Consider the following 1,019,389-nt stretch of genomic DNA (forward strand, 5'->3'; position numbering starts at 1 on the left):
GTGATTGGTTTTGTCCTTAATACTTTGAATGAATTTATTAAAAGTTTAGGTCAGGGTGAAAATTGTATTGTAGGTGAACATCTCCTTGAAAATAATGCTGTAGGGCAGCCCGGGTGGCTCGGCGGTTTAGCACTGCCTTTGGGCCAGGGCGTGATCCTGGAGACCCGGGATGGAGTCCCACATCGGACTCCCTGCATGGAGCCTGCTTCTCCCTCTGCCTGTGTCTCTGCCTCTGTCTCTCTCTCTCTCTGTCTCTCATAAATAAATAAAATCTTAAAAAAAAAAAAGAAAGAAAAGAATTCTGTATGTTTCTTAAAAGAATGCAATATAAAGTATAATTGAAACATCACGAACATAAACCAGTTTATCATTGTAATCACAAATCATATTTTTACAGTAATTTGTTCTGATGCAGGAATTTTCATAAGGAAAGATACTAAGTCTCAGTGGATCATAATGTTGCTCACTCCTGATTTCACATTTAATAGGCTTTACTCTGATTTTTACATCCTGAGTCCATAATGCTTTTTAAATGATACTTCAAAATTTCTTTCGATGGTGGAAGCTCTGGTTAAGTGAAAAAGTCTGTTGGGGTTTTCCCCCTGTAGTTTCCTAATTAGGGCTTCCTTATTACATCACGAACATTAATCACCACATTATTCAGTAACAGATCAGACTTACCCTATCTTTCAGATCCTCATTAATCTACTAGTAAAGTTATGAGCTCCATTAATATGGTTACATTTAGAATGTCTCCCTGAAGCACGGTCTATTCATTACTGGGCTCAATAACTCAAAACCCACACGTCTCCTTCAGTCTGAAGATGTTCCTGAAATGTCAGCTCTGGCAGAGTAGCCTTCCCCATACCCTCCACATAAGATTCCTATAGAATGTTTACTTTATTTACTGCTTTGTTTACTATCTTACTAGGAGAAAAATCCTCCAAGCAGGATCAAGTGTGCATCTTGCATAGACTAAACCATGTGTTGCTGTCCAGTTTGGCTGTTTTCCATTTGGAAAACACTTCAAAAAGAATGTGAGATCCTCCTATAGTGGGATCACCCCATCAGGCAGAGGGAGCATTGCTAGTTCCTTATAACCCTAAACTTACCAACACTTCCCAAACACAGATTTTCCTAGGATGAGTGACAGTGAAAACAGCAGAGCATCAAGTTCACCTGGCCATGTTCACATCGCTGAACGTGGCCAGCTCAGATACAGAGCCTAATGTGATCCTGCAAGAGTGCCAGTCACGGGAATCAAAGACTTTTCAGCCATTCACAGTCTGTGGATCTCTCATAAATGCCTATCATTTTATTGGGAATGTGGGATTTTTTTTAAAGAACATGACAGGAAGAAGTCTCTGAGGCTCTCAGCTTACCTTAGAGTTCAACTCGCTGCATTCATGGCTGGATTCAGCGACTACTTTTTGCATTCTGTCTATGGATTTAAGCATGCTATTTCCTACTACAGGATGTAAAAATGATTAAGTAGTTAAGATATATACTATATTCATACAGTGTTTATCCTAAGACTCATCTCAGAGAAATTGAATACAGAAATTTAGAAAATCAGATATTTTTCTGAAAAGAAAATAATGAAGTCAATAATTTTTTCCAAAATGTCACATGAATAACAGAATTCCAAGACAGAGAAGGTGAAAGAAGGGAACTATCAGCAAAGGCTGAAGACTGTTAAAACAATCTGGTGATCACTTTTTAAAAGACTACATTTCAAAGACTAGAAATTATAGATTTGTGAGTAGAGTTATGTGAATTTCAAAATTTTCAGCAAAATAAGCTAGTCTTGGAATTTAGGGGGCTCATTTCATTGTTGCGATCAAGGAAACCCCTGTATTCTTTAGCAAGCTATAATGAAAGGTAAAGAAAAAGAAATCAGTCTGGAAATAAGTGAACCATTTCTTGGCTTCAGATAGGCACTTCTCAAAGTCTTTCATGATATTCTTGTGGAGCATATGGAGAACCGAGGCCTGGATAATGGTACAGTTTGGTGGATTCACAGGTGATCACACCAAAGAGGTCAAAGGGGCAATGTATCAATGTTATGTGGAAAGAAGATTTTTAAAGGAGAGCTCTGGGACTCTGTATTTGACCTTGCACCCAAGAAAAATGCCTCTCAGATTTGTAAAGTAAGACTCGGGATTCAAAAAGATCTCTCAAGACTACACAGATGGACAGAAATCAACAAAATGAAACAAAGCAAACAGATAAAACTCAAAAATGCCACTGTAAAGTACACAAACTGGCATAAGAAGTTTATATGAAAAAATGTACATAGGCACATGCAAACATGCTCTAGGTGTTTTAGTCGATTTCAAGGAGAAAAATGAGTCAAAAGTGTGAGATGGCAAATCAACTACCTAATGAGATCTTAATTTATATTAACAGAAGGACGGCATCCAGATCAAGGGAAATAATCATCCCAATGGGCGCGTCTCTGGTCAGTCCACATCTGGAGTTGCAATTCTGTGTGCCACCCTGGGGAGGCCAGGCTGGGCCGGAGGGTAATGGAGAACAGGCAGAGGTCAGCTACGAGGGAGGTCGAGGGGATGATTAGGGGGGATGGTGAGAGAAGCGGGCTAATGACAATCTAAGTCTTTGAAAACTCAGGAGTTTCCCCTAGCAGAAGACAGACTTATTTCTTCCAGAATGAAAGTGGAATGTTAAAAGGGTAAGAAAAAAATGTAAAATAAAGGAAATTCATTATTAGATACTCCTACCACTCCAACGTAATACAACAGTAATGTGATGCACTAATTAAAGGGCTTCTTCAACAAATCAGTGACATGAGGAAGAGAAGGAAAATGGATGTGGTTTTTTTTCTTTTTAAGACTTAATATTTATTTATTCATGAGAAAGAGGCAGAGACACAGGCAGAGGGAGAAGCAGGCTGCATGCGGGGAGCCCGACACAGGACTCCTTCCTGGAAGGCCAGGATCAGGCCCTGGGCTGAAGGTGCTGCTGAACCGCTGGGCCACTCGGGCTGCCCAGAAAATGTATGTGTTTTACAAGAGCCTTTAAGAGAGGGGCACTAAGTGTCTCAGTGGTTGAGTGTCTGCCTTTGGCTCAAGTCGTGATCCCAGGGTCCGGGGTTCGAGTCCCACATTGGGCTCCCCATGGGGAGCCTGCTTCTCCCTCTGCCTGTGTCTTTGTGTCTCTCATGAATAAATAAATAAAATATTAAAAGCCTTTAGAGATTTATCAACCAACCAAATCGTGTGGATCTTGTTAGATCTTGATTCCAATGACTACTTGGTCAATCAAAGAAGTCTTGAAGTATTTAGGGAAATTACTTTTTATTTTTTTGGGGAAATTATTTTTTAATAATAGCTTTGCTGAGATATAACTCAACATGCCATAAAATTTACACTTTAAAAGTGTACAATTCAGTGATTGTACATCACAATATTGTGTACCACACACCACTACTTAATTCCAGAACTTTTTATCACTCCCCAAAAAACACCCATGGTCATTAATAGTCACTTACTTCCCTTTTCTCCATCACCCCAGCTCTTAGGAAGAATTAATCTATTTTCTCTCTCTGTGCATCTGCTTTTTCTGGACATTTCATATAAATGGAATCATACACTAAGTGGTCTTTTATGTCTGGCTGCTTTCATTTAGCATAATGCTTTCAAGGTTCATTTATATAACATTTTATCAGTACTTCATTCCTTTTTATGGCTGAATAAAATTCCTTTGTATGGATACACCACCTCTGTTCATCTATTCAGAAGTTGACATACCTGTGGGTTATTTCCACTTTTTGACTATTATGAGTAACACTACCATGAACATTCATGTGTAAGTTCTTTTTTTTTTTTTTTTTTTTATAAATTTTTTAATTTATTTATGATAGTCACAGAGGGAGAGAGAGAGAGAGAGAGAGGCAGAGACACAGGCAGAGGGAGAAGCAGGCTCCATGCACCGGGAGCCCGATGTGGGATTCGATCCCGGGTCTCCAGGATCGCGCCCTGGGCCAAAGGCAGGCGCCAAACCGCTGCGCCACCCAGGGATCCCCATGTGTAAGTTCTTACATGGACATATGTTATCAGATTTTGGGGGCTATGTACCTAAAAGTGGAATTGCTGGGTCATATGATACCTCCATACCTGTCATTTAACATTTTGAAAAACTACCAAACTGTTTTTCCAAGGTGGCTTTCCATTGTATACCCCACCGGTAATGTGGGAGGGTTCATATTTCTCCATATACTAACCAACACTTGCTATTATGCCTTTTCTATTACAGACATCTTAGTCAATATGAAGTTGTATCTTATTGTGATTTTGATTTGCATTTCCCTAATCAATGTTATTGAGAATTTTTCCATGTGTTTATTGGATATATGTATATATTCTTTAGAGAAACGTCTAATCAAATAATTTGTTGATTTTTATGTTATTCTATTTACCTATTAGTTATTGAGTTTTAACTATTTTTTTAAGATTTTATTTATTTATGATAGACATAGAGAGAGAGAGAGGCAGAGACACAGGCAGAGACATAGGCAGAGACACAGTCCCGGGACTCCAGGATCATGCCCTGGGCCAAGGGCAGGCACAAAACCATTGAACCACCCAGGGATCCCCAGAGTTCTAACTATTCTTTATATATTCTAGATACAAGTCCCTCATCAACTATATCAAGTGAAAATATCTTCTCCCATTCTGTCAGGTTTGTTTTTTTCACTTTCTCAATGATATCATTTGAAGCATAAAGTCTTAAATTTTGATGAAACCTTATTCATATAATTTTTCTTTTTTCACTTCTACTTTCCCCTATATTTCTATAATTGGATTTTAGAAATAACTTTTCCACCAATTAATATAATGTAGTTAAATATACTATTAAAAACATGAAATAACAATTGCATTGTGGTCGTGGAGACATTAAATGCAGTACATTTAGTTTTATGATGATAACTTATAATGGGACTGCTTTTTGTGATGAAGAAGTATATCTAGTTGTTCAGTTTTTAGATACACATACTGTCAGCAGTTCAATTTCACAGAACAGTTACATTCATGAATAAGGGGGAAAAAATACATTGTTTTAAAAATTATTCTCAGCATAGTATTACCAACCTGGGAAGCTCACCTGTCCTACCTCCCACCCCCAGCAGGGGGACCTAATTAGAATATGGAAAAGTGAGAAAGTGATTTGAAGTACTATATATTCAATACTTTATATTGGAAAATAAAAATAAAATCTTAGTTTTATAATTCAAAATATAAAAGATAAACCTTAACAAAAATATCTTCTAGGCTCTTAAGAGAAACACATCAGAGGGAGGATGGGTGCAGAGGGTGAAGGGGATGAAGCGTATGCATGCACCACGATGAGCACTGACTAATGTATAGAAGTGGTGAATCAGTACATTGTACATCTGAAACTAATATAACATTGTGTATTGATTATGCTTGAATAAAAAGAGAGAAACTCATAAAAAATGGCAAGGATGGGGGAAATGGTGAATTTTGTATTTGTCCAAAGTGACGGGAGTTTTAAAATGTTGGGTAACAGTGTCCCGGTGGAATAAATAATTGTTATAAAGGGTCAAATCACAATGCTTCCACCCATCACTTAAACATGTACATAGTCTCTAAAGAGTAGATACTTAAGAAGATAATATTAAAAGATAGTATTGCACAAATAGGTATAAATGGAGTAAAACTCAGTTTCATTCGATAATCAGTGTCCTCACATAAACTCAGTTCCATAATCCCTGGGTCATTATATATAACTGCACTAAAAATTACATAATGCTTTAAGTACTGATATTAATCTTAATTAAGTCAGTGATTCATCTTCATAAAAAGAGTATTTTTTCGAGTAGTTTTTTATAATTACTATAACTAACTGCTCTACTTTAACTTTGTTCTATGGCTGAAGTGTTTTTCTTTTATTTTTACAGAAATATTATTTATATTGGACATAACACAAATCACCTGCAATTAAATATGGTGACTAATAAATTTTAATTATTGCTCCTTCTCAATATCCCACTAAACAGGGCAAAATAAATTGAACAGGCATGAACCCAGAAGAATAAAGAAAGCAGAAGAGGCAACAAAGGTGAGATCTCAACAAAACTTTATTTTTATTTTTATTTTTTTTTTCAACAAAACTCACTGCCGATCTTCCCTGTGGGCAGAATTTTTCATGTCCTGTTTACTAAGACAGAGGCCATCCACAGATTGTGCTTGTCAGCTTTTAAAGTTTTGTTGAATGTTTTTGGATCTCAAAGCATCCAGTGGAAAGCAGGGAAAGAGAACAAAGTTAACAGATTCAGGGATATGTAACAAGCTTTGAATTTGTTGATTTTATTTTTATTTATTTCTGACTGGTCCATATTTCCTCAAAAAAATCCATGTGACCTTTTAAATGTTAAAGAGTTTGCTTTTGCCCTCAGGGTCAGGTCCTGTTGTGAGTCACTTTGGAAAAGCGAACCTGAACCCCTGGAGCCACCTCACCTGCCTAGAATTTGGCATATAGAAGCAGAATTGGGGTTTAGGGGAGGGGGTGGCTAAAATGAGATGGAAGGAGGTGGAAGCCCACCTCTGTGATCTTGCTCGTTAACAGGTTCTGCAGACCTTACTCAAAGTTTCCCTCCCTGAGGTGTTCTCAGCACCGGGCTGGCTCAGTGCTTTCCACAAACAAGGCAAGACGCCTAGAACTGGGGCCACAGACTCAAATACTTTCAGGGTTAGCCAAGTAGCAGATGTGACAAGGTCAAAAATGTTCAGTCATCTCCTTACTTGGGAGCATAGATAAAATAGACACAGGCCTGGAGGGCAGCTTTTGTGTGTAAGTGGTTTATTAGAGGAGGCCCCCTAAAGAAACCAGGAAGGGGATGGAGGAAGGACAGGGGAGGGGAAGAAACCGAGCAAAGGTTCAGTGTCAGAGTGTGCACCTGCAGGTGAGGTGACTGCAGGGTCCAAGTCCAGTTTTCCAAAGCAGATCACTGCACGGTCTGAACTTTACCACAAAGGCACAGAGGCCAAAAGAGGGAGCAGCACCTGGAATGGGCAAGCACTCCCACACTAGTGCAATCTCTTTGATGCTATGTAATCTGCCCTTCTTTGTGAATCCCTACCCATTGGTTTATGGTGACAGACTAGAGGAGTTTAAAAATTAACTGTTTATGGGGCACCTGGGGGACTCAGTAGGTCAAGCATCTGCCTTCAGCTCAGGTCTTGATCCTGGGGCCCTGGAATTGAGCCCTGCATCAGGCTCCCTGCTTGGCGGGGGGTCTGCCTCTCCCTCTGCTGCTCCCCCTACTTGTGCTCTCTTGCTCTCTCGAATAAATAAATGAGATCTTAAAAAAATTAACTGTTTAAAAATTAACTGTTAGCTCTACCTGGCTTAAGGATTCTTATCTGTTCACTTTGAAGTATCAGTCTCTTCAGCTGTAGCTCGGCCTCCTCAGGTAGAAGATAGATGTTTACAGCTCAGTTACCCCTCCTCTCCTCCTTGCTTCTCTTCCAAAGATGGCATCTTGAGCTATAGAGAGTAGAGTATGTCTCATAAAACTCCTGTGATGACAGAGAAGGGCTGGCAGTCTCCATTTGAGATGTCCTTTGACTTCTCCGGCCTCTGGAATGATGCTTTTTATTGCCTCTGTTTGTAGTTCGCTCAGATGTCATTCATCTCTGGTTTGATCTGTGTCAGTTTGATCTCAGTCTGGGGTGATTTCCTCCTGACTTGGCATCACACTGGGCACCCTCAGCCATAGACCTTGGGGTCTGCACTAATTTTTCCTCCCATCCCTTGGGCTCAGCAGGCTTATTTACTACTATCCATGGACTCTGACCATCAAATCTTAACTCACCCACATTTGGCGTGGGAAGTCCCAAGGGCAAATATATTGTGCCTCCTGTCCTACGTATATATATTTATTGTGAAGAAAAATAATTTTTTATTGTGGTAAAAATACCTACAACATAAAATTGGTCATTTTAACTGTTGTAAGTATACAATTCAGTAGCATTAATTTGATTTGCTGTATTATACAACCATCATCACTCTTTCCAAAACTTTTTCAATATCCCTGACAGAAACTCTCATTACCCCCTTCCCCCAGCCCCTGGTCACCTCTAATCTAATTTCTATCTCTGTGAATCTGCCTATTCTAGATATTTCCTGTAAGTAGTGGAGTCATACAATATTTGTCCTTTCATGTGTCTGAGTTATTTCACTTGGTATAATGTCCTCAAGGTTCATCCATGTGGTAGCAAGTGACAGAACTTTATTCCTTTTTATGATCGGATTATATTCTGTTGTGTGTAGAACTCATGTTTATCCATGCATCTCTGGTGGACACTTGTGTTGGCTAGTCCAATATTGGGAGTAATATTGCCATGAACACTAGTGTACACGTATCTGATTGAGCCTCCAGTTTCAATTCTCCAGGGTAAGAATTCTTTGGGATAGTAGCAGATTGTTGGGTCATACAATCATTCTCTGTTTAGCTTTTGGAGGGACTGACGAACTGGTTTCCACAGCAGCTGCTGTGGAAATTATTTTACGTTCTTACCATCAATTCATGAGAGTTCCAACTCCACATCCTCACCAATGCATGCCATTTTCTGTTGTTGTGGTGGTGCTTGTTTTATAATAGCCATCTTAGTTGGTATGAAGAGGTTTTGATTTGCATTTCCCTGTTGAATGATGAAGTGGAACACCTTTTTAGGTGCTTATTGACCATCTGTGGATCTTCTTTGGAGAAATGTCTCTTCAAGTTATTAACCCATTTTTGAATCATGCTGCCTGGGGCACCTGGGTGGCTCAGTCGGTTAAGCATCTGCCTTCAGCTCAGATCATGATCTCAGGGTCCTGGGATCGAGCCCCTACCCCCACCCCCCCACCCCTTCCCTGCTCAGTGGGGGGTCTGCTTCTCCCTCTCCCTCTGCTGCTCCCCTTGCTTGCTTGTGCTCTTTCAAATAAACAAATAAAATCTTTAAAAATAAAAAATAAAATATATTGTGCCTTCTGTCCTTTTGTGAGAGGCAGATTTTAAGAGAAGTGTGAGGATAAAAGACCTTTGTGCCTTCAGTGTGGACCTTATAGAAGCCACACACTCACATCCTGAACTGAGTATCTCTCATGCCTCTGTATTCTTCCCTCAGTTCTCAGTGCTAAAAATGGTGGTACTTTCCTTTTCCTTTCCCTATAATGTACCATCCTTCTGCCTTCAAGAATAGCAGGGGCACCTGGGTCACACCCTGAGCTGAAGGCAGATGCCCAACCACTGAGCTACCCAGGCATCCCAATACTATTCAGTTTCTTAAAGAGAATTGGGATGTACAAAATTTTCTGGGAAATCCTTTGATTTCTTAATGTTTTCAATTAATTTTTTCCCAAGCACCCTTCAAGCTAAACTAAGTCTGTTGGCCAGATGCAAACTTTGGGGTGCTTGCTTCCTCTCTCTGATACAGTATTTTGCTAGACCCTGGAGAGCTATAAAAGAAGAGGACTTGATTTTAGCTCTTAAGATGAATGTGGCCTTGTTGGGAGCTAAGATGGATGCATATGAAGTAGCCAGGAAACAACGCAAAGATATGTGTCTGCAAGTGTGAGCCACTTAAGGAAGCTATGAAACCAAGCCCCAGTGAGACTGTAGATACTATCCTGGGGCTGAATCTTGTGATTTGTAGAAATGCCCTTTGGGTGGGAAGTAGCTCTTTATCTGGTCTCAGCGGGTTCATTAGTGCTGATGGATAGACAGTGAGGCTATTACTGTTCAGTACCAAATTGATAGTTAAGCAGGTAACAATAACTTGGGACAATTCTGGTTTAGGAAGTAGATTCATCTGCAAATATTAGTGGAATGTGCCATGAAAACCACAAGAAACATAGTCCTTGCAGAACAAAAGACATTTTCTAAAAGTTATATGGTTTGCAACTGCCTTCAGTACTATGGAAACAACAAAAAAATTGTATTATGAATCATTATTTGAAATGAAGTCATGAAAATTCATTTGAATAAACAGATATGTGTGGTAAGCTGAATAATGCCCCATCCTCCTCATTTCCCAATTCCTGGAAAGTGTGAATCTTACCTTATGTGGCAAAAAGGACTTTGATGGTGTAAGTTAAGGATGGTGGGGAGATTATCCTGCATTATTTAGGTGGTACAATGGAATCACAAGGGTCTTTATAAGAGGGAGGCAGGAGGGTCAGAGTTAGAAAGGGAGAAATTGGAGGATGGGGCCATGAGCCAAGGAATGCAGCCACCCTCCAGAAACTAGAAAAGGAAACAGATATTCCCCTGGGACCCTAAGAAAGGACTAACCCTGCTGACACCTTGGTTTTAGTCCACTGAGATTATTTGGGACTTTTGACCTCCAGAAGTACAAGGTAATAAATTTGTGTTGTTTTAAGCTACTAAGTTTGTGGTCATTTATTATTGAGGCAATAGGAAATAAACACAGATGATGAAGAGATACAGAAGACAACAAGTATGGAAGCTTCTGAAATTTTTTGAGTCCCAAACATAAACAGAGGAAAGTGATTTTCTATTAATGATACTCTATCATTATATATATATATATATATATATATATATATATATATATATAACATATAAGTTTTATATATAATATATATATTTTTTGTGATATATACTTATATATATATATATAATTGTATCTTTATGAAGTATTCTGAATCAAAAAAAGATCATACAGGCATCAGGCACATCCAACAGAAGACTTTTACAATTGTTTACATTTCCTTTTTATTTATTCCTTGAAACTGCCCATATTGCAGGATTCTCATGGATGAAATATGGAACTGAGCAGATTCTTTTTTTCTATAAAATTATGGTATAAACTTACTCAATTTTCTATCTTATTGCTAATAAACCTTACAGGCGCACAGTTTGTAAAATAAACCCCTTAAGGACTGAATGCATAGAGCATGCTGCAAGGTACAAGAAATAAGCTAAAAATGAGCATATAAACCTACATCTGGACCAACACAGTACTGAATGCCGGCAAACATTTATCACGACACAAAGGATAAACATATATATATATATATATATAGTGAAATGACTATTACATGCAATTAGGGTTAGTTAACACCTCCATCACCTCACATAACTACTTTTCTCTTTCTTTCTTTCTTTGGTGAGAACATTTCATATTTACTATTTTAGCAGTTTTCAAGTGTATAATACAGTATTGTCAAATATAGTCACCAAGCTGTACATTAGACCTCCAGGACTTATTCATCTTACAACTAGAAGTTTGTACCTTTTGACTAATATCTTCTCATTATCCCCACCCCAAGAAACTGTTTTATTGTAGGACATGAATGTACTGAAACCTTAATTTAGTACATGAATAAACAGAAAGATGCAGTTAACAGGTCTTCTTGGAAAACACAACAATTAAGGAGCCAATCTGAAATAGACACAAGAATGAGATGAACTTATTTTTGACTTAATAGTTGCCAGAATTAATCAAATCATAAATGTGCATAATTTCTTTTCATTTGGAATTTTAAATATTTATTTTTAGCAGTTAATATTAATTTCATGTTAAATGAACTACTATGAAATACTTATGAGGAAAAATATTTTTAAGCCATGTGCTCATTTAAAAATATAATTTATTGCTTTCTACAGGCAATAAAAATTTGCTATATTAGTTACAACACACCATGATTGGTGAGAATGCACATTCTTAATACGTGTATATTTTTTTGAAGTAGTATATTATTGCTCAATGAAAAAGGAGAGATTTTTGTTTTCTGGGAATTCTTTGTCAGAGATCGTACAACAGTAAATTTGTTTCCCCATTCTACAATGTTGACAGAATTTTAGCAAGTGGTTAAGGAGAGTCCGTTGCCTTCTTCTCTCTTGGTGTGGTTTAGGTCCCCTCCCCTCCTTTTATTGGAATGAAACTTGCTATTCTCTTGGGAGTTTATCTCATTTTAACAAATCTATGTCTATTGATCTATCCTGCTGGAAGAGAAGATATTAATTAAAGACAGATTCTCTTCACTAGAATAAACTTTGCAAGAGCAGAGAATATGTTTTTTTTTTTTTTCTTTCTTCACCACATTAATCCCAGACCCTACCATAATGCCTTAGCTGAGTTCAGCTGCAAGCAACAGGGCTCTAAACGCTGGTTGAAACAAAAGATTAAAAAAAAAAAAAAAAAAGGATTTTTCTTTATTGTAAAAGCAGCTCTGTTAGGCAAACTAGGTGGCTCCCATGATTACTGGGGACCCAGAATCCATTTCTTTTGATCTGCCATCCTTATTCCATAGCTATCAGCCTCAAGGGTACCTTATGATTCAACACTACTGGAACTCCGGCCATTTTGTCCTAATCTTAGTTAGAAGCAGTTGGAAGGGGAAAAGGGCTAAAAAGCTCTTTCCTTGCTCTTGTCTTTTATTTTTATTATTATTGTTTTTTTGTCTTTCTTTTAGAAAGCTTTCTTGAAAGTCCCATCCAACAGTTTCCACTTTTGTCTCAGGGGCTACATTTAAGTTAGAGGGCCACTTAATAGCAGGGGAGTCTGGGAAATTTAGGGTTTTTAAACTGGGCACATTGCCATGCTAAGTAGTGTCTTCATACTAACAAGGGGAAGAAGTGGTAAAAGATCAATAAAGACAATGTAGAGCTTTCTGTGAAGCAAATTTATTCAATTTTCAGGACTATTCCTTGTACTCATACCCCCTCCCTCATCTTTTCTTTTTTCTTTTTTTAACTATTTTATTTTTTTAAAGATTCTATTTATTTATTCATGAGAGACACACAGAGAGAGAGAGAGAGACAGAGACAGAGACAGAGACACAGGCAGAGAGAGAAGTGGGCTCCATGCAGGGAGCCCGACGTGGGACTCCATCCCAGGTCTCCAGGATCAGGCCCTGGTCGGAAGACGGCGCTAAACGGCTGAGCCACCCGGGCTGCCCTCCCTCATCTTTTCTTAAATTTAAACATGTTTTTTAAAAATTGAAATGATGTTTTTTTTTTTTTTTTTCCTTCCTGAAGTTTTTACTTGATCAGATAAAAAGTTAACTCTGCTAGTCCTCTAATATTATTGACATTTTATTGGTCCAAGAAATTCAAAATCTAGGGAATTCCTGGACTATATAGGTGATCTGTGAGATTTCTCCAGCTCCAAGATCCTCAGATAGATGTGTCTTCAATACAGCCAATATGCTTCATGCTTCCTGCTCAGAATTCTCACTAGATAATTCATGGATTAATTTATCACATATCTCAGCCAAAGTGCTAATGCCTAGAGACACAAAGAAGACCTGCCATCTCCAGATCCTTAGTCAGGGCTTGTTTTTGTGAAACTGAATAAATTTCTTTTAAAATGGAGTCAGGAGGCCAGAATGGGGAGCTCTCACCCTACCATTTGTCCTCCCTTGGAGAGCCCCAACAGGAAGAAGCCTATAGTTTCTTACCTCAGCAGGAGGAAGAAATATTTTCTCCTGGCCTAGCAACAGCCCAGCGAATGAGAGACTGTCCCAACTCAACCAGTGAAATGTGACTCCACTTGAACTCCCAATTTGGACTTTTTGTTTATAACAGCCCCTCAAAGTCCTCCTCCACCTTTTGAGTATTCCTCTAATTCCTTTGTTCTCCAGATTTGCCTATGGTTTTGCAGAAGCTTGCATGTCCCCAATTGCAATTCTTTTGCTAGTCTCAAAGAAAACCATTTTTTGCTAGTCAAATAACTGACAGTTTATTTTTAAGGTTGACACTCTGTAGCAAGAGAGAGAAACTCATGGGGGCACCTAGGTGGTTCAGCTGGTTAAATAAGTGTCCAACTCTTAATTTTGGCTTGGGTCATGATCTCAGGGTTGAGAGATCAAGCCAGGCATTCAGGCTCTGTGCTCAGATGGGAGTCAGTTTGGGATTCTCTCTCTGCCACTCCCCCTACTGTCACATGCATGTGCAAGCTTTCTCTCTAAAATAAAAAAAAGAGAGAGAAACTCATTGAAAGATTAGATAAAAGGGTAATTGTTATGAGGATGTAGGGGAATTTCACAGATAGCTAAGAAAAATAAATATAGTCCTTTTGCCTTAAAATCGGGCTTAAAAAAATTAGGAATGGAGGCTACTACTATTTCTTATGGAATACCATAGCCTTTCAACTTCTTTTTTGCTTTTCTCTGTGAACCAACTTTCTTTACTACTTATATTTTTTCTTCCCCTAGTAAGTTTGGTTGGCATGGGGGTTTAGTTCCTGTGGTACAATCTCAGTTTTGCCATTCCAAATTCCTCAGCAACAGCTTCTTGATTCGGTGAGGGTCGGGTTACCATTCCTAGTTCAAATAGCTGTGGCAAGGAGTGAGGCAATTAGTACAAATATGTCCTCCTAAAGTGCATTTTTTCAGCAGCCCCTAGAGAGTGAGCATGTGAAGGGTGGGAGAGGTACCTGCAAAAGTTACATTTCCTTTATTCCATTAATTTCCACTCTGGCTGCCCTTTGTGTCCTCCTGATCTCAGGTGCTTTTCCTCCATCAGGGTGGCAGATCAAAGACCTTTCCTATTACAGCACCATTTCTTATAGCATTCTGTGCACAAACATTCTTATTGTTTTCTTTTCTAATTCCATGCACATTTCCTCAGAATGTTTTAGGAGGAAAACAATGTGGTGATTACCATATATAAACATCTAGGGTCCCCCTTCCCAACTTCTGCTCCACCAAGAACTTAGGAAGTGGTCTAGTGTCCAGCCTAGGGCATGAGCAAGAGCATAGCAAGTGGTAAGAAGCAAAGCCCCAGAGTAAATCTATCTGGATTTGAAGGTACTTCACCTACTAGTAAAGACTACCCTATGCATCAGTTTCTATAGCTGTGAAATTAGAATATTACCTACCACATGAGATCACTAGAATAATTAAAGAAAATAATCAGTCCAAGGCATCAGCCCAGTATTAAATACTAACTAAATATTCACAGTTGAGATAGCAAAACAAGTATCACAGCCATGGGCAATACAGTGCTGAGGTGCCTAATGAAAGCTAAAAACTAAGTGGACTAATTCTGTAAATATGAATCTCACTACAATGGTTAGATTCCAAGACAGTTGATTCTATTTGCTGAATTTTCAAAGATTTGATATCAAGTACTTTGTAGCACTTACCTGTGATGTTTACCCCTCTAGAATATAAGGATTCTAACGGATATATATCATTAGAGAATTCTAATTATTTCTAAGAATGAGATAATTTTCACCTATGCATGCCGTTTTTCATTTTTGCCACGTTATTTAAGTATGATTAGACTCTGAACTATAACTGAAAGTGTTTCTAAGGTACACACACTCAGTGTTATGATATGATTAAAACTAGGATTTTTTCTAGGTATTTCTCAGAAAACTTTTCAGGCATTTTATAAAATGTTCATCTCCTTACTGTTTAAAGTATTAGGACAGTTCCATACATACGAATGCCAAATAAAATGAGCTTATCTACAAACCTCCATAAATTTACATCTATATATTTGTCCTAGACATGCTACCAAATTAGGTCTAAAGTAGGCCTAAACATGACATCCTTTAATCTACAGTAAAGTTGCATTAGCCTAGCAACACTTCATTAACCACTGAATCAAAAAGACGGCAATATGGCAAGACCTCAGTTATTAATACTACAAATACCAGAAATGATATTTCCGGTCCTTCAGTGAAAGGACCTGAGTACCACAATAGATATTTCCTCTAAAGAAAGATGGCTTGTCTCCTTTGCCGGCAGAAGCAAGTCTTAAATATTAACTTGCTCACATCTGTCACCACAAACACAATGACTTTCTTATGGCCAAAGTGCCACGATGAGTCATACAAAACTCAAAGCAGAGTTTGTCTCTACACAGGCTCTGCTTTGGATTTCTCCACAACGAACTACGCACCCATCAATACAGCACAGACCTCTTTATTGGGCAGGGAATATTTTCAAGAATGGATTTAACACCTGACTCCTTAATATGGCTGCAGATCCCATCAATTTTGTCGCAGGTTCTGGGTTGGGGTCCTTTTGTATCTCTCTGTGAAAAAAAGATTGTTCCTCCCACCAGCCTACATGCTAAGCTTGCCATTTACAACCTGTGTAAGCTGGATGTAACCTAATCCCTGTATTCAGTTTATTCTTAGATAAAATGAGTATTCCTTCACCACAGAAGACTGTAAGTGTTTGAATATTTTCATTACATGCATACACTGCCTTGCAGTTAAATTTTTATGCAAGCACCCCTGACGTTGTAGCTTTCAAATTATTAGGCACTGATTTTAAAAGTATCTAAAGCTTAAGGTTACGTTCCTCAGATTGTGTTTTCACAATTTAAACATCTGTGAAAACCCTCCATGCCCTGCTAAGTTGCAGGATAAAAAGGAAAAAAAAAAATCATCAAGACAAGCTAATAATGAACAGGAATGAAGTTTACAGAAAATGCTTTAAGTGGTTTCAGTGAACTGATATGAAACCGACTCACACTGAATGGTACTGATTGGGAGGGGATGGGAAGGACTATTCACCCAGAAAAGATCCTTTTCTGTGTACGACCCTAGCTAGAAAACCATACGCTACGCCTTGTTAAGAGGTTTTACCCCTGACAAAGCCTCGATTTTTCTTTTTTAAAAACCGATTTCCATTTTACTTCCTGCGCATTTCGGATTCAATCTTGCAATACCTGGGCAACAGGCTGACTTAAAAGCCCCGGTTTCTGTTCCCCGGCTCCTGGTCGCCGCCAGGCTCGCGCCCGCGACCCCAGCACCCTCCGGGGTACACCTCAGGCCGCCGCCCCCCCCCACCCTCCCACCCCCGGCAGAGCGCGCGGCGCCGGGAGGACTTCCGGCCGAACCGGCGCGAGGTCTCCGCCCCTCCCCCACGAGCGCGAGATTCGGCGCAGTTTTCCCGCGAGGCCGCGGGGGCACGCCGACCGTCGCCAGGCCCCAGAGTGCATTGCGGGCTAGAGCGCGCGGGCGCCGCTCCACTGTCGAGCTACCGCGGGAAAATTCCAAAAACGTCAAACAAAACAAAACACCAGTACGAGGCAAAGCCAAATTCGCAAGCCACAGAACCCGGGCGGAGGCGTCCTTTCTGCCACTAGCCAAACTGCTGAAGCCGCTCTGGCGCAGACCACCCGGTAAGAGGCCGCAGAACGACAGCGAAGGCGGCTGCTCCCCTCGGGGGTCTGGGCGACACGTCAGCCCAGGAGTAGGGGTGGGGCAGGGGGAAGGGAGGGAGGGAAGACTCGCGAGAACGTCCGCAGCGCCTGGCGCATCTAGGTGGGTGAGCAATGCCCTCGCCTTGTGTTGGGGCCGAGGAGGGAGGTGGGAAGGGGCTTGAGGTGGCGCCAGCCCGCGAGGGGGCGTGGCCAAGGGCGTGGCTGGCGGGGACGGAGCCGGAGCGCGCCGGGCGTGGCCAGGGGCGTGGCGGGGTGCGAGGGGTGTGGTCAGGGAGTTGTGGGGCGCGAAGGGCGTGGCCAGGGGCTGGACAGGCTGGGGAGGGGCGGGGGAGCCCGGGAGGGTGGAGCCGGCGCGGAGCCGGCGCCGGAGGCACGCGGAAGGGATCTCCTAGAGCGGCGAGAATTGGGTATTGGCGTTTCGATTCTTTTTGTTCATTGAGCGCCCGCAGCTATGTCTACGTAAAAGGAGAGAGGCAAGGTGGGCCTTCTATGCCCCGGATCCGTGGGAGCTGTGCACAGCTCGCCTCCTCTAACCCATCACCCCGTACAGCTGGCCGGTCGCTCTCCGATCTCCTGCACCCTTGGCGCTAGGAGGGGGCGGAGGCCGTTACCCCTCCCGCCCTCCAGTCCCTTCATCGCACCGGGGAGGAAGTTCTGGTGGGCGACCGTCTCTCCGCAACTCCCAGGCCAAATCGGGTCCAAAGCCCTGAGAAGGTTTTGGGAGGTGTCGCTTCTTGGCTTGCTTCTTTGTATTTACGTGGGAGTTTTTACAGCCGTGAACGTTCTGTGGTCTTGTACAGGGCTGCAAGTCTGGAGGGGTAAAGATTAGGAGTTTTTGAAACATGAGAGATTTGGGACAGATTTGGGACCAGAATTTGAAGGAAAGAGGCCGAGCTATTTTCCGGCGAAGACTTGTATGTGCCAGTACTTTTGTCCTCATCTGAAACTCTTGGAAGGCTCCCTAGCTCCCGGTTTCATTGTAATCTGTCCGGTTTAGTGCATCTCAACTGTGATGTGATTGACTTACCATTTATCACGTGAGCAGGGCATTTCTGGGCCACCCAACTTCAGCTCTATAAAGCGCATCCATAAGGATGTTACTCACCTTCAGAGATGTGCAGCTCAGAACTTTATCTCGTTATTCCCTTAAAGAAGAGAGGAAAGGTTGTTACAAATGATAGAATTCATACCATGTGTTGGGATCATTTATTACATAAACTTGATAGAAAACGTGTTCATCTTAAACTGATGTTTCAATATAATGGACTGTGCCAGATTCACATGGAAACAAGCATTCATCTGCATATACAAGAATAACTGTATCAAAACAGAATTTGCTTTTGTTCTATCAAAGGTCTCTTTCCCCAGGGTTAAAATTAGGTCCTGCTTATTTAGAATTGGACTAATTATACTAAGGTATATATTACCTTTTAATTCATTTTTTCATTTTTCAATCATATTCCTCTTGATTTCTTGGAAAACATTTACTAAGGCTCCAGAAAAGAAAGATAAACTATATTGGAATTTTTCGTTCTCTAATAAAAAACATTAACTTGATTGATTGGCTGGGTGTGAAGATGTGTTACTGCATGTATGTGACTCTGTGCATGTACATTTTAAAATAAATGGTATTTCAAACCAGTTCCATATTTCAGCAAGTACTTCCAGTAACAATTATACAGATTTTGTATTTATGAAAACCAGCTACAAGGAGGCCAGCCTAGCCAGTAGAAAGTTGGATTGATTACCTAGGCTACAGAGAGTGCCAGAAAAATCTCATATGGTGTGGCAGTTCCAAGTTGGTAGTGCTGGAGCCTCAAATCAGGCTCAAAATCAATACCAAATGGATTTATAAAATTTTAGGCTGGGGTATGTATATTCTCCATTGTTCTGGATCCTGAATGACTGAATTTACTATGAGAGAACACTTATTGGAGAAGTACATTGAGTTTGCAATACTTTAATAAAAATGTAGTAGAAGTAGAGAAGAAAATCCTTAAAAATCTATCAGAAAAGTTAGATAACACTAAATCTTGAACATTTTATTTTCTACTAAATATCTTTTTTTTTTCTTACTCTGTTCCGAAGAGACCTTGCAATGTTACCTGGTCCATTCTCTTAGAACTCTTTATAAGCTCTGCTAGGTATGTAGAAATCATTTCCCTGTTAAGATCTCTGATACAGAAACATCTATAATCATCCTGGTACGTTTCTCTAACTTTAGGAAGGCAGAGTTCATATGGAAATCACCTTTTTGACATTGTATACTCTGTTTTCTAAAGAATGAAGTGACTTTTAGTAAATTTAGTAGGTTTTTGGAATTGTGCAGTGATTACTATTCATTTTTAGACCATTTATGTCACCCTAACAAGTTGGCACATGCAAGTTCATAGTTGATCCCAGCTGTGGCTTTCAGCTAGGCAATCAGGCAACCATTGATTTGCTGTCTCTATAGATTAGCTTTTGGCCATTTCATATAAATGGATTCATAAAATAAGCGCTGTCTTATCTCTGGCTTCTTTCACTTAGCATGATGTTTTTGAGATTCATCCATTTTGTACCGTCTATCAATAGTTATTCTTGTTTATTGCTAAATATTATTCCATTGTATGGATATACCATATTTTGTTTTATCTGTTCATCAGTTGATGGGCACTTGAGTTACTTCTACTTTTTGGATATAATGAATAATGCTACTCTGAGCATTCATGTGCAAGTCTTTGGTCATATGTTTTCATTTTTCTTGGATAGATACTTATGAGTGGAATCGCTGGGTTGTATAGTAAACTTGTGTTTAACTTTTTAAAACTACCAGACTTTTCCATTGAGGCTGCACCATATTATAGTTCCACCAGCAGTGTATGGGAGTTTTAATTTTTCCAGAACTTAATTTGTTAATTGTGTCTTTTTAAAATAGCCGTCCAAGTGGGTGTGAAAGTAGTATCTAATTGTGGTTTTAATATCCCTATTGGCCAATGATGTTGAATATATTTTCATGTGCTTCTTAGCAATTTTTATGTCACTTTTGAAATATCTATTGAAACCGTTTGTACATTTTTTAATTGGGTTATGTCAACTTTTTAACAGTAAAAGGTAGATGATTCAGGCAGCAAAATCAGGTTTATTTGGGAACAACAGAGGGATTACAATTCAGGACAAGCAAACTATGGTGAATCATAGGCAAGTCTTGAGAACAAAATAGGAGTGTCCTTTTATAGAGGAAAGGAGGAAGTTTGGGAGGGTGTTTTGAACAAAAGTTCATTGGAAGAAAATGAGAATTTGAAGTGGTGGCAGCTTCTCATTGGCTGTAGGTGAGGGCAGCTTGTTGCTGGGCAGAGAACAAACCTTCTTACTGCTGGACTGTGCAAGCTGGAACAAGTGATATGTGTGTGAGTCATCTCTTTATGGTTTCAAAATTCCAATTTTGAGTTAGGTTTCCTTTAACACATTATCACACCTTTCTTAGCATCACTGATCAAGAGTTGAGCCATCTGTTGCTTGTTAGAATTGTTTTTATCCTTTGGTGCCTGGAAGGTCCTTTCCTGTATTTCATGTCCCACATCAGAGGGAGGTGCACAGATTGGAAACCACTGAAGCCACATTTGAGTAACAAGATACAGTGGGAGGGAGAACTCTAGGGTGTTTTCCATCCAAAGTCTGTATCTTACCAAGATTGTAAGCATTGGCGGTATCTTGAAATGTTGAGGTGGCATCACCCTGTTGGATATGTTGTTTCTACAAGGTTTTGATATACAATAGGTACAGAGCTTAAAGATGATTATACAGAATGATATAAGGACAGAATAACGATACTAGTTCATGGGCAGCCCGGGTGGCTCAGCGGTTTAGCGCCGCCTTCAGCCCAGAGCCTGATCCCAGGATCGAGTCCCACATCAGCTCCCTGCATGGAGCCTCCTTCTCCCTCTGACTGTGTCTCTGCCTCTCTCTCTCTCTCTGTGTTTCTCATGAATAAATAAATAAAAAAATCTTAAAAAAAGTGATACTAGTTCATATAATAGTCCTAGGCAAGGAGTCCAAATCTGAAAGTGACCTGCTAAAGAGATCGAAGGATCTTAGATCGTCAGGTGGAATTTATTGTAGCCAGTATACTTGTTCCCTAATTTTATGTGATTGGGTTTGTACTTTGGAGGATTTATCCATGTGCAACCGGTGGTGTTTGCTATTGCGTAAATGCTTCCTTGTTTAGTGAATAGGTAATCAAAGGCTGTATACATACCTCAAAGATACTGTGGGCTCAGTTCCAGAAAACAGCAATAAATTGAATATTACTAAGGCGAGTCAGATGGATGTTTTGGTTTCCAGTGCATATAAAAGTTATGTTTACAGTATACTGTAATCTGTTAAGCATATGACAGCATTATGTCTAAAACAAGTACATATTTTATTTATTTTAAAGATTTATTTATTCATGAGACACACAGAGAGAGAGAGAGGCAGAGACACAGGCAGAGGGAGAAGCAGGCTGCATGCAGGGAGCCTGATGTGGGACTTGATCCCTGGACTCCAGGATCATGCCCTGGGCCAAAGGCAGGCGCTAAACCGCTGAGCCACCCAGGGATCCCCGTAAAACAAGTACATATTTTAGTTAAAACACTTTATTGCTAAAAAATGTTAACCATCTAGCTTTCAGCAAGCTATAATCACTGGTCACAGATCACTAAAAAATATAATGAAAAGTTTGAAATAGCACGAGAATTACTAAAATATGACAGTCACAACGTTAGCAAATGCTGTTGGAAAAATGACATTAATAGACTTGTTTGACACAGGGTTGTCACAAACCTTCAATTTGTTAAAAAAAAAAAAAGAAGCAATATCTGCGAAGCACAATTAAATAAGGTATGCCTGTACTTTAGCCAGTGATCAAGTGACTGTTGTTGGGCTGCTATTGCCTTAGAACTGGGTTTGGCAAGTTTTCCCAGTTCCAGGGGAGAGTTTTAATCTTTTGTTAATTGTCATGAAAGTCCACAAAAGAGGTAAGTACCCTTTTGATGGAGGCAAATCCAGAGTCATGTTTGCCTCCTGGGGGTTACCTTTTAATGTGGTAATGAAGTTTTAGCGGTGAAAACCAATGTAAGCACATGATTGTTTTCAAGGGATGTAATTAGACCTTTGTGATACTGAAATATATCTCCTTTTATCAGGTGTGGGTCAAAAAGTGTCGAAGCTAGATCGGTAGGGCACTCAGTAATTATCTCAAAGGTGAGAATTTGTAGATTCTGAAGGGAGCAGATCTAAGATTAGGAAGGACTAAGGTAATTCTTTTGGCCAGGGTATTTGGAGGTTTTCCACAAATTTTGCCAATTGAATTTGATAGTGCTGTTGGTTTGTTCAGCTAGTCCTGAAGACTGAGGGTAAGTGAAAGGTGGTAAGTGACCATGAAGATGCTATAGAACTAGCCAGACATCACAGACTCACGGTAATATTTGACCAATAAAATGAATTCCTTGATCACTGAAGAGCTTAAGAGGTGTTCTCAGGTAGGGATGATTTTTTTTTATCCAGTAGGATTTTAGCTACTAAAGAGGCAGGGAGCTTGTCTACATGTAAAGGCTTTGACCCAGTGGGAAGACATAGGAATCATTGTCAAGATGTATTTGTACCCATGATATGGGGGTAGCTGAATAAAGTCCGTTTTCCAAACCTCGAATGGTCCATTAGACTATCTATCTATCTATCTATCTATCTATCTATCTATCTATCTATCTAATCTATTTATTTATGATAGTCACACAGAGAGAGAGAGCGAGGCAGAGACACAGGCAGAGAGAGAAGCAGGCTCCATGCACCGGGAGCCCGACGTGGGACCCGGGTCTCCAGGATCGCGCCCAGGGCCAAAGGCAGGAGCCAAACCGCTGCGCCACCCAGGGATCCTGCATTAGGCAATTTAAAGTGCCGGGAGCAGTAAGGACAGGTTTTCCTCGATTGTATTTTGGGCAGGTGGGGCAATCAGAGGAGGCCTTTTTTGTGGTTTTGTTAATATTTCCCCACTAGTATTAATTTAAAAACCTATCATTTTATCCATAGATCAATGTTTAGTATAGGTACAGTGGTCAATAATGGGAACTTTAAAAATAAACTCGGGGACGCCGGGGTGGCTCAGCGGTTTAGCGCCACCTTCCGTCCAGGGCCTGATCTTGGAGACCCGGAATCGAGTCCCACATCGGGCTCCCTGCGTGGAGCCTGCTTCTCCCTCTGCCTGTGTCTCTGCCTCTCTCTGTGTCTCTCTCATGAATAAATAAATAAAATCTTAAAAAAAAAATAAAAATAAACTCAAAATGGATTAAAGACTTAAATGGGAGACCTGAAACCATAAAATTCCTAGAAGAAAACAGCAGTAATTTCTTTAACATTGGCCAGAGAAACTTTTTTCTAGGTATATCTCCTAAGGCAAGGAAAACAAAAGCAAAAATAAACAATTGAGACTACAACAAAATACAAAGCTTTTGCATAGCAAAGGAAACCATCAACAAAAAGACAACCTGTGAATGGGAGAAGACATTTGCAAATGGTATATCCATATTTGCAAAAGGGGTTGATATCCGAAATACAGAGTTTGTACAACTCAACACCAAAAATAATCCAAAAGAAAATGGGCAGGAAAAAAAAATGGGCAGAGGACCTGAATTCCTTCAAAGAAGACATACAGGGATCCCTGGGTGGCACAGCGGTTTGGCGCCTGCCTTTGGCACAGGGCGCGATCCTGGAGACCCGGGATCGAATCCCACATTGGGCTCCCGGTGCATGGAGCCTGCTTCTCCCTCTGCCTGTGTCTCTGCCTCTCTCTCTCTCTCTCTCTCTCTCGAATAAATAAATAAAATATATATAAAAAAAAGAAGACATACAGATGGCCAATAGACACGTGAAAAGATGCTCAACATCATTAACCATCAAGGAAATGCAAATCAAACCCACCATGAGATATTACCCTCACACCCGTCAGAATGGCTAAGATAAAAAAGACAGGAATTAAGAGTTGATGAGGATGTGGAGTAAAAGGAAGCCTTGTGCACTGTTGATGGGTATGCAGATTGGTGTAACCATTATGAAAAACAGTATGGAGTTCCCTCAAAGTATTAAAAATAGAATCATCACATGATTCAGTAATCCCATTACTGCTATTTACCAAAGAAAATGAAAACATATATTTTGATAAGATATATACCCCCTATGTTTATTGCAGAATTATTTACAACAGCCAAGATACGGAAGCAACCTAATTGTCCATCAATAGATGAATGAATGAAGGTGTACACACACACACACACACACACACACACACTGAAATATTATTCAGCGATAAAAAAAGAGATCTTGCCATTTGCAGCAACATAGATGTATCTTAGAGGGTTTAATGCTAAGTGAAATAAGGCAGAAGAAGACATACCATCTGATTTTACTCTCACGTGGAACTTAAGAAACAAAACAAAAACAAATGAACAAAGAATAAAAGAGACAAAAAACCAGACTCCTAAATACAGAGAAAAAACTGGTGGTTGCCTGAGGGGTGGTGGGTGAAGGGATGGGTGAGATAAGTAAGGAGATTAAGAGGCACTTATCTTGAAGAATATTGAACAATATAGTGTTAAATAAATGTATTGTACACCTGAGACTAATACAACACTGTATGTTTATTGCATGTTAATTTATAAAGGGAATTAAAAAATAGAATTGCATAATTTCTTGTGGGACTGAGTTTTTATTTGGCCCAAAACACAAGTTTCTCTTTTTCTTTTTATCATACCAGCAACCATTTGATTGCCAATATTGTTCTTCCTTTTCTGGTGCTGATTATTGGTGTCTCTAGTCAATTTCTCCAAGCTACTATCTGGAGGTGAGTTTCTTTAGACCATTGCAGAGTTTTTTGACTTTTAGACCCTTTGAAGGCAGCTTTTTTTTTTTTTTTTTTGTGGAAATGTCAGGGAAGTGATTACATTTCGAGAGTCCAGCATAGTATGCCCCTGGACCTTAATGATAGCCAAAGCAGCAAGTAAAAATGTGGCATCCAATAATTACTGAAGGTAAGGGCTTGCTTTAATTTGATCTCTACTGGAAGTAAAAAAGCCATGTTGTTTAGATAACATTGCAAAGTTGTGAGTCACTCCAAAGGCATATCTATTCCCAGTGCAAATGTTGTAGTGTTGCCCTTCTCTTGCATGCAGGCCTAAAGAGTACATATGATTTGGCTTGTTGGGCTGAAGTAGGCAAAGGCAGAGGTGCTGCTTCAGTTATTTCAAAAGTTGGTATTGCATACCCAGCACAATATTTGCCATTTTAATCTTTTAAATAAGAGTGATCAGTGAACCAGGAAAAGTTAGCATTATCTGAAGTTTTCTGTAAATCATCATGTGGGTCAGAAGGTAATTTGTCAGTATTTAGCAGTTGTGAGGGCTTTCATCAGAGGAGGGGAGAAGAATAGCAGGGTTAAGGTTATTGCAGCAAATAAGAGTGATATAAGGGGCAGTTAATGGGACAGTGTTATAGGAAGTGAAATGGCTTAATGAAAGATGTTGAGTATGATGAAAATTAAGAGCTCTGACAGCATATGGCACAAAGACAGTTAAAGGGGATTCCATGGTTATTCCCTCAGTGGCCCTTTCAAGAAGGGCAGTAACAGGTATAGCTTTGAGGAAGGGAGATATCCCTGGGCTACAGAATCTAGTTGTCTGTGATATCCTCTGGGTTGGTGGTGAACCTTATGTTTTTGGGTGAGTACCCCAAGGGCATTCCCTTTTTCATATACAACAAGAAAGAGAGTTGATAATTGGTGTGTCCAAGGGTGGTGGTGGGGGATATTAAACTAAATCTTTTAAGATTTGAAAAACCATATCATCTCAATCTTCCTGGATTTAGAAATTTTTAACAAGATTTATTTAGGTTGGGCTATAAAGCAAGAGTTTTAGATCCAGTTGCAACAATAGCCTGCCAGCCTAAGAAAACTTCACAGCTGATGTTTGGTTTTGGGCTTTGAGAAGGTCAGGGTGCCATGAAGACTGTGTGATCTAAATGAAGTCCTTGTTCTAAGGTTAAATGTCCTAAATATCAAAATTAAGTTTGAACAAATTGTAATTTTTTAAAAGAGACTTCATATTCTGTTTGGCTTGTAGTTTTAGCAAATGGATGCTGTCTTCTTGGGAGGAGGCTTGGGAAGAGGAGCAGAGAAGGCATCCACATATTGTATTAAAGTGGAGTCTCCAGGGAACTTGATAATGTCTGGGTCAGCCTTCAAGGTTTGTGAGAAATAAGGGCTTTCCATGAAACCCTGGGGCATTACTGTCCAGGTATATTGCTGTTCTTCACAGGTAAAGGCAAAAAGATACTAACTAGTTTTATTTACTGGGATACTGAAGAAAACACTACATAAATCAATCATGAAAGAAAATTTGCTCTCAGAGGTGGAGGCTAATATTAGGTGGGATTGGGGGCAACAGAGTGACAAAGCAATAACAATATTGTTTTATATAGTTCAAGGTCCTGGTGTGCCTCCATCTGTGGCCATTTGGTTTCTTCACAGGTAAAATGGTTTTGTAGTGCTGGTGCAGGGGATAATGAGGCCCTGGGTCTTATAGCCTTCTATTATTGGCTTAATGCTTTGAAGGGCCTCTTTACAGATTTTTACAGATTTTGAGGAATCTGTTTGGATCTTTAACAGGAGGTACTCTGGATTCTGTAAATATCAGTTGATGATTTTGCCATAGGGAGGATGGTAGCTGATCCATTAGGGATAAATGATTAGTGTTCTTGGAATAGCTGTAGTGATGTCAGAGACAGAAAATAAGAGATGTTGAAGGGTCATTTGACTTATTGTCTATTTTGGTTGATGTTGTCAAATTCTAGAATTGTTTCCCCCTTTTGGGAGAAAAGTCCCAACATATTTTTCTAAGAAATGTTAGCCCAATAAATGAATAAGTTCAGAGAAACTAAGGAGAAAAGGATGGGTATCTCAAAAGACCTAAGCAAAAAGGGATAGGTTTAGAGCTAGGAACCTGTTGAGATTTATTAAAGACACCTACTATTTGAACTCTTTTAGTATTCTGAAGCAGTGGCTGTTTAATGGCAGTGGAGCTGAGCACTGAGAGTGCAGCTCTAGTATCAATAAGGACAGAGAGATTCATTCCCAATCTGGAGACTGGTTTCTCCAGGTCAATTAAGGGAAAGGACTGGAAAAGTCCCTGTAGTTCTTTGGAGTTCCATCACTGTTCCTTAGGAGGACTTTGGCTGTTTAGAGGACTGAAGGTGCCTGGGGCACTTAAGCTTGTAGCAGTCTTTTTTCCAGTGTTTTGGTTTTTTGCAATATAATGGCAGAGACCTGGAGGGTTTTGGTTTTGTTTAGGAGCCTTCATTTGTTGAAGTTCAAATTAAGGCATTTAAGTGTCTTCCTTTATTTGAATCATCTAAGACTTTGCTAAATCAGCTGAATTTGCAGTGGACATACTTTTTCATTCTGTTATGGTCCTTTTTACTAGACTAAAAAAAATCTCAGTTCAGCCTGTTAATGAACCTAGAGTTAAAAGCTGTCCAGGTGGACTCAATATCCAAAGGAAGACCAGAATTTTCTTTAAAGATAATTTGGAGTTGACTCTAATAATCATGCATGGGCTCATTGGACTTCTGGGTACAAGCCTAAATCATACTCCAATCAGCTGGCTTTGGGAAAGCCCTGAGAATTACCAAAAGGAGTCACTTGGCAGTTCCCCAAACCTGATCATATATAAGGCAGCAAGGGTTTCTTTGTCTTCATGTAGTAATTCTAGACTTCTTGGGATCATTCCATTTGGTAGTTTGCATTCAGTGTTGATCCTGGCCTTCGCTAACAAGCATATGGACTAGCTGATCGAAACCAGAGAAACCAGGTTGGTAAGTTTGAATGACTGTACTAAATTCCTTAGCAAATCTATGGGGATCTTCAGATACTTTGGGAAAATCTTTGACTATAGCTTGTAATTCAACTTTAGTCCAGGTAACATAAGAAATTAAGGGTTTAGCATTTGGATCGACAGAGAGTCTGCTTTTAAAGGGGCAGGTTTTAATAGGTTCAGGGAGCAGGAAGTGGGGAGAGATTTGGGGAAAAAAAATTCAGTGAGGGGATCAGAATGAGAAAGCAGAGGGTATAAAGAAAATGGGGATGCAGAAGGAAAAGAAGCTGGCAGCAGAGACAAAGAGCACAAGGGAAGGGAAAAAGAGGCCCTGGAAGCTTTTTTGGGTCTTCTTTCAATTGTTCACCTCTGTTATTTTGAAAATGATATTTGGAAAAGAAAACTTTAAAATCTTGGATACGTTTGGAAGCCTCCAGGTATCAATTAAAATAGGCATCCCATTTAGTCTAATTTCAAAGCTGGTCTTTTAATTTGGTTCTGAAAAATACAAGTTTGGGTGATTGAAGGTTCCCCATAATGGCCATTGGAGTTGTAAGTTATCTTTGGCTAAGTTGTTCCACTTAAGAATGCACAAGAGGAAGGACTATTGTTTTTGAACATAAAACTGACCAGAGTCCCAGAAGGAGGACTCTCTTGAGAAAATTTAGGGGGTTGGGATTTCATACTTCAAAACCAGAGGTTTAGAAAATAAACAAGTATCACTAAAAGGACTATACCTTCAAGAAAACACATCACCAATAAAATTGGAGAGCTCAACTAAAAGGAGGGAGCTTGAATTTAAGAGACTTACCAGGGATACCTGGGTAGCTCAGTGGTTGAGCATCTGCCTTCGGCTCAGGTTGTGATCCTGGGATCAAGTCCCTCATCAGGCTCCCTATAGGGAGAAGGAAGAAGACAATTCAAGCAGAGAGCATGAGAGGCACAAGTGTGTGCCACACATGGTTCTAGGGGTCTAAATTCCTCGGGGGTTCATTGCCTTTGGATTCCACTTCTGACACCATGAAATATCAACACTTTTTAAAAGAAAAATGTCTTGATCAGCCAGCAAAATCAAGTTTATTTGAAAATAGAAGAGGAATTGCAATTCAAGAGAAGGAAACTATGGTGAACCATAGGCAGATCCTGGGAACAAAGGAGGGGGACATCCTTTTGTAGAGAAAAGAAGATATTTGGAGGGGTTGTATGAACTCATTGGAAGAAAATGAGAATTCATTATGTTGGTGGCTTCTCATTGGCTGTAAGTGAGTGAAATGGTGATAGCCTCTCATTGGCTACAGGTGAGGATGGTTGCTGTTGTTGGGTACCTGCAGCTTGTTGCTGTGTGGAGAGGAAATCTTTCTTTTTCCTGCTGAACTAAGCAAGCGTGCAATAAATGGTGTGTACGTGAGAACCCTCCTTTCATGGCTTCCCAGTTCCAATTTTGACTTAGGTTTCCTTAACACATTTTCACAGTTGTTTGTCTTATTATTGGGTTGTAAGCATTCTTTGTATATTCTGAATAGAAGCCCATTATCAGACGTGTGTTTTGCAAATAATTCCTCTCATTCTGTTACTTGTCTTTTTCTTCATGGTATCCTTTGAAGTACAAAAGTTTTAGTTTTGAGAAGTCCAGTTTATCATTTGTTTTGGATCATATCCTAGATTTATGATTAATTTCCATGAACTTTTGTGTATGGCATGAGATATGGATCTAAAATAATTTTTTAGACATATATATCTGGTTGTGCCAGCACTATTTGTTGAAAAAAAGTTTCCTCACTTTTATTAACAATCAGTTTGCCATAGGGGTGCCTGAATGGCTTAGCCACTTGTGTCCAGCTCTTGGTTTCGGTTTAGGTTAGGATCTCAGGGTCATGAGATTAAATTGTGCATTGGGCTTCATGCTCGGAGTCTGCTTGAAAGTCTCTCCCTCTGCCCCTCCTCCCCAAATACTCGTGTAAGCTCTCTCTCTTTCTCTCAAATGAAATCTTAGAACAAAATCAATTGACTGTAAATCATTCCTAGACTCTCATTTCTGTTTCAGTGATCTGTATGCCTATTTTAAGACATTACACTGTCTTAATTATGGTAGCTTTATAGTAAACTTTGAAATTCGGTAATAAAAGTCTTCCAGTGTTTTTATTCTTTTTAAAATTGTTTTGGCTATTCTGGGTTCCTTACATTTCCAAGTAAGCTTTAGTATCATCTTGTCATTCCCCTCTCCCCCCAAAAGCGTGCTCTGATTGATATTGATAGAAGTTGCATTGACTTTGTAGATCTCTTTTGGGGGAGAAATGTAATAACATGAATATGGAATGTCTTTTCATTTGTTTAGATCTTTAATTTCTTTGAGCATTGTTTTGTAATTATCATTGTACAAGTCTTGCCCCCTCCATTTTAAAGATTTATTTATTTATTTATTTATTTATTTATTTATTTATTTAAAATTTTCATTTATTTATGATAGTCACAGAGAGAGAGACAGAGAGGCAGAGACACAGGCAGAGGGAGAAGCAGGCTCCATGCACCGGGAGCCCGATGTGGGACTTGATCCCGGGTCTCCAGGATCGTGCCCTGGGCCAAAGGCAGGCGCCAAACCGCTGCGCCACCCAGGGATCCCCAAGATTTGTTTTTTTTTTTTAGAGAGCATGTCCCAGGTTGGGGAGGGTGGGAAGTCTTAAGTACACTCTGCACTGAGCGTGAAGCCCAGCGTGCGGTTTGATCCCAAGACCCTGAGATCTTGACTTGAGCTGAAACCGAGAGTCAGACACTTAACCAACTATGCCACCCAGGTGCCCCAAATCTTGCCCTTCTTTTGTTAATTTTATTTCTTATTGTTTCATTTTTGATGCTATTGTGAATAGAAATAGTTCATTTTTGGATTGCTCATTGCCATTATATGAAAATACAGTTGGTTTTTTTCTTTGTTGATCTAGTGTTATGCAGCCTTGTTTATTCAAGTAGGTTTTTTGTGAATTCTTTAGAATTTTCTACATACACTATTGTGTCATCTGTCAATATAGACAATTTTGTTTCACTTTGCACTTGGATCCCTCCCTCCCTCCCTCTCTCTCTCTCTCTCTTTCTTCTTCTTCTTCTTCTTCTTCTTCTTCTTCTTCTTCTTCATCCTTTCTCCTTTCTCCTTTCTCCTCTCTTCTTCTTTCTTCTTCTTCTTTCTCCTCTTTGCCTAAAACTTCTAGTACCTTGCTGAATGGAAGTGGAGAGAGTGGACATTCTCGACTTGTTTCTGATTTTAAGGGGAAAGCATCTAATCTTTTACCAATAGATATGATGTTAGATATAAGTTTTTCATTAATGATCTTTATCAGGTTGAACTTTCTTTCTTATATTGTTGAGAGTTCTTATCTTGAACTAATGTTGGATACACAAAATAGAAAGGTGAAAAAGAAGATATGAAAAGATAAAATGTTGGTAGGGAGGAAAAATCAGAGTTTTTAGAATGCATTCAAACTTAAGTTGCTACCAACATTTATATATATATATATATATATATATATATATATATATATATATATATATTTATAATATACTTTTAATATATATAAAATATAAGATTTTATATATATATAAAAGTAGCTGTTACATGTGAACTTCATGGTAACCAGAAAGTGTAAACCTATTAATATATGTACAAAAGATAATGAGAAATAAATGTAAACCTAACTCTGTGGAAGTTATTGAACCACAAGGGAAGAGAGTAAGAGAAGAAAGGAAAAGAGAGAAACTACAAAAACAGCCAGAGAACAGTTAACAAAATGACAATGCATACTTCTCAATAATTACCTTAAATGTAGATGGGTTAAATTCTCCAATCAAAAGGCATAAAGTGGGGATCCCTGGGTGGCTCAGCGGTTTAGCACCTGCCTTTGGCCTGGTGTGTGATCCTGGAGTCCCAGGATCAAGTCCCACATCAGGCTCCCTGCATAGAGCCTGCTTTTCCCTCTGTCTGTGTCTCTGCTTCTTTCTCTCTCATGAATAAATAAATAAAATCTTAAAAAAAGAAAAGTCATAAAGTGGCTGAATGGATTAAAAAACAAAAGAAGACTTATCTCTCTCTATATATAGCTTACAGAAGACTCACTTCACATCTAAACACTTTTATAGACTGAAAGTAAAGGGATAAGGAAAGATATTCCATATAAATGGAAACAGAAAGAAAGCTGTTGTAGCTATACTTACATTAGACAAAGTAGATTTAAGACAAACTGTAATAAAGGACAAAGAAGGGCATTACATAGTGACAAAGGGGTCAATTTTAAAGAAGATAGAACATTTTAAAATATTTGTACACTCAGCATAGGAGTGCCTACAAGTAAATATAAAGCAAATATTAACACACTTAATGGAAGAAATTGACAGCAATGCAATAGGGGGCTTCAATATCCTACTTACATCTGTGTGTAGATTATCCAGACCCCCCCAAAAAAATTAATAAGGAAACATTGGTCTAAAATGACACATTAGGCCAGATGAACTTAATACATACATATAGAACATTCTATCTAAAGCAACAGAATACACTTTTTTCTCAAGTGCACATGGAACATTCTCAGGATAGATCGCATCTTAGGCCACAAAACAAAACTCAAAATTTAGAAAGATTGGAATCATATGAAGCATCTTTTCTGACCACTGTCAGAAAAGCCACCAAAATGTGGAGATTAAATGTGCTACTGAAAAACCATTAGCTTGACAAAGAAATCAAAAAAGAAATGAGAAAATACCCTGAAACAAATAAAGATGGGAGTAGAACATTGCAAAATCTATGGGATACAACAAAAGCCGTTTTAAAAGGGAAGTTTATAGTGATACAGGCCACCTAAAGAAACAGGAAAAACATCAAACAATCTTAATTTTCACTTAAAACAATTTGAAAAAGAAGAGTAAATGGAAGCCCAAAGTTGAAGGCATGAAATATAGTAAAGATCGGGGGAGATAAATGCAATAGAGATTAAAAAAAAAAAAAAAAAGAACAGAAAAGATTAGTAAGGTTAAGAGCTAGTTCACTGAAAAGATAAAATACGGGATGCCTGAGTGACTCAGAGATTGAGCGTCCTTCTTTGCCTCAGGGTGTGATCTAGGAGTCCCAGGATTGAGTCCTGCATCACATCGGGCTTCCTGCTTGGAGCCTGCTTCTGCCTCTGCCTATGTCTCTGCCTCTCCCCTCTGTGTCTCTCATGAATAAATAAATAAAAATCTTAAAAAAAAAGATAAGATAAAATATACTCAAACTCTATAGAAAAGAAAAATAGAGGGCTCAAATAAAATCAGAAATGAAAGAGAAGTTACAACTGAAACCACAGAAATACAAAGGATCTTAAAAGACTGCCATGAACAATTTTATGCCAACAGTCTGACAACCTAGAAGAAATAGATCTATTCCTAGAAATATAATCTTCTAGACTGAATCATGAAAAAATAAAAAATTTGAATAGGTTTATTATTAGTAAGGAGATTGAATTGCTAATGAAAAAACTCCCCACAAACAAAAGCCCAGGACCAAATAGGTCCACTGATGAATTCCACCAAATATTTAGAGCAAATTTACTACCTGTCCTTCTCAGATTCTTCCCCAAAATTGAAGAAAGAATACTTCCAAACTCATGAGGCCAGCATTACCTTGATATCAATACCAGAGAAAGACACAGTAAACAGAAAATTACAGGCCAGTATTTCTGATGAACTTAGTTGTAAAAATCCTCAACACCATATTAGCAAGCCAAATTCAATAATACCTTAAAAGGATCATACACCATGGTCAAAGAGCTTTATTTCGGGTATACAAAGGTAGTTCAGTAGCCACAAGTCAATCAGTGTGATACACCATATTAACAAAAAGAAGGATAAAAATTATATCATTTCAATAGGTACAGAAAAAGTATTTGACAGAATTCGACATCCATTTGCGATAAAACTCTCAACAAAGTGGGAATAGAGGGTATGTACATCAACATAATAAATGCCATATATGACAAATTCACAGCCAACAGCATACTCAATAGTGAAAAGCTGGAAGCTTTTCTTGTAAGATCAGGAACAAGACAAAGATTCCTACTCTTGCCACTTTTAATCAACATAGAATAGAAGCCCTAGCTGCAGCAATTAGGCAAGAAAAAAAAAAAGGCATCCAAATTGGAAATGAGTAAAATGTCACTATTTGCAGGTGCTGACATTATATATAGAAAACCCTAAAGAGGGATCCCTGGGTGGCGCAGTGGTTTAGCGCCTGCCTTTGGCCCAGGGCGCGATCCTGGGGACCCGGGATCGAGTCCCACGTCGGGCTCCCGGTGTATGGAGCCTGCTTCTCCCTCTGCCTGTGTCTCTGCCTCTCTCTCTCTCTCTGTGACTATCATAAATAAATAAAAATTTAAAAAAAAAAAAAAAAAAAAAAAAAAAAAAGAAAACCCTAAAGATTCACAATATAAGTTAGAACTAGTAAATGAATTCAGTAAAATTGCATGATACAAAATCAATTATGCAAAAATCTGTTGTGTTTCCATACATGAATAATGAAATAGCTGAAAGGGAAGGAATCTCATTTAATTGCAAATGAATAAAATTCCCATGAATAAATTTTTTTAAAGATTTATTTATATTAGAGATAAAGAAAGAGCATGCAAGCAGGGGGGGAGGGAGAGAGAGAATCCTTAAGCAGACTCTCTGCTGAACATGGAACTGCACATGGGGCTTGATCTCAGGACCATGACCTGAGCTTAAATCAAGAGTTGGATACTTAACCAATTGATCCATGAAGATTCCCCCTAACTATTCCCCCTAACTTCTTTAACCAGAAGGTGAAAGATCTGTACACTGTTAACTATAAGACATTGATGAAAGAAGTTGAAGATACAAATAATGGGAAAATATTCCAGCCTCATGGAATAGAAGAATTAATATTGTTAAAAATGTCCATACTACCCAAAGCAGTCTATAGATTCAGTGCAGTCCCTATCAAAATTTTGATGTTTTTCACTGAAATAGAACAAATAATTTAAAGATTTATATGGAACCATAAAAGACCCTGAATAGTCAAAACAGTTTTGAGAAAGAAGAACAAAACTGGAAGTATCTTGCTTTCTGACTTCAAACTATACTACAAAGCTATAGTAATCAAAACAGTATGTTATTGACATGAAAATGGGCACATTGATGGAACAGAATAGGCCAAATTAAGTCTACACATATATCACCAATTAATTTCTGCAAAGAAGCCAAGAATCGCAATGCAGAAAGTTTCTTTAATAAATGGTGTTAGTAAAACTGGACAGCACATGCAAAAGAGTGAAAGGTGTACAGGATAAGAGCACTATCTTAATCCACTAACTCAGTGGATTAAAGGCTTGAATGTAAGACCTGAAACCATTAAACTCCTAGAAGAAAACATAGATGATAAGCTCCTTGACATTTAATTTTTGGATTTAGTTTCAAAAACAAAAATAAACAAATGAATACATCAAACTGAAAATCTGCACAGCAAAAGAAACCATCAACCATGAAAATGCAACCTACTAAATGGGAGAAAATATTTGCAAATTACGTATCTGTTAATAGGTTAACATCCAAAATATATAAAGAACTCAAGCAAGACAATAGCAAAAAAGCCAAACATTTTGATTGAAAAATGGGCAGTGTATCTGAATAGATGTATTTCCAAAGAAATCAGATTGGTGGCCGCCAGGTACATGAAAATATGTCCTATGTCACTATCAAGGAAATGCAAATTAAAACCAAAGTGATATATTACTTCACACCTGTTAGAATAGCTATTATTAAAAAACGTTTTGGAGAGCGTGTGGAGAAAAGGTAACCCTTGTTCACTGCTGGTGGGGATGTAAATTGGTGCAGCCACTAAGGTAAACGGTATAGAGTTTCCTTACAAAATTAGAAATAGAACTACCATATGACCCAGCTGTTCTGTTTCTGGGTGTTTATCTGAAGAAAATGAAAACACTAATTCAAAAAGATATATTGAAAAGAAACAAAAACAAAAAGATATATTGAACTTCGTGTTCATTACAGTTATTATTTACAATAGCCACGATATGGAAACAGTGAAAGTTTTCATCAATAAATGAATGGCTAAAGAAGACATGGTATACTACTCAGCCATAAAATACTACATAGAATAATACCCAGCCATAAAAAAGAATAAGTCATGCCATTTGTAAGAACATGAATGGATCTGAGGATACTAATGAAATAAGTCAGAGAAGGAAAAATAGATGATTTCATTTATATATGGAATCTAAAAAATGAAACAAAACAAAAATTCATGGAGAATAGTTTGGTGGTTATCAGAGGGCAAGTTGGTTGTGGGATGGATAAAAACAGGTGTGATGGGTGGTAACTAGACTTATTGTGGTGATGATCACTTTGTAGTGTGTACAAAGATCAAATCATTTTGTACACATGAAGCTGAAGTAAACCATTACGTACCAATTTTATTTTAAGAAAAAAAAAAAATCCTGTTGAATATATCGGCATAAGTTGTAGCCTAATTGAAGCATTAAAAAAGTTACCAAAGTTCTTTTCTACCTTGTAATAGTATTTTAAATATATCTACATAAAAGAAACATAATAAAGCAGAGAATAGATCTATTTGCAGTTAGGTTTCGTATGGCTTGCATGATTAAAATTTTTTGTCATTCACTAACATTTAAACGCTAAGCAGTTTCACCTTTAAAAATATATATTTTTTAGGTTTTTATTAAGGTAGTCAATGAAATCTGACTTTTTCTTTGACAGTAGCTGGCAGGACCTAGGTTCTGGCTGTCTTCTTTGGATGGTGCTTTGTCTTCCAGTAGCCTCAAGCCCTTCTGATTGCTTTACTCATTTAACTTACCCATTATGGACATTTGAATTTATGACCTTTGTCTAAAGTAATTTAGTAACACTTGAATTATTTTGAAATGCATTCAGTTGTCAGAGTAATACCTAGGGGGAAAATGGGTAATTCTGAACAAATTTATCATCCTTCTCATGGAAATTACTACAGTAATGTGTGTTCTTTGGTGAGTTTGAAGTTTCATGCTAATAGAAAAATTTATTATTATTCCTGAACAATAATATGTTCTATATCTTTCAGAAATCCGAGTTTTTGTCCTATTGATTTTTTAAAAACTTACTGACTTTATAAGCATGGATTTTTTTTAAACTTATTTTGTTTTCTTGGTTTATTTGTAGCAGCACTTTGGTCATAAGCCCTGTTAAATGTGTTTTGTACTTTCCAAATTATTCTCACATAGATTGTATGTGATCTTTATAGTAACCACATGTGCCAAGGTAAGAGAGGCATGAAAAAAAAAGAGGAAAAATAGAGTGGAGGCTTTTCAAAAAATTAATTTCTACCAGGATTAGGAGTTCCTGAGAGTTCAAAAAGGATGGTGCTGAAGAACTTGTGGGGTTACTTCTGTTTTTGCAAATTTTAAATATGCCTTAATTATTGTGGCATTATAACCCAGACTCAACTTATTTTAGCAGAAAACCTTCACCTTCAGTGATAACTTCTCTTTGAAATGTTTTCAAAGAAAGAAACTGAGGTTAGTGGCAAGGCTGTTGAATGTTAGCCCTGGAAATTGACTCTGGTCTGGTGCTCTTCTCATTGCACCAAGCAGCCCCAATGGCCAAGGATTGCTGATGCTCCTTGTTGAAACATTCTTAAGCAAGTCTTTGGCAGGCTTTTTTGTTGCATCTTTCTACTGTATAAATAAAGATATTAGAAGAAATGTAGGTTTTGAATACTGCCTAACCAATTCCTGTTTGGTAACTTGCCCCCAAGACCCTCCATGAATGCCTGCAAACAAATTAGATACACAGTGTATTTGATATGCATATCTTCCCTCCCAAACAAAATTTGAATTCCACAAACAGAAATTGAGTCATTTTCCAAGTGTTTGTATGTGAATGGAAGTTTTTGTCCTATTTTTCTGTAACCAATACCATAAAACTTCTGAAGGTCTATGATGTATTTGTTGTACAATGTTAATCCAAAACAAAACTTTATTCTGACCAAATTTGTAGCTATCAAGAGATACCAAACTCATTTCCATTGATCAGTACGACATGTTTGTACCAACCAGATCTAAAAAATGTGTAAAGGAGTGCCGTGCTGTAAAGATCTTATTATAGTTGTAAACACAAATGCAGCTGTTACAAATCTAGCAAAACCTCAGATTAAACAATTTAAAATTTACTGAAGATGACATTCCAGAGCCATTTTTCATAATTTAAACACTCTGGGACATGCCTTTGAAATGAGTAGGATTGTCATTAATATTAATGCCACTAAATTCAAGGGTAGAAAGTCATTTCTTTTTGAGCTTATTTTCACTTCTAATTTTGGAACAGAATATGCTTTTAACCTGAAGTATGGCATGCTTATTCACATTCTGAAAAAATTTGATTCTGTTGCTTTTGAACTGTAGGGATACAAAAATACAGTATAAGTATTCTTTCTTTTTGGTCTTTTAACTTAAATGAGTTTGTTAGAATTCAATTGGTCAAAACTTAGCTGTTAATGGGATCTAATTGCATTAGTCAATTAAAAAAGGAGTAAAAAACAGTTGATATTTTAGAATTGTATCAGTTTGACAATTTAAAATGCTGTATTTAAGTAAAGAGTTTTATTCTAAATGATTTTGAGCATGTTTCTTGTGAACTTGTCTTTCCCTTAGACCACAGTAGGATAAGCTTTCAAAATCTACATTATTCCAATTTGTGTTTTTCCTCATTTTCCATTTAGTGTGATTACTAGTGAGGTATCAGTTAAGCAATATAGTATTTTCTACAGCTATGTCCTGTGCTTTGATTTCATATGAAATCTTGTATGATTTTTTTTTTTTTTTTTTTTGGTGAAATTTAAAAGTATATGGGAGGGTCTTTGAATGAACGGGGTCAGTTCTAAGAGTGTGTGCGATTGTATTAAGATTTTTTTATTTGTTTTTTTTTTTGTTTTAAGATTTTATTTATTTATTTGAGAGAGAGAGTTAGAGCACATGCAATGGGGAGGGGGCAGGCAGAGGGAGAGGGAGAAGCAGACTCCCCATTGAGCAGGGAGCCTGGTGTGGAGCTCCATCTCAGGACCCTGAGATCATGACCTGAGCTAAAGGCAGATGCTTAACTCACTTAACAGGCACCCCTGTTTGCTTGTTTATTGGTGACTACATTTTATTTTATTTTAAAGATTTATTTATTTATTTTTAGAGAGAGCACACGTGCACGCAAGCATGAGCATGGGGAGGGACAGAGGGAGAGAATCTTTCAAGCAGGTTCTTCACTGAGCAAGGAGACTGGTGTGGGGCTTGATCCCACACCCCATGAGATCATGACCTGAGCCAAAACCAAGAGTCAGACGCTTAACCAACTGAGCCACCCAGGTACCCCTGGTGACTGCATTTTAAAATTCATTTACTGAATTTCTCTACTTGCCTGTTGAGGAAGGCTCAGAATTGGGTAATGAAACAGTTGAATGACTATTGCTAAACTATCTTTTAGTCCTTGATTAAAAAGAGGCAACATTTATCAAAAGAAGGCAGTTGGCTTTCCCTTATTTACATTTGTTCTTTAATTTCTGTTAAACTTTTTCCTGATCAGAAGAATTGAAGCTGACCGTTGTCAAGTGCCATATTGTAACCTAAAGTTGGTAACTGGAAGCACAGAGCTGATCAGAAGAACTGGCTTTTTTCTATTAATATAGATGACTGGTATACCAAAATGACTGCTGTTGCTTTTGTCTCTCCTTTCTTTATTCTCTCCTTTTTTTTTTTTTTTTAATTTAAGAATTTGTGGAGGTCTTGAACTCTTTCAGCATTTACATAAAATTCTATATTTTGAGAAGGAAATCTGGGCATATACAAAAAGGCTCTTCCTGTTTAAAACCTTTTTTCAGTCAGCCTAGGATTTTCCTCCGTTATCATGCATTTTTCTATCCTTTCTCTGATATTATATCTTCTTTTTGCTTCTCATTCTACATTTGTTTCCTGTTTTTGGTGGTGGACATCCTCTAATATCTTCTTAAAATGGTGTGTAGTACGTGAATTATTTTCTGTGTGTCGTGATTCTAGTCACACTTGATCAATAGTTTGATGGATATAAGATTCCACGTCAGAAATAATTTTCCTTCAGAATTGTGAATTCAGAATTGTTCCATTTCCTTCTACCATCCAATGTTTTTATGGTTTTAAGAATACATGCCATGGTGTGCTACAAGCTACAATACTCTTCATCCATTGTATTAGACATTTGGTTTGCCCTTTCATTCTGGAGACTCTTGTCTTTTAGTTCTAAGAAAATTTGTGTTCACTGTATCCTCCCTTCCATTTTCTTTGGAGCCACTTTATTGGAATTTGACCTCCAGGACCAATCTTCTTTCTCCTGTTTTCTATCACATTGTCTTTTTGCTCTACTTTTGAGACATTTTTTCAATTTTAAATTCTTTCTTTTCTATTGAGTTTTTTCCTACTGTTATATGTTTAATTTCCAAGATCATTCTTTCAATATTCATTTTGTTAATACTCTCTCCTTCTTTCATGCATATAGTATTAATCTTCTCTGTACTATAAAGATATTATTTTTTTTTTCCAATTTTTATTTATTTATGATAGTCACAGAGAGAGAGAGAGAGGCAGAGACATAGGCCAAGGGAGAAGCAGGCTCCATGCACCGGGAGCCTGATGTGGGATTCGATCCCGGGTCTCCAGGATCGCGCCCTGGGCCAAAGGCAGGCGCCAAACCGCTGCGCCACCCAGGGATCCCTGTACTATAAAGATATTAATGTTGCTACTTTTTTAAAAAAGATTTTATTTTTTATTTTATTTTATTTTATTTTTTTTTCATTTATTTATGATAGTCACACAGAGAGAGAGAGAGAGGCAGAGACATAGGCAGAGGGAGAAGCAGGCTCCATGCACCGGGAGCCTGACGTGGGATTTGATCCCGGGTCTCCAGGATTGCGCCCTGGGCCAAAGGCAGGCGCTAAACCGCTGCGCCACCCAGGGATCCCTAAAAAAGATTTTATTGAAAAAGAGAGAGAGAGAGCATGAGCAAGAGCAAGCAAGAGGAGCGGCAGAGGGAGAAGAAGGCTCCCGGCTGAGCAGGGAGCCCAAAGTGGGGCTCGATCCCAGGACCCTGGGATCATGACCTGAGCTGAAGGCAGGCACTTAACTAAGTGAGCCACCCAGGTCCCCCATGTTGGGACTTTTTGAAAAAGTTTTTAACGTCTCTCCTCCTCCCATGTGACTTCCATCTGTATATTTTGATGTATATTTTATCTGTATGTTTTGGTTTTCATCTTTTAGGCTTGAGGTTTCTTTAGATGTCTTGTTGAACAGAAAACAGTCCTTGGTTGTATGCTTATATTTAAAACAGAGAACTAAAAGTCTTATTGGAAGTTCTGAGTGCATGGGAGATACTTAACTTAGATTCCCCTTAAGATGATCTGACTTGGCTGTGTTTTGGGGAACTCTCTCTTACCAGTATTTTTAGATCTTTACTCTTAGGCTTATCAGAGTTGCTTGTCATCTGTAAGCCAGACAATCCTTGTTCTAGAGCTTGAGTTGGGTAGAAAACTCGGGGTGGGGGTACAGATTTCAGCATTCAGTATCTCAGTTTACACATTTATTTAACTCCCAACCTCCCACATCTACCCCACTTCATCCACTGTCCCTGTTTGTGGCACTGTAACTCTACTCTCAGCCGTGTCTGTTGACTTCTGGCCCAGAGACCTTCTGTTTTATCATCTCCAGAGAATAAACTGTCTCTTTTTGGTCAGTCTGGGGGGTGGGCTACCAGGATTTGGAATGAAGATGTGTATTTCTAACTGCCTCTTAGATGGATTTTAAACAAGTTGACTTTATTTTAGGTCTCCCTTCATCCCTATTTCCAGATGTCCCAGATTTCTTCATTTTCTGATCCTATTAGGGGTCCACTGGTATTAAATGGAATGTAAAATGGGCTGGGTTTAGCTTTGTTGTTGTCCCGCTCAGATTCCAGTTTCTCTGGTCTATTAAATCAGTCCTCATTGGTCTATCACTTTCTAGCTTGTGAGATTCTATTGCTGTTTTCTCCTTTTCTATTCTCTTCATCCTTACAAGTTTATACCTTAAACAAATGAAAAGTGAATTCACTTATTGCCTGCCATCTTTGTACAGTTTTCAGGGAGGAATGAAACCTATGTTCAGTCTGCCATTCTTATCTGGAAATTCCTCCAGTGAACACCTCTCTTCTTTTTTTTCTTAAATGATTTAATTTTTAAAGTTTAAACCTTCATATATATTTTCTCCCTAAAGTGGCTAGCTGGTTATTCTAAACCGTTCTTTGAAAATTCTGATTCATATACAACTAATAAATTGAGATTACCAGTAGTGACATTTCTACATGCAGCTGAGCTACCAGCATAGTGTTTCATCTTGTTGGCTGCAGGTCTCATAGATGGATGATATTAATTTTTTGAATGAATATTTATTAAATGGCTGGTGTGTGTGTAGCTTTGCACCAGGCTTTACTGTAATAGTGAACTACTAAATAGGAATAGTATAGGCTGAAATACCAAAAAGACAGGTTAAGGAAAGAATTCAAATAGTCTGTGTAACTTTGAATTGCTGTAATATAGTAGCTATAGACATATCAATGGAATTGTAAAGCAAACAGACCTAGATGATCTTTTTGAATAAAAGTGTCAAGAAGACTATCAGTTTGAGTAATCACTTACCAATTGGTAAGAATCATAGATGTGTATATCCTGAAGGTGTATATACAGAAGAATCTTACTCCAAGATTAAGTAAGATTAATGGGGCTTAGAGTAAGATTCTGGGGCTTAGGACTGGTGACAGAGCTGAAGTCAAAGATACATGGATTGTAGATAGAAGCTCAAGTTAGGAAAGTAGGGGAATGATCTGTGGGAAGTGAGGTGAAAGAGGGTGGAACATGGAGACTGGTGGACCACTGACATTTAAGGCTATTTAGAGGAAGAAGAAGCCTACGGGCAGATGGAAGGAGTGCTTTACAGCTTTTACCCTTGCAGAAAGATCAAGTAAAATGAAGCTAAACATCAAGAAGTGCCTGGGAATGCTATTTTTACTAAAAGATTTAGGAAATAAACACACACACACACACACACACACACACACCTGCTGCTGTCTCTTGGAGAATATTCACCCTAATTACAGAAGCACTGATATACAGAGAGCTGATGGTTATCTTAGCCTGAGTGATTGTAATAATTGTAGAAAATTGGATAAGGCTGGGCCTGGGAGAATTATGGAACCTGGGAAGATTAAAATATAGGAATATGAGGTTCTTCTACTGGGTGTAGATATTTGGTGATGTGAATTAAGAAAGTGGATTGATTGAAGTGTCAGATGTCTTCCAGACTACTCCAGCTTTGATGATTCACTAGGAAGACTTCACATAATTCAGCGTGTAGTTGTCCTTACAATTACGATTTATTATAGGGAAAGGATACCAAGCAAAATCAGCAATGGGAAAAGGTGCATGGGATAACGTTGGGAGAAAACCAGGCATGAGCTTCTAAGAGTCCTTTCCCTGTAGAGTCACACAGGACACATTTCCTGTGCAAAATTATGATAACGTGTGAAATGTCATCCATTAGGGAAGCTTATTAGAGTCAATGCCCAAGGTTTTTATTGGAAGCTGGTCACATAGTCATCCTCCACCTAGCAGGTACCAAATTCCAGACCCTCAGAAGGAAAGCAGATGTTCAGCATAAATCACATTGTCTGTACAGTTTAGGCACTGTGAGTCCCTCTTAATAGTTGGGGAGGTGGGAACTCTTCTAGTATCCAAGTTTCCAGAGCCAGTGTTACAGTCCTTTTTGAGGAAAGCAGTTTTAGGTCTGCTGTGTTGTTAACTCATTTTTGTATAATCATTTTAGGTGTTAAGCCATTTTTGAGGCTCCAAGTTAAGTTTTAATCTCTGTAAATTGCAGAAGTGTCTGATAGCAGGGTTAAAGTCTTCCACAGGTGTAAACTGGTGGTATGGTAAGAATAGGCAAAAGATTAAGCCTCTAGGAGATTATGAATTAAGGGTGAGAAATATATTCCATGGAATATTGGGACTCATGATAAGAAAGCTAGTTATGGGTGAGTGGAGGATTGTGATATGGACTGAATTTTGCGCCCCACCCCTCATTCATATGTTGAAGCCCTAACTCCCAATGTGACTGGAGATTGGGCCTTTAGAGAGGTAATTAAGGTTAAATGAAGTCATGAGGGTGGGGCCTAATCTGGATTGGTACAAGGATTGGTACCTTAAAAGAAGGAGGAGAGATCTTTTTCTCTGCATGTGTACAAGTAAGAAGTCATGTGGGCATACAGAGAGATGATGGCCATACACAAGCCAGGAAGAGGAACCTCACCAGGAACCTCACCATCTAGAACCTCGATTGTTGGCTTTCCAGCTTCTAAAACTAAGAAAATATATTTGTGTTAAGTTACCCACACTGTGTGATTTTTTTCTGTTGTGGTAGCCTGAAGAGGCTAAGGCAGCTTGGGATCAGACCAGGACCTCAGCTTTATCAAGGTGAACTCTGTGTGGATCAGGAAAATATCAACATGGCATAGGTTTCTGTTTCTGTTGGTTTTTGTTGCTCTGTGCCACCTAGTACCATAGTCAATAGCCACATTTTATCATATAAATTTAAATTAGAATTAAATAAAATAAAAAATTCATTTCTTGATTTGCACCCACCAAATTTCATGTGTTCAGTAGCCACATGTGGTTAGTGGCAGTTGTAGCGGATGATGTAGACATGGATAGAACATTACCATCATTGCGTAAAGACTTGCCAGGCAGCACTTTTCTAGATTGTTGCTTCACACCTCACTTTTCTCTCCTTTATTTTCTGTCTCAGTGGTTCTGAACTTTTCCAAATTTAAGACATACTTATGAATACTAAAATTTTTGGAAGGCATCTGTAAAGGTTGTAAAACAACACTAAGAAATGAACAGTTACAGTGCAAATTCTGCTACGCATAATATGTCAAGCAGAGTCTATAACAGTATTTATGATTATGCTATTCATTTGGTCACTCTTCTGCAGTAAGTGCCTTTAGAAGAGATGTTTTCTACCTCTGCTGGGTTTGCTTATGTATTTGTAGGACAAAGAACTTGGATAAGCACATGTTTGTTCTCTGACACCTGCTTTCCTGTTTTATTCTCCTGGAGGTGGTGAGTACAGATCCTTTGAAAGGAGGCATCAGTAGCCAGGCTGCTTTGCTGAACACTGATTAGTCTAAGGAGCCATAGGCCAAGAGGAGGTCAGTGAAAGCTGCAAATAATCTGGCATTATTCGGAACATATTGTTTCATGAGATAATAAGTATAGTAGTGGTCAAAAGGGTCATAATATTTCTCACTGGCACCCATTCCACCCATCCATGTCATATGTGGGAACTTTTCTCGAGAATCCTCAAAACAGCCCTGTGAAGTATGTATTATATCATTGCTGAAGCCAAGTGAAGGCAGCACTCAGAAATTTCATATAATTTGCCCTGGGTCACCAAGCTAGTAAATAGAGATTCTGGAGTCACATCTTTCCGTTGGTCTTCATAGCTCATGTTTTTTCCACCATAATACAGCTAGGCTTGGCTCATGGCCCCATTTCCCACTGGGTGGGAGTAGGTCTCTCAAAGCTGTGGTCTATATGAAAGGGGTTCTTTGTAAGTTCCATAGACACTTAAAGTAAAGACTGAATGACCTGGAAGGGGATATTTTTCCTTTTATTTTAAGAGATTGTTGTTTATTTTAATTACATTGAAAACACAGAAAAATTTTTTTAAAGGAAAAAGGACTCAGTACCAGCCTTACCTTAGAATAATTTAAAGATTTTTCCTGTGCAGATGTATTTTTACAAAGAATGTTATCATGTATCATACATATTTGTCTGTAGCTTCCTCATCTGACTTAAGAATTTAGGATGGACATCTCTCCAAGTCAGCCAGGAATAGTCTTTGTGTAGTTAAATGCTCTGTTACTTTAAAAATGTAATTTGTTTTTTAAATGGTTATTGTTATACCCACTTTAATGATTCTTCTACATTTTAGCCTCTAGGTCTGTTTTTTCTTTGTGTGGTGTTACTAAGAAACAATTGCAAGACAGGAACAAAGTCTTAAATTTGGTGGCACTCAACACCAAATAATTCCAGATGTTTGCTTTTCCCTGCATATAGAAGGAACTCAGTCTGATGCTGTGTTTGCTCTTCTCATTCTCCCTTGTCTTTATTTCTCTCCCATTTCATTTAATTTTAACCTCAATACCAGACTTGTTTTGTGCAGTCCTTGGCCTGCTGTTGTGCCGTCTTTGCCACTGGCTCTCCCTCCAGGCACCGCCCCCCCCCGCCCCGGCCCCCACCCCAGTCGCTGATGTGTTTCTTGGCAGGGAACAGAAATGATGGTGGTCCTCTCCGTTGACTCAGGAGCACCCCAAGTCAGCAGTAATACTTGGCATAACAAGTACCAGGGTGGGGTAACCACACATCCCTGGCCTGGGATTTAAAAGTTATTAGTTGTCCTGTGAGCTGTGGTTTAGCGATCGACTTAAGCAAGAGATTGAATTTATTTCTTACAGGCTTTTTTTTCTTGATCATCGTCTGATATTATTGCCTCATTATTATTTATTTTATTCCCTTTTATTATCTTTGGCTCAGATTTTCCTTTTAGTTAATTTTCTTTTGATTATTTATTCTTATCTTCGCTTTCCCCTTCTGATTCTTTAGACTTCTTCCCTTTTTAAGATCATCTTGTGCTAATCAGGTTTTCCTTCTGAATCTAATCTGATTTTTCATTGGATGGGGACAAGGGAGGGTGAGGTGAAGAAGGTGGGGGTAAATATGCCTCCTGCTAATTGTTTAAAACAAGGTATTAAGGAACCTAATTCCTTTTTGAGTCCTTGTGTTTGGAAGACCACAGAATCAGCTGGACACTAATATCATGTCGCTTTTGTGTACAGTCTTACAAAAAGAAAACTAGTGGGTATTTATAATATCTAGCAATAGTTGTTAATGAAGAACTTAAAGAAATACACAGATGAATCATAATTTCTTAACATGTTTTTCGTCTTTGGGGAAATCCTAGTTAAAACTGGAAAATTTTCAAGTTTTATTATCACTCATTGTAAATTTACCAGGATTTTGATATTGTCCAGCAAAAAATTTAGTAGATTTTAGGAACTAGTTATTAATTGACCTTAGTTCTGCACACTTCTGTTGTTTTGCAAGAGTACCCTTAAGGTTCAAATCAAGTTAAAAGTAGGGTAAATCGTGTGTGCCTATAAGGTCAGACTGAATCTATATTTTTTCCTGTCAACGCTTGAGTAGAAAAAAATAGTGTAAGAACTTGACTGCATTTAGAATCTTAAAACCGCATATACTATTGTACTTTTAAAGCTTGGAACCAAAATGTAGAATCATTTGGTTTTATAGCACTTAAAACTACATTTGATATTACTCTATGTCTGTGCTGTCCTGATACCGCTTTTGGATTGCATTAGTGGTACAAGAATGATTCTTGTATTTAAGTAACATACATTGCTTGACTGCACAGATGGTATCAGTTTTGAGTCTACTAAGTAAAAGAAAACTAGAACAACAATGATTTTGCCAGTTCATTTTTACTGATTTTATTTATTTTGGATGACTATAGTCTTTGTAAAGGTGGCAGACTGAACCTGGAAACTAGAGCCAAGAACAGAGTGGGTGGGCGCCCCTCCTGTTCCCTACCATGCATCTGCTAATTTTTCCCAGGAGAACTAGTGCAAGTTCTCTCTGGGTCCAACACTTTGCTCCCTAATATAACTACTGTCATGATTAGCCCCCTTCCCCTTCTTGTTTCTTCAAGTAAATGTCAGATCAATTAAACTCTGTAGTTCTTACATCCCATTTATCCATGGCCCAGTCTTTTTTTTTCTCATCCCCCCCAGATTATGTCATCCATTTCTGTGGCTTTAATTAACTTCTATGTGTTGATGGTTCCCATATCTATTTCTTTAGCTAACATCTGTCTCCTAGCCTTCATACTCATATTGCTTATTGGACATTTTCACATGGATGCCCCAAGTATCTTATACTCAACATGCCCTAAACTGAACTCATCTTTCTATCCAAGTAAATCCTTAGTCCTCTCTTCCCTCCTTTAATACGTGATGGTACTGTGTACCTCATTCCTTGATCAGAAACCTGAGCACCATCCTATATCCTCCCTCTTCCTTTTTTTTTGCTGTGTTTAGTCAGATGCTGAACATTATACACTCTACCTCTCTCATACCTAGGAACTTTTTTTCCATTCTTTCATGCCTCAGGTAATTAGGAGATAGTCTCCCTGTCTCCTATGGTAGTCCTTTTCCTACACTGCTTCTGTATGATCTCTCTAAAACACAAATCTGATTGTATCACTTTTATGCTAAAAATTCTTCAGTGGCTTCTTACTGCTCTTACAGGAAAGTCCAGGGTCCTGACCACATCTTATAAGGTCCTTTCAGTTCATCTTACTGCTTGCCTGAGCAAGATGACAGTCTTGGTTAGATTTACTTTTGTAGCCTGAAGTCCCCCTAACACCATTCATGATTCTTTTTCTTATGAGAAGTAAATTTTTACTGTGGTCTGTTGTCCCTTAGGAAGCCCCTGTCAGATCTGTGCACCCTTCTTCTTACAGATCTATCATACTTATTGCAGTGGGTAGTTGTGATGGTTGGCAGATTCCTCTGAGAAGTCTCCATCTAGAAGTTATGCTTGATGTTGTTTTAAGGTTTTTATTGCAAACTATAGAAAGCCTGTCTACTGATCCTGACTCAGACAGTAATGGAGGTGATTAGATGCCACCACAGCCTGTCATTTTTAGTTAATAAATAAAACAGGTAATAAAAGAATTAACCATCTGCTCCTTTTTTTTTTTAATCATTTCCTTTTGAAGCAGTTTTCTAAAAGGCCAACAGAGATTGGCTGTAGGATATGGATATTATTTCTCCCCCAAGAGAAAAGAAATTCCTGAAAGTCTTGGGAAGAGAAGAAGGAAGGAAGGAACAAAGGAAGGAATGTCACCAGTAGAGGGATAAAAATGGTGAGGTCACAATACAAAAGCATTGGGATACCTGGGTAGCTCAGTCAATTGAGCATCTGACTCTTGGTTTAAGCTCAGGTCGTGATCGCACAGGTCATGGAATCAAGCCCCCCATGTCAGGCTTCACACTCAGCAGGGAGTCTGATTGAAGGTTCTCTTCCTCTGGCTCTCCTCAACATGTGTGTACACATATGCACTCATGTCCTCCCTTTCTCTAAAATAAACAAATCTTGGGATGCCTGGGTGGCTCAGTGTTTGAGCATCTGCCTTTGGCTCAGGGCATGATCCTGGAGGCCCCTGGATCAAGTTCCACATCGGGCTCCCTGCATGGAGCCTGCTTCTCCCTCTGCCTGTGTCTCTGCCTCTCTGTTTATGTGTTTCTCATGAATAAATAAAATAAAATATTAAAGTAAATAAATAAAATAAATTTTAAAAAAATTAGTAGAGTAATCCTTTAGTTGGTCTCTATCTCTAGATGCCCTAAAATGTTTGTTTTCACTATTGAAAAAGAAGTCAACTATTGGCCTCTTCCAGAGAGAGGAGTAATTCCTGATTTTGGGAAGATAGTAAAACAATTGCATTATGTCTTGTTAGTCTATCTGTCTAAAGACAGATCCTCTTGCCTCAGTGTTTTACAAATGCTCCTCTCTCTGCTTGGAACATTCTACCTGCTGTTTACTTAATGAACCTTTGCATATGGTTCAGGTCTCTTTCCCTGTAAACCTTCCTTGACCCTCTAAGTCTGGGTTAAGTGCTCTGCTGAGTCTCCCATATCATAGAATGCTTCTTATACTGCAACTTTTTATATTTTAAGCTCAGTGACTATAACTAATTTTATCATTTGAAATGAAGGGAGTTTCAGGAGTGTTTTCAAGAGGATTGAGTTATGAAACATTTCTCCACTCCCAAAACCACTAAAGCCATGAATTTTCTTTGAACCTAATTACAATTTTGCAATATTTGTAATGTAGCATACCGTAAGATAGTCTCTGAATGAGAGTGGTCTCCATAGTCCAGTTGTGAACGTCTTGAATGTAAATGCCAGTGTTCTTGTGTGATATTTTTTATTTTGGTATATATTCCACCTGTCAAGCCAGCCTAATCTTATCCTAACACAAGACATGTGCTTTTTTTGCTAACTTAATATATCCTGCATTTTTCTCTTTCTGTTTAAACACCCAAATTCTGCCTAAAACTTCTTAGCCTCTTTAACACTTAGGCTCCACCTCTCCTCCTGATAGAATGGATATTTACTTTCATTAACCACATATTTTTCCTAAGGCAGCATTGTCTGGAACTGCTGTTTCTGAGAGTAGTTTTATTCCTTTTTTTTTTTTTTTTTTTTTTTTTAAGATTCTATTTATTTATTCATGACAGACAGAGAAAGAAAGAGACAGGCAGAGGGAGAAGCAGGCCCTGTGCAGGGAGCCTGACACAGGACTCAATCCCGGGTCTCCAGGATCACACCCTGGGCCAAAGGCGGCGCTAAACCACTGGGCCACTGGGGCTGCCCAGAGAGTAGTTTTATTCTATGCTCAAAAGAATTTAATATTCTTGAAATATTGTGAGCCACAAACGCTGTGTAATTTCCTAATTTATACTTTGCTTAAAACCCTCTTGTAAATTACCTTTGGATAGGGGCATCTGGGTGACTCAGTGGTTGAGTGTCTGCCTTTGGCTCAGGTTGTGATCTGGAGTCCTGGGATTGAGACCCACATCAGGCTCCCTGTGGGGAGCCTCCTTCTGTCTATGTTTCTTTCTCTCTCTCTCTGTGTCTCTTCAGAATGAATAAATAAATTAATCTTAAAAAAAGAATTACCATTGGATAAGAAAAAATGTCTTAAGAAAGGAATATGGATTTGATACATTATCTAAAGGAACAGTGGAGGAAAGTATAGTTCTTTCAAAGACAAGGTGTTTTTCACTTACTTTACCAAAGTCATTGTTGTCCAAGAGAAATCTGGCTCTTCGTTATTTTTCTGGAAATGAAGCCTCCTCATACATGAAATCAGTATACTTTTACCCTTATGTCATTTTAAATTGGAATTAATATAGATTTTAGTATTATGTATAGCAGACTTGATATTTTTCAGATTCAGCTAATGCAGTTTTTGACTGTTTGCAGTTGATCTCAAACATTGATGACATACTAAATTTTGGTTTTGCTGAGATTCATATTTGTATAATAGGTACTATGAGCCATGTTTGGGGGCATGAGACATTGCCATAGTCAGTAAGCCTATTTCACCCTCCAGAATCTGCCTCTCAAGACAGTTTTACTATCTATATCATCAGAGCTTATATGTTAGTTCTCATGAAGTAATAAAGCATTTTTTCATGATTTCGTAAAGAAAGCCAACTGCTAGTCCTATTGATGAAAGAAGAGAAAAACCTTACGATCTAAGAAAATGGTTGTTCTTGGTATGAACAGTAAAGTTTTGGATAAATTAAAGATTAAGATGTCTAATTAAATTGTAGTTGTGAACTAAAATGTCAGTGAGCCCATGAAGTCATCAAGTTGGTGAACTGTTTCAGTGAGTACCCTCACAGGTGTGAAAATCACTCAAGTGAATGAGAAAATGTAGAGGTTGGGTAGATGATTAGTTTGTGTTCTGAGGATTTTAAGAATTCATCGTTCTTTGTGGAAATCTCATTCTGTAGAAAGTCAGAGGGTGGATAACATAGGAAATATCCAATATCGAAGGCATTTGTCAGTTCCTAAAATAATCTTTAGTGTGAGTCCAGTTTGACCTCATAATTTTGACATGATTTTCTTTGTGTAACACAAAGTTAACATGAAGCATCAACCAATCATAGCGTTAGGGACAAGTTTCCTCTTGTACTTTAGAAGATGCAGATGTTATAGACTGGAAATGTGCTTCACACAGATGACAGAGATGGAGACAAAGATGGTGATGAGGACTATGAATAAGCTGTATGTGATGTTCATAAATCCAGTGAGGTAGTCTAATATTATGGATTGCTAACGGACATGTTCATCACTTGTGATGGATTAATGAAGTGGAGCTTTAAGAATGTCTAAGCAGTAAATTTCTCATTAGCCTCATGTAAAGAAATTTATGAAAAGCTAGAAAGTGGAAAAATAGTTACTAAGTACTCTTTAAAAAAGCATCTACCACTTTTTTGGTTCTCCTTTAAGCTTTTCACATTTTGGTTTAAAACGGTCTATCTTTTTTCCACTGGCTATTTTGTTCCTGATATCATTGCTGATGGCCACCACGAGGTCTGAGGGACCTCACGGCAAGTTTATAATGTGCTCTTTCGGATGTTTCATCTTGGGTGCAGCTATAAGGCATGAATAGCCATATAAAGCATTGTCTTTCATCATTTAGAATCACTTTGGTACCTCTTAGTTCAGTGAATGAGTGCTTCATCCATTTGTCATTGTGATGTGATATAACATTGAGTTGATTTTAATGGCAGAATTTTATATGACTTGGCTATTTTTTTTAGGCTAAATTCACAAGGATCACTGTTTTAGCCATTTTGAAGCATATTATCTAAGTGCATTCACTTTGTTGTGCAACCAATATCACTCATTCTAGAACATTTCCACTGTTCCCCAAAAGAAACCCCTTACCCAGTAAGCAGTCACTCCCGATTCTCCTCTTAACCTCTTCCTTACCCCAGCCCCTGGCAACCAGCATTCTTCTCTATGAATTTGACTATTCTAGGTACCTCAAAGAAATGGAATAATAAAATATTTGTCCTTTTGTGTCTGGTTTATTTCACTTAGCATAATATCTTCAAAGCTCATCCATACTGGAACATGTCAGAATTTCATTACTTTTTAAGGGTAATATTCCTTTGTGTGTGTGTGCATGTGTACACTGCACATTATGTGTCCATTCATCTGTTGATGGACATTTGAACTGTTTCATGTTTGGCTGTTGTAAATATGCTGCTGTGAACCCAGGTGTACATGTTTTAGTCCCTGCTTTCAGTTCTTTTGGATATGTATGCAGAGGTGGAATTGTTGGATCAGAGGGTAATTCTGTGCTTACCCTTTTGAGGGAGAGTCATACTGTTTCCACAGTGGGAGCACCGTTTAAGGTTCACATCAGCAATGCTTAAGAGTTCTAATTACTCTACAGCTGGGCAGCCCGGGTGGCTCAGCAGTTTAGCGCTGCCTTCAGCTCAGGGCCTGATCCTGGAGACCCGGGATCGAGTCCCATGTTGGGCTCCCTGCATGGAGCCTGCTTCTCTCTCTCTCTCTCTCTCTCTCTCTCTCTCTCTGTGTGTGTGTGTGTCTCTCGTGAATAAATAAATAAAATCTTTTTAAAAAAAATTACAGCTTTGTCAGCACTTGTTTTCTGTTTTGTTTTGATAATAGCCATTGTAGTGGGTGTGAAATGGTATCTCCTTGTGGTTTTGATTTGCATTTCTCTAATGATTAGTGATGTTGAGCATCTTTTCATGTGCTTACTGGCCATTTGTATATCTTGTTGGGGTCTCCTCTACTCAAGACCTTTGCCCATTTTGAAATTGTTTGCTGTTGTTGCAGAGTCAAAGGAATAAAATGTATTTTGGATATTAACTCATCAGTTACATGATTTCCAAATATTTTTCCCTCATTCTGTGTGTTGTCTTTTTTTTTTTATGTGTTGTCTTTTAATTATCTTGATAATGCTCTTTGATGCAGAAAAGTTTTTAATTTTTATACAATCTAGTTTATTTTTTCCTTTGTAACTTGTATGTTTGATGTTTGAGTGAAAAAAAATCATTTACCAAATCCAGTGTCATGAAGCTTCCCCCTTTGTTTTCTTCTAAGAGTTTAATAGTTTTTGCCCTTATGTTAAAGTTTTGATCCATTTTAAGTTAATTTTGTGTGTAGAACAAGGTTAGAGTACATTAATTTTGTAGCCTTTAAAAAAATAAACACATTTGTAGCTATAAATGCTTTAATTACATCCCACTCATTTTGATTATGAAACTTGGAGTTTTGTTAGTTTTTGCTTTATGTAGTTTGATTCTATATTATTTGATATATACAAATTTTAAGTTATTATAGCAATTATAGCAATTCACCAGGTTGTGAATTGAATTTTATCATTATTACATGACCTTATTTCTCTAGTAATGATTTTGCTGTAAAGCTGACTTCATATAGAAATAGGTATACTACCTTTCTTTTTGTTAATGTTTGTAGCTGTATTTAGCATTTCTTTATCCTTCAGTTTTAGTTGTCACTCAGATCAACACTGTATGTTTAAATTTTAAAAATTCAATCCAATCATCTTTTTTAAACTACATCTTTAGTGTATTTATATTAAATGTGACTGGTGATACAGTTGAATTTAAGTCTGCCTTTTATTTCCTTTTTTCTTCTAGCTCCAACTATTCTCTCATTTTTTCCTTTGTTGCATCCTTTTGATGATTTTTAAAAAATCATTCCATAGTTTATTTCTATTAGTTTCAAAATTACATACTCTGTTCTTTTTAATGGTTAGCCTAGAAATTACAGCAGATATATTTAATTTACAAAAGCCTACATTACCTCTTCTCTGGGACATTATAAAGACAATAACAGTTTAAATCCTAGTTTATGTGCTTTTGCTGTTACTAGTTTTCTACATTTTATACGTAATTGCTTTTTTCTTTGTTATTTCTTCTGCCTCCCGACTTTCCCCTGGGATAAATTTCCTTCTACCTAAGGAACATTCCTCATGGGGCACCTGGGTGGCTCATTGGTTGAGCATCTGCCTTCTGGCTCAGGTCATGACCCCGGGGTCCTGGTATCGAGTCCTGTGTCCCTTATGGGGCTCAGGCTCCCCGCAGAGAGCCTGCTTCTCCCTCTGCCTATGTCTCTGCCACTCTCATAAATAAATAAATAAATAAGTAAGTAAGTAAGTAAGTCTCTCATGAATAAATAAATAAAATCTTAAAAAAATTCCTCAGAATTTTCTTTGGTGGTTTGCTGGTGAACTCTCACACTTTTAAAAATCTACCTGATAATGTTTTTATTGCATCTTTATCCTTTAAAAATATTTTTGTTGGGTATAGAATTCTGGGTCACCAGTTTCATCTTGAACATTTGAGGCTCTACCTGCTTTTAGGATTTCCTCTTTGCCCTTAGTTTTCCGCAGTTTTACTATGTATTTTGTTTCTGAGGAGTATGTTGGGTACCATTCTCCATAGAATTCTCTTGGACTAAGCTCCAGGTACCAGTTATCCTCCTGATAATTGGCTTAATAACTCTTTCTTGTGTGTTAGGTGAGCGTGATGACCACTAAACTATGGAAACTGCTTAATAACTCTTTCTTTATTAGCTCTCTTTTCTTCCCTCTTCATCTCCACTTCCCTAACAGTGTTTACTTCCAAATAAATGATCTCTACTCAAATTCTTTTCTCAAGTTCTGCTTCTAGGGAACTCAAAGTAAGGCATTAATCTTTCTGAGAATAAATTAGGCTCCTAAGATTTGTGGATTAATATGGATATTGGTGACAAAAAGGTAAACTCGGAAGATCCTTGGTTTCTTTAGTGGCAAAAAATTTGGGAACTTTCGAATCAAGGTAAAGCCTACATGAACCCAGACAGAAGTATAGGCTCCTCACTTGCCCCAGAATTTCCCAAATGGTGGATCTACCATGCATGAGAAACCCCTTTAGCAGCTCTCATGAGGTTTTACACATTTCTGATCATCCCTCCACCCCTTGCTTATTGTTCTGGAACCCAATAATATGCGTGCCCATCAGTAGGAGTAGTAACTGATGCACATCAATTCCCAATCTTCAGAGCTTACTGCAAGATTAGATATACATGAAAACTAGTTTCTTGGGAGCCATCTCTTAGCAAGCTGTCTCTTAGCAAGCCTAAACTTCAGGCATATTTCAGTTCCATTCTGAAATATGTGTGCTACATATAAGGTTAAATTTTTTTTTAAGGTTAAAATTTTTAAAAATGTTTTTTTTTAATTTGAATTAAACATGGAGAATTCATATATTGGGGTTTATGTGAATTTTGTGGAGAGGAATGATTTATGAATTTTAGCTCATTATAAACTTTAACTTATCAGTAATAATGCATGAAAGTATTATTCTCCTCTGAAAGACAACTACCTTTATGTAGAGTGCTGTCTTTATTGTATACTTGTGTATTTCTTCAGGGTTCAGTAGTATAGGTTTAGGTTCCCACTCCAACCCAGTGGATATGCAGGCACTAACTGATTATGTGAAAACCATACTTGTCAATTTATTTATACTTCACTGTCAGGAGACAGGTAGATAATACTATATATAAGAATTATATATGCATCTGAGCATTTACCTTGCCAGTTGTTTTTAAGGTTCAGAAAATTTTACAAAATTGAAGTACCTGTGAGAAGCTGTAGAAGACACACACTATATCTATCTATCTATCTATCTATCTATCTATCTATCTATCTATCTCTGAAGATTGGGGATTGATGTGCATCAGTTACTACATATACACGCTGTATATATAAAGGAGAAACCATAGATTGAGATGAAACTCTTAGATGAAATAAAACTCTTAGACAAACAGAAAATAGTGAAGAGAAGTGTCATAGGAAATAAAAAGAGTGAAATGCTTTAGGATCAATCAAGTTGAAGCACAAAATGTAACTATTTAACAAACTGTCCTCAAGGTGGAAGAGCATAGGAAATGTCTGTTATGGCAGGAGCTTGGTAATGCAGGATGTCAGGGACCATACTTAAACACATTGAATCCATGTGCTAAATGCTGTGACTGTTACCTGTTAGGAGAACATGTAAAAGGGCAATGTATGGAAAACATAAAACCATAAATACCTGTATGAAATTACAACTTGCCAATGGAGTATATTATATCAATGCATGCTAAGATTAAGTCACTGCCTTGAAATGATCCAGTAGTTTTCAAATATGTGGACAGATAAAATATATCAACATTTATAACTAAGATCTTCTGTAACAGTTACTACACTAGCCATAGTAAATTGAATTTTCTTCTATATATGGTCTTAGCAAAGACAGATGATTTTATATAAAAAAGACATCAACGTGGACATTGAAATTATAAACAAAACACTACTTTGCAAATTATACTTTCTTGCTGAAGTATTAGCCTGTGTTTTAGAGAAAGTAAGAATGTTTTGAGATAAAAAGAAAACAATTTCTTATCCCACTTATTAAATGCCAGGCATTTTACTTTTCTGATATCCTTTTTCTAATACATAGATTAATAGGAATTTAGAACAGAAATCTGCAGCTAAGAATTAGAATTTCAGAGCTCTTGAGAGAAATTGTGCATTGAACTGGGTGAACGGAGGAAACTTACCTGCTGGAAAAACTGATTTTTACTATTACACAGCAGTAGTAAAAAAAATCGACATCAAACCCTTATGTTGGAGATCTATCTTGAATTTTCAGCAATTTGAATGATATCCATTTTGGAAATTATACAACTTCATATTAAATATTGAACAGTAAGGTAGTCAGATGGAAGTCTTCACTTCATCCGGCATCATCACATTGGTTTGACAAATGCTTTTATTTTTTATTTTTTTATGGAATTAAAATTTTTTTATTTATTTATGATAGTCACACAGAGAGAGAAAGAGAGGCAGAGACACAGGCAGAGGGAGAAGCAGGCTCCATGCACCAGGAGCCCGATGTGGGACTTGATCCCGGGTCTCCAGGATCGTGCCCTGGGCCAAAGGCAGGCGCTAAACCGCTGCGCCACCCAGGGATCCCCTGACAAATGCTTTTAAAGTATGCGGAAAACATTTTGTTCCCTTTCTCCTTTGGCAGAGGCAGACATTGTGGTTTCCCTGTTGAAGTTTGGGTGAATAAACTTGGGATGTGTAAACAGAAACAGTAGATAGAGAGAGCCTCTCACAATTGGAAGGACCCACTGAGCAGTTAGCATGAGGAGATGGGATGAGGTGGAATGGGATTGTTAGATTTAAGAGAGGAATTAAGCAATGTGGACAGAGGTGAGGAATGCGACTGCTCAGAATAACATAATAGTTCTTTCTCAAGAAAGAAGCCGAATATTTCAGGTTGAGGTTCCTGAAAAGTTTTGCTTTTGTTATGGATAAAACCAAACAAAAGTTACTCTTCATTTTCAGCCTTTATCTCCTTTTGTGATGCGTTATCAGTGATTTGTAACGTGGATGAGTTTCTGATGTGTTTCTCAGTGAATGGCTCTATCTTACATAGAGCTGTGTGACCTTGGGCAAAATCTTTAACAGCTTTTTGTCTCAGTTTCCTCATCTATAAAATGAGATTGTGGGGATTAATTGAGCTTTGTCTAAAGCACTTACAATTGTTGTCCTAGTAAGTCCTATATGTTAGGTGCTATAATAATAATAATTACCATTATCATCATTTTATTTGAGTAGAGTAAGAAACCCTATTGAGGAAGAAGCTATTTACTTCCTCTAATAACCTTAGTATAGTTGATGTATTTTTATAGAACGAATCAATGATGAATTCTTTAGTGTTTAAGGTGATTTATAATGTCTGTGTTACCTTTGAAAAATTAATTTTTTAAAGTTTTATTTATGTAAGTAATCTCTACATCCAATATGGAGCTCAAACGCACAACCCCAAGATTAAGAGTCACAGACTCCTCTGACTGAGCCAGCCAGGTGCCCCTGAAAAATCAATTTTTGAAAAATATTAGTAACTGTGGGAGATTTCTATTTTCATAGCATTTTTCCAAATTAAAACATGAGCCAGTAAATGTCACATAAAAAACATAGCCACCTGGGGCTATTTAGTGTAGGAGCAAAGATTATACATACCTCAGGGATCCCTAAGGGCATTATTATAAAATTGTACCTTAATGTTCAGTTAGTGTTCAGGGTAGGCAGCCCCTGAGTCGTCCAAATTTTAGGATGCTTTTTTAAAAAGACAGGGAATTGTATAATTGCTTTCAAAAAAGATTTCCATTATGAATACATAAAAACAAATTTTTACACTTCAAATTACACTGTGATTTTAGCAACTTCCATTATCATTAGTATATTCCTAGGTGCATTGAAATGAAAGATTCGCATGGTTTTTACAACCTTTAAGTTAGCATGAGAGAAATAGAACCCTTAATTTTCCTTCCAGACTATTCCTCTTGTCTTTTCTAATACTGTCCATAATGTGTTATATGGCAGTGATGGTTTGAAACTATCTTGTCTTGTTTTGTTTTGTTTATATGTGATCAGTTGGGGTTTTTGTTGTGGTAGGTGTGTTTTGTTTTCTTGTACAGTACCACTGTTTATCCAACAAATTCTCTTTCCTGTGAAGAGGAAAATGGAATATGGTGGAAGTCAATGCAAAATACACAAACCTTTGAGAATTTCTTAAAAGAAGATAGTTTTTTTTTTTTTTTTTTTTTTTTTTTAAAGATAGTTTTATTTGAGCCTAATTAGGACACCTGCCCACACACACAATCTTCACAAAGAAGAGAGTACTGTGGTAAAGGAACATTTGGTTTAGGGTCATATACATTTTTATATACGATGTTACAAATCATTAGACAAAAGACATTTCAGAAAGTTACAGACCTTATCTTAGGTTTCTAGCATATGCAAGACTGTGTGACATTAATCTTAAGGGAATAGGGAAGTTTCCTTTTTTTACCTTTTGAGTTCAGGATGTTCCTTTTTGGTTATTTTCTTTAATGAAGCAGATGTACAGTGTGTGCTCAGGGCACAAATAGAGCCCATGCTTTGAGGTTTTGTGGAGTTATTTTGACCTTGATAAATGTTAAAATATAGCTTCTCTGGGAGCCCAGGAGAAGTGCCTACAAAGTTAAGTTGAAAATTTCCTTTATCAATGATAATTACGATTTTTTTATGTAGCTACTGAAGTTACTATATTAAGACTCCTGGAAATAATAGCAACCATTATCTCCATATTGAGAGATGGCTCAGGAACTGCATAGTAGGCATTCAGGTAAATGTGTATTGAATGATAGTTAAGTGAATTATATCTAGATGTAGCCTTATTTATTTATTTATTTATTTATAATATTACAACACTGAGAGTTTTTTTTTTTAATTTTTATTTATTTATGATAGTCACAGAGAGAGAGAGAGAGGCAGAGACACAGGCAGAGGGAGAAGCAGGCTCCATGCACCGGGAGCCCGACGTGGGATTCGATCCCGGGTCTCCGGGATCGCGCCCTGGGCCAAAGGCAGGCGCCAAACCGCTGTGCCACCCAGGGATCCCGATGTAGCCATATTTAGAAGAAAGCAACACCTCTTTTACTTTCCTTCTCAGGAGCAAGGGAGAAGGGAGCCTTTCCTGGAAGCTCCTGTTCTAGGTGTCTCCTTGTATTTCCTCCGTGGCCAGGATACAGTCATTGACAGAGGAAGTGTGATTCCTCTGACTGATTTAGGTGGAATAGGTGTTTTGGGTATAAACCACAAAGACCACTGCATTGGTTATAAAAATAATCCATGATTATCATAGGAAATTTGGAAAATAATGAAAAGCATAACATAAAAAATTTAAAAACTATCATCACATAGAGATAGCTATTGTTAAACTTGTGTTTAGCTTTTCCGTTTTTATTTTTCAGAAAATTGTAGTCATGTTGTGCATAGTGTTTTATAGTCTTTTTTTTTTTTTTTTTTTAATTTATGATAGTCACAGAGAGAGAGAGAGGCAGAGACATAGGCAGAGGGAGAAGCAGGCTCCATGCACCGGGAGCCCGACGTGGGATTCGATCCCGGGTCTCCAGGATCGCACCCTGGGCCAAAGGCAGGCGCCAAACCGCTGCGCCACCCAGGGATCCCTATAGTCTTAAGTTTAGTGATCTAATACAACCATTTTTTCATGCCATTAAACCATGTTCAGAAATGAGATGAGTGGTCTGTGTTCTTTCATATGGTGATACTACAATTTATTTACAGATCTGATTTGTTTATTTGAGAGAGAAAGAGAGAGAGAGAATGAGAGAGAACAGAAGTGGGAAGGAGATGGAGAAGCAGGCTTCTGCCTATGCAGGAACCCAGTGTGGGACTCGATTCTAGGACCTTGGGATCGTGACCCAAGCTGAAGGCAAGCTCTCAACCACGTGAGCCACTCAGGCGTCTCTATTACAAATTATTTAAGTAATTGCTTATTGTTAGAAATTGAGATAAAAAAAAAAGAAATTGAGATCATCAGTAGTGTTTTACTATGTGTATGAAGACCTGTTAGTATTTGTCATTGTGTACATCTGTGGTGAGGAAAATGGGAAAGAGGACATAAATACTTTCAAAGCTTTTGGTGTACTTTCCTTACCCTCCAGAAAACGTGTGCCATTTACACTTACACAAAGCTGTATATGAGTGTTTCTTTAACTGTATTCTTGTCAGCTTTGGGAATTATTTTATAATTGCTACTTTAATAGACTAAGTGTGGTATTCTTTTGTTTTTCTCTACTTTTTTGATTACCAGTATTACTGAATATTAACAACATAGTAGATACCTATTGAATGAAAGAATAAATATGTGTTTCTTGATGTGTAGATTATTCACATCCTTTATATGGCATTATTTTTACATTTTTTATTGTGATATACATAAAGATCATAAAGTATGTTAATAGTAAAACTCTAGAATAAATTTATGATATTCTCTTTTGACTTGGTTATTCCAAGTATTAGTTTACCTAATTTATGATATTATAATCACTTTAAATTATGGTATCTCAGAGCCTATTCTGGTTCGGTGAGTTATTCTGTCATACATCCTCATGGCTAAAGCCTTTGCCTTTGGTACTGAATGAGAAAAGTTACTTCCTTCTAGATTTCTTTATGTTATTTACTAATGTCTATGACTCTTTCTCAGACTTCTTTATTTTGGCAATATAGCATTTTATTTATCTTCATATTCTCCCACGTGTCAAAATATGTTTTCCACTGTATAGAAAGAATTTAAAATTATTTTCTTACTTCTTGGCTCAGATTCTCTTTTTAATTGTAATCATGTGTGTGTGTCTCAGAGCTTGAGTAAATGACATTTTCTTGTGTTATTTATTAATAGTTATAACTAGTGTTTATTGTTAACATTTTTCTCATTTAATCTTTTCTTTTGGTTCTATGAGATTAGTATCAATATCCCTTTCTTTTATACAGAGATGAAATATTTTGGGCCATACAGCTAATAGTGGTAAAGCTGGGATTGGAACCTTGCTTGCTAGTGATGTTTGGATATTAAATTATAAACTATACTATGTTTGCTCATATGTATAGAAAGAGGCTAAACTAGGGTTTCCAAGTTATGCTGAAATGTATAATTTAAATTTGATTCTTGTTCTCAAGTGGACTCTTCTCTCTGTTATTTGCAGCTAGAAAAATAAAAGGCCTCAAATATAATTTAATAAAACCAGCAAGAGCCATACCACTTTTGTAGTCATTTTTGTTGTAAACTAGTATTTATACAACCCATGACTTGATAGCTCACCAAACCATCTTGTATTACCATATTTTGAATGTAGCAGGAACTGGCTTAGCAAAATTTTAAAACTTTTGACTCTAATATTTGTGGTACACTAAAAGAAACAATTTGGGGGCTTTCAGGTTTGTGTGGTACACAGCCTGTCCAGGACGTTGATGCTTATTCTCCTTGTTGACTCCAGTGCTTTCATGAGTAGTTTTGCTGACATTTAGGCTTGCCAAGAGAGATTATTCCTACCTAGTGGAGAAATCTGGTAGAAAGCCATCAGCTTCTCTTTAGTAGAAATACAACAATTAATGATAATATCTAACATTTCTTGAATGCCAAGCACAGATCCAAGTGCTTTCTGTATATTGACCCCTTTTAAGCTTCACAGTGGCCCTATTAGGTTTTCTCCCGTTTTGAAAAAAAAAAAAAAAAGTTTTTCTCCCGTTTTATAGATACCAGAACTAAGAACTAAGGAACAGACAAGTTAGGTAACTTCCCAAGGTCACAGGGCTAGTATATGGCACAATGGAGATTCAAACCGTGGCAGTCTACCTCCAGATTCTGTCTCCTTCATCACTCTGTTACACTAACATTTATTAGATGGAAGAGGGAGATATTGATGACTCATAAATAACTGTTCACGTTTTTGGAAAGGTTTGACTTGATGCTTGGTAGCAGCTCAAAATAGTTAAGCAATTGACATTCATTAAATTCTTAACTCATATATTCTTTTGTGTTTATACAAATTTAGGTAATTTTGCATTCTCAGTAAACAAAATGGTCTCTTAGACTGTTTAAAACAAAACTTTGGAGAGTTGATTCGGAATCATAGTAATAGTCACAGAATGATTAAATAATCTGTTTAGTACTCTCTACTACTGTAGACCATGCCTTATTGGTCTTGTACTCCCTCCTTTATCAGTGAATATTTCAGAAATGGCAGGCTATTTTGAAATTGCTCAGGTTGGCTATAGGCAGAATTTGTCTTTAACACCTTCTCATTTCACCTATCACTGGTACTTTGGTCTGTTCTGTGTTTCCTCATTACTGAATGGAATGCCCAACCATCTTTACTTTCTGTCAACAGCTTCTAAGATATTCATATTAATTTTTAAAAGTATAGTAGACTCTTTCTTAGGGTGTTTGCATTTAAGACAAGAGTCACAGGCTAGGCTGTAGGGTTACTTTTGAGATTTGCCTTACTCTTTCCTGAAGCTCAGGAGATTTCTCCTTCTCATCCTCGTCTCTCTGTCATCAGTCTTGTCTTGTTCTATTAACAAGTCTAGGTCTCAGGAAGGAGACTTGGGTATCCCAGCTTAACGCCAGTGACATGGCTGATTATGATAATGGTGAATGATGGAAGTAATTCATTGTAGAGCACCGTTTTGATCTCACCTTCCTTTTCCCATGGTTGAAAGCTAGTGAGTAAATGAAAACTTCGTTTATCATCTTTGGGCATTTAATATTACCCCGTGTCCTGTGCCATTCCTCTTCACTGTCTCTCATCAAAACTATTGAGGTGAATGAATTGGAGATTAAACTAAAAATTCTGACCCGGTTTTTGGAAATAGCTGATTGTGTAGTTTTTGTGAATTTGGAAAGCTGTCACTTAAAGTGGCTCCTGATCAGATAATAATTGATCAGTTCAGATGTGGCACGGTTGCTTCTCCATTTGTTCTTAAGACAGTAGTGTGTAGTAAAGTCAGCTACTGGCTTGAATTCAGGTGTCACTAGCAGGCCTAGAGGACCATATACAGTTACGATCATAAGTAACATGGAAAGGCTAGAGGGATCCAAAGATATAAATCTCTTCCTTTTATTCATCTTTTGCAGTAACCTTTCCTATTATCCCTTTGGTCTTAGAATTAGAATTTTTTCTTTGGTAATGGGCAAAATCAATCCCCCAGGGCAAGGATATGGTGAGAATGTTAGCCTAGGTTTTTAAAATGGTAAGGGGATAGGCTTTTGTGTTATGGTGTGTGTGTATGTGTGTGTGTGCAGGTGGGATGTTTTACACAATTGAAAATCTGCAAACACTGAGAATCAGTCCTAAGAAGCATGTATGTTGCATGATGGCCAAAGGAAGAAGAGCTCTCAGAGGGGCTGACTTAAAAGGTGCTGTTGGAGAAAGGAAGAGAAACCAAGGGAGGAGAGCATGTGTAGGGTAAGCACTGAGCTGTTTGATGCTGCAGAGAAGGCAGACAAGGTAAGATCAGAACAACGAATACTGCTGCACTTGACCCTGAAGGCTTGGTAGCAGAGTTGCTGTTGACCTTTGCTCAGAAATCTTCCAACATGATGGTGGGAACAGAAGTCATTTCTGGAAACTGAGGAACGAACAATTACTGAGAAAATGGAGACAGCAGTGAGTGAGTGTGTAGACTCTTCTTTCAAGATACCTGACTGTGAAAGAAAAGAAAGAAACAAGTGACGTGATCAAGGAAAAGCCTTTTACTTTATTCTTTTTCAGGATGCGGAAAGAAAGGTTTTTAATAGGCCAAGAGAAAGGGAGGTGATGGTTAGGGAGAACAGTCTTAATGGATGGAGAAAAGTCTTAAATGCGATGGGAAGGGGTAGAGTTAGAGCCTGGGTGGGAAAAGAGGGGTTCCAGAGCCCTCAGGGAAGGGTGCAGTTTCAACTGACAGTCTGAAAGGTGGAGAAACTGTCTCTGTGTACAGTGAATACGCGAATGCAGATAATAGAGTTTCAAAAGATTCTACAATAAAAATGCATAGAATTTAAGATTATACATTTAAGTTTTTTTCTGGATTGAGTTATCTTTTTTAAATTTAATATTTATTCTTTATTTTTTTAGAGATTTTATTTATTTATTCATGAGAGACACAGAGAGAGAGGCAGGGACATAGGCAGAGAGAGAAGCAGGTTCCATGCAGGAAGCCTGATGTGAGACTCGATCCTGGGACTCCAGGATCATGCCCTGGGCCGAAGACAGGCACTCAACCACTGAGCCACCCAGTGGTCCCTAATTTAATATTTTTAAGTTTATTAAGTAATCTGTACACCCAACATGGGGCTCGAACTCACCCCCAAGATCAAGAGCCATCTATTTTTCCAACTGATCCAGCCAGGCACCCCAGGATTGAGTTATCTTTTTAATTGTTCCTAATACACAATTGATTAAAATGATGGAACCATTTGACAAATTTTAAAAATAATCTGTTAAACATAAATAAAATTTTATGTGACTGCAGTTTCTTAAGGGGTGGATGAGGTGGTGGTGATATTTCTGTTGAGAAATCTATCAGTGCTAATTTTTTGAGTGGTCCTTGTTTTGAGGCCTGGTTTTTATATCTTAGCACTGTTATGTACCGCAAGTGAGAGTCAGATGGAATAAGTCAGGAATGGCTTTTTTGAAGAAGGGAAACCATACTTCCCTTCCTGTACCTCTCCTTGGTTTTTAATACTGTACTCACAGAGTACTTTGTTTTTCTTCTTATACTTGTGGGCACCAGTTGTATAGAGGTTTCCCCACACCAAGTGACTCTCAAACACCAGCTGGGTCCTATGATTTACCACAGTTCTGATACTGCTTGGACCTAGTATTAGATTCCACAGGTTAAGGGCTGGGTCCTACAAGATTTCTCCTCCTCTTCCCCCTTCAGGTATAGTCATAGGACCAGGTTATCACTGTACATCTGACCTATGAGCTATCAGTTGAAGGTACCCATGATCCCCTTCCTTGGGTTCAGTTAATTTGCTAGAGCAGATCACTGGATTCAGGAAAATAGGTTTACTTACTAGATTACTGGTTTATTATAAAGGGTATCAAAAGAAACAGAGGAATAGCCAGATGAAGAAATACAAAAGGAAGGATCCAGAGGGTTCCTAGTACAGGAGCTTCGGTCTCTATGGAGTTTGGGATGCACCACCCTCCTGCATGTGGATGTGTTCTTTTCTTACCTACATGGAAGCTCTCCTAAGCCGCAAAGTTCAGGGATTTTTATGGAAGCTTTGTATTGTAGGCATGATTGATGAAATCGTTGACCACTGGTGACTGATTCAGTCTCCAGCCCCTCTCTCCTCCTTGGAGGTGTATGTGGAGGGGTGAGACTGAAAGATCCAACCCATGAATCATGATTGGTTCCCCTGGCAACTAGGTCTATCCTTAGTAGCTTTCCAAAGGCATTAACATAAACTCAAATGTGGTTGAAAGTGGCTTGTTATAAATAACAAGACACCCATTTCACCTTTATGACTATGAAGCTATTTCAGTAACTGAGAACTACAGACCAAATATAACAGAAGATGTTTCCATTACTCTTATCACTTAGGAAATTCCAAGAGTTTGGAAGTTGTGAGCCAGGACTATTGGATGAAAACCAAAAAACATATTTCTTACTATACAGTATAGCATCACAGCTTTCTTTTACAAAGTGGGAGAACAATGATTATGGCAGGAGAGGGAGGAAAACAGAGGCTTAGACTTTAGTTATTCTTACAGAGATTTTAGGAAAGAGAATGATGCTAAATTCATATTTTGAAACCTGATCCCCAAAGTGATGGTATCTAAAGGTAAGGTTTGGGGGTGATTAGGTGAGGAGGATGGAGCATTTATGAGTGGAATTACTCCCTTATAAAAGAGGATCCAGAGAGCCTCATAGTCCTAATGTATAAATCCACAGTGTAAAAATGGCTGTCTGTGGACGAAGAAGCAGGCCCCTACTAGATACTGAATTTGCAGCGTCTTGAATTTGGACTTCCCAGCCTTTAGGAATATATTTCTGTTGTTTATAAGCCACCCAGTTTGTGGTATTTTTTAACAGCAGCCTGAACAGACTAAGAGTATGTAAGAAAGTTGAAGATCTATAAATTGATCTTAAAACTAATTGTGCCTGTGTACTCCTTAGAAAATCTCTATATATCCCACTGGAAAGTATACCCCAAAGTTAAGGCAGTAGTATATAGACTAAAAACTGGAAGTGTGTCAATGGCAGGGCTAGGTCAAGGTCATCTCCCTCTCTTTGTATTTGTTTTCATTGCTCTGTAATACATGGCTTTTGAGTGTCCTCAAGTCATTCTTGGTTTAGTTGGATAAGTGACTAATAAAGGGTCTGAGTCTCCTAATTTGTGAACTGGGGATTTTGAGTTTAGACAATCCCTAAAGTTGCTTCCATTCAAAAACCGTGATCTAATTATTTGTACAAACCACCCTTGATATTGGTCAAAATGTATAAAAATTGAAACCAGTTTCATCTCCTTTCCTTTTTTTTTAATGAAAGGTTAAATCTGGTTAGTTTTTCTCTTCTATACTGTGATGTGTTGAAAATGATTATTTGATTGTTTGAACTCTTTGGAGTAATTTTTGGACTCTGTTCTTAAAACACATTGGCAAAAAGGTCATCTTTTAAGATATTAAAAATTAAGTTATATTCCTTATACGTGGAAATGCCAAGAGATTTGCTATTTTTCATTTGCTCAGATATATTTGGCCGTTGATTGTGGATGACACTTTGTTAGATAACTGATTTTTGTTTTAAAGATTTTATTTATTTATTCATGAGAGACACAGAGAGGGAGGCAGAGACACAGGCAGAGGGAGAAGCAGGCTCCATGCAGGGAACCCAACGTGGGACTCAATCCCAGGTCTCCAGGATCATTTCCTGGACTGAAGGCGGTGCTAAACTGCTGAGCCACCCGGGCTGCCCAAGAACTGATGTTTTTGATTAACGATAGCCCAGGCTCACAGGCCTGTGTCCAATTTGATGTCATAGTGATTGTCATTTCTTTGAATTTTAAAACTACCTCTTCTTCCCATCCACAAATACAGTGAAAGAAACTAAAGAGTCTGAGCCAAGGAGCAAGGGGGAAAGCAAAGAGGAAAAAATAAAATAAAATAAAATAAAAAAGAATAATTCTTGGGATCGCCTGGGTGGCTCAGCGGTTAGGCGTCTGCCTTTGGTTCAGGGTGTGATCCTGGAGGCCGGGGATCGAGTCCCACATTGGGCTTCTTGCATGGAATCTGCCTCTTTCTCTGCCTCTGTCTCTACCTTTCCCTCTCTCTGTATCTCTTATGAATAAATAAATAAAATCTTTAAAAAAAGGAGTAATTCTTATAGAGAGTGAAGAATATTTTGATACCTGGGAGAAAGTAAAATAAATGAAAAGACTTGTTGGCCAAAGACAAAAAAAGTGAGAATGACTGGTAGATATTTACTGAATAACATAAAACATTCTGGAGAGAAATCATTTTTTAAAAAATTAAATAGCGGGCAGCCCGGATGGCTCAGCGGTTTAGTGCCGCCTTCGGCCCAGGGCATGATCCTGGAGACCCAGGATCGAGTCCTATGTCAGGCTCCCTGCATGGAGCCTGCATCTCCCTCTGCCTGTGTCTTTGCCTCTCTCTGTGTGTCTCTCATGAATAAATAAATAAATAAATAAATAAATAAATAAATAAATAAATAAATAAAATCTTTAAAAAAAACTAAATAAATAAAATAAATAAATAAATAAATATGTTTCAGGTATATAGCTTTATAATTCAATGTTGCTTATACTACAAAGTGATCACCAAACTCATCTAGTACCATCCATCACCATATGGTTGACTCCCTTCACTGCTTTTGCTTACCCCTTTCCTTTCTGGTAACCACTAGTCTATTCTCTGTATCTATGAGTTTATTTTTGTCTTGTTTTCTTTGTTCAGTTGTTTTAATTTTTTAGATTTTGCATATGAATGAAATCATATGGTATTTATCTTTCTCTGACTTATTTTGCTTAGTGTAATATCTTCATCATCAATTCATGTTGTTGCAAATGGCAATATTTCATTTTTTATGGCTGAGTAGTAGTCCATTGTATAAATATACCATGTCTTCTTTATCCATCCATTAGTAGACACTTATGTTGCTTTCATATCTTAGCTATTGTAAATAATGCTGCAGTGGACATATGGGAACATATATAACTTTTTGAATTAGTGTTTTTATATTCTTTGGAAAAATAGTAGAATAGCTAGGTCATATGGCAGTCCTATTCTTAATTTTTAGAGGACTATTTTACATACTGGTTGTACCAATTCATTTATCAATAGTGTATGAGGGTTCTCGTTTCTCCATATCCTTGTCAGCACTTGTTATTTCTTGCCTTTTTTTTTTTTTTTGACAATAACCATTCTCACAGGTGTTAGGTGATATTTACTTTGCACTTTTCTTTTTTTTTGATTTGCTGATTTGCACTTTTCTAATAGTGACACTGAGCATGTTTTCACGTGCCTGTTGCCCATCTGTATGTCATCTTTGGCTAAATGTCTATTCAGATCCTTTGCCTCTATTTAATCATGTTTTTTTTTTTTTTCCTTATTGGTTATATGGTTTGCAAATATTTTCTGTCAGTAGGGTTTTGCTTTTTTTTGTTTGTTTTGTTTTTTGATAATGGTTTCCTTTGCTGTGCAGAAGCTTTTTAGTTTGATGTATTCCTATTGGTTTATTTTTGCTTTTGTTTCCCTTGCCTTTGGAATCAGATATATCACTTAGACCAATGTGAGAGAGCTTATAAACATGAACACAGATGCAAAAACCCTATTTTCTGTGTTTTTAGGCGTTTCAGGTCTTATATTCAAGTCCCTAATCAATTTTGACTTATGTATATACTATAAGCCAGTGGTTGAGTTTTTCCTTTGCACATGCTGTCTAGTTTTCCTTGAATCATTTATTGAAGAGACTGTCTTTTCTCAATCATATACCCTTAGTTCCTTTGTCATAGATTAATTATTCGTATATGTGTGGGTTCATTTCTGATTTCTCAATTCTGTTCCATTGATCTATGTGTTTGTTTTTGTTCTAATAACATACTGTTTTGATTACTGTAGCTTTGTAGTATAGTTTGAAATCAGGGAGCATGATACCTCCAGTTTTGTTCTTTCTAAGGATTACTTGATGATTATTAATTTTTTATGGTTCTTTTTTTAAAGATTTATTTATTTATTCATGAGAGACACGAGAGAGAGAGAGAGAGAGAGGGGCAGAGACACAGGCAGAGGAAGAAGCAGGCTTCCTGTGGGGAGCCTGATGTGGGACTCGATCCCAGGACCCTGGGTCATGACCTGAGCCAAAGGCAGACAGACACTCAACCACTGAGCCACCCAGGTGTCCCAATTTTTTATGGTTCTATACAAATTTTAGAATTATTCAAGTTCTATGCAGTATGCCATTGGACTTTTTTTTTTTTAAGATTTTTTATTTATTTATTCATAGAGAGAGAGAGAGAGAGGGAGGCAGATTCACAGGCAGAGGGAGAAGCAGGCTCCATGCAGAGAGCCTGACGTGGGACTCGATCCAGGGTCTCCAGGATCATGCCCTAGGTTGCAGGCGGCGCTAAACCACTGTGCCACTGGGGCTGCCCGCCATTGGACTTTTGATAGGCATTGCACTGAATCTGTAGATTGTTTTGGGTACTGTGGACATTTTAACAATACTTTAATTCATGACCATGAAATATATATTTTTATTTTTTTTAAAGATTTTATTTATTTATTCATGAGAGACACCAGAGAGAGAGAGAGAGAGAGAGAGAGAGAAGCAGAGATACAGGCAGAAGGAGAAGCAGGCTCCATGCAGGGAGCCCAATGTGAGACTCAATCCCAGGACTCCAGGATCACACCCTGGGCCAAAGGCAGGCGCCCGCTGAGCCACCTAGGGATCCCCCTATATTTGTTTATTTGTATCTTCAATTTCTTTTTTCGTTGTCTTATAATTTTAGCTCTTCTGTGTGGTTTGTATAGTTGTAGGTCTTAGAGTGTACAGGTTGCTTTTTTGTTAAATTTATTCATAGATATTTTATTCTTTTTGATTCACTTGTATATGGGATTGATTTTTTTTTTTAAGATTTAATTTATTTATTCATGAGAGACACACACACACACAGAGACAGAGACACGGGCAGAGGGAGAAGCAGACTCCATGCAGGGAGCCCGACACAGGACTCAATCCTGGGTCTCCAGGATCATGGCTGAAGGCAGTGCTAAACCACTGAGCCACTCGGGCTGTCCTGTATATGGGATTGATTTCTACATATCGATTTTCCGTCTTACAACTTTGCTGAATTAATTTATTTTAACAGTTTTTTGGTGGAATCTTCAGGGTTTTCTAGATATTATGTCACATTATCTGCAAATAGTGACATTTTATTTAGTTCTTTCCAATTTGGATGCCTGTTTTTTCTTGCCTAATTGCTGTGACTTGGACTTCCAATATTATGTAAGAGTGGGGTATCCTTGTTTTTGTTCCTATTCTTAGAGGAAATACATTCCGCTTTTCATTATTGAGTATGATGTTACCTGTGGATTTATCTTATATGGCCTATTTTATGTTGAGGTAAGTTCCCTCTATCCCCACTTTGTTGAGAGTTTTTATCCCAAGTGGATGTTGAATTTTGTCAGGTGTTTTCTTTTTCAAGTGTGTTTTTATTTTTGCACATATTAGATGATCATAAGATTTTTATCTTCCCTTTTTTCTTTTTTTAAGATTTTATTTATTTATTCATAAGGGACACAGGAGAGAGAGAGGCAGAGATCTAGACCTAGGGAGAAGCAGGCTCCCACAGGGAGTCTCATGTGGGACTCCATCCCCGACCCGGGATCACGACCTGAGCCAAAGGCAGACGCTCAACCACTGAGCCACCCAGGTGTCCTTATCTTTCATTTTGTTAATGTGATGTTATCATGTTGATTTGTGGACGTTGTACCATCCTTTCATCCTTGGAATAAATCCTGCATGATTGTGATGATGATTCTTTAAATGTATTGTTCATTCAGTTTGCTAATACTTTGTTAAGGTTTTTGCATCTGTGTTCATTAAGGGTATTGGTCATAATTTTCTTTTTCTGTGGTGTCCCTGCATGGTTTTGGTATTAGGGCAATACTGGCTTAAAACGTGTTCAGAAGGTTTCTCTCATCTTTAGTTTTGGGTGAGTTGAAAAAGATACGTATTACATCTGCTTTGAATGTTTGATAGAATTTGCCAATGAATCTGTTCTGGAGTTTTGTTTGTTGATAATTCTTTGATATTGTTTAAGTCTTCTTACTAGTAATCAGTGTATTCAGATTTTCTATTTCTTCATGACTGTTAGTCTTGGAAGGTTATATGTTTCTAGGAATTTGTCCATTTCTTCTAGGTTGTATAGCTTGTTGGCCTATAATTGTTCATAGCAATCTTTTATGATCCTTTGTATTTCTGTATTATCAGTTGTAATTTCTCTTTCATTTCTGATTTTACTTGAGCCCTACTCTATTTTTCTTGGTGAGTCTAGCTAGAGTTTGGCAATTTTGTTTATCATTTCAAAGAATCAACTCTTAGTTTCATTGAACTTTTTTCCTGAGTGGGCTTTTTTTTTTTTTTTTTTTTGTCTCTGTTTTATTTGTTTTCACTTTGATCTTTATTATTTCCTTTCTTCTACTAATTTTGGATTTTGTTCTTTTTCTACTTCCTTTAAATACAAATTACATTGAGGTTTTTCACTGTTTCTTGAGGTAGGCCTGTGACTTCCCACTTGGAACCACTTTTGCTGCATCTCATAGATTTTGGTATGTCATATTACTGGTTTCATTTGTCTATAGATTTTTTTTTATTTTTCCTTTGATTTTGTCAGTGACCCATTGGTTGTTCAGTAGCATGCTATTAAATCTCTACTTTTTTTTCCCATTTCTTACTTGTAATTAATTTCCAGTTTCATACCATTATCATTGGGAAAGGTGCTTGATATGATTTCAGTTTTCTTGTATATATTGAGACTTGTTTTGTGACCCAACATATGATCTGTCTTGTAGAATGTTCCACATGCATGTGAGAAGCACATGTATTCTGTTGCTTTAGTGGAATAATGTATATATATATATCTCATAAGTCAGTCTGGTGTAATATGTTGTTTAAGGCCCATGCTTCCTTCTTGATTTTTTTTTTTTTTTTTTGGCTTGGATGATCTATCCATTGATGAAAGTGAAATAAAGCCTTCTCTATTATTTTATTGCATTCATTTTCTTCTGTTAATATATGCTTCATGTTTTAGGTGCTCCCATGTTAGGCATATATATATATATATATGGTATCTTCTTGCTGAATCAACCTCTTTATTATTATGTTGTCTTCTTTCTTTCATTAAGGTATTTGCCTTGAAGTCTGTTTCATCTGATGTGATTATAGCTACTCCAGTTCACTCTCATTTTTATTTGCATAGACTATCTTTTTCTATCCCTTCACTTTCAGTCCATGTGTGTTCTTATCTCTGATGTGAATCTCTTGCAGGCAGCATACACATGGATCTTGTTTTTATATACATTCAGCCTCTCTAATATCTTTTGATTGGCAAATTTCATTTACATTTAAAATAATTTTTGATAGGCATATTCTTACTGCCATTTTGTTAATTGTTTTCTGGCTGTTTTTTAAAAAAATCCTCTGTTCTTCTCTTGTTCTTTTGTGGTTTGCTGTTATGTTTAGATTCCTTCCTCATTTTCTTTTTTATTTACTCCAAATTTTTTTCCTGGGATTATTGTGAGGTTAACTTAAAACATCCTATGAAAACAGAAGTCTATTTTAAAGTTGATAGCAACTTGATTTTAAACACATTCCAAAGATTTACCTTTTTACATCCCCCTCCATGTATTATATTTTTGATGACATATTTTACATCTTTTTATTTTATGCTTTCCTTAATTAATTTTTGTAATTTTAGTTAATCATACTACTTTTGTATTTTCACCTTTTCACTTGCTTTGTAGGAGATATATTACCTTTGTTATATATTTACCTTTTAAACTGAGGTTTTTATTTTCATGTTTTCTTGTTATTAATTAGAACCATTTCTTTTTGGCTTAAAGAAGACCCTTAACATTTCTTGTAGGGCCTGTTTAGTGGTGAGGAACTCTTTTACCTTTTGCTTGTTTGGAAAGCTCTTAATCTTTCCTTCAATTCTGAAGGATAACCTTGCTGGGTAAAGAATTCTTGGTTAGAAATTTTTTTCTTTCAGTGCTTTGAATATGTTGTGCTACTGCCTTCTGTCAGTAAAGTTTCTGCTGAAAAGTCTCCTGATAGCCTTATACAGTTCCCTTTCTATGTAACAAGTTATTTTTCTGTTGCTGATACAGGATTCTTTCTTTATTCTTAACTTTTATCATTTTCATTATTTTTCTTGGGGTGGATCTCTTGGGATTCATCTTATTTGGAGCTTTCTGGGCTTCCTTGACCTGGATATCTGGTTCTTTCCCTAGATTTGTGGGAAATTTATTATTTTTCAGATAATTTTGTTGGCTCTGTGTCTCTGTTCTTTTCCTGGTATCTCTATAATGTGAATGTTATTCTACTTTACATTGTCCCAAATGTTTCTTGAGTTATTTTAACTTTGCTAAATTCTGGTTTGATTTTTCTGCTCTAGCTGAGGGAGTTCTGTTGCTGATTTGTTCTTCTACTTCACCTAATTTGCTGTTGAATCCCTCTAGTGTTTTTCAGTTTAGTTATAATTTCTGTTTGATACTTTATTTTTTTATCTTTTTGTTCAAGTTCCCACTATGTTCATCCATTTTTCTCCTGAGTTCTGTGAACATCTTTATGATTATTACTTTGAGCTTTTTATCAGGTAAATGTCCATTTCATTTAGTTCTTTTTCTGAGGTTTTGTCTTGGTTCTTTTGTTTGGAACATATTCTGCTCTCTCCTCATTTTGCCACCTCTCTGTGTTTGTTTCTTTTAAAAAAAGAAAATTTAATATTTTAATTTATTTATTTGAGAGAGAGAGAAAGCACAACCAGAGGGAGGGGCAGATGGAGAAGTAGGCTCTCTGTTGAGCAGGGAGCTCAGTGTAGGACTTGATCCCAGGACCTTGGGATCATGACCTGAGCTGAAGGCAGATGCTTAACCAACTGAGCCACCCAGGTGCCCCTCTCTGTGTTTGTTTCTGTGTATCAGGTATGCCAGCTACCTTTCCCAGTCTTGAAGGTATGTGGTCATGTGTAGGACATATCCTATGGGACCCAGAAGTACATTCTCCCTTGGTCACCAGAGCCAGGAGCTCAACCCGTGTGTGGGCTGTGTGTACCTTCTTACTGTGGTGGGGCCATGGCTATAGCATGTTGGTAGATGGGGCACATCTGTGACTGCTGTTCTTCATTGATGGTTGACATTGTCTCCTGACCTGACTGAAAAGCATAACCACAAATGCTGTGGCTTGCTGGTGGTAAGGCTGGCTTTCCATGCAGCTGTGGGGCAAGTCAGTAACTGCTATTTGTGTGTTGTTGTGTAGGGTTCTCAGTAGAGTGCACCCATGACACCAGCAAGTTGGAGGGAGAATTCTAAAATGGCACCCACCAGTGCTGGTATTAGTGAGTTAGGCTGAGGTTGTAAAAATTACTCCTACCAGTCTTTATTTCCAGGGAGAGTCTTTGCTGTTTTCTGACTCTCCAGCAGATACTTTAAGGGTAGTAAATGGGTTTAATTTACTCACGGTCTATGCCCCTTTCAAATTGGTAGTTTTGCGCTGGTGTCCTGGTTTAGTGAGTCTGTCCAAGAGGACTTCAAGAGCAGATTTTTTTCCTGTATTTTTATAGTTTTTTTGAATGTAATTCCCATTGATTTTCAAAGCCCAGTGTTTTGGGATTTTTTTCCTCTTTTGTAGAATCTAAGAGTTGGTATGCTTTGTGTGAAGCTTGCATCCTTTGCTGGTCTGTGAATAGTTATGTATTGCTGTCATGCCTCCCAACTGTGACTGGCTCTTTTTTCCTGGTGAGTTTCTGTCTCTGCTTCTCTTTCCTATCTCAGTGCTGTCCTTTTATCCTTTGTTGTGAAGGTTCTGTTCATCTGTTTTTCAAGTTCCTTTCAGAGGGAATTACCTTATGCAGGTGTAGTTTTGTTGTGTCCATAGGGAGAGGTAAGTTCAGGATCTTGCTATCACTGCTATCTTCAACTCAACCCTAGAAACTGCTTATTATTAGAACTTTTTAGATTGGAAATTCTGTGTATATAGATAGTTTCCTTATTACCTGAGTTGCCAAAGACTCTTTTTATAAAAACCCTAAGAAATTTCTCCTCTTAAAGAGTGCCAGAAATAATTATGTTTCTTTTTTATATTTGATTTGTGTTAGCTTTTGGTCAAATTGATTCATGATTTGTTTGCCAGTTTGGGTTGACCATGAAAAAAATATAGAACTAGTTGGTGACATTTTGTGTACTAACCTCTATTTGTTTCCCATGCTTCTGTAATAGGTTACCACAAACTGAGTGGTATAAAAGAGCACAAATTTCCTGTGTTACTCCATTGGAGGGCACAATTCTGAAATTAGTTTCCCTGGGCCAAAATCAAGGAGCTGGTGAGGCAGATTCCTTCTGGAGATATTAGAGGAGAATCTTTTTCCTTGCCTTTTCCAACATCTAGAGGCTACCCTCATTCTTTGGCTCTTGGCTCCATATCATTCCCACCTCTACTTTCATTGTCACATCTTATTTTTTTATTCTTCTGCTTACCTTCTTCCTATATAAGGACTTTTGTTGTTACATTGGGCCACCTGGATAATACAGAATAATGTCACCATGTCTAGATCCTTAACTTCCTCATATCTGCAAAGTCTCTTTTGCCTTGTAAGATAACATATTCACAGATTCTGGGGATTAGGACATCTCTGTTATGCTTTTTTCATCCATTTTCCTTAGGTTGTATTTTCTAGTGCCTAATTGAATGATTGAAGGTTAATGACCTTAAATATTCATGGAGCATTTTGGAGGTGTTAAAAAAAAAGAGCAGTACAATAAAAGCAAGCATAATTCAGAGAATAATGAATTTGGGGGACAGCAGAATTGCAGGTTTTTCTTTCTAACTTGGGAATTTAAAGAAATAATATTGAGGACTAGTTTTCAGTTCTTTCTTTTTCAAGTACAAAATACGGTGATCTTGAGGATTCTGTGTAGATTTGGGAAAATTATGATTCAACCTATTTTAGGTTTCAGTGACTTTATTGAGATATAAATCACTTACCATAAATTCCTCCATTTCAATTGTACAATTTTTTTTTTTTAAAGATTTTATTTATTTATTCATGATAGTCACAGAGAGAGAGAGAGAGGCAGAGACACAGGCAGAGGGAGAAGCAGGCTCCATGCACCGGGAGCCCGATGTGGGATTCGATCCTGGGTCTCCAGGATCGCACCCTGGGCCAAAGGCAGGCGCCAAACCACTGCGCCACCCAGGGATCCCTCAATTGTACAATTCAGTGTAGTTTAGTACATTCACAAAATAGGACAACCATTACCACGATCTAATTGTAGAACTTTTTCATCATTCCAGAAAGAAACCCGATGTTTCTATCCCAGCTTTTCATTTATCCGTTTATCAATTAAGGGACTTTTGGATTGTTTCTACTTTTTGGCTATTATAATAGTGCCATGAACATTTGTGTACACGTTTTTATATGAATATGTGTTCTTAGTTTTTGTTGAGTATATCCTTGTAGTGGAATTTCTGGGTCATGTGACTCTAAGTTTAACCTTTTGAGGAACCGAGACTTTTCCAAAGAAATTACATCATTTCACATTCCTATCAGTAGTGTATGATGGTTCTGATTTATCGACATCCTTATCAACACTCATTATCTGACTTTTTGATTCTAACCACGACTGGTTGTTGTGAAGTTGTATCGCATTATATTTTGCTTTGCATTTTCCTTATGGTTAATAACGTCTAGCATCTTTTCATGTGTTTATTGGCCATTTGTGTATCTTTTTTAGGGGAATGTATATTCAGATTCCTTGCACATTTGTAAATTTGGCTATTTTACTATTGAACTTTTCTTTATATGTTCTTGATACAAGTCCCTTATCAGACATGACTTGCAAATATTTTCTCCCATTCTGTAGGTTGTCTTTTCACTTTTTTGATGGTGTCCTTTGAAATATAAATTTTTTTTTTTTATGAAGTACAATTTACTTTTTCTTGTGTTGCTTCTGCTTTTGGTGCCATATATCAGGAACCTCGTGAAACCTAAGGTCATGAAAATTTACCTCTGTAATTTATTGTAAGCTTTTATAGTTTTAGCTTTACATTTAGGTCTTTGATCTATTTTGAGTTAGTTTTTGTATACGGTATAAGGTAGGAGTCCAATTTTATACTTTTGCATGTGTCCATTCAGTTGTCCCAGCACCATTTGTATAAAAAACTATTCTTTCTGGCATGGGATATTCTTGGCATTCTTAAAAATCAGTTCACTATCAATGTATGTGTTTATTTCTGGATGCTTAGTTATATTCCTTTGATCTGTATGTCTGACCACATGTCTACTGCACTGCATTGATAGGTGTTGCTCTGTAGTAAGTTTTGAAATAAGGGAAAAACTAGAAGAGAGTGGAGAATTCAAAATTATTTATCTACTTTAGGTTCCTTGATTTCATATGAATTTTAGAATTACTTTCTTAAATTTTATGAAGAAGTCAGCTGGGCATTCTCAAAGGGATTGCACTGAATCTGTAGATCAATTTATGGAGTATTGTCATTTTAACAATGTTAAGTCTTCTGATTCATGAACACATGATATTTTCCCAGTTATTTTGATCTTCTTTAATTTGTTTCAACAGTGTTTTATAGTTTCCATAATATAAACCTTGTACTTACTTTAAGTTTTTCCTAAATTTTTATTCTTTTTGATGCTATTATAAATGGAATAGCTTTTTTACTTCATTTTTATTTTGTTCATTGACCTTTGTATGTAAAAATTGTATCCTGAAGTCTTGTTAACTCATTTATTATTACTAATAGTTTTTCTTTTGTGGATTCCTTAAGGCTTTCTGTAAATGAGAACATATCTATAAATAGAGGTAGTTTTACTCCCTTCTTCTTTAGCTGGATACTTTTTATTTTTCTTGCCTGTTTACCTTAAATAGAACCCCCTGTACAGTGTTATATAGAAATGTCAAGGGAAAGCAAAAAGGAAGTGACAAGGGTGAAAATCCTTACCCTGTTTCTGATCTTAGGGGGCAAATGTCCGTCCAGTCTTTCACCATTAAATATGTCAGTTGTGGATTTTTTTCTGATATCCTTTAAGAAATCCTTCTATTCCCAGTTTGTTGAGTGTTTTTTATCATGAAAGAGTGTTGGACTTCATCACATAGTTTTCCTGCATCTATTGAGATAATCATGTGATTTTTATTTTTTTAATTTTTTAATTTTTTAAATATCTGTTTTTTATTGGTGTTCAATCCACCAACATACAGAATAACACCCAGTGCTCATCCTGTCAAGCGCCCCCCGCCAGTGCCCGCCACCCATCCACCTCCACCCCCCACTCTCCTCCCCCTCCACCACCCCCAGTTCATTTCCCAGAGTTAGGAGTCTCCATGTTCTGTCTCCCCTTCTGACACTTCCCACACATCTCTTCTCCCCTCCCTCCCATTCCCCCTCACCACCATCTATATTCCCCAAATGAATGAGATCATACAACGCTTGTCCTTCTCCGACTGACCTACTTCACTCAGCATAATACCCTCCAGTTCCATCCACGTTGAAGCAAATGGTGGGCACTTGTCGTCTCTAATGGCTAAGCAATATTCCATTGTATACATAAACCACATCTTCTCTATCCATTCATCTTTCGATGGACACCGAGGCTCCCTCCACAGCTTGGCTACTGTGACATTGCTGCTATAAACATCGGGGCACAGGTGTCCCGGCGTTTCATTGCATCTGTATCTTTGGGGTAAATCCCCAACAGTGCAATTGCTGGGTCGTAGGGCAGGTCTATTTTTAACTCTTTGAGGAACCTCCACACAGTTTTCCAGAGTGGCTGTACCAGTTCACATTCCCACCAACAGTGTAAGAGGGTTCCCTTTTCTCCGCATCCTCTCCAACATTTGTTGTTTCCTGCCTTGTTAATTTGCCCCATTCTCACTGGTGTGAGGTGGTATCTCACTGCGGTTTTGATTTGTATTTCCCTGATGGCAAGTGATGCAGAGCATTTTCTCATGTGCATGTTGGCCATGTCTATGTCTTCCTCTGTGAGAGTTCTCTTCATGTCTTTTGCCCATTTCATGATTGGATTGTTTGTTTCTTTGCTGTTGAGTTTAATAAGTTCTTTATAGATCTTGGAAACTAGCCCTTTATCTGATACATCATTTGCAAATATCTTCTCCCATTCTGTAGGTTGTCTTTTAGTTTTGTTGACTGTATCCTTTGCTGTGCAAAAGCTTCTTATCTTGATGAAGTCCCAATAGTTCATTTTTGCTTTTGTTTCTTTTGCCTTCGTGGATGTATCTTGCAAGAAGTTACTGTGGCCGAGTTCAAAAAGGGTGTTGCCTGTGTTCTCCTCTAGGATTTTGATGGAATCTTGTCTCACATTTAGATCTTTCATCCATTTTGAGTTTATCTTTGTGTATGGTGAAAGAGTGGTCTAGTTTCATTCTTCTGCATGTGGATGTCCAATTTTCCCAGCACCATTTATTGAAGAGACTGTCTTTCTTCCAATGGATAGTCTTTCCTCCTTTATCGAATATTAGTTGACCATAAAGTTGAGAGTCCACTTCTGGGTTCTCTATTCTGTTCCATTGATCTATGTGCCTGTTTTTGTGCCAGTACCACACTGTCTTGATGACCACAGCTTTGTAGTACAACCTGAAATCTGGCATTGTGATGCCCCCAGATATGGTTTTCTTTTTTAAAATTCCCCTGGCTATTCGGGGTCTTTTCTGATTCCACACAAATCTTAAAATAATTTGTTCTAACTCTCTGAAGAAAGTCCATGGTATTTTGATAGGGATTGCGTGAAACGTGTAAATTGCCCTGGGTAACATTGACATTTTCACAATATTAATTCTGCCAATCCATGAGCATGGAATATTTTTCCATCTCTTTGTGTCTTCCTCAATTTCTTTCAGAAGTGTTCTATAGTTTTTAGGGTATAGATCCTTGACCTCTTTGGTTAGGTTTATTCCTAGGTATCTTATGCTTTTGAGTGCAATTGTAAATGGGATTGACTCCTTAATTTCTTTTCCTTCAGTCTCATTGTTAGTGTATAGAAATGCCACTGCATTCTGGGCATTGATTTTGTATCCTGCCACACTACCAAATTGCTGTATGAGTTCTAGCAATCTTGGGGTGGAGGCTTTTGGGTTTTCTAGGTAGAGTATCATGTCATCGGCGAAGAGGGAGAGTTTGACTTCTTCTTTGCCAATTCGAATGCCTTTTATGTCTTTTTGTTGTCTGATTGCTGAGGCTAGGACTTCTAGTACTATGTTGAATAGCAGTGGTGAGAGTGGACATCCCTGTCTTGTTCCTGATCTTAGGGGAAAGGCTCCCAGTGCTTCCCCATTGAGAATGATATTTGCTGTGGGCTTTTCGTAGATGGCTTTTAAGATGTTGAGGAATGTTCCCTCTATCCCTACACTCTGAAGAGTTTTGATCAGGAATGGATGCTGTATTTTGTCAAATGCTTTCTCTGCATCTAATGAGAGGATCATATGGTTCTTGGTTTTTCTCTTGCTGATATGATGAATCACATTGATTGTTTTAAGGGTGTTGAACCAGCCTTGTGTCCCAGGGATAAATCCTACTTGGTCATGGTGAATAATTTTCTTAATGTACTGTTGGATGATCCTATTGGCTAGTATCTTGTTGAGAATTTTTGCATCCATGTTCATCAGGGATATTGGTCTGTAATTCTCCTTTTTGGTGGAGTCTTTGTCTGGTTTTGGAATTAAGGTGATGCTGGCCTCATAGAATGAATTTGGAAGTACTCCATCTCTTTCTATCTTTCCAGACAGCTTTAGTAGAATAGGTATGGTTTCTTCTTTAAACGTTTGATAGAATTCTCCTGCGAAGCCATCTGGCCCTGTACTTTTGTGTCTTGGGAAGTTTTTGATGACTGTTTCAATTTCCTCCCTGGTTATTGGTCTGTTCAGGTTTTCTATTTCTTTCTGATCCAGTTTTGGTAATTTGTGGCTTTCCAGAAATGCGTCCATTTCTTCTAGATTGCCTAATTTATTGGCGTATAGCTGTTCATAATATGTTTTTAAAATCGTTTGTATTTCCTTGGTGTTGGTAGTGATCTCTCGTTTCTCATTCATGATTTTCCTAATTTGAGTCTTCTCTCTTCTTTTTAATAAGGCTGGCTAATGGTTTATCTATCTTATTAATTCTTTCAAAGAACCAACCCCTGGTTTTGTTGATCTTTTCCACAGCTCTTCTGGTCTCGATTTCGTTGAGTTCTGCTTGAATCTTTATTAACTCTCTTTTTCTGCTGGGTGTAGGATCTATTTGCTGTTTTTTCTCTAGCTCCTTTAGGTGTAAGGTTAGCTTTTGTATTTGAGTTCTTTCCCGTTTTTGGATGGATGCTTGTATTGCGATGTATTTCCCCCTCAGGACTGCTTTTGCTGTATCCCAAAGATTTTGAATGGTTGTATCTTCATTCTCGTTAGTTTCCATGAATCTTTTTAATTCATCCTTAATTTCCTGGTTGACCCTTTCATCTTTTAGCAAGATGGCCCTTAACCCCCATGTGTTTGAAGTCCTTCCAAACTTCTTGTTGTGATTTAATTCTAATTTCAAGGCATTATGGTCTGAGAATACGCAGGGGACAATCCCAATCTTTTGGTATCAGTTCAGACCTGATTTGTGGTCTATTCTGGAGAAAGTTCCATGTGCACTTGAGAAGAATGTGTATTCAGTTGAGTTTGGATGTAAAGTTCTGTATATATCTGTGAAATCCATCTGGTCCAGTGTATCATTTAAAGCTCTCGTTTCTTTGGAGATGTTGTGCTTAGAAGACCTATCGAGGGTAGAAAGAGCTAGATTGAAGTCACCAAGTAGAAGTGTATTATTATCTAAGTATTTCTTCACTTTGGTTATTAATTGATTGATATATTTGGCAGCTCCCACATTCGGGGCATATATATTGAGGATTGTTAAGTCCTCTCATTGGATAGATCCTTTAAGTATGATATAGTGTCCCTCTTCATCTCTTTACTACAGTCTTCGGGGTAAATTTTAGTTTATCTGATATAAGGATGGCTACCCCTGCTTTATTTTGAGGACCATTTGAATGGTAAATGGTTCTCCAACCTTTTATTTTCAGGCTGTAGGTGTCCTTCTGTCTAAAATGAGTCTCTTGTAGACAGCAAATATATGGGTCCTGCTTTTTTATCCAGTCTGAAACCCTGCGTCTTTTGATGGGGTCATTAAGCCCGTTCACGTTCAGAGTTACTATTGAAAGATAGGAGTTTAGTGTCTCATGATATCTATTCAGTCCTTGTTTTTGTGGATTGTTCCACTGAACTTCTTCTTAAAGGGGAATTTTAAGAGTCCCCCCTAAAATTTCTTGCAGAGCTGGTTTGGAGGTCACATATTCTTTCAGTTCCTGCCTGTCTTGGAAGCTCTTTATCTCTCCTTCCATTCTGAATGAGAGCCTTGCTGGATAAAGGATTCTTGGTTGCATGTTCTTCTCATTTAGGACCCTGAATATATCCTGCCAGCCCTTTCTGGCCTGCCAGGTCTCTGTGGAGAGGTCTGCTGTTACCCTAATACTCCTCCCCATAAAAGTCAGGAATTTCTTGTCTCTTGCTGCTTTAAGGATCTTCTCTTTATCTTTGGAATTTGCAAGCTTCACTATTAAATGTCGAGGTGTTGAACGGTTTTTATTGATTTTAGGGGGGGATCTCTCTATTTCCTGGATCTGAATGCCTGTTTCCCTTCCCAGATTAGGAAAGTTTTCAGCTAGGATTTGTTCAAATACATATTCTGGACCTCTGTCCCTTTTGGCGCCCTCAGGAACCCCAATTAAACATAGGTTTTTCTTCCTCAGGCTGTCGTTTATTTCCCTTAATCTATCTATATGGTCTTTTGTTTGTCTCTTTTTTCCTCAGTTTCCCTCTTTGCCATCAACTTGTCTTCTATGTCACTCACTCGTTCTTCCACCTCATTAACCCTCGTCGTCGTTAGGACTTCTAGTTTGGATTGCATCTCATTAAATTGATTTTTAATTTCTGCCTGATTGGATCTAAATTCTGCAGTCATGAAGTCTCTTGAGTCCTTTATGCTTTTTTCTAGAGCCACCAGTAGCTGTATAATAGTGCTTCTGAACTGGCTTTCTGACATTGAATTGTAATCCAGATTTTGTAATTCTTTGGGAGAGAGGACTGTTTCTGATTCTTTCTTTTGAGGTGAGGTTTTCCTTCTACTCATTTTGCTCAGTGCAGAGTGGCCAAAAGCAAGTTGTATTGGGAAAAGGAGAAAAAGAGAGGAGAGAAAGAAGGAAAGGAAACAGAAAAAGAAAAAAGAAAAAAGGAAGAAAAAAAGAAAAAAAGAGAAGAAAAAGAAAGGGAATAAAGGGTGGGGGAAGGAAACAAATCAAAAAGCAAAAAAAAAAACCCCAAAAAATAATAAACAAAAAAACAAAACAAAAACAACAACAACAACAACAAAACACGGGAGAGTATCTTCTGATTCTGTACACTTCCAAGTCCCCTGACTTTCCCTGGAACCCGTCCCTCCCGCTGGTCCTCTGGGGGAGAGGCCTGCAGCGCCGACCCTCAGGTGCCAGCACCTCGGGGAGCCGCTCCTCCCCCGCCCGGTGCAGGGCTCAGTGGGGGCTGCCCACCCCGTGAGTCCCTAGGAGGACCAACTGCAGTGGCGGCGGCCAGCCCCGGAGCCCCCGGAGTCAGCTCCTGCAGCAACCACAGAGCTCCCCGTCTGCAGGGCTCGGAGTCTCCAGGGTGGGGCCACGGATCCGCTCAGCTCGGAGCAGGAGCGTCCCTGCGGCCCTGGGCCCTCCCAGGGGGGAGGCTGGATCCCAGGCTGCGTCCCGGCGCCCTGCGCTCCCGGGCCTGCGCAGCCCTCCCCGCGGAGCCGCAGCCCGAGCCCCCCCCCCCCCCCCCCCCCCCCGAGCCGCTCCCGGGTCCAGCCGTGCGGGCCGCAGCCCTTCAGGGAGCTCGGCGCACTCTCCCCGGAGCGCAGTTCCTCTGCTACTGTCCCAGGGAGCCTGAGGGCATCCCTGCCCAGCCCTCCCCCCCCCCCCCCCCGGGGTTCGGCTCCAACTCCCCGTGAGGCCCCCCCACCCGGGAAGACCGGCGAAGCTCCCGCCTCCCCGGGATGGAGCTGCCCCGGCCCCAGCCCGGCTCCTCGTGGGCCTCCCGCCCCCGGACGCCCCCTGTCCCCTCATTTCCTTTTTCCCCATCCTCCCACCCCGACAGAAGCACGAACTCCCCCCACCGTAGCACTCCAGCTGTTCTCCCCCTAAATCTCAGGCGGAATTCGCAGACCCTCAGGATAACCCGAAGGCCATCCGGGCAATTCGGTAGGGATAGGTGACCTGGAGACCCCACTCCTCTGCCATCCCGCCCCTCCTCCCTGATTTTTATTTTTTATTCTATTGCTATAATAAGTTATATTAACTGATTTTTCAGGTATTAAACCTATCTTGAATTCCTAGGATAAATATGTTTGGTCTTAATATAATACTTTGAACTTGTTGCTGTATTCAGTGGGAAGATCAGGTTTTTTATTTGAGATCTTTCATTGTTTTTACTATAGGCATTTAAAGCTATAAATACTTCTCTGAGCTTTGCTTTAGCTGCATCACATAGGTTTTGATATATTGTGTCTTCATTGTCATTGATGTCAAATAATTTTCCACTTTCTGTTTTTAGTTTTTTGACCAATTGGTTATTTAGCACTGTGTTAATTTCCAGTATTTGTGAATTTCTAATTTTTCCTGCTACTGATTTCTTATTTCTTTTTTTTTTTTTAAAGATTTTATTTTATTTATTTGAGAGAGAAAGAGAGAGTGAACATGAAGGGGCAGAGGGAGAGGCAGACTCCCTGCTGAGCAGGGAGCCAGACATGGGGCTTAATCCTGGAACCCTGGGATCATGACCTGAGCTAAAAGTAGATGCTTAACCAACTGAGCCATCTGGGCACCTCCTGATTTATTTCTTTGTGGTTACACAACATTCTTTATATTACCTATCGATTTATTAATATATCAAGTGTTTTTTGCATGTGTTTATTCTTTTTTTCAGAGGGGGTATATATATATCCTAGTGTGTGGTCTCTCTTGGAGAATGTTCCCTGTGACCTTCAGAAGAATATACTGTGGTTGAGTGAAGTGTTTTATAGATGTCTGTTAGGTCTAGTTTGCAAGTCTTTTGTTTCCTTGATCTTCTAATTATTTATTGTTGAATGTGAGGTTTTGAAGTCTTCAGCTATTAACATTAAAGTCTCTATTTCTCCCTTCATTTATTTTTTTTGATTTATGTACTTTGGTACTCTGTTAGCTGCACATGTTTATAATTGTTATAGTTTCCTCATGGATTGACCCTTTTTATCATTATAAAATATCCATCCTTATCTCTGGTAACATTTTTTTTGTTTTATTTTTTATTTCTTTTTTTCTTTTTTTTCTTTTTTTTTTTTTTTTCATTTTTTTGTTTTAAAGTCTATTTTCTGGAAAATGTAGCTGGCTCAGTCAATAGAATATGCAACTCTTGATTTCAGGGTTGTAAGTTCACCCCCACATTGGGTATAGTGGTTACTTAAAAAAATCTAAAAAAAAAAGGCCTATTTTCTCTATATCAGTATTATGCCACCTTTCTTGTTTTTGCATATTTTCATGATATATCTTTTTCTATCTTTTTATTTCCAATCTATTTGTATTTTTGAATCTAAAGTATGTCTTCTATAGACTGCATATAGATTTCTTTTTTTTTTTTTTTTATACAGTCTGATAATCTCAGCCTTTTGGTGGGTTGTTTATTCCACACACGTTCAATGATTTACCCGTACACCAGTGACCTTGAACTACTTGTAGGTTTTTGTTTTTGTTTTTATAAATACAGTATTGTAAATGTATTTTCTCTTCCTTTATGATTTTCTTAGTAACCTTTTTTCTAGCTTACTTTATTATAAGAATACAGTATATAATATATAAAGCATCCAAAATATGTGTTAATTGACTTTATGTTATCTATAAGGCTCTGTTTAATGATAGGTTATTAGTACTTTTAGTCTTTCAATAGTCAAAACTTCATGTGGTATCCCCTTTCCCCCCATGTTGTTGAAGGGTCAGTCATAATTAGATTATTTTTGACACATTTACTTTTTATTTTCTATATGTCTCTTGTCTTCTTTCTCTTTTTTTGCATTTTTTTTTGCCTGAAGTGAATATTTTTAAAATATAGCGTTTTAATTTCCTTAAGATGTTTTTATAGTACTTTTTGAGTATTTTTATTAGTGGTTCTAGTAGGGCCTACCATATAAGTCTTAACTTACCAGAATCAGTTTCAGATTTATACTAAATTAACTCTAGTAGTATATAGAAACATTAATTCTATATAGTTCTATTCCCTTCTTCTCATTTTTTGTATTACACATAGTGCATCTTTTAATGTTACAAGTCCGGAAATGAATTGTTACAGATACTGCTTTACCATACATAGTAGTTTCCTTGGCCTAGTAGAACTTTGCTAACACATACCTCATTTGCACTGGTATTGGCAAATATATCACATGTATTTTATATATTTGTATGTTACAGACCTAATGATATGTTTTATGTATATAGTGTTTCATATAGTTGATATTTTTGTCAGTTATGATAGGTAAGAAGAATATGCATTTATGATGACTTTTACTGGTATTCTTTATTAGGTAGATTGGAATTACCTTTTGTGGTTACTTGCTTTCAGTCTTAAGAACTTACCTCCTTTTTTTTTTTTTTAAAAGATTTTATTTATTTATTCATGAGAGACACAGAAAGAGGCAGAGACACAGGCAGAGGGAGGAGAAGTGAGCTCCATGCAAGGAGCCCGATGTGGGACTCGATCCTGGGAATCCAGGATTGGGCCCTGAGCCAAAGGCAGATTCTCAACTGCTGAGCCACCCAGGCATCCCTTACCTTGTATTTTTTGTAAGGTGGGTCTTCTAAGGAGCAAGTTATCACAGTTTTTGTTTATCTGGGAATGTTTTTATTTCATCTTTGGTTTTGAGAGGTAGCTTTGCTGGATATGAGATTCTTGGTTGACAGATTTTCCTTTGTGCACTTTGAATATTCCAGTCTCTTTTGGCCTCTATTGTTTCTGCTGAGAAGTCTTCTGTTAATGTTTTTGGAGTTCCCTTTAATGGGTTATTTTTCTCTGGCTCCTTTCAAGATTTTCTCCTTGTTCTTGACTTTCAGCATTTTCATTATGATGTGTCCTTTTGTGTATGTCTTTGCATTTTATCATGCTTGGAGTTGGTTAATCTTGGATTTTTTTCCAATAAATTTGAGACAATTTAACCATTATTTCTTGAATGATTTTTTTTCCTCCTTTCTGTTCTGTTCTTTTGATACTCTTCATTACAAGTATGTCAGTACACTTAATGATATCCCACATTTCTCTGAGGCCTTCTTCATTTTTCCTCATTCTTTTTTCTCTATGGTATCTCTCTCTTGATCTCCGTCTGTCTTGAGTTTGCTTATTCTTTTTTCTGTCACTTCAAATCTATTGAAGCACTCTGATAAGATTTTTTTCTTTTTTTCTGTTATTTTTCTTTTCAGCTCTAGAATTTCCACTTGGTTCTTTTTAATAATTTCTATCTGTTTATTGATATTCTCTGTTTGATGCAATATTGTCATCATACCTTTCCTTACATCTTTGATTATGGTTTTCTGTGGTTATGAGAATATGTTCATAATTGCTACTTTGAAATCATTTTCTGATAAATTCAACATCTGATTGTTCTCACAGTCATTTTCTGTTGCTTGCTTTTTCCCCTGGTATATGGATCATATTTTCTTATTTGTTTGCATTCCTCCTTGTAAATTTTTTTTTTGTTAGAAATTAGACATTTCACATAATATACTGTAGCAGCCTTGGGCACTGGTTGTCCTCTACTGCCTCCTTTCAGGTCTTGTTATATTATTTGCTTGCTTATTTCTTTATTAACTGGCTAGTTTATTTCCCTTCTGACACTGCTAACCCTCTGATGTAGCTCCTCAGAAGCTTTGGGTATGCCTATGGTCACCTTGGGATGATGACAGTGATACTGGTAGGGTTTTCCTTAACTCCTTCTCTGGCCATATCGAACTGTTGAGCTCTACTGATTGCTGGATACTTACTCTATTATTTTTAATAATGCTCTGAGATATAAATTGCTCTATCAATGAATGGCCAAATTATGTCTTCTTGAAGGAATTATTTCTGAGGTCAGTGTTTGATATTTGTTCCAACCCGAGGAGGGCTTCTGTCAACTTATTTCCAGTTCTCTTCTGCAACCTAGCGGCTTGCAGTTTAGCATGCATCTTGAATTTCCTCCCACTTGCCTTTCAACACAATCTTTACTGTTGTTAAGAGCATACTTAGGCTTGAATTTCTCCACACTTTGTTGCAAATGAAGTAAGTTTGGGTAGAGGTTAGAAACTATCTGTTATGGCCTGTTTCCTCCTTCTGGCAAAGTCTCTGAGCCAGGGCTCTAGACCTGGGGTGGTGGCAATGAAAAGCTTCCCTCTGAGTGACATTCTTGCTCTAGTTGGTGAATACTTGGTGGAGGTGCAGCAGCTTGTGGTCTACTTAGCTGCCACTCCTGGTGTGGAACTACTGGGGCAGAGTGTTCAGGGCCTCATTAATCTCCGTGTGACATACCCAAGTTAGAGTTTTCATTCCATAGTGTGGTCTGGGTGGAAGAAGGGAGCCTCCACCTGTCAGTCATATTCCTTTGAGCTTAGTCTCAGTAACAGGCTGTTGGAAGCAGTCCTGCTCCTCCTGGGAAGAAAGCCCCTTTGGCTAGTAGCTTGTGGGAGAGAGGGCTGTTTTAGCTGTTGCAGTACTGTGGAGTACTCTTGCTGAGCTGAGAGGAGATAAGGTAGGAAGTGTTCTTGGTTCAAATGCCACAGACTCTTTCTTATCAAATTTGCATAAATTTTCTTGAATAGGTTTTTTTTTTTAATTTTTTTTTCATTTGCTGTTTGCCTCTGGGACCATTTCTAGAAGTAGGTGTTGTCTTAATAATTTTCACCCCCCCCCAAAAAAATAATAATTTTCACTAGTTTTGCTGGGGAGTAGATGAGCAGAAATCCTTACATTGTCATGCTGGAAGTCAACCCTCTCTTCTATAGGTTTTTAACAAGTGTGAGTTGATGTGTTTAGGATCAAATACATTTTGGGAATACTCTTTGATGTCCCCATAGTATCCTGTACTTACTCTTTTATATCACTCGTTCTATTATCATTTCTTCTGTAATATATTTCTTCTGCTATTGGCAGTTTTTAAAGACTTTTTGATTTATGTTCATGATAAGAGATATACATTATATCCTGTCTTGAGCACACATATATGTTATTTTTGATAAAAGCTTCAAATATACTTGCTCTTTCTATGGTTGACAAACTATAGTATTTTATTTTCTGTCTTTTACTTCATTAAAAGAAATGCCTGGTTCCTGTCAACTCATTTGATCCCACAACTTGGAATTCAGAGTCTTTGAGGCAAAGGGCTGTGTCTGGGATTGAGATTTCATCACTAATTTCTGGCACAGTGCCTAGCACACAATATATACTTAATGTTTGTTGAATGACATGTAAATGCTGGACTTCTGACTTAACAAGTTATGGTGCACTGAGATGCCTCTAGAAAGGTTATAGCATAGAATTAGAACCCTCAGTTGACTCCTGAACTTCTTGATTGTGGAGTCCCTGTAAATATCTTTCAGAACTGGTGCTTGGGAAATGTTTTAGATGAATAAAAGTGTGGTGTGGTAAATTTCTTTTTCCAATGAAAATAAAGGGTAAAACCAAGGAAATACCATGTAAACATTTTGTACTTTCATTGGATCTTCCCAAATGCTTAAAGGAGGAAATCTATACTATAGGGCAAGAAGCATAGAAATAAAGAGGAAAATATAGACAAAATTATGTGTAGGCTAGTTTATTCTCAAAACTTAACTTTAATTAACCAAATGTTACAATTGTGCTTTTTAAGCTAGTGGACATTTGTCAAGATCTTTCCTGCCAGTTAGTAGGCAAAATAAACTCATTGTATTTCTTTCACTTATTATTATTTTTTTTAAATCCCACCCAAGTTGATGTAATTAAATCTTTTGAAGGTGGCCAGACCAAATACTGTTCTTGGGACATAACGAGGAATGAGCGGTAGTACTTTATTAAGACTTAGGCTAGGTACATACACACATAATCAAGCTGTTACTTAAGATTTCCTTGCCTCTAAATGAGTCGTCTTGAAGATGATGCAGGGAGGGTAAGAGAAAGACCAGGCTCCTGATGACAGGAGGAGGAGCGTCTGTTAGAGGAAAGGTTTAAGGAAAAGTCGGCCCATGGAATTAATAATGCCAGGGTCCATATGGTACTGTTAGCATATCCTGTAGTCATGTCAAGATGAGAATTTAAGAACACACAAGCTTAGTAACAAAAAAACTTCATGTTAGATGTGAGAGACCGCCCCTGTGAAATTTTTAGTTGACATTGGAAATGCATATTGTCTTGCAGGGAGATTTAGAGGGAGAACCAATAAAAGTTTTTGTGTTTAATTTTCTGGTGGTTGAGGAGTTCACATACTAGACTTGGAAACAGATAATACCTCATAGTGCAACCAACAGGAATTATCCTATTGGATAAACCAAGTATCTGGCTGTTTGAAATTGGAGCTCAGAAAACTGATTAATTTTATTGTATAAGATGTGAGGGCTGTGGTTGCTGCCAGATATATTTGAGATCCATTCTTGCCTTTCTCACTCTGCTCCTAATATTTTCTGTTCCCTTATGCCCACAGAATCTAGAGTAGTTTTGAATTTTGTAGGTCCAAAGTTGTTCCTCCCACTATAGCCTTTTTAAATAGCCTTTTATCATTTTATAGTTAGGTGTGGGTGGGTGGGCCTAGGTTTACAGCCAAAATAAGCGGGAAGCACAGAGTTTCTATATATCCCATTTCCCCTCACATGTACAGTTTTTTCCACTGTCACCATCCTGTACTAGAGTAATACATTTTTTACAATTGATGAACCTACATGGATACATCATAACCATCCGAAGTACATCATTTGGTTTACTCTTGAGGTGGTACTCTTTGGGTTTAGATAAATGTTTAATGACATGTGTCTACCATGATAGTATCATACAGATTGATTTCACTGTCCTAAAAGTCCTCTGTACTCCACCTGCTCATCTTCCACTCTTCTCAAACTCTGTGAGACTTTTGCTTTTATTTTTAAATTACTTAAGGACAAAGTTCTCTTCTAATTCCATTCTTATGCTGAACTGTTGAACTACATGTACTTTGTGATACAGTTCAGAGAACTTCTACTTATGTAAGGACTGCTGATACCTTCCTTTTATTCCTTTTTACCCTTTCTTTCTCTGAATAATGGTATGTCAGTGACCGTATTGTGTAAAAGAGATATTCTTTTATTTCCTGAGATTTCCTTGATGATCTGTTAATTGGAGATACTCCTGGACAAATGATAAACTCTGATAACATAGCCCTAATAAGTAGTAAGGTTTTATCTAGCACCATAGAGCTAGAAGAAAATTTAAAAATAGTTTCTGTTCTCTGCTTACAGGTTATGGTCACTTCTTAAACAGATCTCAAATACAGAAATGACATGTTTTTCCTGCGTAGCCTTATGTAACAGAGCTATATAATTCTTGGGTACCTCAATGCACATGCTAATCAGTTTCTTCTTGCTGCACCCCTTTTTGAAGAATCTGCTCAGAGCTTACTACCCTTTGATCACCAATATTTGCAGGTTGAGCAACTGATTTAGTTAAAACCAGTCCAGAGACTCCAATGGCTAAATTGAGCCCATTGGATTTTCTTCCCTGAGGATGGGGATCTTGAGATACTGAGTTAATTAGATGATGGGGAATCCTTGGGCTGAAAGATCATGATGAGTTGTGACCAGGACCAGAACTATCCCATAAACGTACATAACTTAAACCATGTGCCACCCAGTGGGAACGAAAAAGCCATGAGTCAGTACAGGAACGTAATCTACAGAGAGGAGCTGACTGTGGAGACCCATGAGAAATGGTGGCAGGAGCTTCTAGTCCCAGTTTCCACTCGGTCCAGCTAACTTTGTTTTCTTTCCTTGAGTATCCATGACATCTCTTATTGTAGCCTTTTCAGAACACCCCCCTCCCTATTTGACTCAAGTTAGTTGTGTGGGTTTTTGTTCTACAACTTAGATTGATTCCTATAGAATTGAAATCTTGAAGACTCTGGGATGTAAGACATACAAAGATGGAAAACCAATGTTTGATCATGAATGCAAAATAAGTGTATGTGGGGTAGCCTTTTGTCAATGTGTCCTTTACCTACAGGCATTTATTAACTCATTCACCATCCTTTCCTTTTTGAAGCTAAAGAATACCTATATTATTTCGTTTCTCAAAACAGTTAAAATGTCTGCTGTTTTCTCCCTCTTTAGTCATCACATTTTTCTTCAATTTCTTTTTATAATCTTAGGTAAAATACTGAAGTAGCGCTAGGAGACCTGGATTCTGTTCTTGCTGGGACTCTAACCAAATGGATAGTCTAAGGAAGGTATTTCATCTCTCTGCCCCCTGTTAAACTCTTCTGTGAAGTGAGAGGGTTGGGCTGGATCATTGATTTCTACCTATAGTTCTTATATCCTTAAACGTAATAATCACAGGCTGTGGGGCTTAGGACATGGACATATTTTGGGAGCCACTGTTTAGCCTACCTCAAATGAGACGGCATTATTTTTTTAAAAGATTTTATTTATTTATTTGAGAGAGAGAGTGCGACCGTGTGCATCTGAGCAGGAGGAGGGGCAGAGGGCAGAGGGAGAAGCAAAAGCAGACACCCCACTGAACAAGGAGCCCAATGTGGGGCTCGATCCCAAGAACCTAAGATCATGATCTGGCCAAAGGCAGACATTTAACCAACTGAGCCACCCAGGTGCTCCAGTGGTAGCATAAATGAACCAATTTTTAAGCCTTTTTGTTCTATATGATATTTTTTTTTTTTTTTTTTTTTTTAAGATTGTACTTATTTATTTGCCAGAGAGAGGAAGAGAAGCAGGCTCCCTGTGAAGCAGGGAGCCTGATGTGGGGCTCAATTCCAGGACCCTGGGGTCATGACCTGAGCTGAAGGCGGACACTTAACCCACTGAGCCACCCAGATGCCCCCCATAGGATATTCTTAATAAGAAATTGCCATTCTTTATCTGAAGCTGTGTTAAAATACTATCTTATAGTGATTTACTTCATGTGCTATAGCATGAAAAGGTCATATAGTGATCAGGAAAAAAGCAAAAGTGGTGCATCTTTTTAAGAGCTCTTATGGCAAGAAGTCGTCACTTGTTTGCCTTCTGCACTTCATCCTAAGGCTGACTTCTTTGTGGTTGTGAGTTGGTTTCCAGCAGTGACTAGAGCACTTATTTCCTTCTTCGTAGACTCCTGGTGAGCAGTGTTTTTCCAGTAACTCTTGGAGAAGATAGAGTATTCTAGCATGGGTGAGGGAGTAACATTTTGGGCCAGATAATTGATTGTTGTAGGATATGTAGTTGCATCTCTGGCCTCTCCCTACTGGATACAAGTACCACTGTCTCCTCCCAGTCATATCAACTAAAAATGTCATCAAACAATGTCAGTGGTCCCCTGTTTGTCAGAGGTCTCCCTGTGTGTCAAGATTGTCCCTGAGTAAGAATCACTGCTTTAACCCAAACAGAGCCCATTTGTGTCTCACCAAAATCTGCTGGCTAGAAAGTTTCAAGTCTTAATTAGGAAAGATGAAGGCAGAAAAATGGGTGCTGGAGAGGTAACTGCAAATGTCTAGTACACGAGAAATTCTAATACGGACCCCAGCTGGGTCAAACCTGGCAGGCTTGGGCAGCCCGGGTGGCTCAGCAGTTTAGCGCTGCCTTGGGCCCAGGGTGTGATCCTGGGGTCCCGGGATTGAGTCCCACATCAGGCTCCCTGCATGGAGCCTGCTTCTCCCTCTGCCTGTGTCTCTGCCTCTGCCTGCCCCCCCCCCCCCCCCCCCCGCCCATCGTCTCTCATGAATTTAAAAACAAACAAACAAACAAAAAAACCCTGGCAGGCTTGCTAAATTTTTGCTAGACCCATGTTAGTATATTCTAACATTATGATCTTCTGTATTAGAAAACTAAAACCCAGTATCACACTTTAAAAAAATCTATGGGGCTATGAATCCCAGGTTGTTGTTGTTGTTTTTTTTTTTTTTCTGCTTTATTGATGTCATATAGTCAGTTGCTCTTTATATTAGAATTTTTGTCTGTGTATAACTTCATTCTTTTTCAACAAGTCTCTTCCCTGAGGTTTTCACATTCAATGGGATATACCCTTCCTGTGACAATGCCTCTGTTGCCCCTTGCCATGAGGCCTTAGCAAACACACGGTGTAGTACAGACTGCATTTAGCTATAGCCATTTATGCGCTAGAGAACTGTGATTGGAATTTTTCCAAGTGTTTTTTTTTTTTTTTCCCTTGTGAGCTAATTGAAATAGAATACAGGCACATTTATTTTGTTTTGAAGTTTCTATGATTTACAAATGAACAAATCTGTACTTTTATAGGCAGCAGATAACTGGTATTTTGGAGAGTATGTGTTATTTCTTGATTGTGCTCTGCATAGAATTTGAACCCAAGTGCTACAGAACCAGTGCCATAGAACTGCTTGCTCTGTTCTGTCTGGTGACAAGATTATTTTCCATCTGATCTTAGCAAACTAAAAGATGGTAAATGAGTTTGTCATGAAGCTAAGTTTAAAGGATGGTTTGTTATTCTGAAATACTTTTTTTGCTTTTGCTTTTTTTTTTTTTTTAAAGGATCTAAAAAAAATAGAAGATCTTTTCTCTATTTTCATGTGAGTGCTCTGGCTATAATGGAAACTCTGGACTAGTACTTGATGAACGGGTATGCAACATGATTGGGAATAAGCACAAGCTGCTTTTTTTTTTTTAATCACAAGTAAAGCATAGTAGCGATTACACATGTGATAGCTCATAATAGAGTGCCCCCAGCAGACCGGTAAAATATAACAAAACTAAATGACACACAGGCTAGAATTTATATGAATTGCTCAAATGAGTCTATGTTGGGGTTTTTGGCAATACCTTGGTGCTTCACAAAAGCCATGAAGGGCTCTAGAAAGAACCCTGTTTTTGCCATGGCTTTAGTTGTATTCTGTATGTATAGAGGCTAGCAGAAACAGTCCACTCTGTCCTAATTGTTACTTATCCCATAAATTGTCTTTCCCTACATACCATTTTCCGATTTACTAATTGATCATTTATCCTCCAGCTTTGCTGGTGTAGAACCTTTATGTTCCTCTTAAATTCATTCAGATTGGGCAGGAGGACTATATTATAACCATCTTTAAGTGAGTTGAAAAAGCATAATTCCCCAGTTGGGCTTAAAATGAAAAACTTGACTGAATGACTTTATGTATATCTTTCCCAGACCTGTTAGAATGACTACAGCTTCTCCCCTGGTCTTTTCTCAGCCCCATGGAAAACAGGTAGGGGAAGAGATCTAGAAGTAACAGTGTAAGATAGTAAGATAGTAAGATAACTGAATCTGCATAGGAGGGAGGAAGACATTGGACTAGGAAGTAAGATAACTGAATCTGCATAGGAGGGAGGAAGACATTGGACTAGGAAGATTTGGTTTGCCATGGTTATTAAAGCAAAAATGGGGGGAACAAGGAGAAGGCATGCTGTTTCTTTTTTAGAAGGTCTTGTCAAGGGCCTAGTTTTAAAAGAGAAAGAGACAGCCAGTTAGGTTGAAATGATTTGAAGTCCATGCCTCCATAGTCGTATTTTTTGAAGCCAAAGTAAACAGTTGGGTAGAGATAAATGGACTAACTTCTCCCTTGGAACTATTTCAGTAGGTGGTGCTCTTGTTCCATAGCATAGCATAGTTTTTAGAGAGGTTCTGAGACGACAGTGGGTAGTTCTAGAGCCTGTGTTCCTATTGATCCTATAGGTCATTACCAGGTGCATTGCTTGGATAGCAACATATGGGTGCTTTTGGTGAGAGGTCTTTTGTTGTTGTTGCTGTTGTTTGTCTGGAAATGAGGTGAATTCAGGTCTTTACCTTCTCTAAAGCTACTTGAACTTTGCTTCACAGGGGAACCTAACTGAGGGGCTTACTAATAACTTTTTAAAAAATTTTGTGGCTTGGGGCACCTGGGTAGTTCAGTCATTAGTTAATGTCTGACTCTTGGTTTTTTTTTTTTTTAATTTATTTTTTATTGGTGTTCAATTTACTAACATACAGAATAACCCCCAGTGCCCGTCACCCATTCACTCCCACCCCCTGCCCTCCTCCCCTGCTACCACCCCTATTTCGTTTCCCAGAGTTAGCAGTCTTTACGTTCTGTCTCCCTTTCTGATATTTCCCACACATTTCTTCTCCCTTCCCTCTTGGTTTAATTTCAGGGCCTGATGTCATGGGTTGTGAGATAGAGTCCCACTTCGGGCTCTCTGCTCAGCAGGAGTCTGCTTAGATATTCTCTTCCTCTGCCCCTTCCCCCACTTGTGCTCCCTTCAGTGCTTGCACGCGCTCCCTCCCTCTCTCTCTCAAATAGTTAAAATCTTTTAAAATTTTTTTGTGGTTCTAGTTTTTATCTAAACAGTTGTGATGTGTATTGTGTTGCCAGTTTTCTGTGACTATTCTTTTTTAATATAAATCACCAGTGAACCTACAAATCAAGGTTCTTTTCAGATAAGTCAGGCTATCATTTTTGTTTCTTTATGTTTTCCTTTCCTTTAGCTTCAGGGAAGATGGAGTAGAATAAAATAAATATGTGGGAGAGAAATTTGTAAATGATGAAGGAATATAGATGAAAAACATTTGGATTTGAACAGCAGCCAGTAATAACTATAGCTGACAGTGAACCTGGTTGGCATCAGCCCTTTGCTTCCCTTCTTTTGCTTATGTTGAATTCTTTGGTTCAGAGTTGGTTGCGATATGATGGTGAAGAAGACATCCAGTAGAGTCTACATTTGGTGCTCCTGGCAGAAGTATAGTGGGCAAGGAAATTTAAATCTAGACTGAGTATCCATTCCCAGCAAGACAAATCTCTTGTTGCCAGAAGTTGTCAAAAACATTTAGGGGTCTGTTTTCTCAGTAAGTTTATTGGGGTTGTCTCTGAAGTGAGACAGTTGAGTTGGTTCACCTTGTATTTACCATCTGCTGAGGAAGAGGCAAATGCTTGTCAGACTCTATATTAGCTGGGTGTGCCTATTTGAGCTGCTGATTCCTGTTGTCTCCCCATGCTGCCAGGTATCAGTGAGCATAGCTGGTCCTGGCTGTAGTGCTAGCAGCCTGCCTCTTGACATTTGCAACCCAGCTGATCCAATGGATGTTCAGGACACTCTTACAGCTTTGAAGATTTTCTTTTTATAATTAATACTTTGTTTAGATTTGTTTATGGATTTATTTAGTTATCTGCTTGTTTTTTAACATTATCTTTCTCAGTATTCAGAATGTACTTTTTATTTTTTTTTTTAAAGTAGGCTCCATGCTGGGCATGGAGCCCATCACAGGGCTTGAATTCATGACCCTGAGATCAAGACCTGAGCTGAGTTCAAGAATCGGATACTTAACTGACTGAGCCACCCAGGTGCTCCCAGAATGTACTTTTAATCTGAGAACTACAGTATTTCTTAAACATTCTTAGCTTTTATCTCTAAATATTGCTTCTCTCCCATTCTCTTCACCTCCCAGATGTTTGTGAAGCTATCTCTCAGGTTTCTTAAATGCTTTTCTTTTTTTTCCCCCCAGAATGGGCTGCATTCTGAGTGAGTCAGAATGATAGTATTATCATAGTATTATCTTAGATTTACCAGTTCTTTCTTCAGTTCTATCTAGTCCGAAGTATCTGGTGTGCTGTTTTAAACTTTAATAACTATATTCTTCATCCACATAATTTCTAATTTATTCTTTTTTTAATTGTCCATTGTTTTAATTCTGCCTTTCTATTTTACGATTTTTAATTCTTTTTCAATTAGCTTCTTAAAAGCATCTTTATGCTTATTTTGTTGGACTGTTTTATAATATTAATTTCATCTGAAGTGAATTAGTGGTCTGATGACAGATTTTGTTAGTTTCCTTTATTGGCATTAGATTTCTTCATGCATTTTATTTTAGACTTTGGTTGAATGGCATGCTTTATTTTTTTATTTATTTTTATTTTTATTTTTTTATCTTTTTTGAATGGCATGTTTTAAATGAGATCTGTTTTGTATTGTTTTCATTTCCACCCCTCTTCCTCTTTGCTCATTCCTTATAGCCATTTTGGAACTGTCTTGTGTGGCTTACACAGAGCCTCAGTCTAGAACCTTGGGGTAGTTTATACTTGGGCAATCACAGATGGTCTCATAGAGTTACTGGTCGCTAGCTGGCCTGTGTCCTCCTTCCTCCCTATGCCACAGCTCTATATGAGACAAGGAGCTGCCAACCTGCTTTCAGGAATGGGGGGCCTCCTCCAGTTATCACATTGACTGTGCTAACTCTGTCTTTTGTGGATTATGTTTAGCCTCAAAACTTTGTAGGACTCATACTTCCAGTTTTGGTTCCTGGATCCTGAGCTTAAGAGGCTCAAAGCTTTAACTTTGAGGGCTTCCCTCTTGAGTTTCTGCCCCAATCTGTTTCACAGAAATGTTTATATTATTTTTGGGCTTGCCTACATCTTTTTGATTTTTTCTTCTTATGTTTCCCCTCTCATTGCTGTATGTTTGGAGTAGAGAGGTTCCATCAAAGTGAATTTACTGTGCCATCTTAACTGGAAATCATATGGGCTGAGGGTTTAAAGGAAATAAAGTGAGATATTTGGTTTTACATAGTACTAAACGTTAACCACAAAAATGCTTTTTTTGTGTGTGAGTTCAGTGAGACCCATAGCATACAGTTATTTAAACTTCCTTCTGAGACTTACAGCCCCAAAAAGATGAGTAAGATTAAGCAGGTAGGATTTATTAGGATTCTGTAGTTCTCTACAAAGATTTCACCTTTTATTTTTCATTTTGATGGTAATTTAAAAATTCAGTTGTTTCCAAACACCTTAATGCCCACAATTTGAACTAAATAATGTTTTAAGATGTCAGTGCCTGCAGTTGTGTTTGTATTGGTGCCAGGTAGCCATACTTTTAGATATTGAAAAATGAACATGGGTGAAAATGTAAATCATATATTTGAGCTGGGTGAAAGATTCCTGTTTCACGTAATTCAAAAAGAGAAAAGCGCACATTTAGCCATCCCTGTATATGGTAGCAAATGAAAGAAACTGCTGGTAGCTTTTGGTAGTCAGTGCCAAGTTTACATGACCAGTCCAAGTGAGATTCAGTAACCTATATCAGTGATCACATTGAATTCATTTTGTTGATTGAAATTTTACTCAGTTTGTAGATTTGCTGGTATTTGTGTAAAAATTTTGTAGATGTTTAAGAGTTCTAAGTATAATGTTTTTACTGATTTTATACTTGATACTTGATAGTATTTAACAGGATAAAAATGGGTGGCTCAGTGGTTGAGCGTCTGCCTTTGGTTCAGGGCATGATCCCGGGGTCCTGGGATCGAGTCCCACACTGGGCTCCCTACAGGGAGCCTGCTTCTGCCTCTGTCTGTGTCTCTGCCTCTCTCTCTGAGTGTCTCTCATGAATAAATAACTAAAATCCTTTATTAAAAATGGTTTTAGATGGTTCTGAGAGCCCTCAGGAGTTTTTCTTCAAGTTTGAGAAACATTGATCAAAGCATAGCTTAACTCTTCCTGAGTTTGGTTTTTATGTTTTTGCCTGGCTCACTCTTCCTCATACTTCATGCTTTTGCTTAGGTTAGATATCCTTTCTCTCTGGAAGTGTCTGACACTCCTGTGCTGGGTGAGGTGCCCCTTCTTAATGCTCCCTGTGGCGCCTTGTTTTTCTTTTTCCTAGCCCTTCCCACAGGGATTGTGTTTTTTCTGTTTATAGATCCTGATTTTCTCATTAATCACAGGTTGCTTTGAGAGTAAGCAACACACTCCCATCTTTTTACTTGCAGTGTTTTTGAGAGTTTCTGTCATAAAGTAGGCTCCCAATAAATGTGTGGGATTTTTTGTTTTTGTTTATTTAGTAATAAATTATGGGTAGAACCAAGGGTGGCAAGAGGCAGAAATAAGTTGGAGCCAAGGCACCAGTGACAAAGGTAAGATTTCTGATATTTTAATATCTAATGTGTTCCTCAGCCCATTTTTTCAAACTTTTGGTCCCACCAAAAGTCACAGTCTTACTCCAAGATAAGACAATTAAGGACAAGAATGCAAGCAGAGTAAGTAACCACTATTTCTAACAGAATGTATGTAGGAAGACTGGTATTTTTTGAGTCCCAGTGGTTGCTCTTCAGTGCTCTGTTGGAGAACAGGGTCAGGCGGCTCTGTCTTAGTGGCTCCCAAAGCAAGCGCTGTCACAGAGGGATGCTTCTCCTTGGAAGTGAGGTCCAGAGACCAGCTTTTTTCTTCACATGACTGGGGATGTGGGCTGGAGAATGGAGCTCCATAAATCTTTAGACATAGTTCTCTGCTAGATTAAATTTTCTTAATTCTTTGCAAAGTCATTTGAAGAGTGTATTCACTCTGCACCTGAATTATAGTTTCCTCCTATGGTTCTTTAGGCCTAGATTTTGTTTATGATTGAGGTTTGTATGAAATTATCTGCAAATTTCATGTCTGTGTTTTTGATTAGACTATCTCCGAGGAGAAATGCTGTTGATTCAACAGAGAAAAAGCCAGCTCCTCCTAGTGGAACTTTTCTTAAAACCTCATTATTTTTAGGGGGGAATATATCATTTCTTTCTTAAGTACTTTATGTGGAAACAGTATTTTATTGTGACTGTTTAAAAAATTCACAAACACAGGGGCAAATTGACCAGTCTTTCTTAAAATAATGAGGCAAAGAAACATTACATTTTAGTAAATTAAAAATACTATTATCAGGCTTTCAGTAAGGCAGAGGAAGTGTGTTGTCAACCTTAAGCATAGTTGGGCATAAATTTCTTAATTTTATTTTTTATTATACTCCTGGAGGTTTACAATATTCTCTTTCTCTCTCTCTTTTAAAGTAGGCTCCACACCCAGTGTGAGGCTTGAACTCACAATCCTGAGATTAAGAGTTGGTACGCTCTGTTGACTGAACTAGCTGTGTAGCTTTAAATATTTTCTGATAAGGCCATTGTGCTGCACCCTTGTTGATGATATTGATTGGAGGCTAGGTATTTAATTTGTCTTTTTCTTCTTTCATTAAGTTTGTTCTGTAGCATTCAGTCCTTAACTCTCTGGTACTTACTTGATGGGAGAAGTAACTTTAGTTGACTCGTGCTCAGGGAAAATGAAAAAAAAATTATGCTTTTTATCAGGTTGCCACTTTGGTTATGGGCCATATTTGGCATATATAGATTTACCTCTCATACCTCTGGCTTAGAGATGGGACACACACACTAAAGAAAAGCAATGTCTGATGTTCTTGGCTCTTGACAAGTATGATCCACAGCCATTTTGAGACTGAGATGTTCAATGACCTTTGCAGTGATGACAATCTGGGAGCTACAAGGGCTTCTGTCAACACAAAATCAGTTCAAATTTTATCTATCTTAGCCTCTCCTCTACAACAGCCTTAGTGGATTTGTTTACTTATGTGTATCACACATTTGTTCAACAAATATTTTTTGAGTTTCTACGTGTCAGCTACTGTGCACAACAGTGGTATCAGAACTCCGCAAACTAGGTCCTGAGGACGTGTGCCACTTAGGATGTCTGGCTAGAGGTAACAGAAAACCCAACGAGATGTGGCTTAAGCCACGTAATTCAAAGTAGGTTGGCTACTACATGGCCTCAGCTATGCTAAGGAAAGGACACAGGTCCAACTTTCTGCTCTGTTCTGTGTGGATTGTTGGCCAGTCCTCTCAGGCTACTTATTGCTGGATCCCAGGGCAACTACTGACAGTTTAAGGGTCAAATGAAGATTATAGTATCTAATATGAAAAAAATGTGAATTTGTTTTAGATTGAGAAAGACTACCAAAAACCTTCCAGCCGAAGCTCAATTCTCTCCATCTCAAGTAGTATAACACTGGCTATTCCTATAGTTGGTAGAAAGGCAAATGGAAATACCATGACTGGCCTCAACCAGCCATTCTCAAAATGTGGCTCAAGAACCCTTGGGTATCCCCTGATTCCCTTTCATGAGTATCATACAGGCAAAACTATTTTCATAATAATGCTAAGACCTTATTTGCATTATCCACTCTCATATCCTCCCTAATGTACAGTGGAGTCAAAGATTACATGATATGTGATGATATATCATCGCTCCGGCAGCGAATGGAATGTGTATGTCTATTTTTAGGTCTTAAATTTTTTCAGGTTTAATATCTAATGTGGTAAATATTGATAAATATAACCCACATAAACAAAGGCTCTCAGTAATGTCTCCAGTAATGTTTAAGAATATAAAGGGGCCCTAGGCTGCCTGGGTGGCTCATGGTTGAGCATCTGCCTTTGGCTCAGGTCATGATCCCATGTCAGGGGATTCGAGTCCCACATCAGGCTCCCTGCAAGGAGCCTGCTTCTCCCTATGCCTATGTCTCTGCCTCTCTCTCTGCTCATGCCATTCTGTGTCACTCATGAATAAATAAATAAAATATTTAAAAATATATATATAAAGGGGCACTGAAAATGTTTCTGATTTACTGGTCTCCATCAGAAAGATGTTCATCCATGGAATTGGGGCACCTCCGAGCTTCCCCAAGACTCATGGCTGTGAGATTCCTAGATGAACTGATTCTGTTAACAAAGAAGCAGCAGAAGGGGTAGTAGGGCTGTCAGGTAGACAACAGCAGTGTATGCAGGACTGTCCTGAGGAGGGGGCCTTGGAGAGAAAGACATGGCAGGGAGATAGGGCATACTCCAGGCTCTGTCACTCTTTTGACCAGCGCCACACTCAAGTCTGTCTTTTTTTTTTAAATTGTAGTGCAGTGTACATAACATGAAATTTACCATTTTAACTATTTTTTGAATGTACCATTCAGCAGCATTGATTATATTTACGGAGTTGTACAACCATTACCACCACCCATCTCCAGAACTTTTTCATCTTCCCAAACTGAAATACTATACCCATTAAATATAATTCTCCACTCAGCCCCTCACAACTACCATTCTGTTTTGTACTTCTATGAGTTTGACTACTCTGGGTATCTCCTATAAATGAAATGATGTGTAATACTTGTCCTTTCATGTCTGGCTTATTCTCTTAGTATGTTTTGAAGGCTCATCGATGTATGTATCAGAATTTCCTTCCTTTTAAGGCTGAATACTATTCCATTGTATGTATATATCCATTTTGTGTATTTATTCATCTCTTGATAGACATTTGTGTAACTTCCACCTTTTGGCTGTTGTAAATAATGCTGTTATGAACATGGGTTTACAAATATCCATTTGCATTCCTACTTTGAATTCTTTTGTGTATATATATAGAAGTGAAATTGCTGGGTCATATGGTAATTCAGTGTTTAAATTTTTTAGGATCCATCATACTGTTTTCCACAGCAGTTATACTGTTTATTATCCCCAACCAGTAATGCTCAGGGGTTCCAATTTTTCTATATACTCACAAACACTTTGTATTTTTTGTGTTTTTAAATAAAAGTCACCCTAATGGGTGTAACGTATAGTATGTCATTGTGGTTTTGATTTGCATTTCTGTAATGATTAGTGATGATGAGCATCTTTTCATGTGTTCATTGGCCATTTGTATATATTTGAGATCTATTCAAGTCCTTTATCCATTTTTTTAAAAACTAGGGCTGGCTGGCTTTCTTTCTTTTTTTTTTTTTTTTTAATTTATTTACTTATTCATGAGAGACACACAGAGAGAAGCAGAGACACAGGCAGAGGGAGAAGCAGGATCCCTGTGGGGCGCCCAATGCGGAACTCGATTCCAGGACCCCAGGGTCACGACCTGAACTGAAGGCAGACACTCAACCACTGAGCCCCAGACGCTTGCCTGCCTGCCTGCCTTCCCTCCCTCCCTCCCTCCCTCCCTCCGTCATTGAGTTGTGGGAATTCTTCATATATTCTGGATATTAATCCCTTATTTGATACATGATTCGCACAGGTCTGTTCATTTTGTGTGTTGAACTTTTATACAAGGTTTCATTTTACTAAATGATTTTTTAAAAATCTATATCACTGTTGTCATTGTTATCACTTTTGTGACTTTATCCTAGATGTTTACCCACTGCACTGGTTTAGATGATAAAGATGGTAGGACCTTGGTAATTACTTCAGCACTCACAATTAAATTATAATAACTACTTCTGAATTTTTCACTATTCAAAATATAGCCCTGGCTACTCTTATTTGCATACATGGTTTTATAGATTACTATTTGCCATGAAGGAAAACAATAATGATTAAAATGAAATAATTTTTAAAACATTTTTCCTAAAGGAAAATTTGTGGCAATTGTAGTCTCTGACAAGACTTTATAGGTACCAGATTCCTTGCCAAGTCAGCTGAGTAAGGATTCTTTTATATTTTTTTTCAGAAATATCTAAAAACAATTAAATTCTAAGTTGTCTTTAGATGGGACAACCCTTTTGAGATAGAGGGTGCCTTTCAACAGCAATGCTAATGGAAGATCAGAAAATTACAGGTTAAATTATAGAAGGGATTTTCCATCCCAAAATTTCATAGATTAGAAGAGGATAATAATGTTACATAATACTAAATGAGAGGCTGGAGTTGCTGGCTCATGCCATTCCTGGTCACTCCTAGTACCGTGGTAGACTGAACATCCTGCATGCTCCTGCCTGGGCATGCAGGGTTTACTCTTTGAAGTCAGAGCTGCTTATATGCTCAGGTGTCAACATGGAACTTTGGGAACCCATTTTGTTTTCAGAAAGATAATTTGAGAACCACTAGTCTAGGGGCTATTCCTTGCCAGGCTCTTAACACTGGATATCTATATTAAGGGAAATGGTTTTGTTAGTTTTTAATGGATTAGGATACTTTGTCCCAGCCTGTTACCTCCTTATTTCTTTCCTTTTCATCATCTTTCTTCAGATACTGCTCAAGTGTTGTGATGCTTTTCTTTCCTTCATTACCTCTCATGAATTGTGCTTGGTAAACTCCATATTCTTTGTGAAGCACATTTTTCCATGAAGTTTTTGGATGTATCCTTTTCCCAAAGAACAAAATCACCAAAATGGGGAGCCTTTTAACACTGAAGCATTACTTCTTCTTCACCTGCTGTATTTTGAAGCCAAGCCATGTTATTTTGGCAACTCACCCTCAACCCTCACAGACAATGGTGTATTTTTGCGCCATGGTGATTTGAGTTAATTAAGTAGTACTTTGCAGGCAGCAGAGTAACTTTCAAGCAGTTTATAAATGAGAGAAGAGAGGGAGGCAGCTTAGAGGATCCTAAGTTGACATCATTTTGAACCAGCCTATTTCAATATCTGATGTTTGCTAGCTCTGATGGCTGGATTCCCTTGCTTCTTTATCCCTCTTCCTTCTGCCTCCTCTTCTGTAGGATCTCCTCTAATAGCAAGAAATGAAGACATGAACAAGCACACGGAAATCCTTTATTTGCTAGCTCTCTCTGCTCACAGGACATTTTTTCTTTTTCTTTTTTTTTTAAGATTTTATTTCTTCATGAGAGACAGAGGCAGAGGGAGAAGCAGGCTCCCTGTGGGGAGCCCAATGCAGGACTCGATCCCAGGACCCCAGATTACGACCTGAGCCAAAGGCAGATGCTTAACCACTGAGCCACCCAGGTGCCCCTCACAGGACAATTTCTTTAGTCTCTTCTGTATGGCATTTTCTGAAGGTCATTTTATTTTCTCCTGGAAATATATAGTGAGGGGACTAAGAACTTTTGTTGTTTTTAGTCTGTGTATATGGAGAAGGTGAAATCATGGTTTTGATTCCATAGGATTGGGTAGTGCCAAAAGAGAAATAACACAAGAAATGGAAAATGGGGATTTCCTTCCAACTTTCCATGCCATTTGCTTTTACTACATTAGTATATACAGTTTGTGTACAAAATACTTGTTAAAATCCTGAGTTTTAAGGAAATAATGTCATTGACATCCACCTTTCTCTTTTGCTCTAAAAGATGCTAAGCAGTATTTCTCTAATTGCTCCAATGAAATGACTATGGGCATAAACATCCATCTGAGGGCATCCATATTAAGCAGACTCATAAGAAAGTCAAAGATTTACATTCGGGGCAAGATCAAGAATTTGGTATTGATCAAAAGATATATAGTTAGATCTCAGTTGTCTAATAAGGGTGCAGATTACTGGGGAAAAAATTAATGCATTTGTGAAAAAAACTGGAATCACTATGAACCTGAAGAATCCTTTTATGAGGCATGCATTCTATTTTAGCTGCATGGACTTGGCCTCATTTTGTCTGCTTGGACCTGGACCTTTCACGGGTTATCCTCTGAGTGATGAATTGGATGTCTCTTCCTCTTTATGACACTAGCCCTCTCAGGGTAAAGCAGTAGGCACATAGCTTTGGGGGAGGGGGGGCAGGTAGAGAAGGCTGTGGATTTTCTCCTCCTGAGAGCTAGTAGTGGGAAAATGGAGCTGTTATTTGAGGATGGGAAGGAAGAAGAGAAAACAAGTTCTAGGATCGTATCTCTGGCAAATTCTGAGAGTTATAATATCTTCAGAGAATTCAGCTAAAAAATAGAAAATTCTTATAGACTTCCAATAATTTAAAATTTTTATTGTATTCATCAAGTACTTTATGTGTTGGTTAGCATTTATAAGCTATAACATTTTTTCTTTTTTTCCTTTAGGGTCATACCTGTATGGTAAATGTATATATAGAAGTTAAATTTTTTTTTTTGTTTTTTTAATGGAATGTAACACATACAGAAAAGCACAAACATGACTTACAGTTGTATAAATTATTAAAATGTTAATACACGTTACTGGTATCCAGATCAAGAAATAGAATATTGCCAGCATTTTGACTGCCATTTACACATACTTTTCCCATACTACTACTTCTCTTCCTCTAAAGGTAATAGGATTCCTGACTTTTCGGGGTAACCACTACAGTTGAGTTATACCGGATTTTGGACTTCATGTAAATGAATCATATCTTATGTATTTTTTTTTTAAGATTTTGTTTATTCATGAGAGAGAGAGACGGAGAGAGAGGCAGAGACACAGGCAGAGGGAGAAGCAGGCTCCATGCAGGGAGTCCGATGTGGGACTCGATCCCAGGTCTCCAGGATCACACCCTGGGCTGAAGGCAGCACTAAACTGCTGAGCCACTGGGGCTGCCCTATCTTATGTATTCTTTTTGGGTTTGTTTCTTTTTCTCAACATTATTCATTCAGAAAATTCATCTCTATGCCTGTAGTGGTAGGTTTTGCATTTTCATTGCTGTACATTATTCCTTTGTATAATGATAGCACATTTAATTTATTCATTCTACTCTTGAGTGGCATTTGGTTCTTTTCACTTTGGGTGTACTATGAACAGTGCTGGTGTGAACATTCTGCTAGTGTACATAAACAATAAGCTTGGAGTGTTCTTTGAGGGAGAGCTTATAATTTGTGGATTTTTGCATGATGATTTACTGAGAGGGATGTGCGAAAATTCCCAGTATGATTGGAATTCTTTCTTTCGGTAGTTATGTCAATTTGTGTGTTATATTTTGAGATTTATAGTTTGTTTTACATTTCCAATTATTGGAGCATACAAATTTAGAATTGTTTAATCTTCCTGGTGAATTGAACACTTTGTCATTATGAAGTGACCCTCTTTACTTCTGGTAATGCTTTTTGTCCCAAAGTATATTTGAATTGGTTCAGTTTATTTGATTCCTTTGGTTAGGTTTGTAAGGTTTTTCATTTCCTAGTCTTTTAGCCTTTCTGAATCACTGTATCTTTATGTTTTAGATGTGTCTTTTGTAACAACATATAGTTTTTTTTTTTTAATTAAAAACGGATAGCATTATCTACAATAAAAGCAGGAGCAATGAATAAAATTAGAAAATCACTATTTTTCAATCCCTGATGGATCTAAAATGATCATAAATTCAGAAGACCATTTAGGAAAGGGTTGATGGTGAACTTTTCAAGGATGAATTAGGTTAAAAGTACCTGAAACAACTGATCAGTTTCAACTATGGTACATGAGACAACCAGTTATATGCCTTCTGGGTTGATTCAAAGCATACACAATTACAAAAGAAAGATTCTTAGAAAAATGCATTGACCCCGAATCTAAAAAAAAAAAAAAAAAAAAAAAATCCCTCTGAGTCGTGCTGTCAGTTTATACGCAACATATGGGATAGCAAAACATGCTAACACCATAATCAGCCTAACACACAAGTGTGTAAGATTCTGTTAGTCAATACAATAGATTGTACTAGCCTATAATATTGGTTCTTTCAGGGAATAAATGATGTGAAAATATTAAAATCAAGAGGGATAATTATTATAGATTAAGGGAGACTTATTTTTACATTATTTTGTTACAGATTAGAGGAGAAATATCAATATTGACCAATATGCAATACGTGGATCTTTTTGGATCCTAATATAAACAACTCAACCTAAAGGGAAATTTTAAAGAAATTTGAACATAGACGGGCTGTTAGATATTGCTGGATTTATTGAGTATGAAAGATAGTGTAGTTAAGTTTCTTTTTTTTTTTTTTTGAGTTCTTAGAAAAAAGAGATACAAATCAAAGTATTTTGAGTAAAGTGGTATGACATCTGTGATTTGCTTGAACTAGTTAATTGGTACATAGGAGTTCATTTGGCTATTTTGTCTTTTTGGTGTATTTAAAAATACTCATTAAATACTTATGAAAAAAAGGAAACCTCATGAGCAAAAGTTCAGTTGTACCACATAGCCTCTGCCTTAAGTGAGATCATCATAAGCTGTTCTCTTGAGTAAAAGTCTGCTGTTTATGAGTGGTGTCAGGTAAAGAGACATAAACTTTATTTTTTTTGCATAGTATTCTTTCCTAGTTCTTAGCCTCATCTGTTATACGTATGTAACTGTCTCACTCTTAAGGAGGCACACCTTGATCCATAGTTTTAGTAAGACTATATGGAATGGAAGAAGGGCAGTTCTTCAGAGCAAAAGTGGGGTGCGTTCATATTAAAGGAACAGGAAAAGGGTGCTAATTGGGCAAAAACCAGATAGCTACTCATTTGCACTTGCTCGTTACTCAGGACATTCAGACCTACTGGTTTCTATACAGGGAATTTTTAAAACATTTCCAACTAACATAATTTAGCTCTCCTTTCAAAAAGAGAGATAATCTAAAGTAATGCCTGGTTAATGCTTCTGGCTTCAGGTCCAAGATTTCTGGATAATGTCAGTTCCTCTTCCCATCTCTGTTGATAGTCTGTGAATTACAGACTGCAGAAAATTTATCTACTAATAATATACTCTATATATGCAGTAGTAAGAGAGGGAAAAATGAAAGAGAAGGGAGTTAAAAAAATTATATGACACAACAAGCAAGACATACACAGATAGCATCCAAAACCTCACTCATGCATTTTGCCCAAGCTGGCGTAATTTGCACATGATGATAGAGTACTGCTGGGCACACCCGGCTTTGTGGCTTGGACGATCTGTCTGGTCAGTGAGGCCTGCTAAAGTCTCTTCCCAGAATCCAGATCTTCCACATACACCTTAAACAGCATTGGATCTACTGGGTCATATGCACTGAGTGGCAGAGCACTTCAGCATCATCTAGCTGTGTAGTGGTTCTCACTCTGGGCCCTACCCATATTTCTCATTGCCAGAAAATAGGTAGAAGCAGAAAAATGACCTAAAACCCATGTAGTTTTGGGGTGCCTGGGTAGCTCAATCATTTAAGTGTCTGTATTCGGCTCAGGTCATGATCCCAGGACCCTGGGATTGAGCTCCACATAGGGCTCATTGCTCAGTGGGGATTCTGTCCCTTTCTCTTGGCCCCTCTCCCCCACTTACACTTGCTCTCTCTCTCTCTCTTTCTCTCTCAAGTAAATAAAGTCTTTTAAAAAAACCCTAAAACTCATGCAATTTATGTTCATGAATCCCAGAGATGTCATCCAAATGTTTTGAAAAGGTGCAAAAAGGTGGACAGTAAAACCCAAGTTTGTTTCCTGCACTTATTACCCAACTATCAGGGTCTCTACATTAGAGGCGACTACTGGTACTAGTTTGTTTATCCTTATTTTAAAGGGCATATCCTGGTATGGCATGGATCATTGGATCACAAGAAACTTCCTGAAGTGGCAGGCCCTGTGAATATTCATGAGATTTACACCCCACCATCTGGAATACATAGAAGGCATATTTGTGTCTTCTTAGTCTCTAGGTTCTATCAGCCTCATAACTTCAGTATGGTAGACCAGTGTAATATGCCATACTCTGAGTAGTCTCACCTCTAAGGGTGGTGAGACTGAACTGCTTTCTCATGTCCTCAGGTTATCCCAATAGAGAAATACATTTACTATCAGCTTCATAACAGCATTCTAGGTGCCTTGAGTGGTATTAGTTTTCTCCAGTTAGGATTCACATCTGAAAGTACAGCTTGAGTTGGACTTACCATTTGATTATGTTTTAGATAGCCTAATATCATTGACTAAGACCAACTGGCCCCTTGGTTGAAGAGGTGGGGTTTTTTGCAGATCACCAGACTTGATTTTGATAATCCAGTCTTTCACCTGGCTATTCTTACTAGAAGAGTATAATGAGGTAGGTTCCTTGATCATAGGCAGTACCTTGTTGGTCAGCATTATTACTTTCTTCTTCCATGGACTTCTGGTTTCCAGTACCCTTATGCGAACAGAAATTTCCCTACTGTTTTCCATGATTTGGCCCAGTAACCAGTTAAATTCTTCTTTCTTCAAAGGTTTGTTGCCTGAAGCTCACTATCTGGTTTGTATTAGATGTTATGTCAGTATATATCAGATTATATCAGTTTGTAGTTGCTTTTTTTTTTTTTTTTGAAACCACAAAAATCAAAGTGGTTAATTTAAGAAAAAAGAAAAAAAAAAAAAAAGGATTTTGTGGAAAGCCCCTGGAGAGTCAACAGGATTAAAGAGAGAACCGAAGGGTGCCAGGCTGGCTCAGTCAGTGGACCACGTGACTCTCGATCTCAGGGTTGTGAGTTCGAGCTTCAAGATGGGTATAGAGATTACTTAACAATAAAATCTTTAAAAAATAGAGCTGGAAAGTTACACCTTGTTAAGGATGTGACATTGGATGGCCTTAGGGATCTAGACTCAGAGAGTCTTTGGAAGGACTTAGTTCCATCCTTATGTCAGTCTATTCAAGATTCAGATTCCCAGTACAGAGTCTGGTTTGCCTAACTTGAAGAATCACCATCTCACCTCTTGACTGATGCCACCAGGTGCCTTGATTAACAGGCTTACCAAGATTTGTGGAATGGAGGAGAGATTCTTTCCTCAAGGGAAAGAAAGGTGTTGTAACCAAAAGAAGGGAGGAGGAATGCTCAAAGGCACAGTCAATAGATGCTCATCTGTTAAGTCATCATTTCTCAATAGGGGTGTCATCGGCCTTTGGGGGAAGACCATTTTTTTGTTGTGAGCTGCTGTTCCAGTGCATTGTAGTTTGTTCAACATCCCTAGCTCCAGAGCACTAAATGCCAGCAGCAACTCAACTGGTAAGCATCACAATCAGATCATTGCTTATTTCCCAGCCATAACCATCCTTTTACCACCCTCCCCCCCGCCCCCACACACACACATACAGGCTGTAGAACAGCTCATCAGGAAGGACCAAGGCTGCATGGTCTCTAAAGCTGTTTCCATTTAAAACAATCAGATGTAGTCCCATTACCAAACAAAAAGATTGTTCGTAATTTGGCTATAATAAAATGTTTCCTGTCTCGTACCAAAAAGTGTCCCCAAATATCTAAACAGACCTCATCTAGAACCATATGAACTATATAAGCTCATTAATTTGTTTCTTCAGTTTTTTGTTTAGGGCACAGACTTCAGAGCTAGACCCTCTGAATCAAATCCTACAACCTGTAGCTTTGCTGTTTACTAGCAGTTACTTCCTTTGGGCTTTTACATAATCTTACTTTGGGCATTTACATAATCTCTCTGTGCCTCTCTAAACTGAGGATAATGATAGTACCTATTTCATAAGGTTGCTTAGAGGATTAAATTATCCAGTGTGCATAAAGCATTTAATATATTTTCAAGAGCCTAATAAGTGTATGTATAAGCTATTACTATGTTTCTAAAATGGAATATTAATAAGTTTCACATAGATATGCCTTTAAACTTTTTTTTTCTGGGGAAGTTACCTTTTAATTAAATTACTATATATGGAAAAGCATTTTGTCATTTAGTTTAGAACTATACTTTGAAAAATATCAATGAATTATTCATTTTTTATCCAGTATTTTATTGTTTGCCAGGCATGCATTAAATTCTTGGAGACAGGGAATTTATATACTAGTGGAGGAAGCAATAACTGAGTGAACAAATAATTACTGATGTGGTACAAGCTGTGGAGGAATCAGCAGAAAGCAGTGAAGTAGGGTTGGTGGAACAGATGAGGGCCTGGACAGGATGGTGGGCAGTGGAGGAGCAGCATAGGAAATGAGAGCATGTACCAGAGCTAAGTTTTTGCAGAACTTCAGAGACTCCAGGAAGGGGCTGGGACCTTTTCTACAGGGAGTCAGGACTTCTTTCTCAGGAAGCTTTTGAAGTTGGGAATAGGTTTTAAGCAGGAGTGTGCTGGGTGTGATTCATTTGGGAAAGTCATTTTTGTGAACTGTAGAAAAGAACTGGAGAGGGTCAGGAGGGACTAGGTAGAAGACTCTAGGGAAGAAATGGATGGGATGGGATGGCATCAGTGGGGTTGGAAAGAAGTGGGTGAAGTTAAATGAAATCACATTTATTTTGGAAGTAGAATTGACAGGTGTCAGTGATGGCTTGGATGACGAGGGCAATGAGAGGAAAGGGAGGAATCAGGGAGAAGGCCTAGGTTTTTGGCTACTATGTGCTATTCGGCAGGATGCATATATATCCTCTATGATTAAACCTTTTTTTCCCTCATCGTCCTTTTTAAGACTAAATTTTTTGTACTATTTAAAAACTTCCACCTGCCTGGTCTAGAGTTTTTTGTACTGCAACCAAATTGTATGATCTCCTTAAATATTTTGGTTTTCTTCTTTAGTAATGATACCCCCTTTGTTGATATTTTTGGCACTTGATTGAGACCATCTTATCTGTTGATGATTGCTGCCGAAGGTTTAAACTCACCATTTGCTGAGCTGTCATTTGAAATCAAATAGCTGAGTATCATCCCTGGCCCAAGAAAGTATGAGACCTTGTAAAAGCCTGTGAGGTTGAGAGGCAGACCTCTCTTCTCTGCCTGGTGTGCTTCTTATGGGTGAAGGTGGCGAGAAGCTGGGATGGTGATGGCCACTCAGGGTTATTTAGCCAGCTCTGCCTAAGGCACATGCTCACTGTACAACTGCACAACTCCATGGTTCTTTTTAAAATATACTGCAGGTGGGATAAATCAAGTTTATGGGCTATTTTCTGTCACTTAGGACAAGTACACTACCTCAATAATTGCAGCTTGTCATATTACACTAAAATATGATTTCTTCTTGTGAATGAATTGAGGTCAAGCAAATATACTAGTCTTTAATTAAATCGATTGCTCAAATCAATGCATGTGAAATGAATTCTTTTACTTTTTCCTAAAAAAGAGAGATTGGGAAGAAATTTCAGTAGGCAGTAATGCATAGAGATTTTCTTTAACACCTAAATGAGAAGCCAGAAATGCGCATAAAACATGAAAACTTCAAAAACATTTTTTAGACACAACTATTACTAAACACCCATGGATGTTTTTTATTTCCCATTACATTAAAATACTCAAATGAACTTCATATCCAGAACATTTAAAAATAGTTCAATCTTAAAAAGAAGATATAAAATATTATCAGCTGTGTTTTTTGTGCATCATTAGCATGTGTCTGTGAAGGTAATGACTTCTAGTGTGATATTACTCTGATAAAAAGTTCAGATGGTGAAAACTATAGCTGTAGCTGGGTGACATGTTTTAAAATAATTCAAAGATGACTCCATAGAAGGCATGTTCTTTTAGTCCCTGTATTCCCCCTGTCACTCATCAGTGGAATATGAAGCTGCCAATAAAAATACATTTAAAAATGTTTCCCCTTTTCTTCTAGATTTGATGCGTACTCATGTTTCCTTCAGTGCTTGGTAGGCCACTGTGAGGGTCCATCACCTTTTCTCTTTTTCCAAGATGGCTCAAGATTCCGTAGACTTTTCTTCTCATTATCAGTTTTGGATGCAGAAGCTTTCTGTGTGGGAACATGCCTCTACTTTGGAAACCCAGCAAGATACCTGCCTTCACCTGCCTCGATTTCAGGAGTTCCTGAGGCAGATATATGAAGTCTTGAAAGAACTGGTGAGTGGTGGACCAATATAATGAATTTCTACCACATTTAACAAAGCCTGAATGTTATTTAGGGTCAGGATTTGCGGTATTCACCTGATGTATTGATCGATTAGAAAGACAAATTAGTTGTAGGTAATACAGACAGGGGGCAGTTTCCTGACCTCTGATTTCTTATGATTTCAGTCTTTCTTTTTAACTTAGTTACATTGTTATATGAAACATTGTTATTTTTTTTTGAAACATTGTTATTATTGACACTTGCTTTGGGGTAATAATTGGGATTCTTTTAAAAGCATTTGCAACTTTTAAATATTGAAGAGTTTTCCGAAATGCTTATCCTTTCTTTTTTTCTTTTTTTTTCTGAAGAGAGGGTGGGAAGTGGAGAGGAGGGACAGAGTGTGAGAGAGTAAGAATCTTAAGCAGGCTCCATGCACAGGGGCAGAGCCTGATGCTGGGCTTGACTTCACAACCCTGAGATAATGACTTGAACTGAAATCAAGAGTTGGACAGTTAACCAACTGAGCCACCCAGGCACCCCAGTGCTTACCCTTTCTTTAACATTGTCTCAAATAAGTTCTACCAAGAGATCATAAATAATAAGATCTCTTCTTAGGAATATTTTAAGTGGTCTTTTCTGGTGAATATTAAGATTTTGAGTATCTTCACTATTGTATAAATGTATTGTGTTCAAAATTTGATATATTTTAATTTTGACATGATTTCTCATCTTTACTGTGATAGATATTTTTATGAATTAATGTGCTTTCATATTATGAAAATAATCTTTGTTTTATACTTTCTGATTTCAAAATGAAAAGCGAAATTTTCATTTAACATGGGTGTTCTTGTGTTACATTTTAATTCTTCATCAAAGAAGCAAGTCAGAAATTTGAAGAATTGTTCGTGTGGATGATACGAGTTCTTATGTCTTTAGCAACTAGAAGGAAAGATAGAGCCTGTATAAGCAACCAATACTACCTTTTAAAATTGTTTTTCCATAATAGTACTTCTGCAACTTGGCTTTCAATTGGTCCCAGAAAGTCTAGGACTGGCCTTGATGCTAAGACAGATGTGAAGAATTGATTGGTACAGCAGCTTACATCTCAGCTTATGTACATATTACCCCATTTAGGTCTTATTTTTTACCTTTCTTGAATGATAAAGAAGTGGGAAGTGGGCCAGTTTACAACAGCATGTCAATTTTTAATCTTAAGCTGTTTTCTATTTAGTTGCTCTTTTTTTGTCTCAGGTTTTAGGTCCGATATGTATCTTTATGCCTTGGATGCTTTTATTTCTTTTTACAAGTTTCCAGAGTTCTTTTTTTTTTTTTTTTCAGAGTTCTTGTTCTCTCAAACCTTCTTTGAAGTAGCCCCAGTAAAGCTGAGTTAGGAACCTCTCTTATGTTAGAGTAAAAAACCAAGATGAAGATACAGGATTATATAATTATTAATCACCCACAGTATTTTTTCACTCTTATGCATTGTTATTTTTAAACAAATTGGCCTTTCCTAAGTATGAGTAAAATAAAGGTAATTTTATAACAAGATTGATTTTACATTCATGTGCTATACATCTTAGTTTTGGTGCTGTGGTTTAAGGATGAAGTAAGGTGGTTACTTGTTAAATTTTATTTAAATTTCCTACTTTTCTGAATTACATACTAAATATTCAAACTCCCTCAACCTGAAGTGTTAGTTCAGCATTTCTAAGTTGTGTGGTGTCCTTTTATTGACCAAAACATAATTTTCTTTTACAGAATTCAAGTACAATCATCGAAAGATTCCCCACAATTGGTCAACTGTTGGCAAAAACTTGCTGGAATCCTTTTATTTTAGCATTTGGTAAGAATCTGTCCTCTCAGGCAGCCCCCGTGGTACAGTGGTTTAGCGCCGCCTGCAGCCTAGGGCATGACCCTGGAGACCCTGGATGGAGTTCAGGCCTTCTGCATGGTGCCTGCTCTCCCTCTGCCTGTGTCTCTGCCTCTCTCTCTCTCTCTCTCTCTCTCTCTCTCTGTGTCTCTATGAATAAATAAATAATCTTAAAAAAAAAAAGAATCTGTCCTCTCAAAATACAAACTTCTAATGATAATTTTAATCTTGCATTGTCCAACAGAATACAGAGCTTCAAATTATAAATATTGTCCCATTGCTTTTTTTTTTTAAGATTTTATTTATTTATTCATAGAGAGAGGCAGAGACACAGGCAGAGGGAGAAGCAGGCTCCATGCAGGGAACCCGATGTGGGACTTGATCCCAGGTCTCCAAGATCACACCCCAGGCTGCAGGGGGCGCCAAACCGCTGCGCCACCTGGGCTTCCCTGTCCCATTGCTTATAAAACTATTAAGATATATTTATTGTTGCATTGGAAACATAACATCCTTTTCTTGTCGATACATGTTCGTATAATCACATATATACACACACACCTACACACATGCAGATCTGTAAGAAAATAGAACTTGTATTATAGTGTAGACTCTTCCAGATGATTATCATAATCTTATTTTTAATTCAGTGTAAAATGGTTATAATAATGAATTATTCCTTGTTTCACAATTTCATATTAACGCAAATGCTACTCTTTTCCATGTGTAAAATAATTCTTCAGTGCCTGAATCCTCCCATGGCCCTGACATTATTTAGGAGTGATTGTGGTTTTACCTAAGGTGAAGAAGAACTTGGGGACACTCTGGGGGGAGATGTTCCTTTCCTGACATCCTACCTACCTGTCTAGCATCATTTCCTGTGTAATCTTCTAAACCACACCACACACATGGTAGCCAGTCAAATTACTAACAGTGTCTTGAAGGTACATGACATCAGGGCTTCTGATGTGTGATTCCTTTGCCTGGAGCTCTAGTCTCATCTGTCCTCATATAGTTTCTTTGAAGCAGTTTTGCTGGGGCTGAGTTAGGAACTTCTCTTAGTAGTCTCCATAGCTGATTGCCTCTCCCTTAATTATAACACTACACTGTTTTGTAATTGTTGGTTTACCTATCTGATGTCCTGGAGAACTGAATGCCTTTCAAGAGTAGGAACTGTGGTTTTATTTCTTTTTGTTATCCTAGGGCCTAGCATAGAGTAGCATAGAGTAGAGCAGACACATCTGAAGGTGTACAGTTGAGGTTTATTGCCTTGATTTGGCTATATTTTTCACTATGTAATATTTACTTGAAGATAGTTTGCTGGATAGGTAATTATGGATGAAAGCAAGGAAATCACTTTCCCCATAATGTAAAACTGATAAAAGCCAGGATCCCACCCATCTAAATGATCTGTCTGGATCACAGTCATGGTTGAAGTGGTCCAGTTCTGGCTTTAACACCAGTCAGCCTCATATGAATGTATATATTCACTGGACAGATATTTACTAAGTTTGGTTTTTGTTTTTGTTTTTTTAATATTCAAGGCCTTGGAAAACATGGCTACAATTTCTCCACCGGAAGTATCCAGTCATAGAGAAAAGACATCTTTGCAGATTAGCCTGACTCAGAAATGGTTTGTGTTACAGAATTCTAAACAAGGAGCTGAGAGATAAAGGAGAGTTTCACAGGGGAGGTTGAGCTGGGGCCAACTCTTAGGGGACAGTAGATGAGACCAGACTTTCTTAGACAAGCTACCAGACTCTCATTAGGTTTGATTCCCTTTTAGTAAAAGCAAGCGGCTGGACTGATTTATACCCTTGGCCTTAAACTTGTGTCTATCTGTGATCTTTCCTTAGCACCTATCCCTATTACATTGGCCCCCTCTGAAAACCAGAAACCAGTCCTTCATCTCTTTTTGTTTTCAGTGCATATGTTATGTTTTGAACTGCCTGTTAAATTTCAGCTTCCCGTTTGAAGTGTGCCTTGGGTTCTGAGCTTATAGTGGAGACTGATGGGCAGTAGAACTCTTATGATGAATCAAGTCTTGCCTGTGTTGCTACTGTTGGTTTGCTAGTTGGGCACATTTATCCAGGAAAGAATCTTTTCTTAGGGTTTTATAATATCAAAATAACTTTTTAAATACAGGAAAGATGACAATTTCCATCAAAGAAAAAGTAAGTCTCTCATAATGTTAAGTGAGAATCAGTTCAAAATAAGGATAATACAGAAAGAGGAAGGATTTGGAAATGAAAAGGCACCACTAGGAACAGAGAAAAACCAGATAATGGAAAAGGTGGGAACACCTTTTATTGAGGGGTATTCTCTGCATATACTTACTGCTTTTACCTACTTGGAATTCTGGCCAATTGTTTTGCCTTTGCCCTCTTGATTGAGCACAACAGCTATAACCTCACTATTTGCTATTTATTGCTGTGTAAAAATTTGCCCCCAAACGTGGCAGCTTAAAATAATAAATACTTATTGTCTTAAAAAATGCTGCCTTTACACTTTTAAATTATGGATTAAAGAATTTTAAAAGGATTTTAAAGAATTAATTTAGGTTTCATTTGGAATTTTAGCTCAGGATACCCCCCAAAAAAATATTAGGTGGCAAATATGTGGTAGTATATTCTTTTCCCTTCCATTCATTTTATCTATCTATCTATCTATCTATCTATTTATTTATTTATTTATTTATTTAAAGGATTTTATTTATTTATTCATGAGACACAGATTGAGAGAGAGAGAGGCAGAGGCACAGGCAGAGGGAGAAGCAGGCTCCATGCAGGGAGCCCGAGCTGGGACTCCATCCTGGGTCTCCAGGATCAGGCCCTGGGCTGAAGGCTGCGCTAAACCGCTGAGCCATCCGGGCTGCCCTCCATTCATTTTTAGAATCCAAATTTGCAGGAAGATCTGCTGGCAGTGACTGCTTATATGATGAATCCCAGGCATTTTTCCATCTCTCTTAACTGCCCTGCTGGATGTCCACTCTGAATGTAGGGGCCTCTGGGGAGGATCCTGACAGATGCCTTCTCTCCTGCAGTGTTTGTTGGTGGCACTCATGAATAACAAGTGATGGCTTGCATCTGTAAATCCCTAAAGCAAAGTGAGCTCATTAGCAATACATTTCAGTGCATTTCAGTACATTGACTCTGGGCAAAGGAAGGCACCTCCTAAAGGGTGGGTGAACATTTCTTGGGCTGCTCGCTCTCTCTTGTTTTCTGTTTTTTTAATTTTTTTTTTAGAGAAAAACTTTTTAAATGATATACTTGTTGAACTAAATGTGCAGATTCACTGAACATATGGGGCAAATTTATATCTTATATCTTGTTTTAGATTTAAGTTCCATAAAATAACATTTTCTTTCTTTTTCTCTTCCTCCTCCTCTCTTTTAGAGGTGAGTGTCTGATTTTTGGAAGTGCTCCCCATTGGGTTGTATTTTTTCTAACTGGGAAGGCTGCTTGCATAGTAAGCATATCATTGGATGTGTCTGACACTCTGTGACATGAAGATAGTTATAATTTCTAATACTTAAAGCATAGGAAGTACAACAGTCAGATTTTTAATCAGTGGCATTGACTCAACCTGAAGAATCCTAGGGACCTTCAGAGGTTAAATGACAGGATTCTTGAAGTAAACCTATAATAAGCAAGCTGGTGATATATTTGAGCTTATAAAAACTAGGGAAAAATCAGTATCTCACAAAGTAACTCCTGATAAAGTTTGTTCAGAGATGTTATTTAGGGAACTTAAACTTATGATGCTTATGGGGAAAAAGTGGGTCTAATAAACAATTACTATTACCATTCTTTGGTGTGTGGTTGAAAATGCAGAGGTAGCTTACTGCAGTTTGTATTTTCCTTATTTCTTGTTACTGTAGCCCTTAGAAATGTTTGAAACTGCCTTTGGCTCAGTTTTTGAGACTGCAGAAGATGAGAGGGTAAAGGGTATCAGGTGATTCTGCAGAGGTTTGATTCCAGGTGCTGGTGTTCCTCAGCTGCCACCAATGGCCTTTGGAAGAAGGCTACATTTGCTTGGCTCTAGTGTAGGTACTGACATTTTCAGTTTTAGGCAGCATTTGTTTCTCAGTTGTGTTGTTAAATCTCCAACTGGAATGGACTCAGTTACCAAACGAGGAAAAAGAAAAGGGCTCACTGAGTAGATATTCTTGCCAAGTATAAGATTTCAAGTTCAGCATTTTCATCACATATTTGGTAAAGTTTTAAATTTAGAGGAAAGAATGAGGAACATGTAAGAGGCATCTATTTTATCCAGATCATTTTGGATAAATTTTAAAACAGAATAAATTTTAAAATGATCCTTTATTAAATTTCTTTTTAACAAATGAGGATGTTTTGGGAAATTAGAAAATTTTTTTTTTTTTTTTTGGAAATTAGAAAATTAAGAGATTAAGACAAATATATACTGTTGCCTGTAACAGTTATATTGCTTTAAAAAGGTTGAAATTACTAACAGTTTGAAATATGCTTTAAGAGAACTGATCTTGTGAAAAGTGCAGTTCTTTTAGTTATTTCTGTTATTCTCTTTGGCTTTCAAAATTGTTGCTCTATCAGAAAGGGAATTGACCACATAAGGGCTAAGCATAAGTGATCCTGAAACCACAAGAAAAAAAAAACCCACGAAGTTAAGTTTCACACATGGTTCTGTGAACTTAGTAGGTTGAGATTTTCCTAAAATATAATAACATGTATTTCCTTTAAATACAGTGTTTAAAAATTTTTTATGCTGATTATCTTTTCTATTTGACAAAACCTCATTTTAGTTTTCCTTTTTGCAGATGAAAGCCAAAAAATTCTAATATGGTGCTTATGTTGTCTAATTAATAAAGAACCACAGAATTCTGAAGAATCTAAACTTAACTCCTGGACCAGGGTAAGAATAAATCTTGCCGCGCACTGCTTTGCATTGAATTGATTGTTTAAAGGTGCTCCTTTGATAGTCCAGGTCTATGATGTTTTAGAAACTTTTTCAGAAATATAGTTTTCACTGTTCCATTATCTTGCTGGATGTTTCACGAGATTTCATTCTTGATTAATTGTTAATTCAAGAATGTAGCGGTGTTTAGGGTGAATTTCTCATGCCTGGAAGGCCTAGTTGTTAGGTTTTTTCCAAGATGAACGGCGCAGAGAAAAAAAAAAAAAAAAACGGCAGAGCCAGGCAAGTAGGTTTGAGAGTGCATTAATGGGGAGTGCTCCCGGCGAGGTTCCGTGACTCGGAGAGATGGCCCGAGTCAGGGAAGTCGCGCCGGGGTTGGGGAGTCTGGGGGTTTTTTAAGCCTTATTGGTTCCGATCCGGATACGGGTGGGTCCCTTGCCAAAATAGGCAAGGGCACACCATGTCCCTAGGTGATTGGCTGGGGGTGGGGATAGTACAGACGATGGGGGGTGGTCCCTGGCTGGAAAGTCCTGGCTGGAAAGTTTCGGTTTTCCATCTAGGCTTCGATTTACTGGAGATGACGTGGTGGTCATGGCTCCTTTGGCGGGAAGATCAGCCATTTTGACCCAATTTGAGATGTCTGCCATTTTGGGTGCCCCTGTCTCTCAGCCAGCCCAACTAATGCTGTATGATTTTGTAAAGTTACTTTCAGGTAATTAAAAGAATGTTCTGTCTTTCCTCCTAGCAATTGCTATCCTTCAAAAAAGTATTTCTCTTTGGGCACATGGGTGGCTCAGTGGTTGAGCATCTGCCTTTGGCTCTGGTGTGATCCTGGTCCTGGGATGAAGTCCCACTTCAGGTTCCCTGGAGGGAACCTGCTTCTCCCTCTGCCTGTATCTCTGCCTCTCTCTCTCTCTCTTTCTCTCTCTCACAAATAAAATAAAACCTTAAAAAAAAAAAGTTGTTTCTCCCTATCAGCCTTGTTTAAAAACTTACATAATTCCTGTCTGAGTACTTTTCTGCCTCTCTCAAATCTAATCTGTAGTAAAATGAAAATTCAGAAGTGCCCTGGGAGCTGCTGTCTTTATTTTATATCCTGAAGTTGCTCTCCAGGCCAGGATGCTCAGACTAGCACCGGTGCTCGTTGGCTAGTGCTGCTCACACCATCAAATTTGTTACTTGCCTGTGTTAGTCCACAGAACCCATAGCCTACTGCATTCCCCATCTGTTTTTGCTTTCTCTCGAAGAGCAGGCACAAGTTGGTGAATATTATAAGGCTGGGCTGTGGCTGCCTTCACCACCAGCAAATTGCTTATTCTTTTCCCATACCCCACACTGTCCTACTGTAATAACCTCAAGGACTCGCTGATGCTTGTCAGACTCCACTTAGTATGCATATAGTTCAGATTAGCTGCTTAGTATTATGAACTCACACACTCAGAGTAATGCATACAGTGTTGTCTGTCAGTCTGACCAGTGATATCATTCCATTCACTGCTTTCTACTATGCCTTTGTTTTAAACAAAATTGCTGACAGGACTGACAAAGACGATGTTTGTATTTTTCCATTAGATTAAAATAATTGAAGGGACAGTAGAAATGAAAAGGATTGGGTGGGGGAAGGAAAGGGTGCAAACTTTAACTAGAAGGTGAATTACTGTAAAGAGCTACAGAAAGGAACTGATGAGTAGAATTAGGAAAGAAAAGATATAAAAAAACAAGCCTATAGAAATAGAATAACATACAGTTTTTAATTTTTTAAATTATTGCTTTTGTTGAGTATTTGATGTTTTAATGATTACTTAGAATATATTTTTGTATTGGCTAGTTCATTAAGTCCTGAAATAGGCCATCTAATAAAGTGTTTTGGGGGTCTTTAGGTTAACATTCTTCATTTAAACTAATGACTTTATTAGCCTATTTAAAAATTTCTAGCCTTGCATTTTATTCTGTGGACTTCCCTTATTTAATACTGTGTCCTGGGGATCCCTGGGTGTCAGCGGTTTGGCGCCTGCCTTTGGCCCAGGGCACGATCCTGGAGTCCCGGGATCGAGTCCTGCGTCAGCCTCCCGGCATGGAGTCTGCTTCTCCCTCCTCCTGTATCTCTGCCTCTCTTTCTCTCTATGTCTATCATAAATAAATTAATAAATCTTTAAAAAAAATACTGTGTCCCTTTATCAATAGGTACATATATAGCACAGGAAGGTTAACTTAAAATCTTAATTCCTGCCATTAGGGAATTCGCAGACTGGTAACCAGAGCTATGTATAGGTGTGATGGTGACACAGAGAACACTTGCTTAGACTTGGGAGTCTGTAGATGTATTCTGCAGGAGGTAATATATCAGCTGAGTTTTGAAGGGTGACTAGGAGAACAGGCATAGAGCTTTAGGAAGGATAATTCTCTCAGCAGAAAAAGCATGCGCAAAAATGGTGGTGAGAAAGCCAGTATTGTACTCAGGGAACTGCAGGTACTTAGATAATGCTTGAGCTTGGGATTTTATACAGCTAGTGATGAAGCATGAAAACATAAGTATAATTATATGAAGTTTTTTTTTAATTTTAATTTATTTATGATAGTCACACACACAGAGAGAGAGAGAGAGGCAGAGACACAGGCAGAGGGAGAAGCAGGCTCCATGCACCGAGAGCCCGACGTGGGATTCGATCCCGGGTCTCCAGGATTGTGCCCTGGGCCAAAGGCAGGCGCCAAACCACTGCGCCACCCAGGGATCCCTTATATGAAGTTTTTATTTTATTTTGAAGGTAGTGGGGAAACTAAAGTTTTTTGTTTTTTTTTTTTAAAGATTTATTTATTTATGATAGATATATAGAGAGAGGCAGAGACACAGGAGGAGGGAGAAGCAGGCTCCATGCTGGGAGCCCGACGCGGGACTTGATCCCGGGACTCCAGGATCACGCCCTGGGCCAAAGGCAGGTGCCAAACCGCTGAGCCACCCAGGGATCCCCGGAAACTAAAGTATTTTAAACAGAGAAATTATCTGGCCAGGTGTGAATTTTAGAAACATAACGCAAAAGGAAGTTGATTTGGAAGGGAGCAGGGATAGTGCTTTGGCAGCTATTGTAGTGATGAAGGGGTGAAATCATGTAGCCCTGAATGAAATAGAGAAGAGGGGCCAGATTTATGATGCAAATAAGGTAAATATTCAAAAGATGTAATGGCAGGTTACGTACTAATGTACTTAGGTATAGGTGGAGTTGAAATGCTATTCTCAGGAGAGTGAGCTGATTTACACACGAGAGCTCACAGTGCTCAGGGCTTGGGAGCAGTGGAGCCTTGGGGGAGGGTGAGGTTGCCCAGAGAGGTTGCCCAGGGTGAGGTTGCCCAGAGGTTGCACCTGGCATGGGGAAAGGAAAGGGCCTCAGGACAACCTTGGGAGACACTGGCATTTAAAAACAAGGGAGTCAGGGCATCTGGATGGCTCGGTGGTTGAGAGTCTTCCTTTGGCTCAGGTCATGATCCTGGGGTCCTGAGATCAAGTTCTGCATCAGGCTCCTCGCAGGAAGTCTGCTTCTCCCTGTGCCTATGTCTCTGTCTCTCTCTGTGGCTCTCATAAATTAAAAAAATGAAAATCTTAAACAACAACAACAACAACAAAATACCAGGGAGTCAAAGGTGTAGAAGGAGAAGACCAGCAGCATTTCAAGAAAGAACGAGGGTTGTGCACACCTACCACTATAGTGCAGCGCACCCAACACAAAATATATTCTACATAGATAATTTAAGTTTTCCAGTAGCTGCTTTAAGAGACAAAAAGATATAAATTAAGTTTTTAAAAGATTTTATTTATTAGAGGGAGAGAGCATAAGCAGGGGGAAGGGCAGAAGGAGAAGCAGGTTCTCTGCTGAGCCGGGAGCCCCACAAGAAGCTCAGTCCTAGTACTGGGAGATCATGACCTGAGCCGAAGGCAGATGCTTAGCTGACTAAGCCATGGAGGCGCCTCAGAAATAAGTGAAATTAATTTTAGTAATTTTTATGTAATCCAGTATATCTAAAATACTATCATTTCAACATATAATCAATATAAAAATTATTAGTGAGATTATTTTATAATCTCTATTCATCTTAATTCATTGAAATCCAGTGTGTGTGTTATGCTTAAATTTTGCGTCTACGTGTTACATCTTAATACAGATGCTAAATTTTCACTGGAAGTTCTTACTCTGTTTTTTCAATTTCATAAAATTTACTCTTGAAAAAGTAGGTTCACATACCCAAATTATTCTGGGTATGTGAAATTTATAACTGAACCAAGTGTCAGTTTTTAAATTTAAATTTCATTAAAATTTTAAAAATTAAAAAATTCCTTCCTTCATCATACTCAGTACATTTGACATGCTCAGTAGCCCCATGTGGCTGGTGGTCACTGTATTTTGGACAGGGCAGCTGTCGGGCATAAAGATAAGGATCAAAAAAGAGTGCTTGGATTTAAGCCACTTGGAGGAATGACCTTGGTGAGAATAGGATGAGTGGGAAGTGCAGTAAGTAGCCAGATTGCTACACTGAGGAATGTGATTGAAACAGTCTGAGTCAAAAAATAAGAATTTCCTCGGTAAATTCTAAAATTCAGTAAAAATTCAGATTAGTAGATTGAGTTGTAGGAGTTGTAATTTTAGAACAGAGATGAAATAAAAATTCTGTTTGCTGGCCATATGTTAGTCCATGTTAATATGTTGGAAATACATTAATATATGTGTTTGTTTTTGTTTTTGAGGTTTTACTGGTAACCTCAAATGTCCCATCACATAACTGAGAAGTGGCTATTTTTACAGTTTGGAACTTACTGAAGTCACAGGATTCTTTCATGTCTTTTTGGAATACTTGGTTCTTGAAAAGCTTAATCGAACAGATACTTTTTGAGCACCTACTGTTTGTCAGGCACTACAACAGAGGCTGAGGCTATTGCAGTGGATTTAAAGTCTGTTCTGAGAGGTTATAATCCAGGGGAGATATCCAGGCCTACCAAATTTAGGAGACACCTGTCTTCTCTGGGCAAGACCATACCTCTGTAAATTGTATTCTAATGAGAAGAAAACAGCAGAATACCAGGGACAGAAATCATTACTTCATTTTTATTCCCTTTCAAAATGCAGTGCTAATACCCAAATGTTACCTAATTTGCTTTAATCCTCTATTTCATTCTTCTTTTTTAAAAAACACAACTTTTAAATTACAGAATCTAACAGAGAAAGAAGTACATCAAGCATAAATGACAAGCTTAACAAATTATCATAAAATAATTTACAGTTATTTTTATGACTACTTTTATGACTGCTACCTTGGTCAGGAACTAGAACAGGGCATTACCTGCCTCTGCTAACTCCCTCCCCTCAGGTACTCCTTCCTGCCTACATGCTCCTTTGTCTCCCTCTAGTAGAACCACTAGCCTAGCTTTTACTTACATTGCTTTATGGTTTTACCACTTAATTATGCAGTTTGGCTTATTATTTCAACTTGATATAAATGAAATAATACACTATGTATTGTTTTGTGTTTGATTTATTTTGTTCAGAATTATGTTTGTAGGATTCACCCATGATCTTAGATGTAGTTGGCACTTGCTCATTTTCAGTGTGGTATAGTACTGCGTTTTATTAATGTACCACAGTTAATTTATCCATTCTGTTTTTGATGGGAATTTGTTTCTGGTTAGGGCAACTAGGAGCAGAGTTGCTGTCACATTTTCTCCCATATATCCAGGGCTCAAAGCATCTATTATATAAAGAACTACAGAGGAAAAGAAGAACAATTGGAGAGTGAGATAATGTGTTTTGTACATTGTCAGGTTTGATCCGGTTGGTAGTGAAATGAAATAGAGAGGCCAGGCAAAGTTTGGGTCGAGGCAAGCTTTTAATGGAAGCGCTCTCCGGCGAGGTTCCGGGGCCGCAAGGGAGTAAGACCGAGGAAGTTGCGCGCGGGCATAATACAGGCAGGCTTTTATAGGGAAGAGTAGGGTGGTGCCGGTATAGGGTGATAGCTGCTTATGTCTGTATATGGTACGGGGTTAGGTAAGGTTCGGTTTCTGTTTCCTGCATAGGTCCTGTTTTCCCATGATGACGTGTCCTTGGGCGGTCCGCTAGGGTCGGGAAAGCCCCGAGGCGAGGGTGACAAGATGGAGGGCCCGCCGCCATTTTGTTGGTGCCTCCTGAAACCCCCTTGATCCCACAGGCCCAACATACATCACTTCAGATACTTGTGAACAAGCTTGCACATGCCTTATTTTGTCAAAGTAAAAAACTTTCTAAAAAAAAAAACAGGTGGATTATAGGTTATTTGACATGCATGTCTTTGATTGTTTCAGCTCATACTAGGTTGTTTCCTATGGTGCTACCTTTGTCATAAGTCAGGTGTCTTTGTATGTGCAGATGTGATCCTAAATCTCTCCATTGGTTTCATCTATCTATGATGGTTCATTTTGTGTCGACTGAACTGGGCTATGCGGTGCCCAGATATTTGGTCATAACATTATTCTTGGTGTTTCCGTGAGGTATTTTTGAAGGTGATTACCATTTAAATAGATTGGGTAAAGCAGATCGTCCTCCCTAACATGTGTGGGTTATTTAATCCGATTAGCCAAAAAGGCTGAACCTTCCCATGACAGTTTTTTCTGTATTGAAATCTAATAAACAATGGGTTTTGAGTGAACCCCAAATTGTATGTTTTGTTATATTTGGTGTAACAGATCATTGTCAAGGCATTCTAAGAGGGAGTGTCCTGAATTTTTAGGAAACCAGTGGTTTCAGAAATGATGGTATTGTGTATACCAAGTTGCAAGACAGGCAAGGGAGTCCAAAGAGACGTAGGTTTGGTGCTGGAACAGCTGCTCTAAAGACTGGTCAGCCAGGGGGCAGACACTGATACTTTGGAAACATGATTATTCTACACTGTTGGTAATTTCCATTATTATTCATTTTTGTGTTGTTTGGGATTTGAAAATGCTAGCCTGGCTCAGCTCATATGTTGAAAGGGAGGGAAAGAATTATTGTTCAAGTTTGAATGGTGATTTAAAAGAGAAATAGCATATTTCTTGAGGGCAATTAGTGAAAGACAATAGGAGACAAGGTAAAATTCAGGCAGGAAGCCGGGGATGCTGAAGATTTCTCTTTCACAGCTCCACTCTGGCAGAACATTGGCAATCCTGTGTGACTGCTGTCTCTTTTGTTTTGGTTTTACTTTCGAAATAACAAACACAATACCAGTATCTTTTCCCACCTGTATTCTATTTGCTTGACTTTCTAAAACCTGCAGTTTGTTTTCTGTGAATTTTTATATTCAGACATTTGGTGGATAGTTTTTCATTGCTTTCCCAGTATCTAGCTCCCTCCTTTCTTACCTTCTTAGTGTACCCTGCATTTCTCTGCTGTGCGTTGTGAGATTGACCACACCTGGTCCTAGAATCAGCCCTGCCTGTCCTAACCAGGACCACCCCTCCTTTCCCTGGCTACAGCAATTGGTCAAGATGGGCATGTAGCCCACACTGGAAATTCAGTCCTACACTTCCGTTTGATGGGAGAAGTAGATTTTATCTTTCCTGCTAAACATGAATTAGGTGACACATAGTCCTTGAAGTTGCTACCAATCACTGTGGGTCCATAAGGACAGAGCCTGTCTGGGAATAAAGTTAGTCCTGAAGAAACAGAATTGAGAGGAGGAGAAAAAGGGTCATGTTCAGGTTGTTTCTATTTGGGCCTCGGACCAAGCCTCTCCTGGACTTCAGTTCTCTAGTATATTCCCTTTCCTGTTCAAGCCAGTTTGGTTTAGAGGTTTTTTTTTTTTTTACTAGCAGCCAACAGCATTCTAATGGTGAAAACAGGCTTATTTGGGGGCTTACTAAACTAGCTTTTAAAAGGTTTTCAAAACTCAGGTATACACATACACAGTTGCAAAAGAAAAAAGTCTTATTTACTCAAAGGATATTATGAATAAATAGTGAATTTGACAAAATAAATACAGTTGATATAATTCATACTTGGTTCAGAGTTATTTTTCCACCACCGCGTATGATGTGTATTAAAGAAGGCCTCCTTGGATACTGATGGCAGCCTCTTGGTGGCGACATTATCATTTTTGTCCCTGCTAAACATTTAAAATTCGACATTTACCCATGAACAGGAGTGCCTATGTGGGAGCTCTGGGATCCAGCAACATACACCGAGGGACTCAGGAGGAGCCTTACCCACCTTTGCATCAGATGATAAGGCAGGTTGACCCCAGTTCGGGCTGTGGAATTGGCTCCAACTCCTCAGCAGCCCCTGGAAAACGCTGACTTGGGCAGATACCCAGAGATGCTGGAGCCTTGTACAAGTCCAGGTTTCGAGAGGAGACATTCCAGCATTCTGTTGGAACAGTAATACAAGTTTGGACACTTTGAAATGGGTCCTGTTTCCTTTCTCAGCTTGTGTGAGAAAGAACAAGGTGAGAATGGAGCTCGAAGGCACATGCAGCAGCCCAGCCACCCTGGTGGACTCATTTCATGCTGGTATGGATTATGATTTCAGACACCAGATGTTTGCAGTACTAGAAGATGTGTCACAAGTGGTAGGACCAGGGCCTGCAGAGCTTATAGGAAGAGAATTGGACAAAAATGTCAAAGCATATGTAGTTCACATAGTTCTCCTAGAATATAAATTATATTATTTTGCCTATAAAAGCTAGGAAGCTTCTAGCATTCTTATTTATAGATAAGTTGAAATATATATTCTTTGTGTTCTGTACACCACCAAACATAATGTTTAGAGACTTGAAAGAGAATAAGACCAACTCTGACCTGATTTGCTTCCCTGTTACCAAAAGCCAAGTTCACCAGCTCACTGCCCTAAAGGCACTCAAGAGATGAGTGTTTATGGTAAAAAAAATAAAAATAAGGGCTTGGGCAACCCAGATGGCTCAGTGGTTTAGCGCCGCTTTTGGCCCAGGGATTAGGCCTGGAGACCTGGGATTGAGTCCCATGTTGGGCTCCCTGCATGGAGCCTGCCTCCCTCTCTGCCTGGGTCTCTGCCCCCGCCCCCCCCCCCCCCCCCCCGTGTGTGTCTCTCATGAATAAATAAATAAAATCTTAAAAAAAAGGGGGGGGCTTTACTGAGGAGGGTGGCCACCTGGTAGAAGATGAACTTTTGTCAAAAGGCCAACTCCAAGGTTTCTGCATGGCTCAGAGATTTTTATTAACCAGTTAAGGGAGTGCAGTGGTCTGTGACATTTCTTGATTACGTGCAGACTCAGTGATGCCAGCTACAGAGTTATCTCAGTGCTCGGAGGTTGTGCAAGAAGTTCTAGTTCCTTGGTGCTCAGAGGGGGTTGTGCAGGAACATCTGAATCCTTGGTACCCAGGGATTGTGGAGAGTGTTCTGTTCTTTCTGCGGAGGAAGGGAAGGTCTACAAATGTGCATAGGGAGGTCAGTAAAGTCATTTGTGCAACCTTAAAAATGAAAATCATTTTGCTGAAAGACTGCTGGGCTAATCAGAAAGCTAAGGGGACTTCAAATAGATTTGTTGGTCACTGTGGCCTGGGAAGGTTCTGGTCTTTTATTTTATTCCCCAAGGCCAGTGATATCCAAATCTCAAAGAAAGGAAATTAATTCTGTTACAGATTAAGGGCCTTCTTAAATCAGCAAGTGAGGATTGTGGTACCTTGAAGCAAGTTAACCCTGAAGACCTGCTAGAGTGCTGTGACATCCCTACTCCATTAGCTTCACTCAAGTTATTTATTTGAGCTTTACTTCACCTGAAATGGAGATTTTAATTCTTTCTACTTCATAAATTTTTTGAAAGGGTAACTGAAATGATCCATTTTATTCAATGGATTAAATTAAATGAAAAATAAAAATATATTTTAAATGAATCAAATAAAGAAGTCCTTCATAGCCTCAGTCTGTTTTACTTTTTTGCACAATCCTGAAATTCATAACATTCATTTCCATAGTTGCACACTAACGGCATAAGCCCAGTAGTTGAACATTACTACAAGATTTTAGCAAAAGAGAGACTGGTCTGCAAGTAACACCTTTATCCCATGTTATAGCTTACCAAATAACAAAGGACTGGTTGCATATATTTCTTTTTAAAATATCTCTTTCTTTGATTTGCATCCCCATGAAAATTCCCCTTTAAATAAATTATGAGCTGTCTACTTCTTTATTCTGCACATTTGGAACTTTCAGAAATAGTGTGACTTTCCCGAACTCTGCAACCTCCTCCCCTCCCTAGAGTGTACGCAATTATTTCCACGGCTCTTCCCCAGAGAGCCAGATGGCTCCTGGAACCTCTCTCAGGCCACTATGCAAATATCATCTTAGCTAAGAGGCCTTCCTCATCATCTTGTCATCAGAACCACTGAGTTCTCCTTACTTTGACTTAGTCTTCCTACTGCTGATCACCCCCTGACACAATGATTTTTTTTTTTTTTCTGTCTGCCTGTTCCCTCCCAGGTTATAAGTTCCATGGAGGTAGAGACTTTCTTCTAAAAGTATAGAACAGTATCTGCCACGTAGTAAGAAATTAGTGATTATTTGCTGAATGAGTAAATAAAGGAGTATGGTTTTAGATGGTAAACCCTGGTGTGTGTGTTTGGTGGGGGGTGGGGGGTGTTCCACTTGGAAAGAAGAAAGTGAACAGACAGAAGGTTGGGTGTGGTTAAAAAAAAAAAAAGATTTCCCACTTAGGCTGGAGAATAAGGCATTTATGAGGAAAAGTAGAAATTAAGATTAGAAAAAACAATTCAGGAAAGCTTTTGGAGGGCCACGATTGCCAGTTTGTGAGTTTGTTCATAAATTAGTAGCATAGGGCACCAAAGGAGCTCCTGAAAGTATTTTAACTGTGGCATTGGGAGAGGGTCATTTGTCATGATTGATATCCCTTCCTGTTTTTTCCCTTGCTCTCTTCTAGTCTTTCTCAATCCTTTGTTTGTTTATTTCATAAGTATATCCCAAGTACTTACCATGCACAAGCAGATATAGGAGTATATGAATATCTTGCCTTGCAGAATCAAGTGGTTTTAATGAAAATAACAAGTGAAGGAATAGAAGGATAGCTCAGTAGAAAGGAAAAAAGGCCTCATTGGGAGCTGGGGAGGTTTGCAGGACTGGTTAGGAAGGCTTTCAGAAAATGGTAATTGAGCTTGCATCATGAGGTATGAGTTCCCTGGGAAGCAGAGGCTAGGGGCAGTCACAGAACTGGAAGAACTGAAAGGGATTTGAGGTACACGTAGGAGAGTAGGCAGAGAAGAAGCTAGAAAAGGTCTTCTTGGTAATGATAATAAGAATGAGCTATCCCATCTATTATATACTGGCTCTACAAGAGAGTTAGGCTGGATCCTGAAGGTGCAAATGGCTCCTAGTAAAGCTGAGCTGGACTACAGTGGGCATGCCTGGCAGGGAATGAGCCTGCCTGTGTAAGCAGGATGCATCGGTAAGCTAGAGCACATCCTTTCTGCAGGTAAGGCAAGTCAGAAAGACAGGCTTGGGAGAGAAATTTTGGTTTAGTTTCTTCTCCCAAACTGACCAACTAAATCAGTTCTTCTGGGGAGGAGAGTGTGGCAGGACTGAAAGATGATGTCATGGGTTGGGCTTTCTGGAAATCTGGCCTTGAAATGGAGATAATGTTCAGGCAGTGACAGCTGTTGTGGGGAAAGGAAGGATGCAGGATTGTGCAAAGGAAAAGTTCAGCTACAGTGCAGTCTCAACGGAAACCTCGGTTGTGCCTACTGGGACAGATGGGAGACTTTTCAGAGCTTTCCTGCTTTGGGACAGGAGGGCTGGGCTTTAATGCTTCTGCTTCCATTCATTGGAACGTGGCCTTTGAGGGAAGGAGGTGTGATCTTGAGCAAGGCAGAGATGGCTTATGGTGATACGGATGTGACATCACAACATCCTTTGTAGATACCAAAACTGTTCCTTTTCTGCTTTTCCCTCCTGGGAGTGGGGGTAGACATTCTGTCTTCTCTGGAGACATGAGGACAGGCAAATTTGTTTCCCTCTTATCTAAGAAGGAACTCTTAGGCTTTTGACTTGAGCATTGTGCTGGATGGTAGCACCGTTCACTGAGAACTGTAAGGAGAAGCGGTGGCAGAATCCCTAGAATAAGCCAAGTGAGAATGTGTGAGAGGGAGGAGCAGGCGACCCATCAGGTCAGCCCACCAACTGTTCCCTATCTTCTGTGCCATCTTCCAGGACAGAGGAACGCAGAAACCTTGTTTTCTTTCCTGCGTTCCTCACTACCTTTTGGTTTCCCGTGGTATTCTTGGGATGATAATGCAGGAAATATAATACAAATTGACTCCTCTTCCTTTTCTTCTCTGTTATTGAATAGAACTGGCTAGGAACTAAGCAACTGAAAAAGGGAAAGCATAGAAAATTTCTTTATAGTTTTCTTAATGTGTTTTCTCCAGGGCATTTGGAAACCATGGAAGCTGTCTGCCATACTGTGTTAGGGCAGTAGTGTCTTAGTAGTAGGCTACCCAATTCAGCAGGTACTTCAGTAACTCCATGAAATAGCACCTACCTTACTACATACTGTGTTGTTCTTATTTAGCCTGATAAAGTCTCCTCAGTATTTCATAGTTTTGCAATATAAATATGGTATGCAGCATTTTGCAGGGTTCTGGAAAATGTGCAAATACTGCTATTCGCATTCCCAAGTATTTTACACCCGTTTGATGTGATCCACACATGAAGCTGAATTGCGAATATTTATGTCTTTCTATGTGCATGTTTTGGAAAATGGTAACTGTCTCCTGAGTCATTAATGTTAAGACACTGAACTTTATTATTGAACTTCCTGAAATAAACATTTGCTTCCTTTGAGAGGGCAAAATGAGATACCATTTGTGTTCTTGGCTACGTTTTTCTTTCTTATTTCATTCAGGTAGATTTCCGTTTATTCAAATTCTAAATTGTATCAGATTGTTTTTTAGTAAGTTGCCACTGCTCAAATAGGCCAGATCAAGACATTTATTGCCAATTAGGAACAGGATGTTTGAGATGCTTGGTGATGTTCTCCGGATGACCTGTTTTATGTTTTGTGTTTATTTTGTTTTATGATCATGTTGGCTTTTCCATTAAACTATAACTTTAATTGACTTGGCTTCGTTAATAGAACATTGACCAGATCCCCTCCTATAACTCCCAGCCTTCTCCTTATTACAACCCTATTCCTCCAGTTCTCCTGTTATGCTCCAACCTCAGTCTGGAATAGAAAGGGAATTTTTAGATCTCTGTGTTACAGGTGTAATATATATTTCTAAGACATAGACTCACTGTATTTCAATCTAAATTGCCTGGGTAGTGCTCCTTGGGCTATTTTGGGATAAATCCCTGCAAAAAGTAAATTTAACAGTAATGTCTACAGTGGAGGTATTTCATAGTGAATAGCCATCATTGAGGGCCATGTGGATGTCTGCACTACATGTGGCAACATGATCTCTACATCTGTTTTGAAGTTCAGTTGTTTCCCAGACCACATGTGCATTTCTTTAGGGGGCTGACATCCATCCCTCCCAGGGATCCAGGCAGTGTAAGCTGGTAACTGTAACTGGCTTACTCTCTTTGACCTAGTGATTGTTATACTTTATCTTAGTTTGACTCTTGTTCCTATCAGATCTGGTTCTGTTTAATATTGACAACATTGGAGTTTCTATAAATGAGCAGCATGGCAAAAGAACCAGACATATTTAAATCCATAAATCTTGATTTCCAGGTCTTTTAAAGGCTTTGTGGTTTAAATAGTCCTTTACTCTATGGTAGACATAAGCAGTACTTACAAAAATACTGGCCATCAGGCAGCTTTCATAGCTCAACTGGAACTAAAAAATAACTTCAGATGAGTCACTCTTAAGAATCAGAAAATCCAGATCTCTTCTGGCTCTGCTAGTGAAATACTACAGAAGTTACATGCATCATTTCCATATCTTAAAAAAGGGAGAATACTATATGATCCTACTTACATGCAATATCTGAAGTGTTCAAATTTATGGAAACAGAACAGTAGCTTGAGGAGAAGCAGAAGAGTATTTGTTTAAGGGGTATAGAATTCAGTTTTGCAAGAAGAAAAGTTCTAGAGATCTGTTGCACAATAATTTGAATATACTTAACACTACTGAACTGTATATTTAAAAATGATTAAGATGATAAATTTCATGTTACTTTTTTATCACATTTTTAATCACAATTTAAAAAATTTAAAGAAACTTTAAATGTATAGTGTTACTGTTGAATGTTTAATATGTGTTTAGATGAATTATCTTATTAAATATTCACAACTCCAAGAAGGCAGGTATCATTACCCTCTGTTATAGATTAGAAAATTTATTTTATTTTTTTAAAGATTTTATTTATTTATTCATGAGAGAGAGGCAGAGACAGAGGCAGAGGGAGAAGCGGGCCTCATGCAGGGAGCCAGATGTGGGACTCCATCCCCAGTCTCCAGGATCACGCCCTGGGCTGAAGGTGGCGCTAAACCGCTGAGCCACCCGGACTGCCCTAGATAAGAAAATTTAGATTTAGAGAAGTAATTTACTAGCTAGTAAGTGGCAGACCATCTTGGACCTAGGCATGACTTTAAAACCATTCAAAAAATATGTTGCTGCAGCTACACTTAAGCCAGTTTATCTCTAAGGCTTTTTAACACTTGAATCTGTGATTCTGAAATGTCCTAGAGACCCTGCAGAGATCCTTCAAGTGAGAAAAAATGTTTAAATGTTTAGGTCTTCAGAGATCACCCCACCATTTATAGTGAATTAAAATTGCATGCTAGATTTAGTCTGTGGTACATTAGGAACAACAAATCCTGGTTATGGGAGGCCAAGGTGTTATTGAAATGTTAGAATAGTTAAAGGGATTAATAGCTATTACTTCTGTGGAGAGTAGAGATTGAGTTTAATTATTTTTTTTCTGCTTTTTGAGTTTTTAGTAACAAGTATAACTTCTATTTTTGTTTGAATTGTATTTCCCCTAAATTCATATGTTCAAGTCCTAAATCTCAGAACCTTAGAATGTGATCTTATTTGTAAATAGGATCTCTGCATATGAATTGATTAGTTAAGATGAGGTCAGCTGAAGTAGGGTGGCCCCCTAATCCAGTGTGACTGGTGTCCTAATAAGAAGGGAAAATTTGGACACAAATATGCACAAAGGCAAAATGCCATTTGGATATGAAAGCAGAAATTGGAGTGCCAGCCAAGGAATGCCAAAAATTGTCAGGAAACTACCAATCCTGATGACTCCTTGATCTCAGAACTCTAGCATCCAGAACCGTAAGACAATAAATTTCTGTGTTCAAGCCACTCTCTAGTATTTTGTGACAGCAGCCCTAGCCAACTAATACAAAATTTCTAAAGTAAGAAAGAAAAAAAAGTTAGCCATGATTCCTGAGAGTTTAATCCCAAATAGTATTCAAATTAAGAAAGAATCTTTATATATGATGTTCATTATAATAATTCTTATAATTGGAAAAAATGAGAAGCAATGCAAACGTCTTAACAATTAGTGGATAACTAAATTATAGCATACCTACTTTTTTATAGCAAATCTACTTGAAGAAATATTATGTTGTCATTTTGTATAGCAATGAGATAATGTGAAAAATGTGTATAACATAAATAAAAAGTTGGATTAAAATTATTTATACAAAATAATAACAGCTGTGCAAAATATATAGGCACTGACTAAGATTATAAGCAGAAATGGAAAAACTTTGTTAGGATAGTGAGTGGGATCTGGGTAGGTTTTTTCCTTTTAATATTTCTTTTATTTTGTGTGCTTTTATTGAATTATGATAATGTATTATAGTAGTGGTAATATTATCTTTTTAGAAATCAACTTTATTGAGGCAAATTTTACATACAATAAAATGTATCCTTTTAAAGTGTACAGCTTGATGTTTTGACAAATATACACATCCTTCTGAACACCACTACAATCAAGAAATAAAACATTTCTGTCATCACAAGAAATTCTCTGTTGCCCTTTCATAGTCAGTCATTTTCTCAACCCTGGCCTTAGTCAACTACTGATCTGTTTTCTGTCACCACAGATTTGCTTTTCTCTTTTCTATTATTTCATATAAATAGAGTAACATAGTATTGGCTCTTCTGCCTGGCTTCTTTCATCCAGCATGTTTTTGAGATTTTTCCATGTTGTAGCTTATCTGAGTGGTTGATTCCTTTTAATTGTTGAGTATTCTGTTGTAGCAATACATCATTTTGTTTATCTATTTATGTGTTGATATCAACTTAGATTGTTTCTGATTTTTAGCTATTATGAATAAACTAAACTGCTGTGAACATACATATGTAAGAGTTGCATAGTCATGTTTTAATTTCTCTTGATAAATGCTTAGTTTTGGAATTGCTGAATTGTGTGATACATATATACATAACATAAGACACTGCCAGATGGTTGACATTCTTACCTGCAACACACGAGAGTTCTAGTAGTTCTACATATTTACCAACACTTACTCTACTCAGTTTGTTTTTGTTTTAGTCATTCTCATGGTTGAAAAGTGGTTTTAATCTGAATATGCGTGATGACTTGATGTTAAAACATCTTTTCATGTGCTTATAGTTTCTTTTGTAAAGTGTCTATTCAGATATATTGCTCATTAAAAAATTGCCTTCTAAAAATATTGCTTTCTTATTAAGTATAAGAGTGCTTTAAAAAATATTTTAGATCTACTGTTCCCTTGCCAGATATATACATTATATATACATCTTACATACATCTTATATATATAATGCATGTATATATTGAGAGAGAATATTCACTCCATCTGTGGCCTACCTTTTCATTTTCTTAATAATATACTACAAAGTGTGTAAGTTTTAAATTTTGGTGAAATCTATTATTTATCCATTTTTTTCATGATTCAAACTTTTTGTGTCCTCAGAAATTTTTGCCTATACCAAGTTTATAAAGATTTTCTATTTGTGTTTTCTTCCGAAAGTTTTATAATTTACGTTTGAGAATATATGATCTACTTTGAGTTAACTTTTTTATATGGATGTGAGGTAACAGTAGAGGTTTGTTTCCTTCTAAATTGATACCTAGTTATTCTAGAATATATTACCAGTTTTTTTCAAAAATGCTTGAGAACATTCTGATTGGAATCTATAAATTAAGTTGAGGAGAATTGACATCTTACAATATTAAGTGTTTTGACTCAGCAGCATAATATACTCGTCCATTTATTTGTATTTATTTAATTTCTCTCAGTATTTTATAGTATGTATTTCTTTTTTTTAATTTCTAAAATTTAAAATTTTTATTTTAATTCAATAATAGCATACAGTGTTATATTAGTTTAAAATGTATAATACAGTGATTCAATGACTATACATTACTCAGTGCTCCTCATGATAAGTATATTCTTAATCCACCTTACCTACTTCATGCATCCCTTGACCCACCTCCCCTCTGGTAACCATCAGTTTGTTCTCTATAGTTCAGAGTCTGTTTTTTTGGTTTGTCTCTTTTTTTCTTTGGTCATTTGTTTTGTTTCTTAAATTCCACATATGAGTGAATTCATACAGCATTTGTTTTTCTCTGTGCGACATACTTCACTTAGTTTTGATTTTTTTTAAAGATTATTTATTTATTTATTCATGAGAAACACACACACACAGAGGCAGAGACGCAGGCAGAGGGAGAAACAGGCTTCATGCAGGGAGCCCGATGTGGACTCGATCCTGGTACTCCAGGATCATGCCCTGGGCTGAAGGCAGGTACTAAACCGCTAAGCCACCCAGGCGTCCCCGTACTTAGTATTGTATCTTTTAGAACTATCCATATTATTGCAAATGGCAAGATTTCATTCTTTTTTATGACTAATATTGCATTGTACATATATACAGTTTCTTCTATGTACAATTTCTTCCTTATCCACTCATTTATAAGTGGACACAGGTTGCTTCCATAATTTAGCTATTGTAAATAATGCTGCAATAAACATAGAAGTGCATATATCTTTTTGAATTAATGTTTTCTAATTTTTGGGGGGTAAATATCCAGTAGTAGATGGATTGGAACATATGGTAGTTCTGTATTTAATTTTTTGAAAAAGCTACAGAACAGTTTCCCATAGTGGCTGTACCAGTTTGCCTTTCCACCGACAGTACATGAGGGTTCCCTTTATATTCTAGCTAACACTTGTTTTTCTTGTATTTTGATTTTAGCCATTCTGACTGTGTGAGATGATATTTCATTATAGTTTTGATTTGCATTTCCCTGATGATCAGTGATGTTAAGCTTGTTTCATGTATCTGTTGGAGAAACAGACATTTCTGTCATTCATGTCTTCTGCCCATTTTTAATTGGATTATTTAGTTTTTGTGTGTATATTTAGTTGTATAAGTTCTTTATATATTTTGGATATTAATATTTTATAAGATATATTTGCAAATATCTTCTCCCATTCAGTAGGTTGCCTTTCAGTTTTGTTGTTTCCTTTGCTGTGCAGAAGCTTTTTATTTTGACATAGTCCCAATAGATTATTTTTGCTTTTGTTTCCCTCGCCTCAGGAAATCCAGAAGAATGCTACAACTGATATCAAAAGAAGTTACTGCCTGTCCCCTCTTTTAGGATATTTATGGTTTTAGGCCTCACAGTTAGGTCCTTAATACATTTTGAGGTTGTTTTGTTTCATTTTGTGGTTCACTTTCATTCTTTTGCATGTAGCTGCCCAATTTTCCCAGCACTATTTATTGAAGAGACTGTTTTCCCATTGCATATTCTTGCCTTCTTTGTTGAATATTAATTGACCATATAATTGTGGGTTTATTTCTGGGCTTTCTATTCTGTTCCATTGATCTGTCTCTGTTTTTGTGCCAGAACCATAGTGTTTTGATTACTGCAGCTTTGTAATATAACTTGATATCTGGAATTGTGATACCTCCAGTTGTGTTCTTTTTTAGGATTGTTTTGGCTGTTTGGAGTCTTTTGTGTTTCCATACAATTTTTAGGATTATTTGTTCAAGTTCTGTGAAAAATGCTCTTGATATTTTCATAGGGATTGCATTTATTTTTTATTTTATTTTATTTTATTTTATTTTAGGGATTGCATTTAAATACATACATTGCTTTGGATAGAATGGACATTTTAACAATATTCTTTCAGTACATGAACATGGAAAATCTTTACATTTGTTGGTTTTATGTTCAATTTCTTTCATCAGCATTTTATAATTTTCCAAGTACATGTCCTTCACCTCCTTGGTTATGCTTACTTCTAGGTGTTTTATTATTTTTGGTGTAATAGTAAATGGGATCGTTTTCTTAATTTCTCTTTCTGATACTTCATTATTAGCATATAGAAATGCAGCTGATTTCTGTATATCGATTTTGTGTCCTATACTGTACTGAATTCATTTACCAGTTGTAGTGGTTTTTGATAGAGTTTTTAAATTTTCTACATATAGTATCATATCATCTGCAAACACTGAAAGTTTTACTTCTTTCTTACCAGTTTGGATGCCTTTTATTTCTTTTTCATGTCTGATTGCTCTAGCTAGAATTTCTGCTACTATGTTGAATAAAGTGGTGAGAGTGGACATCCTTGTCTTCTTCCTGGTCTCAAGGGAAAAGCTTTTAAGTTTTCACTATGACTATGATGTTTACTGTAGGTTTTTCATATATGGTCTAATCATTAAGTTGAGTGATGTTTCCTTAAAGCTCACTTTATTGAGGATTTTTATCATGAAGGGATCTTGTCGTACTTTGTCATATGCTTTTTCTGCATCTATTTAAATGATTATATGTTTTTTTAAATCTTTTTTCTTGTTGGTGTAACATATTGGCAAATATTGAATCATCCTTGTATCCCAGGAGTAAATTCCCGCTTGATCATGGTGAATGACTTTTTTAAATGTAGTGTTGGATTCAGGATTTTTTTGTATTTATGTTCATCAGAGATATTGGCCTGTAGTTCTGTCTATCTGTCTCTCTTTTTGTGCTGTCTTTATCTGGTTCAGGTATCAGGGTAATCCTGGCCTCATAGAATGAATTGGAAGCTTCTCTTTCTCTTCAATTTTTTGGAATAGGGAAGAATAGATATGAATTCTTCTTCTTTTTTTTTTTAAGATTTTATTTATTTATTCATGAGAGAGACAGAGAGAGAGAGAGGTAGAGACACAGGCAGAGGGAGAGGCAGGCTCCATGCAGGAAGCCCGATGCGGGACTCGATCCCCAGACCCCAGAATCACACCTTGGGCTGAAGGCAGGTGCTCAACCGCTGAGCCACCCAGGCGTCCCTGAACTCTTCTTTAAATGCTTGGTAGTAGTTGCCTGTGAAGTCATCTGGTCCTGGACTTTGGTGCCAGGCAGGATTTGATTAACGATTCAATTTCTATTATTGGTAATCAGTCTTTCACATTTTTTGTTTCTTCTTGATTCAGTTTGAGCTGTTAAATGTTTCTAGGAATTTATCTATGTCTCCTAGGTATTGTAGTTTGTTGACATAATTTTTCAGAATGTCCTCTTATCCTTTGTATTTATGTGAGGTCAGGTGTTATTTCTCCTCTTTTGTTTGTGATTTTTTTATTTTATTTTAGCTCCCATTCTCTCTCTTTCTCTGATAAGTCGGGCTAAGTGTTTAATAATTTTGTTGATCTTTTCAAAGAATTGGCTCCTGGTTTTATTAATCTGTTCTATTGTCTTTTTAGTTTCTATTTCATTTATTTCTCTTCTAATCTTTATTATTTCCTTCTTTATGCTGGCTTGAGGTTTTTTTGTTTGTTTTTATCTAGCTCCTGTAGGTGTAAGGTTAAGTTGTGTGAGATTTTTCTTACTTCTTGAAGTAAGCCTATATTGCCATAAATTTCCTTTTTAGAACAGTTTTGCTGCATTCCAAAGATTTTGGACCATGGTGTTTTCATTTTCATTTGTCTTCTTGTATTTTTTTATTTCACCTTTGATTTCTTGGTTATTGACCCATTCATTGTTTAATAGCATGTTATTTAGCATCCATATATTTATGTTCTTTCCTGCTTTCCTGTGGTTGATTTCTAGTTTCACTGTGTGTGGTCAGAAAAGATACATGGTATGACTTCAGTTTTTTTAATATGTTGAGACTTGTTTTATGGGTTAATATATATGATTTCCTCAGGAAAATGTCGCATATACACTTGAAAATGTATATTCTGCTGTTTTAGGATAGAATGTTCTGTTAGAACTATCTAGTCCAATATGTCATTCAAAGCCATTGCTTTTTTGTTGATTTTCTGTCTGAATGATCTATGCATTGATTTAAATGGAGTGTTAAAGTGCCCTACTATTACTGTATTACTATCAATTACTTCCTTTATGTTTGTTATTCATTGCTTTATGTATTTAGGGGTCCCATACCGGGTGCATAAATATTTACTGTTGTTATATCTTGTTATGATTCTATAGTGTTGTTTTTTGTCTCTTGTTACAGTCTTTATTCTTTTTAAAGATTTATTTTAGAGAAAGAGAGTGTGCAAGCAAGGGGAGGGGCAGAGGGAGAGAATCTCAAGCAGACTCCCTGCTGTGTGGGGAGTCTGTTGCAGGGCTTGATCTTACAACCCCAAGATCCTGACCTGAGCTGGAACCAAGAGTCGGATGCTTAATCATCTGAGCCACCTAGGTGCCCCTACAGTCTTTGTTTTAAAGTCTGTTTTGCCCAAAGTAAGTATCGCTACTGGGCCTTTTTGTCACTTTCATTTGCATAATAAATGCTTTTCCATCTCCTCACTTTCAGTCTGCATGGATGTGTCTTTGGGTCTGAAATTCGTCTTTTACAGGTATTATGTAGAAAAGTCTTTTTTTTTTTTTTTAAATCCATTCTGTCACTCTGTGTGTTTAGTCTGTTTACATCCAAAGTAATTATTGATAGGTATATACTTATTGTCACTTTTTACTTGTTTATGGGTGTTTTTGTAGTTCTTCTCTATTTCTTTCTTGCTCTTTTTTTTCCCACATTTTGCTGGCTTTCCTTTCTGTTTATATTTTGCATACTATTACCAGTGTCTGATTTGTGGTTACCATTGGTTTACATATAATATCTTATGCATGTAACAGTTTATATTAAGTTGATGGTAGCTTAAGTTTGAACCCATTCTTTGCTCCTCTCGCTCCCACATTTTAGGTACATGGTGTCATATTTTATATCCTTTTATTATGTAAATCCCTTGACTTTTTTTTTTATAGCTATATTTAATTTTGCTGGTTTTATGCTTCCTACTTTTCTTCTACTTATGGCCTTTTTTTCCCCAAAGAGTCTCCTTTAACATTTCTTTTGTGGCTAGTTTAGTGGTCATGAATTACTTTAACTTTTTCTGTAGGGGGAACTCTTATCTCTTTCTCTCTCCTTCTGTTGATAATCTTGCCAGATAGAGTATTCTTGGTTCCAGGTGTTCTGTTTTTTGTTTTTTGTTTTCAGTGTCTTGACTATATTGTGTCACTTCCTTCTGTCTTGTGATGTTTCTGCTGAACAATCAGCTGATAGCCTTGGAGTTTCCCTTGTATGTAACTGTTCTCTTTTCTCTTGCTTCTTTAAAATTCTCTTTATCATTATTTTTACCATTTTAATTACTATGTAGTGGTGTGAATCCTCTTAGGTTGATTTTGTTGTGGGGGGGGGGGGGCTCTTAGTGCCTCCTGGATCTGAATTTATGTTTCCTTCCTCTTTTCTCTCTATTCTCCATCTGAGATCCCTATAATGTGAATGTTATTACACTTGATGGTGTCTCTGAATTCTCCTTGTCTCTTTTTATTTTTTATTATCTTTTTCTGTCCTGTTCAGCTTATTTTCTAGTACTCTGTCTTCCAAGTGATTCTTTCTTCTGCTTCCTTTAATCTGCTGTTAATTCCATCCATTGTATTTTTAATTTCAGTTACTGAGTTCTTTGTCTCTGGTACTTTTTTATGATTTCAGTCAACTCAACAAAGAGTTGAGGGCCTCCCTTAGGTTCTCCACTTTTCTCAAATCTACTGAGTACCTTAATGACCATTACTTTAAATTCTCTATCAGGCATCTTACTTGTCTCCATTTTGTTTAGCTCCCTTGTGCTTTTTATCTTTTTTCCCCCCTCAATTTGGAACACATTCCTCTGTCTCCTCTTTTGTATAACTCTCCATTTATGTGTTAGGAAAGTCAGCTATTGACTGAGCTTTCTGCTCTTGAAAATAGCAGCCTTGTGAGGAAGAGATCCTGTAGTACCTTGTAGTACAGAGTCCTCTGTTTACCACAACCTGGTACTTCAGGGGTGTTTCTTTTGTGTGTTACATACATCCCACTGCTGTGGCTGAGCTGCATTTGCCCTTAGTCCAGTTGTCTGCAATGGCTTTCTTTGCCTGCTGTGGGCAGGGTTTGGTCCCTTTGTTAGTAGGTCAGTTGGGGGTTGTCTTGAGCTTGAGTTTAATCATGCCAGATATTTGTCAGATATGCAATAGCACCAAACTGTAGGGCTCTTTCTTATGTTATCTTTTGAGAAGCTTTCATTGGTGGGTGGGACCTACAGTTACATCTGATATCTGCCCCCAGCCCACTCCTGAAACTGCAGTTGGACTGGCGTGTGTGGTTATCTTCTTTTGCTAAGGCAGGAATCACTTTGGAGTGGTGCTGACCCTTGTAGGAGGTGTTTGGTCACTACCCGGCTTGTGGCACTGCTTTGGATGGTCTGTGGTCAGGGCCATATTGGCAGGGGCAAGCCCATAGGAAAACTCTAGGGCAGAGTTTAGGTACCAGCAAGGCCATTCTGGTCTGTTCTGGGTGGGGACCTACAGCTGCCTAGGAAAAATCCTGCCAAGTCCTGGCAGGTTGGATGGAATGGGTCCATAGGAGAATCAGGGGCAGGATGTGTGCTGCCAGCAAGGTTGTGGTGATCCACTGGGGGATGGGACCTGCAGCCACCAAGAAAAACTCTTGCCATGGCCCTGACGGAGAGGGTACATCCAAAGAGAAATGCAGGAGTGGGGCTTGCTGTTAGCAAGGTAGGTAGAGAGTATTGGTGCTCTGCTAGTTTTCACAGGTTTCCATGTATCTAGCCCGGGGGCAGGGGAGGGAAGTGGTGCCCACCAGCTCTTTTAACCTTGAAGAGGTCTTTCAAAGATCCTAGCCCTTCCAGCATATACTTCAAAATTAGTGAATAAATCTTTTGTATACTCCATATACTTCAAGTGTTTTTCTTTCTTATTTTTTTTTTAAAGATTTATTTATTTATTCATGATAGACATAGAGAGAGAGAGAGGCAGAGACACAGGAGGAGGGAGAAGCAGGCTCCATGCCGGGAGCCCGATGCGGGACTCGATCCCGAGACCCCAGGATCGTGCCCTGGGCCAAAGGCAGGCGCTAAACTGCTGAGCCACCCAGGGATCCCTCCGAGTGTTTTTCAAACTGCTGCTTCTGTGTTGTATCTCAGTGGGGCTATTTGTTGTGCTGTCTCTTTAAGTGGGAACTCTGTCCTCCTGGTCTCCTAGTCAAACTTGCTGAATTTTAGAGTTCCAGATGTTAAGCCCCCATTGCTTATTAGGTCCCTCTGGCTTTCAAAGCCAAATGATATGGGGATTCATCGTCCCCCTGTGGGTCTTGCATACTTGCTCTGTCTGGTGGGGATCTGCTCTTCGTACCCTCTTCAGTATGGCCTCTTTACTATATTTAGTTAAGAAGAATCTGTTCTGCCAGTTTTCAAGTTATATTCTGGGTAATTTACTAACTTGGGTGTTACCTAGTAGTGTCCATGGGAAAGGGTGGTCTTACGATCCTCCTATTCTACCATCTTTTCTGGAAGTCTGTACTGTACATTTCTTGCACATATTTTGTTAAATTTATATCTCAGTATTTTATGTATTTGGGTGCTTATCCTTTATTTTATTTTCCAGTCTTTTGTGGCCAGTACCTAGAAACATACTTTTGCTTATTGACATAGCATCCTGGGGCCTTGCTAAACTTATATCAGCTTTTCATAGATTCTTTAAGATATTGTGCATAGATAATAATATTTTAATTTTTGCTTCCCTATCTATATGCCCTACATTTTTTTTCTTTTGTAATTGAACTTACAAATCCTTCACTATAATGTTGAATACATGCTTTGAGAGCAGACACCTAGCCAGTTTCCTGATCTTAGGGGGAAAGCATTTAGGCTTTCAGTGTTATCTTGACTTTAAGTGGGTTTTTCATGGATGTTCTTTATAAAATTGAGGGAATTCCCTTCTATTTATAACTTATTAAAAGTTTTTTACTATAAATGAATGTTGAATTTTATTTTTCATCTTACTAAATTTTTAAAAATTGTGGTAAAATATGCATAAAGAGTTTACCGTTTTAGCCATGATTTTTTTCTGAAAGATTTTATTTTTTTAGGTAATCTCTACACCCAATGTAGGGTTCCATCTTAAAACCTCAAGATGAAGAGTCACATGCCAGGCACCCCCCCATTTTAACCATATTCAAGTGTACAGTTCAGTTGCATACATATGTTCATATTGTTGTGCAACCATTAGTACCATCCCTCTTTAGAAAATTTTTCATCTTGCAAAATGAACTTTGTATCCATTAAATAATAACTCCATATTCCCTACCCACCAACCCAGCCCCAGGTAACCACCATTTTTCTTTCTGTCTGCATGAATTTTACTACTCTAGGTTTCTCTTTTAAGTGGAATCATTCAATATTTGTCTTTTTGTGACTGGCTTATTTTTTTTTTCAGCATAATGTCTTCAAGGTTGTGATACATGTTGGAATTTTCTTCCTTTTTTAAGGATGGATAATATTCCATTGTGTATATATATATTCTATATTTTGTTTATCCTTTGATCTGTTGAGACATTTTGGCTGCTTTCACCTTTTTTATATATTGTAAATAATGCTGCTGTGAACATGAGTGTAGAAATATTTGTGACTCTACTTTCAGTTCTTTTGGATATATATACCAAAAAATGGAACTGCTGGATCATGTCGTAATACTCTTAATTTTTTGAGATACTGCCATACCGTTTTCTCATATTGTTTGGAGTATTTTATATTTCCATCAGCAATGAATGAGGATTTCACTTTCTCCAGAGCCTCCCAACATTTATTTTCTATTTGCTTTTTTAAAATAATAGCCATTCTAATGGGTAAAAAGTGGTTTCTCACTGTGCTTTGGAATTTTTGATATCCTAATGATTAGTGATGTTGAACACTTTTTCATGTGCTTATTAGCCATTTATAAGTCTTCTTTAGAGAAATGTCTGTTCAAGTTTTTTTTTTTTTAAAGATTTTATTTATTTATTCATGAGAGACACACAGAGAGAGAGAGAGAGGCAGAGACAACACAGGCAGAGGGAGAAGCAGGCTCCATGCCGGGAGCCCGACATGGGACTCGATCCCGGGACTCCAGGATCACACCCCGGGCCAAAGGCAGGCGCTAAACCGCTGAGCCACCCAGGGATCCCCTCTGTTCAAGTTTTTGCCCACTTTTTAACCAGGTTGTTTTGTTGTTAATGAGTTGTAAGAATTCTTTATATTTTCTGAGTGTTAACCCCTTAGCTGGGTATATGACTTACAAATATTTTCTTCTGTTACATAGTTGTGTTTTACTATGTCGATAATGTCCTTTGTTGCACAGAAGTTTTAAATTTTTAATGAGATACAGATTATCTATTTCTTGTGGTTGTCTGTGTTTTTGGTATCATATTTAAGAAATCATTGCCAAATACAGTATCATGAAGCTTTGCCTCAGTGTTTTCTTCTAATAGTTTTGTGGTTTGAGACCTTAAATTTGGAATTTTGGTCCTGTTTTGGTTAACTTTTGTCTATGGAATAAGGTAACGGTCCAACTGCGGAGATTTTTTTTTTCTTTTTTTTTTGCATGTGGATATCCAATTTTCCCAGCACCATTTGTAGAAAAGATTGCCCTTTCCCCATTGAATGCACTTCACATTTCTATTCAAAATCATTTGAATATATATGTAAGAGTTTATTTCTGGGTTTTCTAGTCTGTTCCATTTGTCTGTTCCATAGTACCATATGATTGATTACTGCATAGTTGTAGTAGATTTTGTAATCAGAAAGTGTGAGACCTCTACTTTGTTCTTTTTCTCAAGATTGTGTTGGCAATTTAGAGACCATTGAGAGTCCATTTGAATTGCGAGTAGTTTTTGTAGCTTTGTGAAAAATACCATTGGGATTTTGATAGGGATTACATTGAATTTGTAGGTTGTTTTGGTGGTATTGACAATAATATTAAGTCTTCCAACCCATGAATAAGGGATGCCTTTTCATTTATTAGTGTCTTTCATTTTTCCCAGCCCTGTGTTGATGGTTTTCAGTTTATAAGTCTTTCTTCTCTTAGGCTAAATTTATTCCTATGTATTTTATTCTTCTTGATGCTATTGTAAGTGGCATTGTTTTCTTAATTCCTTTTTGGGTGATTATTGTTCCTGTAATTAGAAACACAGTTGGTCTTCTGTATTGACTTTGTATCCTGCAACTTTGCTGAATTCATTTGTTAGTTCTAACAAGATTTGTTTTTGTTTTTTGTTTTTGTGTTTTTGGTAGAATCTTTAGTTTTTTCCAATATATAACATCATGTCATCTTTGAATAGAAATAGTTTTACTGCTCAAGTTTGGGTAGCTTTTATTTCTCTTTATTACCTAATTTCTCTAGGCAGAGCTTTTCTATGTTGAATAGAAGTGACAAGAAAGGCATTCTTGCTTTTCTCCTCCTGTTATGAGGAAAGCTTTCAGTTTTTTATCTTTGTGTATGATGTTAGCTGTGGACTTTTCACATACGGTCTTTATTATGAGATAGTAATCTTGTATTTCTGGTTTGTTGAGTTTTTTTTTTTTTTTAAGATTTTATTTATTCATGAGAGACAGAGAGAGAGAGGCAGAGACACAAGCAGAGGGAGGAGAAGGCTCCATGTGGGACTCGATCCCAGGTCTCTAGGACCACACCCTGGACTGAAGGCGGCGCTAAACCCGTGAGCCACCAGGGCTGCCCATTATTGAGAGTTTTTTTATCATTAAAAGGTATTGAATTTTATCAGGTAGGTTTCCTGTATCAATTTACATCATCCTGTGGTTTTTTTTTTTTTTTTTTGCTTTCATTCTGTTAATATGATTTATTTCATTGATTGATTTTTATATGATGAATCATCTTTGCATTTGAAGAACAAATTCTACTTAGTCTTGGTATATAATCTTTTTATGTGTTCCTGAGTTTGGTTTGCTATTATTCTGTTGAAGATCTTTGTATCATATTCATATGAGATGTTGGCCTGTAGAAATTTTAAAGTGTCTTTATCTGAATTTGATGTCAGGATAATACTGGTCCTCACAGAATGATGTAGTTCTCTCCTCTTCAATTTTTTTTTAAGTGATTGGGAAGAATTGGTGTTAATTCTTTAAATATTTGTTAGAATTGTCCAGTGAAGCCATCTGGCTTTCCTTTGTTGGAAGATTTTTGATTTTTGATTACTTATTCAATCTTCTTACTAGTTATAGGTCTGTTTGGTTTTTTTTCATTTCTTCATTTCTTGATAAGTAATGTCGTTATAGGAATTTATTTATTTATCTAGATTATCCAATTTGTTGATGTGTAATTGTATAGAGCACTCTTAGAATTCTATTTCTATCGTGTCTTCTATTTCATCTCTTATTATGAGTCTTTGCTTTCTCTTTTTCTTATTCAAGCAGCGTAAACATTTGTCAGTTTTTGTTCTGTGTTCTTTTCATAGAGCAAACACTAGATTTCTTTTTTTTTTTTTAAGATTTTATTTATTTATTCATGAGAGATAGATAGAGAGAGAGAGAGGCAGAGACACAGGCAGAGGGAGTAGCAGGCTCCGTGCAGGGAGCCTGATGTGGGACTTGATCCCGGGATTCCATGATCATGCCCTGGGCCAAAGGCAGGCGCTAAACCGCTGAGCCACCCAGGCATCCCAAACTCTAGGTTTCATTGATATTTGTGTATTGTTTTTATATTCTCTTTTGTTTATCCCTACTCTAATGTTTATTATTTCCTTCCTTCTGGCAACTCTGAGTTAGCTCCTCTTTTTCTAGGTTTTTTTTTTTTTAAGATTTATTTATTTCTTAGAGAAAGAGCATACATGTGTACAAGTGGAGGGGTGGGTAGCAGGAGACAGAAAGAAGCAGACTCCTCTCTAAGCACAGAGCCCCAAGCGATGCTCAATCCCAGGACCCTGACATTATCACCTGAGCTGAAATTAAGTTGGACACTTAACCAACTGAGCCACCCAGGTGCCCCCGTCTTTTTCTATCTTAAGATTTAATCAAGTTGTTAATATCCTTCTTTTTTAATATAAAAATTTACAGCTATAAAGTCCCTTCTTACCATTTTTTGCTATATCCTATAAGTTTTCATATGTTTTGTTTTTGTTTTGATTTGTCTCAAGATATTTTCTAATTTCCTTGTGATTTTTTCTTTGAACTCCCAGTTGTTTAAGAGTGTCTTTTTTTTTTTTTCTTTTTAAAAAGAGTATGGTGTTTAATTTCCACATTATTTGTGGATTTTCTGGTCTTTCTTTTACCATTGTCATCTAATTTTGTTGTATTGTGATTGGAAAAAAATAGTTCGTATGACTTCAGTCTTTTATAATTTATTAAGACTTTTTTTGTAGCCTAAGATATGGTCTATCCTGGAAAATATTTTATGTACATTTGAGAAAAATGTGTATCCAACAATAGTTGGATAGAGTGTTTTGTATGTCTTTTAGGTCCAGTTAGTCTATAGTGTTTTTTTAAGTCCTGTGTTTCCGTATTGCTTTTATGTTTGGTTATTCTATTATTGGAAGTGAGATATCGGAGTCTCCTATTCTTATTGTAGAGCTATTTTTCCCCTTAAATTCTTTTGATGTTTGCTTGCTTTATATATTTAGGAACTCTAATGTTTGGTGCATGTACGTTTATAATTGTTATATGTTTTTGGTGAAATGGCACAATTATCATTATATCATGTCCTTTGATTTTTATATTAATTTTTGACTTAAAGTCTTTATTGTGTAATATGGTATATCCAACTCTGCCTTCTTTTACATACTGTTTGCATGAAATATTTTTTCCATTCTTTTACTTTCAGTCTATGCATGTCCTTAGATCTAAAGTGAGTTCACTGTAGACAGCATATAGTTGGATCTGTCGTTTTATTTTTGTTTTTTAACCCATTCTGCCAATCGATGTCTTTAGATGAGAGTTTATTCTATTTATATTTATAGTAATTATAAAATTTTTTTTTGTAAATTTTTATTTATTTATGATAGTCACACACACACAGAGAGAGAGAGAGGCAGAGACATAGGCAGAGGGAGAAGCAGGCTCCATGCACCAGGAGCCCGACGTGGGATTCGATCCCGGGTCTCCAGGATCGCACCCTGGGCCAAAGGCAGGCGTTAAACTGCTGCGCCACCCAGGGATCCCATATTTATAGTAATTATAGAAAGGACTTACTATCATCATTATGTTTTTGTTGGATGTTAGAAGTTCTGTTCCTTATTTCCTTTCTTCCTCATTTGTGTTGGTTGATTTTTTATAGTAACATGTTTTGATTCCCTTATTTCCTTTAGTTCAGAATCTATTGGTATTTTTGTTGTTGAGTATGTTTTAAACTGATACCAACTTAACTTTAATCACACACAGAAATTACTTCTATAATTTTGCCTCTTCACTTTTTGATACAGATGTCAGATTATATCTTTATATACTGTGTACTCATTAACTTAGATTTATTTTTTATGCTTTTGTCTTTTTCCTAAAAGAATTAAAGTAGATATATAATTTCAGTTACTTTAAACATGAATTTATGTTTGTCAGTATATTTATTCTAGAACTTTATATTTTCATGTGGTTTTGAGTTTCTGTCTAGCATCCTTTCATTTTAACTTGAAGAACTTCCTGTAGCATTTCTTATATAGTAGGTCTTGTGGTAATGAATTCCCCTCACTTTTCTTTACCTGGGAATGTCTTAATTTCTCCTTCATTTCTGAAGGACTTTTGTGCCAGATATAGTAATCTTTGTTGGCAGTTTTTTCTTTAGCACTTTGGTATCACCCATTCTCTTTTGGCCTGCAGTATTTCTGTTGAGTAACCCATTGATAATCTTATGGAGACTTCCTTATTTTTGATGAGTTGCTTTTTTCTTGCTGCTCTCAAGTTTCTCTTTGTCTTTGACTTTCAACAGTTTGATTTTATGTCTCCATGTAGACCTCTTTTGGTTCATCCTAGTTGGAGTCCTTTAAGTTTCTTGAATTTGGACGTCCAAATCCTTCCTCTGACCTGGGAAGCTTTTGACCATTATTTTTTCAGATAACTTCTATTCCTGTTTCTCTTACTCCTCCTCTTCTGAGACTCCCGTAATGCTTATAGTGATGTTCTTCAGGGATTCCATAAGTACCATAGGCTTTCTTTACCTTCTTCATTCTTTTTGTTGTTGTTGCTTTGATTCAATTATTTCAAATGACCTTCCTTAAATTTAGTATTCTGTATTCTGCCGGTATGATCCTCTATTGAATCCATTCAGTGAGTTTTTCAATTTTGTTCTGCTTTCCAGCTTTAGAGTTTCTATTTTGTTGTTTTCTTCTTTTTTTTTTTTAAGATTTATTTATTTATGATAGACTAGAGAGAGAGAGAGAGGCAGAGACACAGGAGGAGGGAGAAGCAGGCTCCATGCCGGGAGCCTGATGTGGGACTTGATCCCGGGACTCCGGGATCGCACCCTGGGCCAAAGGCAGGCGCTAAACCACTGAGCCACCCAGGGATCCCCTATTTTGTTGTTTTCTAAAGACATTTTTATTTCTGTATTGATATTCTCATTTTGTTTATTTGTAATTTTTCTTATTTTCTTTGGTTCTCTGTGTTTTTCTTTAGCATCTTGAGCACAGTTAAGACAGTTTTAAGTCTTCTTACAGGAAGTCCAAAGTCTGCTTTTTTTTTTTTTTTTTTTTTAGATTGAGTTTGGGAGATTTATGTTCTTCCTTTGAATAGGGCATATTTCCCTTTTTCTTTGCATGTTTAGTTATATTTGTTGAAAATTTGTTATTTAAAAAAGCCAATTTTCTTAGTCTTTACAGATTTGCCCTGTGTGAGAGAAAACTTTCCTAGTTAGCCTGGCATGAAGGCTTAAGGTTTTCTCAGGCGTTTTCTGGATGTGTTTTTTCTAGGCCTGTATGTTTTCTTTCTCCAGGTTTTCTGTATACATGACTTCTTTAAAATATCTTAATTTTTTATGAGTCTCCTTCCTGCTTCTTTATAGGGTGTTGGGTGTTCTACTGTTTTTCTTTACCTATAATCTTACTCCAGGTGTCTGCCAGTCTCCCGTCCCCTGTAGTTTTTACACACTGCAGTACTTACCACTACCTTCTGTGACTTCAGGCCTGAACTCCAAGCTGTTCCCCCATTTGAATCTGAACCTTGAGTCAGGCAATCGAGAAAACAGTCCCTTGGGCAGGCTGCAGGCAGGCCTTAATATTACAACCAAGTTTCACTCTTTTTCTATTATTACAATGGAGGAAATTCGAAATTGGGCCACTTCCTTCTGAGCTGCATGGGGGTGGGGAGTGGATAAGGGCAAGCAAACATGCTGTGAAATAGCCTACTGTTTTGACTTTTTCTTGATTGGATATTTGATTGGTTGCTTCAAATCCTTGATTGCTTTTCAGAGTTCCCACAAAGTTGTCTTAATCAGTCTGTGGTTATTTTCTTGGTATTTCCATTGGGGGGATGTTGACCTGGAACTTTCTAGTCTGCTGTTCTGGTTATTTTGAAATGTCTTGTATAATTTTCAAATATGTAAGGATTTTTCATATTTCTTTTAATGTATAATTTAATTCTGATGTGTCTGAGAAAATATTTTAGTTCCTTTCAATTCTCTGAGATGTGTTTTATGGCTCTGAATTTGGTCTATCATATTGACTTACACATAAAGTTGAAAGTTGAAAATAACACTAGATGGAGTATTTTGGAGATGTCGTGGTTGATAATTGTTGGACTGTGAAGGTCTGAAATTTCTTTCCTCCTTGCATGCTAGGAGGTTAGTTTGTCATATTTTAATGCCTGCTTGTAGAAAGAAAGGGCATTACTGCTCATAACACAATAAACAGTACAACTTTGATGTATGTGTCTATTCTCTGTGTCCTTTGTGTTCTATGGGAGAAGCAGAGAGTTCAGGTAAATACTGTTCACATATAGGTATGAGTCATGTTTGAAGAACCTTCAGCTTAGAGTAGTCAAATCCTCTATAATAGACTACAGGGAGACATTATATTAGACAGTAAAGAAACCTGGTCTTTGCTTGTGCTTGAGACCCTGCCTCTCTCTTCCATAGCTGTTTGTTACAGAAGCATCCTTGAAAAGATAGTATGACACAAAGGCAGTCACTGCTTCAACTCACAAAATGTGCAGAAATGCAAGAGACTAATGAAGAATTATCTTCTTATAATACTGTTGTTCAAATCTTTTGTAGCCTTACTGATTTTCTTTTATCTACCAGTTACTAACTGATAAATGATGTTGAAGTCTGTAGTTAAAATTGTTAAGTTCTCCATTTCTGTTTTCAATTTTTTTTGTTTGTTTGTTTCATTTATTTTGAAGCTTTGTTATTGGGCATAAGCACGTTTAAAATTGTGACACCTTGGGTGCCTGGGTGGCTCATTTAGTTAAATGTCTGCCTTTGGCTCAGGTTGTGATCCCAGGGTCCTGGGATTGAGTCTCTCACATCAGGCTCCCTGCACAACCACTGAGCCATCCAGGCACCCCAAATTGTGACTTCCTTGATAAAGCATGTCTTTTATTATTAATGAAGCGATTCTTTTTTTTCTTGATAATAATTTTTGTTGTGAAATATACTTTGTCTGATATTAGAAAAACAAAAAACACCCTAGCTTTTTTTCTGATTAGTGTTTGCATTGTATATACTTTTCATTCTTTTACTTTTAACTTAATGTGTCTTTTTAAAGTGAGTTTCTTGTAGATAGCACATAATTGATTCTTGATTTTTATCGTCTGACAGCTGCTGCCTTTTCATGGAATGTTTAAGTAGTTCTATTTAATGTAATCATTGATGTGCTGGGCTTAAATCTTTTGTGTTTGTTGCTATTGCTAAATCCAATCCATCCCAAAATTAGGGGAATAGAATTGTAAACTTTGCCTTTCTGGATTCTTTCAATCAGGAGCTCAGAAAGGACACATTGGGGATGGCTTGCTCTTTTTCTCAATGTCAGGGGCCTTAAGTAGGGAGATTTGAATGCTAGTAGTAATGGAATGACTTGGGGCTGGAATCATCTCAAGGCTTACTCCATTAATAGTGGTTGATGATAACTGTTCGCTAGTACCTCAGCTTAGGCTGTGGCTGGAACCCACCCACACATGGCCTCTACATAGGGCTCTTTGGCTTCCTCACAACATGGTGGCTATGTTTCAAGAAAATGTCTCTAAAAGAACCAGGTAGTAGCTACCTATTCTTTGTTATCTACTCTCAGAAATCACAGAATGACACTTTCACTGCACTTACTAAGTAGTAGTAGTTACAAGCCCCTACCCAGATTCAAGGGAAGAAGACAGAAACCCCACCTGTCAATGTGAAGAGTATCAAAGATGTTTAGGGCCATGTTTAAAGACTGCCACATCTAGTATCTTGCTTCTTGTTTTCTATTTTTATTATTTGTTCTTCATTACTTTTTCATGTACTCCTAACTTTAAAAAAATTATTCTTGCTATTCCATTTCATCTCTATTAGTTTAATAGTTATACTTTTTAATTTTATCTTGTAGTGGTTTCTGTAGCACAGCACTGTTTCTTAGAAATGTGAGCCTTAAGTAAGTATGTAAATTTAATTTTTCAGTAGCCATGTTAAAAAAAATTAAACAGGTGAAATTAATTTTTTTTATTTGGGTGCCTGGGTGGCTCAGTTGGTTAAACATTTGCCTTCAGCTCAGATTGTGATCCCAGGATCCTGGGATCAAGCCTTGTGCCAGGTTCCCTGCTCAGTGGGGAGTCTGCTTCTCCCTTCCCATCTGCCCCTCCCCCTCAATTGTGCACACGCGCGCTCTCTCTCTCTCAAATAAATAAATAAGATCTTTTAAAAAATCATATTTTATACAATATAACCAGTTATTATTATTTTAACATGTAGTCAGTATTGAAAATGAGATACTTCATTCTTTTTCTCTATACTAACTCATTGACATTCAGAATGTAACTTATTTATAACAAATCTCAATTCAGAGAAGTCATGTTGTAAATTCCAATTTGCCACAGGTGGAAATGGCTACTGTATGGGGCAATACAGCTCTCGGATTTATAATGCTCATGTTTTGTATCATATGAAAGTATCTATATTATTTGAAAGTATTGTATATGTATAGCATATATATGTATAATATTAGAACATTATAGCAATTTACATCCATTTCTTTTCTCTCAGCTTTTGCTTATTGTCATGGTAGATGTTACTTAATGAAAATTTTATAAGCCCACAATACATTGCCATTAATTTTGCTTTAAGGAATCAGTTTTGTTTTTGTTTTTTTTTTAACAAAAGTGAAAGGTAAAGAAAGAATCTTTTATTTTGACACATATATTTATGTTGTTAGGACTCTTTGTGTAGATGGTCATTTCCATTTCATAACATTTTCTTTCTTCTTGAAAAACTCCTCTTAACATTGGGTGGAGTACATATCTACTGTTGAGAATTCTCTCTACTTTTGTCTGAAAGAGGTTTCATTTTATCTTCACTCTTGAATGACATTTTCACTGAATATAGATTTCTATTTTGGTAGGTTGTCTGTCCTTTAGTATTTTAAAGATGTAATTTGATCGACTGTGTTTTATAGTTTTGAGAAAGTTTTGAAAATTGATTATGATGTATCATGGTATGGTTTTCTTTGTGTTCATCCTGCTTGGGATCTTTTGAGCTTCTTGTATTCGTGCACTTACAGTTTTATCAAATTGGGGAAAGGCTCAGCTATCATTTCTTTAAATACTTACTCTTTCCTTCCCTTCTTTTCTGGGAATCCAGATACTTGTATGTCAACTTACTTGATATTTTCCCAAAGGTCATTGAGATTCTTGTCATACGTTATCCTATCTTTTCTCTCTGCCTGCTTAATTTTGGATAGTTTCAGTTGCTATGCCTTTTACTTTAGTGATGTTTCTTTTACAGTGTTTAATCTGCTTTAATTTAAATGCTATTTAAATACTATTTTTCAATAGTATTTGCTTACTTAGTGTTCTTTTTTTTTTTTTTTTTAAGATTTTATTTATTTATTCATGAGAGACACACAGAGAGAGGCAGAGACACAGGCAGAGGGAGAAGCAGGCTCCATGCAGGGAGCCCGATGTGGGACTCGATCCTGGGTCTTCAGGAGCATGCCCTGGGCTGAAGGCGGTGCTCAACTGCTGAGCCACCCGGGCTGCCCTGCTTACTTAGTGTTCTTTTTGTCACATTTGGTAATTGTAAGATTTCATACTTTTTTCATTGTTATTGTATTTGTTATGGTGATCTGTGATCACTAACCTTTGGTGTTACTATTATAAGTGTTTTGGGGCTCCATGAACTGTGCCCAAATAAGATATCAAACTTAATAGATAAAGTGGTGCTCCACTGGTGCTGGTGCTCCACTAACCAGACATTCCTCATCTTTCTTTTTCACCTTTGGCCTCCCTATTTGCCTGAGACACAAGAGTATTGAAATTAGGCCAGTTAGTAACCCTACAATAGCTTATAAGTGCTCAAGTGAGAAGAAGAGTCACACTCTTTTTTAAAACAAAAACTAGAAATAATTAAGCTTAGTGAGGAAGGCATGTCAAAAGCTGAGATAAACCATAAGTTAGGCCTCTTGCACCTAGCAGTTAGCCAAGTTGTGAATGCAAAGGAAAAGTTCTTGAAGGAAATTAAAAATGCTACTCTAGTGAACACAAATGATAAGAAAGTTAAACAGTCTTATTACTGATATGGAGAAAGTTTTATTGGTTTGGACATAAGATCTTAGTAGCCACAACATTCCCTTAAGCCAAAGCCTAATACAGAGTAAGGAAGGCCCTAACTCTCTTTAATTCTATGGCTGAGAGAGGTGAGGGAGCTACAGAAGAGAAGTTTGAAACTAACAGAGGTTGGCTCGTTCATGAGGTTAGAGAAAGGTGCCATACGTATAACTTAAAAGTATAAGCTGAAGCAGCAAGTGCTGATGTAGAAGCTGTAGTAACTCATCCAGGGGGTCTAGCAAAGATAATTACTAATTTTTTAAAGGTTTTATTTATTTATTAGAGAGAGAGAGAGAGAGAGAGAGAGAGAGTTTGTGTGTGTGTGCACGCGCTCGTGCGCACACAGGCGTAGGGGGGAGGGGCAGAAGGAGAGGAGAAACAGATGCCCCACTGAGCAGGGAGGCCCAGTGTGGGGCTGGATCCCAGGATGCTGGGATCATGACCTGAGCCTAAGGCAGACACTTAACTGAGTCACCCAGGTGTCCCTGACAAAGATAATTATTGAAAGTAGGTACACTTAACAGATTTTCAGTATAACCTTCCCTCTATTGGATGAAAATGCTATCTAGGACTTACATGGGTAGAGAGAAGTCAATGCCTGGCTTCAAAGGACAAACTTGACTCTCTCTTTAGGGGCTAATGCAGCTGGTCACTTGAAGTTGGAGCCAGTGCTCATTTAGCATTTAGCAAAAGAATTAAGAATTATGCTAAATCTGTTCTGTCTGTGCTCTATAAATGGAACAACAAAGCCTGGTGACAACACATCTGTTTGCAATATGGTTTACTGAATATTTTAAGCCCACTGTTGAGACCTACTGCCCAGAAAAAAAAGAAAAGATTCTTTTCAAAATATTACTACTTAGTGATAATATACTTGTTCACCTAAGAGCCCTGATGAAGATGTACTGTAAGATTAATGTTTTAATGCCTACTAACAAAATATCCATTCTGTAGCCTATGGATCAATGAGTCATTTCAATTTTCAAGTCTTATTATTTAAGGCTATAGCTGCCAGAGACAGTGATTCTTCTGATGAATTGGGCAAAGTCAGTTGAAAACCTTCTGGAAAATATTCACCATTCTAGATGTCATTAAGTATATTCATAATTTATGAGAAGAGGTCAATATCAACATTAGAGGAGTTTGGAAGACGTTGATTTCAGTCCCCATGGATGACTTTGAGGGGTTCATGATTTCAGTGGAGGAAATCATTGTAGATGTGGTAGAAATAATAAGAGAGCTAGAATTAGAAATGAAGACTGGAATGTGACTTAATGGCACAATCCCATGATAAAACTTGAAAGAAAGGTATTGCATCGTATAGGTGAGCAAAGAAAGTAGTTTCTTGAGATCTAATCTATTCCTGGTGAAGATGCTGTGAATATTATTGAAATGACCACAGATGATTTTGAATATTCCATAAACTTAGTAGATAAAGTAGAGGATTCTGCTTCAAAAGTTCTGCTGTGGGCAAAATGCCAGTGTTACATGCTGCCAAGAAATTGTTCATGAAAATTGTTCATGTTTTTTTAAGAGTCAGTTGATGTGGCATACTTTGTTGTCTTATTTTAAGAAATTGACACAGGTACCCCAGCTTTCAGCATATACCACTGAAATCAGTCAGCAGCTGTCAATATCAAGGCAAGACAACTTTACTAGCAAAAAGATATTTTGAGAAAGCTTGCAGAAAGCTCAGATGATGGTTAGTATTTTTTAGCCATGAAGTTTTTTTTTTTTTGCCATGAAGTTTTTTTTAAATTAAAGCATGTACGTTATTTTTTAGAGCTAATGCACATTTTAGAGCTAATGCACATTTAATAGACTACAGCATAAAATAAACATAATTTTTATATGCACTGGGAAACCAAAAAGTTAATTTAACTTACTTTATTATGGTATTTATGCTGTTGCAGTTGTCTGGAACCAAACCCACAATATCTTCAAGGTATGCCTGTGGTTTTGTTGTTGTTGTTTTAAAGTAAGCTGTATGCCCAGCTTGGGGCTTGAACTCACAACCCTGACATCAATAGTTAGATGCTGTACCAACTGAGCCCCCAGGAGTCCTGGTACACCTGTGTTTTTTAGCCACCCATTTTCCTACTTATTATATTCATAATTTTCTCTAACATATATAATTGTAGTATATACAAATACCTATTAAGTTCTTTGCTTGCTAATTACATCATCTCTGTCATTTTCAGCCTCTTTAATTTACTTCTTGGTTGTGTCATAATTCGCTGCTTCTAGGTATGTCTAGTAACCTTTTGTATGATGCCAGATATTGTGAATGTTACATTGCTGAATATTTTAATTATGTTGTCTTCTTTTTAGTTTAGTTTTATCTTGGCACACATTTATTACTTGAGGATAGGTCAATCCCTTTCAGGCTTGAATTTAAACTGTGTTGGGGTAAATCTACAGTAACCTTACCCCCAGGCTAATTTTACCCTACTATTAAGATGTGACCCTTTCTGAGTATCTAATGATTGCCTGAACACAGAATTCCAATGTCTCCCAGTCTTGTGTGATATCTGGGAATTGTTCAGCTTATCACTCTCTGGCAGTTTTTTGTCCTTGTGGAATTTCGCTCTATACATACATGGATTATTATTCAACCAAAGGCACAAACCCCATGTTGATTTCTGGAGTTTTTTTCTCTGTCTAGCTCCCTTCTTTGCCCTCAAATTCTAACTGTGTTTGCCTTCCCAAACTCTAGTACCAGTATCCTTAACTCAGTGAGACTTCTGTGCTCTGCTTGCAATGGCTCCCCCTGCTCCATGCTTCAGAGGATGCATCCAGGCAGAAAGCCAGACTGATCATAGGACTCACCTCATTGATTTTTCTACTTTCAGGATCAGGCAATTTGGTGCTGCCTCTTGTCAGATATCTGAAATCATTTTGTTCAGTTTCCCTTTTCTTGTATAAGGAAGAGGATAAATGTAATAGCTTGCTAGAATTAGAAGTCCTGAAGATAACTGGAGTGCTTTAAAAACCTTTGAACAAATTAATAAAGCTTCAAGAAATTGATAAGTGAGTTTTGTAGATTAGCATATATATTACATGCTACTTGCCCTCTGCATAGTTAACATTTTCAGATTACAAAGCTCTATTGTAACTGACCTATTAGCATATAAATTGTAAGAGTTTACAGCATGTACATGAAAGTACAAGTATTTGTTCTGTAATAATTGTCCTTTGTTAAGATTGTAAAATTAAAAAAAAATTGTTGAACCTCTGGATCAAATCAAACAGGAATTATAGCATTTAAGACTGTGTATTTGGGAATGGTTATGCACGGATATTCCACAACAAACTGCCTAGGTTTAAATCCTGGATCTATTGCTAATAAGTAGTGTTATCAGACAAGTCACAGAACTTCTCAGAATTACAATTTCCCACCTGCAAAGGGAAAATAATTTTGCCATCTTATAGTATTATTGGAAGTATTAAATGATTATATATGATGTGTGTGTGTGTGTGTATAAAATTTAAAGAGCAATGAATTTGGTCAGTTAATATTAATTATTTTTGTCATTGCTATAATTCTCATGCTGAGTTTCTGATTAGATTAAGATTTATTCCTTTAAACCTCAAAATTGTTTTTACCATTTTAATAGAAAATCCTTTGTTTTTTTAAGCATCTATATTATAGGGCAGCCCAGGTGGCTCAGTGGTTTAGCACCACCTTCAGCCCAGGGTGTGTGATCCTGGAGACTGGGGATTGAGTCCCATGTCAGGCTCCCTGCATGGAGCCTGCTTCTGCCTGTGTCTGTGCCTCTCTCTGTCTGTCTCTCATGAATAAATAAATAAAATCTTTAAAAAAAAAAAAAGCATCTATATTATAAAATTTAAAGAATAAATGATGTATCTACCATTCAGCATTAGCAAAAGAATATTATTACATTCAAAGTCAGCCATACAACTCAACCTCCCTACATAGCCTATTATCTCTGATCTTGAATTTTCTTTTTTTTTTTTTTAAGATTTTATTTATTTATTTGTGAGAGACACAGAGAGAAAGAGAGGCAGAGACACAGGCAGAGGGAGAAGCAAGCTCCATGTAGGGAGCCTACATGGGACTCGATCCCAGGTCTCCAGGATCACACACTGGGCTGAAGGTGGCGCCAAACCACTAAGCCACCGGGGCTGCCCTTGAATTTTCTTTTTATGATTGGCTTGCTTTATAAAAAATGATCTGACTACATATTGATTTAGTCATAAACAACAAACACTTTTTCATGTTTTTTGAATCTTATGTAAATATAATGACATATATTCTTCCACGTGTTTTGCTTAATGTTTCTTTGTTTTTCTTTTTGAGATTCATCTGTATTGGTACATGAAGCTATAGCTATAGTGTATTCATTTTCACTACTATATAGTATTTTCCTTATATCTAGGTTTTTGCTCTCAAAACACAGTATTTGAACACAGCTGTGAATATGTCTGTAAGTGTGTCCTGATTGTACATGTGCTAGAATTTCTCTGGATATATGTCTAGGAACAGAAATTTCAGGTTGTAATCTTTAGCCAGCTGTCTGTGGAAGCACACCAGAGTAGAAGCGAGTTTTTGCAGTATTCCAGGCAGAGAATTATGGGGGATTGAACCAGAATAGTTATCAAGTGATGGAAGGACGCAGGGGAATTTCAGATTCATTTTGGAAATGTAATCAATAGTTGTTGACATTGTATTTCACAAAAGTGGGGGTGGGGTGAGGAAAAGGTAACAGTAAGAATGACTCCCAGAATTTTAAATGGAAGTGCATTTAATGACATGCGTACTTCTCCCAGAAGATAAGACATTTTATTTTGTTTTAATTTATACATGGGCATTTCTTTTTCCTTTTTTACAGTTTCAATATCTCATTAGCTGCATTCCTAATGTCACTGTGCTTGCCTGTAGAATGCATTATTCTCTTTCTAATATGCTGATTTAGATCTGATCTAAACATAATAAGAGGGACACCTGGTTGGCTCATTGGTTGAGCATCTGCCGTTGGCTCAGGTCATGATCCTGGGGTCCTGGGATCGAGTCCCTCATTCAGGCTCCCTGCGAGAAGCCTGCTTCTCCCTATGCCTATGTCTCTGCCTCTCTCTGTGTGTCTCTCATGAATAAATAAATAAAATCTTTAAAAAAATAAACATAAAAAAATAATAAAATGATTTGCAGTTATATGTAATGACACCGAATAAAGACTCAAGAGACTTTCTTAGGAATATGCTGAGATTTGGACTTAATCTCTTGATTACATCCAATACTGAGCTGTGTTGGTAGAAGTTGCTCGTTAGCTAAGTTTCAGGTAGGTAACGTATGATTCCATTAAGATCTTTTGTCCATGCTTAAGTAATTTTAAGCGCATTGGCATTTGGAGGTAAAGAAATTATAACTATCATAACTTATATGCTAAGGGACGTGGCAAATAATACCAACTCTGAAGTTCTAGATTTGAATCTTGGCCCTGGCACTGATGAGCTATGTAGTAATGTGTAGTAATTTGCTGCTTTAGCAAATGATACATTTTTATCCTGCAGTTCTGGAAGTCCAAAGACCAAATGAGTCTCTTTGAGCTAACATTAGGTGTTGGCTAGAGCTGCATTCCTTTTTTTGTTTTGTTTTGTTTTTTTTTCTTTTTAATTTTTTTTTAAGTAAGCTCCACACCTGGTGTAGAGCCCAATGCAGGGCTTGAACTCATGACCCTGAGATCAAGACCTGAGCTGAGATCAAAAGTCAGATAGTGACTGAGCTGACTGAGCCGTCCAGGTACCCTCAGATCTGCATCCTTTTGCAGACTCTGGGAAAGGATCCATTTCCTTGCCTTTTCCACATTCTAGAGGCTACCCCACTTTCTTTGGCTTCTGGCCCCCTCCTCTGCCTTCAGAGCCAGCAAGTCCTTCTCAGACTGCCATCTCTAAGGTTCTCATTCTTCTGCCTCCTATTTTTACTTTTAAGGACCCTTATGATTATATGGAACCCATCTGGGTAATTTAGGGATAATCTCCCTATCTTAAGTTCAGTTGATGAGCACCTTAAATTCCATCTGCAACATTAGTTCCCTTTTGCCGTGTAAAGTAACATCGGTTCCAGGGACTAGAACATGTGTGTACATGTACACACACATCTACCACAAACATGGTGCTCACAGGCTGGTCACACAGGCAACTTCAGCAGCTTTCTTATCTGTGAAACAACAGCATTGATGATAATGATGCCACCAACATCACTTCCAGATTTAAATGAACAGGTTTTTTTTTTTTTTTTTTGAGTACTTGTTTAAAAAGTAAACAATATGCAAATGTTGCAGATATTATTTTTGTTCTAGTTTATACTGAAGCCAGTATATAATACAGGAAAACACTTAAAGGCTCATAATCTGCTTTAATCTTTTATCTCTGTGACCCGAAATCAGGCACTTTAAAATTCCGGAGATATGTATGAATTTTAGTGTATTCTGTATGTGTATGAATGAGATATTAAAACTATGCGTAAGTGCTAATCCCCATTTTGTTTTTTAAACTAAGTAGTCTGGGAGCAGTAACTTTATGAACCCGACTGGTGCCTCTGTTGCAAACTTCTAAAATTTAAAACTGTTAGATTTATCAAAGAAAAGAAAACGGCTTCCATATAAGAAGGCAGTGATATAGTAAAGGACATATATGGGTGATTGTTTTCTTAAAAGGCTTGTGGGTTAGAACAAGTTATTTAAAGAGTTTAATACTTTGCTCTCCTCTGCTCTTCTCTAAATTGCTTCCCTCCTCCCTGAAAAGTTTATTGGAAGATGGAGATGAAAAGCCAGTCAGATGAAGAGCCTGATTGCAATCAGAGCCATTTGTGTCATACTCATAAATATAGCCTAATCTATTAGTAAAATTCTAAAATAGCATTGAAAAGGAACTCTGAATCAATCTGAAGGATTTCATTCAAGTGAATAACTTTATAAACATATATATGTATATGTATATGTATTTGTTTTCCCATTCATTGGGACAAGGTAAATTTTGTTAACTTAAGCCTCTAAATATAAACTGCATTTTGGTTATAAGATCAATTCATAGCTCACAGAACTTTGTTTCATTTTTTCCTTTGTAGTATTTTTGCCACAGGTAAAGTATTTAATGTGGTAGGTAGGAGAGGAATGTAACACCATGTGAGAGAGAGAGATTGTTCCTTCTTCTCCCTGCCCCAGCACTGAGTAGTGGAGCCAACTGCAATCCACAGGAGCATGCGTCCAAGGAGCAAGATGGAAATGTGAAGTCTCCTGGAGGCCAGCACAGGTCAAAGTTGGTTTTCTCTGTCTTGGTCTTGTGGTTTTGGGGGATTTTATGGCTTTTTGAGGTATGTTTGGAAAGAAGGATCCTCATTCCTTGTTTAACCCATGCAAATAATCTTTAAGGTCTTTGATCACTAGGAAGAGGGAAACGAGACTGTCATCTGTCCTCCAGATGAAAGGCTTGTCTTGGCAGGAGTGTTACAAAGATGGGTCATGATTTTTTGGTTGTTATGATTTTATGCTTCTAGAAATGATCTTTTAGAAAATTCTTATGATTGTTTTGTTTTCCTTAATTCTTCTTGGTTTCTTTCCTTCTTAGTGATAAAAGCCATGGCCAGTTGTCTGTGTGAGCTCACTCACACACCCCACCCAAGGCAGGGGTCCTAATGCGGATGGGTTTAGGTGGAATTTTGGAGGTCTTACTTACCTGCCTTTGGGGCAGGCCTGCCTGCTAATTTTTGGTAGAGCCAGACTTGTCCTTTTTAAAAAAGACTTTTAGAAAAAGCTTTGTTTTTTGATTGGTTGGTGTTTATTTATTTAGAGAATATAAGTGGGGATAGGGACAGAGGGGGAGAGAGAGAATCCCAAGCAGGCTTCAGTGCCCAGCATGGAGCCCTACATGGGGCTCGGTCCCATGATCCTGAGATCATGACCTGAGCTGAAATCAAGAGTCAGATGGATCCTTAATTGACTGAGCTACCCAGGTACCCCTAGAAAAAAGTTTGTATTGTCTTAGGTGACCGCTTCCTCAGTAAGGATGAGATGGTGGGATCAGGGAAGTTGGCAAGCCAGGATTTGGTTGTGCTCCCATTCTTTCCTGAATGTTGCTTCGTCAGTGTCCTGACTGACATTTAAGCATTGCCTGCAACAATGCTCCTTGAAAAGTATGTCTTTAAAACCGTATTACTGTTGTGAACAAAAATAGAATGGAAAGCAAATTTTTGATAGAAAACAGAAGTTTGGGGTATTCTTCTATGTGTTTAATCATAGGATAGATGTAGGGATGAATTGTTCCTTGGTATATGTTTAACCTACATCTTATCTACTTATAAGAAGTTTAGCTTGGGCTATTATCTTTTTTAGGAGGACTGAAAAGGAATTTGGAGTGACATATCTGTTTTCATGGTAATGTTAAATGTATGGTTAGTTTAGACCATTTTTATGAAAGTTGGAAGTGTAATATTAAAAGTATCCAGTTTTCTAGCCATTTGTGCACATTAAAAATAACTTGCTATTCATGTTCAGTGGTTTTCTTGTTAGACAATGTAGGGGACTTGCCACAACACATGCAACAGATTATAAAAAGACTGCAAATTTAGTAATTACAACATGGCACAGACTGTGCTGGCAGATACTGGAGTACCGCACTCTCTTTAATCACGATGCTTCCCATAGTGTGGGTGGTCACGGTCTGCAGACATCTCAGGCAGTCCAGTCCCCACACGAGGGGGATTGTGAGCAGAGCACAAGTAAACAGCAATCCATAGGCTTTTCAGGATTTTCAGTTTGAGAAAGCATAGCATTTCTTTTTAGGTTGCTTTTTTTCTTTCTTTTGTCCTTTTGTAGACCCCTCCTCTAAATGTTTATTGCTTAAATTGTTTGCTTTTGTCAGATGAAGCCTTACTGCATATGCTATTGCCTTCCTTGTCCAGTGGTTTTTAAAATTTTTCCTTTGAAATTAAGTGTTCAAAATTTTGTTTCAGACCAAAAGCTGAAATGACCCATAAGATATGGTGATTATTAGAAGGTGGCAACTTCTCATAGTAAGCCCTGGTATAATGAATTTAATCAGTTTATTTCCTTATTTCATTTTTAAAACCTTTAACTTCTCCCCTTTGTTTCCTTTGATGTTTGTTTGAGTGAAAAGTGAATCACTTGCAAAGCTTTTCTTCCTTATTCAAATACGTCTTTGCTGGCCTGTTTTGATTTTTAGTAATCCATTTTCCCCTTTTATAAGCTTTTATTATCCTAGCCCTTAATGTTCATGAATATTAACAAAAGAAGCAGTGATGGAAATGCAAAGTCAGTAGTTTTTGTCCATGAGAATTACGGAGTTTATTAAAGCTTTTGATCAGTTTTTCTGGGGAAGAGTTATTTTAAATGATGAAGTGTATAGATGATAATGCATTGTCTGAAGCTTTAACATTTTCTCCCTAAAAGAGTGATTTTTTAAAGAAAGACTTGGAAAAATACAGATATGTTAATAAAAGACCATTAATATTACAAATGTATACCTTTACTTCCTTACCCTTTTGATTTCCTTAAGTAGACAATATCTTATTGCTGAAAATTATAAACAGGCTGTTCATAGTCATCAATTTTTTAATAAAGCATGACATTTAAATATCTTATATTAGCATATAATTAAGTAATATAAAGGAGATTTTAAAAAACAAAAGTTTGCATATTACATTTCATAAGATTCAGTCCCTAGTAAAGTCATATTATACTATACTTTTTCCCCCCATAAACTGATTATAAATAAATTGCCTACAATTATAATTTTTAATGGCATTGTCAAAACCAGCTTAAAGGGAACCTAGAGTGATTATACATTTTAGAAGGAATAACTTCCGTCTAAAGTCATACCTGTAAAAAATCCAGTGTTATACATAGATTTTTGGAGAATTTTATTGTTGTTTGTAAAAACACTTACAAAATACTTTAGTCATTATCACTTATGATAAATCTAATCTAATTCTCTTTTCTGATGCTACTTGCCAAGCTTTAGATCACAACAGGCTTAATTTAAGAAAAAAATTGCTGGCTAATCCCCTTTGGTATTTTGAAGCTATTTTGGGCACCCTTTGTTCTACAGTACTTACAGTCTGTTTATGGGGAGCTATCCTGCGTTTGATGTGGGACCCTCTGGCAGAGGGGATTGGAACTTGAGAGTCTGGGTGCAACTGGGACAAGTTAAGGATGCTGAATTTAACTTTCTTTTGGAATTGTCTTTCATCTATAAATTGAAGGATTACATTTAATTTTAAATGGAGTAGGGGTGAGGCAGGTTGGTTTTGGTTTGAGAAATTACCATTTGGAGTTTAGTAACCATATCAAAAGCAAGGATGTTGACATTTTTTATTTTAATAACACCGGTTAACATATACTTAGAACTGAGTGTTCAGTCTCCCTTTCCCTGAGCTTTTTTTTTTATTTTATTTTATTTTTTTGAGCTTATTGATAGATCACAGAATTTGCCTTGAGACACTAGGGTAAACATTCCTCCATAAGAAATGGAACCTTAGAGTTCTTAATGCCTCATTTGAGGCACATTTGTGGTTCCCACAGAGTAGGCTTTATGAGACCCACTGAAGGTTCAGTGGGTTTCTATTCATAGATGTGCTTTCAGAACATTTCCCCAGTTACTAATATGTAATTAAGCTGATAATGTCCTCAGGACAGAGATTCATGGATTTATATTAGATGTAACCTCCTGAACTCCTTTCATAAAAAAGATACTTAGCAGTAGGAGAGACAGAAGTAATATGAAGACTAGACTGAATATACTACAAATTACTTTTTGGGTTTCTTTTAAATGAAATTAAAACATATATATTACATGAATTTGGATTACTATTCTTGAAATTAATTTCCTTGCCTTGTCTTTGGTATGTAAGGGGCACATTGATGTATTACCAATATGATATTTATATGCTTCCAGTGATATTTATAGTTCTATTTTACCCTCACCCCACCCTAAGTGTATTTATCATTGTGTTTTATGTTATTGATTATTTGCTCTCAAAGTGTGGTCCAAGGACCCTCAGGTCTCTAAGAGGTTCTTTTAGAACCTGTATCTTTCCTTTTCCAACTATGTATCTTTGTGATGCTGGATTTTCTTCAAATATTGAACCAAAGCAACATATCACAACAGATTGAATGCAGCAGCAGGTATGAGAATACAGATATCATTTATTAAGCTAGACATTAAAGAGGTTTGCAAAAAATGTAAAACTCAAAATTTGTTTTGGAAAATATCATTTTTTTCATAAATAATATTGTTATATGTAAAAGGTTTATTGTTATATCTAATGAGCTGATAGATAATATTGTAAATTTTTCTGAGGTTTACTTACCAGTACAGTAAACATTATAAGTTAAAACGTATATAAACAAAATCTCTTTGGGGTCCTAAGACCAGAAAATTTAAGAACTGCTATTATAGATATTAGGACTATTAATGTGGTTCCCAAATCAATATGCTTTTGGCTTTTCTGAGAGTCTGATCCAGGTGAGCCTATGAATGTATGAAATGAGCCTGCACCATGAGGTTTTAATTAACTGTCTACTTTACATTTTCAGGACATTTTCATGATGTGTCTTTTAATAAATGAAGTTCTATCAAGCAAAATTTCAGTGTCCTCTTACAAATTTAAGGAGCCATAAGTTACATAGTTATGACCCCTTTTATTTATTTAACTGATAGCTCTTTCTAGTTGGATGTAATCTGCACCCATTTGTATTTTAATACATGGCTTTTAACAAACATTGTAGGTTGCCATCTTTCATAGATGATTCTATGGCAGTCGTAATGAAAATTGTAATAAGCTTAAAATACATCAGTCTTGAATATACTTGAATATACTTCAGTTATTTCTTACCACATCTGCCTCAGTTACCTCATATTTTTTATTTTTCTATTGAATTCCAGTTTGGGGATGAAAAAGAAAAAGAATATAACTGGCAAAATAACCATTGTTTTTGCCTTTATTTTTACTTCTCTTTTTAATTTATTTTGCTTTGTAACTAATGCATTAGAACGTGATTACTTTTGACTTGGAAGGGGCTAACTACCCTATGAACCAAACTTCTCCATTGGAATGGGGACAGGTAAGAGAGTCGATGGCTCCTTCACTTCTATTTAGAATTACCTTAAATTTTTAGAACAAGTGATTGCTTATCTTTGAAGTATCTGAAACAGAGTATGCCTTGACAACTTATGGTGGGGGTTGATTCATTGTCTGTATAGGAAGTTGTGTAACTTCTGACCCATGCTGGATAGCTGGCTTTTCTCTGGACCAGCGTCTTTCCTGTTACACCCTGTCCTCTGTGTTCAGACATTCCCGCTTCTGCTGGGGTAGTTTCCCCAATTCTTTTCATACTCAGCAGCACCTCTGAAGCCTTCCATTTAGATTCCAGTCACATGGAATGGGGAGGGAGTTTTCCTCCTTCTCTGAGCTTAATACAGCAATTTTAGCTATTTGGTATTATAGGTGATTTGCATGATAATGAGCTTATTATGCTGTTTGTTGAGTTCTCCAAATACCTATTTGATTTTTTTCAGTTTTCTTCCAAGATTATATTACTGTCAAGAGCCATCTGTCTTCTGTATTACATGGTACAGCTGCAAATGCTTCTTTAAGCAAAATGTAGGTGTATATCTTATTATAGAAAGTAATGCAACATTGCTAATGTGAGGCTTGGAGTATATTAAGGAACTTGGTTTCTGGAAATCTTTTAAAATTTGGAAACCTTTAAACTGGCTATTACCTATCACTTGAAGAGGAATCTACAACTGATTAAGTAGGTGGCCTTCTGTGTCTTGGCTGGTATTAGAGTGTGGTATTTCTTACACAAAGGGAACAAATTTAAATCACTAGGTGCTAAACCAACAGATTTCAGTGTGGATTAGTTAAGAACTATTGTTGTTCTTATTACATGGTGTCATAAATGTGGTTTCTTTCCACATTTGGTTTATATGGAAACTGTCTTTGTTCCTTCATCCTTTTCTTTTTTTTTTTTTTTTTTTACTGAAAACAGAAATAGCACTTTTGTTAGTAGACTGCTTTGAAGGAAATGCGGAAGGAGGTATAGAACTGGACTGGACCTGTGATTACTTTTCATGAGTATGGATAAGCTCAGGCTTCAGTGCTCGCCAAGCCTCCAGTTCTCTGGCTTGGTTTTTTTTTTTTTTTTTTTTTTTCTTCTTCTTAACTTTCCAAAGATTTTGTTAGTGACTTTCAAATGGAACTTCAAGCCTTGGAACAGCTCCATTAGAGAGTTGTGTGGTCCCAGCCACAGTAGCAGCACAGTTTATTTTTCCTACTTTCACAGAGGTTCACTGAGCTGGGATTGATGAGAGACGAGCAGTGCAAGGGGCACTTGTGTGTTAGATGTAGCTTTTTCCCTCTTGACTTGTCTTAAAAAAATGCTTTAGCAGAGTTAATGTTTACTTGTTGCTTAAAAAGGAAGCAAATCAAACAATTCTAGTGGTGCCTTGGTGGCTCAGTCAGTTAAGCATCAGACTCTTTTTATCAGCTCAGGTCTTGATCTCTGGGTTGTGGGTTCAAGACCTTGTTGGGCTCCATGCTGGGTGTGGAGCCCATATATATAATAAATAAATTTAAAAAAAAAAACAAATCTAAAGTGCTTAATACTACATAGTTAAAAGTTTTCAAAAATGGTCTCTTGTTAATTGTGTTTTATATTGCATAGTACTAGATTGCATTGTATGGATTTACTTTCTTGTTTGGAGATATACTACACAACTTGGCATCATCTCAGCTGACTTATTCTAGAGAATACCTTTTGATTATCTAAATCTAAAAGAACACTTGACTAGTATGTTCATGACTGAGACAGGCTTATTCTTTGGGTAAATACCTTGAAGTTAAAATAGGTGCTTTTTATTCCTTACATTGCCTTTTATTTTATGTACTTATTTTTAAAGATTTATTTATTTATTGGAGAGAGAGATTGTGTATGTGTATACCCACACGCATTGAAGGAGGGGCAGAGGAAGAGAATCTCAAGCAGACTCCCCACTGAGCATAGAGCTGGACCAGTGGCTCTATCCTATGACCCCATGAGATCACAACCTGAGCAGAAATTAAGAGTCTGATGCTCAACTGACTGAACCACCCAGATGCCCCAATATTTTTCTTTAAACAAACTGCTGTATCTATGTGATCTGTTTATTATGCATGTAGGTTATTTGAGAAATAGTGAGTTTCTTATGAAAATAATTATATTAATACTTTAGATTTTGATGTTATTTTATAGATTTCAAAGGAAATCCATATCTCATTTAATTTTCGCAATAATCCATGATGTCCCCAGGCCATGTAGAATTATCTCCATATTTTAGATGAGATATGTAGGAATTTGCCTGAGAACCCATTTAGTAAGTGAAGGTACTCCACTAAACATCTTGCTACTCTTCTATGACAGTGAAACAGCACTCTGGCTTCCAGGTGGACCTTTGTATTTTACAAGGTGTCATGTGGATGAGCAACAGTGCTAATATTTTTTATAATGCATATTTTTTGATTATTTACAAAGTGTCACACACTTTGAGATAATGTCCAAGATTCATGATTCCTGCCACACTGCATTAGCTCTTGATAATGATTCATTTGCACAAGTATTCAAACACCAAATACTCACTGATATTTCTGAGAGCATCCGTTTGAATTGTCTGTAATTTTGAGGACTCGACAATGAAATTTTGAAATAAGAAATTTTATCCTTTAGATTTATACTGAAAGAGGAAAGCATTTTTTAAAAGCTGAATATCTAAAATATCTATTATTATCAATGACTATACTACATGGAGTAGATAGATGCCAACTAGTATAAACTATCCTAAAAATAAGACAAGTGTTTCCTAAGAAAAGAAAGAAAGCTCACATGAGCTGTGAAAACTTTTTTTACCTAATAGATGCTCACTCCCTTATTTAGAGTGTTACTATAAAACTTTGTGGGGGAAGTAAAGTATGGAAAGGTCTCATGTAAACAAGAGAGTCATTGTACCAAGGTGAATGTGCACTTTTCATATCCTTTGGAGAAAGTCAGTGCTATAAATACTCATCTTTAGAATGGAAACCAAGGGCCTCTAATAGTGTTTTTCCTATGTTCCCCCCTCCTTCATTCTCCAAATGGCATGCCTGAGTGCACTAGGCCCTACCTGCACTATGCTGAACTTACAGTGGTACTCCTACTGACGTAGGTACTGTCTTTGGAGCATATTGTCCAGGAGGCAGACTGCCATCAGTCAGTACTTACTCAGACCCAGGGACCGTGTAATTTACCATATTAAAAAGCAGGGCTGTCTCAGTCAGTGGAGCATGCGACTCTTGATCTCAGGGTTGTCAGTTCAAGCCCCACTTTGGGTGTAGAGAACTACTTAAAAAATAAAATCTTTTTAAAGATTTGCTTTAAAAAGCAAAAGAAGAAAAATCATCATATGATAAATATCATGTCAATTGATGCAGCAAAAAACATTTGATTGAATCCAACACCCATTAATTACAAAAATCTCTCAATGAGTTAAAGGAAATTAACTTGAAAAAGAGCATCTACCAGATACTACAACTAGTAGCATCATATTTAATGGTGAAAGGTTGAGTATTTTCTTCCTTTGATCAGAAGCAAGACAAGGATGTCTGTTCTTACAGCACTGAAAGTTGTAGCCACTATTATCAGGTGAGAAAAAGGAAAGGCCTGCCTGTTGGAAAGGGATTTTAAGGAATATGGGGACTTCTAAGATGTGGCCTGAGTGGAGTATGTGCTGCAGACTGTTTTAAAGATAATGGTACAGGGACGCCTGGGTAGCTCAGCGGTTGAGTGTCTGCTTTCGGCTCAGGGCATAGTCCCGGGTCTGGGGATTGAGTCCCACATTGGGCTTCCTGCAAGGAGCCTGTTTCTCCCTCTGCCCATGTCTCTGCCTCTGTGTGTGTGTGTCTCATGAATAAATAAATAAAATCTTAAAAAAAAAAAAAAAAGAAAATGGTACATAGCAGAATTCTCCAAACTTTTACACCCAACAGCAGCTTCTGTAGAACAGACATTTTATAATGTCTTTTAGCTGTCCTGCAGTGAAATTCATAAATATTCTTACCAAAAAAAAAAAAAAAGTTGCCTTTACTATAACAAAATAAAATGAAGATAAATATATAAAATAATATACATTTGAAAATGTAAGTGCTCTGACATTATGACCCTAGAAGCCATAATAAATAATCTGATGTATTCACGTACACATAGGTTCTCTGAGAATGTGACTACCACAAATGTAGATTTATATAAGAGGGTGATGTGACAGTGAGGAAAATGCCATGAGTGGCCTTGCCTTCTGAGAAGTGATTTTCCAAAATGATGGCCAACTCCTGATAAGTTTCTGAGTAAAATGCAGTACAATCTTCCCGGTAGACATTGGAAGTTACATTTTTTAAGAAGTTAGAGGATGCAAAAAATGCTTTGTGTTTATGTGTAAAGCAAATCTGGGCTATACGGACAGGTTTTACATACCTGAAAGTACAGTGGGACATTTGAAAGTTGTGTCCTACACTTCACATTATCAGATGTATTTTTGTTCTGCCTCGACTAGCAAATGCCAGTAGAACCATAAACCACTGGGCGGGGGGTAAGTGGGTTTTGATTGGCCCCATTGAGAACCACTCTTCTACTCTAAAGCCCTTTTTTGCCTAATATCTACAATATTTAATGCCAGTCAAGTGTGGTAACGTTTTAGAAATTCCATCAGCTCTAGCTCCTACTGGGTCATTAAGCATGCCTTACTTTTGTGAATGCTGGTTTTGGGTGCCTCTAGAACGTATCTAGGCCTACCAAGCTATAGCCATTACATCTGGTGGAGCGATATGCCTATTCTAGGCGTCTGAGTCTCAAACCTCTGCTTATATTCTTGCTTGTAGGCCATCTCCCTTGCTGAGGTTGGCCTATCCTCTATGAACTTCTGGAAATTGGTCATTGTTGCCTGCTTCACTACAATTTTGGGGTCCTATGGGAACCTCTGCTATTTTGTTCCATCCACCAGGAATGTCTCTTTGGATGGCTCCATCAGTTTAAAAACGCACAGACTTAGACATTGTTCTCTGGCTTCTGCCTAGAAGCTCCTCAAGGTTCAGCATCACAGCAGTGGCAGAAAGTTCTCCTATCTGTTACCACTGGTTTGCCTCAGTAGTCAGCCCTGCACGTTCAGTACCAATAAGCCATGCTTCCTGCAAAGATTAGAAGTAGTGTGTGCAAAAATAAGCATGGTTATAGAGCTTTTCTATTAGCATGAGGCTTGAGACAAAGAAAACGGTCAGTACCTGTGGACTCTGATTGGTGTACAGTTCCTTTTCTTTTTGCTATATTTGGCTTTTTAATTTGAAGACTTTGAACCCTGGAGTTCCTTAATGGGCTTCAGAGGGTCAGAAAATTTCATGAAATTGTATTAAAATGTTATTGGTATGGATAGTTTTCCTGGAAGGGAGTTCACAACTTTCATCAGATAATCCAAATAGGTCATAGGGGACTTCTGTTTCTAGCTATTGCAAACGCAAAAACCCTCCTTCTGAGGATGAGTAAGTCTGGAAAATATATTAAAAACACACTTGAAGGCATGAAAAAGTCTAAAAAATAGTAAAGGCTTGCCATGTTGGGATCCAAGTAAGGACAGAAGTCAAAAGAGGTGAACCTATTATGTGAGGCTGAAGGTGTCTACCAATTCCAGAGGAATCAACCCTATAAGAAGCAAGGTGCTTTTAACAGCTTTGCAGGGCTAGGAGAATAAGAATTAAAGTCCATGGCCTACCAGTGATGGAGTCCTGGTAAGCCCTTTGCTTTAGGTTGGGTTCCTGAGAGAATGACCTTAAGAGTAAGCGTGAAGTGAAGTCGACAGGCCCTCACAAGGAGTGCAGCTTAGCTTCAGATCATCTTAGTCTCTGAAATTGTATTAAGATGGTCTTGGATTGCTAGTGTTTCAGGTCTAGTAGAAGCCTCTTTGGAAGAAGCTAGTCTTGATACCTCAAATTATTTCTACCAAGTGTGTAGTAAATATAACATTTGGCACAAAATAAAAATAGCTAGACACACAAAGAGCCAAAACAGCAAAATTGAATCAGTAAATACAACAGAGAGCAAAGCTGACACATAGGAGTTTTAGATACTGGCATTAAAAGTCTCAGACTTTAAAATACCTGTACTAAGGTAATCCATGTAATCTATATTAATAGGCAAAGGAAGAAAAATGATATTGTCATGTCAATTGATGCAAGAAAAAGTATTTGAGAAGATTTAGTTCCCATTTACCACAAAAAAATCTCTCAATGAGTTAGGAATAGAGGGGAATTACCTTGACTTAAAGGTAAAGAGCATCAACCAGATACCTACAACTAATAACATCATACTTGATAGTGAAAGATTGAATGCTTTCCCCTTCTGATCAGAAACAAGGCAAAGGTATCTGTTTTCATAGCATTGGAGGTTCTAGCCATTGTTATAAGGTGAGAGAAAGAAACAAAAGGCCTATATTAAAAAGGAAGAAATAAGATTGTCCTTATTTGCAAATCATATAATTGTCTATGGAGAAAATACCAAGGAAAATCCCAAAAAAGAAAAGAAAACAACTGTTAGCATTGATAAGTAAGTTCAGCAGAGTCACCAAATAAGAGATCAACACACAAAAATCAACTGTATATACATATACTAACAATGAATGTGTGGAAACTGAAATTAAAAACAGTATCACTTACAATCACACCTAAGGAAAATGAAATGCATAGGTATATACTTAAAACATATCTGTAAGATCTAAAAGTGGTAAAAATAATAAAATAATAAAAAATAATAAAATGCTGATGAAATTAATTTCAAAAAACCTAAAGCAGCAGAGAAACACATAGTATTCATGTGTTGAAAGACTCAACATGGGCAGCCCCGGTGGCCAGTGGTTTGGCGCTGCCTTCAGCCCATGGCCTGATCCTGGAGACCCGGGATTGAGTCCCACGTCGGGCTCCATGCATGGAGCCTGCTTCTCCCTCTGTCTCTGCCTCTCTTTCTCGGTGTTTCTCGTGAATAAATAAATAAATAAATCTTAAAAAAAAAAAAAAAAAAAAGAAAGAAAGACTCAACATAATAAAGATGTCAGTTTTCCTCAAATTGATCTATAAGTTTAAAGCATTTCCTGTCAAAATCCCAGCAAGGTTTTTTGTACACATAGACTAAAACTTATTGGAAAGGCCCAGGCCCTAGAATAGGTATAACAGTCTTGACAAAGAAGAATGAAATAGGAGTAATCATTCTCTTCAATCTTAAGGCTTATTATAATAGCTACAGTGGGGATCCCGGGGTGGCTTAGTTTAGCTCCTGCCTTCAGCCCAGGGCGTGATCCTGGAGTCCTGGGATCAAGTCCCATGTCGGGCTCCCTGCGTGGAACCTACTTCTCCCTCTGTCTGTGTCTCTGCCTCTCTCTCTCTGTGTCTCTCATAAATAAATAAAAAAATTTAAAAAATAATAGCTACAGTAATTACATCAGGCAATATTTGCAGAGGCATAAACACGTAGGTGAATGAAACCAGATAGACTCCAGAAACAGAGCCATAAAGGCTCAACTGATTTTTTGACAAGAACAGAAGCAATTCAGTGGAAGAATTTCATTCAGCAAGTGATGCTGGTGTACTTGGGCATCAACCTAAACATTACAACTTTCATAAAAACTAACTCAGAATGCACCAGGGACTTAAATATAAAATGTAAAATTATAAAACTTTTGGGAAAAAAATAGAAAATCTTTAGAAATTGGAGCTGGACAAAGAGTTCTTAGACTTGATACCTAAGCACAATACATACAAAGACTTGGTACCTAAAAGCACAATACATACAAAGAACAAAAGTCCAGGGGTGCTTGGGTGGCTCAGTTGGTTGGGTGTCTTCTTGATCTTAGCTCAGGTCTTTTTTTTTTTTTTTTTTTTAGCTCAGGTCTTAATCTCGGGGTCATGTGTTTAGGCCCCACACTGGACTACATGCCAACCATGAGGCCTACTTAAAAAAAAAAAAGTAATAAAAGTCTCAAAACTCAACAGTAAAAGCACAAGCAATTCAATTAGAAAATGGAAAAAGATATGAATAGATAATTTATAAGAGATATACAGGTGGTAAATAAGCACATGAAAAGATGTTCAAATCAGGGATCCCTGGGTGGCGCAGTGGTTTAGCGCCTGCCTTTGGCCCAGGGCGCGATCCTGGAGACCCGGGATCGAATCCCACGTCGGGCTCCCGGTGCATGGAGCCTGCTTCTCCCTCTGCCTGTGTCTCTGCCTCTCTCTCTCTCTCTCTGACTATCATAAATAAATAAAAATTAAAAAAAAAATTAAAAAAAAAAAAAAGAAAAGATGTTCAAATCATTAGCCATCAGAAATGCAAAAAATAAAATCACAATGAGATACCACCACAAACCTATCAGAACAGCTCAAATTAAAAATAGAACACTAGGAGTGCCTGGGTGGCCCAGTCAGTTAAGCATCTGCCTTCAGCTCAGGTCATGATCCCAGGGTCCTGGGATGGAGCCCCACTTTGGGCTCCGTGCTCAGCTGGGATCCATCTCCCTCTCCCTCTGCCCCTCCCCCCTGCTTGTACTCTCTGTCTTTCTCTTTCTCTGTCTCAAATCAATAAATACAATCTTTAAAAAAAAAGGTAAAAATAGAACACTAAATACGGGTGAGGCTGTGGAGGAATTGGACTACGTTCACATTTCTGGTAGGAATGTGGCAGTGGGTCCAGTTTCACATCAAAAGTAAGTGCCTTACTCTGTCTCTCTGGTACCTGAATTGACAGTTATACTGACTGTTGACTTCCCGTAGAAGTGATGACAACTAGAAGACGGTATGATGAGATCTTTGATTCTGGGAGGTGACTGTGGGGTGGCTGTCATTCTTTTCAGAATAAGACATTTTCAGACAAAAAATAAGATAATTTATCACCAGCTGCCCCACAGTAAAGGAAATGTTAAATTTATTCTTTAAGGAGAAAGATGACCAGAATAATCTACCGAAAAAATAGAAGAAATCAATCCTGGTTTTGTACTCAACTTGGGCCAGTGAGTTCCAGCCCTGGCTGTACATGAGAATCACCAGTGGAATTTTTAAAAAAGTAACTTACATGTTCTTCAGTAGGTTTGGTGTATGGCCTGTGGTCTAATGATATTGATGCCGAGCCTTGAGCGAGAAACACCTGGAACACTGGATTAGAATAATGCAGTGAGGGAACAGGGTGATAACTGTAGAATAAGCAAGTGGCATGGTGGCTAAAACTAATAACTATCTCTTCCCTTTACCTGGGCTTCTGTCTTTATACTTTGTGTGTCTTAGTTGAAAACTTCTCCACAGTTTCTCGTCTTTTGTTCAAAGTTCTGTCCCTGCCACCTGCCCATGTGGTCTGTCTCCCTTTCATCCTCTTTCCAGTCCTTTGCTGTCAGGACACTTCATGCACTCGCCACATTTGTGACTTCACATTTAGTCTCAACCTCAGTGTCTTCCTCCTCTTCTGGGCTGTCTTGCATGGTGGTGCCAACCCAGGCTTCAAAAAGCAGAGCTTATGCCACTGCCCTCCTCAGAAACCTTTCCATTGCCCTTCACTGTCTATAAAATAAAGCTTAAACATAATACTTTCTAAAAACACAAATCAAATCATTTTCCTTCTATATACCCTTTACTTTCATCCTTTTGTGCTTGAAATAGCATCCCCATTTCCTATTTCCACAGCCTGTAAGATGCTGTTGTGATTGGAAGCCCATTTTAACTCCGTCCTATTGCATACCATTCTGCTCACACAGCCTAGTAACACTGGCCTTCTTGGGGTTTCTTCAGCAGCACTTTATTTCTTGCCTTTGGTCTGAACTTGCTGATCACTGGCCTGGAATCCTGTTCCTTCCTTTTCCTCCAGGTCTTAGTCTTATGCTCAGTCTTCAGAGTTGCCTCCCTTCCTTCTAGACAATAAACCCATTCTTTCTTCCCTGCTTTATTGTAGTCACAGCATCCTGATCATCCTCTCCTATCATTGTGATTGTCTTGTGTACTTCTTTATTTAATCATTCCCTCTTCCTCCTTCCCTCCCTGGAAGGTAAACTCTTAAGAGTGCAGCAACCTTTGCTGGCTTGTTGACTGTTAGATCTCCAAAGTGAGGTCCACAGTAGGGGCTCAATAAATATCCCCTAACTTATTTTGTTTTTTTTGTTTTTTAATTTTTTTAATTTATTTATGATAGTCACAGAGAGAGAAAGAGAGAGAGGCAGAGACACAGGCAGAGGGAGAAGCAGGCTCCATGCACCGGGAGCCTGACGTGGGACTCCATCCCGAGTCTCCAGGATCGCGCCCTGGGCCAAAGGCAGGCGCCAAACTGCTGCGCCACCCAGGGATCCCTCCCCTAACTTATTTTGAATATAGATACGTTATGATAAAGTTTATATAGTAAAGCAACTCTCTGACAAGAGACTTTTTTTCCATTGGTGTTAACGATATATAAATTTAGGGTTTTTTGCTGAAATCCTTCCTATTCCCATTCTCACATGTAACCTTTGGATGGAGGTCAGGGAGTGTGGTGGAAAATGAAACTGTCTAGGGAGAGACTGACATCTGCGGAATACAAGTTGGGAATAGAATTCTGTAATTATGCAAGTTCTAAGAACCTTTACCTTGTGAGCATCACTCTGTATCTCTGAAATTTTCATAATGATCTTACTTGTTCTATAATTATTAGTAATAAAAATTCGGTCAAATTAACAGTAGTTTTTTTTTTGTTTGTTTGTTTAAAGGGCATTTCAGAGGGGGTTATATTTACAACTTAAATTTGTGTTGTGTTCTATAGTTTGTTCATACACAAATGCATCTAACAATCCCCTGTGAAAAGTATATCTTCATTTTGGAAATGAGAGAGTGATGCTCTATATGTTAAGAAACATTTAGAAAGCTGGCTGGCTTGCAAAAGCAGGACATGGGTCTTTGAACTTATAATACCGTTTCTGTTTCATTATGGGGGTTATCAAGTTTCAACTGAAAGTATCTATGGGAGGAACTAGAGAATGAACAGACTTGCTTGTCCTTAAATCCTGGAGTAAGTGGAGGTAACTGCCGAACCACATGATAGCTACCTGGGGATGATGCTGTTGCTCCCTGAATCTCCATTCCATGAGGAGATTAATCTCATCAAAACTGTCACCACATTCAAAACTAACAGAATTTCTCACTGTAATTGTTTTGCCCCTGACAGAGCTACATCCTGACACTCTTTCTTGCTCCCTTATGGAAAATGGATCTGGGGAGGGGGGGGAGGCAAGAATAAAAGGGAGAGCAGGTAGGAGGCTGTGACAGCATTAGGTGAGAGGTCATAGTGGATGGGATCAGAATGAAAGCAATTGCACTGGAGAGGAGTACACCCTGGCGCAGGGTGTATTTGAGGTATAATTGACAGCTGATGAATCAGATATGGAGGATAGAAAGGGTATGAGGGAGGAATCAATACCTAAAATTTTGCCTTGAACAACCATGTACGTGGTGACATTTACTCAGATGACAAAGATGAAAAACTGGCTTGGGAAAGGTTGGAATAATAGTAGTCTTAGACTTATTAAATGTGAGATATCTCTTCCACATTCAAAGACATCAAGTAAGCCAGTTACGTATATGAATCTGGAGCATAGGAAAAGGAGCTGGGCAGGAGCTAGAATTTTGGAATGTGTTGCAGTTACCCAGAAAAAGTGAGATGGGCGTCCTAATGCCCTCCCCCAAATTTGGTTCTGATGTAGAGATCAGTGGTCTCAACCATAAACCGCGAGGGCATGCCCATACTAAGAGGATGTGAGAATACTTACATAATGCGGCTTTCTGGGCAGATCAGTGCTGGCTCCCTGGTTATTCCAGAAATGACTTAAGACAGCAGGAAGGAGACTGGTCTGGCTTTTGTGGTGGTTAGAGGATGGGCTGGGGCACGAGTTGCCGTGTGTAGGCTGAGCCTTTTGAGGTTTGCACTCTATTGCGTCCCCAGGAAGGAGCACCAGGATCTCCTCCTCAGCTTCCTTGCCAGCTTCCCCAACACAAGGCAGAAGGGGAAAGGGGAGCAGTGCAACATTAAAAGTGGATTTAAACTCTGTAACAGAAGACTTCAGCAATAAACACTATCTAAAATGATAGAACTAGAAAAGCTTTCCTGAAGGAGGTCTGAGGACTCCAACACTTGAAAATCAGATTGAGGAGGAAGTATCAGCAAAGTAGACTGGACAAGGAAAGAAAGGTATATAATATAGTATGCCACCAGCTAAGACAAAAACATCTTAGGGGAGCAGAAGCCAGGGGCATCATGTGCCCACAGTGGCTGTGCACCCCACAGCACCCTGGCTCTTGCTGTGTGTGCTGGAGGTGTGCAAGGTGGCAACCAGGGGAGAAGAGTCAACCTGCTACTGCTGAGGAGATGAGCAGGATGGAGGGTAGAGGTAGGTCTATTAGTTTGCATCATGGCATTTGGGTTCATGAATTGGTAGAGACAGAAGCCAGATTAGAGAAGATTAGGGAATGAATGTGAGGTGAGGAAGTAGAGAAGGCAAGTTTAGAAAGCTTTCTCAGGAAACTGCCAAATGCAGAGCAAAGAAATGGGCAGTAATTAGAAGGAGGAAGATGTTGGATCAAGGAGAACTTTTTTTTTTAAGTTAGATCTTAGAGCACAGTTACAAACTGATGTGAACAAGACAATGATGATCTCAGAGAGAACAAGGATCGCTGCTGTAGAGAGTCCTGACAAAAAGGGGAGGGGGTCAGAGCCCAAGTGGACAACTCCACTTTATAGGAGCAGAGACATGCTTCTTTTATCAGAATAGGAGGGAAGGCAGAAAGCAGGCTGTTCAAGGAGGTGAGTCTCTAAGCTGATTGGTGATGACAGGTGAGAACTCCTTGCTAATTAATTGCTGTTTTCCCTACTATAGATGAGACAGGGTTCTCAGCCAAGAGCAGTGGGAAAGGGGCAGTGGTGTGATGAGAAAAGACATGAAATAATTGCTCAGAAAGCTGTGAAGCAAGTTGACCAGGAAGCATAGGAGGGCTGTGAGGCGATGCTGAGCCCATTTGAGGGTTGTGGTCATGAAATCAGAGCTCGAGCAGGCGGCTCTGGTATCTCATGTTGTCACCAGAATCAGCTGTGTGGGCACTGATGAAGAGAAGGTAGAGATGAGTTCACAGGGTTGGGGTTTCACATGGCAAGCACCACAGTACTTTGGGTGGTTGTGGCAAGTAGAGAGCTGAGGGTACTTGCAAAAAGGAGTGATCATTTAAACTTAGCGAGGTAGTCATTAAAGACATGACCTATTTATAGTAAATGTAAAGTATACATTTCTAGGTCTACCTTCGTCTCTCTATATTATGTGATTGTAGATATATTTCAGTGCTATTGTTTGATGTTTTAGTTTAGGCTTATTTTCTAAAGCCTTTTGATTTTGGTTTTTGGAAAACCAACTATAGTTTTTCCTCCTGGAACTAATGAGTGAGCAAGCAAGAGGTTCTGTAAGCAAAAGTAAAAGTTGCAGACTTTGTTATGATTGGACCTGTGTTTGGAAATTCTGTGAATTGTGTTATGTCAGCATCCTGCTCATGGAATAGGCTATGTAAACAATGGGTGTTGGGCGGTTCCATGAATGAGCAGCCTTCTCGCTTACACACTTAACCACTGCAATTCTCCAGATTTCTGAGTGTTTATTTCATAGTAAAAAGGGCTCTAAAAATACCAGGCCAGTTAGGTTTTTATTGTAGATCATTTCATTTAAACTGCAATGGGACATATAAATTTTAAAAAGAGAAAAAAAAAACATTGAAAGCAGGATTTTGAAGGAAAGGCTATAGAAGTCTGTAATAACTTGTTTTGACTGTGGATGTGAAAGTGCAAAAGAGATGTGAATAACTTTATTTCATCTTTTCAGTGAGAGCAATTGGTACATTTAATTGATGCACAAAGGATTTGAATAATAACACATGAAAATATCCAAGTACTATGCTAGCCTGACAGTATTGTAGATACCAATTTTAAAGTAAAAGAAATTCTCCTTTTGAAGTTGATTTTTAATATATTCATAATTTCTTATTTGCAATATTATTTTTTAAAATTGTGAAGGCATGTCAGGTGATAACTTTGAGTGTTCAGAGTGAAATAAGAAAAGGATTAGGATGGATTAAGCTCTAGGACAAGAGACAATGACCACAAGTTGTACAGGGGAAGATTATTAGTTGGGGTATGCAAGCTGGGTTTAAAAACATGAGACAGGGAGCACTGCAAGGAGTAGAAGTTAGTAGGAAACAGATAATCTAGAGAAAACAGACCCACACAGTATTGTTTCAGACTGCCAGGTAACAATTTTAGGGATATAAGTTTTACTGATTATGAAGTATGGACAGGAATAATAAGTACAAAGAAAACTAACATTTTGCCTTTCAGTGGGCAGGAATTTCTGCCTTCCAAGAACCCTGATCTTCTTTACTGGGCCTGTGAATTTCCTGATAATGTCCTCTCCCCAGAAGCAAAGACAGCTGGGGTTGGGGGAGCAGGGTGTTTTGAAAATGAAGTCATGATAGGAGGGAGGCAGGGGCAAGAGCTAACAAGAGTTTTTTATGGAGAGGACTCTGTGAACAATACTAGCTTTTATGCTGTAGCCACAGTGACCACACTTGCTATCCTAGGGAGTGCAACTTGTATCTCTAACTTAGGGACATTGCAAATATTTAAGTTTGATATAAGCAATTGTTAATGTTTGATTTGTGGATTAGGAGACAGAAAATGCATCAAAGACCCCTCTCTCTCTCTTTCTCCCTCACTCCCTCCCTCTCTCCCTCTCCCTCTCTATCTCTCTCTCCCTCTTCCTAATAAGGGTAACATCTAGACATTTGGCCTGTCTCAAAGAAATTGAGTCAGCCCTGGCACTGAACCATGAGAATTAACATTTATTTAGCACCTACTATGAGCCAGATCTCTAGATGGGTGATGTTCATACATAGTTTCTTTCAGTCCTCCTAACCTTGAGAGGTATTCTTCATTTCAAAGATAATTTACAAACTAAAACTTAGTGATTTTTTTTTTTTTTTTCCCACTGAGCAGGAGTTGCCAGTTGAACCTAAGTATGTCTGACTCCAAAGCCTAGGATGTTTCCACTCTGAAAGTATTCTCGGGCAGCCCGGGTGGCTCAGTGGTTTAGCGCCGCCTTTGATCCAGGGTGTGATCCTGGAGACCCAGGATTGAGTCTCACGTAGGGCTGCCTGCATGGAGCCTGCTTCTCCCTCTGCCTGTGTCTCTGCCCTCCCCCCTACCCAGCTCATGAAAAAATAAATAAAATCTTTAAAAAAAAGAAAAGAAAGTATTCTCATTCAGCTCCTCCAGTAATGTTGCTGCACAGCATGGTTAAAGCTTGTTTGGATCATTGTTATATAGAGATTTTGGACCAGAGAAGCATTAACTATAGCAAAGGTAGGGAAGTGATGGGATGACCTGGGCTTTTCTTGTCTTGATTTATTCCCTAGTGCATGGGAGATAAATATACAGTTTTTGGGCTGTGTGGGCTAGGATGGTGCCAGGGTGGTGATCCTTAAACTTCACAGTGCAGTGAGGTGGGTAATGGTTCTATTGGAAAAGCTTCATACCCAGAGGTTTTGATTCAGTGGAATGTCTGTATGGTGCTAAGAACCCAGATGATTCTGATTGAGGTGTGTGTCTCCATATCACACCAGGAGAAATGCTGAGGTAGGCAATGCCATTTTCACTGGCTCTTCATCCATTTCTTATTTGATTATGAGATGATAAACCTAGAGGTGATAGCCCCACTGTCAAATAAGTGACACAAGACCAGAGATTGTGGAGGTGGACCTTGACCATGATAATGAAGAGAGAGAAGGTTTAAAGGTACTCAAATCCAGGAACTGGGTTACTTGGCCATCTATTCTAAACTGAAATTGAGCAGAACAACTACTGATCATTAGGGATGTGCTATTAACCAACATTCCCATACATGTGCCTCACTTAATTTTGTAACATATAAAATCAATTTCATCAATCTGCATTTTATAGAAATGGGAACTGGCAAGGCCTGACATTGTTTAAAATAAATTACCCAGGATCCCTTTATTTTTTAAATTACACAAATGATGTATCAATATAGTCTCACAGACAAAAAAAAATCAAACACTCCAAACATAGGAGCCTTCTCTCAACCCCCATGCCCCTTTACAGAAGTAATCACTGGTATCAACAGACTGTACAGATAGTTCCCCAGCTTTTGAGGGTTCACTTGACAATTTTTTGACTTTATGATGGTATGAAAGTGATACACATTCAGTAGAAACCATACTTTGAATTTTCAATTTTGATCTCTTCCCAGGCTAACCATATGTTGGACAATCCTCTCACATGATGCTGAGCAGTGGCAGCTCCCAGTCAGCCAGCAATCCTGAGGGTGAACAACCCATACACTGATAACCATTCTGTATCCACACAACCATTCTGTTTTTTGCTTTCAGGATAGTTTTCCGTAAATTACATGAGATAATCAATTCTTTATTACAAAATAGACTTTGTGTATTAGGTGATTTTGCCCAAGTATAGGCTAATGTAAGTGTTCTGAACAGTTAAGGTAGCCCTAAGTTATGGTGTTGGGTAGGTTAGAGCTTTTAAATACACTTTGAACTTAATGACATGCTTATTGGGATTTAACTCTATCATAAATCATGGAAGATCTATAGATCCTTATAGTCGTTGTATTTATATATGAAAATACATTAATTGCATTTATATACGAAAATACACAATATGCTAATGTTTCTTTTTCACATAAGTGGAATAACACTGTATGTATTATTCTGTAACTTACTTTCTTAACACAATACTAACTCCTGTAGTTATTTCTGTATCAGTTACAAGGTCTTCTTTATATTACTAGTACTCATCTTTATACCAGAAACTGCAGGAACATACATAAACTATAATCCAAACTAATTTTTAAAAGCACATGTGGTTACCCCTGGGTGGCTCAGCAGTTGAACATCTGCCTTCCGCTCAGGGTGTGGTCATGGAGTTCTGGGATCAAGTCCCACATCGGGCTCCCTGCATGGAGCCTGCTTCTCCCTCTGCCTTTCTCTCTATGTCTGTCATGAATAAATAAATAAAATCTTAAAAAAAAAATAAAAGCAGGCATGTATTTAAGTTAGAGCTTCTACCGTTTTGCTCTTGAGGGGATATAGCAATGTCTGGAGAGATTTTTGGTTGTTTCAACTTGGAAGGGGTTGCTACTGGCATGTAATGGGAAGAGGCCAGGAATGCACAGGGCAGCCCCCCATAACAAAGAATTATCAGGCCCAAAATGTCAATAGTGCAGAGACTGAGGAAAACCTGCTCATCTTAAGAGTATTTCAGCAGCCCCCTGAAGGGCTTAATCAATATACAGTTTCTCAGCACTAACCTTATCCAGAGTGCTGGATAATAAATGGTAGGATTTCAAGTTTTCTCAGGAAAAAAGCAATTATACTCTGGCCTCTTCCCTGATTTGCAATCATATTTGAACTTTTATACTTAATAGTATTTTGCCATGAAAATGGCAAAATAATCCATTGATTACTAACTACTTATTGAATCTTGCATCCCAATTTCTTGAACTATGCTTCCCCACATAATAGGGAAAGGTGTTTCTCAACACATGTTTTACATAGCTAGTTTTCCTTCTGCAGAAAACTTCTCATTGAATTAAACTTTGTCCACTTTGGCTTGAGTAGATACTGATTGTATAAAATTAGAAATCATTTAGCAGTTTCAATATTGAATGGAAATAAAAAGAACCTTGGTAATTGCACATCTATTAGATTGAACCTACCATGCCCAAATAAGACTGATAAGCAAGACTGTTGACTCTTGGAAACAAATTGTCAGGTTCCAGATTGGGAATTGGCATTATTTAGGTTAATTTATTTAAACTGCTGTTTTGTATTGAAGGAAATAATGTATAAATTTTAAGCTTAGGCAGTTTTCATCCCTTAAAAAGTCTGTTTATTACTACTTTGCTAACGGGTATATAATCACAAATATTTTCAGTGAAAATAATGAGGGTGTTTTTTTTTCCCCCTCAAAATGACCTTAAATTAAACATGTCTGATTTTTAGGAAGAACATACTAGAAATAAAACCGTATCTTTAATTTAGGACTCATTTCTTCTTGATTTGGATTATAGATTATTCTAATACCTGGTAGTTGCCAAGTTACATTTTGAAATATTTTTTAATTCTTAATTTATAAGAAATAAAAAATACTGTTGGAACTTAGAACATTTTAATTTACAGAATTCTGAGTAACTTTTCAAGCAATTTATATTTTAGTTTTTTTATAGTTTTATGAAGAGCAGTGGGTATGCATTATATCATAACAGTCCTTAAAATTCTAGATATTAAGGATTTCAGATTTTAGAAGAGTTAGCAGTGAAACTACATCAGTATAATGATTTTTTTTCCCGAGACGTCTCAATATTAATGAGTGCTTCAGACTAACAGCACAGAATTGTGATGGTGTAAAATGTTTAATTCGCTTTTATCCTACTTTGTCTCTTAGAATCTTTATCCAGAAATAATTTGCGGAATTTGTTCTGCCTCTTATGTATGTATCCCTGACCAGCACTTTGTTTAGTGTGCCTGCTTTTGAACTTCAGAGAAGTGGGGTCATGCTGCGTGTTTATAATTTTATTCTTTTCCTTATCATGTGCTATGCTTGGGACTCTTACTTTTCTATGTAAGTTTTAGAAAAGCTTCTGAAGTTCCACCAAAAAAACCTATTTAGGATTGTTAATGGTACTTACATTGAGTCTGTATGACAAAGAATTTACATCTTTATGACACTTAACTTTTCTTGCTGGGGCCATAGTATATCTCTCCATTTAGGCAGGCCTTTAATGTATGTCTTAAAGTTTTGTGACTTTGATGTTTTGTCATGTAGTGCTATGCACAGAGTGCTACTGGTCCAGTTTATAAGGGGCAACTTTTCTTCTTTTTTAGTGAAGTAGTATATTTAGGTGGTGCTTATTAAGTTGGTCTAGATTCTACATTGTGTTTTTTGTCAAGGGAAATGATGATTTAAGATTGTATTGTTAAGGAAATTAGCCAGTTTTCACTATGGTATCTAATTTAGGAAAATATAAATCACTTGCAGGGATTTAATTAATTTGAAATTGTAATATTAAGTGTAACAAACAGGATAATAATATAAATGTTTTATTAGATGGGAATATAAAAAAAGAAGTGACTAATTCAGTATTTGGTCACAGGTATTTTATATGGTAAACGAATCTGCCAAGCATTCAAAACAGCATTAGTTCTATTGGCCAACAACTGAATTGACTGGATGCTTTTGTAAAAGTTTGTAAGGACAGACGAAAAGATTAAACATGTTGTGTTATACCTCTAGGATTAAATTTTTTGGTAAAAAATAATTGAATAAATTGGATTAAATTAGCAAAAGTTTTGTTTTGCCATTCAGGTTGCAAAGGGAAAAGTTTTAAAAATGTGTAGCTATGTTTTACAGTTTTTATTTAAGGATAATCAAGATGGATTTGTGATTTTCCAGTGCTCCTTTCAGCAGAGATGGTCCTTGCTGTTGCTTCTCCTGTCCCTTCTGGGTGCTCTGATACCGTGGTACTCTTAGATTGTAACAAGCTCATTAGCACCAAAGCAGCATATTTTTCAATGAAATTGTATTTACATTGGTGTGCCAGGTTCCAGTCAGTGTTACCAAATTAAGTAAACCCCTTTGAAGTAAAAGCACATAAGCAATGTCATGTTTTTTCCACTATTCTGTGGATATTTTATGGGCTGAAACTTAGGAAAGCAAATTGTGAAAAGGAAAATTTATCATTTTATACTGTAACAAGGTCACAGAGGAATCCAGTAATTATAGTGTTCAGTAACTATGAATGAGCAATCCATTCTATTTATTTTTATTTGGCTAGTGTTTATTGAGTGCCTAGTGTATGCAATATGGAGGACTAGTTAACAGTTGCTCTAGGGAGTATAAAGATAGTGACCACCTCTTTCTTGGGGAGCCTGTGAGCTAATTAGTACAAGAAGAAAAGGGTTACTATACAGTGCAAGGCAGAACTTGGTGGGCACTGTCAGAGAAATACAAACAGGATGCCATAGAGATTTCAGGAGAATCTGATCTCATCCTGTCAGGAACTAGAACAGGAGTCCTGGAGAAAGATGGATTTTGAAAGACATTTGTGATTTTGGCAGCTAGAAATGTGTGGAAGAAAGAAATGGGACAGAGATGGGAATGTGGTGACCCAGCAGGGAGTCTGATGCCACCAAATTGCAAGGATTAAAGGGAAAGACCAGGAGGAGTAAGTTTGACCTCCTTAGAGAGGAGGGGGATATGCTCAGGCACCCAGCAAAGGCTGGGAATAGGAGGGATGACAGGAACATTTCCGCTGGAGTCATTGCCCCGCCTACCATGGCCCCTCTCCCTCCACTTTTCTCTTCTCCTTCCCTATTAGTCTTCTGTCTGTCCTGCCACACAGCCTCTCTTTCTCTCTTTCCCTGCCTCCTTTCCCTCACTCTGTCTGTACCCAGCTGTCAGAATCATCTCAGAAGTCATCATCTCTGGGAGCATTCTGAAACCCTACAGTTGGAATTAATCATTTTTTCCTCTGTTCCCACAGTGATTGTCTTACTCCTCCCTCGTTGTAGCACTCACTGCATTCTGTCTTATATTATGGCTCTTTTCCATCTCGATCTCCCTTCCTTAGGCTGTGGGGGCTTCTTATCCCAACACCTTAGTAGCATGGCTTGAATAAACATCACATTAAGTGTGTTGAATAAATAAGGGATCCTTGTTTACAAACAGGTTTATTTATATTATGTATAAAGAGCTAGATGCGGTAGAGACCAAAGTGATGGAAATTCTAAAAGACTTTAATGATCAGATGAAGAAATTGTTTGGAGAAGCATGAAATATGTGCTCTCAGTTCAAGAAGATTGACCACAGTTTGGCTCTCTTAGCCCTCTGGCTGGGCAGAAACCACAGTCCTTCATCCACAAACCAACTGTGGGCCAAACCACAGCCTCATTGCTCCAGCTTTCCTCACCTACCTGTGAGTAAGCTGCCTGTTACAAAATGGAGCAGATACAGTGAGGTGAGGACAAAAAAGAACACCTGAAAACACGGGCAATGGATTTTCCTCTAATTTATTTAAAACTTCTCTCCTTATGAATCTTCACCTTCATGGTTATAAGTATTTTTAAAGTGGCTTTTCAAACACTAGCAGAATTCTTAAAACAACTCCATGAATCAAAATCAGACTTCAGATGTTTTGTACACAGCTATGTTCACTCCTGCATCTTTCATCCTCGAAGGATTTAGATCACAAATCTGGATGATGTGTTTGCATGTTTTCTTTATGTCCCTTGAGTCAGAACCTGTTCGTTCACATTCACATCCTTTTTGTGGATACTAATTCCTGTATTCAGAAGCCCAGTTCTTCATCAGTTCATTAGTAAAAAGGAAAATTGAAATAGAGGATTTCTGAGATTGCTCTGTCAGCATTTACAAAAGAATCGATGATCATGGGGATCCCTGGGTGGCTCAGCGGTTTGGTGCCTGCCTTCGGCCCGGGGTGTGATCCTGGAGACCCGAGATCGGGTCCCATATCAGGCTCCCTGCATGGAGCCTGCTTCTCCCTCTGCCTGTGTCTCTGCCTCACTCTCTCTGTGTCTCTCATGAATGAATAAATAAAATCTTTAAAAAAATTTATATAAGAATCGGTGACTGTATGATGGTAGGACTGAATTTTTGTCCAAGGGCCAGATGCCTACAGAATCTTTAATGGTTTTCTGTTTAGACTGTTAGCCACTAGGTGGCAGTAAAGAAAATGCTCAGCAAGGAGAAATGCTTATCTATTTTTAAGTTTTACTTCAAAAAGAGAGATTTGAAGATCTAAAGTTTGAGGTGTCTGTGCTGCAGTTATATAACCATAGCCAGGCCTTGGTATGCTGTTTCTTAGGACCTATGCTTATTTTATCCAGGGATAAAACTCTTGTGACCCTCCATAGCAATTCATATCACAGAATTATGGGAAGAACAGACATAAGTTAAGCATGTAATTTTGTTTTGCCAAACATTTTCTATGATAAAAAGTAAGCCCTAAAGGGTCTTAAGCTGAGAACCAATCAGATTTGCATTATTATGATAAAAAACTATTCCAGAGCCTGTGTAGAGTGGATATAGGGAGATTCTTTATAAGTTTTGGCCATAGAGTAACCAGCTTTGGTAATTGTAGGAACTTTGGAAATACAGATAGTTGAAGGAAGAGATTTTAAATCGCTGCTAGAAAAAAAAAATCTGTGTTAACTATTTGTTACATTTCTTCTCAGCATTATTTTTCCATACAAAATTAAAATCACATTGAACATATAGTTTGACACCTTGGTTTTTAAGTTACTGTTATATAGTTTTTCTTATGTCACGAAATATCTTTTTCAACATAATTCGTACAGTTGCATAAACCATGATGAATTCAATCAATGCATTGTTATATAGGTTATTTATGTTGCTTCTGGTTTTTCACTGTTACAAATAATGCTGCTGTGAACCTAAAACTTTGATTAAGACATATTCTTGGGAATTAAATTACTGGTTAAAAGGCTATGAACTATGATGCTTGGCTCTGTATCATCAAGTGACTTCCCAGAAAGGCTTTACAAATTTGTACTCCCAACAGGGACAGAGTGCCCTTTTCATTATATCCTTACCAACACTGAGTCTTACAGTGTGTGGGTTTTTTTTTTGTTTTGTTTTGTTTTTTAAACAGGTAGGAGGTGGGAACTAATATTTATAGCACTTGATTTTTAAAAAAATCAGTTTCTAACCATATCATTTTAGGAATTTAGGCCAGGACAGGTCTACGAATCAAGTTGTTTTCATTTTTCGAAGACCTTAAGTGTTATAGTCAGCTTGTGTTAATGTAGGCGTTGTGAATACTATCTAGGGAACTATTCATGGCTAGTTTAAACATTACTCAGGAATTATTTACAATCCCTGGCCGTACCCTCTGAATCTATTGATTTTAACTTTCATTGGCTCAGCTACCAAAGTAACTCAAGCACTTTTGGGAAGCCAGCCTCCATGCATTAGCCCAATGCCTGGGATGTGAGTGCTTCTGAGAGGCACTGGAGTTATAGGGGAAAGCTTTGGCATGGTTTTCCTTAGGATCTATAATCTTAACTGATCGTTAACTGCTATAGCGTTGTTGAAATTGGTTTCTTTCCTTTTTTTTCTTTTTTTAAAGATTTTATTTATTCATGAGAGACACACAGAGAGAGAGGCAGAGACACAGGCAGAGGGAGAAGCATGCTCCATGCAGGGAGCCTGATGTGGGACTTGATCCCGGGTCTCCAGGATCAGGCCCTGGGCTGAAGGCGGCGCTAAACCGCTGAGCCACCTGGGCTGCCCCGAAATTGGCTTCCTTCTATTGTACATACACTGTATTACTTTTTATACCAACTAAATCTGTAGTACTTTGTATTTTAATTTTTTAAGCATCAATTATGTGAATTATAATGATAGTAGCCACCTGTTTATAGGTGGTTTAATTGAAACTTGCTTAACTGAATTTTATTAAAAACTTTTTTTATGGGATTTTTTTTTTTTATGGGATTTTAAGTGAGATGCCATACGGTATTTCACACATGGAAAGTCCTCAGTAACTTTTAGTTGTCTTGTTAGAATTCCCTCAAGAAGTACGTTTAACCATATCTGGAGGAACCCTCATGGCAGAGAGATTAGAACATCCTAAAGTCCTGAGGGGCCAAAGAGCCCATAGCCCCATATAGCTCCAAACAAGCCAGTGAGGGAAAGTCAGCCCTAGGTGGGGTCTTTGCTTTGGGAAGAAGTTTAGGCTTCATCAGGAGAGTAATTGGGAGCCATAAAGGGTCTTAAGCTGAGAACCAATCATATATGCATTGTTTTGTTAAAAAATGATTCCAGCCACCTGTGGAAAGTGGTTACAGGGAGATTCCCGACAAGGTTTGTCTATAAAGTAAGTAACCAGCCTTGGGCACATTTCTTAAACTAAATGTGTCTTGGTTTCCTCATCTCCAACACAGATTTAGTAATAGTACTCACCTTATAAACTGAGCTATTATTTATTTGTTATGTCCTCAAAACAGCTTCTAGTGTATAAGTGCTTTAAAGTTTGTTAGATAGAATGCTGAAAATGTGATGGCAGAAGGTTGAGCACTTCCAGTACTGCCCTCTCTCCATCTAGCTGACCTCCACCATGGAGAACGCAGACTGTCCCTGACTCTGAGTCCTTGGCTAAGCCTAGTTTCCTCCATCCCCATGTCTGGGTGCCACATGGATGTGGCATATGGCTGGCCAGGCCTGGCTAGCCTCTCTTTCACTTGAGACCTACACTGCACTTCACACAGTGGGTCAGGCCCCACTTTCCACTTACTCCATGTAGACTTCCTGCTGGGGAGAACTATGCAGAACCACCAGTGCACACTGCCCCTCAATGGATGGTACACTGGCTGTAATTTAACTCCCCTGGCTTTGCCAGGCTGACTACAACTGCTTACTTTCACTCAGATTGTACTGGGTGTTTGAAACTAACTGGTGTGTCCTCAGCTCCTGTTTACTTTCTGTATATATAAAAGGACAGCTTTGAACTGAAAGAGAAAAGGCAAATAATATGCATATGGCTTCCATCCAGCCTTTTCTTCTTGTCTTTAGTAGGGAGCCTCTTAAGTATTTTACATCTTACCAAAAGTTTAACTCTATAAATCTCTATTTTTCTCCCTTCTCAGTGACTTATTTTTGTAACTCATGTTATACATGTTGTTGGGTTTGCTTTGTAGTTAGTAATGTTTCAAAGCTACTTTGTTAACTTGCTATGAATTTTTCCAGTTTGAAAATAGTAGATGGAGTCTCATGCAGGAATAGCAGTTCTCAGCCTGCATGACTTAGTGTGTTGCCTGTAGTCCTTTTTTGAGGATCATGAGGCAACTCTGAGCTTACAGGGAGAAAGTACCATGATCTACAAGAAAAGGGTGGGGGGATCCCTGGGTGGCGCAGCGGTTTGGCGCCTGCCTTTGGCCCAGGGCGCGATCCTGGAGACCCGGGATCGAATCCCACGTTGGGCTCCCGGTGCATGGAGTCTGCTTCTCCCTCTGCCTGTGTCTCTGCCTCTCTCTCTCTCTATCATAAATAAATAAAAATTAAAAAAAAAAAAAAAAAAAAAAGGAAAAGAAAAGGGTGCATACCAGATCCAGGGTAGAATTCTCCCTGGGAGGAAGGACAGCTGTAGAACTGGTGGGGGAAGGGAGAGATGGTATAGAAGGCTTCCTCTGTGTTTCTAATGCTTGTTAAATGTGATGGTGGGTGAAAATTGTCATATTATTTTATATCTTTCTGAATATGTGAAACAGTTTATGATAAAATTAAAATGATGTCATCCACCCTGGGCATTACTGGTAAGTTTATTGCCTGGTTTGGTGAGGCCTGCCCTTGACTGAGGCAATACAGCCTCTTCCCTTCATGGTCCTCCAAGTATTTGTGTATGGACTCAAACATTTAGATGTGGATATACAAGTTCATTTTATCACATAATGTGTACTTACTAAATGCAGTGCAGGACTTAAAAAAAATAATAAATTGGGTATTTCCCTGTGAATATATAAAAACCACTGGGTTGTATACTTTAAGGAATAAATTTTATAGTTTATGAATTATATCTCAATAAAGCTGCTGTTAACAAATAAAATGTTTCCAAATATAGCACGGTTTCAAAAAGTATTTTTTCCTGATTATAAAAGTAGTACACATATACACATAGGAAACTGGAAAATGTACTAAAGTAGAAAGAATATATATACCCCTAATAGCACCATCCCAGAGACTGTTAACATTTGATGATGGTTTCTTCCATTACCTTTTCATTTCCATGTATAGATTATTTTTATATTGATGAGATTGTTTCTGTATATTAAAATTTGCATCTTCCTGGAGCACCTGGGTGGCTCAGTCAAGTAAGTGGTTGCCTTCAGGTCAGATCAAGCTGACATCGACATCGGGCTCCTTTCTTAGCAGGGAGCCTGTTCTCCCTCTCCCTCTGCCTGCCACTCCCCCTGCTTATCTTCTCTCTCTGCCAAATAATATATAAAATCTTTAAAATAAAATTTGCATCTTCTTTTAAATAAAATTTGCATAACCATTGAAAATGTTCTCATAAATTCCTTATAAACATTTTAATGGCTTACAAGATGAGCCACTGTATGAGTATTATAAATTAATCAGTTCCTGCTGTTAGACGTTTTTTGCTATGAGAAATAACATTATAGCGAATGTCTTTGAGTATAATTCCCATCATCATATTTGGATTTATTTCCTTAAATGTATACCAGATACGTTAAAAGTTCTGAATGCTTTTAAAAATCTTTAATATGTATTTTCTTTTTTTTTTTTTAAAGATTTATTTATTTATTCATTCAGAGAGAGCGAGAGAGAGGCAGAGACACAGGCAGAGGGAAAAGCAGGCTCCATGCAGGAAGCCCGATGTGGGACTCGATCCTGGGTCTCCAGGATCACACCCCAGGCTGCAGGCAGCGCTAAACCGCTGCGCCACCGGGGCTGCCCTTAATATGTATTTTCAAATTGCTCTCTATAAGGCAGACCTCTACTAAACTATAAGACACCTTTGTTCAGGTTCTAAACCCCTGGGCAGACATAGCTCTGTCAATCCAAGCTTGGGGTGGGTAATGGGCTTGTGTTACACCCACTCTTATTCTCTGAAGGTGCCTCAATGTAGTTCACAGCAGCAGGATGTATGAATATCCATTTATATTTTAATAGCTCACACAGTGTACCTGTGTCAGAGAACCCAGACTAGCATTCTGTATTTAGATCTCTAAAAATCTTTAATTCATTAAGTGAAAAATGGTATGTTGATATTTAAATTTACCCTTTGAGGTGAACATTTATTGGTGTTTGTGCATTTATTTGTATTTTCTCTTATGAATTATCTGTTCATACTCAGTTTTTATCATATGATACTTTGCACATTAATTTGATTACTTATGATCTGTTATTATTTATTAATACCTTTCCTAGTTTGTGCTTATATTATTTTATTAAAACACAAAGTTTTATTTGTATTTAGAACAACTAATGATTTGCTCTCTTAATTTTCACTTTACCTTTGTAAAGGCTCTTCCCCATTCAGACACCTGAAAAGTACTCATGTTTTCTTCTTGTTTATTGTTTCATTTTTACATTGATTGCTTTAATTTAAATTAAATCCAAGTATACTTTGACAAATAACAAAGTATAAATCTAATTTTTTTCAAATAGTGTTCCCATGGCACTTTTTTTTTTTTTAAGATTTCATTTATTTATTAGAGAGAGTAAGCAAAGGCAGAGGAAGAGGAAGAAGACGACTCTCCCGCTGAGCAGGGAGCCCAATGTGGGGTTCTATCCCAGGACCCTGGGATTATGACCTGAGCCTGAAACCAGACGCTTAACCAGCTGAGCCACCCAAGTGCCACCCCTGTAGTACCATTTATTGCATTATCTTACCCTAGTAATTTGTGGTGTGTTCCTTCTCATGTGTTAAATATTATAGCTCCTTGGATAAAAATATTTTGGTGAATTTATTTATTTTTTTTAAACTTTTATTTATTTATGATAGTCACAGAGAGAGAGAGAGAGAGGCAGAGACACAGGCAGAGGGAGAAGCAGGCTCCATGCACCGGGAGCCCGACGTGGGATTCGATCCCGGGTCTCCAGGATCGCGCCCTGGGCCAAAGGCAGGCGCCAAACCGCTGCGCCACCCAGGGATCCCTATTTTGGTGAATTTAAAAACAAAAAATCACATTCTTAATATGGTTAAAGCATTGTTCATGTGTTATATATTTTTTGCTTCATTGTTAACATTTGTTTAAATTGACCTATTTTTAATGTGATAATTTTAATGCTAACATTTCTTTTTTTAAAATTTTAATGCTAATTTATTTCTTTTTTCTTTTTCAGTTTATGTGAGTGAATGCACATGAACTGGGTATTGGGACAAAATAAGATTACCCATTTCGTAGAGATGAGCACATTTACAGATGACCTGGGCTCTAGGCATTATACATAATAGGCCCTTGCACTCCCTCTTTTTTTTTTTTTTTTAAGATTTTATTTATTTTTTCATGAGAGACACAGAGAGAGAGAGAGAGAGAGAGAGAGAGAGAGAGAGAGAGAATGAGAGGCAGAGATACAGGCAGAGGGAGAAACAGGCTGCATGCAGGGAGCCCGATGTGGGACTTGATCCCTGGTCTACAGGATCACACCCTGGGCTGAAGGCGGCGCTAAACCGCTGAGCCACCCGGGCTGCCCTCCACTCACTTTAAATTTTTCTGTTTATACCCGGGCTGCCTTGCACTCACTTTTAATAAATTTTTCTGTTAATGTCTTTAAGGGGTTGTTATCTCAGATACTTTCGGCATTCAGATTTGATACAAAAGAAGTTGATCTTTTTATTCAAAGTCTTGGATATACACCTGAAGATTACTGTCCTGGTTTGCTTAAAAATGTAAGTATTTTTAATTTATTAGTATTGAAAGTTTTGTTGCTTGATGTACCGTTAGCAAAAAGGGTAAATGGAAATATTTCACTTTTCCAGGAGAGATGTTTAACTTTTCTCGGTTTATCTCTTCTTACCTTGGGCAGACTTACAGTCATGTAAGGAAGAAATGTGAGGTGGGAGATTATGATAAAAAAGGAAAGAATTTAGGAGAGGTTATTCTAAATCAACCAACCCTTCTTGTCTCCTAACAGATTTCATTTATTCTCTCAAAGATTTTTGGGAGAAGAGATTGCCTTAACCAGTGTAAATACATTCTTTTACTGTTGCACAAATTTTGTATTTAAAATAACCTGATAGGAATTTTATTTTAAAGCAAAATAACAATGTTATTTCATTTAACAATAAAACAAGTAACAATGTTGTAAATAGTATTATGTATTTACATCTTAGTATTAAAACTATGTTTTCTTCTGCCTGGAGTTTTAGCCAAATTCAAGAAATTTTAATTTATGATCTTCAAAGTAATGTTATGAGATTTTTAATGTCTGTTAACTATTCTGGTCTTTTAGATACTTTATATGTAAATAGCATTTTTGAAAGATAAAGAACTAAATTAGGAAAGAAAATAAGCTAACTTTAATGTGGTTTTATTTTTAGCAGGTTTGATTTTCTTAGGAACTAATGATATCTGTTGTTCATTTGCTTAAATTGGAATGCAGAATAACAGACATTAAGAATAAACTCCAAGTTATTAGTAAATGTGACTTGGCACTGCTTTCTTTTCATTTTGACAAAGTAAAACAAGGAGAGGACGGGTAGGGGAAGGGTGGGAATCTCAACGGAAATATCACTCACACCAAGAAAAATAGAACTGATGTAATCCTGTTTTGCAGTGTGAGTTAACCTGCAACTGATTTTGTTTTACAGATGGTTTTATCATTAGTGTCTGAACTCCGAGAGAATCATCTTAATGGATTTAACACTCAAAGGCGGTAGGTGTTAAACTAAACATCCCCCTTCTTAAGTTTCAAAATGTATCAGTTTGGTTATGAGAGAAAAATTTTATAATTCTTAGGAAATGCCTGTTCATAGTTAGGGTTATATTCTGTGTGGAGAGATTATTTATACACAGCAAATTGGTGAGTTTTACGAAATTTTCTTTTTTTAATCACTAGTCTTTCAATTTTTATAGAGCAGTAAATCATGCACTGTCTCTTGTGACCCATTGAATAAAAAACCCTATGTATACAGTAGGGAACACAAAGGAAGGGCTCAGCCAGAGTGTATGTATGCATGCACACATTAAAAATACACAGACAGTATTTACAAGGCAACAGATATTTGATGTGAACATATGACTTATTTTAAGAAATATAATATTCCAAAATCTAAACAAATCAAATAGATTCAGACAAATTAAAAGGCAATTAATCACATTTGCAAAATGTTCTCATTATGTGAGAGAATTCAAAATTTTCTTCAGTGGTGAGTATATAATTTCTTTAAAAAAGATTGTACTTATTCATTTGAGAGAGAGAGAGAACATGAGAAGGGGGAAGGACAGAAGGAAAAGTTGAAGCAGACGCCCCACTGAACTGAGAGCCCAATGTGGGACTCCTTCCCAGGTCCTGAGACCATGACCTGAGCTGAAGGCAGACATTTAACCTACTGAGCCACCCACGTGTCCCAGTGAGCATTTCATTTTTAACAAATTATTAACTAAGAGAGTTTGGGGACAAGGGACTTTTGTCCTTGTTTTTTGCTTTTTGTTTGCTTTTGTAAAGCTATTGTCAATTAAAGTTCTATCAGAACTAGCCTTTGCCTTCAACTTATAGGATCCTTTGCATCTGAACTTTAAAATATAAAACTCTTCTAAAAAAAACACTGGAGAAAATCTTCATGACATTGGATTTGGCAGTGATTTTTTTTTATATGACACCATTAGCACAAGCAACAAAGGAAAAATAGATAAATTGGACTTCATTAAAATTATGAATTTTTATGAGTTATAGGATACCACCAAGAAAGCAAAGACAGCCTACTGACTTGGTGAAAACATTTGCAAGTCATGTATCCAATAAGAGATTAATAGTGAAAGAACTGAAACTCAACAACAAAAAACTCAATTCAAAAATGGGCAAGAGAGTTGTTTATACATGTTTCCAAAGATGATGTGCACCTGGCCAGTAAACACATGAAACAGTTGTCAACATCACCAGTTATTAGGGAAATGCAAATCAAAACCACAGTGGGGTTATCACATCACACATATGAGGATGATCTAGAATTTAAAAGACAAGCAAAAATGGGACATAATAAATGCTGGCAGGTAAGTTAAGAAAGTAGAACTCTTGTGCATTGTTGGTGGAAATGTAACAAACTATAGAAATGATTCCTAAAAGGATAGTCTTGCTGTTAAGGATAGTCTTGCCTCTCTCTGTGTTTCTCATGAATAAATAAATAAAAATTTTTTAAGAGATTTTATTTATTCATGAGAGAGAGAGAGAGGCAGAGGGAGGAGCAGGCTCCATGCAAGGAACCTGATGTGGAACTTGATCCCAGGACTCCAGGATCACACCCTGGGCCGAAGGCAGATGCCAAGCTGCTGAGCCACCCAGGGATCCCCAAATAAAATCTTTTTAAAAAATGGGTCCATAGTATATTAGGGCTTAGGGATAATGAAAAGCTTTGAGTATAGACTGTGGAGATGGTTCACAGCATGTGAATGTGTTTAATGCCACTACATTGTTACCAAGGACAAGTGATTAAGATAATAGCAGTTATATATTTTACCACAATAAAAAAATTAAGAAAAAAACCCAAACATGATATTAACAGTATATTCCCTCCGATGATTAAAATTTATTTATTTTTTAAAGATGAATTTATTTATTCATGAGAGACACAGAGGCAGAGACATTGGCAGAGGGAGAAGCAGGAAATGACTAAAATTTTAAACATTTATATCAACCTGTGTTGGAGAAGATATGGAACCACTGGATCTTTCATCTGCTGTGAGAATGTAAAGTAGTATCACCACTTTGGTAAATAGTGTAGCAGTTTTATAAAGTTAGACACACACTTATCATATGACCCACCAACTCCATTCTTGAGTATTCATGACAAGTGAAAAACTTAGGTTGTCAGTAACAAGACAAGTAACCCAGTTAAAAAATAGGCAAAATATTGGAAAATATCATTAAAAAAATCTATACAAATGGCTAATAAGGACATGAATACTTGTATACAGATGTTCATAGCAGCATTATTCATTATAAACTAAAAGTGGAAGTAACTAAAAATATCCATCAACTCATGAATGGATAAACGAAATATGTTATGTCTATACAGTAGAATACTATACCTTACTAAGGAAGGAATGATCTACTGATTCATGTTGCAACATGTATGAACCTCAAAAACATTATGCTTAGTGAAAGAAGACAGTCGCAGAAGACCATATATTATATGATTCCATTCTTATAAAATGTTCAGAATAGGTAAATCTATAGAGACAGAGTAAATTAGCTGTGGCCTAGGGCTGAAGATAGGAACAAAGATTGGCTGCAAATGAGCTCAGAAGATCTTGAGTTGATGGAAATGTCCTAAAAGTAGATCATTAGTGGTAATGGTTGTCCAACTCAGTCATTTATTAAAAAAATCTTTGAATTGAACATTTCAGACAGGTGCATTTTGTGGTATATAAACTATACCTAAAAAGTATTAAGAAGAGTCCTTTAGGGGAGCATGGAAAGCATTTATAATCATTTACTTACAGGTGAGATAGAGACTTTGGTTTTTCCTTGAGGTGAATGTTGAATAATAGAATTAGAAATTTATTAAAAAGGACTTAAAACATTAGTAGGATACAATGTATATGTACACCATACACCAACATCTCAAACTATGTCAAGTTGATGATTTTATTTTAAACTTAACCGAGAATAAATAACCACCAAACACTATTAACAATTGGAAAACATCAGCCAGAGAATTGGAAGATATTTGCAACCTATAAAATAGACAAAAGATTAGAATGAGAAGTATATAAATGCCTCCTGCAAATAAATCATAAAGAGACCAACACTCCAGTACAGAAATGGTACAAGAAATATAAGCAAGTTATTACTAGAAGAAGAAAACAGAATAATAAATTTTAAAAATTCTTTAAGAATGATGTCAGCAAGACAGTAAGTAGAACAGAAAGTCTCAGTTCTTGTTTCTGTACAGAGACACTGATTTAATAGTATATGACCTGGGCAGCCCTGGTGGCGCAGTGGTTTAGCGCCGCCTGCAGCCCGAGTTGTGATCCTGGAGACCGGGGATCGAGTCCCGCATCAGGCTCCCTGCATGCAGCCTGCTTCTCCCTCTGCCTGTGTCTCTGCCTCTTCTCTCTCTCTCTCATAAATAAAATTAAAAAAAAAAAAGTATATGACCCAAAGAGCCTTTATAAGAACTCCAGAAACCAATTAAGTTATAATACCCTAGGCAAGCTCAAAGTCAAAAACAGCATATTGAAATGGATAAGAAAGCCATTTCACATCAACCACAGTAGCCCTTCCCCTAAGCTGGCTCAGCGTTGTGGGATTGGGAGGAAAATTGTAGCTTACAGCCTCTCTCTTGAGGGGGAAAGAAAAGAATGGAATATGTTCAGTGTTCCTGCTTTTTTGGGGAGGCTACATGAGGGACTGGTGTTTCACTTGCTTGACTGACTACTGATGGGGGAACCAGCAGACTTTCAATGCCTGTTCACTGCAGGACATTAGAGAGCCCTCAGCTGCTTTTTGCAGCACCAGAGAACTGGCAGTGCTACAGACAGAGGTAGGCTCCGGGAGAAAACACCCAACTCACAGCTTCTCTCAAGGTGGGGTAGGGGGTGGGAAAGAAGAGTGGAATGTGTATCTTATCTTCTGAAGGAAGCTTCTAGTTTCTGAAGGAGCTACCTTAAGGATTGATTTCGATTTTCCTTGACCTGAAGCAATAGCAGAACCAGCATACTTTGGAGGTCAGAAGGTTGCTGAGAATAAGAGCCTAGTGGCTTTTGGTAGCACAAGAGAACCTGCAGTACCACCGACAAACACCAGAGGGAGGAAGAGATTGCAAACTCCTGAAAAACTGTCAATCTCTCTGAGAAATTACATAAACAATCCTGGAGAAGACACATCCCCAGAAAAGGTTCAAAGGAGATTCTCTCACCAGGTTGATTAGTGAAAGTCTACCCATGTACAAAGGAAGTCCATTAAAGACTGGGAGAAGTAGCTATTTCTTCATCTGCACAAAGCACAACAAAAGATAACATGACAAAGAAACAGGAAAACATGGCCCAATCAAAGGAACAAAATTAATTTGCACAAACCTACCCTAAAGAAGTGGAGAGCTACAACTAACTACCTGGCAAAGAATTAAAAATAATCATCCTAAAGGAGCTCAATGTACTACAATAGAATACAGATATAAACAACTAAATGAAATCAGAAAAATGATGCATAAACAAAATGAGAGTATCAACAGATAGCAGTTATAAAAAATAGATATTATGGAGCTGAAGAATACAATAACTGAATTGAAAAATTCAGTAAAGAAATTCAACAGTAGACTTAGTTAAGCAGTTAACTTGAAGACACGCCACTTGAAATTATCGAATCAATTAGGAAGAATGAAGAAAAGTTAATTAAGCCTAAGAGTTTATGAGACATCATCAAGTGGACCAATTATATGTATTGTGGGAGTCACAGAAGGAGTGAGAGAGAAAGGGACAGAGAACTTAGCAAATCTAAGGAAGGAATTGGACATCCAAATTCAAGAAGCTCAAAGAACTCCCAACAAGAATGAATCCAAAAGGACCTACAGCAAGACATGTTGTAATCAAACTATCAAGGGACAGAGAACATTGACAGCAACAAGAAAGAATACAGTGAATACAATCCCTACAAGAAAGCTATCCAGATTATCAGTGGATTACTCAACAGAAACATTAAGGCCAGAAGGCAATGAAGTGAGATATTCAAAAGTGCTAAAACAAAAACCTGCGAACCAAGATTATTATATTCTGCAAAATGTCCCTCAAAAATGAAGGAGAGATTAAGACTTTCCCAGATAAACAGAAGCTGAGGGAGTTCATCACCACTAGATCAGCCTTATAAGAATTGTCGAAGGGAGTTTTTCAAGTTGAAACAAAAGGACTTTAGGCAACAACCCAGGAGCATACTGAAATATAAAACTCTGGTAAAGATAAATATATAAACGAATGCAAAATTCAGTATTACTGTAATGGTGGTACATATATTACTTTTAAATCTAGTACAAAAGTTAGACAATAAAAGCATAAGAAAGAACTATAACCATAAAATTATGTCAATGGGTACAAAACAAAGAGGTATAAATTATGACATCATAACATAAAGCATGGGCAGGAGATAGATATAAAGGAGTACAGTTTTTTTTATGTAACTGAAGTTATCATCAGTTTAAAATAGATTGTTATAGGAGCACCTGGGTGGCTCAATTGGTTAAGCATCTGACTTTGACTCAGGTCATGATCCCAGGGTCCTAAGATTGAGCCCCATGTCAGGCTCTCTGCTTACTGGGGAGCCTGCTTCTCCCTCTCCCTCTGCCTGCCACTCCCCCTGCTTGTGCATGCCTGCTCGCTCTCTCTGTCAAATGAATAAATAAAATCTTAAAAAAAAATAGTTTGTTATAACCATAAGATATTTTATATAATCTCCATGGTAGCAACATTTTAGATGTAAGGATATACAGAAACTGAAAAGGGAAAAGATGGAAGAAGATAGTACATGCAGATGTTAATCACAAAAAAACAGACATGGCTCTACTTCTGTAGAATATGTTAAATCAAAAACTGTTACAAGAGACAAAGACCTTACATAATGATAAACAGATCACTTCACCAGTAGGATACAGTAGTTTATAAATATCTGTACACCTAACAGCAGAGTCATCAAAATATATGAAGCAAGCATTGATAGGATTAAAGGGAGAAATGGAAAGTAACACAATAATCCCATGAGATTTTAATACCTCACTCTCAATAATGTCTAGATCAACCAGACCAAAGATCAGCAAGGAAACAGAACATTTAAAAAAAGAACAACTGAACCCTATAGATACATACAGAATGCTCTATACAGTAACAGCAAAATACATTCTTCTCAAGCACACACACAACATCCTCCAGATAGATCATGTTAGGTTACAAAAAAGTCCTAACAGATGTAAGATTAAAAGTTTACCAAGGACTTTTCCAGCCACAAAGGTATGAAATTAGAAATTGTTAGTAAGAGGAAAACTGGAAAATTCACAAACACATGCAAATTATATGAAACACTCTTGAACAACCGATGGGCCAGAGAAGAAATCACAAGAGAAATCAGAAAATATGTTAATATAAATAAAAATGAAAATACAGTATACCAAAAAGTATAGGATGAGAGAAAACTAATATTAAGAGGAAAGGATATAGCAGTAAACATGTTCTTTAAACATGTTTAAAGATCTGAAATCAGCAACCTAATTTTATACCTCAAGGCACTAGAAAAAGAATAAACTAAACCCAAAGATAGCAAAAGGAATTGAAATAATAAAGTTTACAACAGAAATGAACTGGAGAGAGAATAGAAAAAAAAGGAATTACATTTTTCAAAAGATCAAGAAAATTGATAGACCCTTAACTAGACTAAGAAAATGAGTGAGAAGACTCAACAAGTGTCAAAAATGAGAGAGAAGACATTACAACTTGTGGCAGAGAAATAAAAAGAATAAGAGACTGTGGAGGAGGAGTTAAGATGGCAGAGAAGTAGGAAATTGTAAACTTGTCTTTGGAATTTAGCTAGATAGTTATCAGATCACTCTGAACACCTGTGAAATCAACTGGAGATCTGAGAAAAGAAATGCTGCAATTCTACAAATAGAAAAGCGACTATTTTTTGGAAAGTAGAAGGCACAGAGATGTGACTCCAGGGTGATATATAGGAGGATATAGTGGAGGGGAGGGAGCTGGCTTAAGGAGGCAAAGTGTAATAAGCAGTGGAGCTCAAAATCAGAACTTTTAGAAGTCTGCTAGTAGGGGACATCTCTGGCTGAAAGGTGCTCAGGTAGCGAAGCAAGGTGGAATCCCAGGTGGGTCAGTGTGATCTCAGGGTCCTCAGGATCACAAGAAGAATGGGGGTGTCTGAGGGTAGCAGAGTTCTCAGGCATTGGAGCAGGGAAGCTGGCTGAAAACAGCACATCTAGGTATGGGCTTTTTACTCCGTGTTGCCATAAACCACAAACTGCTGCATGATTGGGCCGCACTCTCCTGGCAGGGCCCAGCAAGAGCAGAAGTGTGGCAAAACCCACCCCCCACCTCCCTGAGGAGGAATAGCATGGGTCCCCACGTGGCAGAAGTCCATAAAATTTGGAAACTGAAACTCAGTCGAGTGCCTGAGATAAAAATGCTCAGTCATAGGCTGGGTGAACACAGAGTTATGATAGAAACCAGGGAGACAAGAGTGATGGACTACTTCACTGTGAGGACTCATTGAAGAGTGAGCCTCAGACTTTCAGCTCTGGGACTAGAGAGTGGGGAATCGCCATATTCATCAAGCCCATGGGTGCTGAAAGTTTCCAGGGAGGAAAACAACACCACTTAGTGCAACCTAGAGCTGCTTACACTGAGCCTGGCCCCGTGGCAAGAAAGGCACATGTCCACAAGTGCAGGGGCACCTGAGAATCACCCTAATAGGCCCCTCCCCAAGAAGGCCAGCAGAAACAATTAGCTGGCACCAAGTTTACTCATCATAGAGACCTGCAAGGCTTTAGCTCTTGGGGAAAACAGTATATAGCATTTGTGGGCTTTTTAAAATTCTTATTTTGTTTTGTTTTTGTTTTCTTTTGGTTTGCTTTATTCTTTTTCTGTTGTTACTGTTGTCTTCTCTCTCTTTCTTCTGTTCCTTACTGGACAAAATGATGAGATGGAGAAATTCACCCCAAAAGAAAGAACAGGAGGTAGTATTCACTGCCAAAGATTTAATCAATATGGATATAAGTAAGATGTCTGAATTAGAATTTAAAAGAATGATTACAAAGTTACTAGCTGGGCTTGGAAAAGCCTAGAAGGCACTAGAGAATCCCTTACTATAGAAATAAATAAAATTTCAGTCAGACTGAAATAAAAAATGCTGTTACTGAAATGCAGTCCCAAATGAAGGCTCTAAAAGTGAGGATAGGGATCCCTGGGTGGCTCAGCAGTTTAGCACTGCCTTTGGCCCAGAGCGCGATCCTGGGGTCCCGGGATCGAGTCCCACGTTGGGCTCCCGGCATGAGCCTGCTTCTCCCTCCTCCTGTGTCTCTGCCTCTTTCTCTCTCTATGTCTATCATAAATAAATAAATATTTTAAAAAAATAAAAAAATAAAAGTGAGGATAAATGAGGAAGAAGAGAAAGTGACACAGAAGATAAAATGATGGAAAATAAAGAAACTGAAAAGAATAGAGAAGGACAACTTCTGGGTCACGAAGAGAGACTGAGAGCTCAGCGATTCCATAAAGTGAAGTAATATCTGGATAACAGAGGGTTCCGGAAGATAAAGAGAGGGAGGGAGGGGCAGAAGGTTTATTTGAACAAATTATAGATGAGAATTTCCCTAATCTGGGGAAGGAAACAGGCATTCAAGTCCATAAGGCACAGAGAATCCCCCTCAAAATCAGTAACAACAGACCAGCACCTTGATACATAATTTTGAAGTTTGCAAATTTCAAATATAAAGAGAAAATCCTGAAAGCAGCTCAGGACACGAGGTCCTTAACCTATAAGGATAGACACATAAGGCTGGCAGCAGACTTGTCTGTCCACAGAGACCTGACAGGCCAGAAAGAACTGGCATGATATATTCAGGTGCTAAATGGCAAAAATAGGTAGTTAATAATACTTTATCCAGCAGGGCTGTCATTCAGAATAGAAGGAGAGACATAGAGGGTTTGCAGGATAAACAAAAACTAAAGGAATTTTTGAATACTAAACCAGAATTGCAAGAAATATTAAAGGATATCCCTTTGAGAGAAGAGAGAGCACAAAAGTAACAAAGACCAGAAAGGAACAATCTATCGAAATAGCAACATTATAGGTAATACAACGGAAGTAAATTTATATCCTTCAAAAATTACTCTGAATATAAATGAGCTAAATGCTCCAATCAAAAGACATAGGATATCACAATGGATTTAAAAAAACAAAAGAAAACAAAATAAAAACAAGATCCATCAATATGCCATTTACAAGAGACTCATTTTAGGCCCAAAGACACTTACAGATTGAAAGTGAGGGGGGTGGAGAACCATTTGTCATGCCAGTAGACATCAAAAGAAAGCTAGAGTAGCAGTCCTTCTATCAAACTAACTTTTAAACCAAAGAGTGTAATAAAAGATGAAGTAGGACATTTTATCATAATAAAAGGATCTATCCAACAAGAAGAGTAATAATTGTGAATATTTATGCCCCTAACTAGGGAGCAGCCAAACAAACCAGGTAATTAACAAAGTTAAAGGAACTCATTGATAATAATACAGTAATAGTGAGAGACTTTAATACCCCACTCATAGCAATGGACAGATCATCTAGGCAGAAGATCAACAAGGAAACTTTATCCTAAAGCAGCAGAATACAATTCTTCTGGAGTGCGTATGGAACATACTCCAGAATAGACCACGTACTGGGTCACAAATCAGGTCTTAACTGGTACAAAAAGATTGAGATTATACCATGCATATTTTCAGAAACAGCACTTTAGAATTTGAACCCAATCATAAGAAAAATTTTGGAAGGACCACAAATACCTGGAGGTTAAAGAGCATCCTACTAAAGAATGAATAGGTCAACCAGGAAACTAAATAAGAATTTACAAATATACTTCTAAGCAAATGAAAAGGAAAACATGACAGTTCAAAACCTTTGGGATGCAGCAAAGACAGTCCTGCAAGGGAGTTTATAGCAATACAGGCCTTTCTCAAGAAATGAGAAGTCTCAAATATACAACCTAAACTTATACCTAAAGGAACTGGAAAAAGAACAGCAGGAGAAGAGAAATAATAAAGACTAGAGCAGAAATCAGTGATAGGGAAACCAGAAAAACAGTAGAACAGATGAATGAAACTATGGGCTGGTTCTTTTTTTTTTTAATTTTTTTAATTTTTTTAATTTTTAATTTTTAATTTTTTATTTTTTTTATGGGCTGGTTCTTTGAAAGAATTAATAAGATGGGTAACCCCTAGCCAGACTTACCAAAATGAAAAGAGAAAGGACCCCCCAAAAAATCATAAATGAAAGGGGAGATCACAACCAACATTGAAGAAATACAATTATAAGAGAATATTATGAGCAATTATATCCCAATAAATTAGGCAATCTGGAAGAAATGGATGCATTCCTAGAAACATATAAACTACCAAAATCGAAACAGGAAGAAATAGAAAACCTTGAACAGACCTATAACTAGCAAAGAAATAGAATCAGTAATCAAAAACCTCCCAAAAACTAAGAGTCTAGGGCTAGATAGCTTCCCAGGGGAATTCTACCGGCCAATTAAAGAAGAATTAATACCTTTTCTTCTGAAACTGTTTTAGAAAATAAGAAATGGAAGAAAAACTTACAAACTCTATGAGGCTAGCATTCCTTGATCACAAAACCAAAGACTCCATTAAAAAGGAGGATTACAGACCAATGTCCCTGATGAACATGGAGGTAAGCATTGTCACCAAGAAACTAGGCAATAGGATCCAACAGTATATTCAAAGAATTACTCACCACGACCAAGTGGGATTTATTCCTGGACTACAAGAGTGGCTGAACATTTGCAAATCAATGTGATATACCACATTAACAACAACAACAAAAAAAATGGACAAGAACCATATGATCTCAGTAGATGCAGAAAAAACATTTGACAAAATACAGCATCCTTTCTTGATTGACAACTCCGCAGTGTAGGGATATTGGGAACATACCTTAATATCATAAAAATCATATATGAAAAACCCACAGTGAACATCATACTCAACAGGGATAAATGAAGAGCTTTTCCCCTAAGGTCAGGAACATGACAGGGATGTCCACCCTTACCACTGTGTTTCAACATAGTACTGAAAGTCCTAGCTTCAGTAATCACACAGTAAAAAGAAAAAAAAGATAGCCACATTTTGGCAAAGAAGACCTAAAACTTTAACTCTTTGCAGACAACATGATACTCTATGTAGAAAACCCAAATGTCTCTGCCCAGAAATTGCTAGAACTGATACTGGAATTCAGCAAAGTCACAGCATATAAAATCAGTGTACATAAGTCATTTGCATTTTTATACACTAATAATGAGACAGAAGAAAGAGAAATCAAGGAACTGGTCCCATTTACAATTGCATTGAAAACCGTAAGATATCTAGGAATAAACCTAACTAAAGAGGTAAAAGATCTGTACTCTTGAAAACTATAGGACACTTATGAAAGAAATTGAGGAAGATGCAAAGACATGGAAAAAACATTCCATGCTCATGGATTGGAAGAACAAATATTGTTAAAATGTCTATGCTACCCAAAGCAATCTACACATTGAGTGCGCTTCCTATCAAAATACCGTGAACATTTTTCACAGAACTGGAACCAACAATTCTAAAATTTGTATGGAACCAGAAAAGACCCCGAGTAGCCAAAGGACTGTTAAAAAGAAAAACAAAGCTGAAGGCACCACAATTCCAGCTGTATTACAGAGCTGTAAAATCAGGGGCACCTGGGTGGCTCAGTGGTTGAGCATCTGCCTTTGGCTCAGGTTGTAATCCCCAGGGTCTTGGGATCGAGTCCCACATCAGGCTCCCTGAGTGAGCCTGCTTCTCCCTCTGCCTATGTCTCTGCCTCTCTCTCTCTGGCTCTCATGAATAAATAAATAAATCTTTTAAGAAAAAATGCAGAGCTGTGATCGTTAAGATAGTGTATGGTCCGGGCATAAAAACAGACACATAGATCAATGGAACAGAATAGAGAACCCAGAACTGGACCCTCAACTCTGTGGCCAACTAATCTTCCACAAAGCAAAAAAGAATATCCAATGGAAAAAAGTCTCTTCAACAAATGGTGTTGGGAAAACTGGACAGCCATATGCAGAAGAATGAAACTGGACCACTTCCTTACACCATATAGAAAAATAAACTCAAAATGGATGAAATACCTAAATGTGAGACCTAAGGAGAACACAGGTGGCAACCTCTTTGACCTAGGCCACAGCAACTTGCTAGACTCTCCAAAGGCAGGAGAAACAAAAGCAAAAATGAAGTATTGGGATTTCATGAAGATAAAAAGCTTTTGCACAGCAAAGGAAATAATGAATGAGACTAAAAGGCAATCTGCGGAATGGGAGAAGACATTTGTCAATATTTTATCAGATAAAGGGCTAGTGTCCAAAATTTATAGAGTTACTCAAACTCAACACTGAAAAAACTAAACTCTAGTCAAGAAATGGGCAGAAGACAAGAGCAGACATTTCTCCAAAGAAGACCTACAAATGGCCAACAGACACATGAAAAAATACTCAACATCACTCAGCGTCAGGGGAATACAAATTGAAACCACAGTGAGATACCACGTCACACCAATCAGAATGGCTAAAATGAGCAACTCAGGAAACAACAGATGTTGGTGAGGATTCAGAGAAAGGGGAACCCTTTTGTAGAAATGCAAGCTGGTGCAGCCACTCTGGAAAACAGTGTGGAGGTTCCTCAAGAAGTTAAAAATAGAGTTACCCTATGACCCAGCAATTGCACTACTAGGTATTCATCCAAAGAATACAAACAAAGTGATTGAAAGGGGTACATGCACCCTGTTGTTTATAGCAGCAATGTCCACAATAGTCAAACTATGAAAGAGCCCAGATTCCATTGGCAGATGAATGGATAAAGAAAAGGTGGTAAATGTATATACAATGGAATATTATTCAACTATCTAAAAGAATGAAATCTTGTCATTTGCAATGATGTGGATAGAACTAAAGGGTATTATGCTAAGTGAGGTAAGTCAGAGAAACACAAATACCATATGATTTCACTAGTGTGGGATTTAAGAAACAAAACAGATGAACATAAGGAATAGGAAAGAAAATTAAAATGAGACAAAACATGGAAGAAATCATAAGAGACTTAACTATAGGAAACATACTGAGGGTTGCTGGAGGGGAAGTGGATGGGCAGATGGGGTAATTGAGTTCTGGGCATTAGCACTTGATACATGAGCACTGGGTGTTGTATGCAACTGATGAATCACTAAATTCTACCTCTGAAACTAATAATACAGTATATGTTAAATTGAATTTAAATAAGAAAATTAAAAAAAAAAGAATAAGAGACTACTATGAATAATTATATTGTAACAAATTGGATAACCTAAATGAAATGGTTAACTTTTTAATAAAGATATAACCTACCAAAAGTGAATCATAAATTTTGAAAATCTGAACAGATTTGTAACAGGAAGGAGATTGAATAAGTAATCACAAACTTCCCAACAAAGAAAAGCCCAGGACCAGGTGGTTTCACTAGAGTATTCTACCAAATATTTAAAGAATTAACACCAATCCTTATCAAACTCTTTCAAGTAATTGAAGAGGAGGGAACATTTCAAAACTCACTGTATGAGGCTAGCATTACCCTGATACCAAAATCAGATAAAGACACCAGAAAAAAAAACTATAGGTTTGTTGAATGATGTGTAAAAATCCCCATGAGTATAAAAGCAAACCAAAATAAAAAATACATGAAAAAGATCATGCAACATGGCCAAATGGGATTTATTCCTACCATACCAAGATGGTTCAACATCTAAAAACCATTTAGTGTAATACACCATATTAGCCGAATGATGAACAAAACCACATCATGATAATTTCAATTAAAGCAGAAAAAACTATTCAGTACTCTTTCATGATAATTATGATTATGTCATAATCATCTGATGATTATGATTCATGACATTCAACAAAGAATACAAGGAAACTACTTCAACAAAATAAAGACCATGTATGAAAAGCCTGCAGCTATAACATCTTACTCCATGGTAAAGGACCAAATTTTTTTCCTTCTAAAATCAGGAACAAAGCAAGGATACATCTCTCTCACCACTTCTTTTTAAGAAAGTACTGGAAGTACTGGAGCAGTTGGGCAAAACAAAGAAACAAAAGGCATCCAAGTTTTATTTTGTTTTAAGATTGTATTTATTTATTTATTTATTTATTTAGAGACTGTGTGCATGTGCACAATAGGGTAGGGGCAGGGGGGAAGGGAAAGAGAGTGAGAATCTCCAGCAGACTTCGCACTGAGGGCAGAGCCCGATGCTCAGCCCTTGGGATGCTCCCACTACCCCAAGATCATGACTTGAGCAGAAACTAAGAGTAGGACACTTAACTAACAGAGCCATCCAGGTGCCCCAAAACATTAAAAAAAAATTATCTTTACAATTTATTTATTTATTTTAGAAAGTGTGCTGGGGGGGAGGGGGGAACAGAGGGGAGAGAGAGATAGAGTCCTAAGCTGACTACACTGAGCACAGAGCCAGAGGTAGGGCTTGATATCACAGCCCTGATATCAGGAGCTGAGTTGAAATTAATAGTCGGACACTTAACTGACTGCACCACCGAGGCGCCTCTCACGGCATCCAAAATTTAAGGGACAGTTTACACTGTAAATGACCTGATCTTATATCTAGAAACCCTAAAGACTCCACGGAAAAACTGTTAAAACTACTTACTGAATTCAGTAAAGTTACAGGATGCAAAATCAATACTCAAATATCAATTGTGCTTTTATACACAATGGAGTGCTTTTTAGCACTCCAGTAGATATTCTTTAAAGCCCACTTATAATAGCATCTAAAAGGACAAAATAACTGGGAATAAATGTAAAGAGATGAAAGACTTGTATGCTGCAAACTAGATTCGCTGAAAAAAATTAAGTATGACACAAATAAATGAGAAGGCATTCTGTGTTGAGGGATTAGAAGACTTATTATTGTTAATATGTCCATACTACCCCAAGCAGTCCATAGATAAGGTGCAGTCCTATTAAAATCCAAATGGCATTTTTCTTTTGTAGAAACAGAAAAAAAAAAAAAGCCCTAAAATTCATATAGAATTTTAGAGGACTCCCAAATAGCCAACAATCTTGAAAAGAAATACAAAGGTAGAGGCCTCACACTTCTGGATTTCAAAAACATATCCAAAGCTGTAGTCATTAAGGCACTTTGGTACTGGTGTAAAGCCAGACACATAGACCCATGGAACAGAATAGCAAGGAAGTTGCAAAAATGATACCCATAATGTCATAAAACAATACACACATACAAAGTAAAAGCATTAAAACTAGACAGAAAGGACTCATATCATTAGGAGAGTGCTAACTCCTGAGAAGAAGAAGAGGAGGAAATGGGACAGGAGAAGGGTATTTTAGATATAATTGAAACATTTTTATATCTTTAAAACATCAACTGGAAACATCGGTAAAATATTAGCATAGTAAAATCTTGGCAATGAGTACAGTTGATGTTCTAATAATTTCCTACTTTTTCTGTACATTGTAATTTTATAATTAAACTTTTCAAAAATGTTTTTGAAACATTTTTGAAAAGTTTCAAAACTCCTGTTTTCAAATACAGTATTAGCTAATAAAATCCTAAAAAGTAAAGCTAATATTCATAATAAAGGAATAATTTCCTGTCTCAGGTTATTTATTTCCAAAATAGTAGATATAGTTCTTGAAAAAAAAATCATCTTTAATCAGCCTCAGATTGCTTAATATTTATTCCTCTCTGCTGTTTTTTTCCCCTTTATTTAAATCTTTTTCCATTGTACCCATTATTTGATTTTACTGGTCTTTCAGATTCTTTCTTCAGAATATGTACTTTTCATTTTCTCCCCCTTAGACAGAAAAGGATAGCAGTTTAAAAAGGCATCTAAACTTCATGGACCACAATTAGGAAAGCCTGCTGGAAGCTATTAGCTAATATGCTCTTTGCATCTGAGAAATTTCCATTTGTGCCAGATTGGGTCATTTTGTGGGGCAGGTTCATTCCCAAATTTATGATTGTTTCTTCAGTAAGGATGTGTTTTTTTTCAAAAACAATATGCACCTATTCCTCAATGCAGAGCAAAGTTTACTGAAGAATGTCCATGCTGGCACTCTGGCTGTCAGTAGTAGCAAGTATAAATGGTGATTAACTTGGTTAGTAGTTTAAAAACATTTTTAGTCAAAGCAAATCAATGATGTAATTAGTAAAATTCTTAATTGAATTTACCAAGAGTATGAAATGCTTGTGCTAGTCGAATGTCCTCTGGACACTGACATGTCTGATACATCCCTAATTTGCTCTGTTGAATAATGTTGACTATGGACTCTTAATGTTTAGAATCAATTTTAGAATTCAACAAGAAATGTCTTGCAGGTATTTTTTTGAATGTGTTGCATTTTTAGAGAAATTTGATCTCTTGAATTAAGTTCATTTACACCTATCAGAAGATTGAATTTAAAAAGCAATTTGATGCTCAGCAGCCTTTTTGAGTCTCTTATTAGCTTTTAAAGTCCTCTTTTAAGAAGGAAAGTTCTTAAATCAGGAAGTTCTGTTCTCCATCTGTAAGAGAACCTGGATCCCTTAAAGCTTATGTGAGACTCAGAACTCCACGTGTACAGTTCTCTAGTGAAATATAAGTCAAAATAAGTGTGTTCTGTGGTCTCAAGTAGAAACTGATTTCATGAAATCAGGTAGTAGAATGGCATCATGATAACATTTGTAGGAGCAGCCAAACATGCTAGAGCCAGTATAGTTGTTGCTGTTATAAGTTATAATAATAACTACAATATGCAGCATCATAATATATAAATTTCCCCTACTATATTTATCTGAAGTTATTTGTACATTTTTAAGGTTTAAAAGTCAAAAAAGTTGAATAAGAATTGAGTATAGTGGGGAAACTACTTTCTGGTATACATGAATGTAGATATTCCCGTTATTTATGAGACTTAAATTTTATCATTACTTTCCTTCCCTGAGGAAGACTTGAAATATTCAAGCCACCAAGAGCCTCTCAAACGTAAACACCATATAAGCAGTGCAATTCTATTTTTCTCTCTTTTTTTTTTATAGAGGGCATCTGTACATTTTTTTTACTTTTTGCTACTTTTAAATGTTTAAAGTTCATTTCAAAAGACTCAAAAGTCTTGTAGAAAGTGTAGAAATTAATTTCATAACTTCAGTGCATAAAATGTCAGAGGAACAAAAAATAGGAAAATATATTTGGTTTCCTTTTGCATTATTTTTAGAGGCCTTATAAATGGTCTTGTCATAGCATTTAAATACAATTTCACTTGCCACCAACTAAAATCAACAACTCAGTGACAGAGTGTTTAAATTCTCTTCTGTTCTTAGCTATAAACTGTCTGTCTAGAGGGAATGACATTTTGGACTTTGAGAGCATCATCAGTTTATCTTGTAGTTCTATCGTTTGTTGCAGATGGTTTGGAAGCTTCAGTATAGCCACATGGGAATGATGTTTCCAGCAGTATATGGTTACTGTTGAGCCTTCTGCAGTTCAATTCTTGTGCAAAAATCATTTGGAAGTGCTGCTCTGGCAATCAATCAAGACATAATGCTTAGTGTAATCCAGTTTGGAAAGTGTTGTGTAACTGGTTGAAGTTGGACCTCCACACTCTTGGCAAGCTTCAGACCAAAAAGGTACTTTGAAGCCCTTCAGAAGATCATCAGTTGACCTTGCCTGCATTTTGGTAGAACCAAGAGTTACCTAAATTGATATGAGTCTTTAGAATTTTTCAGGAAAATTCTCTTTTCAGCCTTAATTGGGAGATATACTCTGCAGCCCATAAACTTCAGTGCTTGATAAATGCCCTTGGTGCCAGAGTTGGCTTTTCCACACACCTAATAGCTAGTGATAGTCTTTGACTCCTCTCTTTTAAGGTAATAAGAGAATGGTAAGAATTTTAAGATAATGAGAAAAAAGCTTCACTTACAGGTCTTTTAGGGAGGAGGATTGCTGAAGGGTAAGATTACCACCTCTCTGCTTCTTTATTTCAGAGTTCTTGATTTATTATGAGTATACATAACTATTTTTCCATTTCTCAAACATTTGCAGAGCCCTTTATGCCAAATATTCTGCTAGATTGTGTGCAAAATATACCAGAAAAAAAACATTTAAACACACACACAATGTTAACAACTCTCCCTTTCTCCTATCCTACCCAGTAAGTTCATAAATTCCAAAAATTTAAGATATTTACAACTCAAGCTAAATGTATCTTTTCATTAAACTTAGATGATGGACTTTTAAACACATGAATTGTTTTTAGATCTAAAACCACTTTGATGTAGGTTAGAGAAAGGTGGTAAAGCATTGTGGAAGATACTGTTGTTGAAGAGACCTCAGTCAATTTGGAAAGTGGTATAGAACAAGAAGTGAATTTTAGAAAAGGTGATTATTTGAGGAGAAAAGACAAACTGTTCACTCATAAGAAGAAATCATTTTGTAGTTTTGACAAAAATTTATCTCTGAGAATTTAACTGTTCATTATCAAGAAAATAATACAGCTCAATTGAAAATTTATAGGAATTAACAAAAATCTTAAATCATTTCTACATGTCTCCTTAAAGTGTTCAGATTATTACTAAACATTGATATTTTCTTCTGCGGACTGCTACTGAAGAAGTAGTATAGAGCAGCATTTCTCAGGCTTCAGTGTGCATAAGGATTATCTCATGTTAAGATTTAATAAGCAAATTTCTTGGCTCTACTCATTCTGGTGATTCTGAGGACCATATTTTTGAAGTAGCTCTGGTGTAGACTACTTTGCCAGATCTTGAAGATTAAAGTGCAAGACCTTGGATGCCTCATTTGGTTAGGCATCTGACTCTTGGTTTATGCTCAGGTCATGATTTCATGATCTCATGGGTTGCAGGGTCAAGCCACGCATTATTGGGCTCTACGCTCAGCAGAGAGTCTGCTTGAGGATTCTCTCCCTCTGCTCTTCCCCCCATTCACACTCGTGCTGTCTCTCTCAAATTAAAAAGAAAATCTTAAAAAAAAATGAAGTGCAAGATCTATGAAGAATAGTGGCTCTCATAATCTAATTAGGAGAGAATAAGATGAAAATATGCAAGAGACTAAATCAGGTAATGAATGAAGTTCATGCATGGCCTAGCATTCTCTTTATATTCCCAACTCCTAGAAATGATGGGGTAATTTTAACAAGTATATAATACTGTAAAACGAGCATTTGATGACCACAAATTATAGGATAGGTTTCAAATGGCAGATAGTGAGATAATTTTGAAGGAAAATATCACAGCCCAAAAAGCTTGCAAGAGAGGACTACTGCAAAGGTGCAAATAATGTTGGGGTGGAGCAGGAAGGTACCTGGCTGCCAACAAGACAGCTTGTTGGACTATTGCAATTCATAGAAGTTGGCTAAGGGCCAGGTCCGCATATATTCCTCCATATCCACTGCCTTCAAACAAGAGACAACAGGGCAGCCCAGGTGGCTCAGCGGTTTAGCGCCGCCTTCAGTCCAGAGCCTGATCCTCGAGACCTGGGATTTCTTCTCCCTCTGCCTGTGTCTCTGCCTGTGTGTGTGTGTGTGTGTGTGATGAATAAATAAATAAAATCTTAAAAACAACAACAACAACAACAAAAAAAAAAAACGAGACAACAGAAATGTCCTGTTTCTTGTAGGAAGGAGGGAGGAAGATTTGAAGAAGTAAACACCAAATGGCTATTACGCAGTTCTAGGGGTACTCCAATGCACAGAATGCAATTTATTGGCAACCCCAACCAGCACTACATCCTGACCTTCCCCACAAGTACCAGAGGAGGCTATAGTAAAAAGCATTCATGGTGAAGCTAGTGGGGAATCCCAAATTCCAGAAAGAGCAAACAAAAATCACAGATATTCATGGAAAACCAACACCATGAGGAAAAATGAACTAAATGCAACAATGCAGAAGATGCAAATACACTAATTAAATGTGTTATGTAGGACAAGCAAGTGTTTTTGTTTTAAAGGGATAATTAATTGTCCTAAGAATAGCAAGAGAAACCAGGAATAAATTGGTTATATTTTTTAAAAGGGGACTTAGGGGAAAAAATGAATAAAAGGCTAAATAGGAGATACAGCTGAATAGCAACTAATGACTTTAAAGATTGAGCCAAATAGTTCTCCCAGGATAAAGTACAAAAGGACAGAGAAGTAGAAAGTAAGAAGGTGGGTTTTTTGGTTTTGGTTTTCCTTTTTAACGCAAGAGATCAGAAGGGGATATTGGGGAAGATGATAGAGTAGGAAAAGCCAGGAAACCACCTTTTTAACCTGGACAAAAATTTTACTGACAGACTGTTTGATGTAACTGTTTTGAATTGTCGAGTCTCAAGACTTGCAGCTTTTAGGGGATGGCTTGGCTAGTAAATTTTCAGTTATTACCACATATCAGTAGAGACTACCCATCACTACTCCTTTGGACCATGACGAGCAGCTGCACCTGTGTTCCTAGACAGGCTTGTAGTAGCAGGGATAGGCAATGCTTGATGAATGTTCGTCTAGTATCAAAAGATGCACAATTATATGAAGATGGTATTAAAATACTCCTGCCTTTAAAAACTGTATCTGTGTGGGACTAGACTAGGTTGTCTTCATATACTCCAGTCAAAACATAGTGCAACAGATTGAATACAGAAATGTGTACAAGAATCCAGTTATCTTCTTTCAGGTCATATAGTAAGGTTTACAAACGTTTAAATGAGTACTACTCACTATTTTTTTGTCCTGTAAAATATAGTTATGCTTACCAAAAAATGTTATTCATGTTAACATCTAATGAATTTACCATTGTTACTTTTAGTGAATTAATAAATACTTTTAGATGTCTTTGCTTTAATTTCAAACATCATAAATAATGATAGCTCCATCCTCATAAACAGAAGCTCTTTAGTATTCTCAGTAATATTTAAACTTTAAACTTTCCTCAACATACTGAGAATCTCCTGATCTCTACAGTTTTGACCCCCTGAAGAAGAAGGGCCCAGGGAGCCCTATCTTGTGATGTATCTTCAATAAAGTATATTATACCTGGCTCAAAAAATATACATGTGTATATAAGCAGACCAGCAATGGTCCCCAGATATTTAAGGAAATCATATTAAGCATATAACATGACAAAAAATAAAAAGCTATACAAATTTAAAAGATTATTCAGGGGCACCTGGGTAGCTCAATGGTTGAGCATCTGCCTTTGTCTCAGGGCATGCATGATCCCAGGGTCCTGGGATTGAGTCCTGCATCAGGCTCCTTGTGGGGAGCCTGCTTCTCCCTCTGCCTGTGTCTCTGCCTCTCTCTGTGTGTCTCTCATGAATAAATACATCTTTTTAAAAAAGATTATTCAAAGAAAAGACTATCTCAAATAAATTAATAATAGTGCCTCCATAAAGATGAAAAGTAATATTATATCCATTAAAAAAGAACAGGATGCTATTTAAAAAAAAAAAAAAAAAAAAAGAACATCCAGGGTATTCAAGTCCTTATAAATTAATCATGAGAGAGTGGTAATGAAAATCCTAATGAAAGGATTAGGAGGCACCTGGGTGGCTCATTTGGTCTTTAGCTGAGGTCATGATCTCAGGATTCTGGGATGGAGGCCCATGGCAGGCTCTCTCTGCTCAGTGGGGAATCTGCTGCTTCCTCTCACTCTGCCCTACCCCCCCCCCCCACAAGCATATGCGTGTGTGCGCACAGGCATGCACACACTTTCTCTCAATAAGTAAAATCTTAAAAAAAAAAAGGATTGGAAGATAAATTTGAACAGTTCTTTCAAAATTTAAAGTAGAAAGACCAAGAGATGAAAGATAAAGACTGAAAAGTGTCCAGGAAGTTCAGTATCCAAAAACATTGGAGTTCTTATAAAGAGAGAATGGATAAAAGAATGGATAGAAAATTATCAAAGAAACAATCCAAGAGAACTTTTCTGATTTAAGCTCCACTGAGTGCCCAGCAGAGTGAATAAAAGTGAATCCATACCAACACCAGTATGAAACTTCAAAGAAGATTTCCAAAAGTCTCCAGGGAGTAAAACCAGCACTTACATAAATGATAAGGATTCATAGTAGCATGGGCCTTCACAAGACAACATTGGAAGCTAGAAGACTATATAGAACCATACCTTCACAATTTTGTTGGAAAATTACAAAATTTCTATCCTCAGCCAAAGTATCAATTAAGAGTAAAATGGGTTTTTTTCTATGAGAGTTAGAAAAAAAATTTATGAGTAAAGATATTTCCAGACATCCTAGATCTCAAATACGTTATCTCTCATTTATCTTTTCCCACAAAAAAGTGAACCAAGAAAGAAAAAGATACGGGGTTCAGGAGAGAAGTAAAGGAAATCCCCAGGACAGAATCCCAAGACGGTAATTGTACAGAGGGAATAAAAAGTGACCTGCCTGGATTGGAACAGTTCAGGGGGTTCTAGGGGAAGCTTCTTTAAGATGATGGAAATGGTAGAATGTCAGATATATTCCAAGAAGATTATGCACTTGGGTTGGTGTTTAGGGAAAAGCAAAGTGGTTGTCTTTTAGAGTGCAATTTAATATGCAAATGCTCACACAAAGTCCTGGATAGGCATGTGCAAGGATAACACTGCAGCCATGTTTGTAATGGTAAGAAATTAGAAATAACCTAAATGCCTATAAATACAGATGTTGTTAAATTACAGAACACACTTTTTTTTTTTTTCAGTAATAGGCAGCCAGTAAAAAAAGAGGGACAGCTTTATGTTCTCTGTTCCATTTTTGTTTCAGAAAACACAGGATTCAACTTCGAGATTTATGATTAGTATGGATATGACTAGAAAAAGATATAATAGCCTACATCTCAAGCTTTCATTTTATTGATCTCTGGGTGTTCATTTATTCATTTAACATATATTTCTTGAGCATGTCATATGTGTAAGGAATTGTTTCCATTCCTGGGAATGGAGCAGAGGGCAAAATAGAAAAAAGTACTTATCCTCATAAAGCTGATATCCTAGCAGGAAGAAACAGACAATGAACAATGAACTAATAAATACATTATAGGTCAGGTGATGAAAAGTACTCTGAAGAACAGTAAAATAAGGTAAGAGAGATAGGTGGAATGGGAGGGCACTTTCTGTGTTAAGTTCTGCTGTCCAGTAGAGTTTCCTGCAGTTATGGACAAGTTGTGGAAACTTGCAATGTCCAATACAGTAAGCCACTAGCCTCAAAGTACACATTGAGTATTTGTTATGTGGCTGTTGCAACTGATAAATGGAATTTTACATTTTATTTCATTTAAATTAAATTTAAATTGCCAGCATGTGGTTCACTGCTACCATATTGATCAGTGCATTTAAATGGGATGGTCAGGGATGCTGTCACATAAGGCAACATTTGAGCTAAGACTTATACAAAATGAAGGAGCTAGCCGTAGGTTCCAGGCAGAATAGAAAACAGGACCTCATCTGGAGTAGTCAGAGGAGGGCTATAAGGCTGAAGCAGGATGAGTAAGGGAAAGAGTAGGAGATGAAGCCAGAGAAATAGAAGGGGCCCCATCATGGAAGTCCACAGTGGCCATTGCTTGTTCTCTGAAGTTGGAAGCCATTGCAGTTTTGAACAGACAAGTGATCTGAATTTTTAAAGGGTTGCTAGAACTGTTCTGATGATAAAAATTGAGGATGAGGGCAGAAGCAGGGAGAAAGTTAGGAGGTTCCTACAGTAACTCAGACCGGAGGCAACAGTGAATTACTGGGTAATGATGAGGGTGTAGAGAAGTCAAGTTGTCAGATGAATTGACAGTATTTAGTGCTGAATTAGGTGAGGGGCATGAGAAAGGGGGAATCAAGGATGGCCTTTGAGGGCTTTGGCCTGAGCAAATGAGGTTGGCAACAGTGGGGAAGAGAACATTTGGGGAAGGAATTCAAGAGTTCTGTTTTGGGCATGGTAAATTGGAGGTGCCTGTAAATAGTTATGCCAAAGTCCTGACAATAAGTGATGTTAAAATGGGAATTTCAACGAAAGGATTTCTTCCTGAAAAGTTGAGCAAGAGAAAGGTTCATAGTTGGTGTTAGCCCTCTTTGTACGACAAAGCAAGTAACTTGTCATCAGTCTTCAGCATGAAAATTTTGTCTTTAATTATATGTGGCTCTAAGATTTGAATGATTATTTATTTCATAGAATGGTTCCTGAAAAAATAAGGTTCCTGTCACGAATTTGTATACCACTTGTAACTCTGCCAGATATTGAACCACTGGTAGAAGCTCTGCTCACCTACCATGGACATGAAACACAGGAAGTGCTCTGGCCTGAGTTCTTTGATGCTGTGAATGAGGCCTTTCTGCTGTAAGTGATGTCCATTTACTCTCATCCAGCTTTGTTTTTCTTTTTCTTAGAATACTTCAGTATATTGGAAATGCAGTTATCAAACCTTTGGTCTCAGCACTGCTTTATGTTCTTAAAGATTATTGAGGATTCCAGTGAGCTTTTTTTTTTAATGTGGGTTGTATTTATCAATATTTTTCCATGTTTGAAATTAAAACAAGTTTTAAAAATATTTATTACTTCATTTTAAAATAACAAATTAATAACATGTTCACACAAGTAGCACATTTTTATGAAAGTGATCTTTTCCAAGAAGAAAATTGTTTAACAAGAGTGACATTGTTTTAAATTTTTGAACATCTTTTTATTGTCTGACATAAGTTGGCTGGGTTCTCATAATGTGTCTCTGTGTTCAATCTGGTGCGATGTGTTGTTTTGTTTGAAGTATATGAAGAAAATTCAGCCTCACACAGATAGACAGTTGGAAAAGACAAGAATATTGCAGTAGCCAAGGTTTTGTAGCCAATGATAAGTTAGAGTTTTTAGGTAAAAATATGAATCTTGGAAAATTTGTTCCTGCCAATATGAGCTTGACAGCTTCCCAGTATCTAAAGACATTTCTGATAAGATTGGTGTCATGTTTTCCTTGAGGTACAAGGGTCATTTCACTAATTTTTGAGAAAATATGTGCCAAATACTCGATTCTGAGTAATCACTGTTTGCCATTGTTTGAAAGAAATCTCCATGACAAAAAGGTGGCTACTTGATCTTGGAGCTCATACAGTTGCAAGTGCTTTTCCTCCAGACAACCATCCTGATTTGTTATGCAGCAGAAGTGCATTTTGCATGCTTTCCTTTTCACCTCACAGAATAGTTTTTTTTAAAAAAAGTATTCTCAAGTATAAAATTTAGTAAAATTAATATTTTATGTGTTTCCTCAAACACATTTTTGTGGAAAACTGGCAGTGTTATTACTGTCCATAGTGCCTAAGAATACAGTGACTACTTTCTCTGTTTGACTCATGCTGGGTACAGTAGTTTTACTTGCTAGTGCTTTTGTAGTATGAGTGCAAATGTCTACACAATTGGTCTAGGAAAAAACATGAGATTTGAAGTAGTTATTCAACACTTTAACTACTTCCCTACCATATGCATGTACTGCCCAGTTCACTTAAGGGAAGCCACATCTAGAAGTTCAGTTTTAAGGCAGAAGTATAATTCTCTTGATGAAATATTAACTTATTACATCTGTGTTTGAACTATTAAATTCTTTTTGTTTAGACTCTGAATGATTGATCTCAAGTTGATACCACAGTTAGCTAGCACTCTAATAGTATTTGAAAGCATTCTATTGAATAAGGCATAATAAGGTAAATTAGTAACATCTATGAAAGCAAGGGAAAATTAGCTTTCTTCATATTTGCTTTCATTTACATTTTAGCCCAGTTTCTTTGGAGTAGATGTCTCATGGTCGTGAGTCAGGGAAATATCTGGTGTATTGGTTTCATCTTTTCCCAATGGAATAGCTATAGATGAGAAAGCAAATCTTTTCATTGTCCTTCATAAATCAATGATCCATTCTTAAATGTAAGAAAATATAAATGAATTTATTTTTTAATAAAAAATCAATTATAATAAATTAAAAATATGTTATATGTTATATGCAAAAATACATTATATTTGCTTATTTGTGAAGTATATTTAAATATACTTATACTGAAAATTCAGATAAAATTTGGACTTTTCAAAAAATTTTTAAACATTGCAAAATTAGACAACCAAGTGTACTTGCATCTTGTTATGTTTCATGTAGACACAAGAGGAAATATTTATTTATTTACATATTTACTTACTTACATTTCCCTCCCCCACTTTATTGACATACAACTGAGGTATTACATTGTATGAGTTTGGGGGAATCCCTGGGTGGCTCAGCGGTTTAGCGCCTGACTTCGGCCTAGGGCGTGATCCTGGAGTCCCAGGATCGAGTCCTGAATCAGGCTCCCTACATGGAGCCTGCTTCTCCCTTTGCCTGTGTCTCTGCCTCTCTCTCTCTCTGTCTCTCATGAATAAATATATTAAAATCTTTAAAAAAAATTGTATGAGTTTAAGATGTACAAGTTAATTTGTACTTTTTATATTGCAAAATCATTACCACCAAAGCTTAGCTAACACTGTCATCATGTCACATAATCACCATTTCCTTTTAAATGTGGTAAGAATATTTAAGATCTACTCTTAGCATCTTTCAAATATATACTGTATCAGTTATAATCACCCTGCTGTACATTAGATCTCCAGAATGTATTCATCTTAAAATTAAAAGTTTGTACTCCAGATTTTGACCAGCATCTCCCCATTTTACCACAACCTAGTTCCTGGTAACCATCTTTCTAGTCTATGTTTCTGTGAGTTCAGCTCTTTTTGGATTCTACATAAAGTGATATCATACAGTATTTGGGTTTCTCTCTCTGACTTATTTCACTTAACATAATGCCCTTAGGTCCATCCATGTCACAAACTGCAGGATTTCATTCTTCCTCATGGCTGAATAATATTCCACTGTATAAATATAGCACATCTTCTTTATCCATTCATTTACTGGTACACTTAGATTATTTCCATTTCTTGACTGTTGTGAATGATGCAGTGCACATGGGGATATAGACATCCTTTTGACATCCTGTTTTCATTTCTTTTGGTTATATACCCAGAAATGGGATTGCTGGATCATAGGATAGTTTTAATGTTCCATGTGGCTGCACAAATATACGTTCCCACTAACAGTGCACAAGGATTCCCTCTGCTCCACATCATCACCAACACTTGCTATTTGTTGTCTTTCTGATTCTAGTCATTTGGACAGGTGTAACTCACTGTGGTTCTGATTTGCATTTCCCTGATGATTAGTGATGTTGAGGATCTTTTCACTTGTCTGTGGCCATCTGTCTTTTTTGGAAAAATGTCCATTCAGGTTCTCTGCCTATTTTTTAATTGGACTATATGTGGGGTTTGTGTGTGTGTGTGTGTGTGTGTGTGTGTGTGTGTGTGTGTTAAGTTGTAAAAGTTCTTATATATTTCAGATGTTAGATGGATCATTTGCAAATATGTTTTCCCATTCAGCAGGTTGTATTTTCATTTTGCTATACAAAAGCCTTTTATTTTTGTATAGTCCCAATAGCTTATTTTGCTTTTATTTCTCTTGGAGACATATCCATAAAAATGTGGCTAAGGCTGATGTCCAAGAGATTACTGAGTATGCTTTTTTTTTTAATAGGTTTTGTGGTTTTAGGCCTCAGATCTTTAATCCACTTTGAGTTTATTGTTGTGCATGGTATAAGAAAGTGGTCCAGTTTCATTCTTCATACAACAGTCTAGTTTTCTCCGCACCATTTGTGGAAGAGACTGTCCTTTACTTATTGTATATTCTTCTTTTTTTTTTTTTTTTAAGATTTTGTGTATTCATGAGACACACACATAGAGAGAGAGAGGCAGAGACACAGGCAGAGGGAGAAGCAGGCTCCATGCAGGGAGCCTGACGTGGGACTCCATCCTGGTTCTCCAGGATCAGGCCCTGGGCTGAAGGCAGAGCTAAACTGCTGAGCCATCCAGGGTGCCCTACTTATTGTATATTCTTGTCTCCTTTGTCAGATTAGTTGACCATATAAGTAAGCATGGGTTTATGTCTGGGCTCTCTATTCTGTTGCATTGATCTATGTGTCTGTTTTAGTGCTAGTACTATAGTGTTTTGATCACTCTATAGTATATAGTATATCTTGAAATCTGAGATTGTTAAAAAAAAAAAAAAGAAATCTGAGATGGTGATATCTCTAGCTTTGTTGTTCTTTCTCATAATTGGTTTGGCTATTCAGGGTCTTTTGTGTTTCCATACAAATTTTAGTATTATTTTTCTAGTTCTTTCCTAGGTTCAGTTATTGAAGAGACTGTCCTCTCCCCATTTTATATTTTTGGCTCCTTTGTCATAAAATGACTATATATACATAGCTTTGTTTGGGGGCTGTCTGTTCTATTACATTGATCTGTATGACTGTTTTTATGCTAATACTATACTGTTTTAATTACTATAGCTTTGTAAAACAATTTGAAATCAGGGCGCATGATAACTCCAGGTTTGTTCTTTCTCAAAGTGACTTTAGCTCTTTGCAGACTTTTGTGGTTCCATATAAATTTTATAATTGTTGGTCCATTTCTGTGAAAACTGCCATTGGAATTTTGAGAACAATTGTATTGAATTTGTAGATTGCTTTTGTTATATTGACATTTTAACTATTTTTTTAAGATTTTATTTATTTATTCACGAGAGAGGCAGAGACACAGGCAGAGGGAGAAGCAGGCTCCCTATGGGAAGCCTGATGCAGGACTTGATTCCAGGACCCCGGGATCATGGCCCAAGCCAAAGGCAGATGCTCAACCACTGAGCCACCCAGGTGTCCCAACAATATTAATTCTTGTTGGGTTTTTGTAGGTATTTTTTTTATCAATTGGAGAAAATTGTCCTCTATTCTAATTTGCTGAGTTTTTGTACTGAATTGGTTTGGATTTTATCAAACACATTTTCTGCATCTATTGATATGATCACATGACTTCTATTTTAGCCTGTTGATGTGGCTGATTATATTAACATTTTCAAAAGTTAAACCAGCTATGTATACCTGTGACAAATTCTGCTTGGTCATGATGTATAATTCTTTTTATACACCATTGGATTCAATTTGCTAATATTTAGTTGAAGATTTTTACTTCCATGCTAATCAGAGATACTGGTCACTAAGGGGTTTTCTTTGGTGGGGCGGGGGGGGGTTGTTTTGTTTTGTTTGTCTCTAACTTTCCATATAATGTCATTTGTCTGCTTTGGGTAGTAGTGTATTTCTGGCCTCAGAAAATGAATAAGGAAGTATTTCCTCTGTTGTTCTCTTCTGAAAGAGATTGGAGAGAATTGGTATAATTTCTCCCTTGAATGTTTAGTAGAATTCCAGCAGGACTTGATGCTTTCTTTTTTGAAAGGTTATTAATGTTCATTTAATTTCTTTATTAGGTATATACCTACTCAGTCTGTTTCTTATGTGTGTTCTATTAGAATGTATCTTTCAAGGAAGTACTCCATTTCATTTAGGTTATCAAGTTTATTGGCATGGAGTTGTTCATAGAGTTCCTTTCTTAGCCTCTAAATGCCCATAGGATCTGTAGTGATATCTCCTCTTTCATTTCTGACATTAGTAATTTCTGTTCTCTCTTTTCATGTTAACCTGGATAGAGACTTTTTTTTTTTGAATTCAGGATAACAATTTTATTTTTTGTATATTTTTTATTGGAGTTCGATTTGCCAACATACAGTATAACACCCAATGCTCATCCCATTAAGTGCCCCCCCTCCGTGCCCATCACCCAGTCACCCCATCCCCCCCCCACCTCTCCTTCCACTACCCCTTGTTTGTTTCCCAGTGTTAGGAGTTTCTCATGTTCTATCACCCCCTCTGAATTTTCCTACTCATTTTCTCTCCCTTTCCCCCCCTTTCCCCTTAATCCCTTACACTATTTTTTTTTTTAAGATTTTATTTATTTATTCATGAGAGACACACACACACACAGAGAGGCAGAGACACAGGCAGAGGGAGAAGCAGGCTCCATGCAGGGAGCCCAACGTGGGACTTTATCCCAGGTCTCCAGATCACGCCCTGGGCTGAAGGCGGCACTAAACTGCTGAGCCACCTGGGCTGCCCTCATTGTGGCTTTGATTTGTATTTCCCTGATGGCAAGTGATGCAGAGCATTTTCTCATGTGCTTGTTAGCCATGTGTAGGTCTTTTTTGGTGAAATTCCTGTTCATGTCTTTTGACCATTTTCATAATTGCATTGTTTGTTTCTTTGCTGTTGAGTTTATTTTTTTATTTTTTTTTATTTTTTTATTTTTATTTTTTATTTTTTTGCTGTTGAGTTTAATAGATAGATCTTGGATACTAGATACTAGTATCTTGATCTGATACTTGCCCTTGGATACTACCCCTTAATCTGATATGTCATTTGCAAATATCTTCTCCCATTCTGTAAATTGTCTTTTAGTTTTGTTGACTGTTTCTTTTGCTGTGCAGAAGCTTTTTATCTTGATGAAGTCCCAATAGTTCATTTTTGCTTTTGTTTCCCTTGCTTTTATTGGTATATCTTGCAAGAAGTTGCTGTGGCCAAGTTCAAAAAGGGTGTTGCCTGTGTTCTCCTCTAGGATTTTGATGGATTCTTATCTCACATTTAGATCTTTCATCTATTTTGAGTTTATCTCTGTGTATGGTGTAAGAGAATGGTCTAGTTTCATTCTTCTGCATGTGGATGTCCAATTTTCCCAGCATCATTTATTGAAGAGAATGTCCTTTTTCCAGTGGATAGTTTTCCCTGCTTTGTCAAATATTAGTTGACCATAGAGTTGAGGGTCCACTTCTGGATTCTCTATTCTGTTCCATTGATCTATGTGCCTGTTTTTGTGCCAGTACCACACTCACTGTCTTGATGATCACAGCTTTGTAGTACAACTTGAAATCTGGCATTGTGATGCCCCTGGCTTAGGTTTTATTTTTCAATATTCCCTGGCTATTTGGGGTCCTTTCTGATTCCACACAAATCTTAAGATGATTTGTCCAACTCTTTGAAGAAAGTCCATGGTATTTTGATAGGGATTGCATTAAACGTGTAAATTGCCCTGGGTAGCATTGATATTTTCATAATATTAATTCTTCCAATCCATGAGTATGGAATATGTGTCTTCCTCAATTTCTTTCAGAAGTGTTCTGTAGTTTTTAGGGTATAAATCCTTTACCTCTTTGGTTAGGTTTATTCCTAGGTATCTTATGCTTTTAGGTGCAATTGTAAATGGGATTGACTCCTTAATTTCTCTTTTTTCAGTTTCATTGTTAGTGTATAGAAATGCCACTGATTTCCAGGCATTGATTTTGTATCCTGCCACACTGCCGAATTGCTGTATGAGTTCTAGTAATCTTGGGGTGGAGTCTTTTGGGTTTTCTATGTAGTATCATGTCATATGCAAAGAGGGAGAGTTTGACTTCTTCTTTGCCAATTTGAATGCTTTTTATTTCTTTTTGTTGTCTGATTGCTGAGGCTAGGACTTCTAGTACTATGTTGAATAGCAGTGGTGAGAGTGGACATCCCTGTCATGTTCCTGATCTTAGGGGAAAGGCTCCCAGTGTTTCCCCATTGAGAATGATATTTGCTGGGGGCTTTTCATAGATGGCTTTTTAAGACCGTGAGGAACAGTAGAATTCCCTACACTCTAAAGAGTTTTAATCAGGAATGGATGCTGTATTTTGTCATATGCTTTCTCTCCATCTGTTGAGAGGATCATGTAATTCTTGCTTTTTTTCTTGTTGATGTGATCTATCATGTTGATTGTTTTACAAGTGTTGAACAACCTTGCATCCTGGGGATAAATCCCACTTGTTCGTGGTGAATAGTCTTCTTACTGTACTGTTGGATCCTATTGCCTAGTATCTTGTTGAGATTTTTTGCATCTATGTTCATCAGGGATATTGGTCTATAATTCTCCTTTTTGATGGGGTCTTTGTCTGGTTTTGGAATTAAGGTGATGCTGGCCTCATAAAACGAGTTTGGAAGTATTCTGTTCCTTTGTATCCTTTGGAAAGCTTTAGTAGAATAGGTATTGTTTCTTCTTTAAACGTTTGATTGAATTTCCCTGGGAAGCCATCTTGCCCTGGACTTTTATGTCTTGGGAAGTTTTTGATGGCTCCTTCAATTTCCTTGCTGGCTATTGGCCTGTTCAGGTTTTCTATTTCTTCCTGTTCCAGTTTTGGTCATTTGTGGTTCTCCAGAAATGCATCCATTTCCTCTAGATTGCCTAATTTATTGGCGTAGAGCTGCTCATAATACATTTTTTTTCATAATACGTTTTTAAAATCGTTTGTATTTCCTTAGTATTGGTTGTGATCTCTCCTGTTTCATTCGTGATTTTATTAATTTGAGTCTTTTTTATTTTTAATAAGGCTGGCTAATGGTTTATCTATCTTACTAATTCTTTCAAAGAACCAACTCCTGACTTTGTTGATCTGTTCTACAGTTCTTCTGGTCTCTATTTCTTTGAGTTCTGCTCAAATCTTTATTATCTCTCTTCTTCTGCTTGGTGTAGGTTTTATTTGCTCTTTTACCACGTCCTTTAGGTGCAAGGTTAGCTTGTGTATTTGAGGTTTTTTTTCAAATTTTTTGAGAGAGGCTTGTATTGCGATGTATTTCCCTCTTAGGACTGCTTTTGCTGCCCAAAGATTTTGAATTGTTGTATCTTCATTTTCATTAGTTTCCATGAATCTTTTTAATTCTTCTCTAATTTCCTGGTTGACCCATTCATCTTTTAGTAGGATGCTCTTTGACATCCACATATTTGAGTTTCTTCCAAATTTCTTGTGATTGAGTTCTAGTTTCAAAGCATTGTGGTCTGGAAATATGCAGGGGGTAATCCCAATCTTTTGGTATCAGTTGAGACCTGATTTGTGACCCAGTATGTGGTCTATTCTGGAGAAAGTTCCATGTGCACTTGAGAAGAATGTGTATTCAATTCCGTTTGGATGGAAAGTTCTGTATATATCTATGAAATCTATCTGGTGCAGTGTATCATTTAAAGCCCTTGTTTCTTTGGTGATGTGCCTAGATATCTGTCATTTGCAGAAAGTGTCATGTTGAAGTCTCCTACTATTAGTGTATTATTATCTAAGTATGTCTTTACTTTGGTTATTGATTGATAGACTTGGTAGCTCCCACATTAGGGGCACAAATATTCGTATTTATGCGAATATTGTTGGATATTGTTGGATAGACCCTGTAAGTGTGATTTAGTGTCCCTCTTCATCTCTTACTACAGTCTTTGGGATAAACTTTAATTTATCTGATATGAGGATTGCTACCCAAGCTTCCTTTTGAGGACCATTTGAATGGTAAATTGTTCTTCACCCCTTTCATTTTCAGGCTGGAGGTGTCCTTGGGTCTAAGATGAGTCTCTTATAGACAGCAAATAGATGGGTCTTGCTTTTTTATCCAGTCTGAAACCCTGTGTCTTTTGATGGGATCATTTAGCCCATTCACGTTCAGAGTAACTATTGAAAGATGTGAATTTAGTGTCATCATAATATCTATTCAGTCCCTGTTTTTGTGGATTATTTCTTTGGGCTTCCTCTTTCTTTTACAGGGTCCCCCTTAATATTTCTTGCAGAGCTGGTTTGGTGGTCACATATTCTATCAGTTTCTGCCTATCTTGGAAGCTCTTTCTCTCTCCTTATTCTGAATGAGAGCCTTGCTGGATATAATGTTTTTGGCTGCATGTTCTTCTCATTTAGGACCCTGAATATATCCTGCCAGCCCTTCTGGCCTGCCAGGTCTCTTTAGAGAGGCCTGCCATTAATCCAATATTTCTCCCCATAGAAGTTAGGGATCTCTTGTCTCTTGCTGCTTTAAGGATTTTCTCTTTATCTTTGGAATTTGCAAGTTTCACTATTAAATGTTGAGGTATTTTTATTGATTTTGGGGGGGGAGAACCTCTCTATCTCCTGGATCTGAATGCCTGTTTCCCTCCCCAGATTAGGAAAGTTCTCAGCTATGATTTATTCAAATATGCTTTCTGGCCCTCTGGCTCTCTCAGCGCTCTCTGGTACCCCAATTATACGTAGATTCTTCCTTCTGAGGCTATCATTTATTTCCCTTAACCTTTTCTCATGGTCTTTTAATTGTTTTTCTCTTTTTTCCCTCAGATTCCTTCCTTGCCATCAGCTTGTCTTCTATGTTCCTCACTCTTTCTTCCACCTCATTAAACCCTTGTCGTTAGGACCTCCAGTTTGGATTGCATCTCATTTAATTGATTTTTAAATTTGGTCTGATTAGACCTAAATTCTACTATCATGAAGTCTCTTGAATCCTTCATGCTTTCTTCCTGAGCCACCAGTAGCTTTATAATTGTGCTTCTGAATTGGCTTTCTGCCATCGAATTGTAATCCATATTCTGTAATTCTGTGGCAGAGAGTACTGTTTCTGATTCTTTCTTTTCTGGTGAGTTTTTCCTTCTAGTCATTTTGCTCAGTGCAGAGTGGCTGTATGAGTGGACTGAGTCAAGAATATCAATCATGACCTAAGTAAGTTTCACCCTAGATGATTCTCAATGGACATATCATCTTGATGTAGTTTTGGAATATAGGTGAGTTTTGATGAGGTGAGATCAGAGCCAGTGAAAGAAAGATTCTCAAGAAAGAATTCTTGAGACATCTTTGATGCAAAAAGGTGGCCCTAATACAGGACAGTTTATAGCACCTATGACCAGAAAAAGATGCTCTAATCTGGATAGAGACTTAATGGATTTTATTGATCAGTTCCAAGAACCAGCTTATGGTTTCATTGATTTCCTGTTTTCTATTTCACTGATTTCTGTTTTAATTCTTAGTATTTCTTTTCTTCTGTTTACTTTGGATTTAATTTGCTCTTTTTCTAAATACTTCAAAAATAAATGAATGAATGAATGAATGAATGAATGAATGAAAGAATATCCCTCCATCCCTCCCTCCCTTAGGTGGAAGCTTAGGTTATTGATCTTAAATATTGCTTATTTTCTAAGTATGTATTTAGTGCTATAAATTTTACTCTAAGCACTACTTTTGTTGCATCCCACAAATATTGATAAATTGTTTTCATTTTCATTAAATTCAAAATAATTTTATTTTTTAAAAGATTTTATTTAGTTATTCATGAGAGAGAGAGGCAGAAACACAGGCAGAGGGAGAAGCAGGCTCCATGTAGGGAGCCTGACGTGGGACTCGATCCCGGGTCTCCAGGATCACGCCCTGGGCTGAAGGCAACGCTAAACCACTGAGCCACTTGGCCTACCCCAAAATAATTTTAAATTTCTCTTCAGGTTTCTTACTTCATCCATGTGTTACTTGGAAGTGTGTTGTTGAATCTCTTAATAATTTGGGATTTTCAAGTTATCTTTCTGTTATTGATTTCTAGTTTATAATTGAATTCTGATCTGGGATCAGACATCGTATAATTTCTATTTATTTAATGTTGTGAGAGTGTGTTTTATTCATTTATTTGGGTTTTTTTTTAGAGAGAGAGGGAGGGAGGGAGGGAGGAGAGTGAGGGACAGAGGGAGAGAGACAGAGAGGATCCCAAGCAGACTTCATGCTGAGTGCAGAGCTGTGGGACTCCATCTCACAACCCAGAGATCATGATCTGAGCTGAAATCAAGATTTGGGTGCTTAACCAACTGAACCCACCCAGGCACTTCATAAACGTGTGTTTTATATTTTTGAATGTGGTCTGTCTTGGTGAATATTCCATGTGCATTTAAGAAGAATGCATATTTTGTGTTTGGATGAAGTATACTACAAATGGCAACAAATACAGATTGATGGTGTTAAAAAAAAAGATTGATGGTGTTATTTTTTTTCGTTTTATAAAATAGATTTATTTTAATACTCCACATGCACCTTAATGTTTATTGAAGTGTTTTTTTAAATTTATTTTATGATTGATGGTGTTATTGAGTTCACCTGTGTCCTTACAGATTTTTTGCCTACTGGATCAGTCTATTTCTGATAGAGTGATGTTGAAGTCTTCAGCTATGATAGTGGATTCATCTACTTTGTAATTCTGTTTCTTTTTCCTCATGTAATTTTACACTCCATTATTAGGCACATATAAGTTAAAGATTGTTGTATCTTCTTGGAGAATTTACACCTTTATCAGTATGTAATGAATTTTTTTATTCCTGGTAACTTTGCTAGTTCGGAAGCCTACTGTGTCTGAAATCAATATTGCTACTCCTTCTTTCCTTTGATTAGTGTTGGCATGGTATATTTTTCTTCATCCATTAGTTTTGATCTGTATGTTTTTTTATACTTAAAGTTGGTTTCTTGTGGAAAAAATATAGTTGGGTTTTAGTTTTGATCTACTCTGTCAGTCTCATCTTTTTAAAAATTTTGTTTTAGACAGCCTTCTTTATTTTAAATATTTTATTTATCCATTTATTTATTAGAGAGAGAGAATGAGAAAGCCTACAAGCAGGATGAGGGACAGAAGGAGAGGGAGAAGCAGGCTCCCCACTGAGCAAGGAGCCTGATGTGGGGCTTGATCCCAGGACCCTGAGATCATGACGTGAGACAAAGGCAGATGCTTTACCAACTGAGCCACTCAGGCACCCAGTCACTGTCTTTAAATTGGTGCATTTAGACCATTGAGTTTCAAAGTGATTATTGACATAGTTGGATTAATATGTTATATTCCTTACTGTTTTATATTTGTTATCCTTGCTTTTTGTTCCTTCTTTTGTCTTCCATTCTTTTTCTGCCTTTTGTGGTTTTAACTGAACATTTAATATGAAACCATTCTGTCCTATTTTCTTTCTTAGTATATATCCATTATACTTTCTTTTTTTTAACCTTTTTTCATAATTACCCTAGAGTTTGCAGTATACACTTGTAACTAATCCAAATCCACTTTCACATAACATTGTACATCTTCACAGATAGTGAATACCTTCTGTTTTAAAGATTTTATTTATTTGAGAGAGGGAGTGCATGCAAGCAAGAGTGGGGAGTGAGAGGGACAATCAGATCCCATGCTGAGCATGGAGCCATCGCAGGGCTTGATCCCACAACCCAGTGATCACAACCCCAGCTGAAACCAAGAGTTGGGAACCCACCCAGGCACCGTGTGAGTACCTTTTAATAACAAAATAATCCTAATTCCTCCTTTCTGTGTCTTCTATCATTGTCATTCATTTCACTTATATGTAAGTACACTTAAGCATATATACACACATAAATGTACATAATTGAGTACATTGTTTCTATTTATTATTTGAATAATCTGTTCTCTGTTATATCGGTTAAGAATAGGAAAAATTAAAGTTTTTATTTTACTTTCATTATTTTTCTTTGATGCTGTTTATACAGATCTGAGTATCTAACCTGTATTATTTTTCTTCTTTCTATGAACTTCCTTTAATTTTTTTTTACAGGGTAGGTCTACTGGCAACAAAACTCCTCAATTTTTATTTGAGAATGCGTTTGTTTCTCCTTCACTTTTGAAGAGTAATTTCACAGAGTACAGAATTTTAGATGGTATATATTTTTTTCCCTCAACACTTTAAATATTTTATTCCACTCTTTTTTTGCTTGCATGGTTTCTGAGAAGTTGGATATAATTCTCTTTTCTCTATAGTTAAGATGTAGGGGCGCCTGAGTGGCTCAGTTGGTTAAGTGTCCTACTCTTCAGCTCAGGTCATGATTCAGGGTCATGAGATCAAGCCCTAGGTGGGGCTGTGCACTCAGTGGGGAGTTTGCTTGAAGACTTTCTCCCACTCTCCCTGCCCTTCCTCCCACTATTTCCTCTCTCTAAAAATAAATCATCTTTTTAAAAAAATATGTATTTCCCTCTGGCTTCTTTCACAATTTTTTCCCTTATCTTTGATTTCTTTGTAGCTTCAAAATGGTATGCTTAGGCACAGTCTTTTGTCATTTATCTCACTTGGTATTCTTTGGGCTTCCTGGAATTGTGATTTGGTATTTGACATTAATTTTGGAAAATTCTCAGTTACTGTTTTCAAAAGAAATTTGTTTTCGCTCTCCCTCTTTTCCTTCTAGTACAGCCATTACACATATGTTACATGTTTTATAGTTGTCCCACATTCATTGGATATTCTGTTCTGTTTTTTCAGTCTTTGGGTTATTTGTTTTTCTTGGGGTTTTTTTTTTTTTTGGGAGGGAGTTGCTTTTTGGTTTTTAAGATTCCCATGGATATATCCTCTAGCTCAGACATTCTTTCCTAGCCAGTCTACGGTTTAGCCTACCAAAGGCATTCTTCATTTCTGTTACAGTGGTTTTGATCTCTAATATTTCTTTTTGTTTTTTTAAGATTCCCATCTCTGCTTACATTGCTCATCTGTTCTTGCATGCTGTCTGTTAATTCTCTTAGCATTTTAATCATAGTTGTTTTTAATTATGACTGATAATTCTAGTATCTCTGCATGTCTGGTTCTAATTGTTGCTCTGTCTCTTAAAATTGTAGGGTTTTTTTTTTCCCTTTTGATATGCCTTGTCATTGTTTTTGATAACTAGATATAATGTATTGGGTAAAGGGAACTGCTTTAAATAGGCTTTTTATAGTTTGGTGTTTTTTTTAACCTTTTTTCATAATTGCCCTAGAGTTTGCAATATACATTTGTAATTAATCCAAATCCACTTTCACATAACATTATACATCTTCACAGATAGTGAATACCTTCTGTTTTAAAGATTTTATTTATTTGAGAGAGAGAGTGTGTGTGAACAAGAGTGGGGAGAGGGACGAGCAGAGGGGAAGTGTTCTATAAGTCTCAGTCTTTAGTGAGTTTATGCCTCTGAACTCAACACAAGTTTCTTAATGTTTTTCTCCCCCTTAGGACAAATGCCCAGAACTGGATAGAATATTTGCCTTCCCCCAGGTCTGTTAGACTCTGATAATACCCCATGAGGTTAGGCTCTGGTTAGTTTTCCTTGAGGGCAGACCTTGTTAAGAACATAGCGCTCTATCTATTCAAAATGTAAAGTCCAAGTAGATTGACTCCCAGTGTTTACTGTGAGAAGCTGGTTAAGCTTCTGGAGGCAAATTTCATAATATTGTGGGAGCCTTCCATGAGTGGATCCCACTGGAGTTTTTAACTCCCAGAGTTGTCCACACTGATCCTCCAGCCGTTCACTAATTATGGTTAAGGTTTTTTCTACCTGGCACTGGTTCCTATGGCAGTTTCTACTTGTGGATCTCTACTCCAGTAAGTCACAATTTCCTGTATTTGCTTATCAGTCTTCTCAGTTGTGGAGGCCAAGGTTTATCCCTTGCAATATTATAATATATATTATTAATATAGTATATTAAATATATACATATATTAAATATATATGTTATATATTAAATATATACATATATTAAATATATATTATATATATTAAATATATATTATAATATATTACGAGGTTTATGTTTTACCTTCTCTTAAAGGTGCAAGAAGGATTGTTGATTTTTCAGTCTGTTCCGCTTTGTACTTTTTGTTAAGATAGGGTGATAACTTCAAACTCCTTTCATGGGAAACAGGAAACTGAAAGTATGTATGTGGTGTGTTAAAAAAATATATATAACTACAATACCCTTATTGTATTTAAAAACTGATACTAATTCCTTAGCACCATCACATATTTAGTCAGTGAATTCTCTTGATTTTCTCTGTCTCTTTCTCTCTCTCTCTCTTTTTTTTTTTTTTAACAGTTGGTTCTTTTGGAATCAGAGTCCAAAGTTCACATGTTGCTTTTGGCTGATAGGTTCAAAAGTCTCTTTTAGTCTTTAGGTTCCCAATTTCTCTGTTTTTGTTTTGCAAAGTATCTGTTGAAGTAATATGGTTGCTTTACACATCTCAAGTGTGATAAAGGGTACAAACCCCTTGCCCTCTTAATCATGCATTTTATTATTTTCTGTTAGTTTTTTGGCCTGTTGTATATTCACACACCAGTACTACTTCTTTTTAATATGGAGCCTTTCTAATATACCTATTATAAAATAAAGCTAATTGTCCCATTTCTCTTCCTTTTCAGGTTTTCTGGCAGTTCTTGTTTGTTTTATCTTTTAAATAAACTTTGAAACCATTGTGTTTAGCTTTAGGAAAGATAGCTAATGTTTGGGGGAGGCTCATGTGAAATATATAGATTAACTGAGGGAAAACTGTCATTTTTCTGACATGAAGGCTTTCTGTCTACCTGTCCAGGAACACTTATGTCTTTCCATTTGTTCATGTTTACTTTTTTTTTTTTTTTAAGGATTTTTATTTATTTACTCATGAGAGACACAGTGAGAAGACAGAGACACAGACAGTGGGGAGAAGTAGGCTCCCCATAGGGAGCCTTATGTGGGACTAGATCCTGGAATTCTGGGATCACGCCCAGAGCTCAAGGCAGACACTCAACTGCTGAGCCATCCAGGCGTCCCTGTTTGTGTTTACTTTTTGATCTTAAAGGAGTACTTTAAATATTTTCCACATGTCTAGGTTTTAGGCATTTTTTACTTCTAAGGTTTTATTGTATTTTGGGTTTTTATTATTATCATTATTTTTTGCTGTAATAAGTATATCTTCTCCCCATCTTTAAATTGATTTTTATTATATCATCACATTTGGAAAACGAACATCTTCAAATCACCATTATTCTTTCAGTTAGCTTAGAAGTAAGTACTGTTAGAGTATTTGCTGTTTTTCATGTATAACTCTTAAAAATTAATGTGAGAATGTAAGTTTTAATTTCATTTTACATGAAATGTTGTAATTTGGGGCAGCCTGGGTGGCTCAGCGGTTTAGCACCGCCTTCAGCCGCGGGCGTGATCCTGGAGACCCGGGATCGAGTTCCACGTCAGGCTCCCTGCATGGAGCCTGGTTCCCCTCTGCTGGTGTCTTTGCCTGTGTCTCTGCCTCTCTCTCTCTCTCTCTCTCTCTCCTCTCTCCTCTCTGTGTATTCTCATGAATAAATAAATATAATCTTTTAAAAAATGTTATAATTTGGAATTTGTTAAGGTAAGATTTAAAAAAAGAAACAGAAGGTTAAATTATTTGATGTTGAGAAAAAGTCAAAACATAATTCTCATGGTTAAAAAATATAGTCTTTTTTTCTACCTACTCTCAACCTTTGTCAAAATTTACCCAGTAAGTCTAGATTTCTTGAGAAGTCTGATCAGTTATCTTTGTCATTTATGTAAGATACTGAGTAATAATCAATTTAAAAGTTTGTATAACATGGTAAATGTGCTCCACATCATTTTCCTGAGTACATACTTCAGGTTCTAGTGGCTTACCCCACCAGCTTTCATTTCTCATACTCCAAGGCAATTTCTCAAAGTATTTAAAGTAAAATGCTCTTTGCCTTTCACCATTGCAGCTTTATTTCTGGTTTATTTAGTAATATATTTCATCAAATTATAGGGTCCTAGCCACCTGTGTTTCTAGTCTTTTTCAGCAAGACTTGAATTAAAGGGAAGTGGGAGGAGAATGCCCCTTGGCATCCCCTGTGAAACCTTTCAAAATTGTTTCAGAAATTACTGGTAAAAAAAGAGACATGCTCAGAAAATAGCTACTTTTGCCCCACCTGCAGTTCTCAGACAGAAAGCTGAGGGCAGTGTCTTCATGAGTAGGCCTGAACTCTTTTGCTGTTTATTTTACTTCTGATAGCATTTTCTCCCTTAGCAACTAATAAAATTTATTTGGTTTGGAAAATTATGTTTGCTAATCCATAGGGGACAGACAGTCCAGAAATGCTGGGTGGCCTTCAACTTGTCCAATTCCAATGGCTTCAGCTCAGCAAGTTCCCCAAATAGTGGTGTAAGGGCTGGCACCTTTCCATGGACACTTTCCCATGACAGAGCATCCCAGCCACATGTTGACATGGAGAGACTGATTCAATCCGTCAGTGCAGATTACCACCCCCATACCCAACACTGTTCTCCCCCCAGCCCCTTGAGCAGTTCCCCAAATGTACCATGTGGTCATCTAGAAACCACATACTTTCTTTAATCAGTGTGCCCTGCCCTGTGTGTAGACTTCCAGCTATTTGCCTACCACAGTACCCCAGTGGAATTTCATCTGTTGTCCAATTGGCCAGGTTCTGTGGCCTTGATTTCCAAATACAGTCATGTATTTTCAGAAATGGCTCCCTGTCTTCTTTTAAACAGCAGATGTTTGCTCCTCTCTGCAATTGAGATAACCTAAAGGAAATCTTTAATTTCTGGGCCTAAATATTAAACTTAACTTCTCAGGTCTATTCCTGGAGTTACCCTCAAGCCACCTGCAGGCTGTAGACTTCAATACAACCTTTCTGGGAGGGCTGCTGAAATCCTTCCAGGGGTCTGTGGAGTATAAGTAATTCAGTATGACATGCCCTATAGAGTAAATCTAAATCCATTGCTTCAAAAACACTGAGATGTTGGGGATGCCTGGGTGGCTCAGCAGTTGAGTGTCTCCCTTCAGTTCAGGTCATGATTCTGGAGTCCCACATTGGGTTCCCTGCATGGAGCCTGCTTCTCCTTCTGCCTATGTCTCTGCCTCTCTCTATATATATCTCTATGTCTCTCATGAATAAATAAATACAGTCTTTAAAAAAATATTGAGGTGTTTGATGACCGAGTGGAGAGTTTTTTTCTGCATACTAGAATGAATGAGTCAATTGAACAAATGAAAGGAAGAATGGATGCAGGACTGGCCTCACGGTGTGACTGGTGGATGTTAAATACTAAATCATAATCTAGATCAAAACACTTTGCAGAGTTCAAAGGGGGCTTCCTTTTTATAACTGTGGTGGGTAATAGATGTAAGGCTGTCTCAGGCACATTGAATTGTATTTAAATGGGTCTCATGCCTGTAATATGTTTAGCATGATGCCTCACACCCAGATTAAACACTCAGTAACTATCACATGTTGCTATTATTATTGTTGACTTTAGTAATATATTATTTTTATAATGTTTTATTAGGTTTTCTCAAGCTTATATCTTTTCCTTCTAATGGAAATATCACTGAACTAAGGCTAAATGTAAGCTAAATTCCTTTTGCTGAACTATACTAAATATATATTTTTTTTCTTTTTTATTCCCTATTAAAAATTTTTTTTAAGAAAATCCTGTTGCTGAAAGAACTAATACAGCCTCCAAAGGCGCTTACCAGGAAAAGAAAAGAAATTACAAGAATAGGCTGATCTTTGACCAAGCTTTCAGTTTTGTGCTTTTTCAGTTCAGATAAGAAAAATCAGGCTTTAAGTGTTGTCAAATAATATAGGTGAATGTCTATAAATGAAGAAAGGCTAGTGTAATACTAAGGACAGAAAGGTAGCAACGAAATATAGTAGTAACTAAAACGCCATCCATTTGCTGATACTTCCTGTGATCCTCTTTTTTTTTTTAACCTTAATAAGATATGGTCACAAAATTAGTCATTGAAAAAGTTTACTTTTCAATTAAAACCTGCTGATAGGGATGTCTGGGTGGCTCAGCGGTTGAGCATCTGCCTTCAGCCCAGGGCGTGATCCTGGAGTCTCAGGATCGAATCCCACATCAGGCTTTCTGCATGGAGCCTGCTCCTCCCTCTGCTTATGTCTCTGCCTCTCTGTATCTCTCATAAATAAATAAAATCTTTAAAAAAAAAAACCCTGCTTATAATGATTTATAATAGACATTCCTGTATGTTTGGATTTGGACATTTTCTTTGCTTGGTGTTACTGCTCTTTTCTTTGAAATTGGACTTCCCCAACTTATAAGTGGTAACAATGGCACAATATTCAAATTTGGTATACTTCTTAGATAAAATTTTCATGGAAACCTTTGGAATATAATAGAGAGAATTCTTTCCAATTCCTTAGAATTTTCTCCAGAAAAGCTGATCCCAATTTTTGTGGGCTTCTCTGGCAACCCAAACAACCCTATCTCTTTCTGGTTTGGAAGGGTGGAAGTACTGCCTATGTTTGTCTTGAGTGATGAGGAAGCTTCTTCCCTTTGTCTTTCTGATATTCCCTACTGACAGGCGCTGCCCTCATTAGGAACTGTTCTTGCAAAGAATTGAATTCCATGTTCGGTTTTATTGTAGCTATTAAAAAATAATTGGAACCAAAATTATTTAATAATTTCCTGAACCAATTTTTTTATATACTGCCTCTTTTTGCAAAAGATGGGGCAAACAACAGCCTCAGTGTTTTGGAGAAACAAAGTACAGTTTCTAAATGCCAAGGAGGCATTTATCTAGAAGACTCTAAGAGCAGGTGTCCTCTTAAGCTTCTCCTGCTTTGTGTCAGAAATTGTTACTAGGACTCAGATGTTTGGGGTGCCTAGTTGGCTCAGTGGGTTGAGCGTCTCTTGGTTTTGACTCAGGTCATGATCTCATGAGTCATGGGATCGAGCCCCATGTCAGCTCCCCCACTCCATGGGGAGTCGGCTTGAAGATTCTCTCCCTCTGCCCCTCCCCCCATTCACAAACGTGTTTTCCTTCTCTCTCTCTCTCTCTCTCTCTCTCTCTCTCTCATAAATCTTTTTTTAAAAAAGGCTCATGTTCTATGTGAAAGCAGTAACTGGGATCCTATTCCTCATATTTTAAATGAGAAAATTTTAATGTATTTCACATAAGTCCCAAACACCCAATCTCATTTTCCTAAACATAGCTATAATGCAGAAAACTTACCATGATTATTAGGTAGGAATTTGGGAGAGCCAGGTTTTTATCTTACCCTGTTTTTCTTGAATTCATCATTTTGATCTGTATCTAGGCTAGGTAGGTGGTGTAAGTATAGCTAGAGCAGAGAAAGGACAGCTTTAGTATTTCTAGAATGAAATTTTTCAAGGTCGCTTAAAACATTTTTTTTTATCTTGTTACTTTACTGGCTTTTTAAATTTCCACAGAAATGTATATTCATTTTATCAGGTCAAATAATACAATGTAGAAGTATATATAGAAAATGTTAATTATCTCCCATTATCACCCTCTAGTACTTCTGATAACCATATCTCACAGTCTTGTAAACATAGAAATCTGTATAAAACAATTCTTTCTCTTTCTTTAAGTAGCTTTAAAAATAAAAATAGCATCACACATACACATGACTCTGGAACCTGCTTTTTAACCAATGGGTATAGATCCAGCTAACCCTCAAGGGATATAGATCCAGCTCATTTTTATAAAATAGGAACATATTCTCTGATATGAATGGACCTTAATTTATTCACCTGCTTGCCAACAGATGCACTGAAATTGTTTTTAATTTTTTTTTATATCATTGCTACAGTAAATATCCTGCAACTGATGCTTTTATTTCTGCCAGGCAGATTCACAAAAGTATGGTTACAAAGGTCAGGATGATGTCTGTTTTACAATTCATTAGGTGATATGCATAACCAAAAGAGCAAAGCCATTCCCTTTCTCACCTCTGAGAACATACATCCCCTGTACCTATTTCAGCATTGGATGTTGTTCCTAAACATTTGCTGGTGTGTGAGGGTGAAAATGACAGCTGTGTTAGTTTACCTTTCTTTACTATTAAAAAGGCTGAAAATCTGCATATTTTTATTGGCCATTTGCATTCTTCTTTCATAATTTGCCTCCTCCCACTTCAGTTTTATTGAGCTATAATTGACATATAATGTAATTTGCCTTTTTAATTTCAAAACCAACCTAGTACACTTTTAGAACGTTTTACATAATACCAATGTGTTGGTCCAGTCAAATTCAGTTATGTAAGTATATTAAGGTCATTTTCTTGGTGATTTCTTCACTACCAGTATTGATTATAAAGAGTTAATTTTTTGATTTTTTAGAGCAAAATAGATTGTTTTGTTCAAATATCAAACATGGGTCCATAAATTTAATCACTGCAAATAATAAAGGATATCCTCTGAATAAAGGATAATAAAAACATACTTTTAACATACACTTTATTTATTTATTTATTTATTTATTTATTTATTTATTTATAAAGATTTTATTCATCAGAGAGAGAGAGAGAGAGGCAGAGACACAGGCAGAGGGAGAAGCAGGCTCCATGCCAGGAGCCCGACGTGGGACTTGATCCTGGGACTCCAGGATCGCGCCCTGGGCCAAAGGCAGGTGCCAAACTGCTGAGCCACCCAGGGATCCCCCCATACACATTTTTTAAACTGATTATGGAACAAAAATATTATATACTTACTAATTTGAGTATATAATTTTACAGATTTTGTGTAAATTTTTAACTAAGCAATATACTTTATTTCAGATATTTGATGGAACTATCATCTTACATTAGCTTCCTTTTTACATTTCTTCATATTTACTACTCATTCTCAACAGCTCATACCTTTGTGTTGTCAGGCATCATTCAACTAAAGTGACCTTATGGTAAAAATCATGCAATGCACATGGCTGCTCAGAGGCCTGGGAATGGTGCTGCATGAAAAACTCACTGAAGTGAGAAACTTGTCTAATGATGTACATAGTTATTTCATTAGATGTGATTAAAAAAATTATATGTGATAAATGCAGGTCAAAAGATGTCCCTACTGTTTGGGAAGGAAGGAGCCGTTGAGCAGCCAAGTTCCCTCTGTGCCTCAGAGTGTCCCTGCTTCTTGGGAGCATTCTGGCTCATGAAAGAGACTACAGATACCCCTCGCCCCTGTCCAGGGATATTCTACTGTAGAAAGCTGGGTGGAAACCTGTCCCAAGGGTCTGTTAATGTGGCTAAAACTGACTCACAGCCTAGACTTTGAAAAGACTTCCCTAAACACTGAAGGGAGTGAGCGCAGGGTCCAGGCATCTGACTTACCTGGAATGCCATCTGCTCCCCTGGACCTGGGCCCCTCTTCTGAGCAGCACCTTCCACTCTCTAGTCCACAGTGGAGAAGTTCATAGATACCTGAGGTGTACAACCTGCTCCAGCATCAGACCTCCTGCATTCAAATTGTAGCTGTGAGTTCTTGTCCTTCTCTGACCTCAGTTGCCCTGTCTTATGTAAAATAAGGATAAAATAAGGATAATGTAGAATGCTTAGCATGGTTTCAAGTAAGTGCTTAATAAATGGTGGCTACCAGTCCTTCAGCTTTTTTTGCTCCTCTGCATCTGGCTCACCAGTCAGCCATGCTGCCCTGCACACCGCTGCCCCTGCGCAGCCTCCTGGTGGTGTTCCTGTCACAGCTGTCCCTCTGAAGACCTGTCTACAATAATGGCTGCACTTCAACCTCATCTCCACATTGACTGCCCTTGGCTTCTGTCACTATCAAAACCATGTCCTAGGGGAGGTCACAAAGGGCCTGCCCAGTGGAATGCATATGGTTCCCTCCCCACATCCTCAGTCTCTCAACAGTGCTGGTCAGAACCAGGTCTTCCTTCTCTTCCTTGGTGGCATTGTTCCCTGCTTGTGTATCTCCTGCCTCCTCCATCTGCAGCTTCTCTTCTTTGGCTACCTTTTGGTACTGCTCAGGGCATAATGTGGGCCCTCTGCTCCCTACGCAGACCTCTCTCCCTTGGAGTTCTCCGCGCTCATGCCACTCTATGCTGGCTGAAGTTCATTAATGTATATCTTCAGCCCAGACCTCTCCCCAGAACTTTCAACTTGAATATTCACGGATCTGTTTTATTCTTTTGGAGTGTCCCTCAAACATTCTAAATTCATACATGCAAGCTGAGCTCTTAGTAAATCCTTCACAAATCTTATCTTTCCTCCTTGTTTGGAGTAAATAATATGTCCATCCAGCTCATTGCTTAAGAAACCTGGGGCAGCCTTGATTCCTACCTCCCCTCACCACCTTTCATCAGATTCATTGCCAGTTCCTCTTAATGTTACTGCTGAAATACATGCCAGCGACCCTTCACTCCTCCGCTGCTGCCTGGGTAATGCCAGCACCGGCTCCCCTGGGCTCCTGGGCTCCTGGGCTCCCCCACCCATTCTAGGCCTGCACTTGGGTCTTCCTGCTGCAGCTGAACTGATCTTTGACTGTAAACCGCATCCTGGCACTCCTGTCTGTGAAGTCCTTTGAACCAGAATTATCACTGAATAGAATTCCAAAGCCTTCCTTCTGTGGTACTGCCTCATCACAAGCCACTTTACCTTCACACTCTGGGGTTTCTCTCTCCTTCTCACCTTGCTCCTCCCTGTCTCAGGACCATCACAGCTGCTAGTCCCTCTGCTGAGATGCCTTCTGGCTTCTCTTTACCTAGCTAATCCCAAGGCTGTCCAGACCACCCAAACTAAATCGGACCCTTCTGTTATTCTCTTTTACCTTCACTGCCTTTTCCCCAATTTGAAATGTATATGTGTATCTCCCCCTGGGCCCTGAGTGCTAGGGGTACAGACTAGGTCTGTGTTCCCAGCTGCTTGGCCTGCACCTGGCACACTGAGTGCCACACAGGAAGTCCTCATCTTTCATGAATGGATGAACACCAGCTCCTTGCTATCGAGTATAATAGGGGAGGTGGCATGGGAATTGGAGTCCAAGGCACCAGTGGCACAAGTGAGGACATCCATAGCCTGGCACCTAGATGTGCCAGGTGATGCAGGTCAGGGAGCAACACTGTGGCAGTTTTTGCCAGGTGTTGGGAGAGTGGGGGAAAGGGATCCTGCAAGACTTTCCAGAAGAGTGAGAATGTGAGATCAGAAAGGGAGGAGGGGAGGCCCTCCTGCCCTTTGTCCTGCCCTCTACCTGCTTTTTTTTTTTTTTTAAGATTTTATTTATTTATTCATGAGAGACACACACAGAGAGAGGCAGAAACACAGGCAGAGGGAGAAGCAGGCTTCATGCAGGGAGCCTGATGTGGGTCTCGATCCCAGGACTCCAGGATCACACCCTGGGCTGAAGGCAGGCACTAAACCGCTGAGCCACCCAGGGATCCCCCCTCTACCTGCTTTTGTGAGAGTCCTTCCAACTCTTCAGCTTTGTCTAGCTTTGTCCCTGAGCTAATCCAGGACAAAGGTCTACAGGAGTTATGCTGAGGGAGATTGTGACTCCGCCTATTCATTTCCTGCCCCTGCACCCATTCTCTGGACTTCAAGCCAGCTCCTGCAGAGAAATGGCCCCAGAAGCAATAGTGAAGGGAAAGCCCTGAAGGGGCTTTTGGGTAGTTTGGGTAATAGGGAGCCTTTGTCCCTTCAGCTTTTGTTTTTCTTCATAAAGGCAACAAACATCTTTGACAGAACCTGGAAAGCACTGTGCTGTCTGTGATGCCACAGGTGAAGAGGCAGGAGGCCTTGGGAAAGCTGGGCTGAAAGAAGAAAGGGAAGTCTCACCAGGCCGAGACAGGCCCCATGCTCACGGGAGGGCTACAGGCCCAGAGCCTATCGGTGCTTCAGAATGAGACAGGTGTCTTCTCACGCTACCTCCCAGAAGGGGAAGTAGAACCCCTGATTCACCAACCTGACACAGGAGGAACCTCCACATTCTCCTGTGGAAACATAGCAACACAAAATATTTGGGGCCTACGGAGTATAACATGGTAGAGATCAGCTATGTATCTATACCAGGCCATAACCACCATATATGAAATTATTACTAAAGGAAAATATTTTTTAACTTTCAAGCAACAGATTCACAAATACAGTCACTGAGTATTTATTAGATATCATACATTGTGCTCATCTCTGTACATGTATTTTTATTGTATTTGTTCCTTCTGGGAACACTTTGAGGGAGATAGGCCCACTTTACAGTTTACAGATGAGCAAACTGAGGTTTGGAGGTTTAGTAATTTTCCCAAGGTAATCAAGTTAGTAGGTGGTGGCCCTGGGACTCAAACCCAGGTCTGAATCCATATTTTAAATCCTTAAATCCTTAGGATGTACTTTCAGATATAACTATTTTTTAAGTTAGGAGCTGTATAGGCCTTTTTCCATCTTGTTCCATCACTAATACTTAGATCACTACTACTTGTTTTTCCTTTTTGAAAACATTTCTTTGGGGATCCCTGGGTGGCTCAGTGGTTTGGCGCCTGCCTTTGGCCCAGGGTGTGATCCTGGAGACCCGGGATCGAATCCCACATCAGGCTTCCTGCATGGAGCCTGCTTCTCCCTCTGCCTGTGTCTCTGCCCCCCTCTCTCTCTGTCTCTCATGAATGAATAAATAAAATATTAAAAAAAAAAAGAAAACATTTCTTTGAGTATTTCTCTAATGTCCTGAGTTGAATTGGAAGCAAATTCACATTATTTTGCAAATGGACACATGGTAAATATTGATTGATTCTGTAAATACTACGACCATGATGAAAAGAAGATTCACAAAGTGGACTCATTCTTGCATTTTGATCTCTCTCAATCTTATTATCTTAGTAACCCATTTCTGTTTAAAATTTTGTTTATTCTTGCTGAAAGGAAGAAGATTTCTCTCCCTACGTCAGCTATTGTCTGCCTCTGGCTTCGTCACCTTCCCAGCCTTGAAAAAGCAACACTGCATCTGTTTGAAAAGCTAATCTCTAGTGAGAGAAATTTCCTGAGAAGGATCGAATACTTTTTGAAAGATTCATTGCTGGTACGTGCTGGGCTTTCATGAGGAGAAAAATCCTTAAAGAGGATGCCAGGTATCATCTCTTTTTGTCAAAGCTAGGGGGAGTATAAACAAGAGAGCAGTTGGCACCTTTTGAAATAATCGTTGTGTCTGCATTTTGTTATAGACCCAACGTAGGGGGCTTTTCTGCATACTTGGAGCATGTCTTGAAAACAGGGAGAGGTGTGAGATTTACTGGATGGATAGGTGCCCCTTATAGTGCATACTCTCAAGAATTGATATTAAGGCAAACTGTTTTAAAACAGTATTTCTTATTTCCACATGAAAAATAAGTCTTAAAAAATAAAGACCTTACAATGAGAGGAGAAATAAAACAAGACCCGGGAAGAAAAGTTAAAACAATAAAAACAACTAAGAATTCTGTAAGTTTTCTTTTGGTGTAAGCCTTCCAGCCTTGAACCTTCCCTCCATATGGTAGCTTGCCCAGCCTTCATTGTACTTGGGACTTCTCAGGCCTGGGAATCTGGGGCTCAGTGGCCAAATGGAATGGTTTCATTGTCTAAACCAGGGTCAGTGGCAGGGTTCAAAGGCAGTCCTCAGAACCTGACTGGTGGGAGTTTTTCCCTTCATGGGAGGCAACCCTGTGGAATTGATGTGCATTTTTGTAAGAGCAGGGATAAAGATCAATGCACCCTGAAAAAACAAGTTAAAAACTACTGGAGGTGCTGTGCTCCCTGGGCATCTATCTGTTTTATGAGAACCTCAGTGGTTTCTAACGTGTTTTCTCATTAGCTTTTGTAACCTGGGGAACATAGGGTGCAGAGATTTTCTTCCTATTGTCCAGGTGGAGAAAATTAGTTCAGACATGGTGATCAGTCAGATCTTCAGTTGGGGGCTAGGAAAACTGGGCAGGAGAGAGTGTCCCCCTCCCCACTTGAGGTGAGACTTGGAGAGAAGAGAGTTCTTAGGTTAGCTGAGTTCACACAACACCCCCCTCCCAGACACCTTCTGGTTTTTTAATTCATTGGAACTTCCGGTTTTCTTTGTCTTTCAAATTGGAGGCTAAGTGAGGGAATCCGAATTGAATCAGTTGCCTTCTTTCTCTGTCCTGTTGTTCTTTGAGGTGCCCACCATCTCTTGGGTGTGACTGCCAGGCCTTCCCCCTTACTCCACAGGCTTCTGTTCTGGGGCCTTCCAGGCGGCTGTGGGTGGTGCTGCAGTCACCAGTAGCCATGTACCTGCAAGCTAAGTGGCACAAATTGAACCCAGCTGATTTGGAAGTTTACTATGTTTGACAGGAAAAAAAGGAAGGCAAGAAGATAGGTCCAAAAGATTGAGAAAACATGAGAGCCTGCTTCCTGGATCTCATACGCTGGGATATCTGTGCTCACTGGGGCGTTCTCAAGCTCAAGGGCCACAGGTAAAAAGGACATGGGGGATGTTCAGACAAAAACCACAGGACCAAATAAAGGCTCCAGAATCAAATCAACTCAGAAAAGTCAACATAACTGGAATTTCTCTGTGGAGGGAATACCTAAAGAACACTGCACTACAGGGACTTCAGTCTCCAACTTTTATAGTTTAGTCTCCCCCAGGCTGACAGCTTCGAAGTCTATTGATCTACAAAAGTATTTATCAGGCTCATGTGTGTAGGGATTCGGAGCTTCCATTATGGTTAAAGGAGGATTCCAGAGGGTGTTATCTGGTTTAATTTATTGTGGCATTGGCAGGATGTGACCTTTCTATGCCTTATGGTTCAAGGAGGTAATTATAGTACAGAGCTGCAAGCCCCTGATTGGCGTGGGCCACGCTCCTCAGGCATCCTGGCTCTACAGTGCCAGAAAACCAGGCAGGCTGGAATATGCTTGTGACATGACTGAGTGATTACAGGGGTAACCTGAAGAACCTGCTTCCTGATTGCATCATCTGATTCATTTATCGAAGCTCGGTATCTTGGTGCAGTGACAAGGCGGTGCAGAAGTATCAGAGCGATCTTGAAGACTCAGATAGCAGTGGCCTGCTGTGTTTTCCTTCAGAAGAAACTTGATGCCTATTACATTAGAGTTGGATTCTGAGAGTGATTAAAGTGTGATGGTCTACGTAACTTATATTTTATATGGAGCATTGTTAATTATGTCTCCATCTCTTGGGACTGTTCATAAATAGCCCTGGAAATTCTATAGTTACAAAATGTTGCAAAAACAAAAGATAAAAGTGTGGTGCAGGTTTTACAAAGGGAAATGATCTCCCCAGATGTTCTTTGGCCTCTCAGGGACTTGAAATCCTGGTATTTTATTTTATTTTATTATTTTATTTTATTTCTTTCCTTCTCTTTTTTCTTTTCTTTCTTTCTTTTTTTTTAATTTAAAATTTTTATTTTAGTTTCAGGTAGTTAACATACAGTATTATATTAGTGTATAATATAGTGATTAAACACTTCCATGCATCACTCAGTGATCATCCTAAGTGTACTCTTAATACCAAATGCTGTTGGTATTTTGATAGGGATTGCATTAACTGTGTAGATTGTAAAGCCTGCTATTTTCCATTAAGATTAAGTAATAAGGCACCAATCTAATATTACCTGAATTCTAAATGCACATGAATCTTTCTGACTTCTAAAATAGAAGCGAGTTTTTAAAACCTGCTTACTTTTGAGACTCACTCTTTGGCTTCCATGGGCTGAACTGCCCCCAAGTTCATGGCTTCCTGCCCCATCACCTATTTCACCCACACCCACCTCCCCTCTGGTAACCAGCAGTTTGTTCTCTATAACTAAGAGTCTGTTTCTTAGTTTGTCTCTCTCTCTTTTTCCCTTTGCTTATTTGTTTTCTTTCTTAAATTCCACATGTGAGTGACATTATATGGTATTTGTCTTTCTCTGACTGGCTTATTTTGCCTAGCATTATACTCTCTAGCTCCATCCATGTTGTTGCAAATGGCAATATTTTATTCTTTTTTAAGGCTAGATGATACTCCATTTTGTAGAGATACCACATCTTTATCCTTTCATCAATTGATGGACACTTGGGTTCTTTCCATATCTTGGCTATTGTAAATGCTGCTATAGACGTAGGGTGCATATATCCTTTTGAATTAGTGTTCTTTTTAAAAAAAAAATTATTTAAGTAATCTCTATACCCACATGGGGCATGAACTCACAACCTCAAGATCAAGAGTCTCACACTCTTCCAACTGAGCCAGGTGGCCCTTGAATTAGTGTTCTGTATTCTTTGGATAAATGCCCAGTAGTGTGATTGCTGGATCATAAGATAGTTTTGTTTTTAACTTATTGAGGAACCTCCACACTGTTTTCCACAGTGGCTGCACCAGTTTGCATTCCCACCAACAGTGCACAAGGGTTTTCTTCTCCAAATCCTTGCCAACACCTGTTGTTCTTGTGTTGTTGATTTTAGCCATTATGTCATGTGTGAGGTGATATCTCATCATGGTTTTGATTTATATTTCTCTGATAGTGACTGATGGTGAGCATATTTTCATGTGTCTGTTGGCCATCTGGATGTCTTCTTTGGAGAAATGCCTGTTCATGTCTTATGTCCATTTTTACTTAGATTATTTGTTGTTTAGGGTGATGAGTTTTACAAGTTCTTTATTTATTTTGGATGCTGATCCTTTATTGGATATGGCAGTTGCAAATATCTTTGCCTATTCCATAGGTTGCCTTTTAGCTTTGTTTACTGTTTATTTTGCTGTGCAGAAGCTTCCTATTTTGATGGAGTCCCAATAGTTTATTTTTGCTTTTATTTCCCTTGCCTCAGGAGACATATCTAGAAAGAGGTTTCATGTCTAGAAAGAAGTGCTGCAGCCAATGTCAAGTTACTGCCTGTGTTCTTGCCTAAATTTTTATGGTTTCAGGCCTCATGTTTAGATCTTTAACCCATTTTGAATTTATTTTTGTGTATGGTGTGAGAAAGTGGTCCAGTTTCATTCTTCTGCATGTTGCTGCCCAGTATTCCCAACATAACTTGTTAAAGAGACTATTTTTTTCCCATTGGATATTCTTTCCTGCCTTGCTGAAGATTAATTGGCCATATAATTATGAGTTTATTTCTGGATTTTCATTTCTGTTCCATTGTTCTTTGTGTCTGTTTTTGTGCCAATACCATAGTCTTTTGATTACTACAGCTTTGTAATATAACTTGAAGTCTCGAATTGTGACGCCTCTAGCTTTACTTTGCTTTTTCAAGATTACTTTGGCTATTCAGGGTCTTTTGTAGTTCCATACAAATTTTACAATTGTTTGTTCTAGCTTTGTGAAAAATGCTGTTGGTATTTTGATAGGGATTGCATTAACTGTGTAGATTGTAAAGCCTGCTATTTTCCATTAAGATTAAGTAATAAGGCACCAATCTAATATTACCTGAATTCTAAATGCACATGAATCTTTCTGACTTCTAAAATAGAAGCGAGTTTTTAAAACCTGCTTACTTTTGAGACTCACTCTTTGGCTTCCATGGGCTGAACTGCCCCCAAGTTCATGGCTTCCTGCCGCATCTGGTGGCTCCTAAATAAATTGCAGTATTAACCTCAGTTTGTCACTTAACTCTGCAGACTGAAACTTTTTTTTTTAAGATTTTATTTATTTATTTGAGAGAGGGGGAGAGAGAGTACAAGCTGGAGGAGCTGCAGAGAGGGAGAATCAGGCTCCCCGCTGAGTAGGGAGCTTTACTTGGGGCTTGATTCCCAGCACTCTGGGATTATGATCTGAGCCGAAGGCAGACACTTCACCAACTGAGCCAGCCAGGTGCCTGTACTCTGTAGACTAAAACTTTTCAAAGCAGATAGTCTTGTGTGTTTCTTGACAGAACACATTCTGCAAGACTGTAATTTGTAGCTTCAGACCTACCTTAAAAATTGATGTCACCAAAGCAGTGAAAGCCACTTGCTAATTATAATTATGCCTTTTTTTTTTTTTTTTTTTACACACTGTTTGGTTTCCCAAGGCCAACAAATCAGAAGGATGTTATGTTTTCCAGTTACAGTTCCGTCTGTGGAGCTCAGAAAGCTATTGTTTATACCCCACATTTGAATGAGAAGTGCTGGCTGGGTGGTACGGTGGTGCTGTGTTTGGCTGCCCTGCTGCATGCCAGGGCCAGGATGTACCCTGGTTCTCATGCCCTTTCCTTCACTCATTCACTGGCTGACCCTGCATGCCGCCTGCCCCTCCAGCCGAGTCCAGAGAAGCTGCTCCCTTGCCTTCACAGATAGATTTGCCTACGAAAGAGCAGGGAGTAAAGGGGGAGAGAGACAGGGTTCATTTTGTTTTTGTTTAGTCAGATTTTATTTTATTATTTTATTTTATTTTTTTGTTTAGTCAGATTTTAAATCAGAAAATACTTCTCATATTCCCTCCTACGTGAAAGTCTTCACAGCTCAATTACAGTCATTTCTTGGGATCCCTGGGTGGCTCAGAGGTTTGGTGCCTGCCTTCAGCCCAGGGTGTGATTCTGGAGTCCCGGGATCAAGTCCTACATCGGGCTTCCTGCTTAGAGCCTGCTTCTCCTCTGTCTGTGTCTCTGCCCAACCCCCCTTGCCCCCCCATCTCTAATGAGTAAATAAATAAAAATCTTTAAAAAAAAAAGTCGTTTCTTTATCTTGTCAAGTATACCTTAGTAAAGTTGGGGGGGTGTTCTTAATCTAGTAGGAACTTAAGAATAAAATCATGCAGCTAAAAAAAAAAAAAAAAATCATGCAGCTACCTCAGTGTCCTCCCTGATGTAGTGATGAGATAGTACATGTTCTTGTCTTTATTCTCCAGAAAGCAGTTGTAGCCACTTCAAAAAGAACAACTTTCTTTACACTAAGCTCCAAGCACAGTCCCCTTTAATGAAAGATTATACTGAAAAATTAACTCCACATCCAAGATGATGTCAGTTTTCTGTGCTTGAATAACTTAACAGTGTTCTAGGGGTTTTTTTCTCCTGCTTTTTCATTAGCAGCCTTCTAAGCATTTCTTTCTTTGAGTTCTTTAATGTGGTGCATGTAATTTAGTAGTGGTCAAATAGGAAAGTGCGGTGTTAGCTTATGCTTGTAACAAAAAGGTAAAGAATCTGCTTCTGGGAGAGTAGTTGCACTTCCCAGCCTCCACCTCCGGGGGGCACCACACACACACACACACACACACACGCACACACACACACACACACACACACACACATGCTCCGAATATCTCTGTATAAAGGAGGCCCAGATTGCAAGTGCTAGGGTTTCTTCCTGTTGGGGATGCAGGATTTTGCAACCAACCAGTCAAATAAAGGAAGAGAGAAAAAAAAAGCAAAGCGCAGTGTTCAACCTGGGGTTTCAGTGCCACTTAGAGACTGAGCCAAGAAGCAGCAGGAAGCTGAGGGGCTGTCTTCCTGCTAGAACTATACAAGCTCACTGGGTAGAAGCCACTGAGAGAGGCTAAAAAGAACTTAGGGTTTGGGGGATCTTGTTCAGCATCCAGAGCTGACATCCCTGTGTCTTAATGTTCTTGGAAGGCACCACTAAATTTAAAATACAGGAGTACATTTGGTGCTTAAGTTGTTTTTCTTTCAAGCCCAGAAATGATACATTTATCACTAATTAAACAATAATTGCATTATGGAGTAATGAAAAAATTGCTTATAGTATAAATAATATCTGACAAAGCTTAAAAAGAAGGAATAATTTTTCCAAGTTCAAATTTGTTGAAAGAAACTTGAGTGTTTTGAAACACAATAAGTCTTAAAATATAAAAGGGATGTTTTACAGTCTTATGTTTAGCATCCTGAAAGCAGAAAAAAAGAAAAACATAAGTGTTAATAAAGGTGTTTTACACGGCAGATAAGTCAGTATCTTCAGAATCAAATTGTTTTTGAACAATAAAACATAAAACAGTTTACTATAAAACATAAAAGAGTTTACTATTGAGATAAATCTTGTGGAGAATCCCCCTTTTAAAAGGGAAGTTAAAAAAAATAAAAAAGAAAAAAATAAAAGAAAAAAAAGGGAAGTTATTTTCTGATAAATATAGTCACCCTTTAATTATACGCATAAATCACCACAGGGGCTTCTGCCGGCCCTCCCCAAGCTTTGGAGAAGTGGGCCAGACTGCTGGCTCCTCTTACACTGGAAGGCAAGCTTCTCATCAGCTGTTTCTTCTTGAACAGAATGACCATTCCTGAGTAAAATATTTAACTATCTTAAAATAGACCATGAAAGAGAATCTGTTCTAGGCTTCCTAAACTTCATCTTGTCTCTTACCTCCAATTTTCCTCTTTATTTTTTAGATAAAAATATCTATGAAGGATGATAAATTAAAAAAGCTTGAGAACTTTTCTGTTTCCTCACTGACTTTTGTCTGCGAATTACCTTGACTTCTAGTACAATTTCCCTTTCTGGTTTATATTTTCTGTCTTCTTCCCACCTCTCCTCCCCCCATACACACAAGGAATCAGAAAACGGTAGAGGAAAGATTTCTTCCATGAGAATTTTATTCTTCCATGTTCTCAGGCCTCTTTCAAGTGACAAGTGGCTTGTAATAATCCTTGACGAATTGGGATGAAAATAGATTAGGTGTCAAGGACAGAGAGTGGGCATGGATGTTATCTGTACAGTTGGCCTCTCTCTCACCTTTTGCCCACAGCACGGGCCAAGAGCACATGGCCACTGCATGTTTCTTCTGTGTTGACTTCGACTTCCCTCGTTTTGTTGAGGGCTGAGAATGGGCTGTCCTAGGCAGAGAGAAGATAAACAATACATTTCTGGGTATCTGTGGGAGATGGGAAGGGGATGCACACCCAACAGAATAATCTGGTCCATAAGAAAAGGAAGCCAGAGTCCAGAGCTCTCCATCATCATCTTCTGTTCATCCTCCAACACTCAGTGAAAGGATTGGGGGTGGTGTGAGGGCAGGGAGAAAGGGGCAAACGCGTGTTACTGATGGCCTCTTGGCGACATTGTTTCCTTAGACTTGAAATCATCTGTACATGGAAATTGTGAAGCCAGATGGAGAAAAGCAGAGTTTGAGAAGGAACAGATTTTGGTAGGATGGAGAAAAACAAACAGATGGAACCCAAGAAAGTTTTTCTCTCCCTCATTTTTACAGGAAGATAATTGCCCCTATTATAGGGCTTTAGAGCTAGGGTTCCAGGCTCTGGATTGTAGAGTAGCCTGTGGTGAGTTACTGTAGGGTCCCATTCTATAAATAAGACAGGCCACAGAGGGGTTAAATGTTTGGCTCCTCCCTCACAAGGATGCTGTAAAGATTTAGGGGGCTGAACATTTATGGCTTCCAAAGAAGCATAATTTAAGACTTTAATTCTATTTGGAGGATTCTCTTGATAAGAAAAGCAGCTTAAGTGTGCTTTTGTGATTTGATGTCACTAAGACACATGCTTGGGCTGTGAGTACTTCAGGCTTCATGAGGGGACTCACTGACCCTGAAATTATGTGCTCGGGAAGTGTAAAGAGTCTCATTTTAAAAACCATCAGTAAAGTCTGTGGGTGAGAAGAGCTGTTCACAGCTCTGGGGCAGCAAGGAAAACTGGTTTTTAAATCAAAGTCTCTGCCACTGCTGTTTCAGCAAGGTTCCCTGCCTCTTGGCACGTTATCTGTTGTAAAAGCTAAAATGGATTGTAGAAGCAGGCCGAGAGCAAAAAAAAGTCTGAAATATTTAAACAGAAGGAAATCTAAGTAGAGTCCATTGGCATGGAGAGAGCAGGCATTTCCACATGTTCTGGAGACATTTAAATCATTGGATTGAGTGGTTTTGATAAAAAAAAAACATTGCATAAAATAAAAGTATGTCCAAACTTAGTCCTCTCTTAACAAACTGAGTTAAAACATTCTTGCTTCTCCCCCTTTATTTTCATGGCAGCCTATTCTACACATTGGATTATCTTTTCATTGGCCATTTAGAAATCCCTGTAATGAGTATTGAATGATTTTCTGTTAGCATCCAATTTACATAGTGGCTCTGGATTAGTTAGATCATTTGGATCAAAAGGAATGGTTCTGTTTTACCATTTTCAATTTTGGTTTTCTATCCGTGCATTTTCGGGCTCTCGTGTGTCTGTCTGCTTGTGGTCACGTGACAGTGTTGTTCGGTCTTAAACACTTAAGGGGCATATTGTCCATCTATGAAAGTTTGAAAAAATTTTGGCAAATTTGATGAATCACTGTAAAACATAACAGTGTGCTTTTCGTTTCTTGTTTGATTTTTTCATTATGAATACATAGAAACATTTATGATATTTTCTGGGCATTTATCCAGTGACCTCTTAATAACTGTTATTATTTACCATGGGTCCGAGACACAGGGAGATTAACTGACTTGCCTGAGATCAAAGCCAAGAAATAATTTGCCTCTCTTCTGTTAAACCATGTTCCTGCCAAATTATTTCTTGAGTACATAATGAATTTACCTATGAGAATTTTTAGTTGATTTCTTTTAGATAAAAATGCATGTCAGTGAATGATTAGGGAAGATATGTTACTCTACATGAAGAGTAGCAATTTATAACTTGCAAAGCACAAATCTTTCTCTTCTAGTAATTAAAAGGAAATCTTCCCTTGCTTTTGACAATTGGCAATGTTCTTGTTTGGAGCCGGCCGTGACAGCCTGTAGTGGCAGTTTGTGAGCACTAGATGGCACACGTTTAATGTTACAACTCAACACTGGCACAGACGGGAGAGTGGAAAGGAAAATCCATGGAAATAGGCTCCATTCTTTCTTCAGCATGGTCCAGAAAACTTGAAAGGCAAAACACATCCTTTATTCTTCTTTTCTTGTTGAGGGAGGGATGAAAAAATGTTTACCAAAGCTGGTCATATCAACTGCAGTAGGACTCAAAGAAATACCCTTGTAGAGCTTAATCAACTCACAATTGGATGCTAGAAAATCTCTGTTTCAGAACACAAATAGCATTTCCATATGGCTTAACCTTATGCTTTGAGCTCTGGCTGAAAAGATAGAGAACCTGAGTCAGGCCCACTGAAGCCCCACCTACGCCACAGTAGGTCAGCTTCTGCAGATTGAAATCATCAAAACCATCACAAAAATATTCACAGAATAAATTAGATTACTTTTCTTGTTCAAGATGATGGTATCTATATTTTGTTTTCATTACCTATTTTTACATCCTAAATAATTTGGTGCTAAATTTATAGTGCACTAAGATGTGATATTATTTAGTCCAAGATGGTAGTAGTCACTACTTTTCTCAATAATAATTCTAAATCACTATGTACTCATTGCCTAATAAGAATAAATGAAAAGATAGCAAGTCTAGACCTGACGTTGAGGCTCTACTGGGCCATGGGGGGTGGTCAGACACATGGGCACATGGTGTAAAACTAGTAACATAGGCAGGCTCTGCCTTCACTACAATATGCTGGTGAAAGGTATTTTGACATTTCTTGTGATCCTTGTTGACTCTTTCTTATATTGGCCTGTGGAGAAAATGTGGAACATAAAGGAGTATAAAGGGGAAATAAAGCTTGATCATAATCTCTTTGCCCCAGGAGAACCAGCTTTTGTTCGTAATGCAAGCTTTTGCACTCATGTTGTTTTTTTTCTAACCCAAAAGAATATACCCATTTTCTAGACAACAGGAGTTCTAGACAACTTATCTCCCTGATAATAAACAGCTATATATTATCAGTGAAATGCTTCTCATATTTTACTTTCTTTTGGTTTCTTCCTTTACAGCCTGAAGCAGCCTGCCACCCTGCCATATTCAGAATTGTTGATGAAATGTTCAGGTAAATGATGTGCAATTTCTGCTAATAATCGATCTAGAAGTGCTCAGTTTCCAAACATGAATAAAAAGTTTTGTGGTAGTCTCTGTATATACCATCGGGAAGTTAGTTTCTGATTCCATCTTACTCCTTTGAGCTATTTGGTAAAACCTAAATGTCAGTTTGTATTTATAAGTCAATGCCTCGGAAATAAGATAACTTTCTTTTTTTAAGCATTTAAAATTCTAATAATATTGGTAGAAAGGCAAAATTGAATTAGATAGTAAATCATTAAATGTTCATGTAGGATTTTTCTCAGCTCAAAATAAAGCGTAGCAGTGTATTCCCTTCACCACATGAGGGCTGACCAATCTGTTTAAAGGATTTTAAAGCTAAGGGAAAACCAAGAAAAATAATGCTGTTCTCAAGAGAGCTCTTCTGAAAGGCAAAATCATCTATGTGTGTTATCCTACAACATGTTAATTTTGCAAGTGTGAATACTTCTTGTAAAGTCCATTGGATTTACAGATGATGAGAGATGAGAAACCACTGGATACCAGATTGGGTTATGGCTAGCAGTTAGTAGGAGCTTGTTACCCAGGAAGGGTCTCCAACCCCTTTCCTGAGTGCTGGTGCAGCCAGGGTACTTACCCTCCCCTATCCATCCTCCTTGCACACAGCAGTAGAGCCTCCAGGGATAGCAACACTGGGGAAAGGAATTTTTACAACAGTAAATAACCCAGCCCTTGAGTTGGTCTTGAAACATACCAACTTCAGGGTAAATAAATGAACACAAGAATAAGTTAGAATGATGTTCTTGGTTTAAAGCGAGCAAAGTTTGAGTTGATTTCTTTTGTTTCAACATAAAGTTAGTTGTATGAAAATATGCAGAAACCAATCCAGGTACCACACAGAATTCTTCCACCACTTCCCTGGGTAGATTTGACCAAGGCATTTTACCCCCTTGGGCAGCTCTTTCTCCACTTGAAAACATGAAGGGTCTGTTGATTTTGCGTGCCTGGGCATTCAATGTGCGAGTATTTCTAAAGAGCACTCAGGCCTATATGGAAGGGATATGCAATGCTTAATAATTTAAAAACCAAGAAAGGAAGCTCTGCAGATTGCTATTTTAATTAAAGTATTTAGAAAAGGAGTGACAACTTTCTCCTACTTTCACACAAGTACTGAAATCTAATGAGCTAAGATATTGCTGAACCTTATGGCACAAAAAGAATGTTTCCATTATTTCCTTTTACAATTCAGGCTCAAATGGTTGCCAGATTAATCATTAAATGTGTTGTAATCTGGCTTTGCATTGCTCAGGTATGTACTCCTGGAAACCGATGGAGCCCCAGAGGTACTAGCCGCTATTCAAGTGTTTACACAGTGCTTTGTGGAAGCTCTGGAAAAGAAAAACAAGCAGGTTTGTTATATTGCATATATTATTCATTCCCCCAAAGAAAAAAAAGGCTGTTAAGAATATCTATCTACGTAATCACAGAAAGGAGCACTTTATTTTTAGTGATTTTGGTAGACTCTTTTGCTTATGAAGAAAGCTTCCAAATGAATGCTGTAGCAAAGGTAAAACTATTTTAATTGAAAATAAATCAGGATAGTTCCTATCTGCCCTGTGCCCTGGTACCCAGAAGCATTTTTCTGCTGTTGTGTAAGAGGACTGTCATGCTGGCATGTGCCCCCCCGGAGGATGCATTTTCTGGGCCCTGTATTGTATGCTGTCTGCCAGGGAGGACTCTGCCCTGCCTGGGCATCGTGGAATCTATATGGCATATGCTAAGAAGCAAATGCCACACATTAGAAAGCAATTCTGGACATTCTTAATTACTAGAGTTTCCCTGCCTAGCTAGGAGATACCCAAATATGTATTGGTTTCCAGGAAAGAAAGGATCTACTGAGAGTGACAAGAGATTTGAATCATTGTAGAGAAGCAGCTAGGAATGTCAGTGTCAGACACAATCAGTGAACAAGAAGCTAGTTATGGGGGCTATAGGAAGACTTGTACTGAGGGGCCCCATCAGCAGAGGCTAGACAATGGCTGCCAAGGGCTGAGGACCAATTAGAGGGACCTTGTGAAACAGGAAGCATTCCTACCAGAGCTTTCACTTTTGGGCATTTTAACTGACCTATTCTGTGTGTGGTGCTTTGCCTGTTCACATCCCTGGGTCCATTGCAACTTCCCAGGAGGTAGGCCATGGTCCCTTATGGTGCTTTCCACAGCCTGTCATAAGAGAGCATTGCTGTGATGCTTAGCTCTGCTACAGTCCCTTATACCCCTACACCAGAGAAATCTCTCACGTTTTAGCAGATGTTTCCACTTTTTAAGGCAATCATAAATATTTATAATGTATTTTCTCCCATCCTTTTTCCTTAGGGAGGTTAACTAGACTGTAGCAAACCATGTTTCAATGGTACCCAGCCTGGAATTCATAAGGAGAGCTCTGCTGAAAGGCATTGGTTGGCCCTCACACCTATTTTGAGGCATAACCTATAAATATCTTTTATCCTTCCTTGTGCATTATTTGTATTCCCAGTTAGGGACCAACCTCTGGAAAACCTGCCCCTTTAACTCCTAAAAACACCTAGGCTGGGGCAGAAGACACTGGTTAAAGCATTAGTATAAGTGTGTTTTTCTCATCGGTCTTGGTCCTGGCTGTTAGCCTTGGGCACTGTATATTTGGACTGGAGGTATGGTTGCTTTTAATTAATTTGTTTATTCTTATTTTCTTTTTTTTTTTTTTTTTTTAATTTTTTTATTGGTGTTCAATTTACTAACATACAGAATAACACCCAGTGCCCGTCACCCATTCACTCCCACTATTCTTATTTTCTTTATTGAGGTGTAATTAACAAATAACTAGTGTCAGGTGTACAATATAATGATTCGATATTTGTATATATTATGAAATAAGTCTAGTTAACGTGTGTTACCATAGTTATAAAATTTTTTTTTCTTGTAGTAAGGACTATTAAGATCTACTCTATTAGCAGATTTCAAACATGCAATTCAGTATTACTTACTGTAGTCACCGTGGTGTACATTACATCCCTGAAACTCATTTTATAACTGCAAGTTTTTACCTTTAGATCCCCATCACTTACTTGGCCCACACCCCAGCCTGCCTCTGGCATCCACCAATCTATTCTCTGTATCTCTGAGCTCAAGTGGTGTTTTGCTTTGTTTTATTTTTTGATTCCACATATAAGTGAGATCATATGGAATTTATCTTTCTTTGACTTATTTCACTTAGTATAATGCCCTCAAGTTCCATCCATTGTTCCATGCACCTTGCCATTCTTGCAAATAGCAAGATAGCACTTTTTTTTAACAGCTGAATAATAGTACATTGTATATACATAGACAATATTTTCTTTATCCATGCATCCATCAGTGGACACTTGGGTTGTTTTCATGTCATTGCTGCTGGTAAATAATGCTACAGTGAACATAGGGGATGCAGTTAACTATCTTTTTGAGTTAGTGTTTTCATTTTGGCAAATACCCAGTAGTGAAATTCCTAGATCACATGGTATTTCTATTTTTAATTTTTCGAGGAACCTCCATACTGTTTTCCACAGTGGCTGCACTAATTTACATTCCCACCAACACTGCACTAGAGTTCCTTTTTCTCCACATCCTGACCAACACTTGTTATTCCTTGTCTTTTTGATAATAGCTATTCCAAAAGGTGTGAAGTGATACTTCATTGTGGTTTGATCTGCATTTCCCTGATGATTAAGTGACGTTGTACACCTTTTCGTGTACCTGTTGCCATCTGTATATCTTCTTTAGAAAAATGTCTATTCATAAGTTCTGCCCATTTTTGAATCGGATTTTTTTTTTTTTTTTTTTTTTTTTTTTTGCTATTGAATTGTATGAATTCTTTTTTTTTTTTTTTTCAAGACTATTTATTTGTGGACAGCCCAGGTGGCTTAGTGGTTCAGCGCTGCCCTCAGCCAAGGGCAGGATCCTAGAGACCCCGGATCGTGTCCCACGTTGGGCTCCCTGTGTGGAGCCTGCTTCTCCCTCTCCCTGTGTTTCTGTCTCTCTCTATGTGTCTCTCATGAATAAATAAATAAAATCTAAAAAAAAAAAAGACTTTATTTATTTGAGAGAGAGAGTGAGCAAGAGAGAAAAGGAACAGAGGGACGGGCAGAGTGAGAGGGAGACTACGCACTCTGCAGGGACCCCAATGTGGGGCTCCATCAATCACAGGAATCCAGGATCATGACCTGAGCCAAAGGCAGATGTTTAACAACTGAGCCACCCAGGAGCCCCAGAATTGTATGAATTCTTTATATATTTTGGATATTAACCCCTGTCAGATACATGATTTACAAATATATTCTCCTATTCAGTAAGTTGCCTTCTCATTCTGTTGATGGTTTCCTTTGCTCTACAGAAGCTTATTAGTTTGATGTAGTTCACTTACTTAGTTTCACTTTGTTCTCTTTGCTTTTGGAGTCAGATACAAAAATTATCACCAAGACCATAGTTGAGGAACTTACCTGTGTTTTCTTCCAGGAGTTTAATAGTTTCAGGTCTTAATGTTCCAGTCTCTAATCTTGAGTTTATTTTTTGCATATGTTGTTAAGATAGTGGTCCAGTTTCATTCTTTTACATGTGGCCATCCAGTTTTCCCAGTACCTCTAATTGAAGAGACTGTCCTTTTCTCTTTGTATATTCTTGGCTCCTTGGTCATATATGTGTGGATTTATTTCTGGGTTCTCCGTTCTGTTCTGTTGATCTGTGGGTCTGTTTTTATCCCAATGCTGTACTGTTTTGATTACTATAGGTTTGTAATGAAGTTTGAAATCAGAGAGTATGCTGACTCTAGCTTTGTTCTTCTTAAGATTGCTTTTGCGATTCAGGGTCTTTTGTGGTACCATACAAATTTTAAGATTGTTCATTCTATTTTCTTTTCTTTTCTTTTCTTTTCTTTTCTTTTCTTTTCTTTTCTTTTCTTTTCTTTTCCTTTTCCTTTTCCTTTTCCTTTTCCTTTTCCTTTTCTTTTCCTTTCCTTTCCTTTCCTTTTCTTTTCTTTTCTTTTTTCTTTTCTTTTCTTTTTTTTAAATTTCTGATGCTTTTCATTTAGAATGGTACCCTTCTCAGGCTACATGGATCTGGTGGCATGGAGGGGCACACACTGAGTCCCAGTGGGAAGCAGAGGAGGGATCCACAAAAGAATGAAGAATTCATTACCCTGACTTTGGGCTCAGAATAAGAAGGTGATAACCTCATCTTTGCACAGGCCTGCATATGCATATATTATGTCATTTTTCTTCGTAGGGCTGTTCCTGATTGCCTGCCCTTTTTTTATATATAAATTTATTTTTTATTGGTGTTCAATTTGCCAACATATAGAATAACACCCAGTGCTCATCCCATCAAGTGCCCCCCTCAGTGCCCATCACCCAGTCACCCCCACCCCCTGCCCACCTCCCCCTCCACCACCACTAGATCGTTTCCCAGAGTTAGGAATCTCTCATGTTCTGTCTCCCTTTCTGATATTTCCCACTCATTTTTTTCTCCTTTCCCCTTTATTCCCTTTCACTATTTTTTATATTCCCCAAATGAATGAGAACATATAATGTTTGTCCTTCTCCGATTGACTTATTTCACTCAGCATAATACTCTCCAGTTCCATCCACGTCGAAGCAAATGGTGGGTATTTGTCATTTCTAATGGCTGAGTAATATTCCATTGTATACATAAACCACATCTTCTTTATCCATTCATCTTTTGATGCACACCGAGGCTCCTTCCACTGTTTGGCTATTGTGGACATCGCTGCTAGAAACATCGGGGTGCAGGTATCCCGGCGTTTCATTGCATCTGTATCTTTGGGGTAAATCCCCAGCAGTGCAATTGCTGGGTCATAGGGCAGATCTATTTTTAACTCTTTGAGGAACCTCCACACAGTTTTCCAGAGTGGCTGCACCCTTTCACATTCCCACCAACAGTGCAGGAGGGTTCCCCTTTCTCCACATCCTCTCCAACATTTGTGGTTTCCTGCTTTGTTAATTTTCCCCATTCTCACTGGTGTGAGGTGGTATCTCATGGTGGTTTTGATTTGTATTTCCCTGATGGCAAGTGATGCGGAGCATTTTCTCATGTGCTTGTTGGGCATGTTTATGTCTTCCTCTGTGAGATTTCTGTTCGTGTCTTTTGCCCATTTCATGATTGGATTGTTTGTTTCTTTGCTGTTGAATTTAATAAGTTCTTTATAGATCTTGGATACTAGCCCTTTATCTGGTATGTCATTTGCAAATATCTTCTCCCATTCTGTAGGTTGTCTTTGAGTTTTGTTGGTGGTATCTTTTGCCGTGCAAAAGCTTCTTATTTTGATGAAGTCCCAATAGTTCATTTTTGCTTTTGTTTCTCTTGCCTTCATGGATGTATCTTGCAAGAAGTTACTGTGGCCAAGTTCATGAAGGGTGTTGCCTGTGTTCTCCTTTAGGATTTTGATGGAATCTTGTCTCACATTTAGATCTTTCATCCATTTTGAGTTTATCTTTGTGTATGGTGCAAGGGAGTGGTCTAGTTTCATTCTTCTGCATGTGGATGTCCAATTTTCCCAGCACCATTTATTGAAGAGACTGTCTTTTTTCCAGTGGATAGTCTTTCCTCCTTTGTCGAATATTAGTTGACCATAAAGTTGAGGGTCCACTTCTGGGTTCTCTATTCTGTTCCATTGATCTATGTGTCTGTTTTTGTGCCAGTACCACACTGTCTTGATGACCACAGCTTTGTAGTACAACCTGAAATCTGGCATTGTGATGCCCCCAGATATGGTTTTCTTTTTTAAAATTCCCCTGGCTGTTCGGGATCTTTTCTGATTCCACACAAATCTGAAAATAATTTGTTCCAACTTTCTGAAGAAAGTCCATGGTATTTTGATAGGGATTGCATTAAACGTGTAAATTGCCCTGGGTAACATTGACATTTTCACAATATTAATTCTTCCAATCCATGATCATGGAATATTTTTCCATCTCTTTGTGTCTTCCTCAATTTCTTTCAGAAGTGTTCTGTAGTTTTTAGGGTATAGATCCTTGACCTCTTTGGTTAGGTTTATTCCTAGGTATCTTATGCTTTTGGGTGCAATTGTAAATGGGATTGACTCCTTAATTTCTCTTTCTTCAGTCTCATTGTTAGTGTATAGAAATGCCACTGATTTCTGGGCGTTGATTTTGTATCCTGCCACACTGCCAAATTGCTGTATGAGTTCTAGCAATCTTGGGGTGGAGTCTTTTGGGTTTTCTATGTAGAGTATCATGTGCCTGCCTTTTTAATTGACAGCCATTTCTCATCATTGATGTCCTGCCTTCTTGAGTGCCCATTATAGATTAATCATAACTCTTAATGCATAATACCCCGTGTCCTGTGTGATTCATGCATGTGATAATTAGATCCATGATCTTTCCTTTCTGTGTTTTATTCACTCGTGCATGCATTTATTCTTAATGAAACGAGTATCTACGTATCTGATATCCAAACGAGACCTGGATGAGTAGCAGTAACTTACATGTATACATATAGCCCATCTCTGTCTTACAGCCCTGCCTTTCTTCCCTCTGTAGCCACTGTTTTGAAGTTATGTTTATCATTAATTTTTTAATTTTTAAATTAATTTTTCTGAAAATGGTGTCATCACATATATGTGATTTCCTAAAGCATGTTTCTTTATTTTTTTGGACTTCATAAGACAAACAACTAACAAGAGTAGCATACTGTATAGAGTCTTTTGAGCCTTGCTTTTTCCACTCACCAGGATTGCTCTGTGTTGTGTGTAGCCATGGTGGGGTGTTGCTGCATAGAACTGTTAGGAAAGTGGTGGTAGGCCTCTGGGTTGTTTCCACATTTTGTTTTCTTTTAGAAATAGAGTTGCTCTGAACATTCTGGGATATATACTTAGGAGTGGAAGGGCTGGTTATTAGGTATGCAAAGATTTAGCTTCTGTAGATCTTGCCAAATTGTTTTCATATGTGGACGTGCCAATTTATACTCCCCTCAACAGTTTATGAGAAATCCCATTCATCCACATTCTTTCCCATTGTCAGAAATGTTTTATCTTCAGCGCTTCGCATTCTCTTTTTATCCTTTCCTCTCACCCTTGTTGTATTTGGCAAGCACAGTGCAGCTCTATCAATGTGCCCAATTGGACTAGTGTTGCCACAGCAAGTCACTTTTTCTAAACTTGCGTAATGGCTCAGTACAAACAACAGATCATTTCAGGTTCTGTTCCAGCGATGGCAGAGCCCAATAATGTATTAGACTAAATCTCCTAATAAAAACTATAAACTCTGAGCAAAATATGTTTTCAAAGTATTTGAAGGTACTAGACAGCAATCAAAAAAGCAGATAGAAACTGGAGGAGATTTAAGCCTTGAAAAAGGAAACCACATTGGGGTTTCTGCTAACTGTCTCCTTAGGTTTCTCATGTGAGGAGTGGGAAGAGGTTGTGTGAGGGTTCTGGGGCCCAGAACTGAAGGCACAATCTGATAAACTTGAGGTGTCATAAGACAGGGTTGTGAGCTGTCAGAGAAACAAAAAACAAATAAATGGGACAAAAGAAAACTAACATCAAAAGATAGATTTAAACCCCAACGTACTAAAAATTACATTAATTACAAAAATTAAATAAAAATTAGCTAAATATGCTAGTAAAAAAGACACAAATGTCAGATTGGATAAAAAGCCAATATCCAACTGTATGTTGTTTTCAAGAGACCCATTCTAATTATAAAGACACAGATAGATTAAAGTAAGAGAAAGGAAAGAGATGAGTTATGCAAATAAGCACAGAAAGCTGGTATGACGTAACTGGCACCAGCGGGTGTAGACTTCAAGACAAGGAGTGTGGCCAGAGATAAAGAGGGACATTTTATAATGACACAGTTGTCAGGTCATCAGGAGATATACCAATTATAGATGAATATGTGCCTAATAACAGAGTTCCAAAATATATGAAGCAAAAATTGACAGAAATAGAAAGACAAATGCATAGTCACATGTAAAATACTTAAGGAGACATCTGGGTAGCTCCGTCAGTTGATGTCCAGCTCTTGGTTTCGGCTCAAGTCATGATTTCTGGGTCCTGAGGTTGGGCCTGCATTGGGCTCTGTGTTGAGTGTAGAATCTGCTTTCCTTGTCCTCTGACCCTCACTGCCACGCTTTCTCTCAAATAAATAAATCAAAAAAATAATAAAACTTAGAAGTAAATTTAATAAAAGATGTATAAAACCTTTACACTGAAAACTATAGAACATTGCTTAAAGAAACTTAAATGACGAGGGCAGCCCCGGTGGCTCAGCAGTTTAGCGCCGCATTCGGTACAGGGCCTGCTTCTCTCTCTGCCTGTGTCTCTGCTTCTCTCTCGCTTTCTCTCTCTCTCTGTCTCTCATGAATAAATAAATAAAATCTTAAAAAAAAAAAGAAACTTAAATGGGTGAAAAGTGAACCCATATAATTTCAGAACAATGATCAGGACGCTCTTGAAAAATAAATTCAGAAAGAAAGAAAAAAAAACCAAATGAGTGAATTCATACTACCTGATTTCAAGATTTTAAGCTACAGTAATCAAGACCATAAGGTACTAGCAAAAGGATAGAGAGATCAGTATAACTGAAAAGTCTAGAAACACATATCCATATAGTTCATACAATATACATACATATATATGTGTGTGTGTATAGTCAGTTGATCTTTGAGAGAGACACCAAGGCAATTCTGTGGGGAAAGGAATGTTTTGAACAAATGGGCTGAAACAGCTGGATATCTATATGGGAAAAAATGAACATCTACTTCACAAAAGAGAAAAATTAATTTGAGATGGATCATGGACTTCAACGTAAATGCTAAAATTATAAAGTTCCTAGAAGAAACATAGGGGAATGTCTCTTTTACATTGGAACAATCTAAGATTTCTTAGAAAGGATGCAAAAAAAAAAAAAAAAACAAACCTGTAGTGGATCCCTCGGTGGCTTAGTGGTTTAGCACCTGCCTTTGGCCTAGGGTGTGATCCTGGAGTCCCAGGATCGAGTCCCACATCAGGCTCCCTGCATGGAGCTTACTTCTCCCTCTGCCTGTGTCTCTGTCTCTCTCTGTGTCTCTTATGAATAAATAAATAAAATCTTTTTAAAAAATTCATAAACCGTACAAGAAAAAAAATTGAGTAAATTATAAATCTCATTGGAATGTAAATCTTCTTTTCTTTGATAGACATCATTAAGAAGGTGATAAAGCAAGCCACCAGCTGGGAGAAAATATTTTCAATAGATATATATGCCAGAGAACTTGTGTTCAGAATATATAAAGATCTCTTGGGCGGCCCAGGTGGCTCAGCGGTTTAGCACCACCTTCAGCCCAGGGCATGATCCTGGAGACCTGGGATCGAGTCCTATGTAGGGCTCCTTGCATGGAGCCTGCTTCTCCTTCTGCCTGTGTCTCTCCCTCTCTCCCTCTCTGTGTCTTTCATGAGTAAATAAATAAATAAACCTTTTTTTTTTTTAAAGGATCTCTTACTTCCTAAGAAACAACTTGTTTTTTTTAATGTACAAAAAAAATACACACTTCAAAAAAATATAGAAGTTGGCAGTAAACACATGAAAATTTGCAGCCAAGAAAAATGCGTAATAAATGCATAACAAGGTGACATTTCATACCCACTGGAATGGCTATAATTAATAAGATTGACATTATCAAATGTTTGCAAGTATGTGGAGCAACCAGAATGCTCATCAGTAGCTGGTGGGAGTGTGAGATGGTACGACCACTTTGAGAAACAACGTGGCGTTTTCTTAATAAAATTAAACATGCATCTACTCTACGACTCAGTAATTCCATTCTGTGGTATTTACCCAAGAAGAATGAAAGCACATGTCCACAAAAAGACATAAATATGAATGTTAATTTGACGCTTTTTTAATAGTAGCCCCAAATACCCATCAATAGGAGAATGAATAAACATTATGGTATATTCATACAATGATTATTTCAAGCAATAAAAAAAGAATAAAAAAATGAACTACTTAAGCAGAGTAACATGGATGAATCTAAAAAAAAGAAAAAAAAAGTTGAGCCAAACCAGACACAAAAGAATGCATATTCTATGATTTTATTCATATGAAATCCAAGAATAAGCAAAACTAATCTCTCTTGCGGAAATCAAAATAGTGGTTGCTGGGGAATGGTGGAACCACAGAAGAACTTTTTGGGGTGACAGAAATGTTCTGTTTTGACTGGGGTGATGGTCAGATAGATTTACAGATTTACCAAAACTCATCAAAGCCCGTCCACTTCACTGTTTCTAGATTTTCCTTTAGTTTCTTACAAAAGTACTTCAGAACCACTTTGCCTTCTGAAGGCACAAATAGCTATAGCACTTCGGCCCTCAAAGCATTACAAGCACCATTGTTGTTTTATGCTTTTTTGTTGTTAAAAAAATCATGCTGGAATACCTAACATCTCAACCGCCTTGGAAACTCTCATTTAAATAGTAGAGTTAATTGGGTTCATGTGAGGCAAAGAACTGCTATGAAGACATCAGAAAAACATCAGTTTATTTTTCTTAAGCCTCAGAAAGTGATTTCAAAAAGGTTCATTTTTCTGGAACATATTTACAAGGTTATTGGAAACATTTTTTAAAAAATAAATGTTTAAGAAAACATTCTGACCATGTTAATACTAATAGGTCTTTTTGGGGCAGATGATGGAAGATTTTGTTCTTAATATCCCTTTCAACCCTAATGCTCATGTGGTTTTGAATTTTTTATTCTGTTGTAGCTGAAGTTTACACTCAAGACCTACTTTCCTTATGCTTCCCCATCTCTCGTCATGGTGTTGCTCCAACACCCAAAAGGTATGTGAAAGTTAGTTCTGCTAACAAATCATGACCCTTCCCTACTAGTCCCTTATCTATAAAACAAGAGAGATGAAATTGCTCATTTCTAGCATCACTTTAAGCTCTCAGGGTCTCACATTCTGAGGGATTTTGATATGAGAATTTTCTAGACTTCCCAGTTAATGATCACTTACCAAAAGAAAGGGAAAAAATAGTCTCTCATTAGGTTTTGATAGTCTGCTCTGGATAACACAGGCCTCTGCTGGTGCCAGCCAGAACTACCTGAATGCTAGGAACAGGCTAAGACTTGGCTGAGGAAGATTAGGACAGTACATTTATTTGTATTTCATTCTTTCCACTCTGTGTGCCTTGTTACAGAAGAAAAGATAAAATGATGAATAAAGCCTGGGAAATTTAGAGGAAATTTCTCCTAACTAAGCCAAGGGAAGACTTTTGAAAGAATTCAGTAAGTGTATTAGATCATGGCCTTCTCTGGTCTCATTTGCCAGCCTTCTGTTGGCCACATCCAGTTGGGAAAATGATGATTCCATCCTTAAGCCAACTGGGGTTGACCAGTTAACATGTCCAGGAACTTGTATTTTGGCAGCATTTCAAGCATAGAGAATAAAGGTATATCCTTCCCCACTGAAGCCTGGAATCTGAGGGAAAGGCAGCACTCACACAGCAGACTGCCAGAGAAGGTGGCATTTGAACTGTCTATGGAAGGGAAAAAAGGGAAAGATCCCATGATATTGCCTTTTTATTCCATTTTTGTTTCCCTTTTTCTTGAGACTTGAGAAAACTGTTCAAGGAAAGTAGATGATTCAAAGTTTTAGATCATTTTACAAAATCCAATTCTTCCTCTTTCTAATAGATGTAAGTTCTCACCTAGAATGACCCATCTGACCCTTTCCTCTCAGGTGCTAGCGGTGGAGGTGGTAATGAGGCTGGTAGGACCTCTGGTCAACGGTTTTGTGAAACTTAACTCTGTGGGAACACAACAGGAGAACTTTGATAACGTGACAGAAAAGTCAGCAATATTCTTCCCAGGGGTACACTTTATAGCTTAGGGCAGATTAGAGAAGCCTGAGTTTAGCCTATGTGAAAAGCTGGATGAGCTCCAGAAAAAAATATTGGAGTTGCTTTTTTTTAAGTTGGGAAATCTATAAACAAAAGACTAAGGTGGTACCTGGGGTATGAATGCAGCCATTTACCTTTTCCTTTTTGTCACCATCTTGAATTTATGTCCAAATATAAATAAGTAAATTTTAGTAGAAATTCCTCCTCTACTGCTTTTTAGCATATTACTTCTGGAAAAAATGAATGTTAAGTTCACAAATTGAAGTATTTTTTAATAGTAGAATCTTCTATTCATCAGAAATTGATTTTGTGCCGACTATAAAGTCCTGTGGGACATAAAGGATAAATCATTTAAGAGCCTTGACTATCCGAGAGCTACAAGTAGAGGGGGACATAAAGGAAGTATCTAAGTATTTAATATAAAGAAGGAAATGAAAAATGCCTTCAAAGGCTACAAATCAAGACTTAAGGGCATTCAGAAGAGAGAAGGATAATGTGTGATCCTGTGACATTTGTGGAGTTGTTAGCAGTGCTTACCACATACTTATATTACCTTCTCATGTATATTTTTTAAAGATTTTTTTATTTATTTATGAGAGACACAGAGAGAGGCAGAAACACAGGCAGAGGGAGAAGTGGGGTCCATGCAGGGACCCGATGTGGGGCTCCCAGAACTCCAGGATCACACCCTGGGCCAAAGGCAGATGCTCAACCACTGAGCCACCCAGACGTCCCACCTTCTCATGTATTTAATTATGGAATCTATCTCTGCATGGAAATGTAACTTTTTCAGATGTTGTTTAGAACTGCAGATACATGTTCAGATGTGTCTAAAACCATGGAATAATTATTAAACCAGAAAAATTAACTCAGGAAAACACATTTGTTTGTATGATACCCATGTATTATTTTTCTGGCCTTTTCTTTCCTATAAACCTGAAATAATATTCTGAATTCATCATAATCATGGAAAAACAGTTGGGCATCTTATCCTTAGTTCCTTGTTGACTTTTATTACCATCCCCATGTACTTTGAAATCACAAATTGTCAGTGGTGGGGGGTGGGAGGTGTTGGATAGAAAAGAAGAAAACCTGTGGTATCTGTAGCATAACATTTCCAGTCCTAGGGTGAGCTGCTTATGAAGTTGGTCTACTTCTGTGGACCTGAGTTAAGGAGCCTTTGAAGTTTTTCTGTGTAACACTGAGGATCTTCCCAGTCCTAAGGGTTGGACCTCAGCTGGGAACAGCATGAGACCAGTGGTGTGCGTCCCATGGACCAGAAAAAATAAGGCCTTTTTCCAAAGCTCTTCTGCTCTTGCTACAGATGATCCTAATAGGTTTGACTTTCCTTCAGCTCTCTCTGTTCTGTCTCTCTATCCACAGAGATCCCACAGGAACTGTGGCTTCAGACACTGAAACATATTTCTGAAATGCTCAGAGAAATAGTTGAAGACCAAACGCACAGGTAGGCAAATCCTGACGACTCCTAGGTCTGCATCACAGTGGTTTCTCTTGATCTGCATCTTCACTTTACAGAGGGCTGACAGGGGATTGCATTACTGTCTGTAACCTTCTCCAAACAGGGAAGCATGTTGCTGAGTGAGAAGTGGAGGAAGCAGATAGCTAGCTGCATGTATCACTTTGAGCAGCTCAGAATCAACAGATAAGTATGTAAATACCTTGTATAGAAACCATCCTGAATAATGGCTGGCATTGGATTTTGAAATATACAAGCATAACAAAAGAAACAATAGACCCACCCTATAAAAAAAGCAGCGTCCACATCCTGCCCCTGCCCCAGCCATGCAGGAGACAGGTGGTGCCCTCTGGATCCCTTGGTCTTCTCCCTTCCTCTGTATTCTCTAGGGAAGGAAATTCTAACCTCTTGCACAGTAGGATAAAAATGCCCCCCTTTTCTCCTCTTTTTAATAAATATTTGTTCAAAGTTAGAAAATCCATTCTAATATAAATTAATTTTTAAAGATTTTATCTATTTGAGAGAGAGCAAAGAGACATGAGCTAGGGGTGGGAGGGAAGAGCAGAAGGAAAGGGAGAAGCAGACTTCCCTCTGAGCAGGAAGTCCAACGTTGGACTCCATTCCCAGGACCCCGAGATCATGACTGGAGCTGAAGGAAGATGCTTAACCAACTAAGCCACTCAGGCACCCCTAAATTACCTTCTCACATGATATTAAGTACCCTCTCACATATATTATTTTCCTAAAAGCAGTCACATTTAGGCTTTACTAAGTTCCTTTAACATAACACCCTTCAGCTTTCTCTCAACTTACTTTTTTGTAGAGTACAAATATTTTATTTGTAGTCTATACTAACCTACTAAGACTGTCTTTATTTGTTCCTTTTGCCACTATTCCCTCATGAAATTCTCTGTAATCTCACTGAGCCATCCTGTATTCTGTTGGTGCTCCTTATGCTCATGATCACCGATGCAGTTTTGTGCCGGGTACTTACCTACTTCCCCTCCCCCTACAAGATTCTTACCAATAAATAAGACAAAAAGAGCTAGTAGCCAAGTGGGAATCAGAGTATTGGCCACGCTAGCAACCTGTAATACCTGTCAGCCCCATGTGCATCCTTTCGAGTTGTCTCTGTTGAAGAGCAAGCAGAACCTAGACCTAAAATCTCACGGGACTCTGCTTTAATTAAATTTGAGGGTCTGTCTGCAAGGAAGGGTGGGTGAGGAGGTTCAGACAGTTTCTCAGCCAGCCACAGGGACTGCCTTACACACTCAGTTACTAGTAGAAAAGAGAAGAGGGACCAGGCCCATTCCTGCAAGACAAGCCATGAGCTCTGATCCAGGTGTGATGCCTGCCTTGGAGCTGGGAGCGTGAGAGAGTCCTAGCTCAGCTTATAGTGAGATCTGTAGGGAAGAATCTTGTGGAGCCTGTCCCCTGCTTTTGAGACATCATAACCCAGCTGGCCACTGATGCAGCCCACAGAGCACCACCTTTCCCTCCTGTGGGACAAATAAGTTTAATACTCTCCTTTTGGGACACCTGGGTGTCTTAGCAGTTGAGCATCTGCCTTTGGTTCAGGTCATGATCCCGGGGTCCTGGGATCGAGTGCTGCATTGGGCTCCTCACAGGGACCCTGCTTCTCTCTCTTCCTGTGTCTCTGCCTCTCTCTGTGTGTCTCATGATTAAATAAATAAAATATTTTTTTTAAATAAAATATTTTTTAAAAAATATTCCCCTTTCTTCTTTTCTCTCTACTGTTCCACAGCTAGATTTCAAAACATTTAATAGCTTATTCTTGGAACAGATGTAGCAGACCCAGATCCAGCCAAGAGGGGCCTAGAACTCTCCTGTTCCAGGAGTTTCCCGGGTTCAGAAGGAAAGTTCTGATCTAAATTGATCTCAGACCAGTCTTGCCCCATTTTCTCCAGAGGAGATGTTAAGCTGCTGACATGATCACTGCAAATTAATGGGTCTTTTCCTTGTGCAGAGTCTACCCTTTAAACAACCAGTGCACCTCTCAGTTCCCAACATGACAAACGGATAGCTTCTAACTTTTCAGCTTGGACATATATGCGATGACAAGAAAGAATATAGAATGCAGCCCATTCAAAATTCATAATTGCCAAAATATGGACCAGAACCTTGTGTTTTGTCAGAAAGGAAATAGTGCATGTTTTCTGATGCAGACAGAAAACATGCACTATCCCTCTGGTCTCTACCTGGGCCCCCAGGAACTTCCTCATTTCTTGCTCAGGAGCTACTTGGCTGGCTGCCTAGTAGTGGGGAGGGCCTGCTTTCCACAGCAGCCCAGCTGTGCAGGCTATGCAGACAGCAGAGGGGTGCCTGCAGGTTCTCATCTTATAGCATTCCTGTCCATCATGGTCCAGAATCTTTCTTTGTCAAAGGCCTGTACTCACTTATGGTCCTTGGATACAAAGTTTTAAATGTCTGAAGTCCTCAGGGCACACGGGGTTCTGAAAGACCTGCCTTTGAAGGTCTCCTGTGATGAGTTCAAAGTGGCATTGTGAGCTACATTTCCAAGTCTAACTTGTATTCCTTGCAAGTTGTACTTCAGTGGATAAGAACAATTTAAGCCAGTCGTTCACAAACATTACAGTTGCTTTAAGAACCAAAAGGAGAAAGAAATCAAGTTGCCCGGCTGCCATGTGTTTTGGTTCTGTTCCAGGTCCTACGGAGGTCCCTTTGAGTGCTGGTTTTTGTTCATTCACTTTGGAGGATGGGCTGATATTGCGGCTGAGCAGTTAGTGATGTCAGAAACTGAATCCTCTGAGGCCCTGCTGTGGCTCTTGGCATTCAGCTACAGCCCACGTGACGGGAGTCTGCAGAGAGCCCAGACCATGGTGGGTGGCAGGGCCCACTGCATGTGGTGCTCCAGGTCCATTTCCAAATCCGCAAGCATGCTAAAGGAAGGGGCTCTATAGTGGGTTTGGCTTCCACTAACCCCCAGGCACCTAAACACTGAATGTTCACTGTGTTCATTGTGGAAGCATGTCAGTGTCCACCCAGATGAGTGAGTGCATATGTCCTGGGTTTGTGGTTGGAGACATCTTTTTGCCTCACAGAGTTCACTGGAGATAGAACACTGCCACTCTGCTTTCCTGGGAAGCATCAAGGAAATGAGGCATAGCCCTCTCTGTTCCCTACGTTGTTTTATCTGTTATTGCTCAGTTGCCACCTATGCCCTCATTTACAGATGCTCCTGGCCCAAGGGCCACACACACTAGCATTTGCTATGCAGTGTCTGACTGCTCTTCTGAGGAACACTGTCCTCTCTCTGATCAACAGCCTGGCCCTGTCTGCTTCCGTCTTGACTTACTGCTTTCTTGGATCAGTCAACGGATCCTCACATTACTGGCTTTGTTTAGAACTCTTACTAAAGTAGCTGATATTAACCCCTTAGCTTCTGAAAAAGGACTTGGGCATTCCCTAAATATAACAGAGTCACTAAGTACTAGACGTGGCAGAGAGTTGTTATTTTATGTGGAATATAATGATTACAGGAAGCAATGCTTTGATTAAAGGCATTGGCTCCTCCCTTGCAAACATTTATCTGCTGGTTTTTAAAATGTTAACTGCCAGCACTTTTTGCTAATTTTAATAATTAGAGGGAACAGGTTTCTTTATGTAGAGAGTAGTGTTCCTATTTGCTTGATGTTTTCTGTTATTTGAAAAAAGCAGAGACTAGTACAGAATTTTCTGTATATTTTGTTAAAAGGCTTGCATGGCAGAGGAAAGAAAGTTTTGGATCTTAAAAGGTTGAAATTTGGTGATAATTTATTTCAGATCAAAAATAAAACATTTTTAAGAAATTATCAAAATCCACATATGTATTTAAGGGTTGCTGTATGATTAAAAAGAAAGCCTTCTATTTCCCTTTTAAAATCTCAATTAAACTAATTAAGGGAAATTCCAATTATGTTTTCATCATCTTATTTTTAATAATAGTTGTAGTTAAAATGTATGTAGTACTAATGATTTCCAAAGACCTGTTATATATACTTTATGTTTGATTGTTTATAAGCTACGTTGGTATATCGATCATAGAAACTAACAGATTGACTTTTGAACTGTAGAGAAATAATTTTCCCCAAAAAATGTAATTTCTGGAAAGTTCTGCATTGGCATGTCTTTCTAATACTTGTTTTTGTTTGTTTTAAATAAAACCCGTACATAGTTGTTACTCTAGGGTTGCTTTGGCATGCTGGATGAAAACAGATAAGCTCACTCAGAGTAGTTTAGCACCAGCATGTTCACTTCCTTCTTATTCTGTCAGAGGTGGGTCTTTGTCTTGTGATAGAAGCCACATCTTTTATCCCAAAGCCTCTTTCTTCCTCCTTGGTACCCAGCTGGAGGCACTGGTGTGTGTAACGTCCTGAGGAGCAAGTAGGCCCAGTTTTCCTAGCTTAACTATTAATACATACCTCTTCACTTTCCTGGGTTTGAGCTTTAATGCCTTTGATGATCTGTTGGGTGACTTGAGAAACAAACTTTGAGCTGCTTTTGAAGTGTGATTATTGGGAGATTTGAATGAGCCTGACATCTGTGCTTTTTTCTCAAAAGGTGTCATTAAATCCAGTTAATTGCTCAGCTCTGATAGCATTCTGTGGCTAGAAGCACTGCCTCTCCTGGCCATCCTTGAGCTTCATTAATGGGGAAGCAAGAGCATCCACCACACAGACCCACCCTTCTCTCTGCAGAGCATGTTCACTGCTAGCCAGTGTGCATCCTCTTTTGCTAACTTTGAATTGGATCATGATAAAAACAAAAAAATGTCTGTGTTTATATATCCCTAAGAATTAGGCCAGGGTTCATACCCTAACTTTGTCATTCCACCTCTAGGAGTTAACTTACAGAAGTAATTAGAGGCCCATACAAAGATTTATTTATAAGAATATCATTACATGAACATAATTATAATTGCAAATGCTACAAATGGCCTAAACTTTCAATAGTAAGGAACTGACTAAATGGTGACATATTCTAACCATAAACTAGCATTCTGCCATGAAAAATCATGTTCTCAAAGACTACGTGTCACAGATACATGAAATTGCTTGCAGCGCATTGTGAAAACTGTAAGAAAACATAGTGCATAGTGAGTGCTGTGTTCACAGGGCATGGGAAAAAGACGAGAAGGATGTGAACCTGGTTTCCTCCATCTCCCCTGGAGAAAATGGAGCAGGACCAGCTCTGAGGTCAAGTTACATCAGAACTTTTATTTGAGTGGTGGATTAACATACTTTTTTGTTCAAACTTTCTACAGTGAGCATATGTAAATTTTCATAATGCAGGATAAAATGTACTACTAAGAAAAGAAAGCTTATGTCTTTTACCTAAAAACAAATTAAAAAGCATTTAAGTTTTTGGCATGTCAGGTGGAAGTTTATGGACACAGAAGGAATTTGAAGGAAAAGATGGTCTGGGTAAAGATCAGTCTTAGGGAGTACTGGACAAGGGTAGAAAGTCAAGAAGATTTTCTTCAGTCAAGAAGAAAATGGATATGAAGACATGGCTTCTTAAGCTCTGAGATTTTTGCACACCATTTCAATGGCAGGAGGGTCTTGGGCTCCCATAGACACCATCAGATGAGGGCAGGCTGGGTCCAGCTGACAGAAGGAGGTGGTGAGAGAGTAGCCCTCTCCTGTTGGAATGCTGCCATGCTCTGTGGAAGAGTCCTGTGGTGCAGTTTCTCACGGTCTTGGACTGTGGTCAGAATAGCTCACACAGCACTCCTAGTGTACTGGAGTTTATGACAGACTTCATTGAACAAGGCCTTAACTTCCAGGAAGGAAAAAAAAAAAAAGACTCACAAAATCCATAAAATTGGTCATGGGAATTCTCAGAATAGGCCTAAGTATTCTTCCGAAAGTGACAGAACATAGCTGTTCGTGAGTACCATGTGGCATTTTGGATCTATGGCTTTCAGTTTTTTCTTTGTTTTCCAAGTCACAACTTGATATACCATTCTTAATAGCAAGCAGAAGTCTCAGCATGAAATAAGTATTTTTTATGCAAAAACAACCCACAGACCTATAACAATCACCATTATTATGTGGATTCCACAGACTTGTGACCTCCTCTTGGGCTTTAAACATGTATGAACAGACTGTCCCAGTGTCTAAAACAAAACAAATGTGGTGTGTGTTGTGTGTGTGTTTCCTCCCCTCAAAGATATCAAAAGGCAAAAGGCAAACCTCCTCATTCTTATCAGAACATTGGCTCAGTGGAGATCCAGTTGCATGCGGCTTTAATTGATTTGTGGCTGTGATAGTAAGCAAGTCTTCAAGGAGCTTTTTGTTCTTTTTCCCACAATATAAAAATCTGGCTACATTCTGCTGAGGATTTTTCTCCGTTTCCTTTCTTATTAAAAAAAAAAAAAAGTCCATTTTTGGCATGGTGCCTTGCTGCTTAGTGAGCAAGATGAGAGAAAGTCAGATTTCTATTACACCCATTTGGGTTTGTGTAAAGCAGTGTGTAAGCTCAGAAATGAGTTGCCTCTGTCTGCCTTCCCTTGGGCGCCAGTCCTCTTTTCTTTCTGGGGGCTTGCTTCAAAGTCCCACATAAATCCTAGAACGGTGCATGCCCTCACTCTTCCCTAATCTCTCACCCTGAAATTCTATTTCCCAGGTGGAGTTAAAAGCAGCGCTCATCCACCTTAAGAAGCTGTTCAGAAGTCCAACTCTCTCAGCCAAGGATCTACAGGCAGTAGCTGCAGAGAGCCCAGACAGAGACCCCAGACCAGCTTTGTGTCAACAGCTGAGCAGGCGCCTCCTCCTGAACTTCCTGCTCTGGGCTCCTGGAGGCCATGCCATTGCCTGGGAAGTCATCACCCTTGTAAGTGTTTCCTTTTCTAGCGTGCTAATTCTCATTCACATTCCAGGGAAGAGGTGGATTGTCCACCCAAGGGCCTGGCCTTTCACAAGTGTGTATACCAGGCTGCCTATCCAGACATGGATAGGCAGGCAGTGAAGTTGATAGTTGGGATGGACCCCAGAACCAGCCCCTTGCAACATCTTCATGACTCAGAAGAGAACATGGAGGCTCAGAGAAAGGACGTGACTTCTTCCAGATCATGGCTTGCTGCCAGGGTCCATAGCAAAAGCTAGGTCTTCTATCTCCCCATGTACTTATTCTTCCAGTTACATTGCATGACTCTCTTCCTCCTCATGAAGGCTTCAGTGAGATGTGTTCACTGTAGCAATCCGAAGAGTTTTGTTAATTAAAAAAAAAAAAAATGTTTTCTTATTACAAAGAATTCCTTCCTGAAGTCCAGCTGGCATGAGGGATAAAAAATGGTCCAAGTCAGAAGTGAGTATCATGCATGGCACTGGATGGTGATTTCCTGAATAATGTCACCAAAGGCATAGGCAACAACAACAATAAATAGATAAATTGAACTTCCTCAAAATTAAAACCTCTTGTTCATCAAAAGATACTAGCAAGACAGTGAAAGATAAACTCATGGCATGGGAAGAAAATATTTGGAAATCATGTATCCAATAAGGGTTTAATATACACAATACATTAGGAACTTACAACTCAGCAACAGCAAAAATCCAATTCAAAAGTGGGCAACAGACTGGAATTGACATTTCTCCAAGGAAGACATACAAATGGCCATTAAGCACATGAAAAAATGCTCAGCATTATTAGCCATTAGGGAAGTGCAAATCAAAACCCACAATGAAGTCATACTCCACACCCACTAGAATGGCTATTATAAATAAAACAGAATGGAAAAGAAAAAGTGTTGGTGAGGAATAGAGAAAGTGGAAATCTCAAAAGAAAAAAAACTGGAACTTTCATATATTTCTGGTTGGGAATATTAAAATTGTGCAGCCACTGTGGACAAGTCTGATGGTTCCTGGAAAAGTTAACCAGAATTACCATATGATCTGGCAATTCTACTTCTGTATAAAAGAATTTATAGAATTAAACACTTAGCCACCCCTGTTCATAAGAGCATAGCACAATAGCCAAAAGGTGCAAACAACCCAACTGTCTATCTGCAGATAAATGGATAAATAAAATGTCTGTACATACAGTGGGATATTTTTAAGCCTTAAAAATGAAGTTCTAATACACGTTACCACATGGATGAACTTTGAGGACATTATACTAATGAAAATAAACCATACACAAAAGGACACATACTGTATGATTCACTTATATGAGGTACCTAGAATAGCATATTTATAGAGACAAAAAGTAGAATAGAGGTTACCAAGAGCTGGTCAGGGGAGATGGATGGAGCGCTTGTTTGAGATAATGAAAAAGTTCTTAGAAATGGATAGTAGTAATGGTTAGTGATGGTTGTACAGTATTGTGAATTTACTTCATGCTAGTGAATTGTCCACTTAAAAATGGTTAAAAGCAAATTTAAAAAGCATCCACATACTGGCTCTTGGAGTTTTTATTTGCTTTTGTTTTTATTTTTTATTAACATGTGCATACAGAAAAATGTACAGCTTAATGTTCATAAACCAAAAATTACCAAGCAGCCAGCAACCAATTCAAGAAAGGAATGTTCCCAGCACCCAGAAAACCCCACCCCCTTTTGCTCCCTTCCCTGTGCAGGTTCTGTTTGAATGTGAATATGAGAAGAGTCCCAGTAATAAGTGGAACTGTCAAGAACCCCAGAAGCCAGCAGTCAGGAGGTTCTCCTCAGTCCTAGTAGAACAGTCAGCATGGAGGAGGGAGGCCACAGCAGCCAGTCCGTCTGCCCTGCCTCTCATGTTCAGATAGGCTTCTAATGAGCCTTGGCATTGCCAAGAGCAAAAGAGGACTCCCCTGTCACACATGCTGGGTTTCATCTCTTCAGGGTCTATCCCAGCACAAAATCTATTGTATACTTTTATACAGTGCATACCTCACTTAATTTCAAGTCTGTTTAGGGTGGATGAACTCCATAGATGAGAGCTAAAAAAAAATGTCCATGTGTCCATAGACCTCAGTACCAACTAACGTTTTATCTCTGGCCAGGTGCAAGTTTTTTATTTTTTTAATAATTTTTTTAAAAGATTTTATTTATTTATTCATGAGAGACACACAGAGAGAGGGACAGAGACGCAGGCAGAGGGAGAAGCAGGCTCCATGCAGGGAGCCCGATGTGGGACTCGATCCCGGACCTCCAGGATCACACCCTGGGCTGAAGGCAGTGCTAAACCGCTGAGCCACCCAGGCTGCCTCCAGGTGCAAGTTACAATAATCACTTTTCAGCCACTACCTCAGCCAACTGATCAAGGTCAGCATGAACAGTGATAAGTCATGTTGATATAGGTACCCTTAATATAATAATGTGATGAAAATGGCACTTGACTTCTGTGATCTCCCTACCCAAAACCTACAGCACCAGTTTCATATTGAGAAAAGCAATTGACAAGCCCCAATTGAGGGGCATTAAACAAAATACCTAGCCAGTACTCCTCAAACCTGTCCAGGCCACAAAAAAAGGAAAGTATGAGAAACTGTTATAGCCAAGAGGAGCATAAGGAGTCATGAAAATTAAATACGCTGTATCTTGGATGTGATCCTGGAACAAAAAGAGGACATCAGGGAAAAATTGGGGAGATCAGAATAAAGTTTGGCCTTTAGTTAATAAAAATGTATCCATATCGGTTTATTAATTGTGACAAATGTACTATAATAATGTAAGATGTTAACAATGGGAAAACTAGATGTGGAAGATATGGGGTCTCTGTATTATCTTTTCAGGAAACTATAAATCTTAAAACTGCTCTAAAGTTAAAAGTTATTTCAAAAAGTCAGTAGCAGGCATTTTTGAATCATGAAAGTGTTGGAGGCATTTTTGTCACATGAGACAAATGAGATACCATGAGGCAAATGGAAATGGGAATAACTTTCCAAATATTTATGACGGATAGAAAATGCAATTGAAAGAGAAGTTCATAGCCCACCTCAAGAAACAGGAAGTCCCAAGTAAATAACCTAAACTTCATACCTAAATATATCTAAAGGAACTACAAAGAGAACAGGCAAAGCCCAAAGTTAGAAGAAGTAAGAGGATACTAAAGATAGGAGCAGAAATAAAAGAGGAACCAAATACACACACACACACACAGAAAGATCAGTGAAACTAAAACCTGGTTCTTTAAAAAGGTAAAATTGAAAAACCTTCAGCCAGACACACCAAGGTAAAAAAGAGAAGGCTGAAATAATTAAAATCAGAAATGAAAGAAGTTATAGCTGACACCGCAGAAATACAAAGGATCATAAGAGATTACTACAAATAGTTACACACCAACAAATTGGAAAACTTAGAAGAAATGGAAAAATTCCTAGAAACAAGCAACCATCCAAGACTGAATCACAAAGAAATAGAAAATATGAGTAGACTTATTACAAGTAATGAAATTGAATCAGTAAATTTAAAACTCCAAAAAAGACAAAATTCCAGGACCAGACAACCTTACAGGTGAATTCTACCAAATATTTAAGGAATTAATGGGGTGCTGGGTGGCTCCGTCGGTTAAGCAACTGACTCTTGACTTCAGCTCAAGTCATAATGTCAGGGTCATAAGATCAAGCCGCAAGTTGGGTATGCTGGGCATGCTTAATATTCTCACTCTCCTTCTGCCTCTTCCCCACTTACTCTCTGTAAATAAGTAAATAGATAGATAAGAGTTAATGTGCTGTGCTTCTCAAATTACTCCAAGAAATTGAAGAGGAAGGAATGCTTTCTTTTTTTTTTTTTTTTAATTTATTTATTTACGATAGTCACACACACAGAGAGAGAGAGAGAGGCAGAGACACAGGCAGAGAGAGAAGCAGGCTCCATGCACCGGGAGCCCGACGTGGGATTCGATCCCAGGTCTCCAGGATCGCGCCCTGAGCCAAAGGCAGGCGCCAAACCGCTGCGCCACCCAGGGATCCCTGCTTTCAAATGTATTCATAAGGCCACCATTACCCTTATACCAAAACCAGATAACTACCACACACACACACACACACACACACACACACACACACACACAAAAAAAAACTACAGGCCCAAATCCCTGATGAACATAAATGCTGAAGTCCTCAACAAAATATTAGCAAACCAAATTCAACAATACAGAGCATAAAAATCTATGATCATCTCAACAGATGCAGAAAAAGCATCATCTGACAAAATTAAATATCCATTTATGATAAAAACTCTCAACAGGGTGGGTACAGGAGGAATGTACCTTATCATAATAGGGGCCATATATGACAAACCCACAGCTAACTTATACTCAGTGGTGAAAAAAGGATGGAGCTTTTTCTTTAAGATCAGGAACAAGACAAGGATGCTCCTCTCACCACTTTTATTCAACATATTACTGGATGTTCTAGCCATAGCAATCAGGCAAGAAAAAGAAAAGGCATCCAGATTGGTAAGGAAGAAACAAGACTATCACTATTTGCAGAGACATGGTTCTATATTTAGAAAACTACCTAAAGACTCCACCAAAAAAACTACTAGAGCTAATAAATGAATTTAGTAAAGTCACAGTATACAAAATTACCATACAGAAACCAGTTACATTTCTATACACTAATCATGAAGCATCAGGTGAAATTAAGAAAACAGTCCCATTTACAATTGCATTAAAAAGAATAAAATATGTAGGAATAAATTTAACCAAAGGGATGAAAGACTTTGTACTCTGAAAACTGTAAGACATTGATGAAAGAAATTGAAGACAACACAAATAAATGGAAAGATATTCCATGCTTATGAATTGGAAGAATTAATATTGTTAAATTTATTGCCCAAAGCAATCTGCAGATTCACTGTAATCCCCATCAAAATACCAGTGGCATTTTTCACAGAACTAGAACAAAGAAACCTAAGTTTTGTATGGAACCACAAAAGATCTGAAATAGGCAAAGTAGTCTTGAGAAAGAACAAAGGTGGAGGTAACACATGCCCTGATTTCAAACTGTACTACAGAGCTATAATAATCAAAACAGAATGATTCTGGCACAAAACAGACATTTCGATCAATGGAATAGAGAGTCCAGAAGTAGATCCACACATATATGGTTAATTTACAAGAATGGAGGCAAGAATATACAGTGGGGAAAGACACTCAGTAAATGGTGCTCAGAAAACAGGACCACTCTCTTATACCATATATAAAAGTAAATTCAAAATGGATTATAGACTTGACTATAAGACCTAAAACTGTAAAACTCCTAGAAGAAAAAACATAGGTGGTAAGCTCTTTGACATCAATCTTAGCAATATTTTTTTTGAAACAGTATCCTCAGGCAAGGGCAACAGAAGCTGAAATAAAATAAATGGGATTACATCAAACCAAAAAGCTTTTTTTGCACAGTGAGAGAAACCATCAATAAAATGAAAAGGTAACCTACTGAATGGGAGGAGATATATGCAAATCATATATATGATAAGAGGTTAATATCCAAAATATATAAAGAACTTACACAATTTTTAAAAAATGATTAAAAAATGGGCAGAGGACTTAAAAAAGACATTTTTCCAAAGAAATACAGATAGCCAAGAGAAAAGATGCTCATCATTACTAACCATCAAGGAACCACAAATCAAAACCACAATAAAATATCACCTCACATCTGTCAGATGGGCTATTACCAAAAAAAGACACAAAGTGTTGACAAGAATGTGGAGAAAAGAGAACCTGTACACTATAGATGGAATGTAAATTGGTGCAGACATACAGAAAACAATATGAAGTCCCTCAGCAAATTAAAAATAAAACTGTATGATCCAGCAATTCCACTTCTAGTTATTTATCTGAAGAAAATGAAAACACCAATTCAAAGAGATAATATGCAGCCCTATGTTCATTGTAGCATTATTTATAATAGTCAAGATAGGAAACAAACTAAGTGTCCATCAATAGATGAAAGGATAAAAAGGATGTGGTATACAAATGCAATATTACTTAGCCATTAAAAATGAAATATTGCCATTTGCAACAACATGGATAGACCTTACCTTGAAATAAGAAAGAGAAGGATTTTTTTAAAAATACAGTATTTATTTATTAACGAGAAGCACAGAGAGAGAGAGAGAGAGGCAGAGACACAGGGCAGAGGGAGAAGCAGGCTCATGCAGGGAGCTCGATGTGGGACTCGATCCCGGGCATCCAGGATCATGCCCTGGGCTGAAGGCGGCGCTAAGCCGCTGAGCCACCCAGGCTACCCAAGAGAAGGATTTTTTAAAATAATAATAGAGACACCTGGGTGGCTCAGCAGTTGAGCATCTGCCTTTGGCTTAGGTCGTGATCCCAGGGATCTGACACTGCATTGGGCTCCCTGTGGGGAGCCTGCTTGTGTCTCTGCCTGTGTCTCTGTCTCTGTGTGTCTCTCATGAATAAATAAATAAAATCTTTAAAAAATAATAAAGAGAAATATAAATGCCACATGATTTCACTTGTATGTGGAATCTAAAAAATAGAACAAGGACACCTGGCTAGCTCAGTTGGAAGACCGTGCAACTCTTGATCTTGGGGTCATGAGTTCAAGCCCTGCATAGAGCATACTTAAAGTACATAGGTAGATAAAATTAAAGTGTCCTTAACTGTTTAAGGAAAAATAAAAATTAAAACTTAAATGAAAAAGTAAAATAAAATAGAAACAGACTCATAGATATGGAGAACAAGCTGATAGTTACCAGTGTGATGGTTGTAGTGGGGGAGGGGGAGGAGACAAAATGGGTGAAGGGAATTAAGAGGTACAAGCTTCCATTTATAAAATAAATAAGTCATGAATTTTGGTCCAAGATGGCAATATAGGAAGACACTGAACTTGCCTATTTCCACAGACACACTGAATTTATACTTACCTTTAGAGCAATTCCTCCTGAAGAACTGAGGGCTGACTGAACAGCTTCTGCACAAGAGACCACTGGGGAAACAGTCCCTATTCAGAATGGATCACCCTAAGTCTCTCCCAGAGAGAAGGTGCTGAGAGTAAGGAGCCTAGAGTATGTCACCAGTTCAGGTTTGCTGCCTTTCCTGGGCAGTCCATTCCCACAAAACCATCCAGTTCTAGCTGTACATTAATGCTTCCCACCTACACCTGAGGCTGAGGGAAGTGTGAAACCCCCAGTTTCATCTTCATAAAATATCATAAGTCAGCTCAGCTGAAAAAAATTTATTGAAGGGGAAACCCCATGTTGCTCTTTATACACTGGCTTTTAGCAGGTACTAGCTGTCTGGGCACCTTGGAGCACATCTGTCATGACTGAGACAGCCTCCTGGACAAAATGTCCTTATGGGCATTTTGAAACTATTTTTAGTAACATACCAGACTTCCCAACTGGAAGGCTTCCTGCAGTGGCCTCATGACAGGCTGAAGGCAGCCTGGCTAATATAGCTACAAATAGGACAGATGGAAGGACTCCTCTGCCCATTGCCAGTCTCCCATGGATTTGTTCTTGTCCCCTCTATCTCATCATTTCCTTTCTCTGGGAGTGCCCTGGAAGGAGCCCTGGGCTAGGTCTGCTTAGCCTGGGAGTGGGTGGTGGCCAAATGGTAGAAGCGTTGGCTTTGGTGGGATGGCCTTTTTCTTCCAGCAGCCCTCCAGGACCCAACCAGGACCAGCTGTGATGTGAACTCAGGCCCAAGCAGAGCAGCTCCTGGGCAGGCGCCCTGGCCCTGTCCTTACCCAGCATCAGCTCTGGCATGCTGTGCACACTCTGGGCTGCAGACAGCAGTGGCTGCGTGTCTGAGCCCTACCTAAATATGGTCCCACACCCCAGCATCTGCTTAGGACATGCCCTATGAACTGCTTCTCTGGCCTCTGTGCAGGCCCCTGTAATCAGCTCTGCCCACTGTGGGCTTCTGCGAATTCTCACCGACCTTGTTCCACTGAACCCCTGCCCCTTCATGCCCAGTGATCTGCTCCTGGCTGTTAGGTTTCTTACCCTGCTCACTTCCTCTTTGACTAGGAGGAGACAAGTGGCTCAGGTGGTGGTGAGATTTCTCCTGCCCAGAGTTCATGTTTCTCTCTCCTTCTCCTGCTGGCTTTATTTCTGGACCACAACAATTCCCAGGTAAAAATGAGCTAGCATCTGAAATAGAGTTCAGTTCTATAGTTGTTGAACTCAAATGAATTTAGCCTCTCTACAGATGCACCTCGGTCAACAATGCAGGTTGCCTCCCTCAGCCTCAGGGAGGCCGGCATGTGTGACTAGAGATGGTGAGTGGAACAGTGTGAGGCTGAGCTGGTTTGTCAAAATGACGGTGTCAGAGCAGGTGGCCTCCACAGTCAGCTGAATGGCTACACTGCCGGCATGCCAGCAGCCCAGGAGGGACCCTAGGATCGTTGGCACTCTCCGCACATTTAGGGTCTAGGAAGTAGATGAACTCTTTTAAGGTGTCCCAGGGAGGCTTAGGCAGTTTCTCATCCACAGAGACAGACTGTATCTGACAGAGATCATCCATAGCATCTGGAATTCTGAGTAAACACCATACAGTGGTAATGTGGACACCAAGGGCTACAGCGAACCCTACCCAGGCTGGTAACCTGCTCCCAACACCCTGGCAGAGCCCCCTCTCAGCCCGGGTTGAAGAGAGCTAATGCTGTCGAGGTGTGCCCCATGGCATCCCTTGCTGCCAGAGCATCTGCCTCAACTGCCTGTCAGAGGTGGTGGCCCCCGGATCAAAGGGCTTCCGGGGCAGTGGGATAGTCCAGGTGCACCAGAAGACCCAGTGTGGACATGGAGAGGAAGCTGACCTTTGGCTGCGATGGCTGATTCAATATTTGACTGAGGATCCCTATAAAGTGCCACACACAGAATGAGTATGTCGATTACTCTCAAAATCAAGGCTTCTCAATGTTCTTGTGTCTAAAAACATCACAGTAAATTCTTCACACAATTCAGTTGTAAGGTTCTCACCCTTCCCTTTTTGCTGAGCTGAAATTCTTAGGAAAATACTTAGGGGCCCCAACAACTAAGAATGCCTTGAGGCTGTATTTAGTAGAACTTACAATTCCTGTGTTTCCTGCTTCCCTTGAGAATTAGGTGTTAAAACCTTAGATGTCCATTAAAAAACAAGTGGAGTGGGTTGCTAGCCCAAGAATGCCATTTATAAAGCTGTTTGTGTGAAAATGGGTGGCATTTTCCTTCCAGTAGTTTCCAGTTATCAGTGTGAGCCTTTTGCAGATGGTCAGGCCATAGCACGCTCACTTGTCTTCACTCCCCATAGCACGGCGTGACTGGCATTCCAGGAAACGTGGTGCTGCTTTGTAGCCTCTCTGGGTTTCCAGCCACCCTGTCCAAAGAGGGTGATAGCTAGGAAATGACTGCTTGCTGGATGGCCAACCTCAGAACAGACTTGCTCTGCTGACCACCTTGCAAACAAGAGCCCTTCAAAGCTAATAGGAATGCACCTGCTTGCAGGGTGTGTACAGTTGGTTCACTGGACCAAGAGATGGATCTGTCTAGTTAGTGTTTTAGTTTTCTTTCTCCTCTGTCCTCATTGCAGGTGGCTCCAACTGATGAGATAACCCATGAGATTATTGGCTTTCTTGACCAGACCTTGTACAGATGGGATCATCTCTGTGAGGAAGCCCCAAGGTCAAGAAAACTGGCCCGAGAGCTCCTGGCAGAGCTGCACGCGTCTAGTACGAGCCAGTTGAAGGTGGGCCGTGGTTGCAGGGACCAGGATCCCTGAGGGCTATTGAGGCAATGGTGAGCCTGCTTCTTCGTGGAACAAGTCGTGAGAATGAGCCATAGACATCTTGGCAAGATCTGCTCGTACATATTTTATGAAGTGAGAAGACAGATTCTTTAGCCCAAGCCCAGTCCAGTTTATTATTCATGACTGGATTGTGCCTTGAGCATTCCCTCCCCACTCTGCCTAGCTGTCGGAGAATCACCAAAGGAAAGGCTTAGATAGGAGAACAGATTTTTATTTGTTTTCCCTTATATGAAACCAAGACACACAACTATTATTTGAGTAGTTCAAAGTCTTTGGACCAAGAAATGGATCACAAACTACTGATCATTTAAAAAAGTAGCTTAGTCCTTTTCCACAGGTCTCTTTTTTCATAAGTCACGGTATTGTTACTGGTGGTCCTTTTGATCCATAGAGATTTGAGATAAAACCATACTGTTTTGGTTCCCTAAGAAATTCTTTAGCAAGGAGTTTCTCGGGCACTTGAGAGAGGAAGCAGAGCCCACTCAAGATTGCTGGCAAAGTGGTAATGACCGGGGACCACTGCTCAGCTTTGGGCACATGAGCAGCCCTGCTGTGGAGAACAACACTGCCTGGCAATGAGATAAAGTCAGTTCCCGTGATAACTCTATTTGCTAAACACTGCCACCAGAGGAGCTCATGTGACTTCAAAGATGGCTGACAGGGGACAGTATAGAATATGTTCTGGAAGCATTAGAAGAGATTATGTATCAGTTGTCTGGTTAACCAAAGTGGGAATTAGAATTTTTATTTTTAAGGTTTTACTTATTTGAGAAAGAGAGCATGGGGGGTGGGGCCAACGGACCAGGAGTAGTAGACTTCTGCCTCCAGATGCAGGGCTCAATCCCAGGACCCTGAGATCATGACCTAACACAGATGTTTAACCAACTGAATCACCCAGGTGGCCTCAGAATTAGAATTTTCTAATGAATCGGTAACCCCAATATTTACTTCATATCAATTGAAAAAAATTTCCCCCTTTCATGTTCATTCTTAATATGCATTGATGATGTGCTCTTCTGTGTGCAGTCTGGTGGTTGAGTCAGTCAGGAATTTTTTTTTTTTTTAAGATTTTATTTATTTATTCATGAGAGACACAGGGAGAGAGGCAGAGACACAGTCAGAGGGAGAAACAGGCTCCAAGCAAGGAGCCTGATGTGAGACTCAATCCCAGGTCTCCTAGGATCATGCCCCGGGCCAAAGGCGGTGCTAAACCACTGAGCCACCCAGGCTGCCCAAGTCAGTCAGGATTTTATGTCCCCTTTGGTTTATGTGTGAGTAATCTGTGAATTTCCCTTAGTTTGGGCTCCTGTTTGAGGTCTGAGTAACATTTTGTTGAATCAGAAGTTGTGGTTTTAGGGACATTACTGTTTTGGTATATGGCTCTACCTAAGATCTGAAAAATTCAGGAACTTTTGACCTTGAGCTTACCTTTTGAGAAATGGTACAGTTTGAGCAATGTTCTGGTAAAGTGCCGTCAACGTAACTCCCACCATTATTACTTTAATGTAAAAAGTCTTTATCAAAATGTGTAGTCGTTGAAAACGGGGTTCAGCATCCCTTCAGCCTCTAGTGAAGTTACTATGAAGGGAGAGCTTCCAAGAACACAGGCCCAGGGGCCCTGGCACAGCAGACGTCATGTGGCCTGTGCCACCTGAGGCATGCAGGAGCACAGGATGGGCTGTGAGAGGCTGTGGGGATACTTCTAAGACCTCTAGCTTAGGTCTGGGATGAACCTGACAGAGGTTTTCAGAGGTCTGACCACAGCTCTAGAATGATCTGTTACCAATAGCAAGCTAAGAAGCTGAGAGAAATGTCTTAATAATGAAGTTTTTGATAAAGTGTGCTGGAGAAACTGAAAACTGAAATATGTGAATCACTGTCCCCATGAGGTGATCAAAGCAGACAGTGCTGCTGAAAACTGGGGAGAAAAGGCATTACTGACCACCTGTTCATGCAGAGGCTGTCACCTGCAGTTTGTGATGTATGGAATCGGTTAGCTTTTTAAAATTTGTCATTTATTGGGACGCCTGGGTGACTCAGTGGTTGGGCATCTGCCTTTGGCCCAGGGCATGATCCCAGGGTTCTGGGATCGAGTCCTGCGTTGGGCTCCCTGCAGGGAGCCTGCTTCTCCCTCTGCCTATGTCTCTGCCTCTCTGTGTTTCTGATGAATAAAATCTTTTTTTTAAAGTCATTTTTTAAATTATAAATAGGTACATTATTCCTAATTTTGTATTCATTAAATACCAAAACCTTTCTCAGAAAAAGCTTCCCTTCACTACCCAATTATGGAAGCTTATAGCCACGCAGTCTATATCGATCTGCCCTTGGAAAAGACCAATGATTGTGTATCCTGTGGGCCTGGGACTCTTGCCATCAGATACCTAAAAACAGGTCCTACTACCGGGGAAGAAGGGCTAGGCCTGTGGGGGGTGGTCCGCAGGGGCTGCTGGAACCAAAGCATATGACTCATACCCATCTTTTTTTAGCTAGACTGAAATCCTCCCGCTGAGTGTGAAGGGAACGTCCTTTATCTGAACGTCCTCCCCGTCTGTGGAGCAGGTCTCGTCCACAAAGCACAGCCCACATGAGCCACGCTTTCACAGGCTCCCCTGGGGGTCATGGAACGGAACGACCTGGCTCCATTCGGTGGCACCTCTAGGCCCGGCTCACAGCCCGCCTGTGCCTCCTGGATGGCCACTGTGCTTTCGGACCCCACGCACTGCAGGCCTCCAGCCAGCAGGTGGGGGGAGGGGGGAAGGTGGCTCAGCCATGTGTCTGAAGCAGCCTCTTCTCGGGTGGGATGGAGGTGCCGGGACAGAAATGGGAATGAGTTTAGAGGACAGGAGAAAGCTGCATCTTCTGTTGAGTCACAAGCAGGGCCTGGAAAGGGGGGAGCCACAGAAGGTGCAACCACCGGGGGGCTGGGAACACTGAGGGCAAGCACCGGTGGGCCTGTCCTTACTTACCGGGGGTGATGTGAGGCGTGTGCTTCCAAGGAGGCAGAGACAACGGACTATATGCGCTGCTGTCCCTTTGCCTCTCACCCTGTCACGCTGCTGCCATGGCCACCCAAGATGCTGGGCACGGGCTCCGCCAGACCCCGGTGTTCACGTGGACCCGCAGACTCTCAAGCACAGTCCCTCAACGTCTCCTCACCCACTGTTTTACCCCGGAAGAACCAACAGTAAGGCAAAGTAGGTATGTGTTGAAGTCATCTTGGTGTGCTGGCACCGAGGGAGGGGTGCACAGGGGCCCTGTCTGGGTTGTGGGCCCCTCCTTGTGGGTCCAGCAGGCAGTTCGTGGTTCCCTCCCAGGCCTGGGAAGCCCCTCCTTCCTCCCGTCAGGCCCTCCTCCCTGACAGTTTCTCCTGGCTGGCAAAACACTCCAGGGCTACCGTCACCTGGAGAGCTGGTCCCTGCTTGACCCCTGACCTGTATTCTGGGGGTGCCCCCAGGCTCCACCCTCGGACCTCTGCCCTGTACCCATTCCTGCACTGTGCTTCCAGGGCCATCTGTGTCCCACTACCCTGGGCCTTGGACCTCTGCCCTGTACCCATTCCTGCACTGTGCTTCCAGGGCCATCTGTGTCCCACTACCCTGGGAGCATCTCCACCCGGAGGTCAGAGGACCATCTCCAACAACCTGTGCAAAACTGACTGTGCCAACTCGACCCCATCCCCCAAACCCACAATCTCACCACATCAGCTGATGGTGACTCCATCTTCCCAGTGAGTCAGACTCAATTCTGCACTCATTCTTCTCTCACCCCCACGTCCAATGCATTAGAATATTCAGACCATTTCTTGCTTTCTACTAGGACACCCTCCCACTGCCCCGCCACTGCCCCCCCACTGCAAGCAGTATGGGTGCTCCATCTTCACTGCTGTCATGGCACAGCATGATCCAAGGCACTCCAAATGCTCCTGCTTAACCTCAAATAAAACCCAACATTCTTTTTAATTTTTTTTAGATATTTTATTTAAACTCAATTTGCCAACATATAGAACACCCAGTGCTCATCCCATCAGGTGCCCTCCTCAGTGCCCGTCACCCAGTCCCCCCACCACCTCCCCTTCCACTACCCCTTGTTCATTTCCTAGAGTCAGGAGTCTCTCATGGTTTGTCTCCCTGATTTTTCCCATTCGGTTCCCCTCCTTTCCCTTATAGTCCCTTTCCCTAGTTCTTTTTCTTTCTTTTTTTTTTTTTTTTAAATGATAGTCACACACAGAGAGAGAGAGAGAGGCAGAGACATAGGCAGAGGGAGAAGCAGACTCCATGCACCGGGAGCCCGACGTAGGATTCAATCCCGGGTCTCCAGGATCGTGCCCTGGGCCAAAGGCAGGCGCTAAACTGCTGTGCCACCCAGGGATCCCTCCCTATTTATTATATTCCCCATACGAGTGAGACCATATGATGATTGTCCTCCTCCAATTGACTTACTTCACTCAGCATAATACCCTCCAGTTCCATCCACATCGAAGCAAATGGTGGGTCTTCATCCTGATGGCTGAGGAATGTCCCACTGTATATATAGACCACATCTTCTTTATCCATTCCTCTGTTGATGGACACTGAGGCTCCTTCCACAGTTTGGCTATTGTGGACATTGCTGCTATGAACATTGGGGTGTAGGTGTCCTGGCGTTTCACTGCATCTGTATCTTTGTGTAAATACCCAGTAGTGTAATTGATGGGTCGTAGGATAGCTCTGTTTTTAACTTCTTGAGGACCCTCCACACTAAACCCAACACTCTTAAAATGGCTTTCAAGGCTTGACACAATCTGGACCCCCTTTTACTCTCTGACTTCATCTCCTAATTTTCTCTGCAATTCTTTAACCCACCCACCCACCACCAGGTCCACCAGATGAACCCCCAGCAGTGACTCCAACCCCAGGGCCTTTGAACGGGCTATCCTGGACTCCCAGACATGCAGGCCAGTTCCCCTGCCTGCTCACAGGTCACTGCCTCCATGAGGCCTCCCTGACATTGACAGTGGCACCCCACTCTCCACCCCTCCCCCTGTACTACCTCGGCTTTTGTCCACCACATACCACTCCTTCTAGACACCAGGTAGTCTACTTAACATAGTCTGTTTACTCTTCTTTGATGGTCTCCACCACAGGTGCCTGGGAGAGTTGCAGGCATATAAAAGATGCCCAATGAGCATTTGTGGTATTGATTTGTACAGGGATTTAGTACATGGAAATCAAATGGGATCGCCACTTCTTCAGTGAAAAGAAGTATTACAAAACAAAATGTCCAGCCTTCTTCTTTATCAAATTGTCAGCATCTTGAGGTCTAGGTTGGGCTTTTCTCCAGAGAAGGCTCTAGCAATTCTGTTTAGAAAGAGAGCAAGGAAGAGAGGAAGGCTGCTGCTGCCCTGGAAAGAGAGCCTATTACTCAGATACATAAAAAGTTTTTAACAGGACTTCCCTGACGTAGAAGAAATGTTTTCCTATTTCATGTAGCATTCCCTGCTCTCACACACCCACGTTCCTACCTGAGTCTGGGAGTCCAAGCCCCATCCCCTGCTTCAGAGAAGGCATCTCCATCCCATGTGGGGAGGCCGGGGAGGAAGGGGGGGGAGTCTTCCCTGCGCAAGGAGCTGGGGTGGTCCTGAGGCTCCACTCTCATCACCAGGAACCTCCACAGACTACATTTTAGGCACTTCAGCCAAATTGGAGAACTTTCCATGTAAGAAAACCCAGAAACTAGAGAAGGAATAAAGCTGACCATACAGAAATGTCAAAATAACCCAAAATCTAAATACAAATAACAGTTGGGAAAAAATCTTTGCAACATATGACAACTGATTTCCTAGCTATTAAAAGCTCTTCTACAGATCAGTAGAAGGCCTTCAACCTGGAGAGTTACCAGCCAGCGATACAAACATTGCACACGGTTAATAGAAGGAGAAAAACCCAGGACTCTGATAAGACTTAAAAAAATATTTAACATGGTTTATGAGACACTCAAATTTTTTCCTGTATCAATATGGAGAAGGGGAAGAAAGGGGTGTGGCCATGTGGGGTGGGGCAAAGGCACTGCCCTGCTGGGGATGTATTCGTGGCCAGATGGCAACATCTAAAAGGATCACATCCCAGGAGCAGTGCGGCCACAAATATCCAGGACCCCCCAGCATCACTGCTAGATGTAACCCTGGAAGGATGATGGCAGGAGCCAGGGGAGGCATCTGGCCACCCTGTCACCATGTTTGTAGCAGCGCCGCCCAACAGCCAAAGGCAGAAACAAGCCAAAGGGCCACCGACAGGACAGTGAGTCTTCAAAATGGGGTCTCACAGTGGGTCTTCAAAATGGGGTCTCTGCCTACCGGGGAATGTTATTCCAACACTTGCTATAACAGGGACCAAATGAGGTTATTTTGCTAAGTGAACTAAGAAAACAGAAATGGTGGTGGCCAGGGGTGAGGGGACAGGGAACGGAAGGCCTGTGTTGAAGGGGACAGTTCTGGGGGTGGTGGTGAGGGTTGCACACTTGATGCCACTGCCCTGTACCCTAGAAAATGGTTAAAATGGTAAATATTATTTCAAAAAATAGAACCATTAAATAAGAAATTTAAAATTTACATATCCTGTTCTCCACGAACGATCCAGTTCTTCAGAGCCACCTCCTCCCATTTCAGGTTGCATGGATCCTGTGACCAAGAGAAGCTCTGGGAACCGCACGGCTCCAGCGGCGCCTGCGTACCTACAGAATGCCGGGGTGCCTCCCTGCAGCGCTGCTGCCAACGGGCGCTCCCTGGGAACAACGTGGAGGTTCGGCGGTAAAGGGCTGGTTAATACGTGAAATAAAGCCACAAATGAACGAAGAGGAGTACACACCATGAGAGCCGAGGGCTGTCACCAGGGTCGGACATAGGTTCACTGAGCGGCTCCTCACGACCTCCTGACAGCGGCCCACCGCTCGGGATGAGGAGACCCAGCTAGGGAGGCCGCGGAGGGCAGCGGGCCGGGCTGTGGGCCGAGGAGCCGCATCTTGCGGTGCAACACGGGCCCTCACGGCCGCCGGAGGCCAGGCCACTCCGCGGCGCCCACCGCGACCGGCCGGGTGGAAGCTCCGGTGCTCTGCTCCGCCTGCTCGCCGGGTCGTGGCGCGGGGCGTGCGGACGTGCACGCTGGGGCACCTCCTCGGCGCTGGCGCTGCGGCTGCGGCCGCGGCCGGGCAGGCCCCGCGGGGCAACCTGTGTCTGCGCAGCGTCCTTGTCTGCGCTCTGACGTAGGCGCCAACACCCCTGCGGCTCGCAGTACACGGAGCGACGTTCGTGGCCGCCGCGTGCGAGAGCGGCCGCGGGGGGCGGGGGCGGGGCCGGGGGCGGCGCGGCCCGGCCCGGGGCTGCGGCGGAGGCCCCGTGGCGCTTCACGGCCTCGCGCGCCCGCCTGAACGTCGTCTGGTAGAAAGAGACAATCGGCTGCGTCTGGGGAAGGGGTCCCGGGCCGGGCCGGCACCCCCAGCGCCCGCCCGGCTCCGTCACGCGGCCTGGCCGCCGCTGGGTGCACCAAGGCCAGAGCTGCGGCCCTTCTCGCTTCTTCAACGTGCCGCTTAATTTTTAAAAACAAAATCCTAGAACTACGTCATAAACTACGTCCGAAGCCTAGAGCCGCCGCGGGCCCTGCTCCGAGGAGGCGCCGCCCCAGGAGGCTTCCTGCGCCCTCCGGCGGGCCGCGGCCCCCGCCTCCCTCAGGCCCGGGACTGGAGCCGGAATGCCCCGAAGGCTGGCAAAACCCCGCAAAACCCCGCAAAATCCGGCTATCCCCAGCCGCCTCCCCTCTTCCACACTGTAAAGCCCGGGGGCCGGCCAGGAAAGGCCGAGGTCACTGTCCCAGGGACCATGGCGGGGACCCGGGCGGGGGGGGGGGGTCCGCGCCCTCCCTGCCCCAGCACCGCCCGGGAAGCCCAGGCCGCCCCCCCCCGCTCCCCGGGGCTTCGGGGCTCCAGCGAGGCTCTGCTCCGCCACAGCCGGGCCCGGCCCAGAGGGTCCCCGCCCCAGGCCCTGCGGCCGGGTGCTGGGTGCCCGGGGTGTCCGGGGAGAGGACCTCGGCGGACCGTCTCATCCCAAAGCGGCTGCACCTCGTCACCTGCCGGTGTGGCCTGCGGCAGCCCCTCCCCCACCCCCCCTACCCCCCCCCCCCGACCTCTCAGGAACCGGGCGTGGCGGCCGCCGCGCGGCACAGGTGCTGGGGCCCGCCCGCCCGCTGGGGGCCGCCCTGCTGCAGGGGCGGGCACAGCCCCGCCGCCCCCCGCCGCGGGCCCAGGGAGTGGTTGGGCCAGAGCACAAAGCTCCAAAGTCCTCGGCGCGCCCGGCGTCCGTGCGTCCCCGAGTGTCCACGCTGGAGCCGCGGGGCGGGGAAGAGGCCCGAATGCACAGAGAATCTGTCCAGGCCTTCGCTTCGGAGTTCTCCGTGTAAAGGGACCGACCGTGGACGGCTAGGGACTCCGTCCACTACTTCTGGTCCCGATTTTTGGGGCACCGAGTTCCGCCTGCGATTGTGACATGTCCGTACCTGATTTGGGACGGAGACTATTGCTGTATTTTGATTTGAAATTCCAGTAAAAATAAATGCTTCGAAACCCTGTAATCCGGGGGATCCCTGGGTGGCGCAGCGGTTTGGCGCCTGCCTTTGGCCCAGGGCGCGATCCTGGAGACCCGGATCGAATCCCACGTCAGGCTCCCGGTGCATGGAGCCTGCTTCTCCCTCCTCCTGTGTCTCTGCCTCTTTCTCTCTCTATGTCTATCATGAATAAATAAATAAATCTTTAAAAAAAAAAAAAAAAAAAAAAGAAACCCTGTAATCCTAAAATCCTAAATCGAGAGGGAGAACGGAAACATTCCCCCTTGCATTTCCTTCGCCCCTCGTCCCCCACCTGCACTTCCCGTCCTGCTCGGCATTGCCCCAAGCCCAGAGGCCAGGGCGTGGGAGCCCCTTCGCCCTCCAGCCGGGTGGGGGAGGGGGGCCGGGCGGCGACAGGCAGGCTGCAGCCCGGCCCAGCCCAGTGCGGAGCGCCGGGCCCCGGGGCCGAGAGAGGTCGGCCACCCATCCGCCTGTTTCCAAACACACGGGGAGCCGAAGTGACCTGGCCCTGACCGCGCCGCTCTTCAGACACCGTGGGGCGGAGGGCGCGCCCCCACTTCCAGAACCCCGGGTCTCGGGAGGACAGCGATGGGCAGGTAGTTGGCCGATGCACTCGCTCCGAGGACAAGGCTGCAGCTTCTTGCTCTTCAAATACGCCTGTTCGAGCACCGCCAGCCCCGCGCCCGACTGCCTGGCGGGGGTGGGGGTGCGGGTGGGGGCTTGCTCAGTGTCTCGGCGGCCGGGGGCCTCGGAGCGCCGCCTGCCCCCCCCCCCGCCCCCGCCCACCGCGCCCCTGTGCCGTGACTGGTTCCTGAGGGCTGCGGCTGCGGCTGCGGGCGAGCGCGCTTCGGGGTCACGTTTACACCCGCGGAAGGAGGCGCAAGCGGCAGGCAGGATGGGCTGGGCTCTCTCCTTCACCAGGCCCGGGGCGCACTGGTGTCTCGTGGGACCCTCCAGTCCGGGTCCTGCGGAGGGGCGGACTCGCCCTTCTCTCGGCGCCCTGGGGACAGCTCGCCCCGCTCCCCGCGGACGCGAGGACCGGAGGGCGCCGGCCGTCCGGGCGGATCTGACATCAGGAACCGTGCCGCCCAATTTCAGACTGCCGCGGGGACAGCCCCTTGGGACGTCTCCACGGTGATTTCAGGGCCCACGCAGGGGGTCACCTTGGCCCCCGAGGCGACAGGTGCCGTCAGCAGGAGGGAAGTCTCAGGCCCTGCGGCCGGCATGCAGACCCCGCCTGTCCCTCAGGTGGCCTCGGGGCCTGTCCAGGTGAACCTAGCGGGCCCCCCCCCCCCCCGACAGCCTCCGTCCTTCACTGCGCACCTAGACTCTCGTCCCCACGGCGCCGGGCGGCGCCCAGTTCTCCCGCGCCCGAGGCCGCTCCTGGCAGGTGCTGGGCGCTCCCGTGGAGCAGGCGACCCGGGGAAGGCGGCGCTGACCCAGCCTCACTCGGGTGTCGCCCTGCTGCCGCCGCAAGGGTGCAGCTGCTTTTCCGCCGTTGGATGAAAGGCGCCATGCGCCCCCCCGGCCGCCAGGGGATCCAGCTGTCCCTCAGGAGCTGCTGCGGGTGAGCTGGGAACCTGCACCCAAGCTGAGCAAACTGGGAAGAAATGGGTAACGGGCGCAGGGGGGCGCCTGCAGGAGGTCCCCACAGAGGCCTGCCCGCTCCTCCCTCGCCTTCGCCGTGGGGTCCACACTGGGCACCGGCAAGGACCCCCGCGTCTCTGAGGGCCGACCCCGCACGGGATCAGCGGTGACTGGGGCTTCGGTTCAGATGAGCCCTGGGGATGGGCGACCACTCGCTGGAGCTACCAGATTCCCAAACTTGGGGAGGTCACGGGAGCACTGAGGGAGCTTTGTGCCTCAGGGGCTTCTAGAGACAAAGGGGGGCTTGATCTTTTTGGAAAAACAAGAGTAACCTGACACTGGGCTGACTGGTTGCTCACAGCCACGGGGAGGCACCGAGGGGCTTCTGCACATGGGCAGGGGGCAGAAGGGCGGGGGGCGGGGGCAGCTGGGCCCCAGAGCCCTTCCTGCCCCACCTGGCGGCCCAGCGGCTCACCCAGACCGTTATTCCAAGACTGCACGGGAAGCAGTGCTCTTGTATCTCTTCAAAGGTCAGACGGGTTCTGGAACCGCGGGGTAAACAAGCCCGTGTGATCACAGGCCACGCACGGGGAGCGCGAAGAGGACACCTGGAGGACCAGCTCCCACGGAAGAATTCCGAAGACCGGGAGTTTCCCACGCAAAAGTGTGTCGATGCCTCGCTTCCTCCCACGGGCTGGGCGCAGTGGGGCGCACGCGGCCAGACCCGGCTCGAGGCCGCCCTTGTTCAGAGCAGCCCTTGGCGCGATCGCCGGACGGCACGGACCACCGTGGTCTGGTGGTTTCACAGCATCCTCCCTCCACACAGCGCTGGACAGCTTGGTGTGTGCACGTGTCCGTGCACGTGCATGCCGGGGAAGGTCGCAGCACCTCACGGCCCCACCCTGCTCCCTGAGGGGCACCACCTGGGAAGTCATGAAGAGAGAGGCGGGAGAGAGGACAGTAGCAGCCGGCAGAGACCATACCCCTTGGGTAACTCCGTTTTCCTTTTTGAAACATAATTACATTAAGCCCACAGGAGGGGTAGCCAAGGTGGCTTGGCGGTTTAGCAACGTCTTTGGCCCAGGGCCTGATCCTAGAGTCCGACGTCTGGCTCCCTGCTTGGAGCCTGCTTCTCCCTCTGCCTATGTCTCTGTCTCATGAATAACTAAAGTCTTACACACACACACGAAGACAAAAATAGTGATCCATCGTTTTATTAATACATCTTGGATTCTTACCCTGCCCCTTTAACGAGGGCATATTAACGTTTTGGAAAAATCTAAACAGACCTATCAATCAACACAGTCCTGCAGAATCTTTCTGCAATGATCTAGAGAAGCATATCAGACGGTGTCCATGGTCCCAGGATACAAGCTCTGGGGCTCCCTGGGATTCTAGAAATACCCAGAGCAGCCATATGCGAAGTGTACAGCAGCTTTTCCGATGTATCTCAGATGGCTTTCATCACCTGTGACAGAAGTGCCCTCACCCCACGAAGGAGATCCAATTCGGACTCCGTGTCCTGAGGCAGTGAGCCCCGGGCGGCACAAAGGCACCACGCGCTCCATGAGCCCCGGGGACGGCAGCCTCGGGAAGAGAAGCACTGTGGCGTGAATGCTGCTGGCTTCAGCAGCCCCATTGCCCTTCCTCTGACGTCCAGCATCTACGTGGCCCCGGTCCCACCAGGGCTGGGTGCACATGCACGGAAAAGAATCTCGCTGTGACCTTTCCTGCAAAAGGAAACAGCAATAAAAGTTACCGCCTGGGAACGACAGAGGAATTCTTGTAAATCCGTGCCTCTGTGTGGAAGGACAGTGGAGCCGCCTGCACCTCAGGACCCCGATGCTGGGGCTCCCGGCCCCCTCTGCTCCACCTGCTCCCACAGCCTGAGCCCCGCTCTGCTGAGGGGGGTGCGGCTTGCGGCCGGGGCAGTGCGAACCGCGGCCTGCCTTCGCGCGTGAGGCTCGTCCCCTGCGAGTCAGCAAAGCGCCCGGCCTGCGGCAGCATCCACACCAGCCACACACCGAGGGGCGCCGTCTTCGCGGGGGCGCGGTCCCAGCTCTGGAGCCTCTGGGCACTTACAGACGGGGAAGGCTTTTTGCTCGAGGGCTCGACTCCTGTTCCTGCTGAACTGAGCCAGTGTGTACAATGAGAACTGATATCAGCTCAGTAGGCACCGGAGGGCGGGTCCAATCAGCCCGGGCAGCAGTGCCCCCCGCTGGGAGCTCGGCGCAACTCGCTGGGGCTGCGAACACAAGAGACAGGTTACCGCGCTCCCGAAACCGCAACGGGGTTGGAAGGCACCGGCCCTACTCACATGCAACTAACTGCTCACATCGTTTTAACTTGATTTTTTGGTGATGCATTTGGCTTTAGTTTTTAGAGAAGAATAACTTTTGCAGCTTTTAATACATTTGACCTTTCAGACAGCCGGCTAATTAGTGGATTTATCCTTCCGCAGACTCTGGGTACCCTCGCGCATCCACGACAGGAGACAGCGCATCCTTGGAGCCGAGTGGGTCTCGCATCCTCCAGAACCACACCCGGCACGGAGTGGACCACTCAGCGGCGGCCTGTGCCCCAGCAGCTCCAACTTAACTGTCCCCATCTCACCTTCTCTTCAGGTGCAGAACTTAGCCACTGTGAACAAAGCGGAAACCAGTCACTGTTCACCAATCAGCTAAGCTCTGCACCTCGGCAGAGAGGTCGTCGGTTGGGCATAAGGAATGGGCCGCCGAGCATCTTCCACGGCTGTTGCTTCTTCTGTTTCTGGAGAAGAGCTACAAGATGCATCTGTTCTCCGAACTGCAGAGAGAGAGAACTACGGCTTCTGGAGGAGCAGCCCAGGTCATGGATGCGTGGTAATCCCTGGCAATGTGATTTTAATCTTAAGTCACAAATCAGCATGCCAGGAACCCAAGCAGCCAGAGCACTCGGAGCAGTGCCGCACCTGCTCACAGCCCACACCGCACACGCTGCCTTCTGCACACGCCGGGTGCTGCCGTCTGCCCACTAGCTACCACGTGGCCTTGACTTCTGCGTGTTGCGTGTTTTACCTGCAGTCCTAGAGGCCTAGCCTACAGCAGGACTCAGAGGTGACCACACTCACCCGTGCAGCTTTGGGACATGAAATGAAAAGTGCAACCAACAGCTGCCTCCACCCTGAAAGGGCTGAGTTCTCAGTGTGCGGGGTCAGGGTAACCTCCACTGAAGTGCCACCGTCACAGGGAAGGGGCTATGGGGAAGGGCATGCACATGGCCCTGCGTTCATCCCCAAGGGACAGGGACAGGAAGGAAGAGTTCCAAGAAGGGAGCAGCCCCGTGACCAGGTCTACCCTGAAAACTCATGACGGAGAAGCGAGAGCCATGGAGCTCGCCGTGACCCCCCCAGTTGCACAGTTCCTGGACTCTTCTGCAAGAGCAGGATCACACTTAGAAAACCCTTTTTTCTCCTTAGTATCAAGAGTCCTTTCAAATAAATATACTTAAATACGTTAGAAATGGTTTTGTTAACTGCAAAACAGAAGCATGCTGAAAGTCTGACGACCGGTTAAGAACATCCACATAAAACATTAAATAACCATTAAGAATTCTGTATAAACATGAAAAATGCTTGAGATTTGATGTGAAAGTTGAAAAGATATAAAATTAGGCCCTATTATGTCATAAGCCTGGGGAACAACTGAGAAGAAGACAGAAGCCGTGGTGGCTATTGCAGGAATGCCTCACAACCCCTCCACTCTACCTAACGCTTCCTGTCACACTGGGACGTGACATCTAAAACGTAGACACCCACTTACACATGAACTGCTAGGATGTACAGCTAACCGGCCAACTCCAAGCACAGTTAATAGGAAGCAGTTTAAATACTTTAAGGCTCCCACTCCAGTGTAGACCAGGGAGAAATTCTGCTCCAACTTGAGGTGAGGAAGCAGCCGGGCACAGCACTGCATTGGAGCACGTGGCGCACGTTGGCCAAGGCCCTTCCTCCAGCCTTCCAGTTGGGCCCCTCAGGTCCTCCTGCAGATGGGCGGCCAGGGGCCACCGACGTACACACACATCTGCATGGAGCTCAGGGTCTGGGGTAACCCGGCAATGTGCTCCTGCGTGAGCCCTCCGGCAGGTCCTCCAGCCTCCCCAGCCCACTGTCTAAACCTACTCCAAATTCTGACCCGTTTTTCCCAAGTAACAAAATCCTAGGTGGCCTGAACAGTGCCAAGGGGAGCTCTGCTCTGGGGTGCGCAGCCTCTGCTTGCAGGGCCCGTCTGGTCAGGCTGCACTTCTGGGCCACCAGCCACCAAGCACCTCGCTGTTGGCTCTTGTGGCTCCTATGAGAAATCTCCGGTTAGCAACGAGTGGCAGACAGGGAAGGCAGAGAATCACCTCTTCAGAACAGCATCTCGGCCACCACCTGGGCTGAGGATCTATCCATCTGCTCCTTGGTCAGCTCAAAGCACCGGCGGGCAACCTGCTGCTGCCTGGCGTCCTCGCTCACCATCAGCTCCCCATACAGGTATATGCCCATGGCCTGTGGGGCACAGAGGCAGAGCAGGGAAGAAAGGAAATGATGCATCCACGTGGACACATGTGCTGCCTACACACAATCTTGCCGTCTGGAGACTACAAAGACCCTAGAAGAGACAGGTGACTAGCTGTACTTCAGAAACCCCCAGCTTAAAGTCCCTTCTCTCTCATTCACACTAAACCCCACGGAACTCTCAGCCAGCCATCCCACCCACAGAGCCCTGGCGATCCAACTGATTCTCCAGGGGTGACGGGCAGGCAGGTCCCCACGATACCTGCCACAGCAACATGCATGGCTGAAAGCAGCTCCGGAGGCACCGTGTGCGTGTCACCAGTCGCAGAACAGCCTCCCAGGGCAGTGTGCCGGGACACCAGCATGTCCGTGGCACCCCAGCAGGAAGAGTTCTCGAGCCCCTGGGAAAAGGTGCCGCTGCTTCGGGCCCCTTAGCAGCCCCCCACCCCGGCAGCAACCACCACCGCTGCAGTTTCAAAAACAATGCTACACAGACACACCTCTGCATTTTTCCTACAGTTTTAAAATAGCCAATTATGTTCTGGGGAGACCAAAAGGCCCCTTTGGTTCTGCCTTTTCTCTTGTTTCAAGGAGAGTTATGCCAGGGATTACATGCTGCTGGAGCAAATTAAAAGGAAGATCTTGAAGAGAGCACAAGATAAAAACTTCGTAGTCTGGGGCTCAAAAACCCTCCCCTGAAAAAGCTGAGTTATGGTGATCCTTCTTAACAAAGATCTTGGTTCTAAAAAGCAGTTACTTTTGGTTTTCAGAAGAAACTTTTAAGTTGCTATTACATTTTGTTCCTGTGTTTCCAAACACCTCTGCTCCAACTGTGCAAATGTGACATTTCTTCTGCTACAAAGTCATGTAGTTTCTCTTTGTGGGAAGAACGAGCCCTCCCTCAATGGCTGCCCCCCATCCTCAGGCCCTCTCAAGAGTCCCTTTGTTTGCCCCACCCCACCCCGCAGCTCCATCCCATCAGCCCACAGTGCCTGGCACAGGGCTTGCTTGGCAGCACACAATGGTCACGCTAATGGCAACAAGCTGCAGGCCACCTTCCAGCAGCTGACAGAGTCCATGGCCCATGGCCCATGCAGCCATGAGGAGCAGGTGTAGGTGGGGCACAGGGGCAAGGAGGGCATCCCCATGCACGTTTGTGCATGTCCGTGCTTCCTGCGGGCTCCTGGGAAGGTGACTGCCTCCCCCCGTGTCCCCCCCTGTGAAGAGTGAGGAAAGTTTTTGGAGGAAGGACACTTGAAGTGGGTGTGGCTGGTGCAGGTACAGACCAGTCTGTCCTGACTAGTCGGGGCTCACCCCAACCAGTTCCCCCTCCACACATTACAGTAGGGCCACTGAAGACACGGACACACACTGTGACAGCTAAGACAACACCTGACCCGAGACCTGGCAATGCTGCGCGAGGTCTGTGTGCATCATGTGGTAGTGACAGTGGTCCACAGCCTGGTCCAACCTCGGCAGCTGTTAAGGGTATGATTCATGTCATAAATGGACACAGAGGGGGAACACGAGTCCAACGTGTGTCACGTCAGCTCCTACCTCCTTCTAAATGTTTAAATACTTGTGAAGAAGTTAACCACCTGGGTCCCTGTGTTACCAAGTCCACTGAGCAGTGAGAGGGCAGCGCTGAAAGACCCCACCTCCCGAAAATGGAACTCACCTGATCCTCCTGGAGGAATCTCTCCACATCTTTGTATGCTTTCGTGTATTTGTGCTTAACAATGAGTTCACACCACCGATGGCGAACCTTCAGGAAGGAGCGAGAATCCAGTAAGCAACAAATTGTGGGTTTCTTCAGCCTGTCTTAGGGACAAAATCTGTGGTAGCAAAAAAGTCACTCTCTCAACCACATTAATGTCCCCGACATGTAAGTTTTTACTTTCATTTCTTCTACAAGGAAAGGAACCATGGTCCTCACTGGAAGGCTCTCCCGTCAACTTTGGGGAAAGAAAGGACCTGTCTCGGGTGTTTTGATGTTTTTAAACACAATTTTGCAAGGTACCAGATCAACGCAAAACCTACCTGGGCCATGAAGCACACAACCGCTGCAAGTACACGGTCCACGCAGGTTCCCTTTAAAACCACAGCTGCCTAATTTCCAGCAATGACCAATATGGTTCAATGCTGTTGATTGGAACAACACAGTGACACAGTTGTCTATATTCCCGAGAAAACCAGGAAGGGGAGCAGCCCCCCGCCGCCGTGCGCCACAGGTCTCCGCAGCCTGCTGCAAATAGCTGAGCCAACTGTGGGGGCCGTTCAGCCCAGATCCACTTGACTCAAGGTTTACCAGAAGGAATCTGCCAGGAACCCCAGCCCTTTCGACAATGTGGGTCTGGTTCCAGCACTAACTGTCTCTGCTGGTACTTCTAGCACATTCTTTAGGTGGAGAGTCAACCCGAATTTGGTGTTTGGATTTCAGTCGCAGGCCCACCTACTGCCCCAAAGCCCTGTCAACTGTACCCAGTGAGCAGTCTACACTTTCTGTTCCCCTACTGGCTCAGCACCAGCCCTACATGGAAGTGATTACAAGCACCTCAAAAGCTTCCTTCCTTCCCTGTTTTTATTGCCTTTCAAAGAGGGAGACTTTGCATCCCATTTGTGGCAACAGGATAATATAAGCAATGTCAACATTTTGGCTAAGGCTCCGTAAACTGTATCATTATTACCCACTGCTGGCTAGATCTGTCCTTTCATCTACTATAAATAGATTTACACACAAACAAGCAGAAATGAAGAAACGATTCTTCTGGGAAGCATCCCTCCCCTGGGCCACAGCACACTCCCTCAGGGGTGCTGGTGACGCTGCCCTCTGTTGCGGGCAACAAACCCTTTGAACTTCCAAGGACAGGATGCCAACACACGTTATATCCACAAAGGAATTCCAGAGGCCCATGGAAATGAGCTAATTGCCTCCGAGCATCACAACAAACAAGAAGAGGCTGGACTGGATGGGTCTTGGCAATCTTTCCCTCTTCCACAGAATGTTCTTTCCTACAAAGCCAACTGAAATGAACAGACCATAAAAGGGAAAGGGCAGCCCCTAAAATATTCTCACAGAAAGGATGAGTGAATAGAGCTCCGAGAAGCCAGCTCGTCATACTACACCAATCAGAAGCCACCAGGCCCACCAGACCTACCAGACCCCAGCTCCCGAGCCCTGGAAAGCACCCAACCAGCCCCTGAATGCCCCTTCGCTGTTGTCTCCCAGTCATGGTAACCTAAACACCTCAGACACCACCTGTGAGTTTGCCTAAGACGGGGGCCAGCTCGGCAAGGTCAAAGGGGGGGGGGGGGTCCGCCCTGCGGGATGGACTATGGCTCCGCGCCCGCCTGGGGTTCTGAGAGAAGAGCACCCCTTCTGGCACCTGCACACCACAATGCTCCCCTCTTCCTGATCCTCACACACAGGAATAACAAGGCTTACATGAGGGCCTATTTCACAGCAGAGTAAGGCCTCAGGCAGGCAGGAAGCAGGTGGTCCCGCCACAAATGGGTGAAGGCCCAGGAGACCCATGTAAAGGGCCCTTTGACACCAACATGCAATCAGCACTTACACTTCTCTTTCTGTTAAGAACAGTTTATTGTCACAATTAGTAAGAGATCTAGTCTTCTGACCCCTGAAGGCCAATGTGGCATCCAGGAAGCACAGCCCACGTCTCCTCCCCTGGAGGAGGAGAAAAAACAAGTCTTTTCTTTAAAGTTCACTGCATTTCAATATTTTGGTGACATGATGTTTAAAAGACTTCACCGGGGTGCTGTGTGACGCTGTGGGCTCAACAGATGCTTCTTGTTCACGCAAACAGCTTTTCTCTCTCTTCCTATTTCTCTCACAAAGAAAACTCTCATATTTGATCTCCGAAATCCAGGACCCACTCTGCATGGCCACTTGTCACCACACATGATGAGGGTACTCCTGAAAAGCTGGCAGCAAAATGGCACTCAATTTTTCCCGGCAATATTTCCGAAGTGGGCATGGATAGAATATTCCCTCTATAGATCACAGAGAAACCTGAATCATCCTCGACAGAGACCGCCAGACTTGTATCACGTTCCTTCCTCCATGGGAGCTGGAGCCAGAGAATGTGGGGCAGGCCTCTGAGGACAGGGCTGTCTGTTCCAAAGATCTGCTCGTCCTTATTCCCTAAATAACAGAGTAGTGGTCCCACTGTCTTTTAACTTCCTCAGTGAGATGACAACCAGACACCACGTGCACATACGCCCGGCTCTCCTGTCTGCAGCCTCTGTGGCTCCAATTCTGCTCCCTGAGCTTCAGTGTTTCAGGCCCACACACAGACCAACGCTTATCAAATACCACCTTAAAGATCCACATTTTATTGTACTTTAGTTATGTCAGTAGAGCTGAAAACATTTAATGACCTTTTGACCTAGGACTCAAATTCACATCACTCCAAACTCGCGCCGAGCATCACCTGAGAGCCCCAAGTCACCCACTATCCTACTCCTGAATCCCATCAATGTGGCTGGCCAGCCAGAGAAGGGGTGGGGCAGTGGGGAGGGCGGGAGGGGAGGAGAAAAGGATGAGTGTCTCTGAGGGAAGAGAGGCAGAGCTGCCCCGAGGGTGAAGAGCAGAGGCCCAGGGACCCCGAGGGCCCGCTGTCCCTCTGGCCACTGTGGCAGAGCAAGGGGCAGGGCACCTGAGGCTTTGCTCCCGAGGACACGCCTGAGTTGCCCCTGCTGCCCTGTCAGCCTGGGACAAGCAGGCCCACCATCAACCACCCCGCCCCCCTCAAGGCTATGCTGGGTACCCAGAAGTTTCCAGGTTTCCAAAGCGTCCATGAACAAATGGGATCTCTGGGGTTGAGTGCAGATGGGCAAGTCTCAGAACTGAGGTGGGAACAATGAAGGTAGGTGTGCAGAAGAGGATTTATGTCAGACCCACTTCAGGTGACAAACAAAATCCTCCAATAATCCACATAACTGCTCCCGGCTGATGGACCCCTGACCCACAGCAGGGCCTCCTCCAGATGTGCCATGTGTATGTGCAGCAATGGGCTTGAGCCCCCAGGAGACCTGGCGGACACGCGACCTGTGTATCCAAGGGTATCCTGCATGTGATACATATACACATGCACACATGGAATCCTTCCCTTCACTCTGGCATCTTCTGTCCTTTTCTTTATGCTCGGTGGTGATCTACTTGACTGATTCTTGACCCACTGTGCCCTGAGCCCCAGAGCCTGAGGCCCCAGGCTGGAAACCCAGGTCTGCCACTCAGCAGCCCCATCACCGTGCCCAGCTCCCCACGGTGGTCACAAGAGCGTGGTTCCTGTGGGCTGCTGTGGAAACTGACTGGGGTCACCACAGTATGTGCAACTAAGAGTCCCATACACTAAGCGCTTGTCACCTTAGCAGGAGTGGCATGCTTCCGGCTTTCTTTTCTACTTCAGAAGTTCTGTTATTTACTGAATTTATAAAAACTTGGGAGTATCCTCTCAAGGAAGCATTGTTAATTGGTGAAATGACAGAGCGAGGTGATTGATGGCTGCTGGCCAAGAGGGTGGTCTGGAAGGTGTGTGAGGCAGAGCAGCCTGTGAGGGAAGGCAGACAGGGCTGGGCTCTCAGGCGGAGAGCAGCAGGGATGCCTGGTGGGGAGCAAAGAGGCCTGGGGAAGTGGCATTTCTCCTGTCATTCAGAAAGTACACCTAGGGGCCGGGCACTGGGGAATTTCCTAAACCACCTGTGCAGACAGAAGGCTCAGCTTAGCGGGGCCTCAGAACAGCCTCACAGCATTTCTGCCATCGTTATGACCCAGAGCTTCACTGAGCTGCAGTACCTCTGGCCTGCTCCCCTGATTTCAAAAAATGGGACCTGCCTCATGGGTGTCATTTGTATTCCCAACCCACGTGTCAGACTCAAGGGGACACATTCCACGACTCAATGGGGCCGCTTTGGGATATGACCGTGACCTCCTTTAGGACGTGCTGGGGCTCCCCCTCATTTAGTTGTCATCTCTGGGAAACAGGAGAGAAAGACTGCTGAGGAACAAGCCTACTTCTCACCCTAATCTCTTCTCAACCTGAGAATTTTCACGTTTCCTACCAAACTCTGGAACAAGAATTGGGAAATTCTGTCAAGGGCCAGACAGCAAGCGTTTCTGGCTTTTCAAGCAGCCCATTTGCCAGTGTACTGCCAAAGCAGCCTAGATGGTATGTGGGTGAGTGGGTGAGCACGGCTGTCCTGGCTACATTTTGCTGACTGCTGCTGAGGCCCGAAGTCCATACCCAGGTCCTGGAGGGAGGCGAGGGGAAGGGGTGCTCGTAAACATTCATCCCTCAAAGCTACCTGCATGCTGTCCCAGGACACGGAGCTGCGAGGTCCTTGTGAGCCAGCTCAGGCCTCTTTCAGCCCCGTCCTGCCAGGAAACCTAGCAGGTTTCTGAATGTGGGGCCTCGGAGTCCTCTTCTTCCTGCGGGTTAAATTCCTTCTGAAGCAGAGCTGTCTCTTGAGCCGGCGGACCCAGCACAGATGTCACTCGTGGGTGGGTGACCCGACATCAAGGAAATGCAATCTTTAGGAAGAGTGACCCCCTAAACCAGCTCCCTCCTAGTCTCCCCATGTTGTCAGAGTTCCCCTGTGAATCACTACACCTCAGGTCCCATGTTTAGTAATTCTCAAGGCTCTTTAGTAGCTTTTCCTCAAGTTCTTTTTTTTTTTTTCTTCAATTTAATGTTTTCCATGAAGCTCTTTCAAAGAAATAAAAAATTCTTCTTTGGGAATGCTCCCCATAAGACTGCTTATTAACCAATAGATTCATTTTCTAAAGCGGTTTTCAAAACTTTCTGGAACATAATTCTCCTTTTAGTAGAAGCATACTCTGGAACCTTCTAAAGACAAATCAGAGAAAAGAAAAAGTGGTTCTTCTTCAAGTAGTTTAAACCTCTATGTCAGGCAGGAACCACCTTTAAGTTAAACAGTAAACTCCTCTGTGGGGGCCCTGGGTTCCTCGGAGCTCGAGTCTGAAAACTAGTGTCTCCCAGAAGAATTCTCATGCCTGAATAAATGAAATCACAAAGGCTGAGCAGACCCTGCTGCAGACACAGAACAGGAGGTCAGCTCTAAAAACTCTGCTAACCCCCCCGGGACCTGGTCCTCCTGCCCACTGAGCCACCAGCATCGTATGGAGAGAGGAGACGGGCCACACGGCTCCTTCACCATAGTCCTGGGATCAGGGTCTGGTTTGGTGCACATCAGTGTCCAGGCCTGAAAAAGCACCTGTGGCTCCTGTAGGGAGTTGCTTCCCTTGCTTTATCATCAAATGTCTAAAAATCATAAATGTGTGACTTCACCCAAACAAACAACCCCATGAATATGAAATTCTAGCCAGTCAGCCAAATTCGCTTCTGATCTTCACAGCAGCATTCCACGGGGATATATTATTATCTTGCACTCTTTCTTTTCTCTATTCGCTGCTGTTGGGCTTCCTAGGTGTGTGGCCACATGCCTTCACTTAGCAACAGCGACACGGGGGCCCTTCTGTTAATGGACTACAACTCCATCAAAGTCTCAGTGCATCCCAGAAAGTCCCGAAGTGTGTTAATAGCCTTTGGTTTTTAACAAGCAGGCTGTGAGGGGCCAGCAGAGGGGAGGGGACAGGGGTATCTGCTGTGACACGAGATGGCACTGCTACAGCCCCGCACACCCGAGTTTGCTCGCAGAATCTTCTCTGTGCACAGGCCTCACCTCGCCTCTTCGGCCCAAGTCCATGAGCACCCCACACCCATGGGCCACTTTTAAGAGTCATGTCCAGCACCTGCTCAGCCCACAGTGCTCATGGGGTGGGATGCATTTCCTTGTTTGCCTGTGTACATCGTAGCTACACTAAAACACAAGTGTGGCAAGTACAGGGGCTAGGCATCTTCCAGGTGTCTCCAGGCCCTGCCTCAATGCCTGGCCCATGGTACATGCCTGATAGATGTTTCTGAATGAATGCATCACTTTTAAAGACTCGGAATGCTTTTCAGCTTCTTGGAAATTATAAGGCACGGTTGGAAGCCATAAAATGCTTTGAAGAATGCCACCCATCCTATTTGTGACAGGAAGTACTCTCCTTTCTTTTCAGTCTTTTTGATTTCAAAATTTACTGTTATAAGGAAAACAAAAATCTGTCTAGGGAACATGATCTGGGAAGCCCATTAAACCTCATTTAGAGTTCCATTTTATATCTGTAAGCAGAAAGACCAAGGCTCATGGCTTTTGGGAGTTAATAAATCTAACACTGCAATAAATGAACCTGCTTTTTCAATTTGTGTCTGAAATTTGATTTAACTCTGCCTGAAAGTGGCTCTATGGCTGGTGAGGGAAGCCCATCTGGCCGCCCGGCAGCACAAAGACCCTTGCAGAGGACAGACAGCATCTCCAACAAGTGCTCTGTTTAGGGGTACATGTAATGGTCTATTCAGGGTCTGGGGTACCTCATGAGAAGACGAAAGATCCCAACATCCGTACAGTGATTCTAGCCCTTCTCCTTCTCTCTCCCATATTCACTGCTCCTTACTCCAAAGAGCTGCAACCTTAATGCTATTTTTTGAAATAAAAAGGAATTATAAGTTCCTGCATTTGCAGTCATGCAGCCGGGTGGGCAGGTCCCCTCCACCCAGGGTAGACAAGAAACAGGCATCGGAGGCTCTCTGCTCTTTCTCAGGACTCCTACTACCCACGCCTGAGTCAGTCCCTAAAGTTCTGGTTACGGACAACTGGTGATAACCAGCTGTAGCCAAAAATAATGAGAGCTGTAGCAATATGCAAAACAGGGATCGTTTGGGACTGCCTCACATTTGACATGCCCACAGTGAGTGATGGGGAGGATACACGTGACGATAAACGTCAAGGGCTCTAAGAGGCAGCCGTACTCATAGAGTTCACTTGGGCAAGTTCTAACCTTTCTTCCTTCTCTTGTGGACATGCCCTTTCATCTAATGTCATTAATGCTACTAACAGAAACAGGCCTCAAAAAAGTAGCACTTGGGAGCCCATGTTGGGTCCACCTTGAACTATGGCACAATTTTCCCTCCTTTCCCATCACAACTAAGTCCTGGGTGGCAGTCCATTCCAACATGTAAGTCTGTAATTAGGAAACAACACATTCCACCTGTTCTTCCTTTCATTACCATGTGACACACAGCCTTTACTGAAAAAAAAAAAAAAAAAAAAAGGACTTTTTTTTTTTTTCTCTTGACAGAAAACAAGGCCATGAGCTACCTCCTCTGATAAGCTCAGAAGGGCTACCGGCACCTTGTCTCACTGTCCTCTGAGGCAGAGTCGAGGCTGGAGGGCCTCCCGGAGTCCAGCAAAATGCATGGGCCCTCCAGGGGGTGTTTCCTTACTCCCATCACCTTGTCAGGTCAGATGCTGGTAGCTGCTACTCCAGTCACTGGAGACTCAAGAAAAGTCATCCTACAAAAGACTGAGGATAAAGCGCTAAATAAAACAAGCCCCTGCCCTCCTGGAACTTACAGTTCATTAGAAGGTCTCAGAAGAATCCAGGAACCAATACCTTCGTGATGAGTGGCGTGAAAGAACATAACATGGTGCAGCGGAAAACCCTGACAAGGACCATACATCCAAGCGCAGAAGGAAGGCAACATATCAGCTCCTGAGCGAGGAGGTGCCGGCGCCCCATTTCTAGCCATACGACATGTGCTGTGAAAATTTCAGCCCTCCCCCCCTTCTCTTTAGTCCCTATTTCTTCTCAACACCCTCCCTATGAAACCACTATTCCCAGCAGCTGAAACGTGGAAATGGCCCCATGTCCGTAATGACTGTAATCCACCCAATCGAAAATATCTGGCAATGGAAAGGGAACGAAGTGCTGATCTACGCTGAAACACGGGCGACTCCTGGAAGCAGGACGTGAAATGAAATGCCAGTCACTGAAGGTTACATATCATCCAGGGCTCCGTGTACACGAACACCCAGAACAGGCAAATCTAGACAGCGGAGGGTGCCTGCCAGGACTAGGGCGGGGGTGGTCACGCTGGGAACGGCGGCTATGGGGTCTGGGGGTTTGACGGATGATGATAATGCTCTGCAATCATTTGCCTACACAGCTCTGTGAATACACTAAACCATTGAATTGTACACTTTAAATGGTGAATCGTATGGTATGTGAACTATTTCTTAAAGCTGTTGCTAAAAACAACCCAAGAGTCAAGCTGGGGAAGGTTGTTTCAGCAAAGGACGCTGTTCTACAGAGTTTGTTCTTGAGGAAATTACCTGGTGTCCTGACAGCAGAGCCAGGGGACAGGCCGGGCTCTCGTTTCCAGCTGGCTGGCTCCACCAGGGCCTGTGGACTTTCGCACTCAGCATGGTCAGCCGCTTCTACCCACAGATGGGCAAGACCACTCAGTCTATGCAACATGGCTCCATGCAGTTCAAGGCTGCAGTGTGGCAACATGCAGACCAAGTAGCTCAAAAAAATCGGTCTCGGTGCCACCCCATTAAGTTGAGCCGATCTTTAAATTTCACACACTGACACACAGAATGTTACCATTTGCATATAAATGGGAGCTCTTTAATTTTTTAAACAATTGAAATCCAGTAATTTTCTCTTTGCTATCAGGTACCGACACAACCATTCACACCTAAGAGGCATGGACACTGCCAGGAATGGTGTGGGATCCACAGAGCACTGCCCCCTGCCCTGCAGCATCTGCCCTGGGGAAGGCTCCCCACACACCTCGGCAGCACCTGCATTCTCTGTGTGGTACATGGGTTTCACTGCCTGAAGGCCAGATGACCCCAACTCTCAACTCCTGGTGTGCCACGGAACTAGAGAGCTGGGAAAGGATGCAGACAAGGCACCCGAGGGGAGAAAAGCAATCTGGAAAGACAGCATTTTGACAAAAGTGAGCCCTCTTCTTTAGGATATTTATGGGACATTTTACATGTGAATATGGCTGTTTACAGCTGTGGGGAAACAATGGCAGTGTTCACAGACAATGGTGCGCTTTTTTGCTGTGGACGACTTCAGCACAGAAACAGAATAGGGAATATGTAAACTCCTGATGGAGGTATACAGAACCCAGAAGCACCAACAAAACCCCATGCTGATTTCACTTGTGAGCCCTTTAAAGCTAAAAGGGACATGTGATGTAGCGGGGCTTGGGGCTCTACCAAAAGAGCAATAAGGCAATGTTATTTGTAACCCCAGAAAATGTGTTCATCTCTATCTTTTTGAGAAAATCTGTAGACAGGGGTGCGGGGGCAGGGCACAGAAAGCTTCTGTACCACATGCTGCAGGGCGCCAAATGGCAAGAACAAAGAACAGTAAGAGAGTAGGAACTTTTCTCATCAAGTCTGGCTGAACCTGTGGCTAAAAGCCCCTCTACCGAATGTTCTTTTCCTTTTTCTTCTATTTACAGATGAGTTATAAATATTATGAATTGATTTTAAGTGTTTATTTAAATGGTTCTTCTAAGAAAAAATGAGCACATTATGCCATTAGTGGCTTATTTTTTTTTAAATCTTCACCATTTAACACACATTTGAGCAGACTTCACACACGAGAAAATTTCAAGGTAAATAAAACACAATCCCTGGCCTCAGGAACAAGAGAGGAATATTATCTGACAAATGAAAGTTTTTATGTACTGTTATTTTAGATCAGTTTTTGAAAAATTCCTTTATCATAGTGTAGCAGAGGACACTTTATTTGTTGTAAGATTTCCCCAAAAAAACTCCAGGGGCACTGAACTCAGTAAGAAAGAAAATTCCAAGAAAGACCTAGAGATACCTTCCAGACTTGGAAGGAAATGTTCTAAAACACTGTTTCATAAACCAAATACGACAAGGAAAAAATACACAAATATAACTAAAGAATTATATAAGAGCTCCGTTCTTTCCCACATAAAAGGCACAAGGTTTAAAAAGCAACTAAAAAAATTGCCCCAATCTCATTTTTCGATGTGCACTCCGTCCAGCTTTCAAAACTCTAGAAAATGAATTATACAACCCTGTGTCAGAGAGACAGAGAAGTGCCTCCTGCCCAAAGCACTGTCTTGCCTTTTTAAAAATGGGTATTAATTCACACTATAGTTCACATCCTAAAGCTGGGGTTCAACAGCATTCAACCTCTTGATTTGCAGCCTGAGCTTAACCATGTCACGGGGCCACCAAGACAGACTGGTCGTCCCTGCAAAGAAATTGTGACAAACAGCTGAATGCTGGATATGACCGGTGTTTCTAGAAACTCCCTATCTCACCCTGAAAAACCACCTTGCTAATTGCCACACATCATTTTGACTCTCCACAATGCTCCCTTTTTATACTTAATCCCCAAACTGCCTTTGTGGGGCTCTGGGCCAGGATGGTGCCTCCTCCAGACAATGCTGGGTGAGGACCTGGGGAGGTTCTGGGGTGTGTGCGTTGCCCCTGAGAGGAAGGAGAAGAGGCATCCCTGCACCGTGCTGCCCTCATGACACCAGCAAGGCCCTAGCATCTGCTGCTTTGCTGTGCAGACAGTGCATGGAGCTGGACCATAGCAGAAGGAAGTACAGGGCTCCGGACGCTGCATTTTAATAAATGTTACCAACTCAGCATCCTGACGTGGCAACAGCCTGAAGAGATGACAACTAATTTCTCCTCCAAACTGTTCTGTGTGGAAAACAAAATAGAAGTGTTTTAGTTGTTTGGCAGCTGGAGCGCTGCGGATAAGCTACCAGAGGAGGGAAGAGGGGCGGGGTGCTCCGTGTGACCAGGAACAGACCTGGACTCTGCAGGCGAAGGCTCCCTTGAATGAAGGAGTGTTAGCGTTAAAAGGAATGGGCAGAATCAGCAATGGATCAGTTTGGATTCAGAGACGTGACACATGGCTATGTTTTTATTCTCTGCCCTTTTTATGTGCCAAGATCTGTGAATCATGAAATTGTGTCAATTCACAGAAACTATGCTTTGGGCCCAAATGAAATCAGAAATGAGCACCAGAGTCCTCAGACCAGGGCACTCCTGGGATCATCCCCTCTGGACCTCAAGCAAACAATGAGTTCTCTTGGTAACAGTGTATTCAAATCACGCCCCCTTCACGTATGTGAAGCCCACCATGGGAAGGGGCCACTTAGTGGGTTTTCCAGGGCTCTTCCTGGAACTCTTCAGGGCTCTTCAGCAGGAACCAGACGAAAGGCAGTGATGTGGGGAAGACCTGAAAAGCTGGATGTTTTTCCATTTGCAATCAACCTTGAACGTGTCCTTTGCGGAGCGGAACCTTACATGCTGGCGTGGCTTACTCTGGGTTCCAGTGGTCAAACAGGTTTGTACCTCTTTGCTAATCTGCTTCCTCAGATTTACTTGCTACTACTACTTTAGAAGTTCCTTCTTCTTCCCGGAGAGAGGTTTTGTTTTCACCTCTCCCAAGGTTACATCCTTTGAAGCCTGAAGAGTACAGTGGACTTGGGGTAGCCGTTAATCATTGTTAACTATCTTTCTAGCTCCTCCACACTGTGTTGTGACCAACTGTCAGGCACTTTATTAGATCAGAGGAAAAACTTGCCTTTTGTGAATCAGCGGGCGCTGCAGAGCTGGGGCTCTTAAACAAGTGTTACTCTCTCTCTCAGGAGACATTTGGTCCTATGTGGAGGCACTTCTGATTGCCAAGCCGGGGGTGGGTGGGTGGCACTCCTGACAGCCTCTCATGGGTCAAGGCCAGGGATACTCACCTTCCTACAATGCACAAGCCACCCCACAACAGAGGATTCCCTGGCCCAAATGTTGGAAGTAACAAACAAGGTTGGGAAACCGTGATTTAGAGCAAGTTCTCCCCCCACCTCCCCCTCAGCTCACCTTGCCCCTAGACTAAGAACTCTGTGACCAGATGCTGAGGAGCTCCTAACAGGGAACTTACGCTTTTCTCTCTCCCTGACAGGTTAAAGGAAGGAGATAATACAAAGTGTGTTTCAGCTAAATAACAAAACTAGACCATTTCACAACAAATGAGAGACTGTGGGTCTTACATGAACAGAAATTACATTAAGGTCATGGATGCTCGCAGACATTTTCTCACATCATGTTGTTAACAGTCCCATCCCACGAGGAAGGGGTTTATGGTTCCATTTTCATCCTGAGGCAGTGGCAGCTCAGGATCCTTGGCCATGGTCCACAGGAAGGAAGCAGGGGGGTTGTGAGGAGGAGCAACGTCATCCTGCCCGGCATTTTTCAAACTATGGGCTGCGACCCATTTGGTGACTCATAAAATCAATTTACTGCAATTTATTGCAACGCACATTTTTAAAGAAAATGAAATAGGAAAAGATAGTAATGTAAAACTGGTTTCATGAAACTTTTTGCCACTTGGTTGTGGCCATAAAAGCCAGGAAGTCTACAGTCCAGCCCAGACTGCTGTGCAGACAGGAAGACAGAGCTCAGGAAGGTGATGACGTGGCTATTGGAGGTCACCAGCCATTCGGGAGCCTGGGACTCAAGTGGAGCTTGTTACCAAGGCAGTGCCTCAGCCAGGATCAGGTGCTTGGCTGGGGTGTTAAGAGATCAAGGCATGGCAGAGGCACTCCTGAGGCCAGTGGCAGGCACTATCCTTCCCTGCTGGTGGCTGACCATGAGGGGTTGTCCCCTGAAGGGAGACTAAAGGGGACAGCCCAGCTGTCCCACTGTGACCTAACTCAGGAGACCTTTCCTTTCGGCCCTCGGTAATTCCCCAAACACATGAGGGGAGCAGCTGACACTGGTAACTGTCTCCCTCAGAGAATGAAATTTCTGGCTCAATCTACCAACTGAAGCACCAGAGCAGAGCATAACACCTTGGGGACCTTTCTGACTAATGCCCTCTACTCCCATCTAAGCCAGATAAGATGCTGAGGTACTGATTCTGAATTTCTGAACTCACCTGAGGTGTGCCCCTAATTATGAAGTGCTCAATTGTAGTCTATAGAAAGAAATTAACTTCACAGTCATGTGAGGGGCCCTTGGGGAGAAAGGTCCCAGAGCCGAGCTGCGTGGATCCTCATCCCCAACCACGGCAGCGATGCTACAGTTCAAGAGACCTGCTAAGAGGGCAGGAAAGTCATCATTTAGAAAAGGATCTTAGAAAATAAAATAGCCTCTGTCCCGAGAATCAGTTAAACATCTATTTTTTTTTTTTTTTAACTTTCATGGCTCTTTAGTTGAACCAATATGTTAAAAAAAAACTGTAAACAATGTATTTCTGCGAATTGAGGTTGCCCTCAGCTCATTTTCCATTCTGGTTAAAAGCAGCCCCACACATGGTTAATAGTTTCGTTAGCTCAGGATGTAAAAAAAAAAAATGGTTGATGATTACTTTTCAGACTAAGGAAGATGAAAATCCCCCCACTAGTGCCCCACGTTTCAGAGGGTGGCAAGGGGAATTGCAGGCGAGGCATGAAGTGGCCCATGATGACACGCACGACTCTGCCCGGCTTCTGCTGACCCCTGTCCTCCAGCACTCTTCCCCTAGGACCGGGAGCACATGGCATCCCTTCCCCCACAGAGCAGGACTGTGTATTCACGCCATGTGTGACGCAGGCACATGAAAGCCAGGGGGCATGTAACCTGGACTGGGGCTCAGAAGGCCGACACCCACCAATCTGACCTGCAACATGGGCCTAGGCGCCATGCTCAGAAATCCTGATTCACAGAGCAGATGTTCTGGGAACATGGCTGAAACCCAGAAGCAGTAAGTTGCTAACAGACACCAGGCTACCTAGAGAGGATAATTAAAAATAAACCTCCCAGTGGGACCACACCAGCCTGCCCACACACAGAGAGGAAGGGATGGGCCCAGGGAGGTAACAGCAAAGGAGCTGAAGCAGCCACAGGACAGGGGGCCCCAAGTCACAGTAGGACAGGTGTCTTACATGGCTGAGAATACTCAAGAGGGTGGAGGGAGCCTGGACCGTGCACCACTCAGCCAACAAGGCTGTGCTGCAGGGCCCTGGGTAGGTGGGGGCAGGAGCAGCCGGAGCCACGGCTCCAGCAGCTGGGAGATGCTGCAGCAGTGAGGCGAGGAGCAGTAAGCTCCCTTGTCAAAAGGGACTTATGTATCCGCTCTCAGGAAAAAGGCCCATCCAAGAAGAGTAAGAGGAGCCTTTCCGTACACCTGGGAAATGTGCGGGACTGCACTCCCTGTACACCCTCCCCATGCTGGCACGAGCACCCCTCCTCTGTGCTAGAGTCCTTGCAGTCCCTGGGGCTGAAGCCTTGGTCCCAGGTCCCAGCACCCTGGACGAAGAGCAGCAGGCCATAACTCACACTGTTCTGTGCCAGGCAAGTCACTCCGGAGCCCTTTCCCACAGGCATGCTCCATACACGGCCTACCACACTCCAGCAAATCTGGCCAACTTTCCAATGATTGCCATTTAGGACATATTTAAAAGCTCTGATAATGACTGAAAGGGACGATCCGGATTTGTTTAGGCCAAGGAGAACCATTGAAAATAAAGTCAGAATCCTCAAAACCTTCCCATCAAATAACAATTCTTCCTCCCATGAAATGTTCTGTCACTTAAAATAAAGGCAGATGGTTATTCAACTAAATTCCTGCTAATCAATGTCATAAAAAATCACACTTAACTAATAAAGTTTCTAGAAAACAGCCTGGTTAGCCAAAATCCTGTTGCTTTTCTGATTCTGACTGACATTTCAAGGAAACTTCACAAGGAGACGAGCTGTCAGTGTAACCACATGCCAGGACCTCAGAGAACCTGGGAAAGAGGCAGGGTGGAGGCACACTGTTAGAAAAAAAAATCCCAACTGCGCTCCACAGCCTCAAGGCCCTCCTGCATCTGGCCCCTGCCCACCCCTGACCTCAATCAACCTGCATGTCCCAGAGCAGAGGCCAACAAGCTCTGGAGAAAGCAGGCCAAATCAGCCTGCAGCTAGGAGTGCTGTGTATTTTTTTAAATTGTAGTTTTTAAAAGTAACAACAAGGGGGAACACAGGGTCTTGCACCTTGCAGCTTTTGGGCAGAGAGTGACAGGTGCCCCATGCTTGCTCTGATCCACCTGCCCTCGCCTGTCCGCTGCCAGTCACAGGGGCTTGGCATTTCAGAAGAATTCGGCTCTGATTAAAACATAACCTCATGCCTATAAATAAAAGTATCTTTTAAGCACTAATTAAAAATAACAGGCTGACATCTGCAAACTCCCATAAACAAAAGTATAAGAGTTAAAATAAAGAGCAACAGTTGCACATTTGATCTATGCTCAGGTGGGTGAAAAGCCACATGTGTCTTCTCTGGAGTTTTACCATTGACTCCTGAATTTATGGGGCTTTCAAAAGTGTAACAATGTCCATCTTACCTTTTAATAATAATGAGTGGGCTTTTCCTGCTTTATTCCATTTTAGTGATTGTGTAATTAGTTTTCATATTTTAGTTAACCCAACAAATCCAAAATATCATTTCGACACTGTGATCAATAAGAAGAAATTATGAGATGATTTGTATTGTACACTGTCTTTCATATCCATGGTGCATTTCACACAATTCACAGCACATCTCAATTCACGACAGCCACGTATCAAGCACTCGAGAACTGTGGGTGGCTACAGGCGGCCACATGGCACTGGACGGGTTTCAATGTTCAGTTATTTCAATTGAACACAAACCAAGCTCACTTGCATTTTAGGAGTTTTATATAAGAGAGTTTTTCTCTTTTTTGAGTGTGTGCTTGTTTTTTTGTTTCAGATGACTTAATACAATAAATTTTTACTATTTCACATATATAAAAACTTGTGGAATTCATCTTAGGATTCACCCTGCATTCTTCCAAGTAAGCTAAAAGATATTATGAACCACATCATATTGCTTTCCCGCAAGAATCCAATTTTGCTTTTCAAACCACGGCTGTTAGATTTAGTCTTCATTTCCTTTACACATGGCTCCTTTCCTGTCCTAACTGAATGCAACCAAGAAGTTCTGGCACATCTGAGCCAAGTTTCCTTAATATGCAGCAGGATGGCGCCACCTTCGTGCACAAAATGACCCGTCTGAGTTTCTAATTCAAGAACACTCCACCCTATCTGCTCATTCCTTTAGGAGACTGATGTTGGTCTTTACGATTTAAGATGTAAAAGGAAAAACTCAGAAAACTCAGGACCTCAACATACCCTGGTGACAACGAGGATCAGAGGCCCCGTGCTGGAGCAAGCATGAACAGGGGAGCAGTCTACACTGCATAAAGTACCTGTTCTTCACTCAGAAGCACACAGCATGGATGCTTCTAATGGCAAGAGCAGTGTCAGCATCTTGGGGTGCAATAGGACCATCACTCTTCATCAACAACGAGGGCCCACTGTCCAAACTCCAAGAGCACTCCTGCTTACCTCTGCATCCTGTTGGGAGAGCTGGTATGTCCTCTCGAGGCTTTGCAGAGTTCGGGGGTTCAGAGTCTTCTGCTCTAAGAGATGCTCCAGAAGCAAGACAAGCTGGTCTGGAAGGAGCTAAGGGCAAACACCAAAAAGCCTGTGAACAGACTGGAGACCTGACCTTGGTAAACCTCAGGGCTTATGCCCCAAAGACACTGACACTGGGGCCTTTTAAGCCCTATTCTCAGGGATCCCTGGGTAGCGCAGTGGTTTGGCGCCTGCCTTTGGCCCAGGGCGCGATCCTGGAGACCCGGGATCGAATCCCACGTTGGGCTCCCGGTGCATGGAGCCTGCTTCTCCCTCTGCCTATGTCTCTGCCTCTCTCTCTCTGTGTGACTATCATAAATAAATTAAAAAAATTTTTTAAAAAAGCCCTATTCTCTGTGGCTTTTCATGTCAGTTCTATATTTAGAGCAGATCAAAAGATCCAGTGTTTATCTTTTTATTTTTAGGTTGTACAATGTGATGTTTTAAAGATACGCAACACAATTTAATATATATATACACACTCTGAAATGATAAAAACTGTGCTTAAGTATTTTAATAAAACATTATCATGGTTTATTCCATTTCTTTCTTTATGGCATGTAGTATGCCAAAAAAATATCATTTAACCTAGATAAAAATTCAAGAAGACATCTGATCTTAAGTGAACACATAGAAAAGAAATAAGCAGTTTTCATGGTTTCTTTACCACTTAAACCTTGCAAATGTAACACCAAGAAATAAAGGGCACATAATGGAAATAAGAACCATGTCTCACAGTCCCATTATAAAAACTGTAAGTTTACTATTCCATTAAAAAAATTTTTAAATGATTGTACATGTAATTTCATACAAGTCTGTATATATGTATAATCTCTCACAGACACAATGCATAAGGTCACTCTTATTCTCGAATTTTCATACAGGATAGGTTAAAAAAAATGGTGTTTATCACTTAAAGGCATAGAGGAAGATGTTTTCATATGGCATAAAAACAATGAAAATTTCTGAGCAAATAGTATTTATGAAATCCAAGAACTTAAAATGTCTTATTCACTACTGTACTGCATGTAATGCACTGCAGCACAGGGCACTACTCAAACTACAAATGGAAGAAAAAATAAATTTAAGATACATCTTATAGGAACTGAAAAATACTTATTTTAAAGTCAAGGTTTTAAAATTATTACTCTGGGGACGCCTGGGTGGCTCAGTGGTTGAGCGTCTGCCTTTGGCTCAGGGCGTGATCCCGGGATCTGGGATCAAGTCCCACATCGGGCTCCCTGCATGGAGCCTGCTCTCTGCCTCTCTCTGTGTGTCTCTCATGAATAAATAAATGTTTTTTAAAAATAAAATAAAATAAAATTATTACTCTGAATTCCATTATTCTCTCTACATTTAGCTTTTCTCTATCCCTGCTTATGGCCCGATAATCCCTGTCAGCTAACTCGATTTTACAGGTCTACAAGTCAATGCTAGATCAACAGAATATTCATATCACCACCTGGATTTTAATCCCCACTTTGTTACTTTAAAAGAAAATTTAAAAATCAATGGTTCTCTCACTACCTACCTTTTTGCCCCCGGGTGTGTTCTCTGCCCCCCCCCCCCCCCCCATATACACTCTTCCCAAAATGTACATGGAGCAACACTGGGTAGACAGCACACACAATATTCACCAGGTAATTTCACAATGGAAGCAGCTTTGTATTTTCTCATCTCATTCTTCTAAGGGATAATAAAACTCCCACTTTCTACAGACAAACATGGATGTGTATCACTTGATTCCTGGGCATTCTTATTTTATAACATCACTTCATCCACCTTATTAGAGTCAACACTGTGGATCCTCTCTCCAGGGCTGACAGGATTGAAACAAGGTGCCTTCAACAAAAATAGAGGGTTACAACCAGCTGACACGAGGTCCTATAGAAGGGCTCAAAGAACAGCTAACACTTCATTTTCTTTCATTATAAGTCATGTGCCTTTAAGATGTTTTAAGATATCAAATCACTATATAACAACCAGTAACAATGTCAGTTTTTCATTTTTTATAGTTTCAGACACATGAGGCTTTTATATTTTTCAAAAATTTGCTGTTTATAAAATAGCCCACATCTAGGGCCAGCAGCCTCTAGGGAGCCTCATCAGCTCATACCACAAGCAATCTCCTCAGGCCCTGCCTGGCATCCAGGCTCCCTCAGCTCTCCTTCCCACCCACAGCATCCTGCAGCTTCCCTTTCTGGATCTTTCTTTCCTGTGTTCCAAGAGGGGCCCTTCTCTCCTGGAGGTTAATCCTTCAGCCCTGGCCTTAAGTACATCCTGCAGGTCCCTTTAGGTCATTCCCCAATTGTCCTCCTGCACTTGAACTCTCCTTCCAGGGCTGGTCTTTCTCCCCCATTATGGTCTCTCTCCCTCACCTCACTACTGCCCTTTACAAAGTGTGCCCCAGCAGCCCTCACCATGTGGTGGCCTGGCCTGGCTTCTGCCTCCACAGGGGCCATAGAGAGGAGAGCCCCAAGACTGCATCAGGGGCCCATCCAGCCCTGTACCCCGAAGGGCACTCTCTCAAAACTGGTCCACAGCACTTCCATAGCTAGCCAACTCCAGGAGCAACAGCTCAATGTCAACACCATACTGAATGCAGGAAGACAACTTCTGGGGAAGGGCCCACCACCTAATGGAGCCCAGGACACCCATCAGCTGGGGGTGTCAGCTCTGCTGCCTAATTAAATACAGTAGGAACCAGCCCTGCCAATCTGCAGAGTTACAGGGAAGGAGAGCATTGTGTGTCCCTATTGTGTGTGCGCACTTATAGAGGCCTACTGTTAGAACTCAAGTTTGGGATTGGATTTAAACTAGAGAGACTCACAAAGGAAAGAAACCCTTGAGTAAGATGATTCATTTGGTCCTTAACTTACCCCAGTTGGGTGTTTTTTGTTTTGTTTTGTTTTTTACGATTTTTTTATTCATGAGAGACACACAGAGAAAGAGAAGCGAGAGGCAGAGACACAGGCAGGCTCCATGCAGGGAGCCCAATGTGGGACTCGATGCCGGATCTCCAGGATCAGACCCTGGGCTGAAGGCGGCACTAAACTGCTGAGCCACCTGGGCTGCCCCCCAGTTGGGTTTAACCAACAAACACAACTCCAGCTTAAAGCTGAAGAATTATGAGCACATGAACCTACCAAAATATCTGGTTCATACTTTCATATCTAAGTTTTGCTTCTAAGCAGAAAGGTCACACATCTGCAAAGAGAAACAAAACCAAAGGATCACTGAAAGCCTTTGTCCTCCTCAAATTTTCCATGATGGAAAAATATTTAAAGCCAAGCCCCCGCCTCTTGAGATGGACTGGAGGGGGGCGTCAAAGCCTGAGGGCTGGGGGAGGCAGAGAGTAAGCCACGTGGCCGGCCACGGAGCTCCCCCCGACAGGCCCCCACCCAGGCAGAGAGTTGGTCTGTTCAGAGAGGGCAGAAGGCAACGAGGGTCCAAACGGACTCTAGGCCGTTTCTCCCAAAGCCAGGAGCTCTGCTAGCTCTATGCTTCAGGGAGGACCTGGAGAAATTTCTCGCCCTTAGTAAACAACCTGTAGCCATCTGGCTTCCAACTGTGGCTCTTCTAATTCACCAGGAAAAATGCAGTTTCTAAACAATGAGCAAAGTTGAGAAAATCAGCAATCAAGTGCTATTCTAATATACAAACAATAAAACTTTCATTCACAAAGAAATTTTTTACATGATGTTACAGACCCCCCGAAAAGACGATATTAAAGCAAAAACGTGGTAAGTAGCTCACTTTAATATAGTACATTTCTCTTTGTAAAATAAACATTTACTCCCTGTAAAGCCACCCTACAATGAAAAAGAAGGGCTATGTCATAAACCAAAATGTTTGCACAGCAGTGGAGACAGTACACCAGCAAATGTGCTCAAATGCGGTGCCGCACCGCCCCCGCCCCAGCAGCTGGCACAACAGCAATGAGAAGTGTTGTGTGGGTCATTCCACTCCCACCCACAAAGAAATCAAATTAAATTTCACATGGCTTCTAGGCCAACTGTGTTTTAATGCAGGAGTACTGAGAGCTTCCGTCACACTATGAGGTGATTAAGAAAAATAAAGGATATGGTTCAGAGCATTATCTCCTGAGAAAGCAGCTCCTCTAAATATAAAGAACCTGCCTTTATTTCTGAGGGTCTAATGGTGCTCACGCCCACAGTTTAACAGTGACAGGAACAGAAGGTTCCTTCCTTTACACAAACAAGGAATTCATGACGGGGTGATTATTTTTCCATAGGGAGACCACCTCAGTATTTTAAAAATTCATTGGCCTCAGAAACTTAGACAAAATAAGACTGGGGTGCGCCAGAGTCATGCGCGTACTTTGTGCGGGAAAGACAACACGACACTGTGAAACTTGAGTACAAAACGTAAAATGCTAAAGGAGATCAGTCAATACAAATGCTATTTGTTAAGGATTTAGAGGTCTGTATTCTTGCTGGAAGATTCCATAGTTGCTGATTACCCAGAAATATACAAAGAAAGAAGTCTACCTGGTATTTTTCCCAGTCAACTTAAGAGCTGAGGGAAGCCAGATAACTCTGCATGGTTTTAAAGAGTTTCCACACAGGCTCTTAGAAAGAAAATAAGAATTTTCCAAAGCCACCCTCCTTAGTCTACAAGCAACAAAAAAGCAAACAAACCCGATTCTTCTAGAAGCCCCTTACTGCTGTCACAGGGCATCACTCACTCCTGCCTCCCAGAGGACCACCCACGCAACAGAGCCCCTCCACCATGTCTGCCATGAACAGGACACAGAAAAGGCCAGCTCATCGCTTCCATCAGAATATGTCACCAATGCATCCCACTACTGACCTTCCAAAGCAGGACTCAACATGAGAAACCAGGCACCGCCAACGTCCAAGCCCCACTGCCTGCAGCCCTCCAAAGGCAGGCACCTCCCCTCCCAGCCCAGCTGGCCTGCTGCAGCCACACAAACGCACACGGAGGAGAGGAAGTCTCCGGGAGGCTCCCCAGATGGGGAATGAGCCTGGGACTAAGACAGCCACCGACCAACAGTGGCGTGAGTTCTATTATTACCCCATTATCACTCTGGATCTGTGCCTAAATGAAGCATGCTTCCTCCCCACTGCCATTTCCTTTTATCCTGGCTGGAGACTAAAAGCGGATCAATGGGGGCAATACATATGATGTCACTGCAATTTACAGCAACAGCCTCCCTCCTTCAGTCTGTCTGAAATACACAGAAAGATCAATTCTTCCCAAAAATGGTTAAAAAATGCTTAGGGAGCATTCTTCTTCCAGAAAAGCATTCTCTGCTATATTTGTCTATGTTACTACAGCAGGAACTGTTTACACTGAACAAAAACAGAAGAAATGGGGGAGGGAGAAAAATCAAATTCTCCTGTATGCTGGAGACTTGCTGGCTGAAATTCAACAGAACTAAAGCAGCTGACCTTTCAAAGTCACAGGCTTTTGGGCATAGAGGCACAATAGAGACAGCGGTTCTTTGCCCCTTGGATTAAAAAGGTAATCCCAGAGATACAAAAAGTCTTTTTTATAATTTCCCCAAAGTCTAATAAATTCTTTTCTACTCTTCCCAGAAAACACACACTACACCATATAGCCTCAGGTGCCCCCAGAGTCCACAGCGTGAGAACAAACAATGCCCCTTCACGTACTTTACTCATTAAAAGCAACAGGAACGGACTATAGAACACAAGATGAAGCCTTAACAAATCATCTTTCAGATGGTGCTTTGACCCCAAATAAAACAAAGTAAATAAAAATCTCTAAGCTATATAAATTTTCATATGATGACTTTTGAAATGGGGTATACAATAAAAAATTTCTGAAAACTTAATAACTCTCCTTCCTTACAACCCCAAAAGACACACAAAACCCTGATCAGAGTATCAGAACCCCAGTGAAGCTGACCTTACGGACCCCAAACACCAGCCAGAACTATGGTATTCACATCAATGTAGGTATATATGATCATCTGTCATCAGTCACTTTCTTAATGATAAACCTTTTAAAGTGACAAAAATGAATTTAATAATATGTACACAGGCAAGTGTCTGCCTAAGAGCTGTTGTCAAGATATCATGATATAATTAAAATATTCCTATTCCTAGTAGCTTGTATAGAAAAAAAACAATTGGTTTGAATCACACTGAAAACTAAACAAAACCTATAAAAAGAACCATCCTCTACATGCTAAAATGAAAACTTAATACATTTTAAAGAACTCCCAAACATAAGAAGTCACAATTCCTATTATTCTGTGGACACAAACCTGATTTACCAACACATGAAAATCACCAAGTAAAATCATTAAAAGTGAAAATAATTTCTTTCAAAATACATTAAGCAATCAACAGACATATTTATCCAGCACAGTTCTTTTTGATTATCACACATCTTTGGGAGTATGTCTGTAATCAAATTTTAGAAAGAAAATTCAAGCAGAAGCAAATATTCATATAATTCATTTCACATGGAAAAAAATTGGGGAAACATTTTGGGAAACAAAAATACACTGGGATCCTTGAGTGGCTCAGCGGTTTAGCGCCTGCCTCTGGCCCTGGGCGCGATCCCGGAGTCCTGGGATCGAGTCCCACATCGGGCTCCCGGCATGGAGCCTGCTTCTCCCTCTGCCTGTGTCTCTGCCTCTATCATAAAAAACAAAACAAAACAAAACAAAAAAACATTAAACTCCCCTCACATATATTTCTTGCTATCTTACCATACTACAGAAAGAGTTCCACCTCATTCTATTTAATTAATTATTAAAATATTTTATTTACTTATTCATGAGAGAGAGAGAGGCAGAGATACAGGCAGAGGGAGAAGCAGGCTCTTCACAGGAAGCCTGATGTGGAACTCAATTCCTGGACCCGAGATCAAGACCTAAGCCAAAGGCAGATACTCAACCACTGAGCCACCCAGGTGCCCCCACCTCATTCTTTTCAACAGTTGCATAGTATTCCATCACCTGGTTACATATCATGTCTATAATCTGATATACAAAACCAGCTGACAGTTTTCACAATAAAGGTGTTCACTTGTTGGACTTAAAGGGGTTGTAAATTAGTATGCAACTAGAATTTTCAGTTACAAAACATTACTACTTATAAGTAGTTAGAAACTCTACCTCATAAAACATCTACTCTTACTCAAAATAAATACATCAGTTATTAAATACAATATTATTAATTTAGGTAAGAGCATTAACTTTAAGGAAATAAAGCCTCCTGTTTAAAAAATCTGCAAATACAAGAAAAGTTAGTATTCTCTGATACTTTCAAGTGTTCCAAATTCTTTAGAAAGCTTTAAATGAGCCCTACATTGAAAATGTCATTAATGTCATGGTAGAGTGAATGGACTGATCATTTAGGAATTGATAGTTTTTTCTTCATGAGTCATGATTTCTTGAGAAGCATAAAATTCAGATCAGGAATTGTCTCCTTCTGGCCCCAAATCAATAATGATCTGGCAGGTTTCTGGGCAAGGGAAGCAAACATGAAGATCCTAAGCACTCTGGCTGTGAATTTTCAACGTGAGTGTTTACAAAGATTCATTTTCCAAAATGTGTAACGACATAAACCATTAACATACACATGGTTATGAAAGTTGACAAGAGGACTGGATTTTATGTAGTTTAAATAATATGCTTTATGTCAGTATATAGTTTGGGTGAGTTATACCTTTTATAAAAGTTAGGGAAATTAAGTTTGCACAGGAAAATGTGACCCTTATCTAATGTGAGAACATGAGAATGATCCATACCTGTAAGTTATGTCAGACACTATGTGCTAATGATGGCATCTTAGTCTCTATGATGTCACTTTTGGAAGTACCAAAACCAACCCATGGTTCAGAAGTACAGTATATGAACCGCCTGGTCTTTTCTTTGTTTTTCCTGCCTCCAGCTGAAGTGAACTATTTTTCTTAAATCATGTCAAAAACATTTCCCAATAATTTACTTTAATGGAGAGAAGATCTACTTTATGAAGAAATTCAATACTGCAAGCTAATTTAAGCACTGAAATGCATAAATGATTAAAGCACATGCTCTACCAAAGTGCTGAGCTACCTGGAAACTGGGGGTGGGGTGGGGGTGGGGGTGGGGTTATAAAGAGGTCCAGAGTTAGTACAGGCAGAGTCCCTAGCACTAGTGTCACAAGAATTCTGCTGGCATCTCTCTACGCTTAAGTCATAGCAATATTTGAAAATACATATCTCAAAATTTCAGATTTCAGTGCTTCTACATAAAGATGAATGCTAACACCATTAAATATAAGGCATTGGTTCTGTGCATGCAACACTCAAAAATTTCTGGAATCCTACATTTTCCAAATGCTTTGCATATACAAAGCATTGCCTCACACAGCTGCATGCTCAGATTTTCATGTTGTCATTTACAACCTAAATGAACTATCAAATGTTTTTTTCAAGAGAAAAAAACAGTAAATTACAATTTTCATTCAAACTCAGAATTTTTCTCTTCTTTCCTTCACTTCCTGTATTACCTCCAAAATGTCAAAATCAGATAGTCTGTGTGGCATTACTATTAAAAATTAAATACTTTAGTAAATAACTGTGTCAACTTTAGACACCCCTTTGTAACATTTGATTGAATATACTTCATGTAGCCCTACAATCCTAGTTAAGAGGGCTCTGTTCCTAGTTAAGAGGGATCTATTCCATGCCTATTCCTATTCTGTGCACAAACGGTGTTCGTAAGCACAAATGTACGTAACCCTTGGGAACATTGTCTAAAAACATTTTTTTCCTCTAAACAACAAGTAGTTAACAAATGGTGAAAAATACTAAACTCTTATTGATAATAACTCTTACCTTATGGACAAAAGCAGGATCCTCTTAAATTTAAACAAAGAATAGCGAGGAGTTCATATAAAACTCTATTTTAATTTCTGTAAAAAGTTTAAGGCAACTCCTTATGGACTGGAAGCTGATACCGCTCATTTCTTGTGCCATCTACCCTAGGCCTGACATACACGCTTATCAAATTCAAACAAAAGACTTAATGTCCAATATAGTAGGTGGAGGTAGTATAGTATGAATGACTGCAAAAATAGTTGTCAGTCAATGATTTGGCGACTTAAACCTACTACAAGAAAACATAGCTACAAACGAAAACTCTAGCCAAAAGTGATTCTCAGTTCTAGACTAAAACTAAAAAAATACCCATGTTCAAATACACCAATTTAAGAAGTTTTACAAGCATTCTGTGTAATAATAGGTGTGGTAGAGGATTCTTATTTCAAAAGCTAATGGTAAAGTAATTGAAATGCCTCTGCAATTGCAATCGACTATTTTCAACAAAATGATGGCTCTATAATGTTGTTAAAGAACTAATAAATTGTATGAGGAGCTGCAACAACCCATCCTCCTCTATGTGCAAAAACTTGATAGTACGTCTAAGAGACCCGCCCTTTTGCTTTCCAATCTTATTAAAACTTGCTATTCAAGATCAAGTTTTCCCAAGTTATCAAAATTACCCCCTAAAAAGAAAGTAAGCCACAAAAGCATCTTAGAGACAATGACACTAACAAGACTGTAAGTTGAGAAAAAGACCAGAAACAGGAGGACAGATAAACCAAGTCACCACTGGCCTCAGCTTAGACATCAACTCAGGTGGGGATAGAGACACACACACTCGAAGTTGTTTTTAAGCACAGAACATAATTTATAAACAGATTTCATTCTTGGGTATTTATTCTGGTCTAGAATGCTAACATTCCATCACTCCTAGTTCCTGCCTTTTCTTCTTCACAGGCACATAGTTAAAACAATAGAAATATCTTTTGGTTAACCTTTATTTTCTAATATTCTTTCTATATTTTCCACCAAATCCACCAAATCCAAACAAAGCATGACTTCCACCACATGTCTACAATGTGTTGTGGTTTTTGTCAAAAAGCTGACAAGGAGACATATCCCTAAATATACGTATAGCTAACCACAACTAGGGAGGCATGGTGGGGGTGGGGAAGACGAGGGTGAGGAGTCAAGCTGCATGAGTGAGTGTGGGCAATAAAACAATAAAGTTGTGTTTACTTAATAAAAATACGTTGAGAGTATGGTTCCATTGACTGTCCAACGGCTGAGGCTTATTTCACAGAATAACTTAATGTACATAAAGCTTGTGAGTCACATTTCACTCAAATTCTACACAGTTCTGGATTTGAGTCCAGACATTTTATATCTGGGATTAACTCTGGAAAGTTTTATGAGGAACAGAGCAAAGGATTAACTTGGTGAGGGTCACTTTGACACTTAGAGCAATTCGTATTATTGAAAAAGATATAGATTTAAGAACTTCAAGAGAAAGAGAACAAGTTTCAAGTACTTTCAAGAAATGTTTGCTCCATTTTCAACTTCTTGTCTCTCTCCTTCACCACAACAGCAGTGCACCTGAAGGGAATGAAAGCTCCTACTAGGCCAGTATTCTTTAATGAAGAAAATGCACGTTATGTAAGAAGGCGAAACAAACAAGTGAATGGGAAACAAAACCATAAAACCCATGGATGTGAGTGATGCCAGATTTGTTTACCCCCAAATTGCATGCAATGTACAAATGGTTGAATAATTCACGCATTAATGTATTTCCCATCACGACAGAAACCATTTCCAACTAAACAAACTAAAACAGTAAGTTTTATAAAAATGCTCCTTTGGGAGCAAAATGTCCACATTACTGCTAGGAGAGTTTCTGCATAATAATCTTAGAACTACTATGAGCTCCAGCTGGGACTTATGCCTCAGAGCAGCCTCAGGCTGATACCGGAACGGGACATCTGAAATGCAGTTTTGTTTGCTGCCACAAAAATATTTTCTCATGTGAGTTCAAGTACTTGAGAGTCAATCCAACAGAAGTAAGTCTTCAAGGATGCAAACAGATAGTTACTAACCATGGATCTAAAATCCTGGTAAGCCAGAGACCTACCAACATCTTACTAATAGGTGTTGGCATGAACATGATTAAACCTACGATGTGCTTTCTAGTGCCAACCTAAAATCTCAAGAATGTGCATGCCATTCCTAATAAACTCCTAAAGAAATTTCATAAAAATTGTAGTTAAGTTTCAGCAGTCTATCTCCTTTATGTATGTGCAACATGCTCATTTTTTAAGAAAACTATTATTTTATTGGAATAATACACTTTAAATTGGGCTCAGAACAACTTTCGGAAGTTACAGGAATTACAGGAAATGTTAAGACATTTCTAAGTTTTGTTTTTTCAATCTTAATGGAAAATAGTCCATTGGAAGAGCGAACTTTTCCTCCCCTTAGTATCCGAAATTATCCATATAAATTAAGTTGGAATTCATTTTTACAAAAAAAGGGATGGCAATGAAACATGGTTTTTATTATATAGATTTCTAAATATTTTCTTTATATAATTGAAACTAAAAATACTTTTAAGGATAGTATTTATTTTCCACACTTTAACAAAATTTTTGCTATTTTTCTTTTACTATATATCTAAGTTACAGCACAATTATAATCTACACAGTCTGTACTAAAAGTGAAGCTTGACTTTTTGAAAAACCAGTGATCACGGATTCCCCCCAGATGAAAAATGGATACACAGATTTTAAAACGACTGAAGGCAACCTCACAGGTTGAGAACCACTTCTCTGCTGATTTCACAATGTAGGGTCTCTCATCTCGGAGCTTTGTAAGTAATAGCTGAGACAGAAATAAAAAAGGAACAGGCTGCTCCGTCCTGGGCAACCCAAACAAACTTCCCTTTAGAGTCAAAGTTTAAAATGTAGCGCTTTTTTTTGGGGGGGGGTGGGGGGGTCTGAATTAGCAGTGTAGCATTAAGTCTACATTTCCATGCATGAACGTTTTGCCAGGAATTAAGAGCCAAGACCAGAACCCCTGTAGATCAGCACACACCCTTGACAGAAGAGGAAAAGGAGAACAGTTCTCTAGAGACGAAGTTAACCTGTGGAACATTTCTAAAGGCGGCTCCGCCAGAAGCAGTAATCTGTTATTCTTTTCCTGATGCATTTGCACTTTGAATAGCTTTCTCGCGCGCATCAGAACGCACTTTGTTTACCGGTCTTTCTTCCTTGAAGGCTTGCTAAGTAGACCACGCCACACGACAGGGACGCCGGCCCTCGGACACCCCGGCGGGTTAAAATCTCTACAACTTAAAAAAGAAAGTCTACAACTGCTACAAAGCGCCCGAAGCTCGCGCGAAGCTCTGAGGGCGCCGAGGGCCCACGCCCCGGATCGGGCCGCCGGCGGGGAGCGCACGCGGGCACCACGGCGAAGCCCGCTTGGTGGAAAGACTGAGGTAAGAGGAGGAAGACGCGGAGGGATGTGGCAGACAGAGAGGACGCCGCTCCGATTCTCCTAACGAACGCACGCCGGAGGACGGCACCGGGCCCCGCAGCCCTCAGACGCGCCGGGCGGGGCGGGAAGAGTCTTACCTACGGAGGCTGCCGTCCGGGCGCGGGCCGAGCCTGGAGTCCGCTCCGACTGCCCCGGCGCCCGCCGGTGCCTTCTGCCCCGCCGCGCGCGCCCGCCCCTTCTGCCCCGCCCCCCGCGCCGCGCCCCGCCCCCCGCGCCCCGCCCCGCCCCCCGCCGCCAGCCGGGCCGGCGTTCCAAGCGCGCGGCGCCCAGGCCCGACCACACCCCTGGCCCCCGCCCCGCCCCGCCCCGCCCCGCCAGTCCGCCCTTACCCGGTAATTACTCTAATTAGAAGTCTTAGTCTCAGCAGTTAAACAATGTACAAACCAGTCCCAACACAGCCTGCAATTCAAGTGGCTTTGAGAACAAAGGCAGTCATAGGTGTAGCATTTTTCCTCTAATTGACAAAATGTGAAGACTCTCTCCTTGCACGTTGTACTTAAAAAAGTTTAACCTGTGGTAGACATGCCCCTTCACAAGGATATCAGCATTTCTATGGAAAAACACCAACACACGCCAGCTACACATAACAAAGAAAAAAGAAAAACCACTGTTTAAAAAATATATATTAAACTTGTAAGTTTGGTCCCTCCTGCAGAATTAATGTTTCTAGATCACTTGGAGGAATATGTGAGGCGTACAGAGATGTGGGAGGACTGTTTTCTTACAGTTTATAAATTACATGACTAAAAGGCAAACAAACTACCCCGGGCATCTTTCTAGTAAGCAATCTGCACAATTCTTAACTAGTAGGGGTGGAGGTTGCTAATTGTTCACAGTAACATCAGCTCAATGGCTACCTGCCGGTCCAAGGAGAAAAACACCACACGCCAGCATTCAGTTCCCTAGGTATATGAACAGCTTTAATGCCTAACGACTTGCACCTTCACCAGAAACAACCAGAATATTTCGACAGCACACAACACGCTACTCTTGCTGCCAATCTGACAGCAATCCCAATAGATAAAGGTCACCAGAAGAGATTCCAACAAGAAAATCAAAAATTGCAACCACCATCACCCAGAATATTTCAAAGATTTGAGGAAATTTACTTATCAAGTATAAGGCATATCTTAAAGATAGATATACATCATAATAAAGCCAGAAAGATAAATATGGCCCCAAGTCCAAGGAACCCTCAGAAAGGGATGTGATCAGGCCTGCTTTCCCTAGAAAATTATGAGTCCATTCACAGCTCTTCTGGGTATTAAACTCTTTGTTCTAATTTTAAATGTACACTAGAATTTTCAGAATGAGTAAAATTATAACCATAAAATGCGTTAGAAAAATAAAACAGTCCCTTCTTACTTTACCATCCAGTACTGGCTTGATCTTTAAAGCACTCTGCATCCATTTCAGAAGAATTACTGAATACTCAGAAGTTTATGTGAAAGATTTAAAAAAAAAAAAAAAAGGCAGTGAACTACTGGAGTAGAGAAATAATAAAAACAGCCACTACCAAAATGCTGCACAAAAGATGTCTTATACATCTCTTCCCCTTTCAATTATCTTTCACCAAATAGATTTTAAGTTTTTAAAAATTTCAGGTAAGTACAGCTTTTAGTTCCATTCCATGCATTTACTAGGATATGCATGAAAATTTCTCCATTTTTAAATGAAGGAAATCTTAACTGTTCACCTTATAAAAAATGAATTTAGTACCTTAGTTCATTACAAAATGGGATTTTTGTTTGGCAGCTGTTTGCCTCTCTAGATGTTAATAGGACAGATATCTGAACACAATTTAGTTTCACTGTAGTAATCATTTAAAAAGTTAATCACTTTTAATAAGAAAATCAACTAATTTCAAGTTAAAACAAGTAGAAAACAAGAAGCAACTGAAACCAAATGGGAACACTTTCAAACTCTAATGTATTTAACTTTTTTAAGAGGTGAAAGCCCTGAAAATAAGATGATATTCTTAAATGCTTAAACTAAGAAGACTAGGTGCCTGGGACATAAAAATAGAGAAAGGACTTCCAAATACTTGTTCTGCAAGTGAAATAAACATAGTGAGCAACTGAGACATAGGAAGAAAACTCCTTCAGAGAAAATATATTTCCCCCAAACTTATCCTTCCAAAATTCCCCACTAAGTCAACATCTAAATCTTTAAATGGCCTTAAAGTCTTTCTTAGCTAGGTTAATCTCTTTGTGTACAAGACAGAACCGCTCCCTTTAAATGTTAACATTAATGAGCTTTACGCACGTTTTCAAATGCGTAAGAACATAAAAATAATTCCGTGTAACTTTTAAAAGCTTCAGTATGAAAAAACCCATGTTATTTTCCTTCAGATAATAAAACAAATATTCTGAGACAGACAATAAAGAAACTTTACAAAATATATCAAAATGCTTTGTAAAGGTAAACATCTAACAGCCACGCACCCATGCTGTTATCAGCCTCATCGCTGACAAACTTATTTTAACATTTACTTTTAAAAGCAAAAAGCCACTGTCAAGCTGTAGGTCAAACCTGCAATTTTTTTTTTTGCAATTTTGTTTTAAATTGAAAGGTAAAAACCAAGAGTTAAGATAAAATATCACATACCATCACAAAAGTATCTCCACTGAAGATCTAGTTTTCAGCATCAGAGATTTCATTTCCCGTTGATTCCAATACTACTTGCTCAAGCTATCATTAGAGTTACCATTTCCCCTTTTGGAAGTCATATCAATAGCCCTACCCCATGAAATTATTATTATGATTTTTATTTTTTTAAAGAAGCCATATCTAGGAAACCTGCCCTCCCCCACCCCTTTCCTAAGTGGAGCCAGTCCCCTGCCGGCCAGCGCTACGGAGCCACCAGCGCAGCACACAGCACTCCCACCTCTCCTCAAAGCAGGGGCAGTGACACCTTGCCAAGGCTTTTCAAAAACAAATCCCCAAATGCCACTATCAATTCCACAGGGCCCGCCCAGCGTGCTGCCCTAAATACAAGGGTCTCGCTGCGTGCTCTCAACCAGCTTCACTTAAGTTTAAAGACGGGTAGAACTACACTGACCTCTGTCCCTGGAGCACGTTTGTCTCTGAAAAGCAAAGAATGATCTAATTAGAAGCACAAGGACAACAGATTAGGAAGGGTTGGGGTGGGGGGAGTAAAGCACCTAGCCCTCTGGAGACTACGGCGGTTGCGCAGCGATCAGTGGCTGAACAAAGCTCTAGGGGCCGGGGCCGGGGCCGGGGCGAGTGCGCGCGATCTCTCCATCATAAGCGAGAAGCCCTGCGCCTGGGGAAGCAAGCACCAGGGCCCACCAGGAAGGCGCAAGCAGGCCCCAAAGGGAAGACGAACAAGAGGCATTTAGGGACTCCCAGGAGTGCTTAAGTGCCTGGATCTAAAGCCTCGAGAGCGCCTAACCCAAGAAAGTTTCCACCGAAGCAAGTCGTGATCGTCCTCCCCGCCCGAGACTTCCCCGCGCCCGCCGCCAAGCCCCAGGTCGGGTCCGCTCCTGCGCGGTGTCAGGGCGGCCTCGCAGTCCACGCGGGGCACAGGGCGCAGGGGTCACCCGGCGGAGGGCGCGGGCGGGGCGCGGGGGCGCCGGGCTCCCACGGAGGGGGCGATGCCCCGGCCCCGCCCCCGGTGTCACAGGGCCGCATCCGGACCGGGGTCTCTTGACTGGTGCCGGGGTGAGACCGTCTCTCTTTAAAAACAGCGTCCTTCCCTCTGAATACAAACACCAGGCAGTAGGGGCACCTTGAGCTGTTAAGTCACCCAGAACCCGGGTCTACCCACCTAGTGACCTTGGGCAGTAACACTGCGACTTCATTGTCTCCAATCCCAAAATAACTACCCAGCTCTCAAGGGCATCAGGAAATTGTGGGCGCGCTGTCGGGATAAGGACCCACTCTGGTCCTGGGCATGAATTCACAACGGCCCACCCTCCTGCATGGTCCTCAGGGACCCACTGTGGTTACTGACGCCGGTGACCCTACCCAAGTACCCACCATGGGTAAACCAGCTGCCGCCACAGCAGCTCTCCGTTCCCCACCCTCCCTGCCGCGCGCCTCGCTCTCTTTGTGCCGGCGGGAGCTGGATTACAGACCTACATGTCCACCCCCACCGGGACAGTTTTGATTATGTACAACTCTGATCCCTGCCTTCTCTCCCCTCTGTTCTCTGATACAGTGGCCTGTAATGCCCCAATGTGTATCATTCAATACACTGTTTCAGTTCCAATCCTCTCAGCCCTTCAGACTTTTTTCTGCACTCAAACTGATAGGAATTGCTAATGCCAACCTGGACTGCCCTCTGATTCTCCTAATCACTTCAGGGGCTACCTTTTTCAAGAATTCTTCCAGCAACAACTCATGCTTTCTGGGCTTTATTCTCTCACCCATCTGAGTGCTACCTGTGCACAATGACAGTGTGTCTGATCTCCTGGAAGGCCGCTATCTTTTCTTTCAATCTCCCCACTTCCAGCACCCAGCACAGCCAATTTGGAATTAATGTAACCCGTCTTGTAGCAAGATCAAAGTTTCAATCTTGTGCCCATTAGCACTGATTTTCGTAAGTAAAATGATGAAAATCTGTTACAATAGGATCAACTTTAAGAGACAAGTGAAATACACTTTTGTTTTTTTTTTTTTTAAAGCCTTACACCATTAATTTCACAGGCAAAGAAAGCCATTACAGGTAAATGTAATATCTACTTCAGGGACATTTTCTACTAGGAAGCTGTTGACAGCTTAACCACTGCAGCTCTGCTTTATGCAAATGCAGACGGTACTTTTCTCCCAGAGAACTTCAAACATTTGTGATCTCAGTTGACTTTGCCATGGCATTGCAAACATGAGCACACACCACCCAGAGCCTTACAAGAGATGGCTGGGTAAAGGGGACACACAAAAGCCACGTAAGACACAAAAAATGCTTAAAACTATGTAAAATTTTTACAGATGTGAGCACCAAAAAGGATGTTTATAGTGTTAAAAATAGACTATCATTTTTCTTGGAGGTTTTCCTATGAAGTTAGGTGTTAATAAATTAAAGCACAAAAAATTAATTCAATTATTCTTAAGTCAATAAAAATATAATTGGATCATTCTTTTGAATAGAGAAATGCCATTTCCCCCAAAACTAAAATTATAAATATTTGTATGTCAGACTTAAAATTTCTCTTTATATTCAGTAACTGACATTAGATATAGTATATATCTATATATAGATATAGTAAATAGGAACTCATTTAAGCTAAAAATATGGATGACCTTTTCTACTGTTATACCGTGTGTACATGTACATATATATGTAATTTTTACAGATAGTAGTTATAAGAAACCTTAGTAAGAAGCTATGAAAACCCACTTTAAAAAAAAAAAAAGATTCATTTATTTGAGAGAGAAAGAAAAGGAGAACATGTATGCTCAGGGGAAGGGGCAGAGGGAGAGAATCCTGAAGCGGACTCTCAGGATTAAGAGCCTCAGGACTCTGAGATCATGACCTGAGCCAAAATCAAGAGGTGGCTGCCTCTTAAGCCATCCAGGAGCCCCAAAAACGCATTTCTAATGCTACACAGCCTGTATCTGTCTACTATCTAACCTTATGAACTCCCAATTCACTAACCTTTACCTCTAGTGTGGTAAGCAGGATAATGGTCACGTCCCAATCCCTGGAACCTGTGAGTACGTTAGGTTACCTGGCAAAGGAGAATTAAGGTTGTTAATCGGCCAATTTAGAGATGGGATGATCCTGGATTATCCAAGTGAGCCCAATGTAATCACAAGGTCCTTTTATAAGTGAAGAAGGCAGGCAGGGAACAGAGAACCAGAGAGCAGTGTGAGAAGGACTGGCTCAGCCTTGCTGGTTTTGAAGGTGGAGGTAGGAGCCGTTAAGTCAAGAACTGTGGGGACCTCTGGAAGCTGGAACAGGCGAGGAAGTAGATTCTCCCACAGAGCCTCCAGAAAGGGACAAAAAGCCTGACACCTTGAGGTTAGCCCAGTGAGATTGATTTTGGACATCTTACCTCCAGATACTATAGATCATAAATCTGTGTTAAGTCCCAGAATTAGTGATAATCTATTACAGCAATAGGAAACTAATACATCTGGGTTCCAAATTCGTCTTACAATCAACCCTGCTGCTGCTTAACATGTGAGGAAAATAAAAACATCCTTTAAAGACTCTCAGCCACACCTGCACTCTGATTGGTTTCCTTCTAAGGGAAGACTTTCTTCCAGGTCCCTCCCCTCGTCCCCAAGTACACAGCTTCATAGGGAATTTCAGGCTTGATTCTAGGGGCTGAGAAGTTTGTTGGGGTCGTCAGGCTGAGCTGAGAAGAAATCTGGATAGGAGGTCTAAAAGCCCTTTTGGGTCTGGTTCCTAACTGCTTCACTGCTTTTACAGTGCCACGGAGGCCAGGGCAGGGCATGTCAATGAAACAAAGGACAAACATGAAACAAAACGCCATGGGCAACCACGTCTTGATCAAATATAAGAGCGATTCAAGTTAATAAGTAACATAACCCCACCACCTTCTTCATGGCTTTAATTATTACAGCCAGTAAAAAATATTCAGGCCATCCCTGTTTAGTGATGTTTTATTTACCCCTAAAGGCTAAAGTCTTCATTAAAAGCAGAAGAGTTGTGTTCAATTCAACACATATGGTGAGATCACAGCCCAGTTTATTGTAGTTTTTTGAAGTGTCCTCCCCCACCCTCCAAACATACACAGCTGAGGACTCGGGATACACAGCACTGCAATTACAATTGGGCCATGTCAGATTTTACATTACGACATTGTAATTGATTGAAAGCACAAACTTATTTCTGAATAGTTCCCTGCATTTTCTATTTTTCTAGCACAAATCACTCTTTTTCCTGGGGCTATTTCCTCCAGTATTTAAGGGGTACAATGTTGTTGGGGGGAGTCTTCTTTCACTCCCAAGATGTGCTAAACCTGGCCAAGTTCCTGAACAGCACAGGGCCCTGCGTTTGGAGGAGGAAGGGCTAAGAGGCTGGAGCAATCCACGTGTCCCCAAGATCAGTGCCACTGCTTTCTTTTGTTCACGATGCACAGACTTTATCATGGAATTGCCCAATTATGATGTTTTCCAAAGTTCACACTATTATGTTTTCCAAGGAGAAACAACCAGCTTTATTTTTCCAAGCAAACTCTTCACTGGGGGAGGAAGGGCAATTCTTTGTCATGTCCTATATTAAAAAAGCAATTTTTTCCAAGTGTACCTCACTTGGGTCAATGTTTTTAATATCTTTGGGTCTCTTTTGGCATTATGTCTGTGGAGCTGAACTGGATGAGAGGAGCGAGGATCATATCAAAATTAAGACCTTGCCACCCGTCCCCCCAATAAAAGAGGAAGGCTGAGGTGCGGGTAGTTCAGTCATGAATGGCCTCACCTCCATGAACATGTAACCGAAAGGGAACGAGAGAATGGGAAAGCATGCCTCACCAGTAGATGTCTCTTGGAGCACCTGGTCAGAAGTAAGTGAAGGAGAGCTCTGTGTTCTTCTCTCTAATCTCAGGGATGGAGACAGGTTCTGGAGAAGAAATGGAAAATGTGCAGCCTCAAGCAGTGGGAGGCAACCCAAAATGTAACAACACACCTGTGCCCGGGGCCATGATATTTTTCCTTTAGAATAAAGTACTTATCATATTCCTGTACAGTGGTCTAAGGCTGAAAATTAAACTTGGCTTTGTGTTTGATCTTTTTTTTTTTTTTAAGATTTTTAAAATTAATTTGAGAGAGGGATAGAGAGCACACACACAGGTGGGGAGAGGGGCAGAGAGAAATCATCTCAGGCAGACTCTACACTGAGCATGGAGCTCAACACAGGGCTGGACCCCATCACCCTGAGATCATGACCTGAGCCAGAATCCAGAATCGGAGGCTTAACCAACTGAACCACCCAGGTGCCCCTGACCACCCATTTTTATTAGCAGAATTGCACCTGGTGAAATACAGCCCTCCTTGGTCTCTAGTTCTCAGAAAATCATTCCTGATAGCAGTGTAATTCTAAAGGGGGAAAAAAAACCCAGAGGAGGCTGGGCATTAAATTTTACAAAGCACAGGGAAGTAACGGCTGTTGATTACGTAGGGATGATTCCTATCAGAAAGGCACAAGCCTGTGGGAAGGGCTCGGGGAAGCAGAGCTCACTGGGGAAGCTGTGGCCTCAAAGTTGCCTGACCCTGGTTTCCTCTCCCCTCTTGCAGTCTTCTGGGGCTCAGGAGAAACCACCCTCCACCTGCTGCTGCTGGTGAATGAGGAGAGTTAACAAGGCCTGGGTTTCCACTTCTAGCCTTTCCTACATGCCCCTGATGCTATTCTTATTATACTCCCAGAATTAAATTAAAATAGCATCCTTAACATGCTTTAGTTCTATGGGAAAAGGAAATATATCAATCATAAAACTATAAAAATTTAATATCCTGAAAACTGTTTTCACAAACTCAGAAATAAAAAATAGTATCACCAATCTTATTTAGTCCGCTGTTACAGATCACTGTTCTTGATGGTAAACCAGTGGCTACTGTAAAGATCTTTAAAAAGTAGTAACATGAAAAATGAATGAATGGCAATGACAAACACCATGTCCAGAGCAGGGGTAAACAAATTAGTAAACTCCTAAGTTGCTTCTGTTGTACAGCCTGCCCTAAAAGCCTTTTAGAAGAATTTTTAAAGTAAAATGTTGTGTTCTGATTGTAGGATAGGACTTACTTGAAATGGGACCCAGTTTTTAGTGAAGCCACAAATAATTAGCACTGAAGACACAGCCATGTAAAAATATATGAATTATTGTTTCTATTAGTAATACATTGATTATTTGCAAAAATATGATTCTTAACCCCACCAAGTGCAATTTAAATCACTTCATTTTGTGCTGTGAAAAAAGAGTATCTTGTGAACACCTCCTCTAAATTCAGGAAAAAAACAAAGATGGCAGGATGTCTGACTTCCTCATTACAACAGAGTGCACTCAAGTAACTTGTCTGTCTAGAGGCACAAAGGCTAGAACCCCACTGCCAGCTAATCCCCAAAGTCCTGAACGTTGCAGCTACTGGACAGAAGAAATCCAATTTTTAAAAAATTTTCTCATAAACCTTACTTTTTAACCTCTAGTATTACCTTTATTTGGACCTTTCCCAACTGATCCACAGTCCTCAAGATACAGACTCCCAAAGCGCATAAAGCAGCCTGGCAGATCCCCTCCCACTCTCCATGCCATTATACTATTAAGTATTTAAAGGCCTTGGACAAATCCCCACAGGTGTCCCATTCAACTCCTGTCTGTCCAGTGGATCCACACTAACCCTGCTTTCAAACCTAGAGCTGGTAGCTCTCCACATAAATCTAAACAGTGCCTGGTCTAACAAGATCACGTAGATTGCCAGATTTATTGGCAACTTAATTAAACCTGCCTCGGTCTATAAACTCCCCACAGTTATCTTCAAGTCCAAATCTCCAACAGCAACTGTAAGCCACCCCAGCTCTGGGACTGCTCCTATCATCTCCCTCCCGGGGGCAGTGGAGGCACCGATCCATCCAAACAGGATTCTAGGAGTCCTGAGAGTCGGTTCAGGAAAAGGGGAGACAAGCATGCAGGACCCATTCAGCGAGAAAACTTGCTGCTGTCAATAAAGGAGATCTACAACTTCTAACAATCTTAATGCAGGAACAATTAAAAATACAGGAAAAGAAATATCCCTTAACAACAGAAACCATTTCCATGAAGATATCCCTTCTCTTGCAGGGGAACTTGGAGGCAAAATACCCAGTTTGTTTGTACTGTGGAAATATTGGTCATATTGCAACAAAATAAATCTTCATTTCCTAGATTTAAACACTAGAATTTCTACATAGCCAGGTAGTGGCCTGGATTTGTTTGCTGTAGTCACTCAGAGTTGTGGCAAACAAGGGTTATGTCTTTAGGCTATCATTTTATACAGAGCTTTTTTGATTGGGGAGGAGAGGGAGGAAGTGTGTGTATATGTTTATATTCAGATTTAAAAATTTGTGCAAGTTGCCTAGAAACCAAAGCACAGAAGAATTCACAGCCTGATGCATGCTAAATTGCAGCTGCTGGAAACAGCATGTTCTCCCAACCACGCTCTGGGCTGGGCTCATTCCTATCTATCTCTGTCATTCAAGGTTGATGGTATCTAGTCTTCTAGGGAGCTTGGTTTAGTTATTCCATCACTTTCAATGAGAGAAATCAGTGTTTTCTTCACCCTGTCTGAATGCACTTAATGCCCCAGTGCATTATGTCTCTCTCCTGTGTCAGGAAAGTACACATGTGTAGCTTGCCATGTGAGAGATACAGGCCTGAATGGCAGAGAACTTGCTTGACACACAGCGAGAATGGATGGAGGGGAGGTTTCTTACATAAAAGCATTCCCCATACTGAGCAACTTTCACCTAAAGAGCCCCATGTATTTTGTACAAATCTGAGGTGCCAACACTCCCCACCATGTCACTACACTCCTGGGCCACATTCTGCAAGTGGCGGCTCAGTCAGAACCCTGGTCAGAATCACTATAAATCAACAAGTGAAGCCAGATAACTGTTAGGGATTTGTGAGCTTGTTCTGCCAGGTAATGGGCTACACTATGCAGATAAATCACTTAAAATGTTGCCATAGTTCTGGGACTAAGCACTTCCAAGTGTGTCTGAAGGCTTGCAGAGAGGGCAGATGAAAAGAACAGCACTTGTGGGCTTTCTAGTTTAGCAGACTGGACGTTTAACCATCCTAAAATGCTCTGTCCCAGTCCCTAGGCAATCTCCTAGAGGCACTGTGCCCAGAACAAAGATGATGCCTTATTTACCCCACAAACTTAGTAGAGAAGAAATGCGAATATCACAGGGGAAAAAATGCAAGTTAAATCTTGTAGAACACCTGAATTCATCAAGCTTTGGTACCCAAGATGCTGTGTTTTTTATACCATAATCTCAAACAATAAAACCCCGCATACCCTTTATATCGAATGTGGCAGTACTCCTGACGACTTTTAGGTGCCAAGGACAAAAATATCTTCCATAGTTATTTGCACAGCCTATCATTTCTATCAATGAACTCCAATAGGACTTCTAGTAAAATAAATGAGGATGACTTCAGAAAAATTTCCTAAGATAAAATGGTTAGAGAATGATAAAGGAAAATCTCTTTTTTCAAGTCACAATAAAGGCAAACAGGCAGATGAAAAAATACATTATTCCTGAAACCTCAAAAAATAGTTATTCATAGCCAAATTACCAACACCGTTCTGAAGTCATGTTATGTTGGTAAAGAACTCTGAAAGCCTCTATGGGTCCTCTACAATTTTCATGCCCACAATTAGGCTGGTGACACCTCACACATCTGTGATGTTCATACTGAACAGCAGCATGCTTCGAATGCAGAGTTTAATAGATGCTACCACTTTCTGCTAGTGGCACATTCAGAATGCATGACCTGCCAAACTGCAATGAGTATCTGATCCCCTCACAGGTGAACTGGCAAGGGATGACATTCAAGGCCCTGACTGCTAAGGTGAGTGTGAGGTCAGGCTGGAAGGAGGAGATCTAAGGGCCCTGAAATCTCCCCTTAGAGGAGAGATCTAAGTCAGCCCCCCCGCCCCCGCCCCGTCCCCGCCCTCTGGCTGACTTCAAGTCTGGCATCTCCAGGTCAGACATGGATTTCACAGGACAGCTTTCCTCCCCATCTCAGTCATGTCATGTCCGGTGACATGTGAAACAAACTAGCGTTTTCCCCAGGTTAAAAAACAAAAAACAAAAAATCCCCACCATTCTGATACCTGCTGAAAGGCATGCAACGCCACACTGTTGTTTTTAAGAGCAAGTAAATACATATTTTATTTTATGGCCAATAATGTATTTAAGATAATTAGGGAGCAAGGAAAGCTTTCTACAAAAATATTAAATATATTTATGAGGGATGAAAGACATTCCCCTACCTTCCATTATGATTCCTGTCATTTTATGGGTTGCTGCTCTTAGAATTTTATTTAAAACTTAGGATTTTTTTTCATTGGTGAGCACTGAAAGCAAGTAGGGCCTACCAGATAAAGATAAATTCCATCTTCATGAATTACAACTTCAAATAATAAAATCAAAAGATTATATTTCATACTTTCAAATAACTAAATTAAAATATCCTTTAGAGAAACCAGTGGTAAAGATCTTGAAAAAGCAAGCACTGGAAGATTCCAACTGCCTTCAAGCTTAGAGAAGCTTAGACTTACAGGAAATGTGCTCGCAGAGAATCACAGGTGCATCCTTATATAGGAACCCTTGAATACAGCAAGAATTCTTACAGACCTCTCAATTACTAGACAGCAAAAATCTGGGGAGATTTAAAATGGGAATATTTGTACAATCCTTCATATAAGAGAAAACTCACTATGACCAATATAGCAGCTTCTCCCTCTCTGAGGTCTGCCATCTCTCATACTCACTTTCTGGATGAAACATCTAAAAGCGTGTGGTAGGAAGTGAGTCTGGGTGAATGAATGATGAAGAGGCAACTTGTCTTACTGACAGACCAGCTATGCCATTCAGCAATTTCTTAAAAAATATATTATATGAATCTGGTGTCAAAGGTATTAATTTTAAAAAACAGCAAAGTGCCAGTACAAAGGAAATTCCTTAGAGAGTTACTACTGTTTAGATCTTCAAGACATTCATACTACTGGTCCTCAACTTGAGACGAACTGTTAGCTCTGGTTACTGACTGTGCCCACAGGATGCATTATTGGGGCAGATTTTAAAAATATGTCAATAATTAATGTCCAGTTTCAGGAAAAAAATGATGTGTGATTCCTGTTAGAAATGCTTTTCTTCCAAATTATTAAATAAAATGCTAGCAGTATAGGATGTCTTCCCACTTCTCTCCTAGGTTCATAACAAAACCAGAAACATATCAATCAATCCAATCCAATCCAACCATTAGCTAGAATCAAAGCAAGGCCTGCTCATCAAGCTCCTCTTTCTAGAGATCCATATTACATCACTGCAACAGTATGTGCTTTCTCTCAGTGTGGCTCATGTCAAATCAAGGACTGTCAGTTGATCAGAATTGAAAGCATAATTGTTCCAACCTTTCTCCATTAAAAAACATGAGGATATTTACATCTTCCAAACAAGTTCCTTTAGCCACATGAAAACTGAGGAGCCAAAAAAGGCCTCACAGGCCCCAGTATATGGCTTAAGGAGGAAATTATTAATACCCAAGTAGAGTTTCAATACTAAGCCCATCTTTACTTTTAAATGGTTTCACCCTCACCCCTCATGCCATTTCTGCCCCATTTACCATCTTAAATTATAAGGAATAGGGCATCAAATTCTCTCATTTCTGTGATCTGTCAGAGAACTCGGTTTGTATTGACCAGTTCTGTTCTTTCGTATCCCGATGATATTCTATCAAATTGACCTATACTGCAAGGAAGGAGAAAATGGGGGTGAAAAAGTATGATGCTGTGGGTTTCTGGACCTCTTTTCCTTTATCAAGGATCCACTTTATGAAGATACTTGTCTAAGCTGTTATTCAAAAGTATAGTAAAAATAAAATTGAAATAATCGCTACTTACATCCTGACTTTGGAGCAAGAAATAAAAATATGACTAAGTTTCAGATATAACTGAAAACCTAGGTTTTCATAAATGTATCAAGAACAAAACAACATGAATGTCAGGACTTGGAACCAAATCTCTAGAAGGAAGACAAAGCAAGACATGTCATCAACAGATCATCTAGAAAGCAATTTTCTCATTTTTGGTGGGAGAGCTGAACACAGGTGACAGCAAAACAGGGACAGAGAACATTCATTTTATAACCACTATTTGGTTAAGCAAATGAGGTGGTTGGATATTATAAATTTTTATGCAGAGTATACCAAACTTAATGGTGTACACACAGAATTTTGGGCATTTATTTTAATTTTTTTTGAATTTTGGGCATTTAACTTTTGGCTATACAATACGATTTTTACTATGTCTCTATGTAGAATCATTATGTAATTCATACTCTATTCCTATTTCTGGAATGGCACAAAATAAAAACAAACAACAGCATTGTGATTTGCTGAATCACATAAAGCTCATATTTCTAAACGTCAAATATTTCCAACGTGGTCTTTTTGGTGAAGGGCATATTAAGTAAGCTAACTTTAGCATTAACTAAAGCATCATATAATTAAACAAGCATTTCATTCCCAAAGATGGGGAAACTTTGAGTTACGGTATTGTACCTTTAGGAAGTCTCTGTGAACAAGAAGAATCATTGGTCGATGGAGAGATGAGCACACATACATGTAAGCCCATCAGTTCTCCCGGTTGAACGTCACCTATGGTAGAACAACTGGGCTAGAGTGAAAGGAGAGGGAAACCGAACAAGGACACAGTACAGGAGGGAAAGGTGGGGGGTAAGAGATGAGGCACTGCAAGGCCATGAGGCACTTGAACTGACAGATTGGGGAGAGACCAGCATCAGCAAGAGAACAAAGGTATCAAAAGAAGAGGTGAAATGAGGACGCATAAGGCCGACAACTTGAATGTGCCAATCTCTGGCTCCCGCAGGAGAGCATGGCCTTGGAGACCAGCAGCTTGCGCAGTGGGGCTGTCCTTAGCTTTCTCTGCTGACTGAAGTTGCAGGCACCTTCCCTCAAACCATGTAAGGTGCACCTCCAACTCCATTGTTTTTTTTTTTTTTTTTTTAAATTTTTATTTATTTGTGATAGTCACAGAGAGAGAGAGAGAATGAGGCAGAGACACAGGCAGAGGGAGAAGCAGGCTCCATGCACCGGGAGCCCGACGTGGGATTCGATCCCAGGTCTCCAGGATCGCGCCCTGGGCCAAAGGCAGGCGCCAAACCGCTGCGCCACCCAGGGATCCCTCCATTGTTTTTTAATTGAAATCTTAGAAGTCCACGTTGGTATTCTGAAAATGGCCATTCTGAAGATTTTGTTTTGATAGAGAAAGAGCACAGGCCAGAGTGGGGAGGGACAGGAGGGCCCAACATGGGGCTCGAACTCATGACCCTGAGATCAGGACTCGACGACTCACTGTGTGACTGAGCCACCCGGGAATCTCTCAGGGCAGCACAACCTAAAAAAATCAGCAGTAAGGCTGTTTTGTCAGAGCCCAGAAGTGGGAATAACTACAGACCACCTTGCCCTGACTTGATCTAGTCACGTACTTAACCGATGGCTTCAGGGAATGTGTATCTATTCCTCAGTAACACCGACTGCTTCCTGGTGGTCAGTGGCAGCCGCTGGCGCGTCCAGGCCTGGACCCTTGGGGAGGGCGAGCGAGAGGTGCCAGGGGGACAGCACCTCTGCTGCCTGGTCCCACTGCACAGCTCCCCTAAGGGTGAACATCGCTGTTTCTCAGAGGACAGAGAAAAACAGCTCCTCATTTCACCCTGTGGCTTCTGTGTCAATAGAAATACCTTTCAGTGGCAGAACTCACTTAACTGAAAACATACCCAAGAGGCATGTTCTAAAACCAGTGCTGTAGGGCTTGCCTGTTTCCCTGGAGGTGAAAGCCCACTTTGGCCCTGAAGGGACAGGCCTCCTGTCAGGCCGAATGGCTCCCCCGTGGCTGGGCAATGCCCAGCCAGCCTGGTGTCCCAGGAGAGACAGCGCATGCACCTCTGGCGCCAAGAGGGTGACCCAAAAAGGCAGGGCATGCTACCAGAAGCAGTTGGCTCTGGCTGGTCAGGACCAACAGGGTTTTCTCAGATAGACACGACAAAGGGTGTTTCCAGCCCCCTCACCGTCACACTGGAGGGTTTCTGGGCCTCCACACATTAGCCTGATATCCTTGGACACGTGCCTTCTGATGAGGCCCCTTTCCATATCATCGTTGACACAATGGAATGAGAGAAACCACAAAGTATGAAAAAAACTACAGGGGACTGAGCAATTTATTCATGACCCCTGTAAGCACTGGAAAAAGATGTCTTTACCACAAACACATGTTATCAAAAGAGAGGGCGGGAGGCTGTGGAACATGAGAGCCCCTTGGTGTGGCATAAGGTCCACAACAGGAGAATCCTCTGGATATCTGGGACAAGTCGAAAGATGGAGGAGCACATAGCATTCACTTGTCAGAACGGATATATATTTCCAAAAATGATCCTTAGTGACATGACCCCGTAACAGTTTGGGAAGCCCATGTTTTAATTCTCCTACCCTCTGGACACTGGGCTGGAAAGAAGATTCAAGATGCACAGGAAAGCTTCTGCAATTCTTTGGTTCCTTGTGGGATGAAGCCAATATACCCCTTCACAAGCGTGCAGCTCTGACCTCCTGCTCCACCAGCTGGCTACTGTCAGGGCCTGGGCAAAGAGCTAAAGTCCTGGCCTTTGATGGAGGATGAGGTCTCAGGCAGGTATCAGCTGTAAAAAATTTCTGAGGGACTTACTTTCTTCTCACATTAAAATGATGACCCATATGACATCATGTTCTGGCTCCCTGGTTGGCATGCCCAACCAGAATGTCCTGCTACTGGATGTTTGTGACAAAAGAGAGCCTACCTAAGATTCATGACATCCCTTTTAAACTAAAAAGAACAGATGCACGAAGAGCAGAAGTAGACAGATGCACTGACTCCATTTCATTTAAGTCAGTACTGGTAAATGCAGAGAAATCTATCAATTGCCAAAAGAGTTAATGCTATTCACCCGCACAAATTGTGTACGACATTTGCTTTGTGTGGTAAGGTTACCAGGCCCATGGTGTATGCCTGGACACCCCAGGGATAAACTGAGCACTGCAAATGCCAGACTTTCCACTAGCTTGGGACAAAGCCTCTGGAGGAGTTTTCACCAACGTAGACAGCAAGATAGCCAGAGCAGCCAGCATGGCTGCACAAAAAAAACAAAAATACCAAAGAAGGGGCAAGGCATCAGTTATGACCCCTTTCAGGACTCAATTATACTGCTCTGAGGTTAAGGTTTTTGCATTTTAATAGAAGCCAGAAAAGACAGGCAGGCTGTGTAACTGCTATTTCTTAGAAACAAGTTGGGAGTATCAATTTCAGCATTAACTCTTGAAGTAGAATAGAAATAGCCCCATAGTTAGTTGGTGAAGAGGTTCATCTTCCATAATTCCCATATTGTGACTGCAAGCTCAACCCATAAGTCATGAGGTAAACTGGTAGCAAACCCTCAGATCCTGAAATGGATGTCCGTTTGATTCACACTGAGAGAGGAAGAAGAAACACAGCATGGCTGCTGCCACTTTTTACACCAATGGTCACATGTAGAAAGTCAAAGGTAAAAGGAAATCCCCGGGCCTTTGGCACTCACTTCTGCCATCCATTTGTGAGATCATGACATTAGATCACAGTCGGCATTTATAAAAGTTTACTCTGGTACGTGCAAGATCGTTTCCACGTGAGTTTAGTCAAGGTACACAAGTCCCTGGGAAAGCCAGGATTCCAGTACTCTCTGTCAATCAAGTACCTTTTTATGAGAGGTATAAAACAGATCTTTCCAAAAAAGGCAGAACTTCAAAATCAGTGAATTCAGTTAATCAGAAAAAAATAAAAAGTAGCCTGAATGAACCATCTTTGAAGTCACAAATACAAAACACACTCCCTTCTTTTTCAATAAATTTTTTTTCACTAAGAGACTTAATGGACAAACATGAGAATAGTAAGAGTCAGCAGCTCTCCAGATGACTGGATTACAGGCAGGCTTCAATTCTTTTTTTTTTTTTAATTTTTATTTATTTATGATAGTCACAGAGAGAGAGAGAGAGGCAGAGACACAGGCAGAGGGAGAAGCAGGCTCCATGCACCAGGAGCCCGACGTGGGATTCGATCCCGGGTCTCCAGGATCGCGCCCTGGGCCAAAGGCAGGCGCCAAACCGCTGCGCCACCCAGGGATCCCAGGCTTCAATTCTCTTCTTTACACTTCCCTATATTTCCTAAATTTTCTCCAATAAACAGTATATCACTTGTATTTATTTATTTTAGAGACAGGAAGCATGTACAGAAGCAGAGGGAGGAGCAGAGGGAGAGGGAGAGAATCTCCAGCAGGCTCGGCACCAAGCACAGAGCCTAATGTGGAGCTTGATCCCAGGACCCTGAGATCATGACCTGAGCAGAAGGAAACCAAGAGTGAGTTGTGTCTGACTGAGCCTATCCAGGTGCCCCAACAGTGTATCACTTTTATAACAAGAAAAAAATCTTAATTTTCTTGGCTCAGGTTGGTTTAAAACTAGAAAGGCAGTTAAACATGCTGAACTGAAATAAAAATACAAGAAAGGTGCCACACAGGAAAACAAACTTACTTTATGTAGAAACTGGGAACATACCACCCTGTGCCAGTCGATTCCTCATTCAATCTAGATTTCAACAATTTGAGCAACACAAACCAGCATCCCCAGTGAGCCCCCCAATCAGTCCTGTGGGGGGCACATCGTAGCCCAGGCCATCCTGTGGGGTCACTCATATTTGACCAAGAAACTCTCAGAGACCTATGCAAGGCTAAGCAGAAATTCATGTAGTTCCATTAACAGTGGACTTGGTTACTACACATAAAATTGAATTAAAATTAATTCTAACTCCTTCAACTTCCATGAAAAGGCTGAATTAACCTTTTTCCTCCTGGTGGCCCTGGAGAAGATGCTTATAGCACTGAAATGTCCAAAATATCACTAACAAATGAAGGAGAATAATTACTATTAGAAAATCCGCAAACCTGAATCGTGCTAAAATCGTGAGGAGTTGGTAAAACGGCACATCTCTCAAACCCAGGGACGAAGAGTGACTGGCCTGGGGGCAGGACAGGATGGCAGGTGTCTGAGTGTCCAGGAGGGGGAATGGCCCACACATGGAGGGCACTTACATGAGAAAGCTCCTAGTCACCGCCTTGCTGAGAAAGCACAGGCTCCAAGGGGCTGCTCCAGTGTGTATCAGGGGCACAGCTCCTCGTCAGGAACACACGCAGACAAAAGGGCAAAGGCCAGGAAAACAGAGACTGCTAAGATGACTGAATGTGTGCATCTACGCAACACCCGCAAGGAATTCAGTAATATCATGAGGCCCAACAGCTCAGTTCTTCACCCCCCATCCTACCCTGTGCCTCCCTACCACATCGCTTCTCAGAAATATGGGACTAGCCTCATGATGCCCGCCATGCCCCACTGAGGGGGTACACAGTGATGGGGAGGGTTCTGTGTTGATGAGGACAACAAGCAGTCCTAGGAAGTACTACAGAGCTCACAGCCCTTTGCAATTTACAGCAAAGGAGCACAGCTCAGTGACATGCAGCATCCCGCCCTCCACAGGTATCTGCAAGCTTTGCTCCCCCTGCACCCTCTGAGAGCTTCTACTACCTCCCATTAGCTCTGCCACTCCCTTCCACATATACCTGTAATACAGACCCAAAGCCTGTTGTAACGTAGAACCAATGGCTCTCACGGTACCAGAAATAATGCCTCATTTTTAAAACTATCTTGAAAAGAAATTCTTAGATATCCCAACACACATAATACACATAATGGGAGGGAGACCTTAATAGAATGCCCCATCTGTAACATAAAGGAGAATTAAAAGGAAAGTGGGTCCGGATGCATTAATGTGGATTTCGGTATTTACAAGCCTGCTAACCCTAGAAGACATAAGGAAGCAATAAGAGGCCTGAAGAATCCCCATAAACACACAGCTATTAATGCAAACTGAATCAAGCATGCTGTGTAGTTACTCAGACACAAAAGCACTCCCACTGAGGACAAAGTTTTCTGAAATGGCAAGCATTTGGGGGAAAATTCAACAAAATACAATCCTCTCAGATTTACCTGGCAGTCACATTCTCAGAAAATTCAGTAAATATTAAAACCATGCATATGGAAGAGTCAGGTCTAAGCTCCAATATTGGGATTTTCACCTAACTCTCTGGCAGGCCCCTAAAGAAGTGCAGGAAGCAGCACATTCCCCACCACGCTGGAAAGTGCTATGCACCCCAGGCAAACTATTCCTGTACTTAGCCGCTACAGGCCCAGAGCACCCCCCCCCCCAACTGCTGTGATACCCACTTCATCCCCTGGGACTGGTTCTGCCCATGAGAACTGTTTCTTTATACCAAACTACTCCCCCACATGTCAAAGTGCCAAAACAGAAATGGAAGCCAGGCTCCTCAGCTATCAGAACATATGAGAACATCTCTGTCACTTGGGACTAGGGTACCCCTCATCCTTTCCTCTTGGGAGGTCAGGGTCTCCTACCCCGAAAACACATTGTCTTTACGCAGTCACTGCTAAAACCAACTCTGGACAAGCACAAATTGTTCAAAAGACCAGCAGGCCTGTGGTACGTATCCTGGGGCACCTAAGGAGCAGCCACAGAGCCCACCTAGGAGGCTCGGTCATAACTAACCAAGACTTGGTTGGAAAAACGTTTATTTGATAAGCTCACCACCAGAATAAAACATACCTGCAAATCCTAGAATAAACAAAAATAATAAGCAACTTTTATCATTTGGTCTTGAGAGTACACAGTAATCCCTTCCATGTCAAATGATGTGATAAATTCTTCCTGTACAACTTATGTGAGGCCTTGGGAAATAGCCTTTATTAAAATGGTTCATACAAATACTCCTACTTGCATTTTTAATAAAGAACCCTTAAAAGCTGGGGTGCCTGGGTGGCTCAGTCAGTTAAGCATCTGTCTTTGGCTTGGATCATGATCCCAGAGTCCTGGGATGCAGCCCCACAGGGGGCTCCCTGGCTCAGTAGGGAGCCTGCTTCTCCCTCTCCTTGCTCTCTCTCTCAAATGAATAAACAAAAGATCTTTAAAAAGAACCTCTAAAAGCTACCTAATTCTATAAACTAGAAAACTTATCATTTGATTATTTAAAGCACCATAAAATACGGCTCAACAGACCCATGTGTCTACTGTATATTAAGACAATGTATATAATTAAAAACATAAACATGCAACCTTTGGTGTGAACAAAAGAGAAGCTAACAAAGAAAAGTACACAAAATGAAATCCCTTCTCACAGTAAACTAATTTAATGTTGAGACAATTAACATCTCTCTTGCTCTCTCTTTCACACACACACATACACACACACACCCCTCCATACTTCTATCAATCTACAAAAAAACCCCACATAATTAAATGGAACACTGTCAAACTACTGCACCACTAACTGGTGGTAGAGCCCAGAGATTAGAGAAGACAGAGTACCAAGGACTACAATTTCAGTTAACAAGTGTTAACAAGGCTTGAAAAAATGCAAAAAACCCTAAATACTATAATTTCTACCTTTCTTTTGTGCATAAGAGTACCAAATCAAGAGCTAAAGCTTAAGGTTATTCCTTAAACGTAGCAGATGGTAAGAGCATTGGAGAAACTAGAAACTTCATACATCCCTGGGGAATGTAATAGGGTATAGTTTTTTTTGGAAAACAATCTGGTTGTTTAATAAGTTACACATAAATTTACTGTTAAAGACACTTAGGTGCCTACACAAAAAAACTGAAAACACATATCCACCCAAAATTTTGTGTGAGTCTTTATAGGAGCAGTATCTACCATAGCCTCAAATTGGAAACAACCCCAATGTCTATCAACTGGTGAACAGACAGACAGACAAAATGTCTATCCATGCAATGGAATACTACTCAGGAGTCAAAAGGAACAAACAAACAAACAAGCATGTACTGATATGATCTACAACATGGATGAATCCCAAGATCATTATGCTAAGTGAAAGGAGTCAAATGTACAAGGCCACCCCACCTACTGTAGGATTCCACTGATATGAGAAGTCCAGGAAGGCCATTCTATAGAGAGAAAAAGTAGGTTACTGGTTTCCCAAAACCAGGGGATAGGGGGGAGCAGGGAGTCACTGCTAATGGGTGCCAAGGGTCTGTTAGGGATGATGGAAACGTTCTAAAACTGGATTCTGGTGATGACTGCACAACTTGGCTAATTTATTAGAATTTTACATTATACACACGACACCTAACACAAGCCATTAAAAACATACATATACACACATTCATAGAGCCTCCAGCTGAAGCCCTGGGCAGCTACGCAATGTTCAATCTGTTTTAGTTGTCCCTCTTTCTTGACTCCAAACTGGAAAAAATGACATCAGGCCATTAACATTATGAGAATGCAGAATTTTGCTATTCAATTTCCTCTTAAAGATAATAAAAGAGTATGAGGTGGGGGGAGGGAGGCGTGCAGGGGGAGCAAATAAATCTGCTCTTTCCTCATTATGGAGTTCAAACCGGGTCATGGCCCTATTAGCTGGTGACCACGAGTAGCTTACTTATTACTGCATGCTGCCGGCAGGGGCAGTGCTGGGGCCTGCTAACACAGAGTCCACTGCCCTATGAACATAGGACCTTTGTAATGGGCAAGCCTAGGCCAGGCACTAGGCTAAGCATGCTAAAGGACACTGAACAATTAAGAAATGGGAAACTAGGGAAATGCCTATATTCAGTTAATGCGCTGAAAATCTAATACAAGCCACTTACTTACCTCCCAAACCTCAAAGTTCAGTTTTATTTGTTAAACTCGGTATCAACTTAATAATTTTACATAATGAAAAACCCTCAGTCTGGTAAACAGGCACACCGTGTATGATGCCCTAAGACGACCTATCTTGCCTTTCTCTTCCAGCTCCTACTAAGTCAACTTCTGCCAAGCACCTACTAAATAAAAACTTTCCACTTTACTCAGTTGGGCAGGGCCTTACAGCCAGTGTGCTAGCTTTGCCTTGCAGACTCACGACAGAGCCCTTCTCAGAGGGACAACGGACTGGATGGTATCTGGCACTGCTCCTGTGCATGAAGAACAGACTCTGGGGCCATGACTCAGTGCTGTGGAACTGCTCACTGATGAAAGGGGCAGGGTGACAAGCACATAGAACGACCCTTGAGGACACGGGTCATGGAAGAAATAAGAGCAAGGACAGGTTAGTCAGTATCTGGAATTTCCTGACCTTCCACAGCCAAGACTGTCCCTGCCACCTACTCACAGAGGTCTCGCCGGAAGCTGCGGCACATGGGCCATGTCTAGAAGGTAAGCATCTTAGGACCACCTTAAACGTCCAAGCACAAAAGTTTCTGAATAGGGAAAAAAAAAATAATAGTAAGTACATAAGGGTAAGAAGGCCAATCTGATAGAAATGGTATGCAATTATTTTCTATTAAAGCTGGCAGGATAAAACTCCATCTTATGAAAAATGAAATGCTGTGGAAAACAGTAGAATGGACAGGAAAACGGAAATGCTATATTTATCCTCCTCTCTCCCGGTACTCTTGAGTATTTCCTCAATTTTCAGAAGCAATAGTACTGTTCTCCCTACCAGCACCGTCCCTGCGCTCAGAGACACACACTGACAGACAAACTGGCCAACACACTCTGCTAGCATGGCAGCCCCCCCGCCTTGCCCTGGGAGTAGAAACACACCAGGTCTGGGGCAGGCAGCACTCACACAGGGCCACGCGAATGCACATCTGCACACTGCTGCAGCCGTATCCGCTGAGGGGTGCTCCGTGGGCCTACGAAATCCTTCCAGGTACATCTCACCACTCACAGAAAGGTACAGCACTGCCCAGGAGAATGGGGAAAATGTTCCAGTGGCCTCCTCCTCAGGGGGCCCCACAACGCCATACTGCAAGCAAGCCTGCAGCTGAACCACTGCTCTCTGTCAACAGAGGTAAGAACATTCCAAGAATGCCAAAGATGAATGAAAAGGACCAGCAGTGTTTTCTCATGATTCATTCCCCTCGTTCCAAACCTACTTTCTCTCTCATTCTTTTATCTCTATTTATTTATTTTTATAAATTTATTTTTTATTGGTGTTCAATTTGCCAAAATATAGAATAACACCCAGTGCTCATCCCATTTAAAATAAACCTCACAGAGGAAAAGTAGGGATCAGGTGAGTAAAAGTGGCAACCTGTATAATCTGATAGAGCTAGCTGGCTAACAGAACGTTTGACATGAAAATTATCCTACATAAAAAAATAATTTCTTTCCCATAAAAAATTCAAGCCTGTTCATAATTTAGAGGGCATGTGGAGTTTCAATCCTTAGCAATTAGGAAGCAACGTCAGTCCACTGGGTTTTGTCCAATGACCCTTTTAACTACTTGAAAATGATGTCTGATTATCAAATAATGTGATGGCTTATCTATAAAAACTTCTTTCTAAAAAATATTGATTCTTGATTTACATAAACAAGGACATTCTGAGAAGCCTTTTTAAATCATGCATAATACATCACTCATAGTTGAGACAAACACTCGGCCCATTTCTTCAGTGTCTAAGTGGGTTTCTATTAGTAAGTCTGCGCCTAGGGAAACTCACTATTCAGAGCCAGCTCTACATAAGAATAATAGTTATTGTACACTCAGACCTCTATAGTTGCTGAGGGACGGGGATATCTTAACACTTGTTTTTGAAAACTTCCTGAAAATCTACAGCGCTCAGCTACCAGCAAGCATGGTATTTCTGGATGGCCAGACTTCTTGCCAACTGAGATGACTTTAATTAAGACCTCAACCCAAATCAATAAAACCGCCACTAAGGACTTCAACTAAAACTTTCTTGGAAGAGCCTAGTGGAAACTTCCAACAGAACCCAAGGCAGTAACTGCCTGGGGCAGAGCAGCTCCACAGAGCAGATTCCTGCGTCAGCTTAGGAGAGAGGTGCACCTCTAGGTATTGCTGAGACCTGCCAAAGAAGTAACGGCTGCCTCCCTGGTCTTCACGCTGGGGGACACTCCAGCTGGCCCACAGACACCAGGCTGATGTTCCAAACATGGCCATTCTTCTGTGGCTACATTTCTTGACCTACCCTATTGCTTCTCAGGCCTCCTTCTGTTCTAATACACCACAGATGATAAATGACTTTAACCTCTGACAACAGTAATGGAAAAGCCCATCACCAATAACATTAATAACTACTGTCAGTAAGCAATGAGACAGTGGTAGCTCTTCACTAAATGCTTCATAGTAACTATTTTACAGATGAGGAAACTGAGGCTTACACAGGCTAGTCTGTCCAAGGTTAAAAAAAAAAAAAAAAAAAAAAAACTAGTAAAGGACAAAGATGGGATTTCCGTCCACCTGTCTACGATTTCCATGTTGTGAAGGACAACAGCAGTGGGGGAAATGTACTGAACACTTTCAGTTCCATTCTAGGAGCAGAGATGACCCAGAGGCATCAGCTGTGGCCACCTCCACAGGTGGGTGGAGAAAGAAGTTAGTGGAAACCACACGTGTTCTGGGAAAAGGGAAAAAAAGTGTCCATCCACAACAGATTAACATTTTTCTTGCTAAGAAAACTAGAGTCAGAAAACTGCTTGGGAAGTAAATGCTCTGACACATGAATTCTTTCTACTGAGCTATTGTTAAAATAGCTATTTTAATTTTCAATTCTTTTTTTTAAGATTTATTTATTTGAGAGAAAGAAAGAGAGAGAGAACACAAGCAGGAAGGGCAGAGGGGAAGAAAGAATCCCAAGCAGACTCCCTGCTGAAGGTGGAACCCAAACTCTGAGCTCGGTCTCGCAACCCTGAGATCATAACCTAAGCCATGAAACTGAGAATCAGAGGCTTAACCGACTGAGCCACCCAGGAGCCCCAATTTTCAATTATTCTTTTTTTTTTTTTCAATTATTCTTGATATTAAGATTTACTATAAAGAATGGTCTTTAAAAAATTAGGAAGTGTTTCCAGATAATGCTAGTAACAGTTTTTCAGGAAAAAAAGGACAGGAAAAAGTCCCACCAAGAATAGCATAGAGATAACTTCTTTATTCTTAACACTCATGTAAATGACATGCCTCGCCCTCTTGGAAAATCATTTTGAAGACAAGTAATTAGAATACCCAAGTTCACATAGGTCTATCACACATTCCCCCCCTCCTCTCTGTAATAGTGCATGATCACAAAATAGGTTTGACACAAAAAATTAAAAACTGAGAAATTATGAATATGTGTTCAAAATCTACAGCACTTAGGGTTATTTTACTCTCCTCTCCTCCTACTGCCTTAAGAATCTGAACACAAGAGGAATCCTGCAGCAACAAGTCCGATTTCCTCTCTATTATCCCAAACCCCATAGGATTACTGCAGTTTTCAAAAAAGTGACTATGAAGTTCAGCAAAACCAAACAAAAAACATATCTTTCACCTCCTGTTCCAGGCCTGGTTTGCTCCACCTTCACTTTTTCCATTGAACCTCTCCCTAGGATGGCTCATGATGACAATGACTTTGCATTATGCACAGGGCAGTTCTCTGGGAGCATGAGTCAGAGTCAGACACAAACAGCGCCAGTTCTGGAAACTGCGCCTGCAGCTTCCCTCTAAGATGGAGACAGTGGTCACAACAGCAGGTCTCAACCCTCACCTCCCCTGCTTGCAGGTCAAAGGCCAATGGAACAGGTAAATGTGTGCGTGTGCACCTGCATGCACACCATCCAAGTTATGTGTGCGTGCTGGTACAACAGTAATCCTTTGTCGGGAGACAGTTCAGCATCATTTAGATTTGTTATGATAATCCGGTCCTCCAAGATTGGGTAATGCTACTGCTGACCAAGTCAGTGGCTCAATCTCTAGTGAAGACTCAAAGTATGTGAGACGAGCACCACAGGACTGTCACCCTGTGCCTTCTCTCCAGCCTCTTTCATTTTGCTGGGGGGGGGGGGGGGGGGGCGGGGCGGCGCACCTTCTGCAAGTCTGAAGCAGCTCTGTGCCCATGTTCCATTTCCTTTTTTTTTTTTTTTAAAGACTTTATTTATTCATTCATGAGAGACAGAGAAAGAGAGAGGCAGAGATACAGGTAGAGTGAGAAGCAGGCTCCATGCAGGGAGCCCCATGTGGGACTCAATCCAGGGTCTCCAGGATCACACCTCGGGCCGAAGGTGCGCTAAACTGCTGAGCCACCCGGGCTGCCTCCATGTTCCATTTCCACCTGCACATTTTGGGCACTATCATTCTTTATCTGCCAGTTGAAAAAAATACAAGCAGTTTTTTTCCCCCTAAACCAGAATATTCCTACTCACTTTGCCCTGCCAGCAGTACAGCGAGTTCTGGGAACTAAACCTTTCATAATCCAAGTTCAGCATTCGTTTTATCAATACTGCTTTTGGTGATGGAGGTGGTTTGATTTGGCCTGTAAACTATGGGCTAAGTGAGAGAGACTGAAGAAAAATGTTTGCAGTACATCAAGGTAGGAATATGTGTGAACATGGAAAGCAGCTTTGCATTTTAGAATAAATCACATCAACATAAAAGATATCTGCACAGACTAAAGAAAAGGCATTCGTGGGTGTACCCTCCCTGCACTCCAGAATAAAATGACTAGTTATTTATCCAGTCACATAACGTCTAGATTGAAAGACTATCACCACATTTCATGTTGCCGTTGCTTAGACTGTGATAAGAATCACAAAATTCATATAATCTGTGCCTTGTAAAATTGACTGCTTTAACATGAAAAGCAAACTTTCTCCACGCTCGGAAATGACTGAGCCCTCAACGTCTGACACATTTGTGCCTACCCAAGCCTCCGTACGCTAGGAAAAGGCCCTCATCTGCACATGTTTCTAGAGGTGACAAGGGATGGCATGTAGGGACATCCCAAGTCTACCAGGTCTTCTTTCTGGGCCTCCCTCAGGTTTCCATGGCCTACAACATAACAAAGCCCCGGTGATCCATTTCTCCTCCCTGGAACCCAAGGCTGCTCTGACCCTACCTCCTGCTCTGGGGAACTGCTCAGCTGAAAAGAGCAAAACAAAGGGACAGCTTTGGGCTCTGATCCCAGCCTGGGACCCGGAGCTTCTTGGGGCCTCCATGTTCTCACGTTTTAAGACTAAGGCTGGCCTTCAAGAAGCTGGAAGGTCTTCCCTGAGTCTAACAGCTCAGTCCTGTCCAGCCTCCCAATAAAGTCCTAAGGTGAAACTGGAGTTACTCAACTTACCATGCGACATTCCCCCCAACCCAACCCCGTTTCTTCTCCTGTGGTCTGGCACATTCAAGTGTTTAGGATCTCAAGTGGCTTTCTCAATGTTACAGTCACCAGCACACTCCTCCAGGTGCTTGACTTATAACCTGAAGTTATTTTAGGCAGCTCCTTGGTGGTGGTGATAATTATAGTTCTCTAAAGTTCTCAACCTTTAGTTCCTCCCCACATTCTGTGTGGCAGCATAAGACCAAGATGAGATTTTCACAGATCTAAAAGCCATGTTCCCTTCTTTATTTATTAGAGGGAGGGAGAGAGAGACCACAAGTGCGGAGGACACCGGGGGAGAATCCCAAGCAAACTTCACACCCCGCGTGCAGCCCCATGTGGGGCTTGATCTTAGGATCCTGGGCCGAAATCAAGAGTCGGATACTTAACCAACTGAGCCACCCAGGTGTCCCCCATGTTCCCTTTAACATTTAGAAGCTCAACATGACCAAGAGTCATTTCAGAGAAAATCATTTCACAAACTACCTATACTAGAACTCACTTTTTGTCATGAAATAAATGAAACACTGCAACCCAATGTAGCAAAAGGTAACAGAGGTAATGGAACCTTCCATGCCCTGTAAAGTGACCACAGAGGGCAAGATGTGCCCCATGTTAAGTGCCTTTCATTAGCTGGGCATTTGAATAAGCTCCACTAGCCTTAAAAGAACTTTGTATCAAAATAGTTTGGCTTAAAGATACAAAAGCAAGGAGGACATATTGAGAGAAAGAAAGAATTATAGTTGATCTAAAACAGAGCTTTGCTAGACTACAGATTTTACAGCCAAAAGAGCACTTTGAGAGCTTCCAGTCTGGACAAACTGGAGAAAGAGGCTGATGAAATGCTACAGTAGCTCTGAGAAATAGCGTGAGTCTTCTAGAATAAAGCCAGGAGACTGGGACAAAACATACAAACTTGTAAAAATACTATTGCTACATTTGCTGCAGACCAAAGAACAGTAAGAAACCCTGGCTGATCTTTTTTTTTTTTTTTAATTAGTAAATAACTTTAAGAATGTTTTCCTGTCTCGCTATCAGAGAAGAAAAACCCAAATGACTGGTGTTACTATCCACACCATAAGGTAATCAGACTTTCACAGGCATTTGAAGAGGTGCTGTAAGATGCATTAAATATTTAGTACCTGCCAGCTGTTTTAGATAAGTCACTTAACCTAACTCCCACAAAGCTCTGGTGAGGCCAAGAATCTACCCCTGTGGACAGGATGACAAGCGGTAGCAGTCACCAGGGGCCACCTGAGGAGCCAGGCCTGAGGCACCCAAGGCCTGTGTCCTACAGCGAAGGAGCACCTCTCCAAGAAATCAGCACATCTCTGCAGAAAACAACTGCATTTCATCAGACCAAATTCCAGAAAGGATAAGAATGGATCATTCAACAAAGATCAAAAGAAAGCCACACCCAACAAGGCTATGAAGACAAAGAGGACCCTGAGTCACAGGCAGCCAGGAGTTGGAACAGAAACAGGCTGCTCTGTCTCCAACTGATGCATGAGGACTCAAAGCTCAGTGACTCATTTGGGGATCTTGGGCAAGACATTTAGATTTTCCGGTTCCTGTTCTACTGCCTTCTGATCCATAAAAGGGAGGACAAAAGAACATTAGGGTATGCAGATACCTTCAGGTCGTCACGAGAAAAAAAAGCATTAAGTACAGAAGGCATGGTTCAACTCTCATGAAAATGGCTAAAATAAAGAAGTCTGACAATTGCAAGTGATGATGAGGAGACAGAGAAACTGGGAACCTGAAACCTACTCGCAGAAATGTGACCTGCTACAGGCCACTATAGAAAAGAGTTTGCAGTTCCTTGGAAAGTTAAACACACTCCTACCCTTTGGTCAAGAGATGCCAGGTCTGGGTATCTACCCAAGAGAAGTATGTCTACATGAAGGCAGTTAAACACTATTCATAGGAAGCCAAAACTGCAAAAACTCTACATGTCTGTCAACTAGTAAACAGATCAACAAAACACAGTACATCCACACAACAGGATAAATTGTCATAAAAAGGACCCAACACCGATACATGCAATACTGCCCAACCTCAAAACGGGATGATAAATGAAAAAAGCTAAGTCCAAAAGACTAAAGTGTGTAGATTCTATTTATAGGAAATTTCCAGAAAAGGCATAACTCTAAAGACAGCATATTAGTAGTTGCCTGGGGCTGGGAGTGGGGATGGGGACTGACCACAAATGGACATAAGGGAACTTTCTAGTGATGGAAATGTTCTAAAACTGGACTGTGGTGATGGCTGCACACTGTACGTCTTAAAACTCAACAAACTGGATATGGGCCACTTTTGTGGCATATAAAAGATATAGGACATAAAACTCAATAAACCTGCTAAAAGAGAATCAGAACCACTATCTTCTGTTGTCTGTGGAAGCACTCAGCAACCTTTACCATTACTGTGAGGAATAAACGTTAAAGCTGTGCCTTCAACACTAAAAACTAAAGCCTGTGTGGCTGATAGTTAAGGAGAAAAAAATCAGAAACCAAATTGTGCACAAACACAATCCAGAGCTGTGACTGGTTTCTCTTCTAGATTCTTTCTGCTGTTCCTCATTGACTTCTCCTGTTCCTCATGGAGATCATGAATTTTTCTGGGACACCAAATGAAAAATACCACAGAAAACTAACTCTATGGTTTTCAGTTATAAATGGGCCACAAAAAATAACTGTTGCTTCTTCTATGAAAAGATCTTTTCCCACTTTACGTAGTTTCCTTGATATTAACTACTACAGTTTGTTTTCCTGCTTCATACATATGAAATCTGAACCTTCACATGCCTATGATTTAGAATTTAACATTCTGAGGGGAGCCTGGGTGGCTCAGGTAGTTAAGCATCTGCCTAACCCTGCCCAGGGTCCCGGGACCTAGCCCCGCATCAGGCTCCCTGCTCAGTGGGGAGCCTGCTTCCCCCTCTCCCTTTGCACCCAGCCTTGTATGTGCACACATGTGCTCTCTCTCAATAAATAAATTCTTGGGCAGCCCCAGTGGCTCAGCGGTTTAGCGCCGCCTTCAGCCCAGGGTGTGATCCTGGAGACCCGGGATCTAGTCTCATGTCAGGCTCCCTGTGTGGGTGGAACCTGCTTCTCCCTCTGCCTGTATCTCTGTCTCTCTTTCTCTCTCCCTCTGTGTCTGTCATGAATAAATAAGTAAAATCTTATAAATAAATAAACTTTTTTTAAAAACAGAATTTAACACTCGGAAAAATGTTTCTTGATTTATAGGGATGTAGCACGTTAAAAGTATTTGGATATGCACTTAATGCCATTTTGTGGCCCATCTGACGAGTTTATTTGTACTCATCAGACAGATAAAAGGGGCATATAATTTTTAATATTTTTTTTAAAAGCAGGTCATGCTAAATCTGTGGTGAACACAGTGGGATGCTTTTTAAATGACAGAATATAACACTCAAAAATCACAGGAGGAAACTAAAGAGCTCTAGAACTTGCAGTCACCAAATCTAATTCTGAAACATTCTCATTTCTCATTTTGCCTTAAAACCAAATGTTTAGGGAAGGGAAAACCCCTAAAACTTAATGCAAGTAAAAGGGAAAAAAAAAAAAAAAAAAAAACGGAGTGAGATAGATTAAAAACTCCACGTCCTCAAATCCAGAGGTAGCCTGATCTCTCTGCAGGACTCTGACTGCATATGAGCCACAGGGAAATACTAACTTCCCAGTTTCAGTATGTTCTCACAATCAGAATTTTGAGAACTCAAATGATGGTATCAATTCTACAAAATAACAAAAGTTGAATATACTGGAATATTTGTATTCTGCTATAAACCTGGAAAAGACTTACAGATCATACAAAAAGCCCACAGTGAGAGGACTCCCTTTCCTCACAGAGATCCAAACTGCTCTACATTCATACCTGTTGTTGTACCACTGACATTTGATTCAATCCTGTTTTCTATTTTATACAGTTTTTTACATTCAACTGTAAACTCTTTTGCGCCTGTTTTCCATTCATCTCTGTACTTTATACTTTTATACTTATTCAGGGCTTTGTATGTTGTAAAAATGCAGTGAAGTTAGTAAGTGTTCAAATAAATATAGAATAAGGAATGTGTTATACATGGAATTATATGCAGTACTGTATTTCTAGCTTGGGTTTTCAAATCATCCCGATTCATAAGTGTCAGCAGAATTTCTATGATAGGTTCCAGCCTTACTTGCGAAACATGGATGAATTTATTTTTAAAAATCTCATATTCAAATAAAGACACTAACATTATTTATATGTATGTCAATCAAATCCCTATCTGTGCTTACAAATCAGGTAAAAGCATAAAAATGGATTCAGTTAATTCAGTTACCCAATACCCACCATAACTTCCATGCTGCACATGTAAAGGGTTGCTTTATCCAAACAAGGCCCAGGCATGGAAACTTGAGTCCAGGGTAGCCTCGGGTAAAATGCATCATATACTCCTTAGTTTATGCTACACTGGTTTCGATTTATTTATTACATGCTGCTTTGTAAATGATCTTTGATATGTGTGTGTTTTATCTCTCATGGCCACAAATGACATCTCCTGTTTCTCTGGTATTTTCCAGCAGCTTCTTACACAGGTCTTATGTATAACAAATGCAAGAAAACATGCTGGCTAATAGAACTGACTTGGATTTTCAGCTTTCATTATCTGAAAAACAGAGTTCTATTTTTTTTTTCTGTGTACAGTGCTATTTTACAAACCCTGATCATGTCAGCCCAGTTTTGTGTGGGAAACTAACCAATTTCAGGCAAGAGTGTATGAGGAATAAAACGGAGAAGGCGTTTTCTACATGAGAGACTTTCAAAAAGCACCACTGCTTTGAGGCCAGTAGTTCTCCATGCATGGGCACAGACAGCCTGTTTACCACATGGAATCCGTGAGCATTTATATACTGCTTAGATGCAGACAAAAGACTTCAGAGGGTCTGTTTAGATTTCTCACAAATATAAAGCCAACTCAAATCCAACTACCCATAAAATGAAGTACTCTAAATTCTAAAGTTCCTAACATGGGACTTTGAAGAATAAGAAGAAAGTAAAAAATTTAAAGTGCTTTATATACAGTATCCTAGCTAGTCTTCAAATTCACTCTCTTTAGCAGCAAAAAAGGTTACCACTATTCTCATTTTACAAATGAGGAAAATAAAGCCCAAAAGCCAATTGACAACTGAGAAAACTAACCCATAACGAGACATATTCAAATAACACTTTTGGAATTTAACAAAAAATATCTGGGTGTCCAGGAGAAAAGACCAAGTCACTTTGAGGGACAGAAATGAGACCAGCAGCAAGACAATGGAGTAACATGCTCAAGATACTTAAAACATGAATCAAGAATTTTCTATCTAGTTGAACTGTGTGGAAAGAGCACAAACTTACAAACATTCAAGAACTCAGGAAATGTAGTTGTCCCAAGCTCCATCCTGAGGAATCCACTCTAGAACTAGCTTCAAAAAACCAAAATCTGGGTAGCCTGGGTGTCTCAGCGGTTTACTGCCACTTTCAGCCCAGGGACTGATCCTGGAGACCCAGGATAAAGTCCCACGTCAGGCTCCCTACATGGAGCCTGCTTCTCCCTCTGCCTGTGTCTCAGCCTCTCTGGCTTTCTCTGTGTCTCTCATGAATAAATAAATAAAAATCTAAAAAACAAAACAAAACAAAAAAACACCAAAATCTCTGAAGGTCAGTTATATGAGGGCAGCTGATGAGCATTATGGATTTACTTGCAAATTAAAATTCTGTGATTTTATAAAGCAAAGAGTATCAAGTATTTAATTTCTTCATGCTCTGACATCATAAATCTAATGCAACTATCAAAAAAGTGAGGAAGAGGGAAGAATATATAAACAATACAATCATCTTGTTGACCATGTTCAAGATACTTATCTGGAAGCAATAAGACAATATTTCAAGTCACATGACAGAAAGAGAGGAGGGGCAAAAAAGGTTAATATCTAATTTCACTACTGCTCACAGCAGGAAATCAACACACAAGAGAAAAAAAAAGTGAAGAAGAGAGACCGAAATCTATTATTATGACAAAGTAACCGTTAGAACAAAAATACAAGCCTTCTAAATACTGAAAATGGACAAAAGAAAAAATATACAATAAAACTATATGAAAGAATCAAGGCCAAACATACTCATTAATTTTATAATTAATGTACACTGGCCTAACTGGCCTATTAAATGAAAGGATTTTCAGATGAAACAAAAGTCAAGTGACAAACTCAAGGAGCACAATTAGGTGGCGGTATTGGGACCAGGTCCGGCCTTCCCGGCTCTGAGACCTCTTTACAGAAGGGATGAAAAAGATGACCCATGACAACCAGGAAAGCTCTACCAAATGTGCTTTCACAAAAACCACTGTCATTAAAGAACAAAATAATTAAATAAAAACTGGGACGTTACAATTTCTTATAAATGTTAACAGCCAGGTGTGACTTCATAAGGTAAGTGCCTTGAGTGGGATTCACTCATCTAATTCATTCAACAAATATTTATCAAGGCTGCATGTGATTGGGCCCCTCTCTAAGTGCTGGAGACATGAGGCTTGAGTGTCATTTTCGCTGGGTGCAGACAGAGATCCAAAATATAAATGAAATACAGGTTAGTTATACTTCAAGGAACATGCTAGTGTCTGCCTCCTAAAAGAGAAGATGAATGGAAACCGTAACAGGTCCTAAACTACACTGACACCGGTAGGTGCTACTAAAATAACGCATCTTATTAGTGCCAGATGATACCAGGCACAAAGCAGCAGTCATTAAAATGCCTCAGATGAGAATAATTGCCAAGTAAAGCATTCTATCACAGGAACGTAACTAATGCTTCCTATAAAAGTAACTAAAAAGTCACGAAATTATTCTCTGCCCGCCTCCCCCTTTTCCAGCCAAACTCATGTTTTATATTAAAATGGCTTTCATCTTTCATGGCATAGAAGAGCTGATGGCTGCTGGCATCGAATCTGCTAAAATCAACAACACTGTAATTATCTGCACACTTTCAAGTGTTTTCAAAATACTTGCTGGTTGGGATTTTCCTCATTTAGAAATGTATGCTTAATGCTGGTGGTCTAGGGTTGTCAATGGCTCAGATTTAAAAACAATTTTAAAAAATCTTGCTCGGAGCATTCTTTTCTGCAGCAATTATTTGATTTGTTTAGACCTCACCTACTTTCACACAGCGTTTGCTCCCTGTCTACGACATCCTCACAGTATACTGCTAGTTTGTGGTACTACTTAAATGGTGCATTTACATGAGCAGATACATGCAAAGCACTTAGAACAGTGCTTGACACATGACAAGTGTCAGCTATTATTACATTAATAGTTCCATTCAGATTCTTTTTAAAATATGTGATTAAGTGCATTAGGGTAAGTAAATGACTATACTTTAATTTTCTCTGTTGTGCTAGTCGAAAATGGAAGGGATTTCAGTACACTTGAAATTCTTAGAACATTTTTTTAAACTGCAGATTCTTAAAAAAATAAATCTACGGAACAGATGAAAATTTAATGGTATAAAATCATACAGATAAGACTTCTTTCCTGAGGCTACCAAAAATACATTTTATCAGCAATTCTTCCTTGGTCCAGCTTTAAAAAAGAGGTGGGGTGGAGTGGGCAGAAAAAGCCAAGATCTTGTGAAACCGATCTAACTTGAGATCTGGGTACAGAGAATTTAATAAATTATGTATTTGCTAGAGACTTACAAGGAAAAGAGGGAGACCCCCAAATAAGACCCAGTTCTAAATATTACAGCAATAAAATAACGAATTGCATATTAATAGCACTGTAATGACTCTTTTTGTTTGGTTTCTTTGCAATTACTTTTAATAAATTACTCTGCCTCTCCCCATCTCTCAAGTAAGTTGTCATCCAAAGGCACAATCGGTACAACACAGGACACAAAGCCACTCACAGATAGGGAGGGCGACTGGTGCCTCAAGAGCAGTGACTCATTAGAACCCATAAAGCTTTTCTATGGAGATCAAGTATCAATGAAGCTATTGTAAGAGATTACAGCTATATAAATGTAGACTAGTTATGAATTCTCACAGGGCAAGAGCGCTTTCGCTAAGAGGCAAGGGCACCAATGCCTGGGAAACCATGTTGCCTCAGTTGCATAAGAGTTGCTGCCCGCAGCCTACCATTTTGCTGAATGTGGGGTAGTTCCTACAAAGTGAAGGGATCCTTGATTCAGTCCTCTCTAGATTCCTCTTGTGCCATTTTGCCAAGCTTTGTATCCTGGTGTCTCCAGAGTCAAGCCTAACACCGTCACCGGCTGCTGTTACAGGTCTAAGTAAGAGCCAGATAATTTTTATTAGTCTTAGTTTTCCAGAAATCATAAACTTAATATAAAACAGACCTTTGTCACAAAAGACAAACAGCAGTAAAGCACTTTGTTAAATAGTTTAAAATTTGTACCTACCTTTAACATGTTGAATATTTCAATATTAGAATTGTAATAAAAGCATTTTCTTAAAACGTATAAAGTTTTAAAAGGAGCAATAAATGTAGCAAAATGCATAAATCAAATTGGGTTTTATACACAATTTTTTAAAATCTGTAAATTATTATTCATACCAAGATTATCACTGCAGTTCAAAATCAAAAGTGTGGAGAGAGCAAATGAAATAAAACTCAAGAGAAAATGTTTCAGAATCTAGGAAGCATATTATCACAAAGAAAATAGTACCTGCATTTGTTTTGTCAGACTCAGAAAACAGAATTTATCATTTGGCTCCAACAAAAATGGCTATTAAATATGCTATAAAGTCCGCATTTTCACAACCATCTTTCTAGATCTCTATGTTTCACTCAATATTTCAAGGAAACCTTCACCAAATTTTTTAACAATTTTATGCTCTAGAGTATTATTTTTCAGGTTCTGGCAGGAAAGAATAATTAAAGGGTGCTTTTGTTAGAAACCATTTGCACCTAGTATTGCTTATGACGAATGGGAATACAGGCCAGACATGTACCCTAGCCAAGACCTCTAGCTTGGAAACTAACACATGTAAAGGATAGCTTGTTAACAACAATAGCCAACCTCGGAATTACTGAATTTTCAACCTTCTGAACGTTTGCCAATGCATACTTGTGACGTCATTATATATACCTGATGACCAGAAAGGAGTACCTTAAAATCGATTCTCTGTAGATTATCACATATCCGTATAATACAATTTTAGGTACTTCTTTTGAATCTGAAAACTGGCATTTTCTTCTTCTAAAGGAATCATATGTCATTCATATATCTTCCCCAACATTCTATGTATTGTTCTATACTATAATATTATGAACCCTTAAAATTAAAAAAAACTATTTAAAAACTCTATATTTCATGTATATTCATAGAAGAATTATATTGTTCACGTATATTTATAGAAGAATTATATTGTTCCTTAGTCTTTGAATGTGATAGATAACTTGCATTTATCTTTGAATCAGTTAAGATAAAAACGAAAAAAATATGTTCCTCTTCCAAAACCAACAGTCATTTGGCAACATCTATTAATGTTATTTTTAAAAATACACACTATAGGTCAGCCCCGGTGGCTCAGCGGTTTAGCGCTGTCTTCAGCCCAGGGCCTGATCCTGGAGACCTGGGATCAAGTCCCACTTCGGGCTCCCTGCATGGAGCCTGCTTCTCCCTCTGCCTATGTCTCTGCCCCTCTGTGTGACTATCATAAATCAATAAAAATAAATGAATAAATAAAATAAAATAAATAAAATAAAATAAAATAAAATAAAATGCAGGAAACAGAAATGAGTATGAAGAACCAGGTTGCTCCAGTGCAAAGGGCTCAGATATGAAGAGAAAATAAAATGAAAAGTAAATGTCAGAGAAGACAAAAGATGTGTCAGCCAGACCGATGCAGCTTCAGGAAGAAAACTAAAAACCTGTAAGACAGCACAGCTACCTGGTGGGTGGGTGGGTGCAAGGAAATGACTTGCACGGTAAGCAGAAGAGCCAGGAAAGGCCAGGGGAACATTTTAAATCACTTGGTCCGGTGGTACCTCTCACTCACCCCAGTTTATTTCATTATTCGTTATTTTAACCCACAGCTGAGAACAGGGTAAGTTTGTTTTGCTTCCCCTTCCGCCTTCACTGAAAAACTCAATTCATAGATCAGGCTGTGCCGCCTACTTAGCACCTTCTTAGCACCTTCCTAATTTTCTTTAAGGGAGAAAGTAAGTATCTTCTGGAAGATCACATTCGATACTGTAATTCCTCACCCAGGGCCCACTCCCAGGCTCTGGCCTTGCACCCCTGCTCTGTTTTCCTTCCTCCGGCAGGTCAGAAGACTCTCTGCTCTCCACAAGTCAGTAAATATTGGAGGAAAAAACGTTCCGACCCTCCCACCGTTAAACACAGACTAGTTAACCAAGTTCAGTCATCTGGGCTCAATCCTGCATGAGCCTCAAAGACGTAAACAGAGACTGAGGAGGGTGGGTGGAGGGAGGGCAGCGAACCAGAGGAGTGGGGCAAAGCAAACAAAGTCTGCAAATAAAGGCAATAGGCAGACTTAAAATTATGCCTACCAGAAATGACTATTTATTTTACAGTAATATAAAATGAATAAAAGCTCAAAATACCATAGTTTTATTTCAACGTTGGAAAAAAAGCAGATGCACTAACAAGGAGAAACTGGCTCATCTGTTTCTACTTGTGGCATGGCAGACATTTAAAAACCCTTATGAAACTCAACAGCCAGTTACCTACTGAGATTCCTACTAATAACAGGTTCAAATACTAGCAAAAGGTTAACACATGACCTCAGTTTAAATATTCATTACCACACATAATTCGATCTGTATTTCAGAACGTTCAGGCAATCGGGGATGGCAGGCACCTCGGCTACCGGCTGCAGGGTGGCTTCCATCCCTTTCAGAACTTGCTCTGAAGCCCTTGGCCACTGATCACACTCCCTTTCACCTCACCCTTGGAAATACCGCATGCTTTGCGCCTCAGCGAGCTCCAAACCCTCTCCTGGGTGTAACAGAGGCAAACAGTGAGCAAAGGGCCTGGCTGCTGTGCAGAGCCAGGGAAAGACCGAACTCCCTGGTAATTAATATGCTCTGATCCAACTCTGAAATATCCCATCTTCTGGCCCTCTCCACCTCCTCCCTCAAAGCTAGTCAGCTTTAAGCTTCACTCCTTGAAAGGAAGTTTGGCTTGTTGCTTCCAACCTACTTTATTTTTGTATCCTCTTTAAAACTACTGCCCACACCTTCTAAGAAGAAAAGTCAAACATGTGCCCTGCTCATGAACTCTAACACACAGCCCCTATCGAGGAGAAGGGCTCAGCAAAGAATCCCATTTTCTTGGAAGGTGAAATCGTCAGTCCCCCTATCTCATTCTCAGAAGGCAAGGGTCAGATCATGGGCGTCACACATGTGGTTACCTCAGGTTCAGATTTTTGGGAGTCACGGTACCTAAAAATCCACAAAGGTAACGGCTTCCCTCCATTCACACATGACATACTGAATGCACTTGGGTAATCTCTTTAGCTTAAAAAAAAAAAAAATAACAGCCAGAAAATATTTTTTTGAAACACCAACCAAGCCATAAAACTTTTTCCTTCTTTGGACACTTTATGATCTGAATATTCATCACCTCACAGACATTTTTTAAACCACCTAGAGCGTGAAAGTTAAACAAACACAACCTACCATACTATGCCGAGGTATGGCCAGAAAACTCAAGTCTATTCAAAATGAAACCTTTTTCTATTACTGTTTAACTACAGTGATAGATATTATTCTGTTTAAAAAGGTAAGGACTGGGGTACTACTTTTCATGTACTGAATGTCTCCCTACAAATGACCAGGATGCCAGGCCAGTTCTTTTCCCAATTCTCTTAGCTGTCCTTGGTATCCTTACATGCCCTCTGAAACTCTGGAATCACCTTCATTATGATGTGCTTTGTGCACATTCTCGGACGCTGCAATGCCCATACTAAGGCAACACATCACAGAAGTTGGCAGCAATGCTATCAACAAGAATTTGGCTTCAGAATCAGGAGTGATTCATCATACATTCTAGCAGCAGAAAAACAACACACATCTATTTTAATCCCGTGGTGCTATCAAGAATCAAAAAACAGTACAGTAATTAAGTAAATGCAACAAAAATCGTATCTGCTGTAACATTTGTAAAAAACATTATTCACTTTTATGAGTTTCCAATAAAAGTCACTTAGGAAACATCAGACTACTTACCTTATTTCATAATATTCATTACAATGACAAATCAAGTTTTAATTTAACACAACCTCAGGAGAAAACAGGTAGTCCAAACCTCTGCAAAGTAACATACAAAGTAACATTCTAAATTTAGAAACACAAATTTCTCGTTTGCTTTCCAGTAAATAAAATCCACTTATTTCGTCTTCTGCCTCCATTTTTAAGATGACTCTAAAGTCTAAAGGCTAAATGAGTGTGCTGCTGTACCTATCATAACCAGAGAAACCCGATATTGTGAACAATTTAGTCAATCCACTCCCCCATTTTTGGAGGTACCTGCACAGCTGCCATAGTAACTACTAACGGGTCCGCTTGTGTTCTATTGCTCTATGTAATAGGCATGGAACCTATCTCCATCCGAAGCCATTCTCTCACGGTGTGTCCATGATTATCAACCAATAGTCTGGATAACCATCCACATTAATTTTCGGCTTACTGTGCATTTCATTAAAACTTAAAAAACGCTACTCTGTTGCTGTGATCAGGCCCTCGGGGGCAGATTTCTCAAGAACCCCACCCCGCGCTCTCCTTCGGGAACCCTACCTTTTCAAACACTTCTTCAGTCTCCCTTCGTTTCCGTTTGTGGGGTCTCCGGTTCACTCGAATCCATTTGTGGACCTGAAGTTCAGAAAGCACAGAGCCCTTCAACACCACGGCGGGTGGTGAGGCCGCCCTCGGCGGGAGCAGGGCCGCCGGGCCTCACCTGGGGACGGGGCCGCAGGGACCTGCGGGCGCCGGGGCCGCCCCCTCCGCCCGGCCGCCCCCGCGCCCCCCTGCCCCCGCGCCCCCGCCCCGGCCCTCGGACCCGCCGCGGCGCCCCCGGGAGGGCAGAGAGGGCAGCGAGCGCCCCCCGCACTCACCTCGGCGCCCACTCGCCGCGCGAGCCCGCACTCCGCCCTGGCCTGGCGCTCCGTCTGCAGCGGCTGCGGGGGAAGGGGAAAGAGTCAAGTTTACCCGGAGCCTCCCCGGCCTCCCCTCCGCGCCCCGCCATCTCGGCCGCGGCAGGCGAGGGTACGAGCGAGAGCCGCCCCAGCGCCCCGCGCCCCCGCCCGCCCGCCCGGCCGGCCGGAGAGCCGCGGGCCCGGACACCTCGGGCGCAGCGCGGAGCCGGGGCGGGTGCGGGGCCGGGGCGGCGGGGGCGGGGCGGGCGCCTGGGGGCGGGGCCTGCCTTAAAGGTACAGCGGCTGCCGGGCCGCCCCGCAGGTCCCCCCCGCCCCGCCCGCGCCGGCTACTTTATTGTTCCCGCCGCGGACCGTCTTGCTCCGGGTCTCCGCGTCCCGCCCGCGCCCGCACGCCTTACCTTTCCAGCCCCCACCCCGGCCCCTGGGGACCCACGAAAGGGCGTCTCGGCCGCGGTGCGAAGCCAGAGGGCTCCTTAGCTCGAGAAGCCCCCCGCCCCCGCCCCCGCGGCCAGCGGAATACGCTCCTAGGTTCAGACACCCAAACGTCCAGGCGGCCTCTGCGGAGCGGGAGGAACTTTCCTAGTGGACTCTGTCTCGGAGAATTGGTTAGACGCCATTAAGTAGACGTTTTCCAGTGGCCCCTCCGGACTCCCGGCGGCGGCAGGTGACCTCCCGGGGGAGACACGGCCCGCGCATAAAAGGCGAGCCCCGCGCGCCGCCCGCGCTTCCAGGGAGCCCGTGCGCTCCTGCTGAGCGGAGACGGCGCCGCCCGCGCCCGCGCCCGCGCCCGGACCGCGGACCCCCACAGCGGCCGGGGAGATTTACGGGGAGACACTCGGTCTTCATAATTAGGGAGATAGTTTCCTCTTAGTTTCTAAAAGTCTGCGATGCTCCAGATTTTTCCGCCGAAACCCAAAAGGCTTTCTTCCCATCCGTATCACAAGTTGGCTGAACCTGAATGGGGGTGAGCGCTTGGGGAGAGGAGTCGGGTCGCACTCGTGTTTGTTGATCTTGACCATCCCTTTAACTTTATCGCAATTCTTTAAAGAAAATCTGTCTTGCCCTCTCTTTATTGCTACTCCATCCTTCTTTCAAGATCAAAAGCTTTAGATCAAAGCCAAGATCAAACTCACTACTTTAAATAGAAGCAACTTTGCCACGGAGTATTTTACACAAAGAGGAGCTTCTTAATGGAGACATCAGAGTAGAAAACTTTATTTTATCCCTTCATCCCATATTAATAACTGAACTACTTAAAATCACATTGATGAAGTACTTATATGTTCTAAAATAAACAACAGGTCTGCTCAAATGGGGGATTCTTAAGTGTTTTTGTTTCCAGGAATCCAAAAAGAAAAAAAAAAAAAAGTAACCCTATAGAGTTAGATAGGCATATTAGCCATTTTGTATCATGATTAGCTAAGTGCTATGAAATGCATGCTCATTTGCTGAAGATTTTTCGAAGTGGTATGGAATCTTCTTATATAATGTACAACTATCATACAATTTTTCTACTGTAAAACAAATGCATAAAAATAGTTAAGGCTTGCAAATCTCCAGTGCACATACACAAAGGCAGGTTACAGTTACAAATGATGAAGTGGATTATTTAATGGCAGAGTTGCTTACTTTTAAATAGAAATAAATCCTGGTGGGGCAGCCCAGATGGCTCAGCGGTTTAGCACGGCCTTCAGCCCAGGGCCTGATCTTGGAAACCTGGGATCGAGTCCCACATCAGGCTCCCTGCATGGAGTCTGCTTGTCCCTCTGCCTGTGTCTCTGCCTCTCTCTCTCTGTCTCTCATGAATAAATAAATAAAATCTTAAAAAAATAAAAAATTTAAAAAAAAAGAAATAAAACCTGGAACCATTTGACCTTCCATGCTGCTAATAACAGTTCTAGAATCAATAGAAATCTATCTCTTATAGACATTTCCCTTTACTCACTAGAATTTTTTTTTAAAGATTTTATTTATTTATTCATGAGAGACACAGAGAGAGGCAGAGAGGCAGAGACACAGGCAGAGGGAGAAGCAGACTCCATGCAGAGAGCCCGATGTGGGACTCGATCCCGGACTCCAGGACCACACCCTGGGCCGAAGGCAGGCACTAAACCACTGAGCCATCCAGGGATCCCCCTAGAATTTTTTTCCTTAGGAGTTCACCCGTAAGAAGTCTGATAAAAAAAAAACTTTCAATATTGACAGACTAAAACAGCACCCTGCCTAAATAGACCCTCTTTAAGTATCCTTTTTGTTGACTTATCAACAATTTTTAACATGTAACCTTAAACAAAAAATAAAATCCAAAAATCCAGTAGTGTGGGAATAGAAAACTACTGAAAATTAAATCATATACAGACTTCTATGAAAATCTTCTATTACACGTGGATAGTACTACTTGAAGGCTTGTTTTCCTTTGTAATTCTCAGCTGATTGTAGTCTCAAACACCCCCCCACCCCCACCCCCCACCACACACACACATTGTTCCTCATTGTAAAAATCCCAGTGGCCCACTGGAAAGATCTTAGGAATTGAGACCTGGGAACCCTGTCTTACTGCCAATGACAGTCTCCTTTCTTCCTAGTCTACAGTTCATGGAGAACCTAATGGTTTCTGGCATAAGCTGAGCAAAGGAAAGAATCCTACTGTCACTCTGCTCTACTAATACTTTGAGTAGGTAACAAAAACTATGGTCCATTCTAAGTTACTTCTAACTCATCTCCTTTGTACTCTTGCACCCTCATGTGCACTCCCACAATTCATCCTCCACTGAGAAGCCAGAATATTTCCAAAGGTAGTTCAAGTGATTCCACTTTGATTTATCAAGAATACACTTCTTTCTCTTCTCTGCCTGGCTGGCTCCTACTTCTTCTCTAGTTGTGGCCTTACTCCATAAATGTCTTTCCTTACTCCTCACTCCAAATTATGTCACCCTCCCCCCGACTATTCCTTCTAATAGCATCCTATTTATTTCTTTTAAATTGCTTATCTTTTAGAGCTATTAAAAAACTTATTAAGAGACTTTATTTTTTAGAGCAGATAACAGAAATGTATGTAGAAAGCACAGATTTCCTGTATGCCAACATAACACACAGTTGCCTCTATTACTAACATCTTCCATTTGTGTGGTGTGTTTGTTATGATTCATGAACCAATATTTGATACATCATTATTAAATAAAGCCCATGGTTTACAATAGGGTTCATTCTGTGTTATACAATTCTATTATAGCTATTTTTAAAATTAATTTGTTGAATGTCTGTCTCCCCAGCTGGACTTTAAGGTCCAGGAAGACAGAGATCCTATCTCTTTTGGATCCTGTCTCGTTTGTTCTTGATTTTTGTCCAGTCAGTTAAAATACTGCTGGCATATAGTAGATGCTAAATAAATCTGTTAAGTAAGTGAAGGGAGGATATAGGAATAAATGACTGAATAACATATGAACTTTCAAGGGGGAGAATCTCAAGATGAAGATCTTTCTAATTGACTCTGGTTTGTTTCCCCATTACTTTATTTTGTAAAGAGCACAAAATTGTGCATTTTTTAAAGAAAGAGACAACTGGACATCAGTTATAATGCCAGGGTACTTCTAAAATGGCCTTTTAAAGAAAAGTAAAAATAGGGGCATCTGGGTGGCTCAGTTAAGCAACTGCCTCCTGCTCAAGTCATCATCTCAGGTCCTGGGATCAAGATACCTCTTGGGCTCCCTGCTCAGTAGAGACCCTGCTTCTCCCTCTCCTTCTGGTTGTGCTCTCTGTGTCAAATAAATAAATAAACAAAATCCTTTAAAAAAGTAAAAATAAAAATAGAAATGAGAAATAAAGATTCTTAATTCTCTTATATTAATCATGAAAATTATATTCCAAAATGGTGCTAGGAGCTGAATTTAATGTATAATGAGGGACACCTGGGTGGCTCAGTGGCATCTGCCTTTGGCTCAGGGCATGATCCCAGGGTCCTGGGGTCGAGTTCCACATTGGGCTCCCCACAGGAAGCCTGCCTGGGCCTATGTCTCTGTCTCTCTCTCTGTGTCTCTCATGAATAAATAAAATCTTTTTAAAAAATCTATAATGAAATAGTAATGCATTTCAAAATTATTGGAAAAATACATTTTTTAAAAGATTTATTTATTTGAGAGAGAGAGAGCACAAGCAGGGGGAGTGGCAGAGGGAGAAGCAGGCTCCCTGCTTGGCAGGGAGCCTGACATAGGGCTCTATCCTAGGACACCAGGATCATGACCTGTGCCAAAGGCAGACACTTAACCAACCAAGCCACCCAGACATCCCTTTTATTGGAAAACTATTAATTCTTTTTTGTTGCATTCAATATAACTTCAATACATTTCTCCTTGTACCTACTACCTAAATCTCCCTTTCTTCATGGGCTGGCCTCAATAAACTTATGGTGTGGAGAAACTGGAGGAAGACTACTTTTTAAAAATTGGAGTTCTGGGGGCGCCCGGGGGGCAAAATCAATTAAGCATCTGACTCTTGATTTTGGCTCAGGTCAAGATCTCAGGGTCGTGAGATCCAGCCCTGCATTGGGCTCTGTGCTGGGCTTGAAGTCTACTTGAGAGTCTCAATTTCTTTCTCTCCCTTACCCCCTCACCACCCTCCCCTGTCCCCAGTACACATATGCACTCTCAATCAATCAATCAATCAATCAATGGAATTTTGTAGTCAGGGATGGATACTCTAATAACTATCTTTAAGGAAGTGGTGAAAGCACTTTAAAGCTATCTTTTAAAAACAGATGTTTTCTATTTAATTATGTTTTAAAAAATGTTTCATCTAGTAGAGATGCAAGTTTTGAAAAGGAAGTTGTTTTAAGAAACTTTCTTGTCAATGCGGTTTGTAATAGTTGAAGATAATTTCAGAGGCTGAGGAAAATGCCATTGCTTGAATAAAAGCATTACTTAATCTTGTGGCTGGAGATTACTTTTAGAGAGAAAACCTTTTCCTGTTTTCTCTTTCTCCTTCTCCTCCTCCCTCTACCTCCTTCTCCTTCTTCTTCTTTGATATCGTCAGGAAGAAATTATTCCTTTCACTGGAATATGGTAGTGATATCAATTTCATATTGTTAATATGGTGTGTGCTTCTGTTTCATGATGAGCTACAATCCAAAGGAATGAGAGGCAGAAGCACGTCTTCCTAGTCACCTAGTAGGCTGAAAGAGCAGACAAGGGGAGCCCTTTAATTAGTCCAAACAGCCTCAGATGGCAAATTACACTCCCTTGGGCACAGGAGAGGAAAAACTATTTGCTTTATAAAGTCAAAAGACCTTTTCATATCAAACAATGTAGAGAGGTCCTGAAGCTCTTGTTTGTTTCAGAAGGGCTCTATAGCCAACATATATTGAGGGTAAATGAAAAAGTAAGCACCTACACAAAACTGGAAATAAAATCAAGGTTCGTTTAAGTTGCAAATAATAACAAGGAAGTAATCCTGATTAGGGTCGAAGTTCTCAAATGTCTCAAATTTTGCTCTACCATTTTAGAATATAACATTCCTTTATCATACCTTTGATTTTAGAAAAATCATAATTTCTATTATTGCCCATTTTGTGTCTGTGTTAGAATGAATGCCTAATTCTTCTTTCTCAAGAGGATACTGGCCCCGCTAAATGGACCTCTTAGTGCAATCCTTATAAAGCATGGTTTTCAAAAAAGGAAATGCTTCCCACATTTGTTCTGCAGTGAATTGGCTAAGAGGACCTCTTCTTCTCAGTCATCATAACCCTGAACTCACTGTTATTCAGGAACTTTTACAGAGCTTGCCTGAAGGAACATGATCAGTTCTTCCATTTCTAGATCCCCTCTGAGAATCTGATGAGGCATTAGCTATCAGCTTTTGGATCCCAAGAAAACAATACATCTACAATCATGCACAGTCCCCTACTCCCTTCTCTCATACATATCAGCTGTCAGGAGGTTCACAGATTTTTCTGATTGCCCAAACCCCTGCCCTAGATGCTCTAAGATCCCCTTGGATTAGAGCAGACCACCACACGACTATGTCTTACTGGTGCTCTGTGAAATTCCTTTTATCGCATTATGTTCTGGTAAGAAGCCATCAACCTTTATTGAGGTACATTATAAGAAACAGTCCCATAAAACCCATCCCAATGTTTACCATAAGGATAGTTTCAGAGGATTGTTTATTACATTAAATAGTAATTTTCTGAGAGGACCCACAGGAAAAGCTTCTCCCTGATATCAACATCAGGAATAGCTGCAGTCAAGCACCTGTTTTGTTTTACCTCATGAACATTGCAAATTAATCCCTTTTCCCTCTTCTAAAAAAATTCTGTGCCCCTGTATTAAACTAAGCATAGGAACTTCAGAGGGTGCATATTGTATGCTAATTTAATTCCTGGCCCCATTTTATTTTCCTACTATTATTTTCACATTGCTTCATTTTTTTACATTTTAATTTATTTTTACCATGCTGTATTTTGCTTTGGAAGCTGTCTTAACTCCATTTTGGGCAAGGAGGAGTATGAATAAATAAAATATTCTGTGTTTATTCTTTCTTTCTTTAATTTTTCTTTTTGTGGGAGAGGAGGGTCTCTGGTAAAACATTATGGCTCTAATATTTCTCTTCATTAAAAACACTCAGAAGTGAAGCACAGAAAGTAAAGTCATATACTCTATAAAGTTCAAGGAAAAGAACTATTAAAAAAACCCACAGAAGTAAACATAATATTATACAAACATGGCACTGAACACCTATGAAAATGTTAACTGACCAAGAATTTTACATCTTTTGATATCAAGACCAGAGGAAATAGTCTCTGACCTTGGGAAGAAGAATGTAAACTGGACATACAGACAGATAAGTCATTTAACAAACGTACTGAGAGCCCCTGCAAAACCAAGCACTAGATTTTGTGAACACAGACATGAATAAGGCACCAGCTCTGTCCCCAGGACACTCGTGGGACCAGGCAGGAACCTGGCAGAGGATAAGGCATGCAGGCAGCCTGCTGGGTTTGAATCCAGACTCTGCCAGGTAGGAGTTGCATGACCTCCCTAAGCCTCCTTTCTTAGTTGTGAAGATCAAGGAACACATGCCCTGTGCTTACAAAGGGAGGCAGTTGTTACCTATCAAATTTTAGATGATGAGCTAAGAAGCAACACAATGTCACTTGAACACAAACAGTACCGAACTGCTCCATCTATCAGAGACCATGGAACCTCCAAACTAGTGAAAGAACCAGAGTGGCCAATTTTGTAAGGACTGAATGTTTCGCCAAGTGCTTTCACATGCAGACTGCATGGTTTGTTTCTCTCATAACCCCAATTTCAGGATGAAGAAACAATGTCTCATGGAATTTTCTTTTTTTTTTAAGATTTGATTTTTAAGCAATCTCTACACCCAACATGGGGCTCAAACTCACAGCCCCAAGATTAAAAGTTGCACACTCTACCAACTGAGTCAGCCAGGTGCCCCAAATTTTCGTATCTTTAGTACCTAATACTGGGTGGCCCTTAGATCTCTTGGCTGGAAATGTAGTACTCTTTCTACTCCAGCATGAGAGCTTAGAAGATATCTAGCATGACTGTTTCACTTTAAAATAGTTGCTTATTATGTGGATCAGACCAACCTCAGATCAAAACATAGCCCATAAAATATTATCCCATACCATAAAAGTCTATTGCAACAGCCATTTCAGAAGACAGATATTATACACCCCCTCCAACACCTGTATGACTGCAATTCTTTTCAGGAGCTTAACATTCATGGGCACTCTGACCTTAGAGTTTCACAGGTGAAATACAAAGTTATGTAGGGGAGGCTTTAGATCAGAGGGTCCCCTGACTGCTTATTAGTATCGCCAGGAGGGTTTATAGATCCCAATACCCAGGTGGCACTCCAGATCACTGACATTCCTATCCTGAGAGTGGGAGCCTGACTCAGTCCTTTTTAAAGCCTTCCCCACACCCACCGAACTCCCTCCTCCCCCAGTGAGTTCACCTGCTGCCAGGCCTAAGAACCACTGGTTTAGATCATTTTAATGATGACCCATCTCTAACAAGTTACTATTAAGAAATTCCAGATATGTGGGAGACATCTAAATTTCAAGGTCAATACCACAGAGGACAGCCATCTATTAAGTTCTATTTCAACAAGTCTCTGGGTAAGCAGCAGACACAATGCAGGGCAGGATGGGCTGCTGGCCTGACCCAGGGTAGCAATGCCTAGAGCTTACACTTAAGGGCCAACTTCCAGGCAAGATGAGTTAAGTCCACATACGTGCACACACATGCACACACAAAAGAACTAAAAAGAAGTGGAAGATCTCAACACTAACCAGAAGGGAGGCAAGAATGAATTGATATTTGACTTCTTAAGAGTTTTTTCCAGGTTCATGGGTAATATAGTTCTGGATCTTGAGTAAAAAAAGCATAGATCCTTGTCTTTTGGGGAACCCGGAAAGCTGTATATATGGGATGAATTCCCATTCATCTTCTTTAAACAATGTTCTAATTATATCAATGACTGCCATCTATTCCCTAGAAACAAAGATTTTGCATTGGAAGGCTGCCAGCCACAATTAGGGGACACCGTGTACCGATGGAAAAGACCCTTTGTTATGTGCAAAAGCTACTATTCCACATAGGAAGCAACCCAGGTTGATCTTGGTGTTGGGCACCATGCTCTGATCAAACGGATTTCCTTATTTAGAAATTACATTGATGCTATAGGAAAACTACTCTGGCAAAATGCCTTACAAAAGATATTAGTTACTAGTTATTTAAAAGCACAAACATTTATGTTAACATTTCAGTAGCTTGAAAAGCAAACATGTCCCTTTGGTTATCCCCTAAGATGGAATGGGTAGGGTATCTGTAAGTATATGCACAAGGAGCGCCTCGTGCTTCCTGGTGTCTTCAAAGGAAGCTGTACCTTGTGAGTCTGGGGTCCCACCATACCTAATTCTTTTTCTGGCAGGTCTATTTTTAAAAACATTGGCACTCAGATTGGCTTGACTGTCATCTGGCCTCCCAAGAGAACCCTCTATTCAGAAGTAAGAAAACACAGAGAGTAAGGAAAGTAAAATCCGTCACAACTGGGAAGTGGGGTGGCTGTCCCAAATATAAACAATATATGAGAAAGAGCTAATTTCCAGAATGTTTGTTCACCAAACATTTAGCTCCATATAAGAGGTGTTCCAGGACAACAACGGGAAGGGCCGGAATTAATTGGTTGCTAATCTCTTCACTTTTTGTAGGATGTTTCCTCCAGCAGTGGATTAAATCAATGTTTAATGCTACACAGGCCCAGCTGTGTCCATATTAGGAAAGCCCAAGCTCACATCTCTTTCTCTGTGAAAAAAGGATCCGTCCTCCCTCCTTTTGCTCTGCTTCCACCCCCTGCGTGTGTAGGTGGGAGAGTAGGAGCCAGGGAATGTGAACTTGATCCAGCATTGATCAGCCAAGCAGCAAACTCTCATTGTTCTTTAGATACCAAACATAACTTCTCTCTACTAGGGATAAACCCAGCCATTCTGCATACAACACGGCTTTTGTGCTCAGTAGTATGAGAGATGAAAAAGAACCACAAAGAACATTAAAGCTTTATTAGACTCATCATAAACACCTAATATGTAGACTTTGAATCTACCCAGTGAATTTATATTCATATTAATATTAGGCATGTTAGACTCTCTTAAACTAAACAATTTCCAGCCATTTCCATTTTATAATTATGGATTTCAATTTATAACAGAAATACTGCAGTCTACTTTAGCTTTGCTTTCTATTTGAGCATTTCTTATCTCACTGCCTTGCTCTCTGAGGTTCAAGGGCATTGGAAATCATGCTAATGTACAACTAAATACATTGTTGTTGTTGTTAAGTGCTGTCCTATGAAATGTGGTTTAACAGTCTCTTTACAAAGCCATATGTAATGAGAAATACACAGTTCAGAACTTAGAACTAGGCAACCTCCATCCTTACCAGCTAGAAGTTGTGTAACTTTGAGCATGTCACAGAACCTTTCTGGGCCTATAAAAAGGGAGATTACACTATCTGTCTCACAGAGTGGTGCTGGGGGATGAAATGGGATGGCACATAAACCAAGAGAACACAAAGTTGACCAGCAGATGCTAATTCCCTTCCTCTTTCCCCCCAGAAACAAAAGCCTGTCTGGAACTTTGAACCTAAGTCAATTTTCAAAGGTCTCAAATAACTGAGTTGTGACATCATAATAAAAAGCCTCATCTGACCGTCACATAGACGTGATGCCAATGATAGAACCCACGGTGATACAGCATGGTTGAGCTACTACAGATGAGTGCCTGTCTCTTTCCAAAGGACTGGTGGACACAAGAAAGCAAGTTCTCTTTCTCATATGCCTTATTATAAAGATCATTCTGTTTCTGGTCCCATCCCATTCAAAAACAATAAGCCCACTGTTATTCTAAGAATATCAAAAATGAAATTTGATATTTCTACATCGTTCTCTAAAGTACCAACATGACAGGTGCTTGACACAAAAACATCTAAAATCCTAATAGTAGCTACAGGCAGTTAAAACCAATATAATAATTAAGAAGAAAGAAGGATTAAATTCACAAATAAAATTCTAAACAGAGCTACCCAGATATATATTCTTAGATTTACCCACTTACAGTTTAATTCACTAGAAGTATTTATACAAAACCCAGGCAGACATCCCTCAGTTACAAAACCAATGATAGTGACAGAGAAACACAATTTGAAGAGGAGAGACTCAGTGAGATCTCCAGAGAAGCCAACCTGGCAATAAATATAACCAAGAAGAATCTTAAAGAGAATGTAGCTCTGGTTGGCCACATGGAATATGAGAAGTGGCGGCACGCAAAACTGAAGAAAAAGGAAGAGCATACAGAAAAGAGGAGATGAAGCCTCTGGAGGGTAGGCCAGAGGAGCTGCCGGATGTGGAGAGCGACCTCTCCCCATAGAAATGGGCCATGGGGGTGAAGGCATTCTCTCCAATCCAATCCTAAGATCACTTGTTGCCCTGGAGTCTTACCCCCAAGTCTGATGTATTGAGTCTGGCCTCCCTTCCATGCATTTCATGCCAATAAAGTTGCTGAAATTAAAAAGTGAATTGTAGAGCTTTGGGGCATAAATAATGTCCTATTGGAAGGTCAAGGCTAATAACAACCAGGATGCCCTTAATGCTCTTTAAGAAAAACCATCTGATCTATGTAGCCCTCGATGTGCTTTGAAATTCCCTTTGCCTACAAAGGAAAATATTTTTAGCATGTCAGTTTATAGCAGAAATACTGCAGTCTACTTTAGCTTTGCTTTCTATTTGAGCATTTCTTAATGCTCAAACACATAAATGCACTGAAAATATAATTTTAGGAAAGCATCTGGGTTTGATCATTTCTTGTTATACCTCAACGCCAGATAGGTTCTACTTTCTCAATATAAGGAACATGGCAACTCTCAGCCACAAGCTCTACAGCGATCACTGTAGCAATTTCTCATAAACATTTCATTTATTAGCTCTGCTTGGTTTTATTTTTTAAAGTGGCAAACAATCTACAGATTGAAATATAAAAGCAGCATAAAAAAATGAGGTGCTGCTTCTGGAGCATTTGGCCTCAATGTCTTCTCTTCCTAGAAGTCACCAGACATTTTTTTCCACAAGGTCATCTGGACAAGAGACATAAATGAGTGCTTATTTTTATGTCCCAAAATGTAGCCTAGAAATAATAGTTGCCACTGTCCAAAGTCAAACTCTCCTGCTGCAGCTTTTATTGATCTGCAGGCATTTTAAGATGTTGACAACCCAAGCAAAAATTTTTTCATCTCCTGCTAGTCAAACAGGTTTGCAATAGAAGCAAATGCCTATTTTTCAATGATCAACCAGCCTAATGCCCTTGCAAATTGATTATTACCTGTGATTTCTCCCAATAATCTTTTATTTTTTTAATTTTTAAAAAAAATTTATTTATGATAGTCACACACACACACACACACAGAGAGAGAGAGAGAGGCAGAGACACAGGCAGAGGGAGAAGCAGGCTCCATGCACCGGGAGCCCGACGTGGGATTCGATCCCGGGTCTCCAGGATCGCGCCCTGGGCCAAAGGCAGGCGCCAAACCGCTGCGCCACCCAGGGATCCCCCAATAATCTTTTAAATGGACATTTTCCAGCTGACAAGAAAAATGCACAGACAAGGTTTCTTGACAGCTACCTTTGTAAAACACCTCTCGGGAGGAAAGTTTCTAGTCTCTGGGCAATTCAACAGATTCCCAGGTTGGAAAGGGAGACACTTGGAGGAAAAGTAAATCCTGACATTCCTCCTCTCAGAGAGACCAGGCTCACCTAGAGCTCACACTTCAGCAGGTACTGGGCATGGCATGTAGTGACATGAGGCAAAAAAGCGGCTCTGGCCTTCACCCAGGCCAGCCCCCACTTACTCCTCAAAGAAGCAGTGAGGGTTGAGAGAAGGCAAATGGCTCACCCGAGGCCACACAGCTTAGTGGTGCAGGGCTGCTTCCAAGGCTACACCTAATGTATCAGTTGCCTCCTTCATCCAATATGGGATTAAGTTTGCAGAACAAAATTTCACTACAGCATCCTCTGTGAAAACAGCATATTGGATACAACACAACTTACTCTCCTTTCCCACACAACCTCACTCCTGCTCTCTAACCTCAAAACAATGCAGCCTTGCATTTTATGCATCAAACTGTCTGGACCCAGGGACACCTGGATGGCTCAGTAGGTTAAGCTTCTGCCTTCAGCTCTGGTCATGATCCCAGCATCCTGGGATCCAGCCCCACAACTGGCTCCTTGCTTGGCAGGGAGTCTGCTTCTCCCTCTCCCTCTGCCTGCAGCTCCTCCCACTTATGCTCTCTCTCTCTCTCTCTCTCTCCCTGTGTCAAATAAATAAGTAAAGTCTTCTAAAAAAATTTGTCTGGACCTTACTTAGGTATGGCAGTGGCAGTTGTAAACAGACAGGATCAGAAAAGTAGAAACACTAAGCTTGTAAAGGCCCAAGCCAAAGGATGAGCTGAACACAGCTACTGCCAAGCACCAACAAATCACAGACAACTGCCATACAAAGATATGCATGTGACATGCACACTGTCCTATTTTAAACACACATATGTATTTGAGCAGTTTGACAATTCCTGACTGTCATCCTGATGTGCATGCTGGTGATACGCTTGCTGGTGGGCCACCTCTGGGCTGTGTCCTGGAAGCCTTGGGTCAGTGGAGAGGAGAAAATGAGGGCAAAAGCCAGTGACTCTAGCTGGAATTGGCTTTTGAATGCAAATAAGATAAAGGATACATCCCTAAAATGCTTTAGAAGGTACATAAAGACACTTCTTTGTTCGACCCATTGCTTTTTCTCATTTGTTGTTTTGGTGACCTGATATTATCTAATTTAATTTCCATCTCAAGGGAGGAATAGCTATGCCTTTCTAAAAGCAAAGACCTCAACTATCTCTGCATACACTCATATTCATTCACACCAAAAAAGATACCAACTCTTCAATGCAGTAAAGCCCAGAATTTCCTATGCAAAATATTCAGATAAGCAGGGCTACTACCATTTAGAGATAGCCACATGGAAGGATGTACACACCATGACCCATATTTATGAAAGGCCCTGGAAAATGAGGTTCATAGTACTGCATGCACAAAGCACATTTTTCCCACTAAAGAATAGACAAGAACAGATCCAGGAAAAAGAGCAGTCATTAATTACATTAAAAATCATCACTGCTCAGAGCTCCCTGCTGTATTCATTTATTATATCTTCATAGGTCTTGTAAAAATGAAGGCAAGGATGGATTCAAGCTGATTTGGATTAAAAGCAACTTTGCTAAAAACACAAAACACCTTAACTGGAGGGACAGAGGGCTGAGGTTCCTAGATCCTGAGGTTTGGCTCTGCCACTAACTGGGGCTACCAGCTTGGGGAGATCAGGCCACCAGTCCCTAGGGTGCAGCTCCCCCATGGGAGAGAAAATGAAGTCCTCACCAAGACTTGCTCCTGCCTAGGATTCTAAAGCAGACACCAGAAAAGACTAATATTTAACCATGAATCAATAGGGGCCACACCCAAGAATGATATACCATGCACATAGTAAATATATACCTATTTTGTACGACATAATGGCTCTCCACAAGAGAGAAGGAAAAAAAAGCCCCATGTTCTAAAATCAGCCCAGTGTTCCTAATAGCTTTCCCTGTCAGCAGGTGTTCTGGCGGCAGGTGCTGGCGGAAGTCCCTGGGTGCATGGTGAAGGGCCGCCGTCAGAGCTGCTTCCCAGAGGCATGGGATGCAGAGCTGAACATCCATACATGCAACAATGCTGTACAATGTCCAAGCACCCAGCGGCCCTGTGTGTGTGTGTGTGTGTGTGTGTGTGTGTGCACCTATGCGCACAACTCAGTGCACTGCTGGGTCTCAGGGCTTTCCCTAGGTATAGGACGTGCATAATGCATGCAAGTATAGAATAATCTGCCTTTGAGGAAAAGTCTACCAGAATATGTCTTCAGGCTAAAAAAATAGAGAATGGGGCAGTTCTTAAAAAGTAAAATCAGATGTTTGTCTATCGACGTCTAAGTCTTTGTCCTAATTCTTTGAGAAATTCAAAAATCTCTATGAAAAAGATAAAGCACCATTACAACAAGATCCTGTTAAATGGTATCACTCTTGGCAATTGCTATAATGTCCTTACTTAAGTGAATCTCTCTTGTGGGTGCACAACATGTATGAACCTGAAAAACAGGGACCTCCCAAATATCCAAATGTGGCTCCCCAGACTTTACACCTTGAGGAAAATTAAACTGGCTCCCTTACACATGAGCTCACTGACCTGTGGCCCAGTGGGTTCAGAATTTTTATTTTTATTTTTTTATTTTTTTTATTTATTTATGATAGTCACAGAGAGAGAGAGAGAGAGAGAGAGAGAGAGAGGCAGAGACATAGGCAGAGGGAGAAGCAGGCTCCATGCACCGGGAGCCAGATGTGGGATTCGATCCTGGGTCTCCAGGATCGCGCCCTGGGCCAAAGGCAGGCACTAAACCGCTGCGCCACCCAGGGATCCCGAGAATTTTTATTTTTAAAGAAACAAGTTCCCATATGCTCTTTATCACCTGAGAGAGCCATTCCCATACACCTCCTCTGAGCTCACTGTAAAAATAGGTGTTCAATCTGAGATCCTAAAGGATGTAGGCCTCAGTTTGGGTCAATATCCTGGGTGTTATCCCTCATCACTTAGCAGGATTCAGGCATGGCATCTGAATTGTATTACAGCTTGTTTCACATGGCTGCCTACGTATTTCTCAGGGGGCTCCTGTAGATATTCCTCAGCCCATTGCATGTGCTTTCTAGGAAGACACCACCGGCCATCCAGATACTTAATGATGCTTTTTAAATGTATCCATGTAAGTGAACAGCTCCTGGACCTGAAAGTTCAAAGTTGAAAACCAAAGGGCCAAAGTCTATCTCACCATTCTTTACTCCCTGAGACTCCTTAGTACCTAAATGGAAGGGAGAGGCTTGGCTTTTCATCCCAGAGTCATCCTTCCAGCTAGGCTGCTGGTCTACCTGCCCAGGGCTCTAACTGCTACTCAAGTATTAGCAACCTTTTGGCCCCTGGTGGCCCTCTGTGGCTCTTGGATCTTGTGGGAATCCTCCAGCATCACATCCAAGTTCCTGCGTGGTCTGGCGGTGTCCTGCCTTACTAATCAATGCCCTTTGCAGATCCTGCTCTCCATGCAAAGCAGGCAACAATATGCTTGTTCCTAACAAGCCTGTTCTTCCAAGGGGAAAGATCACTATTCCAAATATTGGTCACATGCATTCACCTGATCACTTAAAAAAAAAGATACACTGGCCCTTCTATTATCAGGGGGCAGATGACTTTGGTTAGAGTGTGGCAGAGGCTGGGGCTGGGGAGGGAGCAGGGAGTGATAGTGAGGCTGGCTGGGAAGGCACTTCCCCCCAGCTCTCCCACCAGGAAGCTGCTTCCATTCCTCTGGCCCTGGGGCAACACCCACTTAATCATGCTTATGACAAAAGCATGCGGCTCACCCACCACTACCCTCCCACCCCGCCCCAATCACTGAGATCTGATTCTACCCACTCCTGCTCAAACGTGCATACTCAGTTTTCCACCACTAGATGCTGGTTCTGGCTCTTGGCCTGCCTGACATGGCCCTGTCCCCTGTATGTCCTTCGAGATTGGTTTTAAATGGCACTTCAAGCCTTCCTGCTTCCACAGTGAGAAAAGACCTGTTTCTTCCAAATGCTAAAAGTTGAGTTCATTTTTCACAAGTTGCTGCTTTCTGCCTTAGGTCAGTTACTTGTGTATCTATTTCCCTACTTATTAAGCATCTTGAGGGCAAAGCCTGTGTTCTCTCATCTTTGAGTCATCCACAGTCCCTCATAAAGGATAGATGTACCAGTTATGTTCGTGGGAAGAAGGAAGAGACAGGGAGGGAAGGCGCTGGATGAGGAGGTATGATTTCAGATCCTGGAAGCTTCCTCTTGCAAATCTCATCCATCTGGTCTGGGATGCCTGGCAGTTCTGTGGAAGCCTTAGCTCTGACACAGTTACAAAGGAAATCTTCAATTCACGTTTAATCCTTATTATTCATTTGGAGTCTCATCTTAGACTATTGTGAATGAGATTCAAATTCTTTCTGGAAACTAGGTTTTAAAAGAGAGAGAAAAGGAAGGAAGGGCACAGAGCTTTCATTGGGGCACTAAAGGAAAACATCTCCTGCTTCATCATGGTACCTTATGCTTTGAAGAGGTCAGTACATTTAGTGTCAGATCAGATACCCCCAATAATACACAATGCCCAGCACAGACCTTCAGTCACTTCATACTCTCCAGAATAGACCCTTCCTTTCCACATTCTGCCTCTCTCATTCCACAGGACAGAATGTCATTTGGGACCCCCCAAAAAATAGACCCCAAAAATTTTCATCCATAGGGGAATAAAATATAATGAGGTTGACCTGAGTGATTTTTATTGGCCATTTTGAATGGATTCACAAGAAATGTGGAACTAATCAGGGAAGTATTGGGAATAAACATTGTTATGGGCTGAATTTTTCCTCCAAAATTAACATGTTGAGGTCCTAACCCCTAATAACTCAGAATGTGATTGTATTGGTGATAGGGCTTTTAAAAAGGTGATTAAAGTAAAATGAGATCACATTAGTGGGCTCCAATCTAATCTAACTGGGAAGAGAAGAGAAGGACAGAGATGTCTACGCACACAGGGGAGAGACCATGTGAGGACACAGTGAGAAGGCGGCTATCTGCGAGCCCAGCAGAGAGGCCTCAGGAGAAGCCCACCTTGCCCATACCTTGATCTTGGACTTCTAGCCTTCAGAACCGAGATCATAAACGTGTGTTGCAAAATCCCACCTGGTCTGTGGGATTTTGTTGACAAAATATGAGCTAACATGAAGGTACAAATGCCAAAAATAAAAGAAATCAGGCTACAGATGAAAGGACCTTAATAAACTCTTTCCCTGTCTCCTGTGACTTCAGAGCAGTGTATCACTTTGAGGGGTTTGAGGGAAGGGCCAGGCTCTTCTATGAACTGTGGTGATTCACTGACATTATGGGCCCTGCCCCAATTGAAACCAGAGAATCTAGTCAACATATCTCTAAGGCCCCCTGAAAAGGTGTTTAGTCACTTAGAAAATGTGAGCAGAACCACTGGACAAAAATGACAGCAAAATTATTAGGAGTCTAAAAAGCAAACCACATTATAGCAACTGCTACTGCTGATAAAAAAGAACCAAGGATTTCACAGCACATATAATTTGAAAAATATAATTTCCCTGGATTTTGCAAAATAACCAGTCTCAGTTTTCTTGAATGAACACTAAATGCAGAATTCCTATAGACACCACTGAGACTGATTGTCCCCAATGGGCCTTAAAGTTATGTTGATGTGATTACATAAACTGTGCAAAAAGAAACTTACAAGTTATTCTCCTAATAAACAACTGGCTTTCTCGGTGCTAAAAGCATCCCATCTTATCAAATTTCAATTCTGTGGCCTCAGCATTTTCCCTACAAGACTTAAGTTTTCCATCATTTGTTTGCATCACCTTTAGCTGCTTGCAGGTGTTTGCTTGAAAAGGAGTGGCATTTTCCAAGATATCACAATAACCACTGTTCTAACTTCTGGGATGCAGGAGCCAGTCTGGGAGCTTGAACTGCTTCCTGCCTATTTCCGAGACCCTTGATGTGATCAGCTATTACTCATCTTCTCTATCCTCATCAATGCCACTGGTGCCCATGACTTTGCCATTTCACATCTGCTGAGCACTTCCCCCAGAGCAGATGGAGCCACAGAAGGGCCGTGAGGTTCACTGGCGTCAGCATGCTACTTGTTAGTACCTCGGGAAACAGGTTGCCTGGGAGTTGAAATTAAGAGCTGAAGTAAGGCTGATAATTAGTTCATGCCCTTCTGGATGCCCACTGTGAATAAGCACTCCCATCCATGGATTATAATCATTTGTGCTGTCACAGCAGATTGAAGGTCATCTATGGACTGGCCAAGGTCTATCTTTATCCATACATTTGACAAAAATACAGATGATTTCAATTACATTTATTTGGTGAAGGATTTTAAGGCATCATGCACTCAGATTTTAATTCGATAATAGTTTTTTGTATTTTTTTTAATATTTTCTTTATTCATGAGAAATATATAGAGAGAGGCACACAGGCAGAGGGAGAAGCAGGCTGTGGGGAACCCAAAGTAGGACTCGATCCCAGGATGCAGGGATCATGCCCTGAGCCAAAGGCAGGTGCTCAATAAGTGACCCACCCACGCAGCCCTCAACTAACAGTTTTAGAGTGGCACTGTTCACTAAGAATATAAGCAAAGCCTCATTTATCATTTAAAATTTCCTAGTTGCCACACTTAAAAAGTAAGATGCAAGTGCTAAAATTAATTTTAATAATATATTTTATTGGGTGTATATATATATTGGGTTATGATATAGCCAAAATAGTATCATTTTGATATGTAACCGATATTTTAAAACCATTGAAGAGATATTTTATGTTCTTTTTTTGTAGTAAATCTTCTAAATCTGATATATTTTCATTGTCTACCTCAAGTACTAAATTTCAACCAGAAATGCTTGGTCTGTATATAGATTTCATAAAATTTACAGTGAAAAATAGTAGATTCATTCATATATTCAAAGTTGTTCCAAACAAAAATTGAATTATTAGGTCTTAAACTTAGATTCAGTTAGATTAAAAATTCAGCTCTTCAATGCACTAGACATTTTTCAAGGGCTCAGTAATTATGTGTGTCCAGTGGCTGCCATATTGGACAGTGAGACCTGAGCACCTACTATGCGTATCACAGCAGGTTAAGACAAGGATGAGTCAGACAGAGCCCTTATTTCCCCTGGCTGGGAAAGCCTATGTAAGAGACAGATACACAAACAGCAACAACGTAAAGCAGGTTAAATAGACAGGAAAGCTTCCAAGGAGGAAAGGGAATGCACAGAGGAAGGACCATGGCAAAGACACAAACATTTAGAGATTGTTAATTATGGTTGAGCATATGCCTAGGAGGATAGAAATTAAAGTTTAAAAAGACAGCCTGGGACAGTTCTGGTGATAGCTTCAAATAGCAAGCCAAAGAGTTTGTTCTTAATCCACAGTTAATGGGGAATAGGTTTCTAGTGAAGATGAATCTTTTGGAAAGATCCACTTAGTGCTGATGCGGATGGCTTGGTGGCTAAAAAACCAATTAGCTTCTGAACCAGTCCAAGCAAAATATAATGAAAAAAATGAGGGAGGCACTAGGTAAGGAAAGAAAATTTGTAATTTAATAAATATGTACATAAGGATACCAGGACTTGGCAATGTGACCAGGAACTCAAAGAAAAAGAGGAATCAGAGAATTCTATAGCAACTAACATAAAGAAGTGAAGATGAAAGGCTGGATGGGAAAAGTTATTTTCTAATGTATCTGCATACAAATGTTTTAAAAGGAGTCGGAAAAAAAAAGGAGTCGGAATATATGTGCACAAGGGCTGTGGAGGGGGTGGGAGGAGACCTTTGGGCAGACATGAAGTCAATATCTATTTATAGAACAGTCAAATTAGCAGAATGGGCAACTTTCTTAGAAATAATGTATACCATGGTGGGGGGCTGCAAGGAGGGAATCTGAGTAAATTATATTACAGTACTATTTGTTAGAAAGCTAGGCAGCTGTTAAAAATTACTGCTCTTAAATTATATCAAAGGATATGGAAAGCTGCTTAAGATACACTTTTAAATGAGAACTTGCAGCTTGGATAATAAGATTCCAATTTTATTTAAAAAGGATTTATACCTAAGTTCTGTATAGCATGGAAAACGTGTAGAAGGACCCATGCCATGTTATCTCTGCGGAGAAAGAATGAAGGGGCCACGGCTTTTACTTTTTATATTTTGCTCTTGCTTGAAATTGCTATAGAGGACACATTATTTGAATTTTGAAAAGGGAGACAAAGGAAAGGGTAAACTATGTATTCATATACCCAGAAAAATGACTGAAAGGATTTATATCAAAAAATTATCTGAGTCAAAAAAAATATGAGTCATTTTAATTTTCTTATTACACACTTTTTTGGATTATAAAATAAATATGTAATACCTCTACAATCAGAAAAAAGTCATAAAAGGAAATAATCTATAATACGGATGGTACAGTCAATTTTAAATCTGTTTGCAAAGCCACAGGTTACAGGGCTGGGTGTTCTTTAAAGAGGTTTGGATCCAATTTCTTTTACTTCTTTGGGGCTCATGCTTACTTTTATTGCTGCTGAAGTGATTTCCACATTTTTTTTAATGATTTCCATTCAGTGTGGCCAAAAAGGAAAATCGGGGCCAACCACACGGCGAGCCTTCCTGAGAGGAGACAAAAAGCCTCTGTAACCTGTGGAATGAAAATTTTACCAGGAGAACGTGACTCTTTTGTCATGAATGACTTCAATTGCTGGTGGACAGAAATTTTTAAAGAGAACAAAGAGCATGGAAGCGATTTCAGTGCTCTTGTTGTCAATCCCCGCCAAGCACGCTAGTAACTTTATATTATAATGATGGCAACAAAGAACAAGGTATCCCATTCACCACCAGGCTGCTGCACCCAGAGGGTCCCAGGCCTTCGCAGGGCCTTTCACTGAAGTGGAACGGAGAAGGAACTCTCAAGGAGTGCCAAAAGGACTGTGAGCAAGTAAATCATCATCAACCATGTAAATAATGGCAGAGAATGGGTACGGAGATGAAAAGGTGCCTTCTGATCATTCACCAATGGAAATATGTGTACTAAATCAGGGTGCTTTCTGTCTGACATGGTTGTTTTTACTGAACAGTTAAGCGCCCAAGGAAATACCAGTTGGGTCTTAAAGACAATTTATAGCTAGGCTGGCCTCATTGCACCTGGCTGTGTTTTGACAGCAGGTTTCGTCAGTTTATAGCAGAAATTCTTGTCTACACTATAAGCTGTCACAAATGCAACTAGACCTTGGAAAAAATGTACGGCTCAGAGGCAAATCTCTCCCTCCGCCGCACTCCTCCCCCTTGTAATGAAAAGTAAAAGCCTCCCACTGGTGGCAAAGCCGCCTTCTCTTCAGGGGAAATTAGGGAGCCTCCAGGGACTGAGATGGTCAGCCCCAGCGTTTCAGCCCAAGTGGGGTGCGCCTGCTTCTGGGCACTCGATTAAGGACTCTTTCTTTTCTCTTCCCTCGGGGCTAACTGCTGAATACAGCGGCCTTGTTGTTTGGAGCCAGGAAATTTCGGGATTCTGCTCTCTGAGCTCCCCACTCTTCCCAGCTTTCAGGCCATGGAAAGAATGTCTGGGCGCCTTGCAACCGCCTGGCCTGGGAACACAAGGCCCACAGCTTTGCGAATGCCCTCTGCCCCCATCTGAAACAAGAAGGCAATGCTTGGCTATTTGGGATCAGACAAACCTTAACTTTGTTTCTGAGATTTTTCTACTCCGTGAATGGCTGGCTTTGGAAGTCCCCAGCTTAGAAATCACAGGACCTCATTATAATACATCCAAGATGAGAGCGCTGCCTCCCAGGACCAGGTGCTGCCTTCCCCACCTCTGTTTTGTTTTGTTTTGAGACCTCAGGATTTTATTCTTTTTTGCTCCCAGAAGGATCGGGCCAAACAAATAACTTTTAACAGGTGTCACACGTCCCTGAACAGAAGGCGTCCCAGAACAGAAAATGGCGGCATTTTCCCTCTGTGATAGCACAGACAAAGATGTGAAGAGAGGGCTGAAAAGGTAATGGAGAGCGGTCCCTCCTGTTCCTTAATTTCATGGTTCACAGACATTCGTTGACATTCAGACACTCCCAAGGGGAAGCTCATATAACCAGCCGTGAAACTAGAAACTAGCTAGCTAGGGGGGCTGCTTGCCTGGGCCCCAGCAGAGTTTGTCACAGCCATGGGGGTCCACTCCCAGGCACCAGGGCTCACCACAATGGGTCTGCAGCTGCTTGGGGTGGGTGGGGGGCAGCCCAGACAGGGAGGCTCCAGGCCTGCAGCGTCCTGTGACCAGGCCCACGCAAGATGACCCCTCACCTTCCCAGGGCCAATGCTCTGGCAGGGGTCAGACTCCAGGAAGCACAGGCCCTGGTGGAGGCGGGAGGCTCCCGGCCAGGCAGTGCCCATGGAGCTGGGGCTGGTTGGGAACATGTCTCCCTCGGAGGTGCCCACAGGCTGAGAGAAAGGGAGACACTGGAACAGCCTTCAGCGGGGACACAGACATGAATCTACAGGGCTCACGCAGAACGAGAGGAGGAAACCGAGGGGCGGCTGCCCTGGGGAAATAGGGAACAGTAAGGGCGTGATGGGCAGGGGCAAGCTGCAGGCCAGCCAGCTCACTGCCACATCTGGCTGCCTCCAAAAAGCAGAGCTGGAGGCCACCTGCTCAACCACTGGCGGCTTTGAGGTGTTGCCTGGTGACACTGCTCAAAATACACACCACTCTTGGCAAGGTCTCACGTCATACATGGTTCAAGGTCAACCAGCATGCCTACCTACAGCGCCACAGCCCCTTGAGGCAGAGGCTAGAGGCACGTGCCACGATTGCAGGTAGAAAGGGTGGGAGACCATCACTCTCCCGACTTACAGATACTCCAGCTCAATCTGGTGCTTACTTTTATGTCCACACATACAAACAGGTTATTGTCAAAACCGAAACAGCAGTAAGCTTCACTACCCGTCACGGACCCTCGTGAGCTGTAATGTTGAGCGCACCTGTGGTATTCCAGAACTCTCAAGCCAGTCTCGGAAGATGTTTTCCACAGACAAGTCAAGCCTTTAAAAGTGAAAAAAAAGTCAAGGATTAAAACGTTACAGAGCACTTATGACATGTACAGCATCTTTCTCTCTAACCTTTCGGGTACCTCCCAGTATCGATCCTTCCATAGAAGTTCCTGTTCTCTGGAGGAAGCAATGCTGTCCCGGGTCAAAGGGCAGAAGGGGCCCCAGTGATGCTCAGTGCAGCTCCCGTCAACAGGAATGTACACGACTAATCCACAAATCAGAGGCACACTACAATCAGTGCTGTTTCTGCCTTAACAGGAACTGTTTGGCTGGGAGCACCAATTTGGGGAGGATGGGGCACGTCCCCAGGAAACATCCAGCACTACAGCTTCTTCCCGAGTTGGCAGCAACGTGAAATTGGAACTCTACCGCACTTAGCGCATCAAAATGACATGTGAACTTTGTCATGACTAGGGGCTGCGACAGCACAAATGCACAACTCATGGTCAGAGCACAGAGCGGCTCAGCTGCGGTAAGCCTGCCTGGTTTCCAGGCATCTGAAGCAGGCCCACAGGCTGCTTTACTTGAAATATTACACTTCCTCCTCGTCTAACGCAAAGTCAACTGAAATTCTTTTGGTTTCATGTCCTGCTGATTTGAACACTCCTTAAATTTGTGAAGTATTCAGTATGTTTAAGGTCAATAGACCTTAGGCTGTGTCTTTCTGGGCTAATGATGTTTAAAGCAATCCCTGCCCACTCCTAGACAACCCCTGCTCGGGTATCTGTATCAGAGACCTTCCCTGAACACTCCCCCAGATCGCATGTGTGGCATCCAGCACGCTCCCTGTCCTCTGCATCACAGCACCCAGCAGTTTGTGACAGCCACTTTTTTTGATTACTTGCCCTTTAACTGTCCCCTCACTGTATCAAAGCCCTCTGGGATGGGGTTCCATGGTTGTTTTACTCACTCTAATCCAGAAGGGAGAACAGTTCCTGGGATAAAGGACAATTCCCATATTTTTTATTTGAATGAATGAAAACACATTTCAGTGTTGACTCAATAGAAAGTATTCCCTTTTAATTTAAAAATCACCTTTCCCAATAAGAGATTCCCAATGTGTTAGGCTCTGAGCCTATAAAAATTTTATATATTATATACTACATATTATATACTATTATACATATAGTATCCCTGCCCTCCTTCCCTCCCTTCAGGGATAGCAGAGAAGTCGTGGAAAGATACAATGGGGCAGCCCCGGTGGTGCAGTGGTTTAGCGCCGCCTGCAGCCCGGCCCGGGGTGTGATCCTGGAGACCCAGGATCGAGTCCCACATCAGGCTCCCTGCATGGAGCCTGCTTCTCCCTCTGCCTGTGTCTCTGCCTCTCTCTTCGCTCTCTCTGAATGAATAAATAAATAAATCTTTAAAAAAAAAAAAAAGATACAATGCCATTTGTCTGTGCTGTTAAGATGCTGAAGCCAGTGTTCGGTCACCTCCCAGGCAATGCCCCAGGCTGGGCAGTCGTGAGAAAGGGAGGAGGGAGAGGCGGGCCTGGGTGGGGTTGGGGAAAGAGGCTGACTGATATTTTTGTGACCTTTTCTTCCCCGGTGAGAAGCAAGTCACTGGTATGCCTCAGTCTTCCTGGGCCAGGGCAAAAGCAAAGCTTGCAGAAGGGTGCAACTTTTCAAAGAAAACAGGGGCAAGAGGGACTACACAGAGTAAGTGGCTCAGATGCATTTCAAGATGATGCCCACCTGTGGGATGACCAGCAGGGGAAGGGGGGTGGCCAGAAGTAGAGAAGGGGAGAATGATGACCTCCCAAGGATACTCGCACTGGGCTCCTCCAGGTTCCCAGACTCAGTGGAATCTCTGGGCGTCCTTGTATGCAGGTCTACCAGGTGTCACCGTTCCCGAGCCTTGCCCCACCACTTCGTGGTTCGTGTCACAGCATCAATCCAGGTGTGACTGGCCAAGCTCCTATTATAAGGAGGAACATGTGTGCGTGTGCAGCGCGTGGGGCAGGGGTGGGTGGGCAGGCAACCAGAAGAGAGAAGGTGGCTCTCAAATCACCTGAGATCCAGATCACTGTTATTTTTTGAGTTTGGTTGGCCGCACTGAGAGTGCTTGAAGTGCCCTTCACAGGCCCAAGTGATGTGCTGGCAGGGGTGAAGGCAGGGCTGAAGTGGCCTCTTAAAGAACTGTCTGAGGAAACCCAACATTGTTTTACCTTCTAATGAAATGTGCAAGGCTGCGAGGGCAGACAGTGTGTAATTTCCACTAAAGGGAAGATGCTCCGTGGAAGGCCTGCTCTTGTTCAGAACAAATGTAGACCACCCCCACCTTGTCTGGCTCCTAGTGGGGCAGTTCACTTGGTGGTGCTGGGTTCCTGGGAGTCTGGCCCTGGGGTTTCATCAGCTTTGGGGGATCTGCTGGTGCTCTAAATTGTCTGGATTGAGAGGCATGTCGGCCTTCTCTAAGTTCTTCTTTCCCTGAAGCTTCTCCTAAGCCGCCCATCCATCTGCTTCCTTTACAGCCAGAGATGGTCACTCAGTCACTCGGGTATCGAGCCCTGGGGTCAAGTGCTGCCATCGCCTTCCTTACAGCGAATGCAGGAGAGCCAAAGCAAGAGCTGACTCTGACCTGTGCTTTGTTGTGCTGTGGCATTCTAGAGAAACGGGCATCCTTAACCTTTGCACAACTTGGGAGGAAGATGGAGGTTTAGGAATGATTTAGATAAGAGTGGTAGTGAGGATGGAGGGGTGGGTGCACCGGGTCCACATGGAGTGGGGTTCAATGTCCGGAAGAAGAGAGGTCTGGGAGTGACATCATGGCCCCTTTTGAGTGATTTTACAAAAGATGGCCAACAGCTGCTGTGCATCACTATGGAGGAGTGAGGAGAGGCCAGGGACATAAATTTTCTTCAGCAAATTTTAGCTGAAACACATAGTTTTAGAGGTGGCATGGGGAGGGGCTGGGGTTGGGCTCTGGAATATCACTGAGCAAGGACCAAGTCTTCACCAGAGAAAACTGAAAAATGGGCGACACTTCTCCCTGTGGCATTGGTTTGGTGGGTGCTCACAGGGCACGAGGTTCTGTGTAGGGCTGAGATGGGAACCCCCAAAGCATGACTGTCTAATAGCAGCAGTGCCACCACGCTAGTGCAAGAGGCCCTGGCTGCCCCAAGGTCCCAGCTAGAAGCTAGGAGGTGTGTTAGGGGAGCCTTCTTAAAGGAAGCAAAGATTGAACTATGTCATGGAGGAAGACTGTGCTGTCCCCAATGATGGGGCAGGACCAGTAAAATAGATGCAAAGTACATGCATGGCAAAGGGAGCTTTGCCCAAAGCCATGCTCAACTGGGCTGGCACACAGAACGAGGTGAGGGATCCTGTAAGAACCCTGAAGTTCTGCCGCTGAGCCCTGGTTTAACTGAGGAGGCTCTGAGCATGTCTGTAGAGCGGCATCAACAAAAGGGACTTGAGGAAGAGTAACTGAGGAAAAGAGGTTGGAGGCAGGGAGACCAAAGTGGAGGCTGTGAACAATTTGTGCCACAGTCTATGACCTTAACAGCTGCCTGGCCAACTGTGTGGTTATTCCACTGAAAAGTAGTAAGGCAAATTTTGCTTTGCAATTATTTTGTTTTTGCACACACAGGTGCTATTATAGAGTGGCACTAAAAACAAGCAAACAAAAACCCCTGTGCCCACTACCAAGCAAAGGCATAAAAGTAGTAGCTCCTGCTTGTTGAATACCTACTGTGTAGGCACCGGAGAAAAAATCTCATGTAAGCTTCATGATATTTGCACAAGACCAGTATTATTATCCCCATGTCAGAGATGAGCAAATGCAGGTTCTGGAAAGTCAGGGACTTATCCAAGGCCACAGAGATCCAAGTCTGGGTTGCCTGGCTGCAAAGCCCCCACTTTTATTTCTTCGCTGAACTTAAGCATCACGATGCATTGGTCATGATTTTTTGGTGCCGGCAGGCCTGTGGACAAGAAGGCCCATGTTGGCTCCAAATAGCACTGTCTTCTCCTTCTTGTTCACGTCTCTCCTACTAGAGGCAGCCTGGCCCCTGCTGTGGTTTCCCTATTTGTCTGCCCTTGGATTACAGTTCTAAAGAGATGGGGAGACCCTTGGGAGGGGCAAAAGTGTGAGGGCAAGAGAGTTCATGGTTCAGCTGCATCCAGGAGCAAGAGGCACTCTCCCGTGAATGAAAAGAACATGTGTTTTCAGATCACTTTCCTTAGGAAAGGTTCAAAGCATCTTATAACCATTATCACTTCATTCCTCATAATATCCTTGTGAAGTGGGTGTCAATTGTTGTGTGGCTCCTAGCAGATGGAGAAACTGCAGCACAAGAAGACTGGCCAAAGTCAGGCCAGACAAAGGGCTAAAGAAAAGACCCAGGTTTCTAGACTCCCAGTAACAGTGCAGGCTGAATCACATTGATGCCTGTTTAGGGATTGCTAACAGGGAATGAGATTTTAAACTATGAGAGGATGATGAAAGCAATAACTCCAGCTGCTAAAAAAAATTTTTAAGGTACTATAGGTGGCCTTACTTCCCAAGGAAATTATGAGAAATGTGTGATAATGCTGATTTTTTTTAAGTAGGCTCCACACCCAATATGGGGCTCGAACTCACAACCCCAAGATCAAGAGTCGCATGCTCTACCAACTGAGCCAGTGAGGTGTCCCAATAATGCTTAATTTGCAAGGAAGAAATGAACTGCATATTTGGAGGGAAAAAGTAACAATTATGTATTTTTTGCTGTTTCAATCATAATTATTGAGATGACAATACAGGGGAATTTTTTAGGTCTGGGCTTGGATAGGTAGGCATGGTAAAGCAAAAGTTGACTTTTTCAAATCAAGACACTGAGAGTGTAAGCCAATGGTGAATGTTTCCCCTCTGAGATCATGTGGCTTAAATAATCACAACAACAAGCAGAAGCATTTCCACTTTGCTGGGACCCAGGACTTACAGGAAATTACTCTTCTGCATGTCTGATCACTATGGAAATTGATTTTATACAGATAGCTAAAAGTACACAGACCCACGACTGCATGCCCCCATATTTGTACTAGTGAGAGTTACCTCCGCCTCATTACCCAAGCCTCCTGGGTATCTGAAACAGCAGGTTGTTTTACCCTCTGGCTAGAGAGTTCCCTCTCTGCACTCCTACATCCTGTAAGGCAACTTTGAGGCTCAGACGTCTGTCTCCAGTTCCTCTGAGCTATAAATGTGGTCACACATAGTTAACACAGCAGGGGAGAGAATATGTTGGACACTGGGGCATAATGCTGATGAGAGAAATAAGCTGTGTTTAAAGCTGAGAAAGTTGAAAGGCAGTGGCTCTTTTCTTCGTGATGTTAACATGCATAGAAATAGGCTCAGGCTTGTATGAAAATGGTATTGCACTTGTTATATTGCTTGTTCAGTTGATTTCTGAGGGCAGAGGGACGAGGATGGCGGGACTAACAGCTGTATCTGCCACTTGTGCCTATCAACTTGCTGCCAGTCAGAAGAGAGGTCTTCATCACTCTCGGCTCCTACCACAGCCCTTGAGATTCTAATGATCATGTCATCTCTGCACCTCTGAAGGAAAGCACAATTTTCACAACCTTCTAAAGCCCCCCTCACAACTTTCACATGAACTAAACCACAGATGGAATGGACTTTGGAAGTGCAGGTACTGGGTGAATGCAAGCATTGGGTCCCTCAGTGCTCAGGGTCTGAAATGGAAAAGCACTCATTTTGCAATGCAACCAATATTCTTCAGATTTGTAGATTTTCATAATTTAGGTTTTTAAGTTCCCTCTCTACATGTGGATACAAATAGTGTGCACCTTAGAACTGTGCATATGGTTACTTGTTACCTAATCAAAAGGAGTCGTTTGTGCTTGGGCAGATAATGAAGATGGCTGAGGTCACATCTATAAGTGAGCATTCACCAGCTCCATGGGGGAGGGAAGGCAGTGAATGAAACTAAACACATGAACATGCACAGGCAGACATAATAACACATGAGCAAAGAAAGAGCACAGTTGGTTAAGTGTCTGACTCTAGGTTTTGGCTCAGGTCATGATCTCAAGGTCGTGAGGTTGGGCCTCACGTCAGGCTCCAAGCTCAGCGTGGAGTCTGCTTAAGATTTTCTCTCCCTCTCTCCTCTGGTCTCTCCCTCTCTCTCAAATAAATAAATGAATCTTAAAAAAAAAAAAAAAAGAGCCACTGTTGATATGGTTACAGTATCAGGTGGGTAGGGCACTCACTCTTATATGAGGACTCGCTGGTGCCCAGGATCTGCTTGGATTTCCTTCTAAGCATTTTTAGCTTTTTCTTCCCTTGGTCTCAGAAAACATCAACATTTGCACAGAAACCTCACATTGAAGATGTCTAAAACACAACTCCTCCCTTCCTCCTTCAAATGCTCTCCCTTCCGCTCTCTCCGCCCCCCACTAATTCCCGAGACAAACTCCCCTGCCTGCTCTGCTTCCAGTGCTACTTCAGAGTGTCACTGAGTGGCCAAGAATGAGAGATCAGGTTCCAGCTCTAGATCTCCTGAGTGAACAGCTGTCTTGAGGGGCGCCTGGGTGGCTCAGTCGGCTAAGCAACTGCCTTCACCTCAGGTCGTGATCCCAGAGCTGCAGGATCGAGTCCCGAGTCTCTGTGCCCCTGCCCCACTCATTCTCTCTCTCTCTGTGACTTCTAGTCCACCCATCTCACATATACCTTCCACAGCATCCCCTGGAGCATCTTCCCAATCTGCTGATGGCACTTTCCTATTTAGAACTTTTAATGGCACTTCTTTACCTGAAGGCTCAAAGCTAGGACACTTGGGCCTTTCCCGGTGTGCCAAGGACTCTGAAACTCCCAAAAGCACTTCCCACACTGTGTCGTAATCTGTTTTCATGCCTATCTCTATGTCGATTAGGAGCATCCTGTAGGCGGGGGATGGAACCTATTCCTTTCTGTCCTCTAGTCTCCAGCCTAAAGCCTGGTACAGGAGGTGCTCAATGGGTAAGTTAAATTAATCAGAGCAGGAGAACCATGCAAAAACAGTGTGACATAGAGGATACTGGCCCCTGAACACTAACTGGCTGGTATCTGAAGAATCTTGCCCCGCTCAAAATGGCTCACATGCCTGACAGATGTGCCCAAGGATCAGCTTGCATCAGGCCACAGATTGGAGGCTCCAGGGGTAGGTGTGGGACCTTTGGAGACCCAGATAAAATTGGTACAATATGCTGCATAGATAAAAGGCCAAACGGTCTGTTTTAATACCTGAATTAGATTCTGAGATTAGTTAGCAGGAAAGAAGATGCTTGAATTTCAAAAAGTATTCTGATATACTTGCTGAAATAGGTTCATTGCAGGAAGGAAATCACCTTAACTTTTAAGGGAAATTTTAAAAGGCAGCTTAAACCTGCTGGCCTAAATATGACCCTGACTGAGTAAGGTGTCCTCTCGGGGTGGGGTGTGAAGATTGGTGGTCAGTGGCCACTCTTAAACAGAGATGTTTCTGCTCTGCCACCATTGCAACAAAAATCTCTTTATGGGCTCAACAGCATGTTCCTTGATACATATTCAAAATGATAAGATCCAGGTCCCCTGGAGCGAGAGGGCTTGGGGCCACACCCATGAACTTCATAACCTTATTAGGAAGAGGATGAAAAGAAAGAAGCCATCCCAAACTAAAAATGCACTTTGTTGCTTCTGTGAAATTTGCTGTATTTGTGCCCTAAGAAATTCTTCCAAAAGAATGTACAGTAACAGACTTTGGTAATAGGAATACATCATTTCTAGTAATTGTCTTTTCTTTTTTTTCTTGCACTAGTTTCTAAGGAAACTGCTCCATTTTATCAGGAAACTCAAAAAGTTATTCCAGGGCAGGTACAGAAGAAAAGGTGAAAAAAAACGTATCTTGCAGGTAAACTGCTGTCCCGACCTTAGGAACAATGGCCACATTTGATGCGATTCTTGCAAGAAGAAAATCCATGTGTGTAAAAAGAAAGGATGGTAAATCTGAAACATTTCAGACTTTCCAAAACAAGCCACACTTCCTTCAAAGCAGCCTTTCGAAAAGCTAATTATCTTAGCCAATTACTAAGGCTCCATGCAATCTCCCTAGGTAAGACTTCCTTCGGCATCAAAAAGCATGAACAGAGAGAGGTAGAGATAAAGAAATTTATCAAATAATATGGGTATGCTCCTTCTGTATGATGCACTGGCTTGCTTTATGTGTGTGTGTTCACATTGAATTTAAAAAAACAAGCAGCTGACAATAACGCTTCTCTTGAAGCAAGAATTGGGAGTAGAAGGTGGAAGATGGGGAGATTAAACAAAAGGTCAAAGATCAAATACCAGTCTAAACTCTGATGTAGGTCCCTTCTCTCCTGAACATGCCTCAATGCTTTTACTGATAAAGTAGGGACAGACATGCAATGCACCTAACAGTGCTGGCTGAAGGACCAACTGAGGGCCTGCATGTGGAAGTGCTGGCCTACAATAAGCACTATGATGACGACAGTGGTGGTGGAGTACTGTAATAAGGATTATGTGATTTACTGTATGTAGATCCTTATATACAGGGCCTGAGGCCTAGAAGATAACTATTCCTATACCTGTAACAATCATCGATTGTACACCTATCACAGAGGTTATCTCCTGTATTACCCCCAAGGGTGAAAACCTGAAATTTGGATGAAGTAACTTGCTCCAAATCTCAGAGCTAGGAAGGAGCCACACTAGGGTGAGAACTTAGGAGAGCCTGACTTCAAATCCCATGTTCTTATTACTGCACTAGACTTTTACCTTCAATTAAATAGCATTTCCTTATATTAAGGCATGTTAACTAGAGAACCCGAACTTAGAACTTCCCTCTCCCCCACTCTTTTTCACAGCAGCTGAGGCCATGAAGTGTCCTTGGCTTGTCTCTCATATTACTTTCAGGGTTTCTGACCCTAGGCCTTCCCTCCTAACACTGCGTGCTCTGGCTCCCAACATCCATGTGGGCCTAGTTCTAAGTCTGGTTGATTGTCTTGGGACTCCTACTGCCTGGGTTAGGTCCCTACTTCTGTTAAGGGATGAAGATGGAACTTTCTAGACTGTAACAAGCCAAACAATGGCAGGGTCATTTTTAACATTAAAAGTAAAACTGGGCTCTTAATTCCTAAATTGGTCCTCACCTTTTTTCTTCTGGGATGTTCTCCAACAGCATTTGAAGGAAATCCTGGAATAAGAATAAAGCAAATCATTAAAGATGTCCATCAATAAATAACTCTGTCCGGAATCATGCCAGGGCCCGAGTGCTCCCAGCTGCTGACAGATCACCTGCTAGGAAAGCTAGGCCTGTGTTGACTTATTAGACTATATACACTATTTATTAATTTACCAGGGCTTCAAGCCAATCAGTTAAAGAGATTTGTTTTGTAAAAACCGCAAATTGAAAAATGTACTGTTTGTTATTTTTACCTAACTCAAAAGTTTATTTCAAGTTTAACTATTTTCAAAAGGCTGACCATAGATAGAATAAAGCATAATCCCCTCTCTACTTAACCATGTTTCCCTCCTCCTGAGCTTTCCTTAGAGATCCTGTTACACCTCAACACTCTCAACTCTAAGAGGCTAGTAACTAACTTACAACATTCTTGCATTGTTCTATGGAAAGATAAAGACAGGGGTGCCTGGCTGACTCAGTCAGTAGAGCAAGGGACCCTTGATTTCAAGGTTGTGAGTTTGAGGCCCACACTGGGTATAGAGATTACTTAAAACAAAAAAACAAACAAAACAAAACAAAAACTGAAAAAAAAAAAGAGATGAAGACAAAAATCAAGACAATATCCCAGTGGAGGAATAAAGATGTCACAATTGTAATGATTCAAGGGTCCCTGCCTTAGTCTGAAGCTGCTTCTAGTGCCACCATACAATCTTCTTTCATTTCACATTTAGGATCTTTCAATAATAGATTTTTTTTTAACCTAAATGCATAACTTAGACATACCTATTTTTCCCCCTGTACTATGGAAATTTTCCAACAAAAGTGGAGAATATAATTAACCTTCATGTACCCATCAACCCACAGTCAATCTGTCCTAACCTCTCACCTGCCTCCTATATTATTAAGAAGTGAATCCCAAATGTTATATGATGTCATCAGCCAATGTTTCAGTAAATATCTCTAAAAAATAAGGACTCTTTTAAAAACATAACCACAGTACCATAGGCCTAAGCAAATTCACATATGAATGTTCAAGATTACATTTATATTTAATTCGCACCTTAAGTTTTGTGACCAATCTCTTCAGCCCATTTAATTCTAGAATCTTCATTTGGTCTCAATCAGATTTGTAAGATAAAAAACAGGATGCCCAGTTAAATTGGGGGCATACACTAAAAAATTATTTGTTGTTTATCTGAAATTTGAATGTAAGTAGGAATTGTACATTTTTATTTGCTGAGTGACCCAAGGCCAGTGTTAACCCTAAGTTATCTGAAGGGTTTGATAAGATACATTTTGAATAAATACAGAACATGAAAGAGAGAAGAATATTTAACTTTTTGGACTTGATATTGAACAATAAATAAGATCTATACTTCAAGTTTTTCTTTTAATAAACTAAAAATAATCTTTTAAAGCAGGTCTTTTTTTTTAAAGATTTTATTTATTTATTCATGAGAGACAGTGAGAGAGGCAGAGACACAGGTGGAGGGAGAAGCAGGCTCCAGACAAGGAGCCCAAAGCAGGACTCGATCCCAAGACCCCGGGATCATGCCCTGAGTCAAAGGCAGGCCCTCAACCACTGAGCCACCCAGGTACCCCTAAAACAGGTCCTGTAAAGAGGGGCCTGTGTGTAAGCCCAGATGACCAATTATGACACTACCACACCAGAATTCCTTCAGAAAGAAACCACACCCTTCTCCTCACCCCCAAGAATCAAGTCTGCAGATCCAGAGTCAGCACAGGGCTCTGATGAGTTCCATTTAAGACTCAATGAGATGGAAGTAGCACCGACATTCATATTATAAACAGATGGAATTAGGGGGATCCCTGGGTGGCACAGCGGTTTGGCGCCTGCCTTTGGCCCAGGGCGCGATCCTGAAGACCCGGGATCGAATCCCACGTCAGGCTCCCGGTGCATGGAGCCTGCTTCTCCCACTGCCTGTGTCTCTGCCTCTCTCTCTCTCTCTCTCTCTCTCTCTCTCTCTGTGTGTGACTATCACAAATAAATAAAAATTAAAAAAAATAAAATAAAATAAACAGATGGAATTAGATAGGAATGGAAATCTGCAAACAATTTGTATGATGTGGTGTTCTCTCCACCATGGCACTAAGCACAGACACAGTCCCTTTCTGTGTGCGTACAGGTGGCTAGGACCATTTCTGCCAGCAGCAAAGTCTTCCTATGAGCACTAATGAAAGATTTATTTCTCCTAACTTCTGTTCTCCAAGTCATTATACGTCTATTGCTGCTTCACCTACAATAAATGATACAAAGATACAATTAACAAAACTAATATTAAAAACATGGATTGTGTAGTCTAAATGGAAATGGACAATTCCAAATAGAATAATGTCTCACATCCTAGCACCTGCAGTGGCTATATGGAAAAGAAAAGGAAATAAGTACTATCTAGAATGTGAAGAATTATTTTAAAATAATTATTAATAATTTTTAATAATAATTTTTAAATTATTTTCATTCGAGGTTCTTAAAGCCATTATTTTTATAATTTTAACAATTATTTTACAAAAAAGTTAAATAATAAATTAATTTATCACAATCTGATATATTGATTACTTTGCAAATATTTTACTGGCTTATTGGCAGTATTCTTGCTTCTTAAAAATTTGAGTGCTATAATGATAATTTCTTACTAAATTTGCTTCATTACCTCCTTATAGTCCATATCAGCTTATCCCATGTTTGTCCAGTTATTTATGCTCAATTATATGGGGAAGGAGAAATGACACTAACTCAATGACAAGGGGGAGAAATTGAATTGCAGGAGGAGCAGGAAATTCAGAGTTAACCTTAATTCTGCCCTTTTACATTTTCCAATTACAATTGGATCTTTCTTTATAGGACTGCAAAGTACAATGTTCCAGATTTCATGTGAATATAGGAAAAGTACAGGAGGTCCCCAAAGAATCTTGCTTTATTTTTAAGAAACCTTGTTCTACCTCCTAGTAGGTGGCCACCTGTCTCTCCTGCCTTAGGGCTGAGACCTGGAGGTCACACAGCAGCTTGCTAGAGGCTCCCCACCAATACTAGGGACAACAGGTCTAGAGGATCACAATGGATCACAAAACCCCAGCACCTCGAGCACCTCTAAGTCATGGCACCTGTATTCCCACAGGCTATGTGAATGCCCATCCACAGTGCCAGATGCTCTGTCTAGACTCCATGCAATCCAAAGAGATTCTTGGCCCATTGCTGCACCAGCTATCATTGGAACCAACCCTATTGGCCCTTCTTACTCCTTTCATAGACCCAATCGTTAACCATGACATGCTAGTTTTCCTGGTTCTTTTTGTAAACTGGAATACACCCTTAGAGTGGACTTATTATAGAAGCTTTTCCCCACTTTCCACAATAGGAGGACATAAAAAGAAAAATACCTCCTATGATTATTCCTTCCCTTACCAACATCTTTTCAATTCTTTCATCTGTCTCCCCTCTTCCCTTCAGCATGTTGGCAATTTTGTAAAGGCAAATTACAAATCCTAACTGGACAAGGAGAGCTTCCTTCAAGTCTGATTCTAGAATTGTGAACAAAGTTAGCTAGCAACAAATGCCAGAATCCTAGTTTGTCACCACTACAGTACGCCAGAAAAAGATTAAAATCAAAGGCAAACAAACAAAAAACAAAAAACAAAAAAACAAAGAAGGCCTCCTGCTGTTTTGACTGTGGGCTAGGATACAATTTTATGTGGATCCTTGGAAATTGTTACAAGGCCTCACTCCAATCAAAAAATACATTCCTTGAGAATATTTTTTCATTTCTTATTCTCTTAATAATCTATATGCTAGCCAGGTCAGTCCCAGACAGCTTATTTTGATTAATATCTAACAACATTACATTATGCATGATTTAAAAAAAAAAAACTATACTGATTTTTGGTACATGGGTAATTTGGTAATTATTTTTTAGTCCTGATAAAAATATTCAATAAAAAGCAGGTACACATAGATTCTACCAGATAAACTGGCAATGGCCTGATAATTGCACAGGTTTAGCAATTTCTTTCAGATGTTTTATGAATAATTACCATGGTCATGGGGAGGTGGAAGTAAGAGAGACAAAAAAAAATAACCATATAACTTAAGCAAGGACAGGGTTGGCAGGATAAGGACTGAGACATGAAATGGCCAAGAAGAAGTCACTGCTAACTTGCAGTGGGGACTAGGGCAGGGATAATACCAAAATGTTGGACAGGCGGGGTGTTCACAAAGGAAAAAGATTATGAAGCAAATTGGAAAAAGAAGAAATTGAAAGACTTCTGAAAAAAGAAACTGGATCACAGCCTTCCTCATCACTACAAAGCAAAATAAACAAAAATACAATCCACTAAAAAAGGGGGGGGGGGTGCGCAGAAATGTTACCAGCAGCATCCAAACAAGTAAAGAAGGACAGCTTCATGGCATAAACTTCAAAAGAAGACAACTAAGGAAAGAAACATAAGATTCCAACACAGGTCTCAGCCCTCCCTCTCTACCACCCCCAACCTCATGCTTAGCAGTAGGGGGACTGGTGAATTGCCCAAACCCTGCAAATTCTCACAAATACCCACACATTTGGAAAGAAACAGGAATATCTTTATCTTTCCTCCTTTCTTCGTCTTCTTCTTCTTCTTCTTTTTTTTTTTTTGGTGACCATGAAGAGACTAGAAATGTTTATTGTAGAGAGATGAGCAAAAGTTGGGTAATAAAACCAAAGAGGATGCTCTTTGATGAACTGGAGACCTTCTAGAGCTCCATGTTGAACTCGAGAACCAATATTAATTGAGAAAATAGCTGCAGTGGGGAAAAAGCTGCACCCAAATTAGGTGAAGGAATCTTGGCTGGGAACATTTTACAGAATTTTAAGAGTTAGTGGAGCTAAATTCTTACAACAAAAGCTGTATGCAGCTCCAGTGGAGCTCTTCCCCTCCACCCCCTCCATGCATAACATCCAAGCTTCAAATTATAGCTCAGATGAAAGAAAACATGTCTACAAAAAGTTGGGAAAGAAATCAAGAATAATGTTCCAATACTTATGAGAATAAATAAAAGGTCAGGACAGGGCTACTCATGCTGAGAATAACCAAGAAGGAAAGTATGGCAACTATTCAGATTAATGTAACAAAAACCCACATAGAGAGACAGCACTAAGAAACATGGGATAAAAGACAGACTCCAATCTCGAAGAAAACATAATCCAAGAAACAGAAGAAAATTTTCTATGAATGTTTTACACTACAAAATAAATTAACAAAAGATCATAATAAGAACATAAAGACAGTAAAATGAAAGCTCAGAGACAAGATGACAGAACAACAAAATGAGACGAAAGGAGAGATTTCAAAGCAAAGGAAATAAATTAAGGACTAAAATAATATCAGTACAGGAAAATTAATAACACAGAAATAGTAGTAAGAATACAGAGAAAAATTAACAATAAAATTAGCAGTTATAACAATAATGTTATAACAATATTAACAATAAAAATAATGTCACTTGAGATAAACACATGCCAAAAAGACAAAAGGCATGGAGAACAAAGATGATATAACATAAGGATAACTGGTAATCTTAAAATCCAGAACCCTGCAAGGGAGAAAATCCTGAATGTGTTCAAACATACAAGTAAGACAATTTTGCTGAAAGAAGGAAGAACAGTAGGTAAGACTGGAAGTGCACACTCCTTTGCAGGAAAAAACAAAAAAAAAAAACAAAAAAAACTGATGCAGACTCATAACACCAAGATATTTTCTGAGTCAATTACTAAATGTCAAAGATAAAGAAAGAATTCTTCTGTCATCTGAGTGGCATAAAGAGGAAAAAGTAGGCTGACTTCAAAAGTTTCTACAGCAGGGTGCCTGGGTGGCTCAGTTGGTTAAGCATCTGCCTTCACCTCAGTCATCATCCCAGAGTTCTGGGATCTAGCCCTGCATGGGGCTCCTCACTCCGCCAGGAGTCTTCTCTTCCTACTGCCCTACTCATGCTCTCTCTTTTTCCCACTCTCTCTCTCTCAAATAAATAAATCTCTTTTAAAAAAAGTTTCTACAGCAGGATGCCCAAGTGGCTGAGTTGATTAAGTGTCTGACTCTTGATTTTGGCTTGGGTCATGATCTCAAGGTTGTGAGATTGAGCCCATGCCACTCTTGGCATGGAGTCAGCTTATCCCTCTCCCTCTGATTCTCCCCCTACTCTCTTTCTCTCTCAAATAAATAAATAAATAAAATCTTTAAAAAATTTTCTATAGCATTATTAATCAGAAGGCAGTCAAGCAATAGCTGCAAAGTTCTGAGGAAATGGAAATGAGATCAGAGACTATTATACCCAGTGTGTGATTCAAATATAAAGGCAACAGACAAAAATTCTCAAGCACATAAGAACTCAAAAATCATAGAAGCAGTGAGTCTTCAACATAAATTTGGTAATAAAATTCAGCCAACAAAAAGTGGAATCAAAATAAGGCTTTCATGAATATAGATATATATTTTGAATTGGGAGAAAGGTAGTAGAAGTATATAATTGCTAATTCCCTCAGCTTTTACAGAAGTGAATAAATTGATGTTTTCTAAAAATGAAAAAATAGCTAAAGAGGAAAAAATAATTTCAACCTCAAAGATTTTTTTGTAATCATCCTTCTTGAATATATTAGAATCTTTTATGAAATAATCTCTCGTTTGTCTGAAGTTCAAGAAAGCTCTTTGCATTCACTTTAGTTTCTTTTCCATTATTAAATTTAAGCAAAATAAAATTTAAAACACTTCATTAAAAAGCACATACAAGGGGTACCTGGAGGCTCAGTTGGTTAAGTGTCTGCCTTCAGATTGGGTCATGATCCCAGGATCCTGGGATTGATCCCCACATCGGGCTCCCTGCTTGGCAGACAGTCTGGTTCTCTCTCTGCCCCTCCCCACTGTGTGGGCTCTCCCCCACCCCTCAAATAAATACATAAAATCTTTTTTTTTTAAATGCATATAATGTAATCCTACTTTTATATAAAATTACTTCTTCATATATCTTTATATCTATATATGTGTATACACATATATGTACAGGTACATGTATACATATCATATAATATACCAAAAGAGAGAGATATAGTGCAATTTCTGGAATGAAGTTCACTTAATATTAATTATGGCTATTTATAGGTGGTGAGATTTTAAATAGTATTTCATATTCTTTGTACTTTTATGTATTGCTTGAGTTTTTTTTTACAGTGGTACTTGCAGAAATAGATTGATGGAAATAGATTGATGGAATAAAATTAATAGTCCAGAAATAAACTCTTACATTTACGGTCTATTGATTTTCAACAAGGATGCCAAGACAATTCAATGGAGGGAAAGAATAATCTTTCAACAAATGGTTATGAGAGAACTGAATAGTCACATGCAAAAGAATAGAATTAGATCCCTACCTCACAACATATATAAAAATTACCTCAAATGAAAAAAAAAAAAAAAAAAAACCCTCAAATGGACAAGAGACCTAAATGTTAAGAGCTAAAGCTATAAAACACTTAGAAGAAAACATAGAAGCAAATCTTTATAGCTTTCAATTAAGCAATGGTTTCTTACATATGATAGCTAAGGTATAAGCAACCAAAGATAAAAAAGATAAATTGGATTTTATCAAAATTAAAAGCTTTTGTGCTACAAGAGACAAGAAAGTAAAAAGACAACCCATAAAATGAGAAAAAATATTTGCAAATCACATATTTGATAGGGCACCTGAATCTGGAATATATAAAGTATAACTCAAAAACAAAAGACAATGCAAATAGAAAATTGGCAAAGGATCTAAACAAATATTTCTCCAAAGAAGATATACAAAAAGCCAATGAGCACATAAAAAGATACTCAACATCTGGGTGCCCGATTGGCTTGGTAAGTTGGTAGGTCCGTAGAACATGGATCTCTTTGATCTCAGGGTCATGAGTTCAAGTGTTCGGTGTGGAGCCTTCTTAAAAAAATGCTCAACATCATTAGCTATCAGAGAAATGCAAACTAAAACCACAATGAGATACCACTTCACACCGACTAGGATGGCTATTATCAAAAGAACAGAACAAGTGTTGGTAAGGATGTGAAGAAATAGAACACTTGTGTACTGTTGGTGAGAATGTGAAATGGTGCAGCCACTGTGAAAAACAGTATCGAACTTCCTCAAATATAATTAAAAGACAAGAAGACAGGAACTCAAACAGTTATTTGTACGCTGATGTTCATAGCAGCATTACTGACAATAGCCAAAAGGTGTAAATAACCTAAGCATCCACCAACAAAATGTGGCATAACAAACAATGAAACATTCAGTCTTAAGAAGGAGGGAAATTCTGACACGTGCTGCAACATGGATGAAACCTGAAGACATTATGCTCAGTTCCAAAAGTACAAATATTCCACTTATATGAAGTATCTCGAGCAGTCAAACAGAAAGTGGAATGATAGTTTCCAGGGCCCTGTTGGGGGAAGTGGGGGAAACAAGGTGGTTATGCTTAATGGATACAAGTGTCAATCTGGGAAGATTAAAACATTCTAGAGATGCCTGGTACTGACTGCTGCACAACAGTGTGAAAGTACTTAATGTGCTGACCTATATGTTTTACAATGATTAAAATGGTAAATTTTGTTAGGTAGGCTTTACCAAAGTTTAAAAAGTAAATATTGAAATAAAGAAAGAGGAATGAAGTGCTGCTCCATGCTACCACATGAACCGAGAACACATTGAGCTGCAGGAGAGAATCCAGCACAAAAGGCCACATATTCTCTGATTCTGTTTATGTGGAACATCCAAAAGAGGCAAATCCACACTGATGGACAGTAGGGTAGGGCTGGCCTGGCGCCGGGGGGAGGTGGACCTGGGGCAGTGACAGCTAATGGGCAGGAGGCTTCTTGTGGGACTGATGAAGATGTTCTGAAAATGACAGAGTGGTGAGGGTGCACAACCTCTTGCATGTCTGGGAACCACTGACTTGCATACTTTAAAAGGGTGAAATTTATGGTATATGAATTATAACTCAATAAAGCTGTCATGAAAAACCAATAAAGTTGTTGTTCAGAAAAGATAAACAAAAGAAAACCTGAATGACCTGGTGGAGAAGGCACTGAGTGTTCCACAGGAGGCTGACATCAGAACCTCAGAGGTCATGGACATACAACGCGCTCATTTAACACTGAAGAAGCTCAGTGGGCAGTGGTTTTAAGCATTGGGAATTTGGGCATATCAGTCCACCAAGACTGATTAGTCCACATAAGACTTCTGAGCCTCTTTTCAAGATACCTTTCCAAGTATATGTTTAGGAAGACCCTACTTTCCCCTGAACCAAAAGAAAAAAAAGAATGTAAGGGCAAGGGACAGTCATCTCATCTTGTTTCACTCATGCTACTCCCTTCATATGTGTTCAGGTTGTACATACACATATGTCACATCTAACACTGTGGACAATGTGACTTCAAAACTGTGTATGAGCACCACTGTCACATATCAAAAATACCCGTCACACCAATCTGTGTTGAGACCACATCCTTCGAGCACTGTTTTCAGAGCCTCTCCTTTGCTAACTTTCTTGCTATGTGCAGCTCACAGACACCAGTATAAGCTGACAGTGTCTTTCTCTGATAGTTCTGTGGGCCAGGCTGTCTGAATATTTCAGAGTATCTTCTTATTAAGAGATTTGTTGATCAAATATATATGCCACATGTACGGTGTGCCAATTGTATATTAGGTACTGGTAAAATAAAGAGCATGGTCTGGCCTTGTTGAGCTTATGCACAGAAGGAGGAGGAAGAAAAAAAAACAAAAGGGACCCCCCCCAATGACAATATAATTATGAATAATGGCAATGACAATGAAGGCAATGACAACAGCAAAGGGAAGAGAATAACAGTGAGTGCATATCTGTGCAGCTGGGGTGACTCTGAGATTGTGGTGTTCCAGCTAAGACAAAAGGATAAGAGGAAGCCAACTTTGCAAAGATCATTCCACGTAGAGGGAAGAGCAGGATTGTGTTGGTTTTGTTTTTAAGGTCACATAAGGTAGACTATCCACATCCCTGTGCACAGGACAGTTTTGGGTTACAGTCTGTCCTCTCTAAAACAACACCTTTCTGGGTCCACTTTGTTAACTCCCTATTTTTCCTACTGCATTAAATCGTAAATCTTTTCCCTACTTTTTGATACTCACATAACCTAGTCCCCACATGCCACACTCCCTCCAATTATGTATCATGGACTTGTGACGACGCATAAATTACCTGGGAAAGAATCAACTGCCCATGAAATGTGTGCACAAATTTTCTTAAAAATGCAAAATAGGTGTCATCTCCAAGTCTTTGGGCAAGAAACCGGAGAAGGAAATAGCCCTAGAAGGAAGAAAAAAATAAAGATGCCTATCACAGGTTCATAAGAACACTGCTTACAACAGAGCCAACTCTAACGTACCCACCAGCGCTTTCTGCACATAGAGGAAGTCCTGTCTGATATGCCCCAGGCTGCCCTTCATATCTTTACCAGTAGGACTGTACCTGGAAATTAAGGAAAACTATTTTGTTCTCAACCATTCTATTAATGGTATCACCATCTCATTTTTCCTTGGTTTGTACGAAGCCTTATGTGTGTCATGGACCAAAAGTCAAGAGGGGTCCAGCTCCTGTCTCTCTCAGCTAGCAGGAAAAGTTTTAATAACACAAAATACTTCTTTATTCCTCCTGTCTTCTACTTGGAACCTAACAGCAATTTCGAGATTCTGCTCTTCAAAACTGACATGGAGCAGAGGAAGGGATGTACAGGGCAGGGAATCTGATTCATGTCTAATTTTGGGGGTATGAAATGTTTTAATTATTGGATGTCAGATACCTACCCAGTCAAATGACATTACAATGTGGATAATCTTTTTGTTTTGCCCCAGCCATGTTTATAGGTTTACACATATAACCTAAAAAGTGTTGCCCCATGGGGATCCCTGGGTGGCTCAGCAGTTTAGCACCTGCCTTCAGCCCAGGGCTTGACCCTGGAGTCCCAGGATCGATTCCCACATCGGGCTCCCTACATGGAGCCTGCTTCTCCCTCTGCCTGTGTCTCTGCCTCTGTCTTTCTCTGTGTCTCTGATGAATAAAAAATAAAATCTTAAAAAAAAAAAAAAAAGTGTTGCCCCATAACAACTGGCTTCTGCCACTTAGATGTACTTACCTTTAAATAATGAACCTGCATGAAGACCTTCTCAGGATTGAGCCCATGTTTGATGACAGATGATCCTGAGTCACTCACGTGGCCAGTTTTCTCTTTATTGGGTCTAAAATGATGCAGTAAAATTTTGTTTAAGTATGCACATTCTTTAATAATTAGACTATAATATCATCTTATTTCTTATTTTCAAAGTTGCTCAACAGTATCTGAGGTCTATTCAATTGTACCAGGTATAATTTAAAACAGTTTATATTACAAATTCATTTATTAAACAAGGAGGGATTTATATTTGGGTTGGCAACCCAAGGTTGGCTATTGGCAATATTTCACATCATTTTATCCAAGATTAAAGCTTGCCAGACCCTCAAGGAATCTGAGCTCCAATATGAATTATTTAAGAACCTATGGGATTTTCTTTTAGTGGGAGTGATGGACTGGGACATGCAATGGAAAATGCAGTTTTACTCAGAAGGGCAAAGAACTAATATCTTTTTTAAAAAATTCTGAAAGCCCCAATGTTGATCCACTTCGCTTAACTTGCATTTAAGCAGTTAAGGCTTAAGAAATATTTGTACTCTGAGTCCATTTTAGAATCTCAAAACCAAAAACAAAAGTCATACCAGCCCATGTTTTTAGAACAGGTAGAGGCATTAACAGCATACATTTTAACCTCCTCATTTCACAAATAAGGGAAACTGAGGCACCCAGAAATTAAGTCTGTGTCCCAAGTCTCAGAACTTGTTTTGATTCGTGGTGACATCAGCATTAAAACCAACCAATGTTTTCTTATTATCAAGGTGCTTTCCATTTTGCTCTATAACTTTAAGTATTTTTTTAATATTTATTTATTTATTTTAGGGAAAGGGGAGGGGCCAAGGGAGAGGGAGACAGCCTTAAGCAGATTCCCCACTGAGTGCAGAGTCTGAGGCTCCATCTCACAACTCTGAGATCAGGACTTGAGCCAAAACCAAGAGTCGATCACCACCCAGGCGCCCCTACAGCTTTAAGTGTTTTTAAAAATTCCTTTAAAAAATACAACTGGGTAATAATGAAGCTTCAAAAATCAGCTAAACAAAATGAGTGGCAAGGTATTTCCAGCTTTCAGCTGTTCTAAAACCAGTTACTGGACAGACTGAAGAGTGTGTCTTGGGGTGAGGGGAGGCAAGGGCTGACCAGAGGGTTGGCACATCAGAAGGGGAGGACTTATTTTTCAAAAGCAATGTGGTGTTACAAGGTACGTGGCCTTTGGAACCCGAGAGACCTGGTGTTGAATCTCAATCCCACTTCTTACTACTCCCTACTTACTGCCAGATTAAATTCTCTGACCCTCAATTTGCTCACTTGCAAATTGGGAATAATCCCACCTAACTCCCAAGGTCCTGTGGGGGTATAATTGAGATATTATACGCAAAGCCCAGAGCAAGGGCCAGGGCTATAAAAATTACTCAATAAACTTAGTAAAATATTGTAAAGTTGTTAGCAATAAATATTGCTAAATTCAAGGTTGGTCATCTGATGTTAGAGGTGATGGATTTCAGTGGTTCATCCACTTAATCCCATATGCTCACAGACACAAAGGCATAAGGATGCTAAATGGAAGTGCCTGAGGATGGCCCAGCTTGCCAATCTGGACCTTTGCAGTGTGTGCTAGCTGCTGAGCAAGAAGCCCTGATTAAATCTCTGCAGAGTATTCCAGGATGTTATCTTGGCAGATAGAAGGCATGAAACCAGCAGATTCCTAAGGCAGAGACAACAACCAAACACTAGAGCTAACTGCACAATTTTAATATTTGTGCTTGATCCCTGACTTACATATATGACCATACTTGCAGCAATAACTAGTCTCTTTCATCTTCATTTAAGACTCCATTGAAAAGCATCAGCTTTATTGCTGCTCTCAAGTTTGTCCTAGGACTGAGTGTTTTTATAAAGAAAGCCACCCTGGCTTTGATAGGGAAAGCCCACGACCCATAGCCTTAGCAGGTGGAAGGCTTCTCAGAGTCGGCCTGAATTCAAACCAGCTTTCCCACCCCCAAGAGACAGACTTGCTTGAGCTTCTCATGCCTTCAGCTTTGTACTGAGACTATGAGAAGGGGAGGGACCCAGAAGACGGATGTAAGTCTCAGCTCCAAAGGCTGGTTTCTAGTTCAAGCTCCTAGTGATGCCTGTAGTTGGTGCTTTTTTTCCCTTTGTCTAAATATGTCCCTCCAGAAAACATCCTTCTCTTACTTTCTTCTTTCACCTTCTCCAAATGAAGAAGTGTTCAAGAAAATTCTTTTAGGCTGACAGCATCCAAGGCAAATGTACAAGTCTCCAAGAGATTCCTTTTAAAGTAGACATCGTGCCAAAGAAGGCAGTGCACCACGCAAGCTTTATGAGAAATTAAAGGGAATGGTTTTTAAGAGGAAGAGATACTCCACGAGTGGGAAAAAGGTGGCTCCCATTTCTGTGCTACTCTAGTCCTCATGATGCCACTTATCCTAGAAGATAAAGCAGAGAGAGAGAGCAGGAAACAAATTAACTCCCCGTTCATGCAAAAATCAGATGACTCTCACAGGTGAGTGATAGAAGGCATGTCCAAAAAGAGTACACGCCAATGTATGAATGCATTTAAATAATGAACGGGCAAAACAAACCAATGGGGATAGAGACCAGATTAACCACAATGATGGTTACCCTTGGGGGTAACCAGTATTGACCGAGCAGGGAAAAAATAAGGTTTCTGAGATGCTGGTAATATTCTATATATTGATCTAGGTGGTGCTTTCACAAGGATACATAGTAAAAATCTACTGAGTTATCTAGAAATATCTATGTACTTTACATATGTTACATTTCAATCAGAAAGTTAAAAAAATAGATGCACACGATGCAGTACAAGTTTTGAGAATAGAAGGGAATCAATCTAGAAAAGGAGCTTTGCTATTCATGGGCCATGAACACGTGACGAGCGAGGATTAACAAAGCCCTATGCATCTGAGCCACTGATGCTGTTTTTTAAATGATGCTGGGAGAGGTAGAAAGAACTGTGGCAGATACAATTGGCTCAGTCCCATTCTCATCTACCTTCCTTCTTGCCTCTTATAAAATTAAATCTGAAAAGTGAGCATTTGACTTTCACAGTGAAATGCTCACTTTCCAAGTGTCCTGGAACGCTTAGGCCTCCCCAAGATCCATGGTAGCTATGCCGAATATAAGTGTCAAAACTGAGACAAGCTGCGTACCCTCCCTCAGCACCCCCACCTATAGAGAATGTGATGAGGCGATGAGGCTCAGATAATTTGGAAGCACTTTGTAAATGCCAAAGTGTTAAGCATCTCTTTAACATTGTACACCAGTGTTTCTTTCCTTGGCTGAAATACATGGAATGTGAGAGATCAAGTTACCAAGGTCGTTTGGGCTTAAATGTGCTTGGTGTCTGTTGTACCTGGCACCAAATGTAACAACCAAGATTAGCATGACCTTTCCCTTCCTGCCTCCTGGCTTTTCTGCTGCGCTAAGAAGCAATATGGACATTTAAAGAGCTGTCAGATAGCAGTGATAGTTGATACACAGTGACTGGACTAAGAATCAAATCTCCTGAAGAAGGGGGTGATTCTGCAGGAGTATCATCAAAGGTGGGATTTGGGACAAGGCCTCTGAAAGGTGCTCAGGCGTGTCAGTGTGGGTCTGAACACCTACTGCTCTGCCACAGCCCAGACGGGCCGTCTGCCAGCATCCTGCATCTCATACCCCTCGGCGGTAGAAGTGAGAGCCACAGGATATCTTCATCTACAAATTCGCTCCTGTAGTGCCTGAGCCAGAAACGAAGCACCCCCAAAACGAGGCAGAAAGAAATGAGACAACATCCCTTCAGCATTTCAACATATTTGTCTGTCTGTCATTCACAACTGACTGCAAGGTATGAAGGGCCGGGAACAGGGCCTCATCACCCCACCATAATGCAGGAGGTTAAACACTACCCTCCTGCAGAAACTGGCCCCATGGTGTTTAGCTGAGCCCCAAACACACGTGTGAGACATGCAGGGAAGCAGCATAACATAATGGTTAAGAGTTCAGATGTGAATCTTGTCTTTGCCACTAAAGTGCCACACGAGTCACTCAACCCCATGAAGTCAGTCCAATCCTTCATCTGCAGAAAGGGGACAGTGATCGTGACGACACCCTCATTAGGGTGCTGCAGCACCCAATAGTGCTTAGCCAGTTCCTGTTGACATTTGGTAAGCAGGGCATGAATGCTGCTATTATCATAGGGCATCCCGACTGGAGTTCAGGCTGACCCTGCCTCTCACAGGCAGAGATATTCACAAGACATCTCACATATTCTCATCAGGGGAAGCTGGGCAAAGGGCACATAGGACCTCTTATTTTAGTAGCTTCTCCTCAGTCTAAAATCACTCCAAAATAAAAAGCATTTTAAATAAGACAGGAAACATAAATGAGCCCTTCCACTTTCCCTTTGTGAAACCTAACTTTGAGTATAAACCCTTCAGGGGTCGGTCTTTTAGGCTGCTCTTTGCCAAATCTTCGGAAAGCAACAGAAAGAAACAACAAATATCAGGCATTGCCTAAAGTTCTAGTGAGCTCGGTCTGGGCAGATTCCTGACACACAAGCCAATGGTCTACACCAGTCTGTGAGAAGATTACTACATTTCTGTGGAATGATTCAAGTAGAGGAATCCTATATCCTACATTGATTTTTGCAACAGTCTTCCCATCTATAAAATGTGCATCCTTGCCATCGACTTGACTTCGGATCACACTACCAGAGAGAAGCAGACACGATGTCATGCACACCTTTAACTAATGATGTTGTATTGTGTCAGAGCTACTGTTTGGCAAGTTTGATTATCTGTGTGGTTTTCACAATGGATTTAACAGTTACCCAGCCTGAAGGTTCTTCCTCGTCAGGGACCATTATCCTGTAGCCAACACAGCAGGATATTGCTCTGGTGTTGAAAAAGGCAATTGCTAAGATGATTTAAGACAGAAGGACGCTTCCCTCCGGAGGAACCAGAAAAAAGTGACCAAGGTATATTCTGTCCCCTGACGGTAAAAGGAGCCAGCGGTTGGAATCTATGGAAGGAGAAGTCAGCTGCTGAAGGATGTGACAAAGAAAGATTCTATAGTTAGCAGAACAGTAGAAAACACGAACGGAGTCCCCAAATTTTGATTAGTCCCGTAGGAAAATGAAAAATGAATTTAGAAAAGAAGTAATGAGCATCAGTACAAAACCACAACAGTCCTCAGGTTCTGAGTGACCATAAATCAGAAATTCCTAAGAAACAAAATCCCAGAGGAAAAAACAAAGAACAGAGTAATACAATGGCCTAAGCCATGTATCATCACATTCAACACAGCAAAAGAAAATTTCGACATGTTTTCAAAGGAGATGAGGGGGGGATCCCTGGGTGGCTCAGCAGTTTAGCACCTGCCTTCAGCCCAGGGCGTGATCCTGGAGTCCTGGGATGGAGTCCCATGTCGGGCTCCCTGCGGGGAGCCTGCTTCTCCCTCTGCCTGTGTCTCTGCCTCTCTCTCTCTCTCTCTCTGTCCCTCATGAATAAATAAAGATCTTTAAAAATAAAAAAAAATTTAAAAAAAAGGAGATGAGGAAAAAACAGAGGGCACAGACCCCATTATAACTGTGGGGGATGTTTCCTTAAGATGAATTTTCAGAGGACATGTTCAAAAGATGGAAGAGATGCTGGAGAAAGAAGAAGAAAAAAAGACGGCTAAATATAAGAGCCCAGAGGCTGTAAAATCCTTGCCAGGAAGGCAAAAAGTCAGAATGAACTGATGCTAATGGAGACTGTCCAGGACAACAAAAAGGGGCTTTAGAAGTAACGTTCAGAGCACAAAGACCAGGTGTTAAGAGGTGACAGAAGCAATGAACTGCTTGACTCTCACTTTGCTTTAACTTTCCTGCTAAGGAGAATGATGTACATGGCACAACAAGCATTGCTCTGTGGGAACTGCTGCCTGGGACAGGTGAAGGGGACTCCCTCTTTCAAGAGTTCTGACATGCCACAGCTCTGAAAGCTTCTACTGGTGACCACATACCTCTGGGGGTATCATCATGGAGACAATGGGGAAGGGATTGGTGGAGACAGACAAATGGTATTCTGATTTGCTAAGAAAGAAGGGATAAGAGGAGGGAAGACAAAATTCATGACTGGGTTATTGAACAGAAAGCTTGTGCACACTTAGAACAGAAAATGATGAACTACTGGAGTTAGCATAGGATCTAGAGGGCCGCTTCCAGAAATTCACTGTGGGCATCAGGCATCCTGGCTTCTACAGGGCAGCTGATAGAATGGATGCAGAAGTGTGAGTGTATGGAGGTTGTTTCACAGGCTTGTAGGTTAAAAAATAGAACCCAAGGCTATTGAATAAATACTTGCTAGAATCCAGGTACAGGAGGGAGTAGTACTTAGGGATGATGTATTGGTATAACAGATTTGCATTTCAGGCCAAGCTGGGAGTCTAGCTAGTTGATTGACAACATCCACGGTCAAGAACAAGCACAGGCTGAAATGAAGATCCAAAATTAGTCAGACAATAGTTAACAAGGACAAAAGGGTTTTAAAAATTAAGCCTTTGCCTATGAAAAAGATTTAGTATATTAAATTGTAAACTCAACATGCTGCAAGAGGTGATTGATGTGGCTGGCTTCCAACACAATAACCACACTGGGAGGTGGGCTCAACAGGAACAATGACAATGTAGCAGGAAGTACTGCTGGTGAGGAGGTCAGACAGCGTGCAGAGCAGTGGTCAAGAGCTGGGCTCTGGAGCCAGACTTTCCTCTACGTTCATCGTAGCTCACCACTTACTAGCTATGGGAACATGACCCAATGCATAACACCTCTAATGCATTGGTCTCTTCATCTGTCACATGGGAAGGAAGATGGTACCAGTACCTTTCTCATTGGGCCATTTTGAGGACTAAATGAGATAATGTATGTAGAGTGCCTAGGACGGTGGCACATCAGAAGCATTTAATGAATATTACTAAGGAGAGAAAAATGCATGTGGGTTGGAACAGTAAGAACACCACGAGAAGGTGCACAATACTGGTTTAAAATGAAATATGGTGTATATGTGAATGCATCTAACTTGATCAGTGCTGGTCCATTCTTTTCTGGTTCAGCCAGACGAGGCAAGCAGTAACAGCCTCACTGCATTCTTCATAGGCATAACCTCAAACAGAGTGCTGTGTTCAGTTCAGGTGTCACATTTGGAAAGGCCAATGTTAATGAAGACAACAACATAGGACGAAGCCCAAGAAGGTAAGAATTCTCTCAACCTTGCATTATGAAGGACAAATTTCCAAAATCTGTGACCTAGTGACTAGGAAAGGAAATGACAGTGGTCTTCAAATGTGTGGATTTATTTGTGGGAGAACAAAGCAAATCCTATGCAACTCTGGAGGTAAGTAAGATGACCTGGCGGGCCTTACAGGGAGGCAGGTTCGGGCCCAGTCCGAGGAAAGCCATTGTAAGATGGGTGTACTCAACAGGGAAACTGCTGCTTGCCAGAACAGGGAGAATCGGATCCTGGAAATTTTCAGTAGAAGCTGGGTGGCTGTCTGTCAGCGATATGGAAGGTTAGGCAAAATCACTTGTAAGGTCCTTTCTGATCCTAATATTCTATGATTTTAGGAGATAAAACAGCCCAGAATAATTTCAGCTGCAGCATTTCAATGCGAAACAGTGTTCAGCCACTGCAGCGAAGTCAACAGGTTTGCTCTGTAGCCTTGGTTATTCCAAATCAGCACCAAGGGGGATCATGATTAAAACCAACAAAAAATACCTAAATGAATTAGAGGAAACTTAACTGAATTTTATTCAACCGCACATATTTGGGGATAGATTTAGCAGAGGAGTATCAGATTCAAGCAGTAAGAGGCTTTCGTTATCCTGTCTACTGTGTTGTAGTCTGGGGACAGGGCGAAGGAGAGAGAGGTACATATCTGGTAAATCAGAGCTGGAATCCTCCTAAGCCAGGTTTAAAGGAGCCCCATACCCTTTTAGGGCTAGAGTGATCATAATGAAATGCAAGCTGTCAGTCGGCCACACACATTCAGAACACAGGAATAGGGCAGCCCAGGTGGCTCAGCGGTTTAGCGCCGCCTTCAGCCCAGGCAGGGCTTGATCCTGGAGACCCGGGATTAGTCCCACGTCAGGCTCCCTGCATGAAGCCTGCTTCTCCCCTGCCTGTGTCTCTGCGCCTCTCTCTCTCTCTCTCTCTCTCATGAATAAATAAATAAAATCTTAAAAAAAAAACACACAGAAATACAGAGAACTTGGAAATTACAGGAGACAAAAGTAGAAAAGGTAACAAGGGAAAACTTTTTTTGTACTGCATCGAAAAAATTCCATGACTCCCTACTGGAAAGAGGCAAATGAGACAAACACTGGCTTCATTTCGTAAGGGGAGGCTAGAAGCGCTTTTTGAACACCAACAGCACGTGTGGTGCTATGTGACGAGAGAGTGGAAGGGTTCGTCTCATGACTCAAAGAGGAGCAGAGGGTCTGTGAGAGCTGGGGAAGGACTTTACCCTCCTGGGTGGAGGGTGGCACAGCACCATGGCCCAGGGGGCCACAGTGCAAGGAGTCTTGCCTGGGTTTGAAGCCCACTGTATACCAGTATATAAAACAGGATGAGTAGTTGGGAGAACAGCTCTCTTCCCAGAGTTGGGGGCAACTGTGTATGATGTAGGGCTTATATTTAACATGTTGTGCATTAACAGTGAGACCATTAACCACAGCATTGTTGGTAAAAGCAAAAAGCTAGAAATCACTGAAATGTCCAATGGTTACTGGAGGGGTCCTTTCTCGGAAGTGAATCATCTGTAGATGGGGTTGTGATACCACAGACACTATGGAGATGTCTTCCAGGCATTCGGTGATAGAAATAGTTCCTTGGGTCCCATCCAGTGCCCCGAGGACAACAGTTGCCTCCTACATTGCTAGTCAACCTTGCTAAGACCACAATGATCATATGAGATATTATAAAATATCCAATGATTTCCATCAATCCTTCTCATTTATTTTTTAAATTGAGATATAATTTACATATCATAAAATTCACCATTTAAAAAAAAAGTACAGTTCACTGTTTTTAGTATATTCATGAGGTTGTATAACCATCAGCAGTACCTAACCACAGAACATTTTCATCACCCATGAAAAGACTCCACATCCAACTGGCAGTCATTTTCCATACTCCCTTCACCCCAGTCCCTGACAAACATTAATCTACTTGTCTCTAAGGATTTACCTATTCTAATTATTTCAGATAAATGGAATCATACAGCATGTGGCCTTTTGTGACTGGCTTCTTTCACTTAGCATGTTTTCAAGATTCATTCATCTTTTTAGCATGTAACAGTACTTCATTCCTTCATATGGCTGAATGATATCCCACTGTATGAGTATAATGCATTTTATTTATCCATTCATCTGCTGATGGACATTAGAATTGTTCCCACTTTTGGCTATGAAGAATAATGCTTCTATGAACATTTGTGTACACATTTTTGGGTGGATTTGTGTTTTCGTTTCTCTTGGGTAAATACCTAGGAATAGAGTGGCAGGGTTGTATGGTAACTCTACGGGTAATTTGAGGATCTGTCAGACTCCTTTCCAAAGGAGCTGCACCAACTCACTCCCACCAATAGTGTACGAGGGTTCAATACCCGCCCCCCAGACATTTCCAGCACCTGTTCTTATCTGTCTTTTCAGGATAGCTGTCCTGGTAGGTATGAAATGATATCTCCCTGAAGTTTTGATCTGCATTTCCCCGATGGCTAGTGTGTCACACACCTTTTGATGTGTTTATTGGCTATTTGTGTCTCTTCTCTGGAGAAATGTCTACTTATATCCTTTGTCCATATTTCAATTGAGTTATTTCTCTTATTTTTGAACTAGAGTTCTTTACACATTCTGGTTACAAGTCCCTTAAATATATGATTTTCAAATGTTTTATTCCATTTTGTGGGTTGTCTTTTCACTTTCTTGATGGAATCCTTTAAAACACAAAAGTTTTTAATCTTAATGAAGCCCAATTTATTGATTTTTTTTTCCCTTTGGTCCCTTGTACTTTAGTTTAGGAAACTGTTGCCTAATCCAAGGCCATGAAGACTTACTATACTTGTGCTTTTTTTCTAATAGTTTTATGGTTTCAGCTCTTACATTTAGGTCTTTGATCCATGTTAATTTTTGCATGTGGTATGATGCAGAAGGTCTAATTTCATTCTTTTGCATGTGGATATCCAGTTGTCCCATGGCCATTTGTTGAAAGGACTATTCTTTCTCTCACTGAATGGTCTTGGCACCGTTGTCAAAAACCAACTGACCATAAAAGAAAGAAGAGTCTGTTTCTAGACTCTCAGTTTTATTCCATTGGTCTTATATGTCTGTTCTTATGCCAGCATCACACTATGTTGATTACTGTAGCTTTGTAGTAAGTATTGGAATTGAAAAGTGTGAGTCCTTGAACTTTGTTACTCTTCAAGATTATTCTGGCCACTCTAGGTCCCTTGAATTTCCATATGAACTTTAGGATCAGCTAGTCCATTTCTGCAAAAGAAATAGCTGAAATTTTGACACTGGCTCCACATATCAATATAGGGAGTGTTGCCATTTTACCAATCATAAGTCTTCCAATTCATGAACACAAGATGTTCTTCCATTTGTTTGGTTCTTCTTTCATTTCTTTCAACAATGTTTTGTAGTTTACAGTATATGTATTGCACTTTTTTGCTAAATTTATTCCTTAATATTTAATTTTTTATGTTATTATCCATGAATTTGTTTTCTTAATTTCATTTTCAGATTATTTATAACTAGTGTATAGATAAACAATGGACTTTTATATATTGATCTTGTATCCTGTAACCTTACTGAACTTTTTTATTAGTTCTAACAATTTTTTGCAAGGATGATTCCTCAGGATTTCCTATATATAACATAATGACATCTGCAAAAAGAGATAGTTTTCCTTCTTCCTTTCCAACCTGGATATCTTCTATATCCCTTGCTTGCCTAACTGCCTTGGCTAGAACATCCAGCACAATCTTAAGCAGAAGCATAATCTCTCTTTTTAATTCTTTCTCTCCTCAACCATTGACTTGAAAGAGGAAGAAGCCCCTATAAAACTGCATTTTAATGTGTAGTAAAATATTCTTCTTCTGTGTCTTTGCAGCAGGCCCAGTCAAATACCTTGTTTTTTTGTCAGCCATTCTAGGTCAAAACTATTGGCCAAAACACAAACCAAATGGTGGTGTCAGAGGGAAGGGTACAGAGAGGATGAGAGTTTTTCTGAACAGGAAACTAATGTTCATTAGCCAAGTATGTTGTGTTCATCATGCTAGGACTGGCTGAGTTGCATGAAATGTCCTCAGAGGATGGGCAAAATAAGAGTGAATTATTATAGATTTGTTTATGTACATGAATGATTTTTTTAGGAAAATATCTCACAGGCAAAAAGGGTTATATATCAGTGCCACACAGGGCAGCAATACAGAAGTATCCATATATACTTAAAAATTTTATTTTCAGAAAGATTCACAAGAAAATGCTAGCAGTGATTATCTTAGGGTGACGACTACAATGGTGGGGATGGAATTTTACACCTTTCTAAACTGTTTGGGTTTTCCTATTATGTACTTTTATTACAGAAACAAAACAAAACCCCCCAAGACCCCACCCCAAATCATGGTTAACTAAGCAGTGATTATGAACTGTTTTATTTCTTCTTTATGCTTTCCTGTATTTAAAAAACCCCACCAAATGTAACTGCAAAAATGAAACACCATGTACAGTAAATATGTAATTAGGAGCCTATCAAGAAGAATTCTATCCCTCCCTTACAAATACCTGAGTGATGAGTAACCAGGGAATGGTCTAGGAAAATGAACAGGGAATGTTATTTGAGTTCAAATATGCAGGACACGTCCGTCATCTTTGCTGGGTAAAAGAAGTGAGAAGTGAGAGTGTCCCTCCAACAGGAAACAGGAACTGAGTGGCCAGCTCCGGGGGATAGAGCTGGCCTTCGAAACAGGAAAGGGCAGAGTCTGTTTCTGGCTAGCTGAGAGCCTTAAAGTTTTTCAGAAAATGCTGGCACAGGTACAGCACCATCCTGTCACGAAAGGGTAGCAACTATCTACACAGCTAGCTTGCTAGTGACTGTGGTTCCGAAAAAGAGAACTAGGCAGAAAAAATGGGGTGAAGGGGTTCCCAGGCCTGAGGGATGGAGAATAGGAATTCCCAAATACACTGGGAGAGGCCTCAGGAACTACACAGGCCAGTGCCAGTGGTTGGAACTCAGGTAAGAACTCTCACGAAGCTGTAGAGGCAAGAACTGCTTTCTTCTCAGGGCTGCGGTCTGATTCTGCACAGAATACCAGGGGATTGTACCGAGTGGAGCCAGAGGGGACATCAGCCTGGCCCTAATGACAAGATTAGATGAGAAGTAGGTTCCAGGAAGGTATGAAGATTGCATTTGTCTTAGAAGCATTGCCAAGTTAATTCTTACCTCAAGCTATTAGTTTCAGCATCTTTGTTTAACGTTCAGACTTTTTTTTTTTTTTTTTTTGGTTAGTTTTTGCTTTTAATCTCATCGTTTCATTTGTAACCAGGCATCCTTGCCTCCTCTCTCTTCCATTTTTAAACATCCTCTTAACTTCTTAATAAAATTAACTTTTGGACATTCTAGCCAATTTCAAGTTAGTCAAGAGGAAAGGTAGGTGTTTCCAGGCCCTGGTTGGTAAAAAGACAGGAGCACGGTGCTTTTGTTGTCACCAGGGGAGGGTGGCAGCAGTGAAAGAAGAGATAGAAACCAGAAAAAGGCAAACAGAGAGCGGGGCTTGCTGTGGGGGCTGTGTCCTTGTGACAGTCCCTCTGTCACTTGTTGGGCAAACATTGACCAGGTGTCAGAGGGTCTAGATGACAGCACTTAACACGTTGAGTATTTACTATAGGATGAACCATTGGAAATTGACAATACTGAGCCTTTTTAGATCCCCCCAAAATGGCAATCCTCTGTGATTCAACCCAATACATGTATTCTAATTGATTTGCACGTATTCATCACACTATCCCTGACACTCAGCTATAAAGTAGAAACTATGGTGTTATCCTTCCCATGTTATAGTAAGGAGACCAAAGCTCACTGTGCTTGTGTGACTCTCTCAAGGTCACACAGTAAGTTGAGGAGTCAGGATGGGATTCAAATCCAGGCACTCTGGCTTCCAAGCTTACTCCCTAAACCACAGATTATTCTCTGGAGAGAGCCCAGGCCTGCATTCTCAGATGGCGTTTCTCTAAAATGAGGCAGGACAACCAGCCTTTGGCCAAGAAGGAACTGGGGCTATTGCCTTTCACTCTGGTAAAGTCATAACAGACTTCACAAAGCCCACATATTCAACCACTTCCTTTAATGGGTCAGTCCTTATCTGCAATCAGAGAAAGCTTTACATCATATTATTAGAAGTCCTCTTTGAAGCTGTATTGACACTTCAACCAGTTTTGAATAGTTCCAAATGAGCGACTTAGAGCTTCAGGCCAATCAGGAAGAAGATTCCCAAGCTCTTCTCAACTCAGGTTCGGGTTCCTGAAATGGCCACCCAATTTCATCTGGCTTCTAGACTCTGTCTCTTTGATCATGTGTGATCTCACAGGCTGGGTAATCTTCCCAGAACTCCCATTTTCATTATGTCATTCTTGGAACTGATAATAGCTCCCCAGTGCCTGATGGTCACATGCAAACTCTTGAATCTGGCTTCTAAGGAACTCCTTTACTTGGCCTGTGCTTCCTTGGCCCCCTTCGGTCTCACAGGTTCCTGATGGCTATCCTTTCCAGGAAGCCCATTCCCACTTAATGCCCACTTCCGCCATTAATCCACTATTTATGGCTTTGCTCCTTGAGTTCCCTTCCTTCCAGTTCTTTCCCAGTCTCAATGCTAGCCCTTCTTGCCATCCCAGTTCAAAGCTCTCACTTCTCAGTGGTCCTTCCTAGTTAAGCCTACCAAGAGTAACTCTTGGTCCTTACAACTCTGAGGATACAGCCTCAGGTTCTTCTATCTACTGTCTTGTAACCAATATTTCAACTCTGTAAAAGATATAGGAAGAACCTCACGGACAGAGAATGTCACCTGTGACATTCATTTCTTCTAGTTATCAAGGACCCATTCAGTGCCAAACACTGTGGTGAACAGAGGTAAAGAAGACAGTCCCTGGGTTCAAAAGGCTCAGGACCCAGAAGAAAGATGCATTAGGTTAGACCATATGAAATTTCTGTTTGTTAGGTTAAAAATGGCCAAATATTGGCAATATAACATGGCTCATTCTATATGTGCTGCCAAAGCAAGCACTTACATAGCTCATTCTAAATATATTTGTCAAATAACATAGTAAGATCAGGGATGGAGAGACAACCAGAACATTTAGCGGGTACAGAGGAGGGTCATGTGCTTGTCAGGGGAGAACCTCAGACTCTTGGAATGCAGTGATACCTGCTCTGAATCATGAGGACTTGTAGTCACATGACAACAGGGAGGATATTCTAACAGAGAAAACATGAAAACAAGGCAAGGAGGTAAGAAAAAACAGGCAGACAGCAGATGTTATCGGCTGCATTATTTCTCCAAAATTTTTATTTTGAAACCCTAACCCCCAGTCCCTCAGAAGGTGACTCAATTTATAGATAGGGCCTTTAAAGAGCTAGACAATGGTTGGTACCCTTTACAAGAAGGCAACTGGTTGGTACCCTTTACAAGAAGAGGAGACTCAGACTTACAAAGGGTCACCAGGAGTGCATACATGCAGAGGAAACACTGCGTGAGGACTCAGAGAGAAGGGGCTACCCACAGCCACAGAGAAAGGCTACAGAAGAAGCCAAACCTGCTGACACCTTGATCTTAGACTTTTATCCTCCAGAAGCATAAGAAATACATTTCCAGGGATCCCTGGGTGGCGCAGCGGTTTAGCGCCTGCCTTTGGCCCAGGGCACGATCCTGGAGACCTGGGATCGAATCCCACGTCAGGCTCCCAGTGCATGGAGCCTGCTTCTCCCTCTGCCTATGTCTCTGCCTCTCTCTCTGTGACGAAAGAAAGAAAAGAAAAGAAAAGAAAGGAAAGGAAAGGAAAGAAAGGAAAGGAAAGGAAAGGAAAGGAAAGGAAAGGAAAGGAAAGGAAGAAAAGAAAGGAAAGAAAGAAAGAGAAAAAGGAAGAGGAAGGAAGGAAGGAAGGAAGGAATACATTTCCACATACCGGTCTGTGCTGTTTTGCTACAGCAGCCCCTCCAAACTCATACCGTGGGGTTGTATATGAACTAAGTGAAGTGGCTGTCCCAAGGGCAGGAATGCTGGTGAGTGGTGCTGTGCCTGCTGTGTTAAGGAACCTGAGGTTTTTCCTGGAGATGAAGGGAAGCTTTTGGAGAGTTTTAAGCAACAAGGTGGCAGAATTAGAAGGTGTTTCAAGGCAGAGCTCTCCAGCAACAATGAAGGTGGATTTGGTGACTGGAGACCAAAAGATAAATTCGGAGGTTGTTGGATTGGTGGCAGCAAGTTATTAAGTTCTAACCAGGGAGACAGCAGTATTAGGAATGGAAAAGGACCCAATGGAGAATACCTAGAAGGAAAGTTCACAGTGATGCTGAAGCCCTCTGGGGTAAGGAGTGGAGTGGAGGGAGGAATTGGAAGACCCCCCGTTTTGACCTGGGATGAGCATGAGAACCTGAACCACCACCGATGAGATTGCTGCCATAGAAGGCAAGCAGATGGGGCCCAGGGAGTGGGGGTACCAATGTGAGATGCCCATAACACGACCAGAAAGACAAGATGTCAAGTGGGTAGTTAAGCAGTCACATCTGACCTAGAAGAGAGAGCAAGGCTGGCCTGGAGATGTGGGAGCCTCCAGCAAAGAGGAGGGGTGTGGCCAGCAATGCCCATGCCCCACTCACAATCTGATAAAGCTACCCTTTATCGTCTCTGTGCACATCAACTCTTGGCATGCTCTCCATGACTCTTCATTAGATGTGGCTCTTGGCATGCTGAGCACGATTTGCCTACAAACACAAGAGTCAGAAGTACCTGGGAACGTGCACCTGTCAAAGCAATGGGGACAGGTGCAGGGGTATACACAGTCTGGGCTATACCCTGGTGGGGACAACTATGAGACTGATCCATGCCACCTCCAGAGCCATCCTGTGTGACGTGACTTGATATCATGGCACCCTGGCTTGGCCTCCTCCTCTTCTCCTCACTTCTACTTCCCATCCTGGGCATACTTGCTACTAAATCTCTTCCACATGAATCTTGTCTCAGGGTCTGCTCTTTAGGAATCCCGCCTACAATAGTGGGTATAGACGAGACCACTCTAGGAGGATGTGTGGCTAAGAGCAGAGCCCCCTGGGGAACACCAACTCTGAAGAGGTAGGGGAAGAGAAGGGAGGGACAGCAGAGGGGTACAGGAGAGCCAGAAGAGGTGCTGCCAGGAAAACCAGGTAGTGGAGATTCCCAGAAGGAAGAGTTATCAATAGTACCAAACAAAGCAGAGGAGCTCCAATAATATAAAGACTGGAATATGTTTACAAAATCTGGTGATCATAAGGGCAAAATTAACTCAGGAAGAAAAATAGTTTCCCTAGACTCATGACCCTGGCCCATGGTCCAAAGTGATAGGAACTTCATTCTCCCCTCATATATGGATCCTCCCCTCCCTTCTTCTTCATGGGCAGAGGATCTAAAGCTCACTTAGACACATGTAAGTTCTAGATTTGCGTCAATGCACACACGTCGCCATTGCCACCTCTGGAATTAGAAACGTGTCTTGAGCTGTACTGAAACTGACAGTGGGCTCTTGGGCCTCCGAGAGGCAGGGGAGATGTGGATGTTGATGCGTTTATAGAACTGAAGGAAGAACATGTTAATGGACTTAGTTTTCCCTGGGGGACAGGAGGCAAGAGGAGGCAGGGAGAGTGAGGAGGAGCAAGGTCTGAAACCAACACCAAAGGCCACGGGGAAAGGAGCTACCCAGGGGAGAGGGAAGGTCTTGGTTCGCAGCCTGCGGGGCTGGCGGTGCCTGAAGTGGGTGCATTGAGTCTGAGGCCCCAGGATGGAGGGGCAGCAAATGGGTGTGTGACAGTGACAAGAGACTCTCAGAGGAGGGGGGCTTGACCACGAGGCAGGTTTGGGTGGCGGTGAGTGGATGAGTCCCCACATGTGGGTGGGAAAATACTGCTGTGTTCTTCAAGGATCAGAAATTAAAATTTTGAGAAAACCGTCAGAGGTGAAAGCTTCATGTATACCGGAGGTACACACTTAAGACTAATCTCAAAAGTCTCGTCGTTTCAAATGGAACATGCAGCTTAGGCATCGTGCAGACTCACAGAGCCTGTAGGACACGCATTTCATCTTGGCTCCATCTCCAGAGGAGACTTGCATACTTGGGGTTCTCCTCGATTACTATGGGATGTCTCTGTGACCAGAGAATGAGGCATTTATGCAGAAGGAAGGACAAGATAATCCATATTTCTCCGGAATCATTGTCTGTGGGGGCAGCAGCTAGGAGAAAGAGCCACACAGATTCTAGGCCTGTCAGCGCCTCCTCAACATGATGTATTTTCACGTTTCTCTCAGCATGAGCTTGACTTTAACAATGAATCCAGAAAAGAGGGGAAGTGATAATAAATCACAAACAATAAAAACCAACAGCGATTTCTCCTGACCCCATCATAGCTCTTCCATCCCCGGACCGCCAGAGTATGGTAACAGAGTAAAGCACTTTAGAGAGAGAATGTGGGAATCCAGCAGGGCCCAGGGACCAGAAGCAAGGGAGCCTACAGAAGGCCCTTGGCATCTTCAGCAGCAAAAGTCTTGACTGCTACAAGGTCAAGGGTGGGCTGGGGCTGCGAACGACAGAAAGGGAAGTGGTGGCAGCCAAGCAGAATGAGACAGTAATAAGATCAGCTTCGCCTGGCACACGGTTGTGCCCAGAGTAGGCGGACAGGTGAGGGAGAGTCTGGGGAGGGCCACTGGGGTCTCGTCTGTGGGAAAAGCATCTTCAATAATGAACAAATGAGAAAAGGTGTGGAGTCAGTAATATGACCCCTAACCTTTTGAAACTATGAGCAAATTGGCATGCCTCGAGAGCCTGCAGCCACATTACAGGCCTCCCAGGCAGGGAAGGCAGAAAAGGAAAACACAGGAACTGCTGTAACCAAATGAATCTTACAACCAAGTCAATCCAGGACACAGCCGATGAGAGCCATGTTCAACACTAGATGTATGGGAGATAGAATCGGAAAACAGTTATTGTAAATTACTAAAATTAGCAAGCCAGAACCAAACACTAATTTAGTTTTTCTCTTCTCACTTTGTTAATACTCCAATATCTATAATCAACACAATGTTGAGTTTTCTTTTTTCATGATAGCTACCAAAATAATTCAGACACATGCACTCATGTGTATAAAGACAAAGATTATGTAGTCTGAAGATACTTCTTTCTAACCATGACCTTCATGTCCTTCTACAGTTCAAGATACCTGCCATGGTTTTTTGGTTTGGTTTTGTTGTTTTAATGCAACTAAATGCTATATTGAGTTCCTTGAAGGCAGAGAGAGTATGTGGGGAAAAGAAGGTTGTTTCCAACCCTGGATTTCCATCTGTGTTCTGCTCTTTATCAGCTGTATGATGCTGGACACTTTAATCCCTCTTTCTGAGCTGTGAGTCATCTAAGTCATGAAGATTCTGAATAGCCAGCAGGAGAGGTGGGGAAGGATTGGCAGCAGAGCAGAAGGAATCAAGGAGAGTGTGGCACACAGAAGCCAAAAGAAGAGAGTGTTTTTAGAAGGAGGGAGTGGTCAACCATATTGAAAACTGCTGCAAAGATGAGTAAGAGGAGTTTCCATTTCGTCTGTCCATACCAAGGAACTAGGAACATATCAAGACACAAACCAAGACTTCCAAATTGTTCTTGGTCCATCATTTCAAGACCATGGGCTATCTTGAAGGAGAAGGGAAAAAAAGATAGCATTTTTTATTACTGCCTTGGTTTAAGCGACTTCTTTCCCAAGGTCTTACTTGCATATAAAACAAATAAAATCTGAGAACAAATTTTTATAACTCCAATTTGTTTCCACTTTTAGTAATTTCTAGGTTCTCTATGCCCATTTAAGGGAGAATTCTAAAGGATGGGATAAAGTAAACCTAGACTATATAATTCAGGGCAGGTTCAGAGACATTTCCTCTTCATTGTAAGTGCATCTGATAACAAATTTCCATACCGATGTGCAACAAATCTTTCAAATGCAGTCATCTCATGGTTAGCCTAAATTTAGCCAAACACAATTTCTGAGTACTAAGAAAAAGAAAAACAAATGCCATAATAAGCTTTCCAGCACAAGGGTCTAAAAATAGTGTATTTCTTCTCCCGGCACTATACACATAGTCAAAGGTCTTGGCCATCAGAGGCTGGGCTGATCATAGCTCCACCAAGTCCAGCAAGAAGGTTCTCCTCACGTGCATACTGACTTCCCCATGTGCGGCTGGCCTGCTTATAAACTGGAAGCACATTTCACCAACTAATATTCATCATGATGCCCAGATGCCCAGCTCCTCCTCTGGCTCCCCACCTTCCTTCCACCTCTTCCCTCTCTTCCCTCTCTCCCTGGTGATTTCAATGTGCTCAGAATTTTAAGAATTTATGGACTGTTTCCATCTCTCCGGTGTGGTCCTGACTTGCAGACCTCACTAAGTTCTCAGTGGTGAGTGTCTATTTGGCATCCCAAACTTAATGCATATAAAACTGGGATTTTTACTTTTCTTTCCAATGTCTTGGCTGTTTCACCAAATGGCCTCACCATCTAATGAGCTGCTCAAGTCAAAAGCCTAGAGTTATTCTGGACACTCTCATTTCCCTCTTCTCCACACTCAATGACCAAAGACCCACCAGCTCTGTCACCCAAACATGTCTCTGATGGATCTGCTCCCTGCATCTGCCACCACCACCGCCAGGACCTCTTACATGGGTGATTGCCAGGTTTTAAACCTCCACCTTCCCATCCTCCTGCAGCCTGCAGTCCATCCCCCAGTGGCCAGAGTAGCACTGAAAACACAAGACCTATCAGGATCCCTGCTGCAGGCCCTGGAGCACCTCGCATTGCACTGTGGCATAAGGCCAGCTGGGGTGACTCCTGCCTGCCTCTCTCTGCCCATCTGACCCTCCTTTCTGTTCCTCAAGCACCAGCAGGCCAAGCCCTTTCCTGCCTCAGGGCCTTTGAGTCACCTTCCGGATCGTGCCACTTCTCACCATCTAAAACTAGCCATGAATGCAACGGGGTCCTGCTAAGTGGAAGCTGTGTGAGAGCACGGACCCCATCCACATGGGTCACAGGTACAGCCATCCCACTGGTTGAGTGCAGAGGTGTGCAAACTGTGGTGCTGGGTGGGGAATGAGTGGGGAGAGTGGGGCTCCTGGCTCTGGATCTAGCTTTCCTAAATAATGGATGAGTCAGAGGACTGCAGAGGTTTGTATGCAAGCCCCTGGGGGTGTGGGAAGGGACATTTCTTCGTGGGAAGAAGAATGGCTACACCCCAAGCAGTAGGCTGTACAAAAGCACCAGCCAGCCTCCTTGGGGTCGGGCTGGGCTTGGTGCATTTCCCTCAGACTTTGGCCTCAGTAGGCAACCACTGTGGAGTGGGGATGCTTATTTAAAAACAACTGAACCACTTCTACCCCAAAGGTAAACTGGCCTTCAGGGTTGTCGTCTAAAATGGGGAGCGACTTCTGGATGGCTGTCTTCCCACCTGTCTGACTGCATATTCCACACACTTGGCTGTAGTGGAGAAGGGGCTTCTGTTGTCATAGCAATCACAGTATTCCTGGGGCCAAGGCTTGGTGTTTCAGATAAACAACTATTTAGAGAAATAAATAAAATGAGCAAAGTAGAGAGGGGCAAAAACAGAAAGATAGCAAGAAGCAATCCTACCAGGAAACACACTTTGGAAAGCAAACACAGGAGCTAGGAGTGCAATCTTCCCCAGGCACAGGAGTGGCCTCCTGCTAGGATGACCCAAAACAAAAGGCCCCATTGACACCAACATCTGTTACTACTAAACACTTAGGACTCAATATTTTCCTAAAGGTTTGTTTTTTTGTTTTTTCTTTTAGCTTTAAAGGGTTACTGTCTGTCAGGCTACTAAACCCCAACCTTGTCCAAGTCCTCAGCCACCACACAGAGTGACTATTTGAACTTCAAACAAAGAATTTGCTCCTGGAAATAAATGGCCTTGTGTTTGTTTTTTCCTGAACAAGAGATACCAGGAAAATGTCAGAAGGCAAATCTAAACCCACACCCCGAAAAATTTAAAACATAAGAACCACATCCCTGGGAGGATGAGTGACCTAACCTAATTTGATTTAAAAAGGAAACAGCTGATTTAATAGATTGCCAGGATGCATCTTGGAGGGGGAGGCAGAGGATGAGAAGGTAAAGAGATCACACAGCACTTTACCTCAACACCTGCATCTCCTCGGGGTAGTTCCGCACCTCATCCTGGAGGCAACGCCAGCGCAGATCAGCCTTCAGCTCCTGCTGCTCCCACGCCTCGTGGGGGGCCAGCTGTTTGGGCCACAGACACACAAACACATGTGCACAAAACACAGTCACTGTTGTCCTCGTGCGAGGTCACAGCCACCCGATAGAGCAGCTTGCTCAGTTGCAGGGTGATGGTACAGATGGCCTCCCTGCTGGGCCTTGCATCCCATCAGAAAAGTCAGTAGGCCAAAGGGGTCTGGGAGGTCCTCAGACGAAGCCACAGTGGCTCACTCTCCTGCTGGTGATGGAGTTGGGCCTGGCTGTTGGGAACCCACCCCGCACACGCCCCTGACCCAGACAGAGCAGAATTCCCACATTTGCACTCTGATTCCATCCAGCCCTTTCCTGCTTTGTCTTTTCTGCACAAGGTGGGGAAGGTCCCCTCCATTTACCTCCTACTTTTCCCAGCCCTCAGTTTTGTTAAGGAGCCTGCTAATGCAGCCCAGATGATTCTGTTTGCACATAACCAGAGTGTACTCATTCTGGGGGAGGGGAACGCCATCACACCCTGCCCTGCTGGTGAGAATCGTCTGCTGTCACTGGGCTCATGAGGCCCCATGGCTAAAGTCTCTGCAAGGAAGGGCGGCAGGACATCCACCTGGGAGGGAACTGTTAGTAATGACAGGCACTTCTGGAAATTAAAGATCCTTAACAGTTCATTCAACAGATATTTACTGAGTCTCTACCAGGCCCTGGGTACATTTTGGACACAACTCATACCCTGAGGAGTTCAGGAAGACTGAGAACACCAGCCATCAGAGTGCAGTGATGATACAGGTGAGGGAAGAACTGAGGTGCCCTCTGGCCAGCCAGGTGAGTACAAAGGCTTCCCTGAGGTGGTGGGACCTGCACAGGTGCCCAGGAAAGCAGGAGCCAGCCTGGGGGGAGAAATTTCAGGAAGAGGAAAAGCCTGTGCAAGGTTCAAGGTGCAAGGCCTGGGAAGAGTGTGATGTGTTTAGAGAACGGTTAGGGATGTAGTCAGGCCAGGAGCACACTATTATCTAGGGAGAGACAAAGGTGCCAGGTAGCCAGCAGAGACCAGATGATCCACAGGTCCTGTGTACTCTGTTGCTAGGGACCAAAAATTCACATGGTGAAGCCCTAACCCCCCAATGTGACTATATTTAGAGATAGGACCTTTAAGGATTAGGATTGACAGGGTTATCAGGGTAGGCCCTGGCCTAATAGGACTGGTGTCCTCACAAGAAGAGGAAGAGACACCAGAGCTTGTTCTCTACATGCGCACAGAGGAAAAGCCATGGGAGCACAGAGTGAGGAGGTGGCCATCACCAAGCCACGGAAGAAAAGTCTCACCAGAATCCAAGCCTGCCGGCACCCTGTTCTTAGGCTTCCAGCCTCCACAACTGTGAGAAAACGAGGGTTGTTCAAGCCCTCCTGTCTGTGGTATTGTGTTACGGCAGCCTGAGCTAAGACATCTGTGAAGGAAGCTAGACTTTATCCAGGTCAATGACGAGTTATATGAGGCAACCTTGCAACTAACCCAATTCCCTTCTCCCTGGTGAATGCCACGTCAAGAGGAATGCCACCTTCTATCTCCTCGTTCAGTGGTGTCCCCCACCCACCCACCCCTGCCCGCCCCAGATGCCTGCTTGCTAATGTTTAGTGCTGCAGAGCCCAGTCTTCTGGGCAGCCCAGTGGCCAACATGCCTCATCGCCTCTTCCCTGGAGGCATCCGCTGCTAACCAGGAGAGCCCCATGAGCCAGCCCACGCTTCCCTGTCCTGAAGAGCCCTCCTCTCTTGCTTGGAAAATCTGCTGCAGACACTCATCAGGGACCATGAGCAGCTCAGTCCCACCCTTCAAGGAAGGGGCTTGAATAATCCATGTACTCTGGAAGTGCTTCCAAGCTTTGAGCTGGAGCCCAGAATGGCTGCTTTGCTTCAGACCAAAATGTTTTCACATATTGAAGAGATACTGCCTATACCCTAAAGAATGATGAGGTGGGCTGTCCCCTATGCCAGGTTAGGGAAAGAAGAATAGAGAAACCTCAACTCCTACTTTCTCTTTGAGGCTCATGTCAGAAGTCACCTTCTTCAAGATTTCTGGACCAGCTCAGGCCTGACCTCTTCCACCTTTGAACTCATACAATATTTGGTGTTTTGTTTTTGTTTTTTTAGACTTTATTCATTTATTCATGAGAGACAAATACAGAGAGGGAGAGAGGAACAGACACAGGCAGAGGGAGAAGCAGGCTCCATGCAAGGAGCCTGACGTGGGACTCGATCCTGGGTCTCCAGGATCACACCCTAGGCTGAAGGCGGCGCTAAACCGCTGAGCCACCCGGGCTGCCCAATACTTGGTGTTTACCTCTCTCTTCTAACGTATTTTCTTCTTCCTTTTACTGTGTATGCTTTTCTTTTCTTTCCTTTTTTTTTTTTTTTTTTTTGGTGTGTGTGTGTATGCTTTTCTTATCTTCACAGTTAAACTATGACCTCTTTCAGAGCAGGGCTGTGTCTTACTTGTCCTTTTATCCCTACAGGTCAAGCACAGAATGGACGCACAGAAGGCATGCAGCTGTGGCGTGAGGCCAGATTGGCTTCATGTCTATCAGTGGAGAAGGACATATTCAGGGCAGTAAGAGGCAGGACCCAAGCAATGAGACTCAGGACTGACCCTCTGGAAGTATGGGCAGGGGCCAAGGCAATGGTGGAGTGCTTTCCAGGGATCCAGGGATAAAGGCCAGAGAGATCATCGTTAGATGCCTGAAATATACTCATGATTACCAAGAACAGCACAAATCTGATTGTCTCAGGGCTGAAGCGCCCCAGAGAAGGGATGATGATATTGGCCTATTTAACCCTTGCTGAATGCCTACTGTGGGTCAGGTGGGTGGTGGGAAATATAAAGAGAAAGAACAGAAAAGGAGAACGGGCATTTCCCGTATGAGCTCCATGTGTCATTCAGAATTATCCCATTCACTGTGCCACCTTACACATTCTTAGGCACATTTTCTGAATGAGGAAACTGAGGGTCAGAGAGGCCATGTAACCTATGTACTTACAGAGCTGGTGAACAGCAGGGCTGGGATTCCCTGCCTGGTCTGACTCCAAACCCCTCCACTTTGCCCAAATCTGCCAGTGGCCTCTCTCCACCGTGTGGCAGAGGACACAGATGCACACACTGCTGGCCAAAGTGCAGGGGGAGTGGGAAGCTGAATAAAAAGCAGCTCCACTTGGAAAGAGGTCATAGTATAGTTGTGAGGATAGAAGAAGAAAAAAGTGAGGGAAAAGAGTTAAGTACCAAATACTGTGGGAATTCAAAGCTTCTAGAAGAGCAAGTGCTGTGAGTGGAATGGTCAGTCTGGGCTATCCAGAGAAGGTGACCTCAAGCTGGTTAGTGAAAAATAAACAGGATTGCAACAGGCACAAGGAATTTGAACAAAATCATACAGGTATGCACAAAGCTGAGGATTTCAGAAAATGTTAACTAGTCCAGTGCATAAGGGGTGGGGATGGCAGGGAAAAGAGTGACCAAATAATAGGAACTGAAAAATAAGCAGGAGGCAGTTTAGCTGCCATATCCCCATCAGAACCGACAGTCAGTTCTTTAAAATGGAGGTTGTAAACTGGGAAAGTGTTGCCCGCACCTCTGGGTATGTTGAGTTGGCGTAATATTTTTTAAATTACTAAATTTCACATAAATATACATATTTACAACTTCCTTTAAACAGGTAGAGTCCAGGCTCCATGGAGCCGTCCCACTGACACCACCACAATTGGTCTGGGCTGAGGGGAGGCTGCCACTTTGTCTAAGTTCTCAGCACTCCCTAACCTACGGCACTGGCCGCTTTATTCTTCATGACTTGCCAGCAGACATCTTGAGATTATGCCTCCTGATTTAAATTTTCATCTGATCAGTAAAAAAATAAAACTGAGCATAGTTGGTGCCACCACACACCCTTCTCTCCCAGTCTTTGTGCAAATGTCCACCACCCTCAGAGCTGCCTCCTCTCGGTGCCTCCTAAAACTGAGTCTCCCCAACACTGTCTGGCTGGTTCACCTGCCTTCATGGCGCTCACCACCTGACACGTTATGGATGTGTTTGCCTGTTCCTCTATCCTCAATCCTGTCCCTACAGTGAGATGTGCCCAGGGCTCTCCTTGAATCAGCTCTCTCCTTAGCAGACCGCACAGCCCTACCACACGATAGGCCCTCTCCATATCCGTGGAATGAACAGATGCCTACGAATTGAACCGGACTCCAGGTTGGGAAATGCTTAGGGTTACTATAAACCTACCTGCTGCGCTTTGGCCCAGAACACGTCTTCCAAGTGAGTGGCAAACCCTTCACTCAGCCACTCCTCCGTCCAGTCCCGGGCCCCAATGGCTAGGCCAAACCAGGCGTGAGCGATTTCATGGCAGAGCCGGGTCCCACAGAGATGGTTCATTCCTATCAAGACGCTCTGAGAGAGGAAGATGATGTGTGGGCTGTGGATAATGGGGGAGAAAACACACAGAGGCTTGTCAGAGCCTGCCCTTGAGGCTGCCCCATGGGGCGGCTTTCTCAGCCTGGTGAGCCTGTTATTATCATGTGCATGCTAGATCATGACCGGTAGGCTTGCAGCTTAGATGCTTTCAGAAATAAATAAAGTGGCGGTTTACATTTCTGGCAGCGGTTCAGGTGGCCATTTGTGCCAAGCAGTTGTCTCCGTCATCCAACAGCTATTACCTGTAATGAGTAACCTGCACCAAAGTTTTAAACCAAAGAAATGACAAGGCGATGGAAGCATTTACTCTGAAATCTGGACTGTAAAAGAAGAGCAGGTGTGAGAATGTGAAGCCCATGCTGTCAAGAGAGGATCAAAGAAGCCCCTTCAGCCCAAAATCCGAGGAGCTTACACACAAATTGAGAAGTCATGCAGAAAGACAGGAAAAGCCAAGAAGAATGGGACCAAAATTTTCCATTTCAGACTGGGGCTGGCTACGGAGTTAACACACTAACAGGTGCCGGGGATGGGCGAGGTTTCCCAGAGACTCAGATAAAGGCCAAGTCTCTGGAAGACAAAGCTTTTCAAAGGTATCATCTCCTCTCTGTAGGTGCTTATACATTCACATGACATAACAAAATGAGGCAGGGGGTTGGGGGTGGGGGGGAGTACCCACCCAGGTGTGCAAACAGCCCAGGGCTGGCACCAGCTGGGGAGATTTATCTAATCTCATTTTCTATACCTTGTTTTAAAACCCCAAATACCATGATTAGTACTGCATGGATGAAATGGGAGGAAGGGAGGCTGAAAAAAGAAGAGGCGGATGGAAAACCTCCCGCGCTTCCACCTTCTGCATTGCTCATTTATGCAGGACTTGTCTGCAGTTTTATTAATGAAGAATTTGCTCTCAAAACAAAAACAACAACAGAAAAATCGAAAAACAAAAAACAAAAACACCCCCCAAAACCTCTCCTCCATCAACTGAACAAGAACAGTTGTGAAACCTCCCAAATTAAGAAACCGTACACACTGGTTCCTTCCTTTAAAAGCCATTTGTTTGCTATCCTGTCGGCTCTGCACAAGCCAGGACTGCACGCAGCAGATCTGTCCTCCGCCCCCACGGCCACCAGGAGAGAAAACCCCACCTGTACTTTCCTTGCACAACATCGCCCCTTCAGCTCTCAGAGCTCAACTCAAATCGCAGGAGCCATGTGTGCCAAAATAGACAGCTTTCATGTGAAATAATAACAGGGCAGGCACGCAAACGAAAAGTGTCTGCCAGGCCCTCAGCGGAGTCCACCAGAAAGCCCAGGAATTGAAAGTGCACTTGGGGCATCCAGGACGGAGGGGCGGGGGCGGCTCAGAGCACTGGTTCAGAAAACAAAAAGAGGCAGGAAAGAGGGGAAGACCAGAGGGAGGATTGACGGGAGAGAGGGAGGGAGGGAGGGAGGAAGGAAGGAGGAAAGGAAGGAAGGAAAGGAGGAAGGAAGGGAGGAAGGAACTGAGAGGCCCAAGAGCTAACCTTCTTACTGAGAAAGTCTTCCCATGGAGAAGACAAACTGTGAAACCTGGCATTTTCGGAGTAAATGACCCCTTGCTCTGGCATGTGCAGCCCCACAAAGGAAAGCCACAGAAATGTACCAAGTAAATAACATTCCAGACATACTGCTGGCAGCGCTTCACCTTTTTGGCTAAAACAAAACAGAAGTAACTGCAGGCCTTGTAAACAGGCTCCAAGGCGAGCCTGTGTTGGATGGGTCTGTGGCCAGAGACACGGACGGTCCTCACGTAGCAGCGAGGACAGGACAGCCGTCTGTCCAATCCACCCAGGAGGGCTCCACAAGCGGAGGACTGAAATCCCAGCCAGACTGGCCATGGAGAAAAAGCCTGCTCTGTCCACGGTGACCACTTGCTGCTCGGTCCCGAGGTAGAAGCCCAGCCAAGGCCCGTTGGTGCAAATATCAAAGTCTAGAGAGCCTGAAGGAATGCACCAAAGCAGCTGCGTGGGGGCTGGGGGGCAGCTGTGCCTTTTCCTGCCCTTTAATCTTTTCCCTCCGATGGCCTTTGTTGTCTCCACCAGACCTCCTTCCCCACCTGCCAGGACTCCCCCAGGCCCGGCCCCAGTGCATCCCTGCTGGGCTCAGGACCCACGCTGGCACTGCTGGAATCCCACACTCCCACTTGCCATCCCCAGTCCCTTCTGCCTCGCCAGGAATAAATGTACTTCCTACTGTCTTCTGAGAAAGATCAAAGTCTAAATGTCCCCCTGGGTCAGAAGGAAAGGCGTTTCACTTGATATAAGTGACCCTATTATCTGTGGACAACATGACCTTCTCCCTGAAAAGCAATTTTCCAGTTGAGAAGTAGGAAATCCTCTTGTAGTGGATGGAGTCCACCCTCTGAGGTTGGGTTTTACCTGTGGGCTACTCTGGGGTCGTATTTCCCTATGAAGGAAATGGCCTCTTTCTTAAAGCTAAATTAAAAACATGGAGTCAGGTTTTGATAACCTTTCTCAAGGGCTGTTAAGAAAATTCTGACACACACGAAGCAATAGCATTTACTTTTAAGGAGACTTTCCTCCTCTCCTTTCGACCCTAAATGTCAGAATTCCTCGTGTCAAGTAGGATTTTTTACATTGTTGTGTTTTTTTTTTTTTTTTTCAAAAGGGAGTGGGGAAAAGTCTAATGCTCTTAAGCTCACTTCAAGGAGTAATAGTAAATACTCCTTTACCAACAGATAATCTACTTCCTGCCCACCTTTATTATAGAATGGATGTTTAGAATTTTCTACTTCTACCTTAACCTTGATTTATAAGTTTCACCCCTGGGTTCCTCACACATTCCCACGTTCTCAGAGCCTTATTCATGGTTCTAATCAGCCAGCAGGTCATCCGTCTTCACTCTGACAAGGCCCATTTGAAAACAGGTTTTCTTGTTTTCCCCTGAAAGGGTCTGTGTCAGCTGCCTCTACAAATGCCAAGTTATCAATTCATCATGGCAGAGGATGGAAGATAATCACTTCAATGATGCCTTCATCCTAAATACAGTTTTGGGTTTGTTTGTTTTTTAATTCACAGAATTTATCGCTTTTCCCAAAGAAGAGATGGATGAGAAAGTAATACTTTCAACTCTCAGAAAGCACAAGCCCGCTGGTTCGGATTCTCTATCATAAATTTCTCTTTCGCCACAAGTGGTGGAGGAGGACAGTGGGCTGAGCAGGAGGGCAGCAAAGAGCAAGGGCGGGACACGTGTTCTCATTCTTTCCCAGGAGACCACCAGCGGGGCTGCTCCCTTCAGAGGAGGCCACATGGTGTTGCATGTCTGCTGCCTTGCCCCCTTGAGATTAAAAATATCATTTCTGGCCTGAAAACAGCATCTCAAGACTGTTCCTAAAAGCTACCTCCCCACCCAGATCAGAAGGCTGTGTCTGTTAATTTAAAACATGCTTCTAGCAGAGGAGGAAGGAGTGCCTTCATTACTCTCAAGAGCCGCTCCAATCCTTCAGGAGGAATTCAATTTAGAGCGGAAATGGAGAATTTCATCAGATCTTAAGCAGGGGCTGTTCTGTGATTTATTTCATCTTTGTCCAGGGAGACGTGACCAGCGTGGTCCATCTTGCTGCCCAGGGAGAGGTACTGCACTTACAGCGGCAGCTCCATGCTGCTGCCTCAGAGCAGGCTGGGGTAGCGCGGGAGGGACCAGGAGGGCAGGAAATAGCTTTTGGTTAAGGACAAGGAGAACCCCAGGCCACTCCTCCCACTATACTGGAGCTGATCCCAATCCCTGGAGGGAGCAGATTCACTTTTTATAAAGATCCTCGGGAAGTGCATCTAGGAAACGCACTTAGACTCCTCAAGCTTGAAGTTCTTAGTGATTCAAAGTTTTTCACAATCTCTTAACAGCATATGGACACCGACATCCCATTATGGAGAGGAAGGAAGAGCCAGGGAAGAGGGAGACAGAGGCTCCTCTCCTTCCAAAGTCAAACTAGATTGTTTTAAGGGCCTCATATCACATGAAAGCAACCTTTGCTTGCATGACTTAATTACTTGCTAATTTAATTTGGACAACTAAAAGTAGACTCATAGTAGCCTGAGGCAATCTTCAATGGAGGACAACTCTTAGGTACCACTCCCTAAGATTCAGAATGTGTTTGCTCTTTCATTCTTAAGATGTGATGTGATACATGCCAAACACTTCAACCAATGTGTCTGCAAAACCAAAATGCTCAACCTGGGACCCCTCTTCTCCGCAATGAAATTTTGTATTTCCCTCTCTTGCATGCAGTCTAATGCAGGGGATGCATGTGTGGTCCCAAGGGCAAAGGGGTGGTCCAGATGACCTGGATGGGTCCCTGCTCCCATCTGGCTCTGAGACTGCTCAGGAGGAACTAGTTACATTCCATTTGCCCATCTGGCATCCCAGTGGCCACACAGGGTAGTCTGTAAACTGGTGTCATAGCAGACGAGGGGATGTTCTTTTGGGGATATGGACTTTGAGGAGCTTGAGGTAGAAACCAGTTCTAAAAACTTGAAGAAAACTTACTACATCTGGTCAACACTGGGATCTAGGTTTGAGAGAAAAGGCTAGGATTAGTATAAGTTTTCCGGTAAAAATTCTGAATGGCAAATAGGCAGTAAAACATCTAGTCATTTATCTAAATGGATTTTGGCCGAAACTGTCAACAGTGACTAAGAGAATGCCCAGGGCCACATCCCAGAGACTTCTACCAAAAACACATCTTCCTTCTAGACTCCTTTGCTTGAGTGTCTGCTGTGTGCTAGGCACTGTATGTTATATACATTGTCTCATTTGACCTACCTCATGACCTCAGGAGATAGATTTTATTATTACCCCAATTTTATAGATTTTAAAAGTGAAGTAGAGAAAGGTACAGTGGCTAGCTCAGTGTCACATAGCTGAAAGGTAATGGAGTATTTCTACTCACACCATCTTGACACTGAAGACTTACTCCGACCCACTCTCCTGGGGTCATTGGGTATAGACCTATAACTTCTGGGCTCCCATCCCTGTGCCACCTCAAGCCCTGTGGCACAATGATGCCCTTGTCAGGGCTCCATCTTCAGAGTCCACTCAAGGGAAGCCACAAGCCATGCCCTGGGACCTCTATTCCCTAAATCTGTCACATCCAGAACTGGTTCAGGGTTACCAGACCTCTTAGTCAGCAGAACATCAGCCTCTTTCTTGTGGGGAGGGTAAGGATGGAAGGGATTGAGGACAAAGCATGGAAAACATCACTACTCCATTTCTGAAGTCCCCAAAGTACCTGAATTCCTGAATGTGAACCCCTTATTCTTCCCAACCCTGCCCTATGCCAGGAGTGCCTCATGGACCACTGCAAGGGGATGCTTAGACAAGCAAGTGCAAAGGTACATAGGTCAGTCCCTTGGAGTAAGAAGGTTCCAGGAAGAGCAACACACCAGACTCTCCCCAGGCTTTATCTCCCACTCATTTTTGCTAAAGCTTGACATTTCTTTTTCCTAAAAAAACAGTATTTTTTAAAGCAGTCTTAGGTTCACAGCAAAACTGAGGAGAGGGTAGAGAGTTCCTCTACACCCCCTCCACCCACACATATCTAACCTTTCCTACTATCGACATCCCCCACCAAAATGGTGCGTTTGTTATTGCAATTGATGGACCTCCATTGATGCATCATTATCACAGTCTATAGTTTACATTAGGGTTCACTGTTGGTGTGGTACATTCTAGGGGCTTGGACAAATGTATGAATTACAGTATCACACAGTATCACATAGTACTTTCACTGCCCTAAATGGTCTTCTGATTTTTGTTTTTCAAGAAGAGATGGTTTAAAGCAGATCACAAACTCAAAGGTTTATAGGAACCAAGAACATAATAAAATGAGGAATAAGGGAAGTGGATAGAAAGATGAGGGAAGTAAGCAAAGAGATAAGGAAATAGACAAGGAGAAAGGGAAATAGATAAGGAAATAGGGAGAGAGACAAGGAGAGGGGGAAATAGACAAGGAAATGGGGAGAAAGACAAGAAGGGGAAGGAGACAAGGAGAGGGGGAAGGGGACATGGAGAGCTGGGAAACTGATAAAATGATAAAATGAAAATGGGTAACAAAAAGAAGGAGGAAGTAGACAACAAGATGGGAAATGTATAACAAGATGAAGGAAGTAGTTTAGAGAATGATAAGGATATAGGGCAACAGGGAACTACAACAGGGAAGTAGAAAACAATGGGGCAAAATAGGCAGCAATTCTAAAAACTCCACATCCGAACAAACCGACCTATGCACAGGGGCTACAATTCTGGTATGAAGCAGTGGTCCTAGGGGAAGAAGCCTATGCTTTCACTGCACATGGAGGTGACGTCTGCATCCTACTAGGGCTCAGGAAGGGGAAAAGCTCAAAAGCCGGGAGGAGAGAGGGGGCTCCTAGTGAGGCACAAGGAAGGAAGAAGGGGTGGTGCCAGGGACACCAAAACATTTTTGCCCGCTTAATAATTTTGTTTAGGCCTTAGGTCTGAGGCCTATTGCTAACAGGAAAAATGAAAGCATGGAAGCAACAAAACACAGACACCACCTCTGGCTCTAGCAATCACAGAGACCACTTTTGACTTGAAAAAACAGAGACTGTCTTTGGGAGAGTGCTTAGCTATCAAAAAGCAGAGCAGTGGATCCTAACCTTCTGCACCGCCAGGCAAGCTGTCCATGGGGAACACTGTCTAGACCTTGGCCCCCCGTGCTAAGTGGAGGCAACTGGCTACATCTGACCCAGGCTACCCTGCCTGAGGATGGGGACAGTGCTTGGCATCTAGTGGCCATGCTCATCTTAAAAGCTAAATAAAGCTACAGGTGGATGTCTCAGGTGTTAAAGCTAAAGAATCAGAGGCAAAACAGGTACCTGAATTATCCAACTGGATTCAGACTTCTTTCCTTCTGAATTGTAGCGTGCCTGTTCAACCTAAGAACTCTGTGGAGTCTCACAGATGAGAACAAAGAGACAACTTTTGAAAAGTTACTGGATACTCTGGTGTTCGGACACCTGGGACCCACCACACCAAAACTATATGAACAATATTTGTTATAGCTGAGCATGTGTTCTGAATCACGAAATTACTTATGAGCCGAGGGCTGTGCATTTTCTACAGGATCTGGAGAACTCTTCTGGTAAGTAATTACCAATTAAAACATGTTGGCAGCCTCCACTGGAGCACATGGATGACAAAATGTGATTCTCTCCACTCTCTTGCGCCCCCCCCCCATCCTCCCCACCAGAATGATGATGTTTGTTCCCATAAAAAGAGCTAATAAAATTAGCTTCCCCTATGATACAGGGGAAATCTTTATTTAATAAAATAATGCATTTTGCTTCATTCCCAGAACAGCAACAAAATGGTGCGACTGAGAACCATAATAGCTCATCCAGTTGGTTTTCACTGTGTGTACAAGTCTGTCATTTGTGGCCATGCAGAAGCTTGGAGAGCTGCTTCATGAAGGAACAGGTTCAGGCAGCTTGCACAACCCTCAGTAAGAAGTGTGTGGTTACGGGTTTCCTTTGAAATACAGAGTGAGCTCTCTTTGGATCCCATGTTCTTTGTCTAGAAAAAGAAATTGTAGGGATTTCCTGAACAGTACTCAGAACTGTAACTGATGAGGGTGCAGGTGCAGGTGGGGAGGTCATCAGTTGCTTCTACAGCCAAGAGGCACCTGGGGACTCTGAAATCTCAAGATGTCTTTGGGAATATGGTTCAATGTGGCACTGGGGGCTAGTGAGAGCGGGTGTGGACAGCGATAGGCCTGAGCACAGTAGAGCACGCAGATGGGTACAAGGAGGCCTGGAAGCAGACTCGGTGCAGAAGGCACAGGGCCCTCCTGTCAGACAGCCACTCTGTCAGCTGGCTTTCAGAGCACTGGGTTATTTGGTGCAGAGCAAGCAGCAGGGCTGCCCTAGGGCATGGGCTAACAGAATGAAAGGGCAGGGCTGCCCTAGGGCATGGGCTAACAGAATGAAAGGAAGCTGAGTTTAAGTATTCTCTAATGGTCGGTCAGATGGTGGTAGTGGTGCAGGAGGAAAAAGAGAAGAAAAGCAAAATCATGATAATGCTAAATTCTTTTTTTTTTTTTTTTTTTTTTTTTTTAAGATTCCACTTATTTGACAGAGAGAGAGAGAGAGTATAAGCAGGGGGAGCAGGAGAGAGAGAAGCAGGGAGTCCGATGCTAGGGCTGGATCCCAGGACCCTAAGATAATGATCTGAGCTGAAGGCAGATACTTGACCGACTAAGCCACCCAGACGCTCAGGATTGATTTGATATAAAAAAAAAAAAATTTTTTTTAATTTCTTTCTTAGAGCAACAGAACACAAGCAGGGGAAGGGGCAGAGGGACAGGGAGAAGCAGGCTCCCCGCTGAGCAGGGAGCCTGATGTGGGGCTCGATCCCAGGACTCTGGGATCACCACCCGAGCCAAAGGCAATCACGTAACCAACTGAGCCACCCAGGCACCCTGATGACAGTCAACTCTTAAGACAGGCTTACTCTCTCCCAGCCATGGTTCTATATACTTCACCTTCGCTAACCCATTCAATTCTAATAATCCCATGAAGGAGATATTATTATCATCCCCATTTTACACACAAGTAAAGTAACCCCCAGAGAAGTTACATCACTTGTCCAAGATCCCATAGTATGTGTCAAAGCTGATTCAAACACAGGCCACCTGGCTCACATAGGTGTTTTGCTTTATCAACATCGGTGTGTTTCAGAATCACCTCGAGATAGGGTTACTAGATAAATATAAGAAACCCAGTTAAATTCAGATTTCAGATAAACAATGAATAATTTTTTAGTGCATGTCATGTCCCAGGGCTTGTTAGAACAGTTCCCTGGGCCTCCACCTCCAGAGTCTGATTCGGAGGCCTGGGCAGGCTTGAGATTCTGTATTTCCATGAGTTCCCAGGTGATGCTCATGCTGCTGGTCCAAGGACCACACTCTGAGAGCCACTGATATACATTGTGGGGGCTCTGTAGCACTAACTTAAAAAAACAAGAAAAAATCTACTGCCAAAGTTTCTAAGTGGGAATATTTCACCTTGACATTCAGATTTTCTAATTATGTTGAAAATTTGAAAGATTTGGCCACATTGGGCCCACATTCCCACGTAGCAGCTGCAGCTGAAGAGCAGTGGACCTTTTAGAGGGGGCTCTGGGCCCTCAGACCCCAGCTCCCCACACTCCTTTCTGTCTCCCACCACCAGCTGAGTCCGCTTATTTGTAATTGTGTCGTTTTTTTTCTCCCCCTTTCTTATGTCAGGATTAAGAAAAAAAGCGAAATATTTCTCCTATCCCTGTCTCCATTAAAAGTGGGCAGAGAAGTGGCACCTGGGTGTCTCAGCGGTTCAGCGTCTGCCCAGGTCATGATCCTGGGGTCCTAGGATCAAGTCCCGCATGGGGTTCCCCATAGGGAGCCTGCTTCTCCCTCTGCCTGTGTCTCTGCCTCTGTGTCTCTCATGAATAAATAAATAAAATCTTTAAAAGAAAAAAAGTGGGCAGAGAAGACCAAGTGCTCTTTCTAGGGACGCTCTGCCATGCACTCATTTATATTTGCTGCCTGACTCCTTATAAGCATGTGGATTTAATCCCTTATTTAGTTTTTCTTATGAAAAATTCTACTATCAACCTTGTTCGTGTCTAGAAAACAGTTTAGCAACTCTTGCTTCATGGAGAGGACAAAGACACAAACTTCAGCCTCACTTAAGTCAGTCACTACAAATTCCATATTACTAAGAGTAGAATTAATTAGGTTTATTGTATTTTTGAAATCCAAACAGTTTCAATTATTACTAGTCACTAATGGCTTATAATGAAGGCAGAGCTTGTTAGCTAAGCAAACAACTGGCATGTTTGTTTAAAGTGTAAATAGAAGGGAAATTCATGAATTAAATGAATGAATTCGTTGATTGTTCTCATGAGGCTGTAAAGGAGCATTCAACTGCCACAATATATATCACCACCTTTGCTGAAAGGATTAGCCTGCTCAAGTTATCTTTATCCGGTCAGAGATCTTCTTAGTGGTCACTTACAAAGTAAATGTCTCTCTGAATTTTTGAAAGTACTCATCTGCATCAATAAATGCCATTAAGGATAAGGGATCACCTGGCTGTGAGGGGTTTATAAATAACTTTGCTTTTAAAAACAATAGCCATATCCCCTAATCTTTATTTGACTCTACAAACAGACTAACGCAGCATGCTTGAGGATATAAAAGGAACAATATACCTCATATTTTCCAGGGTGGTCCCAGAAAGTATGGGGCAGATGGTCATTCTCAGGAGTACTGAACTTAACATCATTTCCCTTTAAAGGGTAATAAACCGCACCAGAAACAAAAAATAAACAAATAAAAGGTTTCACTCTCCCTCCAGGTCTCCTGGTTTTTAACTAAGCTTCTTATTTAAAATTCCAAGTCTTTGCCTTTCTTCTCTCCAAATGCAAATTTCGTGTTTACTAGATATCTATAGTTAAATCCCGTTTCTCTCAGATGTGAACACCATGCTGAAAGTGTAGGGGAGAGTCACAGGAGTTCCTCTCCTAAATAACTCAGTGCCCATGAGCCCGTTCCTGGGCAGTTGCCTTCTGGTCTTGTGGAAGGCAGCTGGATCTCTTTGCACTACGCTTCACTGCAAGTAACAGCAAAGACAACTCAGGCTGGCACACACGAGGAGAGGTTCTTATCTTTCCTGTAACAAGACCCCAGAAGATGGTGGTTGCGGGGTTGGTTCAGTGACTCAGCCATGCCATCAGAACTCTAGGCCTTTCTATCATCCCACTCTGACAGCCATTCTTACTGCATTCACTCTAGTCCTCATGCCTGTACCTCATGGTCCCAAGTTGGCTACCACAGCTCCAGGCATCACAGTCATGTTCTACATAAAACAAAAAGGTGAGAGAAAAGGGGTACTGTGCCAGCAAAATCTGTCACTTTCAGCAAGAAAGCAAAATGTACCCTAGAAAGCCCATAGCAGATATCTTCTCATTGGTTACCCCAAGCTGTAAGGCAGCACAGGGAAGAGGCTCTTTGGCTTTATCTGATTCCATGGCAGAAGCAGGCAGGAAGACGGGATTGCTTGCTTATGGGTGTAGAACCGGCTACAGCATCCTAGTGCAACCCTCCTTCTTACAGATATTAGAGAGCCATTCCTTGGGTCTCTTAGAATGCAAATACTTTCAGAAGAAAAAAATGCACTAAAAAGAATTCACACTGAAGTGTTAGTAAGGTACCTCATATTTTTGTAGACAGGAGACAGTCTGAACACAGGGACTGTAGGATGGGCAAGTAGATGTACTTCAAAGACATATTCTTTCTATTTCTCAGCTTAACCTGATGCTGGCTGACACCTGGACTTTTATTTTACCTTCTTACACCCAGGGAAGACTGAAAACCCACTGAACCCAAAGGCTTTGGGGACAGAGCTCCAGACTGGACTCATGGCTCTCCCATTTACCAGCTATATCACCGTATCAGTTTCCTATTGCTGCTATAACAAATGACCACAAACGTAGTGCCTTAAAACAACACAGGTCTGTCATTTCACAGCTCTGCAGGACAGAAGTTTGACACCAGTCTTGCTGATTTTAGAAGTCAGGACACTGGGCCTCGTGTATCAGGCAAAAGATGACTGAAGGGGGGCAAAGGGGTCTTCTGGGGCAGTGGTCACACTCTGTTTCTTTTTGTTTGTTTGGTGTTTGTTTTTTGTTTTGTTTTGTTTTTCACACTCTGTTTCTTGATCAGGGTGCTAGTTACAAAGGTATATTCAGTTTGTGAACATTCAACAAGTGGTACACTTAAGTTGCACACTCTTCTGCTGTATAGTGTACTTCAATGAAAAGTTAAAAACAGACAGACAAACAAGTAATATTAGGAGGAGTTCATTTTCTTCTTGGAAAAAAATCAAGGCAAAGAAGCCAGAGTCCCACTGGTAGGGACAGGAAGGAGACCAAAAACTGGGCAGCCTTCCTCTAATCCTTCAGCTGAGTGTACTCCAGGCCAGTTCACAACACTAATTATGTGTATATTTTAAATCTCTCGAGGAGAAGTTTTTTTTATTATTATTATTAATTTCTTTTGCCTTAGAGTCACATTTCTATTACAAGTGAAAGGTAACTTGTATCCTTCAGACACACCTGTAAAAACAGAACTGATACTGCCATATATCCACGCCTGCTTCATTTTCTTTCAGACACAGTGGAAAACATGCCACTATAATAAACCCCTTTTCCATCCTAGCCAGCTGGAAAATTACGTTATGACTGAAATGACATCATATAGCTATGACACCGAGCCAGCGGCTGCTCTGAGAAATCTGGGTGAGGCAGTGACAGCATGGATGTGAACACCACTCGGCAATGAATCCCACCTTTTATTAGCAAATGGCTTTTTTATTGCCATGACATTTCAAAAATGAAACTGTAGCAGCCACACTGTTGGGAAGCCATTGATCACCTAACATCCCTTATCGCTCAAACTAACCACATTTGTTAAATCAGATGAGAATAGGAGTAGGAGAAAGCTCGTTTTAAACTAGTTCCAAAGGTGGAAGACAGGGGGTGGGGCCAGGGGAGCAGTGGCTCCCAGGGGGTGGGTTAGCGTTCTCTCTGCTGCTATCAATTGTTTCTAAAGTGGCCTCAAGTAGAAGTAGTCATAATAATAGCATAAGCAGTAGTAGTAATAATTGCATCTATAATAATATTCTTTGACACAGAATACTAACATCTTATGTCAGTATTCTTAACACTTTAAGCAAAACCCTCAACACTCTAAGCAAAACCCAGCCTGCTGATAAGGCAAATATAACAGGACAAGGCCCTGACTCTCCTCCATCTTTTCAACTTTTGGGATGAACCATAGGAAACTGCTCATATTTGACCATTTTCAACATCCCAGAATAGACAATCTTATATGGCTCATCCTACAGACTTCCCTACAGAATCTTCCCCAACCCAAGATTCTTCTCTGCAGAAATGTCAGGAGCTGCCACAAGATCTGGGAGCATTCCCATACTTCTCAAGCAGCAGAGAAGTAGAAACGCTGTTGCATCCCACTGTGGAAAAGCACAGAAGACAGGTCCTGGGCAAATGACACTATGCTGCCCTCAGAAAGCAGTGGGCCCTACCTAGGTCAGTGCCCCAGATCAGTGCCTGCCTGGCTTTGGCCAGTTCAGTGTGAAGCCAGGCATCTCAGGTCAGGAACAGATCCTAAAGCCAGAAGCAGAAACAGGAATGGCCAGACTGGAGGCAGGCTGAATGGATCTGCAGCTGATGGGCTGCATGCCTCGTGGCCATGTCTGCATCTGCAAGCCAGAGAGAATAAGCCTGGGACAACACAGCAGAGAAGCTGGAATCCCAACCGGGTGGTGTGATTTGAGTGACCCAGCCTCGCACAGATGCCTAACCCCATTAGATTCAGGTATTATATGGCCCTAGGGCCCAGTGGGAGATAGCACACCATTTCATAGACAACTGGCCACAAGATGAACATGCATGCCATATTCATTTAGCCAGCTGCCAGCAAGGGCTCTGGGAAAAAGAACAGGTTCATTTTGATGGAGGACTGGAGGTGAGGAGGAAAGACGAGTGTAGGGAGCATTGTAATGGAGAAGAAATTAGCCAGTGGGGGTTGGGAGGGTAGGTAAGAAGAGCAGATCTTGGGCAGAATCTGGCTTATGGGTGAGAGATGGACTGGGTCAGGGAGGTGAGCTAACACTGAAGCGGGGGAATGTGAGAGACTGGTTCTGGAATCCCTGGACAGTCCATCCAAAAGAGATCTTAGACACCCACCCCTCCCCATTCTACATAGGAGAACACAAAGACTCAGAGAGCCAGCTCATTCACTCCACGTGGTGGGAGCTGCCTGTGTGCCATGGTTCATTCATGGCAGACCCAAGTGTGGTAGACATTTTATTCAAGACTCATGAAACCCCAGTCATGGCAGAACCAGTGGAAGAAACCCCCTTGCCTGAAACTGCTGGCTCACTTGAAGCTAGAAGCTCATGGCACCTGAGGGCAGAGGCCTGCCATCCTCTGTAGCCACTTCTGTAGCTGCTTACGGGGGGGGGGGGGGGGGGGGGGGGGGGGTGAGATCTCCCTCTGGTGAGATCTGGCCTTTTCTCCTGCTGACTGAGAGAACCCTGAAGGAGAGTTCCAACCACATTGGTTTTTTTGTTTTGTTTTGTTGTTTTTTTAAAAGATTTTATTTATTTATTCATTAGAAACAATGAGAGAGAAGCAGAGACACAGGCAGAGGGAGAAGCAGGCTCCCCAAAGGGAGCCCAATACAGGGCTCGATCTCAGGACCCTGGGATCATGACCTGAGCCGAAGACAGATGCTCAACCACTGAGCCACCCAGGTGCCCCCAACTACACTGTTTATGTGTGTGTGTGTGTGTGTGTGTGTGTTTTGTTTTTTTTGTTTGTTTTGGGTTTTTTTTTTTTTGTTCACTCACCAGTTTCACCAGTTTCATATGGGACGAAAATAATAAAGCAGAAAAAGAAAACACACCATATCACTTTCTAAGTATAAAGACTGTCATATCTTCAGGTTGTAACTCTAACAGTGTACCCGATTGTTTTCACATTTTCTCTCATTTAAGGCTCTGCAAACTGACCTTTGGGTTGAACACATCTCTGGAAAGAAAGCCTGGCATAAAGAAAAACTGGGTTATGCTGGACTGTCAATGCAGGTAACCTTAACTACAGTGTTTGCTTTTGCAAACACTGTAATGTATGAAATAAAATATTAATAGCCATTACCTCAGTTCTTCTGAGAACAGACCTGACTCACAGTTTGCATGTGGCATGATCTTCACACACGCGCCTCCCTGAGAGCACAGCTCACGTTACCAAGGGCGATGGGAGCCTCAAAGCAGGCAAGACCAAGCCGAGGGTGTGTTTTTACTCCATAATGTCATGGGCAACGTTGCTTATTTTGGCGACCAAGTTCACTTCTTCTGAATTTACCGCCTAGCACACTAATCACCTCTAAATACATAAGAGGAGGGTTGGCAAAATTATTTTTAACTTAAAAAGGAAAATATTGGAATAAGATTAACATCTCTAGGTTATTTATCAGCAGCCAGAGATGCAATCATCCCACTGAACTCTGACATTTGGAAGCACCGAAAAGGCAAAATATTTGTGTTAATGGATATATTTCCAATGCTTCATATTTGCAAATTGCAAATGAACATAATTTGATTTTTGAATTCTACATGCACGGTGTTAAGTATGGCAAAGACCTTTAGCTTCTCGGGGTCTTCTGGTAGGTATGGTTTCTCCTTTTCTCCTTCTGTCCACTGTCTTCTTGATAAGCTTCAGGTTCTCAGTGGCCTAAAAAGTGACTGTTGGACACTTTTGCATATGATGATTATTTAGCTGAGTTAAATGAAGAATACAAGTCAAGTGCCTACCCTAGTACCTGGTACACAGTAAACACTCCACAAAGGTTAGCCCTTCCTTCTTTCTCTCTTAGACTACTAAGTGCTTTCAAGTCCGTGTTTAGAATTGATTCTTCAAATCCCCCATGAGATAGTGTAAAGTGAACAGTCCACTTTTATTGGCGGGGGGCCCGGAGGGAGAGGATGGCTAATTCACTCCTCCAGACGGGATGTTGGCACAGTCCACGGCTGGACCGAAACTAGTTCTCTCAGCCACAGCTTAGTGGCAGGGCTCCTGAGCTAAACTGCTTCTTTAGGTGGCCTGCCACACCAAGGTGTGTTTTTTAAATATGTGCAATAAAATTTGGTGTGGTTGGAGAGGTGGTGGTGAATGGGAACCCACCCACAGGCAAATGACGTCAAAAAGCTAGGAGGAAACATTGGGCTTCTCTGTTCTCAAGAAGCTTCTGCTATGTTAAGCAACCTGAGAAGGAAGCTGACTTTCCATTAAAAACCAGCCGCTTTGGCAGTCATCAGAGACGGCCTGGGGTCTTATACTTCCCCTCTCAGGAAAAGTGGGGAAAATAATTTCCATAAGTTGGAAAGGAAGAGATCTGAAGTTCAAAGAGCCTCAGAGCTGGAAAGGCACTTAATGGTCATTTGGTGTAACCACTACTTCCAAACAGCAAAGAAGGGAACTGAGGCTCAGAGCAGGCTGTGGACTGCATCTTGGCCCCTGGCTGTCCAGGGCAGCTCACTCTCTAGACTGTCACAAAGCCTGCACCTTTGTCTATGGCCCAAAGGAGAAAATACTGTGTATTCCAGTTTGCAGTGGGGTTGTGTCAACAAAGGTACATGGATGGCTGAAAGGAGAAATGTCCTGTCCCGCTGATACTCTTGGGAAGAAGCTCTGGAGAGGCTAGGATGTGTGTGTGTGTGTGTGTGTGTGTGTGTGTGTGTGTAGGGGGCATACAACCAGGTAGGTCCTTCCCTCCTACACCTTTGCCCATAACAAGATGATGTGTGGGGTCAAGCCCCTGAATCCTGGTATCTGGGAAACCAGACTGCATGCGGACTGGGGACAACTACTAGATCTCTCAGATCTTAAGCTTTCTCCTTTGCAGAGAGGACCCTGAAGCTACAGCTAAGGGACAACTGAGAAGCATTAGGCAGAAATCACCAAGCACAGCTGTCCACATGTTCCACACGTGACCACAGGTTCAGCTCTCCCCGTCTTTGGGAAATCAATAAGCCTGATTTTAAAATACCATGGTGTCACTCACAAATGCGTTTATATTTTCTTTAGTAAGTTAATAAGTTAACTCTCCCATCAGTGATCTCCCAAAAGAGAAATTCTTCAATTAATAAGTAGTAATACCCTTATAGTTTTAAAGGGCCCTTCACTTTCAACTGTTCTTTCTCTTTTTGATGGAACCTCAACAGTTTTGTGAGGGTTGCAGATTTTTGCCCTTTGGGTGATAAAGCGAAGACTCAGAAAGAGGAAAAAACAGACCTGGAACAGAAAGCTCATGTGTTGGAGCTGGAATGCAGGCCGGGATCCTCTTCAAACTGGACTCTGGACACGTGCTCGGCAGGACCAGCTTTGGTTCCACAGTCCACAAAGTGAATTCATTCAAGGAACATAAATTCTTGGTCCATGCCTAGGTTGGACACAGGACACAGAGGGCGGATACTGATGCTGAGCCCTCCATTTATTCAGCAGACGTTTACTGAGCCTCCTAAGTGCCAGGCTTCTGTGCTTGGTGCTTGGGATACATTCACAACAAAGGCGGCTGACACTGGGGTGGTCAGAAAGATCACAGTCTAGTCGGGGAGACATTCCGGGCATGTAACTCTACTGCGGTACGAAGTCGTTCACTTCTTTACCTCTCTTGGTTCCTGTCTTTTTTTGGTATGAAGTCAGATCTGCAGCCCCCACCTCCTTTATGTTCGGCCCGGCCCACTCAAGGGCCCCTGAGGCTCTCCCCTCACAGGACCTGATCTCCACTCCCTGCTGAAATGACAGGGGTGATGGATGGTTCTGCACACTGTCTGACTGCTTTAGTCTGAGTGTCGGCAGTTGTTAGTGATGTGTGTTATTATCTGATCATTGATAGATTTCATTATGTGTAGTTTCTATCATGGCATTTACTGGAAGTGTGTGTGTGTGTGTGTGTGTGTGTGTGTGTGTGTTGCCCAGAATATATTTTTATGATGGTTGGGACAAAAGTGTGAGATTAGCAACTTTCCAATAAGTGCTCACTGACATGTAGAGGGAAAGTACATCTGAATAACAAGGCTACCTCTGTAAATATAACGATAGGAAAGAAATGACAGAAGAACATATATTTTTACTGTTTTGATTAAACTAGACTTTTAAATCAAATTTTTATCTTTTTTCTTTTCTATATATTACTCTTAGTTTCTTGATCCACACAAGATCACCTTCACCTTACCTCTCTGTTATCTAACGGCCTGGGACTGGTATTAAATGCAATCCCTACACAGCAATAGCTTTTATAACATTTTACAACCACTTTTCTTAAACAAAATGTAAGTGGAGCATAAAGAAATCAATATTTTATATTTACTAAAAGATCACTGATTGCTCTTGAGTTTGTTACTGAGATGAATGAAATGCATTCTTTAATCGGAAAAAAAAAGGATGAGGGAGGCAATCACATAAAAGCATAAGTAGCAACCCAAAAATTATTTTCTTGGTTTATTTTATGTTGCAGCTACACAAGCCATCCCTTTTTGTGTATCCATCAATAAGATATCTGTTGTGCTTTTGTACAAAGAACAAAGATGCTTTTATCAATTCTCAAAAGTCTGTAGGACAAACCATTCATGTTGTCAAACCCCCTAAAACCCTTTCAGCAAATAATGAAATCCATCAGTGACAAATGTCAACATACTAATTTGTTAAATGCAAAACAAAAGCAACATTGAGACAAGGCGCTTCATTTCATGTTATATCAGCACTCCAATTTGTACCAAGTTTATGGCAACCCACGGATCATGCAATATTAAACAGGGCTGTATTATAATGACTATAGCTGGAACAATAAACTCTCCTTAGTAAGAACACTAACAGTGAAGCTGAAATACGTGCTCTGACTCTAGTACATTCAACTGTTTCCAAACTACCTGAATTTCTGTGAAGACACCTACTTCTAATGAAGAATGGTGGCCTAAATAATCCAAACACGTGGATTTCAGGTAGATTAAAAAAAAAACAGAAAATTGAAAAATAAAATTGAAGTCCTAGGGAAGACTGAGAATTCAGTTTAAAAAGGCCAGTTAGGGCACTTGGGTAGCTCAGTGGTTGAGCATCTGCCTTGGGCTCAGGGTGAGATCCCAGAGTCCTGGGATCAAGTTCCTCATCGATCTCCCAGCAGAGAGCCTGCTTCTCCTTCTGCCTATGTCTCTGCCTCTCTCTGTGTCTCTCACAAATAAATAAATAAAATATTTTTTAAAAAATAAAAAGGCCACTTAGAACAAAATGAAACTCTTCAAGGTATAAAACGTATAATGAAAGGATCTTCTTGATTTTATTGTTGAGCATGATAAAAAGGATATTTTAACTAAGGTTGTCATATTCCACATTCTGGAAGACTTTATTTTTTTAAATATTTATTTATTCATGAGAGACAGACTGAAAGAGAGAGAGAGAGAGGCAGAGACACAGGCAGAGAAGCAGGCTCCTCGCAGGAAGCCCGATGTGGGACTCAATCCCGGATCCCGGGATCACGACCTGGGCTGAAGGCAGGCACCCAACTGCTGTGCCATCCAGGCATCCCTATGGAAGCCTTTAAAAAGAAAAGCCTGAAGGAAACAGGAGGACGGGTGATGCTGAGGGGCAGGGCTCTATCTGCACTGTGAGAGGGAGAGCCTTTGACCTTTCCTGTGTGTTTTTTTTTTTTTAAACACAGCTTCAGATGACACTCAGTGGCCCTAGCAGACTCAAAGTGCAATTGTCAGAGAGCTGGTGGGTCTGCAGGCTCCGGAGCCAGACATCGCTTGAATACAAATTCTGGCTCAAGTACATGCTAACTGTGTGACTTCAGGTCAAGTTCTTTACCTTTCTGAGCTTCCCTTTATTATCTCTAAAATGGACATCACACCCACTTTGGCAGGGAAGCTATAAGAATTTTCAATGTCATGTATGATTTTTGATACATGAATGTCTTGGCCAGGCTTTCTTCAAATCATTTGTCACCCTCTTTACTTTCAGAGAGATTAATTCGTTGAGCCTGTGGGCACTCAGCTGAAGATGTAGCAAAGGGGCACCATTTCAGACAAGAAGAAGCCAAATTGTGTAGTTGTGCTGCACAGTCAAAAAGCATCAAATGGCAATCAAATGGCAATTGCAAGGGTTTTAGTGATATTTTTTAAAGTGTATCTAGTTTGGATTTCCATGTATCTTCAATCAATTCAATTACCATCAAGAGAGAGTGAGGACGACATTTGCGGTGCCTGACCACAGATCCATTTACTACCGTTTTCCCCAGCACGGGGGCCTGCTGCCCTGTTACAATCTTTACAATAGAAGCAAACAAGCAGAACTACTTTAAGGAATGGAAATGCAAAAAGGTATCACAGAAAGATAAAAATGAGCTGCTGATTTCTTCCTTAAATGGTGTGCATGCACACACACACACACACACACACACACACATTAAGAAAATAGTAGGAAATGGAGGGCCAGAAAATGCACTTACATTGTGATGAAAGAGGTAAATAAACACATCTTTGGAGAAGATAAGTCACACAAATCACACAACTGATATCTTGGGTAAATTCTCAATTGGGCAATTGCCACCTATATGTCTAAAATGTCATTCCTTGTCGTTCGTTTTGGATACAATACCTGCCTATGCTTCCAGTCCTAACAGGGGACCTGCTGGTGGGGAAAACATGGAACAGCTGCTGTGTTTCACCAACACAGTAACCTGTGTTTTAGCAGCTGATCTCCTGACCTTACTCTGGATTCATTCGCTGAGATGCAGCACAGTATACAAAGTAAAATCTAGCCAGCTTATTTTCCTTTCTCATCTTCTGAACATCATTCACGTTAAACTCTATTCACCCTTTTTCACTCCTTTCTCTCTATATATGTGTATAAGAAACATTAAGTGACATATTCACTGAAAACATGAGTTTCTTTCCTACTTAAACAGTCGATTAACAGCACACATAAGTCAACTGTAAGTTCTTAATATTTAGAATGTGGTCTGGGACCAGAACCATGGACATCTCCTGGGATCTTCCTAGAAGCAAAGAATCTGGACCCATCTCCACACCACCAAGTCAAAATTTGCATTTGAAACAAGGTCCCCAGTTAATTCATATGCACCTTAAAGTTTTAGAAGCACTTTCCTAAATGAAAAGTATATGTATTTTAAGTGAAAGTAACTGAAAAAGTCAGATTTTTTTCATCCTCTTGTGGACAGCAAAATGTGTGGGGGACACTGAGAAGCAGGAGGTAGTCCTAAGGACTCAGGGTTAATCCCACATTCAAAAGCTAAAACCCACAGTTAACAACTATCAGATGAACACTGGCCATATGTGGAACATGGGGCCAAAGTGGAGGGGACTCAAGGATGATAAGCAAAGGGCCTGTCCTCTCATTTAAAACACTCACCATTCCCTCAACATAATAAAGGTCATATATGACAAGTCCACAGCTAATATCATATTCTACAGTGAAACGCTGAAAGTTTCACCTCTAAGATTAGGAAAAAGGCAAAGATGCCCACTCTCACAACTTTTAGTCTACATAATATGAGAAGTCGTAGCCAAAGCAATCAGGTAATAAAAGAAATAAAAAGCATCCAAATTGGACTGGAAGAAGTAAAACTGTCACTATTTGCAGATGACATGATATTATATGAAGAAAATCCAAAAGACTCCACCAAAAAACTAGTAGAGCTGTTATAAACTCAGTACAGTTGCAGGATACAAAATCAAAATATATATAAATCAATTACATTTCTATATATTAATAACAAACTATCAGAAGGAGAAAGTAAGAAAACAATCCCATTTATAATTATATCAAAAAGAAACACCTAGGAATAATGTTTTTAAATCATTTTTTAAAATTTTATTTTCATCATGAAAAGTGTACTCTTTAATCCCCATCCCCTCCACCCCCTTCTCCTCTGGTAACCATCAGTCTATTCTCTATAGTTAAGAGTCTGGTTCTTTTATATCTCTCTCTCTCTCTCTCTCTCTCTCTCCCTCCCTTTCTCCTCCCCTCTATTTCCTTTGCTCATTTGTTTTGTTTCTTAAATTTCATGTATGAGTGAGATTATATGGTATTCATCTTTCTGACTTCTTAGGCTTAGCATTATACTCTCTAGCTCAATCTGTGTTGTAGAAAATGGCAATAATCCACCACTCATCTAGTAATGGACACTTGGGCTGCTTTCATAATTTGGTTATTGTAAATAATGCTTCAATAAACACAGTGGTGCATGTATCCATTTGAATTAGTGTATTTGTATTTTTGGGGCAAATATCCAATAGTGTGACTACCTGATCATAGGGCCGTTCTAATTTTTTGAGGAATCTCCATACTTTTTCCACAATGGCTGCACCAATTTGCATTCCCATCAACAGCACATGATGGCTCCTTTTGCTCCACATCCTCACCAACGCTTGTGTTTTTTGTGTTTATTTTGGCCATTCTGACAAGTGTGAAGTGATATCTCATTTTAGTTTTGATTTGCACTTCCCTAATGATGAGTGATGTTGAGCATCTTTTCATGCATCTGTTGCCCATCTGGATGTCTCCTTTGGAGAAATGTCTGTTCATGTTTTCTGCTCATTTTTAAATATTTGGGTATTGGGCATTGAGTGGTATACGTTCTTTATATATTTTGGATACTACCCCTTTACTGGATAGCATTTGCAAAGATCTTCGCCCATTCCGTAGACTGCCTTTTGGTTTTACTGATTGTTTCCTTTGTTGTGCAGAAACTTATTATTTTGATGTAGTCCCAATAGTTTTGCTTTTATTTCCCTGGTCTCAGACAAAATACCTAGAAAAATATTGCTATGGACAATATCAGAGAAGTTACTGCCTGTGTTCTCTTCAAGGATTTTTTTGATTTCAGGTCTCACATTTAGGTCTTTAATCCATTTTAAGTTTATCTTTTGTGTATGGTGAAAGAAAGTGGTCCAGTTTCATGCTTTTGCACATAGCTGTCCAGGTTTCCCAACACCATTTGTTGAAGAGACTATATTTTTCCCATTGTATATTCATTTCTTCTTTGAAGATGAATTGACCATATAATCATAGGTATATTTCAGGATTTCCCATTCTATTCCACTGATCTATGTGACTAGTTTTATACCAGTATCATATTTTTTAATTACTACTGCTTTGTAATATAACTTGAAGTCTGGAATTGTTATACCTCCAGTTTTGTTTTTCTTTTTCAAGATTGCTTTGGCCTATGGATAAATTTAATTAAGGAGGTGAAACATCTATATACTGAAAACTATAAGACATTGATGAAAGAAACCGAAGACACAAATAAGTAGAAAGATATTCTATGATCATGGATTATAAGACCTAGTATTGTTTAAATGTCCAAAGCACCTAAAGTGATCTACCGATACAATGCAATCCCTACTAAAATTCCAATGGCATTTTTCACAGAAATAGGATAAATAATCCTAAAATGTGTATGAAACCATAAAAGACCCCCAAATAGCCAGAGCAATCTTGAGAAAGTAGAGATTTCTTCTTTCTTCTTTTAAGGCTGGAGAAATCATGTTTCCTGATTTCATACTATATTATAAAACTCTAGTAATCAAAACAGTGTGATATCAATATAAAAACAGGCATTTAAACCACTGGAACAGAACAGATACACCAGAAATAAACTCATGCATATATGGTCAATTAATTTATGATGAGGGAGGCAAGAATGTACAACAGGGAAAGGATAGTCTCTTAGATCAATGGTGCTGAGGAAATTGAACAGCCACATGCAAAAGAATGAAAGTAAACCATTATCTTATACCATACACAGAAATTATCTCAAAATGGGTTAAAGAAAAAAAAAAAATGGGTTAAAGACTTGAATGTAAGACCTGAAACTACAGGACGCCTGGGTGGCTCAGTGGTTGAGCGTCTGCCTTTGGCTCAGGGCGTGATCCTGGAGTCCTGGGATCGAGTCCCACATGGGGCTTCCTGCATGGAGCCTGCTTCTCCCTCTGCCTATGTCTCTGCCTCTCTCTGTATGTGTCTTTCATGAATGAATAAAGAAAATATTTTTAAAAAATACCTGAAACCATAAAACATCTAGAAGAAAACATAGGTGGCAAGCTCCTTGACATTGGTCTTAACAATTACTTTTTGAATTTGACAACAAAAGCAAAGGAAATAAAAGCAAAAACAAACAAGTAGGACTACATCAAATTAAAATGCTACTACACAGCAAAAACAAGATCAAAAAATGAAAAGGCAACCTACTGAATAAGAGAAAATATTTGCAAATCATCTATCTGATAAGGGATTAATATTCAAAATATATTTTTAAAAAAACCCTCCAACTCAATAGCAGAAAAACCTCTTAGCTGAACCAAAACAAACAATACAATTAAACAATGGGCAGAGGATCTTTTCTAAAGATTTTATTTATTTATTCATAAGAGACACACACAGAGGCAGAGACACAGGCAGAAGGAGAAGCAGGCTCCCTGCAGGGAGCCTGATTCAGAACTCGATCCCAGGACCCTAGAATCATGACCTGAGCCACAGGCAAATGCTCACTGAGCCACCCAGGTGCCCTAGGCAGAGGATTTGAATAGATACTTTTCCAAAGAAGACACACAGATAGACAATGGGTATATGAAAATGTGCTAAACATCATTAATCATCAGGAAAATGCAAATCAAAATCATAATAAGATACCACTCCACACCTGTTTAGGATGGCTATCATCAAAAAATACATGAAATACCAAATATTGGCAAGAATATAGAGAAAGAAAGAACCCTTGTATACTCCTGAAAGAAATATAAATTCACGCAGCTACTATGGAAGTTCTTTAAAAAATTAAAAATAGAAATATCATATGATTTAAAAAAAAGAAAGAAAGAAATATCATATGATCCAGTAATACTACTTCTGGGTATTCATCCAGAGGAAATGAAAACACTAACTCAAGAAGATATCTGCACCTCCATGTTCACTGCACCATTATTTACAACAGCCAAGACATGGAAATAACCAAAGATAACCTAACATCCATTTAAGGATGAATGGATAAAGAAAATGTGGCATATATACACAATGGAATATTATTCAGCCATAAAACAATTAATCCTGCCAATAGTGACAGTGTGGATGGACCTTGAGAGCATTATGCTAAGCAAAATAAGTCAGACAAATACTTTACGATCTCACTTATATATGCAATCTAAAAGAAAAAACTGAATTCACAGACAGTACAGATTGGTGGTTGCCAGAAGCAGGGGGTAGGGGGATGAGTGAAATGGGTAAAGGTGGTCAAAAGGTACAAACTTACAGTTATAAAATAAATAAGTTCTGGGGATGTAATGTACAGCATGGAACTATAGTTAATAATATTGTATTATATATTTGAAAGCTGCTATAAGAGTAGGTCTTAAAAGTTCTCATCACAAGAAAAAAATTTCTAATTGTATGGTGATAGTCATTACCAGGCTTATCGTGGTGATCATTTCACAATATATACAAATATGAAATCATTAGATTGCAAACTTAAAACTAATATGTCATATGTCAATTATATCTCAGTTAAAAATTTAAAATAATAAATACTATGCTTTAATATATACTAGGTTAGGTTATTAAAACTGCTACAATGAAAGAATGTATTGTGAGGTATGGGGGCACAGAGAAGGAAACAATCAATTCTTTTTTAATTTGAGCAAGTCCAAATATTCTATTCTTTGTCATTCTCCATTAAAAGGTGGAAGTTCCATAAATATACGTCAACTCCACACAAGTCAGGAAAGACTATGAACGTTTGATTTCCCGGTTTTTGACCGTGGGTACCATATTCTATATCATTGTTTTGATAAATCTCCTATCTAACCACTTACTGCAGTGATATTTCATACTATTTACTCAACTTTGCAAAGATTAGAAATAGAAAGCCAAATGGTAACCACCTCCTGACATCAGGGAATATGGAAAGGTCAGTTTTGCCAAGATCTGAGAGAAAATGAGCCAATCCAAGCAGGACCTATCGTAGGAAAGACCTGAGCAAGGTCTAAGAAATGGAGCACCTGGGAAACATCCCACTTAACTTGTGAGTCAGACGTATCCTCACTGCAAAGCTTCGTGATTTTGTTTAAAGTCAGTTCCCAGAATCTCAGATACATCCAGAACTGAAAGCTAAGTAGAAAACACTCTGAAGCCAAATATAGATGACATTTGGATTATCAACACTCCCCATTCTCCGCTCTCAGGGAGAAACCTGAAAGTTGACAAAGATATAGATATGCGAGAAAAAATGTTTCAAAGAGAATTATTAGTACTGAATACTATTCCAGAAGTGATAGCTTGTGGCCTAATGATATCTTCTATCCAAGTACCATCAAACACTTTCCTAGTGCAATCTGGGGCAGGAGTAGTGAGAAATGGGGAAGATCTAGAAGGCTCAGAAATGGTGAGAAAAAGCAGCTCTGCACTCACCTCCATCAGGGGTGAAGAACCACCAGCCAGCCAGCCCTCAATAAGATTATCAGTAGGACCTTGGGATAATATTGTTCCTTAAAGGTATGTTTTGAAGGATAATGTTTAGATTAGCTAGCTACCGTGGTCATCACAATCGCTTTGGTGGTACTGGAAGTTTACAAAGTAGAATGTTCATAAATCACAGAATTTGATAATGAAAAGGGACTTTTGCCACCACTTTCTACCTAGTAGTTTCATTTGACAAAGTAGAAAACAGACTCGGGATAAGGGAAAGCCCCACAACAAGCAAGTTAGTGGCAATCAGTAGTTAGTGGTGGCATTCATGCCCTGACTCCCTGTCCAGTGTTCTTTGTATTATAAGAGCAGTTTCCATCCTGGGTTCCCTGGACCACTCTGAATCCCATAAGTCCACAGGAATGAACTATGTTCAGTATTTCAGAAAGTTCCAATGAATTTATATATTTGCTGGGTGAAAAAGGCAACATAGATTCAAGTGCCAAGTCTCTGCTTTTGGTTAAATTTATTGTAACTCTGTGTTAATTCTTAGATAGTAATTTGGGACTCAAGCAATGTAAGTTTTAAAATCTTGTGATGCTTATAGAAAAAGGTTGCCTGTACTTTGTTCATATCTTTTGTTTTTGTAATTTTAATAATGAAAACCACATGTGTAGTAAAAAGATCTCAGCGTAAAAAAATAGCAAATAATGAGGAAAATGCTCTTCTCATCATCAGTCCTCCACTCTGAGTCTTTCTTCTCCAAGATGAAGTGTTAAAAGCTCATTATGAATCTTTCCAGAAAGTATTTTCAGGTAATACAGGGCAAATGCATGACGCCAGATTTTGTTTCTTAAGATGATACTGTATCTCAGAGCTTCTCCCACATGTAGTTCTTCTACCTTTTTCCTTTTGAAGGCCACAAAGAAATCCATTGAATCGTGTGGTACACTGCACTCACCCTGGCCCTACTAATGGGCACTTAGATGGTTTCCAGAGTTTTGTTTTCACCATCAATACTAAATTGCACATTCTTGCCCAGTTATCCACCTATACGTTGGTGGCATTCCTACCAGTGGAAGTGCTGAGTTAAAGAGAACATGCTTTTGAAAGTTTGGTAAATATTGCCAAATTGCCTTAAAAGCAATTACAGCAAATTTTCCTCCTACAAAAAAAAGAAAAAAAGAAGTGAAAATGCCAGGTTCATTTGCCCAGTTTTCTTTTGGGTTCCATTATATTTTCATTTTGAGAAGAGGGATTTTAAAAGCTACCTGTTAGAACACTTTATAAAGTGTTGTCATGTGTTATGTCATGTGTCATGTGTTGTCATTGTGGCCTAATGATATCATGTGTTGATAAAAGCTACCTGTTAGAACACTTTATAAAGTGTTGTCATGTGTTATGTCATGTGTCATGTGTTACGAATATTCCCCTCCCCTATTTGTTTTATTGCTTCTGGTCTTGTTTATGGCATTTCGTTCAATAAAGAAGTTTAAATTTTTATTTTATTTTTTAAAAATATTTTACTTATTTATTAATGAGAGAGAGAGAGAGGCAGAGACACAGGCAGAGGGAGAAGCAGGCTCCATGCAGGGAGCCCGATTTGGGATCCGACCCCGGGACTCCAGGATCACGCCCCGCAGCCAAAGGCAGGCGCTAAACTGCTGAGCCATCCAGGGATCCCCCAAGAAGTTTAAAATTTTAGAGTAAACATATTTATCACCATTTCTCTATTGTTACTGGGTTTTATTGTCTGACTGTGAAAGAATTCCCACATCTTAAGAGTATAAATATTCATGTTTGTTTGCTGCTGTAGTTTGTTCATTTGTTTACATTTAATGTTTGATCTGGATTTTTGTGAAAGAAATACGGTATACAGCTAAATTTCCAAAATGCTTGTAAGTTGGGTTTCTGTTTTTGTTTTTGTTTTTTTTAAGATTTTATTTATTTATTTTAAAGAGACAAAGAGAGAACCAGGGAGGGGCAGAAGGAGAGGGAGGGAGAATCTCAAGCAGATGCTGAACTGAGCAGGAAGCCTGACACAGGGCTCAATTCCAAGACTCTGAGATCATGACCCCAACTGAACCCAAAGAGTCAGGTGCTTAAGCTACCGAGTACCCAGGCACACACACACCCCAACTGTTTGTCAGTTATTTCAATAACATTTACTGATCAATCGATCTTTTCCTTGCTGATTTGACATACTACCTTTCACATATAAAAAATTCTCAATGTACCTGAATCTTGTTCCTAGTGCTATTCCATCCCATTTCAAGGGCTTCGCTCCTTCCGAGCAACAGACTGTTCTGATTAATGTATCTTTGTAACATGTTTTCATGTATGAAAGAAATAGAACCTGTTACCTATTGTTAACTTTAAAAAATGTTTTCCCATTCATTCTCATGTTTATTTTTTCAGATGAATTTTAGTGTCTTTTTTTCTTTTACTTTTTAAAAATATGTATTTATAGGGGAAATTTATTGAGGCTGAGCTATATACCTTATTATATTTTACATTCGACTTGTATTCTTTTTTACTTAAACTTTTTACTTTAGAATTTTTGATTTATGGAAAAAGACAGTATAACCTGCATCCCCCATGTTCCTCTATTGTTAACATCATTTTCAAAAAATATTTTATTTATTTATTTGAGTGAGAGAGCGAGTGAGTGCACACACAGAGGGAGAGGGAGAAGCAGGCTCCCTGTCGAGCAGTGAGCCTAATGCGAGACTCAATCCCAGAACCCTGGGATCATGACCAGGGCTGACACTCAAGGAACTGAGCCACCCAGGTGCCTCTATTGTTAACATCTTACATTAGTATGATACATCTGTCAAGATGTCTATGTAGCTATAAATATATTTGTCTAAGTGTATACTAGTACAATGAACCAATATTAATACATTGCTATTAAAGTCCATAGTTTATTCACACTGAATAAACTTAGTTTTGACCAAATGTTCCTTTTTTGTCCCAGGATCCCATTCAGGACCACATTACATTTGGTTGTTGTGTCTCCTAGTCCTCCTTTATTGTGATAGTTTCTCAGACTTTCCTTGGTTTTGATGAACTTGACAATTTTGAGGAGTACTGGTCAGGCATCTTATAGAATGCCCTTCAATTTGGGTTCGTGTGATGTCTTCCTCATAGTTAGAGGTTATGGGGAGGAAGACCACAGCTGTAAAGTGCTATTCTCAGCTCATCATATTGAAGGATATACTATAAACATGACCTATCACTGTTGACACTGACCCTGATCATGGGGTTAAAGTGGTAGGAGTATTTGTCCGTTTCTCAACTGTAAAGCTACTTCTGCCCATTTCCATATTGTATCATTTGGAAAGAAGTCATTGTGTACAGCCCACACTTCAAAGGTGGGGTGTTACGATCCAGCTACTTAAACAGGGAGTTTCTACATACAGTATTTGGAATTCTGCACAGGAGATTTGTCTCTTCTCCCTTATTTATTTATTCATCCATTTATATCAGTGCAGACTCATAGATGTTTATTTTGTACTTTGGGTTATAATCTAATACTGCATTATTTGTTTATTACTCAAATTGTTCCAGGTATGGCCAGTAAGAATTCTTTGAATTGGCTCTTGCATCCCCCTGACATAACCACATCATTGTCAGGGGTTCTCTTGTTTTCAGTAGTTCCTTACTTTCTGGCAGTAGAGCATTCTATAGGTTTATCTTGGATATTCCCTGCCCTGGTCCTAGAATCAGTCATTTCCCCCAAGGAATCTGGTTCCTTTACTGGAAAATGTTATTACTAATGCCAAAAGTTGGATGCTGGGTATGATCTTTGCTGAAGGCTTCTAGGTCCTGTGAGCCAACAGAACAATGAAATAGAAGTGTTAATATTAACCCACATATATATGCATATTTATACATATTTTTATATGTATCCATCAGCCAGAGACAAAATGTTAATGAATGGGAAATACTGTTTACCAATAACATTTTATTTACAAAAACAAGCAGCTGGCCCACAGGCAGTACAGGTTATTGGAATCCAAATTATGTTACATAATGATGGTGATGGTGGGCACCTTGTCTTGTTTTAATCTTCATTTTATTTTTTTTTTAATTTTTGTTTTATTTATGATAGTCACAGAGAGAGAGAGAGAGAGAGGCAGAGACATAGGCAGAGGGAGAAGCAGGCTTCATGCACCGGGAGCCCGACGTGGGATTCGATCCCGGGTCTCCAGGATCACGCCCTGGACCAAAGGCAGGCGCCAAACCGCTGCGCCACCCAGGGATCCCTTAATCTTCAATTTTTTTTTTAATTTTTTTTTTTTTAATTTATGATAGTCACACAGAGAGAGAGAGAGGCAGAGACACAGGCAGAGAGAGAAGCAGGCTCCATGCCGGGAGCCCTACGTGGGACTCGATCCCGGGACTCCAGGATCGCGCCCTGGGCCAAAGGCAGGCGCCAAACCGTTGCGCCACCCAGGGATCCCCCCTTAATCTTCATTTTAAACAGAATGTTCTTCTGTTTCACTATTGAGTATAATGCTAGCATTTGATCACAAACACACACACACATAGTTTAAATAATGTTAAAGAAATCCACCTTGCCCTGTTTTTTTCTAAGAGTATTTATCAGGAATATTGTTACTATTTTAAATTGTCAGATTATGGTATTAGTATTTTGTTGGCTTCATATATATAATTTGAAAGACTTCCTTTCTTTTTTTTTTTTTTAAGATTTTATTTATTTATCCATGAGAGACACACAGAGAGAGAGAGGCAGAGACACACGCAGAGGGAGAAGCAGGCTCCATGCAGGGAGCCCGATGTGGGAATTGTTCCAGCGATCCTGGGATCATGCCCTGAGCCAAAGGCAGAGGCTCAACTGCTGAGCCACCCAGGCGTCCCAAAAGACTTCCTTTCTATGGGAATATTTTTATGGCTAGAAGTTGCCTGTTTATTGAAAATTTGAGCAAATTCATCTATGAAACCCACGTGGGTCTGGTGTTTTCCTCAGGGGAATCTCAAGTAACTTTCTCTATTTCTTCTGTGAGTGTTGTTTATTTCGTTGTTTGGTAATAGTTCTTCTGGTATCAATTCTTGTTGATTCATTTGCTCTTAGGACATCATTTATTTCACCCAGATTGTCAAAATTATTTGCTAAGGAGTTCACAAAATACAATTTATGATTTAAAAAAAAATTTCCTTGCCATCTGCTGTTGTTTGCCATTTTCCATTTCTAATCTTCTGTATTAGTTCTTCCCTTTCTCCTCTTAATTAAGCTAGCCAATGTTATCTCTGTTTTATTGGTGTTGGCAAAAAAATCAGCTTTTGGATGCATTTGTCAATTCTGGTTTTCTTTTATATGCTTTCTATAATTCATTTGTGTCTGCTTTGATCTCTACTTCTTCTGTGTTCCTTAGGTTGATTTTATCATTGTTTTCTAACCTTTTTTTTTTTTTTTAAGATTTTTATTCATTTATTCATGAGGGACACAGAGAGAGAGGCAGAGACACAGGCAGAGGGAGCATCCAGCTCCCTGCAGGAGAATCCAGCTCCCTGTTAGGAGGCATTCAGGTTGGTTCAGTTTGGAGTTATTAAGTATAAGGCGGCTACAAGTATTTTTGTATGTCTTTTTGTAAACATATTTTCATTTCTTTTAGATAAGTTCTTTGGAGCAGGACTGATAGGTTATATGGTAGGTGTATTTTTAACTTTATAAAAATGTACCAAAAAGTTTTCCAAGGTGGCTGTCCGATTTTACAATTCCATAGATAATGCACAAGAGTTCCAGATGCTCCACATACTTGCTAACATAATCCCATCCACCCATAAGCCATTCTTGTGGGTACAAATGTTATCTCAGAAGGTTTGAATTTATATTTTCTTGATGACTGACGATGTTTTTTATATCTTTTCATGTGCTTATTGACCATTTCTAATTTGTGTGTGTGCAGTGACTACTCAAGCCTTTTATCAGATTTTAAAGTGAGTTATTTGTCTTCCTTATATATTCTGAATATATAAGGCCATTATAATGTGAATAATTTTGTCCCAGCCTATGGTGAACTTGTTCATTTCCAAAAATTCATAATCAGAATTTTTAAGTTTATTAACTTTATCACTGATGGTTAGTGCTTTTTATATCCTAAAAAAATCTGTATTCCAAAGTCCTGGAAATATTTTATATTTTCTAGAAGAATTAGGACTCTAGTTTTCATATCTAGTTCTATGATTCATCTCAAATTAGTATTTGTTTATGGAGTGAGGCAGTGGTTTAGGCTCATCTGTTTCTGTAGTGATATCTAGTTCTTTCAGTCCCATTTCTCCACTGATTTCTCTTGGCATCTTTGTGAAAAACTGACCATACGTATATGGGTCAGTTTCTAGATTCAATAGTCTGCTCCACTGATCTGTCATCTTTATGACAATACAACCCTGTGTTCAGCTTACATTGTTTATAAGAAGAGGTCTGTCATCATTTTAATGTTGCTCCTATGAAAGTAAGGATTCTTTTTAATCTGGGTGCATTTTAGATTTTCTTTTCTTTTTTAAAAGATCTTATTTGTTTATTCATGGAGGGGGGGGGGGCAGAGACGCAGGCAGAGGAGAAGCAGGCTCCATGCAGGGAGCCTGACCTGGGACCTGATCCTGGGTCTCCAGGATCACGCCCCTGGGCCAAAGGCGGCGCTAAACTGCTGAGCCACCCGGGCTGCCCCATTTTAGATTTTCTATTTATCTTTGATATTTAGCATTTTGATATGATATGCTTGGATGTAGTTTTGTCTGTGGTTGTTACCCTGTTTGGGATTTGCTGAGCATTTTTACCTGTGGGTCAATTTCTTAGATAAGTTTTATAAACTTTAAGCCCTTATTACTTTAAAATATTTTGCTTCTACATTCTCTCTTCTCACTCTGAGACTCCAACTATGTACATGTCAGACCATTTGACAATGTTCTACAGTTCTAAGATACCCTGTTCATAAAATGAAAAGAAAAGTGCTTCATTTAATAGAAATTAACAGATTAAAAAATTCTAATAGATTTTTCTATTGATTTTTTTTCAAGTTCACTGAACCTTTTTTTCTAGGTCTATTCTATTTTTTATTCCATTATATAAATGTGTTGTTTATGTTCTTTTTCATTTGGGGAGTTTCCATTTAGTTCTTTCTTAAAATGTCCTTTGTTGTTCTTGTTGTTGTTGTTGCTATTCCCATCTATTCATATACATTGACTTCCTTTCATAGAAAATGAGATCCTTTAATATATTTATCATAGTCATTTTATTTATTTATTTATTTTTTAAGATTTTATTTATTTATTCATGAGAGACACAGAGAGAGAGGCAAAGACACAGACAGAGGGAGAAGCAGGCTCCATGCAGGAAGCCCGATATGGGACTCGATTCTGGAATCCAGGGATCATGCCCTGAGCCAAAGGCAGATGCCCAACTGATGAGCCACCCAGGCGTCCCTATCATAGTCATTTTAATGTCCTTGTCTGCTAATCCAATATATGGTTGTTCTGTGGTCTGCTCCTAATGACTGATTTTTTTTCTTGATTTTGGGTCATATGTCCCTCTTTCTTCACCTGTCTGCCTGGTTTTCTTCTTCTCTTTTCTTTTTTCTTTTCTTTTCCTTCCTTCCTTTTTTGCTCCTTCCTTTCTTTCTCTTCCTTCCTTCCTTCCCTCCATCCACCTGTCCCTTCAATTTTGTTTCTTACTGTATACTCAACTAAGAGTATAAGAAAAGTAAAGACTTGGGCAGCCCGGGTGGTTCAGCGGTTTAGCGCCGCCGCCTTCAGCCCAGGGTGTGATCCTGGAGACCCGGGATCGAGTCCTGGAGACCCGGGATCAAGTCCCACATCAGGCTCCCTGCATGGAGCCTGCATCTCCCTCTGCCTGTGTCTCTGCCTCTCTCTCTCTGTGTGTGTCTCTCATGAATAAATAAATAAAATCTTTTAAAAATTGTAAAAAAAGAAAGAAAATTTAAAAAGAAAGAAAGAAAAGAAGTATCTACTTATTATCTTAAGTAGATAATATTATTCAAGGAAAGATATGCCCTTTCCTTTGTCAGGCCAAATCAATACAACCTGTAGTCTAACTGTGGCTTTGTTTTGTTGCTGTTTTAGTTTGATTCAGTTCATCACTGACTTTAAAATGTTTTGAGGTTGGGTCATTAATTTCCCTTCAGTAGAGCCAATCCCAAGAAAAACCAGATGCTGGAATTATCTCACGGGGATTTTAAAGCAGCTGTCATAAAACAATGCTTTGACAATTGATTAAAAATTCTCTTAAAATAAATGGGAAAAAGTAGAGAATCTGAGCAAAGAAAGAGGAGTTATAAAAAGAAACAAATAGAAATTATAGAGCTGAAAAACACAGTAATGTGTTAAATACAGTAATACATAATTCACTGGATAGACTTGACAGTAGTTGGGAGATAATGGAGGGCAGAATCAATGAACTTGAAGGCAGATCAATAAAATTTACTCAATTTGAACAACAATAAGAAAACAGATTTAAAAAATAAACAGAATGTTACGGCTCTGTGGGAAAATAACAAAAGATCTAACATTCATATCATCAAAGTCTCAGAAGGAGAGGAGGAAGAGCATGGGACTGACAAAATAGTTTTTAAAAATAAGTATTCATGGATATACTGATTGAAGTCTTCCCATATTTGGCAAAAGACACAAACCTATAGTTTCAAGAAGCTAAGTAAATTCTAAATAAGATAAAGCCAAAGAAATCCATATCCAGACACATCATAATTAAACTTCTGAAGAGCAAAAAGAAAGAAAAAATCCTGAACACAGTCAGAGAGAAATGTCACATTATCTAAAGAAAGTCCAGTGGAGCCTTATGGTAATGGTATACTTAAGTACCTTGATCATGGTGCTAGTTACACATGGTGGAAGCTACATACAGAATATTCTGCAGAGAGCTATACACACACATAAATGCTGAGAGAAATAAATGTATGCACAGCTGACCCTTGAACAACACTTAGGTTTGAATTGCATGAGTCCACTTATATGTGGATTTTTTTCAAGAAGTACAGTACTGTAAATGTATTTTCTCTTCTTTATGGTTTTCTTAACACTCTCTAGCTTACTTTATTATAAAAATACAGTATATAATACATATAACAAAAATATGTATTAATTGTCTATGTTATCGGTAAGGCTTTGAGTCAACAGCAGGATTTAATAAAGTTTTGGGGGACTCAAAAGTTATATGTGGATTTTGGACTATGCTGGGTTGGTGCCCTCAACTCCCACACTGTTCAAGGGTCAACTGTGAAACTGCTGAAATCTGAATAAACTCTGCATATTGTACCAATGTTAATTTCCTGGTTTTGATATCATACTACAGTTAGGCAAGATGTTAACACTGGGGAAGACTGAGTGATAAGTACATGGGATCTCCCTGTACATTTCTTTGCAACTTTCTGGGACTCTATAATTATTCCAAAATAAAATAAATGCATGCATGCACATGCCATGGTCTCAACTTATTCTATAATGGATTAACATTATATAAGCACTATGGCTTTAAGTACTTAAAGTCTCATTTTTATGGAGAAGGGAATAGAATTCTAATTCGTTAACACTATCACCTCAGCTGTTAAGAATGGATTTTTTGCTCACTTTCACTTTTATTCCCTTCCTTGTCATTAAATTAGTTATGTGCTACTATAATTAAAATAATTCTCTTTTTAAGATGTGATATTGGAAAAAAGGTGAAAGTCTGGTGAACAGACATATTTTCAATAGTCAGTCAAGGCAAACAATGGCCTTATAATTAGAAAACTTTTAGCATGACAAATCCTTTCCCAATAAAACAAACCCACTGCTCACTGCCTAATGAGGGAAACTTCTAGTGTTTATACTAGATTTCTCTATGGGCTTATTTTACTTAAACATGAATTGCACTAGCTTTTCTTTGTACCTGCTGAAGTATAAGAAAAGAGACTAGTTTGCCTTCATTACTTCATATATGTTAACACTGCTCTGCGCATAAGTCCACCCGAGGGTGTCTGCCCCTGGGCAGAGAACACAGGACTGAACCACTTCCCTGGTTTGGTCATCCAACATAACTTCCAGCAGAGACTCATGAAAACTCACTACCAATAAGACTGACATGGTACCTGCTCTCTTGATACTCTCAATCTAGTGGGAACTTCTTGAAATGAAGAGTACATTAGAGTTCACACATCATGTCATTTGATTTTTTTTTTTTAAGATTTTATTTATTTGAGAGAGAGAGCATGAGAGAGCACAAGGAGAGGGAGCAGAGGGAGAGGGAGAAGTAAGCAGTCTCTCTGCTGATCAGGGAGCCCAACAAGGGGTTGGACCCTAGGACTAAGCCACCCAGGTGCCCCCATTTCATTTGATCTTGAATACAACTTAGGAAGTAAGTTGTAGCTTCATCTTACAGGAAACAGAGAGATCAGAGGCTTAGAAAGATCAAATGACTTGCTCAAGGTCATAAAAGTCAGGACTTCCAACTCAAGACCAATGTTTGTTCCTCTATACCAAGGAATTCCATCGTTCATGGATTTAACTTAGATGGAATAAGCCATACCCTCTCCTATGAAAAAACAGAGACTAATAATTTAAACAATGCCATGAGACAATACTTGCATGTATATTTCATCACTGATTCTACATTAATCTATATTATACATTCATAGTAAACATGTTATATGAATAAATCCACATATAGTAAATTTTATGGATGCTTTAAGGCATTTTAAAGATAATTTCAACTATTGGGACTTATGATCTTAATTTAAAATGTTGTATTAACCCTGTATAAAACTGAACTGTACTGTCCCACATTTCAACAATACTAAGGAACAAAGAATAATCCCACTGTAGGAAATCCATCTAAAACCCCTTGTCTAAAAAATCTTTCATGATATCACCTTCTTTTTACTTTTCTCTTAAAAGTAATACATTTGAAAAGAAAAAAGCATAAAGTTAGCTCATTTCTATTCTGGATTTTAAAAATTATCACAAGTTTGCTTTCTTTTTTCTTTTTTTAAAGATTTTATTTATTTATTCGAGAGAGAGAGAGAGAGAGAGAGGTAGAGACACAGGCAACAGGAAAAGCAGGCTCCATGCAGGAAGCCCAATGTGGGACTCGATCCCGGGACTCCAGAATCACACCCTGGGCCAAAGACAGGCGCTAAACCGTTGAGCCACCCAGGGATCCCCACAAGTTTGCTTTCATACATATATAATGTGACCTGGTAGGATGATCAACTTCAAAATAATGAGTAACTACTTAGGCTTACAGGTCACATAAATAAAAGGGAGTTTAAGCCTTTTCTGTAGGGCTTGATTACATAGGTATCTTCTTTAAAGCATTAAAATTGGGTTCCTGGGGCAGCCCAGGTGGCTCAGTGGTTTGGTGCCTGCCTTCGGCCCACGGCGTGATCCTGGAGACCTGGGATCGAGTCCCACGTCGTGCTCCCTGCATGGAGCCTGCTTCTCCCTCTGCCTGTGTTTCTGCCTCTGTGTGTGTGTGTGTGTGTGTGTGTCATGAATAAATAAATAAAATCTTTTAAAAAAATAAAAAATAAAATTGGGTTCCTACAGATTCAGTTTATGGACATATTCTCAAGAATATTTACACATCCAGCAAAGCACATCTGATCCTTGGCTATATTTTATTTGTATACTTTTAAAAAATCCCAAGGAAGGGGCACTAGAGTGGCTCAGTTGGTTAAGCATCTACCACTGGGAAGCCTGCTTCTCCCTCTCCTCCCCACTCATACTCTCTCACTATCTCTGTCACTATCTCTGTCTCTCTCTCTCAAGTAAATAAACAAAATCTTTAAAAAGAAATTTAAGATGCCAAGGAAATTCCATTGCCCACCACCTGTCAGATGCACATTACTTTTGCTTTTCCTTTGGATTAGCTTTTTCATCAGACCAGTTTCTATTGTTCTGACCCCTGTATCCCATCCAAACCTCTCAATTTTCTACAATGCTTTGTGATTTTAATTTTCACCAATACTTTTTGGTTTCATCTGTACTAACCTCGGATTGTACTGACACTCACCCTGGCCACTGAGTCAATGGAGTGAATACAGATTTTATAATGATGGGTCAGTTGTCTGTCACTGAAGAGAGACTGTTTCAGATCTTCTGGCACTGCTTTGATGTCACTCAATGATATCATTTGCAATTAAGATAACTCTTTAAATAGGCAACCAAAATAATTTTAATTTTGATGCTTTCATAAGACCTTTCAAAGAAAAGGTTTTCACAAATTAGAAAAAAAAATTTAGGCCATGTATTTTATTGTTCAGTTGGCAAATATGTATTTTATTACATGTATCACATGCGTTTTACCCACTTGATCTCTTGGAAGAGTGAAAAAGCCAGGGGATTACTGATCGGTTTTAGGGTTGTGGCAGAGGATTCTCTTCACCAAAATCCACATTTTCCTCTTGTTACCGGACTCTCAATGTTAGGCTATATTTTCTAGCTTCCTGGGCAGTTAGATGTGGCCATGTGACTGAATTCTAGCCAAGGGAATGTGAATAGGAGTGACATTCGCCATGACCAGGCCCAGCTCTTAAAAACTTGTTATATTCCTCCGTGATTTTTCCCTTCAACCATCTTGAATGTCAGTAGATAACTAGTATAAGCTATTTTTACATTTTTTAGAACAAAACAATGACAATAATAATAGCAGCAAATGCTACTATAGCATCTACCTTGTGCTAGTCTGTGATTATATACCTATATATGCATTAATTTATTTCATCTTAACAACCCTATGAGATGCTGTAATAATATTGTCCCCACTTTTTTGATGAGGAAACTGAGGTGCAGGGAGGTTAAGCAACTTCCCCAAAATCATGCAGTTAAAGAGTGGCAGGCTGCAGTCAGCATCCTGCAGTCCCAGCTCCAGCGTGTGTTCTGCTGCCATCACACTGTGATTCTTTTGAGATTAGTGACAAGTATTTCATATTCTGTGATAATTCAAGGTTAACCTAAATATGTGTCCAGTCAGAAAGTCCTAACTGCTGAACAGAATCTCATCTTCAGTTTTCTTAGTAGTCGGGCTGGGGTACCAGAGCCAATTCCTTATGAGTTCATTCTTTAGCTGGTAGAACAGCCATCTTGGGTTTGGGTTTCAAAGCCTCACTTTAATTGTTCTTCATCAACAATTTACCTCCTAACATATGGGGGGAATCTGAAATAAAGGCAGAAGTAAATAGCAGTAGTAAAAGGTATTTCATGGTTCCTTTGGTTTCTTCCTTTCTCCATCTCTCTCCAGACCAAGAGGGGCAGGGTTTCTCGCTGGGCTTGTGGCCTGCTTGGGGCTAGTGAAGACAGAGGTCCCCAGGGAAGATCCACACAGCAATTTTCATCCCAAAGCAGATAAACATGAGCTAGGGATGCTCTTCATGAAACTCTAAATGGAGGCACTCAAGGCAGTGACCCCATCTTGGGGTGTAGTTCTGAGAAATAAAGTGGTGACCAGAGGACTGACCTAGGTCCCCACTTTTAGAAACTCCGCCTGGACTGGAGGTCTCAAATACCCATCATTCTGTGGGGTCTCCTCTCTCACCTTCTCTATAAGGTCTCTAGTATCTCTTCTCTCAACTCTCAATTCACATTTAAAAGTTTTAATATCTTCTGCCATCAACCCAAATTGTTCCACAAGAGTATAATTACACTAGATACATACAAGAGAGAGAAACATTTTTCCGATACTTAGAAGTAACTTCATTATTCCCATAACTTCATTATTCTCATATGTAACGAGTCATACTCATGAAGGGTATTTTCATAGCATTCTTGAACTGGAAGTGGAGGAGTTAAAAAGCATGTGGGTGAGAAAATATGGTCCTTGAGTTGAAAAAGAGCCCCCAGTACAGTCTTCTACTTTAACAACTCAATAGTAGCTAGAAAGCCCATTAAACTCTACCTTCCACAGGAAATCAGTAAAACAATAAAGGCTAAATCTTGAGGCTGTTGATCAGCAAAATCTTAATGGATACTTCATAGACCTTAATTATTGACAGCCTATTTTCCTAACCTTGGCCTGAGAAATTTTTATAGACGAATTCTTCAGCCAAGAATCAATCCATCCTTGATCATCTTTCCCTACACAGGTGAAAGGCATGAATTCATGTTTGGCAGGAACATTAAAAATAACATAGTTGCCCTCTTAAAAAAATAAATAAGAAAAATACTGATTAAAATGTCAACTCAGCAAACTAAGTTTGCCTTCTGTGTCTTGGAATAATTTAGGGCTCAAAATCTTCTGAATGCCTTTCCGGACCTTCAAAAATATGTAGAGATTTCCGTCTCTGGTTTTTAAGTTGTAGCATGTGTTGTTGAGAATCTGAAGAGCTTTTCTATGGCCCTTTCCCTTCATCACATTGAATTCCTAGTGGATTGGGATAAAGCCACATTTCTTTTGGCCTTTAACAAAAAGAAGAAAGAGAGAAAGAGAAGAGAAAGAGAAAGAGAGAGAAAGAGGAAGGAGGGAAGGAAGGAAGGAAGGAAGGAAGGAAGGAAGGAAGGAAGGAAGGAAGGAAGGAAGGAAGGAAGGAGAAAAGGAAGGAAGAAATGAAGGACGGAGGGAGAGGTAGGAAGGGAGGAAAAAAAAGAGAATCCACATGTCTCAGGACACAGTGAGTTCTTTGAAATCAAATGGAAGCAGAATTACTGCTCAATCTTTTAAGTGTGTCATGGATTGATGAGTCAACATTTGAAAAATGCTTGAAAGTTCTAGATTAAAGACCACAGATCTGTATAAAGTATTATCATTATAAAAATAACTCAATTTTCCTGTGGTTATTTTTTTTTAAAGGAATGTTCCTTTGGTTGCTGTTTGTAACCAATTTAAAAAAATAATAAAAACCACCAAAAGGAAGATATTCTTGCAGAAGAACATTAAATCATCAGTAATTTTCTAGGATTAAAAAAAGGGAGTAAAAAAAAAGGGGAGTAGATGGTTGAGTAGTGCCCTTGAGAACACTCAAGGTTCTGCTTGGATAGTAACACAGGAGAACTGTGTAACATACTTAAAATTTTTTAAAAAATCATTTTAACGACCTATAATAAACAGTTTTCTAATCACAGTTTTCCACCTTTTTTCTATTTAGTTTTAAAGGGAACCCATGATCACACAAACATAATACTCTCATATTCTTTACACACTCTGGCTCATTTCCTCTTTTTTTGAAGAAAAGCTGTGTCCCGCATCCAGGCTGCCCACAAGACAGAATGTACTCAGTCACCTACAAAGAGCTAACTCAGCCTCCACCGAGAATAGGACATATCTTTTCACTTCACCCAGCACAGTGACTATGACTCTACTGAACTATGTTGGAAATTTGTCGTTTACTATCTATAACCTTTTATAACCACGACGATATTATTGTTTCAAAAAAGCTGTTTGAAAAAAATATATACTAAGTATTTCTCATCCTTTATTAGGTCAGTGTACTAAACATGTAAGTAAAACAAATAGAATGAAGAAAACAAAACAAAAAAAAAGTTTTATGGTCCCCAAATAATGGCTCAGATTTTGCAAGCTGATGAATTCTTATGAACAAACCAAATATGGGAGAGAAAAGTGAAATGAAGAGCACCAATTTCCCCTCCTCTTTATTCCTTTTTCCAACTTGGCCAGAGTCTTTAGCTCCTTCTCAGAGTTACCTCCTAACCACCCAGGCAACTGTAATTTATTAAGTTATACTTTGGCTGCAAAGATGTCAGGTGCTTCCCAAAGCAATGAGATAAAGACCACACCACACATATGTTAATTCCAAAGAATTCTAGAATCAGGATTTTAAAATCATAATCTGGGGCAAGTAGGATAACGCCTTCTTTCAAATAAGAGAAATAAAAGTTGAGGTTTGGGGAAGGCATTAAAGTATATTAGCAGGGAGTTTTCGCCTCGGTTTCCTTTGGCTACTGAGCCAAAGCATTTTTGACAGATAACTGGCCTGGAAACAGTGCCCCTGGAAACCATCAGCCGCATTCCCACCCATTAATTAGGTGATTCATTTTCATCTTTTTTTTCCCCTCCTCATTTTTTTCCTGTTTCCTTTTCCCACCCTTTCCTTGTTGGTTTTTCTTTGGATCATCCATACCTCTGCTATCCTTCTTGATCTATTTATTTGTATTTTAACTCACTGCCCCTGGATATATTTTCTGTTCTTGCCTCTCCAGACTTCTGGGTTCCTCTTTGAGGAATCCTCCTGTCTTGCTATTTAACTTCCCTCCGGAAAGGAAAGCTTAACTATGTTGCAAGTGAAGAAACCTCTCTGGAAGCCTCCCCTGACTGCTCCAACTTCCAGTGATTTTCATTCCCCTTAAAGTTCCACAGCACTTATGACTGGTACCACACAATTAGTAGTTTATTACTGTGAGATCATCTTTTGTGTCTTTTTTTTCCAGTTGAGCAGGCAGCTACTCAAGCACAGAGAATATTCCAGCTAAGTCTTAGAAAACATATAGTATAACCTCAACGACCAGTTACTGATTGAGTAGGGTGGTGGACATATCTCACGGAAATAAGTTACAGTCTCCTTGGGGATAACAGGATTTGAGGTTAAATGAATTTTAGATATTTAAGTTCTTTTACTCGAGAATATAGGAAACACATGGGTGTAAGAAGCTAAATAATTGAATATAGAACTTTGGCCTCAAAGAGGCATTCTATTGCTTCATCAGTTAGTGACCCAATATTATGTGGAAGTGAGGTTTCAAAATCTCTCCTAGAGGTTCTGAACTCATAAGCCCTGGGTCTGAGCCCATTTTTGCCATGAGTTCTATGAGAAACCATGAGTAGGTCAACTCTTCTTGGCTTTGGTTTCCTCCTCTGGAAAAAAGAAGGAATTGGATAGATGACCTTTAAAAACCAAACAAGCCAAACAAAAACAAGACTATAGAATCTGTACCCTCATTTAGATCTTAGGAAGCATGTGATCTATCTAAACACATGCCCCACTTAGAGGACTACTTTTTCAGATATGCAAAGAAATGTCATCCAAATAAGAGAAGTGATATAAACATTCTAGGTTCTACTTTTCCTGTCACAGAACCATTTACTTCTTATAGATGGACTATAAAAAAACTAGTAAAAAAAAAAAAATCTTCAACCCATAATATTTCTTATTATTCTATGAGACAAAAGAAGAAGAAAGAAAGAAAGAAAGAAAGAAAGAAAGAAAGAAAGAAAGAAAGAAGAAAGAAAAGAAAAGAAAAGAAAAGAAAAGAAAAGAAAAGAAAAGAAAAGAAAAGAAAAGAAAAGAAAAGAAAGAAAGAAAACCTAATTGCTCTCCATTCCAGTAAATACCAGATAGGGAAGAGACTTTTAAGTCTGGAATGATCAGGTTATAAGGGGTTGCAGAAAGTCAAGGCCAACTAGACACTTCAACGTCAGTAAAAACAGTACATGCCAGAGCTACTTTCTTAAATCAAAATCACTGTGGTAAAGGAAAAAGGATCAAAATATCAAGACAAGCATGCCATTGGCTTGAGGTATGTGTTAGATTTATTGTGGCCGAGAAGATTAAAATCAGCCAACATTAAGGAGGGTGTGTATGTGCTGCATTCAGATGTCAGGAAGTCTGAAAATTATGCCATCAACCCAGAGAAGTTCCTGGGTGGGTGATAAATAAAAAACACATTTAAAACAGAAAGGCTGAAAAGCAACCAAGGTGCAGAGATAATGTGATCGCTTGAGCCGTAGCATTACCTGTGCCGATGGTTAAGAGAGAAAAGCTAAAGATAGCCAAGATGAATCAAGGTCATCTGAAAGGGCTCTGATGAGAGTAAGTAAAAAAGTTGCTGACACAGGCTCAAAACATGGTGTCAGGGTGGGGCATCAGAATGCACTCCAGGGTACAGACCTTCTTAGAGAATGGAATTGTGAGTTACCTCCATGTTTTAGAAGAGTTGGGACAGAAGGCTGAGAGAGGGATGAAGAGAAGGAGGAATGGCTAGCCACGTGCACTGAGAAAGAACATTACTTCTGCAGGAGCAGTGGCCTCTGGCCTAACCCAATCCACGCAGAGAGAGGCGGGTAATGGCCCGACCACCCCTCAGAAGCCCGCCAGCCACATAGAGACCTCAAGTAGGGCAGGGATCCTTCGAAGCCAAAGGCGGGTCTATAAAAACCCAAATCACAGTGACTTTTTAGTTTTTCTGGCTCTTCCTTAGAAACCACATAACCACTAACATTCTACTTCTTTTCCCACTGAGCAGACCCACATTCAATATATATTCAATTATATATTCCCTATCCACAAAAGACACAGCATACATGCAGTCATCATGTTGTACCAGACACCAGTAGTGATTCCTGCCTAAAGCAGGGCTGGGCTGCTTGCTCCTCAACTGTGGCATCAGCAAGCTTGGTTTACTGGAGTGTGTAAAGAGCCCTGCCTCTGTGGACACATCCGTCCAATCCTGGCCCTCCTATTACCAATTCTGGGACTTTGAGGAAACTGCCTTAAAGGCTTTGAACTTTTTTCATTTATAAAATGATAAAACAGGCATCTGTGCTGCAGGGTTGTTTTGAGGATTGAATGAGATTTGAATGTATGTAAAGCACTTAGTATGTGCTGGGCATGTAACTGATGTTCTAGAAATGGAAATGATTATTAATTCTCTCTATTCTTCTCCTGTAAAACAAAATCATGTTTTGACCATTTCTTCTCACTTTCAAAAAAAAATTCATGGAGGGACGCCTGGGTGGCTAGGTGGTTCAGTGTCTGCCTTTGGCTCAGGGCTTGATCCTGGATCCCAGGATTGAGTACTACATCGGGCTCCCCATAGGGAGCCTGCTTCTCCGTCTGCCTGTGTCTCTGACTCTCTGTGTCTCTCATGAATAAATAAATAAATCTTTAAAACAACAACAACAAATTCATGGCTTTCCCCTGCTCAAGTGCAAAGTGCCCTTATCATGCCCCATCTTTCCTATCAAGAAAGAAATCAACTGATAATGTCTCATATCAAAGGATGATACTTAGTATTACAGACTCTAAAAAAGCAATGAATATAGTGGTATTGGGCAATGATTACATAAAAGAGTAATCTGTGGAGAGATGTTCACAGCAGATAGGTTGTCCTCCAATGGCTTTCTATAGATGAGTAATCATTCTTTCTGTTTCTAGGTAAGATGAATCTTATCTAGCTTGGATTCTATATCTCTACATGCTTCCTTTTATACTAATTCGATCTACTTTAAAGGTAAATGGTGTAATAAAAAAAACATTACCCAACTCATTCTGCACGGCTGTGCCATCCCACAGCAAATGACTGCCAAGAAACACTAGTAAACTTTTCCAACACATATTTTTCCCAGACAATGGGCTGAATGGAAACTCAATGAAAAAGATAAGGGTTGATGACTCAAGTCTCCAAACAATTTTTTGGTTAAATAAAGTCTCAAAGGTTAATCACTAGATGCAATCCACCCAAGCTAGAAATGGGGCATTCACTAACAATCAACAACTCTGTACAGGATCAAAAACTTGGAACTTCGGAAACATAAAATTAAACTAGACACAAAGGCTACTGCCACAGCAACATGGACAAATTTCAAAAACATACAGTTGAGGGGAAAAAACAAACTACCGGATATGAACTAAAGTCACATTCACATTAAGCTTTAAAACATTATAAGAAATATTAAAGAAGTGTTTTGAGAGTATATGTATACAAAATAAAATTATAAAGAAATGTAGAAGAATGAAAGATAATAGCAGTTGCTGGAGGGAGGGGCAGGGAGAGAAATGAAATTAGAGATGGTAACACAGCAAACTTCCATTGTATTTGTAATGTTTTAGGTCTCATGATGGTAAATCTTTTTATATTTCTGAACTATTTCACATCCAGAAAACAGAAAAAATAAAAATAATTCCATGATGGGGCACCTGGGTGGCTCAGCTGGTTAAGCATCTGACTCTTGATTTCAGTTCAGGTCATGATTTCAGAGTTGTGAGACAGAGCCCTGTGCTGGGCTAATAAGCACTGGGTGTGGAGCCTGCTTGGGATTCTCTCTCTCCCTCTCCCTTAGCCCCTCCTCCCCACTCTCTCTCCTTAATAATAATAATAATAATAATAATAATAATAATAATAATAATAATAATTCCATGATGGAAATCTGCTGACCTATGACAGAAATGAAGTCTGATGATATCTGATGAGCTCTTAGTGATAATGAAATGGACCCCAGCAACTCTAATTTCCATTTCAGTGGGTCTGGTGGGGGAAAGACTGGACGACAGTTTGATAAGAAGGAGCTGAACTAAAGGGAAGAAGATCTACCCCTTCCCCCCTGCCCTTTGGACCACTTGTTGATAGGGGCAGGGGGAATTAACAAAGGCCACCGGGGGAGCCAGGGGGGAACATCAGTCTCTGGCTCATTCCTGCTCTCAAGACCTTCCCAGCAGGCAAACCGAGATGAGAATGGTAAAGCGTAAAGCCCTACATCTTTTAGGATCTTAGCCTACACTGGAAGTCTGCTAAAGCAAAGGAGTACTCAGGGCCAACTTCATAGGTGTGCGACCTATGCAGTCACACAAGGACCTGTGTTTCCTGTGCTTGGCTTTAACGTCTCAGTCTTTAATTCTTAATGTTATCTTTGAACTTGTGTTTTGTAAGCAAAAACGGATGGAACAATGGAGCATGCACGTGAGCAGAGAAGCTATTATGTTCATCATAGGTGTTTGCCATCCCTGCCATCTTACCCACGCATAGCAGTCACAGTGCCCATGAACAAAGAATCGTGGTAGACCCACACTGAATTGGAGTTCAGGAAGACTCAAAAGGAGTTATCTCTGAAACTGAGTTATATCTGGATTGCTGACAGCCCAAGAGGCTCTGCTTTCCTTTTGAACCAGAATTTTCTTCAAATACAGAAAGAAGACAAAAGAGTTCTAAGAAACGTGAACAATCATTTCTTACTGCTGTTACTTCTCCATATTAACCACCCACATATGCTGAAAATGATGGGATAGAAGAAGAGGAAAGGATAGGGTGATCTATAGTTCATTTTCTTTTTAGTTCTTCCTCAGTCCTCAGGAAGTCAAAACTAGAGAATGTTGGTAGAATGTGCACATATCAGAAGTGAAATAAAAATAGTGAGCTAGTTTTCTGCAGCCTTTCTACTTCCGGTAAGAAGAAAGGAGGAGGAGGAGGAGGAGGAGGAGGAGAAGAAAATGGGTATTCTTGTGCTACAAAGAACTGTGTAATTTCAATGACTCTGGATGCGAGTTAAATGTTCTTATATCTATCTGCATTTAAAATCACCTTTGCAAAAAAATAAAATAATAAAATAAATAAAATCACCTTTGCATAATATAAAGAGGAGTTGTAAAATTCACACTAATGATTTAATTTTTAGAATTTTTCTTTACTTAAAAATGTCATTAAATGGTAAATAAAACGTATCATAACAAGGTGAGATAGACTGATGAATAAAACAAAAATTCTCTAGATCAATACCTTTGTCCTTGCCTTTGAATAAGGGGCCCTGAATTTTGATTCTGCACTGAGCCCTGCCAATTATGTAGCCAATCCAGGGAAGGATAAACTACCAAGTTCTCTCCCAAAGAAGTACAGTTTCTAATAATCTGAAATGAGTGTTCAATTAGTTGATAGTATGTGTATTTAAGTGCATCTCCTGAATAGCATCTTGGATTGTAGAAGTCTTGAATACATTCCTTTGAAAGGCAGCTAGATTGAAAAGTCTGCCATTTTATTACCTTTCTTTCCCATTTTATTACTTTTTTTTTAAGATTTTATTTATTTATTTATGAGACACAGAGAGAGAGAGAGAGACAGAGAGAGGCAGAGACACAGGCAGAGGGAGAAGCAGGCTCCACGCAGGGAGCCTGATGTGGGACTTGATCCGGGTCTCCAGGATCACACCCAGGGCCGAAGGTGGCACTAAACCGCTGAGCCACCCAGGCTGCCCGATTTTATTATTTTTTTAAAGATTTTTTTTTTTTAAAGTAAACTCTATATCCAATGTGGGGCTTGAACCTATGACCCTGAGATCATGAGTCACATGGTCCACCAACTGAGCCAGCCAGGCACCCGAGTCTGCCATTTTAAGGAGAAGACGTGAATCTAATTGAAACATATACTTCCTTTCCTAATGTTATTCGGTAATTTTAATCACATTCTTTTGTAGAACCATCTGTTCCCCAAAGATCATTAGGTAGATATGGTCATACTTTTTGGTGAAGGTGCCTTGAATACCTGTGTGTGTATGTGTGTGTAACAGAGAGAGGAGACAAAGGGAGGAAGAAAGCTATGCAGTATATACTCAGAGCTTGGAGGCCTATTTCTGGGCTGCTGGTAACTCCTTCGAGCTCCTCCTGGGTTTCCCTAGTTTTATCTTTATTTATCCTACTTAAAGCATTTCACAAATGTTCCTCAAATTACTCAAAAGCCTGTAATACATGTGATGTGTAACTGAAACTCCAAGGTCAGAAAGCAGAGTCCTAGAGATCAAAAGACTGGCAGGTATTGTTACTCGCAGTAGACTGGCTTCCTCAACTGGAGAACTGTGCTACATCTGGGATATCTGTGTCTGGAAAGAAGCAGCAGCCACGTGTGGCCTCCAAACTGCTTTCCTGGGGACTGAGTGACACAAAGCCCTGCCCAACCTGGTGGCTGGGGTCATTAATACTAATGAATCTTAGGAATTGCTAATTTTGGTCAACTGGTTTACCCAGCACTGGGTTTGTTTATTTGAGCTTCGCAATCTTCCTTAATAAATAATCAACAAATCCTTAAATTGGTGGCCCCTGTCTGTAAGCAAATCTCCAGTGTTCTGTCAGAATGGAAAACAGCCAGGAGAGCAAGGGTTGAGAAAACAGGAAGGATTTACAAAAACATGTTAATTTATATTTATATTATATCATATTATAAACATGTTACTCTTATTTTCCTAGCTGCTCTGATGTTATACCTTTATTTGATACTTTGACATGGTTAAAATGAAAGGCAACCGGCTTAAATTACACAGCTCTACAGAAGTCAATGCACTAGTACATAAAAAGTCAGCTTCATCCATCAAGCAAATGTTCCTTGACGTTCTGAGTCAGAATGGATCCTATCAGAGCTGGGGAGTCTCTGGTGAGGGTCTTAAGGTGTACTGACCCAGTGTCATTCCTAACTTCAGGCCAAGGTATTTGGAAAGGGAGCAGTCGGCCGTCCTAGTTAATAGGCCAGGTGCCTCTCAGGCAGGAAGAGTTAGGATAGGAAGTCAGACAGAAAAATAAACCTATTCTTCAGAATATGAGGTGAATTTTACCACTCTTTCAATGTATATTCAAATAATTTAGGCTAAGGAAACAAAGTAGGGGGGAATCCTTGGATAGAATATTTCCTTTTCCTTGGCCAACTGCAGGGAACAGGCAGACTTATGTGTGTGCTGCTGAGGCTGACACTGAAGTGACCTCTGAAAGCAAACACCCCAGTGAAACTGTTATGTAAACCAAAATGACTAGACATTCCAGGCCACCACAGCATAGAGCAGACTGTGTTAATGACAGCCCGCCACCTGTAAATAGCAAGTATTTCTGAATAGTAAGGGGACAGATGGAAATATCCTCTCTGATTTTACATTAGTAAAACTTTACATGTGATACAATTTTGTAAGTAATGGAGATTTAAAATTGTTCAAAATTTTAGAGAAAGGCTTTATAAAGGGGATAGGTGGTAACAGGAAGACTTTGTGGTTTCAAATCTGAATGGCAGGAACTGAATTTAATCAAAACGGTAGGCTGCAAACTGAAAAGGGCATAAGATAATATGGACTAATGTGTTATTAGCTCATGTTCACTACAATGAGATTAGCTCCCAACAACATCATAATCAGATCTCAGTATTTTGCTGGGTTAACTCTATGTCCAAAGGACATACAGTCAGAAATAAGTTTGATACATTTCACACGAAAATTCTGACTTACTTAAGTAAAGTTGCTTTTAAAAAAAATCCTCGATTTTATAAATTGATGGTAAATCATCAAACCCTTCAAAACTCCTTAAGTAAACAATCTAAAAAAATTTATTTTTAACAGTGGTTACATTGATGCTGCTTATATTTTTAATCAATCAAGTTTTGTTTGTAAAACTAAAGATTGGGTTTTAAAAAGCCAAGTATTCAATGTGCTTCACACCAAAAATCTACATATCCAAGTGAGCCACTTAAAAAAAAATCCTCAAAATCTATACATTGATTGAACTCATCTATCCTTCTCAGGACTTTGCTTAAAGTAAACAATCTCAAATATTCCTTTTGAAAGATGGCTTCACTGATGCTTGTTATAATTTTGATCAACCAATAAGCTTTATTTGTAAAATTCAAGACTTGGTTTACAAATGCCATGAGGCCTGGGCAGAGAAGAGCCCTGCATTTCCTTTGTGCATGAGAGTTAATAGGATTAAAGCTTGAAGAATTGAATCAAATCCTGAGCTGGTTAAGATGGATGTATCACATTTCAGGCTTCCCATTTCATAACCGGCCCACCCCCCATTTTATAACATAAAACATGCTGGTGAGCTTATTTAAATGGTTCTTCAGGAATACACTGATTTCAGAACCTTGAAAAGGGAACATGTGGCCATTTCCTCTCTTGAGCCATCTGGCTTGTGGTGTACTCGGCCTGCATGGTTTTCGGCCTGATCCTGCTTCTCTGTCAGCAACCCCTGCTCTGGTCCAGTTACATGAAGAGAGTCTCTGCCTTTGTGCTCAGAGAATTTTTGTGTATGAATTAATCGTTTTTAACTTGCACAACGATGCAGTTAACCCTGGCCTTAATCATCTGTAAATACAGCAAAGCTGAGCTGAAAGACTTGTTATCTTTCTCCAGATCATGTAATGGAACTGGGGGTCTGCTGCTGTTATCAAGGTGGTTATTATCAAGTATAATTTGTGGTCGAGAATGTTTGGCATTCCTGTCTAGCAGTAGCCCAGAATGTTTAGAATAGATTTTTACATAGGAGTTCAAACATCTGTCCGTTTTAGGTCAGATTTCTGTGAGAACTTAAGCATTACAGTCTCTAAACATCTGCAGCTGTCCCAGATTAAATGGGAATGGTTTCTTGCATTACGATGACAACAAAGGGTCAAGTTTAAAATTAAGAGTATAAGAATAAAGCTAAGAATGGTAAGCAAAACATATGCCCATTTTCCAAATGCCAGATAATGTCACCACTTATAAGTTGGGCTATAAGGCTGTTTAAATGCCATCCTAGCAGAAGACCCGTTAATTAGTAGTCTATAACACCAATTTGCCTATGGACTAATACGCAGCATCACAATTTCATTATAGATTCCTCTCATTTGCAATTCCTGTTTTAGGAACGTGGTTGGTCTGAAGGGAAGAGTGCCTTATTAAATGAAGGCTGTATATAAAACTGCAAAGAAACACAATGTCAAATTTTGGAAAGGAAGTTAAAGAAGAATTAAAACAAGCTGCGATGATCTTAACAAAGACACACAAAACCTGTTACTAGGAAGACTGCTTTGGTCAAATTTCCTGTTTTTCCCTAAGCCCTGGTTTGTTTTAAACACGTCTTCAGTGCACAGTTTACTGCTGCTGATTAACATTCCTACGTGGCCAGTCCAGAGCTGCTCTCCAGAACTTCTGACTTAAAGATACTCTGAACAATGTGGATGCCTTCTTTCTTCTCCAGATTGTGGTCTCCACCATAATTAAGAGATGATAAGCCATGGCATGAAATAGCTGAAAATTCGTTCTAGAAAGTAGAAAGTTATTCAAGTATGGGTTAATTAAGAGTCACAAAATGAAAGGTTCATGAAAGGTCTCTTTAACCCTAAGCAATTTTACCACAAGATTCCAGAAATCAGCTACAAAGCACATCAAATCAAAGCCACACAAGTGTTGCTGATGACTCTTTGTTTTGTTTTATTCACTTAAAAAAAAAACCTCCTTTGCAAAGACATACCTGACTTTAACGGCAACCTATTATAAAATTTAAATAACTGAATCATACCATTGTGTCTGGAACATAGGGAAATAAAAATTCCTCCCTTGGGAAAAAAAGTATAAAACATTAACGTTTTTCTAAATATTTTATAAATTACACAGCTTTATTAAACACATATCATTAGAAGTCTCTTCTGTAACTGACAACACTTTTCTTAATGGTCTTTACATGTTTAAATAAATGGCTCCTGAAAATGTGCATTTACATTATATAAATAAAACCTTAATTAATATAAACATACTCAGATATAAACTTTTTAGAAATGTCAGTTTAAAACTATCCAGTCTAAATAAACCCTCTTAGGACTTTGCCTCCTAGCAAAGCAATTTTTAATGCATTTCTTCACATAAAAAGCTCATAGAGACTTAGAAGCACAATCCAAGAGAGAAACCAAAATAGCTTTATAGAAAGAAGACTGAATGTTTCATTCATGTAGTAAACAACTCAAAGCATACCCAATAGATGGATAGTTTTTTAAACCAACTAAGGCCATGTGATTTTATTTTTAATACTTACTATTATCTCATCTTTTTTTTTTTTAAGATTTTATTTATCTATTCATGAGAGAACAGAGAGAGAGAGAGAGAGAGAGAGAGGCAGAGACACAGGCAGAGGGAGAAGCAGACTCCATGCAGGGAGCCTGACATGGGACTCCGGCCCTGGGTCTCTAGGATCATGCCCTGAGCCGAACAGATGCTCAACCACCAAGCCACCCACATGTCCCAAAAGAAAGTCCAATCTTAATTAAGTCATTATACTTTGAATTTTTGGTCCTGTGCAGCCACATTAAATCTTAGCCATACGATTTTGAAGATAATCTGAGAAACAGACACAGGTAGACTTTATCTGTGTCTTTAAAAAATCCATTATTGGGACACCTGGGTGGCTCAGTGGTTGAGCATCTGCCTTTGGCTCAGGGCATGATCCCAGAGTCTTGCATCAGGCTCCTTGCAGGGAGCCTGCTTCTCCCTCTACCTGTGTCTCTGCCTCTCTCGGTGTCTCTCACGAATAAATATATAAAATCTTTAAAAATAATAATTAATAAATATAAATAAATAAATAAATCCATTATTTGACAAAAACAGTGAAAACTCTTTGCAACAAGTAGGCAAGTATTTGTGAGCATATATTTTGTCCTCAGAATTAAGTCTGATACTATGAAAAAATATAAAGAAATTCAAGACTGAGCTCTTATCCTTAAGAAGGTAATGATTTAGGGATCCCTGGGTGGCGCAGCGGTTTGGCGCCTGCCTTTGGCCCAGGGCGCGATCCTGGAGACCCGGGATCGAATCCCACATCGGGCTCCCGGTGCATGGAGCCTGCTTCTCCCTCTGCCTGTGTCTCTGCCTCTCTCTCTCTCTCTCTCTGTGACTATCATAAATAAATAAAAATTAAAAAAAAAAAAAGAAGGTAATGATTTAGCCAGTGAAAAATAACATGCAAAAACTGGCCATCCTCCCTCCCCAACATGCACCCCAGAGGAAACAACACAACAGCAGCAAAGAGCAAAGAGACTGTGCAGTGAGACTGCAATTGTGGAAGGAATGCAGAAACCAAAGGGCCAAGGAGGACTAGGATTCTTGGGGAAAGTTCCAGGGAGGAGCTGGCCCTTGAGGTGAGCCTCACAAGAGGGGTAAACCCGAAGAGGCAGAAACCGGCTGGGTGTCCCAAGGGTGGGGATGGATAGCAGGGAAACCTCTGTTTCAGTAATGAGCACAGCATGTTCAAGGAGATGGGAAGGTCAACCAGATGTGTGGCCTCTGGAAACCAAGCCCTCCCTTTGCTCAGACTGTGGTCTCTTTGCCTTGAAGAGAGTCTCATAAAGGATGGCTCACCTCCCCATTCACCAGCCATCCCCCACACACACACAATATGCACGAGAGGAATCTCTGTGCCAGACTGTCCATGCCTTGTACACAGCACATGCCTGATAGAGATGACGACTCCCCTGAGCCTACTCAACAATATGCCTTAGGCCCAGGGCCTTGCTTTTCTTTAGAGATCCTGCTCCCAACTCAGCCCGATAGTGACTTCCAGAGAATTGCAACAGGCACATCTGAAGTCTGGCTCACCTCCCCTGATGAAGTGTTCCAAATTCAACTGTCAGGTAGAGGCAGGGTGCTCTGCCTCCTATGTTGTGAAACAACAGTAAAGCCACAAACTGACCAGTCATTGCTTCCAAGGAAGAGGCCAGGGAATTCAATTACTCACAAGCTAACCACAATCACAGGATGAAACAGCAACTTTCCTAATAAGTTCCCTTTCAGCTGTTCCTCATAAACATAGCCATCATTCAGTTTTTAAAAATTGACCAACCAACACCTAAGGAAAAGAATGGCGCTGTCTAAGCTAATGAAAGACCGGGCACAGGCAGGATGCATTGCGGAAGAGCAAGTACTGTTATGACCACTGTGGAGCCCAGATGAGATCAGGTGAGCAGAAGGATCCCTATGGAATCAGGGCTCAGGCAGGTTTACTTTGAGTAATAAAGCCCTGGCTGAGGAGAGGGCCCAAAGTGTAACAAATTACCTCCGGTGTTTTCACATCTGGAGGTGAGGAGGAATAATCTCTCTGGGGTCTGCTCTAAGGCAAATGAAACCAAACTTGCCTCTTCTTCCAAAACAGAGCCTAAATGGGCTCCAGGGAACCCTCCCTGGCAGTGTGGTGGGGCAAGAAAGCAGGGCCAGGAGTGAAAAGACTTGAGGGCTGGTATGGCTCTGCTGCCGTGGAACTTGTTGACCTTGGTTTCTTTATCTGTCAGTGATGAGGAGTTGGACTGGAGATAATCTACCCCTGAAGCCCACTCTGGCCCCAACAATGACTCTGCCAAACAGATGGGGGCACGGGAAAGAAGGAAATAAGATTTTCTGATTTTGTCTTCTTTTCTGCCCGTTGCCATTTCTCCATATGCCCCAAATCACATTAATTCGCCAATTAATAAACAGCCATCCTCTGCTGCAATCTCGTCCGCAGCTCAGTGAATTTCATGCTTGTCTGATGACAGCAGCAGCTGCTGCCCTCCTCAAACCACATCCTTCCCCTTCGTCATGAGGCCTCCTCACTAGCCACAGTTTGCCTTGGCCAGAGCTCCCTCTGCGTCAGCTTCCACCAGAAACTGCCACCCATATGCAGAGTTCTAGTTGATCAGCTTCTCTGAAGCAGATCCAGCTGGCCAGAGGAGCATCCCAGGTGGTCAAGACCAAAGAATTTCACAGCATCGTAGGCATATTAATGCTGACGGGACCACAAGATGCATCCAGTTCGACTGCCTCCAATTTATAGATGACACTAATACCCAGAGAGGCTTATTTATCTAAAGTGGTCTAGCCAGAGCTAGAACCTAAATGTATGGACTCAAAGGCCAGTTATAATTCTGAAATGACTTAAAACCGAAACTAGTATTTATGGTGTGCTCCATGCCAGGCACTGTGCCAGCTGACTTCTTAAAAGTTATCACATACAAACTTGAACTCAGGATCTGTTCTTCAAATCTGCCCCTCCTCCCATCCTCCTAGTTTCATCAAACGGCACCCCCCACCCCCAATCCATTGAGCTGCTTATGCCAGGAACTTGGGACTCATCCTTGACACCTCCCTCTTCCTCATGACTCCCTCACATAAAACTCTTGATTTCTGAGATCTTCCTGTCATTTCTTCAGAGCATATCTTGCATCTCTCCAATTTTCTCCATCATCAGTATCTCCAGCCCTGATCCAAACCAACTTTGCCTCTTGTCTGGACTATGCTCACACCTTGGATCTTACCATGCCCTTGCTACCGATCTCCTCCTGTCAACCCATTCTCCAACCAGACAGGCTCTAGATTCAGTCACAAGCGTCCTTAGAAGAAAGAGGCAGAGGGAGATGAAGTGCTCCCTGTGCTCGCACACAGAATAAATGGGGACACGAAAAGGGAGCAGAGAAGGATCTGAAGACACTGGCCTTGAATGCTGGAGTGATGCAACCATAAGTCAAGAAATGTTGGCAGCAAACAGAAGCTGGAAGAGGCAAGGAACAGAGTCTCCCTATAGCCTTAGCAGAGAGTATAACCCTGCCAACACCTTGATCAATATGCCCAGTCATACTGATTTCAGACTTTGGGCCTCCAAAACCATGAGAGAATCCATTTCCATTGTTCCAAGCCACCAAGTTTGGGGTAATTTGTTACAGTGGGCATAGGAAACTAATAGAGAGTCCATAACATTATTTTGCTAAAACACAGTGGTTTACATCTGGAAAAGTTTTATTCCTTCCCAACATCCTCTGTCTGTACCACTGTTCAGCCACAGGTAAACATCACATCTTCACTCTTGGCATCACCTCTACCATACGTTTCCCAAGTCAAGAATTAGCAATGAGGATTGAGAAAATTATTAGACAAGACAGAAGAAACAACTGACCACTAGGTACAAAAATGCTTCAAGATCAAGACTTCTTTAAAAACCAAAGTAAATAATGTCTTAATCTTGCTTCCAAATGTTTTTGGATCCATGAAGATCTTCTGTTTTCATTTCCATAATAAAGTAAATAATTTATAATAGATAAACAACTATTTTAGAATAGCTATAGAATCATATTCCATGAAATTAAAGGCATTGTACTTTCAAGTTCATCTTTTAGCCCACCTCTTGGTCATTGTTCTGCCTCATATATTAAGACTGATAATGCACTCTGCTTTAAGACAATCTATAATTTTTTTTAAGATAAGATGCCTAGAAATATAAATTTCCAATGACTCATTTTAACATCGTAAGAAGTCAAATAATATTTATGAGTGAGACACACTGTGAAGAAATACATTTTAACATACTCTCAGTATTCCCACCCAGTGGACAAGGATAATAGCCCTCTTGCTGGAGCAGCCATCTTGCTATTATTCCATTCAGAGCTTCCAGATGGGAAAAGAATATTAAGTCGTTGGAAATTAATCCTGCCAAAGGAAATCGGAAATTTTCAAAGCTTTTGTCAATATGGCTCTGCAGTTTAAGATGAACATACATGAAGTGAATAAATCTAGTTGAAGCAATGATGATCATAAGAACTGCTGTAAGAGAGCATAAAGAAAGCTCCAGATGAGAGGGAACGAGAAAATATAGCTGAGACAATTAGGTGCAGTGATTCAAGTTTGCTGAGTCTTGACAAGAGAGCAAGGCAGGAAGGTGAGGACATTTCAATGTAAGAAAATCTCCAGAGCAAAGATGCTTCTCACAGAGCCCAGAGCATATTTGGGAAGCAGTCTGATATATTAAAAAGCAGTAGGGGCACCTGGGTGGCTTAGCAGTTGAGCGTCTGCCTTGGGCTCAGGGCATGATCCCTGAGTCCTGGGATGGAATCCCTCATGGGGCTCGCAGCAAGGAGCCTGGTTCTCCCTCTCTCTCCGCGTTTCTCTCTGTGTCTCTCATGAATAAATAAATAAAATCTTAAAAAAAAAAAAAAAAAAAAAAAGCACTTCCCTTGTCATAATGGTTTGAAAGTAGAAAAGAACTCTGGAGATCATTTAGCTCTGCCACTCCATTTTACACATGAGACACTGAGACCAGCAGGGGTTAGGTCACTTTCCCAAGGACAGTCAGCTATTAAGTGGCCACGCTAGGACTCAAACTCAGGTCTGCTGCAGCCTCCTCTGGTGCTGCGTGTGCCGCCCCTCCACGTTGATTTCAGATGTGATAAGTGGTCTGCGAACTTAAATAATGACAAATAAATTTTTTAAGCACTGTAACCCTATTCCATGATGAGCTATTTCACGCTGATTGTTTTTTATCAGTTCTTTTCAACATGACATTCAAAAAGATGTAGCACATCATCTTCCTGACTTCCGTTTTTTTTTTTTTTATGATTTTATTTATTTATTAGAAACAGAGAGAGAAAGGCAGAGACACAGGCAGAGGGAGAAGCAGGCTCCATGCAGGGAGCCCGATGTGGTACTGGATCCCGGGCCTCCAGGATCACGCCCTGGGCTGAAGGTGGCACTAAACCGCTAAGCCATCGGGGCTGCCCATCCTGACTCTTCCTTTACCCTTGGCCTCCCCTTAATCTCCTTGGAGGTAAAGAGCTATTTGGCCAAATAATTTGTTTTCACCGAGACCATCCAGTTTTTACGCCTGACTCATTATCAACCACCCTGAAGACAGCAGCCTGTGTTGACGCTGTACCTTTGCTGAGAGCAGGTCCTGGGTGGGTGTGCTTGTGCATGCTTGTCTGTGAGCATGTGGCCTGAGTCAGATGCACTGATTGTGGTATATGCCCAGCCACGGTGCTCAGGGGCACTGACTTATCTGTTGCTGTGCCCTCATGCCAGAGCTGATACCCAGAGTGTCAGCCTCCCCAGCAAGAGCTTGCTGGCCTTTGGTAGAGAGAACACAGGATATGAGTAACCCTAAAGGTATGAACCCATGTGCATGTCCCTTTGCCAGGTGTAGATTCTAATGCTTCCCCAGTGGTGACTTGTGAACAACTGATGACAGGAGCATGCTACTCCTTGGTTATATATTCTTTGAGTCTCACCCCTGAGTCCAAGAAAAGGATACTTGTGCCTTTGTATAATGTAGTTTTTATAAGGATAATGTGCAAATACATTTTGTCTATCTCTACGCTATTATTTATCAAACATAATGGGCATTTGACCCACATGTCAACCAACAGTTCTAGGCATATTAAAAATAAGATTCCTCACATTTTTTAAAGGATAAAGTAAAATATATTATAAAAGTATTATTTTAAATAACTTCGTATCAGTGAGCTTATTTTAAATAAGTTCATCCCAGTGAGAAGGATGATATAGTGTATAGTATTTAGCTACTGTATATTGAACATTTTAACTATAATGACAAACTACTTTGTCATACATATAATGACAAACTGGGAAACATAAACTGGGCTTGGTAAACATAAATTCATTAGCACTAGATCCAAGAGCTGGAAGACTGGGCTGAATGTTCCATCAGGGAAGAGAGCAACCAATACAGACAAATCTATTTTTTGGTTGCATTTGGCAAGCATGTAACAGCAGTTGGATACAGTTTTAAAACATAACTTATGGGGCACCTGGGTGGCTCAGTTGGTTAAGCACCCAACTCTTGGTTTCAGCTCAGGTCATGATCTCAGGGTCATGGGATCAAGCCCTGCCTCAGCCTCCACGCTTAGTGTGGAGTCTGCTTGAGATTTTCTTTCTCCCTCTGTCCCCCTCTCCACTCATACATGCTCTTTCTCTCCCCACTCTCTAAAATAAATAAATCAATCTTTAAAAAATAATTAAACATAATACATCATCAGTTCTTCCTCTAAGGGATAAAGATCCATTCACTCAGCAAATATTTACTGAGCAACTCCGGACAGGGCACTGGGGTACAGTAGGAAACAAGACAGGGTCTCTGTCCTCACACACTCACAAAATAACAGGATTTCTTATATTTCGCAATAAATCTCTTAATGTTCAGCCCCCCAAACAGCATATCATTTGAAAAAACCACCTAAACAATAGAAATGGCCTTGGAAGACACTGATCAGGGTCATGTAGATACAATGCATATCATGCTCCAAAGTCTTTTGTGAGGTACCTTTGTCTCTACTGTACTATGTGCTGCCCATTTTCTTCGTTTATGAAAAATCATCACACTTTTTGTTCCCTTTCAACCATAATCAGGATCAAGAGGCACAAGACAGACAACAAACTATTCTCTGAGAATGAAATAATGTTGTCACTCACATTCCAATGTAACTTCTTTTATTTATGTAGCAATGTCCTTTCTCCTTCCGTACCTGTCACTACTGGTCCCACGTTCCCTTTTTTGCATTCTCCTTCATGGCTCACAACATAATCATTAACCAAACCAAACCCTTTCTGATGACATGTGTTTTCATGAACAAAAACTCTTCATGCAACTTCTTTTCATATAAGTACTCCATATGTGGCAATCTGCACATTACTGGCTCTACTCAAATACAAAGTAAAAGATCTGCTAGCATGTACATCCATTAACTGCTTTTCTGTACTTGTACCATGGATATGATGCAATTTCTATTTCATGAGAGAATTTTGCCAAGTTTTCAAGGCTGCTTTCTCTGAGAATTAAGCTTGTCACTAACTTCGGAGACACTCTTATGAACTCTTCAACAGTAATGTGATTTTTGCCTGGTTTTCTCTACATGGAGTATAGCACTGAATATTGTCTCATTTTGACTTGTTCTCTGATTTCACTGTAGAATTCATCAATCTCATTTTGAAAAGCACAATTTTGGATTTGTTCTGGAGAAACAATAGGGTTACCTCTGTTGTGTTTAAAAATGACACAAAAGCTTCAATGATTTCAATGCCACTATTTGATAAAAGGACAATACAAAACGAGGTGGTATTGAGTGGAGTGCTGGTTCAATAAAACCTAATTTTAGATATTAATCACCATTCTTCCTTCCTTATTTGACCGCTTACGTTAAATCATCCTACTCAAGGAATCGCCTATCCCATTAGCCACAGTTACATACTCTATATTTCCACTGGTGTCCTGTTCATGGTTTATAGTTCTAACATTACTCTGAGTGCTAATATCTACTTGACTCACTGCATTCTGCTTTTTCCCTTTACCATTGAGCCTTTTTTCGAATTGGAATATAGTTATAATACATGAAAATTCATGTGAACAATAATGGCAGATGATGTAAAAACACGTCAGCTCAGATGAACTTCATTCAGCTGACCAAGTATTATCCAAGACGAAGTGACTGACAAGCTTTCTAGCTCATACACTATCTTTAAGAGGATAAAGATTATTAAGAACAGGATTCCTGTGAAAATATAATTTCTCATAAGTAAAATGTGTATGAAGAAAATGACTTCATTGATTTATTCCCCAAAACTGCCAAAGCACCTGCAGACCACCTGACAAAATGGAATGGGGGTGGGAAGATCCCTATGAGCCACACTGAGAAACTGCTCCCAGCCTTCCTTCCAGCTTGACTTAGGTCTGGGTAACACTCAGCCAAAAACTGTCATTCATTTCAGACCTCTCTGTCCACTCAAGCTGAGCCTCATGAAAAAGTTGTTTTCTTTTCTTTTCCCCCTCATCCCTGACCTCCTGTCCAACTTCTACCCAGGCCTCTCTCCATCCCTGGTCTATGTGAACTCACTCTCAACATCTCAAATCAAGAAGCTTGGGATAACCTTTGCTCAATTTCTCATACCAAAGTAGGGTCAAATTCTACTGCTATTCTTATAAAGCAATAGTTCTCAATCTTGGCAACTCATTAGAATCACCTGGAGAGTTTTGAAAAATTAAAAAGTATTATTGCTGGGGCAGCCCAGGTGGCTCTGTGGTTTAGCGCTGCCTTCGGCCCAGGGTGTGATATTGGAGACCCAGGATCGAGTCCCGCCTCAGGCTCCCTGCATGGAGACTGCTTCTCCCTCTGCCTGTGTCTTTGCCTCTCTCTCTCTCTGTCTATGTCTCTCATGAATAAATAAATCTTAAAAAAAAAAAGTACTATTGTCTCAACTCCATTCCACATCAGTACTTACCTTTTTACAAAGCTTCCTCAATGATTCTAACATGTAGAAAAGGATAGGAATCACTGTCATAAGGTAGCGTTGCTAGAAGGCATCTCCCATAGCAGTTCCTCCATTATTACATGTATGGATTCTCACCTCCCTGGGGGGGATCACCCATCTCTTAGCAATACTGTGACAAGCTCCCTGCTAGATTCTCTGGATCTAGTGGATCTACTGATGCTGGTGCCTTCTACACCCACCGCCACAGCCCTCAAAGTGATCTTTATCATCTTTCCCTTTGGCTCTGTTATCCTTTCCCTCCGGGACCGTGGTTCTCAACTGACTGCACATCAGAATCGCGGGGGCCTTTAAAATACCAGTGTCCAGGCTGCAACCAACACCCAATAATAAATCATCACCTCTGAGGATGGGAACCAGGCATGAACGTTGCTAAAAAGCAGCCAATATTGAGAATCCATACTCTTGGACCTATCTCTCTATGACCACCACATCTAGCTTCAATTAGCTACCACCATTGAGTTGGGTTCTGGCTTCCTGACAGCCATTCTCAATAGGGAACTTTCTTCACTCAAGAGCTTCCAGTCCACTGGCAGAGACAGACTTGAAAAACCAAACTTTAAACCACAGTGATGTAAGTACTACAATGGAAATATGAATAATCTTCTTTCAGACAGAGAGGAGGGAGCAATTAATGACCTGTGAAATTGGGGAAGGCTTCTCAGAGGAAATTATACTTGAACAGGGTCGTGAGGGTCATCAGACTGAAAGAGTAAAGGGAAAATGGATGTTTTCTTAGAAACATACACTTCCCTTTTAAAATAGTTTTATTATTGACACACACTGACACATAATGTTCCCATTATATATTTTTGATCACTTAGGACAGTATTTCCCAACCTTTTTTTCCAGCCAATACAGCTAACTGTCATGGCCATAGGTACATTTTCATTACTCCCAAGGCTTTTTTATGTGTATTTTGACTTTTTAAAATAGTCTTTATTTTTTAGAGCACTGTTAGGTCCACAGCAAAGTTAAACAGAAGGTACAGAGATTTCCCCTCTATGTCTTGCCCTAACACCTGCACAGCCTCCTCCACTATCAGCATCCCCCCACCAGAATGGCACACTTGTTACAAGTGAGAACTGCAAACATCACATTATTGTGATGACAGTGATACATTACTATAACCCGGAGTCTAGAGTTTACATTAGGATTCACTCTCGGTGTTATATACTGTGGGTTTGGATAAATGTAAAATGATATATGTATCTGCCACTGTAGTGCGATATGGGGCAGTTTGACTGCTCTAAAAAAATCCTCTATGCTTTTCATCGATCCCTGGTAACCACAAATCTTTCTACTATCTCCATAATTTTTTACCTTTGTCAGAATATCATGGGGTTGGAATCATACAGTACATAGACTGGCTTCTTTCACTTAGTAATATGTATTTAAGGTTTCTCCCTGTCTTTTCAGAGCTTGATAGCCCGTTTCTTTTTAGTGACGAATGACATTCCACGGTCTGAATGGACCAGAGTTTATTTATCCATTCACCCACTGAGGGACATCTCGGTTACTTCCAATTTTTGACAATTATGAATAAAGCCTTTATAAACATCAGCATGCAGGTTTTTGTGTGGACATAAGTTTTCAACTTTGGATAAATACTAAGGAGCATGATTGCTAGATCATATGGTAAAAGTATATTTAGTTTTGCAAGAAACTGCTAACATGTCTCCCAAAATGGCTGTACCCTTTTGCATTCCCACCAGCAGTGAATGAGAGATCCTATTGCTCCACATCCTCGCCAGCATTTGGCATTAGCAGCCTGGATTCTGGCCATCCTAATAGTGATGTACAGTGATACCTCATTTTTTGTTTTAATTTGCATTTTCCTGATGACACATGATGTGGAGCATGTTTTCATCTTCCCAACCTTCTTAAAGTCCTGACACACATAGAAAATATCTGTAAATTCTCTGGATTAAACATCAAGCCTGCCTGTGGCTAAAGGTAACAGGCCTGGGACTCTGGCTGTCCCTGGTCCCTCCAGGCCACCTGAAGGCAGAAGGCATCTATACATCTCAGCATACCTGTGACACATCTGCAGAACACCAGCATGCCAAGGCACACCTGTAGGGATGCTCCAAATGATGATACCATTAGCTGTCAGTAGTAGAAAGCCTAATTCAAACTAGCTTAAATAATGAGGACTCTTATTCTTTCATATAACAATACATGCAAGAGCTGTCTCCAGGCATAGAATGTCAGGTCCTATTCTGCTTCTCTGCCACTGTCTCTGCAGTGCCTTATTCTGGGTATTGGCTTCCTTTTTAGGTCAGTAGCAAAATGGCTGCCACATTGTTAGACATCATTTCCAAACGTGATCAAAGATCAAGAGAAAAAAGAGAGGTATACTTCCTAATGTGTCTTTTTCTCTCAGTCAAGAAACCCATTTCTCTTTCTCAGAAGTCTACAAAAAGTGACCCCTCATATTTCCTTTGCCAGAATCTTGTCAAATGTCCTTGCCTAATCAGGTTACCTTCTCTGAGAAACACATGGAGGGGTAAACAACCAAACAAAATCAAGGCCCTTCCAGCAAGCAAGAGAATGGGACTGGATTTTAGGCAGGCAATCAATGGGGTCTGCTTCAGTTTACTTCATATTAGAAACAGACTGTAGAGCATAGTAGTTAAGGGATCCAGGCAGTAGGCTCAAAACCCATTGTACCATCGTATGCAGGCTTCAGTTTTCTTATGAGAAAGGAATGACCAGAGTCCCTGACTAAGGCGGGCTGCTGGGAGGAATAAACATATAGTGCTTAGAACAGACTCTGGCATACAGTAAGGTTTAATCACATTGGTGGTCATCTTCATCTCCATGGCATCTGTCATAGGTTATAAACAGCTAATGGGCAGGGACTAGATCTGTGGGAAAGAAGGGTTCTCTCTGATTAGCACTGAGCACAGTGCCATGCTCAATTAGGCGTTCAATAAGTTCATTTGTGGGGTTTCTGCATTTTAATAACTTAATTAAAAGGCCCATTTCTTCCTATTACTAACAAAAAGATGGTACTGACTAAAAGGTAACATTTTACCATTAGAAATACTTCAAGAAATCTATTGCCCCCTGGAAAATACATTCAGAGAAATACAATAATAATTATTACTTGAAATGAATATTTAAAGAGCCTTTACTATGTGTAGGAGACTGCTATCAATGCCTTACATGCATTGTCTCCTTTAATCCTAAAACCAGTCTATGGAGTTAGGTTTACCAGTAAAACACTCTTAAAGCTAATCTCAAACAAAAAACAGATTTGTCTTCAAAGTGTAAATGTTTCGACAACATAATGTCAAATTTGACCTACCTAATTTGTAGTTCTAAGACACGTTTTCTCCTCTGCCTATCTTCCCTACCCCTGCTGAAATCAAGATGCATAATCAGGTTCTATGGATGTCTATGTTTACTGTAACAACATGTGTGTGCACGTACCCCAGTCATGAAGTAGGAAATGCATTTGCAGAATGGAGAAAGCACAGCAGTTACAGCCATCATGGAGGCAGGCTCCATGTTTTACTCATTAACCCTCATTAACCAAATGTATGCTGATGAGATGCTCTCTTGCACAGAGGGCCTTAAATTGGGAACTAAACAACTAATTGCAATATTACATTTCCCCTGGAGCCGGTAGCCAAATAATTCCCACTTTAATTGTAGGAATTATGTGAAGCAGCAAGGGCCTGAACATTACAGACTAATGCCATGTTGTGTCCCCAATCCTGCAGGTGGTTTACAGTCAAGATTTAGCACTTTGCTTCAGTCCAGGGACCAAGTGAAGAACTAGAAATTCAAGGATAGCATTTAAATCCTGCATCTACCACTAATTTGCTGGGTGCTATGAGCAGTTATTGGAATGCTCTGTGCTCTCATTCTTCATCTGCTAAAGGATATCAACTGTCCCTACAGAATGTCTAAGGATATTAAGAGTAACTAATGAGATTGTTTCGGTTCCAACATAACTCAAATTTTCTCCCACTCATATCTTTTTTCCTCTTTTGCCACACAGAAGGGCCCAATCTCCTACCCCATTAATGATTCAACCAATTAAGGAAATCAGCTACTTGCCTGGCACCTAATAACACAATTCTGTTTCATTCCTTCTTGAATGAATTTCATTTCCTTCAATCTTCTATAAGAATCTATTCAATTTCAAAAAAATATGTGTTAACAAGGAACCAACAGCATAAAGAACCAAAAGGGAGATGTCACCTGTTCCAAGCAACAGTCCCTGAATGTCCTCCTCCCCCCCCAGGCTTTCTCCACCTAGTCCAGTATAGGAAACAGAAGCAAGTATCAGGGAACTCCCTAGCTCTTCCACCACCAAATATACCGCCCTAACTAAACCCACTTCCATGTGTACCCGCCCTGCTCTAACAGGGTGGGGGTGAACCTTTTCTGCTCCCATCAAAGAACCACTCTGCTCTTACTCTAGATCCCCATCCCTCTTCTCACACTTCTTATCCTATCTCCTTCTACAATATGCCATGGCCACCTGTTCTTTCTCTCCTTTCTCATCACTTCTTCCTTTTACTCAGATCATTCTCACCAGCATACACATATGCTCTGTTACAGTCTGTCCTTAAAACATGCTCGTTTGAAGGGCGCCCAGGTGGCTCGGTCAGTTAGTGTCTGCCTTCAGCTTGAGTCATGATTCTGGAGTCCCAGGATGGAGCCTACATTGGGCTCCCTGCTCAATGGAGAGTCTGCTTCTCCCTCCCCCTTTGCCCCTCCCCTCATTCATGCTCTCTCTCTCTCTCTCAAATGGATGAATAAAATCTTAAAAACAAAGACAATAAAACATGCTCACCTGACTTCACAGCTTGTCCAGCAACTTCCCTATTCCTCTTCTCTCCTTTACAATAGAATTCCTTGAAAGAACTTCCTGTGCTTGATGTCACAACTTCCTGTCCCCATTCTCTCCTTAATTCACTCCAAGTAAGCTGCCTTTCGACCATTCCATCAGCACCACTCTTTTCAAGATCACCAATGACCTTCACTAGACCAAATCCTACACTGCATTATCATATACTCCACTTCTCAGTGGCTCACACTCTTGCCCACCATGTCTCAGTCCTCACACCTCTTATCTTTTCTATCTCCTTCCACAATGTGTTCTTCCAGCCCCACGACATTAAATGCCATCTGTATCCTAAAGACTCTCCAAATTTATATCTCCAGCCATCGGTTTCCATGAATTCTAGCTACAGTTCCACTTACAAGTTTCAAAATAAATATAAAGCCTATCTTAATTTTCTCCTATAATTTTATCTTTCCCTACTGTTTCCATCTCAATAAAATGGCATCAACATTTTGTTCAGGCCACAAATCTTGAAGTGGTCCCCAACTCCTCTTTCTTTCATATCTTACACACAGACCACTCCCAAATATCATCAGCTCTATTTTCAAAATATCCTAAATGTGAACACTTCTTAGCTCATTCAATATTACACTTTCTCTCATATGGATCTCTCCACTTGCTTTCTGATTTGTATGCCTGTATACATGTCCCTATTTGTATGCCTGTATACATGTCCCTATGTATACCTGTCCCTATTCCCCAAACCAAAATATGAGGTATCCATCCAGAACGACCATTTCAAGATACAAATCATGTTACTAACTACACAAAACCTTCAGGCTTCAACCCCATACCACTCAAAATAAAAGATCTCTTGGAAGGCCTTACACAACTGGGTCCTCAGCAACTCTTCCACCATACACTTCCTACCACTCTTCCCCTTGTTTATTCAACCTAAGTAGCCTGGCCTTCTTGTAGTTCTTCCAACTTGCTAAATACATTCCCACTTCAGCGGCTCTGCCTCATCTGATCCACTCCCCTGATTCAATCATGTCTGTGTGCAAATATCACATTATTAGAAAGTCCCACCTGAATTAGCCATATAAAATAGCAAGTTTTCCCCATAGCTAACATCATAATCAATGGTGAAAAGCTAAAAGCTCTTCTTCGAAGATCAGAAACAAGACAAAAATAAGGATGCCCACTCACAGCACCATAATCAACACAGTACTAGAAGTCCTAGCCAGAGCAATTAGGGAAGAAAAAGAAATAAAAGGTATCCAAATCATAAAGGAAGAATTCAAACCATCACTATCTGCACAATAGCAAGCTTCTATATTCTTAGTTCCCTTCCTCTCTGCTTTATTCTACATAGCACTTTCATTATCTCACCCATAGATACGTTTATTATTTGTCTTCCAAACAGAACTTAATCTCCATAATGGAATGGACTTTATCTGTTTTGAATATCTAGGATAGTACTTGAATATCTAGGATATCTAGGATAGTACTCTTACACAGTAAGAGTTCAAGAAATATTTTTTAATTGAAAGGCTGCATGGGAGCGTCTGGGTGGCTCAGTGGATGGATAAGTGACTGCCTTTGGCTGGGGGCATGATTCAGGGGTCCTGAGATCGAGTCCCAGGTAGGGTTCCCCTGCAGGGAGCCTGTTTCTCCCTCTGCCTATGTCTCTCATGAATAACTAATAAATAAATCTTTTAAAAAAACTGATAAACTGCATGAATGATTAAATTCTTGGGCTTCTTCACTTTTTCTTGAAATGGACACTTTTTAAAAAATATTTATTTATTTCAGAGAGAAAGGGCAGGAGGTAGGGGCAGAGGGGCAGGCAGAGTCTCAAGCAGACTCCCCAATGAGCATAGAGCCCAACATGGGGCTCAATGAAGTGCTCTCAATCTCACAACCCAGAGATGGCAATGTAAGCCCAAACCAAGAGTCAGACACTTAACTATGTCACCCAGACACTCGTGAAATGGATACTTTTTAAGTTTCCACACGGTATTCACTGAGTGGCTCAGGTAACTTATGCCCTGACCTAACAGGCTTCACACCATTCCACCTGAACTCCACTCTCATTGGCAGCCCCCACCTGGCCTGCTCCGATCTCATGAGCAGCCCTCAGAGCAGGCTCGTCTACCCTCTGAGACCATGAGTTCCTCAAGGACACATTTTCCAGATTAATTTGCCTCCCCTGTGTTAAGGGCTTCTGGCACAAAGTGGCTATTGATGATGTGCTCATGGATTTAAAGAATATGCCAAGTATGACTCTGTGGAGGAGCAATAAACTCTATGGAGCAACTCTGTGGAGGAAAAATAAATAGCCTAGATATAGTTAGATAAATAATAACTATACCTAGATTTATCAAATATTATTTTCCATAGCATAGATTTTACCAACACTGAGATAGCAATAATTGAAAAAAACACTGAGATGTATGTAAAAAAAGATGGGAAGGTATATTCAAATATGAGAAACAAAAAGCCAGCAAAATCTGCAGTTTGGCTTGTGTAAATATAATCTTTCCTGTTCTGAAGAATAATAGAGTATTCAAAAGCCAGAGTCATTACAGTAATACTAGACAAGAAGGGAGTCTCGGTTAAACTGAATAAACTTTACCTGTAATTTCCATTTAAAAACACGGTTTCAAAGAATCACAGACATTCTATGTCTGGTACTCAACTAACACAGGAGGCTGAAGGAGCAAAACTGGTAATAGTAACAAATGACCCACTGACAGTTAAACATATTCTAGATGCTAGACACAGTCAGATGCTGGGGACCTAAGTACAAGTAAGACACAGTAGACCGTGAGCGCCTTAAGAACCGGGGCCAAAAAAAAAAAAAAAAGAACTGGGGCCAAGAGAAGGAAACATGCACAAAGACCATCACAAGAGAGAATGGAAAACACAATATAGAAACATGTGGAATGTACCATGGGAAAAGAGGAGGCTGAGATGAACTCACGCTGGGTGATCAGAGATGGACCACCAAAGATGACACTACTGATGTGAGTTTCCAGAGATGAGTACAAGGTCCCCAGGCAGCCGAGGAGGGGGATAGGGGAGCAAGGAGGACAAGGTAGGCTAACGGAACAAGAGGTGATAAGATGCAGAGGCATAAAAAAAAAACGTGGATGGTAGAATATGAACCGCAAAGAAATCTGTGTTCCTGTGGGGCACCGTCTTGACACATGGGCAGAGGCAGGCAGGAAAGGGCCTTGTATGCTGTGCTAAGGCAATTAGCAGCCAATTCTAGTCACTTCTCAGGCAGGCTGGATAATCAGGTTTGCATTTTAGGAGGAGGGTTCTGACAGTAGTACAGAAAAGCCTAAACCAAGAATCAGACACCTAACTGACTATGTCACCGAGGCACCCGTGAAATGGACACTTTTTAAATTTCCACATGGTTTTCACTGAGTGAGGGCAGAGCCAAAGGCAGGGGCACTCAGAAGGAGGCTTCCTCAAAAGCCCACTGATATGACAGGTACTGTGGTCAGGAAGCACCCTCAGAAAGGAGGAAAGAGGGCTCAGAGCTACTTTGAAGGAAGAACAGGCAGTGCCTGTGACTCATGGAGTAGATGGTAAGTCAGCAGGAGTTCAGAATGCCATGCAGCTAACCTAGAGAGAAGAGGGTAGGTGGGGAAGGAGGAGGGCGACTACCACTGCAGAACTGGCTGCCTCCATGCACTCACCTCAGCCTGAATGTGGCAGTGGGGCTTCTGTTACTCCTGGGTTGTTCCCGGGAGCTTCCAGAGCCAGCCTGAGGAGAAAGGAGGCACGAGAGCCCTGCCTCTGGCCTCTGGAGAAATCTGGTATCACAGGGTCAAGGGCACTGCTTCCTGGCACTGTGGCCCTACACTTGCTGCACCACACGAAGGCCACAGTAAGCAAAGCAGAGGTGACACAAGAGGACCTCACCCGCGAAGATTAGGTGAAAAACCATAGGCCTTGGCTCCCTATAGCCTTCAAACAGTACAATAAGTCCACTGGCACATGAATAAGTTTTGGGGAGGCAAGCATGGAATTTATGAAGACTTTAACATTTTCCTACTACCTCTGTTTATTTTTTTAAGTATTATTACTTCCATAAAAGATAAGCATTCCAATTACAACATGAAAATGTTTTTGAACTTTATCCAGTTTTGGTGAATAAAAATGAATGAATGAATTTCTAATCTTTTAAACTACCACTATAACCAGTTTCAGTAAGCTCTTATTAATGTCATTATAATGCAGGATACAGGCAAAATTAAGAATACTGTAAAGTCCTTTGAGGAAAACTCTCGTCCACGCAGGGGCCCCACATGTCGATCACAAGAATATAGGTCCAAGGGATTTCTGGCTGCAAGAGAGAATAAGCCCACCTCACCCTCACCTCTCCCAATGAAGGTAAACTTGAAATATTGGCAGATACGTGGAACAAGTATTTGAAGACTCTGAAAAATAAATAGCAAAAAAGTTGTCAATAAAGAGTAGAACTCAAAATAGTACGGAACCAGTGAAATCCCCATTTTTCCCTGCAATATTCCCCAGACTCAAAATGATGACAGGCACTAAGGCAAGGAAAGAGAGAACTCCAGAAGAAATTCTCTAATTGAAAGGGGAAATGAGATGCAGAGGGAGAATACTTAAAGCTGTGAGGAAAGGGGGGAGAATGGAGGAGAAAGAGAGAGAGAGAGAGGAAATAAAAGGAAGAGAAATCCCCCACTTCCTTTTCCTCTCACCCCAGGCAATCCTGAGCAGCCATGGAGACAGGCAGTGGAGACAGTGGGATGGAAAGCACCTAAAACAGGGGGAGGAAGACTTCCTTTACATTTGAAGCTGGCAATGTAAAGGAAGCTGAAGTAAATACCAGGAGGCTGAGGTAAATACCTCTGCTCCCCACCCCCCCTCCCCCAGTCAGTACTGCTGTTGGTTGGCCCTGGACAAGGGCAGAGATGTGGGCAGCATATGACAAAAAGGGGCAACTAACTAACGCCCAGCTTTCTGGCCAGAAGACCACAAGAAGGCCCAGGGAAAATAGTAGTTGCAGGGAGACTGCAGAGAGGGAGGGGCTCAGGACCCAATCACACTGTTTATAAGCTTCTGGGCTCACTCCCAAGCCACGCATGTGAGGATGTGTTCATCAACAGCATACTGAAGAATCTGAGAACTGCACAAAGGGAAAGACAACTAGGCTTCCCATAGGGAGGCACAGAAGAGGAACAAATCCAAACAGCAGCACAAAGACTTTTAAAACAATGCAGACACTGAAACCACAATCTACAGAAGACTGGTCAGAATTTCTAGCCTAAACCCAACTGCAGTGATTACCTGCTTTAAAATATATGTATATATTTATAGATTTAAACAAGATGCAAATCTCATAAAATTTAAAATGTCCTGAATAGGGGATCCCTGGGTGGCTCAGCGGTTTAGCGCCTGCCTTTGGCTCAGGGCGCGATCTTGGAGTCCTGGGATCGAGTCCCGCGTCGGGCTCCCGGCATGGAGCCTGCTTCTCCCTCTGCCTGTCTCTCTCTCTCTCTCTTTCTCTCTCTCTCTCTCTATGTCTATCATGAACAAATAAATAATCTTTAAAAAATAAAATAAAATAAAATGTCCTGAATATAACCCCAGATTAATAGGTACATAAAGAATCGAGAAAATGTCAGTCACATGAGAAAAGACTATCAATGGATAACAATGCAGAGGTGATAGAGATATTGAAATTATCTGCGAAAGACTCTAAGGTAGTTATAAAAATGCTCAAGGAAGTAAGAGTGAACACTCTTGAAATATATAAAATAGTAGTAAGTTTCAGCAAAGATATAGAAGATAGAAGATACAAAGCAGAACCAAATGAAAATGTTTATAAACTGGGCACACCTAGATGGCTCAGTGGTTGAGTGTCTGCCTTCAGCTCAGGTTGTGATCCCGGGCTCCTGGGACCCAAGTCCTGCATCAGGCTTGAGGAGCCTGTTTCTCCCTCTGCCTGTGTCTCTGAATCTCTCTGTGTCTCTTGTGAATAAGTAAATAAAATCTAAACAGAAAGAAAAATTTTAAACTGAAAAATATAAGAACCAAGATTTTTAAAAAACCCCGTCACTGTACAGGTTCAATAGCAGATTAAAAGTAACGAAGATTCAATAGACTTGCAGATACAGTAATAGAATCTAGGCTGAACAACACAGAGGAAAAAATATATTTTAAAAAACGTGTAGGGGCACCTGGGTGGCTCAGTTGGTTAAGCATCTGCCTTCAGCTCAGGTCATAATCCGGGGATCATGAGATCCAGCCCCACATCAGCCTCTATGCTCAGTGAGGAGTCTGCTTCTCCCTCTCTCTTCTCTGCCTCTCTCTCTCTGCCTCCCACCCCCCTTCTTATGCTATCTCACTCTCTATATCAAATAAATAAATGAAAATCTTAAAAAAAAATGTTTAAAGCTTCAGGTTCCTATGTAACAACACTAAAAAAGTTAACATTGTGTTGATTAAAGTCCCAGAGAAATGCAAATTGGAGCAGCCACTCTGGAAAACAGTATGGAGGATTCTCAAAAAGTTAAAAATAAAACTATCCTATGACCCAGCAATTGTACTACTAAGTATTTATCCACAGGATATACAAGAATACAGATTTGAAGTATATCCACCCCAATGTTTATAGCACCATTATCAACAACAGCCAAACTATGAAAGAGCCCAAATAACATCAATTAATTGAATGAATAAAGAATAAATAAATGGAGAAGATGTGGTATATATATGTATATGTATATATACATATACACACACACATATATACACACACAGACATGTATGTATATATATGTGTGTGTGTATATATATGTATACATATATATATGTATAAAAAGATATATGTACCCTCCATGTTTATTGCAGCATTATCCACAATAGCCAAGATATGGATGCAACCTTACTGTCCATCAACAGAGGAATGAATGGATAAAGATGTAGTACATTGTACATAATGTTTTATATAATATTACACACACACACACACACACACACACACACACACGGAATATTACTCAGCCATCAAAAAGAATGAGATCTTGCCATTTGCAATGATGTACATTGGAGCTAGAGAGTATTATGCTAAGTGAAATAAGTCAGTCAGAGAAAGATAAATACCATATGATTTCAGACATGTGGAATTTAAGAAACAAAACAGATGAGCATATAGTAAGGGAAAAGAGAGAGTAGGAGAGAGAGGCAAACCATGGAGACTTAATGATAGAGAACAAACTGAGGGTTGATGGCGAGAGGTGGATGGGTGATGGGCTAAATGGGTGATGGGTAATGAGGGTACTTGCTATGATGAGCACTAGGTATTATATGTAAGTGATGAATCACTAAATTAAAAAATAAGTTATATATATATTTTTATCTATTAAAAAGGTACAGAGAAAAAAAATTAAAACATTTATCAGATAATTCCAACCAAAAAAAAAAAAAAAAAAGGAAATTCTCCAGGCCCAGGTGGTTTCTACCAAATGTGTAAAAAACATCAATTCTACACAATCTCTTGAAGAAAATGAAGAGAACAAAACCAAAAAAAAAATTAAAAACACTTTCCAACTCAGTTGGATAAGGCCAAAATAACCCCAATATCAAAACCAGTCATAGGACGCCTGGGTGGCTCAGTGGTTGGGCTCCTGCCTTTGGCTCAGGGCCTGATCCCAGGATCCAGAATCCAGGATCAAGTCCCACAAATGGCTCCCTGCAGGGAGCCTGCTTCTCCCTCTGCCTGTGTCTCTGCCTCTGTGTGTGTGTGTGTCTCTCATGAATAAATAAATAAATCTTTAAAAAAAAGTCAAAGATAATACAAGAAAACTGTAAGCCAATATATCTCATGAACAGATAGAAAAACCCTCAAAAAATATGAGTGAATTGAATCTATAAATAGAGAAAAAGAATCATATACACCACAATCAAGTGTGGTTCATCCTGGAAACGCAAAGGTGGTTCAATACTTGAAAATCAATGTAATCTACCATATTGACAATCTGAAGAACAAAGCCCACATAATCATATTGGCTAATACAAAAAAAGCATCTGACAAAGTTCAACATCCATTCATGTTAAAATTTCTCAGCAAACTGGGAATAGAAGAGAGTATACTCAACTTGGGGAGGGCATTTACAAAACCTACAGGTAGCATTATATTTAACAGTGAAAGACTGAATGCATTTTCCTTAAGACTGGGAATATGGCAAGGACATTTACTCATACCAGTCCTATTCAACATCACATTGGAGGTCCTAAATGTGCAATGTAAGGCAAGAAAAGGAAAAGTCAAACAAATTACAAAAGAAGAAAGAAAATTGTCCTTTTTTTTTCTGACTCCTAGAACTAATAAATGAGAAATAAGATCACAAATAGAAGGTCAACCCACAAAAATAAATCATATGTATTTATATTAGCTATGAAACTGAAAGCCAAAATTTTAAAAGAATACCAGTTATAGTAACTCTAAAATGTGAAATACTTAGCTTTTGATCAAATAAAACAAGCATGCTGTATGCTTAAACTACATGCTGTAACTACAAAACACTGATAAAGGAAACCAAAGAAGATGTAAATAAATGGAGAGATATGCCATGTTCATGAATTGGAAGACTCAAAGTAAGGACTCACAGTAAAGATGTCAACTCTCCAAATTTATCTCTAGATTTAATGCAAATCTGATCTAAATTTAGTATAATTTTTTGTAGATATAGATAAGTTAATTCTAAAATTTATATGGAAAGCTGAAAGAATTAGACTAACCAAAATAATTTTTAAAAAGAAGAAAGTTGGAGGAATCATATTACCCAATTTTAAGATTATAAAGCTTCAGTGATCAAAACAGGTATGCTATTAGAGACTGGAAAATCACACAGATCAATGGAAGAGATGACAAAGTCCAGAAACAGACTCACAAAAACATGGTCACTGATTTTTTTGACAAAGGTACAAAGGTGCAAAGGCAATTCAAAGAAGAAAGGGTAGTATTTCAACAAATAACGTTAAAACATCACTGGGTATATAGAGACAAAAAAATGAAACTTGACCTAAATCTTACATATTTCCAGGACACCTGGGAAGCTCAGGGGTTAAGCATCTACCTTTGGCTCACGTGTGATCCGGTCAGTCAGGGGATTGACTCCCACATCAGGCTCCCTGCATGGAGCCTGCCTCTCCCTCTGCCTGTGTCTCTGCCTCTCTCTTTCTCACTCTGTGTCTCTCATGAATAAATAAAATCTTAAAAAAAAAAAATGAATTGATCCTATGTTTGTGGATCTTCTTAAAGAATCCCTATCCTTTATCATGACTTTTCCTTTTTTAAGAATCTATAATGAAAAAAAAAAAAAAAAGAATCTATAATGGCTCCTCACTGTCTACCAAAACAAGTATAAAATTCCCATTCTAACATTCAAAGTACTTCAACAACTTTCTGATTCAGCTGGACCTACCTCAACTGCCCACCCCCACCCACCTGCCCCATCCTCTGAATATAACATTTCCAGTGCTGCCCCTATCATCATCGTAGGAACTCATGCCATTTTTCCTGTCATTCTAAGATGCAATTCCTACCATTCCTTTTTTTTTTAATTTTTTTTTATTATTTATGATAGTCACACAGAGAGAGAGAGAGGCAAAGACACAGGCAGAGGGAGAAGCAGGCTCCATGCACCAGGAGCCCGACGTGGGATTCGATCCCGGGTCTCTAGGATCGCGCCCTGGGCCAAAGGCAGGCACTAAACCGCTGCGCCACCCAGGGATCCCTCTTCCTACCATTCCTAAAGCATCATCTCTCCTTTCTCATCCACGAAGCATTCCTTGGCAATTGTATATGTCAAAGATCTCTTCTCTCACTGCCTACAGCTCTCATTATACTTATAATGCATGCCAATACTACACCCTTTCATCCTTAAATGTGACTCAATATTCATTCAACAAAGAGCTACTGAGGCTCTACCATGGCAAGGCATGGTGGTAGGCACTGAGGATAGAGAATTGAAAATAAAGGGTCATTGTACAGAGACTTACAGACTAGTTAGGAAAGAATCAAGTAAATAGACAAAAATAGGGGCGCCTGGGTGGCTCAGTGGTTGAGCATCTGCCTTTGGCTCAGGTCGTGATCCTGAGGTTCTAGGATCAAGTCCTGCATCAGGCTCCCATTAGGGAGACTGCTTCTCCCTCTGCCTATATCTCTACCTCTCTCATGCATAAATAAATATTTTTTTAAAAAATAGACAAAAATAATTCAATAAATGTTCTCTTATGCCATTCACTATACCACATTATAGCTGCTTCATGATGTACATCTTGTATCCCTCAAAGAAATATTTCAGTATAGCTTTAACATGACTTTTTATAAAAGAATATCATAATACTATTATTATATCTTAAATATTGCAATAATTCCTCAATATCATCACCTATCTAGTGTTAAAATTTCCTTGATTATCTCATCCATGCTTATTTATAGTTGGTTTGTCCACACTGAAATTCAAATAAGGCCCATAATAAGAGTTGGTTGGTATTTCTCTAAGTTTCTTTTAGATTCCAATGTCACTCTTCCTTGCAATTTATTTGAAAAAAACATGTCTTTAAGATTGCTCAGATTTTGCTCATTATATGCCTGTAAAGTCATTTAATTGGTCTCTCTGTTCTCTGTATTTCCTGTAAATTGATAATCAGATCTAGAGGCTTGATCAGATTCAAGTTGTTTGGTTTTGCTGTGCAAGAAAATTTCAACAGAGATGAGCTGTGAGTCCCCACCCCCCTCATTGGTAAGCCCAAAGATCATTGCCTAGATCCATTAATTAACTAGGGATTGCAAAATGCTAATACTCCATTCTATCATCACTTCTTAATTTATTAGCTGGAATTCTTCTATAAAGAGAAATTCCCCTTCTTAATAATTTGATTATGCTGAGATACAATGTATTCAGGAAGGACAGGATAAATGCTTGATTCTTTCTCTTCATCTGTTTTCAAACAATGAATTCATTCTCTGGCATCATTAGAAGGTGAGCAATTATGGGAGTTTATTTCTACTATTTACTCATGGATTTAAATATGTTTGATGTATTTTAAACCACTGTACTTACTATCCTATTGATGCTCAAACTGCCCCAGTGGGAATCTCTTCAGTTTGGTTGAGTCCTTTGGTTGTATCTTTGACAGCTTCCTTATTTTCGGGTATGACCAAAAAAACCTCTCCGGGCACAAGTGGTATATTTCCTGCTCCAAATTTGGAAACAATCATTTCTAAGGAGCCCTAGCTCCTTTTAGTCAGAAATGGTAGTTAGAAACCACAATCTTTGTGCTAGAGATGCTCATTGTTCAGCCTTTTAGTTGACCCAAATAGGATATGTTTTTTCTCAAGATGCTACACGGTGAGCTCACAAGCACTTCATTTCAAATTCATAACTACAGAGTTTTTACTTAACTTTATCAATTTTACATCTGGATCTTCTTTCTCCCATAGCTTAAATCTCAGTCCTCAAAGACCCCAACATAATTACTCATTTACTTTATCTTACAATAGACACTAATCTCAAATTAGTAATATTATCACTACCACTCATGATATAGATCACAGTAATTCCACTAGAAGTATACAATCAAATTACTATACTTTAAAGTACTTGGAATAGTTACTCTGTATAGTTATGTTGCCAATCTGAAACACAGTTAAGTTCATTTGTTTCATTTTGCTTTTAATTTTTAGGGATTGCTTAAAAAATACCTACGTTCATAATTATGTACAATATTTTGATTCCAAAACCAAATCTACAACATAAGTGTAGTTAAAAGAAGTCTAGCTCCTATATGTCTCTCTCATCCTATTCCCTTCCACTATAGGTAATCATCCTAAAAAGTTTTATAATTTATATTTCTATTGTTTTTGTTAAATAGCAAAGGAACTGATATTTAGTATCAATTTAGCAATTCATACTACACACACTTTCTCCACTTTGCTCTTTTCATATAACCATACATCCTAAAGAATACACAGTCTTAGAGATGGTCGGCTTTTCTTTTTACAGCTACATAGTGCGCCATTGTGTGAATGTGCCATAGTTTCTCTCAATCAGCCCACGTTGATGGGCATTTGGGCTGTCTCCAGTCTCTTGCTGTGCCAACAAATAACCTTATGCATATTTTCCTGTTTTTGACAATATATCTTTAGGATAATATCTTAGAAGCTGGACTATTGAATAAAAGAACTACCTAATTTTGTTAGGTATGTAAATTCCCCTCCACGGAAGTTAAGTTGTTTTTTGCATTTCTACCAGCAATGTAAATTGCCTGTTTCCCTGCATTTCCATCAACAAAGTATGTCAGACACTTGGATCTTTGCCATTCTGATAGGTAAGAAATGATAGTGCTTTTATAATTTGAATTTCTCCTATGATGAGCAAAGTTGAGCATCTTCTCATAGGTTTAAGAGATATTTGCATTTCTTTTCTGTGAACTATTTATATCTGTAGTTCATTTTTCTATATGGTTATTGGGGTTTTTTCCTCTTTAATTTTTAAAAGTTCATTATTTATTGTCTATAGTATAAAGTGCAGATATTTTTTTCTCAGTGAGTCATTTGTTTTGCTTATTTTTTTTACATGCAAAAGTATTTTGTTTGCATGCTCTAAATTTATCAATATTTCATTTTATTGGTTCTGGATTTTTGAATCCAGAAGTTTTCCTCAGTTTGAGGTTAAAAAAGGAATTCAGTCATGTTTTCTTCTAGAACTTAAGACAATATTCTTAATGATCTTCACTTTTCCCTTTAAGTCCCTTTGAGTATATAGAACAAGTCTTATGTCCAGTCAATTCACATGTTGGAAGAAGTTCATTACCCATTTTAAAAGTCAAACATCAGATGTAGCTTATGTAGTCACTCTGCTAATGCTGTTCTATCACACACATGAACCCCTGGATTATACAGGCAAAGCACAGAAACGTGCATGTGAATGTATCATTGTGTTTCTCCTTTGCAGAGCTCCTCTCTGCCACCTGCAGTCATGATGTCAGGTGATATCCAACCCACCAAGTGCCTCAAATGCCAAGAGAGAGCTAGAGGCAGGGCATTTTGTTCCCTCTCTATTCAGGGAATGAACAGCAAAGGAAATCTGGCTCAAGGGAATAATGGATTGTACCTAGGGCCAGTTGGCACCTGCCAAGTGGCCAGGGTAAGTCTGGGGTACTCTCACAGTCATTTTGCGGGTTTTTATGAAAGAAGAATTTTGGCTGAAAGAGCAGCTGCAGCCAGCTGCTAAAGGAAACTCTGCCGGATGCCCTGGCATCACGGGCATGGCCTATTTTGTGAAGTGCATCCAATTTAGGAATGGGGACATTTTCTAATGTCCCTTTCCAGACATATATCATGTTTCCCATCTAAAACATTTCTTCATCAATAGGCTTTTAAAAGAATGACTTCCACAACTGCAGTCTGACATGTGGTTAGACAATGTCTTACTTCTTTGGATTTCAAATTAAGGCCACAGAAAAGGTCTGATATTTTTAATGTTAAAAAATATAAATCAATGTTGTTGAGATATCTGATAATAATCTAAGAGGAAATAATAACCAGGCCTAGCTGGCTTTCAATATAAAACAGTATGTATCTTACACTTAGTTATAGAAGAATCACATACATAGAAAATCACTCCATTTGCTCTATTAACAAGCATTCTAGGTAATCCTCATGCAGGTTTCCTCATTTCCCAGTTTTCCTTGGGGAAAACAATATAAAACAAAACAAACACAAACACTGCTCAAGAATCTAAATCCTCTGAAAGTTTATCTTACCCCCAAATTTCTTAAATTGTTTTTTTTGTCCCCAGATTCTGAAACACTCTGAAACTGATGACTATTTTCTTAACAGTTTTATCCCTGGCATCTATCACAATGCCTGGCACACAATATGTATGCCATGCATGTTTGTTGAATTAAGGAATAAAAATCTGAGGCAAATAGGTATCTACACGCAAAGGATGAAGTTCTCATGCCACACACAAAACTCAGTACAAGATAGATTAAAGACTGAAATGTAAGAGCTAAAGCTATAAAACTACTAGAAAACATAGGTGCACATTTCATGACCTTGGATTAAACAATGGTTTCTTAGATATGACACCAAAGGCACAAGCAACCAAAGAAGGAACAGATAAACTTGGCTTCATCAAAACTAAATCTTTATGCTTCAAAGGACACTATCAAGGAAATTGAGAAGACGATGCACACAATAAGAAGAATACACATCTGTCATCTGCTTCCATCTTCCTATAAAAAAGATTCCCCAGCGTCAAACCCAAAACCATGGCTCTCCATCCCTTCTTTGCTTGTTTTCTGTCTCTGGTCTTTTCCATTTCTCCTCTTCTTTTTTTCCCTTTTGGTTCCCACTCTGTTTCTCCTTTTTCTTATTCTGCATCTAGGGAATGCAATTTATATTTTTATTTTTATAAATGGGATTCCAGGGTTTTTGTTTTGCTTTTCTTTTTGCCTTTTTATTTTTTAAACATCACCAGGGAATTTGTTTGAGGGTTAAAGAGCCTGGGTACCACAGAGTCTTTGCTATACTACAGGTCGCCTGCTTCTGTATACTTATCCAAGGCTTATGAAAAGACACACACAAAGTAGGCCTTTGATCCTGAAAACGTAGGGATCCCACTGGGATGAGGATAAATATTTATTTCTATTTGCTTTTTTCTGTTGGGGCCTGGTTTCTGGCTTGCTCAATGTCCTATTTGGCCAAAGACCAGCCAGGTCAGGAAAAGATCACTCCACAGTTCCAGCCTTGAAGACATGCAGGAAGAGCCTCCAAACAGTTCCCATATGAATTTTAACAGGGTCATCTGAGTACACTATGAGTGTAAGGAAATATGTAGGAAGAAAAGACATTCTCTGCACTCATGCTAAGTTAGAGCAGAAAACCAAATATAGAATATTCTCTTATGAATTTCTTCCCATACTCTTACCTAAGTAAAGACAAGAAACATTTCAGAATGTTCTAAGAGGACTGAAAAGCTATTTGGTGGCCAAAGTGGAGGAAGAAGTAAAAAGCGTTTGAGGTCACAAAGACCATGATTTTCAAACCCTAGTTTTGCTACCTATGAGCCAGACCTCACTTTCTTAAACTGCAAATCAAAGATAATAAAAACCTGCCTTACAAGGGAGCTTGGGTGGCTCAGTTGGTTAAGTGTATGCCTTTGGTTCAGGTCATGATCTCGGGGTCCTGGGATCAAGCCCCACATGGGGCTCCCTGCTCAGCAGGGAGTCTGTTTCTCCCTTTTCCTCTCCCACTGTGATCTCTCTCACTCTCACTCTCTCTCAAATAAATGAATACAATCTTAAAAAGGGGGGAGGGGAGTATGCCTGGGTGGCTCAGTGGTTGAGCATCTGCCTTTGGCTCAGGGTGTGATCCTGGAGTCCTGGGATCGAGTCCCACATCGGGCTCCCCTTGAGGAGCCTGCTTCTTCCTCTACCTATGTTTCTACCTCTCTCTGTGTGTCTCTCATGAATAAATAAATAAATCTTTTTTTTAAAAACCTTGCTTTATAGAGTTGTTGAAAGGAGTTACAGACATGTATGTAAAGCATGGGGCACAATTCCTGGGACATATCAGCAACTCAATTTTGGTAGAAATAGTAGGTATGTCCCACTGTGTCTCTACAAATGGCTCTAGGGTTCTAAAGCTTTAGGTCACCATGTTCCTTGGTCCTAAACTAACTGGAAGCCATAGAAAAGAAGATAGACTGTACTCTGGTTCTCAAATGAAGACCTGCCTCTTAAAAAGGGCACATACTCTTCTGCAAACCAAACTCATTCAGTGGAAGGCAGGCTCTATCAAAAGCCAGTTGTTAGCTGCACTGGGCATACTGTGTGTAGGGAAAGTACAACAAACAGATTCCCTAAGACACTGCTTCTGTAAAGATGAAGAACGGCTTTTGCAAAGAGCTTGGGCAGGCAGAAGTTTGTAACCTCCCAGGGCTGCCATCACCATCATCACCACCCATCACCACTGTTTCTTCTCCACTTGCACTGTTGGTACTGCCATGACTACCACTGTGGCCACCATCACCTCCACCAGTGACATCATAGACACCGTCACCAGGACCAATAACACCTTTTCTCCTTCCTCCATCACAACCATCTCCACCATCATTATCACCAGATGGCATCAATCAAAACCCCAGCTGCTAGAGAAGAATAGCTAAAGGTAAACCTGCCATACCTGAAGCCTTAAAGAAGGTTCTATTTGGAGAACTTTTGAATCACACCCATCTCTGAGCAGGTATAAAAATGGCCCCATCTAAAAGCTACTTGCTGCAGTGACTGCTGCTGAGCTGAAGAGAGGCAAACTCTCTCTTCTCCTTCCCTACCCTTGTGAGACACAGATCAAGGGCTGTGAGAAGGTTCACAAGCCCGCAAGTGGTTCTCTAACATGGCTTTGTCCCCAGGCTGCTCACCATGTCCCAACATGGCCCATGGGTGGGATAAATGAGTAGCCACGGCCTCATAATCAGAAAGGCTGGCCATATTTCCATCTGCCAGGAAGAAGCTGCTGTGTACTCCTTGGCCAGGAGCTTTGTTACGATGACTTGAAGCCCACTGATAAAACAGCTTTGCCAGTACTCCTATGGGAGGCTCATGCTTGGAAGAACAAGGTGGACATTTACTAGTGCCCTGCCTGTCGCCATGAGGACAACTGAGACAATATCCTTTTAAAATACCTTTCACAGAGATTTTGCTGTATTTTCCTTTGAAGGCATAACAAATATCTAAGAACCTTGCCCACATTAAAAAAAAAAAAATGGGTCACATGTTTTTGCTAAAAAAAAAAAGCAGCTATTTTTATTTCCTTGTATCCTTGTAACATAACAGTTATAAACAGCTGAACTAAATTTTTAATTATCCTTTTTAAAAGATTTTTTTAAAAAGTAAAGGTTATTCCTAGGCTGACACTGAATATGCCAGGTCTGTAGCTAGAAGCAAATTTTTATAGCTGGTTATAAACCCCTGAAATATGAGTTTATACTGGAAAAGCTGAAGCAATCTTAACTCTAAGTATGCCGATGGGCGCCACTTTAATTACAGTCCCAGAATCAAATAAAACAGTCTCTCTTCTACAGTAGCATCACAAAGAACCCCATTAACTCTGCAATTACTAAATGAGGAAACAACATTCTCTAGAGCCCAAGCCAAGGAAAAAAGAACAGTGCATGTTCCAACATAAAGCCTTAAAGCCAGCTTCAAAGTTACAGTCAGCATAAGGAGGCGCTCCCCTGCATGTTTACTTCGCTCATTTAAAATAAGTGAGAGTCTTTGCCAAGGCTCACATAAGACTATTTGTTTAACAAATAAAAATGTGTGTTTCCTGGAGTGTTTCTAATTGGGGTTTGAGATCCCACCTCCTAAGAAATTCTGGGCTTGGATACCTCCCGCAGGCACAATGCCTCTGACGGTGTGGGTATCCCCTATTGAGAGGAGTAGAGGGTCTGGTGCTCATAAGGGAGCATGCACATGGCAAAATACACAGAACAAATGGTTTGTGTCCCACCAACGCATCCATCACCCTTTCAACAGGAAAGAAAGCTGGGGAAGGTCAAAACGATATCCAGTAGGATTTGTAAATCGAGCTATTCAGTAGGCAAGCAGACTTTAAAAATAGCAACTTGGGGGAGGAGAAGTTCCCCTCATCTCCTCCCTTCACTCCCTTACTCCAGCCTCCCCACTCTGCCCTGCTGCCCCCGCTGTCTCTGCAACAGCGGTAAAGCAGCCCTGTTTTCAAAACCATGCGAACATCTTGGGAAATGCCAGGGCAAAATCAAAGATTCTTTGGCTGGGTGTGTAATATAAAACTTGAAGTTGTTCCTGTTAAATAAAAACAGCCATGTTAATTTTGGTGCCATTGAAAACACAGGAAAATGCTGTTGCCAAATGGAAAGGGAGGAAAAAAAAAGCTTACCAAATGGGAAGCAGTTGTATTTTCAAGACTCAAGAAGGGTACATTACAAAAACTAGAGAGCAAAATCAAAAGAGGAAAAAAGAAATGTAAAAGAATGGTTGTTTTCTCTATTTAATTCTTCTCCCCCCATCAAGGTAAAGGAACGTATCCCCAACTCCCTAGAGGAGAGAGGAAACTCAAGTCTCTGGGGTTCGCTGCCTTGGTCTATAAATATGGAAACATTTTCTCGCTGGGGCCCTGGTCCCACCCTTCTGGAAATGCTCTCAATAACACTCCCGTGGTTTACAGATTTGGTGAGCTACTCGGCAACCAGACAAAATATTCTGTACTCAAGATCCTGTTTTGAGCTGAGTTTGACAAATGGTTGAAGGAGCATAATCATAGAAGCAGAAATTGTTTATTTTCTGGTTCCACCTGAAAGTTAGCGACTACTCCCTGCAGTGTTTCCAAGTATTTCTGAGTTTTTAAACGCAGTAGATGCCAAACTCTACTTGTAATGATTGGTATAATTGCAAGTGATTCGCAGGAGACCATCCTTGGCTGGTTTTAACATCTTTGAACAAGAAACCGGAAAAGGAAAGAAGGAAAAGAAAGCTAAGACCAAAGACTCTTGAAATCCTCTTTTAGGGGTGAGATTCTGGAACACTGATTTGCTGGGCTTTTGGGTTTTTTTTAGATTTAGAGAAGGAGAGCAGGAGCTCGACTCCCAATGAGCTAAAGCCCCACCCCAGGCTTGATCTCAGGATCCTGAGATCATGACCTGAGCGGAAACCAAGAGGTAGATGCTCAACAGACTGAGCCATCCAGGCGCCCCTGCTTTGTTGTTGCTGTTACTACTAAAAAATGTGTTATGAGAGAACTTTTTTATTTTAATTTGGAGGACAGTTGTAATGGTGATTCCTGAGAGGGTAACTCTCTTGCTTAAACTGGTGTCCAGACACTAAGGAAATCACACTAGCTATCTTTGCCAAAATTAAAATTACCTTCATCACCATAGCTATTCCTATGTACACTCTTTCCGTCACTTTATAAATAATAAGTAAATAAGCTGAATGTCATCTACATGCCTGGTACTGTGTAGCATGCTGGCTATGGTACAATTCAACATCAGGTGAATATTTTTCATAGATGGTATTTTTTTTTTTCATTCCAAGGGTATGGCTTCCACAAGCTGACATCTTGGCAGTGCCCCAGATTCTTGGTAATGGCCATGAGTGCATGATAACCCTGGCCCTGAAACAAAATCCAAGTTAGATTTCTCCAGTTCTGAAGTTATTGTGCAATATAAAACTTGAAGTTGTTCCTGTTAAAATAAAAACAGCCATATTTTCAAATTCCAAATTTAAATAAATAATACCTAAAAACTCAATGCCGCAGGGCAGCCAACATTGTAGCTCACTCTACCCCTCCTTCCATTCTTTCCACCATGGAAACCCAGGGAAGGACCAAGGGGAACATGGGGGATGACATCGGGGCAGGCCGTGACCACTCAAGACTCCCCGAGTGGGGGCTCACCAGGTAAGAAACTTCATCAGATCCTCCGGAGAATTGAGCCAAGAGAGGTTAACAGCTTCTTGGAAGGCTTGAATTCAAATTCAAGGAGAATTAAAGAACTTAGAAAAGTAATGAAATAAAATGAACTTCCAGGAACACATGCAACCCAGTCTGAAGTGAGGAATGACTAGCCATGTGTTAATAAGCAGTAAAAGGGAGCTGTAATAGTCCCTAAATGGAAAGCGAGTCAGCCGCCCAGCACCGTTGTTAAATAGAAGATCTTGAAATTGGTGGATGAAATCATGGCACCAGGGAGACATGGTTCAGATCGCAGGCTCTGTGGTCAGAGACCCAGGCTGAGCTTCACCTGTGTCACTTGGGAGACTAAGCAGGACACAACTATTCTTTTCTGTTTCTTCATCTACAAAATGCCAGTAACACTACCGTCCACCCCACAGCGGTTGTCAGGCTTATGTGGGACAGCCCATGAAATGTCTCTAGACCAGTATTGGGTCTAGAATGAAGTGCTTCATAAATGGGTCCTCTGTTCACCAAGGAGATACACCTTTGCAGCTTCCTGCACCTGGTTTGGACTTCTCAATTTCTGGACAGTGAAGAGAACTAGAAAGTGATCCAGAAGAAAGCAAGTGAGATGATCAAAGAAAAGGCAAACAGAAACCACAAAAAGGAACTCACAACTGTTGGGATTATCTAGCCTAGAAAAGCAAAAGCTGGAAGGTTTAGCAACAAAGCAAATAAGCAGTAAAGCACCCCATTGTTCAGCATGGGGTGACCAGCTCTTCTGCTGCTGGAGTTCGGCCATGGGAGAAGGTATGTTACTACAGCAAGAGGTACAAGGGTTAGCTATAAAAAAGGACTTCCTTATAATTTTCTTTTTATGAAGAGTCATTTCCCTTGGCCTTAGAGTCAGAGAGGCACAAGTCTATTTCCCATCAAATCAGGCGTCCATTTGAAAGCACAGGAAAAATGACCTTCCAGCTGCTGCTTCAGTTTCTAACAAGATCACCACATCCTTAGGAGGGGCCCAGGGGTCCTGGCATATAGGGGAAGTGACACAAACAACCAGTAGCTCCCCCTTAAGGCAGTCTCTGAGCCTTTCTGTGATGGCTCTCTTTGTCCTCCCTAAGTGATGACTATCCTGCCGAACCAAGAGCACTATATTGTGTGTGTATATCTCTGGAAAGTAAGTATGTACCAGAGAGATCAAGAAGCTGAATGCTTGTGTGTGTGTGTGTGTGTGTGTGTGTGTGTGTGTGTGTTTGTACACACATAGTGCAAAGGCCTACAGCTTATATTAATTTTGTATCCACTAAAATGGTTGACCTTTAAGAGATTAAAAAAATTATTTGCTATGCTGATAAAGAACATTTTCTGAATTTGTTCTTTAGTGTCATGCCTTATTAAAGCTGAGATAAATCACGTCCCTTGCTTACCTCCCATTGATGTCACTGAAAAAAATTAGATTATTGGAGCCAACATGAAACCATAATGGGGTAGCAGCTTAGGCTCTGCTTACTGTTTAAAATTGAGTTTTGGGTGATATGTTCTAGAATTATGTGGGGGTGGTATATGGACATTTATCTGAACTTAAAAAAAAAAAATGTTTTCAGCAACTCTGCCACAATCCAACCCATTCCTTGAGAAGCCTGGAAATTTGGTCACATTTGGTTGTTTGCATATCCCACTACTTTCCATTTCCCTTTCTGGCATTTCATTCCACTTTTTCTGTTTTCAGAGCATGCTTGGCCTTCTGCCCAAGTCTGAAGATTAAAACTATTAAAAATCTGTCTTCTCAACATCCTCCTTAAAAAAAAGAGAGAGAGAGAGAGAGAGAAAGAGAGAGCGCATTAGCTCTCCCCTTCATTTTTTTCTCTACAAGGTTAAAAAATATTTTCCCTTTTTCTCTTTCAAACTTTCTAATTTGAAACCTGCACATCAGCATTATTTTATAAGATGGGTTGCTGACCTTTTAGCCTGGGCTCAGCCCAACTTCTTGCTCACTCACCTCCACATCTCTGGAGTAAACACTGGGCTTCTGGAAGCCCAGCTGCAGGTCCCTCCACCAACTATAACCATTCACTCAGCACTGGGGTGCAACCCAAATAAATAAAATCAATAGCCCAAACTGTATAAATAATACTTAGCTCTCTTAACCAGAAAAATAAATGGCATTTCTTGATATTATTTAAAAATGTCAAATATGTACATTCATTTTGGAAAAAAAGAGGTTCTCTATATTTCTGAAGTTACTGAGAACAGGAGAATACAACATCACAATTGTTGAAATTCAGAAATCTGAAGAACACCATCATCATTACCAAATGCTGAGAAGGGGGTCATCCACTGTGGCTTTGACAAGACTGGTCTAAGTGAGCCAGAGCCTAACAATGAAATGTTGGTTTTGGGGTGAAGACTTACTATTCTTATTCCCATCCCAGCTTTTTTTGCATTTAGGTTCCTCCACATTTTGGTGAGCCACACAAAATTGCTAATATTTGCCTTTGAAATTTCCCCAAACAAAAACCTCATGTGGTTCCACCTGTGGTTACAGCACTACTGGGGGCTAAATAAGATGCAGGCACATCCCTAAACCCCATGACCTGGCAGATTTATTAACGGAAACTTTGTGTATTTATGGACTCTTCAGAGTGCACCAAGTCCTCTGTGCAACATTGTTTACAATAGTAAAATAGTGGGATGGGGGTGGGGAGGGGACTCAAAGATCTATATTTTGGGGGATCCCTGGGTGGCGCAGCGGTTTGGCGCCTGCCTTTGGCCCAGGGCGCGATCCTGGAGACCTGGGATCGAGTCCCACGTCGGGCTCCCGGTGCATGGAGCCTGCTTCTCCCTCTGCCTGTGTCTCTGCCTCTCTCTCTCTCTGTGACTATCGTAAATAAATAAAAATTAAAAAAAAAAAATCTATATTTTGGAAAACATCCTCAGAATAGAACACCATGTCACTAAATTAAAAAAGAGAATGAGACAGAAAGAGAACTCACTAAGACTTAGTAGAAAGAAGCCCAGGACATAATGTTAAGTGATAAAAAGCACAGAGTAAACAGGGTGTGTGCTCTGCCTCCTTTTGTATAAGAAAAGGGAAGAGGAGTAAAGTCTATATATTTTTATTGGGTGTTTATTATTGCATTGCACGAAGAGATACAAGAAGTTATATAAAAAACTGCTACTAGTACATATGGAATGATGAGGAGTAAGGGAGGTGTCAACAGAGGTAAGGAACAAAACTAGAAAACAATTGCACTAAAGAAACTTATGATACCAAGGCCCTTTTAGGCTGATTGCTTTGCAAAAGCATCTTAAACCATTCCCACTCTGGCCTTCAGGAATATCTCAACCAACACCGGTGGGTACACTTTACAAAATGCTGTGTGTACTTCTGAGAGGGGCCTTGGGAAGGCAGCCTGAGCAGGGCTGGCATTCAAATCAGAAGAGTAGGATGTCACCCCACCTGCCACTGCTCACCCCCTCCATCCTGGCCTTCTTCCTGACTCGGAGCCCCTCTGGCTCCATTTGGAAGTGGCAGGTGTGATGACACAGATTTTGGAAGTTGCCCTCACCTGGTCCTTTTAAGCACAGGTCAGATAATGCCTCTGACACCACCAAGAACAGACCAGACGCAGCTGCCTCAGGAGTGGACAGGGCTCCATCTTCAATCCATAAATGACAGGAAAAGAGGTCAAGGTCACAGAATTTTCTCCAACTGGTGGACCCAGAGCCCCGGGGGGCTTGGACAGTCCAGTTGAGTCCAGGTGGTATCCCAAATCCACAGACGATCAGGATTTCTTTTTTTTTTTTTTTAATTTTAAAGATTTTATTTATTTATCATGAGAGACACACAGAGAGAGGCAGAGACACAGGCAGAGGGAGAAGCAGGCTCCATGCAGGGAGCCCGATGTGGGACTCGATCCTGGGTCTCCAGGATCACGCCCTGGGCTGCAGGCGGCGCTAAACCGCTGCGCCACCAGGGTGCCCTGATCAGGATTTCTTTTAGATGTGAAAGAGGAACTAAGAAATGCATTTGACCTGAACCAAAGATGTCCGATGGTTTTATTCTACTGACTTCTTCAACTTTGGTGGGGGTGGGGGAGGGGGGAGAGAAAAACCACCATGTAAACTACTGAAGTTCAAGCTATATCCTTGAAGGAAAACCTAACAAGAATGCAAGTGCTACTCTAAAATGCTCCTTCAGGGGATCCCTGGGTGGCGCAACGGTTTGGCGCCTGCCTTTGGCCCAGGGCACGATCCTGGAGACCCGGGATCGAATCCCACATCAGGCTCCCGGTGCATGGAGCCTGCTTCTCCCTCTGCCCCTCTCTCTCTCTCTCTCTGTGTGACTATCATTAAAAAAATAAAAATAAAAAAAAAATAAAATAAAATGCTCCTTCATTGAATTGAGAAATTCCATTTGAACAGTCTGAGAAATCTGGACTCAATGACTTTTTGTAACAAACTGTTCGTGTTTTCATACTACCATTGTAACTTAACACACCTATTTTTATTTTCTCCCTGGAGCTATTATTTCAGAGGATCATGGAGATTCTGGGTTGGTAGGGATCTTAAAGTTTGTGATTCACCCTAAGAAAGAGCCACTCTTAGGTGTTTTTTGATCCACAAAACTACCAAATATCTCCAAGCTTTCTGAAGCAAGAGACCAGTATTTGCCAAGAGACTACTGCACCAGGTAGGTCACACGTGATCTTATCTAATGAGAAAAGTAAGAGTCCCAGAGGTGAGCAGTCATGAGATCTTACAAAGGAGTAACTGGGCTGAGTTCCACAAGTCCATGGCACATAACATCCAGTCCTTCTCAAAAGTCCTCTCTAAAACCTGAGTGTCTTTCCATCATCTCACATGGTGTCTGGAGGTTGGGGTGGAGGGAGGACTGGTACCAGCTTTGAAAAAGCACTCAGTTGGGGATCCCTGGGTGGCTCAGCGGTTTGGCGCCTGCCTTTGGCCCAGGGCGCGATCCTGGAGTCCCGGGATCGAGTCCCACATCGGGCTCCCGGCATGGAGCCTGCTTCTCCCTCCTCCTGTGTCTCTGCGCCTCTCTGTCTCTCTCTCTATGTCTATCATAAAAAAATAAATAAATCTTTTTAAAAAAGAAAAAGAAAAAGCACGCAGTAACAGCACGACAGTTCAAAAGGCTAACCAAAGTGAAATAAACCAAAGGAAAAGATATTAAGTGTACTTGGTTGCCCCGGGCTTGCCCTTGCTTAGCTTACAACCCATGCACATATGGGTCTACAGGTTTCTACCCCTCAGCTCAAGCAAACCCATCGTTAGAATCCACTTGCCCTACACCTCAGAGGCCAAAAGTCACAGAAGCCTAGGCCCTGATCCTGGCTGTCAGCGCCTGCTGAGACTCATCACCCCACAAGATAAACTACAGGGTTGAATGGAGAGCAGAGCTTACCCTGCCTGGGGGATGGGAAATCACAGCAGTGGCTATCCAGAGCGGCCTCTCCAAGCAGGAGCAATGCCACACTGGAGAGCCAGGGTGGGGCCAGTCCTGAAGGAAGCTGTGGGGAACCTGTGACAGCTAGGCCCTAGCAGGGCTGAGAGCTTGTCTGTGAAGTTCAAATGCGGGGAAAAAAAAATATATATGAAGACACTCTGCAAGCTGTAAAGAGTTGCCCAGGTGATATCACCCCTAGAGAATCGGAAGGGAAAGGATCCCAAGTTGCTCAAAGCCACCGACTCCTCTTTCCAATCCTAAGGTCTAATGATGCTTGTTTGTACAGGTGAAAAAGGAGCCCTTGTAAATTAGTGAGGGTCCCGGGTTGTAAATGACAAAAATGCAACTCAAGCAGCTTGGACCAAACAGAACCCTGTGTGAAGGCTCAAAGACCCAAGGGAAGTGCAGGGGCACACACAGTAATGCCATTTTCTCACCCATACTTCTGCTTCTCTTCCATTCTCTGAGACCAGGTTCCTCCTACGATGGGAGACCCAGTCCAATCACTCCCACACCACACAGGCCTCAGCCTCCTCTACCATTCATTCCAAACTGGGAAGTCCCACGAAGGGACGGGTACCAATCTTAAGTACAAGGTTCCTGTACAGAACAGTTCACAGTTCCTGTGAACACAGTGATGGTGCCGATGGTGGTTAGGTGACTATCTAGGTCTGGGCCTGTTTCTTTCAGACTTCGGAGGAAGTACTACAAGAGCAATAAGATATATGTTTGGTCTTGAGAACAAGTACCTGCTCTGCTATCTCTTCTTTTAGAAATAGAGAACAGACTTCTTTGAACAACTCGGGGCCTCAGGCATGGATGCCAAGGAAGAAGTATTCCCAGGTAAAGACCCATCATCTGTATCCTTGAATATTTTGAAACAATCCTGGCCCAGTTTGGCACGAGGCTGAATCCAATGGGCTCTCTTCATTTGTCCATTCACTATTCTCACCCCAACTTGCAGCACCACCATGTATGGCTCAGAAAGCAGAGGGAAGACTCAAAGTTAAAAAAGATAAATCTCAAACAGCTGCAACAGAGGACCCTGGACCACGGAGGTAAGGTCAAAATCATTCCCAAACGTGTCTTCCCAGACAGCACTGAAGCGGAGGAGGGGCCCCTGCCCCCTACCCTAGGGAATCTGGTCACCGGACCGGACCATAAAGAGCCAAGCTGGAGGGTCCTGGAGGCTGGCAAGCTTTCTGGGCCCGATTTCCTGCAGTGGCCTGGGGCTGGAGCCCCCTACCAGGCAGTGTGCCCCTCTCAGCTCTGGGGGCCTAATCTCCTGATTGGTTGCAGCTCTGCAAGAAGGTATCAAAGCCAGAAAGAAATGGTTTGAAGCCAAACAGAGGGGTGAGAGAGCAGGGAAGGCTGATAGGGGGTGGAGGGAATCTGGAGGGAACTGGGGAGGCGGGGAGGGCCTGAGGGCAGGGAGGGTTAGGCCAAGAGAGAAGAGAAATCAGAATTAAATGAAAACAGTGTTTTGTAGCTGGGCCCCTTCTCAGTAAAGTCCTGCCATGCATGCATTAACCCTCCATGGATGAAAACAAAATCCAGGGACCTGGTGCCTGCCTGCTGGGGCACATAAAGCTTAGGGGATATAATATCTTCCAGGTGGGTGTGCCCAAGAGCACACAAAGGTGCTTGACAGGTCGTTTAAAACTGACTGTCAAGGTCAAAACAACACCACCTGCAGGTACAACTAAAATGTCTTCATCCATCCCCTCCTTTGGGTTCTCTGTTGTTGTTTGTTTTAAACCAAAGCACAGTTTGAGAGGCAGACAAGCCTGACAACTGTTCAAACATATGTACGTGCAACTTATTAGCTTGCAAATGGAAGTATCTGGAGGCGAAAAACAGGGGGTGGGGGAAACAAGTTAGCTGCCATCTCAGAGGGGAGGGGAAGGGGTCCCAGCTGTAAATATCTGGGCTAGAGGATGAAGGCTTCATCCATGGAGCACTCACCTGGTGTGGTATTTGGAAGTGCTGCTTTGCACTGATGGTGCACTGAGCAGAGGCAGTTATTATGAAAGGAAGGGGCCACTGCCCTTGAGATCTGTTTATTTTGCAATTAACCAGGAGTAGGCGAGGCCTCTTCTGAACCTTCTGCTTGGGGGCCTAAAAATTAAACGCCCACTGCTATTTAGGTGGAGTACACTGCCCAAGGAGGACAAGAAAATCCCAGGCTTATGATCTAACTAGGTCTTATATCAAAAAGAAAATGTATGTGGATGTAAATTGCTGAATGAAACTGAATCACCTCCACCCCTGTTCAACATAAAAACTCAAACCTAATTAAATCAGAGAATGTTAGTGTTCTAAGAGACACACTGCAGACGATTCCAAATCAACCCCTCACTTTTTCAAAGAAAAAAACTAGGCCAGGGAGGCCCAGTGACTTGCCTGGGATCCCCACCTGTCACTGGGCCCAATGGGTATGTTTGGAAACATACCTTCCTTAGGAGTAACAGACAAGCAGGGAGCATCACTATGGAACTTCCCCACTGTTTTCTTTCCTCAGTCTGACATTCTCACCTGCAAGAAGATGGCAGGGTATGGAGTCTGAAAGTTTCCCAAGAGATACATAACCTATTCAGAGATGCCCCTTCCCCACCAACCCCCACAAAGTCCCCACCAAACCACTGCTCTCTAGCACATGAGCTGAATCACTGGCATGAATGTGTTAACACTGCAGATGCTGAGACCCTACTGTAGACCCACTGAATCAGAGTCCCTGTGGTGGGACCCCGGTTCAAGGAATCCCATCTGCTGGGGTACAAGAAGACACAGATATTCTTAAAAAATTTTTCCCTGGGTACCTGGTGCAGCAGGTTAAGCATCCAATTCTTGGTTTCGGCTCAGGTTGTAATTTCAGGGCTGTGGGATCGAGCCCTGTGTGGGGCTCTGGGCTTCGTGCAGTCCATTTGAGATTTCCCTCTCCCTCTGTCTCTTCTGTTTGTGCTCTCTCTCTCCCCCTCTCAAAAATGAATAAATCTTTAAAAATATTTTTTCTCGTCCTTCTAAATTCCTATTTTTGTGTGTATTTTAGTGTACCTACTATATAAACACTGCACTAAATACAACTTATAAACACATATAAATAAATGAAGGGGTGATTATTCAAAAAGAGATGTATAATCAGAAAAGTGTGGGGCCTTCTGCACTGAGTTATGAGCCCAGCTTCCTCACTGAGATAAAGCAAGGCCCCTCCCAGGGCCTGACACACAGCAGGTCTTCAAGTGACACTCATACAATGAAAGGTGGATTCCATAGCCAGCTGTACAATGGACTCCAAGATACTTTGGAATGAAATCACTTCTCAAAGGTTTGTTTTGAGGATGTGGTGTCTTGGAGACCGTGATGGTCCCATGGAATGCACACTATTGTGGGGGAATCCCTGGGCACGACACACAGAGGAATATTGCACCTTCTGGCCCTCTCTTCAACAGGCACATACACACCAGGATATTAAATCAAGATAATAACGATATTAAAGGCTTTCTTAGAAGTCCTCCAGCAGAGACTCCATTTTAACTCTGTTTAATCCATTCATTTCCTAAATTAATTAAGCCATAGTTCCTTTTCCCACATTACTAACATTCCACAAAACTAGTCTTCCCTGGAACCTGCTGTAGAAAACCCTAATTCAGACTAAAGGTCTCCTGTTTCCTCACAGCCACAGAATCATCAGCATTCATCACACCTGCCCACTGATACACGTCTACCAAATGAGTTCATGGCTTTGCCCATCCTGGCCTTTCCAACTGCCAGCTTTCCATAGGATGTTCAGAAATGGCATATGTGCGCTAAGAGCCAGAAACTGCAGCTGGCTCACTCTCAGAAAGTTTTCAGGGTCTCTGCTTGGAGGAGGCCAACTCAAAAATGAGGATCTGTCAACCACAGTCCCCACAACTCAGCAAGCTGGCCGGTGAGGAGCAAGGCCTGGGGTAGGTCCCCAGGGTCACAAAAGCACCCTCCCTCCTTGCCCTTTCTAATTCCTGGCCAGGGAGCCCAAGTATCATTCACGCTCTCCTGAAATGGAATTCTAAGATTCCCATTTTCCCCATTTTGAGAAGAGGAGGTGGTTATTTTCAGCAAGCTAACTGGGAAAGTGAAGGGCAGATTTGGCATTCTGTCTTCCCGAAACAATGTCTAGACTTTCTGAGGAGTCACCTCTATAAATAGCATGGGTAGTTAACCAAGAAATATAACATGTTCTTCTCCAAGCTCCACTCGGGTTAAACCAGGGTGAACTTTTGCATTATACCCACAAATCCCACAAAGTAATCAATTTCCCAAAAAGTAATCCATTTTTTAAAGGAGCACCTCCTTACATCTTTGGCCTTTTAAAGTGAACACTACTTTTCAACAAAAGGTAGCCACTACACTCTTTCAGCTATATTTCAGGGGTGGGGTAAAGTGACAAGGCTACTCCTTACCCACTTTATGCACACAGGCCTCTGTGTCTCAGATGTCAGCGGGCTCCAGGTACCACTGGCTGTAATACAACAGAAGCAAGGTTCCCACCGAGTAGAGCTATTCATACACAGTGCCTTGATTGAGGATGGTTTCCAGAGCTGGTGTTTTCCCTCAAAGGAGTCTAGCCTTCAAAGAAATACATACACAGCTCCATGCCCATGTATATATGTAACACAGTCCAGAAGATGGTAGCATTTACTCTCTCTGTATAGTGGTCTGAGGAGCAAGAGCCCACAAGATTGGGAATATTCCAACTCTGGCAACTTTACGCATGGAATTCTATTGTTCTTTTTCACGCAGGGAATGGATGCTTCCGCAATGGGAATGGATGCTTCAGTAATGATGCTTCTGTGGAGAAATAGGTGGAAGGTGAAATAAAAAGCTTTTCTTTGCAATGGAAAAAGGGAAAGGTAGTGCCAAATGGCCATCTCAGGCTCAAGGGCTGGAAGAGATTAGGGGCCTATGGAGAGAAGAAGATTACACATGTAGGCAGAGGGATGATTGTTCCAGGAAGGCCTTTCAAAGGCCTGACAACTTCTCTTGAAGGATGGCCCCAGTAGTGTTCTGTGAAGTAGGACTGTCAGTCTATGTGTGTGGAGTACAGTTCAAAGAAAACAAAACACTTAAGCGTAATCTTTCAGAGGGTGAGGAATTGTGGCGTAATGATGATAAAATGCTACTTCTGGGTCTGACAAGCAGCACAGCTGTTTGATGGCAAGAAGATTCTGGTTAAGCCAAAAGCTGTGAGTTCACTCTGCTGTTGTTCCAACAGAAGAGAAAGAAAGAGCCAGGCCCCAACATACTCATGTGATCCAAGAATTTGCCTGGTACCCAGATTCTGTAGCTGCCTCAAAATGAGCCTATGGTAAGTGCCGGTCTTCATGTGGACTTCATGACACTATGATTTCCATGGACAGACCCTGAAGCAAATACACAAGCCTCAGAGAGAGCTACAGAAAACACTCACCTAAGTCTGAATCCCAGACTCTGAGAGCCATCCCAGGATGAGACCCTCCTACTTTTCTCTCCAACTGGCCAGCTCTACGTGACTTAGGGAGCTCAGAGATCCTCTTGCACCTGCGCCATGAAAAATGGAGCATATGTACACCTTCTCACTACCTGCCTCACTCGGGGTAAACTGGTATTGTCAGAAGTAACCAATGATCACAGCAGAGGGCTTTCAGAGACCCAGAAGAACATAACCTTAGCAATACCAGTTTCTATTTCAAGAAAGAAAAACACAAGAACTAGAACACAGTAGAACCTTCTCTATAAGACAGGAGGGAAACAAAGTCAGATAATTTTATCAAGAAGAAAAATAAAGGGCAGCCCGGGTGGCTCAGCAGTTTAGTGCCACCTTCAGCCTGGGGTATGATCCTGGAGACCCGGGATTGAGTCCCATGTCAGGCTCCCTGCATGGAGCCTGCTTCTCCCTCTGCCTCTGTCTCTGCCTCTCTCTCTCTCTGTCTCTCTCATGAATAAATAAATAAGTAATCTTAAAAAAAAAAAAAAAGAAAAGAAAAAGAAAGGTCAAAAACTAAAAGAAGGGGAGCCTGGGCGGCTCAGTCAGTTAAGCCTCTGCTTTCAGCACAGGTCATGATCCCAAGGTCCTGGGACTGGGTCCCAGGTCAGGCTCCCTGCTCAGTGGAGAGGCTGCTTCTCCCTCTGCCTCTGTACCTATCCACCCCCGACTTGTATTCTCACATACTCCGCTCTCTCTCTCTCTCTCCCAAATAAATAAATAAATAATCTTAAAAAAATGAAATAGAGACATGAACACAGAGAAAGCAACAAAGGGGATGCTTATGAGTTTGCCTCCTGGCATGGACCTCACTACTCACCCACTGGTTCATCACCATAGCAGTGGCAGGGATGCCAGTGAACAAAGGATGAAAGTCTTGTAGGAAAAAGAAAAGGATGGTCCGAGCTGCTTTCTATCATTCACACCCACCTACTTAAAAAACAGAGAAGAACTGCACTGGAAAACAGGGGAACGAAATGCCCCTTCAAAATATTTTTTAAAATAATTCATTCAGAAAGAAATGTGAGAATTTGAGAGTTTGGGAAACAAAGCACAATAACAAAGAAACAAAACCCACACATAGATGCCCTCCAAATCCTCAGCACATCAAAGAGAGCGGAAGGGCTGGCAGTCCTGGTGGAGAAAAAGGTGCACTCAAATCAGATGCCCAAAGGAAAGAACCACTATGGTTGTGTCCTGCCTTAAAACCATGGGGTCACATCCCCCCAGATTTAAAGGACTGTTTAAAAATATGCCAGTTTCGGTTTGGGGAGGGGAGGATCAAAAAATTCAAGTAGAAGCTAACAAAGAACAAGAAAGAAAAATTCCTAAAGCTGTGGAACCTTACTACTTAAGATAATGACAGAAATTTATGACTGCTTCCTTCCCCGGCAGAAAGGAGCACAATTAGAAGGCTGCAAAAAAAGGCCCTTTGTACCAGCATGTTATGTTTTGCTTATTCTATTACACATTGGCTGGGAGATAAGAATAAACAGGACAACACCCTGTCTAACCCCAGGAGGAGGGGGTGGAGGGAAAGCTGGTGACGCGCACTCTTGGGCATGTATGTGCGCACTGTTCATTCCCAAATTGAGGTACTTGAGAAAACTGTGCCTGCAATAGTCAGGAACTAGGATAAGTACCCAGAAGCCTTTATTGCACAATCACATCTTTTAGAACAAGCCATGTAGAATAGGGAGCTTTATATTTATAGTCTTTCCCTGCTGCAGAGCACCCTGAAGATATGTAAGTAACTGATGATTATTTCTCGCTGTTCTTTATCAGTCCTATTTTTGTTCAGTCTTTGAGAAACTTAAAAATTAGGGCAACCAAATACATAAACACTGCCTCCCTCCCTGTGACCTAACATGTCAAAAAAGCTGGGAAAGAATCAATCAGCAGCCACAGGGGAAGGGAAACATGGTGGCCTGGGACTGTTTTCTCCCTGCTCCACAAAGGAGAATGGCCAGTCCTTGCGCCAGGTGCTCTGATGCCCCTGCAGTGGAGAATTCTGCTAAAGGACAGCAGTTGCTAGGCCAAGTCGGGTTCTAACCAGCCAATCACAAGACAGTATGGCACTGCTGATCCTCATGAAACTGAGAAAAGACTTGACCTCTCTTGGGACTCTCTCCCGGTAACACCTCATGCCCAGAACCATCAATCCCCACTCAACATCTGCCATTTCTTGGTGGCTCTTCCTAGCCCTCCTCATACTGCCCAGTGACCCAAGACCTGAAGGGCCATGCAATCTCCTGGCATGTAAGGAGGGAACGAAGAAAAGCCACTCTAAAAGTTCATTGCCTTCCAGCCACACTGGCCTTCTTGTTGCTTCTCTAGCCCATTTCAGTGGTTCTCACCTTGGGGCCTTTGGACCTAATCTCCCCGCAGCCTGGGTTGTTTTTCCACCAGATTGTCACAAGCCTGGCTCCTTTCTGTTCTCCAGTCTCATAGCATTTGCCACTCTTTAAGAAGTCTTTCTTGCCCCGACCCTAACAATCACTCTGTCAATGACTTGGTTCATAGCATACAGCTTAGTTCCTGGTTTTTAAGTAAACAATTCTCTCCTCTAACTAGAATATAAGTTCTGTGATGACAGAGATCACATCAATCTTGTTCACCCCTGCAGACTCAGCATCTTAAATCCCACCTGGTACATAGTATGTGCTTAAAAGAAATTTACTGGAAGGATGAACAGATGAATAAATAAACAGTGAACAGACGAACAAGACAATCTGGTATGAAACCAATGGAAAAACAACTCAAAGCAGAATTATCACCTAATGTCAACCACACTTTTTTTTTCCCCCAATTTTCCAAGGGGAACCAGGGGTGAAGCCACATGCAAATGGTACAGCCAGGAAGTAGAGTCACAGAAAACACAGCTTTTTTATACTGTACTCCAAACATAAAACCACTCTGAAATGGTTTGCAAGAGATTCTTGAAATTCAAATAGAGGAGGGGGAAAAAAAAAGAATGTATTTGGATGTCAGCAAGATAGTTCTGCAATCTAATTATGCCCCATGACATGTAATTGTAAGTTGCTGAAAGACAAATGGTGAACCAAGGCATTTATTATAAACACGGGCAGAGGTAAGACTGAGGTGTTAATTTTTAAGCAACTGTCATAAATCTGGTTCCAGGATATTATTCCATTAACATTATTATTATTATAACAAAGAGTGTAAGCATGATGATGAGCTCCTTTCATGTATTTCTCAATACTTGGGAAATGAGGCTTACTAGTCAATCTCTAGCTGAAACACCTGAGAAAATACGAGAATACAATGAAAATGGCAGAACACTAATTAATTAAACATGAAAAAAATAAAAAATAAACATGAAGAGAGTGGGTCTCCACATTGGAGATTCACTCTAAATGCATTCATATCTTTTGTTAGACACCATATTACTCAATCCAAGAAAGGTACACTCCACAGCTCCTTATATGGAAGACTCAGCCTATGGAAGGCACAAGCAAAACGAAACAAAAACAGAAAGCCTACACACACTAAGTGAGAAAATTATGGGACTGGAACTAGTCAGTAGTGTCTTAAAGCCAAACTAGGGATTTTTCTCAGAATCAGAATAGAATGAAAACCTCTCTCCCCTGGAGAGATGTGACTGAGAAAAGGAGGGGGGAGAAAGGATACGTAATGTTTCCTCTCGTAACAAAAAGTGACAAAAAACTATGACATGCAGTTTTGAGAAATAGTCTAGTTACTGCTATGTTTTGAAAAGCATTCCAAATTCCAAAATGTTGTCTCTGTGCCACTTACCTTCCTATAAATTGATTTGTCGTTATCATACATTCAAATTATAAAAGAGTGTTTCTCCCCACTTTATTGAAATATTGGGATCAGGCTCCAAAAAAGAAAGGAGAGTTTTAAGATTATCCATACCAACTATGATATGTAATATCATAAACATAGTGAAATCTTTACGGATATCATCCAAAAATTTTGAAAACTCTTCAAAACGGTTACTAACAATCTATCCATTTTAGTTCATGTGGGAATGTTTAACTCCATTCATCAAAAAAGAATACTACAATGGTATAAAATGGTATTCATTATGATTAAGACCTAATCACTAAAGAAATCCAGAGGTATGGAATTTATGATCTTGCATACATGTTTATAAAATGTGAACTCGGCGAAGAACCATTTAATCTACCAAGAAATCCTTTGATCTCTAGTGCATTACAATGAAGAAGACAATGGCAAGTTTCAGAGCAGAGATCTTTTTGGATGGCTCCTACTAGACTTCAGATTTCTCCGTTCCGGGTTAGGGTACAGAGCTGACCTACAAGACTGTCATTTTTTGTTGCAGCTTTGCTTTTACAGAGCCCCAAGCAAAGCCCCGACCATAAATCAGGCAGCAGGGCCCCGGGAGCCAGCTGAGTCATAAACCCCGCTCAGTCGCATGTGGCTCAAGGTGTTAGGATCCCGCGAGAGTCAAGCCAAGCAAGTGGAATCAATTTAGTCCAGAGTTAGGAAAAACAGAGTGCTTCCCCCCACCCCCTGCTACTTCCAACTAGGAGTGGAAGATACCACAATTCCCCCTCCATAGCTCAAATATAGGGACAGTAACTAAGCCCAGGAAAACATCTAGACCAGGGCAGACTATTTCCACAGTCTAAAAAGAAAGAAAAAAAAAAAATGAGGGAAAAATGATACTTGACAACCAACCACAAATTTTTAAATGTACGGTTCTTCTGTTTTTAAGCATAAAGGCAGTCTTGTTGCTGCTGAGTTATTATCACCACCACATTTTGACATTTGTGCCCAGTACCATTTGGCCTTAGGGTTCTTAGGCTTATTACTTTCAAAATACAGAGTTAAGCATGTTTAAGTCACTTTAAATATCTCAAAAAGCAGCAAACCCACTGCCTACCTGCTTGGGCACGCAAACTTTTTCAAAGAGAGGCTTTATAGAATGGCCTGCAGGTCAACAAATTCTGGTTTTGGCTGACTGCTGTCAGGAAAGAGCTACAGAAAATGAGGTCCTCTGTATGAAAAATACTCTCCCTTTGGTTTCCTCAGGTCAGAACTTGGACCTGTTAGCAAACATGCCCTGAAAAACTGCAACTCTCATAAAGTGCTAAAAACTCCCAAATAAATACAGCCCCTCAAAACTGGGTACAAATGAGAAACATTTAATGAACAACCCTTTCTTTGCCAATAATTCTCCTTAAATTAAGTCCAGCAGACTCTTCAAAGGGACCAAAGAAGCCTCCTTGTTAAGACAAATTCTATATATAGATATCCAAAACAATATTGATGCACCTAACCAAATATATACGATTATCCTAGTTTCTACATTCCCATTATCTTCATAAATACAGGATAAAATATTAGCCTAAATGACTTTCTCAGACCTCCTTGAAGATTAAGAATAGCCGGCCAGCTTTAAAAAAGTACATGTATACAGTAAAGATCAAAAGCAAATGTTCTGGTCAGTTCTTTTCTACTCAGGGGTTTTAGTAAGAACATATGCAGTTTTCAGGGAAAAACACCACAAATGACAGCTGTTCAAAAGCATGGAAATTAATTGGCAGCAGGAATTTCCTTGACTAATAGGGAAAAATTTAAAAATCACATGTTTTGATGAGCTTATTTTTCCTATCCTTAGTCAAGTATATTCACTGTTAATGATTAAGATTTCCAAACAGAAATATAACCAAGTAAAATCCTGAGTGCATAGCAAGTAAAATGCTAAGTGAAACACAGATACCTATTACTGAATGAACCACAGCATTAAAAATGAGTTTTAGGTGAAAATAACATAGAGGGAAAGGATCAACTTGAATGTCTTGATTTTCCAAAAGAACCAAACTAAGAAAACAGTGAGAATAATGCATTTACTATATTAAAAAATAGTAGCAAGACAAGTGACTCTTCCTACCACCTCCCCTCCCCCGCCATGAACCATCTGCTTTGAGCTGTTTTTCCAGCAGTGGTGATGGATTTACACTGATCCATCCACAGTCTCTCTGACAGAGGGGCTCTCAAGTCGTTGCCCTTGTGACCAATGGTGAGAATGGATGAGACAGCTGGTCAGGATTAGGCGAGTAGCCCGTGACCCTGGAAAGAAGTTGTGTTACTCTGCCCAGAGCTATGACCTTGGGCTCATTAGCATTATGCTCTCACCACCTAAGCTAACCAGCCACTCATCAGCCACGATCCAACATACATCACTCTGGGGGCACAATGTGTTTTCAATCCAAGCAACAGTGTAATCTTTTAATTTCGAGACAGTAAAATTTGACTGAGCCCATGACACCCAAAGGCTCCTTCCCTCATGGGTACAGTCTACACACAAACTGTCCCTCAAGGCAGCAACAAGATATCCAGGCATGATCATCCTAATCAAATGGCAGCTCTGACAGAGCTCAGGGAAAGCAAGAAATAGAGAATTTCTGAAGCATGTAATCCAAGTGCCACCATGGAACAACGTACCTGGCCATCCCCAGACTTGGAAAGTTGGCAGGGACGATGAGTATGTCCAGCCTGGAGAACGGGTGTGTTCCCAGGACAGAGTGTGCTGCTGAGAGGCAAGGACGGACCAGTGGCAAAAGGGTCTCTTGACAGGCACCCTGGAGGCACACCGGGGCAAAGACCCGATGAGGAATAACTTCCTGGGTGGTAGCAGAAGGATTCTGGAAGCGGCAGGGGTATTCCATGTGACCACAAATGCCAACACACCTGGGAACAACACAAAATCAACAGATGCGCTTTATGGTAAATCAGGTTTATTCTTGTTGCCATGGAGGTGAGCAACTCTCACAGACATGCACAACTTCTAAGAGACAGTGGTTCAGATGGGCTCGCAATCAAGAGAGTTCAATTGAATTCTTGTCTGTGTCTGTGCAGCAGTGAAAAATTATAGGTCAAAATACCTATTGATGTGCCAAATTGACTGAGTAGCTTCAATCTAAGCTAAGTGAAAGTAGGTTTTACTACTTACTTTAGAATAAACGGGAAAATCCCCCCAAGACTCAAAACAACAAAACAACCCCCTCCTGAAAATAAAAAGCACAATTTCTGCCCTCTGAAATGCTTTTTGTTTTTTTGTTTTTGTTTTTAAGATGTATTATTTATTCACAAGAAGCACACAGAGAGAGAGAGAGAGGCAGAGACACAACACAGGCAGAGGGAGAAGCAGGCTCCATGCAGGGAGCCTGACGTGGGACTCGATCCCGGGTCTCCAGGATCAGGCCCTGGGCTGAAGACGGCGCTAAACTGCTGAGCCACCGGGCTGCCCTGAAATGTGCTTTTTGAATATCACCATGGGAAAAAAAATCTCCAAATCAGAAACAATTCATAACTCAGAAAGTTAAGGATGGTGCAAAGCCAAATTAAAGATCCTATTCTGAAATTTCCTAGAATAAAAGATGTGAACTCAGGTAGAATAATGAACCAAATGATAGGACAGATTTCAACTTTTCAAAAGAATACAATGCATTGTACTAAAAAGTAATCTAGGTGCTCTTATTAAAGGCCATCGGAAGTTGTGTTCTTATGGAATACAGAGGTACTTTTGAAATGACACTTTTCCCTCTTTTGCTATAAATTGAACTGAACCAACCTTTTAAGGAAACAGATCAGAGCCCAGCTAGTACCATCTGATCGCTGCCAGTTATTCTGCCGAAGGTGAAGCTGAACAAGAATTCCTAGAACCTGACTCATAGGCCTCAAGAGAACTTATCTACCCAAAGAAACCCACATCAAAGTGAACTCTGTTTTTTGTTGTTGTTGTTGTTGTTTTTGCCTGTTAACACATCTTTTATTCAAACACAATGGAAAGCCCCTCTAATTTTAATTTACAAATTATAATTCTAACTACGGGTGCTTGTTGGATTCAGAGTGAATAGTGAAAAACCTTAAAATGCTGGCATGTTCCAGTAGGGACAGGCCACAACAATAATTCCTCTCCAGATTTCTAAAGTGTCTTTCTGTCATCCAAGGCCAGTGCTGCCCAAGGAGATGCACACAGCTACGGAGATAAGCCTCGCCCTCTCACAGCCTGGTGCAGAGAACACAGCTTTCAGCACCCATGACATTTCACCACTGTTGAGAGTAAGAAAAATGGGTGGAGATGCATAAACACTTCTACCAGGAAAAGGTAACAGCCAGAATATAATTATGGACATTGAATGCCAGCCAAAGCCCCTGGATCAATACCCTTGCTTTATGGAGAAAGCAAGTAAAGGTGCCTATTGGTAAACATTTAATGAACATGTTGCAAATGTCTACCCAATGACAAGTACTGTGCCGCTGCAGCCATTCAATCAAAGGTCTCATGATGTAAAGAAAGCTGCTTATTGAGTTAACCACCTAATATATTTATATAGATGTATAATGAATGATAATTTAAGCATACCCTCTCTACTAAAAACCTTTCAGAGCACATTAAATCCTAGAGAAAATGGAGATCATCTTCAGTACAAAATTGGGGCATAAGTTTAAATTCTATCTATCAAAGCATAATTTCGCAAGGAGGCATTCCACGGGCCTATCTAGAAATCTATCATGGGGCCAGACTATTTCTTGTAGCCAAGAAAGGTCAGAGAAGAGTTGGAGGTATTTTTAAAAAGACAATTCATAGGGATGCCTAGGTGGCTCAGTCTATTGAGCGTCTGGCTCTTGGTTTCAGCTCAGGTCATGATCTCAGGGTCATGGGATTGAGGCCATATCAGGTTCGCACTGGGCTTGCACTGGGCATGGAGCCTCTTTGGGATTTTCCCCCTCCCTTTCCCACTGCCCTTCCTCACTCCTCAGCTCCACATGCTAGCTGTCTCAAAAAAAAAAAAAAAAAAAGCCAATATTGTTGAAGAGAAAAGGTGAGTTAAATTCTCTCTGGACATGAACAGCTCTAGCCAGGGGGATAAAGGTTATTCCATAACCTTTATTAGCACCATTTTTCATACTCAAAGCCTGAGAGAAAATGCAGGACTTTAAGGCAATCAAGCTATGGATAAGTGAGACCATTAAGGTTCCCAATAAAAATTGAAGTGGCTCCAGCAACTGAGTGGCTCAGTAAGTCAGTTGCGTCAGACTCTTGATTTTGGCTCAGGTCTTGGTATCAGGGTCTGAGATCAAGCCTTGCATCAGGCTCTGCACTCAGCAGGGAGTCTGCTTGGGATTCTCTCTCCTTCTCCCTCTGCCCCTCCCCCTCCTTATATGTATACATGCGCTCTCGGTCTCTCTCTATCAAATATATAAACAAACATAAATTAAATTAAAAATAAATTAAATTTATTAATTAAAATCTTGGAAAAAATGGAAGTAGCATCAGGAAAGATGACACAAAGGTTCTGACGTCGGGATCAGGAAAGCTGGGCTTCAGTGGCTGTTCTCAGAGGGGCCAACATGATGTGAGGCAAGGAACTCAGTAGCTGGGGCCTCTTTCTCCTTGTCTCTAACATGATCTCACAAAAATGACTGCAAGGAGGAGGGGAGGAATTGATCACAGGGAACTTACTGGGAACTTACTGGGCGTTGGAACTTCTCTATCAGTTTCGGGTGTAAACAGTCATCAAAAACCCCTCAAGCCAAACACTTAAGATCTGTGCATTTTGTTGTATGTTAATTATACTTTAATTAAAAACAAACAAAAGAATGGTTTCTAAGGTTTCTTCTGGCACTGTGGTTCTGTGACAACTCTCCACATGAGGCCCTCGTCCCTCTTCATGCAACAGCCTTGTTCCCGAAGTGGTGAGAGAATACTATACATTTAAAATGTTATCAGTAGTCCTCCATGAAAGCAGAATTAACTCAAAGATGCTTCCTTTCCCACCAGCCTTCAGCTGTTCATTTCTGTATCTGTGCCTGTTCCAACCTACTCTCACTATCATCGGCAAATCAAGCATTTGTAAATCTCTCTTCTCTATGCCCACACTCGTAATCAGGGTAAATATTTTAACAGTTAAGATTAATAATAATGCTTGGTTGTTCTTTATAAATAATCTACGCTGGTGATAGTAAGAATAATAAACAATAACTCCTACCACAACTGCTATTGAACATTTATTATGTGCCAAGAACTGTTCTGAACACTTCGTGTGCATTATCCTGATTAATCCATGCAACATTCCTAAGGCATGAGAATTATTTTCTTCACCACATCTTGAGTCATCATAAGCTCCTCCCTCCCAACCTTCCCTCTCCAGGTACTCCATTAATCTTGAGTAAATCTGGATCCTGGATTTTTCTAGAAGCTGAGCTCAGCTGCTCTGTGGTTCTCTGGTTTCCTGCTCCTCCTTGTTGATATTGCCCATTAATATTGCCAAGAGTGGGAAGAACTGGTGAAATAAATATTAGGCTGGTAAATGATGGGAACCAGACCACTGGTTACCTCTTCTACAGCTGATGGGCTGAAATTATTTTACAAGAGCCCTCTCCACAAGAGTGACCATGTTTTACTCATAATCACAAGATTGGAAATTGCCTAAAGAGGTTCTCTCCTTCAGCCCTCCTTTTGTTTCAAGAATGAGATGTATTGAAAGTAGCTGACACAGACGTTTCCCTGTCATAGGCTCAAAAGGAATCACTGGAAGTTTCCCTGGGGAATGCATGTCCTTTTCTCACAATTCAACCCAACTATTTAGTAATTACTTCCTGCATTCTTGCTCTACTCAAGGCACTCCAAAGGTATGCCACGTACACAAATGTGAATAAATTTCCAACTCTATCTTTGAGGAGTTTACAGTTTTGTTGGAAGAAAAAAATTTAAATTTTGATAAGTACAGTGACACAGAAAGATGTTCAGACAATTTATTAACATATTTTATTTAGCAAGCAGAATAGATGCTCAACTGTTCAAAATGCCACCACCAGCCACTAATGAGTTGCTGACACTGATGTCAATATACACCATGGTGCGGTCGTGTCTGAAAGCCGGACACATTTCCTTAGGGCATTCTAGGATATTACAAAGCAAAATGCAGTATATGCTATAAAAGCCAGAAAGCTGAAATACACCAGGGCACGAGGACTGAAGAAATCATACTAAGCCAGGAAGGTTTGGAAAGGCTTTTCTCATGGCAAAATGTGTACTGGAAACTGGCATTTTCCCCCCATGATTTAAGTATGACTCCTACTTCTCTAGCTTTTCAAAGACACAGACATAGAGCCTCATCCTGCAAGGTCTACAAGCAACTGTCCATAGACTTCACAACTCACAAGAAGACTGTTTCTCCCACCAAGTCAATCCCTTCTTTACAATGAGCAACCTCAATGCCTTTTCTTCTTCATGGTGTGCATTTTCCATGCTTTAAATCATTTTTGCTGGGTTCCTCTGGACTTTATCCAAGTTTCCATGTCATGCTTAAACTGTATGGGCCCAAAGTGAAGATGGTGCTTTAACAAAGGCCTCCAGAGGTGAAACATAATACAAAGATTCCTCTGCGGTTGGAGAAGGTTATACTACTGCCGAAGAAAATTAATAAACTTTCAACAGTTTTACCTAAGTGCTTTTTAATTAATATATTTACCAAAATGCTCACCCAAAGAGGGCCAGAGCATGTGTGGAATTGGAGCTGGAAGAGGGAATGTTCTTCCTATAATTTAGCCCACATGAACAGTGATCAAAAGTTCAGTGACCAATACTTTGGCCAAATTTCTGGGACCCAGATGAATACTTCAGGCAAATGAAAGCCTGTGGTATATAAGGCCCCTATAAAAGTTACATTTACGTGAATTGAGCTGGTGGTCTTAGGAAGGTTTGAAGTAGAAGCGGGGGGGCGGGGAAGGCAAGGGGACCAGATGTGAACATAACCAAAAACACTACTGCAGTTGGCACTTCAGAGTACCTTTGTTGGCAAACTTAGCATGGACCCAGAGATTTAATGGATGAAAACACAAAGCTACCCTCTGATGACTAAAGACAGCACACATGAAGCACACAGCCAGGGGAGGATTAAGCAAATGCAAGCTATTATTTTATCAGCAGTATAGTTGTGATGGACAAGCACAGTGATAAATGAAGGGAAAACTTAGTCATAGCGTGTCAGACACAGAAGGGAGTGTGGGAAGGACTCCATTCCCAGGCCTCATGTTTCAACACAAGGACATGCGTCCCTGAAGTGGCACCCCTGACCTGGCTCGGGCTGCTCTGCTGGGCATGGCCACACTGGCTTTCCTCTTTTCCAGTCTGCTTGCCTACAGACAGGGTACTTTTTGGCCATGGGTTAGGCTGTGGGTATCTGTGTTGTGGAGGTCACAGCAGTCCAACTGGGCAGGTAGCTGGATGGGTAAGTCTGTCTAGCTTGGAAATGGAATTTTAGCCCGCTGAGGCTGTGCACCCGAGTATTCCCCAGTCCAGCTTCTGGCAATTGCAGAACATTTTCTCTGCTCTCTTTCTGCCTGTTTCACAGCTGGCTGTATACTCTAAGGGACAAGAAAGGAATCATACTGACCCCCTTCCCTTAAATCCCAACAGGAATTTCAGATGCCGTCTCTCCCCAGAATCCCCACTTGAAGTGGCCATGGCCTCCTCCTTCACAATTATGGATGCAAACAAAGTGAAAAGCCATCTCAGTGGCCTCCAGGCAGCAGAGAGAGCACATAAGAAATGGTTGTTGCCCACTCCCCAACCTCGTATCCCTGGGAACATGACTACAAGGACAAAATAACAAATTTTTTTCTTTGCCTTCCCTGAAGGCACATGGATTTTAACTGCACACCTCCTCTGATAGTCAAGCAGCCCTCAGGCTGCTTCTTTACCATGAAGAATTAGAGAACCTCAAGTAAAGTCTTTATGCTACAGAGCAAGAAAGTATGGCTTTGCCCCAAGAAACCTATCCAAGCAGTACGGTCAGCATCTTCACACTCAAAGGCAGAACTCTCATGTTCTGTCTTCTGTTCTAATGCAACACATTCCAATCAGTAACAGTGACTCAGTCATGGCACTGAATCTTCAGGCAGGAAGGTGGATCAGACTCCAGGTGAGGCGTGGACAAATTATACAGTTTGTAAAAGTCCCCAGGTGGGGCGATTGGGTGGCATAGTCAGTTAAGCGTTTGACTCTTTTGGCTTAGGTCATAAGCTAGGAGTCCTGGGATCAAGCACCACATCGGGCTCCATGCAATATCTGCTTGAGATTTTCTCTCCCCCTACCTCTGCCCCTCTCAGTCAAGCTCTGCCTCTCAAACAAATAAATAAATCTTAAAAAAAAAAAAAAAAAAAGTTCCCAGGTAAGATTCTGAATCACATGTGTAAGGGGTCAAGCCCAGATAGGAATCCAGGTGTTGTAACTCAGTAGAGATATGAACATGGACACACTGCTGTCTAAAGCCTCAGTATCTTTATCTATAAAATGGAGATTTTAAAAAGCCAATCTACCTTTTAGGCTTATCCACAGGACTAACTAAGATAACATTTAGATCAAGATTTTCCCTGACTTCAAACATCCAGTGACTTCTGTGTCAATTCAGGAAAGGCTAAGATATGTTGCAATAACAAATAACACCAATGTTTCAGTGGCTTAACAAAAAAAAAAAAAGTTTATTTCTTGCTTAAAACAAGTCCACTGAAGATCCAAGTAACTCTCCAGGGCACCTGTCCTCCCTACACAGAAATCCTGAAATTGCCAAATGAGGCCTATTCTGAGCTCAGTGGCAGAGGAAGGGATCACTTGAAGGTCTCAAATGCAACTAAATATTCCCACATGGAAGTAACATGTGTCACTTCTGTCCACAATTCTCCTCTTCCCTGAAGCGTGCATAAATAAAATCCAATAAACAACCAGGACACTCTATATAGCTGAGAGAAGATAGTCTAAAATGGGCAAGTTCCTAAGCAGGAAGTGGAAATTACCTCCCCTCCTCCAAAAAGCAAAACCCAAGCAATAAGACATGCCTATCATAGGAGAGCACTTGATGGCTCTATGTCCTAACAGTACCAACCACCACTGCAGCCACTGCAGTAAGACTGAAAGCAGCATGGCAAAATACAATTGATACTAAAGGAATCTGCACTAAAAGCATATCTTAGTTGGTTTTCAAGGATGAACTACTATTACTCTGGGCTTTCTCTACCAGAAGGTACTGGACCTACTGACTCTGTGTAAACAGGAAAAGTGATTAAACTGAGCTGAGTGTAAAGGTCCTAAGAATGAACATGATACAGCGATGCACATTTTGGACACTCTGTACCTCCTATGTACATTCCCCTCCTCCCTTTTGGTTCTGAAGCTAGAAATAGCTGGACGTCTGGGGAGGCTGCAAGTGAACATCCAATGGCCTACGCTGATTTTTAAAAACTTGAAACTCGGGGATCCCTGGATGGCTCAGCGATTTAGTGCCTGCTTTTGGCCCAGGGCGCAGTCCTGGAGTCCTGGGATCGAGTCCCACATCAGGCTCCCAGAATGGAGCCTGCTTCTCCCTCTGCCTGTGTCTCTGCCCCTCTCTCTCTCTCTCTCTCTCTCTCTCTCCATCATGAATAAATAAAAATCTTAAAAAAAAAACCAAAAAACCTTGAAACTGATTTTTCTCTGATCCACCCTGAAAAAAAGAAGAAATCGCTACCAAAATAAACAGACTCCTGACCCAGTAGGTTCCCTGTAACCCCACAACCCTGTGACAGCTACCTGTGTCCTGTGCTCCAAAGCAGGCTGACTAGCCCCACTGAGGGAGGTTGTCCCTATAGATGTACTGCTAACAGCAGTCCCCGGAACCCTTACAGTGGAGTGGCCTACAGAGTAATCCAACAGATAAGCAACTCCTTTTTATTAAGTTGTGTTTTAACCAAATAAACACTGAAAACCAAAGTTAAAAAGTATAGAAGGAAGGAAAGTGTTGAATCTGAGGGCCCTGTTGACTTAACCAAAACATAAAACTATTGTACCTGACTTCCCAGAGGACTTCATATGTACTTCTTTTCTCTTTCTTTCTGCATAAATAATATGCCCACATTTCTGCCTCTCAAGACTCTTTCTCTCTCAGTAGGGTTTTTCCTGCTTTGATTAATCATATTTTGGTTTAGTTTCTCAGCAGGGATGACTCACATTCCCAATGCTTGGAATAGACACATCATACCACTCCCTTCCGTGTTTGTTTTTCAGAAGTTCCCGAATACCGACCTGAAGTCAGCCTCAGAAGGTGTGAGTGATCTCTCTGCTGCCAGATCCTCGGACGAGCAGATTTCTGGCTTCATTTCTGCCCAGGAACCCACTGCGATAGTGAAGGTAGAGGCTGGCATCGGCATAGTTACATAGTAATGCCAACTTGCACGCCCTATAAACAGAAGGAGAGAAACAGCCACAATGAAATCAAGGAAGGGTTTCTGGACCTTACTCTTTGGTTTTTCTCTCTAGGCACTTGAAGAACTTGTGTAATAAAATGGTATGAGCTATTCTTGGGTTGAGGGGGGGGTCATATCTACCACAGGGGCATCACTGTAGGTCTCAGGGAGAGCACAGAGGGCTGCTGGTTTTAGGGTGGTCTTCTGTATCTCCTTGAAGACCAGGAATCAGTTTAAAGTGCTTCAAGTAGGCTATTAACAAAGGGTGGTAACTGAGGTGGTCACATATGGGCTGCAAATATGCAAGGGGGCAGGCTGCATGCTGCTACAGAGACAAGAACGTGTTTTCTTCATACTTAATGCCTAGCACAGTGTTTGGCACAAAAAAAAAAGTCGCTCTGCTGAATGAACGAATGACCAAATGAATGATTGCTTCTTTGGTGCTAAACTGTTTTGTCTACATTCAATTTAAGTCACTCTGAAATGGCTATGGTAGAGAACAATGAGACTAGGGAAGGAAGATACCTGGGTTTAGTCTCAACTCTGAAACTAATTAGCTGTGGAAGCTTAGATTTATCCCTCATCCTTTTTATCTGTTTATGTACTGGGCTAGTCCCCCATTCCTTACTGAGCAGATGAAAAGCAAGCCTGGAGAGGTTCAGGGATGCTGAGGACTCTCCATGAGTTTGTAATTGGCCAGGAATTTCAGCAGGGGCTCCCCGCCCCAGCTGAGGGTGTGCAAACCACTGAGGCCAAACCATAGTGACGGTGTTTACCAAAAGAACAAATGATTGATGGCTTATAACACTATCCTTCCTGAATTCTAAGATGGGAAAATGCTTTTAATGTTTCTGAAATCTGAATGTGTCATACGACCTGATCTAATACAGTATTTTTTTTTTTTTTGAGCATCTGCTATAAATTGATGGGAGTGCCTGAGGGAAACTGATATGACCTCATATAATAGAACACACTTCCATGGAAGGAACTTCCATTCCATGAATACCCCCTCGTCTCTCTTTCAGCCCCTTACTAACTCCTTTGCAAGAGCTATTCCTCTCATTCTTGTTAAAAGTTTTAGATGGCCAGACACTCATGGAGTGGCCTGCGATTGTCCAATTTGGTCAATGAGTGGATAAGATGTCAAATTCAGGATCGAAATAGTAACCATGCCCATACTGGCCAGCAGATCTAACATGACATTTTTCAAAATGTTTTACCACTAAAAATGAAAAATAAAGGTTAGATTTTGATCTCCCTATGCTTTGTCTCTCAACTAATTCTGGACTCAGGAAAGTAGAGGGGTCATTATTTATTATCCTCTGAATCTCTACCAACTTAGATCCAAAGAAATACATTACAGGACTCCTCCAATGAAAAACAAAACTTTATTTTTTTTTTAAAGATTTATTTATTTATTCATTCAGAGAGAGCGAGAGAGAGGCAGAGACACAGGCAGAGGGAGAAGCAGGCCCCATGCAGGAAGCCTGATGTGGGACTCGATCCCGGGTCTCCAGGATCACACCCTGGGCTGCAGGCGGCACTAAACCTCTGCGCCACCAGGGCTGCCCGAAAAACAAAACTTTAAATCAAAATGTAAGCATAGGGGAAAATATGATACCACATTTAAATAAATATAATATGACATCAAGTTTTGAAGTCCCTAGAGGGGATCCCTGAAGAAGGAATGTAGAAGGGCATGCTCACAACTAGTGGAAGCCCATCACAGAAGCAGCCATGCTCTCAGACTTGCTCTAAGTTCATCCTGCTTGTGCAGTCAGAATGGCCACTCTTGACATCAGTCTCGCCACAGCTAAGAAGTGAAAGCGCACTCCTTTTTTAAATGTTGGAGCCAGGCCAGTGATATGTGTAGCTTCTACAGAGCTTGAAAGAAAGCCACAGCTTTAAAGAGAACTGCCGATCTGATCCCCAGCCAGTAAGAAGCAACAGACAGAGCAGTCTTGATAAAGGCATGATATGGATCCCACACTATGTGCTGCACTGAGCCCACCTCCCTTGTTTTTCCACCTTCCCTTCACTACCTCATCCTCTGCAACCTGACACCTCCCCAGGGTTTCTCCACAAGAACTTCACCTTGGACTGGACAACATGATGAGAGGATGAGAGGTTGGGGGGCAGCGGTGCAGACGGAAGAAGAAAGGAGTTGTGGGAGAGGAATTAACTCTTTGGAAAGGTTTGTTTTATTTATTTATTTTTTTTAAGATTTTATTTATTTATTCATGATAGTCACACAGAGAGAGAGAGAGAGAGGCAGAGACATAGGCAGAGGGAGAAGCAGGCTCCATGCAGGGAGCCCGATGTGGGATTCGATCCCGGGTCTCCAGGATCGCGCCCTGGGCCAAAGGCAGGCGCCAAACCGCTGTGCCACCCAGGGATCCCGAAAGGTTTGTTTTAAAAGAAAAAGCTTGACTAACCAAATTCACTTAATCAAAGGGCTGTGGCCTGGTCATTCTTCCTCTGAAGGATATTCTGGAGTGTTTACCATGGGCCACTGAATTTCCCTTTTAAGAACTTCAGTCACTTGGGCATCAATAAACAAACAGTGATGGTGAGGCATTCAGGTACAAATGGAAGAGTGGACACATGAGGCTACTTTTGTTTCCTCCCCAAACCCAATTAAAGGATAGTGAAAGGATTCTTTTTTTTTTTTTTAATTTTAAAGTAATCTCTACCCCCAATGTGGGGTTTGAACTCACAACCCAGAGATCAGAGTCACACACTCCCCCAACTGAGCCAGCCAGGCACCCTGTAAAATGATTTTTTTCAAAATCCATAAACCAAGAACAGGGAGAATAAAATAGGAGACAACAGCTGTACAATACTGGAAACTAATGCAGATGGAGGCAGGGAAATGGCACAGCCGACCTGAATCTGAAATTAGCAGTGGAGAGACAGGAGCCACCTCATCTTAACCCGTAGAAACTCTAAAAGGATGGGGGTGGAAGAAGCTCAAAACTCAGCAGGCCTGGTGGAAAGACTACCTAAAAAGGATTTAAGATCCCCAGACAGATTCCCCTATTCCACATACCTGGGCTATTTCTCCATCCCCCCAAACTCCAGCAAATACCTGGAGATTCATTTTCTATAGAGAGTAAAAGAGAGGGCCTCTAGACTGGGGGCTGCGTGAGGGGGAGGAGGGGAAAACAGCACAGTTGAAGGCAAATGAATGAAATTAGATGAACATATGCATATCAGATGCTGAGACCACCAGCCATCTTCTCTTATTTGGTTCCCAGAATGTGGGCAATCAGACTTTTACCCTCCAGGCAGAGGAATGAAAAAATGCTCAAGAGAAGACAACTAAGGAGACTCATGTCAGAGTGTCCAATGATCAGGAGGTGTTCTAATATAGCCCATGATGAAACTTACAATAGAGAAGCCCTATGCAGGCACTCAGAGCTTCCAATCAGCATTTTAGTGTCCCTCCCTCCCCACACCATTCCTTAATGCTGGCAGACAAATCAAGCTCCTCCAGCACCTCTAGAAAGCCCCTTTTGTGACCCTGAGAGACCAAAATAAACAGAAACAAGCAACTTGAAGGTCAGTCGTCTTGCAAGGGGAAGAAAACTTCAAAGAACACCAAACACATACCACTAAGAGCTAAGTACTGCTGTGCTGAAATAAGAATAGCATAATATAAAAAAAGGAGCATTCCAAAGTAAAGAGAATGAAAAATATAATGGAAGAAAAGAAAAACTCAATAAAAGTGTGAGATGGAATATAAAGCTGGAGAAGTCTCCTAGAAAGTAGAGCAAAAAGAAAAAAAAAAGAAAAAGAAAAAGAGGGAAAAATAGAAACCAGCTCAGCAGGTCCAATAACCAACTAATAGAAGCTCCAGAAAAAGATTACAGAGAAAACAGAAGGGAGAAAAGCATAAGCTGAAAAAATTGTGAACATTTCCCCAAATTTAAGGGCCCATGATCTTCCAGCTTGAAATGGCACATAATAGCCAGGACACTGGATACAAATCAATCCACATCGAGATACATCGTTATGAAATTCAGAACCCTAGGGACAAAGACAAGATTCCACAAGCTTCCAGAAAGAGGAGAAAAAAAAATCACATATAATAAGGACATTTTCAGACATGCAGTTTCACAAAAAATTCACCTCCCACGTATCCTATTCTCTGGAAGCTACTTAAGTATGTAAAATATGCTTCAAAAAGATATAGTAAACCAAGAGGAAGGCAGGCAAGCCAATACAAGAGAGAAGCAAAGGGAACCTGTAGAATAATGGAGGCGGGAGATCCCAGGAGCCAGCTGTGTGCCCAGGAGAGAGGGCAACCCTGCTCTTCAGAGCAGCTCCCAGAGCCTGCGGAGACACCGTGTCAGAGGAGAGAAATTACAGGAAACCTGATGTATTTGAGCATCTTAGAAGATTTAAACAACTTTCCAAGCCTCTGGGGTTGGTAAATACTTAGAAAACTGAGCAAAGGGCAGCCCGGGTGGCTCAGGAGTTAAGTGCTGCCTTCAGCCCAGGGCCTGATCCTGGAGACCCCAGTCCCATGTCAGGCTCCCTGCATGGAGCCTGCTTCTCCCTGTGCCTGTGTCTCTGCCTCTCTCTCTCTCTGTCTCTCATGAATAAATAAATAAAATCAAGAAAGAAAAGGAAGGAAGGAAGGAAGGAAGGAAGGAAGGAAGGAAGGAAGGAAGGAAGGAAGAAAGAAAAAGAAAGAAAGAAAGAAAGAAAGAAAGAAAGAAAGAAAGAAAGAAAGAAAGGAAGGAAGGAAGGAAGGAAAGAGAAAGCCAAACAAAGAGGAAAAACAAACAATAACACAAGAACTCCATGAAAAACATTGTACAGAAATAATCATGTAATCACAGTTGTACAAGAGTCTGCTTTTAATACCACAGATATAATATAAAGAATATTGATCTAATCAAGGTCATGATATTAATTACATCAGGAAGATGGGATTTGTGGAAGGGGGTATGTGTATAATGGCGGGTGGAGAGAGCTAAGTCCCTACCTGTCAGAGTGGGAAGATCAACCTTGAACAACCATGCATCTTACTGAACAACGTGGACATACATGTCAGGTAATTAGCTAAAGCAGGTAAAAGTAGTTACATCTGAAACAGAAGAAATACAGTACATGTAATGAGGACTGCTATTTTGGGGAGGAGTCTATTAAGCCCAGTAGAACCATTTGACTCTTTGAATATGTGCCTTTCTAGTTTAAAAAAAAAAAAATCAGTCAATTAATTAAAAGGTGATGTTAAGAAAAAAAAAAAAAAAGAATAGTATTTCTGGTCCTGAGGTAATATTAAAATGATAAGACATACCTCAGAAGGAAGAGGAAATTTAGAGACAAGGAAGAGGCACTAACGCATTAGAAAATTCTTTATTTTTTTTTATTTTTTTTTTATTTTATTTTTTTTAGAAAATTCTTTTAAGAATAAAACATTGAGGGGATCCCTGGGTGGCGCAGCGGTTTAGCGCCTGCCTTTGGCCCAGGGCATGATCCTGGAGACCCAGGATTGAATCCCACGTCGGGCTCCCTGCATGGAGCCTGCTTCTCCCTCTGCCTATGTCTCTGCCTCTCTCTCTCTGTCTCTTTCTGTGACTATCATAAATAAATAAAATTTAAAAATAAAAAGAATAAAACATTGACAATGCTTTTGGATATGACATGTAAAGCACACGCAACAAAAGCAAAAATACACAAGTGGGACTACATCAAACGAAACTAAAAAGCTTCTGCACAGCAAAACAGAAACAAAAACCATCAACAAAATGAAAGGGCAACTCACAGAATAGGAGAAAATATTTGCAAACCACATATCTGATAATTAGTATCCAACATATATAAAGAACTTATACAACTCAACAGCAAAAAAATATGATTAAAAATGAGTAAAGAACCTGAATAGACATTTTTCCAAAGGAGATACTCAAATTGCCAACAGATACATGGAAGGTGCTCAACATCATTTATCATCAGGGGAATGTCAATCAAAAAACCACAGTGAGATATCATCTTCCACCTGTCAGAATGGCTAGTATCAAAAAGACAAGAAACAAGTGCTGGTAAGAACGTGGAGCAAAAGGGAGCCCTTGTGCATAATTGCTGGGAATGTAAATTGGTGCAACCACTATGAAAAACAGTATAGAAGTTCCTCAAAAAGTTAAAATAAAACCACCATATGATTCAGCAATGTCTCTTCTGGGTATATACCTAAAGGAAATGAAATCATTATCTCAAAGAAATTTCAACATTCCTATGTTCATTGAAACATTATTCACAATGGCCAAGACATGAAAACAACTTAAATGTCCATCAACAGAAGAATGGATAAAGAAATGCAGTCTGTATGCACAATGGACTACTACTCAGCCAAAAAAAAGGGAAATCCTGCCATTTGGATGACATGAATGGACACTGAAGGCATTATGCTAAGTGAAATATGTCAGACAAAGACAAATACTGAATGGTCTCACATATTTGTGGAATCTAAAAAGCCATCAATCTCATTGAAACAGATTATTGGTGTCTGCCAGCAATAGGAGCAGGAGAGGTGGCAGAGAAATGGGTAAAGGGGGTCAAAGGGTACAACCCAGTTGTATCAAGTTCTGGGATGTAAATGTATAGCAAAGTGACTATAGTTAACAATACTGTACTGTATTGTATATTTGTAAGTTGCTAAGACAGTAGATCTTAAAAGTTCTCAAAATAAAAAAAAATTATAACTACATGAGGTGGTGAATGTGTTAACTAACTTAATTGTAGTAATCATTCCACAATACACACACATATCAAATCATGATGTTGTATACCCTAAACAATGTTATATGTCAATTATAGATCAATAAAGCTGGGAGGGACAAGAATGAAAGAGTGTACACAATAGGCTTTCTCCCTACACTTTGCATTGAAGTATTGACCTGATTTTTTCTGTCTCTCCGATTCTTGTACCATACATACATCTGACACGTGGGCAAGAGACTTGTGGAAACAGCAAGAACTAGAGTTGCTTTCCAGAGAGAACAGTCCTAATGGAATAAGGGATATCTGTTTGATGCCTGCCCAAGGTCACAGAGAGTGCCCAAATCACGTCCTGTCCCAGGGCCTTTACCAAAATGTCTATATCCTAGAGGAGGTGTGGAGAGGGCACTGGAAGCCATAAAGAGATGTTATGGGAGAGGAATGACATCATGTTTTTGTTTTCCAGTTTTGGGGTCTTTTTTAAAGGCAGAAACCTTAAATGACCTAAAATTTGGGATTGAGATAGCAAAAGTGATAGGAAAATCTCAATTAAGTCCAGCAAAAATTTTGCAGAACTGTCATTCTCCCCTGTAGTCTTCGCCAAAGTTAAACAATGGAAAGAAAAGGATGGGGGGGGGGGGCGGTTGTATTGAAAATATCACCCAAATCCGTATTTTAAATTCTCAAGATGATTTTCTTCTATACCACCCTCAAGATTTTTCATTTTTAAGATTCTTAAAGTTCCTCTATTTGTAGGGCTCATTTGGAATAAACAGTTTCGTACTTAAAAGTTTTCACAGCAAAAAAGTTTTCTAGGCTACCAAGTGACAGTTAAACAGGGGTGGATCAAGGGGCTGGGCCAAATAAGAACTGGCTAGGAACACATTTCCCAGAGACCCTGGTTGGACCCTTCACAGAAGCTCCCCAAAGCTGTCCAGCCCTGGGCTTCTTGCCCAACCCTGGTGAATGTTGGAGGCACTGCTGTGACAACTGAATGCTTCCAGTTCTCTGGGGGAGGTTTTTACTAGTTTCTTACTATGAGGGCATGTCTGGTAGGAAAGCCTCATTTGGGCTGTCTGTTAATGGATTATTCCACTGAGCCCAATCTTGTATGAAGACTACCCACTGCCACAGGGAGCTAGGTGCTCAAGAAATACCTGATCTCATCCTCAAACCCGACTGCAAAAAAATACAAATAACAAGGTGAAATTACTGCCCCCAGAAAGCAGAGCATGCATTCCAAAGACAAAGAGAAATAATTTCTGGATTATCTATTGTTTGGGATAAGCCTACCTTGCAAAGAGAATTGATGAGAGCTTATTTCTTCTGAATATGTCCATTGATTGAGCTCCAGCTCTGGAATCTGACTGCTGGGGTTCAATACCTGGAGCCACATTGTGCCCAGTGTGGGCATATTGCTTAATCTATGTATCAATCTCCTCATCTGTAACAAGGGAATAATCATAGTATCTGCCTCCTAGGATTATGTGAGGATTAAATTAGATAATATATAGAGAAATCACTAGACATAGTAATTGGCACATAATAAGTGTTAAAGAAATGTTAACTGCTGTTGTCTTTACAACTCCCTCCCCCTGTTGCTTGGGCTGACTGTCTGGAGGCAGAGACAAAGAATGTTGAAGGTATGGCTGCCACATGTGCACCAAAGCCTGTGGCCTGATGAGGCCCACATATGGGGTTTAAGGTTGAATGGCATTAAAACGCAGTGCACACAAAGCCATCCATTTAAAGGAGAATGACAGCCCAAAGGGGGCATCCTGTATGACTTCATATAGAATGGGCCATTTGGAGACTATTTAAATGGTGTTTACTTTAAATGAGCCATCCTCGATGAAATAGACAGTGAATGCCTTCATTTTCCTTTTTGATTCAATCCACTTGCCCTAGACTCCCTTGCTACACCAGCTGCAAAACAAAGAGAGCATGCTGTACTTGAATTAACCCAGAGTTTTTCCTCTGCAAAGGCCAGGAGTCCATCACACCACTGGATGATTTCACGGCCAGGCCGGATTCATTAGCAAGACTTACAGGGAGGGGGGAGGTAGGAAGGGACCCAGAGGAAGTGGCACTCCCTAACCGAACAGGCTTGAGCAGCCACCCATCTAGCCTCCCTTCTGGGCCTCCTCAGAAAGTTCCCGAATACCCCTACACCACCTTCTCAAATTATTTAGTTAGGGTGGAAAATTCTTATACTCTGATAGTCTCTCTAGTAAGACAGATACATCTTATCAAGTATTGTTCTTATCATAATAGAAGCTGCCACAAGATCCAAATAGACATGTTCATGTCCAAAACAGGACTGAAATTTTCTTTAAAGATAACTGTATTTTTTTCTAGGTATGAAAAGGACTTGGAATGGGTCACTTTTCAAATCATTAAGAGGCAGTTTAAAATTTAGTTTTGAAAATTCTTCTAACTAAAGAGAGTTAAAACAATTGCCTTTGATTTTCTCATTTATCACATTTTTAAAATAAAACTGTCCTATGAATAGTTTTGAAGATTCTATCTTCCAAAGGAGGAAGACTGAAGAGGAAAAAGGAAGAACATGATACAATCAGTCCATGGAGGGGGGGGCACTGTTTACACCAAACCTGTGATTAACTTTGCTAATTATTTTGGAAAATCATTCTTATAAAAAAAAAATTGAGAAGAAAATTAAGATACTATAGTCATTTTTACACATCAATCATGCTCAAGAATAGTCAATTAAATACAAAATGTATGGAACATCACAGTTTTATCCTTAGGGGAGTCTTGGAAATACTCATAAAACACATTATAAGAATACACCATTCATAACCCTTCTGCTTCTACAGAGGCAAAAGCAGATTATTTATCTTTGCAAAGTTTTTTTTTTAGATTTTATTTATTTATTCATGAGAGACACAGAGAGAGAGAGAGGCAGAGACATAGGCAGAGGGAGAAGCAGGCTCCATGCAGGGAGCCTGACGTGGGACTCGAACCCGGGACTCCAGGATCACGCCCTGGGCTGAAGGCGTTGCTAAACCACTGAGCCACCCGGGCTGCCCATATCTTTGCAAAGTTAAACATCTCACAGAATCTTCTGTATTTAAAAAGTTATTGCTTTCCCTGGAAATTAAAACAGGCACTTAAATTCTTCCTATTAAGCATTTACTTTATCTTTTAAACTCTTGCACTGTACATTAGACAAGTAACATTCATTTGGAAACATCGGATTGATACATGCTTTTATTTAACATATCAGATTTCTTTCCCCAATTCTTCTGTCATCCCTGCTCATTTTCTACTTCACCATGGACTCTTTCTCTAGCCAGTCTTCTTAATTTCAGAGCTTCTTGCTCAAAGTGTCCCCTACATCAAGCTATTTCATTATTTTGGAATGTCTGTATCACAAATTAAAGATGCTTAAGATGAATAAGAACATGCATATAGATGTGTATATTTATACACATGTATCGATAGTCGCACCATACACAAGGTGTATGTTTTATACATTTTGTGTATTTTTAAAATAATAATAGATACATTAAAAAAAGAAAGGAAAGGTCCCAGTTTGGGTTGCTCTTCCTCTCTTGGCTTCCTTGCCCAGTGCTTGGGTCTCTTCAGCAAACCCCAGCCCTTTCTCTTTCACTACTTTGTGTGGCTGAGTCTACACTTCTAGTTTTATGAGTTAGTGCCACCCTCTTGAGTACCCACAGCGTGACAGTCTTTCGTTAGTTCTTCTCTGCTGTTGCTCAAGGGCGGGAACGGGCACCAGAACAAATATGCACCGGCAGTGCCTAACCAGGGACATGTGTCAGGTCATGCTGCCGCTTCTCAAGTACCGATGCCACCCCGCAGGGCTTGGGCTTTGCTTCCCAGTAACATGGTCCTGCCTGCAGCACAGGAAACCCGGAAGAGAATGACCTTCCAAGATCATTCTTGTGAACCAGGTGAGAGAGCGCCACCTACCGAAGGGAGAACACAAGCACCTCCGTAGGTTTTGAGGTTTTTCCCTAATGGCTGATGTCACTGAAGGCTAATAATACACTGCACCAGGCTTGTTATTCCAAGTCTCAGCCACCACTCTGACTTGTGACACAGATTACCTAGTCCCAGGTAGAGAGTGGGCCTGCAAGCCAGACACCAAATCATACTGCTCCCGATGGTCACAGGTATGCTCGAGTACTATGAACGTCAAGCCTGAGACAAAATCCAAGGCAAAAAGATTTGGAACACACCTGCTATAATCATCATTACCCAAGATGATCCACCATAAGGAAGGTAAGCAAGAAGGAGTCAAAAAGCGAATCACAAACCGACAAAGATTTGGAAAGTGCTAAGGCATGACCTTATGGGGGATGTAACTGAGCAGAACAGTGTCTCAGTCACCATTAGCTTTCTTTAAAAAAAAAAAAAAAGATTTTATTTATTTATTCAGGAAAGACAGAGAGAGAGAGAGAGAGAGAGGAAGAGACACAGGCAGAGAGAGAGGCAGGCTCCATGCAGGGAGCCCGATGTGGGACTCGATCCCAGGACTCCAAGATCATGCCCTGAGCCCAAGGCAGATGCTCAACCGCTGAGCCACCCAGGGATCCCCCACAATTAGCTTTCTTTTCTTTTTTTTTAAGATTTTATTTATTTATTCTTGAGAGACAGAGAGAGAGAGAGACAGAGAGGCAGAGTCACAGGCAGAGGGAGAAGCAGGCTCCACGCAGGGAGCCCAGTGTGGGACTCGATCCCGGATCTCCAGGATCAGGCCCTGGGCTGAAGGCAGCACTAAACCACTGAGCCACCCGGGCTGCCCACGATTACCTTTCTAAAAAGAAAAGATAAATGCATTCACTCCAAACTCCTACCCCTTGAAACATGTGTACTAGCTCAGAATAAAGTTTCCCCAGTTCTGGAAACAAGGAGCTTTCTCTACTTTGCATTCTATCTTTGTGATGAAACTCTTAATCATAATCATTCCTAAATGTCTTTCACGTTACCATTTCCTTATACGTAATTCTTGCTTGCACACTGTGGGAGCAGCCTAAATAGTATTGCTCATTTTGAGCCACCAAGAGGGAAGAAAGTTGGCTTTCAACTGCACATAGAAGGGTCTGGACCCTGAAATCTTGGCTTCTTCCTGGAATTTCCCACACAACGTCAAGAGAGAGAATGTCAGAGAGTTGGTCTACTGGGCAAGCCAGAGTAGCATTTTGCCCAGAATGAAGTAATGTCTACAGTCTTTTACTTTTGCACAGAAAAATGAAATCAGATACGATGTGAGGGCACATATAGTTTTTAACACTTTTCACTTGTTCATATGCTGCTTCTCTTACATTTTTAAGGACCTCAAGTTAGTTTTGTTCATTTACTTGAGCCTTTCCATGAAAAAGAAGTGGTATGTTTTATTTTTCTAGGAAGTAAAAATACACTAAATTAGACCCTGCAAAAATAAAATAAAACTAAACAAAAGAATTGCCAAACAGGGAAAAATAAGAATGTAGTATGCCAGTTTTTTCTTTTAAAATCTATTGAGCCTGGAGAAAAGGCATAAACTCTATAAACAGAAGCATAACTAAAGAAATGACCCCAAAATCATTTTTGTTACTATTCAGTAGTGCTTTTAAGTGCTCCTACCATGAACATATTATGTCTATCTATCAAAAGACATTTATTCAACTAAGTATCAAGTACCTCTTATATACAAAGCACTTTTTTGGGTGTGGGGTCTCTGTGAGGTACATTTTGGCAGGGAATATAGGCCGATGATAACACACAGGATAACATTTCTGCTTGCCTGAATGAAATTCTGTTAAGGAAGTTAAATAATAAAGGAGTCACACAACTCAGTCTAAATCTATAGCTTTGATGCAGCCTTCTTGAAAAAAGATTGGTAACTTCTAAGCTAATAAAATTCTTATGATGGTCACCAAGCGACAGTCTAAACCATTAGCCTTATTTTAAAAACAGCTAGGAGGAATGATTTCTCTCATGTAGCAGGGACTCAGAGGTCTGTCTTCTGATTTCTATCCCCTGCCCAAGAGCTGCACTCATTTCTGTTGCTGGTATCTGATTATGCTGCTCCCAGGTGCTTTGCTTCTTTCGGGAAATCAGCTGGTGCCTGGCAAATGTGCTAATCACTAGATGTGTCATTGTGATGTAAACTGTGACTCGTGGGTCAGTTTTGTGAAGAGCTCATCCTTTTAAAGGGCATTGTGCACAGTAGAGTGGAGGTCCTAGGAGACCAATCTACAATACATACAAAACATAACTTGGAAAGGAAATAGTATCATCTTGTAGCCACATACCCTTTTACTCTAAGGAGCACAGAGACATTTGGAGACATTATTCCATCTTTAGGACAGCCATTTTGGGTCTGGCAAAGAGCTCTGTTTGCCCTCTTTCCTGGTTATCCTTTGAAAAATACTCAGCTGTGACTACAGGGGAACTGCAGTATTAGGCATAGAGTTTTTTCCTTGTCTAGCTCAATCCTCCTTCCATTCGAATTGGTAAAGTCTGCGCAATGACATCACGTAAGTATAAGCAGCATGAATGTAAGCCCACGATATCACATAAATGTAAGTGGTATGAACATAAGCAAATCCCAATTAGCATCTGCTTCATTATAACTCTGCCCTGAATTGGTAATTCTGAAAAAAAGATCCACAGATATATTCCTGCAAGTATGAGCATTTTTCATGAAAATTTTAAAGTCCATTCTTGTCTTAATTTTTTATAATCTTCAAATAGACAGACAATGACAGATACCAAAGTGGTCAGAAGGCTTTCTTTTCTGTAAAGGGCTGGTTTGTAAACATTTTACAAACTAGCTATATACTTTTTAATGCAAATGTTCAGCTCTGCCACTGTAGCACAAAAGCAGCCACATGCAATGGCCATGTTTCAATAAAACTTTATTTACAAAAATGGGCAGTGGGATAGATTTCTTAAGCACACTGGATCATCCAGATATAACTGAGTACTACCAAACAATTTCAGAGTCCACATCTGCATTAGTATATATGAATGCACAGGGACATGCAGCGTTGCTTTGATGATTGAGAGATAATGAGAAAAGAACATGCGGAGGATGTTTTTGGCAAGTAAAGGCTATATGACATCACAGTATGCTGTGTAAACAAAAGCTTTACAACACATGGAATAAAGTGATGGGGAACAAGATCGTCACGTGGCTCAGGGTAGAAGAGGCACGATAATCTCAACAGAACCTTCAGAAGCTGGCAGCACTACATTCATATTGTGAAGGGCAATTTCATTTCAGCAAAATCTTAATCTTTACATTAAAATTAAGTTACTTATTTGAATTTTATTGATTTCATATTTTGGTCTATGTTTAATTTATATTTTATTTTGGCTTTATAGATGTGTAAGAGTTATCATATAATAATATATTACAATATACCTTATTAGACACATAATATAATTTACATAAGAGTTTGTGCCTATTCTTATATTTATGCTTTCTAAAATATCATTCTAATACAAATAATTTAAGTCCATTCCAGTGACACAAGTGGACAGTGAATGGAACGAAAGGAAATCCATAGACCCAATCCTGTCTGTTGGTACATGCCAGAAAGGAAGGTCATGAACACTTTAAGAAAAAATACTCAAAATAAAAGTCAAAGAAAACATTGTTCTAAGGACTTAGGAAGAACAAGCCTCAGAAATCAATTGACTAAAAAAAAAAAAAAAAAAAAAATCAATTGACTATAGAAACAAAAATAAGCTTAGTAAACTGGCATTCCCATCACGATACAAGAAGACATAATTTCTATAAAAAAGTAGTAGAGGGATCCCTGGGTGGCGCAGCGGTTTAGCGCCTGCCTTTGGCCCGGGGCGTGATCCTGGAGACCCGGGATCGAGCCCTACGTCGGGCTCCCGGTGCATGGAGCCTGCTTCTCCCTCTGCCTATGTCTCTGCTTCTCTCTCTCTGTGTGACTATCATAAATAAATTAAAAAAAAAAAAAAAAAAAGTAGTAGAAAGTCATGAGAAGACAAAAAAGCTGAGACAGTAAAACAGAGTGAGATTAAAAAAAACAAAGTAAAAAAAAAAAACAAAAACAAAGTAACAAGATAAAAGATGAGGGAGGATTGTAAGAAACTGTTACAGTAACAACTTAAATCTGTAATAGAATTACTAAAGAACAAAATGTCTCTATGGAAAATCAGCCTTAGATAGTATAAGTAAAAAAAATAAAAAGGCAAGCCACACAGACTGGGAGAACATATTTGCAATACATACATATGACAGAGGGCTTGTATCTAGAATATACAAAGTATTCCTACAATAATAAAACAACCAAAACACCTACATTAAATAAAGAGATGCTTGAAGAGATGCTTTTTAAAGGACGATATAAGAATGTACAATAAGTACATGAAAAGTTGCTCACCATCATGAGCCATCAAAGAAATGCAAATCAAAACCACAAGGAAATATTTTTTTAAGATGTATTTATTTATTTATGATAGACACAGAGAGAGAGAGAGAGAGGCAGAGACACAGGCAGAGGGAGAAGGAGGCTCCATGCCAGGAGCCCGACACGGAACTCGACCCCGGGACTCCAGGATTGCGCCCTGGGCCAAAGGCAGGCGCCAAACCTCTGAGCCACCCAGGGATACCCAGGAAATATTTCAATCCCAGCAGGACAACAAAAATTAAAAGGACCAACAACACCAAGTGTTTGCAAGGATGCACAGCAACTGGACTCTCAGACATTGCTAGTGGAATATAAAATGATTCAATCACTTTGCAACTAGTTTGGCAGACACTTACTGAGTTAAAATATACATATATGATCCAGCAATTCCACTCTTGTGTATTTACTCAAGAGAAATGAAAATCTCTATCCACAAAAAGACTTCTACATGGATATCCACAGCACATTTTTTGTGATGGCCAAAAACAATTCAAATGTCCCTCAACAGGTGAGCAGATTAAAAAAAAAAAAAAAAGTTTATTCATATTATGGATGACTATTCACCAATTTCTTTATTTAAAAAAAAAATTTTTTTTTACATAAACTCTATCCCCCAACATGGGGCTCAAATTTACAACCCCGAGATCAGAGTTACATGCTGAGCCAGTCAGGCACCCCCATCAATTTCTTTAAAGACAGTAAACTACTGCCACCTACAACAATACAGACGCATTTCACAAACATGTAAAGCAAAAGAAGTCTGACACAGAAAAGTACACACAGAATAACTCCATTTATCTGAATCCATAGGAAAGGGAAAAGTAATCTACAGATACAGAAATCAGATCTGTGGTTGACTGGTATGGGGTTGGGGACAGATGGCAAAGGCACAGAGAATTTCTACGGTAACAGACATAGCTACAGCTTCATAGGGGTGTTGATTAATTATATAGGTGGGTATATTTGTCAGACCTCATGAACAAGACTTAAACTGTCTGCATTTTATTATATGTACATTATACTTCAATAAAGTTGATTTTTTTTAAATGGCACCCATAACTAGCTACGTTCTAGAAAGTTTTGAATTACATAAACAAAAAAAAATTCTGTGAGCCTCTAGGTAGGAAAATCAGACTACTTTCAAAGAATAAAAAAAAGAAATTAATATCAGATTTTTCCTCAGAAATACTAAGGGATAATAATGAAAACATGTACAGTCAATTTCAAAGGGAAAAAAAGTCCTAAGAATTTCATACCTAGTCAAGGATTGTTTATAAGTGAATACAACAAAAAGCCAACCTAAATATGGGAAGGCTCAGAAAATATACCACATATCCACCTTTCTAGAAAAAAATATTGGGGCACCTTGGTGGCTCAGTCAGTTGAGCATCTGACTCTTGATTTTGCCTCAGGTTATGATCAGGTTTTGAGATCCAATCCCATGCTGGGCTCAACACTGATTGTGGAGCTTGCTTGGGATTCCTCTCTCCCTCTCCTTACGCCCCTTCTGTGCCTTGGGAAAATAAATAAATAAAAAATTTATATATATATATATATATATATATTTTCCCACTTCCCAGCGGAGAGATGATTCAAACTTAAGAGCTCAAGAATAAAGAAAGTCTAACTACTTAATGCAAATGATTTGAAACTGAATGGAAACATAAAACAGTAATTATAATTCCTGGAAGAGAAGAAAGAACACAAAAACAAAGTATAAAGATACTATCAGTCCCAAACCACAAACTGTATTAATTAAAACTGGGGAACGGAATGTTGGTAAGGGAAGATGAGAGAAGTAAATGCTCATTAAGTTTATTATTTGATATAAAGTGTAGAGCTATCAGTTAACTAAATTGTGAAACAGCCATTTATGGAATACTCTGCAGTCATAAAAACAATGAAGAAGTTGAAGGAGGAAGCACAATACAAAAATAATGTATATAGCATGTTATGATCTATGCAATAAAAAGGAAAAACTATACTATACACAAATTAGTGTATAGTAAATAGAAATTGGTCACCCTAATTGCCTTGGGGGACAGTTCCTGGGTAGCTGGAAAATAGGAGCAAAAAGGAGACTATTGCAATTTTCTTGTCCTTGTAATCTACTTTTAGAAAATAAAATTTTTAAATATATTACTTGTTTTATTTTGTCTTGGCTTTGAGAATCAAGTAAACACTCAGTGAAGACTCCAGTACATGTGTAAATCTAGTTTGATAAAGGAAATACCACAAATCAAAAGTACACTTGTCATGATGAGCGCTGAATAATGTATAGAATTGCTGAATCACTAGATTGTACACCTGAAACCCACGTAACAATGTATGTTACCTATACTGGAATTAAAATAAAAAAATTTTAAAAGGGAGATATTACAAGTCAGCAAAGATCCAATAAATGATCTTGCAGCAACTAGTTTCCTAATTGGGGAAAAAAAAAAAATTAGTTCTCATTTCACAACCCTGACCAGAATAACCTGTGACAGATTAAATTACAAAAATTAAACTAAAACTTAAATAAAAATATTAGAATAAAACAGGTAAATCTAAGAGCAGCAAAAGACTTTCCAAGAGAAACCTGACAGATTTGACTACATTAAAATTAAAATCTCCTATCAAAAACATTATATGAAAAAAAAACAAAAAACAAAACATTATATGAAATTAAAACACATACTATAAACTGGACAAAATGCTTTTCACAAATATTAAGAGATTAATATATTTATTCTTTTATATAGGAGACTAGCTTATAGATTTACTTAATGTAAGTTTATGTGATTAGGGGAGACTCCATAAGGAAATGAAGACCCAAATAAACAATTCACCAGTGTACTTTTCTGCAGCATTTGATGAAGAGGCAGTCAACTCAGGAACAGCCAGAGGGAAGAGATGCACAGGAGAAGGTGTGCAGGGGCGGGGCAGCAGAGCGTAGAGCTTCCATGCCTTCTCCCAGGATCTTCATATGTTTACCAACCCAGAATCTCCAATATCTTTATTTTTTAAAGAGCCAATTAAATTAAAAGATGAAACAACTTTGAAAGCCTCACTAAGGCCTCAGAATAAAAACAGGCAAAGGAAGTGAACAACTAATAACAATGGTTAAGAAACTTTCGAGGACAAGTGGAACCTCGTCGATTATCGAAATAATCCAATTAAAGAGAAACCTTCTCTTGCCCATCAGAAGGGTGACACTCCTGGTAACCAGGACCCTCATAGCTACTCATGAGAGTATAAATTGTACAACCTTTCTGGAAAATAACCTATCTGAGAAATGAACCAACAAACTTAAACATGTTCAAAACTTTTGACTCAATAATCTCATTTTATACAAACTATCTCCTCTGGAATTTAATGCATCTTTATTTATAACAGGGGGAAAAACCTGGAAACAATAAAAATGTCTAGTAATATGGAAACATTACAAAATCTGATATATTCACACAACAAAATTATTATGCAGACTAACATATTTTTTAAAAACGACTTGGAAAACATTCAAGATATACAAAGAGTAAAATAAATGGAATATAAAAATGTTACATGCTAGGACAACAATTTTGAAATGATAACATATATGATACATATAGGTTTTAAATACTGTAGGGAAATGCAGCAAAATGTTAGCAACCATTTTCTCTATAAATTTTTTTATTATTTTTGCTTTTCTACAAATGTTAGTTTCTATAATAAGTATGTGGATGGAGATACAATATTCTAAATTAAGAAATAACAAATTAGAAAAAATTCACCTAGCGTCAACATGCTCTGGATCTCAACTGAAAAAGCTGATTATTGCAACAAGCAAGTGATTCACAGACACAACCTTGATGTGTTAGCACATCTTTCTTACACACCTTTGGTTCAGAGACAAGTGGGCATATAGTATGCAGGACAGATGCCTTAGCAGGACAACTCCAGTGGGCCAGCCAACAGGAGCTCTATCGCCCAGCCTAATGAACAAACTGAACTACAGACAAGGCAACTGTAATGGTGTTTCCACGACGCACTCTGCCTGTCCCAAAGTCTTCAAACCAAGACTACCCACTTACAGCCCACAAACCACCAGGTGAAAGCAACTCCAAAATTAATCCAGGAATTGATAACTCTAGCGTGAAGAGCCCTGCATGCCATGTCCAGGCTCCCAACTGCCCCTCCCCATCCCCTGCTGTTTTCTCTAGCAAAATGTTTTTAGTGTGTTCACTCCAACCCAACTCATAAAGGAGCTCTTTAAAGTTGAGAAAAACATTGCGGATTGGATCCCTGGGTCCAGCATGTGTGCACTACAGAAAGAAGCACAGAACACATGTACAGTACCTTCCCGAAGCTGTGTTGGCTTGGCAGAATTTTCCCCACTCATTAAAACAACAAAAGATGCAGCTGCTCCAACTGTAGCCTGCCATGTTGACATGGCAACGGGTGGCTCCTGGCATGGAAAAAGAGCCCTGTTGTTTACGGGAGATCCCATAGTATAAACACATGGCCTGCATAAGAAAGACAAAGAAACAAAAGAGGGGAATCTTTAAATGAGTTGTCACTTTTCTCACCACCAGGGTAGTGAAGGTTAAGTTGAGCTTTCAAAGAGAAAAAACATTTGAGGCTTTGTAGTTGACTGGTTTCAAAGCATTTTGAACTGAAACTGCCACGGGCTGGCTATATGAATAGCCGAGTAGTAATTTCTCCCAAATAAGTTACTTAAATATGTAAAGAGAGGTTTTTTGTTTTTTGTTTTTTTAAGGGAAAAATAGCTTTTTGGATAAAGTTTTAAATACTAGTCTGCCAATTTAAAATCTGTATTACCCTTGCCCCTCCCCTTAGGCCCTTACGCCTTCAAAAGAAAAAAGTTTTAGAGACATTCTTACAAACCTTTTGGAAAGCATTCTGGAAAAGAAAATATGTTTGGAGATCACCGAGATATTAATGTTTGGAAAAACAAGCTGGTGGTCTCAAATCCAGTTGCTGGTGGGCAGATATTCCCAATCTTGGAAACCACCATCTCAAATGGAACCCTTGTGGGAATCCCTGTGTGGAGGCCAAGAACAGAGGTTGGCATATAAACAGAAGCGTAGGTCACAACAACGGGGCTTGTGATGGGAAGGCCAAGTGTAGAGTCATTACAAAGCGAGTGCAGGAAACCAAATGGTATGACATTACGGCTCGTTCTGCCACAATTAAAAATTATAAACCCAGCCATACTAAGAATGATCCTTTCCATGATTAAGTCAGACGAAAGACAGCGATTGAAAAGATCTATGAGATCAAAGGAATCCATTCTTTTGATACCACAGAGTTGAAAGCACAAAAGTGACCCTCAGGAAAATGTTTTAGGAAAATGTCTCCATTTTTTGCTTTTCAGGAATTACGACAAATATGATGTAGTTTTAATCAGTTTGACTTATAGAGTAAATGAATAGAACAGAGCACTCTTGGTAAACTGGTTTTCCTTTTTCATTAACATCAATATGACTGAACATTTACTGAGTTCCTACAATGTGCAGGAACACACAGAATGATGGTCCTACTCCATCAGTCAGGTCTCAGTAGTAAAAGACACACCAGTCTGGATCTTAAGAAAGAGAGGTGACTTAACACAGGGCACTGGCTATCCAAGTGACAGAAGAACTGAGAAGCCAAGCGGGGGAAGGTGAGGCAATCCAAGGATTAGCCATAGTGGTAAGTAGCTGCTGTGAGTCCTCTGGGTGAAGGAGCTGGTATTACCAGGAGCTAATGGGCTGCAATGGCAGGGTTCACCTGGCAAAAGCCAGAGTCACGGTGGGGACTGTCCAATGGGTGCTGGGACCAGATGAGACTCAGTCACTGCTGGAGATGCCAAAGAAACCCAAGAAGGAAGAAGAAATGCCTTGTTTCTCACCAACGGTTTCTGCTCTCAAATTTTCCTCCATTGCCCTACATAGGCCAAACTTAGCAGGAAGCAGAAGACAAGGGAGCCTGGGAAATGAGGTTCCTTGTCATCCAGAGATCACAACAAGAACAGAAACTGGACCTAAATTAAATGTCCTTATAACCTGCAGCCCATTGACAAATACTTGAGGCAGGCAGAGTATGACATTCCTCCAGAAAATCCCAACTGTCTTAATGTTTTGCTAGAGGAAAAAACCTAAGTTTGAAAATAGATAGGCCTCCAGGTTCCTGGGAGTCTTCTTTAGCATATGAAAGTCCTTTTGGAAACTTTGCTTTGTCTTTAACTCCCCCAACTCCAAAGTATATAATCAGCCATTCCTTGTAACCCAAGTGCAGCCCTTTCTATTTACTGGTCCTGTCTCGAGCTTTATTTTTATTTTTTATCTTTTAAAATTTCTTTATTTATTTTAGAAGGGGGGCAGGGAGGATCCCGGGTGGCTCAGCGGTTTAGCGCCTGCCTTTGCCCCGGGGCGAGATCCTGGAGACCCGGGATCAAGAGGTTGTCTCTCTCTCTCTCTCTACTTGATCTGGAAGGAATCCAGCTGCCATGTCAAGACAGTCCTCACACAGCCTATGGAGGGGCCCATGTGCTAGAAACAGAGACCTCTGGCCCAGTCAGCGAGGACCTGAGGCCTGCTGAAAACCATGCAAATAAATCTGGAAGAAAATCTTCCAGCTGCAGTCAACCCTTGAGATGCACGTGGCCCCAACAGATAGCTGACTGCAACCTTGTAAGAGATACTGAGCCAGAACCACTCAATTACGCTGCTCCTGGATTCTTAACCCTCAGAAACTGTCTGAGATAATAAATATTTGTTCTTTTAAACTATTAAGTTTGGGGTGATTTGTATGCAGCAATAATAGATAACAGAATTTTCTCAGGTTTCTGGCTCAGGTGATAAGATGTGTTGTGAAGCAATTATACAAGAAAGAAGTCAAGATGACAAGCAAGGTCACAGGAAGGGACAAGAGAGAAGGAGAGTCCCTATTTATTTTGCGCATACAGGACTTAATACACCCAATGGCAGAGGGTACTTGTATGGACATAGAGACCATGATTTTCCAAGCACAAACCACTGTTCAGCAATGGGACTGAGTGTCTGAAATCGGCTAGATCATAGAAAATTGAGGAATGATGGGCTTATGAACTAAGTATTGATGTTGCCAGCAGATTTGAGTCTGGGTGCCATCCACAAATCAGGGAGTGTGTAGGAGGAAATCCTCCCATTGGCTGGATTTTTAAAAAGCATGTTACCACTATCCTTTCCTCTCTCATTCTTGATCATTTCCCCTCTAAATGGTCTAGTCCTAGATATTTTTTCTAGTTCTGTCTTGACCCCCACCCCCACCCCCCCAGCATCCTCTTGAGGGCTCTTTCTACCATATTGTCCCAGGACACCTGACTCCTCCCACCATAGGGATAAGTTACCTGGCTAGCCGCCCCCCCCCCCACAAGCTCTCACCTCCCACTCTCCTGTCCTCACAATTCTCTTCTGTTACCTCTTTTCATCGCTGGGGCATCCTTGCTGCTAAAATCTATGTTTCCTTTTCTCACTTTCTGTAGAGGCTGCTTTTAGGCTTGAGCAATGGAATGTAGAGCAAGGCAAAAGGGTGCGCAGTGACCCTGAATACAAACAGGCCCATCAGGCCACCCACTTCAAAATATCCATAGGCCTTAACTAACCACTGGGCTAAGTACGACTAGGCACAAGTACCAACAAAACAGGAAATTCCATACATCTCCAGATCTCTTCACCTTCGGCCTTTAAATACAGCCCCCACTTCCTTGCAGATGGTCTCTCCTGTGCTGTCCTCCCTGCCTTTCCCTTGGGGTGCATTCAGTAAACTTCTATCTCCTTTTTTCTGCCTTGGGTGAATTCTGTCACCACCAGCCCCCACCCAATAGAGACGCCCCACATTTTGGGACCCCCATCTGAATGGGAGAAACACCACACTTCCCCCTTGGTCTCCAGAGCTATAACTCCGAAAGTGTAAAAAAGCTCCATCTATGGATATAGATCCATAGATATAGCCATGTCTGAAATGGGACTCAATTGTTTTCTCATTGGAATGTTTTCACAAATAGAAAAATACTCATCAAAGAGGGAGATCCTAAGCTAAATTTCTTGAAAACAGAGATTATCTTTGTGCTCCCAACCTACTCCTTTCTTGGCCTTTACCCTTTCTCAGTTCCAGCCTCCCTTCTTCCTTTCCCAATATGCCCACACCAAGCACTGCTTAATTCATAAGCAATGGCCTTTGGAGATTTTACGATGTGATATCCTTATGCATGTTGCACATCCTAGTGCAAACATCTAAAATAATGTAAAGTTAAGTGACTATATTTTTAACCTTAACCTCTGGATAAACCTCTAGAGGCGGAATTTGGGGCATCACAAAAAGTGAAGAATGGGTGAACGTAGGGACTTCACTGAATTGTGAAAATCATACTCCCCACGTGGTGATTCAAGAGTCAAGATGGCTCCCATCACGCACACCTACAAATAACTACCTAGAGCTGATTTCCTGTCCCCCATGCCCTGTGCCCCAAGAGGGGAGGAAAATCTATGTGCATTTACAAATATGTTCTGCAGCTATCTGGATGTGTAATCACTGAAATATCTGCAGCTGTGTTTACTCAAAATGCACAGTCTTGCACCTCAGCCATGTTGCTAAAACGCTCATGGGACAGATGTGCAGGCGCCAGCCTCCAGTGCTCATAACTTCATTATTTCCAGACTCAATAATTCCTTCCAGCACACAGAGGAAAACTCTCTCACACCAGGGCTCATCCCACATGCCCTGGGATAGCCACCCAATGAAAGGCTCCCTGAGGAGTCCAATTAAGCTGCACAGGAATTGTGGGGGTGGAGAGGAAGACACTGAAAATCAGAAAGAAAATGGTGAGATAGTGTGAAAGCTGCCCCATGACTGGCTGCCATTAAAGAACTTCTAAACTCAGGAAGAACTTGCCAGAATGGCTACAACTTCAGCTTGATACATATTTGTTCATGGAGTGGTTAAACAAGGATGAGACACACTAACTATGCTGCTATGGTCTGAACGTGTCCCCCTCAAATTCCTTAGCCCAAGAGAGCTCCTTAGCCCCTTCCCCTATGTGAGGACACAGCCAAAGGTCAGCTGTCTGCAACCAGAAGAGAGCTTTCATCAAAACCTGAATGTGCTGGTACCCTGATCTTGGACTTCCAGCCTCCAGAACAGTAAGAAATAAATTTGTGGTATTTTGTTATAGTAGCCAAATGGACTAAAACATATGCCTTCCAAGGTAAGATGCTGGTGAACACTCACATGCTCATTTTCTTAAGGAGCCAGCTATAAAGAGAAACTTGTAGGGATTCATTCAAATTAGATATTTTAGGGCAGCCCTGGTGGCTCAGCGGTTTAACACCACCTTCAGTCCAGGATGTGATCCTGGAGACCCGGTATCGAGTCCCGCGTTGGGCTCCTTGCATGGAGCCTGCTTCTCCCTCTGCCCCTCTCTCTCTGTGTCTTTCATGAATAAATAAAATCTTTAAAAAAAAAAAAAACAAATTACATATTTTATTTCTCTTCAGTTGACAACTCTATGCGTTCATCTTTTTGCAGTCAGTGTGAAAACGGGGTTACTTTTAGTTTTAAAAAGTTTCAATTCTGGGATTCCTGAGTGGCTCAGCAGTTTGGCACCTGCCTTCAGCCCAGGGCGTGTTCTTGGAGTCCCAGGATCAAGTTCCACATCAAGCTTCCTGCATGGAGCCTGCTTCTCCTCTGTCTGTGTCTCTGCCTCTGTGTGTGTGTGTGTGTGTGTGTGTGTGTGCCTCATGAATAAATAAATAAAATCTTAAAAAAAAAAGTTTCAATTCTACCACTTTCCATAAAATCACCTGTTTTCAGAGACTTGATACCACCACGTCTCTTATCTGAAGGAATAAGGTTCCTTACCACTCAGGAACTGGGGAGAGGGCTGCCTTAGGAGAAGCGGGCAGGAGGTGATGAGCCTAGAATTGCCATGGGTGTGGCTTGTTGGGTATTTTCCCACAATGAAGTACTGATCTGGTCCCTGGAGTCCAGAGGGCCACAGATGTGACAGTTCTGTGAGTCGGATTCTTTTAGAAAACTTGCCAGGGTTACAAAGTTCAGGCCTCCTCCAGTTCCTTATCTCTTCTCCTTCCTGCACCTGATCTTTTTGTAAGACTCCATGTTATCACTAAACTCAAGCTAGAAGCAAGCAGCCCTCTTGCTCTCTTGTGCCACAAAAATCAAGAGGTGGAATACTAAAATAGGAAATGTCAACTATAACTCACTCTTTCCTCCCAACCCTGCACACACACCTTCTTTATTATATTCTCCTTCATGGCACTTTACCAAAACCAGGATCCCTCAGTCTGAACATATGGCAGGTACAAGGAGAATGCTGCTTTGACTCTGATTTTGTGTACAGAATGAACTGGACTGAATGGAAGTGGCTTTGAATCAGAAATTCACCACTTTTCAGCACAAGCATTTTGGGTGCAAAATAGGCAAGCTGTTAAAATGGCAAAGACAGTATTTCTCATTTGGAAGTCTCATGTGGAGATTCTAAAATGAAATATCTTTATAAAACACAGGAAAATTAAGCTCGAGAGATGTAAAAGGCCTTATCTGAAGTCACAAAGCTAATGGGCAGCACAGCTCAGACAAGTATTCTGCTCTCCTGGCTCCCACTTTCCAGGTCCTTTCCAAAATAGTATGCTCTTTGGTTGTAAGTCAGTGTGATTTGTTGTTTTCTGTTGATGTTTGATTATTCAAGGTTTTTCTCTCTGGTTGGTTAGTCATTTGGGTTACATGTGTAAATTAAGACAGTCCATCATTACCTTTTCTCCTCTGACTCACCTGGGCTGATAAACAGAGGCAGATCTAGAATGTCAGCAAGGGGAGAAAGAGGCTAATGTAGAACCCTTCCAAACATTTTCAAGTCGAGATTATCAATTCCTTCTTAATATGTGTATTTCCACTTCAGTTCTCAAGAATTTTGTATTAGTTTCTTGAAGCAGGAAAGAAAAAGAAAAGGATTCACTGTAGAAATATTCCTTTTTGACCTGAAATCTCTTCCCAGAGATCTTCTGCTCATTCTTTTAAAATTTTATAGCAAGATATTAAACAATGAAACTATTTTAGTGGGGGAAGAAAAAAACATGTTTTAACATCTGGTTTTGATGTTAAACTAAAAATACTCCCAAAGTCTACCTCTTTCCTTGGTCCAACAGCTAAGTAATAAACATAATAGAGAAAAATTATTCTCTTTAGTATTTTGCCAACTTCAACCTGGTCTTGTCTAAAATAACAACATTTTGATTTATGGAATTTAAAATTTTTAATATTACTTTAAATTATAATGTATTTTCCTAAGCAGTTTCCTTATCTTTAACCATGATCCAAGTAAGTGGAGTTTTAAAAATAAATTTCCTATATTTAACTAAATTTCCACTCCATTCAACTCATGTTCAGTGACGTCATGAGCTTAAACCCAGGTTCCCTAACCACTTGGCTGGTTTCACAACCATTATAATGATCCTATGGGAAAAAGGAATGGGTTACCAGAGAGAATGCTTTGGTTTTAAGTAACATTTTATTTAGTGGAATAGAAAAGTATATAAACTTTGAATTAAAGATTTCCATTTCTAAAAGTTTTTTTCTTAGGTATACTGAAGATCTAGAACCAAAAAGATATTAGGTCCCCTTCCTTCCTAGCTTGGCAACAACCCCTTAACACATTCTTAACTCTCTCCCTACTCTCAAATAGTTCTTCAAAATATTTTTTAGAAGGCACACAAACTCATACTACATGAAGTAAACAGGCTTTCCAAGAAGCATGTTGTATCATACTATCATATACGAGTCTGTTACTGTTTCGGTGATCCTTTTTTTTTTTTTTAAAGATTTTTTTTATTTATTCATGATAGTCACAGAGAGAGAGAGAGAGGCAGAGATACAGGCAGAGGGAGAAGCAGGCTCCATGCAGGGAGCCCGACGTGGGATTCGATCCCAAGTCTCCAGGATCGCGCCCTGGGCCAAAGGCAGGCGCCAAACCACTGCGCCACCCAGGGATCCCTCGGTGATCCTTTTTAAATGTCACCTGTAATCCAGTATCTATATGACAGAGGCAAAAAAGAACATTTCATTTCAAGGACTTCCATAATCCCACAATGGCTAAACCCAGGTAGGAAAATGTAGCTTTTATTTTTTTTTTTTTTTTTTTTTTAAAGATTTTATTTATTTATTCATGAGAGACACAGAGAGAAAGAGAGAGGCAGAGACACAGGCAGAGGGAGAAGCAGGCTCCATGCAGGGAGCCTGACATGGGACTCGATCCCGGGTCTTCAGGGTCATACCCTGGGCTGAAGGTGGTGCTAAACCACTGAGCCACCGGGCTTCCCGGAAAATGTAGCTTTTATACAACCAGACACTTCATTTTAGAACTACAATAATAATGGGGGAAAAGAAATTACTGACAATTATTGAAGAAATACTCTTTTATAGCTTTAAATACATTTTCAGTTCTCCAAAAAACATTATCACTTGATAAAAATGGGAAAGCAGCCCTTACAAAAAGGAGATTTTAAGGCAGAAAGATGGTGACTACTTTCCAGATTTGAAGTTTATTTTTTTAATAAACATTATTTTAGTTCAGGTTTAGATTTACTTTTAAAAGTGCAAAGATAATACACAGATTTCCCATTTACTCCATATTTACCTTTATCAACATCTTACATTAATATATTTGTCACAACCGACAAACCAATATTGATACATGCTTAAAGTCTATATTTTATTCAGATTTTCTTTTCTTTTTTCTTTTCTTTTCAGATTTTCTTTGTTAGCCCTAATGTCCCTTTTCTGTTCCAGGATACATTAATCATGTCTTCTTAGGCTTCTCTTGTCTATGACAGTTTATTAAGACTTTCTTTATGTCAACCTTGAGAATTACTCTTTTTAAATATTTTATTTATTTGAGAGAGAGAACACGAGGGAGGGAAAGAGCAGATGGAAAGGGAGAAGCAGACTCCCTACTGAGCAGGGAGTCCAATGAGATGCAGGGCATACGATGCAGGGCATGATCCCAGGACTTCGGGATCATGACCTGAGCCAAAGGCAGATGCTTATCCAACTGAGCCATCCAGGTGCCCTGACCTTGAGAGTTTTGAGGAGTACTATTTTGTTGAATGTCCCTCAATTGGGATTTATCTGATATTTTTCTGTTGGTTAGATTGGGATCATGTGTTTGGGGGAGGACAATCACAAAGATGTCATTTCAACACATCATACCAAGGGTACACACTAGCAACATGACTCATCACCATTGATGTTAACATTGATATCGTCACTGAGGTCATGTCTGTCATGTTTCTACAATGTAAAAGTTACTCTTATTTCTTAGCCCATATTTAGTAAGAAGCAGAGTTATGTTCCACCTCCTTGAGGATGGAGTATCTATATAACTTGGGCAACTTCTGTACATTAGATTTGTCTATTTTCCTCCATTTGTTTATTTATTCAAATATTTATTTATATCACTGTGAACTCATGAATAATTACTGTATACTTTAGGTCATCTATCAAAACTATTTTATACTGTTGCTCAGCTTTGGTCGTTAGAAATTCTTCCCGATGGCTCCTTGGACCTTGAGGATATACCCTCAATTGCAGGCTACTATTGCTGCTGTTTGAGCACTTATATTCTGTCACTACAAGATGCTCCAGGCTCATCTTGTATATTTCCTCCAGTCCTAGCCAGTCCTGCAAGAAGCCCTTGTTTCATTATTGGAGAATGATATTAGAAACCAAGACCCAGGCACTGTGCTTCTACACCCTTCCAGGTGACAAGTAAGGAAATTTATGTGTTCATGCTAACCCTTGGAAAACACCTACTTATAATTATTTCTATAAATGCAGCAATCTGTATCATCTTAAACATTAAACATGAGTTTATAGTGATGTCTCCAATTCTAATCTAATACCACAGAGATCATTCTAGCCTCTTCCTCTTGCTCACCTGTAACCTTCCACTTCAACAGTGAGAAACTTGGCTCCCAGACTTATTTAATTTACTTAATTGCTCAATTCCAGTATACATGTAGAGTGGTACTGGAATTGTTAACCTGTACTCCCACAGGAAATAACTTCAGCAACTACAGCACAGTATTTAGGTACAGTTCCTTTTTGCATTTTTAGTCTTAACAAACTTCACTCATTTCCAAAGTGACTACAGTCAGCACCTTCTCCCCCAACCCCCTTCAGTGAGGAGGAGGCTGTTTCATACATTTTTAATACAATTAGATTGTTTTGTCACAATTTGCATTCCATATTGAGATCCTTTGATGTCTTAAATGATCATTTGTTTATAATAGTATCAAACTAAATAATTTAAGTTTTATTTTCAACATAGGGTAGAGTAAGGGTGACAAGAAGAGAAGCCACTGACAGAACTCAAAAGGGAAGGTACCAATTTAGAGATTTTCTTAAGTTTGTGTCTGATAAGTGCTTAAAAACAGAAATTACTGAAAGCTAATATCTTCTTTTAAAGTACTGAAATCTTTGCATACAATAAGGGACATGGTAAAGATAAAAAATAAGAAACGTAACTCCCTTTTCCAACTGAAACATGGATTTTTTTCTAGGAGCTTTCAGTAACTTTATTCAATTTTCCTAGTTGTAACACGAGAATAAAACGTTTCTCATCCAGGACTAAGAATTTATAGTAGGTATGCTGATAGTGTTCTGCCACTCAAAGACAAAATGTTAGTTTTAATAAATGCAGGCTCTATGCCTTGGGAGAAAATAAGCCCTACCCATTATATATTTTTTTTAACTTTATTTATTTATGATAGTCACACACAGAGAAAGAGAGAGAGAGAGGCAGAGACACAGGCAGAGGGAGAAGCAGGCCCCATGCAGGGAGCCCGACGTGGGATTCGATCCCGGGTCTCCAGGATCGCACCCTGGGCCAAAGGCAGGCGCTAAACCGCTGCGCCACCCAGGGATCCCCCATTATATTTTTCACACAATTGTAAAATGTTGTATTTTCACACAGTTATTTTCATGAAGTCTTCTAACCCTGATGATCATTAACTGCTCTCATCACTAAGGGATTTTTTTTGGTCTCACAACTTGGGATCCGTGGGCATTTTAAAGTCCTTAAAGTATCCAAAGAGTTACCAATATACACCTAGATTTATTCATAAGCATGTGGGAGAGTTTAGAAAGATTTGGTGGCTATTCATGGAAGACGATCCTGACTATAATAAAATTACCCCCAAAAAGACAAAAGGGAGAGAAAATATCTTCTGAGGATTTCTTTTTTAAAACAAAATTTATTATCCTTGTAAGGCTGCATAAATGCCATTTATTTACTAACATATCATCATAAACTCCCAAGGATACAGTTTAAACTCCTGCTATGATCATGCATTTTATTGAATTACCAGAAAAGGAGACATTTGCCAAGTCAACCTTTGCAGGAACAAGATGTTCCCAAGTACCTCTTTGGTTTCTTTATGGAAATCAGTATTTATCCATAACTCATTCCTACTCAACACCTGACATATAACGTAATTTACAAGTCTAATCTCTTTCTGTAAAGTGAGCACTGAGAAGAAAGCTATGTTTGAGGCCATTAATAAGCATTTCTTCCAACTACTGTCAATAGATTCTTCTTCCCCATTATTCTAATTCGAAAATGAACTATCTGGGAGTATTAAAAACTATGATTTCCTAAATTAAGTATTCAGAGACCATATTTTGTTAAATCTCATTAAAAACTCTATCCTTAAAAAAATAATAACACTACCCTTGGGGATCCTTGGGTGGCTCAGCGGTTTGGTGCCTGCCTTCGGCCCAGGGCGTGATTCTAGAGTCCCGGGATCGAGTCCCACATCAGGCTCCCTGCATGGAACCTGCTTCTCCCTCTGCCTGTGTCTCTACCTCTCTATCTGTGTCTCTCATGAATAAATAAATAAAGTCTTTAAAAATTAAAAAAAATTAAAACTCAACCCTTAATAATTTCAAAAAATTTTAAAGATACGATAGGAAGACCTATTTCTTTTCCTCATGGTCTCCCAAGAATATCCAATTAAGTTATTCTATATATAAATCAGTATGCTTTTGTGCTGTTGTAAGTTTGCACCAACCCTGAAATTTCCCAAAGGCTGCCTCAGACTCCAACAGAAATAAGACAAGAAGTGAACTCATTCTGAGTAGGGTGGGAGACCAGAACAGAGATGTAAGATTGGAGGTAAGGAACAGGATAATCAGAGCTCAAAGTTGAAGTGATGCTTAAAAAAAAAATCTAAAAGTTTTTTTTGGGGGGATGGGTTGGGGAAGAGATCTAAGCAATTTCCCAAGCCCACCACTTCAGTCAAAGGAGTCGGAGGCTATAAAAGAAGGTACTCAACACAAGTTCACTAAGATCAGCATTCCTCCAGCTGAGCTGTAGGAATTACTATATTGACTTGCAGTACATTAGCACAAAGAAACAGGTAAAATAATGAGGGATCAATGAAGTTTGATTTTAAAACTCTCAAATTTGAAAAACGCTGAACAATTGTTGGAGGAAGGGCAAGAAGAAAAGAACAAATGGCTGCCTACACACCTCCCAAAATCAATGCCTCATCAATTCTTTCTCTCCACACTAAAAACCAGGAATCTCCTGGTGTTGAGTAGAAGAACCGCAGCCAGAGGAGCAAGTGTGCAGTGTTGGCAGTACTGTCACACTCCTCAGGAACAGGCCCTCCCAGTGTGTGGGGGTCTGTACTCCATGACAAGTGACAAAGCCCAGAGAGGCACGGCTGCCAAGAGACAGGTATAGGAAGAGAAGCACAAAGCAGAGCAGACTTTAATTGGAAGCACTTGGTCAGGCTTCATACTGACCCAGCTTGGCAGCAGTTTATTCCCTCAGGGGGAGTATGAAGGAACTCTGAGAAAGTATTTGCTCAGAGACATGCATCACTCCCATCTACAGCACTAAAGTCGCAGGCAGAGATCCCAACAGAGAGCTAGGCTTGGGATTTAGTCATTAAGCTTACCTTTCAATCTCCTAACTCAGAAATACAGGGGCTTAATAAAGTAATCTTTTCATCCTGACTTAAGGGAAATAATCCTATTAAGAGTTGAACAGACCTGGGAATTTACCTGCTTCACTGTGGGCCTAGGGATTTGAGGCTAGATTGGTTAATACCACAGAATGAAAAGGAGCATCTCTGCCGAGACTCTCCTGTCTAGAGTATCCCTGCAAAGGCTCATCTCCCAGTGAGTGAGATTAATGGGCAGGGGATCGCTGGGTGCCGGGACAACCTACCTGCCACTCTGGTCTGAGGTCCACGTAACTGATCGCCCCTGGGGTTTGGTGCTGTACCATATCCGTATGGCGTGAGGAAAGTCAGTAGCTGTCTGAGCCCCTGTCTTCCTGATCTGTAAGCTCCAAGTGTCAGTGTCAAACAGGAGTTCCCCACAGCCAGGAGCCTGGCTGCAGTGAGCATAATAGTCAAACTGCTCCCTCCAACGATCTGCAGGCAGAGTCACAAGTTCATGTACAATCTGATTCCTGAGCTCCTCAGAAACAAATGTGATCTGGGGAGACCCTGTAAATGTTTCAATACCTGGCACAGCAGCAACATCTACCTCCTCGACCTTGAACACAGATAAATCACAGCAGTCCAACACTAGCAAAAAATCCTCACTCCCATGATTCCCTGTGTCACAGCAGTACTTTGAGCTAGAAATCCCAGAAGCCTGTTCCGGGTTGTCATGGTTACCATCTTTACCAGAAGTATCTTTTTCACCTTTACCACAGATTGCAAAATCATTATATCCTGTTTTGGATGAGGAGGTCCTTGTATCTGTCACAGGACTATGGCAGGGTTCAGGTGTACTGAATCTGCAGGCTTCATTTGACTCTGATCGGCAGGTTTCCTTGGTGGAACCACTCTGTTTCTCAAGTCTATTTCTAGACTCAAAGAAAAGCACTATGGTGCCCTCAAAGATTTGACTTTCGAAATCCACATCTAAATCCAGTACATAGTGCTTCACAAGTATGTGGCTGGTGTTGGCCATGAGAGGCAGGTCATCCCAGGAAGGCTCCAGTTTTACATCCATGGTGTCGGTTGTTGTTCGAGAGCTTTATCACAGTCTCAGGAGGGGCTTCCTATCTGCCTTAATCTTCCAGAATCAGAAATGGCTGCTTATCAAAAAAACACCTGATGTCACAAATTGTGATTCCACAACTCTCAGTCCCCTGGCAAAAAAGAAAAACACAATTAGACAAAATTCCAAACAAGACCCTAAGGGTTCCTACAACCACTGTTTCAGCAAACTGACTACCTCCTTAAATAATCCCTCAGTGTGGAAGCAGCTCAGGGCTAGAAGGCAGACTAATCTTTCTGACATCAAAGAAAGCTGCATTATGGGTTTCTAAAAATATTTCAATTACCAATGGAATGAAAGGGGCCTCTACAAAGCCCGAAGAATCTTGCTCTAACTAAAACAGTCCTTGTTTTGGGAAAGAGCAATTGTTATGCAAAAGCGTAACTGAGCATCACTGTGCCTCTTGTTTTAAAGGATATTAAATGCATTACTTCTAATTTTGTGCATCAAAGATAAGTGACTGTTTCTCTACTGTGATTCTAAGTAACAAATATGAATGAAGGCTAAATGGCCTCATACGTTTTATTCTGAGAGTAATAATTTAATATATAAAATGTAACTCCAGGGATTAATGTACTTTTCACATTACGACTGCTCTCATATCAGCACTTCCAGTAAATTACAGGAAAATGAGCCAATTTACCAGGAGTGCATTCTAAGTATTCCTTTGAGATTGTTCATGGAGATTTTTCAAATTTATAGTTAAATACTCGAGGTATATCATTACATCTTAATAGCTGAAAACCCATTAACATTCTGGATAATAGCCTTCTTGTGGCAAACAAAAAGGTCTTCTCATTTGAGAAAAAAAAAGTATGCAAATATCTATAAAAGGAAAAAGAGAAATTAAAATGTAGGAACAGATGTTGTAATAAAATGCCCAAGTTCTTCATAAAAGTTCTGAATCAAAATGTATTCTTATTTTATAATAGCAATCCAGCTAAAAGAAAACTTATTTGAAATTATTTCAGTCCCTGTTGTGTACCTGATTTCTTTTAGCATATGCTGTTCTTTATTTTTCATTCTTTTACCAAAAATGAAAAGGGGGGGCATAACAACTCTGACAGAGTAGATATATTTAAAAAAATTTTTGTATTTCTGAATATCAGGAGGTATTCTTATACCAACTACAAAACAATATCACCTGCTTTCAAGTAAACCTGAGCCCGCTCTTTTTATTGTTTAACTCCTCCTCCCCTCCCCTCAGATTTTATCTGCCTGTCTACTAGACTCTTATTTCCCTTCCTTCTAGAATCTCATTCCATGAATCAAATCTATTGAATTTTCACTTTCTACATCTCCACAGCCTGTTTCCTCAGGAAAATCTTACCTACCCTAAGGGGGAAAAAATCTGGCTTCCTGCAGCCTTCTCTAATCTGTATTCACACTACTTTCTCAGTCATGGAGACCAGACTCCCTTTGCATCTCTGTCCTCCAGCCAAAAGGCCTGCTCAACACTCTGCTCCCTAAAAATGCTCTGACATGAGGCCTCCGTGTTCTTTGGACCAAGACTGGAGTGCACCCATAGCCACGTGCCAAATTCTATTCTCTCTCCACACCGAGTTCAAGTGCAATCACCTCCTGAAATCCGTCTTACTCCCTATCCTTCACCAAACTGCATGTAAGGATATACAGTTTAAATTTAAAAGTAACAGGAATTGAGAGAAATCTAGGATGCAAAGAATATTTTGAAATTATAAAGAAGCTGGCATTCCCCTTGGTTCTAGAAGACTCAATGGGCAAGGAGGTAAGAAGGCAGAGTATTTTCTTTTCCACATGAAAGCAACTGAACTTGTCATGCAAGAAATAATAACCTTCAATAAAGCTACTGGGTATATCTACATAATAAAACAAAATGGATATTCAAACATCATTCTGTTGGTGTTTGGGGCTGCTAACATGTAGTCTTTTGTTGACTGGGCTCTTTTAAAAAACCTTACTAAAAATAATAATAAAAAAAAATAAATTTAAAAGCCTTACTTAATATTTTTGTAAAAACCTGAATATACACATACACATACACACACACAGACAAGAGGAAAAGCTGAATCCACCAAGACAAAGGTGTGTAAACCATGTCTGAAGAACCATTTAGCTTGTGTAACAATATATATGCAACCATTCATTGTCTAACCCTAATAGATTCTTTCATTTACTTGTGAAAATTAATATGATTTAGGATGAAAATATATTCTACAGAGCAGTTTTCACCACTTTTGTGACTGGTGGCAGACAACATGGCAGCCTTAGAGCTCCATCCACATCCAAGCCTGTTAACATCACCTTGTCACCCTAACTGGCAATAGTTTGCTTCTCTTCAGCGGATTCTTGAGAGGATACTCCCCATAGCTGCAGATCTAAATCTTTTCTTCTTTTAACTTTCCAGTTCCATGCCTGCTGACTCATTCTCAGTTGATTATTTGGCCTCCTGCTTCACTGAGATGAAACTCCATCATGGTTCAAGTATCTGCAGTTCTTCACAACTACAGCCTTCTCCCTTCTGATTCAAAGGAAACAATAACCCTTCTCACAAAAGCTAATTCCCTTCCCCTTGAATTCTACCTTCTGGGGTCTGAAAGAGCCAAATGAATAGCACTCTTCTTGCTCATCCACACTGTGAACATACCAAAAAAATAAGGTGAAGATATGGCAGAGGGATATCAAAATATCACCATTATTACTGATGAAGGCTAAACTGGACAATATGATTTAGTGTGGGAGCCAAAGGTACTTGAAAATGGAATCCCAAAATTCAACAGATTTATTCACAGGGTCACAGTAAACACTGGATCAGATCAAGCTCCCAAAGCAGAAGGTACCTTTCCCAGGCAAAAATTAGGGCCTGAAGAAGTAAGGAAAAAAGCCCTCCAAGGTCAAGATGGCTGCCCAAAAGCAAAAAGGAAAAGCTTAAAGGAGCAGAACCTGCTCAATTTCTTCCTTCCACTCCAGCTCCCTTAAGGTAGAAGAAATAAAGTGATCAGCAATGTTACAGTAATTAAGCTCCTTTCACAACACAGGAAATACCAGAAAGAAGAAAGAGCATTCCCCCAAACACTATCTCCTCCCACTAATTTGCAATCTTGTTGCATTTGACCAAAGAATAAAATAAAATAAAAACCACCAAAAAAAAGTTTCTCTCACCAACATTTTCTTCCTCTCAATGTTTCCATCTTATTCCTAATGTGTCAAACACCCGGAGGGCTGCCATCTTCAAAAAAAAAAAACCAACCAAACAAAAAAAACCTCTGCAATATATTCATCAAAGGGTTATGCTGTTAAAGTAACACAATATGTCATTTTTATCTTAAGTAAACCAGGAAAAAAATAAAAACAAAAACATTTAACCATGTTGCCCATGTTAACTAAGTCTTTTTTCTTTGCATTTTGGAGCTGACAAATTCTTTAGGGCTTATTTAGTCCAACTCTCTAGTTTTACAAATGATGACAATGAGGCCCAGAGAGGTAAGGCAATTTGCCAAGGTCACTCATTTCTGATGCTTTTCTCCTTGCTGATTCTTTCCCTTGGAATACTCCTCCTCCAGCTCTTGTGGACATTTCCTTCATATTCTCCAAGTCATAAATCAAATGTCACCTCCTAAGACTGTCTTCTATATTCTCATTCTACCTTCAGGTTGTGTGGACTAGACTCAATTCATATTCTAAAAGCTTTCGGGGAGAAAGCAGAATTTCTAGTCCAGCCCCAGAAGATTCAGATCATGGTTTACCTCCGCATGGTTTCCAACCTAAATATATGTGTAAGTCTGTTATAACTCATTGTTTATTACACCTATTTTCTCCTTGCCTTGGATTCTTAGATGACTTGAATCTCCTTTCTCTGCAAGTATACAACTCTCACTGACGTCAATCAGGGTCATAGTCCCACATTTAGGGAACAACTGAACTAACTGTGGTTGCAAATACGTGGACGTGGCCACCTTGTAAGGCCTCTCTCAGCAAATAATAAACATACTTCTAAGCAGTCTGTTGACTTCAGCACTTTTTGCTATTATTGTGCTCCAATTTAAAATGCCAGCCTGTCTCACTGAAGCATTTTTCCATTCTCTGTCATAAGCCATAACATATAAAATTCCCCCCTTTATCAAGCCCAATGGTTAGTTTCCAGTGGCTAACCACTGCTGCCTCTAAAATAACTGTACTACGTGGTGTGTATTTGAAATGCTTAAATGATTGTCTCAGCAACACCATCAAAGGCTTCAAAAGAATTAGTGTACAGCAATATTGTTCTTAAGAAAGGCAGGAGCAAAAAAAAAAAAAAAAAGAAAGGCAGGAGCAGGGGATGGCAGGGGGGATCAAATACTAACCAGAGTTATGGCACAGTGAATAAACTGCCCTGCCACTTTCAATCACCCCAACAGAAATGCAAACATCTACAAATATGTAAAATAGCCTCCGTAGGGCCATTCCAGGTCCCTTCTAAAGAAAATGATCTCATTCTCCTTTCAAGCTACAAAGCCAGGTGTATCTTTTTTTTTTTTTTCTTAAAGATTTTATTTATTTATTCATGAGAGACAGAGAGAGAGGGGCAGAGACACAGGCAGAAGGAGAAGCAGGCTCCATGCAGGGAGCCCAACATGGGACTCGATCTCGGGACTCCAGAATCACGCCCGGGCCGAAGGCAGGCGCTAAACCGCTGAGCCACCCAGGGATCTCCCAATGGTCATTTTTATAAAGTAGAGATTCCTGAATCATTTTTGTTGTACATGACCACACTGAGCAGAATGCCCTCTACATAGTAGGTGCTCAGTAAATATCTGTGGAATTGACATCTAACATCTGACATCTGACTGACATTAATCATACTGACCAGAAGTCATACTGACTCCATACTGGGAGTTTCTAGTTAGCTACAGAACAGGGATTCTGGTGTGCATAGGTTCTAGTAGAAAGTTATCCTTAGCCAACATCTTCCTTCAATTGGCTCTCATTTTTTTTTCATCTCATGATCCACCTGTCCCTCTCTATGCCACATCTTTTTTCCTAGTAAGCAACTCAAGGGAAAAGGAGAAATTTTGCATATATGATTACTATATAGTACTAAGCACACTATGAGTAGTCATAAAATATTTAATTCTATAGACTACTTGTTCAGAGGAAGATAGCTTCCTGCTATTCCAAGTGTGTTCATTCTGTAGGATACAGTGATTGCTCTTAATGACAGCTAGCTTACTTGCTGAAAAGTATACTGTTTCTGGGCATTTGAGTGTCTGGGCATACTTCCTTAGACACTCAAATGCATATAATCATAGGAACATAGCTTATTACTATGAAATTCAATAAAACAATTTCAGAATTAGAAGGAATCTCAGAAGTACAAATGTATTATTTTGTATTTAGAAGTGTCACACTGACATATTATTCTGTAACTTATTTAATTTTATTTCTTTAATTCAATGGTTTTAAAAAACAGCCATGTAGACACATAAATCTAGCTCTTTTAACTGCTGATTGTCCCTATGTGAATATTCTACAATTTATCTATACATTTCCCTATTAATATTTAAATTCTTTTCAATTTTCCATTATTACAAACCATGCTGCAATGAACATCCTTATATATGTCTCCTGGTGCACTCTGTACAAGTGTTTCCTGGATAAAACACCTAGAAATTTCATTTGGCCTGAGATTGGTATTATCACACCTACTTTTTTTGGTTTGTTTTCTCCTCCTGTATCTTTTCTATCCCTTTATTTTTATTGTTAACTGCTCTGGGTTATTTTGCCTTGGGTATCTTTTTAAAGCAATATTTGGCTGCCTTTAAAAAATATAATTATCATTTTTAATAACTGAAGTTAATTTATGTTTATCATGATTACTGTTCTAGGAGCCCTGATCTCTTCTCAGCCAATTTATTTTGTGTTTTCTAGCTACCATGATTTTCTTTGCTACTGATCTTTTTTACTGCTTTTTTTTTTTTGCATTTTTCTAGTTGTCTTTTCCCTGTTTCATAAATTATACAATCCATTTCTTTTCTTTAACATGCCTACTTAAAGTCAATCTCTAGTACTCTTCTGAATAATACAAAAATCCTAAATAGTTCTGTCATCGGTTTCCCCTTTTCCACACTCTCTATCAGCTTCCAGATTATTGTTGCCAGTGTCTTAGTACCACATTGTTTTTACAATCCTCATCCAACTTAGAAAAAACAAAGTCAATACTTATTTGTATTTGTTTACCAGCTTCATTTCTCATGACTGATTCATACAATCCATTCCTTCTGTCAGGGTCCAATTTTGTCCCAGTTAACTACTGCTACCTGAAAAATTAACTCAAAACTTTGTGGCTTCAAACAGCAACCATTTGACTATATTCCATGGGTCAGGAATTTGGGTAATACTCAGCTGGGCCATTTTTCTGCCTCTTATGCAGGACTATGGCATTCAGTGGTACTCAGCTAGAAGATGGGCTTATCTGGGGGTTCTGATGACCAGAGTAGCTCACAAAGCCTCAGAATAGTTGGACAGCTTAATGGCAACAAGTGGCCCCCACAGCAAGTGTCTCAAAGGACCAGCTGAAAGCTAAATGACCTTTTCTGACCTAGCCTCAAAAGTCAACCACAGGGCAGCCCCGGTGGCGCAGTGGTTTGGCGCTGTCTGCAGCCCAGGGTTTGATTCTGGGAACACTGGATCGAGTCCCACGTCAGGTTCCCTGTGTGGAGCCTGCTTCTCCCTCTGCCTGTGCCTCTGCCCCTCTCTCTCTCTGTGTCTCTATGAATGGTTAAATAAAATCTTAAAAAAAAAAAAAAAAGTCAACCACATTCTATTGGTTTCAAAAGAATTGTGTATAGCTAGCTAATCCAGATTCAAAGAGAGGGAATTCAACTTTATGTCTGGATGGAGGAATGACTAGGTCGTACTGGAGAGTAGCTGGTGAGATGGTAGATACCAATTATGGACATTTGGGGAAAATATGATTTCCTTTTTACTTAAGTAGATTTTCTGGCTGATAGTTATTTTCACTTAACACCTTGATTACACTACTGTACTATATTCTGACATCTTTTTTTGCTGATAAGAAGTTTGGTATTAATCTGCATTTCTTTTTTTTTTTTTTTAAGATTTTATTTATTTATTCATGAGAGACACAGAGAGAGAGAGAGAGAAAGAGGCAGAGACACGGCAGAGGGAGAAGCAGGCTCCATGCAGGGAGCCTGATGTGGGACTCGATCCCAGGTCTCCAGGATCAGGCCCTGGGCTGAAGGTGGCACTAAACCACTGAGCCACCCGGGCTGTCCCTAATCTGCATTTCTTGATATGTATCTGTTTTTTTTCCTCTGGTAGCTTTTACAATTTTTCATGATCTTTAATGTTCTATTGTTTCACTCAATGTATGTAAATGTGGACTTATTTTTATTTAGCTTGCTCAAGATTCAGTGTGCTCCTTCAGCCTGAGGAATTTGTTCTATGTATAACTCTGAGGAGACAGCAAATGTCTGTGCCTCTCTACTGCAACAGTGTGATGGAACTGTCTTTCTCCAGTCACGCCTTCATGGCTTCTAGCTCCACACAGATAACTCCGTTTCAGTTCTCCACATGTACCAGGTCTATGATCAGGTACCAATTCCTTGGTAGGTATCAGGGCCCCAAAGCCCACCCAGGGCTCAAACCACCACCACCACCACCACCACCCCACCCCAACTCCCCTCTTCCCAGCTAATGAGCCTATTTTCATCCCTCCGTCAGAACCTCTCAGGTCAGGCTCCTATTCATCATCCTGACTTTACATTCCTCCTCCATTTTAGTCAACTAGGATAACTCCTTGGTTGTGAATCTGCGTGTGTATATATGTGTGCGTTTGTGTGTGTTTATAGGTATATGTGTGTGTTGTACTTTATCCAGCATTTCTAAATACTTGAAGTAGGAAGGGGGATTTCCTTGTAATCCAGTTAATCATACTGACCAGAAGCCCACAAATTCTGCTTTACCAATTAAATGGTCCACACACACAAGTCCCCTGGCCTAAGAAGTTTTCATGCAGGACATGCTTTGCTGTATAACTTTATAGGCACTATAGCTACAGATTCCCTTTCATCATCACAGACACCTAGAGAGAGGTTTATAAAGACTGAGGATAAGAATATATGCAAAGAAAGCAGCCAAAATGCAGAGAAAGCTGTACCATATTACTTACTCATTCAAAATATATGTGGAATTCTCTTCTATCCTCTTTATTAACTCTCTCTCTCTCCCTGACCATGACCTCAAGGAAACCTTTACTGACCTCAGTGATTTCTATTATTAGATCTCATAGCACTGTGTACTTCTTGATAGTACAATAGTTTTACATTTTTGTTTGATCATTTAATTAATATTACTCGTCTTAAATGAATGAGAATACCATTTCTAGTTAGAGCAGAGTAGCTTATATCAGACCAATCCTCCTACTGGCAGCACTTATAAATTCTAGGCAACAACAAAAATCTAAAGGCACATGAGAGTGAACAAAAAGCTGACACTTTGGAGAAAGGAATGGCGCGGAGTTTCCTGTGTCATGGCTCTTCATCAGAGGGCATGCCCTGGTGGACAAAACGCGGCTACAATTCAGACAAAAACCAGCCACCTTACTGGCTAAAACATCAGTAACTGGAGTTTAGAACTGACTAAGCACCAGGAGGGTAAAGAAAGGAAACCTTAGAAAAGGTATGAGCCCCATATTCTGCATATACTGCCCAATTTCCTAACAAACCCCTGAATGCTGCATGTTAGAGGCAGACCAGATAGTCCCAGTATGACTAAATGTACTGAACTCAGATATCTGTTGCTGCCCAGTGCAGGGAAGGCAAAGATGGAAGATGGAATTCACCCAAGTTAACTGCCTGCTAATACAAGATTTTCATACTCTCTAGAGGAATATAAATCCAGTTTCTATTAAAGTAGCAATTACAATGCCCAAGATAAAATCCAAAATTATTAGATATAAAGAGAAACAAAAAAATATGATCCATACTTTAAAAAAGGCAATCAGTGGAATCTGACTTCAAAGAACCCAAATATAGAATTAGTAAACAAGGACTTTAAAGCAGCTATTAGTATTATAATTAAGGACATAAATGCTGTAATGAATGAATTAATAATGAAAACTCAGCAGAGAAACAGAAATTGGTAAAAAGAAATAATAATAAAGGAAATTCTAAGAACTGAAAAATACTATATCTGAAATTAAAAATTCACTTAAGTTTAATAGCAAACTAGAAATTATAGAAGAAAAAGTAAGTGATCTTGAAAATATTTATATAGCAGTTATACAATCTGAAGAACACAGAGGAAAAAATCTGCATCAATGAACAGAGCCACAGGACCTCTGGGACAAAGGCTTAACTTATGTAGAATTTAAGTCTAAGGACAGATGAATAAGAATGCTGCAGAAAAAAAAAATTGTTAAAAACTAATAACAGTGAGAGCAATCAGCACCCAGATTATGGTTCCTAAATATCATTTTCCAATGAAACGAACCAGGCCTCCTTGGAGAAAGGGCTGATTCTAGGAGTGTGGCAGGAAAAATGCAAGACAAACCTAGAGCATCATATAGGCCCAAAGAGGAAGAAAGTTTAAAAAAAAAAAGGGGGGGGGGGTTTGGGGGTTGGGCATGTAAAAAGGGCACAAGAACTAACTGCAAGAGCTTCCAATGGTCAAAGTGGGAACAATCTGAGCAGGAAGATAATGATGCCACTGAATCAGAACCCAAAGAATAAAATAAATATCTATACCTATTCTGATAAAAACAAATGATTGATAAATGGGGAGGGAGGGTACACCATCCTTAAAGAAGATTCCAAATAATAGAAGTAGATAGCACCTCTTCCAAAAGGTATCGGTAGAGCTTAATTTCCTTTCCTTTGAGTATGAGCTGTACTTAGTGCCTTGCTTCCAAAGAATAGAGAATGGAAGAGAAAAAATACTAAGTTTAGATTAGTGGAATTTGGCAGACATAAACTTAACCACATTATCAAGGCTAGTATCACCAGTGATAAGTCATATTGGTATCATTATCCCTTGATATGATTCGATCAATAAGAAGGGCATTTTACCTCTGTAGTATTCTTCCCCAAATCCACACCCTCAGTCTAGCTTTAGAAAACGTCTGACAGGGGATCCCTAAGTGGCTCAGCAGTTTAGCGCCTGCCTCCAGCTGAGGGCATGATCCTGGAGTCCCAGGATCGAGCCCCACATCAGGCTCCCTGCATGGAGCCTGCTTCTCCCTCTGCCTGTGTCTCTGCCTCTCTCTTTCTCTCTCTCTCTCTCTGTCTCTCATGAATAAATAAATAAAATCTTTAAAAAAAAAGAAAAAGAAAAGAAAACGTCTGACAAACCCACATTGAAGGACATTGTAAAAAATATTTGGCCAGTACTCTTCAAAATTGTCAAGGCAATGAAAAGCAAGTAAAATCTGAAAAACTGTTACAGATTGAAGGAGACTTCGGGGTATGATAAAACATAATGTGGTATTGTGGATCGGATCCTAAAAGAGGGAAAAAAGGAACTAGTGGAAAAATTGTTATTAGTAGCATTGTGCCAATTTATTTCTATAATGTAACAAATGTACCATGATTATGTGACATGGTAACATAAGGAAACCTGAGTCATACGTATATGAGAACTCTATACTAACTGCAAATGTTTTGGTAAATCTAAAAGTACTGCAAAAGAAACCATTTATTTTTAGGATAGTTTCAAATTTTCCAAATTTGGTGAGAGATATAAATCTAAAGATTTAAGAATCTGAGAACAAACCCAAGCAAGATAAGTGCAAAGGAAACCACACCTAGATGCGACATAGTCAAACTGCTAAAAACCAAAAATAAGAAAAAAGTCTTGAGAGTAGCCAGTACAAAATGACATTACAAGCAGGAGGGAAAAGACACAGATGACAGCTGGCCTCTCATCAGAACAACACTTAATTTCTCATCAGAAATAATGGAGGCCCAGAAAATAATGAAATGATATCTTTTAAGTGCTAAATGAATTTGGGGGAGCACATCTGCCTCAAATACATTAGTCCTAAAATATTATTTATTTTAAAATAATTTGCTACAAAGTCCCTATCTTTGTACTTAACAGAACAGCAGCCCATTTCTGCTTAAATTATCCAAATTTCTGAAAGAGAAGGGCATGAACTAATTTCTACTTTATTAAAAATTGGTTATTTTTAGTAAAGCTTATTTACTTTAAATTTTTAATTCTATTTCAAAACAAATACATATTCTAAAAGGTTAACACCCCCTCCAAAATATCTTTCCCTACTCAGTAGAAATTCTCATGAATTGTGGACAAATTGACGTATCAGTAGGTTTTCCACCCAAAGGTTTGATTAATTATTAAACTGGCCCCTCAGAACTTTTCTTTCAGCTCATTTTCATATCTCACCAATTTGATAGAAATGGTTCACCAGTGCTTGAAACAGTAATAAACTGGTAAAGTTGGAGTTATTTTTTAACAGTAGAAATAAATGAATCAGATAATCACCTTTATCTCTGTTACAGTTTTGATCTTTGAGTTTAGGATACGCCAATTTGCCTTCAGTCACTTTATTTGGGTTCTAGCATTTTAACTTTTGTTCATTTCTTTTTATTTTTGTTCTCCTATGAGTAAAAATGCAGTGTTAAAACAACATTAAGCTATGTTTTAACCGAACAAGTACTAGGATATTCAGAGTTTAAATTCCCTCTGGAACCCTAATTCTAACAGTCTGCACCACCTCCCATAAAAATATATGCTACAATAGGGTCTTTCATTGTAAAACTCATACCTGCGAGGCAATATCATTCATCACTGAGTAAATAATGCAAGATAACATACTGAAAAGGGGATTTTGCTTTAGTCCCTTAACTATAAATAAAAATATGTAGCACTTTGCAGGATTACCACATGTGGTATGATCTTAACTTAATACCAATCTTTAAGCCAAACTGTAAATAAGACAAACTGTGGCCTCTGTTCTCAAGTTTTAAATAGTATCTTTTCTTTAAATTTACTGCTTTCATGAAGCATATAAGAGTGACTGCATATAATTTGTGATCATGTAATGAAAGAGCTATTGTGATATGTACTTGTAGGGGAAAAAACACAACAACTGGAGTTAATGTTGTTGCAGGAATTATAGAAAGTACTTGTGATGAAGATCAGCGCAGTGAAGCCAAGTCAGACCCAGAGTCAAAGGCCTTTTCCCAGATAAAGAAAGCAAATCACTGTCAGCTGTGGCTTGATTTATATATTATAACCAGTCAAGGGCAGAGGTGGTGGTGGTGGTGGGGTGCCTAAAATGTGAAAACTGAAAACAAAAACTGATTTTACTCACATCAGTATATGACTACCCTGAATTATGCTTGAACATGATGTGATATGATGGAATTCAGCTTCCTGATGGCAGCTTGTGTTTATTCTGGCTATTCTGATCCCCTCTTAGCATCCAGATGCCATTCCTCTTTGGTGCTTAATGTGTTTATGCTCACATTATCAGCAGGCATTGGGTTGCAAAGATCAGATTGGAAGTGATTTCACTCTATTTTCAAAGAGAAAAGAATTTATTCCTATGATTGCTACTTGCTTGCAAAGTAGAGCTTGTTTCAGTTTTCTAAAGAGTGCCACTTACACTAAATTATAGCAGAGTGATCGCAAAAGGATTCCTAGGAGAATGCATTACAGTTATAGAAAATAGGAAATTTCACTTTTCTACCCCTTTTTCAAGAAGTCATACTTGCCCCAGCAAAGGTATTGGAAAGGTTAATTACATGCCGAACTACAGGTCTGATTCCTCCTTAGAAGATTTGTCTTCATCAACACTGTTTTGTTTCCTGGCACTATCAACAATTAAAGGTTTCATATAAATATCTAAACTTTAAAACTAGAAAACTTATCTGTGTCAAAACCATTAGATGTGTCAACAGAACACAAAGAACTCATCAATCCTAGCAGAGCCTGTTGGGGATACACTTCTCCAGAACTGACTTTGTCTTCACAGAATCCCTTTATCCTTCCATCTTCCCTCTTATCTCTTTGCCATTTTGTTTAAGGCACAAGACCCACTAACAACTCTCCATTATCCAGAGGCAAATAACTTGATTTGTCAGTTTTATGAAAAACTAAAAACTAGCGAAAACATGTTAGAAATATTTTATCTCGGGATCCCTGGGTGGCGCAGCGGTTTGGCACCTGCCTTTGGCCTAGGGCACGATCCTGGAGACCCAGGATCGATTCCCACGTCGGGCTCCCGGTACATGGAGCCTGCTTCTCTCTGCCTGTGTCTCTGCCTCTCTTTCTCTCTCTGTGACTATCATAAATAAATAAAAATTAAAAAAAAATATTAAAAAAAAGAAATATTTTATCTCAAAGAAGAAATAATTGATGTTTATTGAGGGCTTACTTATGTATCTGAAACTCTCCAAATCCCTGGCAATGGTTTTTATTCTTACTATCCCCTTTTACAGATTACAGATGAGGAAATGATGCTCAGAGAAGCTAAGTGTACAAGATTACCAAAATTATTTTTTTAAGATTTTATTTATTTGAGCAAGAGCAAGACCTAGCAGGGAGAGGAAGAGGGAGGGGAGAAGCAGACTCCCCACTGAGCAGGAAGCCCGCTAGATGCAGGGCTCCATCCCAGGACCCTGAGATATCGAGATCGTGACCTGAGCCAAAGGCAGATGCTTAATTGACTGAGCCACCCAGGCACCCCCCAAGATTACCAAGATTTGAACTCAAGTAGTTGGGACTCCAGAGTGTTCTTAAATGCCCTACTGCATGGCAGTCCTACAGAGTAACCAGAGATGCCACCTCGTAGCAATGTCACATGAAAAACCAACAGGCCCCATCACAGTCAAAAGCAAAGGTGAGGGGGAAACTGAGGGCTGCGTGAAGGACTATGGAGGGAGGATAATCCGGTCAGGATAATTTCTGCCCAGCTTATATTTCATCCTAATACTTAAAAGAGAGAACTCAATGAAAATGAGAAGTTAGTTTGACAGGTAGGAATTTTTTTTTAAGATTTTATTTATTTATTTATTCATGAAAGACAGAGAGAGAGGCAGAGACACCGGCAGAGGGAGAAGGAGACTCCAAGCAGGGAGCCTGATGTGGGACTCGATCCCAGGACCCTGGGATCACACCCTGAGCCAAAGGCAGATGATCAACCACTGAGCCACCCAGGCATCCCAACAGGTAGGAATTTTGAGGCACATTTCAAACTTTACAATTTTTAGAGTAACTAAAACATCATACTTGTATTCTTTTCATGCTTTTAATGAATAATGGTTGTGTTTCTAAATATTAGATATGTTTAATTTTATCTTAAGTCCATTTTTTTATAACAGATTTTTCTTTAAAAAAAAAAAAAAAGATCTGATTTATTTATTCATGAGAGACACAGGCTGAGGAAGAAGCAGGCTCCCTGCAGAGAGCCTGATGGACTCAATCCCAGGACCCCAGGATCATGACCTGAGCCAAAGGCAGATGCTTAACCACTGAGCCACCAGGTGCTCCAAGATTTTTATTCTTCTTTTAACAATGATTAGGGATTATGTGACCCCTCCTCTACTCCCTCCATTACCATATCACTTGGTGCTCATATTTACTGAGTGTTGAGTAAAAAGCTGAATTTCTTAGGCAGAATACATGGTGACAGTTCCAAGCCATTTCATCAATGCACTCACTAGGGCTTCCAAGTCCCTGCTCACTAAACTCAGACCACATCAGTGTTCTACCCCAGTAATGCCCCAAAGTCCATTTTTCTATTTTGAACCCACAGAGATTTACAGATTCCCACCCATTTCCCTTTCTAACCACCTTCACTCTGCTACCTACCAGTAGTTATCTGGGTCCAGTAACAGCAAAATGTACTTTTCCTTCCTTGGCCCAACAGCTGCTGTTTTAGCTTTTGCCTTTGTTTTGCTATCAAACTTTTCCAACCAAGAGTTCATACCCTCTTGTATTTTATGATCACACATTTCTTTTTTTTTTTTTAATGATCACACATTTCTTACAACTGTTGAAATCTGGTATCTGACCACACCACTTCACTAAAAGTTTATTTTTAAACATTCATAGTAACTTCCTTCTTGCCATATCTAGCTTGACCTCAGTTCTTTTCCTTGATTCTCTGTAGCATCTGTCACTAATTTCCCATCACCTCTGATGATTCCGGGGAGACTATACTGTGTACACCCACTCTTACATCTCTACCCCAGGCCCTGGACATCCCCCAAAGCTCAGTCCTAGGCCCTCTTCTCACTCTGGAATCTGTCTTTTGTTCACATCTCCCGTATTTGACTAATCTTATGGGAAGGACTCGGTTCCTGATCTCCAGCTCTGACTTTAAGTCCCTGCCACCTGTCTCCAAAGCGATACATCTCAAACTATCTGTGGTGAAGGGCTAGTTATTTTTTCCCCTGTTACAGATCAACACTTTTACAAAACATAATCAAAACAAATCACAAAAAGAAGAAGAAAACATACAAGCCTGATCATTTTATTATTGGATTTAACATAAGCGCAGTAAGAATAAATCATAACAAGGGAAAAAAATCATTAGTTTGTAAAGGATTACTCTCTATTTTCTGTACTTATCTCCTTGAATACCAACTACAGTGTACGGGCAACACTGGCTGGCAGACTCCTTAGGGATCATGGCTCCGGAGGCTTGCAGGGCATCCGACTGACCCCCTACCATTCCCTAACACATACCAGCTCCCAGACTTCTGTCTGTTAGGGCAGCAACACCTTCCACTGAGTCTAAAAGTTCTGTCCCATCTTGACTCCTCCTACCTTTGTAACTCCACCCAATCAATTATGAGCCTTTAAATTCTATTCCTTCAAATTCTTTCTTTTATCCAGCTCTTCTCTACATTGCCTACAACGACCCCAGTCCAGAAACCAAGACCACATACTTGAACTACGATACAACCACCTTCTAAATGAGTCTCTGTGTGGTGAGCAACTGTCATTACTGCTATTTACAAACATCTCCAGTTCTTCCCTAGTCTCTAACCCTCAAACGTGGAAGGACAGCAATTTCCAGAAGCCTGTGACTGCCTAATATTTAATTGCTAGTACATGACCTTCCAGGGTGCTCTCGAGATAGTGGCTAGGTAGCTATTCTATCAGCCTGGGCGCCTCTGAATGATTGTAAGTAGTCTCCAGTTGAGCTGTGATAGATGTGCAACATAAGCAGGAAACATACCTTTATTTACCTTTTTAAGGCCACAAAGGTTTTAGAGTTGTTACTATGCTAACTTAACCTATCCTGACTGAAACCCTCTGTACAAAGCATCTCCTCTCTCCAAAACCATACTTAGCAAGACTGATTCCTGGAAGCACGAATTTAATGTTCCGTCTCTGCTTAAAACAAAAAACAAAACAAACAAAAGCACTTAGGATGAATCTATTGTTTAAAGAAAAGTGCAAAAGTCAGTAGCATTTAAAACTCTTATGAACGTATTTTTTCAGTCTCCTATTTCCTGACTTTGTCAGGTTCACTTCCAGCCACCCACCAACCCATACACCAAAAAAGGAACACTTCCCCCTCTCTCTTTGCTTTAAGGTAAAAATCAATTCCATCCAAACTTTTTCCCACAGTTCTAACAATAGCTAACACTGAATACTTACTAAGTGCTAGGCTTCTAAGCACTTCCTGTGTATTAACTCATTTACTCTTCAAATAATTGTATGAGAGGAATAATACTATTATTAAACTTATTTTACAGATGAAGAAACTAAAACATAGGGATTAAAAAACTTGTTCAAAACGACACAGCAAATAAATAATGAAACCAGATGAAATCAGCAGCCTGTCCTCTTAACCACTGTCCTCTATTGCTTCTAGGACATTCCTATCTCCCCTTTCACTGAATTTCCATTACACTCTAGATCTTTCTGGCACATAATCTTGTGTCCTGCATGACTAGTCAGTATTTAGTATGTTCAGGCTAAACTAAGCTAGACTATAAATTCCTGGAGTGCAGGGAACCACTTTAACATTCTTTGTATCATTCAATAAGAAAATACTGCTTAAAGAAACCTTCTATAGGGCAGCCCGGGTGGCTCAGCAGTTTAGTGCTGCCTTCTGGAGACCTGGGATTGAGTCCCACGTTGGGTTCCCTGCATGGAGCCTGCTTCTCCCTCTGCCTGTGTCTCAGCCTCTCTCTCCCTGTGTTTCTCATGAATAAATAAATAAATAAAATCTTAAAAAAAAAAAAAACCTTCTATAATAAGCACAGGTCCACTGGGGCCTTGATGATCCCAGACAGACAACCTCTACTAATATACAATATAAATTAACCAATCCAGAGCTCATACTCCCAACTACCTCCTTTAATTCTCTAACAGCAAGCCAATATTCTCCCACCCCAATTCCTCCCAGGGCAAGATACCAAGGACTAGGAACCACCCCTTTAGCCCAGGGCCCTCCAAAATCACTCAAAACAAGCCAGGCCTAAGTCTTGCTTACTTTGCCCTGCCTTGTCATCCCCCAGAAATCACAATAAAGGCTCATGCCCACACTTGCTCCTTCTGCCTCCTGACCAACCCTAGTGCTTCCATGAGTCGCCCTGCTGGTGTGCCGCCTCCCTTGGGAACTATAAATAATAAGCTCTACTTTTAAAGGCAGTCTGTCTCCATATCTGTCATCTGATTAAATCGAATCCCAGGTACATATTAAAACAGACTATCATCCCAACAGGAGGTCCTTGGAAATGCAAACTACCTACTCTGTATCAGGGAGGATCATTATAGATCTTTCTTGATTTCGTCAATCTCTAGTGGTGTTGGAAAGAAGGATTTTCAGGGGGGGATAGGGTAGATAGAATATGGTGAGCTTTGTGTTCAATATAAGGAAGACAGAAGCCCCAGTTGTTTGTTAATGGTCTTTCAATTACAATTTTAGCAGTTACTACCTTAGCACTGAACTGGTTAACTATAATTATAAAAACTCCAAAACTGGGGCACCTGGGTAGCTCAGTGGTTGAGCATCTGCCTTCGGCTCAGGGTGTGATCTTGGGGTCCTGGGATCAAGTCCCACATCAGGCTCCCTGGAGGGATCCTGCTTCTCCCTCTGCCTGTGTCTCTGCCTCTCTCTCTGTCTCTCATGAATAAATGAATAAAATGTTTATAAATAAATAAATATTACAAATCTTTAAATGACCCTGCATTTGTTAGCCTTTTCTATTCTTTTCATAAGGATTAGCAGTAAAATCCTGAATCCCAAAAGGGTCTGAAGATAACCACAGGGGCAACAAGGAAAGTGGAAAGTTAAGGCAAGCAGAGCCAATCTGCAGCCAGTCTCAGGAAAAATAAAATCCCAGGAAAGGAGTGGGAAGAGGCAGTTTCGAGAGAAGAGAAAACCAGGATGAGCCCCTGAAATCTGCCACCAAGAAAAGAGCATGATGATCCTATCTGGATTTGAGAAGCAGTCTTAGGAACAAAACTCAAGGGGTTTCCTAATAATCTTTCTCCTGGACAAAACTAACCAACATGAATAAATGCTTAATAGACACTTGTTGAATGGATACCTCAATCATATAAAATTGAACATACTTTTATGACACTCATGAAAATTTAGGTATAGTCCATTTTGTCATCCTATTAAACCTTTTGTGTCCTTTACTATATCTCTCTTGAGACAAATATACTGCTTTTCTCCTATAGCGTAAGATGGTATAATTTTTCAGTCTCTGATGTTCCAGTGTTTCTATGGAGTATCAGCACATTCAGCCATGAACTCCTGAAAAATGCCAGAGAAACTCCCATTCCACAAACACTCCACATTTCAGAAGTTCCAGGAACAAAGTGTGGAAGAGATCCAGACTACAGCCGGCCAGGAAAATGCCATTCACCCCAAACTTCCCTGGAAAGTGCTGGTCCCAAGCAAGCATTATGAATCTAGAATGCCTTGGAGAAAGCAGGGAGACCAGTCTTGAAAGCTCTTTGGAGATTCAGTCAATTCAGAACTCCTCTGGACAATTCAGAAATCTTTGAGAAAGCACTTGACCTTTATATACCAGTAAGAACAACAATTAACCACTGCTTCTAACATTTATTGGGTGTTTGCTAAAACAGGCAAAGCAGATTAAGTACGTTTCATTTACTCCACCCTATCCAGTGAAGTAGGTCTACCATCTCTATTTTACAGATGAGTAAATTAAAGCCCAGCGAGGTTAAGAAACTTCCCTAAGTTCATAGTTATTAGATGGCAGAACTGAAATTTAGATTCCTATGGTCTGGCTCCAGACCTTAGACTCAGCACTACAATTTACTGCCTCAAGTACAGTCCAAGCCTAGATCAAAAATGTCCATTTAAAGCACAGCAAAGGGGATCCCTGGATGGCTCAGCAGTTGGGTGCCTGCCGATCCACCCAGGGCGTGATCCTGGAGTCCTGGGGTCAAGTCCCACATTGGGCTTCCTGCATGGAGCCTGCTTCTCCCTTTGCCTGTGTCTCTGCCTCTCTCTGTGTCTCTCATAAATAAATAAAATATTTTTAAAAATAAGTAAATAAAGCACAACAAAGTGCTTTAGATCCTAAACCCGTAAGCTGAATGAGACCAGCAACAGCTCAAGAACTATCCTGTATCCCCATACAAACATAGACACTCCCTATCACCAGTCTTCCCCACCACTCTTAAACAACACCATATTCTGCTGCTTATTGACAAAGTGATTTATATTATTTTACAGGTCCTTTCATTTTATTTTTTTTAAGATTTTATTTATTATTCATGAGAGAGAGAGAGAGAGAGAGAGGCAGAGAGACACAGGCAGAGGGAGAAGCAGGCTCCACGCAGGGAGCCTGACACAGGACTTGATCCCGGGTCTCCAGGATCACGCCCAGGGCAGAAGGCAGATGCCCAACCACTGAGCCACCCAGGGATCCCAGGTCCTTTCATTTTAAAGAGTGACAAAATTTTCCACATACACCAAATGGAAGGTAAATTTAAATCCTGACTTAAAACCTAACTACATAAAATTGCATTATACTAAACTACATTACTTGTTTGCATTCTATTTGTTTTTTTTTTTTTTTTTTTTTTAAGATTTTATTTATTTACTCATGAGAGACACAGAGAGGCAGAGACACAGGCAGAGGGAGAAGCAGGCTCCACCCAGGGAGCCTGATGCGGGACTCAATCCCAGGACCCCTGGATCAAGCTCTGAGCCAAAGGCAGACGCTCAACCATTGCGAGCCACCCAGGCATCCTGTATTCTATTTGTTAAAGAGAAAATCATCTATTCATATCATAATGTAACATTCCATATATCCTTGAATAGGCAAAATACTATCCAGAAATCATTCTTACCATTAGACACTGAACAAAATATTCCTGGAGCTGGAAGATGGTGGAAAGGTACATAAGGATAGAAAATAAGAACACAAACTCATGTTTTAAGCCTCCTCAGCTGGCAGGAGTACCAGCCTTGTTGACACACACTGCTTTCACACAAATTTCCCCAGTGACCACTCTCTAGAATAAGACAAGTTCTAAATGCCTGGAGGGCCATTGTGATACACTGCCTGAGTCTTCTCTTCCAACGTCAGTTCACCTGATTCTCACATGACAAAGTTTCTAGAACCTTCATAATTCCAGTTCACAATCAAATTCATTCACTATCCTCACTGAAGAATTTGAGTATAATGGTTGAAATCAGGTAAGACTTCAGTAGATGCAAAAGGTAGGACTCTTACTCTATAAAGTGCTTTGCATACCACAGGCCCAAGATAAATAACTATTCAACACTTCTGTGGATATAATTCAGTTAATACAGCCTTCAAAAATAAAAAGAACTGGCTTAATATTTAATTAGGATTTTATTAGACCACCCAGGAATTTTTGTGCTGGGATAAAAGTTAACAAAACTTCAAACTCCACTAAGAGAATATAATTTATTATTGTCTATAAATATTCATATACTGGAAACAGGATCTCAATTAATAGACCTGGGTTACAGAGGTCAGTTGGGTAAAAATAAAGAAATCGGAAAAGAAAATATAGACAAAAATATCAGCTTTTTCAGTAAGATTTCCTCTTCTAGAATTGTTGAAAAACACTATTTTTAAATAGAAGCTATTTTGGAAACTCAGTCCTTAAAGAGGTATTGTGAAAATCGTTTATTAATGAATGTTCTGCTATGGAAAAACTCACTGGTCCAACTCATAGGAAAATATATTTTACTAGCAAAAAGAGATGACAAAGACTCCTTGAATCCATGATAAATGAAGGACTTAAAATCTAGTTCCCATTAACTGCTTGAGTCTCCTCTACCACACCTATGGAGTCATTCAGTGACTACTTCAAAGACCTCAGGTGTTTTAAAGTATTGTTTAAGAAAAAAAAACAAACAGCAAAACAACCCAAATGTCCATTGAATGTTGAATGGATAAATAAAATGGGGTACATCCAGACAGTGGACTATTACACAGTCATAAAAAAGAATGGAGTACTGATATATACTATCATGTGGATGAAACTTACAGACATTATGCTAAGTAAAAGGAAGACACAAAAGGCCACATATTACCCTTCTATTTATATAAAATGTCCACAACAGGCAAATCCATAGAGCTGAGAAAAGGTTAGAATGGGGAGTGGCTGTCAATGGCTCCTCTTGGAGTGATGATAATACCTGAAAATTAAACAGTTGTGCAGAGTTGCTGCACAACTCTAGGAACATACTAAAAACCACTGAATTATACAGTTTTAAAGGGTGAATTTTATGGCATGTAAATTACATCTCCATAAAGCTATACTTTTTAAGTAGGCTCTATACCCAACATGGAGCTTGAACTCACGACCCTGAGATTAAAAGTCATGTGCTTTACTGACTGAGCCAGTCAGATGTCCCAAAGCTATTATTTTTTAAAGTGGCAAAAAAACCCAGAAAACCATTTAAACAAAGTTTTACGGTGATTTTCTTACTTGTGGACTACAGAAAATAGAAAATCTTACAAAATTGATAACAAAAGACTCAGTAAAAACCTATCAATGATGTTAGCAAGATTATTTTAAGCTTAGTGTTTTAATTTTTTTTTAAATTTTTATTTATGATAGTCACAGAGAGAGAGAGAGAGAGGCAGAGACACAGGCAGAGGGAGAAGCAGGCTCCATGCACCGGGAGCCCGACATGGGATTCAATCCCGGGTCTCCAGGATCGCGCCCTGGGCCCAAGGCAGGCGCCAAACCACTGCACCACCCAGGGATCCCCAAGCTTAGTGTTTTAAAAGGGCTATTTAAAAAAGATGCACATTGTTTGAATAGGAATTTGTAGTTATACAACTATGCCATGCCAAGTACACATCTTCCAATGTGGCATGGCATTTCAACCTTAGAATTTATTTTGTATATTACTTTAAAGACTATTTCAAAAAGTGTAGGCCCTGAATATCTCCTAAACTTCAGTCATATATGTACCACCTCCAGTATTTTTGCCATCTTCATACCATCATCTTATTATTTATTAAATCCTTTTTCTTCAATCCACTTTATCACTGACTCATCTTTTATAAAATACATGACCTCATGGGTTTGAACAAATTTGCATTTTCCACCATACATTAAAAGAGATACGTAACTATTCAAATTCAAAAGATGTTTATCCATTAACCACTTTAAATCATCTTGCATACAAATCAAGAAATTACTGGTTAGGGCACTGGGTGGCTCAGTGGTAGAGCTTCTGCCTTTGGCTCAGGGCGAGATCCTGGAGTCCTGGGATCAAGTCCTGCATTGGGCTCCCCACAGGGGGCCTGCTTCTCCCTCTGCCTGGGTCTCTGCCTCTCTTTCTGTGTCTCTCATGAATAAATTTAAAAATTATTTTTTAAAAAACTAGTTAAAAAAAATCAGCTGAACTAGGTAACATGTATCTACACTTTAGAAAGTGATAAGGAAATCAGAATGTTCAGAGAGCCACTTTACAGCAAAATTTAGGACTGTCCTACTCTATAAAGGCACATTATCAATAGGAACCACAGTGCTGACATTCAGCCAAGAAAAAGTATTTGAGAATAACACTGGATTGAATGGTAAAGAAAAATGACAAGCAATAGGTCTCCATAAGGAAGACAGCTGAAAGAACAAGGATGCTAACTAAGTCTTCTCTACAAGTTCTTGGGTATGGGATGGTACGGTCCAGATGCTACTTTCATGCTCTGCTTGTCAAACAGAGCTGAACTTGGCAGAAGGCCAACTGCCTAATGGACAGGTGGGCAGGACTTTTTTATTGAGCCTGCTTCCTTCCTGCTAACACCAGTACTGAAAGCTTGCAGAAAGGCCCACTTCTAAAGTACTACTCTAGGGCAGAGAGGGTCTGGGCTCTACCACACCTGTTCCTCCCATCTAAAAGAAATGTGGGTTAGATTTCATTTTGAAATACTAGTACCATGAGTGCTTTGAAATAGATTAGAGGAGCTTACCCCTCTCCTGATGGGGGATGTCATGATACAACACTCCCATACCCTTCAAAAAAAACCACACTGAAGACACTGGAATATTTAATCACTTTTTTTTTTTTTTACTTCCTTTCCCACTGCAAATAAGACTACCTCTTTTTGTAGTTATCTATCCTAAATAGGTGAAACAATTACATGCCACTGCCTTTATACTTACCTATTTCAAGAAGCCCTAACTGAATCCTAGGTAGTGAGGCACAGAGAAAGATAGTAACTGCAGGCTCTCTACAAAGAGAACTGGGGTGGGGGTGGGGGGAAGGAATGCTTCTTGCCCTAATTCTTTCTTGAACCATTCTCCTGGAAGCTGAATAAAACCATTTTTTATATAATTCTATGTAGGAAAAAATTCATATATCATTTTAGATAAATTTCCTCCTGCCCCTCACAGTGAACTGAGGATACTAGCCTGCAGGCTCACTGACACAGTATTTTCTTAACACTCTTAATGCCTTTTAGGCTTCTAGCACATGGCTTGGAGACTGTGAAAAGATATGCTTTTCCAATATTTTCTCAATTTAGTTCATCCCTTTTCTATGTGAAGTTTTAATATGTAGCCCCATAAATGTAAATGTAGGCTTCATAAAGATTATTCAGAAAACATGAATTATAGAACAAATTTTTAAATCTGGCTGGTTTTAAATCTGTCAAACTGGTCTTTTGGGGGCATTTTTAACCTAAGAATATTCATGATCTCTAGAATTTTATCTGAGGCATCTCTGTACAATTTCCCAGTGAATATTAAACATTCAGGTAGCTACATTACTAGCAATTAAGATTCATATTTGTGAATATCTTCAAAAACTCAGGAAAACATCTATATCTCAGAACTCCCCAAGGGTAAAATTGTAATCCGATAAATCACCACTCTTCTCAGAGATCTAGCACAGTGTTTCACAAAGTGTGGTCTGAGGATCATGTGCCTAAGAATGAACTGGTGAAGGGCAGGCTAGTGAGAGTGGTACTTGTTAAAAACACAGATCCTTATGGGCACCTGGGTGACTCAGCCCGTTAAGTGTCTGACTCTTGATTTCAGCTCAGGTCATGATCTCAGGGTTGTGGGATTAAACCCTGCATTGTGCTCACACACTAAGTATGGAGCCTGATTAAGATTCTCTCTCTCCCTCTACCTCTACGCCCTTCAAAAAAAAAAAAAAAAAGTCTACTAAGAAAACAATACAGATTCTTGGATACTGTGTCAGATGTTTTAAATCTAAATTTCCAGGGACAGGGGCTAATAATCCACACTACATAAGACGTCTAAGTAATTCTATTCTAATACTTCTGAACCTTATAGCTACCTGAACTCTTGCTATCAAAAACGCCATGAAAACAAGATTCTCACAGATCATTGCCTACACAAAGTACAAAAAAGAAAATCAAGAGATAAATATTTAAAATGAAAAAGGAGGGCAGCCCCAGTGGCGCAGCGGTTTGGCGCCGCCTGCAGCCTGGGGTGTGATCCTGGAGACCCGGGGTCGAGTCCCACGTCGGGCTCCCTGCATGGAGCCTGCTTCTCCCTCTCCCTCTGCCTGTGTCTCTGCCTCTCTCTGTGTTTATGAATAAATAAATAAAATATTAAAAAAAAATAAATAAATAAAATAAAATAAAATAAAATAAAATAAAATAAAATAAAATAAAATAAAATAAAATGAAAAAGGAGGCAAAGTGAAAAGTTGTCTTCTATTACGGTTCAGCAGAATTTAGATTCCAGTGTGAACTGCAGCCATGAACAGGGAGTATTCTCCACCAATAAGCACAAAGTTACCTGTTACATCTATAGTGTAGATATCAGTATCTCTTCTGCCCTTCAACTTGAAACACAGCATACTGTGTAAAAACAATGTCATCCCTAAATAAAGATTGAAGGATGTTCCAGCACACAATACACTTTTCATTCATTCTTTCTCAACAGTGACTTTGATACCACACTTAGGCAAAGTGGTTCTTTTTTTTTTTTTTTAAGATTTTATTTATTTATTCATGAAAGTCACAGAGAGAGAGGCAGAGACACAAGCAAGCTCCCTGCGGGAAGCTGATGTAGCACTCGATCCCAGGACCCTGGGATCAAGACCTGAGCCAAAGGCGGACACTGAGCCACCTGGGTACCCCCCTCAACCACTTGAAATTGCCTGAGCCGGTGGTTTTCAAACACGACATATACTTAGAATCACCTGAAGATCCTGTTAAATATCAACTAATGGGCTCTAAGAATTTGCATTTCTAACAAGTTCCAGGTGATACTAAAGTTGTTGGTCTAGCAACCAGACTTTGAGAAGCACTGATTTAGCTAACTCTGTTCTCCTCCCAACCAGCACTATTTAAGATTCACTGTGGAGTTCAATGATGCTTTAAAAGGAGGGGGTATGGGGAGGTGGCGGCTCCATCTGGCAAATGCTCTAACTGCTGGCTTCTTTGTAGGACTGTACTCAGAATCTTCAAGAAGTCCCCATCATTCAAAACTTGCAGTTTGGGTGAAAAGCTTGTCCTTCCTTGGCAACTCCCTCTCCTAATTCCTGACCTCTGCCTGACTCTACAGTCCCCACTTCTTACCCTGTGTGGACGACCTTTCTGTCCTCTATAGGAAATCATACTTCCTACAGCAGGAAAGCTGTAGGAAGGGCAAGAGGTCCCTCTGTTCCTGTCTTAGGAAGCTACATTTCCTTTAGCCAGAAATCAAGACAGGCTCTCTCCATTTCGTGATTTATTTGGTGACTGTCACAGAGCTACAGCTACAGACCACCTTGGTGATTCCCTAGACATATCAGCAATGTCTCATTACTTACATTCTGGTCCTCCATGGGAATAAATATATAAAAGATTTCTCCACTAAGAGATAGGTCCGGAATCTACACAGTACATATGGGTGCACCATTCTCTGTAGATGGCTTTCAAATCCATCTCATTAAGGTTTAAAATATACTCCTAGCATCAAGTTCTAAGTGGTGAACTGAACGTGTATGCCAGCCTCCCGAAGAAAAGATTTCAACTAATTCCTAGAAATTGAAAAGTATGTGAGAGCAAAATAAGAAAATGCACTTGATACAGCATCAATATCTTTGGAAGATATTCCATTACCTTTTCAGAATCTCCATTACCTTTTCAACTTGAACACACAACTGAACATATATAATTGAGGCCCATGTTAAAATTAATTAGGAAGATTTAAAAGTAAGGTTAAGCAATTTATCTTTCTTTGACACTTTGATATATACTTAAGGAAAAAGCATAAACCTGGAGAACAATAGAGACTAGCACCAGCAGGGAAATATGTTTTTAAAGTGTTAGCCATAAACTGACCTTTTGGAGGAGGAGCAAGATGGTGGAAGAGTAGGGTGTCCAAATCACCTGTCCCCACCAAATTACCTCGAAAACCTTCAAATTATCCTGAAAATCTATGAATTCGGCCTGAGATTTAAAGAGAACAGCTGGAATGCTACAGTGAGAAGAGTTCGCGCTTCTATCAAGGTAGGAAGACGGGAAAAAGAAATAAAGAAACAAAAGGCCTCCAAGGGGGAGGGGCCCCGCGAGGAGCCGGGCTAAGGCTGGGGCGAGTGTCCCCAGGACAGGAGAGGCCCGTCCCGGAGAAGCAGGAGCTGCACCAACCTTCCTGGGCGGAAAGGGGCTTGCAGGGAGTTGGAGCAGGACCCCAGGAGGGCGGGGGTGCCCTCAGGCTCCCAGGGACAGTTACAAAGGAGTGCGCCCCGGGAGAGTGCGCCGAGCTCCCTGACGGCTGCAGCGCGCACGGCGGGATCCGGAGCAGCTCAGGGGGGCTCGGGCAGAGGAAGAGGCTCCGTGCGGAGAGGGCTGCACGGCTCCCGGAGCAGCTCGGAGGGGCTTGGGCAGCGGCTCCGCGGAGGGGGCTGTGCTGCCGGGAGCGCGAATCCAACAGCACAGGCCCCGGGAGCACAGGGCGCTGGGACATAGCCCAGGATCCAGCCTCCCCCCGGGATAGGCAGAGGCCGGGAGGGCACAGGACAGCAAGGACGCTCCTGCCCCGAGCTGAGCAGATCAGCGGCCCCGCCCCGGAGCCTCCAGGCCCTGCAGACCGAGAGCTCTGTAGTTCCTGCGGGGGCTGAATCCAGGGCTCCAGAGCTGGCCGCTGCCACTACGGTTGTTCCTCCTGGGGCCTCACAGGGTAAACAACCCCCACTGAGCCCTGCACCAGGCAGGGGGCAGAGCAGCTCCCCCAAGTGCTAACACCTGAAAACCAGCACAACAGGCCCCTCCCCCAGAAGACCAACTAGACGGACAAGTTCCAGGGGAAGTCAAGGGACTTAAAGTATACAGAATCAGAAGATACTCCCCCGTGGTTTGTTGTTGTTGTTGTTGTTGTTTGTTTTTTTGTTGTTGTTGTTGTTGTTGTTGCTTTTTGATTTGTTTCCTTCCCCCACCCTTTTTTTCCTTTCTTTTTCTTTCTCTTTCTTTTTTTTTTTCTTCCTCTTTTCTTTTTTCTTTTTCTCTTTTCTTTCCTTCTTTCTCTCCTCTCTTTTTCTCATTTTCCCAATACAACTTGTTTTTGGCCACTCTGCACTGAGCAAAATGACTAGAAGGAAAACCTCACCTCAAAAGAAAGAATCAGAAACAGTCCTCTCTCCCACATAGTTACAAAATCTGGATTACAATTCAATGTCAGAAAGCCAATTCAGAAGCACTATTATACAGCTACTGGTGGCTCTAGAAAAAAGCATAAAGGACTCAAGAGACTTCATGACTGCAGAATTTAGAGCTAATCAGGCAGAAATTAAAAATCAATTGAATGAGATGCAATCCAAACTAGAGGTCCTAACGATGAGGGTTAACGAGGTGGAAGAACGAGTGACTGACATAGAAGACAGGTTGGTGGCAAAGAGGGAAACTGAGGAAAAAAGAGACAAACAATTAAAAGACCATGAAGACAGATTAAGGGAAATAAACGACAGCCTGAGGAAGAAAAACCTACGTTTAATTGGGGTTCCTGAGGGCGCCGAAAGGGACAGGGGGCCAGAATATGTATTTGAACAAATCCTAGCTGAAAACTTCCCTAATCTGGGAAGGGAAACAGGCATTCAGATCCAGGAAATAGAGAGATCCCCCCCTAAAATCAATAAAAACCGTTCAACACCTCGACATTTAATAGTTAAGCTTGCAAATTCCAAAGATAAAGGGAAGATCCTTAAAGCAGCAAGAGACAAGAAATCCCTGACTTTTATGTGGAGGAGTATTAGGGTAACAGCAGACCTCTCCACAGAGACCTGGCAGGCCAGAAAGGGCTGGCAGGATATATTCAGGGTCCTAAATGAGAAGAACATGCAACCAAGAATACATTATCCAGCAAGGCTCTCATTCAAAATGGAAGGAGAGATAAAGAGCTTCCAAGACAGGCAGGAACTGAAAGAATATGTGACCTCAAACCAGCTCTGCAAGAAATTTTAAGGGGGACTCTTAAAATTCCCCTTTAAGAAGAAGTCCAGTGGAACAATCCACAAAAACAAGGACTGAATAGATATCATGATGACACTAAACTCATATCTCTCAATAGTAACTCTGAACGTGAACGGGCTTAATGACCCCATCAAAAGGCGCAGTGTGTCAGACTGGATAAAAAAGCAGGACCCATCTATTTGCTGTCTACAAAGGACTCATTTTAGACAGAAGGACACCTACAGCCTGAAAATAAAAGGTTGGAGAACCATTTAACATTTGAGTGGTCCTCAAAAGAAAGCAGGGGTAGCCATCCTTATATCAGATAAACTAAAATTTATGGCCCAAAGACCATAGTGAGAGATGAAGAGGGACACTATATCATACTTAAAGGATCTATCTAACAAGAGGACTTAACAATCCTCAATATATATGCCCCGAATGTGGGAGCTGCCAAATATATAAATCAATTAATAACCAAAATTAAGATATACTTAGATAATAATACACTTATACTTGGTGACTTCAATCTAGCTCTTTCTATACTCGATAGATCTTCTAAGCACAACATCTCCAAAGAAACGAGAGCTTTAAATGATACACTGGACCAGATGGATTTCACAGATATATACAGAACTTTACATCCAAACTCAACTGAATACCCATTCTTCTCAAGTGCACATGGAACTTTCTCCAGAATAGACCACATACTGGGTCACAAATCAGGTCTGAACCGATACCAAAAGATTGGGATCGTCCCCTGCGTATTCTCAGACCATAATGCCTTGAAATTAGAACTAAATCACAAAAAGAAGTTTGGAAGGACTTCAAACACATGGGGGTTAAGAGCCATCTTGCTAAAAGATGAAAGGGTCAACCAGGAAATTAAGGATGAATTAAAAAGATTCATGGAAACTAACGAGAATGAAGATACAACCATTCAGAATCTTTGGGATACAGCAAAAGCAGTCCTGAGGGGGAAATACATCGCAATACAAGCATCCATCCAAAAACGGGAAAGAACTCAAATCAAAAGCTAACCTTACACCTAAAGGAGCTAGAGAAAAAACAGCAAATAGATCCTACACCCAGCAGAAAAAGAGAGTTAATAAAGATTCAAGCAGAACTCAACAAAATCGAGACCAGAAGAACTGTGGAACAGATCAACAAAACCAGGAGTTGGTTCTTTGAAAGAATTAATAAGATAGATAAAACACTAGCCAGCCTTATTAAAAAGAAGAGAAAGAAGACTCAAATTAAGAAAATCATGAATGAGAAAGGAGAGATCACTACCAACACCAAGGAAATACAAACGATTTTAAAAACATATTATGAACAGCTATACGCCAATAAATTAGGCAATCTAGAAGAAATGGACGCACTTCTGGAAAGCCACAAATTACCAAAACTGGATCAGGAAGAAATAGAAAACCTGAACAGGCCAATAACCAGGGAGGAAATTGAAGCAGTCATCCAAAACCTCCCAAGACACAAAAGTCCAGGGCCAGATGGCTTCCCTGGGGAATTCTATCAAACGTTTAAAGAAGAAACCATACCTATTCTACTAAAGCTGTTTGGAAAGATAGAAAGAGATGGAGTACTTCCAAATTCATTCTATGAGGCCAGCATCACCTTAATTCCAAAACCAGACAAAGACCCCACCAAAAAGGAGAATTATAGACCAGTATCCCTGATGAACATGGATGCAAAAATTCTCAACAAGATACTAGCCAAGAGGATACAACAGTACATTAAGAAAATTATTCACCATGACCAAGTAGGATTTATCCCCGGGACACAAGGCTGGTTTAACACTCCTAAAACAATCAATGTGATTCATCAGCAAGAGAAAAAACAAGAACCATACGATCCTCTCATTAGATGCAGAGAAAGCATTTGACAAAATACAGCATCCATTCCTGATCAAAACTCTTCAGAGTGTAGGGATAGAGGGAACATTCCTCAACATCTTAAAAGCAATCTACGAAAAACCCACAGCAAATATCATTCTCAATGGGGAAGCACTGGGAGCCTTTCCCCTAAGATCAGGAACAAGACAGGGATGTCCACTCTCACCACTGCTATTCAACATAGTACTAGAAGTCCTAGCCTTAGCAATCAGACAACAAAAAGACATTAAAGGCATTCAAATTGGTAAAGAGGAAGTCAAACTCTCCCTCTTTGCTGATGACATGATACTCTACATAGAAAACCCAAAAGACTCCACCCCAAGATTGCCAGAACTCATACAGCAATTGGGCAGTGTGGCAGGATACAAAATCAATGCCCAGAAGTCAGTGGCATTTCTATACACTAACAATGAGACTGAAGAAAGAGAAATTAAGGAGTCAATCCCATTTACAAGTGCACCCATAAGCATAAGATACCTAGGAATAAACCTAACCAAAGAGGTAAAGGATCTCTACCCTAAAAACTATAGAACACTTCTGAAAGAAATTGAGGAAGACACAAAGAGATGGAAAAATATCCCATGCTCATGGATTGGCAGAATTAATATTGTGAAAATGTCAATGTTACCCAGGGCAATTTACACGTTTCATGCAATCCCTATCAAAATACCATGGACTTTAGAACAGAGAGTTAGAACAAATTATTTTAAGATTTGTGTGGAATCAGAAAAGACCCCGAATAGCCAGGGGAATTTTAAAAAAGAAAACCACACCTGGGGGCATCACACAATGCCAGATTTCAGGTTGTACTACAAAGCTGTGGTCATCAAGACAGTGTGGTACTGGCACAAAAACAGACACATAGATCAATGGAACAGAATAGAGAATACAGAAGTGGATCCTCAACTTTATGGTCAACTAATATTCGATAAAGGAGGAAAGACTATCCACTGGAAGAAAGACAGTCTCTTCAATAAATGGTGCTGGGAAAATTGGACAGCCACGTGCAGAAGAATGAAACTAGACCACTCTCTTGCACCAGACACAAAGATAAACTCAAAATGGATGAAAGATCTAAATGTGAGACAAGATTCCATCAAAATCCTAGAGGAGAACACAGGCAACACCCTTTTTGAACTCGGCCACAGTAACTTCTTGCAAGATACATCCACGAAGGCAAAAGAAACAAAAGCAAAAATGAACTATTGGTACTTCATCAAGATAAGAAGCTTTTGCACAGCAAAGGATACAGTCAGCAAAACTCAAACACAACCTACAGAATGGGAGAAGATATTTGCAAATGACGTATCAGATAAAGGACTAGTTTCCAAGATCTATAAAGAACTTCTTAAACTCAACACCAAAGAAACAAACAATCCAATCATGAAATGGGCAAAAGACATGAACAGAAATCTCACAGAGGAAGACATTGACATGGCCAACACGCATATGAGAAAATGTTCCGCATCACTTGCCATCAGGGAAATACAAATCAAAACCACAATGAGATACCACCTCACACCAGTGAGAATGGAGAAAATTAACAAGGCAGGAAACCACAAATGTTGAAGAGGATGTGGAGAAAAGGGAACCCTCTTACACTGTTGGTGGGAATGTGAACTGGTGCAGCCACTCTGGAAAACTGTGTGGAGGTTCCTCAAAGAGTTAAAAATAGACCTGCCCTACGACCCAGCAATTGCACTGTTGGGGATTTACCCCAAAGATACAGATGCAATGAAACGCCGGGACACCTGCACCCCGATGTTTCTAGCAGCAATGGCCACAATAGCCAAACTGTGGAACGAGCCTCGGTGTCCATCGAAAAATGAGTGGATAAAGAAGATGTGATTTATGTATACAATGGAATATTCCTCAGCCATTAGAAATGACAAATACCCACCATTTGCTTCAACGTGGATGGAACTGGAGGGTATTATGCTGAGTGAAGTAAGTCAATCGGAGAAGGACAAACATTATATGTTCTCATTCATCTGGGGAATATAAATAATAGTGAAAGGGAATATAAGGGAAGGGAGAAGAAATGTGTGGGAAATATCAGAAAGGGAGACAGAACATAAAGACTCCTAACTCTGGGAAACGAACTAGGGGTGGTAGAAGGGGAGGAGGGCGGGGGGTGGGAGTGAATGGGTGACGGGCACTGGGGGTTATTCTGTATGTTGGTAAATTGAACACCAATAAAAATAAATTTAAAAAAAATAATAAAACCACCTTTTTGCACCAAAAAAAAAAGTGTTAGCCATAAACTGATTAAATGTTGCAAATATTGCATACCATTAACAATTTACCCGGGAGTGTGAAAAATATTACTTTCTTAAATCATTGTAAGAAAATGACTAAACACAACATACACTATAACCATGGTATTTCCAGAACCTAAAGTACTCTCTTTATTAGAAATGTTTTTAAAGCGATGTTCAGAATCAAAATGTTGGTTATGAACAATAGTCAAAGTCCTTGGGCACACATGTGCTCCCCTGAAGAATCTTCTGTCTGTCCAAGTGCTCAGTGTGGTTACAGACTGAGCACATTGTTTAGTGTCATCTGCCACTAGAGAGCAATGGACAGAATGTAATGCTGCTGCTTCTTAAAGGGCAACTTCTATGTGGCATGCTTTTCTATTTAGGATGAATGTCCATCTTTGCAGTTTGGAGAGAACAACTCATTTCTCTTTTGAGGTGCTCCACACGCCAAAAAAATCAAATCTGTATGAAAAGTTGGTTACCATTTTTTAATGAGGAAATGGATTAATCTTTTTCTTGGAAATCCTCATATTTAAGTATGGAAATAAGGTCATAAAATACCCCTGTTAATCACTGTTAGGGGATTTAGCCATCATAAGATATTCCTTGATAGAGCTACTTATTATTCTATATCAAATATAGTATAACACATTGATCAAATAGATTGGTATCCACAAAAAATAATTCATATAAGAATCAAGTAAAAATGCCAAGCTTCTGATGCCACCTACTTACTTCCTACTTTGCAATGACGACACTTGTGATATAACAAAATCTACATCAACTTATATCTATAGATAAGATATTTTTCAATGCCTTGTGAAAAGAGGTGGGAGTTAGTGCCCACTCTTTCTTGATGAATAATGCAAGTTAAACTCATTAAATAAAGTAAAAAAAAAAAAAGTTCCACTGAAGTATGGACTTATTAAATATAGGAAAAAGCATTTTTTTTTAAAGATTTTATTTTTTTATGAGAGACACGTAGAGAGAGGCAGAGACACAGGCAGAGGGAGAAGCAGGCTCCATGCAGGGAGCCCGATGTGGGACTCGATCCTGGTACTCCAGGATCACACCCTGGGCCGAAGGCAGACGCTCAATCATTGAGCCACCCAGGCATCCCGGAAAAAGCATTTAAAGGCATATTCCATATTCTACAAGTAGTTTATGGTCTGGCTTACCGAATCCACTGTAATTACTTCTCAATCAACACTGTACATACATATAAACTACAGTTTAAAAATAAATATTAAACAATGGAGATCCCTGGGTGGCTCAGCAGTTTAGCGCCTGCCTTTGGCCCAGGGCGTGATCCTGGAGTCCCGGAACCAAGTCCCACATCAGGCTCCCTGCATGGAGCCTGCTTCTCCTTCTGCCTGTGTCTCTGCCTCTCTTTCTCTCTGTCTCTCATGAATAAATAAATAAAATATTTAAAATAAATAAATAAAAAACAATAAGGAGCAAAAGAGAAGACAATGGGGGCAGGGGAAGGCAACGGAAAGAACATATCTAAGGTTTTAAGATTTAAGGATATGTTGACACTTCTGCCAAAGAGAGCAGACTTCATGAGATGCCCAAATGCAAAAGAAATACCATCAAATTAGGTCACACAGCACAGAACCAGGGCCTTTTGAAAAGTAATATATTTAGAGGTAAAGGATCTCAAAATCATATAAAGAAAATATAGAAAAAGAAACAAAAAAAGAACTCACTTAAAAAATATTACAAAAACCAAGCTGGATAGATTCCATAACTTTAAAACACTACTGGAGGAAGGTACAAAGTCAGGGAATTGATAATGTCAGAAAAAGAGCTGAGAAACACTTAATGGATAGAGTAAGGAAACAAATACCCAGAAAGTCCAGTTCTGTTCTCATTTCAGAAACTCAGGCTGTTCCTCGGCTGCTTTCCCAGTCTGCTCCAGGCTATTTTCCCTCACCCAAAATCACCTACTCAGTGCCAACAACCTTTGCCTTCACTCCACTCAGCAAACCAATGGTCCATTCTTAACATTTTCATTACTTGGAACAGCTTCATCACTGAAATACTTCATTTCCATAATCTAACATCACAGTGTGCCCTCCCGTTCTTCCTACTCTTTCTCTTGCTTACTCACCAACTCTTACTACATTGAAACTCCAGGTCCTCGACTCTTCCATTATCTTCAATGGGTCTGCTCCCTCTGGCTCTCAGGCAGAGGTTCCAGTTGGGGGATGATTTTGCCTCATAGAGGACATCTGGCAATGTCTGGAGACATTTTTAATTGTCACAACTGGAGGGATCAGCTACCAGCATCTAGTAGGTAGGGGCCAAGGATGCTAAACACCGTACATGCACACAGGACAGCCCCTATGAGGGAGAATTATAAATGTTTCTTAAGTTGGGAATCACTGGTCTGTGGTCTTCTTTGGATAACGTAATTCATTTCTTCAATCACTGGTCTGTGGCCTTCTTTGGATAACGTAATTCATTTCTTCAATCACTGGTCTGTGGCCTTCTTTGGATAAAGTAATTCATTTCTTCAATCACTCTTAGAACATTTAACCATTTTTCCCCTGCTCTTTCATCCTTCTGATACCAGTTCTATAAAACCTAACTTTCAACCAATTGAATCACCCAAGTTTTCTACTTCTAAATTCAGTGTACTGAACTTAACCAAAGCTAAAAAAATATTTTAAAAAAAATTTTTTTTTTTTAAATTTTTTATTTATTCATGATAGGCACACAGTGAGAGAGAGAGAGGCAGAGACACAGGCAGAGGGAGAAGCAGGCTCCATGCACCGGGAGCCTGACGTGGGATTCGATCCCGGATCTCCAGGATCGCGCCCTGGGCCAAAGGCAGGCGCCAAACCGCTGCGCCACCCAGGGATCCCAATTTTTTAAAAATTTTTTTAAAGATTTATTTATTTATTTATTCATGATAGACAGAGAGAGAGAGAGAGGCAGAGACACAGGAGGAAGGAGAAGCAGGCTCCATGCCGGGAGCCCGACGTGAGACTCATCCCGGGACTCCAGGATAGCGCCCTGGGCCAAAGGCAGGCGCCAAACCGCTGAGCCACCCAGGGATCCCCTAAAAAAATAAATTATTAAATAAATATCACATGACCAAGCAAAAGGCAGACACTACATATTCACAGATTCCAACCTCAATAGGCAAACCGCCCCCCCCCCCGCCCCGCCAGCATTACCAGGCTGGCAACCTTTCATGTCTCTCTCTAGTTGTCCCCTCACAACTCCTCTTCTTCCCCTTCATGACTATTCTAAGCTTCTACCTCTCCCCTCAATCTTTACCTCACCAAATCAGCACTCAGTATCAGCAAATTTACCTGCTTCCCTTAAGAAATTTTGCTGCCATCAGACAAGAACTTCCACATATCCCTTCCCCATACTATAAATGTATTCTTATCTATCCCCACCTTTCCCCAAGCCATCCCTCCCAGGAAGGTGAATAAGTGCCCTTCCTGTCCCAGCACTCCCTGTGCTCTGGCTATTGTCTCTCACTGACCCTTGGGACCCTGCTTCATCAATCATCCATGCCCTAAATGCCTTCCCTCAACTTCTTCCTCTTTCTCAGCCCTTTTCACCTCAGCAATAAGTGATTGTTCCAATCTCTTCTTAGGGGAAAAAACACGAATGAACAAAAACCCTTCCCTATTTCCAACATCTTTCTCCAACTCTTCTCTCTCCCCTGCACAGCCAAATTCCTTAAAAGAACTGTCTTTACTCCCTAACCCCATCCCACCATCTCCCTTCCAGTCCACTGCGTACACCCCTCCCATGCCACTAACACTCCACAGTGGAGGCAAATGACTCCCTATATATATCAACTTCAGGAGGTTCTTCCAGTTCTGAATTTTGGACCATTAACACACATGACCATACCCTCCTTAAACTTCTATCTTCTTTTGGTATTTGGATACTACTCTATTCTATCTCTTCCTACCAAGTTGGTGCTTCCTTCTCCCCTTTCCTAGACGGTGCATCCTCCAGTTCTAGCTTCAATTATTCTTATATGTCTATGCAATCCATGCTCTACTCACTTTGAACCCATATGCCCAGTCCCAACCTCTTCTAAGTTTTCCTAGTGAATGACATCACCATCCACTCAGTTACCCAAATACCCTAGATTTCTTACTCTCATCCACACATAAACAATTGCAAAATCCTACTGATTTAACCTAAGCATCTCTTGGATCCATCATATCAGTTCATTCTCTCAGCAACCTATCTAATCCAGGGCATTGTCTCTCACCTAGAACATATTATTATAAGAATAATTACCTATGAATAAAAAATGAGAGTCTCCTCTTACAAGTAAAGATGCTATACAAACACAATGAGATATGATTCAAAAGAACATAGAACATTGGATCTTTTTTAAAAATGGATTGTTCGAATGTGGAAACCATTTAATCAATACAGGTGTCAGATTCCTGACTGCTGAGTGAAGAGTATAAGAAAAATACCTAAGGGCCCTTTGTACCCTTAACATTCATTCTATAGTTCAATTTCTACTAGACATTACTCAGACAGTTCACACCTCCAAATATACACCATACTTGTTACGCACAGAAAATATGATCAGTGAAAAAGAAATAGGCTGAGATATCTCTCCTTTCCTGCCAAAATCTATCAAGCATATCCCAATCTCCACCAGTTTCAAAAACTAAACCTTCAATTGCAAGTGTCAAAGAAATAAAATGTGAGCAAAGAAAAAAAGCCAAGAAAAAATTATAGTGAAATTGATTATGTATCTAAAAATGCTATCTCAAGATAATTTCTTCAGGAATCAAGCAATACAGAGTAATGAGCAGCAAAATGAATGTGCCATAAACCATTCTGACAGTAACAACATTATAAACAAAAAGCTCATTTTTACCGACAGAAAAACAGTGTGGGAATTGTGCAATATCTAAAATCAAACACCAACACGATATACATGCAATATGAGATCTTAAAACGTTTCAGGATCTGCTTTTCACAGACAGGCTCTCAGAAAAAGACAATATGAACTAAGCTGTGAAAATGCAGTTTGTTTGTTTTTTTAAATTTTATTTATTTATGATAGTCACAGACAGAGAGAGAGAGGCGCAGAGACAGGCAGAGGGAGAAGCAGGCTCCATGCACCGGGAGCCCGATGTGGGATTCGATCCCGGGTCTCCAGGATCGCGCCCTGGGCCAAAGGCAGGCGCCAAACCGCTGCGCCACCCAGGGATCCCTGAAAATGCAGTTTGAATGCCATTCAAATGCTATCACTCCAACCAAATGAGAAGCACCTGTCACCCTTTTGACAATTTGGGTTCAAGATGCTCTTCCACTGCCTACTAAGCTCGGAAGTAATGTTCTATTTTAAAAATGGTATAAAAAGAGAGGGTAGAGGAAGAATGTAGCAGGCAAAACAATTTACATTGCAAAATTGATACGAAGCCAAGTGTCAACACAAAAAAAAAAAATAGACTCTGGAGCCACCCAGCCTGGGTTCAAATTCCAATTTCACCACCTACCAGTCATGCAATTTTAATACTTTAACTTAAGTCCTCTGTACCTAATTTCTTCATCTGTAAAAGAGTACAGTGATAGTACCTATTTCACAGGTAAAGTGCTTGGAATAATGCCTGGCATACTGTAAACACTATAGAAGTACTAGGTAACGTTATCCTAATTATTATTTACCTTACTACATTGAGACTAAATATTAGCTAAGAAGAACAATTACACTGCAATGCAGGCTCAAGCTCCAGTTTAGCACTGTTACCAGGTATTTGTTCACTGTTAAATAACATTATTTTCCATCCTTATCCTCTAGTTCACACATCAAATCACCAAGCTCATACCATATGAGATGAGTATATAGAAGCATAAATCAAAATGCATCAAAAGTATAGCAATGCTATATACATACAATGGAATATTATTCAGCCATAAAAAGGGATGAAATTCTGATGCTATTACACGGATGAACTCTCCCACAACAAGGATGAACCCTGAAAACATGCTAAGTGAATTAAATCAGATTCAAAAGGATAGTGCACGATTCCATCTAGAATAGGCAAATTCAGAGAAACAGAAGTAAAGTATAACAGAAGTTACCAGGAGTTGGGGTGGGGGAGGAGAGGAATTACTTTTTTTTAAAGAAGGTCCATCTCATCCTCTTTAAAAAAAAAAAAAAAAAAAAAAAAGATTTTATTTATTTATTAGAGAGAGAGAGAGCAGCGGCAGGAAAGAGGGAGAAGCAGACTCCATGGTGAGCAGAGAGCCCAATGTGGAATCACGGCCTGAGCAGAAGGCAGATGCTTAACCAACTAACCCATCCAGGCATGCTGGGGAATTACTTTTTAATGGGTGCAGAGTTTCTGTTTGGAATGATTAAAAAATTCTGGAAATGAATAACGGTGATAATTAAACCAATACTGGAAATGTGCTAATGCAATCAATCATATGCTTAAAAATGGTTAAAATAGTAAATTTTATATTATGAATATTTTACCACAATCAAAAAGTATCTTTTAAAAATACAACCTATATTTTCAACAGGAATTTTTTTTTAATTTTATTTATTTATTCATGAAAGACACAGAGAGAGAGAGAGGCAGAGACACAGAGGAGAAGCAAGCTCCATTCAGGAAGCCTGATGTGGGACTTGATCCCGGGACCCCAGGATTACACCCTGGGCCGAAGGCAGGCGCCAAACCGCTGAGCCACCCAGGGATCCCCTCAACAGGAATTTTCAACATGAACATCGGTCTCAATGGTACTAAAATTTTTAAAAATAGATCACTCATTTTCAAGTTCCTGACTATGGACACCAAAGCAGTCAATATCAACTCTTAGTTGGACTCGGTTTAAAACATATGCTTGGAGATGAGTACATACTTCACAAATTCAATAAGGAACATTATTTCATTTTGCTGATAGTCACCTTTTTTTTTAGCACGTTGAAGAGGAAAAAAAAGAAGATTACACTGAGGAAATACCTTTCTATGTGGCCAGTGCATAATGGTAGTTTTATAAGGAGGAATTTATCTACATGGAATCATAACATGAGTGCAACAGAATACCTGTGCAGGGCACCATAAATGGATATGTAAATCAACTGGTGTTCAATTCAAATGTAGAGGGGGTTCCCATATATTGGTGAACAATAATTTAAACCACTGAAATATCCCCAATTCAAAACAGAAATTAAAAGTCTATTATTTTGATACAATCCTAACATGAAATATTTGAAGTCTCCACTCCAAACACAACCAAAAGGCATATTGCATTTCAAAGACACAACAAAAGTAAATTTAATAAATTAGCATTTTCCCAGAATGGCTAAGGTTAAAGCACTCTAGGTAGGATAATTTAATTCTCCAGTAAACTCATAAATACCATCTGTCAAATATCATTCAACGAATGATACATAAGGCCAAAACCAGACTAACAATATTAGCAAACACTTGTAAGGCTCTTCCAATATGTCTGATTTGTTCTAAGCTCTTTACAGACACTAACCCACTTTATCCTCACAACAATCTTCTGAGAAAAGTATTCTTATTATTTACATTTTACAAATGAAGTAGTAGAGGGGTCAACTACCTTGTTTGAGCTCAATGAGTTGCTAGTAAGTGGTAGAGCTAGGACCTGAATAATGGAAATGTGGTTCCCCAATACCTGCTTTTAATCACTCTGGTTTACTATCTTTTGGTGATAACACTGAGCAATGGAACATATAAAAGCACAGGCAAACTCAAAAAGCAAACCAGTTTGGGTGGTCAAATATAATAAAAGCTCTGAGGAAATCGCTCTATCACAACACAGGGCAGTAAGGGATATTAAAAAGGACTGCTTCGACTCATAAGAAACGGTTAAAATACTTAGTATTTAAGAAGGCAAGGAATTGCTTAGGGCACTTAAAATTTTTCTATCCAAAACAGTCAATATGAGTTTCATGTCAAAAGGGATAAAACTTTCAACAATCCAGAATTACACATTCCCTGAGGGGTCTTAAAAGGGTTGTACTGAGCAATCTTGCTGGTCTCTTATTTCATTCTTAAAGATAAGGATGGTGTGTGTGTGTGTGTGTGTGTGTGTGTGTGTGTGTGTGTGTAGGAGGATCATAAATTAAGCTTTCTAGGTATTTTAATCCCAGCTATGTAAGAACTTAATACTAAAGATATTACAGGGGAGCCCCAGTGGCTTAGCGGTTTGGCAGTGCCTTCAGCCCAGGGCATGATCCTGGAGACCCAGGATCAAGTCCCACGTTGGGCTCCCTGCATGGAGCCTGCTTCTCCCTCTGCCTGTGTCTCTGCCTCTCTCTCTCTCTCTGTGTCTCTCATGAATAAATAAATAAAATCTTTTAAAAATAATAATATAAAATAAAGATATTACAAAGTGTCAAGTCATTTAGATTGATGACTGAATAAACTCATAGAATTATGTGTTACTATTGTGAAAAGCCTAGAACTTGATCATTTATAGTAGAGTTATAAAAAAAGAAAGAAAGAACAAAAAGGCATAGGTTTTGAAGTCATCCACAGACCTGAACTTAAAGCCTGGCTCCACCACTTAGTTACTATGAGTTTTTGGCAAGTTAACTTCACATACCTAAGCCTCAGTTTCCTCCTCTGTAAATTGAGGACAATATTTCCAAACTCACAAGGTTGTTGTGTAAGCTAAGAAGAAAGCACATGCAAAAAAAAAAAAAAGAAGAAGAAGAAAAGAAAAGAAAAGAAAAGAAAAGAAAAGAAAAGAAAAGAAAAAAGAAAGAAAGCAAGCAAGCACATGCAAAATGTCGAACACGGTCCCTGAGATAAAGCTGGCTAACAATGAGTGATTAGTATTCCCTAATCTTATTCTACTTTGTCCCCCTATATTAGAAGAATCTAATGTTACCAATAAGCAAGTCATTGTCAGGCTTCTCAAAATTACATGAAGATATGCTGTATTCAAAAATGGAACATAAAGTACAAAGAAATACAAAACCAAACCATCAACAGATCAAAGAGTTCATATCTTTGTTGGTTTTGTAAGAACCCATATTCTCTATCAACAAGTTGAATTTTTATTATTTTTTGCTGTCTAAACATTCCTATTGGAGTTCTGTTGCTTATTTATTTCGACGTCTAACTTTGTAAAGGTATTTGTTACCACTGCTTGAAAACCAAAAAGAGAGCCAGGAACAAGGAACATTTTAATGAAATGCTGTAAGAGTTCCCATCCATCTAAACAGCTGATTGGATCCCATGTGGATCATTTATTATCACAATAGATTTTCACATTACTAAACCACTTCCTTACTCAACAAATATATGCGTTAAGGAGCAAAACTCTGACTACCAGAGCGAATGCTCTTGAGGGACCCCAAAACTCAAAGTTCTGGTGCTTTCAGTAAGGATCCTAAGGGTGGGCAGTGGGAAGGGGGAGGGGGGGAGAAGACGGGTTTCACTGCAAGTGGAAATTAAGAGAATCACAAACTCTATCTCCTTAAACAGGACTGGAGACCCGTCTTGTGGGGCTAGGAGCGGAGAGGGGCGGGCGCAGTGGGCCTGGAGACAAGAGAGCAAGAAGGAGGCGAATGCAGGCTTTAGAATGGTCTGTGACACGGGGAGGGGGAAGGCAGCGCCCGACGGCACCCCGAGAGCGAGGCGGAGAGAAGTGGCCGCTCAGCCCGAGTCCCCAGGACAGGTTCAGCCTCAGGAGTCTGGGAGGACTGACAGGGAATGGGGACCCCACCGACGGAAGATGAGGGTTGAGGAGGGTTCCCCGTCGCCTTCAAACGGACTCCAGCTGGCCATCGCGGCGCGGGAGACGAGGGAGGCACGGACCCACCAGGGAGCGCACAGGTTACCTGTCTTAGCCGCCTGCCCACGAGTCTCCACTTCCGCAGACTTTGGGTTACCACGGGCTACCCGGCCGCGCCTCGTGACGTCATCCAAGCGCGCCCCAGCTGCAGGCGATCCGGCCCGCCCCCTCCGGCAGAGCGGGGCGGGGTCGCGGTGTGGGGGCGGGGCCTGCGCAAGCGCGGAGCTGCGACGGGCGAGCGAGGGCTTGTAGGGACAGCTGGGCTTCAGGGATGTGGGCTTTACCCTCTTACCCGGTTAATTCTTTTTTTTTTTTTTTTTTAAGATTTTTTTTAATTTTTATTTATTTATGATAGTCACACAGAGAGAGAGAGAGAGGCAGAGACATAGGCAGAGGGAGAAGCAGGCTCCATGCACCGGGAGCCCGATGTGGGATTCGATCCTGGGTCTCCAGGATCGCGCCCTGGGCCGAAGGCAGGCACTAAACCACTGCACCACCCAGGGATCCCTACCCGGTTAATTCTAACTGCAAACTCTTATAGGCACTTGAGGAAAAAAGTGAGTTACAACAATGCACTTTTTATCCCTTATTTTACGCTGTCCCTGATCTATGACTGTAGTGTACATATTCATCGCACCACAATTCATTAAAGTCCCATTATGTGCCTGACAAGCAGTGTTAAGAGAATCTAGGGGGTACAGCAGTGAACAAAACAGTAATCCTCTGGAGATTACTAGCTAGTTCAGAAAGTAAACATTGAATAACTCAACAAATCTATACGCATTGGTAAAGATCAGAAGTGTATGGAAGGAAAAACGTTGCTCAGAAACTAAAGGAAGGAGGGCGCCCCATTAGTTTGAGATGTTAAGGAAGTAACTATGAAGAGGCCTGTTGAACTGAGAAGTCAGCTCTGTCAAGATCTGGAGGAAGAACAACCAAGAGAAGGATGGATATGTTCAAAAGCTGTGGGGAAGGGATAAAATGTGGTGTCCCTGATAAAAGAAAGGAGGCTGGGGAAAGAGCAGAAAATGAGATCAGCAAGGCAGGTGGAGTCCTGACCTTGTAGAGCCTTTCTGGGTCATCATCAATGGCATGGGTTTTGTTTGAACACAGGGTAGCCAGTGAAGAGTTTTAGACATGCAAGTGACAGGATCCGGTTTTATAAAACCACCCTAGATGCTGTGTGTACAATGAACAGGAAAGAATTGGGAAGCAGGAAAGAATGCAGAGAGTTGCTTTTGCACTGATGGTGTAATGATGGAGAAGGAGGCACCTGGGTGGTTCAGTGGTTGAGTGTCTGCCTTTAGCTCAGGTTGTCATCCCAGTGTCCTAGGATCAAGTCCGACATCAGGCTCCTTGAGGGGAGCCTGTTTCTCCCTTTTCCTATGTTTCCACCTCTCTCTGTGTGTCTCTCATGAATAAATAGAATCTAAAAAACAAAAAAAAAAAAAAAAAAGAAATTATAGAAATGAGCAAATTTAAGGAATAATTTGGAGCTAGAGTTGACAGACTTGGAGATGGATTACATAAGGTGATAAAGGAAAAGAGAAGTCTCAAAAATTACTCCTAAATTTTGGGCCTCAGCAAAAAGCCAGATAATACAGATGAAACAATTCCTTTTTTTTTTAAAGATTTATTTATTTATTTATTTATTTATTTATTTATTTATTTATTTATTTATTTATTTACTTATGATAGACATAGAGAGAGAGAGGCAGAGACACAGGAGGAGGGAGAAGCAGGCTCCATGCCGGGAGCCAACGCAGGACTCGATCCCGGGACCCCATGATTGGGTCCCGGGCCAAAGGCAGGCGCCAAACCGCTGAGCCACCCAGGGATTCCCGATGAAACAATTTCTAATGCTTTGCCAGATTTGCTTCTCCTTCTTTCAACCCTGATTCCTTTGCTTCTTTGTTTTCAAGATTTATTTATTTACTTATTTATTTATGATAGACAGAGAGAGAGAGAGAGAGAGAGAGAGAGAGGCAGAGACACAGGATGAGGGAGAAGCAGGCTCCATGCCGGGAGCCCGACGTGGGACTCATCCCGGGACTCCAGGATCGCTCCCTGGGCCAAAGGCAGACGCCAAACCGCTGAGCCACTCAGGGATCCCCCTTTGCTTCTTTGTTACCAAGCCCTCTTGCTTCCTTTCTTACTTCTTTGACCATTTCCTCCCAATTTCTATCCAAGAGTTCCTCTTCTTTTCCCTTTCCTTACCTCTTTCCCCCTTGATCTTCATATGCTACATCCAGCTAGAAACCCAAAAGCCTACAGCATGCAGGCAGCGAACACAAAGGAGTGAAGTTCATGATCAGATACTATGGAGAACTGGAGTTGATGGTCCCTACTCAGCTCTAGATGGTTCTTTCCAACCAAGAGTGCTGCCTTGGTGATATCAGATCCTCTCATTTTAAAAGATATATCAATATACGGATACATAAAATTTCTTAAATTTTAAATAATGGTCACTAATTTGAACTTTATTAAACTTTTATTTTGCACCAAACAAAACATATCTGTAGGCCACAAGTTTGCCTCCTTCGTGGATATTTTCCCAGTGTGCTGACTTTGTCTACTCTTGTGGGACTACCACCAATAAGTTGATAACTCTCAAGTCTGTCTCTCCACTCAAACCTTTTTAAAATTTCCTAATTAAAATATTCAAACTTCACCTAGATGTCCAGTTGGCATCTCAAACTTGGCATTTAAAACTGAGCTCATCATCCCTTAACTATAGGGAACAAACTGAGGGCTGCTGGAGGGAAGGGGAGTGGGGGAATGGGGTAATTGAGTGATGGACATTAAGAAGGGACCGTGATGTAATGAGCACCAGGTGTTATATGCAACTAACAAATCACTGAATTCTATGTCTGAAGCTAGTAATACAGTATTTGTTAATTAAATTGAATTTAAATAAATAAACTGAATTCATCATCTGCCCCTACCCTCAAACCTAACAACTCAGTTATTCTCTGTCTCAGTTATCAAGATCCACCTGGTCACCCAAGTCCGAAATACAGAATGATCCCAGGCTCATCTCTTTCTCCCTTATTCCACAGTCGAACTAAACATGTCCTTGCTCTCCTCAATATTTATCACATTTGCCATCACCTCCATTCATAACTAACCACTGCCTTTGATGAAGCTTTTGTATCTCTCTTGGGGAAAGTCACATGACCTTCCTGCACCTCAGTTTTTTCACTTGTAAAATGAGAGGATTGAACTCATTGATTTGATTTCTAAGATCTGTTCCATTTGTAAAATTCTATTTTCTAAAGCCACCAAACATGGGATGCCTGGGTGGCTCAGCGGTTGAGCGTCTGCCTTCAGCCCAGGGCATGATCCTGGAGTCCCAGGATTGAGTCCTGCATTGGGCTCCCTGCATGGAGCCTGCTTTTCCCTCTGCCTATGTTTCTGCCTTTCTCTCTCTCTGTCTCTTGTGAATAAATAAATAAAATATTTAAAAGTAAATAAATAAAGCCATCAAACGTATCACAATCACTATCTAGAATTTTTGGAGGTTTTTTTGCCTGGCTGTTTTAATATCGAGGATATTATAACTAAGATTAACAGGAAAAACTGAACTTGATAAAAATAATCAGTACAAAATGAAATTAGCAATGGCTAAAACTAGACACAGTTTTGCTATAGAATAAAAAATGAAAAAGAACTACCGATTGGTAACATTGAAAACTGGAAAAATTGAGAAAAACAGACATGGTAAAATTTGTCATTTATGAAAAGTTGATGGGAAAGTCAAATTTACTTACAAAATAAAACATAAAACGTTCATGCAGAAAAAAAAAACTGGTCTTGGTTAATTAACCACAAAAGAAAGCTCATAATATCAGAATCTCTAATGGCTATACTTTTTCATGAAAAAAAATAATACTGAAGTATAACTTCCGTGTAAAGTTTACATGTAGAAAAACTGGAACTGACTCTAGTGAAAATAATTTTAGTAAACTGGAAAAACAAGAACCAGTTTATAATATAAAATCAAATGTGGCATTTCATTGGCATAATGAAATTTGCCTTTTTCTTATTTTAAAGAATTTAATATTGTATTTTAAAGATTTCAAGTAGAACTTTAAAACCTGGATTTGAAGTTAAGGGTATATGGCGACTTCTGATATTAACCGTTATTAAATGTTAGTTTACATGCAAGGATTTTCTCATTTTGATGATAAATGGGTAAAAAGAACTTGGAAAACTAGAAAAGTATGCACTTGAAACTCTGTAAATGGCAGTTAGCCAACAACTAGAGCAAAAACAACAAACGCTTGGTAAGAGCTATCTTGTTTTTCTGAGTTATTCATACATTACCAATCATGATCATACTTTAGCTGATACTTTATATTGTTATGTTTGTTATTCATAAGGATAAAGATCCTCTTCCTTTGTCTTTTTTTCTTTCCACCTACTTCTCATGGTTATGTAAGATAAGTTACATTTTACAAAGCAAATTATTATGAAAAAAGTTATCTTTTTTTAAGGGAATAGATTTCTAGGATTTGACTCTGGCTTAAATCAAATATGGTGTGTTTTCTGTGAAGACTTTTTGCACAACAATTAAAAATATAATTATTTAAGTGCCATCTTTCCTACAGAAGAGATGCTTTATTTTAAATCTGAAAAATTAAAAAGTCTTGATACTTTTATGTCAGTTTCTCATACCTTAAAATACATAGAAAAAGACAAATTTTAAGTCATTTTCTATTCCTCGTTCACAAACACAGCAATGTTTTCTTTCAATGCAATTTTGCAAATATCAACAAACTTTCACTCTTCATAGAAATATAGATTAAAAATGAAAATTTAAAGACTCAAATTCACTGCTTTTTTAAAAAAGATTTTATTTATTTATTTATTTATTTATTTATTTATTTATTAGAGAAAGAGCATGCAGAAAGTTCATGCAGAAAAAAAAAAAAAATTCTCACAAAAGGAAAGTATTTTGATTGGGTCCAAGAGCATTTGGGAAGTTTATTTCTAATGCTGCCATCATATATTTAAAAAATAGTTTTTTAAGAAGAGCCTGAGTGACTTTGTTGGTTGAACATCTGACTCTTGATTTCATCTCAGGTCATGATCTTGGAGTCATGGGAGCAAGCCCCCTCTTGGGCTCCACACTCAGTGTGGAATCTGCTGGAGATTCTCTCTCTCCCTCTTTCTCTGGCCATCCCCACCCCCACATGAGGCACATGCTCTCTCTCTCTCTCTTTAAAGAAAACAAGTTTTCTAGAAAATACTGCTTTTTGATGAAAACTGTTGACATAGGTATAATTTTGATTTAAATGTTTATGCTCATATACACAAAATCACTACCCCACAGAGTCAAAATAACAGAGTCAACATCTTATATTTATTCAGTAACTCCTGAAAATCTTTAGCTGATTTTTCACTTCTGAAATTCATGTTTGTGATTATGGCATAATTGGAGTTCATATAGCAGATATGCTTTTCATTAATGATTGCTTTTCCCCTTGATGCTATCTGATGATAGCAGATGAAATATGTTCATATTCTCACTGAGATTCAGTGCATTGGAACATTTTCAAGAGAATTTCTGACTTGGCTCAGGTGAACTATGTACAATAGAAGAGGCAGAGACAGAGACTGCTGGCTGTCCCTCATTAGCCAGTCTTCTTTTTTCATAGTAATAGAATCCTCACATTTTATTTTTAAAAGATTTTATTTATTTATTTGAGAGAGAGCACGAGTGTGTGAGTGACTAGGGGGAGGGGCAGAGGATTTTTTTAAAAGATAGATTTATTTATTTATTTATTTATTTATTTATTTATTCATAAGAGACATGGAGAGAGAGGCAGAGACACAGGCAGAGGGAGAAACAGGCTCCCTACAGGAAGCCTGTTGGAGGACTTGATCCCAGGACCCCAGGATCACGCCCTGATCCGAAGGCAGACACTCAACCACTAAGCCATTCAGACATCCCAAAAGAGAGAATATTAAGCAGGCTCCATACCCAGTGCAAGGCCCAATGTGGGGTTCAATCCTACAACCCTGAGATCATGACCTGAACCAAAATCAAGTCAGATGCTTAACCTACTGAGCCACCCAGGCCTCCCAGCAGTCATCCTTTTAAAACAAATGGAACATATATTTGTCTTCTTCCCATTCTCCTTCCCATTGATTGGAACACAGATGTGTTGGTTATTTCTACAGTAGTCATCTTGGGTTATATAATTCAACCTTCAGAGTTTTAAGAAAAAGCAACAAGAAGGAAGGAGTCTAGATCCCTGAGGACCTTGTGAACACACTGCCATACCAACTCTAAACTATCCACCTCTGCACTTGTATCAAGAAAGTTTATTTCTTCTTCTACCAAACTTAACTGATATGGGGACTAAGAACCAAAAGAAAAATACACAGTAAAGGCATTTGCAGATTTAATGCAGACCTGAGTAGCACAAAGAAAAATCCTCTCAGAGGAAGTGGAGGCTCATTTCTGTAACCACAGGCCACTGAGAGAAGATAACAGAGGCCTGTAAGGCAGTAACTCCTAAATTCAGTGTCTTGATAAAGTAAATACTTTCCACTTGTAGTCTCACTCGACTTATCCTACCTATTATCCCTCCTTTCCCCTGATTTTGTGGAAGGAAATCCATTGACTGCAAAAAAGGTAGGCCCCTCTCCAGCCTCCATGGATGAACAGTTACAATCTAAGCCACTTATGAAATTCCATTCCTCTCTGCCCTCCTTCATGATCCCAGCCTTCTTCAAGGCTACATGTGGCCATGTAGGACCATCTGGCCAATGAGATGGAGGGGAAGACTGCTGAGTGCTCCTGGGGCAGACTTTACCTTTCTAATAAAAAGATAGTCAAAGAGGTGCCTGGGTAGCTCAGTCAGTTAAGCATCTGACTTTGGCTCAGGTCATGATCTAAGGGTCCTGGAATTGAGCCCCGCATCAGGCTCTGTGCTCAATGGGACATCTCCTTGTTTTTCTTCTCCCTCTGCCTCTCCTCCTGCATATGCTCTCTCTTTCTTAAGTAAATGAATAAAATATTTTAAAAGAGAATAAAAAAGGTCATAAAAGAAGAACAAGCCAGCAGGAGGGAAAAGATGCTTGGAGTGCTACAGCCACCTTGACCATGGATGGTAAGCATTAGAATGAAAAGTCAATGTGCTGACAAAGCAACGTTATTGCTGACATTGTTGAGATGCTGACTCTGCTGTCTCTCTCTGGACTTCCTCCTAAACAGTACTGCTTCTGGTTTGTGCCCGTTAGTAAAGTTTGTTGTTGTGTTGCTGCTGCTTGCAATTAATTTTTGTTGAAAAAAGATATCCAGCATTTTGGGAGATGTTGATTTACCTCTTCTCTCTTTTCGATACCAAGCCTTGTTCTCCATGTTTAAATAGTACTCATTGCTGATGCTTCTGCTCTTACTCCTATTCTTGATTTTTGTTGCTGCTGCCATCTTACTGGTTTGCATGTGCTAAATAAACCTTTCTCCATTACTTATTCTACTATACACTAGATTTAAATGATCTTTACCATACCCCTTTTGCATACCTCTAATACCAGTGCAATTTTGGTGTGACATTAGCACTGTTTTAGGCTGAGCTGTAAAGAGTTCATAGAAAGGAAATGAATCTTTGTGTTCCCTAAAAAATAAAGTTGTGCCTGCCTTGTTAAAAGAGGCCCCAAGATTTCTGGGTACAAATCTCCATCCGCTAAAGGAAAACTCATATTTGTTTCTGAATCTATCACTATTTTCGTGGCCCTAGCAATTCACTCAATTTCTATGAGCTTGCATTTTTTTCTCATTTGTGTAATGAGAGAATGCCACTAAATGATTTTATGGTGGTTGGTTTTTTTTTTTATTTCAAATTTCTACTTTTTTAAGTTCCCCCAAGTACCAAACATAGTTACATAAACCCCTAAGCTCTTAATAGAATTTCCTTAAGAATAAGAAAATTAGTGTAAAGCCTGTCTGCCATGTCTCTGGCCTATTTAATGCTACCATAGTCCACCCACATGTCATACCAAAGGGAGTGAGTGTGTTAGAACCCAGCATGGGTTGCATGCCATCATTTCCTAGGGTAGGAGTTGTGGAAAAAAAAAATTCTCTAAAACTCTTTATGGATTGTGAGAGACAGTTGGGATAAATGTGTCAAAATATAAATGCAGGATTTGAAATACTCACAAATTTCTAAAAGAAAAATCATACCAGAGTAGGGTGAATGGTAAATGAAAATTGAATATAATGACCAGCTTGACAGTCACAGCATCACTGTGACTTGGTCAACTTGGGTTGAAGAGATTACTATAGATTTTATGTACATTCCAACATTGAACAACATGGATTTGAACTGTGTGAATCCACTTACAAGTGAATTTTTTAATAAATACAGTACAGTACTATAAATGTATTTTCTCTTTCTTATGATTTTCTTGATAACATTTTCTTTTCTCCAGCTTATTTTATTTTAAGAATATAGTATATAATACATATAATATATAAAACATATGTTAATTGACTGTTTATGTTATTGGTAAGGCTTCTGGTCAAGAGTCGGCTATTAGTAGCTAAGTTTTGGGGTAGTCAAAAGTTATATGTGTACTTTTTAAAGATTTATTTAATTAATTTATTTTTTAAAAAGATTTTATTTATTTATTTGAGACAGAGAAAGAGAGACAACAAGGGGAGGGGCAGAGGAAGAGAATCTCAAGCAGTTTCCATACTAAGTGCAAAACCCAACTCAGGGCTCGATCTCATGACCCTGAGATCATGACCTGAGCCAAAATCAAGAGTCAGATGCTTAACAGACTAAGCCATCCAGATATCCCAGTTATATGTGTATTTTTTATTGCACGGGGTAGGGAGGGGGTCAGTTCCCCTAATCCCATGTTGTTTAAGGGTTAACTGTATAGTCATATAACAGTTTGGGCCACAGATCTTTTTTTTAATTATTACTAAAGATTTTTATTTATTTATTCATGAAAGACACGCACAGAGAGAGAGAAAGAGAGGCAGAGACACAGGCAGAGAGAGAAGCAGGCTCCATAGAGGGAGCCCGATGTGGGACTCGATCCTGGCACTCCAGAATCACGCCCTGGGCCAAAGGAAGGTGTTCAACTGCTGAGGCACCCAGGTGTCCCTGGGCCACAGATCTTATCACTACACTGGTGGCTGATGCCAGAAGTAAATGGAGAGGATGGTTTGTGGCTTCAAGCAACGGTAATTTCCAAGGGCACTGAAACTAAAAATGATGCTCCTTTTACTAAGAATAAGAAGTAAGAGGCACAGGGAGTAATCAAAGTATTGTTGCCAAAGAGGATAGAATATGGGGATTCCTGGAAAGAAAGAGTGGTATTCGTGATCACATTCATTTTTGCCAGAGAAGGAAACAACACGTTTCAAAGGATTCTAATGAAAGTGAACACTAAAATGGTTCAGCCATGGGTGGCACAGAGCCTCTTGCTTCTAGAAAAAAAGTCCCTCTACACTCATGTCTGGTCCTTCTTTTCTTTCCTAACACGGGAGCACATTCAGTGGAAAGGAGGGTATGTGAGACTTAGCATTAATACATTCCTGCTAACTGAGTATGTGTCATATAGCCACATTCATGTTTTTCTTTTCAGCAAAATTTCCTGAGTGCTGCCATGTATAGGTACATTTTCTGGGCTCTGAGGATACAAAGATGAAAAAATATGTCCCTGACATCAAACAACTTCCAGGCTATTGTAGATACTAAGGTGGCTTATTACATTAGCGGTCAGAGCTCTAGAACTGTGCCCTAGGTGGGTCCCAAAGCAAAGCCAAGATGATGAAAAAAGGCAAATAAGGATAAAATTGGAGAGGGGAGATGGATGTTGAGAAACCAAGAAAGCTAAAGACAAGATTGAGTGCAAGAGGTCAAAGGAAGATAGCCTGGAGTGTCCTAGAATGGTCATTGTGGTTGACAGAATGGGGGACACCTAAGTGGTTTGCCAGCCTTAGGCTACTGTGGGCAGCTGGTCTCAACACCCAGCTCTGACTGGTCCAGAAGGTGCTCAGTATGTTTATTTACTAAAGGAATAGGTTAATGCATGCCAAGACTCTTATTTGACTTTTGTGCAATGTTTTTGGGAGACAGGAGAGCAGATACAAGAAAAGATAAACATTCTCTATGGAGAGACTGAGAAAAAGCAGATTCTATCTATACCCAGACATTGAGACAACATAGCACAATGTAGTACTTTATCCAGGAACAAACCCTGTGATAGAGCTTTCTGAAGACGCCAACAAATCTCTCTCTGGTGGGGTCTACTCACAAGGGACTGGGTGCTGGCAACTCAGGCAATCACCCTTTAGGAGATTCTCTCCTACCAGTCATGTTTATGCAGTTGGGAGCAAGTTGCACTGACCACCAATGCTAGTGTTGGAAATAAGTAGAATTGGGGGCCACCCAAAAAAATTCCACAATGATTTCACAAGCAGTAACAAAAACTTGCTATTTGTCTCAACCTAGAGAGATATTTCTAAGATTCTGTGGGATTCAATTTGATCGAAAGCCCTTCAAAAGTCATTGAATTTTTCTAGTTCCATTATGGTCAGTAATAACAATGTTTTAAGGAATCTGGTTTTTAAACCCACTTAAAATACAAACACTTCCATAAAAGGGTTGATAATAAACACTAATCTCTTGTCTTGTAACAAAAGGTTACCACTGGCTGAATGCTTGTATTAATTGTGACTCTGGTTTCAAGTATCATGTAAGGGAATTTATTATAAAAACACAGTAGTGACTCACAGAAAGGCAGGAATGCAGCTGGGTCAAAGGAACCATGGGAAGCCTGCAGAACGGTCTCTTCTCTCCTCTCTTGTTTTTTTTTTTTTTTTTTTCTTGTTTTCAAGTATTTCTGCCCTACTCTTTTTTTCTCTTCCTAGATCTACTTTTTCTAAGTCTGTAGACATGCAATAAGCAGAGATGGTCATCTCAGAATACTCAAGTTTATATCTCTTCCTTCTATGAGATAGCAGATCTCTTAATTCCAATTCCAAATTACCGAAAAAAGGAACATGATTAAGACCATTTTAGGTCAAGTGTTCACCCCTAATCCAGTCATCTCTGGCCAGGGAGCAAGTCATGCAACACAAACATAGCTGCTGGGTAGCCTTCTCTGGAAGAGGATGAGAGGAAGGTGATCCCCAAGTCTCATGTTTAATTGTCAGGAGTGTAAAAATACCCATCCAGCAGATGAAACAAATTCTTGTGCTAATCATGCAAAATTTTATTTTTTTTAATTTTTTTTATTTATTTATGATAGTCACAGAGAGAGAGAGAGAGAGAGGCAGAGACACAGGCAGAGGGAGAAGCAGGCTCCATGCACCGGGAGCCTGATGTGGGATTCGATCCCGGGTCTCCAGGATCGCGCCCTGGGCCAAAGGCAGGCGCCAAAACGCTGCGCCACCCAGGGATCCCCATGCAAAATTTTAGATCAAATTTAGACACCTGGCTCCGGGTAATTGTTGGCCTATCATAGAGCAATATGAGAATATTGGCTTACAGAGACGACAGAGATAAATCTTGGCAGCTGGACAGTATTGCTCCCTCCTACCCCTCCACTGCATCTCCAGAAAATCTTGATTAAAATCTGCAGATCACCAGTTAAGATCCCAAATGGGAAGTACAGCCATGGTGTTCATTGTACATAAGAATGACGATAGCACCACAGTCTCAGTGAGGTTTCTTGCTCTGAACACTATTTTACTTCTGCCAGGAAACTAATGTGATAAATCACATCATGGAGATCCATCAAGATTATACACTCTGGCCTATTTTTATGTTCTTTCTCATGAACTTCAGTCTCTGTTAAGTTATTAAAACCTAAATTCAGAGAAAACTTTTTTTATTCTCAAGAACAGAAAAGATAGAGTCAGTTGAGGGGAATCACAACCACTCTCTCTTTCTATATCTACTTTTGCTTTTCAGAAGAAGGTACCCTATGGTGAAGTGGCATGTGGGACAACATGAATATTCCTCACTGCAGTATTTACGGGTTTCTTTTTTTTTTTTTAAAGATAGTTCCCTATTGCCAACTAAGTTTTAGAGAACAGGAGTCAGGGGGAGAAGTTAGACTGCAGAAGCCCTGGGGAGAGTCTTTTGAACACAGGAAAAAACATTAATATGTTCTATCATGATGTCTCCCATCCTCCATCAATGTTTTTATTTTCATCCAGAGAAACTGATAATTCAATATTTTCTTCTGAATAAATTAAAAGAAGAGCAGACATTAATAAATAGTTTCATTGATTGAAATGTACTCAGAAAAGGCCAATGGTCAAAACAGTTCTTAATTGTGAGGTTCTTCATTAAGGAAAATGTAGTAATATCTTGAAAAGATAATACATGCGTATGAGGAATTTCAAGCATTAAGCAATTTTTTTCCTACATTAATAATGAATGGGTATGGGTGAGATATGAAACCAGCTTTTGATAAGATAATTATGGTAGGATATTAATTTGCAGTTTGTTCTTAGTGCTGTAGGAGTAAATGGGGAGTAGCTGACTTTCCCTGTCCCAAGAAGGCTTTGGGTTCTACATTTTAATCCCCTGGCCTCAGAATGGCTTTTCTCTTAGGAAGCTGAAGTTTAAGGCATCTGGAAATCACCTCCTTTCCATCCAATGAGGATAATGGGTGATGGGAGAGTGGGAGTAGTGTGGGGTGGAGGCAGAGCTGGCCACAGCAGGAAGAAGAATGGGAGCCTTACCCAAAAGAGTTAAGTGGTGGGAGGTCAGGTTAACCTATGGATGTAAGGACTGAGTAGCATTCCAGGAGGGACAGTATATGCGAAGATCCTGTGGCAGACAAGTACATAGTACATCCAAGAAACTTACAGAAGAGAGGGGGAGAAAAGTTGGAAAAAGATTTGAGTAATAGGGAGGGATGGGAGTTTACAGGGTCTTGTCTTTGTGTTAAAAGATGTTGGCCTTTTTCCCGAAGGTAGTGCAAAGCCATTGAAGAGTTTTAAGTAGGGTAGTGATGCAATCACACTTGCCTAATAGGCATTTTATCATTATAGTAGTTCTCTAAGGTAAGTATAATGGCAACCTCATAGGACTAGCTTTAGGGAAATTTAGCAACCTTGTAATCTTTATCAGGCACCCCAAATAAACATGTATTCTTCTAATACAATAGTGTGCTTACTATGGAAACACAGCTTCTAGAGAAGTCCTTAAGTACTCCTTCCTAACATGCCTCAATCTGGAACTGTCACTAGGTGTGCACTATTATTATTACTCTCCCAGATGAAGAAATTAAGGTTTAGCGAGATTAACCAATTTGTCCAAGACCAAACAGCTAGTAAATTTCAGAATGAAGATTTGAATCAAGGTCTGCCTGACCAGAGTTTTTGTAGCAAATGTGATTAGTGTTCCACCGATATCCCCTTGGCCCACCCAGGAGGGCACCTGCAGGTAATCCCCCTCATGTCCACTTCCAAGGTCACCTGCAGGCAGCCCCCAATATGCCCACCTGGGAGGTCACTTAGAAATATGTCCATAAGCTTATTGGATATCTCTGTGTGAGGGTCTTCCCTGGCAGCCATTTGACCTGTGCACAGAGATTTAACTTATAGAAGTGACACTCAGCCAATAAGGACAGAGTTGGTAAATGAAGAGGCCAGCTTCCTTACTCCTCACTCAGATGATGTGAGGTATGCTGTACAAAGTCTCTCAGAGGGTCCCCATCAGAAATTAACCTTACTTGCCCACAGTGATAACTCAATCACTAATTTATCCTTTATTGGCCTTCCTCCCTCCCTAATTCTCCCTCAGTGCTTCTTGGAATCAACTTTGGTATAAATTACTTGCACCTAAATCTTTATCTCAGACTCTGTGGTTGAGAGAACCCAAGCTAAGACAACTCTTAACCAGTACAGTCTATTGCCTTTCTTAATAGCAGTTGGAGAATTTCCAAAAACTTATCTTATTTTGAAATCAATTTAATGAGCATTTAATGAGTACCTGGCCCTGTGCCAATGGGTACAAAGGAGCCATTTATGACTCTTATTTGGTCCATTACTTTGGGTGGAGGTGACAACTTCAAAGAGAGAAACAGAAACAAATGATGGAAAAGAAAGATGAGAATTTTGGATGTCGATGGCCCTATGTTGGGGTGTGATAGAACAACAGCACTTATTTCCTAATATATTACACTTCACTCTGATTCCAGGACATTAAATGTCTCCATCAGGGAAAATAATGTCATGCCATTAAGAATTAATAATATACATTTTGGATGACATTACCCTATTAATTCTAGTTCTATCTCAGTTGAACACAAATGCTGTTCAGTGTTTGGATGATTTATCAAGATGAAATAAAGCTTGCCAAATCTCTAGCTACAGTCATAAATAATTTCACCATCTTTTATTTTACATTTTCTGTCTAAAAGACCATATATTGGCAAACTTGTCATGAGTAGGCTTTATGCCGCAGATTATATTGAGCATGAACTCCAATCTTTAAAGGTGGCATACATATCATTGCTTTTCTAAAAGTACCTATCCAATGACACAATATAGTATCCTATTTGAATCATTCATAAGGTTTGCAAATCTACTCTAACTCTTGCAGACACAGTGAGGGTGGCTTCAGCCGTTCTTAGAAGGAACACCAGATGGCTTGGCTTGAGCCCTGCCAGCCTCCAGAAAGCAATAGAGTTTACTTCACAGTTGATCGAAGACATGTTGACTAATCCAGTCCTAGATTTCTACTGATTTCTGAACTTTGTTGAAATAAGCCCCATGGCTTTAATTAAAGCAGCATCTGTGTAACTCTATTTGTGAACACACAGAAATCTAGAATGTCCCAGCATATTGTCACCATTTCTAGGGCGCTGAGGTGCTAGGGAATTCTTTTATGTAGAGCAGGGTTTTTGAGGTGCCCAGAAGCAGAGGAAAATTGTTGTCACCTCAAACTACTCCAAAACTGTTGTCACCTCAAAATAGCCCAAAATACCAATTATAAGAGAGTCTTCAGAATGCTTAATGTCCCATAAGGATCCAGATCACTTGTGATCACCCTGAGGAGACTTTTTCTGAAATTGGTTTATATTGCAGCAAACCAACAGTGAAACTAGGTATTCTGGAGTCACAAGCATGAAAGGTGGAGTAGGACAAGGGCACAAAGTCACAGGCTCAGTGGTCCTAATCCAGCCAATGCAAACTTTCTAGATATCCTAGATCATTTGAGGGCAGAGATAATGGTAGAAAAGAGGAGAGTCAGAGGTAATTCATGGAGATACTTGAGAGGTAGAGGCATTGAGAGATTGCAAGAAATAATTCTTTGTTGCTATCCTACTCAACTGATTGACATTTCCAAGAAAGGCACTACAACTAATCATGGCTCACATTTTGAAATAACCAAAGAAGGATGAAAAACCATGCACTGGGGGACGAAAAACTATGCAAGTGACAACATGTGCCAACCAGTCAATATGAAAGGAGGAGTGGATCAGGCTGCATAGACAGCTAGACTGTCACCACCAACTGAACAGGCGAACATCTCACAGCATTTTTTTTCTATCTGGATGAAAAATTCACAATTTTTGCATTATTTCAGAGCAACTAAATCAGCAACTAACATTTCCATGAACTTATTTTGATATTTTAGTTTCTTGACAGTACCATCATGCTTCTAATAGTTATAAAACAATCTCCCTTGCTGTGAAGCTGCCTAAGAGAAGCACTCCCTAACTTTCCCCTCAACCCACATAACACCATGATCATATCAGTGTATTTTAATAGCTTTATCAAGGAATAATTGACATATGTAAACTGCACGTAATTTAAAGTGTAAGACCGGATAGTTTTTTGATAATTTGTACACCTGTGACATCCTAACATCATCCCAGGAAGTTCTTGTCCCTTTGTAATCTTTTCTTCTCTCATACTCCTCTCCCTCCCTAGGCAACCACTGATCTTTTTTTGTCACTATAAATTGTGTGCATATTCTAGAATTTCACATAAATGGAATCCTATAATATGTATTATTTCTTGGTCTGGTTTCTTTGACAGCATAAATATTTTGAGATTCAGCCATATTACAGTGTCAGTAGAGTTGACCCTTGAACAGTTCAAGGGTTATGGGTACTAACTCCCGCCAAACTTAACTACTAATGGCCTATTGTTGACTGGAAGCATTACTGATAACATAAACAGTTGATTCACACATATTTTGTATATTTTATGTGTTATATACTATGTTCTTCCAATAAAGTAAGGTAGAGAAAAAAACAATGCTATTAAAAGAATCGTAAGGAGGAGAAACTACAATTATGGTATGGTACTATATTAAAAAAAATCCACATATGAGTGGACCAGCCTAATTCCATGTCATTCAAGGGTCAACTGTAATTCATTTCTTTTTGTTGCCATTTAGAATTCCATTGTATGGGTATACCACAATCTGCTTCTTCATTCACCTATTAATGGACATTGGGGTGTTTCCAGTCTTTAGTTACTATAAATAAGAATGTTACAAGCATTTATGTACAAATTTTTTTAAAGATTTTATTTATTAGAGACACACACACACACACAGAGGCAGAGACACAGGCAGTGGGAGAAGTAGGCTCCATGCAAGGAACCCAACGTGGGACTTGATCCGAGGTCTCCAGAATCACACCCTGGGCTGCAGGCAGCGCTAAACCACTGCGCCACAGGGGCTGCCCTATGTACAAATCTATATGTGATATATGCTTTCATTTCTCTTAGGTAAATACTAGGGATGGAATGCCTGGATCATATGTTAATTTTTAAGAAACTGAGCTCAAAAACATGATCCATAAAAGAATATAAAATGGACAAATTGGATTTTATCAAAATTAAGAACTTACGCTGTTTAATAAACACTTTACAGTAATGAAAAGAAAAGCCACACACTAGCCACACACTTTGAAATATTTTCAAAGAATATATGCAATAAAGACTTATGCAAGAATATATAAAGAATTCTCAGTAAAAAGGAAACAACCCAATAGAAAATGGACCAAAGATTTTAACAGAAATTTTACCAAAGAAGATATATGGATGGCAAATACACACATGAAAATATGTTTGATATCCTTAGTCATTAGGGACATGCAAATTAAAATCACAGCATTATTCCACTTTGTTGGTAAGGATTTAGAAAAACTTGTTCTTATACAGTATTGGTGGAGTTTAAAATGGTACAATTACTTTGAAAAAAGTTTGGCAATTTCTTTTTTTTTTTTTTTTCTTTAAGATTTTATTTATTTGGGGATCCCTGGGTGGCGCAGCGGTTTGGCGCCTACCTTTGGCCCAGGGCGCGATCCTGGAGACCCGGGATCGAGTCCTACGTCGGGCTCCCGGTGCATGGAGCCTGCTTCTCCCTCTGCCTGTGTCTCTGCCTCTCTCTCTCTCTCTCTCTGTGTGACTATCATAAAAAAAAAAGATTTTATTTATTTATTCATGAGAGACACACACAGAGAGAGGCAGAGACACAGGCAGAGGGAGAAGTAGGCTCCATGCAGGGAGCCCGACGCGGGACTGGGTCCCGCGTTTCCAGGATCATGCCCTGGGCTGAAGGCAGGCGCCAAACCGCTAAGCCACCCAGGGATCCCTGGAAATTTCTTTAAAAATTTTTTTGTATGTGGATATCCAGTGTTCTTGGCATTTTAGGTATGTTCCCACACGATGTTGATATCAATAAAGTTGATACTTTGAAATGCACTATAGTTGCACATATGCAAATAATTAAGGATATACAATTAGAAAAACAAAGAAATTCTTAATTCTAAAAAAAATGAACAATAGAAAGAATATGTAATCATAATACATTAGTTGGCTGTGCAGTGACTATATGATATGTATGGTTGTATCAGTCTACTTAGGCTGCTGTAACAAAATACCACAGAATAGGTAGTTTAGCAACAGATTTTTATTTCTCAAAGTTCTGGAGGCCGGGAAGTCTAAGATCAAGACCAAATTCTATTCCTGGTAAGAGCTCTATTCTTGGCTTACCGGCAGCTACTTTCTCACTGTATCCTCACATGATAAGAAAGAGGAGGAAAAGAAGGAGATAGTAAGAGAGAGGGAGGGAGGAGAGAGAGAAAAAAAGAGACAGAGGCTGAGAAAAGGAGAGTGAGCAGTCTGGACTCTCTTCCTCTTCCTATAAGGGCACTAATCCCATACGGGGCCCTACCTTCATGGCCTAATTACTTCCCAAGGGCCCCGTTTCCAAACACCTTCACATTGGACTTTAGGGCTTCAACATATAAATTCTGGAAGGACACAATTTATTCCATAAAAATGGTCATGATGATACAAACACATGATTATTGATTTCCCTAAAAATAGTAATAAAACTAGAAGGGGAGAATGAGAATAGTGGAAAGGAAATTAAATCTCTGTCTCTTAAAAGAAACTTAATATATAATGCCAAAAATTGAAATAACAGAATAAGGCTACTTTTTTTTTAGTGATATGAAGGTAGCTATAGGGCTGACGGCCTCTCCTTGTGAGTGGATCTAGGGTTCAGGAGAGGGCATGGCAGAAACTTGCTTTTTAAAAATTATTAGCCTTTTAGTATTATTGATTTTAATAATGTACATGTTCTTTGCTTAAAATAAAAATAATTAGAATTGAAAATACAGGTATTCTATACAATTTGTGTTTTGAGTAAAGTTGGGCCTTTTTGGTTCATTGTTTTACAAAAGGGCAGGGCTGAATGAAGCTTTTCACAATTATTAAGCTAACTAAATATGGAAAATAGTCCTTTGATTAATCAATCAACTAACCTAATTATTAGAGTTATAAACACCACCATATAAACCTCAAGAATTAGGTCAGATTTAGGAAATAAAAGTTAGTATTCCTATGCAATATTAAATACATATTATGCCAAAGTACTATTTATTATTGTTTATTTTAAATTCAAATTTAACTTGGCACCATGTATTTTATCTAACAATTCTACCCAAGAAATACATTATTCATGAAAATTGCCAGATGAAACACAGTGGGTGTAAGAGATGGAAGATTTTTCATTTGCTCATCCTCAGTGGAAGTGATTCAGAATTGAGCTCAAAGTATTTCTAGGGTGAGATCCTGGCATTACCATACTTTTTTTTTTTTTTTTTTTGTCTACTGCAGTCCTCAGTCTGCCATAAGCAATTATAGCAAATGCACTTAGAAGAGGAAATGGTGAAGTTACAATCCTTGAAAAATGAATCTTGGCCCTCAGAAAAATGGCAAACAAGTTCTGAGGACTAAGAAATAACATGGTCATAAATGGAGCAAGTGTGCATTCCGTGATTTTCTATTTTGTCCAAAAAGCACAGCATTGTGGGCATTCTGAGCAGAAGCAATTTCAGTCTTTGGTTTTACAGTTTATTGTCCAGTTGTGACAATTATATCAGATTATTCTCTTCTGGAAATGTGAAAAAAAATTTTTTATTGTGGAAAATTTTAAACATATACAAAAGTAAAGAAAATAGTTTAATGAACCTCCACATTTCCATCATCCCAACAAGAATGGCTGGTCTTTCTTCATCTTAATTCCTACTCTTATCCCTCCCCAGTTATTGTGAAGCACATTCCAGACATCACCTAATTTCATCTCTAAATATTTCAGTATGTATTTCTGACATACGACTCTCTCCTTTAAACATAACCACAATACCCTCAACACACACGCTCTAAAATCAACAATAATTCCCAAAAAGGCACTTTAAATAAAAATTGCTAGATGAAACAGAAATGCTCTGCCAGGATGTTAGCCAACAGAAATCTTTCTGGTATTAATTAAACAATGTGGACAAACTCAAATACCATTCTGTTACCACTTCAGAGGAGGTAAATTCAAGCACTCCAATCAAGTATTCAAAGAGTTTGTCATTGTTCAAAGAAATATTACTATCATTCACTCACTCATGGATTCAACAGGTATTTATTAAATGCCTGTCTTGCTAGGCACAGGATACCAAGACCAACAAGACAAGGCCTTGTGGAGGGTGCAGGTTTGTGTCTAAGTACATGGGATTCAAAGCCGGAGGAATTGGGCATGAATAAAGGAGCACGTAGTATGATTAATCAAAAAGTTCTGAAGGATATGTACCTCTTCTGAAGTTTCAGTAAAGGACTTTTTACTGGAGGAATGAGCATGAACAAAGGCATAAAGAAGACAAAATCTCCCATATTTGTTATTCTTCAAGAGTAAAGACAAGGCCTTCCATCTTTGCCAACCTGCTGCCCTGGCCGTGACACCTAGCACAGTACCTGGCACACAGTAGCTACTCAACTAGCATTTACTGAAGAAATGAATGTCAAATTCACTTCTTACCCAAGTGACTATTAACCCTCAGCCAGTCCTAAAACTCCTACATTACACTGTATTGTTTTCATACACAAAGGCTATACTACAGAATCCTGGCAATCACTGTAGGAAGACATAAGCATTCAGCTGTTTTACAATAAGGGATTGATTGTGCTGGGCATTTTCAGTAAAATACTGCTTTCCTCATGCTCTAGTTTCTTTCATAAGCTTAAGCAGTTAGTGGATGAATCTTTGCTGGTTCTCCTTCATTAGTTTAAAAGATGATCAAACCATCTGTGCTGCCCTAGCTGTCGTGACCTGCCCATTGGCCTTCTAATGGTCAGATATGAAATTTACTTCACTGACCATTTTCTCCAAAAATAAAAATCAGAGTGAAGCTTTGCTAATCCTGTGACTGAAATTTATTGCCACTGAAAGGAGTATGTGTGTGTGTGTGTGTGTGTGTGTGTGTATGTGTAGGGTTTGGAATTCTGAATTAAAACTTAAATGGCTCTCTGTAATCATTATAAGGACTGTATTGTCCTGAGTAAGATTTAATCCTTTCTGTTCCCTAGAAGAAAAAGTCTTCATATTTACCAGCTGGCCAGTCATGTAGTAAATTTGCGCGGAGTTATTTTACATATCATTTTGTTTATTTACATAGGCCCGATTAGACCCTTTTAAAGGCTTAACATAGTGTGGTTGCTGCAGACAGCTAGTTTACACCAAGTCCTTCTTGGCAGGACTTGAAAGCAAACAGTAAATGTTGTAAACAATTGTATGTGATTATACACTGCCAAATAATGTGCATCTGGGAAGACAAACAAAACTTATTAAACAGACAACAAATAGCTGAGGTAAATATCAAATATGTTAACTCTACAAAATACAGGACTGGATTTTGTCAAAGTCTTATTAACTCAGCACAGCTGGATTAAAATAAAAAACATTTAGACTTAAAAGCAGGGGATCCCCAAGTTAGAAAGTCTGGATTCTGTTCCTGTCTCCATCACTAATTCACTAAGTGACAGTGATTATTACTTTGATTTTTGTTTGAGTTTTCCCATCAATGGCAAGGAAATTTCAGGGCTGCTCCTGAGAGCACAGGAGAATGTTCACCATATGACTTCTCTGGAAATGAACAAAAGAGAACTGCTCTCTGGTCACCTCCCAATTTATCTTGCAATCTCCTAGACCTTGAAGTCCCCTGGAAATTGAGTTGGCCTAGGCAAAAACTGATGGAGATGACACTTGCAAGTTAGGTTACCACCATGGCCATGGCAAACATTGAGGGCTAGGCAACAATAGTGACTGATGACCAGCTCTGCTCCTGAGTGCATGTAGGAAAGAGAAGCAGGAATCCCGTGAGGCCATGGCAGCCCCAAAGTGTGTAGTCATGTGGAATGTGCTATCTCTCCAGAACCAGAGGCATTTGGAACCTACGTGTTTATGGCCAACTCTGAGTGTTTTTTTTTTGTTTTTTTGTTTTTTTTTAATTTTTATTTATTTGTGATAGTCACAGAGAGAGAGAGAGAGAGAGGCAGAGACACAGGCAGAGGGAGAAGCAGGCTCCATGCACCGGGAGCCCGACGTGGGATTCGATCCTGGGTCTCCAGGATCGCGCCCTGGGCCAAAGGCAGGCACTAAACCACTGCGCCACCCAGGGATCCCCTACTCTGAGTGTTTTTAATAGAACTTGCTTTAAAAGGAAAGCATTATTGATGAATCCTTGTCCCTCATTTTATCTACCCTTGTTCCTTTCCTGCCCATGCCCAGAAACCTCATCTTCCTAACACCCCAGTATTCCTACCCTTTTAAGATCAGAAATGTTCAACTTGGCTGCACGTAAGATTTATCCAAGGAGACTTTTTTTTTTAAGATTTTATTTATTTATTCATGACAGACACAGAGAGAGAGAGAGGCAGAGACACAGGCAAAGGGAGAAGCAGGCTCCATGCAGGAAGCCCGACGTGGGACTTGATCCCAAGTCTCCAGGATCAGGCCCTGGGCTGAAGGCGGCACTGAACTGCTGAGCCACCCGGGCTGCCCCCAAGGAGACTTTAAAAACCCCAATGTCCAGGCTTGTATGTCTAGAATCTCTAGGGCGGGACCAAAGCATTAGTATTTTTTAAGTCCCCTGGGTGGTTACAAAGTGCAGCCTCATTGTGCAGCCTCATTGAAAAGCACTGAACAAATGGTCCACATGGCTGATCATAATGTAAAGTTGCTGTGCTCCTTAATCTTGGAGATTCGCTTGAGACAACACTGGTAGTGATTTTAAATGTCGCATTTGCCTGGGCCACACTGTCGGAATATATCCCAATGCAACACGTCCCTTCCCTCCTCCTCCTCTTCATTCAAGCCACTAGCCTCTCTCTCCTCTACTTCTGCAATAGTATCTCCATTTGCACAGCACCCACAGTGAGCCTTTGAAGTATAAACCTGATCATTTATCATCCTGCTCATAATCCTTCACACTTAGAATAAAATCCAAGGTTATGACCACAGCCAATTGGCCCTGAGTGACTAACCCCTACCTCTCTCTAGCTTCATTGCCCCCTACTCTGCATTACTTGTCTGTAGCCTCTGTGCTATGCCTTTGACATGCCCAGCACATTCTCACTTCTGGGCCTTAGCCCTTGTTATTTCCTTCCTCCCACATATACATATGGCTGTACTCCCTTCTAGGATTTTATGCCTCACTGGATAACTTCTCTTGACTGTGTCCATCGCAACACTCCCTTCATCTTGGCCCCTTACCCTGCTATATTCTTTTTCATGGCTTATAGCCCTCCCAGAAACCATGTTACTTGCTAATGTATCTATTTCATGCCCATTTCCCCCCGACTGGAAAACATAAGCTCTAGGACTAGAAGTTTGCTTTGTTTGGCTGTAACCTAGTATCTGGAATAGTACCTGGAACATAGTAGGCACTCAATACATAATACATGAATGAATGAGTAAATACCCCTTACTTTCATTCTATTCTCATAGTTAAATATATCAGAATTACTACTCTATCTCAGAAAGAGGCTATTTAGATCAACCGGGTTTTTCAAATAAAACAACACATGGGTATGTTTTTGCTCTAATTCATTTGGCTTCCTTTATTTATTTTTTTAAAAGATTTTATTTATTTATTCATGAGAGAGAGAGAGAGAGAGAGGCAGACACAGGCAGAGAGAGAAGCAGGCTCCATGCAGGGAGCCCGATGTGGGACTCGATCCCAGGACCCCAGGATCACACCCTGGGCCAAAGGCAGGCACGCAACCACTGAGCCACCCTGGCTTCCTTTAATTTGGAACCCGTTTCCCTAGATCTCACCAGCTCGTAAATATATTGAGCCACATAAAACACCAATTTAAAAAAATATTTTGTTTATCTATTTGAGAGAGAGAGAGCAAACAGGGGGCAGAGGCAGGAGAGGGAGAGACAAACAGACTCTGCACTGAGCACAGAGCCCACATGGGGCTCAAACTCACAACCCTGAGATCACGACCTAAGCAGAAACCATGAGTTGGACATGTAATGGACTGGGCCACCCGAGCACCCGCAATAAAAATTTATTTTTATTTTATTTTTAAAAGATTTTATTTATTCATTTGAGAGAGACAGAGCACAAGCAGGGGAGGGGCAGAGGGAGACAAAGAAACAGACTCCTCACTGAGTGGGGAGCTTGACATGGGGCTCAACCCCAGGACCCTGAGATCATGCCCTGAGCTGAAACAGTTGCTTAAGTGATTGAGCCAGCCAGGTGCCCCTAAAAATTTGTTTTTATTGGAAAAGGTGATTGCCCCAAATTAGGGCTGTCAGATTTATCAAATAAATTATAAGCTGTCTGGTTAAATTTGAATTGCTGATAAATGATGAATAATTTTTTAGTATCAGTACATCCCATGCACTTGGGAGCACACTAAAAAATTATTTGTTGCTTTTCTGAAATTTGAATTTGATTTGGTGCCCTGTATTCTATCTGACAATTCTAATCCAGAATGCAATGGAACTTGTTTTAATATGGGAACAAATATGGAGTCAGATAACCCCCATTTTAAAAAATATTTTATTTATTTATTCATGAGAAACACGGATTGAGAGAGGCAGACACAGGCAGAGGGGGAAACAGGCTCCATGCAGGCAGCCCAACGTGGGATTGGATCCCCAGTCTCCAGGGTCACGCCCTGTGCTGAAGGTGGCGCTAAACCTCTGAGCCACCTGGGCTGCCAGATAACCCCCATTTGAATCTTAGTTCAGTCATTTGCTGGTTATGTGAACTTGGGGAAGTATAATTTGACTTTGCCAAGCTGTAGTTTTCCCATCTCTAAAATGGGACACTAATAATATCTACTTTGTATGGTTATTGTGAGGTTTAAAATTTAAAACCATCTAAACCACTTAGTATATAGCATCTGGCTCATCACGAACAAAAACAATATTACTATCATCATTGTTACCACATGTAGGATCATCAACCATCTCAGATTTTTCCAGAACTGAGAGGTTTCCTGGGATGTGGGACTTTCAGTGCTAAAAATGAGGACATTCTAGGTAAACTAGGACAGTTGGACATCTTAGTAGCTGCTCAGAAAAAGTTAAGCAGGATTATACTACTGCACTTACTTTAAGCTTTAAGTAATGCATGGGGATTGTTTTCTATCAGTTATCAAGAAATGTCTGGTTGTGATGGAAATTTTTTCAGCTTATATTTCAAAAATCAAATTTAATCCTACTTACCCTAGTCACATTTAGATCTTCATTACTGGAAAGAGGTGTGTTTGAATTCTATGTATTTGGAAGATCCTTCAAGGGGCACCATTAAGCGCTGATGAATACACTTTGAAATCATTAACAATTGAAATGGGACATTTGGCTGCCAAAAGTTCTGTGCATTTGTAGTTGAGTCCTTTGTTCTCTGCAACAAAAAAGACTGTTAAGAAACTACTTATTTCTTCCTCCACCCCTTTTTTTCCTTTCTTTCTTTTTCTTTCTCTTTTTCTTCCCTTTTTTTTCTTTTTTCTTCCTTTTTTCTTTTTCTCTTTTCTTTCCTTCTTTCTCTCCTCTCTTTTTCTCATTTTCCCAATACAACTTGTTTTTGGCCACTCTGCACTGAGCAAAATGACTAGAAGGAAAACCTCACCTCAAAAGAAAGAATCAGAAACAGTCCTCTCTCCCACAGAGTTACACTAAACTCATATCTTTCAATAGTAACTCTGAACGTGAATGGGCTTAATGACCCCATCAAAAGGCGCAGTGTGTCAGACTGGATAAAAAAGCAGGACCCATCTATTTGCTGTCTACAAGACACTCATTTTAGACAGAAGGACACCTACAGCCTGAAAATAAAAGGTTGGAGAACCATTTACCATTCAAATGGTCCTCAAAAAAAAAAAATGGTCCTCAAAAGAAAGCAGGGGTAGCCATCCTTATATCAGATAAACTAAAATTTACCCCGAAGACTGTAGTGACAGGTGAAGAGGGACACTATATCATACTTAAAGGATCTATCCAACAAGATGACATAACAATCATCAATATATATGCCCCGAATGTGGGAGCTGCCAAATATATCAATCAATTAATAACCAAAATTAAGATATACTTAGATAATAATACACTTATACTTGGTGACTTCAATCTAGCACTTTCTACACATTGATAGGTCTTCTAAACACAACATCTCCAAAGAAACGAGAGCTTTAAATGATACACTGGACCAGATGGATTTCACAGATATATACAGAACTTTACATCCAAACTCAACTGAATACCCATTCTTCTCAAGTGCACATGGAACTTTCTCCAGAATAGACCACATACTGGGTCACAAATCAGGTCTGAACCGATACCAAAAGATTGGGATCGTCCCCTGCGTATTCTCAGACCATAATGCCTTGAAATTAGAACTAAATCACAAAAAGAAGTTTGGAAGGACTTCAAACACATGGGGGTTAAGGGCCATCTTGCTAAAAGATGAAAGGGTCAACCAGGAAATTAAGGATGAATTAAAAAGATTCATGGAAACTAACAAGAATGAAGATACAACCATTCAAAATCTTTGGGATACAGCAAAAGCAGTCCTGAGGGGGAAATACATCACAATACAAGCATCCATCCAAAAACGGGAAAGAACTCAAATACAAAAGCTAACCTTACACCTAAAGGAGCTAGAGAAAAAACAGCAAATAGATCCTACACCCAGCAGAAAAAGAGAGTTAATAAAGATTCAAGCAGAACTCAACGAAATCGAGACCAGAAGAACTGTGGAACAGATCAACAAAACCAGGAGTTGGTTCTTTGAAAGAATTAATAAGATAGATAAAACACTAGCCAGCCTTACTAAAAAGAAGAGAAAGAAGACTCAAATTAAGAAAATCATGAATGAGAAAGGAGAGATCACTACCAACACCAAGGAAATACAAACGATTTTAAAAACATATTATGAACAGCTATACGCCAATAAATTAGGCAATCTAGAAGAAATGGACGCACTTCTGGAAAGCCACAAATTACCAAAACTGGATCAGGAAGAAATAGAAAACCTGAACAGGCCAATAACCAGGGAGGAAATTGAAGCAGTCATCCAAAACCTCCCAAGACACAAAAGTCCAGGGCCAGATGGCTTCCCTGGGGAATTCTATCAAATGTTTAAAGAAGAAACCATACCTATTCTACTAAAGCTGTTTGGAAAGATAGAAAGAGATGGAGTTCTTCCAAATTCATTCTATGAGGCCAGCATCACCTTAATTCCAAAACCAGACAAAGACCCCACCAAAAAGGAGAATTATAGACCAATATCCCTGATGAACATGGATGCAAAAATTCTCAACAAGATACTAGCCAAGAGGATCCAACAATACATTAAGAAAATTATTCACCATGACCAAGTAGGATTTATTCCCGGGACACAAAACTGGTTCAACACTTGTAAAACAATCAATGTGATTCATCATATCAGCAAGAGGAAAAACAAGAACCATACGATCCTCTCATTAGATGCAGAGAAAGCATTTGACAAAATACAGCATTCATTCCTGATCAAAACTCTTCAGAGTGTAGGGATAGAGGGAACATTCCTCAACATCTTAAAAGCCATCTACGAAAAACCCACAGCAAATATAATTCTCAATGGGGAAGCACTGGGAGCCTTTCCCCTAAGATCAGGAACAAGACAGGGATGTCCACTCTCACCACTGCTATTCAACATAACACTAGAAGTCCTAGCCTCAGCAATCAGACAACAAAAAGACATTAAAGTCATTCGAATTGGCAAAGAAGAAGTCAAACTCTCCCTCTTCGCCGATGACATGATACTCTACATAGAAAACCCAAAAGACTCCACCCCAAGATTGCCAGAACTCATACAGCAATTGGGCAGTGTGGCAGGATACAAAATCAATGCCCAGAAGTCAGTGGCATTTCTATACACTAACAATGAGACTGAAGAAAGAGAAATGAAGGAGTCAATCCCATTTACAAGTGCACCCATAAGCATAAGATACCTAGGAATAAACCTAACTAAAGAGGTAAAGGATCTATACCCTAAAAACTATAGAACACTTCTGAAAGAAATTGAGGAAGACACAAAGAGATGGAAAAATATCCCATGCTCATGGATTGGCAGAATTAATATTGTGAAAATGTCAATGTTACCCAGGGCAATTTACACGTTTCATGCAATCCCTATCAAAATACCATGGACTTTAGAACAGAGAGTTAGAACAAATGATTTTAAGATTTGTGTGGAATCAGAAAAGACCCCGAATAGCCAGGGGAATTTTAAGAAAGAAAACCAGATCTGGGGGTATCACAATGCCAGATTTCAGGTTGTCCTACAAAGCTGTGGTCATCAAGACAGTGTGGTACTGGCACAAAAACAGACACATAGATCAATGGAACAGAATAGAGAATACAGAAGTGGATCCTCAACTTTATGGTCAACTAATATTCGATAAAGGAGGAAAGACTATCCACTGGAAGAAAAACAGTCTCTTCAATAAATGGTGCTGGGAAAATTGGACATCCACATGCAGAAGAATGAAACTAGACCACTCTCTTGCACCAGACATAAAGATAAACTCAAAATGCATGAAAGATCTAAATGTGAGACAAGATTCCATCAAAATCCTAGAGGAGAGCACAGGCAACACCCTTTTTGAACTCGGCCACAGTAACTTCTTGCAAGATACATCCACGAAGGCAAAAGAAACAAAAGCAAAAATGAACTATTGGGACTTCATCAAAATAAGAAGCTTTTGCACAGCAAAGGATACAGTCAACAAAACTCAAAGAAAACCTACAGAATGGGAGAAGATATTTGCAAATGACGTATCAGATAAAGGGCTAGTTTCCAAGATCTATAAAGAACTTCTTAAACTCAGCACCAAAGAAACAAACAATCCAATCATGAAATGGGCAAAAGACATGAAGAGAAATCTCACAGAGGAAGACATAGACATAGCCAACATGCACATGAGAAAATGCTCTGCATCACTTGCCATCAGGGAAATACAAATCAAAACCACAATGAGATACCACCTCACACCATTGAGAATGGGGAAAATTAACAAGGCAGGAAACAACAAATGTTGGAGAGGATGCGGAGAAAAGGGAACCCTCTTACACTGTTGGTGGGAATGTGAACTGGTGCAGCCACTCTGGAAAACTGTGTGGAGGTTCCTCAAAGAGTTAAAAATAGACCTGCCCTACAACCCAGCAATTGCACTGCTGGGGATTTACCCCAAAGATGCAAATGTAATGAAACGCCGGGACACCTGCACCCCGATGTTTCTAGCAGCAATGTCCACAATAGCCAAACTGTGGAAGGAGCCTCCGTGTCCATCGAAAGATGAATGGATGAAGATGTGGTTTATGTATACAATGGAATATTACTCAGCCATTAGAAATGACAAATACCCACCATTTGCTTCGACGTGGATAGAACTGGAGGGTATTATGCTGAGTGAAATAAGTCAATTGGAGAAGGACAAATATTATATGGTCTTATTCATTGGAATATTTATATTCCCCATATAAATAATAGTGAAAGGGAATAGATGGGAAGGGAGAAGAAATGGGTAGGAAATATCAGAAAGGGAGACAGAACATGAAGACTCCTAACTCTGGGGAATGAACTATGGGTGGTGGAAGGGGAGGAGGGCATGGGGTGGGGGTGACTGGGTGACGGGCACTGAGGGGGGCACTTGACGGGATGAGCACTGGGTGTTATTCTGTATGTTGGCAAATTGAACACCAATAAAAAATAAATTTATTATTAAAAAAATACTTTTGATCCTGTTAAAAAGATACTATTTTGACTAAGTTAGGCTAAATAAAAATTATCAAAATTAAAAAAAAAAAAGAAAAAAAGAGAAACTATTGTTTCACCGGTGAAGTGTTAATTTACACAGATACAGGATTGAAGCAGCAAATTTCGAGGATGTTATATCTTAAAGCTCTTAGGCCAGGAAAATGAGTAGGATGCTAAAACACTGTGTTATAATTGTGTCCCCTGATCATATAGGTTTTTTGAGCTGGTACTTGGTAATGTAGTTGACTTTGGAAAGGAATACATCCCTTTGGCAGGGACCTAGAGTAACAGACTGGTTATTTCTGTGCATTGAATTTCCACTTCTAGAGCTAGTCTCAGTCAAAGCATGGAAGACTTGGTCGAGGTTTAGGCCACATCTTGGTGATATAATGAAAGGGTATGGCCAACAGAAAGTAGGGAGAAAAGGAGACAAGCCCCACTTAGGCAACATCTTCATCTTATAAAAGGGGGAGTTGCTGGAAGAAAAGCTAGAGATTCAAGTGTACTATTTATTATGTTACAATATTTAAGTACAGTATATTATTTATTGTTAAACAAGAACCCATAGAAAATTTAATAATGATCATCTAACTCTCAAGCACTAAGGAAGTAGAAAGAAGAAATGGGAGAAGCAAAAGTCAACTAAAACACCGTCTTTCTTACCAGAGTTAGTAAATAATCTTGTGTCAAGTCAAGAAATTATAAAATAAGCATAAAATACAAAGTCGTGATGGAAACCACCAGAAGAACTCAACACAGAAATCTCATTTTATTTTTTCAATGACTGGAACAGAGTGAGGGAGGTTTTGGGGGAGACTGCGGATTTCATCAGAAGCTGTTCTGTGTCACTCACTGTCATGAGCACAGACTGATAAAAAGTCGAGAAAAAGATGGTGCTATTGTGGCATAAAGATGTCGTCTTCCTATTCTTTTTAGGCAAAAAGTGAGCAATAGCCTCAGAATTATTTGTTTGGTGAGCTTTCGGAAAATTGAATTGTTGTTTACATTTGTTTTGTGTTTCAAGGGCCTTAGAAACTACTTGGCAAAGTTCAACTACTTAGCAAAGAGATATTTTAGAACAGGGAATGAGGAGGAGAGAGAGAAGAAAAGAAGCAAGTCCAGGGTCACTTCCTTGGTGCCATCAGTAGTGGAAATAGCTCCCACCAGGTTTAAATGTCAAGAACCTTAGTACTGACCCAAATGCTTGGTACACATGGAGAAAAACATCCTACCAGGTCTCCCCAGCCCCGCTCTGTAGCTTCCTGTCCTTCTTATTCTCTGCCTCTCTATACTGAGGCCCTGTTTATTTGGCACAAAGCAATTTGCAATTTTTCATTTCTCTTCACTTTTCGTCTGTATCAAATTTTTCCAGACATGAGTATTATCTTCAATGGGTCATTTGTCAGCTGCTGCATTTAAGAAGGGTATGCCATCTGCATGGGGGAAATGATTTTTTTTTTTAAAACCTAGAGCCTTTGGTCTCAACATCAAATCAAGGTTCCTTATTCTCAGTAAGTTCACTGCCAGAGAGAATAAGAATAAATCCCTCTCTGTCCAGCTGTTCGGTGAGTGCAAATAAGCAAGGGCTGTGAGTGGAAGACTTCTGCTTTGCTCTTCATTTTTCTTTCTGACTTGAACTTGCATTTTCCTTCCCAATCAACAACTGTGATGGTTCAGCTTGCTCATATGAATTAAAAGCCTTCCACGCATAAAAGAGACCCTCTTAGGGTTAGAGAATCATGCCAAGCTCAGATACACTTGATAAGGGATATGTCTCCAGTCACTGTCAAATTGCCTTCTTTTGAATGCACTGTCTTTCCTTCTCATTCAAGGATTTCCTCCCAGCACTGCCTAGTCTCATATCATCCTGGGATTGCATTCATTTGCAAAGGGCCGAGAAGTAAGGGCTGGGCGGGGGTGGGGGTGGGGAGTGGGCAGTAGTGTGAGCCTCTGATATAGGAAGCCAGGTGGGTTACACCTGTCTCTCTCTCCCCAACTCGCAGAAACTTTGAGCAATACAGACACTAAGCCCTCACAATTGTTGCTATGGCATTGAACTGTGATGACAATGACAGTTGTGACTTCATTGAAGAAGGCAGAACAGCTGGCAAGTCCTGGTGGGTGTGCTCCTAATTTGTGCGCAGATAGCTTTGTAGTTCACAATGGGTTCCGGCTGCAGTGACTCAAGCCAGACAAAAAAATGCCCTTCTATTGAAAATGTGGCTTCCTTCTCCCCATTGAAGTCAGTGTCAAAATTTGCTTTTGTGAGGGCCAAAGGGCTGAGTCCAATAGTTAAAAAAAAAAAAAAAAAAAGGAACACACACACACACACACACACAAAAGGCAGCGTTCAAGGCCTACCACACTTTTCTCATGAATTCTGAATGCCCACGGCCTTTTCTTGGCTGATCAGTATACAGAACAAACTTGACAATCACAGATGTGATTTCTGAAAAATGCTGGCATCTCTAAAAAAGAGAATTCCTTAATTGCCAAATTAAAATTTAAGAATTCTTTCTATTTGAGAAATCACCTTTGGGTTTATCTGGAACAAGATGATGCCTTTCTAAGACTTCCTGAAATGAAAGAGCAGAGGTGTGTGTACATGGGCCTAGGTGGAAGTGGGGGAGATGGCTAACTAGGTAGTTAGCTTGTACCTGTTCAATTTTATAACCTGATGAACTGATCTTGCCTATCATACAATCCTTCTTTTATCATGTTAGTCCCTCTAGTGGACATCTGTCATTTTCTGGCCACCCAGTGGCCATTCTGTGTTGCTAACAGTACTTATATATTCCTTCAAGAAATCTCTTCCTCTTTCTGAGCCCTATGGCTTAAAAGGGATTGACTCCACCTTCTTCTCCTGGTGTGGACTCTGGCTTAAACACATCAGCTTTTTTCATTTACTTACACACTTCCCCCACTGGTTCCTAGATAAGCCAGTAACCCAGTCAGATCCATTGAGACACAAGGAGACATTGAGACTTCTGAGAAAGAAAAGCTTCCTTTTTCTTCCACAGGTGCTACCAGAAAAGATGTTCACTCTTCTGCTGGAAGGTGTAGGAGGAGATCTGGGGTCTGGGATTACTATAGTCATTTTGCTACCATAAGTGGAGAGCCTGGAGTTGCCAATGAGGAGGGTGGGCTGGGAAAGAGGGACAATATGGCATCTAAGGATGGAGCTGACATAGAGAAGATAGATTGAACCTCACTGGAGGCCAATATCACCTATAGATATTTTCATTATATAGGCCAAGAAACTCAGTATATTGTTTGGGCCAGGTCAAGTTGGCTTCTCTGTTGCTTATGATAAAAGAGTCCCAAGGATGTAAGTCCCCAGTTAAGAAACTTCTGTATCTTATCCATTGTCTACAAAAACAAGTTTAAGTTCCTTAGCTTTGCATTTGAGATAGTCCATAACTGGAACATGGCCAATCTTTTATTCTAGTAACATGACTTGTAACAGTTCCTGCTTATTTATCCCTCTTCTCTGCTTACCCATCCTTAAAGGTCACTGCCCTTAAATTTTACATCTTCCTTGATCCTTCTAACATATACTTATCTCTTTTGACCTCGTTTCCCCCTCATATTCTTTCCGTTCTTAATTTAAACTGCTGTATTTTTCTGCTCTTCTCATAGGTTGTCTTATGTTGTTAATCATTTTAATATGTGTTTAGCTTATCTTTTTGAGGGCAAGTATAATACCTTTCTATTAATGGCTATCTCCTAGCACCTAGGACCATGCCTTACCCATAGTAGGCATTAGTAATATGTTCTGGGTAGTTGGTAATAGTCACATGTTTTGACCAACATCAGCACAAATGGTTATGTCTGGGTAAGGCTAAGGACTCATATACTACTTAGATATATGAAAAGAATAAAACCAGAGGAGTCTGACTAAATAATTTTCACTTCAGAATTAAATAGGGCTACTCCAATTTAATAAAACCATTTATATGAAACATACTTGGTTAGTGGACTATAACCTAACTCTTAACTCTTCAAATCACAGGGTTCATGCAAACAAATGAGGTAAGCTGATTTGACTAATATATCTCTATTATGAAAGCCCACTGGAGCTTGCTCAGTTACAAATAGGTATCAAGTGGCCATGTAATACAGCCCTATAACTCAAGAGCCGCCTGTGGTCAAGAATATCTGCCAAGAAGGTGTGTGATTTGGCAGTCCCAATCCTCCGTTCTTTGTAAAGCCTTTGAGTGATGACTGGTCATTCAAGAGGCCTCCAGACCAAAAAGCCTGGAGAATGGCTATGTGATGCTGTTCACTTCATCATTTCCTGCATTGTTTCCCACCTATGTTCCTTCTGGCTTCATGGTGTCTGCTTACAAAGAGGAGTAAATGCTTGTATTCTGCTTGGCTTCCATGTAGATTTTATTGTGGCTCTGTAAAGCTTTATGACATTCTGTGGCATATTTCCCTGGCATTCCAGCATAACCCACAGTACAGTGGAAAGAAGCTGTCCGTAGCATTTCATAGTCTGAACATTTAATGACATCATTCTGTAAGATGAAGGGAAAGCTATAAGAAAAATCTAATTTGGCTTGCTCTAGCCACAGTTGCCTTAATTAGCCTCCATTTCTAATGTAATTAAAGGAATAAACCTAAAGATGGTTGGCCAGGAAAATTATGAGCTTTCAGGTATGCTTGGTTATGTAATTTTTCTGCTGGTAGAAAATGTTGTTAAGCCACAGATTTGCTCTCTATCTTGAGAACACAGACTAGAAGGAGAAAGAAAGGTACACACATAAATTTTTTAAAAGGCATTAATGTATGCTATGTGATACCATCTCTATCTTGGCATCTCCTTTTTTCCAGAAAGCATGAGCACTTTCTCTCTGCATTGGTTTCTCCTTCTCCTTGCTGTGAGCCTTATAACTTTGTGAAACATAAATAGGTAATACTGAGCTGGATTGTATCCATCTTTCACACTAAGCTGCATTGTCTGTGTTGGCATCCCTGTGGAGTAATCCTTAGGCAAAGAAGCATTTGGAACATCAAATAGAATAAGGCACATTTTCTCCTACGTGTGGGTTTTATTCTTCTAAGTAAATAGATGCTTCTAAAGCAGCCAAGTCTCCATTTGGTGTATCTGAGTAGGAGTCTGTTATTTGCACTGAGAAATACTGAATTCCTAGAACACCAGGAGGTGATTCAAGAATTTTCTTATGAATCAGTTAGACTTTAAATCAATTATTTGCATATTCATGAGCAGATATATTTCTCTAGTATACCCTAAGCATGAAGAAAAAGAGCATCAGCTATCAACTCTCCCTTTTCGATGGGCATGTCTTGTGATACTCAAGGATCTTGGGTGATTCTAAGATCACTTAAGCAGATTGGATAGAAGGCCCTTGGGGCAGCTAACTACCCAGACCTTTAATATCTGTGGAATTAGAATAGTCACAGCCTTGCTAAGGTCTCTGGTATGCTGTGATCTGTGGAGTTGAATCATATGCTGTAAGTCAGCAAGTTACTGGCTAGTTGGTGGGCCTACCCAGTCACCAGCATCCCCTTCCAAAGTATCTTTGTCGCTCTTTAACTCATGTAGGATATGCAGTGACTCTGATGACCTGCTATAAGAGTTTGTCTAGAAAAATGGCAACTTCTCCCCCCTCAAGAAGTTGCCTTGGCCCCCATAAAGACCATGAATACTGCCAATAGATATGAAGAAAAAGTGAAAAGATATAACAAAGGAGCGATATTTATGATCAATCTCTTGAATATCCAGGCGACAGGGCAAGCCACTTCACCTCTCTATCTGAGTTTTTTTTTTTTTCTATCTGAGTTTTATTTTTCCTTCCTTTCTTCGTTCCTTTCTACATCCCTTCATTTATTCAACAAGTATTTGTAGACTACCTACTATGTTTCAGGTGCTGGTCTAGGCACCAGGGATATAATGGTGAACTAAACAAAGTCAGTGTCCTCATGGAGCTTATACTGGTGGAAAGAGAGCAGAAGACAGACAGACAGACAAGAAGTTATAATACCTGAATACTTTTAAGTCAGTTCAGTGAGACAAATGAAGCAACTTTATTCCGATTCTACAGATAAGATTTATATTTAATTGCATGAAAATAGGGAGTCTACCTTTTAATTAGCTTTTATGAAATATTCTGAAGGGCTTATTCTGATGCTTTTCCTAGTGCAAATTCAAAATGACCCAGAGGCAGAAGAGGAAAAGAGGGAGAGCCTCCACTTACTAACTACATTACCTACAGAACTCATTTAGCTTCATAAACTCAGTGTGGCAATAACACTTTCCTAATTACTTCTTGGGTTAATCTAAGAACCAAACTAGGGTGAGCTCTGGGACAGAGCACTGAAAATACAAAGGCATGTCGATTGGTGTAGTGATGTCAGTGACAAGAAGCAGAGGTGGGGAGTAATGAATATATGGTCATTTCTCCCTGAGTTTCTTTTCAGATTCTAAGGGAGTCCAGATTTGACTTAATATGGCACCATTGACAATTTCAGAAAATGTGTTGGACACCATATACCTAAACCCGATTATTGACAGACACTGTTCCCTATGGACTCACTTAATTCCTTGAGGGGAACATCACTTCCAGCAATGGGCATTACCAGACCAAACTGACGAATTTGATAAAACCCTACCTCACCAGCATCTCTGCGGGAATTCTTACTCAATTTGCATTTGCCTTGTGTTCTTTAGCACCAATATTAATATTTAAAGATATATAAATGATTGTCATTAATGGAAATTAAACAGAGTATTGGTGAAATAAAACTGTTGATAGAATATATCTTCCTTGATTCTCAATCTGTTTTGGATTGAAGACAAGAAAAGACATATTAGCAAAAGAAAAATTGGCCTAAATGTGAGAATACTTGGCTTTAAATATATATATATATATATATATATATATATATATATATATATAATCTCATTAAGTATTCAGAGAATGGCAAGAAGCCAGGAAAGCACTCAGTGGAGATTTCCATTCCACTCCCCACGTCTTGTTTGCAGAATGTGTACTTTTTGTCTTAAAGCACCATGTTCCCAAGTTGAGAGAGTAGTCTTTCTTACTTCTATGTAAATAAAATAGTTAACTATGAAACAACCAAATTTTGATAGGAAAGACAGATAAGTAGATTAATGAAAGTTAAGCTAACAGATCCTTTTCCTCTCTAAGATCTTGTCCTTGTTAGGGACGACAGTCAAGCTGAACCAATGCAGCTGAAAGCTAATTGACTTTGTTATTCCCAAAGCATGGGAATGAGGCTGGTAAAGAGACCAGGATCAGAAGTCATACAGGAATGGAATGATTTTTATTGCTTCTGTTATATGTGTGAGGGTAAAAAATTGCTTTCAACCCAAAAAAACATGTATGTCATGACACAGCAATAAAAAGGGATAAATTGCTGATAGGAGAAATAACATGACTGAATCTCACAAGAAGGCACAAAAGAGTGTATACGGTATAATTCCATTTATATGAAGTTCAAGAATATGCAAAACCAATCTGTGAAGAGGTCAGAACAGCGATTGCCTCTGGGAGGGGGGTATTGACTAGAAAGGGGCACAAGGGAACTTTCTGGGGTGATGGGAACATCTTATATCTTGATCTGGTAGAGAAGTTTATACACACATGTGAAGTTATTGAGTTGTACCTTAAGATTTGTCCACTTTACTGCATGCAAGTTATATCTCATTTACTTTTTCTTTTTTTTTTTTTTTTCATTTACTTTTTCAAAAAGGTCATCACATTTAGGAGCCACCTGAGGATGCTGTTATTTGTAATAGTAACAATGATTGATAGATTTTTAACATTTGCCAATCTACAAAAGACTTTCATATGCATTATCTCTTGATTCTTAATAATCTTTTTATTTTTAAAAATATTTATTTATTTATTTATTTGAGAGAGAAAAAAAAAACACAAGAGGGGGAAGGGGCAAAGGGAGAGGGAAAAGCAGACTTCCCTGTTGAGCAGGAAGCCATGTGGGGCTCAATGCCAGGACCCAGGGATCATGACCTGAGCTGCAGGCAGAAGCTTAACCAACTGAGGCACTCAGGTGCCCGTATTTTTAAAAAATTTTATTTATCCATTTGAGAGAGAGAGAGAGAGAGAGAGGTGAGGGGCAGAGGAAAAGGGACAAGTAGACTCCCCACTGAGCAGGGAGCCCAATATGGGGCCTAATCTCAGGACCCCAAGACCACAACCTGAGCCAAAGAAAGATGCTCAATGGACTGAGCCACCCAGATACCCCATTATCTGTTGATTCTTATAGGCATCTTTGATGTTAGATGAGGAAAGTGAGGAGGAGAATGTCCTTCTTGTCCCCATTCCAACAGCCCAGGGATACCAGAGTGCTTCAGTAACAATGTTTCTTAATGGAGCCACAGATGGCATTTGATCAAGACATGTCTTCATTGTGTGGCTCAGTTCCATGAATTGGAAAACATGTGCTGTTTCTGGCAAATGCTCTTCCATGAAGGCCATTGGGCTGACCAGAAACACCTTTGCACATATTCAGACACCCCTGGAGCACACTACAGCCCTTGGCTTAGACCCTTGGGTTTACTACATTCCTGGATAATGGGACCCGAGTGTGAGTTAACTCCTAACTCACAGGGGATCTAGAGCTCCCCTATGACATGTTTTTTTGGGCACTCATGCAAATGAATGGGATATTGGGCAGGGGGCTCTGGTTGGAGCCACTGTCCTTGCGTTGGCTTGAGATCTACCACATATATCCTTTCACCTTATTCATGGCCCAGAATCACTAGGCTATCAATGTGGTTTTGGGGTGGAGCTTTAGCCCACAGTTTAATCCCTGGGGGTTCAATGGTCTAAGCATATTCCTTTTGTAATGCTCCACTAGGATCAATATCTGGAGCTCCCTTTAGCTCTGGAACACAGAGGGTTAGCCAGGATTCCTAAGTCTGCTCCATTCTCTCAGAAGCAGAGCCTCCACTTTGTAGAATTTTTGTGGGGCCTTCTGCACTAGAGGGGGCTGCCGAAGGTCACATGAGATTGGTTAAGGGCTTGAGACCATCTCTCCTTGCCTAATTAACTCTTGCTCTCCATCTGCCACACCCTGGGTTGGCAAACCATGGCCCATGGTCAAAATCTGGCCCACTGCCTCTCAGCTCAAAGATGTTTTTAAAAATATTTCAAAAGGTTACATTTAAATTGGTTATATAAGCATCTGTACAAAATATCCTTGATTTGTCTCATGGCTCACAAAGTCTAAAATATTTACTGATGGTCTTTATAGAAAGATCTTACTGACCTCTGCACTGCCTTTATGCTTTATTCCAGTTAGTATTCAGTAGAGCTCTGACAGAGTCTGTGAACAAAAGCTCCCCAGTTGGGAGCACTTGTGAACTTTTTTTAAAAGCTGCAAGAATGGGACAATAAAGAGATCAATTCTATTAAGATATCAACCAAACCTATTAGGGAACAAGGAGAGTTAAATGCTGATGTAGAGACAATCAAGCACATATATGGTGCCATCATTTAATTTATTAAAACAAATTTTTAATTCTAGTGTAGTTAACATACTGTGTGATATTAGTTTCAGGTGGTACAGTACAATGATTCAACACTTTCATCCATCACCCGGTGCTCATCATGACGAGTGCCCTCCTTAATCCCCAGCACCACTTTAACCTGTTCCCCCACCACCTCCCCTCTAATAACTTGCCATATCATTTTCAATCAAATAGCTGCATTTGATTGTCTTCTTACCTATGTCCCTTTTCCCCGACAGCTTGAGGACCAGCTCCTATACTGAGCTGGTTGACATTAAGAAGATCACTCAAGAAATGGCAGAACATTGATATAAAACTTCAACAATCTGCTTAATTGATTGGATTTTCACCTTGGGGTTCTTATTGCCACAGACCATTCATCCATCAACAGGCATGAGTGAACAGAGATAGAGGACAGAATAGTCCACTCTCCTGAGGAACTCAGTGACAGGCAAACAGACATTCACTCAGCAGTTGAGACAGAAGTGAGGGGAGAGATATGTGACCTTGCTGGGACAGAGAAGGTGAAGCCTTCCAGTAGTCTAGGTCTTGAAAGATGAGTCCACCCTCCCAGTGATCAAAGATGAGGGAGAAGGGCATTCTAGGCAGAGAAGAGCATGAACATCTATTGTGTGTGTGTGTATATATATATATATATATATATATATATATACACAAAGTAAAAAATATATATATATTTTATATATTTTTTTACTTTGTGTCTAAAAAGATATATATATCTAAAGATATATATATCTAAAATATATCTAAATATATATTTATATCTATCTATCTATATATTTTATATATATTTTTTACTTTGTGTCTAAAAAGATAAAGTTTATGAAGGCATGGAAGCAAGACAGAACTTGGAGTGTTAGAAAACAGTAGGGAATCTAGCCTATAAGGTATCAAATGTCAGGGCAAGTGAGGAGCCTGGAGATAGGGGCCAGCCCTTATAGGCTGTTGTCTTAGGTTGGGTTCCCCTGGCAGCCAACCCTGAGACAACATGAGGTAGGTTAGAGATAGTGTGACTCTTGCTACTTGTCCCCCTGAGACAGGTGGAGTCTTATTCCCAATGCTTTAAATCTGGGCTGAATGAATTTAGTGACCCATTTGAGAATGCGGTAGAAGTGCCATTAACAATTTTTTTTTATTGGAGTATAAGTGACACATAATGTTATATTAGTTTCAGGGGTGCAACATAGTGATTCAACAAGTTTATACATCGTGCTATGCTCAGGACGAGTGTAGCTCCCATCTGTCACCATACAATGCTGTTGCAATACCATTGACTATATTCCATATGCTGCACCTTTTACCCTGTGACTTACTCATTCTACAACTGGAAGCCTGTATCTCCTCCCCTTCACCCATTTTGCCCATCTCCCCAACTCTCTCCCCTCTGGCAACCATCAGTTTGTTCTCTATATTTATAGGTCTGATTCTGCTTTTTGTTTATTCATTTGTGACTGGGACTGCTGAGACTAAGTCACAGCTTCTGCCTGAGTCTCATGGGACATCCTCTCTCTGGGATCCCTGAGCGGCCAACCCTAAAACTGCCATGTCAGAAAGACCACATGGAGGACAACAGTCCCAACTGAGTCCAGCCTTCGAGCCATCCCTGAAACCCCTTCAAAGCCGCAGACACAGGAACGAAGCTGACTCAGATAATCTGGGCTTGCCCAGTTGTTCGTTGAATACCAGTGAGTAACTTTAATCATGGCACATGGGACAGAAGACTTTGCTGAGCCCTTCCCAAAGCCCCGACCAGAACGTTGTGAGATAAAAGAAAATAGCTGTTGTTTTGTCACTAAGTTTTGAGGCAATTGTCATGCCTAGCAATAGATAGCTGCATTAATTGCCTAGGGCTGCTTAACAAAGTACCACAGACCCAGGGGCTTAAAACATAGAAATTTATTATCTCACAGTTCTGGATGCCAGAAATCTGAAACCAACGTGTCGGTATGCTCTCTTTGACGGCTCTATGGAAGAATCTGTTCCATGCTTTTCCCTTAGCTTGTGGCGTTGCTGGCAATCCTTAGAGCTCCTTGCCTTGTCGGAGCTCACTCCGATTTCTTCCCTTGTCATCACATGGCGTTCTTCCTGTGTGTCTCTGTCATCACATGATCTTCTCTTCCCCTTGTGTGTCTCCTCTCTTCTAATACACGTCATCATACTGGATGGATTAGGGCCCACTCTGACCAAGTGGGACCTCATCTTAATTACATCTGTCAAGAAATAAGGTCACATACACAGGGACCTAGAAGTTAGGAATTCAATATATCATTTTGGGAAACACAATTCAACCTACAACAATAACAAAAGCACAAAGATTTGAATACAAATAGTTTAATTTGGGCAGGAGTGATTCTAGGAAGGAGGAGTGAGGAAGCAAGACAGGGAAGGGAAGGAAGCAAAAATAATGTGCATTATGGAGCAGATTGCTACTGTGGGCAATTCAGGTCGATTCCATTGGGAAAAGTTGGGAGATATTATGGAAAATACCTCAAAGTTATTCTCTCCCTCTTCCCCTGTTTCCCTGCCCCAGGGACCAGGAAGATGGAGAATTTATCCTTTAATTCCCATTTATCACTGAGTGAGGGCTGCTCCCTAGGAGCATTAATTTCCTGGCACTTATGGCCCATTGCTCACAACTAAGAAATCCCTCAAGTGAAGAGCAGCAGGTGCTTACAGTTGCATGCTTTGGGCATATCCTGGAACAGCCAGCACTGGGGATATGAGTGTGGCACTGATCATCTTTGTGGTAGCCAAGCTGAAGAGGTGAAATTTTGTTCTAAGTGTGTGGGGGCTGGAGGGAGTTGATTGAGCTATTTAATGCAGCACAGCATTGTGCGTTTTTTTTTTTTTTTTTTTTTTTTTTTTTTTTTTTTGAGCATTGTGCTTTTATTTGAATTATAAATCACTCTGATGGGACTGAAGGGGGCTACACTCTCCAGTTAAGAAGCTGTGTCTATAATCCAGGGGAGAACTCATTAAGGCACAAGCAAGTGCAATGATAGGTCAGATATAGAGGAAGGGATGGACTCAAGATATATTTAGGAGGTAGACAACAGGAAATACAAAAGGAAAGGAAGGATAAATTTGAGGAACTCCTAGGACCCTAAAGAAACTCTTTAACATTGAGCTAAGCTAAAAGTGAAATCTTATCTTTCATGCAGAGAGAATATAGATGTGATTGTAAACTGCCTCGGGCCTTTGCACAGGCTCTTTCTCTCCCTGCAACATCTTCCCCCCAACAGTCTCATGACTTACTCCCCAGCATGTTGTAGGTCTTTGCTAAAGAGGCCTTTCCTGATTGCTTAATGGAAAATTGCACTGTCCTTCCTCCCTTTGCCCCATTCTGCTTTACCTTTCTCTACTTCTTAAACTTGGATATACATTCATTTTAATTGTGCATTTGTTTACTGTCTCCCCCACTCTCTGTCTCTAGAATACAATGACAGGATTTTTATCTGTGGTAGCTTCATCTCAGCATCTAGAACAGGACCTGGCACATCGAAGGAAGTCAATATTTGTTGAATGAATGAACAATGGAAAAAATTGTTGAACACAAATGGACTATAGCTTCTTCTGTTTTCTAAGAAGGAGGGGTGATGGCAACACAGTTTATCCTTCCAAGGGAAGGTAAAATTTCTTTATCACTCCATTTCCCCTGCAGAGTGATGGATGAAGAAGAAAAGAGACATCTGCTTGGCCCAAGTGCAGGTAGCACTGTTATATATGCAGGAGGAGGCCTCTTAGGGAGTGTAGCCAGAGACAAGGGTGAGTGCAGGCAATGTTGGTTTTCAGAGGGAAATAGATCAAAGAGCAGAGAGGAAAACTTCACTCAGTGACTCCGTTTTATGGTGTTTGGAGTTTCTGTAAACCCACTCTGTTTCCTTACAAATTTGAACAAAGTCTGCTACAAGCACAGGCCTTGTGTGAAGTTTTGGGGAGAAATTGAGGAAAGGACCCAAATTCCACACCTGGGTTGCTACATTATGGTGCAGGGGGAGCAAGTAGGGAACCTGAGATGACCCAGAAATGGGACTCAGAGAAAGCAGAATGATGAAGTTGGGGATGGCCCTGAGAATACAGAGCCCCAAGAATTTGTGGGAAATTCAGGAAATGCTTTGGAATGGATATTGTCACCCCTGTCACATGGATTGCCATGATACACCACATGCATATGGCATTCTATAATTCCCCAAATATTTTCAGACACTACGTCATTTTGATTTTCACCTTATACGACAGGATGGTTGGGTAATTTAGCCAAGATCACATGTGTGTCAGAGCTGGAGCTCAACGTTGGATCTTAAGACTGCAAGTCAAATGCGTTACCACATTATTCTTGGCTGTTGCAGATACCATATTTGAGCTTTGAGCTGTTTTAAGTGGCACAATAACTTGATACTTATGTCTGGGCACAGCTTTGAATCCTTGTTCTGGGAGGCTGGTCTGCAGGAGGGAGCCTCCAAGCTAGTGAGTGAACCTGGCCACTTGTCTGGCAACCACAGCTCAGCTCATTTCCATTGTTCCATCGTGTGGCACATACTGGAGGGTTTGCAGAGTTGGAAGACCTTAGGATCTATCTAATGCAAAGGGCAAAGGGCCAGACTTCCCTTTTCCACAATGTTTTCAGGAAGGAAAATTAAGAGATGCTTAAAAAAATGAAATGATTTCAATTTCTCATAATGTATTTGGGTCTTTCATGGTTAAAAGCATGAATGGAGCATAAGTCTGGGTTTGGAAAGTGTGGGAATATATATTTCCACAATCTTTTCTCCATTTAAGCTGTTGCTATGACATCTTACCCAAAGTATCCTGACTCTTTTCCCAAGAGATTGCTCTTCTGGGAAAAAATGCAATGATACTCAAGTTAGAAATGGAGTGTGCCACAAATTATACTCAACTCTGCTTCCTTGGGTTGAGGAAGGAAGGTGTTTGTAGTTATAGTTACAATTGGAGCAAAGATATTTTATATGGACTTAAATTAAAATGTGGGAGAAATGCCACTTAAAATTTTCTTTAACATATATGCTTATGAATCCGGCTGTGGAATGGGAAATAAACATCTATTTTTTAATTCAAGTAATAACCCACAAAAAGAACTCAGAGTGGCAATGGCATGAAACTTAGTTATTTACCCAGATCCATTATAACTATTTTTTCTATCTTTCTCTGGATGGATAGAGCCCCAAAGGTAAATTCATGGAAAATTAACACCGAATCTGTTTCTGGTTAGTGAAACTAAGTAAATGGGATTTGGGGTTATTTCTTTGCTTTCTTCCTTGTACTTTTCTTTTTTTTTTTTCCTTGTACTTTTCTGTATTGCTTGATTTTTAAAATTATGAGTATATGGGATCCCTGGGTGGCGCAGCGGTTTGGTGCCTGCCTTTGGCCCAGGGCGCGATCCTGGAGATCCGGGATCAAATCCCACGTCAGGCTCCCGGTGCATGGAGCCTGCTTCTCCCTCTGCCTGTGTCTCTGCCTCTCTCTCTCTCACTGTGTGCCTATCATGAATAAATAAAAATTAAAAAAAAATTATGAGTATATAGTCAGTTTCAAATAGCAAATCTATTACACATTAAATTGTTACCCTTTCTTTCAGGGTCCAATTGGGAAAACAGAACCACCTTGAGTTATGAAAGGCAGGATCAGTTCTAGGAAGTAGCCCTTACAAAATGGCAGGTGTTGAGAAGTGAAGGCTTAAAAGGAGGATTAGGGGATCACAGGAGTCAGTATCATCAGTCCCAGAAGCAAAGCACATTCAGTACCCTAGGTGGGATGACCCAGAAGTAGCTGGGGGAGAAACTGTTGTCTTTGGGGCTCCACAGCTGGGATCTGGTGCTGGGCCTTGGGGCTGCCATTGGTCAGTAGGGCCAGAAGTCAGGAAGAAGAGTAAGATATGGAGCATAGGAGATGGAACAACTTGGAGCCTTCCAGCACCTCTAAGATTGTTTGTCACTGAGTCTAACTGCCACGACCTTCCAAAAGGTATGGTTGTTGCTTCACTTCCTCATGCAAATTCCTCTTTTGGACTACTCTAACCAGGAACCACACAGGGAGGAAATTCTAGGAAACATGTTTTCGTCTTAACCAAGTTGACACCGGACATCACAGATGCCATGGAGCATCGTATGTATTTGACTCTGATCAAGAGCCTTAATTAAGTGAAGTTGGTCATAAGATTCCCCGTATAGGGATGCCTGGGTGGCTCAGTGGTTGAGCATCTGCCTTTGGCTCAGGGCATGATCCCGGGGTCATGAGATTGAGTCCCTCATCAGGCTCCCTGCGGGGAGCCTGCTTCTCCCTCTGCCTGTGTCTCTGTTTCTCTCTGTGTGTTTCTCATGAATTAAAAAAAAAAAAAAAAGAATCCCCATATAATCGGTTTACCCCATTCTTCTCCTTCTTCTTCCTCTTTTTTTTTATTTTTTTAGAGAGAGAGAAAGAGAGAGCACACATGTGCAAGAAGGGGGAAGGGAAGAGGGAGAGGCTGAGAGAGAGAATCTTAAGTAGCTCCAGCTTGGAGCTCAACTCATGGCACCATCTCATGACCCTGAAATCATGACCTGAGCGGAAATCAGGAGTGGGACACTTAACTGAGCCACCCAGGCTCCCCTAGTTTGCCCCATTCTTTATAAATTTAGATCTCTGGCAAAGCCACCTGTGTGTCTATCTTGTGTCTTGCTACAAATTGTCACAATTGAAAAAAGCCAGTTATTGGAGAGTGGCTGTTTCTACTGTGGCAATAGCAGTATTTTCTACCCATTGTGTATAAATGAGGAAATCTAAACTGACATACTCATGTTTTTACCCCTCCTAATGCTGTGGTGTAAAAATCTCATGAACTCCCAAACTGTTTCTGTTCTGTTTTTACATCATCTACCAATCCGTGTCAGATCACAGAGTTTTCATCTTGAGACACACAATGTGGGCAGCCAGAAATGTCTCTAATATTGCTTTATTTTCATCCCAGTATTTAGCACAGTGGTTCCCCAACTGTCTGATAAAATGGTACAAAGACGTTCATCTTTCAATATCATTTATTTGTTCTATATTTATTAAGCTTCTACTTGGTGCAATGTAAGTGTGTGCATTTAGGATTAAACAACCCACAATAAGGGAAGATTTTCAACAATGATACCATAACACTAAAGACAAGAAAACCCCAAAGATTCAACTTGGTTATGTGTGGAAGTCATTCCCAACACAGTAACTTGAGAAATCACCAACCTCTAGACTATTACCATTTGGAGATATGATCAAAAGTGTCATTATTATGTACTAGATTAATTTTGATCACGTTTTGTTTAGTTCCCCCCTTATACTTACTTTGTGCTTTATCTACTCTTGCTTGAGGATTACGTGCTTAGGATTTTAAAAAATTTCAGGGCATTCTGAGAGTTGTCACAAGGAGGGACTGGCTTTTGTTGATCACCCTGTGAAAAGAGTCTTATTATTTTATAATAACATAATGAGTTCTTGGAACATTCTCTTTAAAAGGCTAGATGCAGCATTACAACAAAATAATGTTATTAAAATTTGATAACCTGAAAACAGCCATTTGTGGTTCGTTCAGTACTCAGGGCTCCTTCAACATAATACTCACAGTTCTCCTAAAGTGCATTATTTATGACTATGAAGGAAGGGTAAAGAACTGTAAGTTGTTAAAAAGAAATGTTGATTACTACAACACAAGCTGGCTTCTTAGGGCTTTTCCTAAGCTTACCTTCTTTCAAGAGCCTCCTAATATAGTGGAAAGAGAATGATCTTTGGGGCCTGCCAGATTTGGATGCAAAATCTTTTTTTTTTAATATTTTATTTATTTATTCATGAGAGACACAGAGACAGAGGCAGAGACACAGGCAGAGGGAGAAGCAGGCTCCATGCAGGGAGCCCAATATGGGACTTGATCCTGGGACTCCAAGATCATGCCCTGGGCCAAAGACAGGCGCTAAACCGCTGAGCCAAGGATCCCCTCAAAATCTTTTGTTCTGTCATCTAGGTACTGACCACACATATGCACAGAATAAAGACTAGGACAGCATTTCCTACTGTTTTGAAAAGAATTTCTTTAATTTTGCATTAAGCAGTAGCCTAAGAAGTTCTAAGAGATGTACAAGGCTTATGGAATACCAAATGCTCTACCCTTGCCCTAGCCATGGCTCTCAAGATGTCCCCCTCGTGAGCAGCATCAGTACCATCCCAGGATTTGTCTGGGCTGCAAGTTCTCTGGCTCACCCCAGACTTACAGAATCAGAAATTCTGGGGCAGGGCCCAGCATTCCATGGTTTAATAAGCTCTTCAGGTGATTCTGATCCAAGATAATGCTTGAGAATTACTGCTAGACTATACTTGTGAAAATAATTGATAATAAAAATATTTTATAGCTATAATAGTTGTTTCTCATTTGAGCTGTGCTACGACAGTGCAGGATCAGCAGGGCAGATATTATGCCCATGAAAAACAAAACAAAAGAAAGAAAAAAAAAAAGAACAAGAGGATACTTAGGCTCAGAGAAGTTAATTGAGTACCCCAGGATCACATAGCTAGTAAGCATTAGTGTCCTGGTATTCTGTCTCCTTGCTCCTTCCAAGCTCTCTCTACTTCATTCTTTCTCAGCCCTCCCTACTTTTATGCACAAGCTGTATATAAGGGAACTGAGATGCCTGCCTCAAACCCTCAGATCAGCCAGGGACAGAAATTAGAGATTATAGCTGATAGGTCAAAATATTGGTGACAACAATTTCCAATGTCTGAACTTTTAAGTTTCTTCAGGTGAAGGGCTTAGAGTGGCAGTTCAGTTTCCCTCTTTAACAAGAAGAAAGAAACCTGCAAAGTTGGAAAATATTCACTCTAAGTGGACTCTCAGGCTAGTTAGTGGTGTGCCTGCTGTCTCCAGAATCCTTCACAAAGGTGCTTCCCAGAGCCAAATGCCTCTTGCCTGCCACCTAACCAGGATTCACAGGCTGGTGGCTAAGTGGCCTTGTGGCTAATGTGGTTTTAGGATGTATACTGCCATCTCCTGGGGATCTCACACATAGCCATCTGCTCCAATTTTAGTGCTAGTGTCCAAATCAAAGATGGGTCAGACAGTCGTCTCAACCGGACCTATGCCAATGGGCTGAAATGATGATAAGGATGAGGTTGTTGTTGATGATGACAAAACATAGAGGATGCTGGGGTTTACGGCTGTTCTCACTATTTTAAAAGCACATCCCACACAAGAGAAGAAAATACACAAGAGTGCTGTTGCTGTTTTTCAAAAGGTAGAAATGGATGGAACAGCCTTGGGGAGGAAGCAAAGGGAACCTGGAAATGTAATAATCCATAGTGGTTGGCTCTGGAACTTGAGATCATGAGGACTTTTTAATTTTTCTTCTTTGTTTTCCAAAATTTCACAGTAAACAGCTTGTAAGGTATATCATGAGCTATATTCATTTCCTAGGGCCTCTGGAACAAGGCACCACACCATGGGTGGCTTGAAACAACAAATCTTTATTGTCACACAGTTTTGGCGGCCAGGAGTTGTCATACTTTCTCTGAAAGGCCCTAGGAGAGAATCTGATCCGAGTCTTTCTCTGAGCTTCAGGCATTAAGAGTCATCCTCATTGCCCCAGTCTCTGCCTTTCTGTCATCATGTGGCTTTCTCCCTGAGCTCTATGTTTCTTCTCTTATAGACACCAGTCATGTTGGAGTAGGGGCCTTCCCTACTCCACTATGCCCTTAATTAATTATGTTTGCAATGACCTCATTTCCCAATAAGTTAGTATTCTGAGTTTCTGGGAATTATATGAATTTGGGGAGACACTATCCAACCCAGCACATGGGCTTTAGCTTCACATCTTGGCTCAGCTACTGATTAGCTGTTTAATCTTGAGCAAGCAATCAGGTCTTTCTGAGCATCCATTTTTTTCACCCATAAAATGAAGACAAGAATACCAAGCCCATAGACCTTTTGTAAGGATGAATGTAAAAGGCTTAGCATGTTCCTGGTACAACGTAAGTCCTCAGCAGGAGATAGCTATTATTTTTGCTTTCACTATTAGAAGAAAACCAACAATTAACTAATTTAAAGAGGGGCAGGGGGAAGGATCACACTGTCTCCAGACCAAAACACACTATTTAAATCAAGAGAGTATTGAAGAGCACGATTTCTACTTAACATTCTTTTCTTCTCACCTTATATTTAGCACCTAGTAAAGTATCAAATTTAGCTCAAGAGACATTGGGTTGTAGTTAACTGATTACTTCAAATGCAAGAGATAACATTTGGGTCTATTTCAGCTTCATGTGAGAGGCTTGGTAGAGATAAACTTTTTTTTAAAGTTTTAATTTATTTATTCATTTTAAGTAATCTCTAAATCTGTCATGGGGCTCGAACTTACAACCTTAAGATCAAGAGTCACATGTTGTTCCAAGTGAGCCATCCAGGTTCCCCAAAAGAAAATCTTTTAAAATCTAAGAGTAAGTTTGCTACCTTTGTCATTCTAGGGGCTCCACGACCCAGCTCTGTACAGGCCTGAGTCTCCAGGACTAGGTTCACTTTAACTCGACTCTAAGCACATCTAAGACCTTTGGTGTTACAGAAGGGACCCATAAGATCTACTTGGCATAAAGTAGGCACCCTGTCAATCTGATTAATTTGATTAATTTTGTCTTTTTTAGGGTTGGGTACATTTAGAGATGTTATGTGAGAACTCCATGATATCGACTTACTAGAAATTGTTACCATTTTAGGATGCATCAGTTTCCCAGTAAATTAGAAGCTCTAGAGGTCAGGACATCCTGAGGGGAGGAAGGAGGTTGAGAAAAACCCATAGGCTGGCCCACCGCAGGGTACATTCTTACTTGGGAAAAGGTAGTAACTGAGAGTCTCTGAGCAGTAACTGATTTGCCACCTGAGGAAAAAAACCCCTGAGGCATCAACTGTGGTATTTACATTTGCAAAATGTTCCATGTGCTTCTCTAAAACTGTCCATGTGGCTCTGTGTATACATGTGTTTACAGAATGTGTAAATAAATATGAGAAGAATATGAAACACATGGGCCTGTGTTTATAAAATATGCATCCACTTATGCTAATGAAATGACTTCCATCTGAGAACAAACGGTCATTATCTATGGAAGTGCTATGAATTAGGGAGATTACTGGAATTTTTGTCCTCACATTTAGAGAAACTGAGTCACTAAAGTAATATTTTTGTCATAAAAGGCAGGAAACATGGCTTATGTCAACATTGGAAACTTTATTGCTCAAGGATCATATAAGTTGGAAAGAAAGCTACTCTCAGAAATCCTGTCTTCACAACAGAGGAACTTTTTAACTCAAATTCACTTCCAGTGTTATAATTAACATCTCACATATACATGGATCTGGTTTTGGCAAACTTCTCAAGCCCCTCAATAATTTGGTGCACATAGAAACCTCCAGTGAGCTTGTTTAATATGTATGTTTCTGAACCCCACATCTGGAGAGTCTAATTGAGTTTCAGTGAATACTAGGAATCTGCATTTGTGACCTTAAGTGAAGCAGGGACTGAGGACCACACTTCAAAAAACACTGCTCTCATGTCTGAGTGGTGGAATGAGGAGCAAGTGTCTTTTTAAAAGAAAAAATGATGGAGGGTGCCTGGGATTGTGACTTCATGATAACATTTTAATGGGTCTTGAGCCTAGCGGTCTCAGTTGGTTAAATGTCCAACTCTTGGTTTTGGCTCAGGTCATAACCTCAGGGTTGTGAGATCTGGCCCTAAGTCGAGCTGAGCTTGGATTCTGCTTGAGATTCTTTCCTCTTCCGTCTCCCTCTCCCTCTGCTCCTCCCCCTGCCTACGATCTCTCTCTAAAATAAATATATACAATCTTAAATAAATAAAATATTTTTGCTTTGAAATAATTAGACACACACGAAAAGTTGCAAAAATAAGTTCAGAGAGGTTCCATGTAGCCATCATCCAGCTTCACCCAATGAAAGCAACTTCCCTGACTATAGCCCCTTATCAAAACCAGGAAACAGACATTGGCATAATACATTTAACTCTAACAGACTAGTGACCTTACTCGGATTTCAAATTATTATGTGCATGTCTTTAAGTGTGTGTGTGTAATTCAGTCATATGCATATATTTGTATGACCACTACCACCATAATCCAGATACAGAACTCTCCCTCACCATTGAAGTCAGCATTACCTTTTTATCTGTCCTTCTCCCAGCCATCCTGTTCATAAGCCCTGAAAACCAGACATGGTTTTTAAAAATGAAATAGAATAGAGCAGAATGAAAAATGAGAGAAGAGAAAAATATCTAAATGCATTTCTTTTTTAATTTTTGTTTATTTTTTAGATTTTATTTATTTATTCATGAGAAACACAGAGAGCAAAAGGGGCAGAGACACAGGCAGAGGGAGAAGCAGGCTCCATGCAGGGAGCCCCACCTGATCACGCCCTGGGCTGAAGGTGGCGCTAAACCGCTGAGCCACCTGGGCTGCCCTATTTCTTTTAAAAAAAAAAAATACTTTATTTATTTGAGAGAGAGAGCATGGGCAGAGGAGAGGGAGAAAAGTGGGCTCCCCACTGAACCAGGAACCCCACATGGGGCTCAATCCCGGGGCACTGCCTAAGGCAAATGCTTAAGCGACTGAGCCACCCAGGCACCCATTCAGGGTGTATTTCAAAGGGCAAAGGGGAAATATTGATCTGGGAAACTTCTGTTTCCATTATATATATGTATCATATGTTTATGTATATAAATATGTATTAGTGTTTATTTATTTTTTTTTGTATTAGTGTTTATTACGTACATGCCTTTATAAATATAAATATGTATTTCTTACTCAGAAATCTAGGCAAAAAAATTGAGAAACGCCATGATATTAGGCAGCCTGCAAATCAGCAAAACCTTCCTGCCTTCCTGGCTCTGGAAGTCAATGTGTAGAGACCTTTTCCATCCGCCAACGGTTGCTATTGTTCTCCAGGCCTTTAATTAATGACTGTCTCTTCGTATTTGGATGGAAATTCACCATCTGGACCCTTAGTGTTTGGATACCTCTGCTCAGACCTGAGGACTAGGAGACAAAGGAACAGAAGTAGGTAAGGGCTCCCAAGGAGCTCCGGGACTATGGCTTCACATCCACCCTGCCCAGCACCCCTGGTGCCTAGAAACTTACAGAAGCCAGGAGACAAGTCCTCAATTCCACTGACTCCCCAGAGGCTGTTCACAGGAGCAGCTAAGGATGTTCCTGGAACATTTGTTCATTTATGAGCCATTTAATGATGTGCAGCATGCACTCAGGCAATTTCAGGAAAACTTAAAAGACTCATCATGATTTCAAACAAAAATATATATTTTTAAAGATTTTTGTTTTGAGGAGAGAGTGTGCATTCAAGCGGGGGAAGGGCCAAGGGAGAGGGAGAGGTAGACTCCGGGCTGAGTGGGAAGCCCCATGTAGGGCTCCATCCAGGGACTCTGGCATCATGCCCCAAGCCCAAGGCAGATGTTTAACTGACTAAGCCACCCAGGTGCCCTTAAATAAAAATATTTGTTTAATATTTTAAATAATGTATTTCATGTTAGTGACAAGGATAATATTTTTATAATATTCCACCAAATTTATGTGTCCAGCTAGAAAGTAAATGGATTGATGCATAGATGAGGCTCCTCATTCGTGATTTTCTTATTCCTTATTTTGAGAGCAATCTACCTCAAAGGCATAGGGTCATTATGTATGATGTGTGGTGACCCTGCCAAATAGTTTCCCCATAGGGAGATTTCTCCTTAGGACACCTCTCAGTACCCTGCAGTTGTGATATTGATGGGCTTGTCCTGCTCAAAAGCTGAAAGATGGAATTTTCTTCTTGGAGGTAGTCTGAATGCATGAGCATCTAATCCATTCTTGGGTTGCGTATATTCCTGGCAATAATTTCTTCATGTGCTGTTGCAACTTTTGGGCTTGAGTTTTTAAGTATGCCTAACAGTATGCCATCAGTCTATTCTGATAAGTGAAGGAAATCACCTACAGTTGAGAAGAGTTCAGCTCTCAGGGACTAAGGTTTGCAAGGATGGCTTGGTTGTCTTAACCAAATTTGGATAGCCTATTCTTAACGCTAAGAATTTTTATAGTTTGGGATTGACGTGATTGATTCAGATCTTTCAAGAGACTGAAAATTTTGCTGCCATATGTCCCTGAACAATCTTCCTGAAATCACAGACATGATATTTACTGAAATTATCATTCTTCACATTAAAATCTCATGTGAGGGGTGCCTGGGTGGCTTAGCGGTAGAGTGTCTGCCTTCAGCTTAGGACGTGATCCCGGAGTTCTGGGATGGAGTCCCACATCTGGCGGCCGCCTGAAGGGGGCCTGCTTCTCCCTCTGCCAATGTATTGCCTCTCTCTGTGTCTCTCATGAATAAATTAATAAAATCTTTAAAACAAAACAAAACAAAACCTCATGTGAGTGTTCTTTACTCCTACAGGTGTCATAATTCATTTTGGAAAAGCAATGTCTTGTATTTGTTGCTCATTTCTTGCCACCATGAAAATTGTACCTATAACCCACAGGTACAATTCAAATCAGGAATATGCTATTGTGGGCGGGGGGTGGGGGTGAATGGGTGACGAGCACTGAGGGGGGCACTTGACGGGATGAGCACTGGGTGTTATTCTGTATGTTGATAAATTGAACACCAATAAAAAATAAATTTATTATTAAAAAAAAAGGAATATGTTATTGACCACCAGCTATTCTCTGAGGATAACCCTGAGTGTGGATTGACATTCAGATGTGGCTTTATTTTTTTCATCATGAGAAGTGTGCTCTTTAATCCCCATCACCTATTTCACCCATCCTCCCACCCACCTCTCCTCTGATAACCAGCAGCTTGTTCTCTATAATTAAGAGTCTGTTTCTCAGTTTGTCTCTCTCTCTTTTTTCCTTTGCTCATTTGTTTTGTTTCCTAAATTCTACACGTGAGTGAGATTATATGGTATTTGTCTTTCTCTAACTGACTTATTTCCCATAGTGTTATACTCTCTAGCTCCATTCATGTCATTGCAAATGGCAAGATTTCATTCTTTTTCATGGCTGAGTAATATTCCATTATGCATACATACCACATCTTCTTTATCCATATATCTATCAGTGGACACTTGGTCTGCTTCCATATGGCTATTGTGAATAATGCTGCAATAAACAAATAGGTACATGTATCCCTTTGAGTTGGTGTTTTTATATTTTGGGGTTAAATACCCAGTGGTACAATTCTTGGATTATAGGGTAGTTCTATTTTTAATTTTTTGAGGAACCTCCACATTGTGTTCCACAGTGGCTGCACCAGTTTGCATTCCCACCAACAGTGCATAAGAGTTCCTTTTCCTTCACATCCTTGCCAACACTTGTTGTTTCTTGTGTTTTTTATTTTACCCATTTTGACAGGTGTGGGCTGGTGTTGATTTGCATTTCCCTGATGGTTAATGACACTGAGCATCTCTTCATGTGTCTCTTGGCCATCTGGATGCTTTCTCTGGAATATTCATGTCTTCTGCTCATTTTTCAATTTGATTATTGGTGTTGAGTTTCAGTTCTTTAGGACTTTTGGATACTAACCCTTTATTGGATATGTAATTTGCAAATATCTTCTCCCATTCCCAAAGTTGCCTTTTAGTTTTGTTGATTTTGTTTCATTCTTTGGCATGTAGCTGTCCAGGTTTCCCAGAGCCATTTGTTGAAGAGACTATCTTTGCCCATTTTATAGTCATTCCTCCTTTGTTGAAGATTAATTGGCTATATAATTGTGGGTTTGTGTCTGAGTTTTCTATTCTGTTCCATTGACCTATTTTTCTGCCAGAACTATACTGTTTTAATTACGAGTCCTTTGCAATTTAACTTGAGTGTGGAATTGTTATATCTTCAGTTTTGTTTTTCTTTTTCAAGATTGATTTGGCTATTCAGATTTTTTTGTGGCTCCATACAAATTTTAGACTTGTTTGTTCTACATCTGTGAAAAATGCTGTTGGTTTTTTTTAATTGAATGAATATTGTACTCTGTCAAATGCTTTTTTTGCATCTACTGAAATGATCATTTGGTTTTTATCCTGTCTCTTATCAAAGTGATATGTCACATTCATTGTTTTGTGAATATTGAACCACCCTTGCATCCTAGGAATAAATCCCACTTGATTGTGATATGCGATTTTTAAAATGTATTTGGTTTGGTTTGCTAATATGTTGCTGAAATTTTTACATCTATGGTTTTCAGGGCTATTGGCGTGCAGTTCTCTTTTTTAGTGGTATCTTTATCTGCTTTTGGTATCAGGGTGATACTGACCTCATAGAATTAGTTTGGAAATTTTCCTTCCTTTTCTGTGTTTTTAGAATAGTTTGAGAAGAATAAGTGTTAAGTCTTCTTTAAATAGTTGGTAGAATTCACCTGTGAAGCCATCTAATCCTGGATTTGTTTTTTGGGAGTTTTTTGATTAATGATTCAATTTCATTGCTTATAATCAGTCTGTTCAAATATTCTATTTCTTCCTGCTTCTGTTTTTTAAAAATATTATTTATTTATTTATTCATGAGAGACACACAGAGCAAGAGAGAGGCAGAGACACAGGCAGAGGGAGAAGCAGGCTCCATGCAGGGAGCCTGATGTGGGACTCGATCCCAGGTCTCCAGGATCAGGCCCTGGGCTGAAGGTGGTGCTAAACTGCTGAGCCACCGGGGCTGCTCCCGGCTTCAGTTTTGAGAAGTTATATGTTTCTAGGAATTTACCCATTTCTTTTTTCTTTATCTACCAACAATGCCCCCTCTTGTGAACACAGAGCTTATACTCCATCAGTATTGATCATATGACTAGTCTTCCAGGTCACATGATGTTGCTCAGGTTATTTAATCAAACCCCCACACACATTTTCCCATAGCATGGGTTCTCATTGATAATTATCAGTGACAAAGTTATTAATTCTTCTCCCTCATACATGTACAATGGCAGGGACAGTCCCAGCATTTCCCATGGTGTCATTTCCAGGCCAATGTATTTAAGAGCTGGTGTGACTTTGCCAACTCTTTCCATGCTGCAATGATCTTGGAAGACCCTTGTTCTACATGGCCCGGTTACAATACAGGAGAGGATCACCCAGCTGCATCAGACTTTATAAAGGCAAGATTACAGTGTTTATTTGTTGCTTCATGTAGTCCAGCCTAACTTGCCTTGTGCATAGGCCAAAAGTTGACTCATGCTTTGGACTTGAGCATTTTTATCCAGCTATAAAGCAAAGTATATGCTCATATACATATGACAGTAATGGCTTTTCCACGTTTTATGCCACTGAATTTTATGTGATGTCCATAGAGATGTTTTATACAGGACTTTTGTGAATAAATTTTTTATTTTTTCTCCTGGCATAATATTTGTGAATTTGGGACTGGTTTTATAAGAATCTTGGCAGCAAAGTAAACTACTTGTTTTTACTAAAAGGAGTGGGAATTTGAATGATGTCTCTATGTATTTTTTCTCTTCTTAGACCTTAGCAACAAAATTGCATACTGGAAAGCATTGTCTTATAGTCATCCCAGAAAACCTCAGTTGTTCTACTAGAGAGCTCAGAGTGTTTTATGTGAAAATAAAGCAAAAGTTTGACAAGGCTTCAAAGAAGACAATACGTGTTCAACTTGACTTTCATTTTTCTCTTATGTGAAGTAGTCACTTGTTTGATCCACACAGACTCATATCTCATATTCACAAGAGAGTCCTACCCACTACTTATATTTGGAATACTTTTCTGAATTGTAGTTTATGTTACTATGTTCACTTTTCTTCCCATGCCTTGGTGAATCATTTTAAAACAATAACCTAATTTTGTAAATTGGGAATAGAATATAATTGTTTTAACCCAGGTCTTCAAGAAGGAGGAGGCTGAGGCAAGGATTAAGGTGCTGATATCTTATTTGCGAGGTGCAAACCTAGGGCAGTGGGGGGTAAGGAAAAGGGGACGCAAGGCAAGAGAAGACATGATGGCATCACAGTGACCCATGAAGAAAACCAGCATACTTGTACAATGAGCACAATCACCCTCTAAGGGGGACTTCTCTGCCGGGATTATAACTCCATGGCAGAGGTGGAATCTATCCACTGCCCAACTCCTTCCTGTCTCCCATATCTCAGTGGTCAGCATACACCCCTAGATGGCCAAATGCCTGTTACTTCTGGATTGTAGCTTCTAGCTCTTTGGTGGTTTCTGAGGCTCATTTCTGTCCTCTGATCAGATGAAGACAATTATACAATCTCCTTATAAGGTATTGTGAGGATTAAACAGGATAAGGGGGGGATCCCTGGGTGGCTCAGCAGTTTAGTGCCTGCCTTTAGCCCAGGGCATGATCCTGGAGTCCCAGGATCGAGTTCCACATCGGGCTCCTTGAATGGAGTCTTCTTCTCCCTCTGCCTGTGTCCCTGCCTCTCTCTCTCTCTCTCTCTCACACATGAAAAAATGAATAAAATCTTTAAAAAAATAAAGAGGATAAAGACTTTAAAACCTTAGCTATTGCAGGTATTCAAATAAATGATTATTAAAGGAAAAGGTGATGGGAACTCCTAAGTGCTCAGCCATTGACCAAAGACTCCCATTCATCTATAAAATGATGAGGAACTTGTGATCAGCTGGCCACAAGGAGACAGTGGAGCCAGCTGGGTGTAGTGACAGACTTGGAACCTGGTTCAATAGTGATGTGCAAACTATTTTGACTATATCATGAGAGTGGAGGGAAAGGATGGGATCCAAAAATATTTCTTCAGAATAATAATAAGCAAAAATTAAATAATTTTGGATGGAAAAGACCCATGCTGTAGTGGCCAAACACGATAGCTTATAATGGCCCCCGAGGAAAAGGTCTACTTCAACGTTATTTCAGGAATTCAGAGAATGCTGAAAATCTTTATTCCACCTAGTTTCTACCTTTTCTTAAATTTTATTTTATTTTTTTAAGATTATTTATTTATTTATTTATTTATTTATTTATTTATTCATGAGAGACACAGAGACAGAGACAGAGACACAGGCAGAGGGAGAAGCAGGCTCCACGTAGGGAGCTGGACGTAGGACTCGATTCCGGGTCTCCAGGACCATGCCCTGGGCCAAAGGTGGTGCTAAACCACTGAGTCACTCGGGGCTGCCCTTAAATTTTATTTTAAAATATCATGTAAGCCAAGAGCAAAAGTTTTCATCTCCCTCTGTTGTCTGACTGGGCAGAGTTGTTAATTTAAATCTGGGGAGTAAGAAAATCTAAGTTCCCAGCACTGGCTCTTGACTTTTCCCCCACATAGTATTTGATTATTTTGAATGGTTATAAGTTTCACTACAGAATGGCAATCCACTGCATCTTAGCTAAGAAACTCTCTTTAGGAAAAAATATTCCACACCCTGATGGAAACAGATTCAGTGCTAATACAGCCAAATTAACCCCTGAAGCCAAGACATTTCAAAATCAATATTCTCATGTTCCTTGTTACTTCTTTACATGGCATACAACTCACTACCTTAATTCTCTTGTTAAGTCCGTTAAGAACAGAACTTTTCTTTTTTTAAAAAATATTTTATTTATTTATTCATGAGAGACACACAGAGAGAGAGAGGCAGAGACATAGGCAGAGAAGCAGACTCCATGCAGAAAGCCTGATGCGGGACTTGATCCCAGGACTCCAGGATCATGCCCTGAGCCAAAGGCAGATGCTCAACCATTAAGCCAACCAGTCTTCACAGAACAGAACTTTACATTCAGCAAATACCCCTTAAGATTTGTGTTGGGGCTATGGACATTAATATGCAAGCATTGCATGAGCTTCTTACAATTTAGTTGCAGATATGTGACAACTAATACAATTGTGAAAAGGCTGTTATAAGGCTTTCTGAAAGTCAAGACTAATGAGTGATAAAGATAGCTAAGCATTCAACTTTAAGAGAGAGAGCACCCCACAGGCTGGACAAATCAATGGAGGGATAGAGTAGTAACAGATTGGAAAGGATGGGAGGGGCTTAGGTGGAGAGAATGGGCTAAAGGGACTAATATTCTAGGATGGGGAAATTATGAGTAAAGGCAAAGGGGGGTAATGCACATGCCATGGTCAAGGAGCAGACTGGGAAATAATAGTAAGTATTTAATGAGCACCTATGGTCCACCTGGTTGAGCTAAGCCCTTCAACATTATTCTCACTTAATGCTCTCAATAATCTCACATATAAGCATTCTCATCATACCATTTTGGAGAGGTAGAAACTGCCTTGAAAAGGCTGAGAGACTGTCCAAGGTCAAGATATTAGACACAGGCAGGGATTTGAATTCACGATGAGGGCTCAGGTGAGACTGGAAGGAGCATGCTGGGCCTGTGTGGGGTGATGGGAGAGGCAGAAAGAACACAAGGAGGAATAAGCCTCATTTCTCAGACTCACAATTTATTTGGGAAGAAAGATAAGATGGCCAAACAATAGAATGGTGGTGTGCAGGATGGACTGGAGCAGGCAATGCAAGGCCAGCTGTGGCATTAGAAATGCCAATTCTCAGGCTATACCCCAGACCTGCTGAAGCAGAAACTCCAGTGATCGGGCCCAGCAATCTGTGTTTTAACAGGCCCTCTAGATGTTGATGGAGACTGAGAACCATCTAGCAGTGGAAGTGGGCATGGAGCGGGCCACCTGGTGAAATGTTATGAAGGAAGAATCAGTGTAAGAGCCTTATCAGTGCCAAACTTTCCAGCAGCTCAGTCCTTAGCTCATACAGTCTGTGCCTTGGTGACTAACTGGCTGTGGAGGAAGAGATGACATAGAGGACACAATGTTTCCACAGAGGTTTGGACCTTTTAGACCTGGGTTTGAGTCCTGGCTCTTCCACATCCTTCACCTCTTTTAGTCTCAAATTCTCAAATGTGTGTGTAAAATGGAAAATAGCAGTAAGAGAATCTCACAAAGGTCCTGTGGGAATGAAATGAGGTTGTGTAAGAGTACCTACTAACCTTTCATCAAAGGGTGCCTGGGTGGCTCCATGAGTTAAGTGTCTGTCTTCAGCTCAGGTCATGATCCCAGGCTCCAGGGATCAGGCCCCTGTGTCATGCTCCCTGCTCTGTGAGGAGTCTGCTTCTCCCTCTCTCTCTGCCTCTCTCCCTGCTTGTGCTCTCTCTCTCAAACTCTTTATGTCTCAAATAAATAAATAAATAAATAAATAAATAAATAAATAATCTAAAAAACAACAACAACAACAAACCTTCCAGAAAAGTGGAAATATAAACTGTTAAGAGTGACAGAGAGAGGGAAGAGAGGCTCTTTTCACCACGGGGCTTTATGAAGTACAAAATATCTATGTGGATAGAGAAAGTGACACAAGAATAGCTAACTGTGAATGCTCCTGTGGGCAGATGAAGACCCCACGGTCAGGGATGGAAATACATATTTAGGAATCTTGGCAGAGAGATGCGCAGGTACAGGGTTGTTTTTTGTCAGAAAGAGAGTTACAAATAGAGTTTATATTTATATAAAATACCATAATCCACAAACCTCATGGTGCACAACATCAACAAAAATGCTTTTGGCACAGTCTTGAGGACCCCAGAGACAGAGGTGAGTGGGGAGACTGTGGTTAACATAGAAAACTTGAGGATGCACAGTGCTGCTAAGACCATTGAGAGACTTTTTAAGACTTAAAAATTAAAGTAGGGGATATTGCAAATAGTTGTAACAAGCATGGTATTCAGGCTACAAACTCAGGTCTGCAAAAAAATAGAGCATATTCAATTAATCAATTTTTTTTTTTGCTTTTGTGGTATATTTTCTATTAGTGCTTAATCTGAGAAACATTTTTGGAAGAAAATTGAAATATGATTTACACACAGTAAGATTCACTCTCTTAAAGTGTATAATTCAGAGGTTCTTAGTATATTTACAAGGTTGTACAACTATGACCACTATTTAATTCCTGAACATTTTCATCAACCCAAAGAGAAATCTCATACTCCTTAGGAGTGACTCCCCTTTGTCTAGCACCTGACAACTATTAATCCCTTTCTATCTTTATGGATTTGCCTATTCTGGACATTTCATTTAAATGGAATCACACCATATATGACCTTTAGTGACTGGCTTCTTTCACTTAGCACAGTGTTTTCAAGCATTCTCCATATTGTTGCATAAATCAGTACTTCATTTCTCTTTATTGCTAAATAGTACTTCATTACACAGATATATCCATTCATCAATCCATGGATGTTTGGATTGTTTGTATACTTTGGCTAGTTAAAATAATGCTGCAAAGAGCATTTGTGTACAAGTTTTTTTGTGTGTGTGTACAAGTTTTAAGTGGGTATATATTTTAATTTCTTTGGAGTATATACCTAGGAGTGGAATTATTGGGTAATATGGTAACTCTGTTTAGCTTTTTGAATAACTGTTGCTTTCCAATGTGGCTGTACCATTTTACATACCTTCCAGTAGTGAAAGAGGGTTCCAGTTTCTCTACACCTTGCCAATACTTGTTAGTCTTTAAAAAAAAATTATTATAATTATCCTGATTTGTGTAAAGTGGCGTTTCATCATGGTTTTAAGTTGCCATTTCCCTTGTAACTAATAATGTTGAGCATCTTTTCTTGTGCTTATTGGCTATTTATATGTCTTTTTTGGTGAAATGTCTTTCAAATTCTTTGGCTATTGGGGGTGGGTCAGTAACTGCCTTGTTACTGTTGAGTTGCAAGAATTCTTTATATACTCTTTTCAAATATATGATTTGTAAATATTTTCTCCAGTTCTGTGCATTGTCCTTTTATTTTTAAATAGTGTCCTTTATAGAAAAAAGCATTAAAATTTTAATGAAATAAAATTTGTCATTTTAAAGAAATTGCTTGTGTTTTGATGTAATAGCTAATAACTGTTGTCTAATTTAAAATCGTGAAGATTTACACTTATGTTTTCTAAGTGTTTTATAGTTTTAGATCTTATATTTAGGTCTCCCATCCATTTTGAATTAGTTTTCATATGTGGTGTGAGGTAGGGTCCAACTTCATTCTTTTGCAAGTGGATATATATGATTGTCCCAGCATCATTTGTTGAAAAGATTTCCTTATTGAAATGAACTGTCACTTGTTGGAAACTAGTTGGGCATAAATGCATGGTTTATTTCTGGACTCTCGGAAATATCTCTGTTATATTGATCGATGTAGCTATCTTTATGCCAGTGATGTAGTTTTTGAATGCAGGTGAGGTTTGGTGGGGTGAGGTCTGGAGCAGATAGCCAAGAAATAATTCTTGAGACATCTCTGGTGCAAAATGGTGGTTTTTATTAATGCACCAGGACAGGACCCATGGGAAGGAAGAGCCGCATCACCATTGTTGTGAAGGGTGACTGATTATTTACTTGGGAGTTGAAGGTAAAGCAAAAGGGAGGTTTTCAAAAGGGCCTTTATATGCTAAAGAGGATCTAACTTGGCACCTGCCTTCGGCCCAGGGCGTGATCCTGGAGACCTGGGATCGAGTCCCAAATCAGGCTCCCTGCATGGAGCCTGCTTCTCCCTCTGCCTGTGTCTCTGCCTCTCTCTCCTGCTGTGCCTCTCATGAATAAATAAAATAAAATCTTTAAAAAAATTATTAATAGGGGAGACCAGTGGCTAGTCCTTGGTACCATCTTCATTCTTGTTTTCATTGAATGTTCAGCCCCCTTGATGCATGCAGATCACTGTTATGTTCTTCCTGGCCCAAGCTGCTGGCCTTCTCAGATCTCCAGCTCTCTGTGCTGCCATGTTATATAGCCCTTGGGTACTCACAAAGCATTTGCTAGCTTCCAAATTTCTCTGGGTTGCAAGAAACTTTGTCGAGGCTGTCTTAGATCTGTCTAAAAATAACATTGTTCTCCTGACTTAATGGGCAACAGGAGAACATGTACCTGGGCTCTTCCTTGGCACAGGGAGTGTGAATTTCTTCTGTTCGGAATCCATAATCAACATGGAGCTTTGGTCATTTGACCCTGCACCCTAGGATTTGGTCATGGATTGGGATCATCTATGGAATGCACTTCACGCCTATGTGTTCCTTTCTCATTCTCTCAATTTCCCATTACAGAGGTTTCATGTGATTCAAGCATTTTGCAGGCGCTCTCACCTTTGTTTTCTAAATTTTTGGTTCTCAGTTGGGTCACCTTTGTATCTCAGGAATGTTTGGCAATGTCTGAAGACATATTTTTGTTGTCACAACTGGAGATGAAGTGGGTGCACCTGCACCTAGTAGATAAAGACCAGGGATGTTGCTAAACATTTTACAATTTCATAGGACAGCTCCCACAACAAAGAGTTACTTGGACTAAAATGTCTATAAGGTGGAAGCAAAGAAACCTTATAGTAAATCTACTGTTTAAGCTTTAAATCCTTGAAGATCTGGGCTTTTGAAATAATAATTTTTAAAAAACGATTTTAGTCTGATTTCCTGCTGTTCTATTGTCATCCTTAGGGCATGGAAGCAAAAGGTCTATTTTATCAAGAAAGGATAGGAAGCAGACGGAAATAACAAAAAACACAGTTGAATACCACGCAGCAATGAAACTGAAAGAGCCATAGGCACACACAAAGCAAAATAACAAAATAATATTGAATAAAAGAATATATACAATATGATTTCATATATATGAAGTTCAAAAAGAAATAAAACTACTCTATTGGGCTATTCAAAGTTGGGTGGTAACACTAAAAAGGAAAGCAAAGTTATGATTGCCATAAAAGCCAGAGTGATAATTATCTCTGGGGTAGAAAGGTACTCGGGAAATATGATGGAAAAAGGATACCAAGTGAGATTCTAAGGTACTAGTGATGCTCTATTTCTTTTTTCTTTTAAACAGTGCATTTTTGTTTTATAAACTTTTATGTATGCTTCACAATTAAGAATAACCCAACCACATTAGTTAGCATTCAAAAATTTTATCCTCTTGGAAGAGAAGTACATAAATGGAAAAATAGGCGAATTTCAAATAAAAGCCAGAGTTTAGTTAATAGTAACATACCAATGATAATCTCACTATTTTGGTGCCTATACTAGAGTGATGTAAAAACGATAACAATTGAAGAAATTGGGTGAGAAATATACGGAGTCTCTCTGAACTCTGCAACTTTTCTATAAATCTAAAATTAGTTCAATATAAGAAGTTTATTTAAAACATCTCATGGGAAAAAAAAAATCTCATGGGGTACCTGGGTGGCTCAATCAGTTAGGCATCTGTCTTTGGCTCAGATCATGATCCTGGGGTCCTGGGATCAAGCCCCACATTGGGCTCCCTGCTCAGTGGGGAGTCTGTTTCCCCCTCTCTCTGCTCATGCTCTCTCGCTCACAAGCTCTCTCTGTCTCAAATAAATAGCTAAAGTCTTTTGTAAAAATTAAAAAATAAAACATCCCATGCTAACATTTACAAATGCTTTTCTCTAATTCTTGATCTTTTTCTCAGTTTTCATTAATTTTCTTTTGATGATACAAACAACAATGAAAATATCAAGAGCTAATACTTGCAAAGCACTTATCTTGTATAAAGCACTGCTCTAAGCACTTCATAAATATTCACTCATTTCATCCTAACCAAATTTCAAGAATTAAATGTTATTACTATCCTCATTTTACCAATGAGGAAATAGAGACACAGAGAACTGTGTGCAATGACTAACCCAACTGGTAGGTGGCAAAGAGTGCAAAACACCAGCACAGCAGCAATCTGGCATCACAGTTCGTGCTCACAATACAGTCATTACTAAGGGTTTGAGAAGTATGAACAGTACAAAGAAGCAAACAAACAAAACCACAGTCACTGGGATGCAACCATGACTTACACTGTATCATGCTTCCTTCTTGCCTTTTTTCTCTGTATGTTTTAGTTTGGTATATACCAATTTGTAGCCTTATTTTCTATTTACTCCAAACGTCATAGCATAAACCTTTTTTATGCCACTAAAAATCTAAACAAAACATTAAAGGCTACACAATGTTTTAACTATAGATCTGTCATATTTTATACACCTGTATCTAGAATGCTGGGCATTTAGGTTGTTTCTAATTTCTTTGTCATTAAATACAAAACTACGAAGAATATTCTTAATTTATACCTCCTTTTTGATTATTTGCTCAATTTCTCCTTTTTGTCACTTACTTTTGTCTGTTTTTCTTACCACAACTTACTATGTCAAGCAATTATGTAAATTCACGGGGTATCGCTTTAGTACAAAAATTGTCAAGACAATTCTTTGTCTCATACTATTCAATATCCCTCTTTATCCTTCCAGAGTTAATGGCAGACTTTCCATGCTATGAAAACAAGGGAAGTGGTAGTGAGTAGTGTCTTTCTTTTTTTATTTTAATTAACTAATTAAAAAAAGATTTTATTTGTTTATTCATGAGAGACACAGAGAGAGGCAAAGACACAGGCAGAGGGAGAAGCAAGGCTCCCTGCGGGGAGCCCAATGTGGGACTCGATCCCAGGACCCTGGGATCATGCCCTGAGTCAAAGGTAGATGCTCAACCACTGAGCCACTCAGGTGTCCCTTTTTCTTTTTTTTAAAAAAGATTTTATTTATTTATTTGAGAAAGAGAGCATGAGCAGGTAAGGAGCAGAAGGAGAGGGAAAGAACCTTAAGCTGAGAGCGGAGCTCTGCATGGCGCTTGGTCTTACAACCCCGAGATCATGACCTGAGCTGAAATCGAGAGTTGGAAGCTCAACCAACTGAGTCACCCAGGCACTCCTTGTATCTTTCTTTATACCTGAGAGAAGAGAGGGGACTAGGTGAAGCAGGATTGAGGCAATGATGCCAATAATGATGAGGAAACAACATTCAAAGCTTCTAGTAATATACCAAGTGCTCTTGGTATGCAGTATCTTTCTTATTCCTCTGACTAGTACTATAGATAGATATTTCTATCCCATTTTATAGGTGAGGAAACTGAGGCCCATGCCCAGAGAGCTAGCTTCAGAAGAAAGGGTGATCAAGGAAATAGGGATGATATAGGAAGAGAAGAAACTGTGTAGACGAGACACCTTGGGATATGTGTGTCTGAGCAACACGTGGTATGGTGCTTATGTTAGGATCAGAACTCATATTTAGTGAAAAAAAAAGAACAACCCTCAATTACTTATCTTCAGGATCCTTCACAGAATCTTCAATTTATGACATTCTGTCACAGATGCTTGCATTTAACTCAACCCATTTGGGGTGAGGCAGGGTGGGCATATGGTTCATGCAAATCTAGACCTTGCTATACAAAGCGTGGTCTACCAAGCAGTGAGAGGGGCACTGAGTTTGTCCGATATGCAGAATTGCAGACCCCTTCGCCCACTGACTCACAATCTGCATTTTCACAAGGATCCTAGGGCTCTGCATACACATCGAAGTCTGAGAAGACTGTTCTGAGAGTTTCTTAAGAAGGATTTTTCTAAGGCTGTGTATAAGCCGAATGCAGCACTGATAGGTCATGAAACAGGTCTTCCAGTTCAGTTCTGTTTACAAAAGTGACTCAAGGAATATTGGCTGATGGTAGAGGCTCTCTAGGGACTCTTGGAAATTCAGATGTGGGATCAGAACTATAGCTCTGCCAACTTTTTTTCCTGCTCTATTCCTACTTCTAACTACACCCAACTCCATTATATTGTAAAGTTCCAAGATGGAATGTATTGGAGGGCTTCTAGAGGAATCCTCTAAACAGTAAACAGCTCAGCTCCAGCTGCCACTAGACACTTCCAAGAAAGTACAAGAACCACAAAGACAAAATGATGTTACATTTGGGAATTAAAGGTGAGAGGAGGGTGACAGGAGATGATTTCTCCTCATGCTTTTTAGACAGATGCATTTTATTTCAAGAACTGACATGTTTCTTAGAAAGGGTGTAATCCAATCTCCTTGGTTTGCACATGAGGGAACCAAGAGCTTTCACCACGATCATGCAGCGACCGGCAGGGGCAGAGTCATTCTTCAGCTTCCAGGCCCAGTCCTGCTCCACACTACATGTAACGCAAGGGTGTTGGTATCACCATCATTTCCATCATTTCCAGCTCCTCCTGGTGCCTTCCTGCACCTTATTCAGAAGTAAGAAAGCTCCTTTCCAGACTCTCCTACATTTGGGTTCCAGAAATGATTTGGGTTACTTTGATTCAGATGTGCTCCAAGATGTTGGAAAGTGGAAGTTAGCACAAAGCATGTTTCTGCTCTTTCTGCTGGCAAACAGGGATGGAGGTGAGACTCCGCAGCATGGCCACCTGGGGGGTCAAGACACGTACAAGGACAATTGTTTTTGCCAGTGCAGATGTAGGACAAGACGTGTGGTTCTGCAGGAACAGTTGAGACCATGAGGCTTTCTGATCCCTGACCTTGATGAAAGGTACCCCAGAAGGCATCTGTTCCTGGGCAGCTTCTCGATTCCCCACCTTTCTGATGGCAAGGCAACAAACAGCTCCCGGAGGGCGATCCCTCCAACCTTTCTGATGATTTTGTGAGCGCATAACTCACATAATATTAAATCCTTTGTGCTTAATGTGCCTAGGGCATTTCTATTTTCTGCCGCTGACTGACATATTTCACCCTCCAAGGCGTGAGGCATAAATTGACAATTAATCATGTTCAGGAAGAGCTCTGCGAAGAGCCGTTTTTTTCCTTTTCTCTCTGACTACTAATGCACATTATTTCAAACACAAATATCTTTCACATCTTCTTATTTTGGAATTTATATTATGTCATCACCTGAACTTCCTGGAACTGTATGAGACTGGAATATAAGCGCTGTCATACCTCAAAACTCTAGGCATCAGGACAAATACCAGAGGCTTCAGTCAATTTGAAATTGGGGTGCTTGCTGAATAAACAAACTCACTTGACTCGACAAGAGTTATTGGAGAAAGGAACATTTTATTTTTTCTTCTTAACATTTGTACAAGACATTTCTGATGCTGAGTACTTTCTTGCTTTGTCACAGGATAGCATGCATTTATTCATCTGGCACATTTGGCCCAGAAGGTGGCAGGTATTAAATAAAGCCCATATAACGATTTGAAGTTAATCATTTAGAGAAAAAGTTGATTTCAAAATTCTAGCTTATTTTTTAAAAGATTTTATTTATTTATTTATTTATTTATTTATTTATTTATTTATTTATTTATTTATTTACTTCACATGTGAATGGGAGAGGGGAGAGGCAGAAGGAAACAGAGAATATCAAGCAGTCTCTGTACTGAGTGCAGAGCCCAATGAGGAGCTCGATCTCACAACCCTAAGAGCATGATCTTGGGCCAAATCCAAGAGTTGGACACTCAACTGACTGAGCCACCCTGACACCTCAATTCTGGCTTATATTAATAATAATAAGACCAACAATGATTGCTACTTATTGACATCTTAATACACTCCAGTCACTGTGCCAAATGCCTTTTATTTTATGCATTGAATGTTGCCATAGGCTGATACTGTTCCCATTTTACAGATGATGACACTGAGATTCATTGAGATTATGAAACTTCATGGTCACACAACCAGTAATTGACAAATCTGGCATCTGAAAACCTAGACGTTCTTGACTCTAAAGTTGATAACCATTCCAACTTCATCTCCCAAAATAGCACCCACAGGAAAGAATGAGACATTTAGGGTTTCATGGAACTTTAAGTTCAGGCTGTTGGCTGCAGATTCTAATGTAACTAAAGGGTGCTAAGGGGATAGATTTTTTTCTTTTTTAAGATTTTATTTATTCATTCATGAGAGATTCAGGGAGGCAAAGAGACAGGCAGAGGGAGAAGCAGGCTCCATGCAGGGAGCCTGATGTGGGACTCCATCCAGGGACTCCAGGATCATGCCCTGGGCAAAGGCAGTCACTCAACCTCTGAGCCACCCAGGCATCCCAGGTTTTTCTTTTTCTTTTTAATCTTATTTCCTTTCCTGGTGAAAATTTTGGTCATGTAAAATTTTTTTTTTTTTTTTAAAGATTTTATTTATTTATTCATGATAGTCACAGAGAGAGAGAGAGAGAGAGAGAGAGAGAGAGAGAGAGGCAGAGCGAGAAGCAGGCTCCATGCACCGGGAGCCCGACGTGGGATTCGATCCCGGGTCTCCAGGATCACGCCCTGGGCCAAAGGCAGGCGCCAAACCGCTGCGCCACCCAGGGATCCCTCATGTAAAATTTTTATATATGTTTTGATTCATGGAGTTCCAAGGATGGGATCCAGTAATGTGTACTCACAAGAAGATAAAGTAGACCAAAGTAGGGAGGACAGGAAATTTTCCTTTTGTTTTTCTCTCGACTACCTGAGGATTCTGTGCCATTCATATCTTCATTAAGGTTCATGAGGATCTGACACTAGCTGGATCTCACTTTTGGTACAAACCCATTAGTCATCAAGAAAAACCCTCTTCCTCACAATCCCAAAGTGACTCTGTGTGCATTCCTGTAACATCCCTCATTTCCAGTTCTGGGCTAAGAAACAGCAGACTCTCCCTTGTCTATCCTAATGATCTTTCCTATTTGTTTGACAGTACTGACAAAAAAGATGGGAGGCAAAACTCTGCCACCCACAACAAAGTGCTTCATTCACCTGGGCATTGGAGTCTACACCTTGGTAACTGGGTGCTAAGAAGGGTTGGTTTGGTTTTGAATGTTGTCCAATATTCAAGCCAAGCAGTTTACCTGGACACAAACAAATGCTGGCTTCCCTTCCCTGGGTACAAACGTCATAGAGGGGTCAGGGGTCAGGGGTCAGGAGTCCTTGTTGTTCAATGATTGCATCATTTGTTTTTTGCAGGAACAGCTGACACCACCAGCTATTTCCCAACGTGCAGACTTGAGGCCCCCAAAGAGGATGGGGCCTCCAGAAGCTTCACTTACGTCTGGACCTTGTGCTCCAAAGCAAACACAACCTATCCGATGGGTGGTGCAGAAATAAGCTGATGCAGCTTTCGTTGACCTTTCAGACTTGACCTTTCTCCTATAATCGCTAATCTTGTTTTTAATAAATATTTAACTTCTTGATTAATTTCCATGATTTCTGAGGGTAATTTTTCACAACTCTGATAATGCGCTCTAAGTGCTTGCTGAGCTATTGGCATACAACACGGGGTAAACACTTTAGACTGCTATTGTCTCTGTAATACTCTCCCTTATTGTGTGGGCTTGCATCGTCAATGAAATTTCATCTTTATTCTTTCTGCCATCTGCATAATTGCCAGCGTTTAAAGATGCTTGCTTCTCCCTTTCTTTGCCACTGGGAAAAGAATTGTTTGTTCAACCTTCACTAAATTAGTGTTTTTCTGGCTTCTTATCTCTCATTTCTTGAGTAGTGGTATATAATTAACTCTGAAATTTTGATGTTTTTCACTTTCCTGCCTTTTCTTTGGCAATTCACCTGCTTTCTACTTTCTTTCTCCCCATCTGTTTTTCCCAGGGAGGGGTACTTCTCACTCACATCTTTATTCCATTTTTTTTTTTTTTTTAAGGCTCTGTGGTTCACTGGAAGAAGAAATTGTTATTTCTGTCATAAGCCTGAACGGCTTCCTTTGTCATTTTGCCCCAGTTCCCTGGGTCACGTCTCCTATCCTCTGTACATGGCTATTGGACTTGGCGGCGCCATGTAATCCCATAATGGAACCACATTTAAAAGCCGGATGGATTCCTCAGAGTACTATTGCTCTAATATGCTCCCATTACCGGCATGTGTCAATATGTGCCCAGACAGCAAAACTACTGGGAGGATATTTGAAAATGGCTAAGGAGACCAGGATGATGTGAATCTTGGCAGATTTTTTCCAGTGTTTCTTTTCTCCTCCCAAAACAGGCTTCTTTATTTTATTTTATTTATTTTGTTTTGTTTTGTTCTCTCCTTATGTTGCCTTTTCTTATAATAGCTGGTGATTTAAACTAGAAGTCTTGTGATATGACTTTCCAATCACTTATATATACTGTTATTTAAACATAAATTGAAGAATGCCATGCATACTGCTGTATGTTTTATTATTTGTTTTTCATTTAAAGTCACAACTTGAGGGGCACCAGGTGGCTCAGTCAGTTAAGCATCTGCCTCGGGCTCAGGTCATGATCCCAGGATTTTGGGATCAAGCCCTGCTTTGGGTTCCCTGCTCAACGGGGAGTCTGTTTCCCCCTCTCCCTTGGCTGCTTCCCCTCTGCTCCTGCTCTTTCTCTTTCTCAAGTAAATAAATAAAATGTTTTTTTAAAAAATCCCAAAACTTGTAACTTGAAAATTATTCCAGTCCTTCTCTCTCTTTTTTTTTGTTTTGTTTTACAAAAATAGGATCAGATAGCATATTACTATTTTTACTTTGCAGTATACTGTGATCATGCTTCCAAGCTTATCAATATCTCCTTTCATATAATTTTCAAGAGGTCTAATTTTCTTTTTTAGGACTTCATCTCAGGTGTCAGTGACTGCCCTGCAGAGTGCCATGCAGGGCCTAGGTGCTCTAGCAACATTTGAGGACCGGTCGTGAATTGAATGGATGGCACTCAATGGAAAAAGTCAAATGGTAGATTAGAATAGTAGGAGGGGGGATATAAGGAAACTAGATTCGGAGCACCTAAAGGTACCCCCACTTTTTCAATTTCCTGTTTTTCTTATTGTTTAATTTCTTAGGACATCCAGAATATTTGTAAACCTCTCATCTGTGATGGTGAATATTTTTGTTTCAGCAGAGAAGATGGGAAACTTGTTCTCCAGGTTTGCATTGGCATGTGATTTGGATTTTTATCTCTCTGAGATGATTTATGTGTAGACCAGACTAGAAGTCTGCATGTTGGATTGGACATTCTTTTTTCTTTTTTTTTTTTAATGTTTTATTTATTTAACTGAGAGAGAGAGGGAACATGAGTGGGGTGGGAAGAGGCAGAGGGAGTAGCAGACTCCCCACTGATCAGGGAGCCCAATGTGGGGCTGGATCCCAAGACCCTGACATCATGACCTGAGTTGAAGGCAGACACTTAGCCACCTGAGCCACTCAGGCGCCCCTGGACTGGATATTCTTATAAGGGCTTGTTAGGTCAATGGTTTTCTAATTCCATGGCAAAATGTTAAGGGTGACTAACTCACATTTGCTTTAAAGATAAAACTCAAAAGATGGTAGAGATATGAACCTAAAAGCTTGCAATTTGATTTTCTTTTACAAGGGTATAAGAATATCCTTTTAGTATTATGGCATTTTCATTGCTCTGAGATCAACATTTTTAAAGTGTGAGTCAGATTCTATCACTTCCCAAATAAAATGCTCCAACACCTTCTTTTGCAAATAGGATAAAATCCAAACATTTTATTGTGGCTCTCCCTTGGGGGCTCCTCACCACCCAGGGCTGCTCACACTGGTCTATATTTTATTCACCTTCAGGGCACCAGAGGATTTCCTATTTCAGTTGCTCCCATCTGGTTAGTGTGCCTTAAAATCCCCTGGATTGATGTTTGAAAATATGATTCCCACCTGTTCTTCCTCTCCTCTACCTTCTGAAATAGAACTTTCTTGGGGGCAAAGCCCTTGGGCAGTACAATATTTTAAAGCTTCTAGGAGATTTGGACATACATCTACATTTGGGACCCACTGCATCTCAGAGAAGCCTCTGGGCCTAGCTGCTGGCTTGCAGGACATGACTGGGACTATTTCTGTTGTCATCCAGGGATGTCATTAACTAGGCTAACTCTTCAAAATCCAGGCCAAGGAAAAGAAGACACAGACAATTTCCCTCTTTCATCTACCTGGGGCCTGCCATTTGACTTCTTGCTTGTAGTCTGAAGGGCAGTCTCCACTGCTCTCAGACAGCCAAGCTCTGTGATTTCCTCTTTCACTATTGGCCCTGCCTGCAGAGGTGACCATGTAGAACTTCTGAGTGATGTCCTTTTCCCCTCACCAGCCATTCCTGACACAAAAGGAGTGTCCCCTAGGATCTCCTGAGGAACATGATCTTCTAAGGGCTCTGAGGACCTCACATCACCACAGTACCCACTTCTCAGACTTTTGTTCTTTAATGGAAATTCACTATTTGAAAGTAAACAATTCAGTGGCATTTAGGACAATCAAAATGTTGTGCAACCACTATCTCTATCTAGTTCCAAAACATTTTCATCACCCAAAAGAAACCCTATAATCCTAAGCAGCCACACTTCATTCCGTCTCCCCACAGCCTCTGGCAACCACCACCTGATTTCCGATTTCTGTCTCTATGGATTTGTCTGTTCTTGACATCTGGGCAGAGAACGCAGGAATTGCATTGGCCCAGAGTATACACTGCTCTTCAGCTCAAGCCACTGCTCCAGTTTACTTTACCCTGAACCAGTAAGCTGGGCTGGTGGGGGATGGGGGTGAGGCAGGCAGGATCACAGGGCCTCCTAGGCAGGAGGGGCTGTTGACTGTGCAATTTCTCTTGAAAGGAAGTGTAAGAAAGCATGCCAATATGATATCCCTACAGCAATACTTGAAAATAATTTGCTGAAGTCTGCTTTGCTAGGGAGAGATCTGCAAAACCTAAGAGCCTGAGTAGAGAAAAAAATAAAAAAATAAGAACACAGAGGAGACATGTTTTATAGCTTAGTGATTTTCCAAGTGGCTGAAGTGGGTGGTTCACAAGGCTTGGCTATAACAGAGGTGCTTATGTATATAACAGAATCTCCTGTGTAGTAGCTTAAAAATACACTACAGATTTCCTGGATTCAGCTCCCTTGAGCTGAATAGGGGGTGTGCTGGGAATCTGTGTTTTAAAAATATGCTCCTCAGATGATTTTGATGCTCACCAGAATTTGAGAAAAACTACCCTATAGAAATTTCAATAAGAGGAGAATTAAAACATTAAAAAATCAAGCCTCTTTTCTGGTCAGAAAATTCCTTCTCAGGTGCCTGTCATCTGCCTTGACTCTGGGATGTGATTATGGCAGGTGAGAAATTTCAATGCAGTTTGAAGCTTAATAATGATAATAATAATAATGATATAATAAAAAGGTAGGCAGGTGTTAGGAATGGAAAGGGATAAGAGAAAAAAGAAATCCAAATTTTAATTAAGGATTTTCAAAGAGAGCCTCAAGATTTCTAAACCAACAGAGAGTAACAAGGACTAGGTTTACCTTCCCATCTGAAATACCTGGAAAAAGCTGGACAAAAAAACAAGGTGTCAGATACAATATTGCACCATATAACAGTTTTTCTCTCTACATATACTAGCAATGAACTATCAGAGGTTGAAATTTTTAAAAAATGCTATTTATTATAGCATCATCATAAAACACTGAGGACTAAATCTGACAAAATATGAGCAAGACAGGTACACCTGAAAAATACAAAACTTTGCTGACAGAAATTAAGGAATATCTAAAAAAATTGAGAAATATGCTGTATTTGTGGGTCAAAATGCCAAGTAAAATTCTTGTGGGATTTTGGAGAAATTGATAAAATTCATATGGAAATGCGAGAAACTAGAATAGCCCAGACTTTTAAAAAGAAGAACAAAGTTAGAAGACTAATGCTACCTGATTTTAAGACTTGTTTTAAAGCTACAATATTCAAGGATGCCTGGGTGGCTCACTCAGTTAAGTATCTGCCTTCGGCCTGGGTCATGATTGTGGAGTCCTGGGACAGAACCTGGCTTTCTGCTCAATGGAGAGTCTGCTTCTGCTTCTCTCCCCCCTCACCTGCCTTCCCCCTTCTCTCCTCCCCCTTCCCTGTTCTTCATCTCCCCTCCCTCCCCCTCCTTCCCCCTGCTTGTTCTCTCTCTCTTAAATAAAAAAATAATAAAATCTTTAGAGCTACAATATTCAAAACACATGGTATTGGTGTAAGAGAAATAGATCAATGGAACAGAATATAGAGTCCAGAATGAAATGCACACATATATGGATAATTGATTTTTGATAAAGTTGCAAAGGCAATTCAGTGGAAAAAGGAGGGTGCTGTACTGGTGCCAAAAATTCAACTTGTATCTATACCTTGCACCATATAGGAAAGTTCACTCAAGATATAATAATAGACCTAAAGGAGAGCCTAAAAATGTAAAACATGTAGAAGAAAACAGGAGAAAATGTTGTGAGCTTAGACTAGGTAAAAATTTTCTTAGATATGACACCAAAACACAATCCATAAACAAAAACTGGTTTATGTTTTTAGAGAAAGGACAAACCAACAGTCTGGGAGAAAATATTTGCAAATCATGTATTTGATAAAAAAAACTTGTATACATAATATATAAAGAACTTATAAATTCAGTAAGAATACAACCAACTAAATTTTTAAAGTGGGCAATAGAAAAAAAATGTGCCCAAGATTTGAACAGACACGTCACAGGGGAAAAGATATGTTGACAAATAAGCATATAATAAGAAGCTCAACATCATTGTCATAATGGAAATGCCTGCTAAAATTAAACTGAGATACCACTACCTTCCTATCAGAATGGCTAAAATTAAAATGATTAACCATATCAAGTGCTGGTAAGAATGTAGTTCAGCTAGAACTTTCATATACTGCTGATGGGAATGTAAAATGGTACAATGGCTTTGGAAAACAGTTTGGTGGTTTCTGAAAAAGCATACCATACAGCTACCATACGAGGTAGTCATTCAATTCCTAGATATTTTCCCAAGAGAAATGAAAACATGCACTTAAATTTTGTAGCAGTTTTATCTGTAACAACCCCAAACTGGGAAAGGTCCACAGTTTTCAATATTTGAATAGATAGACAGATTGTGGTATCCATTCAATGGAATGCTACTGAACAATAAAAAAGGGTTAATTATTGGTACTAGAAACAACATAGATAAATGTCAAAATAATTATGCCATGTCAAAAAATCATACAATATTCAAACAGAATATTGTATGATTCTGTTTATATGGAATCCTAGAAAATACAAATTATAGTGACAAAAAGCAGACAAATGATTGCCTGAGTTTGTACGGGGTCTAACTGGGAGACATTATAAAAGGACACAGGGAAATTTAGGAGGGCAATGGATACATCGATTTTTTTTTTTTTTACATCGATTATTTTGATTGTGAGAGTGGTTAAACAGGTATATACATATGTTAAAACTTATCAAATTATTTATTTTAAGTGTGGGCATTTTGTTAATTATATTCTTAATAAAGCTACTTTTTAAAAAGGAAGACCTTGCACTACTACATCACTTCCTATGACTCTTCAATAGTCAGCTCGGAGAATAAGTCTAGAACAGAATCTGGTGATGAAGCACCCTTGGGTCACTGGGCTGTCCACATACCACCTGGAGCATCTCTTCCAGGGATCCAGTCACCTCCAGCATCCGAAGAGGCAAGAAAATGTTCCAAAATGTGGCTTTGTTGTATGTGGATAATAATTAAAGCTGCAAATAACCCAAAATTAATTGAGTCTCCCCAGCTAATGTGTCACCCCTATTTTGATCTAGTTAGCCTCTGAATGACAGCCTCAGTCTGCCTCAGAGGCAAAATTTTCTAAATGACGTGAATTTAAACTGCTAAGTAATTGCAAACTGGGGGGCTTTATGGTAATAACAATTGTTATTGTTCTTTGATTACTTGCTCAGCTGGATTATTCACTCATTACTATTGGAACCACTGGGACTTTGGAGTGGTATCCTTGCAGCATGTGAATAAAGCATTTTACAAGACAGACCAGAAGGGAGGGTCCCCCAAACCAACTTGGCCTTGGGGAGCTGTTGTTTATGTTGATTTTCTGATTGTTTGGAGAATCCTAAAGCATATTTCATGAACAAGTGAACAGCCTGTACCACCCATTCAAATAGCCTGAAACTTATCATCTCTGTTTGGAGACATCAATGTTTATTTAGCCCCAGGATCTAGGTGATGAGCTTTGAAGTCATCCTGTTTAGTTAATTTAACTTACTGTTCAACAGTTTTGACCTTATGGTACAGCTTGTCATACCTGGGTAGAATCTTATAGCAGATATGGGGAGGAAAAAAAACCCAATCTGTGTTCTAGACTGTTTCTCATCCCGTGTGATGTAGACATGTTCCTGGACCTCTCTGGGCCACAGACAGGGAGATTCTCTGGGAAAAGACCAGCTTTGCAAGAAGAATCCACCTGTTGCTTCCCATTGCTCAGCTACTTCCTCTTGCACGAATCATTGAACTTCTCTGGGCTTAAATTTCCTTCTCTTAAGCAGTAACAGCTACCTCACTGAGCTACTATAAAGATTAAACATGATCAGCTATGAAACATTTCATGCTAGTGAATGTAATTATTTTTCTCATCTGTAATAAGGAATTCAATCAGAGGATTTGAATAGTGTTAGTTTCCTGTGGCTGCCATCACAAGGTATCATGACTTGAATGACTTAAACCAACAGAAATGCATTCTCTCGCATTTCTGGAGACCAAACTTGAAATCAAGGTGTCAGCAGGGCGATGCTTGTTTTAATGGCTCTAGGGAAGAATGCTTCCTTGAAGGATTCAGCTCCTGGTGGCCCTGGGCGGTCCTCGGTTTGGTGGCGGAATCATTCCAGTTTTTGCCTCTTTCTTCACAACACTTTCCCCTCTGTGTGTCTCAAGTCTCTCTCTGCCTTTCTCTTGTAAGGGCACTTGTCCTTGTATTTAGGGCCCCTCTGGGTAATCTTGAGTGATCTCATCTCAACATCCTTAATTACATCTGCATAATACCTTTTTCCAAATAAGGCCACATTCAAGGTTCTGAGTGGACATATGTTTTGGAGGGGGCCATCATTCAACCCACTACAGTCCTCTTTAGTGCTAATTGTCCTTCTATTTTGTTCTAGATGTCAACATTTGGTCAAACTTAAACAAGTTTGAGGGGTGCCTGGGTGGCTCAGTTGGTTAAATGTCCAACTCCTGATTTTGGCTCAGGGTTATGAGATTGAGCTCTGTGTTGGATTCCACACTGGGCATGGAACCTACTTAAGATTCTCCCTCTCCTTTGCCCCTCCCCCCCTTCTCCGTCTCTAAAAAAACAAAAAAAAAGGTTTGAGTTGTCTATTGAGTAGTATAAAAGCGATGACTAATTTTGACATTATTCATATTGTCCTAAAATATGTTTTCAATATTTCCTTGTAAAAAATGCATCCAATAACTTGCTATGATGGGAATAGGGGCTTAATAGAGAACAAAAATTTATTGATGACAAATTTATGCAAACTGGACAGAGAAATAAAAAAAAATCCAAGCAGCCTATGGCACTATAACAACAAAAAAAAAATGTTTGGCCAGCAGGAGTTGGGTTTAGTTATTAAGGAAGTAGGAGGAGCAATTGATCCAAGTTTGCTAGAATTAGTGCTTCTTGGTTAATGACTTTTGGATTCTCCTACCAGTAGACTGGTAGTTGGCTACTAGTCTAAATAGTTTCAGTTGAAGATAAAAAGAGGAAGATGTTGGAAAGAATGTTCATAATAGATAATAGCAGGTCACTGCACTTTCTTTCCAGATGGTCATTAAAATTATGCAAGTGTGGGTTGTCTCCACTTTCTCTGATCCTCATTTTAGAGAATGAGCCACTGAGGAAGTCTAAGGACGTGGGATGTGTCATTAACACCACAACCACCAGATTTAAACCAGGGTGAAATGGAAATTAGTTGAATTAGCCTATTCTCAGATAATCTGTTTTAAAGTACAGGATTGGATCCATAGCATGAGCCATAAGTGTGGCTGGATTTTGTATTCTTTCCACCCTGTGGATGAATAAGATAAGGGCAGACTCTCCCTTTCTCCCTTCCTCTTGATCTTCCTGGGCACGGATAATGGAAAGTTGCTGAGTTGGTGACCACCCTGATATGTCCTCTCTGTACTTCCTTTATCTCTTGGGCCACCACCCATGCTGTCCCAGCCAATGACTCAGTCTCGGAATATCTACTCATCAGTACTTGGCTGGGAGAAGCCCTCTAACTTCTCTGATCTCCATTCTAGGAAGGTGGTTACGTGTGAAGGGAGTCTGTGTTTTCTGAGGGCAGCCTGGACTTGGGGAAGAGTGCTCTGTCTCTGAGGGTTGGGCTCTTGGACTCATGCAGAATGTTTCTAGGTTGGATCGCTAGCTCTATTCTCCATGCTTCTGCAGCTGCTGTAGGCCTTGGACAGCTGAACTCTAGGATGGCATCAAGGATACCCTTGCTCTCTGGCTTTCAGCTGGGTTCAGCCAGTGTATGCTGCAGAGAGAAGAAGGAAAGTGAGGTCAGGGCATTTTATTCATGTTCCTTCAAGGCCACTATTGGTCCACTCATGGTCTCAACTCCTGACTGGCAGTCCCCTCCACCCTGCCCTCTATGTGTATGCATTCTGTAACCTTTAGGCCTAGGAACAGTAATGAAGTCCTCCCAGCCCTTACTTGCCCTGGAGTATTGCCTCCTCTCCTGTGCACAAAGCCTTGCCAAGAATCCCTTTATGCAATTCTTCTGAAATCATCCTGTGTTAAGTGTACCATTTGTTTCCCGTAGAGATCTTAACCAATGCAGCTCCTTCATTTATAACAATTAAAAAAATAATGTCCATCTCATGCCGTCTTTAGGATTAAATAGGATAACACATGAAAAGCACTCAGCATAATAATGAGCACGTAGTTTTCTGCTCAGTAAATGATAGCTCAAGACATATTTCAGGGACACCTGGGTGGCTTGGCAGTTGAGTCTGCCTTTGGCTCAGGGCGCGATCCTGGGGTCCCAGAGAGAGTCCCAGATTGGACTCCTTGCAGGGAGCCTCCTTCTTCCTCTTCCTGTGTCTCTGCCTCTCTCTGTGTGTCTCTCATGAATAAATAAATAAAATCTTAAAAAAAAAGAGGCATATTTCAGAGTGGAGCTGGTATGGCATTCTGATTGATGGGGCAAAAATTCAATTCAATTCCATTCCATCCTTCAATATTTATTAAGCTCCCACTGGGTGCAAGGCACAGAGTCAGCCATTTACCAGGTTACAAGGTGCCTGGTAAATTCATCACAGTCCATTCCTTCAGAGAACTCCCAACAAGCAGCTTTCTGTCCCCACATTCAATCATAATTAGACAAATATTTATAAAGGGTCTACAATCTTTCTGCCCCTATGTTAATAATACTTGGAGATCAAACAGGGAGTAAAATAGACACACCCCTATTCCCAGCAAGCAGACGGGCTACTGGGAGGAGAAAGCCATCAATCATATAATTACATCAGTCGGTATGTTTTACAAACTGATATGCGGATTCTGAAAGTGGAACACTTGTTTCCATAATGTCTAAAACCTGGTCTGAACCAGGTCAGGGAACACTTTGCTGAGGATCTGATAGTGACTGATGGGTAAGGAGGACTGAACCAGGCAAAAAGCAGGTGAAGAAGAGCATCCTACTCAGAAACCCCATGTGTGAAGGTCCTGTGAAGGGGGCAGGGGAGTGTGCACAATTTGTATGAACTGGAAAGAGGGAGGGAGGGGCTAATGATGGAATATGGGAAAGGATACTGGAGACGTGGGGGCCCAGATGGCCCAGGCTCTGTAGGCCAGGTCTTTACTTAAAGCAGACAAAGAAGCAAAGCCACTGGGATATTTTAAACATAATCATTTCAAGGTTTTGGAAACATTACTTTGGCTGCAATACAGGGGAAAAGGTGGGTAGGAGAAAACCAGTTAGGAGGCTTTTGCCATAGTCTGGGTGAAAGATGATACCTTGAGCTGGACTGGCACCAGATAAGCTAAAGAGAACTGGACTAATCCAAAAGGCATTACAGAGATAAAATGAACAAGAAAATTGAGTGTGAGTTTAATATAGAGAATGAGGGGAGAGGTTATCAAAGAAGAATTTTAGGCTTCTCTCTGATTGGTCATGTCATCACCCAAGAGATAAAATATTGGCTGAAGATTTGGTTTCTTGTGGAGGGGGTGGAAAGACCATGAATACAATCTTAAGTTTGATATGCCTTTTGAGGCATCAAGGTAGGGAAGTCAAGAAGAAATTGGAGCTGACAACATCAAATGTTGGCAAGATGTGAAACCATCTTGCCAGTGGGAATGCAAAATGGCATAGCCACTCTGGAGGGCAGTTCAGTGATTTCTCACAAAACTATACATATTCTCACCACATAATTTAGCAGTTAGGCTTCTTGGTATTTACCCAGAGGAGTTAAAAACTTACATTTCACCCAAAAATCTGCACAAGGACATTTATAGCAGCTTTGTTCATAATTGTCAAAACGTGGAAATAATCAAGATGTCCTTTAGTAGGTGAATGTATAAACAAACTGTGCTATTTCCTGACAATGCAATATTATTCAGCACTAAAAACAAAAGAGCCATCAGGCCATGAAAAGACATGGAGGAAACTTAGATGCATATTACTAAGTAAAAAAGTCAATCTTCAATGGCTACATACTGGGCAGCCCCAGTGGTGTAGCGGTTTAGCGCCGCCTGCAGCCTGGGGTGTGATCCTGGAGACCCGGGATCGAGTCCCACGTCAGGCTTCCTGTATGGAGCCTGCTTCTCCCTCTGTCTGTGTCTCTGCCCCTCTGTCTGTGTGTCTCTATGAATAAATAAACAAAATCTTTAATAAATAAATAAATGGCTACATACTGTATGACTCCAACTATGACATTTTGGAAAAGGCAAAACCATGGAGACAATAAAAAATATCAGTTGTCAGGCATGGGGTTGGTGGGATAGACTGGATAGGCAGAGCGCAGAGGATTTTTAGGGAAGTGAGAATACTCTATGCAATATTATAATGATAGATATATGTCATTAAACATTTGTCCAAACCCATGAAATGTCCAACTCCAAAAGTGAACCCTAATGTAAACTGAGGACTTTGAGTGATTATGTAGCTTCATCCTTGATAACAAATAGTGAGTGATGTCAATAATGGGGTAGGCTATACATGTGGGGGGCATGGAGTATATGGGAAATTTCTATATCTTCTTGTCAATTTTGTTGTGATCCTAAAACTGCTCTAAGTGTTGTTCTAACTGTTCTAAGTTGAAGAGCTCCTACCTGAGGCTTCTACGAAACAGTCTTAACAAAAAAGAAAGCAATTGGATATATGGATCTGGAACTCTAAGGGAGGATCTAAGATGGAGATTGGATTTAGAAGCCATTAGAAAACAGATGGTAATTGAAATCATGAACTGGTCTTGGGAGACTACCCACAGAGAGGGTCCATGAAGAACTCAAGACGTGACAGGCATAGCAGAAGAGAGTGTGACAAAGAAACTCAGAGTGCTGCAAGAAAAAGGGAACAGTCAAATATGTGTTCCTAAGAACTCAAAAGGAGAACTGAAATTATCTGCTAAGTTTAGCAAATGTAAGTCATCAATGACCCTGGCAAGAGTTCTTTCAAGGGGCAAATGGAAGTGACAGCTAACCTCCAGTAGGGGGAGGAAATAGAGGGAGGTTTTTAATCCATGACCCCTTTTCCATCTTCTCAAGAGATTTAACTGTGGAGCTGTAGCTGGAGAGGAGTAAGAAGTTTAAGAGAAGAATTTTGTGGGATTTCTGGACAGCTCAGTCAGTAGAGCATGCAACTCTTGATCTCAGGGTTGTGAGTTTGAGCTCCACATTGAGCGTAGAGATAACTAAAGAGAGAGAGAGAGAAGTGAGAGAGAGAGAGAAAGAGAGAGTAAGAGATCAAGAGAACAAGAAAGAGAGAGGGATTTGGGTTTCCTTTTAAGATGTGAAAGATTTGAACACATTTAATAATGAGACAGATCCATTTGAGAGGAGGGAGTTGAATAAGCCAGAATAAGCCCATGGGGAGGCAGGATAGAGCTTACTGAGAAGGCGGGTGGATGGGTTCCAAAGCTCGATGCAGGATTGCCTTTGGAAGAGAGAAGAATTGGTTGGGGCAGATGGACTTAGATTTCTTGCTGAGGCAGGAGAAGTTAAGAGCTCTTACCTGAGGCTTCTAGTTAATCAGTGAAAGAGGAGGTGAGCAGTGGAAAGTTTTAAAAAAGGTGAGTGGACTAACTGGAGAAATGTCTGACAGTGTTGAGAACAAAGCATGGCTTTATGAATTTGTGGTGAGCCCTGCATATCCAGTTGGTGTGACTTTCCCAGCAGTGCCCAGAGGAGAGAGCAGGTGGTTGGGTGTATCTAGGGAGAGATGATGAAGACAGGAAGGCAAAGTGTTGAGAATATTGCCAAAAATGACATTGAATTGATACCTTGTGGGATCCAGGCCAGAAAAGGAAGGCTGGAACGAAGGCACTGGATTAGGAAAAAGTAAAAAAAAAAATGTGACTACCAAAACTGAGTTGACTTGCCCTGTGAATGTCCCCCTTGTTATCTTAGGAAGAAGTGATTCCTCCATTCTCCTGGTTCCTCAGGCAGCTGTGGACATATCATCCCTCACCTGACACAACATCTGTGTGTATTTATGACTTCAATAAGAATAAGACTTCATTGAACCTGCTATGTGCTGTCAAAGAAGAAAGCAGAGTATGACAGCCATTCATAAATATAATGATCATAATAATAACGCTGAGTTTTTTACTTGCCAGGCTAAGGAACACATCAGCGAAGAAATTCACTGACCTGTTCTCAGGGAGAAGGAAACTCGGGGTTTGTGTTTTAAGAATTAGGAAAAACAGGTTGCATGGTGGCTGTCCTAATTAAGGACTGACAACATGCACCCTGGAGAGGATGGTTTAGAAAAAGTCCCATTGTTCTTTGGTCACAAGAGTCTTCAGTGACTTCCAGTATTGGCCTAGTGCTTCAACTGGATAGAACCAGTTGAGGTTAAGCAGAATTTGCGTTTGATGTCTCCTCATTGAGTGCTATTCTAAGAGAGCACATTTTCTTTTCACAGTGCAATGAATTCTTCTATGCCCTGGGGAAGTAAGGGAGGTTCTTGCCCTCCCTTGGAGCTTATAGCCCAGTGTGGAGGCAGAAAAGTGGTCTGGAAGGTAAAGAGCACGGTAATAAAGAGATGATGGAGGAGGTCCAGGTAGCAGGAAGGCCCATGGGAGACTAGCTGACCTGGCACAGGGCGCCAAGCCTCCAGAGACCTGTCTGGTGGCCAGAAATTACCAAGGACAAGTGAATTTGGGGAAGTATGTGGACAGTTTCAGGGAAGAAGCAGCAAGTGGCCCAGCCTTGAGGCTGGAAAGAGCCAGGCCTCGCATGAGACCTGGATTTAGAGATTCTGGAAGCCAGATAGGCTGAGCGTGGACTCTGGAGTCAGCTCTTCCAAGTTAGAACCTTGTCCTGTGATTATTAATGTGTGACCCTACTAAACTTCTCCAAACCACATTCTCCTCCTTTGTCAAAGGGCAATCACAGCTGCACATATTTATAAGGGCATGTGGGAACAAATGAGATAAATTGGTTTAGAAGTACACTTAGCATGATGCTAGGGCATGTAATAAGCACTCAACAAATATCAGCCGTTATTGTCACTCAGGGCCAAAGAATGTAAGAGAAGGAAGGAATCTTGCAAGAACATCTAGATCTAGTTCTACCTCATTTTTCAAAGAGATTAAGCGACATTCCCAAGGTGAGCTGGTTTCTAGAAAAGCCGGTCCTGGATCTGGGTGTTCACTTTCTTGGTCTTATCTGATGATAAAGAAACAATATGTTTAATAGTCTAATACCTGGGTTCAAATCCCCACTCTGCTAAAAGAGATTAAATGACACTCCTAAGGTGAGCTGGGTTCCAGCAGGGCTGGTCCTGGCTTCCAGGTGTTTTCTTTCTTGGTTTCATCTGATGATAAAGACACAACATGTGAAGAGCTTCGGTTCAAAATATCTGCTCTGCTACTTACTACTCCCTGGCATTAGACACCAGAGTAAACCTGACTAAACATCTGCTATAAATGGGATTAAACATCTCGGTAGGTTGTGGGAGGCGACTGAATGGATCGGTATCTATGTACCCGATTCATTCCAATTCCCCTTAAATGTCAGAGCTCTTATGTATCAAAATCCTGGTGAAAAAGAAGCCCTGCCCCATCCCTTCCTTTTCAATAAGGGATTAAACTAGATGACAGGCAGCTAGGACACCAGCAAGAGACCCAGCCAAGGTAGCTTCCTTACACTTGCCTTCTGATCTTTCATTTGCTAAAATGAGAAAGCATCACATGTAAGCCAGGTCTCAGGTGAGCACTCAGGACTAGGAAATGGTCAGACTTCCCTATGCATCCTTTGGTTTGGGGAGTGGCCTTGGAGAGTTTGTTCAACGTTGCCACAGAGTGAGATGTGGGAGGAAAAGCAAAAGTGCAGGAGGCTGTTTCGGAGCAACTGGAACATTGGGAGAGGGAGAAGAGGGAGTTTTGGTGGAAATGTGGGTTTTGGTGACATGCAGTGGTGGTCTTAAATATCCCACTCAAGAGTTGGGTTTGTTTTTCCCAGACAGTGGGGAGCCATGAGAAGTTCTGGAGTGAAGGAATGACAAGAATCTGAGTATCTTCAGGGGAGATAAAGCATTTAGGGGAGAGAAGGAAGATGAGAGAAAAGGGACTGGCAAGAAGCAGGGGGATGGGAAAGCTGTTTCAGAAGCAGAACAAATGTGACCTGATCAGGTGCAGGGCCCAGGAATGCAGCAGGGCCAAGACTACACTGAGATTGCAGGTCTGTATGATTAGACAGGTGGCAATGTTGTCTTGCCCCAATATTGTGCTTGGAGTCCCAGGTTTATTCTATATGGTGTCTGAAGTGTGGGGGCCTCTAGGTAGTTCAGGACCTATGTACATTATATTCTCCTTGCACATGGAGGCCCTATATAGTCAAGACCCTGATTCCTTCCTTCCCAAGGTCTCTGCTGCCACTGATCTGTAGAGACTCTTACCCAGACCGTCAGGGACCCTTACCTGGTGTTTCTTGCTCCATTTTCTCTACCCTTCAATCTAGGAAAAGTAATATCCTGAACACATCATTCATCATAAAATTTTGATGGCCCTCTATGGGCCTCAGTGGTGCTTCTCAGACTATCTGGTGTGAAGGACTAGTTTTAAAAAATATTTCCAATCCATCACGGATGATTGTTTTTATAAAATACCTTAAAAATTAATTTCTAGAAAAATTAAATAAAAAGATATAAAATACAACTCCCAAATATCTATTATTAGGTTCAACAGACATATCTTTGTTCTGTCCAATAGCTATAGCTTTTTATTCGTAGTTTCTGTATTTATTGTGGACAGGTGGCTTTGTGGAGCAAAGTCACTGCTCCCAAAGTGGCAGTGGCCTACAGGATAATCTGCAAACTCCTTATTCTCCTGTTCAAACCCTCTATAGTCTCTGCCAGTCTGCTTCTCAGGTTTGTTGGCTGTTGGTCTGTCATTGAAACTCTCTAGGTTGTCAATCTCAATCTGGTTTGCTCATCTTTGACTTTCTCATGCTGTGTCATGTTCCCCTGGCCTCAGAATGGTCCATCCTGGCTACCAACCCTCGATACCTATCTAAATCCTTGGAGCAGCAGCAGCAACAGGTATAGATTGAGCATTTACTAATTTCTATGCACTGTGTTTTTTACTCATGATTTCATTGGATCTGAGTAATAGGTAAGTATAAACATTAACATCTTCTATAAATCAGAGATGATCCAGTGTTATGGCTATAACAACAATCAACGGCTGAGGAATCTACCTGGGCTAGTACGAGTTCAACAGTGGGTTTTTGCTGGAACCAGGGGGAAGAGCCAGGCCAGTAGAACATAGGTCTGGAAAAGCCTGTGGTCCTACATGCTTACTCTAAGGGGAGGGATGCCTGAGAGTGATGACGCAGAGAGGCGAGGAAAACCAAGAGATGGAGGGACAGACCCTGCCTCTCTCCCCAGTTCTAGTCCTCTCTGTGTATTATAGTGGATGCTGGATATGCCACTTAATTCTTCACTGAGGACAAAGGACTTGTTCTCCAGCTCCTGGGATTGTTGCCCTGGTAGAAGAGAAGCCACCTGTCCTGTGTCATGCCCCTTTCCAGAGTGGCTAATGACAGGTTGACATGGGGATATAATTGCTGGTCCTCTTGTCCCAACTCAGAACAACCCTGACAGGTCATTGCAGCTTAGAGCTCCCGGCAGGGCTGGCTCCGCGTCCCCCTGCTGCCGAATCCTGCTGCTGCAATCCCAGCCTGTTGCTAATATTATCAGCAGGGATAAGAAAATAAGGCTAACTTCTTATACGAGAACAGGAGAACAGACCGTTGGGGTGTGGGGTGGAGCAAGCGGAGAAGAGGAGGAACCATAGGAATAGAACATGGTGTGGGAAGGAGCTTCAAGAAGTCAGTGGGTCCAAAGCAGGATGGGGAGAACTTCAAACCTTTGCTATGCGAAGAACAGTTGAAGGAAGGGAAGTATATAGTGGAGAAGGAAAGGATTACGGGATTAGGACAGCATTCTCCATCGACAGGCAGTCAAGTAGAGGGTGGATCAAACTCCTGCTGAGTCCCTCCCTTGATCCTCTGAAGTTCATTCCTCACATTTAGATCAGGTCATATCACTCCAGCTTAAAACCCTCCAGGGGCTTCTCGCCATACTATTTATGAAACACAGTGTCTTGTTAACTACCTGGAGGTCTTTCGTTATCTGCTTCTTGCTTCACTTTCCCACCTTCTCTCTTATGTATCTTCCTATCACATACCCTTCTAGCTTCAGTGGCCTTCTTCTTGCTATTCCTTGAATACCCCAGCCCATTGCTACCTCACGGCCTTTGCACCTGCTGCTCTCGTTGCCTTTTCTATGGGTTTTCACCTGCCCTGTTCCTCTTTTTTGTTCAGTCCTGAACCAAAGGTTATTTCCTAAGAGATGTTCCCTTGACTAGTTCCTACCTCATTGCCCTATTCTTTTTTTTTTTTAAGATTTTATTTATTTATTCATGAGAGACAGAGAGAGAGAGAGAGAAAGGCAGAGACACAGGCAGAGGGAGAAGCAGGCTCCATGCAGGGACCCCGATGTGGGACTCGATCCCAGGACCCTGAGATCACACCCTGAGCCCAAGGCAGATACTCAATCACGGAGCCACCCAGGTGTCCCCTCATTGCCCTGTTTTATGCCCTTCATGACACTCTTTGGTGTTCAAAATAGTTTTGGATCTTTGCTTATTATGTGATTCTGTCTCCTATCTCTCACAAGGATTGGAAGCCCCCCATGGGAAGAGAAGTGTCCGTCCTGTTGACCACTGTAACCCCAGCCTGTGGCATATGGTTTTGGCACATAGCAGGTGCTCAATAATTCCTTCATTCATTCAAAAGAATGAATGAGCACAGGCCCAAGAAGTAGCTCTAGAGCTAATTGGTGGACAATCTGTAGAGCAGATTGTTGAAGCTGTAGTTGTCAGGCTCAAAGCCTTACTGCAGAAGTGAATGTCACTTAGCAGGGAATGAGCAGGCCATTGGGAATGTGGCATTTACAGTCAGATAGATCACAGTGTGAGTCTTGGCCCTGTCACCTCCCAGTGGGCCACAGGTTTTTGACAGATCCCTTGACCTTGAAAAGTCTCACCTACAAGGATAGGAGTATGAGTGGAAGCCACCCCACAGGGTCGCTGGGTTAATTAAACTGGGAAAGCCCTCAATGAGTGCTGGGTGGTACCTTGCAAGTGCTAAATAGACGTGAGCTCAGCAGTTTGGCTGTTCAGTTTCTGTTGCTCCAGAGATGACAGGTCCTACCTCCAGTACTGGCACTGGCCACAAGAGCTGGGGATTCACCCAGGGAAGGACCATGCTGCTAAAATCCCTTTCTCAGCAACCAGCTGGCATTGTGTTCCCTGTCACACTAACTGTCCCAGGGGGCAGAGGAAGCAAGTAGAAGGGCCCTGGGTTCAGGCGTGGGTGATGGAGGTGGTGAGTTACCAGCTGGACTGTTACTTCTCCACCTCTTGCCGCTGACACAGAGTTGACCTCTGGAGCCAGATGAGACAATGGTGGTCACTGTTTCTTCACAGGACTTCTAGCTGTTACAAAAAATCCTAATATCGCACACACTAATCTACACTACTGTATGAATCAGCGTGTTTTGTAATGAGGGAAGAGAAAGCTTACATCGGCTGGTAGCAGCTCCACAATGGGTGTGGGCAGAGGTGCCCATCTTCCCTTGGCCCTGTACCTCCCTCAGTCTCTGGCTACCATGCAGGTGAAGGGTTTACGTGTCTTGACCCAGAGAAGAGCTAGTCACAGTCACCAACATGATGCTGGGAGACATTATTGCACAACAGATAAATATAGGCTGAGGCTGTCATCCCCATATCCTTTTTTGATGGCAAGAGAAATGTCTTTCTTCTGTTCAGATGACAAGGGCAGCTGACACTCTCCATATAACAGAGGGCACAGTGACATGGCATGTACCTACTTCAGGCTGGGTGCAGTTCTGAAGCACTCCACCTGTGTCACCTGTATTATCTTGTGAGGTGGCTGCAGTCATTAGCCCCAGTTTACAGATGAGTGAAATGTTCTTCAGTGAAGATTAGTAACTTGCACAGGCTTCTACCACTGTGAGGGGCAAGGCCAGGGCTGAGACCCCGGCCCTCTGGCTCTAGAGTACGCACTCAACCACCATGCAAAGTGGCCCACGTCTAAGGGCTTGCCTTGTAGGTGGTGGGCGGAAGGCATCAATAACAGAGCGAGACAGGTCTGTGACATGTCTGCAGTGTTTCCTCTGTGTCAGTCCCCTTGGAACTGAGTGCTCTGCCAACATCATTTCATGGCATGCTCATGACTCCCATCTAGAACAGTCATCCCACTTTACAGACAAACTGGAAGTAGACAGATTGGGTAAAGGGCCAGTGAGGCCAGAGCTGGGAATGCAGCAGGCCTGTCTAACCCCAGTCCTGAGCTCTTCAGTGCTTACAGGGCTGCTTTCCAAAGGTTTACACTTCAGGGGGACTGGATTGAACTAGCTGACTTTCAGGGTCCTAGCTAATCTGGGATCCCCAGGGGCTAAATGTCTGACACAGAAAGGGACAAACTCAGCTGCTGCTGCTGTCATTACATTTCAGATATCATGTTTAAGGAAACATTACGCTTACCAGCCTTTTTTTTCAGTGAGGGTTTCCTTCACTACTCTAGTTTTTAACACTGCACCCCAACATTCCGTGTCCCCATTTCCTATTTCATTTTTCTCTACTGCTCACATGGCTCATCTAACATACCAATCTATTGTTGGTTTATTATTTATTTTTCTCTGTTAAAATGTAAGGTCAAAGAAGGAGTTTTGTCTGTATTGCTCAGGCTCTGTCCCCAGGGCAGCAAAAGACAGTGCCTGGTGCATAGTAGGTGTTCAATAAATGTTGTTCCATGAATCAATGTTGTCTTAAGACAACAGTGTTCTGGCTACATAGAGATCAGAATGTGGTCTGCAGAGTGTCTGGTCTCAGTGTAGCCTTCAGGGGACATTTCCCTGTGTCTGTGACTGTTTTTTTCTGCCAAACGCAGATACTTGAAAACTACGGTTTCCAATAGTTCTGGAAAGAGAGGAATCCTGAAAAGAAGAGGCCTGAAGTGAAGGATCCAGCCACGGGCCTTCAGACCCGTGAGGGACAGGGAATCCGCTTCTCCCAGGTTGGTGAGAAGAGCCCTGCGGCAGGCCGAGCAGGTTTGGGGAGGGCGGGGAGCAGGGGCAGGTGGAGGCTTGAGGGGGGTGCGGGGGCGGCGGCGGTAGAAGCCCACGCGGAGACCCCGGCGCCCGCCAGCCCCCCCCCCCCCCCCACCCCGCGCCCCGCCGGCGCTGCCCTCACCCGCAGGGCTTCCGTCTTGCAGCCTGGAGGGAGGGAGGGGTCAGGGCTGCCCCTGGGCGCCGGCTGGGGTGGGGACTGAAGGAGGTCCTGCAGGTGGCCCTGGGTGCCACTCCGCAAGGCCGAGGCCGGAGGCAGCCGCCGCCCAGACGCGGGGGCCGGGGGGGCGGAGGACGGGCCCCTGTGGGGCGCGGCGGCCCGAGGACCACACCAGGGCACCGGCGGGTCACCGCGGGGTCGGCGTGGGCGGAGCCGCGCTCGGAGCGGGAGGAGGCCCGGGGGCGGTGGTTTCCGGGGGCGGGGGCGGCGACCCGCGCCTATAGGCTCCCCGGGCCCCGACCGCGGGATCCTGGCCCGGCCGGGGTAGGCTCCGAACCGCGCCGACACTCCGGGCCGAGCCGAGCCGAGCCGAGCCGCGTCCTCCGCCGCGTCCCGCCGCGCGCACCTGCCGCCCGCACCTGCCGCCCGCACCTGCCGCGCTCACCTGCCGCCCAGCGCGCCTCAGGCCGGCCTCAGCATGACCGACCAGGCGGCCTTCGACACGGATATCGTCACCCTGACCCGCTTCGTCATGGAGGAGGGCAGGAAGGCCCGCGGCACCGGAGAGATGACCCAGCTGCTCAACTCGCTCTGCACCGCCGTCAAAGCCATTTCCACGGCCGTGCGCAAGGCGGGCATTGCGCACCTGTGAGTCGGGCCTCCCAGCTATCGGGCCGCGCCCTGTCTGTCTGTCCTGTTGGGGGTCTGCTCGGCAGTCCCATGTGCGGGGCCCTGGGCCTCCTGCTGTCAGCCTGCCTGCATGTCTGGCAGGTGGGAGTCCGTCTCTCTCGCTCTTTTTCTCTTTCTCTTTCTCGGGCAGCCCCTCTCGCAAAGCTTGTTGGACTGCAACCAAGCCCTGGTCACCCCTCCCTTCGGCGGGACCTGGCTCACGGTTCACACCTGCCTCTATCCTGCAGCAGTCTCCCCTGGACTGAGCAGTCTGCCTGTGCACCCGCTCTCAGGCTCCTCCTGCTAAACTGGCTGGCCAGGCTGAGCACCTGCCCAGCCCACCATACCCAACCCAGCTTCATACAGGAAAGTGCCTGCACGATGCTTCCTTTCCCTTTCTCTCCTTTGATCTTCTTCCCTCCCTTTGGAATTGGGGACCCAAGTCAGGTTTTTAATTTGGTATCTCCTTTTTTTTTTTTTTTAAGATTTTATTTATTTATTAATGAGAGACAGAGAGAGAGAGAGAGGCAGAGACACAGGCAGAGGGAGAAGCAGGCTCCATGCAGGGAGCCTGATGTGGGACGCTATCCTGGGTCTCCAGGATCACGCCCTGTGCTGAAGGTGGTGCTAAACCGCTGAGCCACCTGGGCTGCCTAATTTGGTGTCTCCTTTACCCTCAGTAAGTCACATTAGGAGTGAAGGAAGCCCCAGGCAGGCTGGGAGGAAGCATACATGTCCAGACCTCTCAGGAGCAGCTGTGCTTGTGTGCAAAGGGCTGTAGTAGGTCTGGGGCCGGGCCTGAGATTCAGATTCTGCATTTCGAAGAAGTTCTGTGGCAGGTGGTGCAGATGCTGAGAGTCTGCAGATCACATTGTGTGTAACAAAGAAATCATGGGACTTGGGGATTCGTTGGGCACCTACTTATGAGGCCTTTTGTAAGTAACACAAATACCCTTTGGTTTATTCTGGTGTGCACATTTTTTTTTAAGATTTTATTATTTATTCATGAGAGACAGAGAGAGAGGCAGAGACACAGGCAGAGGGATAAGCAGTCTCCATGCAGGGAGCCCGATGTGGGACTTGATCCTGGGTCTCTAGGATCATGTCCTGGACTGAAGGACATGGCCCATAGGTAAATAGCAAACAAATGGCATCATCATTCAACAATATAGAATGAATATCCTTCACTGTCAGTACGTATAAATCCACCTCTTTCTTTGTAAATGTTGTGTAGTGTTCCAGGAGTAATTTAACTCTTTCTCTAGGTTTGGCCATTTCACAGGTCTTTGTTTCAAATAGTGTCATACCTATGGAACAGGAGTTGGTGCCTGGTTGACAGGGCATGGCCAGGAATCTGGACACTCCTGTACTCGTATGGGAAAATAAGAATTTGGCTATGTCATTATGACATATAGTCAGTCGGGCAGGCAGCAATAAGACAGGGTCTCAAGCCAGGCCTCCAAATCACACTCATTATTTGCTTTGATATCTTGGATAAAAAGGCCAGTGTGCCTGCAAATAACTTTTTCAGCTGAAGGCTTGCCCTAGAAGGGCACGTACCCAGAGGTACGTCAACAAGATGATGACAGATTTGCAAGAACCTCACAGGTCTGAGTTTATGGAGCTCAGACATGGTGTTTCATCAGGGACACATCAGGAGTTTAAGAGTTGAGCCTGGAGTATCCTCTCTCTCTCTCTCTCTCTCTCTCTCGACCAACAGTTGCTCTTGTCGCCAGTTTCATTGTGGTTAATAAGACATTTATAGAATGGTAGAACTTTGTCTGTCCAACCCTTCTTTGTACAGCTGAGGGCCTTGAGGGCAGGGGAGAGGAGGTGAGTGGGCTTGTTGCCTGGGCTGGGACTCTTTATGCCATGTGTCTCTGATTTTATTTTTCAAGCCAGTTAAAGCTCAACCAACTCTAAATCTCACCTATTTATTTTATTATTTTTTAAACATTTTATTTATTTATTCATGAGAGACACACAAAGAGAGAGGCAGAGACACAGGCAGAGGGAGAAGCAGGCTCCATGCAGGGAGCCCGACATGCCCGACCATGTGGGACTGGATCCCAGGACTCCAGGATCATGCCCTGGGCCGAAGGGAGGTACTCAACTACTGAGCCACCCAGGCATCCCTCACCTATTTATTTTTGATGCAAATTAAGAATTGTACCTCAAGAAGCCATTGCCTTCTAGAAAACTTGTTCTTGAAGCCTTATTTCTGTGCTCTGGCTCTCCCCTACTCACTCCCCAGAGAGAAAGGATGCTAATCTATACAAGGGGCAACCAGCATTTTGTTCTCCCAGGAGAAGAGTCAGCAGACCATAAGTGGATCTCCAGTGGCTTAGGCTTTTGCTTTAGGCATGTAGAATTGACTTGCCTTTGTACATGCTTCCAAATCACTGCTTGAAGAATTCACTGGTTCTATTTAATTCAACAAAATGTACTGAACACCCACAATGTACAAAATTCTAGAAGAGATTGGGAGATGAGAACAACACAGAGCTTATGCTGTTAGACAAATGTGGAATTAGTTATAAAACACAATAGAGGGGATCCCTGGGTGGCTCAGCGGTTTAGTGCCTGCCTTTGGCCCAGGGCGTGATCCTGGAGTCCCGGGATCGAGTCCCGCATTGGGCTCCTGGCATGGAGCCTGCTTCTCTCTCCTCCTGTGTCTCTGCCTCTCTCTCTCTCCCTCTCTCTCTCTCATGAATAAATAAATAAATAAATCTTTAAAAAAAAACTTAAAAAAAAAAACACAATAGAGATCCTGCAAGGTGCTTTCACAGAAGTTCCAAGAACATGTTTGTGGATGCAAAGAATTGTGGGACATCAAGATGAGCATTGGCAATGGGCAATGTCCTAAGGCCTGATGGCTGGAGAACATATTAAGCTGGGCAGTTGTGCAAGGAAAAGTAAGAGGTGGGAAAATATTTCTGGAAAATGTGCTCATTTGGTTTGATTAAAGCACGGAGTACATGTGGTGGGGTGTTTGTGGATGTGAAATTGTGAGTGCATTGGGTAGCATCCAATGGCAGAGGTGAATACTTTATATTTCGGGGGGCGGGGGCTGGTATGCAAAGGGAAGAGAATACAAGTTTTTGAGTAGGTTAGTGGTATGATTAGGAACTAATCTAGAGAGGATATGGCTGGAAGCACAGAGCCCGAAGACAGTTGAAACATGGGGAGAACCCACTGAAGTTGGAGGTGAGGAAAGAACAAACTGGAGCTAGAGCATTGGAAGGGAGAGCCTGGGGGAAAGAGAGAGCCTAAAGGAAGTCTTGAGTATGGGTTGAGCGAGAAAGGCAGGGAAGGTTCTCAAAGAGCAAGTTCTTGCAATTGAGAGCAGGGCTACCCCTTTAAAAAGTAGAATTCCAAAGCAGAAGCTGGTTTTAGAGGCTGGGGATGGATGACAAGATGATCTCGACATTTTGGAAATGCTGAACTTGAGGTATTGGAGTGCTATCCAGTTGGAGGTGTTGTCCAGCCTGCAGCTGCTTGGGCCTTGTGGAATTAGGGTGAAGCCTAGCCTGAAAGACTTGGCCACTGGATTTTAGTACCTTTGCCCTGAGGCAGAGAGGAAGAGGAGAAGAAAATCAGGACTGGATTTCGTAGAACAGGAACACGCAGGCCTTCAGAGCACAGTTTGGGGAGCAGTGGAGCTGGGCTCAGAGTCCTGGCTCTGCCACTCACCTGTGCTGATTTTGGCAATTGACGTAATAGCTCTGAGCCTCATATTCCCCACGTGTAAGATGGATATCACTTTTTTTCAACCTCAGAGAGTTGTGTGAGGATGAACTGATAAGTTTATTAAACAGATGCCAATATTATCATTATTTTCCTAGGCTGAAGATTATTATATATATTTCTGTAAACTGATATATCTTTGTCTTTTGCTTTTTAATCCTTAGTAGCTGCCCTGTACATCCCTGTACTTCCGCAGGCATGTATTCCAGGATAGAAATTATATATATATATATTTTTTTTTCAAGATTTTATTTATTTATTCATGAGAGACACAGAGAGAGGCAGAGACACAGGCAGAGGGAGAAGCAGGCTCCCTGCGGGGAGCCCAATGCAGGACTTGATCCCAGGACCCCTGGGTTGCGACCTGAGCCGAAGGCAGGCGCTCAACCACTGAACCTCCCAGGCGTCCCTAGAACATTATATATTAAAGCAATGTTGCACCATCAGGTTGATTACAGGAAATCTCCTATGCAGTTGACATGGTGTCCAGAAAAGTTGCTTTGATATATGGGGTTCTCTTAGTTGTTTGATAGGAGAAAATAATAGATCACTTTAGTTTTAATGTTGAAATTACAGATCAGTTTATGTGTTTATTTTCAAATGTCCAGAATTTATGACATTAAGCCTTTGGAACTTTATCAGATTTACTCTATTTTTCTTGCATTATCTTCTCCATATTACCAAAGAGTGAATTGTAATTTCCTTTCTGTACCAGAAGCACAGCCAGCCACCAGGCTGTTTGCCCACCTTTGGCTGGCATGAACACAAGTGAAGGTTGAGGTTTGTGCCCTTTGAAAGCTGCTCTGGCTGGCATCTCTTCTTCAACGAATTTCTGCTCTGACCCTTGGATATTTCTGAACAGTTGGCCATTTACCCCAGAATCAATCAATAACAGGTCATGTTACCTTTGACTCTGGTGATAAGAATTAAATAGTAATCTGCCTCCTTTCTCTTCAGTTGGGTGTTCTGAAAAGGAGCTCGTTCACTTGGTTCTTTTGCATGTTGTCGAGTGTGCTGCCTGCTTCACACTGTCCTATCGACTCCAGGAGGAAATACTAAGGGAAGGCTGAGTGTAGTCAAGCCTCCAACCCTAGTGTTTGGGGCTGTGCTCAGAAATGTTGCTAAAGGCAGCTTTCCCCTGATCATCATAAATCACAAATTTTATGGCTCATCCATTCTAGAAATCATGTGCAAATTTGAAATGCAATGCTAATATTTAATCCAAATTTCTAAGGCTTTTAAAATACAGGGCTAAATTTAACCTATCATTTTAAGGAGCTCCCTATTATATGAATTAAAGAGACATAGCTTTTTCAGAATTTTGATGAGGTTTATGGTACAAGGGAAAGAAGAGATATTGTAGGTAGCAGCTTTTCAAACTGATTTTTCCTCCCAACCTCCAGAAAGAGAACTCTTGTGTCTCTAGGGCTTTAAAAAGGAACCATCAAAAAGGCTCAAACCCTCACAGGGTTCTTCCCACCCATGAACTGCTAAGACTACCTGGCCAACTAATTTGAATAAAAATGAAGTGAAAAGTCACAGGCATTTCAAATGAAATACTATCCCCAGTAAGACTCTAGTTAAATGCAAACTTTGAGCACTTTCTTTTGGTGCCAGTTACCTGTAACACTGTTCTGCACTGGGTGGCTTCCAGAAGTTGCCTGCCAAACTGGTCTAGGGGTTGTGGTTTCCTCCTCCTCCTTCTTCAACCGAAGTTTACTTAGTGGATGCCATGGGGCTCCATTGAGAACAACATGGCTACGTTTGGCTCCTGGGAGGCAGGTGTGTCAGTCGATTAAACCTTATCCTTACAAAATCTGGAAGTAGAAATAATCCATCAAGGAGTTGAGACAATTTTGTATATAATCAGTATGAAGGAAAGGCAGACTTTGGAACCAGGTGTTTCTGGTGCAGTGTTCTTGCCAGGACCCATCTCACTTCTTGACATGCTTATATTATTGCCAAAGAAAATTTGGGATGGAAATGGAATGATGACACTTCTTGCTCACCTGCCTATGTATGCCAGGCTCTGTGCTAAGCCTATAGGTCAGTTCATTTGCCCCTACCTCCCCCATATACTAGGAAGTAGATATACTTAATTCCCATTTTTACAGATGAACCAAAGTCAGAGATGCTAAGTGGCTTTCCTGGGCTTGCTTGGATTTGAACTCTAGTGAGCTAGAGTCCCAGCTCATGGAGGAAAGTCCATGATGTTCCCTTTCCCTGTGTAATAACTTGAATGTAAGAGGAAAAAGCTTTCTTGGCAGAGCAAGTCACCAGCTCAGTCAACACATTTGTCTCTCTCCCTGCATAATCAGTGCCCAACTGCTACTGAGTCCTCTGGGTGGGTGGAGGAGGGAGCTTAACTTAGAGGTTTACAATGTGCTTGGGTCAACCCATTTTCTTCACCCTTTGGTTTGTTTCTCTCCACCGATTGTAAGGCATAGTTGGCCTCTGGAAGGCTTTAAAAATTTTTTAAAATTTATTTAATATTTTCTTTAACTGAGAAAGAGAATGAGCAGGGTGGGGGGAACAGAGGGAGAGGCAGAAGCAGATTCCCCACTGAGCAGGGAACCCAATGTGGGGCTCAATCCCAGGACCCTGAGATCATGACCCGAGCCAAAAGCAGATGCTCAACCTACTGAGTCACCCAGGTGCCCCTGGAAGGCTTTTTTTGACAGTTGTGTGATGGTTTCCCTACATCCCTGCAGCCTCAGTTTCTGCCTGATTCTGGCCCTAGGGAACAACAAATTGGGAACCGATCTAAGGAAGAGCCCAGTGATGTGTGAAAGGGTGGTTGGTGCCATGCCCTTCTGTGCACAGCAGCTGGCACAAAAGTGGCTTCTAAACCAGGCCAGGCTTCTGGCCTCTGCTGGCCAATCCTGGAATCTGCCTAGAATTCCAGTTTAGGGAACACAGTTGATTTGCTTTGCAAGCCCTAATGCAAGTGTCCAGGTAGGCAAAGGCACAGGCCACCTCCCTGGACACCAACGCCATATCTGCTGCTCATTCTGTAGGCATGTGTCACTGCTGTCTCCTCGTGGCCATCGGAATCCACGGTGAAGGCTCTTTGTTATCTCTCTTTTGGGGCTTTTTTAAAAAAAATTTTTTTAAATTTTTTAAATTTATGATAGTCACAGAAAGAGAGAGAGAGAGAGAGGCAGAGACATAGGCAGAGGGAGAAGCAGGCTCCATGCACCGGGAGCCCGACGTGGGATTCGATCCTGCGTCTCCAGGATCGCGCCCTGGGCCAAAGGCAGGCGCTAAACCGCTGGCCACCCAGGGATCCTTCTTTTGGGGCTTTTGAGTAACAGTGACTGATCAGAATGCAGAAATTTCTAGTTTCAAGGGGGTTTCTGAAAACTTGCGGAGAAAATAAGCTCCATGCGTTCTTCAGCTAATTAGTTCCTGGAGGCTATTTCTCCTCTGTCGGAGTTGCCAGGAGCCTTGCCTGCTTTCAGCTTTTCATTGAGCTGTGGAGATGTGTTTCCTCGGGGACACCTTGCAGCCCCTTGGAGGCCCATCCTGCGGCGGGTTGGAGAAGCCTGACTGAGCGTTTGCCCAGCCTGGCCCACCCCTGAGTGGAATAAGGCAGGGCAGCGTGACAAACACGAGTCACATCTAGCTTCGTGTGCTAAGACAAAGCGCAAGGAATACTCAATGATGTGATGTGATTGTGGTTGTAATTACTATGGACATGGCAGTCTGGGAGCTGATTCTCCTGAACCCTGATTCTATCTTAGGATCTTTTCCCTATGTCTTTAAGACTTTCTTACCACTGGGGGTCACCAGGGGAAACCCACAAGATGTGCTAGGAGAGTTCAAAAGTATCCGAATTTTGAACTTGCGGGACCCAGAATATTCTATCTCTATATGTATTTTTTTTATGCTTCATGGGCAACTGGAGGATAGTTGGAAAAGGGTCCTTCTGGTTAAAACAGAGGAGGGACCTTCAGTGGGGTCAGGAGGAGGAAGTGAAGGTGACCACTCAGCCCTGCAGGGACCTGGACACAGAGAGGTGGCCAGCTATCTGCAAGTTTGGCAGGGAAGACAGCTCTTGCAGCGCCAGGTGTAGGGAGTATGCCCAGAGTGTTCATCTGCAGTGTTCTGTGGTGCACTGGACTATCATAACAGACAGGTGGTGTGCCACCCTCAGCAACCCAGATCAGGAGCTTAGAACCCCGGAGCAGCAATGAGGAACCTGGCGGTGGTCTTGATCATTCAAAAGCACTTACTTGTTTCTTGTTTGTCTCACTTACCAGAATCTAAGCTCTGTGAGGGCAAGGATGTCATCTGTCTTGCTCCACACTGTGACCCCAGCCCTAGGAACAGTTCTGGGGGCATGATAGATGTTGGGGAATTGAGGGGCACTCACACAGGTCTCTAGGAAGCCTTTGAGGAAAAGGGGCCATGGCCTAACCCCTCCTTGCCCGTCTTGCCAAATGAGACACCCGAGCAGATACATGGTGTGGGCCAAAGTATGAAATAGGCCTTTCCCATGCCTGTGTCTGCTGCCTGGTCCCTTGGCCCCAGCCTCCCAGGCCTCTGCGGAACTGTCTCCATGGGCCTGCCCCTGTGGAGACTGTGCTAGTGGGCCTCCCACCCCCACATGTGAAGTGACTTTGAAAGTCAGTTGCTCCTCTACTCATTCCTTCAGGCCTGGGTTTCTGCTCTCCTTCATGAATGCCATTCATTCATGCAGCAAGTATTTATTGAGGGCCTACTATGTGCTGGGAGCAGGACACAGTGGAGGTAAACACACCCCTTGTCCTCCTCCCCATGGGAGTGAAGGATACAGCAACCATGCTAACATAAGGGGGGGATGAAGCTGGATGGGGGAGGGGGTCTCTGAGACCCCCCCCTCCCCTCCCATAGCAGGTGCAGATCCCTAATGAGGGCTCCCTTGAGAGAGCAAACAGGGTAATTCACATTTTTTCTCACCTCATGGAACCCCCCAGCACCCCACAAAGTATCACTGCCTCAGTGGACATGAGCACCAAAGGAGACCCAGAGGGGACATGTGACTTGCAGAGGTGAGGCCTGAGCCAAGTCCCTGTCAGAAAGCTCTGGTTCCTTTGCATCAGCCTGTTCTTGTCTGCCTGAATTAGTAGTGACTTTAGGTGAGGACATCTCAGGCTAAGGAGGGGCGACACTTAGGGCTGGTGGGGCCAGCGAGGGAGATGTATTTGGGTTGGTGGCCCTGCCCAGCCCCTCTTGTTCCACCCAGAATTTGGCTACATTTTTTCTCCACCAGCATTGACCTCATGACTGAGGTGAGAAAGATTATGTGGAAAGCGGACAAGAGCCCAGATGCACGGGCTGCAGCTGTAAGTGTGGCAGATCCTTGGTCTCTGGCTCATGAACGAGGAGGAGCCGTGCTGGAGAGGGGCGCAGGGGGCAGAGGGCCGCAGGGACGGAATGCTGGCTCTAAGACAGCAGAGGACTGTGCCCCGGCCACGCCTGTGGGGTTACCTTCTGGAGCCAATCAGGCCCGACCAGGCTTTCGGGTTGGGACAGTCCCTGGTGTGGGCTCAGTTTTGTTGAGCCAGAGACACGCAAGTTCTGTCTGGAGAAAATGCATGTGCGGGAGTCGGGGCAGGTGTCGCCGGGACCACCGGTTGTGCTCCGGAAAGCTCGACCAAGGCTGCACCCTGCACCCTTCGCGGCCGCCACCATCAGCTGTTGAGGGGGTCTCCCCCATCTGACGCTCCCTTTCACACCCAGTCTCTCCTTGGCCTGAGCTTCCTCTCTCTAAAAACGTTCCTCCCCATTCAGTGTTTCTGCTGCAGCCCAGCCGGGACACCGCCTTTCTGTTCTATCAAACTGGGCTGCAGAAACCGTCCTTGCTCGCTGCACCTCTCAGCTGATCCGCACCTGCTGACCCGCACATTCGGGGAGTAAAGATGGGTTTTGGGGGGAGCTGGAAAAAAATCAATCTTTTTAATATATAAAGTCCAGCTATTACACTTATTAAAGTGTTTAAAAACTCTGGTATTAAAATTACAATTTCATGGAGCATTGTGACTAGGGAGAAAAAGCTAAAATGTCTTCTTAGGGGCCGTGATAAAAAGGTTGAGAAACATGGATTTAACACAAAGGTGTGCTGGGAACCCTTCTTCTTGTTTTGTCTCTCCTAAACCATGTGTCTTTTCTCCTGTCTTCTAAATCCTACTAAATACCAGCTTTCCGCGGGTTTACAGGTACATTGGCATATTCTGGTGGTCATGGCTTATATTCTTGCGGCTTTTGTTCCCTCTAGCTATGGGATTGCTGGCTCTACCAATGTGACTGGTGATCAAGTGAAGAAGCTGGATGTCCTCTCCAATGACCTGGTTGTTAACGTGTTAAAGTCATCCTTTGCCACCTGTGTTCTTGTGTCAGAAGAAGATAAGCACGCAATCATAGTAGAGCCCGAGAAAAGGGTGGGTCTGCATTTCTACTGTGGAGGGGTTCAATGTAACCACCTTCCTAGCTTTAGAAATGACTCCACTTGTTCAGCCAAACTAGAATCCTAGGAAACATCCTACATCCTTCCTAAACTATCAGTTATCATTTCCCAGATTCTAACTACCAAACATCAAGCCTATCCTCCACTGTCCACACTACCACCATAGTTCATGCCATCATCACCTGCCCCCACCCATGTACTAGTATATTGGAGAGACACACATGTACTCATACTCATCCTCACCCCTAAATTTTTGTTGTCATGTTTAAGGTCCTTCAAAGTCTAGCTTCTCTTTTGCTTCATCTCCACCCACCAAATAGCCAAGCTTCATTCACAGTCACCTTTCCTGTCAATCTAAACTGCTTTCAATTCCTATCACTGATTTATAAAATTTTTAAATGTGATTTTATTTATTTATTGGACAGAGAGAGAGAAAAAGAGAGAGAGCAGGGGGAGCGAGAGAGGGAGAAGCAGGGAGCCTGAAGGAGGGGGCTTGATCCCAGGACCCTGGGATCACAACCTGAGCCTAAGGCAGAGGCTTAACCTACTGAGCCACCCAGGCACGCCCCTGATTTATACATTTTAACACATTGGGATCCCATTAATTTGATTGCTTCTTGAGGGCAGAGGTGGATTATATTCTTTTCTGTATCCCAATATCTAGCACAGTACCTGGCAGCTTGTAGGTACTTCGCAGTAAGTTGTCGAAAAAATGAATGAAAGGCTATAGCCAGCTTTTGAGGAACAACAACAATCATAGGATTTAAAAAAAAAAAAAAAACATTTGAGATGTGATGTGCACATATATGGGCTTACGATCTTTCCCCATTTGAGATGGAGACAGGAAAGAGTAGCATTAGAAAAGAGTAATTGGAAGATGAATTTAAAGAGGTTGCCTGATGTCCAATTTTTGACCTTTATAAGAGTGGTGGAGAGCCACATCTGATTAACTTAACTTGTTTTACATCATTCCTAAAATACCACTTTATGTCAGATTCAAAGTTCATGTTTTTCTCTGCTAGGCTTCTCAAGATAGTTGGTAGTTTTAGGCATGTGGATTGAATTTTGTGTTGAATATCCTCTATCAGCTACTCCTAATTTCCCTGCCTATAATGTGCCTTGATAATAGGCATGTTTCTGTTTTCCACATGACAGTTTCCTGCATGGACCAGGGTGATTTGTTAAGAGCAATAGGTCAGGGAATCAGAGAAACCTCTTAATTTGATGCAGAACATTTAAAAACCACATCTTAAAGAGGCTAATCTGAGATGGAAAATCCCCAGTGGTATACTGGTAAACTCTCTTAAAAAAAAAAAAAATATCTCTGAGGCCCCTGGGGGTGCTCAGTCAGTTAAGTGTCCAACTCCTGATTTCAGCTCAGGTCACAATCTCAGGTTTGTGAGATCATGCCCTGAATTGGGCTCTGTGCTGAGCATGGAGCCTGCTTAAGATTCTCTCCCTCTCCCTTTGCCCCTCTTCCTGACCGCCCCCCACCCCCGCCATAAGCACTCTCTCTAAAAAAAAAAAAAAAAAAAAAAGGAAAATCTCTGATTTGTAGCACATGCCAATTTCAACTGGGTGAATATGCCCCATAATTTATTTCAAGCTACCAACATGACATCACTGAAAGCAGAGGTTGAGAAGGGATGTGCACAATTAGCTCTTGGGTACCTATAGCAACCAGCTCCAGTACACCATGGAAAATCCAGTTCAAAGAATGAAATTCTGATAGTCCCACTATGCCAGAGAGTTATACCCTTTGGGAATCATGGTAGGACTGTTGTTGGGAACTCTGTGCATTGCAATCTCCTGTCATCTCTAAGACCTGCACGAGAAGGTGTTTTTGTTTTTGTTTTTTAACAGATCTTAATGTTATCTTTGCTTCAGCTATGGGATTATTATTTTTTTTTTCTTTCCCTTGTGAATAAAGAGAAATTAGTGACTAGGCTTGTTTCTTTTTTTCCTTTGGCTGCCAGGAAACTCAAACCAAACTTATGATTCATCTATATCAACAGTGTAGGAAATTATGACTTATTTTTCTGTATTTCATCATCTTTATCTAGATCTGCTCTTCTAAGTTGTGTCTTGTCTGCCTAATAATCCTTTGGGATAGATATTTTGTTGTTGTTGTTTTCATTCTGCTTGCCACCTCATACCTTCCATGACAGAGTATAAGTAAGGCTAACATTTCTTGAACTAGATTCCCTTGTTTTACCCTCTTAGTATACTCTTTGTTTTGTCATAATTTTAAAAGTAAAGTTGAATTTCCTTTTTCTTTGCTCAGGGTAAATATGTGGTCTGTTTTGATCCCCTTGATGGATCTTCCAATATTGACTGCCTTGCATCCATTGGAACAATTTTTGGCATCTACAAAAAGGTAAAATGTCACGTACTGAGGCCTGGTTTAAGATAAAAGGTTAAGGTTGAGCTTCCAGTACTATTTCACTTATTCATGGAGTGGCCAGGATGTACATCATGAAACTCTCTGGGCTTTGAGATAGGTTTATGTCTCAGGTTCTGACTTTTCCAGCATTAACTGCTTGCTCATGATCTGTTAAAGTAGTTTAAAAGAAAATATAGTAAAACATGGGCAGGAAGAGAAAGATATTTCACTTTTTTTTTTTTTTTTGATATTTCACTTTTTTTTAACTGTATCTTGCTTTTTCTATGGAAAAGGAGAGTAAAAGTTAGAGACAGTATAGATCAGTTAGAGTGATCATACTATGGCAACTGAGAATTATGATTCTAATAAGAGATTATTTATGTCAAAATTGTCCTTTAAATCCTTTGAATCAGCGGTCTGCAAACCATGACTCCCTGGGGCTAAATCTAGTTCCTTGTCTGATTTGTATGGTCTGTGAGCAGAAAATACCCCTTTTTCATTTTTCAATAGCTGAAAAAAAAAAAAATCTAAAGACTACTATTTTATGACCTGTGACATTTATGTAAAATTTAATTTTTATCCATAAATAAAGTTTTAATGGTACATGGTCAACTCATTTGTTTACATATTGCCCTTTGCTGATTTTGAGCTGCTCTGGCAAGGGAAAGTAGTTGTGATTGAGATGGTGATGGTAAAGCCTAGAATGTTTACTCTCTGTCCCTTTGTGGAGAGTTTGCTGCACACGGTGTAGTGTGGGCACCTGGACTCCTGCCCGGGGTCTTTCACCTGTGTGAGCCTCTTTCCTACTTTATCTTTGTGCATGTGTGTGCTTGTGCATGTCCACGTGTGTGTGTGAGAGCCTGCATGCATGCCTGTGTGTGTGTGTGTGTGTGTGTGTACGTGTGTTGGAACAACTCAAGTACACAGACAAGTGAAAAACTGAATATCAATGGGCCCATTGTAAACTAATATGAAATGTAAAATATGTCACCTTGGCTTCAGTGCTCCTTGTGTGTTTTAGAATTGAAACCTCACAGACGTGGTTGAACCTGATCCCATTTTCTTCATCTCTGGGGATGAAGCAGCTTAGTTCGGCGGGTCTCTGAGCATCCTCCCAGCGCACTTGGGCCAGGATACAAAGGCCACAGCTTGAGAAGTGAGACCACAATTCGTACCTTATTTCTCACTGTGACTTGTTGTCTAGTACTGCATGGAATCTCATTCTGAACACATAGACCACTACGGGGTGGTTTTCTTTCATCACTGGATTGGATTTTGCTTTTTTTGGTCTTGGCTGAGAGGCAGATCCACATCTAAATCAGTTTGAGTGATAGAAGATTCTAAGGCTCATAACAAAAAGGCAAAGGCAGTGACTCAGCTATTTTCCAGGTCAAACCATGAAACATACCATTCCTGTTATGTGGAGGGAGGAATTTTACCTATAGAGTGTCAGATCTCCAGTAGTGGAGAGAGGTTCCTAGCAAAATTCCTTCTATGACTTAACCAAAACTGCAGCTGATGGTTGCTGGCCCCAGTCTCCATCTCAGCTCCCTCAATGCAGACTCTTTTAAGGAAAGAAAAATCCTTAGAAAACCGAGAGCCAGAAAACAAGCTATCAGCTTAAAAAATCAACACAGCTTGCAATAGGAGCTTTAGTTATGAATGCTATAGCTCAACAATGAGTCTCCATGCTTTTCTTAAGAAACCTGAAGTGGCTCTCTTTAAAGACTAAAAAAAGTGAGTGTCACACCTACCTTTATGTCATTTCAGTTTGTTTTTTTATAAAGATTTTATTTATTTATTCATGAGAGACACAGAGGCAGAGACATAGGGAGAGGGAGAAGCAGGCTCCCTGCGGGGACCCCGATGCAGAAATCGGTCCCAGGACCCTGGGATCACACCCTGAGCCAAAGGCAGACGCTCAACCGTTGAGCCACCAGGTGTCCTCAGTTTTTAAACATCTTATTTATTGTTTGGAACCATTTGAAGGCTTATGGGGCATAAACATTGATGTGACTGATACTTCAAATGAAGCACATTTCCTGCTTTCTGCAGGGATGGTTCTGGGCTAGAGGCCATCTCCTTGGGGCACAGCATTAGTGACTGGAACCTGGCAGCAGGGTTCAGGCCTTGCCTGCGTGATGCCTGGGAACAGGTTCCAAAGGTATCTCAAAGGGTACATGGTCCAGTGTCCCAGATAGTTCCTGCCGTGGAGACACCCAGAAGGGGGAGAATTCCCTTGAGGTGTTGAGTGACCATCATGGTTAGAATGTTTTTCCACATATTGAATCAACATGTCTCCCTATTGCTCATTTGGCCTTTTAGAGCATCAGAAAATAAGGGTTTTTGTTTTGTTTTGTGTGTGTGTGTGTATGTTATGTGTTTGGAAATGGCTTCCCTGCCCTGCCCTGCCCTCCTTTCTTTAAAAAATAAATATATATATAAATATATATATATTTTTAAATTAAACATGTTTTATATGAGTTGATTTTAGACCTCTCTCTAGTGTGATCACCCTGTACTGGACATATTCTAACTTGCAACGTCCTTTCAAAATATCCAGTCCCCACATCTAAACACAGAGTTTCAAAAGTGCTCTAGCAGTTTCAGAATCCAATTTAAGTCCTTTAACTGAGTCCAGGGAGACTTATTAATCAATAACCATATGGAATGTAGCTTCTTGACACTGAGAGTTTCAATTCTATGGGACCTTGGGCAAGGTAACTCTCTGTGCTTCTTGTTTCCTTATCTGTAAAGGGGAGGTCCTGAAAATTAGGACTAATGCCCTGAAAATAGCACCTGGCACATAAGAAGTGCTTGATAAATGTTAGCTATCCATGTTACATGTTTTGTGTATTAATATTCAATGGGCAGTATCAGAAGTCAAACTAACTTAAGAAAGGCATGAATAAATGGAGGGAGGGAAGGAAGGGAGAAGAAAATTATTGGTTTTCCTAACTAGAAAGCCCAATGGATAGATTTGCTTTAGGTGCTGCTGCATTCAGGGACTCAGACCATGCAGCAGGAGACACTTCCTGTCTATCTCTACTACGTTCCTCCTCTCTGGTGGGAGAACAGTGCCCAGCATGTCTGGTTTCACACCCAGCCCTCTCAGTAAGTCCAGCAGAAGATGCAAGCCTCTCTTCCAACAATTCTAACGAGAATGTCTTCTCACTGAGCCTGATTGGCTTGGCTTACGTCACGGGGCCATCCCACACCAACACTATGGCCTGAGCCTGCAATGATTTGGTTGGCCAGGCTGAGGTCACCTGCCCACCCCAGAGCTGTGGGCGGTATCTACAGGAGATTAACGTGCAGTTATCAGCGGAAGGGTGGTGGATGCTGGCCAGGCAAAACCAACCCATGTTCACTGCCGATTATAAACTCCTTGAGGGCAGGGACCTTGTCTTACATATTTTTTTGTAGGCTAGTTGCCTAGTGTGACAGTAAGTGAACGATACTGGCTGAGTTATGGGGGACTCTCTGAATGCTCCATGAGCCCTTCCAAGCAGATCATCTGGTGGGGACAGCTTGTTCCCACGTCTGTCTGATTTTCTCATCTACCACTCCAAGTCTCCAGAATCCATGGTGTCTTCCTCTATACCCCTTAGAGGTGGTAGGGAATAGAGCAAACCAATACCTACAGCAGGTTGTGGCCTGGAATAGGTAGAGACAGGCAGGGTCTAGGGGCTTTCTGGTTTTGCCAAGGGCTTTATGTGCATTGGTCAGTACATGAGCACCTGTATGAGAATGTGACGGATCCCCTTGAGCAAAGGCCTTTCCTGCTGGGGTTTGAAGGAAGGAATTCATGCATTGGAAAGATCAGGCTAGGAAAGAATTCCTCCTAGTCCACGATTCCACAGCATTATTTTCTCTTTGAATGTGTGGGTCATAGACAATGTTCCCATTTCTTATTCTATGAAGTCAGAGAATACAATTATTAGGTGACAACATTTTGGGAAAGGTCATTTACTCTTGCACCTTTGGCACAGGCAGGCATGGATGATTCTTGGTGAGGTAGATCTCTGAGGGATTTTTCTTAGTGGAGAAGTTATTATTCCAATCTTTTATTGGCTCCCAGTTAACTCATCTGTCTTCATACAGCTGATCTGATTTCTCATTGCACTGGCAGGGTTAAGTAGTTATGATAGAGGATAGTTGGAAACCTCACTGGCTTTGAAGGAAGTTGGTTCTTTTTTTAAGGTTGGGTATTGGCAAAATTTGGAATTTGGGAAAACAACTCAAATTTTTGATAGTATGTTTATTCTGTGTTTAGATGCAATGCACTATCTATGAACACAAACCAGACTAAATCAAATAACTTGACCTAACCCAACCAACCAACCAACTAACCACCTATGTGAAAACCATTTATTAAACACAAGGCATGGGGATGAGGGGGAGAAGGGGAGAAATGCCTTTATGATTCTTCCTTTTACATAAAGTTTGGTGCAAGAGTCACATGTGGTGCACAATAAAATGCAGATTCTCAGGAACACCCTCCCCTTAGAAAGTCTGGCTTAGTAAGCCTAGGCTGCAGCCCCAGAATATGCTTGTCTAATAAGCCTCCCAGGTGATTCTGATGCAGAATCATCATCACTTTGAACCACACTTTCAAAAGTTACAGGGAAAAATTACCAGGAATGTTTTTGCTGGGATGGCCTCCATCTCCAGCATTGTGATACAGATGCCCATACTTATTTTTAGCTATTGGAATCTCTGGTTGGGGAAGGAATAAATGAAATTGGCAGAAATTGCCCATTTTCATTTCTGTTTAAATTCAAGTAGAGACTATTCTAGCTGAAAGATTTGAGGTTGTTTTGAGGACCAAATAAGCCAATCAAGTGTTAATAAAGAAGATCATCATCTTCTTATCAGTTATCAACCATTGATTAGAAGCCATCTCCTTAAGGCATCCCCTTCCTTAATATCAAACTATGGTCAGAAGACCTACTGGGCCATGTTTTTAATGAAACAAAATAGGAAAGATTAGAGTGCATATTATATTCTAAGTGTTAAGTATTACTTTGTTGAATTTGTGTAGTTATGTGTGCATGTGCATGTGTGTGGGTACTGGTGTGTGGTGTAAACGTATTTTTTTTTGCTGTGAGTGTGGTCAAAAAAATGGAAAGCAACTGCCGCACCCTGTATTGACTCTGGAGAGATATTCGAAGTTTCATTTCTGAGAATTGCTTGGATGCCTGAGTGACCACTGAGGCGGGTGCCTCAACTGGCAGGAACTCATAAAATTGATTTCCTTACCAGACTAGCAGTCCTGCAGCCCAGTCTTAATATGTCTAAATAAGGATGGAGTAGGGCAGGTGGAAGACATTGATGCCTGTAATAAGATTAAATTAGTGGGAGCTGGCAAGAAGGCACACTCTTTTTTGAAAGTGATAATGGAGAAATGAGGGAATATCAAATTAGTAAAATTGGAGGAGGGCTCTGATTGGAAAGAAGGATCCAGATGCAGGAAATCTGTGATATGAAGGGAAGGCTTCATGGTAATGTAATCAGGGTATTACTGATATGTGGAGAAAGGCCCCTCTGGGAAGATGCCCTGTTGCATTAGGAGAGTACCTTGACAATGCATCTTGCTGATGACTGAACTGGAAAAAAAGAAACCCCAGAGAAACCCAAACAAAAGCATGTTGTTTTGTTTTCTTTCTTTGTCCCAGAATTCAACTGATGAGCCTTCTGAGAAGGATGCTTTGCAGCCAGGCAGGAACCTGGTAGCTGCTGGCTATGCCCTGTACGGCAGTGCCACCATGTTGGTCCTGGCTATGGTGAATGGCGTCAACTGCTTCATGCTGGACCCGGTGAGAGACCTTGTGGGAGGTTATGTGCTTGGCTGGTGACTGTTTGCAGGGGTCTGTTGTTTGTGCGAGAAGAGGTATGCAGAGGTGGGAAATGAGGCCCACAGAGGGCCAGAGATGATGGGATGGGCAAGGGTGTGAGGAAGATGGAAGAACCACGTGTATGTCATGAGAAGATTACTGAGGTGAGAAATAATATGTGTCTGGACCATAAAAGGGAGTCATTGTTCCAAGATTAATTCTTTAGAACAGACATTATTCAACTGACTCACTGCCCACTGAGTTTAGGTGGGCCGAATAAATGAGGGAGGTGTGCTGGGGAAAGAAAGCCAGGGGCAATGGTGGGATGGGGGTAAGTTGGAGAGGTCTAGCAGTTGTTACTATTTGGGAATAGGGGCCCCGTTTTGCCAAAGCTTCTAATGTCTCAAGAAACTGGATTAAAAAAAATGCAATATTTCTAGATTTGTAAAACATAGGTGCTAGCCAACTAAAACACATTGATGGACCAGATGGGGCCCTGTGGATGGTCTCTTCGCCACCCACTACATCCATGACAAGCTTGTTTTGCAGACGTGAACAGCTGTCCCAACTGATGCTGTGGATTGTATTGTTTCTTCAGACATAGCTACCAGATCCATTTGATGTATGTGCAGGTGAATGCTCCGTGAACACTTGCAGTTTTGAGAAGGCCTTGATAAACTCAAGGAAAAGAAAATAAAGAATGAAATGTGGATAAGTCCTCATTCTGTTATAAGGAAAAGCTACTTAGTGGAGAGGAGCCCAAGATGCTGTGAAATATATTCATTAACAGCTTGAATTTGTGGATAATTTCTTCCCCATGTCCATTAATTGGAGTTACTTATTCAGGTAGATGACAGTTTCAATAGAGCAGATGAACTGGGGAAAGAAATCTCTTTCACTATTTGGCCCAACCTACAGTAGAATATAGAATTCAGTAGGTGGGCACATGCGTCAGGCATCTGACCCAGTGCCCCAAAGGGAAAAGAATTGGGTTTATAAATACCTTCTAGTTTTAGACATGTCCTCCTATGCCAGTAATGAAACTTTATTTATCTGGTGCTTTTTGTTGATGCACCAAACCCAGGGTAAAAAAAAAAAAAGAGCTGGCTGGAATCTGCTGGGAGACAGGTGGCTCCTGGTGAGGTCCTGGGCTTTGTGTGCGTGGCAGTTCATATAAACGAGAAGGTAGGCTGCCTTGGCCCTCTGCACTCTTGTACTATTGGACTTTGCCTCCTTGGAGGAACTGGTGCTTAATAAATAAACAAGGGCAGAAGAAACGGCACTAGATGCAGCCTCCCAATGAGGCGACCTCAGGGGAAAATAGTGGCAGAACCAGAGCAAAGTTCACCCTGAGCTTAGTGTGCAGTTTCTGGAACCACTGAGGTTTGCAAATGTACTGCTCTGCCAGAGATTTACTGCTTCCCCAGACAGTCTTCCAGTGACTTCTTTGTTACCTTTGAGTTGGTGGACGTGTAGAAAAAATAAAATCTCTTCTTGTTTCCAGGTCTTAGACCCATGTCCCCAGGAGTTAGTTTCTGTGTATTTGATAGGCTTTCACCTCCCTGAGCTAATGGCCCGCCAGTGTTCAGAAGAACAGTGCAGGCCTGCTGTGATACTCTCCTGCTGGGGACACCATCTCATTAACCTACAGCTCACCCCTGCCTGCGGGCTGAACCTTGGACCCCCTCAGCGCTTTCTTTTCATTTTGGCTGATGATTTCTGCTAAAAAGACTGAGACAGCTCTATGTGCATCTCCAGCTGGCTTTACCTTTCAGAAGGCTTTCAGTTTCTTGTCTATACTTGGAGGAGACTCCTCCTTCATGTCTGGGATGTTCTGGCCAGGTACCAGGGCAGGGCGTCGGGGAAGCGTGGCTTTGTGAGCTCTGCAGCACCCATTGTGTGGTGGCTTGGTTTTCAAGACCTCGTTTGTAAAAGTATTTGTTTATTTAGTTAGTTTTCTGATTTTTAAAGGATGTTTCTACAGAATTGTGGTCCAAATTTTTGGAAATAAAAAAAAAACATAAAAGATAAAAAGAAGAACCACTCACATGAAACCTTCCAATAAGCATGGTTAATTCTAGTGTCTTTTTCTCCTTTCCCATCTGCATCCTTCTTCCTGCTCTCCTAGTCCTCCTTCCATCCCTCCCTGTCTTCTTTCCTTTCTAGGGCAAACACATTCCTTACCTGCAGGAGCCACTCTCTGCGATGGGGGTAGATGGCTGTACTGCCTCTTTTCTTCTTATGTCTTGCCTCCAGGGAGCAGCCCCCTCCCCGCAAGGGCAGAGCTTCAATCACCCTCTTCTCAGGACACTAGGACCCCCAAACTATCCTCTGTTCACAGCAATAGGAGTGAGGTGACGCTTCCTCTCCGAATTCCAGTCTCCCCGAAAGCACATTGGCCCTAAGGGCATCGACTCAACACTGGGACTTGCTGGACTTAGTGGCAGCAGTTCTGAGAAATGTTGTCCAGATCAGCAAGCAAAGGCACTTGATGTCGTAAATGCTGTCAGTCAGGACTCAGGATTCTCTTCTTTTCTGTGGCAGCGCACAAAAAGGGAGCGCCAGGGCAGAAGTGGAAGCTGAGAGCGCACTGAGCACGCCCTGGGACTTGGTGCCCACCTCTCCTGTACCCCACCTCCTGGCTGCGCCAACAGATTTTCTTGGAGAGGCAAAGTTGTATATTGCTTTGAACACACATTTCCCTTCCCCCAACCCCTGGGGACACTGCTATTTATTTTTTGTTATTTTGTGTTATTATTATTATTACTTTTTCATCATGATAAATGTGCTCTTTAATCCCCATTGCACCCCACCCCCCCAAACCAGCAGCTCATCCTCTATACCTGAGACTCTGGTCCTTGGTCACTCTGTCTCTTTTTCCTTTGCGTGTTTGTTTCTTAAACTCCACATATGCATGGACTCACAATTCTTATTCTCCGTCAGGTTTTGCTGCTGTTTTGTGCATTTCTGCCCTCGCTACTTTTGTATGGTTTCCTCCTTGTTTCGCTGAAACCATTTGAAAGCCAAGCGCCTCGCCTGGCTCCCCTGACAACCGGGGCGGCAGCTCTTCTCTCCTGTTTCCTTTCCTCCCGCTGACTCTCCGACTCTCCGGTGCTCCCGTGGTCCCGTTCACCAGTCCCGGAGGGGCAGGCGGGGGACACAGTGTCCCAGGGACCTCACACAGGCCTGGGGGACGCGGCTCACGCTCTCTCCCTCTCCTTCCTGTCTCCCAGGCCATTGGAGAGTTCATTTTGGTGGACAGGGATGTGAAAATCAAGAAGAAAGGGAACATCTACAGCCTCAACGAGGGCTATGCCAGGGAGTTCGAGCCCGCCGTCACCGAGTACATCCAGAGGAAGAAGTTCCCCCCGGTGAGTGAGGGCCTGGCCAGGGCCCCCGGTGACGCACCCATATGTTGGTTCATGCCTCACCCTGGAGGCTCCAGGCGGCGGGGGTGGCCGGGGCTGGGATTCCACAGAGCGCTGACCCCATGCGGAAGGTCCCATCTGTACTGGCGACCGGGACTCCTGCGCTTGGATGTCAAAGTCCCAGGGCCGTGTCAGCCTCTGCTACTGTCTCTTGGCAGAAGAAAATCCGGATGATCAAGTCAGCCAGATGAATGAGTTCATGGGCAGTAAAACGTTTCCCTCTGTGGTCCCTGATGTCAGGGGCACGGAGCGTGGTCCTCTTACCTGGGTGCCTGCCCGGGGCGGCCACTGGGTTGCTGACAGCCATCTCAAGGCTAAGAGTGTCCTTCCTGGTACCCTTCTGAAGAGGTTAAAATCATCAAATACGAGAAGAAATGGTTCTATGTAGGAATATCCAATATTGTCATCTCTTACCTCAACGCCATTGAAAGCTGTTGTGTTATAAGGAGGAAGCCCAGATATTGTTAGTATGACATTCAGGGCCACAGAGCTGGCCCCAGGGTCTCTTTCCAGGTTTATTTTCTCTCCTTCCACCCTACCCTACATTCCCTTCCCACCCCCTGAACCCTGCACACATGCTGTGTACCAGGTTCCTCCCTGGGCCTCAGGGAACCAGCATCTGCTTCTCTGGGATGCTGGGCTTTGCTTGGACAGTCCCCACCCTATACTGCCCACCACCCCCAGCCCCATCTCCCTTGCCCAGCTCCTTGGCTTGGCAAAATCCTTCTCAGCCTGCAAGGTCCTGCTAAAAGGTATGATTCTGTGATTCCTGTCCCAGTCCCATAGCCAAAATCAACCACACCCTCCTCGGGGCTTCTGCAGGTCATTTGATCCTATTATAAGATGTGTAAGAGGCTGACTTTTCTGCTCCTGGGAGACAGGATATTCATCAGGTTTCCTAGCCACATCCCCAAACACGCCCCTTGTAGGTGCTCATTAAATGATTGTTGAACTGGATGAGTATAGAGGACAACCCTGATTACTGTTGGTCTTTCCCTTGCAGGATAACACAGCCCCTTATGGGGCCAGGTACGTGGGCTCCATGGTGGCTGATGTCCACCGCACCCTGGTCTATGGAGGGATCTTCCTGTACCCAGCAAACAAGAAGAGCCCCAAGGGAAAGGTAAACGAATCTCCTGAACAGTAGTTGAAAATCAGTGGATTCCATTTGGAGCCCAAAGGATTTGATTTAGGAAGAAAGAGAGATTATAGCAGCCTTATATTATATAATATAATTAATATGACATATTAATTATATTGCTGCTACACTCTGTGGTAGGAGGCTGGGGATGTCTGTGGCATATTCTTTCCTAGATTGAAGGATGTCCTACTTAAAGCCAGGTGATATCGGCTTAAAATGGTTTCTTGAGAGCCCCCCCATTGCTAAAGATAAGTAAATAGTGTTATGGTCAGGACGGGTGCTTCCAGTGGGTGTCTGGTTTGGCCTGGGCAAAATGAAGGCCATTCATAATGTGAAATGAAACAGTTCAGCTTCATTACCAAGGTAGAAAATCAAATATGTATCCTATAGAGGTTTCCTTTGATTGCTTTCAAAAGGCATAACATAGAAATAATTAATGAACTGATGTTGGCTGCTTGGAAAATGGTACCTTCCCAGAGAAGGAAAGAGTCTCTGGGGAAACCTAGAACTTTCAGGTAACTATTACCATCGACTGTACTGCTCTAATGCCCGCACTGCCCTGAAGCCATGGGGTGGGGGTGGGCTGTGCTGCTTACACTGGCTAAGGGACAGCCTACCTTTCTTCTACATGGTGACAGTGTGTTTCCTTCCCAAATATTGTCCCTTTACTTTCCCCAATAGACAGATTGTCTTAAAAATTTTTTTTTTCAAATATGAGAGAAGGAATGGGAGCAATAATCTCCTTAAGATAGTTAGAAATGTGTATGTTCCAGATATGTTCAGATTTCTGTTTACAGCCGTTGGTGTCAGTTCACTGAAGACATTCTTATTTGCTTAAAACACCACTCTTGTCATCGCCACCTCTGGCATCCCAACCTGTGCGATTCACCTATTCTATAGCACTTTTCTTTAATGTCTCCAAAAAATTGTTTCTTAATGCGAATATTGAGGTTCCTCCTTTTTTTTTTTTTTTCTCCAATTTTGCAAATCTGGCCATGATACCTGTATGGAAATAGAGTCAGGAAACACCTGCAACAAGCTGTCTGCTCAATAGGCAGACTGCATGAAAATGCATACAATAAAAAAGTTAATATTTAAAAGTAAATGCCAAGATGTATAACATACTAAATCCCAACCCTGAAGCCTTCAGAGAATTGTAAAAGGAATGTGTACAGGGTTGCAAACAATATTATACTGTTTGGAGGAGCCAGTCTGCTTTCCAGATGTCTGCAGCCAGACACTACTATGGACGTTTAATGCTTTTAGAATAGGCAAAGCTCCATCCAAAATACACAGAGTCACTCATTAGGTCCAGTTTCTGTGCTATAAAGAGAAAGGGACCATCAATTCTGCCAAAATATCATTCAGTCCTGAGTCCAGGTGGTCTGTCTCACATTTGCATCAGGCAATCTATTGCTGGCTCTGGCTTGATGAATGGCTTAATTTAACCAAATGGTTAAATGGTTAAATTAACCAATAGGTCTGAGAGGCAGCCTTGGGGGTGAGGACTACTACAACCTCACGGAAGGAAAGATGGAGCATCGGTGACCTTGGAAACTCCCACCAGCTCTGTATTAGTTTGCTAGAGAACGCATCCCTTCTCTGTGTAATATTTTCTGGTGTGGGTGAGCTGCTCTTGGCTCTTTTTTTCCAGTTGAGACTCCTATATGAATGTAACCCAATGGCCTACATCATGGAGAAGGCAGGAGGATTGGCTACCACTGGAAAGGAAGCCATCCTAGACATCGTTCCCACTGACATCCACCAGAGGGCACCAGTGATCTTGGGGTCACCTGAAGATGTGAAGGAGTTCCTGGACATCTATAAGAAGCATGCTGCCAAATGAGGAACTGGCCTTGCCTGCACCAAAAAGAATTACCATTTATCTGGACCTTTTATCTCATAGGGTGCTACCTCTTTCTGACTGTGCATCACACATTCCCAGACAGCAGAAATAAAAAACATGGATAATTTCACCATCAAATATCTGTGTAGTGTCTGGTGCTGTCTTGCTATCTCAGTAATGCCACTGAGGGCATATTTTGAGTGGATGGGGGAGAAATAAACATATTCTTCCTTTTTCTAAAAAAAAAAGTCTTCTTTGCTTTGTGTGAAATAATAGTAGTAGTAATAATAACAGTGAATGCCTATTCCATTAGAGAATTCATTTAGTTTTCACAACCACCTTATGAATTACATACTCTACATAAACAATCCCTTTCACAGATGACAGAATAGTGAACAGAGAGGTGAAGTCATCAAGGTCTCCAGCCAATGAGCAGTGCTGGGATACGAACCCAGGTAGTCTGGCCAGTAAACAGAGTTAACATGCTTGTCTTGCATGTTGTCCGTTCGGGTATGAGTGCACAGAACTAACCTGAGCAGAGCTGTTTATGCTTCCTGGGCTCTGGACAGGTAAAAAGTTAGGGGCTATTCATCTATGACCTGTTGGCCTTGCATATGTAGATGTGACCCTCTGAGTCACAAATGAAGGCTTATGTTACTACTTGCTGGTGACTTTTCTTTTTTTTTTTTTTTTTTTTTAAGATTTTATTTATTTATTCATGAGAGACATAGAGAGAGGCAGGGACACAGACAGATGGAGAAGCAGGCTCCCCATGTGGAGACTTGATCCTGGGACTCCAGGGTCATGCCCTGAGTTGAAGGCAGAGGCTCAACCACTGAGCCACCCAGGCATCCTCACTGGTGACTTTTCTATAAAAACAAAATATCCTGTTGAACAACAAGGCCTAATAATCCCTAATTTCTGATTACCATAAGGAAAAAGATTCATCATAAAAACAAGGCTTAAGGAAATACAATTTGTTGCAAGCAGTATGTGTCTCACTAGGCTCTCTATATAAGCAATTTCTTCCTTAGCTGACCCTGGGCTAGAATTCCAACATAGCAAGTTACATGTTAAGAAACATCTGTGTGGGACACCTGGGTGGCTCAGCAGTTTGGCGCCTGCCTTCAGCCCAGGGCGTGATCCTGGAGACCCGGGATCGAGTCCCACGTCAGGCCCCATATTTTATTAATATAATAAATACATTATGATAAATATTAATAATCCAGGTATGTTTGATGTATTAATATGTTAAAATATAGATATATAATACATATATCCATATTTACTTGTGAGCTTAAAAATGTGCGTAAATCCTGTTCCTTTCCCTCTGAACAATCCCTGCTACTTTTGTGTTTTCCAACAGGGAACTTAGTTTGATCTTAAGCATTGGATCTGCTTTTGTCACTAACCAGACGCAGAGCCAGTATTTTTCCCACTCCAGCTGTGACTGTGCCTCTCAGGAAAAGTCTCCTGAACTCACAAAACACCTTTTGATTTTTAACCTCTTGTAGCTTAGTCCTTGTAGCTCCTGGCTCTCAAAGCCCTGAGGGAGATGTGGCGATCTGGGAGCCATTTTATTAAGACAGCTGGATGGGAAATAATATTTCTCTACCAGGTGCCATGATGAAACAAGCAAAATCACAGAAAGATACCTTTACTTTACTTTTGTTTGTATGTTCTGTGTGGTGTCTCTTAATAAGGCCACTTGTTATTTAACTAAGAGTTCTCTACTAATACTTGTTTGTGTTCTGCTGTGGATATATCCAGTCTTTCTCTTTTTCTTTGAGAAAGGAAGACAGTCACAGACTTAGAGAATCAGCAGCATGAACAGTGATTCTCCTCTGATGATCGTGGAATTTCGAAGTTGGTTTTGACCTTGGAAATCCTGAGATGTCCATGAGGAAGAGGACGAGGATGAAAGGATGGTGTTCACTGAGCATGGTGTAGAGACTTGGCAAAAACTCAGGTGTGTTGCTTCTCAGGCTCCACTTGTCATGCTGTCCCTAAAACAGGAGCTCCCTCCTACTCCTAATCAAAACACATAATGTTCTCTTTGCAAAGGAAAACACCCCCTTTAACCAGTCAAATATTTGGCTGCTGGGATTTTCTATTAGATTCCTTAGTAACAGCATTAGCAGGATTTTTTTTTAATTTTTATTTATTTATGATAGCCACAGAGAGAGAGAGAGAGGCAGAGACATAGGCAGAGGGAGAAGCAGGCTCCATGCACCAGGAGCCCAACATGGGATTCGATCCCGGGTCTCCAGGATCGCGCCCTGGGCCAAAGGCAGGCGCCAAAGCGCTGCGCCACCCAGGGATCCCATTAGCAGGATTTGTAAAGAGGTCCCCATGCCTCCGTGCCACCTACAGCTCTGACTGTAGTTCCTACAGATTCCATAGCTATACTCCTTATGTTCCAAGTTAAAAATCATGCCTGTACTTAAGCTAACTTCTAAATATTTTGAAGTATATCAGTAGAGGAATTTCTCTACAATGGCATACTTGCTGTTTTGTGTCTTTTACCAAAAGCTTAATCCAGTTTGACTTGAAGCACCCATCTGCCCTGGCTTTGCCACCATGCTATGCCACTGGGCATTTGATGGGAGACCCTGTAACCAGGAAGAGGGTAGAAACTCCAGATGAACATCATTGGTTCTTAAAGTTCTCAGAGTGACTGTGGTCCCTGGTCCCCAGCTTCAGAATTGGAAATAATTCCAGGATGACTATAGTGGCCCCCCCCACCCCCAATGACATATCTACATCCAAATCCCTGGAGCCTGTGAACCTGACCTTATTTAGAAAGAGAATCTTTGCAGATTTAATTAAATTAAGAAATAAAAAATTTATTTATTTGTCAGAGAGAGAGAGAGAGAGAGAATGAGTAGAGGGGTAGAGGGGTAGAGGTAGAGGGAGAAACAGGCTCCCTGCTCAGCCTGTTTCAATGCAGGGCTTGATCTTGATCTCAGGAACCTGAGATCACAACCTGAGCCAAAGGCAGATGTGCATTGAAAAGATGGAAGCAGAGACTAGATTGATGTATCCACAAGGCAAAGAAACCAAGGAATGCCAACAGCTACCAGAAGCAAGGAAGGATTCATCCCTATAGTCTCAGAGGGAGCACCCAACAAAATGAAATACTTGCATATGAATCTAACAAATTATGTATAAGGTTTACAAAACTGATGCATGCAATCAAAGAAGAACTAAATTAATGGAGAGTTATTCTATGCTCATGGATAGGAAGACTCAATATTGTCAAGATGTCAGTTCTTCCCAACTTGATTTATAGATTCAGTGCCATCCCAACCAAAATTCCAGCAAGTTATTTTATGGATATTGACCAACTAATTCTAAAGTTTATGTGGATAGGCAAAAGACCCAGAATAGCCAACACAATACTGAAGGAGAAGAACAAAATTGGAGGACTGATGCTACCCAACTTCAGGACTTACTATAAATCTACAGTAATTAAGGGGTACCTGAGTGGCTTAGTCAGTTGGGCTCATTGATTACAGCTTGGGTCATGGTCTTGGGGTTGTGGGATCAAGCCTCACATCAGGCTCCATGCTCAGTGCAGAGTCTGCTTCTCTTTCTCCCTCTGCTCCTCTTCCCACTCCTGCTTACTCTCTCTCTCTTAAATAAATAAATAAATAAATAAATCTTTTTAAAAATCTAGAGTAACTAAGATAGTGTGTTATTGATGAAAGAACAGGCAAATAGATCAGTGGAACAGGATAGAGAGCCCAGAAACAGACCCTCATAAATATAGTCAACTGAGTTTTGACAAAGGAGCAAGGGAAATACAATGCAGCAAAGATAGTCTCTTGACAACCAGACATGCACATGCACAAAAATGAATCTAGACACAGACCTTACACCCCTTACAAAAATTAGCTCAAAATGAATCAGGTGGCACGGTGGCTGAGTGTCTGCCTTTGGCTCAGGTCATGGTCCTGGGATTGAGTCCCACATCGGGCTCCCTACAGGGAGCCTGCTTCTCTCTCTGCCCATGTCTCTGCCTCTCTCTCTGTGATGTTCATAAATAAATAAATAAATAAAATCTTTTAAAAAATGAATCATAGGCTTAAATATAAAAATGTCAAAATCCTAGAAGATAATATAGGTGAAAAACCTAGATGAGCTTGGGTATGACAAGGACTTTTAGTTATGACACCAAAGACATGATCCATGAAAGAAATAATTGATAAGCTGGACTTCATTAAGATGAAAAACTTCCGTTCTGGGAAAGGCACTGTCAAGAGGATGAGAAGCCATAGTCTGGAAGAAAATATTTGTAAAAGACACATCTGATAAAGGACTGTTACCCAAAATATACAAATAATTCTTAAAAACTCAACAATAAGAAAACAACTGATTAAAAAAGAAAACAACTCCTTAACAGATACCTCACCAAGGAAGATACACAGATGGCAAATAAGCATATGAAAAGATGCTCCACATCATATGCCATCAGGGAAATGCAAATTAAAGCAACACCCCTACACACTTTTTAGAATAGCCAAAATCCGGAACACTGACTACACCAAATGCTGATGAGGATGTGAAGCAACAGGGCCTCTCATTCAATGCTGGTGGGAGTGCCAAGTGATCCAGCTACTCTGAAAGACAGCTTGGCAGTTTTCTTATAAAACTAAACACACTCACCATGTGATCCAGCAATCACAGGACTTGATACTTACCCAAAGTTGCTGAAAACTTCCATCATACAAAAATCTGCACAAAGTCATTTATAGCAGCTTTATTCATAACTGCGAAAACTTGGAAGCAACCAAGATGCCCTTTAGTGGGTGAATGGATATATAAACTGTGGTCCATGTAGACAATGGAATATTATTCAGTGCTTAAAAGAAATGAACTATCAAGCCATGAGAAGACATGGGAGAAACTTAGATGCATATTTCTAAGAGAAAGAAGCCAAAATAAAAAGGCTACATGATGTATGATTCTAACTCTATGACATTCTAGAAAAAGCAAAACAATGGAGACGGTAAATAGATCAGTCGTTGGCAGGGGTGTGGGGGCGGAAAGAGAGATGGACAGGAAGAGTACAGAGGATTTCTGGGGGCAGTAAGAAAACTTTGTATGCTATCATGATGATAGTTATTATACGTTTGTCTAAACCTATAGAATAAGCAACCCCCAAAGTGAACCCAAGGCAAACTATAGACTTTGGGTGATTATGATGTGTCAGTGTAAGGTCATTCTTTTTAAAAAGTATATCACTTTGGTGAGTGATGTTGGCAGCAGGGGAGGCTGTGTATGTGTGGGTGCAGGGGGGAATAGGGAATCTCCACACTTCCTCTCAATTGTATGTAAGCCTATACTGCTCTAAAAAAAGTATTATTAAAAAAGTACTATTACTCTTATTTTTTAATGCACAGCAAGATGAGGATAAAAGTAAAAAGCACAGTGGTTTCAACCAAATTAATACATAGGTTGATACAAATCAAAATCACAATGAGATACCACCTCACACCAGTGAGAATGGGGAAAATCAACAAGGCAGGAAACCACAAATGTTGGAGAGGATGTGGAGAAAGGGGAACCCTCCTGCACTGTTGGTGGGAATGTGAACTGGTGCAGCCACTCTGGAAAACTGTGTGGAGGTTCCTCAAAGAGTTAAAAATAGACCTGCCCTACGACCCAGCAATTGCACTGCTGGGGATTCACCCCAAAGATTCAGATGCAATGAAACACCGGGACACCTGCACCCTGATGTTTCTAGCAGCAATGTCCACAATAGCCAAACTGTGGAAGGAGCCTCGGTGTCCATCGAAAGATGATGGATAGAGAAGATGTGGTTTATGTATACAATGGAATATTACTCAGCCATTAGAGACGACAAATACCCACCATTTGCTTCAACGTGGATGGAACTGGAGGGTATTATGCTGAGTGAAGTAAGTCAATCGGAGAAGGACAAACATTATATGGTCTCATTCATTTGGGGAATATAAATAATAGTGAAAGGGAATAGAAGGGAAGGGAGAAGAAATGGGTAGGAAATATCAGAAAGGGAGACAGAACATGAAGACTCCTAACTCTGGGAAACGAACTAGGGGTGGTGGAAAGGGAGGAGGGCGGGGGTGGGGGTGAATGGGTGACGGGCACTGAGGGGGGCACTTGACGGGATGAACACTGGGTATTATTCTGTATGTTGGCAAATTGAACACCAATAAAAAATAAATTTATAAAAACAAAACAAAACAACAAAAAAGCATAGGTTGAGGGGCACCTGGGTGGCTCAGTGGTTGAGGATCTGCCTTTGGTTCAGGTCCTGATCCCAGGGTCCTGGGATCAAGTCTCGTATTGAGCTCCCCACAGAGAGCCTACTTCTTCTGCCTATGTCTTTGCCTCTCTCTGTATCTCTCATGAATAAGTAAAATCTTAATAAAAAGGGGCAGGCCGGGTGGCTCAGCAGTTTAGCGCCACCTTTGGCCCAGGGCGGGGATTGAGTCCTGCGTCGGGCTCCCTGCATCCTACACGGAGCCTGCTTTTCCCTCTGCCTGTCTCTGCCTGTCTCTCTCTCTCTCTCTCTCTCTCTCTGTCTGTCTCTCATGAATAAATAGATAAAATCTTAAAAAAAAACAAAAAACAAACATAGGTCGAACATGGGCCAGTTCCACTGTTAAGTCCCAGCTTAACAAAGTTAAACTTTGTTTTTCCACTTGAAGAATGTATACAGCACTTTTCTATATATTTTTCATGCATTGAAACTGGACTTGGTATAACTGTATTACAGGAAAGCAGAAATTGGATTGGGGTTTCCTGTCTTTGTTTTCTGTAATTCTACAAAGTTGAAGCTTAAGCTTCATTAAGCTTGGTACAGAGGAAAAGTGGGTTGATCCACAAGGAATCAGATTCCCCATGTGGAGCAGCTTCCAGTGGCCTTCCGTGTTGTGTGCTCAGGTACATAGTAAACACTGCAGTACTACGGGGGCTAATGTGTAGATATTTGTAAAAATTTTGCCACAATTGCATATTTTTTGCATTTTTTGCCTGATGGCATTGTTTTTTATAATAAAACCTTTTCTGATTGAAAACTTAAAAAAAAAAAACCCATATGCTGGAATCACATGAGAGAGTGTATATAAACCATCTTAGTAGAGTTGTGCTAACAAAGAATCATCCTTTCATTGATACTCTAGAGTCACATTCTAGATCCTTGTCTTTGTCTTCAGATCCCGATGCAAGAGCAGGGTTGCCTCAACTATCAAGAGGGTCTGCTTGTCCTTATTCACGTAGACTCAGGTCTGTCAGCATCTTCCTCCAAGCAGAGCAAGGCCATGGGCAGCTTTTGGGATCACCAGTGTATCAGTAGCACTGAAATACATGTAGACTAGATACTGCTCTTTCTTTCCCCGGGTTTCCACCATGGCGGCTCTGTTTCCACTCTGTTGTATGCCCTAAAAGAACTTTGGCATTTGCTGAAAGGTCATCGGTTGCAATTTTAGATCATTGGGTAACTCGAACTTCTAACATTTAAGTGTAGCTGCGAAGGGGTATGATTGCTGTCAGCATGGGCCAGATGGTGGCAGAAATAGCAGACCCTCCCCTGTTCCCTTTATGGATGAGTCATTGACCACTTATAAATAACACTAGCCAACACCTCTTCCTCCCTGTCTTCAAATTCTCCAGCCTTCTGCTTATTCTTAACATCTGCAGTGCACCAAGCACAGAGCTTCTCCAAGTAGTTGCACTGAAGCACTGGTGGGTTGGTTTCACTTCCAATCTCTTGTTAACAGATACTTTTACAAAACATAATATAAGAATTACAGGAAAGGCCAATGAAGAGAGTTATTGTTTAAGCAGAATTTCAATTGGGGGAGATGAAACAGCTCTGGAGATGGATGGTGATGAGGGATGCACAACACTGTGAGTGTATTTGATGCCACTGCACTGCATGCTTAAAATGGTAAAATAAACAAAAAAACAAACCTGGAAAAATGAAAATAAATAACAATTTACAAATAAAAACAATAACAAATAAAAAACAATTACATGCAAAATGTGAGCCCTGATTGTTTAGTGTTAGGTTATAATTTCATTTAAATTTAAATCATATTTGACTGCTAGATTTAAATCACATTTTAATATAGTCAGAGCAAACATAACATAGGAAAATTGCTATAGAAATTTCTAAATACCTTCAATTTTACTCCTAACTCTGTCATGGACTGGTACTGTGTGCAGACTGTCCATGGTCCATTTTATATTTTGTTCTACAGTAAAATGAATTTTTAAAAAATGTACAGTTATTTGAGTTTAACACACATATAGATTCGAATTGCCATCACTAAAATTAGGATATGGAACAGTTCTATTGGGTATAAAATCCCTCCCTTGTCCTAACCCTGCTCATACCCTCAGGCCCTGGTAACCTTGGAATTGTTTTTATATTATATTTATTAATTTTATCTTTTCAAAATATAAACAGAATAATACCTATATAGTCTTTGAGACTGGGATCTTTCACTTAGTTTAATGCCTTTGAGATTTGTCCCAGGGCTGTATGTAACACGTTTGTTCCTTTTTATTGCTGTATACTATTCCATTTTATGGATCTACTTCAGTTGGTTTATCCATTCACTGAAGAGCAGATGGATTTGCAGTCTCTGACATTATCAATAGAGCTACTATAAATATTCACAAATGGGTATTTGTGTGAATAGCCACAATCATTTCTCTAGGGAAGATGTGAAGGCCCTCATTCCACACCACCATGTAGGAAATCCTTTGATGTCACTGTTGTATTTCAAAGGAAACCTAGGAACTAATAACCAAGACACTCTCTTGGCCCAGGACATCCAGCCACTGCTCTTCCTGTAATTATGTCAGAAAAATCATTGTTGATCTCTCGCTTGAAAAACAAAACAGGGCTGTCCCGGTGGCTCAGCGGTTTAGCGCCGCCTTCAGCCCAGGGCATGATCCTGGAGACCTGGGATCGAGTCCCACGTCGGGCTCCCTGCCTGCTTCTCCCTCTGCCTGTGTTTCTGACTCTCTCTCTCTGTGTCTCTCATGAATAAATAAATAAAATCTTAAAAAAGTATATTATAAAAAAAGAAAAACAAAACAGATTAACTTTGTTAATGGCAGTAGGACATGGCAAGATCAAAGATATCCCCTTCTATAGTTCTTACAATTCCCTGAAGCTCTCAGTAAAGAAAGAGAGCTTTCTGGTTTAGATCCTGAAGATGTCAAAATTAGAATAATCTGACAGGGCAGTTCCCCTAGTACAGCTACAGAAACTTGTTGAAGCATTGTTTCAAGAGTGAGCATTTCCAAAATAATCTAACAGTCCACACACTGCAATGCAGTATATCTCTGTACCGACATGGATGTATATTTCTAAGATATTTTGCTATGGTAGCCATGTTAGGTTGGTTGGTCCATGGAATACCAGTGCCCAACCCTTGTAGCAAGGGGTCACCACAGCTCAGAAATCTGGCCAAAGCTATGTAGGTAGAAGTCCACTGGTGTGTGTGTGTGTGTGGGGGGGCTGTGTTTTGGGGAAACATTTCTTTTCTAAAAAAGGGAACTGATGTGATTGGTAGATTGGAACACCTTTCTCCACTCTTTGGGTCTTCAGTGTGGGTTCGATGTTCAGAATGGTAGTTGCCATTTTGTGCTCTTGAGACGTCTTACCTTGGAGGCAGAAGCCAGATGACCAAGGATAACAGAAGAAGCAGAAGCGCCCCTAGTGGAACCCTTGAATAGCTAAGTAAATGCCAGCAGCTACCTCCTAGTGAACTGAAGAGAAAATATGAGAAAAATACCCCCCCACACACATATCTAAATCATCTGAGTTTTCTCTTACTTGCAGCTAAACGCATTCTGATCGAAACAATTGTCAAAAGAAAAAAAACATTGCAGAGCAATGTGTATATTCTTCTATTTTGCAAAATGTACACGTAATTGTTATATATACATCTAAAATAGTTATATATCTGTCTAAAAATTATAACAATAGTTATATATACATCTAAACTCCATGTACACGTAATACACATACATCTAAAATAGTTATGTATTTATCTATAATAGCTAACAGACACCAAGTACATACTATGTGCCAGGTTCATCTTACTGCTTTTAATCCTGACAACCATTCTATCAGGTGGATGTTTTACTGCTGTTCCCATTTACAAGAGAAGAAATTGAGGCTTCAGGAACTTTCCCAGGACAACTAGCAGATAACTAGCTTGGGACTCAGTGCCAGGTCTGTGTAGCCCTAGAGAAAGTTCTTGATCTACCCTATGCAGGTCCCCAGCAGTGCCTATTGCCAACACAGACTCTCACCAGCTCAGCTAGTTCTAGAGAGTAGGTTGGGGGCTGGGCTGGTGGTAAGGACTCTCATGTTTCTTTATGTTCTCTAGTGTTTCCGTTCAGTAAGCAGGTGGTATTTTTGAATTCAAAGCACAAGTCTAGAGGAATTGATAAAACAACCCTGATGTGAAGCACCATGCTAGGAATGTAATTTTCTTCTTCTAGTTTTGATATCTATTATAGATACCCAGTCAGTCGTACGTGCTTTTTGGAAATAAAAAGCACCCTTTCCAAATGCTTATAAAAGACCGCAGGCTAAGAGGTCCCAGGATTGCCATTATTTTATTAGGTGACCTATACCCCAGATAAGATATCTGCCAGTGTGCCACTGGGGAATTAGGTTCTGCAGGAGATACATGTAAAGCCTTCCAAGTCCTTGCATGAGACGGTTTTGTGGATCATTGTTTTTAGTGGCTGGATTTCTTTTCTCCCACCACTTACTTAATAATTGCCTCCTAGGATCTTTAAAGAAAAAAGGTTCATCAAGAGAAAGCAGGTGCGTGTTTCTGGGCTGCCTGATTCTATTTACGGCTTGCTTGGTGCTTTGGCAGCCTTCAAAATCAGGCTCACCAGAGAGGTTTCCTTGAAGGCTTGCCCAGTTATCTGAATCACGTGGGTTGGGGCACCTTTTCCTTAAAGGTCCTGGCAGGGCTCGCAGACACCAGCTCAGACACCGAGGAGCCCCAGGCTTCAGAGATAAACAAGCCTCCCCGGGAGAAAAGAAGGATTTGAAGTTACCCGCCGCGATGTCGGACAGAAGCCCCTTCGAAACGGACATGCTCACCCTGACCCGCTACGTTATGGAGAAAGGGCGTCAGGCCAAAGGGACGGGGGAGCTCACGCAACTGCTGAACTCCATGCTGACGGCCATCAAAGCCATCTCCTCGGCTGTGCGCAAGGCCGGCCTGGCCCACCTGTGAGTCTGGGGGAGCAGGGGCGGTGCCGGAGCCGCCCTGGCACGCAGGGGCTCGGGCCCAGGGGGCGTGGGCAGGCCGCGGGGGCCTGGGCCAGCTCGGTGGCAAAAGCCGTTTGCCTCTGTGCCCTGGAGGGAAGGTGCTTTCCAAGTTTCTGACTTTGATAAAGGGGCTTTTGACTTGTTCAAGAAAGGAACAAAAATCCTTGGGAGACGTGATATGGAGAAAAAAATACATGTTTTCTTTTTCCTTTTTTTTTTTTTTTTAAGATGGGTTTTTTTTTTAATTTTTTTTAATTTTTATTTATTTATGATAGTTACAGAGAGAAAGAGAGGCAGAGACACAGCAGAGGGAGAAGCAGGCTCCATGCACCGGGAGCCCGATGTGGGATTCGATCCCGGGTCTCCAGGATCACGCCCTGGGCCAAAGGCAGGCGCCAAACTGCTGCGCCACCCAGGGATCCCTCCTTTTTTTTTTTTTTATATGTAACTTTTCCAGTTGCAATGTATTATAATGATGATAAGCTTAGGGGCTCGTTGCATTAAAGACATAGATTGAATTATTGTGACTTGTCTCTCGTGGCACAAAGAAACAGCGAGGAAGACTTACTTCGCTTTATGCTCTCAGCAGATATGAGCCGTTTTATTGCCGTGAACTCTGTCGATGTGCTCAGGCTAGGAATCATTTACCAAATAACTTCCTGTCCTGGAGGTCCAGGCTTACTATGGAAGGAGTTTTTGCTTTTAAAACAAATTTTAAACTTCTTCTCGGTGACTCTTTATCTTCTTCCCTAGTTGGTGTGCAGCAAGCTGGAAGTGTTCTGTGTCTCTAGGAGGAGGGAATGCAGAGCGTTCTTCTGCTTTGTTCTCTTCCATACTCTGTCTAGGCACAGAACGAGGCCACATTCATGCTACAGCTGCTGACTGTCACAGCTGCTGACCTTAAAAAATAAGTCTGTTATTTTACCAGTAAAGATTAGTTTATTGGAGAATAATAGAGAATTGCAATATGGGACAAGCAAGCCATGCCAAAAACCATAGGCTGGTCCAACAAAGGAAAAGAAGACTATTTATGGAGAAGGAAATTGGCAGGGGTTGTTTTGAACAAAAGTGAAAAGAAAGGGTTCAGGGCCATCATGGTTTCTTATTGGCTGAGTCGCTGGGGTAGTTAGTTACTTGTAGGAGATGCAATGTAGGTCTTCCCCTGTAGACGCCTGAAATTGATGATTTCCTGAAGGATTCTTCTTTTGGGGTCTGGACTTGACAACACTTCCTGCAATGACCTCCAGTGGCACAGTGTGAGGGCTCCCCCTCCTGGCTCAATTTTAGTAAGGTTTCCCTTTTTAAATTTTCACACAGCCCAGTGTCGGGTTTAGATCTGCTATAAAAAGAAGCTTTCTCTGGGGTTCCATTTTCTTTGTAGCAATTCCAATGAAGGTCCTCTCAAAAGTTGAAGGAACTTGTTATTATCATTCCTCCAAAATGAGGAAATAACAGAATCTAATGATTTAAAATATTAATTCTTAACAATTATGTTCTTTTAACAACAACACATAAATTTGATAGCATTATGGGGTGCCTGGGTGGCTCAGTCGGTTAAGTGTCTGACTCTGATCTCAGCTCAGGTCTTGATCTCAGGGTCATGAGTTCAAGCCTGGTGTTGGGCTCCACACCCAACACCAGGCTTACTTAAAATGGAGCTTACTTAAAATGGAGCATTATGAATGGCTTTCCTCACTCTCTGTTTATTGCTGTAACTGTATTATCACCCCATTCAGTGTTAATGGCCAAGCTCTATGCTTAAGGACCTCCATGATGCGAGGTGCAGCCATCTGTCTCTGCCTGCTCCTACCAGGTCATGGGCCATGCTGAATGACACTAAAAAGTGACTTTTCCTGTCCCCGGATATGGGCCCTGCTATGCTTAGAGCCATTTTCTGGGCATCTCCAATGCTTGCTGACACTTCAGTATTATTCACCCACCTTCATGTGCTCTTCCTCTGTTCAGGATGCAGTGGCTGCAGTGATAGGGTTGTACTAATCAGCCTCAGAACTCTAACTTTGTGACTATTGAGTGTCCAGATGAAGTGGACTCAGGAATTGGATAATAGGTTGTTCATCGAAGTTGGGGCTCTTCCTTCCATGTGATTGTCTACTCTTGCCAGGACTCAGTTTCCCACTTGTAAAATGGTGGGGAAGTTAACAGCCCCCAACTTCTAGGGGGGTTGTAAGGCTTAGTGAATCCCTGAGATGTAGATTTCAACAGTGCCAGATCCATAATAATACATGTTCAGTAGATGCTCATTTTTACACTGGTTCCAAGCCCAGATCTGGGGAAATTTGCCAGCTGTCTGGTCCATGCTGCCGATTGTCCACTAGGTGACAGGTGCAGCCCGTGAATCTAGACGTCACTCTACCTTTCAGCTCCACCTTCAGCTCCCCCCGGGCTGGGGGAGCCCCACGGCCTCCTAATTCAGATGACACCCTTCTCCTGGTCCCTCGGTAAGAAACACCAAAATGGCACTGTGAGAAGCCTATTGTCTGGAAAGTCCTTCTTCCTAACAAAATGCTGAGATTATTTTAACAGGACCCTGGAATTGCTTCACACCAGAAGGTGGGCTCTCTGTCCTGGAGCAACTCTGCTCATGAAAATGGGACTTTCACAGACTCCCGCCCCTTTCCCATTCTGGGGGCCCTCAAGCCCCTCATTCTTTTGCTTCCTTTTTTCTGGGAAAAAGCACAAACTCCATGGATGCAAAAGGGATCAGAAATTTTCAAGTTTTTTCTTCTTTTTTTGTCTGCTCATTGCTGTAGGAAGAAGGGACTGCTAGAATGCTTCTCCTGGAAACATCTTCATGGTTATCTACTGTCAAAGTGGTAGGATATGCACTTAAAAATTGTCACTGAAGCTTTAATATTAGTTAAAATGGTACAAGATATTGTCCTGCAGGATATAAAGCCCTCTTACCCCCACGACCTAACTCAGAGCAGTTGTCAGACAATTAGACCTCATTATGAATGAGCTCCCATTCTTTCTGGAAGGAAGGGTTTGATGGAGGTTAAGGTTAGACAGCACCTGGAGGAAGGCCGTCAGTCAAGGAAGAGGGTGGGAATAGAGTTGTCCCCTGCTTAGGGTAGATCATTAGTCTCAATCCTGGCTGCCTGTTAGAACCACTTGAGGATTCCTTCGACAAATAAATGGCATTAAGAAAAAGAAAATTACTTTCCTGCCATGCCTTCTTCACATGTATTCAGTGAACATGTATTGAGCATCTACTACGTCCTTGGGCACTATGGAAACCAGGACAGAAGGCCGCCGTTCTAGGATTCAGTGGGCAGATAATCTAGCAGGAAAGGTATTCCCATGAACAGATTGGGAACTGCTGTGGAGGAGATGACTGGGGCGCTGGTGTGTGGTGAGACCAGGGAAGCTTTCAGAAGGAATCAGGAGGAAGAGTTGGAAGAAGCTGATGGTTGGCAGACAGCATTCCTGTGGGAGGAACACCACGAGTGAGGGTGAGAAGGAGAGGAGCAGTTTTCTGGGTGCTGGTGGCAACAGGACCTTTGTGGCAGTTGAAATGAAAAAGGCTTGAGTGGGGTAAGAGCCACGCCACCCTTGGAGAGAAGAGTGTGGGGGTAGGGCAGCAAGCCCAGGGGTGCCAGTAAGGCAAGTGTGGTGGGGCCTTAAGCCCATGTAGGAATGCTGGGTGAGACCAGAGTGATCTGGCTGGCATGTGAGAAGGATCCTGCCCATGATCGTGGAAGGTGGGAGATCTTTGCAGACCGGTGTTCTAAAACATAAAGCTAGCTAGAGTTTTTCTTACCTTGCTCAAATGGTGGTGAAGAATGAAATCAGTTAAATCTGTCCCCAAGTTTCCTTCCTAAGTAATGCAAACATACCACAAGGCAATTTTTCATCCTGCCCACCAGGCCTAACCACTGGAGGGTCATCAACAAATACTTGCAATTTCAGCCCCAGAAAGCCACAGGCCTTGACTCTTTGGGGTCAGGAATGCAGGCAATGTGTCTGACTTTATGAGCTAGCTCTTCCCCTCACTCCCCACTGCCAAATGCAGGTTTGTATTTTATTACGATTGAATCCTGGTTAGCATCATTGTGAGAAGAAGGGGACCTGACAATATCCCTGGGGTGTGAGGCAGCAAGGTTGAGAGTCACCGCTGGGGGACATGTTATACTTGGTCTGTACAATGTGGAGACTCCATGGCCGTGAAGGGGGTGGTGGGATGCAATGGTGGTGTCTTAGCATCTGGACTTTGCTGGAGTAGGGATTCCTTCATTCAGACCTTCCTCTTCTTAGGTATGGAATTGCGGGAACTGTGAACGTGACCGGGGATGAGGTGAAGAAACTGGACGTGTTATCCAATGCCCTGGTCATCAACATGCTGCAATCCTCCTATAGCACTTGTGTCCTGGTTTCGGAGGAGAATAAAGATGCCATCATCACACCCAAGGAGAAGAGGGTGAGTGTGGGGCCCACACGCAGATCCCCCTTCACCAGTAGGTGGTACGACTGAGTTGGGAAGACGTTTTGGTTTTCTTGCTTTTCTGTAGTTTCTGAGATTTTCTTCTATTCCTTAACTTTTGTTTTCTTTTGGAAAAAAAAATGGGTTGCATACTTCTTTAGTTAGAAGTCTTAGGCTGTCTAGTGAAAAAAAAGTTCCATAATGAGGTGATTCATTTAGGAAATAAATCAAAGTAATTTACTGAAAATGCCTCAGCAGGTGGAGTTCATGGGTTTTCGCTTCATGTGCTCGGAACAAGTGCTGCTTTTTTTTTTTTTTTTTTTTTGTGGCTTCAAAATCATCAAGTCCAATAAAAAGTGGAGTTCCTGGGGAGAGCAGGAACTGCTCCACTCCACTTCTATTCCCCATCTCACACTTCTCAAGGGGGCTCCGGTTTCAGCAGAGATTTCTTCATGCCTGACAAGCTGTTAAATTCATGTAGGAAAGAAATCATAAAGATTGTGTCCTCTTGCCTTCATACATTGGCAAACTTGCTCAGTGCAGGGCATGACCAGGGAGGGTCTGTAGTCATTCTGGTTTCATAAACAATTCATTAAAGACAGATTTTCTGGTGGCCAAAAATTCAATCCATGTTCAGCTGTGATACAAAAGAAATACTGAGACTGGTCCTTGTTTTATACATTGGGTATTGAAGACCATTTCTTCATAATTAGCTGAGTGTATGGAAGAGGTAAAGCCAAATTTATTAAACACCTGTTGTAAACCACTGACTGTGCAAAGTACTTTACTCTCATCTCATACAATTTAAACTAGAGTACACTGATTATTTTCAACATTTAGTTCCCACTGACATGCCCCTGATCGTCTCTCCGATCTAATCTATCACTTTCTTCCCCAGTTGGCCTATCTACATAGGTCTTAGTGCTAGTTCTTCTTTTTTTTTTAATTTTTATTTATTTATGATAGCCACAGAAAGAGAGAGAGAGAGAGAGAGAGAGAGAGAGGCAGAGACATAGGCAGAGGGAGAAGTAGGCTCCATGCACCGGGAGCCCGATGTGGGATTTGATCCCGGGTCTCCAAGATCGCGCCCTGGGCCAAAGGTAGGCGCCAAACCGCTGCGCCACCCAGGGATCCCCTTAGTGCTAGTTCTTGAACATTTTCCAGCATATGCTAGATATTCAACAGATATCCATTGAGTGAATGCATGCATGAATGAATGGGCTCAGTTGAATTATCTACAGGGAGAATGGGGAATTTCCAAATTTATGGATTATCCCACTTTTTAGCCTACCTTCACCCCCATTGAGGAAGGAATAAAAAAGAAAGAAATGTCAGCTTAAGCTAGGGCATTACTCACCAAAAGTCAGGGAAAAGTAATTTCAGTGGTTAGGAGAAATGATTCCCATCTAACCTGATATTATATTACCTGTGTTTAATTAGCCAGGAGACTCTGACCCCATCACTAAAGTGCTCCTGGAACCCCACATAGGAAGCCTGTAAAAAGTATCTGGTGTTTTCCATGGAATGTCAGCTGGAACAGTCTGGTGCAGCAGTGTGTGTGGGCTAGAACGATCCCACTCACTCTGTCTTCTGGTCTTTGCATAGGGCAGGTGGGTTGGATGCAGCAAAGCCTAGGACTTTTTTATTCCCCTGACTACTTATGCTTACTAGCTCTCTTAATAAGACAGATCCAGAGGCCCTGGGGCATTGTTCTGAGATTTTCCAGTCTTTTGGCAAAAACATTCCAAAATGAGGAAAGGCTATCTTCAGAGTGGTTCAGAAAGAATCATGAATAAATCCGTAACTGACCTTCCCGTGGGTATGGGTAGAGCTAGCCCAGGTTTATTTTCAGCTTCTCCACCTCTTCTGGGCTAGGTGCCACTTTCAGACCTGGTTTCTTCTCACACCTCCAGCAGCTCTGAGCTCCCAGTGGACCCACACAAGAGGGGAGGGTGGTGCCAGAGGAGGCCTGGAGGTGGATGGGACCTCAATCGCCCCATGTGGGCATCAACTCATCAGTCTATGGGCAGGTTGGCCTGAGCTCATGATTCATAGATGCTGATACACTTTGCCATCCTCAGGTAATTATATTTTTTGATAAGGATATCCTTTTGCTCTAAATCACTTTTTGATATAGTGTTACCTGCTGTGTACAGACATTTACAGAGTGTGTTGTTTGGAAGGGAACCAATCAGGTGGCTCTTCCCTCTGTGCATTTAGGGGAAGTATGTGGTCTGCTTTGACCCATTGGATGGATCTTCAAACATTGACTGCTTGGCCTCCATTGGAACCATCTTTGCCATCTATAGAAAGGTGAGTAGATAGTCTGATCTTTAATGCCCCTTCCCTCTGGTAGTTTCTGGAAGGTTCCTGGGCTGGGAGTCACAAGGTTGGAGTTTTAGCCTTTGTCCTCCCACTAAACAGACACACCACTGTAGGCAAACCATAACTTGCTCTGCCTTGGGATCCTTACTGGAAGAACTGACCTGGTACTTTTCCAACTGCCTTCTTTACCACACTGGTGGGAAGATAAGGTAAGATGACAGATGGGGCCTGGGTTTGGAGATGGGGATGTGACACAGATATCAGACATAGTATTAGGTTCCTGGTGGTATTTGAAGACTTACTCTGTTTCTTCATTATGTTTCTCAAATCTTACTTAGCCATGCACTTAGAGGCTTAAAGCAATGACCATTTATTATCTACCATTTTGTAGGTCAGAAGTCTGACAAGCATGGCTGGGTTCCCTGCTCAGGGTCTCATAAGGCCAAAATCTGGGTTTCGGCCAGCCTGGCCTCCTCCTAAGAGGCTGGGGGTGGGGGAATTAGCTCCGATGCTCATTTAGGTTATTGGCAGAGTTCAGTTCCATTCCTGTTATAGGTTGGAAGTCCTTGGCTTTTTGGGCTGATTGATGCTGTGGCCATTCTCAGCTTCTAGAGGCTTCCTACATTCTGTGGCTTATGAGTCCTATGTCCTCCAAGGGGGCAAAGGCAGGCCAAGTCTTTGTCAGACTTCTAATCTCTCTGATATCCCCACATTGCCTCATCTCCCCTGCTCTCAACCACAGAAAGTTCTCTGCTTTTGAGGACTCATTTGATTCGATTGGGCCCATCTGCACAATCCATGATGATCTCTCTATTTTAAATTGGTTACCCTAATTACATTTGCAAAGTCCCTTGTGCCACATAATGCAACACGGTCACCTGTTCTAGAGATTAGGATCTCTTTGAGGAGTTTCACCTACCCCACATACCTAACAACAGCAAATATCTTATGGGTTGGTTTGTGACCATCCAGTATCACCAGAGGCTTAAGGTCAAACCACATTATACACACTAGATCTCAATTTGAGGATCAGTCCTCACTCCAATCAAAATGGCTGGGCCTCTGGCCTGGGGCTTTCAGGCGGAAGGAAGACCTAGGGTGCTGGATGGTCTTAAGGCTTGTTCAGTTGGGTAATCTGCCCTCCAGTCTGGTGTTAGAGGCCCATACTCATGTCTCTGGCTTGATAGTACACATTCTTTCCACTAAACTGCTTGTGATCAAACAAATTGTAAGCATCACTGATTTTCTACACTACGATTTGGCACTAATTCTATAATGTGCATGTAATTAATTTTCTCTGAGTGTTTTTCATAGTACTCTTAGATGATAAACAAGGAGGAGAATTGGGTCTGTCCCATGTCACCTAATGGGTTGTCTGTAGATGTTGCTATTGCAAGATATTTTTGCCTGGCTGATGGTTGTCCAAAGAAACAGGCCAGAATTTGATTTTTGGAGGCAAAAGCTTAGCAGAAAAGTAACTGTAGCAGGATATGTGAGTTAGTCTAAGCTTTTTTTCTGAGGAGAAAATCAAGAAGCAGGCCTGGGCTCTGCTACTTCTGTTTTGGAGAACCAGATGGAGGCCAAGCCAGCCTAGACTGGGAGGAATCTCTGAGAATTTTGCTTTCCCAGTTGATGCTTCTCTCTCTCTCTTTTTTTTTTCTCTTGCAAAGAGAGAAAAGGAAACTTCTGCTGAAGGAGCGGGAGAGAATGACCCAAGACACTTTCTCTGCTATTTGAGAAAGTGAAAGACTAAGATGAAGTTTTGAAATTAGGCAAAAATGAGCTAGGTGAAAAAAGGAGCTTTGCTTCTCCCTTTGAGGTACAGCTTAGAGATTAAAAATAAAGAGATGGATGGTGTGATCTTTTGGAGTTTCTGGAAAAAGACCCAGTTGTACCTTTCAGGTGGTTTTAAACATTGGCTTTTTCATTATGGCTAATACTATGGACTGCTGAGCATGAGCCTGGCACTGTTGTGCCCATCTGTAAGCATAGTGCTCCTGGGTCAGTCCTTGCCTCAGCCTGTGAGGCAGGTGTTCATACTGCTATCACTTTTTTACTGGTGAACAAATGGAAGCACAGAGAAGTTAAGTAACTTGACTAAAATCACCAGTTAGTACATGGCAGGTCAGGGGTTCAAACGGGCTCTCCAACTCCACCATCCACAGCTCTTAATAGCTTCTCACTCCCCTCCAGTTCTGTTGAGATATAGTTGATATATAACATTGTATTAAAATAGGTGAACAATATAATTATTAGATTTGATAGTATACACACACATACACACATATGGTATATATACATCTATACCATAGTATACATATGGTATACATACATATATATTTATACATTTATACATACATATATATATGTGTGTGTGTATATATATTTGGTAAGATGATCACCACAATAAGTTTGGTTAACAAATTACCTCACATACTTAAAAAAATAAATATTTTTTTTTCTGGTCATGAGAACTTTTATGATCTGCTCTCATAGCAACTTTCAAATGTATAATCAGTATTGTTAACTGTAGTCACCATGCTGAGTCACATTACATCCTTAGGATTTATTCATCTAATAACTGGAAGTTTGTACCTTTTGGCCACCTTCACCCATTTGCCTCTCACCCTTCCACCCTTGCCTGTGGCAACTACCAATATGTTCCTAGAAAAAAAAACATAGGATACCTACCTTCATGCCTATGGGGAAGGTAAGTGCTTCTTCAACAAGAGATAGAAAGCAATAACCACGAAAGAAAAGGCTAATGAACTGTAGTTCATTAAAATTAAGAGCTTTTGTTCATCAGAAGACAAAATTAACAGAGTAAAAAGGTTACTACAGATTGGCAGGAAAAGATTTTCAGTATTTCCAACAAGGAACTCCTATGCAGGATAAATAAAGAACTTCTACAATTGAAAAAAACCCCACTGACCTAATCAAAGGGATGAGCAGACTTGAACAGACTAAAGAGATTTTTTCCCTACAATTGGCTAATGAGCACAAGAGAGATGCTCAACATCATTGGTCATTAGGGAAATGGACATTAAAACAATGAGACGGGATCCCTGGGTGGCGCAGCGGTTTGGCGCCTGCCTTTGGCCCAGGGCGCAATCCTGGAGACCCGGGATCGAATCCCACATCGGGCTCCCAGTGCATGGAGCCTGCTTCTCCCTCTGCCTGTGTCTCTCTGCCTCTCTCTCTCTCTGTGACTATCATGAATAAATAAATAAAATCTTTAAAAAAAAAAAATAAAACAATGAGACATCATTCATCCCCACAAGAATGGCTAAAATGAAGAGTGCATACCAAGTGTTGATGAAAACACTGGAATTGTTGTACATTTTTGTACATTGTAGGAATAAAAAATAACACAAACACTTTGGAAAGTTGGGATGGCACCTACTGATGGTAAACATTAGGGTCCAGCAAGTCCACTCCTGGTACACACCGAAGGTAATTGAGTGTTCATGTCTGCCCAAAGACATGTGACAAATGATTCATAATAATGAATAATGATTCATAATATCTCCCCTGACGGGAAAACAAAGCCCAAGTGTGTATCAATATTAGAATGGATAATTGTGGCACATTCATACAACAGAAAGCTACATAGAATGGAAAAGAACAAAAGACTGTGGTGTGCAAAAACACAGATAAAATTGCAAAGACATATTGTTGTGAAACATAAGCCAGATACGAAAGGACACATGCTTTGTGATTTCATTTATATGAAGTTCCAAAATGGGCAAAGGTGATTATCTTTTTGTTGTCAACATGAGAAAGGGCAGTGTAGAAGTTACATTTGGGGGAGGTGATAATGATTGAGGAGGGCACAAGAGTCTGCTAGCTTGTTGGAAATGTTCTATAAATTTATCTTGGTAGTTACATGAGTATATACTACACATATGTGAAAACTCAGTGAGCTGTACAGTTCAGATTTGTGTTCTTTGCTATGTGTAAGATACCTCAATTAAAAAAAAGAAAAGATCTACTTTTCCACACAGTGAGCCTTTGCAATTGCCATTAACTTTACTGGTAAGCGACCATGGGATGCATCCCTTCCTTACATGTGACAGATTTAGATATTTTATTGGGGTATGAAGAAATAAAAAGGCCAGAGAAAGAGAACATCAGATCATTTGCAAACTACTCTGAGATTTTCTGAGAAGAGTGTCATAGCAATAGACATGACTAATATGAAGTAGATTTTTGAAATCTCAAAACCAGAAAAAATGAGCCTTTCTTTTTTCCATGCACTGAAAAAAATTACAGATGGGCTAATGAATTTTGTGGAGAGATGGAGGATGAAACTAGAAACAAAACATAGGAGACTATTAGTCTGGCCTTGTCTTGATGTAGGAGAAATTATATCTAACTGTAAAGACAAGAGAAGAAAATAATATGGGCTGTAATGAATAATTTTAATTACCAAAAAATTGCACTGTGAAAGAAAAGGACACTGTAAATACAATTAAAAAGCAGATGGCACTTGGGGAAAATAAGTTAACACATATAAGGTGTTACTGTCTCTCAATGTAAAAGGGTATTAATATAAACAACAAGTGGGACGCTTGGGTGGCTCAGTGGTTGAGTGTCTGCCTTTGGCTTAGGGTGTGATCCTTGGGTCCTGGGATGGAGTCCCACATTGGGCTCCCTGCATGGAGCCTGCTTCTCCCTCTGCCTGTGTCTCTGCCTCTCTCTCTGTGTCTCTCATGAATAAATAAATAAAATCTTTTAAAAAAATAAAATAAACAACAAGAAGACAAATATCCTAAGAGAAAAATACACAAAGACTTGAAATGGGCAACTTACAAAATAAGAAATAAAAATGGACAAGAAGCTTATGAAGTTTACATTTTTAACTATAAAAAATGGAAATTAAAACAAAAGAAATATAATTTTTTTCAGCCATCAAATAGGCTAAGATGAAAATAATAGTGCTCTCTTATGTTCATCAGATTGAATTAAAGCAAATGCTTTGGGGTGCCTGGGTGGCCAGTTGGTTAAGTGTCTGATTCTTGATTTTGACTCAGGCCATGACTACTGAGCATGGAGCCTGCTAAAAGGTCTTTCTCTTCTTCTCCCTCTGCCGCTCCCCACACCCCACCCCACTCTAACTCATGTACATACTCTCTCTCTCAGAAAAAAAAAAAAGCAAATGCTTTTTATCACTGATGGTAATGTTATAAGTTAATACAATTTTTCTGAGGGACAACTTTTCAATGTGTATCAATAGTCTTCTACCCAATAATTTCATTATTTGGAATTTTTCTTTGGAGAGTAATCAGAGAAACACATATTTGTACATTAGACTGTTCATCTCAAAGTTATTTTGGTATTTTTAAAAAATTAGGAGGCATCAGAAGAAAAATAAGGGAATTCTATAAATACCTCTACACACATAAGTCTGACAACTTAGATGAGATGGAGCAATTCTCCAAAAAGTGCACTCTGTTAAGAGGATGAACACACAAGCTACAGAATGAGAGAATATTTTTGCAAACCAATCTGACAAAGGACTCCTATCTAAAACATATAAGAGCTCTCAAAACTCAATAGTAAAAAAACTCTGAATGATCCAAGCAGAACGTGGGACATGAAGAGACATGTCACCACACAGGTGAAATTGTTTGTTGGCAAATAAGCACATAAAAAGATGTTCAACATCACTAGCCATTAGGGAAATGGAAAGCGAGACCATGATGAGACATCACTGTACACATACTAGAACCCCTCAAATACAAAATAGTGACAACATCAAATGCTGGCAAGGATGCAGAGAAATGACGTCCCTTATGTGTGGCTAGTGGAAATGTAAAGTGACACAGCCACTTGGGAAGAATTTGGCAATTTCTTCATTTACCCCAGAAGAATGAAGACTTGTGTCCACACAAAAACCTGCCCATGATTTTTTGTGACAGCTTTATTTGTAATAACCCACAACTGGAAATAACCCAAATGTCCTACAACAGGTGAATGGTTGAACAGTGATATATGCATACCATGGAGAATCACTCAGCAATAAAATGTAATAAACTATCGATACAATAACAATGTCAATAGATCTCAATGGTGTCAGGCTGAGTGAAAAAAGACAATTTCAAATGTTCACAAACAGTATGATCCCATTTATGCAACAGTCTCTAAAAACATACGTATACAGGGGTGACTGGGTGGCTCAGTTGGTTGAGCATCTAGCTCTTGGTTTGGGCTCAGCTAGCAAGTGATTTCATGGGTTGTGGGATTGAGCCCCATATCTGGCTTTGTGCTCAGTGGGAAGTCTGCTTAAAAGGTTCTCTCCCTCTGCTCCTATCCCAACCCCTGCACCCATGCATACTCTTTCTCTCAAATAAATAAGCAAACCTCAAAAAAAAAAAAAAAAAAGACAGACTTGTACAGCTGGAGAAAGATCAGTGGTTACCAGAGGTTGGGGATGGTGGAGTGGGAAGGAAGATGGGTATGACATAAAGAAGTAGCATGAGAGAGATTTCTCTGCTTGATGGGGTAGTTAGGTATCTTTATGTGGTGTCTACATATGTGATAAAATTACACAAAATGACACATAGACTTTTTTTTTTTAATTTTTATTTATTTATTTATTTATGATAGTCACAGAGAGAGAGAGGCAGAGACATAGGCAAAGGGAGAAGCAGGCTCCATTCACCGGGAGCCCGATGTGGGATTTGATCCCGGGTCTCCAGGATCGCGCCCTGGGCCAAAGGCAGGCGCCAAACCGCTGTGCCACCCAGGGATCCCGACACATAGACTTAATACCAATGTCAGTTTCCTGGTTTTGATATTGTACTACAGTAAAATATATGCAATGTAACCTTGAGGGAAATTGGGTGAAAGATACATGGTATCTCTGTACTATTTATGCAACTTCCTGTGAATCTATCATTTTAAAACAAAAAGTTAAATTTCAGGAAAAATCTAAATTTTATTTATTTATTTTTTTAAAGATTTTATTTATTCATGAGAGACACACACAGACACACAGAGGCAGAGACACAGGCAGAGGGAGAGGCAGGCTCCATGCAGGGAGCCCAATGTGGGACTCGACCCCGAGACTCCAGGATCACGCCCTGAGCTGGAAGGCAGATGCTTAACTGCTGAGCCACCCAGGTGTCCCAAATCTAAATTTTAAACAAGAGGTTGATTAAATTTGGGAATGCCTATGCAATAGCCTGCCCAGGCTGCTCCTGAAAAAGTATGTGTGCATGTACATATATGCATGTGTATAAATTTGCATGTGTATTTGCACGTCTATCAATTGAATGAAATAAACATGGGCCAGATTGCACCCAATGGTAGGAAAATAGGCATGAACAAGACAGTTGGCACCTGCCACCATGCAGCTTACAATGTGTTTAGGAAGGCAGATGTTAAACACAATGATGACGGTGTGTTGGCAGCTTCCGAGGAGAAGTACCGAGTATCTGGAAGACCAACTGTGAGGTTAGGGAAGGCCTCCATGGGGAAGCTGATGTTTCACCTGGGACTTGAAGGTTAACTATGAGTTCCTTAGGCAGAGGGTGTGAGGAGAAAGGAGCTGGCCATTCTGGCTAGAAAGAAGGTCATAGACAGAGTCTTGGAGCTCAGATGTAGGGAGGAATGCTCAAGAAGAGAAAAGGAGCTCAGTGTTGCTGGGTTGCGGGTAGAGGATGGTATTAGATGAGGGTGGTCAGCCAGAAGAGGACAGATCATGGAAGGCCTGTACAATGAATTAAGAATATCAGATGTTGAGGCAGTGGGAAGTCAATAAAGTGTTTTAAACAGAGAAGTGACATGAATCTGAATGGGGTAAGGGTGGAGTTGAGGGAACAGGCAGGAAGTGAAGGTCACCTGAGGCCAAGTGGTGGTGGTGGTGAGGATGGAGAGGGGGCCACAGAGCTGTGAAGAGTGGATGCCAGGAGTGACTGGGCTTAGTGACTGAGAGGAGGAGGGCATGGATGAGGGCAAGGAGGGTGGTCAGGGAAAGGGAGGGGTAGGTGACCCTCAGGTTTCTACTGGCAAGTGACAGTGCCATTTGCTGAAACAGGAAGCAATGGGAGCAGAGCAGGGATTTTGGGGAGTGAGATGGGGCAGACAAATTCTGTCTTGAGTTTGGTGTATCTGTGGGATACCTGACTAGGGATGTCTGGTGGGCAGGTGACTTTGAGGCTGGGCTCCCCGGGGAGATGAACATGGAGTTCTGGGAGTCATTGGCAGGTCTTAGGGCTTTGAACTCTGGTTGTGGGTGAGATTGCTGAGAAGTGTATAGACTACAAAGAGAGCTTTATTAGGGCTCTAGTATAAATCCCAAGAATGGATTAGGAAACTAAGGCAGGAATATGACCAGCCTCAGGGAAGGCTGGGACCAGAAAAGAGTCTCTTCTCTTGCCTTCCTGCCACGTGGACACTTCCTCTCTCTGTGGACCAAGTTTTCTCTGGCTCTCTGGCCTATGGCAGAAGAAAGGTGCCATCCCACAGCTCCCAAGTTGTCATAGACCAGAGTGTTCTAGCCCCAAATCTGGATTTCTGGAGTAGACTCTGATTGGGCCAGTTTGGGTCAGGCATCTATCCAAGCCCTCATTAAATTTATTTGTCTCACAGCAACTGAAGTATACACTTTGGATAGGTGGCAGTTAAGAGAGTCCATTTTGTACTGGTTAGATATTCCAAGGGTGGAGAGGACCCAGGAGGGGCACCTACATTTAAGGGGTCAGAAGAATAAGGTGGCAAAAGCAAGTAAGAAAGAACGGCTAGAGAGTTAGAAAGAAGGCTATGAAAGGTTCCTGGACCCAATTCCAATGTGGGGGCGGGGTCTCCACACAGCACCAGCAATTCTTAGATACTGGCAGGTGTCCAAGAATTCAAGTTATTTCTAACACTATCTACCTGGAGATAGCAACCATTTTCCCTGAATCTCTGGGTGTTTACCAATCCAGAAGCTCCTCAGACTCTAAAGGTTTTATGGAGGCTTCATTACATAGGCTTGATTGATTAAATCATTGGCCATTGGCAGTAGATTCAATCTCCATCCTTTCCATTGCTCCAGGAGGTCAGGGGGCGGGGCTGAAAGTTTCAATCTTCTAATCACAGAGGTTTGTTCTCCAGACAACAAGGCACCCTCCTTAGATGTGTCCAAAAGTCACTCATCAGCATGACAAAGACACTTTATCACTCTCAACACTAAAGGAAGTCTGAGGGTTTTTGGAAGCGTGAGCCAGGAACTGTGGGTGAAAAGTAAATATATATGAGAAATGCATTTTGGTCATCTGAATGCACAAATAAATATTTCTAATAAATCATAATATTGCAGGCTAGAAAAGAAGGAGGTAGACAGATGCTCAGGAGAGATCCATATCAAGATGAGACAGTAGCCAAGGGACCCAGCATTGCCCAGAGGTAGGGTAAGGAGGACTGGACAATGTGCTCTTGAGATAGTAGATGGGATCATATTTAGCAGCCTGCAGTGGGGACAGGAGAAGAAAGATAGCTAGTGTAAATACGTATTCTAGACTCCAGGATATATGAAGATGAGAATTGGCAATGGCTGGAGGGAGGTCTTGTGATCCAGAAAGTATTTTTTCTTATGTCTTTAAGCCAGAGAGTTCAACCTGTTATTAATAGCTAGTGAAGCCAGTGGGGAAGGAGTTGGTCTTTTCAAGCCACAACAGAGCCCAAAGGGCCATGAAGAGGGTGCTAGGCTGCATGGGGGCTGGAGGATCACAGCTCACAGGAAAGATAGCCTCTGGTCAGGGAGAAATCAGCAGGACAGAGCTCTGGTTTTATACATAGAAAATGTGGTCCTTCTGGGGCCAAATGAAGGTGTTTCCAAAGCTTCAATGGTGAAGACTAAAGATTTTAATAAAGAGCCTTTTCCTGAAGATTCTTAAGAACACATACTTTAGAGCAATGGTTCCCAAACCAGCATGCCTCAGAATCACCTAGAGGTCTGATTCTGAGGCCCAGAGATTCTGATATTATAGGTCTGGCCAGATTGGGGCGGAAGGCAAGTATTTGTACGCCTAACAAGATCCCAGGGGGTGCTTATGATGCTGGTCCACTTTGAGAATCTGTTTTGGGGCCTGGTTCCCAGAATCTGTATGTGGTCTGAAAATCTGAAAATAAGGCCAATTTACTGAACATATGAGCAAGTCAGATGGAAATGTAATTAGATGCAAGAAAAAAAGTTATTTGAAAGACTGTAAGGTGAGAAGATAAGGAAAAATCATTAAAGTAAATTTACCATTTTTTTTTTTTTGAGAGAGAGAGACCCTGCATGTGAGCAGGGGAGAGGCAGAGGGAGAGAGGGGGAGAATCTTAAGCAGACTCTGTGCTTAGTGCAGAGCCTGACCTGGGGCTTGATCTTACAACCCTGAGATCATGACCTGAGCAGAAATCAAGAATTGGACGCTTAATTGACTGAGCCACCCAGGTGCTCCAGGAATTTACCATCTTTAAAGATCGGTAAAATTTGATTTACAGTGAAGTCGTTAGGATATTACTAGCAAAGGGCCACTTGGCCCCATATTCTGTGACAGTATTGAGAAGGATGCTGGCTTAGGATTGGGAGATGTGGGTCCATCCTAGCTTTATCACTCACTGGTTTCAAAATGTGTGAGTACCTCTCCTGACCTCCATCCCTTCACTTTTAATGCGGGTTAGGGAGACTCTCCATTGTTTTACAAAAAGCATGATGATGTGAAAGTACTTTGAAACATACAAAGCCCCATATAAATAAAAATTACTATTTTACCCTGAAGAAGTTATTCTTCAGGGGAGTTAATTAGCATAATTGACATTTTTAATGTGTGTCTGATATACAGCTCAATATTGTTGTTCTGATTCCTATTTACATAAGCACCAATATGTCTTCATAATTTTTTAAAAAGATTTTATTTATTTATTCATGAGAGAGAGAGAGAGAGGCAGAGACACAGGCAGAGGGAAAAGCAGGCTCCATGCAGGGAGCCTGATCTGGGACTTGATCCTGGGACTCCAGGATCACACCCTGGGCCGAAGGCAGGCACTAAACTGCTGAGCCATCCAGGGATCCCCCTGTCTTCATAATTTTAAAGGTATTTTGTTCACCTCCACCACTTTGCAATTCTCTGGAGTTTTCTGCTCAACAGGAAATCACTATGTAGTATTTCTGGACTGGCCTTTTAGACAAAATCCACTGGTATCTAGAGAGAACAGGGCATTTAATTAAACAGCTGAGGTAGCTGTACTAGAAAACAGAGAGTGGGAAATCGAATAGCTCAGAAGCAGTGAGGCCAACAGTTTGTATTTAACCCTTGAGGACCAAGCACCACGTTCCTTGGGTATAAATAACAGACTATGGGAAAGTGAGTTTGGAGCCTCACCTTGTCACATTTGTCATAGCTATTCGCCATGGTCTGTGGAACTGAATCCATCTAGGTCTTCTGATTTGAAGAGTTGATTGAAGAGTGCCCATTTGCCTCTCCTTCAAAACTCCTTTCACATCTGCCATCCACAGTGATGTTAGGGTGGAGGTGGGGGGCAGGCAAGGGCAAGGCCTTCCAGGTACAGCATATGGAACAGGGAAGAGCCCTGAGCCAGGCTGCCTGGGCTTGACTCCAGCTCTGAGGCTTTCTAGTATCAGGTGAGTTATCCAAACATTCAGGCTCTGAGAGTTGCATCTACACAATGGAGATGATAAAGGTATTTCCTTCAGAATGTTGTTGAGTATGTATAACGAGATAGGGCACACGATCAGAGTTTCATGGCCTTGGTTGTTGTAACAGTCAAGGAGCATGGCTTATAATTATTAAGGGGGGCTGTGGTTTAGCATCTTGGGGTGCTTTGTGCAGGATGCAGGTGAATATGTTCAGAAACTAGGGAGAAGTGCTAGAATGGCCTTTGTTAATGGCTCAGCAGGAACCATTTGTTACCATGGTAATGCATCTCCTCCAGATGCATTTACCTCAGCTTAAAATTCTGAGAACTGCACTTCCTTCAGTGGAGATCTGAAGCCCAGGCCTCTGGCAAATGGTTCTTTCCAGAGACAGTAACACCCTATGTTTCTCTTTTCTCTTCTACAGACCTCAGAGGACGAACCTTCTGAAAAGGATGCTTTGCAGCCAGGCCGAAATATTGTGGCTGCAGGCTATGCCCTCTATGGTAGTGCAACCCTGGTGGCTCTTTCCACTGGGCAAGGAGTGGACCTCTTCATGCTTGACCCAGTAAGTACCCAGTATGGCCGTATCAGTACTTAGGACTCCATCTGCCTCTGTGCTTAATTCCAATCCACTGGGGTAATTTTTTGTCATTCTTAATACTTACTTTAGGGACAAGAGTATCTAGTTAGGGAATCAACACCAACATTAGAAATCATTAATGATCCCTGTCCAGTGGAGGGCATTTGAAGTGTTCTATAGGTTTGTCATAGCAACCCAGGCTCTGTCCTTAAGGAGTTTCTAATCCAAAAATGCATTCCACCTTTTTGACTTATGGGAATACAATAATTTAAAAAATCCTAATGTTGCCAATGTGTAGACAGAAACATGGATTTTTTAGAGTAGCACCATCCAATAAAACTTTCTGTGACCATGGATGTGTTCTAAATCTGGGCTGTCCAATATGGTAGCCACTAGCCTCCTATGGCTATTGAACATTTGCAATGTGGTTAGAGTGACTAAGAAACTCAGATTAACTTAAATTGCCACATGTGGCTAGTAGCTACTCTATTGGACAGCACAGGTTTGTGGGATTCCTGATCATGTACGTGTTCTTCCCAATTAAGTAAAGGATATTATCATATTAATGGTAAAGCTCAGAACATAGGCTGGAAATGGGCAGGTCTTGGGGACCAGGATACAGGAGTTCCAGGAATGGATGGGCTTGCAGCATGGCCAGTCTGGTCTGGACACTATCCCTGATTTTGTGTTTCTCACTCAGGTTTTAGTTGCCAGGGAGGAGTATCTAATTTGCCAAGCTAAGTCAAATGCCTGATTTTGGACCAGAGGAAGATCAGCTTAGTCTTCCTGGACTGGCATCCAATGAGAAGAGTTAACTCTTCAAAGGGAGTTAGGCTGCTTTTAGGAAGTGTTACTCCACACTGGGCTGCTCCAAAGCAACAAATGTCCACAGCAAGTTATTAAAGCTCATGAGCCAGAGACTGTCAGGAACTTGTCTATAATAGAAAGAAGTTGGGTTTACTGAATAAGGATGGATGTGCTGTTCTCTAGAAGAATGGTAGACTGTCATGCTAGGAGGGAGCTGGGATGGACTTTATAGCAAGTCGGCTTTTGCTTGATGGTCTCAAGAGGATTTAAGAAAGAGAGGGTCAGTTCTGGCTTGGGAGGAGGTACAATTAATGATTGTGTATCAGTAATTTTTATCTAGGAGGTGGGAAGATTAAAGCGAAGGTAGCGATTCATTGGTAAAGAAGAAGTCCCCACTCACATACAGCAGAAGAGAGATGTTTAGTTACTTTAGTGGTTGCTGAGTGTTCTCATCATTGTCTTGATTCAGACATGGTCAGCATGGTCCTGCCTCTTTATACTTTGGGAATGTAAATTCCTATGCTTATTAGGAACCTTCCAGTCTAGCTGATAGCTGTGAGCTGTCACCCTGGGGATTTCACTTTCTTAGTCTTTGAAGTTCATTAAAACTGATTATATTTCCAAGCCTAGATTTCCTCCTAGTGACTTAGAGAGACATCCAGCCTTTCAAGGTGTTACCTGCAGTCAGCTAATCACATCCATAAGCACTCAGATAAATAGGTACCTGAGGGATGTCCTGCAGAGTTACCATAGCTGGCACACTGGGCACCATTTTATTAGTAATTCTGTAGATTTCTTTCATGTCTATCCTTTTTATTCCTTATGCCAAGTGAATACAGTTTCTGATTGAAGGGATTTCCTCATTACCCTGTATAAGAATCACAGGCAACTTTTCCTGGCTCCTAAGACTGAGTCATTACAATAAATGGACCACACATTAGTAGGGGAACTGCATCCCCCACCTTTATGACACATCCCATTCATGAAACTTCTTCCTCTTATTGTTGATGGCATAAATCTTCTGGCCAAAATTAGGAATTAACTAGGGATGAGAACTTGAGGCATTAAGACTTCAAGTTTCTCCATAAATGAGTAACCTGGCAAGCAGTAAAATTTACCAACGGAGCTTTCCCTCTTTCCTTTGAATTATATCCTCTCTTGCTAGAGTACTACTGGCGCTGCAGAAGTTTGTGGCACAGCTGGGCTCCTCAAGCAGGCCCACATCTTCTGATGCTCTCTGATTATTGGGGAATGTGCTGTTAGCTTTCGTTTGCTGGTATCTATCTCTTTCCAGGTGTTTCTTTTCATCTTTCTAGGCACTTGGTGAATTTGTCCTAGTGGAAAAAGATGTCAAGATAAAACAGAAAGGAAAGATTTACAGTCTCAATGAGGGTTATGCCAAGTATTTTGATGCTGCCACCTCAGAATACGTGCAGAAAAAGAAATTTCCTGAGGTGAGTGAAGGAAACCTAAGGCAGTAGCCGGGAGAATGCTGCCTCAGTGGGTCTCTGTTGGGGTGGCAGCTTTGGGGGCCTGGTTGAAAGAGGTGGAAGCTGCTGTTTATGGCTCCGGTCAGTATGAGAATGGTGGAATCTACCTTTCTTCATAAATCAGCCACATTTTTCACAGCTAAAGACCTACTCAAGATAATACTCCCGAGTTGAGTTTTTCCAGGAGATGCTATTTATAAAGAAAACAAATTTCCAAATTTCAGGGCTTATTTAGGCCAGAACCTCTCAGGTCATTTGCTTGCTGAACCACCACCTATTAGATTCTGATCCCTCACTTATATTTGCTTTTAGGTGAAGTACTTATATTTGAAAGTCCCATTCATATACCCTAATATCAGGGCCTTGTGTTTACCCCAAGCTTTAGGATATTCTTTGTCTCTCAACAGGATTACCAAGTCCTGGACTGCATGTGGCTACTAATGCAGCCCAAACAATCCATTCAGTATGTTCACCATACTAAGAGAGATTTTAAGACAGATATGGGAGCAGAGTCAAAGAATTTCCAGATCAAGTGTGTCAAGTCTAATCTAAATTAGAAGACGAATGCAAGCTTGTTTATAAGTGGGACCTTCTCTCACCAAATTCTGGGGAATGTCAAAAGAGGGGCCCTTTATCCTGTGATGGAAATGCAGTGGTATGGTTGCCAGCTTGGCTGTCCCTAGAAGTCCTCATGAACTCCAAGGGAAAAGAGTTGGTGATTCCATGGTCCCAGGTGGCAGTCAGTTAACAGGATGCTGGGACCTGCCCTTTTTTACCTCACACTAAAGCTATAGAGAGTTTTCTACTTTCTTTCATTTCTTTTTCTTTTTCTTTTATTTTTTTTTAAAGATTTTTATTTATTTATTCATGAGACACACACACACAGAGAGAGAGAGAGAGAGAGAGAGAGAGCGAGGCAGAGACACAGGCGAGGAAGAAGCAGGCTCCATGCAGGGAGCCCGACATGGGACTCGATCCCGGGTCTCCAGGATCACACCCTGGACTGAAGGCGGCACTAAACCACTGAGCCACCTGGGCTGCCCTTTTCATTTATTTTTAAATTGAAGTTCTCAAAAGTCAGTTTCCTGTACCTCTCTTTTATAGGGTCATATTTTGCCATCATGCACAAACCCATCCAATGTCTTGAGGGCAAAGTAACAGGATGTGAATGATAAAGTCAAAATTGTTTACAGGTTCCTGATCTTGGAGATGTTTTATAGTGGTTCCCATTCTAAGCTAAAGTGCCTCCTCTAGAGCCCATAAAAAAGATATTTATGTTACCACTAAAAAAATAACAGTTCTATACAAAGAATACCATAAATGTCTTTGAAGGAGAGGTTTCTTTTTTTTAATAAATTAATTTTTTATTGGTGTTCAATTTACCAACGTACAGAATAACACCCAGTGCTCATCCCGTCAAGTGTCCCCCTCAGTGCCCGTCACCCACTCACCCCCACCCCCTGCCCTCCTCCCCTTCCACCACCCCTAGTTCATTTCCCAGAGTTAGGAGTCTTTATGTTCTGTCTCCCTTTCTGATATTTCCCACACATTTCTTCTCCCTTCCCTTATATTCCCTTTCACTATTATTTATATTCCCCAAATGAATGAGAACATATAATGTTTGTCCTTCTCCGATTGACTTACTTCACTCAGCATAATACCCTCCAGTTCCATCCACGTTGAAGCAAATGGTGGGTATTTGTCGTTTCTAATGGCTGAGGAATATTCCATTGTATACATAGACCACATCTTCTTTATCCACTCATCTTTCGATGGACACCGAGGCTCCTTCCACAGTTTGGCTATTGTGGACATTGCTGCTATAAACATCGGGGTGCAGGTGTCCCAGCGTTTCATTGCATCTGAATCTTTGGGGTAAATCCCCAGCAGTGCAATTGCTGGGTTGTAGGGCAGGTCTATTTTTAACTCTTTGAGGAACCTCCACACAGTTTTCCAGAGTGGCTGCACCAGTTCACATTCCCACCAGCAGTGTATGAGGGTTCCCTTTTCTCCGCATCCTCTCCAACATTTGTTGTTTCCTGGAAGGAGAGGTTTCAAATGGGAAATAAGGCATCAGCTCATGAATGACCAACAGCAGGTTGGTGTGCCTTTAAATCTTACCACAGGATGAGCTCCCAAATGGAAAACCACATAAAAGGGTAATTATAAAGTCAGGGAAGATAAAGTTTCAGTAAAACTGAAACTCTTAGAAGATATTAAGATCTTTCCCAATTCCATTTTAACTTTTTCTCCTCTCAAATAATACTCTGTGCTCTTAAAAAAAATGTTTTTTCTTGTATCCTTTCTCACAGTCCAGCTTAGATAGTGTTACTACTCCTAGAAGAAAGATACTCAGGTTCTAAGGTAAACTACTCCTTGTAATTTTACAAAATGGAATAAATGCCTTAAGAAGATCTATACAGTTTCCCCAGAGACAGCTCAGGAGTGAGAAAGGTCAATTAGACCAGTGGCTCTGAAGAATTTTTGACTGTGAACATTAATAACAAATGCATTTTACATCTAATTCAGAGCATATGTGTGCCAGTGTGCATGTACACACTCACACAGGCCCCACTGAAATAAATTGCCTTAATCTCGATGTGTTTTAAGATACTTTTACCTTTTCACTTTTCTATTCAATTCAATTCTGTTCTGTTCTTTTTTTTTTTTTAAAGATTTTATTGATTTATTTGAGAGAGAGACAGAAATAGAGAGAGGAGAGAGCACAAGCAGAGGGAGTGGTAGACGGAGAGGGACAAGCGGGCTTCCCCTTGAGCAGGAAGCCTGATGGGGGGCTGCATCCCAGGGCCCTGGGATCATGATCTGAACTGAAGGCAGACGCTTAACTGATTGGGCCACCCAGGCTCCCCTATTCTGATCTGTTCCATTCTGTTGTATTCCATTCCATTTGTTTAGATTGCATCTCATTTAAAAAAAAAAAAAAAAGCATGTTAGTAATCTCTCATTAAATGGGCTTATCACCCATTAATGGATTTCCATGCACACTTGAAAAAGTACTGTGCTGGGCAGTTTCTTAGACATTTCTTTATATCAGGAAATTAATCTACAGATACAGAATGGAGATAATGGGACAAAAATAATGTAAAGGGGAGTGTATGCATTATTTACAGGACAGGTTAACATTGCTAGAATAGCCTGTGGAAGGCCACCCATTACTGCACCCTGTTTGCTGACAAACAGGTGGGACTCATGCAGTAGGATCTAAACAGCAAATTATTCTCATCTCCTCCTCATTCTGCAATAGTTGTTCAGTGGAGCAGTCCCCTTAGAAAATAAAAAGTCAGTGTTCACTTATCATGGAAATGGTAGACTATTGAGCCCAATGTATTAATCAATATTTCAATACTGATTCAACGATGAGACCCTTCTCAACAGCAAAGGAAGGGACATATTCCCCAACATATAGCAAGTCTCCAGAATCCTCCAGTTGTTTATTAATGTGAAATTCTAGACTTAATATGCATCTGCCCCTAGCATAAAAGGAGTTGTTCTGTCTCTAGGAGGTTTTGGCTTTTCTTGCTTGCTTTTCACATAAAATCCCTTACAAGTTCCATACATTGGAGACTAGAGATTAGTTGATTCTGGCCCCAGGAAGTTTAGTCTACATGTAACAGCAGGAAAACAGTGTGAATGCCAGGTAGTTTCCTCAGGCAACACTTGAGAGTCCAGGGAAGGACTTTCTTCTTGATGTAGAAACAATAATCATTTTGACTGAAGTGCTGGATATTCTTGGGAGTGTCCAGTTCTGACTAATAAGACAAACAGAAATACAATGAAACCCAAGTTGGATTCTAGAATATCCGCCTATAAATACCAAAAGGAATTTTGACTTTGGTCAAATGGGGATGGGCGTCCTCCTGGCTGTGGTGGAGGTTTGCAGTGATCCCCTAGAAAGATTAAAGGGAAATTAGGGAAAGTAATCTGTGCCCCCTTCCCTCAGCAATTCTCTGTGAAGAGAGAGGGGCAGAGGTGAAGACAGGAGAGGCTGGCCTGTGGGTGTTGGCATGAAGCTGTCGCTTTCTTTATTTCTTTAATTAAGTACTTTTAACTCTTTCTAAAGAAAGAAAGGCTCAGAGAAGAAGACAATAAATAGTTTGTAATGTTTCCACTTGATTGAAACTGGTTTCTATTCTTGTTAACAAAATTTAAAAAGTAACGTATCTCAAAAGTTAAACATAGAATGACCATATGACCCAGCAATTCTGGTCCTATGTATATACTTCAAATAACTGAAAACAGATATTCATAAAAAAATTGCACACACATGTTCATAGCAGCATTATTTACAATAACCCAAAGTGGAAAAACTCAAATGTCCATCAAGTGATGAGTGGATGGATAAAAGCTGGTACATTCAGAAAAGGGAGTATTATTCACCCATAAGAAGGAATGAAGAACTGATCTATACCACTGCATGGATAATTTCTAAAACATTTATGTTAAGTGGAAAGAGCCAGTTGCAAGGATAAGGTCAGTGTGTAGAGACATAAGGCAGATCAGTGGTTGCTAGGGGCTGATGTGAATTTTACTTCAATTTTATTTTATTTTATTTATTTATTTTTGAATTCTACTTCAATTTTAAAATGTAATCTAAGATTAGGGCATGTAAAGCATACAGAATTATGCAAAATTAAAAATGAAAGCCTCCCCCATTCCCTAACCCCAGTCAAGTTGCTCTTTCCAGGGATGACCACTGCCAAGTGTTGCTTTTATTCTTTGAGCTGGGGTGGCAGGAAGGATTACGCTTACCCACCTCCATACCTGCCCCTTTTAGAACACCAGGCAGAGCATGTTAGTCTCACTGATTTTCTTTGTCATGATTTGGAGATTGACACAAAGCTGCAGTGGAGATTCCAAATGTGTGTGCTTGTGACCTTTGCAGGTGTATCTGTAGGACACATGTCTTGCTGAAGTTGCTGGGTCAAAGGGTATGTGCATCTCACATGCTGATGTCACCAAGTATTCTTCAGAAAAGTTGCATCAGTTTATATGTTACGGCATCATATGAAAGAGTGCCCATTTCCCTGTGTCCCTGCCTGTGTGAGATATGGTGAATCTTTTAAAATTTGTGTTCATCTGATGGTAAAAAGGTGAACCTTGTGGCTTGATTTGCACATATTTAATGATGGCTTATGTCTTACAAGTTTCCTTGTACTTACTGGGCATCAACTTTTGTCTTAGTAAATTGCCTATTTCTGTCCTTAGCAAATATTTAATTAGTATTATCTGTTTCTTGTTGCTTTATACGCACTTAGTAAATGAAGGAAACTTATCTTTTGTCTGTTACTCATGTTAGAAATATGGGTAGACTTTCAGCTTTTGATTCTACAGAGGTATTTGCAATTTTATATTTATTTTTCTTTGTAACTAATGGTTGTGTTCTAGATTATGAATTAATGTACTCATGTTTCCTGTACTGTACTGCCCAGTAGAGTAGCTACTAGCCACATGTAATTACCAGTAAATAACATGTAAAATTCTGTTTTCATCTACACTTCGTCTCGTTACCAGACCTCACACATGGTTACTTTGGGCCAGTGGTTATAAAAAGTGTTTTCATCACTACAGAGAACTTCATTGGACAGCCTTATTCTAAATTATTTGTGATTTTCTCCTTTCAAGTCTCTCTCCATGTTGAAATAATCTGGGTGTAAAGAATGAGGTAGGGATCCTTCCCCCCTCTTCTCTAAGCAGCTTGCACAGTGCTGTTCTTTGGCTAATAATCCTGTCTCATGCTGATTGAAAGGTCCTGTTCAGCATAAATGAAATTCTCATCTTTCTTAATGCCCAAGACTAGACTCTATTCTGATCTACTGGTGGGTGTTTGCATTTCTTCTTTGCATATGTAAATATTGTTAATTCACTGCGTGCTCTTAGATTTGGTAGAGATACTCTTTCCTTGTTCTTCATTTTCCCAAATGTTCCGGTTTTCTTTGCCAGATAATTTTAATACCATTTCTCTCAAGTTTCTTCTCCCAAAAGTCTGTTGATATTTTCTTAGAATTTTATAGTCTTAGCTCTTATGTGTAGGTTCCACTTTGAGTGTATTTGTCATGTGGTATAAGGTAAGTTTTTGGTCTATTTTAAAAATTGGGTTATTCATCTTTTTATCATAAAATTTTAAATTCATTTATTTTTTAATTGTAAGAGTCACAGACAATTCTGCATAAGAGATACTGGCACAGGGTATTAAATAAGATCTAGAAAATGAGGAAGTGCTGTCTACTAAGTTCCAACACAGAAAAGGTTAGGCTATTTGTTACTAATTGTTAAAATGATTTAAAATGAGTCAGAAAATATGCACGCATAGTTAGTTTCATAGACATTTCCATAGGCACATATAATTCCATGTAGATCTATATTCATAGCACCATCCCCACCATCCCTGTTGAAAGTACCATTGGTTCCTGAACCCTGAACTCTGTGTTTTGAAATCTTACTCATTTATATATGCTAGTCTTCCCCTTCAGTTGGTGAGTTCCTTGGGGCAGAGACTGTCTTTCTGATTTTGGCATCCTCAGGGCCTGGCCTGATGCCAGGCAGAAATAAGATACTGAAAAATTATTTATTGAGCTGAGTTTACACAAGATTTCTGTTCAGTGCTACTCATATTATTACCTAGGAGAGTAATTGGCAGGTTTTGTATTCCATCTAATATTCAGGGTTTGGAATCACCTATAGTGCCTGCTTTTATTGCAATTCAATTCTTTTTTGTTGGGTGACTATCTCTTGCTTGTCTAATCCCATCCTAAATGCTGCCAATGTCTCCTTTCCTTAGAAGACTGTTAATTTCTTTTGCTTTGCCAATCTCTTAAGATATGTGGTTAACAAGTATCTAATCTAGGTGAGCATCTTGCCTCTTCTCTTTCTGCCTTCTAGGATGGCAGTGCTCCCTATGGGGCCCGGTATGTGGGCTCTATGGTGGCTGATGTACACCGTACCCTGGTCTATGGAGGAGTCTTCCTGTATCCAGCGAACCAGAAAAGTCCGAAGGGCAAGGTAATTCTTTTTTGTCCATAGGCTGTATCCGTCAGTAAGCCAGTTGGAGTACCCTTTCTCTTCATGCCTGCTTTTTGGCTACTGCTCTGACCTCTTCACAGCAGTTTGTGAGTGGGTAGGTGGAAGAAAAATGAGCTATATTTCCTATTAATAAATTTTGAGGCTGTAGTAGAGGCTGAAGTTGTTATTGGCAATTTTCACTACCCTTCACATTCCTTGGCCTCATGCCCATCATTCACCATGTGTCAGCTGTGGTCATTTACCACCTTCTACATGCTGTGCCTGTAGCTTCAGCACCACCTGATTCTGGGTTATAGACCATTTGAGAATCTAACAGAAGGTATGGATCCACTTCCCAGGGGAAAGAAATGCACATAAACAGATATATTACATATGTTTTTAGGGGGTTCACAGATGACTTGAAGTTTACCCATGAATCCTCTGGAGAGTTCCCAAACTCCAGAATAAGAACTTTTGGTCAGAACTTATTCAATACTTCTGGGAAGGTAGTTCCTGGAAAGTCTTATTGCAACTTTATGACCCAAACCCCAAAATACTTATATTATCAGATGGGAATCTTATGACCCAAATGCATTTATCTTGAATAGACCCTCCCATGGAAACATGTCTGATTTTTTCACCAATCACAGAGATCATTAAGTAAAAAAATCAAAACAAAGATCTAATACACTCTCACATATACCAACAACTGGCCACATGTGTATTTGTCTCCCAGGATGTGCAATTTGAATTACTGGAATGACAGTTTCAAAGCCATGATAAGAAATCTAAGAGCACATGAGACCAGAGGGAAGATTTTTAATATGCAGATTGGTGTATCAGGAGTTTCTCTTCATGTGAATATTTAGCTCAGGTATATCATAACCTTTATTTTTTCTTAAATTTTTTAAAAATTTTTATTTATTTATGATAGTCACAGAGAGAGAGAGAGAGAGAGAGAGAGAGAGAGGCAGAGACACAAGCAGAGGGAGAAGCAGGCTCCATGCACCGGGAGCCCGACGTGAGATTCGATCCCGGGTCTCCAGGATCACGCCCTGGGCCAAAGGCAGGCACTAAACCGCTGCGCCACCCAGGGTTCCCTATCATAACCTTTAGAAGTAAGAGTTACAGACAATTCTGCATAAAAGATACTGGCACAGGGTATTAAATAAGATTTAGAAAATGAGGGAGTGCTGTCTACTAAGTTCCAACACAGAAAAGGTTAGGCTATTTGTTACTAATTGTTAAAATGATTTAAGATGAGTCAGAAAATATGCACATATAGTTACATGGACATTTCCATAAGCACATATAATTCCATGTAGATCTATATTCATAGCACCATCCCCGCCATCCCTGTTGAAAGTACATTGGTTCCTGAACTCTGTGTTTTAGCTTTCCTGGTATCTGTGTGGGCATTGCTGTGTTTTTTTGTTTTAATATTTTATTTATTTATTCATGAGAGACAGAGAGAGACAGAGAGAGAGACAGAGAGGCAGAGACACAGGCAAAGGGAGAAGGAGGCTCCCTGCAGGAGCTCGATGTGGGACTCAGTCCTGGGACTCCAGGATCACGCCCTGAGCCAAAGGCAGATGCTCAACCGCTGAGCCACCCAGGCATCCTTGCTGTGTGTTTTTGGGGTGGGGTGATTGTGTATGCCTTTTCTCCTGTGTGTGCTTGTCTCTGTTTATCTGTTTAGATTTAGTTGCAGAAAAAAGTAGATCACGTGGGCTGCAGGCCAAAGTAACATGAAGACCTGCATGTTGTGTTTTAAGATGAATTTACTACAAGAACAACTTTAGGTGAAGGGTAACCTTGGCTCAAAGACAAATTTTATGTGAAGATGCTGTACTTTTTTTCTTAAGTATCTGAATCAAAATGGTACAAACAAAGGCTACTTGGTGACAATCGGAGGCTTTATTGTCAAACATCCCAAATCCCCTATCCTCAAGTGCCCAGAGCAAGGAAAAGGAGAGGAAAGAGTGGAGTGCTACAAGCTGTTAGGTAGCTGTGCAGGACCAATTGGCCTCCAGTGTCCCTCCTGTGGATGATCAGGGACAAAACTCGCAGATCCAATTGTGTCCACACCCAGTGGGGCTTCTTTGCACTTGCCAGGATACCCATTACTCCAAGAGCTGGAGGTCTAGAGTAAGGGTAGTGTACACTGTTTTACCAAAATGGCAGTAAATGGCCCCCTGGAGTCTTGACTTACTTTCTCCTGAATACCTGGCTCTCCAACCTAGACCAGAGACATTTTGCTTCCCACCATGAAATAACAATAATTCAAAAATCAGCAAGATTTGACTGCTTCTCAAAGTAGTTTCCAATGATCTTCAGAATGGATTTGAAGCAAAGAAAAAAAGGCTGCAGAGAGCTGGCTTCACCATTTTGTAAGCCGATTACAGAAAGGAGCTTGTTTTCTTTTCAATACAGGTTTTGGGGGATCCCTGGGTAGCGCAGCGGTTTGGCGCCTGCCTTTGGCCCAGGGCGCGATCCTGGAGATCTGGGATCGAATCCCACGTTGGGCTCCCGGTGCATGGAGCCTGCTTCTCCCTCTGCCTATGTCTCTGCCTCTCTCTGCCTCTGTGTGTGTGTGTGTGACTATCATAAATAAATAAAAATTTAAAAAAAAAAACAGGTTTTGCACAGCTTTTGCAGCTTTTGGGGCAGGAAGGAGAAGATAATATGATATTGAGTTAGAACGTGCAGCTAGACTGTCACTCTGAATCTGATGTGATGTATGTGGGTGTCTGGTGGTGGGGTGGGGGTGGTGAGGAGGGAATGACAACACAGAGAAAGAGACCTAAAAAAGCCTTTGGGTCCAGCCCATTTCAATTCAATTCCCCAAGGACTCACTGGGTACAGGGCAGACACCTGCTAGTTCCTATGGTACCTCTTAGAAAAGGTAGTCTTTCCTCAGGATAGGCTTGGCCCTGTGTCCACGGGTCCAATGTAGCAAGCAGGGCACAGGCTGACTTGACCCTCCACACCCCGCCCATTTCTGCCTTCCACTGGGAGGCCATGGGCGAGGGACACAGGAGCCTTGTCTCCTGCATCAGACAGTACTGGGAGGGGAGGTGCCACAGTGATCTGCCAAGACAGACTCTGTCCCTGCCCTCAAGGGTGAGCATGTAAGGAGGAAGGCAGATATGAAACCAACCTCAGTGTGACAAACGCATGCAGAAGGACGTGCAGGATGCCGTGGGAGTGCAAGCAGTGGACGTTAACTCAGTCTCAGTGGCCACGAGAAAAGGCCATTTCAACCCCAACAAACTACCTAGTCATGCTGACACTTGAGGTATGGGATTCCTCCACACGATCTTGGATGGGAAGTTATCCTAAGAGGCTACCCCGTACTCTCCAGGTGACCTTCCATCCCATCCAAGCTGGACTTCCTCCTAGCCCTAAGGCCTCACATACAGAGGCTCCTGACCAGGCCTCAGAGTCAGTTTGCCTCACTGCTGAGCCAACAGCAAACAAGTATCTGGATCCCATATTCTCAGGGGGAGGAGGCAGGTCTCTTGTAAACACAGAGGTCACAAGACAGTAGATACTAACCAGTGGTGCCCCAAAGACATGGCGATGAACATCATCTGATGCGCCTGGGCTTCTGGGGGGTCCTGACTTCTGGAAGCTCACTCTGCTGGGGTGTCCGTTGCATTTGGGCTAACAAACCAGAAGTTCAGTAGCTGCAATTCCCTGTTGACCTTTAAAAGGGGCATGGCTTGGGATATCTGGCAACTTGCAGAGCTTGTCCACCTGACTCTGTTTCTCCCACAGCTCCGGCTCCTGTATGAGTGCAATCCCGTGGCCTATATCATAGAGCAGGCTGGAGGCCTGGCGACCACAGGCACTCAGCCCGTGCTGGATGTGAAGCCAGAGACCATTCACCAACGAGTCCCCCTCATTCTGGGGTCCCCGGATGATGTGCAGGAGTACCTCACCTGTGTACAGAAAAGCCAGGCAGGCAGGTAGTGGGTTTGACCCTGAAAACTGCCTTGTCTTTGTCTTGTCCTTTTTATTAAGGGCCTTGAGTGAATAATAATTATAAACAGTGGTGATGGGTAACAAAAGGCAAAGCTCTTAAATCACACCGAGAAGATCACAGCAAAGTGCTCCTCGCAGCTCTTGAAGCCAGAGGCAATTCTGTGCTGGGTGTGAAGGGCTCAAAATAAAAACCCACATGTGGAAAGAACAACTTTGACCTGTCTTCTCTCGTGAACAGCAGCTAATAGGGTTATAGTACCAAGTGTGTCGGCCAGGGAATCGGCCACCACAGACTTGTGGGCAAAAGTTTAGAGATCACTTAAGAATTTGTTTCGGTTCTTTTAAAATTTGAACCTCGTGGTTCCAAGACAGTGGAGTAGTAGGGGCACCTTGAACTTGCTTTGTTCTTCCAGTACAACCAGACCAACCTTCACCTGTTTGAAAAATCAGGAGCAAGATGGGAAGAGTACAGAAACAATCTGCATATTTGGAGCAAGTGATTCTGGCAGAAGCAAAGTTCGCAGCCCTGAACCGGGGGATTGGGAAGCCGCGAGGCCCGAAAGGGAGGAAGTCTGGTTCTCGGAGCCAAGTCAGGAAGAGGGAGAAAGTCGGCATCGGTGGCGAGTGGATCCCCGGGTTTTGCTCAGGGAAAGGCTGCTCCCTTTTCTGGAGGGCCTTGGAGCGGCGTGCTTGTCCTCTGCAGACGAAGGGCCGGCCGGGAGCCGCGGAGGCGAGGCGCGCAGCCGGGTCGGAGGGGGGCGCCAGGCGCTTGGCTGGGCCTGGCTGGGCCTGGCTGGGCGCGGGCCGGGGCTGCGCGGCCCCCGGAGCGGCCAGCCTGCTTCCAACACAGAGGCGGTAGGGGACCGAGTCAAATGCACTCGGTGGCCGCCGGCTCCAGCTCTTCGCGGAGCGTTACTGTCAGCCTCGGCGCAGGTGCCCGTGAAGGCTTTTCAGGCGCGGCGGCTGCGGGCGGCCCGAGCCTTCCCGCCAGGGCCGCGGTGGGCGCACTCGGAGCTCTGAATCCCAGCTTCCGGCCGGAATTGGAATTCAGGAGACCTGTGGCTCTGGGGACCTGATGACCCCGACACAGACAGGCTAGGGCAGGGAAGTGACGAGGTCCTGGGCCGCCCGAGCTTGCGCACTTTTCTGGGAGGACCGCAGGGCAGCAGCTGCCGGGACTTCTGCCTCCCCGGGGGACGAAGGGACAAAGTGACGCCAAATTCCATCTCCTCCACCACCACCGGCCACCAGCACAGTCGGACCCCAGGGAGACACACGGTGCCTCCAGTGGAGGCTGGAATCCTCTGCCCGCAGTCCCGCCCCCTGGCCTGCAGGTGTGTCCTTCCGAGGGCAAGTCAGCTTGTGAACCCCCCCAGGAGACAAACACAACCCCAACATATACCAAGTCTGCTGATTAAAGAAAGCTCCAGAACATGAGCTTCCGGCTTAACTTCACAAGCTACTAAAAGCATATCTACTTAAAGGACCAAACACTTCCCACTACAAACAAGGAGGAAGGACCAGCCCGAAAGAGCAGCCAAAACACAACCGCAGAGTATATAAAGCATGCACCAGAGTCACTTCCTAAAGTTATTGTTGTTGTTGATTTTATTATTGCTGTTTTTGCTGTTTTTTTCTTTCTCTTTCTTTCTTTCCTTTTTTTTTTTTTTAATTTAAAGATTTTATTTACTTACTCATGAGAGACACACAGAGAGAGGGAGAGACACAGGCAGAGGGAGAAACAGGCTCCCTGTGGGGAGCCTGATGCAGGACTCCATCCTCAGACCTAGGGATCACGATGTGAGCCAAAGGCAGACACTCAACCACTGAGCCACCCATGCGCTCCTCTTTCTCTGTCTGTCCTTTTTGGACAAAATGACGAGAAGGAGAAATTCACAACCGAAGAAAGAACCAGAGGTAATACTCTCTGCCATAGATTTAATTGATATAGATATAAGTAAGATGCCAGAGCTAGAATTTAAAATAACGATTACAAAGATAATCACCCGGGTTGAAAAAAGCATAAAAGACACTAGAGAATCTTAGAAATAAAAGAACTAGAACCTAAACAGGCTGAAGTTAAAAATGTCATTACTGAGATGCAGTAAAAAAAAGAAATGGAGGCTCTAACTGCTAGGGTAAGCGAGGCAGAAGAGAGAGTCAGTGATACAGAAGATAAAATGATGGAAAGTAAGGAAGCTGAGAAAAAGAGAAAAACAACTATTGGATGCTGAGGGGGGACTTTGAAAGATGAGTGATAGCATAAAGTGCAATAATATTTGAATATCCTGGAAGATCAGAAAAGACAGAGAGGCAGAAGGCCTATTAGAACAAATTATAGCTGAGAACTTCCCTAATCTGGGAAAGGAAATAAACACCCAAGTTCAGGAGGCACAGAGAGCCACCCCACCCTCCCCTAAAATCAATAAAAATAGATCAACAGCCAGACTATAATAATGAAGCTTGCAAATTTCAGAGATAAAGAGAAAATCTTGCAAGCAGTTTCAGACAAGAGCTCTTAAACCCACAAGGGTGGAAACATTAGACTGGCAGAAGACCTCTCCACAGAGACCTGGCAGGCCAGAGAGGACTGGCATGATATATTCAGGGTGCTAAGTGAGATATATGATGCAGCCAAGAATATTTAAACCAGTAAGGTTGTCATTCAAAATAGAAGGAGAGATAAAAAAGCTCCCAGGACAAACAGAAACTAAAATAATTTGTAATCATTAAACCAGCCCTGCAAGAAATATTAAAGGGGATCCTGTGAGTGAGGAGAGAGCCCCAAAGCAGCATAGACCAGAAGGGAACAGAGATGATATACAGAAACAGGGACTTTACAGGTAATACAATGGCACATAATTCATGTCTTTCAGTAGTTACTCTAAATATAAATGTGTTAAATGCTCCAATCAAAAGATACAGGGTATCAGATTGGATAAAAAAAGCAAGACCTACCTATATGCTATTTACAGGAGACTCATTTTAGACCCAAAGATTCTCCCAAAGAGGGGATGGAGAACCATTTATCATGCTAATGGTCATCAGAAGAAAACTGGGGAAGCAATCCTTAGAGCAGACAAATTAGATTTTAAACCAAAAACTGTATAAGAGATGAGGAAGGACACTATATCACACTTAAAGGGTTCTATCCAACAAGAAGATCTAAGAATTGTAAATATTTATGCCCCTAACTTGGGAGCAGCCAATTATATAAACCAATGAATAACAAAATTAAAGAAACACATTGATAATGCTACAATTATACTAGGGGACTATAACACCCCCCTCACAGCAATGGGCAGATCACCTAAGCTGAAAATCAAGAAGGAAACAAAAACTTTGAATGACACATTGGACCAGATGGACTTCACAGATATATTCAGAGCATTCCATCCTAAAGCAACAGAATACCCATTCTTCTTGGTAGAGAAGATATATAATATTCTCTAGAATAGATCACATACTGGGTCACAAATCAGATCTCAACCAGTACCAAAAGACTAGGATTATTCCCTGCATATTTTCAGGGAATGCTTTGCTTTTTTCATTTCTGATGCTTTGAAACTGGAACTCAGTCACAGGATGAAATTTGAAAGGAACTCAAATACTTGGAGGTTAAAGAGCAACCTACTAAAAAATGAATGGGTCAACTAGGAAATTAAAGAAGAACTTAAAAAAAATCATGGAAGCAAATGAAATGAAAACACAATAGTTAAGAACCTTTGAGATGCAGCAAAAGTGGTCCTAAGAGGGAAGTATATAGTAATATAGTTCTTTCTCAAGAAACAAGAGAAGTCTCAACTACACAGACTAACCTTACTCCTAAACGAGATGGAAAAAGAACAGCCAATAAAACTTAAACCCAACAGGAAGAGAAATAATAAAGATTAGAGCAGAAATCAGTGAAATAGAAACAAAAAGAAGAGTAGAACAGATCAATGAAACTAGGAGCTGGTGCATTGAAAGAATTAATAAGATGAATAAACCCCTAGTCAGACTTATAAGAAACAAAAGAGAAAATACCTAAATAAATAAAATCATGAATGAAAGAAGAGAGATCACAATCAGCACCAAAGAAATACAAATAATTTTAAGAACATAGTATGAGTGACCATATGCCACCAAATTAGGCAATCTGGAAGAAATGGATGCATTCCTAGAAACATGTAAACTACCAAACCTGAAATTGGAAGAAATAGAAAACCTGACTAGACCCATAACTAGCAAGGAAATTGAAGCGATAATAAAAAAATCTCCCAAAAAATCAAGATTCCAGGTCCTGATGGCTTCCCAGGGGAATTCACCAAACCTCTAAAAAAGAATTAATACCTATTCTTCTGAAGCTGTTTCAAAAAATAGAAATTGAAGGAAAACTTCCAAACTCTTTCTGTGAGGTCAGCATTATCTTGATCCCCAAACAAGATAAAGACCCCACCAAAAAGAATTACAGACCAATATCCCTGATGAACATGGATGCCAAAATTCTCACCAAGATACTAGCAAATAGGATCCAACAGTATATTAAGAGGATTATTCACCATGATCAAGTGGGATTTATTCCTGGGCTGCAAGGGTGGTTCAACATCTGCAAATCACTCAGTGTGATATGCCACATTAATAAAAGAAAGGACAAGAACCAAATGATCCTCTCAACTGATGCAGAAAAAAAGCATTTGACACAGTACAGCATCCTTTCTTGATTAAAACTCTCCAAAGTGTAGGGGTAGAGAGAACATATCTCAGTATCTTAAAAGTAATCTATGAAAAGCCCACAGAGAATATCATTCTCAATGGGGAATAACTGAGAGTTTTTCCCCTAAGGTCAGGAACACGACAGGGATGTCCACTCTCACTACTGCTATTCAACATAGTACTAGAAGTCCTGGCCTCAGCAATCAGACAGGAAAAAGAAATAAAAGGCATCTGAATTGGCAAAGAAGTCAAACTCCTGCTTTTTGCAGATGACATACTTTATGTGGAAAACCCAAAAGACTCTATCCAAAAATTCCTAGATCTCATACAGGAATTCAGCAAAGTGGCAGGATATAAAGTCAATGTACAGAAATCAGTTGCATTTCTATACACTAATGATGAGATTGGAGAAAAAGAAATTAAGGAATCCATCCCATTATTGCTGCACCAAAAACCATACGTTACCTAGGAATAAACCTAACCAAAGAGGTAAAGGATTTGTATTCTGAAAATAATAGAGCACTTACAAAGGAAATTGAGGAAGATATGAATAAATGGAAAAACTTTCTATGCTCATGAATTGGAAAAACAAATATTGTTAAAATGTCTATGCTACCCAGGGCAATCTATACATTCAATGCAATTCCTGTCAAAATACCATCAACTTTTTTTCACAGAGCTGGAACAAATAATCCTAAAATTTACACAGAAGCAGAAAACACCCTGAATAGCCAAAGAACTGTTGAAAAAGAAAACCAAGGCAGGTGGCATCACAATCTGGATTTCAAGCTATATTACAAAGCTGTAATCATCAGACAGTGTGGTACTGGCACAAAAACAGACACATAGGTCAGTGGAACCCAGAAATGGACCCTCAGCTCTATGGTCAACTCATCTCAGACAAAGCAGGAAAGAATATCCACTGGAGAAAGGACAGTCTCTTCAACAAATGGTGCTGGGAAAATTGGACAGCCACGTGCAGAAGAATGAAACTGGACCACTTTCTTACATAATACACAAACATAAACTCAAAGTGGGTGAAAGATGTAAATGTGAGACAGGGATCCATCAAAATCCTAGAGGAAAACACAGGCAGCAGCCTTTTCAACCTCAGCCACAGCAACTTCTTGCTAGACACATCTCCAAAGGCAAGGGAAACAAAGGCAAAAATGAAGTATTGGGACTTCATCAATATAAAAAGCTATTTCACAGCAAAGGAAACATTTGACAAAAACAAAAGGCAACCTGCAGAGTGGGAGAAGATATTTGCGAATGACATATCAGATAAGGGGCTAGTATCTAAAATCTATGAAGAACTTATGGAACTCGATACATAAAGAAAAAAATAAGCCAATCAAGAAATGGCCAGAAGACATGAACAGATATTTCTCCAAAGAAGACATCTAGATGGCGAACAGACACATGAAAAAAAGCTCAATATCACTTGCCATCGGGGAAATACAGATCAAAACCACAACGAGATACCACTTCACACTGGTCAAAATTGCTAAAATTGACAAGATAAGAAACAACAAATGTTGGCAAGAATTTAGAAAAAGGGGAACCCTCTCACACTGTTGGTGGGAATGCAAGCTGGTGCAGCCTCTCTGGGAAACAGTGTGGAGGTTCCTCAGCAGTTGCACTACTAAGTATATATCCCAGATACAAATGCATTGATCCAAAATAGCACCTGTACCCCAATATTTATAGCTGCAATGTCCACAGTAGCTAAACTATGGAAAGAGCACAGATGTGCATTGATGGATGGGTAAAGAAGATATGGTATAAATACACAATGGATCCTACTCAGCCATCAAAAAATTGAAATCTTGCCATTTGCAATAATGTGGATGGAACTAGAGGGTATTATGCTAAGCCAAATATGTAAATCAGAATAAGACCGTTATCATAGGGTTTCACTCATATGTGGAATTTAAGGAACAAAACAGGAGCCTAGAGGTAGAGAGGGAAAATTAAAATAATACATAAGCAGAGAGGGAGACAAACCATACAATTCTCTGAAACAAACTGAGTGTGAAACAAACTGAGTGTGGCCGGAGGGGAGGGGTGGGGGATGGGGTATCTAGGTGACGAACATTAAGGAGGGCACCTGGGGGATGCCTGGGTGGCTCAGCAGTTGAGCATCTATCTGCCTTTGGCTCAGGGGGTGATCCTGGTCTCAGGTTCCAGATTTGCGGGGAGCCTCCTTCTCCCTCTGTCTCTCTGCCATGAAAAAATAAATAAATAAAATCTTAAAAAAAAAAAAAGGATACCTGGATGAACACTGGGTGTTCTATGCATCTGATGAATCACAGACTCTACCTCTGAAACTAATAATACACTATATGTTAACTAATTGTTTTTATATAAAAAATTGTTCATTTTAGCCATATTTACCTTTACAGTGCAGGGGCAGCAAGCTCGCCCACAAGGCTGTGCACTGCCACCACCATGCGGCGACAGAACGTCTTCATCTACAAAACTGGAGATATTTAACCCTTCACTACAGATGTTCACTGTAAGCTCAGAGGTGGTCACCTCTCAACCTTACCTCCTGACAGGCACGTAGCCGCTAGGTCAGCCCTTCACTTTGGAGCTAGGTCAGCCCTTCACTTTGGAGAGGTTTTTCTAGGGTCACACCATCAAGGTTTATTATTTTTTTTAAAGATTTTTTAAAATTTATTTATGAGAAACACACAGAGAAAGAGAGAGAGAGAGAGAGAGAGAGAGAGGCAGAGACACAGACAGAAGGAGAAGCAGGCTCCATGCAGGGAGCCCGACATGGGACTCGATCCCCGGTCTCCAGGATCACACCCTGGGCTGCAGGCGGCACTAAACCGCTGTACCACTGGGGCTGCCCCCATCAAGGTTTAGTAAGATACACGTGGACTCTGGACATCGATGGAGCCGAATGTGGTTTTGTCATTTCAGGGAATCCTATAGTTGTGATTAAGCCCCTTTCTGCTAACCGTGCACCCAAACCTCCGCCTTCAATTTTGATTCTTTTTCAAAAAGTGCCATCCAGAGTTGGAGCCAGTCAGACTCCCCCAGTGGCCTCCAGCCCAGGCCATAGAGGCTTCGGTCCCTGGGACGCTCTTCTCTGTGTGGAGACCTCAGGCACCAAAGGGAGCCCAGCAGTGGGCTTTGTACCAAGAGGCAGCACAACCCAGAGGGGTGAGGGGCATGTTCCCAAGTGCACGTCACTGTGACACTAAGAAAAAGGGTCCCATGAGAGGCTTGTCTTTCTGGCTCCTAGGACCTTGCACCATCTGAGTCTCTGTGGCCGCAGGAGGTGAGCGGTGTTCTGCTGTCTTCCCTCCTGCAGCAGGTGGAGGCCGTGGCCATGGTGGGACTTTGCCAGGCAGTTCCAGCCTCACCTGGGTGCATGCTCTCAAGACCCCAAAGGCTCCCTAGCATGCCCCCCACGGCCTTTCCCAGGTGGGGGCAGTGAGCTCCGTGGTCCTCGAGCCCTTCACATTTGGGTTGTACCGATTCCTACCATGGCTTCAACATTTCAGGAGCCCAGGTGGGCCCACATCTTGTGAACCTGTGCCAATCCCAGCACCTGCATGTGCCAATCCCAGCACCAGAGCATAAAGACTCTGGCAGTGCTTTGCTTTTCTTTGCCCAGCATCCTCCCTCTGCCCCTTTCCCCTGTTACCAGAACATCTTTCTTAGAGAGAAAGGCTCCTGCCTCAATCTCGTCCCTGGGTCCCCGGGTCCAGGCCATCACAGACTCCATCTCCCCTCCCTCCTGTCCCACCCCGGGACCCACGTGGGACCAGATCCTTCTCTGGGATTTTACACGCAGATGCTGCCAGACCAACCTCTGGGTTCCAGTGCCTGGGGCCACGTCCCTCCCCTGTGTCGCTCTCTTTGAAGCAGGGGAGAGTAAAGTGACCATCAGGACCATTTAGTGAAGTGAAGTGACGCAAGACAACAGTGGCAACCACTGCCTTAGTCTCAGTGCCGCCCTTTCCAGGCGTGACTATGTGTAGCTTTTAGCTTTGTTTCACTTATATTTCTTTTTCTCATCATAATATCATAGATTACTGTGGGTGATTTGGGCAAAACAGAAATGAACTGCATTCCCAGCTCCACAGAGAAAATCACCATTACCATTTCACTCTTTTTCCTTCTCATCTTTTTTCTTCTTTTTCCAAAACTGTCTTGAGATTTTACTAAATGCAGGTTTTGTCACTCAGCGCTACCATGCAGGTCAGAGCTGGCATTTCTGGCGATGGCCTGCAGCCGGGGGCTCTGTCTCGAGGGAAGGGCAGGGGCTCTGCATCTTCTGAGGTAGGTTTTCTCTCCCTCCTGTGGGTTGCTCCCCGCACCCCTGTACAAGACAGAGAAAGCTCCCCGTGTGCCTGGGCGGGACCCAAGGATTCCATGTATGTGTGGGACACGCAAGGACAATGGAAGGGACACCTTTCCTCAAGTGAGAACAAATGTGAAAACCATTTGGGCTCTTCCCACTTCCCTATACCATCCACAATTTTAGTAATAACACCCCCACCCCAGGAAGCTGGGTGTTTCCACATGGGAGTTTAGGTTCCCTGACTTTCTAGGCCTCTGTTTGGTTTGCCCTGCTCTGTGGGTACTGATGGATGAAAATGAAACAGAGGAAAAGGATTCCTTTTGAATTTAATTAGTCCAACAAACTAATGAAACAAGTAATGTTTTTAAAAAATAAAAAGAAAAAAACAAAAAAGAAAAGGAAAGCCTTATTGACTATATCTTACAGATTAAGGAAAAATAACTCTATTAATATACATGTATGCACTTACTGCATGTGGATCGACAAGTGATAGATGATCGAACATTAAAATTCCATGCTTCGCAGGACAGAAGAATGAGGACACGTTCCCTCATATCAGCTTATAGATCTATCACAATTTAAAATCACTGCAGGAAATCTTGCTTCTTATCCTCTTTGTTAGACTTGACAGATAGGAGTTACTGAACCAGGATTTACAGGTGAAAATCCTCTGCTAAGCACAAATGACAACAGACTGCCACAGACCATGAGTCGGAGGTCTTCTGAGTCCCCCCACAGGCCTCCCTTCCCTACAGCTGTGTCACCTTCTACCTGAGATGGTGGGGATATGATGCAGGGGGACAGTTTGCAGGTGCCACGTGGACAAGCACACAGACGTCGACACAAGAGCAACAGGAGGTGTCTTTCCATGAAAACAGCACTGGCCATGAAATCCATAGAGAGGAATTCCTTCTTCTTTTTTCTATATATATGAATATATGTTAACAATATATATTTATAAATAATAAAAATATAAAAAATAATATAAATACATAAATGTGTGCTAAGGACCCCAGGACCCCCACTCAGCTCCAGCCTGTGCTCTGCTGCCCCCTGCACGTCAACAAGAGGACTGTCATGATATTTCTGGAACAGGAAGCCCATGGCTCCCCAGCAAACTTTCTTTAAAAACATGTCCCTAGGCTCATCAAAAAATTAGACATGAAAACAAGGGGGCATTTCTGTTGCTAATCTGGCCCACTGGCAATCCTAGGGCATGACAAGGCAATCTAAGGCCACCCCCCTGCTGTGCAGATACAGGCTTCTCCCCAGGGATGTGTTTAGGATCCACATGAGGGGGTCTCAGGGCAGGTGGCTCCCCCCAGGGCTGTCAGGAAATGTGTAAAGACAGTTTTTGATTTCACAGTGGATGTGGGAGGGGAGGCTAGGACCTGAGCTGCTTAGGGTCCTCATGTCCAGCAAGGACAGGAAGTCCCACACACCCCAAAATATAAATTTTATTCTGGTGTTTTCCTCCAGTGACAGAGTTAGAATTACCAATAAATCCATTGTCGTGGCCTTCTCTGCAGGTGCTGCTGGCTCCTCGTGACAAGCTACCAGGGAGTCGGCACCTGGCTCCAGGGCACAGGGGAGGGCAAGGCCAGAATGCAAACATCCAGCTCCGACCCTGTTCCCTCTTGGACAGAAGACCAGGGAGTTTGGGAAATTCTCAGCACGCTATTCATAATTCCTGCTGCTTGCTTTTCCACGCCTGGTGCTTTGCTGGTTCTTTATGTTTGGTTTTCTCTAATCTGCTCAAGACCCTGTGTGGTGAGGGCACCCGTTTCGCCTTGCAGTTGGAGGAGCCAGATGCCAGGAGGCCGAGTGACTGACTCACAGCTGGGGAGGGGTAGACTCAGGCCTTACACCTCGTCCTTCTGACTCCAAAGGTCAAACTCTCCACTCTCCCGGCTGGCCTTTCTTTCTTTCTTTCTTTCTTTCTTTCCTTCTTTCTTTCTTTCTTTCTTTCTTTCTTTCTTTCTTTCTTTCTTTCTTTCTTTCTTTCTTTCTTTCTTTTTCTTTCTTTCTTTTCTTTCTTTCTTTCTTCTTTCTTTCTTTCTTTCTTTCTTTCTTTCTTTCTTTCTTCTTCTTTCTTTCTTTCTTTCTTTCTTTCTTTCTTTCTTTCTTTCTTTCTTTTCTTCTTCTTTCTTCTTTCTTTTTCTTCCTTCTTTTCTTTTTCTTTTTTTTTTTTTAGTTTCCAACATCATCATTTTTTTATTGGAGTTAAATTTCCCAACATATAGCATAACACCCATGCTCATCCTACGAAGTGCCCTCCCAGTGCCCGTCACCCAGTCACCCCACCCCCCGCCCACCTCCCCTTCCACTACCCCTTGTTCGTTTCCCAGACTTAGGTGTCTCTCATGTTTTGTCACCCTTCTGATATTTCCCACACATTTTCTCTCCTTCCCCTTTATTCCCTTTTACTATTTTTTATATTCCCCAAATGAATGAGACCATATAATGTTCGTCCTTCTCTAACTGACTTACTTCACTCAGCATAATACCCTCCAGTTCCATCTCGTGGAAGCAAATGGTGGGTATTTGTTGTTCCTAATGGCTGAGTAATATTCCATTGTATACATAGACCACAGCTTCTTTATCCACTCATCTTTTGATGTACACCGAGGCTCCTTCCACAGTTTGGCCATTGTAGACATTGCTGCTATAAACATCGGGGTGCAGGTGTCCTGGCGTTTCACTGCATCTGTATCTTTGGGGTAGATCCCCAGCAGTGCAATTGCTGGGTTTTAGGGCAGGTCTATTTTTAACTCTTTGAGGAACCTCCACACAGTTTTCCAGAGTAGCTGCACCAGGTCACATTCCCACCAACAGTGTAAGAGGGTTCCCCTTTCTCCACATCCTCTCCAACATTTGTTGTTTCCTGTCTTGTTATTTGTCCCCATTCTCACTGGTGTGAGGTGGTATCTCATTGTGGTTTTGATGTGTATTTCCCTGATGGCAGTGATGTGGAGCATTTTCTCATGTGCTTGTTGGCTATGTGTATGTCTTCCTCTGTGACATTTCTGTTCATGTCTTTTGCCCATTTCATGATTGGATTGTTTTTTGAGTTTAATAAGTTATTTACAGATCTTGGATACTAGCCCTTTATCTGATATGTCATTTGCAAATATCTTCTCCCATTCTGCAGGTTGTCTTTTAGTTTCGTTGACTGTTTCTTTTGCTGTGCAGAAGCTTTTTATCTTGATTAAGCCCCAATACTTCATTTTTGCTTTTGTTTCCCTTGCCTTCGAGCAGAACTCAATGAAATAGAGACCCAAAGAACTGTGGAACAGATCAACAAAACCAGGAGTTGGTTCTTTGAAAGAATTAATAAGATAGATATACCATTAGCCAGCCTTATTAAAAACAAAAGAGAAAAGACTCAAATTAATAAAATCACGAATGAAAAAGGAGAGATCACCACTAATACCAAGGAACTACAAACGATTTTAAAAACTTACAATGAACAGCTATATGCCAATAAATCAGGCAATCTAGAAGAAATGGGCGCATTTCTGGAAAAGCACAAACTACCAAAACTGGAACAGGAAGAAATAGAAAACAGGCCAATAAGCAGAGAGGAAATTGAAGCAGTCATCAAAAACCTCCCAAGACACAAAAGTCCAGGGCTATCTGGCTTCCCAGGGGAATTCTATCAAACATTTAAAGAAGAAACAATACCTATTCTACTAAAGCTGTTGGGAAAGATGGAAAGAGATGGAATACTTCCAATAATAATAAATAATACTTCGTTCTATGAGGCCAGCATCACCTTAATTCCAAAACCAGACAAAGACCCCACCAAAAAGGAGAATTATAGACCAATATCCCTGATTAACACAGATGCAAAAAATTCTCAACAAGATACTAGCCAATAGGATCCAACAGTACATTATGAAGATTATTCACCATGACCAAGTGGGATTTATCCCCAGGATGCAAGGCTGGTTCAACACTAGTAAAGCAATCAATGTGATAGATCATATCAACAAGAGAAAACCAAGAACCATATGATCCTCTCAATACATGCAGAGAAAGCATTTGACAAAATACAGCATCCATTCCTGATCAAAACTCTTCGGAGTGTAAGGATAGAGGGAACATTCCTCAGCATCTTAAAAGTCATCTACAAAAAGTCCACAGCAAATATCATCCTCAGTGGGGAAACACTGGGAGCCTTTCCCCTAAGATCAGGAACACGACAGGGATGTCCACTCTCACCACTGCTATTCAACATAGTACTAGAAGTCCTAGCCTCAGCAATCAGGCAACAAAAAGAAATAAAAGACATTCAAATTGGCAAAGAAGAAGTCCAACTCTCCCTTTTTGCAGATGACATGATACTCTACATAGAAAACCCAAAAGACTCCACCCCAAGATTGCTAGAACTCATACAGCAATTTGGTAGCATGGCAGGATACAAAATCAATGCCCAGAAGTCAGTGGCATTTCTATACACTAACAATGAGACTGAAGAAAGAGAAAATAAGGAGTCAATCCCATTTACAATTGCACCCAAAAGCATAAGATACCTAGGAATAAACCTAACCAAAGAGGTAAAGGATCTATACCCTAAAAACTACAGAACACTTCTGAAAGAAATTGAGGAAGACACAAAGAGATGGAAAAATATTCCCTGCTCATGGATTGGAAGAATTAATATCATGAAAATGTCAATGTTACCCAGGGCAATTTACACGTTTAATGCAATCCCTATCAAAATACCATGGACTCTCTTCAGAGAGTTGGAACAAATCATCTTAAGATTTGTGTGGAATCAGAAAAAAACCCTGAAAAAAAAAAAAAAGAAAAAAACCCTGAATAGCCAGGGGAATATTAAAAAAGAAAACCAGAGCTGGGGGCATCACAATGCCAGATTTCAGGTTGCACTACAAAGCTGTGGTCATCAAGACAGTGTGGTACTGGCACAAAAACAGACACATAGATCAGTGGAACAGAATAGAGAATCCAGAAGTGGACCCTCAACTCTATGGTCAACTAATATTCGACAAAGGAGGAAAGACTATCCACTGGAAAAAAGACAATCTCTTCAATAAATGGTGCTGGGAAAACTGGACATCCACATGCAGAAGAATGAAACTAGACCATTCTCTTACACCATTACACAAAGATAAACCCATAATGGATGAAAGATCTAAATGTGAGACAAGATTCCATCAAAATCCTAGGGGAGAACACAGGCAACACCCTTTTTGAACTTGGCCAAAGCAAATTCTTGCAAGATACATCCATCAGGCGTTTCTACTGGGAGCCTGAGTAGTGTCTCTTTGGACAAAGTGTTTTTTGCAAACTGTAAAGTGCTGGGCAAACAGAGGGCATTTGGTTGATGGTGGTTTTCTCATCCTTGCAGAGGCTTGATGGGAGGTAACCTTTGTCACTGATGTCCTCTGCCTGTGTCACGTGCAGATCTGGGGTCTCCGAGAGAAATGCTGTGGCCAGGAGATCCCCAAAGGCAGACAGTATTAGTCAAGGTTCAGATTTCTTCCAACTAGGACAGTGGTTCCCGAACCTTGCTGCCTGCTGGATCACCTGAGCACGCTGACCACCACGATGTCTGGGAGGCCAGCAGCCTGAGGGAGGCAGAGTGTCCAGGAGGGGGTGGGCACGTGCAGGCAGCAGGGGTTCTTAAAGACCCCAGGGGTTCCAGTGTGCAGTGAGGTTGGGGAACCGCTGACCTGAGGCCTTGTCTTGTCGTGTCAGTAAGAATCCAGGCAGTTTGGCATGAATCCCTGGGTGGGGTGTGATGTCTGACAAGTTCACTAATTCACCCCAAAGCAAACCAGAAGCCCTGTCCACCCATTGGTGAAACCTACGGGAGAGTGAGAAATGGGCAGGTTAGGAGGGCCACCTGGGTGAGACTGGGCTGGAGGAGGGGTCAGGCTCCCTGATGGACTGGGGACTCCGGGGAAGGAGGTGGACTCTGCAAATTGTGGTGCTTCTACCTGCAGGAGCTCCCCTATGCAGTAGGAATGCACACCTGTCAGGTGGAGGAGAGAGGGGGTGGAGAAGGAGATCCAGCCAGGACTGAGGAATTAATAGGTGACTGCACCTGCCTGATGCAGCCAAAATGTCCTAACCTATAAGAGAGACTCTGGCATTTTCTCTTTTTTTCTTTTAAGATTATATTTACTAATTCATGAGAGACACATAGAGAGATTGGCAGAGACACAGGGGGAGAAGCAGGCCCCAAGCAGGGAGCCCGAAGTGGGACTCGATCCAGGACTCCAGGATCAGTGACTGTAACCCAGACTTAGGGCATAATTACTCTCCACGCCGTGGAGAATTATCATGGTCCTTTATTCTTCTTAAAATAAATGTGGCTGAGAGCCACCTGTGCAAAATCTAGTCTCTTTCATTCCTGGAGGCTCTCCTTCTCCCCATGGCTGTGCAAGGGTCCTGGGGTTTTATAAACAACCTGTGTTTGCAGCCCTTACAATCCCAGGAGGTGGAACCTGCCCACATCCTTGCCAATGGCTGTGCCTGGGGATCTCCCAGAGGCCACCCTCTGTAGACCAGGCTCCCACAGCATGAGTGCAAAAGGGTTACAGCCCTCAGGCTTTCAGAAACCCCTGCTCCTTCTCCCAGTGATGGTGAGTCTCTTCTCCCTTCTCTTGCTCCACTAGGCAAGGTACCCTTCACTCCTTGATGACAGTGACTTTATAGGAGGAATTCTCCCTCCCTGGGATTAAGAAATTTTTTTTTTTCCTTTAAAAGTTTGGCTCTCAGCGTCCTTGGCAACTCAGGAATTCTAATTCCTGGAATGCCAAGTGCTGAACAGTGACTCTTTCTCCTCTTTGCATTCCTGTCGTTGAATCCTGATTGTCCATGGGACAAGGATGTCCTTGGTGGAGAAGGGGACATGTCCCTAGAAGTGGGACACAAACAGGAAATGAACACTGACATTTCAAAAAGTACCACTCCCCTTGCCTCACACATGACCCAGGTCTGCAGGTGGGGAGAGGCCCCCTCAGCATCTAAACACGGTTTCCCTTCACCTCTGACAACTGTAGCCCAGGATCTGCTCTAGAAAATTATCTCAAGATTAAGGGGTCTTCTTCTAGGAAGGAGGGTAGTGGTTCCTACAGGGAGAAGAGAGGATCTCCCCAGAAGTCACTGACAGTCACAACCCCAGGAGACACTTCCCAGAAACGTTCAAGTAGGCACAGTAGCAGAGGGTTAGGGACTGTACCTAGGGTAAGGACCTTGTGTGTGTGTGGGGGGGGGGCGGCGGGCAGGGAGGAGTGTGGTCCCTTGATTGCTGTTCCCAGGACTGTAGCATGAAGCGCTGACTGTTGTTCTTGGCAATTCTCTTTAATGATCCTTACTGGTGGCCAGCCTTCCATCCCTGGTCTGGCCCAGCCGTGCGTGCTGCCTTGTCTGGAGTAACAGCTCCTGAGATCCAATCCTGGCTGCCTGCTTCCCAGCCCAGAGGAGCTGCAGACCTCTCCCAACGTCGGTTCATTCATCCGGAACACGGGGTAAGGGTGTTATGGTGCACAAAGGCCACCACCCAAAGCACAGTGTTTGTGACTATATCCCAGTTGTCTATGGGCTTCAAGAGGCCACAAGGAAGTTGACTGGGATTTCGGCTGCATGTTTTTTCCATTCTTGCTTATCTGTACTTTCTAAGGTTTTCATAATGATTACTTGTTTTTTTTTTTTTTTTTTTAACTAACAAGAGTAACAGAAGAAACTGCTGGAATGACAATGTTCAACGTACCTCTGAGACTCCTAGAAAACAGCCACTGCTAAGTTGTTCATGAAAGCTCGAAAAGGAGGAGACAAGTCAGGGCAATGATGCATTATTGTGCCATCCCCAGGAGCAATGACATAGGAATGTATGACATTGTTGCTCATGAGCCAGGTAACTGGTTTGATTAATTGTTCCACTTGCTAGTGAGAGATTCACACTCTTCACTTTTACAACAAATCACTGCATTTCCGTTAGATTCCGTATTTGTCCAGGACACAGAGATTGAAATTTCAAAGTAATCCTTCAGTCATGTCTTCTGGCAAGTCCAATTTGCCAGGACCATTTGGAGAGTGAACCCACCGGATGTCTACAAAGTCTACAACTGAGCTTTTGGCTCAGTTTTCTGAGAATGTGCAAGCGAAGAGGAGGAAGGACACCAGATTCCCCAATATATCACAGATCAGCAAATTTCACCAAGGTGAGGCCTGGACACAGCGTTGCGTTTTGCCAACATTCTGTCCACAGATGACCTATTTCAGTGCATCGTGCACATTGGAGGGCTTGAGAAGCAGAAAGACGCAGGGCAGAAAACCATGATGCTGGAAGCTGGTTTGGTGGAGTCACTCCATGGTCACCTTAGTCCTTGACTCTCCATCCAGCCTTGAGCACACAGCACCCCTGAGGCAGCGTGTTGGGATGGTTCCAGCTGAGTATTGTGGTCTCAGGTTCCTAATCATCTGTCCATCTCTGCCGGGTCCTGTGACCTCAGGTGCTCAGCCCTCCCCAGACCTCAAGGCCTTATTACATGTTCTATGCTTTTTCTGTTTTCTGATAATTCTATAATCTTCAGTGATAAATCAAAAAGTATGATCACCACAAGGATGTTTTGATGTTTTAAGGGCCCTCATAAATTCCAGAGCATCATTAAGAATAATAGTAGTAGCTACGTGGTAGGAATGTTTGCTCAGTGAACTATCTTAGGAGGTGGATCAAGGGGTCTCATTGTGGTTTCAGAATGTATATCTTTAATGACTAATGATGTTGGGTACCTTTCATGTATTTAGTGGTACTTTTGAGAAGTATCTGTTCAAAAGAGAAAATTTTTTAACCTTTGATTTAGAATCCATGAAATAAACTTGTTTATTTTTGAACAAGTTTCCATTTACATGAGATCAGTGTAAAAACAATGCCCTAGAGCATGATTCTATTAGAAAAAGTGGTTGCAAATTCTAATAATTCTAGCAAAGATTGGTAATATTACCCTCATTTTCAAGGCTTCAATAATCCTGTACATAATTGCAGAATTCTTGGCCATGGTTGTGCTGTACTGGCCATCATGCATAGTGCCCTACAAATTTGTATTTAGAAGCCTTGTTCGCTAAAATCCTTTTTTCTCAAGGGACTTCCTGCTCTAAATGTCAGCTGAGCTTCCACACCTCACTTCTGAGCCAATTCTCGGTGATTCTGAACAACTAATAACCAGTGGAGTACAGCCCAAAGCCCCAAGACCTGAGTTTGCCTGTAACAGGTGACATTCAGCCCTGGCACCTCTGGCAATCTGATGATGCCCACAGATCCTGTATCATGATAATGCTTTTAAATGCTTGCAATAAAGTACATGAAATTACAAGGTGATTAGATATTGAAGTACATTTATGAAAATACAAATATATTCGTAACATGATAATATGTGTCCCTCCAGTGGTGGATGTTCTAAGTGCTGTAATTTTGAAATAGTGACAAGTGTAAACAGTTTTCTAGGATGTATGAACCAATTGTAATGTGATATGAAGCATCTGATTTCTCATGATGACTAGTCATGAGTACTGCTAATATTATCCTGGTCAGTTAGTGACATACAGACTTGAAGGGAATGCAAATTTTGGCCAACATGTAGAAAAAAATAAAGATATTCTTTTCCATTTATAAATTCATAGCCTCTGTCATGAATTGTGTACCACCCACAATTCAGTGTTAAAGGTCCAACACTCAGAGTGACTGTGTTTGGATACAGAGCTTTTAAGAGGTAATGAATGTTGAATGAGATCATAAGTGTGGGTTTGTTATCTAATAAGATTAGTAGCATTATAAGAGATACAGAGAAACTGATCTATGTCCCCCCCCCATGCACATACAGTCTATTTTTAAGACACAACAGGAAGGTGGCCATGTATGTATAAGACAGGAAGCAGGGACACCTGAGTGGCTCAGCAGTTGAGCATCTGCCTTTGGCTCAGGGCCTAACCCCAGGATCTGGAATCGAGTCCTGCATCGGACTCCCTGCGAGGAGCCTGCTTCTCTCTCTGCCTGTGTCTCCCCACCTCTCTCTCTGTGTCTCTCATGAATAAATAAATCTTAAAATAAATAAAAAAGAAAACTAATTATCTTAAAATAAATGGCTATTTGATATGGTATGCACTTGAATATATGATGCAACAATATAAATGTGAGAAATTGTTTTTAAAGATTTTATTTATTTATTCATGATAGACATAGAAAGAGAGAGAGGCAGAGACACAGACAGAGGGAGAGGCCGGCTCCATGCAGGGAGCCCGACATGGGACTCGACCCCGGGTCTCCAGGAACGTGCCCTGGGCCAAAGGCCGGCGCCAAACTGCTGAGCCACCCGGGGCCCCCTTGGGAAATTAAAAAAAAAAAAAAAAAAAGGAAGGAATCTCTCACCAGAAACCTAATCAACTGTCCCCTTGATCTTAAACTTCCAGCCCCTAGAATTGTGAGAATAAATTTCTTTTATTTAAGCCACTCAATCTATGGTATTTGCTATAGAAGCCTAAGCAGACAAAGACAGGACCTTCATTGCTATAGTGAAACTCAGTTCTCAGCAAGTCCCTAAAGGTCAGGTACAGAGTGAGACCCATGAGGGGGTGCACTACACTTTAAAGGGTCTACTTGAGTTTTCTAACTTCTACAAACAGCTCTGGGAACATATATGAGAATAGATATTAAGGGTGTGAGACAGTAGGGAGAAGAACATAAACTTGAATTAGGATAAATTTGTTGATATGGGCTCCCTGAGAAGTGGTTTTGCATTTAATGTTGCAGCTTGGGAAGTAAGAACAGATCTAATAGTTTGTTTAGTTGGTTGGTTGTGAAACATGGACCAAAAGTTGGCCCATCATGAATGAGTTGGAAATGCCAGTCTTGCCCTGGGTTAATGTAGAGGAGGGGATTCACAGCTGAGCAGGATTGAAATGTTAGAATGGACTTGTCCCTTAAGACATTCTCACCCACACTGGGAGGATGCAAAAGACATGTTTTGTACCAATCTTGTGAGAAATGAATTTGTGAGGGGCCAAGGGGCAGCACTCAACCGCCCAAGGCAGGCAGGGAGGGCATGGGCACTGTAATGGACAGCAGAGTCAAAGCGGCCATCAGAACTGACTCACGCAGACCTGTCACTTTGGCTAGCTGATCACAGTGTTCCCAGATGTGAAGTAAATAGGAAGCCTGCTAAATTCTTACTAAGCAGAAAATTCCAGGTCAAGAGAACAAAAGTCCAATCTGAAACATAAAAGAGAACAGCACCGCTTAATCAATTCCCAGACTTGAGCCAGTTTACAGACCCAGGATCCTTGTATAAAGGGAATTCCAGAGCAGCCCGGGTGGCTCAGTGGTTTAGTGCCACTTTCAGCCCAGGGCCTGATCCTCGAGACCGGGGATTGAGTCCCGCGTCGGGCTCCCTGCATGGAGGCTGCTTCTACCTCTGCCTGTGTCTCTGCCTCTCTCTCTCTCTCTCTCTGTGTGTGTGTGTGTGTGTGTCTCTCATGAATAAATAAACAAAATCTTTTTTTAAAAAAGGGAATTCCAGTTCCCCTTGAGGAAGGACCCTGGCTCACTAGCAAAAACTTTTCCTATTAGTCTATCCAGCCTCTCCCGAAGATACTTTTGGCTTTGACCAGGGTAACTGCATTGGAAATGATTACACATTTCAGGGACTACTGCACCCTCACTCTTCAGCAACACCAATTCCAGGAGACATCACTGTGGGCCACCAGTCCAGGTGTAGGTTTAGGGAACTCAGGTGACCAATGGGACTTTAGCACTAAGCCATCTCCCAGTGGGTCTGTAGATCCTCTAACCCATCCTGTGGTCATTTCCTCACTTCTGGAAAGCATAATTGGGATGTATATATTGAGCCCTGTGTTTGGCAGACTCCTCATTTTGCTTCCTTGATCTGCGAAGTGGTGTGGTGATAAAGTCAAGTAGAAGCCACTAGAACTACTTCTATAGGAAGTAGTAAACCAGAAGCAATGCCACATTCCTGGAGAGGTTGCAGAGGTTGGTGCCACCATCAAAGACTTGAAAGACACAGGAGTGGTGGTTATCACTTAATCCCCATTCACCTGTCCTATTTGGCCTGTGCAGAAGACAGATCGATCCTGGAGTGACAGTGGATCATCATAAGCCAAAGCAGGTGGTCACTTGAGTCCCAGTGTTGGACCAGATATCGTTGCATTGCTTCCGCAAATTAACGTATCCCCTGGTACTGATATATAGCTTGGATCTGGCCAAATGCTTTTTTCTCCATCTCTGCTAGAAGACCAACCAGAAGCAGCTTGCTTTCAGCTGGTAAGGCCAGCAGCACACCTTCCCTGGTCTATGTCAGGGATGTATCAACTCTCCAGCCCCGGGTCATAACTTACTTCACAGGGATCATGATTGCCCCTCCCTTCCCGAAGATATCACAGTGATTTATTACATTGATGACATTATGCTGATTGGATCTGGGGAGCAAGAAATAGCAATGACTCTAGACTTGGTAAGACATTTTTGTGTTAGAGGGTGAGAAATAAATCAGACAAAAATTCAAGGACCTTCTATTTCTGTGAAATTTCTAGGGATGGTGTGGGGCTGGTCCAGAGACCTCTTCTAAGAAGGATATGGCATTGCATCTGGCACCCTCACAAACCAAAACAGAGGTACAAGGTTTCGTTTGGGTTTTGTCATCTTCAGATTTGGGAAACAACATATTTCTCCTGTGGATGTCATGTGTTGCCTATTTACTGAGAAACCAAAAACACTGGTGGTTTTGAGTGAGGTTTGGAAACAATAGAAATCTCTGCAACAATTGCAATAGTGGTGTGGCTGCTCTACCACTTGGGTCACATTCAGTGGTGCTGGAAGTGGCAGTGGCAGATTGGGGTGTTTGACAGGTCCCTATAGTTAAGTCACAGCACAGACATGGAGGATTTGGAGGAAAGCTGTACTCTCCTTTTGAGAAAGAGGTCTTGGCCTGCTCCTAGCCTTAGTTCAGACTGAACATTTATCCCCAGGTAATCAGGTTGCAGTGGGACCAGGGCTGCCCATCAAGTGTGGATGTTATCTGGTGCACCAAGCCATAAAGTCGGACATGCACAGCGACACTCCTTCATCAGATGGCAGTGGTATGTGCACAATTAGGCCCAAGCAGGCCCTGAAGGCAGGAGTGGTTCACCCTAGGGGGCCGCCCAAATGCCCATGGCCCCCACCCCTGACCTCTCTCACGCAGCCTCCTCCTATGGCCTCACTGGGAGTTCTCTACAGTCTACTGACAGAGAAAGATGAGACTCAGGCCTGGTGTCAGGTGGTTCTGCACAATGGGCAGGGTTCAGGTGAAAGTGGCCAGCTGCAGCCCTACGGTCCTGTCTGGGACATCTCTAAAAGACAGCGGAGAAGAGAGATTCTCCCCAGGGGCAGAATTTCTAGTTATACACCTGGTGATTCCCTTTGCTGGGAAGGAGGTAGAGCCAAACATGTTATTATATTCTAATTCACCATCTGTGTCCCGTGGTTTGGCAGGATGACTAAAGACTTGGAAGGACCATGACTGGAAAGTAGTTGCAAGGAAATTGTTGAGGAAAGGAGGTGAAAAAAACCTTTCTGAATGGGCAGAAAGTGTGAGATACTTGTGTCCTGTGTGAATGCTCACCAAAGAGCGAGCTCAGCAGAGGAAGATTTGAAGAATCAAGTGGGTAGAATCACCTATTCTGTGCATAGCAATCAGCCTCTTTCCACAGCCACCTCTCCCACGGCTTGATGGGCTCATGGAAAAAGTGGCCGGGGGGCAGGGATGGAGGTTGTGCATGGGCTCACCAACAGAGACTTTCATTCGCAAAGGTAACGCGGCAATGGCCACCGTTGCGTGCCCCGTCTGCCCGCAGCAAAGACCAACACTGCATCCCTGCTGTGACACCACTCTCCAGGGCCATCAGCCAGCTCCTAGTGGCAGGTGGATTACCTTGGACCATTTCCATCATGGAAGGGGAAGCCTTTTGTTCTTCCTGAAATGGACAGTCTGGATACAGATTTGCCTTCCCTACATATAACGCTCTTGCCAGAATTACCATCCATTTGCTACAAAATGTTTTGTCCAGGATTATGGCATCCTATACAGCATTGCTATGTTCAGGGACCTCACTTCACAGCCAGGGAAGTACAACCATTGTCCCATGCTCATGGAATGCACTGGTTTTATCATGTTCCCTCACATCCCTAACAGCTGACTTGATAGAATGGTGGAATGGCCTTTTGAAGACTCGGTTACAATGCCAGCTTGGTGGCAAGATCTCACAGGACTGAGGCAAGGTTCCCTAGGAGGCTGATGTGGACTGAATCAGCACACGATATGGTGCTATTTCTCTGATAGCCAGAATTCAAAGGTTTAAGCATTAAGGGGTGGAAGTGGGAGTGTCCCCACCCCCATTACACCCAGTAATCCACTAGTGATATTTATGCTTCTTGTTCTTACCACCTTCATCATAGCAACACCTGGTACTCAGGTCTTCCCAGCGGGAGTGAACTACCCCTTGGGTTTCTTTTGTGTCTCCAGCTTGTTGACTTGTTGACTGCAGATCTTGGGACTTCTCAGCCTTCACAAGCATGTGAACCAATTCCTTATCATAAATCTCATTCTCTCTATATACATCCTGTTGGTTATATTTCTTTGGAGAACCCCAAAAAAAGGTTGCCTGAAGTCTATCCATGAACCCAAGAAATAAATGGGCATCAGATTAAGAAGTCCTGCTCTAAAGACTGTTAACGTTCAGGATTCATCTATCAGGCATATGATACACAGGACAAATCTTGTCTCAAATCTTCAGGACCCAATGCTATTTGGCTCTAACCTTGTTCATCTGCACAGCCTTCAGCAGCATTCCATTTTTACTCTCTTGCCTCATTTTGTAGACTGCACTCCTGCCCCAGGGCAAACATTTGGAATCAGAGACACATGACCTCACAAATGCTTTCAACAGGAACAGACAGATGCTTCTGATGTTATAAACCTGCAGGAGAAATGGATCTAGGGACTATGCCATCATTCTAGCCCCTTGGTCTCTTATTGACCCAGCTGACTGTCCCCAGGCCCCCTCATTCACTGTAGGCTCCATTAACAGTATTAGGGAAGGAGACTGAGCCTGTGTGACAGGCACCTGGTGGTGACACAGTCTTCACGTGACTCTTGTTGCTGCCTGTAGAGGTAGAGTTATTGTTAACAATCTGATTCCTGGATATATCACTAGGGGTTTAATACAAGATAGCCAATTATATATTTGTGTTCAGAAAAAAATCAAGGTTGGGATATTGGGAGGAATAATGTCAGTTAATATTTTCTTGAGAGTGTTTAAGAACTGGTCCTCATTAAAGCTGTATATATAATAAAAGAGAGGTAGAGCAGAAAAGGGGGAAAGCTTGCTTTCTATTTACCTAGACTGGTGTGTACACAGCTACTCTTGGAAAAAACTGATTCCATTTTTATTACCCACCAGAGATTAGTACAGACAATACTAAACTATTTCTTAATATTAAAGACAAAAGCAAATATTGTTGTAATAAATTGACTTCTAACATAGAGAACTCCCCATAACAATTTGAATCTGTAAGTTTTCAACTAATGCATCCAGTGGGGCTAAAATGGGTGTGTGGGTGGAGGGAACTCTCATACAATGAGCGAGTATAAGTTGACTTAGTTTTTTTGTAGGGTATTTGAAAATATCTATAGAGGTGCCTGGATGGCTCAGTTGATTAAGCATGTAACTCTTGGGCGGCCCAGTTGGCTCAGTGGTTTAGTGCTGCCTTCACCCCAGGGCCAGATCCTGGAGACCCAGGATCAAGTCCCGCATGGGACTCCCTGCATGGAGCCTGCTTCTCCCTCTGCCTGTGTCTCTGCCTCTCTCTCTCTGTCTCTCATGAATAAATAAAATCTTTAAAAAAAAAAAAAAAGAAGCATGTAACTCTTGATTTTGGCTTATGTCGTGATCTCATGGATCATGGGATAGAGCCCCAGGTAGGGTTCCACACTCAGCGGGGAGTCTGCTTGAAATTCTCTCTCTCCTTCTCTCTCTGCCCTACACTGCTCTCTCTCTCTCTCTCTCTCAAAACAAATTTTTAAAAAAATTTTAAAGGAAATCTCTATAAAAGTTTTAATGGCCATACTAATGGATGTAATAAGTTTCCAGAGAATCTAAAGAAATATCCACACAAATGTACAGAAATGTTTGTACAATACTTTTAATAGGAAAAAAAAAAACCACAATCTGAAGACAGGCCAAATATCCTCCAGTAGATATGCCCCTGTGGTAGAATTTCAGATACTGGGCAGCCCAGGTAGCTCAGAGGTTTAGCACCGCCTTCGCCCGGGGCGTGATCCTGGAGTCCTGGGATCGAGTCCCATGTCGGGCTCCCTGCATGGAGCCTGCTTCTCCCTCTGAAAAAAAAGGAAAAAAGTGGCATATAAAATTTCATCTGATATACATAAAAAAGAAATCATGCAATTAAATTTCTTCTTTATGCAATGAATTACATAGGAAGAAGGTTGAGACATTGTAGATGGTATTTTTATTTTCCAGTAATTTCTCCGTTACTCTAAATAAAGTCTTCTTATCCAGAGTCACTTCAATTACCTTTTACTTCTACCCTGTCAAGTAGAGAATAGTCATCTCCAGTTCTCAGGCTAACCAATCCTTTTTCTTGGGCTTTTTTTTTTTTTAAGATTTTATTTATTTATTCATGAAAGACACAGAGAGAGACAGAGAGAGAGGCAGAGACACAGGCAGAGGGAGAAACAGGCTCCATGCAGGGAGCCCGACGTGGGACTCCATCCTGGGTCTCCAGGATCACGCCCTAGGCCAAAGGCAGACACCAAACTGCTGAGCCACCCAGGGATTCCCCTTTCTTGGGCTTTTAAAATTTTTTTTAAAGATTTTATTTATTTATTCATGAGAGACACAGAGACAGAGGCAGAGACATAGGCAGAGGGAGAAGCAGACTCCCAGTGGGATCATGACCTGAGCCAAAGGCAGACCCTCAACCACTGAGCCGCCCAGGTGCCCCTTTCATTGGACTTTGAAAGAAAACCCAGAAGAGAAACATCTGTCCACCCAACCCTACAGAGACTTCCATGTGTGAATTTAGAACTCAGGTCTCAGCCATGCATAAATGCTGATTTAGTCTGTTCCAGCTGCTACAACAGCATAACGTTGATGGGGTCTTGTACATAACAAAATTTATTTCTCGGAGTTCTGGAGGCTGGAAGCCCAAGATCAAGGCACCAGCAAATTTCAGTGTCTGATGAGGGTCCATTTCCTGCTTCATAGATGGCCATCTCTTCGCTGTGTCCTCACGTGGCAGAGATGGTAAAGGAGCTCCCTGGGGTCTCATTTTAAGGGCACTAGTCTCACCCTGTGGGCTCCAATCGCCCACAAACACCCCAGCTCCTAATACCATCACCTTGGGAGTTAGGATTTTAAACCTTTAGTCTACAGCAAACAGCCCATGGTTCTCTGCTCTGTGTTCATCCCAAAACTCATCAGCCACCACCATGTTTAGATTAATTTGCATTTGTGGGGAACTTTCCCAGAGCCAATGCCAATGTTTTGTGTGCATTAGCAATGCTTACCCCTCAGAACAAGTTTCTCCTTCCTCTTTCACAGAATAAGAAAACTGGAACCAGGAAAAGCAAGTGGAGTCCAAGGTCCTTACCCGGGAAGGGGCAATCTGCCCGAATCTGCACTCTCCTCTCGCCGGGCCTGTCTCACCTGCCTGGAGAAACTGCTGTGGGCTTCAGCGGATCTCGCGGTGACCTCTAGGCCCTGTGTCCTGTCAGCCCTGCCCACTGCACGTGCCAGCCAGCGAGCCCGGGTCTCCCAGAGAGCAAGGTCACCACTCACAGCCAGTACAGATCCCAGGCGCGCCCCATGTAGTCCTTTTACCAAATGATCTTGTCATACTTTGTAGTGTAGCAATTTCTCATAAAAGGAAACATTCAATTACCCTATGATCCAGCAATGACACTTTTTGTTCCTTTTCAACAACCCACCACCACCCCTGCTGAGAGTGTTTCAGGTGTCCCCGACCAAATCTGTCTCCAGGACTGAGCCTGCAAGATTACCAAGGAAACCTGCTCCTCCATCTACATTCCCAGAGATGATTTAATATCTTTTTTTTTTAATTTTTTTTTTTTTTATGATAGTTACAGAGAGAGAGAGAGGCAGAGACACAGGCAGAGGGAGAAGCAGGCTCCATGCGCCGGGACCCCGATGTGGGATTCGATCCCGGGTCTCCAGGATCGCGCCCTGGGCCAAAGGCAGGCGCCAAACCGCTGCGCCACCCAGGGATCCCCCCAGAGATGATTTAAAACCAGCCCCTGCCACAGGCCCATTAGAGCCAATGGAACGATCCCGATACTGTCTGTGCTATTCAAAAGCGTCCTCGGTCTTTTCTGAGGATAGCATCTTTAGAAATAGATTGGTCTGTAATTGCCAAGAGTGAATATGAGAAGTCTGAGGGCGAAGCCATCAGCCAGGAACTAGAGGGCACGGGGGAAGGAATGCACACGGGGTTGGCGACACTGCTCACGGCCATGTGCCCCACATCTACATCCAATGGAAGCTTCTGATGGAATCCAGCTGTGCTTCAAGCAAAACTACCCTGTTTCACATGCAGGACAGTAAACTATTTAAAGCACATTGAGTTAGATTTCTGTCACTTGAGTCTGCAAGACTTCTATCTAATAGAGAAACCAGTACTTGGAAATAGGATATTATAAATAAAAGTCTATAAATTGTGACATTGGCAGGGCTGTGGGAGGGTAGATGCAGTGAGGGCATCTCTCTCCTTACTGAGTAAGCTCAGAAGTTGGAAACGTCTGCTACGAGGAGGTTGACCCGGCGCCTGTTGTAGCTAGCCATATAGACCATGCCTAACCAGGCTGGAATAGTAGGAAACTTGGCAACAAAACTTCAGAGCGTAGGATGTGGTGGCTCCTCCTTGCCTCCTGCACTAAGCTCCAGCAAGAAACGCGCTTCTCTTACAGAGAAATTACTCTTCATGCCAGCCCGTCTGCAAACAGAGGGAAGAAAATCAAACCTTGTTAAGAAATACCCTTTCTGTGCACCCTTTCTGATAATTGAAGATGTTGCGGATTCTGTCCATCCTTTTACCTGTAGGGTGAGAAGCACTAAATTCTGTGCCACAGGCTACTGTTGGAATTGGAGCTGAAGGTGGAACAGAAGGTAAGCTAGTGGGAGGAACCAACAGCTTTTCCTTTCAAGCTTCCTGTTTTCTTTGGAAGATTCTTTACCTTTGGACCCCTTACCCATTTCCCAACCACACAGTTCCTATGTCTGGCAACTACCGATCTTCTACCTGTATCTATAAGCTTAGTTTGTTTTTTGTGTTTGTTTGCTTGATTTTTGTTTTTGTTTTCTGTTTTGATTCCACGTATAGGAGAGATCATATGGTACTTACCTTTCTCTGTCTAGTTTTACTTGGGATAATGACCTCAAGGTCCATCCATAGTCAGAAATGGCAAAATTCCATTCTTTTTTATGGCTGAGTAATATTCCATTGCATATATAGATGCCACATCTTTATGGATTCATTCATTGAGCAACACTTAGGTTATTTCTATATCTTGGCTTGTTGAAGTAATACTGCAATGAATATATGGTGCATGTATCTTTTCGAGTTAGTGTTTCTAATTTATTTGAATAAACAACCAGAAATGGGATTTCTGAATGTTATGGTAGTTCTATTTTTAACTTTGGGGGAACCTCAGTACTATTTTTCATAGTGGCTGCACCAGTGTGCATTCCCACCAACAGTGCACAAGGGCATTCTTCCCTCCACATCCTTGCCATGCTTTTTATTTCTTGTCTTTTTGATAATAGCCATTCTAACAAGTATGAAGTCACATCTTACTGTGATTTTTATTGCTTTTCCTGGTGATTAATGATGATGAGCATCTTTTCTCGAGCTTGTCGGCCATCTGTCTTTTTTTGGAAAAATGTCTACTCAGGTATTCTGACCTTTTTAAAATCTTTTTAAAATATTTGGTATTGAATTCTGTGAGTTCTTTAGTGTTTTAGATTTTAAACCCTTATCAGATGCATGATTAGCAAATATTTTCTTCCATTCAGGTTTCCTTTTCATTTTGTTAATGGGTTTTTTTTTTTTTTTTTTTTTTTGGTGTGCAGAAGCTTTTCAGTTTGGTGAACTCCACTTATTTGTTTTTGCTTTTCTTGCTTTTCCTTTTGGTGTCAGATTCCTCAACCCTTTGTTCATTTCCCAGAGTTAGGAGTCTCTCATGGTTTGTCACCCTCTCTGATTTTCCCACTCAGTTCCCCTCCTTTCCTTTATAATCCCTTTCACCATTTCTCATATTCCACATATGAGTGAAACCATATGATGATGGTCCTTCTCCGATTGACTTATTTCACTCAGCAGAATACCCTCCAGTTCCATCCACATCAAAGCATCATGGGTATTCATCCCTTCTGATGGCCGAGTAATATTCCATTGTATATATAGACCATATCTTCTTTATCCATTCATCTGTTGAAGGACATCGAGGCTCCTTCCACAGTTTGGCTATTGTGGACATTGCAACAAGCATTTTCTGTACTAAATAATTTAAAACATTCTCTGCACTTGCTTGAACATTAATTTATTCATAAAATTCTATTTTTAAAAAACATTATTTATTTATTTATTCATGAGAGACACCGAGAGGGAGGCAGAGATATAGGCAGAGGGAGAAACAGGCTCCATGCCAGGAGCCCAATGTGGGACTCGATCCCAGGACTCTAGGATCACTCCCTGGGCCGAAGGCAGATGCTCAAGCACTGAGCCACCCAGGCATCCCATAAAATTCTTTCTTCATATATAGCATAGAAGGAAAATCCACCTTTCTTGGATGAATTATCACAGCTTATTAGTTAGAAAAAGAAACAGAAAAACATGTAAACGTAAATGTGTATATTCCAGCTCCATTTACTCATTTATAATGTGACCAAAATGAAAGCAACTTTATGCATGGATGTACTCTGCAAATTTGAAGAAATGTCAAAATCTAAAGCAATTAGAAGTCATCATTTGGCTCTGCTGCCCATATTTTTAGTGCAGCACGTGACCTTACTCATTAATCAAGCACCTGCTGACCCAGTCATTGAGATAATGGGTTCAATGGTGTAGTAGACATGAACATAACTTTGAGGAGCTAAGCCTGGCAAGATTACCAAAACATTATAAAACACTGTAACAGACACTCTGAGAACTTGAAGGTCCAGATGCTATGGAAACAGAGGAAATCCATTTACTGGCTTTTAATAGGGAACTAGAGGGAAGAGCAAGATTTCACCAGATATTTAAAGGAGTGAAATGGGAAAGAAGGTGGCAAGCATTGCTTGGTAGAGGCACTGAGCACAGGAGAGCTCCTCGGAGCAACAGCAGGTCATCAGAATGGCATGCCTAGAGTGTACTGTTCATTGCAGGGAGTAAGACATGAACCTGGAAATGCCATTCAGCACCAGCAGTGAGAATACCGAGACACAAAGATTCTGATGATGGTGATGGTCCTCCTTCAGAATGGGATAAAAGGGCAAGGAGCCCAATGCTAACACTATGAAAGACTAAGCAGCTCAATAGTCATGGACAATTAATTAGAAAGCAGTTGCTATGGCTTTACACCATGCAAAATAAAACATTTCCTGCCTATACTGCATAGAGGTTAGAGGGACATTGCCTGCTAGAGTGATGTCACAGGTGGTCACTATGAACATCTCTTCTACTTTCTGTTAAATGGCCTGGAAATGATTACTTTTTCTTCTATTGATGGATCATTCTGGTGCTACCCAGAAGATGTGAAATATTTGGAAACTAAAGAATGTAACATAAAATTTAAAAGTGTGAATTTTTAAAGGACTCCTAGTCTCCATAATTTGGAGTACTGAACCAGATGACTATCCTAATAAATGGTTGACTACAGTAGTAAATTTTTAAAAGAAAGATTTCCCCGAGATGCATAAACATATTGTAAATCCTTGAAAGCAAGCACTATTGCAGAGGTTTTATTTTCTATGGAATGACCTGGAGCATATAGCTTAGGAGAGATGAGGTCCCTCACAGGAGAGCAGAGAAACTGGTTTTCCAAACAGAAAAGTCAAATACAAAAGAAAAAGCAGCTTTTCTTTCCCCTGAAGGAAAGTGGGTTCCTGCATCTCACCCTCTTCTCCTTCCCAGCAGGTGCAGACAGCTTAGCCTCCTGAGACATACCCTAATGCTCTGCTTTAGAAATGCAGACTAAGGATCTGGGGGAAATTTTTATTGGGTTACAAATAAAATGTGACATCAGTAACTAATGGTTCTCCGTGGCTTTAATGACAGAATGGTATTTAAATCCCGCGTCAGCTGAGTGCTTTAGAGTAATTTACAGAAGAAGAAAGTAAGGCTCCGATGGGCGATGGGCGACTGGGTTTCCTCGCAGCTCATCCCGCGTTCGGGCTGCTCCGTTGGCTCCTTGGGATGAAGCCAGGCTGCAGGCGCTGCTGACCCAGAGGTGAGGCTTTCCCTTCGCAGCTGCCCTTCAGAGGGAGCCCCGCTGTCACCTCTTCTTTCCACCACATCAACAAACACAGGTAGTAGTCTTACATGGGGCACGGCTCTAGGGCCAATAGAAAGATTCTTGACTACTTTCCACAGAAGCTTTGACTGTTTGTTTTTCAGAAAAAAAGTCAGGAATCTGCTCAATGTCCTGACACAGATAACCACTTTTTAACAATGTAACATTTTTTTCAGCTTCATCTTCACAATTTTATGCTAACAGTTTTTATTGAGTTGGTATTATTTGCGTAGAGTAAAACTAACAGAGTTAAGTGTATAGGTTAAGTTTTGATAGATGTATACATCCATGGACCTATCTTCCACATCAAGATATAAAAAAAATCCCCATCCTTCTAGAAAGTTCTCTTGTGCCCCCTTTCCAGTCAATACTTCCCCTACAAATAACCACTGTTCTGACACTTATCACTATAGTTTAATTTTGCCTGGTTTTTTAAAAGATTTTATTTATTTATCCATGATAGACACAGAGAGAGAGAGAGAGAGAGAGAGAGAGAGAGCCAGAGACACAGGCAGAGGGAGAAGCAGGCTCCATGCAGGGACCCTGACCCGGGACTTGATCTCGGGTCTCCAGGACCACACCCCAGGCCAAAGGCCACCAGGGCTGCCCTAATTTTGCCTGTTTGAACTCCATCTAAGAGACTTATGGTTTTTTTCATGTTCTTTCTTTTGTTTGATACAGTATTTTTAAGATTCTTCCTTGGTTTCGTATGTAGAGATAGATTGTTCTATTCAATTTTTAAATATAAACATACTACAGTGTGTTTATCCATTCTCCTGTGGACACACACCTCTCCATCTGTTTCTAGTTGGGAGTTACTATGAGTAAAGCCGCTATGAGGCTGATACAGGAGACCCCACTTACCTGGCAGTGCACCCGAAGTGGTGCCATATGATGTCACCCAAAAGAACCTAATGCTTGGGGGCTACAAGATCTCCCTGGAAAGCCGGGGACACATCTGTCCCAATGCAGTTGATCAAGGCTTGCTCTTCTAGCTGCCCAGTGTGGGGCAGCAGATATGCACTCTTCCCAACACCCTAACGGGATAGTGCAGCCTCAGGAAGAGAAGACATGGGCATCCAGGCAGCCCCTAACGCTGGAGTGACCTTGTCTGTCCCTGTGACTTCCCATAATCCTTTGGTCCCTCAGTCCCATAGACCTATACAGGGACCTATAGACCTATACAGAGTTCCCTTTTCACCAAGGATTTGGAAGTGGTCATTATGGAGAACATCCCACCCTGTGGAGGGTTCCTGAATGTTTATGGAAGGTAATGAGGCAGAATAAGATGAAGGTGACAGTCCCTTCTCCACCCCTTGGTACATCCTAGTGCATAGGATTATAAGGGGCCTTGGTTGCAGGTCCAAGCAAATCCAAGCTTTGTTCATGGAGGGTCTCTGGTCCTGGGGCTGGGGTACAGGCTCAGGGACCAGAAACAGGGCAGGGGCTGTACCTCTGCTGCCAGGAATCCCCCAGCACCCCATCCTCAGATGGACACCAAGGAGCAGGGGTAGAAGCAGATGCTCAGTCTTCTCCTCCCCCCACCCCAAGATCCCACCTTCCCACTGCGCACTGTGAGAAACAGGCCAGCATGTGTGGAAAGCTGGCAGGTGGAAAGGAGGAAGCACCTGCAGGGAGCAGAGGAAGAAAGAATGGCAGCACTAATGACCATTGCTTGCTCCAAGTGGGCCCTTTCGTGGAAAAGACACTCAAGCACCTTTAGAAAAAATACAGTCAACCTCTGTATATTATTCCCTGACTTAAAAAAAAGTGTTTCTATAAATGTATAATGAAAATATCAGGGGCACCTGGATGGCTCAGTCAGTTAAGCATCTCACTCTTGATTTCAGCTCAAGTCATGATCTCAGGGTCATGGGATCAAGCCCCACATCAGGCTATGCTCTGGGCATGGAGCCTGCCAAAGATTCTCTTTCTCTTTCCCTCTGCCCACTATCCCCTCCCCTGCCCCTCACTCTTGAAGTCTCTTTTTCTCTCAAAAAAAAAAAAATCAGTGACTGATAGAAAATGGGCAAAGGACATAAACAGTATAGCTTAAAAGAAATACCAATAGCCAATATCAAATTATAATAAAAAGCACTAATAGTCAAAAATATGAATCTCAAAAACATTGTGCTAAATGAAAGAAGGCAGGTTCAAAAGAATGCAGACGGTATGAGTCCACTTACATGAAGTTCTTCTGACAGAAGGCAGATCTGCAGTTGCCAGGAGCCAGACTTCTAGTTTGTGGCCTGGCAACAAGGGGCAGGAGGGAACTTTGTGGAGTGATGTGATGGTTATACCACTAGATGCATTTGTCAAAACTCATCACTTTACATTAAAATTGGTAAATTTGGGCAGCCCGGGTGGCACAGTGGTTTAGCGCCGCCTTCGGCCTGGGGTATGATCCTGGGGGTCCTGGGATCGAGTCCCACGTTGGGCTCCCTGCTGGAGCCTGCTTCTCCCTCTGCTTGTGTCTCTGCCACTCTCTCTCTGTGTGTCTCTCATGAATAAATAAATAAAAAATCTTAAAAAAATTAAAAAAAATAAAATTGGTAAATTTTATTACGTATAATACCTCAATAAAGCTGACATTGAAAAAGAAAAAATATTTAATTTAAGGAAACTCATCATTTTAGACATTTTAGCCCTGAAAAGATTGGATTCCGCCTAGTCCAAGTCCTTCCTGTTATTATACTCTGTGGTTTATAAATGCTGATATGGAGGCCCAGAGAAAGAAAACAGGACTTATGATCACACAGCCTGATGGTGGTCTAGCCGCATTTCAGTCCCCAGACCTTGTGTCCTATTAGGCTTTCTCTTCTGCCATCCTTCCTCCACATGTAAACTTGTGAACATGTCATGTCTCACGTTGTCACCAGAACAAATCACAGATGCCATAAAGTATCTGGCAGATATATAGTCCTTAATGTGTGTAACACAGCCCCATGTAGTAGATGAGGAAGATAGTATTATTTCCATTTTTCTATTGGAAGAGTAGAAACACAGAGAACTCAACTTACATGTCTGAGGGCACACAAGTTACTCACACTTGGGTTTTCAATTGTACAATGGATGAGTAATTCTTACGTCATATGGCTGTTGTGAGGAGTGAATTGAATTAAGTCAACCCAAATTCTCAATACACCGTAAACGCTGTTTACATCAGCTATTTATGCTAATGAATATGATAATGGTGAACATGATGGGGAACATAACAATACTTGGATTTTATAATAATAAAGTTGAAATTAGAACATTTTCCAAAGATATGCAAATAAGCTGGCTTACAAGTTGTGAGGAAATGGACATTCTCAGTTACTACAGTTGGGAGTGCACATTGGAATATGCTTTCAGCAAATAGTTCCACTGTAGAATACATTTTCAATGATATTTGCATACATCCACAAAGATACACACGCAAAGATGTTCACTGCAGTGTTGCAGAGGATAAATAAACAAAGGTGATCTAAATGTCCATCAGGAGGTGAAAAGGAGCCTGGCGTAAAGGAATGTTCTCTGTATTGATGAGAAAAGATGTCCATGCTATTGCACTGGACCTAAAATAGGAGAGTTTGTATAATTGATGTCATTTATGATCCTAGACATTTTGCTGTCTCATTTATAGGTGGATGGGAGATGGATTCTGTTCACATGAATATTTTACCCCCTGAGAAAAAAAAACTTGAAGGTGATGATGATGTTTGATTAAAACTTCAAAGTCTGTACCAAATGCCACTGCCTATCCTCTCAGGTTGAATATCAGCCCTTGCTTTCTCTGTGAACACAGAAGGACCTGCAAAGGTTAATAGTGAGATCACTACAGGGACTCACTGGGCATGCAGCAGCAGGGTCAAGGAGTCACCTTACTTGAACATTGAGAGCAGACAATAGGTCACAATCAAGTGAGCTAGGCTGAGCCAGGTGACAGAGAGTGGATCCTTAATAGAGGCACTAGTAGCTTTGGTCAGAATGCCTTTTATTTCGTGTTGTTCAGGACTTCTCTTTCCTGATGAAATCTGGAGGAGGGGAGGCTGCTGTAGTTTCTCAGTCTCCCTCTATCCCAGAGATGGAGTGGCTACATGGAAACCTCACTACCCGGGGAACCACAAAATGAGAAACTGCCAAAGGTTTTAGGTTAATGCTGAAGAAAGAGAGAACAGAGCTACGTATTTTCTTTTTTTTCTTTTTTTTTTAAATTTATTTTTTATTGGTGTTCAATTTACTAACATACAGAATAACCCCCAGTGCCCGTCACCCATTCACTCCCACCCCCCGCCCTCCTCCCCTTCTACCACCCCTAGTTCGTTTCCCAGAGTTAGGAGTCTTTACGTTCTGTCTCCCTTTCTCATATTTCCCACACATTTCTTCTCCCTTCCCTTATATTCCCTTTCACTATTATTTATATTCCCCAAATGAATGAGAACATATAATGTTTGTCCTTCTCCGACTGACTTACTTCACTCAGCATAATACCCTCCAGTTCCATCCACGTTGAAGCAAATGGTGGGTATTTGTCATTTCTAATAGCTGAGTAATATTCCTTCGTATTTTCTAAAAGGAATATTCGCCTATGGCTCCATTGAATGTAAGCTCCCCCAGTGCAGGGAGTGTGTCAGTGTTCATCCATCTTTGATTCCTCAGCACAGGACCTGACATAAGAGGGACTCAGTGAGGGCTCATAGAATGAATGAATAGCAAAACATTATTTCCTAGTGGTCACAAGTGCACAAAATATGAGCATACTTCATGCCACTGAACTGTATACTTAAAGCGGATAAATGATAAATTACATATTATATGTACTGTAACCATAATTTAAAAAAAGAACGCCAGCAAGAGAACCAAAATTCAATGGACAGAGTGGGAGAAATATTTGCAAATCATATATCTCCTAAATATATAATATCCAGAATATATAAAGTACTCTTACAAGTCAAAATAAAACAACAAAAACACGTCCCAATTTAAAAATGGGTAAATAAGAGGCACCTGGGTGGCTCAATGGTCGAGCATCTGCCTTTGGCTCAGGTCGTGATCCAGGGTCCTGGGATCAAGTCCCACATCAGGCTCCCTGCAGGGAGCCTGCTCCTCCCTCTGCCTAAATCTCTGCCTTTCTCTCTGTGTCTCTTATAAATAAATTTTAAAAAAATCTTTAACAAAAAAAATGGGTAAATGAGGGGCTCCTCGATGGCTTAGTTAGTTAAATGTCCAACTCTTGATTTTGGCTCAGGTCATGATCTCAGGGTCATGAGATAGAGCCCTGCATCAGGCTCTGTGCTAGGTATGGTGCCTGCCTAAGGTTCTCTCTCTCCCTCTGTTCCTACTTTTAAAAAGTGAGTAAACAATTTGAATAGACACTTTTCCAAAGAGTATATACACATAGACAATAAGCACATGAAAATATATTCAACATCATAATTCATTAGGGACATGCAAAACCATAATGAGATATCATTCTACTTACTAGCATGAATATCATTAAGAAATGGACAATAAGATATATTAGTGAAGATGTGGAGAAATTGGAACCCTCATATATTGCTGGTGGGAATGTTAAATGATGTAGCCACTGTGAAGAACAATCTGGTACTTCCTCAAAAATTATGCAAACCAATTCCTATGGATATATCTAAGAGGAATGAAAATGTACATTCATGCAAAAACTTGTACACAAATGTTCATAGCAGCATTGCTCATAATGCCAAAAAAGTGAAAGAAACACAAGTGTCCATCAACTGATGAATGAATTAAAAAATAAGGTGTATTTATTTATACATTGAAATATTACTCAGCCATGAAGAGGTATCAAGTAATAATACATGTCATATTATGAATGAACCTTGAAGACATAATGCTAAAGGAAAGACGCCAGGTACAAAAGGTCACATATTTCATGATTCATATTAAATGTCCATATTAGACACAGAGACAGAAAGTAGATTGTGGGAATGGGGGTAGAAGGGAATTGGGACAAACTAGAAGAAATAAGCATGAGGATTTAGGGAGGGTGACGGAAATGTTCTTCACTTAGATAGTGATCACAAATGCATAACATAGTGAATGTACTAAAAACCACTGAAACCGTCTCTTACAATGGTAGATTTTAGATCTTGTGAAGTATATTTCAATAAAAACACTGCCATGTGTAAAAAGAAACGAGGCATAGGTAAATATCAGTCCATCTGCATCATGATGGTACATAGTTGAGACAGAGACCTTTGTGCTGTGAAGAGGGTCAGCTTGCACATACATTTGCCAGGGCATTGTTCCACAGGAAAGGTCATTCCATCTGAGAATACCTAGCACTCCTAGAACCTAGAGCATTATAGGAAGGATTCTTGTGATGATGATGATGATGATGATGATGATGATGATGATGATGATTGATGACGGTGCTGATGGTGACTATGATGAGGATACCAACAGCTGGATACTTCTTAGGAGGCAGGCTGAGCATATTTTAGCTGATTTGTCATTCACTCTTCACAACAACCCTATGACAGCGATTCTCAAACTCAAACTCAAATGAGCATCCTGAATCACCTGGGTGCTTGTGAAAGCTGATCGTTGACCTCCATCATCAGAGTTTCTGATGCAGTAGGTCTGGCGAGGGGTTTAAGAATTTGCTTTTTTAACAAGTTACCAAGTGACTGGCCAATGAGATGAGTGCTATTGTGCACCTCATTTTACAGGTCACAGCAGGGGGTGTACAAAATCAAGGGTGGTGCAGGATCGCTCTAGAGTGAAGAAAGAACTTAAATGTGCTTTAGGCCAGCAGAGTTCAGAAAAGCTGAGGACATTGCCCTCTTCCCTCAGCCCCAGCCCCCATCACTCACTTGGCAAACTGGACTCTGGGTGCCAGAGGGCAGCAGGAGTGGAAAATGAGCACAGAGGCTACAGTGAGATAAAACACCAAACTCCCCAAAGCCAGGCTCTCCACTTGGAGTTCAATGCTGGCTTACCTGGCATCAGGCTGAACAGAGAAGACAGAGGAGCCATGCCGCCACCCTCAGCTGGGCCTCCATATTTTCCTGCCCCACGAACTTCCAGAAGGGTGATTCGATATTTCTTGGTCTAATTTTAGATTTGAGGCACATTTGGTATAAAAAGAGGTCATACAGTCTCTAGTGCATTTGTATCACATTCCAAGAAACAAGGAAGGCCATTCTTTAGGGCAGCATCTGCCACCCAGTCCCCTGCCTGACTATTGGCTGGGGCGCAGGTGTCCTTACATAGCAGGTCTCTCCTCCCACATGATCTTATGGAGTGTGCTACAAGGACAGCTATAAAACCCATGTATCGGCATATGTGCTTAGAGATCTTGAATGATTGTGTTGAATTCTACAGTACATTAGAAAAATTTTTTGCTCCCCAGATATTGTGGGGCCTGAGCTTCTCCGATGGCGCATCCTCTGCTCAGGCTAGCTGGCTCCCACTGCCCTGTCTGCCACTGTCAAGTGTAGTTTGAGGAGCTGAATGTTCAGAATCACTGGCAGAAGCTGTATTTGGAAATTTGCAATCCTCATAGAGTAGCCAAGTTTCCAGAAAATAGAAATTGAAACAGATGCAGAGATGTAAGCCTATATGATCATAGTGGTGTTAAATTGCAAGATGCTAAACATGGTTGCATTCATGACAGGTTATCTGACATAGAAGAGGCGCAGAGGGGATCCCTGGGTGGCACAGTGGTTTAGCGCCTGCCTTTGGCCCAGGGCGCGATCCTGGAGACCCGGGATCGAATCCCACGTCGGGCTCCGTGCATGGAGCCTACTTCTCCCTCTGCCTATGTCTCTGCCTCTCTCTCTCTCTGTGTGACTATCATAAATAAAAAAAAATAAAAAAAAAGAAGAGGCGCAGAAGAGTTACATCTGAACACAGGGTCCACTTCCTAATACAAGTTGCCACTTCTGGTTCATGTTTTGGCAGCAAAAGACCAAAGCAGTTGTCACACTAAACAGTTGTGGAAAAGGAATTGGTGCAAGGCACACAGTGCTGGCTAACAAAAAAACACAGAGATGCTTGTAAGGAAACAGGAGTCAGTGTGAATTTCTTGTCAGAAGGTGTGAAGTCTATTACATGGTACATCTACTGCAATTGGGAAACATCAATAGCAGGAAACCAGAACAACATCTCGCTGTCACTATACTACTGGCCAGATTCTGGAGTCTCTCTGCTACCAGCTTCATCTCTCACTTTCTTATTTAAAGTGAGAGAATCTGGCTCCTTGAATTCAAACATGGGCCTGCAGTGATCCATTACCATGCAGGCACTGGGTGCTCAAGCAGGTTTTCTCAAGCAGACATGTGTTGTGTTCTTTTTAAAATTTTAATATTTTACTTATTAATTGATTTTTATTTTAGAAACAGAGAATGAGCAAGCAGGGGGAGAAGCAGAATGAGAGGGACAAGCAGACTCCCTGCTGAGTGCAGAGTCTGACAAGGGGCTCAATCTCATGACCCTGAGATCATGACCTGAGCCAAAATCCAGAGTTGGCCACTTTAACCAACAAAGCCACCCAGGTGCCCCTACACCTATCATGTTCTGATTGAAAAAAGAGATGATGTTAACATGAAACAGTTGTTATTGAATTTGAGACAATACCAAATGGGATTTCTTCAGACACCACATTAACTCAAAGTTGCATATGTGACTATCATAGAAGGAGCAAAATTTATAAAGGGAGATTCAAATATACAGAAATGGTGGAAAGAACTTTCTAAGGAAGATGTATGTCCTGTGTTTCATCATTCACCAACCAAAATAATGGCTGAAAAATACAATGGGAATAGAACAGGCCTAGAAGAAGAAAAACTGACAGTTGGCAGTTATGCAGGACTATCCTCTAAAATGCAGGATACTGTGGCAGAGAACAGCCAGTGGGAGTGTTTCTACCCAAACGTTTTTGAGAGAACAGAAAAGCTAACACGGCTCAGAAGGTGCAACAAATGAAACAGAGGCTAAATGAGACTGAATGAGAAAGAAAACGTTTTCCCAATTTTAAAAAGAAAAATAAAGACACAAAAATGTTCCCTGAAAATGTCTTTGAAGGGAAATTTTCCCTTGGACATAATCAGGCCAGACTGACACCTAACTGTTCAAGACTGCAGAATATTCTGCAGCTATAAATTTTGAACCATTGATGTGCAAAGCAAGACCGGAATGCAGCCTACTCCAGAAATTAAAGTGAGGTCTGATAAACCTGTAGATGACCTCAGTTTTGTCTGTTTTCAAAGCCAACTTTCCATCCAGGGAAGGAAGAACACCACCAGTGTAAGACTTTGCAGAACTTCTGAGTTGATGTATTGTCAAGTTGTTAAATGCACGTGTGAGATGTAAAAGAAAAGATGAAAAGATGAAGATGTATGTATGAAGAAAGATGTAAAAGAATTAAGTTAGGAGAGACTACTTTGTACTGTCCATTATTCCTACTGTATTTTTATACTTTTTGGCAGCATTAAATATTTTTATTAAATAGAAAAAAATTTTAAGCCTCCAGCCTATGAGTCTCTTGTAGACAGCATATGGTTGGGTCTCACTTTTCTTTTCCAGGCCAATACCCTGTGTCTTTTGTGGAGCATTTAGTCATTCACCTTCAGAGTAACTATTAAAAGATGTGAATTTAGTGCCCTTGTATTACCCGTAAAGCCCCTGTTTCTGCAGATTCTCTGTTTCTTTGGGCTCTGTCTTCGATTACAGGGTCCCCCTTAATATTTCCTGCAGGTCTGGCTTGGTGGTTACATATTCTTTCAGTCTCTGTCTTGGAAGCTCTTTATCTCTCCTTCCATTTTGAATGAGAGCCTTGCTGGATAAAGTATTCTTGGCTGCCTGCTCTTCTCATTTAGGACCCTGGATATATCCTGCCAGCCCTTTCTGGCCTGCCAGGTCTCTGTGGAGAGGTCTGCTGTTCATCTCATATTTCTCCCACTGGATGTTAGGAATCCCTTGTCTCAAGCTGCTTTCAGGATTTTCTCTTCATCTCTGAAATGTGCAAGCTTTGCTAGTCTAGGTTGGGGTGCCAATCTGTTTTTCTTGACTGGGGGAGGGGTCCTCTCTATCTCTTGAATAGGAATACCTGTTTCTTTCCCCAGATTATGGAAGTTCTTGGCTATGATTTTCTCAAAGATAGTGTCTGGTCCTCTCTCTCTTTTTCACTATGCCCTAAGGAAGGAATTCCAATAATTCAGATGTTATTTGTTTTCAAACTATCACTTATTTCTCAGAGCCTCTTCTCGTGGGCTCTGAGTTGTTTTTCTCTCTTTTCCTCAGCTTCCTTCCTTTCCATCAACTTGTCTTCTATGTCTCTTATTCTCTCTTCTGCCTCATTTACCCTAGCTGATAGAGTATCCAGTTTAGACTGCATCTCAGTTAAAGTACTTTTCATTTCGGCCTGATGAAGTCTCATTTCCACACTAAGAGATTCTCTAGAGTCTTTGATGCTTTTTTCAAGCCCAACTAGTCACTTTATCATTGTCATCCTGAACTCCATCTCTGACCTTTTACTTTAATCCATATCCATTTGATCTGTGGCGGAGCATTACCTCCAGTTCCTACTTTTGTGGAGAATTCCTCCTTTGAGTCATTTTGTCCAGTGTAATACGAATGAGCAGAGTCAAAAACACCAACCATGACCTAAGCAAAATATGTACAGTACTTCCAGCTCGTCTTCTGGGGGTGGGGGTGCTGGTCTCTTGATGTCTGGTGTCTGTGCCTGGGTGGTGTTGTACCACCCCTGCCAGGTGTCTGTGCCTGGGTGGAGTTGCACCACCCCTGCCAGGTGGCCAGGCTCACCGTAAGCTGTTGCTGTATGAGGTTTTTGTTTTTCCCTAAAGGCTTTCTGCACCTCTTGCAAAAAGTGGTCCCTTTTCTATTTGGAGACTTCCAGCCATTCTTTTGTAACCATGTAAGACCATCAGCCTCAAGTGTGTTTGAGGAAGAAGAGCTTCTGTTTCCTCAAAGACCTTAAAATGAAATTTTTAATGAATTGACTTTTAAACAATCATATGAGGTTTCCAGGACCTTTCAATAGGGAAAGAGTGGTCTTTTCAACAAATAATGCTGAGGATATTGAATATCAACATACAAAACAGTAAAGCTGGGCCCCGACTTTACGCCATCTGCAGAAATTGACACAAAATGGACCAATGACCCAAATGTAAGAAGAAAAACTATAAAACTTAAGATTAAAACATGAAAGATGAGCCTCATGATATTGGATTTAATATTAATTTTTTGGATATCACTCAAACACAGGCAATCAAAGAAAAAATAGGGATCCCTGGGTGGCGCAGCGGTTTGGCGCCTGCCTTTGGCCCAGGGCGCGATCCTGGAGACCCGGGATCGAATCCCACATCGGGCTCCCGGTGCATGGAGCCTGCTTCTCCCTCTGCCTATGTCTCTGCCTCTCTCTCTCTCTCTCTATCTCTGTGACTATCATAAATAAATAAAAATTTAAAAAAAAGAAAAAATAAAGAAACTGGACTTCATCAAAATTAAAAACGTATATGCATCAAAAGATACCACCAATTTGATGAAAAGGGAATTTGCAGAATTTGAGAATACCTTTGAAAATCATAGCAGATTGGAGTCCTGCACAATGCTGGTAGAAGAGTAAAATCGTGTAGCCAATGTGGAAAACAGCAAAAATTTAGACATAGAGTTATCATATCCAGGAAACCTACTTCTGGGTTTATATCCCCAAAGAATTCAAAACAGGAACTCAAATGTTCGTGCAATAACATTGACAGCATGTTATTTAAAATAGTCAGATGTGGAAATAACCACTGTGTCCCTCCAGTGATGAGTGAAGAAACTACACAGGGCACATTCCTAGACTGGGATATTTACTCGTCTCTAAAATCAAAGAATTTCTGACACATGCTAGGACATGGATGAACCCTGAGGATACTGTGTAAAGTGAAATATCCAGGCACAAAAGGACAAATGATTCCACTTATGTGTGAGATACCTACAAATTCAGAGAGATGGAAAATGGAATGGGGTAGACACCAGAGCTGGCGAATGGGGAGTTACTGTTTGGTTGGCATGGTTTCGGTTTGGGAATACAAAAAAAGTTCTAAAGATGGACAGTAGGGATGGTTGCACGGCAACGTGTATGTGATGCCACTGACTGTACACTTGAAAATGATTGAAATGGATATTTTAATGTTATGAATATATTACCCCAGTAAAAAATATATATTTCATTATGCTTCTAGGTTTATTAATTTAATTTTAAGTACAAGTTTTAAAAATCTACATAAACTATGGTTCCATTTTATCAGGAGAATTCAAAATAAGCATAGAGAAAAATATGATATGGGAAGGGACATGAGGTCATGATGATTCTGTTTCTTAGGGGTATTTTCTTAGGGGTATTTTTTTTCTCTTTTCTCTTTCTTTCTTTCTTTCTTTCTTTCTTTCTTTCTTTCTTCTTTTCTTTCTTTCTTTCTTTCTTTCTTTCTTTCTTTCTTTCTTTCTTTCTTTCCTTCCTTTCTTTCTTCTTTCTCCTTCCTTCCTTCCTTCCTTCCTTCCTTCCTTCCTTCCTTCCTTCCTTCCTTCCTTTTTTTATTTTCAGGAGAAGAGCAGAGGGAGAGGGAAAGGGAGAGAATCCCAAGCAGGTTCCACGCCCAGTGAGGGAGCCTCAGGAGGGCCTCCATCTCACAACCTAGAGATCATGACCTGAGCAAAAATCGAGAGTCAGTCGCTTAACCAACTGAGCTACCCAGGTGCCCTTTAAGGGTATTTTCTACAATATGTCTTCTAAGTAATAAAAAAGGACAAACGAATATTTTTATTTTGTTCCTTAAACTCTCAATTATATAAATTAATTTTAATGTATATAGTTTCTCTTCATTTAAAACATTTTCATACACTGTCATTAAATCCTGACATTAATTGTAAAGTAAAAATCATTGATGTCAAAGTCATTAAAGCAAATTTCTTAAATTAAATCTTTAAAAAAAGTACTTTGGATACTGAGGAACATAATGTGGAGTGGGGAGGAAAAAGCACTTTCTACATTGTGCCTTTCCTTCTTTTATTAAGCCAGGATTTTCTGTAAGGAACTCGTTTCTGTCGGCTTTGAGAAAAGCCCGAGAGGGAAGAATCTGTGATGGTGGAGAGACGGAGAGGAGCATTACAAAAGGCCCTGCCTTCCTTGGACACCCATTCCGTGCAACCACTTTCTTTCCAAGGATTTAGGTCTTGCCCATCAAGTCCCTGATTTTGGAGTTTGCCAGTCCTCTCCAGATTCTTCCATAACCCAGAGGCACCCCATCCTGAAACCGTGATGACACATCTGCCTGTGGACTCTGTGTCCTCCATCTGCCCCACCTTTGCCTAGAAACAACAGGAACCACTAGACTAGATTATCTTGTCCTCGATCCTCCAGGAGATGTTCACCCCAAACTCTAGGAATAAAGGACACGTGAGGTGACACTAAAAACCCACGTGGACCTTCCCTTCAAGCTTCTTCTCAGGAGATTCCATGAATTTGGGGTATCTAGTAGGTGCAGGTCCCCAGGGAGATGCCAGGCCCTGCACCCCACCCCCTCAGTGTTGTTCCTGGTCCCCCAGTCCGACTTCCCCAGCCCTGCTGAGATAGGCCCTACCAAGCTACCCTTGGTAGGATCAGAGTCTTGGGCTGAACTCCCAAGATACTGTGCACAGCAGTCTGAGTGAGCCTGTCATGGGGAGGGACAAGGAGTCCTCTCTGGTGGATGTTCAGAGACTGTGGCAGATCCACGTTCCAAAGATGGCCACAGCCATGTCTTCCATCCCACATGCTCCTCTGCTCAGTGACCTTGCCTCTCCCCATCACCAGCTGGAGTCTCAGCTACTCCCTGAATCCCACACCAGCATCTAGGACGGCTCTGCCAGGGAACCCAGGAGCACGTCAGCCCAATGGAACCTGCAGATGATTCCAGCTCCCAGGAGGGACTCCCAGGGAGAACCATCCCCTCCGAGCCCAGGCAGGAAATGGAAGAGATGCTTTTGTCAAGCTGCTAGGACTCCATGAGTGGGTTTTACAGTGAGAGATAACCAGAACAGTCTGTCCACTGCTTCCCCAGGGGCACGACTGTGTCCTAAAATCCCATGCAGGCACTAGTCTCCTTGCCCCCACGTGACCTCACTCACTTCCCACCTTCTCTAGACTCACTTTCCCTTTTCTCCGGGGTTCCGACCCTGAGTTTCTGCTCAGACACTCCTCTTTCCTCCTGTCTCCCCGAGCAGCTCCTCTGGGTTCATATCAGACTTGTCTTCCTCCAGCTGTTCTCAGCACCCTCCTCCCTACCCAGCACCAGCTCCTTCTGGGGGTTGGAGATGTGTCTTCCAGGGGTCATGGCTGGACCACAGTGGGTGTCACATCAACTCCTGTTGTTCCAATACAGTTTCCAGCTGGCGGAAGGGATCATGCTCAGGAGCCTCCCCGCCTCCCCATCTCCTATGACCTGGTAGTATGGTCTGGAAACCCACAGAACTTTACTCCAAACACCATTATTTGCCACAGTAGGTCAAACAGTTGGAGATGTAAGCACCTAGGAGCGGAGGTCACATTGAAGGGACATGTGACCCAGGACAGGGGGACATGGCCGGAGGTGCAGGGGGCTTGTGGGCTGACACCTCCTCTCCTGCTCCTCTGCTATTAACTACTTACTGCTGCCTTCTCCTTATGCTTCTTGGGTGGAACCATGAGATGCTTAAACACTCAGAGAGCAAATGGAACCATGTGCTTCTTTAGCCTGCAGATGTTGACGGTCTGTCTTCTTTTAATGAATTCTGAGGTTAGGTAGCAGGTTGTGAATTAGGCCTCAGAGGATTCCTTTGGCTGCCCTCACCTGCCTCCCACCTCTGAGGTCCCAGCTCTAGTTCTGAGGCCTGGGCCCATGTCTGGGGGCTTACCCTCATCCGTGGTGGACCCAACACACATATTCTTGGTAATCCCCCATGTCTGGTCCTTCCTCACCTGCAAAGTAGTCACGTGGTCCTCACTAGCAGGTGGGGAAGATACACTCGAAACTGGCTCTGTGACATCCATCCTGTAACTCAGCTGGGCTGTAGCCATCTGAGGTCAAATGACCATGACCTCCAATACACTTATCTACTTTGAAAACCCTATGTGTATGTTTACTTTTCTAAAATGTGAAGGTTTTTTTCCTTATTAAAATAGTATACCTTTGTCCTTATAGATTTTTGGTCACATTTTGCTGCATTCAAGGGTTGGATCAGACATGGCTAAACCCCAGCTGACATGAGATGTGCATATTCACAACTGCAAGAGCCACAGGCCACCCAGGATTCGCCTAGTGGACCATTGGCACATTCAGTTATGTCTCTACAGCCCAATCACATTTTATAGAGTCCTATAAAAAGTTAACATATCAACATTTATCTCACTTGTACTTTGAGGTTGGTTTATTTTTAAAAAGAAAACTTTTTACTTCTTTTAAAAAAAATAAAATTCAAAAGTTACTAGACAAGTCAGTCCTACAAAGGTATTTACAGCAGTAATGAGCAAAGTGGTAACATTCCCAGTATAAAATGTCACACAATCAGATCACTTGGATCTTCAATGATTCAAGTTTTTTATCCCACACAATAAGATTTGGTCAGCTTTAAAATAAAAGTCATTTCCTGGATATTCTGGAAGTCAAGGTCTTCTTCGTGCCATCATCTCACACCACAGGATAGCTAGCCCTGGTGGCGATTCCACAGTGGTTGTCCCGATCCTTGGCCAACAGCATGTAGCCCTGCATGCCCCAGTTTGTGCCCCAGCTGAAAGAAGACAGGGTTTTCCATTTATTACAGAGGAACACACACATTTATCTTTATGAACAATCATACCTGATACTTAGCAGTGCAGCAAAGGCCAGGACAGATTCAGGAAGAGTCAGGAGAGGCCATTCCTGTTCATGGTTGAGTTCTAACCCAGCACAGAATTCTATCCCCAAGCCTTTCGCAAAAGTGCAAAATGAGAGCTAGGAAAAGGAAACTCTTGGGGTTGGATGATTTTCCAGAAATAAGAAAATTTTCAAGTTGAGAAATGCAGTGGTAGCAAAAGTATAGCAGGGTCCCAGCAAGCTTGAGACAGAATCTTACTGTTCTCATTAAATGTGTATGTATGTCTCTGCTCCCCTTAAGTAGGGTAAACACTTCTGAGATCTCAGAAGTGTATTCAAGGGTTTGAGGATCTGCCTCCAAACACTAATTCTAAAAAGGATTCCCTTTTTCAATTTCAAAGATAAATATTTTTTGCTCTTTATACCTGTTCTTGACAATCCAATATTTTTTGTTATCCGATTCTGCTCCTTCAAAACCATAACCAACTACCAGAACACCATGATTCAGGAGTTTATTGCTGCACTTTGGATCATAATAAATGCCTGGAAAAGTAAAATTCAATGCTTAGGGGGAACATCCAAGTGACATGATAACATGTGACAGTAACCTAGTAACCACAGTAATAGGAGGCATCTCAAAATTCAGTCATGATATAAACCCAGGTAAGACTTAGATATCAGATCTTTTGTTTAGCTAGGCTAGAGTTTTAGGATGTCATCTAATATTCGCAGAAATACACATTGTCACAATCTCTTTTGTAAAGAACAGAGAAGAAGCATAAAAGACTAGTTGTTGAACCTTTGTCCTTTTACCATACAATGTTAGTCTAAGGAAGTGGCAGCAAACACAAAATTACTTGAGCCAAGGGGTTCTTTCTAGGGTCAATTTCAGTAGTAAAATTCATTGGAAGTTTTCAAGGTCTAACCGTTGGAAAAAAGTAAAGTAAGTTATATCAGTCAAATTATGTAGATATTTAAATATATTTGCGATGTGCTTAAAGGCATGAAGTATGGATCAAGTCATGTCAATAGTAACAACGGCCCCAAGGATCATACATACCTTCCTGAGTATGCCAAGTACCAGGAATACCAAAGAATCAATCTTGCTATATGTCATGCTGGCTCCTCATTTTTTCTGCCTGATTTTCTATGTAGACAAATGCTTACCTTTTTTATAGAACTGGAAGGATTGTGGGCTTGAATCCACAGCAGCTGAGACAGGCCCCACAGTTGCCACTGTGGTCATAAGGCCATCCTCCTCATTTAAGATGGGCCAGAAGGCAGTCACATTGGCAGCAGATTTCTCAGGCCTGTATTTGCAGGGTTCATTCTTTCAAAGATAAAGGGGAAGGACTTGAATACTATCATCCACCTCCGGGGGAACACGAGCTCAAGACAACTTGCGGCTGATAGATTTCCAAGTAGTTTGTTATAAAACATCTCAGGACGCAAAATGTGATTGATTGTTTCGAAGTTGAAAAATTAGCAGATATCTATTCAATGAGACACTCTTTGGGTCTAATTGTTCATAGATTTTTCACTCTGGAGATCTGTGCTGTATATGAGATGGTATTCGTGTTGCCGTGCAACAAAAAATTGGGAAGAGCTATATAGTAACCATCAAAGCAGAGAACTGTTGTGCCAAGCTAGTAAATTTTAATGACAGCCCTGAATGTTTGCAGATATAGAATCTACAATCTAAAATGAAAATTCTAAATACAGTCTCTGTTGTTACTGAATATGCTTGACTTTGATAAAAGATAAGGAACTCCATTTACCCTTGCAAGATATGGATAGGATTCCTCTGAGTCCAGGCCTCCATTGTCCTTAACATACTGGAAGGCATATTCCATCAGGCCACCATTGCAGCCCCTATTGCCTTGAGACCAAGAACAGTCCACCAGGTTCTGCTCACTCAGTGACACAAGTTTGCCAGTTTTTCGGAACATCTGTCCTTCAAGGGCACCAGTTGCACTAAAAGCCCAACAACCAAGACACTGACCCTGTAAACAAAATTAAAAAGCTCCTAGTCTACAAAATAAACAGCAAGATTTTGACAATAGCTGTTAGATCTGAAAACTCTTTTAAGACATAGTAAACTCCGTATGATTCCTCAACTTCCATAGCAAGGACACTAGTTCCTTTTGCCTTTACTCTTGGAGAGTGACCTGCTATACAGCCCCACCTGATCCTTCACAGGAGTGACGTAGCCTTGTTCTCTCCAGTCCACAGATGAGGGGACCTCAGCAAAGAGAGGTGCTGGGAACACTTTTCCTTTCTTGTGCTTCTGGATTTTAAAGTCATTCAGCACCTGTTTGAATTCTTCATTGGTCTTCAAGGAAAAGGAAACAGAATGTTGACAAACATGAGATTTTTTTAAAAAATACTTAGAGGAAGCACAAAATGTTCAGCAATCCATGCCACACTCACCATGTCACCAAAGGCATTCATTGCCAGAGTGAAGCTGTGTTCCCCTTGGCTGTATTCCTGATTGTGCTGTTCAATCATTTCCATGTTCCTCTCCCACACTGTTCTCCTCCATCCTTCTTCATCCTGCAGAAAAACATATAACCCATCATCCTTATTTCTCTCTCTTTTTGTTTTCATCATCCTTATTTCTATTTAAAAGCACTCAACTGCACCAAGTGGATGTGCTGACAGAGAGGAGGAGAAACCATGTCCAGCGCTGGCCTGGTGCTTCTGGAAGCTGTGCTCCAGCAGCCACACAGCAGGACATGTGCCCACCTCGTGCACAGACCCAGGGCCCTGCTTACTGCCTTGGTAAGAGCGGCCTCAGGAAGCTACTCTCTGCTGCGAACTCTCCGCAGCATAGACCGTTCTCTGGGGGTCTCTCTGGACAGCTCGGATGTTACCAACCTTGTCATACAGTTTCCCGTGTGCCTCCTTCCACTGGGACCAGTGTGCATCTAAACTGTGATCCTGTTGTGGAGCAGCTGAGGCTATTCCCAGGCAGAGGGCAGCCAGGAAGAGAGAAGGATGCATGTTCCAAAATCTAGGGATGGAAAAGAAATGAGTTTCTGATTATATCAAACCATCTAAAAAGCCATCCTTCCTTCTGATGTTAGAACCACTATAATAGAGCAAAAAGATTGCATCTATCCTCCCAAGTGTTTCCATGGGGTGTGGAGGAAGGCTGAGGGTGTGGGAGGTGCAGGGGACCTGCTGCCCTGAGACCTGCCCCACGACTGTCTGTGGCTTCCAGGGCATGTAGATGGCAGTGCAGGGAGTGACAGGCCCTGACTCCTGGTGTGTGGGGGTCAAGTTGCCATGTCTAGAGGGGTCAAACTTTGGAAGAGTGCCTCCTGGGTGCTCCAAACCCCTGGTCCTTAAGACTGGTTTCCTCCATGGTTTCAGGGGTGCCCTCTCTCACTTCAGGCCTGGTCTGGGAATCTCACCTGTTGTTCAGAGCAGTTGTTTAGGCTGTCACAGATGCAGGTCAGGGGGTGTGCAGGAGGCCTGGTGGTGGGTGGGAGGCTGCCCATTTAAGTCTAGGATTTGGCCCTGCCAGCCCTGCCCCTGACACTTGCCTGTTCAACAATTGGCTGAGCTAGCCTATGGGCGGCGCCTCCATGCCCTGGAGCTCTGGAACCCCGGGGCATGAGAAGGCTGGGTCCCTAATTGTCCCAGATGGAGCTTGTGCCTGCCTTGGTGGACCCAGGAAAGACAAGCAAGAGGACTGGGGAAAGCCCTGTGGGGTGGGGGTGGAGTCAGCCCCTATCTCCCTGGGGACCCGGGTCAACTGATTACCAGGAATTTATGAGTTGGCAGGTGGCTCACGAAAGGAAGCTCACAGGGAGCCCCAAGTGGGTTTCCAGCATCACCCTGCATGTCCTTTAGTCCCAGAGTCTTTGGTTAAAATCTCCCAGAGAGCTGAGAACAGGATAGTCTAGTCTAGTGGTTCCTGTTTATTCCAAGCAGAGGTGGGGCGGGTGGAGGCCCACAGGCAGGTGTGTTATCACTGTTTCAGGATGGGGTGCCTCCGGGTTATGAAGAATCTGCAGAGGACCGGCAATTCCCCAAATAGGGGATGCTCTGGGCCAGGCTCAAGTCCTTCCAAGGAACGGGACTGATGGGAGCGGTGCCCAGGGAAGGTGTGGTGTTTCATAATGCTCCTGTCCTACCCCCACCAGGCAGGGATTCTTCTTGTCTCTCACACCTTTCTCAAAACTGACAGAAACGTGTTATTTACAGAAAAATCTGGCTTAATAAAAGGAGAAAAGGCAAAAGGTAGAAACTGCTTTTTCCTCCCCACTCTGCTCTGCATTATGGATTATTATGGTCCTCAGTGTCCAACATATATTTTTCTTGAGATTTAATTTTAAGTTTCAGAAAGATGGCTATTTTAACAAACAACAACAGCTACTAAAGTGTTTGTGAGGAGACCATGAATTTCCCCCCTGATGACCAGTTTTGCTCTCCTTAGGAATACAACTCCACATGTCTAGACAGTGGTTCATGGCCTCCCTCTCCAGACCTACACCCCGGAGACACCCCAGGGTCCTCCTCGCACCTCGTCTGCAGCACTTCTCCGTTCGGGGAGGGAAGTGGTCGAAGGGATGCCGTACAGGGCTGGGAGTCCAGGCTGGGCCAGCACAGCCATTCTGCAGCTCCCTGGCCTTGGGCCCCCAACAGGCTCCCCCAGCACCCCAGCCTCAGTTTCCTCATGAAGGCCACGGGCCCTGTGATTCGCTTTTTCTCAGAGGATTCTTGTGAGACTAAATGAGCTGCACAGGTTGGGTATTAGCATAGAGTAGGGCTCATCTCATCCTGCTTTCTCATGAGATCAAAGAGAATATCTTTCCAAAAGCCTTGCTTAATTCAGAAAATATTTATTCAAGAGGGATCCCTGGGTGGCTCAGCAGTTTAGCGCCAGGGCGTGATCCTGGAGACCAGGGATCTAGTCCCGCTTCAGGCTCCCTGCGAGGAGCCTGCTTCTCCCTCTGCCTGTGTCTCTGCCTCTCTCTCTCTTCTCTCTCTCTCTCATAAATAAATAAAATCTTAAAATAAAAAAAACAGAAAATATTTATTCAAGAATTTGCTACATAGGCCATCCCTACTCATTTCTTTCCTTCTCGTGAACCGAGTTACCAGATAGTGAAATGAACCATAAGGTCCAGTGGTAAGTAACCGTATCTGTTAAAAAGCCAAGCTACATCTAGTTCTCATTCTTAAATTATGCTCCCAAACTGATAAATTCAGCACATATCCTAGGAATGTGGCCACAGAACCTAAAATACAATCTGTTGTCTCACATTTGTCACCTTATGCTAGAGATATATTAATTTTAAATTACAGCTAGCTTATTTTGCCTGTGGGAATTTAGGTGGTCATTTGAGGGTGCTAAGGTAGCTGATATTTCTCTAAAAGCCACTGAGATTACAGTGAGATGACATTTCATACCCAGCAGCGGATCAAATCAACAAGGTGCACACATGAGGATGTAGGGTCACAGGAACTCTCATACAGTACTAGTGGCAGTGCAGACAGTAAACCCCTCTGGGCAGGGGCTCACCAGTTTCTTAAGGCAGTAACTATACACCTGACACTAACTCAGCAATTCTAGATATCTACTCAAGTGAGAATGTTCACAGCAGCTTTACCAATAATAACTTCCAGCTAGAAAACCACAGGAGAATGAATAAACACACTGTAGTACATTCATACTCGACAATGAAAAAAGAACAAACTCTCTCTATATGCACAAACAGAGATGATGCTTAAAAATACTATGTCAGGGCTGCCTGGGTGGCTCAGTTGGTTAAACACTCAACTCTTGATTTTTGGCTCAGGTCAGGATCGCGGGGTTGTGCGATCGAGCCCCACATTGGGCTCCACACTGGGCATGGAGCCTGCTCTCTTCCTCTCCCTCTAACCCCCTGACCAAAAATTAAAAGCACTATGTCAAGCAAAAGAAGGTACATATTAAAAAGTACATATAGTTGTATTATATGTAAGTCAAAAGGCAAAACTAATCTGTGGTGATAGATATCAGAACAGCGGTCTTGCAAGGGAATGACTGACTGGAAAGGGGCACTTATTAGAATGTTGGGAAATTCTATATCTTGTTCTGGGAGGTAGTTTCATGGATGCCTATATTTGTCAAAACTTACCCACCTACATACTTAAGACCTATTAATTTTATTCTATGTAAAATTCTACCTTAATAGAAACTTTGGTAGGATAGAATTGGAGATACAGGCAAAAAAAAAAAGTTGCATTGTAAAAAAATTGGAAATCTATATCAGAATATTGAGTACACTCCTGTCTTTTCTCTGAAAAAACAAATCTGTGGAAAGTAGTCAAGAATCTTTCTATTGGCCCTAGAGCCGTGCCCCATGTAAGACTACTACCTGTGTTTGTTGATGTGGTGGAAAGAAGAGGTGACAGCGGGGCTCCCTCTGAAGGGCAGCTGCGAAGGGAAAGCCTCACCTCTGGGTCAGCAGCGCCTGCAGCCTGGCTTCATCCCAAGGAGCCAACGGAGCAGCCCGAACGCGGGATGAGCTGCGAGGAAACCCAGTCGCCCATCGCCCATCGGAGCCTTACTTTCTTCTTCTGTAAATTACTCTAAAGCACTCAGCTGACGCGGGATTTAAATACCATTCTGTCATTAAAGCCACGGAGAACCATTAGTTACTGATGTCACATTTTATTTGTAACCCAATAAAAATTTCCCCCAGATCCTTAGTCTGCATTTCTAAAGCAGAGCATTAGGGTATGTCTCAGGAGGCTAAGCTGTCTGCACCTGCTGGGAAGGAGAAGAGGGTGAGATGCAGGAACCCACTTTCCTTCAGGGGAAAGAAAAGCTGCTTTTTCTTTTGTATTTGACTTTTCTGTTTGGAAAACCAGTTTCTCTGCTCTCCTGTGAGGGACCTCATCTCTCCTAAGCTATATGCTCCAGGTCATTCCATAGAAAATAAAACCTCTGCAATAGTGCTTGCTTTCAAGGATTTACAATATGTTTATGCATCTTGGGAAGATTTTTAAATTTAAAAAATTTTTCTTTAAAAATTTTATTACTTCAGTCAATCATTTATTGAGGGCGGTTATCTGGTTCACTACTCCAAATTATTAGAGATTATGATTCCTTTAAATATTTACAGTATTATTTTATACCACATCCATTATAAATTCCAAATTTTTCACATCTTTCTAATAGCATCAGAATGATCTATTAATAGAAAAAAATCACTTCCAGACAATTTAACAGGAAGTGAAAAAGATATTCACTATGAGCACTGGTGATTTTACTCTAGAAGGCAACTTCCCCCAACCTCCATAAGATATAGGCAGGAAATGTAGTATTTTGATTGGCGTAAAGTGATAGCAACTGTTTTTTTATTAATTATTATTATCCTCATTCAAATGACCAGAAAATTATAAGTATACCATTTACTTATTAAAATAATCATATCAGGCATATAAGAAATAGTGAAAGGGATTATAAGGGAAAGGAAATCCTTATAAGGATTATAAGGGAAACTGAGTGGGGAAAAATTAGAGAGCGAGACAAACCATGAGAGACTCCTAACTGGGAAATGAACAAAGGGTGTGGAAGGGGAGGAGGGTAGGGGGATGGGGTGATTGGGTGACGGCACTGAGGAGGGCACTTGAATGGATGAACACTGGGTTACATGTTGGCAAATTGAACTTAAATAAAAAATGTTTTAAAATTTTAAAAAAAGCCCACATCACTTGGTTTCACTTTAGTAGCAACAAGAAAAAGTTACTTGCAATTTTTTATTTAGATATTCTATAATTTGAAAAATCATCATCATCACCACTTTGATAACATTTGTCAAGACTTACTATATACTAGGTATTATTAAATAGTTTTAAATATGTCACTGCATTTGTGTTCACAGTAACTTCTATGTGAGAAAGTCTCTGAACACTTTCTGCCTTTCCCAATGATCTAAATTTGGAGTTGGGATATGCTAATTAAGTGTATGCCAAGAATAAAAAAGCTGACTCAGTGTGAAACCTGAGTAATTAACAGCTCAAGTGGTTATGTGATCTTTTTGAAGAGCAAATGACAGGTAAACTGGACCAGTTGAATTAGTTTCTTTAAAAGGGATTTGGGAAAAGACATTGGGATGTTCACAGAGTTGACATCAAGCCAGAGAAACAGGTGTCAGGATTGACACCACCAGAATTCAGCGAAAGATTGGATTCTAACCAGCAGAAAATATTCAGCAATGTTGTCAGGGCTCAGCTATTAGAATGAATAGATGATTCACACTATTTCTTCCATTCTTGAATCACTCCGCTCAAGATTCAAAATCTGGAAAATGACACCTGTAAATATCCCACTCCATGTCTAGAGAAAGGTATGCCACCTTGATTATACCCCAACCAAGACTGCATACAATGAGGAAAAAAGAAGTTCTCAAAAATAAATCAGAAATAAAGAAAAGAAAAAATAAATCACATTTCTTCTACCAAGACAAGAGGCAATGGATGCTGGTAGCAAAGAAATAGCCTTTGTTCAACACAGCAGCACTCATTAGCTTCCCCACATAAAGATAAGCTTTTTCTTTTATTAAACTTTTTAATTTGAGGTAATTATAGTCACATGGAGTTGTAAGAAGTAATACAGAGAAATTCCATGTCCCTTTTGTTGGCATAAAAATAGACATACAGACTGATGGAACAGAATAGAAAGCCCAGAAGTAACCTCACACATATATGGTTAATTAATTTAAAACAAAGAAGGTAGGAATATGCAATGGGGAAAGAACAATCTCTTCATAAGCAGTGTTGGGGAAACTGAACTGCCTTATGCAAAAGAATGAAACAGAACCACTTTTTTATTAAAAAAATTGACTCAACTGGATTAAAGACGCAAATGTGAGACCCGAAAGCATAAACTTTTAGAAGAAAAGAAAGTAGTAAGCTCCTTAACATAGGGGTCAGTGATGATTTTTTGATTCTGACACCAAAAGTAAAAGCAGCAAAAATAAAAAACAAGTGAGACTACACCAAATGAAAAAACTCTGCACAGCAAAGAAACTCATTAACAAAATGAAAAGGGAGCCTACCTAATGGAAGAAAATATTTGCAAACCATACATCTGATAAGGGTTTAATATCCAAAACATATAAAGAATTCATACAATTCAATAGCAAAAAAATATTTTTAAATGGTCGGAAGATGTAAATAGAGTTTTCCTAAAGAAGACACACATATGGCCAATAGGTACATGAAAAGATGCTCATCATCATTAATTACTGGGAAATGCAAATAAAAACCACACGAGCTATTACCTATACCTGTTAGAAAAAGAAACTGCTGAACGATATTCCAGAAGAGCTGTACTACTTTCCATTCCCATCAGCAGAGGCTGAGTGGTCCAGTGTCTCCACATCCTTACTAGGTGTTTCCACTATTTTATTTTACCCAAATAATAGGTGTGTGAAGATGTACCATCCTGGCTGAAATTAGCATTCCTGTAATGACTAATAGCGATGAACATTTTTTTCATTGTGCTCATTTGCCATCTGCATATCTTCTTTGATGAAGATAAGTTTCCAGCACACTTTCTTCATGCCCAAAATGCGCAGATGTCAGGAGCTATTCAGTGTCAAACAAAAGGGTTGTGGGCCTTGCCTGTGTTCTGTCCAGAGCTCATCCACATACTTTGTGCTGAAAATGGCTCATTTATACCATCTGCTGTGAATACTGGATGGTCAGCAGTGTCATCTCATAGAGAAGTGTAGCCAAGTGTCTTTTTCTTTTTCTCTTTCTTTCTTTCTTTCTTTCTTTCTTTCTTTCTTTCTTTCTTTCTCTTTCTTTCTTTGTTTCTTTCTTTGTTTCTTTGTTTCTTTCTTTTCTTTCTTCTTTCTTTCTCTCTCTCTTTTAAAGATTTCATTTATTTATTCATGAGAGAGAGAGAGAGAGGCACAGGCACAGGCAGAGAGAGAAGCAGGCTCCATGCAGGGAGCCTGATGTGGGACTCAATCCAGAGTCTCCAGGATCAGGCCCTGGGCTGAAGACGGCGCTAAACCGTCTGGCCCTCGGGGGTTGCCCCCCTTTCCCCTTTTAACAGAACTTCTTTCTTAAGAGAACAGCTACTTTCCAAACCTTGCCCCAGAGTCCCCAGGGCTAGGCCATTGAGGACTCCATCTCCCCTCCCTCTGTGTTTGACATAGGGCTGCTCCATGATCTTCTTGGATGTTCCTACAAATTTTGCCCATGACACTGCCCTTTCAATAATGTCCTCACCTGGACCCTGACTAATGCAGAGGAAACAGGTACCTCTCTGGTACATGAGATTGTTTTAACTTGAGTGCAAAATTGTTGTAATGGTAGCAGGCCATGAATCCCACAGTGAGAAAGTTATTCCTGTTGGGGGCTGGAATGCTGTCCCCTTCAAGGTCCTTGTAGCTAGATTAAGAATCAAATGAGGTTAAGACCAATTAATAGGAAAACATCAAAATTAGGTAGCAGATGTATGAGGAATCCACTGACATAGAAATCCAAAAACAGGCAAAATGAGGCACATATGTCATCTTGAACTAAGGAGAAGGCAGTAGGGGTCTGGGGCCTCAGAGGAAAGGAATGCGATTTACAGGAAGATGCAAAAGAGTCAATGTTTGGTAAATAAATGTTGGCTGGGCCACTCAGAAACAAGGGAACAAAGATAGGACTTTGATGGAAGTGGCTGAACCGCTGAGCCACCCAGACTGCCCTCTTCTCTCTCTCTTAACAAAATCTTTGTCATGACCCTTGTGGCTACTTTGAGGAGCTTCTCAGAACCAGTGTGCACAAAAATAGACTCAAAATTGATGAAAGACCTAAATGTGAAACAAGAATCCATCAAAATCCTAGATGACTACACAGGCTGCAACCTCTGTGACCTTGGTCGCAGCAACTTCTTGCTAGAAACATCTCCAAAGGTAAGGGAAATAAAGGCAAAAATGAACTATTGGGATTTCATCAAAATAAAAAGCTTCTGCACAGCAAAGGAAACAGTCAACAAAACTAAAAGACAACCTGCAGAATGGGAGAAGACATTTGCAAATGATATATCAGATAAAGGGCTAGTATTCAAAATCTATAAAGAACATATCAAACTCAACACCCAAAGAACAAATAATCCAGTCAAGAAATGAGCAGAAGACATGAACAGACATTCCCCAAAGAAGACGTACAACTGGCTAACAAACACATGAAAAAATGCTCCACATCAGTTGCCATCAGGGAAATACAGATCAAAAGCACGAGATACCACCTCACACTGGTCAGAATGGCTAAAATTGAACAAGTCAGGAAATGACAGATGTTGATGAGGATGCGGAGAAAGGGGAACCCTCTTACACTGTTGGTGAGAATGCAAGCTGGTGCAGCCACTCCAAAAAACAGTATGGAGGTTTCCCTAAAAGTTGAAAATAGAGCTACCTTATGCCCCAGCAATTGCACTACTGAGTATTTACCCTAAATACACAACATACTGATGCAAAGGGGCACCTGCACCCCAATGTTCATAGCAGCAATGTCCACAATAGGCAAGCTATGGAAAGAGACCAGATGTCCATTGACAGATGAATGGATAAAGAAGAAGTGGTCTATATATACAATGGAATACTACACAGCCACCAAAAATTGAAATCTTGCCATTTGCAACAACATGGGTGGAACAAGAGGGTTTTATGCTAAGTGAAATAAATCAATCAGAGAAAGACAATTATCATATGATCTCACTCATATGTGGAATTTAAGGAAAAAAAAACAGAGGATCATAGGGGAAGGGGGAAAAAAATAAAACAATGAAATCAGAGAGGGAGACAAACCACAAGAGATTTTTAATCATAAGAAGCAAACTGAGGGTACTGGAAAGGGGTAGTGAAGGGTTGGGGTAAACTGGGTGATGGCAATAAAGAGGGCATGTGATATAATGAGCACTAGGTAGTATGTAAGACTGATTAATCACTGACCTCTACCTCTGAAACTAATAAACATAATTTGTTAATTAATTGTATTTAAATTTTAAAAAGAGGGCGTTCCCGCCCCTCGGCCAGAATTCTAAGGCTTTCTGCAGAGATTTGAAAAATGGCAACAAATGAAAGTATCAGCATCTTTAGTTCAGCATCCTTGGCTGTGGAGTATGTAGATTCACTTTTACCTGAGAACCCTCTACAAGAACCATTTTAAAATGCTTGGAACTATATGTTGAATAATTATGCAAAGTTCCAGATTGCAACATGGGGATCTTGATAGTTCACTAAGTTCTTTATTTCTTGTTTTGTTTACCTGGACTTTTGTTTCAATAAACCAGAAACCTGGGAAAACCAATGGAAATGTTTTAAAGTACTTCTCTTTAATCACTTTTGTATCCAGCTTCCTTTGATCTGTGGAACTTATTATTTTACAGAGTATTTTAATATACCTTATGATTGGGAAAGAATGCCAAGATGGTATATGCTTTTGGCAAGATGCTTTGGCTGTGCAGTGATTGAGGATACCTGGCACTATTTCCTGCATAGACTCTTGCATCACAAAAGAATATATAAATATATTCATAAAGTTCATCATGAGTTTCAGGCTCCATTTGGAATGGAAGCTGAATATGCACATTCTTTGGAAACTCTGATTCTTGGAACTGGATTTTTCATTGGAATCATGCTTTTATGTGATGATGTCATTCTCCTTTATACATGGGTGGCCATTCGTTTGATAGAAACTATTGATGTCCATAGTGGCTATGACATTCCCCTGAACCCTTTAAATCTGATCCTTTTCTGTGCTGGTTCTCGGCATCATGATTTCCACCACATGAACTTCATTGGAAACTATGCTTCCACATTTACATGGTAGGATAGAATTTTCAGAACAGACTCTCAATTTACTGCCTATAATGAAAAGATGAAGAAGATTGAGAAAAAGATGGAATAAATATCTCATCTCCACCATCCTGAAAGCACACACCTCCCTGAATTGAAGTGAATAGCTAACCTTGCTTCTGTGGAGCAGAAATAAACCTGTGTCTTGGCTGCTAAGTGATACAAAGAACATTAGCAACCTTTAATTATCTTCCTAGCGGGAACTTTTTCTACTTTACATAAAAGTTCTGTATGTGTAGAAATAAGTAAATCTATAATGAAGTATGATTTTCGTGAGGAGGTTGTAAAGGCCGTGTTGCTAACCTTACAGAAAGGTTCTAAGTAATGGAGGAAGTATCAGTCTGTCTTTCCCCCGTAACACCAGAGGCCTGAAGCTAAGATGGGTCTTTAAAATCTTGTAAATATTTAGTGGCCATTTCAGTATCTCTTAGTAGGGTGTTGGTCTCATAATGAACTTAAAACATTTTCTAGAATTTGCCTAAACATCCAAGTATCATGGGTCGAACCGTATGGATCGACAGTGAGAGTGAGGCGGCCAAATCCAGAATAGCCTGCCCCAAGAACTTCCATTCTGGTCCTGAGCTGACTGGTTTGGGGTGATTATCCTTCTTTGAGAAGCCCTTTCGGATGGCAATGTGCTATTGGTATCTATAAATTAAGGCATTTCCAAATTGTCATAAATGGGATATTTTAGTCTAAAGGTTTTTGGGTTACTTGAAATTTTTTTAAAAAAATTGAGCTTTATTTCTGCTATTTACCCTTTCATTTTTGTATATCAAGTTTTCATTATACTTAAAACTGTATCTTGAAACATTGTGAACTGACTTGCTGTATTTGCACTTTGAACAATTGAAATAAATGTGATTTTTTTTTGGTCTGATAAAAAATAAATAAATAAATAAATAAATAAATAAATAAATAAATAAATAAATAAATTTTAAAAAGAGAACCAATGTGCATTGTGATTATTTCTGCTAAAGAGAGACCATATCTGTATCTTTGCAGTTATAGGCTCTTCTTTGAACTTAGTGAGAGGAAGTACTGAGTTGGGGAATACATTAGGAGTTGTTATAAAACATCGAGCCTTCTGCTTAACTAACAAGCCACTTTGCTTACCTTGAAGTGACAAGATAGCTTTAAGGGCGTCATGTCAACGTTTTACAAAACATCCTAATGCACCACAGCTGTGAGCCAGTGGATTGTTATTGCAATAAAATCCAGTTTTCAGATTCCACTGTCAGGTGCTTCATTTTCTTTCTTCCTTTCTTTCTTTCTTTCTTTCTTTCTTTCTTTCTTTCTTTCTTTCTTTCTTTCTTTCTTTCTCTTTCTTTCTTTCTTTCTTTCTTTCTTTCTTTCTTTCTTTCTTTCTTTCTTTCTTTCTTTCTTTTCCTTCCTTCCTTCCTTCCTTCCTTCCTTCCTTCCTTCCTTCTTTCTTTCTTTCCTTCCTTCCTTCTTTCTTTCTTTCTTCTTTATTGTTGCTCATATAAAACCATCAACCTCACAGCTTTACTGAGTAATAGCAGCACAAGTAAGATCACTTTCTTTAGTAACAGGAGTCTCTTTCACACCCACCTGTACATGAAGTGCTGGATGCTGAGTGAGATCTTTCTGTTTTCCCCCAGTCCAAGGTGAGCCCACAGCCAGAGCTCAGATAACCTCTGCTTATGCAGCCAGAGCCTTTTCCAGGGCTGGTTCTGTCAGCAGAAACAGAGAGAGGGGAAAAGATAAAGATGTTGTATGTACACACATACACATACATATTCATGACACGATAGGAAGGAAATACTCATGATAATCCTCAATTCTGGAACCGGTTACGTGGTCCTACATATCTGGTATTTATAACTACTTTCTTCCCCAGGCTCTATCCCCTTCTCTGATCCTGAAGATGGACCATTCCGTATTCCCTTGGCCCTCAGCAAACACCTCAACAGGTCCTGATTCTTTACCTGGTATGGTGACCCAATCTTCATCCCTGAAGGGTCAAAGGCGATAACCAGACTGCTGGATTGAGTTGCTGTAATTTTCTGTTGACCTTAATCACAGGGCACCCTAAGGTATCTCTTGTATTCCAGATATACTCTCTCTTACCTTCACTGTAGAGTACCAGTCCCTTTCTCCTTGGTAGTGAGGATCATCCACCTCAGCCAGCATCATAACTCCCTTCTTGGCCTGTTGACACAAGGTGTGAAGAACACAGGTGCATGAGCAGCAGACTTAACTTCTAATTCAATGGAATTGTTGTGTATACTCTGGTGGAGGCATTTCTCCTTCTGAACTAGGATATCTAGAGCAGAAGAGAATAAGGAGGTAAGAACAGGAAGCATAAATATCACTAGTGGAGTACTGGGTGTAATGGGGGTGGGGACACTCCCACTTCCACCCCTTAAGGCTTAAACCTTTGAATTCTGGCTATCAGAGAAATAGCACCATATCGTGTGCTGATTCAGTCCACATCAGCCTCCTAGGGAACCTTGCCTCAGTCCTGCGAGATCTTGCCACCAAGCTGGCATTGTAACCGAGTCTTCAAAAGGCCATTCCACCATTCTATCAAGTCAGCTGTTAGGGATGTGAGGGAACATGATAAAACCAGTGCATTCCATGAGCATGGGACAATGGTTGTACTTCCCTGGCTGTGAAGTGAGGTCCCTGAACATAGCAATGCTGTATAGGATGCCATAATCCTGGACAAAACATTTTGTAGCAAATGGATGGTAATTCTGGCAAGAGCGTTATATGTAGGGAAGGCAAATCTGTATCCAGACTGTCCATTTCAGGAAGAACAAAAGGCTTCCCCCTCCATGATGGAAATGGTCCAAGGTAATCCACCTGCCACTAGGAGCTGGCTGATGGCCCTGGAGAGTGGTGTCACAGCAGGGATGCAGTGTTGGTCTTTGCTGCGGGCAGACGGGGCACGCAACAGTGGCCACTGCCGCGTTACCTTTGCGAATGAAAGTCTCTGTTGGTGAGCCCATGCACAACCTCCATCCCTCCCCCCGGCCACTTTTTCCATGAGCCCATCAAGCCGTGGGAGAGGTGGCTGTGGAAAGAGGCTGATTGCTATGCACAGAATAGGTGATTCTACCCACTTGATTCTTCAAATCCTCCTCTGCTGAGCTCGCTCTTTGGTGAGCATTCACACAGGACACAAGTATCTCACACTTTCTGCCCATTCAGAAAGGTTTTTTTCACCTCCTTTCCTCAACAATTTCCTTGCAACTACTTTCCAGTCATGGTCCTTCCAAGTCTTTAGTCATCCTGCCAAACCACGGGACACAGATGGTGAATTAGAATATAATAACATGTTTGGCTCTACCTCCTTCCCAGCAAAGGGAATCACCAGGTGTATAACTAGAAGTTCTGCCCCTGGGGAGAATCTCTCTTCTCCGCTGTCTTTTAGAGATGTCCCAGACAGGACCGTAGGGCTGCAGCTGGCCACTTTCACCTGAACCCTGCCCATTGTGCAGAACCACCTGACACCAGGCCTGAGTCTCATCTTTCTGTCAGTAGACTGTAGAGAACTCCCAGTGAGGCCATAGGAGGAGGCTGCGTGAGAGAGGTCAGGGGTGGGGGCCATGGGCATTTGGGAGGCCCCCTAGGGTGAACCACTCCTGCCTTCAGGGCCTGCTTGGGCCTAATTGTGCACATACCACTGCCATCTGATGAAGGAGTGTCGCTGTGCATGTCCGACTTTATGGCTTGGTGCACCAGATAACATCCACACTTGATGGGCAGCCCTGGTCCCACTGCAACCTGATTACCTGGGGATAAATGTTCAGTCTGAACTAAGGCTAGGAGCAGGCCAAGACCTCTTTCTCAAAAGGAGAGTACAGCTTTCCTCCAAATCCTCCATGTCTGTGCTGTGACTTAACTATAGGGACCTGTCAAACACCCCAATCTGCCACTGCCACTTCCAGCACCACTGAATGTGACCCAAGTGGTAGAGCAGCCACACCACTATTGCAATTGTTGCAGAGATTTCTATTGTTTCCAAACCTCACTCAAAACCACCAGTGTTTTCAGTTTCTCAGTAAATAGGCAACACATGACATCCACAGGAGAAATATGTTGTTTCCCAAATCTGAAGATGACAAAACCCAAACGAAACCTTGTACCTCTGTTTTGGTTTGTGAGGGTGCCAGATGCAATGCCATATCCTTCTTAGAAGAGGTCTCTGGACCAGCCCCACACCATCCCTAGAAATTTCACAGAAATAGAAGGTCCTTGAATTTTTGTCTGATTTCTCACCCTCTAACACAAAAATGTCTTACCAAGTCTAGAGTCATTGCTATTTCTTGCTCCCCAGATCCAATCAGCATAATGTCATCAATGTAATAAATCACTGTGATATCTTCGGGAAGGGAGGGGCAATCATGATCCCTGTGAAGTAAGTTATGACCCGGGGCTGGAGAGTTGATACATCCCTGACATAGACCAGGGAAGGTGTGCTGCTGGCCTTACCAGCTGAAAGCAAGCTGCTTCTGGTTGGTCTTCTAGCAGAGATGGAGAAAAAAGCATTTGGCCAGATCCAAGCTATATATCAGTACCAGGGGATACGTTAATTTGCGGAAGCAATGCAACGATATCGGGTCCAACACTGCAACTCAAGTGACCACCTGCTTTGGCTTATGATGATCCACTGTCACTCCAGGATCGATCTGTCTTCTGCACAGGCCAAATAGGACAGGTGAATGGGGATTAAGTGATAACCACCACTCCTGTGTCTTTCAAGTCTTTGATGGTGGCACCAACCTCTGCAACCTCTCCAGGAATGTGGCATTGCTTCTGGTTTACTACTTCCTATAGAAGTAGTTCTAGTGGCTTCTACTTGACTTTATCACCGCACCACTTCGCAGATCAAGGAAGCAAAATGAGGAGTCTGCCAAACACAGGGCTCAATATATACATCCCAATTATGCTTTCCAGAAGTTAGGAAATGACCACAGGATGGGTTAGAGGATCCACAGACCCACTGGGAGATGGCTTAGTGCTAAAGTCCCATTGGTCACCTGAGTTCCCTAAACCTACACCTGGACTGGTGGCCCACAGTGATGTCTCCTGGAATTGGTGTTGCTGAAGAGTGAGGGTGCAGTAGTCCCTGAAATGTGTAATCATTTCCAATGCAGTTACCCTGGTCAAAGCCAAAAGTATCTTCGGGAGAGGCTGGATAGACTAATAGGAAAAGTTTTTGCTTGAGCCAGGGTCCTTCCTCAAGGGGAACTGGAATTCCCTTTTTTAAAAAAAGATTTTGTTTATTTATTCATGAGAGACACACACACACACAGAGAGAGAGAGAGAGAGAGAGAGAGAGAGAGAGAGAGGCAGAAACACAGGCAGAGGTAGAAGCAGGCTCCATGCAGGGAGCCCGACGCGGGACTCAATCCCCGGTCTCGAGGATCAGGCCCTGGGCTGAAAGTGGCACTAAACCACTGAGCCACCCGGGCTGCTCTGGAATTCCCTTTATACAAGGGTCCTGGGTCTGTAAACTAGCTCAAGTCTGGGAATTGATTAAGCGGTGCTGTTCTCTTTTATGTTTCAGATTGGACTTTTGTTCTCTTGACCTGGAATTTTCTGCTTAGTAAGAATTTAGCAGGCTTCCTATTTATTTCACATTTAGGAACACTGTGATCAGCTAGCCAAAGTGACAGGTCTGCGTGAGTCAGTTCTGATGGCCGCTTTGACTCTGCTGTCCATTACAGTGCCCATGCCCTCCCTGCCTGCCTTGGGCGGTTGAGTGCTGCCCCTTGGCCCCTCACAAATTCATTTCTCACAAGATTGGTACAAAACATGTCTTTTGCATCCTCCCAGTGTGGGTGAGAATGTCTTAAGGGACAAGTCCATTCTAACATTTCAATCCTGCTCAGCTGTGAATCCCCTCCTCTACATTAACCCAGGGCAAGACTGGCATTTCCAACTCATTCACGATGGGCCAACTTTTGGTCCATGTTTCACAACCAACCAACTAAACAAACTATTAGATCTGTTCTTACTTCCCAAGCTGCAACATTAAATGCAAAACCACTTCTCAGGGAGCCCATATCAACAAATTTATCCTAATTCAAGTTTATGTTCTTCTCCCTACTGTCTCACACCCTTAATATCTATTCTCATATATGTTCCCAGAGCTGTTTGTAGAAGTTAGAAAACTCAAGTAGACCCTTTAAAGTGTAGTGCACCCCCTCATGGGTCTCACTCTGTACCTGACCTTTAGGGACTTGCTGAGAACTGAGTTTCACTATAGCAATGAAGGTCCTGTCTTTGTCTGCTTAGGCTTCCATAGCAAATACCATAGATTGAGTGGCTTAAACAAAAGAAATTTATTCTCACAATTCTAGGGGCTGGAAGTTTAAGATCAAGGGGACAGTTGATTAGGTTTCTGGTGAGAGATTCCTTCCTTTTTTTTTTTTTTTTTTTTTTAATTTCCCATGGGGATCCCTGGGTGGCTCAGCAGTTTGGCGCCGGCCTTTGGCCCAGGGTGCATTCCTGGAGACCCGGGATCGAGTCCCACATCAGGCTCCCTGCGTGGAGCCTGCCTCTCCCTCTGTCTGTGTCTCTGCCTCTCTCTCTTTCTATGTCTATCATGAATAAATAAATAAAATCTTTAAAAACAATTTCTCACAAAAAAAAAAAAAAAAAACAATTTCTCACATTTATATTGTTGCATCATATATTCAAGTGCATACCATATCAAATAGCCATTTATTTTAAGATAATTAGTTTTTAATTTTTTTTTAAGATTTATTTATTCATGAGAGACACAGAGAGAGAGGCGGGGAGACACAGGCAGAGAGAGAAGCAGGCTCCTCGCAGGGAGTCCGATGCAGGACTCGATTCCAGATCCTGGGGTTAGGCCCTGAGCCAAAGGCAGATGCTCAACTGCTGAGCCACTCAGGTGTCCCTGCTTCCTGTCTTGTACATACATGGCCACCTTCCTGTTGTGTCTTAAAAATAGACTGTATGTGCATGGGGGGGGACATAGATCAGTTTCTCTGTATCTCTTATAATGCTACTAATCTTATTAGATAACAAACCCACACTTATGATCTCATTCAACATTAATTACCTCTTAAAAGCTCTGTATCCAAACACAGTCACTCTGAGTGTTGGACCTTTAACACTGAATTGTGGGTGGTACACAATTCATGACAGAGGCTATGAATTTATAAATGGAAAAGAATATCTTTATTTTTTCTACATGTTGGCCAAAATTTGCATTCCCTTCAAGTCTGTATGTCACTAACTGACCAGGATAATATTAGCAGTACTCATGACTAGTCATCATGAGAAATCAGATGCTTCATATCACATTACAATTGGTTCATACATCCTAGAAAACTGTTTACACTTGTCACTATTTCAAAATTACAGCACTTAGAACATCCACCACTGGAGGGACACATATTATCATGTTATGAATATATTTGTATTTTCATAAATGTACTTCAATATCTAATCACCTTGTAATTTCATGTACTTTATTGCAAGCATTTAAAAGCATTATCATGATACAGGATCTGTGGGCATCATCAGATTGCCAGAGGTGCCAGGGCTGAATGTCACCTGTTACAGGCAAACTCAGGTTTTGGGGCTTTGGGCTGTACTCCACTGGTTATTAGTTGTTCAGAATCACCGAGAATTGGCTCAGAAGTGAGGTGGGGAAGCTCAGCTGACATTTAGAGCAGGAAGTCCCTTGAGAAAAAAGGATTTTAGCGAACAAGGCTTCTAAATACAAATTTGTAGGGCACTATGCATGATGGCCAGTACAGCACAACCATGGCCAAGAATTCTGCAATTATGTACAGGATTATTGAAGCCTTGAAAATGAGGGTAATATTACCAATCTTTGCTAGAATTATTAGAATTTGCAACCACTTTTTCTAATAGAATCATGCTCTAGGGCATTGTTTTTACACTGATCTCATGTAAATGGAAACTTGTTCAAAAATAAACAAGTTTATTTCATGGATTCTAAATCAAAGGTTAAAAAATTTTCTCTTTTGAACAGATACTTCTCAAAAGTACCACTAAATACATGAAAGGTACCCAACATCATTAGTCATTAAAGATATACATTCTGAAACCACAATGAGACCCCTTGATCCACCTCCTAAGATAGTTCACTGAGCAAACATTCCTACCACGTAGCTACTACTATTATTCTTAATGATGCTCTGGAATTTATGAGGGCCCTTAAAACATCAAAACATCCTTGTGGTGATCATACTTTTTGATTTATCACTGAAGATTATAGAATTATCAGAAAACAGAAAAAGCATAGAACATGTAATAAGGCCTTGAGGTCTGGGGAGGGCTGAGCACCTGAGGTCACAGGACCCGGCAGAGATGGACAGATGATTAGGAACCTGAGACCACAATACTCAGCTGGAACCATCCCAACACGCTGCCTCAGGGGTGCTGTGTGCTCAAGGCTGGATGGAGAGTCAAGGACTAAGGTGATCATGGAGTGACTCCACCAAACCAGCTTCCAGCATCATGGTTTTCTGCCCTGCGTCTTTCTGCTTCTCAAGCCCTCAAATGTGCACGATGCACTGAAATAGGTCATCTGTGGACAGAATGTTGGCAAAACGCAACGCTGTGTCCAGGCCTCACCTTGGTGAAATTTGCTGATCTCTGATATATATTAGGGAATCTGGTGTCCTTCCCCCTCTTCGCTTGCACATTCTCAGAAAACTGAGCCAAAAGCTCAGTTGTAGACTTTGTAGACATCCAGTGGGTTCACTCTCCAAATGGTCCTGGCAAATTGGACTTGCCAGAAGACATGACTGAAGGATTACTTTGAAATTTCAATCTCTGTGTCCTGGACAAATACGGAATCTAACGGAAATGCAGTGATTTGTTGTAAAAGTGAAGAGTGTGAATCTCTCACTAGCAAGTGGAACAATTAATCAAACCAGTTACCTGGCTCATGAGCAACAATGTCATACATTCCTATGTCATTGCTCCTGGGGATGGCACAATAATGCATCATTGCCATGACTTGTCTCCTCCTTTTCGAGCTTTCATGAACAACTTAGCAGTGGCTGTTTTCTAGGAGTCTCAGAGGTACGTTGAACATTGTCATTCCAGCAGTTTCTTCTGTTACACTTGTTAGTTAAAAAAAAAAAAAAAAAAAAAAAAGTAATCATTATGAAAACCTTAGAAAGTACAGATAAGCAAGAATGGAAAAAACATGCAGCCGAAATCCCAGTCAACTTCCTTGTGGCCTCTTGAAGCCCATAGACAACTGGGATATAGTCACAAACACTGTGCTTTGGGTGGTGGCCTTTGTGCACCATAACACCCTTACCCCGTGTTCCGGATGAATGAACCGACGTTGGGAGAGGTCTGCAGCTCCTCTGGGCTGGGAAGCAGGCAGCCAGGATTGGATCTCAGGAGCTGTTACTCCAGACAAGGCAGCACGCACGGCTGGGCCAGACCAGGGATGGAAGGCTGGCCACCAGTAAGGATCATTAAAGAGAATTGCCAAGAACTACAGTCAGCGCTTCATGCTACAGTCCTGGGAACAGCAATCAAGGGACCACACTCCTCCCTGCCCGCCCCCCCCCCCACACACACACACAAGGTCCTTACCCTAGGTACAGTCCCTAACCCTCTGCTACTGTGCCTACTTGAACGTTTCTGGGAAGTGTCTCCTGGGGTTGTGACTGTCAGTGACTTCTGGGGAGATCCTCTCTTCTCCCTGTAGGAACCACTACCCTCCTTCCTAGAAGAAGACCCCTTAATCTTGAGATAATTTTCTAGAGCAGATCCTGGGCTACAGTTGTCAGAGGTGAAGGGAAACCGTGTTTAGATGCTGAGGGGGCCTCTACCCACCTGCAGACCTGGGTCATGTGTGAGGCAAGGGGAGTGGTACTTTTTGAAATGTCAGTGTTCATTTCCTGTTTGTGTCCCACTTCTAGGGACATGTCCCCTTCTCCACCAAGGACATCCTTGTCCCATGGACAATCAGGATTCAACGACAGGAATGCAAAGAGGAGAAAGAGTCACTGTTCAGCACTTGACATTCCAGGAATTAGAATTCCTGAGTCGCCAAGGACGCTGAGAGGCAAACTTTTAAAGGAAAAAAAAATTTCTTAATCCCAGGGAGGGAGAATTCCTCCTATAAAGTCACTGTGATCGAGGAGTGAAGGGTCCCTTGCCTAGTGGAGCAAGAGAAGGGAGAAGAGACTCACCATCACTGGGAGAAGGAGCAGGGGTTTCTGAAAGCCTGAGGGCTGTAACCCTTCTGCACTCATGCTGTGGGAGCCTGGTCTACAGAGGGTGGGCTCTGGGAGATCCCCAGGCACAGCCATTGGCAAGGATGTGGGCAGGTTCCACCTCCTGGGATTGTAAGGGCTGCAAACACAGGTTGTTTATAAAACCCCAGGACCCTTGCACAGCCATGGGGAGAAGGAGAGCCTCCAGCAATGAAAGAGACTAGATTTTGCACAGGTGGCTCTCAGCCACATTTATTTTAAGAAGAATAAAGGACCATGATAGTTCTCCATGGCGTGGAGAGTAATTATGCCCTAAGTCTGGGTTATAGTCACTGTGCAGTATAAAGAAGGCTGATCAGTTCACAGAAAACGAGAGGAAGTGGCAGAGGGTGGGTGTATGCTGGGGACCTGAGGTTTGTCTGTTCCCCTGATTCCCAGGTATGTCCTATGATTCCAGTGGAATCACCGTAGTTCCCAGTTCCATTCAGATACTAACAAGGATTAAGGTGAACAAACATTAAAAGAAAATGCCAGAGTCTCTCTTATAGGTTAGGACGTTTTGGCTGCTCAGGCAGGTGCAGTCACCTGTTAGTTCCTCAGTCCTGGCCGGGTCTCCTTCCCCACCCCCTCTCTCCTCCACCTGACAGGTGTGCATTCCTGCTGCAAAGGGGAGCTCCTGCAGGTAGAAGCACCACAATTTGCAGAGTACCGTGTCCATTGAACTCAAAATCCAAGCAGTCTGGGCACAAATCCCACCCAGGTTGTGCCAGATGGTGTGACTGGAATGGGCAGGCTTGGAGCCAGTGATCACCTGTGCAGGAGGAGAGGACGGCTCAGGAGCGCGGGGCCGGAGTTGAGCGCAGGTGACCTCCTCCAGGCGCCCGGGCGGTGCACGGTGCACGCAGCCCACCAGGTGCGCGAGGCCCGCCCGCCGCGGGGGCTCAGGGCCAGAGGGCGGGGGCTGCCCAGGCTCACAGAGGGGGGCCGGCCGACAGCGACACCCAGGGGAGGCACGTGGGCCGCCGACCCTCCAGGACACCTGTTCCTCTGGTTATGAAAGTGGCGCTTGGCAAACAGACACGTGAGGAGGAAAACTAAATGACTCCACCCCAATGCCAGCTGGTCCACGCGTCGGTGGATTCCTTTGCGGACCGCCAGCCCGAGCCCGACGGAGGCTGCGGGGCCCCGGGGCGCCGGCTCGCTCTTGCCCGGCGCGGTGAGCTGGGTCGGCAGGGCCGGGCGGGAGAGCCGGGCCTGGGGCGCCGGGGCTCGGGCCTGCGGGCCGGCGGGGCTGCTGGCGGCGGGGGCTGCGCGGCGGAGCGTCTACACGGTGTTCTAAGGACGATCGTCTCTCAAGGAGACACTGCGAGCCTAGACACCCCTGATGCTGGCTAACCGCTGCCCCCTGGTGGTGAGGGCGGTGGCCTGCGGGGAGCCCCCTCCGACCCGCCACCCCGCAACCCTGTGGTGTGGGGACAGCGGCGGCGGCCCTGCAGCGCTCCCCGGGGACACCCGACCCTGCTCGCCACCCCCTTCCCGCCGCAGCCCCACGAGGCCTCCGCTCCCACACTCAGCGGGCCCGAGACCCGACGGCCCAGCGGCTGCCTCGGGGCCAGCCAGAGCCCCGCGTGCCACCGCCCTGCGTCCTGCTGGTGGCCCAGCCCTTCTCCGCAGCCTTTTCAGGAGGCGAGAGCGCAAAGGATCAGGCGTCTAAGGCAAACCAACGGCCTGTTGTCTGAGTGATATATGTGCCCACCTGGGGGCCTGTCCCAGGGAAAGGAAACAGGCCTGGCCACTCCGGCGGGGCACAGGGGTGTCCAGAGCCGGGATCTGGGAGCCAGCAGGCCAAGGCCCCCTGCACAGCGGACTCACTGTGCTGTGAGAGTGCTGCTGTGGCCATAACCACACCTCCTTCCCCGGAGTCTAGTCCCTCCAAGGAGCCTGTCCCTGCCGCCAGCCTGGTGTCCTCCAGGGCCCTTCTAGCCTGCCCGTCTCACTCTCGAGAGTCCCCAGATGTTTCCAATGGGCATGTAGGGCCTCTAGTTGCCTTTGCGGGGCTTAGGGATCTTGCCAGACACCACACCTCACCCAGGGATTCACGCCAAACTGCCTGGATTCTTACTGACACGACACGACAAGACAAGGCCTCAGGTCAGCAGTTCCCCAACCTCACCGCACACTGGAACCCCTGGGGTCTTAAGAACCCCCCCGCTGCCTGCACGTGCCCACCCCCTCCTGGACACTCTGCCTCCCTCAGGCTGCTGGCATCCCAGACATCGTGGTGGTCAGCGTGCCCAGGTGATCCAGCAGGCAGCAAGGTTTGGGAACCACTGTCCTAGTTGGAAGAAATCTGAGCCTTGACTAACACTGTCTGCCTTTGGGGGTCTCCTGGTCACAGCATTTCTCTTGGAGACCCTAGATCTGCACGTGACACAGGCAGAGGACATCAGTGACAAAGACCACTGTGGATCACAGAGCCTCTGCAGGGACGAGAAAACCACCATCAACCAAATGCCCTCTGTTTGCCCAGCACTTTACAGTTTGCAAAACACTTTGCCCAAAGAGACACTATTCAGGCTCCCAATAGAAGGCCAGCCGGGAGAGTGGAGAGTTTGACCTTTGGAGTCAGAAGGACGAGGTGTAAGGCCTGAGTCTACCCCTCCCCAGCTGTGAGTCAGTCACGGCCTCCTGGCATCTGGCTCCTCCATCTGCAAGGCGGAAACGGGTGCCCTCACCACACAGGGTCTTGAGCAGATTAGAGAAAACCAAACATAAAGAACCAGCAAAGCACCAGGCGTGGAAAAGCAAGCAGCAGGAATTATGAATAGTGTGCTGGGAATTTCCAACTCCCTGGTTTTCTGTCCAAGAGGGAACAGGATCGGAGCTGGATGTTTGCATTCTGGCCTTGCCCTCCCCTGTGCCCTGGAGCCAGGTGCCGACTCCCTGGTAGCTTGTCACGAGGAGCCAGCAGCACCTGCAGAGAAGGCCACGACAATGGATTTATTGGTAATTCTAACTCTGTCACTGGAGGAAAACACCAGAATAAAATTTATATTTTGGGGTGTGTGGGACTTCCTGTCCTTGCTGGACATGAGGACCCTAAGCAGCTCAGGTCCTAGCCTCCCCTCCCACATCCACTGTGAAATCAAAAACTGTCTTTACACATTTCCTGACAGCCCTGGGGGGAGCCACCTGCCCTGAGACCCCCTCATGTGGATCCTAAACACATCCCTGGAGAGAGGCCTGTATCTGCACAGCAGGGGGGTGGCCTTAGATTGCCTTGTCATGCCCTAGGATTGCCAGTGGGCCAGATTAGCAACAGAAATGCCCCCTTGTTTGCATGTCTAATTTTTTGATGAGCCTAGGGACATGTTTTTAAAGAAAGTTTGCTGGGGAGCCATGGGCTTCCTGTTCCAGAAATATCATGACAGTCCTCTTGTTGACGTGCAGGGGGCAGCAGAGCACAGGCTGGAGCTGAGTGGGGGTCCTGGGGTCCTCATCACAGGGGGCTGACCCTGAGGAGATGACACCTTGCAGCACCTGGGCAGGTGGGGCTGAGGGTGGCCGAGGCCAGAGCTTGTGGGTGCAGGAAGAACAGGGGCAGCCTGACCTCTGATCCAGTGTCACAGGAGGTGCCTGGGGGCCACGGTGTGCAGAAGCCTCTTCCTGTCCTGCAGAGCCCACCTCATGTGTCTCTTCCCAACTGTGAGCTCAATGCCTTCTCACTGGGGACTTGAAATCAGCCCTGGTGGCAATATTTACAGCACAGGAATCAGCAAGCACTGCAAATCAGGGTGCTTTTTTTGTCCCCCAATGAGTAACCAGCACATGCTGCTTTGAGGTGTTGGGAAACCTAACATGCACAGCTTGGGGCGTAGGAGCCACCTTCTTACAACAAGGAGCAGCTGCTCTGACTCTGCCTGGCCCACCCCCCCCCACGGAGCCAGCCCAGTGCAGCTGTCCACACTCACCCAAGAACCATGCTGTTTCTTAGCCAGCCTAATTCTGCTACCCCAGGAAAAGGAGGCGTGCTTGTTAGAACAGCAGGGAGAGGGGGTGCAGGGAGATTTCACCTCTATATCTATTTTTACTATAACTGTAGGTCCCCTCTGACCTGATTGCTCATCCTAGCTTGGGGGCAGGGGGCGGGGAAGGAGGAAGGGTATTAGCTTATTTTTATTTTGTTTGATTGTCCTTCTGATTTCATAAGCTAATATTAAAGTAGTTATTTTTCTAAGCCTAAGATGACACAGAGAAGAAAGATGCCTAGAAACATTGAAAAATAGGACAAAGTTGGGAGTTTACCCAGAATTTAAAATTCACCACAAATAAACTGCATTTGCATGATTAAGAGCTGCTCCTTTCCTGCTGGATCTAGCTGCTTCCAACCTGGTACAGAAAGCCTTGCCCTCTCCCCATGCACTAACCTAACCTTCTCAGATCCTGATGGTCTTTCTGGTCAACCTGCTGAAGTTCGGGCATTTTTGCAACAAGACAATGAAGCTAAATTGCCAGGGGAACATGTACTAGATAAAGGGAAAGTAGAAAGTGGATTCACCAGGGCATCAAAGAGTGATGCAGTTGCCAATAGTATTCACTTAAGAGAGATTCACCATGTCTAGAAATGCTGAGAATGTTCTTGGCATGTGAGAGACCACAACGAGCAAGAGGCAAGACTTAGGCTGTAAACAAGAAAAATCCAGATGGGGTAAGTCAGGGGTTGGTGGACAATGGCCTGGGAGCAAAGTCAGCCCACCACCTGTTTTTGTAAATAAACTTTTACTTTAACACAATCACCCCTTTCATTTCCTATTGTCTATGGCTGGCTTACGGATACAAGGCAGTCACAAGAGAGACCACCTGCCCCTGGTGTGAGCGCAGGGATTCACACAGGGTCATATGAGAGAAAGGGGGGTGTGGGTGTGGCGGTTTTCCACTGAGTGGCCAGGGAACACCTCTCCAATGGTGACATTTAAACCAACACATGAAAGATTACAGAGGGAAGGCAACCAGATGAGGGGTTGAGGGAAAGCAGAGAGAATAATGAGTGCAAAGGGCCTGGGGCAGTAGAGAGCTGGGTGTGTCCCAGGAACCAGACCACCATAAGGCAGGGGAATGGATTTGGCACTGGGGCTTGAGCAAGGTGGTCTGGGGGAGAACAGTGCCTGATGGGAGAGGTAGGCAGCTTTACATGCCTAGGGCAGGTTGGTTAGGTCCAGGTGTGCGCAGCAGGTGGGAGCAAGACCTGACACCCTTTTGGAAATTTCCCTCCAACTGCTCAGAGACATTAGGTAGAAGGTGATCTTGGCAGTCAGGCAAGATTTGAGGGCACGTGAATGGGGTTGTCCAGGCTCAGTTACTTTGGGCAGGATGCAAACTGAGGCCCCATCCCTGGATAAATATTTATTTATTTATTTATTTATTTATTTATTTATTTATTCATTCATTCATTCATTCTAAAGATTTCATTTATTTATTTGACCGAGAGAGACAGAGAGAGAGAGGGAAGGAGGGAGAGAGCACAAGCAGTGGGAGCAACAGAGGGAGAGGAAGAAGCAGGTTTCCCACTGAGCAGGGAGCCAGATGCAGGACTCAGTCCCAGACCCTGAGATCATGACCTGAGCATACGCTTAACTGACTGAGACACCCAGACACCCCCCTGGGTAAATATTTAAAGTATATGGTTAAAGCCAACAAGCAGGAATAGTGCGTGTTCTGTCTCTCACTTACACAAATGACCCTTTCTGACCACCTGGAGGGAAGGGCTGGTTTCGAATTCTGATTCCTTGGGGTCTCCACTGCTTTCCTGTCCTCTCCCCAAGCCTGCAGCCTCTCCTGCAAGAGGCCCATAGCTGTGGACACCCCAGGCCTCCCCTGTGCAGCCAGCCCCACCTGCCTGCCTGGGGAGCAGGGGACACACAGGAGACTATTCAAGGCAGGAGCCAGAATGTAAGAAACACAGTGGTCCCAGGTCCTCCAGGTGTTACTGCAGGGAGGGCAGAAATGAAACTAATTGACTTTCTTGGTATGTTAAAAATGATATAAATTAAAGCACTGTCAAGTAAGTGATCCTAAATCCTATTAGATTATATTTGTGTAGCGATATTATTAAAATAAGTGCTCCAAAAGTTGCATAAAGCCCCTAGAGATCTGATGTCCTAGTATATTATTATATTGAAGTGTCATGTGTCACAGAAATAACCAAATTTTCTCATCAATTGCATTGTTATGAGCTCTCACCAGATCTTTAACCTTGCCCCCCCCCTCTTTTTAAAAGATTTTATTTATTTATTCACGAGAGACACAGGGGGTGGGGGAGGGAGGGCAGAAACATAGGCAGAGGGAGACGCAGGCTCCATGCAGGGAGCCCGATATGGGACTCAATCCCAGGAATCCAGGGTCATGCCCTGGGCCAAAGGCAGGCACCAAACTGCTGAGCCACCCAGGGAGCCCACCTTGGCCCTTTTTAAGCCTTTTATTGTTAACAGACACTTATACTTTTACTCAGATGCTTTTTTTAAATAACAGATTTTATTTATTATTTGAGAGAGAGAGTACACACAAGCAGAGAGAGCAAGAGGGCAAGGGAGAAGCAGGCTCCCCGCTGAGCAGAGAGCTCAACGCAGGGGCTCCATCCCAGGACCCCAAGATCACCACGAGCCAAAGGCAGCTGCTTAACCGACTGAGCCCCCAGGAGTCCCTCTCAGATACTTTTATGAAAGCTTTCCACCAATGGGCTTCATCTTCAGTGAGGCTCATGAAAAAAATAAAAACAAAAGCAGAAACAAAACCTTTGAGTACAGGTTTCTGATAACCTTAAAATCCTAAAACCAAGCTATATAAAAATACCCAGAATTAGTAGAAAAAGTGGACTTGAGCAGAACAAGACTTAATAACAACAACAAAACAAAACAAAACAAAACAAAACAAAACAAAACAAAACAAACCAACAACAACAAAAGACTTAATAACAAGGGAATGAATGAACCAAGGAGGACTGGTATCATTTTTATGACTTCATGTTCACTTAAAAAAATGTTTCATTTTTCCAGATTTAAGGAAAACATTTTCTTTTAAGCTAAGTGACTTACAGCAATTTGATGCATGATACTGTTGAAAGCAGGATTGAAGCATTTACTTTTCTCTCCACTGAACCCTCCAAAGTTCAGAAACTCGAGGACTGTTCGTATTTTTTATGGCAATATATCTATTTGCAAAAATTCAAAAAGAATCTGTTTTCCTCCCAACAGGAAACATTGGTTACATGGCTGGGCTGTCATATCTGAGAGAGACGTGCACAGACTCAGACACGACCAGACGGCAGCTTTAAGGAACTGAAGTTGGCTTCACGGAGCCAATAAAGCCCCTTGAGATACCAGCCTGCTGCCTTGCTTACAGAGTTCCCAGCATCCTTACTGGGTACGTATAGAAGGTCACTTCTTGGGAGGTGCAGGTGCCTCAGGATATTTGGGGATTGGAGAAGACAGGAATTCACCCAAATCTGTAGGTATCGCAGGCAAATCTGATAGCAGGTAGTTAGCTGGGCTCCTGGTCTTGAGAGGCCATTAAAAGTTCAATCTAGAAATTCCACATGAAAAGTTCCATCAGAGCAGGTTTTAAAGAGTCTATATGATCAATCACTCTTCTTGCCACACTTAGGTAAATAATCAGGCCAAGTATTTTTTAAAACGAAACTTTTTTTGCATATAAATTCATGTTAACTTGAAAATCTTTGGTAAAAACGAAGGTGATGTTAGAGAGAAAATGTGTTTCAGTAACACACCTTTGTAGCTAGTAGATTCTAATACCGTTCTTCATAAATTGAACTAGACTCTGATTTCTACAAGTGTCTTCTTATGTCTGGTAACAGTTCTCCAAACTAACATTTTTTATTTTTTTTTTCACCTTTCAGACTTGGAATCATTAGAGAACAAAATCTGTCCTTTTGCCTGAAGCCCTGCAAACTGAATATAAATGACTTGATAGACACTTCAGAGAAATCGCCACAACAGCTCACATATGGACCATCTTCATGTCTGTTGCTCTGTGGGCCACTAAAAAGGATCACCTGAGACATTTGACCTACAAACCAGGAAAATCTATCAGACTGTCACTGCCTGCTCTCTATCTGAAGATCCTTTCAGACTGACGTCCAGAAAGCTCAACTAACTGCCCTCAGCCCTCAAAACTGGCTTATCACTTGATCCAGTCATTATTTTCCTTTTGGTTCCATAGAAATGCCTCTTATTTAATACCTGCTTATTTGAACCACAGGCCTAACTTTGAGACCACGCCTGCCTTATCACCTTCTGAAATGAGTTTCAGAGAACGAGCCTCTTGTCAAGACTAAGAGACTGGTCCGACACGATGGAATAATTGACCAGCTCAACTTTTAATTTGTGGAACTTCAGCTAAGTTCCAGAGGAGGGAACTGGAGGGGCCGATGGCGGGCTACCCCCAAATGGGCCACTCTGACATGAAGACTGTTTGGAGTATAGAAGCAATCAAAACCCTGCTAATTCAGGAAAACTTCTTTACTTCTCCTTCAACCACCTAAAAAGAATGTAAGCAGAGGACTTGCTCCAGGAAGATAACTGTTACCATAGGTAACTACATGGTGATGTAAGCTAGGTATGTTAGGGAGGAACCTAGCCAGGCCACTTCCATCAAAGTCCTATCTTTGTTCCCTTGTTTCTGAGTGGCCCAGCCAACATTTATTTACCAAACATTGACTCTTTTGCATCTTCCTGTAAATCGCATTCCTTTCCTCTGAGGTCCCAGACCCCTACTGCCTTCTCCTTAGTTCAAGATGACATATGTGCCTCATTTTGCCTGTTTTTGGATTTCTATGTCAGTGGATTCCTCATACATCTGCTACCTAATTTTGATGTTTTCCTATTAATTGGTCTTAACCTCATTTGATTCTTAATCTAGCTACAAGGACCTTGAAGGGGACAGCATTCCAGCCCCCAACAGGAATAACTTTCTCACTGTGGGATTCATGGCCTGCTACCATTACAACAATTTTGCACTCAAGTTAAAACAATCTCATGTACCAGAGGGGTACCTGTTTCCTCTGCATTAGTCAGGGTCCAGGTGAGGACATTATTGAAAGGGCAGTGTCATGGGCAAAATTTGTAGGAACATCCAAGAAGATCATGGAGCAGCCCTATGTCAAACACAGAGGGAGGGGAGATGGAGTCCTCAATGGCCTGGCCCTGGGGACTCTGGGGCAAGATTCGGAAAGTTGCTGTTCTCTTAAGAAGGAAGTTCTGTTAAAAGGGGAAAGGGGGCAACCCCCGAGGCCCAGTGGTTTAGTGCTGCCTTCAGCCTGGAGTGGGATTCTGGAGACCAGGGATCAAGTCCCGCGTTGGGCTCCCTGCATGGAGCCTGCTTCTCCCCCCTGCCTGTGTCTCTGCCTCTCTCTCTCTCTCTCTCTCTCTCTCTCTGTCATGAATAAATAAATAAAATCTTAAAAAAAAAGAAAAAGGGAAAGGGTCAGAGGGAGGATGCTGGGCATAGAAGCAAAGTGCTGCCAGAGTCTTTATACTTCTTTATGGAGATACCAGGGTGGGCAACTTTCCAATCGGATGTGGGCCCACTTGGGATCCTGAAGCCATGGTAGGAATCAGCCCAACCCAAATGTGAAGGGCTCAAGGACCACGGAGCTCACTGCCCCCACCTGGGAAAGGCCGTGGGGGGCATGCTAGGGAGCCTTTGGGGTCTTGAGAGCATGCACCCAGGTGAGGCTGGAACTGCCTGGCAAAGTCCCACCATGGTCACGGCCTCCACCTGCTGCAGGAGGGAAGACAGCAGAACACCGCTCACCTCCTGCGGCCACAGAGATTCAGATGGTGCAAGGTCCTAGGAGCCAGAAAGACAAGCCTCTCATGGGACCCTTTTTCTTAGTGTCGCAGTGACGTGCACTTGGGAACATGCCCCTCACCCCTCTGGGTGGTGCTGCCCCTTGGTACAAAGCCCACTCATGGGCTCCCTTTGGTGCCTGAGGTCTCCATACCGACAAGAGCTTCCCAGGGACCCAAAGCTTTTATGGAGTGCTGAAGGACTTTTGTGAGTTCTGATTGGTTCTGAAATCTGGATTCCCCACCTTGGAAAAGGACTCAGGACTGTGGGTGGGAACCCTGGTAGACAGTGTGCAGAGGGGTCTACTTACAACCACAGGATTCCCTGAAATGATGAAATGGATGATCCCCACAATGTCCTGAGTCCCCAGTGGGTCTTACTGAACCCTCGAAAGGAAGGAAAAATTCCTCTCTACCAGGGTCTTCCAGTCGGACTAAGAATTAACTTGACATGAGACAGATTAACAGGAGAGGAAACCAAAGTTCTCTTCTGTGCACACTGAGGCCCAGTAATGAGACCGAGCCCCATGGAAGGGACTGAGGCTGTAGTTTTTACACTTTTTAGACAAAGAGATGCTGGATCTGGGAGGAATTGACGGGACCAGGAAAACCTAACTCCAGGAACTTCACTTAAGGAAGGAATTCTGCACAGAATGTGGGCTGCGTGGGAAAGTAGGTAAAAAGTCCCATGAGTGGGACCCAGCCTTCTGGGCCCATGAATCTCCCATCTCTGGTGACGAGAATGTCTCTGTCTCCTGGTTCAGGGAGGGCACAATCCACAGGGAGGGATCTTGCCTGCTCTCAGGGGGCGGGGGCCTGAGTGCCTCAGCATCTCTTGGGTAACTTTTATTCATCATGATCGATATGCCAAAGAGGTGCATTTGGGGGCAGCTGCCCTTGGCCCTACACTCTCATGCTGTGACCCTGGAAAGCCAGTCCAACATGAAAGGCCGCCCCGGCTGCTCCCCCATCACCAGCCACTGTGGCAGCCAGGCTGTACACCCGGAGGGAGGTCGGGAGATCTGAGCCTAAAAGTGGAAAGCCTTCGTGAAACATAAAATTGTAATTCTAGTTTTGCAGGATGAAGAACATTCTGGAGACCAATGGTGGTGATGGTGCACAGCACTGTGGGTGTGCTCACTGCCCCTGCACCGTGGAGGTAAATACAGCTAAAATGAACAATTTTGTGCTATGTCTCTCTTACCACAATTTCTTAAAAACAAAGCAAAATATCCATAGACCTGAAACCTAAAAATACAGGTAACAAAAAAGCTTGCAGAGAAATGTACATGATTATCCACTGTGTGTAGAGGATTCAGAAAAGTAGGGTTCCCAAGACTGAGAGAGAGAAAAAAATGATCGATTGCCATCTGGAAGAATTTGATACTTGTTTAAAAAAAAAAAAATCTGAAGAGGGCTTATCATAGAGAAAGAGGTAAGAATTTTGTTTGACCCTTTTCTCTTTTGTATACTATTCCTTTTTTTTCTTTTTTCCAGTTCGAATCCATACTTGTGATGGCGTCATTGTCTTGTCAGGGCTTTGGATTCTTGAGGACACTATCAGGCCCAACTGTGTATTAGGAGTGAGGTCATCTGATCATCATCTCCCAGACCTTTGCTGAGCTCCCATGGTGGGCACCAGCCTGGGGCTTAGCACAGGGTCACAGAGACAGGTGACCACGGGCCTGCTCACCCAGGCTGGGCATGGGGCTCAACTCCACAGCTGCTCAAAAATGGCTGTTGGGGGCTATTTCCAGAGATTTCGCTGGGCTTGTCCTCTCAGTCTCCTTCATCTCTTTTATCCAGCCTCCAGCCCCTTACTCAGTGGCAACAACTGGTTTGTTTCCTTTTTTTTATGAATCTGTTCCATTTTTTGTTTGTTTGTTGTTGTGTTTTGTTTTATAGATTCCACATATACACAAAATCACGTGATACTTGTCTTTCTCTATCTGACTTATTTCATTTAGCATGATGTCCTATAGGTCCATTGATATAACAAATGGCAAAATCTCATTCCTTTTTACAGCTAGGTTATATTCCATTATATATATACATATATAATGGCATACATATATATTTACCAAATTTTAATCCATTAATATATCATTGGACATTCGGGCTGTTTCCATATCTTGACTATTGTAAATAATGCTGCAATAAACATAGGAGTTCATATATCTTTTCATATTAGTGTTTTCATTCTTGTTGGATTGTCATAGTAGGATTACTGGATTGTATGGTATTTCTATTTTTAATATTTTGAGGAGCAGCCATACTGTTTTCTACAGTGGTTGCACCAATTTCAATTCCACCCACACACAATTCATGATGGTTCCTTTCCTCCACAGCCTTGCCAAAATTTATTCTTTCTTGTATTTTTGATACCAGCCATTCTGACAGGTATGAGGTGATATCTTATTGTGGTTTTATTTTGTTTTGTTTAAATATTTTATTTATTTATTCATGAGAGACAGAGAGAGAGAGAGAGAGAGAGGCAGAGACACAGGCAGAGGGAGAAGCAGGCTCCTTGCGGGGAGCCCCATGCAGGACTCGATCCCAGGACCCTGAGATCATGACCTGAGCCAAAGGCAGACAGACGCTCAACTACTGAGCCACCCAGGCACCCCCTTATTGTGATTTTGATTTGCATTTCCCTGATGATGAGAGATGTTGAGCATCTTTTCATGTGTCTGTTGGCCATCTGTATATCTTCTTTGCAAAAATGTCTATTCAGGTCCTGAATATTCTGATTTTTTTTTTTTTTGGTTGTTGAGTTCTATAAGTTCATCATGTATTTTGAGCATTAACTCCTTCCCAGATATATAATTTGCAAAGGTCTTCTCCCAGTCAATAGGTTGTCTTTTCATTTTATGGTTTCCTTTACTGTGCAAAAGTACTTTACTTTTTATTTTGGTGTGGTCCCAACAGTTTATTTTTGCTTTTGTTTTCCTTGCCTAAGGAGACATTATCTGGAAAAGTCTGCTAAGGCTGATGTTCAAGAGATTACTGTCTTTTAGGAGCTTTATGGATTCACACCTCAAATTTAGGTCTTGAATTCTTTTGGAATGTATTTTTGTATACGGTATAAGAAAGTGGGGATCCCTGGGTGGCACAGCGGTTTGGCGCCTGCCTTTGGCCCAGGACGCGATCCTGGAGACCCGGGATCGAATCCCACATCAGGCTCCCGGTGCATGGAGCCTGCTTCTCCCTCTGCCTGTGTCTCTGCCTCTCTCTCTCTGTGACTATCATAAATAAATAAAAATTAAAAAAAAAAAAGAAAGTGGTGCAGTTTCATTGTTTTGCATGTAGTTGTTCAGTTTTCCTGACAGCAGGTATTGAAGAAACCATCTTTTCTTCATTGTATGTTCTTGCCTTCTTTGTCCAAGATTAGTTGACTGTATAAGTGTGGATTTATTTATTGTCTTTCTATCTGGTTTCACTGACTTAAGTGACTATTTTTGTACTAATGCCATATTGTTGTCATTACTATACATTAGTAGCATATCTTGAAATCTGTGATTGTGGTACCTCCAACTTTGTTCCTTCTCAAGATTGCTTTGGCCATTCAGGGTCCTTTATGGTTCCATATAAATTTTAGGATTATTTGTTCTAGTTCTGTAAAAAATACTATTGATATTTTGATAGGGGTTGCATTAAATCTATCCTTTGGGAATTATGAACATTCTAACAATATTAAGTCTTCAGTGCGTGAGCATGGTATATCTTTCCACTTGTTTGTATTGTCTTCAATTTCTTTCATCAGTATCTTATTTTAGTTTTCAAAGTACAGGTCTTTCACGTCCTGGGTTAAATGTATTCCTAGGCATTTCATTTTCTTTATTGGTATGATTGTAAATGGGATTATTTTCTTAATTTCTTTTCTACTATTTGGTTATTAGTGTATAGAAATATCACAGATTTGTGTATATTAATTTTGTATCCTGCAAGGTTACTGAATTTGTTTATTAGTTCTAATAGTTTTTTGGTGGAGTCTTTAGGATTTTCTATATATAGTATCATGTCATACGCAAATAGTGACAATTTTATTTATTCCTTACCAATTTAAATGCCTTCTATTTATTTTTCTTGTCTGATTGCTATGGCCAGGACTTCCAGTACAATGTTAAACAAAAGTGGCAAGATTGGACATTTTTGTCTAGTTCCTCATCTTAGAGAAAAATCATTCAGTTTTTAACCATTGAGTGTGATGCTAACTATGGGTATGTCATATATGGCCTTTATTATGTTGAGGTATTTTCCCTCCAAACCTACTTTATTGAAATTTTTTTCCATGTATGAGCTGTAGAATTTTGTGACATGTCAAGTTTTCTCATCTACTGGCTTATTTTAAATGCTCATTGAATTAACAACACTCATTAATCATTTCTCGTGGTTGATTTCCTTCTTTGCCTGATTTGAGGGGCTGAGTTTCTGTGCATACTCCCCTCACTGGGGACACGGCTTCACTAGAGTTCTGGTCTCTTCCCTGTGTGAGATTCCCCTATCCCCTATCATCTGGCCCAGGTTCCCACTTCTCTAGCCTCCTCACATCACTGGGCCTGGGAGCCAGCCATCCAGCCAGGACCCTGCCCACCTTGGCACTAAGAAACCACTGAGGGACTTCATCAGTCAACACAGACCATAAATAGTGAGGACCCCTCCAGAAACTTTCATGTAGAGAACACCCAGCCCCAGGGCCAACATGCAAAACAAGTTATCTTGTAGAATGTTCTGATTTGTGGCTCTATCTAATTGCTTTCTTCTGGTGGCATTTAATTTATCTCTCCATAAAGCAGAGAAAAGTGGAATAAAAGCTTGATTAGATTTTCATTCATCATTTTGGCAAGAACATAATCCTGAAATTTAGAAATAAAAATAAATTTTACTGTCACTGCCCCAAAGCTGTAGCAGAAAGCTGTTACCCAAAGAAAAGTAGTTTTTCATTTTACTGATGCCTGATCCTTGAGAAGCTCTACTGTGTGCCAGTGGTTCCCACAATTTGAGATGCTCATGGATTAGTAAAATTTCTTGGAGAACATGGGGGGCTGACAGTTTGTTTTGCAAAGTAAGGCCACTTAGAAACAGCAACATCTGCTCAACACTATCACCAGTCATTTCAAAAGAACAAATTAAATATATTGTAATGCCAAATAAATCCCAAAAAAGAAAAGAGAGAAAAAAAGGAAGGAAGGAAGGAAGGAAGGAAGAAAGAAAGAAAGAAAAAGAAAGAAAGAAAGAAAGAAAGAAAGAAAGAAAGAAAGAAAGAAGAAGTTTTAAAAAAAGAAAATTAAGAAACTTGGGGTTTTAGAATAATGGACATTATTTCAATTGAATAATTTAATCTGGAGATTCCTGGGTGGCTCAGCAGTTTAGCACCTGCCTTTGGCCCAGGGCGTGATCCTGGGGTCCTGGAATCGAGTCTCATATCACGCTCCTTGCATGGAGCCTGCTTCTCCCTCTGCCTGTGTCTCTGCCTTTCTCTCTCTCACTCTGTTTCTCGTGAATAAATAAATAAAATCTTAAAAGAAAATAAAATAATTTAATCTTAGAAAAAAATCACAAGTGATCCTTATTTCTACATTTCACTAGAGTAATAACTAGTTAATTGTGGGTAGTGTGGATTTAAAGTTTATTGCTATTTTGTTTGTCCAAAAGTCTTTGTGCTGTGCTGTGTATAGAAGTGCAAAGCCCCACAGCCTTTATCCCATGAAATATTTCATGGCCATGTGGACTCTATCCCCTGATACTATAAAACTCACCTCCTGTTCCACAGGTAGAGCCTTGCTTTGGGAAGCACAGGGGCTCTTGAAACATGGTCACAGCTCTCAGCCTTAGGGGGAAGCAGGTCACACACGAGGTCAGACCACGGCCCTGTCATGAAACACAGGGGGCAGCGGGTCTCTGCTGCAACGGACCCAGGGAGAGAGAATGGGAAGAGCTGGTTTTAATTCATGAGTGCGCTGGCATTGCACCTGACCTTCCTGTCCTGTCCTACCTCCAGGTTACATGGAAACCTGGATTCCTCATCCACTGTAACCAGGTAGACATTTGTTAAAACAATTATGATGCTAGGGCACCTGGGTGGCTCAGTCGGTTAAGCATCCGACTCCTGATTTCGGCTCAGGTCATGATCTCGGGGTTACAAGGTCAAGCCTAGCATCAGGCTGGCTCTGTACAGGGTCTGGTACCTGCTTAAGATGCTCTCTCTCTCCCTCTCCCACTGCCCTTCCCTGACTCCCTCTCTCTATAAAACAAACAAACAAAACCCAAAAAAAACAAAGACCCCCACCCCGGAAGAAAAAAAGAAAACAAAAACAAAAAAACTAAAACCAGTGATGTTGCTGCTTGTGGATTCCTTCATCTCCTGAAGATGCGCACAGCAGAAGACAAGATGGTCGTGAGTCAGGACATCTGAGGGGCCCACCCAGCTTCTCAGAGCTTCTGGCATTTAGAACAGTGTATCTTTCTCTATACAGCCTGACTTTTTATGAAATCCAGGAGTTCAAAAATTCAGTTTGGGAAGTTAAATCTTGAATCTTTGACTCTTGTATTTTCATTTCTCCTTTTCAACTCCTGACACTTCCCAAGGCAATGGATGCTTCTGGCTTCATCAAGGGTGGGTTGAATACAAGAAAGGCAATAAAAGATGAACATGAACCTTCTAAAAATCATCACAGTTGAAACTGAGGAGCTGGGAGGATAAGGGAGTGGGGAGTTAGTGGTTCATGGGGACAGAGTTCAGTTTGAGACGAGGAATGTTCTGGAGATGGTTGGCGGTGACAGCTGTACAACATAGGTGAATGCCCTAAATGAAAGGAGTCACTCTGTTATGTGTATTTTGCCACAAGAAAAAGAAATTCAACTTGCTTCCCAGTGAGCAGGTGAGTGTGGGAAGCTGTCTTGCCCCCTCCTGGAAAAAGAACAGGGAACAAGTTGGGCACAATGGCTGTGGGTGGTCTCAGGGGGGCAGTGCTGACCACCTGGAAGACTGAGGAGAGCAAGACCTGTCCAGCTCCCTGGTACTGTCCTGTGGGTGTGACCAGCCAGCTGGGACCTCCCGCTGCCCCCCCACCCCCCCACTCGCCCCCATGTCTGGATCATGAGCTCTGAGTGAGCAGGGCTGGAGCGGGCTGTGAACCTCAGCTGCAGCAGCATATTTCCCGTTGGCCCTGCAAATGCTTGTGCACTGTGTACACTGCCCCAAGGTGCCTGGAGGGTGGAGACTGTTATTTTATCTGCATTCAACCTGGTAAAATTTTAAGGCAACTATTCACTTGTGTTTGCTGGCAAGTCCATTTTGCCAGGACCAATGAAGAGTGAATCCTCTAGAAGTCAAGAAAGTCGTTTTTCACTTTCTTGTTATTTTTCTGAGAACATGAATGAGAAGAGGAGGAAGAACACCAGCTTCCAAGATGGACCAACCATGAGCAAGTTTCACTGAGGCAAGGGTGGACTAACCGGTGCATTTTGCCAACATTCTGCCCACTGGGGACCTATTTTAATGCATCATGCACATTTGGGGGCTGAACAAGCAAAGAAAAGCAAGGCAGAAAGCCATGCTGGTGGAAGCTGGTTTGATTGAGAGTCTTCAAAGGCACCTTAGTCCTTAAGTCTCCTTCCAAGGACTTGAACAGAGAACATACCTGTGGCTCTCTGTTGGAATGCTCCAGGTGAGAGTTGTGTCCTTGGGTCCCTGAGCCTCTGTCCTCTCTACTGGTCCTATGACCTCAGGTGCTTGGATCTCAAAGGCTTGTTGTCATGTGTTCTATTATTTCTGGATTGTCTGATTTTCTAAAATTTTCAGTGATGTGTCTTAAGATATGACCCAACAAGGGTGTCTCGATGATAAGGGCCCCGTTAAATTACAGAACATCCTTAAGAATAATAGTACTAGCTACAGTCTAGGGACTGTATGCTAACCACTAAATAACATAGCTTCTATAAATCCTCAAAGTACCCTCAAAAGTAGGTATTTTTAATCCCCTTTGACAGATGAGAAAATGGAGTCTTTGGGAGATGAATGTTCTTGCTCAAGATTATATAGCTGTTAAGAAGCAGAATCAAGTTTTGAACCATGAAACTGTTTAATTCCAAAATTAGTGGCCTAAATTACTACACATTTGTTCATTTGATTATCATCTGCCTTTGCCTGGCAATCTTCATGTCCACCACTCATGACATATGATGGGTCCTAAATAAATATTTGTTGAATGAATGAGTGCTATCTCCTGTCCACACCTAAGGAACAGGGCATAATGGTGGAATGGCAGATCATTATTTTGTAGTTCCTTGAAATATCAGGACCAGTTTCTTGTGGCCTCGAGGAGTCCAGCCAACCCCATGGCCCCTGCTACAGACATAGAAAGCCTCCTTGCATTACAGAAACACTCCATATCAAAACTTTAGTACAATTTCTTATTTCCTTTTTTAATAACAGTACAAGCTGTTATAACAAGCTCAAGTTGTTATAAAGATGGAAAACCTGAATTCAGAAGTAAACACGAACATTTTTCAGAAGAGGAAAACCTACTTTAGCCTCAAATGGGAAATTTCTTGCCTCAAATAGCAAAGTCTTTAAAAAATATGGCCAGCATTGCTTCTCCTACAGAAAAGTAAAATCACTTCCCTTTTTCAGAGACATAGGAGACATTATTTGTGACAGGCCTCAACAACCAGTGGTACCTGATCTTATTTCTTTGATTTTGTCTTTCTTTTGAGTTTAGAAAGGTTTTCTGGACCCTTTCCAACAGCTCCCTCCTGTCCTCAGCCCACCACTTGCCTTTGTCCTCTGTCCTTCCCGCACATTTTCTCAGGGACACTGCGGCGCACTGAGCAGATGTCCTCACCTCTGCCCATCTCTTTCTCCTGGAAAGAAGAAATGCTTCCCTGCATTTATTGGAACTAGGAAATTATTTTGAATGCTAAGTACTGAGTTCTTCCTAAAATAAGACCTAGTATTATAGATAGTACCTATAGCCAGGATTCCAGAGAATTCGAACTGCTTCTCCTCTCCCAGAAGCACTTTGCTGTGAAAGACATGGTCTGCAGAAGAGCAAGTCCACTTGGTATCCTTTAAAGATACTCATGAAAAGGAGCTACTACGTCTTTCTTCTTCTTCTTTTTTTTTTTTTTTAGAGAGAGAGAGAGAGAGAGAGAGCAGCCTGGGGAATGGGGGGGAAGAATCATAATCAGGTACCACCTCCAGCATGGAGCCCTATACCGACCTTGAGATCATGACCTGAACTGAAATCAAGAGTCAGATGCTTAACTCCCTGAGCCACGCAGGCTCCCCTCTGAAGGTGTCTTTAATAGTGAAAAATTCATTGTCATCCATGGATCAGTGAACAGTTTCTGGAAATGTTTTTGAATATTTCTGTTAACCACGCAGGACAGAACTGCTGAGGCAGTAGGGAGCATAAACAAGATGGTCAGATGGAGGAGGCTGAAGGAAGTGGGAAGGTTCAGCAGTGGCCCTTCAAGGCTGTGTGGGTGTGAGGAGAAGGCCCCAGCCATGTGCCCCAGGCAGAAGGGAGCTGCAGGGCCTGTCCCTCAGACTCCATGTCACCAGAGAGAGGACTTGACCTTCCTCCCATAGGTCCAAGTTGTTATTAATCAGATCAGAAGGACAGGATGCATTCCTGCCCCTTACTCCACCCGCCCCCAACAAGGAGAACCCCAGAGTAGTGTTGGATGGTCCTGATGCTAGGAGGCATTTCTGGCAAATGTTTTACCCATTTCAACATTTGCTGAATATTCTCCAAAAAATTCTCCAACAAATGAGGTTAGGGATCCTGTGAAAATGAGGCTACATCTGAAGGTACCTAGAGGGATACGATGAGACATGATGGTGGGAGTGTCACAGAGACTGTTCTCGGCAAATTTAGGCTGACTGTGTGATTTGGGGTCCTGTATCTAAATAAGGAAAGCCTTCTCATCGCTGACTGTAGTGGGAACAGAGACTAACCAGCAGCCTCCTGAGGGGCTGTCCAGTCAGTGGGATGATCCTAGTAGAAGAGGAAGTTGTCAGCATTACTGTTCACATGAGCTCAATGCTCCAGGGCTGCGTTATTGCTAGTAGCATTCAGCAGCAACTCCAAGGCTTTGGGAACTTATCCAAAGCAGGCAAAACCAAGGTGGTAAAAAGTAAAGTAGGTCAACACCAGTGCCTTTGGGGGAGGAAGTCAGAGAAGCAAGAAGAACCCCCTGTGGGCCAGAGCCCCAGCGCGTGGAAGAGTCTGTCTGGTCAGACAGAGGGGGCTCCACTTCTTCAAGCTCTGGGCTTGGATAATGTCCTCAATTCTTGCCCCTAGGTTCGGCTTGGACCCCATTATGCCCACCGAGTCATTGAGCTCTTCTGGTGTTAATGAATGCACTAGTTGGTGAATACACACAGCAGGATGCTGATGAGCATCTACAGGGTTGACTTTGGCAGGTGGCAGGAGAGCTCACAGCTCAAAGCAGGTGTTTGCATCCAGGGCCTAGTAACATGTCCCTGCTGCCTCATCTGATGCCAGAGGCTGTAACAGCCACTCTCACCAAGGCCCAGACTGGAGCCAGCGTCCCCACGGCTCCCTTTCTGATCCCTCCATGAGTAATGGAGTCACGTGCCACCGCGATGGCTAAGGACTGTGCTCCAGGCAGCTGGAGGGCCAGGGTCCAGCTTCTCAGCCTCCGCAGCCAGGCAGGTGCTACAGGCATGCCACCTCCCCCTCCTGCTCACCTCTCTGCATCTCTGTGCTGCAAAGGAGGAACTACCTTAGTATTTTTCTCACTCTCCCCATTAGGGAAATTCTGAGGGAGCAGACAGAGTTAAAGCCCCTAGGGGAAAATCTGAGCTGCTCAAAGGAGAACCTCCAAGTCCCTCACCCTTCAAAGCTAGGTCTCAGGCCAGTGTTGGTACCAAGAGCCAGGAAATTAGTACTAAACACAACAATCTTCCAAGGGAGAGAAGCAATTAATGAGGCATAGAGGAAAGTGGAAATGAGAAACCAAAGATTAGAGACCAGAAAGTTCCACAGCATTAACTTCCTGCCCTTTACTCCAGTCAGAGAGTGTGACAGGATTTCTCCAGTTATAAAAAACTTGCTGGGGTGCCTGGGTGGCTCAGTCGGCTAAGCATCTGCCTTCGGCTCAGGTCATGGTCTCAGGGTCCTGGGATCCAGCCTTGACTCAGACTCCCTGCTCAGTGGGGAGTCTGCTAATCCCTCTCCTTCTGCCCCTCCACCCACTTGTGCCCTCTCTCTTTCTCTCTCTCTCTGTCAAATAAATAAATAAATAAAGTCTTTAAGAAAATAAAATAATCAATATGCCAAAGCGGCTTATTTGGGAGCAGCCATGTTGACCTCAACAGTTTCTTCCTCTGAAACTTCCCTGGATGTTTCACACATTCAAAGTGGCCGGACTGTTCCTTCTTCTCAAACCAGTCTCTTTGTTCTGACAATAGGTCAGTTCGGTTAAACTCACTTCAGGAGGTAGTGATGCAGGTGAGTTCTCAAAGTTAGGTATATGGTTTAAATAACCAGGTTACAAATAAAAGGCATTTCTATGAAAAGAAAAATAGTGGTTTAGATCAAATTATAAACCAGTTTCTGAGTTCTGAGGGTGGCCAGTTGAGAACACTTTCAGATATCATGCTCAAAACATCTTCATAGTATGACACGGATAGTGGCCTTTGGGCAGGTTTCCTGGTTTATGGTTCGTTCCGGTGTCTGGAAATCTCTTCAAGTGGCCCCCAGAGCAACAGGTATGAAGATGGTCTGTGAATGAGTTGTCAGTGATTTCTCTGAAGTTTACATCAAGTGGTTTATATTCAGTTTCTGGGGCTTGAAGGGGGGGAAAAAAGCAGTTTAAAGTATCAAATGATTTCAATTCAAAAACATGGGGAAAAAATAGGGGGAATCTGGGTGGTACAGTCATTTAAACATCTGAATCTTGGTTTTGGCTCAGGTCATGCTCTCGGGGTCCTGGGATAGAGCCCCACATTCACTCCATGCTCATCATGCAGTCTGCTTGGGATTCTCTCTTCCTTTTCCTCTGCCCCTCCCACTTTTACAGTCTCTCTCTTTCTCAAATAAATTAATTAAATCTTTAAAAATATATACATGGGAAAAAAATTGAAAAAATTTGTTTGGAGAGGTGTAGCTGGGCTTTGGCAGAAACTAAAAGAAACCAGGATCTAGTTCAGTTTATAATGAACTATATTAGAATCTAATATCTATAAAGCCATGTTATTAAAACATATTTTTTTCCTCTCTGCAATCACCCTCATTTTACCAAAAATAGCCAAATGAAGACTAATTTGTTTGCAAATTAAGTTTTGTTTTTAAAAAGTTGATCTGAATATTTACATAGGAGCAACAAGAATAGTAAATGTGCTTTGCTGGAACTTTTTATAAGGAATCTCTAGATTGAACTTTTAACAGCCTCTCAAAGACAGAATTCACGCTACATACTTGTCATCAAAGATCACAAACCCACACACAAAGAGGAATTGGGTTCCTCTTTGGGATTGGGTTTCACATCCTCAATGCGAGGAATGGATGCAGTTTGAAAAAGATCAGACTTAATGTTTGGGACTTTATGGACTTCTGGTTCTGATGTCAGATCCTTGTTCACCAAACAACTAGCATTCTAGCTTGCATGGGTGTTGCACTGACTTTAACTTATTCAAAAATATGATTTTTTGTAAATATCAAATCAGTGATACTGGTGTTAGTGTTGTAATCAGGTTAAACACATTTCCATTAAACTTGACAGGACTATAGAAGGACAATATTTTTTAGTTCATGAATTCTACTTTTCAAATATATAAAAGCTGCAGGTGGGATAAAATCTCATACATGGATATTTTGTGTCCACTCTCTTGTGTACTTTTGTACTTAACCTTGTACAGTTATTTTCATCTCTTGAAACATGAAAGAAATGTTATGTAGTTGTTCTTTAGAAGATCTGGCCATTTGGTACATAATCCAGCACATACACACTGGGAGGTGATGACAATAAAAATGGTTTTCTCAATAATAAATAAATAAATAAATAAATAAATAAATAAATAAATACTTGCCATCAGATTTTGCTTGCAATGTCTATAGATTTGGGTAAATTCTAACAGATGCCGTGAAACGGCAGGACACCTGCACCCCGATGTTTATAGCAGCAATGTCTACAATAGCCAAACTGTGGAAGGAGCCTCGGTGTCCATCGAAAGATGAATGGATACAGAAGATGTGGTTTATGTATACAATGGAATATTCCTCAGCCATTAGAAATGACAAATACCCACCATTTGCTTCAACGTGGATGGAAGTGGAGGGTATTATGCTGAGTGAAGTAAGTCAATCGGAGAAGGACAAACGTTATATGGTTTCATTCATTTGGGGAATATAAAAAATAGTGAAAGGGAATAAAGGGGAAAGGAGAGAAAATGAGTGGGAAATATCAGTGAGGGAGACAGAACATGAAAGACTCCTAACTCTGGGAAACAAACAAGGGGTGGTGGAAAGGGAGGTGGATGGAAGGATGAGGTGACTGGGTGACAGGCCCTGAGGGGGGCACTTGGCAGCATGAGCACTGGGTGTTATGCTATATGTTGCAAATCGAATTCCAATAAAAAAAATATGCAAAAAAATAAAGTACAATATAAAAATTTTTTTAAAAGATTTGGGTAAATTCTTGTCTTCTTGAGGTCCCCCAAATATCCTGAGTTTCCCCCACCTGCCAGGGAGTAAACTTCTTTACTCACTTGGAAAGGTTATCAAGCTTGTTGGGGTTTGCTTTTTGTTTTTAATTTTTGTTAAGAGGCTTTATTGGCTCCATGCCATCAGTCTTAGTTCCTTGAAACTTTGTGGTCATATTTCACCCTATACATGTCTGTCTCAAATATGACATCCAATCAAAGCTTTGATAACATAATCAGTGTTTTCCATTGTGTCCTGTTACAAGGAGAAAAGATTCTTATTGAACTTATGCAAATAAATATATTGTCATGAAATCTAAGAATACTCACTGAGAATTTTTGAATTCTGGAGGGATCAGGTAGGGAGAAAAGGATAAATGTTTCAATTTGTTCACAAAAGTATGAACGTATATTTTGTCCAATTGTAAGTCACAGCTTAAGAGAAGAAATTTTTTTAAATGTGGAAAAACAAAACATTAAAAATCAGCAATGTTTCAAACACAAATGTCATAAAAACTGTAATCAGCCTACTCAGTTCATTCAGTCCCATTATATGAATTCAGTTCTACTTGAATCCAGTTTTTCCACCAGTTCTAGAAATTCTTGCCCAGTTCAGTTTTATGATCTTCAGGTTATCAGAAACCTGTATTTATCAAAAATCCTTTTCACGAATTTCTCTGAAGATGAAGCACATTAGCAGAAAGGTTTTATGAAAGTATCTTAGTAGAAATATAACTGTTTGGAAATGATAGAAGGCTTAAAACGGCCATGGTTAAAGATTTGGTGAGAGTTTGTGACAATGCAATTGACAAGAAAATTTGGAAATTTCTTCAACACACAATATGCCAAGATAATAACATACCAGGACATTTCCGATTTCAAGGAATTTTATACAATTCTTAGAACACTTATTTTAATGACATATATTTACACAAATATAATCTAAGAGGCTTAGTATCACTTATTTGACAATGCTTCCCAAGAAATTTAAAATAATAAATCTAATCGATTTAATTTCCCACAAAATCTATTAAAACTCCAGGGCCCTCTGGAAAATTTCAGGTAGATTGTGGTCAAAAGAATTGATTTTAGAATTTGATTTTGGGAAGTATGTCAAAAAATATGAAAAGATTTGAACATTTCATTAAATGGATCACAGATCATTATGAAACAATACTTATCTTAAATAGATCCAAGTGACAATAAAAGATTTTTTTTTACAATAAAGGATTTTAAAGACAAATACAGATTATATGATTGTGAACAAAACTTAGTTCTTTTTATATTAACAAGACTCAGTTTTCTTGAATAATTAAAGATGTGATAAAATCAAAACACTGATACTTTGTTTTTCAAGGCAGGTTACATTGAAGGGGAAGAAAAACTTTGTTCACTATTTCTGATAAAAAGCAAACCAATAATCTAAGAAAACTTTTTGTCCTTTTTAATAGAAAGAAAAACCAAATTATAGGTTTGTACAAGTGTACTTCTGACATTAAAACTCATTTTAAAATGAATTTATTTGGGGATCCCTGGGTAACTCAGCAGTTAAGCACCTGCCTTCAGCCCAGGGCGTGATCCTGGAGACCCGGGATCGAGTCTCACATTGGGCTCCCTGCGTGGAGCCTGCTTCTCCCTCTGCTTGTGTCTCTACCTCTCTCTCTCTCTCTCTCTCTCTCTCTCTCTCTGTGTCTCTCATGAATAAATAAATAAAATCTTTAAAAAAATAAATAAAAAAAATAAAATAAAATGAATTTATTTTAATTTTAGTCACTGACCACACAATAAAATTCCTTTCATGGTTCCTTTTTAATAAGCCTTCTATAACTTTCTTGTTTTTCCATTTAGATTTTGTCCTTCTTCCCTCTTTATTTATTTATTTTTTCTTCCTCCCTCTTTAAATACCAACTTCGCAGGGCTCTTGGTGGTTCAATCAGTGGAGTGTGTGACTCTTACTCTCAGGGTTGTGAGTTTGAGCCCATGTTGGGTATAGAGATTAAATAATAATAATAATAATTTTAAATAAATAGGATAAAATAAATACTTTAGGACAAAATTATTTTCTTTTCTCTCAACAAAATTGTATTTTAATTTCCCATACTTTCTTACCAAAAACATACATCTTACTTTCCTTCATATGGAGTTGTCTATCTTATTATTTCGGTAGCTTTAACCATATATATTACTTAGAGTTCCTAATTCTTAGAGGTTTTAATTTCTCATGAAAACTAAGTACAAACTCTTGTGAATTGTATCAGCAGCACTTTGTAGACAATACATTTATGAATATATTTCATAATTTCCAGAAACTTGTGCTTCCTCATAGTAGAATCTTTCAATAAAGCACAAAACATGTTTGCTAGTCAATCCAAATTTATTTTTAATTTCTCTGGAATAAGGAACCAAAAGTTAATAAACCTGTGCTGTGTTCAATACTTAATATTTGTTACTTTATCTTATTTGGAAATGACCAAATTATCCTCACTTAATCACTTAACATAGCAGAACTCCAAGGTTTCAGGTTATCAAAAATACTTTGGGTAACATTTTCACAAGTTTACCTAAACCTTTTTTAAAATTTTACATTTATTCAATTTACTTATTCTCAAAAATCGTGCTTAGGTTACCCAAAACAACTTCAAGAGACACCAAAGGAAGTCACACTATTATTGTTATTTTTTAATATTTTCATAGTATATCAATCCTAGCTTTAAAGCAAAGTGTAGGGGTTGAGAAAAGTAAGTATTAATTTTTACTATTCCCCTTTCAAATAGTTATTGGTCATCCAAGTTACTGCTCCCAAAAGGCTCGATCCAAAATTTTAAAATTTAATAGCCATGAGATTTCCAGTTCAAAATTTATCCAAAATCAGACAAAAAGTAACTGTCAGCCTTTGAACTATATATAAATACACATTTAAATATATATATAATATATGTGTGTGTGTGTGTATAATATATTTTATATATAAGCATCTGTTTCGTGGGAAAAGAAATGAATTACTACAGGATAAGACACTTGGTTCAGGGGATTCCTGGGTGGCTCAGCGGTTTGGCGACTGCCTTTGGCCCAGGGCGGGATCTTGGAGTTCCTGGATCGAGTCCTACGTCAGCTCCTGGCATAGAGCCTGCTTCTCCCTCTGCCTATGTCTCTCTCTCCTTCTCTCTCTCTCTCTCTCTCTATGTCTATCAGGAATAAAAAAAAAAAAAAAAAAAAAGACACGAGGTTCAAATTTTAAGCCAAACAAGACAAATTTTTAACTGATCTTTGGATTTTTTGCCCGGAAGTCTGTAGCTACCGATTTCCTGGCTGATACACTTGGAACTCTGACCCTATTGGCTGCTGTTCATGAGAGAAGACAGATTGAAGTTATTCTTTTCACTTGCGGGTTTTTATTTTAAGCCCATCACACCCAGCACAGAATCGCTTCTGGCTTCTAGAACTGTGAGGAGTTCACCGCTGCTCTTCTGGGAGTGATTGGGCAGGGGGAGGCTTTGCCTATTTATTTATTTATTTATTTATTCATTCATTCATTCATTCATTCATCTTTTATTTTTTATTGGTGTTCAATTTGCCAACATATAGAATAACACCCAGTGCTCATTCCATCAAGGCTTTGCCTTTTGTTACTCATCACTACTGTTGCCAATTATCATTCATTCAGGGCATTTTACCCTCCACCCACTAGCTTAGGAATTGAAAACATTATGTAATTGAGCATTTCACTCACAAGACCCTCCACTTTGACCAGTGAATAAACTCATCTAATGAGAGACCACTTAAAGTAAGAGATGGTATCCTATAAAACTTAAAGAAGGAGAAGGAGGAAGAAGAGAAAAAGAAGGAGGAGGGAGGAGAGGAAGGAAGAGGAGGAGAAGGAGGAGGAGGGAGAGGGGAGGATATACGAAGGGGAGCAGAATAAGCAACTCCGGAATATGCCACTTTGACATACTGATTATTTTAAATTCAGGTTACTTGAGAAACAGTCAGTACAACAGGGACACTCTGACCCTCCTCTGTCCCTCAGAAAGCAGAAATAAATCTCCCATGTGAACAGTACCCGTCCTGTACCGGGAGGAAGAAAAACTTCTTTAATGCCAGAGATAGAGAATTCAGGGCCAAACTGTATAAATAGACCTTGCTATTTCTTTACTAATTTACTACCTGAAGCCCAAACTTCTTTGTCTTGTCAATTCTTCACAAATTTATTGTTTCTTTGTCTAAAGGGTATAAAAGCTGTCTGCTTTCATCACTTCTTTGAGTTTCCTGCATATACTAAATTAATTTTTTTTCTCCTCTTAGTCTGTCTTATAGCTACTTAACTATTAGACTGACCAAAGTAGCTAGAAAGAAAAAAAGGAAAAATTTCCCTGCCCTACAATACCAACAACCATTGCTCAGCAGCTCCTTGAAGTTCCTTCTTGGCTTACTATGTTCATGGCCCCCCTGATTCCTGAGCTCCAGAACTTTCTGAACAATAGCAACCATTGCACTTACTGTAAGTGGTGTGTGTCCACTGGGAAACTTGTCAACAGCTTTAGAAATCATTCAAAGCAATATATCAACGTACTGTAAACATTTTATTTGTCCCGTAATGGAAAGAATATTTGTTCAAAAAGAAATAAGTCAAAGGTCATAATTTTCCTCAGTATCCAGCATAGAGGGTATGAATGTGATTAAAGTGCTCCTTCGGGCAAGTTTTTTTTTTCCCATTCAGTAACCCATCTGAGATTCCTTTGTCTAATCTAATAATTCTCTAACAGCACAAAGGAAGACAGAAATCACCCAGGGCAAGCATTGAGGGTTTTGTATTTGGACAAAGTTTGGGATTAACTCAGCATAGTATAAGTAATGAATGACAAGCTAAGAGAAGCTTCACAATAAATACTTTGTTTGGTGAAAGAAATGTAATAGGTTTTCAAGAATGGAACCCAAGCTAGAATGAGTAATTGATCAGAGTGTATAAATACCAGTAAGATCAAAAACATAAGCTACTGTTCTCCTGAGATTTAGAAATCCAGTTGCTTTTTAAAGAAAATTTAGTTTCCAACACTTAAAAGTTGGTAAATTTCTCATAAACATCCAAATTTAAAAAAACAGTTTCTGTGGTACATGTGGATACAGGAGTGGATATCCATCAGATAAGGTGTCCTCCAGGTTGTCCTGGGAACTGCCACCTCTGTACACTTGGGCTTGGCCTCACCTGAATTAGATGCTCCCTGACCCACACATCCTGGTTTAGGAGGTTTGCAAAGCAAAGGAAAATGACTATCATCTCTTCAATAAATGGTGCTGGGAAAATTGGACATCCACATGCAGAAGAATGAAACTAGACCACTCTCTTTCACCATACACAAAGATAAACTCAAAATGGATGAAAGATCTAAATGTGAGACAAGATTCCATCAAAATCCTAGAGAAGAACACAGGCAACACCCTTTTTGAACTCAGCCACAGTAACTTCTTGCAAGATACATCCATGAAGGCAAAAGAAACAAAAGCAAAAATGAACTATTGGGACTTCCTCAAGATAAGAAGCTTTTGCACAGCAAAGGATACAGTCAACAAAACTCAAAGACAACCTACAGAATGGGAGAAGATATTTGCAAATGACATATCAGATAAAGGGCTAGTTTCCAAGATCTATAAAGAACTTATTAAACTCAACAGCAAAGAAACAAACAATCCAATCATGAAATGGGCAAAAGACATGAAGAGAAATCTCACAGAGGAAGACATAGACATGGCCAACATGCACATGAGAAAATGCTCTGCATCACTTGCCTCAGGGAAATACAAATCAAAACCACAATGAGATACCACCTCACACCGGTGAGAATGGGGCAAATTAACAAGGCAGGAAACAACAAATGTTGGAGAGGATGTGGAGAAAAGGGAACCCTCTTACACTGTTGGTGGGAATGTGAACTGGTGCAGCCACTCTGGAAAACTGTGTGGAGGTTCCTCAAAGAGTTAAAAATAGACCTGCCCTACGACCCAGCAATTGCACTATTGGGGATTTACCCCAAAGATACAGATGCAGTGAAACGCCGGGACACCTGCACCCCGATGTTTATAGCAGCAATGGCCACGATAGCCAAACTGTGGAAGGAGCCTCAGTGTCCAACGAAAGATGAATGGATAAAGAAGATGTGGTTTATGTATACAATGGAATATTACTCAGCTATTAGAAATGACAAATACCCACCATTTGCTTCAACGTGGATGGAACTGGAGGGTATTATGCTGAGTGAAGTAAGTCAATCGGAGAAGGACAAACATTATATGTTCTCATTCATTTGGGGAATATAAATAATAGTGAAAGGGAATATAAGGGAAGGGAGAAGAAATGTGTGGGAAATATCAGAAAGGGAGAAAGAACGTAAAGACTGCGACCTCTGGGAAACGAACTAGGGGTGGTAGAAGGGGAGGAGGGCGGGGGGTTGGAGTGAATGGGTGACGGGCACTGGGGGTTATTCTGTATGTTAGTAAATTGAACACCAATAAAAAATTAAAAAAAAAAAAAAGAAAATGACTATCAGAATCTTCTAAGGAAAGAAGGAGAAACCAATAACAATTAGGCTTGGATGGGACCAGAAAGAGAAATTCATCCAATAAAAGAGATCAAAATGCAATAAAAGCAGGCACTGTAGGTGATTCCAAGACCCAAATATTAGATGGAATGCAAAATCTCCCATATGCTCTCTTAGGTAACAACATGAGTAGTACTGTTCAAAAATCTTGTGTAAACTCAGCTCAATAATTTTTCAGCATCTTATCCATGCCTAGCACCATGCTGGGCCCTGAGGATGGCAAAATCGGGAAGACAATCTCTGCCCCCACGAAAAATCCCCAACTGAAGCAGGAGACTAGCATATATAAATGTATAAAAATACATGAATTTACAATTCTATAATAAAAATAAAATAACCCAATTAAAAACAATAGACAAAGGGCTTAACCTTACCACACAACTGATTCACTCCAAATGGATGGAGGACCTACACAAAACAGCTAAAACCCTAAAACTCTTAGAAAACATAAGACAAAGCCTTGATTGATTTGGGATTTGGTGATGATTTTGTTTGATATGACACCAAAATCGCAGCCAACAAAAGAAAATGTTGATCAATTGATTCCATCAACCATTGAACCTTTTGTGCATCAGAGAACACTATTGCCAGAGTACAAAAGCAACCCACAGAATGGGGGAAATATCCACAAATCATTATAGGACAAGGATCAACACCCAGAATATGCAAATAACTCCTATGACTCATCAACAACAAAAGCAACCCAACTGTGAAATGAAGAAAAGATTTGAACAGACACTTCCCCAAAAAAGTTATAGAGATGGCCAATAGCACATGAAAAGATGTTCACCATCACTACCTATCAAGGAAATGCAAATTTATGTTTCCAGAAATTAACAATTCATGATAGTGCTTATTTTCCCATGTCTTTTAAATCTCTGCCAATCTCACCTTGCATTTTAATTTGCATTTCTTTCTTATTACCATTCTCCCACTTGCTGGCTGGACATTTGTGTTTCTTCCCTGACTTGTGTAATCATCATGCCCTTTCATGGTTTTCTATTTGGGGTCTCATCCTGTGGTAGGATTACGAGGCAAGAGGTCCTTGTGTGGTCAACCTGTTCACCTACTGTTGGTCATTCATGGGCTAATGACTTTTTTTTTTCTCATTTGAAATCTCTCCTTCAAAGAGATTGGTATTTTTTGTATAGGAGTTTAAAGATAAATATCATCTTTCATGGGTTCTAGAAGAGGCATTTTTTAAGCTTAGAATGGGAGCCACTATGAAACATCTCCAAGACTGGGAGCACGTAGACAATTTTGACTTTATCAACCTTACAATTTACATCCTGTGACTTTTGCCCTCAAGACATTAGCTGGGTTTGTGCCTCATGGCAAAATAGGACCTATGAAGGAGAGATACAGGAAACTGTACTTTTGAGAACTTCACTTAAAAAACAAATGAAAGAAGAAACTACTCCAAGATTTCAGCAAAGACAGGTCCTAGCATCTTGGTTTTTCTTTTTTTCCCCCCAGCATCCTGTTGACTGAATGCCACTTGGCACCATGGAATCCCGAGCTCTTTCTCCTTGGACTTCATGAGGACTTCTAGGGACAGCCAAGCTGGCAACCACACAACTGCCTTTCCACTACAAGATAAATGGTGTCTCTAAAAACGTTTCCAGAATTTGGTCAGAAAGGGTCTCATTTGTAAACAAGCTTGTGTTCCTCTTCCAATTTAGAACAGACTTGACACACTTGATCTGGAAATTCTTTAACTCTGCTCCCATACCTCTCTTTAAAGCTCTCTTAGTATGGTGAACATACTGAATGGATTGTTTGGACTGCATTAGTAACCACATGAAGTCCAGGATTTGGTAATCCCATTAGGAGGCAAAGAGAATCCTAAAGCTTGGGGTAAAAACAAGGTCCTCCTATTAGGACACATAAATGAGACTTTCAAATACAATTAGTCCACCTAAAAGAAAATGTGAGTGACCAGACTCTATATAGATGGTAGCTCAGCAAACAAATGACTTGGGACATTCTGGCCTGAACTTCTGAATATTGAAAATGTGATCTGTCTTCTTTATAAGCAATTTTTCTGGGAAAAACTAACTGGAGAATATTATCTTAAGTAGGTAACTTTTAACTGTAAAAGATATTGATTGCCTATGAAGAAAAGCAGAGTCTGCCATTCTTATACTGACCAGAGCCATAAACAGTGGCATCCACCTCATTCAGCCAGGCCCCCAAAGCTGCCACCCAAACAGAGACCCACTGAGGCAGCATTCTCCCGGCTACTGCCTTAGACTTCCTTCACTCACTTCAGGAAATTTCTTTCTCTGTACATGCTTTGAGGTGCCAGCATTAAAATACTTGGGACCACAGGACAGAGCAAGGTCAGCCTCTTTGACACAATTCTAGAAACAAGTCAAACCCTACCTTCTTGACCAATCCCCAAATCTCTCTTACACATCTCAAAATGCTTCTGGATACTGTAAAATTCCAGGATATTGGAACATAATTGTCCTGTACTTAAGGGGAAAAAAAGTAGATTTTAAATTGCAATTACCCCGAAACTTGTAGAAAAGAAAAATAAAAAATGCACATTCTTTCTTTTAAAGTTCTCTACACTGTTCCCTTAAAGTTATAAATCCTATCAAATTTTTAAAATGTAAACATAGCCCACAGTCATGTGACAATGAAGGGAAAAAGAAGGTGGAAGAGGCCTTTTAAAGTACAAACTTCAGGGATACCTTGGTGGCTCAGCTGTTTAAGCTTATGTCTTTGTCTCAAGTTATGATCCCAGGATCCTGGGATTGAGCCCTGTGTTGAGCTCCCTCTCCCTCTCACTGAGCTCAGTGAGGAGTCTGTGTTACCGTCTCCCTCTGCCCGCCCCCCAACCACCACTTGTGCATTCTCTCTCTCTCTCTTAAATAAGTAAAATCTTAAAAACAAAACAAAACAAAACAAAAAACAGAATCACACCTCAGCATATGCAAGTAAATTTTATTTTAAAAGGTAAAACTTTATGCAATCTTTTTTTTAATGCAGCCTTTTAAAACCTGAAAATTCAGTTATTAAGCAAGTGAATCACACAACATTGATTAGAGTGATTAAAGAAGTAGTGATGTTCACCACTGTGAACGATCACAGAAGGGAATCACAAGTTGGATATTCAATGATTTAAGAGTTTTATCTTGCACAATTAGATATGGTCAGCTTTAAAACAAAATTCATTTTCTAGTCATTCTGCTCCTAATCTTGGCCCTCTTCATCACCATCATCTCAGACGACAGGAATACTCACCCTAGTGGTGCTTCCCCAATGGTTGTCCTGGTTTTTGGCTATCAGTATGCAGCCCTGCATGCCCCAGTCTGTGCCCTAGCTGGGAGACAGGGTTTGCTATTTGCTATTTATTACAGAAGAACAAACACATTTATCTTTATGAACAATCACACCTGATACTGAGCAGTGCAGCAGAGGCCAGGACAGATTCAGGAAAAATCAGGAGAGGCCATTCCTGTTCATCGTTGAGCTCTAACCCTATACAAAAATCTATCCCCAAACCTTTCACAGACTGCAAAATAAGAGACAGGTAAAGGGAACACTTGGGGGTCAGATGTATTTCTGAAATAAGAAAATTTCCAAATTTAGAAATGCAATGGTACCAAAACTGCACCAGGACCCTAGCAAACTTGAGATAGTATGTTAATATTACCATCAAATGAGTATATCTGTGTTCCCTCTAAGTGGAGTAAACGCTTCTGGGATTTCAGAAGTGTGTTCAAATGTTGGAACATGGAAACCTGCATCCAAACACTGATTCCAAGAAGGATTCCCTTTTCAATTTCAAAGATAAGTGTTTTTGGTTTTTTTTTTTTTACCTGTTCTTGATAATCCAAATTTTTTTGTGTTCTGATTCTGCTCCTTTAAATCCATAGCCAACCACCAGAACACCATGATTCAGGTGTTTGCTGCTGCAGTTTGGATCATAACAAATGCCTGGAAAAGAAAAATTCAGTCTCCAGGTAGGATCTCCAAGTGACAGGTTAACATGTGACAATAATCTAGACTATCAACCATGATAAGGGGAGCATCTCAAAATTCAGTGAAATGACATAACTCCAGATAAGATTTAAAAGCAGTTCTTTTCTGAGCTACACTAGGGATTCAGGCCCTAATCTAATACTAGCAGAAAGAAAAAGTGGCACAATATTTTTGTAAACAACTTAACAATGGGCATAAAAGATCCCTCATTGAAACCTTGTCATTCTGCTTTTAGGATACCAGTTAAGGAAACAGCACAGAACCCAAAATTACTTGAGCTAAGCAGTTCTTTTCATTTCAATTATAGTAGTAAACTCTTTGTAAATTTTAAAAGCCTAATAAGTGGGGGGAAATTAAAATGAATTAAGCTATACCAATTGGCTTATATAGCCATTTAGATATATTGTGAAGTGCTTAAAATCATGAAAATATAGTTCAAGTCATGTCAAATGGAAACAAAATATTACATGTACAGAATGAACAATTGCGTTAAGTCCACACCCCCAAAATTCTACAATAGCTTCCACATACCAAAGTCAATATTGCTGTATGTTAGGGTGGTTTTTTAAATTTTCTGCCTGTATTTCTACATAGACAAATGGTTACCTTCTTTATAGACCAGAAGGTATCCAGGCTTGCATTGATACTAATAGAGACAGACCAGCCCCACAGTTGCCACTGACACCATAAGGGACTCCTCCTGCTGAAGGATGTTCACGAAGTCAGTGATGTTGGCAGCAGGATACTCAGGCCTGTATTTGCAGGATCCATCCTTTCAAAAGGAAAGGGAAAGAGACTTGTTGACTACCATCCACCTCTTGGGGAGCATGAGTTCAAGACTGTTTGCAGTTGAATGATTTCCAAGTCAATCTCATTATAAAGCATCTCAGGAGCTGAAGTAACATCAGTTGTTTTGAAGTTGGAGAATTAGCTGGTGTCTATTCAATGACACACTCTTGGTCTACCAGTCCAGAGGAAATATTCCATTCTAGAAAATCTGAACCGTATGTAGAATGGTATAGATATTTCCATATAACAAAGAAATAGGAATAGCCAAATGGTAACCGGCTAGCAGAACTGTGTTGGGCTAATACATTTTAATGACAGTTCTGACAGTTTGTAGATGCAGAGTCTACAATAGAAAATGTGAATACTAAATATGGTATCTTTTTTCTCCAACTCTTTTTCCTCAACTCTCAAGCAGAGCTGGAATGACAAGATAAGGAGTTCTATTTACATTTCAGTGTTTGGATAGGATTCCTCTGAGTCTAGGCCCCCATTGTCCTTAACATACTGGAAGCTGTTACCCACCAGGCCACTACTGCAGCCCTCATTGCCTTCAGCCCAAGAGAAGTCAGGTTCTGCTCACTCAAGGACACAAGTTTGCCAGTTTTGCGGAATGTCTGTCTTTCCCAGGCATCAGTTGTATTAAATGCCCACCTAGATTCACAAGGACCCTGAAACCAAATTAAAAAGCACTCAGTTTCTAAAACAAATACAAAGATTTGACAATAGCTCATTTATCTGAAAATTCTCTTAAACATATTGTTCCTCACTCTGTCACAGCAATGACACTTGTTCCTTTTTTACTTCACTATTGGAGGGTGACCTGCTGAATATGGTCACACCTGATCCTTCACAGGAATGATGTAGCCTTGCTCTCTCCAGTCCACAGATGAGGGGATTTCAGCAAAGACAGGTGCTCAGAACACTTTTCCTTTCTTGTGCTTCTGGATTTTAAAGTCATTCAGCACCTGTTTGAATTCTTCATTGGTCTTCAAGGAAAAGGAAACAGAATGTTGACAAACATGAGATTTTTTTTGAAAGAATACTTAAAGGAAGCACAAAATGTTCAGCAATCCATGCCACACTCACCATGTCACCAAAGGCATTCATTGCCAGAGTGAAGCTGTGTTCCCCTTGGCTGTATTCCTGATTGTGCTGTTCAATCATTTCCATGTTCCTCTCCCACACTGTTCTCCTCCATCCTTCTTCATCCTGCAGAAAAACATATAACCCATCATCCTTATTTCTAGTTAAAAGCACTCAGCAGCACCAAGTGGATGTGCTGACAGAGAGGAGGAGAAACCATGTCCAGCGCTGGCCTGGTGCTTCTGGAAGCTGTGCTCCAGCAGCCACACAGCAGGACATGTGCCCACCTCGTGCACAGACCCAGGGCCCTGCTTACTGCCTTGGTAAGAGCGGCCTCAGGAAGCTACTCTCTGCTGCGAACTCTCCGCAGGATAGACCGTTCTCTGGGGGTCTCCCTGGACAGCTCGGGTGTTACCAACCTTGTCATATAGTTTCCCGTGTGCCTCCTTCCACTGGGACCAGTGTGCATCTAAGCTGTGATCCAGTTGTGGAACAGCTGAGGCTATTCCCAGGCAGAAGGCAGCCAGAAAGAGAGAAGGATGTATGTTTCAAAACCTAGGGATGGAAAAGAAATGAGTTTCTGATTAGACCAATTGATATACAAAACCATCCTCCTTTCTTCTAGATGCTAGAGCCAATACAGTGGGGAGAACATTGAATATATCCTCCCAAGTACATACATGGGGACTGCACTGGCCCCACCAGGGGCACTCATCTGGTAATGCAGCTGTGCAGTGTCATCAGCAGGTGTAGCTCCAGGCCCATGGCTCTGAGGCCACCCACTTAAGACCCTGGGGCTTCGCCTGATTGGCCCTATCAGTACCAGCAGGGTTCACTGTAATCCTCCTGGGTTTGCTTGTGTTTTTCAAGCTGATGACTTCTATTCTGATGTTTTCTTGATAATAATTGCTTGTTCTTTACAGAACAAAAAATTTTGACAATGGTCTGGGCTCAATCCCTATGTCAAATGGTCTCTAATTGGATTGACTAAAACAACAGAGCAGTCACAGTGGTCCAGCTAAGACACCAAAAGAAAAAGTTTATGCTTATTCAACAAGGAAAACTATGTATAATTTCTATTTAGTTGATGCCATTAGAGATGTGAAAAAAGTACATATTGAAAAAAGCACATTGAAATATATGTAATATGATGATTTAGTGCTCTGTGTCTCCTCAAGTGAAATCCAAGAACAGGGAGCTAGGGAAAACCTTGATACCCCTTCCATTCTCACAGGCCATGTATCAAAGATTCGAGGGCATTGGTGGAATGGTGCCCGGTGGCTGTCCTTCCACAGGCAGGGGACAGAGGAACTACTGGTGGGGCTCTGGCCTAAGTGATCTGAGAACCCTTTCCTTCTCGGTTTCCCATTCCCTCCTGACTGCCTTCCCAGGTTCAATGCTTTGGCCTGTCTCAGGGGGCATCTGCGTGTTCCTTCCATTGTCTCACATCCCTCATAGGACACGGGACAGGTCTGGCCGCACTGGGGACAGGTGGGACCATTCACTGGTTTCCTTGTGCTTTGAGGGATAAGGGCTTCAGTAACTGGAAGGCAGGGCCACTAAACATCAAAGCAAGAAAAGCCATAAGAACATTTTATTTTTTTATTTTTTATTTTTTTTTAAAAGATTTTATCTATTTATTCATTAGAGACAGAGAGAGAGAGAGGCAGAGACACAGGCAGAGGGAGAAGCAGGCTCCATGCGGGGAGCCCGACGCGGGACTTGATCTCGGGTCTCCAGGATCATGCCCTGAGCTGAAGGCAGCGCTAAACCGCCAAGCCACCGGGGCTGCCCCATAAGAACATTTTAATAGGTGCCATCAGCCCAGAGTGTAGTCCTGGAGACCCAAGATCGAGTCCCACATCAGGCTCCCTGCACGGAGTCTGCTTCTTCCTCTGCCTGTGTCTCTGCCTCTCTCTCTCTCTCTCTATGAATAAATAAGTAAAATCTTAAAAAATATTTAATACAATGTGTATGCTTTCTCCAGTGAATTTGTCTTAATCATTTTAATTCTCAGGCTAGATGAGATCTTAATAGATTAGAAAGGCAATTTTCAGCTCTCAGGTTCGGGTTCTGTGTCCTGGCTGGGGATCTCCATCCCCATACTCCATACTCCTCCACCTGAGTTGTGTGTATTCCTGCTCTAAGGAACCGTTCTAGATTGAGGTCCGAGTTTGCAAAGTGCTCAGTGAGCTCAGAGGAATGAAGATAGTCTGGGCACAAATCCCACCCTGGCTGTGCCAATGGTGTTACTAGGATGGTCAGGGCTTGCTGACAACAATCACCTGTACAGGTAGAGAGCCGGCCCCAGGAGCACTGGGCTTGGATTGAAGGCAGGTGAAATGTGACCCCTCTGTCGTCTCCTCCAGACACCCCAGACACCTCCAGCTTTAGAGCAGCGTACACAGTGCACAAGCATTTGCAGGGCCAACAGGAAATATGCTGCTGCAGCTGAGGTTCACAGCCCGCTCCAGCCCTGCTCACTCAGAGCTCATGATCCACATGGGGGCGAGCGGGGGGGAGGGGGGGCAGCGGGAGGTCCCAGCTGGCTGGTCACACCCACAGGACAGTACCAGGGAGCTGGACAGGTCTTGCTCTCCTCAGTCTTCCAGGTGGTCAGCACTGCCCCCCTGAGACCACCCACAGCCATTGTGCCCAACTTGTTCCCTGTTCTTTTTCCAGGAGGGGGCAAGACAGCTTCCCACACTCACCTGCTCACTGGGAAGCAAGTTGAATTTCTTTTTCTTGTGGCAAAATACACATAACAGAGTGACTCCTTTCATTTAGGGCATTCACCTATGTTGTACAGCTGTCACCGCCAACCATCTCCAGAACATTCCTCGTCTCAAACTGACCTCTGTCCCCATGAACCACTAACTCCCCACTCCCTTATCCTCCGAGCTCCTCAGTTTCAACTGTGATGATTTTTAGAAGGTTCATGTTCATCTTTTATTGCCTTTCTTGTATTCAACCCACCCTTGATGAAGCCAGAAGCATCCATTGCCTTGGGAAGTGTCAGGAGTTGAAAAGGAGAAATGAAAATACAAGAGTCAAAGATTCAAGATTTAACTTCCCAAACTGAATTTTTGAACTCCTGGATTTCATAAAAAGTCAGGCTGTATAGAGAAAGATACACTGTTCTAAATGCCAGAAGCTCTGAGAAGCTGGGTGGGCCCCTCAGATGTCCTGACTCACGACCATCTTGTCTTCTGCTGTGCGCATCTTCAGGAGATGAAGGAATCCACAAGCAGCAACATCACTGGTTTTAGTTTTTTTGTTTTTGTTTTCTTTTTTTCTTCCGGGCGGGTGGGGGGGGTCTTTTTTTTTTTTTTTTTTTTTTTATAGAGGGAGGGAGTCAGGGAAGGGCAATGGGAGAGGGAGAGAGAGAGCATCTTTTTTTTTTTTAATTTTTATTTATTTATGATAGTCACATCACAGAGACAGAGAGAGAGGCAGAGACACAGGCAGAGGGAGAAGCAGGCTCCACGCACCGGGAACCCGATGTGGGATTCGATCCCGGGTCTCTGGGATCGCGCCCTGGGCCAAAGGCAGGCGCCAAACCGCTGCGCCACCCAGGGATCCCGAGAGAGAGCATCTTAAGCAGGTGCCAGACCCTGTACAGAGCCGCCTGATGCTAGGCTTGACCTTGTAACCCCGAGATCATGACCTGAGCCGAAATCAGGAGTCGGATGCTTAACCGACTGAGCCACCCAGGTGCCCTAGCATCATAATTGTTTTAACAAATGTCTACCTGGTTACAGTGGACGAGGAATCCAGGTTTCCATGTAACCTGGAGGTAGGACAGGACAGGAAGGTCAGGTGCAATGCCAGCGCACTCATGAATTAAAACCAGCTCTTCCCATTCTCTCTCCCTGGGTCCGTTGCAGCAGAGACCCACTGCCCCCCGTGTTTCATGACAGGGCCGTGGTCTGACCTCGTGTGTGACCTGCTTCCCCCTAAGGCTGAGAGCTGTGACCATGTTTCCACAGCAGCCAGAATCCCGGTGCTTCCCAAAGCGAGGCCCTGCCTGTGGAACACGGGGTGGATTTACAGCGTCAGGGATGGAATCCATGTGGCCATGGGCTATCACATGGGCAGGGGCCTGTGGGGCTTGCCCTGCATGTCTCTACACAGCACGGAGCAAAGATTCTGGACAGACATTGCAATAATAACCTTGACAGTCAACGGCCACAACCATCCATTCACTGGTCTAGTGAATTGGAGAAAATGAGGACCATTGGATGATTTTTTTAGATTATTGAATAGAAAGAAATATGCATTTTTCTAAAACTCTATCATACCTCATTTAAAAAACATTTTTTTCTTTCTCTTTCTCATTGCATTATAATGTTGTGATGTTGTGCTTTGATGGTGACAACAGTGGACAGCTGTTGTGTCTAAGTGGTCTCACTTTGAAAACAGTGTCAGTCCCCAATGTTCTTCAGGAAATTCTACTATTACATGAAATTCATAGTGTGGGAACCACTGAGCTAAAGCAGGACTTCTAGCATTCTAGAGGCAGTAAATGAGGTGCTCACAGGAATCCGCACCAGCCTCGCTCCAGGCTGACTGGCCTTCCCTTCCTGAAGACAGCAAGGTGATCCTGAGCACTGGCTGCCCTGCACGCCCAGGCTCCGAGAACCCCATGGGGCTCCCCCGGCGGGGGCGGCGGGGCGGTGGGGAAGAAGACAGCCCCCCCCCCCACCGCTCTGTCAGTCTCCCTGCCTGGGGGGACCGGCGCCCCTGGGTGATGGGGCAGGGGCAGGGCGCTTGGCCAGGAGGGCGGCTCCTTAGGGCCAGAGAGTCCCTCAAACACAAATATATACGTGCCTCTATGCAACACACACAATAGAGGCACACACAGACACAGACACACACATACGCATGCACAGTTACCCAGTAGACACATATATGTGTACACCGACAACACAGGCACAAACACTACCATATAAACACTTAGCACAGGAGAATAATCGGAACTCAGGTGTGGTCACCTGCCCGGACATTTAGTCTAAACCGTTAACAATTGATGGTATAGTTCTGTCTAAATCTCCGTTTTTTTAATTTTTACTTTTTTTAATTTAAATTCAATTTGCCAACATATAGTACGCTAACACCCAGTGCTCATCCCATCAAGTGGCCTCCTCAGTGTTCATCAGCCAGTTACCCTAACGCCCCACCCACCTCCCCTTTCCCAACCCTTTGTTCGTTTCCCAGAGTTAGGAGTCTCTCATGGTTTGTCTCCTTCTCTAATTTTTCCCACTCAGTTCCCCTCCTTTCCCTTATAATCCCTTTCACTATTTCTCATATTCCCCATATGAGTGAAACCATATGATTGTCTAAATCTCCTTAAACACTTTGTTTCCGATCTCAAATGTGAGGTTGAAGCAAACCAACTGCAAGACTCTTTGAGTCATAAAATTCTGTGATCTCAGGGGACAAGCACATCATCCACCAGGGGCTGACCTCAGATCCTGCTCCGGGCCCCTGACAAGAATCCCATAGGCTGGACTCACAGCCTAAGGCCCCTGGCCCCCCTCACCTAACATCAGCCCCAAGAGTGAGGCCGCAGCCAGGCCACATCCCGGGGACCTCTGCTAGAGATCCCTGTGGAACTTCTTTCCTGCCCCTCCTCCCCACACCCACACTCTTCTTCATCCTTTCAGAGCAAACACTTGGCCCTGTGAACAGCAGTCACAGCAGCAAACCTCTGGGGCTGAAGATTCTGGAAGATTAGCATTTCCAGGGGTGCCCATGGAAGGGGCTGCCTACCCTTCGAATCCCCTCTCAGGGGTTCCTCCCTGGCCCTCCCTCCCTCCCCCAGGGTGTCCAGCTGGCACCAGTGCTCCCGCCTCTGTTCTGCCCCATGTCTGGAAGCTGCTGGGTCCCTGGACTGAGGGGTTTGAGGGACCTTCGCTTGCAAAGATAAAGTCTTTATCTTTATCACCCCTCAGGTGTCCACCCAAAGCCCAGCACAGTCTCTGGAAATAGCCCCTAAGAGCCAATTTTTGAGCAGCTGTGGAGTTGAGCCCGATGCCCAGCCTGGGTGAGCAGGCCCGTGGTCACCTGCCTCTGTGTCCCTGTGCTGAGCCCCAGGCTGGCACCCACCATGGGAGTTCATCAAAGGTCTGGAGATAATCATAAGATGACATTACTCCTCATAAAGTTTGGCCTGATTAAGTCCTCAAGAATTCAAAGTCCTGAAAAGTCAATGATGCCTTCCAATGTGGGAATGGAACTGAGGGGGTAAAAACTGTACTGGAAAGAAAAAGAGAAACGCCTAACAAAATTCTTACCTGTTCTTCCTATGATACCATTTTAAAGATTTTTTTTTTATTAGAAACATGAAATTCTTCCAAGACAAAAACTTTTTCTCTATCCCCTCTTTTGGAAGCCTTCTTTGCTGGATGCTATAAACGCAATATATGACCTTGTACATTGCTCTCGAAGCTTTATTGTTACCTGGATATTTTTATGTTCCAAATTTTATATTTTCTCTATGTAAATTGTGGCAAATTGTACATTTTAGCCACATTTACCTTTACAGTGCAAGGGCAGCGAGCTCGCCCACAAGGCTGTGCACTGCCACCATCATGCGGCTACAGAAAGTCTTCATCTTTAAAACTGGAAATATTTAACCCTTCACTACAGATGTCCACTGTAAGCTCAGATCTCCTGACGACCTATCAACCTTACCTCCTGACAGACACGTAGCCACTGTTTATGTAGGAAGAGCTAGGTCAGCCCTTCACTTTGGAGAGGCTTTTCTAGGGTCACACCATCAAGGTTTAGTAAGACACACGTGGACTCTGGACATCGATGGGGCCGAATGTGGTTTTGTCATTTCAGGAAATCCTATAGTCTGCTAACCGTGCACCCGAACCTCCGCCTTCAATTTTGATTCTTTTTCAAAAAGTGCCATCCAGAGTTGGAGCCAGTCAGACTCCCCCAGTGGCCTCCAGCCCAGGCCATAGAGGCTTCGGTCCCTGGGACGCTCTTCTCTGTGTGGAGACCCCAGGCACCAAAGGGAGCCCAGCAGTGGGCTTTGTACCAAGGGGCAGCACCACCCAGAGGGGTGAGGGGCATGTTCCCAAGTGCACGTCACTGTGACACTAAGAAAAAGGGTCCCATGAGAGGCTTGTCTTTCTGGCTCCTAGGACCTTGCACCATCTGAGTCTCTGTGGCCGCAGGAGGTGAGCGGTGTTCTGCTGTCTTCCCTCCTGCAGCAGGTGGAGGCCGTGGCCATGGTGGGACTTTGCCAGGCAGTTCCAGCCTCACCTGGGTGCATGCTCTCAAGACCCCAAAGGCTCCCTAGCATGCCCCCCACGGCCTTTCCCAGGTGGGGGCAGTGAGCTCTGTGGTCCTCGAGCCCTTCACATTTGGGTTGTACCGATTCCTACCATGGCTTCAACATTTCAGGAGCCCAGGTGGGCCCACATCTTGTGAACCTGTGCCAATCCCAGCACCTGCATGAAACAAGAGCATAAAGACTCTGGCAGTGCTTTGCTTTTCTTTGCCCAGCATCCTCCCTCTGCCCCTTTCCCCTGTTACCAGAACATCTTTCTTAGAGAGAAAGGCTCCTGCCTCAATCTCGTCCCTGGGTCCCCGGGTCCAGGCCATCACAGACTCCATCTCCCCTCCCTCCTGTCCCACCCCGGGACCCACGTGGGACCAGATCCTTCTCTGGGATTTTACACGCAGATGCTGCCAGACCAACCTCTGGGTTCCAGTGCCTGGGGCCACGTCCCTCCCTTGTGTCGCTCTCTTTGAAGCAGGGGAGAGTGAAGTGACCATCAGGACCATTTAGTGAAGTGAAGTGATGCAAGACAACAGTGGCAACCACTGCCTCAGTCTCAGTGCCGCCCTTTCCAGGCATGACTATGTGTAGCTTTTAGCTTTGTTTCACTTCTATTTCTTTTTCTCATCATAATATCATAGATTACTGTGGGTGATTTGGGCAAAACAGAAATGAATTGTATTCCCAGCTCCACAGAGAAAATCACCATTACCATTTCACTCTTTTTCCTTCTCATCTTTTTTCTTCTTTTTCCAAAACTGTCTTGAGATTTTACTAAATGCAGGTTTTGTCACTCAGCGCTACCATGCAGGTCAGAGCTGGCATTTCTGGCGATGGCCTGCAGCCGGGGGCTCTGTCTCGAGGGAAGGGCAGGGGCTCTGCATCTTCTGAGGTAGGTTTTCTCTCACTCCTGTGGGTTGCTCCCCACACCCCTGTACAAGACAGAGAAAGCTCCCCATGTGCCTGGGCGGGACCCAAGGATTCCATGTATGTGTGGGACACGCAAGGACAATGGAAGGGACACCTTTCCTCAAGTGAGAACAAATGTGAAAACCATTTGGGCTCTTCCCACTTCCCTATACCATCCACAATTTTAGTAATAACACCCCCACCCCAGGAAGCTGGGTGTTTCCACATGGGAGTTTAGGTTCCCTGACTTTCTAGGCCTCTGTTTGGTTTGCCCTGCTCTGTGGGTACTGATGGATGAAAATGAAACAGAGGAAAAGGATTCCTTTTGAATTTAATTAGTCCAACAAACTAATGAAACAAGTAATGTTTTTAAAAAATAAAAAGAAAAAAACAAAAAAGAAAAGGAAAGCCTTATTGACTATATCTTACAGATTAAGGAAAAATAACTCTATTAATATACATGTATGCACTTACTGCATGTGGATCGACAAGTGATAGATGATCGAACATTAAAATTCCATGCTTCGCAGGACAGAAGAATGAGGACACGTTCCCTCATATCAGCTTATAGATCTATCACAATTTAAAATCACTGCAGGAAATCTTGCTTCTTATCCTCTTTGTTAGACTTGACAGATAGGAGTTACTGAACCAGGATTTACAGGTGAAAATCCTCTGCTAAGCACAAATGACAACAGACTGCCACAGACCATGAGTCGGAGGTCTTCTGAGTCCCCCCACAGGCCTCCCTTCCCTACAGCTGTGTCACCTTCTACCTGAGATGGTGGGGATATGATGCAGGGGGACAGTCTGCAGGTGCCACGTGGACAAGCACACAGACGTCGACACAAGAGCAACAGGAGGTGTCTTTCCATGAAAACAGCACTGGCCATGAAATCCATAGAGAGGAATTCCTTCTTCTTTTTTCTATATATATGAATATATGTTAACAATATATATTTATAAATAATAAAAATATAAAAAATAATATAAATACATAAATGTGTGCTAAGGACCCCAGGACCCCCACTCAGCTCCAGCCTGTGCTCTGCTGCCCCCTGCACGTCAACAAGAGGACTGTCATGATATTTCTGGAACAGGAAGCCCATGGCTCCCCAGCAAACTTTCTTTAAAAACATGTCCCTAGGCTCATCAAAAAATTAGACATGCAAACAAGGGGGCATTTCTGTTGCTAATCTGGCCCACTGGCAATCCTAGGGCATGACAAGGCAATCTAAGGCCACCCCCCTGCTGTGCAGATACAGGCTTCTCCCCAGGGATGTGTTTAGGATCCACATGAGGGGGTCTCAGGGCAGGTGGCTCCCCCCAGGGCTGTCAGGAAATGTGTAAAGACAGTTTTTGATTTCACAGTGGATGTGGGAGGGGAGGCTAGGACCTGAGCTGCTTAGGGTCCTCATGTCCAGCAAGGACAGGAAGTCCCACACACCCCAAAATATAAATTTTATTCTGGTGTTTTCCTCCAGTGACAGAGTTAGAATTACTAATAAATCCATTGTCGTGGCCTTCTCTGCAGGTGCTGCTGGCTCCTCGTGACAAGCTACCAGGGAGTCGGCACCTGGCTCCAGGGCACAGGGGAGGGCAAGGCCAGAATGCAAACATCCAGCTCCGACCCTGTTCCCTCTTGGACAGAAGACCAGGGAGTTTGGGAAATTCCCAGCACGCTATTCATAATTCCTGCTGCTTGCTTTTCCACGCCTGGTGCTTTGCTGGTTCTTTATGTTTGGTTTTCTCTAATCTGCTCAAGACCCTGTGTGGTGAGGGCACCCGTTTCGCCTTGCAGTTGGAGGAGCCAGATGCCAGGAGGCCGAGTGACTGACTCACAGCTGGGGAGGGGTAGACTCAGGCCTTACACCTCGTCCTTCTGACTCCAAAGGTCAAACTCTCCACTCTCCCGGCTGGCCTTTCTTTCTTTCTTTCTTTCTTTCTTTCTTTCTTTCTTTCTTTCTTTCTCTTCTTCTTTCTTTCTTTCTTTCTTTCTTTCTTTCTTTCTTTCTTTCTTTCTTTCTTTCTTCTTTCTTTTCTTCTTCTTTCTTCTTTCTTTTTCTTCCTTCTTTTCTTCTTCTTTTTTTTTTTTTTTAGTTTCCAACATCATCATTTTTTTATTGGAGTTAAATTTCCCAACATATAGCATAACACCCAGTGCTCATCCTACGAAGTGCCCTCCCAGTGCCCGTCACCCAGTCACCCCACCCCCCGCCCACCTCCCCTTCCACTACCCCTTGTTCGTTTCCCAGACTTAGGTGTCTCTCATGTTTTGTCACCCTTCTGATATTTCCCACACATTTTCTCTCCTTCCCCTTTATTCCCTTTTACTATTTTTTATATTCCCCAAATGAATGAGACCATATAATGTTCGTCCTTCTCTAACTGACTTACTTCACTCAGCATAATACCCTCCAGTTCCATCTCGTGGAAGCAAATGGTGGGTATTTGTTGTTCCTAATGGCTGAGTAATATTCCATTGTATACATAGACCACAGCTTCTTTATCCACTCATCTTTTGATGTACACCGAGGCTCCTTCCACAGTTTGGCCATTGTAGACATTGCTGCTATAAACATCGGGGTGCAGGTGTCCTGGCGTTTCACTGCATCTGTATCTTTGGGGTAGATCCCCAGCAGTGCAATTGCTGGGTTTTAGGGCAGGTCTATTTTTAACTCTTTGAGGAACCTCCACACAGTTTTCCAGAGTAGCTGCACCAGGTCACATTCCCACCAACAGTGTAAGAGGGTTCCCCTTTCTCCACATCCTCTCCAACATTTGTTGTTTCCTGTCTTGTTATTTGTCCCCATTCTCACTGGTGTGAGGTGGTATCTCATTGTGGTTTTGATGTGTATTTCCCTGATGGCAGTGATGTGGAGCATTTTCTCATGTGCTTGTTGGCTATGTGTATGTCTTCCTCTGTGACATTTCTGTTCATGTCTTTTGCCCATTTCATGATTGGATTGTTTTTTGAGTTTAATAAGTTATTTACAGATCTTGGATACTAGCCCTTTATCTGATATGTCATTTGCAAATATCTTCTCCCATTCTGCAGGTTGTCTTTTAGTTTCGTTGACTGTTTCTTTTGCTGTGCAGAAGCTTTTTATCTTGATTAAGCCCCAATACTTCATTTTTGCTTTTGTTTCCCTTGCCTTCGAGCAGAACTCAATGAAATAGAGACCCAAAGAACTGTGGAACAGATCAACAAAACCAGGAGTTGGTTCTTTGAAAGAATTAATAAGATAGATATACCATTAGCCAGCCTTATTAAAAACAAAAGAGAAAAGACTCAAATTAATAAAATCACGAATGAAAAAGGAGAGATCACCACTAATACCAAGGAACTACAAACGATTTTAAAAACTTACAATGAACAGCTATATGCCAATAAATCAGGCAATCTAGAAGAAATGGGCGCATTTCTGGAAAAGCACAAACTACCAAAACTGGAACAGGAAGAAATAGAAAACAGGCCAATAAGCAGAGAGGAAATTGAAGCAGTCATCAAAAACCTCCCAAGACACAAAAGTCCAGGGCTATCTGGCTTCCCAGGGGAATTCTATCAAACATTTAAAGAAGAAACAATACCTATTCTACTAAAGCTGTTGGGAAAGATGGAAAGAGATGGAATACTTCCAATAATAATAAATAATACTTCGTTCTATGAGGCCAGCATCACCTTAATTCCAAAACCAGACAAAGACCCCACCAAAAAGGAGAATTATAGACCAATATCCCTGATTAACACAGATGCAAAAAATTCTCAACAAGATACTAGCCAATAGGATCCAACAGTACATTATGAAGATTATTCACCATGACCAAGTGGGATTTATCCCCAGGATGCAAGGCTGGTTCAACACTAGTAAAGCAATCAATGTGATAGATCATATCAACAAGAGAAAATCAAGAACCATATGATCCTCTCAATACATGCAGAGAAAGCATTTGACAAAATACAGCATCCATTCCTGATCAAAACTCTTCGGAGTGTAGGGATAGAGGGAACATTCCTCAGCATCTTAAAAGTCATCTACAAAAAGTCCACAGCAAATATCATCCTCAGTGGGGAAACACTGGGAGCCTTTCCCCTAAGATCAGGAACACGACAGGGATGTCCACTCTCACCACTGCTATTCAACATAGTACTAGAAGTCCTAGCCTCAGCAATCAGGCAACAAAAAGAAATAAAAGACATTCAAATTGGCAAAGAAGAAGTCCAACTCTCCCTTTTTGCAGATGACATGATACTCTACATAGAAAACCCAAAAGACTCCACCCCAAGATTGCTAGAACTCATACAGCAATTTGGTAGCATGGCAGGATACAAAATCAATGCCCAGAAGTCAGTGGCATTTCTATACACTAACAATGAGACTGAAGAAAGAGAAAATAAGGAGTCAATCCCATTTACAATTGCACCCAAAAGCATAAGATACCTAGGAATAAACCTAACCAAAGAGGTAAAGGATCTATACCCTAAAAACTACAGAACACTTCTGAAAGAAATTGAGGAAGACACAAAGAGATGGAAAAATATTCCCTGCTCATGGATTGGAAGAATTAATATCATGAAAATGTCAATGTTACCCAGGGCAATTTACACGTTTAATGCAATCCCTATCAAAATACCATGGACTCTCTTCAGAGAGTTGGAACAAATCATCTTAAGATTTGTGTGGAATCAGAAAAAAACCCTGAAAAAAAAAAAAAGAAAAAAACCCTGAATAGCCAGGGGAATATTAAAAAAGAAAACCAGAGCTGGGGGCATCACAATGCCAGATTTCAGGTTGTACTACAAAGCTGTGGTCATCAAGACAGTGTGGTACTGGCACAAAAACAGACACATAGATCAGTGGAACAGAATAGAGAACCCAGAAGTGGACCCTCAACTCTATGGTCAACTAATATTCGACAAAGGAGGAAAGACTATCCACTGGAAAAAAGACAATCTCTTCAATAAATGGTGCTGGGAAAACTGGACATCCACATGCAGAAGAATGAAACTAGACCATTCTCTTACACCATTACACAAAGATAAACCCATAATGGATGAAAGATCTAAATGTGAGACAAGATTCCATCAAAATCCTAGGGGAGAACACAGGCAACACCCTTTTTGAACTTGGCCAAAGCAAATTCTTGCAAGATACATCCATCAGGCGTTTCTACTGGGAGCCTGAGTAGTGTCTCTTTGGACAAAGTGTTTTTTGCAAACTGTAAAGTGCTGGGCAAACAGAGGGCATTTGGTTGATGGTGGTTTTCTCATCCTTGCAGAGGCTTGATGGGAGGTAACCTTTGTCACTGATGTCCTCTGCCTGTGTCACGTGCAGATCTGGGGTCTCCGAGAGAAATGCTGTGGCCAGGAGATCCCCAAAGGCAGACAGTATTAGTCAAGGTTCAGATGTCTTCCAACTAGGACAGTGGTTCCCGAACCTTGCTGCCTGCTGGATCACCTGAGCACGCTGACCACCACAATGTCTGGGAGGCCAGCAGCCTGAGGGAGGCAGAGTGTCCAGGAGGGGGTGGGCACGTGCAGGCAGCAGGGGTTCTTAAAGACCCCAGGGGTTCCAGTGTGCAGTGAGGTTGGGGAACCGCTGACCTGAGGCCTTGTCTTGTCGTGTCAGTAAGAATCCAGGCAGTTTGGCATGAATCCCTGGGTGGGGTGTGATGTCTGACAAGTTCACTAATTCACCCCAAAGCAAACCAGAAGCCCTGTCCACCCATTGGTGAAACCTAGGGAGAGTGAGAAATGGGCAGGTTAGGAGGGCCACCTGGGTGAGACTGGGCTGGAGGAGGGGTCAGGCTCCCTGATGGACTGGGGACTCCGGGGAAGGAGGTGGACTCTGCAAATTGTGGTGCTTCTACCTGCAGGAGCTCCCCTATGCAGTAGGAATGCACACCTGTCAGGTGGAGGAGAGAGGGGGTGGAGAAGGAGATCCAGCCAGGACTGAGGAATTAATAGGTGACTGCACCTGCCTGATGCAGCCAAAATGTCCTAACCTATAAGAGAGACTCTGGCATTTTCTCTTTTTTTCTTTTAAGATTATATTTACTAATTCATGAGAGACACATAGAGAGATTGGCAGAGACACAGGGGGAGAAGCAGGCCCCAAGCAGGGAGCCCGAAGTGGGACTCGATCCAGGACTCCAGGATCAGTGACTGTAACCCAGACTTAGGGCATAATTACTCTCCACGCCGTGGAGAATTATCATGGTCCTTTATTCTTCTTAAAATAAATGTGGCTGAGAGCCACCTGTGCAAAATCTAGTCTCTTTCATTCCTGGAGGCTCTCCTTCTCCCCATGGCTGTGCAAGGGTCCTGGGGTTTTATAAACAACCTCTGTTTGCAGCCCTTACAATCCCAGGAGGTGGAACCTGCCCACATCCTTGCCAATGGCTGTGCCTGGGGATCTCCCAGAGGCCACCCTCTGTAGACCAGGCTCCCACAGCATGAGTGCAAAAGGGTTACAGCCCTCAGGCTTTCAGAAACCCCTGCTCCTTCTCCCAGTGATGGTGAGTCTCTTCTCCCTTCTCTTGCTCCACTAGGCAAGGTACCCTTCACTCCTTGATGACAGTGACTTTATAGGAGGAATTCTCCCTCCCTGGGATTAAGAAATTTTTTTTTTTCCTTTAAAAGTTTGGCTCTCAGCGTCCTTGGCAACTCAGGAATTCTAATTCCTGGAATGCCAAGTGCTGAACAGTGACTCTTTCTCCTCTTTGCATTCCTGTCGTTGAATCCTGATTGTCCATGGGACAAGGATGTCCTTGGTGGAGAAGGGGACATGTCCCTAGAAGTGGGACACAAACAGGAAATGAACACTGACATTTCAAAAAGTACCACTCCCCTTGCCTCACACATGACCCAGGTCTGCAGGTGGGGAGAGGCCCCCTCAGCATCTAAACACGGTTTCCCTTCACCTCTGACAACTGTAGCCCAGGATCTGCTCTAGAAAATTATCTCAAGATTAAGGGGTCTTCTTCTAGGAAGGAGGGTAGTGGTTCCTACAGGGAGAAGAGAGGATCTCCCCAGAAGTCACTGACAGTCACAACCCCAGGAGACACTTCCCAGAAACGTTCAAGTAGGCACAGTAGCAGAGGGTTAGGGACTGTACCTAGGGTAAGGACCTTGTGTGTGTGTGTGGGGGGGGGGGCGGGCAGGGAGGAGTGTGGTCCCTTGATTGCTGTTCCCAGGACTGTAGCATGAAGCGCTGACTGTTGTTCTTGGCAATTCTCTTTAATGATCCTTACTGGTGGCCAGCCTTCCATCCCTGGTCTGGCCCAGCCGTGCGTGCTGCCTTGTCTGGAGTAACAGCTCCTGAGATCCAATCCTGGCTGCCTGCTTCCCAGCCCAGAGGAGCTGCAGACCTCTCCCAACATCGGTTCATTCATCCGGAACACGGGGTAAGGGTGTTATGGTGCACAAAGGCCACCACCCAAAGCACAGTGTTTGTGACTATATCCCAGTTGTCTATGGGCTTCAAGAGGCCACAAGGAAGTTGACTGGGATTTCGGCTGCATGTTTTTTCCATTCTTGCTTATCTGTACTTTCTAAGGTTTTCATAATGATTACTTTTTTTTTTTTTTTTTTTAACTAACAAGAGTAACAGAAGAAACTGCTGGAATGACAATGTTCAACGTACCTCTGAGACTCCTAGAAAACAGCCACTGCTAAGTTGTTCATGAAAGCTCGAAAAGGAGGAGACAAGTCAGGGCAATGATGCATTATTGTGCCATCCCCAGGAGCAATGACATAGGAATGTATGACATTGTTGCTCATGAGCCAGGTAACTGGTTTGATTAATTGTTCCACTTGCTAGTGAGAGATTCACACTCTTCACTTTTACAACAAATCACTGCATTTCCGTTAGATTCCGTATTTGTCCAGGACACAGAGATTGAAATTTCAAAGTAATCCTTCAGTCATGTCTTCTGGCAAGTCCAATTTGCCAGGACCATTTGGAGAGTGAACCCACTGGATGTCTACAAAGTCTACAACTGAGCTTTTGGCTCAGTTTTCTGAGAATGTGCAAGCGAAGAGGGGGAAGGACACCAGATTCCCCAATATATCACAGATCAGCAAATTTCACCAAGGCGAGGCCTGGACACAGCATTGCGTTTTGCCAACATTCTGTCCACAGATGACCTATTTCAGTGCATCGTGCACATTTGAGGGCTTGAGAAGCAGAAAGACGCAGGGCAGAAAACCATGATGCTGGAAGCTGGTTTGGTGGAGTCACTCCATGATCACCTTAGTCCTTGACTCTCCATCCAGCCTTGAGCACACAGCACCCCTGAGGCAGCGTGTTGGGATGGTTCCAGCTGAGTATTGTGGTCTCAGGTTCCTAATCATCTGTCCATCTCTGCCGGGTCCTGTGACCTCAGGTGCTCAGCCCTCCCCAGACCTCAAGGCCTTATTACATGTTCTATGCTTTTTCTGTTTTCTGATAATTCTATAATCTTCAGTGATAAATCAAAAAGTATGATCACCACAAGGATGTTTTGATGTTTTAAGGGCCCTCATAAATTCCAGAGCATCATTAAGAATAATAGTAGTAGCTATGTGGTAGGAATGTTTGCTCAGTGAACTATCTTAGGAGGTGGATCAAGGGGTCTCATTGTGGTTTCAGAATGTATATCTTTAATGACTAATGATGTTGGGTACCTTTCATGTATTTAGTGGTACTTTTGAGAAGTATCTGTTCAAAAGAGAAAATTTTTTAACCTTTGATTTAGAATCCATGAAATAAACTTGTTTATTTTTGAACAAGTTTCCATTTACATGAGATCAGTGTAAAAACAATGCCCTAGAGCATGATTCTATTAGAAAAAGTGGTTGCAAATTCTAATAATTCTAGCAAAGATTGGTAATATTACCCTCATTTTCAAGGCTTCAATAATCCTGTACATAATTGCAGAATTCTTGGCCATGGTTGTGCTGTACTGGCCATCATGCATAGTGCCCTACAAATTTGTATTTAGAAGCCTTGTTCGCTAAAATCCTTTTTTCTCAAGGGACTTCCTGCTCTAAATGTCAGCTGAGCTTCCACACCTCACTTCTGAGCCAATTCTCGGTGATTCTGAACAACTAATAACCAGTGGAGTACAGCCCAAAGCCCCAAAACCTGAGTTTGCCTGTAACAGGTGACATTCAGCCCTGGCACCTCTGGCAATCTGATGATGCCCACAGATCCTGTATCATGATAATGCTTTTAAATGCTTGCAATAAAGTACATGAAATTACAAGGTGATTAGATATTGAAGTACATTTATGAAAATACAAATATATTCGTAACATGATAATATGTGTCCCTCCAGTGGTGGATGTTCTAAGTGCTGTAATTTTGAAATAGTGACAAGTGTAAACAGTTTTCTAGGATGTATGAACCAATTGTAATGTGATATGAAGCATCTGATTTCTCATGATGACTAGTCATGAGTACTGCTAATATTATCCTGGTCAGTTAGTGACATACAGACTTGAAGGGAATGCAAATTTTGGCCAACATGTAGAAAAAAATAAAGATATTCTTTTCCATTTATAAATTCATAGCCTCTGTCATGAATTGTGTACCACCCACAATTCAGTGTTAAAGGTCCAACACTCAGAGTGACTGTGTTTGGATACAGAGCTTTTAAGAGATAATTAATGTTGAATGAGATCATAAGTGTGGGTTTGTTATCTAATAAGATTAGTAGCATTATAAGAGATACAGAGAAACTGATCTATGTCCCCCCCCATGCACATACAGTCTATTTTTAAGACACAACAGGAAGGTGGCCATGTATGTACAAGACAGGAAGCAGGGACACCTGAGTGGCTCAGCAGTTGAGCATCTGCCTTTGGCTCAGGGCCTAACCCCAGGATCTGGAATCGAGTCCTGCATTGGACTCCCTGCGAGGAGCCTGCTTCTCTCTCTGCCTGTGTCTCCCCACCTCTCTCTCTGTGTCTCTCATGAATAAATAAATCTTAAAATAAATAAAAAAGAAAACTAATTATCTTAAAATAAATGGCTATTTGATATGGTATGCACTTGAATATATGATGCAACAATATAAATGTGAGAAATTGTTTTTAAAGATTTTATTTATTTATTCATGATAGACATAGAAAGAGAGAGAGGCAGAGACACAGACAGAGGGAGAGGCCGGCTCCATGCAGGGAGCCCGACGTGGGACTCGACCCCGGGTCTCCAGGAACGTGCCCTGGGCCAAAGGCCGGCGCCAAACTGCTGAGCCACCCGGGGCCCCCTTGGGAAATTAAAAAAAAAAAAAAAAAAAAGGAAGGAATCTCTCACCAGAAACCTAATCAACTGTCCCCTTGATCTTAAACTTCCAGCCCCTAGAATTGTGAGAATAAATTTCTTTTGTTTAAGCCACTCAATCTATGGTATTTGCTATAGAAGCCTGAGCAGACAAAGACAGGACCTTCATTGCTATAGTGAAACTCAGTTCTCAGCAAGTCCCTAAAGGTCAGGTACAGAGTGAGACCCATGAGGGGGTGCACTACACTTTAAAGGGTCTACTTGAGTTTTCTAACTTCTACAAACAGCTCTGGGAACATGTATGAGAATAGATATTAAGGGTGTGAAACAGTAGGGAGAAGAACATAAACTTGAATTAGGATACATTTGTTGATATGGGCTCCCTGAGAAGTGGTTTTGCATTTAATGTTGCAGCTTGGGAAGTAAGAACAGATCTAATAGTTTGTTTAGTTGGTTGGTTGTGAAACATGGACCAAAAGTTGGCCCATCATGAATGAGTTGGAAATGCCAGTCTTGCCCTGGGTTAATGTAGAGGAGGGGATTCACAGCTGAGCAGGATTGAAATGTTAGAATGGACTTGTCCCTTAAGACATTCTCACCCACACTGGGAGGATGCAAAAGACATGTTTTGTACCAATCTTGTGAGAAATGAATTTGTGAGGGGCCAAGGGGCAGCACTCAACCGCCCAAGGCAGGCAGGGAGGGCATGGGCACTGTAATGGACAGCAGAGTCAAAGCGGCCGTCAGAACTGACTCACGCAGACCTGTCACTTTGGCTAGCTGATCACAGTGTTCCCAGATGTGAAATAAATAGGAAGCCTGCTAAATTCTTACTAAGCAGAAAATTCCAGGTCAAGAGAACAAAAGTCCAATCTGAAACATAAAAGAGAACAGCACCGCTTAATCAATTCCCAGACTTGAGCCAGTTTACAGACCCAGGATCCTTGTATAAAGGGAATTCCAGAGCAGCCCGGGTGGCTCAGTGGTTTAGTGCCACTTTCAGCCCAGGGCCTGATCCTGGAGACCCGGGATTGAGTCCCACGTCGGGCTCCCTGCATGGAGCCTGCTTCTACCTCTGCCTGTGTCTCTGCCTCTGTGTGTGTGTGTGTGTGTGTGTGTGTGTGTGTGTGTGTGATGAATAAATAAACAAAATCTTTTTTTAAAAAAGGGAATTCCAGTTCCCCTTGAGGAAGGACCCTGGCTCACTAGCAAAAACTTTTCCTATTAGTCTATCCAGCCTCTCCCGAAGATACTTTTGGCTTTGACCAGGGTAACTGCATTGGAAATGATCACACATTTCAGAGACTACTTCACCCTCACTCTTCAGCAACACCAATTCCAGGAGACCCAAAACATCACTGTGGACCACCAGTCCAGGTGTAGGTTTAGGGAACTCAGGTGACCAATGGGACTTTAGCACTAAGCCATCTCCCAGTGGGTCTGTAGTTCCTCTAACCCATCCTGTGGTCATTTCCTCACTTCTGGAAAGCATAATTGGGATGTATATATTGAGCCCTGTGTTTGGCAGACTCCTCATTTTGCTTCCTTGATCTGCGAAGTGGTGTGGTGATAAAGTCAAGTAGAAGTCACTAGAACTACTTCTATAGGAAGTAGTAAACCAGAAGCAATGCCACATTCCTGGAGAGGTTGCAGAGGTTGGTGCCACCATCAAAGACTTGAAAGACACAGGAGTGGTGGTTATCACTTAATCCCCATTCACCTGTCCTATTTGGCCTGTGCAGAAGACAGATCGATCCTGGAGTGACAGTGGATCATCATAAGCCAAAGCAGGTGGTCACTTGAGTCCCAGTGTTGGACCAGATATCGTTGCATTGCTTCCGCAAATTAACGTATCCCCTGGTACTGATATATAGCTTGGATCTGGCCAAATGCTTTTTTCTCCATCTCTGCTAGAAGACCAACCAGAAGCAGCTTGCTTTCAGCTGGTAAGGCCAGCAGCACACCTTCCCTGGTCTATGTCAGGGATGTATCAACTCTCCAGCCCCGGGTCATAACTTACTTCACAGGGATCATGATTGCCCCTCCCTTCCCGAAGATATCACAGTGATTTATTACATTGATGACATTATGCTGATTGGATCTGGGGAGCAAGAAATAGCAATGACTCTAGACTTGGTAAGACATTTTTGTGTTAGAGGGTGAGAAATAAATCAGACAAAAATTCAAGGACCTTCTATTTCTGTGAAATTTCTAGGGATGGTGTGGGGCTGGTCCAGAGACCTCTTCTAAGAAGGATATGGCATTGCATCTGGCACCCTCACAAACCAAAACAGAGGTACAAGGTTTCGTTTGGGTTTTGTCATCTTCAGATTTGGGAAACAACATATTTCTCCTGTGGATGTCATGTGTTGCCTATTTACTGAGAAACCAAAAACACTGGTGGTTTTGAGTGAGGTTTGGAAACAATAGAAATCTCTGCAACAATTGCAATAGTGGTGTGGCTGCTCTACCACTTGGGTCACATTCAGTGGTGCTGGAAGTGGCAGTGGCAGATTGGGGTGTTTGACAGGTCCCTATAGTTAAGTCACAGCACAGACATGGAGGATTTGGAGGAAAGCTGTACTCTCCTTTTGAGAAAGAGGTCTTGGCCTGCTCCTAGCCTTAGTTCAGACTGAACATTTATCCCCAGGTAATCAGGTTGCAGTGGGACCAGGGCTGCCCATCAAGTGTGGATGTTATCTGGTGCACCAAGCCATAAAGTCGGACATGCACAGCGACACTCCTTCATCAGATGGCAGTGGTATGTGCACAATTAGGCCCAAGCAGGCCCTGAAGGCAGGAGTGGTTCACCCTAGGGGGCCGCCCAAATGCCCATGGCCCCCACCCCTGACCTCTCTCACGCAGCCTCCTCCTATGGCCTCACTGGGAGTTCTCTACAGTCTACTGACAGAGAAAGATGAGACTCAGGCCTGGTGTCAGGTGGTTCTGCACAATGGGCAGGGTTCAGGTGAAAGTGGCCAGCTGCAGCCCTACGGTCCTGTCTGGGACATCTCTAAAAGACAGCGGAGAAGAGAGATTCTCCCCAGGGGCAGAATTTCTAGTTATACACCTGGTGATTCCCTTTGCTGGGAAGGAGGTAGAGCCAAACATGTTATTATATTCTAATTCACCATCTGTGTCCCGTGGTTTGGCAGGATGACTAAAGACTTGGAAGGACCATGACTGGAAAGTAGTTCCAAGGAAATTGTTGAGGAAAGGAGGTGAAAAAAACCTTTCTGAATGGGCAGAAAGTGTGAGATACTTGTGTCCTGTGTGAATGCTCACCAAAGAGCGAGCTCAGCAGAGGAGGATTTGAAGAATCAAGTGGGTAGAATCACCTATTCTGTGCATAGCAATCAGCCTCTTTCCACAGCCACCTCTCCCACGGCTTGATGGGCTCATGGAAAAAGTGGCCGGGGGGCAGGGATGGAGGTTGTGCATGGGCTCACCAACAGAGACTTTCATTCGCAAAGGTAACGCGGCAATGGCCACTGTTGCGTGCCCCGTCTGCCCGCAGCAAAGACCAACACTGCATCCCTGCTGTGACACCACTCTCCAGGGCCATCAGCCAGCTCCTAGTGGCAGGTGGATTACCTTGGACCATTTCCATCATGGAAGGGGAAACCTTTTGTTCTTCCTGAAATGGACAGTCTGGATACAGATTTGCCTTCCCTACATATAACGCTCTTGCCAGAATTACCATCCATTTGCTACAAAATGTTTTGTCCAGGATTATGGCATCCTATACAGCATTGCTATGTTCAGGGACCTCACTTCACAGCCAGGGAAGTACAACCATTGTCCCATGCTCATGGAATGCACTGGTTTTATCATGTTCCCTCACATCCCTAACAGCTGACTTGATAGAATGGTGGAATGGCCTTTTGAAGACTCGGTTACAATGCCAGCTTGGTGGCAAGATCTCGCAGGACTGAGGCAAGGTTCCCTAAGAGGCTGATGTGGACTGAATCAGCACGCGATATGGTGCTATTTCTCTGATAGCCAGAATTCAAAGGTTTAAGCATTAAGGGGTGGAAGTGGGAGTGTCCCCACCCCCATTACACCCAGTAATCCACTAGTGATATTTATGCTTCTTGTTCTTACCACCTTCATCATAGCAACACCTGGTACTCAGGTCTTCCCAGCGGGAGTGAACTACCCCTTGGGTTTCTTTTGTGTCTCCAGCTTGTTGACTTGTTGACTGCAGATCTTGGGACTTCTCAGCCTTCACAAGCATGTGAACCAATTCCTTATCATAAATCTCATTCTCTCTATATACATCCTGTTGGTTATATTTCTTTGGAGAACCCCAAAAAAAGGTTGCCTGAAGTCTATCCATGAACCCAAGAAATAAATGGGCATCAGATTAAGAAGTCCTGCTCTAAAGACTGTTAACGTTCAGGATTCATCTATCAGGCATATGATACACAGGACAAATCTTGTCTCAAATCTTCAGGACCCAATGCTATTTGGCTCTAACCTTGTTCATCTGCACAGCCTTCAGCAGCTTTCCATTTTTACTCTCTTGCCTCATTTTGTAGACTGCACTCCTGCCCCAGGGCAAACATTTGGAATCAGAGACACATGACCTCACAAATGCTTTCAACAGGAACAGACAGATGCTTCTGATGTTATAAACCTGCAGGAGAAATGGATCTAGGGACTATGCCATCATTCTAGCCCCTTGGTCTCTTATTGACTCAGCTGACTGTCCCCAGGCCCCCTCATTCACTGTAGGCTCCATTAACAGTATTAGGGAAGGAGACTGAGCCTGTGTGACAGGCACCTGGTGGTGACACAGTCTTCACGTGACTCTTGTTGCTGCCTGTAGAGGTAGAGTTATTGTTAACAATCTGATTCCTGGATATATCACTAGGGGTTTAATACAAGATAGCCAATTATATATTTGTGTTCAGAAAAAAATCAAGGTTGGGATATTGGGAGGAATGATGTCAGTTAATATTTTCTTGAGAGTGTTTAAGAACTGGTCCTCATTAAAGCTGTATATATAATAAAAGAGAGGTAGAGCAGAAAAGGGGGAAAGCTTGCTTTCTATTTACCTAGACTGGTGTGTACACAGCTACTCTTGGAAAAAACTGATTCCATTTTTATTACCCACCAGAGATTAGTACAGACAATACTAAACTATTTCTTAATATTAAAGACAAAAGCAAATATTGTTGTAATAAATTGACTTCTAACATAGAGAACTCCCCATAACAATTTGAATCTGTAAGTTTTCAACTAATGCATCCAGTGGGGCTAAAATGGGTGTGTGGGTGGAGGGAACTCTCATACAATGAGCGAGTATAAGTTGACTTAGTTTTTTTGTAGGGTATTTGAAAATATCTATAGAGGTGCCTGGATGGCTCAGTTGATTAAGCATGTAACTCTTGGGCGGCCCAGTTGGCTCAGTGGTTTAGTGCTGCCTTCACCCCAGGGCCAGATCCTGGAGACCCAGGATCAAGTCCCGCATGGGACTCCCTGCATGGAGCCTGCTTCTCCCTCTGCCTGTGTCTCTGCCTCTCTCTCTCTGTCTCTCATGAATAAATAAAATCTTTAAAAAAAATAAGCATGTAACTCTTGATTTTGGCTTATGTCGTGATCTCATGGATCATGGGATAGAGCCCCGTAGGGTTCCACACTCAGCGGGGAGTCTGCTTGAAATTCTCTCTCTCCTTCTCTCTCTGCCCTACACTGCTCTCTCTCTCTCTCTCTCTCTCAAAACAAATTTTTAAAAAAATTTTAAAGGAAATCTCTATAAAAGTTTTAATGGCCATACTAATGGATGTAGTAAGTTTCCAGAGAATCTAAAGAAATATCCACACAAATGTACAGAAATGTTTGTACAATACTTTTAATAGGAAAAAAAAAAAAAAACCACAATCTGAAGACAGGCCAAATATCCTCCAGTAGATATGCCCCTGTGGTAGAATTTCAGATACTGGGCAGCCCGGGTAGCTCAGCGGTTTAGCACCGCCTTCAGCCCGGGGCGTGATCCTGGAGTCCTGGGATCGAGTCCCATGTCGGGCTCCCTGCATGGAGCCTGCTTCTCCCTCTGAAAAAAAAGGAAAAAAGTGGCATATAAAATTTCATCTGATATACATAAAAAAGAAATCATGCAATTAAATTTCTTCTTTATGCAATGAATTACATAGGAAGAAGGTTGAGACATTGTAGATGGTATTTTTATTTTCCAGTAATTTCTCCGTTACTCTAAATAAAGTCTTCTTATCCAGAGTCACTTCAATTACCTTTTACTTCTACCCTGTCAAGTAGAGAATAGTCATCTCCAGTTCTCAGGCTAACCAATCCTTTTTCTTGGGCTTTTTTTTTTTTTTAAGATTTTATTTATTTATTCATGAAAGACACAGAGAGAGACAGAGAGAGAGGCAGAGACACAGGCAGAGGGAGAAACAGGCTCCATGCAGGGAGCCCGACGTGGGACTCCATCCTGGGTCTCCAGGATCACGCACTAGGCCAAAGGCAGACACCAAACTGCTGAGCCACCCAGGGATTCCCCTTTCTTGGGCTTTTAAAATTTTTTTTAAAGATTTTATTTATTTATTCATGAGAGACACAGAGACAGAGGCAGAGACATAGGCAGAGGGAGAAGCAGACTCCCAGTGGGATCATGACCTGAGCCAAAGGCAGACCCTCAACCACTGAGCCGCCCAGGTGCCCCTTTCATTGGACTTTGAAAGAAAACCCAGAAGAGAAACATCTGTCCACCCAACCCTACAGAGACTTCCATGTGTGAATTTAGAACTCAGGTCTCAGCCATGCGTAAATGCTGATTTAGTCTGTTCCAGCTGCTACAACAGCATAACGTTGATGGGGTCTTGTACGTAACAAAATTTATTTCTCGGAGTTCTGGAGGCTGGAAGCCCGAGATCAAGGCACCAGCAAATTTCAGTGTCTGATGAGGGTCCATTTCCTGCTTCATAGATGGCCATCTCTTTGCTGTGTCCTCACGTGGCAGAGATGGTAAAGGAGCTCCCTGGGGTCTCATTTTAAGGGCACTAGTCTCACCCTGTGGGCTCCAATCGCCCACAAACACCCCAGCTCCTAATACCATCACCTTGGGAGTTAGGATTTTAACACATGAATCGATGGGGGACATGAACCTTTAGTCTACAGCAAACAGCCCATGGTTCTCTGCTCTGTGTTCATCCCAAAACTCATCAGCCACCACCATGTTTAGATTAATTTGCATTTGTGGGGAACTTTCCCAGAGCCAATGCCAATGTTTTGTGTGCATTAGCAATGCTTACCCCTCAGAACAAGTTTCTCCTTCCTCTTTCACAGAATAAGAAAACTGGAACCAGGAAAAGCAAGTGGAGTCCAAGGTCCTTACCCGGGAAGGGGCAATCTGCCCGAATCTGCACTCTCCTCTCGCCGGGCCTCTCTCACCTGCCTGGAGAAACTGCTGTGGGCTTCAGCGGATCTCGCGGTGACCTCTAGGCCCTGTGTCCTGTCAGCCCTGCCCACTGCACGTGCCAGCCAGCGAGCCCGGGTCTCCCAGAGAGCAAGGTCACCACTCACAGCCAGTACAGATCCCAGGCGCGCCCCATGTAGTCCTTTTACCAAATGATCTTGTCATACTTTGTAGTGTAGCAATTTCTCATAAAAGGAAACATTCAATTACCCTATGATCCAGCAATGACACTTTTTGTTCCTTTTCAACAACCCACCACCACCCCTGCTGAGAGTGTTTCAGGTGTCCCCGACCAAATCTGTCTCCAGGACTGAGCCTGCAAGATTACCAAGGAAACCTGCTCCTCCATCTACATTCCCAGAGATGATTTAAAACCAGCCCCTGCCACAGGCCCATTAGAGCCAATGGAACGATCCCAATACTGTCTGTGCTATTCAAAAGCGTCCTCGGTCTTTTCTGAGGATAGCATCTTTAGAAATAGATTGGTCTGTAATTGCCAAGAGTGAATATGAGAAGTCTGAGGGCGAAGCCATCAGCCAGGAACTAGAGGGCACGGGGGAAGGAATGCACACGGGGTTGGCGACACTGCTCACGGCCATGTGCCCCACATCTACATCCAATGGAAGCTTCTGATGGAATCCAGCTGTGCTTCAAGCAAAACTACCCTGTTTCACATGCAGGACAGTAAACTATTTAAAGCACATTGAGTTAGATTTCTGTCACTTGAGTCTGCAAGACTTCTATCTAATAGAGAAACCAGTACTTGGAAATAGGATATTATAAATAAAAGTCTATAAATTGTGACATTGGCAGGGCTGTGGGAGGGTAGATGCAGTGAGGGCATCTCTCTCCTTACTGAGTAAGCTCAGAAGTTGGAAACGTCTGCTACGAGGAGGTTGACCCGGCGCCTGTTGTAGCTAGCCATATAGACCATGCCTAACCAGGCTGGAATAGTAGGAAACTTGGCAACAAAACTTCAGAGCGTAGGATGTGGTGGCTCCTCCTTGCCTCCTGCACTAAGCTCCAGCAAGAAACGCGCTTCTCTTACAGAGAAATTACTCTTCATGCCAGCCCGTCTGCAAACAGAGGGAAGAAAATCAAACCTTGTTAAGAAATACCCTTTCTGTGCACCCTTTCTGATAATTGAAGATGTTGCGGATTCTGTCCATCCTTTTACCTGTAGGGTGAGAAGCACTAAATTCTGTGCCACAGGCTACTGTTGGAATTGGAGCTGAAGGTGGAACAGAAGGTAAGCTAGTGGGAGGAACCAACAGCTTTTCCTTTCAAGCTTCCTGTTTTCTTTGGAAGATTCTTTACCTTTGGACCCCTTACCCATTTCCCAACCACACAGTTCCTATGTCTGGCAACTACCGATCTTCTACCTGTATCTATAAGCTTAGTTTGTTTTTTGTGTTTGTTTGCTTGATTTTTGTTTTTGTTTTCTGTTTTGATTCCACGTATAGGAGAGATCATATGGTACTTACCTTTCTCTGTCTAGTTTTACTTGGGATAATGACCTCAAGGTCCATCCATAGTCAGAAATGGCAAAATTCCATTCTTTTTTATGGCTGAGTAATATTCCATTGCATATATAGATGCCACATCTTTATGGATTCATTCATTGAGCAACACTTAGGTTATTTCTATATCTTGGCTTGTTGAAGTAATACTGCAATGAATATATGGTGCATGTATCTTTTCGAGTTAGTGTTTCTAATTTATTTGAATAAACAACCAGAAATGGGATTTCTGAATGTTATGGTAGTTCTATTTTTAACTTTGGGGGAACCTCAGTACTATTTTTCATAGTGGCTGCACCAGTGTGCATTCCCACCAACAGTGCACAAGGGCATTCTTCCCTCCACATCCTTGCCATGCTTTTTATTTCTTGTCTTTTTGATAATAGCCATTCTAACAAGTATGAAGTCACATCTTACTGTGATTTTTATTGCTTTTCCTGGTGATTAATGATGATGAGCATCTTTTCTCGAGCTTGTCGGCCATCTGTCTTTTTTTGGAAAAATGTCTACTCAGGTATTCTGACCTTTTTAAAATCTTTTAAAAATATTTGGTATTGAATTCTGTGAGTTCTTTAGTGTTTTAGATTTTAAACCCTTATCAGATGCATGATTAGCAAATATTTTCTTCCATTCAGGTTTCCTTTTCATTTTGTTAATGGTTTTTTTTTTTTTTTTTTTTTTTTTTTGGTGTGCAGAAGCTTTTCAGTTTGGTGAACTCCACTTATTTGTTTTTGCTTTTCTTGCTTTTCCTTTTGGTGTCAGATTCCTCAACCCTTTGTTCATTTCCCAGAGTTAGGAGTCTCTCATGGTTTGTCACCCTCTCTGATTTTCCCACTTAGTTCCCCTCCTTTCCTTTATAATCCCTTTCACCATTTCTCATATTCCACATATGAGTGAAACCATATGATGATGGTCCTTCTCCGATTGACTTATTTCACTCAGCAGAATACCCTCCAGTTCCATCCACATCAAAGCATCATGGGTATTCATCCCTTCTGATGGCCGAGTAATATTCCATTGTATATATAGACCATATCTTCTTTATCCATTCATCTGTTGAAGGACATCGAGGCTCCTTCCACAGTTTGGCTATTGTGGACATTGCAACAAGCATTTTCTGTACTAAATAATTTAAAACATTCTCTGCACTTGCTTGAACATTAATTTATTCATAAAATTCTATTTTTAAAAAACATTATTTATTTATTTATTCATGAGAGACACCGAGAGGGAGGCAGAGATATAGGCAGAGGGAGAAACAGGCTCCATGCCAGGAGCCCAATGTGGGACTCGATCCCAGGACTCTAGGATCACTCCCTGGGCTGAAGGCAGATGCTCAAGCACTGAGCCACCCAGGCATCCCATAAAATTCTTTCTTCATATATAGCATAGAAGGAAAATCCACCTTTCTTGGATGAATTATCACAGCTTATTAGTTAGAAAAAGAAACAGAAAAACATGTAAACGTAAATGTGTATATTCCAGCTCCATTTACTCATTTATAATGTGACCAAAATGAAAGCAACTTTATGCATGGATGTACTCTGCAAATTTGAAGAAATGTCAAAATCTAAAGCAATTAGAAGTCATCATTTGGCTCTGCTGCCCATATTTTTAGTGCAGCACGTGACCTTACTCATTAATCAAGCACCTGCTGACCCAGTCATTGAGATAATGGGTTCAATGGTGTAGTAGACATGAACATAACTTTGAGGAGCTAAGCCTGGCAAGATTACCAAAACATTATAAAACACTGTAACAGACACTCTGAGAACTTGAAGGTCCAGATGCTATGGAAACAGAGGAAATCCATTTACTGGCTTTTAATAGGGAACTAGAGGGAAGAGCAAGATTTCACCAGATATTTAAAGGAGTGAAATGGGAAAGAAGGTGGCAAGCATTGCTTGGTAGAGGCACTGAGCACAGGAGAGCTCCTCGGAGCAACAGCAGGTCATCAGAATGGCATGCCTAGAGTGTACTGTTCATTGCAGGGAGTAAGACATGAACCTGGAAATGCCATTCAGCACCAGCAGTGAGAATACCGAGACACAAAGATTCTGATGATGGTGATGGTCCTCCTTCAGAATGGGATAAAAGGGCAAGGAGCCCAATGCTAACACTGTGAAAGACTAAGCAGCTCAATAGTCATGGACAATTAATTAGAAAGCAGTTGCTATGGCTTTACACCATGCAAAATAAAACATTTCCTGCCTATACTGCATAGAGGTTAGAGGGACATTGCCTGCTAGAGTGATGTCACAGGTGGTCACTATGAACATCTCTTCTACTTTCTGTTAAATGGCCTGGAAATGATTATTTTTTCTTCTATTGATGGATCATTCTGGTGCTACCCAGAAGATGTGAAATATTTGGAAACTAAAGAATGTAACATAAAATTTAAAAGTGTGAATTTTTAAAGGACTCCTAGTCTCCATAATTTGGAGTACTGAACCAGATGACTATCCTAATAAATGGTTGACTACAGTAGTAAATTTTTAAAAGAAAGATTTCCCCGAGATGCATAAACATATTGTAAATCCTTGAAAGCAAGCACTATTGCAGAGGTTTTATTTTCTATGGAATGACCTGGAGCATATAGCTTAGGAGAGATGAGGTCCCTCACAGGAGAGCAGAGAAACTGGTTTTCCAAACAGAAAAGTCAAATACAAAAGAAAAAGCAGCTTTTCTTTCCCCTGAAGGAAAGTGGGTTCCTGCATCTCACCCTCTTCTCCTTCCCAGCAGGTGCAGACAGCTTAGCCTCCTGAGACATACCCTAATGCTCTGCTTTAGAAATGCAGACTAAGGATCTGGGGGAAATTTTTATTGGGTTACAAATAAAATGTGAAATCAGTAACTAATGGTTCTCCGTGGCTTTAATGACAGAATGGTATTTAAATCCCGCGTCAGCTGAGTGCTTTAGAGTAATTTACAGAAGAAGAAAGTAAGGCTCCGATGGGCGATGGGCGACTGGGTTTCCTCGCAGCTCATCCCGCGTTCGGGCTGCTCCGTTGGCTCCTTGGGATGGAGCCAGGCTGCAGGCGCTGCTGACCCAGAGGTGAGGCTTTCCCTTCGCAGCTGCCCTTCAGAGGGAGCCCCGCTGTCACCTCTTCTTTCCACCACATCAACAAACACAGGTAGTAGTCTTACATGGGGCACGGCTCTAGGGCCAATAGAAAGATTCTTGACTACTTTCCACAGAAGCTTTGACTGTTTGTTTTTCAGAAAAAAAGTCAGGAATCTGCTCAATGTCCTGACACAGATAACCACTTTTTAACAATGTAACATTTTTTTCAGCTTCATCTTCACAATTTTATGCTAACAGTTTTTATTGAGTTGGTATTATTTGCGTAGAGTAAAACTAACAGAGTTAAGTGTATAGGTTAAGTTTTGATAGATGTATACATCCATGGACCTATCTTCCACATCAAGATATAAAAAAAATCCCCATCCTTCTAGAAAGTTCTCTTGTGCCCCCTTTCCAGTCAATACTTCCCCTACAAATAACCACTGTTCTGACACTTATCACTATAGTTTAATTTTGCCTGGTTTTTTAAAAGATTTTATTTATTTATCCATGATAGACACAGAGAGAGAGAGAGAGAGAGAGAGAGAGAGAGCCAGAGACACAGGCAGAGGGAGAAGCAGGCTCCATGCAGGGACCCTGACCTGGGACTTGATCTCGGGTCTCCAGGACCACACCCCAGGCCAAAGGCCACCAGGGCTGCCCTAATTTTGCCTGTTTGAACTCCATCTAAGAGACTTATGGTTTTTTTCATGTTCTTTCTTTTGTTTGATACAGTATTTTTAAGATTCTTCCTTGGTTTCGTATGTAGAGATAGATTGTTCTATTCAATTTTTAAATATAAACATACTACAGTGTGTTTATCCATTCTCCTGTGGACACACACCTCTCCATCTGTTTCTAGTTGGGAGTTACTATGAGTAAAGCCGCTATGAGGCTGATACAGGAGACCCCACTTACCTGGCAGTGCACCCGAAGTGGTGCCATATGATGTCACCCAAAGGAACCTAATGCCTGGGGGCTACAAGATCTCCCTGGAAAGCCGGGGACACATCTGTCCCAATGCAGTTGATCAAGGCTTGCTCTTCTAGCTGCCCAGTGTGGGGCAGCAGATATGCACTCTTCCCAACACCCTAACGGGATAGTGCAGCCTCAGGAAGAGAAGACATGGGCATCCAGGCAGCCCCTAACGCTGGAGTGACCTTGTCTGTCCCTGTGACTTCCCATAATCCTTTGGTCCCTCAGTCCCATAGACCTATACAGGGACCTATAGACCTATACAGAGTTCCCTTTTCACCAAGGATTTGGAAGTGGTCATTGTGGAGAACATCCCACCCTGTGGAGGGTTCCTGAATGTTTATGGAAGGTAATGAGGCAGAATAAGATGAAGGTGACAGTCCCTTCTCCACCCCTTGGTACATCCTAGTGCATAGGATTATAAGGGGCCTTGGTTGCAGGTCCAAGCAAATCCAAGCTTTGTTCATGGAGGGTCTCTGGTCCTGGGGCTGGGGTACAGGCTCAGGGACCAGAAACAGGGCAGGGGCTGTACCTCTGCTGCCAGGAATCCCCCAGCACCCCATCCTCAGATGGACACCAAGGAGCAGGGGTAGAAGCAGATGCTCAGTCTTCTCCTTCCCCCACCCCAAGATCCCACCTTCCCACTGCGCACTGTGAGAAACAGGCCAACATGTGTGGAAAGCTGGCAGGTGGAAAGGAGGAAGCACCTGCAGGGAGCAGAGGAAGAAAGAATGGCAGCACTAATGACCATTGCTTGCTCCAAGTGGGCCCTTTCGTGGAAAAGACACTCAAGCACCTTTAGAAAAAATACAGTCAACCTCTGTATATTATTCCCTGACTTAAAAAAAAGTGTTTCTATAAATGTATAATGAAAATATCAGGGGCACCTGGATGGCTCAGTCAGTTAAGCATCTCACTCTTGATTTCAGCTCAAGTCATGATCTCAGGGTCATGGGATCAAGCCCCACATCAGGCTATGCTCTGGGCATGGAGCCTGCCAAAGATTCTCTTTCTCTTTCCCTCTGCCCACTATCCCCTCCCCTGCCCCTCACTCTTGAAGTCTCTTTTTCTCTCAAAAAAAAAAAAAAATCAGTGACTGATAGAAAATGGGCAAAGGACATAAACAGTATAGCTTAAAAGAAATACCAATAGCCAATATCAAATTATAATAAAAAGCACTAATAGTCAAAAATATGAATCTCAAAAACATTGTGCTAAATGAAAGAAGGCAGGTTCAAAAGAATGCAGAGGGTATGAGTCCACTTACATGAAGTTCTTCTGACAGAAGGCAGATCTGCAGTTGCCAGGAGCCAGACTTCTAGTTTGTGGCCTGGCAACAAGGGGCAGGAGGGAACTTTGTGGAGTGATGTGATGGTTATACCACTAGATGCATTCGTCAAAACTCATCACTTTACATTAAAATTGGTAAATTTGGGCAGCCCGGGTGGCGCAGTGGTTTAGCGCCGCCTTCGGCCTGGGGTATGATCCTGGGGGTTCTGGGATCGAGTCCCACGTTGGGCTCCCTGCTGGAGCCTGCTTCTCCCTCCGCTTGTGTCTCTGCCACTCTCTCTCTGTGAGTCTCTCATGAATAAATAAATAAAAAATCTTAAAAAAATTAAAAAAAATAAAATTGGTAAATTTTATTACTTATAATACCTCAATAAAGCTGACATTGAAAAAGAAAAAATATTTAATTTAAGGAAACTCATCATTTTAGACATTTTAGCCCTGAAAAGATTGGATTCCGCCTAGTCCAAGTCCTTCCTGTTATTATACTCTGTGGTTTATAAATGCTGATATGGAGGCCCAGAGAAAGAAAACAGGACTTATGATCACACAGCCTGATGGTGGTCTAGCCGCATTTCAGTCCCCAGACCTTGTGTCCTATTAGGCTTTCTCTTCTGCCATCCTTCCTCCACATGTAAACTTGTGAACATGTCATGTCTCACGTTGTCACCAGAACAAATCACAGATGCCATAAAGTATCTGGCAGATATATAGTCCTTAATGTGTGTAACACAGCCCCATGTAGTAGATGAGGAAGATAGTATTATTTCCATTTTTCTATTGGAAGAGTAGAAACACAGAGAACTCAACTTACATGTCTGAGGGCACACAAGTTACTCACACTTGGGTTTTCAATTGTACAATGGATGAGTAATTCTTACGTCATATGGCTGTTGTGAGGAGTGAATTGAATTAAGTCAACCCAAATTCTCAATACACCGTAAATGCTGTTTACATCAGCTATTTATGCTAATGAATATGATAATGGTGAACATGATGGGGAACATAACAATACTTGGATTTTATAATAATAAAGTTGAAATTAGAACATTTTCCAAAGATATGCAAATAAGCTGGCTTACAAGTTGTGAGGAAATGGACATTCTCAGTTACTACAGCTGGGAGTGCACATTGGAATATGCTTTCAGCAAATAGTTCCACCGTAGAATACATTTTCAATGATATTTGCATACATCCACAAAGATACACACGCAAAGATGTTCACTGCAGTGTTGCAGAGGATAAATAAACAAAGGTGATCTAAATGTCCATCAGGAGGTGAAAAGGAGCCTGGCGTAAAGGAATGTTCTCTGTATTGATGAGAAAAGATGTCCATGCTATTGCACTGGACCTAAAATAGGAGAGTTTGTATAATTGATGTCATTTATGATCCTAGACATTTTGCTGTCTCATTTATAGGTGGATGGGAGATGGATTCTGTTCACATGAATATTTTACCCCCTGAGAAAAAAAAACTTGAAGGTGATGATGATGTTTGATTAAAACTTCAAAGTCTGTACCAAATGCCACTGCCTATCCTCTCAGGTTGAATATCAGCCCTTGCTTTCTCTGTGAACACAGAAGGACCTGCAAAGGTTAATAGTGAGATCACTACAGGGACTCACTGGGCATGCAGCAGCAGGGTCAAGGAGTCACCTTACTTGATCATTGAGAGCAGACAATAGGTCACAATCAAGTGAGCTAGGCTGAGCCAGGTGACAGAGAGTGGATCCTTAATAGAGGCACTAGTAGCTTTGGTCAGAATGCCTTTTATTTCGTGTTGTTCAGGACTTCTCTTTCCTGATGAAATCTGGAGGAGGGGAGGCTGCTGTAGTTTCTCAGTCTCCCTCTATCCCAGAGATGGAGTGGCTACATGGAAACCTCACTACCCGGGGAACCACAAAATGAGAAACTGCCAAAGGTTTTAGGTTAATGCTGAAGAAAGAGAGCACAGAGCTACGTATTTTCTTTTTTTCTTTTTTTTTTTAATTTATTTTTTATTGGTGTTCAATTTACTAACATACAGAATAACCCCCAGTGCCCGTCACCCATTCACTCCCACCCCCCGCCCTCCTCCCCTTCTACCACCCCTAGTTCGTTTCCCAGAGTTAGCAGTCTTTACGTTCTGTCTCCCTTTCTGATATTCCCCACACATTTCTTCTCCCTTCCCTTATATTCCCTTTCACTATTATTTATATTCCCCAAATGAATGAGAACATATAATGTTTGTCCTTCTCCGACTGACTTACTTCACTCAGCATAATACCCTCCAGTTCCATCCACGTTGAAGCAAATGGTGGGTATTTGTCATTTCTAATAGCTGAGTAATATTCCATCGTATTTTCTAAAAGGAATATTTGCCTATGGCTCCATTGAATGTAAGCTCCCCCAGTGCAGGGAGTGTGTCAGTGTTCATCCATCTTTGATTCCTCAGCACAGGACCTGACATAAGAGGGACTCAGTGAGGGCTCATAGAATGAATGAATAGCAAAACATTATTTCCTAGTGGTCACAAGTGCACAAAATATGAGCATACTTCATGCCACTGAACTGTATACTTAAAGCGGATAAATGATAAATTACATATTATATGTACTGTAACCATAATTTAAAAAAAGAACGCCAGCAAGAGAACCAAAATTCAATGGACAGAGTGGGAGAAATATTTGCAAATCATATATCTCCTAAATATATAATATCCAGAATATATAAAGTACTCTTACAAGTCAAAATAAAACAACAAAAACACGTCCCAATTTAAAAATGGGTAAATAAGAGGCACCTGGGTGGCTCAATGGTCGAGCATCTGCCTTTGGCTCAGGTCGTGATCCAGGGTCCTGGGATCAAGTCCCACATCAGGCTCCCTGCAGGGAGCCTGCTCCTCCCTCTGCCTAAATCTCTGCCTTTCTCTCTGTGTCTCTTATAAATAAATTTTAAAAAAATCTTTGGGGAATATAAATAATAGTGAAAGGGAAAATAAGGGAAGGGAGAAGAAATGTGTGGGAAATATCAGAAAGGGAGACAGAACGTAAAGACTGCTAACTCTGGGAAACGAACTAGGGGTAGTAGAAGGGGAGGAGGGCGGGGGGTGGGAGTGAATGGGTGACGGGCACTGGGTGTTATTCTGTATGTTAGTAAATTGAACACCAATAAAAAATAAATAAATAAATAAATAAATAAATAAATAAATAAATAAATCTTTAACAAAAAAAATGGGTAAATGAGGGGCTCCTCGATGGCTTAGTTAGTTAAATGTCCAACTCTTGATTTTGGCTCAGGTCATGATCTCAGGGTCATGAGATAGAGCTCTGCATCAGGCTCTGTGCTAGGTATGGTGCCTGCCTAAGGTTCTCTCTCTCCCTCTGTTCCTACTTTTAAAAAGTGAGTAAACAATTTGAATAGACACTTTTCCAAAGAGTATATACACATAGACAATAAGCACATGAAAATATATTCAACATCATAATTCATTAGGGACATGCAAAACCATAATGAGATATCATTCTACTTACTAGCATGAATATCATTAAGAAATGGACAATAAGATATATTAGTGAAGATGTGGAGAAATTGGAACCCTCATATATTGCTGGTGGGAATGTTAAATGATGTAGCCACTGTGAAGAACAATCTGGTACTTCCTCAAAAATTATGCAAACCAATTCCTATGGATATATCTAAGAGGAATGAAAATGTACATTCATGCAAAAACTTGTACACAAATGTTCATAGCAGCATTGCTCATAATGCCAAAAAAGTGAAAGAAACACAAGTGTCCATCAACTGATGAATGAATTAAAAAATAAGGTGTATTTATTTATACATTGAAATATTACTCAGCCATGAAGAGGTATCAAGTAATAATACATGTCATATTATGAATGAACCTTGAAGACATAATGCTAAAGGAAAGAAGCCGGGTACAAAAGGTCACATATTTCATGATTCATATTAAATGTCCATATTAGACACAGAGACAGAAAGTAGATTGTGGGAATGGGGGTAGAAGGGAATTGGGACAAACTAGAAGAAATAAGCATGAGGATTTAGGGAGGGTGACGGAAATGTTCTTCACTTAGATAGTGATCACAAATGCATAACATAGTGAATGTACTAAAAACCACTGAAACCGTCTCTTACAATGGTAGATTTTAGATCTTGTGAAGTATATTTCAATAAAAACACTGCCATGTGTAAAAAGAAACGAGGCATAGGTAAATATCAGTCCATCTGCATCATGATGGTACATAGTTGAGACAGAGACCTTTGTGCTGTGAAGAGGGTCAGCTTGCACATACATTTGCCAGGGCATTGTTCCACAGGAAAGGTCATTCCATCTGAGAATACCTAGCACTCCTAGAACCTAGAGCATTATAGGAAGGATTCTTGTGATGATGATGATGATGATGATGATGATGATGATGATGATGATGATTGATGACGGTGCTGATGGTGACTATGATGAGGATACCAACAGCTGGATACTGCTTAGGAGGCAGGCTGAGCATATTTTAGCTGATTTGTCATTCACTCTTCACAACAACCCTATGACAGCGATTCTCAAACTCAAACTCAAATGAGCATCCTGAATCACCTGGGTGCTTGTGAAAACTGATCGTTGACCTCCATCATCAGAGTTTCTGATGCAGTAGGTCTGGCGAGGGGTTTAAGAATTTGCTTTTTTAACAAGTTACCAAGTGACTGGCCAATGAGATGAGTGCTATTGTGCACCTCATTTTACAGGTCACAGCAGGGGGTGTACAAAATCAAGGGTGGTGCAGGATCGCTCTAGAGTGAAGAAAGAACTTAAATGTGCTTTAGGCCAGCAGAGTTCAGAAAAGCCGAGGACATTGCCCTCTTCCCTCAGCCCCAGCCCCCATCACTCACTTGGCAAACTGGACTCTGGGTGCCAGAGGGCAGCAGGAGTGGAAAATGAGCACAGAGGCTACAGTGAGATAAAACACCAAACTCCCCAAAGCCAGGCTCTCCACTTGGAGTTCAATGCTGGCTTACCTGGCATCAGGCTGAACAGAGAAGACAGAGGAGCCATGCCGCCACCCTCAGCTGGGCCTCCATATTTTCCTGCCCCACGAACTTCCAGAAGGGTGATTCGATATTTCTTGGTCTAATTTTAGATTTGAGGCACATTTGGTATAAAAAGAGGTCATACAGTCTCTAGTGCATTTGTATCACATTCCAAGAAACAAGGAAGGCCATTCTTTAGGGCAGCATCTGCCACCCAGTCCCCTGCCTGACTATTGGCTGGGGCGCAGGTGTCCTTACATAGCAGGTCTCTCCTCCCACATGATCTTATGGAGTGTGCTACAAGGACAGCTATAAAACCCATGTATCGGCATATGTGCTTAGAGATCTTGAATGATTGTGTTGAATTCTACAGTACATTAGAAAAATTTTTTGCTCCCCAGATATTGTGGGGCCTGAGCTTCTCCAATGGCGTATCCTCTGCTCAGGCTAGCTGGCTCCCACTGCCCTGTCTGCCACTGTCAAGTGTAGTTTGAGGAGCTGAATGTTCAGAATCACTGGCAGAAGCTGTATTTGGAAATTTGCAATCCTCATAGAGTAGCCAAGTTTCCAGAAAATAGAAATTGAAACAGATGCAGAGATGTAAGCCTATATGATCATAGTGGTGTTAAATTGCAAGATGCTAAACATGGTTGCATTCATGACAGGTTATCTGACATAGAAGAGGCACAGAGGGGATCCCTGGGTGGCACAGCGGTTTAGCGCCTGCCTTTGGCCCAGGGCGCGATCCTGGAGACCCGGGATCGAATCCCACGTCGGGCTCCGTGCATGGAGCCTACTTCTCCCTCTGCCTATGTCTCTGCCTCTCTCTCTCTCTGTGTGACTATCATAAATAAAAAAAATAAAAAAAAAGAAGAGGCGCAGAAGAGTTACATCTGAACACAGGGTCCACTTCCTAATACAAGTTGCCACTTCTGGTTCATGTTTTGGCAGCAAAAGACCAAAGCAGTTGTCACACTAAACAGTTGTGGAAAAGGAATTGGTGCAAGGCACACAGTGCTGGCTAACAAAAAAACACAGAGATGCTTGTAAGGAAACAGGAGTCAGTGTGAATTTCTTGTCAGAAGGTGTGAAGTCTATTACATGGTACATCTACTGCAATTGGGAAACATCAATAGCAGGAAACCAGAACAACATCTCGCTGTCACTATACTACTGGCCAGATTCTGGAGTCTCTCTGCTACCAGCTTCATCTCTCACTTTCTTATTTAAAGTGAGAGAATCTGGCTCCTTGAATTCAAACATGGGCCTGCAGTGATCCATTACCATGCAGGCACTGGGTGCTCAAGCAGGTTTTCTCAAGCAGACATGTGTTGTGTTCTTTTTAAAATTTTAATATTTTACTTATTAATTGATTTTTATTTTAGAAACAGAGAATGAGCAAGCAGGGGGAGAAGCAGAATGAGAGGGACAAGCAGACTCCCTGCTGAGTGCAGAGTCTGACAAGGGGCTCAATCTCATGACCCTGAGATCATGACCTGAGCCAAAATCCAGAGTTGGCCACTTTAACCAACAAAGCCACCCAGGTGCCCCTACACCTATCATGTTCTGATTGAAAAAAGAGATGATGTTAACATGAAACAGCTGTTATTGAATTTGAGACAATACCAAATGGGATTTCTTCAGACACCACATTAACTCAAAGTTGCATATGTGACTATCATAGAAGGAGCAAAATTTATAAAGGGAGATTCAAATATACAGAAATGGTGGAAAGAACTTTCTAAGGAAGATGTATGTCCTGTGTTTCATCATTCACCAACCAAAATAATGGCTGAAAAATACAATGGGAATAGAACAGGCCTAGAAGAAGAAAAACTGACAGTTGGCAGTTATGCAGGACTATCCTCTAAAATGCAGGATACTGTGGCAGAGAACAGCCAGTGGGAGTGTTTCTACCCAAACGTTTTTGAGAGAACAGAAAAGCTAACACGGCTCAGAAGGTGCAACAAATGAAACAGAGGCTAAATGAGACTGAATGAGAAAGAAAACGTTTTCCCAATTTTAAAAAGAAAAATAAAGACACAAAAATGTTCCCTGAAAATGTCTTTGAAGGGAAATTTTCCCTTGGACATAATCAGGCCAGACTGACACCTAACTGTTCAAGACTGCAGAATATTCTGCAGCTATAAATTTTGAACCATTGATGTGCAAAGCAAGACCGGAATGCAGCCTACTCCAGAAATTAAAGTGAGGTCTGATAAACCTGTAGATGACCTCAGTTTTGTCTGTTTTCAAAGCCAACTTTCCATCCAGGGAAGGAAGAACACCACCAGTATAAGACTTTGCAGAACTTCTGAGTTGATGTATTGTCAAGTTGTTAAATGCACGTGTGAGATGTAAAAGAAAAGATGAAAAGATGAAGATGTATGTATGAAGAAAGATGTAAAAGAATTAAGTTAGGAGAGACTACTTTGTACTGTCCATTATTCCTACTGTATTTTTATACTTTTTGGCAGCATTAAATATTTTTATTAAATAGAAAAAAATTTTAAGCCTCCAGCCTATGAGTCTCTTGTAGACAGCATATGGTTGGGTCTCACTTTTCTTTTCCAGGCCAATACCCTGTGTCTTTTGTGGAGCATTTAGTCATTCACCTTCAGAGTAACTATTAAAAGATGTGAATTTAGTGCCCTTGTATTACCCGTAAAGCCCCTGTTTCTGCAGATTCTCTGTTTCTTTGGGCTCTGTCTTCGATTACAGGGTCCCCCTTAATATTTCCTGCAGGTCTGGCTTGGTGGTTACATATTCTTTCAGTCTCTGTCTTGGAAGCTCTTTATCTCTCCTTCCATTTTGAATGAGAGCCTTGCTGGATAAAGTATTCTTGGCTGCCTGCTCTTCTCATTTAGGACCCTGGATATATCCTGCCAGCCCTTTCTGGCCTGCCAGGTCTCTGTGGAGAGGTCTGCTGTTCATCTCATATTTCTCCCACTGGATGTTAGGAATCCCTTGTCTCAAGCTGCTTTCAGGATTTTCTCTTCATCTCTGAAATGTGCAAGCTTTGCTAGTCTAGGTTGGGGTGCCAATCTGTTTTTCTTGACTGGGGGAGGGGTCCTCTCTATCTCTTGAAGAGGAATACCTGTTTCTTTCCCCAGATTATGGAAGTTCTTGGCTATGATTTTCTCAAAGATAGTGTCTGGTCCTCTCTCTCTTTTTCACTATGCCCTAAGGAAGGAATTCCAATAATTCAGATGTTATTTGTTTTCAAACTATCACTTATTTCTCAGAGCCTCTTCTCGTGGGCTCTGAGTTGTTTTTCTCTCTTTTCCTCAGCTTCCTTCCTTTCCATCAACTTGTCTTCTATGTCTCTTATTCTCTCTTCTGCCTCATTTACCCTAGCTGATAGAGTATCCAGTTTAGACTGCATCTCAGTTAAAGTACTTTTCATTTCGGCCTGATGAAGTCTCATTTCCACACTAAGAGATTCTCTAGAGTCTTTGATGCTTTTTTCAAGCCCAACTAGTCACTTTATCATTGTCATCCTGAACTCCATCTCTGACCTTTTACTTTAATCCATATCCATTTGATCTGTGGCGGAGCATTGCCTCCAGTTCCTACTTTTGTGGAGAATTCCTCCTTTGAGTCATTTTTTCCAGTGTAATACGAATGAGCAGAGTCAAAAATACCAACCATGACCTAAGCAAAATATGTACAGTACTTCCAGCTCGTCTTCTGGGGGTGGGGGTGCTGGTCTCTTGATGTCTGGTGTCTGTGCCTGGGTGGTGTTGTACCACCCCTGCCAGGTGTCTGTGCCTGGGTGGAGTTGCACCACCCCTGCCAGGTGGCCAGGCTCACCGTAAGCTGTTGCTGTATGAGGTTTTTGTTTTTCCCTAAAGGCTTTCTGCACCTCTTGTAAAAAGTGGTCCCTTTTCTATTTGGAGACTTCCAGCCATTCTTTTGTAACCATGTAAGACCATCAGCCTCAAGTGTGTTTGAGGAAGAAGAGCTTCTGTTTCCTCAAAGACCTTAAAATGAAATTTTTAATGAATTGACTTTTAAACAATCATATGAGGTTTCCAGGACCTTTCAATAGGGAAAGAGTGGTCTTTTCAACAAATAATGCTGAGGATATTGAATATCAACATACAAAACAGTAAAGCTGGGCCCCGACTTTACGCCATCTGCAGAAATTGACACAAAATGGACCAATGACCCAAATGTAAGAAGAAAAACTATAAAACTTAAGATTAAAACATGAAAGATGAGCCTCATGATATTGGATTTAATATTAATTTTTTGGATATCACTCAAACACAGGCAATCAAAGAAAAAATAGGGATCCCTTGGTGGCGCAGCGGTTTGGCGCCCGCCTTTGGCCCAGGGCGCGATCCTGGAGACCCGGGATCGAATCCCACATCGGGCTTCCGGTGCATGGAGCCTGCTTCTCCCTCTGCCTATGTCTCTGCCTCTCTCTCTCTCTCTATCTCTGTGACTATCATAAATAAATAAAAATTAAAAAAAAAGAAAAAATAAAGAAACTGGACTTCATCAAAATTAAAAACGTATATGCATCAAAAGATACCACCAATTTGATGAAAAGGGAATTTGCAGAATTTGAGAATACCTTTGAAAATCATAGCAGATTGGAGTCCTGCACAATGCTGGTAGAAGAGTAAAATCGTGTAGCCAATGTGGAAAACAGCAAAAATTTAGACATAGAGTTATCATATCCAGGAAACCTACTTCTGGGTTTATATCCCCAAAGAATTCAAAACAGGAACTCAAATGTTCGTGCAATAACATTGACAGCATGTTATTTAAAATAGTCAGATGTGGAAATAACCACTGTGTCCCTCCAGTGCTGAGTGAAGAAACTACACAGGGCACATTCCTAGACTGGGATATTTACTCGTCTCTAAAATCAAAGAATTTCTGACACATGCTAGGACATGGATGAACCCTGAGGATACTGTGTAAAGTGAAATATCCAGGCACAAAAGGACAAATGATTCCACTTATGTGTGAGATACCTACAAATTCAGAGAGATGGAAAATGGAATGGGGTAGACACCAGAGCTGGCGAATGGGGAGTTACTGTTTGGTTGGCATGGTTTCGGTTTGGGAATACAAAAAAAGTTCTAAAGATGGACAGTAGGGATGGTTGCACGGCAACGTGTATGTGATGCCACTGACTGTACACTTGAAAATGATTGAAATGGATATTTTAATGTTATGAATATATTACCCCAGTAAAAAATATATATTTCATTATGCTTCTAGGTTTATTCATTTAATTTTAAGTACAAGTTTTAAAAATCTACATAAACTATGGTTCCATTTTATCAGGAGAATTCAAAATAAGCATAGAGAAAAATATGATATGGGAAGGGACATGAGGTCATGATGATTCTGTTTCTTAGGGGTATTTTCTTAGGGGTATTTTTTTTTCTCTTTTCTCTTTCTTTCTTTCTTTCTTTCTTTCTTTCTTTCTTTCTTTCTTCTTTCTTTCTTTCTTTCTTTCTTTCTTTCTTTCTTTCTTTCTTTTCTTCCTTTCTTTCTTCTTTCTCCTTCCTTCCTTCCTTCCTTCCTTCCTTCCTTCCTTCCTTCCTTCCTTCCTTTTTTTATTTTCAGGAGAAGAGCAGAGGGAGAGGGAAAGGGAGAGAATCCCAAGCAGGTTCCACGCCCAGTGAGGGAGCCTCAGGAGGGCCTCCATCTCACAACCTAGAGATCATGACCTGAGCAAAAATCGAGAGTCAGTCGCTTAACCAACTGAGCTACCCAGGTGCCCTTTAAGGGTATTTTCTACAATATGTCTTCTAAGTAATAAAAAAGGACAAACGAATATTTTTATTTTGTTCCTTAAACTCTCAATTATATAAATTAATTTTAATGTATATAGTTTCTCTTCATTTAAAACATTTTCATACACTGTCATTAAATCCTGACATTAATTGTAAAGTAAAGTAAAAATCATTGATGTCAAAGTCATTAAAGCAAATTTCTTAAATTAAATCTTTAAAAAAAGTACTTTGGATACTGAGGAACATAATGTGGAGTGGGGAGGAAAAAGCACTTTCTACATTGTGCCTTTCCTTCTTTTATTAAGCCAGGATTTTCTGTAAGGAACTCGTTTCTGTCGGCTTTGAGAAAAGCCCGAGAGGGAAGAATCTGTGATGGTGGAGAGACGGAGAGGAGCATTACAAAAGGCCCTGCCTTCCTTGGACACCCATTCCGTGCAACCACTTTCTTTCCAAGGATTTAGGTCTTGCCCATCAAGTCCCTGATTTTGGAGTTTGCCAGTCCTCTCCAGATTCTTCCATAACCCAGAGGCACCCCATCCTGAAACCGTGATGACACATCTGCCTGTGGACTCTGTGTCCTCCATCTGCCCCACCTTTGCCTAGAAACAACAGGAACCACTAGACTAGATTATCTTGTCCTCGATCCTCCAGGAGATGTTCACCCCAAACTCTAGGAATAAAGGACACGTGAGGTGACACTAAAAACCCACGTGGACCTTCCCTTCAAGCTTCTTCTCAGGAGATTCCATGAATTTGGGGTATCTAGTAGGTGCAGGTCCCCAGGGAGATGCCAGGCCCTGCACCCCACCCCCTCAGTGTTGTTCCTGGTCCCCCAGTCCGACTTCCCCAGCCCTGCTGAGATAGGCCCTACCAAGCTACCCTTGGTAGGATCAGAGTCTTGGGCTGAACTCCCAAGATACTGTGCACAGCAGTCTGAGTGAGCCTGTCATGGGGAGGGACAAGGAGTCCTCTCTGGTGGATGTTCAGAGACTGTGGCAGATCCACGTTCCAAAGATGGCCACAGCCATGTCTTCCATCCCACATGCTCCTCTGCTCAGTGACCTTGCCTCTCCCCATCACCAGCTGGAGTCTCAGCTACTCCCTGAATCCCACACCAGCATCTAGGACGGCTCTGCCAGGGAACCCAGGAGCACGTCAGCCCAATGGAACCTGCAGATGATTCCAGCTCCCAGGAGGGACTCCCAGGGAGAACCATCCCCTCCGAGCCCAGGCAGGAAATGGAAGAGATGCTTTTGTCAAGCTGCTAGGACTCCATGAGTGGGTTTTACAGTGAGAGATAACCAGAACAGTCTGTCCACTGCTTCCCCAGGGGCACGACTGTGTCCTAAAATCCCATGCAGGCACTAGTCTCCTTGCCCCCACGTGACCTCACTCACTTCCCACCTTCTCTAGACTCACTTTCCCTTTTCTCCGGGGTTCCGACCCTGAGTTTCTGCTCAGACACTCCTCTTTCCTCCTGTCTCCCCGAGCAGCTCCTCTGGGTTCATATCAGACTTGTCTTCCTCCAGCTGTTCTCAGCACCCTCCTCCCTACCCAGCACCAGCTCCTTCTGGGGGTTGGAGATGTGTCTTCCAGGGGTCATGGCTGGACCACAGTGGGTGTCACATCAACTCCTGTTGTTCCAATACAGTTTCCAGCTGGCGGAAGGGATCATGCTCAGGAGCCTCCCCGCCTCCCCATCTCCTATGACCTGGTAGTATGGTCTGGAAACCCACAGAACTTTACTCCAAACACCATTATTTGCCACAGTAGGTCAAACAGTTGGAGATGTAAGCACCTAGGAGCGGAGGTCACATTGAAGGGACATGTGACCCAGGACAGGGGGACATGGCCGGAGGTGCAGGGGGCTTGTGGGCTGACACCTCCTCTCCTGCTCCTCTGCTATTAACTACTTACTGCTGCCTTCTCCTTATGCTTCTTGGGTGGAACCATGAGATGCTTAAACACTCAGAGAGCAAATGGAACCATGTGCTTCTTTAGCCTGCAGATGTTGACGGTCTGTCTTCTTTTAATGAATTCTGAGGTTAGGTAGCAGGTTGTGAATTAGGCCTCAGAGGATTCCTTTGGCTGCCCTCACCTGCCTCCCACCTCTGAGGTCCCAGCTCTAGTTCTGAGGCCTGGGCCCATGTCTGGGGGCTTACCCTCATCCGTGGTGGACCCAACACACATATTCTTGGTAATCCCCCATGTCTGGTCCTTCCTCACCTGCAAAGTAGTCACGTGGTCCTCACTAGCAGGTGGGGAAGATACACTCGAAACTGGCTCTGTGACATCCATCCTGTAACTCAGCTGGGCTGTAGCCATCTGAGGTCAAAAGACCATGACCTCCAATACACTTATCTACTTTGAAAACCCTATGTGTATGTTTACTTTTCTAAAATGTGAAGGTTTTTTTCCTTATTAAAATAGTATACCTTTGTCCTTATAGATTTTTGGTCACATTTTGCTGCATTCAAGGGTTGGATCAGACATGGCTAAACCCCAGCTGACATGAGATGTGCATATTCACAACTGCAAGAGCCACAGGCCACCCAGGATTCGCCTAGTGGACCATTGGCACATTCAGTTATGTCTCTACAGCCCAATCACATTTTATAGAGTCCTATAAAAAGTTAACATATCAACATTTATCTCACTTGTACTTTGAGGTTGGTTTATTTTTAAAAAGAAAACTTTTTACTTCTTTTAAAAAAAATAAAATTCAAAAGTTACTAGACAAGTCAGTCCTACAAAGGTATTTACAGCTGTAATGAGCAAAGTGGTAACATTCCCAGTATAAAATGTCACACAATCAGATCACTTGGATCTTCAATGATTCAAGTTTTTTATCCCACACAATAAGATTTGGTCAGCTTTAAAATAAAAGTCATTTCCTGGATATTCTGGAAGTCAAGGTCTTCTTCGTGCCATCATCTCACACCACAGGATAGCTAGCCCTGGTGGCGATTCCACAGTGGTTGTCCCGATCCTTGGCCAACAGCATGTAGCCCTGCATGCCCCAGTTTGTGCCCCAGCTGAAAGAAGACAGGGTTTTCCATTTATTACAGAGGAACACACACATTTATCTTTATGAACAATCATACCTGATACTTAGCAGTGCAGCAGAGGCCAGGACAGATTCAGGAAGAGTCAGGAGAGGCCATTCCTGTTCATGGTTGAGTTCTAACCCAGCACGGAATTCTATCCCCAAGCCTTTCGCAAAAGTGCAAAATGAGAGCTAGGAAAAGGAAACTCTTGGGGTTGGATGATTTTCCAGAAATAAGAAAATTTTCAAGTTGAGAAATGCAGTGGTAGCAAAAGTATAGCAGGGTCCCAGCAAGCTTGAGACAGTATCTTACTGTTCTCATTAAATGTGTATGTATGTCTCTGCTCCCCTTAAGTAGGGTAAACACTTCTGAGATCTCAGAAGTGTATTCAAGGGTTTGAGGATCTGCCTCCAAACACTAATTCTAAAAAGGATTCCCTTTTTCAATTTCAAAGATAAATATTTTTTGCTCTTTATACCTGTTCTTGACAATCCAATATTTTTTGTTATCCGATTCTGCTCCTTCAAAACCATAACCAACTACCAGAACACCATGATTCAGGAGTTTATTGCTGCACTTTGGATCATAATAAATGCCTGGAAAAGTAAAATTCAATGCTTAGGGGGAACATCCAAGTGACATGATAACATGTGACAGTAACCTAGTAACCACAGTAATAGGAGGCATCTCAAAATTCAGTCATGATATAAACCCAGGTAAGACTTAGATATCAGATCTTTTGTTTAGCTAGGCTAGAGTTTTAGGATGTCATCTAATATTCACAGAAATACACATTGTCACAATCTCTTTTGCAAAGAACAGAGAAGAAGCATAAAAGACTAGTTGTTGAACCTTTGTCCTTTTACCATACAATGTTAGTCTAAGGAAGTGGCAGCAAACACAAAATTACTTGATCCAAGGGGTTCTTTCTAGGGTCAATTTCAGTAGTAAAATTCATTGGAAGTTTTCAAGGTCTAACCGTTGGAAAAAAGTAAAGTAAGTTATATCAGTCAAATTATGTAGATATTTAAATATATTTGCGATGTGCTTAAAGGCATGAAGTATGGATCAAGTCATGTCAATAGTAACAACGGCCCCAAGGATCATACATACCTTCCTGAGTATGCCAAGTACCAGGAATACCAAAGAATCAATCTTGCTATATGTCATGCTGGCTCCTCATTTTTTCTGCCTGATTTTCTATGTAGACAAATGCTTACCTTTTTTATAGAACTGGAAGGATTGTGGGCTTGAATCCACAGCAGCTGAGACAGGCCCCACAGTTGCCACTGTGGTCATAAGGCCATCCTCCTCATTTAAGATGGGCCAGAAGGCAGTCACATTGGCAGCAGATTTCTCAGGCCTGTATTTGCAGGGTTCATTCTTTCAAAGATAAAGGGGAAGTACTTGAATACTATCATCCACCTCCGGGGGAACACGAGCTCAAGACAACTTGCGGCTGATAGATTTCCAAGTAGTTTGTTATAAAACATCTCAGGACGCAAAATGTGATTGATTGTTTCGAAGTTGAAAAATTAGCAGATATCTATTCAATGAGACACTCTTTGGGTCTAATTGTTCATAGATTTTTCACTCTGGAGATCTGTGCTGTATATGAGATGGTATTCGTGTTGCTGTGCAACAAAAAATTGGGAAGAGCTATATGGTAACCATCAAAGCAGAGAACTGTTGTGCCAAGCTAGTAAATTTTAATGACAGCCCTGAATGTTTGCAGATATAGAATCTACAATCTAAAATGAAAATTCTAAATACAGTCTCTGTTGTTACTGAATATGCTTGACTTTGATAAAAGATAAGGAACTCCATTTACCCTTGCAAGATATGGATAGGATTCCTCTGAGTCCAGGCCTCCATTGTCCTTAACATACTGGAAGGCATATTCCATCAGGCCACCATTGCAGCCCCTATTGCCTTGAGACCAAGAACAGTCCACCAGGTTCTGCTCACTCAGTGACACAAGTTTGCCAGTTTTTCGGAACATCTGTCCTTCAAGGGCACCAGTTGCACTAAAAGCCCAACAACCAAGACACTGACCCTGTAAACAAAATTAAAAAGCTCCTAGTCTACAAAATAAACAACAAGATTTTGACAATAGCTGTTAGATCTGAAAACTCTTTTAAGACATAGTAAACTCCGTATGATTCCTCAACTTCCATAGCAAGGACACTAGTTCCTTTTGCCTTTACTCTTGGAGAGTGACCTGCTATACAGCCCCACCTGATCCTTCACAGGAGTGACGTAGCCTTGTTCTCTCCAGTCCACAGATGAGGGGACCTCAGCAAAGAGAGGTGCTGGGAACACTTTTCCTTTCTTGTGCTTCTGGATTTTAAAGTCATTCAGCACCTGTTTGAATTCTTCATTGGTCTTCAAGGAAAAGGAAACAGAATGTTGACAAACATGAGATTTTTTTAAAAAATACTTAGAGGAAGCACAAAATGTTCAGCAATCCATGCCACACTCACCATGTCACCAAAGGCATTCATTGCCAGAGTGAAGCTGTGTTCCCCTTGGCTGTATTCCTGATTGTGCTGTTCAATCATTTCCATGTTCCTCTCCCACACTGTTCTCCTCCATCCTTCTTCATCCTGCAGAAAAACATATAACCCATCATCCTTATTTCTCTCTCTTTTTGTTTTCATCATCCTTATTTCTATTTAAAAGCACTCAACTGCACCAAGTGGATGTGCTGACAGAGAGGAGGAGAAACCATGTCCAGCGCTGGCCTGGTGCTTCTGGAAGCTGTGCTCCAGCAGCCACACAGCAGGACATGTGCCCACCTCGTGCACAGACCCAGGGCCCTGCTTACTGCCTTGGTAAGAGCGGCCTCAGGAAGCTACTCTCTGCTGCGAACTCTCCGCAGCATAGACCGTTCTCTGGGAGTCTCTCTGGACAGCTTGGATGTTACCAACCTTGTCATACAGTTTCCCGTGTGCCTCCTTCCACTGGGACCAGTGTGCATCTAAACTGTGATCCTGTTGTGGAGCAGCTGAGGCTATTCCCAGGCAAAGGGCAGCCAGGAAGAGAGAAGGATGCATGTTCCAAAATCTAGGGATGGAAAAGAAATGAGTTTCTGATTATATCAAACCATCTAAAAAGCCATCCTTCCTTCTGATGTTAGAACCACTATAATAGAGCAAAAAGATTGCATCTATCCTCCCAAGTGTTTCCATGGGGTGTGGAGGAAGGCTGAGGGTGTGGGAGGTGCAGGGGGCCTGCTGCCCTGAGACCTGCCCCACGACTGTCTGTGGCTTCCAGGGCATGTAGATGGCAGTGCAGGGAGTGACAGGCCCTGACTCCTGGTGTGTGGGGGTCAAGTTGCCATGTCTAGAGGGGTCAAGCTTTGGAAGAGTGCCTCCTGGGTGCTCCAAACCCCTGGTCCTTAAGACTGGTTTCCTCCATGGTTTCAGGGGTGCCCTCTCTCACTTCAGGCCTGGTCTGGGAATCTCACCTGTTGTTCAGAGCAGTTGTTTAGGCTGTCACAGATGCAGGTCAGGGGGTGTGCAGGAGGCCTGGTGGTGGGTGGGAGGCTGCCCATTTAAGCCTAGGATTTGGCCCTGCCAGCCCTGCCCCTGACACTTGCCTGTTCAACAATTGGCTGAGCTAGCCTATGGGCGGCGCCTCCATGCCCTGGAGCTCTGGAACCCCGGGGCATGAGAAGGCTGGGTCCCTAATTGTCCCAGATGGAGCTCCTGCCTGCCTTGGTGGACCCAGGAAAGACAAGCAAGAGGACTGGGGAAAGCCCTGTGGGGTGGGGGTGGAGTCAGCCCCTATCTCCCTGGGGACCCGGGTCAACTGATTACCAGGAATTTATGAGTTGGCAGGTGGCTCACGAAAGGAAGCTCACAGGGAGCCCCAAGTGGGTTTCCAGCATCACCCTGCATGTCCTTTAGTCCCAGAGTCTTTGGTTAAAATCTCCCAGAGAGCTGAGAACAGGATAGTCTAGTCTAGTGGTTCCTGTTTATTCCAAGCAGAGGTGGGGCGGGTGGAGGCCCACAGGCAGGTGTGTTATCACTGTTTCAGGATGGGGTGCCTCCGGGTTATGAAGAATCTGCAGAGGACCGGCAATTCCCCAAATAGGGGATGCTCTGGGCCAGGCTCAAGTCCTTCCAAGGAACGGGACTGATGGGAGCGGTGCCCAGGGAAGGTGTGGTGTTTCATAATGCTCCTGTCCTACCCCCACCAGGCAGGGATTCTTCTTGTCTCTCACACCTTTCTCAAAACTGACAGAAACGTGTTATTTACAGAAAAATCTGGCTTAATAAAAGGAGAAAAGGCAAAAGGTAGAAACTGCTTTTTCCTCCCCACTCTGCTCTGCATTATGGATTATTATGGTCCTCAGTGTCCAACATATATTTTTCTTGAGATTTAATTTTAAGTTTCAGAAAGATGGCTATTTTAACAAACAACAACAGCTACTAAAGTGTTTGTGAGGAGACCATGAATTTCCCCCCTGATGACCAGTTTTGCTCTCCTTAGGAATACAACTCCACATGTCTAGACAGTGGTTCATGGCCTCCCTCTCCAGACCTACACCCCGGAGACACCCCAGGGTCCTCCTCGCACCTCGTCTGCAGCACTTCTCCGTTCGGGGAGGGAAGTGGTCGAAGGGATGTCGTACAGGGCTGGGAGTCCAGGCTGGGCCAGCACAGCCATTCTGCAGCTCCCTGGCCTTGGGCCCCCAACAGGCTCCCCCAGCACCCCAGCCTCAGTTTCCTCATGAAGGCCACGGGCCCTGTGATTCGCTTTTTCTCAGAGGATTCTTGTGAGACTAAATGAGCTGCACAGGTTGGGTATTAGCATAGAGTAGGGCTCATCTCATCCTGCTTTCTCATGAGATCAAAGAGAATATCTTTCCAAAAGCCTTGCTTAATTCAGAAAATATTTATTCAAGAGGGATCCCTGGGTGGCTCAGCAGTTTAGCGCCAGGGCGTGATCCTGGAGACCAGGGATCTAGTCCCGCTTCAGGCTCCCTGCGAGGAGCCTGCTTCTCCCTCTGCCTGTGTCTCTGCCTCTCTCTCTTCTCTCTCTCTCTCTCATAAATAAATAAAATCTTAAAATAAAAAAACAGAAAATATTTATTCAAGAATTTGCTACATAGGCCATCCCTACTCATTTCTTTCCTTCTCGTGAACCGAGTTACCAGATAGTGAAATGAACCATAAGGTCCAGTGGTAAGTAACCGTATCTGTTAAAAAGCCAAGCTACATCTAGTTCTCATTCTTAAATTATGCTCCCAAACTGATAAATTCAGCACATATCCTAGGAATGTGGCCACAGAACCTAAAATACAATCTGTTGTCTCACATTTGTCACCTTATGCTAGAGATATATTAATTTTAAATTACAGCTAGCTTATTTTGCCTGTGGGAATTTAGGTGGTCATTTGAGGGTGCTAAGGTAGCTGATATTCCTCTAAAAGCCACTGAGATTACAGTGAGATGACATTTCATACCCAGCAGCGGATCAAATCAACAAGGTGCACACGTGAGGATGTAGGGTCACAGGAACTCTCATACAGTACTAGTGGCAGTGCAGACAGTAAACCCCTCTGGGCAGGGGCTCACCAGTTTCTTAAGGCAGTAACTATACACCTGACACTAACTCAGCAATTCTAGATATCTACTCAAGTGAGAATGTTCACAGCAGCTTTACCAATAATAACTTCCAGCTAGAAAACCACAGGAGAATGAATAAACACACTGTAGTACATTCATACTCGACAATGAAAAAAGAACAAACTCTCTCTATATGCACAAACAGAGATGATGCTTAAAAATACTATGTCAGGGCTGCCTGGGTGGCTCAGTTGGTTAAACACTCAACTCTTGATTTTTGGCTCAGGTCAGGATCGCGGGGTTGTGCGATCGAGCCCCACATTGGGCTCCACACTGGGCATGGAGCCTGCTCTCTTCCTCTCCCTCTAACCCCCTGACCAAAAATTAAAAGCACTATGTCAAGCAAAAGAAGGTACATATTAAAAAGTACATATAGTTGTATTATATGTAAGTCAAAAGGCAAAACTAATCTGTGGTGATAGATGTCAGAACAGCGGTCTTGCAAGGGAATGACTGACTGGAAAGGGGCACTTATTAGAATGTTGGGAAATTCTATATCTTGTTCTGGGAGGTAGTTTCATGGATGCCTATATTTGTCAAAACTTACCCACCTACATACTTAAGACCTATTAATTTTATTCTATGTAAAATTCTACCTTAATAGAAACTTTGGTAGGATAGAATTGGAGATACAGGCAAAAAAAAAAAGTTGCATTGTAAAAAAATTGGAAATCTATATCAGAATATTGAGTACACTCCTGTCTTTTCTCTGAAAAAACAAATCTGTGGAAAGTAGTCAAGAATCTTTCTATTGGCCCTAGAGCCGTGCCCCATGTAAGACTACTACCTGTGTTTGTTGATGTGGTGGAAAGAAGAGGTGACAGCGGGGCTCCCTCTGAAGGGCAGCTGCGAAGGGAAAGCCTCACCTCTGGGTCAGCAGCGCCTGCAGCCTGGCTCCATCCCAAGGAGCCAACGGAGCAGCCCGAACGCGGGCGGGATGAGCTGCGAGGAAACCCAGTCGCCCATCGCCCATCGCCCATCGGAGCCTTACTTTCTTCTTCTGTAAATTACTCTAAAGCACTCAGCTGACGCGGGATTTAAATACCATTCTGTCATTAAAGCCACGGAGAACCATTAGTTACTGATGTCACATTTTATTTGTAACCCAATAAAAATTTCCCCCAGATCCTTAGTCTGCATTTCTAAAGCAGAGCATTAGGGTATGTCTCAGGAGGCTAAGCTGTCTGCACCTGCTGGGAAGGAGAAGAGGGTGAGATGCAGGAACCCACTTTCCTTCAGGGGAAAGAAAAGCTGCTTTTTCTTTTGTATTTGACTTTTCTGTTTGGAAAACCAGTTTCTCTGCTCTCCTGTGAGGGACCTCATCTCTCCTAAGCTATATGCTCCAGGTCATTCCATAGAAAATAAAACCTCTGCAATAGTGCTTGCTTTCAAGGATTTACAATATGTTTATGCATCTTGGGAAGATTTTTAAATTTAAAAAATTTTTCTTTAAAAATTTTATTACTTCAGTCAATCATTTATTGAGGGCGGTTATCTGGTTCACTACTCCAAATTATTAGAGATTATGATTCCTTTAAATATTTACAGTATTATTTTATACCACATCCATTATAAATTCCAAATTTTTCACATCTTTCTAATAGCATCAGAATGATCTATTAATAGAAAAAAATCACTTCCAGACAATTTAACAGGAAGTGAAAAAGGTATTCACTATGAGCACTGGTGATTTTACTCTAGAAGGCAACTTCCCCCAACCTCCATAAGATATAGGCAGGAAATGTAGTATTTTGATTGGCGTAAAGTGATAGCAACTGTTTTTTTATTAATTATTATTATCCTCATTCAAATGACCAGAAAATTATAAGTATACCATTTACTTATTAAAATAATCATATCAGGCATATAAGAAATAGTGAAAGGGATTATAAGGGAAAGGAAATCCTTATAAGGATTATAAGGGAAACTGAGTGGGGAAAAATTAGAGAGGGAGACAAACCATGAGAGACTCCTAACTGGGAAATGAACAAAGGGTGTGGAAGGGGAGGAGGGTAGGGGGATGGGGTGATTGGGTGACGGCACTGAGGAGGGCACTTGAATGGATGAACACTGGGTTACATGTTGGCAAATTGAGCTTAAATAAAAAATGTTTTAAAATTTAAAAAAAAGCCCACATCACTTGGTTTCACTTTAGTAGCAACAAGAAAAAGTTACTTGCAATTTTTTATTTAGATATTCTATAATTTGAAAAATCATCATCATCACCACTTTGATAACATTTGTCAAGACTTACTATATACTAGGTATTATTAAATAGTTTTAAATATATCACTGCATTTGTGTTCACAGTAACTTCTATGTGAGAAAGTCTCTGAACACTTTCTGCCTTTCCCAATGATCTAAATTTGGAGTTGGGATATGCTAATTAAGTGTATGCCAAGAATAAAAAAGCTGACTCAATGTGAAACCTGAGTAATTAACAGCTCAAGTGGTTATGTGATCTTTTTGAAGAGCAAATGACAGGTAAACTGGACCAGTTGAATTAGTTTCTTTAAAAGGGATTTGGGAAAAGACATTGGGATGTTCACAGAGTTGACATCAAGCCAGAGAAACAGGTGTCAGGATTGACACCACCAGAATTCAGCGAAAGATTGGATTCTAACAAGCAGAAAATATTCAGCAATGTTGTCAGGGCTCAGCTATTAGAATGAATAGATGATTCACACTATTTCTTCCATTCTTGAATCACTCCGCTCAAGATTCAAAATCTGGAAAATGACACCTGTAAATATCCCACTCCATGTCTAGAGAAAGGTATGCCACCTTGATTATACCCCAACCAAGACTGCATACAATGAGGAAAAAAGAAGTTCTCAAAAATAAATCAGAAATAAAGAAAAGAAAAAATAAATCACATTTCTTCTACCAAGACAAGAGGCAATGGATGCTGGTAGCAAAGAAATAGCCTTTGTTCAACACAGCAGCACTCATTAGCTTCCCCACATAAAGATAAGCTTTTTCTTTTATTAAACTTTTTAATTTGAGGTAATTATAGTCACATGGAGTTGTAAGAAGTAATACAGAGAAATTCCATGTCCCTTTTGTTGGCATAAAAATAGACATACAGACTGATGGAACAGAATAGAAAGCCCAGAAGTAACCTCACACATATATGGTTAATTAATTTAAAACAAAGAAGGTAGGAATATGCAATGGGGAAAGAACAATCTCTTCATAAGCAGTGTTGGGGAAACTGAACTGCCATATGCAAAAGAATGAAACAGAACCACTTTTTTATTAAAAAAATTGACTCAACTGGATTAAAGACGCAAATGTGAGACCCGAAAGCATAAACTTTTAGAAGAAAAGAAAGTAGTAAGCTCCTTAACATAGGGGTCAGTGATGATTTTTTGATTCTGACACCAAAAGTAAAAGCAGCAAAAATAAAAAACAAGTGAGACTACACCAAATGAAAAAACTCTGCACAGCAAAGAAACTCATTAACAAAATGAAAAGGGAGCCTACCTAATGGAAGAAAATATTTGCAAACCATACATCTGATAAGGGTTTAATATCCAAAACATATAAAGAATTCATACAATTCAATAGCAAAAAAATATTTTTAAATGGTCGGAAGATGTAAATAGAGTTTTCCTAAAGAAGACACACATATGGCCAATAGGTACATGAAAAGATGCTCATCATCATTAATTACTGGGAAATGCAAATAAAAACCACACGAGCTATTACCTATACCTGTTAGAAAAAGAAACTGCTGAACGATATTCCAGAAGAGCTGTACTACTTTCCATTCCCATCAGCAGAGGCTGAGTGGTCCAGTGTCTCCACATCCTTACTAGGTGTTTCCACTATTTTATTTTACCCAAATAATAGGTGTGTGAAGATGTACCATCCTGGCTGAAATTAGCATTCCTGTAATGACTAATAGCGATGAACATTTTTTTCATTGTGCTCATTTGCCATCTGCATATCTTCTTTGATGAAGATAAGTTTCCAGCACACTTTCTTCATGCCCAAAATGCGCAGATGTCAGGAGCTATTCAGTGTCAAACAAAAGGGTTGTGGGCCTTGCCTGTGTTCTGTCCAGAGCTCATCCACATACTTTGTGCTGAAAATGGCTCATTTATACCATCTGCTGTGAATACTGGATGGTCAGCAGTGTCGTCTCATAGAGAAGTGTAGCCAAGTGTCTTTTTCTTTTTCTCTTTCTTTCTTTCTTTCTTTCTTTCTTTCTTTCTTTCTTTCTTTTCTTTCTTCTTTCTCTCTCTCTCTCTTTTAAAGATTTCATTTATTTATTCATGAGAGAGAGAGAGAGAGGCACAGGCACAGGCAGAGAGAGAAGCAGGCTCCATGCAGGGAGCCTGATGTGGGACTCAATCCAGAGTCTCCAGGATCAGGCCCTGGGCTGAAGACGGCGCTAAACCGTCTGGCCCTCGGGGGTTGCCCCCCTTTCCCCTTTTAACAGAACTTCTTTCTTAAGAGAACAGCTACTTTCCAAACCTTGCCCCAGAGTCCCCAGGGCCAGGCCATTGAGGACTCCATCTCCCCTCCCTCTGTGTTTGACATAGGGCTGCTCCATGATCTTCTTGGATGTTCCTACAAATTTTGCCCATGACACTGCCCTTTCAATAATGTCCTCACCTGGACCCTGACTAATGCAGAGGAAACAGGTACCTCTCTGGTACATGAGATTGTTTTAACTTGAGTGCAAAATTGTTGTAATGGTAGCAGGCCATGAATCCCACAGTGAGAAAGTTATTCCTGTTGGGGGCTGGAATGCTGTCCCCTTCAAGGTCCTTGTAGCTAGATTAAGAATCAAATGAGGTTAAGACCAATTAATAGGAAAACATCAAAATTAGGTAGCAGATGTATGAGGAATCCACTGACATAGAAATCCAAAAACAGGCAAAATGAGGCACATATGTCATCTTGAACTAAGGAGAAGGCAGTAGGGGTCTGGGACCTCAGAGGAAAGGAATGCGATTTACAGGAAGATGCAAAAGAGTCAATGTTTGGTAAATAAATGTTGGCTGGGCCACTCAGAAACAAGGGAACAAAGATAGGACTTTGATGGAAGTGGCTGAACCGCTGAGCCACCCAGACTGCCCTCTTCTCTCTCTCTTAACAAAATCTTTGTCATGACCCTTGTGGCTACTTTGAGGAGCTTCTCAGAACCAGTGTGCACAAAAATAGACTCAAAATTGATGAAAGACCTAAATGTGAAACAAGAATCCATCAAAATCCTAGATGACAACACAGGCTGCAACCTCTGTGACCTTGGTCGCAGCAACTTCTTGCTAGAAACATCTCCAAAGGTAAGGGAAATAAAGGCAAAAATGAACTATTGGGATTTCATCAAAATAAAAAGCTTCTGCACAGCAAAGGAAACAGTCAACAAAACTAAAAGACAACCTGCAGAATGGGAGAAGACATTTGCAAATGATATATCAGATAAAGGGCTAGTATTCAAAATCTATAAAGAACATATCAAACTCAACACCCAAAGAACAAATAATCCAGTCAAGAAATGAGCAGAAGACATGAACAGACATTCCCCAAAGAAGACGTACAACTGGCTAACAAACACATGAAAAAATGCTCCACATCAGTTGCCATCAGGGAAATACAGATCAAAAGCACGAGATACCACCTCACACTGGTCAGAATGGCTAAAATTGAACAAGTCAGGAAATGACAGATGTTGATGAGGATGCGGAGAAAGGGGAACCCTCTTACACTGTTGGTGAGAATGCAAGCTGGTGCAGCCACTCCAAAAAACAGTATGGAGGTTTCCCTAAAAGTTGAAAATAGAGCTACCTTATGCCCCAGCAATTGCACTACTGAGTATTTACCCTAAATACACAACATACTGATGCAAAGGGGCACCTGCACCCCAATGTTCATAGCAGCAATGTCCACAATAGGCAAGCTATGGAAAGAGACCAGATGTCCATTGACAGATGAATGGATAAAGAAGAAGTGGTCTATATATACAATGGAATACTACACAGCCACCAAAAATTGAAATCTTGCCATTTGCAACAACATGGGTGGAACAAGAGGGTTTTATGCTAAGTGAAATAAATCAATCAGAGAAAGACAATTATCATATGATCTCACTCATATGTGGAATTTAAGGAAAAAAAAAACAGAGGATCATAGGGGAAGGGGGAAAAAAATAAAACAATGAAATCAGAGAGGGAGACAAACCACAAGAGATTTTTAATCATAAGAAGCAAACTGAGGGTACTGGAAAGGGGTAGTGAAGGGTTGGGGTAAACTGGGTGATGGCAATAAAGAGGGCATGTGATATAATGAGCACTAGGTAGTATGTAAGACTGATTAATCACTGACCTCTACCTCTGAAACTAATAAACATAATTTGTTAATTAATTGTATTTAAATTTTAAAAAGAGGGCGTTCCCGCCCCTCGGCCAGAATTCTAAGGCTTTCTGCAGAGATTTGAAAAATGGCAACAAATGAAAGTATCAGCATCTTTAGTTCAGCATCCTTGGCTGTGGAGTATGTAGATTCACTTTTACCTGAGAACCCTCTACAAGAACCATTTTAAAATGCTTGGAACTATATGTTGAATAATTATACAAAGTTCCAGATTGCAACATGGGGATCTTGATAGTTCATTAAGTTCTTTATTTCTTGTTTTGTTTACCTGGACTTTTGTTTCAATAAACCAGAAACCTGGGAAAACCAATGGAAATGTTTTAAAGTACTTCTCTTTAATCACTTTTGTATCCAGCTTCCTTTGATCTGTGGAACTTATTATTTTACAGAGTATTTTAATATACCTTATGATTGGGAAAGAATGCCAAGATGGTATATGCTTTTGGCAAGATGCTTTGGCTGTGCAGTGATTGAGGATACCTGGCACTATTTCCTGCATAGACTCTTGCATCACAAAAGAATATATAAATATATTCATAAAGTTCATCATGAGTTTCAGGCTCCATTTGGAATGGAAGCTGAATATGCACATTCTTTGGAAACTCTGATTCTTGGAACTGGATTTTTCATTGGAATCATGCTTTTATGTGATGATGTCATTCTCCTTTATACATGGGTGGCCATTCGTTTGATAGAAACTATTGATGTCCATAGTGGCTATGACATTCCCCTGAACCCTTTAAATCTGATCCTTTTCTGTGCTGGTTCTCGGCATCATGATTTCCACCACATGAACTTCATTGGAAACTATGCTTCCACATTTACATGGTAGGATAGAATTTTCAGAACAGACTCTCAATTTACTGCCTATAATGAAAAGATGAAGAAGATTGAGAAAAAGATGGAATAAATATCTCATCTCCACCATCCTGAAAGCACACACCTCCCTGAATTGAAGTGAATAGCTAACCTTGCTTCTGTGGAGCAGAAATAAACCTGTGTCTTGGCTGCTAAGTGATACAAAGAACATTAGCAACCTTTAATTATCTTCCTAGCGGGAACTTTTTCTACTTTACATAAAAGTTCTGTATGTGTAGAAATAAGTAAATCTATAATGAAGTATGATTTTCGTGAGGAGGTTGTAAAGGCCGTGTTGCTAACCTTACAGAAAGGTTCTAAGTAATGGAGGAAGTATCAGTCTGTCTTTCCCCCGTAACACCAGAGGCCTGAAGCTAAGATGGGTCTTTAAAATCTTGTAAATATTTAGTGGCCATTTCAGTATCTCTTAGTAGGGTGTTGGTCTCATAATGAACTTAAAACATTTTCTAGAATTTGCCTAAACATCCAAGTATCATGGGTCGAACCGTATGGATCGACAGTGAGAGTGAGGCGGCCAAATCCAGAATAGCCTGCCCCAAGAACTTCCATTCTGGTCCTGAGCTGACTGGTTTGGGGTGATTATCCTTCTTTGAGAAGCCCTTTCGGATGGCAATGTGCTATTGGTATCTATAAATTAAGGCATTTCCAAATTGTCATAAATGGGATATTTTAGTCTAAAGGTTTTTGGGTTACTTGAAATTTTTTTTAAAAAATTGAGCTTTATTTCTGCTATTTACCCTTTCATTTTTGTATATCAAGTTTTCATTATACTTAAAACTGTATCTTGAAACATTGTGAACTGACTTGCTGTATTTGCACTTTGAACAATTGAAATAAATGTGATTTTTTTTTGGTCTGATAAAAAATAAATAAATAAATAAATAAATAAATAAATAAATAAATAAATAAATAAATTTTAAAAAGAGAACCAATGTGCATTGTGACTATTTCTGCTAAAGAGAGACCATATCTGTATCTTTGCAGTTACAGGCTCTTCTTTGAACTTAGTGAGAGGAAGTACTGAGTTGGGGAATACATTAGGAGTTGTTATAAAACATCGAGCCTTCTGCTTAACTAACAAGCCACTTTGCTTACCTTGAAGTGACAAGATAGCTTTAAGGGCGTCATGTCAACGTTTTACAAAACATCCTAATGCACCACAGCTGTGAGCCAGTGGATTGTTATTGCAATAAAATCCAGTTTTCAGATTCCACTGTCAGGTGCTTCATTTTCTTTCTTTCTTTCTTTCTTTCTTTCTTTCTTTCTTTCTTTCTTTCTTTCTTTCTTTCTTTCTTTCTTTCTTTCTTTCTTCTTTCTTTCTTTCTTTCCTTCCTTCTTTCTTTCTTCTTTATTGTTGCTCATATAAAACCATCAACCTCACAGCTTTACTGAGTAATAGCAGCACAAGTAAGATCACTTTCTTTAGTAACAGGAGTCTCTTTCACGCCCACCTGTACTCTTAACTTGAAGTGCTGGATGCTGAGTGAGATCTTTCTGTTTTCCCCCAGTCCAAGGTGAGCCCACAGCCAGAGCTCAGATAACCTCTGCTTATGCAGCCAGAGCCTTTTCCAGGGCTGGTTCTGTCAGCAGAAACAGAGAGAGGGGAAAAGATAAAGATGTTGTATGTACACACATACACATACATATTCATGACACAATAGGAAGGAAATACTCATGATAATCCTCAATTCTGGAACCGGTTACGTGGTCCTACATATCTGGTATTTATAACTACTTTCTTCCCCAGGCTCCATCCCCTTCTCTGATCCTGAAGATGGACCATTCCGTATTCCCTTGGCCCTCAGCAAACACCTCAACAGGTCCTGATTCTTTACCTGGTATGGTGACCCAATCTTCATCCCTGAAGGGTCAAAGGCGATAACCAGACTGCTGGATTGAGTTGCTGTAATTTTCTGTTGACCTTAATCACAGGGCACCCTAAGGTATCTCTTGTATTCCAGATATACTCTCTCTTACCTTCACTGTAGAGTACCAGTCCCTTTCTCCTTGGTAGTGAGGATCATCCACCTCAGCCAGCATCATAACTCCCTTCTTGGCCTGTTGACACAAGGTGTGAAGAACACAGGTGCATGAGCAGCAGACTTAACTTCTAATTCAATGGAATTGTTGTGTATACTCTGGTGGAGGCATTTCTCCTTCTGAACTAGGATATCTAGAGCAGAAGAGAATAAGGAGGTAAGAACAGGAAGCATAAATATCACTAGTGGAGTACTGGGTGTAATGGGGGTGGGGACACTCCCACTTCCACCCCTTAAGGCTTAAACCTTTGAATTCTGGCTATCAGAGAAATAGCACCATATCGCGTGCTGATTCAGTCCACATCAGCCTCCTAGGGAACCTTGCCTCAGTCCTGTGAGATCTTGCCACCAAGCTGGCATTGTAACCGAGTCTTCAAAAGGCCATTCCACCATTCTATCAAGTCAGCTGTTAGGGATGTGAGGGAACATGATAAAACCAGTGCATTCCATGAGCATGGGACAATGGTTGTACTTCCCTGGCTGTGAAGTGAGGTCCCTGAACATAGCAATGCTGTATAGGATGCCATAATCCTGGACAAAACATTTTGTAGCAAATGGATGGTAATTCTGGCAAGAGCGTTATATGTAGGGAAGGCAAATCTGTATCCAGACTGTCCATTTCAGGAAGAACAAAAGGCTTCCCCCTCCATGATGGAAATGGTCCAAGGTAATCCACCTGCCACTAGGAGCTGGCTGATGGCCCTGGAGAGTGGTGTCACAGCAGGGATGCAGTGTTGGTCTTTGCTGCGGGCAGACGGGGCACGCAACAGTGGCCATTGCCGCGTTACCTTTGCGAATGAAAGTCTCTGTTGGTGAGCCCATGCACAACCTCCATCCCTGCCCCCCGGCCACTTTTTCCATGAGCCCATCAAGCTGTGGGAGAGGTGGCTGTGGAAAGAGGCTGATTGCTATGCACAGAATAGGTGATTCTACCCACTTGATTCTTCAAATCCTCCTCTGCTGAGCTCGCTCTTTGGTGAGCATTCACACAGGACACAAGTATCTTCACACTTTCTGCCCATTCAGAAAGGTTTTTTTCACCTCCTTTCCTCAACAATTTCCTTGGAACTACTTTCCAGTCATGGTCCTTCCAAGTCTTTAGTCATCCTGCCAAACCACGGGACACAGATGGTGAATTAGAATATAATAACATGTTTGGCGCTACCTCCTTCCCAGCAAAGGGAATCACCAGGTGTATAACTAGAAGTTCTGCCCCTGGGGAGAATCTCTCTTCTCCGCTGTCTTTTAGAGATGTCCCAGACAGGACCGTAGGGCTGCAGCTGGCCACTTTCACCTGAACCCTGCCCATTGTGCAGAACCACCTGACACCAGGCCTGAGTCTCATCTTTCTCTGTCAGTAGACTGTAGAGAACTCCCAGTGAGGCCATAGGAGGAGGCTGCGTGAGAGAGGTCAGGGGTGGGGGCCATGGGCATTTGGGCGGCCCCCTAGGGTGAACCACTCCTGCCTTCAGGGCCTGCTTGGGCCTAATTGTGCACATACCACTGCCATCTGATGAAGGAGTGTCGCTGTGCATGTCCGACTTTATGGCTTGGTGCACCAGATAACATCCACACTTGATGGGCAGCCCTGGTCCCACTGCAACCTGATTACCTGGGGATAAATGTTCAGTCTGAACTAAGGCTAGGAGCAGGCCAAGACCTCTTTCTCAAAAGGAGAGTACAGCTTTCCTCCAAATCCTCCATGTCTGTGCTGTGACTTAACTATAGGGACCTGTCAAACACCCCAATCTGCCACTGCCACTTCCAGCACCACTGAATGTGACCCAAGTGGTAGAGCAGCCACACCACTATTGCAATTGTTGCAGAGATTTCTATTGTTTCCAAACCTCACTCAAAACCACCAGTGTTTTTGGTTTCTCAGTAAATAGGCAACACATGACATCCACAGGAGAAATATGTTGTTTCCCAAATCTGAAGATGACAAAACCCAAACGAAACCTTGTACCTCTGTTTTGGTTTGTGAGGGTGCCAGATGCAATGCCATATCCTTCTTAGAAGAGGTCTCTGGACCAGCCCCACACCATCCCTAGAAATTTCACAGAAATAGAAGGTCCTTGAATTTTTGTCTGATTTATTTCTCACCCTCTAACACAAAAATGTCTTACCAAGTCTAGAGTCATTGCTATTTCTTGCTCCCCAGATCCAATCAGCATAATGTCATCAATGTAATAAATCACTGTGATATCTTCGGGAAGGGAGGGGCAATCATGATCCCTGTGAAGTAAGTTATGACCCGGGGCTGGAGAGTTGATACATCCCTGACATAGACCAGGGAAGGTGTGCTGCTGGCCTTACCAGCTGAAAGCAAGCTGCTTCTGGTTGGTCTTCTAGCAGAGATGGAGAAAAAAGCATTTGGCCAGATCCAAGCTATATATCAGTACCAGGGGATACGTTAATTTGCGGAAGCAATGCAACGATATCTGGTCCAACACTGCAACTCAAGTGACCACCTGCTTTGGCTTATGATGATCCACTGTCACTCCAGGATCGATCTGTCTTCTGCACAGGCCAAATAGGACAGGTGAATGGGGATTAAGTGATAACCACCACTCCTGTGTCTTTCAAGTCTTTGATGGTGGCACCAACCTCTGCAACCTCTCCAGGAATGTGGCATTGCTTCTGGTTTACTACTTCCTATAGAAGTAGTTCTAGTGGCTTCTACTTGACTTTATCACCGCACCACTTCGCAGATCAAGGAAGCAAAATGAGGAGTCTGCCAAACACAGGGCTCAATATATACATCCCAATTATGCTTTCCAGAAGTGAGGAAATGACCACAGGATGGGTTAGAGGATCCACAGACCCACTGGGAGATGGCTTAGTGCTAAAGTCCCATTGGTCACCTGAGTTCCCTAAACCTACACCTGGACTGGTGGCCCACAGTGATGTCTCCTGGAATTGGTGTTGCTGAAGAGTGAGGGTGCAGTAGTCCCTGAAATGTGTAATCATTTCCAATGCAGTTACCCTGGTCAAAGCCAAAAGTATCTTCGGGAGAGGCTGGATAGACTAATAGGAAAAGTTTTTGCTTGAGCCAGGGTCCTTCCTCAAGGGGAACTGGAATTCCCTTTTTTAAAAAAAGATTTTGTTTATTTATTCATGAGAGACACACACACACACACACACAGAGAGAGAGAGAGAGAGAGGCAGAGACACAGGCAGAGGTAGAAGCAGCCTCCATGCAGGGAGCCCGACGCGGGACTCAATCCCCGGTCTCCAGGATCAGGCCCTGGGCTGAAAGTGGCACTAAACCACTGAGCCACCCGGGCTGCTCTGGAATTCCCTTTATACAAGGGTCCTGGGTCTGTAAACTAGCTCAAGTCTGGGAATTGATTAAGCGGTGCTGTTCTCTTTTATGTTTCAGATTGGACTTTTGTTCTCTTGACCTGGAATTTTCTGCTTAGTAAGAATTTAGCAGGCTTCCTATTTATTTCACATCTGGGAACACTGTGATCAGCTAGCCAAAGTGACAGGTCTGCGTGAGTCAGTTCTGACGGCCGCTTTGACTCTGCTGTCCATTACAGTGCCCATGCCCTCCCTGCCTGCCTTGGGCGGTTGAGTGCTGCCCCTTGGCCCCTCACAAATTCATTTCTCACAAGATTGGTACAAAACATGTCTTTTGCATCCTCCCAGTGTGGGTGAGAATGTCTTAAGGGACAAGTCCATTCTAACATTTCAATCCTGCTCAGCTGTGAATCCCCTCCTCTACATTAACCCAGGGCAAGACTGGCATTTCCAACTCATTCACGATGGGCCAACTTTTGGTCCATGTTTCACAACCAACCAACTAAACAAACTACTAGATCTGTTCTTACTTCCCAAGCTGCAACATTAAATGCAAAACCACTTCTCAGGGAGCCCATATCAACAAATTTATCCTAATTCAAGTTTATGTTCTTCTCCCTACTGTCTCACACCCTTAATATCTATTCTCATACATGTTCCCAGAGCTGTTTGTAGAAGTTAGAAAACTCAAGTAGACCCTTTAAAGTGTAGTGCACCCCCTCATGGGTCTCACTCTGTACCTGACCTTTAGGGACTTGCTGAGAACTGAGTTTCACTATAGCAATGAAGGGAGGGAGGGAGGGGTAGGTCCTGTCTTTGTCTGCTTAGGCTTCCATAGCAAATACCATAGATTGAGTGGCTTAAACAAAAGAAATTTATTCTCACAATTCTAGGGGCTGGAAGTTTAAGATCAAGGGGACAGTTGATTAGGTTTCTGGTGAGAGATTCCTTCCTTTTTTTTTTTTTTTTTTTTTTTTTTAATTTCCCATGGGGATCCCTGGGTGGCTCAGCCGTTTGGCGCCGGCCTTTGGCCCAGGGCATTCCTGGAGACCCGGGATCGAGTCCCACATCAGGCTCCCTGTGTGGAGCCTGCCTCTCCCTCTGTCTGTGTCTCTGCCTCTCTCTCTTTCTATGTCTATCATGAATAAATAAATAAAATCTTTAAAATAATTTCTCACATTTATGTTGTTGCATCATATATTCAAGTGCATACCATATCAAATAGCCATTTGTTTTAAGATAATTAGTTTTTAATTTTTTTTAAGATTTATTTATTCATGAGAGACACAGAGAGAGAGGCGGGGAGACACAGGCAGAGAGAGAAGCAGGCTCCTCGCAGGGAGTCCGATGCAGGACTCGATTCCAGATCCTGGGGTTAGGCCCTGAGCCAAAGGCAGATGCTCAACTGCTGAGCCACTCAGGTGTCCCTGCTTCCTGTCTTATACATACATGGCCACCTTCCTGTTGTGTCTTAAAAATAGACTGTATGTGCATGGGGGGGGACATAGATCAGTTTCTCTGTATCTCTTATAATGCTACTAATCTTATTAGATAACAAACCCACACTTATGATCTCATTCAACATTCATTACCTCTTAAAAGCTCTGTATCCAAACACAGTCACTCTGAGTGTTGGACCTTTAACACTGAATTGTGTGGTACACAATTCATGACAGAGGCTATGAATTTATAAATGGATAAGAATATCTTTATTTTTTTCTACATGTTGGCCAAAATTTGCATTCCCTTCAAGTCTGTATGTCACTAACTGACCAGGATAATATTAGCAGTACTCATGACTAGTCATCATGAGAAATCAGATGCTTCATATCACATTACAATTGGTTCATACATCCTAGAAAACTGTTTACACTTGTCACTATTTCAAAATTACAGCACTTAGAACATCCACCACTGGAGGGACACATATTATCATGTTACGAATATATTTGTATTTTCATAAATGTACTTCAATATCTAATCACCTTGTAATTTCATGTACTTTATTGCAAGCATTTAAAAGCATTATCATGATACAGGATCTGTGGGCATCATCAGATTGCCAGAGGTGCCAGGCCTGAATGTCACCTGTTACAGGCAAACTCAGGTTTTGGGGCTTTGGGCTGTACTCCACTGGTTATTAGTTGTTCAGAATCACCGAGAATTGGCTCAGAAGTGAGGTGTGGAAGCTCAGCTGACATTTAGAGCAGGAAGTCCCTTGAGAAAAAAGGATTTTAGCGAACAAGGCTTCTAAATACAAATTTGTAGGACACTATGCATGATGGCCAGTACAGCACAACCATGGCCAAGAATTCTGCAATTATGTACAGGATTATTGAAGCCTTGAAAATGAGGGTAATATTACCAATCTTTGCTAGAATTATTAGAATTTGCAACCACTTTTTCTAATAGAATCATGCTCTAGGGCATTGTTTTTACACTGATCTCATGTAAATGGAAACTTGTTCAAAAATAAACAAGTTTATTTCATGGATTCTAAATCAAAGGTTAACAATTTTTCTCTTTTGAACAGATACTTCTCAAAAGTACCATTAAATACATGAAAGGTACCCAACATCATTAGTCATTAAAGATATACATTCTGAAACCACAATGAGACCCCTTGATCCACCTCCTAAGATAGTTCACTGAGCAAACATTCCTACCACGTAGCTACTACTATTATTCTTAATGATGCTCTGGAATTTATGAGGGCCCTTAAAACATCAAAACATCCTTGTGGTGATCATACTTTTTGATTTATCACTGAAGATTATAGAATTATCAGAAAACAGAAAAAGCATAGAACATGTAATAAGGCCTTGAGGTCTGGGGAGGGCTGAGCACCTGAGGTCACAGGACCCGGCAGAGATGGACAGATGATTAGGAACCTGAGACCACAATACTCAGCTGGAACCATCCCAACACGCTGCCTCAGGGGTGCTGTGTGCTCAAGGCTGGATGGAGAGTCAAGGACTAAGGTGACCATGGAGTGACTCCACCAAACCAGCTTCCAGCATCATGGTTTTCTGCCCTGCGTCTTTCTGCTTCTCAAGCCCTCAAATGTGCACGATGCACTGAAATAGGTCATCTGTGGACAGAATGTTGGCAAAACGCAACGCTGTGTCCAGGCCTCACCTTGGTGAAATTTGCTGATCTGTGATATATTGGGGAATCTGGTGTCCTTCCCCCTCTTCGCTTGCACATTCTCAGAAAACTGAGCCAAAAGCTCAGTTGTAGACTTTGTAGACATCCAGTGGGTTCACTCTCCAAATGGTCCTGGCAAATTGGACTTGCCAGAAGACATGACTGAAGGATTACTTTGAAATTTCAATCTCTGTGTCCTGGACAAATACGGAATCTAACGGAAATGCAGTGATTTGTTGTAAAAGTGAAGAGTGTGAATCTCTCACTAGCAAGTGGAACAATTAATCAAACCAGTTACCTGGCTCATGAGCAAAAATGTCATACATTCCTATGTCACTGCTCCTGGGGATGGCACAATAATGCATCATTGCCCTGACTTGTCTCCTCCTTTTCGAGCTTTCATGAACAACTTAGCAGTGGCTGTTTTCTAGGAGTCTCAGAGGTACGTTGAACATTGTCATTCCAGCAGTTTCTTCTGTTATTCTTGTTAGTTAAAAAAAAAAAAAAAAAAAAGTAATCATTATGAAAACCTTAGAAAGTACAGATAAGCAAGAATGGAAAAAACATGCAGCCGAAATCCCAGTCAACTTCCTTGTGGCCTCCTGAAGCCCATAGACAACTGGGATATAGTCACAAACACTGTGCTTTGGGTGGTGGCCTTTGTGCACCATAACACCCTTACCCCATGTTCCGGATGAATGAACCGACGTTGGGAGAGGTCTGCAGCTCCTCTGGGCTGGGAAGCAGGCAGCCAGGATTGGATCTCAGGAGCTGTTACTCCAGACAAGGCAGCACGCACGGCTGGGCCAGACCAGGGATGGAAGGCTGGCCACCAGTAAGGATCATTAAAGAGAATTGCCAAGAACTACAGTCAGCGCTTCATGCTACAGTCCTGGGACCAGCAATCAAGGGACCACACTCCTCCCTGCCCGCCCCCCCCCACACACACACACAAGGTCCTTATCTTAGGTACAGTCCCTAACCCTCTGCTACTGTGCCTACTTGAACATTTCTGGAAAGTGTCTCCTGGGGTTGTGACTGTCAGTGACTTCTGGGGAGATCCTCTCTTCTCCCTGTAGGAACCACTACCCTCCTTCCTAGAAGAAGACCCCTTAATCTTGAGATAATTTTCTAGAGCAGATCCTGGGCTACAGTTGTCAGAGGTGAAGGGAAACCGTCTTTAGATGCTGAGGGGGCCTCTCCCCACCTGCAGACCTGGGTCATGTGTGAGGCAAGGGGAGTGGTACTTTTTGAAATGTCAGTGTTCATTTCCTGTTTGTGTCCCACTTCTAGGGACATGTCCCCTTCTCCACCAAGGACATCCTTGTCCCATGGACAATCAGGATTCAACGACAGGAATGCAAAGAGGAGAAAGAGTCACTGTTCAGCACTTGACATTCCAGGAATTAGAATTCCTGAGTCGCCAAGGACGCTGAGAGGCAAACTTTTAAAGGAAAAAAAAAATTTCTTAATCCCAGGGAGGGAGAATTCCTCCTATAAAGTCACTGTGATCGAGGAGTGAAGGGTCCCTTGCCTAGTGGAGCAAGAGAAGGGAGAAGAGACTCACCATCACTGGGGGAAGGAGCAGGGGTTTCTGAAAGCCTGAGGGCTGTAACCCTTCTGCACTCATGCTGTGGGAGCCTGGTCTACAGAGGGTGGCCTCTGGGAGATCCCCAGGCACAGCCATTGGCAAGGATGTGGGCAGGTTCCACCTCCTGGGATTGTAAGGGCTGCAAACACAGGTTGTTTATAAAACCCCAGGACCCTTGCACAGCCATGGGGAGAAGGAGAGCCTCCAGCAATGAAAGAGACTAGATTTTGCACAGGTGGCTCTCAGCCACATTTATTTTAAGAAGAATAAAGGACCATGATAGTTCTCCATGGCGTGGAGAGTAATTATGCCCTAAGTCTGGGTTATAGTCACTGTGCAGTATAAAGAAGGCTGATCAGTTCACAGAAAACGAGAGGAAGTGGCAGAGGGTGGGTGTATGCTGGGGACCTGAGGTTTGTCTGTTCCCCTGATTCCCAGGTATGTCCTATGATTCCAGTGGAATCACCGTAGTTCCCAGTTCCATTCAGATACTAACAAGGATTAAGGTGAACAAACATTAAAAGAAAATGCCAGAGTCTCTCTTATAGGTTAGGACGTTTTGGCTGCTCAGGCAGGTGCAGTCACCTGTTAGTTCCTCAGTCCTGGCCGGGTCTCCTTCCCCACCCCCTCTCTCCTCCACCTGACAGGTGTGCATTCCTGCTGCAAAGGGGAGCTCCTGCAGGTAGAAGCACCACAATTTGCAGAGTACCGTGTCCATTGAACTCAAAATCCAAGCAGTCTGGGCACAAATCCCACCCAGGTTGTGCCAGATGGTGTGACTGGAATGGGCAGGCTTGGAGCCAGTGATCACCTGTGCAGGAGGAGAGGACGGCTCAGGAGCGCGGGGCCGGAGTTGAGCGCAGGTGACCTCCTCCAGGCGCCCGGGCGGTGCACGGTGCACGCAGCCCACCAGGTGCGCGAGGCCCGCCCGCCGCGGGGGCTCAGGGCCAGAGGGCGGGGGCTGCCCAGGCTCACAGAGGGGGGCCGGCCGACAGCGACACCCAGGGGGGGCACGTGGGCCGCCGACCCTCCAGGACACCTGTTCCTCTGGTTATGAAAGTGGCGCTTGGCAAACAGACACGTGAGGAGGAAAACTAAATGACTCCACCCCAATGCCAGCTGGTCCACGCGTCGGTGGATTCCTTTGCGGACCGCCAGCCCGAGCCCGACGGAGGCTGCGGGGCCCCGGGGCGCCGGCTCGCTCTTGCCCGGCGCGGTGAGCTGGGTCGGCAGGGCCGGGCGGGAGAGCCGGGCCTGGGGCGCCGGGGCTCGGGCCTGCGGGCCGGCGGGGCTGCTGGCGGCGGGGGCTGCGCGGCGGAGCGTCTACACGGTGTTCTAAGGACGATCGTCTCTCAAGGAGACACTGCGAGCCTAGACACCCCTGATTCTGGCTAACCGCTGCCCCCTGGTGGTGAGGGCGGTGGCCTGCGGGGAGCCCCCTCCGACCCGCCACCCCGCAACCCTGTGGTGTGGGGACAGCGGCGGCGGCCCTGCAGCGCTCCCCGGGGACACCCGGCCCTGCTCGCCACCCCCTTCCCGCCGCAGCCCCACGAGGCCTCCGCTCCCACACTCAGCGGGCCCGAGACCCGACGGCCCAGCGGCTGCCTCGGGGCCAGCCAGAGCCCCGCGTGCCACCGCCCTGCGTCCTGCTGGTGGCCCAGCCCTTCTCCGCAGCCTTTTCAGGAGGCGAGAGCGCAAAGGATCAGGCGTCTAAGGCAAACCAACGGCCTGTTGTCTGAGTGATATATGTGCCCACCTGGGGGCCTGTCCCAGGGAAAGGAAACAGGCCTGGCCACTCCGGCGGGGCACAGGGGTGTCCAGAGCCGGGATCTGGGAGCCAGCAGGCCAAGGCCCCGTGCACAGCGGACTCACTGTGCTGTGAGAGTGCTGCTGTGGCCATAACCACACCTCCTTGCCCGGAGTCTAGTCCCTCCAAGGAGCCTGTCCCTGCCGCCAGCCTGGTGTCCTCCAGGGCCCTTCTAGCCTGCCCGTCTCATTCTCGAGAGTCCCCAGATGTTTCCAATGGGCATGTAGGGCCTCTAGTTGCCTTTGCGGGGCTTAGGGATCTTGCCAGACACCACACGTCCGTCACCCAGGGATTCACGCCAAACTGCCTGGATTCTTACTGACACGACAAGACAAGGCCTCAGGTCAGCGGTTCCCCAACCTCACCACACACTGGAACCCCTGGGGTCTTAAGAACCCCCCGCTGCCTGCATGTGCCCACCCCCTCCTGGACACTCTGCCTCCCTCAGGCTGCCGGCCTCCCAGACATCACGGTGGTCAGTGTGCTCAGGTGATCCAGCAGGCAGCAAGGTTTGGGAACCACTGTCCTAGTTGGAAGAAATCTGAGCCTTGACTAACACTGTCTGCCTTTGGGGGTCTCCTGGTCACAGCATTTCTCTTGGAGACCCTAGATCTGCACGTGACACAGGCAGAGGACCTTCAGTGACAAAGACCACTGTCGATCACAGAGCCTCTGCAGGGACAAGAAAACCACCATCAACCAAATGCCCTCTGTTTGCCCAGCACTTTACAGTTTGCAAAACACTTTGCCCAAAGAGACACTATTCAGGTTCCCAATAGAAGGCCAGCCGGGAGAGTGGAGAGTTTGACCTTTGGAGTCAGAAGGACGAGGTGTAAGGCCTGAGTCTACCCCTCCCCAGCTGTGAGTCAGTCACGGCCTCCTGGCATCTGGCTCCTCCATCTGCAAGGCGGAAACGGGTGCCCTCACCACACAGGGTCTTGAGCAGATTAGAGAAAACCAAACATAAGAACCAGCAAAGCACCAGGCGTGGAAAAGCAAGCAGCAGGAATTATGAATAGCGTGCTGGGAATTTCCAACTCCCTGGTTTTCTGTCCAAGAGGGAACAGGATCGGAGCTGGATGTTTGCATTCTGGCCTTGCCCTCCCCTGTGCCCTGGAGCCAGGTGCCGACTCCCTGGTAGCTTGTCACGAGGAGCCAGCAGCACCTGCAGAGAAGGCCACGACAATGGATTTATTGGTAATTCTAACTCTGTCACTGGAGGAAAACACCAGAATAAAATTTATATTTTGGGGTGTGTGGGACTTCCTGTCCTTGCTGGACATGACCCTAAGCAGCTCAGGTCCTAGCCTCCCCTCCCACATCCACTGTGAAATCAAAAACTGTCTTTACACATTTCCTGACAGCCCTGGGGGGAGCCACCTGCCCTGAGACCCCCTCATGTGGATCCTAAACACATCCTTGGAGAGAGGCCTGTATCTGCACAGCAGGGGGGTGGCCTTAGATTGCCTTGTCATGCCCTAGGATTGCCAGTGGGCCAGATTAGCAACAGAAATGCCCCCTTGTTTGCATGTCTAATTTTTTGATGAGCCTAGGGACATGTTTTTAAAGAAAGTTTGCTGGGGAGCCATGGGCTTCCTGTTCCAGAAATATCATGACAGTCCTCTTGTTGACGTGCAGGGGGCAGCAGAGCACAGGCTGGAGCTGAGTGGGGGTCCTGGGGTCCTCATCACAGGGGGCTGACCCTGAGGAGATGACACCTTGCAGCACCTGGGCAGGTGGGGCTGAGGGTGGCCGAGGCCAGAGCTTGTGGGGGCAGGAAGAACAGGGGCAGCCTGACCTCTGATCCAGTGTCACAGGAGGTGCCTGGGGGCCGCGGTGTGCAGAAGCCTCTTCCTGTCCTGCAGAGCCCACCTCATGTGTCTCTTCCCAACTGTGAGCTCAATGCCTTCTCACTGGGGACTTGAAATCAGCCCTGGTGGCAATATTTACAGCACAGGAATCAGCAAGCACTGCAAATCAGGGTGCTTTTTTTGTCCCCCAATGAGTAACCAGCACATGCTGCTTTGAGGTGTCGGGAAACCTAACATGCACAGCTTGGGGCGTAGGAGCCACCTTCTTACAACAAGGAGCAGCTGCTCTGACTCTGCCTGGCCCACCCCCCCCCACGGAGCCAGCCCAGTGCAGCTGTCCACACTCACCCAAGAACCGTGCTGTTTCTTAGCCAGCCTAATTCTGCTACCCCAGGAAAAGGAGGCGTGCTTGTTAGAACAGCAGGGAGAGGGGGTGCAGGGAGATTTCACCTCTATATCTATTTTTACTATAACTGTAGGTCCCCTCTGACCTGATTGCTCATCCTAGCTTGGGGGCAGGGGGCGGGGAAGGAGGAAGGGTATTAGCTTATTTTTATTTTGTTTGATTGTCCTTCTGATTTCATAAGCTAATATTAAAGTAGTTATTTTTCTAAGCCTAAGATGACACAGAGAAGAAAGATGCCTAGAAACATTGAAAAATAGGACAAAGTTGGGAGTTTACCCAGAATTTAAAATTCACCACAAATAAACTGCATTTGCATGATTAAGAGCTGCTCCTTTCCTGCTGGATCTAGCTGCTTCCAACCTGGTACAGAAAGCCTTGCCCTCTCCCCATGCACTAACCTAACCTTCTCAGATCCTGATGATCTTTCTGGTCAACCTGCTGAAGTTCGGGCATTTTTGCAACAAGACAATGAAGCTAAATTGCCAGGGGAACATGTACTAGATAAAGGGAAAGTAGAAAGTGGATTCACCAGGGCATCAAAGAGTGGTGCAGTTGCCAATAGTATTCACTTAAGAGAGATTCACCATGTCTAGAAATGCTGAGAATGTTCTTGGCATGTGAGAGACCACAACGAGCAAGAGGCAAGACTTAGGCTGTAAACAAGAAAAATCCAGATGGGGTAAGTCAGGGGTTGGTGGACAATGGCCTGGGAGCAAAGTCAGCCCACCACCTGTTTTTGTAAATAAACTTTTACTTTAACACAATCACCCCTTTCATTTCCTATTGTCTATGGCTGGCTTACGGATACAAGGCAGTCACAAGAGAGACCACCTGCCCCTGGTGTGAGCGCAGGGATTCACACAGGGTCATATGAGAGAAAGGGGGGTGTGGGTGTGGCGGTTTTCCACTGAGTGGCCAGGGAACACCTCTCCAATGGTGACATTTAAACCAACACATGAAAGATTACAGAGGGAAGGCAACCAGATGAGGGGTTGAGGGAAAGCAGAGAGAATAATGAGTGCAAAGGGCCTGGGGCAGTAGAGAGCTGGGTGTGTCCCAGGAACCAGACCACCATAAGGCAGGGGAATGGATTTGGCACTGGGGCTTGAGCAAGGTGGTCTGGGGGAGAACAGTGCCTGATGGGAGAGGTAGGCAGCTTTACATGCCTAGGGCAGGTTGGTTAGGTCCAGGTGTGCGCAGCAGGTGGGAGCAAGACCTGACACCCTTTTGGAAATTTCCCTCCAACTGCTCAGAGACATTAGGTAGAAGGTGATCTTGGCAGTCAGGCAAGATTTGAGGGCACGTGAGTGGGGTTGTCCAGGCTCAGTTACTTTGGGCAGGATGCAAACTGAGGCCCCATCCCTGGATAAATATTTATTTATTTATTTATTTATTTATTTATTTATTTATTTATTCATTCATTCATTCATTCTAAAGATTTCATTTATTTATTTGACCGAGAGAGACAGAGAGAGAGAGGGAAGGAGGGAGAGAGCACAAGCAGTGGGAGCAACAGAGGGAGAGGAAGAAGCAGGTTTCCCATTGAGCAGGGAGCCAGATGCAGGACTCAGTCCCAGACCCTGAGATCATGACCTGAGCAGACGCTTAACTTACTGAGACACCCAGACACCCCCCTGGGTAAATATTTAAAGTATACGGTTAAAGCCAACAAGCAGGAATAGTGCGTGTTCTGTCTCTCACTTACACAAATGACCCTTTCTGACCACCTGGAGGGAAGGGCTGGTTTCGAATTCTGATTCCTTGGGGTCTCCACTGCTTTCCTGTCCTCTCCCCAAGCCTGCAGCGTCTCCTGCAAGAGGCCCATAGCTGTGGACACCCCAGGCCTCCCCTGTGCAGCCAGCCCCACCTGCCTGCCTGGGGAGCAGGGGACACACAGGAGACTATTCAAGGCAGGAGCCAGAATGTAAGAAACACAGTGGTCCCAGGTCCTCCAGGTGTTACTGCAGGGAGGGCAGAAATGAAACTAATTGACTTTCTTGGTATGTTAAAAATGATATAAATTAAAGCACTGTCAAGTAAGTGATCCTAAATCCTATTAGATTATATTTGTGTAGCGATATTATTAAAATAAGTGCTCCAAAAATTGCATAAAGCCCCTAGAGATCTGATGTCCTAGTATATTATTATCTTGAAGTGTCATGTGTCACAGAAATAACCAAATTTTCTCATCAATTGCATTGTTATGAGCTCTCACCAGATCTTTAACCTTGCCCCCCCCCTCTTTTTTAAAGATTTTATTTATTTATTCACGAGAGACACAGGGGGTGGGGGAGGGAGGGCAGAAACATAGGCAGAGGGAGACGCAGGCTCCATGCAGGGAGCCCGATATGGGACTCAATCCCAGGAATCCAGGGTCATGCCCTGGGCCAAAGGCAGGCACCAAACTGCTGAGCCACCCAGGGAGCCCACCTTGGCCCTTTTTAAGCCTTTTATTGTTAACAGACACTTATACTTTTACTCAGATGCTTTTTTTAAATAACAGATTTTATTTATTATTTGAGAGAGAGAGTACACACAAGCAGAGAGAGCAAGAGGGCAAGGGAGAAGCAGGCTCCCCGCTGAGCAGAGAGCTCAACGCAGGGGCTCCATCCCAGGACCCCAAGATCACCACGAGCCAAAGGCAGCTGCTTAACCAACTGAGCCCCCAGGAGCCCCTCTCAGATACTTTTATGAAAGCTTTCCACCAATGGGCTTCATCTTCAGTGAGGCTCATGAAAAAAATAAAAACAAAAGCAGAAACAAAACCTTTGAGTACAGGTTTCTGATAACCTTAAAATCCTAAAACCAAGCTATATAAAAATACCCAGAATTAGTAGAAAAAGTGGACTTGAGCAGAACAAGACTTAATAACAACAACAACAACAACAAAACAAAACAAAACAAAACAAAAAAAACCAACAACAACAACAAAAAAGACTTAATAACAAGGGAATGAATGAACCAAGGAGGACTGGTATCATTTTTATGACTTCATGTTCACTTAAAAAAATGTTTCATTTTTCCAGATTTAAGGAAAACATTTTCTTTTAAGCTAAGTGACTTACAGCAATTTGATGCATGATACTGTTGAAAGCAGGATTGAAGCATTTACTTTTCTCTCCACTGAACCCTCCAAAGTTCAGAAACTCGAGGACTGTTCGTATTTTTTATGGCAATATATCTATTTGCAAAAATTCAAAAAGAATCTGTTTTCCTCCCAACAGGAAACATTGGTTACATGGCTGGGCTGTCATATCTGAGAGAGACGTGCACAGACTCAGACACGACCAGACGGCAGCTTTAAGGAACTGAAGTTGGCTTCACGGAGCCAATAAAGCCCCTTGAGATACCAGCCTGCTGCCTTGCTTACAGAGTTCCCAGCATCCTTACTGGGTACGTATAGAAGGTCACTTCTTGGGAGGTGCAGGTGCCTCAGGATATTTGGGGATTGGAGAAGACAGGAATTCACCCAAATCTGTAGGTATCGCAGGTAAATCTGATAGCAGGTAGTTAGCTGGGCTCCTGGTCTTGAGAGGCCATTAAAAGTTCAATCTAGAAATTCCACATGAAAAGTTCCATCAGAGCAGGTTTTAAAGAGTCTATATGATCAATCACTCTTCTTGCCACACTTAGGTAAATAATCAGGCCAAGTATTTTTTAAAACGAAACTTTTTTTGCATATAAATTCATGTTAACTTGAAAATCTTTGATAAAAACGAAGGTGATGTTAGAGAGAAAATGTGTTTCAGTAACACACCTTTGTAGCTAGTAGATTCTAGTACCGTTCTTCATAAATTGAACTAGACTCTGATTTCTACAAGTGTCTTCTTATGTCTGGTAACAGTTCTCCAAACTAACATTTTTTATTTTTTTTTTCACCTTTCAGACTTGGAATCATTAGAGAACAAAATCTGTCCTTTTGCCTGAAGCCCTGCAAACTGAATATAAATGACTTGATAGACACTTCAGAGAAATCGCCACAACAGCTCACATATGGACCATCTTCATGTCTGTTGCTCTGTGGGCCACTAAAAAGGATCACCTGAGACATTTGACCTACAAACCAGGAAAATCTATCAGACTGTCACTGCCTGCTCTCTATCTGAAGATCCTTTCAGACTGACATCCAGAAAGCTCAACTAACTGCCCTCAGCCCTCAAAACTGGCTTATAACTTGATCCAGTCATTATTTTCCTTTTGGTTCCATAGAAATGCCTCTTATTTAATACCTGCTTATTTGAACCACAGGCCTAACTTTGAGACCACGCCTGCCTTATCACCTTCTGAAATGAGTTTCAGAGAACGAGCCTCTTGTCAAGACTAAGAGACTGGTCCGACACGATGGAATAATTGACCAGCTCAACTTTTAATTTGTGGAACTTCAGCTAAGTTCCAGAGGAGGGAACTGGAGGGGCCGATGGCGGGCTACCCCCAACTGGGCCACTCTGACATGAAGACTGTTTGGAGTATAGAAGCAATCAAAACCCTGCTAATTCAGGAAAACTTCTTTACTTCTCCTTCAACCACCTAAAAAGAATGTAAGCAGAGGACTTGCTCCAGGAAGATAACTGTTACCATAGGTAACTACATGGTGATGTAAGCTAGGTATGTTAGGGAGGAACCTAGCCAGGCCACTTCCATCAAAGTCCTATCTTTGCTCCCTTGTTTCTGAGTGGCCCAGCCAACATTTATTTACCAAACATTGACTCTTTTGCATCTTCCTGTAAATCGCATTCCTTTCCTCTGAGGCCCCAGACCCCTACTGCCTTCTCCTTAGTTCAAGATGACATATGTGCCTCATTTTGCCTGTTTTTGGATTTCTATGTCAGTGGATTCCTCATACATCTGCTACCTAATTTTGATGTTTTCCTATTAATTGGTCTTAACCTCATTTGATTCTTAATCTAGCTACAAGGACCTTGAAGGGGACAGCATTCCAGCCCCCAACAGGAATAACTTTCTCACTGTGGGATTCATGGCCTGCTACCATTACAACAATTTTGCACTCAAGTTAAAACAATCTCATGTACCAGAGAGGTACCTGTTTCCTCTGCATTAGTCAGGGTCCAGGTGAGGACATTATTGAAAGGGCAGTGTCATGGGCAAAATTTGTAGGAACATCCAAGAAGATCATGGAGCAGCCCTATGTCAAACACAGAGGGAGGGGAGATGGAGTCCTCAATGGCCTGGCCCTGGGGACTCTGGGGCAAGATTCGGAAAGTTGCTGTTCTCTTAAGAAGGAAGTTCTGTTAAAAGGGGAAAGGGGGCAACCCCCGAGGCCCAGTGGTTTAGCGCTGCCTTCAGCCTGGAGTGGGATTCTGGAGACCAGGGATCAAGTCCCGCGTTGGGCTCCCTGCATGGAGCCTGCTTCTCCCCCCTGCCTGTGTCTCTGCCTCTCTCTCTCTCTCTCTCTCTCTGTCATGAATAAATAAATAAAATCTTAAAAAAAAAAAGAAAAAGGGAAAGAGTCAGAGGGAGGATGCTGGGCATAGAAGCAAAGTGCTGCCAGAGTCTTTATACTTCTTTATGGAGATACCAGGGTGGGCAACTTTCCAATCGGATGTGGGCCCACTTGGGATCCTGAAGCCATGGTAGGAATCAGCCCAACCCAAATGTGAAGGGCTCAAGGACCATGGAGCTCACTGCCCCCACTTGGGAAAGGCCATGGGGGGCATGCTAGGGAGCCTTTGGGGTCTTGAGAGCATGCACCCAGGTGAGGCTGGAACTGCCTGGCAAAGTCCCACCATGGCCACGGCCTCCACCTGCTGCAGGAGGGAAGACAGCAGAACACCGCTCACCTCCTGCGGCCACAGAGATTCAGATGGTGCAAGGTCCTAGGAGCCAGAAAGACAAGCCTCTCATGGGACCCTTTTTCTTAGTGTCGCAGTGACGTGCACTTGGGAACATGCCCCTCACCCCTCTGGGTGGTGCTGCCCCTTGGTACAAAGCCCACTCATGGGCTCCCTTTGGTGCCTGAGGTCTCCATACCGACAAGAGCTTCCCAGGGACCCAAAGCTTTTATGGAGTGCTGAAGGACTTTTGTGAGTTCTGATTGGTTCTGAAATCTGGATTCCCCACCTTGGAAAAGGACTCAGGACTGTGGGTGGGAACCCTGGTAGACAGTGTGCAGAGGGGTCTACTTACAACCACAGGATTCCCTGAAATGATGAAATGGATGATCCCCACAATGTCCTGAGTCCCCAGTGGGTCTTACTGAACCCTCGAAAGGAAGGAAAAAGTCCTCTCTACCAGGGTCTTCCAGTCGGACTAAGAATTAACTTGACATGAGACAGATTAACAGGAGAGGAAACCAAAGTTCTCTTCTGTGCACACTGAGGCCCAGTAATGAGACCGAGCCCCATGGAAGGGACTGAGGCTGTAGTTTTTACACTTTTTAGACAAAGAGATGCTGGATCTGGGAGGAATTGACGGGACCAGGAAAACCTAACTCCAGGAACTTCACTTAAGGAAGGAATTCTGCACAGAATGTGGGCTGCGTGGGAAAGTAGGTAAAAAGTCCCATGAGTGGGCCCCAGCCTTCTGGGCCCATGAATCTCCCATCTCTGGTGACGAGAATGTCTCTGTCTCCTGGTTCAGGGAGGGCACAATCCACAGGGAGGGATCTTGCCTGCTCTCAGGGGGCGGGGGCCTGAGTGCCTCAGCGTCTCTTGGGTAACTTTTATTCATCATGATCGATATGCCAAAGAGGTGCATTTGGGGGCAGCTGCCCTTGGCCCTACACTCTCATGCTGTGACCCTGGAAAGCCAGTCCAACATGAAAGGCCGCCCCGGCTGCTCCCCCATCACCAGCCTCTGTGGCAGCCAGGCTGTACACCCGGAGGGAGGTCGGGAGATCTGAGCCTAAAAGTGGAAAGCCTTCGTGAAACATAAAATTGTAATTCTAGTTTTGCAGGATGAAGAACATTCTGGAGACCAATGGTGGTGATGGTGCACAGCACTGTGGGTGTGCTCACTGCCCCTGCACCGTGGAGGTAAATGCGGCTAAAATGAACAATTTTGTGCTATGTCTCTCTTACCACAATTTCTTAAAAACAAAGCAAAATATCCATAGACCTGAAACCTAAAAATAACCAGGTAACAAAAAAGCTTGCAGAGAAATGTACATGATTATCCACTGTGTGTAGAGGATTCAGAAAAGTAGGGTTCCCAAGACTGAGAGAGAGAAAAAAATGATCGATTGCCATCTGGAAGAATTTGATACTTGTTTAAAAAAAAAAAATCTGAAGAGGGCTTATCATAGAGAAAGAGGTAAGAATTTTGTTTGGCCCTTTTCTCTTTTGTATACTATTCCTTTTTCTTCTTTTTTCCAGTTCGAATCCATACTTGTGATGGCGTCATTGTCTTGTCAGGGCTTTGGATTCTTGAGGACACTATCAGGCCCAACTGTGTATTAGGAGTGAGGTCATCTGATCATCATCTCCCAGACCTTTGCTGAGCTCCCATGGTGGGCACCAGCCTGGGGCTTAGCACAGGGTCACAGAGACAGGTGACCACGGGCCTGCTCACCCAGGCTGGGCATGGGGCTCAACTCCACAGCTGCTCAAAAATGGCTGTTGGGGGCTATTTCCAGAGATTTCGCTGGGCTTGTCCTCTTAGTCTCCTTCATCTCTTTTATCCAGCCTCCAGCCCCTTACTCAGTGGCAACAACTGGTTTGTTTCCTTTTTTTTATGAATCTGTTCCATTTTTTGTTTGTTTGTTGTTGTGTTTTGTTTTATAGATTCCACATATACACAAAATCACGTGATACTTGTCTTTCTCTATCTGACTTATTTCATTTAACATTATGTCCTATAGGTCCATTGATATAACAAATGGCAAAATCTCATTCCTTTTTACAGCTAGGTTATATTCCATTATATATATACATATATAATGGCATACATATATATTTACCAAATCTTAATCCATTAATATATCATTGGACATTCGGGCTGTTTCCATATCTTGACTATTGTAAATAATGCTGCAATAAACATAGGAGTTCATATATCTTTTCATATTAGTGTTTTCATTCTTGTTGGATTGTCATAGTAGGATTACTGGATTGTATGGTATTTCTATTTTTAATATTTTGAGGAGCATCCATACTGTTTTCTACAGTGGTTGCACCAATTTCAATTCCACCCACACACAATTCATGATGGTTCCTTTCCTCCACAGCCTTGCCAAAATTTATTCTTTCTTGTATTTTTGATACCAGCCATTCTGACAGGTATGAGGTGATATCTTATTGTGGTTTTATTTTGTTTTGTTTAAATATTTTATTTATTTATTCATGAGAGACACAGAGAGAGAGAGAGAGAGAGGCAGAGACACAGGCAGAGGGAGAAGCAGGCTCCCTGCGGGGAGCCCCATGCAGGACTCGATCCCAAGACCCTGAGATCATGACCTGAGCCAAAGGCAGACAGACGCTCAACTACTGAGCCACCCAGGCACCCCCTTATTGTGATTTTGATTTGCATTTCCCTGATGATGAGAGATGTTGAGCATCTTTTCATGTGTCTGTTGGCCATCTGTATATCTTCTTTGCAAAAATGTCTATTCAGGTCCTGAATATTCTGATTTTTTTTTTTTTTTTGGTTGTTGAGTTCTATAAGTTCATCATGTATTTTGAGCATTAACTCCTTCCCAGATATATAATTTGCAAAGGTCTTCTCCCAGTCAATAGGTTGTCTTTTCATTTTATGGTTTCCTTTACTGTGCAAAAGTACTTTACTTTTTATTTTGGTGTGGTCCCAACAGTTTATTTTTGCTTTTGTTTTCCTTGCCTAAGGAGACATTATCTGGAAAAGTCTGCTAAGGCTGATGTTCAAGAGATTACTGTCTTTTAGGAGCTTTATGGATTCACACCTCAAATTTAGGTCTTGAATTCTTTTGGAATGTATTTTTGTATACGGTATAAGAAAGTGGGGATCCCTGGGTGGCACAGCGGTTTGGCGCCTGCCTTTGGCCCAGGGCGCGATCCTGGAGACCCGGGATCGAATCCCACATCAGGCTCCCGGTGCATGGAGCCTGCTTCTCCCTCTGCCTGTGTCTCTGCCTCTCTCTCTCTGTGACTATCATAAATAAATAAAAATTAAAAAAAAAAGAAAGTGGTGCAGTTTCATTGTTTTGCATGTAGTTGTTCAGTTTTCCTGACAGCAGGTATTGAAGAAACCATCTTTTCTTCATTGTATGTTCTTGCCTTCTTTGTCCAAGATTAGTTGACTGTATAAGTGTGGATTTATTTATTGTCTTTCTATCTGGTTTCACTGACTTAAGTGACTATTTTTGTACTAATGCCATATTGTTGTCATTACTATACATTAGTAGCATATCTTGAAATCTGTGATTGTGGTACCTCCAACTTTGTTCCTTCTCAAGATTGCTTTGGCCATTCAGGGTCCTTTATGGTTCCATATAAATTTTAGGATTATTTGTTCTAGTTCTGTAAAAAATACTATTGATATTTTGATAGGGGTTGCATTAAATCTATCCTTTGGGAATTATGAACATTCTAACAATATTAAGTCTTCAGTGCGTGAGCATGGTATATCTTTCCACTTGTTTGTATTGTCTTCAATTTCTTTCATCAGTATCTTATTTTAGTTTTCAAAGTACAGGTCTTTCACGTCCTGGGTTAAATGTATTCCTAGGCATTTCATTTTCTTTATTGGTATGATTGTAAATGGGATTATTTTCTTAATTTCTTTTCTACTATTTGGTTATTAGTGTATAGAAATATCACAGATTTGTGTATATTAATTTTATATCCTGCAAGGTTACTGAATTTGTTTATTAGTTCTAATAGTTTTTTGGTGGAGTCTTTAGGATTTTCTATATATAGTATCATGTCATACGCAAATAGTGACAATTTTATTTATTCCTTACCAATTTGAATGCCTTCTATTTATTTTTCTTGTCTGATTGCCATGGCCAGGACTTCCAGTACAATGTTAAACAAAAGTGGCAAGATTGGACATTTTTGTCTAGTTCCTCATCTTAGAGAAAAATCATTCAGTTTTTAACCATTGAGTGTGATGCTAACTATGGGTATGTCATATATGGCCTTTATTATGTTGAGGTATTTTCCCTCCAAACCTACTTTATTGAAATTTTTTTCCATGTATGAGCTGTAGAATTTTGTGACATGTCAAGTTTTCTCATCTACTGGCTTATTTTAAATGCTCATTGAATTAACAACACTCATTAATCATTTCTCGTGGTTGATTTCCTTCTTTGCCTGATTTGAGGGGCTGAGTTTCTGTGCATACTCCCCTCACTGGGGACACGGCTTCACTAGAGTTCTGGTCTCTTCCCTGTGTGAGATTCCCCTATCATCTGGCCCAGGTTCCCACTTCTCTAGCCTCCTCACATCACTGGGCCTGGGAGCCAGCCATCCAGCCAGGACCCTGCCCACCTTGGCACTAAGAAACCACTGAGGGACTTCATCAGTCAACACAGACCATAAATAGTGAGGACCCCTCCAGAAACTTTCATGTAGAGAACACCCAGCCCCAGGGCCAACATGCAAAACAAGTTATCTTGTAGAATGTTCTGATTTGTGGCTCTATCTAATTGCTTTCTTCTGGTGTCATTTAATTTATCTCTCCATAAAGCAGAGAAAAGTGGAATAAAAGCTTGATTAGATTTTCATTCATCATTTTGGCAAGAACATAATCCTGAAATTTAGAAATAAAAATAAATTTTACTGTCACTGCCCCAAGGCTGTAGCAGAAAGCTGTTACCCAAAGAAAAGTAGTTTTTCATTTTACTGATGCCTGATCCTTGAGAAGCTCTACTGTGTGCCAGTGGTTCCCACAATTTGAGATGCTCATGGATTAGTAAAATTTCTTGGAGAACATGGGGGACTGACAGTTTGTTTTGCAAAGTAAGGCCACTTAGAAACAGCAACATCTGCTCAACACTATCACCAGTCATTTCAAAAGAACAAATTAAATATATTGTAATGCCAAATAAATCCCAAAAAAGAAAAGAGAGAAAAAAAGGAAGGAAGGAAGGAAGGAAGAAAGAAAGAAAAAGAAAGAAAGAAAGAAAGCAAGAAAGAAAGAAGAAGTTTTAAAAAAAAGAAAATTAAGAAACTTGGGGTTTTAGAATAATGGACATTATTTCAATTGAATAATTTAATCTGGAGATTCCTGGGTGGCTCAGCAGTTTAGCACCTGCCTTTGGCCCAGGGCGTGATCCTGGGGTCCTGGAATCGAGTCTCATATCACGCTCCTTGCATGGAGCCTGCTTCTCCCTCTGCCTGTGTCTCTGCCTTTCTCTCTCTCACTCTGTTTCTCGTGAATAAATAAATAAAATCTTAAAAGAAAATAAAATAATTTAATCTTAGAAAAAAATCACAAGTGATCCTTATTTCTACATTTCACTAGAGTAATAACTAGTTAATTGTGGGTAGTGTGGATTTAAAGTTTATTGCTATTTTGTTTGTCCAAAAGTCTTTGTGCTGTGCTGTGTATAGAAGTGCAAAGCCCCAAGCCTTTATCCCATGAAATATTTCATGGCCATGTGGACTCTATCCCCTGATACTATAAAACTCACCTCCTGTTCCACAGGTAGAGCCTTGCTTTGGGAAGCACAGGGGCTCTAGAAACATGGTCACAGCTCTCAGCCTTAGGGGGAAGCAGGTCACACACGAGGTCAGACCACGGCCCTGTCATGAAACACAGGGGGCAGCGGGTCTCTGCTGCAACGGACCCAGGGAGAGAGAATGGGAAGAGCTGGTTTTAATTCATGAGTGCGCTGGCATTGCACCTGACCTTCCTGTCCTGTCCTACCTCCAGGTTACATGGAAACCTGGATTCCTCGTCCACTGTAACCAGGTAGACATTTGTTAAAACAATTATGATGCTAGGGCACCTGGGTGGCTCAGTTGGTTAAGCTTCCGACTCCTGATTTCGGCTCAGGTCATGATCTCGGGGTTACAAGGTCAAGCCTAGCATCAGGCGGCTCTGTACAGGGTCTGGCACCTGCTTAAGATGCTCTCTCTCTCCCTCTCCCATTGCCCTTCCCTGACTCCCTCCCTCTACTAAAAAAAAAAAAAAAAAAAAAAAAAAGACCCCCCCACCCGCCCGGAAGAAAAAAAGAAAACAAAAACAAAAAAACTAAAACCAGTGATGTTGCTGCTTGTGGATTCCTTCATCTCCTGAAGATGCGCACAGCAGAAGACAAGATGGTCGTGAGTCAGGACATCTGAGGGGCCCACCCAGCTTCTCAGAGCTTCTGGCATTTAGAACAGTGTATCTTTCTCTATACAGCCTGACTTTTTATGAAATCCAGGAGTTCAAAAATTCAGTTTGGGAAGTTAAATCTTGAATCTTTGACTCTTGTATTTTCATTTCTCCTTTTCAACTCCTGACACTTCCCAAGGCAATGGATGCTTCTGGCTTCATCAAGGGTGGGTTGAATACAAGAAAGGCAATAAAAGATGAACATGAACCTTCTAAAAATCATCACAGTTGAAACTGAGGAGCTGGGAGGATAAGGGAGTGGGGAGTTAGTGGTTCATGGGGACAGAGTTCAGTTGGAGACGAGGAATGTTCTGGAGATGGTTGGCGGTGACAGCTGTACAACATAGGTGAATGCCCTAAATGAAAGGAGTCACTCTGTTATGTGTATTTTGCCACAAGAAAAAGAAATTCAACTTGCTTCCCAGTGAGCAGGTGAGTGTGGGAAGCTGTCTTGCCCCCTCCTGGAAAAAGAACAGGAAACAAGTTGGGCACAATGGCTGTGGGTGGTCTCAGGGGGGCAGTGCTGACCACCTGGAAGACTGAGGAGAGCAAGACCTGTCCAGCTCCCTGGTACTGTCCTGTGGGTGTGACCAGCCAACTGGGACCTCCCGCTGCCCCCCCACCCCCCACTCGCCCCCATGTCTGGATCATGAGCTCTGAGTGAGCAGGGCTGGAGCGGGCTGTGAACCTCAGCTGCAGCAGCATATTTCCCGTTGGCCCTGCAAATGCTTGTGCACTGTGTACACTGTCCCAAGGTGCCTGGAGGGTGGAGACTGTTATTTTATCTGCATTCAACCTGGTAAAATTTTAAGGCAACTATTCACTTGTGTTTGCTGGCAAGTCCATTTTGCCAGGACCAATGAAGAGTGAATCCTCTAGAAGTCAAGAAAGTCGTTTTTCACTTTCTTGTTATTTTTCTGAGAACATGAATGAGAAGAGGAGGAAGAACACCAGCTTCCAAGATGGACCAACCATGAGCAAGTTTCACTGAGGCAAGGGTGGACTAACCGGTGCATTTTGCCAACATTCTGCCCACTGGGGACCTATTTTAATGCATCATGCACATTTGGGGGCTGAACAAGCAAAGAAAAGCAAGGCAGAAAGCCATGCTGGTGGAAGCTGGTTTGATTGAGAGTCTTCAAAGGCACCTTAGTCCTTAAGTCTCCTTCCAAGGACTTGAACAGAGAACATACCTGTGGCTCTCTGTTGGAATGCTCCAGGTGAGAGTTGTGTCCTTGGGTCCCTGAGCCTCTGTCCTCTCTACTGGTCCTATGACCTCAGGTGCTTGGATCTCAAAGGCTTGTTGTCATGTGTTCTATTATTTCTGGATTGTCTGATTTTCTAAAATTTTCAGTGATGTGTCTTAAGATATGACCCAACAAGGGTGTCTCGATGATAAGGGCCCCGTTAAATTACAGAACATCCTTAAGAATAATAGTACTAGCTACAGTCTAGGGACTGTATGCTAACCACTAAATAACATAGCTTCTATAAATCCTCAAAGTACCCTCAAAAGTAGGTATTTTTAATCCCCTTTGACAGATGAGAAAATGGAGTCTTTGGGAGATGAATGTTCTTGCTCAAGATTATATAGCGTTAAGAAGCAGAATCAAGTTTTGAACCATGAAACTGTTTAATTCCAAAATTAGTGGCCTAAATTACTACACATTTGTTCATTTGATTATCATCTGCCTTTGCCTGGCAATCTTCATGTCCACCACTCATGACATATGATGGGTCCTAAATAAATATTTGTTGAATGAATGAGTGCTATCTCCTGTCCACACCTAAGGAACAGGGCATAATGGTGGAATGGCAGATCATTATTTTGTAGTTCCTTGAAATATCAGGGCCAGTTTCTTGTGGCCTCGAGGAGTCCAGCCAACCCCATGGCCCCTGCTACAGACATAGAAAGCCTCCTTGCATTACAGAAACACTCCATATCAAAACTTTAGTACAATTTCTTATTTCCTTTTTTAATAACAGTACAAGCTGTTATAACAAGCTCAAGTTGTTATAAAGATGGAAAACCTGAATTCAGAAGTAAACACGAACATTTTTCAGAAGAGGAAAACCTACTTTAGCCTCAAATGGGAAATTTCTTGCCTCAAATAGCAAAGTCTTTAAAAAATATGGCCAGCATTGCTTCTCCTACAGAAAAGTAAAATCACTTCCCTTTTTCAGAGACATAGGAGACATTATTTGTGACAGGCCTCAACAACCAGTGGTACCTGATCTTATTTCTTTGATTTTGTCTTTCTTTTGAGTTTAGAAAGGTTTTCTGGACCCTTTCCAACAGCTCCCTCCTGTCCTCAGCCCACCACTTGCCTTTGTCCTCTGTCCTTCCCGCACATTTTCTCAGGGACACTGCGGCGCACTGAGCAGATGTCCTCACCTCTGCCCATCTCTTTCTCCTGGAAAGAAGAAATGCTTCCCTGCATTTCTTGGAACTAGGAAATTATTTTGAATGCTAAGTACTGAGTTCTTCCTAAAATAAGACCTAGTATTATAGATAGTACCTATAGCCAGGATTCCAGAGAATTCGAACTGCTTCTCCTCTCCCAGAAGCACTTTGCTGTGAAATACATGGTCTGCAGAAGAGCAAGTCCACTTGGTATCCTTTAAAGATACTCATGAAAAGGAGCTACTACGTCTTTCTTCTTCTTCCTTTTTTTTTTAGAGAGAGAGAGAGAGAGAGAGAGAGAGAGAGAGAGCAGCCTGGGGAATGGGGGGGAAGAATCATAATCAGGTACCACCTCCAGCATGGAGCCCTATACCGACCTTGAGATCATGACCTGAACTGAAATCAAGAGTCAGACGCTTAACTCCCTGAGCCACCCAGGCTCCCCTCTGAAGGTGTCTTTAATAGTGAAAAATTCATTGTCATCCATGGATCAGTGAACAGTTTCTGGAAATGTTTTTGAATGTTTCTGTTAACCACGCAGGACAGAACTGCTGAGGCAGTAGGGAGCATAAACAAGATGGTCAGATGGAGGAGGCTGAAGGAAGTGGGAAGGTTCAGCAGTGGCCCTTCAAGGCTGTGTGGGTGTGAGGAGAAGGCCCCAGCCATGTGCCCCAGGCAGAAGGGAGCTGCAGGGCCTGTCCCTCAGACTCCATGTCACCAGAGAGAGGACTTGACCTTCCTCCCATAGGTCCAAGTTGTTATTAATCAGATCAGAAGGACAGGATGCATTCCTGCCCCTTACTCCACCCGCCCCCAACAAGGAGAACCCCAGAGTAGTGTTGGATGGTCCTGATGCTAGGAGGCATTTCTGGCAAATGTTTTACCCATTTCAACATTTGCTGAATATTCTCCAAAAAATTCTCCAACAAATGAGGTTAGGGATCCTGTGAAAATGAGGCTACATCTGAAGGTACCTAGAGGGATACGATGAGACATGATGGTGGGAGCGTCACAGAGACTGTTCTCGGCAAATTTAGGCTGACTGTGTGATTTGGGGTCCTGTATCTAAATAAGGAAAGCCTTCTCATCGCTGACTGTAGTGGGAACAGAGACTAACCAGCAGCCTCCTGAGGGGCTGTCCAGTCAGTGGGATGATCCTAGTAGAAGAGGAAGTTGTCAGCATTACTGTTCACATGAGCTCAATGCTCCAGGGCTGCGTTATTGCTAGTAGCATTCAGCAGCAACTCCAAGGCTTTGGGAACTTATCCAAAGCAGGAAAAACCAAGGTGGTAAAAAGTAAAGTAGGTCAACACCAGTGCCTTGGGGGGAGGAAGTCAGAGAAGCAAGAAGAACCCCCTGTGGGCCAGAGCCCCAGAGCGTGGAAGAATCTGTCTGGTCAGACAGAGGGGGCTCCACTTCTTCAAGCTCTGGGTTTGGATAATGTCCTCAATTCTTGCCCCTAGGTTCGGCTTGGACCCCATTATGCCCACCGAGTCATTGAGCATTTCTGGTGTTAGTGAATGCACTAGTTGGTGAATACACACAGCAGGATGCTGATGAGCATCTACAGGGTTGACTTTGGCAGGTAGCAGGAGAGCTCACAGCTCAAAGCAGGTGTTTGCATCCAGGGCCTAGTAACATGTCCCTGCTGCCTCATCTGATGCCAGAGGCTGTAACAGCCACTCTCACCAAGGCCCAGACTGGAGCCAGCGTCCCCACGGCTCCCTTTCTGATCCCTCCATGAGTAATGGAGTCACGTGCCACCGCGATGGCTAAGGACTGTGTTCCAGGCAGCTGGAGGGCCAGGGTCCAGCTTCTCAGCCTCCGCAGCCAGGCAGGTGCTACAGGCATGCCACCTCCCCCTCCTGCTCACCTCTCTGCATCTCTGTGCTGCAAAGGAGGAACTACCTTAGTATTTTTCTCACTCTCCCCATTAGGGAAATTCTGAGGGAGCAGACAGAGTTAAAGCCCCTAGGGGAAAATCTGAGCTGCTCAAAGGAGAACCTCCAAGTCCCTCACCCTTCAAAGCTAGGTCTCAGGCCAGTGTTGGTACCAAGAGCCAGGAAATTAGTACTAAACACAACAATCTTCCAAGGGAGAGAAGCAATTAATGAGGCATAGAGGAAAGTGGAAATGAGAAACCAAAGATTAGAGACCAGAAAGTTCCACAGCATTAACTTCCTGCCCTTTACTCCAGTCAGAGAGTGTGACAGGATTTCTCCAGTTATAAAAAACTTGCTGGGGCGCCTGGGTGGCTCAGTCGGCTAAGCATCTGCCTTCGGCTCAGGTCATGGTCTCAGGGTCCTGGGATCCAGCCTTGACTCAGACTCCCTGCTCAGTGGGGAGTCTGCTAATCCCTCTCCTTCTGCCCCTCCACCCACTTGTGCCCTCTCTCTTTCTCTCTCTCTCTGTCAAATAAATAAATAAAGTCTTTAAGAAAATAAAATAATCAATATGCCAAAGCGGCTTATTTGGGAGCAGCCATGTTGACCTCAACAGTTTCTTCCTCTGAAACTTCCCTGGATGTTTCACACATTCAAAGTGGCCGGACTGTTCCTTCTTCTCAAACCAGTCTCTTTGTTCTGACAATAGGTCAGTTCGGTTAAATTCACTTCAGGAGGTAGTGATGCAGGTGAGTTCTCAAAGTTAGGTATATGGTTTAAATAACCAGGTTACAAATAAAAGGCATTTCTATGAAAAGAAAAATAGTGGTTTAGATCAAATTATAAACCAGTTTCTGAGTTCTGAGGGTGGCCAGTTGAGAACACTTTCAGATATCATGCTCAAAACATCTTCATAGTATGACACGGATAGTGGCCTTTGGACAGGTTTCCTGGTTTATGGTTCATTCTGGTGTCTGGAAATCTCTTCAAGTGGCCCCCAGAGCAACAGGTATGAAGATGGTCTGTGAATGAGTTGTCAGTGATTTCTCTGAAGTTTACATCAAGTGGTTTATATTCAGTTTCTGGGGCTTGAAGGGGGGGAAAAAAGCAGTTTAAAGTATCAAATGATTTCAATTCAAAAACATGGGGAAAAAATAGGGGGAATCTGGGTGGTACAGTCATTTAAACATCTGAATCTTGGTTTTGGCTCAGGTCATGCTCTCGGGGTCCTGGGATAGAGCCCCACATTCACTCCATGCTCATCATGCAGTCTGCTTGGGATTCTCTCTTCCTTTTCCTCTGCCCCTCCCACTTTTACAGTCTCTCTCTTTCTCAAATAAATTAATTAAATCTTTAAAAATATATACATGGGAAAAAAATTGAAAAAATTTGTTTGGAGAGGTGTAGCTGGGCTTTGGCAGAAACGAAAAGAAACCAGGATCTAGTTCAGTTTATAATGAACTATATTAGAATCTAATATCTATAAAGCCATGTTATTAAAACATATTTTTTTCCTCTCTGCAATCACCCTCATTTTACCAAAAATAGCCAATTGAAGACTAATTTGTTTGCAAATTAAGTTTTGTTTTTAAAAAGTTGATCTGAATATTTACATAGGAGCAACAAGAATAGTAAATGTGCTTTGCTGGAACTTTTTATAAGGAATCTCTAGATTGAACTTTTAACAGCCTCTCAAAGATAGAATTCACGCTACATACTTGTCATCAAAGATCACAAACCCACACACAAAGAGGAATTGGGTTTCACATCCTCAATGCGAGGAATGGATGCAGTTTGAAAAAGATCAGACTTAATGTTTGGGACTTTATGGACTTCTGGTTCTGATGTCAGATCCTTGTTCACCAAACAACTAGCATTCTAGCTTGCATGGGTGTTGCACTGACTTTAACTTATTCAAAAATATGATTTTTTGTAAATATCAAATCAGTGATACTGGTGTTAGTGTTGTAATCAGGTTAAACACATTTCCATTAAACTTGACAGGACTATAGAAGGACAATATTTTTTAGTTCATGAATTCTACTTTTCAAATATATAAAAGCTGCAGGTGGGATAAAATCTCATACATGGATATTTTGTGTCCACTCTCTTGTGTACTTTTGTACTTAACCTTGTACAGTTATTTTCATCTCTTGAAACATGAAAGAAATGTTATGTAGTTGTTCTTTAGAAGATCTGGCCATTTGGTACATAATCCAGCACATACACACTGGGAGGTGATGACAATAAAAATGGTTTTCTCAATAATAAATAAATAAATAAATAAATAAATAAATAAATAAATACTTGCCATCAGATTTTGCTTGCAATGTCTATAGATTTGGGTAAATTCTAACAGATGCCGTGAAACGGCAGGACACCTGCACCCCGATGTTTATAGCAGCAATGTCTACAATAGCCAAACTGTGGAAGGAGCCTCGGTGTCCATCGAAAGATGAATGGATACAGAAGATGTGGTTTATGTATACAATGGAATATTCCTCAGCCATTAGAAATGACAAATACCCACCATTTGCTTCAACGTGGATGGAAGTGGAGGGTATTATGCTGAGTGAAGTAAGTCAATCGGAGAAGGACAAACGTTATATGGTTTCATTCATTTGGGGAATATAAAAAATAGTGAAAGGGAATAAAGGGGAAAGGAGAGAAAATGAGTGGGAAATATCAGTGAGGGAGACAGAACATGAAAGACTCCTAACTCTGGGAAACAAACAAGGGGTGGTGGAAAGGGAGGTGGATGGAAGGATGAGGTGACTGGGTGACAGGCCCTGAGGGGGGCACTTGGCAGCATGAGCACTGGGTGTTATGCTATATGTTGCAAATCGAATTCCAATAAAAAAATATGCAAAAAAATAAAGTACAATATAAAAATTTTTTTTAAAAGATTTGGGTAAATTCTTGTCTTCTTGAGGTCCCCCAAATATCCTGAGTTTCCCCCACCTGCCAGGGAGTAAACTTCTTTACTCACTTGGAAAGGTTATCAAGCTTGTTGGGGTTTGCTTTTTGTTTTTAATTTTTGTTAAGAGGCTTTATTGGTTCCATGCCATCAGTCTTAGTTCCTTGAAACTTTGTGGTCATATTTCTCCCTATACATGTCTGTCTCAAATATGACATCCAATCAAAGCTTTGATAACATAATCAGTGTTTTCCATTGTGTCCTGTTACAAGGAGAAAAGATTCTTATTGAACTTATGCAAATAAATATATTGTCATGAAATCTAAGAATACTCACTGAGAATTTTTGAATTCTGGAGGGATCAGGTAGGGAGAAAAGGATAAATGTTTCAATTTGTTCACAAAAGTATGAACGTATATTTTGTCCAATTGTAAGTCACAGCTTAAGAGAAGAAATTTTTTTAAATGTGGAAAAACAAAACATTAAAAATCAGCAATGTTTCAAACACAAATGTCATAAAAACTGTAATCAGCCTACTCAGTTCATTCAGTCCCATTATATGAATTCAGTTCTACTTGAATCCAGTTTTTCCACCAGTTCTAGAAATTCTTGCCCAGTTCAGTTTTATGATCTTCAGGTTATCAGAAACCTGTATTTATCAAAAATCCTTTTCACGAATTTCTCTGAAGATGAAGCACATTAGCAGAAAGGTTTTATGAAAGTATCTTAGTAGAAATATAACTGTTTGGAAATGATAGAAGGCTTAAAACGGCCATGGTTAAAGATTTGGTGAGAGTTTGTGACAATGCAATTGACAAGAAAATTTGGAAATTTCTTCAACACACAATATGCCAAGATAATAACATACCAGGACATTTCCGATTTCAAGGAATTTTATACAATTCTTAGAACACTTATTTTAATGACATATATTTACACAAATATAATCTAAGAGGCTTAGTATCACTTATTTGACAATGCTTCCCAAGAAATTTAAAATAATAAATCTAATCGATTTAATTTCCCACAAAATCTATTAAAACTCCAGGGCCCTCTGGAAAATTTCAGGTAGATTGTGGTCAAAAGAATTGATTTTAGAATTTGATTTTGGGAAGTATGTCAAAAAATATGAAAAGATTTGAACATTTCATTAAATGGATCACAGATCATTATGAAACAATACTTATCTTAAATAGATCCAAGTGACAATAAAAGATTTTTTTTTACAATAAAGGATTTTAAAGACAAATACAGATTATATGATTGTGAACAAAACTTAGTTCTTTTTATATTAACAAGACTCAGTTTTCTTGAATAATTAAAGATGTGATAAAATCAAAACACTGATACTTTGTTTTTCAAGGCAGGTTACATTGAAGGGGAAGAAAAACTTTGTTCACTATTTCTGATAAAAAGCAAACCAATAATCTAAGAAAACTTTTTGTCCTTTTTAATAGAAAGAAAAACCAAATTATAGGTTTGTACAAGTGTACTTCTGACATTAAAACTCATTTTAAAATGAATTTATTTGGGGATCCCTGGGTAACTCAGCAGTTAAGCACCTGCCTTCAGCCCAGGGCGTGATCCTGGAGACCCGGGATCGAGTCTCACATTGGGCTCCCTGCGTGGAGCCTGCTTCTCCCTCTGCTTGTGTCTCTACCTCTCTCTCTCTCTCTCTCTCTCTCTCTCTCTGTGTCTCTCATGAATAAATAAATAAAATCTTTAAAAAAATAAATAAAATAAATAAAATAAAATGAATTTATTTTAATTTTAGTCACTGACCACACAATAAAATTCCTTTCATGGTTCCTTTTTAATAAGCCTTCTATAACTTTCTTGTTTTTCCATTTAGATTTTGTCCTTCTTCCCTCTTTATTTATTTATTTTTTCTTCCTCCCTCTTTAAATACCAACTTCGCAGGGCTCCTGGTGGTTCAATCAGTGGAGTGTGTGACTCTTACTCTCAGGGTTGTGAGTTTGAGCCCATGTTGGGTATAGAGATTAAATAATAATAATAATAATAATAATTTTAAATAAATAGGATAAAATAAATACTTTAGGACAAAATTATTTTCTTTTCTCTCAACAAAATTGTATTTTAATTTCCCATACTTTCTTACCAAAAACATACATCTTACTTTCCTTCATATGGAGTTGTCTATCTTATTATTTCGGTAGCTTTAACCATATATATTACTTAGAGTTCCTAATTCTTAGAGGTTTTAATTTCTCATGAAAACTAAGTACAAACTCTTGTGAATTGTATCAGCAGCACTTTGTAGACAATACATTTATGAATATATTTCATAATTTCCAGAAACTTGTGCTTCCTCATAGTAGAATCTTTCAATAAAGCACAAAACATGTTTGCTAGTCAATCCAAATTTATTTTTAATTTCTCTGGAATAAGGAACCAAAAGTTAATAAACCTGTGCTGTGTTCAATACTTAATATTTGTTACTTTATCTTATTTGGAAATGACCAAATTATCCTCACTTATCACTTAACATAGCAGAACTCCAAGGTTTCAGGTTATCAAAAATACTTTGGGTAACATTTTCACAAGTTTACCTAAACCTTTTTTAAAATTTTACATTTATTCAATTTACTTATTCTCAAAAATCGTGCTTAGGTTACCCAAAACAACTTCAAGAGACACCAAAGGAAGTCACACTATTATTGTTATTTTTTAATGTTTTCATAGTATATCAATCCTAGCTTTAAAACAAAGTGTAGGGGTTGAGAAAAGTAAGTATTAATTTTTACTATTCCCCTTTCAAATAGTTATTGGTCATCCAAGTTACTGCTCCCAAAAGGCTCGATCCAAAATTTTAAAATTTAATAGCCATGAGATTTCCAGTTCAAAATTTATCCAAAATCAGACAAAAAGTAACTGTCAGCCTTTGAACTATATATAAATACACATTTAAATATATATATAATATATGTGTGTGTGTGTGTATAATATATTTTATATATAAGCATCTGTTTCGTGGGAAAAGAAATGAATTACTACAGGATAAGACACTTGGTTCAGGGGATTCCTGGGTGGCTCAGCGGTTTGGCGACTGCCTTTGGCCCAGGGCGGGATCTTGGAGTTCCTGGATCGAGTCCTACGTCAGCTCCTGGCATAGAGCCTGCTTCTCCCTCTGCCTATGTCTCTCCTTCTCTCTCTCTCTCTCTCTCTATGTCTATCAGGAATAAAAAAAAAAAAGAAAAGACACGAGGTTCACATTTTAAGCCAAACAAGACAAATTTTATTTTTAACTGATCTTTGGATTTTTTGCCCGGAAGTCTGTAGCTACCGATTTCCTGGCTGATACACTTGGAACTCTGACCCTATTGGCTGCTGTTCAAGAGAGAAGACAGATTGAAGTTATTCTTTTCACTTGCGGGTTTTTATTTTAAGCCCTTCACACCCAGCACAGAATCGCTTCTGGCTTCTAGAACTGTGAGGAGTTCACCGCTGCTCTTCTGGGAGTGATTGGGCAGGGGGAGGCTTTGCCTATTTATTTATTTATTTATTTATTTATTTATTTATTTATTTATTCATTCATTCATTCATTCATTCATTCATCTTTTATTTTTTATTGGTGTTCAATTTGCCAACATATAGAATAACACCCAGTGCTCATTCCATCAAGGCTTTGCCTTTTGTTACTCATCACTACTGTTGCCAATTATCATTCATTCAGGGCATTTTACCCTCCACCCACTAGCTTAGGAATTGAAAACATTATGTAATTGAGCATTTCACTCACAAGAGCCTCCACTTTGACCAGTGAATAAACTCATCTAATGAGAGACCACTTAAAGTAAGAGATGGTATCCTGTAAAACTTAAAGAAGGAGAAGGAGGAAGAAGAGAAAAAGAAGGAGGAGGGAGGAGAGGAAGGAAGAGGAGGAGAAGGAGGAGGAGGGAGAGGGGAGGATATACGAAGGGGAGCAGAATAAGCAACTCCGGAATATGCCACTTTGACATACTGATTATTTTAAATTCAGGTTACTTGAGAAACAGTCAGTACAACAGGGACACTCTGACCCTCCTCTGTCCCTCAGAAAGCAGAAATAAATCTCCCATGTGAACAGTACCCGTCCTGTACCGGGAGGAAGAAAAACTTCTTTAATGCCAGAGATAGAGAATTCAGGGCCAAACTGTATAAATAGACCTTGCTATTTCTTTACTAATTTACTACCTGAAGCCCAAACTTCTTTGTCTTGTCAATTCTTCACAAATTTATTGTTTCTTTGTCTAAAGGGTATAAAAGCTGTCTGCTTTCATCACTTCTTTGAGTTTCCTGCATATACTAAATTAATTTTTTTTCTCCTCTTAGTCTGTCTTATAGCTACTTAACTATTAGACTGACCAAAGTAGCTAGAAAGAAAAAAAGGAAAAATTTCCCTGCCCTACAATACCAACAACCATTGCTCAGCAGCTCCTTGAAGTTCCTTCTTGGCTTACTATGTTCATGGTCCCCCTGATTCCTGAGCTCCAGAACTTTCTGAACAATAGCAACCATTGCACTTACTGTAGGTGGTGTGTGTCCACTGGGAAACTTGTCAACAGCTTTAGAAATCATTCAAAGCAATATATCAACGTACTGTAAACATTTTATTTGTCCCGTAATGGAAAGAATATTTGTTCAAAAAGAAATAAGTCAAAGGTCATAATTTTCCTCAGTATCCAGCATAGAGGGTATGAATGTGATTAAAGTGCTCCTTCGGGCAAGTTTTTTTTTTTCCCATTCAGTAACCCATCTGAGATTCCTTTGTCTAATCTAATCATTCTCTAACAGCACAAAGGAAGACAGAAATCACCCAGGGCAAGCATTGAGGGTTTTGTATTTGGACAAAGTTTGGGATTAACTCAGCATAGTATAAGTAATGAATGACAAGCTAAGAGAAGCTTCACAATAAATACTTTGTTTGGTGAAAGAAATGTAATAGGTTTTCAAGAATGGAACCCAAGCTAGAATGAGTAATTGATCAGAGTGTATAAATACCAGTAAGATCAAAAACATAAGCTACTGTTCTCCTGAGATTTAGAAATCCAGTTGCTTTTTAAAGAAAATTTAGTTTCCAACACTTAAAAGTTGGTAAATTTCTCATAAACATCCAAATTTAAAAAAACAGTTTCTGTGGTACATGTGGATACAGGAGTGGATATCCATCAGATAAGGTGTCCTCCAGGTTGTCCTGGGAACTGCCACCTCTGTACACTTGGGCTTGGCCTCACCTGAATTAGATGCTCCCTGACCCACACATCCTGGTTTAGGAGGTTTGCAAAGCAAAGGAAAATGACTATCATCTCTTCAATAAATGGTGCTGGGAAAATTGGACATCCACATGTAGAAGAATGAAACTAGACCACTCTCTTTCACCATACACAAAGATAAACTCAAAATGGATGAAAGATCTAAATGTGAGACAAGATTCCATCAAAATCCTAGAGAAGAACACAGGCAACACCCTTTTTGAACTCGGCCACAGTAACTTCTTGCAAGATACATCCACGAAGGCAAAAGAAACAAAAGCAAAAATGAACTATTGGGACTTCCTCAAGATAAGAAGCTTTTGCACAGCAAAGGATACAGTCAACAAAACTCAAAGACAACCTACAGAATGGGAGAAGGTATTTGCAAATGACATATCAGATAAAGGGCTAGTTTCCAAGATCTATAAAGAACTTCTTAAACTCAACACCAAAGAAACAAACAATCCAATCATGAAATGGGCAAAAGACATGAAGAGAAATCTCACAGAGGAAGACATAGACATGGCCAACATGCACATGAGAAAATGCTCTGCATCACTTGCCATCAGGGAAATACAAATCAAAACCACAATGAGATACCACCTCACACCGGTGAGAATGGGGCAATTTAACAAGGCAGGAAACAACAAATGTTGGAGAGGATGCGGAGAAAAGGGAACCCTCTTACACTGTTGGTGGGAATGTGAACTGGTGCAGCCACTCTGGAAAACTGTGTGGAGGTTCCTCAAAGAGTTAAAAATAGACCTGCCCTACGACCCAGCAATTGCACTATTGGGGATTTACCCCAAAGATACAGATGCAGTGAAACGCCGGGACACCTGCACCCCGATGTTTCTAGCAGCAATGGCCACGATAGCCAAACTGTGGAAGGAGCCTCGGTGTCCAACGAAAGATGAATGGATAAAGAAGATGTGGTTTATGTATACAATGGAATATTACTCAGCTATTAGAAATGACAAATACCCACCATTTGCTTCAACGTGGATGGAACTGGAGGGTATTATGCTGAGTGAAGTAAGTCAATCGGAGAAGGACAAACATTAGATGTTCTCATTCATTTGGGGAATATAAATAATAGTGAAAGGGAATATAAGGGAAGGGAGAAGAAATGTGTGGGAAATATCAGAAAGGGAGACAGAACGTAAAGACTCCTAACTCTGGGAAACGAACTAGGGGTGGTGGAAGGGGAGGAGGGCGGGGGGTGGGAGTGAATGGGTGACGGGCACTGGGGGTTATTCTGTATGTTAGTAAATTGAACACCAATAAAAAATTAAAAAAAAAAAAAGAAAATGACTATCAGAATCTTCTAAGGAAAGAAGGAGAAACCAATAACAATTAGGCTTGGATGGGACCAGAAAGAGAAATTCATCCAATAAAAGAGATCAAAATGCAATAAAAGCAGGCACTGTAGGTGATTCCAAGACCCAAATATTAGATGGAATGCAAAATCTCCCATATGCTCTCTCAGGTAACAACATGAGTAGTACTGTTCAAAAATCTTGTGTAAACTCAGCTCAATAATTTTTCAGCATCTTATCCATGCCTAGCACCATGCTGGGCCCTGAGGATGGCAAAATCGGGAAGACAATCTCTGCCCTGCCCCCACGAAAAATCCCCAACTGAAGCAGGAGACTAGCATATATAAATGTATAAAAATACATGAATTTACAATTCTATAATAAAAATAAAATAACCCAATTAAAAACAATAGACAAAGGGCTTAACCTTACCACACAACTGATTCACTCCAAATGGATGGAGGACCTACACAAAACAGTTAAAACTCTAAAACTCTTAGAAAACATAAGACAAAGCCTTGATTGATTTGGGATTTGGTGATGATTTTGTTTGATATGACACCAAAATCGCAGCCAACAAAAGAAAATGTTGATCAATTGATTCCATCAACCATTGAACCTTTTGTGCATCAGAGAACACTATTGCCAGAGTACAAAAGCAACCCACAGAATGGGGGAAATATCCACAAATCATTATAGGACAAGGATCAACACCCAGAATATGCAAATAACTCCTATGACTCATCAACAACAAAAGCAACCCAACTGTGAAATGAAGAAAAGATTTGAACAGACACTTCCCCAAAAAAGTTATAGAGATGGCCAATAGCACATGAAAAGATGTTCACCATCACTACCTATCAAGGAAATGCAAATTTATGTTTCCAGAAATTAACAATTCATGATAGTGCTTATTTTCCCATGTCTTTTAAATCTCTGCCAATCTCACCTTGCATTTTAATTTGCATTTCTTTCTTATTAGCATTCTCCCACTTGCTGGCTGGACATTTGTGTTTCTTCCCTGACTTATGTAATCATCATGCCCTTTCATGGTTTTCTATTTGGGGTCTCATCCTGTGGTAGGATTACGAGGCAAGAGGTCCTTGTGTGGTCAACCTGTTCACCTACTGTTGGTCATTCATAGGCTGATGACTTTTTTTTTTCTCATTTGAAATCTCTCCTTCAAAGAGATTGGTATTTTTTGTATAGGAGTTTAAAGATAAATATCATCTTTCATGGGTTCTAGAAGAGGCATTTTTTAAGCTTAGAATGGGAGCCACTATGAAACATCTCCAAGACTGGGAGCACGTAGACAATTTTGACTTTATCAACCTTACAATTTACATCCTGTGACTTTTGCCCTCAAGACATTAGCTGGGTTTGTGCCTCATGGCAAAATAGGACCTATGAAGGAGAGATACAGGAAACTGTACTTTTGAGAACTTCACTTAAAAAACAAATGAAAGAAGAAACTACTCCAAGATTTCAGCAAAGACAGGTCCTAGCATCTTGGTTTTTCTTTTTTTCCCCCCAGCATCCTGTTGACTGAATGCCACTTGGTACCATGGAATCCCGAGCTCTTTCTCCTTGGACTTCATGAGGACTTCTAGGGACAGCCAAGCTGGCAACCACACAACTGCCTTTCCACTACAAGATAAATGGTGTCTCTAAAAATGTTTCCAGAATTTGGTCAGAAAGGGTCTCATTTGTAAACAAGCTTGTGTTCCTCTTCCAATTTAGAACAGACTTGACACACTTGATCTGGAAATTCTTTAACTCTGCTCCCATACCTCTCTTTAAAGCTCTCTTAGTATGGTGAACATACTGAATGGATTGTTTGGACTGCATTAGTAACCACATGAAGTCCAGGATTTGGTAATCCCATTAGGAGGCAAAGAGAATCCTAAAGCTTGGGGTAAAAACAAGGTCCTCCTATTAGGACACATAAATGAGACTTTCAAATACAATTAGTCCACCTAAAAGAAAATGTGAGTGACCAGACTCTATATAGGTGGTAGCTCAGCAAACAAATGACTTGGGACATTCTGGCCTGAACTTCTGAATATTGAAAATGTGATCTGTCTTCTTTATAAGCAATTTTTCTGGGAAAAACTAACTGGAGAATATTATCTTAAGTAGGTAACTTTTAACTGTAAAAGATATTGATTGCCTATGAAGAAAAGCAGAGTCTGCCATTCTTATACTGACCAGAGCCATAAACAGTGGCATCCACCTCATTCAGCCAGGCCCCCAAAGCTGCCACCCAAACAGAGACCCACTGAGGCAGCATTCTCCCTTCTACTGCCTTAGACTTCCTTCACTCACTTCAGGAAATTTCTTTCTCTGTACATGCTTTGAGGTGCCAGCATTAAAATACTTGGGACCACAGGACAGAGCAAGGTCAGCCTCTTTGACACAATTCTAGAAACAAGTCAAACCCTACCTTCTTGACCAATCCCCAAATCTCTCTTACACATCTCAAAATGCTTCTGGATACTGTAAAATTCCAGGATATTGGAACATAATTGTCCTGTACTTAAGGGGAAAAAAAGTAGATTTTAAATTGCAATTACCCCGAAACTTGTAGAAAAGAAAAATAAAAAATGCACATTCTTTCTTTTAAAGTTCTCTACACTGTTCCCTTAAAGTTATAAATCCTATCAACTTTTTAAAATGTAAACATAGCCCACAGTCATGTGACAATGAAGGGAAAAAGAAGGTGGAAGAGGCCTTTTAAAGTACAAACTTCAGGGGTACCTTGGTGGCTCAACTGTTTAAGCTTATGTCTTTGTCTCAAGTTATGATCCCAGGATCCTGGGATTGAGCCCTGTGTTGAGCTCCCTCTCCCTCTCACTGAGCTCAGTGAGGAGTCTGTTTTACCGTCTCCCTCTGCCCGCCCCCCAACCACCACTTGTGCATTCTCTCTCTCTCTCTTAAATAAGTAAAATCTTAAAACAAAACAAAACAAAACAAAAAACAGAATCACACCTCAGCATATGCAAGTAAATTTTATTTTAAAAGGTAAAACTTTATGCAATCTTTTTTTAATGCAACCTTTTAAAACCTGAAAATTCAGTTATTAAGCAAGTGAATCACACAACATTGATTAGAGTGATTAAAGAAGTAGTGATGTTCACCACTGTGAACAATCACAGAAGGGAATCACAAGTTGGATATTCAATGATTTAAGAGTTTTATCTTGCACAATTAGATATGGTCAGCTGTAAAACAAAATTCATTTTCTAGTCATTCTGCTCCTAATCTTGGCCCTCTTCATCACCATCATCTCAGACGACAGGAATACTCACCCTAGTGGTGCTTCCCCAATGGTTGTCCTGGTTTTTGGCTATCAGTATGCAGCCCTGCATGCCCCAGTCTGTGCCCTAGCTGGGAGACAGGGTTTGCTATTTGCTATTTATTACAGAAGAACAAACACATTTATCTTTATGAACAATCACACCTGATACTGAGCAGTGCAGCAGAGGCCAGGACAGATTCAGGAAAAATCAGGAGAGGCCATTCCTGTTCATCGTTGAGCTCTAACCCTATACAAAAATCTATCCCCAAACCTTTCACAGACTGCAAAATAAGAGACAGGTAAAGGGAACACTTGGGGGTCAGATGTATTTCTGAAATAAGAAAATTTCCAAATTTAGAAATGCAATGGTACCAAAACTGCACCAGGACCCTAGCAAACTTGAGATAGTATGTTAATATTACCATCAAATGAGTATATCTGTGTTCCCTCTAAGTGGAGTAAACGCTTCTGGGATTTCAGAAGTGTGTTCAAATGTTGGAACATGGAAACCTGCATCCAAACACTGATTCCAAGAAGGATTCCCTTTTCAATTTCAAAGATAAGTGTTTTTGGTTTTTTTTTTTTACCTGTTCTTGATAATCCAAATTTTTTTGTGTTCTGATTCTGCTCCTTTAAATCCATAGCCAACCACCAGAACACCATGATTCAGGTGTTTGCTGCTGCAGTTTGGATCATAACAAATGCCTGGAAAAGAAAAATTCAGTCTCCAGGTAGGATCTCCAAGTGACAGGTTAACATGTGACAATAATCTAGACTATCAACCATGATAAGGGGAGCATCTCAAAATTCAGTGAAATGACATAACTCCAGATAAGATTTAAAAGCAGTTCTTTTCTGAGCTACACTAGGGATTCAGGCCCTAATCTAATACTAGCAGAAAGAAAAAGTGGCACAATATTTTTGTAAACAACTTAACAATGGGCATAAAAGATCCCTCATTGAAACCTTGTCATTCTGCTTTTAGGATACCAGTTAAGGAAACAGCACAGAACCCAAAATTACTTGAGCTAAGCAGTTCTTTTCATTTCAATTATAGTAGTAAACTCTTTGTAAATTTTAAAAGCCTAATAAGTGGGGGGAAATTAAAATGAATTAAGCTATACCAATTGGCTTATATAGCCATTTAGATATATTGTGAAGTGCTTAAAATCATGAAAATATGGTTCAAGTCATGTCAAATGGAAACAAAATACTACATGTACAGAATGAACAATTGCGTTAAGTCCACACCCCCAAAATTCTACAATAGCTTCCACATACCAAAGTCAATAGTGCTGTATGTTAGGGTGGTTTTTTAAATTTTCTGCCTATATTTCTACATAGACAAATGGTTACCTTCTTTATAGACCAGAAGGTATCCAGGCTTGCATTGATACTAATAGAGACAGACCAGCCCCACAGTTGCCACTGACACCATAAGGGACTCCTCCTGCTGAAGGATGTTCACGAAGTCAGTGATGTTGGCAGCAGGATACTCAGGCCTGTATTTGCAGGATCCATCCTTTCAAAAGGAAAGGGAAAGAGACTTGTTGACTACCATCCACCTCTTGGGGAGCATGAGTTCAAGACTGTTTGCAGTTGAATGATTTCCAAGTCAATCTCATTATAAAGCATCTCAGGAGCTGAAGTAACATCAGTTGTTTTGAAGTTGGAGAATTAGCTGGTGTCTATTCAACGACACACTCTTGGTCTACCAGTCCAGAGGAAATATTCCATTCTAGAAAATCTGAACCGTATGTAGAATGGTATAGATATTTCCATATAACAAAGAAATAGGAATAGCCAAATGGTAACCGGCTAGCAGAACTGTGTTGGGCTAATACATTTTAATGACAGTTCTGACAGTTTGTAGATGCAGAGTCTACAATAGAAAATGTGAATACTAAATATGGTATCTTTTTTCTCCAACTCTTTTTCCTCAACTCTCAAGCAGAGCTGGAATGACAAGATAAGGAGTTCTATTTACATTTCAGTGTTTGGATAGGATTCCTCTGAGTCTAGGCCCCCATTGTCCTTAACATACTGGAAGCTGTTACCCACCAGGCCACTACTGCAGCCCTCATTGCCTTCAGCCCAAGAGAAGTCAGGTTCTGCTCACTCAAGGACACAAGTTTGCCAGTTTTGCGGAATGTCTGTCTTTCCCAGGCATCAGTTGTATTAAATGCCCACCTAGATTCACAAGGACCCTGAAACCAAATTAAAAAGCACTCAGTTTCTAAAACAAATACAAAGATTTGACAATAGCTCATTTATCTGAAAATTCTCTTAAACATATTGTTCCTCACTCTGTCACAGCAATGACACTTGTTCCTTTTTTACTTCACTATTGGAGGGTGACCTGCTGAATATGGTCACACCTGATCCTTCCCAGGAATGATGTAGCCTTGCTCTCTCCAGTCCACAGATGAGGGGATTTCAGCAAAGACAGGTGCTCAGAACACTTTTCCTTTCTTGTGCTTCTGGATTTTAAAGTCATTCAGCACCTGTTTGAATTCTTCATTGGTCTTCAAGGAAAAGGAAACAGAATGTTGACAAACATGAGATTTTTTTTGAAAGAATACTTAGAGGAAGCACAAAATGTTCAGCAATCCATGCCACACTCACCATGTCACCAAAGGCATTCATTGCCAGAGTGAAGCTGTGTTCCCCTTGGCTGTATTCCTGATTGTGCTGTTCAATCATTTCCATGTTCCTCTCCCACACTGTTCTCCTCCATCCTTCTTCATCCTGCAGAAAAACATATAACCCATCATCCTTATTTCTAGTTAAAAGCACTCAGCAGCACCAAGTGGATGTGCTGACAGAGAGGAGGAGAAACCATGTCCAGCGCTGGCCTGGTGCTTCTGGAAGCTGTGCTCCAGCAGCCACACAGCAGGACATGTGCCCACCTCGTGCACAGACCCAGGGCCCTGCTTACTGCCTTGGTAAGAGCGGCCTCAGGAAGCTACTCTCTGAGGCGAACTCCCCGCAGGATAGACCGTTCTCTGGGGGTCTCCCTGGACAGCTCGGGTGTTACCAACCTTGTCATATAGTTTCCCGTGTGCCTCCTTCCACTGGGACCAGTGTGCATCTAAGCTGTGATCCAGTTGTGGAACAGCTGAGGCTATTCCCAGGCAGAAGGCAGCCAGAAAGAGAGAAGGATGTATGTTTCAAAACCTAGGGATGGAAAAGAAATGAGTTTCTGATTAGACCAATTGATATACAAAACCATCCTCCTTTCTTCTAGATGCTAGAGCCAATACAGTTGGGAGAACATTGAATATATCCTCCCAAGTACATACATGGGGACTGCACTGGCCCTACCAGGGGCACTCATCTGGTAATGCAGCTGTGCAGTGTCATCAGCAGGTGTAGCTCCAGGCCCATGGCTCTGAGGCCACCCACTTAAGACCCTGGGGCTTCGCCTGATTGGCCCTATCAGTACCAGCAGGGTTCACTGTAATCCTCCTGGGCTTGCTTGTGTTTTTCAAGCTGATGACTTCTATTCTGATGTTTTCTTGATAATAATTGCTTGTTCTTTACAGAACAAAAAATTTTGACAATGGTCTGGGCTCAATCCCTATGTCAAATGGTCTCTAATTGGATTGACTAAAACAACAGAGCAGTCACAGTGGTCCAGCTAAGACACCAAAAGAAAAAGTTTATGCTTATTCAACAAGGAAAACTATGTATAATTTCTATTTAGTTGATGCCATTAGAGATGTGAAAAAAGTACATATTGAAAAAAGCACATTGAAATATATGTAATATGATGATTTAGTGCTCTGTGTCTCCTCAAGTGAAATCCAAGAACAGGGAGCTAGGGAAAACCTTGAGACCCCTTCCATTCTCACAGGCCATGTATCAAAGATTCGAGGGCATTGGTGGAATGGTGCCCGGTGGCTGTCCTTCCACAGGCAGGGGACAGAGGAACTACTGGTGGGGCTCTGGCCTAAGTGATCTGAGAACCCTTTCCTTCTCGGTTTCCCATTCCCTCCTGACTGCCTTCCCAGGTTCAATGCTTTGGCCTGTCTCAGGGGGCATCTGCGTGTTCCTTCCATTGTCTCACATCCCTCATAGGACACGGGACAGGTCTGGCCGCACTGGGGACAGGTGGGACCATTCACTGGTTTCCTTGTGCTTTGAGGGATAAGGGCTTCAGTAACTGGAAGGCAGGGCCACTAAACATCAAAGCAAGAAAAGCCATAAGAACATTTTATTTTTTTATTTTTTATTTTATTTTTTAAAGATTTTATCTATTTATTCATTAGAGACAGAGAGAGAGAGAGGCAGAGACACAGGCAGAGGGAGAAGCAGGCTCCATGCGGGGAGCCCGACGCGGGACTCCATCTCGGGTCTCCAGGATCATGCCCTGAGCTGAAGGCAGCGCTAAACCGCCAAGCCACCGGGGCTGCCCCATAAGAACATTTTAATAGGTGCCATCAGCCCAGAGTGTAGTCCTGGAGACCCAAGATCGAGTCCCACATCAGGCTCCCTGCACGGAGTCTGCTTCTTCCTCTGCCTGTGTCTCTGCCTCTCTCTCTCTCTCTATGAATAAATAAGTAAAATCTTAAAAAATATTTAATACAATGTGTATGCTTTCTCCAATGAATTTGTCTTAATCATTTTAATTCTCAGGCTAGATGAGATCTTAATAGATTAGAAAGGCAATTTTCAGCTCTCAGGTTCGGGTTCTGTGTCCTGGCTGGGGATCTCCATCCCCATACTCCATACTCCTCCACCCGAGTTGTGTGTATTCCTGCTCTAAGGAACCGTTCTAGATTGAGGTCCGAGTTTGCAAAGTGCTCAGTGAGCTCAGAGGAATGAAGATAGTCTGGGCACAAATCCCACCCTGGCTGTGCCAATGGTGTTACTAGGATGGTCAGGGCTTGCTGACAATAATCACCTGTACAGGTAGAGAGCCGGCCCCAGGAGCACTGGGCTTGGATTGAAGGCAGGTGAAATGTGACCCCTCTGTCGTCTCCTCCAGACACCCCAGACACCTCCAGCTTTAGAGCAGCGTACACAGTGCACAAGCATTTGCAGGGCCAACGGGAAATATGCTGCTGCAGCTGAGGTTCACAGCCCGCTCCAGCCCTGCTCACTCAGAGCTCATGATCCACATGGGGGCGAGCGGGGGGGAGTGGGGGCAGCGGGAGGTCCCAACTGGCTGGTCACACCCACAGGACAGTACCAGGGAGCTGGACAGGTCTTGCTCTCCTCAGTCTTCCAGGTGGTCAGCACTGCCCCCCTGAGACCACCCACAGCCATTGTGCCCAACTTGTTCCCTGTTCTTTTTCCAGGAGGGGGCAAGACAGCTTCCCACACTCACCTGCTCACTGGGAAGCAAGTTGAATTTCTTTTTCTTGTGGCAAAATACACATAACAGAGTGACTCCTTTCATTTAGGGCATTCACCTATGTTGTACAGCTGTCACCGCCAACCATCTCCAGAACATTCCTCGTCTCAAACTGAACTCTGTCCCCATGAACCACTAACTCCCCACTCCCTTATCCTCCCAGCTCCTCAGTTTCAACTGTGATGATTTTTAGAAGGTTCATGTTCATCTTTTATTGCCTTTCTTGTATTCAACCCACCCTTGATGAAGCCAGAAGCATCCATTGCCTTGGGAAGTGTCAGGAGTTGAAAAGGAGAAATGAAAATACAAGAGTCAAAGATTCAAGATTTAACTTCCCAAACTGAATTTTTGAACTCCTGGATTTCATAAAAAGTCAGGCTGTATAGAGAAAGATACACTGTTCTAAATGCCAGAAGCTCTGAGAAGCTGGGTGGGCCCCTCAGATGTCCTGACTCACGACCATCTTGTCTTCTGCTGTGCGCATCTTCAGGAGATGAAGGAATCCACAAGCAGCAACATCACTGGTTTTAGTTTTTTTGTTTTTGTTTTCTTTTTTTCTTCCGGGCGGGTGGGGGGGGGTCTTTTTTTTTTTTTTTTTTTTTTTTTATAGAGGGAGGGAGTCAGGGAAGGGCAATGGGAGAGGGAGAGAGAGAGCATCTTTTTTTTTTAATTTTTATTTATTTATGATAGTCACATCACAGAGAGAGAGAGAGGCAGAGACACAGGCAGAGGGAGAAGCAGGCTCCATGCACCGGGAACCCGATGTGGGATTCGATCCCGGGTCTCCGGGATCGCGCCCTGGGCCAAAGGCAGGCGCCAAACCGCTGCGCCACCCAGGGATCCCGAGAGAGAGCATCTTAAGCAGGTGCCAGACCCTGTACAGAGCCGCCTGATGCTAGGCTTGACCTTGTAACCCTGAGATCATGACCTGAGCCGAAATCAGGAGTCGGATGCTTAACCGACTGAGCCACCCAGGTGCCCTAGCATCATAATTGTTTTAACAAATGTCTACCTGGTTACAGTGGACGAGGAATCCAGGTTTCCATGTAACCTGGAGGTAGGACAGGACAGGAAGGTCAGGTGCAATGCCAGCGCACTCATGAATTAAAACCAGCTCTTCCCATTCTCTCTCCCCGGGTCCGTTGCAGCAGAGACCCGCTGCCCCCCGTGTTTCATGACAGGGCCGTGGTCTGACCTCGTGTGTGACCCCTAAGGCTGAGAGCTGTGACCATGTTTCCACAGCAGCCAGAATCCCGGTGCTTCCCAAAGCGAGGCCCTGCCTGTGGAACACGGGGTGGATTTACAGCGTCAGGGATGGAATCCATGTGGCCATGGGCTATCACATGGGCAGGGGCCTGTGGGGCTTGCCCTGCATGTCTCTACACAGCACGGAGCAAAGATTCTGGACAGACATTGCAATAATAACCTTGATAGTCAACGGCCACAACCATCCATTCACTGGTCTAGTGAATTGGAGAAAATGAGGACCATTGGATGATTTTTTTAGATTATTGAATAGAAAGAAATATGCATTATTCTAAAACTCTATCATACCTCATTTAAAAAACATTTTTTTCTTTCTCTTTCTCATTGCATTATAATGTTGTGATGTTGTGCTTTTTTTTTTTTTTTTTTGATGTTGTGCTTTGATGGTGACAACAGTGGACAGCTGTTGTTGTGTCTAAGTGGTCTCACTTTGAAAGCAGTGTCAGTCCCCAGTGTTCTTCAGGAAATTCTACTATTACATGAAATTCATAGTGTGGGAACCACTGAGCTAAAGCAGGACTTCTAGCATTCTAGAGGCAGTAAATGAGGTGCTCACAGCTTTGGGCTCCAGATTTTGGAGTACATTTTATTTTTATTTCTTATTTTTAGGACAGAATTTATACCAAAATGATGAATGACACCTAATCAAGCCTGAAGTCCACCTTTGTCCAGGTTATGTCACCAGAAGAAACAATCAGATGAATCCACACATCAGACATTCAACAAGATAACCAGGTTTGCATGTTGGCCCTGGGACTGGCTTTCTCTCCATGGAAGGGTCTGCAGCGGGGTCCTCGCTATTTACACCCTGTGTTGGCTGATGAGGCCCCAAGTGGTTCCCCAGGGCCAAGGTGGACAGGGTCCAGCTGGATGGCTGCTCCCAGGCCCAGGGATGTGAGGAGGCTGGAGAAGTGGGAACCTGAGGCGGGTGCCCGGAGACCCTTGCACAGAGAAGAGCCTAGAGCCCTAGTGAGGCTGGGTCCCCCATGAGGGGAGCCTAGACAGAAACTCAGCCCCTCAAACCAGACAGACAGACCTCAAACCAGACACAGACCACCACAGACTGGTTAATAGTGTCGTCAACTCAAAAAGCATTTAGATGAGTCACTAATTTCCACATGTCAGGAAATATATACAGCTTACTTATGAGAAGCCCCTGACATGATGCAGATTCCTGAGATCTGAAACCAGTCCTCAAGGTGTGTATGGCATTACCAAGAATGAGTTTAAAGGTAAAAGTTCTAAGCTAACAATGACTACATTACTAACCAATGTATTTTGTCTCTTACAATGATGGAATGATTGAGCTTTCTTTCCATTCTTTTCAAAGAGTGATTATTTTATATATTTTTAAAGGATTTTATTTATTTATGAGAGGCAGAGAGAGAGAGAGAGAGAGGAGAGAGAGAGAGAGAGGCAGAGACATAGGCAGAGGGAGAAGCAGGCTCCCCACAAGGAGCCCAATGTGGGACTCGATCCCGGATCCCGGGATCACGCCCTGAGCCGAAGGTAGATGCTCAACTACTGAGCCACCCAGGCATCCCAAAGAGGGATATTTTAAAAGCTCTTCTAGGTACCAAAAAATGAGGTAAGAAAGAATTAGAAGTTGTATCAAAATTAATGTTTTCTTGGGAAAAAGTAAAACCAGCAGAGAGAATGCGAATACAATTTTCTACTCAGCAATGAGTCTTCTGTCTAGGATTTTAATCATTAAGTCACAAAAGACAACCCCTCCTTACAAAAGGAAAAATGTCTTCTCCAATCCAAAACACAGGAGAAAAAATGTGCATAAAGATGTTCATCCCACCTTTATATGTAACAGAGAAAAATGCCGGACGTTTTCATGATGAGGGAGGGAAGTCCGCTGGGGTATGACACTGTCCGGATCACGCAGAGGTTAAACTCTACTTTCGGAAGAGCTTCCATTCATTCGCTGCTCGCAGGAATCCGCACCAGCCTCGCTCCAGGCTGACTGGCCTTCCCTTCCTGAAGACAGCAAGGTGATCCTGAGCACTGGCTGCCCTGCACGCCCAGGCTCCGAGAACCCCATGGGGCTCCCCCGGCGGGGGCGGCGGGGCGGTGGGGAAGAAGACAGCCCCCCCCCCCACCGCTCTGTCAGTCTCCCTGCCTGGGGGGACCGGCGCCCCTGGGTGATGGGGCAGGGGCAGGGCGCTTGGCCAGGAGGGCGGCTCCTTAGGGCCAGAGAGTCCCTCAAACACAAATATATACGTGCCTCTATGCAACACACACAATAGAGGCACACACAGACACAGACACACACATACGCATGCACAGTTACCCAGTAGACACATATATGTGTACACCGACAACACAGGCACAAACACTACCATATAAACACTTAGCACAGGAGAATAATCGGAACTCAGGTGTGGTCACATGCCCGGACACTTAGTCTAAACCGTTAACAATTGATGGTATAGTTCTGTCTAAATCTCCGTTTTTTTAATTTTTACTTTTTTAAATTTAAATTCAATTTGCCAACATATAGTACGCTAACACCCAGTGCTCATCCCATCAAGTGGCCTCCTCAGTGTTCATCACCCAGTTACCCTAACGCCCCACCCACCTCCCCTTTCCCAACCCTTTGTTCGTTTCCCAGAGTTAGGAGTCTCTCATGGTTTGTCTCCTTCTCTAATTTTTCCCACTCAGTTCCCCTCCTTTCCCTTATAATCCCTTTCACTATTTCTCATATTCCCCATATGAGTGAAACCATATGATTGTCTAAATCTCCTTAAACACTTTGTTTCCGATCTCAAATGTGAGGTTGAAGCAAACCAACTGCAAGACTCTTTGAGTCATAAAATTCTGTGATCTCAGGGGACAAGCACATCATCCACCAGGGGCTGACCTCAGATCCTGCTCTGGGCCCCTGACAAGAATCCCATAGGCTGGACTCACAGCCTAAGGCCCCTGGCCCCCCTCACCTAACATCAGCCCCAAGAGCGAGGCCGCAGCCAGGCCACATCCCGGGGACCTCTGCTAGAGATCCCTGTGGAACTTCTTTCCTGCCCCTCCTCCCCACGCCCACACTCTTCTTCATCCTTTCAGAGCAAACACTTGGCCCTGTGAACAGCAGTCACAGCAGCAAACCTCTGGGGCTGAAGATTCTGGAAGATTAGCATTTCCAGGGGTGCCCATGGAAGGGGCTGCCTACCCTTCGAATCCCCTCTCAGGGGTTCCTCCCTGGCCCTCCCTCCCTCCCCCAGGGTGTCCAGCTGGCACCAGTGCTCCCGCCTCTGTTCTGCCCCATGTCTGGAAGCTGCTGGGTCCCTGGACTGAGGGGTTTGAGGGACCTTCGCTTGCAAAGATAAAGTCTTTATCTTTATCACCCCTCAGGTGTCCACCCAAAGCCCAGCACAGTCTCTGGAAATAGCCCCTAAGAGCCAATTTTTGAGCAGCTGTGGAGTTGAGCCCCATGCCCAGCCTGGGTGAGCAGGCCCGTGGTCACCTGCCTCTGTGTCCCTGTGCTGAGCCCCAGGCTGGCACCCACCATGGGAGTTCATCAAAGGTCTGGAGATAATCATAAGATGACATTACTCCTCATAAAGTTTGGCCTGATTAAGTCCTCAAGAATTCAAAGTCCTGAAAAGTCAATGATGCCTTCCAATGTGGGAATGGAACTGAGGGGGTAAAAACTGTACTGGAAAGAAAAAGAGAAACGCCTAACAAAATTCTTACCTGTTCTTCCTATGATACCATTTTAAAGATTTTTTTTTTATTAGAAACATGAAATTCTTCCAAGACAAAAACTTTTTCTCTATCCCCTCTTTTGGAAGCCTGCTTTGCTGGATGCTATAAACGCAATATATGACCTTGTACATTGCTCTCGAAGCTTTATTGTTACCTGGATATTTTTATGTTCCAAATTTTATATTTTCTCTATGTAAATTGTGGCAAATTGTACATTTTAGCCACATTTACCTTTACAGTGCAAGGGCAGCGAGCTCGCCCACAAGGCTGTGCACTGCCACCATCATGCGGCTACAGAAAGTCTTCATCTTTAAAACTGGAAATATTTAACCCTTCACTACAGATGTCCACTGTAAGCTCAGATCTCCTGACGACCTATCAACCTTACCTCCTGACAGGCACGTAGCCACTGTTTATGTAGGAAGAGCTAGGTCAGCCCTTCACTTTGGAGAGGCTTTTCTAGGGTCACACCATCAAGGTTTAGTAAGACACACGTGGACTCTGGACATCGATGGGGCCGAATGTGGTTTTGTCATTTCAGGAAATCCTATAGTCTGCTAACCGTGCACCCGAACCTCCGCCTTCAATTTTGATTCTTTTTCAAAAAGTGCCATCCAGAGTTGGAGCCAGTCAGACTCCCCCAGTGGCCTCCAGCCCAGGCCATAGAGGCTTCGGTCCCTGGGACGCTCTTCTCTGTGTGGAGACCCCAGGCACCAAAGGGAGCCCAGCAGTGGGCTTTGTACCAAGGGGCAGCACCACCCAGAGGGGTGAGGGGCATGTTCCCAAGTGCACGTCACTGTGACACTAAGAAAAAGGGTCCCATGAGAGGCTTGTCTTTCTGGCTCCTAGGACCTTGCACCATCTGAGTCTCTGTGGCCGCAGGAGGTGAGCAGTGTTCTGCTGTCTTCCCTCCTGCAGCAGGTGGAGGCCGTGGCCATGGTGGGACTTTGCCAGGCAGTTCCAGCCTCACCTGGGTGCATGCTCTCAAGACCCCAAAGGCTCCCTAGCATGCCCCCCACGGCCTTTCCCAGGTGGGGGCAGTGAGCTCCGTGGTCCTCGAGCCCTTCACATTTGGGTTGTACCGATTCCTACCATGGCTTCAACATTTCAGGAGCCCAGGTGGGCCCACATCTTGTGAACCTGTGCCAATCCCAGCACCTGCATGAAACAAGAGCATAAAGACTCTGGCAGTGCTTTGCTTTTCTTTGCCCAGCATCCTCCCTCTGCCCCTTTCCCCTGTTACCAGAACATCTTTCTTAGAGAGAAAGGCTCCTGCCTCAATCTCGTCCCTGGGTCCCCGGGTCCAGGCCATCACAGACTCCATCTCCCCTCCCTCCTGTCCCACCCCGGGACCCACGTGGGACCAGATCCTTCTCTGGGATTTTACACGCAGATGCTGCCAGACCAACCTCTGGGTTCCAGTGCCTGGGGCCACGTCCCTCCCTTGTGTCGCTCTCTTTGAAGCAGGGGAGAGTGAAGTGACCATCAGGACCATTTAGTGAAGTGAAGTGATACAAGACAACAGTGGCAACCACTGCCTCAGTCTCAG

The 1,019,389-nt window shown here is 41.3% G+C and overlaps 6 protein-coding genes, 3 long non-coding RNA genes and 6 pseudogenes across 67 annotated transcripts; 8 read left to right on the forward strand and 7 right to left on the reverse strand.

Annotated features, from left to right (window-relative positions):
* The first annotated feature begins 16,921 nt into the window (after positions 1-16,921).
* Positions 16,922-307,266, forward strand: FANCC (FA complementation group C). 10 transcript variants are annotated; one of them, XM_077904471.1, is made up of 17 exons: positions 16,924-17,140; positions 24,951-25,037; positions 115,757-115,998; positions 117,746-117,830; positions 122,653-122,747; positions 200,200-200,313; positions 201,235-201,299; positions 225,568-225,732; positions 251,609-251,765; positions 262,435-262,487; positions 263,787-263,886; positions 274,267-274,342; positions 276,788-276,869; positions 279,568-279,742; positions 283,530-283,736; positions 293,372-293,527; positions 306,227-307,266. In XM_077904471.1, exons 3-17 carry the CDS (start codon positions 115,834-115,836, stop codon positions 306,779-306,781), a joined length of 2,250 nt encoding a protein of 749 aa, XP_077760597.1. In that variant the 5' UTR covers positions 16,924-17,140; positions 24,951-25,037; positions 115,757-115,833; the 3' UTR covers positions 306,782-307,266. The 10 variants fall into 10 exon arrangements, with proteins under 10 accessions (XP_077760639.1, XP_077760597.1, XP_077760607.1 ...); XM_077904481.1 differs by lacking the exon at positions 24,951-25,037 and adding an exon at positions 113,082-113,200; XM_077904522.1 differs by lacking the exons at positions 24,951-25,037; positions 306,227-307,266 and adding exons at positions 296,662-296,785; positions 297,163-297,546 and having other exon boundaries at positions 16,928-17,140.
* LOC144317733 (uncharacterized) lies at positions 256,364-263,209 on the reverse strand. The gene is made up of 3 exons (XR_013383724.1): positions 263,115-263,209; positions 259,356-259,456; positions 256,364-256,976 (listed from the first exon to the last, which is right to left on the reverse strand). It is a non-coding gene; the product is annotated as an uncharacterized LOC144317733 (long non-coding RNA).
* Positions 297,537-300,866, reverse strand: LOC144317729 (uncharacterized). The gene is made up of 2 exons (XR_013383723.1): positions 300,430-300,866; positions 297,537-298,923 (listed from the first exon to the last, which is right to left on the reverse strand). It is a non-coding gene; the product is annotated as an uncharacterized LOC144317729 (long non-coding RNA).
* AOPEP (aminopeptidase O (putative)) lies at positions 304,964-638,347 on the reverse strand. 50 transcript variants are annotated; one of them, XR_013383592.1, is made up of 21 exons: positions 638,257-638,347; positions 594,568-595,503; positions 581,634-581,800; positions 562,007-562,160; positions 553,384-553,629; positions 449,796-449,985; positions 445,457-445,563; positions 444,749-444,856; positions 423,938-424,040; positions 423,004-423,111; positions 412,716-412,759; positions 403,519-403,579; positions 380,207-380,269; positions 379,890-379,964; positions 346,538-346,625; positions 326,630-326,746; positions 309,981-310,123; positions 308,565-308,703; positions 308,149-308,293; positions 305,848-306,010; positions 305,355-305,495 (listed from the first exon to the last, which is right to left on the reverse strand). XR_013383592.1 is itself a non-coding variant. In XM_077904202.1 (19 exons), the coding sequence occupies exons 2-18, from the start codon at positions 595,362-595,364 to the stop codon at positions 308,153-308,155; spliced, it is 2,712 nt and encodes a 903-aa protein (XP_077760328.1). In that variant the 5' UTR covers positions 595,365-595,503; positions 638,257-638,347; the 3' UTR covers positions 305,357-305,495; positions 308,149-308,152. The 50 variants fall into 50 exon arrangements, 26 of the variants coding, with proteins under 26 accessions (XP_077760287.1, XP_077760558.1, XP_077760334.1 ...); XR_013383609.1 differs by lacking the exon at positions 308,565-308,703; XR_013383590.1 differs by lacking the exon at positions 305,848-306,010 and having other exon boundaries at positions 305,357-305,495.
* A 31,527-nt stretch (positions 638,348-669,874) lies between these two features.
* On the forward strand, positions 669,875-681,072 carry LOC144287604 (uncharacterized). Its single transcript, XR_013355382.1, has 3 exons — positions 669,875-669,922; positions 678,765-679,031; positions 680,780-681,072. It is a non-coding gene; the product is annotated as an uncharacterized LOC144287604 (long non-coding RNA).
* A 48,275-nt stretch (positions 681,073-729,347) lies between these two features.
* FBP1 (fructose-bisphosphatase 1) lies at positions 729,348-754,597 on the forward strand. The gene is made up of 7 exons (XM_077904568.1): positions 729,348-729,608; positions 739,636-739,798; positions 742,109-742,201; positions 747,886-748,026; positions 751,278-751,415; positions 752,476-752,595; positions 754,268-754,597. The coding sequence occupies exons 1-7, from the start codon at positions 729,439-729,441 to the stop codon at positions 754,457-754,459; spliced, it is 1,017 nt and encodes a 338-aa protein (XP_077760694.1). The 5' UTR covers positions 729,348-729,438; the 3' UTR covers positions 754,460-754,597.
* A 10,829-nt stretch (positions 754,598-765,426) lies between these two features.
* Positions 765,427-798,254, forward strand: FBP2 (fructose-bisphosphatase 2). The gene is made up of 7 exons (XM_077904582.1): positions 765,427-765,725; positions 770,040-770,202; positions 772,426-772,518; positions 784,584-784,724; positions 786,863-787,000; positions 793,937-794,056; positions 797,837-798,254. The coding sequence occupies exons 1-7, from the start codon at positions 765,556-765,558 to the stop codon at positions 798,029-798,031; spliced, it is 1,020 nt and encodes a 339-aa protein (XP_077760708.1). The 5' UTR covers positions 765,427-765,555; the 3' UTR covers positions 798,032-798,254.
* Positions 798,255-820,904: 22,650 nt separating this feature from the next.
* LOC144323035 (tyrosine-protein phosphatase non-receptor type 2-like) lies at positions 820,905-838,797 on the forward strand (annotated as a pseudogene).
* A 6,471-nt stretch (positions 838,798-845,268) lies between these two features.
* Positions 845,269-848,514, reverse strand: LOC144287651 (procathepsin L-like). Its single transcript, XM_077854890.1, has 7 exons — positions 848,389-848,514; positions 847,942-848,064; positions 847,697-847,843; positions 847,290-847,514; positions 846,679-846,841; positions 845,937-846,054; positions 845,269-845,446 (listed from the first exon to the last, which is right to left on the reverse strand). Exons 1-7 carry the CDS (start codon positions 848,512-848,514, stop codon positions 845,347-845,349), a joined length of 1,002 nt encoding a protein of 333 aa, XP_077711016.1. The 3' UTR covers positions 845,269-845,346.
* Positions 848,515-857,778: 9,264 nt separating this feature from the next.
* Positions 857,779-859,228, forward strand: LOC144287706 (methylsterol monooxygenase 1 pseudogene; annotated as a pseudogene).
* Positions 859,229-901,836: 42,608 nt separating this feature from the next.
* Positions 901,837-904,710, reverse strand: LOC144287764 (procathepsin L-like; annotated as a pseudogene).
* A 30,265-nt stretch (positions 904,711-934,975) lies between these two features.
* On the forward strand, positions 934,976-944,517 carry LOC144323613 (tyrosine-protein phosphatase non-receptor type 2-like; annotated as a pseudogene).
* A 6,379-nt stretch (positions 944,518-950,896) lies between these two features.
* On the reverse strand, positions 950,897-954,229 carry LOC144287816 (procathepsin L-like). Its single transcript, XM_077855205.1, has 7 exons — positions 954,104-954,229; positions 953,657-953,779; positions 953,412-953,558; positions 953,005-953,229; positions 952,394-952,556; positions 951,652-951,769; positions 950,897-951,161 (listed from the first exon to the last, which is right to left on the reverse strand). The coding sequence occupies exons 1-7, from the start codon at positions 954,227-954,229 to the stop codon at positions 951,062-951,064; spliced, it is 1,002 nt and encodes a 333-aa protein (XP_077711331.1). The 3' UTR covers positions 950,897-951,061.
* Positions 954,230-963,483: 9,254 nt separating this feature from the next.
* On the forward strand, positions 963,484-964,777 carry LOC144287861 (methylsterol monooxygenase 1 pseudogene; annotated as a pseudogene).
* Positions 964,778-984,912: 20,135 nt separating this feature from the next.
* On the reverse strand, positions 984,913-1,010,668 carry LOC144324138 (procathepsin L-like; annotated as a pseudogene).
* Positions 1,010,669-1,019,389: the final 8,721 nt, after the last annotated feature.

The sequence above is a fragment of the Canis aureus genome, chromosome 1, assembly GCF_053574225.1.
Source record: "Canis aureus isolate CA01 chromosome 1, VMU_Caureus_v.1.0, whole genome shotgun sequence".
Lineage (NCBI taxonomy): Eukaryota > Metazoa > Chordata > Mammalia > Carnivora > Canidae > Canis > Canis aureus.

Bases quoted from the DNA above. Each gene is read 5' to 3' on its own strand.
- LOC144287816 (XM_077855205.1), bottom strand. From the start codon at position 954,229: ATGCATCCTTCTCTCTTCCTGGCTGCCCTTTGCCTGGGAATAGCCTCA. The intron at 953,559-953,656 runs GTGAGTGTGGCA...TTTTCCTTGAAG, and splicing joins TGAATGCCTTTGGTGACATG to ACCAATGAAGAATTCAAACA. The intron at 951,770-952,393 runs GTAAGCATTTGT...TTACTTTTCCAG, and splicing joins CTTCCAGTTCTATAAAAAAG to GCATTTATTATGATCCAAAG.
- FANCC (XM_077904471.1), top strand. From the start codon at position 115,834: ATGGCTCAAGATTCCGTAGACTTTTCTTCTCATTATCAGTTTTGGATG. The intron at 201,300-225,567 runs GTAGGTGTTAAA...TTTATTTCATAG, and splicing joins GGATTTAACACTCAAAGGCG to AATGGTTCCTGAAAAAATAA. The intron at 262,488-263,786 runs GTAAATGATGTG...TGCATTGCTCAG, and splicing joins ATTGTTGATGAAATGTTCAG to GTATGTACTCCTGGAAACCG.
- FBP2 (XM_077904582.1), top strand. From the start codon at position 765,556: ATGTCGGACAGAAGCCCCTTCGAAACGGACATGCTCACCCTGACCCGC. The intron at 770,203-772,425 runs GTGAGTGTGGGG...CTGTGCATTTAG, and splicing joins TCACACCCAAGGAGAAGAGG to GGGAAGTATGTGGTCTGCTT. The intron at 787,001-793,936 runs GTGAGTGAAGGA...TCTGCCTTCTAG, and splicing joins AGAAAAAGAAATTTCCTGAG to GATGGCAGTGCTCCCTATGG.
- AOPEP (XM_077904161.1), bottom strand. From the start codon at position 595,364: ATGGATGTAAAACTGGAGCCTTCCTGGGATGACCTGCCTCTCATGGCC. The intron at 562,161-581,633 runs GTACTGTACATG...TTCTGTTTATAG, and splicing joins GCCAACACAGCTTCGGGAAG to GGCGTGCAAGTTGGCATTAC. The intron at 346,626-379,889 runs GTAGGGTTCCCG...TTTCTTCTCCAG, and splicing joins CTGAAGAAGTGTTTGAAAAG to AACCTGTCTCCATCCCTGAG.
- FBP1 (XM_077904568.1), top strand. From the start codon at position 729,439: ATGACCGACCAGGCGGCCTTCGACACGGATATCGTCACCCTGACCCGC. The intron at 729,609-739,635 runs GTGAGTCGGGCC...TGTTCCCTCTAG, and splicing joins AAGGCGGGCATTGCGCACCT to CTATGGGATTGCTGGCTCTA. The intron at 748,027-751,277 runs GTGAGAGACCTT...CCTGTCTCCCAG, and splicing joins ACTGCTTCATGCTGGACCCG to GCCATTGGAGAGTTCATTTT.
- LOC144287651 (XM_077854890.1), bottom strand. From the start codon at position 848,514: ATGCATCCTTCTCTCTTCCTGGCTGCCCTCTGCCTGGGAATAGCCTCA. The intron at 847,844-847,941 runs GTGAGTGTGGCA...TTTTCCTTGAAG, and splicing joins TGAATGCCTTTGGTGACATG to ACCAATGAAGAATTCAAACA. The intron at 847,515-847,696 runs GTGGGGCTGTAT...TTTTGTTTACAG, and splicing joins TCACTCCTGTGAAGGATCAG to GGTCAGTGTCTTGGTTGTTG.